A 1,153,433-nucleotide genomic window follows, 5' to 3' on the forward strand; every position below is an offset into this window, starting at 1 on the left:
CAACCAACCAACCAACCAACCAACCAACCAACCAACCAACCAACCAACCAACCAACCAACCAACCAACCAACCAACCAACCAACCAACCAACCAACCAACCAACCAACCAACCAACCAACCAACCAACCAACCAACCAACCAACCAACCAACCAACCAACCAACCAACCAACCAACCAACCAACCAACCAACCAACCAACCAACCAACCAACCAACCAACCAACCAACCAACCAACCAACCAACCAACCAACCAACCAACCAACCAACCAACCAACCAACCAACCAACCAACCAACCAACCAACCAACCAACCAACCAACCAACCAACCAACCAACCAACCAACCAACCAACCAACCAACCAACCAACCAACCAACCAACCAACCAACCAACCAACCAACCAACCAACCAACCAACCAACCAACCAACCAACCAACCAACCAACCAACCAACCAACCAACCAACCAACCAACCAACCAACCAACCAACCAACCAACCAACCAACCAACCAACCAACCAACCAACCAACCAACCAACCAACCAACCAACCAACCAACCAACCAACCAACCAACCAACCAACCAACCAACCAACCAACCAACCAACCAACCAACCAACCAACCAACCAACCAACCAACCAACCAACCAACCAACCAACCAACCAACCAACCAACCAACCAACCAACCAACCAACCAACCAACCAACCAACCAACCAACCAACCAACCAACCAACCAACCAACCAACCAACCAACCAACCAACCAACCAACCAACCAACCAACCAACCAACCAACCAACCAACCAACCAACCAACCAACCAACCAACCAACCAACCAACCAACCAACCAACCAACCAACCAACCAACCAACCAACCAACCAACCAACCAACCAACCAACCAACCAACCAACCAACCAACCAACCAACCAACCAACCAACCAACCAACCAACCAACCAACCAACCAACCAACCAACCAACCAACCAACCAACCAACCAACCAACCAACCAACCAACCAACCAACCAACCAACCAACCAACCAACCAACCAACCAACCAACCAACCATGTACCGTTCATTATGGAGTCCAAATAGTTTCTATTGTATAGTTTGATATGAGAAGGTTTTGTTAAGTTACGATTTAATGTCTGATTTTTTTTAACCGACTTCAAAAAGGAGGTGGTTATTAATTCGGCCGGTATCTTTTTTTTTTTTATGTATATACACGAATTACTCCGCCTTTAGTGGACCGATTTTAATAATTCTCTTTTTATTGTGTAGGTACGAGCTGGAAATTGGTTCCATTTAAATATGGTTAGAATCCATCGATGGGTTCTGGAGAAAAAGAGGGGAACTCCTCCACCCATGTAAATATAACAGCCATAACTTCGCCGTTTATGAACCTTTTTTAATGCCTTTAATTTCGTGTGTGGACAATTGCTACAAGTTGGTCCCATTTAAATATGATGAGGATCAGAGTGGGTTCTGGAGACAAAATATGTAACTCCTCAACCGATGGGTATAATTGAGTTGTGTTTAAAAATATTTGGTGTAGGTTCGAATGGAATTGCAAAGTCAGTTCATCATTGACTATTTAGTTAGGTTAGGTTGGAACATATAAGATAATATAAAACTAAGGCGCCGCAGCGCCCTGCGAGCGGGCGGTTCCAATCAATGTAAATTTAGACCTTACCTTCATTCATGATCACGTTTTTGCAATTTTATATTGTATTAATATAAATGTTAGTATGTCATCACTAAAAAGGGTGAAAAAATTTTTTTTATTTTCAATATATTTAGTTGGATAACGATGTAAACAGCGTGTCTAATATGAGCGCCGACTTCAAAAATATGTACTAAACCAACATTTATTTGAATTATTTCTTACTTTGTAGTGACATAGAAGTCGGTTGTATTTATGTTAAATTTTTTTTCCTGTATGTGCTTAATGAGTCATCAAGTAGATTACATCATCGTTTTCCTTAAATTGTTTTGTCCTTAAAATTTAGTGTATAAAGCAGGGTGTTATGAAACTCTATATTCGTAACATAACCGAAACAATCGAATGTCCTAAATTTTTATTTTGGACATCCGATTATTTGAGCGCAACCGAATCCGATATAAAAGTTTCAAATAATAATATGGACAGTCAGTCAACTGGGACGTCATACCCTCCGGGTCTCATATGCTAAGGCAATGTTAACATAAGGGTGGTGGGCATAGAATTTCGGGTCTCGAGGTCTTTGCCCGGGCAGATTCTCAGGTGGTAAATACCCCCCGGATTTTTGATATTTATTCATAATAACATAATGTTATTTAAAACATTATAGAATAATGAAAACATATAAAAAAAAATATCTATCTCCCACTGTTGAGTGGGTGATTCAGTACCGAATGCGTCGGTACCGAGCGGACGGTCGGCCTCCTGATGGTCGGAGGTCGTCAGTCCAGGGAGTTCCCGCGGAAGCGGGCGCCCCCTAGGTGGTCGATCGTGTAGGGGCGCGAACCCCTTTAAATGGGAGTATGGTCCGGCCTCCGCCCGCTCATACATTGAGCGTGCGAGGCGGACCACAAACTCCTCGACCGTCTAAATATGGACAGACGGATATGGACAGAGTCTAATCCATATCTATGTCCAGATCGATTATTTCACATCCATAACATCCCTAGCGTTAAATACAGGAGGTGTCAATAGGTTAATTTAATCATGCAATAAGTCCTAAAATCTGCAAACCGAACGATCGATAGTAAAACCTAGCAGCATTCGACACGGTCAAGATTCGCTCCGTTGATCGCTTGCTCTGACGCTGCTCTAGTTTTATAGCCATGTTTAAACTTTTATATCATTATTTTATTAAATATAAAACTAATTAGTAGTTTCATAGTATTGCCTTCTGTTAGATAAGGGTAATAATATCCGGGTTTTATTATGTCACCTAGATCATACTTGAATTTGATAGAAATAAACATCAAATAGATAAGACCTTGTTACGTAACTAATAAGTAGGTAAATAATTATGATATTGTTCTCACACGAGAATGCGGTCATCGTTACCACCTTCATGTGAAGTACGAGTATGATCTAACGTCGTCATACGAGAACACATTTCGAGTAGTGTCAATTCCACTGTTTTTTTTTTTCTATAATATTTTTGGTACAATTTAAGGCTCGATTATACTTTCTCCTAAAATTTAAAGTTAATGTATCGTAGTTATTAAAAGTTGAATGAAGAATCATTTCACTACATGACGATAAACATTCGCGGCCGGTGAGGGCCGGCGAGGGTCGCGGAGGAGCCCTCGAGCGACGCGCTCGATTCGCAAATCACTACGCATCCACTCGTCGGTATTTATAGATCAGAGATAATAAACGCTAAACCTGTTTCGCAATAGCATACAAGCACAAACAGCCGTTCTTTAGGCTTTTAGTAGCCTCTCGGCTACAACTTGTTATAGTAGTTCCCGGTGTTGTGACGCACTTTCTTAGCTTCATTATATTTTTAGCTAATAAGTGAAAGTTGCTCGATTTAGGCAAATTTTAAGAGGAAGTTCGAATCTTCATATCAGATCAAATCCCATTATTACGTGTTACGTAAACATTTGCTAAATAAAAATGTAGAAAAACGAAGTTTACGTTCACTGTTTTTTTTTATTCAAACATCAACCAGCGTAACACCACAGTATAAGGATATACAGTATTTTATCTTCATACAAACGCACGAAACGCAAGCCACGCCTACTCGCCTCGGGCCGGTACTAACTCGGTACACGAACATTCGTGAATGTGCCACGGTGACGAGCGGGTGATGTGACGGTTTTGTAAGATATTTTGTTGTTTCAAGAATAATATGGCGAAGAAAAGTTATAGATTATATTGTGTTGTTTTTGGTTGCTTCAATTCGTCAATAACACATCCAGATATAACATTTTTTAAACTGCCTGGAAACTCCGAAAGGTAAGACAATTACAATGATTTTTATGTTAATACTAGATACTTAATCTACTAGGTACTACTACTACTAAATTAGATTAGGTTTTAATTAATACAATTTGATATTTTAAAAAAATACGTATGATTGTTGTAATTTTGGTTCAGTAGACAGGTGTCAGAGCTTGTTATTTGAGGTTATCCCTCTTCTGAATTAATAGAATAAAACTATTTCTTCGACCAATTTACAACTTTTATTATTCCCGCGCAAAATAAAACTCGAAACTGTTGATAAACGAAGGGCTTGCTTGCACAACGCACGCGTCGTATTTATTCGTCGTCGCGCGGCGCAACAAAGGCTGAGGGCGTGGCTTAGCGGCCTTTCGGCACCCGTTTGTTCGCGCGATATGCCGCCGAGGGACTATTCTGAATGAGGTAATATAAATATTAGAAAATGAGAATTGATCTTAATTTATTTAGATCAATATTTTATTATTGTTGTATTATTTTAAGATCGTCAAAAATAAGAAACTACCATTTGAAAGGTATTTTCTTGATAGGTCAACACCTTTGTTTACATTTTGGACACCCAATTATGAATCGGAGTATAGATTATAATTAGAGATGCGCCGAATATTCGTTTGGTATTCGGTTTTCGGCGTATTCGGCATCTTTTTTGGTATTTGTATTCGGCCGAATTATTCGGCCGAATTAAAATTATTATTAAATATTGTATTAAATATTTAAACTAAATTTTGCATAATTTATGTTAATTTATAAGCTATCATGTCGAACATATTTCATATTTTATTGTTGTAACTGTCAAGTACCCAATTATAAGAATAGTTTTTATTACGTAATATATACATATTAAAAAACATAACATGCATTTTCATTCAACACTTTCTATATAATTAACTATAGCATTCATTTGTATAAATAAAAAAATACAACATTTACAATCAAAAAATTAAAAAGAAAGTCAAGTATGCAGATGTAATTAAAAAACTGTAGGCAGGCAGCCCTAACGCGTTACCGTGCCCAGCGCAACCGTAGGTATCTAATTCAAGGACAGGGCCGAGTTAAATTACTGTATATCCTTATACTGTGGTAACACTCAGATTTGTTAAAGGTACCAGTTAATCCGTTACATTCGATTTGAACCGTTCGATAGGATGTGTCTGGTGGTTAGGCTCGAGTGGGTCGCAGCCGTGTTGAATACAAATGGTGGGAAAACACGAAGTCGTCGAGCGGCGGCGCTGGCCGCGGGTCCGCGGGCCGCGCGCAGCGGTCACGGCGGGCGGTGAGTCACGCGCGGCCTTCGTCGCCGCCACTGCTCGCGTACGTCGCCGTCAACTGTACAATTTAGGATAACATCCAGAATAGGCTTAAACAAATCAGCACTCCCTTCTTCCTAATTATAGCCTATGCCACTATGCTCACAGACACGTCGTGCAAACTGCAATCGAAGGAGGCTACGTTTATCGACGGGTGTACGTAACCATTTTACTCCGATTCCCTTACATTGTTTAAAGTGTAAATATGTATATGACGGAGTGGTCACCTGTGACGTCACAAAATGGGTACTTCAGAACACAAGCTACACCTAAAGCACTTGGTGGAGCTTCGACAGAGTCTCGGTGCGGCGGTCGTAAGGGACGAACGCATAGAGAGCGACTTGGGACCCGACGAGTGAAGTTGACTTGCGCGCACCGAGGAACTGTCTCCGTTTTGATAGTGTCCATTTAGTTGTAGTTCGATTAATTAAAGCATTCTCAGTATAGTGATTTAAGGACTATGTAAAGAATTACAAGTGATTAAGTTAAGAGACATAAGTTAGTGATAAGAATATCGGCGACTGTATACCTACGTGTACCTGTATCATAATAATCCTGACAAATATGAAGTAACAAATATGTCGGTTCGGAAACACATACAAAAATCAAGTAATTCGGCCATCCTGTTCCGACATATATACATTAACTAGAAATGCACTGACATCTTGGGCTTCGGAAGACGATACTATATTGCGGGATTATAACACAATGTGAGCCTTGAATGTTTTTGTTCAAAAAGCCTAACTAGTGAAGGCACCTACTATTGTAAATCTGAGTCATGCAACTTCCGTGCAAACTGTACTTATAATTATACACCTTTTTTTTCTGTTTACGCGAACTTATTAGTGCGTAATCCGCACTGCTGTTATCTGGCAGGCTCGTTCCAGTTAACCAAATTTCTCCGCTGCTCTTCATAGGCAGATATTTTTAACTTCTATAAGAACTGAAGCAATACCTCTCCTAATTAGTCATTTCGCTCTTGTCAGAGCTGTCGTGGTTATCACGTGTTGTGTGTGGGGGCTGATGTGACTCGCCTCGCGACATTTTGCCATTTCTCTCTATTGGTGGCCATCTAGAGCACTATTAGTTAGCACACTGTTAGTTAGGATATCTTCGTAACATTTTATCATCACGTGACAGTCAATTAAATACCTAGCAAGAATTGTATAACATTATCGGCACTTCCATCAAGCACAATGTAAAGATCCCCGCCACGTCGGTATTTATCTTAAGTAATTATGTGTTTAAGGAGCTGGTTGAGCGTGGCTCTGGTGGCCGTGTGCTTGTTTGATGATTTCATACAATACTTACGTCACGTGTTGTTAACGCTTCATTTTCCTTCCTCGACATATATCAGTACGTGTGAATGACGTGGTTTTGACAAATAATATTACATATATAGTTTTACCATGTTGCTCTACTAGGTCTATAACTGATTGGAATTTTCAATTTTACTATTACAAATAGCAAGTTCTGAAGAGACTGATTTAACCTCTTGACAATGTAGCAAATAATTCATTTCTATTTAATTTGATAAATAATTGACAGATGGTAGAGCTTTTTTGGAAACGACTCCAGTGGCACCCTGCTATACTTATTTCTGTCCTATAACAGATTTATGTTTAAAAAGATGTGGCAAAGGAGACACATTTACTCTATGCATTTAACATAAAGCTGAAAGATAAAAAATCATCAATAGAGGCATGTGGGTAGATCACAGAATTACTATTTTTGATCAATCCAATGTACATTATACACATTCTTATTTTTAGGATTCCGTATCCAAAGAATAAAAATGCAGATCTAGCGCTGAGCTGCCAGCACAGATCAATGTGACAGAAATAAACGTCTCCTAGTAGAATATTGTTAATTGAATATTTCAATAAAAACTAGGAAGCAGTACTTGCTAGCAAAAAACTCGCTGTGTCCGCCCGGGCTACCACCAAACTTAATTTGCATCGTAGAATGCGACTGCGTCTGAATATGATCTAGTTACACACACCTGATTTTAGGAATTTATTTTAAATATCTCCTTTATACACTGCATTAAGAAATTTAAATACACAATGACATGCATTTATTTTATTATGTATTTAAAATCTCGATGATTTCTTGTTAGCGGTGTAGTTCTTGATATTGATTTTAAATGGTTCGTACACACGTATTTATTCTCAAGAAAAACGTTGTTTAAACGAAGTTCCGAGAGTTGGGTGGTTTTTGGTGGGCAAATCCTACGGCCTCACGTTGAGATGAATTAAGAGTAGACGAAATTATGTAGCGATATGTATGACGTATTGCGTTGGACTGATAAAAACGATACAACCAATAATAAAATATTTAATATTTTTGTTTATAATATTTTCTTTGGTATACAATAATGATTTTTTGTATTAAATTTTATCGCACTATGTATAAAACCCGCTTTCCATGTATCTTAATCTGAAACCTTGGTCTAATTACTTCAGTTCTGAACGTAGTGCTAAGCGCTGAATTGCAATAAAACTTCTGAGCAAAAAATATTCATTGGTATACTAATTGTACCAGGAAACTGCTATAGGTAGCCAACGATAATAACAATGTAAATGAAGTAGTTTTACACGTTTTCCGTATAAACTGTTTGAGATAACGCCTATGTGTGAATATGCATGGTTAAGCAATATTATAATTGACATGAATGGAAGATATATCTTAAACATATACCCATAGATTAGTAAAGATTACTCATTCCTAACTAGAAAATGTACCCAGTTTTGAGAATTGAAATACTTGCGTAAAAAAGTTTTGCCACGTCTCCGTGCTAAAATATCCCTAAAATATTTGAAATAATTATTTATTTATTATATAAATTCATGTAAATTACGCAGTATTAGTTATTTATTCGTAAATTTCCCCTAAAAATGTTTTTATTTGTCAAGAATTCAAAAAAAGAACTTACGATAATAAGCCATTTGTGGCTCCATTCAATTTCAAGGCGGCGAAGTATCTTTACTAATCTATGCATATACCAAAATACATTGTGAGGCAAAATAATTTAAACCATTTATGACATTCCAGAATATAATAATAGTATGAAATTGACACGTTTTATTACTCTACTGGCAATGGTAATGGTCTTCGAGCGTACCTATTAAAATAATTTTTAAATTGCATATATTTCGTTCATTTTAATAAATATAGTTCGATAATTTATATCATTTTACAAAATCTTTCTGCCTCATGACACTCTTCAAACTTCCTTAAAACTAGTACACAGTAGCACAAACTTAGCTGTAACACAAATTTTACTATTCGATTAATTTAGTTAAAATGAAATAAACCAACAAAGTACCAATAACAAAATAACAACTGGTTATGTATTGTTTGTATAATTTCCATTAGCATCAGTACAATCAGTTGTAAGTGACGATGCGCATCGAAGTCCGCGAGAGCAATCATGCCGCGCACTCAGACTGAAATATATAGACAAAGCCTCGCGGGTTATTGCATTTAAGTACAACTTGCATTTTTGTACGTCCACTCTGCGTTTGAACGCCAGACCGAGCAGCCCCGCCTGCTCGCGCTCTAAGTGTTCGCTAACCCAGATTTTTTGTCTGGCCTTTCGGCCGGTTCTCGACTACTCGATTTTTATCGGTAGCGGTCCGTGCTTTGTTTATTGCCAATTTATTGGGAATAAACAAAACTCACGTCCCGACGCGTTTGAGTTGGTGGATACCTAACGGTGCCAACGAAACCAGCTAGCGTTGACCCGGTGCGCTTCTCAGACCTCTCGGTCTGAGAGAAACCGGCAGACCCGATCCCACTGCACTTGGGCTATCCCAAGGGTGACGGTAGCAGTTACTTTCCCTTAGGGGTAATTGCATTTCCCTCCCCCTCCCCGTTAGCTCCCTGCCTCGGCAGGGAGGCATCCCTGGTTACCATAGCCTACATGGTAACAGATAGGTTTTTCGAGGCTCTGTCCTCCCTCTTGAGCAAGGAGCTCAACCGCCCCATTGACGCTGTCAAACTCCGCTCCCTTTGCGAGCCCTTAAAGTCCGTAACGGATCCCCTGTCCGTTACCGACTCACCCGCATCCCCTGATGCCACCCCGAGACACGAGATGGACTTTGACGCCATCTCGCTGAAACGCCCCGCCTCCTCCGACGAATCGTCGGAGCACACCCTCATCACCGCCCCCTCCTCCGACGACGACCAGGGTTTCACCCCTGTCAAGTCGAGGAAGACCAAGAAACGACCGGTCAAACGCGTCGCTAAGGCGACAAGTGAGACTTCTTCCGAGGCCTCTATCGAAGCCACCCCAGCCCCAGCGGCCCCCGCTCTGGCCCCCGTGCCAAAAGCCTCCACTCTGGCCCCCGTGCCAAAAGCCTCCACCGAGCCCCAGAGCTCAACCCCCGCGGCTAAGCCCGCCAAGCCAGCCACACGCTGCGAACCGGCACTTGCCAAGTGCAAACCGCCCCCACACATTTTCTTCAGAGATAAGTCGAAATGGTCCGACTTCTCTAAAACCCTAGTGGAAAAACAGATCCACTACACCAAGGCACGTAACCTTCGCGACTCCATTCGCGTTTCATGCCCCACCACCGAGGACTTCAGGAGCCTCATTAGGCTCCTAACTCACCTTCAACTCCCGTACCACACGTACGCTTTAGAAGAGGACCGCAAAATCAAAGCGGTCCTTAGGGGTCTCCCCTACGAGCTTCCCACCGACGAAATCCTAACGGATCTAGTCAACCAAGGGTTCCCCGTGGAAGGTGTACACAAGTTGTACAACCGCAACGGGGTCAAATACCCTCTAGCCCTGGCCATTCTAGCCAAGACCCCGTCCTCCAAGGACATTTTCAAGGAGAAGGAGCTCACAATCTGTGGCCTTTCTGAGATCGAGGTGGAACCACCTAACAAGCGTGGCTACCCTGCCCAGTGCCACCGCTGCCAGCTCTACGGCCATGCAGCGGCGAACTGCACTGCCCCCCCAAGGTGCGTCAAGTGCCTAGAACCCCACGCCACACGTGAGTGCAAGAGAACTCGTGAAGACGAGTCCCCTCCTGCCTGCGTGCTATGCACCACTTCAGGGCACCCGGCTAACTACCGTGGCTGCCCTAAAGCCCCCCGTCCCGCTCAAAAGAAGGTTGCTAAAAAGCAGCCCTCGAAAGCAGGCCCACCTCCGGTCAATTCGACCAATTTCCCGCGGCTAGGGGCCTCCAAAACCCCAACCGCTCCCATGAGTTGGAGGAAAGTCGCACCCGCGACCGCCCCACCAACCCCGGCCCCTAAGGCCACTCCCACTCCCCGTCCCACCCAAGACGCATCGGTAAGGGAACATATCATGTTCCTTAAGGACTGCGTTAAGGGCGTGAACCTCGACGAGATCATACTCGTCTCGCAAAAAATGCGTAACGCCAGCCAGGCGGAGCGCATCGCAATCTACTCTGAACACCTAGCGTTGTTCAAGTCCATTCAATGAGTAACGTTCATACTCAACCCCTTCATCCCGGTCGTCAAAAACCTAAAGGCGTCTCGCTTATCTCCTTCAATGCACGAGGTCTTAAGCCTTGCATTCCCGAACTCAAAGAGTTCGTCCGCAACAGGGATATCGACCTGTTGCTTGTTCAGGAAACTTTCCTCAAGCCCTCCCTTAAAGGCGTAAGTCTCCCCTCTTACGCGCTTGTACGTAATGACAGAGCCGACGACCGTCGTGGCGGAGGCACTGCCATCTACTACAAGAGATCCTTCCATTGCACCCCTCTGGAAACACCCAAGCTCACCAATATGGAAGCCACCATATGCAAATTAGGCATGACAGGACACCCGTCCCTGATCATAGCCTCAATTTACCTCCCCGCCAATAAAGCCCCTCTCCAAAGCGACTTGGAGGCCCTCCTCTCGCTCGGAGACTCTGTCGTACTATTTGGAGATTTCAATTGCAAACATACCGTTTGGAACAGTCGTCTGACTAACACCAACGGTAAGAAACTCTTAACCATTTCCCGCGCACTGGACTTTGATATCTTCTCTCCAACAGCGCCTACCCACTACCCCGATCGGGAAGACCAAGAGCCCGACGTGCTGGATTTCGCCCTCCTTAAAGGCGTCGCGCTCAATACAAGAGCGATCGAAACACTGGACGATCTGGGCTCAGACCATCGTCCAGTCTCTCTACAGTTAGGTCCCTATGATCCAACTCCCCATACCTCCTCGAAAACCTTCACTAATTGGGAAGGGTACGAGAAATCTCTCATCTCGGCCATAGAGGCCCCCGATTCACCGTATACTATTCCCCCAGACTACCTTGTTAGCTCGGAGAAAATAGACAGTACGGTGAACTCACTCACCCAGCTAGTTCAGACTTCGCTTCATGACAACGCGAAGGTGGTAGAGGTCCCGAACCGCAAACTACCTCGCGAGGTCAGGAAGCTAATCCAAACTAAAAACGCAGCCCTCAGATGGGCCGCCAAGTATCCCACCCCTGTCCTTAGGAGGCGCGCGAACGCCCTCCAAAGGAAAGTCAGATCCCGGCTAGCCGAAATGAGGGACTCCAACTGGAACTCTCTCATGGAGGATATCCAACCTTCTCATAAGGCATTCTACAAAATCGCTAGACGATTTCGTACCGAAGCCTTCTCAAGCACTCCCCCTCTCACGCGCCCCGACGGCAGCATAGCCTTCGAAGACGCTGAGAAGGCCGAATGCTTCGCAGATAGCATCGCTGCGCAGTGCTCCCCCAGCACTCAACCGTGCGACCCTATCCACATTCACAAGGTGGAGGAGGAGGTCCTTAAAAAGATCTCTCTCCCTGTCACCTCTGCTCCCATTAAAATCACTACAGACGAGGTCCGGACCGTCATCCGCGGTTTGAAACCTCGTAAAGCCCCAGGTCCGGATGGTATCTCCAACCTGGCGCTCAAACACTTCCCCGAGCAGGCACTGACCCTTCTGGTCATTATCTTCAATGCCTGCCTCGATCTCAGCTTCTTTCCAACAGCCTGGAAGACAGCAACAGTTATCGGTATTCCCAAGCCTGGTAAACCGAAACATATTCCCTCCAACCACCGCCCCATTAGCCTTCTCAATGCAATGGGCAAGGTTTTCGAACGGGTGATCCTCGTTCACATAAGAGGGCACCTCTTCCCAATAGATGCTCCCCCACTCATCATTCCTCACCAATTTGGCTTTCGCCTCCAGCACTCGTGCCCCCAACAAGTCCACCGCATTGTCGAGTACATCACAAGCGGGTTTTATCCAAGACGTAACAAGACACTAGCAGTCTTCTTCGACGTCGCCAAGGCTTTTGACAAAGTCTGGCATGGAGGACTGGTATACAAGCTATACCATTCTGGTCTTCCTGATCGCCTAGTCCGCATCGTGGCTTCCTACCTTCAGGACAGAACCTTCCGCTACAGGCACGAAGGTATCCTCTCTCCCCCACGCCCCGTAACAGCCGGAGTCCCTCAAGGCTCAGTGCTCGCTCCTACATTATTCATATCGTACTCCAACGATATTCCTATCCCCAAAAATGGGGTGCAGCTCTCACTCTTCGCCGATGACACCGCCCTTTACATCCAAGGGCAAAAGGAGTCATCTGTCCTCGCCAAACTCCAACGCTCGGTCAACGAGTTAGGAGATTGGTTTAGGAAATGGCGCATCGAAGTCAATGCGGAGAAAAGCTCCGCAATGCGCTTCGACCACAAACGCAGGCGTTTAAACAACCTGCCCTCCGTCAAATTACTTGGGGCCCCCATTCCATGGAGGCCCACAGTAAAATACCTAGGAGTTACCCTTGACCCGGGCCTCACCTTTAGACCCCACGTCTCTAAGGTCACCCATACCGCCCGCTCTTACATGAGCCGCCTCAACGCCATGATTGGCAGACACAGCAAGTTGTCAGCCAGGAATAAGCGAACGCTGTATAAGGTTTGCATTCGACCGGTGTTAACATACGCCTCTCCAGTCTTCGCTCACGCGAATCCCACCATCCTAGACAAACTCCAGGTCATACAAAATCTCTTTTGTCGTCGGGCACTTAATGCCCCCTGGTATGTCAGAAACGCTGACCTCCACCGCGACCTGGAGCTCGCTCCAATACAACAAGTCCTCAGACAATTCTCTGAAGCGTTCTTTGACCGCTCAGAAAACCATCCCAACCCCTTAATCAAGGGTGCAGCGGACTATGCTGCCCCTCTTCCTACCCGTTACAATTGCCGTCGGCCAAGAAATATCTTGACCGACGCTCCTAACAAACTCTCCACCGATGTGGAGAATCTTCTGGCCGCCCACAGGGGCGTACAACTCTCCATAGAGAATCGTCTTCCCGACGATTCTAATCTTATTCATGATACGTTGACACCTTCAGTGTCATCTATCCAGCGGTAGCTCTCTAGGGAGCGCCGCTAGCGCCTCTCGCTCCGCAAACGAGAGGTCGCTATCCGATGTCGGCTGTACGGTCCCCTTGGACGAATGCCTTAAAGGAGTTTTTAGTGGGATGGTCCTCCCTTCAGGAGGACCTTTCAGTCAGCCCCACAAAAAAAAAAAAAAAAAAAAAAAAAAAAAAAAAAAAAAAAAAAAAAAAAAAAAAAAAAAAAAAATTTTGTACGTGACTTGGAACGCCATGATAAGTTCCGTAAAGCAGTTCTAGCGTTTTAGAGCAAGGTTGTGAATGCTGACTGTGTTACACATGAGGTGACTATCTCCTCCGGCGGCACCACCGTCACACATAAATCAGCCTTTTGATAGTGTTAAGTGCTGCTGTATTTTGGTTTGTAAGGTGCGGCAAGAGAGATGTAAGTATTTATCCGAGATCCGTAAGTATGTACTTATCCGAGGGATTTCAACTTAGTTCTTAGGGTTAGTAACGCATCTGTTACTAAACATCGGGTGAACTGCACGCTCGTTGCTGCATGTAATATAAATGAAATTTTAAGGTGGTAGAACCCTTTGTGGTTCGACTCCGGCGGCACCACCGCCACACCTATTTCTGCCTTATAACAGCAGTGTTAGGCGTTACTGTGTTCTGTTTTGAAGGGTGTGGTAAAGGAAACATACTTTTCCGAGGCGTTCCAGCTTAGTCCTCAGGGGTAGCGGCGAATCTGTGGCCGGCCTCAGTTCGGAATATCTAATCCTATCTGGGGTTGATTACCGATGTCCATGGGCGATAGTAGCCACTTATCATCAGGTTGACTGCATGCTCGTCTGCTTCTCCTATATTATAAAAAAAAATGTTTGGTGTGCTTCGTCTATGTTTTATTAAGTACGAGGTTGTGCCATTGTGTAGTTAGTGTTTTTATCGCGGCGCACACAATACGGGCGACCTTCCCGCGCAGCCTCCGCCGCTTCACACGCCGCTGCAGACGACCTGCCACCCACCAATTACCTCATTGTGCTATAAAACTATGTGTCACGTATTGTTATTATATTATTTACTAAATAAATATTGAACTAAAGCTTATTTCCATTTATTTTAAAGTAATACATAGCAATTATTACTCCATATTAAATTACGAGCCATACAATTTTAAAAGTAGTTTTATAAGTACGTTGTTTATATATTATTGTATGACTCACGTAATTAATGAGCTTTTAAATGGAAATATTTATTTCCCACGGCAGAAATAACGACTACTCATGTTTCCTTAATTCATATTAAGACTATGAATGTTTATTTTTACAAGTAAGCACTATTATATACGATTATCTCGATTTAAGTATATTGTTCCCTAATTTTAAAGGTTTTAATTTGTTTCTCAGTCCTCTTTACATACTAAATACACTGTTATCTGTACTATGTCATGGCCTCTCCACTACTGCACTTGGCATCATTGTAATAGAGCTCATAGAATGATAGAACATGCGGAGTGGTATGTGAATGTCGTTTGTTTACTCCATTATGTCCATTATGGTAACGTGGAACAATGTCATGTGACAGGTAGGTACGAGCGGCGGCCGCGGGACGGGCGCTCGGCATCGTCGTGTCACTTTATATAGATAGCTGTTCTATTAAAATAATAACTGTTACATGTTAACTTTAAAATATATTTTTATAACATAGAAATAGTAAAAAAGCATGCAGTCCTCCTGATAGTAAGTGGACTGTCTCGGTTATGGACATTCCTGACAAACTCCTGATAATATTAACACAATAACTTGAGAGTAGAGCAATGGAAATTGACATATTTTTTGTGCAATATTTATTTGATCAATTATAAAAAAAATTGGATTATTATATTAACTCCTCTAAGAAAATAATTTGCCAAATTATCTGGTAATTAATTAGATGTATTATAAAAACTGTTTAGGAATGTTAAATTGATCTCGAGTCATTTTGTCTTATATTCCCTTGTCTCCAGTAAGTTTCTCTAGTAAGCTCAGTGAGCTTTAATTTTCGTAGACTTCGTAGAGGGACCCGTAGCCGGTGGGATGCTTGACTGAGACATTTGATGTTTTTCAAACGCGCTATAATTTCCCAGTTTTAAGTATCTTTCTTTTTTATCTCTAGACACATAAAAATGTGCTAGCTAACATAGATAAGTTAAATGTTTAGGTAATGCATTTAGTTATTGCTTACTTTTAATATAATAAAACCCGTCAGTCTGTCAATACATTATTATCCCCTAAAGTTAACTAAAATGTGCATGAATTATCATTCAAATATTACAAGAAAAAAATAAACTTTGAAATATTTTTTCTACACAATCTAATATTAATTGGCTCAGTTACCCACATTAGTTTATATGAAACTAACACCCACTACAAAAAGTACATATGAAATTAATTCCAGATAAATAGCACCACTACCCTCGTATGTTAAATTGGAACATGTCATGTAAGTATACTTACTTCATCGTCATAAAGGGTCTTGAAGTCTACCTCTACCTCTCAAACCAGAATACAGTTACGCAAATTATGAAAATAAATATTAAAAACTAGCATACCAAAACAACCTTAGAAACAGTGCCAAAATAACACCTTCTATCACCAAATTGCTTAAGCTGTGTTGTAACGTAATAAATAATGTCAACCTGATAATTATTTAAAACGTTGTCGCAAAAAACATAGGAAGACAAACCGAACAACGAGATATCAGGTGCGGGCACCGAGCGAGCGCCTGATAACCGCTGTTGCGATAGAGCGCTCATGCTGCGATAAAATTACGATAAGGCAAGTAATCTGTCGACGCTCTGCGGCCAGCTGCCAACACGATGCTAGGGAACTACTCTGGTGTATCCACAAGGATATGTCAGCCCCGCGTTATCAGTTACAGACTGCTCTAGTTACCATTGAGCAATAAGTAGATCTTCACTTCTGGCTTGAGCGCAAACATACGATAATTACTGAAATTACAATTTTGCAAATGTCTGTGGAAATGAACGCGACTATGTAGAAATGTTCGACGCAAGTCCGGATCGAAGCGCCGGACGCGCGGCCGGTGAAACCCGTCCCTGGAAGCCACTCGCGCTATTGTACAACCACGACAAATTTTCTCAATATCCTTTATTGATCATTCAACAATAATTGCACTTAATTAGGTATATAAATCTAACTACACATATAGATAATCAATCATTAAAATTCAATCGATTCCGTAATAATAAATACAATAAATTTTCATTTAAATCCCTTAAAAAGTACGGTACCTATGTACAATATTCAATGGCAATTTTACGAAGGCACGACATGTTACATCTCGTTAAGGTAGCGACGCGTAGAAGTTTATACAAAAGTTGTACAAAGAATACGATCACAAACATTCCGCGAGCCCGCGCGCGCTGGCAACACCGCGCCCGCGCCCGCGCTGGCAACCCCGCGCTGCACCTGCACTCCACCGCCCACTGCCATCATGTACACCGCTCCGCCGCACCACCGCACCACGGCGGGCGGTCCCACACGCGCACACGCCGACACTCCTCACAGTTTTTTAACGATATCGAACTTGGACTTAAGGTCCATGGGCACCTTCTTCGGATCCACTTTCTTCTTGGCCGCTAGATGTGCACGCATCTCCGCGGCGGTCATCTGCAGGTTGAGCCGCGGAGGGTCCGCGACGCCGTCCGGCTTGTCGGCGGGCGGCTCGGGCGTGGCGGCGGCGGCCGGCGCGTCCAAGTCGGGCACCGGGTCGCCCGGCGCCGGGGCCACCACCAGCAGCTCCGCGTCGTCGGGGCGCTCCTTGATGCGCGCCACCACCTGCTTGTGCGTCTCCCCCGTGATGCTCTGCCCGTTCACCTCGAGGATGCGATCGCCCCGCTGCAGCCCGGCCGTCTCAGCCGGGGAGCCCTCGTCCACCTTGCCGATGTACTGACCCGGCTTGCCCTTCTCGGCGTGCAGGTTAAATCCGTAGCCATCGAAGTCCGGCACCTTCTCCACGTGGCAGAGCCGCGGCTGCGGCGCCGGCAGAGCCGTCCCGTTCGTGGACATCGCTCGGACACGGTTCAGACAGTCGAGTCGCGCGGCCGCTCGCACGCGCGGTGAGGCACTGCGGGCGGCCGCGCCGCGCTCCGCCGCCGCCGCACCTGCGGAGGCTGTGCGGCGCGCGCGGGGGCTGCCCGGGGGGAAGGCGGGGGGGAGCGCCCGGCCGCGGCTCCGGCCAGTGCGCACCCGGTCGCCGTTGAGGCGCGAAGTATCGCCGCGAGTGTTGTGAGTGAAGTCTCCCACGGAACCTACCTGCTAGTTCCCGGTGGCAGGACGAGGGTGAGTACGCGCAGCGAGGGTGGGGCGCGGGGAGGGGGCGGGTAACACGTTACGATGCGCCCGCGCATGCCTCTCGGGAACGAGGCCGCTCCGAGAGAGCGCTGCTTTCCCGCGACGTCACTTCCCCGGTGATTCCTCATATCGTAACAATGCATGAGTCGAACGGTTTATCTTTCACCGAGTGCTCGTTACTGGTACTATTGGGCACTAGCGGTGCATATTAGTAAATAGCGACACGAGACGCCGATGATAACAGACAGTGTAAAGCTGGTCATACAGATTTTGCATTAAGGTTCAAGACAATAAGAATGAAATATTGTTTTCTTGTCGTAATGAAAGGGAACCCAAATTTGTAACAAATTGCCCGTATGTGAAATCATGTAAACGGTGGCAGATAATTGCGGGCGCGACCGCTAGATGGCGACGCATGCGCCGGCGCACGGTCGTTGCTCCGCCCGGGCGAACGAGGCCCTCCACACTCAGCTGAATTCTAATTACTGGGAATAATCCATATTCTCTTATCGGAACAGCAATGCTAACCCACAGAGTTCCATTCTATACGGTCAGAGACTAAAACCCAGTATCGATTGACAAGAACAGTTGTGTGGTCCTGTTTTGGCAACGCCCGCGTCCGCTATGCTCCGTGACTTTCGTATTAATAACAATATCTACAGGAAATCAATTTGCATAGTTTATTTATATTCACATACCTCGTCTGAAACTTGCATTATTGTTACAATAACATTAAAACATTCATTAAACAAAAAAGTTAATTTTAATATCGAAAGGCAAACTTATGATTAACGAATTCATGAGTATTACCTAGTTTAAAATTAAACAATAATACAAAATGTTCTATTATACATTTTGAATAACAAAAAATCAGGAGAGAGTCCAGAAAACCACAAATTTAAAAACATTTGTGATATCATTTTAAAACTTTTTCTATAGCAATGATCAGTAGGTACGTGTTCTTCGAATACAATTATAATCTTTCGTAATAATAATACCGCTATTAATATTCATATCGATCGTCGATACGGACGATGTTATCAGAATACCTAATAGTAAGATTAACAACGTTCTGCGTCGTCCACATCATCACTTTTCCACTAGACAAATTAATCCAAACATTCCATGCGGCTTAAATTAATTTAAATTAGACAATTCAATGAAAATATTTGTAAGATTTTACTTATAATTATTTTATTTACCGATAAATAGTTGTCATATTACTTTTTTAGACCCTCTTACACTATTCCTCAGGTTGTACAATCTTAAATCAACAATAGCGTAGTATGCTGGTGAAGAAGTATTAAATTTTATTTAAAAAGTTAAAAGTATGTTCATTTTAAGCACATTTCTATTTTTTTGTAATCAACAAATGACAACTTAATTTTAAGCAGAATATTATTGTTAAAGTCAAATACCTTATTACTATTGATATATCAAACACTTTTGTGTGTTATAGCGCTAATAAGTTCGACGGTCCAATCTTATAAGATTATTTCCATTATCTTCAGATCACAATCAATAGATATGCAAATTATCAATTTTCATGAATTGACGTCAAATGAGAATTGTCCACGACAGCTAATTCAATGTATTACATTAGAGATCATTACTTGCCTCAAATTGCGAAAAAATAATGCTTAGGTCAAGATAAATAAAATTGATATTCTGGTTTGTAATGATTCAGCTTATTTAAAAGATAATTATAGTTAATCGACCATAGTTGCCTTCGGTATAGCTATTATTATATGAACTAATTAGAAAACAGACGATGGTTCACACAACGTATACTTTCCTAATGAATATTATGCAGGTGGCTACAGACAAGGAAGTATGCAAATGAGATTTATTAGTTTTGTAACACTACTAGCTTACATAAATCGGCATTGTACACTGTAATCACTTTCTCGAGGTGTCGCGAGGAGCTTTAAGATATATTCCTTACTATATAACAGTTGATGATGCTCGATACCTCGCGATCCATAGACATCTGTTCTCATCTCAGAAAGTATTCCGGTAACAAGTTTATTTCTAAAGTGAAACCAGAAACCAAGAACTCTGCCATTTTTTCGAATTGGTTATTTTGAGTATTGTACCAGTTTACTTGGTGATTCTTTTTAGTACATATTTTCAACGATTAAAATTTCTTAACGTCTGTACGTAGCACAATCCTGTTATTAATATTCTTAATCATAGTTTCTTATCTGATAAGATACTTATCCTTAGCTACCTATTCTATTTTTTGCCCATTTAGATAATTCTAAACTGTAATTAGAAGCATGATTACCATAAATACCTTAAGAATAGCATATATGAGTGAGTAAGTAAGAATGTTATGGAGGGCGATGATGATGGAAACGTGTTAGCCTCGCGGTGTCGTGGCCGCCATACATACATTACACATGAGTGTAAACACGAACGACGTTCACTTTGACTTTCTGGGATCTAGTCGTATATTTATGGAGTGCAACATCAATAGTAACAGCTGCAGTAGTGTTGAATGTATGTAGTAATGAATGTAGTGTGTGAATCTACATGAATTTGTCTTACAACAAACAAATTACTTTCACTAATGATAAAATTTTCTCCTTTCGCTCTTCCGATAATCGCTTGTACCTGAATTATTTTAAAATTTCGTCTGATATCAACAAAAACATCTATTCTTAAGTTTCTTAAGTTAATTATTAAGTAGATATGTTAAAAACAATTTAAATGTCCATCTTCGTTGTTTCCATAATTATATATACGGTTCTTCAAAAAATTGCATTGTCATAACATTGATGTTTATTATCATTCATTGTCTATCATCAATAATTATTAACTTTTCATACGATGAAGTAAACAATGCATCACCCACGGTTCGGCCCACCTGTTTCAACTAGTCACTTTCAAAACATATTAATAATTAACATTTCAATACCAAGATGATCTACGTAACGTAATATATTAAAAGTAAGTACTTAAAACTTAAAAGTATAGGTCGGTACAACCTCATAGTCCATAGAGAAATTATACTAAATTTTCGACCACATATTCTTGACTAAGAATACAAAGTTAACATATTTGAAGTTCTTGCTATAAGTACTAGTTCAATTCACCAATCATTAATATGGAGTATTTTAAATAAAAGTACTCAGTAGAGATTGTGCAAATATATTTAACTTAGATCTAAGCACTTTTTTGACAAGATGGAGGAAATAAATGTTATCAACTAATTGCAATAGAAGAAAAAATAGAAATAGAAGCAGCACTATTTATATTTTATTTTGACAAGAAAGATAATAATGATGTTGCAAAATTAAGTTCAGTTTCTTTATCCTTGTAACACTGGATACTTGACAAAAGAGAAATTGGGGAAACAGCAATAATGAAATACGGTAAACAGGTTATGGAATGTAATTAACGCGAAACATTCATATTTTAATATCTTAGAAACTAGTTTCACCCAATGAGTATAAAAGTTATGTAAATTATAAAATTGTGAGATTATTGTAATAAATTCCTTTCCGTTGTCGTTGGTAGAAATAAGTAATTACTGTACACCGTATCAGAGACTCTCAACATCATTACAGACACAACTATATGAGTCACGCCTCACGTAGACTGCACCGAGTGGCATTTGCCAACAACGCCTCGCACGAATTAAAAACCAGACGCGAATCCACATAATTAAGACGCTAATAATTCCTATTTGCTAACGTCCACGATCGAGGAAATGATGTTGAGTAATCGTTTCGTATGCACGATTAGCTATCAGATGATTGCAAAATAAATGGGACTTCGTTTCAATGGCATGCGAGTACCTATTTTGGATTTTTAATTTGAATGTACTATTAAATTTGCTTTTTAGCATTAATCACCATACTGGTTTGTTAAATAAGTCACAAACGAAGCGAAACATATTACGCTTATGGTCAATTGTTGAATGTAACAAACAAAACACAAAAGTAATACCGGATTTTTAATTGATCACCGTAATTTGATTCAATATTGCTCGTAAATTAAACTAATCGTTTTTTGACGACAAATATTATATAATAATATTATATAATAATGTAACAAAACAAAGTAATATTATATAATAATGATATATAAAAATGTGCCATTGATACAGAGATAAATGCCTAACCCATGACAAAACTCTAAATTCTTAAGATGTCTCGGCGTCAGACCATTATGATCTCCATTGAGTCTCGAAAAATTTTGATAGCATGCTACATTCACTACAGGAAGGATAATATTGGCCCTAATGTAGCACAAGTCCTTGATAAAATATAACATGAAACCATTAACGTGGATACGATACATGTGGATATCGGTCGAGGGGGAAAACGGCGGTTGAGTAATGTTGACGCTGGTTACGCGCGTCGCGGCTAACTGGGCAGCGGTGTGACGTTATCGCGTGGGTACATCTTTATTGTAGTAACAGCAATCAAGCACGCAGTCCACCTGCTATCAGGTGGACATCACCGCTATACACATCTGTGATATATGAAATATGAATAAGAGTTCTCAATAAAGTTTAATACAATGGCTAACCCTGAGCAAGTACGTCAAACCTAGCAAAGTAGAAATCAGAAGCCGATGGCCCACGATGGTGCCCACACAGTCATTCCACAAATTCTTAATCACTAAACTAAACTATGCAGTTTATGTAAAGCCTGCTGCATTAAAAAAACACCGAATACTTTTGGGTTGTAAATATGCACACGCAATGAGTGATTTTTATCTAATCAATGAACCGCGAGTTTTACCACTTTCATATATTTTATGTTGCTCACATTCGAGTTCAAACTGTTTATGCAACTCGAAGATTTTACAATTAGTTGACCATTATATTATTATAGAGTTGTATTAAATAAATAAAATAAATAAAAATAAAAATGCATTTATTTAGGAAAAATCCTTAAAACTAGTTGTCGGGGCTTCCTGGTAAGTAGTCAGAGACACTTGTGATAGGAACGCCTCGCTCTTCCACAATTGGATTTCTTAATTAGGATTATACATAAAAGTATTGGCACTGAATAACAAACATAAGATTGACATAAATATTACACCATATTGAGTATGAGTACGCTGTATAGATACAATAATGCATGCCCTACGGAATCATAAGGATATCCTTGGGATCGGAAGCTAAGTCCACATACAAAATGTTTATTTAATTGAAGATGTTATTTTAGTCTTATAAGGAGGTTCTCAACCTCCGTATAATTTAGTGTTTGCAGCCACCTTATTAGAATTAATTTACAGTTGTGTGAATTTAAAGGGTATATTTGCAGTAATCGGTTGATTTTATTTTACCTATTGAATGTGGCAAGGCTCCTTTGTATCGAAGTACATTACATTACCTACACTAAACTAGTTTAAATTCAAATAGAAAATGAATATTGTCTAAACCCAAATTAACCGCTGGAGATGTTCGGGTGGTAGAGTAACGGTTGCGCACGCGCAGTCCGCAGCGCGCCGCCGCGAGGGAAAGTGCGGAGAAAACGCTGGTGACTTACAAACACGTTATGTGTGTCAGGAATATACCTTGAATACATGTCTATTTATACATAAATGTACATGACATAAACATACCTCTTCAAAAAAGGAGCAATAAGAACTCTCCTTCAAAGCCGAAAATGCATTGGTAACTACTCTGGTGTTGCAAATGTTCATAGGCGACGTTGACTACTTTCCATCAGGTAGCACGTCTGCTTTATCGTTACGCTCAAATATTAAAAAATACCTAGTATGTTTATGTACCTTCTATGAATTATATCTTAAGTTTTGAGCGTAGTGTGTGTGTGGAGAGGGTGGCACTTTTGGGAGGCGGCAAAGTATTACATTTTACAGTTTGCGTAAATAGTATTCCTGGTAGGAAGGCATTTCGAACTTGTCTTTTCTAGACGGCACTTTTAGAGGGCGGCAATATTTCACCAAAGGTTTTAGAACTATTCAGTCGTTGAATTATCTAAGTGTAAATAACGTACGTATTCATTTTATGTCCAAAGTCAAATTCAACATATTTTGCATGCGTTCTTATGACTAATGTATGAGTAAGCCTTCATTACCAGCCAAATGCACTTGCAATCTCGTAATGGCGTGGTTTATTGTTATGAAGATAATATAACGATTACCGAAAACAGTTCAGTATATGTAATATACCTATACTTGTACGTGTGAAGAACAAAGAAATAAGAATAGTGATTAGTCTATTTCTCTGAACGTGAAGATCTCGCATTATTTCCTCGGTACTCGTACATCTTACTTTTACCGTATTACTTTTATACTCAGAAATGTAGCTAGATGCCATCGGCGCAATTTACCGACACACATAAGAAAAATAATCTAACTAGATAAAATGAGTCGACGAAAAAATGTTGTCTTAAAAATAACGGTAAAAAAACACCATATTTTGCCAGGGGCGCAAAACTTTAATTTTGCTTGGGACACTCATGACTTAGTTAAAACGCTGTTTTAACTGGCTTCTTCTGGCTTTTCTTTCATAATTATTAGAATAATTCAGTGTGTAAAAGTAAGATTCAAAGGCAATGTATTATTACCTTGTAGTAATATATATTTTTCAAAAAAAATCCTGTATGTCATCATAATTCACTTGGAATAGATTCCTTTTAAAGATAATTTCCCTTATTTAATCTAATCAAAATCAACATTATCAGCTAGAGATCAACTTCATATAACGATCCATCAGTTCTGTCGCTGAGATCAAAAACAATAATTATGACGTCAACATCACCAAAATACTATTTTTAATTAAAATAGACTCAACTAAATTGTATTGGCAGTATATTTCTCAATTACGAAGGACAGAATATATTTCTTAGGAGATAATAATTGAAACGGAAAATAAGATACTGACAAAATCACCAGAAGCGCCACTTAAACTAATAATTTTAGATCTTATTTCTTTTTATCAGATAAAAAAGAATGAAATACCACTGTTATTACTTTATTAAGAGAAACTAAGTAGGGCTGCAGACCTTGGTGTTGTATAGGTTGGGAAGTTTAAAATATACCTCTACTGATGCAAATATATCTGCAGATAAAATCTTATAATTTATTAATGAAATTCCATCTGTTATATCGTAATAACGAATAGCAGTTAATGCAGCCGAGAGCCGCGCGAGTCGCAATTCGTGTTGGGTTTGATTTAACTACGTGTAATATCTGATTAACAACAACAGTGTTGAACGCTGGTGTATTCTGTTGTGATGGGTGTTGATTGGAGACACATTTATAAGAAGCGTTTCAATTTTGAACTCAACGATTCAATACATTTGTGGCAGATCTCAGATTTAAATTTGAATGGTAAATGAGATAGGGCAGATTTCTTCAAACGCAACACATTATCCATAAAAATCCATAGGAATGTAGGCTGAACGAGTACGGCGTAAGGGCGAGAATGTCTTGTGCAATGTGCGTAAAACTAATCCGTTTTGAGCGTGTTGGTATGCAGGGCTCAGTAATTTTGTTGAGATATACTCGTACACATACACACAGTGACTGGAAGCAGAGGTTTTATTTTTAATGTAGAAAGATATTGCAAAATACAAAAACTGAATTGGCTAGAACGCTTAAAAATACAGGGTATTTCATTAAAATCATCCCAATTTTAATGAATTAACTACCCTGGGTTGTCCACTCCATAGTACTCCCAAGTAGCTATTTAAGTTAGCTAAAATTTAGTAATAAAATCATGTCATTAATCTCCGTTATTAACAATCAATCTATCCAGTTTTTACCTACCTAAGATCGAGACAATGTCTTGTATGAAGAAATTGAGAAATGTCGATGTTTGGTAGGCAATACATTGGAAATATTTATTTTATCACTATTTTTATTTAGGTAGCTTTAGTGTAGACTATTAAGCCATTTTTTAATAAAGTAGTCATTGCCAAGTGGAGTGTCGCAGTGTCCATCGTGCAGCCCTGCCGCTGTCCGCGCGGCATTCCGCGGCGATGACGCGGGCACGCGGCCACGCGGGCCGGCGCGCGGTCACCTGTGTGTGTGTATAGCGCGGTGCTTATCTCGCTAATGATATATCGGAATGTCATTGCGCAAACTGTCTTCACTCTGTGGAAGCGGTCACCACACTCACATTAACCGCTGCAACCTAAAACTAAAACTTTTTAAAAAAAAATGCCCAATTAAGCGATAGTCAAAACCGCGAAACTAAAGTGATCCATCAGATTGATTTATTATCATATTCTACATATTGAGCGTAAATCATTTGTAAATTAAAAACCATTGAACGCTCAATAATGTAAGTTTTTTGACATGATTTTAGATAATATTATTCATAGGATAGTATTTGACATTTTGATCGTAGTCCTACTACATTTTACGTATTCGAATTCCATTGAATGAAGTGGATCTACAACTGTACAGTGACGGCGACCTTGCGGCGCGCCGGCGACCGCGCGCCGATACTGCGCGGAGCCGGCCACTCGCTACTGGCTACTTCGGCAGGTATGCGGCTTAATACTAAAATATCTTGTCAAGCAATGAAATTCATATCTCATTATAATGATAGCCCTTTTTAATGCCAAAGTTCGACCACCGTTTCAGAATGTGCTTCGTTATGGAGAAAAAGCAGTAAAAGAAACTCCGTACATACATAATATACACAATTTACTTTTTTCAAAACGTAAAATGTTACATAGAGATACTCGTAAATAATTATTTATAATTAGTAGCGATGAAGTAACAATGTATTTAATAACATTTACAAAGTCTTACAATTGATTCAAAGTTCAATAATGTCTAATTTATTTATTGCATCGAAAAATCACAAGACATTCGACTTCTTTATTATTCTTCATCGTAAAATTATTGTGTTATCGTAATGAGAGCTATGTGTTCCTTATGATAAAACTTAGATGTTCCCAAGAACTGCCGACTGTCACGGCTCATGCGTCATGAGTCACGTCGCGACTTACAACAATGGTCGCACAAACTAATCATTTACTTATCATGTAATCAGCATATCCATGCGCGAGCAGGCTGGCGGCGGCGTTTCCCACGTACGGCTTCACACTGAATAGTAATGGGAGTACAAGGAAGTAAGCTCTCGAGGTTGCCACTTGCCACTCAGCACATACCGATACGTTTGCTCTTTCCTATCCGGACGTAGCGGTGCCTCGGTCAAGGGATATCGCATTGATCGAATGAAAGCGAGGTGACCGAAATAGAAATTTACATTTGACATTACTAACATGTAAAATTCGTTTCTATATTCGAGTAGCCTCAAAAACTCGTAAACTAATTCTGTAAAAATATTACCAATCAAAACATTCATTGGCCTTGAGTAAATTATATTTTATTTTTGATGAAACAAGTTTATAGTTTGGAATCTCAATATTTGTCATTGAGTTGACAGAAAAACTGTATGCTCCGATCAAATACCTGATCAATTTATGTTCCGGTTTTATGAATTAAATATTTTATACGTAAATGCAAGCGCGTAGTGTAGGTACATAAACTTTGCTCTTTATTGTAATACTTTTATTTAGTGGTGAGTCGCAGGAAATAATAGATAAGTACTTAATAATATTGTAACTAAACGTATATAAATAGTGATCATCCGACAAAAAGCTATAAAATATGCAAAATTACTTTAATCGTAACGTTTTCCGTAAAACTTCAGACATTCACAAGCCAACTTTATGGATATTTTAGAAGTCGATGTTATAAAAATTCTATATCATATTTTTTATCAAACGCGCCAAAAAATAGGTACATACATAGGTAGGTACCTGTAAGATTTTATGTTTAGTAAGTAAGTTCATAAATATTTTTAATGAAACATACAACTTCACGACTGCAAATAAAATACAGTGAATAATAAATTGGAATTAACTTATTGATGGTTTCATTATTTTCGTTTTAGGAGGTCTAAGTATAGCTTTTTCTTTCACTAAAGAATTTTATCAGTATCACGCAATACGTCCTCATTAAAAATCAATAAACCTATCTAATCCTTTATCTTTATATTCTTTAATATTATCAAAGACCTTAAACTATTGTAAAATTGTTAAGTAACGAGAAAATATAAGTATATGGTTTTTGCCATTTAGATGTTTTTTATTTCATTAATTGCACTACAATTTACTTAATATACCCACGTCTAAAAATTACGCGGCTAATTTCCATAAAGAATAACAATAAACTTAAATATAAATTTTAAATAAATGACTAAGCTAATGGAGCAAGTGTAGCTGGAACTATTGCATACCATAGATTTTTATCGCTTAAGTAATATTGTAATACTTAAATGTGCGCAGGACTGAGAACCTTTGTATTGTTTTTATTTGTTCTTAAGTTATATAGTCATGTGCCACAGAACTTATAGATAAAATATCTAAACCTGCTCGTAGTAATGTCCCTAATATTTGATACTTGTTACAACTCCCTACCCGCCCCTACGCGCGGGACTCTCTCCTAGAAAAGACATCAACGCGCGACCACGCACCCCACGCACGTATCCTTAGAATTTCCTAAACAATAATTAAGCAGGAATATCCGTATGTTATTATTATAGTAGTGACTCAGGCAATATGGAATGGAGATCGTAAACGTGGCGTCATCGCACGTTATCAACTGATAACAGCCGGATGAAAGCGAACTGATTCGTATTACGTACCGACTGGTAACTGGATAATTGAACTGTTTTCGATCATTTAACTTTACTAAAACGCCTCGATTATACTATAATCGAGTACTTGTTTAAAAAAAATTGGTAGCTGATTACTTAAGTAGTAAAACAGCAAACGACATATTGGATGTGATTTTGTTATATTAGTAGAAGATACTACGTACTAGATAATCCAACTTTAAATAAATAAGACACCTATTAGTGTTTTATCTAATATCCCATTTATAGGCAATATACTATTTAAGTATACGCAATTTATTGATAAAATAATAAAGTCGAACCGCGAGGAGTTTAAAGACATTTTAAATAATCAAATTCATTTTGAACAACCATTGCAACTAACAAGTTAGTTAGCAACAATGGAGACGTGAAGTAATAATGATTTAACCTCCTTCGCGATGTGTTATTGGTTGCACAGTGACATGAAGGACGCTGGATCATCTGCTCGGCGCGTGATTACGAATCTTACTTTATGACGACAGTTGTAAGGTTTAAAGTTGTTGCTTAGCGCACAATTGAAGAGTACGTGAGAATCGCAACTGATTCATTAACACTCCCACACGTGACACTGCAGCCGCCCACGGAGACACAGAGAGGAATCTCTACTTCATACTTGACGTATGCGAATATGACCTTTGTACGGGCCGAATACGGCATATAATGGCGGGAAAAGGTATTACAAGTTAGAGGCAGATAATATTCATATGTTATGTTATTGGGCACGCGGCGCGGAATGCGTGACGTAGATCGTAGGCTCGACGGAGGCCGACAACGCGCCGCTAATTTATTTGCTCAGACGACGCTCGCTCTGCGTTCAGGCTGTGTAACTTTTTTGTCAATTTGTAATTATTGTTTCAACGATACTAACTGCGTACATACTTACTTATCTAATATTTACGTCAAAGACAATAAGTTCAGTTATTAATTACGTTACTAAACAAAAAAAAACTTAGGGACATCTAATTTTTTGATAATGTACTTTTCATTCCGTACATATTAAGTATTTCAATAAATGATATCAAACATACTCTTTTTATAATTTAGAAGTAGCAGACGAGCATGCATCTATCTGATGGTATGTGGCTCCTGCCGCCCATGGACATCTATAATCTAATCAATCCCAGATAGGATTACATTCCTACCTGAAGTCGGCCATGCACCGCTACCCCTGAAGACTAAGCTGGAACGCTCTGGAAATGTATGTCACTCTAACCACACATTTCAAACTAAAACACAGCACACACACAGCAGCGCTTAACACTGATGTTACTAGGTAGAAATATCTGTGGCGGTGGTACCCTCGGAGTCGTAACACAAACCTTTAAACATAAACTTGAAACATATCATTTAACGACGATGATAAAACTACACGTAATGTAAAAGTGAGCGTGTATCCACAATATGTAAATTGTCCAGTCATGGTTCGTGAATCCCGCGAGCGAGGGGCCGGAGGCGGAGGCTTGATGAGCTTTCGCGGGCTTGTGGAGTTATTGAAACACAAGAGTAATAACCTATTGATACACTCATCTTTGATTCACTAAACGCCAACGCGCAGGTGTTAGCTGATTCATACAGTATTAAAGTTATTAAAACGTAATTGAAGATTGAATGGAATTCATTGTATTCAATTTGAGTTTTGGATTTACGATCATTTAGAAACAACGTACCTAGATATGCCCACAATGTCTATTTATATGCAAGTAAACTGTTAATAACATGAACATTCATTGATTATATTCGATTCAAAACTTAACGTATCTCAAACTATTATTCCAGTAACTATTTTTTATAATATTTGAAAGTAGAGTTCGACTACAGAAGCAGCACCATCATACACGCCTTACAATAACAGTGTAGAGCTGATGTGTTCAGGTTTACAATGCAAAAGGCGTGTCAACTTAGTTCTCAAGTATAAAACGCATCTGACCATCAGAAAACCATCTGAAAATCATCAACTGATGGAAACTATTTTCATAAAGATAATAAATATTTTTTTCTAAAAACCATATTTGCCTTTATAAAAGTACTCGTATTATCGAGTACGCATCGCAAAAAATACCGCCTACCGCTTAATCGTAAATCGCATCGCGCTGCTGAAGTCGCTCGATTTATTGCTGGTAGCCACTCACACACAAGAAACATTTTCTTGATGACATTTCTAGATTACCACCGATGTAATAAATACTCGTGAGCTACCTGTGAATTTCTATGTCACTGATACAGTATGTCACATTAAAGTTAAAACGACTAATAAATGTAAACGTTAATGCATTTTGTTATATGAGTATGTAGGTATAGTATACATATAAATAAGAAATGAAATTATATGATATTATATGTATTGCTTTTTGTTGTTCCACATAATAAAATTGCAATGAAAAAAAAGACATACACAATTATGTATTTGTAGTTTTTTTTTATTGAAAATGTGAACTTATTCCTCGTACTCGTGTTAAAAATTAAAGGATTAGAAATGATACATAATATATAACTACACTTGTGCGAGGAGGACGGCATAATGTGGATTGCGCGTGTAGAAGCGAGAGGGAAGAAGTTGTGATTGTCAATGCAGCGCGCGCGCAGTTTCTCCCGCGTCCGTCGCGCGCATCGCAATCGTGCGCGCGCACCTGCCGCGCACTTCCGCGTCCAAATAGACCAATGACCGTCAAATTACGAAACAATAAGCATACTAACTCTTTAAGAGTTGAATAGATTCATACATGCACCTCTACAAAGTGGGTCAGAGCTGCTATGTGATACCTGTAATATCTATTTCTTTTTGAGCTTTATCAAAATCGAATGACCTGTTCTTATAATTACACTGTATAGAACGATATACAACCAGAAAGCCAGATTAATAAAACATTTTATAAATAAACCTATAAAAATCAGTATTACAATATTATTTTTGTATAATAATTATCAATAATAGATTTTATGCGAACTACAATTTGGGAGCAAATTCGTGACGAGGATTTTCTCGCGATCCAATTGCAGGGACGATTGAGAATAACTTTTTTCGCCGCCTAATTTGAGTAAGGTTTCTAAAACCCATTATTGCTACAATAATCAATATTTCGTAGGGAGACAAATCCATCATAAATTAATTGATTTTCTTAATGCGTTCTCACATACTTAATTAAGTCTTTTAAACAATTCAAGTGATACTGCGAAGTAACAGTCAAGTAGTTTTACATAAGACACTCATCAAGTTAATAATGCATTATGCATTATAATAAATAAACTGATCTAAATTAATTTATCAAATCACTCTAATTTATCAATATTTAATTTTTCTTTATCGTGTAGCAACTTAACTATTTTTTGAACTTAGAAGTTTCAAAAATCTGAAATTTGCTGCGGGCCGGGGCTTTACCTGCGTTTACATACTCGTAAATCTCTACCTGAGGTTACTCAAAAGTTAAATATCTCCATCAATTAACTCCTAATTTAATAAAGCTCTGTTATCTGATCAAAATGAACTTCGGTTGCATATTACACATTTTTGTAAAGTAACTGTGTTGCCATTGTCAATGCAAATCTAATTGGTACAAATCCGACTGGTAGCGCGTTCTAACAATTTCTTAAGCTTTATAATAATAATTAATTAAGACTAATGGTTATTTTATTTCTTTCACAGAACCCTAACAAATCATCAATTTTCACAAAATCGTCGAGACAATGGAGTCGTGCAAAGCTTGAGGCGTCTCCATGATGGCGCTGCGCAGCGGGGGCGGGGGCGGGGCGCGGCGGAGCGAGGCTCAGGTAGGGATGAATATCGATATGCCCTTAAAATCGAAAATTTTAACTTAATATTAATTATCGATAATTCAGTACTTTTAAAGAATACTCGGTTAGGAGGAACTTTTTTTTGCCGACAGCTTTCAAAGTCTATTAATTGTTGTAGTAATGCCACCCTTACTTATCTGTAAACAACGTACAATAAAATTAAATAACTATATTAAAATATGTTTTATGGTTTATTATAATACCAGTTATGATAGTAAACGAATTGTAAAAATTTCAACCGTCTTCTTAGTACGGCTTAAAGAGTTTAAGAGTCAGATCGAAAAATGCCGAAAAATACCGGTTTGTTGTATCGAGACCCCTTTTAATATTCAACTTTATTTTATTTTTAGTATTTGTTGTTATAGCTGCCACCGTTATGCATCCACTGTAAAAATTTCATGTGTCTATCTATTACGGTTCCGGAGATATAGCCCTGTGACAGACGGACAGACGGACAGACGGACAGACAGCGACAGTCTTAGTAATAGGGTTCCGATTTTACCCTTTGGGTATGGAACCCTAAAAAATGACGCATTTTTTTAGTGCCTTACAATAAGAAAAAATCGATGCCAATTTTTTTATATGATAATATCGTATCATAAATTATTAAATATCGATAAAAATACTGAAATTTTAGGATTGCTAATATAATTATTATTTTTATACATGTTTGCATTCCTTGCAGGCGGCGCGCGCGCTGGACGAGTTCGAGACGCTGGCGGGGCTGCGGCGCGCGTACGTGCTGGAGCACCTCGCCACCTTCACCGTGACGCGCGAGACCGGCATCGTGTACCCCGCGGACGGCATGCGCCGGCTGCTGCAGCTTGAGAAGACTAATGGTCAGTTTACAACATTTCTTTCATCTCCAGACATATGCCTCTTCCAAGGCTAGTGAGCCCGATATCTGGCTTTCCCATCCAACTAGTTGATGTACGACGCGAATCGTGTGCCACCTCGTAAGAGAATGGCACAAAAAGTAGTAACAATAAAATCGTGTTAAAAAGGATTAGATGCCTTAATGAAATGTGTCTTTTGGCGAAGCCTTCTATTATAACATATCCCTAGCAACTCTCCTCTAGAGGCGGCCCACAGTGTACCTAATGATCTAATTTTTTTTGCGTTATACAAAATGACAAATATGTACAAAAGCTTAAAACATTAAGTCATTTGCTAGATTGTCGATTAATTTTAATTATCTTCATCGGTTTTGCTCATGACCTAATTTTTCATTAGGTCATTCTGATAAGTGCACTATTCAGTGTAAGTCATCGTAGGTATCTATTGCAATATTATTCATAGTAAATACTTTTTTCAGGAATATGGAGCCAAAAAATGCAGCTATGTTTAGAAGACCAATGGGTTTTAGTCATGGATTACGAAACTGGGGTAAGTCAATTAACGAATCATTATGTATTTAGGAAAGTTGTACATGTTAACGAAACGGCGATCTCTACTTCCCCATAACTTGCTAAATACTACATAAAATAAAACATTCTTTAGTGTTTTGGATGAGATTTCATTTCCACGTTTTTATCTAGTTCCTTGTTCAGTTCCCTTGGTATGAATATTTATGTTTGATTGAGAAGATACATGCAGCGCCTCTAGCGGATCGTTTAGAAAATTAAAATTTGGTAGTATGAATTTCAGACCGCTTGACCATCGACGTCTCATCGAGGCAGTCAATATCGAGCAATTTAAGTAGTAATATGAATTACAAATACGAATTTGACATTTTTCACGTCGCATGTTACGTCATTTTCGGTCTCGAATACGTAGTGTCTAACCATCGAATCGAAATTGGGCTAATGAGCTGTCGATGCGATTGATCTAGTGCTTGATAAAAAAACTTATACTAAGGGTACCGATGTTTCTTTGTTCGCATGTGCAGTCGATAATGGAGCGTTTCCCGGCGTCGTGGGTGCACTCGCCGACGGCGTTCACGTCGCCCGAGCCGGCCGAGCTGTACAACAACGTGCTGGCCTTCGTGGTGGGCGCGCCGGAGGGCGGCTCGCCCGCCGCGCGTAGAGAGCTCCACATCTTCCAGTGCCACGATGTCGGCGCGCAGGCTCTCGTTGAAGAACTCAATGCGCTCAAGTACGATGTTTTTAGATAACATTGAAATAACAAATGTCACTGCTGCCAAATGCACAAATGTTACCAGCTTCATACATATACTACAGGTTTCATCCTGATGCCGGTCACAGATGCCTTGCCACTCCTGAGGACTAAAATGTTCTCATACGTGACTGATCATATCTACGTCAGTCGGCATCTACCGAACGACATGCGCACCTAGCCACCTACCCTTCCACCGAAATGCAAGAATTGCTAGGAATAGGTTTGACGGTGTTACCTCCCTGCTGATTCATCTGACTTTAGTTTTTTCTGACCTTCGAATGAAAATATTATATTTATCGGTATGTCGAGTTCAATTACTCTAAACTAATTTCTTTTCAACTATGTTATATTTATTGAGCGTGTAATTCTTCTAATGTTAAGTGGTCACGACCATGGATCATATCTCTAATCAGACAGAAACCTGCACTTATTTCTAGCGTCAAGAAATTCTATGTTTCGGTGGAAATACATGGATGCCGTCTGTCTATCATCTTAGTCTTCGGTAGTTACAACGGTGATTGACTTTAGATATAATCCCTGCTATATTTGGAGTTAATCATAGTTGCCTACTTCTGAGCATCAGATGGACTGCAAGCACGTTTATTACTTTAATCCTGTAAATATATTATAATAATATGTGTAAATAATTAACAATACAACTAAATTATTATAATTACAATGAAATCTTTGCCGAGATGAAAAATCAGTGTGATGGTACTGGTGTCAAACCACAGAAATTTTAATAATGGACTAAATACCCTTGGCAATACGAATGTAGAGAATTCCATTCGCATGCGTTATACTGATATGGTATTACCGTATCTAATCGAAGGTAACACAGAGATGAACAACTACAATAAGACTGACAAGCATCTCGAAATCGCTTCTGCGTAGATAATCTTATCAGGAGATATGGTCGGCAGTTTTAAAGGGACAGTATGTAGAGAAGGAAGGTTTAGAAAAGACGTATGCCATGTTTTTCCTGAAGCACAAAATCGGACTACCGGTTTCTGCTTACACATGGTGTGAGAATAATTCAAAGCCCTAATTGTTTGGTTTTGGGAGTCTTTGTTGGACTTCGTGGAGTGTGTGGAGTGAGTGAGTGCTAACGTTGTGCGTTGTGCAGGGGCGTCGGCAGCGGCGGCTCGGAGGTCGGCCGCGACTTCGTGATCGACCGCGAGAGGGAGCGGGAGCGGGAGACCGAGATGGACAGACCACGACGACAGGTACTTATATTACTTATGTCTCGATAAAACAATATATTTAAGACAAAGTGACCCAAGTAGCTTTTAATGCAAGATATACACTTTTTGTATCAGATCATTAGATTTGATCTACAACCATTTCTTTAACAAATATTATTAGTCCACCATAAGGTATGCCTTTTCAACAAATTTGCACTCACTTAGTAATGTTTTACACATGTTTATAATACAGAGATATTTGCAACAAATAATACTGTTTCGTAGAGTTGATGCTGGTTCTAGAACGGACGTCAATGTTATCGCGCGATCGAATTATCCGCGCCTTATCTCCGTTCTGATAGGCTGTAAACAATCGATTGCTTTATAAGTCATACAGCGTACTGCTCCAATATAAAACAATAAAATAATAATCGATTGGATGTTACTGTTTTGTGGAGCAGGTTGCGGTAATGTCCCTCTCTTATCAGCAAAATAAAAATAAATATGGGTGCAGTAACGAATTGTGCACATAAATTGTCATGAACAATTAAACAAACAGCATAAAACGCCGCGTTCATCAGTTGAGATAATCAACGTTATTTTCAAAATCTGATCATTATCATTTTCGATTGCAACGGCTCAGTGAAGCCGCCTCAAGTGAAAAGTGGAAATGACAAGTCGCATTATCTGTGACGCCGCGGAGTAGGTGTTATCTTAGATAGCGTTTAGTTTCCGGACACTCGACTACCGCCGAGTAGTCGTGAGCGACGCACCGGCGGCAGCAGTCATGGCGCGCCTCTACCACACCTACACGCGGAAGCAGTGGGACGCTGTACTCGTTGTTAGTAAACTACCTACGTCACGTATCATTCCTATAGTCATGCACTCGAATGTAACCTTGAGTGTTATGTCCTTTATTCATTTCATTAATTTATGCATTTATTGATTTATTGCAGAATTATTACACAAATAAAATCTCATTCATTAATATTAACCATTCCCTACCGTTTAAACAGCAAATGTCAGCGCAACTGGGTCGCGGCGACCGCGCCGAGCGAGCGGAGCGGACGGAGCGCGGCGAGCGCGGCGGCTCGGGCGGCGAGCGCGACGACGCCTCGTCCACGGGTTCCGAGCGGTTGTACGAGCAGGACATAGCCATCCTGAACCGCTGCTTCGACGACATCGAGAAGTTCATCGCGCGGCTGCAGCACGCGGCGGCGGCGTCGCGCGAGCTGGAGCGGCGGCGGCGCTCGCGCGGCGGCGGCAAGCGCGGCGCGCAGGGCGCGGGCGAGGGCATGCTGGCGCTGCGCACGCGGCCGCCGCCCGAGCGCGACTTCGTGGATGTATTACAGAAGTTCAAGCTGTCGTTCAACCTGCTGGCGCGGCTGCGGGCGCACATCCACGACCCGAACGCGCCGGAGCTGGTGCACTTCCTGTTCACGCCGCTGGCGCTGATCGTGGACGCGGCGCAGGACGTGGCGGACGGCCGCCTGCCCGCGCGCGTAGTGCAGCCGCTGCTCACGCGCGACGCACTCAACCTGCTCGCCAACTGCGTCACCAGCAAGGAGACCGAGCTCTGGCACTCGCTGGGAGACGCCTGGCTCATACCTAGGTATCTACTTAATTTAATGCTATGGCTATATTACTAGTATGCAATATTACATAGATATAAATACAAGTAACAAAAGGGCGATATTTTACCTGCATTTATGGGGCGAATCGTGTGCCTACTAATTAAACATAAAAAGTGTTGTAGCCTTAGGAATAAACATTTAAATTTAAAAAATGGCACTATTGGAATCACAGACAGCAAAATCCTTTAATACAATAATCCCTGAAAACGATTATATTTTATCCGGAGACCGCGGATTTAAACATATTTTTAGCCGACGGTAGAACGTTATCACCGAATTTTTGTAATTATTTTAATCCATAGATACCTTTATCACTTCCGGCTTATCCGGTCGCGACCTAAAAATATTTTAGTACTCTATTACTTGCCTGTTGTCTTAAAGGGAACAATGGAAGACGACGATACCGCCGTACCAGCCCGTGTTCATGGACGGCTGGTCCCCGGACTACCAGGTGGATGACCAGCCTCTGCGCAGGTGACTTGTATACCATTTATTTATACGTCATCGTACATTGAATTTTCATTCGTATATCATGCAAATTTATGAAAAACAAATAAGAAACATTTCAAGTAGTTTTCTTTTTATCCTAAAATATTTGTTTCAAAAAGTGATTGACATGATAAAAAGGATCGGTGACGGTTCGTTTGTCTAACACCATTATCATACATCTGTATCGTCCATCATCATCACCATGTATTTTTACTCGATAATGGTTGAATATATATACATACCATACATCCACGCCTGCTTATTGTATCGTCCGCCATGTTGACCTGTGTGTGTGTGTGTGTGTGGGACAAGGCCGTCTCCGCGGCGCAGCGAGGCGGGGCGGGAGTCTGCGCGTGAGGGCGGGCGGGAGCGCGAGGGCGGGCGGGAGCGCGACGCGGAGGGCGCGGAGCGGGACGTGCGGGACGTGCGGGACGCGCCCGGCTACGGGTACGAGCGTGACGAACCCGACATCTACGGCGAGCAGTACGCGCCCTTCCCCAGGTACCGCTTGTTGTCATGTTTGCGTCGCTTGTCATTATTTTATGTAAATCGATGTACAACGATCGATCACATCAGTTAACATTACGCTAAACTTATCCATCCATCCATCCATCAGCCTGTAATAGTCCACTGCTGGACATAGGCCTCTCCTAATCTACGCCACTCCGACCGGTCTTGAGCGATCTGGATCCAACGGTTACCCGCCGTCCGCTTCAGGTCATCAGTCCACCTGGCCGGGGGGAGTCCTGTACTCCTTTTGCCGAGACGTGGTCTCCATTCGAGGACCTTCCTACCCCACTACTTACTACATTACTACCAAACTTATGTACTTACACATTTCTATAACAAACGACACTTGAGATTATAATAGATAACATGTAAAGTAGGTAAAGTTAATTTTAACCATAGTCATACACAATGAGTGCCTCTTAGTCATTTTAAGTTTCTAATCATGCTATCTATGAATCGTATTAAGATTTTTAATTTATTATTTTTATAAAAATGCACTATAAAGATTGTACATCAATTGTTTACGAACACATTAAAATAGAAAATATAATGAAAATTCCATAAAGTCATACGAAATATACAGTGATCGAGCCCAAGTTACCTGACTTCCAGGAACCCACGTACATTGGCTCGGGATGACTCCGGCTCGGCGGCGTCCTCGCCGGAACGCGAGCCGCCCTACCGCCCCGACCGCGACGACGGTAAGTCCAGACAAGGCCCAGAAGTCACATAATATTAATCCCATCTCAAAATGAGACGAGATAAGGTCATAAATCAACACACAGCCCAACAACTTAACGAACGTCATAACCCTTTAAACTACAAAATAAAATTTTCTGAGCGATATTTTTATTACCTTAAGCAAATGACAAAATAATTCATCAATACTAAATAGTAATGTGCTCAATAACTTATTGAAAAATAAAATATTTAAAGTTTTTATTAATCTGGATTGCGTTGACTATAATTATGTCCTTTGTCATTGTGGTCGATAATACGTTAATGATGTTAATTTTACCAAATTTGTCAGTTTTGTCACGTTTTCTAGTATTGTCAATAATGTTAACGTTGTGAGTTTTAATATACTTGTCAGTTTCGTAAGTCTTAGTAATGTTAGTGTTGTCACTATAATGAACGTTGTCAGTTTTACCCGTGTTGTCAGTTTTGTCCTTTTTATTAATGTTGTCAAGATTACTAACAATGTGAGTTTTAATATAATTGTCAGTTTTATTAATATTAGTGTTGTTAATGTTGTCAATTTTACCAGACTTGTCAGTTTTGTCAGTACTGTTAACAATGTCAGTGTTACAAGACTTGTCAATTTTGTCCGTTATGTCAACATTGTCAGTTTTACCAGAGTTGTCAATTGTATCGTTGTTGTGAGAGTTGTGAGTGTTGTGAGCGCGTGGTGTGTCACAGACGAGCTGGGCGAGGCGTGGGCGCGCGGCGTGGCGGCGCGCGGCGGCCGCGTCGTGCGCGTCACGTACCCGCGCACCGCCAACAACGACAAGGAGCTCACCGTCGTGCGCGGAGAGTACCTAGAGGTAATTCTATTACTAATCTCATTTATTCAGAATTAATTCTTAAATCTTAAATATAGAAGTCTTTTTGAACGTCAACGATCTACCAATATATAAAGAAGGTAGAATCATTTGTGGTTCGACTCCGGCGGCACCACCGCCACGCCTATTTCTGCCTAATAACAGCAGTGTTATGCGCTGCTGTGTAACGTTTTGAAGGGTGTGGTAAGGGAGACATACTTTCCGAAGACTAACCTCGGGAGTAGCGGAGCATCTGTGGCCGACCTCAGGTAGGAATATCTAATCCTATCTGGGGTTGATTACAGATGTCCATGGGCGGCAGTAGCCATTTACCATCAGGTAAACTGCATGTTCTTCTGCTACTCCTTTATTATAAAAAAAAAATATTAACTACTCTTACTATTACTACTCTATTATACATACGTTATCAGTGTGTCATATATACTACTAAGCCTTTTTATCTGTGAATGATATAAAGTAATAGAAATAGTAATATATAAATAGATACTTATACAAAACCTATTGACGTATTGACGACTACTACTTACGTTACTATTTTTACTCTTTATCATTGCAGTAATCCACGTAACTGACACGTAACTGAATCATATAAGGAAGCCAAAAGTACTTATAAGTGGTTCATGTAACAAGGTGCTATGTCTCTGTTCCTTAACTAAAACGCTGCATCGTGATTAACTGACTAGTGATATACAAAATGACGTTTTGAATTTGTTTTTAAATACGAAATTTAAATACATTTCATAGGTGCTGGACGACTCTCGCAAGTGGTGGCGCGCGCGCAACCGGCGCGGCGTGACGGCGCACGTGCCGCACACGATCGTGGCGCCCGCGCTGTCGCCGCCCGCGTCGCCGCGCGCGACGCACGAGCCGCGCGACTCGCACTCGCCGCACTCGCCACACCTCTACCCCAACCCCATCTACACGCACTACCAGGTATAACGCTACTTCATAAGTCAATAGCGTTTTATAAGTGCCCTTATACGCGTATACGAAATAATTTCAGTACATGTCATTTTCTCAGTCATAGATACACTATATCATATGCCTTATAAATCCAATTGCACAGATTTTGAACATAAAGTTTATCTTTAAGTACGACATGTGTCATCAGTGGTAATAACCATGTGTGCCTATCTAATTTGATTCCTGATTTTTGCTCTTTACCTTACATTTTATACGTTTAACAGATGAAGTTACATTTTTAACGTATGTCACGAAAATCCAAACCTCTAATAACCTAAACAATGATAGTAAATACGAAAAAAAAGTAAGATTTAAATTTTCGGGATTTTAGAATTTTGCGCTATTAAGTCTTAAGTACCTACATAATGTTTAGTTGTAATTGTTATATGTATTGAAAACATGGTAATATTCGTTCCAGGAGGGCGGCGGCCGCGGGTCGGGCGGCAGCAGTCCCACGGGCGCGGCGGGTAGGGGCGGCGCGGGGGCGGGCGGTGCGGGGGTGGGCGCGGCCGACTGGGTGCGCCGCGAGCGCCTCGGCAAGAAGGGCGAGTTCCGATACTTCTAGCTAGTCTCGCCGAGTCTCAAGGACTAGTACCACCTACTGTTATTCCACCTTGATACAACCACCTCCCATATTCTTCAAATCGTTCTGTTATTCTTCAAATTTTCTTCTCAATGTTCTTTCTGACCTATCGGGGCCTTTTCAAGCTTTTTTGTATCGTGTCGGTAAATGAAAATGGATTCTTATGTCAAGGACTATAAATGACTCTGTTTTTGTTATCATGAATATTGCATTCGCATACACCATATTTGGTATGCAAGATGCAATTTAATCCCTAAACTATATTTTATAATACAATCCGAAAATTATGCTAAATCTATGGCTTAAATATAGTACAAATCAACATTATTTTGAAAACTAACAAGCCCGCATTCTGGTTATGGTGTAATTTCTTCAACAAACAGAAAAAAATTATTTACATATTGATTCAAAAAAGATGTTTCAGTTATCTTTATTCTTTACTACTTACAAATGCATTGTAACATTCTGCCCCACCTTCCCAGACCGCCCAACCAAAGTGCTTACGCACGTACGTGCAGTCCTCTCATCTCGAGGACTTCTTAGTCATAATTTATATAATGAGTTATAATTAGGTATTTATTGTGAGTCACTGCATACTTGGCTTCATTGTTAATACGTAAAATGTATGGATATTAAAGGTTTTGTCAAACGTTTGCTAAAGACCTTTTAAATTTTACAATATAAATATTATAAATCCACATCCATGCGATGAAATACGTAATAAAATACATTAAATATGAGTATAATTAAGAGAGAATAGATGACGCTAGTATCGGAACACGTCCTTCCGTGTGTGGGTGTCGTGTGTCAATGTGCTCTCGTGTGTGTCGCCGCTGGGACCTCGTTCAAGCTTCTTACGATGCTATAAACTATCTGTGACAACTAGGAAGAATGTCACAATTCACACTAATCAATCAAAATTTACATATTTGCTTACTCGTATTGACAAATTGTGACATTTTTCACAGGAACGCATATCTATACTTACTGGCTATTTAGTTTCAATAGTTATTTTTAAGGCTCATATCGAGTTATGGCAGCTATTACGTCATAATCTGTAAGGCAGTAATGGCAATCGACACAAAAAGCAAATTATATTGTACCTTACAAGGTATATTGCGCTTTATAAATATGACAAGGCGACATTCGTGTCTACAAAGACACGTGCCTTACTGTACTGTAATATTGCAGTTTGTGCTAAATGATAAAAAACACGGTTAGTGACGAGCGGCTGTAGTGGCTATGTGCACGTTGTGAAGGACATTCAAGTCTGAGTTTTCTTATCTTTACGAGTATATTGTGTTCTGTACCTTTAGTATGAGTTTTAACGTTTCACAAAAATGACTGTTTTATATTTGTTTACGTATTTGCCCATACATTTCCAATCACGGGCCCGTAGCGGACTGTATCGGAACTGATTGGAAATGTATGAGAAATATGTAAACAAATACAAAAATAGTCATTTTTGTAAAAACGTAAAAACTCATACTAAGGATACTGTATAAGCTGATAGGTAGCAGTCGCGATGACGTCATCGTGGCTTACTTGTTTTAATTACACAGAGTCTATTTTAGATACTTTACTTTTTATATTATGTCCGAGGAGTTAAGAAATTATTTAAATAATATGATTGTAAATTAACTTTTGTATTCTCCAAATGTTTATATTGGCCGTTGGAGGGCGCGTTGCGAGGATTTACGATCTTTTCATTTAGATTTTGTGAAAAACCATTAAGAATTAAAATTATATATAGAATCAGTTTAACAAAGAAAACTTTTAAGCTGCCTGTTTATTTTCAAAACTGATAATATAGAACAAAGCATAGATAATATTATTTGCAAAATGTACAGTAAATGACAAAGATAAATGTATATTAGATCTCCCGGCGCGCCTCCTCCGCCACCTTTCTAGTTAATGCTCAGTTTTGTATTTACATTTTTATACATTAAATTCTTTACCAAATCTGGTAGTTGTCTATTCGCGCCCTATTTCCCTTCATACACGTACCTTATAATATAAAAAATATATAAGTTGTTACAAAATACAATCCTTATGATATTGTTTATTACACTTTTATTAAGTACTAAATACTTTTATACAACTATCATCAATAGTGTCTAGCCGTATAATAAATTAATTCTTTAATCTTATCGCGAATATAAAATTGTTAAGCTTAAGATAAATTAATTCGTGGAATTTTTGCTAATCTCCCTTATTGTGTGTCGCTTTGCTTGTTTATTGTTAATGTGTGTGTTTACGGTCGTGTGTTTGTGTGTGTTCTTGTGATGACGTTGGTAAGTGTCGTACTAATTAATACTTTATATCTCCTAGCTTGGATTTAAACTAATGCTGATTTTTTCAAAATATTTTATAAGTTTTTGTCAAATGGGTGTTCAATAGTTATTATAAGTCATTGTGTAATTGCTACTAATTAGGATATAATATACATTAGGATATAACACGCTGTCAGTGTAAGTATAAACTTAGTTTAAATCGCGGCACTATATATACTGAAGAGCTGACTGTTAATACATACAATTTAAGTACTTTTTGCTATCAAGTAGTAATAAATGGTTATTGGTAATTCCAAGGTCTATAAAGTTTAATGGTTCATGTTTTAATCGATATTGATAATGACACATAAAAATATTGAAATTGATAAACATTGTAATAAAAATATCTTTGTCATAAAGTACCATCCTGAAACGTTCAATTAATTTACTTTTGAATCATTTATTACAATAATAATAATCATTGAAATAATTGACTTAAAATTTGCAGAGGCTATAGAATTACTGACATTGTCATTGAAATGTATGTGTATTAGCGATCATTACGCTTAACTCTTGTAGTTGCATGCGGCTGACATTATAATAGCTATTTCTCTATTTACATTTTACCTAGCGGTAATGTTGTTGCAGAGAGGGCAGCACCTCCGCCTCTCCCGCCACCCCCACCGCCGCCGCCGCCACCCCCCGCGATAGTTCCAGCTAAGACTGACACCATGAAATGTAAGGATTATTATCAGAAAAAGTCTTGTTCCTGTCATGCGGGTTGTTGGTTGTAGGTCCAGTCTGCATACGTGTTACTTGCGTCTTGCCTTTTCAAGAGTATCTATTTTTGCCCTCGTGCATGCGTCACGCATGTCGCGGTGAGACTGCAGTATGTTAGTTCACGCGTGTAACTTCTTCTCTCAAAAAAAATGTGTGGACGTAGATCTGCGTGATACGAACATGTACTCACTGTGTAGATGTGAAAAACTCTTTTATGTTTATGGGTGCTTGAGAATCCGACTCGGACTCCAAAATATAAATGTATTATCTAAACATGTAGGATTGTTCAAATTTTAAAATGTCCTTTCATCGGTTTCAGCAACGAAATCAATAATGAGCACGAACAGCTTACACGAAGAGCTGATGATGGTGCTGCCACAACTCCAGCAGCGAAAACTGGACTTCAAGAAGACACCCGATATATTCATCCATCAGGTAAAGAACACACAGTTTCTAGTCCTGCAACATCGAATTTGTATATGTTTTTTATGTGAAACATTCTAGCAGAAGATGAAAGTAATTTAAAAACTTAATAACGATTAAAATTAATATCGTAAATTGTCTTTAAGATTAAATTTCTGTCTTTAAATTAGCCCTTAGATAAAAAGTCATGAATAGTAAAAAAAAACACTTCATAATTCATAATCCCTGATATTACAGAAATCCAATCCAGAAGAAGTAGTAGAATGGTTAGAAGCGAAAGGATTCAGCCAACTGGCGCAGAAGCAGCTGCGCTTGCCAGGTCACCAGCTGTTCGCGCTGTCCCGCAGTCAGCTGGAGAGAGTGCTCGGCACGGACGAGGGCAAGAGGCTGTACAGTCAGGTTCTTGTGCAACGAAATGTATCTGGAGTAAGTCAGTATTCAATTTAAGATATAGATTTTAACATATTTTATCAAAGATGCCATCTTTAATTTTGAAAATTACAAAAGATCTAAGGAGTTTATTTCATTTATTAGTAATATTTAACGAGTCTAGACCTAGATTTATTTCCTGACCTAATGTAACATAGTCGGTTCATTGTTTATGTATCGTCACCATAGAAATTCATAACAAGTAATTAATTTAAAAAATCAAAAACCCGACTGCACCAAAAAGGCTGATGTAGAATTTCCAAAAGCAGTGAAATAGGCATTTCATTATTTTTATCCAGAAAGCCAAATACAAAGTTTCATAGTAGGTGTCTGCTTCAAAAACAAAAGATGTTCAAACAATATTATCCTATTTTATCCTCGTAGTGTTCATTTACGCTATATAAAGAACCTATGTGTAAAATTTCAGCATCCTTAAGTTCAGCGGTTTCCCTTTGCGTTGATCTCTGGCACAGCAACTCTCTCATTCAGTCAGACAGTCATCTCGATGTGTATATACGAGTATATATGTACTAGCTGACCCGGCAAACGTTGTGTTGCCATATAAATAAAAAAATGTTAAGGATGAACAACCCTTATCACTTAGGTGTAAAAAAAAAGATAGTGGCCGATTCTCAGACCTACTGAATATGTATATAAAATTTGGTGAAAATCGGTGAAGCCGTTTCGGAGGAGTACGGTAACTAACACGAGAATTTTATATATAAGTGTTATCGTCGTTAATAAGAAGCTTGGATATTAACGATATCACATTTTTATAACGTTACATTAAAGTAATAAGTGACTCATTTGATACTACAGTTTAAAAACAGATGCGGGTAGGTGAAGTGGGGACGACACCTTGGCGGCGCTCGAATTAACAGAGAGCGACATTCTGGTCGGAGACTTCAGCAAGAGCAGTCGAATAACGGAGATACTTGTGTAGTTATAATACTTCTAATCACTAGTGTGAACTTACTTACGTATAATTGTTATATCGTTACTCTGTACCGTTTATGTGACTATATTATTACATGACTTCAAGACCTACAAGATGAGTTTGATTTCATCAGAAGTGTACAAGAACCAGCTCACAATCATGGACGGCGATATGTAAGTACGAACATACTTGACACAGGAATAAAAACCGTGAGTTAAAACATTATTATGTCATATGTGAATTCATCTTGGTAGAATAAGTAAAAATGGGGGTAGATAAATGTCGTTGATGTAAGGGAAAACTCATTTGAATTAAGAAAATGGATAGATTGAGACTAGTAATTCAATGAAATGTTAATACCCTCTGAAAATGATATACTTAAATTTTGTGAACAAACTTTACTCTTATCAAATTACTTGTTAACATTGTAAACTGAGGTGTTTACTTCAAAATAAGTGCATTTTCTGTGAAGAAGTGTCTAAAAGTAATTTTGCAAGGCAGTTCTTGTGGTAAATCTGTCCATTTGGTTAAAATTCTGTGGTGTAAAAAGTAAATCCTAATTGTTCTAAAGTTACACCTACTTTGAAATATATAGAAATACACGTACTTATGAAAATATTTTAAGGATCTTTAATCTTAAATGTCAGGCTTTATAGATATGGGAACCTAATGGTTGTTAATATAGGCTAATGTACGCCAGAAATTGCATACAGGTTAGATTTGAATTTATTTTTGATAACTTTTAATGTTTCAAACGGGGTTTACGTATATGCGTTTGTTTTTATTGTATGGAAGGGACTATGCGGTAGCAACAAACGCAGTTACAGAGTACAGTATACCTACTTGATATAAGTGACACGTTTATTAAGTTGCAAAATTTTGATTATTCATAATTGTACAGAAATGTATAATATCTACGTGGTACATATTTAACTGCCTGCAAAAAAGTATCACGACCACGGTATTGAGTGGCTGAGTGTACCCAGGAGGGAAATGGTAAATGAGTTTAAGGTTTATTGTTTTTTTTTTTGGATATTAATTGACTATATTTAAAAATAAACTTGCATTCACATCTACATTGTTCACATTTTCATTTTATAAATCAATGAAAGTTTCCTTTTGATTTCATATACTTGATACGTAATTGTTATGAAAGAAGCATACGTACGTTGCCAAATTTAGATTTCCATCAATTCTAGGCGAATTCACGCAGTACTGTGTACTACTGTGTTTTGACTCCCATAAAGTATAAATGCACATTAGTTAATGATCTATAAGAAAACTGAGAAACTTATGCGCAGCGGTCTTTGGAATATTATATATAAAAATATCTCTCTTATCTCCCATTCTACTTCAGACTGACTCACTTATACATAATATTAAATGTCTGTTTTAAATTTAGTATGCAACGTTTCGTTTTGTATTAATATTTCTTTACATCTCGTAATTTTAAATCTTTAAATTTCAATTTGAATTTGACACATTACACGTCCTTTTGGTTTGAAAATTGGGCACTATCAAATACTGGTAAATGAAGTTTGTACCTTAAACGTTGAGACGCTTAGACTATCGATATTATTAATTATGTGAGCCATTTACGAAATGATAAACGGGATCCACTTTGTATGGGATTGAGAATAAATTATTTTAAGTAAAATAATAATAATAATAATAAATTGATGCTTTTATAACTTGAGCTTAGTTCTATTTACAAGTTACAGCAATTAAGTTATTATACGTATTAAGTGAGAAACGGTCACTGAAGCCTACATAAATTTAGATAGTCTCTTGTATACCATATTTAAAATGAGTCTTGCCTGCGACTTTGTTCATGTGGAGCCAGAATATAATTTGAATTGCATTTTTGAAACGAGTCTTGCCTGCGACTTTGTTCATGTGGATTCAAAATATAGTTTGAATTGCATTTTTAAAACGAGTCTTGCCTGCGACTTTGTTCATGTGGATTCAAAATATAATTTGAATTATACAATGCCCTCTGTCAAGATCACGGAGTACGTTAGTAATTTGGAATTGTCCATTACCTGGTCATGTAATGTTTTTTTAAAAAAAATGTATACTTTTGACATCGACTTCGTAGTTTTGGTTTTAATGCATTTTCAAATATACAAACCGACAGACAATTTTTCTTTTTCAAATATATTCGATGTAAACACGTGAAGATTTCATTCTTATTATATGTATATCATAGCCAAATGAATAATAATGTAATCAAATAAAAGCATAGGTACATTTCGATGGGATTTTCTTATACAATAATTTACTTTTCATATAAATTTCATACGGTTCACAATTGCGTCATGTCTAGGTTTTCTCTATAGAAACATCGAGCATCTCCTTGAGAGTGTTGGTTGTAAATGATACATATTATATTAATATAATCTATATAGATATTACGCACTAATATAATTTTTATTACAAACTATATAAAAGTCAGGTGAAGCCGAGGCGTTTGAAATATATATAATAAATATGAATTGTTCGGTAATAAGGTGTATCATAAGATAGTTTGACTAACTGTTTGTTTGGCTGGCTGGTATAAAATCATGATCAACTTTAATAGACCTTTTTCAGGTCATAGAAATTTTAGGTTGTGATTGATAAGGAGCCACATGTTATGTAAAACAGTTATAGTTTTAAATCTGACGATCGTGATGAGACAAAATTAGAATCGGACAAGATTATTAAAATCATGTCATGTCATAGGTATTTCAAAATTTTTAAATAAATCTGACCGTTCAAAGTAGGTAAAAATCGAATTCAAATATTCCGTTACATACATACAGGTCAAGTTAATAAAAGCGTGGCAAAAATAAAAGCGTGTTTAAAAAAAAATATCTTTTATCAGTTGTAGACACAAATAAGTATAGTTAAATAATGGCCGGTTTCTGAAGTCATTTTTCTTGGTAGGTAGTTTACGAGTGTGTATTCAATAACACTATCCGTTTGATAACTACCTACGGAAAAAAAAAAAATCCGCTTCCGAGGAACTCAATGTAAGACAAGGTCTGTTTAAACTCCGTTTAGATTAACGGACCATTTTAATGTGTTTATTCTTTCCATAACATTATTTGATTTTTTTTTAAAAACGACGTTTGCGTAAAGTCTAGCAAATCTTCCTTAGTATAATGCATAACTTTTACAGTAAAATAGCCCAAACTATAACTTCCTTATGGGAATCTTAATTTAAAACTTTTGGTGAAATAAAAAAAAAAAAAAAAAAAGTTAAGTAGTTAAGCCATACACAATTGACAAGTATGTCGCTGACGTGAACGCATGGGTCCTTTGCTTTGTTAATTAAATTTTGAAATTCATGTAATAGTATGTATTATTATAACTGAATATAAATTCAATTTAATGTAATGAAATTTCTTTCTGACTTTCAAAAGTGGGTTATGTGGCCCTACTTTGAAAGAAATAATTTGAATTTGTGATAAATAACGTAAAAAAAATTGGGTTCATACAACTTATACGTGTTATATTGTGTGAAATTCATGGTTAGTTTACCATTATTTAGTCTTTAACTTTGATATCATTCATTTCAAATATTCACGATATATTATTATTTTGATACTGCTTCATCAGTTGATAAAAGACGTACATTGGAAAGGCAACTATTTGTATAAAATAACATTGTAATAATTAAAAGAAGTACTAAGTAGTAATAAAATAATTTTATAATAGTATTTTGAGTCGCACAGATTCATTTAGTGGCCAACTATAGATCTATCTATCTATCAGTATAACAGTTATTGAACAGGTTGTTGAGCATTCCGAAATGGACTAATAAGATAAACGTCGTTATTCTGATGCGTAACTTTATCGAATCAATAGTTGTTGGAGATTTAACTATTGGACTTAGAATCCAGACATAAGTAAAGTGGGCAGCTAGATGTTGTCATTACTGTAGGTGTAGGAAACTTTTTTTAGTTTGATTTTTATTTATCTGTAGTTAAGATGGATTAGTGCAGATGCCTCGAGCAGTGTAATGTTCGCGGGTGTCTCTTGGTGATGCATATGATTGGGTGTATGTATGTATGTATGTTGGGTGAATGTATTACATTGAGTGAATATTGCATTTTTAGAGTAAATTTGAGTTGAGCACTGGCCGAATGTTATCGTAAACAAGGTATAAAAACTGCGGTGATACATGACTAGAGTGATCCTATATGAACATCACCTAGTTTAAACCGTGTGTTTTATTATTTAACAATGGTCTAATGCATTCGCTTCAATACCTGTCGCGCATATGACATTTATGTAAAGAGTCCTTATGAACTATGCCTGCAACAGAAATCCGTGGTGAACACTGTTGGGGCAGATTTATAACCTAGGTAATACACAACTAGTGTGATTCTATATGAACATCACCTAGTTTAAGCCTTGGTTCGGATCAACAGTTCGGGCTTTTTACATGCGAGTCGGTATTGCAAGAAAATGCGTAGAGTTTAAGCCATGTTTTTGATAAACAGTTCGGGCCTCTTACGTGCGAGTCGGTATTACAAGAAAATGTGTAACTCTTCTGGACTTAGGCATTAAACAACTGGTTTTCTTTTGCAGCTCTTGCATCAGACCATACACGATCGAGGACGAACGTGTGAGCAGGACGGCCGAATGTTATCGTCGTTAATAAGAAGCTTGGATATTAACGATATCACATTTTTATAACGTTACATTAAAGTAATAAGTGACTCATTTGATACTACAGTTTAAAAACAGATGCGGGTAGGTGAAGTGGGGACGACACCTTGGCGGCGCTCGAATTAACAGAGAGCGACATTCTGGTCGGAGACTTCAGCAAGAGCAGTCGAATAACGGAGATACTTGTGTAGTTATAATACTTCTAATCACTAGTGTGAACTTACTTACGTATAATTGTTATATCGTTACTCTGTACCGTTTATGTGACTATATTATTACATGACTTCAAGACCTACAAGATGAGTTTGATTTCATAAGATATATTATATAATGTATATCTAATCTCCTCTTAATTTCCTTTATTTTGACACCCTACTCGATAGGTTTGGTTTACTTTTTTTAAAACGTGTTACTATTTTGCGAAAAAATTCACCATTTACGGTCTATAAAATATATAACTTCAGTAAATCAAAGTTTCGGTCATTATTTTACCTCGTTAGAGGTAGCATTTCATTATTTTTATCCAAAAAGCCTGATACAACATGTCATAGTGTTTGCTTCAAAATTGACGATTGTTCAAATGAACTTTTAACCCTTATTTTACCCTCTACGGGGTTGATTTTTCGGAGGGGGATAAATAAGTGCGTCCTTGTTCCTATTCAGAAAGCCAAATACAAATTTTTATAGTAGTTGCTTCAAAATTAAAGGATTTCAAAAAAACAGTTTTCCCCTATTTTACCCTCTTAAGGGTAGAATTTCCAAAAGGCCTTTCTTAGTACTTATTCAAGCTATATAGAGAACCTGTGTGCAAAATTTCAGAACTGTAAGGTCCTTGGTTTAGGCTGTACGTTGATTTCTGAAAAATGAAAAAGTCATTTAGTTAGTCAGTCAGTCAGTCACCTTACTGTTTTATATATATACAAATATGTTTTTATAATCTCCGTTTAATTTCCTTTCATTTGATACCCTACTCGATAGGTTCGGTTAACTTTTTTTTTTAAATGTCTTACTATTTCGCGCCAAAAATTCGCCATTTTGATTTTTTTTTACTAACACCTATCTAAGGACACTCGGGTCGTTGAGACAAATATAATGACACTTTAACTGTTGAAATTCATCCAGCCGTTTGTTAGATCGGATCAAATAAAGAAAGACAAACATACAAGATACGCGCGAAAAACATAACCCTTCCTTGGCAGTCGGGTAAAAATTATATTCTCTTTAAATATTACCAGTTTTAATACTAATATTTTTTTTTAAATACAAAGGAATCAAAGTATTCGATTATGTTTTGTGTAGGTGGTAGATTATGAAGTTAAAATATTAGGGTGTTAACGGAAATCCGAATCGTAACAGAATCTTATGTATCGAAAAGGTTGCAAAAAGTTAATTAAGATGAGACGGAATCTATATTACTGAGGGAGTATCTCAGGGTGCCTTCTTGATCCGTGTCTACTTTAAATCTATGTATATAGTCTTACTTTTTTTTGCAAACTGAAACCGTATTATTCGCCTGTCAAATAATAATATTTTGTCTGATGTTTGTCTATGTGTTGATATGCTTATGCGCACAGTACAAGACGACGTCCGCCTCGGAGCTGCAGAGCATCCTGCGCAAGGTGCGAGAGAAGGTGGAGGTCACGTGATCACGCTCGCCCCGCTCGACACGCCGCCTGACGCGTCGCCCGACCTGTTGCTCGACCCGTCCAGCGACTTTAACATTACTGCCTATTGGCTTAGCTCATCCTATTGTTAAGAGGACAATATATTTTCGATGGATTTGTGACCTTGAAAAGTACTATAAGATTGTTTTACTTAATTAAGATGATAACGATTAATATAAGTATACTAATATTATTATGATTAACTCTACTAACTTTCTTTATAGGTTATTTAAGAGTTTGTTTCTAGATGTTGTTTTGATATATTTTTTATTATTAGTACAAGTTGACGATTTCCTAATTAGCGGCCAATAGATAAGTATTATAGATAGGGCAAATTATTATTAATGTTAACATTAATATTAATATCCATTAATTTAAAATTTATACGTTACGTTATGTATGTTTTTTCAGTTATATGTTTTTCTATTAAAGATATAATATAATAATTCAATAGTTTGTACCTTTCAATAAAAAGTAATCATTATTAATAATATTTAAGTTCCGAGAATATACTACATATTTTTTCTAAATTTGCAATTAATAATTAAATGGACCATAATTATATATACAGACCTTTGGCTAAAATAAGATTTAATAAAAACAAGTATAATATGAAAATTGTATATTTTATTAATCTTAATAAAAAACAAAACAACATTGTAATAAACTACTTTTATAAATATATTCTGATTTAAATGATTATAAAAACTATGTGATATTAGCTACCAAGTACGTCATGCAAAATACGCACGGTGTTCGTATGCGAGAGCGAGACAGCAATACATATTAGGCATGTTACGAATTTCAAATTTCGGATCTAGATACTAGTAGATACGAATATTTAAAAAATCGCATAAAAGCTGCGGATACAGATATTGTATTACCTTGGATTATCCGATAATTCCCGACAGTTTTTGTTTTGGATTTAAAATTTTTAAGGAACGCACGGTTATATTGTAGTCGTGTCTCATTTAGAACCCGCCTTAATTATTAGAAATTTTTATATCGCATAAAAATCTGTCCAAAATCGAATTTCAAATAGATTTTTATATCAGATATTATCCGATATCCGATATTCTCGGATATTTTAGGAAATTTTCGGTTACGGTTACGGGGTTCCATAACATTACTGATACAAATCAAATATAAATCTGTCACTATTTCCTTGAGCGATACGAACACTGTGCGTACTTTAGGAATGGCGTGTTATAATATTACAATGCTTATAATAATTACATTAACATTACAGCCAAAGTCTATGTCTTTCACAATTCGATTTTATTACTTACTTACAATAAATGGTTTTCGAAATATTTTATACTTTTTCTTATCGTGTATGACAATGAACGAGAAATGATAATTTCAATGATTTCTATAAACTTACAGAAGAAAAATGGTGGAATAAGTAGTATATATCCTTTACTCACTAGGAAGAAAGAAAATAAAACGTACATCATTACTGATGATCACCCGATAATGTCTTCTTATACGTAACTTATATATAATTCTGTGAGATATAATGTGAATGGCAAGACAATAGTCTCGTTTACAATACGACGACACGACTACGACTAACGAGTATGGCACGACAGTGTTACTTATATTTTTACATTTAATGTACCTAATCTAAATTGTATAAACTACTAGTATTTACCTCAATCTACAAGTCTACACACTACTCGTCCCGCGAGGAAATCACACACATATTCACGCACGAAATCACACATTCACAAATTACAAACAAATGCAATATCACATGTACTGATTCTCAGGTCAGGTTTGGTCTCACGATCCCCCGACCCTCGTCTCCCGAATAGATTTCTACTTGCTATATACAAGAAATATCTAGATAACCCTGACTAAAGAGGAAGAAAACCCTTGAGAAAATAGTTACCATAATAATGATTCATCACAGTACACAACAGAGAACATGGTAAAGATTTTTACACAAAGGTATCTTTCGAAATTTGTTGTGAAGATCATTTTCATTAAGAAATATTTTAATTAACAAAGATGATAGAGTCAATAATATTCATGATAATATCAAAGTTGTACGTGTGTAATATGTATAGTATGTATTGCACACGCCCATGTTTAAATAATTTGACGTTATCGTCTATTGTAAAAATTTCAAAAACTTCAATTGTAATAAAATCTATAAAATTAGCTGTAAATGACCCATTTACTTTCATTTTTGTATGAGCGATCAAAATAGCATTTTTACTTGCATAAAGAGTTAATATATAACATTATATGGATAAGGAAGTCTTATAGTCAAGAATGAAGAAATAGAACTCGAATGGCACCGAGCGATTAACCTGGATTGACAATACCAATTGTTCGAATTTCCCTGTCTAACAAAACTTCCCTTCTGTCTGAACTCAAATTTGGAATTTACGGGAAGAGTTGTAAAACTATCTGTAACTCTTCAAGAGAGGGCGCCACTAGTATTTCTGAATCGCGCTATCAAAGTTTTCTCATCATTTTGCATATATACAAGCACCGGTTGTGCCTCTCGGAGCACGGCCGCTTCCTCAGGCCTGATCTTCGAGCCTGGTGGAAAATATCCCTTTGCCAAAATATTAATCAGTTTAGTCAGTACCAAATTCACAATTTAGATCCTTTAAATCATCAACGTTGATATTGTCAGTCTATTAATCCAAGAGATGAGATGAGTGGCTACTGATTGCGCGCGGCGACGCGGGCGGCGATGGCGGCCGTCAGCGCGGAGCCCTTGCCGCTGCCGTCCTCGGCGCCCAGCAGGGTGAACTGGAATACAAAAATACCTGATGAAAAATAGAATTCCTAAGTCATAATATATAAGGTTGCAACTCTTGTACTACGGCCGCTATCTTGAGCAAGGGGTGCAAATCGTTTTCAGATCAATCAGACAAAGTACTTATTCGTTGTACAGAAAATTTGTAAGAACAATTTGAGTCTCAACTTTTTTCTAGTAATTTTACAGAAAAATAACATTAGCGCATTTTGATAGAGAGGTTTTCAAGGAATATTTTTGCTATAATTTTTCTAAATAATATTTGTGTTTATTTTTATTTTCAAGGCATACTTTGAAACATACTTTTTTAACGCGATAAACACCAAAAGACAACCTGTATGTAGATGAATAATGACGTAGGAGTACAGTATACGGTGTGGCGCGAGTGGCAATGTACCTTGTGGTTGGGCGCGAGGAGCGCGATGTACTTCTCCATGAGCGAGCGGATGCGCGGGTGGCGCTTGAACACGGAGCCGTCCACCGCCACCGCCGCGTGCGCGCGGTCCATGCGCCGGAGCAACGTCGCGATACCTGACGCAACACAACACATATTACATACATAAAGGTTTTCAGATTTAGCAAAGTAGATTGCAGTCCACCTTGCAGTGAGTGGTCACTACGGACTATGGACATCTGTGATCAATTCCATTTAGAACAGAAGGAGGAACGTTCTACGTTGCCACTACTAAATACAAAGATTCTCGAGCCATGTAGGTATATATTAGTCGGTATAATCCTCCCATCAAAATGTAGGTTCGCTCATGACGCTACAAGTAGGTGTGGCGGTGGTATTGTCCTAGTGCAACTATACTGGCTCTACCATCTCTCAGAAAGAAAAAGAAAGAAATACACTTTTTAAAGGTCACGCCTGCAAATATCTCGATGGGTCACATGTCGTTGTCCTCTCATGTTATAGTAATGGCTTTACCGACGTTTCTATCAGATAATAACAGTGTACGAGTATATAGCAAATATCAAAGATACTGACAAACAGAGACGAGTTGCGCAGCGCGGTTGGAGATGAGCCTCGCGACGTGTTGCGCCACGAGCGCGTCGTCGCGCGATACGCCCGCGCCGCACGCCGCGCGCAGAGCCGCCGCCGTGCGCTCCCACTCGCCGTTGCAATTCTCCCTGGATAATTAAATAATATATTTTATGTTGTTTACGCCTGCGGAGGTACTGACAAATTGTCAGGTACAATAAAAAGATTTTATTTTTAAAATCGTTGTAAATCTTTGAAATTCTCTATGCTCTTCAAAAATTTGGACACGACAAAATATTAATACATACAAAAAAACTCAAGCACACAACAAAACCCATGATCCTGCGTTTTCTAACTGTATAGGTACAGCTTACTGTAATAGCTTTCTTTGGATTCCAAAATCTCGAATCTGATGAAATTTAGATTTTCGAAAATCGAACTTAAACCAGCATTTTTCGGATTAAGTACTTAAAATCTTTATTTTTCGAAGCGAAGGAATTCATCTATGGCAACTTCCCGCTACTCGTCAAGAGATGGCACCACGAGTATTCTGAATCAAACTATCGAAGTTTTCTCAACAACTCTCATGTATACAAACTCCGAACAGAGACTATTGCGATAGTCTGGGGGGCGGGAATGATCACCAAGCCCGGCGGGAGATATTCCTATATCAAATGTCGAACTGAGAACTTCCTCTTTACGAGAAGTAGTTTATTCAAACGAGCACTCACTCCTCAAACTCGCTGAGGTGCGCCGAGAGCAGCTCTTCAGGCGGCGCGGGGAACAGTCGATCACGCGCCAATCCGGCCAGCACAAAGCGCAGCAGATCGCCCAGATACTTGCCGCCGATGTACTTCTCGAAACTGGAGTTTAAAACACTTTATAAGTTACTATTACTAGGGGATAAAATTACAGACGAATTTTGTTCTTAAAAATTTCTTTAATGTTTTCCAAAATAAATTTGTGTTTTTTGGTAACGAAAATATCAATAATTTTGTAATCTGATTATAAGATAGTTCAAAATTTGGTCAATTGTTGTGCGTGCATGCGGGGCATTACACCTTACTCATCGATTGCAACACAAGTCACCCACTTCAAATCTTGTTTGGATATTGTTATAGGCTTCAAAGGTAAGCCGTAGATATAAAATCTGAAAATCTGATTGTAACATTTTCTGGGTAACACTAACGTGAAAGATGCAGAGAGCAGCGAGTTATCATCCACCTCCCGATCAAACTCTGTCTTGAGGAAGTCCAAACAGCCGTTGTCCCCGAAGGCACCCCACTCCACATCCACACACACATCACGCACACGCTCATGTGCTGCTTCCCAGTGTATCACGCGGTCCGCACGCTCCATGTAGCACCCGTTGGACCCCGTACCCATTATCACACCGATCTGGAAACATTAAAATCAGAGGAATTTATTTGTTGTATGTATTGTATGATAGATGAGGTATCAGCGAGTTGAAGTTGCTAAGCTGCCTAATAGGCAAAGTCATAAAAGTTTAACGTCATTTACCTATGTATGCAAATGACAGAAAGCTAGCTGCAAGTGATGGCTTTCTTTTATGTTTTTTTCGGACATAAGGAAAGTATTTAAAGGTCGAGTACGTTTCGACATTTACATTTAAAAACTCAAAACATCAAACACAAAGGACACTTAAAGACATTCAATTATTTGCAATCATCTGCTCTTCATATTATCTTCTATAAGGATTCGATTAAATCAGAAATCATGACGTTTTGAACGAGCAAGGCAACATAGAAAATTGCAACTCACAGCAACATCAGGATCTATCTGTGCCCCAGCGACGAGTGTCCCAGTGGTGTCGTTGAGCAGCACTTGCACGGTGACCCGCAGGCGGCGGCGGTGCAGGCAGCGCTGCAGCAACGCGGCCACGTCCACGCCCGCCATGCCGTCGCAGTTGAAGCTCTTCGTCCACGTGATCAGCTCGCCCGACGAGATCGAGTGTTGCTTCATGGGAAACGAGAACGTGAATCCTGGAATATATAAATAATGTTATTAAATGCATGTTAGCGACTCTGCATATATTTATAATACTATATTCAAGTACGACTATTAGATATTAATATGTGTAATAGTGTGGTAACGGATAGCAGTTTGGCCGGATACCGGATATCCGTCCAAACTTATGGCCAGGTAGCCGGATTTCCGGCCGCCGAATAAACTCGTTCGATTTCATGGTGAGGAATAGGTGCCACTATCAGGTACCCGGCCAAATAGGTGCTACCATACGTTATCCGGCCGGATAGTGTTTAGGTCGCCAGATAGGCCTGATACCGGATAGTTGCAGGATATCCGTTGCAGCACTAGTGTGTAATTAATTCATTCTTCAATTTTGTTATAATATTTTATTCGCCAATATTCATGATAACCAGTATCCATATTGTGATGCAAAAAGATTATATAAATAAATCTCAATATGGCTCTACCTACTTTATTCTCACTTTAAGTTCTGGTCCGGTTTCGTAATGTCTTTTTTTATAATATAGGAGTATCAGACAAGCATGCGGTCTGTCTGATGGTAAGTGGCTACTGCCGCCTGTGGACATCTGTAATCAACCACAGATAGGTTCAGATATTCCTACCTGAGGCCGGTCAATAACGCACCGCTACCCCTGAGGCCTAAGCAGGAATGCCTCGGAAAAGTATGTCTCCCTTACCTTGTAACCAGAACACACCATCGTTTTATACTGATGTTATGAGGCAGAAATATGTGTGGCGGTGGTGCCGCCTGAGTCGAACCTCAGAGGGTTCTACCACCTTCAAAATATGATCACCTTTATGATTGCATAATCCCCGTTAGGAGGCTACAAAGTACTTTTTGCTTGATATGGTGTAATAACGTAGTTACCGAGCGACAGGTCCTCGTGCTCCAGGCCCTCCGCGCGCAGGAAGTCCTGCACGCAGTCCGCCAGGAACTCGAACAGCTCCTCGCCGGGGCCCAGCCGCAGCTCGTCACTGCAAACATAATATATGGGATCAAGCTTGGTTTATGCAGTGATAGCCTAATAGTTTAGAAACTCGGCTTCTCGAACGAGAGGTCTAAGGTTCAAATCCTACGCACCTCTGATTTTTCAAAGGTGCACATACCTTTATATACATATACATACATTAGAAAATAATTATCGCTTGAATCGTGAAGGAAAACATCGTGAGGAAACCTGTATACCTGAGAGATTTATATAATAATTATAGTTCAAAAAACTAAAAAACACGCTTTTATGATAAAATCAACTAAAAAGTAGAAAATAATTTTCAATCTAAGAATCAATTAAGGAACAGTAAATAGTATAATTGTGGAAAAAGTGTGGGGTGCTTTTCGAACCTGATAAATGGAGCACCCCACACTTTTTCCACAATTATACTATTTACTGTTCCTTAATTGATTCTTAGATTGAAAATTATTTTCTACTTTTTAGTTGATTTTATCATAAAAGCGTGTTTTTTAGTTTTTTGAACTATAATTATTTATTAATTTTTAGTATTTCTCGTTATAGCGACCACCATTATTCATCGTTTGTAAAAAAAAAAATCAAGTGTCTATCTATTACGATTTAAGAGATAAAGCCCAACGACCGACGAACAGACCGCAAAGGGTTTCGTTTTAACCTTTGAGTACGGAATCCTAAAAATAATTCTAAAAGAGCGTATTATAGATATGTTTCAGAACATTTGAGTTATAGGGAAATAACATTATTATTTTCTAAACTAAAAATCACGATATAAAAGTTACGCCTATTGAAACTAAATAGCAATAATTATTATTTGCAATCTAAAGTTGCGATGAACTTTGCTGAAGGTGTTTGAAAAATCTCGCCTCGAAAATCGTTAATCCAGAGGATGTTGATAAGGACAATGGTACAAAACTATTAATGTTTAAAATATTGAATTGTCATCGGTCCTTAATAAGTATGCCGAATTTCGAGTTAATCCGACGTTTTGAAGGGGGTTAAAATCATGTTCAAAGATTCCATTACATACTAACATACCAACATACCAACATACATACGTCTGAAGCTAATAAAAGCGTGTTAAAAAAGTGCAGTCTACCAATACGCCAGCGCGGTAGACTATGGCCTAATCCTTCTTATTCTGAGAGGAGACCCCTGCCTAACAGTGGGACAATAATGGGTTGATGATGATAAAGCTTGGTTTATATGCTCCACATAATACCAGCCTTGCAAGTGACTACGATTACTTGATATATTAAAGCTGAGTGGAGACCTTTTTTATTAAAAATGTTATAATATAATATTTTTGTTATTGTATTTTTAATTTTGTTTTTATGCTATTGTGTTTTATTGTATATTGCGCTGAATAGATTATTTTTCTTTCTTCTTTCCTAAGTAAACCGTCTTCTAAGTATACGTAAGTACGTTCTAAGTAAGATAAAGAGGATAGAAATCTCCGTTAACGGATCACATATGTGTATTGTTGTATTGTCTACAATTAAAGTAGAAATAAAAGATTTAAGTACACTCGGAATTATTTTCTTAACATCAATTAAAATGGCCATAATTGGAATTCTTCTACAGATTTTTTTCACAGATAAAGTTAATCAATACCTTAATGGAAGTTTTAGGCTCTATTTTTTATCTACAGTACAGACATTCAACGTGTCGTGTCAGACTAAATCGGTAACAGGCACGGCTGGTACCTACGCGGTTGCTTTACGAAGATATAAATTCCCAAAATGTGAAAAGATGCAATACCGTTCATACATGTGGTATGGAACAATATGAGGTAGTTTGCCTTCTTCTTCTTAATCTTATGTGTCTTAAAATTCCTTAAAACGTACAAAAACAAAAAATATACAACAAAAAGTAAGTAACTGCCTCAAATAACGTTTGCAGTACACTGGAGCAAAAAGTAACAAATCATTGTATGTTACCACGTAGTGCAATTGTGTAGTTGAAATAATTATAGTGGCCATTATTCCAGCAGCGACTGCAGTAAATACAAGTCTATTAGTGCTAACAGCTTCTGAAAACACGAGTCATCGTCATTTGTGTTCACTCAGTAGATATCATTTAATCCGTGTTTATCGCAGGAATAACCCAACACGATGAATTTCATTTTATTTTTTGATAAAAAGTCAAAAAATAATAAAATAAATAAATAAACGCTTTCTACACGCACAGCCCCGCACTAGGATTCCCTGTATCGTGGGCGCCATGGGCACACACAAAGACGAATACACAAACACCCAGACCCAGAACAGATATCTAACTTCATCAAATATCTGTCTGGCCAGGGATCGAACCTGAAGCGCTTTGCGCGTCAGACCGGTATGATGACCCGCGGAGCGCAGGTCATAAAAACAATATCAAAGACTTGAAATAGTAATCTAAACATCGAATGTAAGAGGCTGAGTAAAGTATTTATTGCTCATGCTATAACAGAAAAGTGCTCCGTCACTCTTGAGTTAAAAAAAAAAATATTAACTATATCGCAAAATACGGATAGAATACACAAACCAATAGAAGGCAACGATCGTACTACATAACTGGTTTGTGCAGCTTGCAATGGCTCGGAATGTAGGCGAGAGCATACCACTGGGCATAGAGAAATGCATGAGAATATCAAATGAAGGGAAACACACAGTTATGGATTAGGAAGGAAAGAGGCACTAAGCAACTAGATACGAGTACTTAAATAACTTATCTATTTAAGTTGATGATTGGTCGTGATAAGTGTAATTTTTAATACTAACATCCGCATATTTGCACGACAACGAAATATACAAGTGCTCTAACATTGTTGCCTTTATCTTTCTTTTTTTTTATAATATAAGAGTAGCAGACGAGCATGCAGTCCACCTGATGGTAAGTGGTTACTGCCGCCCATGGACATCTGTAATAAACCCCAGATAGGATTACATATTCCTACCTGAGGTCGGCCACAGATGCGCCGCTACCCCTGAGGACTAAGCTGGAATGCCTCGGAAAAGTCTTTCTCCCTTACCGCACCCTTCAAACCGGAACACAGCAGCGTCTAACACTGCAGTTATTAGGTAGAAATAGGTGTGGCGGTGGTGCCGCCGGAGTCGAACCACAAACTTCAATCTAAGCAGGTGTGTGTTGTAAACGGATGAACAATTTCGCCATTACCTACTGTAACGCTAATATGAAGGACTTATGAGGAAACGCATATTTTCCACCCCGCAAAGATCATTGTAGATAGCACAATAAACAAAGAGTGCATTATAACAAAATCGTTAATCACAGAAGGATCCATAATGTTAATCCATTTTATCACACTGAAGATTAGGGAGCTTAGTATTTTATTGTAATTCTTATGACGTACATAACAGTTGTATTCTTTGAAGCAGCTATCACTTTCCTTTATCAAGGCCATAAAACAAATCGATTGACACTTTAATCTTTTCCTCAATTTACTTTCTAATTGGTGCCTAATATAAATAATACAAACATCGATAAATATATGTATAATTTAATACCAAAATCAAGCCGCTACTTTGAATGCAAATAACAATGCCTAAGTATTAAAACTCATTTAACTTGTATTCAAGTTATTTTTTGTGTAAGTACTAAAGTTTGTATTTTTCCTGCCAATCAAAACAATAGGAATCCTAGTGGAGTCAGTGAATTGCTTAAAAACAAAACTCTTTACCTGATGTGATACTGCTTCACTTCTTCTCGAATCAGCTGCCCGCGTTTAAGTTCCAGCAGAAGAACTCGGAAGTTGGTGCCGCCCAGGTCCAGCGCCAGAAACACTCCCTCCTCTGCAATACATCAGATCAACTGAAAACTCGGAAATATTAAGCAAGACAAGAAGATGTTAATCATCATTTATTCCGATAATTTGCTAACCGCAGGAAGAACCCGCAAGAAGCACCTTAAGAACTTGCAAAATTAAATCTTTGTTGGTTGCTATACCCTTCAGAATATAAAAAGGATATATGTGAAGAATCAATCATATTTTCCGTTTAAGTTGTTTTCCATTTCATCCATCCATTCTACATTAATCTGTGTATTTAAGAACCTTCCATATGATATACCTACATCAATTACCTGCACATGGCGCCAGTCGCTATCCCTAGCATTTAACAAAGATTGAACATAATACGATAATCTTGTCTAATGGACAGAGACCAAGAAATCAGCATAAATATAGGGCTACGTGTCCACCCGACCGTCGGCGCCTCTCACGCACAATTAAAAGTGAGGAGAATTATTCTGTGACAGGGGATTTAGTCAGTATTTGGATGAATTACCAGTGCTTTTAAAATTACTGGCATTTTCTAAATTTTCACTGTATCAATATATGAAAATGCCGATCAGCAAATCTTTCTGGTAATAAGCTTTTTATTTATGGGCACTGTTCAAAGTACAATATCTTAAAGCTTAGAAATATACTCGTAACGCAGCCACAGCCCAACAACTAAGTAAGTTACCTTAAAGTTATGCAAAATAGATCCGTATTCTGCACAAAATGGAAGTACAAGGAAGTAAAAGGTACAAAATACAAACTCTCCTGGCAAATGACAACATGGCAAATGGTCACTGTCGCATATGGACATTTTTAACTAAGTTCATATAGGACTTGGTTAAAATGGAATTATTTCTAGCTGAAACCGATCACAGAAGCGATGGAACTCATGAGGACTAAGGTGCGGGTAGCAGGTCAGCAGGTATCCTCAGTCTTTCACCAAAACATAAGAACTACTTCAGGCCAGACACAGATGTATATTCGGTGGTACCATGTATTTATAAAGCAAGAATTCAAAGCGGCTACTTATGTATGTGAAGAGTTAGTGGCATACCAGTGCCATCGGGGAGCTCAGGTACGTATGTGTTCTCCATCTGCAGGCTGGAGGGCAGCTCGCGCAGGCCGCGGTCCAGCTCGCGTGCGAACACCTCGCCCACGCGCCGCAACGTCGCGCCGCACACCACCAGCCCGGAGAGACGAGACTCCACCTAAGACCAAACAAGTAGGAACTTTTCAAATCAGCTTTTACGAATATATTGCTCATAGAATGTATTGTAGTCACAGGTCCTATATCACTAAATTAACACGGTAAGAGAGAATATTCACTAGACACAAAAAAAGTGTCATGACATTTGACATGCACGAAAAATTTTCCTCAAAAATGAATATTCATTAATAAATTTATCAAATGTTTAGCCAACCAAAGATAGGAAAAAAAATCATATTCTGTAGGAATCGTCAATATTCCATATTTTCTAGGCAAAAACTGAAGGAAGGTATTGAAGGTAAGTATCAATTGAATAGATCAGCAAGTTAGCGCGAATGATCCACTTATTTTTAAACATTTTAAAATAAAAATAAAAACATTCATTATTCATTGCAATTTATTCCCTTTAAGTTGAGGATTAGATTAACAATTTTGTTATCTACTTACTACTTAATATAGAGAGCTTATAATTTAATCTAAACTAAGCAACTCGCCTCACGCTGACAAGATGGATGCGGGCGCGGAAAGCGATCAATCAATCGGAAAGTTTCTCATCTCGGAGCTTCCTCGAAATCGAGAGCTCTCGACTCCATCAACTCGAGAGCATGTGAAGCGAACGTTTCTCATAATCAAACTTGTGTGGTGTTATTGACAGCTCATCTATTAAATTAATTAAATTGAATCGTCCCGCGCGTGTGGCATTTCGACATAACTAGTTACTTCTTGAAACTCGTCAAGAAATGGTGGTGTATGTAATGATATTTAAAAAGTACATCATTGAGTTATGCTGCTACCACAGGAGTGCTGAATCAGGCTTTCGAAGCTTTATTAACATTTAATTCAGAGTTTGTATATACTAACTAATAACTATGAACTGAGACTATCACGGTCACACTCCAAGCGTGCCTGGCAGGTGGCTTCCTTTTCCCACCCAATTTTTCTAAAAGTCTACTACTAAACTACTCGTCTCTGTGCAGGTTAATTTTGGAATTGAAACCCGGAATTTCCGCAAATTTAATAGGGTTAAACATAACTTTAAGTCTATACATTTTAACACTTGCATAGTGAACTCATACCACGCGGAATCACATGCGGGTAGAGCCGCATACTTACGCGCGTTCTACATAATATTATTGATTTAGTTTAATATAACCGGAATTTGTACATCACATATCATGGCGATAGGGTTGGGTAAGAACATAACTGTCATAGAGTTCACGTAAACTCTATTTATCTTCAGAAACATGATTGCTTTATAAGAGCTTCACGTCAATCAATACAAAACAACAATACAAAGATTATGCAATACCTTGCAGACGCAAATAACAAACACGCCCGTAGTATGCATTAATTTTATATATTAACTAGCAGAACCCGCGGCTTCGCCCGCGTAAAACAATATTAATGTATAATATGACATACAAATAACTGTAATCGTAAAGTTGTACCTAACAATTTTAACGATAAAGTAGCATTAATATTTAATTAATAAAAGCTTTTTTCGTCACTGTGTACCTAAATTGGTCAAGCTTTCTTCAGAAACATACACAAAAACTCTAATTAGTGGACTGTAATGAAACTTTCTTTAAAATATAAGTTTCATGTAGGATACAATAATTATTATTTACACTATTCCATAGGAACCATCCATGTTATATGGGGCCTTACATACAGCGGTTCTTTCCAGGGTCTCTGGCTGGGCGGTTAGAGCTCCCATTCTTGCCGCCCGCAACTCCAGAAGTCCCCTTTTAGTCTCGTACGACAGGCAGGGGATACTGTAGCCCTGTTCTAGCCCAAAATTTTAATCCAAGGTCTATGTATCTACCATATCACCATCACTAATCCACACATACCCACCACAACCATACCCCACGGCAGGACAAAATGTTGGCACGCAGTGTGTCCAAAGTAGATGCGATGTACCTAATCAGTATACCAAAATGTAGGGTAAATTGAATAAACTTACGCATTATCATATATGAAATTTGCACCCCTTCAACGTTGACGTTTGTGTCTGAATAGACGTTATTTGAAATTTCACGTTTCTTCGAACCTAAAAGATTCTCGTATACATACATACATATAACACTTCTTTTACCTCCTTAGTAGAATTTCAAAAACATTCCTATGTACATATGCATCAATAGATACTTTATCAGCAAATTTCTGAAAGATAATATTCAACACCAACGATCGGCAACCCGACACCCACGGGTGGTTTGTGGCCCGGGACTTTCCCTTGTGGCCCACGGGTCTGCGCGTTACTAATAATTGGCCAAGTGCAAGTCAAACCCGCACCTTGAACCAGACCTTTACCAGAAGGTGGTAGAACCCTTTGTGGTTCGACTCCGGCGGCACCACCGCCACACCCATTTCTACCTAATAACAGCAGTGTTAAGTGCTGCTGTGTTCCGGTTTGAAGGGTGTGGTAAGGGAGACTAACTTTTCCGAGGCGTTAGGCGTCCAGCTTAGTCCTCAAGGATAGCGACGCATCTATGGCCGACCTCAGGTAGGAATATCTAATCCTATCTGGGGTTGATTACGGATGTCCATGGGCGGCAGTAGCCACTTACCATCAGGTGGACTGCAAGCTCGTCTGCTACTCCTATATTAAAAAAAAAACCTGGAGGGTCTCGTACATTCAAAATTTTCATTTTTTTTTAATTTCTAGTATTTAATATTGCAGCAGCTATTAAAGAACACACATTGTGAAAATTTGAACTGTCTACCTTTAACGGTTCAAAAGGTAGTTGGAAAAATATCGAATGGCAGTTATATCGAATAGGTAGATTTTCCATAAATGGTGTTAAAAAAGTTCTATCATTTTGAACCAGAAAGCTAAATGCTATTTTTACAATCCTTGTTTCCAATTTTTTTAAATAAATTTATATTCCCTATTAATCGAACTTAAGGGTTGATTTTCCAAAAACGGTAAAATAGGTATTCTATTGTTTTTAATCAGAAAGCTGAATACCAATTTTCATAGACTTTGTTTCAAAATCTGCGGACTTCCCAACAAACTTCAACCCCTATTTAACCCACATTAGGGTTGATTTTCCAAAGACGGTAGAATTAAAGTTCCACTATATCTAACCAGTAAGGCAATGACTAACTTTCATAGTGCTGGCTTTCAAATTGGCAAATTTTAAAATAAGCTGTCAACCCTTATTTTACCAACTTAAGGGTTGATTTTACAAAAATGATGAAATAGGTGTTTAATTATTGTATATCGAAAACCCAAATACCGATTTTCATACAGTTTACATCAAAACTGGGGGACTTTCATACAAACTTACAACCCTTATTGAACCCATATAAGGGTTGATTTTCCAAAAATGGTAGAATCAAAGTTCCACTATATCTAATCAGTAAAGCAATGACTAACTTTCGTAGTGCTGGCTTTCAAATTGGCAAATTTAAAATAAGCTGTCAACCCTATTTTACCAACTTAAGGGTTGATTTTCCAAAAACAATGAAATAGGTGTTTAATTATTTTCTATCGAAAACCCAAATACAGATTTTCATTGAGTTAACATCAAAACTGGGGGAATTCCATACAAACTTACAACCCTTATTTTACCTACATAGGGGTTGATTTTCCAAAAACCGTAGAACTAAAGTTCTATTATATCTAACCAGTAAAGCAATGGCAAACTTTCATAGTGCTGGCTTCCAAAATGGAAAAATTAAAAAAAAAGCTATCAACCCCTATTTAACCACCTTTAGGGTTGATTTTGGAAAAACCCTTAGATTAGATTTTTATTACTTTAAATCAGAAAGCTAAATACCAATTTTCATCCAGTTTGCTTTAAAACTGACGGACTTTCATACTAACTTTCAACCCCCATTTAACCCCCTTAACGGTGGAATATTAAAAAATCCGTTCTTAGTGCGCATCTACATTATAAAATGAAGCTATATTTCAGATTTCGTGATTGTAGGTTCAGCAGTTTAGTCAAAACCTTGATTAATACGTTTTGAACGTGAGTATCTTTTCGCTTTTATATATATAGATTGTAAAGTGAGTTTATCTCAAATGTCTACACACTTAATTTACAGTAACCGGAGCGAGATACGATGCTGCGTCTTCGTAATGAGGCGGGCGACCTTGTGGAGGTTACACTATCTAAACAAATACCTAAATCATTGTACCTCTATCTCTAAATGTACTTGATGTATACGATACCAAAATATCAAGGGTTGATTATAAGACAAATTCTCAATTATATATAGGTATCTCAATTTATAAAAGACTGCAAAAACGTTGTCACTAGATATACATAACCACATAAAAATACGTTAATCTTACGTACACAAGAGAACTTTTGGTAATATCATAGATGAGTTCACTGTTTTGCAAGATAGTACCTAGAGGAATCAGGTTCTGGTAGAACCTATTTAATGTAGAGTCAATCACACATATGGTGGCAATGACCATCAAGTGGGTAGCAAGCTACTCCAATCTTATTAAAAAAACTACCTACGGTTTATGAATAACCGTTTGGAAGTTTAGGTAGTACCACATCTTTTCTTCCAGAAAATGTCACAAACGATTATTAAATCCCGATTGACGAACGAATCTCACATCGAAGAGAAAGACACATCTTTCTATAGGTAAATTGGTAGTCCCGAATAAATAAATAAATAAATTCACATGCTGCCCAAACTTGGGCCGCAGCACCTTTTTCACGAGGGGGAAACCTTCAAAAGGTATGGAGTTTCTTGCGCCGCTTCTTCTCCATAGCAAAATACCTTCCGAAGCGGTGGTAGTTTGTTGACTTCTACGACGACTTAAAGTATTCTACATGAATCAATTTTGAATAAATGAGATTTGAATTTGAATTTGAATTTGTACCCGGTGCCGTGGGAGCTCCACGCGGTTATGTGGGACTTTTACCGCACTAAAACCCCCCCGGTGGCCGTCCTCGGCGCTGCGTAGAGGACTCCGGGATCTCCAAAGGAACGCGACCGGAGTCCTCTCAGCTCACTGCCCTGTCGGGCTCCGCCCAGGTAAGTTTGTATCACCACACCGTCTGGTGTATACGACGGAATGCGACCACACATACCGCCGTCCTTCCCGGGATCGCTAGCCGGGCGGTTCGAGCTCCCACTCTTGCCGCCCGCAAAACCGGAAGCCCCTTATAGTCGCCTCTTACGACAAGCAGGGGATACCGTAGCCCTATTCTGGTCCCGGAACTACAGGGACAGTGGGCCGCAGCACCTACGCATTGCGCAGGCAAGCGCAATGCAATACTATTTTTAAGCGCAACTTATTCTGGCAGTGAATGGGGACTATTGGATACAACTATCGACATTTATTATCTACTCAAGCAGTAGCCTCGCACGTAATTTTGTTAATGGACGCCATGAACTTTGACCACCAAAGTGTTAAAACTAGATAACTGTTATCTAAGCAACAATACGAAACACATTTTTTATGAAAGCGAAAAGAAACATGACTATAAATAAAGTGATATATCGCTAAGCACCCGGTTGTTAATTTATATACTATTATAAAAGCTATCTCATCATTATATATCTTGAAGGTGGTAGAGCCCTTTGTGGTTCGACTCCGGCGGCACCACCGCCACACCTATTTCTACCTAATAACAGCAGTGTTAGGCGCTGCTGTGTTCCGTTTTTTGAAGAGTGTGGTAAGGGAGACAGACTTTTCCAAGGCGGTCCAGCTTAGTCCTCAGGGATAGCGGCGCATCTGTGGCCGACCTCAGGTAGGAATATCTAATCTTATCAGGGGTTGATTACAGATGTCCATGGGCGGCAGTAGCCACTTACCATCTGGTGGACTGCATGCTCGTCTGCTACTCTTATATTATAAAAAAAATCTAGAAAGTTTTTTTGTTGTGTAAAATAAAAACAATTTAATTGTTAAACCATAAATGATAGCATGTTTATCTTTAACAAAATCGAGTACGGATTCTCTATCCATTTTGATAAAACTGCTATCTATAATCCTTATCCTTGCTATCCTTACTAATATTATAAATCCGAAAGTAACTCTGTCTGTCTGTCTATCTGTCTGTCTGGTTGTCTTCTTCGCGCCTAAACCACTGATCCGATTTAATGAAATTTTGTACAAAGATAGTCTAAGACCCGAGCAAGGACATAGGATAGTTTTTATCCCGGAAATCCCACGGGAACTAGGGATGGCGATCTAAGATCGATTAATCGGAGAATCGATCTTTTGGACCAAAAAAATCGATTACTTTAATTGATATTAGTAAGGATTGAATCGTAAACTATGCATTTGATCAAGTGATGATCTTTAGCAAAGTTGTTGTCCATGAAGGTTCCAGAGTTGGTGCGACCAATTTTCGCCAGATGGCGCCACTGTCATTCCAATGAAGGTATGAATTTAATTGAAAACATTTTTGTTAGATTTCTCGGGTATGCACGTTTCCTCGATGTTTTCCTTCATCGTTTTATTATGGATGGCATGGTAGGATTCAATAAACTGGAAGTGAGGAGAGAAATCTCGCTCACAAAGTACATATTCCAAGTACTGCGGGGTGAACTTGACAACCCAGTTATATTGAAAGAACTGAAGTTGTGTGTGCCGGATAGAAGTGTGGAGCGCCGGCGACGTCCGCGTCTTCTGGCGTTGCCACACGCACGCACCAACCTGATGCGCGACGCACCCTTGACACGAGCATTGCGCACACTTAACACTATAGCAGAACATATCGACTTGTTCTGTTGCACACTTGGAGAGTTCACGAGGGTAGCCTTCCATGTAGTTGAAAATTATTAATTAGTTTACTTGTATATATTATGTATATTGTATATTTTATGTAATTTGGACGTCAATTATTGTTATTTTTAAGCTACACTAACGCATTAGGATTTTTTTCCTGTAATGTTAGATGTAAGTTGTGAAAAAATAAATAAATAAATAAATAAATAAATAAATTATGTACCATAACAATAGCATGTCCTTTTTCATTATCATGTGTAGGTATATGATTGTATTTAAGTTGTTAAAGCAAGCCGTTCAACACAATTACTTATGTTGATTGCGTGTAATTTAGATATTACTAATACCCTTATTTGTTCCCCGTACGTAGCCGCCTGTAAATCTCCAGCTCTCCAACTGAGACATATCTTGTATTTGCTAAACACATACTTGTTAATATGTATAACAATATATCAGATTTATCTAAAGCTTGCTTTACTACGCATAATATAAAGACAATAAAGATTACAAGGTGACATAGGTGGCATATTGTTTTGCATACAGAGTTTACATCATGTCAAAAATTTATAAACATCCGACGCGAAGAAGGAGTTTACTAAAACATTGTTTTGTGTCTGCGAACCTAGACTAGAAGAACCAAAGAAGAAGAATGGAATTTATTGAACCATGTATGATGAAAATCAGTTTAGTATTTCATAATAAATTATTTATCATCTGATAATACCTATACTTCCACTTCCCTTATCGAATAGAAATTAATAGTGTCCGCAACACCAATAAACCAATAAAACAGCAATAATAATATAATAAAATTATAGCCAATTATGATTTATTAAACTTTTAATTCTAATTTTGTTTATATTGCAAGATAATCTAGAACAAATACGAGTACTACCTACAATTATAAGATTGATTCTCTTTTTTTTTATTAACGAGGGGGAAACCTTCAAAATGTACCCGGTGCCGTCGGAGCGACACAGGGTTACGTGGGACTCTTACCGCACTAAAACCCCCCGGTGGCCGTCCTCGGAAGATTGAACACCTACAACCTTATTAAATCAAATTATAGATATAAGGAAACCCAAACCCAAACAAAACAAACCAAGCAAAGTCCCAGTCCCACACGCCTAGAACCATAATGTATACCTACCTCACTAGTTTGACCGGAACTAGAACCTTTACACATCAATCAAGGAAGAAAATCTTCCGCACTATCTTGGCGGTCATTACCTCTAAAAGTGTTTAAAACACCATTTAAATCAAAAATTCTTCTGTGAGATATAAAAAATGTATGCTACTTAAAGATACAAGGTACCCGATGTATTTAAAGAACGAGTCATGATGATCAATTAGATATATTTAGCCCGCGAGTCAATAAATAAAGTAGCCACGATGATGACCTCTGAGTGCCTCTAATCAGAGTAAGCGCCGCGAGGAGTGCCGGCGTTAGGCTCCCCACACTACTATTGTTAAACTATTATATATAAAATATGATAGAAATTGGTTTAATCATTGACCAGGAAAGCTATCATAGCTCCACCTTTTTAGGCTTGAAGCCTCAGATGAATAAAATAGGTCTATTTTACAGTGTAAATGCCAGCTAATTTACTTAAGAGGCCTAGGTACTTACTTTTTATATGGACTTAGTTACAAATGTACAAGTAGTTACAACTGTAGTTACAAATGCATTTACTGCTTCGATCATAAGATAAATGATATTTCAAAATAAAAAAATCATGAATGCTGGTAACACTTTGACACAATGGTGCTAATTGATCCCTATTGAATCTTTGAGAAAGCTGTCACCTAATATGTCAATGCAGGTCACGATTCTGAGCGTTTCAAAACTTTTGAAAAATGCAGAAAGCTATAATATATATAAAGAACTTGTAGCAAATCCACATTGAACTGTGGATATTAATATACTTAAATACTGAGAAAGAAATTACTACAAATATATAAGATCCACATCGACCTAATATTTTGGATTAAGAATCAACCTAATGAGGCTAATAAAGCCGGCCTAATCCAGGAGAGGACATTAGTAGAATATATAAGTAAATGGAAACATAGATACATAAAGTAGAGTTTATGAAAGTTGCATCGTGTGTCGAAGCTTAAGTAGCAGCGGAGCACGAGGGGATGGAATGATCAGCCCGAGGCTGTTACATAAGGTTGTCGATGGACAAGTGGCCGTCAATCAGAGCGCCATCCATTACAATTGAGTGCAGCGCTGAATTGGCCTCATCAGTCTAATCACACGACGGTTCGTATTAAAAGTTCCCTGTGCTTCACGCTCGGAACGAATACGAGAACTGCATGAGGTCAATGAGATGCAAGTGAGAAATATGTACTAATACAGCATAGCAGCAACTCCAGAAAACACGCAGCGATCCACGTGAATTGTTAACTGAGTTGGGACACTTGAATGAGAAAGGAGATGTTTCATTTTCGGCCATCTCATGTACGCTATATCTAAAAAACACGTATAATTTGTATAATTGAAGAAAAATACACATATATTATGATAACCTAAAGTATTCCTGTTTAAAAATATTTAAAGTAAGCATTCCTCATTGAAATATTAAATATGGCGGAATACTGTCAATGTCAACTTTTTAAAATTATCGATGTCGGTCAGGGAACCTATGTGTACCCCACACATAGGTTACTATACTCTTTGGATGTCGGTAATTCTGTATTTCGCTGTTTTTGTCGTAAAGTTATTGTTACCTTAGTACTTTACAACCTGGCTTTTGTTTTGGGTATCCCGTCATTATTTCTGAATTTAAATAATTATTTATAATAATTATAACAAAACCACCTTTTAAATAGTATCTGGTTTTATAGATGTAAGTGACATGTCAAATTAATAAAGAAGAAGTTGTCAATTTGATATGTGTAAAAGTGGATATATACATATTATATAATAGTGAACTCCAATGTAAACGTTAAATAAATATGTACTGATGAGAAGATCCCATTTCAATCCTGAATATGGTTCTGCTCTGTGCTGGTTACGATTTTGGACTGATTCTACCTTACTTGTTTACCCAGCTTATGTGTTATGGACTCTTGTGATTTTCGTGCGATCGCTATGGATTGTGTTGACAAGGATTCAATATCATCAGGTAAAATATACATCAGTTAGTTGTATTAATCGTGAAATAATCGTTAATAATTTTAAACTAGGGAAGCTAATCTTTTTACATTTGTCTTTTTTTAGATAATTATAATAGCAAGACAAGGACATTCTTGAGATGACAAAATAATCAGTTATTATTGCAACTGCATCGCTGGGCAACGAACCGTACTCGTAGGTAGCTGCGCTCACATTATGACCATTGTTTGAAGTTTGGGCTGAGCTGAACAGGATATTACAGAAGCTGCTACATGATTGGATCAAAATATTGATAAGGGAAGATATTGAAAATGAATAAATAATGTATCTAAGTGAACAATAAAATAAAATATTATCTAAATGTGTACTTAAAGTTGTTTTATTTACACACTTAAATGTTTTAACTAAAATAAAATGGTATAGAAATACATATTTTGGTACGTTTGTGTTACGTCAAGATTTATGAAAGTAAATATAATTAATGTTTATCAAATATAGGCATTTTTTCTCAATACATACAATACAATATTTATATATCTACGCCCATTCGCGTAAAAAATATGTTAAAAAAAAAATTAAAAAATGTATTAAAAGTATATAAAAGTATATAATGTATATAGTAAGTTAAAAGAGAATGACAGCTGACATTATTACGGCAATCACTACCGCCATGATGTTTTTCCACTGTTGTGTTGCAAGTTTAAGTGTAAATTATTGTTTTTAAACAATTAAACGAACATGATTTGAAGAAAATGAAACCCTACGAATTGTTTTTTGCATGTTTTCTTAGTTTTTAGTATAATGTACAAAAGGTGGCCGGGAGCCCATACATTTTGAAACATCTCCTTTAGATGTGTTCAGACATTTTTGAAACGAAATATTTGAGTATTTATTTGTGTGTGTGTTGACATTCCTCATGTGTTATGACAAAAGAAGGCTTTTAGTATTTAACAGCTAAGATGAATGAGTAAAAATATGACACTAATAATTTTTTAATTAATGTTGTCTGCCAAATTATTCGTGTTCAATTTAATTGAAGAACGAAGCCACAATTCAAATCAACAAAATTTAATGAGAACAAATTGAAGTTAATCCGGATGAACTAATGAAAATTAGACAATTATGCGCATAGTACAAAATAGCCGATGTATAGAGCGATGTATACTGTAGGTACTGTGGGGAAACGGTTTCTTTTATTTGGTTTAAATACAGAAGTAGCAAACGAGATAGCTATCCACCTGATAGTATCCCCAGATTAGAGTCCTTCCTGAGGTTGGTCACAGAGGGATTAAAGGGATCTATAAAAATGTGAAAAATGTGTAAAGATTTTTTTCAAATAATTCAGGCATAATTTTAAGCACTGGAAGTAGTCTTGTTTCAAATTAAAAACAATCAGAACTTCATCAAAATTATTTTTTCTACGAGATCGACCAACAGTAGCAACCCCACTAATAACTAAAATATTATATGTACGACGCAAAACAATTATGATGGTCGGAGTAGTGGGTCTCTTCTCCATAGTCCATAAGTTATCTCCCTCGGCCAGGAGACCGGCTGATTGACTCATCAACGCCTCATGACGTAAACCCGTAATGAGACAGGATACAGCTCCCTTCGTACGTGGGGGCATGCTGGTAATTTACGTGACATCTTCCTATCATTTTTATTCCTTTTTGCTAGAAATTGCATAATATGTCTACTTTAGAGACTAGCGCTGATTAACAGCCAATGCACAGCTTTAGCTGATGGGTCTAAAAACATTTCGCATAAGAATAAGGATAAACGGAATGGACAAGGAATAAGTCCTGTAAATTTCGATAACGAAGATCAGCATTATCAAATAAATTTTGAATATTATCCCTAGGGATAGGCAAATCAAAGATGAAAGCATTCATATAATTGACATCAAAATAATCAAGACTCCAGTAGATAAGCCACATTAATTTCAATTTTTTTGCCTTTTCATTTACTTGTCAAAAGCATCTAAACTCAAAAGCTGATCAAGTTAAGGCTACTTTTATTAAAAAAAAATGAAGTGCATAATATGAGTGATAAGATAATAATGTTTACGAGAGACCGATCGGTAGACGTAATTACTGCTGCACGTTGCCTTCGCATTGAACCCTGACAGGATTATCGTACATAATTATGATAGATTTAGCGTCTAATAGTATTGATAAAATGTTTACCTATGCCCGTTGTTAATAATAATCGATCTATTTATTTATTTTTTGCCTGCCAAAGATCGTCACTTGACAAACTTTTCATACCTGACGATGTCAAACTACGATCTTTCTTAGGTAAAGACAAATTCAAGATTAATATTTGTTCAAAATTTAGTTAATTGAAATCAGCAATTGCTTAAATGTTCACAAGTAGGTATTTAAGTCGAAAATTTAACTTTATTCCAGTAAATATATATACATATATTATCCAGAAAATAAACAAAAGAGCAATTATATACATATTTCATCATTCTTCAATGAAATATCGACATCAAACTGTTTCATTTTCAGTTCCATTTGCAAGTGTTAAAGTGTAGAAACTTTAAAGAGATGGAGTTTTTCGCCGCATCTTCTCTATAATGAAACACCTTACAAAGTGGTGGTAGATTAGTGGCGACAAAATTAATTTCTGTAAAGGTAAGGTCCTTACTTGAAATAAAGTAATTAAATATTGACTTTTGATTTAGTTAAAGCCAAGTAAGTGTTTGTAAGCCTTCCACATATACCTATTATAGAACATTTTGGAACAATCATTTCATTTCTGGAGTTCCGTTTGACTCAAGTGACACATTATTTTCAAGTAAACATATGGCACCAAAATCTTCGAAGTACCCAAGATGATAAATCTCAGTTCACCTCCGAAAGTGTCCAAGTGCGATTTAGTGTTGTGCTATAAGATATAAGATTTATCAATTTATATTATCTATATTTATTAATCTATGCGCTATGTATGTAAATATTTACATTTCAATTAAACGTGGACAAATTCAGCAGCTAATGATGAAGATAATGACATACGATACTGTAATGGCCGCAGACATATTAGCATGTGGAAGATGCGCAAATCGCGAGATATCTTCAGCTGACACGAGACTGCGGGACGCGGGTGACATTGCAGATGAACCTTGGCCGGCAGTACTTGCGAATGCTGATAGCAATCCACCATTATCTCGTTCTGTGGAAATTTCCAGAACGATAGCAGGTTCATTAGACCACGCGTCACCGTCTCAGATAACTGATCAACTGAATATTGGCATTGGTGAAGCTAATAATGTTTGGCTTCTTATCAGATACATTTTAGCCAATTTTTCCTCCATTGATTGTATCTTTGGCAACAACTATTACTGAAAATCTATTGCGATGTTTTAAATTATGTATCGTTATCGGAGTTAGATGTGTACTTATCGATAATTCATAAATCTATCTAGGTAATTATTATTCACGAAATAATATCTTGAATAGTTCAAAACTTGGTAGAGGCAATATCGTCTTCCGGACATCCGTATACGTAAATGCACTTCCGTTATTTGAAAGGCAGTCGGAAGATTATGGAGTATGTACCAAGAAAAAACGACTCTAAGCCAACATTTATGGAGTAATGTGGAACTGGAATTTTGCTAGTAACTTCATATTTAGAAGGTTGTAGAATTTGTCGTAATTCCTTTGCCATAACCACTTCCACCTCTATTTTAAAATTAAAGTAATTAATTATTTATCCTGATCCAGACTTACACATACAATTACCTTGTTCTGTTATTACTAATTACCACGAAAATACCACTTGAACTGAAGAATCTAAAACATAAGCATAAGATAATGTTTGTAAGTTTCTTACCTTGATAGCTCTAGCTCTATCGTCCAGCTCCAGCGGCGGCGGGAGGAATTGCTTCTCCCAGGCGCCGGGGGCTGCAGGCTCGGCGGCCCCGTTAGTGGTCCCGTTGGTGGTCCCGTTGATGTACGAGTGACCGTTCACACGCCTCTCCACGCCCGTCAGCCCAGTCTCCACTGCAGTCGACATTGTGATTTTTGTTTATTTATCTGTGAACAAAAACATGTTTGTAATTATTTTAACTGATAGAAGTATCAAGATAAGGCTTTCTGTAACATAACGTTACGGATTACTTCAGAAATAGACATACATACGTGGTAATGTAGCAGTAGAACTACAAAAGGCTCTGCCAGCACTAAATTTGATTATAAGGCTCGAAATAGACCGATCTTCTTTGCTCTACATCGTGTTAATGAGTGGAGGCAGTTACGAATTCGCATATACTATTAAGTTGTTAGTCAACTCATAAACTACATATCAAGGTGAAGTGGCAAAAAAAACTTTCGAACTAGAGAATGACCCATAAAATTGTAAATTCAGACATTAATGCCCTTGTATGTCAAAAACCTTTAAGTGGCAGCGAACTTGAACAAAAGTCTAAAGTGGATCTATTTCTATTTATAAAAGAAACTAATCAACTTGACTAAAGTCTGGAAAATAGGTACAATAAATCTGCGAATATCCCGGAAGCTGTTGCATTGAGTGTCAGTTATAAGTGTCAGAATCACAGCGCGCCGGTTCTTCCCAGGTCTCCGAAGTGCTTCCTGCCGTCAGCGATATATCTCGTTGATTGAGACGGGTTCGGAGACTAACGACCGGATACCCATTGCTGCGGATCCTGGAGTGGTGCTTCAAGGTCAGACTCTATTCAACATTGCACCTAATGAATTAAATTCGTAGATGCTGTCGTCTTGACGTTTTAGAATATCGAGAGAATATATTTCGCCTGTATTCAAAATAATGTGTGATCAAAATAATACAATAAACTCCACCAGTACTTATTTCGTAGACGTCGTGAACCTGGTGGGCAGGGGTCTCCTCTCATAATGAAAAGGATTTAGTCAGGCCACTGCAAGTGCGGATTGGTAGATTTTACATCCCTTTGCATCTTATTTTCTTCTAAGATTTCTTACATCTTGGAAGTGTCCTCACAATGTTTTCTTCGCTTTTACCACGCTTTTATTAGCTTGACCTGTATGTATGTAACGAAAATTTGAACTCTATTTTAACCCACTTTGAACTGTTGGATTAATTTAAAATCAAGAACAGATGACAATACACTATTTTAATAATCTTTATCCCATTCTCCTCATCAGGATCGTCAGGAATCAGGATTTTCCTTGTGAAAATTTAGTGTGGTTTTTAGATTTTTAACTATAATTATTACTTATTTTTTAGAACACTAAATTAGGAAAATGCTGGAGCTGATTACAGATTTCTATGGACAGCAGTGGTACAAAATACTCCTGTAAGTTTCTTAGATGTAATCCTTACTTCCTTATCCTTACAAATATTATAAATCCGAAAGTAACTGTCTGTCTGTCTGTCTGGTTGTCTTTCCTTCAGGCCTAAACCACTTAACCGATTTTAAAGAAATTTTGTACAAAGATCCCGGAAATCCCACGGGAACTAGGGATGGCGATCTAAGATCGATTAATCGGAGAATCGATCTTTTGTACCATAAAAATCTATTAATTTAAACGATATTAGTAAGTATTGAATCGTAAACTATGCATTTGATCAAGTGATGATCAAAAGCAAGCAAAGTTGTTGTCCATGAGCCCACGAAAGTTCCAGAGTTGGTACGACCAATTTTCGCCAGATGGCGCCACTGTCATTCCAATGAAGGTACGAATTTTCAGTTTTATGTATGTTAGTATGTCATATTATTTTCTTTTAAACGGGGGCGAAGACGCGGGCAAAAACTAGTAAGAATATATTTCCATATTACTTTATCAGCTTTCTGTGTTGATTTGGACTCGTAGTAGTATCGTAAAATGGAATATGATATTTGGAATGTCCTACATTACGTAAGTTTCGTTAAGATTAGAACGCTAAATATTTGTTGTCAAACCGGATTATTGGTCAGATCACTACCGCGTCGTTATCACAGTCACGATTTGCAAGTATATAGCATTAAATATTATTTATTAATTTAATATATGCATTCCTTGCCACTACTTAATGCTACTTATATTTTCATATACTTTTAAATATGCGTGGTAAACGAATTATTTTAAATTTCCTTATTTTGTGATAGATAACAAACTTTATCGTATTTAGATCCTTATAAATTAGTAGAGCCAGTATTTTTCTACCGGTAAAGTACCAACATCATAGATTTCGGTGGAAGGAATATGAGGCGACCATCTGAATGACTGTCTTTTCTATACGGAGTTGGTGGGCATCATAAACCACTTACTATCAGGTGAACTGATAGTTCGTTTGCGATGCCAATATTATTTTAAAAATAAAACTTTCCAGAATTAATGCATGTAGCCATGTTATGACTATGATATACCGATAAAAAAACATTAAAAAGATTGCAACAACAATATTACGTGAGATATGTAATGAGTTTATTTATACGAAGTAGATCTCACTTCATTTAGTTTAGTCGTTAAATGTTCAATCACGTGACAGGGCTTCGTGGAATAAGGCTTAATTAAGATTGTCGCTGTTGACGTAATCCATGGGTTTTGCTCTATCCAAGGCCAGTTGTAATAATGGTTCGCGATTTGTTGCAGTTAAATTATAATAATTACACGTAATTTAGATTATAATACGATACGATAAACTGATCGCGAAATCTGATATATGGTATCAGTAATTTGAATGCGCCCTATTTACAACTGGTTATAACCGGTTAATATTTACAAATTTATTGAAAAGTTTTTTATTGTTTCATCGTTAACCTTAACATACTCTCTCGGGAATAGGAATACTTAAGGATATAAAGCACCACCCTGATCGACTCCAAGTTCGTTCTGCGGAAACAAAACACTTGAAAGCAATGAACTTTCTATGCAAATAACTAAATAAAATTTACTTAACATTACATAAAGGTACATAGTTGCAATATTCACGACATACGAAATACCATGGTGCTCAAAGCCCCTGTACCCTTAGTATGAGTTTTTACGATTTTACAAAAATGTCAGTTTTTGTATTTGTTTACGTATTTCCCATACGCTGAATGTGTAATGTGTGTAAGTAAGGAGACTACACTATTCTTTTATTATTTTGATAATTTTAATTTCAACACTGGTCCAGCCTGCCATCTTACTTTATATTGAGCTCACGTATCAAAATTCGATGGAGAACAGAATTTCGATCTCGTTTCTGTTGTTTATCTGAATTATCTTTACAACTCATATATTCTTAAAATCGCACCGCCCACAGAGCATCACAGAATATATCCGTCGTATTATATTTATACCAAGGACGCGGAAAACGCGGCACGCATACAAATAGACAACATACGTAAACACACGCGTGAGAAAATATTAGTTTTCTGATATCATCAAATACTTCAATCTTCATCTTCAAATTCATCAATCCCGGTCAGGTAACAACAGTATTTTCAGATAAGTATAGTGGCTGTTTATCAGTTTAATGTCACATTCTGACACACTCAATGAAGGAATCATTTAGAATGTGCAACCGACGGACCGCGGGCCGGACAGATCCGTATCGACTTAGGTAGAACCTGGATCGCCGCACAAGAGAAAATAAAGATACAAGATACGGGCCCGTCCGGCCCGCAGGACCTGGACCGCCGCACAAGAGAAAATATGAGGTAAAATGTTATATAAGATTTTTAAAGAGTAGATCGAACACACAGCCCTCGACTCTACATCCTTAAAAACCCGTAACGTTTGCCTATATTCTGATTTAGATACTGGCTGGGTCTAAAATCAAATCTGTATCACTCTGTAAAAACATAACTCTTAATTGGCACTCAGCTAGAATAGTATTTATAAGCTTACGGAGGCACTCACTTCTACGTAACTTACAATATTTTTTATTAATCTTTGACAAACCTGTAGAAAACAACAATGATAACCTAATAATTTACAACAACTACATCATGTACTCGAGTTTGTAAACAACAAAGATACATAAATATTGCGTGTTAGTGTGCACCGGCGCAGCGGCGCGGTCGTGACGTGGCGACGCGCCCACCGCCCGCCGTGCCGCCAACGTTGGCGCGCACACGCACTGACCAATATTGGCACCAACCATTCTATAATCGCATCTTAGTAACACAAGTTCTTATTGCCGAAATCGGCGTTATTTTAACTTTTTAAACTTTTCCTTAAATTTCAGTTAAGATTCAGGTGCAGTTACCTAAAGAGTGGTCGTCGGTACCATTGCATATGTGCAAAGAGGAGGAGAAAGAAAAAAAAATTGGTACTCTTTTTGAAGAATACCATTTCATAATTTAATGGTATGTACCCTATTTTTCTAACTTATTTATATGTGTTATGTTGTATTGTATGTTACCCAAATAAACGTAAATAAATAGCGCTTCGAAAAAGCCTTTAAAGAAAGCTGATTATTTGTTAGGAATGTTGAAAAAAGTTTTTAACAAATAAATACAACCGACTTCTATGTCATTACAAAGTAAAAAATAATTCAAGTAAATGTTGATTTAATACATATTTTTGAAGTCGATGGATCCTAACCATATTTAAATGGGACCAACTTCCAGCTCGTCTCTGTACAATAAAAAAAGAATTATTAAAATCGGTCCACTAACGGCGGAGTAATTCGTGTACATACATAAAAAAAGATACCGGCCGAATTGATAACCACCTCCTTTTTGAAGTCGGTTAAAAAATAGTTAAAAAGTGCAAGTGACCGTATCTGTCAAAGATTTAGAGCTATTTTCATGTGATTCAGGTAGTGGTGGAGTTACATGAGCATATAATCGAGTTTTAGTTATTTGAAAATTGCAAAAATATTTTTTTTAAATATTTTTATTTTTACAGCAAACAAATACGTATATAATTTGTGTTGTGAATTATGAGTATAAGTTCTGAATAGATAAATTAATGTACTCCTGCGGCTTACAAACAATATAACTCGCGTGGAGAATTAGTCAATAAACAAATCACGTACATTCATAGTACATTATGTATGTTTATGCTTATTGGTTTCATAATCTACATATATTGAATAGTAAATGGTGTCACATGTAATCATAAGCAAAAGTACGTCAACGAAGTAAGGTAACGGGGCTGTAGTAGAACAATAGGCAATATATAATAAACAATATATATTGTATATGACAAAACCTCACAATTGCGTTCTAAAGAGTTATTTGTCGGCATTAGCAGATTCATCTTCAACCTGTTACTATTGTAGTGTATACATAAACCCACATATATGTAATGTATACAATATCATAATAATATTCAACTTAATATTTCATTGCTATTATAAATTAAATGGAATTAACACATCTACGTAGATAAATTGTGACTCGATAGCTATCCTATCTGAATACGGTAATTTTCCTACTCTTTGGGATAGGTTATCAGTGTACTATTAAGGGTAGTCTGTACTCGCTATTGTAAACATTGCACTACGTTTTATAGAGTAAAATAAAATTATACTGAAAATGAAAATAATTGTAGAGCGTACAAGTGTAGAGCACGATTATCACATTAGTGTGTTATATGATTAACTAAACACGAAGGTATACTATATAACTATACTACGTCTATATAGGTATATTATATGACATGTTGAACACCTTTTAATGCAGATCAAATTGTTTGAGCAAAACGACGAATAATGAAATGTTCAAGTTCATTATACCTTCATTTTTTGTTTATCTGTAACTTCTTCAAAATTAGAAGAGAGTTGATGCAAACTTAAACAAAACAATACTTTACCTTGTGGAATATTTTTATGGGATAAAATAAATAAAAAACATTTTTTGTGCTTTGTTAACATTGCACGTGTATTTAGTGAATTTTGTCCTACAGTAAGCAGTACACAATGGCGTGTGAAATCTACTCAACCGCTTCTGAGACACTGAGAAGAAACACGTGGCAGCTATTTCGACATTAATGATACAATGTAAATTATAAAAGCCTCTGGAACGGTAGCTAATTGTTTCATTGCTTAATAATTTCTAATTCAAATAAAATGAGGTAATCTTATCAAAAATGACATATAATCCAGTGATAATCTGGAATATTTGGCAGGTCCAGCCGCGATAACGATTATCAATGAGTTGTAAAGATTGTCTCGTTTGGATTATTGTAGCGGTTATTGACTTATCGTAATTTGACTACCTACAAGTTTATTGGCTAGTCTCTAAGAATACTAACAGGTAGGTATAGGCTTTATTTAGAGTGCAATGAAACTTGCATGTGATGTAGGTAACTTTCTGAAATGATTTAATTTCTAACTTTCTCATAAGTTATATCTTAAGATAAGCATAAGCATTTGAAATATAAATTTATAGCGCAGGATAAGATATCTATTATCTACCATTTATATTATGTCATTATAATGTAGTACTCGTACAGCTATCATATTATATTTCTAAGGATTGTTAGTAAATAAATTTTGTAAATATAATAATCATCAGATTAAGACTACTCTAAAAAAAAATTAACTATCATTCAATTTTACAAAGCTCATGTATATTTTTAGAATTTCTAAAACATAGGTTTAAGAAATATAGCAAACAAATTTCTTTGAAACGTTGAATGGAAAGTTACAAGACCGATTCCGATAAGGTTTAAAAAAAATAACTTTTTGTACATGACTCTCCACTTCTTACAAATTTTACAGTTACTGTAAAAAAATTAAGAAATGGGTAGAATAATATAACGATTCCATTTGATTCCATTGACCAACAAGTTCAAAATCCAATAAACTGTTGATCCTCCACTCGGCGGCGGCGCGCCCCCAGATAGCGTATCGCGACCTTACAGGCAACGTCACTCCCGCCCGCATCACATCCAAATTACACCGGACACGGCCAGATATATTATTATTTTATTATACCTCATTTGTACATTGCCTTTTCAACATATCTATTTGTAAGATTTGTATTTAGAATACTTTGACAGTATCAATACAAAATAGATCGCTTAAGGGCGACCACAGACCTTGGGCACAGTATAAATACTTATACTGTGCCTTGGGTACAAAACAAATACAGGTCTGTGAAGTAACGCTGTAACGTCCCTTATCAACGCTGATGAACTAGTGAAATAAAATGTCTAAAAAATCTTTGACCTCAGTGATTTAACCTCGGGTAACGATTTTATCGAAAGATTCATAAAAATATATCCAATCAATCCCCAGTTCTCTCAAAGGGGTGACAACGTCCCCTCGTGGGCGTCGGAAGCCTATTGAGGGTTAGTAGAGGGCTCTAACAACATTGGGGGTGTTGGAGCTGTTCAACGAGTTAGGGGTGATTTCTTATTGCAATAGACCTTTTTTTCCTTGTTTAAGAGATAGTTTACTGTTACCATTTTGTGGACGACATAAATAATAATATAATATTTGATTCTAAAATTTGAAGGTGGGCAAACCAAGTTTGAGAACCTCTGTGTTACATTAACATACATAAGTTACATAACATAGTTGACAAAAGTGACGAAACCCGGTTGTGGTTACGGAAGCCGAGTATCAAATGTCGAAGGTGAGCTGACCAGGTTCAGGGGGTCAAGAGCTCGGGCACCACACGTGCTGGAGCGAGGGCGGACGCTCTGCGGTTTTGTAATCAAGCCTCCTATTTCTAAGTGGTACCCAGAAGACGATAATTGGAGCAAGGTATTTACGTTTTATATAATCTTATTTTGTACTCGTGTACACTCGTAATTCTTCTTCATTTTGTAGATATTTTAGATAAAAAGTATTTCTTTTGTTAATATTTGGGCACCGCTGATATGTAAAATCTATACTCAATATATATTTCGATACTTTTCACATGTGCTTTTAAATAGTTCTAATGTAATTTTTCATTTCACTTCAACAAAATGCACGATACGAGACGACATACGAGTCACCAAGAAGTAAAACACCAGTTACCTATCACACGAAAATTAATTGTATTTTAGTCCAAAAACTTGTCTCTTGTATTAATGATCTGCATTAAACGAGTTATTTCCGTTCGGGTCAAGGCTCGCCCGTCAATTGATTTGGGCGCCATAACTACAAATTGGTTTGTAAACAACCACACGCCACTCCGGGTGGAGTGCTTATACCTATGACGTTAGTATCGTATCAATATGTGCTCCCATCGTACATAAAGATTTTCTGTATCTAAATTGTTTTTCCTAATTTTAATCTACTTTTTGAATATTGCTTGAAAAACATTTTAAGCAATATTGTTGCCACAATGGTGTGCTCAAACTAACATATTACATAAGTAGTTGTAATACGACAAAAAACTCTACCACCCATAAATTTAAATTTTATATTAGAGGCATTTATTTAAGATTATTTAGTAAAATGATACATGATTGTTTGATAGGTCGGAGCATGCTAGAAGGACACGGCGCCACGAAACTGTGTCACAACTCACAACTAAAATAATTTATGTATTTTTGGGTCATTTTAATGTGATGTTATTTTTAACTGCTCTGTTTAACAATTTCATGCGATTCATTATGAAGACAAATGGTTTTCTAAACAGTGAATATACTTACATAGAGGTATTAATGACACAAGGTGGTAGAACTATTAAATGTCAGTGGCATGGAATTAGTGTAGCCCTTATGACTTGTAGCAGTAGTATACTTCTACTGTAGCTTTTCATTTCATTTAGCTCAGTGTGAAGAGTGTGGCAGTATCTAGGTAAAGGTGCGTTCTACTTATGCTCTGCAGTGGCAAGTGATCTGTTTTCTATATCAGTAGGACTCACTATTTAAATATTGATGATCATAGACGGACCACTTAACATCAGGCAGGCTGAACGCTCCTTTATCACTTCTTTTAGATAAAAATTAAGAGCATATCCTTTATAGAGTGTCGAAGCTTTTATCTGTTAACTCTTCCAGAAATATCCAAGTGGTCCATCCTGCCTCCACGCCCCTGCACCCACCGCAAGCCACGACGATTGAATGAGAAAGCGGCTATTGAATTGCCGGTCAAATCTATTAACTGACCATGCCTCTGATTCATGCTAGGCCTATTTGAGGCAGTTGTTATATCATTGTTGTAGATATATCGTAAAGCATCTAGATTCGATTGACTGGGCATGTGACTTAGTATTTGAGGTCGTTGTGCCTATATACATTTATTTTCATCTCAAGTATTGGTAAATTGTTTGGCAATTACATGTCTACGTGGATTTCTTGTTGTGGGCTCTAGATCGACAATCTACATAAGGTCGACTTTACAAGAAATGATGTCCTCAATATGAGCCTATGGTTATTTTGGAAATAATTTAAGATCTCCGGAGTAAGTCCAAGTACAAAAAATAGGTCAACTGTTTTCTTAAATTTGGCTCTGAATTTGGGGGCTTGAAACTGAAACTTCGCTTCGCCGATCCACCTGGATAGAGCACCACCTCATCAATCATATTTGATGTTACTAGGTACTTAAACGTGTCTAATGTTAATTACCGCATAGATACATAGTATAGGGTATTAATCACGAGTTTCGTCCTTAAGGTGGTACACAAGCAGATTAGATATGAAATGTTAAGATATGTGACGTGTGCTCCACGTGCGAGCAGGTAATGAACTCCGCGCCGTGACCTCCGCGACAGGGCTGCACGAAACATTGGAGAAAACCGGACTTGAGATAGAATAAAATACAAAATTTAATTATAAAACTAATTGAGTAGGTGTTAAGTTTTATTTGCCAACTTATTAAGTACTTATGGAGTTCTTACGCTATACTTCAAAGTATTTTCGATTATGAGAAATGATTCGTATTCTTTGGAAGAGAATTTGGAAAGATTAACGTCAGAATGGTTGAACCGTCGAGACACCACTGCCACAACTATTCTAGCGTACAGCAATCCTGCGTTACGATTTCGATGGTAGACTTTTATACATATGAGGCGACCAACTAGTCCTCAGGAGTGGCAACTGGCAGTGCATCTGTGATCGGCTTCACGTAAAACATGTTCTTTATAGAGTTGTTTACAAATGTCCATGGCCGGATAAAGTATCATCGTTAACCCTAGTGTATGTAAACAGTGTTACCTATGTAACGAGACGTACTCTATATTTACACGGTTACGCACACTTACGCAACAGACAAATATTGCTACAGAATACTTGGGGGATGTACATAGACTTTTTTGTAGACTCTAGACAGGACAATAGTCTTCCACTGATTTCCTTTATAGTCCTCCTTTATAGAACCCAGTACTAAAAAATAATTTGTAATTAATCACTCGTATAAAGTTGAGACAGTTCTATCCACGATACCAGTTTGGAAGCTTAACCGCCAAAACCCGGCGGTGGTTCAAAATTCAAGACCATCTACTGAAACCCTGTGATCTTTTAAGGAGCGTCAATATTTCACAAATGGGGTAACCTTTTTTCGCTGATTTTCGCCAATTTTTTGGGTTTATATTCTTGGTCTATGGTATTGTTTCCTAAAGTTTTACCAGAGCTTGGTCGAGCCGTTCTCGAAGGTAAAAGGTTCCTCTACTGGCACCATTTAAATGCGTCCTATGTAATATTAGTGTAATACACTATGAAAAATATTAGATGCAATGCTCATAAACTAGTACATATTTATGAAATATACATATTAATGATCAATCATTTTATTTATTTATTTATTTATTTATTAAAAAGTCGCACCAATAAGGTGAGCACTGATGCATACAAATTATTTTGATAAAACATTGAGAGATTTTTTAAGTGCCACCTCAATTACAGGTGCGAACAGCTTGAGCAACTACATACTAAACAATATTTTATAGTTATATTATAAAATGCTATTAGGAAAAAAATGTAAAAAAATAGCAATATTCAAAAAACTATACATTCCTGATAACATAACTCACAACATGATTACAAATTAAATAATAACATCAACATTGAGAATACAGGTTAAGATGTGATATTTTTAAATTAATTATAGTTTGATTAAATTATATAATTCAATTATTATTATTATATTATTCGATAAAAAAATTATAGTTTGATTAAATTATATTATTAAATAATTCAAGACTATACAGCAAGATAAACACACTAACTTTACACAGATTTACTTTAAATTTTATTAAGACTATCTAAATTATTTCAGAAATTAACTTTTTAAACAATGTTAGAGAATTTGAAAAGATATCAACAGAGTTTGGTTTTGACCCAGGGTCGCATTTTCACTGCCTATATTTATGTTTATTGTTTTCAATCAATAATTTTATTATCAGTATATAAGTATCCTTAAAAATATTATGCAATATGACCTGCAGTAGAATCATTTATATTTCCAGTTTTATCTAGGTTTATTCAATGAAGTAAATAACTTTTAAAAAAATTGTTATCGTAAACTCCAGGGTCAAAATACTTAAACATTGGGTATCTTGTTTAAATTAAAATAACGTATCAGTTTTAATATCAAAGTTTGTACTCGAAGTAAACACTTTTAAAAAAGAAAGATACGCAGTGATCCATTGAATTTCTAGATAAAAGTTTGTTATAATTCATTTGTTTTTTAATCTGAACATAAGCTAACTAAATTAAGGTTCAAGTTCTTTACCTTATTTATAAGATATGAAAAAAAAAATTAACGAAAAATACAACTGACTTCTATGTCACTACAAAGTAAAAAATAATTCAAATAAATGTTGGTTTAGTACATATTTAGTCGGCGCTCAATATACTTCGTTGGATAACGATGTAAACAGCGTGTCTAATATGAGCGACAGCGTGTCTAATATGGCTTTGCAATTTCGTTAGAACCTACACCAAATATCTTCAAACACAACTCAATTATTCCCATCGGTTGAGGAGTTACAAATTTTGTCTCCGAGCCACATTATCAGACCCTTAAATAGTCAATGATGAACTGGCTTTGTAATTTCATTAGAACCAACACCAAATATCTCCAAACACAACTCAATTATTCCCATCGGTTGAGGAGTTACAAATTTTGTCTCCGAGCCACATTATCAGACCCTTAAATAGTCAATGATGAACTGGCTTTGTAATTTCATTAGAACCAACACCAAACACAACTCAATTATTCCCATCGGTTGAGGAGTTACATATTTTGTCTCCACAACCCACTCTGATCCTCATCATATTTAAATGGGACCAACTTGTAGCAATTGTCCACAAACGAAATTAAAAGCATTAAAATAGGTTCATAAACGGCGAAGTTATGGCTGTTATATTTACATGGGTGGAGGAGTTCCCCTCATTTTCTCCAGAACCCATCGAGTAAGGATCCTAACCATATTTAAATGAGACCAACTTCCAGCTCGTCTCTGTACAATAATAAAAAGAATTATTAAAATCGGTCCACTAACGGCGAAGTAATTCGTTTACATACATAAAAAAAGATACCGGCCGAATTGATAAGCACCTCCTTTTTGAAGTCGGTTAAAAACATGAGTACTACCTTAAACCAACCATAGATGCGCTACTACTCCTGTGAAATTGCTGATCGTTTGTCGCTTCATATTATATAAGTGATCCATCATCCACACGTCCAGCATCACAAGATCCAAACTTCTTTTTTTTTAGATAAATGTAAAGCAAGATACTGGAGCTAATGCTTTAGTAATTATATGTAAAAATAATGGCATTTAAAAAAAAAATTAAAAAGAGAATAATTATTTTTAAAATTAATAACATTATTATTTTCAAAACTAAAAATCACGCTCTAACAGTTATTGAAACTAAAAAGAAGTCGGTTACAAACATACAAACAAACATACAAACATACAGGTGAAGCTAATAAAAAGCGTGTAAAAAAGACAAACCCACTGAGTTTCTTACCGGATCTTCTCAGTAGAGGTCGCGTTCCGATCCGGTAGCAGTTTAAGAAAATATTGTAACTGACAATTTGTAAGTGCCGCCGTTGGCCTATACAAAATACATATATTTCATTTCACGCTTTCTTCGAAACGGTTAACTACTTCACGTCCGAAATAGGCAAAATAGGCGATCACGGATGATTAATTTGTTCTACCTCCTTCTACATTCATAATCGTAGCATAATTAGCATTTATAAAGTTTCGCAGAAGAATAACTCCTATTTATTTGCCTTATGCTGTCTGTTAGTCTGTCCTACTTTTGTTATTATTGTGTTATAAATATATTCTGATATTTTTGTACTATCCGCTTCACTTTTCCACCGGATATGAACTAAATACCCATTACCGTACCAATAATAAAAACTAATTATGATTTTTAATAAAGGAAATTATGTTTTTTTCAATTTAATTAATTTTAATCTGAAATTGTTCATCCTGTTCGCCTCTTAAATTTATTCATGTGTTAATTTTTATCATTACTTACCTACTTTCAGCACGTATTTATCAACATTATTGCCATAAAAAGTTAGTGATATGAATCTTTATCCACACATAATTATTTACAAAACAAGATAGCATATACCCAAGTTCAGAGAAAGTTCACGAATGAGATTTCAGTAACTGTTTGGGTATTACCGTGTCTCTGTGTTTTTGGTATTCCCCTAGATAATTAATTGAAACAGTAATTAATAACTATGACACTATAATAACTACGGCATGTTATGATAACAATATTTTCGCTTGAACTCGACAGATAAGTTACTATGCTAAAAGTAGAGTTCGTGGTTTTAACATAAAATTACACATGACAGCGGTACCTCGGCGCTGGGACTAAAGTAACAACGGATCCCATTTTTTGTAACCAAAGCTCGTTTGCATGCCCTTTAGATATGTGTCAATGATTGGTACAGTTCAATCACTACCTACTCCACCACACAATTCTTATGTGGATTACGTAAAGGCGGTACAAATAAGTGACCATACCATCTTAATTATTATTAAGGTGATGAACCTCTTCGTGGTTCCACTCCGGAGACAACACAACAACATCTATTATTACCTTATAAAGGTAGAGATAAGCGCCGCTGGGCTCTCGTTTGAGGGAAGCGGTAAGGGTGGAAGAGTTTCAACAACGAATACGAAGAGTTTCAACATTTTCAGTACTCAGGAATAGCAACGCTAATCCTGTTTGAGGTCCGTTATAGATAGGGAACAAAACTACTAATATACTTAAAATTCCGTTTGACTAAATTTAAAATACAACTCGTGTCACTGAAAAAATAGAGTCATTAATTTCTAGTCCCATCATTCCAAACAAATATAGCACTCGTATAGTACTTAGACCCCACGTAAGTGAAGGTACTTCCAGAATGTTCCCCCTAGCCGAAGCTCCGTCCCGCGCCGGCCCCGTCCCGTGCCGTCCATCAGCGTCCGATCAACGTTGATGTGATTTAGATTTGTACGGTGTACAATATTATATGCTATTTTGAAAATATAAACTTTATCTATAAGCATGGAAAGCAGCAGGGGAAAAGCAGTTCTTACATCCATTATTCATTATCAATCTATCCAACTTTTGCCTACTAAAAATAATTTATTTTCAGAAATTGTCAAATTTTGAACTTTGATACAGAAAACATAGGATAGATCGATTATAAATAACGAATGTTTGTTATCAATTTTATTTCGATCGACCTGTGTGATGGAATCTCAGGAACTGAGTTTCCCACTTCTTATTGTTGTATCTCCATAAAACTTGCTAACTGTGTGTAGTACTGATGACAATACAATATGAAGGTCCCGTTGAACTCATTAAATAATGAAGCCAGACCAGTGTTTGCGCTAATAGCAAATGTTTTGGTATGCTTTCTAATGTTAAAAGCACACAAAATTCATTGAACACCCGGTATTTTAAGAATACAGAGGAATAACGAATGAATAAAAATAAACCTAAATCAATTTTAAAACAAACTTTTATAGCGGTAGAGATCATTATTTTATTTGAACAGGTGCGCCAAGTGAAAAACCAAAAGCAATAACCAAACAAAAAAAAATTATGAAACTACAACGCATATAATATGAATTATAATAATAAATAAATATTACGACATCACTTATTACTGCGGTGTAGCATTTCTGTTCCAGATAGCAGGGAAATAAGACCAAATTACTTACGACCGTTAGTTATAATCAATCTTTACAAAAGTTCGAAATTTGTCTGCAATGTATCTTTGCTCGAAATCCAACGATCAAATTCTCCTGTTTTACTAGGAGTCCTAGATTATTATATCACGCCAACATGCTACTGTCTTTACACTAATAAAATAACTGCTATTACTTGAGGATGGACTGTAAGCTGGTAGTAATCAGTAAAGATCACACGATCATGCAATTCCAGATTCATACCAGGTTCCTGCTGACTCTACAGGACGTGCAGGATGCGACGCCAGACTCTCATTGACTCGCCGCGGTTTATTTATAGTGCAATAGTCCACAGACCGTCTAGTGTATATATAACACCTTGATCTAAGGTGCGAATGTCGTCATTGGGAACTGAATCTAATTTATGGCTTTTAATGAAGTTTAGATATAGAATATTCCATTGTGAACTTCAAAGAAAAAGTACACATTAAATTTAAACAAAAACATAGTTCGGAATAGAAGAACATATAATTTTCGTGGTATCTTAATTTTTAATAAATCGTCTAAAACTCTGTTAGATGAAAGTTGATTAAATTGAATTCGTGTAACAAGAGACTAAAGGTAGCAATAAAATTCTAAAATATTTAATATGTCTACCACATCTATTTCCGCATGTGTCTTAAATATAATGATGCTAACAATGTAGTCAGAATATTATTAGATGAGAAACTTGCCGTGTCTTGATTGAAAATATATACAAAAACGAAGCAGATACGAGAACATTCCAGACACCATAATTTTAAATAATGTTTCATAAATCACAATAGAATCATAAACTAAAAGATCGTTGTAACTTACGCAATGAACCTAATAAACAAATAGAGTACAAAAATCAATAAGCAATTGTTTAAGTTCACCTCGCTCAGTTTAACATATTCAGTAAGTGATAGAACGTACTACGGTAGAATCGAAACGTATTTACATCTAGCGAATTATTTTTAGAGAATTTATTTATAAAACTAACGACTAACAAAAATTTATTCTATGTACATGCAAACTTTAACCCGAACAACGTAGCAGTTCTAATCGTTGTTTACATGTGCAATTGCGGCAAAGCATTTGACAACGCCGATCACGCGCGGTTCGTTAACTGAAGCACTTAATTAATTGGTATTTAGCTCCTTGAACGCTAGCGACAGATCTAGAAAACTTGAGATAATGGAAACGGACTAATAGTTTTTATTATTATGTTCTACGAAGTTCAAAAGCGGGGTCGCGCTAGGATCTATGCTGGGGTCAACTTTGTTTTCATTAGGCACATATATTATCGCAGTGAGCAGTTTTGACACGACTTATGAATAAGTTTTATTATTGGTTACTAAGTAATGGTATTTTCACATCACTTAGCTGTAATAAGCACGTGCTAAGCGATGTTGTAATTTCAACTGATTATAAGCAAGTTTTGCTGTAAATACAAATCTTGCTTCAACAAATATTATTCAATCGATGGAGCCGCAATGTTGTCGATGTCGTCATTTCACTGACTACGCTAATTTTTACACAGATTATCGCTACCTTGCTGCTCGTACTAACCGTTTTATAATTTAGGATTATCTATAAGCTCATTGATTAGTTAAGATTTTATCTATTTTTTTTTTATTTGACATACGTTTTTCGCACTTACTTTACATACGTTGTTAGTGCTTTTAAATTATCAAGTATGTAATAACACGATCAAATGTTTTTAGATAATCATGATGACAGTCAAATTGTCTTGTTGTTATCTTTTCGTCGTTATATTGGTTAATTTAATTCTGCAAAAAAATGATATTTATGCAAAAGTATTTCTTTGAATCTATTTAATATTATTTAGCAGTTGATCGAATTATTTTTAACTGTGCTAAAATTTGTTAAAATATTCAAAGATTCCGTCCCCGATTTTTTTAATATACATTGCTGAAAATTTTCTAACGAAATGTGTATCAAATTTACTACTGGCGTAAAATAAGAAATTTAGAAAGAGTATACTCACATGCGGGTCCCGCTGCGTGTCGCACAAATACCGCGTCGAAATAGCGTCAAGGCCGGCGATGATAATAAAACTGTCGAGATTAGATCGCGTGTGTGTTCGGAGGCGGCTCCGCGAACACTGCCGTCCAGCGCCGAGCGCGCGCGCCCCTGCACTGCCCTCCCGATAGCCCTTGACACCCAAGCTGGCCGCCAACACGCAAACATTGGCCACATAACATCCCGCTAATGTGCGAGCCGCGAGCGGCGTAAATCAAGCGGGTTTATGTGACACGGCGGAGGCGCGCGGAGGCCGGCCGACACACCCGCCAGCTAAGAGGTGAATTTTTATTGCGTATGCAGTGGTTACCGTACACGCACTTTGTACAATGGTATGGTAGTACTGTGGTTTATATATAGTAGTAGGATTACACACATTCTGCATGATAATCCTACCCTTTAATCTTATTAAATAATGTTCATTCGAATACATGATGCCACAGTAGATCTTGACAACAAAATTCTTATAATTTGCCATCTACTATTGAAGCAATCCTTGAAGGTAAAATAATCCTAAATTATCAAAGACAACACATATATTACAGTACCCTCCAAATATGGAGTTTTTTTTAAATAAAAATCTCTTATAAACATATGTTGTTTATGAGTGCACACAGTAGACTAAATATTTTTTATCATTATTCAAGAATTTGTTTTTCTATAGTATCAGAGATAGGTACGTTCGAACTCGAGGTCGGGCTACTGTAAATATCGTGAAAATGCTTGTAATATATCGCACACACAGATAAAAAACAAAAACATAAAAGTGGGCGCAAGAATGAACGTATAAAGTGTGAAAATAGCAAACGTGAGTGTCCGTTTATTTTTTTTATTTTTTTTTATAATATAAGAGTAGCAGACGAGCATGCAGTTCACCTGATGGTAAGTGGCTACTGCCGCCCATGGACATCTGTAATCAACCCCAGATAGGATTAGATATTCCTACCTGAGGTCGGCCACAGATGCGCCGCTACCCCTGAGAACTAAGCTGGAACGCCTCGGAAAAGTCTGTCTCCCTTACCACACCCTTCAAACCGGAACACAGCAGCGCTTAACACTGCCGTTATTAGGTAGAAATAGGTGTGGCGGTGGTGCCGCCGGAGTCGAACCACAAAGGGTTCTACCACCTTCACTATTGTTTATATTGTTAAAATATAAAGATGGCGATATAAGTATAGTGTATATTGTTTAAGTGTAAACATCACGGTCTATTGAGGCTTACAGAGCACTTTTAACCGCATCCGCGTGCGGACGCGGTACCGCAACACGCATATCATATAAAAAAGTTACAAGTTACAAGTTAAAGGGTTATAAATCGCTCCTTGACTTAACTAATAACTTAATGTGATCTACCGTTCCTTACTTTCTAGGTAAACTTATTATGAATATTCTATTTGAGGTCCCTTAAACCACACTTGGCCAGGGTTAATTAAAGTACAAAACCACCCATTATACACCTGTTTCAGATAAAGATACGCATACCAATTTATAAATAAAACAACAAAATGGAACCACGCTTATTTATTAATTGGACAAAACTCACAATTTTCCTTAATCTAAATTTGCGACATATTTCCAAGTCAGATATGCGTAACATGACGTCACGTGGAACAGAGTACACATCACAACTCACGGTAAATAAATAGAACAAAAGTTATCACAACTTGAGGCACTTGTTCTCTTACAAAACATACTAAACATTATTCTTAGCGTTACTGTACAAATTTACATAGTTGTCACCTAAGTTGCCGTTACAAAATATTGATTAGAGGAACATTTTTTTGTTTGTCCAATGGCACGCACCTAAAGGGCGTTTTTCCAATACCACGCGGTATTAGGGCTCGTACACAAAACTGCGATGCGACGCGATGCGATTTCCCAACGCCACATGAACAGCGATGCGATTTCGTGCGGCGAGGCCCAGGGTGACCATTCCTTCGATTATCGTCAACCGTACTGAACGAATTTTGTAAACTAGGTCTTGACGTGGATTTCAAAAAGAATTGTGCACTTTTGTTGTTGCTTAGGACATACAGGAAAGAGAAACAAAGTAGAATTATGAATGCCGATGAGAACTATTTTCATTTAAAATATGAAGTTTTGAAAACCGTTGATTTTTTTATTATTTTAGAATGAGCATATCTTCATTCGAAGAGCTTTTAAGTTTAATTTCACCATATCTTCAACGTCGTACTCTGTCATTTTTTTTACATTAAAGTCTTCCCCATACGCTGTCTCTGAACGAACTAAAACTGGCGTCAACAAGTGTGACGAAACATCATAGAAATGCGCGATGCGAATCAATTCGCAAATCCTTGCGATGCGTCGAGGGAGCTCGCAGATTTTTATGATGCGACATCGCATCGCAGTTTTGTGTACGAGCCCTTATCCGGGTTTGTGCGCGTACCTATCCGCATGAATGCCTTTCGCATCCTATTATTTCAAATACTGTTTCACTCTTCCCTTTTTTGGTCTTTCATGAAAGCAATACGTACACCGGCGCACATATATATTTTATGAAATGACAAAATGCGAGTGCCACGCATGTGTCACGCAAACACAAATAACATTTTTAAAGTTCATTTAAATTGAATTAAAAAAATGGATTACAACTAAATTTTAAGGAAATTTAATTGAAAACCCGTTTAATAATACTTTATAAATATTTTAAAAATCTTGGGCATTAAAAACTGTCACAATTTAAAATATTGGAAAAGTGATTTAATTCATTTTTTACTTCATTATATAATTTTTAAAACTAATATTACATTTTATATATAAAACATTTTATCACAAAATTTTATTTACTGAAACTGTAAATGTAGACAATTAATTTAAATAAAAGCGATGTATTTATACACAAAAGTGGCAGTGGCGATGACGGATTACTTAGTTAATATTTAATTTTATTTCCGTACTCCGAGGCGGGCGTAAATACTGGCAACACAGTTTATATCATTTGTGAAACTGTGCCCGTAGTATGAGATTTTACGTTTTGACAAAAATGACTGTTTTTGTTTTTGTTTACGTATTTCCCATATATTTCCATTCAGTTCTGATACAATCTGCTAGGGGCGATGTATGGGCGTATACGTAAACAAATAACAAAAGTCATTTTTGTAAAAACCTAAAACTCATACTTAAGATACTGTTTTTGCTTTGAAATAAATCTTTAAATTCTTTAAAAAACAGCTTTCAATAATAAACGCACGTTTTTGTCGACAGTATAATTATGTTAACATAAAAATATTTAAAATACATAAAACGTTTTAATTACTTATATTAAATGAGAAAACTGGCAATTTCAACTTGTAAGTTGCTCTTACTCTATGAAACATTTGAGTCCAAAACCTCATCGATGATCCTCATATTATGTATGATGTGAACATATAGAGATAACAGATCGATGATTTCATTAACTAAAACTAATTTGTGATGTTGTAGTAAACAAATTCTTCAGTCAGCTGCAAGGGAGCTGCAAGAAAAATGTCGTTATTAAATAAATGATAGGGATTGGATGTCGTACCATATATCGTAACTTGAAATAAAAACTCCAACCTAAACTAACCTAAACACTCAATTAGAAATTGCTTTTTTTTAACTTAAAATAATTTTGCGTTGTATTCTGTGAGGTGGTTTAAAGTTTAGTTTTTTTAAGTATGTGTAAATATCCCCTTAGAATTTATTATTATTGTTATAATATATTTAGCTGTTTTTTTTACTTAGTTATTTACATTTTTTTGCAAATTTGTGGGAATTAGGTACCTAACGTCCGTTTGTAATAATCAATCTACTCAATGTTTTGTCTATCCAATACTAGGAGGCAGAATGGTAAAATTTTGACAATTGTTAGAAAAACTAAAGAAAGCTTATTACTAACGACCTTTAATCGTTCTGAGGAATACGCCCCGCAATAGCTGACTGTGTGTGTTACCTGCAGCTGTCACGACTTGCCGGCGTCGGCGCACGTGGTCTTGAGGTGCATGGACAGCAGCCCCTTGGCCACGAAGCCGCGCTGCTCTGGTACCTGCAGCAACACACCCCGCAATAGCTGACTGTGTGTGTTACCTGCAGCGGTCACGACTTGCCGGCGTCGACGCACGTGGTCTTGAGGTGCATGGACAGCAGCCCCTTGGCCACGAAGCCGCGCTGCTCTGGTACCTGCAGCAACACACCCCGCAATAGCTGACTGTGTGTGTTACCTGCAGCGGTCACGACTTGCCGGCGTCGACGCACGTGGTCTTGAGGTGCATGGACAGCAGCCCCTTGGCCACGAAGCCGCGCTGCTCTGGTACCTGCAGCAACACACCCCGCAATAGCTGACTGTGTGTGTTACCTGCAGCGGTCACGACTTGCCGGCGTCGACGCACGTGGTCTTGAGGTGCATGGACAGCAGCCCCTTGGCCACGAAGCCGCGCTGCTCTGGTACCTGCAGCAACACACCCCGCAATAGCTGACTGTGTGTGTTACCTGCAGCGGTCACGACTTGCCGGCGTCGACGCACGTGGTCTTGAGGTGCATGGACAGCAGCCCCTTGGCCACGAAGCCGCGCTGCTCTGGTACCTGCAGCAACACACCCCGCAATAGCTGACTGTGTGTGTTACCTGCAGCGGTCACGACTTGCCGGCGTCGACGCACGTGGTCTTGAGGTGCATGGACAGCAGCCCCTTGGCCACGAAGCCGCGCTGCTCTGGTACCTGCAGCAACACACCCCGCAATAGCTGACTGTGTGTGTTACCTGCAGCGGTCACGACTTGCCGGCGTCGACGCACGTGGTCTTGAGGTGCATGGACAGCAGCCCCTTGGCCACGAAGCCGCGCTGCTCTGGTACCTGCAGCAACACACCCCGCAATAGCTGACTGTGTGTGTTACCTGCAGCGGTCACGACTTGCCGGCGTCGACGCACGTGGTCTTGAGGTGCATGGACAGCAGCCCCTTGGCCACGAAGCCGCGCTGCTCTGGTACCTGCAGCAACACACCCCGCAATAGCTGACTGTGTGTGTTACCTGCAGCGGTCACGACTTGCCGGCGTCGACGCACGTGGTCTTGAGGTGCATGGACAGCAGCCCCTTGGCCACGAAGCCGCGCTGCTCTGGTACCTGCAGCAACACACCCCGCAATAGCTGACTGTGTGTGTTACCTGCAGCGGTCACGACTTGCCGGCGTCGACGCACGTGGTCTTGAGGTGCATGGACAGCAGCCCCTTGGCCACGAAGCCGCGCTGCTCTGGTACCTGCAGCAACACACCCCGCAATAGCTGACTGTGTGTGTTACCTGCAGCGGTCACGACTTGCCGGCGTCGACGCACGTGGTCTTGAGGTGCATGGACAGCAGCCCCTTGGCCACGAAGCCGCGCTGCTCTGGTACCTGCAGCAACACACCCCGCAATAGCTGACTGTGTGTGTTACCTGCAGCGGTCACGACTTGCCGGCGTCGACGCACGTGGTCTTGAGGTGCATGGACAGCAGCCCCTTGGCCACGAAGCCGCGCTGCTCTGGTACCTGCAGCAACACACCCCGCAATAGCTGACTGTGTGTGTTACCTGCAGCGGTCACGACTTGCCGGCGTCGACGCACGTGGTCTTGAGGTGCATGGACAGCAGCCCCTTGGCCACGAAGCCGCGCTGCTCTGGTACCTGCAGCAACACACCCCGCAATAGCTGACTGTGTGTGTTACCTGCAGCGGTCACGACTTGCCGGCGTCGACGCACGTGGTCTTGAGGTGCATGGACAGCAGCCCCTTGGCCACGAAGCCGCGCTGCTCTGGTACCTGCAGCAACACACCCCGCAATAGCTGACTGTGTGTGTTACCTGCAGCGGTCACGACTTGCCGGCGTCGACGCACGTGGTCTTGAGGTGCATGGACAGCAGCCCCTTGGCCACGAAGCCGCGCTGCTCTGGTACCTGCAGCAACACACCCCGCAATAGCTGACTGTGTGTGTTACCTGCAGCGGTCACGACTTGCCGGCGTCGACGCACGTGGTCTTGAGGTGCATGGACAGCAGCCCCTTGGCCACGAAGCCCCGCCCGCACAGCGCGCACACGTACGGCCGCGCGCCGCTGTGGTACCTGCGGCCACACGGCACATCACTACTACATGCACATTGGGAAAATTACTGACAAAAATATCAATACTTTAAGTCTATGTTATAATTATTTTTTATAATATAAGAGCAGCAGACGAGCATGCCGATGGTAAGTGGCTAATGCCGCCTATGGACATCTGCAATCAACCCCAGGTAAGATTACATTCCTGCCCGAGGTCGATCACAGATTCTCCGACCAACCCTTAAGACTAACCTGGAACATCTCGGATAAGTATGTCTCCCTTACCACACCCTTCATCCAAACAGAACACAGCAGCGCTAAACACTCTTGGCAGAAATAACTGTACTTTTGATATATGGACAAAAACGAACTACAAATACAAAGCGCCTGTCATTTTGTCCGAGTAATAGACGAAACGACAACAATACAGTGACAGTGAGATTAAAAGTGGAAAAGGGTGAAAATGCTACATAAAGAAACGAATTGAATTTATCAAAATCATGTACGAATTGACATATTTTATTACTTTTAACATTTCATTTTATTTTAGAAATCTGCAGAAATATAAATTTTTGTGTTTTTTTTTTCTTAAAATAGGTCACACTAGAGTCATTCACCACAAAAGTGACCACAAGTAGTACCTAGTTACGTCCACATTCCACGTGGAAGCAACTACGCGTGAAAACTAATTTCACGTGTGTATGAGCAACACATGCCGGTATTTTGATATGTCTGAGTGTGGTCGCATTATCAGTTATAAAATTTATTTGTATGATTTTTATTCGTATCTATCATGCGTTTATGAAACGTAGGTCTACCTGATGTTTGTCCCTGTAGTCCCGGGACTAGAAAAGGGCTACGGTATCCCCTGTCTGTCGTAAGAGGCGACTAAAAGGGGGATTCCGGGATTGCGGGCGGCAAGATTGGGAGTTCGAGCCGTCCAGCAAGCAACTCCGGGAAGGACGGCGATATATGTGGTCGTATACCGTCGTAAACACCAGACGGTGTGGTGAGTCCTAAAGCTCGCCTGGGAGGAGCCCGAAGGGACAACGCGTTCAGATGACTCCGGTTGCGTTCCGTAGGAGATCCCGGAGTCCTCTTGGCAACGCTGAGGACGGCCACCGGGGGGGGTTTAGTGCGGTAAGAATCCGACATAACCCCGTGTCGCTCCTACGACACTGGGTACCTTTTGAAGGTTTCCCCCTCGTAAAAAAAAAGGTCTACATGATGGTAAGTCGTCACAATCACATCTAAGTATTTACAATAAAAGAGGAGGCTAATAGTCGCTAATAGCTAATAGTAGTTCGAGGATTTTCTATCTTCACCAGGTTTCAAAATTATATAACAGAGAGTTTTGCTATGTTTTATTATATCTTTCAATTTCAGATGTGTATGTAATTTATGAGTGCGTGCATGCGTGAGTGTTTGTTTATTTGTGTGTATTTGTCTGTGCGTGTTGTTTCTACTAATTCTCGCAAGTTCTCAATCACGCAATGGAAGTTTTGTCTAAATGCTGCGTACATACAAGCTCCGAACATAAGACTATTGGAGCACGGTCGCTCCCCGAGTATGATCACCTAGCCGACAGGGAGATCTCGCGCTATATACGTGAGTGTGCGTGTATGTGTGTGCGCATGCGTGCGTGTATGTGCATGCATGCGTTCGTGTGTGCGTGTTTGCGTGTGTATGTAGAGTGGCGTGCGTGTAGCATGCGTACCTCTCGTGTATGACCAACGTGGAGTGTACATGCGTGTGTGCGTGTGGCGTACCTCTCGTGTATGACGAGCGCGGAGTGTACATACGCGTGTGCGTGTGGCGTACCTCTCGTGTATGACGAGCGCGGAGTGTACATGCGTGTGTGCGTGTGGCGTACCTCTCGTGTATGACGAGCGCGGAGTGTACATGCGTGTGTGCGTGTGGCGTACCTCTCGTGTATGACGAGCGCGGAGTGTACATGCGTGTGTGCGTGTGGCGTACCTCTCGTGTATGACGAGCGTGGAGTGTACATGCGTGTGTGCGTGTGGCGTACCTCTCGTGTATGACGAGCGCGGAGTGTACATGCGTGTATGCGTGTGGCGTACCTCTCGTGTATGACGAGCGTGGAGTGTACATGCGTGTGTGCGTGTGGCGTACCTCTCGTGTATGACGAGCGCGGAGTGTACATGCGTGTGTGCGTGTGGCGTACCTCTCGTGTATGACGAGCGTGGAGTGTACATGTGTGTGTGCGTGTGGCGTACCTCTCGTGTATGACGAGCGTGGAGTGTACATGTGTGTGTGCGTGTGGCGTACCTCTCGTGTATGACGAGCGCGGACTGTACATGCGTGTGTGCGTGTGGCGTACCTCTCGTGTATGACGAGCGTGGAGTGTACATGTGTGTGTGCGTGTGGCGTACCTCTCGTGTATGACGAGCGTGGAGTGTACATGTGTGTGTGCGTGTGGCGTACCTCTCGTGTATGACGAGCGCGGAGTGTACATGCGTGTGTGCGTGTGGCGTACCTCTCGTGTATGACGAGCGTGGAGTGTACATGTGTGTGTGCGTGTGGCGTACCTCTCGTGTATGACGAGCGCGGAGTGTACATGCGTGTGTGCGTGTGGCGTACCTCTCGTGTATGACGAGCGTGGAGTGTACATGTGTGTGTGCGTGTGGCGTACCTCTCGTGTATGACGAGCGTGGAGTGTACATGTGTGTGTGCGTGTGGCGTACCTCTCGTGTATGACGAGCGTGGAGCGCTGCGAGAAGGCCTTGCCGCAGTGCGCGCACACGTGCGGCTTCTCGCCGGAGTGCACGCGCTCGTGCAGCGTCAGGTTGCACTTCTTCACGAATGCTTTGCCACACGTCCTGTGTACGTCATGGCATACATGTTCAATTAAATATAAATAAATATATTAATAAAAATAAGTGTTCATGTAAAGGCAAAGGTCAGTTAAAGTCGTAAAAATTTAATCTATTAAAATGAAATAAAATTAGTTATCAGTTTATTTTGTAGATTATTCTAGTTTGGTTGTAGTTTAGTTTTATCTATGTATAACAATTTTGTGCTGTGTACGAATGGTAGAACAGGCTAAACGATCAATATATATATTTAATGCATTTGTAATTGTTTTACATCATATGAGAGCAAGCAAGGAATTATAACATTTTTTCGTGACAGTATACTATGTTTGTTGTGGTTATATTAAATATTTTCGTTATATTAAAAACAATAATGCGACATTGTGACGTTGCCATAATTTAATAACTTCTAATTCGATATATTATAATAAAATTTGAGACGACGTAGCTTTCCAGATTTTAAATAGTCATTTCTATTCTTAGACCAAATCCAAATAAAGCAAAATGTCGTTGAACTTATAGTGTTGTGTATGTGTAGATATACGTACTTGCATGCGTGCGGCTTGTACCCGGTGTGTATGCGCAGGTGGAAGGTGAGGTGTTCGCGCGAGGAGAGCGCCTTGCCGCAGACGCAGCAGAGGAAGTTCCGCTCGCCGGAGTGCGCGCGCTGGTGGCGGCGCAGCGAGTTGAGGTGCGCGAACTGCCGCGCGCACACCGCGCAGCGCAGCGCCAGCGCGCGCGCCGCCGCCTCGGGGTGCGCGCGCGTGCGGTGCGCCAGCAGGCACCTGCCGCACCACACGTGGAGTCACCACACGCCACGACCACTCCGCAAAGCACAGTAACGTCACGACCACCACACGTAGTGCCGTGACGTCACGACCGCGCCGCCAACACCGTGACATCACGAACACTACACGCGACTCCGTGACGTCACGAGCACTGCACGCTACTCCATGATGTCACAACCGCGCCGGGCTCCACCGAGCACCACACGTAGTACCGTGACGTCACGACCGCGCCGGGCACGACCACGATCTCACGAGCATTACACGCGACTCCATGATGTCACGACCGCGCCGGGCACAGTCGTGACGTCACGACCACCACACGCTACTCCGTGACGTCACGACCACGTGGGTAGCACAGTGACATCACATTCGATGAGACGCAATTACCTCACGAAGACACCAGGGAGCCCCGTGACGTCATAGCGCCGTACAGCACCATGTCATCACGATCACTCCGTGCAACGATTCTACGTCACGAGAATGTCGAGCAAACTCGTAAAGTCACGACAAAAATAATCTCCGCCATAACATTAGAAAATCACATTACATGCTCGTGGCATTGTAACACTACACACATTCATGAGGCAGGAATGTTACAGGCTCATATCGTCGTAGTATTAAACGCTCATTACACGCTCATTTGGTTACACCATCGACGTAACCTCACCATTTTTTTTTTACTTTATACTATACGCCACAAAACATCCCATATAAACGATGGAAAAAATAAAAGCATGTTAATAATTTTATACAATATACTATTTTTATGTTTTTTCTTAAAAAAAAGAAATATAAAACTTGACTTGAAATATAGTACTTGAAAACACAACCAGAAATTTCCTTGGGACCAGACGAGCTATTTTTATGCTTACAATAATAAAAATCGTTCAATTTTTTTTTCATGACTTATTTGTGGTTCTCTTTTTCTTTACCTCTATTGTATTGTATGTGTTTTTATTTTTGTTCACTTGCCATTGTATTGTGTGTGGCAATTTCTCAAAATAAATAATTTTGCTTTCTTTCCATCACAAATCATTTCAAAGTCATTATTAAAAGAAATCTGAAAATTAAGTCACTAGACAAAATAAGTCACAAACACACAAGATTAATCTCTCTAAAATAGATACAAATCCTTATACTTATAAATTGTTATCATCGTATTCTTGTATACAATCAAACATAACCCATCAGAGTACATACCTCATGTACACAAACTCCTCCGGGCACAGATCACATATGAACCGCTTCGCCGGCGTCGTGTACTTCATACCCATCTCATTCGACTTGTGTGTCAGTCCTGAAACAGAATTACTTCAATTTTAAATAATTGCCCAATAAGGCGAACACCTTTATTCTTATTATTTTTAAAAAAATACTTTGTAATTCGGATGTATAATCAGAAATTTTCTAATGCATGTAGTGTTCACTCCTAAGGACTTAACACTAAAAAGTCAGTTTTTGGAAAGTAGCATATACTTGTTTACTTATGTTTGTTCTATATTGTGTTTGTTATAATATGTTATGTCCATTTTAGTAAACCAATAAAGAAAAAATACACGCACAGGGCTCTGTACCACGAAACGTTAGTTTTTTAGTTCCACTTTTAATTCCCCACAGATTATTATTAAGGCGTTGCCACCAACAATGTGTAATAAATTAAAAATATATTTTTAACAAGTGTTTGATAATAATAATACGAATTTGTTATTATAGCAGATTTAATAGGTCGAAAATTTTATTATCTTAGAAATCTTAAATGATAATCGACAAAATAATACACTTTTTACCACTGTTAGAAAATAATGGAAATTATTTAGACGTCTTCGGTTAGTAATCTTAGTAAATAAAATTTCACCAGCAAACACAATTTTAACCACTATTCGGTCCTTCTAATATTTTTAACATTTTATTAGCATTATTTGTTGTATTTCTTGTTTAAATGTTATAGTAATTAACACATTCGAGTAACAATTTCGAACGTCTGTTTATTACGGTTCAAGATATAGAGCCCTGGGATAGACAGACATACAGCGCCGCGTAAGGGTTTAATCTTTGGGTACAGAACCCTAATAAAAACACCCAAGGCTAAGGCTAAGAAAACCCTTGAAGGTGGTAGAACCTTTTGTGGTTCGACTCCGGCGGCACCACCGCCACACATATTTCTACCTAATAACAGCAGTGTTAGGCGCTGCTGTGTTCCGTTTTGAAGGGTGTGGTAAGGGAGACAGACTTCCGAGGCGTTCCAGCTTAGTCCTCAGGGGTAGCGTGTAGTGTGTGTAGGACTCATAGTTATATAAGTTAGGTTAAGCTTAGTATTAAGACAGTAATAATAAAGACTTTATACAAGTAACACGCCTCTCAATACACACGAGCCTGCTACAACACTACATGGCAACCCTGCCAGGCCGGTGCGCGTGTGGCGCTGCCACGTTGCACGCGCACCGGGAGGCTTTGAAAACTAAGAAGAACGAAAATTAAACAATAAGAAGATCAAGACAGAAGATATTACATATAATTAAAGAATATCAATACATAAATACCTATTAAAGACAACACGGATATGGAAACGTCATGAATATGGAAAACACTTAGAGAAGAATAATACCTACAGAAGAATAGTAAATTGTCGTCAGAAAAAAAAAACACTCTACTCTTCGAAGAAAATGGTCTACATTCTACATAAAAATGTTCGGATGAAGACAATGACATCATCGGTCAGCCAGTCTCCGGTACGTCTTAAAAATTTGACACCTGCTGAATAACGAAGAAGGACGTCGAAATCATCGTCTCCTCGCGATAACAAAAATTGCCGCACGCCCAGCCATGGTCATCGCAGCCCAGCAGCCCTTGACTGACCAGCGGACTCCTACCCTTGCCAGCGCGATATTACTTATACGGTAAAAAAAAACAAGTATAATTTTGTTACTTTGTAAAAAAAAATATCTGATTTTTTTTTGCGCATCTGTGGCCGACCTCAGGTAGGAATATCTACTCCTATCAGGGGTTGATTACTGATGTCCATGGGCGGCAGTAGCCACTTACCATCAGGTGGACTGCATGCTTGTCTGCTACTCCTATATTATTAAAAAAAAAATTAAAAAAAATCACTTGTATGAATTTATTCATTTATCTCGAAAAAGAGCTGAATTATTAACAAGCTCAACAGATTTACAGCAAACATTACGTGTGTGATGTAAGAACCACATCAATGGAAAAAGCTTGTAGGAAAGTTACATTTAAATATGGTCAATATTCTACACATCCTATTACACCCAAAAATAATCGATAATAGTATTAATTTACAAATAAACTTAATAACAATATTTTAATTAATAAAAAGAAAATATTAAACAAAAAATAAAAAAATAACAAATGAACAATTGAAATCCTTATCAGATAATGTAATTTCAATGAAATAAAAATTTTCAAATAATGGAAATTAAAAAAAAAAACGAAAAATATATAGAAAATATATGAAAGCAATAATATTATGAATTAAAATAATAATACACACTAAAAATAAAAATAAAAAACATCATAGCAAATTTGCTTACATCCCTGGTGGGGATCGAACCCACGACCTTTGGATTAGAAGTCCAACGCGCTATCCTCTGCGCCACAGGGACGACAAACGAAACTTCGAAATTACCGGTCTGATGCTGATCGTTATATTTTAATAAAATTATAAAACATATTATATTATTACATAAATACTGAACAAAGTATAAACTGTACTAAAACATCGGAACTTTCAGATAAATAAAAGCGTGGTAATAGGCAGTTAGCAAAGTATTTTCTTACAAAAATCTTTGTGCAGATAACATAAAAATATATATATATTACCTAACCGCCAATGATAATTAAATTTATCATTAATTCAACTAAAAACAAATTACGCAGATTAAAGTTCAAATTTAAAAATTGCATCTTATTTTTTTATATTATATAGGGTCTTCCAACAGGGCCTTCCGAACTTTGAAAGTTGATAACGGCCATCTTGTTGTAGCTACATCTGTCAAATAAATTTTAATTTATTCAGTTTGTTTCGCCAAATTATCATGGACGATTATAGCATTCAACAACATGTGTAAATAATGAAATAGTTTTCTCAAAAAGGGTGTTCTGTTCGGGCAACGTACCGCGTGCTACAATCGCCTGCTACCGCGTGGTCGTCACAATCGTCCTACCGAGAGGATTATTCGCAATCTGGTGGATAAATTTAAGTCCACGGTTCAGTAAACGATCGACTAACATCCGTATGTCGACGAAACGCAAGATCTGTTAAAACATCGCCGCTGTCCGTGAGAGTGTGCACTAGAATCTGAGGCAGTCGATATCCCGTCGCCCATAAGAACTCTGCCTTTCGTAGACCATAACCATAGAAGCCGTGGACATTCAATTAAACTATGTCACATTCCACACATGATGGCGTGAATAGGTCCTTCAAACGAATAAAAAAATCGATGATATCTCACACACAATTTGTTTTATTGAATTTTAAAGATAGGAAAACCTTAATGAAAGACCCTATATAAGTAGCAAACGAGTCTGCAGTTCACTTAATGGTAATCGCAGTTATTGGTTATGGATATCAATAATCAACCCAGATAGGATTAGTTCTGCCTCATGTTGGCTAAAAAAATACCCCTACCCCTTAGACTTGAGTTCTGGTAATGTGTCATATAAATGTCTCTCATATAATTTAATTCAGAAATAGGTGTGAAAGGGGTGCCTTCGGAGTCCAAATACAAAAATTTCAATTAGTTAAACAACAAGTTAAATTCTTCTGTGCGCTGATTTGAAGGAAGTGATAAAAGAGGTCATTTGTATAAGGCATTGTTTAATGTATTCTATCTTATTCTCTTGCAGGTCTATTCTTATAGGTGTACGTGTTTGTCTCTAAGAATCACTATTTCAGTGCTTCTAATTTTAAAATAACTAAAAATATGATCGTAGCGAAAAAAAAATCATGGATGTTAAAAATAATTTAGCGACTTATCTACACTATAAAAATTGATACATTTTTGTCCATTTGAATTCATAATTACGAAATTTCGACGTTTTTCTTGCCAATAATAACAGTTTTGTTTTAGGCAGGTAGGCAGATAGGTACCTTTTTCTTCCCGTCAAATTGACGACTGGGCAAGACTAATACTAGTAGAATCACAGTATGGGAGTTTGAGAGTTTTGTGTAGCGATGCGTACCGTGCTTATGTACGTGTTACAATGAGAGTTGCGGTGCACTGCGTACCGCACTCGTGTACGTGTCGCGGTGAGTGATGAGTGGCGAATGTGGCGATAGTGTTGTGTGTTGCGTACCGTGCTTGTGTATCTGGTAGTGGTTGCGGAAGGTGCGCTCGCACAGCGCGCAGCGGTAGGGGCGGCGGTCGAGGTCCCAGTGCCGCCGCCAGTGCGCCGCCCACTCGCCCGACTGCAGCGTCTGGAACACGTTGCAATGGACATGAGCACACATTTTGCAAATCCCCTTCTTGTAGGCACACGAGTTTGGTCCCAAATATCTAAGTATTACATTTTAACGCAAATAATAGCATTTTTGTACCTATTTTGAATAAAGTGCGATACGGTGATACATGTGCGGTATGACGTCATTCTATCCAATTAGCGTCTTAGACAACATGACCGACTCAAGTATTTAATAATTTTATTTAGTTTAAAATAGAATTAATCTTTTATTAAAACTGGGTTTATTATATAATCTTTTCAACATATATTTCTTAATAAATTAATTTACTATTTGATTCTTGAGACTTAGTAGGAACGCCTCAGATTAGTATGTCTCCCTTACCACGCCCTCCAAAGCAGAGCACATACCAGCGCTTAATCCTCCCGTTATTAGGTAGAAATGGGTGTGATGTATAGAACCACAGGGATCTACAACCTGTTTTATTACATTTATTTATTTATGGATTACGAACATAAGACACAGATAACACAATTATAAGGTATACATCAAATCTTTTTGGCATAGGTAACTGTTAGGTATATTATATAAATGATAAGTAGAAATAATTTCCATGCGGCCCACCTATTTATAGCATGCAAAATACAAAATTATTAAAGTTGACTAGGTGATTGAAGCTATTACTTACGAAAACTGGATGTTCTTTAATTAATCCTAATAATTGCATATTCATTGCAGTAACATCAAATGACATAATAAATCAATTAATTACAATACAATTCAAATTAAGAATAAATGAGCATAATTTAAATGTCAAAGTTTATAGTTTGAAATATATTTTGCCAGGTTATACCGCAAATTATAAAAACTACCTTCTAGGAGCCAGTCTTTAAATCTCTATCTAAATGTATGATATGATAAATTATTAAAATTAATTAGTAGCCTATAGTATATCTTTATTTTAATATTGGCATTCTTTTGAGCGTTTGCAGCAAATATTTACGTGTATACAATTTATACTTTAACACATATAGGTTCATGTATTTGTTTAGTTGGCTAATAAATTATGTTAATTAATCACCATATCTTAATTGATGTGGCAGAATCCATATTTGATCCCTATAACTCACCGGTTTTATAGGCATGTCTGACTTATTCTGAAAGAAAGCTCTTGCCCAGCAGTAAAAGAGTAAAGAGTCTATAGTCTGATTCATAATTAGTTGTCCAAAATGTAAACAAAGATATTATGTCGTTGCCAAAATACGATTACAAGTATTGTAAACCTTAACAAACTAACGAGAAACAAAAACGTTAACAAACTCAACAAAAACATAAAATTAATTACTACCCACAATTAAACAAGCGCGCTTTGAAAACGAGAAAACATAAGAATTTAACTACGATCACGAAAATGAATAACATCAGCTACGAAACTTAAAAATGACGGTACAAAAAATGTTTTGAATCCCGATTGTGCTACCATTATCACATTTTAATTTTCTACCATAAATCTTGTTTTTTATTATTATTACTGTATTGAACGAAATTGAGGTAATATAAATATTGGAAAATGTAAATTGATCTTAATTTATTTAAATTATTATTTTGTTATCATTGTATTACTTTAATATCGTCAAAAATAAGACACTACCATTTGAAACTTATTTTCTTGATAGGTCTAACCTTGTTTTCATTTTTGACACCTAATTATGAATCGGACTATATGGTAACTGGTATGGTTGGTTTTATACAATAAATAGGCGAAAAATAAATAAGGGTTTAAGTTTGTTCAACTGCGTATGACGGAACACAATCAAGAACGTGGTGCGAAAGAAATGACACTAGATTCGATGTCTCGTTTCCTCTCGAATAAGGAATAGACAAATTGCTAATTCTTTTACATCACTCGGCAGAATAAAACAATACTGTTTTAAGGCGGTCGTGGTACGAAACAAAATAGTGTTCATGCAATATTGAAATAAAACATTCTTGAATTATGATCGTTTTTGAGAGATGGTGGTAGGACCCCAAAGCGGACTAGCAGTTTTACGCGGACTATATCCATAGATTAGTAAAGATTACTTACTTTTTTTACTCCTAACAAGTTAGATTACAAGAAAATGTAACCAGTTGAAATTGTCACTGTCAACTGTTTTCGTGTTTGAAAAATATAAAAAGATGTAGTTTTTCAAATATTTTTTTAAAATTCAAAATAGGTTCTTTACATAGCACTTTTTGAATGTTAATACAACTACCACCACTTCACAAGGTGTTTCGTTATGGAGAAGAAACGTTTTAGATCATTTACGAACGAAACGATATTTCTCCGCACTTTATCTCCGATTTCGTGTTTTTACACTACTTATCTGCACATGTCGGAATTGTTTCGCGTAAATTACATCACAAAGCCATTAAACGGCTGACAGATTTATCAACCGTTTAAGCCTTTTAATGGCTTCCTTCAATGCCAAGGCGGTGAGATATGTATACTTATCTATGCCTGTACCATAGCGGCGTACCTTCTGGCAGCGCTGGCAGCGCAGCGGGCGCGTGTCGGGCTCGGGCGGCGCGCTGAACGCGCCCGCCGGCTTCTTGCCCTCCGCCTTGCGCCCGTGCGCCCTGCAACACCGCGGCAACACACGTCACACACATAACTCGACCATTATTATAACCACAAACCATTATTATACAGGGTGAATTTTTCAAATCTGAAACTATATGCGATTAGCGAAAAGTGCTGAAAGGAGTTTGGGGCCGATTTTGATAAAAATTAAAATTGCATCATTACTTTTTTAAGAAATATTTTTCTCTAGCCGGGTATCGAACGAGTGCATTTTGAAAAAATTCACCCTTATAGGTATATTATTCCACTATCTGATAGCGTTGCTTATAAGGCTCAAATTCTGGGAAATAATAATAAATGACAAATTAAAGGAATAGTCTCAATTTTAAGAAAATACATATTTTTTCATATTAATTTGGCAGTTAAGTTCCCGCTATTCATTAATTTAAACATTTCGCGTATTAACATTTTTTTGGCTTGATGTTTAAATCATTCGAAAGCTTACATTTTGCTCTCCAAAAGTATATATTTTTATGTTCGACTTGGAAAAGATTATTTTTAGGACATTATAACAGATTTCAACTTGCTTTGCGCGGTGTTTCGTTTAATACAGTAAAGATAACAATTTGCGAGAATGACTTTTTCGAGTCAAATCCCAGTCATTACTTAACAAAAAGATATAGAAAATCATATTTAACATAGAAACGAAGTTGTAAACAATAATAAATAAGAATTTACTAATTAACCAGTTATCTATTTTTATAAAAAATAAATCCTAAAAACGACTGGGTCTTAGTTGTCAACCTATTACTTTCTCATACTAAACCGTATGTCATGGTCATAAAATCGAAGAATTAGTTGATTAACCAACAAATTCTTCAATGTTATGACTTATGTATAGTCCTAAAAAATTATATATAAGTCATATGTTATGTATAATCCTTAATGATTAGTATGCCAATATATGAAAAAAATATGTAGTTTCTTAAAAAAAATCCTTTTCCTTTAATTTGTCACATAACATTACTTCCCCGAAATTTGATCCTTATAAGCGACACTATCACATAGTGGATATGTAGAGGGTGTATTTTTTTCAAAATGAACTCGTTCGATTCTCGGCTAAGGAAAAAGATATTTTAAAAAACGAATGATGATGTTTAAGTTTTTATCAAAATCGGCCTTGTAACTCCTTTCAGCATTTTTCGCTTATCCTTATAGTTTCGGATTTGGCCCTAAAGGCCTATTATTACAATTACAAACATCTTAGAAATAAAATTTAGACCAGTCCATTGACACCTTATATAATAAAATTTGTCGAACTGTAATCTTCATGACAAGCCAGGTTGATATTCAAAGTATGATTTCAATCTCTTCCACAACTTGCTATAAACTAAAACAAAACAAATAAACAGCATGCAACAAATATGCGTGTATAAATATTTCACTTTCAATTTAAAGGTTCTTACTTATAATGCTGCAACATCTCCTGCTTGTTGTTGCAGCTAGCAAAGCATATGCAGCAGAAGTGCTCCTCTCCATCCACTTCCTGCTTCACCTTGTGCAGCTCCTCCAGCAAGACATCCCCCATTGGCACGCCCTCCAAAACTTCCTCCTTCACATTACCAATACTCATTTCTACTCTACTCAGCTCCCCGCTTTCCTTCAACAGATTGTCCTTTAAAAGTTTGTGGGGCAGCATATTCCAATCTTTCACTTTGCTCTTACTCTTTCTACCTCTCTTATTCTCCCTAATCTCACCATTCTTGGACTCCTCCCTATCCTTCTTACACTTCTTAGGCTTCTTAAGATTGATAAGTAATGTATCTTCACTGTCGTCCGAGTGCAAATCATTTGCATATCCCATATCAAAACCTTCGCTCTTAACTGGCGACGCTGGTATGGAAAGAGGTTCAAGTTTAATCTGCTTGATATTACTATTGGTGTACTGATCTTTAATGTGTTCACTGGAGCTATCTGTCTGGGTGCTTTGGTCATTGTACAGGTTGTGTATGGGTGGGGGTGGAGGGGAGAGAGCATTTTGTTTAACAACTGTGAGATCTATGGAGTCGTCTAAGGGGAGGACTGTTGCGTAAACAAGGCGCAGCCTGGAATAGTATACATAAACAATATTTACATGTGCGTTACACTCACTTATAATTCATTATTTTTCATATATATATACATATCTTCTTCATCACTATGCTAAAATAATTTAATAACAATGTATTGTCTAGTTCTAGTAATTTGTTATTCCATTACGCAGTGACTCATATACAAATTATAAAGTAAAGCAGGCAACCCATAAAAAATACATGCAAGAGATGTAAAAAATTAAAGAAGCTCTTGTTATAAATAACTACTGAAAAATAATTTAACACTTTATTTTAGCACAATTTATATGTCAATTATATCTTCAAGGAACTTCGGCCTTTAATTAATTTGGATTTATAATTAATGACCAAAGTATTAACGAAGACTAAATAAATAGCACAGACTGTAATTTGATAATTAAATTGATACTTACATATTATACTAGGAATATTACAATATTCCTTTGCCAATCATATATTTATTAAGCTTAAGGTTTTGTAGTACTTTTTTAAGATCACAGTATTTCGGGGCTAAAATAATATATATTTACTTTAAATCAAGTTTTACCTGTGTTGTACTTCTATAGTTTTATTGTAGAACTGATAAAAATCATTTATTTTATAGCAGCATCTGTCACAAATCTTCTGTGGAAGCCGGTCGTTCTTTATCACCTGTCGAAAGCAACAAACTATTCATCACAGAAGCATAATCATCACATAAATATTATCAATCAAATGGCTGATCCAATTATACCGTAATGGGTAAGTATAACGACATTTTCAGATATAAATTATTCTCCTCGTCGAAAATATAATGATTGACGAATTTCGTTGAACAACATAAACGACAAATATCACCCATTTTAAAATTTTGTGTATTTTAGTAATCAAAAATAAACCACACACAATGTTTATTCGCTTTCGTTATGAAAGTGACAGAAGATAGCACGGCCATTTGTCAATATTGACCTTTCGCATCCAGTATTGCCAGCATACGATCCGCATTCAGGGGCATTATGTGAGACCCAATATTATGCGCATATACATACATAGATAAATAAATGGATAGATAGATCAGACAAGAGGGTGGGCGGAGAAGGCAGGCGCGGCAGGGGCTCTGCGCCAAACTTTTGATTAATGAATACAACGGTTGTGAAGTAACTTTAGTTAAATTGCAAATATTCAAAACATTGTAAACTTGAAATGTTCGTGCCTTAGCGACGTAGACGCGTCTGCATATGGATACTATTATGAATATGTATGTTGTCATTGTCTACCTCTGTCTTTACCTGTTTAATGCTGTCCTGTAAAAACATTAATATAGACAAATGCTTACAATTTACAGTCGTGCTTCATGTATATTCATGATTTACTAGAACGCATTAGAAATATCTATATGTACCTATCAACGTACGGGTTGATTCTATTTAAAGTTAGCATGTAGGTAATTGAGGTCCCCGTATAATGAATCAAACTAGATACAATCTATAGTAATGCTTCTTCATTAACTTATTACAATACTTACACGTCCTCCTCTCCTAATATAAATGATACTATGTTATGCTTGCTTGGAGCAATCCAAAATTTATATATTGTAAAGAACCATTATTAGGATAAAAAAATACAAAATGGCTCTAGTTAGTGACTTAAGTAATTTATTTATAAAAATTAAAATTTTAACTATTCATCTTAATTTTCTTAACTATTCCTGTTATCGAATACGTAATGTGTATTGTGTGTGTTGTGTGTGTAAATTATGCAGGTACGAATTAAAATAATGATTTTTTACAATTTATTTCCGATAAAAAAAGTTATATTTCTTTAAGAATGAGTTAAAATCCAATCGACATATAAAAGGATAGAGGAAACTTGAAAATACTTATTAAATATACATTTCAATGTAACCCTAAAAATATATTAAGTATTTTATGACGTGTATTAAATACGTGTCTAATAATTATACACATATCAGAATCGCCATAGCGTGACTTCCTGAAGCGAGCTCTTTTCGCGCGATAGGCCGCGATAAAGGCGTCGACTGCCACTTATCTTTATCATTATCGTGCGCCTTCAACAAATAAAGTGTAAAAAACGAGATAAAGGTAAGGTACCATTGTCGTTCGTGGATAACGTGACGCTTGCACTCCAACTCACTCTTAGTAGAGCCTATATTTTTATAATTTACATAATATTACAATGATTTACAAACTAATTATCATGGAGAACGGTGGTATATCCGAATAGCAACCGATTTGTTTAACGAATTGTAGATTGTAGATGAATAGACGTTTTAATAAAATGCTCTACATACCTCTTATCTAAAAATGTCCCTACATTGTTATTATTATCTATTTAATATCTATAAATGTTCTGTTTTTTTATTATGAATCTCATTTTCTTATTTAGAAAAAATACATCCTTATAACGCCTAATTTTCTTAAAGTTAATCTCATTTTTATTAATTGAACATAGAGATGTTTAATTGCAGCAGAATTCAACATGCACGTTTTAAGGCGTAAAAGTTTGATAATGGAAAGTGGATCATAATGCGATACATTATTATAATTCAACGACTAATACAATTTACTACAGTAATGTTATAAGTTAGGTTAGTAAGTGTTGTACTTAGTCCCTAATCTCCCGATAATGATAGTTCTAGAAGATAAAATATCATTCTACTGATAAGCTGTGAAAAATGATGACCAACGATTTAAATATTTATAAATAAGTTTAAGTACATGAAGTGCTGTTTTGTGAAGTTGGAGGAATCTATGTCCGTTGGATTTATAGAAGCTGTTGTATAGAATTTAAGGCCGTCTTATACAAATACCAAAAGGTAAAATTATATTGCTGAATTATTTTACCGAATGTAAGGAACGAGCTCAAATGGTACATGATTAGTTGACTTCTAATACGACTACCATAATGCCTGACACCTAAATATGAAATTTTATTTATAAATTATATAAGGTATCTAACTTTAGACAATTGTGTAGAATCAATTAGTTTTAACTACAGGTAATTTAATTTAAGTACTCATACCGATACCAATCCACTTATATCGAAAATAAATTATTCCCCAATATATAGTTCGATTGAGACGTATAAATATAAACATTAATTTATTAATAGGTAGATTAACATTTATTCCCACAACAACAAAACAACTTTATTTTGAGAAGGAAAATATCTTTAAAATTTGGTATAACAAAATCGTTCATTAATTAAAAATACGCTAAATTTTACTTATATTAAATTGAGACAAACTAAAGCAAAATAGAGCAAACAACAATTTAACTAATATAATAAAACAGGTGAACGTAAGTGTAGAAATGGTGGAAAAAGATCATAGAATAAATATTATGTTGAATTCACACAAACATTTTCATGTGAAAATTTATCGAGACCTAGTTGATAACAACAGCAAAATAGGCTCAGGTGTGGCCCCTATCTGCGATACCGATAGTGCCCTGACGAAAACAGAATTTAACTTAATTTTAGTACGAGTAGTTAAATAAATATGAACTCATTATTCAATTTCAGAAACTGGACAATAAACAGAGCTATCGACTGTTCAATGATAATCTATGAGCTTGTAATTTTATTATAATAAATATAGAGCCAAAAAAAAAACTTTACACGTATATAGTTAATATAATATAAATTTAGTTTTTAAATTGATATTTTAGATATATCATTTGGAGTATCCATTCATCTCATTGAAGGTAATATACTGTTTTTTTTTTAATATTTAACCTAACGATAAGGCAGACGAGCTACCTGATGGAAAGCAGCCACCGTCGCCTATAGACATTTGCAACAACACAGGAGTCGCCAATGCATCGCCGGCTGGTCATAGTCCTGAGGGAATACCTCAGGAGAAAGTTCATTCCACATTTTGCACGTACGCGGTAAATGACCGTGCAAACTAAACCGTGGAGGATGGCCACGGGTCAAGTTGATGTGGATGGAACCTCATCCTTCGGCGAGTAGTGCGATGAAGGAAGGGTGATGTAGGCACCAGGTCGAACAGTTCCTCAGAACACACACCATTGTAAAGCCGGTAGAACACGCAGAGGAAACCTATGTCCCTCCGCAGGCTTAAGGGTTCTAACCGATCAGAGATCACTGGGTCATTGACAATTCGTACCGCGCGTTTCTGTTGTTTTGTGCTGTTTCTGTTAACGGAGTCGAGTGGGTTCAGATGATATTGTGGCGCCCCTGCCCAGAGATGCGAGCAGTACTCCATGTGGGGCCTCACTTGTGCTTTATAAAGCAAAAGGAGTTGCCCCCAGTGAAGAACTCCTTGGCTCTATTCAGGACGCCCAGTTTCTTTGTAACGCCAACTTGGCTTTAACTTCCAAATGACTCCGATAGTGTCCGATACAGCACGTCACACGAGATGTCAACTCCCAAGATTCCTACACTTTTACCAATGGTGAACGGGGTACTTTGGAACTTAGGTGCTATGACGAATGGGGTTTTTTTAGCGGTAAACGCGCAGACTTGTGTCTTCGTGGGGTTGAACTCAACAAGGAACAACAATACTGAATGTTATTGCAAGTAAAGTACACCCCAAATAGATTAAAATACCTTAGAAATTCATGTCAATTTTTTTATAAAATACGTAAGTAGTGCTGACTATGTGACAGAACATCAAACTTGCAATTACCAAACGCTTCGGTTTATCAAATGTGATTTAAAGCTCTTTTATACATGTTATATTATATACGTTTTTTGTTATATTACTTAAATTTAAACTAATCTATCTAAAGGAGTTAAGGAAATTGTCATGGCTCTTTTGTTGAAAAGAGTATAATTATCAATAGATAGTGATGAGGAAATAAATTGTAATGTTCAGCTACCTAACTTTTAAGCAATGATAAGGGAATATTTGTACGTTATATATAGTTTTACTTTTATTATAACCTTTCCTAGGTATTTAAATTGGTTGGAAATTCCCAAAAAAAAAATGGAATGTCCATAACGCCAGACAATAAAAATGGAACTATTTTATTATGGAACACATTTATTATAAACTGTAAGTTTTTTTAATATACATAAAGTCTGATATTTCTTTTTGATTTTGTTCATGTATTTTGGTTGGTCATAGTTATATTAATCGGAAAAATAGGAGTAAAACAACATACTTAGATGAGTATTTATAAAAAAAGCCCATCGGCTTTTTAATAACTTCTCATCTCATCTCTCATCTATAAGTGTACCAGAAAGTCATCACTTTCGAGCGAATCATTAATTTTACTAACAGTTTATATCGCAATTAGTCAGTGCGATGGACTGCAACTCATCTATATCTTATATATAACAATCCTCTCACTAAGAGGACGCCCACTGCTGCAGAAAGACAGTGGCGAAGTCTACAACTGTTATAAAAAGAGGGTAAAACATCGATAAACAATATTTTTTATGTCCAATCCAAGTTAAAATTACTTTACGAGATAGGTAAATTAACCAGTAACTGAATAGGCATTATTGACTATTTATCTTTAGTTGTGACCCAGTTTTTATTCTGTCACTATTATTAGTTTCGCAAGTGAGTATTGATACCGGACGGAGATAGATATGGCTTAACAAAACCATGTCAAGCCTAAAATCAACAATAAATAATATACTTTTTGGTACATAACTGCAAATGTATCTAGGTATTGTTCACATTGCTATTGTTAAAATATTTATTTTTAATTAATAAATATATTTTCTCATCTCAGTCACTTCATTCGTCAGACTTTCCCATCAAAAACTTCATTGAAGTTCGCAGTTTTCACTCATAAATTTAAATTCCTTTTAAGTGTTGGTCAATGTGCAAAGCACGTTTTATTCAATTTATTGAATTTAGTAATATTTTAATTTTAATACTTATAGATTTTTATGAGCGCTAATTAGGGTCTGATGATAAACGAAACGATTGTTAAACATACCCAATTTTGCCGATTCAAGTAGTCAACCAACAATAAGTTTATATTCGCAGTTCATAAACTGTAATTCCGCCTAATACGACGTAAAATATTATGTAAATTTGCATAAATGTAAATTTATTATGTAATAGGTATTCCATTAGGCTACGCCTACCTCTTCATTCTAAGCTTGTTGCAGTTATAACATATTTTTTGTGTATACAGGGTGTCCCGTAAGTACCACGACAAACTTGGGGAGAACAAAGGTGAGGGTCCGACCTCTCTGGGAAAAAAATAATACCTTAGTAAAAGTGTCACCATATCATATTGAAATGTAAATTGGTTTAAAGATGTAAAGGAACCGGTCTATCATATTGAAATGTAAATTGGTTTAAAGATGTAAAGGAACCATTAAAAAAAATAAGGATATTTTTAGATTTTAATTTTTTTACTATTTTTCCCTCAACTTTGACTCGTCGCGGTGAAAAAAAAAAATGTACTGACCAACAACCAAATGTAGACCAACTATCTGATAGTATTTAACAGAAAAAATAAACACTGCATCATCCAATTTGTACACGCAGTTAACGAAAGAAGATGCAGAGGGCTGAATTTCTCAAAAAATCGAAAACAATTGATAGTGCAAATCAGTTACACTTTTACTAAGGTAATTTTTTTTCCCCAGAGAGGTCAGACCCTCACCTATGTTCTCCCTAAGTTTGTCGTGGTACTTACGGGACACCCTGTATAATTATTAATGAAAAGTCATTTCCTAGCAGTTTTCATGTGACTGGTTGTATAATTGTATTTTAAGGCGAGTGTTTGTTCGCTTCGGTATTGTACCTTGTACCTAGTTCCCAAGGACGTATTGCGCAGTGAAGAGGGCAAGAGGGCGTCGCTGGCACTCGCAGGCTCGCGTCGTGAAATGTCGCAACTGGCACGTTATGTGCTGATGGCTGGAGGATTAATATATACCTACCTACCTAACCTAAGATTATCAAAAAATAATAGACTAGTTACATTGTATTTTGTTAGCTAACTAGAGCATCCGCTTGATAAACGATAATTTGACCATAAAAAGAGTAGAAAATAAAATAGTGCAAAAATATACATCATCTTAGCTGCAGCCCAGAGACTTGCACACATCTATACATGAACAGGAATTTGCACGGAAACCTTGAAACATTTGATAAACATGAGATGAAAATCGATACGACAAACTTGCGAGTCAACTTTGTAATCGAGTGAAACGAGCGCCACACACGCCGCTGAACTCTGGCTTAACTTTAACCCACATAACAAAGTTCAATGTAAACACAATACGGCAGAAGTTTCCGAAGTTCCAGTTCACGGCCGCGAGGCGACCGGCCCGCCGCCTCCCTCCCCGGGAGCCCCCCGGCCGCGTCTGTCGCCCCTCTTGAACTTGCGCACCTCCACCTTCTGCTGCTATCCAAACTTCTTACCCCGCGAGACGGAGATCGCTTTCACTGTATACTCAAACATATCCTATACATCACTCCAGGCCATTGAACTTCGCTTCGCCAAATACGAACCTGGCAAAACTTTGCTACAATCTGGATTAATAACTGTTGCCCAGAATTTGTGAGATATGTATTTGGGTTCATGTTTGATAAGTGGTTATCTGTATTAAAACGGTTAACTTAACTATTAGCAATTTAAATCAGATAAATTAGCTAAAATTATGTAAGTAAAAGTGTGTAAGTTTATTTTTATTCACATTGAATATGTAATGGGAAATTGTCCCAAATATATATGTGCATTAACTTTATGTTGATCATCAGTTCTACGGGCTCATGTAATTATTACACCTGTCTATAAGTGTACCAGAAAGCACACACCTCGTGTCTTATCAAATGACACCGTTTGATATGCGCCTTTGCCACCTTATCTATCATGTCGAAATTCTTCCACGTACTATCACATACCTATTTTAGTTACGTGTACGTGAAATTTTACATGCTTCTGGGAAATTATTTTTAATGTGACTACATCGACACTACTTAACAGTACATGATCTAATTTACTATGGGCATTCGGTATCTAAGGTAATATTACCTACTGTGTAGTAAATCTTAATGCTAACATTTATTTGTTTTTGATGTTATGATAAGCCATTATCTGTAAAACCTAAAAATCGACCTTTGGACTACACATGTAACTATTGTTAGATATTTTTGTGCAGTATAACTAAAACACATATCTTGTCTAGGAATAATTTTGTTCGTTGCACATTAGAAAATAGTAGAATTATCTATTGTCAACGAGATACAACGTAATAAACGTGTATCTCCAGTGTAAACAACTAGTCATTGTGATGGGGACGGAGTAAGCAGATAGCGGGCTGGCTGCGACGGCCCCGCACGGCTCCGGGGCGCCGGCCGCTACGGGAGCCCTACGTGCGATGACTCGGCACGCCAATCGACGACATGAACCGTTTATCATCGATACCTTACTGATTGGCCGAGTGGAGTGTTTGCGCGACCGATATGCCCGGCGAGGACCAATCGATTCCCTGTTCCGTCGAATCTTATCACGATCATGGTGGGCATTCGTACCTCGTGTCAGTTCCCTGATATCATATCTGAAGATATTATCGAGTGTATAAATATGGGGCCATCGATCGATCGGGTCTCTATCGAAGTTTGCGCTGTGATTAAGATCGACTGTGTATCCAGGTTGTGTGCCACACCAATCCCGGGATTCGGCTTCAGGGTAACATTAGGGTTTCGGTATAATATCTACATCGTTTATTCATTCAGTGATTTAGTTTTCGTTTTACTAATTCTACAACATATCTGCTTGCTGACGTGGCTGCAGATAATATAGTTTAATCACTATTGTGCCAAGTTAATTTAACCACTTGTCATGAGTAATTTAATGTGTTACTAATATTGAACTGCTCTTCCGTTGAACGAAAATAAAGTGTCAATGTAAAAACCGAATGACGATTACGTAATAACATATGGTGTACCAATGGCACATGTGGTCGCTCAGATCATGAGGCGGATACAATTGAGGCGTCCTACAATTTTATTATCCTCGTGGTAGTTAGATGCTTAAATAGCGAATAAATTTGTCATATATTTATGTAAAATTACGCGAGACAGGTAAAAGCAGTGCTCTTATCAGAGAACGTTAGCCGCGCCTTTTCGAGCGGTGATAGCGCGCCACACGGCTTCGTAACTCGCGCGCACTCCGATTGTCACATCGAGCAAACACGGGCATCATTCATGTCGCATAAATATTTCAATTTGTATTTCAGAGCGCTACACGACGACACGTTCGGCTTCACGTCTGAGTTGGACAGGGGATCTTGACAGTTTGACGACAAAATGCTGCCAGATCTATCTTTCCAGCTCACGCGTGGAGTCTCCAGCGACGGCTCTCGCTCTCCACCTGGAACCGAAAGTTAATAGCTGTTGAAGACATTAGCGTAAAGGGTCAAGTGGAGGTGTGATCTCTTCACTTTTTATGTTTAAAGTGAGATTCAACTCCTCCAACTTAATCCTGAACCGCACTATCTACGCAGACGAGGCGATCGAAGTTTTTTATTTTTATTATGATAATATAATTATATATTTGTAAGTTTTATGTTTTATATCACTAAATATATGGAAATGGAAACATAATAAAAGTGTTCAATATCATTGGTTGAATTGTTTTATTTATAAACACATTAATTTTAATTTAAAAATAGCTGACATAAATATTTTTATCAATTTTATAATCAATCAATCGAAACATATGATCATCAACACATAGTTCTTCTTAATAAAGGTTATAAAATTAATTAAAATCCATAGTTCATTTTAATATAGGTTATAAAAGAATAGTCTTTCTATCTGAATCGATAATAAAAGGTTCAGAAACGGAACTCAAAATTTGCCGCCTCCGTAAACTGTGGCGCCACTGTGCGCGCATGCGGGCATTATGTGAGACCTAACGCTACGCGATCAACCCGAAGTGCATCACAAATCACTAAAAAAAAATCACAACACCCAAACAAAAAAAATGGGCAAAAAAATGTTGGTAACACCGGTGCGCTAAAAAAGCTTGCAAACTTCACGCACATAACCTGCGCTGGACATCGACTCGTCCGTCTAACTCTGGGAAAATGTATATTGATTTTTCAAAGAAAAGTCAACCGATGTAACAAAACACCGTTCGCGGAGTGTTTATACGCTTAATAAAGTGTCGCGGTCGATGTGCAGTGTCGTCGAGATGGTGCGACGGTGTTTCTCGGCACGTTCCGAGTGAGATCGGAGAGAGTGTTGCGTCGCTCGGCCGACGGCCCGGAGCCCGGCTGCGGCCAGGGCCTGGGCGCGCCATGGACGCCGCCGCCGACCCGCTGCGAGCGGCCAGGCCGTGAGTATCGCGTTCCGAGCCCGAGCGCTCCCGGGGCCCGCCGCTCCGCCCGCGTACTTACGTGGTGGATTATTTTGGTCCCCGCGAGCCCATCCAAAGTTGCGAAACGAGCGGTGCGCGCTCGTTTCTCGCTCTAGCGCGAAGCCGACATTCTCTCGGTCGCTCGGCGTCACGGCCTCCGCGACGTTGCGCCATTTCGGAGCGGTCGGATCGTCCGCGAGCGCGAGGCGAGGCCACGGCGACGTCGCACGGCAGGGCGGCAGGCCCGATACGATCGCAGCGCGGCGGCCGAGCGTGACCGCCTCCGCCTCGCGCGCCTGCCTGCTCCCTGCGCCGAGCGCCGAGCTCCGTGCATGAATGGCTCGCGGCTCCGCTCGTAAATCGGAGTCGTGTTTACAGTTTTTGCGGGTCGCACGGAACCCGTCACGCCGCCCTTTGTGTCGGGCGGCCGCGCGCTCGGACTCGCCTGGCGCTCCCCGATCGCCCGAGTGAATTATGGCTAGGTGCATATACGCCGTGCACTACACATACCTAACGTACGCGCGTACCTACGTATAGCGCGGCGAAGGCTGCGACTACGTACCTACTCAAACAAAGCATTTGCCCACGACTCCGCACCGCGAGCCCGACACGGCCAGCTCTCGCGTTCTTTGTGAAATCGAGTGCGACACTCGTGGCGCGTCGTCGTCGCGACCATATTACCGAGTTTCAAAACATCTGTGCTCGTCGATCGTTCGATTTAGTGTGCGTTTTGAGGTTAGGTCGTGATTCGAGCCATAAGTGCGCCTCGCGCTGCCGTCGGACGCCAGCATGCCGCTGGGGAACTCGCTCGGAGGCCCCTCGGACGGTTTCCAGTGTCGCCAGTGCTAACGAGATGTGTTCAGTGCCCCCAGAGACAGGAGCTAGTCTGTGTTGTGTCAGCTTGTCAATGCAGTTATCTCTAGTGTATTATTAATTGATAGTTAAAACAGTGTTTATGTGGTTGGAGTACAGTGAAGAGGAACCTTGTGGTGGCTCCAACAACCACCTCAAGTTCAGGTGACAATCATCCAGTACACGGCAACATTACAACACAAATCTTCACCTTAAGTCATCCCTCGAAGACATGAAACCTAAGGATTAATATTGATATATCTCAGAGGCCAGCCCTCACGTTGACAGTAAGGATGAAACACCGATGTGCAGATTTCAAAATGTAAGTTGGCATTAACTTGCTTTTACTTTCTAGTTGGAAATCAATCTGTAGGTTCTTTGTTTGTTAGTTTGCTAGGTTAGCTTAGAGAACAGTTTGTGTTAAGAAAAAGGATGGTTATTATATTAAAGTGACATAAGATTTCATGTCTGAGCTAACAAAACATTCACTTATATTTAATGTGTAACTTGCATGTTATTGCTGAGAATCTGAGATGACCACCAAACATATGATTTGATAACATCTGGCCCATAAATCTTTGTTTATAGTTAATTAATGTTTTACATTGTATTATGCGACATATACTTTTGCAAATTTATAAGGATAAATATTTAATTTTATTCCTAATATTAATTATATATTTGTATTAGTAGTAAATTTTTACAGATGTTTAAAGAAAAAGGCTTTCAATTTCGGATAAGTATCAGAAGAACCTCCAAAACACACATATTTGATATATAGGCAATCATATCATATCAAAAATCAAGTTGTTGTGAATACAATAATCATTTATAATGCCACTGGATTATTTATATCTAAATCATGTTTAATAATCCCATTCTGGTTCTAATTTCAGGTTTACAATGTGTATGATATGAGGTTTCTATTTATATAATGTTATTTATGAATAACAACAATAACATAAGGACAACATAAACAAGAATTGACAATAACAATAAATAGCACATGCAGTAATAACTAATTATACATCAGTTTAATCACCAATGAAACATTTAAATTTGCAAATATACAAGTTGTAATATATTTAATAATTACAAAACAAACTTCACAGAACATTCTTTTAAACAAACTTGACGTTTAGAACATTCAGTTCATGAGTTTACATATTGACTATGAAAAAGCCTACTGCCATCATATTATATTTGGTTGCGGCATATTAAATTTGAACAAATAACTTTAAATCATTTACAATATAAAAATCAATGTTTTAAACAAAGATGATATAAAATTTCCCTCATAATCAGTTGTTAAGTAAATGTTATTAATATTTGTTTTGCTATCTAAATCACAAAATATTTAGCAAAATAATAAATGTTAAAAAAAAGATATTGGTACCTACCTAATTCCTAACTCTATTCAACATATTATACTCTACAATTCACAACTCTATCATTACATTCATAAAACAAATATGCTTAAATAATAAATAAACCATGAGCCATAAATATATATAATATACCATTATTTATATGATAACGATCACAAAGAAATTGATTGGACATATCCAAAAATCTGCTTTCCATGTACAGGACATTCACAGGGCTTTTTGTTTTATAAGATTTAAGTAACAAACGAGCATGCACTCCACCTGATGTTAAATGGTCAATGTTGTTCATAAACATCCATAACCAACTCTATAGAACAGGGGCTTCTACCTGAGCATCACAGAGCTGTTGCTACTCCTAAAGCCAAGATGGTTGCTGCCAAGTATGTCAGCCAGCATCCATTCTTAAAGAAGAACTGCTTCACATTAGAAATAGTTGTGACAGTTGTACCTTCCCCTCAACTAAAAATACTGGTTCTATTACTTTTCTAGACATGTATCTAATTATATATATATAAGACAGCTTATTCACCTCGGTATCTTTACTTAAACAAAACCCCATCCAAATTTGATCAGTAGTTTTTGAGAAAATTGTACACATACCAACTTTATACATAGCGTTCAAATACAAAATCTCAATTTTTTATTCTATTAAAAATCATCCTCGCTTTAACAAGGCATTATGACTTACTAGTCATATTGACAGAATTGCCATACTATATGACACTTTACAATAATAATTTGCATGTAAACCTGCTAAATGGCAGGTTACCACAACAAGATACAATTTGCACCACCAATTCAGTATTATTTGACTTGTGACTCCCATTTGAATAATCTCCATTCATTGAATGCTAATTGAAATCAAATCTGCTCAACTATACTTGAAAATTATTCAATAAACTTTATGTTCTTTTGTAGTTAATCTCTATTAAAAAAAAAAACCTCTAGGAAATAGTATTTAACTTGAATAAAACAGGTAATATACTTCACATTTAAAACATATTTTTTGTCTAATATATTTTTTTTGGATTAGGGGAATTTCCTTTTGCAAAATTCGTATTCCTAAAGCTTTTAAGTTAGTAAAATATTCCCCACATTACAAATGCTGCTTACTATATTTTTCATAATCTGCTATGGATCAGAAGACAGTCTCAACTCAGAACATAGTAGTGATGCAGTCAATAAGTTCCTCACATAAAATAATATACATTTGAGTAATCAGCATGCAGCCTTCTATGTGCCACATAACATAGAAGATAATTTTGGTTTGTTGACAGGCAGAAATTCGTATGAAAAAATCAACTTATCAATAATAATAATATTAGTTATAGAACATGCAGAATTTTCATATAATTTATGATAAAACAAAATATAAACTATATACATAGTTGCTGTGTAAGATTAAAGATTGAAGATTGGTCAAAAAAGTCACTGATGTTTACTCAAAACGGTTGCATAGTAACTATAATATTATTTAAAGTCATATGGGTAAATTATATAAAACCCAAATTTTGTTCTTCCTTGTTGACTAATTCTGAAAATAAATTGTGCAAATAATTAAATACTATATATGGCTACCTCCTGCACTTAGGTCACTTATTCACCGTCAATCAATCATGATTTTCTCATACATATCTCACTAGGGTGATGATGTAACTTGTATTCTTACAGTGCAGAGATTCTCAAACTAATTCTTGTATTATTTTGAGAATCAATTGTTTTTTTAGAATTACTAAAGTAATAATCTGTGATTAGTTAGTACAATCAAATAGGGCAAGAAAAATAATATATATGCTTTGAATAGAAACCCTCTCTTTGGGGAGTCTGTTAAAAAATAAAAACTAATCAATGTAGTATACATAAGTCTTGTTTTAGTTAAGAATGGAAATTTAGTCTGAAAGTTTGTAATACCTGTATGATGCAACGGAGGAGCTACCACTGCCACTTCTATATCTAGTGGAAGCAGTTTTTACATATAAGGTGGCCATCTTAATCCTCAGAAATATCAATGCATCTGTGATCACCTACAGATAGATACTATATCAAATAAATGATATAATAGTTTTATATGGATGTCAATGTCCATGGGTGACAGTGAGCACTTGAATAAAGTGTACTGCATACTCGTCTGCTATTTCAATCCCCAGTTTGAGAAACACTGCTAATGTGGCTAGTAACTAATGTTTGTCATCATTGCAATGACTCACATAGGGAAAAGAAATTTTTATGTAAATAGTGGATTATCTCACGGTTGAATATAACCATAAATGTAATTAAAATGACCACATGTAGTCACTAAAGTACTGATAATGGTATTGTTAACTTAATTATACCTCTAAATAATTGACTTACCTGAACTTAAAACTTTTAAACAAATATGCATTAATATTTTTGTGGTAAGGGACACAGAACCTCTGTGTGCAGATTGTCAATGCTAGCCCGTGAATTCTAGACATTTTTGAAAATTCTCACATAAAAATTACTTGGCGGTTAAATACTTATGTGAGATCTTTTGGTGAGTCTCACTAAAATGTGTACAATCCATAAACACATTTTTAATATTATCCTTAGATATTATTCAAACAAAAAAACTTAGTTTAATTTTTGGTTGGATGGTTGACTCGCTTTCATAATTTATTCGTTGGTCAAAATAGTCCACATAACTTCGGGATAAGGTTTTGTTTTTATGTCAGCATTTAGTAACAATTTTCTTAATTAAAAAAGACCAATTTTTACACCTTCATACTCTAATGTTACTACAGTATGTGTTCATTCAAACATTTATGTATAACTATCTGCAAGTATTTCTGTACACTACAAAGCAAGTGCGTATTGCAGACGTGTTCTGTATGCAACATGAGCACTATGAGCAGTGCCATATCTACAGAATCTCTGTTGTCATGGAATTGTAAATGATGAGCTATAGGTTATTCTTATTACTGTACATATTTATAGACACATATGTGGTGATTTTTTTATTTGGTACACTTATTTATGAGTAGGTATAATATTTCCAATTTATTGCCCCTAAGCATGGGTTTATCCATATTCTACCATAGTGCGGATCGGTAAACTTCATACTACAATAAAAAATGTGCAGATTTCTGTTTGATTATTTCCTTGTTTGTCAATACTGTTTTACTTAACATTAATAGAACTCACACCAATTTGTGTCTTATAACAGTGGTGTAAAGTTGCTGTGTTCTGCCTTGAAAGTATTATAACGGTGATATATAAATTTGTGGCATTCTAACTTAATCCTCTGAAGCAACACTGCTGAGTTAGGTATCGACCGTAAGAGTGACTGACTGTATCGTTAAAAGTTCTTAACTATATGCATTAAGGAGATATTTTTTACAAATTCATCCCATGATATACGATACGAAATGAAAATAAATTAAAAAAATTTACATCTTAGATCATACTTGTAAATTATCATTGTAGGGTGTATGGGTGTATGGAGAGAATGTCAGACAATTCACGATACATTCTGGGACGAAAACTTTATAAAAGTTTATATTACGAAAATCAATGCCAAGATGAATTTCGTAAATACCCACTGTAGAATATATTATTTTCATGGATTTGTTTTTTGTAATATTTTGGTCACAGCGGTGCGAATTTATATTTTGCAATGAAAATAGCTTTCTACACTACTATCAAGCTGTTTTTACGAGAAAATTCAGTCAAGATCAGGAAAATATTTTGGGTTATATAGCATTTAATCACACTAGCTTGTTTACTATCACTACATAATTAAACATAATATATATAGTATGTCACATAATTTTACGTATGTTTATTTATGTACTACTCATCACTTCATTTTATATTATTTAACTATTATTTTTCATAACTTTAATCACAACTTACTGTACATTAGTGTACATACCTATAACTGTTATTTTACTCAAGTTAACTCATGATTATTTAGTTAGTAACAGTATAAATACACCTATTACCTTATAAAAATTATAAAAACAATGAAACGTGAAGACAAAAGAAAACCTTGACTTTACCATAAAATAACCTACATTTAGTGGAACTCAGCTGTTGTATTTTTTATTATATTTAAAGAAGTAGACACGGTCAGTTAGTTGTGGATTTTCGAATTTACGTGCCTAATAAAAATAACTCCCATGAAGATGAAGTTCCATACACAATAATTGGACTCGTGGCGGTCCTCCACGGTTCTACTTGCACGTAAGTTCATTCTACATCTTGCCACGAACGTGCAAGATGTAGAATGAACTTCCTCTCGAGATATTCTTGGAGTGTACAACCAGATATGGGACGCTTCAAAAAGGCGCAAAAAAGCTCTCCTCCAAAGGCGGCCATGAATTGGCGACTCCTCTGGTGTTGCAGGTGTGCTGATGATTACTGCTTTCCATCTTATCTGCCTATAAATAATGTGACTGCTTTAACGGATCAATAAAACGTCGGAGGAAAATTTACACTACCAATCTACACATATAGATGCCCATTAAAAATGGAGAAGTCCGAACCCAAGTAGCGGGATATTAAAAGTTTGAAAACGACGGTTACACATAGCCACAGTCTGACATAGCATATTTAGCAGCTGGTCGAACCACGCCAGCGGTATTGCACACACCCTATACTGTACCATTTGCCGATTCATTTCCATAAAAAAAACTCGCACTCAATCATTCAGGCGGTGACACTAGACATTGAACTTTGGCCCTCGACTCTCGACTATCTGCCAGCCGCGTTGCCTAATCGACATGTTAATTTGAATTTTTTGCCTATACATTATGCAACGGCTATGTAAATGCCGATTGTAAAGTAAAGCGTTTCGTCACGTAACAAAAGTTTACAATTTCAAATGTATTCTACGTAGGAGTACTTCGCTAAAACGGAGAAATGCCCATGGAGTTGATTGACACTAAAGAAAAGTTGGTAAAACCTTTCGTGGTCCAACTGGAGGCGCCACTGCCACACCTAGTTCCCCCAATTACTGTTCTGTATTATATTATAGAAGTAGGAAACAAGCATGTAACTTCAATCCCTGATAGCACGAATGTCCTACCCGAGATAACATACGTACATTACTACCCTTAAGGACTAAGGTTAAACACCACGTATAAGTCTCCCTTACCACCTGCCTTTAAAAAAGGAATATGCATACACTACTATTCTAAGTGGTTTCTAAATTTTTGGGTTTGTCTCTCCATAAATGTTCGGTAAATATCAAACAGAAAAAAATTCTTACAGCCGAAAATACCTATAAGGGGGTACCCTTTTTTGAAGTCTAAAAATCTGAATAATAGTTTTATTTTATATTAATATGGGAGTTTATCGTGTATGAGAATTCACATTTCTAAATGTAATATTATTTACTTATACATGAAGCGAGAATTAAACCCGAGTGCAATTTCCCTAGTGGAGCCAACCACGAGGCTAGTGCACACATCTCCACAACGTACAACTACATGACATCATCGTTATACTAGTATTGAAGGCTTGTCATTGAACTCCGGTATCGGTGGTTTGCGTGCGCTGATACTGTGTGGTTCCCCACTTCGCTACTTCTTAATGTGTCGCGTTCTACTTTGCTCGAGAGCCAACCCTTGCTCGAACCACATAACCACACCTATGCACGTGGTAGGGCGAGATAGGCAAATATGTAGGGTGGATTTTGTTCAACCTAAATGATATGTCGCACTTTTAGGATTAGCTAAAGGCAAAAATCCTGACATAATTATGTTTAAAAACACTTCAAGTGCGAAACTATCCAATGCAACTTTGACTTTCGTGTAATCAACATAAAATCCGATAAGTAAAAGTAGTTTCATTTTCGTATTGAGAGGGTATTGAACGCAAAACTCCTGACTCGAATGCATTTTTCTCAATTGCATGATATTTGCACTTACGTCAATGTAATTCCGTTTGATATTATTCGAAATGCATGTCTATTTCTGAAACGAGATTTGTGTCCATGAATGTGACTGTGACACTAGAGGATTTGGATAATATCATACTTTTAAAACCAAACAATCATCCCACAATGTTATAGGGTAAAGATGTGTCATCACTTAAAGTATGAAGAGTTTTCTTCGATAATGATGAACCAATACTTGATATTAGCAACGATACCCATGGGCAACTTACACTTGAATTACGTAAAATTTGCCAGAATTACTGGAACTTTTATTAAGCAAACTGCAGAATAATTTGATATTCTCTCGACCCTCGTTCTGTACCCTCTTCTAAAGTAAATGGTACGTGTACGCATACATACACGTATAAATATGTCCACACATACATTCCTACATGTATTCAATGCTCACATGGTCGTTATAGTGTAGGTATACTATAGTGTCTAATGCTAAAAGTTTATTATAAAAATGTTACATAATTTATTTCTATACCTATTGTGACCAAATATATACATATGTTGTGTATATGTTGTATGTTATATGTTGTGTGAATATGACTACAAAATATATTATAGTAATATGTATATTTTAGGCCCATAGAAGTAATACTTCTGAAGGTTATTTTGGTTGAAGCTAAGCGGTTTTATGTTAGTTTCTAAGGAATAAACTCTGATTCTTAATAACAATGCAATCTAACCGTTTTTTTACTCGTTATTGTTTGTGCGTATGTATGTGTGTATGCAAGTTTCGTTCTTTACGGCCCAAACCGCTTGACCAATTTTAATATTTGCGATGTCGTTGAATTCGTCTAAATTGTGTGGAGATACATTTTTAAGCAGACAAGCTATTGTTAATAATAATTCTGTAGGATACTTTTTATCTAATTATAAGGGTCAGGGTAATGTTATAGGCCACAGTCCTGGTCAGTGATTTTCACATCTGTGATGACATTACGGAACAGTTTTTCCTAGCGATTTTCTTCATCGTTAAAGCAAACGATATTTAGAAAACATCGCAGACCTTGGTAAATTCGGATTTCCGCATACCATTTTGCGATTTGGCCAAAAAAGTTCGACTTTAGTGTACTCGTATATTCTGCGACGAAAATGATTTTGGAAAGATTTATAAATGACAGACCTCTACGTAATACTCTAAGCCTTACATCAATTCTTTCTTATAAAACAATTATAAATACAACTGGGTTCGCGACTGAGGGAGTGATTCTTTGTGACCTTAGGAATAGCACAGAATCTGTCGACTTCAGCTATTGTCAATTATTTTAATAGTTACATTGATGACTCATATTAAGTTGATTCCTGGTGGCTGTTTGTTGTCTTTTATGTAAAATATACACGTTATAATTTTACATACGATATAGTAGGTTGGTTTAGCCAACGTCAATTATCAAATTTAGAAGTTTAGACAAAAACATCTAACAATTTTTATCAATGTTGTTTGTATTTTTTACGAATATTGTTTGTCTTAGTGATATCAGTCGTCCGGTCGTTTTTCCCTATTAGTCACAAAAATCCAGAATTAATCATCATGCTTATCAGCGATCCGTTGTTTTTCTGTTTCTGTACAACGTACAGTAGTCAGGCGGAGGCATAGACGTGTAAAAAAAGCTGAGCGCAGCCGGCGATTGTTGAGCCCACGAATCCCTTCGCATTAAAACTAAGCTCTGACATTTACTTTTACTGGCGGAATACTAATCTGGCTAGTGGCTAGGCTCGTCGGGCGCGAACAATGCGGCACCGTGCGCTAGCTGGGAAACGCCGCGCGTGTCTGAGTGCGGTGTGTTGCGGCGCGGAGAGCGGAGCCGCTGTGTTCACTTGTGTTGCTATGTAGCTACGTGCGCTCATGAAAGTGCTGTGTATTATGTAAGGGCTGATCTTTTCAGTGCTTTTTTGCGCTGGGATTATATTTCATTAGCGTTGTAATGAGTAAGAGTAGAAACAACGATTAGGATGTAGAATTACTTTGTATCTTATGTCAATTACAAGTTGATGGATGATATATTGGTTCGAACCCTGATCATTCGAATATTATTAGGCTATAAACATTCCTTATTCTCATTGTTAGTGATCTAATATTTTTCTATAAAATTACGAGCTGTCTGTGCCCCGGTTCACCAGCATTTAAAAATGCTCGGGATAGTTCATGGGGTTTTTTGCGCAGAACCCTGATTATTATTCTAAAATTAAAGGAGCCTAAGTTACTCCTTATTAAATCAGCTAGCTACCAGTGAAAGTCCAGTCAAAATCGGCCCAGCCGTTTCGGAGATAAGTTCAAACAAGCAGGCAGACAAAAATGTTAATATATTTTTTACATTAAAACCGTATATACCTTCATAAGCGTTTAGTAAGCTGTTGTTTAAAATAAATAACTTTGTTGTCTATCTGTGGACCTCGTTACTTGTAACACATACAGTGGGTGTGTGTTACCTCCGAAACTGCGTCGTAAGTTGCGGCGCTTGGTCTAGCTCTACAACTACTAACTACTAGACCCCGAAGCCACGCGCAGCCAAGGCCGGACCCACTAGGTCGAATGGATCGTCTACTAATTACAACTGGTCAGGTCGCTCTAATGCCGACCTTAACGATTTACGCTCCTACTTCAATGGCATTTGTTTCAAAAGATCTATCTTCGTACTTATGCAAATAAGTGTCGGTCTGTGATACTTTTTTTTTAGGATTGGAGTAGTAAAGTAACATGCAAACCATCTGGCGGTATGTAGTGTCAACCACCCATGTACATGTGTAGCCAATTTCATATATAATAGGAGTTCTATCTGAAGCCCATCCACAGAGTAATTTCACTCCTAAGGGTTGAGGTAATCACCACAATCCATCTACACCGTTCCACCAAAACCCAACCTCTTCAAGATAGCAATAGGTATGGCGGTGGTGGTACCTCCCCGGTAGAGTTAATACTGATTCTACCGATGAAATACATATTATGTTTTATCCAAACACAAATAAGAACGTATACCGTTTTTCTTGAATTTCATCGTAAATACTTTCTTAAAGATAGTTTGTTTTACAGAGCGTAGTAAAGGTTACAACTCTTCAAAATTTAGGGGTACGGCGGTATATTACAAAACCGTGAGTCATATTTCCATAAGTACTTGGAACGGTCAGCTGAACAAGTGACCGATAGGGTTCGTATTTCCGTGCACGAGAGCACGTAAGGTAGGTTGTCGTGACTGTTATCATTTATTTATTTATGAGGCTCACTTAGTACATAGCCGTGCGTGTTCTACCCGATACAGTGCGCCGAGGTACTATTTGACCTGCTGCCTACTTCACCTTCATTCGATAGCACTCGCTGAAAGGTGAAGTTTGAAGGTGGTAGAACTTTTTGTGGTTCGACTCCGGCGGCACCACCGCCACACCTATTTCTGCCTCATAACAGCAGAGTTAAGTGCTGCTATGTTCTGGTTTGAAGGGAGACATACTTTTCCGAGGTGTTCCAACTTAGTTCTCTGGGGTAGCGGCGCATCTGTGGCCGACCTCAGGTAGGGATATCTTCCGTCAGCATCAACTGTCCTCTGCGGCTTTATTTTCATGTTGTTGTCAAGGTACCCTTCCTTAACCTGAAGGTAAAAACGGGTACGACATGTAGGAGTAACCCGTTCCTATACTACAGTCACCTAAAAACTTAGATTCCTTAAGAATATCTTACAACCCGACATCTCCCACAAGAAGTCTCTTGATTTTGGTCCCAATTAATAAGTCTGTGCAGATGCGGAATCACATCTACTTAAAAATGCTAATTGCTGCCCCATACTAATTTTATACTTCCATAATCCATACTAAAAAATAAAATAGGTAGTTATTAATATTCGGTATGCAAAAGTATTTTATGAACATGTATGTATTTAATGTAATTTTTAAGTGAGCTCATAAAAATTCATCACATTGAAAGTAGTTTTCCAATCTTCGTATGAGTAAAAAATTGCGGTTTAAAAAAGTAAATTTCTAAATAATATCTAGATAGACGTTAATGTTAATTCTGCTGATAATCTTGCAAAAAGTTTTCCTTTTTCGGAGTTTTTCATTTTACACTCTGTTAAATCTCATGTTATTCATTTTTCGTGTATACGAATATGAAAAAATACAAAAGTGAAACTGCATCACATCGCACATAAATTATATTTTGGACTGATCTTGTCTTGAATTCTTGTTGCTCTAAATAATTCTGTTAAGTAAAGCAGTGTGTGCACTGTCCGTACGCTATGTGCATCATGTTAGGTAAGTTGGGGTAATAGCGGAGCTGGGATAAACCATATATATCAAATTGTTGGTTAAAATTGGAATCATACATACCTTTAAAAATAGCGTGTGTGTACTTACGTACGAACGTAGGTAGTTGTCTCTTTGGCGTAATTAATAAAAAGAGTAATAAGTGACACTTGCGAAACGAAACATTATTACTAAATGGTTGGTACATAATATCATAACTCGGTAATTGCATATTATTATGGTAAAATAACCTTTTAACGTAACCATTTAGGTTACAAAAATAGTTTCACCAAAGCTTTTTCCTCTCATGCTACATGTTAAGAACTATAAGTTCAAAAATATTAAATACAGTTGAATTAATTATTTTCAAATTATATTATTTAATTCTAATCATACGGCTTTTACTTCAGCGCCAAACTTACCATATATTCTATACACACATGTACAGTAACTGTCACACACACTCACAATACGAAATTACCGTCCAGTGCATAATCTGATGCAATTTCACGGTCAATTTTACGGGCTTATTGCTGTGTAATTTGGAGGACGCTGTGGATTGTGGAACCCTCCGTGCAGGATTCGACTGGCTTGCTGCTATTGTCGTAGCTAATTTAGGCAGTACTGGTCTATGTATTCAATGTAGCTTGCTTCTGAATCGAGCTTATCTTAGTGACCCCCTTCATACGTCACAGATACTACATTTTCTCTAGATATTTACGTAATACTAAGTTCCTATAACATATCATTATTTATTTTACCTCATTGATTAATCAAAAAATTAAATTAATGTTTAGTTTAGGTATCAAAAACGTATAAGCTGAGTAAAAGGTATTTTTCTGAAATAAAATTGAACATACAGATGAGGCACCAATTTTTTTCAGGAGAGAAGTTTCAGGAGTGGTAATATGTGATTACCTGGTGGTTAAGAAACTCGACCTCTCGATCGAGGGGTCCGAGGTTCAAATCCCAGACACGTACCTCCCTCTGATTTTCAATTATTTTCAAGTTATGTGCGTATTAGAAATTAATTATCACTTGCTAAACGGCGAAGAAAAACATCGTGAGGAAACCTGCGTACCTGGGATTTAAAAAAAAATAATCTCGAAGGTATGTGAAGTCTACCAATACTCATTCGGCGAGCGCGGTTGACAATGGCCTATTATGAGAGGAGACCCGTGCCCAGCAGTGGGACAGTAATGGGTTGATAATGAATCTGTGATCGGCTTCAGGTATAACACCTGTTCTATATTGAGTTGGTTACAGTTCTCAATAGGCACCAGTGACCACTTGCCATTATGTGGACTACATAGGTAGTTGATTGCTACCACAATCTTAAAATAAGATTGAGACCATTTAATCAAGACCAATTTTATTTATAGGTACAAGTATATTAGTGATGCTTTCTGTGGTATTGCAATTGCATTTCAATCATCAGTTGTTGTTATAATTTTCCGTGTGTCTGCGACTACCGTTAGTTCTATGCACCATTAATATTAGAAGCAATGATTGATGATAGTTGGCTAAAGTAAGCTGTCTGTAAACATGTACTACGCTTTTTCTGAATTCATAAACCCGCGAAGCGTAAACAATATTTAGGTAATAAATAGTTTATTTCAGTATTATTAAAAGTATCCTTAACGATTTTTTAGCATTATTTCTTCCCAATAAAAATGGATGCATTTTCACCTGCATTCCACATAAATACACACACTTCATAGAACACATCTTCCAAATATCATCTATACAACATCTTCATCCATTCATCTTGTAAAGTAGTTCTAACGTTCGGATAGACGGACAGGCATATTAGTGTTTTCCAAATATGTACATTGTCTGGGTATACAATCCCACTTCTAAGTTTATCTTATGCATACCACGAATATCACTTTCTTTCAAATTTATTGAACTGATCTTGATCGTCTTCCATGCTCTCCACGTTGCTGTCCAAAGGTGCGTAAAGTGCACCAACTGTCAACCAAAGTCCTTGCCATTAAAAGACTCGTGACCAGTAACGGCTTAATGATTGGTTGTTGAGAAGCAGGCGATATCCGCGTTATCTCGCAAGTGGGGCGCTGCACCGTGCCTGCGAGGACCACGTCATAACTACGGATAACTATAGCTTGTGACTAATCTGCTTGATGGATAACCATGATGTGACGTCACGTATCACAACGATGCGCTAAGCTAACATGAACTGTGGTTAATTCTTACGTGGGCTCGTAACTTTTCCACGCTCTTCATTGTCATCATTGGATCACAGACTATAAGATCTGAAGACAGTGATTGCCTTTTGGTTTGAAACTTTCTCAGCCTAAGGGCATGTAACTTCAATTTCGAATGTCTTTAATTAGGGTTCACAAAAAACAGTAGATGGAGAAAACTCCTCATCCAATTTTCAAAGGTTAAAGTTTCCTCCTAAAGTCCTGCAAGTAGCCGAGAGGAAAACCAAATCCAAATGCAATTTTTCACCGCTTGTAAACCAGAAATGTTATAGCACGAAACTGATGAAGAAGTCATAGCAAGATATTTTTTCTGTCTGATTTTATATATTCAAATATTACAAATAATCATAATTCATATCACATAAGCATGGGACTTTAAATAACGTTTGTTTGTATTTGACTACAAAATGTATTTTAAAACGAGTTACCCAAATTATGAGCAATCATAATAATGTAGCCGGAGCTTTGGCAAAACGTATCCTTAAATAAATATCCTATAATGTCTTTATTACTCTGGACTAACAGACGGCGTGGTCGGTGCGATCGTGGCTCACACGATACATTCACGTAGAGATATATTTTCGCGGTGACGACGCTCCGCAAGGGGTGTGCAGTATATACCCTCCCATAATGCAAATGATAGCTGCGGCGGCCGTAGCGGACGTGTGACGCAGGCTGCAAGCCGCACGCCGCAGCCGCAAGCCAGTCTACCGTTAAGTAACCTGGTGGCTGCGCACTGCGTCAGTAGGTACATTCGTTCACTACAAAGTGCATAGTATACGAAATGCAAGGCCAAAATATAGATATCGAAAGTTCCTAACAAAAACGTTTTATATTTGTGCATAACGGAATATAATAGCTTTAAACAAGAAGCGTGAAATAATCTCTATTAAATTTTTCATTGGCGCAAGAAATATGATTTAAAAAGTTTTACACTTTTTGGGATTGCTCTCGCCCGCGATTAAGTTTTGCAAACGTAAATAAACATTTTCTCGAGTCGTTCAAAGTCTGTTAACTATATGATCGTTACTTATATCAACACATTTTTTATCTCGTGCGCGTTCTCCGTACGGCCATAAATCACTCGCGGAGTGATCGGTTTGTTTTTACAATAACATTAATAGTTTTACAGTTAATTACGGTGCATTAAATCAATATCTGGTCACTGCTCGTCTTACAGGCTGCTCGTTTGATGTAATTGCACGCAAGACTATATTTTTTTTTTAATTAATATAGCACTAGCTATGTACGTAATGTAATACTAAAAATTCTTACGAAGGAATATAGAAGTGAATTGGAGTATAGAACAGCAACCTTTATGCATATAGGTAAATATTACTCATTTTCTTCTAAACAGATTCAAACAAAAAAATCTACTAATTTTCCGGGTTCTCTCAGTACAAGTACTAGTAAGCAATACGTTGGCAATACAACTATCCTATGTTAAATTCAAATTATTTTAAATTACCTAAGCATTGAATTACTTCCTTAAGAAAAACTTCTTTTCTTGTTTCCGATCTCAGTCGGATTTAGATCAATAAGATAATATATTGATCAGTACGTCAACCGAAAGTTTAAAATTTTTTTGGAAGTTAGATCGTCCGTCTTCCACGTTGTGTTTATCACCAGAGACGAAAACTGAAAGTGTATCTACAGCTACTAATTAAATCATGGAGAAGTGAAACTCCGTGTGGGTCATAAACTTAGTTTGACATTACGAAACGGGGATAAGGTCGATCGGCGAGGTAACAATTAGGTCGCCCTTTGTTACAATAGCTTGCACTATAGCTATCGTTTGTGTGTTTCCACATATATCGTAGTTTTTGTGTTGTAAAAACCGTTTGTGGCAAGGAAGTATAAAATCCATCATTTGAACTGTGCTGCTAAATGTACCATCATTTTGTCAGACGCAAAAAGTGGTTCTACATTCCTGTTTTGTGTGGCAATTTTGCACAGGATACAATGAATTATTGTTCCATATTTTAAAGTTGTTTAGAAATAGCATCTAATACATATAAGATTTTTTTAATGTTGCTTTGAATTCGTATTACTATTATCACTTTTATTGTACTGATGACATTACATTTTGGCTTATTTATTTCTCGTTTGTTATTTAACAAGAAAATCTTGTATGATATCCAATAGTCGGTTCAGTTCTGACAGTAAAAAAAATCTGTTACATCGGTGCGCGCAACTTCGTTCTCCTCAAAATACACTTTGATCTGTTCCCCAAACGCACAAAATGAAGTAAGTATAACTTCCAAAAATGGAATCTAACTTTATTCCTTCAACTTTATGAAAAGGCTCGCGACAGTTGATATTGTACTCCAAGGGTAGAACTCGAGCATAGAATTATGTTCTACAAACTACCTGTTCTTTTTGTCTTCACATGAAAATCCTTCCGCGTAGGTAATTTCTATTGTTTTCGCTGGAGGATTTGTTATTTAGGTTACATGTTATGTGATTCGGTTGGATTAATTTCGGCTGCTGAAGTAGGTCAGAGTAATTAGTCTCGCTTTACCCTATGAAGTAACGACGGGTTTCACAAAACTTGTCTTAATCATAGTAATATGAGTTTCGGCCTCGAATGTACTTGAGATTTGTTGAAGTACATGACTTCGAAATTAGAGATTAGTTATTCGAAATTATATTTCTCTTTGTAAGAAATCCGTAATCGCGGATAGAATATGGCTCAAAGGTGTAAGAATCAATATAAAATTAAATATACCCCCCAAGCAATAAATCGATTAGTGATTTCAAAGTAGACATAGAATAATTACACGTAATCGATTTTTGGACACAATACCATTCATTCTTTATTTATTTATTAGTTAGTGCGCGGAACTGCAACACGTAATCTCGGCGCTCATGTAAATTGTATAGTGAAATAAAAGTGTCATTAACTTAAATAAAACACATTTAAAATAGCTCCATTACGCTTAATAATACGTCCGCCGCTCTATATTGAAGAACAAAAAATATAAGCGTATATTTCATTCAGCGTCCGCGCGGAATACCTACTGGTAATTTTCATAAAGACACGTATTTAATACTCTATTCAATTATTCGTCTTTATGAATGGAGAACCTTAACATGCGAATGTAAATTGATTACTATTCATAGTTTAAATGCTCTTTGAAAGAGTTACATGCAATAAAAATTATGTCATTTCACGGTTGAATGGCGTCGCTAGGAAAATAGCGCGCTGGTTAGGGATTCTAGTTTGTGATATTATCGGTGTGAATGTCGATATTTAGATATATCGAAGGTAATATACCGGGATAGCATATATCGATTATTCAAAATATTTAATCGTTTCTTCTTTCAGTCGCCGACGTCGTTAATTTTTCTACATCGATATTTCATTATCTTCTATTGTTATCATATCGAATCGAATCGAATTGTTTAAATATCGATATAAATATGGATATGTTGGGTTCGATATGTCGTCACACCCCTAGCGGTGGTGTTCCAGCGAAGGAGAACGCTCGAAGCGAGGCCAGCGCTTCCACTAAGGATTTTTTTATTTTATTCGGCCTTTGACGTCAACACGGCTATACATTAGTTTTTTGGGATTCGTTTGTTCCGACAATGCCGAGGATGAATGTGCAGTTTCGAAAAGTAATTGAAAATTGCGGAAGAACGTGGTGCTCTAATCGAGTGCAATTCGCACCTTGCTTGTCTCATTCCGATGTCTTGTACTGAGAAAAGCGTTTTAAAAGCGTATAGCTGTTTATTTCAACATTAAATCAGATCCTTATATGTTTTTCGTAGAAGTTTTCGCTGTTCAAAAGCGGAGACAACCGCAACACTTCTCATTTGTGAATACAGTTTAATGTTACTGACGTGTTCTTATTGATTTCAAGGGTGTATAAAGGCGACCCTTCTGTTCTTGATTTACAAGCAATTAAACGAAGCAATAGATCAGACAGGTCACTTGATCAAAGACATCTTTAGATAGTTGTGACATTAAAGATTGCCATATTTGAAGGGATTTTTGAAGAGCTCCATGTCTTAGCGTTTCCGGAGGAAGGAGGAACCTCCTTTTACATGAGCACGTATAAAACTGAACAGTGTAGAACTGTCACGTCACCGATGAATGCAGATGCAACTTCATGCCCCCATTGCAGTGGTGACGTGGACATTCAATGAAACGGTTCCCCGGAGCTCTTATAGAGATCCAGACGAATTCTTTTGTTTCCGGAGGATTACGGCTTAGAGTAAGTGATCTTTCGGGTCGTCGACGACTCATCGCGAGTCAAATAGGTTAAGCTAGTTTTATCTTAATTTGGTTATAGCTGTCCAAGCACAGTGAGTCTTGACATCAGATGGACGTTAGACTTCGATAGTTCAGTCGAATCAAGGAGTCTCAAAAAACGTTATTTCACGGAAGACAAGATTTGTGTAGCGCGGATGTGAGCTGAGCGCGCGGAGCAAGGCACGGACGGGCGGCAAGGTCGGCTCGCATTTTGTTTGCATCACTGAATTTTAACGGCTCTATAACCTAGGTTCTATAGTTTGGAGGCTTCTAATCATTGCGGATAAAGATATTCGGAAAATCAAAGTTACAATAACGCACTAAATGGCTTTCAATCGCATACAATCGTTATTTTTCAGACGACCCGAAGGAAGAAAATATATTTTGACCTTAACATTCAGTTTCGATATTTGTCCTCGGTAACTTTTATTTGATACGAAATGTGAGAAGGTTATTTGGCTCGTAGTTTCAGATCATTTTAACGAATACGTTTGAAGAAAACAAGATATTTTCGGGGTCAAAATTTGTCTGCGTTGCCTGAAAACTCCATTCTTTTTAGAATTTTGAAGGTGGTAGAACCCTTTGTGGTTCGACTCCGGCGGCACCACCGCCACACCTATTTCTACCTAATAACAGCAGTGTTAGGCGCCGCTGTGTTCCGGTTTGAAGGGTGTGGTAAGGGAGACATACTTTTCCGAGGCGTTCCAGCTTAGTCGGAATATCTAATTAGTAGGAATATCTAATCCTATCTGGAGTTGATTACAGATGTCCATGGGCGGCAGTAGCCACTTACCATCAGGTGGACTGCATGCTCGTCTGCTCTCCTATATTATAAAAAAAAAAATATTAGTCTTGGTTTAATATATTAAGTCATTTGTAAGATTTGACTTATTAGCTTAAAATACTTTTTATTGGTTTACTTCCTAATCTATGGATTACTTGTAAATACACACAATAGCTAGAAAATGTGAAAAAAAAAACAATTCTCGGGTAAATAAATCTTAAACTTTTTTAGCCTTTTTGAAAGAAAACATTTCAATCAACCAATTAGATGAACCCAAAAATAAAACATAATCTCTATAAACATCCGCAATTGTGAACCTTGATTTTAGCATTTTTTACTTTACTTACCGACGGTTTCTTTCCCGTCAGATGTTTTGAAATAATAAAATATTTGTACAAAACAGGTACACAAGTATTTCAGTGGCACGTGGCCATCCCAAATTATTATTGCCGCAAAAAATCCCAGCGACCTTTGAACAGTTACGACGATAAATTACGTTCCTAGAATGCAAATGGCGTTTTTGCTTTTTTTTCATCCTAACCGCTACGGTACTATTATGTTATTACAAATTAATATCATGTACCGCTCGTGACTTGGTGATGCCGTGTGTCGAAAACGATATTTCAATTTAAGTACCCTCCGTTTGTGGTTGTAGGAATTTCGGGAGATTTGTTTTTTTAAATAATATTAAGTACTAGTTACGCCAAGAAGTTTCACTCGCGTTTTAAGGCTGACCATTTTTCTTGGCCTGTAACGTACGAGTATATGACGGCACATCCCACAGAGTTGACACCACTCTGTGGGAGCTATATCTACAGTTCCTGGTTACCGATGTTTATAAATTGTTGCTTAAAACATTCCATAATAAATTGCGTATAAATAAAAAAAATGATCTGACTAACACTCGCTAAGTATAGCGCGTTCAAACAAAGAAACATTGTTCAGCTTTAGTGTTAACTTTATTTTCAACTAGTTTTTGCCCGCGGCTTCGCCCGCGTTTAAAAGAACATAATATAACATCACTCATATAACATCACTAATATACATAAAACTGAAAATTCGTACCTTCAACTTTGCTAAAGATCATCACTTGATCAAATGCATAGATTACGATTCAATCCTTACTAATATCGATTAAAATAATCGATGTTTTGGGTCCAAAAGATCGATTCTCCGATTAATCGATCTTAGATCGCCATCCCTAGTTCCCGTGGGATTTCCGGGATAAAAACTATCCTATGTCCTTTCTCGGGTCTCAGACTATCTTTGTACAAAATTTCATTAAAATCGGTTCAGTGGTTTGGGCGTGAAGAAGAGACAACCAGACAGACAGACAGACAGACAGAGTTACTTTCGGATTTTTAATATTAACTAAGGATCATTTCCTCGCTATAAGATATGTAAAAATGTTTTACCACCAGCAACAAAGTCGCGTGCCGTTTTCCACATTAGCATGCCGGGCCTGCAGCAATATCAATCACACAAGATATAAAAGCAGTTATGACTTAAAATATAGGTAATAACAATAATACGATACTTACGCTTGTTTACTACGTGCCGCGGCGTCGCCATAATTCAAGCGAACAGTTTTATGAATGAAGCGCGATCCGTTTATGTTCTGTATTCATTTATGTCCAGTGTAAACACCGAGGCTACGTCTCACAATAAACTCGCCGAGGATTTAACATAAAACGCTTTTTAATAATAATTTGCTTCTTTTTGGTATTCGTTTACGAGTGTAAGTGTGGAGTCTTGTTGTGTGGACGAACGGAACCTTGAGGGAACCCTTTCGTGTTTATTTGTTCTATGAGTTGTAATGTGGGGCAAATAAATAATATAATCATACGGTGGTTAGAAATATTTTAGCTATAAAATTTGTAAACAATACTCGTAACTTTAGCTATAAAATGATTGAGAATTGTAGTAAAATAAAACTCATCGCTCATTCATTAATAATCTCTTTATCGCTTTCATAAATGAACTCCAATTTAAATTTGTGATTAAGTTGTTTTAACTTGTAAAATAAATTATATTATTGTAATCATTTAATTATACAGTTGGCATGAGTTACAACTATTTTAAGATTTTAGCGTATGACATCAGTACCACGGATACTCACTGACCGAACTGATACCAAAAGTTGATAACTCAAACATGCGAATAGTAGGTATTATTTGACCAAACAGGAAAACTTTGCACATAAAATATTCGGCTAACTTAAAAAAATCCTCAACAAAATACTGTAATTCTTCCAAAGGAAGTTCAATGTCGTCGCTGTTAAGCTACAATATGAATGATTACACTATTAAGTGTAACAATAACAGTGCACTTACGTTTGTTTACTACGGGCCGCTATAATTCAAGTGAGCAGCTCGTGAATGGAGGCGATTCGTTTGTTCATTGCGGCATAATGCGTCCCGCACGCCGGGAATGGGACTCCAATAAAATGGGACGCCGACGGGTTATTTATGCTTTTTTTCCTCTCTATTTTTATCTGTTGGAATCTTACAAAAACGGTGCGTCTTTTTCCCCCTTTCGATTTTTTTTAAAAGATTGTGCGTTTGTTGCTATGCTAATTTTAAGTTTTGTTTATATTTGAGAATGCTGTTATATATCAAAATATTTGAAATTTAAATAAATTGCCAGAAATCTTACCTAGTATTAAATAAAGTACGTTTACTTATCTAATAATATAATTTTTGTGATTATTCAATGAAGAAATATTTTTAAGAAATTACTAAAATAAACAAGAAAATATAATCTCAATATGATAATGAGAATGACTCATATTAACGTGTGATAAATATAATATAGCAGTTACTTAAGAAAAATGTATTATACATTCATGTTTAAAATATATTCTTGTTAATAAATCAATAGACACATTAATTGTTATGTAGTAAACATTTCTTATCACATACCAATAATAAACTACAGTCGATCCACGACAGTCGAGCAATTTAGTAGTATTTAACCAGTAGTAATTTTAATAAATTAACTATACCGCTAGCATCAATTTTCTCAAATGAATATTTATTAACGTAATCGATGATTTAACTTACAAATGTATAATAATAGATGCAAATTTAAAATATATCGTGCGCATTAAAATTTTAAAGGGCTTATAAAATACATATTAGTGTCGTTCCATTGGGCGATTTTATTGCGGCCAAGTTGAGTCGGTCGGCGTGGCTCCGATCAGCTGTTGTCGTAAATGTTCATTTGGGATTCTAGTTCGACGGCGCTATTGTTTTTTGATGAGGGGACGTTTATCGGTGCGCTACGAGAGGTGAATGTTAACGATCGTCTCGTATCTACTACGCTAACGTTACGTCGGTGACAAGAATTATGAACGCGTGACAGACGAACATCAATATTTGTTTGTGATTGACAATTAATGCGTTAGTCATACAAGTAAGCAAATAGAGGTAATGGTTACATATTTTTGGTAGTGCATACATGAATCAGAATGTATGTAATGCCACGCCTACGAATAATATTATTCAAATTACAAGGCGCGGTTATACAAGCCAATCAGTATGCAGTCTGATTCAATTCACGTGCAGTCTGTGCTAAACTAGAATCCATTCCACCCTCGTATAGTGCAGCAAGTAAAAGTTATAATTTACTAAGAGTCTATATGTTTACTTCGTCTTGTAGTAAAGCTGGCAGTCCACCTGATGACAGCTCGTCTCAAGTAACCGCCGATCAGAAACACGTTTTATTTATCATCATTAATATTAAGTGAATCGATTTTACTGTCATAATAAATGACGATTTGAATATTAACTAGATGTCCTACTGGTTTTCACATAAATGACGCTTCATTAATAAACTTTAAGATACTATCGGCATTGTTTAATTAATGCTGCAGTTGCATTTATTTTCGGTCCTTCGAGCCGGACTCGAGATCGAGATAAAGATGAATGAATTTGTGATATATTTGTTTTGGTCTCGCGGTAAACAACACGTTTGGTCAGTTTGTTACAAACAAATGGTGAGTTTTTGTATAGAAATGAATTTATATTTTAATCGCTATCGACCAGATACTAAATTAGATTTGATATCAATTTGATATTTTAGTTCAGTGTCAATAAAAACAATTTAAATCGAATATATCCGGGTTATTTATTTTCCGAGTGTCAACTTTTATAAGTTGTTGCTTTTTATAAGTTTACTAACTGACCCGGCAAACGTTGTGTTGCCATATAAATAAAAAAATGTTAAGGGTGAACAACCCTTATCACTTAGGAGTATGAAAAATAGATAGTAGCCAAATCTCAGACCTACTGAATATGCATATAAAATTTGGTGAAAATCGGTAAATCCGTTTCGGAGGAGTACGGTAACTAACTTTGTGACACTTTTATATATAAGATTATTAAACATCATATAGACCACCAGGTCAGGTCAGGTAGAACCACCTGAAGCTGATAACACAGCGTTACCAGTTGCCACTCCTGAAGATTAGGATGGTTATCTCACATGTAGGTCAGTCAGCATCCACACCCTTCCAATAAAACGCAGAATTGCTTCACGCTAGAAATAGGTGTAGGTTTTAAATTGGTGTTTACATCATCCTTAATACTTATCTACTGTGATTCATCGCAACAATTGCAATTTCCATTCTTGATGTTGGTAGAATCCATTGTGGTTCGACTCCGGCGGCATCACCGCCACACCTATGTCTAACAACAGCCGACTTAAGCGCTGCTGTATTCTGGTTTGAGGGATGTAAGGGAGACATTTCCGAGGTGTTCCAGTTAAGTCTTCAGGGGTAGCGGCGCATCTTGGGCCGACTCGGGTAGGAATATCTAAATCTATCTGCGGTTGATTACAGATCTCTATGGGCGGCAAAAGCCACTTACCAGGTGGACTCAGGTGGACTGCATGCTTGTGTGCTACTCCTATATTATAAAAAAATATTCAATAACAAAACCAGCCTACAATGGCAGAACAAAACAAAACATTCACAGGTATAATGTAAGCAATATTATTGATTGATATCGTTTTTAATTACCCGACTGCCAAGGAAGGGTTATGTTTTTCGCGCGTATCTTGTATGTTTGTCTTTCTTTATTTGATCCGATCTAACAAACGGCTGGATGAATTTCAACAGTTAAGGTGTCATTATATTTGTCTCAATGACCCGAGTGTCCTTAGATAGGTGTTAGTAAAAGAAAATCAAAATGGCGGATTTTTGGCGCGAAAAAGAAACACATTTAAAAAAAAAAGTTAACCGAACCTATCGAGTAGGGTATCAAATGAAAGGAAATTAAACGGAGATTATAAAAACATATTTGTATATATATAAAACAGCAAGGTGACTGATTGACTGACTAACTAAATGACTTTTTCATTTTTCAGAAATCAACGTACAGCCTAAACTAAGGACCTTACAGTTCTGAAATTTTGCACATAGGTTCTCTATATAGCGTGAATAAGTGCTAAGAAAGGCCTTTTGGAAATTCTACGCTTAAGAGGGTAAAATAGGGAAAAACAGTTTTTTTGAAATCCTTTAATTTCGAAGCAATTGCTATAAAATTTTGTATTTGGCTTTCTGGATAGGAACAAGGACGCACTTATTTATCCCCCTCCGAAAAATCAACCCCGTAGAGGGTTAAATAAGGGTTAAAAGTTCATTTGAACAATCGTCAATTTTGAAGCAAACACTATGAAATTTTGTATCAGGCTTGTTGGATAAAAATAATGAAATTCTACCTCTAACGAGGTAAAATAATGACCGAAACTTTGAATTACTGAAGTTATATATTTTATAGACCGTAAATGGTGAATTTTTCTCGCGAAATAGTAACACGTTTTAAAAAAAATTAACCAAACCTATCGAGTAGGGTGTTGAAATAAAGAAAATTAAGAGTAGATTACTCATACATTATATAATATATCTTATATATAAAATTCTCGTGTTAGTAACCGTACTCCTCCGAAACGGCTTCACCGATTTTCACCAAATTTTATATACATATTCAGTAGGTCTGAGAATCGGCCACTATCTGTTTTTTACCCCTAAGTGATAAGGGTTGTTTGCCCTTATCATTTTTTTATTTATATGGCAACACAACATTTGCCGGGTCAGCTAGAACATATATACACATCGAGATGACTGTCTGACTAAATGAGTGAGTTGCTGTGCCAGAGATCAACGCAAATGGAAACCGCTGAACTTAAGCGTGCTGGAATTTTACACATAGGTTCTTTATATAACGTAAATGAGCACTAGGATAAAATAGGATAATATCGTTTGAACATCTTTTGTATTTGAAGCAGACACCTACTATGAATCTTTGTATTGGCTTTCTGGATAAAAATAATGAAATACGTATTTCACTGTTTTTGGAAATTCTACTTCAGCCTTTTTGGTGCAGTCGGGTTTTTGATTTTTTAAATTAATTACTTGTTTGCATACGTATTTTGATGATAGAAATAACGTCTAGGCGCCAGGGTCGCGACATTGATGATGCAAAGTTTCCGATTCATAATTCAGCATTGGGTCAAAGCTATTGGAAAATAACCCGCTAAGTGCGAGTCGAACTCGTTCAAAAGGGGTTCCGTGCTACAGTTAAACGGTTGCTTATTTACATCGGCTGAGAATAAATAAAACTTTGTAAAAACGTGTCTTATATTCCGTTAATTTTGTTTTGTTATTTTTTATTTTAAGTGTTATGTTTACGTCTTATTAATACACACTCTGTAAAAAGTCAAGTATTTACGGTTCAAGAAATAGGGGTAGAGTGACGGACGGAATACGGATCCTTAGTGATGGGTTCCGTTATTACCCTTTGCGTACGGAACCCTAATAATTAATGTTTATTATGCCATTACATCTCGTATAAGCTTAGTTTAATGGGACATGAGACACTCGTTTAACGAACAAGGTTATTTTTTATCACAACAAAAATAGATTTGTGTATGAGGCCGTCAAATCAAAGAAAAAATATTTTTAAGTCAGTAATATTTACAACCTATACCTATTATTTGATTAGTATTTTTAATGTTAATAAGGTAGGTAAAATATGAGCTACTGTCGCTCATGTGCCGTTGCCTCCCTTAGTTGCCGAGACCATAATCACCAGGCCATAGAAAACACTCCTGTTTCAAAAATATATGGAATATACCCATCGGTATGACCTTTACAAAAGTGTGAACGAATTTGACAGTACTTTCACAGTAAGGTGGATGTTATTATTTGTGCAAATATTTCGGTGTCTCCTTAAATGTTGAAAAGTTTCCCTGAATGGAACGCGAGCGCTCGCCTTAAGTAAATAAAAGTTCAACTGGTGACATATTTTTTATTTCAACGGTTCTACTTGTAGAATGCAGACAAAGATGTATTTGATGCACGGCAATTAACTTTTTGATATTAAAATTCGATATGTATGTCACTGTGTGGCGCTATCATAATTCCGGAGAGTACCTATATTGTTTGATAATGCTTTCCCCTTTAAAAATATATAACAAGGGTATAACGAGTATGTCGGACGTTGTCAAAGAAATCTTCTGCATGTATTTTGATCTTTTCTTTAACTTAATAAACTACATACTATCTTTTAGATTATTCTATTAAGGATCTTCATCTTCCATACATTTTTGTTACTAGATGCCTTAGTTTTGGTCATTAATCGCATATAAATCTACCGTCATATTCTTTAAAGCTTCGTTGAAAACTGGATGACAGTATTTTTCCCATAAACTGCAATAACACACCTATTTTGTTCCTCGTGTGTCAGTCTTAAAAATTAATTAGTAGATATTTACCTGTTAAAATGCTCCCGATATCAATTTAAATCAAACATATCCTAGATATTAATTTCCAGAGAGTTGCTTTGAGGTGAATTTTAGAATTTCAGGAACCCAATCTAGGAGCCAATATGGCGGCGTTCATTCCTGAATTAGATACCTAAATGGGTTTTGTAAATAGATTCCTGAAATAGATCCCAGCTCCAAAGCTTAGTTCATATTGGATGTTTATTCGGCTGGGACCGAATATTGTCTTAAAATATATATAAACTAGGGCATCTCATTCTATATTCTGTTATATATTATTATATTTGAAAAGTAATATAGCCAGTAAGGATCGGGTAGGTTACCACCTCCATACCTATTTCTAGCAGCAAGCCCTTTTGTGTTTCGGTGAAAAAGCATACTAGTACAGGATCCCTAGTATAGTTTTCATCATTTATTAATAACAAGCTGATTTTTCGTGAGTAGCTTCGTTTCGACAAGACGCCCAACATTTTTCCTTACAGCAATGTTGGTAAATGGTAGCTTGATGGGGCAGCAAGGATAAAATATGTTGACCGGACGAATTCTAAAAATTTATTACTAACCAAATTTTTCTTTGTTAATTATCAAGATAATTATTTAAATAACGTGAAAAAATATTTGTCCTACAAAATATAAGGTTTTTATTAAGGCGTCCCCCCTCTCCAACATGTATCATAAACAAGGCCATGAAAAATAATTACTAACCAGCTGATTTTTTTTTTATTGGCTGTCTACCATTTACATAGTCTACCATGCACATTGTCCTACAAATTACATGGTATGTCATCTCGGACCTACACTTAAAAGTTGTAGTACTAATACTTAATGTAAAAATAATTAGTATCAAGCTGAGTGTTCCAGAATAGCTTCGTTTCAATGAGACGCCCAACAAATTCTCGTACGAAAGTTCTCGATTGTGGTTTATAACTAAAATAATAGGGATGAAATATGTTGATTTGACGAATCAAAAAAAAAATATTACTAACCGAATTTTTTTTTATTAATTATCGAGACAATTATCTAAATAACGTGAAAAAATATTTGTCCTACAAAATATAAGGTTTTTTTAAGGCGTCCCCCCTCTCCAACATGTATCATAAACAAGGTCATGAAAAATAATTACTAACCAGCTGATTTTTTTTTTATTAGCTGTCTAACATTTACACAGCTTACTACCCACATTGTCCTACAAATTGCGAAGTACGTTATTCCAGTCCGCCAGTTTTATAGTTTATTTATATTATATTATAGTTAAATTACAAATCTTGTAGGATTAATAAAAGTTACCCTTTTTTTTGTAGGACATTGTTTTATTTAGATAAAAATTATATTATCCTATCACGTGATACCTTTGTCCTACAGTTACTAATAAAAAAAATAATCCTGCGGAATTAACATCTTTTCAGCGTAGGTCCGAGATGACATACCATGCAATTTGTAGGACAATGTGCATGGTAGACTATGTAAATGGTAGACAGCCAATAAAAAAAAAAATCAGCTGGTTAGTAATTATTTTTCATGACCTTGTTTATGATACATGTTGGAGAGGGGGGACGCCTTAATAAAAACCTTATATTTTGTAGGACAAATATTTTTTCACGTTATTTAAATAATTATCTTGATAATTAACAAAGAAAAATTTGGTTAGTAATAAATTTTTAGAATTCGTCCGGTCAACATATTTTATCCTTGCTGCCCCATCAAGCTACCATTTACCAACATTGCTGTAAGGAAAAATGTTGGGCGTCTTGTCGAAACGAAGCTACTCACGAAAAATCAGCTTGTTATTAATAAACGATGAAAACTATACTAGGGATCCTGTACCATACATGTTTCCTGATTTACATACGATGCGGCCATTTTAGTCAGAAATTACAACACATCTGTGATCATCTTGAAGTAGTATCTATTCTATATGGACATCATTACAAATGTCTAGAGATTAAAAAAGTACTCAAAGTTGTGTGAAGTTTTCTTATCGTGGTGATAGCTAATATCTACTCATTTCGAAAGGAGATTGTTCAGCATATCACAGTAATACGTTTACATCAACAAAGAATTACATGTTTAGTAAGTGCACTTGTAGCAATGTCTGCGTGTGTGTATGTGACCTTTACTCGTTAAGTACCGAGATTATGATCAGTGGGCGTACCGCTGCACAACCAGCAAATCAAGTTCACGATGATTCAAACTAATTATATCCATAGCTGAATTCCGACACAGCTTGCAGTAACGTACGGCCTTTCAACCTATTTCCTATTCTGTCGTGGCCACAGCAGACAGGCTACTTTTAACGGCGATCGAAGGCTTAGCTGCTTTCGGGGGCTAGTTTTAGAAATCTATCGCTGCTCTTCGGCCCACGTTTGAGCGCCGGTCATGGCTTCACCCAGCAGCTAATGGACAAACGTCGCGCAGTTTTAATGCTGTTTCTAAAAAGCTCGTTTTTAGCATTTCGCACCCAAAGAGAAAAAGCTGAGCCATATTACTAAGCCTTGAAAGTGCAAGTTTGTAATATGACTGTATCTCGTGAATCCGAATAGACAGACACTTGCAATTTTTACAGAGTATGTATAATGGTAGCCGTTTTCGCTTTTATCTATTGAATTGTAATATGTTTACTCGTCAAATATTCACAATGTATTTATATATATGGCTACTTTGATGAAAAATACTAAAATTGGTGATACGGAACCCTCCTCGACCGAACGCAGGAAGTCGCAAAAACGCGGTACGACATCGCCCCAATCGATAAAACGCGAATGACTGACGTTAAAAGTAGCACGTCTGCTAGGTCCGTAATAATAACGTTTGTATATTTTGCAAAACAACACAATAGAACATTTTTATATGACCTTGACTCATTTTAGATCGTTCACTTGTTGATTTGTTTGCGAAAAAAATGTATACGGTTATGAATAAATATAGTCACGTGGAGCACGTTATTATGGAAGTTTGTTTTGTTTTGTTGGATTTAATGAGCCAGATTAGCCGTAACTAACCTACTTGGTGAAAATAATTCTTTCAGGTCTTGAAATGCCTTATTTTTTACACTCCGACTTAAATTCATTGGTTATGAATGACCTACTTCAAAAATAAATATGTTCTAATTTAATGGCTTTACTTTAGTATTTTTTATTAACCCTGGAGTCTATTATGACTTGTTTTTTTATCCGAATGTGAAATCTCTTGGTTATACAAGACGATGAGGATCTGATGAGGATTAAGATTTAGAGATGTTTGAACTTTTATCCAAAAATAATCTCAGTCTCTCAGTCCTCCTGAGCTCCAGCCTTTTGCAAAATCGTTTTGAAGTGAACATCGCATAAGGTGTAATTATAACGTAAGGTGTAATTATGACTTAAAATGATGTAATGATATTCAAAGTTTGTTTCAGTATAAAAGGAATTCTTTTTATTTCACGACAAATTTAATTTTGTCCTTACTTTTATACAGCATGCATGAAATTAACCGCAAAACTAATTTTGTCGTAAAAAAAATACAACCAAGACTGCGAAACAGATTTATACCTAACCATGGATGGTTGGATTTTTGTTGAAAGAATTTTTGAAACAGCATGTTAATTTTTTACCGATGTCGTCACTCGGCAAGATGATCTGTCCGTACAGAGCTTGTAACGAGCGTCTAAGTGCTTAATTAAAAGTTAGGTTTTATACTTAATTAAGGTCTTAATATGCAAATTATTTTTTTCTGATTTCTCAAACATTTACATAATGTTAAAGAGTGATTTTGTGGCCCGATACGGTCCGTGAAGTCTCGGTTAGGTATACTGATCCTTGCAACAAAAATGGACTTAAATTGCTTCTTGTTCGAAAACACAGATGGTCTTAAGTATTACCTAAATATGCATTATATCGTACATCACATGCAAACCACATTTATAAATAAAAAATATGTTTGTTAATAATTCGTAGCTTAGTATCTTCGTACACGCTGTCGCTAAATAGTTATCTTGTTGGTAGTATCCATAATAAAGACAGAAGGCTAACACACATACATCCAGATATAAAAAGCACGTGGAATCGAACCGACAACTTCCAGTCTAATCAATACGACAATCAACACGCCACCGGGTCGAAAATTTAGGTCACGTTTTAAAAAATGAGCATGAAAATAAAATGTTAGTGCCTAGTACCTAAAATGAAGTAGAATATTAATATCTAAATTCTAGAAGCATCTAGTGCGAAAACTGTGGCTGAGGTCACTGGAGACTGGCTACGTCACGGCCTCAGATTTCACGAGCGAGCGCCGCTCCTCTGCGCGGCCGAGCTGTGGAGCTCATGTAGGATCAGATGTTCCATTGTATACAAAACTATCTAAATTAAAATGCCATAAATGTAGCTAGTGTTAAAATTATTATTCGAATAAGGTAACGTGGTGATAGTAAAACCTGAGAGCTACCACCGCACATATCTTATAGGTTTAGGTTTAAAGAATTTTATTGTCTAAAGAAATAACAAAATTTCACTTATAATACAAACTTAAGCTTATACAGTAAGATAACTTCAGTAAGCGTGCTTTTAAATACATGATGAGTTACTTATATATCATATAATTCTATCGTGAAGCAGTTCCTTCACTTCAATGAAAGTGTTTGAGTGTCAGTGGACGTTCATATGAGGTTCTCGTTTTTAGCCCTCAGAGGTGTTGACGTATCCGTGATCAAACCCCCCTGTTTTATAGAGCTAGTTTCAGATTTTCTTGGGTGGCAGTGTCCGTTTACCATCAGGTGGACTGCAAGCTTGTTTGCTGTTAAGGAATGTACCAGTACTGTACAGTACAGTACCTTTATTCTTAGGCCTAACATCTTATGTCTTAATTATTGAGCGGCTCGATGATAATTTAAAAATCTTAAATCCCATCATACTCCATGGAATTTCCTTTCACACTAAAACGAGTTTCCGTTACAAAGCACTGGAACCTTATTGTCGTTAAGCTATAACATAGACATGGAACACCTACGCTACATAGTCTATGCCCCTCCGCATAACATTATCTGCGGCGCGGAGGAAGCGAGGGACGTGGGGCGAATGTGCGTCGCAAACGGCAGGAAACTTCGCACTATTGTCTGCGCCTTTTGTTTAAGGTCAGCGATTACCGCCGACGCCGCTAACCTGTTTAATTTAGGCAGAACTGGCCTAGTGGCAACTCGGCGCGTACGATCATCACTTTAATTAGTGGATTTTACGATGCTACGGATTTACTATAAGAGTGTGTTGAAAAATTATTTTTCATTGTTTGACCCGCGTGGCGGAGCGGTCACCATACCGGTCTCACGTGCAGAAGGTCCCGGATTCGATCCCCTCGGCTAGACAGATTTCTAAATGATGAATTTAAGTTTCTGGGTCTGGGTGTTTGTGTATTTGTCTCTATGTGCGTCCATAGCACCCACGATACAGGGAATCTTAGTGTGGGCTGTGATTGTTTTAAAAAACGGATTTTCAGTATTTAAAAACTAATTAGAATGGATAACATTGACATTTTGGAAGAATTATTCACCTTCCTTGAATATTTAGTACCTAGTATACTACTGATTTTATTATTTTACTTGTAGTTTATGAGCGTTCAAATGTGTTATTAAAATAAATTTATTATGATTTGAAATATGCACTAAAAGACATGAAATATGCTGTAGACGCAAAGAGAGTTCTGCAATAGGGTCGCCACCCGTACTTTACTATTGCGTTATATTTTACTCAATCATACTATAAGTCGTACTAAATCGTACTGAAGTTGTGTTGTGTGAAGAGGCACATCTCCGACTCTCTCCCCGTGAAATCGCAAATAGATAGGCTAAAAACAGGTTTTCAGGAAAATGTTTGTAGTATTAGTTCTAGTATGTCGTCTTATGGTATCTTAAAGTAAATCTTGACGAAAAATAATTTTGTACTACATTTTTCCTCAATTTTTGCAAATTTTTGGAATATATAATATTTTGTGTGGCAACCCTATTCGTCTGTGTCAAAAGGTCGTTGCGGTAGTTTCTCTAGAAACTCCAACAGCCGCCGAAAGCTGGCGTCTGCGCGCATCAAGGGAGAAATTGTAAAGACCCGCATGACGCGGGCAAAATAAAAAGTGACGGGTCTGGGTTACAATGGCACAGGCTCGTGGTGGTGGGTCACGCTCCGTAAACACTCCAGATTCCTTTGTTTTTTGTGTATTTATAAAGTACGTTACATAGTCATAACTGGCAAGTTGCATACGGTTTAGAGGTCGGTTCTTTTTGTTTCTGATCTGCTTTATGAGGCGTTAACAACTCGTCCTACTGTACGAATGCCATATATTCGTAGTATTTTTTTATAAAAATATTGAATATAAAGGACTAGCAATACATAAGGCTACAGCGTGGACATTGTCATGATTTTTGTACAAAAAAATTCATTCCACTTCACATTTACACCATCTCGAATTGATCAGTGAATTTTGACATTAATAATTGGTCATAAGTCGTGGATGATACTTTTCTTCCCCATGTCCATTGCTTCTGTATCTATAGCGAATGCTTTTATATAGTCTTTGGTGTTATATAAGTATTTCTACGCTAGAAACAAAATCTATGACAAGTATATTCATACTTGTATTGAACTTTAAACTCATGATCTAAGCGTGTAACTACGTCATGATGCAGTCTATTTGCGACTTTCAAGTTTCTTGAGTATATCGGTGGTCACTTTGTGAATTGAAGGTGTCACTTGTTATCTATGTGTAGCAGGTGCTTAATACGTTTCCACATATGTAATACCAGGTACTTTACTAGAAAGCACAAATATTGCAGATATTCTACAAAAAACAAAACTAATGCATTCATACAGAACGTGCTTCGGCCGTGTTACCGAGAATTTAGTTTTTATTATATTTTAGTCATTATACCTTTAATTCCATTTTTATTATAGTCCTGTATAAAAAACTGAAATTTGTTACAATAGAAATTTAGTAAGCAAATTTTAAATAAGTGTTAAAAGAACGAAATGAGACTAGACTTATTCTTTTAAACTTTGAATATATGATACTAAAGAAGCAAACGATCTTCATGGACAGTAAACAAAAGTTTAACGATGTTAAAAGTTCATTCGAAGAAGGTTAGATATAATAAATACGAACTCATAATGTATATGATATGAGTAAGAGCTCGCGGAGCCGTGACCCGTACTGACTTTAGTTCTGGCCACCCATTAGGTATATCGTACATAGAGTTTCGCCAAAGCTGTCCGCCTAGCGATATCTCGAACGCACCTGCACCGTGACGTCACGCGCGCGCGTCCGCCGCGCACATCGCATCGTTGCGATAAAAAATACGGGTGCTAATTTCTGCAACTACTTTCCAACGGAGCAATTAAAAGAGGACAAAAAATACGTATATACGCTACGTGCTGTCAATTAGCAGCGTTTCCCGACCGGCCATTTTATTGGCTAAAAAAGGCACCACTCGCCAACTACGACACGTGGACGAGGTTTTGATTAGACTACGTTGGATCCAATATTCGACACTTTCATGTTTCCTTTTCTGTCACACGTCCAGCCTTTAACTGATATCGCTTTGTGCTTTTTGTTACAATCTAGAACTAAGCGTTTACTGATTGCAAATAAAATTTTATTGCACTTTTTGAATGTGTTTTTCTTGTGTACCTACCTATCCACCTGAATGTTTCATTCGTATTTATCGTACATGATCTTTGCGATAATACTTTTATTTGACATCATATCCTTTTGTGTTTTTGAACATTTAAGTAACTACGTAATAAAAATTGTTCCTTAAGACCTTAAAGGTCACAAAAACTGCCTCACTATCATTGAATGATAACAAAGACATTTTGTAAAGACTGTTCTGCCTCTTACAATAGTTTTGAAATGTAAAATAATGTAAATGTTGATGTTTGTGTGTTGCAGGGAGGAGGGCGAGGATAAGCCGAAGGCGGCGGAGAGCCAGGACGACGGGTATGAGACGAGCAACAGCGGCGAGGCGGCGCGCCGCAAGCCGTCCAGCGCCGAGGGCTCGCCCGCGCCGCCGCCGCCGCGCTCGCCGCCGCCCGAGCCCGCCTACGAGCCGCTGCTGCAGCGCCCCTTCCCCTCCCCCTACAGACACTTCGAGCAGCCCGCCCCCGCGCCGCCGCCCCCCACGCAACTCCCCGAGCCCGAGCCCTACCAGCACTTCCCCTTCCCCAAGTACCCCCAGGACCCCTACGCGTTCAAGCGCGAACCCGACGCCCCCTACGACATGAGCCAGCACCACCAGCAACACCAGCAGCACCAACACCAGCAACACCAACACCAGCACCAACATCAGCAACACCAACACCAGTACGGCCAGCTCAAGCGGGACGACGACATATACAATGGAATCAAACGGGAGTGCGACGACCCGTACTCGTTCGTGGAGGAGGACGCGATGTGCGCGATGTTGGGGCAGCCGCACCACGGCATGCCGCCGCACATGCAGCACCACGAGCAGCACCAGCACCCGCACATGCAGATGCACCCGCAACAGATGATGCTCAACCAGCCCAAGAAGCGCGGTCGGAAGAAAAAAATAAAGGACGAGAACGGGTAAGTCACCGCTTCTACTCCTAACTCGCTCGACCGTGAAATTGCATCTATTTTGTCTAACTGAACCGTTTAGTCTTAACGAGTATTAGCAAAATGTTTTAGTCTTCCTTATTGTACTTTCTCTTCATTACAAAAGACTCCATTATAGTTTTTTTTTTGTTTGGAAGCAGTCTTTAGGTCTCAAGAAAGATCTTTTCAGTAACACAATACGATCGAGTAGATTTTACGCCGCGCAATAAAATTTTCTTTTCGTATATAAAAAGAATGTCTTTAGTGTACGTGAGAACTGCAATGAATTCGAAGGAAGCATCGCTTAAATTTGGTCTATTCGAAATGAATTTGTATATCGTAATTTTATCACGTTATTTTCGTACAGGGAACGTTCACGATCAGTGATAATATAACTTCGCGTAGTTTTAACCTATACGTCTTTGTAGGCGAAGTTGGGATAGCAAGAATAGGATAAAACTCTAGTACCTTGAAATCGTTTCTTTTAAATAACATTTTTAAAATAAACCCGCAGTAAAAAGGTTCAAAAGAAAAAAACAATCCATGGCGAACAGCAAGGGTCGGCCCGCGGTGGCGTGGTGCGGCGTGGTGCGCCGGCGCCGGCCGGTGACCCCGCGCCCGAATTAACCCGCGACCCACATGCGCGCCACGCCGCGACACACGCGGGCACCCCCGCGACATTCCCTCTCCAAAACACTATTCAATTCATCACTAAACAAAGTTTTATTACTTTCGCACAGGTGGGCGACACTTGAAAAGCCGCGATTTCCATTCGAGCTCGCTGACTGACTAAACTGATACTATCTTAAACCCCAAACATTAATGTCAGACATTGTAAAGTCAGAGTCCTGACATTTGGAAGCTGACCGGTCACATTGTATATTCTACTAGATTCCTATTCTGTTTGGAACTGGAAGGATCTAAAACATGTGGGATGTTTTATCACATGTCCCAATTTAGGTTTGATGATGTTTGATCTGTCATATACTTTTTGGTACACTTTAGAACTCACATAAATCTTGACAAAAGCCAGTGAAGCTCCAGCACTAATGTCATACATAAGCAGTATGTCCCAACTTCCAACATATTCACACATTTGCGTAACAGCGACACGTGGATCATGGTCTCCGACGACATTCCCCTGCGTTGTTGAAACCATTGGATTGTATTCTGCGAAAATTACTTATGGCGTTCTAAGGTTTGCCAACTTGTTAGAAAATATTTCATTTCTTAAAAAGAAAAAATAAATCGATTTCTATTCATTATAATCTTGTATACATTCACTGTTCTATAGAGAGTAAAATATATAAAACATTAATCACCATTTTGATGCCATGTCAGTTCTATCTACTATCGTAAACAAGAGATTTTTGAGGTGTTATGTCCATGCATAATTACATTGTTTACTAACTCAATCACATCACGAATCAAACAGAATGGCTAGCGTAGCCACGCGGAAATTCAACATGATATAACATTAACAAAAATAATTTGAAAAACCCATTTCACAAAGGGCCCATAATACTTTATTACGAAGCGTCCGCAACAAACAATATTTCATTTGAATCCATACTCTCTTTGGAAGGTGCGATAATAATAAACATGTAATCGAATTTACTTATAATTCTGTTTAAAGATACCTTTAAGGGTAAGTACTTAGTTTTATAAACCATAGCGATCGACGTTTAACAATACTTACTAGTCATTACCATTGACGTCTTGACGTGCCATTTGCAATTAATCTGGGACCCAAAAGTTTGAAAATGTCACTTTTATATCACGAAGTGTCACAAGGCTCTTAATTTAGAACTCAAAAGTAGGGAAATGTGATTCATAGTCGCTATTTTTAAAACAAAAAAAAGTTACTGAAGTTAGAAACTTTGAAACAGCAAACAAAAGTTCAACGTTGGGTGATCGTGTTAAAACACGTGATAGGTTGCGAAACCAAGCAATTGATCCACACCCACAGAATAATCACGTAATCAAAATATCTTCGAAAAGCGATCTTTCCTCCACATCCTGTTAAAAGATTGCTCAATTAACCTAACTATAGCCATTAGCGACTATAGAAACATGTACGATTGGACATTGCAATTCAATTTAAACAGTTTCTAATTCGGTCGCTAATGAGTGATTACCAGGTCAATTACTGCGGGCCACGTCACACGACACGAAATTCGTCCGTGCACCTCACCTCATTAAAGCGCAGGAGAGGTCATCGTCTTTTTGCGCTCTAACAATGCGCCATTACTCATTGCTGCAACTGACACCTGCTAGGACGTCAAATTGCTGTTCTTTGTACGGCTTAACCTCCTTTTTGCTACTTACTTTGACAAATTCTTTGCCTTTTTAGAGTACAGTGTCCGTGAAAGAATAAAAGGAAACCTTTTCTCTTATCGCTTTGTTCTCCATTGCTCTCCAAACCCTTGCGATCTACTAGAGGCATTAAGTTGGGATCAATATCAAACACTACTACACAGTACTAAAAAGTCACGAATTTACGTTATTTAACGCTCCAGACTTTTCTTTGTCAAGTTACATTATATTAGTCATCAAAATTATATTGTCTTTAGTTATCTGTACTGCACCAAAATAGCTTTGTCTATCTATGGGACTTTTTTTTTTTATAATATAAGAGTAGCAGACGAGCATGCAGTCCACCTGATGGTAAGTGGCTACTGCCGCCCATGGACATCTGTAATCAACCCCAGATAGGATTAGATATTCCTACCTGAGGTCGGCCACAGATGCGCCGCTACCCCTGAGGACTAAGCTGGAACGCCTCGGAAAAGTCTGTCTCCCTTACCACACAAACCGGAACACAGCAGCGCTACACTGCTATTATTAGGTAGAAATAGGTGTGGTGGTGGTGCCGCCGGAGTCGAACCACAAAGGATTCTACCACCTTTATACTATAACTAGCAGTATAAAAAATACAGTTCCCGTCCAGGGTTAGGCTGAAGTTCTTCTGGAATGCCGTGAGCATGTGTCTCCGGATGCACTACAAAGAATAAAACTAACTTCAACATACTTAACAAACTTAGTTGGAAAGTTACAGACAAACTTTGCCCGCTTCTAACTACTGCTCGTACACACTGGAAGTTCGCAGACAGCAGAAGTTTCAGCTGTACTTTAACTACTTTAACCATTATTTTTTGTCGTTTAACTTATTGTTGGTTTTTTTTTTTAAATATAAAGTACGAAACTTAATTTTAAAATAATCACATCACTTACCTACGTAAATTCGATCTCATATTAAAAGACTGTCAATATGAAAATGATGGTTTTTGAGTAAGAATCAAAGAATCATTTGATAAAACTTTTGAAGGAATAGGTCTCTAGAAATGACGGTCCTTCCTTTGTTCAAGTCTATAAAGAGAAATCTACTTTCTTTATTAAAATTACTTCAAAATAGAAATTCAAAACTCGATTTTTATAAACTTGACAATAACAAAATATTTTCAAACTTTTATTATTCGCGATAAAAATGTTTTGAAATGAAAATTCATATTGTTCATTGTGTATTATTTTACATCACCAGTAGCGTCGGTGAGTGGTACTGATAAAGGCGTTTAATTTTTCGCCAAACGGCAATTACTCATTGGTGCAAGTGACACCTGCTGGCCGCCGTCAAAGCGGAACGCCGCGTTGTTTCTTTGTTCAGGTTAATCCCACTTCGCCGAACGCCACCGAAATTTCACCTGCAAAATGGTGCACTCTATTTTCGTTGGCTAAAGCCTCCGCTGTTAGGAATGCTGGGATAGAACTAAACCTTCGGCTTTTCGACCGCTCGGAGCACGCCAGCGTTGATAACGTTGTATGGACATTTTAATTACATAACCTCAAAATTTTAATGAACAACGACTGGATCAAGATTACTTTCGAAAATGCTGTGAAACCCTTGAATGTTCAAGTTTTGGTTTATAAATATGTCGTGTTCATGAAACAAAATCGATTAATCGGACTTTCAACGGAAATCGGTACATAAAATTATCTCTTTTTCTGTCGTCTACATCTGAAAGGCTAATGAGTATCAAAGCTTCATTTATCAAATTGCGATAATGTCTGGAGGACCTGTAGTATCCTACAATATGTTAATGGTGATAGTTCACTTGTTTAAATACAATTCTACATATCTATCAGTTACACGTACGTATACGAAACATTTGAGTGTAGGGCGTCCTCAAAGTACGTCACTAGTACGCTCGACGGGCGAGGTCTTTGTTCGGCTCCGAGCTGCGAATCACGAGCCCGCCTCATGCCTCTGATAAGGCATCTTAACTAGCAGACGGCGATGGCTGCAGATAAGTCTAAACTTCCTATGTAATCACCGACTCGATCACGTATTCGATGGGTATACGGATTGACAGCCAAATAATAAAGTGATATACTTAACACTTAATAAACGTCAATTAGTTATATTAATAATGTCAAGTGTGCGGCTCGGAAGGACCATAGATGAAGTAACAATGTAGAGTCTATATTTTTTCGCAAACGTTGTTGTGAGGGTAGATAAATAATTGCACGCTGATTGGCTTACTTTATGCGTTTATCAGTTGAACTTTGCGCTGGTTGGCTCGAACAAGCCTATCACAATATCAATAATATCCGTAATGTTACAAAAAAATTGAATTCTAAAACATGTTTGATGAAATATTTGAAAATTCTATGATAATAGATTTCTTTTGAAAATGACGTCCAAAATTATTGTTATTTCGTAAAATGAACAAGACAGAAAATAAAAAATGACAAACCTATTAACGTACATTATGATATAATTAAAAAAAACTGTATAATTACGATAGACGTGCCATTTTATCAGTCCAGCAACCTCGGCTCGAATGTAAGACATCATGTCATTGATAGATATCTTGACGGACAGACAGCGTTAGAACATCTTAGTGAACTACTTATCAGAATCCCGCTACTGGCCGATAAGCCTATCTGCGCTGCTCCGTTGTCGGGCAATTACTGTCCCACTGCTGGGCATGCTTCGATAAACAAGTCAAGTGTGTTGCTAGCCTTCACAATTTATGTAGGTCTTCTAAAAAAATGCAGTAGCCTAATGGTTGAGAAACTCAGCCTCTTGATAGAGCGGTCCGAGGTTCAAATCCCAGGCACGCACCTCTGATTTTTCGAAATTATGTGCGTATTAGAAATTAATTATCACTTGCTTAAACGGTGAAGGAAAACATCGTGAGGAAACCTGCATGCCTGAGATTTATAAAAAAATTAAATCTCAAAGGTATGTGAAGTCTACCAATACGAACTTGGCCAGCGCGGTGGACTATGGCCTAATCCTTCTCATTCTGAGAGGAGACCCGTGCCCAGCAGTGTTACAATATTGGGTTGATGATGATGATGATAAGGTTTTCTCATGATATTTTTCTTTAAGTGACAATTTATTAATGTAAATGAGCTTAAAATACCTTGGATTTCATACGATAAGTGCTTTTTGCTCGCAATCAAACCTTACACTTGGCGATAAATGGTTTCTGAAGTCCTATAAGAATAACTGGGAGAGCTCGAAGCGATGTTGTTCAGTAACGCTAAATCATGCCTCAAGGGCAAACTTAAAAGCTTTGCTTGTGTTTTCTCCGACTATGACACCCTTCAAACACATAGCCATACATAGAAACTGTACGCTATGTACAGGAAAGACGACTTGGAAGTAGACGTTTTCTTTTCTATGATTAGTTCGTCTTGTATCACAATTTTCTATTTTGAAATTGTACTTAGAATTGATATTACAGTCGGATATGGCTACAAATTCTCCTACCTTTTCATAAATATAATCAGTTAATTTGTTTTCTAACATTACGTCCGGCTGACAAAAAAAATAGATTAAGAGCTGTTTATAAAAAACCCAAGCAGATGATTAATTTGTTATTATTGAGTAACGAAATGTTATCTGAATGGTTGATACCATATTATACTATTATTAAACATCTGATAATAACTAGGACATCTGAACGAGGGAATTTCCTTGTTTAAATATTTCGACTAGTCAAAAACGTTTTACTTGTTTTATAACAAAAGCAACCCTTGTTCCACTGAAAGCAGAAGCATGACATTCAGTGTTCAAAATCAAATTAAATCTCATTCACCGTTACATAGTGACCTGTAGCCACAAAAAGTTAGCACTAGCTTCCGCAATACACAAGGTGTCCCAAGTTTTGCACCAACAAGAAACATCAACTGCGCCCGCATCTCAGCTTGGGTGTAAAAAACATTATCTCCTACGGTTTCGGCAGCGTTGGCCAAACTAGTACACTATCGATCTTTCTCGAACGAGCAACACAAGTATAGCTATCGCTATAGCTACACAGTCTCGTGGTAGTGTTCGGGCGTGCGGCCTGCGGCTGCGGCCCGGGGCTGCGTCATGCACTGATGTCACGCCGCCGATGTCCACTACAGACCGCTCTGCGCTGTCCTTCCTAGCTCGAACGTGCGGTCTGGGGAATAAACTCGATTCAGACTTCTACCCAACACGCTATGAATTTAACCCTTTTAATACCTTTATTTTGTTCCATACGGTCATAATTATAATCATCTACTATTGCATCCATATGCTTCAGGCACAATAAGAACGTTTGTTAGCTTCATTAAATAAATGTATTGCGATTTTACGCCGTGAATCAGTGAGGATTCTGCTCCATAAAAAATTGGATGAATTTTGAGAACTAAAATTAAATTAAATTGTTAAGTTAAGTTAATTGGTAGTTGTTTGTCACCTATAAATAAACTTACAATACCATTAACCTAATGACACGTATTTAAATCATTCTGAAAAAACTAATGTATTCTGAGATGAGAGGTTCCAATCAATTGTCAACATTTTTATGCTAAATCATAATGGAATAAAACACGCAAGTAAACAATCAGTCGTTACTTGAAACCGATTAAAGGTGAATAAAATATTAAATGAATCTAATAAGACAGCTTAGTGCGCTGTGTCAACATATTAATCAAAGGAAAAAGTTCTGAAGATATGATATGTGGTCGGGCGCGGAAAGTTAGCCGCGACGCGAGCGTAACATGAGAGTTATTGCGGCACGGACTTAATCGGAAAAGTGTTAGCTTAGCTGCCAAAATTTGTGCAACATGTTGTTGTCCAACATTGCCAAACTGCTATTGCTTAGTCGAGATACTGGGATTAGAAAGTGTCAACTTTTTGCTATCGAATCGAGAGCTAGATTTATTCTGGTCTAGTTAGAAGGGATCGGGAACAAAAGATCCGCTATTGTCATCGATGTTCTAAAAAAGGTTTGATGTAATTGGCTCGCAATAATTACAGACTAGAACGAATCACCTAGGACTGGTTTTAGCAATTTAATTCGCGTGACATTACGCTCCATAGTTTTTAAACGATTTCCCTGGAAATCTCTGAAGCGTTCAGATAAAATAAAGCCTAAACTCGCTTGACGTAAAACATCTCGGCGTAAAAAACTAGTATCACCATGAGACTTGAGTTTTTTTGTGATAAATGCGAATCGAACCAATGAACGACCATTACGAGTTAGCGATAGTCAAGAGCTCGTCTCTGTTGGATAATAATATGCAAGAGGAATTGTTATAGGGAAGCTAACGTGAATGCCTATCGTCAGATTGGAGCGAAGAGTAAAATATGCGGCGGAATGCCAGCAAATCGACGTGCGTTGTGAATGGAACCCTAATCATTTGAACGAGAGCTTCCATATATTCGACTCGTGTACGGCTTCCACATTTTGTAATCTAGAATCGAAACTGTAATCTTCATTAACATTTTTTATAAACTCGACGATAATCGATTTTTTAAATAATGATCTCTGAAAGCAATTTATCATAAAAAGTTTTAACTTTTTAACTGTGAAATGAAGCACGAGTCGAGTGATAAATTTAAGAAATAAAAAGTGTTAGCCTGTGATTTCTAAACGACTACCGTTTTCTAAGTTTACACACCTATTAGCATTGTAACAAAATACTTCTAATCTGTTTGTTTGGTCTAATTTTTGTAACTGCTGAACCTCTTTTGAAATTTGCAATAGGCTGATAGGTACGTAAAGTGGAAAATCCTTGCATAAGGACACATGCAGATGTGTCTGCGAGGGACATGGATAATTTCGATCACGTTTTCAATCCTGTTGCAAGAGGCGCGACGCACGTGGCCGGCGGCGGGCGGCCGGCGTCGTGACGTCACAAGACGCTGACGTCGCGTGTGCACATCGCCTAAAAACAACTCGGATGCTGTCCGCGGGCCGTGCTGAATCAATTTCACGTCGTCGAAGGCGCCAGAAGATAGGATTATTTCCAATTAGTGATGGAGACTGTTTGTTTAGCTCTTGTTTTCTGCTCTTATGCAAGAAACCCGAACAACGTTATTCGTAAGCTTAAAATAATGTATAATTATCAGAAGAAGTAGATCTCTCACTTGAATCTCACGTTAAAAAAATTGTCGTTGCTGCTTTTTCTTTAAGTAAGTGCATTAGTTCTTGAATTGGATGTTATACCACAAAGACTTTATAAGACCACGCTTGTGGTCGTAAATTCTGATACAAATGATTAATTGATTTTAGAAATGGCTTTGTAAATCAGATAAACTCAATCAATACAATGATTGTTGGTGTCCAGTGGGCAGCTTATCAGCAATCTGCAAGCTCGGTTGCCACTTATTGCAGTTAAGACCATATTGGTCACATGACATATTTACAAATTCACTAACATGCAACTTACTTCTGCATCTATGAAACTTAAATCAAATGACATGATTTTAGCGATGTTATTAAAGAAATCGTTTACCTTATTCGCACAAGGAAATATGCGAAGAATTCCACTCCTATTCATTATAAAATAGTTATTGACATCATAGGAAAAAATAGAAATTGTAAGTCAAGTATTTCTCGCGAAGAATTCCAAGTATTTCGCTTCGAATTATTGGAATGTTTTAGTTTTTACAGTAGAATAATTCTGTAACCGATTAGAATTTCATGAGAGGTTTAACGAACGGTGATGTTTTTGTTCTATAAACGTTTACCGGGCAGAAATAGTAATTATATGATATAGTGTTGGCGTTGAAGGAAAATGGCATCCAATCTCATGCCAGGAAGCCAGTGTCATAAGGGGTGGGTGTTCTCGGTGCGTCATGGGGAAGCGCCGCATGGGTCCGATCGATTGTGGCGCTCGCTGGGGAATGAACGCTTATATTGCGACTAAACTGCACGATGGAACAAAAACTAAACTAAGCCGCAACTTATAATCTAGAAAAAAATAAGAATTTCCAAGAATTTTTGGCTGTGACCGGCCTATTCGCGTTGCCTAGTCAGTCACGCTTTGGACCATAAGAAAATGAATCTACCGTTCAGTTTTTCGCGTTGGTTAGTGTTTGGCACGTTTTTTTAGATTTGAGTAGATCGTCTTTTCTTACTTGTACTATCAAAATGTGTTTTTTTTTCAACTAAACCCAACCTAACTGTTAAGATGCTTGTTTAGTCACGACTTCGTATTAAATTTCAACTGAATTGTATCTGGTGTTTTTCGTCGAGTTCCGCGTCGCAGCGGCTTAAAAGATTTGAAAAGGCGGTCCTGAATAAATTAGTACTTATCTTAAACAATTGTGTGTGCACACCGGAAACGAACCGAAACCTCAGCGGAAAGGACACGCGGCAGTCGCCGGCCTAACTCCGCCAATCGGTTCATTCGCCTTTTAATTAAGTGAAAAAACCAACTTCAGTATCTAGCTGGCAATTAAAGTTTGCTTCGCAATGACGCGTTTTTGACCTCAAAGTGCAGGACGGCGGGTTGTGCAAGTCGCAATGGATTTCCGCAAAGCAACACCCAATTATACGTGTACGTAGCATGTAGTGTCTATAGCGAAGGCCGTTTCCATTTTCCACCTGTGTACCTCGCACCACGCTCTACTCCGAAGCATTATGTAGGTACGGTACATAGTGCTTGCGATGCTCCAGTGCCGAGTTCGCCCGAGCTCGCACGAAGCTTACCGAAGTTGTTTGTTTGGATTTTTATCGAAAACTACCGGTTTTTCCCGACTTTGCTGGATTTATCTCACGCAATATAAATAGCTTACGTCGTAATTTTGTCTACTCCAACTTTTTAAATTGAAATTACTTATTGGTTGGTATATATCTTGATCGTAGTATTTATGATAGTTATTATTATTTAACATTAATTTTATTACTCCTCATTAAGGTCGTAACTTAGTAAGTAGAAACGAGTTCTACCGATTAAGATTTATTTCTAATGGTTGTCGTTAAAACTTTAATATATCTAACACAGGCATAGACATCTTACTTAAAATAAAAACTAATGACAGTACCTACTAACAGTTATCACTTAATGAAACGATGCCAAATTTTAAACTGGAAATCAAAACAAAGATTACCGAACTTTTAATATCGGTGTCAAAGCCTAAAAGGACATTTCAATTAGCAAAGATTTGATTGTGGTGCGAACGGGGGCGAAAGGGGCAGGAGCCAGGAACAATAAAAGTGCAGATTAGTCATTAGGGGACGAGCGTTTCTGGGGCAGGGCGAGGGTGCCGCTGCGGGCTGCGGGGGCACTCACGCTCGTATATAGGACGGGCTATATATAGGACAAGGTTTGCCCAGCTATATCCTGCTGTGGTGTAAGCTGATAACAGTTTCGACGGTTTCTCATATTGTTCCGGAGGATGTCGGCAAAATTGGCGATGCAAAAACTTCGGACGTTTTCTGGAAAGTAACAGATGCATACAATTGATTATACGCCGAGTGTTAGAACACCTTCGTGTAGATTTCAGATCGATTAGGAATCGATCCCGAGACCCTCCGCGAAATAAACCAGTGTGGTTACCATAGTCGTTTCGTCGTGTGAAAAAAATCTGCAATATATAACCTACATTCTATATGCGAATCACACAAAAACACTAAATCGATTTTGATACAACTTTAATCTTACATTTTGATGTAATCATAAACTAAAAATAGTACTTACGTAACTTTGTTTAAAGTATTATTTCCCTAATAAACAGTCGTCTTCGCGTAGGGAAAGCCACTTGAACGTATAGAATTAATTCTTGTGCAATAGCAGGTAGACAATAAACCCATATAATGACACTATGGTATCACGGATCACCTCATGAGTGTAATTACGGCGTGGTATCTTGGAGGAGCGTGACTCATGGGGAATATGTGGCATGTATTATCCTCGTTCGTTGCTATCAGTTCGATAGTTCTGTTCAATAACAAAATATTATGAATATTGGTGATTTGTTTAATTTTCCGCCAGCGGAGAGCAATGTTCTTCGAGCTTATAAATGTCTCATACTCTGATACGTTCTGCAGATTAGGATTGTCACATTTTACATCTTTATATATATATTTCTTATGTGCGTATGTATGTCACTGAACTCCTCCTAAACGACTGGACTGATTTTGATGAAATTTGTGTGTGTTCAAGGGGACTTAAGAATGGGTTAGATTCACAATTTAGTCCGTGGGAAAAGGTTTTTTTTAATTAATTTTAATTAGTAAGTAGTTATAGAATCGGAAACAAGGTATTTGATCAAGTGATGATCTTTAGCAAAGTTGTTGTCCAAGAGCCCACGAGGGTTTGGGATTTGGTAAGACCATATTTCGACAGATGGCACCACTGTCATTCCAATGCAGGTACAAATTTACCGTTTTATGTATGTCGTATATATTATTTCTTTAAAATGCGGGCGAAGCCGCGGGCACCACTAGTTATATTATAATGTCGTTGCATTCATATAAACTATGTGAGTCTTACAAAGGCTATATTTTTGGCTGTGGGGTATTCAGTTTTTAAAATAATTCTCTAGTTTAGGTATATGGTTGTTGTATGGTCCTAGTAGTCATGCAAATTTTTGGCATTGGCGATTTGCGTTTTGGCGATTAGATCGACGCTGCAAGATATTTTTACGACTTGTTGTGTCCGGTCGCGATATAGTGACTGCATTAATGCTGCATCACGTTTTTTGCGTTACGCTGTTGCATTACGTTTCCAGAAGTAGCTACGACCAGTGCTTAAACGTGCTGCATTTCGGTTCCGAAAAGCAGCTAAATTGTCGATGCTTAAAGTAGCAACTTTTTTTTTATATAATGTAGGAGTAGCAGACGAACATGCAGCCCACCTGATCGTAAGTTAGAGCCACTTATATTCCTACCAGAGGTCGGCCACAGATGCGCCGCTACCCTTGAGGACTAAGCTGAAACGCCTCAGAAAAATATGTCTTCCTTACCACACCCTTCAAACCGGAAGACAGGAAACAGCGCTTAATACTGCTGTTATTAGTTAGAAATAGTTGTGGCGGTAGTGCCGCCGGAGTCGGACCGAGCCTAACCCTTTCTACGTTTTATCTGCTATTTCGTCCAACTAGATAAATTATTTTCTATCAGCATTTACAAATTTACTGCTGAACATGGGCAGGCAAATTTAATTGACTTCCTCGATATGATGGCGTAAAGTGAGGCGAGGTCAAGCTTTATCTCTGGTTCTACTCAACCGATTTTGATGAAACTGATCGCAATATTTCAGTTTAAGTTTTTACTGAAATCTACTTTATTGTTTTTTGCGGACAAAGACCACTCAATCATTCCCAATTATAATAGCTTCAACATGTTTTTTTCGAGGTATTGCAGCTTAGTCTTCAGGGGTAGCGGCGCAACTGTGGTTACCTCGGATAGGAAGCTAATCTTATCTGTGATTGCTTACATGTCAATGGGCGGCATTAGCCACTAACCGTCAGGTGGATTGTATGCTCGTCTGATACTCTTATGTCATAAAAAATACGTTGCTACTCCTGAGGACAAAGATGGTCGTCTCATGTATTAGTCAGCTGCTAACATGAACTGAAAGTAAAAGTCATAAATAATGGTAAATGCGAATTGTTAACCAAAGATTAATGAATAATGTTCGGAGGGCCACGTGAAATGATTACAATTTGATTGCTAATATTGCGGGGAGTAAGTAAGCGGCGTTGCGTTCGCGGGCATAATCGCAAACCGGTCCGGCATTTCAATGAGTGCGCAACCGAAAAGAACCCTAGGGCTGCTAACACTGTGTTATGGGACTAACATACTACATAAGTAGGTACCATGGTGCTAAATTAAAAAAAATAACTAGAAAGAAAAAGGAATCGATTTACGTAAAAAGTCTTGGAAATTATTTGATTAAAGCAGTTGATATTGATAACACTAGATACTTGAAGTCGTTCTTAACTTAAATCTAACTTGTACTTATTCCATTTGTACCTTTTTAAAATGCATGATTTATTTACTTCATAAAAAACGCTGTAGTCTTTTCTGCTGTCGATTGTAGCACATATGATAGGAAAATTATATTAAGCGATCGGGTCGGCAAAAAAAAACCCTCGCATCAAGAGTGTCCGTTACATGTTAAAATGTCTCAATTTCGCGATAAAATTAGTCTAAAATTATATATCGCATGCATGCGGACTTGATCCACACGTGTGACAAGAGAAATGTCCTAAATGCAACTAAGCAGAGTAAATCAGGACTTTTTTTTAGATCAGTTGATAGAATACATTTTGTTTTAAGTATATTGCCATTGCATTATCTCGAAAATCTAGAGAAACAAGTAGAAATTCCGTTTGGCTATTCTATCTACTATATTTGTCTATCTCCGCTGGCTATTAAGTCCTTCCAACCGGAACACAGTGGAGCTGTGTAACGGGGTACTTACCCATCCCAATCTCGACACAAAGGGTGCTTGCATCACTGCCGTTACTTAGATACTACTTATAGGATGTAGGTCTTGTTGTGTGACTGGCATGTTAGTATGTAAACATAATTGAAAATATGAAGTGTGACTTAATGTTTTAAAGTGTTATAAAAGAAGACTGTTTTATAAATGTTTTACAGCTAATGTAGCGTTTTTGTCTCTCGTATTTTTATAGCTAGATTTTCATTAAGATTTGTTTTATTATATTTTAAACTAATTTCACATAAAATTACCACTTTGTTGGTTTTTTGACCATTTTTGTTGGTTTGACCATTACCTACATAAAATTGTTTTGCTTTGAAACAATATAGAAATATAAAGTAAAAGTTATATCAGTCATCTATCTCTTCAGCTAGACTGCGTCACCAACAGTTGTCTTGAAGTGGCTCTTTATCATTTATTAAAGATATTTTGGCTCCTCCTATGAAAATATCTAGAAGCTAGTGAACAGCCCTGAGTTGGTAAATGGACGAATAGTGCGTCGCTCGCGGTTCGTACGTCAGGTGCCGCGCACCTCCACAGCGAGTTATTGAAGCTCGCTTGTGGCTTAAGCTCAGGCCAGGCGGAAGACACGGCGGACGAGGACGAGACGCATAAGCTCACATATCGTTATATTTTCTAATAAAGTATAAGTCCATTTTCGTTCGACGCTTTTAGTCTGTTCTCCACGCTATAACGGTCATTAGGTAATAGCGTTACAAAATTAAAAAAATATTTAGCTGCATTTTGTACTACAACTTTGTTTGGCGAATAAAGAATAAATTAAATAAATTTTATCACGAACTAAAGAGTTTGTGTCAAAATTTATTTATTACATACTTTCACTTAAAAGTTATCGCATTGCACAGTTAACATGTAACAGCCCTGAACTCGTAAATCCTCGAGTGTAAGAGCATCGCTTGCAGCGCCCGCGTCAGATCCTCCGCGACTCGAGAGTCGACAGATATATATTTTTATAGCTATTTCAAATATAAATACTTCAGTAGTACTAGTAGCTTTTTCATTTAATTTACTAATTAATTTAATGTCATCACGCATCAAATGTGAAATAATTAAACTAAGAATAGCTTTAAGTTTAAAGACGAAACAATGAATTATATATATACCTAATACGGAAATATCGACACATTGTAGAGTAAAAATGTTTGCCCGCAAATTAATTAGAGTAGGTATAGGTAGGTATTAGAGTAGGTATATATAATGAGCTCTTCAATTATTTTTGCAAATGTATTCTAGCTTTTGTCGTATAACCACAAGTATAACCTTGTGTCGTAATTATAGGCATTTGTATCATCGTCACTAAATAATTAATATAACCTTAATTTATGTCTCCATTTCAATAAAAAGCACCTAATGACTTAGTAATTATAGTATAAAGAGTACTTACTGCCTGAGCTCGTAAATTCTTAAGCGTAAGAGCATAGCTCGCAGTCTGCGCTCTGAAGATGACTTGGTTTTACTGTGGTTTATTAAATTTCTCAGACACTAGTAATTTTAATGTAATAGGCGCTAATAATTCGCCACATAAAAAAATTACTGTACTATCAATTATATTTTTACTACGTTTAAAAGTAAACTAAAGTAAACAGTTTAATGACAACAAAATAAATAATAATACTAATTATATCTTTAAATAATAAGCAAAAAACATCAGTTTGAGTAAACTGTCGTACAGCCATTTAATGTCAATGCAAAATCACATAATTATTTTATAGTATTTTGTGCAAGACATTTTTAAAATATCTGTTTTAAAGCTTACAATATCTCGTCAAATCGACCTTCAATAACACAATGATATTTAATTATATGATTATATGTAATATAATAACAATGAAATGTGTAGCAGCCCTGAGCTCGTAAATCCCCGAGTGCGAGAGCATCGCTCGCGGTCCGCGCCAGGTGATACGACGAGAGGCGACGTTAGGATTTATTGTAGCTCATTGGCGACCATTAGCCGCATTAGTACACTATGGCCGTGTCACATTATAACACTAAATTAGTTAACATTTTATTTGGTTCGCATTCTTCATTATTCAAACTTTGCTACTATCGGTAATTGGCTTCGAATACGATAAATATTTTCTACATACTATTACGGAAAATTTATTGATGACTAAATTAAAATTTTTGACATGGTTGAGCTGAGCCGTAAAATCAGACGTTCTTGCCGCATAACAAATAAATTGAGAGCTGAATTCCAAACTGTTTATACAATTCAAATTAAGTCATAGAGAATGTCATTCCCTTTGGATGTGAGTCAGCTGCCATAATACTGGACGTTATTTTGGGTTAGATATCGGAGCAAGAATCGCCATAAATTCCGGTAAAAACACTTTTATAGTTAAACATTTTTAAAAATAGTCATCAAACTGCAAGTTCGTTTGCTCTTTCACTAATGATTTAAAATATATAATGCTCACAAGAGCTCTCCTTTCAAAATAATTGCACCCTAAGAGAAAACTTGACATAATTGCTTGTAACAAAATACACCACGTTATTTACCTGAGGCATGATGATCCCACAGCTATTGTCGGCACAAAATAGATATTCGCAAATTCTTTCAATTCAGCTGTAATTTAACCATCTTCATAAGTTCTAGAGACGCCGACAGCGGCACTGATAACTGTTACTATCTAGATATAGTATTAAGTATCATACATAATATTACGCAAAAGCCGATTTTGCGCTTAACAAATTGCTATAAAATGTACTTCAGTTACACTTGAAATAAATAAAAATCTTTAGATGTAAATAATAAACAACATCTTATATAATCATATTTAGTAATAATACTATATAGATGTTAAACTTTTTCATAGTTATTGCGAATACAAAATAAAATCGACGAAGTCATTCGCTATATATTTATAGTAGTTATAATAAGCTTTAAGCTGTTTCATTGTTTTATTTTATACATATTTTCTTCGATATTTCGTTACTTCGACCAAAGCACCTACAAGTTTTTTTAGTATCTACCAGCTATGCTGTGACCCAATTGATCTCTGTTTTTACATTTTAAATAGTTTCAGGCTCGGAACATTTTTGTACGATTAAGAATCGTAACATGAAAGAGTAACGAATAAATTTTACGTCTTAATCACCTCAGTAGTGCGTTTCGTACATGAGGCCAGTGTTATATAGTTGTTTACAATCGTAAATAACGATCGGTGGCGGCGTAGCAACACCCGGCAACAATGCGTGTGGCGGGCGCTGCGCGATGCGCGCCGAATGTTTACGTCGCGTATATTTTGGTACCGGAACCGAACGCGCTATCGCCAGCCAAAAATCCCAGCGAATAATCAGATCAAGGTGGAATCCGACCAGCGTTAATGCTTCCACATTATAATCGTTTTAGCCTCAATTATCGCGGTTCCGCTATTCCGAGCGAAGATGTGTGAGCTCCGACTCTATTGAACACATCGGGAGCCCGTGCCTCTAATTTTCTTGCGGGCAAACGTAATTTGCGAGATTTAATTTTAAATCCAATAACTATTGTTTTGAAAAATTGTTTTGACGTCATCATTCGAGCTCGTTGCGATTTTTTTAAAGATGAAAATTTTGGACGACTCTACGATAATCACAGTGATAGCCTAATGTGACTTTTAAAAGCCATATACATATTAAAAAATATTTATCATTCGCTATAACGACGTAACAAAACATCGTTAGGAAACCCACTTGCTTGAATTTTTAACAAAAGTTCCTAAAATATCACCTTAAAAATTGTTGATATTAAATTAATTAACAAGTGATTTACAATTCATAAACTCGTGGCCACGGGGTTACAATGAACCACACAATAATAACAATATTTTGAAGTTTATGGTTATAGGTTTGACAAACCTGTTGGGCTGCGGCTTCATTGCAATTCCAATCATTTCAATATGCTCTGACACGCAACGATAATAACTTTATTACTGGGAGTTTACGAGCGTACGTCGTGGACGACTTTTAAACTGCTGAGATGATCCATTAATTTATTAAATTAATTATTATAGGCTTTGTAATGAAAATATTTACAAACAAATAATTGGTCAAGTGTGAGTCGAACTCGCATACGGAGGGTTCCGTGTAAGTAAATCACTTTTTTTTTTAATTTTTTGTATTATTATTACAGCAGTCATTGAAGTAAATGCACTGTAAACAATTCAACAGTCTACCTATTACAGTGCAATTGATAAAACAACGTCGAAAAATAGTGGTAGGTCGTGGTCCACCCCCCTTTTTTTATTATTTGTTGTTATATCTGCGGTCATTTTGTTTAGCATTATACACAGGTACTGTAAAATTTGTCTGTTCTTCATGAGATAGAGCTTTGCGACAGACGGACGGACAGCGGAAGGGTTCCGTTTTAACCCTTTGGGTACGGAACCCTAAAAAGTATTCGAGGACCACTTTAACTTTCAACTATATAAACACACAATGCATTTTTTCTTAAACTCTGCGTAAACAACATTAGCTGAAATTGTGCAAAATCTGGGTAGTTACACGTACGTTACGCGGATGACGCATGTTCGATCACGTGACGTCGCTCGGGCCGCTCGGGGCTCGGGGCTCGGGCGGCTCGGGGCTCGGGCGGCTCGGGCCCGCTGCAGATAATCGCGGTTTATGTTGTGTTTATTTAACGCGCGCCGTAGCGCCGTGACATCGATTTATGTGCCTTAAACTCACTAATGACACCGCGTGCCACGAATTATGACTTCATTCATGTTGTAGTGTGCACTTTTTGTGCACAGGGATTACCTTCTGCCTATAAAGTGAATCTGCCAATGCCAGTATTAATAATAAATTTATATAAAGTTTTGTCTTATAAAGATCAAAATTTGACAATTTCCACCTACGGTTCGATTGGATCTTTTGATCAGTAAATAACAATAAATAAATAATAATAATAAATTATATGAATAACAGACAATTTAGTTATGTGAATTCGCACTTGGCCAGCGTGGTAGTCTAATGTCTTCGTGGACATTAAAACGATTTACGTTTGTTTTTACTATAATGACCAGAACATCCTATACAAATACCAGTAACGTTGAATCCGCATCGGATTAGTCATAGGATGGGACGTCTCTTATCAGGAACGTGTCCGTAGGTTACCATTTGAACCGTGTGACATTATTAATACATAAAAATGATTAGAACACTGAATTTTTGATTCGGAAACTTAGATATGTCTCACTGTAGCTGCCGTGTTACGTTTTTATATGTCTCAAATTTATCATTGTTTATTTCTAAAACCAATATTTTTCAACCACCATTGGAAAATGCTGAAATTTATCAAACTTTATTGGTTCATTAAAAATACACGATTTTTGAGCGTTCTTTAATACCCAAAAATAAATATTCGCGAATCTTAGGTTTCACCGGTATATTTGACGATTTACCATGGCTCGGGCTTTTACTCTTATACATAGATAGTACATACCTATATACGCATGAAAAACATTTATTACCCGTCGGAGTCAGGTAAGGGTTAATACTCTTTACATAAATTCTCAAATCAAAAGGCTAGAGTAAAATGTGCATAATATATACGGTTTGTAACGGAAAACCTAAGTGTTAATACGTGTAAATATATTAAAATAATATAACGTGAACATGATCAGAAGTAACTTAACTCGCAGGTGTAAATTATAATGTAAGTTACCGTTACGATATATATTATTATGCAAAACCTAATTTTTCGTTATGCCCGCCATGCGAATAGGAAATTAGCATGCCAGTAATTACTTCGACCTTAATAACTTAAGCTGGCGTGAAGCCTATGCGTATGCACAGTTACTAACATCAGGAAGTCTGTTTATTTCCTAAATCTGCGTTTATTTCGCTGAGAGTTTTATCTTTTCATATTTTCCCAATAAATTAGGCTTTGCGAAAGCAACACCACTTGATAAGTGGATTTCGCGTTTCTATTTTCCGCGTGCGGAATAAAAAGTTGAATAGTAATGAATAAAGAGTATTTATAAATGATAATGAGAACTTAAGATTGTACAAATGTACGTTTTTTTTAATTGCCGAGAAAAACAATTTGAAAAATAAAAAGAACGAAGAAATATTGATAGAACCATATACATATCATTTTAAACGTTGACAAATTTAACACATGTTTTGGAGACTTCTGGGTTTAGTTTTAAATGTCTTTAGGTCTAGAAATTTAGTACATTTTGATCATAGGCATTTCAAACTATTTAATAGTTATACCATACAGAACGAAATAAACATGCAAATACTTTACGAGTAGGATAGAATAGTTTTGGTTATCCACGATTATATTTAGTTGTTCAATGTTTTCTTTTTGATTTCAAGTTAATAGGACCCTACGTAGCACCCTACGAATTCATAGGCAACACGGCCACACTGATTACTGACAGACTCTTGTATGTTTTGATTTGAAGAACCTAATATGGAACACACACTTAAGCATTCTTATTTAGTCGTCAGGGATAGCAATGAATCTATGACTGACCTCTGGTAGTACAATAAACCTATCTAGGGTCGTTTACATATCCATTGACGGCAGTGGTCAGCTTAAAGGTGGTAGAACCCTCTGTGGTTCGGTTCCGGCGACACTACCGCTCCACCTACTTCTGCCTAATAACAGCAGTGTTAAGCGCTGCTGTGTTCTGGTTTGAAGGGTGTGGTAAGGGAGCCACTTTTCCCAGGCTTTCCAGCTTAGTCCTCAGGGGTAGTGGCGGATCTGTGGCGAACTTACGTAGGAATCTAATCTTAACTAGGGTTAATTGCAGATGTCGAGAGCGGCAGTAGCCATTTAACATCAGGTGGACTGCATGCTTGTCGGTTACTCTTATTTTATAAAAAGCTTCCGTTTCATTGCAAGATAATTTGCTAAATACCATTGTTTTTGAAGTGGACCTAACATTGATTTGCAGGATGGAGATAAAAGCGGAGGGCATGGAGGGCGCGCTGCTGCCGCGGCCGGTGAAGGAGCGCAAGAAGCACGACCGGTTCAACGGCATGAGCGAGGAGGAGGTCTCGCGGCGGACGCTGCCCGACCACCTCGCGGAGAACCTCGACATCATCATTGTGAGTATGATCGTGACTCCATACTGTTGATACACGTAGACGTACACGTAGTTTGTTCCACGTGGTTACACAGTAATAGCTTGTCTCCTTCTAGACTCAACGCGATTAAAATCATTACCTTTCCATATCTGTCTACCTCCGAAATTAACCTTTTGGTATATGACATAATTTCTAAAAATGTAGTTGTATTTTTAATCCTTCTTATAATTTTGGTATGTCAACCCCAGCTTATAAAATAGGATACTGATCACTGCTTTCTATCACATCTGTTTTACTCCCTTAAGCGCTCTTCTTTTTTCAAGGCTGGATGCAGATGTGCTATACTCCCGAAGTAGTTGGGAAACCTTGTGTCCACAACACCATACATTGTAGTAACGATATCATTATTCTTTCGTAGGTACCCGTATAATATAAGAGTAGTCAATATTCTACGCTTTGTAGTCTGTATTTGCCACTGATTGTAATTATAAGTCTGAAATAATTTTAATTCAAGATTTTATTCTAAATTCTAGTTAGCATTTCACTTACTACCAAATATTATTACTATAATACGCAACTCTTTATATATGAATTCACTCTAAGAACTAACTCTTATCTAAAAATAAAACTATTAGGTATAGACACGAGGTGCGTTTTTATAATTACGTAGACCGGTTAGTTGACAGGAAACGCGTAGAAACGTGTCTATAACATTAGGTAGCTTTCGGTGGCTACTCGTTACTTATAGTTTTATGCAATAAGTATTATAAATTCGAAAGCTTACGGGTGTGCTTAATATATTTCTGTAATAACTTGGTTTCTCAATCTTTTTTTCACGGCGATATGTTTTACAAATTGTACCTAATATTGCGCTTTAAAATATTTTATAACATATTAGTGTAAGAAAAGCCCAAAACAGTACAGCATCTGAATAATGATAGATAGCGTGAAGATAATAAAAAAATAGGGTGTGGATTTTACCTGTCGTTGTGAAAAAAGTCACTGTCAAAATTTTATCAAACGTTTTAAAGAGGGGTAACATAAATAAATAATTATTTATTACAAAACAGAATAAATGTCTTTAACATACATTTTATGCGGAAGGTCAGTTTGATTTAGTGGGTTCTGGTGCATATCATGTTCCGATTCCCCTAGGATATTCCTGTGACTGTGGGATATTCCAGTTGTGCGCAGGGTTTCACACAATTTGGGAAACCCCAGCGAAGGGTGTAAAATTGCGTTCTCTGTTTATTCCTACTATGCAATCTGCAGAATATATATGTTCATATATATTATCTACTTTATTTTCACACGCGGATTACCTACTCTTAAGCATCTCGAAGACAAAGGAAAATATTTTATCTGTAAGAATCCAATAAATTGGTAGTTGAAAAACGGGAGGAAAAACAAAACGAAACGGAAGTGCTCTTATTTTTTCATGTTTTCTTAAGTCTTAATTGAAACATTTTAATTATCCGAACTTCACTGAACTTAGAGTAAATTGATTCCGGTCTTAGGACTCTTAACGAAATTTGCAGCGCATGTGGCGAAATTCTGGCCCGAATTGTGATGACATTTTCAGGCGGAATCGCGAGCAAAGCAAGTGTGCGAGTGGAGTGTATCTCGGTACATTTAATCAGCGCGACTTCAAGTACCTCATATATTATAACTATATAGATATGATATTTTTTCTCGTTCGCTAACCACTTTCCACGCGTCGGGTGTAGAGATGCAACGATGTATCGAAAGTTTTATAATGTCGAACCTGAATTATCGATACTTTTATCGATATTGAAACATTGTCTATATGATGTTGGGGTCATTACCTGTTTCTTTTCCTGTAACCGGTACCAGTATAAAAAAATATATAAATTGAAACTATAAGGACTGGACTTAGGAAGAATTACTCTAATAGCAAATTATTAAAAACACATATTAAAATGATAATTAAACATCCATGTAAATTAAAATATCTATGTAAGATTTAGACTTATAGAAAATGATTAAGAAAATAGCCATGGTGAATTCCCAAAAGCAAAATTTACCAACCAACAGGGGAGAATTCCTAACATTTATCAAACTATTGGTAAAAGCCCCAAAAAAATGTCTATTTTTAATAAATTCGCACATGAGTTCATAATATGGGTAAGTCTTAGGTTTTACCGCAAAATTTTAGGATTTGTCATAGTTCGGGCTTTTACAGCAACAAGTATTTTTATAAAAATCTCGATTACGACAAGGTCTATAAGAAAAACCCTCGTCAAAATCAAAAAATACTAAGTCATAAAAATTGGCAAGACTTCTTGTTTATGTTTATTTTGTGAAAATTTTGTATTGTCGATAATATCGCATTGAAATTTTCGATTTTTTCGGCAAATCGATATTCTAGTCCTATAAATATCGAACTATCGATAATTCACCACCTAGCATCCCTAGTGGAGTGTTGCGAAATTATGTCATCTGCATGAGTGCGGAGTGATTTCGGCAACACGTGAAGTTCGGGGCTGCGGAGTGAGAACGCCGCGGCCGGCGCCGGCAAAAAACACCGTCTCGCTCGCTGACCACTCGACCTGCCCACTGCCACTGCTGGCGTTAATTATGATTAAATTACTGGTGATCTGATATGAGGTTGACTAGCGGCTGATCGCGGCTTCGTCTGACTATACCGCTATATTTACGATTTTTTTACCACTCGCTAAAATTATGTTTTTGTGTGGCATATTAACTTTCAAATTTAATGTTTGCACAGATTAGACAGACACTATTTACTTTAAAAGTAGCGTTCCTCCTGACGTATTCCCGGAGTGCTATGACATGGGGCTCTTCAAAACAGGTGTAAAAAGAGCTCTCCTTCAAAGCTGGCAAAGCATTGGCAACTCCTCTGGTGTCGCAAATGTCCATAGGCGGCGTCTGCTTTATCGTTAGGCTCAAATATAAAAAAGCGTCAAGTATAAAAAAGGTTCTCTTCAAATTTGATTCGACCATTGCAAGATTGCCCAGGACAAACAGACCGATTTATGTTTAATTAATTTATATAGATAATTAGTACCTACCTACTCGAGTATTTGTATAAAGTTTTTGTTACATATCTCATTTTTATTTGGTTGAAGTCTAGGCTCTTCCTGGCGCGATAAGTTATCTACATACGAGTATGTACGAAAAAATATGTTAAACCAGAAACCTGAAGTAAGATGAGTTGTTAAAACTTACGTGGCATCTATAAATATGATACTCCGGGCTTGTACCCGGTCTACAGATAATTTGGTAATTAATTACATATTAAGTATAAGGTTGAATTTTTTTATACGTAGTGAGAATTACTATAAACACAACTTATGGCATAGATCTTTTTTGTTGGCTTAATCTTGTAGACTGTAGAGAGTAGTATAAATCCATGCAACGGCACTGCTTACAACTCATATATTGACATTGTAAAAGGCGGCAAAAAAATATTATTTTTGTCCGAGGCGGCAAAATTATCTATTCTTTCCCCGTAGCGACAAGTGTATCTATTTCAGCCTGAAGCGGCAAAAAAGCTAGACCAGGTCCCAACTATAATGGAACCCCCCACGATACAGCTACAGTAACGACCCTACGACATATTGTCCGCAGATCGGTATAAACCCGGGACTGTTCGCGGCGTACAAGGGCCACCACTACGCGGGCCCCGGGAACCACTTCTGGAAGTGCCTGTACCTGTCCGGCCTCACCCGAGAACAGATGAGCGCCGACGAGGACTATAAGGTATGTATTGACGCTTTTGGGTGTTTCGGAACAAGGGAAGGGTGGGGAACCCCAAACTTAATTTTGCATAATAACATCAGTGTTAAGCGCTGCTGTGTTCCGCTTTGAAGAGTGTGATAAGGGAGGCACACTTACTTAGTCAGCAGGTGTGGCCGATCTCAAATAGGACTCGGGAATTAAATGTGGTAGACTCTTATTGCACTACCATCGCATTATTTTTTCTTATAGCAGTTTGAAGTACCTATATTCTGGTTGTAATGTGAAACAGGAGATTTTCATTTACACGAGGCATTCCAAATTAGTCCACAAGGTCCAAAAAATCCACAAATTCCACCACTCGGAGGATGTTATTGCTAAATGGAGTTGATAAAAGATGCCCATGCACTGCAGTAATCACTTGCCGTCAAGCATGCTCATTTACTTATTAATTTTCTAAAAAAAACAATATAGGTACTTATATTATCATTTACACTTGACACTTTAATAATATATACTTTTAATTAATCTACGAACCGTTAGGTCAATGACACGAAAGGGTTTTCGTAATGATGATACCTAAAATAATTTTTCAAGTAAATTTATTGTGAGAGGAAGTCGTAATTGTAATTATCTTTGTGAGTTACTCATAAAATATTTCTCATGGTTAACTATGCAAATCGGCTAAGCTTCAACAATGATTATTAATTAACTTAAATCCCATACAAGTAAGAGAGAGCGTGGCGGCCTAATTGGCTGCTATTAGCGCCTTATTTATGCGATTTTATTTGTTTCTGACTGAAGCATGTATCCAAGCATTTTTTAACTTTTGTGTATAATAAAAAGTTTTAAGATATTATATTGCGTTCAATATCTGTATTAAAATTATGCATCGCCTGTAAACATTTAAAGCCTTACCGCACTAAAACCCCCCCTGTGGCCGTCCTCGGCGCTGCGTAGAGGACTCCGGGATCTCCAAAGGAACGCAACCGGAGTCCTCTTAGCGCGTTGCCCCATCGGGCTCTGCCCAGGTGAGCTTGATGCTCGCCACACCGTCTGGTGGGCACGACGGTATGCGACCACACATACCGCCGTCCTTCCCGGGGTCACTAGCCGGGCGGTTCGAGCTCCCACTCTTGCCGCCCGCAACCCCGGAAGCCCCCTTTTAGTCGCCTCTTACGACAGGCAAGGGATACCGTAGCCCTATTCTGGTCCCGGAACTACAGGGACACCGCGCCGGTCGGCGTTATCTACGCCCGCGGCGACTCCTCCTCCGAGCGGGTTCAGCGCGCTCCCTAGCTCGCTCGGCGTCTTCCTTCGCGGACATGACTATGTCGCAGAAGGTGATCATGCCCTCCCAGGCTTCGCTGCGCTGAACCATCGCCCCAACAATGGCCGCTGGAGACAGGTCCGGTCCCACTTTTGACACGAGGATTCGCCGCTGAGACTCCCACGCTGGGCAGTACTGCAGCGTGTGCTGTGCGGAATCCTCGTGGTGCCCGCAATGATGGCACTGGGCCGTCTCCTCCCTCTGTATCCTGTTCAGATACTCACCGAAACAGCCATGTCCGGTGAGTATCTGGGTCAACCTGAAGGTGACACGACCTTTGGCAATGAGCCAAGCCCGAAAGTTCGGTACGATAGCAAAACATTTAAAGCCTATCTGTAATAGAATCAAGAGGTAGAGCCCTGTGACAGATGGACAGGCAGCGGTGTCTTAGTAATAGGGTGCCGGTTTTACCTTTTGGGTACGGACCCCTAAAAATGTTAAAAATTCGTTATACAAGTTATTTACTCTTATAACATTAGTTTTACATAGGCTGATTTACATAGAAGGTACATAGGTAATGTTTAGGAAAAAAATGTTTAATTGGTTGCTAACGAATTGTTTCTACTCTTTAACTGAGTTTTTGACACGGAGGAAGCGTTAATAATAATCATTATAATCTCGAATAACAATTAATTGAGTATATAATTTGACATGATACATACTTAATATTGACATAAATATCTATAATTGACATAACATTGACATAATATTGTACTCCATTTTCTAACATGAATTATTTGTTAAATGAGTGTAACGTGTTTAATGTAATGTAGATTAATACTTAGTATGTAAAACTTTAAATTAAAACTTAAAATTGCATACCTTACCCGGTGAAATATGTTTGAACTTTATAAATTGTACAACATCCTATGTAATACCATATTTATGCAATAAAGAATTATGATTATGATTATGATTCAGGTTAGAACCGCCAGGTGTCTATATGGAGTTGGTTACAGATGACTCCACATGACTCCATATGACTGAAATATGATTCCACTTACGACAATAACCATTTGCAATCAGGTGGTCAGCTTCTGCCAATACTAAAGTTTAATCAAAAATACAGTACGATATAATCTTATATTTAAAAATTCTCGTGTCACAATGTTTCCGAAACGGCTTTACTGATTTTCACCAAATTGTATATGCATATTCAGTAGGTCTGAGAATCGGTTACTATCTATTCTTCATACCCCTAAGTAATAAGGGTTGTTCATCCTTAACGTTTTTTTTTTATTTGGCAACACAACGTTTGCCGGGTTAGCTAGTGTAGTATAAATTTGTAAAATAAATGAAATATAATAAAGTACCTTTCTACTTTCCTCTCAGGGTAAATAAATCAAATTGATTTACGATACCGCCGTCCTAAATCTCTTCTCACATGTGAAATTGCTTAATCGTCCAATCCATTATGCTGACTTAGCGGTCAACATGTTAATTGTTACGTTATATAAGATTATATTAAAGGCATCATAAAGATTTACTAAGACTTTATTGTACATAAACTTTTCTTTTCCATGATTTAGGGCTTGTTTTATTACTCCCCGTCATAACCGTTAGATAATATACAAGTTATTACTTAATTGTGTCAAATCAAATCTATTACATAAATAACTTTATCATAAATTCTCGAACTGTGACGTTGCGTACACTTAACGACAAAATACTTTACCTTTCTGAAAGATATTCAATTATATTTACGAGTGTCTCAGTAGTTTAAGTCTTAACTGTTACAATCCGCGCCAAACTCCTAGTCCGCTCTGAAGTTGTTGCGAGCACGTGTACTCATACAATTTGCTATGGCGACGCGACACATTTCTATATTCAGAGCGGACTAGCTGTTTGGCGCGGACTATACCTAAAGAAATCATCTCTGAACATACATTGCCATGTTAAAAGAAACGATAGTATTTTTTGTACAAGTTATCAAAATTTAAAGTGGTATATTTGACGTTAACTTAAACTAGTTCTTAAATACCTGATGAACAATAAATATATCAATCGACAAATATCTGACGGCCGGGAGTAATAAAACAAGCCCACATCGCACTAACCTAACACCAAAACCCTTCCAGCTGTTGAACTTCGGCATCGGCTTCACGAACATGGTGGCGCGCGCGACGAAGGGCTCGGCGGACCTCACGCGCCGCGAGATCAAGGAGGGCTCGGCGCTGCTGCTGGAGAAGCTGCAGACCTTCCGCCCTAAGGTCGCCGTCTTCAACGGGAAGCTCATCTACGAAGTGTTCTCCGGGAAGAAAGACTTCTGTTTCGGGAAGCAGCCCGATACGATCGCGGGGACGAATACGGTTGGTTATTGATTTTATTTTTTTATTGCTTGATGATGAAATATAATGGTTGTAGTAAATGCAATTATTTAAATGAACATTTTAACGTAAATAATTACTAAAAATATCTGTTATTCTTGGTAAAATTTATTTGTGCTTTTAATGTTAAGGTATATCATATAACCTGCTGCATTGAGATGATAAACATAATTTTAAAATGATGTACCTTCCAGGGCGTGATATAAGGTACTTATTAATTGAAAATACTCAGATTTTAGCGCAAAAGAAATAGTTCCTTATAATATCGTCTTACGGGGCGGATGGTTATTTGTTTAACATGCAAATAGTCTTGAGGTTTGAATTTTGATCTTAGGCTAATCCATACCTAAATGATTCATTTGGATTTTTTTTTAGATCTGACGAATACATCACTATATAATAAGAATAACGAAGTTATTCATTTTTACCTGTTTGCATATTTATTATTATTTATTTTTATTAGAGAAATTTATTTATGTCATATTTTAATTTACTTCTCAGTAGTAGTAATGTATGGTCGGCTTTAGTTTAAATTATTATTTAGGGTTGATAACATAAGCACAGTTACCTCTCACCATTATTTTATAATTATGAATATCATGCTCGCCAACTACAGAAATTCGACTAATAACCACAGATAAGTGTAGGTGTCTCACCGCCTTGTAATTAAAGGAAGCCATTTAATGGCTGTCATAGTGTAATTTACGCGGAACAATGCCGACATGCGCAATTAAATGGTGCAAAAACGCGAAATCGAAGAAAAGTGAGGAGAAATGTAGTTTTATTCGTAAATGCTCTAAAACTACGTGTTTTTAATATTTTTCAAATACGAAAATAGATGACAGTGACAATTTCAATTGTCAAAACTGGTTACATTTTCTTGTTAGGAGTAAGTAATCCTTACTAATCTATGCTAATAACAGAGTGATCTCTCCCGCAGTACATGTGGGTGATGCCGTCGTCGTCGGCCCGGTGCGCCCAACTCCCCCGCGCGGCGGACAAGGTGCCGTTCTACGCGGCGCTGAAGAAGTTCCGCGACTACCTGAACGGGCTCGTGGCGCACGTGGACGAGGCCGAGCTCGTGTTCCCCGACAACACCTCGCGCCGCCCGCAGGAGGAGATGGAGATACGCAGGTAACACACGCGGACGATGCGCGCCGACAGGTAACGGGTGAACACACTCAGTCAGTCAGCGGACCACGCGATGAATGGAAAAAAAATGTTAAAGACGTAATTTCTGTTCTAAGTAATTGCATATTGAATTTATTTTTATCACTACACTGAACCTATATGAACATCTTTAAATTGAAAGGAATGATATCAGATGATTATTACAAATGCTTTGTTCTAAAGATTTCTGAAAACCCTTGCCCAACTGTGAGAGAGTAAAGGGTTGATGTTTATGAAATATTTCTTATGTCTCACAATATACAGATCTGTGCTCACAATACCGTTCAGAAGAAAACATTACGACAACACACATGAACAAAAATGATTAAAAAATAAAAAAAATATAATTATTTAATTGGTACATTTGGATTTAATATAGCGTATTGAATTATGTATACATTTTTTTTTATAAGAAGCATAGAGTATAATACATATTTTTAGCCTGCTCTGTCGTCAAAAGACGCGAATAGAGCAGTAAGACAAATGGATTCCAGGTAAAATGTAATGATCCTGAAATGTACACACGACGTAACCACTTAACTTTTCCATGCGACATTAATAACTTATTCACACACTTGGATCACTCCTCTTCTCTAGAACAAAGAAAGCCACTTAAATTGAAATTATTTGAGTTAAAAGGTGTCAATTAATGATCATGTTATAATTTAATAACTTGTTTTTCTCTTAAAGGATTACTAACTCCGTCAGGTTGGTGCATGTTTTAGTGTTTACATATTTTTAATTTTATACACATACTCATGTATTTATTACTATTTTTTTTATTAATTCATCCATTTTACAATTTAGTCACAACATTCAATAATTTTTAATTTTAACACAACATTTTGTTATCTACTCATTTAGATTTTACACATTTATAATTTAATCCTATTTTTTGTTTGTCCTCACAAATCACTTAGAGTTAAGGCGTAAACGTTGACAGATTAAAAATGCTGCACAAAAGCCAATCTAATTGCAGGCTGACGATGGAGCCCGAGCCGGGCGACACCATCATACTAGAGGACGGCACGGAGGTACCGTTGAAAAAGAAACGCGGACGACCAAAAAAGGTGATTATTTAATTTGTACACGATTTGACACAAACTGTGTAAGGTAGATTTGCGTTATAACGTATATACGTTGCGACCTCAGGGTTGCTAGAAGAAGGCCTGTTTCATTTTGATAAAAAAAATGCGTTCTTAAGTATGTATGTAAAGACTTATACTTCTTTGCATATGGGTAATGTCGTCCTGTGTTAAAAATATTATGTGTTACATTGACTCTTTCGTTCATTCAATGCTGAAAATGTCTGTTTTTCCAAACTAGGTAAAAAGTATAACTTCAGTAGTTCTTAGTTATATTTATATATCTATTTGTAACCTATTGCTAGTAAAACGAATATTATAAATTTCAGCATTTTTTTGGACAATGCTAATCCCCTCCTACGCACTAGCCGTTAACCGCGTGGCCCAGCTGTTGTTCCAGTTCAACATGCATTTAATTGTAACCGTTTAACTTATCAAAATGAAGAGGAGATGCTATTCGCGCTGTTAGCCGTCCCCGCGCTTAACGGCAATTGTATAGGAGGGTTACAGGTAATCAATAATCACAAAAAAGTCAGTCGATGAAAGAGAAAAACGTGGATAATTGTTTTGTATAACTGTTTTTTCATATTAATGATGATAATGATGTTGATAACAATGATGATGTTGCAGGTGAAGCTGGAGAACGGCGAGACGGCCCCGCCCGCCCCGCGCGCGCCGCGCCAGCCGCGGCCGCCGCCCGCCCTGGACGCGGCCGGCGACCAGCCGCCCAAGAAGAAGCGCGGCCGCCCCAAGAAGATCCGCCCCGAGGAGCAGCAGTTCCTCATGCAGCAGCAACAGCAGCAACAGCAGCAGCAACAACAACAGCAGCAGCAGCAGGTTGTTGTTTTGACGCGTTCTTTTGTAACGCCGACTTCCCGGTTCCCGCGGGTCGCGTTCGCTCAGCCTATCTCTACGCCACATTAATGCATACTTACAGGAAAAGGGGGGACCTTTTTAAAGTTATTTTAAGTGAGATAAAATTATACACCTTATCAAACCTAATTTGAGTTTAATAGTTTGTAGGGGTATTAAAACAGTTTTAAAAGAACAGGCAAATTGTACTTTGCCTTATTTATGTTTTTTATCCGTTTTTCATGGTATATAGCGAATTCCTATAACAAATTTATGGAATCTCTTGGCAGCCTATATAAGAGGTTATTTTATTTTATTATATGTGGCCTTCATTTTGTATAATCTTGTAGAATATTAATCTTCAAAATATTTCATTGATGAATTTAATATACCTTTGTTCTTTAATATAAATATTTTTTATCTATGTATAAATCTGACAAAAATGCATACATTAACACAGCGGTTAACACATTAGAAAGTGGTTAAGTAATGTCTTACCAATTAATTCAAAGGCATATGTGTAAACATACAACACATTTAAATTCTATTCTACTATTCTGCCAAATACTCCCCAGTGTAAATGTTCGTAAACAACACAATATATCATAACAATAGCATCGAGTGTGTATCAACAAGTCTCGCATACGCCTACTCCACGCAGAGTCATGTAGTGTACTCGCTGGCGACTCGCCAACCGCATAGGAACTACTTCATACTGTCTTCCACGATATTAACGATGCCTTGAAAATAAAATTAAAGTTGTGACAATATTGTTTAAAGTTATATTTATTTTGGAAGATAAGGTCAAGGTATAAGGATCATATCCCAGTGAGAATCATATCAAAGTTAAAAGTTTATTGTTCGGCAGCTTTGGTAATCAACGTCAAAGTTGACATTGATTTCGTACTTTTCCTATTAGCTAAGAGCGCTTTTGGCAAGTCCCAGTTGCAAACCAAAGTTACTGGCCGAACTCATGCGCCGTAAATGGCAATCTACTAACGCAATGTTAATTACTCTCGACGAAATCTTTTGCCAAACATGGTAGATGGCCGATGGATGGATGAAAGGTGGGCCTTTCGAATTTGGAGGCCTTGTGTATGGTAAGTGATATACTTATTCGAGATGTTCCAACTTAGTCCTAGTTTATTTGGAGTTGATGACAGATGTCCATGGGCGATAGAAGCCACTTACTATCAAATGGATTAAGTGCTAATTTGCTATTTCAGTATTATAAAAAAATAAATTCTGCCTTAACAAGCTCATAAGTACTTTTCAGCATTATCAAGAAAAACTACCTAAACGAGCCCATAAATTCTTATATCGTTACCATGAATCCACCTCGAACTGTGCCACGTTTGAAGTAGCTCATCGCCTGTTTCCAGACGAGCACGATGCTGCAAGCGCCGCTGACGTCGATGGCGGGCTTGCCGCACGAGCAGCAGTTCCTGCCGCACGGCGAGTACGGCGCGCTCGGCTCGCCGCTGCAGCCCGGCATGCTGTACGGCGTGCAACACCAGCAACACGCGCAACATCAGCAACATCAGCAACACCAGCAACACCAGCAACACCAGTCGATGCCGGATGGCTCGCCGTACTACCAACCTAATAATGCTGGTGAGATATTTATGTCACTTTTTTATATGACAGGTTTTTTTGTTATTTTATGTGAAGTGGTTATTGTTACAAAACTTAAAATTGGTTAGTGTTATTTTGTGAATTTCGTTACAAATACGTTGTTGTTTTTTAAGTTACGAATTTTTAAATATTATATCTTACTTTATTTATATAAAATACAGATGTTTTGTAGTGCCCATTATAAGACATCATTTATTATTTTGATTTTGAATACATAAATTAATTAGGGCTAGGCTTCCATATGTTAAATTGTATTTGGTGATTTTATTTGTGGAGTTTTGATGTGTTTTTATTTTTATTAAAATTGTTTGTTTGATTGTTGATTTTTTATTGGAATTGTAAGTATATTTTGATATGTAGGTTTATTTGAATAATTGTTTAATTTTTTTTCTGCACTTGTCTTCAATTAATGACAAATTGTTTTTATTTTTTTTATTTCATATGTAATTAAGGATGATTTTTTTGATTCGATAGTACATTACGAGTCGCAAACCTAGTCAAAACTCTGTGCATTTTTTCATGTTTACTTTTTTTTATCTCTATATGAATGTTGTTCGTGTTTAGGTTCAGGGCTGGACGGCTCGCTGGACAGCGGCGGCGGCGGCGTGTCGCTGCGCTACGGCTCGCCGGGCGGCTACGCGTCGCCGCGCGCCGTGTACGCCTCGCCGCGCTCGCAGCCCTACTCGCCCGGCGCACAGCCCGCGCCCGCGCCCAGGCCCTCCGCCACGCCGCAGCCGCAGGTGAACACACGAACATACACATACACACACACTCTTAGAAACACGTACACACACGAGCGCTCGCGCACGCAGGCACATATCACACGTACGCAGATCAACGCGCACACACAGTCACACACAGACACACACACGCATGCTCATAGAGACACATACACACGAGCGTTCGCGGATAGCGCATAGCACACAGATAGCGCATACTGCGCGCACACAGAGACACACACACCTCACACATGCATGTGTACATACGTTCGCCCACACATAGACACATGCGCTCTTACGCATATTTAGGTCCATGCCAAACATACACAAATATTTGAACAAAAACTTTGCTCACACATTTGAACACGTATTTGTTTAAATATTTTAACCTGTCACTCACGTCCTGGTACCCTAGCAACTGGACTTTGCGCATGTGTGGTAGATTCCGAACATATTTGAAATTTTAACTCTCTAATGTGCGCTCGAAAAACCGACACCAAATGGCAAAGTGCAAATATTTGAAGCAAGTTTTGAACAAATACTCAAATACCGGTGCTTCAATGTGTTCAAACATGTGTTAAAATATGTGTTCCAATGTTTTTGCTATGTCTGGCGTGGGCCTTAGACATATAGCACACGTAAATAAACACACACTCATTTTCACGTAGCCAATGTTCAAGTGTCCATCACAAATCCTATTATGAATATCATGTGATATGTGTGTTCCAGTTTCCGTCAAGTCCAGCAGCATCGTACGGATCGCCGGGTGCGCGAGGGTTCGCGGCGCGGTCGCCGCTGTACGCCAGCAGCCCCGCGCCGTACCGCCAGCAGCCCTCGCCGCACGCGGGGCACCCCGCGCACCGCGCCTACCAGGACCCCTCGCCGCAGGTAACACACGTAACACATATACGACTCGGAGGACCATACGTAGATACTAATTCCGAAGTAAAATTAGCATGATGGCATAATTACCTAAACCTAATCGAAATTTTCTCTCTGCCAAATATTATGCCTATAAGGTACGTACAGTAATACCAATATAGCAAAGTGATCGTTTATTACAACCCGCACCTGGCTCGAAGGACCATCTACACGAAGATTGGGTGAAAAAAAATATACTAACTTAAGCAAACGTTTTTTAGAAATATTTTATAGCTTACTGAAAGCTCAGAGATAAAATGTCTGTGTTTGATATTTTTATGTATGCTACAGCCCAACATTGCATTTTATTTTATTAATTTTTATACGTTAAACATTATGTTAACAATGCACGTAATTTCCGCTTCCCGCTGAAGAATACTTACCTGGAGTTAATTACCCATTCATACCGAGTTCATGGGCCAGCAGCAGCCAGTTACCATCAAGTGGATTGCATCCTCGTCTACCACCCCTATATTAAAAAAAACATCCAATATTTTTTCTCAACTAAACTCGTAAGAATTTCGCGAGAACGCGAGAAAATCCCGATTCGTATCGCCTCCACAGTCTCGTTTCTTGTGCTTTTCTTGTGTTCTCGCGAGAATGTGGAGCGGGCTTACAGAAGTAAAATTTCGATTGATATTAACGTTATTATTTATGTTCCCAGTCGCAACCGTACTCGCGGTCGCCGGCGCCGGCGGGCGCGGTGGGCGGCGCGGTGGGCGGCGTGGGCGGCGCGGTGGGCGGGGCGGTGGGCGGCGTGGGCGTGGGCGTGCCGTTCGGCGCGGCGTCGCCCGCGGGCGCGCTGCACAGCTACACGCCGTCGCCCGCGCACACGCCCTACAGCCACCACTCGTCGCCCGCGCCCGCGCCACGAACGCCCACGTATAGTGAACCGCACCATTTCGCGCCGCAGGTCGGTACTCTGCATCATTATGTGACACAAACATAAATGATTCGTCATTCTAATATCGTACAGAGAATAACGAGGATATTACCAATATTTAAAAAATCAGTAGCCACTATTATACATATTTAATTTTCGCACGCATAATATTATTTATATTTTGATGATTGTATCTTCAATTCTCTTCTCTTCTTAGTCGTTCCTTCATGACTGAAGTTCGTGCCTGCTTTGGAAGTCTTTTATGCAGGTGTGCTGCATATCCAGCCAGTGTGCTCGGTCGTCTGCTTTTCTAAAGCACTCCGTAACAGACATCTTGGTGAGGCCTTTGATCTGGTCAGACCACCTAGTTGGTGATCTTCCCCGAGGTCTTTTTCCCTCCACTTTCCCAACTACCATGATTTTTTCTAAGCAGTCATCTCCCCGGCGTGCTATATGACCAAAGTAGGACAGAATTCTTTGGAGGCAGGTAGTTGATAGCCTTGTTTTTACTTTCAGTTCTTTTAATACTGAGATGTTGGTTCTTTTTGCTGTCCATGGGATACGAAGCATTCTCCGCCAGCACCACATTTCAAAGGCGTCGATTTTCTGCCTTTCATTTGCTCGCAGTGTCCAAGTTTCCACGCCATAGAGAAAAATGGAGAATACTAGTGTTTTAACTAGCCTTATTTTTGTAGCTCTGGATATGTTTCTATCTCGCCAGACTTTTGTCAAACTTGTCATGGCAGATTTTGACATCTGAATTCTTCTCCTTATCTCTGCTTCGCATCCTCCTTGGTCACTTATCATAGATCCTAAGTAGACGAACTGGTTTACGATCTCCAAACCATTCAGTGCAGTGAGCTGAGAGAGCTTGTTGCCTCTGTCAACTACCATCAATTTTGTTTTGGCTTTGTTGATGCAAAGTCCGAAGTTTCGACTCTCTCGCTCTATTCTGTCAATCAACTGCACCATTTCATCTTCTGAGGACGCGAACAATGTGGTATCGTCAGCATACCGCAGGTTGGTGATCTTTTGACCACCGATCGTTATACCCCCCTCCCAATTCTCTAAGGCGCGCCGCATTATGTATTCGCCATAGATGTTAAAGAGAATTGGTGAGAGAATGCACCCCTGTCGTACACCTTTTTGCGGTTTAAATGGTTGGGATATGGTATGGTTCACACGAATGACTGTTTCACCGTTTTCATACAGTGTGCGTATGAGATGTATGAGGTGGTCAGGTACTCCCATATCTTGTAGGACCATCCACATATTAGTCCATTTAACACAGTCGAACGCTTTCGAGTAGTCCACGAAGCATATGATCACAGGTACTTGGAACTCACGACTTTTCTCAATAATTTGTCTGATGTTAAGAATTTGCTCTCTAGTACCACGGCCTTTGACAAATCCGGCTTGCTCTTTGGGAATTTGCCATTGAAGGTACCCTTTGAGACGTTCATGTATTATATGCAGAATGATCTTACTAGCATGTGATATTAAGGCCACCGTGCGGTAATTCTCGCATTTCTTTGTAGAACCCTTTTTATGCAGTGGGATAAGTATTGACTCCTTCCAGTCGTTTGGCCATTTTTGTTCTTTCCAAACCAAATTGCAGATGTTATGTAGAAACTGGAGTCCTTCATTTCCAAGGTGTTTAAGTTCCTCTGCAAAGACGCCATCACTTCCAGGGGACTTGTTTTCCCTCAACTTTTTGATCGCATTTTGCAATTCCGATCGTAGTATGTCGGGTTCTAACGATATGCATTTGTTTTCGGGAGATCCTGCTACAACGTCACTATCTGTATAAAGGTCTTGGCCATATTCCCTCCACCGTGAGATTACTTCATCTATGTTGGTTATTAATTTCCCATCTTTGCTCTCAACAGCCCATGCTTTAGGTTTAAAGTCCCTATTAAGTACTTTGACTTGTTTGAATAGATCTCCAGTGTGCAGATGTTGGGCACAGTTCTCAATTTGTATGCATATATTGTTGAGATAGGCGTTTTTATCTCTTCGACATAACAACTGGATTTTTGCAGACAGGTGGGAATATTCGTCTTTGTTTTTGGTTGTTTTCAGTTTTTTCCGTTGTTCGATTGCGTTCCATGTCTCATGAGACAGCCATGATTTACGCTGAAGCCTTGGTCGGTGTACTCTAGCTTTGGCTTTTTCAGAAAGTAAAACATCCTTGAATGTTTCCCAGTCCGTGTTTACATCGCCGCACATTAGTATTTTTGAAACTTCGTGAGAGAAACTAGTTTCGAAGCGTTCGAGTTCGGTTTTGCTAAGAGGTCTTAATTTACTTTGGATGTTTCTATGACAGATTTTAAGTTTAACGCGCAGTTTTGTTACTAGTAGCTGGTGATCACTCCCACAGTCAGCTCCAGGGTACGTTTTAGCATTTAAGATTGATGTTCTCCATCTCTGCTGTATTAAGATGTAATCGATTTGATTTCGAAACCTATCTCCTGGAGAGACCCAAGTGTATAGACGTCGAGCGTGGTGTTGAAAACACGTATTCATGACGGTAAGTGAGTTCTCTGCGCAAAACTGCAAGAGTCGTTCGCCTCTCTCATTTCTTGTTCCTATACCGAACTTTCCCACTATGTTCCTCATGTGGTCATCACTTTTTGTATCTCCTATTTTTGAGTTAAAATCTCCAATTATTATTGTGATTTCTCTTTTAGGGATTTCGCGAAGAGTATCGTCTAGGGTGTTATAAAAGTTTATGAGTGCTTCTTCGGATGATGCTGATGTAGGTGCATATACTTGAACGATGTTCAGTAAACATGGCTTTGTATTCAGTTTAACAGCTATGATACGATCGGAGATTGACTTGTAAGCGATGACGGTTTTTTGTAAACGGGGAGACAGAGATATAGCAACGCCGTTTCGACTTTCATCTTCTGGTCCAGAGAAGTAGATAGTATTGCCTCTCGTTGTGGTAAAGAAACCAGAACCACGCATGTGGGTTTCGCTGATGCCAAGAATGTCGATGTTATAGTCAGCTTTTTCTTTGTCTATTATTTCCTTTTTACCATTGTCCAACATGCCCCTTACGTTCCAAGTTGCGAGACGGAGCATCCTTTTATCTTTGCAAGGCAGTTTTTTTGTTGTTATGCGTCTCACCAGTAGCCACCAGTATCTTCAACTAATACAATAATAATAAATAAATAAATAATAGATAACCATTTTTAAAAATCAAATAGTATGTTAAGGAAATAAAACAAAAAGTAAAATTTTATGATATGCCCATGAAGTTTTCTCAACATTGAATAAAAACTCAGAAATGAGACTTTTTAGGTATAGTGCTTTTCAAGGGCCATTTCGATTGGCTAAATTACATTACGCACATGTAAATACAAGAATTAAAATTATATACTTGTATTTTTTTAGTTCAGCAACGTAATATCTTGTACTGTGTAAAAAAAAAAACAGTTCCTGTCGGTTACTAGTAATAAATAACGTTTGGTTGGTTTCCAGGGCGGCGGGTCAGGCGGCGGCGGCGGCGGCGGCGGCTCGTTCGGCGCGGAGCTGTCGAGCGAGATCGGCGCGGCGATCTCGTCGCCCGGCCCGGTGTCGCCCGGCATGGCCGCGCTGGACTTCGAGCCGCCGCGCGACGACGCCTCGCCCATGGGCTCCACGGACATGCACCCCGGCAGCAACAGCAACTCCTCGCTCTCCGACTACAACAAGGTGAGCGTACGTACACCTTATGCTACTTCAACACGCTTGGCATTTGCTGCAGCAAAAAATAAATAAAATCGTTACATGTCTGAGACTAGAAATGAAAACAATTTTTTTTATGTTTGCGTTACAACTTTCACAATTTAAATCTAAAATTAAAATAAGTTCTGACTGTTCATTGGTATTTTTTATATCAAATATTTTTAATGTATAACACATTTCTTCTTAAATATTTTACTTAAATTGTTAAATTGTAAGTTAATGAGTAAAAAGGTTTTCATTTTTGTTATTTTAATTTAACGATTTTTTTAAGTAACTAATACAAAAATTCAACGAACCTGATTTTATACTTTTTTGTCGCCTATGGACATTGGAAACACTAGAGGAGTCGCCAATGCATCGCCGGCTTTAAATACTTCGTCATAGTAGAAAAAGTTCTCCAAAAAAGTTAATCAACAATACTGTAGTGTATTAGTAAGTACCCTCATAATTAGACACTAAACATAGATACGAGTACTAGTATGCCGTGCGGTAGTGGTGCGCATCTGGCGACATCAAGTTAGCTGTCAGTTGGTCTGGTACGTCACTCTTAGTGTGGACGTCGTGCGGGTAGGACAGTAGTGAACCGATTTGTATTATATTTGTACTAACCGAACCAGTACAAATACATTGCTACTACTAAAAATTAAAATGAAAATGACTTTTATAACAAATTGTATCTTACACATGATAGTATATTTTTAAAGCAATATTTAATATTATTATTCCAGACGAACCCCGGCGGCGGCGAGCTGTCGCCAGCGGGCGCGGTGGGCGGCGTGGGCGGCGCGGCGTTCGGCGGCGCGCTGTACGACGAGGGCCGCCTGCCCTACCCGCCCTCCGACAAGCCCGACTACCACTACCCGCAGGAGCAAGGTAGATGACGAACCACAATGTTACCTACATCATTTCTAGCATATCGACCCGTCCGTTGCAGCGACCTTATTTAGGTCACTTATTAATATCGTACTTTGAACTGTAAATAAGTGTATTATGGTTTGCATGGTGAGGAAATATAGCCGACGAACCACAATGTTACTTCAATAAATTTTGAATCAGAAAAGAAAAGTCATCAATCGATTCTTGTAGATCAAATCTTTGGTCGTAGCGACCTTCATTTAGGTTACTTGTTAATTTTGTATTTTAGACTATAAACAAGATTGTTACAAGGTTTTACGTGGTGAGGGAATATATGTATGTCTTTTTTTTAAACGAAAGGTTCAGTTATTAGATATAACTAATAATAACAAATATAACAAATAATAACAAATATAGAAAGTGCCAGATACGGATCATAATAGACAAATAATATTCTTTCATAATCGTCGTTATATAATCGCACACACGCCAACAGACACGTATCACATACAGGAAGTATTATATGCTATTTTCATATGTATATCTTATATCTAATATTATAAAGAGGAAAACTTTGTTTGTTTGTTTGATTGTAATGAATAGGCTCAAAAACTACTGGACCGATTTTAAAAATTCTTTCACCATTCGAAAGCTATATTATCCACGAGTAACATAGGCTATATTTTATATGAAATATATTTCATAAATAGATTTTGAGGCGGTACAAAGTTTGTCGGGTCAGCTAGTGTAATATTAACGTGTTTTCGTATTGTTAAAATATAGGGTATTATACGACCGAAAATTTTAGAAAGAAAATATTAGGAATTATTATGTAAGAATTTATAAATTATTATTAATTTTCTATAACGTACCTTTGCAGGCAACGGCGTAGCAGATAGTCCCCGGTTAGACCAGTTACATCAACATCCATCCATGTACCCTAGCAATTTTAATAGGTAAGCATTTGTCACTTCATTAAATTAAATCTCATTTTTATCGGTAACCTAATTCGCTAATTCGTAGCGTTACTATTTTTAACTTTTATTCAATTCAAAAATTATGATGTACGAATGGAAAAAAACCCGGTGAGTCCGTGTTCCCTAAATTATTATTTAATTAAAATTCATCATACAGTTATGATGACCTTGTTTTTGTTGTTGGTCAAAGATGTACGATACGATATCGGTCGTCCTACGCCGCGGCGTGACTTCGTCGCATGGCGCAGCGTTTACAGGCAACCTCTTCAGTTGGTATAATGCCTATCGGTGCTGTTAGCTGCCGCGAGACAGCGGTTCAGCATTCGGCCCTCTGTGTGACCAGTTACGATGTACGCGCTATAGTGATGTGGTTACTTGTGTAGTATATGACATTATAATTATAATCTATTCTCATTTATAAATTATGATATTTGTGTGTATTATTTTGTATTTAAATAATAATAATTAATACTGTAACTTTATAATAATTTTGTACGTCCGTGATGACAAAATGCATAGTATTGTTGTATTGATAAAATATGTATACTAAGCATTTCACAAATAAATTTGATTTGATTTGTATAAGATTGCGTCGTCGTGTAGTGTGTAGTGTAGAGTGTAGTGCGGGGTGTTGAGTGTGCGTGTGTTGCAGCCTGTCGTCGCCGCGCGGCACGCCGCCGGGCGACGCGGGCTTCTCGCCGCTGCCCGCGCCCGCCTTCCGCGCCGCCGACCAGCTGCCGCCCGGTGAGACCACGGACACACACGACAGATATAGACACATAATTATGTCCTTAGTCCTGTAAGGACTAAGGACATAATTATGTGCATAGCAGATACATGCTTCCACATTAGGAAACAGATATACACACAATAGATATAGACACATATGTCCTACCACACAACAGACATGCTTTCACATAAGGACATAAATACACATACGCCAATTGGGATTTGGGATATACTACATACATAAAATATACATAATCAAATTATGGAGTAAGGTTATTTTAAATTTTAACAAGCTTTAATACAAGTCCGTATCTAAGTATCTCGCAGTGATAGCCGAGTGGTTAAGAAACGCGGTCTCTCGATCGAGGGGTCCGAGATTCAAATCCCAGGCACGCACCTCTGATTTTCAAATTTATGTGCGTATTAGAAATTAATTATCGCTTGCTTAAACGGTGAAGGAAAACATCGTGAGGAAACCTGCATACCTGAAAGATATATAAAAAAAAATCTCAAAGGTATGTGAAGTCTACCAATACGCATTTGGCCAGCGCGGTGGACTATGGCCTAATCCTTCTCATTCTGAGAGGAGACCCGTGCCCAGCAGTGGGACAGTAATGGGTTGATGATGATGATCATGAATACATGCCCATTAAAATAATGTTTCATGCATGTATATAACGTAAATTGTTGCACATTTAAATTAAAACTTTATATTTTAAAATAAAATGGGTTGAGTCATGAATGTGAACATTTAATTCAATTATAAGATGATTTATTTTATAAATATCATCTATTTTTTATTTAGGAAAAGGAATAAACACTATTTACATTCATTAAATGCCAATATGATTGTATTTTAATCCAACTACATAATTTACGTTCTTTTAGTTTTTTTTTTTTTATATATTTAACCTAATGATAAGTCAGACTGGCTACCTGATGGAAAGCAACCGGGAACGCCAGAGGAGTCGCCAATGCATCGCTGACTTTGAAGGAGAGGCCTTTTTACACCCCTCTTGAAGGGCCCATGTCATAGTCATAGTCATAGTAAAAATGAGCGTGCAAAGCGAACCATCGGGGACCGCCACGGGACCAGTTGATGTGGATTGAACCTCATCCTTCGGCGAGTGGTGCGATAAAGGAAGGGTGATGTAGGCACCAGATCGAACAGTTCCTCAGAGCACTCACCATTGTAGAGCCGGTAGAACACGCAAAGGGAACCTATGTCCCTCGTTTAGTTACATCATTTATAACAGCCTATATAAATTACATTATAATTAATAATATTAAAATTTACTTGCAATCATATTAATTACATGATTTAATGTTCTCAGGTTCGCCGGGCGAGTACGGCAGCGGCGGCGGCACGCCGAAGCCGAAGTCTCAGGACGTGTCGTCGAAGTCTCTGTCGGGGCTGGAGTCGCTCGTGGACCAGATCCCGTCGATCGCGGAGGGGCCGGCGGGGGCGGGCGCGGGCGGCGCGGAGCAGGCGGCGGGCGCGGCGGCGCCGCCCGTGCCGCAGCTGCCGGAGTACGCGCCCGCGCTCTACCCCTCGTACGGCGCGTACGGTGGCGCCGCGTACGGGAACAACGGGTATGATGATACTACTATAGCTAGATTTGTTGGTTAAAGTGCGTACAAATCTGTTATTTTAGCTAAATATGAAGCTTAGGGTGTGTACGAGTCTGACGAATGCGCTTGTTTGCGAAAGACTCACGAATTGCTTGTGTCGATTATGTAACGCGTCTTGTTTACGCGTCGTACGTGAACCGCGTTAATGATGTCGATATAATATAATGTCGATGATAGATGAATAATGTCGATACGCGGCGATAGCAGCATTGTGCAGGAAGAAAGATTCGCTAAAATTCTACGCGTAGTTAGAAAACTTTCCTTTGCATATTTCCTTTGCGAGTATTTTATGCTCGAATTTTAATTTTGTATAAAAATTATGTATGGAACTAATTTATGATAAATCCAATAAATATGTTACATTTATAAATAAGTTATGTGTTACATTAACAAGCGTAATTTAACTTGTCGCGAAAGAAAATAACACTATATTGACAAAATACAATTTCATCGTTTATAAAGCAGTATATTTTTTATTTTTGTTTATTTTCTTTTTATTAGGTTCACAAATTGAATGTGTGTTACATTACAGATTACATATAAACAACACAAATCTTACATAAATAACAATACAGTGTTTATTTTATAAACAGTGAACACAGCTTCCAAAGTGAGAATAAGACTTTAGAATGTATTAAAAGCAGTATAACATTAAACAACTATTAGATGTCTATTTGGTTCGACTGTTTATGGCACAATGTTATTGGAATGCATTTGTGTGTCGCAGCTACGGCGGCCCGTTCGTGGGCTACGGCGGCGGCTGGGGCACGCAGCTGATGCGGCCGGCGCCGGGCTACCTGCCGGACTGGCAGTACGGCTACGCGCCGCCCACCTACGCGCCCTACAACGCGCCCTACTACAACGGGTACGCCGGCCCGCCGCCCGCGCACCACCAACAGGTACACCCCACCCCCCTCACACACACACACACACACACACACACATTAGCCGCCGGACGAACACTATAGTCTGATTCATAATTAGGTGTCCAAAATGTAAATAGAGAAATATCATTGTCAAAATACGATTACAGGTATTGTAAACCTTAAGAAATTAACAAGAAACAGAAACTTAAACTAACTTAACATCTGCTATGAGATCGACCACCATCACAAAAATGAATAACATCAGCTACGAAACTTAAAAATGGTGGCACAAAAAAATGTTTTGGATCACGATTGTGTTACCATTTACGTTTTAAATTTCTACCCTAAACCTTGTTTTTTATTGCTATTTACTCTATGGAACGAAATTGAGTTAATATAAATATAGGAAAATGTGAATTGATCTTAATTTATTTAGATTATTATTATATTATCGTTGTATTACTTTAATATCGTCAAAAATAATAAACTACTATTTGACGTATTTTCTTTTTTATTTACATTTTGGACACCTAATTATGAATTGAACTATACATATTCAATTACTATTTACAATCAAATTATTTCATTCGGTTGACACTTCTGTGATTTAAAAAATATATATATTGTCAATAATAGTCTTCAAAATCTTTCTAACTTTTATTAACACTGTGAATTTCTATTTTTTTAATAATTATTATTTAATAATATTTGTTACACTTGTTTTTGTTGATCGTCGTTCAAACAGACGTAGTTAACGTGTGATATCGTCGACAGTAATGCAATCGGTTGTGTGTGTCAGGCGCACTACCTGTCGGCGCCGCCGCTCATCGACCTGCACAAGAACGGCGAGCACAGCGGCGGCGTGCCGCCCGTGCCCTCCGTGCCCTCCGTGCCCTCCGTGGGCTTCGGCAGCTTCTGCTAGTGCCCCGACGCCAGAATCTCCCGCCGCGACGCCCGCTCGAATACGTAAATCTCCATTTTTTCCGTTACACCCGCGAGGGACTCGAAGTGTGTGGAAAAACTACTACTAGTAGATTTCGTTTATTTATTTGTAACGTGTACTTAATTTTTATCGAAGTGACGGCTGGGACATGTTCGTAAAGTGTTCTCCGATGGGCGGTCGCCGAGCCGGTCGCCGGCCCGAACTGTACCGCGATCGGTGATGTAATTTAATCCTTTCTCAAAACTGATGAGCTTAATTTGTAGGATTTATTTGTAAATATTGTATGTATTTATTTGTGTCCATCACACGGTTCTCGACTAACGCCACATCACAGCGGCCGGGCGGGGCGGGGCCCCAGGGAGTGATCTCGGGGTGCGTGGGCCGCCTGGGGCGGGACCTTTCGATTCCTACTGTTTCGGAGCGAAACGCGAACGTTCTTGAAGGGTTGTGCCACATTTTTTGATTATAAAAGTCTTGCCAATGAAGTGTTTCGCGTTCTAGTCACTTACTAATTCGTGTCGGCTAGTCAAATTTAAAAAGCGGGGCCGCGGCCCGCCCCCAGCCGCCGGCTATCTAAGTCACAGGAGCGGCCTATGAGATATATGTATACTTTTATTTAGATTTTAGTTACGTGTAACGTGGAGGTGGTCATGCTATTTACGATTCAAGTTAAGCATTTTTATACATAATTGTAATGTACTTATTTTTACTGTCGCAACTGGGCGGCCATTTTGTCGACGCGGTCGTTGACCCTCGCGAGTCCGCTGTAGCTGTAATTTAAGAATTTAAGGGCGTATTTTTTTTTTTTTGACTCGCGACATAAATCGACGTCTTAAGTGTTGAATGAAAACGGACGGTCGGAGGTCAGCGAGCGCGCAGTGTTGCCATGGACACCGTGCATTTTACTAAATGTTACCGAATCAGTTACATAGCTTCGGATCGCTAGTGACTAGCATAATTTTACATAATAATTATAATCTATATTTTATTAATCATGCGCCATCTTACTGTAAGGCTACTTGTTGTACGAGTGACTGGTTATACCCTATAGATTTAATTTAACGTTTTAATGCATAATGTTTACATAGGGTGCTGAAAGGGTTCACTGTTCCGTTGTTTAGACGCTCGCTTCACAGTAAGTTCTCGTATTTTTTGTAAGTCTTTTGTATGTTGTTGAAGTTTTTATTTCCATTTTTGATGGTATTTTAGGCGATGGGTCGTTTAAAGTGTAGTTTTTGGATTTTTTCGGATTAGGGGTCCTATTATATTAGTCTGCATATTAGTTCTTTCGCGTGGGCCGAGTAATCCTGCGGTGTTAATTGACACCTGAACGATAGTGAAAATCTTGTAAAAAATCGTTTCGTTGGTAAATTATTTTCTTTGCACAAACAATCGAAGTAAAAAAATCTTAAATATAAGGTGAAACGAAATAACATACGTAAGAAAGACATATACGTTAATGATAGGTTTACTCGAAAGAATTTATATATTATAGTGTTGGACGTGCCGTCGGATTGTGCTCAACTCATCTCTCGCCAGCCTGCGCTTGTCTCACTTGCGACTGACCGTGACCAGAGGGCTCGGTTGTAGAACAAATTTCTTGTCAGATATTTCTTATGATATAAAAAAAAAAAACTATCTGTCTTATTCCACGGAACCCGAAGGCACAATGAATTTACTCGGATTTTTTAACGTTACTATGCATTTCTATATAAAAGAGTAGTATTACACAAACTTTCCACGGAAAACATCTAACTAAGTCATCTATCACAGCATGATCACGTTAAGTTAGATGTCTGTAAAAAATAATAAAAATAACATACCGATGGTTTGGACAGTAAACTTTTTTTTATAGTCATTAAACAAATCTACTAAATAATTTGAAAATACTACATATAAAAAGTGCTTGTGTTGTACATTACCATCGCATTAATAAGTTAGGTATCACAATCTTCATTTAAATTAGCAAAAAATATGGCAATATCGTCTAGAAATTTGTTCATTAAGACAATCCCTCTGGTGAGACGATCCGTCGCCTGGAGACAAGCACACGCGCTTCGTCGGCAAGCGCGCTCCGCGATCATAGGAATAAAGAGACTCGATACGTAATTAGCGAACTATGTAGTTTTAAGCGTGGAGCGGAGGATGGCAAGTTTTGATATGGAGTGGTGTGTGAGAGGTGTTGTGATATGTCTCGTGTGCTGTGTGAGCGCGGAGTGGCGCGGTTCTCTTTGTTTCTATGTGGCCGCCCGGGCCGGACGTCGACGCACAAGCTTACATTAACCCATACGTAATTCGACCGCTCGACGAGGAAAAGTTTTAACGCTGTTTTTAATCTCATATGATTTGAAGAGTTTTAGAATGTTTTAATAGCCCGTTCGTTGTGAATAATGTTACCGTTATGTAGATGTTAGCTCGCCGTGCCGGCCGCGGCCCGCGGGCCCGGCCCGCCGGCCCGCCGAGGCTCGCGGGGCGCATCGCTACTATTTCAATGCGTCCTTATTTATTTTTCATCATTCAGAAGGGCAAAAATGATGAGTTTTTAAAAAATAAAATCAACAGGGTATTTAAGATTGCTTAAGAATTATTATTTTATATTTATTATTATTGATTTGCGCGGGCGCTCCCCGCGGCCGCGCGTTACTGTACTGATATTGTTTATCGACGTGACACTAGTTACCGCCCGCCGCCGCCGCTGCCCACGGCGCTGCTCTCGCCGGTCTATAATAATGTACATGTATTGCAAACATTATTGAATTATAGAATTAACCTATTATTAGAGGCAGAGCGGTTGAAAATTGTGTGATGTGTGTGACGTCAATGTTACAAATGTTGCCAATCTCATATAGTTTCACTTTCGCACATACAGTTGCAGGTGCCCCCCGTACAAATCTTTGTACACTTATTCCATGATCCGAATCATGTGAATATTAATTTCAATATTATTTGTAAAGTTTCAAGTCCATGAATGGCGGTGGCTCCGCCCAGCGGCAGCGGCGGGCGCGAGGCTCGCGGTCACACCTTTGCCTTTGTACATAATGAGTGCTTTATTACGCTTTTTTGATATTATATTTTTATTTAAATCTACAATTATACTAGTATTTCTATATTTTTGCTTTTGTACTATAACGTGAAGTGTGAGCCGGCAGGTCCGCGGCGGTCGCTCGCTCGCGGGGGCTCGGACTCCCCTCGGTTTTTAGATAGGTAGATTCACTTACATTTTATCTTCATTGTTTCATATTTTAAATTGTCTTGTACGCAATCGTTCGGTGTTTGGACATACACATAGTAGATTAGGATGCATCACAGTAAACCGTTCGTTCAATGCTCACTTTTTCATCTGCTTTCTCGTAGATATATTTTTACTTATAAAATTAGATATAGGGGCGTGTACGTACAAGAGCAGGTTGTCGTACGGCATGCGCGTTATAGCTCTGCTCTCGAAGTTGGCAACGAGGGTACGCAAAGTAGTGGTCAATCTACGCTAGCAGTGGATGACTCTATCTAGAACAGGTTAACGAAGTTGTGACTCCATGCCGACTTCTAAGGCACACGTTTATAATGTTCGTACCGTACAATCTCTTTAGATAAATATCGGTGTAGATGGTGAGTCGTCGCCGCATTGCCGACGACGACGTCACCCTCACACACTCAGGGACCTCGTGAACACCAACATGTATAAGCTGTGATCCGTTTTCTACCGTTTATAGAGGCCAGTTCGGAAAGCGTTATAGGACAGTATTAGAAGCAATAATTACTACTTAAGCGCGAGTGTCGACCGTCGCCTCCCCGCAGCCGCCTCGTCGCACCCGAGATCAAACGGATCATCTTCTGTTTACAATCGTTTCAATTCGCACAATAAATACCCAAAATCTCCGTATGGGGACGTCGAGAGATCGGCGTTCTGTAGTGTAGTGATAGTAGCTTTTTCCTTCCAACCGGCATATGAGGGCTGCCTCGAGGCGGTGCGGGGCGACAGATCCATGGCATCCATTTACTGGTTCGACGGCTCGCGGTCGTCGTTCTTCACTAGATCTAAGGGCCGGGTTGATTCGCGAAAGAGGAGTACTTAAAAACCGCGCCCCGCGACGTGCGGGGAGCGGGCCGCCGGCTGCCCGAGCGACACCCGAGCGCCGCCCGAGCCCACCCGAGTGTCGCCCGAGCGTCGCCCGAGTGCCGTTCGAGTTCCCCGCGTGGCGCGCGCCGCCCGTAGCGTAGGTTAAGTCTGTATCAACGAGTTAGTTTTAGGGTGCACTCGTGTACGAGTGCGTTCGTCGAGTCGACCGGTGCACGCATCGGGTCGCTAGACTACTTGTACAGTATGTATATTTTTGTAAAATTCATTCTGACTCGTGGCAATATTATGAAAATTTAAAATTTATCCCTAACGATTAATACTTAGGACGGTCGTTACGGACTTCATTTCTCTGGGATTCCCCGGTTCGTCGCCCAATGTCCCCCGGCGATCGTCGATACTTAATAGATAAGTAAATGAACATCGACGTCGCGGCGCACGGGAGCCCCGGGGCCCCGGGGCGGGCGGACGGCCGGGGCTGCGGGTTTCTCGCGTGCGCCGTCGCCGTCCGATCGCCAGCTCCCGCAGCGAGCCGGGCCCGAGCGCGGATGACATCGTGGTCGGCCGCGACACCGGTGTCGCCCGAGTGCGTCGCGGGAGCCGGCGATTGGCCCGTCGGCGGCGACGCCGGGCTCCGCCGCGGGCGTCCGGCGGCGGCGGGGCGACGCTCTTGGTTGTGAATTATTGTCGCTCGTCGCTCCCGCCCGCCGCCGCCGCGCGCGGGCCGGTGCGGCGTCGTGTCGCAGGGCGTGTCGTGCCAAAACGCGCCGACGCGGGCGCTCCGGAGCGGTCTCGAATTAAATGAAGCAATAAAACTCACGATGTCTGCCTCGGAAGTCTGTACCTATTCGACGTTACGTGTGACGTGTCAGAATCGAATCGCTGGAAAATTATTGTACTGGAGGACGGTCTATTTGTGGTCTCAAAGTGTCGAGGTTGATAACTTAGGAGTTACCCCATATCGGTGACTGGATACGTGGTGATAGCGTTCGGTGGTGACCGACAGAGTTCTGACAGGTGACGGAGTTCGAATCTAGCTCAATTTTATTGATACTTAATTAATTATTATAATTATTATTGTATTTTGTACTCGCTTGTTGTTCACAGTTATCTCGTCCGAGATTCCTCGCCTTGGCTGGCTAAACTGTACTACAACGAAAATACTTTAGTTCCATATTACTTACCGTTACATTAGAATAAATAATATTGAGTAACTACTTAAATCAGTTTGATTACGAAGTGTTAAAATGGCGACAGTTTAGTCGATTCTGGTGTACACAGCTCTCAAGCTATCGCTTGCAAATCTAGCATGCTCGTGCGACAAGACACGACAAGACTAATGCCAATCGTGTATTGGAGGATCGCGTCGGCTAGTCACCGTGAGCATGCTGGGGCGCTGCGATAGAACAGTGGCAGATCCAGATGTTGTTATGAATGGTGCATGCATGGTCAGTCGGCCAAGGGCGGCCGCATGGACCACGGTGCTTGTTTCTCTCGCGGGCGCGGCGGCGGCGCACATATCACGGCCGCCGGTCGAGATGTAGATAGCGTTAAGTTTGAGCTTACCTACTGTTTTACATTTTATTGGAATTAGTCAATTATTTTAGCGTCACCCGTAGCCGCCCGCCGCGTCTCGCGATGCGCGTTATAAAGTACAACTTATCGATACCTTTATCTCTATTATTAATTAATTAATTATATAGTACGTACACTGTTGTCACTGTTGAGCGATGTCGCAAGTTCTCGCCTGAGGATCGGTTCGTGTCCGTTTATGATATAATATTTACGCTAGCGGTAACACAGTCGATATGTTTGTACAGTTTTTAACGATACTTCTCGTAGCGAACTAAGCAAGAAATATTTTAGTATATTATAAGATCTAATCGAATTACATTTTAGTGTAATATAATAAAGTACTCGAGGTTTTTCAAAAGTTTCTTTTAACTTTGTATGGTTCTTTGTGATTTTTTATTTGAATATAAAGTATTGAATGTCTCATCTGAAACTGACTCCGTGGATGTAATTAGAAATTAAACAGGAAGATTTTAAAATAATGAAATACAACATTAATAATATTTAAGTAATGTATTATAAAAATAGGAATAAGGTAAAAAGTTATTAACATTGTATGGAAAAATTGTGACAAAATTATAGTCATTTGTAATATTAAAGTGATGTTTTATTCTACTTCCCGCATGCCCTCAACTGACCCTGTTTACTTATTATCTATACGATTATTTACCTCTAAATATAAACCAAGAATCTCAAAATATGCCATATTGACACTAAAGTAACTAAAAAAACATAAATTACTTCAATTTTCAGAAGCCTGACCTATACCTCCGCCACGATGCGAAGAGAATTCATGTAAACAAACCGATATTAGGGTCATCAAAATTTTGGTACTGTAAAAATTACTATTATCCTTGTTTTCATTTTTAATTCAACAAAAAACTTCACAATTAAATTGTATCCATTATTTCTATACCTTATTACATGCAAAGTACTCTCACAACTTTCATATTGTTGCGTATAGACAAAGATGAATAAAATATCCTTATCAGTAAGTAAGTGAAAACCCTGTAAATAAGCGTATGCCAGGTAATAAGAACTTTTGGTTACGATTTTGAAAAATCGAAACAGTCCATCAAAAAAAAAGAGTACGTAAATTTCTTTACAACCCCACTTTTACTGCTTCATTTTAAATTAGCTGCATAATAATTGCTTTATAATCCGACTATTTAAAAAACACAATTGCGTTTCGTTTTATTTAAAGTAGCAAATAATATTTTTTGAAGTGTAAGCTGACATTTTAATTTATCCACTATTTTCGTAGTATATGATTAAATTATTATTTGAAAATAATTTTATTTATACTAATGTATAATATTTTAAATATAACTTTATAATAATAGTTCATTGTTACAAATACAAAAAAAAACATTTTGTTTACATTGACTCCTTAGCTATAACGAAACGCACTCTCCGAATTTGGTCGTGTTACAATGATGTTTACAACATGGCTGCTTACGATTACGAGTACTGTGCGTGTTAATATCTCTGTTATCCATTGTTATTTGTTTGTTAAATATTCCTGTTATAGTGTTGTTCTGTTATTTTGTTGAGTTTTTTTTTGTTTCGTTTTGTTTGTTTTGTTGTTCTTGTTATAATGAGTGATTCCCAACCGGGTCCGAGTGGCCTGCAGAAGTTTTCTTCTCCAAAGAAGAAACGAGCGAGGTGTTCACTCAGTTCCTCGGAGAAAACAGTTATATGTAACATTTATAAAACTATCGAAGAAATGTGGCCAAAAGATAGTTTTATATACAGTAAAGATGTCGCAAAAAAACTGCAGAAACTGCCGGCGTACATTTGAGTACTGTGTACCGAATAATAAAAGAATATCGAACTCATAAACGAGTTTCGTCACCGACTCCAGCTCCTAAAAAGGGGACAATAATGGACAAATTGGACGATATGACCTTGAGTGGAATTCGTAGGAAGGTGCACATGTTATTCTTTGATAACGATCCACCAACAATTGAAAAAGTTTTAAATTTAGTGAACGAGGACGACAGCTTACCAAGCTTTAAAAGAACTACCTTTCAAAAAGTTTTAATAAACTAAAGATTAAATATTTGAAACGGTCGAGACGAAGTGTTCTCATTGAAAAGGAAGAAATTGTGCGATGGCGCTTCTATTATCTTCAAAAAATGTTAAGGATGAGAGAACAAAGACGCAAAATTTATTATTTGGATGAGACTTGGGTTAACGAAGGTACATAAACAATTTTAACTTATTTTTTATATAGAATCAATCATTTCTGTATACTTATTGATCTTTATTTAAACAGTAACCATATAAATTATTATTAATAAGTAGAATTTAAATGTCATAATTAATATTTTATCACATCTTTGGCACACACTTTGTATAAAATTATTTATATTAAAATAATTTAAAGCAATAATATATTATTTGGTTTCAGGACATACAAAAAGTAAAATATGGCAAGACCTTTCCATTGTGTCTGCTCGACAAGCCTATCAGGAGGGACTCTCAACTGGCTTGAAAGCTCCATCGGGAAAAGGGAAGCGCTTGATAGTTGTACACATTGGTATGTTATCATCCTAATATTGTTAGCTTAAGATCACATAATTTTAGATGTGTGTTATCATGGAATTGAAAAAAGTTTTGTAAAAAAATAAACTCATGCATAGCTAATCAGGTTAACGTAAAAGTATAGTTTCTATGCCATATAGTCAATATATGATCACTAGACTGCTACATGTACTTTTCACATTTTAATATTTATCATTTTTTTATAGGTAATGAGGATGGATTTGTGGAAAATGCAGACTTAATTTTCGAAAGTAAAAAAGGTGAAGGCGACTATCATAGAGAGATGAACTCGAAGGTGTTTGAAGAGTGGTTCTCTAGAACTCTGGAAAAATTAGAACCAAACTCCATAATTGTAATGGACAATGCCCCATATCATTCTCGACGCTTGGAACGAGTTCCTTCTATGAATTGGTTAAAAAAAGACATACAAAGTTGGCTAACAGAAAAAGGTATCTCGTTCCAAGCAGAGATGATAAAAGCACAGCTTATCGACTTGGTAACACCTGAACGGGAAAAATACTCAGCATTTGTATGCGATACAATGGCGAAGCAGCACAACATTGAGGTATTAAGATTACCACCGTACCATTGCGAATTAAATCCTATCGAGTTGATATGGGGCCAAGTAAAAGGCCATGTCGCAGAAAAAAACAAAACATTTAAAATAATTGATTTAAAAAAAATATTAAGTGAAGCAATTAAATCTATAACTTCTGCGGCATGGCAACAATGTGTCAATCATGTAATTAAAGAGGAAAAGAAAATGGCAGAACTTGACGGCATTTCAGATAATGTAATTGACAATTTTATTATTCGAGTGACAGACAGTTCAACAAGTCCATCAAGTTCTGCCAGTGATGAAGAAGATGAATAATTTATTTATGATGGTATTCTTTCCCGTTTGATGTAATTCCCGTTTGACGTAAATTTGATAAATAATAACAACATGTCTGTAATTTTGAACAAGACTTACAAACTATAATAATTACAATCTGGAGTTTACTAATATCTGCATTCTCTTTATATATAAAAGTACTAACTGGACTAACCTTCGAAATTTCTTCAGGAGTCTTATTCAAAATCTATAATGGGCGGCCAAAAAACCTTAAGGATTTGTATTTTTACATGATGTATTACATACTTGTAATTTGTGCTATTTAATTTAATCATTTTAACCCGTTCATACATGTAATAATAGCTAAATAAATATGTACAAAACTCCAAGTTTTTATTTTTATTTTTAGTTACTACTAAACCAATTTCAATTTTATTTTCCAATCTACTCTGGGAGTAGAGTATTTACTAACTTACAGTCTATTTATTCTCTTAGAGTCCAAATACGAGACGTGTACATATTGCCATGGAGGATATTAAACTACCATTACTCTAAATTACATTATTTTATTCATTCTGATTAAAATAGAATATCACACAGCATAATATCTAAGAAAATTGTATAAATTCACTTAATACGCATTTAAATGCTGATTTAAAATATATCTTGCGAGATTATTCTCGAAATCTAATTAAACTCAAGGTCAAATATTTATTCACAATATTTAATTCAAACCAGACATTAGGTATAGTGTATAGAATAGGATAGAAAATAACGGAAATTTTATTTTATTTTACATAATATTATACATTAATAAATTGTGCTAATGAAAAAAGGTTATTGTTATATGCCCGTTATCGGTTGCTAAGCGACGATTGTTGGTAAACATTCTTCTTCCAATTTGGCTGGAGTATAGGTAAATTAATGGCTTCATGAACTACATTTTTGTTTGTTATGATGGTTAATATGACAAAAATGTTGTAATTGGTAAAAAATACTGGTAAAAAAGGCAAAAATACGCATTTTTGATTAAACAATAACAGCCTGCCAACATTGTTGTCATCATCATCGTCAACAGCTGTGGCTCATTAACCACTGCGTGACATCCTATCTGTAGCTGATTGAAATTTTAAGATATTTTATTTTATTCTATTGATACACAGGCCTGTACATACATCACAGTGTCTATGCAGGAGACCGCTACTAGAGCGGAAGCTGGAGGAGCTTAATTGGAATAGTTAATTTAATAATATTAAAATGTAATAAAACATGATTTTTTTTATCTCGGTCCAAGAAATCCCTTGCCCTAAATCGCCTAGTCCTGTTCCGTTACGTCCTGTCACGCACGATACATCATGTCACGTCTGGTCACGTTACGTCACATCTCGACTCCACTATTTCCTTGATTATAATCGGGTTTTGTACTTCTATATTAGATCACATGTAGTACACACATCGGTGTCGCCACTATAGTTGAGAATTATTATTATTTTTTTTTTTTGTCTACCCTCTATCACCGCACATCGCTCTGTCTTCATTCACGCTTCAGTGCTCCGCCACTTCGCACAGTGCCGCGCATTATTTAGTTATTTTTTTGCAAAAATGGGTAAGCGAACGCGTTCAAATGCGGACGATTACGAATATATCGCAAAGAAAGTTAAAAGACTAAATAAACGGTTAATGCGCGCACGACATAGAAATCGACAACGGACTCCATCACCTTCATCAGGGTCACTTTCATCATCAACCTCATCGAGTTCGGGAAGTTCTAGGAGTTCTTCAAGATCGTTTTCACCTCGAAGAAGGTCACGGCCGCCGCCCTCGCCGACGCCGCGGGATGCGTTATGCATCGAAGGTTAGTTTTGTGCTTGTCACATAATACTTTTTCGTTGAAGAATAATACTGCGGGTAACCTTAGGGGTTATCACTTTATTATTAAACGAATATTAACTAATTACCTAGTGTATGCAACTTTAGAGTTGTGGATTTTTTTCATAAAACATTGTTCGTTGAAGAATAATACTGCGGGTAACCTTAGGGGTTATCACTTTATTATTAAACGAATATTAACCAAATATCTAGTGTATGCAACTTTAGTGATGCGGTTTTTTTTAATATAAAACAATGTTCGTTGAAGAATAATATTGCGGGTAGCCTTAGGGGTTATCACTTTATTATTAAACGAATATTACCTAGTGTGTGCAACTTAAGAGTAGCAGTTTTCATAAAAAATCGTTCCTAGAAGAATAATATTGCGGGTAACTTTAGGGGTTACCACTTTATTATTAGACGAGCATGAGCATACTTATGCTTAACTTTATCATCCCAGACGCACCAATTCGCGTAAGCGAGGGCACCGCGTCAATGCCATGCACCAGCGCACCTGTTGACCCCGTGCCGTCTACAAGCGCAGCTGCCGGGCCTGCGCCCGCGCCGACCAGCAGCGCCGCCGCAGAGCCTCAGCCTTCAACATGCGTTAATGCTGACATGCCATCAACAGTAAACACCGCCGATTGCTTGCCAGCGACACAGTTAAATGAGGACCTTCTAAAAATATTAGGAGATGACCCATCTCAACATAAATTATTTGGACCTAATATACAACCCGACCTTGCAGTTCGCCTGCAACATTTAGTCACAACAGGGCTAACGAAGGAAGTCCGCAAAGAACTTTTAGAAAAATACTTGCCGCCGGCAAACTGTCCTCTTGTAGATGCTCCAGCCCTCAACCCAGAAGTTAAGGCAGCGATATCGGAATCTATCTATAAAAGAGACAAGGCAATTGAACAAAAGCAGAAACAGCTGTCCTGTGTTGTTTCCTGCTTAGCGGAAACAGTAACTACGCTTATGACCGAACCAAATAACACAGCGTTAATACAATCATTAATGAATGCTTGTAAGTTACTATGCGACATACAATATTCAGATTCCGTAACGCGTAGGAATTTTGTATTAAATAACATAAAGAAGGATATAAAGGATCAACTCCAAGCTACTAAAATAGATAAACTACTTTTTAGTGAAGGATTGTCGGACACGCTTAAAGCTGCGAAGGCTATTTCTAGATCAAGTGCTGACATGAAGGTTAGTACCACAAAAACCCTTCCCAAAAAACCTTCAAAGGCAACAAAAAACTGGAGAGCTCCTCCCCCAAATCAGGGCAGGCAGAAGGGGAACCAGAGGACAAAGGAGCCGGCCAACAGGAATCGCCACGAGAACTCCTCCAGACAATCGTCGCATCCAGCACCGACTCGCAGCCGCCGCCGCTAGATACGGTAAAATATGCGGGTAGATTATCTCACTTCCATAAGCAATGGTCACTTATAACTCACGATAAAAATATTTTATCATGGATTAAAGGGTACCAAATCACTTTTTGCCGAGATGTAAGTCAGTCTATGAGCCCCATAGACAAACGTTATTCGAGCACCGAAACATGTCAGTTTGAGAGTTCAATTAATGAACTTTTAAATATAGGGGCTATATCGAAATGTCTGCCTTGTGAGGGTCAATTTCTATCGCCTATATTTTTAGTTAAAAAACCGAATGGTAAATCAAGATTCATATTAAATTTGAAAAAACTCAACATGTTTATAGACACAAAACACTTTAAACTCGAGGACCTACGTACAGCTTTAAAGCTTATTTCAAGAGATTGCTACATGAGTACAATTGATCTAAAAGATGCATATTACTTAATTCCTATACATAATGACTCCAAAAAATACCTTCGCTTTAAATTTTCCGGAAATTTGTATGAATTTAATGTTTTACCATTCGGCTTAAATACAGCACCCTCTGTTTTCACAAAAATAATGAAACCTGTCGTCAGCTTGCTACGGGCTTGTGGAAACTTGTCAACAATTTACTTAGATGATACCTTATTGATTTCAAAATCGTTCGAATCATGCCTAGATAACATAGCCGAGACTACTAATCTCCTTCAGGCTCTAGGCTTTATTATTAATACTGATAAAAGTAAATTGATCCCCAGCACAAGATGTCAGTTTCTGGGATTTATTATTGATACTCAACATCTTCACGTAACCTTACCTGAAGAAAAAATCATGAAAATAATTACCGAGGTTGACAAGTTTCGCTATATTAAACGTTGTAAAGTTAGAGAGTTGGCTCGCTTAGCAGGCTTACTAACTTCTGTCTGTCCAGCCGTGGAATATGGTTGGCTTTACACAAAAGAACTGGAACGGTGCAAATACTTAAATTTACTTAATGACGACAACTATGACAAGTATATGACTATATCGTCATCCATACTACCCGATCTCGACTGGTGGGCGCACGCTATGTGTAATCCTGTATGTACAATCAAACAAAACAAGTTTAGATTGGAGAGCCTGTGGGGAAGAGCGGGCAAGCGGTATGTGGACACATGGCGAGCGGTCACACCATATTAATTATTTAGAAATTCTTGCCGCCTTTTTTGGATTAAAAATATTTGCTAAATCTTCTCAGGACTGTCAGATTCTTTTGAGAATAGACAATACCACGGCTATTTCGTATGTAAATCGTATGGGTGGCATTCAATTTCCCCATCTTACTAACATCACCCGGGAATTGTGGCAATGGTGTGAAGTACGAAATATAATGGTAACTGCGTCATATATAAGTTCAAGCGACAATGTCATTGCAGACGCAGAATCGCGACGTATTCATCCAGACATTGAATGGGAACTGTCAAATCAGGCATACCAAAAAATTGTGAGCCAATTTGGGGTTCCTGATATAGATTTATTCGCGAGTAGGATAAATAAAAAATGTCCAAAGTACATATCTTGGCACAGAGATCCCGATGCATACGTTATAGACGCATTCACAATCTCGTGGTCTACCTTTTATTTTTATAGCTTCCCCCCATTTGCCATAATTCTAAAAGCCTTACGAAAGATTATTGATGACAATGCAAAAGGCATTATGGTGGTGCCCCTATGGCCCACGCAGCCGTGGTACCCATTATTTAGGAGTCTACTAATATCAGAGCCATTACTTTTTCAGCCATCAAAAAACCTTATTATTTCTCATTCCAGCAACCGAAACATACATCAGAAAATTACCCTGGTTGCCGGAATATTATCAGCTCGTCACTACTGAGAAGAAACGTTCCGTTAACATCAATAGATATTATGTTAGCTTCGCTTTCGAATAGTTCTCTAAAACAATACGATACTTGTTTTAAAAAATGGTTTTTGTTTTGCAACAATAATAATATAAATTTATATGAAAACTCAGCCTCTACCGCCATAAAATTCTTAACAGAATTGTTTGAATCAGGTGCACAATATGGCACTCTAAACAGCTGCAGATCAGCACTCTCATTGATTCTTGGTAAAAATATAAGTGACGACGATTGTATAAAACGTTTCTTCAAAGGTATCTTTAGACTTCGTCCTCCTCAACCTAAGTACAATTGTACTTGGGACGTCTCCATAGTTTTGAACTCCTTAGCTACTTGGTACCCTAATGAGTCACTAGATCTAGAAAATATATCAAAAAAGCTAGCCACATTACTAGCCTTAACCACTGCCCATAGAGTGCAGACACTTTCCAAGATAAATATTAGCAACATTGATCTATTTACAAGTGAAATTAGAATTAAAATTCCAGATTTGTTAAAAACTTCTCGTCCTGGTTTTATACAGCCTGAACTCATTTTGCCTTATTTTTTAGAAAAACCAGAAATATGTCCCGTAAATACTTTGATCTGCTATCTAAATATAACAAAAGATTTACGTAAAAGCGACATACTATTTATAAGTTTTAAAAAACCATATAAATCTGTAGGTTCGCAGACTATAAGTCGTTGGATTAAATCCACCTTATGTACTTGTGGAATTGATGTAAATATTTTCACGGCACATAGTACAAGACATGCTTCTACTTCAAAGGCGCATAAAATAGGTGTAAATCTAGACCTTATCAGAAAAACAGCAGGCTGGAATAATTATAAAACCTTTGGCAAATTTTATAATAGAAACATATCAGAGATAGTTAATCAAGATGATGTTTTTGCCAGAAGTATTCTATCAAATGTGTATGTGGGTAATTAATCATCTAATTAATAACAAGTATATGATTTATAGTCAGTAGAACCACTGACATTAGATTAATAATCCTGTACCTATGTACAAAATTATAATTTTGTATAAAACACTATTGATTCTTTAATAAATAAAAATGTAAAATATGAGTTACCGATGTTGATATTTTTTTCAACATGCTCTCAACATCTACATGTGATCTAATATAGAAGTACAAAACCCGATTATAATTATTGATTAAACGAACTTACCTTAAGTGAAGTTCTATCATAATTATACGAGGGTTTTGTACGAATATATTAGAACCCACCCTCCCCAAAATCTCCCAATAAAAATAAAAAATATCAACATGATAGGTCAGATGCTCTAAACTAAATGAAGACAGAGCGATGTGCGGTGATAGAGGGTAGACAAAAAAAAAAAAAATAATAATAATTCTCAACTATAGTGGCGACACCGATGTGTGTACTACATGTGATCTAATATATTCGTACAAAACCCTCGTATAATTATGATAGAACTTCACTTAAGGTAAGTTCGTTTAATCAATAATTAGTGAAATTAAGCACAGAACGCAATCGTACACTGACCTCCATTCAGAATTAATATTGATTAAATTTGACTTTATCATGGCGTTCAAATAAAATCAATTACTGTTGATGCTATTTTCCAATTTGTATAAAAACATAGATACTTACCCATTGTACTTACCATTGTATAGAGTAATGTGACTTTATCACTACTACTGAATAATGTTATTCAAAAATTGGCAGTATTTAAAGATACATAAATCAGACAATTTCTCAAAAATATCTTCTTTTTTCAATGTGCAAACTGCCCAGTCACCATTTTGCAATGGTGTAAAACTGGTATTTGAAATTTTGGCGGGAATTCTGGTACTCAATAAGTGGACAGATAATATATATTTTTTTGTGTTCCATGAAACTATAAATAGGTATATACCCAGAATCCGACAAATAGGTAACATAATCGATTGTGACACCAATTTAGTGTGAATAATATCAAGAGTGCGTTTTTCTTCAACACTATAATTCAATAGAAGTCTAGCTCATTCTTAAGCCTTACGATAGATGTTCTATAATCTATAGAATAAAGTGACACTTAACGAAGCGGAAATAAAAATGCTGTAACTATTTACATAATAATAAAGAATCATATAAAAGTGTTTAATCTAACTTGTATAACGTTATTAGCCTGACGAAACATTTTCAAAATAAGATCTTATTGAGATATTCCAAACTTCATGATTTATTACGAATTTTCACAATGTCAACATTTACAATAATTACAAAATTGTTATTATTATTTCTAAAAATATATATTTAAATAAAATATTATTCAAGAAAAAATTATATAAAAAAAATAGTTTATATAATTTTTATAATCTACGAAAATAATTAATTTTTGCGATAAGAATGACAGCACACAGGTCACCATAGACAATGTAACTTTGATAGCTTTGAAATCATAGACAATTTGAGTTGTCCGAGAGGTTCCGAAAAGATCGGTGGATTGCCTGTAGAATTCGGTGTGGATTGAGATGTCGGATATCGGCAGCGGTGACGAGGGAATTTCTAGTCAGAGTACGTATTTATTTACAGCGGCGTAGCGTCCGAGACGCCTCTCGCCTCGCGCCGCTTCCGATAAGAATCGCGGACGACGGACTCGGCCGTCGGAACGTCTAAAAGTAAATATTTCATTGTTCCCGTTTCAAAATGGCGAATTCGGGTCTGTCGCATCTCCGGTATTGAGGCCTCGGCGGGTTCCTCGCGCGGGCGAGCGCGCGGCGACGGGCGGCGGCGGACGGCCCGCCCGGGGCGGCGGGACGGCCGGTGGAGGTCGACGACCTATCGATTTTTTCGCGAGAGACCTCCCGTCGTCGGGCGGGCCGGCGGCCGGAGCCGCGGCGAGGGCGGAGCGACGGAGCGCCAGCCGGCCCCCGCCCCGGAGCACCCACCATGGCAGGTCAGTGGCCGCCCCGGGAGCGCTCCCATTGTTACCCACTGACCTCGCTAATCACATTACCACCTGACGCGCCGCGTCTCCTTCCCACCTTCCCAGAGCTGGTCGCGATCGGTCCCGGCTTTATCAGCTGTTCGAGATAACCTCGGTGTCGTTGCGTTCCTTTGTTCTCGGCGCGCGGGGCCCGCGGCGGCGGCGGCCGGCGGGGCTGCTGCAGTGTTGTGGTGAAAGTGATTTGTGTAATTTGTAGTGTGATGCTCGTGTGGTACTTGACACCAATCAAGACAAAGGATTCGGCACAATTTTTGACATGACCCAGAAGGTTGTTAGACAAAGAAGTTGACAGTGACAAGCAGTCTGATTGTATCTCTACACATCCTGGCAACAGTGGACTCAGTGGCTTCAATTATGGATAATGAAAACATCCTTCAATACATCCTGAAGTCTGAAATATATTCATTACAAGAAAGAAGTCTGGAGTCTTCACCTGGGCTGAGCGCTCTATTGGAAAGTATCAGTAAGAGGCCGTATTGTCAATTGCAAATCATTACTTCATGATATCCTGGAATGGTATGAGGTATTCACTGCTCATTCAGGTTCAATATGCTTTTAATATGACAGCTTTACATAAGCAGACTATGTCTTCCTATTATCTGTGTTATGTAGTCTGAGCTACGTTGTCACATACCTTATAAGCTTATAACAAAGTTGACAACACCTCTATGACTACTTCTGTTCTATACCAGCAATGTTTGAGTTCTTCTGATTTAGAGGCTGACAAGACAGACTTATTTGGTGTCTTGAATCTAATACATATAAAATGCTGTATATGTGTACTGGATTTGCCAACTTATTTAATGTATAGTTATGTATATGTACTATATGCAAAATGCACATTGATCGATGAAGTAAATTTTGGTACAAATAACTTTTTTTTGGAAGTAGGCTTGGTCTTTTCATCATTTGGTAATAATAAGTATAACATTGGAAATTTAGAATTGACAAAGAATTATCAGCATACTTTCGTAGAATATGTGTCCTACATATGATTGTGTTGTATGGCATATACATAATTTTAATTTGCCAATATAAACCGGAAAGCTATGAATATGCTTTCTACATAATGTATGTCCGTCATTGACAAATGTCCCTGTCATTACACACAAGCTTCATTGGGATCTTATTGGAAACCTTTCAATGTGTCCTCTTCATGCTATACTTTAAACAACAATTGGTATTAGTTACCTTCTAGGAACTCTCAGTAATACATTAAATTAGTATAACTTTACCTACCCGTAGGGTTGTCTCCTACAAAAATTTTATTTTATACTTCTATAAAAATGGTCTAGGATAAAATTCTACTACTCTACTCTACTATTCTACTGGTTATAATATGAGCCTATGGTATTATTGGAAGTAATACTACATTATTATTTTAGTGGAGAACCTTAAATTTCGAGTTCGTCCCGCTTACAATTGTTGACCTTGAACAGAGAGACTATTATAACTCTTAACTTTCTTTAAATATCTAGGTAGCCTTGTGCAAAAGTGCAATTGCCGTAATTGTCAATTCCAAATATTATAATTTGATTAATTAGTAACATTGGGACCAACTTCATTTAATGCTATAAGGCGTCTCAAAATAATTTTTATATATGTTTATGTTACTGCATGTAGTAAAGTTTAAATGTATGTCTGTTTTCTAGAAATTTAATCCCTATGGACTGTTTTTCTCAATAGGACCCTGTGCTTGTGTTGGAGATTTTTATAAAAAAACTAAATAAGTTACTAAATTTCATTTGCAGATTTATTACCTTTAAACAGTTACTAAACTTATGTCAACTTTACTTTGAGACAACTTTTGGTTTTCAGGCATCTACTGCAATTAATTAGTTAACTTTCACTATATAATTGAAAACTTTAAATCAATCAATCAAATCAATCAACTTTATATATTTCAAACCTGTCGCTTAATACACTATTGTCGTATAGAACAAAGAAAAGTATTACCCCTTAGCAAAAAGTGGGTCATGACAATTTAGAAATTCAAATGGCCGACAGTTGAATAAAGAGCAACGTATTCATAAAGCATAGGCCAATTCGAATTCAGTTAACATATTCACATGCATAATATTACACCTGTTTTTTTGGGATGATTTAGGGTGCGGACATATGTAATTTGATTTTCTTATAAAAATAAAATTTCAATTAGGGTCGATGGCACCAACGTCGCATAAATCTTATTCCCAGAATAAGTCGTTAGTTACTCGCGAGTAAGCCTATTTTACGTTTCACCAACATTTATCCTAGGGACAAAATTTCTATATTGGAGTAAAGTCGTATACCGCCGATTTCGGCCTTATAACCTACTATTCTTAGACTAGTAGTGTCATTTTTCTGTCACTGTATTGTATGTTGTACAACTTGTACTTATTACTTATATCATTGATTAAAACCTTAATAATGGCACGTCGTCTAGAGACGGAAAATCGGTTTTGTTTAATAGTACTTTAAAAAGTACTTACTATTAAACAAAACCGCACAACAACAAACAAGCACGATTTCGTGTTAAGATTTCGTTTATAAGAGAAAATAAATATAATAAACGAATTATATAAAATAATAATAAAGATTTGTTTACGCAAAATTAAAAAAATCTAAATACAACAAAACTAAACCAAAAAGCTCGGGATCACTGTCAACTAAACTGTCAAGATAACGTATTATCCGAACAAATGTAAGAATATGCAGTGCTATTGTCCAAGTATACGTCAATCTGTCTATTTTTCTTGGATGCATTACGGATTTGTTCAATTCATTCATTCAATGTCACAGAGTAACTATGCGAGAATTAGATATCCTTAGACTAACGTGGTGAAACGAAATTGAAGTTAACCATGGAATAAATTGACAGAGTCAAGTTATACCGGGATAGCTACTCTAGTATAAATTAAGTGTTGGTGAAATCGGCTCTTAGTTGTAAATAAACATTATACTAGTCTGCCAATTATCCCCCCAATTTCATCTGTTTGTTTGTAGGCGGATATTGCCACCCATGGACATCTGTAATCAACCTCAAATGATATTTGAATTTGACTCTTACCTGAGGTCGGCCACATGCTTTGCTAAGGAAGTACTAAGGAACATCTCAGACAAGTATATCTTGCCACACCCTCCAAACTAGAACATGGCAGCGCTTAATTCTGCTGTTATTAAGTAACAATGGATATGCTTGTTGTAGGTAGTATACCAGGTACTCTCATTATCGTGACCATTTTTTGGTTTTCCACAGTAGCTAATGATTTTGATGTTTCATTAATTTCGGGTCCTGTTCGAATATCAGATCGGGAATATCAGTATATTTATTATTTTGAATATGTTGTCATTATCAATGTACAGCTATTGCGAAACAAATTATTACATAATGCACAGATATCAGCTAATCATTGCAAACAGTTTTGCTAATCTATTTATATACCTACATATATGAACCTATATTGCATTTATAATAATAGTATGTATTTATTTATTTATGTATAATGCAATTTGATATTTGCTATTTTGAGAAAAGCTCCTCTATTTTATTTTTGTTGTCAATCAATTGTGTGATTCCATCAGTTGTCAATCAAATCACAGTGTGATCAAGTTTAGTTTATTTTGTCCTATAATTCATGTGGTCATGATAATATTTTATATTGATTACGAGACATATTAAGATTATCAATTTACTACTTAATCCTGTTCTAGATTTTATGGAAATTCTAGAAATATCCACTGTATTTGCTTATTTGCATAATCCCACAGACTACTACCATAAACTTCTCTAACCGAGTCATTCATTACAATATTTTATTGTATTTGTAAATGACTAGTTCAGCTCTGCGGTTTCATCTGCAGTAGCGTTTTAAATAAAATATAGCCTTTACTAATCCAGGATAATGTAGGTCTCTTATGGTAAAATAATTAAGTAAATTCAGATATAAGGGAATACAAACAAACAAAATATTCTTCTTATAACATTAGGTGAGTATTTCAAAAATTGCTTTATACATATTGAAAACAATTTAATAAATAACATATGATAAGGGCATCCACTTATAGATATATGTAAAACCACATAAGGTGGAGTCAACACACTGTTAAGGAGCTTTGGGGGATTTTCTTGGTTTAATTCCATAACCAATTGATGTGTACACAAATCTAATTAACTCTTGTTAGTAGGCGACTGCTAAATATACATTTAATTTGGCAGGGTAGGAAAGTTATACATGTGTCAATATTTTGTTAGATCCTTAACAAATGTTAAGTTCACCAATTATTTCCGATTGGTTTTGGTCGTTGAAATCATGTAAAACTTATTTTAGTACAGGGAAAAAATTTACAATTCCATTGACTGATTTGCTACTAGAATGCTCAAAGCCAAAGAACCTCTAAGAATAGTTTCTTAGAAACTTATATCCATATTATATACATCTAAATAAAATATCAGTGATAGCCTAGTGGTTAGAAATTCGGCCTGACAGTCGGGGTCCGAGGTTCGAATCCCAAACACGCCCTTGGATTTTTCATTGCGTTTTACAAATTAATTAGCATTTGCTTAAACGGCGAAAAAAACGATAGAAAACGTTGTTAAGGGCATGTGAAGTTTACGAATCTTGGTCAGAGCCGTCCACTGTTACTTAAATCTCACTTTCTCTCTGGAAGGAGACCAGTGCCCAGCTATGATGAGTGAATAACGAAGAATGTTGAAGTATAAGATACTTGACAAAATCGACCAGTGTTCAATCCTCTCCACCCACAAGGCTATAGTTACTCAGGCTATGGTCGAGATGTACTAACTACTTAGGTTTATTAAATATATCGAATAGAACTTCGGTTTGATAATATATTCTAACATCGCGGTCTATGTATGTACAAGTACCTATACATTTATAGTTCATAGTTGAGCGGCTATGGATGCACTGCGGTTTTATGTCCGGAGTAGTCAAGCAGGTTGTGGTGGGGCCGAGGATAGTAAATCTTGACGTTTAATGACTTTGGAATTACACGCGTGTGTAATGCGGCTTTGTTCTGTTAATAGGAATGGGAGATGCGAGCAGCAAACTTTCTGAGGAGCAAATTATTTCGTATTTCATATTGGCATGCTATCTTTAAAAAAAAGCAGTGATATCCTAATGGTTAAGAAACTCTGCCTCTTGATCGAGGGGTCCGAGGTTCAAATCACACGCATCTCTGATTTTTCAGTTATGTGTGTTTTAGAAAGAGGAGAACAGTGCCCGGCAGAGGGACAATGATGGAATGATGATGATGCTATCTTTGACGGATAAAAGTCGTTGTAACAGTAATGGGTAGTGTCCCACTTTTGTTGCACTGTTGGACAGGGGTCTCCTGTTACAATGAGAGGACTTTAGGCCATAGTCTACTTAGGTAAAATATGTAGTCGATAGGATTAACTCTTACCATGAAATGAAAGGTCTAAATACTGACATGTTGCTGTCCCTAAGGAGTGTGCGTTATATCAAAGTTACCACTAGTACTTATGCTTTACCAGACTAAAATATTACTCATTTTGTGAGTTATGTATGTCTCATTTTTTGACACGACCTACATCCCAACCGACTTGATGGATTTTAACATATGGGGTATAATAAAATTCGTGTAAATTTTAGGAATGATTTCCCCTTTCACATTATTAAACAGTCTGGTTTTTTATGATGATAATAACAGAACAGAACAGAATGACATATAATTTTAGGTCATTACTATATTTCAATCTACCAATACCTGGCTCATATTTTAGAAAATTTTGAGGTCAAAAGATATAACGATCTAATCGGATGATTTCATCTCTCAAGAAGGAAATAATTTTCCTTCCTAAGACATTAATTGCTGTCTGCATCTTTAGTGTGTCCTTCACGTCGTTTAACTGATTATTGTGCCAAATAGCTGCCAACCGAACCAGGCAAGGTATTTGTCAGGAACAGGAAAACGCACATGATTCCATATGCAGGTATGATAAAACGTTGCTAGAATAAACATGATAGTAATGATTTTATTCATGAGTGCAATTTTCGCTTTTCAATCATTTACATAGTCATGGATAAACAATGTGTTGAGCAATACTCGTTGGCTATGCATCAGCCGTCGATGAATATGAAATCAATACAGCAAATACTTCAGTTTGCGAGTTTATATTCAAGATGGCTGAATCAACAGACACGTTGATCGTGAAATTCTGAAAGTGTCGCATCCATAACCATTTTTATCATATTTATGTAAAGCGCTTTTGCTGAAACTCCTGAAAATAGAACTGAAATAAATTCACTTTCACTATCAATCGACGTCGACACATCCGCCTTTGTTCCGGAGCCGCGAGGTAACGTTGCGAAACACGATTCTTTGCCATTCGCGCATTGCGAATTCGCTAACATTTTACCTAATTATTGCATCACGTCTGATATCATGTCTGTCATTGCTTTATTCACCGTCTGAGGTTGTGATTTCACAAGAAAAAATTATGGGTTTCACTTTTTTGTCCGTCTGGCTAGTGTCTGTAACAAAATCGTGTCTGCTGCCAATGACCCGCCTTGAACCACTTACATAACGACGTTAAGTGTCTCTCGGCACACCGGTGCGCGGTATTGGCTTTATTTGCAATTCTCATACGCCGCCTCTCGTAAATATACGCCACAATTAATTCATTATGTTTTTTGCGGCCATTTTTATTGCAAGGTTTGCTCACACCGCGCAGCCAATCGCGTCCAAGCACTAGATCTTGTCCGGTTCCTTCGTTTCGATACATAAATTGGCTGGAAGCCGCTCGCCTCCGAATATTTAGGGACATGTTAAGCTCGAGGGGTGGTTTCGAAAGTTTATTTCGCCTCGAGTGGTCGCTACAAAATTTGCTCAAAAATTGTCAGCAACCGACACAGAAATTTAACAAGCCTGTTAGCTTCAGCTACAAAATCCGGTTTATACCGCAAATATCGTAGAATTTCTAAAAGTGAGAATTAATTTACACTTTGCATTTAAAATCTAAACATCATGCATTGTGGGGCCACGTAAGGTAACAAATATCTGTTCAACTTTTAAACAATTTATTCATTTCTTTGCTTTAAACTCACTTAATTAAGGTTTTCTAGAGGCCATCAACACGTCATAGTTATACTAAAATCATTTTTATCATGGTACAAGTCTCTTCTCAGAGAGAGAGAGACAGAGAGAGAGTGATGGGTTTAGGCCACGTTGGCCAAGTGCGAATTGTTAAATTTCACACACCTTTAAGAAGTTTTAATTCGCACATAACTTCGAAAAATTCAATGTGAATGCCTGAAATTTCAACCTTGGACACCACGATTGAGAGGCCGAATTCAACCACTACGTTATCACCGTTATGTTGTGTACCTCTTATTTTAATAGTTTAAGAGATCAAATTTCAAAAGTATATCTAGTACGTTATTTTGTCTGTCGGTTAGGCGCCACCGCAGGCGCGTGCAGACCAGCCGGCCCAGCCCTGACTCGTACCCGTGGGCGGCTAGGCGTGACCCAGGTCTGCGAGGTTGTCTCATCCGATAGTCGTGTATCGACATGCTCTAATGATACCCACTCCTACAATACCTACATGAATCTGTTAGGAGACATCGTATAAGTAATAGGTATGGAGTATGAGGTTAAGCGCGCGGTTACGCTTGTATGCACCCCCGCGCTTCGATTACAATTTTATAAAGGGACTGTTATTTTGTTTAACGCTAGTTATTAATAATCAATCTATCCAATTTTTGCCAACCAAAGATCGAAATTTGAAAATTACTGCCTACTAGAAAAAGAAAGTTGACAAGTATGTTACTCCGTAAGATATGTTTGGCAATTTTGAAAATCGTTTCATTTTTGATAAAATAAGCACAGACGGAAATACGGACAAATACACGTTAATAACCTGGATCTATATCAAAAATCTAAATTCGTCATTCGCATGTGTGCACGGCCAGGGATTGATCCCGGATCTCTGCGTGTTAGACCGGTATGGTGATCGCAGTGCTAAGCTGCTCGTCAATTATAAAGACTGGTTATCACTATGTTTTTCAAGCTTAGGATATTAGAAAATGGTGGTTTCTTTCAACTTTAGATAGGCACTTCAATTTTTATATAGGTAGTTATTTTAAAATATAACTCATATCCCTGCATTAAAATTACAATAATACTCAGGCGAATACATAAATACTCAGATCGGAACAGAAATCTCAATTTATCATTTAGATATTAGTCTGACCGAGGATCGAATCTGGAACCCACCGCGTGTCCGACTAGTATACATCATGCAGATGGATTTTAGAAAGTGTAGTATAAGTAACAAGGTATATGTTATTAGAAATAGTATGGCTCAATCTACTGTTTTTTTAGCTGTTCAATTGGATTTAGTTTATAGCTTAAACAGTAAATTAGGTCTCCAGCGCGCATGTGAACAAAATGATAGCACTTAAACGCACTATTAGTGTTTTTCTCTATTTTTACGAGCACGGCCTAGAACTGAATTTCTTTAAATAACACTTTTTGGAATCTAGGTGAGTGTGTACCTACATCTACATCAAAAGATTCCGCGCTATCATAAAAATATATGGAGCGAAATAAATAGATATAAGCATGGAACAGAAAAAACAAGTGGAAGTGCTAAGTAGGCGTGGCGCGGCTTCCACTACTAGGCGTTGTTACTCTCACTTGCCTTCAAACGAGTCTACTCATGTTTGAGCGTCGGTTCGAGACAGATGTTTGTCAAATTCTATAAAATAAATTATTAAAACATATTATGCTATTTTGGAATGTAAAAATGATAGCAGAAAGAAGACAATTAAAAATGGAGGTGTTTCGTACCATCACTGAGTACAATTTTATTTTATATTTCCTAAAATCTTAAAAATATCAAATTTAAAAATAATTTCCACATAGTCACGCTAACATCAACCTTAATGCTTTCAAATAAAGTTCATTTTTTAATTGATTCCACCATACCAAAACGTCTAGAAGAATCCACGCTACTCCATAAGTGATGGGGGCAAGTATAATTTTTCTTATCGATATTTTACAATATACATTATTATAAAGGGAAAATATTATATTTAGAAAATAAAATTATATAAATCTAAAATTAGGTTCTTGCGGCAAAAAGTATCGTAATACCTACTACGTAATAGCTGTAACTCACATAGCTGAGGTGTACTCACATATCATATCTCTCATGACATAATTATCTCATTATTTTTCGATGGCTTGGATTTATCAGTGCTACTAGTAAGGAGAAATAGACCGATGCTATATAATTGTTAAGGATGCGAACAATTACTAAATGTTTAACATTTATATATTTACTTTATATCATTTACAAAATATATCTTATGTACAAAAATACGTTAACTATGTAGTACGTAGTATTTAGAGTCTGGAACATTTTAACCTAACTATTTTTTTTTATAATATATTTTTAAAACAAATTTAAAATCTGCGGCAGCTTAAATAGCTAAAAACTTCATCTGTTACTCTATATATGTAACAAAATCTTAAGCTGCCCTTTTCAACAGCATCGGTTTGCTTTCGGGAACATTTTCGTTTCGTGCATTCATTTTTAGGATGTAATACTTATGTTTTTTATTTTACTTTTTAATAATTAATCCTTGTTTAATTTTAATTCTATTCTACATTTATAGCTAGCACAGTAAATCGATGAGTATCGATAATTTTATCGTAAATAAACTCTTTTGTCACTATTCCAGTAGGAGAAATATTACGCAAGTTTGGTCCGTAAGTTTAAAGTGCTTAGGGCTATAATTGCATACAGCCCAATCACTGCCATCTATGGTCAAGTAGCGGAACTACATTTTCAAATACTAAATGACGTAAATGCTTTTATGTGTTGTAGAAAAATAAACTTTAATATTATACGCGCCAAGTTGTTTTTACATATTCATTCTGTATATTTTAGAATACTTTCGAGTTAACTATAAATGACCAATAAAATGATATTTACTTTAGTAGTGTTATATGTAACAAGAAAAACGCAAGTGTGAGTTTGGCGACAACGGTTCCGATACATTCGCTCGTACTTACCACTTCTACTTGATTTTCATTTCTATGGATATAAGGCTTTATTGTGTTCGCGTCGCCCTCGGCTCGGCGGGTTCATAAGTTGACGTAATTGTTGTCGGGATGAAATGTATGAAAATTGTTTGTAGATACAGCGGCGATACGAGTACTTCTTGCGCTGCTGATAGGGCGGGGCAAATTAATTGTGACCACAGATTATTACAGTTAAGGGTGGAAACTGCCGTGTTCTAGCTTGAAGAGTGTGGTAGGTAACGATGCACTAGTGACCAAGATCAGGCCTCCACCCCTATTTGCGATTGATTAGAGTAGCAGTGATCTTTTACGGTTAGGTGAACTGCATGCGGTACTAATAGAATTGTATGATTTTTTGATTTAGTATCGAGCAAGCGCGTATTATGAAATTACAGATTTTAATTTCAGAGACCTTCGTTTTAATATTAAATTTCTCTGACGATTCCCTAATATTTATTTAAATTAATGTAGAAATCAAGTATTTTACGACGTCATGTCGAAATCTCCTACAAAATGTTAAGATTCTTAGCTTTTTCTCAGAGATTCTCAGATTTTCTAGCCGACGCATTCTTTATAGACTAAGTTATATATTAACACGGTCCCAATAAAGACGTTCATAAAACAACGCGAAGTTTACTGCCGATCACAGTTGCGTCATTATAAAAGTAATATAAACGTTAGTTATTATGGATATACTCGCTCCACTTGCCCAGTGGTTTTCAAAGTGGGGATCACAACCGCCTGGGGTCGTTTTCAAAGGGGGGATCGCAATGCCTCTGTATATATCGCGAGGAGAAAAGAAATATAAAACGATATGTTTATTAAGAAAACGGAAATAAATAACATTTGTGGTTACGTTACTTTTTATTTTCACTGGCATCTAGAATAAATATCTCGTATGGATTTGATATAGAGAAAATATAATAATAAATAATATATGAAACAGCGGGATTAGGTCGCGAGATATTTTCACATAGAACAAGGCGGTCATGCCATGAAAAACTTTGAAGTACCACTGTACTAAACAATCAACTGATACGGTCTTTATGAAGATATTCATAGATAAAACAATGAAGGATAAAAGGACGAAGACCTGAGATAAGATACAGATTAATCTCGCTGCAAAAACTTGAAACCTTGCAGCGCTGAAACCGCAGTCCTCGCTGTGCCGCAGCCTACTCTAAATAGATTGAATGGATTATGTTTTTGCTCGTCGGATATTCACGGCTTAGCGCTAATGAAGTGAACCTTTCTCGGCGTAAAAACAAGGAAAATTTGTATGTAGTGATCGATTAGGTTGTGTGTGGCGTCTCTTGAGTAGATGTCTCTCCCAACTCCGTGTGCTTTAGAAGTATCCATCTTAGTTTGGCAGTTCTATGATAATCCATTGATTACGTGGGGCGTTGAAGAAAGGGGGTCTAGACGAATTAGCTACGTATTTATTTTTGCCAAAAACAGATTCTAATTGCGAAGTAACTGGGTTGAATTAAGTAAAGCATGCTTTTTTTTTGTTTTCGTCCCAGATTTACAATACACAAATAATATCTGTCGCGTTTATGTCAATGCCAATGTAATGAATTTCGATTGTTTAATCGTCACCGTTAGGGTAAATTCATGTGAAATTCTATCGAAGCAAATCTCACGACAACTCACCAAGAGGGTCGAATAATTGTCAAAATCAACTCTATACTAAGTTATAATTTGGCAATTTCTGCGAAAGTGTAAAATAGGTAAAGGTAATTGGATAGATTGATAAATTAATAACGGGCGGTAATTAATGGATACCACCGAAATTTGGTAAAATAGAGATAGGCAATATTTTATATTTTACATCTATATTTTTTGTTTTAATATCTAAACGGCATTTACTTTCAATCACAAACACTTCCATTTTCCTCTCTATAGTTTTGGTAGCAATACCAGTTCTCACAGAATTGAAACTGGCCATAATTGTATTATAATATGAAAAGTTAAGCATCCTGGCATTTAGATACAGATAATGTCGACATCACGACTGAACTTAGTCGGTATCTTGGACGCGAGGATACAGAATGTTGGATTAAACCGGTCTTTAAATAGTCCCAGAAACATTATACTAGAAACTAGAAAATCCCCGCTTCATGAAATTATGCGTGGTTGGTCTCATATGATCTGTTTGGACTATAAAGAGTACGGACAATGTTGTATTTGCGATTGGAACTACTATTGAAAGCACTATGCTTTTGGTTTATACGAGTATTATCGCTGAGAAAAGATTTTTTGGGTGTCAATAATTGCAGAAGAAGAAGAAGAAGAAGTACCACCGCTAAACGTTTGTATGTTGCCAATATAAAGGTCGAGTAATAGCTATAAATGCCGGAAGATACAGTTTCTTGTATGGGGCCACTATTGGAAAGACGTTTTTGTCGCACATGTTTTTTTAATACAACAAAACATACTAACTATAGTCGCTTTTGTGCTATCATAATATTACAACCTTTGTTAAATTTATCTACTGTGGTTCAAAAGTAACAGCCCTGTGACGAAAGGACACACAGTGGACACTGAGCGTTAGGGTTGTTTAGGCACTCTGTGGTTACGGAATCTCAAAAAGGAATGGCTGACAAAATATCAGATCGTTTGAATAAATTTTTGCTCTGATATAAGCAAATATGAGTAAAAGATAGATGCATGGAGCTGTCGGCCACGCCGCCGGCGACAAACAGACTTCCCTTTGTGCTAAACGTTTCAAAACGTTTGCATAAATTGTCCAGTTGGTTTGTTTTCTTTAACCCCGAGTATTTTTGTCTGGGTTTTGCATTACTAGGTTTTGTTTAAGTTGCCTTGTTAGTATGTGCGGGTCAAATATTGCAACTGGTTGTAAATCAGTGGGGTTAAATGGTTAATCGATTGAGCCGAAATTTGCATACACGTTTGGATTGGATGATATTGCTTAATAGGCTTAGTGATATGACACTAAATATAATATGTTGGATGATCCAAGACAGCCGATCAATTTTTTATGCATCCCCATTGTATGGGTATCATACAAAAGTGTTTTTCTAAGAATATGAAGAAGCTTTTCGAGTACGGATTTATTATTTTGCTTATTTAAAATTTCATGTTCAAAGTTAAGGATTAAATGAAACGTAAAGTTCTTAGCGATTTCTTGCAAAATGAACCGATTCCTGTGTTACACATATTGCTGTAGTAAAATACTGCGTTGAGGAAATTGTGTGGCATCGATAAAGGAAGTAAGCAAGGAAGGATGAGGTTTGCTCGCAACGCATTCCACAAGGTACACATCCCGTGTTATCGAGATCACAGACATAACAGATATGAATATAGTTTGATGAGTCTTATGATAGTTACTATATTGATTTCTTATATTAAGTTTTCCGGATTGGTGACAATGTGCGACCGAATCTGGAAATGTATATTTAAATAATCTTGTACGTGGAAGAAGATGTATAGATTTTTGATAAACTAATAAATAAATCTGTTCTGGTCATGGAACAAATATTTCAGAAATAAAGAAAAGCATAGTTGTCTGGTCAGGGTCTGTTTTTGTTTCCGTGACACCCACAACACGATCTTAGTCGACCTAGATTAGCGGATGTACAAAGTGTTTTATTATCACATGTCCCTTCTTGCTCCACCAAACACCAGCTATTCTAAGAAATAATTGAAATTGATAATTGATGTAGGAAGTTACCTTAATTGAACGATTACTGGAACAGTTAGAACGTCTAGACTAGATTATGTATAGCGCTAGGCTATTGGACCACGCCATGCTACGTATAGACTGCTGAGACCTTGTGGTTTTTTGCGGAGGCTAAATTAGTTTTTAGTTTTTCAACTGGTGCTACGAAAATTTGGCCAAGGTCGGCTATAATAGTATTTATCTTCAACGTACCGGGTTTTTTGAAAACCTGACTCGTTTTTCGATTGACTTCAGTTAGACACTGAATAAATATGTCTATGTTTTTATGTGTGAATTTGTATTGTTGTACTTTGGTTCGCTTTGAGCCCTGTTTTTATTTTCAGATGTAGAATGTGTGAGACATGGACCGTGGTAGACAAAATCATATTTTTTGGAAAGATTAATTACATATTTGAGATTTTTTTAAAGAAAATTTATAATTTAATTGTAATACGTACGAGTACATAACTTTGACAAAGATCAGTCGGAATTCGGATTGAGAGGCTGACTTTCAAACCATTAGGCTATCGCTGCTACTTATTATAGCTTGTAAGTCTTGAATATAGGTCTTGGATAGGAGTTTCGTTTCTCCCCGGGGGCACGGAGACACAATAGGCTAATCGTAACAAAGTATTTGAGGGCGCGGGTGTGGCCTGCTAATCAGTGCACATTAACACTTGCGCATGAGTGCCGTTTGCGCAACGCATGCTCCGTTGCAACCCGAGCCGCGCGCCCGGCCGTGTCCTACCTTACCTGCATACCTACCTACCTCCTCGATAAACCGCATTTACTTGAATGACGCATGGATTGTGGATTACACAGTTTTTGCACACGTCCATTATATGCCTGAAACGGCTGGGAAATTCTGAATAGTAATGTCATTGTAATGATGATTAATGTATGCGTAATGATTTGTTTAAACTTAATTGAACGTGGCAGTTTCGTATGTTACTAACGAGGCTCTGTCTGTGTGTTACCGTGTTCGGATTTGTCAATTAAATAAGTTCATGTTTAAGGTAGAGAGATTGTGTGACTGCCTATGACGTCCTTTTCCTTTTCGGGAAAAGCCTTTCAAGTCAATAGATATTTAATAGTCAGATTTTATGTTTTAGTTTTGTGTGAATAAGGAAGTGTATGTATCTTAGAATTGTTTATCAGGTACTTGGTTTATTCGTATAGATTGACATCTAATTAGTATGTTAAAGCGGTCATCGTTGTGTCCTTGCATAAAGGTTCTAGTTCTAAAGGTAAAGCCCTACCTCCCTCTACAGTTCTTTAATAGGAAAACATATGTTAAGAGTATTATGAGGTACAAGAAATATCAGCCCTGCTTTAGGGAGTAGAAAAATACGTCTGTAACGGATAAAGGTAGGGCTTGTTCCGTAGGAAGGCGTGTTAATTCGGTCGTCTGCCCTTCAAATCTACCTACGAGTGTTCATTGTTGTGTAACTAACGAATAGTGAAGGTACTAGGAATCCCACACAAACAGCTGGTTGTGCGTGGGCTGATCTATATAAAAATATCGTGTCGTGAGAAGACTAAAATTAGAGTCACTGGAATTAGTAATGTACTTGAAGTTTAGTGTTATGATTTATAGGGTTCCGTAACCGAAGGCTAAAACTGGACTTTATTACTAAGCCTTCGCTGTCTGCCCGTCACAGAGCTCTAGCCCATGAACCGTAATAGAGAGACACTTTAAATTTTCACAATATATAAAAGTATACTTAATACTTCTGAAACGACTGTGATAACAAATACTCAAATAATAAAAAGTTACATGGTATGTACAGAACCCGCCATATATTTTTAGAAATATAAAAAAAGTTTATTGAAACAAACTGTTTAGTAACGCCAATTGTTTTGGTATTCCTCTGTACAAACCCTTTCAATTTTGATACTAATATCATAGGGTGCGTAAAAAAAAGAATTAGATCACCATTGTTATCATGCATATGATAATGCATGATAACTGTCAACTCAAACTGCCAAATCAAACTTATGCAAAATTTGAGCAAGATTTGTCTTTCTCATACCTACAACTAACGGCGAGTAAATTTAAAAAAAAAAGAATGTGCAAGGAAGCTAATTGTCATTATCATTAAGCGCACAAACTAAAATACCTAAAGATTGTTACAAGAATTTTGTAAGAAAATGGTGGAACATTCTCAAGACGATAACTAAAGAATATTCTTATAAATTTTCTCTCAGCTTATTAGAAAGCTTGCCGACTGGTTAATTTCGTGTGAATCGTTGTTTTTTATATTTTAGGTACATTTTCCATTTATGTTACAGCAAGACTTACATGGTCCCAATTAGAATTTTCTGCTTATTTCCTCGAATATTACCTATTTATACATTCCGCGTGTCTTCACACACTTAATCAACAGTGCTCGAGTTGCCTTGTTCGTGTGCACGGTTGACTAGGTTCAGATTATAATATTTCAGTGGGAGCCTCACCGCGGTAAGGGTCTTAGCAGACATGCTACATTGAGCATACGCGATCGAAGATTTAGCTGCTTTTCGACTAGATGCAGCGATTAAACGCTATATTTCGCTTACGTTTGAGGGCCGTTCGCAGTTACTTGTCATAGCTCAATGCAGCAACTCAATACAAAAATGCAACGCAGCATTAAGGCAGTCGTTACGTTTCATTCAATTTTATCCCCTTCGGGGTGGAATTTGCACCCTTTAGCATGTGCTCCAGCTATATCCCTTACACAGAAAGGATGTAGACGAAGTAAAAAATGGAACGGTAAGATCCGGATTTTTTGGTCTTTCTGAGCTCAGCTCGCTGATCAGTTATCAAAGTACTGTCCGAATATTTTGCTTACAGAACTTATCTGTAATAAAATGACGCAGGATTGATGCAATCGCCAAAACGCGAATCACCGATGTATAATGTATAATAGCATGTCTGTTAGGACCGTAATGGAGGTCCGTCGTAATGGAGTGCATCATAGCGGCCGGTTGCGTGCGGGCTCGTATGCGATAATTGCACGAATTAGTCTTGTGTGTCCAACTATACCTACTCCAGTTAGTCTAACTTTACCGACCTGGTTCCACAGGCCAGTGAAAAACTTGTACATGCACATTTCGTTAAAACTGTACTTTTCTGCAGTGTACCGTCTATGCCAAATTAATTAACTAACAAGCAAAAAAACTTCGGGGCGATCATAAGAAAGTCATGCCGGATGGTTTTGATTTAGTGTTGCTTTTAAAGCCTTGTTTATTTTGAGATTTATCTCTTTGATATGCAGTGGTTACCTTGCATAATTATTAAATTATAATGGGGTTGTAATGTTATGTTTATTTTATTTATGTACTACATGTAATGTTAAATACTGATAGTACTTACCACACAAGTTCTAGATTTATAATGCTCAAAATATTTTTTTTAATAAAAATGTTTAATGTTTTGATTATATAAATGTGTTCAATTTGAATAAACACTAGTATGAAATCTGACAATGTTGGTTTTATTCCGCAAGCCTTGAAATACCACCTTATATAATGGAATCAATAAGTTTTAATCGTATCTTCTTTCGCAGAATATCATGGTCAAGGCATGGACGCGGGCGGGAATAACTTTGACTCCGGTGAGTACATACATTTTATTAACATTTTTATATAATTTCTATATAGTATAGAAGAAGCAGGCTGGATGAGTTTACCTATAATTGGCTACTGCCGCCCATGGACATAAGAGTCCTATCTGAAGTCTGCCATAGATGCGTCGGTTGTTCTGAGAGCTAAGTAGGAAGGCCTCGAATTAATGTTGAATACTTATATACCCTTCAAAACTAAACTCAACACCGCTTAACACTACTGTTGTTAGACAGAAAAGTCAGTGGCGGTGGTTGCCTCCGACGTCGACCCACGTAGTACTCTACCTTCTTCGAGCATTATTACCGTTATACTTTTTGACGATTTATTCATAAATATAAAAGATAAACACATAAAACAAATGTAAATTGTATATTTAATCACTATAATGATCACTAAAATGTTTAAGGATTTTAATGGATTTAATAATAGATTTTAGAGTGCATTTTAGAACATCAACATTCATTGTATTATTATATTGTCTGTGACATTAGTCTAAATTGCAACTTGATAGTCCCTGAATCGGTATGTGATACAATTCTAGAGTAATTTGCATTTATATTTAAATCGATTTCGATACCGTCCTCCTTCTATACATAATCGTGTATTGTGAGAATCTTCTATAGATTATCAATACCTATACTTAATTCTTCATTTATGGGTGTTTTACTAACGAATAACCATGTAGGTTTGGTATTTTTAATAGATTTCATAGTCTATTTTAAAACGATTATATTTATTGATATTATTTGATGGTTTTGTAGTTAATATAAATATGAGAAACAAAATTATCTTAGATTTTTTCCGCTACTTTAACTTACATGTATTACATTACAAAGTACCCTTGACTGTAAAGGAATATGATATCATAGAAGATATTTATAAAAGACAAAGTATATTATGAAATCATATTTATTGGTGCTAATAATAACTTCTTATATTTGTTTCTTAAGTACCTAGCCTACTACTTATTTTAGTTATGAATTTGGTACATGTCTATTGTGCAAATACACAAAAACTCAAAATAAAAAAGTAGGACTATCAAATGATAGACCTACTGTTGAATTTTGAATAAATTAATTTTGTTTAATCGATTTATTCGGCATTCTAATACATTTGTAGGTGTGGTAGGTACCGAATGTTAATCATCGTACTATATCATTTGTTCATTGTTTGACATATTCGACGGTTCGTCGAACTCTGCCAAATAGCGATTCGGAAGTTATTGAAAGTAATTCATTACATTTCCTTTTGTTTAACTTCATGTTCCTATTTGTCAGTAAGTTCACTGTTCTTAATATAAAAATTGTATTGTTTACTGTCAATCACTTTGGGATTTTAATAAATAAATAAAAAATACAGGCAGGCTATAAATTGGCTTTCGGCGTAAAAAATGAAACGTAAAGTTGTGAAAGTTTCGGCAGTTTACCGGTAATATCGAATAGCGCAGTATTTTCCATTGCTTCAAAGTTCTTTTATTCAAACTGAATAAAATCACCGGATATTCGATTTACCCCACGGGTGAGCTGTGACTGGGGTTGCCACCTTTTTTAAAGTATTATTTATTTATTTTAAAAAGATTGCCAAAACATAGTAGGATTTTAGAAAAAAATATTGTACACATTTATATTTACCGATTTACTTAAAATTGACTAAGGCTACATTTGTATGATGACCTTTATTTTTTGAAACCATTGCTAATAAAGCAATAGGAGTGTACCACTACATCCTTATTAATCCGAATTTGTGGTACCTACTATAAAATATTTCTTTTCTATAAAAGTAGTATGTTTGATTAAAATACATTAAAATAATAGTACGGGAGGCAACCCTAGCTGGGGCGTGTACCTAAAGGCCGAATTAACTTTCGCGAGTGGCTCAGTCTGTCTAGGCCAGGCTTCTGATCGCTCGCAGGAAGTAGTTAATCACCCGTCCTCGCTTTCTGTTCCAATTTTTAGACCTTTAAGATGCTATCGGTCTTACAAGTTTATGTAGAATTAGTTCTGCCTAAGGTGTTCAAAATATAGCCTCCGTTTTTAACGTGGTTCTTTAGTAATTCACTTTGCGATTGTACATGATAACAGTTTAGTATTTTCATTGGAGTAAAATTTTTGATTTAATTTTATTTAATACTCGTATCAATAGTAAAACAGTTCGGTTCAGTGCTGTTTTATCCTGAAGGAAAATGTAGCTACGACAGATTCTCATAGAGTCATTATAACTAGGTCCTCAGTGCCAGCAACACTTCTGTTATGCACTTTAGGGTGGCCCCCGGTTCTAATTTGTCTTGATTATAGATATCCACGCACGGCAGCGACCAACTATCAAGTGGTTTGAAGGTGGTAGAACCCTTGTGTGGTTCGACTCCGGTGGCACCACCGCCACACCTATTTCTGCCTTATAACAGCAGTGTTAGGCGTTACTGTGTTCCGGTTTGAAGGGTGTGGTAAGGGAGACAGACTTTTCCGAGGCGTTCCAGCCCAGCGCATCTGTGGCCGACTTCAGGTAGGAATATCTAATCCTATCTGGGGTTGATAACAGGCGGCAGTAGCCACTTACCATCAGGTGGACTGCATGCTCGTCTGCTACTCCTATATTATAAAAAAAAAGTGGACTGCATGGCCGTTCGCCACATTAAATTTATATAAAGAAACACGATACGGTTTTTGCTGACACCGTATATATGTTTATGGCCAAACTATCAACAAAACTATTTGCCAAACATGAAGCGATCCCCACTCGTCCCGTAGCGAACTCGACGCAATTCTGAAATTCAGCTCAATCTGCCTGCACGGGGCCGTTGGAAACAAAAAGTACGAAACAAATAGACAGGTACCCGTTCGGAGGTAATAGGGTCAACGTACGAACGAACACATATATAGCATTTGTGGAAATATACTATAACTGTCTATGCCCAAAATTCAATTGAAACCGTGCGTGATAGTAACCAGCGGATAGCGTCTAACATTTGTGTTACCTATATGGTTGACAAACATAGGTGTGAATTCGGTGTCCTTATTTGCACAACATAAAAATATAAGACATTTTTAATTTTGTAACTTTTTAGGTTCGTTTTGGTTTGGTCTTTGCCGCCTATAACCACCTCCACGTAGAAAAGTGGTTTTACAGGGTTGAAGCCGATTTCAGATGCGGTGGCATTCTTGAGGTCTAATATGGTTGGATAGGTCAGATGGATAGGTCAGCCGGCGTCTTCGTCCTTTTACCGAAACAACTGTTCCACGCTATTTAAAGATGATAGGCCTCTACCCAAAGTTAGCAGACTATTGCAATGTGATACTGATTTCGATGGTGGTAGGACCCTTCCATTTGTGGCCGCCCATAGAAGCATTAATCTTTATCTCTGTAGTTCCGGGACTAGAATAGGGCTACAGTATCCCCTGCCTGTCGTAAGAGGCGACTAAAAGGGGGTTTCCGGGGTTGCCGACGGCAACAGTGGGAGCTCGAACCGTCCGGCAAGCAACCCCGGGAAGGACGGCGGCATGTGTCGCATGCCGTCGTAAACACCAGGTGTGCGGGAGGATCGTAGCTGCTCCCCCAGGGCATTATTATTAAAAAAAATGAAATTTTAATAGTTAGTAGAAAATAATAATCTTTTGTGTTATATAACAATTCTGGCGAATACCATACGTGTTATAATGAAAACACTTGTAAGTCTTTCACACAGAGAGCAGACAGTTGATAATTAGAAATTAAACGAACTTACCTAAGTGAAGTTCCAATTTCAATTGTACGAACTGCATAGTCTCGAAATGATAATGTTGACATGTAGTACACCGCCAGTCGTCAGCCTTGTGTCACGTATATTCAGAGCTAAAAACCTCGAATTCAAATAATTTAAAACAATATCCAACCTACTTATAGCGCCCCCTACCGGTAAATGTCATTAAGTTTAGAGATCCTGGGGTCAAGATGTAAGTTCATTAGCTTGATTATTTTACAACATAGATGATATTATGGGTAATACTTATCGTATATAAGTATGGGTGGGTGGGTTATAATATCATTTCGAGACTATGCAGTTCGTACAATTGAAATTGGAACTTCACTTAGGTAAGTTCGTTTAATTTCTAATTGTACTTCACTGCATAGTCTCTTCAATGATAATGTTGACATGTAGATGTTTAGAGATTTGTAAAATAACGAGCCTATTAAACAAGATACAAAAACATTTAAATCCTATTATTTTTAAAATTCCTAATTTAATATATCTATTTAAATATTAATTACAGTTATCAAGTATACGTTTGATGTAACGTCTCTACTACAAAATTGAACTTAGATCTGATCCATTCAGCTATCCTTCTAAGAGGGTCTTAACTGACACTCATATGTTTAGACGTCAGCGTAGCAGCGTGGTAAAGCGTGCTCTCTAATGGTATGTATTGTAAAAAATGATATATCAATGCCATCATCCTCCGTGGTTGGTAAAATCTAGAAACTGTCGTCTGGGAGGTCACTGTATTATAAGATTACATAAAAGAAATAAACTTATTCTTGTAACTCTCAAGTGTTACTAGGCCTATCTAGGTAATTTTATTAAGGATGTGCTGGACAAATACTATGATTACTATGAAATAATGGTAATACTAGATTGTTTGAACACTGGTTATAGTAAGGTTTAAATTCATGTGGCAATTTAATATACAATATCTTCTGCCACGCAATTTGGTTAATATACAATAATGTTATTATTATGTTTATGTATACTTTTTAGAAGTCTCGACTCAGAATCGGTAGTAATAATGGCATTCACGGGCTTACACCAAGTGAACGTCATAATATATACGATATCTATTGTTTTTATATATTACTTATATATATATATATTACTCATATATTATTATTGTTTTTTTTTTTTTTTTCTCTTTTTACTATATGAGTAATTACAATAACCAAAAAAAGTAAATAGTATTTATTCTTCATCTCCACTAAATAATATATAATATTTTACACTTAACTCGCTAAAAATATTTATACATCAGATGTAACTATCCCAACTAATAGCATACTTGGGATATGGAGGATAGAAAACCTAAATATGCATTTTAAGAACAAAAATAATTCTAGATATATATATATCAAAATGAAAAGAATATTGTAACCAGTCTACAGATAGATCTAGTTATTTACACTGTTTAGGCCAAAATATTATAAGCACCAGCATCAAGTTTTCATTATTGCGTCTAACATTGCTTGTAGAGCAACAAAATCTTGAAATTCGTGTATAGAAACGAAACGCTCCTCGAGGAAGCAAGTAACATACAGGGTAAAGCGTTGACGAAAAACAAATGGATCTAGATCTTTTTTTTTTTTTTTTTTTAAATTCATATGAGACCCAAAATGCAACCCTTCCAAAACGAAAGGTTTATTTATTTTTTTTTTTTTTTTTTTAAATACTATTTTTTAGGACTGTCTGGACCAGTCTGATACTACCACAAACTCCCCAACCGTTCAGAGATAATCTTTAACAACAATTATTTCATTACAAATAAAATGAATATTTCCATTTAAATAGTATAACCTTAGTCATGACATGTAAGTCATACTTCTTGTAGGTTTCCTAGTAAATAAATCTATTTAAAAACCTTCAAAGTGTTAATTCGCAATGTATAATCTTGATTTAGTGATAGCAAATTCATTCTGAAATTATTGAATGTATTAGGGAAATAAAAACATTTTTTGGGTATTCAATAAATCCAATATGTGCCTTGATATTACGGTTAAATGTGGGTATTAAACACCATGCTGTTTCTATATGAAATAACTGTGGAGTTGCCTACACGTATTAGGGTTTCACCGTGTTGAAGATGATTATTGAAAAAATATCTTTAAGCACAAGTAACGCTGCATTTAACTTAAAATAGTTGATCGGATTTGTTATTTAAATCAAATAACAAAAATACCGAGAATAATGACCATATGTTACATAAGTCATAACTGATTGTGTCCCGATAATAAAAATAATATGACAACTACCACCTGTAATTATATCTATCTGTAAGAGGGATAGTATTTTGATAAACATTTTTAAAATTGTTATATATATATACATATCTTTGCATTTATTATAATTTTTATTTTTTAATATTATTATTATATATATATATATATATATATATAATTTTTTTTTTTTTTTCTTTTTATTTCACCCTTGTGTTGATTTTTAATCTTTTATCTAATGGTAAAGCAATTTGATTTTTTATTTATTTATTCCTTGTATAATACAATGAACAACCTTAACAGTTGTATTATTTCCAATTATCAAACTATCTTTTAAGTAACCAATAAATCCTAAAGAATGATATAGCTTATTATGCCTATGATCCTAAATTACTAAGTGTCGTTATTGTTCCTTGTCCAATATTATGACATTTAAATAGGAACTATGTTATATAAATATATAACTGACACAATGTCCCTAGATCTTAATCAGTTATGTATGGTCTTGTATCTTTTAAAAGGTTAGTAAAAACATAAATATAGTATTCTGCTCAAACCAAAGGAAAGAACTTGAAATGCATAGAATTTCCATTTAACCATAGACATGTAAACACTGTTTAAGGTAATCATGAATTAGTATCCAAATATGCATTCTTGAAAACAATAGTAAGTAGTGAGTGGAATGCCAGGCTTTATTTAAAGCTCAAGATTAAGACCAAGATATTCAATATAAACCAACATCACCATCATCAGGTGTTGGTAAAGTAAAAATATTGTAAAAAATTGGTTAAGAGTAAACAATATGTTACCACTGATGTGAGAAGTCTTTCTACACACATACCGAGTATATTTTGAAAAAAAAAAATCTTCATTCCTTGAGAATAATGAGTTTAAGTGTTTATACAAATAGACTCTTAAAGCTAACCACTTGCAAAACTTGGGTCAATAGTTATTTGTTACAACTGGTCTTTAAAATTATAATTATAATCGACCACATTATTAACCACTCACCTAAAAATCTGTTGTGATTGAAGATTTATTCCAAAGGAAACTTCGATCAAGCCTTTCTGTGATACAGGTATTTGTGCATGAGGCTTGTTGTAAGTCAGATAATGACCCTATTTGGTATGAGTATCTCAAACTTTTGGATGAAGTTTATCATAGGATGAAGTGTAAATATCTTCGTTATATTTGTTATTATAAAATATTGTACTATATATATATATGAATTGAACAATCATTGTTTCTTAAACCATTTTTCCGATCATTTGTTCCAGTACTTGTACTATGAAATTTCTTCTTATTATTTATTATACATAATAAATGACCAGCACCAGTAATAAGATAATTGATAGCAAATTATCTTTATAAAGGCAAATAATTTAAAATTATTAAGAAACAATCATGTCAAATGCTCGAGAGCAGTAAGCATTCGCCTGATGTGGCATGGCTTTTGACTCTTTACAGCTACAATAGTAACTGCGACTTGTGCTTGTCCCACAGTTTCCTAGAGGCTAGTGTTCTTCCTTTAAACTATTTTTTCCTTTAGTCTATCTATCACCATCTAGATAGATAGATAGTTCCTTTAGTAAATTACTCTTTAATATGCTGATCTACCTAGATACCAAATTCTTATGAATGGTTAAACCAAATTTAGGTTCTTCTAGAGTATTACAAAAGGATATAAATTGTCATCTCTATATCCTGTATCATGTACATTATTAATCTGAATGATTCTTCAATAAAATGTTCATTGATTAAAATCATTACACCCAATCGATGGTAATAGTTGTGTCTATCTACTGATTATTAGTATTTTGTTATATGGGTTATTTACCCGATGTGAAGGACATCATACCCTATTAGAATGGGTGAATATCCGTTGTATCCGTCTACTTAATAGTAGTATCTTATTATAGTTGTTATATAGGTAAATATCCAATATGTAAGGGTCCCTTATTTGAACGGATGAATATCCATTAGGTATATTCTACTCAATAGTAGATTATTTTATGTGAGTAAATACTCAATATAAACAGGTTAGTACCCATGAATGGGGCTAAATAGCACCCTATTTCTTGTAATGTAGGTAAATATCCAATATGTAAGGGTCATAACCTTATTTGAACGGGTGAATACCTATTAGGTATATTCTACTCAATAGTAGATTCTTTTATGTGAGTAAATACTCAGTATAAACGGGTTAGTACCCATGCACGGGGCTAAATAGCACCTTATTTCTATGTTCATAGCTTTATATAAGCGAGATTTATATAAGGATTTAAATAAGCGAGATCACCTAAATAGGTGAAAAGCTTAGTTAATGAACATAAGACGTCAAATTCCTTGCTACAGAACAATATGGTAATCTAAAAATCCTTTGCTTGGAAAAATATATATGTAAAAATTTACCTTGTCATTCCTCATTAATATATAAGATTATCATCTTATCTTTAATAAATGAAAATAATACATTTTCAATTTGCGACTGCATTCGTAATGGCCGCCTAGTACAAGTCTTCAGAATAATTTCGTCAAAATTCCTTATTTTCCATTGTAACTTTTCTGCACAATATATCACACCTACGTCTTTTATAAATTATTAATTGAAATATTTGTTATAAATTAACAATTTTTACGATAAATTACTTATTTTATTTCTTATTTTGAAAAATCATAAATGTACACAGGCTGCACGAAAAACGATAATGACATTTACCGGTAGGGGGCGCTATAAGTAGGTTGGATATTGTTTTAAATTATTTGAATTCGAGGTTTTTAGCTCTGAATATACGTGACACAAGGCTGACGACTGGCGGTGTACTACATGTCAACATTATCATTGAAGAGACTATGCAGTGAAGTACAATGACATTGCTTCAAAGTCTTCAGACAAAGGATTGGAATTCACAGCTGAGTAAATGATGTGCAAATACCAGCTTACTGTTACGTATTTTTTGTTTAGTTTACAATGTTAAACATTTTTAATATAATAATAAGTATTTATAATTTTTCAGGCCACCTTTGAGTGACCCTAAGATCCTCTTGTTATCTCCTACCTTTCATAATGTCATTGGAATGTCAATGGTAGGTTAAATGTAGGTGTGATGTTATAATTAACACAATGTTTTTATAATTAATTGGATATTACCTGCGACATAATGTACTACAGACACTCAACTGGTATTTTACTACCAAGAGGTCTTTAATTATGTATTTTAACCAGAAAGCCAAAATACTAATGTTCCTTTAAAATTTTAAGATTTTTAAAACCTATTTAACCTCCCTTAGGCATATACAGAGATGTTATGTACCCTTAATAGATGCCTACATCATAAAACGAGTTCATTTTTGAAATTTTATGGTTCTTGCTCAGGTAATTGCCTAACACGAAGGTTTCTACCTTTAAAACGGTCCGTTTTCGGATTGGTACCACCTTTATGGTCGCATAATAAATTCTGTGTACAATATGTCCACATTAGCAAGCTTTGTAATGTCAAAGGTCATGTCGGGGCAGGTTGAAAACAGCTATTGTAAAATGTTTCCGATCGTCTGTTGGAGGAAATTATTCTCGAAGTCTCATTCTTCTAATAGCTCGCTAGGAAATTGTCGCGTCGCGCCTTTCGAGTTGTCTCATAGGTTAGCTTGTTTTGCATTAATATAGAGTTACCAACATTCCTGTTTTCCCAGGACATGACCTTCTGGGAGTCTCCTACTAGGGGTCGCAATCCGGTATTCGAGATTTCGAAAATACCGGGATACCGGACCAAATTTAGGTCTTATTAATACCGGTTTTAATTTTACAAAAACCGGGATATTCGGTATTTTCGGTTTTTAGTAAAATAAAACAAAATAAAGTTAAAGTCATACAAATTGACTCCAATGGACTCTGGCACAATGCAAAAGTCCATATTAAACAAGCGTTACAATCGACACAACCTATGAAAATCAACAAACATCAGCATTGGATGTCAGGTGAGACTTGGCGTATTGTATAACTTCGTCGGAGAGCTAAAGAAAAGGTTCGTCTATTCAGAACCTAAATCAACTGAACGCACAAATACAAGCTGGATGCAGAAGAAATCTTAATACTCATCTTAAAAACATCATCGTAGAGTTAGAAGGACACTCTGATCGATTTGAAATAAAAGATCTCTTTAAAAAATCCGATATATAACCCATCAATTTAAATCCAGAACATGGGCTATTAAGGATTCTGATGGTGTGATTGTTACCGAAATTAAGGAAATCGTCAAAGTATGGCAAAAATACTGCACTTTTCTCTAATAGTGCAACCTTACACACAACATATGCCAAAAAATAATATACAATAAGAACCATCTATGTATATTCAAAGATGAAGTACGCGCTGCTATTTAATTTATTAAAACGCGACAAAGCAATTGACACAGATGATATTCCTATTGAAGTGTTTCGATCAATGGATGAACTCGAGGTTGACATGTTGCCTACCATATGTAATCGCGTCTGGGAAAATGGACAGTGACCACGACACTGGGCCCACTCTATTTTCATTACACTTCATACAAAAGGGTCGACAAGGAAGTGCAGTAGCTATAGTTTTATGCTATATTTCTGGTGTATCACAATGAAAGAAACATTTAGAGGAAGATTATATACTTTTCATAAATATATTATAACAATGACAATTATGACAATTGGCTTCAAAAAACAACCCGCCAACACGATCTTCGCTTTAACAAGATCTGCTGTCGATAGGCTTGATAAGATTTGGAGGAACCGCAACATATCAAAAAACACCAAGACAGACCAATATGGTTTTCGAAAGGGCCGATCAGCTGGTGATCTTCTTGTGTACCTCACTCAACGTTGGGCACAAGCTGTTGAGAGCAACGGGGAGGCATTGGCCGTAAGCCTGGACATCGCTAAGGCCTTTGACCGGGTCTGGCATAGGGAAGGGCCCTAAGCTCGGGCTCGCGAAGTTACCATCTTAAGGTCTTTCCGAGAGGTTGTGCACATGGACAGCCAGCTTTCTGTCTGAGCGGCATATTAAGGTCGTAGTTGACGGGTGCTGCTCAGACACGAAGCTCATCAACGCTGGCGTGCCCCAAGAGTCTGTATTATCTCCAACGCTTTTTATTGTGCATATCAATGATTTGCTGCTACAAACCGGTGGCATTCATTGCTATGCAGATGATAGCACGGGAGATGCTATGTACACAGGCCGTGCGGACACCTCTCGGACATTCGTGGAAGAAAGCAGAATCCGACTTGTGTCTGAAATCAAGAATACTCTGAAGGAACTAAATCCGAAGGATGTAGTTCCATCCACATCAACTGCACCCGTGGCGGTCCTCCACGGTTCGGTTTGATCATTCATTTTTGCCGCGTACGTGCAAAATGTGGAATGAACTTCCTCCTGAGGTGTTCCCTCAGGACTATGACATGGGGCTCTTCAAGAGGGGTGTAAAAAGAGCTCTCCTTCGAAGCAGGCGATGCATTGGCGACTCCTCCTAGTTTTTCCTATCTTTCTGTACGCTGCGGAGACGTAGACGATTCGGATGCAATCGCCGTAAAATTGATGCCCTAGAAATACTATTCCCTGGATCTACGATTATCTGGATTAGTCTACTAAAATATTTCGGCCACATATTTAGGGACGAGAACTCAGTAGTACGGCTTGTAGTTCAGTGAACGGTAGAAGGAAAGAGGTCACGCGGCAGATCGCCGCTGGATTTAGATTTTATAAGGTCTGTTCAGCGTTCTCGCTCTAAAATCATAGCACACAAGCGTACTCGCTCTAAAATCATAACACACACATAAAATCTAGCACACAATGTTCCCTCGTCGAGTGTTGCCGCAAGGCCAGCATAGAAGGCGGTGGCGAAGGATCGCAAGAGCAACTGTTCAAGGCACCTGTGGATGACTGACCAGTTGTCATCATCATGCCACGACCACTCTGTCAAGAGTGCACGACTACAGAGATATTTTTTTCCAGCTTTCCACATAATTATATTTTTATATAATTTATTTATTGATGAATTCGGAACTCATAAGGTCGTTAATAAATCATAAACTTCTGTAATTAACTTGGTATTAAGTAATAGGACCTATTTTCCTTCGGAATACCACTAAATTAACATTACATAGTAAAATGCTCAATAAAAATTAGTAACTTTATCTTAATCTCGGAAATATCGAAAAAACCGGAATACCGGGATTGTCTAGGGTCAGTACCGAAAATACCGGTTTTGCTTAGATGGTCCGGTATTGCGACCCCTATCTCCTACGTCGTCCTGAACAGATGTTGTGTATCACTCTATATTTTTAAAAAATGTTTTAAAATTCCCACGAAAAATAAAACAAGAAGCAGAGGTTCTTGTTTCTTGCTTTTATACTAAGACCCGTTTTAAAACCCAAATGTTCTAGTTTTTTTCGTATGCAGATCCTAGTTTTTTAAATATTTGGGGAAAACATTTCTACATTAAAACTTATATTTTACATAGTAGGTACTATAGTTTTGAATTGGTAAAAGGTATTTTTTTTTTAAAACGTCACCAAATTAATAACTGAGACAATAACTTTTGGCACGCACTTCGATATTAGATACTATCATACGTGATAGCAGTCGACGGCAAAAACTAGTGCGAAAATCATAGAAACTACTATAAAACCACGTTTCAAACAAACACTTAAAATTAAAAACATCTAAAGTCAAGACTGAATTTTCCTCGTATGGCGATTATGGGACATAACACTTACACGTGTACTGTGGCCTTCGGTTTTTTGTCGGCTCTTCCTCCATTTTGTTTGAATTCATTAGATTTATGGGCACTACCGGTGTCTAGACGGCTTTATGGTTCACCTGATAATGCCTTGTTACCGTTGTCGTTAAGATATGAATCGGTGGGCGACTGCTCTGATGGTAAACGTGTGGTTATGTTATATGGAGTGGAAATTTAATGGTTTTGCTCAGTGGTGGGCATCGCCAACACTATGCATTTAGTGTCTTAACAACAATGTTGAGTGGTACAGTGATGTCGAGAAGGGCGTGGTATACAACACAAGGTTGTATAACTTAGTAAATTTTGTCTTATCCTATTGAGAGTTGATAATCAATCCTCGATTTATCCCTCGATGATGGTGGCCATTCGACATGAGAGTATCTGACCGTTTTATAGCGAAGTATTTCATATAGTTTACTTATGCTTATGATACTATAGTTACAGATGTTTATATTGAACCGGGGGGGTCATTAACTCGTTTCCAACTTATTCTTTAAGGGTAGAGGAATATCCTGGACGGTGACCGAGTGTCCGAGGACGAGTGGCCTCTTAGCATCACTTGGATAGCGTATCCATTCGCTACTGGAAAAAAGCGGTCAAGTGCGTGCGGGCTCACGCACAATAAAGTGTTCCGAAGTCAGCATTTTATAAACAACAATTAATATTTCTTGTTGAAATCACCACCAATCATATAGGTATATTATTGATACGAACAAACGAACGAAAAAATTGTAAGTGCAAATCCAGAATAAAATTGTAAGTTTTATGCATTTTATCATTTAACCATGGAACCCTAAAAATGACCTAACTAATATAGGCAGGTGCAACTTACAGGTATATATTAATCGAAATATAATATTCAACGAATCGTGTCATTGATAACTATATACTAGTAATTTGGCAGTCGCAAAATATCCGGCATTTGCAAATTACTCGCCAATTTTTTGCCTCAGTGTTTAGCAGGAAGTTAGACAGGAAATCTTATCAAATTCAGGCTACTGGGGCACTTTGTTAGATCGGTTTTCGCGACACTGATAAAATTTTTATTAGGTGCGGCGAAATTAAACAAACGTCGGAAAAATGTACTAAGCGCTGAATTTTTGCGAATGCCACCTTTTGATGCCTCAAATTAATTCGTCTTTATTTATAACTTTAAACATACTTGTATTATGTAGATATGTGTATATGTGTAGTAGATGTAAGTAAGGCTGGTGGTACTCGTTGGCTCAGAGCAGCGGAGGACCGAGTTTTGTAACACACCTTAGAGGAGACCTATGTCCGGCAGTGCTATTTTAAAGGCTGATGTGGTGTTGAAGGTTGTTGTTGTGTAGTCGTCATTACAATATTGGATGCCACAACAGATGACTGTAACTAATCTATGAAAAAGCTAAATAAATTGGTAATGGTTTGTGGAAAGTGATCTGTACGACATCATATTTCTATTGCATTTTAAAATCTAAACGACATTAAATTGATGCGCCACAATACAAACACACCATTCTATGCGAAAAGGCGTCCGAAATCCGAGACTATTTTTGCAGACTTATATTAGTTGATTCAAGGACATATAGATATAGGTTACATACTTGTTATATGTATACACAATAGAATATTGGCGGAGCGTCAACGCTATAGAAACGTTACATAATCGGGCGTCGGGTCATCGCCCGGCGGACACCACGCCACGACTGCAGACCTCGAAGACGAGGTTCCTACTCCAAATTGTTAGAATGTGAGCAAAAACTTAATAGAAATATTGCCTTTTGTGTAGTTAACAATTTCGTCGACCGTTTTGTTAGGTTGGCGACAGATTTGACCGGGCTCTTTTTCTTTTGACAGTATCAGTATGGAAATGTGTTGGGATTTTTAGTTTTTACTAGAATCCTAAATATTTCGAAGTTAAATCAAGGAAGCTGATATGAAGCTTTTCGTCTAAATAGCCCTATATATAATCTATCAATTCTACATGCTGTCTTGTTTTATACAAAGTATCTTGAGAAATGTCCGTGAATTGTAAAAATCATTTAATGTAAGGTAAGAAACAAAATAAAACATTCAGTAATAATGTTCAACCAGCATTTTTTTTTTATCTGATCTTAATTTGGAATTGATTTGAAAAAAGTTGGCGAGCTTGAAGTTACAATTTGAAGGTGGTAGAAACCTTCGTGGTTTGACTTTGGAGGCATCACCGCCACACCAATTTCTGGGTTATAACAAACAACAGCGTTAAGGGCTGCTGTTTTTTGGTTTGAAGAATGTGGTAAGGCATTTATACGAGGAGTTTCAACTTAGTTTTCAAGGGACCGCAGCGCATCAGCGGTCGGCCTCCGGTAGGACTCTTATTTGAGGTTGATTACAAATGTCTACGGACGGTCGTGACCACATAACATAACGCGAACTGCATGTCCATTCGCAAGAACAATAAATAATGATTAAAAAACGTAACATTACGATTTACGATACAATCGATATGATCGCGCGTCGGCGCGTGACGCGCGCGCCGGCCGATGTAATCGATCGCGCCGCGATTTCTAATTACGCGATTTCATTAGGCCGCGTTTCGACACGACACGCCGCACGCCACTCCGACACCTGCCCGTAGTACCGATGTTTAGGCGTTTTGAACACCTGCTGGGATATTGGTTTCTAGTCTAACGGGCTTAGTGTCTCTAGACTGTGTCTTCGTTAAGGCTGCAGAGATAGTTGAGGTGCGACTGTTTGGGAACATCTGCTTTATACCAGTATTTTATGCGCTGCTGTGTTCTGGATAATGATTAGTGGTCACTAGTGCATTGATACTTTGCAACCTCTAAGGACTCAGTTGGACCTCGTTTTCGTGCTTTCCCTTGAAACCAAAATACAGAAGTGTTGTACTGCTGTTATAAGAAGGATACAGTATAGAATGGGGGTGGTAGAGGTGTTTTGAGAGTTGAACCACGAAAGGTTCTATCACTTTTAAATTTTAAGTTTTTCAGGCTCTCACTTCTTTCAAGAATAACAATGCATTTTTAAAAATCAGACGGACTCATTATATTTAGAGCTGGTTGCAGCAAATATCACTTTACATCAGTTGGCATGCCCATTTGAGTCTACAATAGAATAAAAAGAAGTAAACTGGTCCGGAAGCAGTGATTGCTCGTTTTTCTGAAAGTAATGAGACGGCAAACATCCGATGTAACGGTGAACGCAGCTCTGTGATAATAAAAGTCGATCGAATTACTTTATAGGTAGATTGATAGCTCCCAATGGCTAGTTGGAAGAAACTGAGACTCTAATTCTTAAAGGATGCATATTTTCTTCGTCATTTTCTTTATTGCTGAAGATCGTATCTGCTCTGATAAGCCTTGGTGGATAATCTGACGATCTGGCTCTTCTCGTGCTATGTGACCAAAGTAGGTCAGAGAAGAATAAATTGGTAGCATAGTAGATAGCCTGGTTTTATTTTGTAGCTAGTTTAAAATTGATTTGTTACTTCTTGCGGTCCAGGAAATTCTAAATTAAGGAAATCGTGAAGAAGGACTTAAATGCAGGATTAGGTATATTAATTTCTTGGTTTCATTCTAAAACAGTTGTATCGATTTTGACGAAGCTATAAACTAAGCAGAGTGGGTCCTTTAAGTAAAATTCAATTGGTTTTACTCCTAAAGATTTTCCTTTAAATTTCCTAAAGGTTGTTCCCTTTATTCACAAATATTAGGCTCGTTGTTAACTATAATATAACTGCCTTTGCCAGTAAATGTTTTGTCCGCTTCTGTATGATATTTTGAATAGTAATGAAGAGTAGGGTAAACCGTATAGATAAACATGGGCTATATCGATTAGGAATAATGTAGTTTTGAAACTTTCTTAGACTTTATTAGTTTTCTAAATTTCGTGTGATATACAAATAAACGGAATTATAGTCTATTCTAGTGGTATGGAAATTACTCTGACTTCTATATGAGGCGACAATTTTAGTTCTCAAGAGTGGCAACTAATCTTTTATCGGTTTCAGTTCCCCTGGCCTATATGGATTTGGTTACAGATATCCATAGCCGATAGTGGACGCTTACCATCAGGTGGACTGCTTGCGCGTTTGCTATGTCAATCTTATTAAAAAAATAGTCCTTCCACAAATGTGGCCTTTCAATGCCTACGTCTGCAGAGCAACTTTTGTCTGCGTCTGCTTTTTATACCCTACAATGACCGTGCTATGAACCAAACGCACCATTGAAAAGTTCGACTATGGCCATCAGACCATACCCTCACCGCATATTACCTGTAATACTGCACACTGCACAGTAATAGTGTAGTGGGCAGATTTAACTTTCTGGTATTCAACACTAGCACATTTTACGAGCGCCGACTTGTTCTTGGTATTTTATTAAACCAGTAGCGGCAGTAGGTATGGATGCGCGCCCAGTCTTGTCTTTCCTCATTGTTACGAAAGAATTATATAAAACATAAAAATTAACCGCATTATTCACTTACATAACACTAATGCAGCTATTTTTACTTGCACCTCCATGTATTGTGGCCTGACAACATATTGTTTACTAGTTTTTGCCCGCGGCTTCGCCCGCGTTTAAAAAAAATAATATGATATACTAACATACATAAAACTAAAAAATTCGTACCTTCATTGGAACGACAGTGGCGCCATCTGGCGAAAATTGGCCGTACCAACTCTGAAACGTTCGTGGGCTAATGGACAACAACTTTGCTAAAGATCATCACTTGATCAAATGCACAATTTACGATTCAATTCTTACTAATATCGATTAAAATAGTCGACTTTTTGGTCTAAAATATCGATTCTCCGATTAATCGATCTTAGATCACCATCCCTAGTTCCCGTGGGATTTCCGGGATAAAAACTATCCTATGTCCTTTCTCGGGTTTTAGACTATCTTTGTACAAAATTTCATTGAAATCGGTTCAGTGGTTTAGGCGTGAAGAAAAGACAACCAGACAGACAGACAGACAGACAGACAGAGTTACTTTCGGATTTATAATATTAGTAAGGATGATTACTGGGTAATCATAATTTGTTATACACATTCATTACATACTTACTGTTTGATTAGGAATGTAATATTAATAATACGTGGATCCAACTTACACTTACGCGTTTTAGGTTTAAATAAATTTATTTCTCATAAAAACATTTAGTTTTCTTATAATGAGATACAGAGATTGGATTATGACTATACTATTGCCTCTGGGCTGTTTTATAATATGTATTATGCCATCAAAAACAATGCTTGTAAAAAGATCCAAGTCTCGCCATTCAGTTCTTCTACCGTAAAAAGTTTTGAGATCTATGTAAAACCAAGCCGGTAAATGTATGCAGTCCCTACTTAAGGGACCTTCTGTCTTAAGGTATTATCTCACTATCTAACCTAACAACATCTCATGGGACCATACCAATATTAAAAATCTTTTATGTTCTAAATAAATTAACGTGGCAATCGTACTGCAAGTCACATTGTGTTTTCATCTTATCATATCGCATCACACAGGTAACATTAGTACGATTGCCACGTCGATTTATTTAGAACATAAAAGATTTTTAATATTGGTATGGTCCCATGAGATGTTGTTAGGTTAGATAGTGAGATAATACCTTAAGACAGAAGGTCCCTTAAGTAGGGACTGCATACATTTACCGGCTTGGTTTTACATAGATCTCAAAACTTTTTACGGTAGAAGAACTGAATGGCGAGACTTGGATCTTTTTACAAGCATTGTTTTTGATGGCATCTCATTCCTTTTTGTAGATATTTCTACTCTTTTCCTTTCCGGTACCTTCTACTAGTTGAATCTCAACAACAGATTTTTTAAAGCCAATTAAATTTTTGTAGTTAGTCTTTGTAGTTATGTAAATAATCTTGCCATTCATCATCACTTTCATTCGAACATGACAATAAATTAAATCAAAAAAAGTTACTATTTTGACAACTGAAATTATTCCCATTGTCCTCAGGAAAAAACATCTCTACTGATTGTGATTTATTTATTTATTTATTTATAGTGATTTAACGTGTCTTCGTATTAAATAATCGACATCCCTTACTTTCTTCTGAATATCCGACAAAAATCATTGGTAATCTTTCACTGACTTCGTCGGACTCCGGTTTTTTATATAAACCACAGTATTTACTGCTCTTGCTCAAATTCGGTTCAATTTATAATATACTTCTGACTTCTGAAATGAAATTAAATGAAATGTTTATTTAATAATGATAACATTCGTTTTAAACTTCTCGCATTTACAATAATAGTTCTGTTAGCTGTTTCAACCACAACAATTTGTTTAGGGGTATATAGCATCGCCTTCTGATGTAGAATTCCATTTGTTGATAAGAAAATATTGAAAGCTCTATTACAAAATTTCGTTCATCCATCTGATCTCGTACCTACATTTGTTCGACTTGCTAGTTCCCATTTCAACACTTTATATTTTTGAAATTTCGTAAATACTCACTCTTATATTTGAGAAAATAAACATGTGTCATTCGTGAATAATAGTCGATAAATAATAACATGTACCTTGAACCGTTGAGTGAAGTAGCTTCCATGGGACCACATGAATCTGTATGTACGATCTCCAGTATATCGTTCGTTCGCGTTCAGAGGTTTGGAAATGGTTTCTTACTAGTCGTCATATCCGTCGTAATGTTCACATCATCAAGCCCGGTCATAATATTCTTATATTCCGGATTAATATGGGCTAGTCTTCTATGCCAATATTTATTTGACATTGTCAAATATCATATCGGTGATTTGACAAATTGTTTAAATTTATATATACCATGTACGTTGTGGCCAGTTGCGATGATGTTATCCATAGAGTTACTAATAGTGCAACCGTTTTTCAAGAAATTAACAGTAAATCCTTTTTCAATAAGTTTACTCACCGCTAACAAATTCATACTAAAATTATTAGTCTGCATTTGTCTTTTGCATTCAACTGTAGTTATTTTTAGAATTATTATTTGCAGAGTATATTAATAATACATATTTTCAGCTAGACTATATTTTTATTCACTTCTATTTAAAACTTAACTCACCGTACAATATAATTTTATATATAGCTATTATAGATTACAAATAATTTATATTAAAAAGGTTTCTTATAATAGTTTCCACGTTTTTTCCGGGTAGGTATTACCACAAAATAAAAACTAACAGAAGTCAATCTTCATACAAAGTGGGCTGGAGTAACGCACACATAGACACCACTTACCGACTAGTTATCTCGGGGGGACTCGACTCGACTCGTCAGTTCATTTTTACACGCATTTGTAACTGTTTTGTGCAAGCAATGGAGCAAAAAAATACCCTAATTGTGCAATGGACGGTTGTTTAAATTCAACATTAAACTGTGGATTTTCGTTTTTTTTATAGCTATCAATTATCAAGCCACTAGGAGCTGATATTTTTGGTGATCATGGCAAGAATATGTTATAAAGTGGCTATCTAAGCTCGATTTATATAACAGTTTCCTATTTCGAATCACTTGAAATGAATATAACTAATTTTTTGTAATATTGCGTTGAAATGTTAGGTACCTAATATTACGTAAGTTGAAAACATGATTTTTTGTTCGTATATATATTGGTTTGTCTTTAATGCCATTTGGTAGGTTTAGGTCTAAAACGGATAGGGCAAAAGGAATTGTGTAATTAGGGTAATCCTTTTAGAAGTTATTAGGGATTTTCCATTGTGAACATTGTAAATTTTTATATGTAAGCTTATTTTCATAGACATTTATTTATGCGCAATAAGGCCGAAATTTGCCTAAACACTTGTTTCCTTGGAAACAAACTTATTATTATTTTATAATACGGTGACAGTTGCTTTACCTCACGACAGTTATTGTATTTTGTGTATGTTGCCGTTAGATTGTAGAATACGTTAGCATACACATTAACTAGGCAGTCTTAAGATTAGCTAGAAAATATGCAGATTAACTATGTAGTTAAAATTTGAAACATCTTTTCAGACTTGTTCTTAGGACTAAAACACATGCCTTTTTACGACACGACGACGTAGTGTGATACATAGCGACATCGTGCCGCAAAGCGATATTGTTTCGTGAAAATATACAAAGTTTGTCGTAAATTCATGACACGACGACGCATCATAGCATGCATGGGTCGACGTCAAGGGGTAAAAATTGATACAATCTTCGTTTTGTACTTTAGGTAATGGACAAGCTAATCTGCGTTTTAACTGATTTAGGCACATTAGCCGTAACATCTAGTTTTCTTCTTATGACATTTGTCAGAAATTCGGAATGTTTTTGATATTATATAACTTTTTAGGGTTCCATACCCAAAGAGTAAAAACGGAACCCTATTTCTAAGCTGTCCGTTTGTCTGTCTGACATAGAGCTCTATTTCTGGATCCTTAATAGATAGAAACTTAAATTTTTTTACGGCATATTTATAATGGTGGCCGCTTTAACAACAAGTAATAAAAGTAAAAAGAAAAACTTTCAAATAAAGGAGAGTTGCCATACAAAGACCTTCTTTTTCTTTATGAAGAGGAGGAAACCTTCAAAAGGTACTCAACGACGTGGGAGTGACGCCGGGTTATGTGGGACTTTAGCCGCACTAAAATCCTTCGGTGGCCGTCCTCAACGTTTGTCGGAGAACTCCGGGATCTCCGACTGAACGCAACCGAAGTCCTCTAAGCGCGATGCCTCGATCGAGCTCTGCGTTGGGAGAACAGTTTTCGCTCCTCCTAAACTATCCGGTGTTTTTTTTTTTTTTTATAATGTAAGAGTAGCAGACGAGCATGCAGTCCACCTGATGGTAAGTGGCTACTGCCGCCCATGGACATCTGTAATCAACCCCAGATAAGATAAAATATTCCTACCTGAGGTCGGCCACGGATGCGCCGCTACCCCTGAGGACTAAGCTGAAACGCCTCGGAAAAGTCTGTCTCCCTTACCACACCCTTCAACCGGAACACAGCAACTCCTAACACTGCTGTTATTAGGTAGAAATAGGTGTGGCGTTGGTGCCACCGGAGTCGAACCACAAAGGGTTCTATCACCTTCAAACACTTTGTTCACGACGGTATGCGACTACACATACCGCCGTCCTTCCCGCGGACACTTATTGGACGGTTCGAGCTCCCTCTTGCCACTCCCAACTCCGGAAGCCCCCTTTTAGTCGCTTTTTACGACAGGCACGGGATATCGAAGCCCTTTTTTAGTCCAGGAACTACAGGGACAAATATATAAGGACCTGCTATTTTTTGGCGTTTTTCATTTTATCTATTGAACCGTAATAGATGTTACAGTTGAAATGTTCACAATGCATTATATGGCTGCTATAATATCAATTAGTAAAAATAAAAATAAAATAAACAAATGTTTTTGTGGTACGGAACCCTCAGTGTACGAGTTCGATTCGCACTTCACCCATTATTTGAATTGAATTTAAATTGAAGTTGGAATTGAAAACGTCTTTTGTCTCGAGAATAAAAACAATTGACGTCGCCTATAATAGTAGGGGAGCCCAAGACGGGATTTCGAGAGTGACTCGAACGCGGCAGATTAAGATATGGGAGATACCTTACATCCTATAGAGTATCTTAAACTATCCATTTGGGGGGTTCAACCAGGGAAGTCCATCAGACTATTAATAAAAAAATGTATTATCTATAGTAGCTTAATTACATTCTGAAAACAATAAATTTATAATCTGATGATTTGAGGGCGGCGTTAGGGAGTAATAAGGTTGCAAAAAAATCTATACCTGGACATACTCGAGTGCGGTAATTTTTTTAATATAAAGGAAATAATGCTAGAAAATATGCACTATCTGATAGCGCCATTTATTAGCTTGGATCCCTGGAAAGTAATGGTGTATAACAAACTAAAGGAAAAGGCAAATTTTATGGAAAATACATTATTCTTCATACATTCTCATTCTATTTTTTTTTCAAATCGTCAGTATAGAAAACCCCTCCACTAAATCGTCAGATGAAGGGTTATGATAAGTAAAACATCAGTTGGAATTTCCTGTATAATAATCTTATCCTGTATAATAATCTTCGAAGAGTCACTGACAGTCTTTCGAATCGAATCGTCAGTTTTTCGAATGGGCGACTCATCTGAGGTAGCTTCATATCCCCTTTGAAAATCTAATGCGCTGGTTACTTTTTTTTCCATTTTTACCTCTCGTATGACTATCCCAAACCAGCAGATAAACATATTTCCGGCATCAGAGATATATACTCTATCACTAACCTGCCGCGCCTTGAGTATGTCTGACTCTGCTTTTAACATCTTTCGAATCATCTAGACACTATTCCCACGGTGAATCGAAAAATATCACACAACCTTTTCTTCACTCTAACGTGTAATCTACACAATCGTATAGGACCTATCGGCGCTCGAGTTTCTACCCATTTAACATCATCGGCTCCCCTACTACTCTTACATTTCGCGGACAGAAACACAGATTCATTAACGGCAAATGTAACTTTGTCATCCTATATAACTTATATAGGATACAAAGTTATTTAATGTAGTTGGTGTATCTAGATAACTGGACAGAAATTGCAAAATATTTTAGTTTTCCCATGAGTTATATACTAAACACTAATTGTATTCTCAATTTCAACCTTCTATGTCTGCTAGAAGTGCCTTAAAGTTTTGATGATCGGTCAGTCAGTCAGTGAGTGAGTGACAAAATTACGAACTTTGACTACTTGTAATTCTTAAACTACTGGTTCAAATTTAATGAAATTTGAAATATACCGTGTCTACACAATGCTTGCTTGGCTCCTGAAAATTCAAGCTTCTAGCTTCATATGCAACGAAGTTACAGGGGGTCGAAAATGGGCCGAATTGCTTCGAGAAAAGTATGCTACGGCCGTGCCGCTTTTTTTGGCTTTGGCTCGACTTGGCGGAGGCACTGCCGTGCCTCCAGATTTACATTACATTCGTGTTTAAATATTTCTTAAGTTCATTTTTCTTGTCACTTGTCACTTGGATCTGCATGCGTGATGCTTGCATGACAGGAAACTTATCTATGAAACTATAGGATGTAAGTGGTACGGGCACATTAGCAAGCTTGCATACTTGAGAAATCTTAAAAGAAAAAAATCGATGGTACCTAAGAAAAGTATTAATACGCACTTGGCCAGCGCGGTGGACTGTGGCCTAATCCTTCTCATTATGAGAAGGACTCGTGCCCTGTAGTGGGACAGTAATCGGCTGATGATGATGATGATGATGATAGGAAAGAGGTTCTAAATTAGACGTTATAATGAACGTATAATGTTTATCAATTTCGAAATAAATTTTAATTTCAATCAACCCATTGGGCATGTGTTTCATTCTCAGAGGAAAGAGGGGTTTTAGGCTGTAGTCCACCATGACGGTCAAGAGGTAATTGATAGATGAATCTTACATGATCATATTAATATCGCGAATTAGAACAAATATAGTTACATGTAACCACCAGGAAGGTGGTAGAACCCTTTGTGGTTCGACTCCGGCGGCACCACCGCCACACCTATTTCTGCCTAAGAACAGCAGTGTTAGGCGCTGCTTTGTTCCGTTTTGAAGGGCGTGGTAAGGGAGACATACTTTTCCGAGGTGTTCCAGCTTAGTCCTCAGGGGTAGCGGCGCATCTGTGGCCGACCTCAGGTAGGAATATCTAATCCTATCTGCGGTGGCAGTAGCCACTTACCATCAGGTGGACAGCATGCTCGTCTGCTACTCCTATATTATAACAAAAAAAGTTAAGTGTGGCGGTGATACCGCCATATTTCAAACATTCCTACCATTTTATGTGCTGTATGACACCGTCTTTACACCAGACAGTTTAAATTCAACAACGATCGTTAACAAAACGCCGAACAAAAAGTAGCAGTAGCTTCGTTAATGAAGTAAATCCGTCGTTACGCGTGAGTTCGCCAATTAAACGCGATAATCGCTTCGTTATGGCGTTTCGTGTTATCACCGACTCCGGTTTATCAACTACATACATACATACACACATACATACATACAGTATAGTTATACGTGGACACTGGGCTGCAGATATCAGATATGGGTCACAGCTCGTTTCACTAATCTTGATCGATCCTTGAAAGTATATAATCATTATGTAATACTTACGTAATGATACGTGTATTAAATGTATAATGATATTTATGGGTGGTAGAACTTTCTGTGATTCGACTCCAACGACACCACAGCCACAAATATTTCTGCCTAATAAAAGCAGTGTCAAGCGCTGCTCTGTTCTCGTTTGAAGGGTGTGGTAGGGGAAACATACTTTCCAAGGCATTACAGATGTCCCTGGGCGGTAGTAGCTGCTTATTTTACTCCTATATTATAAAAACAGGTTAAGGATTAACCTGTTTTTATAATATATATTAACCTTCTTAAAAAATATTTTATATTAACTTGGTATAAAAACTTGACAGTACTTTTGTTTTTAAAAGCGCATCCTCACCTAACGCAGCAGACTAATGAAACTGGACTCATCCCATTGTTTCTCTTCTTGCAGGTCAACAGCCACAAGAGCAGGAGTTGGCGACGAAAATGCTGCAAATCCAGTCGAAGAGGTTCTACCTCGACGTCAAACAGAACCGTCGCGGGCGGTTCATAAAAGTCGCAGAGGTAAACGACCCTTTATCTCGCCGCACAAGTTTAGGGTCACGGAGGCACGCCATATTTTAATTAGGTTTAGCCAACGATAAAAGAATTTTTAATGCCGCATTATGTACTCACAAAATGGCGATAGATAGCGCGCTTATTGTTCAGTGGTGAATTTATGGTATGGAAATAGTCGACGTGAAGTTAGCGTTCGGGCGACGCGTGGTAAATAATCGTTGTTTGTCGATTCTTAGGGAAGTTTAATTATTTTTTATGAACGTTAGTTGTGGTGGTCGCGGTTGAGGCAAGACTTAATGGGTCTACTTAGTGAGGGTTTTTCTTTTGTTTTGTAAAAATGAAATACCGTACTGAGTATAGAAGACGACAGTCAGCCAGCAGTAAAATCATGGCAGCCATGTATTACTCGATGCTTAAACATACCTAATTTAGTTAAAGCTAAATAAATAAATCAATACCTACTGTATAATATGTAGGTAGGTGTAGTGGACTGTATAATAAAAATCTTCTCTTCGATTAATCCTTTATTTCTTCCTCTGTAGCTCGCTGCCGAATACAATTTTTCTGGCCAAAACGCCCAATATTTATATCATTTAATTAGGTCGTCCTGATTGGCCCGCCAATCAGAGCGCCCGATTTTACATTTGCTATCTCGTTTTTCTATATCTATCTCGCTCTTACAAATTATCCTAGTTTACAACTACGAGCGTTACCGTTCAGAGAGCCATGTTACATTTTTTATTTTTCTCTACTTATTTACTTTATATTATTTACTTATTTACTTATTCTATCTTATGCTAACTTAATCTACTTGGTTGTATCATCTTTATTATTTGGTATTTACACGTATTACAATTCTTATCAACTATTTTGCTGCTCGTCGTCCACAACAGCTCCTCCCCCCGGCGCAGCCTGCGTAGCCTCCATCACGACGAGCTTCCTCACAGGTCGCTTGAAGACTCCAGTTTTGGTGCGGACGTCAGCCACTCGTACCCCGCCGTCTGGACCCTCGTAGACGCGCTCGACGACTCCCATGGGCCACACGTTCCTTGGTAGCGTGTGGTCGACGATTATGACGACGTCGCCGGACTTCAACCGCCGCTCGACGCCCGATGAGTCGCCTCGAGGTACCAGGGTAGGAAGGTACTCCCGTACCCAGCGCTGCCAGAATTGATCAGCTAGCGCCATGCTTGTTCGCCACGTTCGCCGGTCGGCCTCGTTGCACGGACCCGTGTAAGGTAGGCCCGCCGATGATCCCAGGAGGAAGTGGTTAGGTGTCAACGCCTCAGGATCGTTCGGATCCACGCTGACATAGGTGAGCGGCCGTGCGTTGATAGAATATTCAGCTTCAGTCAGTAGTGTATGTAGTACCTCTTCAGCCGGTACCTTTTCATTGAGCGTGGCGGTCAGCGCTGACTTGACTGACCGCACCATTCGCTCCCAGGCCCCGCCTTGGTTCGGCGCTCCCGGGGGTATGTAGCGCCACTCCATACGGTGTGATAGCCCCTCGTCGCGCAGCGCCGGTGCCCACTCTTCATACGCTGCTCGCAGCTCCTTATCCGCCCCTCGGAAATTGGTAGCGTTGTCGGAATACATTGTTCGCGGCCATCCTCGCCGAGCCGCCATCCGTCGCATCGCCATTATTGCCGAGTTTGTAGAGAGTGACGGCACTATTTCCAAGTGCACAGCGCGAGTCGTGAGGCACGTAAAGAGCGCCCCCCACCTCTTCTCACGGCGACGTCCAACCTTTACCACCATGGGCCCGAAGTAATCTATGCCACAATAACTGAAGGGTCGCTTGAACGGCTCCAGCCGCTCGCGTGGTAAGTCCCCCGTCGCCGGTACTTGAGGTCTGGCCTTTCTTCTCTTACACAGGGCGCAGTCCCGTTCTATAGCACGCACTGTGGGTCGCAGGTGTACTATCCAGTACCTCTGCCGCAGGTCGTTCGTCACGCGTTCCCTATTGGCGTGCCCCGCAGCGCAGTGTTCGCGTTGTACAAGCAGTCTAGTGATGTGGTGTCGTCCGTCCAATATAACGGGTCTCTTCAGCGCTGTCGGTGCCGTGGCTGCTCCGATGCGACCTCTTATCTTTAATATGCCATCTTCCAATATAGGGTCCAACCGGAACAGTCGACTAGTTTTCGTAATCGCCTTTTCTTTTTTCAGCAGCTGTAATTCTTCTGGGAAGCTGTCGCGTTGCGCCCGACGTATGAGTGCCTCTTCTGCCTTTTCTATGTGTTGAAACTCCATGCGTGTCGCCCGGCGCCGACATATGTCCACGAACGCCAGTACTCGGGCGGCCGCCCTCACCAGTGTTTCGTATTTTGAGACGCGTGCGGGATCTGGTAGCCACTCGTCGTCGTTGGGTGTACTCGCGGCGACGTGAAGTACCACCTCTTCTTGTGGATCCTCATCTTCGCTCTTCTCCTTGGGCCACTGGTCCTCCGGGAGCCTTAGGAAGTCGGGCCCCCGGAACCAGCGATCCCCGGCCGTGATTGTCGCGCTTGTAAATCTTGTGGCGTCGTCAGCTACGTTCTCGTGCGTGGGCACCCAACGCCATTCTTCTTTCTGAGTGAGCTCGGATATTTCACCCAGGCGGTGTGCGACGAATGGAGTATATCTCTTCGCGTCGTGTCGAACCCAGTGCACCACCGTCATAGAGTCGGTCCAATAGATCGTTCGTGCCGCCTCGATGCGATGCTCTTTCTTTATGTTGTCCGCCAGTCGGGCTCCGATGACCGCCGCTTGTAGCTCGAGGCGTGGTATGGTCTGAGTCCGCTTCGGAGCCACCTTTGACTTGGCAGCTATGAGGCTCAGGCAGTAGCTTCCGTCGGGCCGAGTGATGCGCCAGTACGCCACCGCCGCATAAGCTTGCTCGCTGGCGTCGCATAAAATGTGCAGTTCCCGGTTGTGGCAGTCCCCCAGCGCGTATTGTCGTTCCAACCGCAGGTGAGATATGCCGGCCAGCTGTTCCATCCATGTAGCGAAGAGCTCCTGTTCTGCCTCAGGAATCGGTTCGTCCCAGGATATCTTCAATTTCCATAAACTTTGTAGGACGATCTTCGCTCTTATAGTGTAGTTGCTAAGAAGTCCAAGCGGGTCATATATGGACATTACTGCGCTCAGTGCTTCCCTCTTCGTCGGCGCACGGTTCTGTGCACGCACATCTTTAGGTACTCTGTTCATTGATGTATTGAATCCAAGTTCATCTCGCTCCGGGTTCCAGTATAGCCCCAGTATCTTATTCGTAATGCTTTCCCCGCCGAGTTGAGTAGGTGCAGTCGCGCGTAGTTCCTTCGGTACGTCTTGTAGCACGTCGACTTCGTTGGCGCTCCACGCTCGCAGGTTGAATCCCGCCGCGGTGTGTACAGTTCGTATCTCCGTAATAGCACGGCGAGCTTCCACTATATCTTCATAACTCGCCACCAAGTCGTCCATGTAGTGACTTCGAGTAATTGCTTCGAAGGCGAGTGGATGCGTGTGAGCGTGTACTCCTGCGTTGTAGTCCCGGACGAAGTGAGCCATGAAAGGTGAACTCGCCGCTCCGAAGATCATGCTTGTCATTTTGTAGTGACGTGGCGGCTTGTCCCGGTCATCTCCCCTCCACAGGAACTGCTGTGCTGGTTGGTCTTCCTTACGTATTTTAATTTGAAGAAACATTTCTTGAATATCTGCCGTAACTGCCACACTCTTTTCCCGGAACCGGAATAGGACTCCCGGCAGCGCCAGTAGTAAGTCAGGACCCTCCAGCAGATGATCGTTGAGACTGACACCTCGATTCTTGGCTGCTGCGTCGAAAACCAACCGCTGCTTCCCCGGCTTGTTCGGGTTCTGAACTGCGAAGTGTGGCAGGTACCAGCAGACGGAGCTTGACCTCTCACTCCCGTCGCACGGCTCGGCGTATCCCTTTTCTATCATATTCTCCACCTGCTTTGTATATTCTTGCTTGAAGTTAGGGTCGGCGTCCATTTTTTGTTCAATCTTCAGAAGGCGTCTAAATGCTGCGTCGTAGCTCTGAGGCAGCTTCACCCCGTCTTCTTTCCATGGTAACCCTACTTCATATCCTTTTTCAATCTTCTTTATTGACTGCTCGACCAACGTGACTGCCCGTTTATTCTCGTCGCTCACTCGCGGTTTATGAGCGACGCCTAATGCTTCAATGCTGAAGTGGTGTTCCACCATGTCGTGCAGTGACCTCATATCTTGCTTGTCTTCACCTCGTTCGGTGGTGTAGACGTGCAGCACGCTATCTTGATTGGTGATGATATGCCGTGGCATTGTTCCGTGTATTACCCAGCCCAGTTGTGTTCGCGATGCAGCTGGTTGGTGGGGCTCGCCAGTCCTCAGCTCTTGAGACACTATACATTCCCAATGATCGGCGCCCACCAATAGCCCAGGTCGGCTAGCGTTGTAACACACCTGCTCCCTCGGCAGATCTCGTAAGTGTTCGTAGTTCAATAGTGCGATCGGAATAGACTGTTGTCGTATCTTCATATTCTTAATCGTGCGTGCCCTTAGTTTATGTAGTTTTTCGTCTTCGCCCTTCAGGTGAATGGTGACCAGCTTGCTATTATTCTCCTGTTGTGTCGTGCTTACGCCCTGCATGCACAACGGCATCCCTGGACCCTTGGCGCCGATCCGACGTGCTATTTCTTCGTCCACCAGAGTGATGGTCGCTCCCTCATCCAGCAGCGCGTATGTTTTCACCTCCCCCCGTGGGCCGACGACGGTGACCGGGCACATCTTCAACAGAACCGTCTTCTTGCTTGAAGTGTCCAAGGTCAGCACGGACTCTGTGTTGTCCTTTTCCGTTGGCTTCGGTTCTTGCTTTTCTTCATAGGTTTGGTGAAGTGTGGAGTGATGAGGGCGACGACATTGATTCACGTCGCATGACTTCGATCGGCAATCACTTCGGCGATGTTTCCTCTTCAGACATTTAAAACATAACTTTCGTTGACGCACGAACTCCCATCTTTTGTAAACTGGTAGTGCCGCATAATCGGGACACTCAACTAGCTTGTGTCGTTTTTCACAACTAGGGCAGATGTCGCTAGGTTGTTCTTCCTCGGCGACATTGTATACTGCGTTCGATTTTCTCTTGTTCGCGATCGGAGGGGCTGCTACTACTGCTGGTCGGTGTTCCCGCTTCGTAAATGTCGTTGCCGGCGATGAGTAATTATGTCGGAGCATCTGGTTGGCTTCTCTCATTAGGAAGTGTGATAATAACACGATCTCCGCGTCGGCTCCGCTGTGTTCCGTTGCGTAGTCACACCATCGCGCTTGCAAGTGAGGACTCAATTTTTCTCGTACTTCTCTTGCCAGTAGAGGGTTGTACAGGTATTCTTGACAGTTGACACTCTTGATTGTGTACACGGTGTTTTGTAGCTTCACGGCGAATTGATTAAGTTCCGTTGCCGACGTTCCCGGTCTTGGTAATCTCTTCAATTCCGCCATTGCTTGTTCAACGATGAATTCCGGTTGTCCGTAGCTTTGTTCGAGCATCTTCATAATGGCCTCCGGATCTGTAGCTGCATGTAGTGCGGCGGCCACGGTGTCTCGGGCGGCTCCCTTCAAGCAGCTTCTCAATCTTTGCAGGTTTTCCCCTGGTGTCAACTGGTACATCTTCGCGGTATCCCGGTACATGGCTCTGAATATAAGCCACTCGTTGATATTCCCGAAGAAAGCAGGTAGATCCGGGCACTTGGATCTAGGCTTCACCCATCTGTCCATGGCTTCTGTGAGTTCCTCCATACGTTGTTCGACCGCAGGCGATTTCCCCCTTGGTTGCGAGTGCGGCTGTTCTTCGGCGCGCGGCTCCCCCCGTGAGTTAATCGGTTGGGTGCTGAGCCAGGCGTCGACCTTCCGCTTGGGTTCCGGCAGGTTCTCTGCTTGAACGCTTCCTTCTTCTTCATCTTCTTCATCTTGAATAGTAGCCAGTTCGTTAGCTAAATTCTTCTTTATTAATTCCGCTTCTATCTCTAGTTGCTTCTTTTTAATTTCTGCGAGCTTCTTTTCCGCCTCCATCTCGGCGAGGCGTCTCCGGGTAGCGGCAGTGCTTCTTGACGAACGTAGCGATTGCGCCGGCGATCTGGCGCGAGCAGCGTGTCTGACCTCCGTCGTCGCGTCGGGCACGGAGCGGGCGGCGTCGTTCGTAGCCCCCCTCATAATCCCCCCGTGGACGGCGCGGACGGTGTTACTCGAACTGGGCCCCGCTTCGACCGAGGTAGTGCAGGCGGCTCTGGTCGTAGCCCCTGACCATCCGATAGTGGTACGGGCGGCGTCGATCGTAGCCCCCGTTCCGACTTCGGTCCCCTGACTCGGCGATAGCGGCGGGTCCTGAGATAATCTTCTCCGACGTTCTCGTTCGATGTTGCGTTCTTCCAGACGTGCTTCTTCTTGTTCCGCCGCGTCGGCTTGGCTCCTGGTGACGACCATTCTTCCCCGGCGTAACCCGACGATTTCTTCCAGGCTTCCGACGATCCGGCGACTCGATGGACCAAACTGTAGTGGACTGTATAATAAAAATCTTCTCTTCGATTAATCCTTTATTTCTTCCTCTGTAGCTCGCTGCCGAATACAATTTTTCTGGCCAAAACGCCCAATATTTATATCATTTAATTAGGTCGTCCTGATTGGCCCGCCAATCAGAGCGCCCGATTTTACATTTGCTATCTCGTTTTTCTATATCTATCTCGCTCTTACAAATTATCCTAGTTTACAACTACGAGCGTTACCGTTCAGAGAGCCATGTTACATTTTTTATTTTTCTCTACTTATTTACTTTATATTATTTACTTATTTACTTATTCTATCTTATGCTAACTTAATCTACTTGGTTGTATCATCTTTATTATTTGGTATTTACACGTATTACAATTCTTATCAACTATTTTGCTGCTCGTCGTCCACAACAGTAGGTATGTATAATATGTAGTTAAAAAAGTTATTTATACATTAGTAGTAGTATTAGTATTAATTATTTTCGCATCGTCCTGGTGCATGGCTGTGACGTCACCCAGGTGTCGAGTAAAGTTGACCGGGTGGATGGAATCGATCGAGCCCGCACCGGGAGGTGTACCCGAGAAATTATCAGTAAAGATTACCATGGCAACTGCCGCAGCGAAGTACTGATGACCTGCTAATGAAGATAATGTTTTTAAAATCACTGTTAAAAATATAATCTTCATACCATAATCACTGCTGGGCTCGAGTCTCCCCTCAGAATGAGAAGAATTTCGCTAAGTTGGCTAAGTGTGAATTGATAGAATTATATATATCTCGATATTTTCGTTTAGTGTGATAATTAATTTCTAATATACGCAGAATTTCGAAAATAGATCCGGGATTTGAACCCTGAACCGAGTGGCCGAAGTTTACACTACTGATCTATCACTGCTGTTTAAAAGATAAAAACTGAAAATCGCACCACATTAAGATCCCATACGCACGTAATTCAGATCCGCGGCTCCAGTTGTAAATTCTATTTCTGCGCGACTAGACCGATCTAGATCAGTTCTGAGTCATAGGACGGGCTGGTGAACGATGATTGGTAATAGAAAAACGTTTTCATACAAGCCCCGTGGGAGTGAGTGACAAAAATGGGTCGGACGCCCGCACAGTGGCGCGACGCCGCCCGTTAGCACAGCTTGGACAGACGTGTGCGATTACTGGATTATGGATTTAAGCTTATTTATAATTTAGAAGTAACAAACTAGTAAGTGACAACTGCTGCCCATGGACATCTGTAATGAACTCTAGATAGGATTAGAATCCTACCCGAGGTCGGCCACAGATGCATTGTTAATTCTGAGGGCTAAGTTCGAATGCGTCGGATATGTGTCTCTCTTACCTTACGTGGGTAGACACTAACTTAATGATAGGAAAATATAATTTCGCACCTTTTGTCTTTTTGTACGAAATAATCGTAGAAACGAATGGATTAATTTTAATGGAACTCTGACTCTAAATTGGAAGACTGAAGTAAAAAATGTTAAATCAATACTAATTAAATGTATGCTAATGCCGATCTCATTCTTAAGATTCTCAAATTGTCTCTAATCATTCTCTAGGCTATTATTTTGAAGCAACTATTTTATAAAAGCTAATCCATCGTTCGGTCTGAATTTAAACAGAGGTCGAAGTCATTATCTTATTGTTCAGCTAGCACTGTTGAATGAGGACGCCTTTAGTAACAGTTGCAAATCCATTTGTCAATAAAAACATATTCATATATTCTGGACTGGTCTGGTTTAAATGTGGTATCTCTTCGGGGAGTAATTTCGGATGCTTATTTCTTACTTTGAACAAAAGCGCAGCGTTGCCAACTGTATGAGAATTCCTATACAAATATGAGATTTGAGGCGTTTCGTACCTCGTACGGTACAACACTAAGCCTCATACTCGTACAAATATGTACGAGATTTTGACATAAATGAAGATGGTATTGATTTCAAAAGGAATTAACGGAATTTGAAAGACAAATACGTATTTCAGTGATTGTTTGATCCTGACGACCTTCTTTTTTAAGCTGATACATACAGATTTCAGAGATTTTTTCGCTTATATGCCATCTTTCCGGGAGTGTACGAGGCTTACAAGACAAAACACGAGAATTTATCTGTTTTTATATACCTACGAGAAAAAATTCTGCTGTTGGCCGACAAGTTCCATCTTTGGTAGGTAAAATATTGCTAACAAATAACAGCTAATAAAACAAACACGACGCATTCCGACGTAGGTTATCCTCAAGGGTAGCAACGTAGTCGTGGTCAATTTCAGATAGGACTCTGATGGTATCTAGGGTAGATTCCTTATGTAAGTACATGGAGTATCCACTTACCAGGTGGATTACAGGCTCATTTGCCACTCGTGGAATATACAAAAAAAAAATTAAGTATCAGGTTTTGGTAGACTAATTCGATTGTAACATAAACAAAGATTGTGTTGCCATCAGTCACCTGATGTTGTGTAATCCGATAACACGCGGACATGTAACCGATGGAGATAAATCGCTTAGGAATTATCGCGGACGCGTTTATTATGTAGTGCGTAAGAAGCTGATTGTTGTTGGGGAGGGCGGTCGGTCTAATTGTATATTTTGTAGTACTGGGTTCCTTTGACAATGATTTTGATTATGTAGGGCTCGTGGGCGTAATTTTTTTTTAGTATAGAAGTAGCAGACGAGCGTGCAATCCATCTAATGGCAAGTGGCTACTGCAGCCCATGGACATCTGTAATTAACACCAGATAAGATTAGTTGCCCACCTGTGGTCAGCCTTAGATGCGCCGCTACCCCTGTAGACCAAACTTGAAAAGTATGTCTCACTAACCACACACGTCAAATCAGAACACAGTAGCCCTGAACACTGCTGTTGTCAGGGAGGAGTAGGTGGAGCGTGATACCTCCTTAGTCGAACCACAAAGGGTTGTACCACCTTCAAAATGCTAGTTTTCTATCATACGTTTTACTGCGTTTTATGTAAAGGTAACTTACTATTTTATTTTAGTTTGATACGAATGTCAATTCCAGATGTTAGTAGCTACATCAGATGTCCGTTCCTTATTTCCCGTTCGCCACTGTAAAACAAACACAAGTGATGTCATTGTCATATCTAAAAGTAGTTGCAGTTTAATTGAAGAACACATAACCAACCCGGCACATTTTCTGGAAATAGACTCGTATGTATAGTAGAGGGTGTGGCCAATGTCAATGAGATGCACAATATATAAGGTGATATAACGAGTATTGTTCGGACAAATATCACCACCACATCTTTTTCTAGCGTGAAGCAGCTCTTTCGTTTGGATGGACAAGTGGGATATATATTAAGCTGCTTTCATGGTCCTAAGGAATGGCAAGGCATTATGTGGTCGGCTCCATTACCTATTCTATATGCAGTTAGTGATAGGTATCTGAGTGGTTCTGTGTATTAACGGACATCTGTAATCGAATCCAAATAAGATTGAATTCTTACTTCAGGTTGCATTGCTAGTTGCTACCCTTGCATATATTTTTTTTATAATATAGGAGTAGCAGACGAGCATGTAGTCCACCTGATGGTAAGTGGCTACTGCCGCCCATGGACATCTGTAATCAACCCCAGATAGGATTAGACATTCCTACCTAAGGTCGGCCACAGATGCGCCGCTACCCCTGAGGACTAAGCTGGAACGCCTCGGAAATGTCTGTCTCCCTTACCACACCCTTCAAACCGGAACAAAGCAGCGCCTAGTGTTAGGCGCTGCTTTGTTATGCGTTCTGCCACCACCACACCTATTTCTAAATAGGTGTGGTGGTGGTGCCGCCGGAGTCGAACCACAATGGGTTCTACCACCTTCGAAAAATTTGAAATGCTTTGTCTCCCTTTCCACTTCACATCGGACCACAGTGGTGTTTGACATTGATGGTGGTGGTGAATGTGATCTTCTCGCAGTTCAGGGCCATTTGATAACAGTTTTCCATTAAATAATAAAGAAAGTACAATGTACCGAGTAAAGAGTTACTTACAACAAAAATATGTTAACGGAACTTAATTCGAATTAGGTGTATAGGCAATCAAACTTTTGACATTGACTCAGCTGGTTCAACATTTACACTGGCCTCATTATGTATGTAACAATTTCAGTTCAAACGACCTAAGCCCTATCACACGTGTAATATGTAATGTTTTGTTATACTGTGTTAAATATTAATAATATTAAATGTATTAATTTAATTTATGTTACATGTTACTCATCAAATGATAATTTGGGTATAAACAATTTTAGTTACTATTACTTTTGATATTTTAGAACATGTATTTGCCACTTAAAATATATTTCCCGATGCGTGCATGCATGCATGTAGCTGTTGCTTTTATATTATATTATGTTGCTTTTATATATATTTATATTATAATAAAGACCCTAACGTTTGGACAGCTAGAGATTGTTTAATTTTGATGTTATTTAATAATGATGAAAGATGATCACGAGGTCGTTGTGTTGGCGCAGATCGGCGCGGACGGGCGGCGCAGTCAGATCTTCCTGGCGATGTCGACGGCGGCGGAGTTCCGCGACCACCTCTCCAGCTTCAGCGACTACTACTCGTCGCTGGGGCCGCCCAACCCGGACAACGTGCCTGATGATGGGAAGCTCAAGTCCGAGATGATGCTCAAGGTATGTACAGTTTGTACGCAACGGTCGGAGATCTCTACCAAGTGTACGATAGGATAGTCTAGGATAGCAATGTACCTTTGTTGAAAATTAGGGATATGCAAAGCAAGTTTTGCATTAAAAAGGAAACTTAAAAACAATTTGGATTAGGACGATCTATATAAAAATAAGTTTTGTGCAAAACTTAAAAAGTGGTTGACAGTTTGACCTGAATTATTTACATAACATTTCAGTTTTTGAATGAGAGTGTTTTTATGTAAGTTTTTATCTCGAATTTCCCATAAGAACGGTAGAATCTGATTGAAGATGGGGTTTAGTTAGCGGACCTAACAAAATTGTGATGACATTTTTAAAAATTAAAAAATGCACTTAAAATCCATCAACTAGTGTCTATATTCAAAATAATTTATACAAAGTTTTTTACACATCCTTTTTTTTTGAACATCAAGATTCTAGTACCGCTTCGGAAGGTAAATATCACAACTTATCCTTTTTTCACAGAAAAAGGGCTTCATCGCTCATGCGATCATGCCGCCCTGGTTATAAACATACTAATACAATTAACCGAGCAACAAAATAATCAAACGATATACTGCGTGTAGTGTTCCCGACTCAACGTCGGGATAGTATATAGGATAGTATCACTTAAACCCCATTTGGCTCGCTCACGCACCAACACGTCCGTACTCACCGACGGTCTAGCATGACTGCCCCCACACAGTCCGCTCTCATTTCGTGTTGTATGCGCTCGAGACAAACTACCCACCATATGATACACTGCGTATAGAGTCCTGAAGTGCCCCTCCCCCACAGGACAACCGGCGGTACTACCTCGACCTGAAGGAGAACTCCCGCGGGCGGTTCCTGCGCGTGTCGCAGACCATCACGCGCGGCGGCCCGCGCTCGCAGATCGCGCTGCCCGCGCAGGGCATGATCGAGTTCCGCGACGCGCTCACGGACCTGCTTGACGACTTCGGCACCGATGATGGGGGGTGAGTTGCAACACCAACTAGTTTATTTACTAAGGAGTTAAGTCGTTGTCATATATGTATTGGAAGCGTGCCCCTCTCCTCCTAAGTATGGCTGAGAAAAGAAAAATGTACCAGACACCTCCACTACGATATCGCTTTAGAAATGCTTCCTCACCCCTCTTCTCCTTAACAGGTATAGCTACGCCCAGGTTAATTTTATATATTCGTATTTTTATATCCGTGCATCTTAATTGTTCCTTTTTTGTTTTTTGCTATTTTTTTATTTTGTTTTTTTTTCAAAGTAAAGTTTCTTTCCTTCTAATTGTGCCGAAAGGAGAGGCAGTCGTTGATATTTGATATTTAAGCCTAAAATTTGTGTATACAAAGAGATCGAATACATTTCTAATGCATCATGAACTTTTCGAGGTTATATAAATCAATAACTTTTTAAACAGTTGCTTGATTGTAGAGCTTTTTTAATATTTGACGACACTATGATCACTACCGCAAGTGAAAATCTATGATCCCATCCAATATATCCTGCTTGAGATCAGTTACATCCGTTGGAAATTGGTTGAACCCCTTGAGGATTAAGTTGAACCGCTTCATATGCCCGCAATTTATGCAGTCAACTACCTGAATTAGTTCAGTTTACAGATACCCGTATGAACACTTAAATGTACTTTCTAATTCTTTGTCTATTTCGTGGAAATATTAACGTGGAACATTTATCCAGGTTCAAAGGGGAGTTGCCCGAGGGGCGGCACCTGCGCGTCGACAACAAAAACTTCTACTTCGACATCGGACAGAACAACCGCGGCATTTACATGAAAGTCAGCGAGGTAATGCTGGTAATTTTTGAAAATTCTATACACTCACACAACATTCATTGATTAAATACATAGTAACGTTTTTACATGGAAACTGTAGGGTGTCTTCACATTTGGCGGTGGGGAATCGGTTCTTATCGGTTTGAAGTCTAATAAACAAATAGATAGAATATGGCTTGGTACTCTGGATATCCTTAAATATCACATAATCAATTGTTATAATACTATAAGGTGAATTGTTCAAGTCTGAGTGGATGGTGAAATCTGAAATTTGCAAAATGCTGATAGGAATAACAGGGACTATTTTGATTAAAACTAAAATTCAATGATTAGAAATTTTTGAAATATATATTTTACCCGCTGGGAATGAAATGAGTTCATTTTGAACAAATAAATACTGTATTATGGTGTCATCAAATTTTGGAAAGTAATAAAAGATTACAAAATAAGGGAAAGAGCACATTTTTATAAAAATAAAGTTCTTTTACATTACATTGCGAATATAAATTGTAGATGTCAATTTTACTAAGTTTCTTAGCTAACCGATTTATGCCGTTTCAGCTTCGTCAAGTATGAGGATTATCTTACGTTATTTTACTGCTTATTCTTATAATTCCTGTCATTCTATTCACATACATAATTTATTTTACACTATTTTAAAATCGCGGCTTTTTATAAGATTCTTACAAATGTTGCGTATTTCTGAAAACACAACACATAGGTGAAAAATATGGTGATGGATGGTAGACTCTTTTAATACAATAATTGGTAACTTCTTACTAATCACTAATTTTCTATTATATTCTATTTCATCGTGTGCTAAATTGTGATCTGAAATTCAAAATTTTTAACTCGCAAAAATGTCCGTTTGTTAAGGTACATAACATTTCCGAGGTAAGACAGGCTTATTTTTTTATTTTGGACGTCGGTATATAAATTAATAATTTGAAACCACAATTATAATGGATTGCAATATAATTGACCCGTCGTGTGATGCATGCGAATTGTGTAACTTGCCTGCGTATAGTTGTGTGTTTGTCTGTCCGAGTTAGACGTTTTATATATATATATAAGTGTTTCGTAGTATGTGCAGTGTTATTTTCGATGTGAGTTATAGTTTGGAGTACGACTACATGCGTACGGCTGCGATTTGCGTGCGGTTGGTACATTTAATTGGCATACGTTATATGAATTCATTGTGTAAATTTTAATGCATGCATTCGTCAAAGTTTTAGTTTTTCTCACCATTAAAGTTCACTTAAAGTTAAAATACCTCGGAATAAAGTGGATTTCTTAAATTAATTCTTAATAAAGATTATTTTGGTAAAAAACAAAATAATATATATTTTCTTAATTTACACGCTTTAAAATAATAATAATTAGACACATATAGCCGTGGTCACTATAAAAAGAAATTGAAAATAAATGTGATTTTTGAAAAAGTGCACGTACCGCATGTAAAGACCGCGCGGACGCACGAACGTACGCCCGCACGCACGCACGTATATATTGCGACAATATACAAACTGGATGGAAACGGTGGCCACCTATACTATTTAGCCGATAATAACTCAGATATTAGTATGCATTACGACAATTTTAAATTTTTTTGTCGGAAATCGTATGGTAGTATAATTAATAAATATAATAAATTTAAGTAAAACTGCTGTATTTGGAATATGAAAGGGTACATAGCGTAGCTATACTGGGAGTCATACATAGCTGTATCTAAGTATACCTTACTGCTGGGTGGATCTTGCTATCATTGACGAGAATTACGCTCCATTAATTTTTTCTACATAACGATCGGAATTTGACAATTTTTAGTATGAAATTTTGGTGGAATGCCGATCTTTGGTGAACAAATAATTGGATAGATAGATTATCAGTAACGACCCTTAGAGTGTGCACGACGCTACAACACGGATTGCTACGTAGAGGGCGTGGGTGGCCACCGTTTCCGCGGTTTGTTCCCGGTGTGTGTGTGCTGAGCGGGGCGCGGCGGGCGGCCGGTTGGTTGCAGGTGAAGAGCAACTTCCGCACGGCGATCACGGTGCCGGAGAAGTGCTGGACGCGCTTCCGCGACATCCTCGCCGACTACTGCGACAAGATGGCGCGCGCGCAGCTCTCGCCGCCAGACTCGCACCAGGTGGGCATACACACAAACATACACACACACACACACACACACACACACACACACACACACACACACACACACACACACACACACATACTTACTGGCATGCATACATACACACACACACACACACGCACAAATATAATTTCATTCGCGTCACGTGATATACACAATACACACTCATACAAATACAATCACATACTCACGCACATGATACGCACATATGAGTAACTAAATAAATTATGTACCCACAGTAAGAAACATCATACGCAAAACCTACACGTAAATATATGCACACGAATATCATACGAATACGTTCCCACATACAAACGAACTTTCATACATGCACGCGTAAACATACATACATACAAAATTAGGCACACGAATTATCCTTCCCTCTTATTTAAATTAATCATACGATCGTAAATACATATGATAATATTTAATCCGTGTTTAACGGCTGACAATAGTCTGAGATAAATTATAAAATAAATAGAAAATAGAATGAGCTTCCTATGGCATTTCAAAAGGTTCGAGGGTTAAGTTAGAATGTTTCATATTAGTAATTTTGTTTATTATAATCTTAATCCAAAATTCAGCTGAAACCCGAACGCAGCAGCGCAAACTATGTTCCTATAATCAACAAATTTATCATTAAAAGTTGGTAACATCTTCATATCACAGCATTTTGATATCTCAGCTGATGGTTTTAGTTCGCAGTTAGTATAAGAAAGTTGGTAATGTAAGGTATAAGATTGCAGTACAAAGTAAGTTTTTAGCTGGCGCGCTATCGATCGCCGCCAGTCCGCGGTTCACACGCGCTCGGGGTCGCTCCGCACTGCACTGCCCGTACGAGCACGCGTGACATGAAATAAGTAATAAAAAACATGTTAAAAAGTTGTAGCAGTGATTTAAAGATGTTTGTGAAAAAAATACTGGCATTGGTAATTTTGTTAATTATTAAAAAATAAAGTTATAAGTTTTTGGAGCGTTTGGGAAAAATTATAGGAAGGATATTTTTAATAATAGCTTCTTTTCTTGTCTATTTATATATCGATTGATAAATGCACTTTTTTATTAAATATGCCAGAGAAGTATAAGTTATAAGTAAACACCATTTTTTGTCATCTCGTATGTTCGCTCGCAAGTTATCCAAGTTGTGATAGTAGTAGTTGAATATACAGGGTGAATTTTTAAAACGGGCCTTCAGGGCCAAATCGGAAACTATAAGGATTAGCGAAAAATGCTGAAAGGAGTTACGAGGCCGATTTTAATAAAAACTAAAACTGCATCATTACTTTTTTAAAATAACTTTTTCCCTAGCCGGGAATCGAACGAGTTCATTTTGAAAAAAAATGCACCCTCTATATTATTCCACTATCTGATAGTGTTGCTTATAAGGATCAAAATCTGGGAAGTAATGATAAATGAAAAACTAAAAGAAAAGCCTCTATTTTAAGAAAATACATATTTTTTCATATTAATTTGGCAGTTAAGTTCCCGCCATTCATCAATTTAAACATTTCGTGTATTAAAATTTTTTTTGGGTCATTGTTACTAATCATTCGAAATGGACGTTTTGTTTCCCAATAATTTATATTTTTATGTCCGACTTAGCTAAGGTTATTTTTAGGACCATTAAAATAGATTTACTTGCTATGGGCGGAGCATCGTTTAATACAAATGTAAAGTTGACAATTTGCGAGAATTACTTTTTAGAGTCAAATCCGAGTGATTACTAAAACAAGAGATATAGAAAATCATATTTAACGTTGAAACGAAGTTGTAATCAACAAACAATTAGAATTTACTATTTAATCAGTATCTAGTTTCATTAAAAAATCAATCCTAAAAACGGCGGTAATTTATTTGCCAAACTATTACTTTCTCATACTAAGCCGTATGTCATAGTCATAACATCGAATAATTAGTTGATTAACCAACAAATTCTTCAATGGTATGACTTATGTCTGTTTCTAAAGAATTATACATAAATCATTTGTTATGTATAATCCTTAAGGATTAGTATGCCAATGTATGGAAAAATACGTATTTTCTTCAAAATTTTCCTTTTCCTTTAATTTGTCACATAACATTACTTCCCAGAATTGGATCCTTATAAGCGACACTATCAGATAGTGGAATAATATAGAGGTGTAATTTTTTTCAAAGTGAACTCGTTCGATTCCCGGCTAAGGAAAAAAAATAATTTAAAAAACTAATGATGCAGTTTTAGTTTTTATCAAAATCGGCCTCGTAACTCCTTTCAGCATTTTTCGCTAATCCTTATAGTTTCGGATTTGACCCTGAAGGCCCGTTTTAAAAATTCACCCTGTATATTTATAGACACAGACATGAATTCATAGACAGATGCAAATGTGTGAACACACAAAAATATACTTATATGTGCATGTCGGCAAGTGTGTATGTATATACGCAAAATATACATACACACTTGCCGACATGCACACACATACACAACTTTAATATTTATCTATTTTTGTCTATGTATACCTCTATAATAATCTTTTCGGTGTATATTGGTATCGATGTATCACAAAAAACATGCTAGGGAAATAACAGCTGTCCGTCTAGCGCGACAGTGCGAACAGACCACAAATATGCACTTATACAACCGTATTCTCTTATTAAATATTTAAAGTGCAAAGCTGTATGCAAGGGTGGGTATCGATTGTTCTAATAATAGGCGTGTCCTCGCGGTGGCGCCGCTGTCTTTAATAATGTCTCGGAATTAATTTAATCCGTGTCGCCTGTTGTTAGGTCGCGGCGGCTTTGTGTGTCCTTTTATAGGAAAGTGGGAAAAATGTGATAAACGTTTTAAACGTTTATATTAAAGGTGAATCACTGGTTGCATTTTATGTCTTCTATAACGAAGATAAGTAACACATACTGTAACACATATTATAATAGCACAGATTAAAAATATATTTTTTAGTAAATTAACACACCTAATCTGTTGGACTAGTTAAAATGGATCGTAAATAAGTTTAAATTAGGTTTAATAAGGGGGTTAGTTAGCTCGAAGAGCCCTTTCTGGTTCGACTCCGGCGGCACCACCGCCACACCTATTTCTACCTAATAACAGCAGTGTTAGGCGCTGCTGTGTTCCGGTTTGAAGGGACGAAGAAATACTTAGTCCTCCGGGGTAGCGGCGCATCTGCGACCGACCTCACGTAGGAATATAATCCTATCTGGGGTTGATTATAGTTGTCCTTGGGTGGCAGTAGCCACTTACCATAAGGTGGACTGCATGCTCGTATACTACTTCAATATTTAAAAAAAAGGTTCACTTGTACTCTCTGAAGAGTTTCGTTACCGATCTCGTATTATTGTATTCACATATCAATTTTACTATAAGTAGGCTTACCATAATTACGAAGAGCCAAACCGGGACGCAGGAGAAAGAGGCTCATTTTCATTTTGCTTTTCGCTTAATTTGTGTTTTTCATATTTGAAATGCAATCAAAATTATTATGAATTGAAAACATATTAATAAATGTGAATATATTTTTTATTAAAAAGAAAAAGAGACAAAGTACAATTAATACAAACAACACAAAAAATTTGCCCGGTTTTATTATTCACCCACGCTTGCTTTATATTTTTCACTAGAGTGCACTTTCTTCAGAATCGTTTTGTCGCAGACCCGAATTTGGGCTCAAATAGTTTTTAGCAAATAGATATTAATTTTGAGAAGCAATCAGATGTTTTAAAACTTATATCGTGCATTGCTGTATGGAATGCAAAAGTAGCTTCTTTAGCAGCAATGGAAAGTTAATTTTCTGCGGGTTCGACATTTTTGAAAAACGATGTTATGGTAGATGAGCTTGCAATGGCACGTACGCTGGCCTTGTGTTTCGAGCACTTTAGATGATCCTTGATGTCCGCTCTTCCACCGGGACGCCGGGACAGGGATCTCAAACCGGGACTATCCCGGTCAAACCGGGACGTATGGTAAGCCTAACTATAAGTATAAAATATACCTATGCCACGCCAATGAATATTCTATTACATCATACATGACGTATTAGTAGTGAGATGAGTAACAGCGGGTGTGAACGTGTTCGGTTGCAGGGCGGCGGCGGAGCGGCCGGCGCGCATCCTGCCAGGGACATAGTGAGTGCCGACTTATTTATTTTTATACATACTGACATTTGCCTTGGACACATACACACATACATACACGTGTCCCCCTTTTCTTAACGGATGAAAAGAAAATTGAAAAGGACTATCTTAATTTTTGCAGACAAAATTTCACAGCTTTAACTTTTCGCCGACCTCGACTATTCCAATACGTTTAGCCCAACAACACATCTGTCATTTTGTGCCTTTATCTACAGCTATTTTTCTTTTCTTCTGTAATAATAAGGTTATACGGCACATACGGCACAATAAGTAGATTTCACGATACATATTAGGTTACATTTCAGATTATACGAATTCCACAAATATTACAGTAACAGCAACCCTTTATGACCGACAACCAAGTATTGCATTTGATTAGAACCATTGACATATTCAAATAGTAAAATATTAATATGTGTACTTGTGTTATTCCAGGATACATTCACGGGCAGCGCTCCGCCCCGGATTTGATGCGACGGCGGCCCCCGGCCCGCGGCCCCGGCCCCGGCCCCGGCCCCGGCCCCGGCCCCGGCCCCGGCCCCGGCCCCGGCCCCGATCCCGGCCCGCGGCCCCGGCCCGCTCGGACCACTAGACGCGTAACGGAACACCCCGTATCTTCAATCCGGACAGCTGTCTCTCGTTGTATATAGTATTTTATATACGTATAGTCGTATGTTATGTATATTTCCGGGCGGTCGCGGCTGCCCTAGTGTTAAGGTGATGTGATAAAAGTTATTTGAGCTTTACCGTTCGGTTCCACTAGGTTTGTTTGACGCCGGGCTTCTGTAAACTTTAGTTGCTGATACTCGGTTACGGTGAAATTATTCAATTTTTAACTTTGTAAGTCACTTGTCCCGTTTTCAATTCCTAAAAGATGTTATAAAGTATGAAGTACTTCTTTTAAAATATTTTATTGATAGATATAGACTACAGCTAGATGCAAACGTATTATAAGAAATCACAAGAACAAATAATTTGTCAAAATATTAAATATTAATGCATTCGACAGATTAGGCGCTATATTCGTTTTAAAACAGTAGCATGTTTTAAAATATTTTAACTAAATATAAGACCGGATTACGTTTTAATATTGATTTAAAAATCAATAAGTCATAGTGTACAGTTATAAAGAATATATTATAGAACAACAGAGTAGCTTATCAATGTTGACAGTTGTTGAGAGTATGTATGGATTGTTGTTGAATAATTTCGCCTTAACGGGGCCCGATCCGGCGATATCACGTTTCCGGTTGTTTCCGCTTCGCTTGACCCGGGCGCCGTGCGAGCGGCCTTATCTTACGGTCACGGCAGACGTGCGATTTTTAGTCGCGGTGTATGCGATTTTGCGATTTTATGCGTTCGGTCGCGATTTTGAAAACAAGCGTTTCAGCGATTGCGTCGATGTTGTATCGCGTTTTTCGCGTTCAATTTCTACACTAATAGCTGCGTCCGCGTTCTAATGTGTGCGGATAGTAGCGTCTAAATGCTGCGTCTCGCTTTCGAAAAGCAGCTGAATTGTCGATCGCCGATACTAAAAGTGGCACGTCTGCTGTTGCCCTTATATTTTATTGTTTTCTTTACACTGTGTAAATAAATATTATAGTTCGGGCGCGGTAGGGAGCCGGTCCCATAAGATCGCGCATTTTCAGTTTCGTTAGCTTCCAACAAATCGGCCAGGCGGTGTATTCGCTCGAAATTGAAACCATTCGGCGGATAATGAAGTAAAGTAAAAAAAAAATATTATTATGATAATTAATGAATAAAATTAATGAATACGTAGTTATAAAAGAAATTTACGAGTGCAACCTGTCGCTGTAACTGTGTAACGGCGTTATAATGATTCGCGGAGGTGGTAACGCCACTTGTGTAGTATGTAGGTGTATGTTTTTTTAATATGAATTATTTAATAGTGTTTCGTCTGTTCAAACTGTGATGCATACGAGAGGAGGGTGAGTGGGCCGCCGCCGCAGCCAGAGACACATTGATTTCTGTTCACACACTTTTTATATTAATGTCTTATTTTTGAACATTTGAAAATTTTCGAAGTAATGCCTAAATAGTTGTCCAATTTTAGTAAGTTGTGAATGAAAAGTCAATTAGTATCTTGATGGATGTAGTATATGTTGTGGAATTGCAAAAGTTAAATGTGCCGTCATGGATTGGAATTATATGAACAAAATTAATAGAATTACTCTTTCGTTTTATCAATAGATTACAGCATATACCATACGATAAATGAATTCATTTTTTCTCTAGACTATTAGCAAACTGTGTTTTCTTTTAAATGTATTAACAGATACATTTAAACATGTTGGAATTATATGAAAATGATATTTTAAATTGGGCAACATATGCGATGCCGCGACTCGTCAAAATTTCCAACATAATAGCATATACGTAATACAGAAAAAATAAGTACAATAGCATATCACACTTTAAGAGTTACAATGACGTAAGTGCAAATACGTACCATACAGTCGAGAAAAAAGAGTTACAATCAGCAACATTGTCTTTCAACTCGAAATGACTTTGCTTCCATCTAGCGGCGTTTACCGTAATCATACGAGAGTATAGTTAGAGTACATTGAATTAATTTGATTTTGATACATTGTAATGTCTTTGTACATAACTCAGTTTGGCGATTTTAAGCTCTTATGCTATTCTAATTTTATGGGTGTGATCATGATTAGATAGTATGATACACAGTGTGTAGTGTGTGCGGCGGCGGCAGAGCACGGGTGTTTACAGGGCGCGGCAGCCGCGCGTCGCGGTCACGGAAGGGGGACTGTTTATTTCAATTTCATTAGTAATTACTTCTTCATTAGTTGTTTTCAAAGTCATCGAATTTCAATCATAATGCTAAATTTAAAAAAAAAAATGTTCAAAAGTTAGAAGTTGGTCATACCAAACGAATAAGAAAGTAAATTGTGCAAATTTACAGTCAATTTATATTGGGATGTCTTGAGTATAAAACTGGCGTAAAAATACCAAATATTTTTGAATAATGAATGAAATAATATAAAATTTTAACATATGAATTATTCAATAAATAAAATTAGTAAGATCCATAAAGTTAACAAGTTGAAATATATTGTAATATGGTAACGTACCTTAAATAACAATTTGGCACCGGTCATCAAAAAATAATGGCAATTTTTTCAAAAGTAAATTTGAAGCAGAAAAATAGAAAAAAATATTCGTAGTCCCTCCGCTCCGTCGGTCGCGGCGCTGCGGTCACACTCGAATCATAATCGTGGTACAATATTGAGGGAATATTTCAGACCGTACGCCTCTACGATACGATTTATCGTCCGACACGACAAATAAATCGTATTAATTATGATGTAAGATTGGAAATGTTGTTTCAATTTGTGCCACGTAATTAGGTAAGGCGCACTGCTGTGATATACATACTCGTAGGCGATGATCCGAGGGATTTAAAATGTTTATACGTGTAAGATGGACGCGGCCGAGGCGCACTGACTTGTTAGCATTGTACCGTACTTCTAAATTATTGACGGTTTTGTACGTGTATTGTTATATGATATACTATTATATACATTTTGTAATAGATTAGGAATGTGATTGGGTAAGGGCTGGAACACGTACGCATGTGGGGCGTCGTATCGTGACACGTTGCGATGTCGTTTCGGGAAATTTACGGCGTGCGTCGTGAAATATCACGATGTCGTGAATTGCTGATGGTAGCTTGCGTTTTTTTTTCCATAGTGATTTCAATCAATAATGATTGAAAAATAGAATTGGATGAACTCGGTTTTGTATGAATAATGGAAATGTTTTGGGATAAAATAACGCAAGTTTATCGACTAATCATGTTTTACAATGTGACGCATGTGTCATGTGTGTACAGTGACGCATTGTTTTACAATGCAAGTCGTGGATTTCCACGACACGACATGGAACCAACATGCTACGACACGACGCCGTATCGTGTGTACGCGTTACAGTCGTGACGTTTGACGTTGGTTGTTCGGATGGAATCGTTTTCCATCAATACGCGGGTAGTCGTAGCTGGAAGCTAAATTTTATTGTCTTTCTATTAGCGATAGTCTAAGAGCCGACTGCGTTATCATTACGTCTATCTGATTTTTAGTCAAATTACATGTTCATAGATAATTGTGTATAAGAATTAGCATAGATTTAGACCTGGTTGTTTGAAAAGTTTTAACATTCTAATTTTAATCTCTTTTAAAGAAAAACTTAGATGTATTTTAAAGTGATAAAATAAAATTTTAATAAAAATACGAATTATCTTATTCTTCTATCAATAATTATCTATGAAAATCGTACGTTGATTGGCCATCAGATAAATGTACTAATCACGTGGTCGGATCTCGTACTATAAGTACACTTATATTTTAATTTGATGATTGGAACGAGGTCTTCTAAATTTTTTAAGGACTATTTTATATTTCTAGTTGTATTGGAGAACGCAAGTAACTTGCTTTTAATCCGTATACTCATGCCATCGGATGGCCAAAAAAATTATGATTATAATTTTACGCAATAATTAGGTATATGTAAGCAAAGAGAAAGACTTGAAACAATGTAGGTTTGATGTCCCGGCGTTAGTCGGGAGACGGCAGCAAGACTGTGAAGTTGTCAATCGCTTATAAAATTGATTGGTTTCCATTTGATGTCTCTTTTATATCAAAATCGGCGCGAGGCTCGGATTCTTGCGCTCTAAGTCAAAAGTTTGGGTCGGAAAAAATTAAAGTCAATCGCTTAAAGGTATCGATAACGTATGTAACTTATAGTATTGGATATGTAATATAATATATTGGTTTTGTTTTATCGCGTTATGTCCGCCTATGTCCGCCGCGGCCGGGTCCATGAGGGGTAGGTTAAGTTTGGTTCGTAAGCACCCTGTGTGAGCCGCGGGCCGGCTCCCTGCTACGTACGACCGAATTTGAACAAGAAGATAAGGGAAACAACTATGGAAGGAATCTATTCGAATATTTCGCTGCTTCAATTCAAAACCGCCACAAATCAAAATAACACTTTTTTACAGGAGCTAATTAAAGCAAAAAAAAATACTTTTTGCCTTTATAGAATTAATTACCACAGATTAGTTTTCGAGATGTGGCACTTTTGTACAAAAGAGATGTGCTTCCAGCTCGTTTGTCGACGCGCAACTAACGATATGACGGTTTAGATTATATTTCGCGCGTTAAAGACGAAAATTCGAAGTAACGGTTGCGTGGGTTTTGTATCTCAGAATGCCAAATCAATGGGAGTATTTTTTAAATATAAACATATAAAGGCTTACGATTGCATTTTTGCGATAGAAACATTTTTGATTTTTTTATTTGAATTGAAGCGGCGATTTGGTGGTCGTACGGTCCGGCGCGGAGCCGGCGCAGGGCGGAGCGTGTGCGTGCGTGTGTGTGCGTGTGCCTGTATATATGTGTGTGGTGTGCGTGTGTGCGCGGCAGCACTACAGCAGGCGTCGGGCGTGCCTTCACTTTACTAATGTATTTATGCATTTTTTTGTTTTTTTCTTTTTTTTCTATTACTATTACGATTGTAACGTCACTCTCCGATGATGATTTTCACCTTTTATTTGTAGCTTTTGCGACGACGCGTCGTACTGACGACATCGGCGATACGGTCTTCCCCGCACTAGGGTACGCGAGACTAAGGCTGACCGCCAGTTGGCTACTGTCGCCTGAGCAACTGGTAGCTTTAGCGATTAAGTAGGGGTTAACGAGACTGTCAAGCTACTAGGCGACTATTCAGCAACTTACGTATAATCGACTGTTGACAGATTATCGAATCCAACTTATACTTGCGTTAGTCGCCATGCAACAATATGCACGTTCAAGCGACAGTAGCAACGTTATAGTAGTTTAAGCAACAAGTTGGTAGCTTTAGCAACTATCGCTCAAGCGATAGTAGCCGATGGACGGTCAGCCTGACGAGCGACCGTTCGCTTCGTGTTAATAAAATGTAGAGAAGACACGAGCTGAGATTTTTTTCGTATACAATAATAAATAATACTTGTAGGTATGTAGATATCTACCTTTCAGTCAGATTTAGTAATAAACGTTTTATATTCTATTGCGTTACTGATACGATATTAGGCTAATGTTTTTTTTAATGTTAGCGTTATATTTCGCGTTGCTGCTTTTCGCTTAACCGGTTCGCGTCGCAATCACCGGAGGATCTCTCGGTGCATGTGTTGTAGAATACCTTACGATGACGCGATACAGTCCACGATGGCATAATGTTGTTAGCGGCCGTCCCATTGTGAACCGTCGTGCACGTGACACTCCGCCGTCGACACTTATTCAAAGTTTATATATGTTTCATAGGTAGCGTACGTGTGTGTGTGACTCGGTACTTCATCGTCCTTCATAGTTTTATCCATAAATAAATGTTATAAGATTAGCGGAGTAACGCTCTCGTATTGATTGTTATCGGCGCGGGGCGTCACGTGCGCGGCGGTGCGGCCGCCGCTTTACTCTGTTATATATTATAAGTTGCCTTATGTATGACGCCTGGTTTCACAAACGTCTGCTAATAAAAATAATCACTCGTCGAGTTATTGGACTACATTGTGCAGTCAGGCGTCCAGATGTTTCATTATATTTTTTTACTATATAGTAGGTAATAGATGTAAACCACTACCAACGAAATAATTTATTCTGTTGAAACTGAGCTTGGACTTGGAATGTAATTAATTAATTTTAGATAACGTACCGTGCCCCGACCAGCTCGACAATCGCTCCAGGGCACGACGAACATTCTGTTGTTTCATGTGATTTTATGCTTATGTCGTCTAGTTGAAGAAAATTGTGTATTGACTAATTTTAAACGCTAAAAATCCTCACCGTTGCAATATCAGATACGACTGTATCGTATAGTAAGTAAAAGCTTAGGACTCGGTGTCGCGGGGCCTTCGGAGGCCCCCCGGAGGCCTCAGGGGGCCGCGCGCCGAGCGATGTAAATAGTTTAATGTTGCCTATGACACATAGACATAGTCGACGTCTTAGATTGCATCCGCCCAACGACACTAAAACCCCACAGGTACTATAGCCCCGAAAGTAGACTCCCCCGAACGAACGAGATGCAGTCTAATACGGTCCCCGTGTAGGTTAATTTACGGTACATTTCCCTTCGAGAATTCATTAAAAATAGTTTGGGTAAAATGTGGCGTCCGATAAAGTTTAAATATAGAAAAAATAAAAAAAATAAAATACCTATATGAAAAAAAATACATTTCTCTTTACGAATAAATAATAGAAATATATTCGGGAGCGGGCGCGACGTCCACCTCTAGTATCGTAAGAGTAGGTGCGGCCGGGGCGGCCGGCGCCACCCTTCGAGAGTTCCGTATCGCTTGTCTGTACTGCGGGCTCGCGGGGAGCCGCACACCCCACCCCCACTACCCCCCACTGCACCCCACTACCCTCCACTGCACCCCCCTGCACCCACTACCCCACGCCGCACCGTCCTCCGCTTGTGCGTCTCCCCGCGACTAGTGGCTTAATTTTAACAACAATTTATGGTACAAAACGTAATTTTAGTTCCATAGACGTGTAAGATCTACAGAGTTTATATTTAGAGAAGATTAAATATGAATTATATTCTTGAGTCCGACGCGTCTGAAGCGCGGGGGCTTAGCGTTCGATAAAGATATTATAATTATTAATATTATATGTACAATGAGATGTTTAACATAAAGTTAATATTAACATAGTCTATATGTTACGAAGCTAGTAATCGCGTGGTTCTGTCGTCGGCAACGGGCAGTAGTGCATGGTTCGTGTGTGTTTCGCTACGGGATTATGATTTTAGGAATCTATCTGTACGGTCGGGCCGGCGGCCGCCTTACACTCGGAAATCTTACTGAAACTCGATCTGGTTCGAAGGGTCAGAAGTTCTTCAAGGTCTTTTAAGGATATGTAATTTACAGTGTCAATTATTCTCGTTACGACTTAATAAAAATATTATACAAATTGTCGTACCTGATTTACTCTGTATAATTATAATGTCGATTAGGGTTTGAAAGTAAATTATTTATTTGTTTGAAAAATAGATATATAGCCATACTGACATTTACGTCCATTCTCTTAAGGTGAATACCGTACTTATTGTAAGATATTTTAATCAGTGTATCCTGTTAGTTAACCTATCCTATCAACGAACTTCTGAAACTGCCTTACGATCCCATTTTGGCCTAATTTTACTTATCCCTAAAGATTAAACAATAGTTTCAGTTGGCCTTGTGAAGTAATTCTATTCTTTTACTTGAAAACCTTGGTTATGTAAGTTTCCTAATTATACCTCAAATGCTCTCCTGATTGGTGTCAAAGGACCCCGTTGCCACCTCTTTTTGGGTTCTATTAATTGCCTTTACCATTCCCTGATATTTATCTCCTCAATAGGCTACTTCGTCTAAACAGGATCCGTTAGTCCTTTCCGCTATCGTTAATTGCTTTAGCATCTGATAATTCTCCTATAGGCACCGTTAGTCCCACTGTAAAGGCCCCGTTAGTCCCCCCTGTAAAGGCCCCGTTAGTCCCCCCTGCAAAGGCCCCGCCAGTCCCCGAGGCCGCCGGTCCAGCGCAGAGCGTGCGCGCCGAGTGCTCGGAGCTGCCTCCTGTGATACCGCGCGCGGCCGCCCCGCGCCCGCCCCGCCGCCGCCCCGCCCCCGCCCCGCCACCGTCTCGCCCTCGACACTCGCCTCATGCCTCGCTTATTATTCGCTGGGGGCTGAACGTAGCAGCCGGCATCGTTATTTCGTACACGTTTCGTGAAACAGCAGTGTTTCTTACACGTAGGTTGTACTTGCACTCTGTCACTTTGACATCTGTCATATTACGTCATACCAGCACCTTTAATTATAAAAAATGAGCACCTACATTTCAAAGTTAAAGCCTTTTTTAATTTGGTTCGGGAAACGTTTTTTTATTCATAATATGATATCACAAGTAATTTGTTTCGTAAAATTATTGATAATAAGCCGGTTGCTACGATCTGTCTCCAATGTATCGACGTTGCACGACGTGACCTAACAATATACATTGCTAGTTTTGTGCGTGCTTCGTCGATTGAACGTCATTTTATACGCGTGATGTAACGTGAACAGTAAAAGTAATAACTATTTTAATAATTTTGAAAGAAATACGAACTTACCATAAAATGTTGGGAAACCTTTTTTTAAATTTTAATATTGGTTATTAATTCGGTATTCAATTTGAGGAATTAAACACCATTAAATTTTTAACTCGTATCCACTAACTATATTAACAAAAAAAAAAATTAGGAGGTCATGAATGTTCATGGTACATAGCGAGATTAAAACGACTTCGTGCTTTGCACTCATCACATATCTTATTATTAAGTGTTTAGCGACGGAGCCGGGCGCGCGGTCACCACTGTCTCTATGTCGCGAGAATGTGATCGAAGGAGCCGCTCCTTTCCTACGTAGTCCTCGTTACACTACATTACTGTTAAGAGTTTAAGAGTATCAGCACTTTATCGATGTTACTAATTATAATAGTCGTTAGTTGCGGTGACCGCCGCCCGCCGCCGGGTCCCGCTCGCTACGAGCGGACGGCAACGATAGTCAATTATTATAATATTCATTAGTAGCCCGCACCGTGGCCGCCACCCGCTCGGCCGACACGCCCGACACCCGGAAGACTTGCTTTCCCTTTCTATTCTTTGAAGATTTAGAGTAATGCAGCTTTTTGTCTCGTGTCATGAATCGTCAGTATGTCAGAATCGTCGCGTCTTTAAAGTTATATGTTTAGAACGTAAGCTTAGTGTTAAAGTAAGTACCTAAAGGAAGGCAAGTCTTCCCGTCGGCGCGGGAGGCCGGCAGCGGCCCCGCGCCGCGCCCGCTCCCCGAGCGTTATACATACATGGATAAATAAAATAGGTCACTTAATAGATATGGAACAAAGCTAAAGTAAAATTAATGAAAAAATAAAATAAAAAAAGATTCAGAGTTATAATAGTACGTTAGTTTTAATTATATTTCTGATATTGATTGTTTTGCTAAAAGATAATTTATCCGTTCGTTACGTTAGAGGCGGCGCGCGAGCCGCCGGCCTCGGTCTCTGTTCCTCGCGTTGACCGCTCAATGCTTCCCGTCAGGTTACGTTACACAACTAAATATGGCCACTTTACTAAAATTAACAAAAAAAAAACAAAATTCATTATATTACCTATAAGCAATACCACAGTACCTGAAATTAATACAAAAAAAAGAAGAATATATAAAGATGTAATAGTACGAAAATAGTGGTTGGACATAACATGAGATTTGAGAGGTGTACGAGCCTGCAGGAGTTGGCGACATGGATTAACGTAAAGGGTTTATTGAGTTGTCATTATGTATCGAATTACTTAATTGTTAATTTTTTCATTGGCCGGACGGACGACGGACGAACGTCGTGGTTCGCCGCGACTCGTAGATAGTGTTTCCAATTCGCGATCGCGTGACGTACGGGACGCAACGTTAGACGTGAGGTCGCTAGTGTGCCGGAGACGCCGGCACTCGGCTAGTCGAGGAGAGGACGCAAGTTACGGAAGTACAGGTTAGGGTAAACGGTTGAAGGGAACATATGCGAGCGGTTAGGTGCAGGTCGTGTCGCACCCCTGGCACTTCGCTTGCGAGCCGCGCGCGACGGGCGCACGCGGCGGTTCAGACGATGCATGCGCGAATGCATTAGGTAAAAACGTCCAGGAAGTAGTGGTAACAGCTTCAGTGTGTCGTATGTTGAGAGAATGGTGAGTGGTCGAGATCTTCAACATCATTTGTTCGGTTAGTAAGCGCTAAGTATGTAGAGGGTCGGGAGCGGCCGGCCGCGGCTCGCCGGAGTCGCGCCGGCCTCGGATCACGTCACGAGTGATACGATAAATATCATGAGAGTCGAGGTGAAGGTGAACAATACTGCCAATCGATTGTAGGATATATTGAATAATGTATAATGATTTGTAGTGTTAAAACGATTTTTGAAATATTGTGTCCTAAATATTTCATATTGTATGTATAGTATCGATATGCGGCGCCCGGGCGCGGCCGACCGGCCGCCGATCATTTTCGTTCGTGCCTTCGAATCACTCTTCCGGCATCCCCGAAACAGACTGCTCGATTCGTTCTCGAGAAACGGCGGTTGGCCGCGGCCGGGCGTCAGGTGAATGTTTTCCTTAGGATGAGGGTGATGGATACAAATTGTGTTCTGTAGAGTATTGAGCGACAGGGCGTTGTCTAGATAGGTTTGCACGGAGCGGCGCGGCGGCCGGGCGGGACCCGCGCGGTCGCCGCGCCGCTCGTTACACGCGGACTATGTTCGCCGAAGGAGCTAAGTAAAAAAAATAGATTGCAATATAAATTTGTGGTGGTCGATGAGACGAGACGGCATATTGGGTGTTGTGTATGGAGAGAAGGAGTTGTGAAAATTTGGTATTGGCGAGTTTAGTCTCGCGGTTCCATTGAAGGTTTTGTGTACAGTATCGACCGACTCCTTGTGTAGTGGCATTCGTTCGAATATAATCGTGAACGATCCGACGCTAAGTTTTATAAAGACTTTGAGGAAAATCGAACACCCAATATGCAAGGGAGTGGTTTGATGGACGTAGTATCGTAATGTCGGAACTGTGGGACTGATGTGGCTCATGTGATGAGGATAATGTTTTTGGATTCTTTTTGGAATTGCTTGTCGAAATTCGCGTGTAACACGGCTCGTTTTCTCTTGAGACTGGTTTGGTTTGTGTGAAGTGCGACGATCGCGGGCGACCGAAGTCGCTCTAAGACATCAAAGTAAAACTAATGCCTGTTAAAAAAGAAAGAGTAGCCGACGTCGCCTCCGATCTACCCGCACTTAAGGCGCCCTCTTCACGCGATTCGCAAATTCTACATTATATTTGTTTTGCCTGAAACAGGTGACCGATCTGTGATTATGACGTCCTATTTTATTTTCAATTCTATCTGCTCATCAATAGTTACGAATAACTGAATCATATTATATTATAGTTTATGCAGAGCGAAGGCGCGGATCGCGCGAGGGGCGCGCCGGCGAGATTTTGTATCCAAAGATTGCTAAGTGTGATGTAATTTCCTATAGGTTTATTATTATATAATAGTATTTTATATACACACTTGTTATGTTCTATTGTTTGTCATATTAGCTGGTTACGTATAACGTTCGGAGCGTCGACAGACCTCCCGATCGAATTTTATTGAATTTTAAAACTGTTATGATTTCGTGTTCGACGATGCGCGGCGGTGGTGACGGATATCGACTCGGCAGTCGCGTAGATCACACTCGGAACTAATCAGGTGGCATACACCACGGAAAGTTGCTCTCGACGGTAGCTTGAAGCGAATTTTTTTATGGGCCAGTGTCTCACTTTTTATATATGTATTTTGAAAACTGTGGAAAGCATGGTACCCCGCGCACCGACGCCGTGTGTTTTTCAATGTTTTTACAGTCCACGGAGCGTCCGTGCGCGGGCGCGGCGGAGGGCAGTCAGACTGCGGAGATGGTGCTCGAGTGTACTTACGATGGATATTTCTATGTATCATTTCTATTGTACTTCTGGAATGTAAAATTATTTTTACGCTTATTTATTTTGTATCGAACGAACGTCGCGCCGGAAGGTCGACGTCCCAAATTTATTTGTGTATTGATTTTTGGATTCAGTCAAATTTTGTGTAACTTGTGAGCGCAACACGATCCATATTCATCGCTGCATCTACATTCGGAGGGTTTGCGTTGGCGGTGTGGCTCGTGTGAGCGAGATGTGGCGAATATGAGCGTGTTGCGAGCCAGAGCCGTCGTGACGTGAGTGTGTGGCGCGCGTGCGCGTGCGCGTGCGGAGAGAGCTCCTCGACATACACAAGGCGGAATATTGGTGCGCGACGACGCGCGGTGTGCCGTAGGAAAGTTTTACGATAAATGGTGAAAAATAAAGAAATTACAAAAAACCACGATTGTTGATATATTTTATTTCCTATCATTTTTTTTCCAGGATATAGGTACTTTTTATAAATAAACGAGATAATAAGAATTCAGCTTCCATTCATTATAAAGTGGTGTGTAGGCTGTCACATCATTCTACAAGTTTTAAAGACGAATTAGACCCGTACACATTTGCATTTGAATTATTTTTCATTCCTCAATTTACATATATTCTATGCTACCCATATTTTTTTAGCTTCACCACAGTAAAAGTACGTGGTTTCACTATTTTATAGCGATTTACATAAAAAGAAACATCTTCCTAACAAGATAGTCACAAGAATTATAGGAAAAAGTGTGTTATACAGGGTGAATTTTTAAAACGGGCCTTCAGGGCCAAATCCGAAACTATAAGGATTAGCGAATAATGCTGAAAGGAGTTACGATGTCGATTTTGATAAAAACTATAAATGCATCATTACTTTTGTAAAATAACTTTTTCCCTAACCGGGAATTGAACGAGTTCATTTTGAAAAAAAAATACACCCTCTATATTATTCCACTATCTGATAGTGTTGCTTATAAGGATCAAAATCTGGGAAGTAATGATAAATGACAAACTAAAGGAAAAGCCTCAATTTTAAGAAAATACATATTTTTTCATACTAATTTGGCAGTTAAGTTCCCGCCATTCATCAATTTAAACAATTCGTGTATTAACAATTTTTTTGGCTCAATGTTTCAAATCATTCGAAAGCAGACGTTTTGTTCTCCAAGAATTTATATTTTTATGTTCGACTTAGTTAAGGTTATTTTAAGGACCATTATAATAGATTTAACTTGCTATGGGCGGAGTTTCGTTTAATACAGACGTAAAGTTGACTATTTGCAAAAATGACTTTTTCGAGTCAAATCCGAGTGATTACTAAACAAAGAGATAAAGAAAATCACACACAATAAAAAAATACTATTTAATCAATTATCTATTTCTATTAAAAAAATAATCCTAAAAACGGCGGTAACTTATTTGCCAAACTATTACTTTCTCATACTAAGCCGTAAGTCATGGTCATAACATCGAATAATTAGTTGATTAACCAACAAATTCTTCAATGGTGTGACGTATGTATGTTTCTAAAGAATTATACATAAATCATTAGTTATGTATAATCCTTAAGGATTAGTACGAGGGTGCGTTTTTAAGTCCGCGGAATGGCAGGGTTGGAGGGGGGATAGCGGGCTCGTTAAGGGTTCGTACACAAAACTGTGATGCGACGTCGCATCGCAAAAATCTGCGAGCTCCCTCGACGCATCGCAAGAACTTGCGAATTGATTCGCATCGCACAGTGGTTGTTGTTGTTGGTCACCCTGAGAGACGCTACGCCGCACGATATCGCATCGTGTTAAGTGACTCATAAATAGTATAAATATAAAGTTTTATCAGAATTGCATCATTAGTTTTAAAACTATCGACAATTAAACAACTCAATCCGGAAGAAAATTGGAAGTATGGAGAAAATCGAGCATCGCGCCGTTATAAAGTTCCTTACCAAGCAAGGAAAGTCTGTGCAAATCATAATGGAAGAGATGTCATCGGTTTACGGGGACTCTTGCCCTGGAAAAACGATGGTTTACAAGTGGAACAACCTTTTTAAGCAAGGCAGGGATTCACTTGAAGACGACCCACGACCAGGACGGTCTGTTGAGGTGACCATTCCGGAAACGATAGCGGAAGTCGAAAAATTAGTACTGGAAGATGCTCGGCTAAAGAAGAAACAGCTTGCAGAAATGGTTGGAGTATCGGATACAACCATTTTTAAAATTCTGCATGACCATCTTGGCATGACTAAGGTCAGCGCGCGGTGGGTGCCGAGAATGCTCACGTCGCCTCAGAAACAACAGCGCGTTGAATGTTCCCGTGCGTTTTTGAACCTCTGTGGAGAAGATAAGGATATTGTACTGAATCGAATTGTTACTGGAGATGAAACTTGGGTTCACCATTATGAACCTGAGTCTAAACAAGACTCCATGCAGTGGCATAAAAAGGGTACAGCACCTCCTAAAAAGTTTAAGGTGTCACAATCGGCCGGCAAACTCATGGCGACAGTCTTTTGGGATGCAGAAGGAATTTTGTTAATAGATTACAAAGATAAAGGTGTCTCTATAACCGGAGAATATTACGCAACAATCTTGGAGCGGTTAAAAGAAGCCATCAAAGAAAAAAGACGAGGAAAATTATCCAGAGGTGTCCTGCTGTTGCACGACAATGCGCCCGTACACAAGAGCCGTATTGCACTGGCTGCCCTGCATAAGGTGGGCTTTGATATTTTAAATCACCCACCCTATAGTCCAGACCTGGCTCCCAGCGATTATTATCTCTTTCCAAAAATGAAAAAAGAGCTTCGTGGAAAGAAATTTTCTACAGACGAAGAAGTAAAGGACGCAATTTCCTCGTATTTTTCCGACAAGGACAAAACATTTTTTTATGAGGGTTTAAATAAGTTAATACAAAGATCTGAAAAATGCATTCGTCTTGCAGGAGAATATGTAGAAAAAGAAAAATAATTTTGACATTTTATTTTCGCTCCTTGTCCCTCATTCCGCGAACTTAAAAACGTACCCTCGTATGTCAATGTATGAAAAAATATGTATTTTCTTCAAAATTTTCCTTTTCCTTTAATTTGTCACATAACATTACTTCCCAGAATTTGATCCTTATAAGCAACACTATCAGATAGTGAAATAATATAAAGGCTGTATTTTTTTTCAAAATGAACTCGTTCGATTCCCGGTTAGGGAAAAAGTTATTTTAAAAAAGTAATGATGCATTTATAGTTTTTATCAAAATTGGCCTCGTAACTCCTTTCAGCATTTTTAGCTAATCCTTATAGTTTCGGATTTAGCCCTGAAGGCCCGTTTTAAAAATTCACCCTGTATATAAAAGGACGGAACTAAATTAACTTATTATCCGTTTTATGCCATGTGAAACCGTAAACAATTGTGACAGTGAAACTTTATTGTAAGAGCATATAAAATATTTTATATGCTCTTTGTCCATAGAGAACAGTCATAATCAAAGCTCTACATATAGAATATAGGGAAGCAAGAAGTTCAATTTTGTCTATAGGTTTTCATGTCATAAGTTCGTTAAATGATACTCCGCTAGATGTCGTTATTAACGACGTAAGTCTTGTAGAATTTAAGTTCGGCACCATATTTTTTGATGATAGGCTTGCGCCCATAGATTGCGCTGACAACAGCTGTTAGGTAAGTTTTAGCCACATCCAACGTGGATTATCTAGAACTCCTAATCAATATTTAATCTATCCAATGTTTTGCCTGCCAAAGATTGACACTTGACAATTTCTTCATACTTAACATTGTTAAATTTCTAAAAGATCTTTGGTATGTAAACATTGGATAGATTGCTAGCTAATAAGGGGTGTAAACAATAGGGATCCGTTACATATGGGCCTCTTTATCTTCCGTATGCATACATAGATTAAAAACCAGACAAAATTTATGGTAAATGGCCAGTTAATATTTATTCATCCTTTAAACGAAAAAAAAATACAAAATGTAATAAAGATATTTTTACTATGTATCAATCGAATAGGTTCCTAAATGCTGGAACAGTAGCCTTTATGTATGATTGTACAGTGAGTAAATCGAGTGCTAGACGTTTGTTGTAATCTGGTTTCTAGTGAATCTAGGGAAGAACAAGCAGCACTAGCTACTGCCCTAGAACGTCCATAAGGGCCCCCACAATTGAGGAAAAAAATCAAATTTCAAAGATTCCGCAATTTTATTTTCTAAATAGTATTGAAGCAACTATTTGTTGGGACTTGGGAGTAGGTACAGTCACGAGCATAAATATATGACTATGGGAAGCCTCCATGTGCGAGTTTGACCCGTACTTGGCGAATTATTTAACATATCCCTATATACGGGGATCGAACCAGTTCATTTCGAAAAAAAAAATCACACCTTATATAATTCTACTATCGGATAGTGTCCCTTATACGGATTAAATTCTGGGATTAAATGACAAATTATAGGAAAAGCTTCTATTTCACCCTGTATACAACAGAAATTATATGTCCTAACGACTTTTACAATATTATATAGATTATACTTTATTAAACTAAAATGGTTACGAATATTCTGCTAAGACAAAAATATAAAAAGAAGTTACCAACAGTTAATTGATACATGTAACTTTAATTATTTATATTAGCAATACAAAGTTCTAAAATTAGCAATATTATCGGAGAAATAGGTTCCATCTTTATGATGTCGCTTTGATATATTTATTATTTTTATCGTTAAAACGTGGGTAGTAGATCTTTTTATCCAACGCTGCCAAGAAACGTTTAGGAATTGATTGATAGTGTTTTATTAGAAACCTATTCGATTTCTTTTTATTATAGTATTATTTTAATTAATTATTTTGTATTTTTTTCATGATGTGTTATTTTTATAATAATAAGTTCTTATTTATAAAGTCACTGGCTGATACGATTCTATGATTTAGCATAAAAAAGAAAAAGAACGCGGCTTGACGTTCGAGTTGTATTTTGAGCCGGAATAACAAAAGTGATTAGATTAATATTGTCACATATTTTTGCTGCCTATTAATGTCAGATATTTTTGCTGCGTTCTTGCAGGCAGATATTACTGAACTCGTTCTTGGGTCAGATATTTTTGCTAATCTGCCCATAGTCATATATTTATGCTCGTGACTGTACATTTTTGAACATCTTGTTTTCCTTTTAATTCGGAAATAATTAGGGGCCTCCACTCCTAAGGTGTTACAAGTCCTCTACCCATTCCTGCTACTAGTACTAACTTATACCGTCGGTTAATTTACTAATATGCTCTAGTCCAGCCCTATGTGACAACTTAATCATATAATGTAAAGACTAAGTATTGGTCACGAAGACATACGTAGAGCTTTTAAAAAATGGTGCAACTTTTGCGCTGGAGAACTCTGCGACCACAGGAGGACTAATCATGTCTGGGGTCGATTACAGATGGGTATGGACGGCAGTTTCCTTTTAGGTTCCTGTCGTAAAATGGAATGCATGCTACTTTGCTACTTCTATAGTCTAAAAAGAAACATATACGTTTGTAGAGTAATTTAAACTAGATAAGTATCTACTTACCTACCTCGTACCTATACTCCTATACTCGTACTTATAATATATGCGAGGTGAAATTAAAATAAACGTTCACCCTTGCGGATGATTATCATCTGTTGTTAGATATACCCAAGTACCTAGTTACATAGGTCATTCGAAGATAAGATGACTCTCAATAGTCTCAATCCAAATAGGTATAACTAGGAAGATACGACATAACAACTGACATCGAGATCGCTTTGATCCGCCGCCGGCCTCTTCTTCTGCCTATTTGCTTATTAAAGGATTTATTTAATTGAAACGTCTCCTCTTTGTCGGCAGTCGAGAGGTACTCTATTTTTATTTCGTCGAAGGAGGGAGGCACGGAGTTCGTCGGTAATTATAAGGATCGGGGATCGTATCATCGATTGTGGGGCGTCTGTCACTGCCCTTATGTTTTCTTTGAGCTTTTACCGTTTTTATTCGTTTTTTGCAAATATGAGGAAAATTTAAGTGTTATTGGATTTTTTTGTAAATGGACACTGCTGTTTATGTACAACAGTCATCAATTCAACTCAACATCAACTTAATAAATCAATTAACTTTATTTTTATTCCTATATTTTATGGAACAGTTTCTATCTGAAGTCAATCACAGTTACCACTTCTGGGGACTAAGATGTCCTCCTATGTACCTCCTATGTATCTGTCTAAGTTAGTTCTAGCAGCAATCCGTAAGCAGAAGTTCTTCACCCTAGAAATTGACATTGCGGAAGTAGATAGGCATTTTCTTTGGTCAAACCATACTGGCTCTATCTTTCAACTTTAGCTATTTACCTATTAGACAAATTAGTGTAAAACACTTAGGTATGTTCTACACTACACTACACTACAAACACTTAGGTTCTGATTTACGTCGCACTGTTCGCCACAAAACCCACGTAGTGTAATTCATTAAAACTTAAACACAGCAAATTGCATAAAAAAGATAACATTACGATAAAATTACGTAAAGCAATATTAAAATGCACCAACTAAGATCAAAGCTCGCCCCCATAGCGACCTAAACTGGCCGCGTCTCCACTCCACCGCCTTTGTGATGCAAACGGCGGCAGGTGACAGGTCTACATTTATTATTCTTTTGATTAAAATAAACACGGCTTACTGTAAACACGACTCGAGTCGAGCCCTCTCGCGCATAAATTAACTCCTGTTCCGGGGTTTCTTGAACGTGGGTTGGAGCGAGCTTGCGTGCAATCGTGATGTTATGTAATTGCTTTACGATATTCGATCATAGTTTTGCAGTTTAGGTAATAGATTAGATGTCGTCCACTTACTAGGTAGGTACTGTCTCATTAATGGGCACGGGTCGCCCTCGCCACTCTGAATGACAACGGTGTAGGTACCTAGGTTACAGTACACCACATTAGCTAAGTGCCGTTGGTCATTAGCTACTTGTTAGTAGACTAAAGTTGTCTAAAAATCTAAGTAAGTATCTATTTAAAGTAAGTAATTAACTGGTGTATCTTGAAGTTCGTATTATGGTTTGATCTACCGGAATTTGTCCGTACGGAGCGATTTTAGAAACGACTAAATAAATTTTAACGCTTTAGTTCCAATTCTCTTGCCGTAGAAGTTAACAATATAGGTATCTTTTTTTTGTTTTTATAATATAGGAGTAACAGACGAGCATGCAGCCCACCTGATGGTAAGTGGCTACTGCCGCCCATGGACATCTGTAATCAACCCCAGATAGGATTAGATATTTCTACCTGCGATCGGCCACAGATGCGCCGCTACCCTGAGGACTAAGCTGGAACGCCTCGGAAAAGTCTATCTCCCTTACCACACCCTTCAAACCGGAACACAGCAGCGCCTAACACTGCTGTTATTAGGTAGAAATATGTGTGGTGGTGGTGCCGCCAGAGTCGAACCACAAAGGGTTCTACCACCTACCTACCTACTAAAATTGAGTTAAATCCTGTTAGTAATAGTACTTAGGCACCTAAAATACTTTTAAATATGTACCTACTTCCTAATATCTTAAAACGTCAACATTGGTCCCATCATTTTTATGACAAAACAAACCTTACAATTAATTACTTACATTATTTTCCAGTGTTTAAAATATGACAAAATTATTTTAATTTTGGAAATATAGGTACCTACTCGTAGTAGTAGAGATTATTAACACATTAAAACATTTTTTTAATATTTGTTATGATTGATTTACAAACCATTAGGTATTGAGTTACCTCAAATAAGAAGACAGAGTTAGATTCACTTAAAGCCATGTTTCCAAAGTAGGTACGATATCTATTCATCGCGCCCGCCCGCGCTAGCAACTCTACATAATGATGCAACGAAATTACGGCTGACTTCAGCGGCTCTGACTCTACCGGCAAAATTGTGACCTAAATAGAGATTGGAACGTTTTTTCTTTAAGAAATAAACACATTTTTCCTTAGTAAGTAATTAGTTTGTGGAGATAAGGTACTCGTGTACAGATTTAATAAGATACGCAATGAAACTGTATAAAACTATATAAAACATGTATTTTCAATAAATATAGGTACCGACATCCTACAGTTAATTTGAGCTATTGGAGGATGTAGAGCTACTTCAAACCACACAATTTTATCGATGTTTGTTTTATAATAGATAGATACATACCACGTTTAATAATACTTATTTTAACGTTATTTTTGGGACATTGGTAAAGTCTGGTATTTTATCATAATAAAGATTATATGCAGATTCGAAGATATGATCTAGCCGCCTTGAACAATCAATATTTAATTAGGTTGGGTAATTCACAATATGATTTATTACTTATTAGCTTAATACCTATAAATCAAGAATTTAGGTACTAGGTAGGTACTTTTCAAATAGGGTTTAACAAATCTATTGACCTGTCTCTACATTGCTAAGGATTGGGAGAGCTCAGACAAATGCTTGAGAGCATAGATTACTACTTGAGAGTGATAATATAAAAGATCATATGATAATATAAAGAGATCTTGCTATAAAAGTATGTAACTTGGAAAACTATTTTATCTGATTGCGATTTTGTTCTGGTTTGAAGGGTGTGGTAAGGGGGACATAGTTTTCCGAGGCGTTCCAGCTTAGTCCTCAGGGGTAGCGGCGCATCTGTGGCCGACCTCAGGTTGGAATATCTAATCCTATTTGGGGTTGATTACAGTTATGTCAGGGGTTGATGTCAATTATGGGCGGCAGTAGCGACTTACTATCAGGTGGACTGCATGCTCGTCTGCTACTCCTATATTATAAAAAAATATTGTTTTCAATCTAGCATTATTAGGGTTATTATATCTCTTCCATGTCAGTTTAATACTATGCGAGGAGCTTCAACTATTAGGTATTTATACTTCCTTTGCAATACAAAAACAGTTGCTATTAAATTTTGGTAGCCAAAAACCAGTATCTCTGTTAACTAAAACTACTCTGTAGCCACACACAAAACAAAATGCGACTGGCAAGCGTCGAGCAAACACGGTTCACTGAGACTAACCTAATGAGAGCGACAGAGACACACTTATGTACTCTTAACACGACAGACAGAGACGACCGTATGAGGCGGACGAAAGCGCAATACCGCTATAGAAAGATGGAAAGCAACAGCGCTATACAGCCTACATGGGTAAGAAAGAGAAGCGTATAGGTGCTCAGTGTTGCTTGGTTACTGAATAATTTAGGCGACCGCCCTTTCGCGAGCACTCAGCACAAGTTTCGTTTATAGCAACATGTTATATAGCCCTGGTCTATTGATTTCAAACACATATGTACGATACTAACTGATTTCCGGAACACCTCGTTATACTATCGACAGTTCGAGTGGAAATACCACGAACATGTCATTACTTCTGTTCTGGGTTGTTCCAACTTTAAAACTCAGTAAATACTGCAGTATGTAATGGAAACAGCTAACGAGCTTGCAAACATGAAGGTGGTAGAACCCTTTGTGGTTCGACTCCGGCGGCACCACCGCCACACCTATTTCCGCCTAATAACAGCAGTGTTAGGCGCTGCTGTGTTCCGTTTTGAAGGATGTAGTAAGGGAGATAAACTTTTCCGAGGCGTTCCAGCTTAGTCCTCAGGGGTAGTGGCGCATCTGTGGCCGACCTCAGGTAGGAATATCTAATCCTATCTGGTGTTGATTACAGATGTCCATAGGCAGCAGTAGCCACTTACCATCAGGTGGACTGCATGCTCGTCTGCTACTCCTATATTATAAAAAAACTACCTGAAGTTAACTGTTAAACAGTAGGTAATGTAGTATGTAATGGGAGAAGGATAGTTATGACCTATCAGTTTTTTTGGACACGACCAATACTTTATAGTTATACTCAAAATCGAACTCAGACTAGTTGCGAAATCCCCATTAGGACTAAGTTGGAATGCCTTAGGTCCTGTATTATTACCATGTAACAATCGCATAACACATTACACCGTAACATGCAAGACTCCATGTTTGGTGCTCTACCAGAATAGGTAGAGTAGCTGTTCGTTCTAATTACCCTTCATATTAGGTCTTTGTAGACAGTTTATTGGTGTGATTGGTAAGTAGATGTGATAATCAACGATTTAAATCCAAAAATAAACATAGATACACTTTTATTTCGAGTAAAATATAAAGAAATGATGAAAACAATAAAAGTTGTATCTAGGTATCTAACAAGGTTCTTCTAAGTAGGTAGTAGGTAGGTAGTAGACCTACCTACCTACCTATTTTCTTGTAATTTTGAAGTTTTAAGGTAAAATAAATATTAGTTTTTTAGTAATATTAGTACCTCCAGGTAGGTATAATAAAGTAGGTAATACCTATGTACCTATCTATCCCTACGTATACTACGTATACTTACTATAGCTATAGGTATAAAAATATTTTTAAACATAATAGTCGATCATTCTCAATTTATTTCAGTGTACATATTATAATTAGGTAGACTAAAGTAGTACTATTATTTTGTGTTTTTTCTCATAAGTACCTACCTACATAGAGATCGCTGGCTCTATTAGTGTAGAGTTGATACTTTCCATAAGCGTATAACAGAAGTGGCGTCCTTTAAAGCAAAATGGTTTCATATACTTATTTTTTAAGATACGATATATTTAACATACGATAAGAAGTACAGTGGCATAGGGTTTTAAAATATATACATTTCAGTTCACTTTCTTAAAAGTTAGATACCTATACCTGCCCATGGCTCACAAAGTCACGAGTCACAACCTATATGTAAATAGCTAACTATTAAAAAAAAATTAAGTCCAATTTTGTCATAAAAATTATGATGATATAAGGTACTACAAATTTAAGTGTTTTTCACAAATTCCTGCTAAATCCTTTTTAACCTTAGCATAGTCACGAGTCACGACTTACGGCCTATGCCTACCTATGTCAGTCGATTACCAAACAATTGATAGAGTCATTTGGTAAATTGTTATAACCTATTGCCATGCAATATGACGATAAAATGAAGGTAGAGTTACTTAAAGTTCACATTTTTTTACTTTTTACATAAAATAGAAAAGTGGTAGAACTCTTTACGGTTAGTTTTATTTTGCGAATTGAAATGAAGCGTTGGAGCGATCGGGTTTGTAAGCAAAAGTAAGTAAGACAGGGTAACTCACATGAATATTAGTCGTTAGAGACTGTAGCGGACTAAAGGAAGGCAGTCCGTCCCGGGTCCCTGGTCCTGGTCCAAAGGTTGTCAGCGAAAAAAAAGGTCACCGAAGACATACATTTGTAAAATCAACTTTTTAGACTGGGCGCCTCATTCAATATTTCCGCTACGGGCCTTCGACAACCTTCGTCCGCCGTGGTTGGAGACACATCTTGTGTACCACTTGGGTTAGCATGATGTTTGTGGATGACTGCAGTTTTATTTGTTGTCGCTTGTAATGATAATGAGCAGCCGTTATTGACCACTTACCGTCAGGTGTGCTTTTCTTCACTTTCAATTTAATAAAAAATGGTATTGGAATAAAAAATATTATTATTTTGAACCCATAGCCTGCTGCTTAAAGATATAGCCAAGAACACTTCTGTAGTTTAGATGAACTCAAAATGACACCTTATGTATTAGAATCCACCACAACCGCCAAACAGTAGGTACGAGCTGAAAAGCAATGATGAGGCAAATACGCTCGAAAAACATTACCTTCCACGTCGAGTAAAATTACACGGTTTTAACTACTCTCGTGCAAACACATAAACTAGCAGTATGTAGATGTTGCATCATACCTACCTATCAACTTGAATTAGGTTGATCTCAGTTTACATATTACTATCTATCTAAACATTGGTACAGAGTGTAACTTCAATACATTTCCGATACTGATTTACTTACCAACATCTCAAAGAGGGTTTAAGATTATAGTTCTCAAACTATCAACCCGAAGACCTAATATCAATATGAAAGGCAGAACCTCTTAAAGGTCAATTAATTAGCGGCGTAGCGAGGGCGGGGGGCCGGCAGGGGTTGTCAACGGAGGGCGCAAATATTTGCCGGCGATAATCGCTTTGGGAGTGCGGGATGCGGCCCTGATTACATCGGAGAGGATTAGAGATGGTGCAATCAATTCGTAGAGGCAAGTCAGATGACTGACCGAAATTTGCTCATCAAAAACCCATGTTTGTGATTTATTTCAATTATAAATAAAATAAATATTAAATATAGGCATAGAATGACGTAGGTACTAACTTGACTTGGATGTTGAACGAGGTAGAACCACGTAGAACCCTCTGTGGCTCAACTCCGGCGGTTCCACCGTCACCTTTGTTTCTGCCTAAGTAAGGAAGATTTTTCTGAGATATTTCAACTTATTCGCCAGGAGTATTGTCGTATATGTGGCCGATATCTAATAGGAATCCAATATTGGACTGCATGCTCGTCTGCTACTCCTATATTATAAAAAAAATGCAATCTACCTGATGTAAGTGATTACCGCCGCCCATGGACATATGTAATCAATCCCAGATAGGATTAGATATTCCTACCTGAGGTCGGGCACAGATGCGCCGCTACCCCTGAGGACTAAGCTGGAACGCCTCAGCGGAACACAGCAGTGCCTAACTCTGCTGTTATTAGGTAGAAATAGGTGTGGCGGTGGTGGTGCCGGAGTCGAACCACAAAGGGTTCTACCACCTTCAAATGCATGCTCGTCTTCTACCTATTATAGGTACTCCTAAATAACACAATAAATGATAATTAGGTTCATTTAATTACACCTAGATAATTTTATACCTTAACTATGTACATCTTTGTGTCTAGGGAACACCGAATAAACTAAATTATTTATTTTATTCTATTTTGTTACCTACAACACCTAGGTAGGTATAACTCAAAATATTATTATTTTTTAATCATTTTTTTGTAATTCAAAATAAGTTCTTTACAGAGCACTTATTGAAAGTCAATACAACTACCACCACTTCACATCTACCTCATTACTTTACATCTACATATATCTACCTCATTAGTGCCCTTTTGTAGCACCAAATAATAACTTCGACAACATATTATACAAGTAAAAGCTGAATCCAAAAGAAAAGGTGTCATGAGGGAGTCAACGCAATAAACGAGATAATTAGTCGGCGGGCGGGCACGACACGCGGCCGACACGTGCCGGCGACGACGCGACGACACCACGACACGATATGAAGTAATTTTGTGTAAATAGACGCGTTTGTGTTAACTGTTGTGTGAAATTGTGATTGGATTCTCGGAAACTATTGACCATTCTAAAAGTACCTACATACTTACTTATAAATACTTCTTGGTAAAAAGCTACCCGCCTACCTCCAAAACCATAATAAAAAATTACATAACTATTTTGCGGATGCAAAGTCCAGAAGTAATGTCACGTCCTGTATATATGTCTCAAAGTCTGGTAAAAATCGATTTAGCCATAGTCAAAATAGGTTATTTGACTATAGTGAAAATATCAATCAAACTGTTGTTAGCTTAAAAGGAAATACATATTTTTACAAGTCAACTAAGCCCAGAAATAATTAAAAATTCCTTGTTATCTTTTTAATAAATCAATAATAAAATCATTAAATTTTCATATTCGTCCACATGATTGAAAACGCACGGGATTGGCTGAAGCTAAAGTGACGTCACCTACTAGTAAACAATAAATTGCAGTCGAACATTTGTTGGGTGCCTCATTGACAATTTTTCGATTTCATTAAGTTCATATTTCCCAAAACTTTATAAAAGCTACTTTATTCTTCTTCTTTCTTTCTTTCTTTCTTTCTTCTTCTTCCTTTCTTTAAAACTTTCCGTGTTTATCTTCTGAAGAATGAGTGTCGCTATAGTACTTTCGTAATTAACTTCGTACCTACAAAAAATCGTGACGTCACTTGCTGACATACGAGACATGTCATATGACCGACTGTTTTCTCACGACGTTCCGTTTAACTTAATAGAATATGTTTTTTGCTAATAAATATCCCTTTCGAAATAAAGATCAATAAGGTGGGTTTCTGATACACGTATGTAAATAATAAAATACTTTCCCAAAACCTGTCAAATACCCTATTACTTAATCTGTAGTGAGGGTTAAGATGGGTGCCTTTTATGTAAATGAGTTTTTTTTTTTATAATATAAGAGTAGCAGACGAGCATGCAGTCCACCTGATGGTAAGTGGCTACTGCCGCCCATGGACCTGTGTAATCAACTCCAGATAGGATTAGATATTCCTACCTGAGGTCGGCCACAGATGCGCCGCTACCCCTGAGGACTAAGCTGGAACGCCTCGGAAAAGTCTGTCTCCCTTACCACACCCTTCAAACCGGAACACAGCAGCGCCTAACGCTGCTGTTATTGGGTAGAAATAGGTGTGGCGGTGGTGCCGCCGGAGTCGAACCACAAAGGGTTCTACCACCTTCAAAATAGGTAGGTACTTACCATAAATGTTATGAGTACCAACAGATCAACTGAAATCATAAAGATAATAAATAAATACATCCACACTGACCCCTAACAAGTTAACTAGTGATTGTTTGCTCAAGTTTTAATAAACCGTTTAGCAACTTTCATTGCCCGCATCTACCCACACAAGATCATAAAACGCTATAATCGAATTAAAGCTCAAACACCTAAAAAATAAAGTTTATTTTACATCACTCAGAGATTATAAAAAACTATTTTTTTTCGTTTTAAACCTTTCCAATCGTATTCATTCGTGATAGGGTCTAAATTCTTTTGTAGATTACTTCTAAGGGTAAAAACTGATTGAGTAATACAGGATGTGCTTCGATTAATGGCACATGTCCGTTGATTTTGATTTTCGATAGATTATCGCCCAGTGCTGCCCTCTGATGAGATGCTCGGTATTAAGAGGGGTGACCTTTGATACAAATGTATCTGATAGACCCATTATCATCTAATCTTTGCTGTAATTGATAAAAATGTGCGATCAGATTTTTCTCCCTGATTTTGTAATTTTCAAACCTACAAAGTAACTTAAAATATCCTTAAAGTAAAAATATTAAAAAACTTAATTTTAACTAAAGACTTGGTTATTTTAGTCTAGATATAGAATAAAGGTATTTAGAATGACCACGATACACATAAGAAGCTTACAAGTAGTTGAAAATGGCTTGTAATTTAAGAAAACCAACAGTAGGTAGATCTTCGATCCAAATGCAAATCTTTATCCTGAGGGCCTTCAATTTTACACACCTGTGTAATTTTTTACTTCTGTCAGCTTAAACTAGGTATAAAAGCTACATTTATTAAGTGGCGTCTCGAACCATTATTTGCCGCACGAGTTGCCGCCACGCGTACAATATTACTTTTGTTTTTAATGTGGGAACCTTTTGATTGGTTGTTGTTCGTAGGTACTCACGATTACTAACGCTCGTAATTGGTAAGTATAATATCTACGACAAATTGTGTGTGAATTTTTAATTTAGAATTATCTCTAATTTAAAAACAATTTTTAATTTTGAATTTTATTGTCTATACTTATTACATTACGTATAGTCCGCGTAAAACTGCTAGTCCACTCTGAATATAGAAATGAATTGCGTCGCCATAGCAAATTGTATGACTACTATTGACTACACCTGCTCGCAACAACTTCGGAGCGGACTAGCAGTTTGGCGCGGACTATACCTATTACATATACCTATACAGAAATTTATCATCATCATGCTGCCCCTCTGCTGGGCACGGGTCTCCTCACAGAATGAGAAGGATTAGGCCATAGTCCACCGCGCTGACCAAGTGAAAATTGATTGTCTTCACATATCTTTGAAAACTTCTTTTTTTTTAATTTCTCAGGTACGCAGGTTTCCTCACGGTGTTTCCCTTCGCCGTTTAAGCAAGTCATAATTTATAATACGCCAATAACTTTGAAAAATCAGAAGTGCCTGAGATTTGAACCTCGGACCCCTCGATCAAGAGGCCGAGTTTCTTAACCACTACCTAGGCTATCACTGCCGCACACTTCATAACTAGATGAGTAAAATACATATCATTCAACTAACATTAATAACTAACATTTTACAATGCATCTTTGCATACCTATGCATGTTTTGCATTAACAAACAGTAACATGTAATGTATCTATTTATACGGGAACGTGCCATATGCTTCCCGCGGGAACACCGGAGCTGTTTGCGCTCTTAATTTGAACAAATATTGGCGATTATTACAAATATTTGCAATGTGAAATAGATGCTTGACATATGGCCGGAAAATAAGGGAGTAGATAATTTTGATGATATCGTGGTAAGATTTTCAAATGTTTTCTTCTGTCTTCAATAACGCGACCTTCAAATTAATTATAATTTTATAAATAAACATAATTTTGAAGGTGGTACAATCCTCTGTGGTTCGCTAACAGCAGTGTTCAGCGTTGCTGTGTTCCGGTTTGAAGGGTGTGGTAAGGGAGGCAGGTATTTATCTTAGGCGTTCAAGCTTAGTTAGTAGCTCAGAAATAGCAACAAAATTTTGGCCGACTTCAGGTTCGACTTTTGTTTTACCTGTTGAATACAGTCCATGGGCTGCAGTAGCCACCTACTATCAGGTGAACTGCATGCTTATTAAAATTAATTGATCTTTAAAAAATAACACTATAAAATTCTTCATTGAAACTATTCAAAAGCAAGTGCCTAGATTATGTTTAGTATCTAAGTCTTCAGTTATTAATTATTTTAATTTTGAGTTTATTTTAAAAAAGTTGTCGAAGATTTATAGATTACTTTTACCAAAAGGTTAGGCTATGTTCCGACGAAAACTGTGTAATCACATTTTTATTTTACAAATAATTCACACCGGATTTAGCAACTCAAGGACACCACGCAACATTCAAAGAAAGGATTATCGTATTGTGTAGCGATTAGAAGTTGTAGAGTTACTGGTAGAGTTTGAATGGACAAGTGATAGAGGCGGATCTCTACCTCATTACTTCGCGACGACCGCAGATCTATTTGTGATGTAATCTGCATTGTACAATAGTGTTTCCGCTTCCTACAGGCTAGTCCGCAAATCTTTTTTGGTTGGTTGTATTATTTAAGGCGAATTTTATATTGTAATAGGCACCTATTTATATTTAATTTAGCATTTTCATATTTTACATTTTTGTAGTTCAGTGACATTACATAAATGTAATAATATTATAACTAGTTTCAATTAATACCTTAATTGTTGCATTTTGCACAATGTTTTTCGTTTACACACTGTTGATAACGATTGTGAAGCAAAATAAATGTTGCCATATTACCTATATTAAAGTCTTTATTAATGTATGTCATTTGTATGAATGATTAAATAATTGTGCAAATACTACATTACTAATGACTACCTACGGTAATCAAATAAAACAGTGCAAACTTTGGAAAATTTTATAAAAGTACCTATAAATTAATTAATCTATTTTAATTCCTATTTTTGTGTTAGGAAAATATAATGTGTAGGTACCTAGTATCGCTCGAAGCCGTATCTATTCAAACCTGACCGTGCCTTAAACTTCATTGATAATGAATATATCGTAAATCCATAAAAAAACAACAATGAATCGCAACAGCACTCGGTGGTCAGCACGATTTGATTTGTGTCGACACCCACAAATATTGCCACAAAGGATATCCTCACAATATCACAGACACGCCGACACCTCACCGAATGAAGGATTTACACTCTCGACGAGGCATAAACGAAAGTTTGTTCGAGAGCGAGCAAAAATAAATTATTTATTCCCATAATACCTACAATATAGATGGGAAACTGTATAGGTTACTTTAAATGAAAAGCTTGAAAATTCTGATGAAATATATGGTATTTAATAATGTTTTCACGAATAATTAATATTCGTTTATTATAACACCGAGAATTGTAATTCGATTACCATGTCTGTCTAAGTAGTTAGGTATTTATGTAACTTAATTACCTATCTACCTACGGTTCTGTTCTTGATACCACCTGCTTATGTGAACGATTTTGAATTAGAATAAGAAGATAATAAATAGGAATAATTTTGAATCGTCCGACTTTAATTTGATTTTTGGTATGGTTGTTGTGTAACAATAGCCCCCAGCCAAAATTCGCATCGTAAGAGGTACGAGCCTATATTCGCCTTGTTTCGACGGTAATGTGAAACTGCCAGGACAGATACGTATGACAGTAGTAATTCTTTGTAATCTAGTGATAATCCGCCCTGAACGAATGAATGAGGCTTATTGCGCTTCCGATCCACAGCTTCCGTGATCTTCCGAGATGTTTATTCACGCGTGGACATCTTTTTGTGTATTGTTATTCCGTGTTGCATAGTTGAGAAATTCACTGCTGGGCACAGGACGCCGTTAAAAAAGTGAAATGTTGTAGTTGTGGGGTCCTCCCTTCATGTTGTCTGTCTAATTAGCAAACAAATCGGCAAAGGACCATGCATCAGATAGTAAGTGGCTACTGCCGCCCGCGGGCATTTAAAATCGATCCCAGATGAAATTAAAGTTCTACCTAAGGTCGTCCACAGATGCGTTACAGATGCGAAAAGTATGTCTCCCTTACCACACTCTTCAAACCAGAACACAGCATCTCCTAACAATTCTGTTATTCGGGAGAAATAGGGTCGCGGTGGTGCGTCTGGACTCTAATCACAAAAGGGTACCTTTAGTATAAGACTGAGTGTACAAAGTATTTATTTACTAACAAGTACAGTACAAGTAAAACTTGATATTGTCAGACGAAAGCGTAGATCCTAATAGGTAATAATTAGTCAATTAGGCATAAATACACAGAAGTGCATCTAAAGTCGAAAAATGTTCTACCACTTTTATGTAAGAACTAGCTGACCCGGCAAACGTTGACACGAGAATTTTATATATTAGATAAGTGTATAAAGCGTTTATTTACCTCACTAACTTGATATTTGACAAATACAGGCGTGGGTTACAATAGTAACATAAACCCGTACATACAACACAACATACAACTGTCATTGTTCGTTCACTCGTCAGAATCTTCCTTCGTGATCCTATTAAGAGTTCTACTCTAATAGGCTGAGCCGACCCCGCATTGTCACGGGATTAGTGACGTCAGTTTTGTGTGGAAAACACCGTTTTGCACAAATCTGACAACAAATGTTGCGGGGGACTTATTTTGAGGTAAAATCGTAAATGTAAGTATTTGCACCTTGTCCTGATATTGTCATCCACTTCAAAATATACATTGTTAAATTTTGGTTATAATTTACAATTCAATTTCTTACTTTTTATATCGAGGTAGTAGTAGACTATATTTTTAGACCTATTTACTTACTTACGCCTATTTACTTACTTTCTTGCGCCGCTTTTTCTCCATAGCGAAATACCTTCCGAAGCGGTGGTAGTTTGTTGACTTTCAAAAAGTATTCTATATGAATCATTTTTGAATAAATGAGATTTGAATTTGAATTACCTGTACCTGCGCCATGATACAAACAAAGCTGATTTTAATAGTACATTACGATACGAGGACGAAAAATTTTTTTCTGACAAGTGTGAGTTTGCAGGCCGAGCCGCAGGCGAGGACTGCAATCACACGAGTCAGAAAAACATTTTTCGTCCGCGTGTTGTATAAAATTTTATATTACGGGGTCGGAAATGGGGGTTTTGCGCACGCGAAGCGTGCGTAAAACGTCAATTTACGCACGCCGTGATATAAAATATATTACCTAACTGTACTTATGGTATGTGTGGGTGATAGTAGAACTTTTTGTGTTTTTACTCCGGGGGCACCACCGGCACAACTACTTCAACTTAATAACAGCAGTGGTAAGGGCTACTGTGTTCCGGTTTAAAGAGTGTGGTAAGGAAGACATACTTGTTTAGGTATACGATGCGTTGCACCTTAGTCATCAGGGGTGAAAACGTTATCTGGGATTAATTACACATGTCCAAGGGCGGTAATGGTCACTTACCATCAGGTGAACTGCATGCTCGTTTATAACTTCTATATCTATTAAAGAAATAGAACTTGTATATTAATTACAGAGCAAACCACCGAGCAAACCATTACCACCACTTTGGTTTGGTTTGGTCGAGTCGTACGGAACACAATTCTTTCACATTTAAAACACTCATCTACTATGTTAATGTAAAGAAAAATGTAAATGAATCTGTAAAGTCCATCGTAAATCCAGTCTGATTAAACTCTTCAAAAGAATTTACTTTTTATTAAGTACGATGTTATAAAAACGAAACAATAACAAAACTTACATCAAGCATCAATCAACCCTTAATATGTTTATTATTAAAACATAAGCACTCTATCAGTATTAATAAACTTAACCAGTTTCTTTATCAGTAGTTCTACACCACGAAAACGCCTAACTAACCCATCATAACTTCAATAATAGGGTTCAAAATAGTTAAAAAGTCGTGCCGTAGTGAGTTACAAAAGTAACTGTGTTATGCTCTGACCCCAGTTCATTAAATTAAGCCGAGCGTCGTAATAAACATTACGTTAACTGCACTCCGCCGAGCAAATCATATAAAACACGAGTGCCCCGGAAAAATCATAACAGCGACAAAGAGTAGAATAATGTAGAACAGTCAGTCCAGAGTTTTGTGCCTACGCTTCATGTAGGTAAATGAGGTAAATTGAATAAAATTATTTGCTTATACTTACTTCAAATTTCGATTAATATTAATATCTCAAATGATGAGGTACTTTTAAAAGTAAAATTGCAATTCAAATACGAGAATATTTTAATCAAATTTATAGCGACGGATAGGTTTTATTGCTTAACTTTTAGAAAATAAAGGCCTACTTTGTCAATGCAAATATAGTATTGTAGGTAAATTTCTGTATTTAATACGACCTTTAATAAAATAAGACTGAGGGCTTGGATATAAGTTTGGTTCAAAATCTTAACATTTTCATTGCCTTTGTCAGACCTATATCTTCATGCGTTAAAAATATTAAGCTTAATACATAAAATGAGATAGAGTCGTTATTCGACTTTATAATTTCATCCATTGGAATCTTTGTTACGTGTAGAAAATTGAATAGGAAACCGTTTTTCGAAGCTTTTCGTCCAGTAGTAGGTAAGTAGGTAAAATGTAAAGGTCCTTCTGCGGAAACTTACTCTACACACCCGGGGGTCGTGAAGAGATCGCAGATTTGTTTTATTGTCCCTCCGTCGTGCCGAGGGCTAAAAAACCCGCGCAATATGCTTCCAGAGAGGGTTTGTGCCGTCGCCTCGAATCAGGCTCACTTTTTGATTGATATTTTATTGTTTTGACGGTTATGCGACCGCGTTTAGAGTAACGCTTTGTTTTAGTTGTAGGCAACAACAAAACGTTGGGTCATTGTTGCACGTGTATTGTGGTCGAGTAATGTATTGTGTTGGGTATTTATAACTTCTTTGTTTATATGGATTTGAATGGGTTTCAGTGCGTTAAAATAAGGTTACAATGTGCAATGGTAAAAAATTACTCATAAAAAAATAAACAACAAAGTAATATGTAATATAATTAACTACTTATATTTGACGATAGGACATCGGTATATTTATTGTACATGTAAATTTAAAACTTATTTTGGCTCAATTCTATACTATACTCGGCGCTTTGGTATTTGTATTTAAGACAATCGTGACATGCAGTACTTTAATGGACTTTATTAAATAAGTTTACTTATAACCAGCTGACCCGGTAAACTTTGTACCGCCTCAAAATCTATTTATCAAATATATTTCATATAAAATATAGCCTATGTTACTCGTGGATAATGTAGCTTTCGAATGGTGAAAGAATTTTTAAAATCGGTCCAGTAGTTTTTGAGCCAACCAAACAAACAAACAAAGTTTTCCTCTTTATAATACATCTTAAACTATACATTAGATTATTTTAGATTCACATCTTAAACTACTTTTTGACAAAAGTGTTTACTTGTAAAGCTTGTGTTTTCTGGTTTAAAGGGTAATCAAATACGATTTTTATTTATAGCCTTGTGATTTAGCGCCAATTACCATAGACATTTATTATTGAGAGGCTGTGACCACATAAGTGAGATTACAAACATGTTTGCAGCTTCCATTACATGAAAAGATAATAATAACATTCGTAAAGCTAAAATAGCTTCCTTCTAAATCCTTATCTCACATTCACAAAACATATTCAGCTACTTTTACAATACAACAACACCTGTCAATTTACGTCTCATCAGACCATCTCGTGTGGCGCGGCGTCTCAAGCGCCGCCCGCCCGACGCCGCCCAGCGCCGCCCTCGCGACGTGCGCGAGACAGCCAATACTGTCGTGATGAGCTCGTATCGCTGCCTAGTGATTTCCAATATAGTTTAATATCGATAAAATAAATACAATTGAAGTGGTGATGTAGTAGTTGTTTGAGGTAACTGTCAAAATAAATTATGTTAGATATAATATGCATATTAATAAAATGACCGTAAATAATTATTTGAATACCGCTCACAGCATATTTACTTGTATTTACTAAAACATAAAAATCCGTTTCTAACTTTTTTATAATAGATACCTATAGAAGTAGCAAACGAGCATGGAGTCCACCTGATGGTAAGTGGCTACTGCCGCCCATGGACATCTGTAATCAACCCCAGATATGATTAGATCAGCGTTTCCCAGCCTTTTCTAGTCCACGGACCCCCTTAATGAAATAAACAGCAAAAAAAGGAATTAAGTAGGTAGTTATTTTAGTTATTACAGATACCATTTTTTACAGGAGGGCCAAAATAAAATTTGAAAAAGCAATTTATGTATTTTTTTAAAGATTAATAATAGTGTTATACATCATTGGATGCATCTTTTTTAATTTTTTATAATATTGTTTGCTGATTTTTCGTGTTGCGGCCCTTTTGCATTTAATGAGCGATTTATATATGGTCCAGAGATGACACCGCGGACCCCCATACCTATACTCGCGGACCCCCAGGGGTCCGCGGACCACAGGTTGGGAAACGCGACATTAGATAATCCTATCTGAGGTCGGCCACAGATGCGCCGCTACCCTTGAGGACTAACCTGGAACGCCTGGGCAAAGTATGTTTCCCTTACCACCTTCAAACTAGAACACAGCAGCGTTTAACACTGCCGTTATGAGGCAGAAATAGCTGTGGCGGTGGTGCCGCTGGAGTCGAACCACAAAGGATTCTACCACCTTCGATTGCTTTAACTGTATCTCTTAGATACACCAATTCAATTTTATTTTAAGTAATATTTCTTGCTATAAAATAATTAGTAGCTACTGGCACTTGAGGAGTCCCTGAAGCGTAGTGACTCCTGAGGACTAAGCTGGCAAGTCTCTGACTAATATTTATCCGTTCTTCATACCTTCCGAACTATAATACAGCTGCGCTGAACCCTGCTGTTATTACGCAGAAAATGATGTGGTGGTGTTGCTTCCGAAGTAAAGTAAGAAAGGGCTCTACCAAATTCCTAGAATATCCACTCCTATATTGATTTTTTAGAAAATAGTCGATACAAAGTCATAGGACACAAAACTACAAAATATCGATACATTGTTTAAGCATCCCCGCCGTATTCCCAACTTACCCCCTGCAGCTTCGGATTTCACCACACGACAGATATGACAGATCAACTTGTACTAATTTGTGCCAAAAAATCCCTTCGAACGCCTGTCTGTGGCGAATGGCGATGACAATGTAACGTGGGGAATACATAGGTAGTTATGATTGTGAAAATTCATGTCCTAATTTAGGTAATATATACCTACCATACCATAGATTAGTAAAGATCACTCAGTCCTAACAAGAAAATGTACCCAGTTTTGAGAATTGAAATAGTTGCGTAAAAAAGTTTTGCCACGTCTCCGTGCTAAAATGTCCCATAAATGTAAAATATTTGAAATAATTATTTATTTATTATGTAAATTGTACATTGTAATTGTAAATTACGCAGTATTAGTTATTTATTCGTAAATTTTCTCTAAAAATGTTTTTATTTGTCAAGAATTCAAAAAAAGAACTTACTATAATAAGCCGTTTGTGGCTTTATTCAATTTCAAGGCGGCGAAGTATCTTTACTAATCTATGATATAAGCAAAAAGAATTGAGGTAGGTAGGTAGATTTGTCAATAACTTGACTAAGCACTCATCATACCTGTGTAACGCGCAAAGGGTTCCGGGTTCTATCCCTGGCTAGACAGATATCTGAATGATGAATTTCGGTATCTGTTCTGGGTCTGGGTGTTTGTGTATTTGTCTCTGTGTGTGATCATGCACCAACAACACAGGTAATCCTACTGTCTGTGGTTATGTGTAGAAAGCGTCTTTAAAAAAACTTTAAAAATTATCTACTTACTATTTTACACCAATTCCAAATGATACCGATTATAATAAATCTTATTTTGTTTTTTGTGTTTACGTATACGGTCAAATTTAAGAAAGAAGGTTGTAAAATACTTCACAGTTCAACTTCCGAGTCCGGAGGCACTACCACTACATCTATTTCTTCCTTATCAAAACAATATTGACACTGCTGTTAAGTTTGAGGAATATGGTCAGTGGTAGCATCGCATCTGTGGCCAAACTCAGATAGGACTCTAGTCTCAGATTACAAATGAGTGACAATGATTACTTACCAACAGTAACCAATTACCATCCTCGTTTGCTTATTTAATCTTATATTACCAATAAGAAATGAATTTCACAACCTTTGAGCTTCCACGGTTCATTTCTTTCTCACGTTAATAACTCAAAAATATTTTGCTTGGCTCTTTAGTTCTTTATTATTAAAAACTAAACTCCATATGTAAGCACTTTCGTCACAAAACAAACTTTTGTTCATTTGAAAGTCAGCGCGACCGTTACTCGCGGCCTATTATTCTCAAACTGCTTAATTAAAGTCGGTACAGCAATCTGACTTGCATTGTGCGCTTGTACCACGTCATACGGTAGGGTTGGCACCGTTAAGTAAATCAATAATATTTATATTATATGGAACTTAAATAGCATATTATGGGCATGTAATTCATCATCGGGTCGATGATGAATTACTTTATTACTGTTCCACAGCTGGACACAGGTCTACTCTCAGAATAAGAAGGATTTGGAGATAGTCCACCGAGCTGGCCGAGTGCGTATTGGTAGACTTCACGCCTTTAGAAGGTTTCCTCACGATGTTTTCCTTCACCATTTTAGTACCTAAGTGATAATTCTTTTCTAATATGCACTAAAATCAGAGGAGCATGCTTTGGATTTGAACCTCGGACCTCGATCAAGAGGACGAGTTCCTTAACCACTAGGCTATCACTGTTTGTTTATTATGCGTATAGTTCACGTAATCCTAAGTGGTCACCGCCGCCCATAGACAACTGTAACCAGCTTCATGATATACAATTATACAGGGAAACCTCCACATGAATTTGATTAGTCTTGCGCCACGATGAAAATACCTAAAATCATAAGCTGCCATTAAATAATTTCATTGATACGTATTTATTTATAATTTCAATTAAATTAGAATACTTGGTATTTGTTAAAATTATTTACTCAATTGCTATGACGGTGAAAAAAACATTGTGATGCAACCATAGATTAGTAAAGATTACTCACTCCTAACAAGAAAATGTAACCAGTTTTGACACTGTCATCTAGTTTCGTGTTTGAAAAATATTTAAAAAATGTAGTTTTTAAAGCATTTACGAATGAAACTATATGTCTCCGCACTTTTTCTTCGATTTCGTGTTTTTGCACAATTTAACTTCACATGTTGGCATTGTTCCGCGTAAATTACACCATGACAGCCATTAAATGGCTGACGCATTTGTCAGCCGTTTCAGCCATTTAATGGCTTCTTTCAATTACAAGGCGGTGAGATATCTATACTTATCTATGGATGCAACCTATTCGCCTATAAAGGTAAAGTATGTGTCAAGTTTACCTATTTGTACTCGGCCAGCGGTGGACTATGCCTAAACAACTCTCACACTGTAAGGAGCCCGGAGCAAATTTAGACGTATTTTATTATGTAACGGGTACTCACGATATGCGTTTTTTATTGCCGATATTTCGACCCAGTTGCATGGATCGTGGTCACGGCGAAACTGAGGTGGAGGGGAGAAACCGTTGACAAGTACTAGTGGTAGATTAATCTATCTACCCTACGTCTAGTTCGTTTTTCTTTTCTAGGTTTCATATCACGACACACAACATTAACAATATCCTGACGCACCGTACTTTGCAGTATTTGTGACTTGCATAAACTAACCACTGGATTCCACGTTTGGGCTAACTTAAAACCATCTTCTCTGTTGAAGTTCCTAGGATGTTTCTTTTTTTTATTTTTTTTTTTATTGTGTAATATTTCTTTATTGCAACAAAGTTTTACATATCCACATTATATTATTCATAAAAGAACATATTTACAATACCTATATCATAACTATATTTATGTACATATATACAAAAAAGGGGAATAAAAAATAATGTTTCTTGATCTCTATTACATCATAAAATGTCTCAATTCCGCGATAATCTAAAATCATAAATTAAGAGGTATTACAAATTTGTTCGTATGTTTTGAGATATATTATTTCTGGCGTGTGTGTTGCCAGCCCTGCGAGCTGCGCGCGCGCACCCGCCCGACTTCCGCAGTGACAAAAGCGCAGCGCGATATTATTTGACTCCGGCTTTTATTTCGCTTATTATTTCTCTAAACAGCGCTCGATAATTACGATTGTGAGAGCTCGAGTTACTCGTGAAGTCGTGAGGCTAGGTCGCGTACGGCCAGCGGTTCTCAAAGCTTATGAGAGCTTGGAAACAGTTTATCGTTACGCTTACCTCACTTAAAATAGTATTTGTTACGTGTTTGTTTTACTATTTCCTGAATTCGAAAAGATTGTTTGTGTATAAAGTTTGTTTTGATCCACTGTGTCTTATTAAACTACTCGTAGGTACTGGTTTAGATATGATTGTTTGCGTTCGACTTTATTCTGCTTTACTTAGGTATGTGACCAAATCAAGAAAAGTTGGAAGAAGTAATAAGTAGGTAATTATTGCTTCCTTGCTCTACATTTTCAATGGCAGTATAAAAGATACTACGTTCAACAGGTTGAAATCATTTTAAAATTAGTTGTATGCTCATTCCCAGTCAGTCTACGAGCAGATTAAGAAAAAAGTACTTTGGGCAGGTAAATATCTAATAGTGAACTTTAACATACTGTAAATTTGTAGAACTTGTATTTTACGATTGGCAATTTACGAGAGAGACAAACCTGACGATTTTGTTTAAAATTATGATTTTGTAAAGTTGTATACTTTCTACCAACATTTGAGAGCCACTGGGCTTGTTAACGTCTCACTGCGGGGCGGGTCAAGGCAACAATTCGCTGTTCAGTTTACAAAGCCCAGCGGGAACGACCGACATAATAGTTGGTATTAGCACGATCGTGTGGATCGCTATGAGGAACCACCCAACGCCAGAAATGCTGTTTCGCGAAATTCTGCTAATTATGTGTTATCAGAGCCAGCAAATATCACCATGAGAAATTATCAGTGAAATGGCGAGATTTCCCTATGTCGAGTAATATTTAAAATTTCTATCTATTATTTCAGCGGTTTCATTATCATTTATAACAAGTCGTAATCGTCGACCATTCCATCCATCCATCTATCAGCCTTATGAGGTCCACTGCTGGACATAGGCCTCCCCTAATTGGCGCCACTCCAACTGGTCCCGTGCCCTTTGAATCCAGCGGTTTCCCGCTTTCTTCTTCAGGTCGTCGGTCCACCTGGTCGGGGGGCGGCCTAAATTCCTTTTGCCTACGCGTGGTCGCCATTACTGTCCCATTATTGAGCACAGGTCTCCTTTTACACTAAGAAGGATTTACGTCATAGTCTACTGCGCTGGGCAGTGCCATAACTGTCTTGTTAAAAAGTTTGTGAAGTTCAGTGTCTTTGACTTTTGAGAAAATTATAGAACTTGACTTGGACTTGAACATGATGATTTAACTTTCTGAAGATAGGAACTTAGTAGCGCTACTCTCTTGTTGTTTTAAAAATGTATTAAAGTAGATATTGAACGTTTTGGAGTAAGTACTACTTCCTAGAGTTGTTACTCTTAATTACGAGCAGTAAGCACATCTATGATTAATTTCAAATCTTTTTTATGTGGATTACAGATGTCTACAATACACATAAATCTACAACCCTACTCGTAGTACGCTGCAAATTCATTTACTGTTTCTTTTAAACATAAAGCCAGTGATAATAATTAATTCCCACTGTATCATAACTTCGTAAAATCTAGCTATCATTGTAGGAATCCGAAAATCAAGTACAGGGTGTACATTTTCAGACAAAACAACACATCTACGATTAATTTCAGATCTTTTTAGGTGGATTACAGATGTCCACAATACACATAAATGTACTCGTAGTAGGCTGCAAATTCATTTGCTGTTTCTATTAAACAAATAGCCAGTGATATAAACTCTCACTGTGACATAACTTCGTAAAATCTATCAATCATTATAGGAATTCAAACATTAAGTACAGGGTGTACTTTTAGGTAATACAGGTACAAATAAAAGACATATGTTAATTTGACGATATATTCTCAATATACACTCAATATTGCGTGTGTCCACCGCGGCAACGACTATGTACAACTACGTACAAACTACACTACTTAACACTATCTATACAACGTTCCTAGCGAATTAGCATTTTGGAAACATTTGAGATATTGCGAAAATCTGGTAGGACTTAATATACTTTTGAATCGAAATAGATTTGGAAACTACTAACAAATAGTAATGTAAGTATTTTGACGTCTAGATTAAGTTATGAATCACATTCCTTAAGTCTTAAGTCACTAGTAAGACCTTTATCTACAGGCATACAACGTATCGTGTCAGACATAATCATATTTCTGTGCGGTTGCGTTATACATATTGTATCAACATCATCATGAACTAGCACTGTCCCACTGCTGGGCACGGGTCTCCTCTCAGCATGAGACGGATTAGGCTATAGTCCATCGCGCTGGCCAAGTACGTGACTTCACATAGCTTTGAAAACTTTTTTTATTTGCAGAATGCAGGTTTCCTCACAATGTTTTTCTGATAGAGCAATTAAAAATCTATAATACGCACATGATTTTGCAAAATTTGGATTTGAACCTCGGACTCCTCGATGGAGAGGCTGTGTTTCGACCACTATTATGGCTTGCAACGGACCATGTCTAACACGTACGATGTCTGTACATATAAAGGCATCATAAGACTAAACAATTTAGATATAGGTACATATACAAAGGTGCTTACATTTTTGTTTATAGATCGCAATGTTTCAGTCAAATTCTGGAACAACTGTTTTAATTTTGAGTAGCAATATTAACTGTTACATGTTGTAATCAAAGAGTCCAGTAATATGTACAGTATTTTGAAAATAATTTAAACTTAAGTCATAGATTAGTAAAGATTACTCACTCCTAACAAGAAAATGTACCAAGTTTTGACAATTGCAATAGTTGCGTAAAAAAGCTTTGCCACGTCTCCGTGCTAAAATGTCCCTAAAATATTTGAAATAATTATTTATTTATTATGTAAATTACGCAGTATTAGTTATTTATTCGTAAATTTTCTGTAAAAATGTTTTTAGTTGTCAAGAATTCAAAAAAAGAACTTACTAATAGGCCGTTTGTGGCTTCATTCAATTTCAAGGCGGCGAAGTATCTTTACTAATCTATTACTTAAGTATATCCAATTTTATTTATCGTTTATGCTAATGAGTATTCCATAATTTATTGTTTTTGAAAGCTTAGAGTATCTAATTATTAACTTTAAATTAAAACTGCGTATAGATACACGAGATATAAAGTAATTTTTAAGGAATAAATTGAATTTCTTTGCTATTATATTTTTGTTTCAAACTTTTATACTTTATAATTCAACTGCTTATCGTATTTCTTACTTTTTATGATAAATCGGAAATTTTTACAATATAGTTAGATATTACCAAACCTTTGGGAATTGTCTTAAAATACTAATTTGCTAACTCCAGCAATTAATTAGAATATGCTTTATCACCAAATCCTCAATATTTACAATTTAATTATTATTGTATAGTCTATTTACATAATTTCTGACCCTCTACATATATTTTCATTCTTCGGTGCCTCAAGCGTAACAATATTTATACCAGAATTGTTATGGGAAAACTTGTTAATTGTATTTACCGTTGGTATCTAAATAGAGTATTATACAGACTAATACTTATAAAAGCAAATTGATTTGTTATACTTAACACAAAATAAAATTTAAGTAAATTGTAACTAAAATTGGTACTATTATATCATGTGATGCTATTTAAAATAAAATCTATTAAATACATCTGGATCTCGGGATATTTAGAACTTGACATAATAAAGGGACGGCTGAATAATCTAAATAATACCTAATTAGATACAACAGCTGATGAATTTATCTATTAATTTTATCTAGATATATTTTGTATTCACAAGCTAAATAACGTATTTATTTCTGTTAAATAATCAAATCCTTCATCAATTCGCTGATTCATTAGTGTCCCCAAAATTTTTGAAGAATGCCTCTGGTCACAAGAGCTTGGAGAAGAATGTGCTGGGCGCCGTCATGCGCGTGGGATCCAGGATCCTGGGGTACGCGGCTCCGAGGAACGGCCGGAAAGCCGCCGCGCGACTCCCGTCCTCCGCGGGGCTGGTGCTCGCCTCCTGCGTCGACTCGTCCTGCGTGTCCATCGACGATTCGTTATTAGAACTCCCGACACCCAGATGTAGTTTCCTCGTGTGCTTCTTCAGGTCAAAATTCCTGCAGAATCCTTTCGCGCATATGCTGCACGTGAAGGGCTTCCTCTCATTGTGCGTGTGCATGTGGAACGTCAAGTTGTATATCTGATGGAAGGCCTTGTTGCAAATGCTGCACTTGTAAGCTTTCTCCCCGCTGTGGGTCAGCCTGTGGTTCTTGTAGTTCCCTTTCTGGTGGAACCCCTTTCCGCAGAATTCACAAACGAATGGTTTGTAACCGGCGTGGATTCGGGCGTGGGTGTTGAGAGTGGACGAGCGATTGAACGCTTTGCCGCATGTCAGACATTTGTGCGGTTTCTCCGATGTGTGGATGATTTTATGTCGACATAGTGTGGAGGCCTGCCGGAAACCCTTGCCACATATTTTGCAGACAAACGGCCTCGCGCCAGTGTGGACGGGCATGTGTCTCGTTAAATTATAATGTGCGTTGAATACTTTCCCACAATCTCCACAAGCAAAGCTCTTGTTCTTCGCCGGCGACGTTGTCGGACCCGTCGTGGAGGAAACCGCGTGGTCTGCTGCGGGTGCTCGCGGACTCGGGGGCCTCTGCACCGGGGACTGCACGGGAGGCGGCCTCGGTAGATGCAGTTGATGAGCGTACGTCAGTGACACCAGATCCGGGCCGTAGTAGAGGAAGGGGTAGTGCGAGACGAGTTGTCTTCGTGCAGCGGGGATATACTGCTTGAACGCAGAGTCTAGTAATTGTGCGCCGTAGGAGAGGAAGCCGGGTGCCGGGGGCGGCTCGGGGGAGACCGACTTCTTCCTGTCGGGCTCCATCAGCCTCGCGATGGAGAAGTTGAGGACGGGCGCCGTCGGCGTGTCGGGGGACTTGGCCCGCTCGGGGGAGGACTCCCGAGGGCCCTCCGCGCGGGTCGTCGACTGGAAGGGCTGCATGTTGGAGTACCTGTGGAGAGGGAGGAACCGTTAGGCAGACAGCAATCGCGCGTAAGTGTCGTATTGTCGGCGCGGTTCCGTACAAAGAGCACGTCGCTTGTTTTAAGCAAATTGGAAGGGGCGAAGGGGTGTACCCTTTTCGATTTGTCGCGGCGCCTTTGTGGAGAAATCGTTTGCAAACATTCGTTCGGATTGCGTTTTATGAATAGCCGCGGAACAGAGGGCCCTTCAATTCCGTATTCAGAATTCAAACTGTAGTTTCGTTGCTAATTAGAAAAGTGAGTTGCGTGTAAACATTAGCGACTGCGTCTGATGGAAACTCTTTTGTTTTTTTAGCCAGGAAATGTATTGACTTAGCTATTTAGGCGCGTAATAAAACTATTCTTAATTCAACCGCTATAAGGTACTATTTGAAATAAAAATACGTAATGTAATGATAGAACGAAAAAGAGTAAAATAGGGCATTTACTTATGATGGAACTCTTCGTTTTACTAAGATTAGGTAGGTAGGTAGATATTACCGTTAGAACTATTTTTGATAAATTATATTGAGAAGTTAATAAGTAGGTAAGGCACGGTGCCTTACCTTTTTTTTTTTTTTTTTTTTTCTCTCGAGGGGGAAACCTTCAAAAGGTACCCGACGACGTGGGAGCGACGCCGGGTTATGTGGGATTTTTACCGCACTAAAACCCCCCCGGTGGCCGTCCTCAACGCTTGTTGGAGAACTCCGGGATCTCCAACGGAACACAACCGGAGCCCTCCAAGCGCGATGCCCAACGGGCTCTACCCTGGGGGAGCAGTTTTCGCTCCTCCCACACCATGTATGTTTACGACGGTATGCGACCACACATACCGCCGTCCTTCCCGGGGTCACTTGCTGGACGGTTCGAGCTCCCACTCTTGCCGTCCGCAACCCCGGAAGCCCCCTTTTAGTCGCCTCCTACGACAGGCAGGGGATACCGTAGCCCTATTCTAGTCCCGGAACTACAGGGACAACGGTGCCTTACCTACTTATTACCTATCGATCAATCAACAAGATTCTGTACCAATTTAACGCTCAGCGGTTGTGTGACAGATCGCAGATAGCTAGCCTATTTAAAAGTATAAATTACCACCCTCAACAGCATTCTGAGCATCCGAGCTACATTATCGTTTGCTTCATACATAAAAATAAACTAATAAGACAGCTCCAGCCAGCATCAGCCTCAACAAGCCCTCATTAGGACTTCTGTCTGAGTGTGAGAAGATCTGAGGGAAAACTCAAATTCCATTGATTATAAAACCGGATGGTGATTGATGGCAGCCTCTCAGGACCCCATCTCAGCGGGACATCCAGTGTTTCACAAACCTACGGGTATTTGAGATGATTAAAGGTTGGAGCCACTCAAATTATTCGACAGAATAGAGAGGAATAACTATGCGTTGATGAAAGGAAATGTGTGATGTGTGGTATCTTAAAGTTCATTAACGAGTTTCTATGAAATTGAACTTGAAAATAATCGATGCCAAATAGTAATGGATTTCAGGACAGATTATTGCAAATAGGTATATTTTATGTATCCCCGGAGTAGTAAAGTGGGACGCGTTGTGTAAGTTTTTGATTTTGCCGTAACAATCCCGTTGACCAAAAGAAATCATATAACTGAAGAAAGTTTATTATTATGGTCTGTGATATCATTTGTGTATAGGTATAAGGATAGGGTAGTACAAAATAATGTATTAAAAGCTGTAAATATCGGGGTGTTTTTATGTGGATATGTGGATAGAGTCCTGCGAGAAAGTTTCCAATGTATTTTATACCTAAGCTATAATATACCTAAATCGTCTGTATAGGTTTATTTTATTACAATGAATATAACAACAAATACTTAATTACTTATGTCCGTTACTAATAATCAATCTATCCATTTTTTGTCTACCAACGATCAAGATTTGACAATATCTAGTAGGCAGAAATTTTCAAATGTTGATCTTAGGTAAGCGAAACATTATTTTGACAGATTTATTTTGTTCATAACGGGCCTAAAAGGTTATTCCATCGTTTAATGTTTCATATTTTATTCCATTTCTATATTGTTCCATCTCTTATTATTTATATCGTTGAATTTTTGGCAAAACTTAAATACCTATTCTATATTAAAATGATTTCAAAATAACTCTTATTGCTATTGCTAAATGTCTTTTAAATTATCGACCACAAATCCGAATTCATCCGCGCTTCTTTCCACAATCGATCCGTCGAGTTTGATTAGGGGTGAAGTCAAATGTACTTAAGTGTGGAATTTAAAAATTTAATATCTCGTTGACAAGTCCACAGATCTAAAAGACTCTTCACGTCAGCATCCGGCCTGCGGAGGCCTGAAGAGCATGGCATGACAGTTTATATAGAATTGCTTAGAAAATCAACGGTGCGCGTAATATTTCTGCAAATATTATTGACGTTTTTAATCATTTCTATGGCTTTGAATGAATTATTTGGAGACTGGCAATGTTATAATATAAATGTTGGAACAGAAAAAACTTGAAGTAGGTAAGGCGGTACCTACAATATTTAAGTCAATCGTTTTGTAAAACCTACGTTTCACATTATGAAAAAGCGTTTATTTTATGAAGTACATATGAAGAACATACATTCTTTGTGTAGGTAAATAGGTTTTGCTTTTTATAACTTCTATGCTATGTAAATAGCAAACAGGCATGCATTCCATCTCAGGTTTAGTGGCTACTACCATCCATAAATGTAACCAATGTTATCTTAAACTCCTTGTTACTCCTGAGGACTAAAATTAATAGTCCTGAAAAAAGGAGTTTGGTATGCCACACCAGTCCAACTAAAACCCATCAGTGCTAAGACAAGCAGAATAGGAGTTTTATAATCCGTAAAATTATAAGCATATTTTAATTTTGTTTCGCCTTTTATTAAGAAACACATCTGATCCAAGTGTATTTCTAAAAATATTAAAAATGTTAAAAGTAAAACAACGAAATTATCCATGACAAAAAAATTAGATTAAAATCTATATGCAGTTCAAAAAAGATACAAAAGTTGTATGATTAATTGTTTGTTAGGTATAATATTTTACCTACTTACAGAATTACATTTTTTTTAAATGTTCATTACAATGATTTAGCAAGTAAACGACCCATAACAAATTTCCCGTGATTAAGCCATCAAATTCGAAATGAAACGTCAACATATCAGGAACCACTCTGCTTCCTAATAAACAATTTGCGGCTTACAATAAACGTTTACAAATCAACCGAAATCCCCTCGCGAATCCCAATGCAACTGCCGTGCTATTCCGTTACTAAATAATCCAGTCTCATCGACCTCCGTTCCACTAGCAAATGCTTTGAAATACAGTCCACCGTAAACTGGTTTGTTATAATGACCACTTTGGCAAACACCAAATTATATAGACCTGTAATAGCCCACAAATGTTTCGCACGTTTATAAATATGAGGGTTCAGACATTTTGGGCGCTTGTAATGACTGTGTCGGATTATAGGATTGGGAAAGAGAGGGAAGTATGTAAGTTGGTGTTAGAAAGAGATAGGGGATGTTTAGGGATTATGGTTGACGGATGTCGTGTACACTAATGATTGGATTGCCGCCGACATAAGGCGTAATGACGTCTTGATTTGACAGATGTCAAGCGCCTTTCAGGAAAGCGGGAATTTGACTTAGAACGTTTTGGTTTACGGTCGTTCACAGTTATTTGACTGTAAAGCAAAATTGTGAACTTATAAAGCTTTTGTTTAGGGATTTGAATTTAATGAGAACTTTGAAAATATGCGTAAATTAACAGGAACGATGGTCAGAATATTTATAGGAAATAATTAGGTTGTGTTAATAAAAAATGGAAAACATTTTAAAATGATATTTCTTAGTAAACTTCTTGTTTCATTACCTATTTCCTAAATAAGAATACCTAATGTTGGTTTATATGGTTTTCATGGGGTTTATGTGTAAATATAAACGACTTTACTGTTTCAATATTATCTTTTTGCCCTAAATACGGTGGCGCATCCAGGGGGAAGGCTAAGGGCTCCAGACCGCCTTCTCAACTTTTTACTTACCTTGTTTTCACCTACCTCACCTACCAGACTATTATATGAAAACCGATTTTAATGCCTATTAAATAAGTTAAACTTCTTCAGTGGGCGACGCAACCACAATTATTTCTTATTCATTATTATTATTCATCACAAGCCCCTTCAAACTAGATGAATTTTTATTATGCCGTACCTATATACGCGATGTATATTATGCGATGAGTTTATTTACGGTGGAAGAACCTTTCGACTGTAGTACCACCGTCACACCTATGAATTTCTGCCTTATAACAACAATGTTGAGCGAAGCTGTTATCGTTTGAAGTGGTAAAGCAAACATTTATAAGACGCGTCTAATTGAGTCCTCAGGGGTAGCAACATATCTTATGGCTGACTACGGGTAGAGTTCTAATGCTATTTATATGCGGCAAATCGTCGACCATAGGATCGGGAGTTCATTATCAACCCATTATTGTACCACTGCTGGTCACGGGTCTCCTCTCAGAATGAGAAGGATTAGGCCATAGTCCACCGCGCTGGCCAAGTGCGTATTAGTAGACTTCACATACGTTTGAGATTTTTTTTTATATAAATCTCTCAGGTTTGCTGGTTTCCTCACAATGTTTTCCTTCGCGGTTTTAAACAAGTGATAATTAATTTCTAATACGCAGATAACATTGAAAAATCAGAGGTACGTGCCTGGGATTTGAACCTCAGACCCCTCGTTTGAGAGGCCGAGTTTTTTACCCATTAGGCTATCACTGGTTTTAGGATTGGGAGTTGCCACTCATAAAAACTAGTACCTACCTAAAGGAACTAAAGTAGGTATATTCAATTCAATACAAAACCCAATTATGTAATGTATTCGCCTGATAAGATACGCATAAACTAAATGAAGACAGACACAAGTAGCCACTCACATGTAATAGTATAATGGTTTATTATCTCAACAATCTCTATTAGGCGGAACAGATCTCTATAACTCTACAACGGAAGCTCTACCGTCTCTATTACTAATAACATAAGGTTGACAATTGCTTAAACAGTAGAAATTTCATAAGTAATTTTTGATATAGGAAAAGAAATCGTAAGACAAAGAAAAAGGGTTCATTTTCCTTTCTCAAAGAACCACTAGCCCTTCAGTGAAGAGGTGTTAAAGAATAATTTGATCTCACCCGTATTACATTAGACCTTATTGTCTGATGTTAGGATAGATTTTCCTTTGTACAACTTTGTAGTGTAGCTGTGCCTAATCTATTATCTAGAGGACCGGAGGCTGCGCCAGATCAGATGTGATTGCGGATAAGAAGAGAGGTGTAATTATGATATTGGTTGATTATTGATAACGATAGCTTTGTGCTAAAAGCTAACCGGACTCGATACCTTTGTCAGCTGTTCTATAGGGTTTTTCTTAAGGGTCTCGCGGTGTCACCCGCGTCCTCATCTCTCCATCCTGCTAGGCTTGATATTTTTTTTAATCGTAATGGTGAGAGGGCATTGTGCCATACTAGATTTATAAATATCTACCTATGTGTAAATCTATAGGTATCGAATACAGTTAGAGTTCTACTGGACAATGGTAGTATCGCTATAATGATGGCTCATCATCAACCCACTGTCCCTCTACTGGGCACGGGTCTCCTCTCAGATTGAGAAGGATTAGGTCATAGTCCACCGCGCTGGCCAAGTGCGTATTGGTAGACTTCACATACTTTTGAGATATTTTTTTTTTATAAATCTCTCAGGTATGCAGATTTCCTCACGATGTTTTCCTTCACCGTTTAAGCAAGTGATAATTAATTTCTAAATAATGATGGCTACAACTAAGGATTTAGTCAGAATATCTAGTGTGTCCTTATCTTTGAAACCAAAACACAGCAGTACTTTATAACACTCAATGCTGCTGGTATAAAGCACATCGCTTTAGTGCTCCGCCTCCGGAGACGAAGTATACCAATAAGGATATTATTATATTTTTTGGATTCCTTACATACAATTGGGGGTTGAAGGCAATTCCTACTTTATAGTCTCAAAATTGTTTTTCTGAGATCGATAAGCCATATAATCGTTGGATTTCCCTGGCACTGTAAAACACGCACTGTTCAGCGGCGACCACACGAAGGCTCGTCTGCAACCCCAGCCAGATAAAAATACTGATTTAGATAGTCTAGTGGCTTCCTCCATAACAAGACAAAGTGAATACCTAGATTTTAATAAAAAAACGTATTTGTGTTAAAAAGGCGTTATTATATTTTTTTAAAGTAAAAAATGTTTAACAAACCCAATAGTCTACATTTCGAGGCCCTCCCCTCGCCAGCTGTCAGGTGTGGCCAGTGAATGCTGTTGGCAAAACAATACTGGCTCGAATACGCTAACCGTTGTTTCCAAGAGTACCTTATTTTGAACATACGATTGTTTTGAGAACCGCTATTATTATTAAGTTGTTGGTCTTAAGTTGAGAGAATTTTGCGAGGATTGATATAAATTTAATATTATGTTTATATTATGTTCTATATCTACTTATTAAGAAAAAATTGAAATTACTTTTTTTTTAATATAGGAGTAGCAGACGAGCATGCAGTCCACCTGATGGTAAGTGGCTACTGCCGCCCATGGACATCTGTAATCAACCCCAGATATGATTAGATATACCTATCTGAAGTCGGCCACAGATGCGCTCCTACCCCTGAGGACTAAGCTGGAATGCCTCGGAAAAGTATATCTCCCTTTACCACATCCTTCAAAACGGAACACAGCAGCGCTTAACACTGCTGTTATTAGGCAGAAATGGGTGTGGCGGTGGTGCCGCCGGAGTCGAACCACAAAGGGTTCTACCACCTTAAAATATACACTGACGACCGGTAATGTGTCCACTAAACTCCATTTTAAAATATACACTTAATGCAAAATTGATTTATGACATTTAATTATGTACATACAATTGATTATTTCATCAGGGATGAAAAAACATATCTACTATAGGTACATATCTACTTATATACCTAAGAACCGACTATTTAACCTCTTTGATTCTTAGGTTCTATTAATATTATTATTCTTTTGGTTTACCCAATCAAAGGTCTAATGAATGGCACAGTGATATTATTGTGATAAAAAAGCCACACCACCTGCTATGTACCTACCCGAAAATAACTAAATCAAAGTATATAAATTTAATTATAAATATAAACCTTATTGGTAAGCAGTTGGTAGAAAAGGCATTAACATAGAATATACTACCTACCTACAATATAAAATGCTTTTTTTTGCAAAAACTTTACTTAAACAGCATACTTACTTAAAAATCACAGTCAAACTGATTTGGACTGCCAATGAATTAATTCGTAGAATATAATTTAAGAACCTATTAATTTATTTAACATTTTTATACAAATCATTATTAAGTAAATGGCGATGAGCTTCTACTATTTATGCAAATTCTAGCATTTACGATAACTAACATTGGCCCCCTAAACACTCTTCACGCAAACAAAAGGGGTTAGAAATTGAAAATAAAAGCCGGATGTGGCACACGACCGCAGCATATTCCGCTCGCATTGTACGATCACGATTGTTCACTAATTGTACGATTCTAGAACAATCGGACATCGTGCCTACCCTCGTGCCAGCGGGGCGCTAAGTTCAGTTAGAACAATGGATCCGGACAATATTTCGCGAATTAAATGTGATTTTGAGTTTGTGGTCACGTTTCAATCATTCGATTGAAAGTGCCTATGATGAAATTTGAGTGGTTATGGATTTTTAGGACGGTATTTTGGTAGGATATGTAAGCGATATTTTTAATAAATGTGACAAACTTGATGATATTAGGTAGGTACATATGGGTCATGTAATTTTATATATATTTTTTTATAATATAGGAGTAGCAGACGAGTATGCAGTCCACCTGATGGTAAGTGTTTACTGCCGCCCATGGACATCTGTAGTTAACCCCAGAAAGGATTAGACATTCCTACCTGAGGTCGGCCACAGATGCGCCGCTACCCCTGAGGACTAAGCTGGAACGCCTCGGAAAAGTCTGTCTCCCTTACCACACCCTTCAAACCAGAACACAGCAGCGACTAACACTGCTGTTATTAGGCAGAAATAGGTGTGGCGGTGGTGCCGCCGAAGTCGAATCACAAAGGGTTCTATATATCATTTATGTATCTTCAATACTAGATTTAAAAAGAATAGGTATTCAATTCCCTTAAATCAATGTAAATCAAACAAACTTACAGGATTAATAGATATATTAGTTACGTGGAATATGCAATACGTAACACATACGGGTGACAAACTGATGACATCAAAGTGACACATATATTAAAAAGTAAAGAGTTTATATATCTACAACTTAGTGGTTCGAAATTCGGCCTCTCTACTTCGGGGTCTAAGATGTGAATCCTAAGCCAATCCATGGTCTATCAATTCGCATTTGGCCATCGTGGTGGACTAAGACCTATATAATGAGCGGGTAATCTAACTGAAGAAGCCATTGTCACACATTTAATCTACTCTACATAAAATTGGAATTTCACCTGAAGTCCCCTGAAGACTAATTTGTAACTCATCATTCCGTGAGCACCCCCTTCCAACCAGAATACGGCAGCGCTTAACGCTCCTATATTTTCTTAAAATAGGTAGGTGAAACATATACCGTGAAATCCAATTTTAAAATTGAAAAGGGTTTATAAAATTGATCATTGGTTCAACACTTTCTCTCCACACCTATGACAATAGTATTCAATAGAAAACCACCCTTTCCAATTCGCCTGATTACCTCGTAGGTGATAAGCCGCCTTGTGTCGTCGTGAGGGCGGAGGGCGAAGGGCGGAGGGCGGAGGTCATATCACACGTTAAAATACATGCAAATAATATAATTTCAGTTTAGAAATAATTGAAAAAGCGAGCTTAATTTGAAATTCAATTTCAATTTAAATTTACCACATTATAATCGACATGATTAGCTCTACCATAACTCTATACGGAACTCTACAATAGTATTTCGATAAGGTCCTAATAAATTCATAAAAAATCAAATTATTCTATTGTTATTATTTTATTTGAATATGATAGCATGATTTTCTACGTTATTAAAATAAACTACTCGTAAAATTAATTATAGTAAAGTCTTGTCGACCTTACGTGTTCTTAAAAATAACTTATCTGGAGGCACGGCAGTGCCTCCGCCAAGTCGAGCCAAAAGAAGCGGCACGGCCGTACCATACTTTTCCCGAAGCAATTCGGCCCATTTTTGACCCCCTGTAACTTCGTTGCATATGAAGCTAGAAGCCTGAATTTTCAGGAGCCAAGCAAGCATTGTATAGACACGGTACATTTCAAATTTCATGCAATTTGAACCAGTAGTTTAAGAATTACAAGTAGTTAAAGTTCGTAATTTTGTCACTCACTCACTGACTGACTGACCGATCATCAAAAGTTTAAGGCACTTCCAGCAGACATAGAACGTTGAAATTGAGGGTACAATTAGTGTTTAGTATATAACTCATGGAAAAACTAAAATATTTTGCAATTTCTGTCCAGTTATCTAGATACACCAACTACATTAAATAACTTTGTATCCTATATAAGTTATATAGGATTACAAAGTTACATTTGCAGTTAATGAATCTGTGTTTCTGTCCGCGAAATGTACGAGTAGTAGGGGAGCCCATGATGTTAAATGGGTAGAAACTCGAGCGTCAATAGGACGTATACGATTGTGTAGATTACACGTTAGAGTGAAGAGAAGGTTGTGTGATATTTTTCGATTCACCGTGGAAATAGCTTCTAGATGATTCGAAAAATGTAAAAAGCAGAGTCAGACATACTCAAGGCGCGGAAGGTTAGTGATAGAGTATATATCTCTGATGCCGGAAATATGTTTATCTGCTGGTTTGCATAGGGGGACAGCCATACGAGAGGTAAAAATGGAAAAAAAGTAACCAGCACATTAGATTTTCAAAGGGGATATGAAGTTACCCCAGATGAGTCCCCCATTCGAAAGACTGACGATTCGATTCGAAAGACTGTCAGTGACTCTTCGAAAATGCAAAAAAAAACGTTATCTTGACACACTCGAGGGCGTAAGATTATTATACAGGAAATTCCAGCTGATGTTTTATGTTGCAGCTGACGATTTAGTGGAGGGGTTTTTTATATTGACGATTTGAAAAAAAAAACAGAATGAGAATATATAAAGAATAATGTATTTTCCATAAAATTTGCCTTTTCCTTTAGTTTGTTGTACACCATTACTTTCCAGGGATCCATGCTAATAAATGGCGCTATCAGATAGTGCATATTTTCTAGCATTATTTCCTTTGTATTAAAAAAAATACCGCACTCGAGTATGTCCAGGTATAGATTTTTTGCAACCTTATTACTCCCTAACGCCGCCCTCAAACCATCAGATTATAAATTTATTGTTTTCAGCATGTAATTAAGCTACTATAGATAATACGATTTTTTATTAATAGTCTGATGGACTTCCCTGGTTGAACCCCCCAAATGGATAGTTTAAGATACTCTATAGGATGTAAGGTATCTCCCATATCTTAATCTGCCGCGTTCGAGTCACTCTCGAAATCCCGTCTTGGGCTCCCCTACTATTATAGGCGACGTCAATTGTTTTTATTCTCGAGATAAAAGACGTTTTCAATTCCAACTTCAATTTAAATTCAATTCAAATAATGGGTGAAGTGCGAATCGAACTCGTACGTACACTGAGGGTTCCGTACCACAAAAATATTTGTTTATTTTATTTTTATTTTTACTAATTGATGTTATAGCAGCCATATAATGCATTGTGAACATTTCAAATGAAAAACGCTAAAAAATAGCAGGTCCTTATATGTTTGTCTCTGTAGTTCCTGGACTAAAAAAGGGTTACGATATCCCGTGCCTGTCGTAAGAAGCGACTACAAGGGGGCTTCCGAAGTTGGGAGTGGCAACAGGGAGCTCGAACCGTCCAATAAGTGTCCCCGGGAAGGACGGCGGTATGTGTAGTCGCATACCGTCGTGAACACCGGATAGTTTAGGAGGAGCGAAAACTGTTCTCCCAGGGCAGAGCTCGATCGAGGCATCGCGCTTAAAGGACTTCTGTTACGTTCAGTCGGAGATCCCGGAGTTCTCCAACAAACGTTGAGGACGGCCACCGGAGGATTTTAGTGCGGCTAAAGTCCCACATAACCCGGCGTCACTCCCACGTCGTCGAGTACCTTTTCAAGATTTCCTCCTTATAAAGAAAAAGAAGGTCCTTGTATGGCAACTCTCCTTTATTTGAAAGTTTTTCTTTTTACTTTTAGTACATATTGTTAAAGCGGCCACCATTATACATATTCCGTAAAAAAAATAAATTTCTATGTATTAAGGTTCCAGAAATAGAGCTCTATGTCAGACAAACGAACGGACAGCTTAGAAATAGGGTTCCGTTTTAAACTTTAGGTATGGAACCCTAAAAAGTTATATAATATCAAAAACATTCCGAATTTCTGACAAATGTCATGAGAAAAAAACTAGATGTTACGGCTAATGTGCCTAAATCAGTTAAAACGCAGATTAGCTTGTCCATTACCTAAAGTACAAAACGAGATTGTATCAATTTTCACCCCTTGACGTCGACCCGTGCATGCCATGATGCGTCGTCGTGTCATGAATTTACGACAAACATTGTATATTTTCACGAAACAATATCGCTTTGCGGCACGATGTCGCTATGTGTCACGATACGTCGTCGTGTCGTAAAAAGGCATGTGTTTTAGCCCTAAGAACAAGTCTGAAAAGATGTTTCGAATTTTAACTACATAGTTAATCTGCATATTTTCTAGCTAATCTTAAGTCTAGTTAATGTGTATGCTAACGTATTCTACAATCTAACGGTAACATACACAATATACAATAACTGTCGTGAGGTTTAGCAACTGTCACCGCATTATAAAATAATAATAAGTTTGTTTCCAAGGAAACAAGTGTTTAGGCAAAGGAGATGTTTCATTTTCGGCCATCTTATGTACATTATAACTAAAAAACACGAATAATTTGCATAATTGAAGAAAAATACACATATATTTTGATAACCTAAAGTATTCGTGTTTAAAAATATTTAAAATAAGCAATCCTCATTGAAATATTAAATATGGCGGAATACTGTCAATGTCAAGTTTTCAAAACTGTCGATGTCGGGAACCTATGTGTACCCCACACATAGGTTACTATACTCTTTGGATGTCGGTAATTCTGTATTTCGCTGTTTTTGTCGTAAAGTTATTGTTACCTTAGTACTTTACAACCTGGCTTTTGTTTTGGGTATCCCCTCATTATTTCTGAACTTAATTAATTATTTATAATAATAATAACAAAACCACCTTTTAAATAGTATCTGGTTTTATAGATGTAAGTGACATGTCAAATTAAAAAAGAAGAAGTTGTCAATTTGATATGCGTAAAAGTGGATATATACATATTATAATAGTGGACTCCAATGTAAACGTTGAATAAATATGTAGGTACTGATGAGAAGATTCCATTTTAATCCTGAATATGTTTCTGCTCTGTGCTGCTTACGATTATTGTGATTCTACCTTACTTGTTTACCCAGCTTATGTTTTATGGACTCTTGTGATTTTCGTGCGATCGCTGTGGATTGTGTTGACAAGGATTCAATATCATCAGGTAAAATATACATCAGTTGTTGTATTAATCGTGAAATAATCGTAAATAATTTTAAACTACAGAAGCTAATCTTTTTACATTTCTCTTTTTTAGATAATTACATTAGCAAGACATGGACATTCTTGGGATGACAAAATAATCAGTTATTATTGCAACTGCATCGCTGGGCAACGAACCGTACTCGTAGGTAGTTGCGCTCACATTATGCCCATTGTTTGATGTTTGGGCTGAGCTCGTCACAGGATGAAAATATTGATAAGGGAAGATATTTAAAATGAATAAATAATGTATTTAAGTGAAGAGTAAGTAAAATATGATCAAATGTGTACTTAAAGTTGTTTTATTTACACACTTAAATGTTTTAACTAAAATAAATTGGTATAGAAGTACATATTTTGGTATGTTTGTTTTAAGTCAAGATTTATGAAAGTAAATATAATTAATGTTTATCAAATATAGGCCTTGTTTCTCAATTCACACAATACAATGTTTATATATCTACGCCCATTCGCGTAAAAAAATATATTAAAAAGTATATAATGTATATAGTAAGTTAAAATAGAATGACAGATGACATTATTACGGTAATCACTACCGCCATGATGTTTTTCCACTGTTGTGTTGCAAGTTTAAGTGTAAATCATTGTTTTTTAACAATTAAACGAACATGATTTGAAGAAAATTAACCCCCTTCTTTGCAAGTTTTCTTAATTTTTAATATAGTCTACAAAAGGTGGCCGGGAGCCCATACATTTTGAAACATCTCCTTTCGGCCTTATTGAGCATAAATAAATGTCTATGAAAATATTTTTTATATGTAAGCACATAAAAAATTATAATGTTCACAATAGAAAATCCCTAATAACTTCTAAACGGATTACCCTAATTACACAATTCCTTTTGCCCTATCCGTTTTAGACATAAACCTACCAAATGGCATTAAAGACAAACCAATATATATACGAACAAAAAATCATGTTTTCAACTTACGTAATATTAGGTACGTAACATTTCAACGCAATATTACAAAAATTTAGTTAAGTTCGTTTCAAATGATTCGAAATAGGAAACTGTTATATAAATCGAGCTTAGATATCCACTTTATAACATATTCTTGCCATGATCACCAAAAATATCAGCTCCTAGTGGCTTGATAATTGATAGCTATAAAAAAACGAAAATCCACAGTTTAACGTTGAATTTAAACAACCGTCCATTGCACAATTAGGGTATTTTATTTTGCTCCATTGCTTGTACAAAACAGTTACAAACGCGTGTCAGAAATGAACTGACAGTCGCGCACGTATGCGCTCGAGTCCCCCCGAGATAACGAGTCGGTAAGTGGTGTCTACGTGTGCGTTACTTCAGCCCACTTTGTATGAAGATTTACTTCTGTTAGTTTTTATTTTGTGTTAGTACCTACCCGGAAAATACGTGGAAATTATTATAAGAAACCTTTTTAATATAAATAATTTTAAGTATGAATTTGTTAGCGGTGAGTAAACTTACTGAAAAAGGATTTACTGTTAATTTTGAAAAACGGTTGCACTATTAGTAACTCTATGGATATTATCATCGCAACTGGCCACAACGTAAATGGTATATATAAATTTAAACAATTTGTCAAATCACCGATATGTAATTTGACAATGTCAAATAAATATTGGCATAGAAGACTAGCCCATATTAATCCGGAATATATGCGAATTTTAAAGAATATTATGACTGGTCTTGATAATGTGAACATTACCGACGGATATGACGACTAGTAAGAAACCATTTCCAAACCTCTGAACGCGAACGAACGATATACTGGAGATCGTACATACAGATTTATGTAGTCCCATGGAAGCTAGTTCACTCAACGGTTCAAGGTACATGTTATTATTTATCGACTATTATTCTCGAATGACACGATGAATGTTTATTTTCTAAAACATAAGAGTGAGTCTTTAAGAAATTTAAAAAATATAAAGTGTTGAAAAAGGAACTAGCAAGTCGAACAAATGTATGAGATCAGATGGTGGGACGACATTTTGTAATAGAGCTTTCAATATTTTCTTATCAACAAATGGAATTCTACATTAGAAGGCGATACTGTATACCCCTAAACAAATTGTTGTGGTTGAAACAGCTAACAGAACTATTATTGTATATGCGACAAGTCTAAAACTGATGTTATCATTATTAAATAAATATTTCATTTCATTTCAGAAGTCAGAAGTCTATTATAAATTGAAACTAATTTGAGCAAGAGCAGTAAATACTGTGGTTTATATCAAAAACCGGAGTCCGACGAAGTCAGTGAAAGATTACCAATGATTTTTGTCGGATATTCAGAAGAAAGTAAGGGATGTCGATTATTTAATACGAAGACACGTTAAATCCCAATAAATAAATAAATAAATAAATCACAATCAGTAGAGATGTTTTAGAATGTTTTTCCTGAGGATAACGGGCATAATTTCAGTTGTCAAAATAGTAACTTTTTTAGATTTAATTTATTGTCATGTTCGAATGAAAGTGATGATGAATGGCAAGATTATTTACATAACTACAAAGACTACCTAAACAATTTAATTGCCTTTAAAAAATCTGTTGTTGAGATTCAACTAGTGGAAGGTACCGGAAAGGAAAAGAGTAGAAATATCTACAAAAAGGAATGAGATGCCATCAAAAACAATGCTTGTAAAAAAATCCAAGTCTCGCCATTCAATTCTTCTACCGTAAAAAGTCTTGAGATCTATGTAATACCAAGCCGGTAATGTATGCAGTCCCTACTTAAGAGACCTTCTGTCTTAAGGTATTATCTCACTATCTAACCTAACAACATCTTATGGGACCATACCAATTTTAAAAATATTTTATGTTCTAAATAAATTGACGTGGCAATCGTACTTGTGTGATGCGATATGATAAGATGAAAACACAATGTGACTTGCAGTACGATTGCCACGTTAATTTATTTAGAACATAAAATATTTTTAAAATTGGTATGGTCCCATGAGATGTTGTTAGGTTAGATAGTGAGATAATACCTTAAGACAGAAGGTCTCTTAAGTAGGGACTGCATACATTACCGGCTTGGTATTACATAGATCTCAAGACTTTTTACGGTAGAAGAATTGAATGGCGAGACTTGGATTTTTTTACAAGCATTGTTTTTGATGGCATGTGTATATTTCCTTATAAAAACCTCATTTTTACTTGCTGTTATTAAACTAAGTATGTTTCATTCATGGACTCCATATTTTTATTATACGCCTTAGTCTAAAGTTTTAATGTGGTAGAACCCTTTCTGGATCGACTCCGGTGGCACCACCACCACACCTTTTTCTACCTAATAACAGCAGTGTTAGGCGCTGCTGTGTTCCGGTTTGAAGAGTGTGGTAAAGGAGACAGATTTTTCTGAGGCGTTCCAGCTTAGTCCTCGGGTAGCGGCGCATCTGTGGCCGACCTCAGCTAGGAATATCTAATCCTATCTGGGGTCGATTAAAGATGTCGGCAGGACGGCTATAATATAGGATTAGCAGGCGAGTATGAAGTCCACCTGATGGTAAGTGGCTACTGTCGCCCATAGATACCTGTAACCAACTTCGTATAGAACAACTTCAACTGAAACAGACCACAGTTACTCTTGACTAAGGACTGAGATGGTGAGCTCAAATAAATTTATTCACTTAATTAATTCTTAGCCTGTGTTAATAGCTAATAAACACACGGTAATCACTCCATAACGCAGCCACCCTTCGTAGGGCGGAGGGCAGTTATTAGATTAGCCTCACGGTGACACGGCATCTGATCCCTCCGCGATGTTTAAAGAGGTGTGAAGAGGTATTTTAAGGGAGGGATAATAGAGGATTTTCTCATACGCATGAAGGGATACGTTTTATAGGTAATAATCAAGTTTTCCGTATCTTAAACAGTATTTGATTTATGATTTATGGATGAAAGAGCACGAAATAAGAATTCGAAGCTTTTGTTTGTAATATAAAAATATGTTATCTACCCCTAAGATTTTACAGGCCTACGATTATAAAATAGGTAAATACTACTCTGATATATTTATTTACTTAATTTGCTAAATAGATATAGGTACCCATGTAGTCATTTGTGTGAGGACGGACTAGCCCAACGTGAAAGATATACCTACCTACTCGTATCTAAAATATCATTTTTATCTCTTATGTCTATTATAAATCACGTATGACCACTGAAAGTGAAGTAAAGTAATATTTAACATTTTTCTTTTTGCGTCGGAATCGTCTCTTAAAAAGACTAAACTACTGACTGATTTAAGAATAATTTGTAGTAGGTACTTAAGTCAATAAATAGTATTGATTATTCAGTACTAATGTAGCATTCGTTTTGTTCCTTTCTCTTCTTTATTTTGTATACTCGGAATAATGAACCAAAATTTTTTGATACACATTTTAATTCATATACAATTTTAAAAAGATTAGCTTTCTAGTCTTGGTAAAAATACCGGAAAATGGTTGCTTTAAATATTGATATCTGGAGGCACGGCAGTGCCTCCGCCAAGTCGAGCCAAAAGAAGCGGCACGGCCGTACCATACTTTTCCCGAAGCAATTCGGCCCATTTTTGACCCCCTGTAACTTCGTTGCATATGAAGCTAGAAGCCTGAATTTTCAGGAGCCAAGCAAGCATTGTATAGACACGGTACATTTCAAATTTCATGCAATTTGAACCAGTAGTTTAAGAATTACAAGTAGTTAAAGTTCGTAATTTTGTCACTCACTCACTGACTGACTGACCGATCATCAAAAGTTTAAGGCACTTCCAGCAGACATAGAACGTTGAAATTGAGGGTACAATTAGTGTTTAGTATATAACTCATGGAAAAACTAAAATATTTTGCAATTTCTGTCCAGTTATCTAGATACACCAACTACATTAAATAACTTTGTATCCTATATAAGTTATATAGGATTACAAAGTTACATTTGCAGTTAATGAATCTGTGTTTCTGTCCGCGAAATGTACGAGTAGTAGGGGAGCCCATGATGTTAAATGGGTAGAAACTCGAGCGTCAATAGGACGTATACGATTGTGTAGATTACACGTTAGAGTGAAGAGAAGGTTGTGTGATATTTTTCGATTCACCGTGGAAATAGCTTCTAGATGATTCGAAAAATGTAAAAAGCAGAGTCAGACATACTCAAGGCGCGGAAGGTTAGTGATAGAGTATATATCTCTGATGCCGGAAATATGTTTATCTGCTGGTTTGCATAGGGGGACAGCCATACGAGAGGTAAAAATGGAAAAAAAGTAACCAGCACATTAGATTTTCAAAGGGGATATGAAGTTACCCCAGATGAGTCCCCCATTCGAAAGACTGACGATTCGATTCGAAAGACTGTCAGTGACTCTTCGAAAATGCAAAAAAAAACGTTATCTTGACACACTCGAGGGCGTAAGATTATTATACAGGAAATTCCAGCTGATGTTTTATGTTGCAGCTGACGATTTAGTGGAGGGGTTTTTTATATTGACGATTTGAAAAAAAAAACAGAATGAGAATATATAAAGAATAATGTATTTTCCATAAAATTTGCCTTTTCCTTTAGTTTGTTGTACACCATTACTTTCCAGGGATCCATGCTAATAAATGGCGCTATCAGATAGTGCATATTTTCTAGCATTATTTCCTTTGTATTAAAAAAAATACCGCACTCGAGTATGTCCAGGTATAGATTTTTTGCAACCTTATTACTCCCTAACGCCGCCCTCAAACCATCAGATTATAAATTTATTGTTTTCAGCATGTAATTAAGCTACTATAGATAATACGATTTTTTATTAATAGTCTGATGGACTTCCCTGGTTGAACCCCCCAAATGGATAGTTTAAGATACTCTATAGGATGTAAGGTATCTCCCATATCTTAATCTGCCGCGTTCGAGTCACTCTCGAAATCCCGTCTTGGGCTCCCCTACTATTATAGGCGACGTCAATTGTTTTTATTCTCGAGATAAAAGACGTTTTCAATTCCAACTTCAATTTAAATTCAATTCAAATAATGGGTGAAGTGCGAATCGAACTCGTACGTACACTGAGGGTTCCGTACCACAAAAATATTTGTTTATTTTATTTTTATTTTTACTAATTGATGTTATAGCAGCCATATAATGCATTGTGAACATTTCAAATGAAAAACGCTAAAAAATAGCAGGTCCTTATATGTTTGTCTCTGTAGTTCCTGGACTAAAAAAGGGTTACGATATCCCGTGCCTGTCGTAAGAAGCGACTACAAGGGGGCTTCCGAAGTTGGGAGTGGCAACAGGGAGCTCGAACCGTCCAATAAGTGTCCCCGGGAAGGACGGCGGTATGTGTAGTCGCATACCGTCGTGAACACCGGATAGTTTAGGAGGAGCGAAAACTGTTCTCCCAGGGCAGAGCTCGATCGAGGCATCGCGCTTAAAGGACTTCTGTTACGTTCAGTCGGAGATCCCGGAGTTCTCCAACAAACGTTGAGGACGGCCACCGGAGGATTTTAGTGCGGCTAAAGTCCCACATAACCCGGCGTCACTCCCACGTCGTCGAGTACCTTTTCAAGATTTCCTCCTTATAAAGAAAAAGAAGGTCCTTGTATGGCAACTCTCCTTTATTTGAAAGTTTTTCTTTTTACTTTTAGTACATATTGTTAAAGCGGCCACCATTATACATATTCCGTAAAAAAAATAAATTTCTATGTATTAAGGTTCCAGAAATAGAGCTCTATGTCAGACAAACGAACGGACAGCTTAGAAATAGGGTTCCGTTTTAAACTTTAGGTATGGAACCCTAAAAAGTTATATAATATCAAAAACATTCCGAATTTCTGACAAATGTCATGAGAAAAAAACTAGATGTTACGGCTAATGTGCCTAAATCAGTTAAAACGCAGATTAGCTTGTCCATTACCTAAAGTACAAAACGAGATTGTATCAATTTTCACCCCTTGACGTCGACCCGTGCATGCCATGATGCGTCGTCGTGTCATGAATTTACGACAAACATTGTATATTTTCACGAAACAATATCGCTTTGCGGCACGATGTCGCTATGTGTCACGATACGTCGTCGTGTCGTAAAAAGGCATGTGTTTTAGCCCTAAGAACAAGTCTGAAAAGATGTTTCGAATTTTAACTACATAGTTAATCTGCATATTTTCTAGCTAATCTTAAGTCTAGTTAATGTGTATGCTAACGTATTCTACAATCTAACGGTAACATACACAATATACAATAACTGTCGTGAGGTTTAGCAACTGTCACCGCATTATAAAATAATAATAAGTTTGTTTCCAAGGAAACAAGTGTTTAGGCAAAGGAGATGTTTCATTTTCGGCCATCTTATGTACATTATAACTAAAAAACACGAATAATTTGCATAATTGAAGAAAAATACACATATATTTTGATAACCTAAAGTATTCGTGTTTAAAAATATTTAAAATAAGCAATCCTCATTGAAATATTAAATATGGCGGAATACTGTCAATGTCAAGTTTTCAAAACTGTCGATGTCGGGAACCTATGTGTACCCCACACATAGGTTACTATACTCTTTGGATGTCGGTAATTCTGTATTTCGCTGTTTTTGTCGTAAAGTTATTGTTACCTTAGTACTTTACAACCTGGCTTTTGTTTTGGGTATCCCCTCATTATTTCTGAACTTAATTAATTATTTATAATAATAATAACAAAACCACCTTTTAAATAGTATCTGGTTTTATAGATGTAAGTGACATGTCAAATTAAAAAAGAAGAAGTTGTCAATTTGATATGCGTAAAAGTGGATATATACATATTATAATAGTGGACTCCAATGTAAACGTTGAATAAATATGTAGGTACTGATGAGAAGATTCCATTTTAATCCTGAATATGTTTCTGCTCTGTGCTGCTTACGATTATTGTGATTCTACCTTACTTGTTTACCCAGCTTATGTTTTATGGACTCTTGTGATTTTCGTGCGATCGCTGTGGATTGTGTTGACAAGGATTCAATATCATCAGGTAAAATATACATCAGTTGTTGTATTAATCGTGAAATAATCGTAAATAATTTTAAACTACAGAAGCTAATCTTTTTACATTTCTCTTTTTTAGATAATTACATTAGCAAGACATGGACATTCTTGGGATGACAAAATAATCAGTTATTATTGCAACTGCATCGCTGGGCAACGAACCGTACTCGTAGGTAGTTGCGCTCACATTATGCCCATTGTTTGATGTTTGGGCTGAGCTCGTCACAGGATGAAAATATTGATAAGGGAAGATATTTAAAATGAATAAATAATGTATTTAAGTGAAGAGTAAGTAAAATATGATCAAATGTGTACTTAAAGTTGTTTTATTTACACACTTAAATGTTTTAACTAAAATAAATTGGTATAGAAGTACATATTTTGGTATGTTTGTTTTAAGTCAAGATTTATGAAAGTAAATATAATTAATGTTTATCAAATATAGGCCTTGTTTCTCAATTCACACAATACAATGTTTATATATCTACGCCCATTCGCGTAAAAAAATATATTAAAAAGTATATAATGTATATAGTAAGTTAAAATAGAATGACAGATGACATTATTACGGTAATCACTACCGCCATGATGTTTTTCCACTGTTGTGTTGCAAGTTTAAGTGTAAATCATTGTTTTTTAACAATTAAACGAACATGATTTGAAGAAAATTAACCCCCTTCTTTGCAAGTTTTCTTAATTTTTAATATAGTCTACAAAAGGTGGCCGGGAGCCCATACATTTTGAAACATCTCCTTTCGGCCTTATTGAGCATAAATAAATGTCTATGAAAATATTTTTTATATGTAAGCACATAAAAAATTATAATGTTCACAATAGAAAATCCCTAATAACTTCTAAACGGATTACCCTAATTACACAATTCCTTTTGCCCTATCCGTTTTAGACATAAACCTACCAAATGGCATTAAAGACAAACCAATATATATACGAACAAAAAATCATGTTTTCAACTTACGTAATATTAGGTACGTAACATTTCAACGCAATATTACAAAAATTTAGTTAAGTTCGTTTCAAATGATTCGAAATAGGAAACTGTTATATAAATCGAGCTTAGATATCCACTTTATAACATATTCTTGCCATGATCACCAAAAATATCAGCTCCTAGTGGCTTGATAATTGATAGCTATAAAAAAACGAAAATCCACAGTTTAACGTTGAATTTAAACAACCGTCCATTGCACAATTAGGGTATTTTATTTTGCTCCATTGCTTGTACAAAACAGTTACAAACGCGTGTCAGAAATGAACTGACAGTCGCGCACGTATGCGCTCGAGTCCCCCCGAGATAACGAGTCGGTAAGTGGTGTCTACGTGTGCGTTACTTCAGCCCACTTTGTATGAAGATTTACTTCTGTTAGTTTTTATTTTGTGTTAGTACCTACCCGGAAAATACGTGGAAATTATTATAAGAAACCTTTTTAATATAAATAATTTTAAGTATGAATTTGTTAGCGGTGAGTAAACTTACTGAAAAAGGATTTACTGTTAATTTTGAAAAACGGTTGCACTATTAGTAACTCTATGGATATTATCATCGCAACTGGCCACAACGTAAATGGTATATATAAATTTAAACAATTTGTCAAATCACCGATATGTAATTTGACAATGTCAAATAAATATTGGCATAGAAGACTAGCCCATATTAATCCGGAATATATGCGAATTTTAAAGAATATTATGACTGGTCTTGATAATGTGAACATTACCGACGGATATGACGACTAGTAAGAAACCATTTCCAAACCTCTGAACGCGAACGAACGATATACTGGAGATCGTACATACAGATTTATGTAGTCCCATGGAAGCTAGTTCACTCAACGGTTCAAGGTACATGTTATTATTTATCGACTATTATTCTCGAATGACACGATGAATGTTTATTTTCTAAAACATAAGAGTGAGTCTTTAAGAAATTTAAAAAATATAAAGTGTTGAAAAAGGAACTAGCAAGTCGAACAAATGTATGAGATCAGATGGTGGGACGACATTTTGTAATAGAGCTTTCAATATTTTCTTATCAACAAATGGAATTCTACATTAGAAGGCGATACTGTATACCCCTAAACAAATTGTTGTGGTTGAAACAGCTAACAGAACTATTATTGTATATGCGACAAGTCTAAAACTGATGTTATCATTATTAAATAAATATTTCATTTCATTTCAGAAGTCAGAAGTCTATTATAAATTGAAACTAATTTGAGCAAGAGCAGTAAATACTGTGGTTTATATCAAAAACCGGAGTCCGACGAAGTCAGTGAAAGATTACCAATGATTTTTGTCGGATATTCAGAAGAAAGTAAGGGATGTCGATTATTTAATACGAAGACACGTTAAATCCCAATAAATAAATAAATAAATAAATCACAATCAGTAGAGATGTTTTAGAATGTTTTTCCTGAGGATAACGGGCATAATTTCAGTTGTCAAAATAGTAACTTTTTTAGATTTAATTTATTGTCATGTTCGAATGAAAGTGATGATGAATGGCAAGATTATTTACATAACTACAAAGACTACCTAAACAATTTAATTGCCTTTAAAAAATCTGTTGTTGAGATTCAACTAGTGGAAGGTACCGGAAAGGAAAAGAGTAGAAATATCTACAAAAAGGAATGAGATGCCATCAAAAACAATGCTTGTAAAAAAATCCAAGTCTCGCCATTCAATTCTTCTACCGTAAAAAGTCTTGAGATCTATGTAATACCAAGCCGGTAATGTATGCAGTCCCTACTTAAGAGACCTTCTGTCTTAAGGTATTATCTCACTATCTAACCTAACAACATCTTATGGGACCATACCAATTTTAAAAATATTTTATGTTCTAAATAAATTGACGTGGCAATCGTACTTGTGTGATGCGATATGATAAGATGAAAACACAATGTGACTTGCAGTACGATTGCCACGTTAATTTATTTAGAACATAAAATATTTTTAAAATTGGTATGGTCCCATGAGATGTTGTTAGGTTAGATAGTGAGATAATACCTTAAGACAGAAGGTCTCTTAAGTAGGGACTGCATACATTACCGGCTTGGTATTACATAGATCTCAAGACTTTTTACGGTAGAAGAATTGAATGGCGAGACTTGGATTTTTTTACAAGCATTGTTTTTGATGGCATAATTTTATTTTAGGCTAGGCAGTTTGGTTTACGACAGATTTGCGTTCATTTTATTCTAATCATCAGGTTATATTATTAGGTCTGGGTGCCAAAATAATTGTAAATAGGTGCCTATTCAAACGCCTTAGAATGTTTAGTTATACAAATCTGTCTGATCTCACCGTTCTTATTATCGGAAGAAAGTATTAGTAGGCTTTACGTAACAACACCGACATACAATGCAAACAACGTAAGTTGTGGGTTCACTTCCTGCGTCGGAACTTCGGAAGTGTTCAAAGATCATAATGGGATAATGCGAAAGTGTACAAATATATTGGTAGCTGTTAGTTTGTAAACGGAAGGATTATTCATAATCAACAACTTTTTGCAGTAAGCACTACTTCAATAAAAAGGAATTTCGTCGGTTTCTCTTTTAACGTTAATATTCAAGTGATGATAATGTTTTAATGTGTTTTTAGTTGTAAGAAGTGTTAGATAATGTAACATTAACTTAACAAGTAATAAAATTAAGAAATGGTGACCAAAAAGGGAACCTAGGAAAATGCTGTTTATTTACTTACGTTGGTAGGTAGGACTCTGAATGTTTTTCTTTTTAACGTAGAAGGAATTACGATTCTCCAGAGGCCATTACAAAAAATATTTATTGGCGTTTCGTAGTTTAGTTAGATAAAGCCATAGGTGTAAAAAAATCCCTTCAAAAGAAAAATTGTATAAAAAGCCTTATCAAGAACTAATTTTAACAATAATGTTTAATGAGACAAAGATATTTGCAATAACGGTGATTTCGACAATTTATTCATCATTTTTTTTGAAGGAGTGATTTTTGCATTTCTTTTCAGCAACTATTAACACTTTACTTATAACTTTAATTATTAAAATCTATCTGATCTGACCGCTCTACTTCATCGGAAGAAAGTATTAGCAGAGCTTTACGCGACAACACCAGCAAGTATCCGGCATACAATATAAACAATGTAGGTAACCCATGGGTTCATTTTCTGCGTCGGAACTTCGGAAGTCTTCAAAGATTATAATGGGATAATGCGAAAGTGTACAAATATATCGGTAGATGTTAGTTTGCAAACGGAAGGATTATTCATAATTAACATATTTTTTTAAATAAGCACTGCGTTAATAAGAAAAGGAATTTGGTTGGTCTCCCCTTTAACATTAATATTCAAGTGACTATTATAGTTGTATAATGAGTTTTTAGATGTAATGAGTGTTAGAATAACATTAACTTAACAACTAATGAAATTAACAAATGGTGACCAAGAAGGAACCCTAGGTAACGTCTTAATTATATAGTTATCTACCTACTCTGAATATTTTACATTTTATTTTAAATCATGTAGAAAAAATACTTTTTTATAAGCGACTACAATAGGTAATTATTTACAGGCGGTTAACAGTTTAGTTAGATAAATCCGTATAAGAAAAGTACTTTCAAAATAAAAATTGTATCAAACGCCTTATCAAGAACTAATTTTAACAATAATTTCATATGATAGAGACTTAAGTAGGTACTTAAATATTTGCAACGGCGATATCGTCACATTATTCGTCAGTTATTTTGACGGGATTTCTGCGTTTCTTTTCAGCTACTTCAAACACTTCATTTAGAACTTTTAATTATTAAAATCTTTCTGATCTGACCGATCTACTTCGTCGGAAGAAAGCATTAGTAGATCTTTACGTAACAACACCAGCAAGTATCCGGCATACAATGCAAACAACGTAAGTCGTGGGTTCACTTCCTACGTTGGAACTTCGGAAGTCTTCAAAGATCATAATGGGATAATGCGAAAGTGTACAAATATATCGGTAGCTGTTATGCTGTAAACGGAAGGATTATTCATGATTAACAACTTTTTACATGAGCACCGCGTCAATAAGAAAAGGAATTTGCTCGGTCTCTCCTTTAACATTAGTATCTAGGTAAGTGATTTCAATGATTGTTTTTTGTATAACGTCTTAGATTAACTGTTACTTAACAACTAATGAAATTAACAAATGTTGACCAAGAAGGAACCCTAGGCGAATGCTTTTTAGTTAATACGTATTCTGAATGTTTTACTTTTTTTAATCATGTAAAAGGAAATACGATTCTTTATAGGCGATTACAATAATTATTTACCGGCACTAGTTTAGTTAGATAAACCCGTGGGTACAAGAAAAGTTGCTTAAAAATAAGAACTGTATCAAACGCCTTCTCAAGAACAAAGAACAATAATCCCAAATTATAGAGACTTAAAGATATTTGCAACAACAGTGATATGACAGTTTATTCCTCAGTTATTTTGAAGGAGGGATTTCTGCGTATCTTTACAACAACTTTAAATAGGTACCTACTTTACGTAATTTTTTTAATTATTAAAATGTTTTTGGTCTAACCGCTCTAGTTTATCGGAAGAAGGTATTAGTAGGGCTTTACGTAACAACACCAAAAACTGTTGGATATACAATGTAAATAACGTAAGTCGTGGGTTCACTTCCTGCGTCGGAACTTAAGAAGTCTTCAAAGATCATAATGGGATAATGCGAAAGTTTACAAATATATCGGTAGCTGTTAGTTTGTAAACGGAAGGATTATTTATAATTAACAACTCTGCGATATGTACCTATTGTGTACACTTTTGCGTACATAAGAAAGGAATTTTCGAAAAGAAGGTAGGTAGATACAAGAGGAAGGAAGGCCGACATTTTCTTTTAAAGCTAACCAATATCTATAAAACTTTTGTATTCGTTTATAATTGTAATAAATAAAGGTCACAAAAAGTCTAATCAAACGCCAAAATGCTGAAAGTTTTAATCCGACTATCCATCCAAACCATTTTTTTCATATTATGCAAGTAGGAAATAAAGGTTATTCTGATAATAGGTATCTATGAGTTACAATGAAGAGATGATAATTAAATATAAATCAAAGCTAATATGTATAAATAAAGGCTTAGGTGTTATTTTACAAAATTTTACAATTCAGCTTAATTGTAAAATTTTATTGAACGTTTTATCAAACAGTAGGACTAGATCATACTACCTATAAGACGATGCGTCTAATGATAGCTACTGAGTTAGTATTGGTGGACTATCAATAGCTTTATCTTAATTTTGCTGGATTAAAATAGCTTCTCTATGCTTATTTCAAAAACACTATTATAGATAAAAAATTAAAAACTGCAGATTTGGATCAGTTTTTGCGGAAATAATTGAGGAAGCTGTTTTTACAGAAATACCTACTTGAGTGGATTTTTGGGACGTAGGTTGCTTATGCCGTATTTTACAGTGATCACAATTTGCTTTTGATGATTTATTTTAAATTATATAATACAGATGTATTCTGGTCTAGGTATCTACTAAAGGTCCCAAAACGGTCAACGAAACTTAGTTAAACTGGCATCCACATTTACCCTGCCTATCTTCAATCTTAGTTACTAAGGACCAAAAAAGCGAAATGGACCAACCTGTCCTAAAGCTGGCGCCTCTCCATCCCTGGTCTCCAAGTGAGCATCCTATCCGGTCATTGCACTCGCGGAACCGAAGGCCCAAGATGGCCGAAGCGAATCCGAAATTGGTGTGACGGTGGAAAGGCGCGCGGCAAGTGGCCCAGCAAATACCCCGCGCCCCTAACCCCGCACCCCCCCGCTCCGTTCACTCGCAGCCCAAAGGGCGGTCGCCGCCTTCAATAATTCAAACCAACAGCGATACAGCACGGATCCCCTCCCTTTCGGCTCTACACATCCAAAATCTACCCATCTCGCTCCCACTGTTGCGCATTTCTAACTCGTTTTCGCTCTCTCTTTCGTACTTAGCGAGACTTCCTCGGTGCGTCTCCTTCGCACTCATTAGGCGAGTGGCGTGGCGTGCATTATACAGTATGTTTGGCTTAGGTTTTATGAGGTTTGCGCAGCGATCGACAGAGTAGGTGCAGTGTAGAGACAACGCGAATAAAGCTTTGAGCTATGTATCTTGGTTACACGTGACATGGCACGAATTGGGTGATTCTATTGAACTTTAAGGATAATTGAGATATCGCAAATTAATCTGTAGCCATTCTGTAGCCAAAATATTTTTAGATAATTTTCAAATCATTTACACGTATTTAGAAATTAACCACGCAAAATTTAGTCATCTGATTCTGCCGATTCTGCCTTATTATCTGAAAATATTTCTCAATCTCCTAGTCTTCGCTGTTTCTAAATTTTACCTATTTGGTTGTGTTTTACTACCAAATGTAGGTACTCAAAATATTTATAATATGTTTTTAATAATTGAATACGTAGGTATTGCACTAAGTAGGTACACAATAAAATGCAAATGTCCCCGAATTAACATTTTACCTCGTAAAAACACCATTTTTAAACGCTTTATTTTAACTTTTCACACATTTTTGCCAAATGCAGCTTTTGCATATTTTGTAAAATTCTGTACGAATGTATTCAGCAACTGGGTATTGACTCTCGATACCTGAAATCTTCCTTTGCAGTTGTGCTGGTATCTTTTTCTAGATCTACCTGTAGATATTGTTTTTGAGATGCTTATAGGTAGGTGTATCAATCTGATTAGGTGAAATAGGTACCTAGATGGTACAAAATTTTATACTGAACTATTGAATTATATTTTTTTCATTGTCTTTACCTCAATACTCGTATAGTCGAATGTAAGATACCCACTTATAAATATGGTAAATGTGGAGTCATCGTCATTACTAAAACTTGGACGAAATTTAAAAAATTGAGAAAGTGCGATTTAAACTCACACACGGAGAGTTCCGTACCACTAATTTGATTTGATTTTATTTTAGTTTTTAGTATCACAGCAACTATAAAAGTGCATTTATCACGAAAGTTTAAAGTTACGATACAATCTCTATATATTAATACGTGAAGCTGTTTTGTTTAATATGTTTATTTTGATAACAATTTTTATATAATTATGGTGGGCGGCCCCACTAGTCATATACTGAATAACGTCCAGAAATACCTACCTACTTATGTTTTGTAGGGGCTTATCCGGTTCCATGTTAGACTTTTATTTTTATTACTATTATTGATATTTGTTGTTATTGATAGGTACCTAGCAGCCATAGTAACATACATTCATTATAAAAATCAAGTCTACTTATCTAGGACGGTTCAAGAGATTGGTAGAGCCCTAAGCAACACATCTATTGCCAACGTCGGGGAGGAATCATGTCTTATGTGGGTTTGGGGGTGTGTGGGGTTGATTATAGATGTCCACGGGTGATAGCCACTTACTTGTCACTCGATCGGCACTGAATTAGTTAAGTATGTGAGAGCTGAACTAACTTCTTTTTTAGATAAATGTAAAGCAAGATACTGAAGCTAATGCTTTATTATTTATATGTAAAAGTGATGGCTTTAAAAAAAGGGGATAATTATTATAAAAAAGACAACCCACTGAGTTTCTTACCGGATCTTCTCAGTAGAGGTCGCGTTCCGATCCGGTAGTAGTTTAAGAAAAATATTGTAACTGACAATTTGTAAGTGCCGCCGTTGGCCTATTCAAAAAAATATATTTCATTTCATTTCATTTCAGAGCTACTTTTTAGCTAGGTATCATCAATCCTTTAATAAAAATTGATAAATTCTTACAACTCATATATTCACTTATTTATATCGGCACACTGTAGTTCCATTCTCCTTTATAACAGAAGATATCCTTTTTTATGGAGTAGGTAGCCATATCCAGAAGAGTCAGTCACGGAAATTAAGAAAACGACTTTAGTGATAGGTCTATGTGGCGCCATCTAACCGACAGGGAGGTTAACCTATTGTTACGCAGTTTTTTTCACAACTACTAATATAGTATGCGCCATCTTGTAGATGTTATTTGCAACTAAGTTTGACAGCGTGTCTAGCGCGGTGTGGGACTGCCATAACAATTTGAAAAATATTTTTTTTAGAAATGCTCCTGTGAATGACTAGCTTCCTAGGTTTTAAAGTATAGTAAGTCTTATTGATTATGTACTACGCTTTATTTGAACAAAAGTTTTCAATTAACATTTTAGGTATAGATGAGTAATGGTAAAGAGTTAACAGTTATGTGTTCACGATACTATAAACAAAATGTTGACGCTTGAACAATATGTTTATTCAAATAATGACCCAACCAAAATTCTCCGCAAAGTTTTATTGACTATTCAAAATCTATCATTATCAGGAAGGTTGTTTTTTTATTGAAAATGAACTAAGGATTTTTCGAAAATAAATTTCACTACTTTTTATAAAAATGCATAAATTAGTAAAGATTACTCACTCCTAACAAGAAAATTATTTTCGTGTTTGAAAAATATTAAAAAAATGTAGTTTCTAGACCATTTACGAATGAAACGATGTTTCTCCACACTTTTTCTTCGATTTCGTGTCTTAACTGCGCATGTCGGCATTGTTCCGCGTAAATTACAACATGACAGCCATTAAATGGCTCACAGATTTGTCATCCGTTTAAGCCATTTGATGGGTTCCTTCAATTACAAGGCGGTGAGATATCCATACTTATCTACAATTATGTTATCCTAATCTATTAAAAAGTTTTTCATTAAAAATTCAAATTGCAATCTAAAATTCACTTATCAAATAGGTAAATAGGGTCAAATTTGAAATAAAACAACAATAATTATTTTAAACCAACTTTATTTTTAGCTAAAATATAATAATTCATACATCAAAGGAGTTCCTAAGTATACAGTAATAATACCACGATAATACAAAAGAAAAAAAAAGGAAAATAAAATTAATCATTAATAGGTAATAGAAAGTAGCTACCACTTAATACTTTTGAAAACAATTGAAAATGCCATTTTGTGCAGGTTTCCTCGGTGCAGGAATAACATGAGTCAGATCTTAAAATACAGATGGGAAATGGTCACTGGACGGTTGTCGACTCAAACTGAACTAACAACAAACAAACGTAACTTGTCGATTATATGCATAATTTCTTACCTAATACACATTTTTACCCCTACACTAAGTAGGGCTGTATTTAATTAGTGTTATATCATGATATAAGATTTGAAATTATTATATTGGTGTCAAAAGGTATTTATGTACCGCTTAGAGAATCTACTCGGGTAAATAGTGTCCCCGAGACCCGAATAACACCTTACCACCCCCATATAACACACATATCCGTGGCATATGTGAGACATTGGAGGTTACATTTCATAATTTCATGAATATTGTATTAAACATGTAAATATATTTGTCGTTGAAACAACATATAATTACTCTCTTTTGGTGTGATGATAGTTATAATCTTGTGTGTATAACCGAATTCAGGAATTATGCATAGAATCGACACCAAACAATTCATTCAGCGAGTCGCTACGGACAGGAGAGACGTCAAAAACTTCGTCGTAAATTGCACATAACATGATGTTTAAAAAAGGAATAAAACTCTCCGTACGCGCGACTCGCTGTTTAATCTGTGGAACGTGCCGCGCTAACTGACAGCTGTCACTTGTCAGAAATTTTGACAAATTGGACACACTCTGCCAAGGAATAAACGATTGCGTTTATAAATGCATTTTTCTTAATTTACGTTTACAAGCGTGAACCGCGGCGCGGACCACAGATTATTTAACAAAAAAACCAACAAGATGTCAAAATGACATTGACGGAATAGTACACCAATGATTATGTTTCGCGAATTGCTTACTGACGGACAGACAGGACACGACACTATGCTAATATGGCAAACTATCCTTGATATGCAATCCCAGAGGGAGACGGAGCGACGCTCCGCTCGTGCGTGCGAGCGAGACGGCACTCGCCCGACAATCTCGAAGGGGAAACTTAACTACACTTACACTACGTGGGATCGGGCCGTCTTAATGTTGCCATTTCCCACAGAAAAACGTGTTTTTTAATTAGTTTTAGTTTGATTATTCTTGTGCGCGTGCGCGTCACGAAACTAACACATAGCCACTTAGTACCTAATTGTTAGTAAAAATTCCCTTAACGCATTCAAAATATATATATAATTATATAGTTCATTATAATATAATAGCTGATTCCTAAACCGATACAATCTGTATAGGTAAGTGTATAGTATAGTACATCTATATTTTTTTTCAAATAACTCTGTGCCTAATATACATTTTAAGCCGATTTTGTTTGAGAAGCTCGTAAAGGGTAGAAGGGTTGGACATTTAACACTACGCGTGGGTAAACGGTATTCATTATCGCTAAATTAATTTGAACAAAACATTGTACTCGTAATTAAATGCGGGATTGAACATCAGGCGTCCGGTTATAGTTACGACTGCAGGAAAGAGAAACCTAATGGACGCCTCATTTAGAACTATCAAGAGGCGTGATAATGTGGCTGTTAATTTACCGTGCAATAACGATTTTAATATTTTTAAGTGTACAACAGTGCCAGCTGCATGTAAATGCTCTTTTATCAACCGAGCGTTAGCATTGCGGTGATTGGCTAAAAACCACGATTTACAAGCCTTCTGATTGGTCAATAAGCCACGCCTCTTAAAAGTTCAGAAGTCATCAGAAATGTCAGATACGTCAAGTGTCACATTAATTAAATATACAATCATAATGATCCGACCTTACCTACATTCCACTTAGAACCGACATACGAAAATTACAACGACTACTGTTATTTTTATCTTTTTTTTATTAGATACATATATATAGGTACAGTTTTTCTTACGCTTAAGTTAAGAAAACGTTTAGAAAAGTCGAAGTAACTCGTACTACGAAAGCAAGCGAAGGAATTGTGTTTTTACGTATAAATTTGATATGATCATTTAATTTTTATAATTAGAATACATATGAGACTTAGTTTAGAAGACTACGAACGGAAGAGTTTACGTCACGAAGTCTTGTGCCGCGTAAAAGCATTTTTACTAAAACATCGTTAGAACATCCCTCTGACTCGAAAACATTTATTTATATTATTTTAAGTTCATTTTACAATAGTAAAAATTTACTTACCATTTGATCTTATCATGACCTTGACATGACCTTTAAATGGATGAAGAGTCTGTGTTGAAAACGTCAAAATTAAAATGCAATAACGTTTTAGTTGCCGTTAAAACATGTAAATAATGTCATTGGATATAACATAATACAAAAAATGCACTATACGCACATATGCATGTATTAGAAGTGAAACTTCTTTAATAAATATTAATTACACACGCGGTATATCAGATGCTTATACATATATCCGAAGTATGATAATATCTATTCTCTCTTTTGATCTACTTCTGTCTCTTTCATGTAACGAAATATGCTTATGTGAGTGAAATATCACTCAGCTCTTGTTCAATTTCGATTTATCTTAAGAAGTTACACTTCAAAAAATACATGAAAAAAAGTCTACATTTATTTTTAAATTATCTTTTTGTGGGAATTTAGTATGAGCTTCGTCCATTTTTATAAGGTCAATGACCTCAGGAGGTAGAGTTAGGAATGTTTGAAGCAAGAGAGATGTTCTCACAATGCGGAAGTCTCAATAGTTATACAAAATCAATTCCATTTTTTAGAACTGTACTATGAATCCTCGCTTTTCGCAAAGAAGTGGCGTTTCATTAAATATTCACGTAATTTTCATCTTATCTGTGCAAACTCCAAACCTTTTACAAAACCATGGGTTTATTGGACTGAATCAAAAAAGATGTAACTATTCAATTATTGCATTCGTTTTCAATCCCTTCACTATTTTATTTTTAATAGGTGGAGTTGCTCTAATTTTATATAGGTGGCGCTAGTTTATATGTAACACACATACTAGTGGCGCCCTCTACAGAAAATTATTGCCCATTTTTCAAAAACTATTTCGATTTGTAGAGTTGCTCAAAGTTATATGTAGATGGCGCCTCTTCTACATGTGTCAAAACTGCGTATAAGGTCAATTTATGACACACTAGTGGCGCCCTCTACACAAAATCCACACTTCACAAAATATATCGCAGTAAGTAGAGTTTATGTAGATGGCGCCACCATACAGTTAATATATAACACATACTAGTGGCGCCCTCTGTAGCAAATCCACCCATTTTTAAGTACCAGATATTCATAAAACCCCAACAATAAGCATACGTAACAGTATCCATTATTAATAACCAATCTATCCAACGATTTGCCTACCAAAGATCGATTTGAAAATTACTTCATACCAGACACTGCCAAACAATCTTTGATAGCTAAAACTTAGATAAATTGCTTAACAAGTGCGTGAACAACAGAAACGCCACTGTAGTGCGAGCGAGACGGAGCTACGCGTGGGCGGGGCGTGCGAGCGAGACGGCGAGTGCGTTAAGTACGTTGCTTGCGGCGTGTGGGACGCCTTACATCGTGCTGTTGTCCCACTCCAGCTGGCTGATGTTCCTGTACTTGTGCTGCTTGCCGGGGACCACTGGAGGTGAGAAAATATCTTAATTATTATAAATAACGTGGAGCATTGTTATATAAATATTTACAAAAATCTGAACTGTAGTGGTAGGTGGTAGAACCCTTTGTCGTTTGACTATGGTTCAAATCTTTATGGAAACGAATTTTCAGATCATTTGAAGGTCGTAGAACCCTTTGTGGTCGACTTCTGAGCTACCGTCATAACTATTTCTGCCTAATAACAGCAGTTAAAGCGCTTCTATGTTCTGGTTTAAAGAGTGTGGTAAGGAAGACATTTTCAGACGCGTTCCAGCTTAGTCCTCAGGGGTAACGGCGCACCTGTGACCAACCTCAGTTAAGTATAATTCTATCTGGGATTGATTCCACACGTCCATGGGCCATCAGCCACTTACCATTAGGTGGACTGCATGCTCATTTGCTACTCTTCTATTATAAAAAACATATTTTCCTTCCAAAAGCAACCTCGAAAAATGATTATCTAGCTACAATTTTCGCGATGTTGATTCCCAGAATTTTCCCACTGTCGGGTACGGTCCTTCATAGAACGTGAAGTTCATTAACTTATTACGTGTCCCAATATTGGGTACAGCCCCTCAAATAACGTAAAATTTTAATTTCCAATAAGTAAATGGCGATCTTGCGTACACATTAGAACTGAGGTTATATTTATAAGTGTGTTACCCTCGTCTTCGTCGTCGTCGGAGTCGTTCCGGTCGGAGTCGGAGTCGGAGCAGGAGTCGCCCTCCGAGCTGTCCGCCTCCGCGGCCGCTGTGGGGCGCCGCCCGCACTCGGGCACCGCCTAGAACGAATGATTGAATGAATGAATGAATATTTAACTCTTGTATCGAAAATCTTTAAAGTTTTTGAACGGAAAAATGCGAAATCGTTTTTTCGTAATCACTTTTCGAGAGAGAGAGAGAGGGATGAAGAGAGGAAGAGTGAGAGTGAGAGAGAGAGTGTGAGACAAATAGTAAGAGAGGGAGAAGGGTTAAAGTGCGAAATGCGGGCAAAAGGCCAGCGCGTGTGCAGAGAACACGGAAATATACAATATTGCGCGCGAAGTTTAAATGTTCCACAGACTATATAAAAATTGAAAAAGGCTCGCTACTCTCTTATTTTATTTAGAATCAAATGAAATGTTTAAATTCTAGATTATTAAACAATTTTTCACGCTTCTATTACTCATTGTTACGGTATGGTGCTTAAATTAATATTGTTTCTTAAATGTGAACTAAACGATGATTTTACTGAATAAATGTATATCGGGGAAAAAATACATATTTCAGAATATTTTAAATTATTTTCAATTATTAGCGTCAGAATCGACGCTACATAAATTAAAAAAAAATCGTTTATAGCAAATATCTTTTACATAATAAATGTTATTGATATATTTCAGAACAATTTAAATCCTTCTTAATAATTTGGGTCAAAAATGACGCTAAATAAACACGGAAACGATTATGTTAAAAGTATCCATTACATAATAAATGTTAAACCTCACCTCCTCCATAGGATTAACAGTGATGGTGAGCGCGGAGTCGTCCCAGGCCATCTCCGCGTCGGCGGCGGGGAGGCGGTGCCGGGGGGCGGGCGCGGCGCGGGGGCGGGGCCGGCGGGCGGCGCGCGCGCGGACCACGCCCAGCGCCGCCAGCGCCGCCAGCGCGCCCGCGCACACCGCGCCGATCACCAGCGCCACGTGGTCTGAGGGGTCACGTGGTATATGTTATGACGTCACAATCATAGTTTTAATTCCTTATTCTCATTGAATAAGGTAAAAAGATCTTAAAACATCAGTCGTCTTTTATTCTATCTTGTCGGCGAGCAAATTTTCAGGCAATTATAAAAAACAGTTCAAATTACTAACATAACTTTAATTCTATCTTATAATATTAATTTTGAATTTCGTTTGACATACATAAAATAAGGCAACTAATTAAATATTGAATTAAACAGTATTTTCTTTTATCAGGCGGGGCGCGGTGCCGGCACGTCCGCCGCGTGCGACGAGCGCTGCGCGTGTGCCGCGAGCGCGGGGAGCTCCTGCCGCCGGGGGGGATAGAGCGAGAGAGCGACATACTGGTGGCGTGGTGGTCGTGCGCGCGCGCGTCACGCAGCTCCAGCAGGCGCGGCGCCGGCACGTCCGCCGCGTGCGACGAGCGCTGCGCGTGTGCCGCGAGCGCGGGGAGCTACTGCCGCCGGGGGGGATAGAGCGAGAGAGCGACATACTGGTGGCGTGGTGGTCGTGCGCGCGCGCGTCACGCAGCTCCAGCAGGCGCGGCGCCGGCACGTCCGCCGCGTGCGACGAGCGCTGCGCGTGTGCCGCGAGCGCGGGGAGCTACTGCCGCCGGGGGGGATAGAGCGAGAGAGCGACATACTGGTGGCGTGGTGGTCGTGCGCGCGCGCGTCACGCAGCTCCAGCAGGCGCGGCGCCGGCACGTCCGCCGCGTGCGACGAGCGCTGCGCGTGTGCCGCGAGCGCGGGGAGCTACTGCCGCCGGGGGGGATAGAGCGAGAGAGCGACATACTGGTGGCGTGGTGGTCGTGCGCGCGCGCGTCACGCAGCTCCAGCAGGCGCGGCGCCGGCACGTCCGCCGCGTGCGACGAGCGCTGCGCGTGTGCCGCGAGCGCGGGGAGCTACTGCCGCCGGGGGGGATAGAGCGAGAGAGCGACATACTGGTGGCGTGGTGGTCGTGCGCGCGCGCGTCACGCAGCTCCAGCAGGCGCGGCGCCGGCACGTCCGCCGCGTGCGACGAGCGCTGCGCGTGTGCCGCGAGCGCGGGGAGCTACTGCCGCCGGGGGGGATAGAGCGAGAGAGCGACATACTGGTGGCGTGGTGGTCGTGCGCGCGCGCGTCACGCAGCTCCAGCAGGCGCGGCGCCGGCACGTCCGCCGCGTGCGACGAGCGCTGCGCGTGTGCCGCGAGCGCGGGGAGCTACTGCCGCCGGGGGGGATAGAGCGAGAGAGCGACATACTGGTGGCGTGGTGGTCGTGCGCGCGCGCGTCACGCAGCTCCAGCAGGCGCGGCGCCGGCACGTCCGCCGCGTGCGACGAGCGCTGCGCGTGTGCCGCGAGCGCGGGGAGCTACTGCCGCCGGGGGGGATAGAGCGAGAGAGCGACATACTGGTGGCGTGGTGGTCGTGCGCGCGCGCGTCACGCAGCTCCAGCAGGCGCGGCGCCGGCACGTCCGCCGCGTGCGACGAGCGCTGCGCGTGTGCCGCGAGCGCGGGGAGCTACTGCCGCCGGGGGGGATAGAGCGAGAGAGCGACATACTGGTGGCGTGGTGGTCGTGCGCGCGCGCGTCACGCAGCTCCAGCAGGCGCGGCGCCGGCACGTCCGCCGCGTGCGACGAGCGCTGCGCGTGTGCCGCGAGCGCGGGGAGCTACTGCCGCCGGGGGGGATAGAGCGAGAGAGCGACATACTGGTGGCGTGGTGGTCGTGCGCGCGCGCGTCACGCAGCTCCAGCAGGCGCGGCGCCGGCACGTCCGCCGCGTGCGACGAGCGCTGCGCGTGTGCCGCGAGCGCGGGGAGCTACTGCCGCCGGGGGGGATAGAGCGAGAGAGCGACATACTGGTGGCGTGGTGGTCGTGCGCGCGCGCGTCACGCAGCTCCAGCAGGCGCGGCGCCGGCACGTCCGCCGCGTGCGACGAGCGCTGCGCGTGTGCCGCGAGCGCGGGGAGCTACTGCCGCCGGGGGGGATAGAGCGAGAGAGCGACATACTGGTGGCGTGGTGGTCGTGCGCGCGCGCGTCACGCAGCTCCAGCAGGCGCGGCGCCGGCACGTCCGCCGCGTGCGACGAGCGCTGCGCGTGTGCCGCGAGCGCGGGGAGCTACTGCCGCCGGGGGGGATAGAGCGAGAGAGCGACATACTGGTGGCGTGGTGGTCGTGCGCGCGCGCGTCACGCAGCTCCAGCAGGCGCGGCGCCGGCACGTCCGCCGCGTGCGACGAGCGCTGCGCGTGTGCCGCGAGCGCGGGGAGCTACTGCCGCCGGGGGGGATAGAGCGAGAGAGCGACATACTGGTGGCGTGGTGGTCGTGCGCGCGCGCGTCACGCAGCTCCAGCAGGCGCGGCGCCGGCACGTCCGCCGCGTGCGACGAGCGCTGCGCGTGTGCCGCGAGCGCGGGGAGCTACTGCCGCCGGGGGGGATAGAGCGAGAGAGCGACATACTGGTGGCGTGGTGGTCGTGCGCGCGCGCGTCACGCAGCTCCAGCAGGCGCGGCGCCGGCACGTCCGCCGCGTGCGACGAGCGCTGCGCGTGTGCCGCGAGCGCGGGGAGCTACTGCCGCCGGGGGGGATAGAGCGAGAGAGCGACATACTGGTGGCGTGGTGGTCGTGCGCGCGCGCGTCACGCAGCTCCAGCAGGCGCGGCGCCGGCACGTCCGCCGCGTGCGACGAGCGCTGCGCGTGTGCCGCGAGCGCGGGGAGCTACTGCCGCCGGGGGGGATAGAGCGAGAGAGCGACATACTGGTGGCGTGGTGGTCGTGCGCGCGCGCGTCACGCAGCTCCAGCAGGCGCGGCGCCGGCACGTCCGCCGCGTGCGACGAGCGCTGCGCGTGTGCCGCGAGCGCGGGGAGCTACTGCCGCCGGGGGGGATAGAGCGAGAGAGCGACATACTGGTGGCGTGGTGGTCGTGCGCGCGCGCGTCACGCAGCTCCAGCAGGCGCGGCGCCGGCACGTCCGCCGCGTGCGACGAGCGCTGCGCGTGTGCCGCGAGCGCGGGGAGCTACTGCCGCCGGGGGGGATAGAGCGAGAGAGCGACATACTGGTGGCGTGGTGGTCGTGCGCGCGCGCGTCACGCAGCTCCAGCAGGCGCGGCGCCGGCACGTCCGCCGCGTGCGACGAGCGCTGCGCGTGTGCCGCGAGCGCGGGGAGCTACTGCCGCCGGGGGGGATAGAGCGAGAGAGCGACATACTGGTGGCGTGGTGGTCGTGCGCGCGCGCGTCACGCAGCTCCAGCAGGCGCGGCGCCGGCACGTCCGCCGCGTGCGACGAGCGCTGCGCGTGTGCCGCGAGCGCGGGGAGCTACTGCCGCCGGGGGGGATAGAGCGAGAGAGCGACATACTGGTGGCGTGGTGGTCGTGCGCGCGCGCGTCACGCAGCTCCAGCAGGCGCGGCGCCGGCACGTCCGCCGCGTGCGACGAGCGCTGCGCGTGTGCCGCGAGCGCGGGGAGCTACTGCCGCCGGGGGGGATAGAGCGAGAGAGCGACATACTGGTGGCGTGGTGGTCGTGCGCGCGCGCGTCACGCAGCTCCAGCAGGCGCGGCGCCGGCACGTCCGCCGCGTGCGACGAGCGCTGCGCGTGTGCCGCGAGCGCGGGGAGCTACTGCCGCCGGGGGGGATAGAGCGAGAGAGCGACATACTGGTGGCGTGGTGGTCGTGCGCGCGCGCGTCACGCAGCTCCAGCAGGCGCGGCGCCGGCACGTCCGCCGCGTGCGACGAGCGCTGCGCGTGTGCCGCGAACGCACGGGGGGCCACTGCCGCTGCTGCTGCTTCCGCGCTTGATGGCGACTAGAACACATAGGAGTATTGTTAAGCCCGATCCACATTCTCGCGAGAACACCAGAAAAGCACGAGAAACGAGAAGGTGGAGCCAATACGAACCGGGCTTTTCTCGCGAGATTCTTGCGAGTATAGTCCGCTTAAAACTACTAGTCCGCTCTGAATATAGAAATGAATCGCGTCGCCATAGCAAATTGTATAACTGCACCTGCTCGCAACAACTTCAGAGCGGATTAGCAGTTTGACGCGAACTATAAGAGGTAAGGTAAATGGTGTCATAGTTCGTATGTTTTATAATAATAGTGCAGCCCTGACATGTTCTCGCATTAAATTCACCTTATTTTTTTTAATATTTTCCTATTGAAGGTTTTTTTATCATTTAAAAGTAGCAGACGAGTATGCAGTCCACCTGATGGTAAGTGGCTACTGCTGCCCATGGACATCTGTAGTCAACCCCAAATAAGATTAGATTCCTAAATTTCCTGAGATCAGTCATAGATGCGCCGTTACCCCCCGAAGACTAAGTTGGAATGCCTCGGAAAAGTATGTCTCCTATACAACAAATCACAAAATCGTGTCACAAATTCTACCACATTCACACAGTATTGTAACGTTACCATGTTTTTTGCGAAGCGTTACAACCTATCCTATAACGTTACTATTTTTTTTATATAAAAACAAAAAAACTTGTAACTCATAATAATTTAGACATAATCCGTACCTTATCGCGTGCGACGGCGTCCAGTTTGTCGGCGAGCCCGCTGGGCCGCAGCGCGTGCGTGTCGCCGCTCGCGCGCGGGTGCACCACCGTCAGCTGGAAGGAACAATTATATTGATGGGTTATCGAATTCATTGTGTTATATCGTTTTGGTGACGTAAGTTGGATTTACGATCAAATGTTAGTAATATTCAATTCTCCAGCAACTGGTAAGGTGTCGAATTACCTAAAAAGATGACATCTAAGAATAAAATTCAATAAACTTTAAATTGAATATTTTTTTCTGATCAATAGAAAAATATGTTTTTAATCTCTGTTAAGCTCAGCGGCGAAATACGAAAAAACATCAGAATAATTTCAAGTCAAACAAGAATGGAAACACAGTGAACTCAGCACTCTTGTGAACTGGATTCATAAAACCATTGGAGACCACTTTGATTTAACAAAACCATATCTCAGGTAAGTCAGGTAACCATGTCCTACAAAATAGCGTTAGAAAATATAAACGCTTTCTACACTCACAGTCCCACGCTAGGATTCCCTGTATCGTGGGCGCCATGGACACCACACATAGACGAATACACAAACACCTAGACCCAGAAAAGATATCTAAATTCATCATTAAAATATCTGTCTAGCCAAAGCTCGAACCTGGAACCCTATACGCTTCAGACCGGTATGATGACCGCTCCGCCACGCGTTACATTTAATACGTTACGTTTAACATAACCGTTACAATATATAAATGAAAAAGTGTACGTACAGTTTGCACGTATTCGTTGCTGGTGAACCGTCCGTTTAGCTCGGAGCAGGTGAGCTTGAACACGCGGTTCAGGTAGTACGCCGGCTTCTTGTTGCTGTACTCGATCTTGCGCAACACCTGCCGAATGTAATATATTTGGTAAATAATTGACTAATGGAGATATTTTATTAGATACATTTGCTGGATGTGGTTTTTATATTCTGTACAACGGGTACGTACGCATATTACATACTTACGTTACGTACTTGCGTGCGTGTATTCACATAGGAAGGAAAGTTTTTTTTTTTATTTCTCACGGGTGCATTGATCTAGACCAGAGACAAACGTGGGAGATTGTGGGAGTGGAGCTTTGAGAATGAAATGTAGAGTAGTGTATAGTATTAAAGTCGATTGACGAGTGTCACGCATGCGCCTCGAGGTCCGGGTTCAGTGCCGGGCGGTACCTGCTGGTAGCTGCGCACGGTGTCCGCGCCCGCGAGGCTGACGCCATCGCGAGTGAGCGCAGCGCGGATGTCGCTGTCGGGGAGTGTGGCGGCGCCTCGTAACGCCAGCGCCTCGTGGTCCGGGTTCAGTGCCGGGTACACAGACACCACGCACGAGTCCAGCTTCTGCATGTCCGATTCTGTTGAGAAAATTTATATGATGTAGCGGTGGTATTACATACAATGGTGACAATTTTAGCAATGTGATTTATCATACCAGTGGCTATTTAATATACATCATATATTATTTAATACAAAGATTTGAAAATTGTACTTTTTACAATTAAGTATGTTTCTACTCAATTATTATCGAAATAGAGTTTCTATCATCGCAAAGTGATTAAAGCTTAATATCTAGTGGCTGTTAGTTAATTTCGAACCAGAAAGCGAACATTCAGTTTCTGCTGAAAAAACAATTTCGGCTAGCCACTATTCCGTACTGCCATAAGGGTGTTTTTTTTATAATATAGGAGTAGCAGACGAGCATGATGGTAAGTGGCTACTGCCGCCTATGGAAATCTGTAATCAACGTCAGATAGGATTAGATATTTGTACCTGAGGTCGGTCACAAATGCGCCGCTACCCTTGAGGACTAAGCTGGAACGCCTCGGAAAAGTACGTCTCCCTTACCTCTCTTACCATACCCTAACATAACACAATCCCTTAGCATACCATTCAACCCAGAACACAGCAGCGCTTAACACTGCTGTTATAAGGCAGAAATAAGTGTGGCGGTGGTGTCGCAGAAGTTGAACCACAAAGGGTTCTACCACCATTAATATTTAATGGTAACTCACCAGCATCATCCCTCGGCGGCGCAGGCAGTACTTTCAACGTGACGTCGGGGAACAGCGGCAATCCCGCTCGGAAGTGGGCGTAGTCCCGCGCGGCCTCCGCGGAGCCGTTGATCAAGATAGTCGGCGTTTGCGGCGCGAGGACCATCACGTACGACTCCGCTGGTCGCGCCTTTAGGATGCGGCCGTTGTCGCAGCTGCGGGGTGAGATTATCAAATCATAAATATTGCAAGTGTAGCATATTTTTAATTTTTCAGATATCCGATATGATACGTTATGTTCCGAGTCGTGTCATATTTCCTCTTCTTACCCAACTGCGTCAGGAAGAGTGTAATGGTCTTGGGCGTATGTATATATGTTCCTTTCTTTGGTACGCCTAATTGCATTGGATTTCTCTAATTTGGGTAATATAATGTCTAAAATACAATATATTATTTTTATAATAGAAAACGACGATTGTTATCGCACGTTAATAATAATTTAGATTTTAGTTTAAAATGTAGTATCCATTGTGGAAATTGATTAAATAGTTTTAGTAACCATCGAAATCTTTCAATCAAACACTCTCGTCTGTTAACTCACTCATACATAACTCGCATGTGGCGCTTTATAATATTTTATTTATATCTTTAACATATTAATTGTATCATTGTAATACTTTTTTTTCCCTGTCCACTGAATGATTTAAAGCAGTTGTTTTTTTGTTTCTATTATAATTTATTTGATACCCATTTATATAAAGCCTCGTTAACTAATTATTGTTATCGTATTAATTTCAAAGTCACAGCCTGAGAGCGAATTTTGTGCTTAATAGTAATTATCCATCAGGCAACCCTGGCTAACCCTAAATAAGTAAGGTCTCTATCCAAAATAATAAGATGCTTACGTGATAGTAGTGTCGAGGTGTACGTTCCTGCGTCCCGGTGTAGGGAAGGCTCTCGCGTCTCCATACGCCACTCGACGGACTAAGGTTTCCACTTCGGCTGCTCCGTCACCCTCCACTGATACTGACTTCAGATCTGGGGTAACAAATAATTATATTTGTGATTAAAGATCTCATTCTCAAAAGAATTGGTCCGCTTAAATGAGAAATTAAGATTATTAAATTACATTCATAAGTAATGAGCTTGAGGGTAGATTGCTTCTGAAAATTCATGCCCGAGTCCCCCTTTTCCTCCCAGTTTTTTTTAATAAAACCGAAAAATTGAAAATATCCACTAACATAGATCAGGTGCGAGACTCAACCCCTCGCGGCATCTAGCAGCGCAGCGCAGGGCTGAAGCGGGCTGCACACCTCCTGGAAGCACCCCCAATCCCGCCATCCAACCATGCATGTAGTGTTTCATATCGCTCTCCGTACCTGAAACAAACAAAGATATTTATTTTTAGGGTTCTGTTCCCAAAGGTAAAAACGAAACCTGCCTCTGCCTAAGCCTCCGCTGTCTGTCCAACTGTTACAGATCTCTATTTCGAGAACCGCAATAGATCAAATTGGTTGCCACCATAACAACTAATGCTAAAAATAAAACAATTTTCGACTTATTACTCATTTTAAATATGCTTTCTATACTCAAAAATTAACTTCACAGTGTTTCAGTCTTGCGTGTCATAAACACACAAAGACAAAGACACAAATACTTAATCACAATACAAAGTTTATCATGTCTACTTGAATGGAATACTAAATGACAAAAAACATATATTTTTAAAACAATGCTCAATCAGTTTCAAAAACCAAAAATTGTGATTATTCCTCAAACACTTGCCCTATATATCTACTATAGTCCTAAATTTTCAACAATGTAGATTTTAAAAATTAAATACAACCGCAATTTATAACTATTTATTGCTGCTGATTATAACAATGTTTTCCATAATTTTGATATAGATATTTTTTCAGAATCTTTACATAAATTTAAACAAAAACTTTAAATTGCTCTAGGAAACTTAATTTATTTCTATGTATTCTAAGTTCCTTTTTATCTTGTATCCATTTTAGATTAATTATTATTTTGTGCTTGACTATGATTGACTATTTCTTGAAATGCTGTGCACATCTATAATTTAAGTACATAATATAACAACTAGCTTTGTATAGTCTCTTTTTAATGTTGTTTATGCATTTAGTAAATAAATAAACAAAATAAAATCTAGCCAACACTCACCCTGCCAGCAAGCGCCAACAACAAGCGTGGTGTTAACCCCGTGCGCGGGGTGCAGCGGCCAGTCGTCGATCACCTCCGGGCCCTTCCCGTCCACCGAGCGGTAGGGCTCGCCGTCCACGAACAACTCCACGTTCGGGAAACGCACGTTGATAGCGTAGTGATGCCATTCGTTGTCGCACACCTGTAAATATAAAGAATTTATTTAAAACGAGCTTTTGACCGCGGCTTCGCTCGCGTTACGAAGTAATATTTTCATCCCATATTTTATCCCCTTGGAGGTAGAATTGATCAAAATCCTTTCTTAGCGGATGCCTACGTCATAACATCTACCTGCATGCCAAATTTCAGCCCGATCCGTCCTGTGGTTTGGGCTGTGCGTTGATAGATCACTATGTCAGTCAGCCACCTTTGAGTTATATATATTTAGATTTAGAAATAAGATTCATAATTATTTAGAATGGACCAGTATGATTCGTCGATATGATAAGTAAACTAGGGATGTTATGGTTATGATATTTCGGATCAGGATACGGTTACGGATATAAGATTTTTAGTGAATCGTAAGTAAGGAAATACACATAGTTAATGATTTGATTATATTTGTACAGTAACTGAAAAGCGTGGACTTGTTTGAACAAAAAAATCATAATAGTGTGTCATTTAGACTCTGCCTTCATCCGAATTTATTTGAAACTTTTATATCAGATTCGGTTACGTTCAGATATATTTTTCGAATATTTTTATAGTTTCGGTTACGGAGCACCATAACATCCCTGATCCGAACCAGATGATCTTACTTGAGATGACCAGTATATCTGTAACGTTGATAAAAAATTACAAAACATCAAGATGATATACCTCAGGCAGCTTCCAGCGCCACTCGGCGGGCCTGAAGATGTTGAGGTCGCCCTCGCCGAAGTCGCGACGCAGCAGCAGGATCAGGCGGCAGTTGCGCACGAACAGCGCGTAGTGGTGGCGGTTCATCTCTGGAAATTACGAAAAATGTGTTCATAATGTATATTCTGTAGGTATGGAGCAGTGGTTAGAACCTCACCACTCAATCTTTGGGTAGTCAGAAGTTCAAATCCTAAGAGAAGCGGTTAGAAATTCTCCGCTCAAATCTAAGGGTACGAATTTCGAATCCCAGGTAACCTCTGAGATTTCAAAGTCAAAATTAATTATCAGTTGCTTAAATGGTGTTGGAAAGCAACAGGTACCTGTAGGCTGGAGAAACAAACATAATAACAAGTGCCCAACAGTGGGACAGTAATAGATTGACGATAAGTAGAAAACAGGCACTAAGCTTAGTAGCCAACTAGTAGCAGACCTTTTTGAACAGGTTCCACTTGAGGTCAATCACAGTTGTTACCACCAAGGCCTATAAGGGGAGAGGTCCGGTAATAATCCTTACATGCCATACAATAATAGTATGGAGATGGTTATTTAGCAGGACTAAAATTTTCGTTTAAGAGGGCGAGGTTTAGGTTAGGTTAGTTCTGTAAGGTCACGAATGGACTTAGTACTTGCGTATTTACTCGTACGTACTACTGACGTATGTTACATACTTAGTACTTGTGTACGTTACGTACGTAGTACTTACCTACTTACGAATGGACTTAGGACTTAGTTTTAAATTAAGATAGGAGGGGATGACTCGATCCTCTTAGCATATTGGTATACTCACTATGATCATCAGCGAGACACAGCAGATGCTCCTTGCGGTGTTTATCGTGGTCGGGCGGCGGGGCGTGTCTCAGCCAGGCGGACATGGCGAAGGCGCCACCCAACGTGGGTAGCAGGGACTCCGGCACCGCCGCCGCTGTGCTGGCGCCGTCGAACGCGAACAGCTGCTCACCGTCGCGGCCTGGGAGCCGATATGGTGAATTCGTTATACCTATGCATGTGTGTACGTATAGTCCGCGCCAAAATACTAGTCCGCTCTGAAGTTGATGCAAGCAGGTATTGTCATACAATTTGCTATTGCGACGCGATTCATTTCTATATTCAGAGCGGACTAGCAGTTTTACGCGTACTATACGTAGTTACGTACGCACGCACGCACACATACATGCGCGTACGTAGAGTAGAGTCCGCGCCAATTTCAAGTCTGCTCTGAAGTTGTTGCGCGCAGGTGTAGTCAGAGAGCCAATGCGGTGGAAGATTACCACAAGCATATACTCCGTACCAACGTAAGGGCACTAACGCAGCTATGCACCCGCGGGCGAGAGCGGGCAATGGATGAGTACCACGGGGGTTCCGCGCTGTCTTCGTCCCGCTAATATCTATAATTTGCTATTCAACGCGACTCGTTTCTATATTCAGAGCGGACTAGCAGTTTGGCGCGAACTGTACACGTAGTTGACTGTCAGATATTGATATATAGCATTAATTCCGACTTTGTTGCCTATACATTTTGGTAAATAAAGAAGTTAGTAAATATACGTAACGTTGCGTACATACACGTACGTATAAATGTATGTAAACGCCGTTGTACGCACACACGCCTGCGCATTTGAACGCATACATACATGCAAACGTTACGCACACATACATTATATTAAACCTGATCACACATGCACACTTATTTAAACATTCGTTATATGCCTTCCGTCGTTGCCGATACGTCATAAAATTGGCAAAACCATACCATACCATATAACACCAGAAAATATTCGTAAATATATAAATAATGTTCAATGTGACGATCTACACTACGTTGACGCCAAACTAGTTGCGCACACACACAAAACACACACACACACACACACAAATACGAACAAAAGAGCGCACACACGTACATGCAATTGCAAACACTTATGCAGACATTTTGTTTAGATTCCTAACTTTATTCCTCTTTTAAAAATGCGATAAAATACCTGAATCGGGTTTCAGGGACTTCGCCCATTCATTTCCGGCGCCGGGACTCGGGAGCAGATCGATCGTTTTCGGGTCCAAACCTGCAAATGTTACATTTAACGATTAATAAACTCATTAAAACGAATAAACCATAAATATATAATGTATAGAAGTAACAATCGACAGCAATGCCTTTGATGAAACAGAGACTAGTCGATTTTTTTTGCTGACCTCGATTACGCGTTTGGAGTTTTGGATCTTCCCTTAAAGATGGTAAAGAAAATGTGGAGCTTTAACCTGAAAAAATGACCATTTTCAAATACATGAAAAAAAGATAAGTTTGAGATGCATCTTACCACAGATGGTCCTTTGAGCGTGCACGGAGTAGGTGTCACGATCACAAGCCACACCAGCGCGGGAGGCCTGCAGTGTTATGGCCGCTTGGATGCGCGTGACGCCGGGACAGCGCTCGTCGCTCGAGCAGGCCTCCAGCCGCGCTGCTGGGAACAGCGCTAGCGGACCCGTACCGGGGGCGTAGTCTACACGTTCTGCTAGACCTGGGGGGGAGATCAATTAATGATAGACTAGTCACCACCATAGAATAAGCTGCAGCAGTGATAGCCTAGTGGTTAAGAATCTCGATCGAGGGGTCCGAGGTTAAAATCCCAGGCACGCACCTCTGATATTCAAAAATTATGTGCGTATTAAAAACTAATTATCACTTGTTTAAACGGTTAAGGAAAACATCGTGAGGAAACCTGCATACCTGAAAGATATTAAGATATAAGTTTAAAAGAAAGAAAAAAATCTCAAAGGTATGTGAAGTCTACCAATACGCACTTGGCAAGTTCGGTAGACTATGGCCTAAGCCTTCTCATTCTGAGAGGAAACCCGTGCCCAACAGTGGTTGATGATGATAGAATCAGCTAATGAGAGATCCTAGTCAAGTTGAAATGCTATAGATGAAACACTTTGCTAAACAATGGTAGGCTATATTAAAAAAAATTGATTCCTTCATTTAAATAACCAACAATTTTTCATGAGAAATCGTATAAGCGAAATTGTATCGACGCTTCTTGCAGAATTTTGTGGATTCTAAAGCGCCATAAATGTTATTTATGAAAAATTTGTAATTTAAAACTGTCTGCTGAACTGTGAAATTGTATGCGACATATTCAAAAAATTGCAGAATTTGGCCACCTGTGATGGTGCCACAACATTGTTGCCTTACGTTCAGAAGTTGATCTACCATCACAAACCATTATACTCTCCAAGTCAACTGAGTTAAATCACCTATTTTAAAATTTACATTACCACAAACAAACATTTTTCTTTTTCGAAGGTACATATCTCACCCAAAAAACACAAAACTTAAACTTGACATACCCTTCCATCCAGCTCTGCAGGGCTTGTTGACCTTGATGGTGACCATGACGGGCGCTGACTGCATCATGCCGCAGTCGTAAGCCACCACCGACAGGATGTGGTTGTGAGACTTCTCGTAGTCCAGAGGTTCAGTGTTGCGGATTACACCTGGGGAAGGTTACATTTGTCAGTTATTAAATATAAAAAACATAAGAGTTTCTACTCTTTCTTGTCTGAAGAAAGAAGAAAAGCATTGCTTCTTGAACTCACATTAAGTAAAGGAAAGTCATACAACATAATTTACACATAATTTTTTGGAAGGTGGTAGAACCCTTTGTGGTTCGACTCCGGCGGCACCACCGCCACACCTATTTCTACCTAATAACTGCAGTGTTAGGTGCTGCTGTGTTCCGGTTTGAAGGGTGTGGTAAGGGAGAAAGACTTTTCCGAGGCGTTCCAGCTTAGTCCTCAGGGGTAGCGGCGCATCTGTGGCCGACCTCAGGTAGGAATATCTAATCCTATCTGGGGTTTATTACAGATGTCCATGGGCGGCAGTAGCCACTTACCATCAGGTGGACTGCATGCTCGTCTGCTACTCTTACATTATAAAAAAAAAAAAACACACATAACTAAATGAGAAAGTATGAATAGACTATCTTTGTCCTCCTTTTTTCTTGTTTCCTTGTTTTCCTCTTCTTGTCTGACAGAGAATGAAATTTCTATTCCGCTTTAAAAATCTACCTTTCTGGGCACTTCTATATAAACTGTGCTTTAAGAAATAGAGAGTTCATTTGCTCTTCTTATCTTATGTTTTATTTCCCAGGTATCAAAAACCCTAGTCGTTATTCTCGTATCATCAATACTATAAACAACATTATACATACTTATCTTTTTTATCTCCTATAATTCTATTTTCCTCGTGACAAACTCACCCTCATTATCAATGACGAAGGGCTGGCTCCTGTCCGTGATGATCTCGTATTTGCACACGTCGCCGTACCGCGGCGTGCAGTCGCGGTCGGTGGCCTCCACGCGCACGATCTCGTCGTACACCTTGCCCTCGTCGACGGAGCGCACGTACGCCGCCTGGCTGAACGCCGGTGCGTACTCGTTCACGTCAGTCACCGTTATGTGGACGGGCACGCTGTGGGATACGATAAGATATTCTTAAAATTCTAGAAATTATCATACAAAAATGTAGCACGAATGTTGCCTCGACATCTTAATAGAGCATTTTTAAATCATTACGATGGATGATTCGTTATTGTAGTATAACTGCCACTGATAGCAATTATTGATAACAATAATAACAAATTGGCTCGTTAACGTCGTCCGCTCACGCCGACGGTCTCACACAGACTCACAGCACCCACCTAATTACCGTATACGTTCGAGAAAAATACACATCTACCCACATACACTACTATTTGCAGATTACGTCCAATTTTGTGGTGTAAATTCTTATCTGGACATATATGTAGGTATGTATTTAAGTATGTAACGAAATCTATGTACTCGATTTTTACCTACTTTGAACGGTCAGTTTAATTCGAAATTTTGAACAATTATCGAGAACTGACCACAGTACACGATTTAAAAAAATGCCCCTATCTCCTCATCAGGATCGTCAGGATTTTAAAATGGTTTGTAGAGTCTTAAACCATAATTCATTTCAAAGTTATGTAGTTGAACTCACGTGTTAGAGTAGGAGCCATCGCAGCCGACAGCGGCGATATCAAACTTGTAGTTGCGTCGCTTCTCGCAGTTGAGCGGGTAGCGCACGCGCAGCCGGGCTTCGTTCTCGTCGATCACCATGATCTGCGGACAATAGAACATTTTTCTCTATATTATTATAATCCTTAAAAAAACATAATAATCGTCAAAGCAAATGACGCCTAAAGACACTTGCGAAATGAGAGTACAGCATTTGAATTATTGAATTTGTTTTAATTGAAGTGATACTTTCTTGGCGTAAGAAAAATAAATTAGGATAGTGAATTTTTACAAAACCGATATTTAAAATCGACAGCATAAACTCGGATTGCTAATGACTCAATATTTGCAGAATAAGCTACAACAAAGTAATATTTGTTTTATATTTTATTTTTAGGTATGATATGATATGAAAATAAATTATATCATACAATATGAAACGAGTTTTAATTTTTGTGTCATACAATATACAATATGCAAGTTGTATGAAGTAGATAAAAGTAAAAGTTCTTATCGCGTATTTTTAAAAAATTTACAACAGCGCTACAAGTCTACATAAGACCACGCCTTATAAGGACTACACAGACAAAAGAAGTAAATAAATCCCATAAACAACTCTAAAAGGAAGTGCTTACTATGTATCAGGAAAATATAAAGCGTTCCGGGAACATCCGCAAGGATTTAAACCCATCCACGTGTGCCCTTCACAATATCCCTTTGTTCACTTTGCTTCCTCTAATTCAATTTCGTTCATCCAAAGGGTATCTTATACAGCGTGCGCCAAACGTGGGCCGCATTCCCGAAACGTAAATTCTCATAGCACACCAAAAAATTAAATTAAGCGCTGAAAAATGTAAAGCGCTTCCACGGGCAGATGTTCATCATTTTTATTACAACAAGTCCTCGCGTTAAGGACTTTTCGCATAAATTCTGAGCGCACGCGTAAAAATCTCGCCGGCGATAAAAGTGGTAGTTACCAATTATATTAAACGATGATACTTCGTACGGGTGGCCGGTGGAAACAGGGGCGGGGTAGGGTGGTTTATGCGAATTTCACTGCTAAGTAATTTACGGTTTTTATTTAGGGACTCGGTACTTGCTGAATTATAAGTTAATCCCTGTACCTTCCTTAGTATCATGGCCCTCATCCCTCATACGATCTGTGTACTTAGTAGAGCCCATCAGAAGAGCATGAGTCCGTGATTTTAGTAACTTCAACACATACAAACACATTCAAACGTCATAAGCCCACTGATCCATATTCTTAGTAACTTCACCAACGTAAAATAAATCTGTGTTCTTAGAAACTTAGCCATCAATCGTCCATAATATAGCATAAGTAGGTATGTGTTTTAGCATGGCCTTATATATTTATTATTATGGTTATTCCACAAGTATGTGTTCTAAATTTCTTAGAACTGAAGCTCATAAACAACATTTAAAAACTTACGACGACAAAAAAGGTGGTAGGTGGTGGTTTGAAGGTGGTAGAACCCTTTGTGGTTCGACTCCGGCGGCACCACCGCCACACCTATTTCTACCTAATAACAGCAGTGTTAGGCGCTGCTGTGTTCCGGTTTGAAGGGTGTGGTAAGGGAGACAGACTTTTCCGAGGCGTTCCAGCTTAGTCCTCAGGGGTAGCGGCGCATCTGTGGCCGACCTCAGGTAGGAATATCTAATCCTATCTGGGGTTAATTACAGATGTCGATGGGCGGCAGTAGCCACTTACCATCAGGTGGACTGCATGCTCGTCTGCTACTCTTATATTATAAAAAAAAAAAAAAAAAAAAAGAAAAAATAAGCGTTCAAATAGTTTCTAAACATTCTAAAAAACAAAAATGCTCCATTAATCTTCGAAACGCAACCACTTTTGTAGCAAGATTGCAATCGGCTGCTATCTGAAGATTGCTTGCCGCTGCCAACTCTCACGTATTGTGATTACTCTGCCTTTTCGAAACAGTGCCGTTCCTTTCAAATCAGCTCGAGACACGCACAAAGTGTGCTGGCTTCTACTATCTATATTGTAGTGGCTTCGACTAAATACCTTTTTTTGGGTTCCGTACCCAAAGGGTAAAAACGGAACCCTATTACTAAGACGTCGTCCGTCCGTCTGTCCGTCTGTCACAGGGCTCTATCTCTGGAACCGTAATAGATAGACACTTGAAATTTTTACAGAGGATGCATAACGGTGGACGCTATAACAACAAATAATCGTTCTTCCGGTGTCGCTAGACGGGCGGTTAGAGCTCCCACTCTTGCCGTCCACAACCCCGAAAGCCTCCCTTTAGTCGCCTCTTACGACAGGCAGAGGATACCGTAACCCTATTCTGGTCCCGAAACTACAGGAACATCTACTATGTATGTATACCTACGATTATTCGTGCTTGAATGCAGCAGCAGGGGGATATAAAGAGGTTTTTTTAAGACCCCTACTAGGTCTGCTTTTGTAATTGCCTATTTGCACTAATAAGTATTGATGCAAAAAGTACGTAATAGTCAGTGAAGTCTACCAATACGCACTTGACCAGCGCGGTGGACTACGGCCTTATCCTTCTCATTCTAAGAAGAGACCCGTGTCCAGCAGTGGGACAATAATAGGTATATGATGAGCAGATGTAACTCTTACATTCTAAAGGAAGAAGGAAGTGAAAGCATTTTTATTTTATAGAAGTAGCAAGCGAGAATAGGTAAAGTGACTACAGTGTAACTGGTGGAAAGTGGCAATGCCGCCCTTGGACATCTGTAACTGTAGATAGAAGTCTCAAGTCGGCCACAGATACGTTGCTACTCCTGAGGACTTATGAACGCCTTGTATTTCCTCGGTAAATCTTCAGAAGTAACTGTTATAATATAAATCTATTTTTTAAACTAAAATTGTTACATGAGGCTGTTTCTAGCCGAAGCTAGTACATTACTTATTCCTAAAGCCTAAATTCCCGCAGCACAAACACCGTAAACCTAAACCGTAAGCTAAAACCCGTAAAGCTAAAACACCGTACCGGCTAGCTCGCCTCAGCCCCACTTAGCCGAGACACCTTCACGTAAGCCCCTTTCTTACCACAGAATAAATATTGACTAGAAATACCCATAGGAAAAAAGAAAGAAAGAAATGAAGAAAACTTTACGCTAGATAAATCAGTCGACAGAGTAACAACAAGCAGTAAACGGCACTTAAATTGAATTTCTTTAAACTAAAGTATGTGTGTTTCAAGTTTTATCCGATAATGTGTAGAAGAAAACTTGATTCAAACCAATTTAAACTAACACAATCTACTGACATATTACATGATTGTTAAGCATGAGGGAAAAAGTAAAAAGAAGATAAAAGAAGAAGGATAAAAGAACTGTTCTTTGATATTGTTCTTTTATATTTTTTTCACTTTTCTTTTAAGAAATGAAACTTGATAGAAAAGTGAAAACAATATTCTCTAATGTTTATTTACAGTTTAGTTTTAAAATGTGTTCTTTTACATTTAAATCAAATCTTTATTTGTAAATATAGGTCTTACAGGTGTTCACATGGTTATATAAAGTGCGCTATATTTGACCCTTTTGGGTATACAAATTACATAATTAATAAGTCCTATTAGAAATATTAAAAAAAAAATAAAAAAATTGTCATTATCATTATTTACATGCATAATTCTTACTATTATTAAATCATTAAATTATAGATTACAATATTCATTTAAATTTAATAAATTATTATGAACAATACAAGTCATATATCGGCGTCAGTAAGAAATTCATGAATTGTGTAATAACATTTATCGGTTAACTTTTTTTTTTTACTTTATTCTTTTATTTTATTATAGGTTAACATTTAATACAAATTAAGCTATAAATGAAAGAAAGAAAACATTATTTGGGTAAACGTCCAATTACACCTAACGGTACATAATACATATAATACATAAAACAAACAGACAGTGTGAATTAATCACATTAATAAATACCACTTCTACTTTGGCCGGATTCTAGTTCTAACTTTTCTATTCCTTACCAAAATCAGCATAAACACAAATGACACGTGTATGAAGCTATATACGTGTCATTTCTAGTAGATTTGCAGTGCAGTGCCGCCCCTCTCTCGTCTTGTCACGTTTTATTGTTACAGCGGCATTGTTTCCGCAGCCTAAATACGTGTCATGGAGATCGAGACGGTTATTGTCTATCCCGGAGTAGCTTTTATGGTCTGTGCTACTCGTATCGCCGTATTGATCTTTAAGTGTCTTGTATATTACATATTATGAAATAAAGTTATTCCAATTCCAGAGGTTCTCAAACTTATTATATAAATCTACTTTTACAGTTAATTATTTTGTGTGTCCTTTAAAGGTTGACTAAAACAACGAATTTCTTATATCAATAAGTGGTGTTTAAAATAAGTCAGCTCCTATTTCTGCCTGGATATTAGGCCTCGCAAATCACCGACTACCTATATTGGCCTATGTAATAAAACACAAATAAACCATAGCCCTTAAACCGCTTTCTGCCTTAAAATGGTTTTTTGATTTGTGCATACACATAAGGTATTTCATATGAATCCTCATATGTTGTAATCGAGCTGTTAATTTAACTGCTAGTTTAGTTTACTGTTTGTTTTCACACCTTAAACTTGCACGATGAAGGTGCAAGGTAAGTTCATCTTATCAAGTAGTTTTGTCAGTTCAAATTCAAAAAACATACATATATAATTCCATTATTAATTTGCTATATGCTTTGATAGCCAACCGAACCTTTGCTTTAATTCAGCCTTTACACCGAACATAAATAAGACATCGAAGCTTCCCACACCGTTACGCGAAAATTAGATGAGTTCCCGTGACGTCACAAGACCTATCGTAAATCCTGGTATTACCCAGCAAATCTACCTGGGACATAAAATTTAGGCCTACATCATGAGCTGTAGGTAAATTTAAGAACCTTAGCCCATTTAGCACCGATCTACCTTTATTGCGTCGTAAATCCGTACGTAAATCGTACCCCCGCCGCCCCATTTCTCACTTCTCAAGGACGTCGTTTCGTTATCTGTTACACATGGCCCTATTTTCAGTATACTAATACGTGTCTGAGGTAATTTAATTATATAGGTTATTTGAATAAAGTTGATCGACTTTTTTTAAATTAGTTCTTTATTTTAGTTTATAGTTTATTTATTTCTTAAAATTTTATATAATTAGTAAATGTAATTGTTAGTGGATAATATAGAAATATCAATTAATTTTAATTTTTGTTTCACTTTCACTCAATTATTCACTTATTCATGAATTGAGTAATCATCGCAAAGTTGAAACCACTGCTGCTAGAACCATGCTTTTTTAAGTTGTAGACATCCACTAAGTGAGGATTTTTTGATAACTAAATATTGTCATGATTTTTATAGTGTGTATTTACCGATATAACAAGAAACAAGAAGTTAAAAACATTTTATTTCCAAATTTGCAAAAAAACGATAAAGGCAATAGCAACATTGCAATCGCATACGTAATGCGCGCCACGTGTCTCCTGTCTCAAGCAGACAGAATACGGATATAAAACAGGGACGGCCAATCGATACGTGACGGAGACAACGGGACGTCTACACGTGTCAATTGAGATATGGTAAATTGTTTTCCTTTTAAATGTAAAAGTGGTAGGTATTTATAGTCTGATTCATAATTAGGTGTCCAAAATGTAAACAAAGAAATGTCACTGTCAAAATTAACAAGAAACAAAAACTTTAACAAAATCAACAAAAAGCGAAAATTTAACAAATATGCACAATTTAACAAACGCGTTATGTAAACGAGAAAACATTCGAATTCGATCACAATCACGAAAATGAATAATATCAGCTATGAAACTTAAAAATGACAGCACAAGAAATGTCTTGGGTTCCGACTGTGTTACCATTATCACATTTTAATTTTCTACCATAAACTTTGTTTTTTATTATTATTACTGTATGGGACGAAATTGAGGTGATATAAATATTAGAAAATGTGAATTAATCTTTATTTATTTAGATTATTATTTTATTATTGTTGTATTACTTTAATATCGACAAAAATAAGAAACTACCATTTCTAAAGTATTTTCTTGATAGGTCAACACCTTTGTTTACATTTTGGACACCTAATTATGAATCAGACTATAGGTAGATGTAGTACCATTATATTCTATTTGCGTTGTAATTAGAGGACTCATTTACATAAAATGGGGTGTCAGTGGCTGTTTTCAACACAATGAAAATTTTAAAATAAACAAAAGAGGTACCTACAACAAAAACATCAATTTTGAGCGTAAGACAGTTATCCATTACGGTGGAAGGGATTGTAGTTCTCAGGTGTGGCAATCCTTATATGTTACGATTTTATACAAAAAAATATGTATTTTTGTTAATGCTTCATTTCCACGGTTCATTAATGACCAAACAGTAAGATCCCATTTCAAAGTTTGTGTCCAATTGAAAATTTAGGAAAATTTATCTAAATTTGAAACCAACTAAGCTCATTATCACTGCCTCACGCAAACAAAAGAACTTTACTAGCACAGACGGACTATTGGTAAAATCCGAAAAAATAGTGCATTTAAATTGAAAACCTGTTAGCGACGTAATGAATGAAACGTAACGATGTTTGAACTCAATATATTAGTTTCTTAATATAGACATCGTAACAGTAAACACACTCGAATAGATTCAAGATTAATGAGGTCGATAATGTTCGTAGCGCATTGACGTAGATCAGGGCTCCGTTGATTGGGATAGGTTTATCTTATCCCTTTCCTATCCCTAAAATAGACAAAAAGGCTTAGGTTATAAATAATTCTTACGAAACCTCCCACGCTAAGATAAACTTTTCCGTTAACTGTTTTTCTTTAGCCCTTTATAGAATGAAAGGTTAAGGGCACAGTCTACCACACCGGCCGCGGGATTGGCAACTTTACAGGACTTTGAGAAACTTATGGTGAAGTATGGATACGGTTTCTTCGCAATGTTTGCTAATAAAGTTGAACAAGTTAATTAACTCTATATAATTATAATTAACTTGTATTACCGACACATAAAAGTTGTTAAATTATTTATGGAATTATCTGCTACTGTTCCACTTATGGGCGCAGATCTCATATGGTACTAACAAGGCTAAACCTCAACCACGATCAAGATCAGGATTAAGAGTACATGACATCGAGAATTTAAAGCTAATATTTGTACCCGAGTTATCTTAGAAAGACTCTCTTTTTATTACCTACATTTGATGGATGTATGTAGTAAACGAGCATGTAGTCCACTTGAAGGTAGGTATGTCGTCACTGTCACTGCTGCTGTAGAATGATATACATCATTCTAACCAAATCCACATAGGATAGAAGTATTGTATTATACGTATTTGACGACCCGCGTGGCCACTATACCGGTCTGACGCGCAAAGGGTCCCGGGTTCGATCCCCGGCCAGAAAGATATCTAAATGATGAATTTAGATTCTGTTTCTGGGTCTGGGTGTTTGTGTATTTGTTTATGTGTGTGTCCATGTCACCCACGACACATGGAATCCTAGTGTGGGGCTGTGAGTGTACAAAGCGTTTAGAAAGCTTTTATTACTCGAAGTGTATCACAAATGCGATATCACGTCTGAGAAATCTGGTTGCCTCTACACTGTTCTACCTAAACGGAAGAACTGTTTCACTCTAATAATACGTGAGTCGTCGTATATAGTACTTCCCCATGCAAATTATACTGATTCTGCTTTTCAATCTCACTCCCAATAGAGAATGTTATAAAACTAACAACTGAATTCCCCTGATCTACACCAACAATTAAATATAAACTATATTACTCCACGCTCCCATAAATTAGTTTCGACAAACTAACATCCACCCAAACCTCATATATCAGTCCACAAGTAATTAATCCGTAACCAATGTCCATTGCACTAATTACTGAACGAACACTTAATGCACTTCCAATCATGCCCGCCATGATATATGGAGGCCATTCCCATTTGCCATGGGATAGGAAAGTATTGGTAGGAGAGAAAGAGGTTCAACTACAAATACAAAAAAATTACCTTTATAAAATTAATAATTAAAAACGTTTTTAAGGTGCTAGAATCGTTTGTGGTTCGACTCCGGCCACACCTATTTCTACCTCATAACAGCAGTGTTAACCGCTGCTCTGTTCTGGTTTGAAGGGTGTGGTAAGGAAGATATGCTTTTCCAACGCGTTCCAGCTTAGTCCTCAGGGGTAGCGGCGTACTGTGGCCGAACTCAGGTAGGATTATCTAATCCTATCTGGGGTTGGTTACAGACGTCCATGGGCGGCAGTAGCCACTCGTCAAATGACCTGCATGCTTGTTTGCAACTTTAATATTATAAAAAAACAAGTCGTTTTTTAGACGTAGAAACTTTGTAATTAAATTAAATTTTTTCATAAACCTCGATAGCAACTTTTCCTTAGCTTACATTCCTATCCGTCCTTATTACCATCTCCAAAACTGGGTTACCACCGTCAAAGTATTAGAAAAGTGTTGGAACAGTGTAACCGCAATGGCGTACCCCACGCCACGACCAATGCCTTCCGAACTTAACAACTTTCCGACCAACCAACAAACTGTTCATAAGTGTTTTATGCGATACGTGATCGTCGGCAACTTAGTGGGAAATTAAATCGATGTTGTTTCAGAACTGCCACGTGCAACCGATAGCTTTGATGCTTTGAACCGATATTATGAAGGTGGTAGACCCCTTCGTGCTTCAACTACGTCGGCAGCACCGCTACACCTTTTTCTGCCTAATAACAGCAGTCTTAAACGCTGCTGTGTTCTGGTTTGCAGGGTGTGGTGTAACAGAGACACATTTATTCGTAGCGTTCCAACTTAGTCCATAGGTAGCAATGCATTAATAATAATAATAATAATAATAACCATTTATTTCAGACAATATAAACAAAGATACAAAAGTATAATTGAATACAGAGGTCCATATCATATATACCTTACAGACTAACATACATATTAATATATACTTATAACTAAATCACGTATTTGCGGCGACGTGAGATGCGGGTCTGGTGACTGCCGGGGGTCCTCTCCGTCCACGGAATTTCCGGAACACAACTCCCTTCGGCCACAGCTCCTCCTTCAGGAAGGTCGACAATTGCTCGGTTGGGACCAATCTTAGATAGGACTGTTGATTTTTCTACGGTTGATGAGAGATCAGATGGACTGCATGAAACTTGCTACTTCTACATTATAAGAAAACCTCTTCAATCAAAAATTAAATCAATTCAAAGTCTGTCTACAGCTTTGAAAAATGTTTTAGCAGTATTACACTTTTTATCTTATGAACCTTGACTTCTCAATTGTTCCTTAGCCCTTACGCCCTTACATTCCTATCCCCCAAAAGTAGGTTGCCTCGATTGAAGTATAAGAAAAGTGTTGGAGCAGTGTATCCGCAGTGGCGTACCCCACGCCGCGACCAATGCCTTCTGAACCTAACAACTTTCGACCAAGTTTGTTCAGTAGTGTTTTATGCGATACGTGAACGTCGGCAACTTAGTGGGAAATTAAATCGAACTTGTTTCAGAACTGCTTGCGTGCTACCGATATCTATTACTGCATACGTAGAAGTGTCTGTCTGTATCATTTTTAATATCTTGTATATAAAATTCTCGTGTCACAACGTTAGTTACCGTACTCCTCCGAAACGGCTTTACTGATTTTCACCAAATTTTATATGCATACTAGCTGACCCGGCAAACGTTGTGTTGCCATACAAATAAAAAAATGTTAAGGGTGAACAACCCTTATCACTATAGGGGGATGAAAAATAGATGTTGGCCGATTCTCATAGATACCGGATAAGCACAAAAAAATTCATCAAAATCGGTCAAGCCGTCTCGGAGGAGTATGGCAACGAAAACTGTGACGATGTGACGATGACAACGAGAATTTTATATATTAGATTCAGTAGGTCTGAGAATCGGTTACTATCTATTTTTCGTACCCCTAAGTGATAAGGATTGTTCATCCTTAACATTTTTTTATTTATATGGCAACACAACGTTTGCCGGGTCAGCTAGTAAAATATAGAAGTAGCATGCAGTACGCCTGATGTTAAGTAGCTACTGCAACTTAACATCTGCAACTTAACATTATGCTGTAATGTTAAGTTGATTTGCAATCAACGCCAGTCAAAAACAGTTCTACCAAAGGTTGACCACAGACGCGCCGCTACCCCTGAGGACTAAGTTGTAATACCTCGGAAAAGTAATCGCTCTTATCACACCCTTCAAACCAGAACAAAGCAGCGCTAAACACTGCTGTTAACAGGCAGAAAGGGCAGTGTGGGGGTGGTATCGCCGGAATTGAACCAACTTTATATTTACATATTAGCTGTGTCATAAATATGACCCAAATTTTGTACCTTTATCATCAAAATAAAAAAGACCGATATCAATTAATATTAGGACTGGTGACAGTTAATTATATTTGTGAGATTCCATGGGACTTATTTTTGGCGCGGCCCAATTCTTTATTTTTAAATAAACCCCAGATACTGCAGTCAAAGTCCCTTCAAAATCGGTCCAGCCGCATCGCAGATAAGCTAGAGATAACAAGCAAACACTTCCAAAGCAAACAAAGCAAACAATGCGTCTTTTGCATAGATAATAAGATAATTTGTTATTTTTTTTTTCTACATATAATACATACTTGCTAATTATACAAAGGTCCTTCAGTGTCGGCTGCGACTGATATGAAACAGATCATACTCATAGATTTCATCGTAACTTATTTATATACACAAACATACAATGTACCAAATGTCAATAGCGTGATTCAGGAATCCAGGACAAATATAGCGCCATTTCTTATCAAATAAAACAATATTACCATGCTTCCAACACTAGCTTCACTGTGCAACGCTCTATAACGTTCAATACAGAGTGAAAGCTCACTAAGTAACATTCAACGTTACTCCTGTTACCTTGCATTCCATTACGGTTTTGGTATCGTTCGATTTACGATAAGTCGCCGACGCGCAATAAATACGATTCAATGGAAACCACCGTCCGATTTGCCTTCGAGCGAATCGTGCACGTGCCGACTTTGCGTAGAAGCAAAAGAGCTCATTTCGGATTGAGTTATTCAAACGTTCATGCACAGTGCATGCATGTTGCTTTAGTATGCATGCAACAGAGTTCACTTCGCATCGACTTCGCATGAGTCCCGGCAGTTTGTAAGTTACAAAGCATAAATGTATTGCAGCTGAATTATTATTATGGTTGGAACATAGGAGTGAATTTCTCTGGAGAAATTGTACTGAGTGTTATTTGTTTCAAACATTACCCAGTGTAGTGCAACTCGGCTGTTCTGAGGACCTTAATGCCGCTATTTTTAATGTGGAGCTCATTTCTCAGAGCTGAGCTGCGCTGAGATTATTCCTTTAGTGGTGCATTAATTTTTGTAGCACTGCTTTGTGCGGAGTGAATTACTAGCACTTACGTAGATGCAACTGTGAAAAATATTTACGAGTGTTTTTCGGTGGTAATAACGGAAGAATAATAAGTCGGTTGTTTGGTGTTGTCTTTCTAGTGTCGGAGGGGTTGTTTTGGGGCATAAAGAGACACAACTTAACGTCAAAGGGCATAATTAGTTAGAAGTAATTAAACTATTTTTCTGCATTTTTGAACTAATGCAAGAATGGAAACTTGCAAACGAAATCTGCTTTTCCGTTTAAAGACAGTTTTTCATATGATCTAGTATTTATCGGATTAGATTTATTACTAAGTATTCCATAACTTAAAAATCACGGATAAACGGAGCTTTTCATTTTTCAATTGAAAATTAAGCTACACAATAAACAAGAAGCGATAATGCACGTGCACCGTGTTAATATAATATTATTTTATAAATTATCATTATATTGTTCATTTAGATTACAAACATCCATTGTGTGAATATCAAACAACTTTAACATTGTTGCAATTACCCCGCTCTGATATGACCAGCAAAAATCACAGAACGGTAAAAATTGTCTTTCGAACATCGATTGAAATGGAGCCCGCGCCAGAAATCAATTCGCACTGCGTTGGTAACGACCTCCAAACGCCGAGTAATAGTCGACCATTCGATCTCGGCCACCGCCGGCGGGCGCCATATTTTTCCATTTAAAACGCCAAAAATGCCAAAAAAGAACTAGGGAGCGCCTCAGTAAATACGAATATTCTCCATTCAGCGATGGATGCTTGAATTGGAACGGAATACACACGGAATTATTCCTTTATTGTCGATGAATGACAATGGAGAAGAATAAAAAATATTCTACAGGTTCTGCTCATTTTAGAGCGCTTTTGTAGACTTGTCTCATTTTGTTTTTCATAAATAAATGGAAATAAATAGTCATTGCCATTCGAAATTTTACTTCTCTGCTGATCAGCTAGAATAAAAACAAGAGGACACAATCGAAAACAATAAGCCCTTAACTTACATAAGTAGGTCAATGAAGGTTACTAAAAGTATATCCACCGAAATTAAGATATTACGTCATAGAACACACATGTAACTCAGAAAAAATAGCAAACATTACTTGAATTGAAAATTGAATACGAATCCGAAATATTCGTAGTAAATTCCTGAACTTTTTAGCCGATTCTGGTTCACTCTTAGGTCTTTTGCTGCAATTAAGAAAGCTGATTTCCACAACTTCATATTAAGCTTTTTATTAGACATGCTTTTGGTTAACAGTTATGTTATGTTCTTAATGACGCTCGGTTGGCACACTGAATGTGCCAACATTTTCCTGGACATTTTTATTGTATGCTCTACCATTCTACGTCCATCCTACGATTCCTACTTTTTAGGAAACGTATTCTATCTGATCTTGGATAAGCTTGTGTTCATGGTTTATTTCATATACACATAAAACGATGCTATAAGTACCACCTTTTTTAATTTTATTTTTTTTATATAAGAGTAGCTGACGAGCACCAGACTGCATCAGGTGGACTGCACCACCTGATGCAGTCCACCGCCCATGGACATCTGTAATCAACCCCAGATAGGATTAGATATTCCTACCTGAGGTCGGCCACAGATGCGCCGCTACCCCTGAGGACTAAGCTGGAACGCCTCGGAAAAGTCTGTCTCCCTTACCACACCCTTCAAACCGGAACACAGCAGCGTTTAACACTGCTGTTATTAGGTAGAAATAGGTGTGGCGGTGGTGCCGCCGGAGTCGAACCACAAAGGGTTCTACCACCTTCAAAGTGTTTTAAAAATTAAACACCATTTGCTATTTATCCATCAACAATATTGTATGTTGAAAACGAAACATTCTAAACGAGCAAAATTTTAAACATATTTCACCGTATGGGCCCATAATTTACCGGAGCTCCGTTCAAAAATGAATGGGATAGTATATTGATGTTTACCAGCGTTTACCCGCGGCTTCCCACTAATGGTTAGCACTCCGGCGGCTAATGGAATCATGATGTATGGAATGATGATGTATGCAAGCTTTTACAATTTGCTGTTGACGAATGGAGGCATTCATCTCGCGCTGAATTTTGAGCAATGCACTCTGACGATTATTGTAGAACAATTTTATTTAAAGCAGAAAAGCATGAGATATGAATGATGATAATAGGTATTTCGGTCTGCTGTTCTGAAGATTCTATCTTCGGACGTCCAGACGCACGGCAGGCTACCACCCCTATCAAGTCGACCTTCCTTTGGTTCGTACGAAGCGTTTTGCCTCGTCTTTTCTAATACGAACCGCCAAGGAGTGGAATGCCCTGCCGGCTTCTGTGTTTCCCGACACATATAATCTAGGAGTCTTCAAATCAAGAGTGAATAGGCTACTTCTAGGCAAGCGTGGCACATCTTAGGCCTCATCGAAGCTTACCATCAGGCGAGATCGAGGCCAAGCGCATGCCTATCAACTAATAAAAAAAAAAAAAAAAAAAAAAAAGATCCAGTGTTCCTATGACTCTAAAGTGTTTTTTTTTTGTAATTTAGCTCATTTAGAAGTAGTAAAGAACAGTTGCAAAGAACAGATGCAGTTTATCTGATGGTAAGCAGCCACCGCCCAACCCATAATCATCTATAATGATCGACAAAATAATCAGATCCTGTCTGAGGTCGACCACAAATGCTAACCCTATTTCCCCAGGACTATTTGTAGTTTGGAAAGCTCCGTACAAGTTTCTCTCATTATCTGTTATAACGACACCAGCTCTATCCTTTCTTTCGTTATCCTTATCTCGTAAGCAGAAATAGGTAGTGAAACCAGAATGCAACCACGGATGATTCTACCACCTTAAATAAAAACCAATACACCTAACGGTACTAACCTCGAAAGGCGCCTCTCCATGGTGCTTGTTGTTCAAGATGAGGAAGGAGCAGAGCGGTCCGCGCGCGCGGATCGCCGGCGTCACCTCCACCAGCGTCTCGTTCTCCCGGATCAGACCATGGTAGCCTTCGTCAGGCTCCGCCAACTCCAGGTATGGAATGTCTGTGAACAAATAAGGTCTGGTCAGAAATGGTTGTTTCCATCGTTCTTTCAATATAAGATGAGACTGTCAATAGGCTTTATGGTGAATTTTATTAAGAATGATCGTTTATGACGTCATTTCAAGATATTTAATGTTAATATGAAATGAGTAGATTGACTGTTATTTTTTTGCACCTTCTCATGAGATATTCATTTCAAGTTATCATACCCAATAAGCCGACAGGTAGGCAAATATTAATTGAATTTTATATATTTTCTCGAATGTGGGTATTATGAGCATGTCTTGGTATGTGTATAGTACTCATAGCACAGGAAATCTTAGAGTAGGTTTATAGTATAGCAATCAATTCAAATTAAAATACTAGAATATAATGTATTCATCATGGCGAACAGTTGTCCAGTTTTTATTATATTATATGTAGGAAAGAGGAAGTCATCATTGTAATGCGTTGTTGACGTAAATGCCACTTAATCTCTAAATCTCCTTAAATAGCAGCGATTAAATTAAACCCGTAACAACGCCATCTATCGGCGCACACTGCGTCGCGAATTAGCAATTCGAATTCAGCTCATCGTTCCCGCAATCAGTGGGCGATTACATGCATCTGCCAAATTATGGAAGCGGGCCGCAGATGTTCGCTCTGTCGTTTGGATGTTTTCCAAGAGAACGCAGTAAAAAAACTACCCTCACTGATGCAATTTTCATGGAATGAAATGGAAATTTTCGTTATCAGCAGTAACTCATGATACCTTGTTTCCGGACGAAATTATTGCGGTATCTTTCTCATTAATGTTTTAAATGTTTATTTGAGAATAATTAATAATTATATTTGCATTTTGTCAACCAAGTAATGTAAGTAAGTTTCTGGGGTTATATTAGTTAAATTCATATAAATATTATACGTGAGCAGAATTACCTAACTTTCTATCATAATAAGGGTAATCTGAATCAGTAAAATATGACTTGGAATTTGCCAATGTCATACCTATTATTAGCATGAAGAAAGTTCTCCATTCTGTTATTACTCGTTATTATTAATAGTAGAACGAAAATAACATTACAACTCTATGAAATAGAATTCTGTTTCATTATAACATTTCGACGGGTCAAAAGGATTCAATTATACCATTTTAAAATTTTAACTATGTACGTTGAATAATGTTAAAGTTACAGGCATTAGAACATTCAAATCGCTCTACTGTAAAGTTGTGAAAACGCACTTGCACCAGTTTACGTAGGACCCGTCGATTTGATGCCTAAAATGTTAATTAAAATAGGCAATCAATAGACGATTTGGCCACGAAACATTCCCAAAATTACACATTACACGTTCTATCCCGAACCTATTACTATTTTACAAATATCTCATTGATAGAATAATAATGTAGATCCGTTATTATTAATTCACTCTTCGTCTCATGATGGGATACATTACATTTAAGTGATTTTGGATTGGATCCCGCTTATAAACTCTCGGGGCATTGTTTAATAGATATTAAATTTTCAATTTAATTTAAATCCCAGTAGAATACGTTTATTTAAATACTTCAAGCTATGACGTTCAAAAGGTTTCAAATTAATATACAATCTCATTTTCGGAACTGAAAATAAAATTTCTAAGGTCACTAAAATCACTATTTATCCGAGCGAATCCAGGTTACGGGCTTACTTGACTGTGTTGTGAGATGCTTTTGTCCAGCAATGAACTAATGTGGACTGAAGGGAGAATACTGGTAACATCTGTACCCCTACCATGAGTTTTTACGTGTCACGTGTACGTGACACGTAAAAACTCGTTGTAAAGCTACTGAGCAGATTTTCAGGGGACTATTGACAAAGAGAGTGCTAAATATACCTATAATTTTTCAACCCTGAAATATTAAAGAATTGTGTAAAAGTCCTATGAATCCCTTAGATAGACATACAATACTACATGAAATGATTGCAAAAACAAAACATTTTATGATAGGTATTTTACGCATAACTATTTTCGCACCATCCCCTTTTATAAACGATATCAAAATAAACCCTTTGTTTAGTAGACGAGAACTTCAAAGCGCAAAATGGAAATTCAATAACAATGCAAAATCGAAATACACGACACAAACGGCATTATAGGTAAAGGTGTGTTCGCACTATCCATCCGACAAACCGTTTTATCCGCGTCCGTTAAAAATTCAACGCAATACGTAATAACAGGAAGATGGCAGTATAATTTTAGGAAGCTGTTAGGCACTAGTTTAGCTAGTTTCATATGATTGGGCACCTCAAAACATTAGTTATGGCGTCAAGCTTTTAGGATATTTTTACGCTTGCTGCTCTTTTACCTTCATAGCCCATACTAATATCATAGTGTTTTTTTGTATCGTGGGTGCCAAGGACATTGCATACACACCAAGACAAATACACAAACATCCAGACATCATTTAGATCGTATATGGCTGCGTTGCATACCTAAGCAGTAGAATTGAGTAGGTCGCGAGTGGGTGATATAAAAGATATATATCTTCACCAAAGAGCTAATCACTCATCAACTCCGACGATTTTGAATTATATCTTTATATCCGCGTCACATGGTTGAGTTCAACTCAACAGTTTTATACTCGCTCGCGAGTGAGTTATGAGTCAAATGAGCGACTGACTGAGAGAGTCTGATTTGAGTCAAATGCATTACGTATTAAACACAAAATTAAAATCTTTCTTCTTTGCTAAAAATATGAAAACAGGGATATACAAATAGTGTTGGCTGTGAAATTCATATATAATTTCTTGCCAGTTTTGTATTAATTATAGGAATCAAAAATGTTGTCAAAACATTTTGATCTGATTCTCTGATATACTGATATAAAATGTCGCTTATATCTTTACAGAGCTACTGAGCTAAAGTGAGTTACTGAGCTAAAAGAGTGATATATATCACTGAGTTCAAAATATATATCTCTCTCTTTTCACTTTAGTGATATATCTTACGTTAGAATGAATCACTAATTTGGCGTCAGGTAAATTGCACAACCATTTTCAACTTCGATTACATAATAAAACCGAAGCAAATGTGCTTTCATTGCAGCGAAATATTTGAAACCTAAAATATAGTATCAAATAACGTCGGATAGTGTATCCAGTCTACACAAATTGAATCGACCGGCGGAACGAGGTTGAACGACGGACTCATATTTACTGTTACACCGGTACATTCACATTCAAATATAGTCGCCCAAATTATATCATATCGTATATCGCTTTTTACCGCAGAACCACTGTTGCAGTGGTTCTCAAACATCTAAATAACATGTAGGTATGTATGTATGAATTCGCGACTCTACATATTCCGCTGTTTTTAACCCGTTTAAGATAAAGTTACAAATGTGAAATCTGTACATTTTTATTTATTTTAAAAGTCCTCATATTACGTTACATAATTATAGTAGAATAAATATCAAGTCGCTAAATAATTTGCTCTTATAAATTTAAATAATAGTCTTAAGAAAAATATATTTTTTACTATAGTTATTGTTTTCGTTTTACTGAGGCTTCTCGATGCGAACCCCATAGACTTTAGACACTTCCCCTGGGGGTCACAGGTTGAGAAACACTGCACTATTGAATAGCGAAAATGCAGTAAAACGCAATTGCGCGGTCAACGGGGAAATATTACACTCATTGTAATGCAAAGCCCGTTGTAAAACTTTCCACTTTATCTAAAACGATAATTCTAGTTGACGTAAATTCTTATTGGAACGCGAACGGGACGGAATTATGTTTCTTATTCACACAGTACGAATGTATTTTATGAAACAAAGCAACCGAGCTTATGTTAAATTTTAACTGCCTCCCATTGATATCTCTATTTCACTTGAAATAGAAAAGGAGTCTTACCTAAAGTAGATCATGAGGAGACTCACTGGTGCCCAAAGAATCATGGGGGTAGCTCGCTAGCTTTGTTGTATGGTCAAAGGTACAAAATGTAGAAAGATAATTTTTTTTATTCCAAAAAGAAGAGAATTCCCTATAAAAGAGTTTTTTGTCGCCTATGCTTAGGGGGATAGGGATCTTTAAAGGAAAGGGGGGCTCCCTCACTTATACGACCAAAGGAAGCACTAAGTTTGACTGCCTAATATTACTTTGTGCTTAAACATACTTCTTAAACCAGAAAACATCCGGTCGGTTTGGTAGTGGTGACTTTGTGACAGTCAGACGGTGTGACGGTGAGAGTCAGATCACAAAGTTATACCACATTTCCATGATAATACTAAACATGGTTTCCAGCTAATATTCGAAGCTAAAATCTAAACGCAGTTAATAGTAATGCCCATTAATCTAGATGAAATATCAGTCAATAGAATGGCCTAGCGATTAGAACATTTTCAAATCCGCAAAGCTGATTTAAATAGCAAATAAATTGACTTTATTTACCAGTAATCTGTCAAAATTCGCCTTTAAGGCTAAAGAGTATTTAGCAATGGTATATGCGAAATATAAATTAAATTAAATATAAGTAAAATCACCATAAAGAAACGTACATACAAGTGTTCCAAGGAAGCTCTCAAAGTCTTATGAAAATCAAACCATTTTCATTCTAACAGGGACCCGTACAACAGTGGAACAATAATGGCTTGATGACGATCTTATAAGTCATCCCCTCTTCCGTACCCTTGAAACAAGTGTCTCAGAGTAAAAAATTAATAATGTAAACGGTGCAAACCTTGTTCGGGACGGCCCAATAACCATTACCGGGACCGTTACGGCCCTCGAGGGTCGGAGACGTTTCCGCGGATTCCAAAACAACCGACCTAACTTCAATCTGTCGTAATTGTTCGACGGAGATTTTGATGGCGCAGGCCCTCTTCTAAGCTATTCTCATGAAGAACTCGAAGGTCGCGTTTTATTAAGAAGTGTACTTGAATAAACTGTTATAGATGTAACAAATGAGAAGCTAGTCCCCGTGATATATGTTTGCTACAATCCATGGCTTCTATACATAATTTTACATCAAAACCACATAGAACCAAAGCCAAAGTCAACTCTTTATAGAACAGGGGTTCTAGCAGATGCCTATTAAACTCCTAAAAACTTAAAATGGTTCCCTCATTTGTAACTTAAATGTATCCACACTCTTTCAACGAAATGTAATGTATTAACATAAGAAATAAATGTGCCGATGGTATCTATCTGACAGAGCTACAATGGTTCTTCCGTCTTTTAATTTCCCTAAGTTTCAAATATCATCTAATTTTGAAATTAAAATCATTAGAATTTTCCGCTTCTAATCCAATGGTTATATCCAATGCTTATACCTTCATATCATTCTCCATGAAACTCTTGCTCAGAATCAAAATGGACCCTCCATTACAGGGCTTGAGATTCAAGGACACCGCTTATTTCAGTGGAACAGCTCACCTAAATCCGTTGTTTAATTGTGTCATGGCGATTTTCATGGTGAATAGCCTCTTGGAGCCATTCTTATGGTCTTCATTGTGTTAAACGAGCTACGGCCGAACGATGGTTTGATTCTTGGCGGGATTTTTGTGGAATTCAAATTTAGGAATATTGTCATAACTTAAGTTAAGAATTAAGTCTTTAACGGCCCTTAAAATTATTGTTTGTTTTATATGTTTCTCTATGTTGTTAATCGTTAAAGCTTTCAATTTAGTTACGTCACCTTCAACGTATTCATCACAGTTAAGCATCAAAAAATAGTTTTTTTTTTATAATATAGGAGTAGTAGACGAGCATGCAGCCCACCTGATGGTAAGTGGCTACTGCCGCCCATGGACATCTGTAATCAACCCCAGATAGGATTAGATATTCCTACCTGACGTCGGCCACAGATGCGCCGCTACCCCGGAGGACTAAGCTGGAACGCCTCGGAAAAGTCTGTCTCCCTTACCACACCCTTCAAACCGGAACACAGCAGCGCCTAACACTGCTGTTATTAGATAGACATAGGTGTGGCGGTGGTGCCGCCGGAGTCGAACCACAAAGAGTTCAATATCATCAATATTATCTATCGTTACCATATTATCGTTTCCTTTCTATATCAATTATTGAGCCCATGTTTTACATATAAAAACTTTATTAAGGTGATCACCCTTGCCAAGTGATCGATAAACTTTCACAAAAAAAAAAACAATGTTTTCACTCAGTTATTTTTCTCGATTTCCGAAAATTGACGTCACCAACTAAACTAAATTCCCATACATTGAGATGCTCGTATTAAAACGTATCGGATATAGTTATGTATTTACTTATATATTTTATACACATTCGTAGCGGCACCTCAGCGCCATCTGGCGGTCGTAAAGGCTCGATCTCGGCTAGTTTACAACGGCGCTTCGAAACGAGCTGAATAGTTAATGAAGCGGTTTTATTTAGGACATTACGATAAATAAATTAGGCGTGACAGTGAATTCGGAAGGCAACGAGGGAGATTTGTCGTATTGGTTTACTGGATTTGTGTTTTCCAATGCTATTTATACACGTAGGAATTAAATTAATCCTAACTAATATTATAAATCCGAAAGTAACTCTGTCTGGTTGTCTCTTCTTCACGCCTAAACCACTGAACCGATTTAATAAAATTTTTGTACAAAGATAGTCTAAGACCCGAGAAAGGATATAGGATTGTTTTTATCTCGGAAATCCCACGGGAACTAGGGATGGCGATCTAAGATCGATTTATTGGAGAATCGATCTTTTGGACCAAAAAAATCGATTATTTCAATCGATTATTTCAATCGATTTTTTCGATATTAGTAAGAATTGAATCGTAAACTGCGCATTTGAACAAGTGATGATCTTTAGCAAAATTGTTGTCCATGAGCCCACAAAGGTTTCAGAGTTTGTACGACCAATTTAGGCCAGATGGCGCCACTGCCATTCCAATGAATGTACGAATTTTCATGTTTTATGTATGTTAGTATGTCATATTATTTTCTTTTAAACGCGGGCGAAGCCGCGGGCAAAAACTAGTAACAAATAATTGTATAAAAAAAGTAATGATATATTTTTAATACGTAACGGGTACTCACGATATGCAGTTTCGCCGTGACCACGATCCATGCAACTGGGTCGAAATATCGGCAATAAAGAAATTCAAAATCGCATGTCGTGAGTACCCGTTACGTAAAATGTCTCAATTCCACGATTAATTTAGTCTAAAATCATAAAATATTATATAAACTAAAATCTGTGAGTACTTAATTGTATCGCAAATCGAAAGAAAGTCGTGCGGGTAAATTAATTATTGTAAAAGAGAAAACTATCATTTTCATTACAATCCCATACAGATTCATAAATACTTCTATTGAGCCTAAAGTCAATATCATCATCGACCCTTTAAAATTTTAATGCTGTAATCTAATATTATTAAGTAGTAAGTAAGCTTTAATCTGTCTACCAATTTGCACTTGGCCAACGCGGTGGACTATGGCCTAATTCCATTAAGTGGGATTTAATTTAAGACATATGTAATACTATGTATATCTTATGTAAAATTATAAGTAAGATATTTTCCTCTTGCACATGTTTTTTACTATTGCCGGAAATCATTGCAATATTAGGTCGAAGGTGGTAAAACCCTTTGTGGTTCGACACCGACGGCACCACCGCCACACCTATTTCTACATTATAACAGCAGTGTTAAGCGCTGCTGTGTTCTGGTTTGAAGGGTGTGGTAATGGAGACACTTTTCCGAGGCGTTCCAGCATAGCCCTCAGGAGTAGCGGTGCAACTGTGGCCGACCTCAGGTAGGAATATCTAATCCTATCAGGTGAACTGCATGCTCGTCTGCTACTCCTATATTATATAAAAAATAATCATAATAATAACTGTGCGGTCGGAGTGGTAACTGCTGCCATTTTGGCTTGAAGGGTGTGGGATGAGACTAAGTTGGAACACCTCAGCAAATAATTTCCTCCTTTAGTTCTCAGGAGCGAGACATCAGATAGGAATCTGACCTAACCTATCCTGACCTAACCTAACCTGCCGCTCATGGACATCTGATTAGCGATGCAGCAGATGTCCATGAGCGGCATTAGCCACTTACCATCAGGTAAACTGCGTGGCCTTTTGCAACTCTATATAAAAAAAACTATCATAATTACTCCCTTACACAAGTATACCCAGTACACATGTAATACCCTTAAAGTCTAACTCCTTAACTTAGTGCTTACATTCGAGCTAGTATTTTTTCACAAACCAGGTTAAATTTTCCGCTCGGAGCTACAAATTATACTGTAAGGACATTATTTTAGCGAGAACAAAATTTAATTAATATCAGCGCCAAACTGCATAGTTTAGCCTTTAGGTATTTCTGCCTCAATTTCTTGACTAATTTTGTTTTAAAATATTTGCGAATAATTTTGCGAGGGGATTTAAAAAAAAAAAAGGTTTCTGTAGCGTAATGATTGCTATTGGTTTAGTCACATCATCATTACAAAAACAACCCTATTCTGTCCCACTGTTTGCACGGGGCTCCTCTCACAATGAGAAGGATTAGGCCATAGTCCACCGCGCTGGCTAAGTGCGTATTGGTAAACTTCACATACGTTGGAGATTTTTTTGTTATAAATCTCTCAGGTATGCATGTTTCCTTACGATGTTTTCCTTCACCGTTTTAGCAAGTGATAATTTATTTCTAATATGCACATAACTTTGAAAAATCAGAGGTGTGTGCCTGGGATTTGAAACAGACCCCTCGATCAAGAGGCCGAGTTTCTTAACCACTAGGCTATCACTGCTTTACAAACTATTACTACCTAATACTATTACTAGAGTTCCCTTTTACTACTACATACTACTTACTAAAGGTGGTAGAACCCTTTGTGGTTCGACTCCGGCGGCACCACCGCCACACCTATTTCTGCCTAATAACAGCAGTGTTAGGCGCTGCTGTGTTCCGGTTTGAAGGGTGTGGTAAGGGAGACATACTTATCCGAGGCGTTCCAGCTTAGTCCTCAGGGGTAGCGGCGCATCTGTGGCCGACCTCAGGTAGGAATATCTAATCCTATCTGGGGTTGATTACAGATGTCCATGGGCGGCAGTAGCCACTTACCATCAGGTGGACTGCATGCTCGTCTGCTACTCCTATATTATAAAAATAAAAAAAATAAAATATCTACTACACTAAATATACAGGGTGAATTTTTCAAACGTTAATTTGTCACATAACATTACTTCCCAGAATTTGATCCTTATAAGCGACACTATCAGATAGTGGAATAATATAGAGGTGTATTTTTTTTCAAAATGAACTCGTTCGATTCCCGGCTAAGGAAAAAAATATTTTAAAAAACTAATTACGTAGTTTTAGTTTTTATCAAAATCGGCCTCGTAACTCCTTTCAGCATTTTTCGCTAATCCTTATAGTTTCGGATTTGGCCCTGAAGGCCTATTTGAAAAATTCACCCTGTATACTAAATTATTACTACCTAATACTATTACTACTAGTCCCCGCGTAGTAAACGCCCCGTAAGTGTATGTTTTCTATACAAATGAGGTTAAATTTTCCGCCTCGCGTCGTTCGAGCGAGGAAATTATGTAGCAACGATGTTATTTAAGCGAAGTCAAATTTTGTACATTTCTAGCGATAACACAAAATACTGGATTAAAAACTTATTAAATATTAATTATATGGATAGTATGGGATTTTTATATGTTATAGGAGGAAATTATTACTATTACTATATATGTAGGTACTAGGTAGGTATGAAGCATTCTCTATAGCCTTGATTTTTCTGCAAGATGCGCCTGGGTATGCAAGATTGTGAAATTATCGATATAAATAAATATCGATATTTATATCAAGAGCCTAAAATATAGATAATATATATAGTGTAAATATTCCACGAGATATTATTGACATATCTTTCCTAAAATATCGATAATACCTATATATAGTCAAAACATTCAATGCGTTATTATTGATATATCGTTATTTAAAATTATCGATATGACACTTTCTCGATGTTATAATATAGTATCGGCTACGTTGGTAATTATTTCAACACTACATAAGATTCTTTTCCTCAATTCGCAAATCTATAGATTCAATCAGATAATCCAGAAGTAATATCTAGTTTAAGTATAACAGGTCAACGTACTTCACAGGTAGTTTGATAAATCGAAAATTGTAACATGAGTGTTTTTGCTGGTACCGCATTAACGATAGATCCCAGATAATCCTATCGTGGAATAGCAAAAACTAAAAAACAAAAGCGATCCGGATCTCACGAGTATAAACTAACTAAAAAACTAATAGATTTTTTCTAGGTAACAAGCGAATAAGTAGGTACTCTCTATTTTTTTTATAAACGTAACAACGAGCATTTTGTTTAAATTTTGTAGGAATAGCAGACGAGCATGCAGTCCACTTGATGGTAAGTGGCTACTGCCGTCTATAGACATCTGTAATCAACCCCAGATAGGATTAGATATTCATACCTGAGGTCGGCCACAGATGCGCTGTTTACACCTGAGGACTAAGGTGGAACGCTTCAGAAAAGTATGCCTCCCTTACCACACCCTTCAAAACAGAAAACAGCAGCGCTTAACACTGCTGTTATGTTGCAGAAGTAGGTGTGGCTGTAGTGCCGCCGGAGTTAAACCACAAAGGGTTCTACCATCTTCGAACAGACATGTTACATGTTCAAACACAGTAGCGCTTAACACAGTTATATGTTACCAGGCGGAAATACATAAGTGTAATTCAGAGTACAGGAGTGTACCTACAAAAGGTTCTACCCTTTGAAACCCTAATACCTAATGTTAAGTGGCTTGAGAAAATAACCTGACATAAATCATAATTAGCCCTAAATAGGGTCGAGATCCAATTAAGACCGACATTCCAACCCTTGAGAACTAAGTTATTAAGGTCCGCCATATTGTGGTGTTATAAGGGTAAAGAATTTGCATACAGTTTCAAATATTTACAGACTCGTAAAACTGGTGGATTCTGGGATGGATGGATCGAAATCCTTGGATAGGCAGATATATAAATTATGTCTTTAGGTTTTAGGTACCTACTCTTCTCTGTATGTGTCCACGTCACATTATCAAAATGGTGGAAACTGGAGGTGGCCCTCAAGAGTCATATTTTCTATTAACTTCAAGATACCTTCTTCAGGAAATAAATCAATACTAATTACCGTTAAATATTTCAAATATACAAATCTCATTTATTCAAAATTGTTTTCGAACGTCAACAAACTACCACCGCTGGGAAGATGTTTCGCTATGGAGAAGAAGTGGCGAAAGAAACTCCATATATATTTATCTTGTTACAAAAAATAACTAATTTCGGATAATCATTTTTTCAGATAACGTTTAGAGATCAAAAATGTCGAAATACGAAATATCTACAAACTTCGCTTTTATCATAAGAAAATTGATGAAACTTTCTCAACTTTTTCAATGCTTACGACCTTACCACTCAAACCTTTACGATAACCTTAACATCCGAGAGCTTATATCCTTATACTGTGGCTTAACTTTCCATAAACCTCAAGCATCTGACAATGCCCTATCGGAGCTTCGCACACACTGACAGGAAGCCCTTTCACACGACGACACTCGAATACCTAACGAGTACACCCAGTAACGATAAACTCTCCAACGGAAAAAAAAGTGTACAGCAATCTATCATCTATTACCTAAATCGTAAAGATTAGTCTTCTGTGAACTTTCCACGATAGCTGCTATCTACTTGTGGTGAGGTATGACAATGGATCGTGTATTGTTTGGATTCGTTTGAACCTAAGTCAGACTGTGGGAACGTGTGCTATTGTCGTGTTGTACGTTGTTTCTCCGTAAGATACTGTTAAAGTAGCTTCTATTGGTGTGGAGATGGAAGTCATCAAGTCAAATCGTGTATTGATTTTAAATTTAAATGGACGAAATCCACTAATAGTATGTGAATTTAGAAGCGAACATATAAAGGTGTTGCATAGATCAAAAAGATATCAATAGTTCTTGAAAATTTAGAAAACTTTTAAAATGTGGATGAAACGGTAAAGTATTTTTTAATATTAACAAACACGTAGGCCAATATTTTAATAATCTGAAAGAGTATTAAATTAAGCAATACCTAAGTGATAGTGTTAATTGTACAATGAATGTTAACAGTGTGGCAACTTCCCGCTACTCGTTAAGAGATGGCGTCACGAGTATTCTGAATCACACTATCGAAGTTTTCTAAACATCTCGTACATATATAAGCTCCGAGCTAAGACTGTTGAAGGACGGCCGCTCCCCGAGCATGATCACCTAGCCCGCAAAGAGATCTCCCTTTGCCAAAACAGTATTTATGCAATTAGGTACAGAACAAGTAATACAGCACTTCCTACAAATACCTTACACATAGTAACTACTCCAATTCAACATTCAGAATCGTGAAGTATGCCGCCATACATAAACAAACGGCGAACAAACAACATTTCGTGTACACACACAACACAAACATACCAAGCTCATACGAAAACAAATGAAGTAAAATAAGGGTCCATTACCTCTACGAACGTAAAGCACCCCATACGAATGTAATGGTTTGTGAAATTACACGACACACACGTCTACGTTTTGATGTGTGGCAAACATTTGTTGGTTCTAATGCAGTGTAGGTTTATTTATGTGATCCAAGCGGTAATAGAGCAATAGCTCTGATGTAAAGTTTCCATGCAATTCATTTAGGGTCATTTAAGGTATTACGTAGACAACTAGAAGGGGGCGCTTTGGTTCATTTACTTTTGACGTCATAGGTCCCGGGGATGACTATATGGTTATGTCAGCAATATTTATAATTTCAGTATTTTCTCATTTCTGGTAGAAATGCTGTTCTCCTTTGTGCCTCAAATGATTATCAGAGAAACCGGAGTTATTCGGAGATGGTATTAGACGAGTAAGATACAAATATCAAAGGATATGGTAAAAACTGTCCATCAGGTAGCGCGTCTGCTTTATCGTTAGGCTCAATTATAAAAAAAAAATCTATTAAAGAAGCGAATGCTCATTTTATCAGATCTTTCTTTCAACAGATGTGTATTGTAAGAATGCCGGTAAGCAAAAATGTTGTCCGAATAACGAACCTCGAACGGCTTGCAGACTGAGGAAATCTAAGATATTTACGGCTCTCACCAAAACACCTCATCAATGTCTATTTAGGTACTTCCAATATAATAGTTAGTAAAGCTTCACCAGGCGGACACTGACCTTTAAATGTTTCGAAGCATACTCGTAACTTACCTACTTATTTACTACTTACAACTATAAAGTACTTATACTATAACCTCCTATTCCTACTACTCACAACTATAAACTATTAAAGCCTTACAAAGTTAACATTGTTAACACTGGCACGGCGCCGCATAAAAGTAATACACCTGGCGGTAAGTTCCTAGTACCTCATATATGTACATATGCTGAGCGCCATTGTGGCCGTGTTCAAGTTTGAAATGATATTAAAAATTGTATTAAAGCACTAAACTTGCAACCACGGCATGAATTTTATTGAAGTTACGTTACTTAAAATGGTGGAGTGGTTGCGATATGTGGAATTTTCGAAAGTTTTATCGGATGGATCAGATTACCGTTAATGTAAATTTAAGGTACAAATTCTCAGATTCGATTTCGATTGGAACAAATATTCGTGTGACGATCAAGTATTTGTTTCTAATTTGGGTGTACTTCAGTATATCAGCGACATGTGATATGGATGTAAAGATAACACGAGAGTTAATCCTAGCTTTTAACCTTGTATTTGTGCTTAATGATGTTTAACATGTATTTTTTTTTATTATTAGCTTCCCTAATTTTCATTTGATGGTAAGTTAGGAGCTAAAGCTAAAGCATGTTGGCCTAAAAGCAATTTTCGTAAGTGGATCAATGAATTTGTTGTTTACTAAACTAATCACTGAACTAACATTTCCGCAATTACCTTAATGGAACCCTACAGAGACATAACCAAGCAAGGTCAGACCTACACGATCAATTATCAGACGAATTACTTCAAGTAAGCCAAACAACAAATGCCAACCGAGGTCGTTGTCAAGCCATATCGCTAAGTTATCGGAAATAGAACCACAGTGTTTTTGTTTTTGTTTTTTATATATTACGGGAGTAGCAGACGAGCATGCAGTCCACCTGATGGTAGGATAAGATATTCCTACCTGAGGTGCGCCACAGATGTGCCGCTACTCCTGAGGACTAAGCTGGAACGCCTCGGAAAAGTATTTCTCTCTTACCACACCCTTCAAACCAGAACACAGCAGCGCTTAACACTGCTGTTATGAGGTAGAAATAGATGTGGTGGTGGTGCCGCCGGATTCGAACCATAAAGGATTCTACCAAACCAAGGGTTCAAGTAAGCCAAACGACAAATGCCAACCGAGGTCGTTGTCAAGCCATATCGCTTTATCGGAAATAGAATCACAAAGTTACCAAAACTTGAACAATATGCTCATAAAGGTCCTTTATATAGAAGTGAACTAATTGATTGCCAATCCAGTGCCACCCACGGTGGTCGTTCAACTCCATTTAAACTATTTCCAATGGCAGGTTCGACGACATTTTTGTTCAAAAGAAAACTTTATGTTGAGAACTTAACTTGCCTTCGTCTTCGAAATTCGATTTATATGATTTTCATTAACTAGTCGCACTGGCAATTATCAAAAGATGTGAGGAAGACAGTCTATCTAGAGAAGGCGTCTGGTATGTCTTTCGATATAAAATATAATAAACATGTAACAGTTATACTAAGATGAAAGTCACCTGTCAGTAATCAAACAGTAGATCTACAGAACTGGACAATTTCTCCGCAATTGAAAAACTGAGAGAACTGAAATAGGATATGTTTTAATGTGAATGCAATTTAATATTAACGGCAAAGTGGGCAATATAGATCATAGGCGCGTTTGCAGAAATATTCGTTAAAAGTAACAAAAACACTAATGGACCGATTGTAACAGTCATAAATATAGTAGTTAAAGAAACTTCTGACTGTATTCTCGATCAATCCCAACCGCAAACCGTCACCGCATGGTGAAACTATTTCCATCAATATTTACACTCAACCACACTCAACTATTTAACAAACTAGTGTCGTGCCGCATCTGACAATGAAAACCGGTCCTCTCCAACTCTTTAGCAACATTACCGCTAGAAACGCACAATGGCCGGTGATGAATACGCACGTGATTTATAATAGCGGTGTGATATTGAATTCGGTAAATCATTTCTAGTGATTCTTGCGGAATGGGAACAGCTCGGCTGTACCTTCCATATCGGTAAGCGATATCTGGATTTTGTTTGCTTCGGATATAAATGATTTAATGATAGCAATACTGAGATATAAATCAACGACATATTGCTACGGCTAACAGACGGCCTACTTTCGTGTAAATGGAATCAACGTTTATAAAAAGCATATCTAAGTCTCTATTGGATAATCCATTAAGTAGCCAGAAGTCGTTAGAAGTGGAAGCTGTTCCGTTGCTTGCTTAAAGAAACTCTGTTCTACATGTAGAACAGATTCTAATTTTACTTTGTGTTAATGAACTATGTTAATGAATGATTTCTATGGGTGACTGTGACCACTTACCATTACATAAATTGCACGCTTGTTTGTACTTCTATTAATAAAGTCAAAGTAAATACAGCACTAACAATACCTCTGAAAATATAATCAGACAATCAACTCTTTAATAAAGCTTCACATAAATACAATAAAATGTTCATTAATGTCCAATCGGATATCAATGATACGGTAACAATAACACATAATGTAATTCACGAAACAGTCAAAATTAAACCGTAGGCAACAGGAATTGATATCATAGATCAAGTAAAGCACAAATAGGCTATTATAGTCAGATGCATCAACACACAAGCTATTAAATGTAAATCTGGTCATAAAACTTAATCCATTAGGTTCACTATGTCGCCAAGACACTATGAAGTTGGTAATCTGCCAATAGTACCAAATTATGCAAAATATAAACGTACATGTCCAAATCTACATCATTAGTCTGGACCACAGACCGCACTGAACGCCAAAGACACTGAAGAATCGAGCGCCATTAGTCAAAGCAAAAATGCGTATAATTTCAACAAGGGCACTCCAATGAATCATTCCATTTAACAAAATTCAGGCGTCGAGAGTGGAGGAGCAATTGAAATAAATATTTCTTGACATGACGACTTTATTAAATACTTCGTACTCGCATGAAAGTAAAAATGTTAAATGCCTGTGACGCTGTGAAGCGTGGGTAACCTTTTATGAATGATATTGTTGAAATGCGTGCCCCAACAACCATTGCGACGCCGAGTAAGAAAAAACATAAAAAATATTCGGTCCCGCGTTGGGCGCCAATGTTACGGCACCAAGTTGATTAATGATTGAAAATGGATTGGTTTCTTTTAAGCTTTACAGAGTAAAATATTTTTTTTATATATTGAAGTAGTAGCATAAGTTACTTCGGTCATCCGTGGACTTCTTTAACCAATCCCACAGGACATTAAGATCCCTAAGGTTGGTAAAAGAAACAACGCATTGCTATCCTTGAGGGCAAAGTTGGAATGCCACCGACAAATGTCTTCCTACCAAAACTCTTCAAACGAGAACATAGTAGCGCTTAACACTGCTGTTATTATGCCGAAATTGGTAGTGCGTTCCAATCTGTTTTCCCCAAATTGATCTAATTACGAAGGTGTGTCGTTAATGAACTTTAGTCACAGAGTTCTAACCTACTATTTTACGCAGAAATATAATTACGTCCGTAATTTGCCAATGTCGACTAACTTCGACGTACCTAGTTTGGTAATCTGGTAAATTAGCATATTTAACAACCAATTAGTTTCGCTCAATAAAATATTTGTGAACAGCGCGGATAATCACGTTCAAATCCCGTGTTTGCAGTTAATTTGACTGAAAATATTGAATAGTATTTTGTCCGAGCGACATCTGTGTTACGGTGAAGCTTGTACTTTGCAATATTGAATTTGGATTTATTTTTATTTGAGATAATCGTTGATAATAGTATTAAAACGAAATACTAACTTTAATACTAATACAATGATTTTAGTTTTTTACTTTATTCATGTTTAAGGTCATAAACATTTTTTTTTATATACGAACCTAACGATAAGACAGACAGATAACATAAACGCTTTCTACACTCACAGCCCCACACTAGGATTCCCTGTGTCATCGGTGCCATGGACACACACATAGACAAATACACAAACACCCAGACCCAGAAACAGAAATCTAAATTCATCATTTAGATATCTGTCTGGCCGGGGATCGAACTCGGGACCCTTTGCGCGTCAGACCGGTATGGTGGCCGCTCCGCCACGCGGGTCGTCATCAGACAGACGATCAAACAAAAAAATCAACGATAAGAATAATGCATTTGGTTATGATCTTTTGATTTTGGTCTTGATCCTTCTTTAATATTTCATCGTGCCAACATCATTTTCCTTTTTGGTCACATTTCAGATTTCCAAAGTTCGCAAGATATCAGCGTCATGAAATATAAATAGCGAACACGAACCGAACTTCGAGTTTGTCTAACAATTACTGTGTAATATAATTTGGGCGGGGAATGGTATTAGCGGGAATAAGGAAACGATGATATTCGAAAATTACTTTTGGCGACATTGTGCTCTTAATAGAATTTTTAATTTACGAGCGAACTTTTTTGTAATATAAGAGTAGCAGACGAGTATGCAGTCCACCTGATGGTAAGTGGCTACTGCCGCCCATGGACATCTGTAATCAACCCCAGATAGGATTAGATATTCCTACCTGACGTCGGCCACAGATGCGCCGCTACCCCTGAGGACTAAGCTGGAACGCCTCGGAAAAATCTGTCTCCCTTACCACACCCTTCAAACCGGAACACAGCAGCGCCTAACACTGCTGTTATTAGGTAGAAATAGGTGTGGCGGTGGTGCCGCCGGAGTCGAACCACAAAGGGTTCTACCACTTTCAATTCTATTATGAAGTTCAACTGTAACGTGGCAAGCTGTAATAGGTTTATGGACGCGGATTACGCGAAAACTACATTACTTGATAGTCGCGGAATATTCAAATTGCGCTGCCAGTCATTATTAAAATTTACCACCAGATTTCCATTAGCACAAAGCTATGCATCACGGGAATTCATGCATAGTAAATATTCTGTATCCACAAGCCATGTATGTATTATTTGGTAAATCTGAGCGAATCAATGGTTGATGAAACAAATAATGTTTCAAAATGTAACTTAAATAACAATTTTGATTTTAGTCTTACATTTATTTTTTGTATCATATATAAGTATGCGTAGATAGTTAAACAATTAATTAATTTTCTTTATACCACACGACACAAAGTAACAATTACATAAAAAAATGATCAACATATATTTAATACCTTGCTTTAAAATAAGTTGAGTATCCGAAAGATATTAATCAGTGAAATCTATAAAATCTTGTACATTACCTTAAATTGGTGTCATGACATAATATAATTATTTGCTAACAGGGAATTGAGTCTTAAATCTAGGAGCGGCCTGTAACGTTACTTAAGTTCCTTAAGATATATCTGATCCACAAGCTCAACTGTCAGTAAGAACCGTATGTCTTGGAGTGCAGATCCTTGACGGAATCTGTTATTACATATTCTTCTACTGTTAAGATACCTACGTAACACGCACGGGAAGAGACGCGCGGGCGGAGGAGGCGGGCAACGTCATCGGCGCGGGCGGTGCGGTGGTGGTACGAGCCGAACATCACTCACGCTTGCGACCTCCGACGGCCACGGACGATTTCTATTTAAATATTGTTTGACCGGGAAACCCTAATGTAATTAAGAGGCCTATTAAACCAGCAAAATACAGTCCACTCTCTCATTTAAGTCCCAGGACCCTAACATCTACTATACATTGTTTATCTTGGAGAGCAATGGAAGTACTATCCTTTGCAATGGATTCGATGTTTAATTCTTCCTCATTTAGCATCTGCAGCTTGACAAAGCCAATCTTAAATCGACGTTCGTTTCAAAAACCTGAGTGCTCGATATACTAAAACGTAATAAACCGTTTTTTCTCGACAGCACTCAAATCAAAAGGCCGTGCGGGTAGCTGCGTGCCGTTGCCAATCGACATTAATCTCGGATAAAAGCTACGTCACTCAACCACCTATTTACCTCTGCGTATGAAATAGGTATCAATATTTGGGTCTATGTATGTATCGGTTTTATTTGCATCTATCTCCTGGTTGTTTGTCTGACAAAGTAATTGAGGCAACGCTCAAAATTAATTCATTATTATCCAAAATAGATTTTCTAATGAAAGGCGAATTGTTTGAAAATCAAAAAATGGTTTTAGAAATCATAAGGCGATTTTAGATTTAAAGTAGGTCATTTGTATTATTACAAATAATGGAAATCAATTTATTAATAAGTGGAAATATTCCGATCCTATATAAACATACTTGAATACTCAAACGCCATATTTTCAAGGTTTATTTAATAGCCTTTTACAACTTTTAAAATATTTAATGTGGGGAACCGCATTACTAACAATGAAACAACTATACTAAGTAAAGAATTCTACAACTACATAGATTAAAGATAATAAAGGTACTTTTTAACGTTCCTATTTTTGGAAATAAAGACAGATCTAAGAACACCATATTACGCAACGTTCTATAAAATCAACATTTTTCCCGTGACTTAGAACGAAGGCAGTCCCATTCGCAATTGCGATTAATCTCCAGTAAAAGCCCCGTCACTCCAGCGGCGGTTACCTTCACGTCACCGACTGGGGTTTATGTGGTAAGGAAAGATTTTGAATTGGATTCGCGGAGATTATTGTTTTTATCAACATTCATGCTAATATCCTTTAGAAGGGGAACATCTAAACCTTCTAGAGCAGTTTTATTTTCACGAGAAACTAAAGATAAATTAGATAGAAAATTTCTAAGAAATATTTTCCCCTTGAAAATTTTTAATTGTTTACTTAGAAAATATTTTACATAATTAAACGTAATAAAATTAAGGAGAAAAAGGATTGCGCTAGTAACCCAAGTTTTGAAGCTATTAAAATATAAAAGCATTGAATAATTCCGTGAATTGGTGTTTTCAGGTGCTTTCCAAAAAAGTTAAAAACATTCAATCCTATATTGCAAAAAATATAGAGTAGAAAAGTAGTGTCAGAGGGTGGTAGCTGGCAGGGGGGAAATAGGGATGGACGTTACACTACTAACCCTGTAAAGAGCTGCAAAACAAACTCTCCTTAATTTGATTTTATACGTCATTTAATACTTACCATATGGCACTTTTTTGTATACAATTTAATGACACTTCTAAACTATAGACATAAAACTATTCGGTTCACCAAATAGCTTGCGAACCATGAACTCAAACCATACGGTTGAAGACGTAGTAAATTTTATCAAAACAAAAACCAAACTGTTTAAACTTAAATATGAATCCAACGACACCTCATATCTTAAAATGCTTCAAACCGTTTTGAGGGCATACTGAAAAAAGAGACACACATACATACATACATACACAACTACGAAAAACCTCCGTAATCTGCTAAATAAGTCACACATTCACAGTCCATAGTGAAAAAAGGTGAACTATATTTACCCTGATTTAAATCAAGGATACAGAATTTTCCGCCTCGAGCCGTAAATACACGAATATCACATTAGTATAATGCGGGTTTGCCGTGCGTTTCGTTTATAGGTAAATGGGCCAACGTGTGTCAGCCCTCCGTCAGTGTTGTCCGGAGGTACACGGCACCTGTTCCACCGTGGGAGAATAACTCCTAGTAATTGAAAAACAAATTCAATCTAAATAATTGACTGTCCGTAATTTACGTTGCAATGCCGAAATTTGGTAATGCACTCCGTGCTTATTGAGTGCTTATGTAAGAATATTTTATTTTTCATATATTACACTCATCATAGAATCTGTATTCTAAGAAAATGTGTGCTTAAAATTGGTTCCGAAAATATACGTCCTGTAAATAAAACTGACAAAGAAAACATATTTTGTGTTTTCCTTTATTCATTCACTTCTTCTTTCACTCATTCGTTTCATTCATTCATTTGTTTTATTTAATACTTATTAATTTACTATTATTCTTTATTTATTTTCATATTACATTATTCATTTATCTTTGTTGTTACATCTTATATCGGCCATCGTTCAGTCGTCTGCGATCTGTCGCCATCAGATCCTGTTGGTACCTACTGTTCAAATAATAAAATCCCGAGCTCCCGGGATGTTTTGAAACGAGTTAGTGTTACAGCTCTCAAAATTTGCAGACGTATGTTGGATATTAAAAGGGTGAGTTCGACATTAACTTTACGAGCAACGGGTGGCTTTGTGTGGAAATGAAAATAACGAGACCGGAAAAAACAATTTCGTACGCATAAGTCAACTTGACGGATGATGGATATACCAAATTCCGTATAATTTTTCATTGTGATGTAATAATTCATTGCTCATTCCCAAACAGCCTATTTGCTTTTGCCTGAAGATTTTTAATATATAATTGGGTATAACTAAGGTTTTCGAATTAACTTGTAAATTGTATATATTTTCTCTGACAGAGACAAATATATTACATAACATAACGAATGCCTTCTCTGACCATACTAAAAATCTACTAACCAATGACTCAAAAATTTATAGATTTTTGGTCCCTCCTCTTGTCTCTGTCATATGTCCCATTTCTGTGTCTTGATATTCCACATTTGCAGATTTCACTATGTGATCAGTAGTTATAATAATCAGGTTAAATACCGAGACGTGATTTCGAAGCTCATGCCAATTGTTTCCTTTTGTGGACCGCTCTCCCTCCTAATTTATGAAAGACCCGTTGTAAGCGTGACTGTGTTTCTGTCCATTATAATCCAGCGCGTTCCTACCTTTAATTGTTCTAATTCAACAGATCCGTCATCTGAATCAATACGATATTAAATAGAATCCTGTTACTTCCCGTCACCCTGGTTACCTTTATTACACTTAACAATAGCCTCGATAAATGGCAATATTCGACGGTTTTCGCCAAACACTTCTGAACAATCTTTAGATAACTGATTTTCGTTCTCCTCAAATAGATTTGGTCAAAGTTCAGGCGTACTTATAGAGTTGGAAGTCGAGTGATTTGTGTCTTTCAAAATAATTGTTTACTCCAAGATGTCTCACAGCTTAACTTCCTTATTTGCTCCTTCTCAATTCCTCAACTGTAAATCGAAATGTAAAAAAGCGTATCCTATTATAAGAATTCACTGTAAAATTTTATATTTCAAGCTCACAGTTTCTTTTCATGATCTTAAAAAGAGTATGTTTTATATTTTAACCCATCTGTTATTTATCTATATTTATATTACTGTATATTAGTAAAGTATATTTTTGTCCATCAAAATAAACACTACCACATGTATCGTTATGACGATGAAGAGGCGAAAACACTCCAAAACACACACCTTTTCATAAGTTTCATATGCAATGACAACTATCATTCATAATTACATTTGCTTTGATATCATTAACACTTCAGTCAGTTATAAATAAATCAGTAAACGTTTCTATTGAATCTACTTACAATTTATCTATATTGAAACTTTCAGCGTACAACATAAAAGTTCCTGCAGCTTCCCTGTCATTAGATCCGACGTCGCTAACAGGCGCTTGTCATTTTACACTTCGCTGGATAGTGACGCTAAATTTATTTTTCTGTTATGGATGCTAGTCATTTATAGATACTGTTCTATAAATCAAATCAATTCTTTTTTTTTAATTCAAAATAAGTTCTTTACAAAGCACTTTTTAAATGTCAATACAACTACCACCACTACAGAAGGTGTTTCGTTATAATTCATATTATTCGTCCTTTTTGAAGGACTTATTTAAATGTTTCAGTTTTTAAGTTGTGGCGATATGGGATCACCCCTATCTGGTGTCGAGGAGATGAGATAAAGCGATTCCCATCTCACCACATTACATATTCACATAGGACTACTTTTTCGAGATTTATTACAAGGTTTACGTGATGTATTTGCTACTTTACATAGAAGCATTTCATTTGACGATAGCTAGAATCCTATGCCATGCTTTTCAATAATTCTTAATAATTCCTAATTTTTACGTTTATTAATGTGTGTTTCGAAAGGCATGTTAATAAGTATGGCATAAAAAGGCCTGTTTAAACATTGACAATAACATGTAATATAATACTTTTCAAAGTTGTTACCGTATACCAAACTCTTTTCACATTTATTGAGAATGAGATAAAAACGAAAATCATGTTAGTGTGCGTAATAAAACTTAAAATAGCAATAAAGAACACAAAACAATAATGTCAAGTATTTTAGCACGAGAACCGAAAGCGCTAAAGAAGAGCTTTAGTAAAAATAAAAAGAGAAAAGTAGTGCACTTCGGTCGCCCGTTACAAGATCTTGCACCTGCCAAAGTTAAGAACTGTGGGATTTATTCGAGCTGAAAATATCGACTTCAGGACACTTTTAAAAATAAACTGCACTATGAACTCGCAACTGACCTTTTACCACTTTGGTAAACTTGCTGAATCTTCATCGCCTTGCCGGCTTTACAAGTGGTAAATTTCCTATTTACCGATTAACAGATAAAACTGTAACACTAAAATTTTGATTACATTTGAATTCAATTTTGTAGGGTAACAACATTGTTATGCGCTGCTGAATTCTGGTTTTAAGGGTGTGATAAGGAAGACCTTACTGACCCTTAAACGAGGTGTTCCAACTTTACCCTTAGAGTGATCAACGCATTTGACACCACCCTTAGGTAGGACTTTAATCACATCTGGGTTTTTTTCTGATGCCTATGGGCTACAGTGGCCACCTAGGTCATACTACTCGTTTTCTAGTTCCTACTCTTTTACTAGTTCTATATTATTATAAAAAAGAAATAAAATGAAATTTGCCATGTAGAACCAGTCACGCGCTGTAGCCATCATATAAATATCAATAAAGGCGTTAATTAAAAACAAAACTGTTGTCAATTCAGCCAACATCTAAATTGATTCCTCAATTCGCTCCAACAGTATCAAGCGTTAGTCCGATTGAATTTCTAATACAGATCCAGTGGAGCACTCGCACGGAGGTCATTGCAAATCAGACGCTGGAGAGAATTCTCGATCCGATGAGCTTTGGAGACCGGACAGCCACTTATCCCACGTCTTCGGGCAGATCAAAGGGAATACAGGAAATTCTGATACGTTTCTGTATGTAGTTCTTCACGTAAGATCTTTTCGGTGAGTGCTATTTCAAAATATTGAATGAGAAATTTGATCTTTTTAATTAATTTATATATTCTTAATAATTTTCGAAATTTCAGTAATTCTTCATTCATTACATTCTATTCTATCTATATTTATATACATTCTATCTTTATCTAAGTTTCATTAATAACACCAAAATCTGAAATGGGATCATGATTAACGACTAAACTTGGAAACTATTGCAATGATATTATTACTTCTATACTTGTTTTCAGTCCCGTGTTATACTACTTATAACACGGAACTGAAAGCTTTCAAGTCATTACTAATGAGTCTATTACTATTATGGATTAATATTTAAGATACTATAGTCACGAAAGCCAAAGAAGGTTCATGGAACTGTGAATAGCAAGAATCTATATAGACTACGAAACAAACAACCAAAATTTAGTAGAGATAAAAGGATTGTCGACACCTTTGTGGAACCTGTCTTTTGAAAGCAAATCAAACGGTTTCGATGATTCATCCGTGTTCGTGCCGATGTGATTCTCATGGAGCCTTTGTCAAATCGCAGCGAACACCAAACACTGAAAAGGATATTCGCATCTAGTGTTCTTTGAATACCGTACCCGCATGTGTTCCTTTGAGAGATTTGCCATAGCTTACACACACTTACATACTACACACACGTACTGGTACCTAAAGAGATAGATTTTTGGTTAGAAACTCGACTTCTCAATCGGGGGTCCTAGTTTCAAATATCCGGCGTTTACAAGTGATTTTTCAATTAATTTTAGCTTCGAATTACAATCGGCACTTGGTCAGCACGGTAAAGTATGGCCTATAAACCACTCTCATTTTGAGAAAAAGACGCGTATCCAGCAGTGGGATGATAATGTGTCGACCATGACGACTACAATCTTAATAAATCACCGGAGGAAACTAAAGTAATCTGGTTGAAATTCCAAATACTGTACATTTGGAATTACCAAATTTGTATTTCTGTTTTTTTTTTTTTGGTTTGTAGTAAGGTGAAAATGTTGATATGAGAAGTTCCATTTTTTAAGGCTAGTTGACCTCAGATACTATTGTACTAATCGGGCTGGTTTTCATTAAATTTAAATTAATGTTAATTGCTAATGATAAAAAATAAATAAATGTAATGTGTGGTGACACAGGGTAAATACAAAAAGTAATTACTTTGGTAACATTGGTATGAGTGCAACCTCAATTACACAAAAATAACGAAACAAATAATGGTTAACCATCCATTACAATACCACAAGAGCTACCCATTAATTAATATGTGATTAAAAACGTGTGTTTTTTTATAATATGGAAGCAGCAAACGCGCAGGCAGTCCACGTTAAATGTCTACTGCCGCCTGTGGACATCTGTAATCAACCCTAGATAAGATTCGATTCCTATCTGAGGTAGACAATAAGTTGATACCCCTGACGACCAAGTTGGATAGCCTCGCAAAAAAAATGTCTCCCGTTCCACACCTTTCAAACCATAACACAGCAGCGCTCAACACGGATGTTATTAGGCAAAAATAAGTGTGGCGGTGATGTCGCAGGAGTCGAATCACAGAAGATTCACACAATTAAACAGAAATGAAAATAATCATGATGAAATAAAAAATGGTTTTATTAATAGGCCCGAATGTCTAATTGTAGAAAGAACAGAAAACAGTTTTAAACAAGAGTATACTTGTCCAAACAATCCGTTTCAAAATAAAATTGGTCTGAGCAAATCGCAATACTTTCCCACGACTCACACGATATATCTCACGTAATAAATCTAATAACATCGGTACATACAACGAACGGGATCGCTGAAAAATTAATAAAGTAAAAATGTCATTTATCATTTTCCAACATGTCTGCCGACAGAGCAGTACAATTTCTGTAAGCAAAGGTTCATAAAACGAAAATTTTCATTTATTTATTAGCTATGTTACTATAGACACTATATATGTGTCGTTCTTTTTTTTATTTGAATTATATAAATAATGAAAACATAAAGAAGAACTTGGAATTAGTTTCCAAAATATATAAAAACCTACAAATATGTACTAAAAACACGGCCCGTATGCAATTTTTGGTAAATATAGTATATTGAATTAGTTAATTATTAAATTAGTTTATTTGTAACACTAATCTAAGTTAAGTTAGCCATCGATTTCAAATCAGTAACTATCAACAATTCTTCAAGAAACGAAAATGTTAAAACAGTAGAATCGAATAAAGTGCAAAGCTTTCCGATATCGGAGGCTCAACCTTCACTTAATATATCGGCTAGTTGTGTTATTCATGACCGAGTCCCGCTACCCACAGGAGACCGTTACGCTTCAAACTAGGGATGTTATGGATACGATATTTCGGATCTGGATTTAGATACGGATTTATTAAAAAAATGTATCGGTTTCAGGTACGGTTGTAGATGTGGAATTATTTTGGATTATCCAATAGTTTCGGATAATTTCGGTTACGGATGTTAAAATTTTAAGGAGCTGGTAAAGAGAAGAAGATTTTTACGCTTTCTACACTCACTGCCCCACACTAGGATTCCCGTAGTCCCGATCATCGTGGGTGTTATGGACACACACACAAAGACGAACAGATATCCAAATTCATCTTTCAGATATCTGTCTGGCCAGGGATTGAACCCGGAACCCTTTGCGCGTCAGACCAGTAAGGTGACCGCTTCACGCGGGTCGTCACCAATACAAATAGGTAATGATTTAATTTCATTCGCACAGTGACATTGGCTTATTTAGGGAGAAACTTTCATAGTAGCATTTCATTTAGACTTCCTTCTTATCCAAAATTATTTGAAACTTTTATATTCGGGGATATTTTATCGGATGTATATTGTTTCGGATATCCGGTAGGTTCGGTCATGGAGCTCTATAACATCCCTGCCAAACTACACGTCCTTGGGTTTCACTAGAATACTCAGGCCTACTGAAGATTCACTTTCAAAACTTACTAAATTGGGTAAATTGTATTTAAATTGAGACAAACGTAATAATGGAAATGTCGAAGACAGCTTTAGTGATGAGCCTAAAGTGTTTCGGAATGAACTTAAATTAGGAAAGTTCATTGTCGTAGGCGGATTGTGAATTTGAGCTTCTTCCGAAATTCTTATAGGTTTTGCTAAAAATAGTTTTCTTAAAAAAAGAAACACTGAAAATAAAATTAGCTGTGATAATTTACCTAAGAGGGCGCAAAATTAAATTAGTTTGACATCATATAATTATATTCGTATGCCGATTGAAGTTATGTGGAAACAGACACACGTACATAATTATTTACATACCTGCATATATATTATATATGGTATGCATATACCGGTCTAAAGTCGGTCGGTCATAACCCTAATTTTAACTTTGCCGTAATCGTAAAAAAGAACATTTACTTTATATAAAAAAATCTGTGTATTTACATCATCATTAGGATGAACTAAACCTAAGAGATTATCGTCATCGTTCCGCAGCAGAACATCATAAAGTCTGTCGCAGACCTCAAATTTCAATTCAATACGCTCACACTATGAATGTTTGATGCTACTCAAACAAGTTTCCACCTGGTTACGGGTCTAACAAGACGTTTACTTTGAACATTGACATGCCGCAAAAGCCAATTTTCTCCGATAAAGGCAACGTGTATGACGTGGAAGGCTTAAGCAACCTTTTGTGGCTCTTATTGAGTTTGTTCTGCTTTCTGAATTTTTAACACCGTCTGGAGCATGAATGGAGTTGGTTAATTTGAACAGGGCTTACCGATTCGTTGTGTTTTTATAATGGAACTTCACTAGCGATACTGTTCATAGTCTGGCAAGGGTAATCTTGCTGAGGACGCGATATGCATAATAGATAAAGAATGAAAAATGAACTTTATCGCTTATTAAAAATTCAACGAAAAAAGAGTAAATTTTATATCTCAACAAGATGTAAGTAGTCTACCAATATTGAAAGGAACTTTGTACTATATTGACAAAACACTTTGAAAGCAAAACTAAACACCAATTACTGTTATTAAACAAGCTATACAAAACATGAATAAACTACGGTACACTACAGTAAAAACAAAATTTATTTGCTATGCGTCTGAATTGGAAGTTTCAATTTGTTTGTAATAAAAAACATCCAAAAGCACTATTAAAACTACCAATGATACAGTTTTAAACCCCATAATGATCCTTAAAGTTTCCGAAAGTCATCTCCAAAAAGCACTTTAATTTAGCAAATGGCGGTCTGGAGTGGCATTGTCTAAGTTACGACCCAGATTAGCTTTGCACTTTGCATTTAGGACATCCTAAATTGCAGCGGTTTTGGCTTCCCACAGACTAGCCATGTGAAAGGGAAGACGGGAACAGCACTCTATTTTGTCGAAAAACTATATACGCTTTCTATTATATTAAGCAGTGATAGCCTAGTGGTAAGAAACTTTGCCTCTCAGTGAGAATGACCTGAGTTTGGAATCCCATTTTTGATTTTTCAAAGTTACAAACATATAAGAAATTATTATCACTTGCTTAAAGGATGAAAGAAAACCTTACGAGGAAACATAACACACTGGAGTTTAAAAACGCTGTGAGGGGTGTGTGCTATCTAACAATCTGAACTTGATAAGGCAAACGCAGTGGACTATGAACTAAACCCTTCTCTCTTCGAGAGGTGACCCGTGTCAATATTGAAACACAAACCAATACGTATATTGACTATCTATTCGTGTCATCATTTCCATAACTGTGGACGGGCGAAGCGAATACCTACTGCTAATATTATCATTCGTGGAAATCATTACTCATTGATATTACTGTCTTCATAAGAGCAATACATTGAAATGTTGGTAGCGAGTATAAAATTCCATGTAAAATTGATTTAAGGCAGGCTTTGATAATTATTAATTAAATCTGAACTAAGTAAAGTTAATTAATTAATAAATTAAAATATAGAGTACATAGAACGAATGGAATTAACTCAATCGCAATAAGATTTACAAAGTACTTTCAAAGTCAAAATGAATAAACAGTGTATACAATTTAATTAATTCTAATTAAAATAAGATGACGACGAATAAGCAACAGTGACCAAAATAAAACATCAAAAAACTTATTCAGAGAAGATTCTCCATACATTTTGTAAATCAAGTTGCTGCCTTTAATCAAGATGAACTTTTTTACAAAATGTGATAAGAATTTTATTCACAACAGAAAAACATAAAACCATTTAACATTTGACGATTGCTCATTAGACATACATAATGATTTCCAAAGTTTAAGTTTACATGAGGGCGTATAAATTGTAAACTTGTAATCTAACGAAACCAGAGCAGATGTAATTAATTTCCTCTTATCTCTCGAAACAGATTGAATCAACGTAAACGTACACCGAATAACTATTAAGAGTAGTTGCGAATTGAACGAGGCGGAGGTTCGAAGCGGGTTTAATTAAACTACGGATAACTGCACTGCTGTCGATTAAAGATTCCAAACAATGTTTGTTACTTAGTTATTATTTTACTTTAATAAAGCAACAAGATGTAGATGTAAAATTTATGAACCGTAACCAACCCTCTTCCTAAGAATTTTATCTAGAACCTAAATGTATAGAAATAGAAATTACATTTTGCATGAATGGATTTTAGTAATACAGTTTATGTTGCGGTTATCTATGAAGGGAAGTCAGCTGTATTACTTTTGAGAAATTAAAAACATCCATTAAATTTACAAAAGGAAAGGAAAAAACTTGGTTTTACTACCTCACGGTTCCCTTAATGCATAGGGATCCGTGCCAAGAAATATTTCATAGTAATCTATTCACAGAAAGTGAAATGAAAATACAAATAATATGACCAACGAAACCTTTTCGAAGTACAGCTGTAGTAGAAATAAAAGAGAAATAGATTCTTGAAATAGAAATAAAATTTTAGCTAACCGCACATGTAGTGTAGCTGTTACAAGTTTAGATTAAGAATTTAATAAAGCGATTTCCTGTGGCTGTTCTGGTTGTTTCCTTTTGTTCGCGAAAAATAGTGCACATTTCCAGGATGAAACGTTTCTGGAATTGCACATTTTTGTTTTGGAAACCTGTGCTGCGAGCAAGTGATTTAACTGGAATTCCTTTTGAGAAAGTAAGAATTGAGATAATTACATACGCTTTTCTAAAAAGAAGAATTTAACCTAAGAGCAATCTAGCTCGTTAAGTAGAAAGACGGAAAAGAGGATAACAAAAAATCTCAATCTGTGGACATTTTTCTTTATTTACGTTATTTAAATGAATTTAATTTATTTAACACAAAAGCTATTGCAGAGCATGTCTTTAAAGAATACAATGTTTTGAAATTATACAATATAGACATAGAAACCATAGTTTGAAATGGAGTAATACAGATAAACATTTAAAGCTCTTGAATTTTAATGTCCAATTTTATAGCAATGCAAATTGAGAACCAAAGACCCACAGACAAGGATTTTAACCAATTTCTGTCAAATTGTCTACATATCACTAACTGGACACGTGTCTGTTTACTGAAGCCGTTCACGCCAATGATTGATGACGTGTGCGATGTCAACACATGTGATCCCGTGAGAGACATCCGATCCAATCATACACCCGTGTAACGTGCAACAACACACCAATTAAGGTCCGGAACATTTTACCAAAAATGGAGAAACGCGTTGACTTCCCAATCTTCAAAAATCTAAATTGAAATTACTCGTATATTTATGTTTAAGCAAGGGTCGTTTTAAAACAGATAGACGGTATGTTAGAGATGAATGAATTAATTATAATACATTACAAATCTCAAATGGCAGTATATCATCGACGAATCTACGCAATAATTGTAGAAAGAAAATAGTACTAAATATGACAGATTTATACTAAACAATGAACAATGAACAGTATCTGGGTCTACTAACCTTAGATAGCACATAGTTTTATACGAAACTTACAAACAAGACAACTTAGAAACCACAAAGTTCAACAGTCCTCTAGGCGACGATACATCCAACTATTATGAAATATGGTCAGAAAGTTCGCTTCAAAGTTTCAACGGAGTGTAATATTTTAGGAAAAATTTATGTTAGCCCATAAATTTTCATTTAAAATGATACTGTAGTTGAAAATAGAAACTTGGTACACACAACGTAAACTCTAAAAGGGACATAAGTGGATTACTAATATTAATTCGTAGTTTCCTATTAACTTATTGTAATAATCTAAATGTTTAATTAAATAATATATAAATCACTTTAAAAGATTAATTTTGACTAAATATACAAAACAAAAAATGGGACACATAAAACCGCTTAAAGAGAGTCATAATAAGGAAGATAAACTTATACGATGCGTTCCAACTTAGTGGCTGACCTCAGATGATCGTTAATCCTATCTGAAATTGATCATAGCTGTCCTTGTGCGGCAGTTACTTATCATCCACTAATTATTGGGTGGACTGCTAAGTTTGCTAAAGATAAAATAAAACCTTTACCTACAAATGGAACAGAAACCTTTGATACACAAATAAGAGACAAAATGTTTGATACCACTGCACGAGGCGTAGATAAAGTTATGATTTATCTCATACGTTCACAAATAACGACTGACTTGGCCACACATTCGTTCGACTCGGCCGCGCTTGAGTCTTGGCTACTTCGCTTGGATAGTGGAATCATATAAAATCGAAGATATAATTCAAAGCGCACCGAGCAACTTTAGATATATGATAGAGCGGTCTCTCCAAGTTTCAGATGAAATTTAAATGTATGCAGATTTATTGCAGTCTTTGAACGAAGCTATAAAATGATGTATATATCTTCGGTTTCTTTAAAGTAATCATCTTTTAGATACAATTTAGTTGTAACTTAATGTAAAAGCAATACACAATACATTGATATCCACGTGTACAGGCTTAAATATAGTCTCATCTATAAAGCGAATAATCGCTGCCATCTTGTTTGATTGATTAAAGGGGGGTTAAAGTCTAAGTCTAGTTACATCTAAGTAAGTCTATAGGTAAAATAATAAAATGACTTATTTAAAGCCAAAAGTGTCGGAACGGCGAAACTTGGCGGTAATCCCGAGCAACTTGGCGATGCCCAAAACTATTGTAGTTGCTGTGACGCTACACAAAATAAATGATATCATGAAACCGCAGTTCAGTGAATTTTGGAGATACGAGTGGGTGGAAACTTTATTATAGTGATCAAGTTTGGAAATATAATAGCTTAGTTTGTTATAAAGTTACAGTTGGAACCACTCAGACTTATAAGCTCGTAGTAAAGCATTAAAGTGTATGCCATTAAAATTGATCTATTACAGATGATGCATTTTTATTGACATGAGTAAAGCTTTAAATAAACCAACACAAGTTTTACAATTACGACAGGCGTAGAGTAAATAAACTCAGAATTAAAAACAACTGTCAAACTTCCTTAATTAAACTGACGAAACTTTGGAAAATAAGGTCAACACCGAAACCGTAGGCAGGAAACAAAATCAATCCGATTCACGGCTCGCGGCGCAAACACCTAATGCAATTGCCGAGGGTAAAGTAAAGAGGAACACTCGACAGAATGAGCCGAACTTTACTTGCCAAATAAATCTCTTTAGGGCAGAAAGAAGTGGCCGCAACAGAACGTCAATAGCCGGTCATCAATTAGGCACGAATGGACTGGCCGAGCCCTGAGAGCCTATAGACATCCGTCTTTCAACTTACTGACGGCAATATTTTATAGTGGGCCATAATCATTATTTAGAGCGAAGAAACTTCAGATATAAATGATTTTAGTGGCGTAAAATATATGTGTGTCATGAAAGACCCGTGTCAAGCAGGGGAATCCATTTTTCTAAAATGCTCATTCATTTAATTGCAAATATCTCCGAAGTTAAAAGATTTCTTATATAATAAACCCCTGATGTGTGATTCCATATTTACCGGTTCGTTATATCTTTCGCTGGCTTCGCACCTATACTTTGATGAGACCGGTGCCTCAAGGCCTCGGCCTAGTTACCAGTAACGAGCCTAAAAGGCGCACCGGGAGTACTAGAAATATTTCCAGTTAAAAAAACTCGAATACGAAAGACACTCAGGTCAGTAGATATGTGTGACTCCGTGACCTTTTGGACGGTACAAATTACTACGTCTTTCGCAGACGTTGACGTGGAACGAAATAGAAATATATTTGAAGTGACTTACGTAACTCGCGACCTAGTGGAGTTAATCCTATTACGTTTTCCTGGACCTTTTCAAGTAGTTTATCTAAATCATGTGGAAATACCGTTACCTTTTAGTAATCCACTGAATTTCTATCTACAAAAAAATGTTACTAGCTGGAAATAAATAGACGCGATCTTTTTAATTGTTGGGCGTCGGTTTGTTTCCTAAAATTAGAAATCCAAGTTTTGAAATGTGGATTGGTTGAAGAATACAATATTTGCGGAGAGAAACAAAGTTTATTATTTTGATTTTTTTTATTTTTTTTAAAAGGCTTAACGCTTTCTACACTCACAGCGCCACACTAGGATTCCCTGTATCGTGGGTGCTATGGACACACACACACAAATACACAAACACCCAGACCCAAAAACAAAGACCTAAATTCATCATTTAGATATCTGTTTGGCCGGGGATCGAACCCCGGACCCTTGGCGCGTCAGACCGGTATGGTGACCGCTCCGCCACGCGGGTAGTTTGCGAGTTAACCACTGACATAATTACAGTACACTTTAATTCTATTTTTAAATTATATAATAAGTAGCCAAGGAACATCAGCAAACTTATTAGCGAAGTGACAGTGGAGCTTGTTAGAACTTTTAAAGTTTCTAAATGCTTCTTAAAGTAAGTTAAATAATTCAATTCGCGAACTAAGTAAGCTATAGTTGATCATGTTGTCTCTTCTCGTTCAAGTTCCTTATAACTTAGCGGATAACTTTCTTTTGCTATTTAGTTGCCTGAATGTGACTGGTCTACGGCAGTTTTGAAATTGAATTGTTTTTATTATGTTCATTATTCTGTTTTCTACTTTTTATTTTCATAATATAGGAGTAGCAGACGAGCTTGTAGTCCACCTGATGGTAAGTGGCTACTGCCGCCCATGGACAACTGTAATCAACCCCAGATAGAGATTTTCCTATCTGAGGTCGGCCACAGATGCGCCGCTACCCCTGAGGACTAAGCTGGAACGCCTCGGAAAAGTTTCCCTTACCACACTCTTTAAAACGGAACACAGCAGCACCTAACACTGCTGTTATTAGGCAGAAATAGGTGTGGCGGTGGTGCCGCCGGAGTCGAACCACAAAGCGTTCCACCACCTTCAAAACCTTTTCTACTTCTTAGTTACACATTACTTTTCTTGTATCTTGCTAGTGGAGACAATGACGTCATTTATTAGTAAAAATATGATCCTAAGTAGATTATGATATTTATCTATCATTCTAAATGCGAGTCTCGTAATGAATAACAAATTATTCGTCTAAACAGATTTAATATTTTCTAAGCTGTATTATATAAAGGAGACTGTAAATTACATAATGAGTACCATATTTCTGATGGGAACGTAATCCAATATTTTTGTTTAATTAAAGGAAAATTATCATATATCGGTGACACAAGCCTTACCGTAGTTTAAACGCCACCGAGCGGACATAATGATATCAAAGGGACTGTGTAACTGATATTTTTTCAGTCTGTAGCGAGATGTAAAGCCTTTGGTAAAAAACTGTTTCCACGATCACATGGACCTATCAAAGGAATACGTATTAACATGTTTATGTTAGGTTCATCGTTTAGCGCTAATTCTTAACTACATTTAGGATTAAAGCAGTTTTTCATAACTTTAGTGGAAAGCATTTCTATGTCTCGGTGGAAGAGTGGAATGCCTGCTGTCTCATACGTGTGGCAACCATCTAAGTCCTTAGAAGTCTCATTACACAAAACGTTAATTATGAAGAAAAATTAATAACATTTAATTAATTACATTTAATATCACAATATTTAAACCCCCTTCGCTACAAGATCGACGTAATAAAAATTCTTAATCAATGTTAATATTATTAAGGGATGGTAAATATTAATATGCGTTACGAGTTGAAAATTTTCAGATTTTAGGTTAAGTAATGACATCATCGGAACGAAGTTACACGCGTGGAAACTTCGTGTAAATTGCAATGTGTGTTACACTGACTGATCACGTGACCCAGAAAATACGTCATTTTGTTAATAGAGAATCAGCTACGAAAAATATATTAAGGGAAATTCATTACTCACTGATATTATATATTTTACGTAATGAGGACAGTTTTTATCATGTTTATGTGGTATATGTTACATGGAATTATAAATAACAGACAGTTTATTATAGACTGCTCATAGTTTTAGTATGGATTTTTTTAATTGCGACCCAAAAATGATGTTAACGATGAAGTTACCAAAGTAAGTAGTCGTAGCCACATAACAAAGGCATATGTGGGGTAAAGCTGTAAAAATAGGTCGCCGGAAGAAAGATCGTTTAGTCTACCACATATGAAATTTTGCCGCGTAAAGAATGCCATGGTCCGACTGCATGGGGTTGCCCATATTCTTTGATCAAACTTATATAGGAAGGTATTCACTGATCTGTATTTGATCAAAGGCAGACACGTCAACCCTTATAAGTTTATATGGCAATACCCACCATTATATCATGATTTAGGTATATTTCTACAAGAAACGTGACAACAATACCAGAAAATCTCCAAATATCAACACAAAATACACAGCATATAATAAAATAACCTAAGTCTAAGGCAAACGTCAAGAATAATCTACAGCTCCATTACACCCGCCATCTTGCAGAATTACGTTTCTGTAGATTTAGCTCAGTGCATGTAGAGCTTTAGAGTGAACTTAAGAGACTTGGAGATACAGATATATTCTAGATACGAATCATTACGAATGCTTTAGTATCACGGAGTTAAATCAACGAATAATGTGTTGTCGTAATTGGTCCCACGTTGGGTGCCATTATTGGACATGTAATAAAGCATATAATATTTGTTCTGTAATGAAGTTTTAAGGTCTTCAACCAGTGCGTCTTGCCGGCCATGACCTACGCTGCCGAAACGTGGACCCTGACATTGGGACTAGCCCACAAGCTAAAGGTAGCTCTGCGAGCTATGGAACAAGCTATGCTCGGCGTCTCTTTGCGGGATAAAATCCGTAATACGGAGATCCGGCAAAAAACTGGAGTAACCGACATAGCTCAAAGAATTAGCAAGCTGAAGTGGCAGTGGGCTGGTCACATATGTCGCAGAACCGATGGCCGATGGGGCAGGCGAGTTCTCGAGTGGCGACCGCGAATCGGCAGACGCAATGCAGGACGTACCCCGGCGCACTGGACCAACGACCTAAAGAAGGCTGGTGGTAGTGGCTGGATGAGAGCAGCGCAGGACCGGGTGCTGTGGCACACCCTAGGGGAGGCCTATGTCCAGCAGTGGAACGATAAAGGCTGAAATGATGAATGAAGTTATAAACAATAATGATAATAATAAGTATAACTTTTTTAAAGACCAGTGTAGTAGCTCTAAATCAAATATCAAATCAATATCTTTTTTTTTTAATTCAAAATAGGTTCTTTACAAAGCACTTTTTGAATATCATGAATCAAATATCTAAATGGACGACAAAGATCATTGATGACGCCACCAGATAGCCACCAATAGAATTTGAGTCATTTTCAAGACTGGTTGATTTTAAAATTTTGGAAAAATCAAACATATCGTTTTGAATTTTTTACTTATCCGAGTGTATTGTTTATAATTTGCTACAATGCTGTAATAAAGGGGACGTTAATAAATTTTACCGTGTCGTCATAAAAAGCAATCACGAGTGTAGTACCCAGTGTGTCACAAATTCCATTACATGAGCCATTAACCGCCATTATTGCCGCCATTTTACTGAATTATGTTGAATTTACTACAAGAACATGTTGCTGACTAAATAAGATTCTGAGAAACATAATAACATTCAATCATATGTTATTACGAACTCTATCTTAAACTGACTAAAACATAAAGAAAAGGTTATAATACCTCTTTGAGTAAAAGCCTCTTTTATGAATATTGTATTAATAAAGTACGTTGGAAAAATATTACCGAAATTCAGTTTCCTGTTGCCATTAAAATTATATTTCGGAGGCTTTCACGTCATAAATTATTTGCGTATATTACCCTAATGTATTATTTTCCTCCATTACGGCCCCTGTCTTGTTCAATTACTAAAGAATTTGTTCAATTATTAAAGATTTGTTTCGGACGTGAAAAGTATATTTATCTATCTCTAATGTATCGATCTAAATACAGAGAATCGGTATCTTTGAAGAAATTTTAAGTAGCTACTCAGTCTAATACCGCAGTATTTACCGCGACAACTAATTCTACCTAATAACTCGTAACACTGCTACCGCACTGTTGTATTCTGGTTTGAAGGGTGTGGTAAAAAAATTACTAATCTAAATCAAATCTTAGTTAAAGACCAGATTCGTGTCATCTTTATATATTTACATATTACAAATGTTGATACAATTTTCACAACCAGAATCATGATATTCAATAATCTAACGTCCCATATGTAATATCTCCTTACTCTTCATACAATCGCAACTTATACGTCCAAATGAGAAAAGGTTAGGAACGTGTCATACGAACCCTTTAATGTGTATTAGCGATGGCGTTACGTGCCGGCTGAAGCTACGGGCGGTGCGGCGAGCGGCGCGGCGAGCGGAGCGGCGAGCGGAGCTGCGAGCGGCGGCATGCCCCAGCTCCCCGCGGCGGAGACGGCGGTGGACGTATTTAGGACTATTTCAATAAAAAAAAATGTCACCTTTGCCTTGAAACGAGTGCATTCTTAGCTCAAGATATTATTCAGTCAAGAATATGGATGTACCCACTTAAATAAAAAAAGAGAACTTAGCGAATTTCACACTCTTTATTATGAATACAGGAACTATCCCATTATTATTTTTTAATATACGCGAGCAAGTAATAATCGAGAGCAAGTCACTGATAAATTGTTTCTTATCCATACATTTTAACTTAATGCGCGTTTAAAATACAGGTCAGTGAAAACAAAATTCTTTGTTTCAATTCCGCCGATGCTACCGCCGCGCGTCTTTTGTTTCAACCGCTCGACTCATGCCGTGCCGCTCGTAGCTGTGGCCAGCTTCATACATTGTCCTACATTTTTCAAATCAAATCATATCATTTTTTTTTAATTCAAAATAGGTTCTTTACAGAGCACTTTTTGAATGTCAATACAACTACCACCACTTCACAAGGTGTTTCGTTATGGAGAAGAAGAATTTGTTTTCGCTGCTAAACGCTCACCGCGCCGCTCGCCGCCCCGCTCGCCGCGCCGCTGTTGGCTGTGGCCAGGCGGGTAGGTACGTGCCCCCAAAAGCAATAACGTTCACCTTGTCGCGTACATCGCTCGGCTTAATCTGCTACAAACAACTGGGTTAGGCGTAATCCCTTCCATCGTTAGGATTGTAATACACTGGTTCGTGCGAGAGATTTTTATTCTGGGTAAAACAGTTATCAGGGTGGCAAATTTGTTAAAAGTGTTATGAAGTTTTGTCATTGTTTTATAGCGTATTTCTGTTGCATTAAATTAAATAGAAGAATTAAACTACTGCCTAAAAACTCATAATTTAAAACCACTTGCGCTAAATGTAAAAGCATAAACGCTTAGAGAAAACTAAATATTACAATGTGGATAAAATTAAATTTAAGTTGACACTGTACAGGAAATTCAGATTTGCAACATCCAGTCAGTACCAATCCAGTCATACATCAAAACAGAACAGATAACTCTATCAAAATAACCAATACCTATAAAAATTCTCTCTATAAAGTAATCTCCACATTTTTTCAGTCAACTCCCCCATCATAAGTTCAACGCAGTACCAATTTCGAAAGAGAACATATTTCAGAATTTTCACACACGACAACCCTGTGACCCGGGGGTGGGAGGGAAATTAGGTAAAAACGATGATAACGTGTCGCAGGAAATTGATTCAGATTGTGCGCGCTTTGATGTGTAATAAAAAGACGATGCGAAATGGGTTTTTAGGGGGATGTAGGCAGACTTTATCGGAATTAAGAAAGTTTTTAGGTATGACGAAAATACGAGGTAAAATTTTATTTGTATCATACATGAAAATGTAAAGGTGGTAGAATCATTTGTGGTTCGACGACGGCGGCACTACCGCCACGCCTATTTCTGCCTAATAACAGCAGTGTTAAGCGCCGCTGTGTTAAGGTTTAAAGGCAGGCAGGCAGGTTGTGTAAGACATATTTTCAGAGGCGTTCCAGCGTTCCTCTAGTACTTCTATATCATAAAAAGTATAATTTATAATACATCTAAAGAGCTTACAAAAAACAAAGGTACATAACATACAGTTTATGATTCGTCTTTCAAAATTCCCGACAACGATATCATAATACAACGTAGAATCGTATTACAAATTTGCAACATCAAAAGATTACGATCGGGTGTTAAACAATTTTGGTGTTCAGTTTCATAAAGGAGTTTTCAAATATAACGAAAGCCCGGGTATTAAAGGACCAAATATCTCAAAATATCTCAAATGTCAGATCGTAATGGCTCGTTCCATTAAATATAATCTTTTCCCCTTCAAAATTCAGAGAACAGTAGCACTACAATTATATTTATATCTTAGTTTACCGATGGTATTTTTTAAAAGTATGAATTAGGTAAAAATGTTAGGTAAGACGAAAAATGTGACATCTCTGTGACCGAAATTTAATTGTGTGTCTTTAGTGTCTCTAGTATCTAAGGGTAAGTGTCTCTTGTAGTTTTTACTACATTAAAAACTAGTTTCTAAGTGTCAGTGTCTCTAATGGTATCTACTATGTTAAAATCATGTCAAGAAGTGACATTTATTTCGATTATATCGAAATAGATTAAATTTAGGACTTTAAATTGGATATTGTTACAATTGAACACAATTTTTATCACTTTCTTGGATTGATTGACAGTTGACATACATTTCACATCGACTTATTACCAATTGGTTAATTATTGATGCTAATTTTTCTTCCAATGTCCGATTTATTTTATTTAACTACTATATATTGTTGTCATTATTTGTCTTTACTTCAACATTTTTTGATTTTCATTAGCTGTCATTATTTCAACTAGATCAACCTTATCACTATATCTACTAATAATAATATATCACTAGATACTGATTAATGAATTCTGAGTAGTTTCTGTTAGTAATTACTCTCTATTTCGGGAATCTACATACATAACGAGGCAGTAATAAGAGGAAGTGTTGGCTTCATTAGTTAACAAATTGTACCATATACGTCCCATGAAATACTAATAACGTGAGATTCTTCCATTACCAAAATTTCCATTCATGATAATGGTAACATTTTTAATCCCACTGCCCCTTCAAACAGTTTCTTTCAAATTCATGATTTGTTGCAACATGTTCATTTAGTTCCTTTATGAATACCTCATCAGGATTATTATCTACAAACAGGAATAAAATGATGACCAAACAAGTTCAGATTCTATTCGTGTGTTCGCAAAATTACTCTTTTAGCATTTTTGATATAGCTCCACATTTTAGGTGCTATAGTTAGTAGTATCAGTCGTTACTTGCGGAAATCCATGCTATTAAGTTAGGATTAGAACTACTTCACAACAATCCGCTATAATATCTAACTTAATAATAACTTGTACATTGTACAATCCATCAGTAATAATGTAACAAAATTTAAGTTCTCATTTCAGAGTAAATAATGCAAGAGTTTTTTTTTATAATATAGGATTAGCAGACGAGCATGCAGTCCACCTGATGGTAAGTTGGTCCAGATGATGGTAAGCTACTGCCGCCCATGGACATCTGTAATCAACCCTAGGTAGGATTAGATATTCCTACCTGAGGTCGGCCAAAGCTGCGCTGGTACTCCTGAGGTCTAAGCTGGAACGCCTCGGAAAAGTCTGTCTCCCTTACCACACCCTTCAAAACGGAACACAGCAGCGCCTTACGCAGCTATTATTAGGTAGAAGTAGGTGTGGCGGTGGTGCCGCCGGAGTCGAACCACAAAGTGTTCTACCACCTTCAAAATATAATGAATCATTATCATATCACATAACCATCACACACTTATTATATACGAATATAACTTAACATAACCATTAGCAGATATCAAAGTCACATCCTACCGGTGAGTTACGCTTGGCGCCCAACGCGGGGCGCAATTAGTCAGCCGCGATCGATATCAGCGTACCAATTATCCAGTTACCCGCCACCAAATTGGTGCTTTGCGAATTCATTAGTTGTTTCGGTTCAAACTGTTTTGGTAGGATTGTAAGGTTCTGGAACAAGATCGCGTTTTGTAACGCCAGGAAATAGGTGAGGGTTTCTTTGAAGCTATTCTTATTGGATATTGATACTTTTTGTAAACCAAAAATAGAATGCTGTAGAAAAACTCTGTTTTGAATTTAGAAAATATGTCATCGGTATTCTTGCTGTAGCTTTCACACAGAACGGTCGCGAAGCACTGAATATACTGTTAAACTCTGCTATTTCCTAGTTTTCTTTCAATTCTAAGGGCAGCTAAAGTAAAAGTTTGATATTTAGAAATGCCAAAATTGCTAGGCAAAAATGTGTGTGGGTCGCCTAAGGCACTGACACTACCTCACCTATTTCATAACAAGAGTTCTGCTGTGTTCTCGTTTGAAGGGTATCATCATCAATTCTTCACTGTCCCACTGCTGGTAAAGGGGTTTCTCTCAGAATAAAAAAGATTAGGCGACACGCTGGGAAGGTGCGAATTGGGAGACTTTGAAGGGTGTGGTTAGACAGACTTACTTTTTTGAGAAGTCCTTAAAAGCAGCAAATAGGACTCCTTTGTCTATAATACTGTTAGATTTAAGATTGTTTCTTTCGTTATACCTACATATTTTATTCATTAGATTGATGTTAAATGTTTAGCACTTCCTCATTTTAAAGTTATAAAGCCAGCATGAAATGCGAACGACGTGGGGGCGAAAATTTACGTCCTAATAAATGCTTCGAGTTACAAATTCGCATCAAATTGCCGCTATTACGCCGAAAATACAAGCAAAATGACTATTAATCACCAACACGTGTACCGACATCGGAACACGGGTCGAGCTGGAGCGTGACCATAAATCGTGGAGCCACAGTAACCCCGTAACAGTGACCCAGATTGAGTGGACAACATTAGCCTCACTACAAGTTAAGTATATCCGTAGTTTGAATAGTTAAATGGATGAAATAGGGTAACATTTTGGTTACAGACACGTAAATAGCGAAAACATATTTTTATAAGATAACTAGCTGACACGGCAAGCGTTGTGTTGTCATAGAAATAAAAAAATATTAAGGGTGAAGAAACCTTATCACGAGGGGTATGATATATAGACAGTAGCCGATTCTCAGATTTATTGAATATGCATATAAAATTTGGTGAAAATCGATAAAGCCGTTTCGGAGGAGTACGGTAACTAACATTGTGACACAAGAATTTTATATATAAGATAGTAGCAAACGAGGCAGCAGTTCATGTGATAGTAAGTGGTTGCTGTTCATGGATATTTGTGACCAACTCGGGAGAGAACAAGTTCTACCTGAAGCCGATCACAGAGGCGTTGCCACTGTTAAAGAGTCAGCCAGCATCCACACTCTTCCACCGAAACGCAAGAGCTTCACGATATCAATACAAGTTATTAAAGTAGAAAACGGACCTATAATACCTATACCTAGTATTAAATTCATATATTCATTTCATCATGCAAAATAATCTCAGAATAAATACAAAATCGATAGAGTTTATCTTAAAATATCAGCTTCAAGAGAATCAGGAGTCAGAACACTATTTATTTTCCAGTCAATTCCTTGAAATCTTGTTGTTTCTCAGTAAGAAATATTACGGGAAAATATCTCTCGAGTAACTACAGCACTCTTGTAAGACGAGAATGAATAGACGGAGGAATAGGAAATGCGAGGTTGCAATAAATTCTAAACGGAGAGAAATGCTCGCTCCGCTGTTTAAACCTTAAAGAGGGAAATTGGTATAACCATCGCATCTGCTTCTGACCGATATACGGTAAACCTTCGGAAACGTAAAAACGGTAAAAAGTAAAAACGGAATATAAAGTCTTCGTATATAGAACCGCATGAAATCCTTTCGTCATCAAACTATAATTTTCCCAGAGTTGGGCACGGGTCTCCTTATAGAGTTTTAGGCCTTAGTCCACTGCGCTGGCCAAATGTCGACTTCCCACAACTAAACGTTTTTTTTTTCTATTTTTTGGTAAAGTCGTAGGTAAGTTTCCTCACAAAGTTTTCTCTACCGTTGTAACTAATATATTTCATTTCTCATATGCAAATTTGAAATTCAGCAACTTGGGATAAACCTTAGGATTCCCGATTGAAAGGCAGAGTTTCTATCCACTAGGCTAGCACCTCTGTGTGGTACAATTGTCACCGCTCCGATTGATTAGACAGAACTTCTTTGATTTCTATGCGCCCGTGTTCATAGTCGTGGTGCAGAACAACAAAAGAAAGATAACATAATAAAAAGAAAGAAGGAAGAACGAAAAGAAAAGAACAGCATCAATTTACTTGCAAAGAAATACATAGAACCGACGTTACATTAAACATCTTCATTTAAACTTGCCTATGAAATGAATTGCATGAATTATTCAACGCTCGATGAACTGTATGACCTTATTCATTAACGGTAAAGAAATTTAAGCTTTTAATGTTAAACATTAATTCGGGATCTCTTTCAACGTTGCAATCTCCTGTGAAAAGAAATTAACCTCATATTGCTACAAGAGACTCCCAAAATGCTTAAATTAGGGAAATTTTGATACAAACATGAACTCGTTGAAAAAATATGTTTTCAACAAGATACTTGGTGAGCTAATGAAATGAAATTATTTTTTTAATTAGAAAAATATTCTTACAATTATACGTTTAGAAGTAGTTATATCAAACAAAATAATTAAAACATAATAGAAGCTCAAACTAATATACACAGTAACTACACACACACTGAATAAACTTAAAATCATAAAAAAACGAGTATTTTGGATGAGAGCGTGTACAATAACATTATAAGACACAGATATCATACAGGTAATGAGTTTTTTTTATAATATAGGGTAGCAGACGAGCATGCAGTCCACCTGACCCATCAGGCAAGTGGCTACTGCCGCTCATGGACACTTGTAATCAACCCCAAATAGGATTAGATTCCTGCCTGAGCTCGGCCACAGATCCATAACCCAGCGTCGCTCCCACGTCGTGAGGTACCTTTTGGAGGTTTCCCCTCGTAAACAAAGAAAAAAGATAGGATTAGATATTCCTACTTGAGATCGCCCGCAGATACGCCGCTACCCCTGAGGACTGAGCTGAAACGTCTCAGAAAAGTACGTCTCCCGATCGAAACAATAGTATTTAAATGCGAAAGACTAATAAACCTATTCTTAAAATTGTAACATTATAAAGCGAACTGCTTTACAATGCAATAAAACAACGTCAAGCTTGATTCAACTGTACAAAGATAGGTCGAGATAAAGATGAAGCCGGACAACTGAGGCTGCGAGCGAATAAGGCACAATTCATTGCCAGCGCTGAGCAAAAGGACCTCGAAGTAAGGCGAGTAACAAAGGCTGGGACACTTGAAACTTTTAAGGTCAGTTCTGCAGTAACAGCGAGGAAACGTGTTGCGATTGTCGATATTAAAGAATGTATTGTCATGTACGAAATTAAATTTTACTGTACAATCTATAAATTCGCGGAGGATGGTGATAACACAATAATATTATAGGGAATGTTTGAAATATATATTTCTAGAGAGTAATCGTCGGATCTGCGGTAAAAACTGCACAAAATAAAAGAGATACAGTAGGACTACCATGAGTTTACAAAAGTATTACTCGCTAGCGACTGCGTAAAATAAATGTATGAAAAATTGTACAGCGCCTCTGGTGGTTACTCGTAGAACTAAAATCCGTAGTGACGTAACTCGATACGTAAAAAACCTATCGAAATCAAATCGCTAGCGAATGTCATTATGATCTATTGCCATACAAATTCGGTCCCATGAGTCATTAATTTGACAGACGTTGTCAAGAAATACCGTAACGATAGTAGTTATGTTATTCACTAGCAAAATGACAATAGTTTTCTATTTACCATTTCTATAGTGGCGTTTCTATGCCAACTCATGGTAATGCTACAGGTGAAGAAAGGGCGACAATAGTCTGTGAGCCGGTATTTACGAAAAAATGAACTGTGAATCAGATATATCGTTGTATTTATATGCCTCCTATATGCCTCCTATTTTGACACTTAAAAAACTTTTGTTGCATAGATTTTTTTACTTGAATTAAAACTAAACCTGACGTCCATTTTAACTAGGTAACCGTCGTTATTAATAAACAATCCGTTTAATACTTTGCCTACCAACGCTATAGCAATTGTCATTTTTAGATGCGTAAATTGATCTACTTTGCTTTTCTTGAATTTACTCATAATCGCGTACAATAGACAATTTCTGCCTGCTAGAGATTATTTCTTCATATTTATAGGCATAAACGAATTTTAACTTGTTTTTCTTACACTACTCACAATCGCATACCTCACACAGTGAAACAGACCCAAGCAAGAAACGAGAAGAGACTGGAAGCGCTTGAAACACTAAACTCGTAGCCGCCTGCGGAATTCGCTAACGATTACATCTTCGATACAGAAAGCGGTGGACAAATACTGGTTGACTAGGGATGTCGATCTCAGATCGATTAAACGAAGGATCGATTTTTTGGACCAAAAAATCGAGTATTTTTATCGATCTTCCGTAATGGATCGATTCAGTGAATCGATCTTTTATCCTAGAAAATCGAAATTCGAATTTTCGAAATTGATTGAACATTATCAAATGTGTTATAGATTATTTTTGCTCAGTGATTGTTTGGTCCTTTTGTTTCGCTAACTCCACCCCTCAATCCCTAAATAGATCGAAGATCGATTTTTGGAGAGTCGATTCTTAGGGCCTCGTTATTTTTTCGAAATCGATTTATCACTTTGATTCGTATCGTTTCAAGAACCGATGTTCTTCGGATAGAATCGCCATCCCTATGGCTGACCCAGTTGGGGACCGACTTCGCCGGCTTTATTCAGCAATGTATAAATTCCCTGCTAGTTTGTTATTGTGAAAGTTTTGCGAGAACGGACGGAAGTTCTTGCAATAACTGTTTATAACGTGGTGTCAAAGGCAAGAAATATAACAAACTAAGTTAAGGAGCCGATTCTATTTTAAATGGTGAATTTGTAATAAGGCTGAAATTGCAAAAATGTTAGGCTAGGAGACGATGAGAATGTATCAAAACTCTTTTAAGAGTTAAGTAGACCAACAAAAAAATGTAAGAGAATATTATGTATATTCATATTATTCGACTATTCGACAGGAGTGCGAAGTGTTATCGGCGGAAATGTTAAGGAAAGTCGTGGAAAATCGGGCGCAAATTTGTGTTAACGCTGGTGGAAGACACTTGACAGATATCATATTTTCTAATTGGCAAAAAAAGGTACAGGTCCTGGTAAAGTACTCTATTACTCAAAATCACTTTTTATTCAGAACAAAAGTTATTCAAAAACAAAATAGGGTGATTAATTTTGCTCCTCTATGCTTACTGCTTGTAAATATAAAACACATATGAGTAAACTAAACTAAGTTAAGTAGCCGATTCCATTTTAAATGTATGGCAATTTTGTGATAAGACTGAAAATGCAAAAAGCTAGCTAAGCTAGGATACTATAAGAATGTACCAAAACACGTTACAGAGTAAAGACAAAGAAATAAAAGTTAGAGAATATTTATAGTTGTATTTATTCTCATACTTACTACATGTAAAGACAAAACACACACACACACACACACATGTGTAAACTGATACAAGAAGCAAACTATCAGGTACAATGTAACAAGTGGTACGATATGAAGATATACGATACGAAGCTGGGTGTGTGGAAAAGCCTTATAAATATTAGAGAATGTGAAAAGGGCTTTAAATAGTGGTGAATAGTGGTCAGGCGGTAGCTTCGAGCTATTTGGTGTGCGTTAAAATGAACTATGTCTGAGATCATTCAACGTCCCATCCTAATGAAAATCTTTATGACTAAAGATTTAAGATTTTTCATTACTACATTTTTAGGGTTCCGTGCCCAAAGGGTAAAAAAACGGAATGTGTCACAGGTGTTTTCTCTTGAACCGTAATAGATATACAGTTGATTTTTTACAGAGTATGTATAACAATGATCAGCAACCAATACTAACATATTAGATTAGCAATTTCTAACAAAATCGAATACAGAAGTCGATATTTTTCGGAATTTTGGTGGTAAGAAACTCTCCATGTTTGAGATCGTCTCGCACTTGCCCAATTATTTCTTATCGTGACTTTCTCCAGAAATCCCTTAATAATTTACTTGACCAATTATTTCTTATCGTGACTTTCTCCAGAAATCCCTTAATAATTTAAATAAAGTCATGCCCAGCAGTGAGATATTAAATATTACAAATATTGTTATTAAAATGAACATACTGAACCATACTATTTCACTCAAACAGTTAGTGGCTAACTCATTGCTATTAACCTTCCGAATTTCATAATGATTTACTTACACCACCCAATCTATTATGCTCCAACGAAGTACATAATAACATAAATGATATTAGCTAATTAATCATGTATCCAGAACGCCATACATCAATACGACATCCGCAGAATGTTTGTCAGACCGTTTGTCACAAGTCGGCCATCAATAACCGACGATAGATTAGCAGCGCAAACAAGGGTAGGTTAGTCGTGTACATGTGCTAAATTAGGCCTTAGATTTATTATCTGTGAAGCTAGTATTCCTAATTCGGCTAAATAAATACAACACGAGGTATTATTGTTATTTATACTATATATTCAAGAACTTGTTTGAAATTGGCACAAATCTTTGCGCTTTCACTAGGTACGATTCTAAGTCTATTTCTGTCTTATAATAATGTTCTTAAGAGCTTTTGTATTTTGGTTTTGAGTATATGGTAAGGCAATGACAATTTTACGAGGCGTTCTAACTTAGTGCTCAGGGTAACAAAGGATCTGTGACAGAGTTCAGGTAGAACTACAATCCTTTATCGATTTAGTTCCAAAAATCCATTGACGGTAGTGATTATGTATATATCAGGTAATTTATTTGGCGAAGAAAACCTGACAGTCAACGTATGTATGTGTCTAAGTGAAAAGTGGATATAGAAAAATATGCATATACTTTTGTCTCAAATACAAAAGTTTTCTTCATAGATAAACAATATACATTTCTCTGTACTTTGTCTTTGATGACGTCATATCTTCAAACAAATGTGACGAACAACTGAATGAAGGCTTTTTAAAACTTAATGCTGTGTGAAGAAGGTTTAATACTAAAAATACTTGAGCAGAACATAAAAACAAATTGTCTGCACCTTTGTTCTGCAATATTTTCCGGTGGAAGAGCATCACGTTGATTTTATACAAGAGTAAATACGTTTCAACAAAAATTACATTTTACACGCGGCCGAGAACACGGACACGTTGACATTACATAATTATATTTGCTTTTTGTTTCACTGGGATTTTAAATTTGTATAATTACCAGCGGGAGTGTCCTTTTCCTATAATATAGGAGTAACAGACGAATACACTTATGGTAGGTGATCATAGCTGCTCATGGACATCTGTAATCAACTCCAGGTATCGTTTAACACTTGTTATTAAGCAGAATTAGGTGTGACGTTTGTACCTCCAGATTCAATCCAAAAAACTTTCTACCATCTTTTACCAACGGATAGATATTTAAGATCTTCAGATACTATTATCACGATAACAAAGAAATAATGTCCTTTATTATAATAAAAGTAATTATGAATCATAGATACACAATTTTGTTTATGTTATTTAGTTTAAAGTTGAATTTTTGTACGTTCTTACGTAACAAATGAAATCCATTTAAGACGTAACGGATCACATTAACTACGCACTTACTTACCTTACCAAACTTACTTTACATCCAAAACCGTTCCAAACTTATTTACGTTCCAAAACTTATGACATAATAAATTCAAATAGAGAAGTACAGGCCCCAAAATATTACCCTGTGCTACGCCATAAAGCAAAAGGCAAACACTGAAATAATTACTCCGTAATTCCTACGACGATAAACTCCGGAGGCATCCGACGGGCGTAAACATTTGAATACGGACTGTTTAAGTCTCTAGGATGCTGTGAACCTACCCGAGTGTGAAATAGTACACAGTGGGGTAAAGGAACAGTACACAACTAGAGACGCTAAGACATTTATATGCATAAGTAGTTCATAGCGCTGTGAATTTACGAGCATTATGTTACTACGCTATTATTTGTTTAAACGAATACGAGATTCAGGTACTGTTGCTCTGATGTGTACAAGTAGATATGACAATTTAAGGTTTACCTTTAATTATTACAATCCATGCTGATAACATACAAAGTCTCTAGCATTAAAGTAGATTTTTAGTCACATATTTCATTAAAATAATAAGCTAGTGTTTGTAGTAAACAAAGATCATGAAATTGATGTTTAAGGAGTAAACTTCTTTGGAAGGAATGGATTAGACGAGATTTCATTCAATTCAGAAGTACTCAACGATGTCTTAACTATACTAACAAATCTTGACCCGATGTTCGCAACAGAAACTACTTGTACAGAACGAGTAGCGACTTTTAAGTAACCCCCGACGAACATAAGCGCTTGTAATGACCCAAGTTCTAAACTGAATTAATCATTCTGCGAGTTTAACTTCAAATTGTTAGCTTTGTAGAGAAAAACTGTCGACCGAGAGCGGGGCTTGTTAGCACAAAGACCTTAATACGGAATTCTTAAGGAGAAGTCGGGAGTGAATGCATAATATTCAGCCATTACAGTCTCTAAATCCAATTTAGCTCTAAAGTTAGAATGTGTGGAAGGAATGGGAGATTTTTATTCCGATATGAAAGTTTGTTCAACTACTTTAGTTTTCTAGGATCTGCCTGCGAAGCTCATATGGTAATGATTAAATTTTTATAATCAAGAATAACTGGCGCTACTGTCCGTTTTAATGAAATATTGTCTTTCAGTTTCTAAAAGACTGTATTTTCAAGGATCTGCGGATAATTACGTATTGATCCACATTAGTTTAAGGTACCAACAAAAAGACACAATTCTGTAGAACTATACTGAGTAAATTAACTATAGTCTATCGTCATGGACTACGTATTCACTTATAACAAAGCAAAAATATCCAAATAATCGTTGTTTCTTAAACAAATCATCTTCCAAATTATCTATCGAAAACCAAGAAACAAAAATTTATTCACGAAATCTGTGAAAAAACATGAACTGTATGTAACATTAGTATTAGTAGTTTACTTACTGATATAAAACTATTATTCTCAGAACACATGAACATATTTACTAGTATTAGGGTCTGAAAAATCCCAATAAGTTAAGATTAAAACTACTTCGCAACAATCCGCTACAAATATGTATGATGGTATATATTTTAAACCATGCAGTATGTAGCACCCTCCCTCCCTCAAAGGATGCATGCAGATGCAAAAATTAAAAATATACACCAAAAAAGTCCCAATACACCAAAATCTAGACACAACGATCCAGGGCGTGAAGAATTAATTCAAACAGGGGACGGCTCAGCGTCCATCTTGCGGCACTCTGTCGCCGTAATCCCGGGGGATAATCTCGCAGATCCGGGAGGACGTGTGTCACGAGCGCCGTCCACGGGTTTAGCGGCCTACTCAAATTGTCAGGATTCTCCAATTTGACGGCATATATACGATGGATCAAGATACGCTGTTGGTAGTTCCAAAACAATTTATTGAGCGTCGATATTAATAATGGCTAAGCTTTCAAAATATACCAAATAATTTAAAGGCTGTGGCGATAAATGGTAAATACTGTGGCGATGATTAACACATTATGATGTGATTTATAATATTGATTTGTTTTAATAAGATTGCGCGGAATCTTTTCGTCATTATTAAAATCTTTCAAGATTAATCATCAAATAATGAAACTATTTCGATTTCCAAATTTGTGTACGTCGAGTATATTACAGAATTGCGGTATCGATTTTTTTATTGAAAAAGTACAAAGCACAAAGAAAATCCACAATAACTTTAAGTGAATTTTAGGCCACAGCTGTTATTTCCTTAAAACTCGTAATATTGGCAACTGGTACGAATTGACGGTATATTTCACCTCATTCAATATAACTTATCAAATCTCGTAAGCGCCTTACGAGAACAGAATACTGGGGAACAATCTCGAATGTTCGATATTGTTCTGTTTCATAAAGCCATTGTTGTGTTCGTGAGATGTGTCCAAATGGGAGTTTATTTTTTATTAGGAACATATTGTTCCTTTGTTGTGACATTTTCAGAGGACAAGGGATTGGGTATAAGGCGGGAGGCTTCATAATCGCTTCAGGAACCGTCATGAAGGCTCGTGTAAAGCCTGCAGCTTTCGGTTCGTTTGATCATGAAGATACTCTTCTCATCTTTTTACTCTTGTCCTATAGACAGGATGAAAAGTTCAAGAATCTAAAATAAGGCCAAAATTTAATTCCGAAATAGGTATTAGCTTCAGGTACAACGTTAAGTTTGCCAACATTTAATATATTAATACAAAGAACATTAACTATCGCTTACTTAATTAGATTTTATTAATCAAGAATTGTCCTTTCTCTGACAGGATTGAAAACCCAAACACAAATTACAATAACAACAAAGAAATAATTGCATTTAGTGGAATAAAAAATGTCAAAATCATCTTTAAAATTTTAATTCTTTTTAGTGTTTGTTTCTGTAAGCAAGCTAGAGTAAGCTTCAATTCAAAGAGAATAATCAGAAATACACAATCAACAAGGTTTCCTTTGTTAAATCAAAACTAATATCGTTGAAATTCAGACAAAGATATCGCTGTGGTATCGTTTTCAAAGAATTTTTAGTTCGATACAGTTGAATATTAATTTGTTCTCCAAGCGAAGCGAGTGTACTGTTTTGAAAACCAAATAAGAAACGAAAAAAACTGAATTTTCTTTGTTGGATACAAATTTAACAAATTGGCTTAGGTACGAAAAATAATATTTGGCAAAGCTATATTAAAATGGAAGATACTTCGATGTTGAAATAAAATAATTAGATTTTAAAGTTGATAGGACTTTTTGTTCGATTCGGTTCTGGCACCACCGTCACACCTATTTCGTATACTAGTCTTTAGCGCTGCTGTGTTAAAATTTGAAAGTCAAGGTTGGTAAGGGAGACCTACCTGAAGTGATCTACCCGAAGCGTTCCAACATAGTCTTCAGAGGACAAGAATCAAATCTTATCTAGGGTTAATTACATATTCCCAAAGGTGAAAGTTAAAATTTACCATCAGGTGGACTGGATGCTCGCTCCTTCAATATTACAAAAAGAGAAAATTCCAGAAAATCTTGGTTTAATATCATAGAAATAACTTCACACCTACCTCATTTTACTGATTACACGTTATTGTAATATCCCCCTTGAGTCGATAAATAGACCGTTATATGGCAGGTTGAACTTTATGAGAGTTAGAATACGGTTTAGAAGGAGTAGACTCACAAGGGCATAAGCCAAGGATTTATTTCATATTGCTTATCTCCATGAAGCACGCGACAGCCTCCAGCTGCCGGCGATGATAAATAAACTTGACAGAAATAAACAAATCCTGGAAATTAACTTGTAATTCATATTATAACAGTATGATTAAAGGGATTTTTAGACGTTTGTAAACGGAGTAAAGGTTAGGAAACGAAATGTCTTTCCGTTAATATATTTATTTTTTTTAATTTGAAAATTGAAGAGCAATAACTTTTGTATTTATACAATTTTTGCCTACAAAATTGCGACATTTGACAATTATTCGTAGTTACAAATTGTCAAATATCAATATATATTTTTTTTTAATTTCTAGAAGGGAGACATTGTCAAATGTTAATTTTAAGTAGGCAAATCATTGGAAAGATTAGTTCTTAATAACGTGCGTAATTGGATACCGCTTTAATCTCTTAAAAGTATTGGAAAATAGGAGAAATACTGAAAAGTCTGAATGTTTTTCAAATTGCAAGAGAACTCGGATGCACAAACAAGTTGAGATAAATAAAATCGAGAAGGTAGAGTTTAATCGAGATCGTTATACAAATTGAGGCAGATCGCTCGGAAATAAGATTTGCACTGAGTCGGATTAATTGGCCTGAGCCGAGCGTAATAACTGAATTTTGATTAGCAATCCTCGTTAAGTGTTGTTCTTTAGAATACATTTTTGTATCGATTACATTCAAATCTAAGGTTGTTAAAATACGAACTTTATCGTAATACATGGTAATATTATCGTTATAATTAGTAATTATTATAAAAACAAAAACCCGACTGATTACAATTACAATCTATGTTATTCCCATAATTTAGACGAATCCAACGACACCTCATATATATTCGTCAAGCTGTTTGAGCTTGAGGGCATGTCACAGAATGAAACATACGTACGCTCGAACACTACCCTCGAAGTGGTAGAATCCTTTGCGGTTCGACTCCGGCGGCACCACTGCCACACCTATTTCTGCCTAATAACAGTAGTGTTAGGCGTTGCTGTGTTCCGGTTTGAAGAGTGTAGTAAGGGAGACAGACTTTTCCGAGGCGTTCCAGCTTAGTCTTCAGGGGTAGCGGCGCATCTGTGGCCGACCTCAGGTGGGAATGTCTAATCCTATCTGGGGTTGATTACAGATGTCCATGGGTGGCAGTAGCCACTTACCATCACGTGGACTGTATGCTCGTCTGGAACTCCTATATTATAATAAAAAAGAAACCCTCCACTTTCAGTGTAAAAGGTAGCATATGACACCTTTTGAAGTCTAGTGAAAACCCTGTTAAAAGTAGTCCAGTCAATTATAACTTTGGCTCTAACAAAAACAGACTTACCAAACTAAATATTCTCACTTCATCGATTTGTCTTGCAAAAAACAAATGTCAAAAATGTTTAAATCACACTTGAACAATATTAATATGTAACGCCTATCGCAGAATTTTAAGATCATAACGCAGTAACACGTACCGCTTAGAAATGAGACATAAATATGTATGTACACATAACGCAATAAATATTTCTGCCGACAAAGAGGCCAAAAGGGCACACATAGACCCAGTGCTAAATAAAAGACCTAGTTCCTTTGACGTGCCTCGTGATAAATAAGTTGTCGGGGCCAAACGCAGTAACGAGCCTTCGACAGATCGATATACGGTTTTGTAACAAGGACGTTTACTGTTACTAACTTACGTTCAATATTAAAGACTGGCATGAATGCTTAGTTTGATTTTATGCCAGATTTGAATTCAAATTTAAAGTTATGACTTTACATAACACGATTTCTAATCTATCCACCACTGTGATAGAAAAGCATTATGGCATTCGCAAACATATATTCTTCTTTAATGCGATAATGATTTATCTGGTGTTGCAAATGTCCACAGACGACGGTGATTAGTTTTCTTAATGTATCTTATGTTAGCTTACGTTTAGCTGTATAGAAAAAACATGTAGATAATCAGATTGTAATTGGTTACTCTCGTCTATGCAAAGCAACATAAGAGGTCTGAGGTACATTTTGAAGAACATATACACTTTTGAACAAACCCTAGCGCTACACCATAGCCGTTTGGGAATGCCTCAGAACCTAATTCGACGTTTCGCAGGTTTTGAAAACTAGGGATCTTTAAGCCCTGTCCCTGTAGTCTCGGGAATAGAATAGGGCTACGGTATCCCCTGCCTGTCGTAAGAGGCGACTAAAAGGGGGCTTCCGGGGTTGCGGGTGGCAAGAGTGGGAGCTCGGACCGTCCAGCAAGCAACCCCGGGAAGGACGACGGTATGTGTGGTCGCATACCGTCGTAAACACCAGATGGTGTGGGAGGAGCCAAAAGTGCTCCCCCAGGGTAGAGCCCGATCGGGGCATTGCGCTTGGAGGACTCCGGTTGTGTTCCCTCGGAGATCCCGGAGTTCTCCAATAAGCGTTGAGGACGACCACCGGGGGGGTTTTAGTGCGGTAAAAATCCCACATAACCCGGCGTCGCTCCCACGTCGTCGGGTACCTTTTGAAGGATTCCCCCTCGTAAACAAAAAAAAAAAAAAAAAGGGATCTTTAAGCCCACGTTAAAGATTTTGACATAATCACAAAGTACATAATACTCCCGCCCATCACATAAATACTTTCATCCGTAGTGTATATAAAACGAAAAGAGGTCCCGAAATTGTCGCTGTCCAAACAGATTGCGTGTGAAGAGAGCCGCGTGGTGAGCTCATAAATAACTAATGTCGTGTCGACACTGCGTGCGCTGTGTGGAAGGCTGTACTAATTCCACATGTTATTAATCTTAACATGAAGGCCTATTCAGATTTGACGGAGGCCGCTAATTGAATCTGTTGGGCGATAGGTGAAAATTGCGACCGAAATTTCAAATTTGCAGACGTAATGGATTTGGCATCAGTCGCTGCCTTCGTTGGTACTTAATGAGTTTCGTAACGACAAACATAAAGCCGTTTCAGAAACCAAGCGGATAAAATTAAATGTTTCATGTTGGATATACCTATAGATGTTTAGGAATATTTACTGTAATCTGAACAAAGTGAGAGCGTTTTTGTTTAATTAGTAATGAGACATAAAATAGTAATATACTAGACCTCTTAATCAATCAAGGATGTCCGAGGCTCAAATCCTAGATACCTCTGATGTTCAAAGTGTAAATTTTAGAATTAAATTGTGTAAAGCATTTGTAATTGAAAGTTCTTAAAAACCTTTGAGGTTTTTAAAGAACTTGTGAAACGGATGAAATACCATTTTGCACTTTAAACTGCACAGTGGATAATGACCTTAATCCTTTTCCTCTTAGAGGAGACCCGAGCCTAGTAGTGGGGGTTAAAGACCATTGACGACTCATGTTATCCACTTGATTTTATGTGACCACCGCCACCCATGAACATACTTTTTCAACTCCAGGTAAGATTGGTGTCCTACCTCAAGTCATCCATAGGTTGCTATCCTCGCGGATAAGTTTAATTGCCTCATATATTTGTCCCTTAAAACACCCATGAAACATAGCAGCCTTTAAAAATACTGTTATTAGGCAGAAGTAATTGCGACTTAACACCGAGAAATCGGTACAACCACGGCTGTCGGTGTCGAACGGTGTCGAATGACCGACTTCTTCCAGTTCTTCCGTAGTAAAATAACTTCTACAACCTCCCAAAGCTCGCTCTATACAAAATACTGAATATAAATTAAATCTTCTTTATACATTTACTCATCCTAAATATAATCTACAACGTATTTTTATATAAATTTATTTATCAGACGCCATCCACAGTTCATCCAACTCAGTCCACTGGGAACAGCGTTGTGGTCGGAGTTACTGGAAGTTCTTTAGCTGTTTCTACTACGGTTTCCATACGAATAATATTTACAATATTTAATTACTGACTTCTATCATCTTCAAAGTTTTTTTCCATATCATTTTCATCAAGGTAACACCTTCTGTTCTTTTATTTCTGTATAATAACATCAGTTTTAAGCGCTACTCTTATGTTATAAAAAATAATGCTAACTCATCGTATGTACTCTAGTATACAGCCCTGATGGGGTTGCAAGTAATTTAGAATTTTCGAACCTTTATGAATGAAATAGAAGATGAAATCTATTGAATGTCTAACAATATGAATCTATCAATAAGCAATTCTATCATTTATCGGAATATAAAATATATTGCCATTTTATACAACAAACTAATATCAAAATTTCATTTATTGTAACGCGACACCTATACAAAAACGATACAAAGCAAGTGCGTAGCTTTGTAAATAACAATTTCGACGACAGATAGTTTCCGACACTCGATATTCGACTTTAAAACGTATTCACAGGTTATCTTATAGCGACAGGTGTGCGATGTGTCGGCCATTTTGTTCATTTTGCTTCACCGGTGTCACGTGATCCGCGCGTTTTAATTGGCAATCGTCACGTGATCTGGAGCCTTTGTTTGAGTTAATGGGAGTCGCGAGCAACAAGTTCTTCGAGTGTAAAGTAAAAAATCAATCAATATAAAGCGCGTGACGTGATTATAATTGCATTGTTGAGATAAGAAGAATATAAGACATAATAAGGCATTATAAGTGACGTTTTAAAAACAAGTAACTCTAGCGCATATATTTTTGAAATAAACGATTTTGAATTGGCTAGATTTTCTTTTATAAAAAGTTGTATATAACTTGCGAAAATATTTTTTATCAAATTGTTTACGCTATTTCCATTTACAGAAGCTTTATAAAATTTAGTTACCGGACTACCCCACTCCTAATGACGTAAATAATACTAGAATAAGAAAGTAGAAAGATATCGCTATTTACAATATATCTTAGTATTTTTGAAACGATGACGTAAAGACGAAACTATATAGTGAAGGTTGTAGAGTATGTAGAGGCATTGAAGATAGCTAGGCTAATGGCGGTCTATGATGGCCGCCGGGCGCTTCCGCCGGAACCTCAACTCGGCAACTATTTGATAGATGGCGACGGTTTATCCTTCCTATAAGTATTAAGGTTGTAGTTTTATGTAATCTGCTGAGTCTGAATCTTTTTTTATCTAAGTGAAATATAGAGAGGAAAAATCTGAGAAAATTATTCAATTTTCAAAAATATAATTTAATGATTATGTAATAAGGAAATAAGGAACTGTAAATTGTATATTTCAAATGCATTGAAATCCTTTGTAGTTCAGCTGCAATTATGAACATCTATTTCTGTACGCTGCTTAGTTCCGGTTTGAAGAAGCTACACCTACACAAGATGTGCCGACTGAGTCAGCAATTTGTGACGTCCTTGAAGGTCAGTGAGCGTGTGGAGAGAGTTCTCATCAGGTGCCCTGTATCTTCGATTCCAATCTCAATTTCATAATAAAAATCGGTAACAAATGACCTGTATTTCTTCCTTTATGCCATCTTTCACCATAAAACTTTCCCATTATTTCTTTCACACCTTTCCATTCAGCATCCATAGGATCATCCATCCAAACAAATCACAATGTTATATGTGATTGATATCATAAATTTCTCCGACCATTCACATAACGTCCTCTCCGCAATATGTCACAAATGTTTGCTACCAAATACATACGAACATATGTATGAAGTAAAAAGTAAAATTGCACCAACAAATGCCACGACACGTAGCAAGCAATCAGTCTTCGTTTAGCTGGACAGACGTTTTAGAGTTTACATTCTACACCGAATGAACTGTATTTTTATTCTAGGTGTCAAGCGGATCCTGCCTGGTGTTTTCCTTGAGCTTCTAGTTGTGTATGTTAGGGGATAGAATGCCCTGAAAGATATAAAAACTTTCTCTAAAAACTAACCAGCAATAGACATTAGAGATATTGCTTAGCGGTGGGACAATCATCAACGATAAAAAAATTCTTAAGGGTGAGTGAAGTCTGCCAATTTGCACATGACCAGCGCGGTTAAAAACTCTTCTTTGAGAGAAACCTGACTGGCTATGACATGACAATCTTGAGGATGGAATACACAGACCGATACAAGAGGATCACATACCAATGAGAGGACAAAAAAATGGTCAGGAAATGTCAAATTAGACTAGTGGTAGTGAGTTCTAAGAAAAATATATTCCTAAAAGTAAGGATCTAATTCGATATGTATCAATTGATAACAATATATTCCTGTTAAATTTAGAACACTTTCCTAAAGGTTTTATTTTTAAATGTCAAACTACAATATTGATTCTTCAGGAAATCCGTCCGGAAGCATTCTTGAGTTATCCGAAGAGCAAACCCTCGATACTCCGATCGAAATTTCGGATTGCATCCAAACATATCTCGCAAGCAGAACTCAGTAAAATCACAATGTTATGCAACAAACGTGCAAGTAAGCAATCGGTCTTCGTCCCCGACAGACGTCCGAGACGGGGGAGCCCCGCTTAATGGACTTCCCTATCTCACGAATAACATTTATTTTTCTAGCGACACTGGACATTTCACTTGTTCCTCCTTTTTCCTTTACGAAACTATTCTCTTTTATAAATGAAAGTTCTAGTACGAGTGGAGCTTTTTAATGAAATTTTGTTTGCTTTTCATTTTTTCTACGGAGCAAAACTCTCGTATCTAAAGTTGTCGAGTTAGGTCAATCGGTTGGTTTTAATGCTGCTGTTTATAGGGCAATGTTGTGTAAAATTTTAAGAGAATAACCCAGTACAAAGATAAAAGTATATGAGAATAATGTCTAAGCGGAGATAAACTTAGCGTCATGACCATTCTAATTACCCTTTATACTAGTAGCCCGCTATTTAAAATTGATTTTTAAGCGCCCTAAATATTTTTGGGATAAACAATAGTTTAAGTCATCTTTAAATTCCCTTACATAAGCGCATAACTAGAGAAGAGAAAATCGGTTATTCAAATATAAAATCAGCCAAACAGCAAACCTACTATATTTTGATATCATGAAAATAAACTAACAAAATTTAAATAGCAAACACAAGTCGACAAGATTTTATCTGTATACATTTCCAAAGTAAAGTACCAGGCGCTTATAACAAAGTGGCGGTTTATGGTCCCGCGTTGGGCGCCAACGAGGAAACACTTGGAGCATGTGTTCCCGCGTCTCGTTAATTAGTTCGGTTAATGAACGAGGTGTGGGGAACGGTTTTTGGATGTGTTATACATCTTTTAAGTTTAATAGACAATTTAATTACCGTATCAATAGCTTGCGTGGTGTTTTGGGAAGTTGGGATATCTTAAGTACATGGCTGCATCTTTTTCCATATACAACAATAGGGCTCGGATTTTTCTTTTGGGAGTAAGGAGTATGCCTAATAGAAAAATCACAGAATGGAGAAGAATTCTACCATCTATGTGCGATTTGAGCTAAGACTCTTATGATACTTAGGGTTGACTAAATGTGTCAGGTTGAGTCACTTACTTCTATTGCTACAACATATAAATTAAAAATATTATCCTTTAATGTTTCCTAACAAACTAAATATCTATTTTTCTGAAACGACAATACGTAAATAAAAAAAGATTTCATAGAATATATCAATACAATACCATATTCTTTTGTAAGTGTAAAAGTGAAAATATAAAAATTTTCAGGTAAAAATTGACGTGGTCGAAAAATGTTTTGTTTTTATTTTAATCCACTCCGCAGGCCGACCAAAACCGTGTCAAAAGAACCTCGTAAACCGGATAAAAAATTATCAAACCCGAAATCAAATTTTCCGACGCTCGACAAACTAGAATACAAATTGAATTTGAACTTTACAACGAGGTTGGCTGCAATAAAATCGACTTAAAAACTTATGCGGAGAATAAATAGCCCTTGGAAGTAACACATTAACGTTACCTCACAATAAAAAGAAAATTGTCGATTCAAAATTGTAACATTTTTTCTGAATATTAAATATCCACCGCCACACCTATTTCTACCTAATAACAGCAGTGTTAGGCGCTGCTGTGTTCCGGTTTGAAGGGTGTGGTAAGGGAGACAGACTTTTCCGAGGCGTTCCAGCTTAGTCCTCAGGGGTAGCGGCGCATCTGTGGCCAACCTCAGGTAGGAATATCTAATCCTATCTGGGGTTGATTACTGATGTCCATGGGCGGCAGTAGCCACTTACCATCAGGTGGACTGCATGCTCGTCTGCTACTCTTATATTATAAAAAAATAAGTATTCATTTCTTATGTATTTTATTATTATTAGTAATAGTGTCGTAGTCTACCCATTACTGTCCCACCGCTGGACATGGATGTCCTCTCAAAATGTGAGGTTTAAGCCACTGTTCGCCGCGCTAGCAAAATGCAAATTGGTAGAGTACTTGGTAGAATAATAATGTTAAAAATATATATTTGCGAAAGAGAATGGAGTATCTTTTTTCAACCACCTAAATTTACTTTTAATCAAGTTCAAAGGAATTCTGTGTTATTTTGTTTCCTAAGATAAAATATGTTATAGAGTTCTATCAAAGGATTCCTATAATTGGTATGGATCATCACACCTTGCTGCAACCGATAAATATTTTCATGGCCAAGTGTCGTATATAGTTTATCGCCTATTATACTTGATCTATTAAAATGTTGAGCGCCAAAGATTTTGACCATTTCTCGTATGAAGTACCTAATTGTCATATGTCGCAAAACATTGGATAGATCAATTATGAATAACGGGCATATGTCACACAAAATCATCTGTCAGTCAGTCAAATAAAACGAAAACGAACAGCTGTAGAGTGCCAAAGCATAGAGCCTGACGATGTGCACTGAATCCCGAGATGAAACCGGATGCAATCTGCCATGCGGCCTCGTTAGCGCAATCCGTAGCCACACATTGGCCCCAATGTTGGCTCCAACATGGAGTAGTGAAATACCTGGTTTGTTTGAATGCGTTGGACCTGTACCGCTCCAATGTTTGCTCAAACATGGAGTAAAATTGACAAACCCTTTGTAGTTCGACTCCGGCGGCACCACCGCCACACCTATTTCGGCATAACATCAGCAGTGTTAAGCGCTGCTGTGTTCTGGTTTTAAGGGAGTCGTAAGGGAGAGATACTTTTCCGAGGCACTCCAGCTTATTCCTCAGGGGTAGCGGCGCATCTGTGGTCGATCTCAGGTAGGAATATTTAATCCTATCTGGGGTTGATTGCAGATGTCCATAGGCGGCAGTAGCCACTTACCATCAGGTGGACTGCATGCTCGTCTGCTACTCCTTTATTATAAAGAAAGGTTAACATATAACCATTTCAATTGTACCTGAAGCGGCGCAACTTTCCTGATGCTACCTTCTAACAGCCATTATGTGTCTATATAGACGACGACGGAGCACTTCCGGTTATCAAATCGACCGAATTTATACCAAAAATCAAACCTTACCTCTTTCGCCTTAGATAACCGTGTATCTAAAAGATTTTAGGGCTTAAAAAGTTTAAGGGACTATCGCCTTTATGATCATGGAATATGGGTGGAACTCCTTTAGCATGATAATATAGGTCTTCAACGAGCGATTCCCTAGAGATTCTGTGCCGCTCCGAACATATGAGACGTCATTTCCGGTTATCCGTATACAAAGTGTTGTTGATGTTAGGGTTGCCACACGTATTATAATATCATCGTACGTCGTACTATATTTTAACCAATCGTACTATATAGTATATATAGTAATATATTATAGAAAAATAATATCAAAAGTCACGAGTAGACTTAGGTGCGCGATTTTGAATTTGGTAAAACTGGTCCTTCGCAAAAATCGTGGCAGCCCTATTTATATAATATTAGTAATGTAAAAGTATTTTTATTAGAGTTAAACAACTACTTTGGTACCTTGGTAACTTGTAGTAAATATACTTAGTACTGTAAGGTATGGATTTCTTCTTTTCTGTGACAAAATTCTTCCTCTCTTACCTGAAACAAAATACACACAAATGTTATCGTCGTTAATAAGAAGCTTGGATATTAACGATATCACATTTTTATAACGTTACATTAAAGTAATAAGTGACTCATTTAATACTACAGTTTAAAAACAGATGCGGGTAGGTGAGTGGGGACGACACCTTGGCGGCGCTCGAATTAACAGAGAGCGACATTCTGGTCGGAGACTTCAGCAAGAGCAGTCGAATATCGGAGATACTTGTGTAGTTATAATACTTCTAATCACTAGTGTGAACTTACTTACGTATAATTGTTATATCGTTACTCTGTACCGTTTATGTGACTATATTATTACATGACTTCTAGACCTTCAAGATGACTTTGATTTCACAAATGATAAATATGTTCAAAAACACATACTATAAAGTTTTACCAGTTATTAAAATTACCCGCTTTCAAATTAAAAAAATATTTGCATTCACTTTTTCAAAATCGACATTTTATTAATATTAAATTCATCTAAGCATATTTTCAACTATCGTAGTATATGAAATTAGTAGGTATTATTGAGTATCATCATGTTCATTTCATCTTCATACATATCTAGATAGTACTCATTTTCCTACAGCTTTTATTTTAAACACGTGGAATCTATATTTCAATATCCACACAAAGTAAAATCGTTAATACCACTTGTTTGGTAAATAACATTACTACATCAAATACAAACTAGGCGACAGAATACACTGTCACTATTAAGTTCTAGGCAACAAACCATTCTGAAACCAGCATACGTAACATCTCTCACATGGAAATAAAGGAATAGTGAGTGTCTATTCACACGTACCACAACTACACTACATCATAACTACACCACGACAGGCGGTCAAATGTTTTTTACAGATGACCACAAATTATTTGCTATTCTTGAGGACCGAGATGGTCGCCTGAGACTTACGTCAATTGCCATTTACAACCTTCCAACCAAACGCAAAACTCGTTAATTTATATACTCTACTCAAAACCATTTTATTTTATCTATACTAGAAATAAGTATGTCGGTGGTACCTTCCCGGTCACATCATGTTTATTCTTGCACCTTACGGGTAATAAGGTGGTTATTGCAGTCTCTAGCGGCTTAAGGGGAGGGCGGATCACCCCGGGTCTCCGATCCGTCAGCGAAAAAAAGGTCACCGAATCACAGGCGAACTTTTTACACTGGGGGCCTCAATTTTCCGCCCCGGACCTCCGATGGCCTCCCCCACTGATTGCAGTTATACGAAGCAATGCAATTCAGACATCACCTTGTGCTCGCATTTGTGCTTGTGCACCTCATGATTTGTCATCTTGTCGTTGTAGTTGTGGTACATGTGAATAGGCACTAACACTATCCCTCACAAACCAATCATCTCGCCCCATTGCACAGGCGTAGGCGTTGCTTCCCGAAAGCGCTTTAAAGCTCCAATTTATCGCGCGCTTTCGTGTAACGGATAAGTCCTTTTATACTAACGTCTTAGAAACCTGCCAATAGAGGATGTCACTCGGTGAGTATTTTTTTAAGAATGAGTAGTGGTCTCATCAGTAATAGGTCTCATTCTTTTCAGAAAACCTTTTCGTGATACGTGATATGATCATGAGGGTGCATAAAATATGATTGGGCACCTATATTCAGTCATCCGCCATATTGGAATTAAAATGACGTCACTAATCTAATTATGCATTGTCATTCAAATAAAACATGTATGAAAAATTTCAGCCTAACTTGGGTTAACTGCTTTAAATTTTTGTTGTAAAATGTGACCCAGACAATGAACATACTTAAAACTAACAAGGCAAGTTAAATAAAATTAAAAACCACACAGTAGTTTCACAAAAAATGAAGCGTTTCCACAACGCGAGTATGAAAGCGGCGTATAACGTGCACTAATTTAATTCCCTTTACGATCGCCGTCAGCGTTTTTCGCGAAATATTGTGAGGGGCGATTAAATATAATAACGGCGTTTTGTGCATTAAAAACGATATTCCCTCGTAAAACAGAGTAATGGAACAGTCGTGGAAGCACTGATGCTGTATTTTTTATGGCAGATCTGTGATATCCGGCCTTTTGTATGCTATAAGAATACGTGTTTAGGAAGGCGATAACTTTTTATCAACCTTTTTTTCATATATTTTTATTACGAATGTGATAAAAAGGTGGTTGAAGGTGGTTCGACTCCGGCGGCACCACCGCCACACCTATTTCTGCCTAATAACAGCAGTGTTAGGCGCGGCTGCGTTCCGTTTTGAAGGGTGTGGTAAGGAAGACATACTTTTCCGAGGCGTTCCAGCTTAGTCCTCGGGGGTAGCGGCGCATGTGGCCGACCTCACGTAGGAATATCTCATCCTATCTGGGGTTGATTACAGATGTCAATGGGCGGCAGTAGCCACTTACCATCAGGTGGACTGCACGCTCGTCTGCTACTCCTATATTATAAAACAAGGTGGTAGATTTTTTGAAATTCAAATTACATCATTTATTCTTAATTGATGTATATACCTACATATGTAGAACTCTTTTTGAAAGTCAACAATCAACCACCAGTTCGGAAGGCGTTTCGTTATGAAGAAACGGCGAAAATAATTCCACCAGAGATGTGTGGTTAGTGAAGTTAGTTATGGCGAACCCCATTTATTTTGAAGATTTATTTTTATTTTTAGTGTTTGTTATAGCGGTGACTGAAATGAAATGAAATACATATATTTATTTTGTATAGTATAGGCCAACGGCGGCACTTACAAATTGTCAGTTACAATATTTTCTTAAACTACTACTGTTATGACTGTTATACATACTCTTTTAAATTTCAAGTGCATATTTATAACGGTTCAAGAAATAGAGTCCCTTAACAGACGGACAACGGCGGAGGGTGGGGTAATAGTTTCCGATTTACCTTTTACCAAAAGGTAAAATCCCTTAGCCCTACATATTAAGATTACTTAAAATCATTAGAAAACCGAAATCAAAATGTTATATCTAAAGTACCATTCTAGAAAAGACTCTTCCGAAATGCACTTCTAAGGGAACAACGTAAATATGTAAATTTAAGAAATATCAAAACCATTTTAAAAATAACAATTCAAAATAAAAATATATTTAAATTATATTCACCGTTTCCTCTACCTTCAAATCTGAGCGTAGGGGTTGTAAACTGGAATATAATGTACCCTACTTTAGAAATAGCATACACAAATGCCATACTACTTGGGCACAAATGCCAGATAAGCCGTCCACATGTACGGACGGCTCCCGAGCGCGGCGTATTTGTAAATGGAGGAATATGTACGCGTATATTTCTGGTATCACTCTGTTCATGTCGAATATGTGTACAATATTTCTAAGGCGTCATGACATATCTGCTTCTAATGTCTGTAATAACCCTTAATATGGATAATAAATTATAAGAACTTCTAAAATCTATCAAATATGTGTACAATATTCATTACATATGCACTTTTACTGTTTGTAATAACACTTAATACAAAATAAATCATATGAACTTCTAAAATCTAAAAAATGCATGTATTTGTTGTTGAAACTTCTTAGTTTTTATATCAAATCATACGTGGGTCATGTTGTATCGTTATTGCAATTTTGAAATGAAGATTAAAGAAATTATTTTCAGAATGGGGTGCCTCAACCACACACGTATATTTTTCAAAATTATCTAAATATGTGTTTACATAACCTAGTGAAATGTCATATACAGACATATAAGTATAACTAAAATAAAATAGAAGAGTTATCAATGTCTCGTTTCATTCTAAGAAAATATTTTACGGATTTTATTTACAACAAAAACTTACAAAACAAATTTCCTTTCCACTGCTCAAGGTTGCTAATTTAAGTTGTCATTTTCAAAAAAATGTGCTTTCATAAAAAAAATGGCACCAAGAAGCGACAAGGAAAGAGGGAACGCCACTCTCAATTATACCGTTAGGCTTCGTAACGGACAGATGCTAAGTAACTTGCCGGCTTGGATTTATTCATCCACTCCCTTTGCCCACGGCTTCGTCTGTACTGTATTTTTATATAATATAAGAGTAGCAGACGAGAATACAGTCCACCTGATGGTAAGTATCTACTGCTGCCCATGGACATCTGCCAGATAGGATTAGATATTCCTACCTGAGGTATATCTAATCCTATCTGAGCCACAGATATGCTACCCCTGAGGACTAAGTTAGAACGCCTCGGAAAAATATCTATCATTTACCACACCTTCAAACCAGAAAACAGCAGCGTTTAACACTGCTATTAATAGGCAGAAATAAATGTAGCACTGGTACCGCCGGAGTCAAACCAAAAAGGATTCTACCTACTAAAGTGTATGTAGTCGTAAATTCTTTTATTAGAAAACCTTTTTATCCGAATGCGGAGAGTAATGTTGTTTCGAGCGTATGCCTCATTCTTTGGCCCTGCAGCCTAAACATACGAGGTATTGTTAGATTCATTTAAATCAATGAAAAAAAGTACAAAAGAAATTGAGTGAAAATTGACGTGGCCTAATTTTTTTGTCCGCTATTATATTTATTCTACATATTATGGTGTATTTTAAATTTAAAACGGATCTTCACTTCATGTAAATGGTTTCGATAGCCTTTGACGTTTCCCCGAATTGAAAGCAGCACTCAAAACCTATTAGGGGATTATTACATCTCCATAATGGCATTGACCACTCATGTGAACTATATGGTCTGGTGCTACTTTACATGTAAGCTACTTACAATGTGTAGGTAACTATTATATGAACAAAATATTATAGTCATTTAAAAAGCTTACGAAAATTATCAGTCTTCAAGTTTTATTTTCTTTTTATAAACCTTTAAACCAAAATATAGCAGCACTTAACAATGATGTTATTAGGAGGAAATAGGTGAGGCAGTGGTGCCCCAAGTCCAACCACAATGGATTCTACCACGATCAGTTTTGTTTTAATTTTATACAATTTTGGCATAAGTTTAAAACCCGATGAAGCACAAAAGTACACTTCATTATCGTCATCAAAATTAATATAATAATAATAATGGAATACTTCCCTCTGTTTAAAAATAAACAAACATTTCCTTTCGACACTGTACAACATAAATAAGCAAGCCACAAAGATTTTATTTTCCGTCCCTCCGAGGATCAAACGTTATAAAATATAGTGCCAAGGTTCCAATCCGAGCCGGGTCAGTGATTTGCATATAAATTGCTCGAGTCATAAGAGATTTTTCAGTAACAGATCCTTTCAGGAACCGCGAGTTTATCAAGATTCAGAAAATCTGAAAAATGTTATGGTAACTGCATATTTTTCCTTGAAACAGACTGTTCCATTTTTTAAATATAATATAGGAGTAGCAGACGAGCATGCAGTCCTCGTGATGGTAAGTGATTACTGCCGCCCAGGGATTTGTAATCAACCCCAAATAGGATTAGACATTCCTACCTGAGGTCGGCCATAGCTGCGCCGCTACCCCTGAGTACTAAGCTGGAACGAAAAGTAAGACATCCTTAATGTATCCTTTAAACCAGTACACAGCAGCGCTTAACACTGCTGTTTTGTGGTAGAAATAGGTGTAGTGGTGGTGCCGCCGGATTGGAACCACAAAGGGTTCTATCACCTTCAGACATGAAACTTGCCGAAACATAATAAAAGTTTCGGAGGTAATAATACCCCAATTGTTATCAATATTTTTACGGAGGGCCATGAATTTGAAGATAATCCCGGGTGGAACGTAAATTCGCACATAACGTTGGCAAATTAAGCTATAGCGATCGTATTCGCAATTCGATGAGGTTGCGAATTTTCGTCAGGGCGATTATCGTGGTCGTTACTGGAACGCCACGGTATCCAATATCGAATGAGCTGAAGCCGGTTGGCATAGGGCTGTAAGTCTTCGGGGAAATTAATAATTCCGTTTTGGGAACTCCTGTTTCTGAGCTGTCACTCGATAGTAATGCGCTGGTGGAACATTATGTTGTTGATGATGCGAATTGTGAACTTATGACTAATATTGTATAAGTTATATTGTAACATGTGCTATAGAAAGAAATGAAATTTGTTTAAACAACCAATAAGCCTTAAAAGGTGCCTTAAATTCTGCTTATGCGGTCATGACCAACATGGTGGTTAATGGCCATCTTACAAACTGAACCCTTCTAAGCCCTTCTTACTTAGAAAAGACCTGTAGTCGAAAAAAGGAAAAGAGAATACGTGTAATAAATAAAGAAAAATAAAGGGATGGAGTAAAGTACGTACTCGTTTAAAGGGATGATGAAAAAAAGATAATTCCTAATCCGTAAACACTTCGAAGCAGCTAACTAGCAAATGAATCTATACATTTTTTGTTAAAAATAAATACAGAAAACCTTTTGTCTTGGAAACCGATGAGTAGTTTTCAGTACGAGTGTTTTTATGCAGCGCTAAAGCCCATTCGAGTGTATCGTAAAACAAAGAGACCAATAAGAGAACTGCGAATGAACAGGGAAAGTGCAATTACTGCAGCTAATATTTATTTCAGTTGGCACGTCTGATCATAAGAAAATTTACTTCTCATGTATTTACTTCTCATCTATTTATATCTTATTTCTTTTTTTTTCATTTTCTTTCGCACATTCTTTCTTTTTTCATGTTCTCCTTTCTCCCTTTTTTAAATTTTATTTTATTTCGTATTTATTATTATTTTTATTTTTTAGTATAGTTGTACCGCCTTCAATTTTTCTGCACATCCCTAAGGTTGACTGGGAGAAAATGCTATTTAGCATTAAGTCCGTCTTTTGCACCACACTGTTTTTAACATGGTCAATAAAGAGTAAATAAAAATGTCTATGATATGATGTGGTATATGCTTACCGATGACCGCTTACCGATTACCAATGATGACGTAGGGGCAACTAAAGATTGGATTACCGAAATTAAACAGATGTTTGCTAAATGACAGACCTGCAGCAGTTAAAAACTACTAACTTTCTAGACAAAATCTATAATATATGTCTATCAGTAGACTTTTAAATTGTTACAAAGTTGGAGCACATGTCAAACAAGAGGATAGTGGCAAAGGTGAGGTACGACACAATGATAAGAGTAGAAACGGAGATGAACGATGATTTGATTTGAGATGCGATGAGAAGATTATAATCTACAGTGCTTATCTTAAACAACATTTACATAAGACACCCAAAAGACAACCCTACGCCGAAGTCCGTGACGACTGAACATAGCACTATTGGGCTGAATTCGATCTCCCAATTTGCGCTCCCGTGCGTTGTAAATTGATATTATTTAATTTACCAACAAGGGGAGAATTAATATTAAAACATTTCAAACTCCAATGCAATTTTATGGTGTCATATCATCTGTACACCTTCACGTATAATTTTCTATCACTATTTGTTTACTTCGTTATAGTCCGCGTAAAGCTGCTAGTCCGCTCTGAATATAGAAACGAATCGCGTCGCCATAGCAAATTGTATGACTACACCTGCTCGCAACAACTTCAGAGCGGACTAACAGTTTGGAGCGTACTATACCTATATTGTCAAAGGTATTTTTATTTACTTTCCTTGTATAAAACTAATAAATTTTCATTCACATAGTATAATCTCAATTTAATTCTGAGGAAAGCATCTGCAGTACGAATAAATCTTCTTGTTTCATCGATGTTTAGTAAAAATTCCGTCTTCATGAAATCGTGTAAATAGTAAATTATTCTGATACGGTTGGCAACAATGTCTCCAGGATCCGTCGAGTAAATCGAATAGCCCGGAGTCTCGGAGACATAATTATATTTGAGAGACGTTCCAACGAATAGTTCCTCGAAGATGTTTATTCTTGTGTAAAAAGTGGATTATATATTTAAATAAGTTAGACTTTGAAGGCGATGAACCTTAAGAACTTTAGCGCTGTGGACAATAACAAAGACACAATTATTTTTATGTTACGATTTGACAATGCTGCTGTTTCAAAAGTATCTGCTGTATCAAAAGAGTTTAAAAGAACTGTATCAGCACCGTTAACATATTACTCACCCATTAGAATGAGTCCTTTCAGGTCCTATCCGAATGAAAGGGGATTAGGGAAAATAAAGATTCTACAAATATTGTTACCATATTAGTTGCTAACAAAATCCTCGATATTGCTACATTGATGACTACTTAGTAATCATAGAAACGAATCAATTGTTTCAAAGAGAAATGTAAAACAAGATGAAGTGAAACAAATACTAAAAATCATTAACATTAACATTGTTACAGACGTTAACATTTAAGGTATTCAGCATCTTTTCTCTCTTCTACTAACGAGATTGATGACTTGAGACAGCTTTTGTAGACCTATAAAAAGCAACAGACTCCCCAATCAATAAATACAATGTTGACTTTTACAAAAGCCGTACCTCCAACTTCAGCTATATCTCTATATTTCGTACACAAGTTTACGATACTAAACTATTTAATGGCACAACCACTATTTCTGTGCAAAAGTTGTGACATGGTGCCACCACTCCGAAGTTCGGTTGGCGGTGTGTCGTACAAATTAAAACTACGAAATTATGACAGGGCTGAATTATAGATACAGATGATGTTGGGCTACAAGAATTGCGGTAATAATAATTTGAAACAATACTTAACCTCTACTAACCTCTCACAATTAAAGAATATATGATTTTAACAAAAAATATCGCGGAATTGAGACGGTTTATGATAATGCGACGCGATATGATAAAGTAAATGTAAAAATTTAAGATGTTGTGTCACGACATAAACTACACCATATCGTCCATTTTATACTACAATAATAAATGATTGTCTTGTTTCTTTTAAAGACGGTAATCGGCGAAGATACCATTTCACTTCGATTTGCTGTATATTACTTACTACTATTACGATTTGCTGTATATTACTTACTTTACCTAAAGCCAATCACATTTGTATTCCGCATCCTCTTACCGAAACTCAAAGACTGCTAAATAATCATATTTAGCTGAGAACGTAACCAAAACTTTACATTTAGAATATATTTTCCAACTACATTACTAACTTGTCCTTTATTTATTTCCTTTCTCGCTGCTCCACTGGCTCCACCTTTAAGAGAGGCGAGCGGCACACACTAATTACAATCCCGCTGCGTGACATTAATCAACCTCGCCTCTGACGCCTCTACGTGGCTAAACTTTTCAGCCCATCTCTGAAATACGTGTAATAACGGCCTCTACAGACTTTTTATATAATATTGGCAGATGAATATGCTGTCCATCTGGTACGTGGTTACTGCGGCCCAAGGACATTTATAATCAACCCCAGATTCCTACCTGTCGGCAGCAGATACGCCACCATCTTCTACAATTTTCAAGATTATTCTAATCACCGACTGTTATATTTGACTTTCCCTTAAATACGTTTTCATTGTTTGTCTTATTTAGTTTTATTCCTTTTTGTTCTTTTACTTTTCCTTTGTCTATAGTTTTAATTAAAGCTACGCACAAATCTAATTACATTACTAATAATGTTACCTTAACTTTCCTTAATGTATATCCTCGAATTTTCTCCAATGACAATGTAAGATTATTGTTTACTTGATAACAAAAATTGACGTATGAAATAATATTTTATACATGTTTTTACAATTCCATAAGTAATATGTAAGTTGGATATTTAGTAATGGTAGTTTGAGGAGGGTAATGTTTTTCGAGCGTGTGGCTCATTTTTTGACATGGACTATAGCCCAACCGCCTTTTAACATATGGAATGTGGTTGGAATCTGAATTGAGGGAGGCTATATTTTTAAGTAGAGGGATTTTTGTTTTCATTGTTAATGTAGAATGTACGTACAGTTGTAATCTGAAGTGCTAATTTCATATATTTTTACATTTTTTTGTATATAATATAAGAGTAGCAGACGAGCATGCAGTCCACCTGATGGTAAGTGGCTACTGCCGCCCATGGACATCTGTAATCAACCCCAGATAGTATATGATATTCCTACCTGAGGTCGGCCACAGACTAAGCTGGAACGCCTCGGAAAAGGATGTCTCCCTTACCACACCCTTCAAACCAGAACACAGCAACGCTTAACACTGCTGTTATAAGGCAGAAATAAGTGTGGCGCCGGAGTCGAACCACAAAGGGTTCTACCACCTTCAGCACTTTGACTTTCCGTGTCGTTTGTATAATTGTGTCGATTTATTATTTCTGATATAATTTTCTAACACAAAAGCTAGCTTTTCCAGCCCAGAGCAAGTAACAAACTTAATTAGTTTTTGCACCATTAGCTTCACGGAGAGTTCAGGCCTTAGTTCTCCGAAAGTTGGTAAATGGCACTAGTTTTTAACTTTCCTGAACACACTGGTAAATGCTAAAACTCTGATATGGAGCTTTTATTATGAAAACGAGTCTAAAGTATTCTCACTTTAGAATTAATTAGAACTGTATCCCTCTTTATAAAAATCTTATAGTCAACAGGTATTAAGTACCAAATTTGCTTCAGATTTTGGTAATAATTTAAAACATAAATATTTTGAAAGTGATGATAGTAACTTTGAAATTGACGATGATATACCATTATAGAAATATCACTAAACATTCTAGAGTGCCGATCTAAACATTTTGAATAATAATTTTGTAGTAATCTTCAACAAACTTTAATACAAAGTATACTCTAAAAATTTTAAAATTTTCGTCACGAAGCACGAGCGAAGGTAACATTGTTCGATAAATTGAATCCTAGGTGCCGTCGGTTTATTAATAAACTGACATCGACCTATAAAAGCTGGGAAAACGTTGCGCGACACGAAATTCGACTTTTCACGGTTGCTGGCTTAATTGCGTTTCTGCAACCGCAATCCAATTATTTCAAACGAAATTAATTTGGTGACAAAATGAGCGAGATGGGAAGATTCGGAACATTGATTTTACATAAGCGAGAGTAGGATAGCTAGCTAATTTAAATGCTGTAGATGAAGGATGAAGAGTCGCGGTGCTAGGATGAGTCCCTGGAAATAAATTGAGTGGAGCAGAAAGCGAAAATCTAACACGAGACATTTGCATTGTTTCAGCGTACTCTGAAGATGGAGTGAGCTTATGTTCCTGGTTTTACATTAAAACAAGATCTAGCTACGTTGACATTGATTCATGGAACTATATTTGTTTTCTGTTTCGTACTGCAGATTTACCTCATAATTTATAACGCATTACAGAGAGCATGCAATAGTTATGCCAGATTTTCATAAATCGGTCAATTTATGGCCTCATCTGACAATACAATTTCAATTTTGATGTAGTAAACGTTACAAATCAAGGACTTACGTACCATATCTGAATTTGGCCACGCACAAAGACACCTTAATCTAATAACAACGATTGGTAACTAAATAATTCAGGATTATGCGTCTACTAAGGTAACATTATGTACCCGAATAAGCGTAAGAGTTAATAATTCCACCAGTGTAGATAGAAGATAAGCGTAGGATTCCGTTACATTCGTTACAGGGATACCCTTGTCCAACCCATGCCTAATTTAATTTGACCAAACTTTTATTCAATTCTTTGGGTGTAATGGGGCTGGAATAAATATTCAAGGATATTTCAAGCACCTATATAACTGGATTGAGCCAAATCTGATAGTACATTAAGTATATTTAGATAAATTGAATATTACTATTATTATAAGTCACTTAATTAAAGATAAAATGAAGAAATCGAGTTCTAATTTGATAAAGATTTAAAACGTTAATAATTACTTAAATAAATATTGCTATGAAAAAAATGCTACAAAACAGCGCCATAAGACAATTTGTTAGTAAAATGAAAATAAATAAAGAATTGCTTTAATCTAGATTCACAGTAACGTAAGAATAATAAAACGATGAAAGTCACAGGTGTATTACAAGGGATTCCTTTTAGGACCAAAGATCTTGTACGCCTAAATTGGTTTTTGATATCAATGGATATTTTGGGTAAGTTCCTACATCCATTACGTCCGTATTCTCTGTGTTCATTACATTCATTAATCGGATCGTCCCAACATCTCTCAGAACCAATTTAATTTGCACGAAAGACTTCTCAGAAACTCTGAAACTTTATTCAATTCGGAACTTACATTTGCTTTTAGTAATTCTTGTAAGATATCCTTTTTGAATTATACATTATACTCTTCGTAATTAGTTAGTGCTTTGATTACGTTTTTCCATTTTACGATTTTCTTTCTTCACCTTCTACACTAGCTGCTGATATGTTCAAATATTATTTTTGTATTGTATTGTATTGTATTTGATACAAATAACATGATTTAATTAAACTATGTAGTCGATGCAAATATATCTTCCCATACATAAATTGTATTATACATTTCCACATATCTAGAGAGGTAATTTAGCATTCTGGTGCATATGTACCGCAAAATCATATGTTGTTGCCAGTGTTCATCAAGTTTACACAGCTTGATGCATTTGCATTCTCCGTGTATGTATCGTTGCCAATCAGCGCACGTCATTATGCATCCTGCTGGGACGTGCTACAACACTGTGATATCCGAACACATTGCTAAGTGTAAGTGTGCGTGCCCAATTACACACAAATTCATTAACATACAGAATCTCGGGATGTGGTTTTCTTAGACAATTTAAGACCGTCGTTAGGTTTCACTATCTTGAAATAAGCCAGTTATTCATAATTTGTAAAGGAAGGAACATAATTAGATATTTACCTTAGTTTACATATGACGAATAACGGCTTATCATTAAGATAATTCAAAATATGAAGATTTCTTTAGAGATTGTATGAAAAGTAATTTGCTGTACGGGTATATCCTTAATGTAGCTTACATTTCCGATAAATTTAGATTATGTATGATGATATATATCGAAAGTTTCATAAATAACAAACAAACAAATTAAGGAAATGCCACGTATCCTTTATTACTATCGTTGTAGTTGTCTGTGCTCCATTTAACCCTTACAAGCGCATAGAAAATTATAGCATCTTTAAAATATCTTAAGATGAATAAACTTAATTTAAGATCTCGCGAGAAATACGATCTCCGCTAAGCATATTGCATTCCAAGCGAGATGTAATTCATTCTCGGATTCTCCAGAAACGTCTTTAACGTTTCATCATGAGTATGAATTGTATGAGTTGAATTACAAACAAATTCTCACTTCCATTCATTTGTATCTAATAATACGTTTATATTTGAAACTGTAGGCAGCTTTAGACAGACAGCTGTTGTGCAAAAAGGACTCGCTGTATGAAGTTAGAATAATTTGCATTCTCAAACTTATGTAATACGAGCTTAGTGTGGAGTAATTAAGGCATTCCTACTGTCTTCTACATAATTACAACATGACAGAATTCATAAGCACATACCAAGCGTATTTTAACATTCAATATGTTCTGGAAACTAAAGTATCTCACACCAATAGTTTATGTAATTTGAAATTTGTTTTATATATTAGATGTAAAGATTTTTCGAAATTCAAAGAAGATAATTTCAAAAGAAAATATCAACAGAGTAAAAACAGACAAATGATAGAAAAATAGAAAGGAAAGCATAATTACTTAAGAATGATATGATACACCACATAAAAATCAAATTTAACTTATACAACATTCGTCTTATCAGGGAATATTGCTATTAATGAGAAACAAGTTATACTTGACGGTAACAGGACAAAGATAAAATTGTCGTTTTACTACAAACCAAAAACAATACAACAAAAAACCAGCAAGCAAACGATCTATCCCATACATCAAGATTCCGAAGCACTATGAAATCCCCGCGTGAATAGGATCGTTTTCAACAGTTTGCGGAACCAGCCCATTCGACCATTAGCCCTCGGAAAACTCGCAAAATATTGAAGCGGTCTTTTTTCAGACAAAATCCCCTAACAGCTGCCGTGCGTATCCGTTGTACGAGCCGATATGGCACGGGATTTAATTAAAAACTTCACCATTTTTCGAGCAACAATAATCCTTTGGCAATTAATGTTAGGAAATAAAATATTGTAACTGAATGTTAGGTGATATGTTTCCATATAAAAAATTGCATGCCAGTTATCAAACTTTGTCAATCGAGATTTTTTTGTGATATTTGTATGTTTCGACTAAAAGTAACATTTTTTTAACACGCTTTTATTAGCTTGGGTTGGATGTATGTATGTAACTACGCAACGGAATCTTTAAACTCGATTTATATCCACTTTGAACGTTCAGTTCAATTCAAAATTTTGTAAAAATTATCAAAAACCGATGACAATACACGATTTTAATAATTTTATACCATTGTCTTTATCAACATCCTCAGGATTAACGATTTTCCAGATTGTTCGAGCGCCTTAGAGAAAGTTCATCGCAAATTTATTAGATTGCAGCAATTATTGCTTTTTAGACCTGTTATAGCGTGATTTTTAGTTTTGAAAATAATAATGTTATTTCTCTATAACTCAAATGTTCTGAAACATGTCTATAATGCCTTCTTGTAGAATGATTTTATCTCTTAAGCCGTAATAGATAAACACTTGATTTTTTTACAGATGATGCATAATGGTGTTCGCTATAACATCAAATACTAAAAAATAATAAAATAAATATAGTTCAAAAAACTAAAAAACACGCTTTTATGAAAAAATCAACTAATAAATAGAAAATAATTTTCAATCTATGAATCAATTAAGAAACAGTAAATAGTATAATTGTGGAAAAAGTGTGGGGCGCTTTTCGAAAACTGATAAACAGAGTCGAACCACAAACGGTTCTACCATCTTCTACCTTTACTATGATTAAAGACAAAATCGACTTTAGTTTCTTTTACTATTTAAAGTTACCTGTCATTCTGTTCATGAAGCGCACATGAAAAAGTGAAGATAGTTTTTCTCCTTCAACGAATATGAAATTTTCAGCATCTATCTTTCCCATTTTTTATTTAAATGGCAAAAGCTTTCACGGCTCAATATTTATTGGATTTACTTCTTTAGTCGCGTCATGAGAGAGAAGAAAGTATTGGTGAAACTATTTTTGTAACGGAAACGGTTACGATTATAATATTTATTATAGATTTATAGATGTGATATAATATGTTTTTTTGGTTTAACTACTTATGTGCTTACCTAAGTATATTAATATGTACATAAATAGAATCTATATTATATCACTGATGAGTTACACATTAAAACATGATAAACTTTCACAACTAGATTATGGCAGCCCCTTAAGGGCCAATACGGAATGTGTTCGGGCGATCAGTTTTTAAAAGAATGCCCAGTAAACTATAACGCGTAGAGAATTTTAAAGACGGAGCAGGAGTCCTCGTTCCAGAATTTAGAAAATCCAATATAATCTGGAAGATTAAATGTTAAGACCCGTAATTGGAAGGCAGTTCCTAAGTATAACTTAAGCCGATTTTAATAGCTAGGATTGTGCCGTTTCATTGGGAAATCTGCGCTACCGTTGCAATATTACTAACCATAAGTTTAGGATGCAAGAACATTACTTATCAATTATATTTTATATCTCCAATTGAGTAATATTTTAATGAAAAGACGTAATAACGATAAATATTTTCTTATTACCTTCCCCAAATTTTAATTTAATTTTTATTACGGGCTACTGTTACGCAATTTCAGTTAAATAATCCACAAAATTATGAAGATACATTTTTTTTTAATCTCTACGTCATGCAGTTTTTAATAATAGAAATGCGAGTATTTACATTAAGAAAATAATATTAAAGATTTATATTTGTATTAGTTGCATCTTTTTTTTTTGTTAACGAAAGGGAAAACTTCGAAAGGTACCCTATGCCGTGGGAGCGACACAGGGTTATGTGGGATTTTTACCGCACTAAAACCCCCCAAAGGCCGTCCTCAGCGCTGCGTAGAGGACTCCGTGATCTCCAACGGAACGCAACCGGAGTCCTCTTGGCGCGTTGCTCCGTCGGGTTACCGCCAGGTGAGCTTAACGCTCACCACACCGTCTGTTATGCAGGACGGTATGCGACCACTCATACCGCCGTGCATCCCGGGGTTGCCGGCCGGGCGGTTCGAGCTCCCACTCTTGCCGACCGCAACCCCTCCTCTTACGACAGGCAGGGGATACCTTGGCCCTATTCTAGTCCCGGAACTACAGGGACAACGGTTTGACCAACTATATTTTGAACGCTAAAATTTTAAATACAACCCAACAAAAATGATAATAATTGGTGCTAAAGTATCAATTGAAAACTTATAGATACATTGAGTATAACAAATAAAATATTATTTGTAAGCGATCGTATAACGTGGTTGGACAAACACGAGCTGTTTGCTCGGAAAACTCCGACGTACAAATAAATAATTCCGTACATACTCGTTCCCCGAAGCGTAAATAGGTTTTTGACAACATTTTACATTCGAAACATTTGTTGTCGAAATATCGAATTTTGTGAAAAACAAAAGGATTTTTAAAATAACAGTAATAGAACATATGTTTGTAGTTTTTTATATAAAGTGATTACTACGGTCCAAAATCTGATTCAATCATTGACATAAATATCCAAATAGAATTACTTCATTGAAAACGTAATTGTAATTGATAAAGACATTTTCTTTAGCTTAGAAGTTGAAACGCCTCATATGCCCTGATGTCTAACTCTGTCTAAATGTCTAAGTGATGCAAACAATGCTCTTATAATTTTAGAAAAAGATACAGTCAACTACAGAGAACACACACACACACACACACAAAATATGAATATAACATGATTATAAAAAAATTAATTCTGTAGATTCTTGATAAGATAATACAACCAACACTGGACCTCACGACGAATCGTCAGCGACCTGTGAAAATAGCCATAAAGCACGATTGGTCGGCTGATGAGAACTTACAGCCTACCCTCAATCTTTATTCCCGACGCGACACAGCTAAAATTCCCGTCACGAACTGGGAATAAACAAATATTTCCGCGGATCCGTGATACACGGGGTATTTATCAGCGTTTTGACGTTATATAAGCGGAAGATTGGAGTAACCCCTAAGGGGTTACAGTCGTTATGTGATCGTATTATTTTGTTGTCGAATCAGAATCCAAAATTTTACACGTAAAAGGGAAACAAATACGATTTTTAACGCTTTTCATGTTTCAATCAATCAATTTAAAATGTAGGTAAGGTAGGTATTCCCGGGACTAGAATAGGGCTACGGTATACCCTGCCTGTCGTAAGTGGCGACAAAAAGGGGGCTTCCGCGGTTGCGGACGGCAAAAGTGGGAGCTCGAAGCGTCCCGCAAGCAACTCCGGGAAGGACGGCGGTATTTGTGGTCGCATACCGTCATAAACACCAGATGGTGTGGGAGGAGCGAAAAGTGCTCCCTCAGGGTAGAGCCTGATCTGGACATTGCGCTTAGAGGACTCCGGTTGTATTCTGTCGGAGGTCCCGGAATTCTCCAACAAGCTTTGAGGACGGCCACCGGGGGGTTTTAGTGCGGTAAAAATCCCAATCGGCAACGGCAATCGACCGCAATCGACCGCTTACCCTCAGTTGCTAAGCGAACTAAAGGTAATTAATGAAGATAACGGCGAGGCGAGGCGGAGTGGTCACAATATCGGTCTAACGCGCAAAGGGTTCAAGGTTCAATCCCTGGCCAGGCAGATATTTGAATGATGAGTTTAGATATCTGTTCTGGGGATGTGTGTGTATTCGTCTGTGTGTGTCGATGGCACCCACGATTCCATATCCTGTAATATGGAATCCTAGTATGGGTTGTGAATGTAAAAAGTGTTTATTTATAAAAAAAGCTGTAATAAACACACATTTAAATGCAATTTGTCGAATCATTTTTAAATGAAGCTCAGTTTTATCTACTCGCCTCTTTTACACCAGTTATAAAATCTACAATACTCCAAGGCTTCGCGAAACTGCTTCGCCAGTAAAAAAGCTCTTAGTCATATTAAATTTTTATGAAAATCTAAACCGTTTAATTTTTATTAATTCACGGAATAAACGAAGGGTCAGCTCTGAAAATTTTATGAAGGCTAAGGCGCGGTAAACTTTTGTAATATCCTTTTTTACTTGACTACGAAGGCGTTTTTCGAGCGTATTTTGAAGGTAGAACCATAGTGGTTTGACTCCGGCGGCACCACAGCCACATCTATTTCTGCCTAACAACAGCAGTGTTAAGCGCTGCTGTGTTCTGACTTGAAAGGCATGGTAAGGGAGACATACTTTTCCGAGGCGTTAGAGCTTAGTCCTCAGGACTACCGGCGCATCTGTGGTCGACCTCAGGTAGGAATATCAAATCCTATATAATAAAATCTTATATTATAAAAAAAAATACTGTATGTCTCTTTCTTTGGTATTAACATATTATGAGGTTGGATTTGACTAAATTATAAGAGTGATATACTTTTAGTCAGTCGGGTTTTTGTTTTTATAATTATTATTATTATTTACAGTTCTGTTGCGCAATATTATTAAACGATTAGAATTATAGGAATTAAACGAAGAAATATGTATTTAGTATCGTTAACATTTGACACAAAACTCTATACCAAGAAGTCGAAAATTAGAATAAAACTTTTCAATGGTGCAACTTCTTTCCTTATTATTTTCCATTAAAACAAATAAAATGATTACAAAATAACGTTATTAACGAAAATGTCAACTTGAAACGACCAAAAATAGTGTTATCTTCACAAAAGTTAGCTAATTTGCAAACATTACACTTTCGCATCATAACCTAATCCAACACACTCCGGAAGTTACTACACGATAATCCCGGAAAGATCTTGTTTATACGCTCAAAGGCAAACGGAAACGGCCACGGAATACCAAATGCACGATCCCGGGTTCTCGGGAGATATCGGGCACTCGCTTTTCAGGACTGATCCAGGGAAATTGTATGCAGCTTTATACATAAGTGGGTGAGTGGATTTGGTGAAGAGAAATTAGTTTGGGAAACTTTTTGTGACTTGATCTTGTTCATTTGAATATTTCTTTTTCTGACCTTTTTTCTAAGTATTTCATCGTTGAGCACATGTTGCCATTATATCCCATATGTCACACTACTTGTGGTTATAAATATGTTAGTAATGGTATGGTGGGATCCCGTGTTGCCAGGTCAGATTTGTAACATTACCGTGCACTGATGAACAAATTACAGTAGATCGGCGAGAAAATATAGTGTATCATAAAGTCAAATACAGTGTTTTTTGTCAAATACAGTCAAATACACTGTAAAATTGTTATACATTATACAGTAAATGCAGTGAAATAAAGTAAAATAACAGTAAACTGTAATAACAGTGCATCTGGCGACACTGGTGGAATCTTTAAACCTAGTTGGACATAGCATTTGGCATATGGCTTCGTCTAAAAGTTAGAAGAGGGCTTTACTTTTACTAGTTACATAGGATCACCATCAATGATTTAAAAGGGCTGACCGAATTTGGTCGAGCCAACGTATCTTCTTCGTTTTAGATGTCCCTCATTCAAACTCCTTGGTAACAATATTTTTTAACAAGTTTTCGTCAGTAGTCGCGAACGAAGCACTTCAAAATTTACAAGCATTCCTAAAAATCTGAATCAGATCAATTTAGTAGGATATTTAAATCAAATTACCAGTTAGACATTATATCAAAAACAAGTTATTGTTGAAACTATTAGACATTATATTAATAGGATGTATAAACTTTGTTAAAGCTACAGTTACGAGTTTGTCACAAAGCGATAGCCAACTTAGCTAACTTGAAACTTCGGAACCGAAATCATTTGTAACAAGGACGCTTCCGAAGCATAAACAGACTGAAGGACATCCCTCAATCGAAGCATTCGCTGTAAACTTTGGGTTTAAAGAATCTTTATTTTTTCTCTTAAGACAAACATGGTCACTTAAAATGAGAAAACTTAAGCTACTTACATAATAAAGCTGTGTCCGGGAGTCGTGAGTACTATATAGTGTAATAGTATTTTATGTGTGTGTGTGTGTGTATGTGTGTAAGAGAGAGTGTGTGTGTGAGTGTGCGTGTGTATATGTGGGCATGTGTGCGTGCGTGTTTGTGGGTGTGTGTGTGTGTGCGTTTATGTGCGTGTCTATTAATTTCTCCTCTAACTTTGTTCTCTATTTCCCTAGTATAAAATCATTGAAGCAACGAATTATAATAACCATGTTATAGTTTACGGGGATAACGAGTTTAATTATAAACCATTAAAAGTTTATCATATTCTCATTATATTTGTTAAACACAAACGAGCGAGGGAAATCCTTATTAAAACTACTTGATATTCTTGACATTCACGAGTCAGCCCTTTGAAGCTACAGTCTTAAAGAATTTTGTATAAAATATATTTTGACACAGACATTATTATAGAATCCGTATCTACCTCCTTTACGGCGCTTCTAATATCAAATTTGAGCATGTCGTACAAAAAATAACATTAGAAATATTGTAAAAGCTAAAAGTAATATCTCAAAAATATATTATTTAAGATACGTGTAGTAAAAGATTGGACATATATCAAAAAACCTCGTATTTCCTTTTGTTTTCAATGTCACAGTGGAGTGGATCCTATATAAAATAGCATTAAAAAGGGTGTCAAAGCTAAAAATTTTGTCACAGCGATACCCGCAACTTGGCAACTCCCTCGACACCAAGTCATTTGTAACGAGACACCGCTGACGGCTCACGAAGTAAATACTCAATCTTCTATCGAAGCACTCGCTGTAAACTTTGTACTTGATACCCTTGATATTGTGCACCCTCTTTTAAAGGTACAAAGCCTTACAGAATCAATGTTACTGTTTTAATTATCTTAAAAATATTGTTTATGATACGTTTAGAAATAGAAACAGCAGAAATTATTATAAAAATACCTTTATTCCTTTTTTGCGCTTCTAAACTCACAATCGACAAGATCGTACAAAAAATAGCATTAAAAACGTTGTCAAAGCTAAAAGTTTTGTAACAGCGATACCCGCAAGTTGGCAACTCCCTCGACACCAAGTCATTTGTAACGAGACACCGCTGACGGCTAGCGAAGCAAACACTGAATCGAAGCACTCGCTGTAAACTTTGTACTCGATACCCCTGTTATTCTCCGTAAACTTTGAAGCAAAGTATTAAAACCATGTTGTAGTTTTACGGGAACTTTTAATGTCATTTAAAGTTTAGACGCTGGAGGATTCGTGACGCGAAAACGGGCGAGTGAAGTATTCTATCCTCTAACATTATAAACATTTTAGGGCTATTAGAAAATATTTCAAAGTTTAAGGTCTCTTAGCTTTTGGCATAGCAGCAGTATTTATTTTGCAAAAATACCATAAAAGTAGTTCTTATACTTTTGCATTTTTTGTCGACTTTGTATGTATTTATTTTTAACATAATTCCCTTAATTATTTCAAAAATCATATTTAATATTATACAGGGTGAATTTTTAAAACGGGCCTTCAGGGCCAAATCCGAAACTATAAGGATAAGCGAAAAATGCTGAAAGGAGTTACGAGGCCGATTTTGATAAAAACTAAAACTGCATCTTTCATTTTTTAAAATATCTTTTTCCCTAGCCGGGAATCGAACGAACTCATTTTTAAAAAAAACTACACCCTCTATATTATTCCACCATCTGATAGTGTCGCTTATAAGGATCAAATTCTGGGAAGTAATGTTATGTGACAGATTAAAGGAAAAGGAAAATTTTGAAGAAAATACATATTTTCGGCCGGTATCTTTTTTTTTTATGTATGTACACGAATTACTCCGCCGTTAGTGGGCCGATTTTAATAATTCTTTTTTTATTGTATAGAGACGAGCTGGAAGTTGGTCCCATTTAAATATGGTTAGGATCTATCGATGGGTCCTGGAGAAAATGAGGGGAACTCCTCCACCCATGTAAATATAACATAACTTCGCCGTTTATGAACCTATTTTAATGCCTTTAATTTCGTGTGTGTACAATTGCTACAAGTTGGTCCCATTTAAATATGATGAGGATCAGAGTGGGTTCTGGAGACAAAACTCCTCAACCGATGGGTATAATTGAGTTTTGTTTGAAGATATTTGGTGTAGGTTCTAATGAAATTGCACAACCAGTTTATCATTGACTATTTAAGGGTCTGATAATGTGGCTCGGAGACAAAATATGTAACTCCTCAACCGATGGGAATAATTGAGTTGTGTTTGAAGATATTTGGTGTAGGTTCTAATGAAATTACAAAGCCAGTTCGTCGTTGACTATTTAAGGGTCTGATAATGTGGCTCGGAGACAAAATATGTAACTCCTCAACCGATGGGAATAATTGAGTTGTATTTGAAGATATTTGGGGTAGGTTCTAATGAAATTGCAAATCCAGTTCATCATTGACTATTTAGTTAGGTTAGGTTGGAGCATATAAGATAATATAAAACTAAGCGAGCAGGGCTCGGCAGCGCCCTGCGAGCGGGCGGTTCCAATCAATGTAAATTCAGACCTTACCTTCATTCATGATCGCGTTCATACAATTTTATATTGTATTAATATAAATGTTAGTATGTCATCACTAAAAAGGGTGAAAAAATTTTTTTAACAAATAATACAACCGACTTCTATGTCACTACAAAGTAAAAAATAATTGAAATAAATGTTGGTTTAGTACATATTTCTGAAGTCGGCGCTCATATTAGACACGCTGTTTACATCGTTATCCAACGAAATATATTGAGCGCCGACTTCAGTTGGATGGGTAACCGCTAGTATTGAAAAAATATTTTTCCCATTGAGTTTTAATTAGTTATAGTTATATGCCTTTTTTTTTCAAAATATTCGTATTGAGAACATTCGAATTACCGAAAAGCCGGTATATTAATATTGACACGATATCAGTTTTAGGAAAATTGCTATCCAAACCCGTAATGTACTCGTACATGCACATTGCCGCCCAGTTGCACGTGAATGGCAAAATCAATTCCTGGAACCAAAATTCAGGTTCCGATTCCCAGTGAAACCATTAGCTCGGCTTATTATGTATATTTTGGCCGTACTCAGGAATAAGTGATTTAAGCATGACATATAAACTATACTATATATAATATATATATAGTATATATAAAATATATAATATATATATATATATATATATATAGTATGTATAGTGTGTTTATATGTTTTTTTTATAAAATTGGAGTAGCAAACGTGCATACAGTCCACTTGATAGTAAGTGGCTACTGCCGCACATGTCGATCTGTAACCCCAAATAAACTTAGATTCCTATCTGAGATTAGCCAAAGATGCATTGCTACTAATGAGGAGTAAATTGAAAACCCCCGTTCGTATATTAAACACTCGTAACACTTTTAAGCATACCTGTGTAGATTATATATTTTTTATGACTTTGCGTATACTTACTAAGAAAAAATCAGTTTAGTGTTAAAATTGCTTGCGCCGGGAATGGAAATTAAAACTGTAATCTCGACTATATCTGGGTAGTACAGACTTAACGACTTTACTTATATACAAAAGCTTATAAATAAATAGCTAAACACATTTTTGCAAGACAAAAATTCATATGCCCACTTCCCATTCCAAAAAGTTCATAAAGGTAATATTTTTATAATTTATCGTTAAGCCCTTCCTATAAATCCAAACCGCTACTTCTAACCCAGGAAAAGGTCCGTCCCTTAAACATGACAGGTAGTTCACTACCCTATTATGTACTTTAAAGATCCAACGAAAGACCCTTAATAGACCGGCCATTATTATATTTATGGTAACGGCATTATTTATTACTTGATGTCTGCGGGTTTGTTCGCTACATAATTTGTGGTGGCCGAAACTGGTGTTTCCAGCTAAACCCGAAACCGTCTTTGGCCTCATTTCGGCCGAAACGGAATATTATTTAAAGACTTCTGAAAATGTACCCTATTATCACATTACATCCCATAACAGATTTATAAAAGCACTTCGACAAGACATTTTTATCAATTTTTATTTAATAGATCAGTACCAAAAGATAATGAACAACTAATAAGAAAATGTAACCAGTTTTGAGAATAGAAATAGTTGCGTAAAAAAGTTTTGCCACGTGTCCGTGCTAAAATGTCCCTAAAATATTTGAAATACTTATTTATTTATTGTGTAAATTAAGCAGTATTAGTTATTTATTTTTAAACTATTTGAAATATTTCTTTATTTTTTATGCAAATTACGCGAAGTATCGTTACTAATCTATGTTTTATTTATACAGAAATTGAAATAATCTTTCGCATCTTTGAAAAAAAAAACGATTGTCAACATTCTTGTATAATATCATTTGCATAAGTAAAGCAATCTCTTCGACTACAGCCTAGGGCATATCACTGGTACGGTAACCGAATATGAAAAGGTTACCGATAAATAATGGGACTAAGTGTATTTATTATAAAGGGTCACTGTTTTACTTTCATTTCCCTTCTATTATACTTTGGAAGTTCCATCACAAACAATATACGGGAATATCGGCAATTCTCAGGTAGGTAGTAGGTATTTTTATTTCTACCTAATAACGGCAGTGTTAGGCGTTGCTGTGTTCCGGTTTGAAGAGTGTGGTAAGGGAGACAGACTTTTCCGAGGCGTTCCAGCTTAGTCCTCAGGGGTAGCGGCGCATCTGTGGCCGACCTCAGGTAGGAATATCTAATCCTATCTGGGATTGATTACAGATGTCCATGGGCGGCAGTAGTCACTTACCAGCAGGTGGACTGTATGTTCGTCTGCTACTCCTATATTACAAAAAAAAAAGTAGGAATATAATTTTGAATACGTGCTATAGGTATTTGACCTGAAGTAGAGGTATGGTGCGTATGAGCAACGCATGGAATCTATCTGATGGTAATTTGTCAATACCGCCTAATAGGACAGTCCTGAATTTAGCCAAGTTTGACACCATTTATCACGGTCTTGCAGTATACTGCAGTTAAGTGGGCACAAGTAAGCAATACCTACCACAGACAACTAAAATGAAATATAATAATAATATAATATAATAATAAATTTATTAATTTCATGAAGCATTACAAAGGTATATTTGGATATTCTTGAAGTAATCTTTATATAATAGTAATTTATTTTACAAAATTAAGTATCGTCAGCTGCCTAAACTGGGTAAAAAAACCTGTAATATAGACAACTGAACTCTCCCTAAAGTGTGTCTGAGTTACTATATAATCTGAGTGACATTAATATATAAATTCCAATTGGAATTTATATATTAATGTTACTCAAGTGTCTATCAAGGGATGTATCACCAAAGCACCGTTGACTAGATTACATCATTCACATTAATTCTTTTCAAACGTCGCGAATGCGCGATAAAATACGAAAGATGACATTAAAACTCACTCTTTCAAATGCACATTTTTCCTGATCGGCTCATGTTCGTTTCTAGCCGATATGTATGTGTAAAACATTACGGTAACTACAATAACTACACCGCCCTTAGGGTAGGATACATACGTTTAGATTGTACAGATAAAAGCTGTTGTGGAAAGGGCATAACTTGTACTAGAGACTATAAAATGCCCACGGGAAAAGATAGCGGCCTCGCCTACACTTAGAAATAATGTTAACAAACCATACAAGACCAACGTGTAATATGGTCGTAGTCAAAATTTTCTTCATTAAGACTAGGTCCACAACGGGATATGTTGGAAATATCCTTATAAGGACAAAAAAAAATGTTTTCTACACACACAGCCCACACTATGATTCTCTGTATCGTGGGTGCCATGGACACACACAGAGACAAATACACAAACACCCAGACCCAGAAACAAAAACCTAAATTCATCATTTAGATTTCTGTCTGGCCGGGGATCGAACCCGGGACCCTGTGCGCGTCAGAACGGAATGGTGACCGCTCCGCCACGCGGGTCGTCACGCGCGCGGGTCGTTATACATACAAATAAAGAAAATATACAGGACGTGTAAGTATTTTTACAAGCACGCTACATATTTTGCTTTTCTGTAAAGTCATGTATCAGCAATCATCTCCAGAAAAGATTAAAATCTAGACATGCACCACAGATCCTGAGGAGAAAATTGGAACGCCTTAAATAACTATGTCGCTACCCTTCAGACCAAAAAACTGCACCGCTAAACAGAGCTGTGTTACAGAAACTAGTGTAGCATAGAATTCTCTGGAGATCCTAGAGTCCAACCACAAAGGAATCTATCACCTTTAAGAGTTTCAAAACAAAACATCTCAAACGAGCGATACAGAAACCATTTTAAAATCCTAAATGCTTAAATTCTACTAACGTCTACAAATATTAACATAACATGTGCTACAATCCTTTCAAAGTCGTTTGATAAGCCCATACTCAACCCGCGACGCGTCGGCCATTTTGTTTCGATTCGCGCCAAAGTGACGGGCGGACGGGCTTCGAAGAGTTGAAATAAAACGCGCCTTTGTTCAGTAAGTCACCTTGGAAGTAACTACGTAAAAGAAATTGAAATATTCGATAATTCTAAGCAATATTCAAATAGGTGAGACTTCACACGCAAATGTTAGAGTAAATAAGTTGTGATCGACGTGTATTGACGTGTAATTAGGTGTCGAAAGTGTCGAAACCGCTTACAGACGTTTTAATGTAAATTTGAAAATTAGACGAGCTTACCTGTAAGCGAAGTCTGATTATAATTTTATGAATGGTGATCTGAAATATAATTGAGAATTACAATGTAGTATCCTTCTTCCCACTCGTCGGCATCGCGATTGTTTAGCCTTTTAAAAACAAAAAAGTTCAAAGACCACTGACACTGCGTATGACAGTGACAGTTCCCGATTCCTCACTTAATTTAGAGTCTATCAGTTCCAACTTAGTCTCCTTGATAATATGCATGCTGTCTATATCTAGGAGACTCTTTTGTTCTTATTGTTGCAGTATGGGTTTTGATTTTTGGGAGGGTGGGTAATTATATTTCAGATCACCATTCATAAAATTATAATCAGACTTCGCTTACAGGTAAGCTCGTCTAATTTTCAATTTTATTTCATGGTGATCTGAAATATAATTGAGAATTACAATGTAGATGTTTAGAGACAACTGCAACAATGGGACATGTAATTAAATTAAAGATTTATTATCATACATATATATTATTATATGGATTTAATTACATTGCTGAGTATTTATTCGTTCTGCATCCTATGGATGAGATGTTGTGAAATCCATAGTGCTTAGTGAGATTTATTCTCAATAATAAAATATATATATAAAAATACAATATGAAAATATCATATTAATAAGAATTTATTCTCTTAATTAGGTATAATTGTAAAATATACATAATTATTAGGATTGCTAACTGAATATTTATTAATGTTCTGAAACAGATAGTACTAAGTGAGATTCCCTCTGAATTAGATGAAATAATATTCAGTGCAATAATAATGCAATATTTTTCTCTAAATATATTATTACTAAAATTGGCCAAGAATAATAATAATAGTAATATTGTAATTTGGTCAGTATTAATGATTATTCAATTCAAGCTTTTGCACCTTGCAAAAAATAAATGCATACAAGGTCGAAAATATGTTTTCTACCCTCCATAGTATGTCATAATTATGTGTAGAATGAATTACTTGGTCAATTTTATTGACACAAATAATACTATTTCCTTTGCTATGTAGCAATATACATATAAATATGTTTCATATGTGATGTGCATTATATAATAATGTACTTTTATATAATACTATACTTATATGTACCAGTAGGTACATTGTATGTATTCCAATATTATTAAAATAGGAAGCCATCCCATGTTGAATATTAAGGAATTAATACCTTTATTTATTGACAAATTATGATTGGGTATTTGATTTGATCTTGGGATGATATATGCCCCATGTGAGATAAATTTATATTTTATGTTGTAGGTATACCCGGTATAATATTGGGTATTATACCTACTTTGTTTCTTTATATAAGTGTGCATGTTCAAGAGGGACATGATCATTCTTACATCAATGAAACATTTTAGTTTATATGACTTCCTGTTTTTGTAGGTATGTATCGGATTTGCAAAAGTTACTTATACTTTTTGCTATACCATGCTTATGCATGTCCTCTGTAAAGTTACATATCTATACGGTTGGTTGGAAAGCTTATGATGCGTTTCCTTTTGAAATCCAATCTGACTTTCAATCTAACATCTTTTCCTAAAAATGTGTGTAACTATCAGTTATGTGTATGTATAAGTTGATATCAGTTTTCATAACAGTATTTATGTATATGATTATTTCAAACCCCATTCATGACTAGACCAGAAAAGCTTATCTTTACTCAAAAGTATTTATGCTGAGCATTCCCAGGATTAATTCAGTTTTAATAAGTCAAATATTTTATAACTTCCATGGGGTTCTGGCTTACTTAGCCTGTAATGATTACTAACACAACTGGTTCTAGTTACAGCTCTGACAGTGATAAATTATAAAGTTATTACCCACATTTTTCTCCATCTTAATTCTTTAAGAAAAGGAAAGTAGATAAATCTTCTATATATAATAATTATAATAATAATTTATATATATAATATAGTTTTCTTTGTTCCAGGCGAGATGTCTGCCATGTGTGTCCTATATAGTAATGTTAGAGTCCTATATAGTAACGTTCATCACACATCACACACACTAAGGAATTCCTATTAATTCTAGGGATGCTAGATTTACATTTGAAAATTGATTGGACATGCAGCTTACTTTCTTTGTTGTTTTATGTTTTATAAGAGCATCTAGGTATACACACTAGGCATAAAAGACCCAAAGAAGATATCATATTAATGGCAGGCCATTCACATGATATAATAATATTGTTATTAATTTTATATCATTAATGTGTCACATATTATGGTGGACATTATTTACCCTTAGCCTAAGCTTAATTATGAAATGATAACAATTTCAGTTTTAGTGTAACTAACATAGACATTATGAAGGCTTAAGTGCAATAGCAATTCTCATATTATGCTTGTCTTTATTCCAGGATTAATGGACTGCTGTGTTATTTGTTGACCTGATGACTGGTGTATAAATGTATGATGCATGTTTCTATATAAACCCGGTGTTGCTGAAGGAAATGTTTAAGCAACAATATAAATAATATATTATTATTTGATTGCTTTTTGTAATGTTGGGAGTACCAGGCTTCTGTTGTAGAACATAACATAGGTACTACCAATCTTTAGTAAATTTTTTCATGATGATCAACCTCATATTTTAAGCAGTTATGTACAGTAAAAGTAAAAAATATGTGCAGATATTTAATAATTAACCATGTTTGTGGACTGAACTTCCAAACCTTTAATTATTACTGTATTTATTCCTATTGAGTCACTGAAAGATAAGTGTAACGAAATCCAAAATGTTAATTTTGTATAAATTCTCACATTTGTACATAAAGTTCACTCTTGACATTCACATATTTGCATTTATGTCACATATGCCACATAAATAAGTAATACTAAACAAGGTTTTTGAATTATTTACAAGTATGGACATTTATTATTTAGCACATTTGTATTGTTATAGTATTGCAGGTATTGTTATAGTACCTGGCCTTAGAATAAATCATAAAGGTATTTGTGTCCAAAGACAACTCCAGACTTCTGGATTGATTATCACTGTAAACCAGTGTATTAAATAGATAATTTAAAACCTTCAATTCAAGTTACATCTATATATAATAGAGTTATATATATTATGTAAGCTCAATGACTTTAAGTAGGTACTCTGTACCAGTAGTTAAGTGGTGCATTATAGTTCTGATTGTACTCCTTGATACAAATCTCCTTAGAGTTATACCTTAATAATACGAGTATTTCCTGAAATCCGCAATATCTTGAAATACACCTAATCTAGATGTTAGGATATTCATATATGCCTAGCCCAAAAGATATCAAATCAAACAGCTTTATATAGCTGGTAACTGATTAAATTTTATTATACATAATTTGTATATATGTGAGTAAGAGGTACTACAATATAACCCATGTAATATTGTTTACTTTGAGCCATGTATAGGTACCTGTTATTTGCTTATAAAACAGCTGAAATTCAGTAGGAACTATAGAGTATCCATAACAAATCAATGAACTCTGCTCGATTGTGTTGAGGTATTAACACAGAATGCTACTATCAAAGCTAGGACTTCAGACGCTGGATCCAATATATGAGATACTTATAGTATTCTTTCTTCATGTGGCTAAAAATATATTGGACAGATATGTGTCAGTATCAATAAGCCGGAGTCTTGTTTGCTTAATCATTGTCCTCCTGAGGTGGTTCTTTTGAGAGAACATGCCTTCTGTTCTATATCAGGTTAACATGAAACAGTTGTCATGTATATACACCAGTGTGTATGTGATAATGTGAAGAGCACATCTATTACCATTTGAGATCGAGCATTGGATTAACTAGTATACAAAAATAATTTTGTCATCAATGTTGTAAGATTTTTATCTTGACGCCATATATTAAATTTTAATATCATATAACACAATTGATTTGTGTGGAACAACCAATCTCAACCAATTTCAAATTGGCAACGGGGTGCTGCATAAAACATTTATGTCACAAATGTCTATTTTAGACATTGTTTTCTGATAAGATAGCTAGTCTTCTATCATGCAGTAGTAATGCAGCTAAGTGAGTTTCAATGTTTTCAGTATGATTCCGTTACATGAGCTCATGAGCATCATGCTGTGCGGTGAATCCTGATAAGATTCTTATATGCACAGGGTTATATTTGTTTTGGGTTAGCGCACCAGCAATGTGATGATTCTTATTTTCTGTTCTCCACCATGTATTACACATATTTTTATCGTGTGTATTGTGGTGGAGCATAAATGACCTATTATGACCTTTATAGGTAGCACTAGTTAAAGTGTTATTCTGAGAAGAGCATCAAAATGTACCAGGTTGATTTCCTCAGTTCTGATTGGAATATGTCATTCATCCAGTTGCTTCACACATACCTCCCAATTTTAGAGAACTCTGATGATATTATTGTATTCACTCGTTGTCCCAGTATGTTGACATAATATTTTCCATTTCTGTTAGGACACTGTTTTGTCATATAGTTACAAATATGTTTTGCTATTTGCAATAACTCCATGAATGATTCCTGAAATTATAGCTGGTTCTGAAAATTATTTTGTCAGAGTTGGTATAACAGGGTTGGCATAACCTTGTGTTGTAGCAGCTCTAGCTTGGTGCTTATAAATCATTCATGCTTTATACTGTGTATTGTTAGTGCAATAGCTAGTGATGGAAGCATTCAAGCCATTTGCCACATATAGATGTGAGCGCAGGTATCTCGTACTCAATGGCGAATGAGTGAAACGTTTAGTGTCAACAAAGTAACACTTGGAGTATCTCGTACTCGACGGTTCTGATGCTTTGTATATTCGACCACTTGCCACATAGAAATGTTAGCGCGAGTATCTCGTACTCAATGGCGAATGAGTGAAACGTTTAGTGTCAACAAAGTAACACTTGGAGTATCTCGTACTCGACGGTTCTGATGCTTTGTATATTCGACCACTTGCCACATAGAAATGTTAGCGCGAGTATCTCGTACTCAATGGCGAATGAGTGAACCGTTTAGTGTCAACAAAGTAAAACTAGGAGTATCTCATACTCGACGGTTGTGACTCTTTGAATATTCGAACATTTGTCACATATAGATGTTAGGGCCAGCATCTCGTGCTTAATGGTGAACATGGGAACCATTTAGTGTCTACAAAGCGACGCCACGAGTATCTCGTACTCGGGTGGGTGGTACTCATGGCTCGGGTGCATTTTATATTTGGACCATTAATTGCTAAATTATATGCATAAAAATGCAAGCATCTTACGGTTAATGGCGAATATGAGCACCGTTTGGTGTCTGTAACGTGCAAGAGCGAGATTGGCGTGCGTGAATAGTTTTGAAGTTGTAGATACGAGCATATGTTAGTTATTTAGTCATTTTAATAGTTGTGCACACATAACTGTAAAAAATGAATACATTATTTTCTTACATACCTGGTAAGTGATTTGTACATAACCTATGAACCGGTGATCCAATCCGAGGAATTGCTTCGTAAATTCTTGCTACTGCGACCACAACTACGCGGACGTGATTCTTCATTCCTAGTTTCCATTTTTTCACTAGTTTTGCTTCACTATACACGTTTAACAAAACTTTGAAAAAATAGTATCACGATGCCTTGGAAGCGCGAAAAAGAAGTGAGGAATCGGGAACTGTCACTGTCATACGCAGTGTCAGTGGTCTTTGAACTTTTTTGTTTTTAAAAGGCTAAACAATCGCGATGCCGACGAGTGGGAAGAAGGATACTACATTGTAATTCTCAATTATATTTCAGATCACCATGAAATAAAATGTAGTATTTCATGTATATTTTTTGCTTCAACGTTTAGCAAGTAATAATTAATTTCTAATACGCACATAACTTTGAAAAATCAGATGCCTGGGATTTGAACTTAGGACCCCTCGATCGAGAGGCCGAGTTTCTTAACCACTAGGATATCACGTGCAGGAAACCTGCATACCTGAGAGAAAAATATCTCGAAGGTATGTGAAGTCTACCAATACGCACTTGGGCAGCGCGCTGGACTATGGCCTAATCCTTCTCATTATGAGAGGACACCCGTGCCCAGCATTGGGACAATAATGGGTTGATGATTGATTGATTGACATATATTTTTTGGTTCCTTGCGGGATTAAGATGGTAAAGCTAGGTTTCAGAGGTCACATATCCACTATCCAAAAATGCTTTTTTTTATCTATCGGTCACATACCACTTGTATGTTTGATGATATACATATAAGCAATTGAACAGCTTCGTGGTATGAATTTCAACCCTAAGCTGAGAGTTTGGGACTCTTACGCGACAAAATTTTGTTTTTTTTTCCTTGGTAAGGCTGATTCAGATTTTCGAGGCGTTTCGTCATCTCAATCAATACTGATTCATCAATAGATCTTTCATCGTCTAGAAGAACTTTTAAACATTAGAACTTCCAGTCTTTACTATATCCTCCCCTAATTGGCGCCATTCCAAGTAGTCGTATACCTTTTGAATCCAACGGTTTTCCACAGCCTTACTTAGGTCATCGGTACACTTTGTAAGGACTACTACGCCTACATGCGTCAACGTAGTCCAAAAATATGTGAACTGTGTTTGAGCACCTACCGAGTGTGACAGACTACGGCTTATACCTCTCTCATTCTGAGGAGATCCTTGCAACACGGCAGGATAAATTGATAAAAATGAAACCGCCACATTCAAATATAAGAGGGCCACAAATCCCTTCCCTCAACAACAAGAACAACCAGTTAGTCTGAATAAGCTTAAAAAACTTGGAAAGTACAATCCATATTGCGAACGAATAAACAACAAAGTTGCAAACTTTCCCCCAATACCTGCGATTAACCCGGCGGCTGCCACTAATGGGATTAGTTTCTTCGAACACTCACTACCTTTTCAACCCGTGTTTATATCAGCTGTAGTTTTAGTTTAGTGTTGAGGTACATATTTTGGATGTCCATCTATTTGATGGCGTAAACTGCAACCCATATGTATTTGATTCTATATGTATCTATTTATTTGAAGGTGGTAAAACCCTTTGTAGTCGACTCCGACGGCACCACCTCCACACCTATATATTTCTGCCTGATAATTCTCGTAGCAGTGTTAAGCGCTGCTATGTTCTGGTTCGAATGGTGTGGTAAAGGAGACAAACTTTTCCGAGGCGTTCCAGCTTAGTCCTCAGGGGTAGCGGCGCATCTGTGGCCGAGCTGAGGTAGGAGGAGATAATCCTATCTAGGGTTGATTACAGATTACACTTACTTTCAGGTGGACTGCATGCTCGTCTGCTACTCCTACATTATAAAAAAAGTCTTAACGTACCTGTTGGTTGCAGATTAGTGGAATAACTTAACCCTTAAGAAAGTGTTACGTGGGGCCAACCAGAGGTGCTTTAGTACTGATCCCCACTAAAATATTGTATATTATAAAGAGACCTTACCGTAGGTTACAAAGAGACTAATTAAAAAAGACTTTAGAACGATTTTTGATACAACGACTCATCCTCGTCAAAAATTTCAGAACCATTTATTACTAACGAGCTTTTGCCCGCAGCTTCGCTCGCGTTACGAAGTAATATTTTCATCCCCTATTTTATCCCCTCGGGGGTAGAATTGATCAAAATCCTTTCTTAGCGGATGCCTACGTCATAACATCTACCTGCATGTCAAATTTCAGCCCGATCCGTCCAGTGGTTTGGGCTGTGCGTTTATAGATCACTATGTCAGTCAGTCACCTTTGAGTTATATATATTTAGATTGGGAATAAATCGTGATGAGACTTATTCTCATATCCAGTTATGAAGTGTAAATTCACTGATCTTCAAAGCAATTCATGAGAATTGCCTCCACGTCAGCACCCATCATAACTTTATTACAACCGATCGCGCCCATTGAACCAACCTTCATAATCTTTTGTTCCTCTCAACTTAGATGAGTAAAATACATAGATATATCAACCCTAACAAGAAAGTGTAACCAGCTTTGAGAATTGAAATTGTTGCGTAAATAAAACTTTTGCTAAGTCTCTGAAATACTTAATTCAAATTCACATTTTCAAATTCAAATTTTTATTGCTCATGCATACAGTACATTATTATGGTGTTACAAATAGTGTATTCGAACATGCATGTACCCTGCTAGGGCATTGCAATGCTGCTGCTTATATATTTATTACGTAACTTATGTAGTATTAGTTATTTCGACGTACCTACATTTTCTCTAAAAACAGGTTTTTATTTGTCAAGAATAAAAAAAAAACTGACAAATCAACCTTTTGTGGCTTCATCCAATTTCAAGGCGGTGAAGTATCTTTCTATTTTACTTATCAAAGCTTCTGAATAAACTTGTTACTCTCGCGTACCTGCCTTCCAATCCTTTTTCCAACTCGTGAAGTATGTCCATTTAATGATTTTGGAATTATTGGCAAATTTTCTTACAGCTTTAATATTTGCTGCTACAAAGAGCTTCTTTTAGAAAAGTGTTAACAGAAATATTTTAACGTCCATATTTGTGATTATAATTTGTATATTTTAACATCAATTAAAATTAAAATAATTGCGGTCTATGGTTTTGAACTTTTGAATCACTTTAAACTCCAATTTAAAATATTAATAAATAAAAAACATTTTTTAAATTCTATTCTCATATTCGGGTCATGTCTTTAAAAATATGATAGTTACGATTTTGTCTCATATGACAAGTCCAATGTCTGTCTAATATACCTAAATAGGTTCCAATCACAGGTCCCAATCCAATAGCCACTGACATATGGGAGAGTATCGTGGGGTAAATTAGAAGATACATCACCCGCTGTGCTACCTTTACAAACTAAGAAAGCAGATATAATCCAACTGTGTTATTAAATAAAATTAATTTCCTAAAATTGTATTAGGTCAAAGGTGGTAAAATTCTTCGTGATTCCACTATGATGCGGAGACGATGTAATTCTGACACTATATCTTTTAAACAATCTAAAGCATTGCCCAGTTCTCGGTTAAAGGATGGTTAGAAGACTTTGGTGGAATTTATCCTTCAGAAGAATGTTTTTTTGTTTTTATTTCTATGTTTTTTACTACTTTATACTTATCCGACTGCAGGACTTAACTACCAGGATTTGGATGTTACCTGAAAAAAGAACAACAAATATTACAAAACACATTTCAACTCACTTCGGTATCAAAAAGTTACTATTTAAACGAGTCCAGCATTTTCCAAAATATGAAAAGAGATAAATTAATATAAAAATATAAAAAGATCAAATATCTATTTATTAAAGTTAAGAGATAAAGCCCTTTGATTGACAGACAGACGCACAGGCAGCGGAGGCTTAGTAACAGGGTTTCGTTGTTACGCTTTGTGTAAGGAACCCTAACAATAGCTCAAAACTTCTATCGTATCAAAAATAACATATCAAGATTTCAACGGATTGTCATCTTATAAAATATTTGCCTACTTGGTTCATACACCTAAGTTCCACCAAATATATTTTCTTAAACTACTGCCAGAACACGACCTCAAATAAGTAGTCTTTATGCAAAGACGCAAAGAGCCATAGATCATATTATGTAATCTCTTTAAGAAGACATTTTAAAGATTTTTTTACAAAAACCTTTGATTTTCTTCACACTGACACCATCTAATATTGATTGACAGTTGACAATCAATATTAGACGGTGGTTGACAATTTGTAATAACTTATTGATGACACGTGACCGATCTTAAACTACTAATCAAAATATAGCTAAAAGCATTTTTTTTAATTCACGATTTCAAGGAATTTTGTCATCATATCGACATCTTGCATGAATCTTATAAAATATTTGCCTACTTGGTTCATACCTAAGTTTCACCAAAAGGATTCCACAGCGTCGCGACGCCGCGGGCTTTCCGCCCATCGAGTAAACATTGTCAGTTGAGATGAGAGCATTGTCTCGTAGCAAATTCCATTAATAATCCCCGGGGTACGCTTCAATCTTAATTAGTACAGGTATTCTGATTAGCTGTACCGAAACGTGTCTTACGACGGAAACGTTGTCTATCTAGTTATAACTGTTATTCGTAAACTAGTACTTGTGTGAAATGAAATGATTCATTTTGTATTTGGGCTTACAGAGGCACTTGTCAGTTTCTATATTTTTTCTTATACTACTACTGGATTGGAACACGACCTCAACTAAAAATATCAGGTAAGAATCTCAGCGGATTTGGTTTTACTTAATTCAAAGAGATCATATAATAAGATCTTTGTATAAAACCTTTCATCCCGTTACATCTTAACACCATCTAATATCGATTGACATTTGACATATAAAATAGACTGATTTACTACCAATTTGTAATAACTTGTTGATGACACGTGTCCGATCTAAAACGATCAAAATATGGCTAAAAGCACTTTTTTAATTTCAAGATTTCAACGGATTTTGTCATCATATCGAAATCTTATAAAATATCATAGTCATAACTGTTATTCGTAAACTTGTACTTGTGTGAAATGAAATGATTGATTTTGTATTTGGACTTCAAGAGGCACTTGTTAGTAACATATTTTTTTTCTTATTCTTCGACTGGATCGGAACACGACCTTATCTTTGAAGATACTGTACTGTACTGTACCCTTAGTATGAGTTTACATTTTGACAAAAATGACTATTTTTGTTTATGTTTACGTATTTCCCATATATTTCCAATCAGTTCTGATACAATCCGCTAGGGGCGCTGATTGGAAATGTATGGGCAAATACGTAAACAAATATAAAACAGTCATTTTTGTAAAAAATTAAAAACTCATCGTAGGGTACAGGCAAGAACTTAGCGGGTTTGTCTTTTCTGAATGCAAAGAGATTACATAATACGAGCTTATAGTTCGCACTCTATAGAGTGGACTTTTTAAAGATTTTATATAAAATTTGATTCCGCTTCACACTGACAACATCTTACATTGATTGACAGTTGACATATAAGACAGACCGACTTACTACCAATTTGTAATAACTTTTTGCTGACACGTGACCGACCTATAATCAAAATATGGCTAAAAGTTTTTTTTTTTATATTTAAGGTTCCAGACAATAATCTAATGCTGTTTAACTTAGTGATGTGCGTTTAAACGATTCATAGGGCACGCCACGTTGCGCCAAATGCCAAACATTTCAACGAATCTTAGAAAACAGAACGAAACTTTGCAAAATCTGATTTCCATTTTTTTATGGAAAAAATGGTTAAATGGTTGAATCCTCGACACAAAAAACATAGTATACCTTACCAGGTCGCTACAACTGGGGATTAAGTTCAAACCACTGTGTAATATCATGAAGCTTTATGTAAATATACTATTAAAAGCTTCCATCATACGGTACGACGAAAATCAGTAGATAAATCTCCAAAAACCTTTTTTCGTTGAAATGTAATAATTTTTCCGGAGAATTAAGTTTGTATTACAAAGAGATACAATTTTATTTTGTAAAAAATGTATCTAGTCCGTCTGTCGCATTATTTAATTGCTTAGTTACTTTAACTAATTTAATCTTTCGCCTTCGTTTATTTTAGTATTAAGTGTTTTTTTTACAATACTAAGTAGGTTTTTTACGTTAATACTCGTATCATGGATCGCCTTTCGTAGATAGAAGACAACATATTGCTGTAATATATAATTCAGGCGCTGGTACGGCTGAGCTGCAGTAGCCACTTAACATTAAGTGGGCTGCACTCGTTACCTTCTTCTTCATTATAGAAAAATGACAACTTATCTAAAGACATTTTTTTTTATATTTACTTATATTAAAAAAAAATTAACTCTTTTTACATATTTCTAGTACTTAAATAACAAAAAGGGCTAAATTTAAGTAAGTCAATGTAACGAAGAAACCTCTTAAGAATTCTTAAGATGATCCTAAAGATGTGTGCAAGAACCGGTATAAACTTAAACTCGTCTTAAATACTTTTTATTTTACTCAACATGAAAGTCAAAAAGAAATATTTGAGTAACTTCTTTCGTAAGGTTTATGAGATTTTTTGGAAACTCAGTCAATTAAACTGGGTCAACTGAAAATTGTTTCGCCTGTAGACATAATAAATCTTGGTAATTACGTTATGACTTTGGAATTAATTAAGATTTTATTATTGTCACGAAATATAGTTTGGCCAGTGAATTACAAAGGTCACAAAGGTAATTTTGTATATAATTTAAAAGTTAGTCAAATATTTTCACTTGACTGGTCAATATTTCGGATGATACAACAGTATGCCAAGTAGGTATGTATAATATTTCACTCCAAACATTGACAAAACAAAACTCATGTAAAGAGGAAAATAAATACTGCCAGTACCTTGGGTATTGTGCCAAAAATCAGTGATGTGTACCTATATTCTTTTATACCAGCTTTTTTATTTAATTTCGCACATCTTATATACTTTGTAAGTAGTTATATTTTTTTGTATATTTTCCTGTTTTAAATTTAATAATAAAAACAACATAAGAAAAAATTATAAAAAATAGAAAAAAATATTTTTTTTTCTTTTAATTTTTTTGAAAAATAAAATTAAAAAACTTGTCGGAAGTGTACACATCACAATACCCACATTCACGATACTGTGAAAATATTCCTCCATACATGATATATTATAGCATGCAGTTGCAGAAGGATAACTATCTCAGTCAAACTTCTGTGTGAACATGCACATTTTCACACCGGGATTTGAACCCACGACCGCCGGTTCGGAGATGTCTTGTCACGCCGTTACACCGCCGAGCGAGTTGTAACAATGGATAAAAATAGTCTGCCGCACTGTCTGTAGGTGGTGACGTCACAACTGGCCGCTAAGTGACTAATACATATATATAAGTTTTGTTATGAAGCTACGCTTGGTTTGGTTGTAAACCGTGTGTATTAAAACTATCTCAGGATTTTACTGAGGGATCTTTAAATAAAACACGTACTGCCGATTTGGAGGCTGGTTTAATGACTAACTTAAACGTTACGTGGTGGCCCTATGCGGTGGCCCAGACCGCTGACTTCGCATATATGTTATCTAGGCTGTCGCCATAGGCTTATACATAATTATAGTTAATCTAAGGCAGAGGGTTCTGTGGTTTTCATGACTAGCTTGTTTTACTTTGTTATGATTTTTTTAATTTATTTTTTCAACTATGTGTATAAATGTATGTCTGTCTCATTCTTTGGCACGCCCGATACCCTAAATTGTTAGTCCGATAAGCCAAATATGAGATATTAGATTCGTCTACATGTAGGAGTGGCATTTAGTCCATTGAAATGTCCCGTTTAGGTTGCCATTATCAGAGGAAACAGTTTTATTTTTTGGATTTTAAGTGGGGGTTAGTCTAAACCTATATCCTAATTTGTGTGTGGGGGGGCTAGGTTACATTATACTTCTACCAGTAAATTGTAAAAGAAACAAAAAGCTCTACTCCGTAAAAATATAGCCTTATAGCCGATTGAAATTTTACATTTGGGTTGCAATTATTAGAGGACACAATTATGTTTATTAGATGTCAAGGGGGGGTTAGTGTAAAGCTAAATCCTAGTTTATGGAGGCAACTCCGAGGACAAGGGTAACAAATTAGTATTTAAGAAATTCCTCAATGAGATAAATAAAATATGTTGACGATTTCCGAAACATAAAATAACGATTTCTAATATATAAAAAAATATTGAAGCAGCATCCACTATATTTTAATTCTACTCTATTCTATTTCTTCTATCCGGTTTATTTCAGATGTAATGTCATACAACGCAATAACAAAACGTTTGAGGCAAAATTGGATATATAGCAGAATATTAGTGCAATCCAAGCGATATCCACATGCGGTCCGCTTTGCCCCGAGGTCCTCTATCCGGCTGAGTCGACATTTCCCTTCTTGGCTTTCATCTGGTTAACATTTCTGAATAGACATATTAGATTTCAAATAATATTTTTGCTTCAAATTTAAACAGCAACTTCACAGTAATGTTATTTTACAGGAGTTCTCATTCAAATGTAATGTCATACAACGCAATAACAAAACGTTTGAGGCAAAATTGGATATGCAGTTAAATATTAGTGCAATCCAAGCTAAATCCACATGCAGTCCGTTTTGCCCCGAGGTCCCCTATCCGGCTGAGTCATTTCCCTTCTTAGCATTAATCTGGTTTCAGATTGCTGTTAGTGCATTTCTAAATAGATATACTAGATTTCAAATACTATTTTTGCTTCAAATTTAAACAATACCTCCACAGTAATGTTATTTTACAGCAGTTCTCTTTCAGATGTAATCTTATTCAACGCAAAAATGTGCTACATAGATTTCAAATATCTTTGCTTCAAATTTAAACAATAACTCCACAGTAATGTTATTTTACAGCAGTTCTCATTCAGATGTAATGTCATACAACGCAATAACAAAACGTTTGAGGCAAAATTTGATATACAGTAGAATATTAGTGCAATCCAAGCTAAATCCACATGCGGTCCGCTTTGCCCCGAGGTCCCCTATCCGGCTGAGTCGCCATTTCCCTTGGCATCCATGCGTTTTGAATCGCTGTTAGTGCATTTCTGAATAGAAATACTAGCTTTCAAATAATATTCTTCAAAGGAGTTTAGTTTTAGATCATGTTTATTTGTATTATGAAATGTACATTAAATGTTTTTATTTTTTTATTGCCAGTTACAATATTTTCATAATATACAACAAATACAGGATCGGAACATTATTTCATTTTCATAAATTCGTATATTTTAAATTAAAATGCACTCGGATTTTAAACTTTTGTCAAATTTTCCATATCATTCTATTTAAAAAGTATTTATTATCCTCCAGTTTATTTTTGAAGGCTTTAGGTGAGTTTAAAAAACATCCGACACGGGTTACCCACTAATCCAAATTGGAATAGCGTGTTGATTCAAGTTAAACAAAAAAATCTTAGTTATATAAAAAGAGTGCGAATATTTGGCAAATTTTCGTCAACAAAAATATTCATATCGAAAACGAGCACTAAAATTAAATTTCGCTCAAAATTCACGTTTAAATATTTGTACAGACGTCGTTGTATCAGTATCGTATACAATTTTATTAAAAATACCCTTCCTGCCCCCTCCAAGCGGGCGTGGGGAGGGGATACACGACTAGTGCTTTACCGGGGATTAATAATTCAGTAGCCACTCGCTCTTGATATATGTAGCGAGACGGACGTGCGCTTCGCCAAATGGGACGGCAATAATGTCGTGATTTTGTGTTTTATTTTATCGTGTTCGCGTGCCACTGAGCGGTGACTGTTTGCTATTTGATATTCGAGGTTTTGATACTTTATTTAATGTTATATGTACTTTATATTTTGTTCGGCATAACCCATACTTCGAATCCTACACGTAACATTTTAGAAATTAATTTAAAAGTGAATATTTTCTATTATATTAAGATTTAAATTTTATACTTTTAGTTTAGTTAATATTGGTTTTAATTCTGTATTCTATCTATATTCTACTAATCGCGTTTGGCCAGGGTGGACGGCTGACCTACAACCTGCTCATCCTAATAAGAGATCTACGCTCCAATGTGGAAAGTACTTGATTTTAATAACATTAATGATTATCATGTCTCCTTTGTATGTACTTGTACACTCCAACCCTTTTTAATCAAATCAGATTAAATCCACTCAAATTATATTAGAAAGCTAGATACGAAACTTCTGACAAAGTTGGTGTACTCCACACATTAATTAGATCAGCTGAGATCGCTCTTTGAATCCAAACTTCACAGAAAGGAGAATACCACTTGAACGAAGCAAGTCGGCAGGACTCCTGACTTTGAGGGCCCTTATTACGAGGGTTCGATGTATTGAGAAGCAGCTTGTGGATTTGAAGACTCGAAAATTATGAAGTTGACATGTAAATCGAAATTGGGAGTATATATTTTTAGTTGGCCTTTTTAAGATCTTTTTTACTAGTATTTGATGGTTTAGAATTCTAATGAAATTTCTACGAATATGTTGCTTATCAATCATTCGCACAGACGGTTTCTACGTTTTCTACTCCTAAAATATATTTCTTATAAAAAATATTTATATAAGTCATTATTTGGTATTATTATTAAATCTACAACAGATACAGTCCTTTTGTCTCCTTTGATATGAGTGCTAAGGATACGGATATATACACACAATATGGAACCCTTCCTAAGATAGATAAGGTGACCCTTGTTACACTGTCAATGTTTTCATTCAACCCACATACCTACTGCTTCTTCATCTATTTGTAAGACAATATTAATATTGGTAAAATAAGACAAATATAATATAGGACATTTTTTTATATTAAGTACAGCAATAAGGGCGACGGGCTTGTTGAAGTTGTAACCCTCATTATTACACTACGCAACATTCTTTTTTTTTTATAATTAAGGAGTAGCAGACGAGCATGCAGTCCACCTGATGGTAAGTGGCTACTGCCGCCCATGGACATCTGTAATCAACCCCAGATAGGATTAGATATTCCTACGCAAGGTTGGCCACAGGTGCGCCGCTACCCCTGAGGACTAAGCTGGAACGCCTCGGAAAAGTCTGTCTCCCTTACCACACCCTTCATACCGGAACACAGCAGCGCCTAACATTGCTGTTATTAGGTAGAAATAGGTGTGGCGGTGGTGCCGCCGGAGTCGAACCAGAAAGAGTTCTACCACCTTCATGCATGCAACATGCAACACCAGAGGAGCGATCAATACATCACCGGCTTCGAAGAAGACCTCTCTAATCAGCCTTTATGAAGAACCCTTTATCAGATCAACAAATACTTACAATCAAAGTCACGAGTGAAAAGCTAGTATTAAAGAGATTACCGTAACTATCTTCAATGCTGGCCCTATCCCAGCTATCTGGCTCAGTGCCACATCAGACATAAGGCCCCGGACCGTTAACCTGTATGTCTGTACATAACAATTAAAAATAATTGCATATCGGGTCAAAGGGTTTTGCATATAAAGGTTATACTGACAATGGTTTTGAATCGCTTTTGATAACTGAAGAGGTATTGGATTTTAGTACTTCAAATATAAGTACAGGTTGTTAAGTAGAAAATTGTACTTTTGTTAAATCTGTATTTGATATTGAGACCGGAGAATAACAGAATGGAATATTTGACGGTAATAAAAGCCTATGTTACGACTCAGAGGAACCACCGCCACATCTATTTCTGCCTAACAAAAGTTCTGTTGTGTTCTGGTTTGAGGGATGTGGTAAAGGAGAGACACTTATAGGTAGCATTCTAACTTGGCAAATTAAGATTTGATTTGATTTAGTTCTTAGGAATAATTCATGGTCATCATCAATTATTCTTCGATCTTATTCAGGATTGATGTAAATGTCCATATTCAGCAGTAACCACTTACTATCAGGTGGACTGCATCGTCTTTGACTTCTTCTATATTATAAAACTTTCCGTTTCATAAATAAACATGATCATTTTGAAAATAGATAATTATATAAACTCTATCATTGCAATCATTGGAACACTGTAAATATAAAAACTCAAACATTATCAAAAATATTTTGAATGGTTGATGTAATCCGACTTTCAAATTTTCATTAAAACGCTCAAACTGGGAATTATTTCAGCGATTGCAGATCGGAGGTGACTGGGATGTTTGGAGGTGGAGATAACGAAGGCAATCATCCCCTCGCCCATTAACGGGATGTCTATGCGGATATCAAATTAAAACCTTCATACATTTATAATGCACTTTAAAAACACCCGAAAATATTACGATTCAATTTTCTCGAGTTCAAAGCCGGCACTATCATTAGTACTATTACTAATGTCCATGCAATTCATACTGATTATGTTTGGCTGCATTAAAAGGAAGAATATTTTTTGAATTATCACTATTAACTGTATATTTGTCATCAGCTTCCAGTGTTATGACATCAGATACTTTAGATATTTTGAGGTAAACAGGTATAAATGGATATTTAAAACTAAACGAATAATGAGTGGTTAATTTGGTATACTTAATATTTGTTTGTTTCTGATGCCTAGGGAAAGAGAGACAGAAATATTGACTTTCAGACCTTCAGCAAAAAAAGTCGACGTATCTTTATGGACTAACAATTTAGTCCTCAGGAGTAGCATTACATCTGTGGCCAACCTCAGATAGGAAGATAGTAATCGAATCTTATCAGGGGTTGATTGGTGTCCATGACCACTTACCATCAGATGGACTTCATACTCGTTTGCTTTTTCAATATTAAAAAAAAAACCTTTCTGACACCTGTCCTTCGAAGCCTCCCCATCAGATTAACTGAATATCACGTACCTGTAGCTTTCCCCGGGCAAAAATGAGATTCCTGAATGGCGATAAAAACCTTGAAAGTGTCATAAACCTCACGTTCCATTGCAAATATTTATGGCCACTAAAACCAGTGCCTGATTTAATATAATGAAAGTTTTATAGGATCACTAGCACCTATGTGGATTAAGAAAATATCTAAAGCCTAAGTCGTGGAATTTTCCGCAATTTATGAGTAAGAATTCAGAAATCCTCTTACTAATCCTTATCCTTACTAATATTATAAATCTCAATATAAAATATTATAAAGTAACTCTGTCTGTCTGTATGTCTGTCTGTCTGTCTGTCTGTCTGTCCGTCTGTCTGTTTGTCTGTCTGGTTGTCTCTTCTTCACACCTAAGCCACTGAACCGATTTTAATGAAATTTTGTACAAAGACAGTCTGAGACCCGAGAAAGGACATAGGATAGTTTTTATCCTGGAAATCCCACGGGAACTAGGGATGGCCATCTACGATCGATGTTTTGGACCCAAAACATCGATTATTTTAATCGATATTAGTAAGGATTAAATCGTAAACTATGTATTTGATCAAGTGATGATCTTTAGTAAAGTTGAAGGTACGAATTTACAGTTTTATGTATGTTAGTATGTCACATTATTTTCAAACGCGGGCAAAGCCGCGGGCAAAAACTAGTAAGTAAATAAAGTGGATAGTTTTGACCAAATATGGAGAGTTCTGTTTTTTGAGCTTATGTATGTATGTCTCATTCTTTGGCGCAAACGGCTTGACAGATTTTAACATATGAGGTGTCGTTGGATTCGTCTAAAGTTGTTTGACATTCGCATTACTTCCCACCTAAGTTATTTATTTTATTAACAGGTGTGTTTCATTTCTGTGTTAATTACAAGCATACCAGCCATTATAACTATTACAACTCACTGTATTTTAACAGCATCGAAATTATTTTTTAGAATTGAATAAAAACTTATTAGTGGAATGAACATTGATTATACGAAATATCACGTAAACACGCAAATTCGTGCTTACGATTTACTTGTTACAATTTGTTTTATATTTGTATCGGACCGCGGAGGGTAATGTTTTTCGAATATATTTATGTATGTGTATGTATCCCTATGTCTCGATCTTTGACACGCAAATTAGCCTAAAAAGCTTAACCGATTTTAAAATATGAGGTGTATTTTGATTCGTCTAGATTGCAGGAGTAACTATAGGTACGTAACATTTCATATATTTTTAAGTAATTGGGAATAGTCCACGCCAAACTGCTTGTGCGCACCGAATATAGAAGCGAGTCGCTTCGCAATAGCGAATTGTAGATATTAACGGGATGAAGACAGCGCGAGACCTCCCCTCTTAGTTATCTAAGCCTTCCCCCCGGCATCCGGTACATAACTGCGTTAGTGTACCCTTACGTTACGGAGTATATGCTAACTAAACCTGCGCGAAACAACTTCAGAGCGGACTAAAAATTTGGCGCAGACTATATTTACTTTTACAATAATTTCTAGTTTTGTTTGGTGTCCGTATATATGTTAATAGATATTAAGTACGTACAGACATCAAATTTCTCATCGTTTTTATTTTAACCTCATTTACTTTTCCATTAAAGCTTTCCATCTAATTACTGGACTGGAACTGAACAGCTTTTATTCAAATAATGTGATTTGAAACAACGCATTTCAATTTTCTTCCAATTACTTAGAACTTTACTAATACTATAATTTTAATTTTCTGGGTCTAAATGATAAATCTACTTAATTTGTCATTGAAATATTATAAGACTTAATTTATAGTTCAGACTGTATTTATCATTTCCTGATAACACATAACATATTTTTTTATAATAAGGGAAAAGCAAACGAGTATGCAGTTCACCTGATGGTAAGTGACTGCCGTCTATGAATATCTGTTATTAACCCCGGATAAGCTTAGATTTCTACCTGAGGGCGATGACAGGTGAGTTTCTATCTCTGAGCACCAAATTGCAACGGCAAGATGCGTATGTCTCTCTTACCACACCCTTCTAAACCGTACACAGCAGCACTTAACACTGTTGTTATTAGGCAGAAATAGTCGTGGCGGTGCCGCCAGAGTCGTATCGCAGAGGGAAACTTTAAAGGTACCCAGTGCCGTGGGAGCGACACGGGATTAGGTGGGATTCTTAAACGCACTAAAATCCCCTGACGCTACCATCTAATCTGTTAAGTTCAATACATCAATTAAGCAAATATATAATCGGGTATGTATCTAAGCAGTAAAAGATATCCCACATAAGTGTTCTAACACAAAACTGAATAATTCAAGCGCGGCGCGGGGCTGGCAAGAACTCTCGTCTATTAAACGAGGCCATTAATTAGATAGATATGCTTATGAGTTATGAACAGCCGTCGGCATTAACTGTGTATGGCGCTATGAAATATACTAAGAATGGGAGATTAAAGATAGGATACAAACAACCAAAATTGTCGATTGTTTTATTTTATTTTTTATTTATTTATTTTACACACAACAACAGCATAACATACAAACATTCATATAAGTAACATTCAAAAGATATAGGCCAGTTACTGGAGTGTACAACAATCGCCATTGAGACATGTTATTGTAAAAGAAAAAAATATTAAACACATATTAACTACATACATATGAAAAAACAAAAACAAAATATATATGGCTTACTCGGGATAGAGAAGAGAGATGAGCCTCTTTCTAAAGTTGAGTATAGTGTCGTGAAAAATATCAATATTTACGTTCTTAGTTGATAATCGGTTGTACTCGGCGCATACACGAGAAATCATACGGCGCATACTCGGCGCATACGGAGAGTTTTTGAGGATATTTGTCCTGCTCCTGGGAATATAAAAGATATTCTTAATGTGATTGCGCGGTTATCTATAAGAGATTGTTAGTGTTCAGTGTTGTGATGACGACGCGAAATAAGATGCTACGAACCTTAATGAGTAGATAATGCTGACTATACTTTTAAAGGTGCCAGAATCCTTCGTGGCTCCACTTAGGAAGCCTCAGTGTTAACAGCTACTGTGTTTGTTTATAAGATACTAACTGACCCGGCAAACGTTGTGTTGCCATGTAAATATAAAAATGTTAAGGGTGAACAACCCTTATCACGTAGCGGTATGAAAAATAGATAGTAGCCGATTCTCAGACCTACTGAATATGCATATAGAATTTGGTGAAAATCGGCAAAGCCGTTTCGGAGTAGTACGTTAACTAACATTGTGACACGAGAATTTTATATATGAGATGATAAGGGGTAGGTGCTTAATTAATATCAATACTCATTAAAGCTATCGATCACGAAACATCGGTGACCCAAAATTGTTTTTTATAATATACATGTAGCAAATGAGAATGGAGTGCACTGTGCACCGGATGGTGAGTGGTTACTGTCAGACTGATCCACTATTCAGTTATTCACACAACTTTTCTGTATAATACTATTACTTTTCTATACTATCAACGATTACCAATAACCCACCAATACCAATAATTTATTCATATCATTAGTATTTCTATAGAAAATTATGAATATTTGTATTATAAATAATTTTATTATGAAACTTCACGGACGAGAGCCTCGAATTTAATTTCAATGAATTTTAAAGTCGTGTCGTCGAAAATTACCTACAGTTTAATATAACGATCATTTTAATGAACGCCGACCGATATATTGACAGAATAAATAAACGGTTTGAATGAAACGTTCAAATATAAATATTCGATATTGAAACGTGAGCCTGTATAATGTTTATCGAAATTAAATTTTACAATATGAATGTGATATTGTGACAATATTGTGTTATTAAAGTTTTTATTTAATACTTCGTATGTATGTGAGGATAGAACCCTTTGTGGTTCGACTCCGGCACCACTGCCACGCCTATTTCTGCCTCATAACAGCAGTGTTAAGCGCTTGCTTTGTTCTGGTTTGAAGGGTGTGGTAAGGGAGACATACTTTTCCGAGGCGCTCCAACTTAGTCAGGCGCATCTGTGGCTGACCTCAAGTAGGAATATCAAATTTTATCCGGGGTTGATTATAGATATCCATGGGTGGCAGTAGCCACTTACCATCAGGTGTACAGCATGCACGTCTGCTACTCCTATACTATAAAAATGTACCTAGTTTTTGCGAGTTGAGTCGCGTGCACAGCTAGTTAATACTTTAATATGTATCGATGTCGCGAGAAACTTCTCGAATAAGTCACGCACATTAATTTAACATCAGCCCCAATACATCGACCAACTTTGTAAAATACACTTGCGATAACTTTTTCAATTGTCCAAACTCTGTACTTACAAGAAATATTGACATTACAACTTGATAGATGTATTTTGTGACAATCTACATAATTTTTACGAAACTTTTCGGGATAACAAACTTAAAAGAGAATTATTTGTCCGTAAAATTACATTGTATGAAAGTCTGATAAATTGTGTTAGCCATTTCCAAAATCCATAGATATCCAAATTGGTATTTTGCAAATTGATATACGAATTCAGAAAGATACAATTATTACGAAATGATTAATAGATTATTTCATATTAATACCCAACTGGTTTTTAATCACTAATTACTTTTATGAGTCAAATATGAAATCTACACAATTTTCTTAACAGCAAATTGTAAATCGTACTTGCCTAGAATTTTATTCAAAACCAGATTGACAGGCTAAGTTTCTACTATGCTACCACAGTTTTAATAGTAAATTATGAACATAAAACCACAAATAATAATAGTACCGTATTATTATTTTAATTTTTCACAAGCTACCTCATTGCAACGGCACACAATAACTGTGAACGCCTGAATATTTTCATCAGCTTTCAATTAAGAACAATTGCTATGATGTTACTGGCAGGCGTTTTAATTTAGCACCGGTCAGTATTTCCAGCAAGAATCGACGAGTTTTAACGAAAATGAATGTTAAACAAAAGGTTGCATTTTAATACAGTATTCTTTATGGATGTATTTTAAATTGAATTTGCTCATGAGTGGGTTGGTTATCTATAGCGTTATATTTATTAGAAGTTAAGGTGTGGTAAGGGGAACATACTCATGCCCGTTATTAATAAACAATCTATTCATTTTTTTACCTACCAAAGATCGAAATTTGACAATATCTATTGTAAATAAATTGTCAAATGTCTTTTGCAGAACATTAGATAGATTGAATATAAATAACGGACGTTATCCGTGGCACTTTAACTTAGTCCTCAAGGGTAGCAAAGCATTTGTGACCGACCTTAAGTTGGACTCTTATTTTATCTGGGATTGATTATAGACGTCTACGGGCAGTAGCTACTTATCTTTATTATTAGATACTGCTTGCTTTTATGCGACTTTATATACAAAAAGGTATAACAAATAGACAGAATAGATTTTAAATATTCAATTAATGGAAATTCTAACTAGAATTCTCTAGAACAAAGCTATAGATAACACTGCGAAGTCAGGTTGGTGGCAAATGTTTGAATGTCATTAGCGTCGGTTATGCCAACTCATCGCTCCGAACTCGCTCCTTACGAACTAATGACGTTATGGCTAACTATTCAGTTTATTCTGAAACGGACTGTGGAAGTGGGAGGGTTTATTTTTGTGGGTGGAATGCGTCAAAATTTCAGCATTTACATTTGAAGTTACAATTATTTTGGTAGAATAGGTGAAATTAGTTAACGTTTTTAAACAAGGTTTGATACAAAAATAACACTTAGGCTCGACTTGGCGGAGGCACTGCCGTGCCTCCAGATATTTCTTTTAAAAATTGTTTCTGCTGTCATTAAAGAATTTTAATGACAGCAGAAACTATTTGGTCCCAAAAACTATCTTATTTCGAGCTAGGATCAATGATAGATACAAAATTTAATGGAAACCGCTTGAGCGCTTGTGGACACTACCATGTACGAACATAGTGACACATGATTTATATTTATTAAGATTAAATATCATTACATTTCAAATTTAAATTGTATAATAATGTTAGTTCAACTAGAACAAAGCTATAGATAATATTGCGAAGTCAGGCTGGTGTCAGTCAAATTTTAAAATTTACATTTGAACTTACAATTATTTTGGTGGAATAGGTGAAATTGGTTAACGTTTTTAAACAAGGTTTGATACTAAAATAACATTTAGGCTCGACTTGGCGGGGCACTGCCGTGCCTCCAGATATTTCTGTTAAAAACTTGATTTTAATGACAGCACCTATTTGGTCCCAAAACTATCCTATTTCGAGCTAGAATCAATGATAGATACAAAATTGCTTTCGGACACTACCATGTACGAACATATTGACAAATGATTTATATTTATTAAGATTAAATAGCATTACATTCCTAATTTAAATTGTATAATAACGTTAGTTCGACTAGAACAAAACTATAGATAAAATTGCGGAGTCAGGTTCGTGGCAAATGTTTGAATGTCATTAGCGTCGGTTATGCCAACTCATCGCTCCGAACTCGCTCCTTACGAACTAATGACGTTATGGCTAACTATTCAATTTAATCTAAAATGGACGGTGGAAGGATCCTACTGGAATTTATCTTTTCTATTTAAAGAACTTGCAGGATATCTCTTTGTAATTGGTTGTAGCATTTCTCTTAGGCATGATCTTATATATAAAATCCTCGTGTCACAATGTTAGTTACCGTACTCCTCTAAAACCGCTTTACCGATTTTCACCAAATTTTATATGCATATTCTGTAGGTCTGAGAATCGGCTACTATCTATTTTTCATACCCCTAAGTGATAAGGGTTGTTCACCCTTATGGCAACACAACGTTTGCCGGGTCAGCCGGGTAGTAACAGTATAAAATAATTGGCCAAGTGCAAGTGAAACTCTTGCACTTAAACGCGTTTTTGCGTTTAATTCAAAATTTAATTAAAAAGGTGTTATTATTTGATTATTTAAAGGTGTTGTTTAAAGGTGGTAGAACCCTTTGTGGTTCGACTCCGGCGGCACCACCGCCACACCTATTTCTACCTAATAACAGCAGTGTTAAGCGCTGCTGTGTTCCGGTTTGAAGGGTGTGGTAAGGGAGACAGACTTTTCCGAGGCGTTCCAGCTTAGTCCTCAGGGGTAGCGGGGCATCTGTGGCCGACCTCAGGTAGGAATATCTAATCCTATCTGGGGTTGATTACAGATGTCCATGGGCGGCAGTAGCCACTTACCATCAGGTGGACTGCATGCTCGTCTGCTACTCTTATATTATAAAAAAAAAAAAAAAAAAAAAAAAAAAAATTTGAAATAAAAGTTAATTTCTGGCCGAAATAATATTTATTTATAAAAAAACAACTTGGCCAGCGCGGTGGACGGTGGCCTAATCCTTCTCACTATGAGAGGAGACCCGTGCTCAGCAGCGGGACAATAATGGGTTGTTGATGATGGTGAATATTTATTTGAAAACATGAAACGTGTATCTAAGGGTATTTAAAAGTCTGAAATCATGCCTATTGTAATTTCATTTTTGGCGGACGTAGCCTGTGTATGCGTGGTAGTTTTACAGTAGATATAAATTATAGGACATATATTAAAGGTGGTAGAACCCTTTGTGGTTCGACTCCGGCGGCACCACCGCCACATCTATTTCTACCTAATAACAGCAGTGTTAAGCGCTGCTGTGTTCCGGTTTGAAGGGTGTGGTAAGGGAGACAGACTTTTCCGAGGCGTTCCAGCTTAGTCCTCACGGGTAGCGGCGCATCTGTGGCCGACCTCAGGTAGGAATATCTAATCCTATCTGGGGTTGATTACAGATGTCCATGGGCGGCAGTAGCCACTTACCATCAGGTGGACTGCATGCTCGTCTGCTACTCTTATATTATAAAAAAAAAAATATATATATAGGAGAATACTGTTTTGTCTGCCACGGCACGTGCCTGATACATTACACGTCTGACATTCTTATCTAAACGGGGCCTTATGTTTGCACATGTGAATGGACCCTAATACGGTTTCTTTAACAACCAGCACAAGGTATTTCTATCGGCTATCGTGTCCTCAGTAATTAAGATAAGCCGAGGTTGAACCCGGGCCGTTCCGCTATCTATACAGCCCGACACAATACGCTTGCCTTTGATACTGTTCATAACGGCTCAGGTGTTGATTAGGGTTGTCAACTTTAAAAATCATTTATGGGATTAAAAAATATGTAGGTAGGAGTCAAATCAAATATGTGATCTGTCTGTACTTTATAAATAACTGATGCTACAGAAGATCATGTGTTTGATGTAATTTCAGTGTGAATAAAAAATGTTTTTTTTTGTTCGCCATATTCTGGCTTTATCTGTCTGTACGGACTTATTTTGTTAAACCGATTTTGATCAGACTTTTTGTAATAGTTTACTGTGAGTGTCATATACCTAATTGGTTTATATTTATAGAATGGGAGTAGATGCGTTTAATGAAAGTACCAAGTTAAAAAAATCTTAATTAACAGGGAGGTCCTTACTTGCGAGATTTATATTCCAATGGTCATCATCATGATCACCAACTCAATACTGTCCCACTGCTGAGCACGGGTCTTCTCTCAGAATAAGAAGAATTAGGCCATAGTCCACCGCGCTGGCCAAGTGCGTATTGCTAGACATCACATACCTTTGAGATTTTTTATAAGTCTCTCAGGTATGCAGGTTTCCTCACGATGTTTTCCTTCACCGTTTAGCAAGTGATAATTAATTTCTAATACGCACATACTTTGAAAAATCAGAGGTGTGTGACTGGGACTTGAACCTCGGTCCCCTCGATCGAGAGGCCGAGTTTCTTAACCACTAGGCTATCACTGCTATATTCCAATGGTCAAGATATATAAATTTCCGACGTACGTGAGACAATTGGCAACCCTACACATAACTATAGTTAAAATTAGTCCCTAGAAATTTGATTTCCCAATTTTCACGATCGAACTGGTAACCCTACATAGCTATTGTGAAATAAGTGAGGTGTTTGCCTGCGAGTTCAATAACTGACATACCGTGACGTAGGCCATTTCAGTTTGTTTGTCTGTATGTCACTTAGATGGTTTTATATATGCGTCTAAACTTGTGACGTACTATGGAGATTGGAGACGCCTAATTTCAAATTCATGTAATGGTTACACATTATAGTTCGTTGTAGTTTTTTTATATAAGAATAGCGAACGAGCATGGCATCCACTTGATGGTAAGTAGCTACTGCCGCCCATGAACATATGTAATCAACCCCGGATAGAAATTTCTTCCTACATAGCAGACAAGAATGCAGTCCACTTGTTGGTAAGTGTCTACTGCCGCCCATGGACATGTCACATGACATCAACCTCAGATAGAAATAGCTTCCTACCTAAGCTCAACCACAGATGCGCCGCTACCCCTGGGAACGAAGCTGGAACGCCTCGGAAAATATGTCTCTTGCCACACCCTTCAAACCAGAACACAGCAGCGCTTAATACTGCTGTTATTGAGTAGATATAGGTGTGGCGGTGGTGCCGCCGGAGTCGAACCACAGAGGCTTCTACCACTTTAGTTAAAAACTAAGGCATTTACACAACCATTATCTTTTTGATACGGTCTTTTATCACACCCTCAAGAACACCTTACCTTTACCAAAACTTACCTCGCCAGGGAACCAAACCCATCAAAACATCATGCGACAAAGCCACTGCTACTTATTAGCAATTATTTACCGCTCCAGTGACGTCAGTAACGTACCTGCAACAAGATGGATGGTAATTAAGGATGGATTGAGGAAAGCTGCGCTCTTGTTAGTAATGGATAATTAAATGGTCGTAGAACCTTGGTAGTGACGTCACTATTTGTAATGTTATATACGTAGAGTCAATGGTATTTCAGGTTTATTTATTTTCGAATATTATTTAACACATTATGAGGGCTGATCTTTTTGTAAAAGGATGGAGTAAGAAATCAGTTTGCTGTCCATCTGATCCTAAATGGATACTGCCGCCTATGCTAACCAACTCCATTTAAAACAAGAGTTTTACCTGAAGCCTCAAGTGAAGGTCAACTAGCATTCATAACCTTCCACCAAAGACCTGCTTAATACTGGAAATATGTCCCTTCGACCTAACTTTAATAGTAGTTTCAAAATAGCATTTTACTCAGAAATCCTTAGAAACAGCAGATTTTCTTTGATATATCTATACTCGTGTAAAACTAAAGCACATCAATAAAATCTTTCAATACGACACAAGTTACCCGAAGCCGGAAAATACTAATATACCTTTTTTGTTGTTTGTCTTCCAAACAAAGGCGTTCCAATGAGTTTACTCCGACGCGGTCAGACTCAGAGCGAGTCATTAATTCACCTGTCCCTTGCAATAATGGAGTTACGAAATAACTTGTACCTTTTGAAAGAAAGAAACTCTGTTAAATCTGTTTGTTTGTTGTCCTGCTTTTAATTCTGGGTATCTTTTATAGTGTTATAAGTAAATTAAAATTTTAAAAGTAGTAATTAAAGAAAACTAAATCAGAATTGACTCAACCAGTTTTGCCTCATTTGTAAGTATGTCGGCACCCACACCTTTCCACCATAGAAATAGGTGTTACGGTGGTATTGTCCGCGTAAAACTGCAAGTTCGCTCTGAATATAGAAATTAATTGCGTCCCCATAACAAATTGTATGACTACACCTGCTTGCAACAACTTCAGAGCGGACTAGCAGTTTGGCGCGGACTATACCTTAGTTACAAAACCATATTTTTACCACCTTGGAGCTATGAAGCCCACAGACATACAGATTATTTAAACAGTTGAAGGTGGTAGAAGCTTTTATGGTTCGACTCCGGCGGCACCACCGCCACACCTATTCTGCCTAATAACAGCAGTGTTAGGCGCTGCTGTGTTACGTTTTAAAGGGTGTGGTAAGGGAGACAGACTTTTCCGAGGCGTTCTAGCTTAGTCCTCAGAGGTAGCGGCGCATCTGTGGCCGACCTCAGGTAGGAATATCTAATCCTATCTGGGGTTGATTACAGATGTCCATGGGCGGCAGTAGCCACTTACCATCAGGTAGACTGCATGCTCGACTGCTACTCCTATAATATATAAAAAAAAAACTTATAATACTCCTATTTATGTTTGCTTAAAAGTCTAGGGTTCGTACTCGCCGCCGAAGCCATACAAAAGCAAACGTCAGAACTATCGTACAAGTTGGACCTAGACTAAATATAGAAATGTGATTGGGAATAGATCCGTCCACGGAACTTCCCAACTTGGCGGTGCGCTGCCAAAGCACTAAATTGAATCACGGACAAGTTTACTAGGGATGTTCCGGATATGAAATTTCGGATCTGGATACGCATATGGATGTACGAAAAATTACACCGGTTTCGGATACAGATATAAAATTATTTTAGACTGTCCGATTAGGTATATAAGTGCTTCTTTATTCACAAATACCATGCATATAATTATATTAGTAATATATAGAAATTATTTCTAATTTACATTATTATATATGTACAAAAGGTGTAAAAAAAACAAAATTGTTCGATCGTTTCGGATATTTTTAACGGATATTCGATGTGGAGATAATTTAAGGTACTTAATATTTATTTTATTTACAAAGCCTCGCGATTACTATATCTGTGTTTCATTAGACCCCGTCCCTTACCGAAATTATATGAAATATAACAGATTCGGCATTAAAATGAATTTTTATTTCGGATCTCCAATAGTTTCGGTTACGTTTACGGATCTATCACAACCCTAAAATTTGCTGGAAGATCTGGAAAGCGATATCAATATATTTCTCTATACAATTTATGGGCGTTCCAGTTTAGTTTTAGTTTTTGGGACTGAATTGAAGTTATGAAATTGGAAGGCAATTATTAATATCTATTTTGTCATTGGGAATTTTAAGATCCGATATTTCCCAAATACATAAATTACAATATAATAAAACTTTGCTTAGTTGTAAGTCAGAGTACACGATACAATATTTTTAATTTAAATTTAATAACAATTTCATTAATAATTTGTGTTTAAATAAAAATTATTATTATAGTAACATTATATTTAATAATGTAATTAAGTAATTTCATTTCATTTTATAATGAATCATCTTAACTATTTCTTATAATTACAATTACGTGAACATTTATATTTTAGAATAATATTACAGATACCAAATTCATTATTCAGATACCTTTGCACAAATATTACTTAACTAAACTGTTTAGACCATCTATTATTTCAACTTATATTTACCCTGTTGGGTTTAGAAACAACAAACCTTCTACCTGTCCACTGCCAGATGTCCCAGCATAATATATCTAGCGGTCCAATAGTCCCACGGGGAAATCTGAACCTTAGCACGAGCATTCGAGGGTTGAGAAGTTGCGAAAAATAAGAAAACCGAGTAAAGAACATTTTGGAGCGCAATTTCGTGGAGCTCTCTTCATTTTGTGCCGTTTTATGCGGAGAGTTCATAGCGGGTGTAATTAACACTCCGCCGGCGGAGGTGGGCCGAATGGACCCTTTGATGAATACATTTTTAACGGCGTAACCGCAGAATAAATTTGCAGAAAAGCCTCTATATGTACATAGCTTTCCGAGTTATACGAGACTGAGCTTTTTATCTCATCAAAACAAGCTATTATGAGAAAATTCAAAGTTCGGTATGCCTTTTTGATTGAAATCGATATGTTTTTAACGATGGAACAGGCAGGATTAGATTTTTGAAGATGCCCTCTACGGTTGATAATATTGAATGGATACCTCAAAGCATTGCATTAAATAAATTAAAATAACAAACACAGATTTCAGACATATGTAATAGATTCAAGATAAACAAAATAATTTATAAACCGAAATCTAGTCAAAATTTCATTATTAACGATCATTAACAATCAATATCTCATTTCAACAATTGTAAGCTAATATAAGTTAAGTTGCTTAAACCAAATGTTAATGTTGTTGTTTAACAAACGTAAAATTTTACTAAACTTTAATACATTAATTTTGAATCAATGAAAATTCTACATTGGACTTTCACATCAAAATTTAAAAAATGGTACTTGGGTCCATAGTACCCCATTTTTCGCAGTACAGCCACAGTAGGTTCGGTAAAAACTCCATATAAAAAAATAGTGTTATACCTACTTGCAAGGCTTTTGTGTAGAAAATGTAACTGGAGTAGCAAATACCCTACTTTCTACTTCAAGTACCTGTCGGTAAACGCTATAATAAATAACCCCGCACCTAGATTACCTAGGGCAGGGTTTCTCAAAGTCTTACTTACATTCATTCTCGTGTTTCGTTCGGGGGGTACTAAGACAACTAAACAGATATATCAAGCAGAATTGCTTAATTACTAGTGTCTAATACTGTTCTGTTCTGTTTTTTTTTATATTATAGAAGTAGCAGACGAGCATTTAGTTCACCTGATGGTAAGTGGCTACTGCCGCCCATGGACATGTGTAATAAGCCCCAGATAGGATTATAGATAGCCCCAGATATTCCTACCAGATGCGCCGTTACTGCTGAGGACTAAGCTGGAACGCCCCGGAAAAGTATGTCTCTCTTACCACACCCTTCGAACCAGAACACAGCAGCACTTAACGCTGCTTTTATGAGGTAGAAATTAGTGTGGCGGTGGCGCCGCCGGTGTCGAACCTCAGAGGGTTCTACCAGCTTCAAAACCTGGTTTGAAAGGTGTGGTAAGTGTAGGCTACTCAACACTCACACTGATATTAGTCTTCATACATCGTCACACATTTTTTTCTAGAACTCTCAATCGGATGGGATTCACATATCCTTCAACACTTAGAAAATGTTAATTAGTTTACAATTCTCAAATAAATATTGGAGGAGCGAGCTTGGGATTCGAACCTTAAACCCTAAAATGATTATCTATTTATTAAATAGTATTTAATCCCATCAAAAAACAAATTTCAAGGGGGTTCAATATTGTTTGCTACGAGGCTATATATCATATAGGGGTACGAGTTGCTAAAAGTTTGAGAAACGCTGACTTAGGGCTAGACGCAGTAGCGTAACTTACCCGCGATAACGTGATACAGATGTGTAGTTCAATTTCCGTCCTTTTCACTCCTGAAGAAATAATACGCGACAGACAGAGACAACGATATTTGCGACAATCATTTCTGTTTACGCAGGATTTCGTAGTAATGCTAATATGAGTAATATGATACCTGCCTTTTATTATTGCAGCTAAATAACTTAGCGGTAGAGGTTAACCAGTTGTGTCCCTTTCACTCGTAATAGGGATGAAAGAGACAGCGATAGTAAGGATAGTATGTCAGAAGATAATCGTTTGTATTTATGGAGTCTTAGTATTTCATTTGGATTATCTACTGTGATAAAGTTTACCCAAAACTGTAATGGAACCATTTTGTTTTGATATCAGAAAAATATTTTGTTTAGATGTATACAAATATAGGGTGTAGGGTTTTAGTCCCGGGAACCATTTAGTGCTTTTAACACTCATAGGAAAAATCCTGGGTTGTGGATACCATGGATACACAAAGACAAATACACAAACATGCAGACCCAGGATGGAAATCCAAATTCATCATTTAGATGTGTCTGAACGGGGACCGAACCTCGAAACCACTGAGTGACAGACGAGTTTGTGCACTGATCTAATATATCATATATATTTTTTGTCACTACAAATACACCAATAATTAGGAATAATTAACTAATAAAGTTATTTTATATTATTAATATATTTTATTTAATTATTACTTTTAGTTTTTTATTTGATTTGAATTTTAAAGCAATGATTTATATACAGATATGGTTTCGCACATTTAGGGATAATTTCCGCGAAATACCACACACATTACGTGGTAGAACCCTTTGTGGTTCGACTCCGGCGGCACCACCGCCACAGCTATTTATACCTAATAACAGCAGTGCTAGGCGCTGCTGTGTTCCGGTTTGAAGGGTGTGGTAAGGGAGACAGACTTATTCGAGGCGTTCCAGCTTAGTCCTCAGGATAGATATTCCTAAATGAGGTCGGCCACAAATGCGCCGCTACCCCTGAGGACTAAGCTGGAACGCCTCGGAAAAGTCTGTCTCCCTTACCACACCCTTACAGCAGCGCCTAGCACCGCTGTTATTAGGTAGAAATAGGTGTGGCGGGGATACCTATATTACCTCTCCTCCGAATCTCTTGTGGACTTCTCGTGACATAACATGTTTCGCACGTGAAGATCCACGTGCCCTTTGCACTAATATAAACATATAAAGATATTTAAACGCTCATTAAACCGCAAACAATACAGAAAGTATATGATTTGCTGTATAGACAATGTAAATGTAGATATCAGTCACACAACCGCCCTCAAGTTACGCGATGAAACTTGATATTGCTTCTAGTGCGTTCTGAGTGCATTGTTTTTAGGGTTCCGTGGCTAAATGGTAAAACGGAACGGTATTACTAAGCCTCCGATGTCTGTCCGTCTGTCACAGGAATCATCTTTTGACCCGTAATAGAAAAATTGATTATTGATGATTGATGATTTGAAGGGTGTGGTAAGGGAGATATACTTTTCCCAGGCGTTACAGCTTAGTCCTCAGGGTTAGCGGCGCTTGTGGCCGACCTCAAGTAGGAATATGTAAACCTATCTTGAGTTGATTACAGATATCCGTAGGTGGCAGTAGCCATTTACCATCAGGTGGACTGCATGCTCGGCTGCTACTCCTATATTATAAAAAAAAGACAGAGAAGTACAAAAATCAGTGTGTAGGACATTCTGAAAGACAACATAATAACAGTGATGATATAGTAACCAACGATTCCTCTAATGGCAACTTCAATTAAAATAAGTAGCACTCAGTTCTTACTACATAGATATATGTCATAGACCAATTACTGTTGGTACCACATCATTAGCAGTCGGAAAAAAACATGTTGCATTAATAATAATATAGAAATTTCCAAATTAGCGTAAAATCCCTTTTCCCAAAAAGTATGGGATTTTTACAATACTAGAAACACGTATTCAGAGAACAGATAAAATGTTAATTAGTTAATAATGATTCACAATTAAATTGAATATATAAGAACAATTTGTGGCAATGTAACAGCATACCAAATCACTCTCGGAACAAACAAACATCAAAATGCAGTATCTGGTAAGAAATGTGGATTTTTTAAATTCTTGAACCTTTTTGAAGAGCTCCTATGTCATAGCCGTCACTGGCACGAGTTCATGGAACTTCACCATTCATCAAACCAAAACTGAGCAGTGCTTAAAACTGTCTGCTTGCTTACTTACATTTGTTGTATAGCGGTGATGTTTTGTTCTACCTTTAAGACTTAAAAGACCTTATTATTTCAGGCTCTATCCCTCCTCGCTTGTATCGCGGCCGCCTCAGCCAGGTTTCTTCCTGAGAATCCATACGGAGTGAACCCTTACCCTTACATTCCTCCAATCCCCCAGCCAGGATTCAACCCGGGCATGTCCACCGGAGGAGGTTACGTCGACCAGGGCTACTCCAGGGGAAGTGGTGGAAGCAGTGGTTCTGCATATCAAGGCCAGGGTTCAAACAGTTTCTACAATCAGGGTCATCATCACAACAGAGTCAAACAGGTGAGTTTACCTTTGAACATCATTAGGATCATCATGATTTTTGTTCTACTACTGCTTCAGGACTCGTTTCAGAATTTTAAATATTTAATTCGTAATTTATCACATTGTCCAAGTGCAGATGGGTAGACTTTGTAATGAAGTAATTACTGTTAGAAGATGCCTTCTACCTCAGCTAAAAATAATAAAATCTGACGACCCGCGTGGCGGAGCGGCCTCCATACCGGTCTGACGCGCAAAGGGTCCCGGGTTCGATCCCCGGCCAGACAGATATCTAAATGATGAATTTAGATTTCTGTTTCTGGGTCTGGGTGTTTGTATTTGTCTATGTGTGTGTCCATGGCATTCACGACACAGGGAATCCTAGTGTGGGGCTGTGAGTGTAGAAAGCGTTTATTTATTATTATTTAAATGTAATTATGCTAGAAATTACCACAACATTCTCATAAGGTAATTCCATGCAATGAAGATTTAAAATCCGTACATGTACATAAGCCGAAACTGGTCAGAAATGTAATGGTATGTTAATGTATTTTAATGAAATGTTTCAGGTGTTGGAAAGAGAGAACTCTGGGGGCCACAACTTCGGAGGTACCAACCAAGGTAGTTATGGAGGTCAATCCGGAGGTACCTTCAACACATTCGACACTGGACGCCTCAACAGCGGGAGCGGATTCTCAAACACCGGTTTCTATGTATAAGTTAAAATACATAACGAAAATGTACAGTTAGACTGTTATAGAAAAATAAATTATTAAGAATTTTTGCTTTTATAAATTGCCTTTATATAGAACTATCCGCGGCTTTCCCCACTTTTTGTTCAGTCATAATAAAATATAACCTATAGCACTCCTGAATAGTGTAGCTTTCGGATTATGAAAAAAAATTCAACATAGGTTCAGTATTTCCGAAGATTAGCCCTTACAAACAAACAAACAATCAAAGTTACAAACTCACAGCTCCACACCTAGAATTTCCTGTATCATGGGTGCTATGGACACAAACAGAGACAAATACACAAACACCCAGACCCAGAAACAGAAAGCTAAATTCATCATGTAGATCTGTCTGACCGCGGATCGTACCTGGGTCCCTCTGCGCATCACACTGGTTTGGTGACAGCTTCGCCACGCGGGTCGTTATCTACACTAATATTATAAAGAGGAAAACTTTGTTTGTTTGGTTGTAATGAATAGGCTTAAAAACTACTGGACCGATTTTAAAAATTCTTTCACCATTCGTAAGCTTCATTATCTACGAGTAACATAGGCTATATTTTATATGAAATATATTTAATAAATAGATTTTGAGGCGGTACAAAGTTTTCCGGGTCAGCTAGTATATTAATATTTGGAAACAACATTATTTGATGACGCAAAAAATGTCTAAAAGAAAAAAATTGAAATCTATTCTTTTTGTAGACAATTGTTCTTTTGAAAGCAGTAATTAGAGATCCGTTTGACTAGTTGATAAGCCTAAAGGCAAAACACTGTAATGAACCCTGTTTGAAGAAAAAAAAAAATTTACAGTTTGACAAATTTCAGCCAAGTTTCTTTATAAATAAGTGTTGATTTAATACTATTAAGGATAGGGTCAAATGTAGTGAAATAGTCGACTAATTTAATTTTATGAATTCAGTGGCAAAATGTACACAATGCTTCAAATATTTGTTATAACAAATCCTTTAGTTGTAATCTTTAGGGTTAAGGTAAATTTAAGTTAAACAACTTTTATATTTTATAATATAAAGTAGCAGGCGAGCATGCAGTCCACCTGTCCGCGACTGCCGCCCATGGACATCTGTAATCAACCCCAGATAGGATTAGATATTCCTACCTGAGGTCGGCCACAGATGCGCCGCTACCCCTGAGGACTAAGCTGGAAGGCCTCGGAAAAGTATATCTCCCTTACCACACCAGAATCCAGAATCAAATCAGAACACAGCAGCTTACACTGTCTTTATTAGTGGAACCACAAAGAGTTCTAACAAAGTTCAAATATGAAATACATACAGTACAAATATGGAATTTCTATGTGGTTCTACCGCCTTCATATCAACCGTTATTGATTTATCTAACGATAGAGATAATTTAGTATAAATATTAAGTAAAACTTACATTATCCAAACTACCAATTTCAGAATATTGAAACATAACTTTGAATGAGTAAACATTTAGCTGGAATAGTTAGTAGAGTTAGAATTTTGAAACCCAGGAGCAGATGTTGTTGATTTATTAAACTATTATTTTCTATCGTCCTGCTATTATATGAGTTATAGCAATGATAGCCTGCTGGTCAGTAATCTTCTTTTAATTAAGGGTCCGAGGTTCGAATCCAAAGCAAGCACTACTCATGTTTTAAAGCTATGTTCGTATTAACAGTAAGGTAATGAAAATCTTCTTAAACGGCGAAAGAAAATATAGTGAGTCTGAAATTTTAAAACATAGCGTTTGCCCTAACCGCCCTTTGAGAGAAAAACAGTGTCCAGCAGGAGAACGCTGCTGTGTTCTGGTTTTAAGGGTCTGGTTTTAAGTAATGAAGTCATACGTATCCAAGGATATCTATATTAATTACTAGTTTTGCCCGCGGCTTCGCCCGCGTTTTAAAGAAAATAATATAACATACTAACATACATACAACTGAAAATTCGTACCTTCAACTTTGCTAAAGATCATCACTTGATCAAATGCATAGTTTACGATTCAATCCTTACTAATATCTATTAAAATAATCGATGGTTTGGGTACAAAAGATCGATTCTCCAATCGATCTTAGATCGCCATCCCTAGTTCCCGTGGGATATCCCGTGGGTCTCAGACTATCTTTGTACAAAATTTCATTAAAATCGGTTCAGTGGTTTGGGCGTCAAGAAGAGACAACCAGACAGACAGACAGACAGAGTTATTTTCGGATTTATAATATTATAGTAAGGAATAAGGAAGTAAGGATTATAATTTAATTTTATTTTTCTGCGTTCGTTCTGCATATGAACCTTAGTTATCCCAAATCTCACACACATACTCGAAATTAGTTTAAAAAGCGTTACAAAGATTCTTCACATATTAATGTATGTATGTTACTTTAAATGACGTAGGATCATTTGGGATCCTTGATATTACAGTTGTTTGGGGAAAAAAATAATGTCGAGAGAAAATGTATTTCCCAAGTTATGTGACATCTATCTATATGTAACTTTAAACCAAACCATGGAATTCCAACGGAAAACGTCTAGATCTCAACATTTATCGTAATACTGATGTTAAATCTAAGGTTTACTAAGTGAAAAGTCAGTGGTAAAGTCCGAAATAAAGCATGATCTAAATCTAAGGAATTATTTTTTGTACTGTGTTTCGGCTTTTACAGTAACATTCATAAGTGACATAATATAGAAAATACATGCTAAACAAGAATAAAAATCTAACCAACAATAATGACAAGTCTTTCTAATGACCATTAAACGTAATTCCCCATTTCCAAATCAACTATAACGATGCCCAAAATATATTCCCCGAAGCCGTTGTCAGTAATTAATACATAGTACTTATCATTGATTAGTAATTAATAGTATTATACCTATTAATTACCAATCAATGGTTATATTATAACGGTGATTAGAAATCATATAAAAGATCGTTTCACATTTGTTATACATTAGTTTAGTTCGTGTCGACCAACATGAAGGTTCTGGTGAGTATTTATATATTATACTTAAAATAAATAGATAGGTTCATTTGAAATATAATGAAGTTAGTAAAACTACTTTACAGCTATTCGTAATTAAGCTCATGGTACAAAGGTAACAAAAATACGTAATTCTAAAAGGGATAAAATATAGTAGGTAAAGTAATATAGTAGGTAAAGGTAAAGGGGTTAAATAAAGTAGACATTGTCTAGATTTTCTTTAAAAAATCGTTACCCCCCCCCCCCCCTTCACACCATCTTGGATTGACTGAGATTTGACATATTATGTCGTCAATGATTTATTTAATATATGTACATACATTACCAACTAGCTTATCTTTATCGTTTATACGTTTTTATTTATCCCTAAGAAACATTACTTATTTTCGGGAATTGAAGTCCCTATATCGTCATCTAGACCCCTGACGTGTGTACAAAATTTCATGACAATCGGTTATTTAGTAAAGGCATGAAAGATAACAAACAAAAACAAAAGAAAAGAAAAATTCGAATTTATAATACTTACTCATAGCAGTCTTAACTCATAGACGACACTATTCCTCACCTCATATAGTCGAATGTCTTTGCTAATACTCCATCCAATGATGTTCAATTAACATTACACTTATTACTAAATCGATTATTGATCGACATTTAAGTATAATTTTATTACATTCCATTTAATAGAATCGACCTTTTGGAAATAATATATTAATCGCAACAATATTAATTATTAATAGTGAATTAATAATATATTTGTTTCTTAACCACTAGGCTATAACTTCAAAAACGATTATAATATAGTTTCTGTCTGATATTACATTTGTAATTTCCATAAAAACATCATAGATATTGTCGTCCAAATGAAAGGTGTATGAAAAATTCAATCCAATTGGATGAGACTAACTGATAGAACCCAGTTGCAATATTCCACCCTTACATACATACGAACTGACAAGAGTCGTTAAATAAAACCTTGTAATAAATCAATTACAGATCCTGACAGTCGCTTTTGCCGCTGCAACGTCAGCTCAGCTGCTATTTCAGCCCGGTAATCTGGGCAGGGTCGGCGAGGATATCGGAGGGCGCGTCGGCTCAGGCATCGGCGGAGGCTTCGGCCGTGTCCTTGATGGACAACTACCCGGATTAAAACCACCGGTTGGAACTCCTAACGGATCCAGAAGAACGTCTGATCCTGGTCCTAGTTCGGGCCCTGGTTACAGGGATAGAGGGTACAACAACGGTGGTAGATATGGTACCAGGGACTACGAGGGAGGCTCCAGCTCGTCGGGAGGCCGGGGCTACGAGAACCAGGGCTCTGGTAACGCGTACGAGAGAGGAGGAGGCTACAGTCGTGAAAAAACGGTATATACTTTGAGCACATTCACAATAGGATTTTTCTGTCTAATAATAATATTATGGTCATAGATGAGGCCTTCGAACTTTCTCTTCAGCTCTATATATCATGCAAGTGACTGTAAAACTTCTACAGAAATAAATTGTTTAAATCGAATGGTACGTTTGATCAATTTGAGATCTGTAACAGATGTCCATGCCAGAAATCATTTAAGATGAACTGGACTAAATGCCCATTTAACTTCTCTAAAAGCTATTTTTTTGTTTATTTCTAGGTGAACGAGAGAGACCGTGCAACAGGCTACGAATCTGGTCGCGGCGGGCAAGGTAGCTCTAGGGGCGGATCTAGTGGAAGGTCTGATAACTACGGAAGGGGTAAAGAGAGCTACGGCGAAGGGTACAACCGGGTGTACAATCGGAAATGAATCCCCAATCTCCGGGGAGTAACTAATGGTTGAAGAATAAAATTACAATCAATCTTAGGGCATTTTTTATTAACTCCTTTTATCATAATTAAATTTCTGCAAAATTTGCATGTTTTCTTATCAAAAGCTTTGTGATGAAAGTTACTTCACGGGAAATATCAATCGTCAATTTCGAAATCATACTTCAATATTGAATGTGTCTTTTGGCATCACCTTATACTTCATAGGAGTCGTTGTCTACTAAAAATAAAATAAGAAAATTAAAAAACAGTACATAGTTGTAGGAGGTAAAAATTACTTCACCGTTCTAAGTGATGTTTTTAAATACATCATTATAGTCGTGCTGATCAACAACATTTATAGAAATAATCGTATACATACATATATCCTAAAATATTCTATGTAATACAACCTATAATATTCTTGTGGCGAATTCCCGCTACTCGTCAAAAGATGGCGCCACGAGTATTCTGAATCACGCTATCGAAGTTTTCTCAACATCTCCTATATATACCAGCTCCGAACTGAGACTGTCGCAGCACGGCCGCTCTCCGGGCATGATTACCTAGCCCTTTGCCAAATTCTAATTTCTCGCTAATAATTCTACTAATTTTATTACTTAGTTGTCACATACATCACATTATCCTAGTGTTCAAGATTACGAGGCAGAGTAAAATCATCTTCAATCTGTTATATTCCTAGAACCGCCTACATCACGTCTGTACTAGAATAGCCTGCCTCGTTCGATTATCCAACACCCACGACTCCTATTTCTGCTTCACAGCTGAGTAGCACTATTGTTCTGTTTTTAATAGTGTCCTTTGAACTATTACTAAAATGCAAGGCTATGGCTTCTTTGTTTATTTCTAAGAATTCTTTATAAGACTGAAGTATCAGATGAGCATGATGAATTTAGATTTCTGTTTCTGGATCTGGGTGTTAGTGCCTTTGTCTTTGTGTGTGTCCATGGCACCTACGACACAGGGAATCCTAGTGTGGGGGCTGTAAGTGTAGAAAGCATTTTTATGTTTTTTAAAAGTAGCTAAAGTATGTATCTCCCCATGTATGCAAGTTCTTCCGCACTCTTCAACCGAAATGCAAGAACTGCTTCACGCTAGAAATAGGTGTGGCGATGATTTTTTATAGTATAGGAGTAGCAGCTGAGAATGCAGTCCATTTGAAGGTAACTCGCTACTACCCGCCCACGGACATGCGTAATCAATGCCAGATATGATTAGATATTCCTACCTGAGGTCGGCCACAGATGCGCCGCTACCCATGAGGACTAAGCTTGAACGCTTCGGAAAAATATGATGGTGTTCTGCCTTGCGAATAGGCATCAATAGTTCTAAAATGTTTTCAATATTGTCACAATATTTAATGTTAAACTATCTGATCGGAACAAAAGGCAAAATACTTTTAGCATTTAGCCCGTCGTTTGCACAACGATACGTTTAATCCAATAAAGTGTAAATAAAAGCCTGCGAATGCCTGCAGTGCGACTGTCAGCCCGTGTAACTCCAACTTAAAGATCAGAGGTCAAGCTTTATGTAACCTGAAACTGCATCAACACTATCCAACAGAATATCTATACTGATGTGAAGTTAGAGAAATTGTTAGTTTGTTAAACGCTATAAGCTATGAAGTATCAGTTGATTTAAAAAATCTTTTTGAATTTGATAGACTGTTCATTGTAGATTCTTAATAGCTATATTATTATTTTGTTATATATATGCAATTTGGCCATTTTGCAAAATGCGCCGCAATAAAAATGGAAGGTAAATGAAAATTGTTATAGAGACTTTTTGGTTAGGAAAGTGTGAACAGTAAAGTGGGGTGAGTGAACATAGTGACTATGGAAGAGTGGGATTTTTTATATTTATGTCTAGCGATGAGGCAGATTGGCTACCTGACGGAAAGCCATTTATGGATATTTGCAACATCACAGGAATTGCCAATGCCTTATACATCTTTTGAAGACGACACTCCGGGCGATATTTCGGGAGGAATTTCATTTTAAATTTTGCATGCTCATTGCAAAAAATAACGTAATATAAGAGTAATATATACATAAATAATATAAGAGTAGCAGACGAGCATGCAGTCCACCTTATGGTAAGTGGCTACTGCCGCCCATAGGCATCTGTAATCAACCCCAGATAGGATTAGATATTCTTACCTGAGGTCGGCCACATATGCGCCGCTACCCCTGAGGACTAAGCTGGAACGCCTCGGAAAAGTCTGTCTCCCTTACCACACCCTTCATACCGGAACACAGCAGCGCCTAACACTGCTATTATTAGGTAGAAATAGGTGTGGCGGTGGTGCCGCAGGAGTCGAACCACAAAGGGTTCTACCACCTTCAAACGTGCAAATTAAATCATAGAGATCTTAAGAGACCAGCTGATACAGATGAAAGATCATTCGGTGAGTGGTGTGATGGAGAAAGGATGACGAAGGAAAATGCTACGGACACATACAAGTAAAACCGTGTGATATAACTAGTTGCCTTACAAGCCGGACAAGTTTCGCTGCTAGCCTTTATTCCCGAGCCTTACTTGGACGATGACATCATGTTGTGACGAAATTGGTTCTTTGTAAAGTTACATCATGTTTTTTTAAGTGTTTACTCGCACTTGGTACAATGTTAATGTGCTCGTACGGATTGGTTTTATTATGGTAGTAAATAATTAAACGGTGAAGTTAGCGATTCGTTTTTTGTAAATATAAGCCTTATAAGAAAAGTTAAGCAGTTTCTGACTTACGATATCGCTATAGTAGAAAATGAGGAAAATTTAAGAAGTAACATAGTTGAAAGTTACTTAAAATCATTATTACGTCTTTATTTTAGATTATTTATTAAGTTATACCGCTCATTAAGTTATTAATACATAACTTTTGACAGAGTTGTATGAGGTTTAGTACGATCCACATATCTTTTATGGTCTCAGTACACATGGTACTGTTCTGGCGATGATTTTACTGTTTTTCGAAAGTTAGATTTATTGATGAAACGATCAAGTGTCGATCACAGCTTCTTTTGGACGATCGCTACATCGATCGTTAAAACGCGCGTTTTCTACGCGACTGAACGCAACAAGTCGCAAAACGTAGCATTATTGTTAGGGTCCTTAAGTTTTTACAATCGATATTGTTAAACGTAAACGATTTTAATGTCGCGTCACGCTAAGCGTTGGTGACTTTAAACCTTTACAAACGTTCGGCCAAAATCTATGTTACAAGTACTTACAAACTTACACAAACAAATTCAAACACTCTATCCACACGATTGAATTTCGGACGGTTTGGCAAGCAAGCACGAAGCATACGAATATCCTTTAGTGCATTCTGACAATATTAACGCAGAACCATATCGGTTGCCAGATCGCAGTTTAAAACTAACCAAACCATACGAAAGAGAGCTAAGAACACTTGAAAACTGGAATAAGTTTCAAAGAAGCTGAAACAGTAACGACTTTGGAGTTTTATTCTCACTTATTCTTTTCGTAGTATTTTCTTAGTACGCCTGAGGATTACGTGATAAAACGGAATGGACTTCATAAGCCAAGACTGACAGGATTCGTAAGTATGAACATTTGAATTTAAAATCCGTAAGTCTAATAAATTTTTGTACGGAATCAAAACATATTTTTGTCTGTCTGTAACTTTTTATTTCGATGTTTGAAACTTTTATGCAAAGATAGATGATTTTACGGGTAATATCATAAGGTACTCCTTAGAAAGAAAGAAAGAAAGAAAACATTTATTTTATTATATTTTATTTGTACATGGATCTAGTGCCCTAAACAATGGTTGTAGTACTTTATAAAACAAATGTAATATTGTTATATGTAACGTAAACGTAAAAGCAGTGATAGCCTAGTGGTTAAGAAACTCGGCCTCTCGATCGAGAGGTCCGAGGTTCAAATCCTAGGCACACACCTCTGATTTTTCAAAGTTATGTGCGTATTAGAAATTAATTATCACTTGCTAAACGGTGAAGGAAAACATCGTGAGGAAACCTGCATACCTGAGATTTATAAAAAAAAAAATCTCAAAGGTATGTGAATTCTACCAATACGCACTTGGCCAGCGCGGTGGACTATGGCCTAATCCTTCTCATTATGAGAGGAGATCCGTGCCCAGCAGTGGGCCAGTAATGGGTTGACGATGAAACGTAAAAACAAAATATATTTATTGGTTAAGTTTTCAATCCGCACTAACGTAACATTTTAAACTATAGAACGGATATTAGACAATTATTGTGCCAATACCATACATTAAATACAGTAGCACTCCCAGACAATACATTCCAATCATTTGAGTGCAATTAAATTCATGGAATCTGTTGTGTGAGGTCAGGTAGTCGCTTAAAGCTAACATGAAGCTATAGGTACGTTCATACTGCGAATTACTAAGTAGAATTAGTGGCCAAGTGCAAGTCGAACTCGCGTACTGAGGGTTCCGTATAACCATTTTTTTTTTAATTTTCAGCATTTGTTATCATATCAAAGACGTGAATATATCTTGACATGTTGAATTGTATATCTATAACGGTTCATAACATAAAGGGAAAAACGTCGAAATTGTACGACTTGTATTTATTTTGAACTCCTATTTATTTTGAAGACTTTTTTTTATTTTTAGTATTTGTTGTTATAGCGGCCACCATTATACATATTCATAACTTCATGTCTCTATCTATTACGGTTCCAGAGATAGAACCCTGTGACAGACGGACAGACAACAAAGGATTAGTAGATAATAGTTCCGTTTTTATCATTTGGATACGGAACCCTAAAAACGGTCAAAAAAGAGCTTAAGACGAAACTTTGATCTTTTTTTAATTCTGCCGATTTGTATGTGGCCACGAATGACTTAAACCCTCTTTGTGATGAGACCCGCAGTCGTGTCTTCCGTTTTTGGTCTGAGGTAACAATAGATATTTTCTTACAATTTTAATATATGACAGAAAAAACTTAAAGTTTACTTATTAAATTAAATGTAAACTTTATAATAACTTCCAAATCCTTTACTACAAACAATGATACTTTCGTAACGCAATAAGAAAAACCCTTTCGAACATCGCCTGAGAACTCAGGCACAAATCGGCTTCATAAATCTCAAAGCTATGCCTTAGTAAGTAATAATACTAGGTTCCCCGCATTCTGTCGCATTGGCGGTGGGTAGTTAGGTGCTGTGACGTCACTGGGTGTGTTAGGCTATCACCGGTACGATCTACGAAGCTAGTTAGCTGAAAGGTGGTGCTTGCGTGCCAAAAACGACGTTTTTATTTTGTTGAAAGAGTTTGAGGTAAAATGGTATATTGTTAAATGTTTAAGGGATTGTCGTGTGTTTTGTAGTAGTATGTTTGCGCGTGTGTGTGTGTACCTGTGTATATATGTGCGTGTGTGAGTGTATGTATGTATGTATGTGTGCGTGCTTGCGTGCGTGTGCATGTGTTTGCTTAAGTACGTCGACTGAAAGAATGTGTGATTGAGCGAATACAGCAAAATAGATTTTAAAGATAGTATAAAATGGGCATAATTAAATAATAATATTTTCTTTATTTGAGTAATAAGTAAAGAATGCTTAAGTTAATGTTTTCAGTGACTAATTAAAATTACCTTAATTTAACTTTAACTACCTTTCAAAAGAGTTAGTTAATTATGGACATTAATAATAACAAGATGCGCAAATCACATGAACTCAAAATGCACAAAAGGCAGCAGACTTATTTAGTAGGTAAACTGAGTCTAGGGCTGCCACCCTTTTCCCTGTAGTCCCGGGACTAGAATAGGGCTACAGTATCCCCTGCCTGTCGTAAAAGGCGACTAAAAGGGGGCTTCCGGGATTGCGGGCGGCAAGAGTGGGAGCTCAAGCCGTCCAACAAGCAACCGCGGGAAGGACGGCGGTGTGTGTAGCCGCATGCCGTCGTAAACACCAGGTGTGCGGGAGGAGCGTAAATTGCTCTCCCAAGGGCTGCCACCCTATGTATACATAGTATAATATACAAAGTATTGCAGAAGAAATATTGTACTATATATTACACTAATATTGTGCTAATAATATGAAATATACCTACTATATTATGTTCATCGATAATAAATAAGATGTGGCCATTCTTCGCAATCACTTTATCAACAGTTCGTCATATTTTCTTAATCTTTTTATTTTTTTGTTAAAACTATTTATCTTTTTACTTATTTTTAATACTATTTTCTTTTAAAGTGGTGACAACCCTAACTAAGGCACACAATTACATAAATCCGAACGGAAGCCTCCAAGCTTGTGTACGGATAGTGCCCAAAATAGACCAGTCGATAGTTGATTAAACCTGCCAATACCATCACTACACCGATCTAACAATGTTCGGAAAATAACAAAATGTATGTGATTTATTAGAAACATGTTATATAAGCTAGTATGGTTTATACGGTTATAATGAAGGCGCTGTTTATAAATGTTTAGGTAAAATTGGGTAATCACCAGGGGATGTGAGAGGAGCTTAAATTGCTTCCCCCAAGGCAGAGCCCGATAGAAGGACATCGCGTTAGGAGGACTCCGGTTGTGTTCCGTTGGAGATCCCGGAGTTCTTCATCAAACGCTGAGGACGGCCACCGGGAAGATTATAGTGCGGTAAAAATCCCACATAACCCGGCGTCACTCCCATGGCGTCGGGTACCTTTTGAAGGATTCCCCCTCGTCAACATTAAGGATGCGCAAATATAAAGGTGTCTCATTCTTCTATTTGGGCTTATTTTCAGATGATACATTTGTCTTGCAGCGGGACAGGAAATGCTCGAAAAGTCAGGACAATAGTTATTGCATTTCATTTAAACTTGAGAACCTAATTTTTAATTTGATTTCATAATTAAACTTATTTGATTAATTTCTTGAAGGGAAATTGATTAATTAATTAGACGACGTGTGCGGCGAAGCAGTCTCTCCCGCGGAAGGTTCTCAGTGCGATCTTGGGCCACGTTGGTCAAAATTATAAAGTAAGATTTCTGATATGTTAGCGTTTCTGTCCTGTCTTTGAATGTGTCCTTTGCCTTAACCTATGATGTTAAGTATCTTACGAGTAAACAAAGTTTAATTTCCGTGTCCATTTTTTTCTTTCAACCGAAAAACTTCCAATCACTTATTTCCCACTAAAACATTCAAATTCTTATGCAATCCTGTCAGAATAACAATCGGAGTTCATAAGATGATTTCTAACGGACCGTATATAATAGGTTGAGCAGCACTGGCCTAGGCAGCCTTTGACTCGCTCAAATTGAATGTCAGCGTGATATGAAACGGCTTTTGATGCCAAAACCCACTTCTGGGTTTTTCATCTTTGCTCGCCTTTTCGCAAATTCGTTTAAACGATATTTGTTTTAATATGTAGGTACTAGATTCCGTGTCTTTGTGTTAGTTTAACGTTACGTTAAGTGGTTTCAATAAGGCTAGCTAAAGTAACATGGATTATATTGAAAAATCATGCATTTGCAAAATATATTACACAATGTATCGTCAGAAAATTATTTCCTTAATCTTCAGTGTATACTTGCAATTATGACGCAAAATAACTCGCGTATGATTTAAAACAAAGACAAACAAGAAATTAGTCACGACGAAGATTATGAACTTAAACACACTCACACTCGTATATAAAATCGAGAGTGGGGAATACGCTTAAAGGGGGCATAACGTTTTTTTCTTACGTGACGATTTTTACCAATTGCTGCTGCAGGTTAAGAGAGTTTAGTTTTGTATCATGCTAAAGAATTGAACATACTTTTGAAAAAATATTACCCTCCTAGCGTAGTCTGATAACTTAACAACACATTGAAATTATAAATCATATTAAAAGCTGAAAACGTTAGTTGCATTTACCGAAATATCCGTCGCAGATGCGTGTCTGTTGGGACAGGGATGTAGGTGAAGGCGATTAGATCTTTACAACGGAGTTACGACCGCTTTACGGTTCAAGGTTCTGTACTCTGTTATGATCATGTGTTACGATTTTATAAACAAAACGTGGATCGTAATACTCGTAATTGAAAATATTTAAGGCAAATTTTTGGTACAGTTCATAAATTTAGTCGGGAAAAGAATCCTATCTGAGGTCAGTCACAGATGAGCTGCTCTGAGGACTAAGCTGGAATGCCTGAGAAAAATAGGTCTCCATTACCACACCCTTCAAACCAGAACACAGCAGCACGTAACACGGCTGTTATTAGGCAGAAATAGATGTGGCGGTGGTGATACCACCTTCAAACGATGATACTGCAGACGGTTTGAATGGGTGTGTTATTAATTATTATTCCTGAAGGTATTATTTCTGAAGGTGGTAGAACCCTTTGTGGTTCGACTCCGGCGGCACCACCGCCACACCTATTTCTACCTCATAACAGCAGTGTTAGGCGCTGCTGTGTTCCGGTTTGAAGGGTGTGGTAAAGGAGATAGACTTTTCCGAGGCGTTCCAGCTTAGTCCTCAGGGGTAGCGGCGCATCTGTGGCCGACCTCAGGTAGGAATATCTAATCCTATATGGGGTTGATTACAGATGTCCATGGGCGGCAGTAGCCACTTACCATCAGGTGGACTGCATGCTCGTCTGCTTCACTCATATTATAAAAAATAAAAAAAAATATGTGTCATTTTGCTGCAACTATTTCGACCCTTAAGATAAAATTATTCTATTCATCTCATATTTTTTAGGTAAAATTTACCAAAAATATTTTAAATTCAATTGCGAGTATACCTCAATAAAAATAACATTAAACGATAAAATAAACTAATATGATTCCATGCAATTCTATCAAAATGTTTTAAACATCGTAAAGTCGAGATGAAATTTCGTTAGGTTCATATTCGAGGCCTTTGAAAAAGCCTTTTCTGAATATAAAAAGCTGATCTAGTAAGCTGTTTTTACAGCATCATTCCAAAATTTTAAAAATTCTACAATCATAACTACATTTCATTTAGTAAAAAAAACTGATATGTGAATAATAACCTTTTTAGGAAAGATTTGAATCAAATAAACCTTGCAGTACTTAGCTTAACATTTTCTCTTTAAAACACTATTATGAATATTAAAAAGAGATCTGGATATTAAAAATTCGTTTCAATCCGTGCCAAAAATTATGCAATCCCATAATGCATTTCGAAAGACTTTTCAAAAGATTGGTCCTTCGAGCCGGACCGAGGCGAAACTTGGTCGTACAATCTAAATCGGGAAAGTCTCAAAGTTGCTGTCACGCTTACAACTCTCATCTATCAGAGTGCATTCGTATGGAAATTTTCGAATGCTCAGAACATTTTCCAGGGAATTAGATCGCAAAGATGAAAATGAAATTGAAAAGTGTTTTACAGAAGAAATGAGAATTGTAACAGTAATTCTTTCAGGTTCAGACAACATAAAAGTCAATTGCTACATTTTTAACAAGACAAAATTTAATATACATAAACATGTTACATATGTATGGGACCTTCAAAATATCAAAACATTTAATAATTCATAGAATTAACTTATAAATAGGATTATAGATACATCAAATTGCTAATTATATGTAACTCACGGTTAGTCCATAAATAATATCGTAAACTGATCCCAGAATAACTACTAACTAAAGCACTGGATTTGATGTCGCCATTAATAAACCTAAATCCCCTATAAATCATATTGAACCGTCTGTTCAGAGCTGTATTATGGATAAGATTAAACTACTGACGGTTATGGATATCGTAATAAGGAATTTCAATGGTTACATGAATGTTCATGAAAGTTCAAATAAGGTACTGGATAACTTTTAAAAGTAAATCAATAAGTATGATGATATTGACGAAGACGTAAAAGCTATGAAATTTAAAGTGTCAAAGAAAAATTGAAAATCTTAAAAAAATGACATAACTTACTATAAACTTTGTCCATTCGCTTGTTTGTTTAGAAGAAACCTTAATAATATAATATCTATTAATCTATAACTACGAGTATTATAGATAATGATGTTTATGGTTGAACGTAAGGTGGATTTAATATAAAAAATAAAAGCTTGTTAAAACCCAAGAATTAATATATAGAACAAGAAACGTTAATGAAGACAAGAAAAGATTATAATTGACTAGTAAAATAGAAGTTCTGTACCGCCAACGAGATTTCTGAAACTTTCTGAGACCGTGACAATTAGACCCAGATTGAAATAGAAAGAAATTACTTCAGATGATTTATGAATATCTCTTTTACCTTTTTGCCCTTTAACCAAATCCCATTAGTGTCAATTAACGATCTATCTTTGTAAATCGAGACATTAGTGCTGATGTCACAATTGTACGAGTAACACCATTAAGTCATTTTGTTGGTATAACTCGGTGGAACGCTAATTTAACCTTCGTATAATGCGTCATCATTTTTTATAGCGTTAATAGGAATTACATGTGAATTTGTGTGTGTCATTATATGACAGTGTGTATATGATGAGGTGACGTTAGTTTGTAGGAACTATTTAGCTTTGGAAGATCTACTCATTTTAGCGCACTCCCTTACTTAAACCTGTTTGCATCGTTGGGAGCACTTTTTAGAAAACTTTTAAATGACAGCTGATTGATTTTTCATCACAAAATTATTAATTATCAATCACACTTTAAGGACGACATGCCTTTAATTTTAAAGGTATTAAATATCCAGCTGATAAAGACGCTGGTAATGGTAGAGTTTGGGTTTAACCTCTTGAAATTGACGAAAATTACAATTGTCACTAAGGTGATTATCTTAAAATTGTAGGGAAATTGAATGAAAGAGTTACTGAAGTTTAAAATAAGACCTATCTTTATAGAGGAAGAAGAGATCTCACTCACAGGTGAATCATTCGTGAAAATGGATACTAACCTAAATTAAATATAATTTAAGGTCAATACATATACAGTGTTAGACATCTTAGCAAAATTCAATAATTTTAGTTACTGTAAAAGCACTTCAGTTAAGACTAAGCGCTTTATCGAGTAAGACAGCGTTCGCTGGGAGCCTTTATTAGTTTCGATCCGACGACTTCGTGCAAATCATCGGAGTGTAAACAGCTGTGGACTTTATGCCGTCATGTGTAAAGTGGAGCCGCTCAATCACTTTCAATTTCGAATATCTTTAGGGATTATAATTTCTTCGATGTACGAGTATTACAAGTCTAAAACTAAGAATGATGCTGATAAAATGTTGACAGTAACACTCGAATACAGTCATCGTTAATCTATTACTGTCCCGCTGCTGGGCAAGTGTCTACTCTCAGAATGAGAAGAGTTGAGGTTATACTTTCTGATGCAGGCAAAGTGCGAATTGGTTAATTTAATACATCTTCTCTTTTTTTAAAGTAAGACATGATAGATATGCCGTTTTTAAATCATTTTTAACCGTTAAAGCTTACATATATTCGATAAATCAAAGGTCTCGTAACTGATATTTCAACCCCGGAATACCTGGTACCGCTTCTGACTATAGGTACAAATGACAGATTTATAAATAGGTTAAATGAAATTAATCTATCAACATCAGCAGCACATTAGCCCACGATTCCGCCGATCTATTTCCAATTTGTAATCAAAGTCTGCAACAGGACCATCAATCAATGGCTTGCCAATGTCAATGGCATTTGACCTTTCCAAACCCCATTATCAGCTGACTCACAAGACACGCCCAGTATTCTGTTGTTAGCTCCAAAAATCAAGTTCAACGAACGATTAATATACCTGTAGACAAAGCTATCGATAGCTAATGCTAATTTTAATTCTAACAATTTCTATAATTTTGCCTTTGGAAAAATGCTTGGTCAAACGTTTCAGTTGGATCTAGACTTGATGAGTCAGTTATAGGAATGCAAATCCAATATTAAAATCAGACGCCTATTTAAACATAGCCACGTTTTGCCTCTACTAGAATATTGCTTGCGTTAAATCGAATCAAAGGGTTCCACGGATCTACAAAGTAGATTAGACTGAAGATTGCTGAGATGTAGTGTGTAATCGGATTGGAAAGGACTATCGACGCTGGATCCAAGGATTCTATCTATAAACGTTTTCTATTGTATTTAATCGTTGAAACATGATTCTATGTTATCTTATTATGTGGTACCGTCGAACTTTTAATCCAGACTAGATCAATGATAAAGTCTAAAAGCGATTAACAAATTGAATATTGATATCTGCGACCGTTGCGTTTCAAGGGTCAATAAATTTAGCATTTTAAGACTCGGTGTGGTCTGTGGAGACCTATTTAAATATAGACATTGATGTTTAATAAAATCAAGACCTAAAGTAGATTAGACAGAGGATAGCTGATATAACAAAATCGGATCGGGAGGGTCGCCTTACGATACTAAATTTTTGTACAAGTAGATTATGTCTATTTTTGCAGTCGTTTCAACTTTTGGATTAAGTGTAAATATTTATGAAGTAACTCTCGATCCTTTCCTTTTCGATAATAAAGAAATTGACGATATATTATGAAAGCAACTAGTTAGTACATAAAATGAAAGAAAATTGATAAAAACATATATTTGTGTTAAAGCAATCGTAGATGATAAAGTTGTATCGGCTTTGTATATATCTACTAAAATACATTGTTATAGAAATCCCTGAGGAATATACAGGCAAGGACGACAGATGATAGAACAGTAAGCGGTTTGAGATCCGATATGTGAAAGGGATGATTTGGAACGCGTGTACGGTTTGAGGGATTATTTGCAGACGGATTGTGCACAACGCCTTTGGAATTTGAGAAATTGTCTTATTGTTACCATCAGTATTCTGGTAGGTAAAGTTTTATCTTCAATATTCAATCTTCAATTTTCAAGATGGTAAAACTCTCTGTGGTTCGATTCCGGCGGCACCACCGCCGCAATTATTTTTGCCTAATTACAGCAGTATTACGCACTGCTACGTTCTGGTTTGAAGGGTGTGGTAAGGGAGACATACTTTGCGAGGCTGTCCAGCTTAGTCCTCAGGAGTAGTGCATCTGTGGCCGACCTTAGGTAGGAATCTTATCTAATCTGGGCTTGATTATATATATCCATGGGCGGCAGTAGGCACGTACCATCAGGTAGACTGCATGCTCGTCTGCTACTAAAAAAAATCTTGTAAGTTTTCGTCCCCAATTCAAATTGTATTGAATCCATAGAAAGTACAACAACAATATGTAATAAGGCTAAGAGTTTAGATGGATCGAACAAAATAACAAGAGATATCAGAGACATATCTAATTACAGGCCAGACTTTTTAACAATCCAGTTTACAAGCAAAATCTAGAATCAATACGATTTATAGTTACTGAAACATCGAGTTTCTACAGACAACAAAACTAATTACTCGAAAGATAATATATTATTTAGGAACATTGGCAAACTTTACCTAAAACCATATTAGAGCGATCCGATTGGCTTGGAACATGAATAAAAGCCCTCCGGGGAAATTATACGCATTGGTCGGATTGGCAATCCAATGTAAAATTTTGTGTTTCCTAAGTACAGGCATATTGAAGCGCCATCTTTGATTATGGTAAAGTAATTGGTTTAAAACGTGTTGTCATTAATTAGATGAAACATAAACTAAACTTTCCATAGATACTTCTAGGTTATAAGAAATAAAAGTTGACTAATGTTTTATTAAAAAGTGTCATTATAAAGACAACGATAGTCGCTTAGCGTAGCGAAAAAAATCTTCGCTACAATAATTATGTTCACAAGGATTTTTTTTGGACTTTTACTTTCCTCCAAAATGTGTAAAGAGAAACACACACTTAATTAAATATTACATAAAATGCTTATATTTAATTAACTGGCTTCAAAAAACGAGATTATATTTCTGACCTGAATTTACAAAATGTATTCATACGCTGCCAAAAATTTATAAAAAGAAAATTAATTAAAATCGCCAAAGTATTAATCACATACGAAAAAGATAGCTTTGAAACGTAATGTACGGATATGAATGAAAAGACCGATAATATCTAATCCCCGTTCAATAGCCGGGTCTAGACCGAGGCGAAAAGGGCCTTAAGCCTCGTATTACGGGACTTCGGTTCCGAGGCTTTCACGACTCAATGGGGTAGATGTTTTATGACATATTCCTTTTATTCATACTATATTCAAAGGGGAGAAAATAAGTATTTATTGCTCTAAGCTTTTCATCATCAACACTTTATTTTCTAAAACCAAAACATAGCACTTAGCATTTTCCGAGGCGTTCCAGCTTAGTCCTCAGGGGTAGCGGCGCATCTGTGGCCGACCTCAGGTAGGAATATATAATCCTATCTGGGGTTGATTACAGATGTCCATGGGCGGCAGTAGCCACTTACCATCAGGTGGACTGCATGCTCGTCTGCTACTCCTATATTATTACAAAAAAAAATAGCAGCGCTTTACGTGGTGTTATTGGGCAGAAATAGGTGTGGCGGTCGAGCCGCTGGAGTCGAACGACAAATAATTCTACCATCTTCTGTCGTTGGTATTTTGTATTTTTCCTTTGTCATCAACCGATTACTCTTCCACTGCTGGGCACTGGTCTCCTCTCACAATAAGAAGGATTAGGCCATAGTCCACCGCGCTGGCTAAGTGCGTATTGGTAAACTTCACATACATTTGCGATTTTTTTTTATAAATCTCTCAGGTTTGCAGGTTTCTTCATGGTGGTTTCCTTCGCCGTTTCAGCAAGTGATAATTAATATCTAATGGGCCTGGGATTTGGATCTCGGTCGATCTCCCTCCTCTCCTCGATCGAGAAGCCGAGTTTCTTAACCACTAGGCTATCACTGCATATAACAGCTTTTGTACGATACGAATTAAAGGTGTTTGTTTGTGGTATTTTGGGTACGATTATACCAATTTTAGTGGGTAGCTCTACCGATTTTCTTTATTTTCGTTCGAGAATACTGGGTGAGGCTCCAATGAATTGAACTAATTGAGCTTCGTGAGTTGTCACGTCGAATGTGTTATTAGTGGTGTTGACAGCCTGAGTGTGAAATTGTTTACATATTGGGGATATTGGGATCTTTATCCGGAAAACCTGGTTCATTATGATAGGTTGCGATGTTGCAGTGGCTTTTAATTGGAGTATTGTCTCTGCTTTATTATTGCCATAAATGACCCTACGTGCAACTTTTAAAATGATGGAAGTAGGAAATAAGTTCAGTTCATTTTCTCATCTATTTAACAAAAAGTCGAATATCTTAACATGTTAGACGTACTTCTCTTGATTTGATGGAGATTTAAGCAGGCATGTTAGATCAAGTAAATCTTGAAAACGGTTGAACTAATTTCGAGGTAGTCTCACGCGATATTGGATGATTTATAAGTAACTAGTTTTTGCCCGCGGCTTCGCCCACGTTTAAAAGAAAATAATATGACATACTAACATACATAAAACTGAAAATTCGTATCTTCATTGGAATGACAGTGGCGCTATCTGGCGAAAATTGGTCGTACCAACTCTGAAACCTTCGTGGGCTCATGGATAACAACTTTGCTAAAGATCATCACTTGATCAAGTGCATAGTTTACGATTCAATCCTTACTAATATCGATTAAAATAATCGACTTTTTGGTCCAAAAGATCGATTCTCCGATTAATCGATATTAGATCGCCATCCCTAGTTCCCGTGGGATTTCCAGGATAAAAACTATCCTATGTCCTTTCTCGGGTTTTAGACTATCTTTGTACAAAATTTCATTAAAATCGGTTTAGTGGTTTAGGCGTGAAGAAAAGACAACCAGACAGACAGACAGATAGACAGAGCTACTTTCGGATTTATAATATTAAGTAAGGATTATAACTTCATATCTCGGAATATTTGAGAAGTAAAACTTTCAAAGATTTTTCACAAATATCCAATATAACTAACGTCATATTTCAATACCTTTCCAGACCTTAGGGGAGGCCTATGTCCAGCAGTGGAATAACAAAGGCTGAAATGATGATGATGAGGATATTTTAATACAAGAGACTAGCAAGCCAGAATGCAACTAAATTAAATTTAACACGTAAGCCCACAGTATGGTAATTGGCTACCATGCGCTGTCCGCTAGGGATGGCGATTCTGTCTGAATAAAATCGATTCTTAAATCGATTCAAATCGAAGTGGGACGGGACTATTGGTATAAAGTAATGATTTAATGAATAAACAATTTATGGTAAGTTAGATAAAACAAAAAATACGCGTTCAGTTTGGTCGAGCCTTAAAACTGTCTATAAATTTTGACGTGAAATAGATTCACAAAAAATCGAGGCCCAAAGAATCGATTCTCCAAATATCGATCTTCGATCTTCGCAGCTATGAAGGGAGCGAATACAGCGAAAAGAAAGTCATCAGGACTAATCAACAGTGCTTGTTTAGTCCTGATGACTTTCTTTTCGCTGTAAAATACGTAACCGTTACCAAAAAATGTGTATCTCAAATTTGTTATTGTTTATTCAACTTCAAAAATATCGACTTTCCTGTTTCTAGGATAAAAGTTCGATTCACTGAATCGATCCATAACTGGCCATCGAATAAAATAATCGATTTTTTGGTCCAAAAGATCGATTCATCGATTAATCGATATCAGATTGCCATCCCTACTGTCCGCTTGCACAAATACCTACGCCTTACATATTTATAGCGAACAGGTTTCCGCCGCATAATTTAGGGCCCAGGCTTTCACTTTTATGGAACTTGGAGTAATGAATGAAATAAGGAAACTTGTATCCATTAAAATAAGAAGCCATATTGATAGACATTAACATTTAAATACACATTAACTTACATTTGATAAATTATATGTTGATAATAGACATTTGTCATCTTCAAATGGGACAGAAAATGTTAACAAGTTAAAGATAAATTACTAACTCCTTGTATGTAGGCTAAGTTGGAAAGCTTCATGTCACTGTACATATTTTGATATTTTAGAAAAGGTCAATTCGAAATGCTTTGAAGATAGATCCACAAACAACATTACGACGAAGAGGCGTAGGTGGTCAACCTAGTTATACCCACACGAAGCATTATAAAACAAATAAGAATATATATTTCATTCAGAATTTAAGTTTTAATCCATAAAACACCTCGTCCGCCTTTTAGAATTTTGATGATAAACTGTTTATCGTAAAATTTCGTCTTGATATTTAGATATTTAGATCAATGTCCGGAAAAGTATAATAAAATGAATGAATTTATCATAGATTAGTAAAAATTACTCACTGCTAACATTGTAACCAGTTTTGACAATTGATAACGTCACTGTCATCTATTATCGTGTTTGAAAAATATTTAAAAAAGCATTTACGAATGAAACAATATTTCTCCGCACTCCGCACATGTCGGCATTGTTCCGCAGAAATTACACCATGACAGTGGCAGACGTAACTCATAGGCTGACACATAGTCAGCCATTTAATGGCTTCCTTCAATTACAAAGCGGTGAGATATCTATACTTATTTCTTACAAAATTGTGTGGGAGAGGCATAGAGGATTGTACTCAAAAGTCCAACAATCCGTACGCCTTATAAAATAAAAGAACAATATCCGAATGTCCATTAACATTCATTGATATTACTTCTCCGATGTCGCTTCTGTGGTAGGCATCGAGAACTCGATAAATCCGCTCATACCTTAGTATATTTGGCCCAAACTAGATCATACCGTTTCTTTTATAGGCTTTAGTCTGCAAAATCCAATTACATGCAAAGATTACATTTAATCTAAGGTCCAAGTATTTTAGCTTACTGTTTTGGTATAAAAGGAATATTTTAGATAATGTCTGGTAGATCGAAGAGGACAAGTAGATATAATAAAAACAAAAACCAGATTTGTGAAAAATAGAGTCACTCCCATCATTTAAAAGAATCTAACGATATCTCTTAATTATGTTAAAATCCGGCAAGCGTTTGGGCTGGAAAACATCCCAAAGAATAACATACATACGCTCGAAAAACATTACCCTCCGTAGTTAGGTAAAAAGGAAGACTGTATAGAAAATATAAGTTAAAATGACCAGAATATATACCAAAAAGAAAGAGAAGATTTTATAGAAAGCCTAAGTAATATCAAATTGAATGTAAGACTCCCATTCATGCACGGTAGCACCTAACATTCCTGTGTTAATACGTAGACGAGTACAAAGCGTACGAAATACCTTAGCAAATCGACTAAACACGGAACTTAATCAAAGTTTGCCGGGCGATAGGCAATGAAAGGACCGTGTGGTGTTCAATAGTCGACAGCCAGAGGTATTGACGAGGGATCACAGGGCCCTTGAATATGTTACGTTGACATTCCCAACCTCAAAGGCGGTACCTACAAATATTAGTCAACAACGTGGGAAGACGAGAACTCTTTATGAACGTTTCATCGAGATGGAAATTTTGTTTGTACAAATATGGCTGGATTTTTTGGAGTCATATTCGAAGTTTCGAACCGATGAACCCAAAATATACAAATGTTTGTTTATTACCTGATTTAATTACCTATTGCCTGATTTTAAAGTGTGAAAGGAAAAAAAAAATAAGTAAATAATACAAGTGAATAGTATAAAGTAATAAATGATAAGAAACAAAGAATCATAGTTAATTCGGTAGCTCCCAGGCAATGCAAATTACTGCTTGCTAGAAAATACTGTAATATAAATCTAACACTACTATAAGGCTATTGCCTACAGTAAAATGAGTATTACCAACACTAAACAGAAACATATAATAACATAATATCAGAACTCTGCACAAAATTAAATTCCTCGCCAAAAGCAATGAGAAAACAGAAAGGATGTCCGAAAACCGTATCATAATCATAATAGAAAATTCTAGAGCCACTAAAATGCATTGATCAAATCCCGTGAAATTCGAGAACGATGGGAACTGAATGATCGTCACGGGATAGTTCGGTCCCGTACTAGGAATGCAGAACAAATCTGATGCATTTGCTTTAGCACGCCGTGGAAATATTACTCCATGTTTTGAGATATTCTCATCGTCGTGGTCAACCCATTATTGTTCCACAGCTGGGTACGGGTCTCCCCTCTGAATGATAACCATTAGGCCGTAGTCCTCTAAACTGGTCACGTGCGTATTGGTAGACTTCAAATACGTTTAAAACTTTCAGTGTAGATTCCTTAGATGAGCAGGTTTCCTAGTGATGTTTTTCTTCACCGTTAAATGAAGTTATAATTAATTTCTAATAAACACATAACTTTGGAAAATGTCAGAAGTACTCAGAAGTCTCTCGCACGTACCACACCACAGCCTGGCACGCATACCTGGGACTTGAATCTCGGAACCTTGATCGAGAGGCCAAGTTTCTACCACTACATTATCACTGTTTATTATCATAGAATCACATTAGTATCATAATCATAAGAGAGAATTCGAAAGCGACCGAAATTGGAATGCAGTAGGACTACCATGAGTTTACAAAAGTATTACTCGCTAGCGACTGCGTAAAATAAATGTATGAAAAATTGTACAGCGCCTCTGGTGGTTACTCGTAGAACTAAAATCCGTAGTGACGTAACTCGATACGTAAAAAACCTATCGAAATCAAATCGCTAGTGAATGTCATTATGATCTATTGCCATACAAATTCGGTCCCATGAGTCATTAATTTGACAGACGTTGTCAAGAAATACCGTAACGATAGTAGTTATGTTATTCACTAGCAAAATGACAATAGTTTTCTATTTACCATTTCTATAGTGGCGTTTCTATGCCAACTCATGGTAATGCTACTGAACAGCACGCCGTGGAAATTGTTCTACAAATTTTGAAATATTCTCACAAAATGTAAAGGGTCGACATCCTCTCGAACATTGTCAAACAAAAGGGGATTAAAACGATCGCTTGACAATAACAATGGATACTTCAAGTACAAAGATGTGCTCTGCAGGCTCTATTTTTATAGCTTTCCCGCATATTTTATAAAACTGGCGATAAAACGGGAAATACATTATTCAAGTAACGTATTGAAACAAGTATTGAAAGTTGTTGATTTTTATAAAGAACTTTGCATGGTATTTTATAGTTTAAAGTTAAACTTTAAGTCTCACTGTTTCTGGGTACGGGTCTCCTCTCAGAATGAGAAGGGTTAAGCCATTGTCCACCGCGTTCGCCAAGTAATTGGAATTGGTAGACTTCACTTACATTTGAAAACTATTTTTTTTAAGACCTCGTGGGGAAACAGGTTCCTTCAATATGTTTTCCTTCACCCTTAAAGCACGTGATCTACGTGATTAATTTCTACTACGCACATAACTTTGAAAAATCAGAGGAACGTGCCTGAGATTTGAACCTCGGACCCCTCGATCCTACTTCATTATTTTCGAAAAATAACGTGTATTTACTTTTAATTTTAGAATAACATATAAAGCCTTAACGAATAACACGGACCACAGAATTACGAGAAACGCTAGCAAAAACAAAGGGCAAGAGATCCTCAGAGCTTAGACAAAAGGATATTGGCTGTCTGGGCGTAAAACCAAATTCAAAATATAGTTCCCTTCTCCTTGGAGGGCTTTCAATCTGAAATAACGGAGGCTTCGTAATTAAAGAACCGTACTTATAAACATGATGGTAGGGCTCTCTAGTTTCAACTGCTATACCTATTTCTGCTTTGTTAAACGCTACTGCTTTCACGAGGGATTCCAATTTAGTTCTGAAGGGCAAGGCATTTTCGAATATCATTTTCGAGATAATCAACTTCTAAAGGTTTATACTATAGATTAAGGGAATCTGTAGCTACTTCCCACTACTCGTCAAGAGATGACGTCACGAGTATTCGGAATCACGGTATCGAAGTTTTCTCAACATGTCATATACAAGGGTGAATTTTTCAAATAGGCCTTCAGGGCCAAATCCGAATCTATAAGGTGAAAAATGCTGAAAGGAAATCCGAATCTATAAGGTGAAAAATGCTGAAAGGAGTTACGAGGCTGATTTTGATAAAAACTACACCATCTATTTTATTCTTCTATCTGATAGTGTTGCTTATGCAATGAGATATGATGCTTATGCAAGAATGCTAGAGCATCCCGCTCCCCGGACATGATCTTTGTGAGCAAAAATTGATAGATCGATTACTAATAATGGGCTTGAGTTAATTTTTCAGACGTTGTAATACTTCAATTTCATAATTGTCAGAATTCGTATGATCATTACGTTTATCCCTTAGGGTAAATAAGTGGTCCTGGTTGTGGTACAAACACTTCTCTTTGTACAAAATCTTTTTGATTTCTATAATGATTAACCTCTATTATATTCAACGTAACTCAATATTGTCAATACCAATACAATTACTTAAGTCTAAGAATGAACTACTGATAAATTCTTTCGATTAAGATTCTCCTTAGATACTTAATTGTATTATAGAATACTTTTGTGCGGATTTATTTGATCTTTCTAAATGTTTGATGAAAGTAACTTAGATTAAAACAAAATAACGTTTTATCAACTCAAATAAATAAAGTTGCCAAATAAGTTAGCCAAAAAAGTTTAAAGTATGATTTTTTTAAATTCAACTGTAAATAAGTGCAAGTTGAAATAGGTTTATAACATATGATTTTGACGCAAATATGCTTGTAAAATGTAAATGTATATACGGCATAATTACTCCTTTTACCAGACAACGGAGAGTAATGTTTTTCGAGCATATGTATGTACATATGTATCTGTAATTTTTTGGCGCGTCTTGTAAACTGTGGTTCAAACTGCATGATTTACTTTAACATAGACGATATCTTTGGATTCGTCTAAATTGTAGACATGAGCTATTTTTAAGCAGTACAGTTTTTTTTATTTTTATAATAATTATCTTTTTTATATAATATAGGAGTAGCTAACCAGCATGCAGTTCACCTGATGGTAAGTGGCTACTGCCGCCCATGCACATCTGAAATCAACCCCAGATAGGATTAGATGTTCCTGCGTGAGGTCGGCCACGGATGTGCCGCTGCTCCTGAGGGCTAAGCTGGAACGCCTCGGAAAAGTGTGTCCCTTACGACATCCTTCAAACCAGAACACAGCAGCGTTTAATACTGCTGTTATGAGACAGAAATCGGTGTAGCGGTGGTGCCGCCGAAGTCGAACCTCAGAGGGTCTACCAACTTCGACTACTTTGTCGTAGGCATCAATGATGCATGTCCTTGTAGTACCGGGACCAGAATAAGGCTACGGTATCTCCTACCTGTCGTAAGAGGCGACTAATAAGGGGCTTTCGGGGTAACGGGCGGCAAGAGTGGGAGCTCAAACCGTCCAGCAAGCGACCCCGGGAAGGACAGCGGTTTTGTGTGGTCGCATATCGCTGTAATCACCAGGGGACGTGAGAGGAGCGTAAATTGCTCCCCCAGGGCAGAGCCTCATAGAAGGGCATCGCGTAGGAGGAGGAGGAGTTCCGTTGGAGATCCCGGAGTTCTCCACCAAACGCTGAGGACGGCCACCGGGGGGGTTTTAGTGTGGTAAAAATCCCACATAACACAGCGTCACTCCCATGGCGTCGGGTACCTTTTGAAGGTTTCCCCCTCGTCAAAAAAAAAACAAAAAAAAAAAGGCATCAATGATGCATGTAAAGGAAAGCAAAGTCGAGCACGCTTGCCTTGACGCGCGCGTTCCGTTCTTCATACAAACCTTGAATTGTTTGTGATCATCATGATATCTATCATTTATCAACTTCAGCCTTACCTAGAAAGATAGAAACATAATTATTAGTCGCATAACATTACAATAATATAATTAGGCATATATTATGGCATAATTAATCATTATCTCACTAAATGTGTCAAGATAGGCAAGCTCCCAACCAGATACATACCTATTTACTATATATGAAAAGGGACTACATGATATAGGCAGTTAGTTTCATAATTCTTATTAGATTAGAGAAGCAGATGAGTTGTCTACCTGACGGTAAATACACAGTACAAGTATATACCAAGATACTTGCACTGCGTGTGTGTATGTGTGCGCGTGTGCGTGTGTTTATAGATTCTTGTATTAATCTATGTATTGCGGTAAGTAGGTCAAATGTAGTATTTGACCCACTCCATATAAAACATTTTCTACCTGACTAAGGGTAAGTTACCACTCCTGACAATTATGATAATCTCCTCATACATAATTTAGTCATCATTCACATCCTTGCACCGGAACGCAGAACTGCTTTTCGTTAGAAATGTCTATGCCTATGGTACCCTACATACGCAGTCAAAACATACCGTGGCAGAGTCCACCACCTTATCATTGGGCAGACTATACACTCGTGTCTGACTTAAATTTTGTAAAAGAAAATCTTAGTTTATTTTCTTTTTTCTATTTATAAAGTTTGCTAGTCAGTGCCTACAGGTAACTTATATTACAGACTTTGGGCTTAAGGGCTCAATCTTACGCGTCCCCGCGATAAATATGGAGTTGCGATAACGCTGCGTTTTCCTTCCTGGAAGATTTAATGGGATTGTTATAGAAATAACGAGTAGGACATAAATCCGAGCGCAGAAACGCCACGTCTGTACAATGGATTGAAGGCATTTTATACAGCTGGTAACTAGATATGGTCGTTTATGGTTATTTAAAAACGGTTTTCGTCGAAATTTGGTTTGACATATCGGTACGGAAAACCAAATAACGGCAAAATAACCGTTTTAAAATAAATATTATGTTTTGTATTTCATATCGATATGGAAAACCGTTTCCTTATATCGATATCAGAATCTTGTAACAGTCAAGTTAGTTTCACGCAATCGTTATGATTTATTCAATTTTATTAACCTCTCTTTCTCACCTCAGCAAGTGTTGAAGGTGTAACAGAGACAAAGCAAATATAAACTTGAAAATGATTTTATTTTGCGTTTGGTTATTTTATTTTCGGCTACAGATTCGTCGGTTCGTTATAACGGTTGGCTGTCTCCTATATTGATATGACATGATATATGAACAAAAACGGTTTTTGTTCTGGCTTTGTATATCAGAACCATGTCTATGGAAATGTTTACGTTTGTCAACGAGTGTTATAAAATGGCACCAATAACTTATATGGGCATTCAATTATCACATAATCTACGTCTTTACTGTAAATTTATTCTTAACATGTTTTTATAAGGTGCTCTAGACTAGACTAAGCTAATAAAACTGGTACAAGAAGGTAATGTAATGACTAGTAATGGGGTTTACATAAATACAAATCCAAATATGCATTAAATACATACAGTCGACTACAGAACCGCCTCCTTTTCGAAATCGGTCAATAAATTTTTCAATATAGAAACATCTTAAAAATAATAAAATGTTTAAATTTCCTTTATTATCAAACATCAAATATCAAACGCTTTCTACACTCACAGCCCCACACTAGGATTTCCTGTATCGTGGGTGCCAGGGACACACGCAGAGACAGATACACAAACACCCAGACCCAGGAACCAAAATCTAAATTCATCATTTAAATTTCTGTCTGGCCGGGAATCGAACCCGGGACCCCTGCGCGTCAGACCGGTATGGTGACCGCTCCGCCACGCGGGTCAGGTATCATATGTTCGCGTCATACAGATTTAACTTTCTATACATACCCAATTTCATATTTTCTTCTAAATTGTGAATTTCAAGAGCTGTCAAAACGGATGGAAGCTGTTATAATACACAGTTGTTAACTGATAACAATTGAACAAACAAGTGAATCGAGCAGAAAAATCAGAATTTTGCTTTTATTCTTGCATGTCTCTATGTTGCTTATCGCGAAGAATGAATAAAGTGCCTTTCCAAAGGCCTACAAACTGACAACGAAGTCAATACATCTCTTCAGTCAAACAAAGAAATATAAAGTGAAATTAAAAACTTGCGATTTCATACGCATAAAAAACTGGAACAGTCAAAATCAAGAATGAATTACCAAAAACGTAATAAAAATGTCATCAACGAAGAAAAAACAAAGTAGTTCAATCCTCACATAAAACAATTAGACTTTTACAGAAAGCTAGAAGCAAAGCGCCTGATGCCATCTGCTCGGCCTCATTTAGTCGCAACGATCGACTCTAGAAGGGCACTCCACTCGGAATACTAGCGAGTAGCTCCAACATGTGAACTGGAGCAACTTGAGCGAGTTGCGTGGAGTTCAGTATCTGTTGGAGTTGGGAGTTTCCGACATGTTGATGCAAGAGATAAATTATCATCTGATTTGCTAGTGCCTTTTTGTAATTTGATTAATTTGGCTGATTTTATATCACCTTTTGTTCGTACCATCTTTTCATTTTCTTTTCCGACTGAAATCATTAATTCACAAATTAGGTAGATAGAACACAACCGACAGTAAGAGATACATTTCGAGTTGACCATGACCGTCCGCTGTAGCTCAGGTAATATTTCCTTTAAATAAAATTAAATATTTTAGCGCAAGCCATTGTAATATTTGAGTTTAGAAAGCGCGCAAAATACTTATTTTCTACATATCTTTCATTCTTTCTTTTAGCTTTCTTTTGTTCTTTCCTAAATCATTCGTTTCTTTCTTTTATTCTTTCCTTTCTTTGCAGCCATAAATCTCACAGTCAAATAATCTTAATAACTTTTGCAATTCCGAACCATATATTAAAGTCAAACACCACGTCACCGAAACTCCATAAAGTATTCCGGAAAACATACTCAAAAAAGTTACAATGATAAAATATACGTTAAATTATCTGGTCTCGAAGTTCGCGGGCGGGATCTTGTAAGCTAAAAGTTAGCCACCAGAGAGGACGAAGAGAAACTTTATGAAGATAAACAGATTAAGACAGGAACAGAAAATGGGGATGGATGGAATGTGGAAACAAACTTAAGACAAACTTAAGTGTATATTAAAATTAAAATCGCAATATAAGACTTTGTAGCTAACCTAATACTTTTGCTTATTAATGGAACATACTCGTATCATACAAGGCGAAGGCCGGTGAAGGCTAGAAAAGATAGAATAATTGTAGATACTGACTATAATATTGTCTTGTACATTAAGATTGCATTGAACAAATTGAATATTAAACACCGTGAGATAAAATGTTATGATAATATTTTATTTTAAGTTAAACGATTCGAGATTTCAAAATTGTACCAGTCGAAACTGAGAAATATTACAAAAGTTGTTTTTGTCGAGCAGAACGGTCTGAAACAAGGGTTTTGATTTGAACCTCGTAAAGCGCAAACTTTTCCAACCCCACAGCAAGTTATGTCTGAAACTAATTGAGAACTCAATATGGCTGGGGCTGGACTAAAGTGAGAAACACGTAACGATTTCCCATTAGGGTCTAGCTCGGGGAAAGTTCTGAAAATTTTAAAAATAGTTCCAGAAGTTTAGTGAAATGTCACACTCGCAAACTCAAACGACTTCGACTATGAAGGAGCAAGTTACATTTTATAGCGCTTCCGCAGTGTAACTTTAACTAGATGTTTATAGAACTGTTAACTTGGGTAAGTTTTGCGTCTCAAATTAAATTTAATTGAATACTGAGAAAAGTACAAAAATTCAATTAAAATCGTAATAATATGAGAAGGGATGTACATATTATGTAGTTATATACCCACTATCTGAACATGAACGTTTCACTGAAGTAGAGTACAAGCAATTAATAATATTTTAAGTAAGTTGACGAAAGCAAGTCTATTTAAGTGTTTCATATCTAAAAAGAACGCCGAGGAAATAATGAAGCGTACATCTATTAAGATCAATATGAAATAACAATAACCAAACATAGAATAAGGAAACACGCAAAGGAAATTGATCAAAAGTGGCTATCTCCATTTTTATATAGTCAACTGATTTTTTAAAATAGTTATACGTACCTAACGATAAGGCAGACGGTCTACCTGGTGGACGTCAGTCAAAGGTGCCTCTAAACATTTGCAACACCAGAGAAGTCGCTAATGCATCGCAGATTTTAAAGTAGAGCTGGTTTTTTACCCTTCTTGAAGAGCCCCATGACATTTTGCAATACAAAATAAATGATTGTGCAAACCGATACAGTAGGTACTATAGAGATTCTTTCTAAGTAACAAATAAGGATAGAATAAGTAAATACTAACAACCCTCATAAATTTTACCAAACAAATAAGTATATCAAGTTTCCACAAATCCTCATGTTTTGTAACTAAATTGTAATAGTAATAATTTTGCGGGATAATTAACGAAACATTATCTTAATTAGGAGAGTAATGTTGATAATGGTTGTGGAGGCTATTTATTCCACCCTAGTCTTTATTTTAATTTGTGTTAGCTCAAATTACCTGGTGTTTAATTACTATCACTTTGATCTAATTTTATTTGTAAATTGTTTCAGGATATAATATATTTGTTAGTTCTATGATTTTCGTTTTACGAATAAAACAATTCCCTTTCTTCAACGAGTTAATCCAGAATTAAAAAAATAACTAGATCTTCGCACTGATCAAGTTATTTTTTTAATAACAAAAATAATGAAATTGAAAATTGGCTGATAGAAGTATGAAGGAATTACACACATGACATTACAAATCATACATTATGAAATATACAAGGATTTAATTTTACACATACACACATTTATGTGGTAAGGAAGACATACTATTCTGAGGCGTTCCAGCTTAGTCCTCAGGGGTAGCGGCGATCTCAAGTAGGAATGTAATCTTACCTGGGGTTGATTTCAGATGTCCATGTGCGGCAGTAGCTACTTTCCATCAAGTGCTCGCCGCTACTCCTATATTTTTGTTATATGTAAAATTCTCGTGTCACATGTTAGTTACCGTACTCCTCCGAAACGGCTGTACAGATTTTCACCAAATTTTATATGCATATTCAGTAGGTCTCAGAATCGGCTGCTATCTATTTTTCATACCTCTAAGTGATAAGGGTTGTTCACCCTAAACATTTTTTTATTTATATGGCAACACAACGTTTGCTGGGTCAGCTAGTATATTTATATAAAAATGATTTTATAATAATCTTAAAACTACGGATAACACGGACGATGTCTACCTCTTCAATTAGCCTGTTACACATATAATTAGAACTTTAAAACGAACCGTTTTGCTTGCAGTCTAACCTAGAATGTTTATTCTTCTGCAGCGGGAGTCTAAGTTGACATTATGGTAATTCCACTTCCAGCTTAACTGCTGCTTTAGAGGCACTAAAACTTTCGCGTATATTAATTCAATTTTAACTACTGCTATAATCTTTCTTTACTTTTATAATAAAACCTTGGCTTGGTGCTGCTGTATGACTGTCAGCGAGTGACAAGATTAACTTAGCAAGATGTTAGGTATGATAGATAATTGTGCCTGTTGTACCGGGACAAGAATAGGGCTACAGTATCCCCTGCTTGTCGTAAAAGGTGACTAAAAGGGGGCTTCAGGGATAGCAGGGGGAGAGCTCAAATCGCCCGGAAAGCGAGCCCGGGAAAGGTGGGGCAGTTAGTGTGGTTGTATACCGTTGTACGCACCAGACGGTGTTCGAGCTTTATGCTCACCAGGATGGAGCCCAACGGGATAACACGCTTAGAGGTTTGCGGTTGCGTTCCTTTGGAGATTCCGGAGTCCTCAACGCAGAGTCGAAAAAGTATTGACACCGAATACTTAGGAAAAAAACAGATTCTAGAAACATTACTTAATAAAGAAAGCAGACTTGCTTCTAATTTGATAAAGAAAAATATGGTTTGAATAAGTTACAGTACACACGGTAGGATAGGTTACAGCAAACATGTGTAAATTAAATCAAATTAAACCTATTAATGGATTGTTTGTGCGCTTCATATATTAATGTTCATGCTAATTGTGCTTAATCGAATGCCAGGCGAAACATATCGCAATGCCATATGAACAACAAGCGTGTGTGTAATATGATCATAAAATATGTTGACTTGATTAAAAACTATTTTACTAATGCCACCTGAGCAGTTTAGCAGTCCACTTTAAGCGCTGGATACATTACCCTAAACCATTTATGAATTCTTGATGGAACTTAATAAAATCAATTGATAGTTATAAAAGCGTTACGATTATGACATATTTATAAATCTGTAACTAAAGAGAGCCGAAAAGGTTTCCAAATTACTACAAAATAATTAAAATATACCCGTTTAAACAAGAACTGTTAAAAAATCCATAATAGAAATAGATTTTAGAAAAGTGTCAGGAGTATGACAGACAAAATTGACTTGAACATAAAGAAATAATAAAAACAACGATAATTAAAATAAACCACTTTAAGCAACCACTCTCCAATATTACCAATTTGAACGTCACGAATGAATTTTAGAAAAGTGTCAGAAGTCTAACAGAATGTGGACTTCAGCAGCGCAATAAAGCAGCGAAAAACCCGCAAAATAAATCACATCCCGACCCTTATTCCACAGTTACAAGCCCCAATCAATTCTCTAAAAATGTCCGCTCATAAAATTCCACCGAGTGCCATCGAGTTAGAGGGTTCTGATGGCGCTAACCTAGATTTTTTCGACGGAACCGATTATATAGGTCTCAGTAGTTTTTACTAAGTTATAAGGCCGTTTGTCCACCACCACCGTCACCGAACCGATGTCGAGATTATTTCGGTCCGATTTCATAAGTCGACTCGTGACGGCGATAGTTTGTCCACCGCGACCGATATCGCCGGCTTGCTTGTTCGAGCTGACACGCGTGTGACGGCAGTGTATGGACAAGTTCAAACGTGTTTTATATTGCCGGCTCATCGGCCCGTCAAAATCTCGGTGCCGATCTAGCGGTCACGCCGATCTACTCGAAATATTGGCGATGACGGTACTCAGGTGACGGACGTGCGGTGAACACGCGGCTATAGTAAATGTATGTACCGCTACTTCGGCGCCGTCATCTCGTTCTCGGTATCGGTTCGGTGACGGTGGCGGTGGACAAATGGCCTAAGAATGACAGCGTCTGCTCTAGAACAATTTGTCATGCGATGTCACTGCCCAAATAAGCAACGGATGATTAATAGACTAAGTTCGTGTACGAAGTTGTATTCGTTATTCGCTTGAACAACAAATCTGATAATTCGGAACGTCTGAATAGTTAGGAAGTGAGGAATTTCTCAGGAATCATTATGATTCAACAGTTTTTCATATATTCTTCATATATATCTACCTATTTTATTGGTGGTGGTAAACTCTTTGTGGATTCACTGCGACATCCTCATCATCTTTTATCTCCTTTATGACAATAATATCCAAATTGTTTTTTCGCTTTAATAGGCAACGTAGAATTATATAGCGTCATATATAAACCCTATGTGGCAGCAAAGCATGTTTGCCTTCAGGTAGGATTCTCACACTATACAGAGTTGTCTATAAATGTCCTGGTTTCGATATTGGCTACTGTATTAGCTGCATAGACTGCATGACTGTTGCCTATTTCTGTACCATAAAGAAGTTCAAAATAAACTTTAATTTATCAATTTGTATTTCTGTTTTTTGATCTTCTTCAAATACATTATTCAGTCTTCTTGTTTACGTTTTCAAATTAATGAAACCAGTTGCAGCTTTTACAAATATATTGGCTAGAACCACTTCAGAATAAACTTTAATATATTAATTTGTCTACCTATTTCTTTTATCTTTACAATTTAACTTTAAGGTTTTCCTATCTACTTTTTTCAGATTTATCAAATTTATCTTTTAGAAATATATTTGCGAAAGTATCCGAAAAGCTACAAAAAGTGAACATGAAAACTGTAGCAAAAACGTAACATGTAGTATCATGAACTTTTTAATTTGAACGCGAAATGTTTGCCATTTTACGTTCTAGCGAATTGTATTAAGTAAAGCTGTTTATACACTATCCTTGTTAGTGATAGGGGTTGGGATAAAGAACCCTGTAGTATTGCGATTAATTTAACCTACTGTATAAGAATCTTAGGCGTCTCTGTACCGTTATATTTGTCTCATTTTCTATAGCTTTAAAACATTTATTTTGTTTTCTGTAGGCCTTAACTAAATTAAAAAATACCACTAACCATGAAACAGAAAAAACAAGTTTTTTTTTTATGCCAGGAACCGTCGCGGGGTAAGCGACCGTCACCGAGGTATTACCACTTTAGTCGTCAGGGGGTGGAAAAGACTGTGTAGGACTTAAAATTCTTTTTCAGTTGATTACAGAGATATCGATAAACTGCATGATACTGGATGGGTGTAATATTCAAAATACACACTAAACTTGTGATAAAAAGATACTTCGGTCGACCTTAGGCAAGACTCTAATGTTATTTGGGGTTAATTACAGATGATGGGCGGCAGTCACCACTCGCCATCAAATGGACTGCTACTCCCTTCCTACTTCTAAAATAAAAAAAAGATAAGTCTATTTTACCTACTAGTTATTAATCTAACTAGTGGATTATTTTACTTTAATGCAACGTCATTTAGCAACGGTCAAAGTGTAAGCCGCCTAACACTGTAAAGTTCAGTGACACTAACTACAGAACACAGAAACTGGGCTATCATGTTGCATCGGAATGTAGGTATTTGCTAACACATCGCATATCATGTAGGTATACGACATACGTGTACTACAATGTGGGTATTTGTTCCAAAATTTGCATTGACTTTGCTTAAAATTATATTACTTTAACGTTTCGACGGTGCTACGATCCTTTATGGCAGTGAAGTAGTGATTGCTTCGCGGTTTCTACATCGAGGAGTCTGAGGATCGAATCCCAAGAACCTCTGATCTTTAAAAGTTATGTGCGAATTACAAATTGGTTATCACTCGATTAACTATGAAACAACGTTGTGACCAAGCCTGTATACCTAAAAAATCTTTAAAAAATCTCAAAGCAATGTTAAGTCTACCAATTCGCATTTGGCCATCGGGGTAGATTATGGCCTAACCCTTCTTATTCTAGAGAAAACCCGTGCTCAGCATTGGGACAATGATGGGTTTGACGAACGACAAACGAACATATAAACCGGATATATAACTAGTGCTAAGTCATATACAGATCGTGTGAAGTCCATGCGTGGGTGGCGTTTAGTACGGTGGTTAAAACGGATTGATATCTGTTTCAAGAAAACCATACGATACAGTAAACTTACCAAGATCAAGTACCCAAGATCAACAATTACGTGCCTGTCAAATCAAGCCTAATCCTTCGCATCAGTGGACGCAGTGACAAGATCCTAGGCTAGGTAAGCTCACCGTCCCACATTATTTCTCCATCAATGCCCACAATCACTTTATTAATCGCTACAAGGTTATATCTTTTTGATTTACTATCGATGGGGTTTTACGCAGAGGTCTAGGTTTTCCTACGATTCTTATCTAGACAAACTTCTGATTGATATATTAAAACTTGCGTTACGGGCCTTAAATAAGACCATATATTTTTGTTTGAGGATATACAACTTGTACGTACAGCATCTACGACCAAAACACGAGTATTAATGTTGGCTTGCTCCAAAATAATAGAGGTCTTCGAAGACAAAAAGCATCAAGCATCTATAGGTACTTTGTTCCTCTTTGTGTAATTATATTCTATATATGTATATAGTAAAAATTTTTTTTCTATAACATAGAAGAAGCCAACGAACCAGCAGTCCACCTGATGGTAAGTGGCCATTGCAGTCACTGGACATCTGTAATCAACCTGAGAGAAGATTAGATGTGATGCTACCTCGAGGACAGTTAGAACCGCCGTGGATCACTATATCTCCCTTACCACACCCTTCAATCCTCAGAACATTCAGAACTCAGCAGCACTAAACCTGTTAATAGTTAAACCACAAAAGGTACTTTCTAAAAATATGTAAATTAGACTGAAGAAAAGATGATAAATATTTTCAAATCAGCGGAAAGCACGCAATGCGATTCGCATTACGATTATAATACTTTACTCGTAAATCACACTCAGCTGAATTTAATACCAACAGTATTAAGATATTTAGATTAACCCACAAATACTTTAGGATATTCCTAAGCTCATTCTTCTAGAATATTTTTAAATAGACCTAGTCTTCGTAGTCTCGAGGAATATATTTAAGTTATTGTAGATACTGCATTTGGATATGACTTAGTCCCTGTGAACTAAGGTCTAAACTCCTTTCACTTTGCGAGGAGACTTGCCCAGCTGTGGGACGGCAATATGTTGAGAACGACGACGAAAGACTACTTTGTCTTTGGTGGTTTAAATGCAGCGACATCAACGTTAGATTTATTTTGGTCTTCTAGTGGTTTTGATGATGTTGTTTTGTTACTAGAGCGTTGGAACTTATGCGGTGAGGTTAGAATATAGTGAGAAAAACCCAACCCAACCGATACTTTGTTTTAAAAATGTAGATTCTTGTTCCTAATACCTACCAATACCTAATACTTGGCAACTATGCATGCAGTCCACCTGATGTTAAGTAGCTACTGCAACTCAAGGGCATCTACAATCAACCCCAGACATGACTAGATTTCCATCTAAAATCGGCCTTAGACGCGCGGTCACCGCTTAGGACTAAGCTGGAATGCCTCGTAAAAGTGTGTCTCCCTTACTACACTCTGCAAACCAGTACACAGAATTTAACACTGCTGTAATAAAGCAGAATAGGTGTGACGGTGATGCCCCTGGAGTAGAACCACAGAGGTAAATAGTAAATTGAAACTATATAGTAAATTGTTTTTTTTCTTCCTGAATCTTCAATTGTTACTAGAATGAGAATAATTCTTGTTACAAATAAGTAAGCGCATAAATTACTGAAACACTGCATCTTTTATCATCCACGTCACTTGTCTATTTGTTTTTGTAAGTCTGTTGTAATACTGATAGCATTGAAGACGTTAATAACTCGATTCTTAGAATCTTCCTTTATATAATAAAATACAAACTAATATCTAATCTCAACTATTTGTCCGATAAAACCATTTTATATAAATTGACAAGTGATTTAAAGATCATATCATAGAATATTTTTTGTGTATAAAAGCGTGTGTATGTGTCACATCCTTCGGCACTCCCTGTAGCCTTAAAGGCTAGAACCCTTGAAGGTGGTAGAACCCTTTGTGGTTCGACTCCGGCGGCACCACCGCCACACCTATTTCTACCTTATGACAGCAGTGTTAGGCGCTGCTGTGTTCCGGTTTGAAGGGTGTGGTAAGGGAGACAGACTTTTCCGGGGCGTTCCAGCTTAGTCCTCAGGGGTAGCGGCGCATCTGTGGCCGATCTCAGGTAGGAATATCTAATCCTATCTGGGGTTGATTACAGATGTCCATGGGCGGCAGTAGCCATTTATCATCAGGTGGACTGCATGCTCGTCTGCTACTCCTATATTATAAAAAAAAGACTTATGCTAGAGTAACCACTGACTTATATTTTATGTAGTCGGGTTTTTTATTTATTAATAATTTCTATTCTATTCAGTAATCATAATTAGTATTGCTTAATTAATAGAAAATTAAAAAATATGATGTGTGAATAGCCTATTGAAACAGAACAAACAAAAATAATTACCTATACAAAGGCAATGATTTTATCATGAGTGGCGCCAATTATACGCTTTAAAATTATCGGAACTTGAATCAATGTTAATTATGCATCCGCATGTGATGAGTAATGAAGATAGATTAATGAGGCATTTGTTGATAAAATTCAAAAAATTCGCCCTAGATTTGTATAGGCTGATAGAATTCTTGGAATCGATCGGGAACAAGGATTACAAGTGAAACTAGCATTAGCCAATACATATTTCTAAAATTTTAACATGAACAATGCTAAAAATAGTTACTGCATACTTATTTTGATTACGTCATATATGAAACAAAACATTTATATACACGTGGATGAAAATGTTGTGACAAAAGCACGATATAAATTGCAAACTCAACAATGTAAAATTTGCAAATTGTATCGTTTTGAAGTTTTTAACGAGGACCCGAAATAATATAAAAACAATATTTGTATTTTTAATTTATAATACATAAAATTGTTGAAGAATTTGAATAGCCTTTCACCGCATGGTGCCGCTTCGCATAGTATTTCAATTGAAATAAACATATCAAATTTCCAATATTAATTAAATATTTCCACATCGCATAGAATATCACACACAACTTAAGACCATCATCACTCAAGTCCAATCACCTATTCCGTAAGCAGGATAATGCATCGAATATTATGCACAACCTAAGACGCCATATTGCGTTGGATTTGGATATCATGCATTAAGGCCGTCATCACTCAAGTCCAATCACTTATTACGTGAGCATGATAATGCATTCCGTTTGCAGCATACGTGCAAACTGCGATGCCAGAATATTCCCTTTGATATGCCACTCCCGAGAGCGACCGCGAGATGGTTGATTCATTTACACAGTTACATATGAAAAATAATAAATTCGCAGTTGGTTGTCATCGACAAAAATTCATTACTATCCCACTGCTAAGTACTCCTTTAAGAGTTGGATAGAGATTTTGGCCACAGTCTACTATGCTGATCAAATGCGGCTTTTACGTACTTCAAACACTTTTGAGGTGTTTTTAACAACTTTCAGGTTTAGTAATAGGGTTCCTTACCCAAGGGTAAAAACAAAACCCTGGCACGGAACTCTAAATAGACAACTTAAAAAAATACATATGAAATCTCAAACATTAATTAATATACCTATATTACCACATCGCATCGAATATCATGCACAACCTAAGACGTCATATTGCGTTGGATTTGGATATCATACATTAAGGCCGTCATCACTCAAGTCCAATCACCTATTCCGTAAGCATGATAATGCATTCCGTTTGCCTCATACGTTGTGCCGCATACGTGCAAACTGCGATGCCAGAATATTCCCTTTGATATGCCACTCCCGAGAGCGACCGCGAGATGGTTGATTCATTTAATCAGTAACATATAGCAAAATATTATTTTAGACTAATATTACCGTGGAATTCAGATATTCAATATGTAATTAATTAACTGGGTCGGCAAAAAGAAACAAAACTTGTATCGTGAGTAAGTGTTACATATAAGGTATGTAAAAATTAAATTTGTAGTTGTTACATCGTCGACAGCACATTACTGTCCTACTGTTGGAACACAGTCTCTTTTCAGAATTTGAGAAATGTAGGCCATAGTCCATACTGACTTAATGCGAATTTGGTAGACTTCAAACACATAATTTTTTTACCAAGCTCTTCCAGGTGTATAGGTACCCTCACGATGTCTTCCTTTACCGTTAGACCAAGTAATAAATTCTAATAGGCACATAATTCCAAAAAAATCAGAGGTGCAAGTCGAATGTGCCTGGATTTCAATCTTCGGATGGGAGACCACATCCCAAACCACCAAACCACTTCTTACCGTTGGATATGTCAAAATTAAATTCCATTCTATACCAAATGTCATATTTGTACAGCGACATGAGGCGATTGATGATAAATATGGAATCTTAGAATTGTCAGAGCATTATAAGATCCATTTTGCGAAAATTAAATGTTCTCTTCTACGTTCTTCGTATGTTGACTTGAATACATCAAATAAATTGAATAAAAGGATTATTTTAACGTAAATACAAAGTAATTTAAATATTAAATACGTTTACTGTCTGAGTGGTTCTGATAGAAATCGACTTTGATCTTAAATATTAATCTTTAAGCATTCAAATTTTAAACAGAGATAAAAGCAAAACAATGCTTCCAATATCTAATATTCATACGCAGAATCCTACTTGCATATTTTTGACATCACAATAATGTGAATCGTAAACGAAACAAAAACATTCAAAATCCATTTACTCAACGATAAACGACTCCAATTCATATTTGTAATTTGTTTTAGAAATAAGATAAAATTATCAGTAAAGGATTATTAGGACGCAAGTTAAGGTTTAGTCAGTCCGAAAGGCTACATAACCACGACATGAGAGCTTAAACATAAAGACCTAAATATGATGAACTTAAAGCAAAGATGATTAATATCAATGATAGATTAGTGAGAAGAACCTTGTTAATGGGTTGTTTTGAAGGTGGTAGAACCCTTTGTGGTTCGACTCCGGCGGCACCACCGCCACACCTATTTCGGCCTAATAACAGCAGTGTTAGGCGCTGCTGTGTTCCGGTTTGAAAGGTGTGGTAAGGGAGAAAGACTTTTCCGAGGCGTTCCAGCTTAGTCCTCAGGGGTAGCGGCGCATCTGTGGCCGACCTCAGGTAGGAAAATCTAATCCTATTTGGGGTTGATTACAGATTTCCATGGGCGGCAGTAGCCACTTACCATCAGGTTGACTGCATGCATGTCTGCTACTCCTATATTATAAAACAAAGAATACGGTGAACTGAAAACATTTATAACAAAAAGTCTTACTAACACAGTGCCAAATAACAAAAATAAACAAACAATTCAAAAGTCAACGTTGATCAGAGACATGCGAGTAAATTGGAAACTGTATACGCCACTCAGGGACCGGAGATACTCTATCGATCCGCACGCTCCATACAAAGCCTATCAGCTTTTCCATTTGCGACACAATACAACTTTCATATACCCACCTGCGCTCCATTCAGACCTTTTACACTTTAAACGATTTCTTTAAATTATTACCATCTTTTATTGCCTACGTGAGAAATGGCACTTACTATAAATTATTCAAGAACCTTCACAACGTCACTCGCCCTTATTTATTCAACGAACATAATGCTCCAAGTTACACCGCATGAGGAAAACGATTTAACATAATTAAACCTCCCGAAGGCCATGGAAACGAATTTCCATCAATTTTCATTATAAATAATATGATTATATGGCTAAACAAAGAACCGTGAACCCCGCGAGCAATGTGTTTTTGACACCTGCCCGAAATCAAATTACATAGTTTGCAAATTTGGTTAAAATTTAAGGGGAACAATCGAAATTGTGTTAAACATTTTCACTTTCGAACGGATAAATTGAAATCGAAGGGCGGAAAACGGTAACGTTCGGATAAATTATAGGAATAAGGGAAAATTTCATTCGTATTTTAGAGATTAATAAAATTATGAGGCAGCTTTTCTGAAATGAGGAAAATATTGGACGTATAAAATAAGCGGACCATCGAGTTTATTAATATAGTTGGAATGGCACATACGGCCAAGAGAATATGAAGAATGCTACGAAGAATTATGGGAATTATTTAATTATTTTTCTTTTATAATGGACATCGTATATTAGAAACTAAACATGTATTGGAAAAATCGATATAACCTTGGAAATTATAGTCGCTAAGCCTATACACACATATACAGAGTAGCACTACCATGAGTTTACAAAAGTATTACTCGCTAGCGACTGCGTAAAATAAATGTATGAAAAATTGTACAGCGCCTCTGGTGGTTACTCGTAGAACTAAATTCCGTAGTGTGAGCCACTCGTAACGTAAAAAACCTATCAAAATCAAATCGCTAGCGAATGTCATTATGATGATTCCCATACAAATTCGGTCCCATGGGTCATTAATTTGACAGACGTTGTCAAGAAATACCGTAACGATAGTAGTTATGTTATTCACTAGCAAAATGACAATAGTTTTCTATTTACAATTTCTATAGTGGCGTTTCTATGCCAACTCATGGTAGTGCTACAGAAGTGTATAAGTGTAGCGCTGCTGTGTTTTGGCATGAATGGTGTAGTATGGCAAATAATTACACTTATACTGAGCGTTCCAATTTAGTTCTCAGGACAGCACTATTACTGCTTAACATAAATGTTTGCGCTCGCATAAGATTTCTGCTTATTTGTCTTTATTAAAAGATAGCTGTAGACGGAAGATTATTAAATTTCTTGTAAATTGTATAACCTTTTCCAATTCGATCAAATGCAACATAAAATTAAGACTTAATCATTGTGACAAATAATGACATCGTTATAAAATAGCAAACAATGAAAATGGAATCGTCCACCACAACGTAAACACACGATTTCAAAAATAAATCAAACAGGCTACAAATCCGACAGGAACAACAATAACTGTCAGCGGCATCTGGGAGTACAGAAGAGATTTAAAATGTGCAAATAACGAGGGATTAAAAAATGTAAAACCAATATACTCGTATGAAACGAACCTTGTAGATACTAGCAATATGTCTTAAAACAGTGAAATTTCTTCAATACTGCAATTAAAAAATATTAGTGTTTCTGAAGATTTTATACAACAGGTACTAAAAGTTTAAGGAGTAATTATGACCAATGATAATGGTACGAGTAACTAGGTGCTTATCGAGATTGAAATACATTGCGGATATTTTGTTTAATTAAATCGTTACTTATTACAAGTATTCAGAATCATCATCAGATAAGCTCAATAATATATCGAATTATCATCTTAGTTACGTACATAAGCTTTCCAAAAAGCTCTATCTATTAAATGGAAATATTGAAATCTGACTGTAAGATTTGATGGAGAAGTTCACAAAAGGCTTTTAAAAATCCAATATGAAAATCTATGCACATAATGATAACGATAAAACTTTGAAACGAAACAAAAATAACAATAAACTACAATCCCTTTTAAACCTCGACCATAATAATTATACGAGATGGGAGGCTGTAGCCTCGCTTCCTGGAATTAAAGGCTTCGAGCCCGTTGGGAACAGATGTGCCGGCCTTACTCGTGGTGAAGCTGAAAATTTCTTGATACTCCCATTTACAACGTATATATCAACTGCTTTTTTTTATCTCAAATTCCCCGGATGAAAAGTTTTAATAAAGAATTCTTGTAAAGTACCAGTTTTTATAATATAAGAGCCATCAGCCGAGCATGCAGTGCACTTTATAAACTCAGGTAAGATAAGATTACTATCCGAGATCGGCCACAGTTGCGCCGCTACCCCCAGGGTCTAAGTTGAAATGTGTCGGAAAAGTATGTCACCCTTACCACACCCTTCAATCAAGAACACAGTAGTGCTTAACACTGGAAATGGTTGTGGCGGTGGTCCCGCCGAAGTCGAACCACAGAGAGTTCTACCACCTTTAAAGCTACATTATTTACTTAGTATATAAAATAAATCAAAATGAGCTTAATTTTCAACGCATACAGAATCTATAAAACCACTTATTCTTAGAAAAACATCTTCGGAAGCGGATGAAGTTGCAGAACAAAAAGATTTTGCAATGAATCTAATTTGAATAAATACCATTTCAATTTGAAAATATGCATTAATAAGCTCCAGATTCTACAGTAATAAAACGACGCCCACGAACGGAGAAACCCTTTATAGCAAATAAAATGCGAAAATGTTTTAACGACAAGTACTTCCTTTAAGAAAACTTCACTTCAGGTTTTTCAGACGCGAAGCTGTGAACAAAATTATAATAAATTTCAACTTTATAAAATCTCAAACATATTTTAAGTTGGAGACTAATAGGCTGTAACGTTCAATATTGTGACCGTAAGGTTTTCTGCGTTTATAGAGAGAGAAAGGGTCTTCTTGGAGTCGAGATGTACTGATTAATATTTCAGTAGTCAAGTGCGGAAGGCGGGATTTAAGAGCTCGGTCTTATTACTACAATAGCCTTATAGGAGGGGAGAGAAGAACACTTTAATCCACAATATACTCTTGAAAAGAAAACTCTTCGGAGCGGAAGAATAATATTCTTTCTCCAGAATATTCCTAGTCGTTTAAACTCGGACCGTCACAAAGGATTGCTTAAACGAGTTTTATTATAATAAAGAAACCATTCACTATTGTTGAAATACCTACTTCATGCAAATTGCAGCATAGACAGATCCTACTGAAACCAGAAAAATGAGCGCAACGGCGAATGTGACGAGACTTCCCGAGCAGTCGACATCTAATATCCGTTCAATATCGCTTTTAAGAAGTTAACAAAGGCCTTCCGTGTATCAGCAAACTTTGTGGAGGTAACGACTTTATCAAACGCGGCACGAATAAAAAGATATCTCGCTCCGTCAGAATGGCGGAATTTCGCTTCCTAATTTCTGGAATATTCGAGAAATTTCCATTTACCTGCGTACCCCGCGTTAACGAGTTACATTTGGAGTTAGTAATTTCGTGTTACAGGCCCGCTGATGAAGGGACCCTAACAACCGGGGAAACTTTAGCGAAAACAATAAACGTGAATAGAACTCTTTGTTGCAGACAACAACTATAGCGCAATTACCGCTTTGTGTACAATTTGGCATTGTGTCTGCCAGATGGCGGGTTCGGTGATAGCAATGGAAAATGCCATAGATGAAAATCTAGATTGGTATTCCGCTCTCTGTTAATTACATTGCGCTGCGCTATGGGAATTAAGCCCTTATATGCGGTAACTGTTTCATACTGAAACTCGTGGAGCAGCGCTTTCCGGGTAAATATTAACACATTTTGTCCCACTGTTAACAAATTTATCGGTAAGCAATCTTTGTGAAAAATAAACATATTCAAAATTGATAAATGCAGAAGAAGCACTTATTGCCTATTTTTTTTTTTTTGTATAGTCATTACATGAAAACTACCTAATTGGAAAGGAGCATGGTCGAGTCGACCTGATGTTGATGAAGTGTTCAATGTCGCTCATCTACCTATAGCCGATTACGATCCGTTACCACTCCTTAGGACAAAAACGATAGTATTATATATAAGTCAGCCGGTATCTTCCCCCCTTCACCGAAACGCATAACGGTATCACGTTAAAAATAAGCTTAATGTGGTACTTCCCCGGCCAAACTATATAGATTCCACCACCTTTCGAATCCCACAAATAAGTTCTAAGGAAGACAAAGAACGAATCATTTCATCACGTTTACGTTATAAAAATCCACGAAAGACAAAAAAACGGTAAATGACACGCCAATTTGTCACCGAATTCATGCTTAACGAAAATAGACACTATGAAATCGGACGACGCTAAAATGTGACGTGAAAAAAGGGAAAAGGATGATTTATCGGCGGACGGAGCGGCCATGTTGGCTCAGCGTTCTCTTTTGCATTCGACCTCCTTGATAAAATATTTAAGAGGTGTATCAGGAAAGGCGATGAATGTTTTATGATATAAAACTAATGGAGATAAAACCCGAGACGAAATAAACTGGATCCTTTGAATATTTAGGTTTTCCTGCCACGAAATATAAAAAGGTATACTATGTTTGACTGATAACTAGCTACAATTTGGTTTAAAACAACAAGTATCATTTTCAAATGTATTAAGATTTATTATAGGAAACAGATAAATGAGGATGACACAAAAACCCAGACCCAGAAGAAACCGAATCAAATTTATCATTTTGATGTCCATGTACTTGAATTCCAAACCCTCTGTGGTTTCAGAACGGTGAAAAAGGTTTTACATTCATTATTTCGCGAAGTTTTCAAGCGACCCGTTTCAAATGAACTTTAAATCGGAATCAATTTGCACGAGCGAATCGTCGATCAAGAAATTTCCACCAGAATAATTTCGCACAGCTTGTAGGTACATTAGCTGTAGATCGGTGCTATTAATTTTTAATAAAACCTAGGCAATGACTGCCACCTCCCTCGAAACTAAAGCCGAATTGTCGCCTGGCAATATTGCGATAATTAATTTCGGAGATCCAGCTTAATTAATTGGTCCCAATTTGGAGAATCAGATTCATTGAATTCGGTATAATTTACAGAGGAGTGAAAATATTTCGTTAAGTAGTCTCTTTCGTGAATTTTAATGAACGTCGTATTATTTTTGCTTCATGGTTTTCGACTTTACATTTAATTTGTTTGCATTGCTTTATCTCATTTTTTTACGTTTCGTTGTTTAAATCAATACCTAGGCTTATTTACGAAATTATCACTCTCGTTATAAGTATATTTACTTAGGCATATACAATTGACTGCAGTCATCACAATGATATGTTAAATGCATGTTCAACATCATAAATAAAGTTATATTTGTCTACAGATCAGTAGCAAAGTCCCAACAGGTGCAATATGTGATACAGTAACCGCACTTTGCGGTGTTGCACAAGCTGCCCGAGTTTCGAGTATCAGGCCCACTCGAAGGTAGCACAAGTCCTTGAGAATGTACTAGTAGTAGTGTTCAATTGAGAATTAAGGGCATCATTAGACGTGCTACTTTTAGTATCGGCGTTCAATAATTTAGCTGCTCGTCAAAAGCAAGATGCAGCGATCAAACGCTACACTACTCACAGCATCTAAAGGCATATAACGCAATGCAATCGTTAAAACTCGAGTTTTATATATTTTAAGGGAGACACACTTTTCCGAGGCGTTCCTGCTTAGTCCTCAGAGATAGCGACGCATCTGTGGCCAACCTTAGCTAGGAATATCTAATCCTATTGGGAGTTGATTACAGATGTCCATGGGCGGCAGTACCCACATACCGTCAGATGGACTGCATGCTCGTCTATTGCTCTTATATTATAAAAAATGAAGGCGTATTACGCAATGCAGCATTAATGTAGTCGGTTAAACGAGCGTTTTCGATACAGCGATCAAACGCACCAAGTCTTTTTTTTTTATAATATAAGAGTAGCAGACGAGCATGCAGTCCACCTGATGTTAAGTGGCTACTGCCGCCCATGGACATCTGTAATCAACCCCAGATAGGATAAGATATTCTTACCTGAGGTCGGCCACAGATGCGCCGCTACCCCTGAGGACTAAGCTGGAATGCCTCGGAAAGGTTTGTCTCCCTTACCACACCCTTCAAACCGGAACACAGCAGCGCCTAACACTGCTGTTATTAGGTAGAAATAGGTGTGGCGGTTGTGCCGCCGGAGTCGAACCACAAAGGGTTCTACCACCTTCAGTCTAAAGCTAAAAGAGCAGCGTCGTAGCAATTTCGAATCGCGAGCGATGTTAAAAGTAGCATGTCTGCTAGGGCCCGCAAGACAATTTACCTACATTTCAAATTAATATCGACAGTCACGCCCATCGTGTCGTGATCGAAATAGATCCCTTGACCTACTTGTAATCTCTGAAAGTCACCAACAATCTTAATTTTATTTTTAAAGTAGTTACCGCTACGAAAGCTAATTAGCTGAACGTGAAACATAAAGTTACGTCAAGAACATTAAAATTCGGTAAATTTTCAACTAAAAATATCGTTGCGTGGAACAATAAGGCAGTCATGTTTGGAGCTACCAGATTGTAAAGTTAAATGGAATTTAATTAAAATTCACAGCAGCGTCGCTTCCCTTGATTCCATTGAACCAATGGAACAATACTATAATATACTATGACATTACAAAGTCACGACTATTTAAACAAAATACTGGAAAGACTATCGAAAGATGTTCGCACCAATGTGACAGTCAAACCGGGGAGCTACCACCGTATATTTCTAGCTTGAAACAGTTTTTGTTATTCAGAAGAAGGATGCCGACTTTTATATGAGGTCACTATCTTAGTTCTTGTATGTGGCAACGAATCTATGATTAGTTTTAGGTATATGGAGTAGATCATGATGATGAGTCTATGGACAGTGCCCACTTACCACACCACTTGTGTAGTATTAAAAAGTCACATGACAAAATTACAGCTGTAGCATTACCATGAGTTGGCATAGAAACGCCACTATAGAAATGGTAAATAGAAAACTATTGTCATTTTGCTAGTGAATAACGTAACTACTATCGTTACGGTATTTCTTGACAACGTCTGTCAAATTAATGACTCATGGGACCGAATTTGTATGGCAATAGATCATAATGACATTCGCTAGCGATTTGATTTCGATAGGTTTTTTACGTATCGAGTTACGTCACTACGGATTTTAGTTCTACGAGTAACCACCAGAGGCGCTGTACAATTTTTCATACATTTATTTTACGCAGTCGCTAGCGAGTAATACTTTTGTAAACTCATGGTAGTCCTACTGATTCAACAAAATACTATATACAAATAGTTCCCATATCAAATGTCATTTGAAATAACATGGAAATAAAGCATGTCTTCAACCCACGACCTTTAGTAGGTACAGTTCCAATTCTGAAAGCACAATGTCGAGAGGCTTTCAGCTCTACCTATTGCAGGCATCGGAAGTATACACTCTTCAGTGTTTCAGTGTAGTTCTACCGAATCGAGGGCTTAAGTGCCACTTTGTGTCCTTTCTCCTCTGTTATTGTTTGGGCTTATAACAAACATTGAACTTAGCCGGTACCAACTATATATTTCAAGAATAGAGATTCTTACTTCCTTACGTATATTTAAAGTAAAACTGTACTGAGATAGATTAATAAGAAACAATCTCTCTCGTACCATATATACAGTTACTGACACAGTATTTTCTGTAGTCGATTAGTTACCATAATACGAGTATGTTAATTATCATGATAATGACAAAATAACTTTACATAACATTAACATTATTTTAATTACATTTTTGTCCAAATTAAGCGATAACCGTATCGCGATTAATAATAATGAAACTTACAGTTAAAACTGCAAAAGAAAAACTAGATGACATCAAGTAATATCAACATGTAAAAAAAAATGAATCTTAGAGTAAATAAGTCAGAGATAGGTCATATCAAGTATACGTTTTCTCATATGCTGACATTTTTTTCTCATCCCATTGCCACACCTTTTAATCCGAGCACTATACTAAATGACGTATTAAAATAGTAAATCTTATTGTAAATATACAAAGGTTACCCACTGCCTTCAGGAAAAATGGCAACATACGATATCAGAATCTTCGGGTCTCACTAATTAAAGCCATAAACAAACCGTACGAATAAATCAAGTCACAGATTCAATTACATCCGAGATTAATAAAACGGGTAGGCAGATAGCAGATATTTTCCATTTCAACGGTTTTAATAGAAATTTCTTTGATCTGATCGTTTCAATTAGGGCTCATTGAAGTAAACATTAATTGGTTAATGGGGATGATAATGATTTGTTGTTATATATTTTATTTTTAAGGTTTTTATGTTCCGTTTAGTTTTTTGCCTTTTACTTTCTAGAATTCTTTGGCTATTTTGGCTTTGAGTATTGATAAAAGACTTTCTACCAATTGTTATTTTACAGATACATTTAGATTTAGACCGTAAGAAATTCCTTAAGATATATACTTATAGACATATACTTAAAACCAAAATACTGCTTGAACGGGGCAATCTTTGTTATGTGAAAACTTGAATCCGCTTTATTATTAGATTTAGATCCGTATCAAAAATCGTTCCATCTTGTAGATGTCTCTTACGAATACGATAAAATGCTATGAGTCGATTCTTCCGCCAATCATTATTCAAAACCGCATAAAAGCAGCACTTTACAACAATTCCATCCCCACATCGCTTTGATCATTATTATTGAAATGAAAACTTCTTTAGTGGCGTTGTGCACTTTTTGCAAACGGTGTGGTCTGAAGTAGTTCCAGCTCCACATGTACCAGGTTAAGTTTAACATTGTAAAATCCATTTTTTTAAAAGATGTGTGTTATGGAGTTTCTTTCGCCGCCTCTTCTCCATAACGAAACACCTTGTGAAGTGGTGGTAGCTTGACATTCAAAAAGTGCTCTGTAAAGAACCTATTTTGAATTAAAAAAAATTTGATTTAAAAAAAAAATTGATTTGATTTTGTGATGGCTAAAAAATGTTAAACTCGCGTCAGAACACGTGGCCTGATCAAAAATTCGTAAGACAGCAAACTGCAAAAGTCAAGATGTCATCCGGAGTCAGCATAGAAAAAATATTTCAATGGCTGTCAGTTTCATTTTTTATTTCTAATATTATATTATACCGGTTAGGTTTCGAAGTTTCTACTTTGCCGGCAATCCCGGAGTGCAACTCATTGATTTTTTTACCACACAAAGAGCCAATGGTACAATTCTAAGGCTACATCAAAATTATGTATAACATCAAAGTAGTGTAACATCATAGTTGACTAAACCACTGAGTAAGATAGATCAAAGTTAGGATCGTTACATAACTAATGGTATCTCCAGTACACATTAACAAGCCCTTTGCGCCACCGGGACTATCTCACGGCCTTCCGTCTATTTCTAGCTCATATTGATGGATTAGCCTCATTTACACAATAGGATTCACATAGGATTCAGAAACGAATGTCTTGTTATTCGAGCTTTGTTTAATGGCGATTATTATTGTAATTATAGCAAATGATTAGTGATGTAATGTATCAGTCATACCATGATGAACAATAAAAGTTTTGCTTCGCTGATGACAGAAATTTCATAAGGAGTAGAAGTCAATTTAAGCTACATAAACTTTGATAGTTCTAACTTGCATTTTTAACATATCATAAAGAACGTATCATATATCATAAACATAGGCAGATATTGCCCTTGAGGTCTCCACAACTAAACCATAAAAGGTAGAACTTGATATGCCTTTCTTACCACATACTTCAAGCCAGAACAAGAAACATTGAAATAGGCAGAATTAGATGTGGGTGATGCCATTACAACTCAAACACGAATTGTAGAAGTTAGGGTTACGAATTTAGATGTGATGGACATAGAGGAGAAGAGATTTTAACACACTCTTCAAACTAGAACAAGGACCATGGAAATAGGCAAAGTTGATGAGGTTGGTGCCGCTACAACCAAACCACAAAGGATTCTTGTTAATGCTGTAGATTGCAATCTAAACCAATATTAATTTTCACGTTCAATGTAACGATTAACGGAAATCGGTCCTTTTCTGCTTCATTATTTAAAAAAGCTATTCTCATTAACAGTAAACGCTAAACAAAATCAATCAAGCAGAATAAATAAAGAATCATAATGACGGGCGTGTAGCGAACACTCATTTATTTTATACATTTTGGGGAGCTTTACCGATTTCCAATCAATTTGACATGGTTCACGACTTGAATTTTATGATTCATGTGTAAAATTACTTGTCAGATAAAACGCTTCCATTTGATACATTAAGGTCTGGTCAAACTGAACGTATACAATACGCGACATGGCGTTAGAACGATAGAAGTGGATCCTGACGCCGCGCTATAGCGTCGAGATGACACCCATCTTATTCTTACTTGTGTACTTTTGCGTACGTGTACATAAAATTTTGCAAAAACTTTACATTACGAGTGCGTGCAAGACTTTATGTTAAACGCTAGTCAAATGGACAATGGACATCTGTAATCAACCCCAGATAAGATTATATTCTTAACTTAGGTCAGCCACAGAAGGTTCTCTAGCTCTGAGGACTAAGCTGGAACGTCTCGGAAAAATATGTCTACTTTACCACATTGGGTACGTCATGTAACGTATCCTGTAACGCTATTACACCGTCGGCGACAGTACCCTTACCAGGAGTTTTTACGTTTCAACAAATATGACGATTTTCTAGTTCGGACACAATCCGCTAGGGGCGCTGATTAGAATTTGTATGGGCAAATACGTAAACAAATACCAAAACAGTCATATTTGTCGAAACGTAAAAACTCCTGGTAACGGTACAGAACACCGTACGTTGTACGTGTACACGCTGTGTGACTACTTATTACTCAGTACAACTATAGTAAAGAAAGAGAATACCATAGTAAAGCGAGAGATAGTAAAGAAGAAAGTATTTCTTTACTATGGTACAACACAGTGGTAGTATGGTAGCAGCAGTGATAGCCTAGTGGTTAAGAAACTCAGCCTCTCGATCGAGGGGTCCAAGGTTCAAATCCCAGGCACGCACCTCTGATTTTTCAAAGTTATGTGCGTCGTGAAAGGAAAACATCGTGAGGAAACCTGCATACCTGAGAGATTTACTAAAAAAAAAAACTCAAAGATATGTGAAGTCTACCAACACGCACTTGGCCAGCGAGGTGCACTATGGCCTAATCCTTCTCATTATGAGAGGAGACCCGTGCCCAGCAGTGGACAGTAATGGGTTGATGTTGATGGTACAACACAACTTGCCGATATAGCGCGTCGTCAGGATGTACTTCTAGCGTTCTAACACCTTGTCGCGCGTTATACGTGTTCTGTGTGGCCGCACCTTTAGCGTTCCTATCATTTTGAGTCGCTCTGTTTAATGGAAGCGAGTGCTTAGTAACACCTGTGTTCAATTAATGAATATATCTCTCAAAATAAATAAATAAAAGTAATGAAACGTCCAATTTTTTATTTACAAAAAATTCGGGATTCGTTTTGAAATGGTAATCCTTTACATGTTTAAAGCAGAAAAAAGTAAAATTTAATAAAATGTATTACTCCAATATTGAACAGAAAGGACAATAAAAATAAGAAAAATCTAAAAATAGGCAACGATAAAACTGTGTGGGAGATGAAAGATCAGGGGAGATCATAGATTTTTTGTCAAAAAGGAAAATATAAGTTATTTGTGTATTTATACGGCACGAAACGATAAAAATAAATGCCTCCCACACAACGTTCGCTAAATACGAATAAAAACACTTTATTTACCTAATAGATAGGTATAACATTGTAACAACCATAAAATATTGTTAATTTTTTTATAATAATGATGAAATAAGGATGAAAACAATATTGTTTCGCGTTTTAAACCTCAAATTACTACCGAGATAGTATTTTGAGGTTTAATTGTGGTAGAACTGTTCGCGCATTGACTCGATACCCCAAGGCCTATTTGCCTCAAAGATCGTAGTAATCTAGAGACACGAGGCGTTATAATTTAGTCCCCTAGACCAGTATTCCGCAAAGTGTGTTACGGCACACCGGTGTACCGTGATCATTAGTTGGTGTGTTGCGGAAAAATAAGGTTATCTTATAAAATTATTTCAGTACCTAAGTAAAATACCTACACAAATCATGCGAACGCACGAGCGATGCGTTTTGTTTCGTTCATCTAATTGTTTGGTTTCAATAAATGTTGATTAATATTACTTAAAAACTAATTTTAAATTTGTGATGTACCTCCAAAAAATTTAATTTTCCTAGATGTACACAAAAAGGTTGCGGAACACTGCTCTAAACAACAACGCACTTTCAAACACATAACAATTTCAAATAAAACTTAAATTGAATTTGAGGTTGTCCATGTAACACTTTGAACTACTGAAACATAATTTTAAGAGACCAAATTGATAAAACCAAGTTGCTCACCAGTTTAAATTCACGCTAAAATACCACGAAAATTATTAGAATCTGCCCTAAACCTACCCTAAGCAAATACCGTCCGTTTGACAGCAGGAATAAAGGGTAGTTCGCAAACAGACGATAATCCTTTTACCGGGAATCATTCAATTTATTCAGCTGAAATTTGACGAACGCGTAGCGGAACGGTCACCATACTGGTCTGACGCGCAAAGGATTCCGGGTTCGATCCCCGGCCAGACAGATATCTGAATGATGAATTTAGATATCTGTTCTGGGTCTGGGCGTTTGTATGTTCGTCTTTGTGTGTGTCCATGGCACCCACAGATACAGGAAATCCTAGAGATTTACATCCTAGATTTTGACATTTTTACTAGTCTTAAGAAGATCAAGTGTACTACATTGTTCTATGATTGTAACACTTAATTATAATTATATAAATATTATTTTGCTTCATCCAATTCAATATATTTTCTTTTTTTTCTTTTACGTTTGTTTTTACTTAACTTGTATGTAGTCTACACCTTCAATGACAGTGGCGCTAGCCCCTTATGTGCTTTGTTGTATCTTATCTGTTTAAATTAGAGATGCGCCGAATAGTGGTTTCACTGAATAACCGAATACCGAATAATATTCGGTTTAACCTTTACCGAACCGAATATTCGGCCGAATTATTCGGTTAACCATTTCTTTATTGTCAGTTTGTCAATTATGTGTGTTCATTAAAACTATAAAATGTTGATTTGCGTTTTAAAAATACATATATACTGATTTAAGGTTTAAAATAAATGTTCACTATACTAACTGTAGATTAAGTAATAAATGTGGTTGGTACAACACAGCTTTATTCCACACATTCTTCACAGGATTTGAGTTTGACTTACCAATATAACAATATAATATAACATAAATCTAACATAAGAAGTTTTGTGTTTTAGTCCTGTACCATGTCGTGTACACAAGAAAATAGAAATACTCGAACCGAATATATTCGGCACCAAAACCGAATAATTCGGCCGAATACAAATAGCAAAAAAGATGCCGAATACGCCGAATACCGAATACCAAACGAATATTCGGCGCATCTCTAGTTTAAATGTACATAATGTTGGTATTCAATAAATAAAATAAAATAAATAGAGTAGGGCTGTGAGTGTAGAAAGCGTTTGTTTAATTTTACTTTACCCCCCAAACCCTGCGTTCGGGAAACATTCCATTCGGGATTTCGATTCAATTAATTTATTCTGCAAATGGGCCACCGGGGGCTGAGTGAGGCGTCTATTAGCAAATTGTGATGCTAATGTCCTGTTCTATTGCCAGCGAAGTTTTGTAGGTGGTAGAATAGGTTCACCTGCAGTGACGTCACTACCTTCCTACTTGTATCATTTGGTATCATTTTGGTTTGGATAATGAAGACAAAAATCCATTATTTTTTTTATTAAAAATGCATTAAATGTTGATCGAAGGCCTTTTTTTTTTGTTACGAGAGGGAATAATTCAAAAGGTACCCGGCGCCGTGGGAGCGACGCAGGGTTATGTGGGATTCTTACCGCACTAAAACCCCCCCGGTGGCCGTCCTCAGCGCTGTGTACAGGGCTCTGGGATCTCGAAAGGAACGCAACCGGAGTCCTCTTAACGCGTTGCCCCGTCGGGCTCTGCTCAGGTGAGCTTGACGCTCGCCACACCATCTGGTGCGTACGACGGTATGCGACAACACATACCGCCGACCTTCCCGGGGTCGCTTACCGGGCGGTTCGAGCTTCCACTCTTATCGAATCGATCGAAGGCCTAGACAAAGATATTACCTAAGTTAGGAGATCCACTTAGCCCTCGGCAACTTCAATCCACTAATGTCCCAGCTGTACACGGATAACTCAAAAGTACGATGGAAGTCTTAGCCTATCACGCTGGCTAAATTCGGTTTGGTATACCTTTGAGAACTTTTGCAGGACTCTTCAATGAGTTCCTCACGATGTTTTATTTCAATGTAAATGACACTTTCTACACTTACAGCCTAACACTAGGATTAACTTCGTCGTGGGTGCCATGAACACACACAAAGGCGAATACAAACACCCAGACCTAGAACAGATTTCCAAAATCATTCAAATGTGTACTTGGACGGGTTCGAACCCGTTCCATGTTCCTTTGCCAAGACTATCTAATATCTAAACCTATCTGGGGTAGATTACAGATGTCCATTGGCAGTAGCCACTAACCATCAGGTGGTCTGCATGCTCGTCTGCTACTTCTATGTTATAAAAAACACTGATATGGTGACCGCTAAACTTATAGTAAAGCAAGATATAATTTATTTTAAACACACATATAACATTAAAAACTTTACACAGTAACTTATCTATCATCGAGTAGGGATCCAGTCCTATTAGTGTCATGACAAGTGCTCATAGATTGCTGTAATCACTTAGCATATGGCGTATAATTAGTTCAACTTATCAGCCATTAGAAACAGTTAAGCTAGTAATTAATAGCTGACAGAAGGACAACCGCCTTTATGGTACGGAAATCCTATACGCTCTATTCTAATGACCACTAAGACTAATTGCTAAAGGAAAAATCTTTAATTATTTTTAACAGATTTAGCTAGATAGATTTAGACTTATTTAGCATTAAGTCCGCCTTTTGCACCACACTGTTTTTAACATGGTCATTGGTCAATAAAGAGTAAATAAAATAATAAAATAAACAGAAAATGAGTCAGCCTTTTTATAGTTTTTTTTAAGATTGAAATAGCCAAGGCACATCCAGTCTACCTGATGGTCAGTGGCCACTGCCTATGCACGGCTATAAAAACTCTGTGCAGGACAAAGGTTCTACCTAACGCTGATGACGGAGCGTTGTCACTTCTGAAGACTAAGGTGGTCATCTCATTGTCCCTGTCGTTCCGGGACTAGAATAGGGCTACGGTATCTCCTGCCTGTCGTAAGAGGAGACTAAAAGGGGGCTTCCAGGGTTGCGGGTGGCAAGAGTGGGAGCTCGAACCGCCCGGCCAGCGGCCCCGGGAAGGACGACGGTATGTGTGGTCGCATACCGTCGTACACACCAGATGGTGTGGCGAGCGTCAAGCTCACCTGGTCGGAGCCCGACGGGGCAACGCGCTAAGAGGACTCCGGTTGCGTTCCTTTGGAGATCCCGGAGCCCTCTACGCAGCGCAGAGGACGGCCACCGGGGGGGTTTTAGTGCGGTAAAAATCCCACATAACCCGGCGTCGCTCCCACGTTGTCAAGAACCTTTTGAAGGTTTCCCCCTCGATAACAAAAAAAGGGGGTCATCTCATGTGTATCTTATGTGTAAGTCAGCTAGCATCCACAGTAACAAATAGAAAGACCAAATTGTCTCAGGAAATTTTGGCCGTTCTACCTGTGTAGTCAAACGTTACTGTTTACTACTACCGTGCCGTAACCGTACTTCTTTACTTTTAATACCTTCGCGTCCTTTATTAGATCAATTCAAGATTTCTCATGAAACGTGCCAGTACCTTACCTGTGAAATTAGGTATTCCCAGAATTATCTTACCGAATCGACCTATTGGAATATGTACAAGCTTTTATTAGAACTTCCTTAAACAGTCCCAATTTCTCTTACAAATTCCAGAAATATACACACATAGTGTGTGAATTTCAGGTCGCTGGTATTAATCCGAATTATAATTTAGAATCCCTGCGCGCTAGCGAGAATAAAGAAAGTGAAGAGTGGTGCTTTGCTCCGCTCTGCTTGGCGACCGCTCGTCCTTGATGCAACACACACTCGGGACTTCCGAATAGGTTCTCAAGACCTCCGTAATAAATACAATATATTTATAATCTCGTCCCGTGACGAACTCCGAATTGTGACTGTATAATGTATGTAATGACAGACGTCAACATTTCAAATTTTGAATTTACTTTTTATAATCAGTATTTCAACCAGTCCTAAATACTAAACTCTTAGTATTAAGTATTAACAATCCCCCGTTATCGTAAATACTTCAGGCACTCCTACAGTGATCTAGGTCACCAACCAACCCATTGAGGTAGAATCGATAAAGATTCAATAATTGATAACTACATAATATCTAGTTTTGCTTAATTTATCTTTAACAACAATGTTTAGGTTTTATTTAAACTTGATAATGTTACCCATCCACCCATAACTATCTTTTACCTTTTTAGGGTTCGTTAAAAACGGAACCCTATTACTATGAACCCTCCATGTCCGAGTTCAACAGGTACTTAGCGAATTATTTCTCACATAACTGAAAAAATCAAAAAACAAAATAATTTACGCGTCTGTGATTGGACTAACCCCGAACCCCGAACTTTCAGCATGAGAGACATAATTTCAAACTAGGACATTACTGTTATTCAGGATAAAAATAATCAGCAATCCTCAACCTACATTTACAATATACAGGTGTCACACATGTATAGGCTCCACCAATTTCTCGAAAATAGATAACACAAAATAAATAACATTTATGTCTATTAATAAATATTGTCTCAAAAGGATCGTAATATAATAAGAAGTAATTAACTAAATGTGATACATAATAAGCGTATTTAATTTAAGAAGATCCAAAATTAATAACGAAACCATTTCTCACGAAAAGGAGGCTTCATTCGGAGCAATCGGACGAAGCTCGACAAAATGTACGTACCTACACTTATAAATAATACGCCAGTTCCTCTCAATTCAGGTTAAATATTATTAACATTACTATATTTCTAACACTGGAAATTGTATGTAATAAAATAAACTATAAACTAAAAAAGGACTTATTTACAAAATATACAAGAAAACTATAAATAAAATAAGCCATCTAAAATTGCCGTGTGAGGCATGGTTCCCAAAACGCTGGCGGCGTTTCCTTGCTGCACGGCAAGACTCAATCTTTGTGCAAAATAGCCGCCAGCTTTTTGGTCACCGGAAGCAGTGACAAGTTTGGTCTACATATCTGACATGAATTTTTTCATGTCAGATGACCATGGACCCATTGTCTCTATACCAGCGACTTTAGAACCCCCAGGTCTTTTTAGAGACGATGGCAAGAGACCTGATGGAATCACTCTCGTTCAAGAGCCCGACGAATCAAACTGTTCAGAGTCCCGTGACGATATAGCCTGCCGGCACTCCTGATACAGAACAAGCCATGTCGACCCAACGTGTCCACCTCCTGCCCACACGGACAAAAATGAGACTCGCAAATCTTGGCACCGATCCGGAGACCTATAGAAATTCGCAACGTTATAGGATCCAGCACGGTGCCAATATTGTTGGAAGGGAGCGCGTGTAGCCAATACTATACTTACTATATTTGAATATTAGCTTCCTTAGAATACGAATTATAATACAATTAAGCAAAATTGCTCCCTAAATCGGCACGACTTACAACAAGAAACACATACCTATTGTTCTTTGTGTTTTATTTTAATTTAAAAAAAAATATATGTTAAAAATAAGTTTCTATAAAAGTTTTAAAAAATGTTAATTTTTCTACTTTTTTCAGAAAATTCATTTGGTAATACATATCACGGGGCTTTGAAAAAATAAATGGTCCGCCACATTGGGGTTTCTGCCAAATTGACAGATTTTGACATGCACATAGGTACTAACGAGAAAATTAAAATAAAAATATATAGTTGTATATATTTGTATATATATAAAAACTTTTAATAAAAGAATTCGTTCTGCCGCCGTAGGGGTTTTGAAAATCACATGGGGGTACTTGGAGCTACAAGTTTGAGAAATTCTGACTTAAACTGTACCCCTGGGCTGTGTACGTAAAAGGGTGGGCGTGTACACAACCAGGCGTACTCTGGCGGGATTAGCGCAAATGTCTTCATTTCATCGTCAAATCATCTTCAGCACTCCACACAATCGCCGCCCAATTTATCCCATTGTTGTGGAAAGATCTTTGAGAAATAATGTCTCCTTTATGCTATTGTTTGCCAGGTTGCCCCAAAAAATGTAACATAAGGCTATTTATTTGATTTGTTTGGGCCTATTAATATTTTTCTGTTGGAGGCATTTGGAGTGCTTTCAATTTCTAACCTAACCTAACCGTTTTTTTTTTGTTAACGAGGGGGGTAACCTTCAAAAGGTACCCGGTGCCGCGGGAGCGACACAGAGTTATGTGGGAGTCTTACCGCCTTAAACCCCCCCCCCCCCCTCCCCGTGACCATCCTCTGCGTTACCAAGAGGACTCCGGGATAGATCCCGGATTCCTCTTAGATTAGATAGGTTAGAACCTAACCTAACCTACGTAATGAATCAAGGGTTAAAAATGTTAAAATAAGGCGGTCTCATGTGTGTTAATTAAATGGTGAGGATGATTAAAAACAACGTAAGGAAGCTTTTATGCCTTAGAGGTCTCTATAAATGTTTTTAATATGTGAATCATATCCGCGCCTAATATGACCGTGGCATAAGGCATTCAATGATGCTCTATGCCCAAGTCGGGCAGTTGGAAAATAATAGGCTGATAAAAATTAACATATTCATAAAAATCAACCGTTTCCAAATTAAATTACGGAATTTGCTTTCTCTTCCTAGTATCTAAATAAACACAAGTAACAAAAAATAACTATAACAGATACAGATTAAGTGACTCTAAAGGAGTGATAGCCTAGTGGTTAAGAAACTCGGCCTCTTGATCGAGGGGTCCGAGGTTCAAATCCCAGGCACCTCTGATTTTTCAAAGTTATGTGCGTATTAGGAATTAATTATCACTTGCTAAACGGTGAAGGAAAACATCGTGAGGAAACCTGCATACCTGAAAGATTTAAAAAAATAGATCTCAAAAGGTATGTGAAGTCTACTAATACGCACTTGGCCAGCGCGATGGACTGTGACCTAATCGTTCTCATTCTGAGAGGATACCCGTGCCCAGCAGTGGGACAGTAATGGGTTGATAAAGATGTGACTATAAGCTGACTTATAGATAGTCTGAATATATTACATAGGTTCTATAAAAATAATTCTTTAAAAACACATACACTGTAACAGCTTACAAAATTTATTTCTAACATAAAGAACAAAAGCGGTAGAAAACGTAAAAACAAAATTAAAACCGCCTCGGAATTTCGGGTCTAATGAAATAAGCGATCGTGTTTAAAAAAGGACCAAAGCCCTTTCGCAGCCGATCCTTTGAACAGAAAATTATCGAGTCAACATTAAAGAGCCTAAGATCGGATGAAAAAATAAACTAACAAACGTCTAGACTAAACTAAAATACACGAAACGATGCGGTACTACGAAAACTCATTCATTTTTCGATTCGATAAAATAATATCTCTTATATATAAAATTCTCGTGTCACAATGTTAGTTACCGTACTCCTCCGAAACAGCTTTACAGATTTTCACCAAATTTTATAGGCATGTTCAGTAGGTCTGAGAATCGGCTACTATCTATTTTTCATACCCCTACGTAATAAGGGTTGTTCACCCTTAACATTTTTTTATTTATATGACAGCACAACGTTTGCCGGGTCAGCTAGTAAATACATACATTAAATAGACTAAACTAAAATACACGAACCAATGCGATACTACGACAACTCATTTATTTTTCGATTCAATAAAATAATATAAATATTAATAATACGTTAAAGTTCGTCGACATGCAACCCATGAAGTTTAGACTGGATTTTTTCTTTAAATTCTTCATACCGTTTAACCCCTTAGGGGATGAATTTCTAAACATTGCATTTTAGTGCTTATTTACATTCTAAGGAATTCGTCTGAGCATTTTATTGCTTCTTTTATTTATACTTTATTAGACAGTCTACGTTTTGAGTTTTAATAACTATATTCCGAAAACATAGCAAATTCAATAATCGAAATATTCCCAACATGATTAGTATTAATGTCAGGATTATATCCAATTACGCCGTACGTCTACATTATTAATAAATCTGGTCATCCGATGAAATGCTCGATCTTACCTGAAAAGAAAAAAAAGCACTAATTAATTTTACGTATGATCTGCACAAATTGACAATACTCATAGCATTACTAAGAAAAAAAAATATGAGTGAGAAGTTTCCGCCAGATTTATTCGACAATGCCTCGAGAAACAATGGTAGGTATTGGGTGGTAATTCTCAGAACTACGCAGGTATCGGCGGCTCAGTGGACCCCACCTTTAGACTTGTTTGTTCTTTTCGAAACTTATATTTGGGCTAAACATTCCGAGACGATATAATAATGGGGTACGAGTTATAACTTGCCAATATGATGTATTATGTTCAAAATTAAGTCGTTTTCAAAATGTGTGGTTAGATGATAGTGGCTCTTTACCAGACTTTTTTATCTAATATGTAGCAGACGAGCATGCAGTCCACTTGATGGTAAGTGGCTACTGCTGCCCATGGACACGTGTAATCGATCCCAAATAGGATTAGATATTCTTACCTGAGGTCCGCCACAGATACACCACTAACCCTGAGGACTAGGCTGGAACGCCTCGGAAAAGTATGTCTTCCTTACCACACCCTTCAAACCAGAACACAGCAGCGCCTAACACTGCTGTTATGAGGCAGAAATAGGTAGACTGCGGAAGGTAATGTTTTTTGGGTCTGTATGTCTCATTTTTTGGCACACCCTGTACCCTAAACGGCATAATATATTTTAATATGAAATATGCCGTTGAATTCGTCTAAATAGTAGAAGAGATATAAGTAGGTTATATTTGAAGCAGTCGGGTTTATTTTTAAAATAATTATGTTTATCAGATGTATGTGGAGTACGTATGATAAAGAAAAAAAATACAAGACCAAAATGCGATTAAAATTTAATAAAGCAATTATAAAATTACTACTATAATTCTGAATGTAAAACCGAGGCAAGTAAAACGTTTTTAAATTAATGAATGGTTTAATTTAATTATTACAGAGAATAAATCTCCTATAAAATATAGGTATACAACATAAAATAACAATTGCATCGCCACTTCTAAGGACGAAGTCGATTCATATGTAGTCAACTACCACCAGGTTTTCACACCCTTCCACGAAGCCTTCGATCAACAATTGATCAAACAATTGCAATTCGATTGATTGATCATAATAGCCAGTCAATGCCAAAATAGAAATAAGTAACACTTGAAGGTGGTAGAACCCTTTGTAGTTCGACTCCAGCAGCACCACCACCACACCTATTTCTACCTAATAACAACAGTGTTAGGCGCTGCTGTGTTCCGGTTTGAAGGGTGTGGTAAGGGAGACAGACTTTTCCGAGGCGTTCCAGCTTAGTCCTCAGGGGTAGCGGCGCATCTGTGGCCGACCTCAGGAAGGAATATCTAATCCTTTCTGGGGTTGATTACAGATGTCCATGGGCGGCAGTAGCCACTTATCATCAGGTGGACTGCATGCTCGTATGCTACCCCTATATTATTAAAAAAAAAACACTATTATTAAAAAATAATATAGTGACAACCGTATTCTTCAATGGAGTGTAGGTAATTATTTTATCAACTACGCTTAGTTTCCATGCTGTTTCATATTTCTACTGTGACGAAACGCAAGATCTGTTTCACACCATCCGGCGAATCTTACTTTACCATATTTCAAACAATACATACCTGCTAATACTAGAAGACTAATAGACTACACCACACACCAAATACAACAACTAATTATTATTCTAATAAGTCAATAAGTTCATTATATCGTACGTATCGAAAATCCATTAATATCGAAACTCACGCGGTTTCAAAATCCCAAAACCGAATGATCGTATCATTTGCTATATTGTGCCGATTTATTACGATGTGGGTATCTAAACCCATTTTAGATTAACCACACAATGTCCGAAATGTTTAATCCAAGTAATAAATTAAATATTTAGTTACAGAGTTAAGAGATTTACTGTTAATATATAATGTTAAAGGTTTTGTTGTTATAATGTGTAACGATTCATGAAATAAAATTATGATAATAATAATAAATCGCATTTGAAGAATTGCATGGATTTGTCGAAGGTGGTAAAACCAGTGCGATTCGACGGGGGAGGTACCACTGTCACAACTATTTTTAGCGTAAAGCAGTTTCGGTGGAAGTAGGTAACCATCTTTGGCTTCAGGTAAACCCTAATTTCTATATGAAGGGTAGTGGCACTTACCACCAGGAGGATTATATACTCGTTTGGTACAATCTCATAAAAAAGTGCGAAAATTCGTCAAACTGACTCATGTAAAAACCACTTTCAAAAGTGCCAAATTATCCAATGCAACATAAAATTAAAATGAAATTAAGGACAGCTGAGAACAGCGACCACTTGAGATAACAATGATTCATACGTCAACGCAGACATGTGACGACGAACAAGTTCGAACACGCCTTGCTGGCAGGCGACCAACAACAAGCCGAGCAAAGCTAAACCATTCACCGACGATTCATTGATTCCTGGAACTGGAACGGAAGCTAACTAAGCTACGACGATGGCTGCCTGACCATATGATTTATCCTAAATGATATTATAAATGCGAATTGAATATAAATAATAATAATAATAATAATACTCTTTATTGTACCCACCCAGATGTAGAACATAAAATAAAAAACATACAACTTAGGACGACACAAAAGGCGGTCTTATCGCTAAAACAGCGATTTCTTCCAGACAACCTTAGGGTGAGGAGTTAAAGAAAGTATGAATTACAATAAAAGGTAGGGTGCAAAATAATTAAAATTATAGCTACTAATATGTAAAATGAAGTGTAAGTTAAGGGATAGCATATAGTAGGAGAAGAATAAATAAATAAAAGGGAAAGAAGCTAATAATGAAATGTAGAAACAACGTAATTTTTTTTTTTTTTTTTTTTTTTATTTATTTATTTTTTTTTAGATGAATATACTTGTTCGTTACACTTTCACGCCTTAACTACATAACCCATTGTCATGATATTTAGTAGTGATAGTTGCCAGGGGTTCAGATACATAGGATACCATTTAGAGGGAGGATAAAAACAACATTCAGCTGCTACTTATATGAAATTAAAGACAGCTGACAACAGTGATAACAGTCCAGATAATGATTCATTAGTCAACGTGCAGGCGACCAACAACAAGCCGAGCAAAGCTAAACCATTCATCGACGATTCATTGATTCCAGGAACTGGAACGGAAGCTAGCCACGACTAAGGCTGATAGCATGTTGGCTGCTATCGCTTAAGAAAAAATAGAGTTTAAAGAACGTTATTAATAAAATCAGTGTATCCAATTTTTATATCCAAAAAGCAGTGATAGCCTAGTGGTTAAGAAACGCGGCCTCTCGATCGAGGGGTCTGAGGTTCAAATCCCGGGCACGCACCTCTGATTTTCAAATTTATGTGCGTATTAGAAATTCATTAGCACTTGCTTAAACGGTGGACTATGGCTTAATCCTTCTCATTCTGAGAGGAGACCCCGTGCCCAGCAGTGGGACAGTAATGGGTTGATGATGATGATGATTATGATGATGATCCAATTTTTACTTGCCAAAGATCGACATCACGATTTCTAGTAGGTAGGAATTGTTAAATGACAATCTTTGATAGTCAAAGCATTCGATAGATTGATAATTAACAACAGGCGTTGGCCCCCTAAGGGTTTTGACGCTTTAGGTCAGTCAACTTAGATTTAGACCAGTCAACTTTCCTCTGCCACTTAAGTGACCAATTTGTTGTTTGAACAACTGACAAGTTGCACTAGTCTGACAATATCCAGTAGGTATAAACTGACAAATTTTGATTTTTGGTAGGCAATATTGGATGGATTGATTATTAATAACTGTAAACGATAAGTTGGTCAAGCAATAGTAGCCAATGGGCGGCAAGGCAGTATCTTTTGCAGAAATACGAAGCGACTACCAATATAATTGCAACTACAAAGTCGATAGTTGCAAACACCGCCGGCCTGAAGCGAATAATTCAAGAACTTCATTTTAGTGAAGTACTGAAGTCACTTTAAACGACTTCACGAGATTGCGCAATTTTAATCGAAAAGAGAATTCTGTCTTTTCAGACATAATTGATTATACAGCGTGATTTATTCAAGAAGGCTTCATGGCAAAATATTAAGCTATAAAAATTAGCGAATAATGCTGAAAGGAGTTAAGAGGCTGATTTTGGTAAAAACTATAACCGCATCATTAGATTTTTTAATCTATTTCTCTAGCCGGGAATCGAACGAGTTCATTAAAACACCCTGTATTACGAATATTTCTCCATCGGGTAGTGTCACTTATAAGAACAAATTCATGGAAGTCGTGATAAATGACAGATTAGACAAGAAAGGCTCATTAAAAATACATTTTTATTTCACAAATTCTCATTTTAAGACTTGCTAATTCTTCAATATTATGTGTAGGGTTGGTACTCGTATTTACTGTTGATATATAAAACGAGTTGATCTTTTCAGGACCATTACAATTTAGATTCACCCAACGAAATAATGTTTTACTTTCTAGTTATTTCTTAAACGTAACACCGGAGATGTTAATTCGTATTTTGACCCTTTTGCCTCATTAAAAGGGAATACTTTGACGGGTCAAGAGGTAATTGCTCGCTCTATACCCACTCGTTTAAACTTAACTAGAATTAACGGCGCCCACAAACTACAAATAAAGTTATAGGTACTTTAAATACCTTCAACTAAACTTTACGCAGTTAGGGATGGCGATTCTTTCCAAAAATATCGATTCTTGAATCGATTTGAATCGAGAGTGATAAATCGATTCACAAAAGTTGCAGACTTAGAAATCGATTTTACTAAAATCGATTTTCGATCTATTCAGGGGCGTAACTAGCGGAAAAAACAATCACTGAAACACTTACATCCGTCAGCGACAAATGTATGTATATATGTATATATTGTACGTTTACAAAAATATATAATATTCGAACAACTTCGAAAAAATCGAATCTCGTAGATCTTGTAGGGGGAAATATCGCTTCACTGAATCGATCAATTACTAGATCTCGGTTAAAATAATCGAAAAAATATTATTTTTTTTAGGTCCAAAAAACCAAGAAGATTCGATTATTATTATTATTATTATTATTATATAGGAGTAACAGACGAGCATGCAGTCCACCTGATGGTAAGTGGCTACTGCCGCCCATGGACATTTGTGATCAACCCCAGATAGGGTTAGATATTCCTACCTGTCGTCGGCCACAGATGCGCCGCTACCCCTGAGGACTAAGATGGAACGCCTCGGAGAAGTATGTCTCCCTTACCACACCCTTCAAAACGGAACACAGCAGCGCCTAACACTGCTGTTATTAGGTAGAAATAGGTGTGGCAGTGGTGCCGCCGGAGTCGAACCACAAAGGTTCTACCACCTTCAAATCTCAAATCGCCATACCTAGTTGCATTCGCTACGAGATATACTGAAAAGGCACTCCTACGCGCCACCCACCCGTTATTGGTTTAGAGGTTTCTAATTGCTTTACAACTTTACTCATATTGGCTGCAAACTTATCGACAACCAATCTCACGATCAAATTCTGTCAATTATCCATAATTGTTGCACGTCTTCGTATTAATGAAATATGAAAGTCTATTTAAATTAAACATTAATAATAAGAACAATTTACTATTTCATTATTACATCTATTTAGTGCTTCATAACAGAAAACGTGAAACAACAAATAAAAATTGGCCAAGTGCAAGTCGAACCTGGAGGGTTCCGTACTACCAACATTTTAATTTTAATAATTTCTAGTATTCGTTATTATAGCAGCCATTGACATACATTGTGAAAATTTGAACTGTCTAGCTATAACGGTTCAACAGTTAATTCGAAAAATATCGAGAAATACCAGTTTGTTGTATGGGGACCCCTTTTTATATTCAACTTTTTATTTCTTGTATTTGTGGTTTATAGCACCGTTATGCATACTCTGAAAAAATTTAAGTGTCTATCTATAACGGTCTTAGAGACAGAGACCTGTGACAGACGGACAGACAGCGAAGTCTTAACAATAGGGTTCCGTTTTTACCCTTTGGGTACGCAAACCTAAAAATGATATAACTTAGGTATTTTTGCGTCAGGAGCAATTATTGATAGAAAATTGACAGAAAATTACTTACTAAAACCAATAGCTAAACATTCATAAAATATAAACACCCGATGGGGCAGACTAGATAATTTATATTCCTGGGGCATTCCAGACGAGGACTGAGGCAATCAAAGTTGCCAAATGAAAAATATTCGCACAACCGATCCTTTCCACGGTTTGTTTGCTTATTTGGTCTCGTTTGCGTTCTTTTTATTATTTTTTATTGGTTCCCTTTCTGGGTCCACTTTGAGGGGAAATTTATCGTCAGGCAATTTTTAGTCGAAATTTACTTGTTTTTACCACGCTTTTACTAGCTTGACCTGTATGTAACGGAATCTTTGAACTCGATTTTTACCCACTCAAACGGTCTGATTAATTTAAAATTTTGAACAATTATCAAGAACCGATGACAATACACGATTTAAATAATTTTACCCAATTCATCTCATCAGGATCGTCAGGAATCAGGATGAACGATTTTCCTTGTGCGATTATGGCTTGGTTTATAGTTTTTAAACTATAATTATTTTGAAGTAAAATCTTCTTTAGCGGCGTTTTACACTTTTTGTAGTGGATAAAAAATGTTTAACTCGCGTCAGTATACGTGGCCTGATCGATAATTCGTAAGACGGCAAAGCAAACTGCAGAAGTCAAAATGTCATCCGATTTCAGCATAGAAACAATATGTCAATGGGTGTCAGTTTCATTTTTTAATTATTATACTATTATACTTCATTATTAAGGTTAGGTTTTGAAAGTTTTTATATCTGCCGGCACTCTCGGAGTGCAACCCGTTGATTGTTTCATTGGTTGCCTTTCAGGGTACCCCTGGCATACTCATTGAGAGGAAATTTATCGTCACACTTTTCAGCTCACCCGGGCATGGATCGTTTGGTAAGGGAAGGACAAGGGAACAACTTCGGGAGACAAACAAGATTTATTATGGTTGTTCGTGCTGCATACGAATTCGCCCTTTCCCCAGTCTAATTTATCAATCATTACGAGCCCTTGTTTCGAACATAAACATGTTTGTAGAGCATTGTTCAACCGCAAATTTTCAACGTTTCTCGCTCTTATGTATTGAAGAAACGTAATAGGGAGACAGTTCAAATTTTCACAGTACATTTACTTCAATGACTGCTATTATAACAAATACAAAAAGTATACAAAAAATGAAGAGTTTGGTTGTACGGAACTATCCCTGTGCGAGTTCGACTTTCACTTGGCAATTATTTATTATGGATTAATCTTGTGAGGAAATATTTATACTTCATACTCAGACATGCTTAGGTTGTGTCTTAGGTGCTATGAATGCATACGAATGAATATGCATGTGACCAGTCTTAGAATAGCTAACTTAATACGATATTCCTAGCCTACTACCTTCCACCTATCCGAGAATCGTGTAACAACAAATAACAAAGACCGGCCGAGTGTGAGTCAGCTTTGCGTTGAGAATTTGAGACCGAATGAATGGAAACATTTTTTAACAGACTTGAAAAAGGGTAATCTTAATTCGGATGTCTTTTACAAGCTTTTATTTTTTATTGGTAATTTTAGTGGTTGGTCCACTTGATGACAAGTGGCTTTTGCTGCCCATGAACATGTTTAATCAAATCCAGATAAGATTAGATTCCTGAGATCGCCCATAAATGAAATGAAATGAAATGAAATGAAATGAAATGAAATGAAATATATTTATTTTGTATAGGCCAACGGCGGCACTTACAAATTGTCAGTTACAATATTTTCTTAAACTACTACCGGATCGGAACGCGACCTCTACTGAGAAGATCCGGTAAGAAACTCAGTGGGTTTGTCTTTTTTAATTTTAAAAATAATTATTCTCTTTTTAATTTTTTTTTTTTTTAAATGCCATTATTTTTACATATAATTAATAAAGCATTAGCTCCAGTATCTTGCTTTACATTTATCTAAAAAAAAAGAAGTTTGTTCAGCAAGATACGCTACACTTTGACATTTTATTAATTAACTAATAATTATGTTATTGATCAGTCCCAAGCTGTTTTATCATTAATATAATCAGAAATTTTATAATAAGCTTTACGACTAAGTGTGCTTTTGATAATAACTTTAAATTTATTAATTGACAAATTTCTGATTTTGATGGGCAGTTTATTATAAAAACGTATACATTGACCCACAAAAGAATTACTTATTTTGTGGAGACGAGTAACATGTGTAGAAAGGTTAAGTTTGTTCCTTGTATTTACATTATGCGTGTCACACCGTTTTACAAATTTATCAATATTTTTCCTTACATAAATTAGGTTTTCATATATGTATTGGGATATAACAGTTAGAATATTTATTTCTTTAAATAGTTCTTTTAGTGAAGCTCTTGGAGGCAGGCTGTAGATAGCTCGTATAGCTCTCTTTTGCAATATAAATATATCATTTAGGTGTGACGAGCACCCCCATAGCAATATACCATAAGTCATAATGCTATGAAAGTAACTAAAATAAACTATTCTAGCTGTTTCTACATCTGTTAGAAGTCTAATTTTTTTAACAGCATATGCCGCCGAACTGAGTCTACCCGACAATTTATCTATGTGGCAGCCCCATTGCAATTTGGCGTCAATAGTAACACCTAGGAAAACAGTTGACTCCACGGGATCCAAAACCGTTCCATTTAATAACACATTGGTTTCAACATGCTTCACGTTGGGTAACGAGAACTTGATACATTTAGTTTTCTTCTCATTAAGAAGAAGATTATTTATGTTGAACCAATGGACAACTTTCGAGAGAGCATTATTTACTTCGTCATAATTATTTAATTGTCTTTTAATCTTAAATAAAAGTGAAGTGTCATCAGCAAACAATACAATCTCGTGATTATTCCCTACATAGTAGGGCAAGTCATTTATATAAATTAAAAACAGAAATGGACCGAGTATTGAACCCTGCGGCACGCCCATTGTAACAGAAGCACCGGGCGATTTTGTACCATTTACATCAACCTTCTGAATTCTATTATTTAAGTAAGAAGTCAAAAGGTTGAGAGCCTTATTCCTGATTCCGTAGTGGTGTAATTTCCTGACCAGTGTCTCATGGTGGACACAATCAAAGGCCTTAGATAAATCACAAAACACACCAAGGGCATCACGCGAATCATCCCAGGCCTCATAAATATGTTTTAACAATTCAATCCCTGCATCTACAGTAGAGCGATTCCTTCTAAAACCAAATTGGTTGTCATGAAGTATTTTGTTTTTATTAAAATACTTCAGCAGTTCATTTAAATGCGCCGCTAGCCTCGGGAACGAAGCTGAATGCCTCGGATAAGTATGTCTCCCTTACCACACCCTTCAAACCAGAACACAGCAGCGTTTAAGACTGCTGTTATTAGGCAGATAAAGGTGTGACGGTGGTGCCGCTGGAGTTGAACCACAGAGGGTTCTACCACCTTTACAATAATAATCAATATCATAAATATATCGTGTGGGTAATAAACTGTCAGCTTAAAGAGGAATTGTGTCTGAATTCGACGGTTTTCTGATTACGACATACAATATCTATTCCAATAACTAATTCGACTTCTGCTATGGAAATGGGACAATTGATCGCATGTAGAACGATCCTATTTCTTATTAACCGTTTCTTGGAAGCAAACAACGTAATTGGTATAATAGGTAGAACAATGGGATTCGTTATCATAATAGAAGTCTGATAGCAATCGACGAATATCTTGAATATGAATATTATGAACCTTTGAAGGTGGCAGAACCCTTTGTGGTTCGACTTCGACGTCATCACCGCCTCACCTATTTCTTTTGTGTTCTGGTTTGAAGAGTGCGGTTGGGAGACATACTTTTCCAAGGCGTTTCAGCTTAGTTCTCAGGGGTAGCGACGTACCTGTGGCCGGCCTTAGGTACGAATATCTAAACTCATCTGGGGTTGATTACAGATGTCCATGGGCGACAGTAGCCACTTACCATCATGTGGACTGCATGCTCGTCTGCTACTCCTATATTATAAAAAAACCTCGATTGAAGGTCATCCTTGGTCGATACGTCAATTAATGAATTACGTGCGGACGTCACGGACGCACATATGAATGAGATTCCCCTTGCAATTTATTTATAGCCTGGCTGATTCATCGACGGAAGCATCAAGTCTGTACTTACTGACGATTTTAGGATCAACTCTTCTTATTATCGATTTAGGATCAACCTGATATTTTGGAATATTTAATTAAGCGTCTTGGTCCTTCTCTCAGACCCATGAACACGGCGATATTTTAGGCTATAATGAAGATATTTTAAATGACAAAAATATTACTGTCAAAATTTTATTCAAGATTACTCAAACAATAAATAGAGATTTTGTGTTGTAGGTTCCAGCATGGGCACTAGGCAGCCATGAAATGATGAATTAAGATGCATATGTCGGGTTATCTATTGTCTTGTACTTGTCTTTTTATGTGATTTTATGTAACAAAATGCTAGAAAGGACTTTTGTTTTAAAAAGCTTTATTTTTCAGATTTTAGTTCCTTGTCATCAAAATAAAAGTTCATAAACGAGCGCCTTTTATAAATCACACATAGACATGATTGTCCCCTTTAATACATGTCGTACGCAAGATATAATAGAACAGGTGAAAATGCAAGGCATTCTCCCGTGCTACTTCTGTGAACTCTAAATTTACCGAGCAATTGTGATTCAGAGGACGTGAGTAAGCGGCGCTTATTTTTAAAATCGAGAAGAAAACAGGTGACCTAGAAGTCAAAGACCGATAAAGCGACCGAGATGTTATCAGATGACGTTAGATAGATACGTAAGTGTGGAGCTCATTATTTAGATATTTTTATACCGTTTTAAAGGTAAACCTAGCGATAAGGGACTATATTCTTGATGGAAAGTAGTCTATGCCACCTGTGGACATTTTCAACACCAGAATTGTCATCGTCTGCCCTTGATAAAGCCCCTGTTCTGTATGAAAAAGTAACTACAGTTAACCACAGATGTGTTGCTACTTCTGAGGACTAGGGCGATTGTCTCATATCCAAGTCAGTTAGCATCTACCATTATACCTAAAGGCAGAACAAGCCATGATTCTAACCTTTTAAACCTGTAGCAGTGGTGTCTCAATGAATCACCACCACTTAAAGTTTAATTATTCTTCCCACTTTCATCCCCACTTTTTTATTTGAGAATTTTTATACTAGAAACATATTTCTCCAGACTAAAACTTTTCTATAATATAAGGAGTTAAGCTTTTAAATTTACTTTTAAATGATGCACAGTCGGATAAAAATACCTAAATTAAACCTGATATAAGATTATGTGCTATTTATACCCTCAGGTTGCTTGCAGAACTTTCTCTCAACCTTGTTAATTGCACTCCGGATCGGCTGCGAATTAACAATGCTCCTTTATTTCGTACGCTTTCTCTTTATTACGAAATCGAGGACTTTACAAGGATGTTAAGTGATTTCACGTTCTCATTTTTAATTGCGAACATTTCATTTTAAATTTTTACAGTAACCATTTCCATAATTACTACTTGAGCATGTTCGAATTTAATTGACTTCAATAATATTCTAACAATTTCGATGCCTACTAATCTAAAAATCTGCTTTAATGAAGTTTTCTTTTTTAAATCAAACCTAGAGATAAATCAGACGAGCTACCTGGATGAAGTTAGTCAAAGTTCTTTATGTATGTTTGTAACCAGAGGAGTTCCCAATGCATCGCCAACTTTGAAGGAGAGCTCTTTGTGCACCTTTTTTGAAGAGCACCTCAGCCCCATGTCAAGTATGCTTCTAAGTTCCTCTTAGGTGTCTCCGAGACACCCATATTCAACAAAGGAATATTAATAGGTTCCAGTAACGACATAGAATCTTGTTCTAAAAGTAATCCATCCCAAAATATTTAACTTTTATTTTAATATCGAAAATTGTTTTCAACGTCAACATAATTAAACCTCAGCATCGTCTTTCACCTTATCTTTGGATTTTTGTCCATCGTTTCTTTGTTTGTATTACGCCACTTTGCAGTATCCATTTTTATATTAGACGGACTGTGTTTTTATATTATACATGAGATTGCTAGTCCACTCTTCACATTTTACTAAATGTCACCGTTTAACAAACGCTCTGAAACATTTTTGTCCCAATAAAGCCACTTCCCACGTCCACTCCACATAACCCTTTCTGAATGGATTGTTGTCAGCCTTTCGACCTATTTCTACACATAGTCCTGTTATTTTAAATATTTTTTCATACTTTTTCTTTAATTTTACAAACTAGGTTATGTTTATAAGAGGAATGGCAAAAAATCCTTACAGTTCCACAAATGATAATGCTTCATCAGTTCATTTCACTTATCTTGTCGTCACCAACCTTTTAAATGTAAGAATGTTGTTGCCCTATATGCCCATATGTTCTTTGTTACACTTAATGTATCTTTTCCGTGTATTTCTTATAAATTGAACCGCTAGATGGACAATAGAGCGAATCACGGTAAACTTTCCTGAAAGTAGGTCACGAACCCAGCTACCCACGCAGCCATCTTTACTGCTTATCGAACAAGTAATAAATTGTTCGTACAGATTGCTAATCTGCCAATTTTATTCACTGTAATATTAAGCTATAATTAACGTAATTCAAATAATATAAGTAATTTAAAAATTTGTCAACTATTTATTCTACCCAGTCTCTTTAAACCACTCATCAAAGACAGTATTCCATTTCTAAGAAGGCTTCAACTGTTTGATAGAGTCATTTATTTCTGAGCCATTAAATAGCAAAAAATTTCGCTGAACTCATTTGTAAAATTGCGTTTCAATCCCAAGATTTTATTTAACCTGAAAAGGAACGACGAAATCACTCCGCGACTTTCAAGTAGACGAAATTTCAGTTACTTTCGCTTTCAAATGTTTATCTTGTAAATATTGTATAGCGAGAGACTAAAATAAATATTTGCTGCTTTCGTAAATAATGAATACCGCCGCAATTGGCTGCGGCAATGTTTTAAATGAAGGGAAAACGTTTTACTTTTATCAGGTCGCCATTTTGTCATTCGCGTCATTCAATATGTCCTCCATTTGCATTTCCGAGCGAATCCTCTGCAGCGGCCGGTCGTGATGGAAATAAATAAGTAAATACACATGTAATCCACATACGCGCAATTTATTTGATTGCAGATTTTTCAATAAATTCTATATGGACATGTATAAACTTCCCTTGTTTGCTTTTGATTTTCGACTTTATGATACTGTTTTCGCAATTTATTATCCGCGTCTGAATTGATGATTTTACGTGAATACTTCGTTATTTTGGCGAACAATTTACACCTTCAACATAATGTAAGGCATGCATAACATTTTACTGCGAGGTCTCCAAACTTAAGGAGCAATTCGGCCCTTCAAACACTCCAACTCGAGTCCCAGCACTTGACCCGAACTAGATAACTAGATGGGAGCAGATCTTCGGCCAAATATGTGAAATAGGCTATTGTCAAGAACGTTCGTTCAAACTCAGGAGCATTAGGAGCCATTATGCAAAGCACAGTTGCCAAAGGAGTTTATGACAACATTTTGGTGAGGTTAATGGCTGAAATCTCCACATTAGCCACGTTTTATAGAACATTAAAGGGCTAAGACAACGACATAATAATATGCATTAAGAGTACTAAAGTCGTTCTTGTTTGAGATTTAAGGAAGTCATATTGTTTTCAAATATTATGACACTTAGACTGAGACTTTTGTTTATTGTTTGAAAGCTTTCTTCACAATGACATGTACTTATACTATAAAATCAACACTTGCTTTAAGAGAACATACATAAATAATATATTCTGTGGAAGTAAAATGACTTACAATGAAAATGTCTATACATTAGTCTTGTCATAACCTTCTATTAAACAATATTATATTCCTCTACTTTGACTTTCAAGCTTACAATGGACTACATTGTCAAAATTATAATTATTATACAACAGGATTTAACTGAAGTGCAAAAATAAATAATATCCTTAATTCTGCCAAATGTTCAGACTTAGGTTAGAAAAATGTAACACTTTCTGTTTTTACATAATAGAAGGAAATTTGCTTATTTTCCTATATATAAAAACATAAAGTAGCAAATAGCACATAAAGTAGCAAAAACAAATATAAATCATTAAAACACGGAAGTATTCCTGAGAACACCCTCAAAAAGGAATTGCACGTTTAGTCCCAATTTACATTAAATACACGTCTGACTAAAAGCCCGTTAAATTGGCTTAAACGTTTTTGGACCCCGCTGAGTACGAATGCTTCGCTGATTTTAAAAGAGGCTTCCTTAAACCCTGACAAATTTGGCAAGGATCTTGCCAAACTTTTCAATAGTTACCCAGGTAGGAAATGTTTAGGCTGACTATCGTTAATGCGAATAGTTTATTCCTCCTAAATGCTCAATGAGTCCATCGATGTAATAAATCAAAATTGAAAATAAATAATAAGAGGCACGGAATATGATTAATATAATATTAGAATGGAAATTATAAGCTTATATGTGATTCGTAAATGCATCACGGAAAATCTACTTTCCCTAATTAAATTAAAAAAAAAAGAATTTAAAAGGATAAACGCAGGATGTTAAACGCAAGTCGAATTTAACAAGACAAAGAAGTTATGACAGAAAATCGTAAATCACTATAAAGACTCAATACCCATAAATGGCATACATAGTTGCATGTATTGCTACACAATGTTACGACAGAAGCAAACTCATTATGGAATAACGACATCTGACAGCACTAACGACATAAACCTGTACCACAGATAAAAAACAAGAAGGTAATGTCTTTCAACGAAGCCTGCACAAGATGCGGAAATACCCACAAAAACCCAACACCTGCCCCGGTTATTGACAAGTACAAAAAAGGACAACCGAGCAAAAAATAAGGGCGCATTAAAGTACTTGAACGGGGAAACTTTTTGCTCAAAGCATTATGAAAACAAACAATTTGTGGGCAAACCAACCCCGAATGATATAAGGAATTTAATAATGTTTCTAAATATAGATTTATGGTAAACAAGGACGTTATTTTTGATTGATGCAAATTTTTGATATTTTAAATTAGCATATTGCTTCTATTTATGTATATTTTCAGGTAGCCTTTTGATTTTGATTAATAATTCCTTCATATTTTGTTTTATAAAATGATTGTGCTTATCTTGTCATATTTAAAATTCAGTAAAGAAAATTTAATAAACAAGGAATTTGATTTCCAAGCGACCCATCTGAAATACTTCAGAATAGTGAAATTCAGAATACTTGAGAAGACGACATCTCGCTTCAAGAGTCTTTAGGAGCAGCATTTGAATAAGACACAGCTTACGTTCTTGCATAACGTCAGAAACAAAGCAATCACAATATATGCTATTCTTGTATATATATCGTAATAATAAGAGAAGATTTCACCGGTACGTAATAAGAATATTGGATTTTATACTATAAACAAGTTTAGGATTTTTAATCACGCCGAGTGTGGTATTCCACTTTTGTCATCGGGGACATCATAGGCGACATTTTCTAACTGCAGTAACTTTATAACTAAATCGCTCAAATATTAAAAAAAATAATCACTCATACGATAGCAGCTAAAGGTCAGTCAGGATAGTGTCTTTTGATTACCCGTGACATAATCCAGATGATCAAGTGGAATATACCAAAGCAATACTTTACGCAAGCTTCTAATCACTTCGCGATATTTAAATAAATTTTATTTTGTGCATGTTATTTTTTCAAAACAACTGTTACTAAAGGGCACACACATTTGCGCAAGAACACATCACTCATGCAAAACATATGCGAACCAAGAGATAAACAAAAATCTGTAACACAAACATATGTCATATCTGTCGGCGCTGTAGCAGTCGCAGTCACTACACCTGTGCCATTTGACTTGCCTCGTGAAAGTATAGTCCGCGTAAAACTGCTAGTCCGCTCTGAATATAGAAATGAATCGCGTCGCCATAGCAAATTGTATGACTACTCGCAACAACTTCAGGGCGGACTAGCAGTTCGGCGCGGATTATACCATTTAAGTCATATTCAATTTTTTACGCGAGGACATGTCAGGATTAGGTCAAATGAAAATGTAGAAAGATTTGTTATCTAACATGCATCGTGCTGTAATTTAGATCTCTTATCTGTGGTATTTATAACTTTCTGGAAAATATGACCCAATTAACGGCGAAATTCCTCTTAAGTGGATGCGCTCAAAATTTTCTTGAACAAGATTTTTTGTCAAAGATAAAAAGATGTTTTCTTTTTTATGACTTCATTAAGCTCTTTTTGCACGCTCTTTCTAAATTTAAACCTAAATAGATTAAGATCTTCAAAATGCAGCTTGTTAGCTTCAAGTGCAGGAACGCCCTAACAAGGTTTTAAGATATGCTTTCGTTTTTTCTTGAAAATTAATTCCTAACATTTTGATGTCAACCTGACCCAAAAATTTGGACATGCAAGACTATTGATTCAACAGGAACGTTATTAGACCTGATTTATATCGATTCTCTGTAACTTAACTTTGTACTTTTCGGCCTTAGTAGACTAGGCACTTTTAGCATGGCCGATTTGGGTTTTGGTCGCTGCATCTAGCTTTCGAAAAGCAGTTAAATCATCGATCGTAGATACGATGTTTAATATGCTGGGACAAGTAACATTTTAATACATATTAAGTTTGCATTATACATTCAATCCGGATTTACGGTTCTCTGAACGCTTTACGACGTCAATTAGTCCGACTAATCACGTCTCCACTGTATGGACATATTTATAAAGCTAGAAAATTATTGCCAGCAAAATTGGATAGGTACCTTTCATAAAACTGTGAGAATGGAAATTCATAACAAAAAAATTGTTTCATATCCGAAGTTCAGGCAAATAGTACACGTGCCAAGACACTTGCATCCAGAAGCGGGGATCCCTTTGTTCCTGTGCAAACTATTTCGAAATGGAACGCGACTTCATAAAAAACTTTTCATTCGTTTGCATTAGGGGCGAATTCTTCATCCGAACAATAGTTCATGAGTTATAATGACTTCATATTACAAAGCGAGATTTTATGACCTCCATATTTGTATGGTCTTTTGAAACTGCTCTGGAGGCATCCATGGTAATGACTGGTTTATTTACGACACCTCGCAATTAAATTGTGCATAAAAGTGGTATTTAAATAACGGGTTATACAATGCGTGGTGGACGGAGCTGCATTTGCAATGCAATTAAGGATAATGTGCCTGGATATCCAGATAATGCATCTTAATAAAACGTAGTTGGTCTTATAGAGCGAGTAATTGTTTAAATTACTTGAATACCCTGACTATAGCACGTTATTATATGTGTATTAAAAGTATTTTGAAATAAACTTTTTTATTTTTCTTCATAGATTAGTAAAGATTACTTACTCCTAACAAGAAAATGTACCCAGTTTTGAGAAGTGAAATCCTTTTTTACGCAAAAGTTTTGCCACGTCTCCGTGCTAAAATGTCCCTAAAATATTTGAAATAATTATTTATTTATTATGTAAATTACGCAGTATTAGTTATTTATTCGTAAATTTTCTCTAAAAATATTTTTATTTGTCAACAATTCAAAAAAAGAACTTACTAATAAGCCGTTTGTGGCTTCATTCAATTTCAAGGCGGCGAAGTATCTTTACTAATCAATGTTTTTCTTATAAAACCCTTACATTTGATACCCATATTATGGGTGTGCAAGAAATGTCAAAAAAAGGTCCGCCATCTTGAATTTCTTGTCATATATATTTTTTTCTTCTCAAAAACTCTTTGATATAAAATAATATATATTGTCTGCCATCTTGGGGCGTCCGCCATATTAGATTTGGAATGATGTCACTAAGCTAATTATTTATTGTTATATTAACCAAAGATGTATGTAAAATAACAGTTCAATTGGTACGGATGAACTGATTTAAAATTCAGTTTCAAGATTTGACTCTCATAAAATACGAACTTAAAAGGCATGTTAGCATGTAAAAATCCTAACAATGGAACCTTAAAATTCAACTCAAAGAATTAACAATATTTTATCAAACAAATAGGATGATAAGAATCATGAACAAATGAACGAAAAATGTGTCTAAAAAGAAACTATGCAACTGTCTTTGAGTATCTCAACAAGTCATCACAAACCAAAATAGTATATAACATGGAGAATTGTAATGGGTCATTCAGTTAATTAATAACCCTGCATCCTAGACATGCATCGAGAGGAGACGACTAATTAACCAGGACTATTTCTGTTTGGCAATATATTCCGATGTATCGCCAGCCGGTTGTTCACTTGGTGATATATTTATGAATTCCTAAAAATATCGGACGGATATGGACTAAGTGGCCATAAACACGTTGAAACACGCCTGAGATTTTATCTCATATGTCGTTATAATAACAATTTTATAACGAGGCAATTTTTGCAAAAAAAAATATCTGACATTAATACATAACCCATTAAGAAAGAATCCTTAGAGTACTTTTAGCAGAATCTACCTTTATTTCCTTTTTTGCACTAGAAATTCTTAAATATTGGATGCAGATAGATTAATTGAAAAATCGTTTTGATGTACCCCAGACAGTCCTTAGCCAGGGTTTTTGTTAATCTTTGATTTTTTTACGAAATTGATTCTTCAGTATTTATCTTGAATCGATTTTAAAATCGATCTTTTTCCGAGATACTCATTACTGGTTTATATATAAAGCACAACTTTCTTTTACTAGCAAGAACAGAGATGCAGTTTTATTTAAATTGACTGGAGTACGGTTTCAATATCTCCGACTAAATACTTTAATTGACAGAACGAACAAATTAAAAGATAACATTTTTTCTTGCTTACGTACACCTCGTGATCATAATAATATAATTATCGATACATATAAGGAAGAATCGCGACTCGAGAATCTCATTTAATATTTATAGTCTCCGGTGACATTATAATCACGCATTGGCAAAGATATTTAGGATAGGACACCTAAACACCTGCTGCATACATTTCCGTGGACATTTTGAGCTAAAATATGCTAATGTAATATTAATTCAACCGCGCCATCCGTTTTTAAATCGCAACCTCTTTATGCTTTTGGTGAACAGGTGTTTTGAATGCAAATAATATTGTTGCATTGTCATAGTGTAATAATAATTTTAAAAACTCTGTGCCTCGACCGATTCGTTATGCTTATTGTGGCCTTATTGCTACAGACAGACGATGACTTCTAGATATAACTAGTAATAATTTTAAGACAGAATTCTATGGTGTCGGCTGATTCGCTATACTTATTGTGGCCCTATTGCTGTATAGTCCGATTCATAATTAGGTGTCCAAAATGTAAACAAAGGTGTTAACCTATCAAGAAAATACGTGTCAAATGGTAGTTTCTTATTTTTGACAATATTAAATTAATACATCCATAATAAAATAATAATCTAAATAAATTAAAATCAATTCACATTTTCCAATATTTATATTAACTCAATTTCATTTCATACAGTAATAATAATAAAAAACAAGATTTATGAGAGAAAATTAAATTGTGATAATGGTCACACAATCGGCATCCAAAACATTTTTTGTGCCGCCATTTTTAAGTTTCGTAGTTGATATTATTCATTTTCGTGATCGTGATCGAAGCCGATTTTTTTCTAGTTTTCATAGTGCGTTTTTTTAAACTGTGTGCAGTTATTAAGTTTTTGTTTTATGTTGAAATTTGTGAAAGTTTTCGTTTCTTGTTAATTTGTTAAGGTTTGCAATACCTGTCATCGAATTTTGACAATGACATTTCTTTGTTTACATTTTGGTCCAAAATGTCTGATTCTGATTCATAATTAGGTGTTCAAAATTTTTGGACACCTAATTATGAATCAGACTATAGTCAGGCAATGACTTGTAGACTTAACTAGTTCTATAGGACCCCTGACGCTCCTGTGAGCTATTTTTTGAAAAAGTGGTTTCCTTGGAGTTTATTGTTCTTGTTCTTTCTTAGAATATATAATCCGCATCTATCATACACTAAATTTAATAGGACGTGGGCGGGGCTGCATGAGTATATCAGTCTATCTGCCAGCTAAGACAGATCGTGAGACATCGTGCAGTACCTCACACAGCCCCTAAAGTAGCATGATGACGCTCTATCACGCGTATTATGACAAAGAACTATAAGCTATCTGAGAACTTAAATGACTTCCTGATAAGATTTGTCTATACTTAGTATTATAAAGAGGAAAACTTTGTTTGTTTGTTTGATTGTAATGAATAGGCTCAAGAACTACTGGACCGATTTTAAAAATTCTTTCACCATTCAAAAGCTACATTATCCACGAGTAACATAGGCTATATTTTATATGAAATATATTTGATAAATAGATTTTGAGGCGGTACAAAGTTTGCCAGGTCAGCTAGTTTTATAATATAGAAGTAGCAAGCAATACACTCCATCTGATGGTAAATTGTAATTACCGCGCAATAAACATGTGTAGATTATTTAAGATTAGGGTTCGACTTGAGGTCAGCCACAGAAGAATTGCTACCCCTGAGGACTCCTCTCAACACCTCTCAAACAAAAATACAAAAAATCAGTGCTTATCATTGCTGTTATTAGGTCTAGATACAAACACAACTTCTACCACCTTCAAATTATTAGCAATATCGATCCGATTCCTTTAAAAGTAATTAAACCTTTACATTATCTTTGTTATAATTCAAAACTGTACTGATTTACCAATCTGATTTCCACAAAATAATGATAGTCGCTTCACGAACCTACCTCCACGGTGTACCTACAGCACTTGGTGTTGCAATCGGAATATTAAATAATCGTCTACATGAGACAGAGCATTGCCTCGGACTATGACATCATCTACATTGTATTCTAGACTTGCTTATCGTATATTATGACTAACTTTAACTAGCCTCTTTCCTGCAAAGGTTTGGGCTACTTATGGACAAAAATGAATTAGCCTCGCCTTTAGTTTACACTTTAGTGACAAATTTGTATGTTATTGCTGTTGTGCTCTATTTATACGTACGGTATATGTATAGTACGGCGTTGTTATTTAAGAAATCAGTAGTGTCAGTACATCAGTAATGGACATTTCTCTAATAGCACCTTCCAAAATCAACTACCTTCGTAAACTGATACTAAATTATAACGGATCGTCGTCAAATACCGAATAAATTTGAATTATACTTTTCGTCAAAAAAGTTACTATAAACTTACTTCGTCATCAAATCATTATTATCTCACTGCTGAGCGGGTCTCTTTTCACAGAGGGGTTAAGGCCATAGGTGATGGCCAAGTGCAAGTTGGTAAACTTCACACACATTTTGAAGCAGAACATTTTATGAGTTCGCTTGTTCCTCGCCATGATTTTCTTTCTCGCTATAGTAAGTGATAATTAACTAAAATACGAGCATAATTTAAAAACTCGGGAAAAAAATTGGGATCGAACCTCGGACCCCCGACCAAGGGGCAAGTTTTCAATCACTAAGCTATCGCAGATGCATAAAATAGTTTCTATAATTTATTAACTTTTATAAGGCCTATGTATCCTATAATATCTCTCTATATACGTTGCGTATTCACTATTCATCTTTGTATCGCAAATATGACTCATTCCCCGTTAGAAGGTGGTAAAACCCTTTGTGGTTCGACTCCGGCGGCACCACCGCCACACCTATTTCTACCTAATAACAGCAGTGCAGGCGCTGCTGTGTTCCGGTTTGAAGGGTGTGGTAAGGGAGACAGACTTTTCCGAGGCGTTCCAGCTTAGTCCTCAGGGGTAGCGGCGCATCTGTGGCCGACCTCAGGTAGGAATATCTAATCCTATCTGGGGTTGATTACAGATGTCCATGGGCGGCAGTAGCCACTTACCATCAGGTGGACTGCATGCTCGACTGCTACTCTCATATTATAAAAAAAAAAAGAAAAAAAAAATAGAACAAAATCGTCTATCGGTAATATCGCTATTGTGTCGACTAAGAAATACTTTTTGCGATTTCTCTATAGAACCCCATCTCGACTCCGGAAATGTTCAAAGGAAGTTCATTGCACGTCATACACGTGCGCGACATTAAATATGCCATCTTTTTGTACCAACTTTATGAGACTTTATACAGCCTTTATTATTATTCCAGGTAAATGTAGCTATCTGAAGGTAGTAACCCCCTTTGTGGTTCCCTGCGGCACCGCCAGTGTTAAGCGCTATTATTTTCTCTTTGGAGGGTGTGGTAAGGGAGGCATCTCAAGGAGTGTTAACTTAGCCGACCTTGGGTAGGAATCTAATCTAATTTCTGATATTCATGGACGACAGTGGCCATTTACCATCAGATGGACTGCATGCTCGATTGCTACTTCTACTTTATAAAAACTTTCGCTTCAAAGTTTTAGGTATTTAGTCTAAGCATAAGGCGTGGCGTATTTAGCCCTTGTTCGTTAAAGCTACTCTCAAACAGCAATGCAATTTTAATTTGGCCCTATTCAAAGTGCGCAATTAGTCTTTTTGATAGTCACAAATTTTAAAATTTGGCCAATTTTAACAATGGCTAACCGTCCAAATGTTAAACATTTTTTCATCCTATGTTATTATCCTAAAGCTTAGATTCCTTTGTAATATGTGTTTGTTACATACGGCTACATACAAATACCGATCATAACTGAATTAGAAAAAGATTCTTGGTATTTTTATTTTTTATGATAGGTAAGATACTATCGATAAGTATAAGGAAAAATATGACACTTTTCCTTTATATAACTACGCACAAAACTTTGATATAGTGTGATAAAGAATACCATTTCTTACTAAGAGCATGAGTCAACTTAATAAAACTGTTTGTTCACACAATTAAAAGCTTACGGGACTGGCAGTGTGAACAGCTCTTTACATGGATACTATAATTGATTTCTCATTAGATATGCCTCCACTTCCTATATTAAGAAAGGAATTTAACTCATTGATTTTACCAATAGACTAAACTATGATTTTGAGTTTTGTGGATATACCTTGAACATACAGAATGAAATACAGTGGGGCAGAAATGACGTCCAATTAAAAAAAACTGGTTACAAAGATTCTTACGTCATTTCTCCAAGTATACTTTCATATATAAAGCAGTGAAAGCCAGTGGTTGAAACTCAGTCTCTCGGTCGAAAGGTCCGATGTTCGAATCCCAGGCACACACTTCCGATTTTTCAGTTATGAAACAACGTGAAGAATCATGCATGAGATAAAAAAAGTTCTCGAAAGGTACGTGAATTGTGAAGTCTACTAACACGCATGGTCAGTAAGTTGGAAATGACATAATTCTTATTCTGAACGGAGACCCGTGCCCAGCAGTGGGACTTTAATAGATTGACGTTGACGACTTTTGAAACAGATCGCGGTTTCCAACATTCTATATTTTATTAGGTTGGCAATGAGCAGATTACCAAGTCATTCAATTTAGGGTGGTTATTCTCCATTCATGTTTCGGTTGGGTGGGTCCACGTCTAATGGTTTTACAAGGACAAACTATAATTACACTAATAATATTATAATTGTATGTTTTTATTTATTAGTAGGAAGCAAGCTTTATTAATTGCTGTCTCCTGGGTTATAATTGACAACTGCCGTCCACGGACATTTATAACCAACCCCAGATAAGATAGAGTCCTACCTAAAGACGACCACAGCTGCGTGGCTAAGGACTAAGTTGAAACACGTGGAAAAAGCTATAATATTATTAAAATTAAAATAAAAGAAAGTTATTATATTATTTAAATTAAAATAAATAATTTAATCGGTCTGGTATTTTCTTACTCTTTTTCGCAATAGATTTTTTTAGTTTATTTAAATAAAACTATGTTCAATGCAAAATTAAAAATCAAAGTCAAAATATTTTTATTCAAAGTAAATTCTTCACAGACTTCTTTAAACATCAGTGAACACAAGTAATGATGCTACAAAGTGGTTCGTTCTTGAAGCGGCGAAAGAAACTTCATAGGTATATTTGATTGCTTTGTTAGTATTGACCTGAAAAAATATTATTTTTAAATAAATAGGCAAAGGCAAAAGTTTAGTACCTTTTTAGGGATCCTTTTTTGTTTACGAGGGGGAAACCTTCAAAAGGTACCCAGTGTCGTAGGAGCGACACGGGGTTATGTGGGATTCTTACCGCACTAAAACCCCCCCGGTGGCCGTCCTCAGCGTTGCCAAGAGGACTCCGGGATCTCCTACGGAACGCAACCGGAGTCCTCTGAACGCGTTGCCCCTTCGGGCTCCTCCTAGGTGAGCGTCAGGTCTCACCACATCGTCTGGTTTTTACGACGGTATGCGACCACTCATACCGCCATCCTTCCCGGAGTTGCTTGCTGGACGGCTCGACCTCCCAATCTTGCCGCCCGCAACCCCGGAAGCCCCCTTTTAGTCGCCTCTTACGACAGGCAGGGGATACCGTAGCCCTATTCTAGTCCCGGGACTACAGGGACAAGGGATCCTTACCCAAACATCAAAATGGTCATTTAAAAACGGGGCCATATTACTAAGCCTCGTTTTCTGTCGTTTCTCAATGTCTGTCTGTCTATACTCCTGAACTAATAATTTGTGTATTATCTCGAAATAAATAGAGACTTGATTTTTTTATAAATGGATAGTGTATTAATATTTTCGCTATAAAACAAATACAAAAAAGACGGTAAAAATTGAGGAGGATCCCCATAAAATAAACTTCGGCGTTTTTCGGTTTATCTACTTCGCCGTAATAAATAGAACTTTAATTTTTTATAATGCATGTATTTCCATACCTATGATAAATAATGCTACAAAAATATATCGGGAATACGGAACCATATGCGTTCGACTCGAACTACGCCACTTATTGTTTTTTGTTCGACAACAGATTTCCTTTTTTTGTTTGATAGCTATTTTTTGCTATTATCATTTAAAAAAGTAGATAAAATATAATTATGGTCAAATTCTGAAACTGGATGAAGCCAAGTTTACAAAATAGAACAAATAAACAAATTGAACTAATTCAATGATATATCGCATTACAGCCTAATTACTATATAGACCTACTATCTTTACCAAATACCTGTTTATCTATAGTATATGTTATATAACGTTGTTTACTTACAATTTCGTAATAATGATAAGACTATAATTATAGTTCAGATGTTATGCTACTTCTATTCCTAAACTGAAGTTTTAAGTTTGATTCCCGACTACAGGGTATAGTTTTGTTGAGGGTTTCTTAGAATATATTTGTTTAATTATTAGATATTTATATCAACAAATAACGTTGCAAAACTGTTGACTATGGACATCCATAACTGACTTCATATAAAACATTGTTTCTACCTGAAGTTGACCACACATGCCACTACTAAGTATTAAAATTGTCCCCTCATATGTAAGTCAACAGATACCCATACCTCTTCGACAGAAATACAGAACTGCTTTACACTAGAAATAGATATGTCCATAATCCCTGTCCTGTCTAAGCATGGTCTAAGCATACTTATCTTGCCCCCTTTTAGAAAAACATTGAAATAAATAAAAACAACAGATTTCACACCCCTGTAACCATGCAATATATTTATGTAATTCCTGTGAATTTTCCTTGAAAGGGTATTATTCGCTACAAATCTTTGAATAAGCAGTTTGTAAGATGATAATTGAATTAGTTTGTAGTGATTGTAAGGGTTATGTGATGATTCTACCTGTATCGGAATACAATAGAAAATTACTACGTATGGAAAATTTTCTACCACAAAGTTGCTAATGCTGTTGGTATTAATTGGTTACTGATTGCGGTGCTTGACCATTATAATCAATAATAATCAAACATTGAATGTGGTTGGAACGTGGCACATGAGAACCCTCTGTGGTTCAAGTCTAGAGCCGCCACAACCACACCTCTTTCTGCCTAATAGCTGCATTTAGGGCTACCGTCTTCCACTCTTAAGAGTGTGTTAAGGGAGACATACTTATCCAAAGTGTTCCAACTTGGTCCTCATGGGGTAGCAACTCATGTGTTCAATCTCAAGTAGGAATCTAATCTTATGCGGGGTTGATTATAGATTCCCATGGTCGGCTATAACCACATACCATCATGACTGCATGCTTGTTTTTTACTTTAATATTGTATAAAAAAAATCTCAAAGGAGTTATCAAGATTGAGATGAGACTCTTCAAACAACTAATTTGAAATGGTTTATTTTTTGCCAAAATATGTGCGTTTGATGTAACAGTTATGGGACTTCATAGTTAAACCAGCAAGCGCAATATTATTATCATGTATGTAGAATATTTTCATTGTTTTGCAAAATATTAATATATATTATGTACATATCATCCAAAAAATTCATACTATGATGACTGTTTTTGTTGCCTGCAAAAACATGCAGCCTTGAAAACATTACTAAGAAATATGCATATAAATTAAAAGTTAGTGCTATTTGATAACTGTAGAAATAGTAAAAATGTTCAAAACAATTTTATGTAATATTGCTAATTTTATAAAATTAGGTTGTAAGATTTTAGAATTTATAAATCATTAAGATAAAAATTTACTAGTTACCACGGTCTAGCCCCCAACAATTTTTGAAAAATAGACAAACAGACAAAGCAACTATTAAGACATTATTTTTAATTCCCATTTCGGTTATGTTAGGAGAGAGTCAGGCTGTCTTTTGTTGCTAGGAGTGCATAGAAATTTCATATTTCAAAAAAAATAAAAATTGTCGTAAAAACGAAGAAAGTTCGCCAATTTCTCATAAATGATACATCAGAATGATGACCTATGGAAATGACCTAAAATCATTACCAAATACAGTCAAAGTAATCTAGTTTAAATGCATTTAGCACCATAATGTGTATGAAATGTCTCCAAGTAGCCAGAGTGCCTCACGCCCACACGGGTCACGCGTGTGTGCTGTAGGCATTGTACAGAAGTGGTCAGTCCGGTTCGAGACACCCACACCATTATCCCGACCAACTGCACTCTTGTACACCTTTAGAAATAAATATCAGCTACCAATACTATTTTGGATGAATACATTAAATATCATCGACCAAAAAAAAACAATTACAACTAAACCGCAATTTATTACCTGTAATATTATTTATATTTATTACAAACGAAATAAGTATCGTATATACAGAAAGAAATGGAATAGAAATAAGGAGATATAGAAGGAATAGCACAAAAATATATTTTCTAAGTCTACGAGGTGTGATAATAAAAACAAAATAAATAAAGTGGACGTGAAGTGTGCTTTTACCTTCATTGTCGGTGTTTCCTTCGGCGTTGTGGGCCGAAGCGACCAAAACTCCGACGCACAGCACGCTCAAAAATCTCACAATCATTTTAACAGTAAATGACCGCACTGAGTTCACAGTTTTATGGAAAATAACTATTTTTTATTTCATACACTCGGCATAGTTGTCCCGATGACACTCGCGCCGCAGAGAAGCGATCGGCCTTTCTTTCGCAAATGGCGGCGGATGACGGATGTGTTCATCGATTGCGGCCGAGCCTGCGCATTTACGAAGTCCGTTTCTAGAATCCCTATTTTTGGTAATTGCAACACTGACTGAGCTCTTTGTGAAGATTGTTATTCAAGATGTTATATTTTGGCCACTGTAATGCTTGGCAACGTTTTTAAAAGGGGAAAAAAATAGTACGCTAGAATTAGTGATCAAATTATACAATTTTAAAACAATTGTTAATTCTCCCTCGTTAAACATAAATTATAAATACAAAACTGTGCAATAAAAATAAAAAATAAACTTCAATTCACAGTTTAAATAGTTAATTCTGAAGACGCATTGTTCGCAGTACTATTTAATGCACTTTTTTGTCTATCAAGGTTTTCATTTAGTTTTTAAGATAATTTCTATTTGCGAATTAATTAAATAGTTTTTTAATATCAATCATAATATTATGTTATATTTTTTCTTTACTTTTACCTGTTGACTTAAAATATATACTTACGTGATCTTATGTTTAGAAAATAATTCCAAATACTAATGTTATGGACTGTCATTTTTAAAGTTTAACTGATAAGTTACATAAATATTATTCTGAAGCATCATACGTAATCTTACTTTTACTTTTTTGTTTATACGTAAAGTTTCGGGTTAAAAAACATTATTTAATAAAGTTAGGTAAAAGAAGGTAAGTGAAAATACAGAAAAGTATTTTTTATTATTATTTTATGTAACCTAGATTTTACATTTCGTAAGTAATATTTTTATGCATATTTTGAACTTATTTTTGATTTAATTTGAGGTTTCAAATTATATTTGTATCAACTTAACAGACTTTGTAAATGTCTTAATAAAAAAGAAAAAAAAAGTAGAAACAATTTTTCGTATGGCAACACCGGAGTTTCGAAAGTTCAATTTCGCATGGCGGACGTGCAAGTGAACTCTGTTATTTGTTGGTGATAATTTCAATTATTATCTAGTTGTGGTTCCTTATGGAAAGGCAAATTTTCATGCTTCTCTTTCTTTGTGGCCGTGCGTTATTCATTCCTTAACATCGGATATGTTCTAGTGTTGAACGTGCTTAAAATTTAGTGGAACAAATGCAAATTTTCTCAAAGATGGGAAAATGTGACGAAAATAATGTGCAAGTGAATATGGGGGACTCGGCGTCCCCCATGAAACCAGACAATTTTTCGTTCACCGTGCCCCCGGAGGCCCCGGTGTTCGAGCCCACCCCGGAAGAGTTCCTGGATCCGCTGGCATACATCAGTAAAATAAGACCAATCGCTGAGAAGTCAGGGATATGCAAGATAAAACCCCCCGCGGTAAGCCACTCTCTTTGTCACAAACTGCTGCATTTTACCGTTTTCGTCCTAATTAGTTGATATTTCGTTGCGAATTAGAACTTAGGACGATTTTCTAACCCTATTTTGCACGTTCAGATCATCTTGTGATGCAACCGTGCAGCTCGCCTTGTTTAGTTACACGAGATCAAATTTTTAGTTTTTTTGTCTAAACATCGTATAATATGTGTACCATGCCATCCCATCCCATATTCACTTACGAAACGCACAAAATTGTCGTCGAATGCAGTCGCATATTGTTGGAGTAGGCTGGTTGCCATTTTGTGTAGTTCGTGCCCTCGGCCTACGATAGTTTAGATAAAAAAGAACTACTGCGAGTTTCTTCACGTAGTTAACTGTGATCTGCTTTTTTATGGCGAAATTCGTAAGAATTTCTTCCCAGACCCCCTAGAATGCTTACATTTGTTTGTAAAAGTTATTTTTGAAACAATGATGTGTAATGTTTTTTTTTGTAATCACATGCAATTATTACAATGTTAAGCTCATTTGGATAATCCTTGTACAAAATCAGCTTAATTGTGAGTGAATAGGTCTTTTTGTTAGTGTATGAGACTATTATTCATGTAAAACTAAATTGGGTAAATTTGAACTAAATATGGCTGACAGTGTAGTGTGGTGAATTGTCACTATTATTACTGTAGGTGCAGTGAAACTATCTGAAACTCAAGTAAGATTATCATAGAATGATTGATAAGTGCAAATTGACTTATCTTTTCAAGTTTCAAATAAGTTCTTACAATAAGTCTGAATAATATGACTTAATAGTTGAATTGTGATTAAAATAATGTCTACTTGCTTATTATAATGCCAGCAGAAATAAGTGTTTAATTAATTTTATTAGTGATATCGAAATGCTGTAATATTATTGTATGAAACATGGAAGATTTCATTACATATGAAAAAATTGCTAGTAATGCCCTTGAATTATATCTGTGGTTTAAGTTTTAAGGATAAAGTGAGAAAAATTATGCAATATAAGCCATTTAGCCCATACGGCAAAAGTAGAGACTTCAACATAATGTGAGACACATATTCATTGTTTTTGTCAAGTTCATACTAACATGCCTGATAAAACGTATTGTCAATTTTTGTTCTTCACTCGTCAAGTAAAGTCTTCTATCTATAAATAAGTCTGTACAGATGTATCTATTATAATTTTTATTGTATTATTTGTGGAAGTTAAAGGTGATAGAATTCTACGTAATTCAACATCATTGCCACATCTACACTCTTCTTATTATAATGTTAAATGTTGCAATCAATGAAACCCTACAGGAATAGAATAGAAAGCCATCCAAATAGACTGACTAAACACTTAATGAATAACACCTCAACATTCAAAAGGCTGAAAAGAAAGTCCCCTAGAGATTTATAGGGATTGATAAACACAAGGGGCGTACGTCGCTGGACTGACTGCCCCCCAAGTCAAACATATAAATCCATAACCCTATGCTGAATGTTCTCAAGAAACAGATTGCATAAAGAACATAAGTAAAAAAAAAAAAAAAAAATGTTGCAATATTCTGTATTGAATAGTTTTGTATAGAAACTTACATAAAGTGTTCCAACATTATCTTCGAGGGTAATATGTATGTATGAAACTCTTAAAGTTCATAATCTGACCAACAAAGAGACCGCTAATATCATAATAAACCTTATATATTCACTTTTAAACTATAACCAAGATTAGGCTTCTTTGTTTCCGTTACTAATTTCATGAATAAGAATGGTCATTAGTCTGAGAATGTCATTATTATGTGTTTCTTAAGTTAACTGACTAAATAAGTAGAAATATTTGCTGAACAACACTGTAAATGAGTAAGGATCAAATCTCAGTCTCTCAATAGAATTTGGGCATAGAACCCCAGACACCCAGCTCGGTTCTTTCAAATTATTAAATTAATTGCCCCTTGTTGTAACTGTAATGAAAACATCATGAGGAATATTTTCACATGAAAGTTCCTTTGAAATAAAAATAGTTCTCTTGGATGTGTAAGGTCTAGCAATTCACACTTGATTATGGCACTTGGGCATGGTCTAATCCTTCTCACCGCGAAGAGACTTAGCAGTGCTAGACCATAATAAAACATGTAAATATGTAAACTCAAAGGTAGTTAAAGGTAACTCAATGTAACTGACATAGTGATCTATCAACGCACAGCCCAAACCACTGGACGGATAGGGCTGAGACTAGGCATGCAGGTAGATGTTATGGCGTAGGCATCTGCTACGAAAGGATTTTGATCAATTCTACCCCCAAGGGGATAAAGTAGGGAATGAAAATATTTGTAACGCGAGCGAAGCCCCGGGCAAAAGCTTGTTTAATATAAAATGCTTTCTACACTCACAGCCTCACACTAAGATTCCCTGTATCGTGGGTGCTAAGGATACACAAACACATACAAAAACCTAGAGACCTAAAATAATCATTAAGAAAATCTGTCTGGCCGGGGAGGGAACCCGGGACCCTATCAGACCGGTATGGTGACTGCACCACCATGCAGGTCGTCAAAATTTTGATAAACAATATTAGTTATTGGCTGATAAGTATAGTCAAATAGGGTGCAGGATGCAGCGTCTTTGCTATTTTCTTATCTTAGCGTTAAATATTATTCCTGGAAGAGTAAGACTCAAACAAAGTCAAACGTTTTTGATAAAAAAATCTGGAATATAAAGTCTCGTTCAATTCAAAACCCAAGTGGGTTACATATGCACATAAATACTATTGTGCCTGTTTCATTATCATTGTAGTTTTATGTGTCAGGCTCTTGAAGCACTTTACAACAGTTTAAAAATGTGTTGGCATACTTAACCTATTTTTTCATTAGTTAAGTCCTTGATGTGATAAGTAAAGTAAAGTATGAGTTGATAGCTTTTAAAGATAAAGATTTTTCACCAGATTCCTATGGTTAAATTTTGGAGCTTGTATTCTATATATGCGAGATATTAGAAAACGTTTATAGCATGATTTGGAAAAACTAGTCGCCCCATTTCTTGAGCAGTTGAGGATAGTCAGCAAAGACTTAAGAGATTAACAAATTACTGTCTCCACACAAACTAAGGATACTCTCAAAAGTAGTAGAACGCGGAGTTTTCAATCAAGGCCTCGATCAATTAAATTGGTAGCTCGAAAGGACAATTGCAGGACATTACAATGATAAATTTTAATTCTAAAAAGAATACCAGTACTTCTGCACATGGATTTGTATGAGCGACCGAGATTATGAGCTCTCTACCCAACTGAAAACACATACTAACAATACTAATGTTGGCCACTGCTAGCCATAGACTTTATCTAGTATCTAGTTTCTAGTTTACCACTCCTACAGTTGCCTCATATGTACATCAGCCATTTCTCAAAAACTTCAATATTTAAACACATGTTGCAAGGGCACCTTCTCCATAGGATCATACTCATTCTAACCCCTCCAATTTATTATTACTACCCATTGCTCTTCGATATGTAATTAAAATTGAGAAGTTTTAAGATGAATATATATCAAAAAAAGTCAGAAATGCAACCATTGTTAAGCTTCTTGATTAGACATGTCAAATTCATTTTCATTGGAAATGTGTACCTTTTCACGTATAATCCATGGCTTTTCCCTTTTTTTGCTAAATTTTATTAAACATGGGCTTTATTATATATCGTCCATTGCCATGGTAATTCAGAATTGATCTGCCATTATGGCCCTTTTTATAGCATGAGGTTGAATAGTCGAGAGGTCAATGTTATTGCCCCATCATGTATCAACCTATGATAATATATTTAAATATATTACATAAGACTGTTACATAAAGCTGTGACAACCCAGTGGTCAGAAACTCTGTCTCTCAATTGGGGTTTTAAATTCCAGGAATGCTCCCAGGTTTTTAAAAGTAATATATAGTCCATATATAACTGCTAGTTCTCTCTGAATATAGAAATGAATCACGTCACCATAGCATATTGTATGACTATACCTGCTTGCAACAACTTCAGAGCGGACTAGTAGTTTGGCGATAACTATACAAAATCAATTTATCACTGGCTTGAATGGTAAAGGAAAACATTGTTAGGAATCCTGCATGCCGGAGAGCACATTAAATAAATGGTTTTTAAGTTTACTAATCCATACCTGGCCTGCATGACCAAAAAGGAGACCTGAGTCTAGCTTTGACTGTTAAGGGATGACAAAGGTATATAAATATTAGAATATTTAAGTTGATTATTTTTTAATTGTAACAAAGATAGCATTTGTTATGATACCTATATAAATGTGTATATAAAGGAAATGATGCTTAGTTTTTAAATTCAGAGTTATAGTATGATACATTGTAATGACCTTAAAGTTAATTACAACATGTGTACTTACTATGTTTAATTAATGCCACATCAGTATATTAATGTCTATCACATTAATATACTGATGTGACTTAGTGGTTGAAATTTGTGTACTTAATCTGGAGTCCAAGATTCAAATCCTTGGGTACACCTTGGATTTGATTTTTTGATGTTAGTATTAGAAATTAATTTTCACTTGCTGTGAAAGAAAACAACATACATATGAGTTTCCATAAAAGTTCTGAAAGATGTGTATAGTTCACTTATTCAGTGTCCCACATGCCCAGAAGTGGAACAGTAATGGGTTGAGAACAAGAATATTAATAAGAAATAGTAGTTTACAATATAACTAAAACTAACTTACGCATTATCATATATTTTATGTTTCACTAGGGATTTACCTCAATATCAAAAACTTGATAGGAACCTCAACGTTTTTACAAATCAGAGTATTGGGTCTTTATCACACATTGTATGTTAAATGGGTATTCCCAAGATTCTGGTTGAGGAAATTGTCAGAGTATGCTGAATACTGACCACTCCCAAGTACTAATATATAATTATTTTCAGAGTATTAATATATAATTATTACTAATGCAATTTCTTTTGAATACTTCTATACTAATGTTCTCATTTCGTTTGTTATAAAATAAAATTTAGGTATAACACAAAGCCTAAATATGTTTAAGAGCGTTTTTGTGACCATCTTTGTTCTCGGCTGGTGGAAAATTTAGGCTATCCGTCAGATCGTAGAACCCTCTGCGATTCAACCCCAGTGGCACCACCGTCACACCAATTTTTGTCTACATCACCCATGACACCAACAATGATAAACGCTGCAGTGATCTGTTTTGCAAAGTATGGTGAGGTGATCCACTTACCGTCAGGTAGACTGCATGCTTGTTTGCATGCTTTAGTCTTTAAAAGAAAACTTTATTTCAGCTTTAGCGAGTTGCAACTATTTAATTTATGTTTACTGAAGTTTGCATTAATATATTTTATTTATTTCAGCACTGGCAGCCGCCGTTCGCGGTGGACGTGGACCGGCTGCGGTTCACGCCTCGGATACAGCGCCTCAACGAGCTGGAGGTGAGGGGAATTGGTCAAGCATAGCGAGACTGACCAACCTGAACAAATGACGTGCATTTTGATGCAGGCGATATGGCGGTGTCGTAGACGTTTAGTTGACAAATATTTAGGAATAATATACAATATGTTGTAAAGTAAAGGAGATATATTTATGCGAGGCATTCTAACTTAGTTCTTGAGGGTAGTTACGCATCTGTAGCCGACCTTAGAGGACTTCAATCTGGGGTTGATTACAGATGTGAGGATGCGATAATGCCTATTAGATGGACTGCAATGCTCATTTGCTAGATCTATAAAAATTCGGAGTAAAAAAAAGATAAGTTTTTAATGCCGCATATTAAATTGTGAAAGTCCAATTTGCACCTAAAATTGTAAGTACATTAGTTAACAAATTATGAAATATTCTCGCAAAAAAATAATTTATCGATTTCTAAAAAGTTATAACAACTTTTCAAATTAAGTACAGTTTTCTCCATTTATATCAAAAAGCGTCGTCAATAAGCTTTTTTCAGCTTAATCAAAGCGCGGCGCGTGTCGCACCGTGTACGAAAATAAAAAAGTTAAACAATAGCGGATCCCATGACAATGAGGCAAAAAGTTTCTGCTATATTTTTATAGCGCGAAGTAATAGCCGTAGACTCGTGATAGCGTTAAAACTTTTTTTTAAGACCATCGTGACTATAGTCTATATAAATAAACAGATATGACGTGTCTGTCTAGTTCTTCCTTTTGTTTTTTTTAATCCTACACGGGGTGAAAGGAAAAAAATGCATTTTTTAATTCTTTTTTTGTCTGCTTCAGGCAGTTAATCCCCTACTGACATGTAAATATCATCTGTAATTTTTTTTTGGCATACTTAGTGCAGATAATTATGATATTTATGATTATAAGTTTTAAAAGTACTACTAATTTATGGAGTAATAATGATTTAATTTTATTTTATTCCATTAGAGATTGTCTCAGGTTCGATTCCCAGGACAGGTGTTTCGCACAACAAATGTTCATTCAGCCGCGTTTTCCTTTTGCACTTAGTTTACAGTAAGAAAAACAGTTATGACCGTTATTGACGTGGACAACAGATTGGTATTACCCACAATGTTTTCAATGGAAACATGGAACATTTGGCAGAATTCATTTGAAATAAATATATATAGAAATACAAACTGAAACCCAACTCACCCAACTGTAACAAACGTGGTAAAATTCTTAATAGTTGATTTGGTCGTACCGCCCCGCAACGCAGCACTTATTTCTGCCTATTTTTTCTAATATAATGGAACACTAATGGAGACATAATTTTCTGAGGCGTTCCAGCTTACACCTCAGAGGTAGCGGCGCATCTGTGGTCGATCAAGGTAGAAATATCTAAACGTATCTGGGGTTGATTACAGATGTCCCACCATCAGGTGGACTGCATGCATCGCCTGCTACTCGCATATTATAAAAAACAATATATTTTTATGACGAGCAAACCTGATTAGATTTGGACAAATCATATAGCATATTTTAAATTGTTTTTTTCTTTAGGCAATAACTCGAGTGAAGCTCAACTTCCTGGATCAAATAATCAAGTTCTGGGAGCTCCAAGGCTCAGTGCTGAAGATACCGACCGTGGAAAGGAAACCTCTCGATCTGTACGCTCTACACAAGATTGTCAAGGAAGCTGGTAAGAAATAATACAATAAAGACGTATAACTAATGGTGACTAGCAAGAAATGTTTGATACACAACAAATTGTTTAAAGCTGTGAAAATACAAACACGAAATTTTGCATAGGAATTCTTTATTTACATACCTGAGCTCTTGGAAAAAAAAGTTCACTCCTTAAGGCTGTAAAGTGACTAACAAGTCATGGACCTTTTCAAAAAAACGTGCAAATAAGCTCTCCTTTACAGCCGACGATTCATTGGCGACTCCTCTGATGTTGCAATGCAGATGTCCATATGGTTACTTTTCATGTAGCCCTTCTGATTTTGTACATAACTGGCGGTGACTATTCAGATAGCCTGCCGCCTTATTGTTAGGTATAATTTTATTTATTTATTTAAATCAATTTTATATTTAATTTGGGTAGTAACGATGCCCCAGTTTCGTTTTAAATTTGAATATACGAGATCAGTACAAAGGTCATTAGCATGATTCAGAATTAATTTTGGCGCTATGTCTTATGTACTTGCTCACATTATAATAATAAACAATTCGATGAAATGGATTGTTTATTTTGTAGAAAGACATTCAACTTTATAGTTTTACGCCCGTCATTTATATTCAATCTATCTAATGTTTTGGAACTGAAGGATACGGATACATATGACAATTTGTAAAATTTTAGATTTTTGGTGTGCAAAATTTGCTTAGGTTAGGTTAGGGACATACTAGACATTGTCAAAATTTCGATATTTGGTTTAAAATGTAAAGATTAATTTTAAAACGGGCGATATTTTTTTGGATTTTGTATAATGAACGGGCATTAATAATCAATCTATCCATTGATCTCTCTACCGAAGATCTATCTTCGTCAATTTTTAAAGTTAGGTAAACATTGCATATAGGGTGTTTTATAATATCGCTACATTATTAATAATTTATTTTTTATTTTCAAAAAATATATTAACCATGGAACAATTATTTTTCATTATAAAAATATTGTTATTTATAGGTGGTTTCGAAGTATGTTCAGCGGAGCGGAAATGGTCGAAGATAGCCCGTCGGATGGGTCACCCCCAGGGCAAGGGTATCGGCTCCATCCTGAAGAACCACTACGAGAGGATCCTGTATCCTTACGACGTGTTCAAGAACAATGGTGCCGTTGGAGACAATAAGGAGACGGTGAGTGGATCTTTTTATAATACAGGAGTAGCAGACGAGAATGCAGTCCACCTGATGATAAGTGTCTCCTGCCGCCCATGGACATGTGTAATCAACCCCAGATAGGATTAGATATTCCTATCTGAGTGCAGCCACAGATGCGCCGCTAGCCCTGAGGACAAAGCTGACGCATCGGAAAAGTACGTCTTCCTTACCACACTCTTCAAACCAGATCACAGCAGCGTTTAACACTGCTGTTGTTAGGCAGAATTATGTGTGGTGGTGCCGCCGGAGTCGAACCACAAAGGGTTCTTCCACCTTCAAAGCTATATTTCTGGAAGTTAAGGAAAAAAGTAAGGAAAGTTATTAATAAGCGAAATGCAAGTAGAACACACACGAAGGGTTCACCACAGCTTAGGATTCGATCCCAAGGCATGTATTTTGATTTTACGAAGTTATTTACGTAAAAGTGAAATGTTTTTTTAAGAAAACTCAAGCTTCGCCAAGTTCTTAACAATGTCAGATATTAGGCCAGGACTGTGGACTATGTTGTGAGTAAAATTAAAAAAGTGACGTGAAAAACACAAAATTCCTCTATATTTCGGCCAATATTTATACGAACAAAGCTCAAAAGAACAAAACATTCAACTCTTCTATGACATAAAACAAAAACTCTTGCATAAACAAAAAGTGGGAATTCTATTGAACAACACCCCATGCTATATGCTATGTTATATGGTTTTTAGGGCTGTTACATACGACGGCACAAGTAAAGTGTCACTTGTTGTCAACCCATTACTGTCCCACTGGGCTTGGGTCTCCCTTGTATGTGAGCGTTATTGTTCCATAGTCTACCGTGCTGGCCAAGTTTTTTTTTACTCGACTCCGACGGTGGTGCCACCGGAGTCACAAAGGGTTCTACCACCTTCACATGTGCCTTCACATGGCCAAGTGCGAATTGGCAGATTTTACACCGACACCTCACACCTTTGAGATTCTTTTTAAGAACTCTTGGTTATGTGTGTTTCTATACGATGTTTTTCTTCGCTGTTACAGCAAGTTACATTTAATTTTTAAGAACTAAAATTATTGTTAAACATCTAAAACCACGCTTTTATAGAATGGTAAAAATCAAAGGCTTCAGACAGGCCTGAGATTCGAACCTCGGACCCAAGACAGTGTTTCAACCACTATTATTGATGCCACGTAAGCGGTATCGTGTGTTATCACCCTTAGCGGTAGACCAATACGTGTTACCAGGTCAGGTTGTGACCCGTTAGCGTCAGGTCTTAGAACGACTAATTTAATCAGCGCCCTAAATTACATGTACCTAGTGTACCTATGCATCAATGCTGACAAGGTCTAAATTAATTTGAATTTGTTACTCACTTAGAGTACTGGTATAGGTTCAGTTTAAATATAGGCTAGGGGCAGGTCTACCTTTTTGTGTTCACGAGGGGGAAACCTTCAAAAGGTACCCGACGACGTGGTAGCGATGCCGGGTTATGTGGGATTTTTATCGCGCTAAAATCCCCCGGTAGCCGTCCTCAAGCCTTGGTGGAGAACTCCGGGATCTCTGACGGAACACAACCGGAGTCCTCCAAGCGCGATAACCCGATGGGGCTCTGTTCTGGGGGAAGCAAAGAAAATTACGGTCGTTTCATATAATGTAGTGATTACAGCGTATGTGACCATACAAACCGCCGTCCTTCCCGGGGTCGCTGGCTGGGCGGTTCGAGCTCCCACTCTTGTTGTCCGCAACCCCTAAAGGCCCTGTTGAGTCGCCTTTTATGACAGGCAGGGATACCGTAACCAGATTCTGGTAGGAGCGGGCCTACCTAGCTTTACTACAGTTCTATTTCGTACTTTTCGTGGCTTGACTCTAGTGTTAAGCGCTGCTTTGTTTAGTCTGATGGTTTTCGCAAAAGGTATTCCAATCGAGGCATTCCAACTTAATTCTCTGTGGCTTTCATTTTATTTAACCAGCTCTTTCGTAATTAAATGAAATCATATCTTTACTTAATTTGTTCGTCTTTCCGTAATTATACCGTGATAATATATACCTACCGTATCAAAATCCATGCATAAGTTTCTTTTACACTCAATTATTAATTAATTTAAATTTAGTTTATAAGTTAATAAATATAGTTTAAAAAAACTAGAAAGACACGCTATAACAGTTATTGAAACTAAAAAGCAATATTGGTGCGATCTAGTAACTTTGTGATGAACTTTCTCTAAGGCGCTCGAACAATCTCGCCTCGGAATTCGTTAACCCTGAGGATGTTGATAAGGACAATGGTAGAAAATTATTAAAATCGTGTATTGTCTTCGGTTTTTGATAATTCTTCAAAATTTTGAATTAAACTGAACGTTCAAAGTGGATAGAAATCGGGTTCAAAGATTCCGTTACATAGTTACATACATACAACCCAAGCTAATAAAAGCGTGTTAAAAAGGATAAAACTATCAAAATACTAAGACTCCGATTTAAAATAGAAGTAGCAAACGAGCATGCAGTTTATCTGATGGTAAGTGGTCACTGCCGCCTATAGACATTTGTAATCAACCCCAGATAGGATTAGATATACCTCCGGCCACAGGTGCGCCGCTACCCCTGACGACTAAGCTGGAATTTCTATACCCTTCAAACTAGAACACAGCAGCGCTTAACACTACTGTTAATAGGCATAAATACGTGTGGCGGTGGTGCCGCCGAAGTCGAAACACAAAGGGTCCCACCACCTTCAAAAGAGTTATAAATCCAAATTGAAAGAGTCGCATAAGCACATCATACATTTGCAATCAAAAATTCTCCAAGAAAAGGCTGGTTTGAAATTGAATGAATTATTGATTTCACCCCACGCCCGGGTCAGCACGGTGTAAATATAGAATTCAGTGTAAAAACGGCCGGATATTGGATTTCGCGTTCGTAGGTTCATTTCGTTGCAGTTGAAACGGACGAAATGTTTTTCGTTTGTTTTTGTTTTGGCTATCGTTGAGCAGCGGGCAGTTTTGAGAATTCGACCGTGGCGCGGCTATTTTGTTTTTGAATCAACTTTTTTTTTATTCAATTGAATTTTTCGCGCTTGCCTTTAATGTTTTTTTCGAGGATTGGCTAGTGCTAGCTTGAAGACTTTTTATTAGATCACTTGCTGTGAAATGAAATGTTATACAGATTTTAGTGTGAAGAGGTAGGTTTTATCTTTCTGAAGAACTCATAGATAAATGTCAATAATATTAAATCAAATAATTGTTTGTGGCAACCATTACTGTAGCCAATATCATCTATACTGGCAATACAAAACTTTTAAGTCATGTGACTCAAATAACTCAAAGTTTCAATTACTTAGATATTCGGTAATAATTGTCGATTTTAGATATCGATGTGATATTTCGTACTTATAATTTCTCCCAAACGTGCCAAAAGAAATGTAACTTCTAAAATATAATATTGTAAAAACAGACTAACAGACTTTTATTTAAACTAAATAGATAATGGTTGTGGTACATACAAATGTACATTATTATAGTCGTCACAATTTAATAGGCCCATTATCATATCATTAATGTCTTAAACTAACTTTTTAGTAGGCAGTTTACGACCACGTGATGGCTAGAGCTTGCGGCTTCAAAGCATTAGAAAGAAACCATAATCGATTAACTTTCTCATAATCGAAACTTAGAATTACCAATAACTAATTATTTATCCCTTTTTCATCATAACAACAATAAAATAATCAAGACTTTGTTTCTTAGTGAATGATAAAACGAAAAAACAATACAGTTTACGAGCGATACTTTATTTATTCTTCTAAACATTATTAAATTTTTAAATTACACTAGACTTTATTTTCTTGACATCTTTTTATTAAACAATTAGATGATTTAGAAAAATATTTAATAAATATTCTGTTTACAAAATATTAAGTAAGTAATCTATACAATACGATATAAGGCTGTAATCGATTTGTCGGAAAAATCGGTTTCTCTGGTTATCCATTTGTATGGCACATGCTTAGAGCCTAGCGATGGCATGTGTCAAAATGGGCCTATTAAATTGTGACGACTATAGAAGTGACACATAATAATCAATCCAATATCATCATCAATATCAATTTTACCATAAACTTCCAGAAAATCGAAGTGAAAGGCGAGCAGACACCAGAGAAGAACAACGGCGCCCGGAGTCGGTCCTCAAGCAAGCCTCCCGCGGCGACTCCGCCCCCCGCGCGCAGGTATAAGAGCTCGGAGCCCGAAGCCGCCGAGGGGAGCCAGTCGGAGGGCGCGATGTCTGGCTTCGATGAGAAGAAGACACCGATTAAGGAGGAACCCGGAGAGACTAGGCGGAGTAAGTTGAGTTATATCTCTGTTTTAGATGTGATGATAGTTTTAATTGGTACCTGGAAGGCAACCTTCACGAAACGATCATCTGTCATCGTCTCTGTTGTTGAAAGAGTGTAAGGTGGGACACTGACAAGTTAAAGTCTGTTAAAGTTTGATGTTGGGTATTAAAAGGGGGATCGCATTCATCTGGAATTCTGCAGAAACCAAGCATAGTATGCAAAATTGAATTTTGACCGTGCCATCAGTCTTTTGTTTTTTTTTTACTGCCACTTGTTACATTTTTTTTTATAACATAAAAGTAGCAACCGAGCATGCAGTCCACCTGATGCTAAGAGGCTACTACCGCTCATAGAAGTCTGTAATTACATCAGATAAAATTAGACCTATCTAAGGTTACGAATGCGTTGCTACTCCTGAGGGCTATAGTAGAACGTCTCGGATAAGTATGCCTTTCTTACAACATCCTTCAAACCAAGAAGCGCTTGACAATACGATTATTAGGCAGAAATAGATATACCGGTGGTACCGACGAAATCGACTCACAGACCTCTGTAGATCTCTGTTTAATAATATGTACTATAGGATAACTGAAGGTGGTAGAAACGTATGTTTTAGGACAACTGGACTAAACGTGGTGGTATAGTACATATTATTAAAATGGTATCTGTATCAGGTCCCCGCGAGAACAAGTGGATGTCGACGGCGGGCAGCTGCGGCGCTCGCGCTCGCGTGCTACGCTCCACGCGGCTGAGGGAGCACCGCATGAGCAACATGACGGTGTCGGTGACGCCCGCGCCGCACGCGCCTACACTCGCGCCGCACCCCGACGACCCGGTGAGTGAACAGCTTTATTGTATGTTTAGTGGTGTAGGTGTGGTGCACTAGTGTGATGCCACCTTTATGACGTGCTTGGTTAGAGGATGCAGGTGGAGAAGGTGTGCCCCAGTATGGCGCCACCTTTATTACATGGTTAGTGAGAGGATGTAAGTGTGGTGTACCGGTATGATGCCACCTTTATGATATGCTTAGTGAGGGGATATAGGTGTGCCCTGGTGTGACCCTGTGAGATAGATAGAGAAGTTGTATATATGCTATTTGAGGGATATGTAGTTGTAACCACCTTTATTTTATGCTTAGTGAGGGAGAGATAAAAGTTGTACGCTCTTTGAGGTATATAGATGTGACCCGGTGTGAAACCACCATTGAATGAAAATTAATTTATTTTTTACCAGAATTTGCTACCATTAATCTTATTACACATTCTGTAAGTAAGTCCTTATCCGCCTTAAACACGATATGCCTTCAACAACACCATGTATATATCTTATGCACTCTGTAAGGGAGTAACTATCCTTATTTATTAGCTACCCTGTAAGAGAGAGTTACCACAATCCAAAACAGGTAAAAACACGGTGTTTGTAAATATTAGGAGCAAAATCATACATGTAAATAATACCTTCTGTGTGCTCAACACTGTCACAAATCACAATAATAACAGGAATTTCCTGTTAGGTATATCTACTGAATCACAACTATTACTGTGAAAAGATAATCTATTTACGATAACTGCCCTATTCATCAGATTATTTTAGTTTTAATACCAAACATATAAGCTTAATTTCTAATGCTCGTTGCTAATAACTTATCTATCCATTTGATGTCCGTCATAGATCAAAATTTGACAATTTATAGTGTGCATAAATTGTCAAATTTAAAATTTCTTTAGGCACAACATCGGATAGATTAAGTATTAACAACGGACATAAGTCATACGCATACATAGACTGTATATAAACACTTAGGTTCACAACAGATTGAAGTTAAAAACGGACGGTAATTCAACAAAAACGCCTTGTGTGAAACTGACCTATGTAAGCCGTCTTCACAATGATAAGTGGTCATTATGTTGTTAGAATTCGGCGCTATTTCATTAACATTTGAAGGGTTCATTGCGATAATGATGAATGTCCAAAATTATTTCAGTTCTTAAGTAGGTATATCTTTCGGATATAAATATATATAGTTGGTAATCTTATTTACCTACTTAGCAATGTCTTTTACTGTCCTAAGATGAACGAGTTTTTAATAATCACACATGATACACAGCTAAAATCAGAGGAGAGGGCAGATGAGACCCCAGAGCCTGTAAAAAGAGAAAAAATACAGATTTCAACGTGTCAGCATTTATTACTTTTTTTGCACTTTTTACATTTTATCTATCTGTGTTTGTGTAAAATAAATAAATAAATATCTTAAATTAAAACCAAAGGGCATTTATAATTATTGCAGTGGACCCTTCATTTTGTTAACGTGTTATCATTCTCCCTTCATCGCATCCCCAGCGCAAGCAGCAAAGGACTCCGGTAAGTGACCTCCGACGGCCTAATTCAGTGTTGTCTAACCTCGTCAAATCTTCTTCAAAATTCTCCCAATGTCCATGTTTTTCATATTGAGAACTTATTTCTCATTACTCAGTTTCGATTCTCAGTTACAAAGGCTGAGTGAATGAGGTTTAACTCATTTAGTTCACTCACAAGTTCACAAGCAATTTAGGCAAATTGGTTAGGAATTTAATAATAGGTAGGTAATTTTTTTCAATGAATAAACGTACCAATTGGCAATTTTTAATGATAATTGGCATTAAAATCATTTATGTTTATAGATGAAATTATATAAAATATAAAAATAGGCTTCGTTTCATACAGTTTGCAAGACTATGATAATTTAATTTCTTTTAGATAAAAATAGGGCTAGCACGAAAGATATAACTATCGAAAGATCACAAAATTAATACACAAATAAAATTAGTACAGTTTCGTGTACATATTTTTGATTGGAAAAGTAAAAAATAAATGTAGTTAATGGTAGCGAGGAGTTTTTATACGACATGACGTCATGAATTGAATTGATGAATGGTGCGTGCGTTCTACGTATGTGTAGTCTGATTCATAATTAGGTGTCCAAAATGTAAACAAACAAATGTCATGCGATGCGACTTGTGTGGATACGCTGGCTCCATCCCATATTTCAGTGACCTCGACGCATGCAGGAGGTGCGGCAGAGGCGGCTGAATCTGTGAAGCGGCGCAAATATGCAGCCTTGGGGGATGGCTACATATTTGTGCCGTTTGCGGTAGAGACTCTGGGTCCGTGGGGGCCAAAAGCACGACGGTTCTTAAAAGAAATGTCGTCGCGTCTGGTTGACGTTTCTGGAGACCCAAGAGCTGGTGCGTACTTTGGCCAAAGAATAAGTTTGGCCATACAACGCGGCAACGCAGCCAGCATTCTTGGGACTCTACCGGGAGGCAGTGATTTGGACTCATTGTTTTATATTTAATTATTTAAGTTTTAATATTTCTTTTTTTGTTTAAATTATATTTTTTGTGTATATTGTATATAGATTTTAAGTTTGTAAATAGATAGATATATTGTGTAGTAAATATACATTGTTCAACTTTGGAAAAAAAAAAACAAATGTCACTGTTAAAATTAACAAGAAACAAAAACTTAAACAAACTCAACAAGAAACGAAAACTTTACAATTATTCACAATTTAACAAACGCGCTATGAAAACGATAATACATTCGAGTTCGATTAAAATCACGAAAATGAATAACATAAGCTACGAAACTTAAAAATGACGGCACAATAAATGTTTTGGGTTCCGATTGTGTTACCATAATCACATTTTAATTTTCTACCATAAACCTTGTTTTTATTATTATTGCTGTATGGAACGAAATTGAGGTAATATAAATATTAGAAAATGTGAATTGATCTTAATTTATTTAGATTATTATTTTATTATTGTATTAATTTAATATTGTCAAAAATAAGAAACTACCATTTGTACGAAACGTATTTATTTATTATTTAACGTATTTATTTATTATTTAACGTATTTATTTATTATTTATTAAACGTATATATTATTGTTGAAACGTATTTTCTTGATAGGTCAACACCTAATTATGAAACAGACTATAGTAGTAGTGAAGGAGGGATACGTACATGTGTGAATCATCGATTATTATCGCCGAGATGGGTGTTGATCGGTCTTCGACATAGACCGATTATATGCGAGCCACTGTACCAGTCTTCGAGTTGGACACCAAAGCAGTCTTCGTGCAAGCTGTCGAAGAAGCCTTCAAGCTAGCCATCGACATTCGTTTCGTCTAAAGTCATTCATGAACTACGACGAAGAATAATCACCTCGCCGCGACCATTACTTTACGCAATAAAACGTAACGATAACGATCGACGTTCGTGCTGGCCCTAAATGTGTAGCCACACCCAATTAGTAAACATACCTAATTGTGTAATGGACAGATTAACGTAATGACAAATTTATTTTATGGGAACTACCATACATTCTTTGGTAACACAGTTAACAACAGTGTACCATTTTTAAGCTAATAAATTAATATTTACTACATATTTTGTTTATGATATTAAAAATCTATCTGAACATGTTTTTTTCTTAAATGTTACAAGATTTTTTTCACACAAAAAAATGGGGCGAACATGTATTTACAAAATAGACACGATATATGGCGAACGTGTGTCTACAAATATGTATTTTGTATGCTCAAGTATTTTGGCTACACTCTATGGGTTGTTCTATTGTCTATGTACGAAATGACCATAAAATGTTTCAGTCGAAGCGACCAAAAAGAACATGCGTCGTTAAAAGGGTACATATAATTTTATTAATATTTTCTGTCCTTAGGTCACCTTTTATTTTTTTTCTTTCCTTCAACCTGTCCTAATTAGGTACGGAATGCACTGATTGTACTTAAAAAAGCTGTAATATTTGTAAATGTAGTGCGAATTGCGCGTGTACGCGTGTATGTTTTGGCTGACTTATGAGGCGATCTCGGTCCTCAGGAGTGGCAAGGCATCTGTGATCAGCTTCAAGAAGAATCTCTGTTATATATGGAGTTGGTTACACATGTTCATGGGCTGCAGCGACCACTTACCATCAGGTGGACTGTACTCTCGTTTGCTATTTCATTCTTATGGATAATAAACTATGAAGTGCTCTGATTTACGCCCGTAAATAATCAATCCATTTAATATTTTGCCTACCTAAAGTCTGGATATTTTGATAATTACTTCATTATAGGAATTGTCAAATTTCGATTTTTGGTTGGTATAATTTGGATAGATTGAGTTTTAATAATGGGCGTTAGTCTTCAGATATAGCAACATCTGTAGCCAAGCTTATGTGGGACTTAGATGCTATCTGGAGTTGATTAAAGATGTCCATAATCGGCAGTTACCACATACCATCAAGTGAACAGCTCATTAGCTACTTGTACAATACAAAATGCACGATTGGTATTCAAATATATGTACACATGTCCGTCTTCTCGATGTGTTTCGTTATTTATGTTTAGTTTTCTTCACTGTGTATATTTTGTTTGTTTTTATTTTGATTTCTGTGAGCATGGTTGTGTCTAGCGACGCTTCGATGCCTTCGCGTGGATGTTACAAGCGGTACTGGGGTTATGGCGGTTCATTTATACAATTGAGTTTGGTCTCGTTACAGCAAGTTTACATAGCTTGGACTGTACGAGATATATAATTATATAACATTCTTATTGTACATTAACTATTTCGTTTAACACCATATAAATTGGTTAGTATTTAAGAGACTCCGCAAACTACAGACTTTTATTGAGTGATAGTCTGATGGTCCTTTAATCGGTATGAAAATTGGCCAATACCGATACTTCCTCATGCCTATATAGGCCCAATCAAATTTTCACCCACTCCCAAAAGATTGTAGTTTGCGGGGCTCTTAATGTTCAGAAATGATTCGTGGATTATAGACATCAGCTTTATGTTAACTAATGTTAAAACATCTTAACTTGTGATATACCTTCGCACATAAAATATTTTTTACAAGAAATGATTGCGAAGCATTTTAGCACCTTATACCATTAAATATTTATTTGGTTACGGAATTTAACATAGGCTTAACTGTAATATTAATTGATGTACATTTCAATGAAATAAATTATGATTGATAGGCGTTAGATATAGAAGCTATAGAGCTAAATTGCTTACTTTATTAAAGGAAGGTTCAAAGTATAAATAATAAAATTGTGTGTTTTAATACGATAATGATACACTTTTGTGACGTCACGACCAATGGACGCAAAATGAAGTAAGCAGCATAGCACTCTTAGCGACCTAAACAGCCCGATTTTACCACGACGAACCGTCCGTAAGCCCACGAACCGCCCCCACCACACACCCCCTCTAACCCCCGCTCACCCCCTCAGCTCGCGAAGTACATGTGCCACGTGTGCGGTCGCGGGGACATCGAGGAGCAGATGCTGCTGTGCGACGGCTGCGACGACTCCTACCACACGTTCTGCCTCGTGCCCCCGCTGGCGGACGTGCCCAAGGGCGACTGGAGGTGCCCCGTGTGCCTCGCCGAGGAGGTAACTAAATGAAGCATTAAGATTACAATGAAAATACTGTATTGATAGTTAATTGTATCAGGCGTTACTTTGCGGAAATCCATGCTATTAAGTTAAGATTAAAACTACTTCGCAATAATCCGCTACAAATATGAATGATGGTATATATTTTAAACTATGCAGTATGTACCACCCTCCCTCCCTCAAAGGATGCATGCAGATGCAAAAATTAAAAATATACACCACCATACATACCACCACCAACACGTGTTTCGCTCCAAAACGGAGCATCATCAGGGTAAGTTGACTCTACGACGGTTAATCGCTAAGATCGCTTAGCGTGAAAATACTGTATTGAGTTATCAAATTGTATATACTCATGAGTTGGTGTTGGATAATGTAATGTCAGGGGTAGATATTTGGCGAACAATGTCTGGGTAGGTGGGTATTTGTCGCTTACGTTATTACTGTCATTAGGTGAGTGCCGGGTGTCAGTCAGTCGATGTGCGACCGTCGACCCGAGCGGATGTAGTATTTTGTCTTGTGTGGCTTTAACAATAAGCTAAAATAAAGTCACACAAAGAATAATAGAATAATATTAAGTTTTGTTTTTGTATTCCTCTTTACTTGACCACTGACTTATTTATCAACGTATATGCCCAATCCATTACTGTCCCACAGCTGGGCAGTGTTCTATTCTCAAAATTTGAAGGATTCAGCCTTATTGGTGTATATTAATTTGTATCTTATGTATTCAGGTATCAAAGCCGGCGGAGGCATTCGGCTTCGAGCAGGCGTCGCGCGAATACACGTTGCAACAGTTCGGCGAGATGGCCGACCAGTTCAAATCGGATTACTTCAATATGCCTGTCCATGTGAGTTATACATTATATTTTAGCAGATACAAAGTCCAGTTAATTATCCCACACATAGATATCAGTATTCGATTTTATAGACATATCTTGTAATTGCGGTGCATCTAGGGACAGGTCTATGTTGGTGTGAGCGGGTTGAACCTGCAGAAATTAAAGAATTTGTTGACGAAAAATACGACCTAGTCGCAGATCGACTTAAGTATATGATTTTAGATTTGGGTGCCTTGAGCTCTTTAGCCATCCCCCGCCCCCCACCCTCTTAAATCTTGTAAGTATTTTGTGTAAGTATCTCAGATCATTAATTATGCCTCGTGGTATATTGAATAAGGGTTTGCATCCAGTGCAATGTACACAAGTACATATTTATTATTAATTGATTCCATCAGATGGTGCCAACATCAACAGTGGAGAAAGAGTTCTGGCGCGTCGTGTCCTCAATAGATGAAGACGTTACAGTGGAGTACGGTGCCGATTTGCACTCTATGGACCACGGCTCAGGTAAGTATTAAGTGTTAAATGTTTAACATTTATAGATTTATTACTTACATTAGTGCGTGACTAAATTTGTAAAATATGTTCGAGTTAACAGTACCAAGATATACGATTTTAAAATGTTTCTCAGCAAATCGTTTTGTACAAAGAAATATATTTCTTTTTAAATCTAAAACGGGTATAAGTTACTAAAGGCAGGTAATGCCGAGAGTGAATTTATATGGCATGTGTTACTTAGACGCATGTCAATCGTCATATATAACAAAACATACATACATAAATAGGTTTTCTCAGTATTTATTTAATTAAATGTATCTTGATTAGACTTCATAGAATATGTTATGATGATTGAATTTTATATTGAGTGATAAATGTAAGTAGTTATTTACTTCATTAACAGTATTATTATTTATGTTCATCCAGGTTTCCCAACCAAGTCCAGCGCTCATCTATATCCCGGGGAGCAGCAGTATGCGGAATCCAGTTGGAATTTAAACAACCTACCCGTCCTGGAAGGTTCCGTTTTGGGACATATCAACGCTGACATATCTGGCATGAAGGTATGTACATATTTAATAAGTTGTCTTAAATGTAACTTAGTGCTCATTTAGTAAGTTTTTACAAAATCAAAATGTACTAGTTTTATATATTTGAAAACACATGCAAATGTTAAGATAGTAAAATGGTAATTAAGAAGTGGTAAGAATACGCACGGTATATCTGCTAATATGTGTAAAATACTTAAATCCTATTGCTCCATAATAATTGTGGAGTCATGTTGTGATGCAGGGTTTTGTATCGTGTGGACTTTAAGCACAAAAATGTAAAAATAAAAACAATGTACTCTGACACACTAAAATTAATTGAAGTTTTGTGGAAAGGCTTGAATTAATAAAATAGTAAAGCACCAATGATGTATGGAAATGTGTTGCAATAATATAATAATTATGTTTGTGCTTGTGCACAGGTGCCGTGGTTGTACGTAGGCATGTGCTTCGCGACGTTCTGCTGGCACAACGAGGACCACTGGTCGTACTCTATCAATTACTTGCATTGGGGCGAGCCCAAGACTTGGTGAGTTTTGCAATTTTTTTTACCTGACCACTTCCGACATAGGCAAATGTTTTTGGCTGTATATATTATATTTCTACCTATTTTTATGTATTTTTGACAATATTGACATTACCATTAAGGTTGTGTGCTTTCTAAATTATATGTAACTTGCTGACCCAGCAAACGTTGTATTGCCATATAAGTAAAAAAAAAAATTAGGGTTGTACTACCCCTAACATTTAGGGGGATGAAAAATAGATGTTGGCCGATTCTCATAGATACCGGATAAGCACAAAAAATTACATCAAAATCGGTCAAGCCGTTTCGGAGGAGTATGGCAACGAAAACTGTGACACGAGAATTTTATATATTAGATAGAAATATTAAAAAAATAATCTAGCTGTTATGTATCTGGATTGGTTTTTTACTCGATTTGTAATGGTTTTTTGAGTGTATGTATGTTACATTCCTTGGCACACCCGACAGCCCAAATGACTTGTTGAATATTATATTTTAATATGAAATATCGTTGGACTCCTAAAATGTGGGAGTAACATAGATTTAATTGCTTTTTAAGTAGTAGGTTTTTGTTTTTATAATATAATAATTACTATTATCTTTTTGATGTTATCCTTTCATAGTAATAAAAGCACAAACGTCAAAATAATAGCTAGTTTTCCGGTGTTGATATGTTTTATCAATTTAATAACCATATTTGGTTTTTATCAAAGACACAGGCGAGCGAAAGTCAATGATCCATTCGCACGTTCGATCGTTATCAAAAATTGCGGCCTTGTATGATTCTTCATGGACGTTATCAGCTGATCGTAACGTGATATGCTGATAACTTATTAATTGTTATTCAAGGGTAAGGTCATATGTTAATGATGAACTAAGTATTGTGATTGCGGACTAAAAATAAATATCATTCTATGAAGAATGTGTTGAATAAAGCTAATAAAATAAAGCAATTAAACTTAAAAAAAAAAATTAAACTGTGGAGTATAAGATTTACTGGTTGAGTGAGTCCTACATTAGGATTTACTGGTTATGCTAGCAAAAAGGAGAGTAAACAAATTTCCTGTTTTAGAACTAAGAGGTTTGATAAATAGAACTTACAGGATTCGACCGAAAACGTACCACCGTCACACCGATTTTTAGTGCGAAACAGTTCTGCTTTCGGTGGAAGGGTTTGGCTGATTTACATATGAGGCCAGCCATCTTAGTCCTTAGTAACAATCCATCTGTGATCGCTTTCAGCTAGAACCCATGTTCAGTGGAGAGTTGGCTACAAATTGCCATACGGGAATAACCATTTAATATCAGGTAGACTACACGCTTGTTTGAAACTTCACAATTTAACTAATAAAACAATAGTTTCCGACTTTCTATTAAACATTGTGAAATTACGATCTCTGATTGGCTGATTGATTACATTTTTATGAATAATTGGTATTAATTTATATATAAAACGATAGTTCACGAACTTTTCTTATATCTAGTAATGGGATGATACTTTTTACAACATATAGTCTTATTAATATACTAGTGGTGCCCGCGGCTTCGCCAGCATTTTAAAGAAATAATATGACATACATGAAACGGAAAATTTGTTCCTGCATTGGCATGACAGTGGTGCCATCTGTCGAAAATTGGTCTTACCAACTCCCAAACCCTCGTGGGCTCTTGGACAACAACTTACTTACGAATTAAAAATTAATTAAAAAAAACCTTTTCCTACGGACTAAATTGTGAACCTAAACCATTCTCAAGTCCCCTGGAACACACACAACAAATTTCATCAAAATCAGTCCAGTCGTTTAGGAGGAGTTCAGTTGTCACTGAACTCCTCCTAAACGTCACACGCACATAAGAAATATATATATCAAGATTTAACACACTTTCCACGCAGGTACGGCGTCCCAAGTTCGAAAGCGGAGCAGTTCGAAGCGGCGATGAAGGCGGAGGCGCCTGAACTGTTTCAACTGCAACCTGACTTACTGCACCAGCTGGTCACCATCATGAACCCCAACGTGCTGATGAAGGCCGGGGTGCCTGTCTACAGGTTTGTGGAGATATCTTGTTGTTGGATACTGAAGTAGTGATGAAGATTGTTGTTTGGCAAAGGGAGATCTCCCGCTGGTCTAGGTGATCATGCTTGGGGAGCAACCGTTCTCCGACAGTCTCAGTTCAGAGTTATAAGTATAGGTATAAGGGGTTTAGAAATCTTCGATAGCGTGGTTCAGCATACTCGTGGCGATGGCGCCAAGTGATGGCACTTGACGAATAGCAGGTCGACGCCACAGTTGCAGTAAGTGTTTCAGGCGTAAAACTCAACACATCTGACTAATGATGCAACCAATAAGTTTATTCCTGTTTTGAATATTTGATGCTGTGTTTTAAAGGAGTGTGAGAATTTAGGCATTATTATGTATTTTGGCCTTTTACATACCCTCAGCGATAGGAATGCCAATCCTGCCAAAGACAGATTTTGGGTGACCTACTGTTTTAAAATTGGACATAAACAAAATGTGAAATTACTAGAAAACTACTATTTACTTTTTATAGTGTCCACTTTTCATTTTTGAGTTTAATATATTCAATACATAGATGGTGTCTCTAGCGGTAAATTAGCAGCCTGAAATTTGAGACAATTCAACGTGCATATGCTAAAAATTTTCATCTTATGCCTCATGCAAAGAACTTTGTTATGATATAGTAAGATTATTTATATTGTAACAGGACGGACCAACATGCTGGCGAATTCGTGATAACTTTCCCGCGCGCCTACCACGCCGGCTTCAACCAGGGTTACAACTTCGCTGAGGCTGTCAACTTTACACCTGCCGATTGGGTGAGACCTTCATATTAATTATAAATCATACATTACATAAAAAAAAAAAAAAAATTTCATCAATCTTCAAATCTGATGTTATTCTCCACCAGGTAACCAGAAAAATTGCGGCAGTTTATCATATAAGTCTTGTATTTATAATTTGTATTAATTTAATTAAGATCCAAATATTTAATGGATTCATTCACCATTTCAATCAATAAGCCTCTAAAGCCATACAATCTTCTAAACGGAACGCTCGTTCACAGTTAAAAATGGGCCGCGAGTGCATCGCCCACTATTCAACGTTGCGGCGTTACTGCGTGTTCTCGCACGACGAGCTCGTGTGCAAGATGGCGCTCAAGGCGGACTCGCTGAGCCTCACCGTCGCGCTCGCGGCGTACCGGGACATGCGGGCCATGCTGCACGAGGAGAGGAAGCTGAGGAAAGCGCTGCTGGACTGGGTGAGTTCCCGTGGTAACGCTACGCTAGAGCGGCTCGTGTGCCAGATGGCGCTCGAGGCGGACTCGCTGAGCATCACCGCCATCATCTCTTAGATTATATCCATAATCTTATCTAAAGATTTAAATTTGTATGATTTGCCAGTGGTAATTTAGGAATTTCTAAGTTACTAGTTACGAAAATTGTTGAAAAAAATTTCCTATAAAAAATTGGAATTATACTATTGGAGAAGAGTTTTGTGTAGGTTATGTTTGCCTAATAATTTTGCAGATACAAAAATATATGAGAATTCTCCCATTTTTTTTCGTTTTTTCACAATTTTTACCCTAATGATTCCTTTTATTGATTGTTTGCGTCGAGAAATAATTATTTTTATTTAATTCTTTACATTTCTTTGTCAATCGTTTGTTTGATACGACCTACTTGATTTTTCGTCGTATGGAATATTTTTAAATAATATGTGTAACGATATTTTGTTCTTTTATTTTTAATAACATTTAATATATTTTTAAATTATGCCCTAGTTGTCTCGTCCTCGATGATCATAGAATACTGACTGTTAGTTAGCTCCCTAGCACTTACTAACGCCACATAAGTTTAAATAATCTTTCTGAAAATAAAAATTATGTATAATCTGTACCTCGTTGTCTGTCACGCGCTGTCATTACGTCGAGCTGTCATTCGTTTTCTATGTCGCTTAACGACGCCACATGTTTGTCACCGCAATAATATATAAAATATGTTATTTTATGTATAATGTATATAGTGTTATGTTAAAAAATGACGATTGGAGACCAAACAAGAAGAATTTTCAATGGATATACGGACGGAGCGGATATACGGGCAATGTTTGTGCGAGTTCGACAACGACAAGTTCGTTCCGGAATGTATTGGTAAGTTTATTTTATTTATTATGTTCCCGCCAATTCTGTGTTTTGTTATGGACACTCAGGCCCATCTGCGGGATGAGGCGGTGTTGAAACATCTCAAAACTCAAAGACGGTCCTTCAAAATCATCAGATGGACGTTAAGGCAACGTCAAAAGATTTCATAAAAAGGGTTTGAAACATATCTGATGGATACTTAGGCTCACCTTCATTGTGTGACCGTGTGACCGTGTCGGTACATCTCGGAGCTCAGAGATGTACCAAGTCCCAGATAATGGACATTTATGCCCAGCAGATGGGTAAGGCGGCATTGAAATATTTCAAAACAAATGAATGGGCTTTATATACCATTTGATAGACACTCAGGCCCACCTGTGGGGTGAGGCGGTGTCAAAACATTTGAAAACTCAAAAGCCGACCTATCTGATCTTTGTTTTTTCTCTGATCATTTCTTAAGCTGCCATATATTCAGAAGGAATATCATGGTCAAACTTGCTTAAGCTGCCATGGATATTCGCAAGGAATATCATGGTCATACATTTATTGCAACTATTGTGATATTGTTTAGTTCTAAAGAGCAATGTAATAAATGACAGTTAATAACTGTTCATTGTAAACAGTGGTTAATATTCCATATAGGACCACTATGTGTCTTTCCAAGATCCAGCTGGTATGAGCACTTGAAGCATGTTTCTATAAGAATTGCAGGGGAGATTAATCTTACCAACAATAAATAAAGAACGGTTACTGATTAGGCTAATGAAAAGCCCTGATAACTTACTTATAACATTAATTTCAAGTGAACAATTTATAATGATAAAGTATTAACATTATCATAACAAATATTTATTTATACCTGAAATACTTGGAAACGACATGAAATTTATAGCCCGTCTAAAATTAAACTTATTCATGAAGCAATTTAATTATTGACAAAAATATTGCTAATCAGATTGTGAATAAGGCACATAGGATTTATTTTATCATGGACTATGCAAGAACTCTCTCAGTCTGAGGAGAGACCTGTACCCAGTAGTGGGATAGAAATTGGGATAGAAGATTTGTGAAGAAGAATTGTGACCGAACGTTTGGTGAATAACTTAGAGTATTTGGGGAAACACTCACATTTGAAAAAAAAAAAAAAAAAATAGATATAGTTTTCAAAGCTCAATTCTGTGATGATGGTGGGTTATTGAATCCATAATGAAACGAGACTCATTCATTATTGATTAACAAACAAGTGGGTAATATCCCGGGGTGTAATCCATTGCAGTTGTTCACAACGGTAACAAAATCTTACATTATATCATCACAGATATAATGTTGCTGCAAAGTACTTATACTGTATCTTATACAGTACCTATACTGTACCTTAGGTAACCATGACCACAAATAAAATATGGTTTCCTATATCTCTAAAAAATTTATGTTTCAGAGGTGTTTTTTCTCCTATTAGAGAAGCAGACGACTTTTTAATATTATGATGACTTACATCAAACATGAAGACTTAATAATTGTACAGCAAATACCAAAAACTAAAATTAACCCAGTTCTTTAAACTAGTGGGGACCTCTCTATACAAGTGTCCAGACGATGGCAAGAAAGAGATTGAACCAACCTGCAACTCAACACAGGAAGGAAGACAGGCATCCATTCCGGAGTTACTCAATGCTTAACCGTACTCAACTGTACAAGACTGGTATGTATAAATATCAAATTTGATTCATACCATTGATGGCATGATTACCATCTTAATTATGCTGACCTATGAATGAATATATTTTCCCTCTAAAATGAGAAATGGAAATAATAGATAACATTCATTCGGTAACAATGTACAAGTAACAATATTTAAGGAAAAAACACAAGTCAACCATTCTATTCCTTTACAATTTGTTTCCTTAGCTTAACAGCAACATGGTAATACAATGCATACGCATATTAAATTTAAGAAAGAAACTAATTTTATTTCAATATTTGAACATAACAAATTTTAACATAGGCCACCTGCTCAATAAATAATTTTAATTAGCATAGACTTACATGATATTGTACTATGTGATAATATATTTTGTATACAAAACTGTTACCTAAGGCTATTTTTGCCAAGTAATAAACCTAGCTATGTGTTATTGAAGGAGTGACATGTTGCCTAGTAAGTAAGTAATAAGAACATCATTTGATATAAATTTTGTTTGTTGATATAAAAATTTGTTCAGTTTTTTATAAGAGTTTATTGCTTATTTATTATTATTGGCTGACTTTGTATAGCATATATACACTTGTTATGTACCTTTATGAATATAAATATCATAGCCTGGTATTTCATACTTGACAATTATGTGTCAACAAAAATAAATAAAATTATTCATTTAAAGGAAACGTAAGTTCCTTGAAATTCAGTCCATATAATTGCTATCTTTAAATATATATTGTATTATATATATATCAATAAATTAAATAAATTTACTTTCTTTTTGAAATCCTTTGTTAAGATGACTTTAATAATATGCCACAGCAATTAGTGGATAAAATGCTTTATTAGTATACAGCACCTACACTTGCATAATCTTAAGGATTATATTAAGTAAATTTGGTGAAAAAAGCAAGGCATTTTTGAATTATATAAATTCATTCATAAATTTTATATCAAGGAACTACTTAGGTCATACAGAATGGGAATGAAATAAAATATTTAGTTTCAAAAGTATACACAATAATATTTACAACATTGAAATATTATCTTCTATGTCTCCATATTTTTATAGGACAAAATCAAAAGAATAAAGAAACTGGAATTCAGGGTAACCTATCAGATATCCAACCTTTGTTTACCTTGATTAAAATATTATTGGAGTCTTAACCAATTATATCCCTCAAAATAATTACATATTTATTCATACAGCTGAGCATAAGATGAGTTCACAGTGATTTTTTCGTGATATATATTATTATATATATCACTTAATTAATATATACAATGTTTATATTAATTCGACAGTTACAAATTATATTTAATTATAATTACAATTTATGCAAATATATGTACATAAATATATACATACATATTATATATATAGAGGTAGTACATAATAAATAAATATATAAATTTATATTTGTAAAACGCCATGGGTAATTGTGCTGAATCCCACAGTGTCAAATCGCTAAAGGATCCAGCGCACCGATATCCCGCGTGCGTTCAAATAACTCCGTCTTGAGAACAAATGAGAAATTCACATACGTGTGATACAAGTATATATATGTGGAACATTACATTAATATAAAAAAAAAAAAAAAAGAAAAATGGTAACAGGGAGCATTCCTGATAGACGTTTTTGTATTCAAAATTGGGAACAAATGTTAACAAGTGATACTTTACAGTATTATTATTATTATTTTAATAGTACCTATATGTGGATAGCCTTCTTACTGCAGCAATAAACATTTGAAATGCAGAGAAAATATAAATGATTACTATATTTATTTTAGTTCGAGACAAAATATTACATACTTTAGCCTCCACTATTACCAATCAAGTTAATATAAATGATAACTATACATAAAATTATGAAACTTGAGAAGTTTGGACTCTGTAAAAAAAAAAGAAAAAAATCATATAATAATATTTTAAATATTTTATTTATGTTTCATAAGGAACCACATTTGGTCCATTTGAACCGTTTTGGTGGTATCATTTAGTACACTGTGCTATAGATTGCCTCATCTATGCAATCAAAAGTTATGCAATAAGTGTTGTTACATATTATCATTTATTATATATACTTATGTAATAGATAAGACTTCTGGGGCCACGGCAGTGCCACCGCCAAGTCGAAAAATATTTATTTTATAAGTACTGTGTTTTTTTTTTTGTATTGAATGTATAAGATGCTGAATTATGCTACATTCTCTCATTATAATTGGTTCTTTTTTTAAGTAAAGAAGTCATAAACACACACAGGGAAGAATTAATGGAAGCGCGGAGTTGAAACAGAATTTATTATTTGATTTTCAGGATGTTTCCTAATTGAACACTGCGTTTCCGACCGGTACAGCGACCGTTTCACCACACAGGTCAGCACCTGCGTGGCGTATTTATTTCATAGCTGTGTGATGTTTGTCCGTATTGATTCTACAACAGGTCTTTGAACATCTAACAGTCAGTATTCTATGATCATCGAGGACGAGACAACTAGGGCATAATTGTACAATCAAACAAACTTACCAAGTGTAGTTCGATTGAAATTATGCTCCTAGTTGTCTCGTCCGAAGATGATCAGTCCCACCCTCCCCTGCAGGTATTACACCTGCTCCCGAAAGTTGTAGAATCAATTAAGTGTAGTAACAGATGTCCACGGGCGGCAGTAGCCACTTGACATCCGGTGGACGGCATACTTGTATGCTACTCCTATACTAAAATATATTTACAACTTTAAATTGAATGACAGCTCGACGTAATGACAGCGCGTGACAGACAACGAGGTACAGATTATACATAATTTTTATTTTCAGAAAGATTATTTAAACTTATGTGGCGTTAGTAAGTGCTAGGGAGCTAACTAACAGTCAGTATTCTATGATCATCTTCGGACGAGACAACTAGGAGCATAATTTCAATCGAACTACACTTGGTAAGTTTGTTTGATTGTACAATAATATGTGTTACAATCCATTATAAAAAAATATGTGTTACATTCTTTAGGGCGTGACGGAGGCGGAGCGCGAGGCGTTCGAGCTGCTGCCGGACGACTCGCGGCAGTGCCAGCTGTGCAAGACCACGTGCTTCCTGTCGTGCGTCACGTGCGCGTGCACGCCGCACGTCGCCTGCCTGCGACACTCGCACGAGCTGTGCGCGTGCGCGCCCGCCAGGCACAAGCTGCGGTATGTGTTACCTGTCGTGCGAGCTGCTGCCGGACACTCGCGGCAGTGCCAGCTGTGCAAGACCACGTGCTTCCTGTCGTGCGTCACGTGCGCGTGCACGCCGCACGTCGCCTGCCTGCGACACTCGCACGAGCTGTGCGCGTGCGCGCCCGCCAGGCACAAGCTGCGGTATGTGTTACCTGTCGTGCGAGCTGCTGCCGGACACTCGCGGCAGTGCCAGCTGTGCAAGACCACGTGCTTCCTGTCGTGCGTCACGTGCGCGTGCACGCCGCACGTCGCCTGCCTGCGACACTCGCACGAGCTGTGCGCGTGCGCGCCCGCCAGGCACAAGCTGCGGTATGTGTTACCTGTCGTGCGAGCTGCTGCCGGACACTCGCGGCAGTGCCAGCTGTGCAAGACCACGTGCTTCCTGTCGTGCGTCACGTGCGCGTGCACGCCGCACGTCGCCTGCCTGCGACACTCGCACGAGCTGTGCGCGTGCGCGCCCGCCAGGCACAAGCTGCGGTATGTGTTACCTGTCGTGCGAGCTGCTGCCGGACACTCGCGGCAGTGCCAGCTGTGCAAGACCACGTGCTTCCTGTCGTGCGTCACGTGCGCGTGCACGCCGCACGTCGCCTGCCTGCGACACTCGCACGAGCTGTGCGCGTGCGCGCCCGCCAGGCACAAGCTGCGGTATGTGTTACCTGTCGTGCGAGCTGCTGCCGGACACTCGCGGCAGTGCCAGCTGTGCAAGACCACGTGCTTCCTGTCGTGCGTCACGTGCGCGTGCACGCCGCACGTCGCCTGCCTGCGACACTCGCACGAGCTGTGCGCGTGCGCGCCCGCCAGGCACAAGCTGCGGTATGTGTGGACGGTGGACTTGCCTCGCTGATAGTGTCCTTACTAAAGCGGTCGAAGACAACTTTTTTTTTTATAATACAGGAGTAGCAGACGAGCATGCAGTCCACCTGACGGTTAGTGGCTACTGCCGCCCATGGACATCTGGAATCAACCCCAGATAGGATAAGATATTCCTACCTGAGGTCGCCCACAGATGCGCCGCTACCCCTGAGGACTAAGCTGGAACGCCTCAGAAAAGTCTGTCTCCCTTACCACACCCTTCAAACCGGAACACAGCAGCGCCTAACACTGCTGTTATTAGGTAGAAATAGGTGTGTCGGTGGTGCCGCCGGAGTCGAATCACAAAGGGTTATACCACCTTCACACCAACTACAAACATATACTCCGTAGCAACGTAAGGGTACACTAACGCATCTGTCCCCGCGGGCGATAGCGGGCAGCGGAGGGTGCCGGAGGGGATCCCGCGCTGTCTACATTCCGCTGATATCTATAATTTGCTGTTGCGGCGCTACGCGTTTCTATATTCAAAGCGGACTTTACTTAGTCGTTAATGGAACGCAAAAAAAGGGTGGTTTCTTAAACGAACAACAAAAGTTAAGAAAATATTATGTTGTATTATAAAATAATAGAAAAATACACTGTAGTAACCTGTCAACTACATTTAATATTAGTCTATGCCTACAAATTAAAATATTTTTTGTCCAAAATCTATTCCATTCGTTCATTATCATCATTTATTTATTTTATATTTCGGACTTTGATAGAAATGACCATAGCGCTAAATACCTTTCTGGTACATTTGTCACTTACTAGGTGTACAAACGTTATCTATCCTTCAATATCTAACCATAAAAATAATATCATAATATCTATCTCCAGATATCGTTACACGCTAGACGAGCTACCGGCGATGTTAGACCAGCTGAAACGCAAGTCTGAACAATTCCGCGAGTGGGCGGAGGCGGTGCAGAACGCCCTAGACCCCGACACGCCTAAGACCTGCGATCTGGATGGTCTTAGGGCGCACTTGAAGAAGGCCCATGATCTTAAGGTAAGTCAAAAACTATCGGATATTAAATAAAATATATACTAACATTGTAAACTTAGTAAGGACTATGTCACGAATGTAATTTTAATTAGAATTTAATGATTACAAAACTTTTAGAAAAATAATTGAAAAAAGTCTTGATCATTAATTAAAAACATTTCGTCACAGATAATAAAAAATACTTTTTTATAAAAAAATATTTGTATTAAATACAAAAATAAAAAAAATAATGTCCAGATATCAATACGATTGTGACAAAAAAATGTTACAATGCAGCTAAGATGGACATAGGCAGCGTAGCGTGAACTTGTAGTATTTTAAACAATATACGAATTAGACGTTTATGATATACCAATATGACACAACTGCGACCTTTTTACACCTCACTATTGCCTACATACCCTTTAGTTAACCTTAATTGACCTGACGCCTACATAACCACATCAAAATAAGTTAATAAATTAATATCCGACCAACAGATGCACAAAACAGAGCTGGTCCGCGCATTGGAAACTGCTATAGAAGATGCGGAGAAATGCGCCTCCGTTATCCAACAGCTGGACCTGAACAAGATGCGCACGCGCACGCGGCACCACGACCCCAAGTACCGCCTCTCCGTACACGAGCTGACTCTGTTCGCCGCAGAGATCGATGGTCTGGCCTGTGTTCTACCCGAAGGTGAGTCACACACACGTACACACTCAAATTCATTGAATGAAAATAAAGATGAATTTGACACACATCTATAGCTAAGCTAGCTCGCGCGTCTCTGTTGGAAGGGCCCTGATAGCATACAGGGTGAATTTTTAAAATGGGCCTTCAGGGCCAAATCCGAAACTATAAGGATTAGCGAAAAATGCTGAAAGGAGTTACGAGACCGATTTTGATAAAAACTAAAACTGCATCATTACTTTTTTAAAATAACTTTTTCCTTAGCCGGGAATCGAACGAGTTCATTTTGAAAAAAAATACACCCTCTATATTATCCCACTATCTGATAGTGTCGCTTATGAGGATCAAATTCTGGGAAGTAATGTTATGTGACAAATTAAAGGAAAAGGAAAATTTTGAAGAAAATAAATATTTTTTCATACATTGGCATACTAATCCTTAAGGATTATACATAACAAATTACTTATGTATAATTCTTTAGAACTATACATAAGTCATACCATTAAAGAATTTGTTAGTTAATCAACTAATTCTTCGATGTTATGACCATGACATACGGCTTAGTATGAGAAAGTAATAGGTTGGCAAATAAGTTACCGCCGTTTTTAGTATTTATTTTTTAATAAAATTGATAACTGATTAAATAGTTTATTCTCATTGTTTGTTATTTACAACTTCGTTTCAACGTCAATATGATTTTCTATATCTCTTTGTTTAGTAATCACATGGATTTGACTCGATAAAGTCATTCTCGCAAATTGTCAACTTTAGATCTGTATTAAACGAAACTCCGTCCATAGCAAGTTAAATCTATTATAATGGTCCTAAAATTAACCTTAATTAAGTCGAACATAAAAATATAAATTCTTGGAGAACAAAACGTCGCTTTCGAATGATTTGAAACAAATGATTAAATTAACTAATGGCAGGAACTTAACTGCCAAATTAATATGAAAAAATATGTATTTTCTTAAAATTGAAGGTTTTCCTTTAGTTTTTCATTTATCATTACTTCCCAGAATTTCATCCTTATAAGCAATACTATCAGATAGTGGAATAAAATAGAGGGTGTATTTTTTTTCAAAATGAACTCGTTCGATTCCCGGCTAGGGAAAAAGTTATTTTGAAAAAGTAATAATGCAGTTTTAGTTTTTATCAAAATCGGCCTCGTAACTCCTTTCAAAATTTTTGGCTAATACTTATGGTTTCGAATTTGGCCCTGAAGGCCCGTTTGAAAAATTCACCCTGTATATGATCTAATACGGAACGACCTTCACCCATCATGGGTAAAGTAAGGTAAAGGTAATTCGGATATGATACTTATATCAATGGGCCACAGTCCACTTATTCCTTACAGGGATTACAAAATGTCAATTTGCTGCTTCTATAATATTTGTGGTTTGCTACCCAGTGTTTATAGAGTAAGATGTATTGTACTACCCGACTTTTTTAATAAATGTAAGATTGCAACACTCCGGTCAACTCAAGTCAGTCCTACTTTGGTAGCGGCGAGAGACGGACAAGAGTGTTGCAAGCGAACGAATTCAAATATACTCCACGGGTTCTAACCAATGTGGTCGAATCATTATAAATTATTGAAATAGACTTTAGACATTAATCAAATTAAATATTACAGGTTCGGCGGTAAAGGAAGTTCTTCGACAAACAGCGGAATTCGAAGACCGCGCCACAGAGTTACTGAGTAAAGATTTAGAAGACACGGACGCAACGTCTGTGCGAGAGCTCGAAGAAGTAAGTTATTGTGATTTTTTTATATCCATTTTGAATATTTTAATAGTTTTTGAACATTGAATTTTAATGTTTGTTTTCGAATGCAAATCTGTCAAGTATTTAGGATGCAGTAAGTAAAACATAATTAGTTATTATATGTGTTACATGTTTGGTTATATAAGTATTTAATATTTTTATTGTCGTGCTATTTATTAAATGTATTTTACATTTTTGGGTAATAAAAAATATTTTATGTTTGGATCTGACCAAGACTATTCATATATTCTTCATATCATGGTTGATATTTTTGACATTGAAAGATTTGTACGTATAGTATTCAACAAACGTCCGTTTATATTATTTAATCTATTCAATGTTTTGTCAAAGATTGATTTTTGAAGATTACTTACGTCTTTCGTCTTAGAAATTATCATTTTTCAATATTCGGTAGGCAAAAATTGGATAAATTGATTTTCGGTTTAATTCCATTACGTCAAAACGCTTTACGTCAAAACCCACAAAACTTACCACAAGCTAATCGAAAACGTGTTCAATAGGTAGTCGATCTAGGCTCTCGTCTGTGCATCGTCCTCCCTCAACTGTCCGCGCTCCAAGCCCGCCTACAACAGGCCCGCTTCCTGCAATCAGTGGAAACGCACAAGGACGACTGTGCAACGCTAACACCGGACGTTATAGACAAGTTGCTGCAAGAGGCCGCCACTGTCGTGCCGCATAGGAAGGTGGAGGCGGAGAGAGCTATGCTGTATAAACTTAAGGGTGAGTTGGTTTCAAAAATAGAGTCAATTTTGTAGGTCTATTTTTATATTCATAAATTTTAGTCGACTGCAGAGGAGATTGCTTTGGAGTGTATGCATGTGTCGTTTTTTCGCTCGCTCTGCAGCTTAGTATTTTGATATATTTTTTTGTTATTTTAAGTATGATCAACTATGTATCATCCATGATATGCGTGTACATTTTGAAGGAAAAAAGAAAAAATATAAAATATAACATACGAGTAGTGTATCAATGTGTGGTGTCGTTGTGATTAGTATAAATTTGGTCAATGTAGACGTTGGCCTTAGCAGAAATTCCTTGCTAAATTGACCGGATTATAGGGATATTTTTCAAAATGTCGACCTCATTTATTCTCAGTAAATACGTGACGTCACAATATGACATCATTAGAGATTCGAAAACTTGCAAATAAAAATGTATGTTTATCGCAGGTCAAGTAGCGGAATGGGAGCGTAAAGCGCGCGCGATCCTAATAGACACGTCGAACCCGCGACCCCGCTCCCCCAGCACCGAGCGAGAGGAGCAGCACACGAGCCTGGCGGAGGTAGAGGCGTTGCTGGCGGAGGGCGAGGACATCGAGGCGGCGCTGCCCTCGCACCACGCGCTGCACTCCGCCGCCGCGCACGCTAGGGACTGGCTCGCTAAGGTAACGGGATATGTGAGTGTATTCTGGAGGTGACGCTATGACCCCGCGACCTCGCACCACGCGCTGCACTCCGCCGCCGCACACGCTAGGGACTGGCTCGCTAAGGTAACGGGATATGTGAGTGTATTCTGGAGGTGACGCTATGACCCCGCGACCTCGCACCACGCGCTGCACTCCGCCGCCGCACACGCTAGGGACTGGCTCGCTAAGGTAACGGGATATGTGAGTGTATTCTGGAGGTGACGCTATGACCCCGCGACCTCGCACCACGCGCTGCACTCCGCCGCCGCACACGCTAGGGACTGGCTCGCTAAGGTAACGGGATATGTGAGTGTATTCTGGAGGTGACGCTATGACCCCGCGACCTCGCACCACGCGCTGCACTCCGCCGCCGCGCACGCTAGGGACTGGCTCGCTAAGGTAACGGGATATGTGAGTGTATTCTGGAGGTGACGCTATGACCCCGCGACCTCGCACCACGCGCTGCACTCCGCCGCCGCGCACGCTAGGGACTGGCTCGCTAAGGTAACGGGATATGTGAGTGTATTCTGGAGGTGACGCTATGACCCCGCGACCTCGCACCACGCGCTGCACTCCGCCGCCGCGCACGCTAGGGACTGGCTCGCTAAGGTAACGGGATATGTGAGTGTATTCTGGAGGTGACGCTATGACCCCGCGACCTCGCACCACGCGCTGCACTCCGCCGCCGCGCACGCTAGGGACTGGCTCGCTAAGGTAACGGGATATGTGAGTGTATTCTGGAGGTGACGCTATGACCCCGCGACCTCGCACCACGCGCTGCACTCCGCCGCCGCGCACGCTAGGGACTGGCTCGCTAAGGTAACGGGATATGTGAGTGTATTCTGGAGGTGACGCTATGACCCCGCGACCTCGCACCACGCGCTGCACTCCGCCGCTGCGCACGCTAGGGACCGGCTCGCTAAGGTAACGGGATATGTGAGTGTATTCTGGAGGTGGACGCTATGAATCCTCCGCCGCGGTGCCGGAGGAGCGGCACACGAGCCTACCGGAGGTAGAGGCGTTGCGTGATATGTGAGTGTATACTGGAGGTGGACGATTTCTTGTGCGCGAGGTGGGCAGGTGAGACGGCGACGGTTTAAGGGCTAGATAGACTCCTAATACGCGTTCAGTTTAAGAATTTAAATTCAAGAGTTCAAATTTAAGAAAAGTGTGTAGTAGTTGTACTTATTTGGCGTAATTAAATTCGAATGTAAAGATTAATAAAAATAAAGAAAAATTGACGACTTGTTTATTGATAGCATCTATAGCTAAATGAAATAAAAAAGAAAATTATTTGACAAACAAATCACAAAAATGTTCTTTAATTGTTTAATTTAACCTATTTATATAATTTATTTTAATGCCTTTAAAGAAAAAATAAAGCAAACGAGCAATAGACAAAAGTAAATATTACAATTATGTGTTACATTTGCGCGTTATTGTCATCACTCCTTAAAATATATGTGTTACATCTACACACACGCGCTTACATAAATTGTAGTTTCACCAAAACACGCCGAAAGGAGTATAACTTCTACAATACTAGAATCACTATAGTGTCTTTAGATTTGTCGTATGAATAATGGGATATTAGGTGTTTATTTAGTTCGTTAAACAGTAGTCACGTGACGCGGGACGGAGCTGTTGGCCACATAGGGTGGGCTTGATAAGTAAATTAGAAAATGTTCTCTTTTAAATTCGTTTTTGCTCTCAAAACAAACCATGGGGGCAGCGACTTCAATAAAAAGGCAAGTAGCGTAGAGAAAATGTATTTAGGTATCAATCAAAGATATTATATATGTCTAGATGGGTTATCTGATTTGCTCAAAAATAATGAGAAATTCTGTCATGTTTCTGTCATTCTGTTCTGTTTTATTTTTATAATCTATGACACCATTCAGACAAAATTACGTATCATGTACCTCACTTTATTTTGCAATATTTGAAATATTATTAGCAGACTTTACGGTGTAGTTTTTATTTGTCGGATTTCTTAAAAAAAATACACTTAATTTTTCCGAAACGCTTCCAAAAAGAGTCGATCTTCAAAAGAACCATTCTTGTGAGTCTTTTCTTCAGCGTTACCTCATCTAGACATATACAATATCTTTGTCAAACTTGTCAGATATATTCTTATTATCCCCTTTCTGCTCCTAGGTAGAAGACATGCAGTCCAAAGAGCTGTACCCTTACATGCACAGTGTTGAGGCGCTGGTGAAGCGAGCGTCGCAAATACCCATCGCCCTTTATGAAAAGGACCAGCTGGCAGCTGCCCTTGTCTCCGCTAGGGAGTGGAAGAAGGGCGCGGCTGAGATGTTTCTAAAAAAGGTATGATTTTTTTTTATTTTCGTCAACTTTTACACTTTTGTTTGTTCTTTTATGTTTATTAATTTGTTTAAAGTAAAGGAAAGATTGTAATGAAGAGTAGTTTACATAGACGTCTTAGAAAAAATATTTTGTATTTATGACAATCATAATTACATTTACAATATGTAAATCTATTATTGTAAAAAAGGTGCTTTGGAATGTATATAATTAAAATAAGTGAAATTTTAGCGTAACACTGAAAATATTGTCTTCAATCAGTACTCAAAGCCCAATTAACATTTAGTAAATATATTTTGCATTACACAATAGCGTATCCGGACGCTTGGCTAACTATAACAAATTCAATAGAGTATTTGTGATAGAGTATATTTATACATGCTAAAAACTTATACAAGTTTGAAAGCGCTTGTGTCCAAGCTAAAGCGTTGAATTGGAATTAAAAATTGTCATTTCGAAAAATGTCTTTAAATAATATTTACATTTCATTTTACATATTATATATTTTTTTCTTTTTTTAAATTATGCAATGTATCTACTCCTAGAACTGTTGAAATATTTACATTTCATTTTACATATTATATATTTTTTTCTTTTTTTTTAAATTATACAATGTAACCCTCTCCCCCAGAACTGGCCCTACACGCTGCTGGAGGCGCTCTCCCCGCGCACGGAGTGCAGCGGCGCGGGCAGCCGCCGCCGCGGCCGCACCGCCGACACCGCCTCGCTGGAGGCGGGCACGCTGTTGAAACACTTCAGCGAAGACGCTACGCCCACTGAGATTGTAGCGGCCTTTAAGAATGCTGAGCATAGAGAGCTGGCTGCTATTAAGGAGCTCAGGTAACTATTGTAGTAGATAGATCGTGTTCGATGAAAGTCCCAAACTTTAGTTCACATACGTAAAACTAGAGGTCCTGTCCGTAGATATACAGTGATCGTGATATCGCGGGTAAGCTCGTTAAAATATAAAAAACACACTAGGGTAGTTCCAAAATAAACTAAGTTCCATTAACGGTAAGGCGTCGGCACACGCTGCCGCGGCCGCACCGCCGACACCGCGTCGCTGGAAGCGGGAACGTTGTTGAAACACTTCAGTGATGACGCTACTGGCTCTGATGACCCACTGAGATCGTGACTGCGTTTAAGAATAAAGAAGAAGAAGCTCAAGTAGCTATTCAAATGATTTATTCAGTTTGCAAGATACGGAACGCTAAAGCAGGGGTAAAATACAAGAGCTGTTCAACACCAGCGATGGTGATTCCTCGTGTGTTGCAATATGTCAGTAGGTAAAGGTGTACTGCCTTTCATTGGGCAGAGTTTAGCTAAGTTTAGTTATAATTAGAAATGGCCATATACTCTCTTCAAATTGATTTTCACCCTGGACACGGCGTTATTTGGAGTGGGCAGGGTGCTACGACACTTCATTGTACAAAAATGACGGTACTTAAAGAACAATTTTAAGCACAAATTAATCTATTAATGAAAGGGTAAGGTTAAGTTACGTTTTTTTTCTTTGCAAACAGTTGAATATGAAGAAAATGTTCCTTTTTATTTGTTTTCTAAATATTAGAAGTAATAATATATTGTTATTGTATAACTGATAATATATTGTTTGTTCCCAGAGCTCGCAACATGCGCAAGGAGGTCCGCGCGCCGCCCAGCAGCGGCGTGACGTTCTGCGTGTGCCAGAAGCGACAGTACGGCGTCATGTCACAGTGCGAGCTGTGCAAGGACTGGTTCCATTGTGAGTATACTAAAAAGGTACTATGATATTACTAGAGTAGTAAAAACAGTAGAAGTAGAAAAGTATTTGTTATGCGGCTAACCGCTACTTTAAATCAATTATGGGCGTTTTTTTAAATGATATTGGTTAAGTTTAGTCAAGACATCAAAAACTCGCAATCCATTAAAACCTTTAAAAAGTTATTAAAACTTCACTTGATTACTCATAACAACTGATAAAACTTTATATGGATTAATGGGAAATAAAGCTTTTAAAACCTTAAGTTTAAGGATGTTAATAAAGTAGTGGACCGAAAAATAAAATGTAGCATGGCCTGGCATGTTGCAGTAGCGTTTTATAATTTGTTTCTTAAACGTCCCGTACTTATGTCGTGCAAAATAGGTCAACATAACAAAACGTAACCCGTGGGCCGGCGTATACAGAATTTGCGTTGATTTATCGACCGGGCTTGCGGGGCGATCTAACGTGCAAAGGGTTTCCGATTCGACTCTGGTCGGATAGATATTTGAATTATGAATTGAAATATCTGTTCTAGGTCTTGGGTTTTTGCGAATGTCTGTGGCATCCACTACACATGGAATCCTTATATGGGGTTGTGAGTGTAAAAATCTTCTACTTTTATACATGAAAAACGTTATAATTCCAGCGTCATGCGTGTCGGGGCTGCGCGAGAGCGGCTCGGAGCGCGGCTCGTCGCCGGAGCCGGCGGAGCTGCCGTTCCCGGCCGCCGAGCCCAAGTTCCTGTGCCCCGACTGCACGCGCACCCGCCGCCCGCGCCTGCACCGCATCCTGGCGCTGCTGGTGAGTGACTTCCACCTTCCAACCTTTGTAGGGTGCAAGGTCTCCTACCTTGTAGTGGAAGTGGAAGGTGATAGGTCGACCGCGGACCGCGTCCTGGTGCTGCTGATGCGTGACCCTTCCACCTTCAACCCTTCGTAGGGTGTAGGGTGATAGGTCGACCGAGGAGGTGCCGCCGCCATACTAATTTCTATCTAATAACAACAGTATTAAGCGCTGCTGTATCCCGCTTTGAAGGGTGTAATAGAACAAGTAAGTCGTCAGGGCTACCCCTGAGACGACTTTAGCTAATCTCGAGTTCATCATCGAGTTCTCATCTTGGGTTAATTAAGGATGTTTGGATTAGTTAAGGATGTCCATTACCGACAGTAGCCATTTATCATCGGATGGACTGAATACTGTCATTTCAGATGTGACTATGATAGTCTCTAATTTGGACCAGATTTATTTACAGAAAATTACGGACTGACTGTAAGAGATTAATTATTAATAGAAACTTTGTATTTTATTTACCGCAAATCACAACGTATTTATTCTATCCCCCAGGTGTGGCTACAAAAACTACCCGTCCGCCTAGCGGAGGGCGAAGCCCTACAGTGTGTGACGGAGCGCGCGATGGCGTGGCAGGACGCCGCCCGAGCCCTACTAAGTAGCCCCCAGCTGGCCACGTTACCAATGCAACGCTTACCCGAGAGAAAAGATCATGGCTCTAGGTAAGTTTGCTTGATATGGTTGATTTGAAATAATTCAAAAATAATGCCTTAAAATATTAAGAATTAAAAATCTATTTTTGTTATCCAATTTTTTTTTGAGTTATAATTACATTGAAAAAATATACAATTAACAATTAATCAATCTCATTCTCACACAAGCTCACAATCAAGAAATATTCTCGTTAATGTGGTTTTATTTTATTTCGATTTCGTTTATTTCATACATTTTATTTATACTTATTTTTATAGAGATGTCTAATATAAATTTGAATGAAATGAATGACTGAAATATATATATTTGTATAGGCCAACGGCGGCATTTACAATTTGTCAGTTACAATATTTTTTCTTAAACTTCTACCGGATTGGAAATCTCAAGAAAATAACTTTATATTACAACTAACGTTGACTGCAACCTTTTAATCAAGCCTTTCAAGTAATTTGACTTTTGTTTTAAAAATAAATTGTATTAAAGTAATATTGATAGTAATATATTTTTGTTTTACGTAGGTCATCAGCTAGTGTGGAGCACGCGTACAGCGCCACCCCGCGGTCGCCGAGCACGCGAGTTGCGCCCGGACTACTACAGAAACTGGAGGATTTGATGCTAGAAGGAGATTTATTAGAGGTGAGATGACATGAAGGTTATTTTTGTATATCATGTTGCGTGCTACTTTTTGTAATATATACATTTTAATATAAATAATTAAAAATATATTTGTAAATTTGAAGGTTGTTAGCATTTCAAACAAGATGACAGGTGAAGTTATGTATTAGGTCATTCTTTTTTGGATTATTCCAACTAATCATATGCTATCCGACATTATTGAAGTTTAATTGGACTAAAGTTAAAGGTGAAAAGTTGAGAAATTTGGGATATAGCCGCATGTTATTTCTTTTGAATTATACATCGTATATTTTTACGATGCGAAATCGCCACGCGCAACATGCGATGGATCGCCATTATCGCCAGCACGGTGGATTAAAGCCTAAACCCCTCTTACTCTGAGAGGATACTGGTGCCCAGCGGTGAGATTCGTGTATACCTTCGCGGGTTATACTAAAAGTACATTTATACGTTGTTCCCTACAGGTTGTATATATTAGCTGTAAAATACGTGTGTTCATCTTCCAGGTGCGTCTAGAAGAGCAAGCGGCGGTATGGGGCGCGGTGTCAGCGGCCCGCGCGGCGGAGGGCCGGCGCGGAGCCCGCGTGCTGGACGCGGGGCGACGCAAGCGGGCACAGCGAGCGCCCAGACCGCATCATCAACTGAAGCGGACAAGACCGCACCACGGTACGTACCACCTCTTAAACTTACGTCTAAAGCCCGCTCCACATTCTCGCGAGAATCTCACGAGAAAAGCACGAGAAACGAGAATGTGGTGCGGGCTTTACGGTGGTGTGGAGCGCGGTGTCGGCGGTGCCCGCGTGCTGGACTTGGGGCGGCACAAGCGGGCACAGCGAGCGCCCAGACCGCATCATCAGCTGAAGCGGACGAGACCGCACCACGGTACGTACGCGCTTTTGAAGTAGAACGTCTTACAGCGGTATAGGATAGGGCGTGTTGGTTGGTTTCAACGGCTCGCGCAGTGGAGGTCCATCAGCGCAGCGTCCGGGCCGCACCATCTGTTGAAGCGGAGAAGGCGGCACCACGCTTTTTAAGTACAACGTACTGCGCTTTTGAAGTAGAATGTACGGCGGTGTAGGGCGGGGTTTTAGTGGCTCGTGTGGTAGAGGGGCGGTGCGACGCCCGCGTGCTGGACGCGGGACAAGGCAAGCGGGCACAGCGAGTGCCAAGACCGCATCATCAGCTGAAGCGGACAAGACCTCACCACGGTATACATACCACCTCTTAAACTATAACGTCTAAAGCCCACTCCACATTCTCGCGAGAATCCCGCGAGACCGCGAGTAAAGCACGAGAAATTAACTTGTGGTGCTTTCAGTGTCGAATCTTAGAGGATTCCTTCATACCAAAATAGTAGAAAACGAATATACTATCCATTACGGTATTGTGGCTTAAACGAACAGCACATAATAATAAATGATCGATATCCCAAGACATCGACGTAACCAAACCCACTAAAAATTGACATATTACTTGACTTTATCTTAGAGATTTCAAGGAGATACCATCGCCTTATATTATACAAGTAGCATGAAACAATTCTTACATTTTGTTAGAATGTTAGAATACAAATACCGGTTGACTTACAAAAAAATAGATATAGAAATTATAACGCTAATTTTGTATATTTAATGTTTCAGGTCCAACTACAACCAAGACAACAATTAAACGTGGAGCCACAAACACTACAAACTACTTAAATAGGAAACAGGTATGTAGAATGCATCATATACTCATTTTTGACGTAAGACTTAATCCTTAACTATCAATCTCGAAAATAATGCTTTTTTGATAAAGGTAGATTTAAAACTTTTATTATGAATATTGTTTAGATATTTTTGATAGATGTTGTAATGTCATTTTATATTGAGGACGTTACCATACCCCCTAAAATATTATAAATAAACTTTTGATTCTTCTATAGATTGGGCATCGAAAATAACATTTCTTATTTTTTAAAGTGGAAAAAACATCACTAACAAAATCCTTTCTTGAATTCTCTGACAAATCTGCATAAAAGCGAATTTCCAAACAATAACATTTTTTTAATGCCATTAGACCGCTCATAAGCATTAGACTACTCATAAGCACTCAGATCGGCTGCTATTAACACAAAATAACTTTAAATTTAAATGCTTACGATATGCATATTTTTTTTTTAAATCCGTACACATTATAACCGAACATTTCGTATCTGTGTGCAGGGCATGTCGTCGGGCTCGGGGCTGATGATGCGCAAGCACTACATGGCGCGGCAGGAGCGCCGCAAGCGCGGCCTGGCCGCCACCACGCGCGGCAAGCACCCACGACAGTCGCGACTCGGTGAGTTTACACTGCTTTTTTATCACGCTTTTATTACTTTGGTCTGTATGTATGTATCTGGGTTTGTAACGAAAACTTTGAACTCTAATTTTTACCCACTTTAACGGTCAGATTAATTTAAAATTTATTGAACAATTATCAAGAAATGATGACAATAAAAGTTTTTAATAATTTTGCCTATTCTCTGCATTAATCGCCAGGATTAACGATTATCTTTATGCAATTTTAGCGTGGTTTTTAAACTAAAATTTTATTATATAATAAAAGTAGCATTGTAATAATTGGTCACTTCGTCGTAAGTAATCGCTGTCGTCGATGTACGTTTGTAACCAAATGACCCGCGTGGTGGAGCAGTTCTCACCTGGCCTCACTCGCTAAAGATTCCGGGTTCGATCCCCGGCCAGGCAGATATCTAAATGATGAATTAAGATATCTATTCTGAGTTTGGGTGTTTGTGTATGTATGCGTATATGTGTGTCCCATCCACAATACAGAGAATTTTTATATCATACATCACAAAACAGGGAAAATGAAATAAAATTTTGACAAAATATATCTTGTTTAAAAAAATGACAACGTATTTTGTCTAAGAGAATATTGTCTCGATGGTCTGTCTACTAATGTGTATAAGGTATATAATTTTATTATTTGTATCCGCAGCGCAAACCCGCGCGCAGAGCAGCACGGCGGCGAGCGGCAGCGGCGCGCGGCGCGCCGGCAGCAGCAGCTCCTCCTCGCCCTCCTCCGCCGAGGACGAGGAGGACTGCGCCGCCGCCGCCTGCCTGCGACCCACCGGTACGTGACCTTTTAGTACCACTGGCCCCTTGAGAGAGTTAGTGAATGCAAAGTTTTATTGATAATATATCAGCCAAAAATTCATTCACTAAATTTGTAGGAGTTTTTTTTTTATAATATTAGGAGTAGCAGACGAACATGCAGTCCACCTGATGATAAGTGGTTAGTGCTGCCCATGTAATCAACCCCAGATAGGATTAGATATTCCTACCTGAGGTCAGCCACTGATGTGCCGTTACCTCTGAGGACTAAGCTAGAATGCATCGGAAAACTATATCTCCCTTCCACACCCTTCGAACCAGAATACATCAGTGCTTAATACTGTTTTAATTAGGTAAACTACAAGGGGGTTCTACCACTTTCATTATCCATTATATGTAATATTATATCCATATTCCAGGTAAGGAAGTGGACTGGGTGCAGTGCGACGGCGGTTGCGACCAGTGGTTCCACATGCACTGCGTTGGCCTCAATCGCAACGCCCTCCGTGAAGACGACGACTACGTTTGCGGCTCTTGCGCGGAACGCCGCTGAACGGCCCGGGATCGATGCTCGTGCGAACATTGATAGTGATGTGCGGAACATGTGTTGTGACTGAAAACGAGTGATGTGTTTAAGAAGTGGATTGTCGGCTTTGGTTAAGTGTTAGTTTACGGTGTATTGGGACCGACATTGGATCAAACGAGTGAAGGTTTTAATGAGTGAACTGATTAAAATATTGATTTGATGTGATGGAATGTAATAGGTGAAGAGATTCCTGTTGTTACATTTGAATATACGAGGCGTTGTAACTTACGGCCGTTATTAATAATCAATCTATCGATCTTTACCTATCGAAGATCAAAATGTAACCATTTCTAGTATGAATCAATTGTAATTAGTTGATTTTATATGCAAAAATTTGACAGTTTGATTAAAGTAATGGCGGTCGGTCAGATAGGAATCCTATCTAAAGTTGATAATGAACATCTATTAGCTGTTGCCATTTACCTTTAGATAGACTGAATGCTACTTCTATGAAAAACTGGCCATTAACAGGGATTTTATTAACGCCCGTTATCAATATTCAATCTATCCAATGTTTTGTCTACTAAAGATTGATCAAAGAATTACTTTATACTAGAAATGGTCAAACTGATCTTTGGTCGATAAAAAAGTAAAGATTGATACCTGCGTAATGTGTGACACTCGAATGGTGTTGGATAACTAACAATGGTGTCCATTGGACCATTGGCGCTCTGTGATGTAGTATGTGTAATATATACCGTTAGAGCGTTTGTCCACCGCCGCCGTCACCGGATCTTCACCGTGAACTAGATGACGGCGCCGAAGTAGCGGTACATACATTTACTATAGCCGTGTGTCCACCGCACGTCCGTCACTCGAGCACCGTCATCCCGGCCGCCGATACTTCGATTAGATCGGCGTGACCGCTAGATCGGCACTCGAGATTTCGACGGGCCGATGTGCCGGCAATATAAAACACATTTGAACTTGTCCACACATTGCCGTTAAATTAAACCGGCGATATCGGTCGCGGTGGACAAACTATCGCCGTCACGTCATATTAAAATCGGCCCGAAATAGTCTCGTTCTCGGTGATGCTCCGGTGACGGCGGCGGTGGACAAACGCCCCTAGTTGTCGACGAGCCGGCGACGTAGAACAGTACAGAGTAACGATACAGGTATCACGGTTACGTTTGTAGTGTGAATGACGTTTTGGAAATGATTTGCGGTGATGATGGAATATTAAAACAAACGACAGAACAATTTGATGATCAATATTAAATAGTGCAGAGAATTTGTGTGACATCTAAAAATATTTGGTATGGTTTTAAAATTCAGCTGTGGGAAATACATGAAAGATAACAATTCAAAGATTAAGGGAACATTTTTGAAAGGAAAAGGTTTTTTGTAATTTATCTGTGAGAAAACACATGAAGGATAAATATTTAAAGAAAGTAAATGAAAATGCATGTGTATTAAAAAAAATATAACAGAGTAAACGACTAATATGTGTTACATCGGATACGCGCGGAATTCCGTTCCACTCTGAAATAAATACATATTTGTTATATTAACTTGTATAACTTGATTGCAAGCTAAGAAATATGTGTTACATAATAACGTGCTGCTTCATTCCACGTTAAAAAATATGTGTTACATTGACCCGCGCCACTCGGTCCTACAAAAGAAGTATAATTTCGACTTAAGCATGGGTTTTAAAAATGATAAGTTTAAATCAACTATGGATTTTTCTCAAGGAGATTAATTAACAAAAAAATACAAAATTTGAAAGAGGCGTGTGATTAGTATACTCCTTGGCGCTCATATTAAAGAGACCGGCCCAGTTATATACAATACTGTCATTATTATTGATGATGTAGTGAAATAACTTCAAAACTTGCCTAACGCGGTTAAAACTTTAGTTAAATAAATGGTATTACTCGGTGTTATTCATTGTTGTATATTACTAAAAAATGCCACTTTATCTGTCGAAGTTATCTCGTAAAAATATAATTTATTGTCATAGGAATATATTGTTGATTATATACAAGTTATGATTATGACAATTATGAACAAAATATGATTGTAGTTGGTGTGGTTCTGTGAATATTTTGAAACACATTTGAAAGAAAAGCAGTAGGAGTAGCATTTGCTTTGGATATTTAAATTGATTTTTTTATAGATTGTATTATGTCAAGACATTTATAGAAGGGATGGCGATTCTTTCTGAAAAATTTGAATTTTGTAGATATTGATTCGAATTTAAGAAAAATCGAAAAATATGAAATAGAAGAAGGTCTTCGATTTATTTTATTGTTGCTGTAGAAATCAACACGATAAAAGTAATAAAAGTTACAAGATTAGTATCGATTAGAAGTCTATATATTTAGACCACAAAATTTATTTACAAATCCACAAAATACGACAAATCGCCATCACTATTTACAGGCTTCTGCGGAATCCATTGTTAAATTTGCCTAAAACTTCACTTCGTTCCATCACGAAGTTTTCAATTCTATATTTCGTTATATCAATAATATGAGCTTCTTTTTTTTTTATTTGAGATAGAGAGGTCCCCTTCCTGCTGTTTTAAAAGATAATAAAGTGTTTTACACTTAAAATGTGTAATTATATTTATTATATAGTTTACACATACATAATATAGTGAGTTTTCATTGATGTTTTGCCAAAGTAATTTGGCCACAGTCAGTATGCAGATATTTGTGCACATGATAAGTGTTTTAAGCAATTTACTTGAAATAAATGTTGCATTGTTAAGTAGATATATATTCGATGTTGTTTATGAGTCGTTTCTTAAATACCAGGGATATTATATTTAAATTAATATGCTATAGTTATGTTAAAAAGCTGTTTCCTGCGAGGCATTAGAATGAGTGAGTGAGGACGCCTGTTGTGGTCTCTGTCGCTCTTATTGGCCTTATGAGAACTGTACTGACGCTTCATACGTGTCGAAATCATGTTCATACGTTATTAATACGCAGTATATCTGAATGTCGGCCATTAAACATCGCAATTTGACAATTTCAAATATACAGAATTTGTCAATTTTTGATTTTTGGCAGGCAAATATTGGTTCCGTTTGATCAAATAATAATCAATAATGTCCTGATATTAAAATACCGTCGAAAGCGAGTTAAAGAAGTTTTATTCTCGAAAAGTAATTAATAATCCCAGCAAAGAGTTATTATTAAATGATTACACCATTATTAATAATCATACCATTAATAACATCCTTTATAAAATCCTTAAGGGAAGCTACTTTTTAACATTACTATATATTAGTTTTCAGCAAAAGATAACTATCTAAATGAATCGTAGAAATAATCGATGTCAGTTTTCAAGCACAGTTTTCATATTAATTAAAGTTTCACATATAAAAGAGTGCTTCACTGTAGAATTCAGAAATAATTGGTTATGAAGATATATATGTTGATACTATCGGTGTATCCGGCAAGTTTCAACGCATAGCACCTTACCCTGTTGATATATCAATGTTGTGACGAAATATATAGTAGATATAGTATATCTATTCTATCTATCTATACACTTGGATGTGGCAGTTTATCTTCGTCGTTGCGTGTTTGAATACTTTTCCGAGACGTTCCAGCTTAGTCCTCAGAAGTAGCGTCGCATATGTACGCCGACCTCGTAGGAATATTTAATCTTATCTGGGGTTGATTACATATGTCCATGGGCGCCAGAAGCCACTTACCATCAGGTGGACTGCATGCTCGTCTGCGACACCTATCTTATAAAAAAAGAATATTTTGATATGGAGTTGTTTAGTAAAAACATTATATTATGTTATATGAACAACTATCTTAGCCCTTACGAGAGGCGACGCATCTGTGGTCGGCTTCAGGTAGAACTTATATAGTAAATCGGTCAAAGTCTTGTATATGGTCTTACTTAAATCTACAAATTACAAAATGTATTTAAATGGGTTGCATTTTTCCATGACAAAATTCTTTATGTGACTCTTTAAAGTAACTGTTATACTGTATGATAATTATTATTCTTTTTATTCCACTAATCAACTGTCATCATACAAAAAGTCTCATACATACAAAAGTAGAAGATGAGACAGTAGTAGTCGTTTCGACCTATAAGTGGAATGCGATAAAAATATATCTCAAACGCGCTGCGACGTAAAGAATGTACGAAGGATATTGAGATGAAAGATGATGGCAATGTTCGAGTTCTTTACTATGAACCGTGTTCATATCTGAAGATTTACATATTGGTAAGCGAGCTCGTTAGACTCTAAGCTTGACGTGTGGGCAACGATTGTGTCGGAGAAAGAGTTTTTGTAAATATTTTTTTAACAAAAAAAAAAATATTAGGAATTTTTTTAAATGTATTTGGAGTTTTTGCAAAAATACTGATAGCGTAAGTGTACGTTGTTTGTGCGTGTGTGTGTGTGTGTGATGTATGATTGTGTGCGGTCGTTCTTCCGACTATGAAATGATCATTGAATTGAATCCCAGTTTTTTTAGAAATATTTCGGTTACGCGAATTTGAAAAAAATGTTATGTGTACGTAGTTTAATTTACTAACATTTAGTAAGCCCTCATTTTTGAAACATTTTGTGATTTTTTTTGCTGGTTATATAATACATTGAAGTAACGATCATTTTTGACGCATTTTTTAGTATAAACGCCAATTAACGACTAATTTAGTCAATTTAGTGAACAAACGTATTCGAATGTTTACATTTTAATCGACTTCGAAAAATCTATGTATTGCGACAGCTGCACGACTCCATTAGAAATAGTATAAACCTTTATTTATGCTACGAAACTATCTGTATCTTAAACTTATGGAAATTGCGCTGTTTTCTAAATCGATTGAAAATTATTTAGGTTGATTTAACTTTGTAAAAACAAAATTGGTTTTCGATACAATTCAATTTGAAAAAAAAATGGGCATGTTTATTCTTAGCTTAGTTTGTATATTATTTTCTATACATTAATTATGTAGGTACCGTTTACATTTAAATTAAAGTATCGATTGTAAATACTTATTTGTTATACAGCGGTTTCTTTTGTAAATTAGTATATTGTTTTTAAGTGGGATTTTCTTAACTCGATCAGTTATGTCGTCTGTTTTCTTTGCAAATAAGTTTTTTTTTATATAAAACACATGATACGACTATTATCTGGCTTCCATAGGCGAGTGTAACTGTTTTTAAAATAGATTTCGTTTAATATATTGACTGCAGCGATCAATTGTAACTTGTTAGCTTAAGATTAATTTTAAAATGCGATTGCTTCACTGTTTCAATGTTAGTGTCCTTTTTACTGTAATATACAGATGTAAGAATGTATATTTTTTATAATCATAACCTGTTTTCTAAGCTGATATGGACTCATAAGGCGTCAATAGCCTATACTCGGTTGTAAGACCGTTCATTTTTTTAAGTTAGTCCAATGTTTAAAATTTTCTTTGGTATGTTGTAATTTATAAGAATTTAATAATGCTGTTGATTATGCCGAGATTATGTGAACTGTCGTTTTGAATTCTGTTGAATATATAATTACTAAGCCCAATGTAATATATATAATACGAATAAATACTATAGTAGGTACTTAATATACATTTTTTGTTTGAATTTCACTGTTTAAAGTTGAATGGGGATGGTTTGTCAGTATTATCGGCATATTAACCGTATTATTTATTTACAAAATGGCTGTTGAAATTAAATTTTAAGTTACGGATTTTCTCTGCTGGCGTCCGATCGATCTCCGCTTCAGACCCTTCTCCATTGTACCGATGTAATCAAAAAATCAAATTTGAAATATGGAAAAAAAACAATGAAATAGATTTTGTTTGGTTAGTCACTAAAAATGCTGTAACTAGGTATAACTTTTGTTTAAAATTTAAGTATTAAAAACGAGTTTTCGTTACTTTACGATTTTTGTAAAACTAATACGTTTACAAATTAAGTTATCCTTTTGAAACTAAAAAGAAAATTGTCTTCACTGTGCTATTTTAAAGGTTTATTTGTAGTCTTTGTGAAAGGAATGGTTGGTATTACATTCGGTCTTTTACTACGTCGGTACGAGATAACAGTTCACGAATATCAAATGTAACCTTATATTGCAGAGAGTGTGAGCGAATATTGTACAGTTTTAAAATAAGTTGGTCGTTTGTGCAACTATACAGGAGAGCCGGGCCAGACTTGTTCAATTGGTTTTTTTGATTCGAAATTATTATCCGGATATTTTGTAACGAGCCCATTTCACCGCGTATCGTTGGACAGACAGACGTCTATCGTGTACCAAATAATATAGAAAATTATAATATAGAAAAATATTTTTTTGTGTTTTATTTCTGTACTTGGAAGGGTGTGAATGGTTGCTGATTTACATATGATACATATGGTGCCCTTAGTGGGACACGAGCGGGAAAGATTCTGTGTTTGGTTTGTAGACCCTGTATTCTGTATGGATTGGTTATAGAAGTTCATCGGCGGTAGTGACCACTTGCTATCAGAAGGACTATATTTGCTATTTTAATGTTTGATAAAAGAGTTATAGGTAGTTTAAAAACCAAAAACCACGCTAAAATCGCACAAGGAAAATCGTTAATCCTGACGATCCTGATAATACCTGACTACAAAATTAAAATCGTGCATTGTCAAAAAAGTGCAAGTGTTCAAAATTTTAGATTAATCTGATCGTTCAATGTGTATAAAAATCGAGTTCTAAGATTTCGTTACTGTAGTGTATTAGTAAGTACCCTCATAATTAGATACTAAATATAGATACGAGTACTAGTATGACGTGCGGTAGTGGTGCGCATCTGGCGACATCGAGTTAGCTGTCAGTTGGTCTGGTACGTCACTCTTAGTGTGGACGTCGTGCGGGTAGGACAGTAGTGAACCGATTTGTATTATATTTGTACTAACCGAACCAGTACAGTTACATACATACATACAGGTCAAGGTAATAAAAGCGCGGTAAAAAACATTGTCCCCACAAAAGTAATAAAAGATTGATTTTAGTTTTGTCTGGTCAATCGATGTGTTTGACCGGCGTGGTTATCATTCATTCATACGTTGAAATATTGAGAATTGTCTTCAATATATTTTTTACATTATTTGAACCATCTCCACGTCATAAATAAAAGAAAAACATTTTGGATCTCAAGTACACAGTGCCATCTAAGCTTTAAAAAATAAAACCAGATTTTTTTATGTAAGATGTAAACATATTGTTTATTAAGTAGCTACTACCTTATATAGTTGAACACTTGATCATTATATAATTAACTACTTAAATACTCTGTCACTTTGATAATGAGTAATCGAAATTGTTTAATATATCTATGTAGGGTACTATGTATAATTAAGTAGTATGGGTCAAGTAAAAAAGATCTATAAAAATGCAAAGAGAGGACAAGAAAGTATTTGCGCATTGCGTCCCGAGCCCTTGCAAGGGCGAAATTGTCTTAGCACCCTTGAGTCGACTCTAGAAGAACCTATTTTTTACCAGACACATTTAAAAGAGAAATTAGTGTAAAATGAAAATATTGAAGGCAATGTTATTTGCCGCCCATTCCCGCTTGACACTTAGCGGCTCTTAAGTCGTTTCTTTCGCTACACGCCAGGGCCGGCCCTGATCGTGGACTGAGTATCTTCAAGGTGAGCTCTCCATCAGCGGAGAACTCTGACTGCTGTTGTTTTTCTCTTTTGTCTCCCTACTTCCATTTTGTAACTTTTCCCGAGCCTCGCCATCTTCTGCAGAAGGTTCCTTCACCTCTTTATATCGGTCCTCAATCTGCTGTAAGGTCTGGCCTTTCGTTTCAGGCAGCATGAACCAAATTACTACTAAGCAGTATATGAGTAAACCTGCGTAGAATGTGTATGTACCGTAAATTCCAATATTTTCTACTAAGGTCGGGAAAGTCTTCAACAGGAAGAACATGAATCCAGAAACCAAGCCAGTGCTGATACTGCCACTGGTGCTCCTATATTCCAAAGGAAATACCTCTCCGGCGATCACGCTTGGAAGAGGAACCATTCCCATAGCTATGGAGAATATCTGAAGATTTAATAATAACGCTGGTATCCACACTGCGTCGTATGGAAGTATTCCCTTCATCCTGGCGTAAGTGTACGCAGCTATGGCTAGGTGGCTCCCGACACACACCCCTCCCGTAAAGAAAATCATTGTGCGTCTGCGCAGTTTGTGAATTGCATAAATAGCTAGTGCATTTGAGACTATTCGCTGGGAGTCCAATGCGACCATCCAAAAATTTAAGTTTACCGTAGGACCCATGATCAGCTCAATGATCTTAGTAGCGTACACCGCCATATTCATGCTCCCCGCCAGGTACATCAACGGAAAAACGTGCATCATCAAGATTATTGGCTTGTAAAACTCCTTTTTTCTGATAACAACAAAGAGATACTTGTGAACATTTGTGTGTTCTCGACGGACGTAAGATTCTTTATAATCTATTCTGGCTTGAATCAATTCCTCCAACTCCTGGTCTTCTTCATCACCTCTCAACCATTTGAAGCTTTCTCTGCACTTATCGTATTTTCCTTTGTCCGCTAACCAGCTCGGAGATTCTGGCAGGAAGAATGTCATGACTAGACTTACTGCTGGAAAGGCCAGACTGATGATGGCGGTATGTCGCCAATTCAGTAGAGAGCCAATGAGGTGAACGAAGAATATACCGAAGCCCTGTGAAAGCGAAATCATGGCGAGGAACGCTCCTCGATATTTAGGACTGGTGTATTCTCCTATGAGAACGGAGCGTAGCGGGACCAGAAGACCGAAAGAGAGACCTTGCAGTATTCTTCCTATGAGTAATGCCTGAAAAGGAATGAAGATAATTAGGCAAATCAACCTGGATTTTTAAATTATTAATTCAATAGAAGTTTTAAACGTGCAGTTTATCTGATTGTAAGTGACAACTACGAGTACCATCCATAGACATCTACCACTTTTTTGAAAATGATGACCGCATCAGATTTAGTTTTTAACCGACTTCGAAAAGGGGGAAATTCTGTATTCGACTGCATGTAATTTTTAACAATATTTATTAAACTAATTTGGTGTTTGATACCTCGAAGCTGGTGGCGAATATCATAGTAATCCAGGCTGCGATAATCGGAGCTAACACTGCCAAGTGGCCAATTTTTCTTCCGAGGCGGCCCATGATTGGTGGCATAGCGAAGTCTCCGATTAAAATCGTGATGCTGATCACGGAAGCTGAAAAATAATGGTTAAAATAAAGCTTTTCATTAGATTCTGTTCTTGATCAACTTCTTACTGGGGCCTCATTCAACATTCCGCCCGGGTTTATGAGCTTAGTCCGCCACTGTTTTACATGTAAATTAAAAGTACTATTTAATAGACTGAAATAATTTGAAATGGTTGTTTCGTACCACCTAATGGCATTGAATTTCCTATCATTTAAATTAATAGCTTAATGTAATTAAATGTATCTGTCTCGGTGAAAACCGCCGAAGAAGACAGGTAGGTACATATGGAAACCAGACTATATTTTATATATTACAGCCTTAGTAACACACATTATCTGCATCCTAAAAAGACACTTAGAATTTTACGATTAAGTTTTAATCATTAAGCTTCATATTTTATAAAATATGTTATGATTGCTGTTACTTATCACTGTCCCCATGTTCTGCAGACCAACATAGTTAGGTTACACGTTGGAATGTTTCATGTCATTATGTAGGTTAGCTATTTCATCAGTAATCTTACTACAGAGTGATGTAAACAAAACTGCAAGATGACTATGAATATTGTAGTTCCGATACTATACATATAAGGTTATCTCGATAACCTATTATTTTGTGTCAGTTTATTATAAGGCAGAAATAGGTGAGGATTTGCCTCATTCAGTGGGTACTATTATTTTTATAAAATATAGGAGAAGCAGACGAGCATGCAGTTCACCTGATGGTAAGTGGGTACTGCCGCTCATGGACATCTGTTATCGACCCCTGATAGGACTAGATTCTTACCTGAGGTCAGCTACAGATGCTCCGTTACCTCTGAGGACTAAGCTGGAAGGCCTCGGAAAAATATGTCTCCCTTACCACACTCTTCACACCAGAACACAGCAGCGCTTAACTATGCTGAATACTCCTATTATAATGTTTGCCAGATACCTCACCTATCCAAGATTGCTCCTCTGGGGTTAATTCTACGCTGGTGCTGCCCTCTTGCGTCTGCGGCAGTAGCACGCCTGGGAAGCCGAATCCACAACCATTTCCAATCACGTTGATACACACAGCGGCCGTCACAAAACACTAGAACACAATTATACACTTATACTATCTGACCCGGCAAACGTTGGGCGTATGAAAAATAGATAGTATCCGATTCTCAGACCTACTGAATATTCATACAAAATTTGGTGAAAATCGGTAAAGCCGATTTGGAGGAGTACGGTAACTAAAATTGTGACACGATAATTTTATATATAAGATATAGTTATATATATGACTTTAGACTAAACTTATTATCGCGGAATTCATTTAACTATGTCATTTTAGTCATTTAACTATGTAATGGGTACTGACGATATACGGATTGCTTTATTGCCGATATTCACATGAGGTCAGTGTAAGGCCAGTTACCACAAGTCTTAAATTTTATTCTGTAAGAAGTTTCGTGCCCAACAGTGGGATTCTTGAAAATAATAGTAAGTGAATAAGGACAAGAAGTGAACTAATTGATGTAAATTTTAGCCTTGCCAATTCAATTTTAAACTCCCTTTTTCTGAGGTCATATAGTACGTAGTAGAAATAATTCACTAATGTAAACAATCATAAAAAAATAATGCAATAAGTTTAGGTACCTACTTCACGTTTTACTCTATTTACAAGAAATAATAAAATAATGGGTTGTTGTCAGCAATGAAGCGCTCAGTGAGTGCTTATCAGCGGTAATAAAATCTAATGTAATTTTTTCACACATCCATTTATTGTATTGTGCGATTTCATAGCACTCATGTCTGGTTTTTTAGATTATCTCGAAATACAATCTGTGTGATGAAATAGGAACTAGCAATTGCTCACCGATAATCAACCCGCAATCACGGGTTGATTATCGGGTTGATTACAGACTGATTCACAGGCTTACCTGAAGTTGGATTTAAGGGAGGGCAACCGGGGCGGCAGCCCCGGGGCCTCCACATTCGGATTTTTTTTTAATTCAACCTTAGTAAAAAAATATCTTTTCCTTTTATATTTTTTTCGCTGTTTTACCTTTATCTACAGTACTTTGTACAAACATGAATACTAGAAGAATCTACCTGCGTTTCACAATAAAATATTTATTGAAAAACTCAACTGAATAAATTGTTCATTTTATTCGGAAAATAATTTGGGGCCAGGGGGCCTCCACTCCTTTGTTGCCCCAGGGCCTCTAGACCTCTAAATCCGGCCCTGAATGGACCACGCCGGATTGTACCCCCTTTCAATATTGTTTTTGTAACCTTTACGTTTTGTGTGCAAAAATATAGGTAGAGTTGTTCCACATTATATTTAAATTTAGGTGATTCTAAATTGATTTATATTTAACGCGCAAAATAAATATACCTAAGTACTCGTATTTACAAGGTATATGTGTAGCTAAATAATATGTACCTATACTCATATGTGTAGTAGTCTAACCTAAAAATAATTTACTTTTTTTTATAAAATTCGTCATGACATTGGTAACGTACGAACTGGCCTACATTTTGTTCAGTAAAGAATTTAATTTTAGATAGCTATTCCAATAGGCATTATTTTAGATACATACTTTGACAAATTTAACGATGGTAATATTATTTTTCATAGTACCCAGGTATCTGTATTTGTTTATCAATTTTAATCTTTTTATGAAAAATATTTGTTTTTTTTTATTTATTATATCATTTTTTCACAATTAAACTACTAGTTAGTTACAATCATAGATATATTATCCTACTGACGTAGGACGTTAGTATAATATATCTATGGTTACAATATATATAAATAATTATAATACTTACTTGCCGTAGGAGAGGAGTAAGCTTATTCGGCATCACTAATCACTTAACAATTCACAATTAAGGATTCATAATTTATTACGATAATTCTATAATTATTTAGTAATTATATAAAAGTGTGATACTGAATCGGGTGTCTCTGAAAGCAGTCTACACTAAACTGAAGATAAGCCAGTGAGCACAGCTGATAAGTCAAGTCAAAGAAACAATATGATTCCGTCATAGTAAACTGTGTAAACATATTAAACTCTGATTAATAAAGTCAGTGCTATGTTGTGTGTAACGATGTGTTGTGTTATTATGTGTAAAATTTTTAGTGTTAACTTTGTTACGTAATTTGGCATATTTGTTTTTTCAGTTGTCAGACAATTTTTGTAACATTCAACATTACTCTGCCTAGACGATAAGAACATCTATACTCGGAGTTTAGTTGTTAGCGCCAAGGACAGAATTTTTGATCCTGTTAAGTAAAGTCTGCGCCAAACTTCTAGTCCGCTGTGAAGTTGTTGCGCGCAGGTGTAGTCAGAGAGCCAATGCGGACGAATACAACTACAAGCATAAGTATATGCTACGGAGTACCGTAGCAAGAGTAAGGGCAGGGCACACTAATGCAGCTATGTACCTGTGGGCGAGAGCGGGCAGCGAACGGTTGCTAGGTTAGGGTCCCGCGCTGTCTTCGTCCCGCTAATACCTACAATTTGCTGTTGCGACGCGACTCGTTTCTATATTCAGAGCGGACTAGAAGTTTGGCGCGGACTCTACCTACTTACTCATTTAACTGTATCTAATTATTCAACCATTTTTTAAATAAAATTGAACTTGCCAGCTACTAACTTGAAACTACTACTGAAATCTTGAACAAGATTGCCAAGAGTGTTGATAAGCTATCATTCAAGGGTATCTGCAATCAGCTTCAAATAAATTTGCCAATTTGGAATTAATGGCTTTCTCTATACATTTTAAATTGTAGGCATTCTTTATTAGGCTGATTTTTGGTAAAGGTTATGAAAATCTATGAGGAATAGAAATGAGATCTAAATACACTTTAGAATTACAATATAAATTTATTCAAAAACACTGCATTTTCTTTCTGACATCTTCCTCTTATATACTTCAACGATGCTGCTATGTAATGACTCCCGCGCTTCAATTTCATGTGCCCTCAAAGGTCTTCCTCTGAATTCGTCCTCAATTTGCTGAAGAGTCCTTCCCTTCGTCTCGGGCAGCAAAAACCAAATCACGACCAAATTGTATGTTATGATGCTTGCAAACAGAAAATAGGTTCCTGGCAAATTAATCGCACCGATCAAAGAGGGAAATGATTTGAGAACCAAAAACATCGTGGCGCCCGCTACGGCCATGCTGATGGTTCCACCGGTACTTCGGTACTCAAGAGGAAAGATTTCCCCACCTATGATATTCGGCATTGGTGTCATTGCCATACCAACAGTGAAAAACTGCATATTTATTAATAGGACCGGGAGCCAAATACCTTCGAACGGCATCCAACCTTGAATTTTTCCATACACGTATGTAGCTATCGCTAAATGACTCAATACACTAAGAGCTCCTGTAGAAAACAACATTGTTCTTCTTTTGATTTTGTTTATAATGTAAACAGCTGATATATTTGTAAAGATTCTTTGAATATCAAGAAATACCATCCAGAAATTAACACTTGCTTCTGGTCCCATGATCATACCTAAGATTACAGTGGAATACGCTGCCATGGTAGTACCTCCAGAAACATGCATTATTAAATTAATGTGAATTACAATAATTATCGGTTTGTAGAATTCTTTCTTAACTACTGTGGCCATTGCATTCTTTAAACGAGTATCATTTATTTTACTGTTCTGAATTTTTTCTTTTTCCATTTCTATTCGAGCTTCAATCATCTCTTCCAATTCCGCTTCTTCGACATCTCCTCGAAGCCATCTAAAAACTGTTTTACATTCTTCATATCTGCCTTTTTCAGCGAGCCAGCTTGGCGACTCCGGTGCATATATAGTCATGAGGAGACTTATGAAATGGAAGAACGCACAGATCAAAGCAGTTATTTGCCAGCTGAATATAGAGCCTACTAAATGTACGAAGCATATACCGAACGCTTGAGTGAGAGATATTGTTGTGAGAAAAGCTCCACGGTTTTTTGGGCTTGTGTATTCTCCAATGAGCACCGAACGCAGTGTATTAAGAATACCGCCTGAGATTCCGAGAATTATTCTTCCAATGATAAGAAGCTGAAATCAAAACAGATATTAAAGTTAGAAGTGTATAATATGTAAGTAGATGAATTATTAAATTGTATTAATTACCTTAACGTTAGAAGCTAAAATCGTAACGAACCATCCCACGATGTAGGGAACAGTGAGGGACAAGTGAGCGCCCTTTCTCCCGAGCCGGTCGCTTAGAGGAGCCATAAAGAAGTTACCAGCTAGCATGCACAAGGCAAAAATTGACGCTGAAATAATAAGAAAGACGACATTAAATAAACATAGGTAATTTAACAACATAGAGATTCTAAACGCTGATTTTAAGACAAAGCTATTCGTTTTCTAATATACGATAAATGATTTGAGTAAGACTTCCATTTTGTAAACGTTTTTATTAAATATAGTACGACATTAAGTTACAAAGAAATTTTCACGGCAGTCATTGACACACGGAAAAAATACAGAAGCGCCATCAAGTGGCGGAAACATAAACCATACATTTCTTAATTTGAATACACCTTTTTAATTTACTATTTAATAAAAGCTAAATTAAGGTATACTCGGGTTGGTAATCGTTTTTGTGTATTTTAGAGAATATTAGATTTTCTATTTAAGTTTCCCAATAATTCTTCGTAATTCTTTAATAACAGTATACATGATTGAGGTAGCATAGAATATTACTTCAAATTTTTCTAGTGTATATTTTTCTATTTTTTGACATCTACAGATTTTGTGAAAACTGGTGTATCTACGAGTAGTTTTATTTGGTAGTTTCAATAACCATTTGAAGCTTATTAATATGAAAAGTGCAGTATATTTTTCCACTTAGCTAGAATGGCTATTTATTATTATGATAATTTCATACTTTTTTAGCGTCACATTACTATCAGACGAAAAAAAATTGAACCATTTTACCACTTTCTTTTGTAAACGACCCTGAAAACGTTGGAGATTAAGAAATCCTTTCCTTAAATCATACGTATGAATTTATGTAACTTTTAGATAAACGATTAGATAAAATTTTACGTTAATTCTTCGATAACGATCTTGATACCAATCACGATTGTAGATAAACATGTGTTTGAGATTATTTTAACAGGAAGGAGAGAAAATGAAAGCATTATGAAATAATATAGATACTATAATTTTTCACGATATCTACGTTTATAGATACGTCATGCTGACAGTAATGGCTGTTTATAAAGGAGGAGCTTAGGAGATTTCCTCACGGAATAGGTCGGGAGAGTAAAAAATCTTCATATAAGGGGAAAAATACAGACTTAGGAAAAAAACAGAGACTAACAGAGAAAAATACAGAGATTTGCCCCAACTTGGCTCCCGTTAACAAAGATAAAGCTTGGCCAATACCGATTACGCCTATTCAAACATTATGTCATTTCAAATGTAAGGGTAAAATATGATCAGCACTAAATCATAAAAAAGTCGGCAATGTAATCTAACATTCTTGTTTTGGGTGAATATCCTTTTGACCCTCCAAAAAAAAAAAAAAATTAAAATGCTTCATACCTATCCATGATTCTTCTTCTTTAGTCAGTTGAAACCCAGAGTCTGGTTTCGTCAGCTGTGGCAGCAATATTGCAGGGAAACCAATAGCACTCCCATGGCCTATCACGTTGATGCACACAGCCGCTGTCACGAAACACTGAAACACATTTGAGACTGATTTAACATGTTATTGTCGTAATATTTGGAGGAGATTGAAGTTAGGAACCGAATACAATCAATGTGGGTAGACAATTTAAGGTTAAGTCTATTTTATTTAAAATCGTTTTTGTTCCAAAATGTTATAGATGAATATGAAGTAGTGAACTTTGCACAGAAACTTATGGATTATAAAGTTAAATAAATTATAAAAAGATAATATCAAATAATACATTACAAAGTAATTCTATAAATAAAAATTAAAGAATTAGATAATTTTTAAACTAATCCAACAGGTAAATAGGACAACATGAAAAAGGAGGGAATACAAGTCAAGCATAGGAACTGTCTCATAGGTTTGTAGCTCTGCTGAGTACTGGTTTGAAAGATATAATACCACTACATTTTTAAGGTTGAGTCGTCGGAGAAAGTTATAATTATCACCAATTCTTGGATGGCAACAATTATTTGCATGAGGTGGACTGGACTGTTTTATATAGAAAGGCTTGAAATTGTGGAAGAAGAAACTGAGCAGAAATAAATCTTCGAATTGATCCAATATTTAAACGAGCATTAGTCTATTGATGAATTCCCTAAAATTGCTTAAAATATAGAAAGATAGTCACTGACCTGTTTTAAAAACGGCGACACTTTCCTCTCCTGCAACATTTCTCATTTCAAAATTTTCAAAAGGTTTTCAGTATTATAGTGAGGTTCTTTAACAAGTAGAGTTGCATACTGAATGTATCGCATCTATACTTTTTGATAGTTCGGCGGATATCAATTGTATTTTATCTTTTTACTGCTCCCCGTTATCTCAAACTGTCCATTAAATTATTGCGTGTAATTTTATAATTCTATTACCTTTATCCAGTAAGCCAAGCTGTCCTTAAAATGGTTATCTAAATCTTTCATCTTTTCTTTTTAATTGTTTTCTTACATTTTCACCCATAACTATTTTTTTAAGTGCTTTCATATTTGCATAAATGGTGTTAGATGCATTATTTAAGTTGTATCATTTTTTCAATAATTATTTATTTTAATAAGCCAATAAATACTCTTTATCAACTTTTTCTTTGTTTTGACTCATAAACCTTTATGAAGATTAATCCTTTTCCTCCTTAATATTCCTTCAATTATATTTTTGTATCGTCTATTCCAGGTGTGAAAATGTTAATAATTGAATATCACCTAATTATTAATTCAACCTTTCAATTATTTAGATTTCAGACACTTTTGAATTACAATGCATTTATTAACTGTTAAGAGTAAACGCCCTTTGGCTATTATAGCTTAAGAAAATGGTAGCTTTAGCGATTAAGTGCTAGTTAACGCGAGTGTCAACATTGAAATTGTTGAGAGATAAGCCAGTAAAATAAGTAGACAAAAAATGTGAGAACATAATAATAAACGATGTTTCCTTCACCGTTTAAGCAAGTGATAATTAGTTTCTAATATACACATAATTTTGAAAAATCAGAGGTGCGCGCCTGGGATTTGAACCTCAGACCCCTCGATCGAGAGGCCGAGTTTCTTAACCACTTGGCTATCACTGCTTCAATGGATTGTGTTTTGGAAAATATTTTAAAAAAATCCAGTTTAAGACAGAAGTTTATTCAAAAACACTGCATTTTCTTTCTGACAGCTTTCTCTTATACACTTCAACGATGCTGCTATGTAACGATTCACGAGCTTCAATTTCATGGGCCTTCAACGGTCTTCCTCTGAATTCGTCCTCAATTTGCTGCAGAGTTCTTCCCTTTGTCTCGGGCAGCAAAAACCAGATCACGACCAAATTGTACGTTATGATGCATGCAAACAGAAAATATGTTCCTGGTAAATAAATGGCACCGATCAGAGTAGGGAATGATTTAAGAACCAAAAACATCATGGCGCCCGCCACAGCCAAGCTAGTAGTTCCACCGATACTCCGGTACTCAAGGGGAAATATTTCCCCACCTATGATGTTTGGCATTGGTCCCATTGCCATCCCCACCGTAAAAAACTGCATATTGATCAAAAGCGCTGGGAGCCAAATACCTTCGAACGGCATCCAACCTTGCATCTTTCCATACACGTACACAGCTATCGCTAAATGAGTAAATGTACTGAGGGCTCCTGTAGAAAATAACATTGTTCGTCGTTTAATTTTGTTAATGATGTAAATAGCTGCTATATTTGTGAACATCCTTTGAAAGTCAATAAATACCATCCAGAAATGAACATTCGCTTCTGGTCCCATGATCATACTCAAGATTACAGTGGAATACGCTGCCATGGTGGTACCTCCAGAAACGTGCATTATTAAATTAATATGAATCACGATAATTATCGGTTTGTAGAATTCTTTTTTAACTATTGTGGCCATTGCCATCTTAAAATGATTATCATTTATTTTACTGTTCTGAATTTTTTCTTTTTCTATTTCTATTCGAGCTTCAATCATCTCTTCCAATTCTTCTTCTTCGACGTCTCCTCGCAGCCATCTAAAAACTGTCCTACATTCTTCATATCTGCCTCTTTCAGCAAGCCAGCTTGGTGACTCTGGGATATATATAGTCATGAGGAGACTTATGAAATGGAAGAACGCACAGATTAAGGCAGTTAACTGCCAGCTGCATACAGAGCCTACTAAATGGACGAAGCATATGCCAAAGGCCTGTGTGAGAGATATGGTGGAGAGAAATGCTCCACGGTGCTTTGGACTTGTATATTCTCCAACAAGTACTGCACGCAAAGTACTATGAATGCCGCCTGAGATTCCAAGAATGATTCTCCCAATAATGAGAAACTGAAATAAAATTTAAGATGATTGTGTATAAATATCAATAATCAATATATATAACAAGATATGCTATAAAATTTTAATAGTAACCTGTACGTTAGTAGCTAAAATCGTAACGAACCATCCAACGAGGTAGGGAACAGTGAGGGACAATGTAGCGCCTTTTCTTCCGAGTTTGTTGCTTAAGGGAGCCATGAAGAAGTTACCAATTAACATGCATAAAGCAAAAATTGAGGCTGGAACAAGAGGGTATCAGGGTAAAGACAAACATAATCAGGACCGAATTTTGAGCAAGACCAGGTAGGGCTACTACCTTGTGTCCTCCACATGAGGGGAACTCTCGAAATAGATAAAAATATATCCTCATTTCGACGGTTTAGCGTGTTTTATCTAGAAGCACGGCAGTGCCCCGCCAATTTTTTTCCAAAGGGTGTTTTTTCGCAATTTGCCGACAATATTTGCATATGTAACTAATTACTAATAGCTTAGATCTTATAAATAAATGTATCTTTCTTTTTCACTACTACTTTCTTGATTTCATCACGATAGTATCAAGTGTACTTACTTACTTTATTATTAATGCCTTAATTTATATTTGCGTTTTATGTAACTTTTGAGATTAGATATTTACGTTTATTCTCAAAGTGATCAAGATATAAATCAGATTGCAGATAAACATTGTATTTGAGATTCTAACAGAAACTGGTGCAAATACAAACAATAGTATGATGGTGATCAAAATGTAAAATGTTTGTTTTCCATAATGTGTACAAGTCTGAAGGCATATCTTCAGACTTGTACACATTATGGAATTACCAAATACGCAAGTACCCAAACACGTAGTAATTTGCCAAAATTGTTGTGATTTGGGCAATTTGGATGCTGGCTGTCTTATCTATGATGTGTATGCGTGGCAACGCATCTTTTAACAGCTTTAGGTAGGTAGCCCATACACCGTCAATCTCGATCGCGATCCGTGATCAAAATCAGTGACCGTGAGATTGATAGATACATCTGATCACAAATTATCTAAATACTCGTATTTTGAAATCATGATCGCGATCTGGTGATCTTATGATTGAATGTTATAATTTATAGAAGCATTTTGTGTGCTTTAGTTTGTTTGTTTTGGATGTTACTATGATCTTACCAATCCATGATTCTTCTTCTTCAGTTAGTTGAAACCCGGAGTCTGGTTTCATCAGCTGTGGCAGCAATATTGCAGGGAATCCAACAGCACTGCCATGGCCTATTACGTTGAAACAAACAGCCGCTGACACGAAACACTGAAACACATTTGTAAAGTTGTTTAACCTAAATTCTATGATTCTAGGCAGAACTTCTCATGTTTAATCTATTATAAAATTGTTTTCGCATAGTACTACTGACTGAAGCAATGGACTTTATGGTAAAGATAGCATTTAGAAGGGATTGTTATATGTTAATGAGGTAATAATAAATAGTCATATTAGAGTAATAGACATTTATACTTAATACAATTACATATTCTCTTTCGTCAAACGAATCCATAATAGATAGGTGTAACAAACAAGGGGACTCCATTTCATGAAAAGATTCTGCTTCGTAATAGTGTGTAGCTCTGCTGAGTTCTTGTTTCAGGAGTGTGATAGTACTTGAGGCTATAATTTAGTTTTCGAAAATAGCCCCAGTTCTTGATCACTAATAATCAATAACATCAGCTGAATTGCATGCTTTCTTACAACTTATTTCATTACAATTATCACAGACAACGTCTTGAATTTATACCATAATTTGATAGAAGAAAAAAACAAATATTTAAATAATCATTAGACACTATTGAGGATTTCGAAAAACTGCTTAGAATATAGAAATATAGATGAGTATTTACCTGTTTAATAAACGGCGAAACTTTGCTCTTCTGTACCATTTTTTCACATTTCAATGATTTCAAAAAGTTTTGAGTATTTTGCTGAGGTTTCTTAACAAGTAGAGATGCATACTGAGTGTATCGAATCTATAATTTTTTGATCGTTCGGCGGATATCAATTGTATGTTATCTATACTTCTCTTTATCTCAAACTGTCCATTATATTATTGCGTGTAATCCGACAAACCTGATCTGATTAATCCTTTACGCCACGATGTTTTTAAGATTCTCTATCAACCATCTTTCCTTTCAATGTTTGCTGTTTCGTCAAATATTTTTTTTATTTACAACTACTTACTTACGAGAGTTCAATATTCAATATTTATATACTTAAAGTTATTTTGTTAATTTATTGTAATAACAAGAAAACAATTCGAACTTGCTGATAAAATCACTAAATCAACTTTTTGTTCGTTCTAATGTCGTAATTGTGTTTGTATGTTTGTTTGTTGTGTGAGTTTTAGGACTATTCCTCTTTTGAGTAGTTTTATGCCCTTTAAATATATTCTTTACATGTGTTCCTTCCATTATATTTGTGTTGTCTGTTTGACGTGTACAAGTGTTCAATTATTTCATATTGACCTTTCAATTATTTTATCCTTTCTTAATTAATTTGATAGACATTGTGTATTATGACGCTTGGATGGTCCTCTAGCCGTAGTCAAGGCCACTTTCATTAGCCTACTGTATAATAATGAATCAGAATGATATCTGGAAATTTAATGTGGATTTTCGGAAGTTGAAATTCATACTATTATCTCTTCAAGGTTATTAAAGTTATGACGACTAATAATAATAAATAGCTATGCTACTTTGTATCTAAATTGCATAGGAAACAGTATTATCTTATCTATAAAGATTTACGAATCACTCTATGTAATTAAATATCTAATGATAATGAGATATTATTTTTAAGGACAGAGAGATGAAGTGTTTGTGATAAAGTAAAACGACTGATTTAAAGGATCTGTGGGCCGAGTGTGAGTTTTATCAGGCATTTACTTTACTTTCGCGTTAACGTTTAAAAAGTCAAATTGTATGAAATCTTAGTCAGCGCCTCTAGCGGAAAGCTAAGAATACAATAACTGAGTTGATTTGATTTGTGGATTCACGTCAGTTCACGAGACACTCGCGTAATTATGAGATCGGAGTATGGAAGCAACTGATATATTCTGTGATCATTTATTTTGGTCCGTTTTAGTACTTAATACTTATTTATATTTAGTAATAGTAATAAGAAATTCTTTGGACCCCATATTTTTGATTTTTGGGCGCATATATCCTTACTTTTATGCAAGATTAAAATTCCATTCCATTATTCTATTAATGTAACGTTAAGAGCGCCGTCTGTTGCTTGCGTGGCCATTCATTTTAATGTACTGGTATTTTAGTTTCTATGAGATAGCGACAGAGGGCACTACTAAGATGAAATTATATGAAGTGATTATTTGTGAAAGATTTTTTTTGTAAGAATATAAAAAATGTAAAAATGTCTAAATGTATTTTTTCTATCGTTAGTCCTATATGAAATTATACAAGTGTGTGTGTATAGGTTATATACAAAAAATACTGTAAAGTTATATTATCTAATCATTTTTCCCACTTGTGGGGATACCCCTGCCCAGCAGAGGGACACAGTGACAATCAGATATCGTCTATCTTATCAGTATACTACTTACTTTGAAGATAAATAAAGTTGGAAGAATTATGAGACTGTAATACATTGTATTTTATCTGTGTGTACATACATAACAATAAATACTGTCGCTACATGATGTGATTATACAAGTTCCACTACCGGATACGGGTCTCCTCTCAGAATGAGAAGGATTAGATCCACCGCACTGAGCAAGTGTGTATTGATAAACTTCACATGCCTTTGAGATTTTTTCAAAGATCTCTCAGGTACGTAGGTTTCCTCACGATATTTCCATTCATCGTTAAAACAAGTGATAGTTTATTTCTAATACGTACATAACTTTGAAAAACCAGAGGTGCGTGATTGGGATTTGAACCTTGGACCCCTCGATCGAGAGGCCCAGTTTCAACCATTATTATTTCTATGAAAGATTCGTTCATTCGTTCGTTCGTTCTTTCGTTATATTGTAGGAATATACTTAATACACCATAGAAATTGATCTACATTGATTTATGTGTGTGGATACATGTCCAGTTGTTCTTAAGCCAATTGCCCTTAAATAGATTTTACGCGTAGTTAATCTCACTAGCGCCAACTAGTGACAAAACATTCATTACTCCTGCTGCATTATGTCTTACGTGTAAATTAGATATCGCTTCGTAACGACCTTCAAATTTTATTTTTATTTGCTATAAATAAATTCTTAGGCCAATTAAGAACACCTACACAATTTTGTTCGATATATATTTGTTTATTTCACACTTAATTCAACGGTTGCTACGTTAGTTTCATTTGGCTTCCCTTTAAACTCTTCTTCAATTTGCTGAAGTGTTTTCCCCTTCGTTTCTGGCAGCAAAATCCACATGACCAGCAAGCTGTATACTAGAACTGATCCATACACTATATATGTACCGTAGAGATGTAAATTGTCCGTTAAAAGCGGAAATGTCTTCAGAACGATGAACATAACAATACTTCCTGATGCAAAACCGATGCTTCCGCCAATACTTCTATATCTTAGAGGAAAGACTTCCCCAGTCATTACATTCCTGATCGGGACTATGCCCACAGCGTTCGAGAATAGAAGCAGGCTTACAAATAAAACAGGCACCCACAGTGACTCCTCAAACCATCCTTTTGAACTACCATAGAGGTAACAAATTAAAACTACATGACAGAATACACAAAGTCCACCCGTCGAAAATAACATAGTCCGTCTCTTAAACCTATGTATCAAAAATATGGCGATTACGTTTGATAAGATCCTCAAAACATCCATGAATACGGTCCAGAAATAAGCATTCACATTTGGTCCCATCATCAAGGTTATAACAATCGTCGAATAATTGACGATGAGAGTGCCTCCAGCAAAATGCAACAGATTATTGCTATGGATCATGATGATGATTGGTTTGTAGAACTCTTTCTTCACGATCACTTCCTTTAGATTGGCAAAGCCATTCATATTTACATTAGGCCTAGTTTCTTCATTCTTTTGTGCCATTGTTCTCGCTCTGAGCATAGAAGTCAGCTCCTCTTCTTCAACATCTCCTCTGAACCATCTGAAGACTTTTTGGAATTCCTCGTATCTGCCTTTAGACAGGAGCCAACTTGGAGATTCTTGGGAATATATGAACATAATAAGACTTACAAATGGAAAGGAGATACAAACAAGTGCAGTCCATTGCCAACTAAGCAAGGATCCCAGGAAGTGGACCAGTAAGATGCCCAGTGATTGGGACAGAGTGATAGTTGTGAGGAATGCTCCTCTGTATCTTGGGCTTGTACACTCTGCTAAGAGGACTGTGCTCTGAGTTGACAATAGGCCTGCAGCGGTTCCATGGAGGATTCTTGCCGCGATAAATGCCTGGAACAAAGCAAACCGATTTCAATCAGAAGACACACAGTAAAGGTTAGTTGTCGGTAAATACGCAAATCATCAGGGAAGTTAAGGTTTTTGAAGGTAGTAGAATTATTTTTACCATGACTCTGAGGGCACCACCTCGATATTTATTTTTACACAACAGCACTATTAAACGGTGTTATGTTCTGGTTTAAAAAGTGTGAGAAACATGTATGTGGCGTCACAACTTATGCCTCAAGGATAGTAATATATTGTCTATATTTGTAGTCAAATACAGGTAAGAATCTCATCTATATATCTGGATTGATTACAGATATCCAGGGCGGTTGCCACCTACTACTAAAACATAATATTTCGATAACTAAGCAAATGTATTTAGGAGATAAGTTTACCTTAACATCGGTAGCCAAGGTGAAAGTAATCCACCCAACGATAGACAGGACAGCGACGAAGTAGTTCGCTTTCTTCCGCCCAAGACGATCCATGATGGGCGACGTGATGAAGAAACCAGTGATCATGCCCAACGCAAATATAGACGCTGAAATTAAAATAAAAGTCACATTAGAGGCAGTGATAGCCTAGTGGTTAAGAAACTCGCCTCTCGATCCAGAGGTCCGAGGTTCAAATCCCAGGCACGCACCTCTGATTTTTCGAAATTATGTGTGTAATAGAAATTAATTATCACTTGCTAAAACGGTAAAGGAAAGCATCGGGAGGAAACCTGCATACCTGAAGGATTTATAAAAAAAATCTCAAAGGTAAGTGAAGTCTACCAATAAGCACTTGACCAGCGCGGTGGATTATGGCCAAATCCTTCTCATTCTGTGAGGAGACCCGTGCCCAGCAGTGGGACGATAATGGGTTGATGATGATGATGATGAATCACATTATGAAAAATATATATATTTAGTCAGTAAATTAGGTTTCTAGTTTTCTAGGTTTCTAGCGTCGTGCTGAATTGAAATATCATAAACTTACAAAGTGAATATACAAAAACAGGTTTTGGAAACCGAATTGCATTTTAAATAAAAACCTAATTAAAACTATGCATTTATGTGTTTAAAATGGTTCTCATTAAAATAAGAATGAATAATAGCTGATGTGTATTTCTAAAGTTATTTAACGTGTTGTGTCATAATCATTGTATGTTATAATATTTATTTATATAAATTTATTTACAATTATAGTTACTATATATATGAAATTTTATGTAATAAAATAAACTATAAACTAAAAAAGGACGTATTTACAAAATAAACAAGAAAACTATAAATAAAATAAGCCATCTAAAATTGCCGTGTGAGGCATGGCAACGCTGGCGGCGTTTCCTTGCTGCACGGCAAGACTCAATCTTTGTGCAAAATAGCCGCCAGCTTTTTGGTCACCGGAAGCAGTGACAAGTTTGGTCGACATATCTGACATGAATTTTTTCATGTCAGATGACCATGGACCCATTGTCTCTATAGCAAGCACCGCAAATAAGTAATCGTCTAATAAATTACTATATTTACGACTATTTATTTATTTATATATTTGTATTAAATGAATACAATGATATGATTGTGTCTGCCACGGCCCGTGTCTGAAACGTACGATGTCTGTAGAAATTATAAATGAACTATTAGAGGTTCTTATTGTTACAGGCACATCACATTGATCCGTTTATATTGCTGGTTGTTAATAATTTACGTCACTTATTAAATACTTTTCTATTTTATATTTTTAGAATGATAAGTCTTACTTTGAGTTATAAATTGCCAACTGTTTTTGGCAATGTCTTTTTATAATGGAGATGTGATATTTATTGGATAAAGATGTATTATTGTAAATGTTGATGATTATAGAAGAAATTGTATTTCTGTAATCCCTTCTGAGCGCTTTCATATTATTAATAGTTTTGCAGAAGATAAAGGAATGGTTTATTTAAATTTAATTATGATAACCGAAAACTATGATAACTGATTAAATAAAATTGAAAAATTCTCTAAAATATTAAAACACTATACATTTACATACCTATCTTTTATTTCTAAAATGAGCAATAAAGAGAAATTCACCAATCCATGACTCCTCAGCTGTTGTTACGGAAACAGGCGACAGTGGCTCCCTCAGCTGCGGCAGCAGGATGGCGGGGAACCCTAACATATTCCCGAAGCTTAAGGTGCTGAGGTCCACCGCGGCTGTGATGAAACACTGGAATATAAAATTAATGCAATTATGTTAGTAGAGGTTGAAGTATAATAATATATCCTACTGGTTAAAACTCCTGATCGAGGGGTCGAAAGTTCGAATCCTAGACACGCACCTCCGATTTTTCGAAATTAATTATCATTTGTTTTAACGGCGGTGTTTAAAAGTTGGAAACCTCGGATAAGTATGTCTTCCTTATCCCACTTTCCGTACCAGAACTGAGCAGCGCTTAAATGCTGTTATATAAAAATAGATTTTTTTTTATACAAAAATAGGTTTTTTTTTATAATATAAGAGTAGCAGACGAGCATGCAGTCCACCTGATGGTAAGTGGCTACTGCTGCCCATAGACATCTGTAATCAACCCCGGATATATTAGATATTCCTACCGAAGGTCAGCCACAGATGCGTCGCTACCCCTGAGGACTACGCTGGAACGCCTCGGAAAAGTATGTCTCCCTTACCACACCCTTCAAACCGGAACACAGCAGCGCCTAACACTGCTGTTATTAGGTAGAAATAGGTGTGGTGGTGGTGTCGCCGGAGTCGAACCACAAAGGGTTCTACCACCTTCAAACCTTATGTTTCATGGAGTGCTACGGAGTTTCGTTCAATGATTTTTCTCCATAACGAAACAACTTGCGAAGTGGCGTTAGATGTATTGAAGTTCAAAAAGAGTTCTGTAAAGATCTCGTTTATAATCGGTAATCTACTTTGAGAAACATATTTTTGACTTTGACTTTGGCTTTGTCAGTGGTGTGTTCGGAGTCGAACATTTTATAACATTTGTGTTATAAAATTATTTTTTAAATAATAAATAGATAAAACATTATTTTATCGCAACAATGTTAGCAGATCTCAGATTATTCTAAAGCATTGATTGTTACGAAAGTTATTGATATATTTGATAACAGCTTATATTTATTACCCGACTACGCCAGTAATGTTTTACATATATTATCCTATTTTTTTAATATGGCGCCTGCGAATGGGCAAGTAGAGTATAGGAATTGGTGGGGGACTTTTTAACATAACATTGGGGGTTATAAAAGGTAGTAAATCGAAATATTATCTTTTCTAAAGATAATATTTCGACTACTCCCAAAAAGCATTAAATTAAACAAATTATTATAAAAACTCGTCTCTTTGTAAATATTTAACTGAAACGGGGAAACGAAAATAATAATAAATATAGTTCAAAAAACTAAAAAACACGCTTTTATGATAAAATCAACTAAATAGTAGAAAATAATTTTCAATCTAGGAATCAATTAAGGAACAGTAAATTGTATAATTGTGAAAAAAGCGTGGAGTGAGCTCCACTTATTAATTTTCGAAAAGCACCCCACACTTTTTCCATTCCATTAATTTTTAGTATTTGTTGTTATAGCGACCATCATTATGCATCGTCTGTAAAAAAAATCAAGTGTCTATCTATTACGGTTTAAGAGATAAAGCCCTGTGACTCCTGTTTATACTCTACTGTAACACTTTATAATATTTCACATATTTTAATACATATACTAATTTCATTATTGTATTAGATACTAACTAACTTAATAATATGGTTTACACTTACTTGTTTCACAAACGGTGTAATGTGTGTTTCACACATTTTAACACGGAATTTGTTTAATTTAAGCTAACTAAACAAGGAATTCTATCACCAATAGTACACAAAATATACGTTTTCACATAAAATGTTAATATTGCTTCGATTTATTTTAGTTATTTCATTCATTAAAGTTAAATTAACCACTATTTTTATCTAACAAAAACACGCTTTTCACACAAATTGTGCACAATCAATATGAACTTCACTTAGTATTCTGAATGATAATATCACTTTGCCGCTTTATTTTGCTTGTCAACGATAAATAATGTTGGAGATAACACTATTTAACGCTATTAAGATACCGGGGATACTTAAATAGATATTTAGTGTATTTGTAGTTATTTAAGTATAAATTAAAGAAGGAATCTTGTCTAAAGTTGATTTCTTCCTTAAATACTAAATTAAAACGAGTTATGTAAATCATATTAGGTACCACAAATATGTCGCAAACTGTTTATAAAACATAGCTATTTTAAGATTACATAATATGTGCAAATTGGTTTATGTATATATTTAGTTATTTATATGTATACATATGTATATAATATATATATGTATGTAGATATTTGTATATATTTTTCGTTTATATATATTCATTTCTCTTTTTTTTTGCATTTGTTTTCTCATTGTTTTTTTAACGTAACACCCACCACAACATGTCTTCATCAACAAGGGTTAACTGGTGGAGAATGCCACTAGGCATTAGGTTTGCCCTTTGTAACCACTAGGTTTACAATAAAGTTTAACTAAATGAATAAATAAATGTTACTCTACCACAGCAAGATAGTTATAGTTAAAGAAAAATCATATTAATTAAAAAATGCTGAGAGAACAATATTTTAATTAGACTGACTAAATTGGAACGTCTCTTATAAATATCTCGCCTTAGCCCTTGAAGCATAACATAGCACTTCCTCAAAGCAGCGCTGAGGATGGCCACCCGGGAGGTTTTAGTGCGGTAGGAATCCCACATAACCTCGTGTCACTCCTACGGCATAGGGTATCTTTTTTACAACCGGAGTCCTCAGAGCGCGATGCCCCTATTGGGCTATGCCCGGCGCGAGCAGTTTACGCTCCTCCCGCACAACTGTTACGACGGTATGCGACCACACAAACCGCCGTCCGTCCCGGAGTTGCTTGCTGGACGGTTGGAGCTCACACTTTTTTTTTATAATATAGGAGTAACAGACGAGCACGCAGTCCACCTGATGGTAAGTGGCTACTGCGGCCCATGGACATCTATAATCAACCCCAGATAGAGATATTCCTACCTGAGATCGGTCGCAGATGCGCCGCTACCCCTGAGGACTAAGCTGGAATGCCTCGGAAAAGTATGTCTCTCTTACCATACCCTTCAAAACGGAACACAGCAGTGCGTAACACTGCCGTTATAAGGCAGAAATAGATGTGGCGGTGTGGGGTATTTACCTTTTGAAGGCTACCTCGTAAACAAAAATAAAAAGGTATCTACTAACATGGTCACCTGATGATTTATTCAGACGATGTATCCACAAAATAATCATTAAAAGTTTCACCCCAGTACAATCTGAATCTTTTGTATTTTTTGCACAGAAAAAAGAAAAAAATACTTTCAACGAAATTCCCATTGAAATTGTAAAATAAGTTCAGAAGTAAAATAAGCAAATAAATAGATGGTCTTCAGTTTTATTTATAAGTTTATTGTATTAAAATTGCAAAGCCTTAAGTATAGTTGTATAATACTAGCTGACTCGGAAAACGTTGTGTTGCCATATAAATAAAAAAATGTTAAGGGTGAACAACCCTTATCACTTAGGGGTGTGAGAAATAGATAGTAGCCGATTCTCAGACCTACTGAATATGCATATAAAATTTGGTGAAAATCGGTAAAGCCGTTTCGGAGGAGTACGGTAACAAACATTGTGACACGAGAATTTTATATATAAGATTATAATATGTGATTTTTAAACTGACAAATGTAAATCAATAACATTGTTGAGAACCGCGAATTGAACTGAAACGAACTGAAAAATTACTCATTCGGTCATACTTGTTTGATCATGAAATTTATTATCTATAATGCTTAGTAAAGCATATGTCCACATTGGGCACTGATTAAAACTACTGTAGAGACTAAAAAAAGCAGTGATAGCCTAGTGGTTAAGAAACTCAGCCTCTCGATCGAGGGGTCCGAGGTTCAAATCCCAGGTACGCATCTCTGATTTTTCGAAGTTATTTGCGTATTAGAAATTAATTATCACTTGCTAAACGGTGAAGAAAAACAACGTGAGGAAACCTGCATACCTGAGAGACTTATAAAAAAAATCTCAAATGTATGTGAAGTCTACCAATACGCACTTGTCCAGCGCGGTGGACTATGGCCTAATCCTTCTCATTATGAGAGGAGACCCGTGCCCAGCAGTGGGACAGTAATGGGTTGTTGATGAGAGGCTAAGGATTTTCTAGCGTAGATGTATGTCTCATTCTTTGAAACGTTTTAACATATAAGGTTGTTGGATTCGTGTAATTCGTGGGTGTCGTAAAGGCCTATTTTAACTTCTGATTTTTGTTCTTATGGTAATTTGATCCTATATTTTCATCATCAAGGAATTTAAAGTGCTATTCAAGGTTGTAAGAAAAGTTGTATAGTAGTCTTTAATTTGACTCATAACCTAAAAGAAAATAATTATTACGCTGAAGTATTAACGTGTGAACGCCGCTTAATTCTATATTCTATTCTATTATTTTGATACATATTTTCTATAAGACATCATAGAAGTTCCTGTAATAAAATATAAAAACTGTGGAGTCGAAAAGAAATATTATACAAAATATTATTTTATTATATGTTTATTTAATATAAGTTTTATACGTAAAACTCATTTTAAGAAATGCTTACAGGATTTTGATCGGGCACAGAATTATCAGAAATGTTAAAAAAAATGTAATGTTAAAAATTGTAAAAAAAATATATTTTTTATTAACACGTTTTTATTACAGATTACGTCACAAATATTGCCACGTCACAATTAGGAAATCAAGATTAAATTTTCGTTATTTTAAGGAATTTTAAGAAGCTACAGTTTCAAAAGTTTAAATCACGTTTTACATGTACGCGCTTATGTTAGATGGATTACTTACGATATGGATTGTTATTTTGTCTGTCTGTGTATTGAAGAAAAAATAATTTTCTAAATAAAAGGAGCGCAAATAACATTGCATTATTAATACATTTATCATTATTGCTGTTTAACTAATTATAACCTTCATTATCCCTTTGCTGGGCAAGCGTTTCCTTACAGATAGAACTTTGAATAATAACTTTGAATAACCTTTGTCAAAATTTTCATTCTTCATGACTTTGGCTCCTTAGCCATTTTTTGTCTAAGAAATTTTATTTTGAGTTTTACAACGATACACAAGTCTTCATTTCAGCAAAATAGGTAGGTTTTTGAAGTTAAATCACTTTTAGGCGAATTATAATTTAAGATAAGGTAGAAGGAAGAGTGAAGAGAAAGAATAAAAGATTTTAAATTTTATGAAGTTGGCAATTTTTGCCTAACTTATCAAATTCAAACTGCTTAAGGCAAAACTTGGTTAATGATGATTATAATTAACAGGCGTTAGTCTGTATTGAGTGTGTCATGAAATAAATCCCTTTTTTGTTTTTTCAAAATCTATTTAAAATATAGTTAAAAATCGAAAGCAAACCCAAATCTTTAGCTAGTCAAAATACAATTACACCGAACCCCACTCCACGGCGTCTCTGACCCAAGGCGCGTCTCCACGGCTCGCTGGGCCAGTGGAGCTCCAAAAGCCGTGGCATCCGACCGCCCTCCGCAGTCACATCATGTCCTTAGCGGAAGGTGCTTCTGATACCGAACACAGACAGGAGGAAGAGAAACCCAAGAAGACTGAGAAGACCAGAGGATCAGTGAGTAGCATTTTTCGTATATTTTGTTAACTGTTTTTTCATTTCAATTAATAAAAAATAAAACTCTTAATTCACCCTAATGGTTTAAGTGGGTTGGTTGGATTAGTGAGTGAATGGGGGAATGAAATAAGGTGGGTTTGTTCTTTATTTTTTTTTAATTTTAATTTCAATTGGTAGCATCTTATTTTTGGGGTCCGTTAGGGCCAGATTTGTTTAATAAGGTACATTTTATTAAGTCAGTGGGGTCAGGTTGTATATTTTAATTTTAAATGATGGTACCTTTTTGGGTTCTGTTAGGGTTTTTCAGTTGTTTTTTAATGATTTTTTTAAATATTGATTCCAATTACTACTAGACAAACTACTTACTCCTGCTAATGTCCCTTTAAATCTCAACAGTAACAGTTATATATTTCTTAGGTTCAGTGAGAAGATGATTGAAATACTAAACTTCAAGGAATTTATTTAAAAACATAGTGAACCGAAAGCCTAGTTTCACAGTTATTTTAATACTTTCTTTGTAGTACGTTACTACCATGTTGCTACCTTGAAAGAATACAAAGAAGTATAATTTAATAGTGACTATCGTGCCGTTGCAGTCTATCTAGTAATTTTTTTTATATATATAACTTTAAACTTTTAAACAAAAAATATTGTGAATTATTGTTTTTTACTATGCACTTAGTCACCAGTTTTTCTAAGGGCCTAAGCATTTCACGGCTAAAAAGACACGGCCAGAACAAGAAAAAATAGATTTTCGTCATCACTGAATTTTAAAATTTAAAGGATAAAAGCTCTCCATAGATTTATGTCTTATACTTATAGTATTCATTCATCATCATTATCATCGTCAACCCATTACTGTCCCACTGCTGGTCACGGGTGGTGGAAATATACTCATATTGATAAGGATTAGGCCATAGTCCACCGCGCTGGCCAAGTGCGTATTGGTAGACTTCACATACATTTGAGATTTTTTTTATAAATCTCTCAGGTATGCTGGTTTCCCCGCGATATTTACGTTCACCGTTTAGCAAGTGATAATTAATTTCTAATACGCACATAACTTTGAATATCAGAGGTGCGTGCCTGGAATTTGAACCTCGGACCCCTTGATCGAAAGGCCGAGTTTCTTAACCACTAGGCTAACACTACTAGGCTAAAGGCTAAAGGCTAACCAGTTCAAAATTGAAAAAAAGAACCCTTTTTTTGCAGTTTTGGATAGTGTATCCATGAACCCTAAATTTCCAGTTTTCGTATTGGTATGGCCCCATAAAGGATATCTATAAAATTAATGGTTTATTTTAAAATGTTAAACATGTATTATTACCAGATTCCATATTTTTTCATAATGTTTGATATATCTAAAACATCATGTGTCTTATATACAAAAAAGGTTTTAGTACTACTGTACTTTGACCAGAAAGAGTCCACCCCCACACCCATTTCTAACGTGAAGCAGTTCTGCATTGGCGGAAGGGTCATTAGACTCTTCTTAAACAAAAACTTCCTAATTATATAAAATTCTCTTATATATAAAATTCTCGTGTCACAATTTAAGTTACCGTACTCCTCCTTTACCGATTTTCACCAAATTTTATGTGCATATTCAGTAGGTCTGAGAATCGGCTACTATCTATTTTTTAAACCCCTAAGTGAAAAGGGTTGTTACCCTTAACATTTTTTTTATTTATATGGCAACACAACGCGTGCCGGGTCAGCTAGTAGATTTATAAATAGCTAGACTAGAAGATCGATGATACAAAAACATTGTAAACTTAACCAATTGAAACGACAATTCGCGTAACCTTCGGTCAAGAATTACAGAATTAACCAATTAGTTAAGTCCAATTTGTTACCAAACATGGTTTTATGGGCCTGTAAGCGAATTGAACCAATTTAGACAGAATTGCCTGTCCACCCACTAAGCCAATGGGTGTAATTATACTACGTGATTAGTTTTGCTAGTTGCCTTATTAGGAATTTTGGTTCAATTTAGTTGTAATTTTCTGATACGGAGTAGGCGCCATACGACTATTTTAAAAGTTTCATTGTTTTTTACAATTGACTTAAGATATTCTTCATTTTGTTTCTTTGTTAGCTATTATTGCTCACTGCTGGGTATGAGTCTCATATTATATTGAAGTGGGCTTAGGCTATGGCTTGGTAGATTACGATCCGCCGCGCTGGTAGCGAATTGGTGGAGTTCACACGCTTTTGAGATTATTTGTAAAATCTCACAAGCATATAGGTTTCTTGGCGATGTTTTCCTTTATTATTATAGTAAGTGATAATTAATTTCTAATACACATTTCATTTTGAACAATCAAAGATTTGGGATTTGAACCAAGGCCTCTCGGAATGAGGGGTTGAGACACTATTATTGTCTTGAATCTTTTGTTTTGTTTTATAATTATTAAATTCATGATTTACAGAAATACTGAAATAGTTAATAATTGTAGTGTACTTAGGCTTCAAACGTAAAATTATCAATAAGACAAGTAAAATTAGATGTATTCCAAATGACACTGTCCTTACACTTAAAAAAAAATATATTCAATATATCTACGATTTCTTCAATCCAGCAATCCTGAATTCGATTAGCGTATACCTGCAATATGGATAGTTTTAATGTGAAATTGAAAATCAATCATGAGTTTTAAGATCACTAGATTTTTCAGCGTCATTAATCCTACCATTGTACCTATGATAATTTTTGCTGCAATAAAAATAGGGCTTGGCCGCAACGTTTAGTAACAAGGTACGCACCCATTTTTTAAAACGGAAGCCGATGAAACAATGCCACAATTATAGTCAAGATTGATATGATGCCTATGGTCAGTGGCCCGTGGTCTAATCACTCTCTATTGTATTCTTATGAAATACTTTCAAATGGTTTCATATGAACGGTTTAATGTCTAGTACATCCTATATTATTCGATCTAGATTTAAATTCTTCACAACGTACCTTGCGAACTGTTCGTGTATCTATTTTGGATTTCTTCTTATCGAAACACCATGTGAAGTGTGGTAGATTTTTGACGTTCAAAAACAAATCTATAAAGGATTCACTTTGTATAAAAGATTTTGATTTTGATTGAATTTATCTCCAGTTGTTACAAGTTCTTATTTAACTTGCCTTACTTAATTTGTTACTCATAGTTTGTCAGGATCAAATCATGCAACTGAATTTGAAACTGAAAATTATGAAATTGAAATTTGAATTGAAATTTTTCCTAATCGACTGAAATGAAATTTTACATAAACGTTTTCTTTAAAAAGCAATGGATGATAAGTTTAATGACATGATTCTAAATACAATATAGCCCATATCCCAAGATATGGTACTATTTTTTTTTTTATACATTTATTTTACTTTCATTATAAAAAGCTGTAACATTTTTTTTATATACCTTCAAAATATTATGATGATCTCTTACTATCTTGTAAGTTATCTTTCTATTTACCACATTTTGAATGAAATAGTGTTGATAGAATTTTCACACACTCCAGATGTCAGACTCGTATATGTGGAAGGAACAGATCCATACTCTCATGAAGGGCGGAGAGAGCGAGTCCGATATTTCGGACTCCGAACACTTCCTCACCAAGGGCGCGTTCCTCCTCACACCCTCCCACGGCCTCAGCATGGAGAAGGCATCCGCCATCTGTGAGAAGATGGAGTTCAAGGGTTGCTTCTCTCTCACCAAGACGGCCACCGGCATCCTCTTCAAGTTCTCCAGCGTTGATGACTACCAAATGGTCTTCAAAAAGGGCTTCCATAAGGTCACCGGTTCGAGGTTCTACAGGAAGGTAAGTTAAAATAAAATGTCTTTCAGTTGCTTCATTGATTGAAGTTTTTATCTTCTTTAATTTTGCCTCTTCGCCCTTCTTAAATCTGCTTTGTTTTCTTCCAGTTTCTTCTTAACCTTTTTCTTAAATTCTTTAGTTTCTTGCATATTAAACTGCTGCTTTCTTTCCATCGTCTGGTTAATAACTACTTCGAATTGAACTATTTTGATTTTCTTTATGCTATCTGAACAAGTTTATATACCTTCTTATTATTATTTATTACTTTTCATTTTTTTTAATTGTTATAAAATTCTAATCTATCTATACTTTCTCAACTATCTCTTTGAATTACTTATCTTATGTTATTTATATCTAAATAATTTATCCTTAGCATCAGTATAAACTGCTATAACTAGAATATTGACATTTCTTCGTTATACATGTAATAACGAGAATGTATCACACCACAGACTTTCTGTACCCATTCGTATCAAAAGTATTATTAATGTACTATTATTATTAATTCTGTACACATTCATATCATACAACAAGCTCGGATTTTTAGGAATCATTGACTCAATTCTGTTCCACCAGATCGCGATCCCCTGTCGGCCACAGAAGACCTTCACGATCTACGTGTATGACATTCCTGATGAGGTCCCGGAAGAGGACGTTCGCCACGCCCTCTACAAGTTTACCTCTGTCGTCGAGGTGGTCCGTCTCCACTTCGCTGGCTCTCCCAGAGAAGGTAACACTGGTTAGTGGTTTCCATTCCACTCTTCATGGTTTCTTAACTTCTGTGACAGGAGTCAACTCTAAAAATTATAGTGATAATTTGATCATCAGACAAATGATGATAAGTAATATTATGTTTACGAAAATTATTGTTCTTAATATAGTTAAGGCGCTTTCTAACTTTATTTTTTATAATATAGAAGTAGCAAAAGAGCATGCAATCCACTTGATTGTCAGTGGCTCCTGATGCACATGTCTAATCTACCTCAGATAAGTTTAGATTTCTATCTCAGGTCATAAATGCATTGCTACCCGTGGGGACTAAGTTAAAACGCCTCGGATAAATATATCTTCTTTACCAAATCCTCTAACGTCGAATACAACAGCGCTTAGCATTGCTGTTATTAGGCAGAAAGTGATCCAGGGTTACCACAGGGTTGAACTGCAATTGTTCTGATACCTATATTTTTTAACAATAACTCTGTTTCCATTGCAGGTACTTCTACTCCGAAGCCTTTGGAGAAGACTCCACCACGTGCCATCACATCTATCGACGGGGAGCTGGTCAGCAGCATGGTCCCAAAGGAAGCATCCAGCGTGCTCCGCGTGACCCTCGCCAACATTGAGGAGGCCAACATCCTCCTCCAGAATGGCCTGGACTTCTACGGGGCCACGTACTTTCCAACTGAGCTCGCGACGCCAGCACAGGCTGCGAAGCTGATAAAACCTAGCAGGTATTGGAAATGTGCCTGAATAGTTACTCCAAAAGCAGCGATAGCCTGGTGGTTAAGAAACTCGGCCTCTCGATCGAGGGGTCCGAGGTTCAAATCCCAGGCATGCACCTCTGATTTTTCAAAGTATTAGAAATTAATTATCACTTGCTAAACGGTGAAGGAAAACATCGTGAGGAAACCTGCATATCTAAGAGATTTATAAAAAAAAACATCTCCAAGGTATGCGAAGTCTACCAATACGCACTTGGCCAGCGCGGTGGACTATGGCCTAATCCTTCTCATTATGAGAGGAGACCCGTGCCTAGCAATGGTACAGTGATGGTGATGATGATGATGATGAAGTTACTCCAATTCTCTTTTGCGGAAAAAACTGTATGTACAATCTCCTAGAGATAAGTGTGAAAAAATAGCCAATGAATATTTCAATGATTACTGTGTGAACAAATCAAATGAACTTTTGCTTCATTTATATTTTACCTAATATCAGTGTGTGTATTGTTAATGAATTAACTAGTTTTGAATTGCAAAGTCTGGCAGTCTTACGTGCTAAATAACTGTATTACAATTACTTATAAGGTGTTGAAAATATATTTTCTGTTCTAGTTTTATTTATTACAATGGTGAGCGATCGCTACATAGTCTTCATCTATACGTTCAGCGCCATCTCTTTACAAGTCCTCTGCATTGAATAGTTTTCCATAAAGCGATGACACATCATCATCAGATTTTTTGTGATCAGGGTTGTAGGGCTAGTACCGCCCATAGACATCTGTCATAAACTTTATATAACATAATTGTCCTACGCAATTTCGGATACGTTGCTACTACCCCTCACGACTAAGTTGGAACGCGTTAAATAAGTATGTTTCTCCTATCACACCCTTCAAACCGGAATACAGCAGCGGTTAATACTGTAATGCAGAAAAAGGTGTAGTGGTGGTATCTTCGAAGTCGAACCACAAAGAGTTCTACCACGAAAATGATTACAATATATAATCAGATACCTACCTATTTGCGGAGGTTTTCTACTCCTAGTTTTGTAGAAACACATTTGTGGTTAAAGATCATTTATTCTTCATTTTATGTTTCTATCCCTATGAACTTTACTTTGTATTTCCAGAGTGACTGGCGGAACGGTGTCGGCTCGTGTCCGCGACCTGTTGCCTGTCTTCGACCAGCAGGGTTTCGCCAAGTTCGCGCCACCAGCTTCCAGGCTCGTCAAACCTCGCTCCAAGTAGACCGGATCATTATAACCAATGCCGTGATCAACAATGACCAATAAGATAACTAACGCTGGAAAACCAAAAGACCAGTATTAGACAATATTGGTCTAATACTGGTCTAATAAGCCTCTCCTACTAGTGGGATACACCTGTGTCCATTAGTGTGATATATGGGTTGCAACCATTTCTTATTACCATTACCAATGCAGTGATCAACAATTACCAATAAGATAACAAACGCTGAAACACTAAAAGACCGGTAATAGAATATTGGTCTCATTATCTGTATTCTCCAGGCCTCTGCTGCTAGTGCGAAGAGACCTGTGCCCAGTAGTGTGATATATGAGTTGCTACCAATGTTCATTTTAAATAGTTATCATATGTGAGCACCAAAAGCTGTGTTTTTCATTTAGTCTATCCTTTCTACACAGTCTTTTAATTAATGGATAATGATATTGGTATGGGTCAATGCGGCATCAGGTACTTACCTAGTTCATTTACAATAAACTACATTAATAACTTATTTACGATCAAACGAATTAACTAAGTATTAAAATTTTCACGGCAGTTAACAAATGTTTGACAATTAAATTTTAATTAATTAACATCAAATTTAAATTAATTAAATTCAAAATTTATTGATTCTTAATATTATTTGTACATACATCATTTTATATATTTTCATATGTGCACTTAGTAAGATCAAAGAGATAAAAAAAATATTTATTGTATTTTTAGGTAACATGTTCCTTTATTATCAATAATTATTATATATTTTTTATTTTGTACCAAGTTGCATTTATTTAATAACTTTAGTTACTAATTCTGTGCCATTTTAATAATTATGTAATCTCTTACCGTTATGATTATAATAAAATAAATATACTGTTACTTGTCTTTTTTTTTAATCAAACTGTGTCGGTATCCTTTTGAAATCAAAATCATTCTACTTTCATCTATATTTTTATACTATTTTTAAAACAGTTGCCATGGAAAGAATATGACTGTCATTTTCAAAAACGTATTTTAGTTGGTATATACGTTATGCTGTACCAAATAGAGAAGTGTCGCCATATAACTTGTAAATGAAAACAATAATTAATATTTTTTAAATATATTTATGTTCTATAATATCACAGATAAACAATATGTAGTACGCTTTCAGCGAGTATATAATATAATAATAATATTCAATATTTGTCTTAAATTAATATAACACTTATCGTTAAACAATTAAGCTACACTTATTTTACTTTTCTTAAATTTGTCTTCTATTTCTTGTAGGCTCTTGCCTTTCGTTTCTGGCAGTATAAAGTATAATATGGCAGTACCAACTAACGCTACAACACCGTAAATAAGGAATGTGATCACTTCTCCAACGTTCGCCATCAGGCCGGGAGCAGTCTTCACCACGATGAAGAAAGCAGCGAAGGTCGTCGCTGAACTGATACCCGACCCCAAACCACGAGTTTTAGTCGGGAAGATTTCACCGCACATCATCCAGGGCAAAGGAACTAAACCAATCGAGATAGCGCAAATGTAGGTCGTGAGACAGGTCAGCGGCAACCACGACATGTTGGTCGGCTGTCCATCCGTCCAGTACAGGTACGAGGATAGACCAATCATTGATAAAGAGGTACAGACGCCACTAATCATACACAACGGTCTACGTCCGTACATCTTGCAGATCACACAAGCGACGATCGACATCACCACTCGAACCAAGTCTATGATCAACATCGCCATGTAGTGGTCCATGCCTTTTCCGACAGCTTTTTCGACTATTTCTATAGAATAAAATGCTATTGCGTTAACACCTGAGAACTGGCACGTTATGAAGAATATTATCATTATCACCAAAGGCTTAATTAGTTCTGGGCTTTTCAGGTTCATCATCCTTTCCTTGAAGTTGGGCACTGGTTCATTGTCAGCGGCCTTACGCTTGTCGATTATTCCTTTCAGCTCAGCCTTCGCCTCTTCACTGTATCCTCTCAGCCATGTGAAAGCTTTAGCACCTTCTTCGATCTGTCCTTTCGAAATGAGCCATGTTGGACTTTCAGGGACCAAGCTAAGTAAGAGGACGCCTAGGACTGGGAAGATGCAGCATATGACAGCCGTCCATTGCCAAGTGAGGTAAGTTCCAAGAATATGAGCCACTAGGATGCCCACAGCGATGGCTAAAGACACGCCAGCGAGGAATATCCCTCTATACTTCGGTTCAGTTGTTTCGCCGATGTAGACCGGACTCAGAGGGCCGAGGAGACCAACGCAAAGGCCAGTGAAGAAGCGCCCAAGGAGGATGAGGGCCAGATTGTCGGCGCAGGCTATGAGGATCCAGCCGAGAAGGAACGGGCCACATGTCATGTAGTGGGAGTTCCTTCTCCCGAATTTTTCCATCATCCAGCCTCCGATGAGGCAGCCCGGCGCCATAGGCAGCGCTGCCATTGCCGCTGAAAAAGACCAAAGAAATAAATTAGAATTAGTTGTTTAAATAATTATATTAATAACTAACTAGCTAACGCTTTCTCATGTCTTTACTCAGAATAAGAACGATTGGGTCATACTCCGCCGCGCTGGCCAAGTGTGTTTTTGTATGTTTTTTTATAAAGATTTCTCAGGTATGCAGGTTTCCTTACGATGTTTTTACATAATTTTGAAAGAGAGAGTGCCTGGAATTTATACCTTGGACCCCTCGATCTACAGGCCGCGTTTCTTAACCGCTGGTCTATCACTGCTTTATAAAATATTACAAATATATAATTATTGTACTGAAATATTTAAACAATTTCCGTTCATTGATAAATAATGTCTATTTACCGTGAGTTGTATTGTAGTTATTAAAAACATCTGGTCTGTATAAATAGCAATGGGACATTTATGAAATACTAGAATAATTTCTGTTGCAGATACATTTTAATTGTATGACTGTATAATGTACTGCCAACATACCATGATTAAATGTTAATTGTGCATCTGAAATTCTTTGTTTCCTATTTTTTCATATAAGAAGCGTGGTCACTGCCTCGTATCGACATCTTTAATCAACTTCATGTAGACCAGGGATTCTGCTTAGAGCTTTTTTTTATAATATAAGAGTAGCAGACGAGCATGCAGTCCACCTGATGGTAAGTGGCTACTGCCGCCCATGGACATCTGTAATCAACCCCAGATAGAATAGAAATTCCTACCTGAGGTCAGCCACAGATGCGCCGCTACCCCTGAGGACTAAGCTGGAATGCCTCGGAAAAGTCTTTCTCCCTTACCACACCTTTCAAACCGGAACACAGCAGCACCTAACACTGCAGTTATTAGGTAGAAATAGCTTATGATAATAGCGTTGCTGTTCCTGAGGACTAAAATGTAAGTCAGATGGCTCTATACATACTAACGCAAGAATTTGTAGGTGGTAGAAACACCTAAGGTTCGAATCAGGTGGCACTACCGCTTCATCTATTTCAGTGAAATAATAGCAATGATAAGCGCTGCTGTATTCTGATTTAGAGGGTATGGTAAGGGAGACTTATCCGAGGCTTTGTAGTCCTTAGGGGTAAAAACGAATCTGTTGCTATCCTTACGTTGCAACCTTAGGTAGGAATTTAATTTTATAGGGGGCTGACGATAGATGTCCACGGGCGGCCGTTGATTATCAAGCGGACTGCATCTTTGTTTCTTATTTCAATATAAAAAACTGCTTCACGCTAAAAATGGTGTGACGACGGAACCTCTCTAGTTGAACCACCTTTCATTGTTTTAAGAAATATGTACGCGGCCTTTAGTTGTGGTATGAAGGGCGGACAATGCTTCGCGAATATATCATCCATATATAGAAGTACCGGTTAAGAAACAATTCATCGTTGTAATGAGAACGGTTGTATACATCGTGTTTTACGAGATAATTGGTTTTGCCATCTTGTTGCTAAGAGGATGTAAAACCGTTCGTTAAATATGCATTTATTCTAATTTATTTATTCATTCTTATGACTGGATCAAAAATACCTTTAAAAAACCTTTTCAATATGCTTGCCTCGTTGTGTTCGGAGCAAATTATTGTGTGTAACAAAAAATGCAGTGTATGTCTTTTTGAAACTATTTGACATGAATTTATTTGACTACTAGCTAACCCGGCAAACGTTGTGTTGCCATATAAATAAAAAAATGTTAAGGGTGAACAACCCTTATCACTTAGGGGTATGAAAAATAGACAGTAACCGATTATCAGACCTACTGAATCTACATATAAAATTTGGTAAAAATCGGTGAAGCCGTTTTGGAGAAGTACGGTAACTAACATTGTGACACGAGAATTTTATATATAAGGTTTGATTTCTGTGCTGCACTATTAGTGTTTTCAATGTGATAATAGATGGCGTTGTGTGCATTCTAATAATTTTAAATTTTGTTATACTTATGAGTGGAAAAAATATTTTTAACTTTTATATATTTTATTTAATATTTTTAGTTTAAATGGAATAATTTGTCGAGGAACACAAATATTTATCCTTTATATAATAGAATATTTATTATATGAAGTAAAATTTATTGAATTAATTTACCAGTTTGTTTTTAAAATACGTCTTAAATTGCAACAAATTTCATTATATACTTAGACATATTAAGGTTTTCATTATGTACAGTTAAGTGTCTTAATATTTACACAACTGTTCCATTGTGGCTTATAGGGCAGGTTGTGTACCTATGAGGAATTCCAAGTTGTTCTTCATAAGAGCATATAATAGTTCTTAATAATAATGCATATTTGATGTGATTATTTCATATTTATTATAAACTAGTCTAATATAATCTGCCAGTAATGGACATTTGTAATCAATACCAGATTAAAATAAGAGTTCTTCCTGAGGACGGCTCCAGATGCATCGCTACCCCTGATGACTAAGCTGGAACGCTTCGGAAAAGTATGTTTCCCTTACCACATGCTTAAAACCAGAATACTGCAGCGCTTAATACTGGGGGCCTACCACCATCTTTTAAAAACCATCATACTTCAGGAAAGTTTTATTTCAATATTGCATCAATATTATTTTGTTTCGTACCATGACCAGTTCGAAGAAGGTTTCAATGTATGATTAAAATAATATTGTTTTAAGATTTGGTAGTAACCCCCCTGCTCTTATTAGGCCAAATAGCTGTGGCGGTAATGCCGCTGAATTCTAACCACAGTGAGTTTTACCAACTTATTTCCGACCGAGGCATTCCAATTTTTCTGTTGTGAACATAGACTTGTATTCTTCATTCTTTATAAGTGGATTAGTGGAATAATGAGTGAAGCAGTGATAACCTAGTGGTTAAGAAACTCGACCTCTCGCTCGAGGGGTCCTAGGTTCAAATCCCAGGACCTCTGATTTTTTAAAGTTATGTGCGTATTCAAAATTAATTATCACTTGCTTAAACGGCGAAGGAAAACATCGTGAGGAAACCTGCATACCTGAGAAATCTTAAAAAAAAAGTTTCCAAGGTATGTGTAGTCTACCAATACGCACTTGGCCAGCGCGGTATGGCCTAATCCTTCTCATTATGAGAGGAGATCCATGCCTAGCATTGGGACATTAATGGTTTGATGATGATAAGTGGATTGCGCATAAAGATCATAATTTTGGCATTTCTCAGGACATTTGGGTGGTTGTTGTCAGTGGTACCCACCTATCCATGACGCAGTGCTGTCGTCGGAGGGTATGTCGCTGTTCTTCAGCTGCGGCAGCAAGATGGCGGAGTACCCGGAGGTCAGGCCTGACGTGAAGGTCAATACGATGGCCGCTGTTGCTGTTAGGGTCTGGAAATACAAAATGTATTTTTAACACGCTTTTATTAGCTTGGGTTGTACGTTTGTATGTACGAGTATGTATGTAACAGTAACGGAATCTTTGAGCCCGATTTTTATCCACTTTGGGGTGCTTTTCGAAAATTAATAAGTGGAGCACTCCACGCTTTTTTCACAATTATACAATTTACTGTTCCTTAATTGATTCCTAGATTGAAAATTATTTTCTACTTTTTAGTTGATTTTATCATAAAAGCGTGTTTTTTAATTTTTTGAACTATATTTATTTTATAATAAGTATAGAAGCAAATCGACGGTCCCTACGTATAAACCGACATGTCAAAAACGCAGCTTTACAGGAGAGCGTAATTAAGATTCAAACTGCTCTAGAAATAATTCTCTGTACATTTCTAGGAATATTTTTTTGCAATGTTGTTCTAGCTTTAGAGAGTTTGTATGCCTATTTTTAAATATTGTTTTTTTAATATTTTCCTGAAAAAACTGATAGATGACCGCTTCTACATCAACAGGAAAATAAAAGCATGTCGGACAAGTCTAAGATACATCTTTATACGTAGGAAACATGAAAAAAAAAATTAAAACGGAATTTTATTAAATGTTTCGTAAATAGTTTCAAAAGAATACCTTAAACATCCTAAGATTGCTTCCCTAAGACTTCGTGTGGACTTTGTTTTTATAGAAAGGGGTCATTGTCATATATGAAAATTTGTAATGAATCCCAGATAGGACTACATCATACACACGTACATAGCCCGTACATCATATACATATGCCGTAGCATCATAGTAAATGGCTCGTGAAAGCCTAGTGATTAAAACTCGGGCCTCTCAATCGGGCGGTTCGAAACCTCTGATTTTCAAAAGGTATGTGCTAATTATATTTATTTATCACTTGCTATAACGGTGAAGAAAACATTTTAAGGAAACCTGTACGCCCGAGAGTTTTAAAAATAAATATATCAAAGGATTATGAAGTCTTTCAGTTGGGACTTGGTTGGCACGGTGCACTATAAGAGTAGACCCGGGCCCAGCTAGTGGACAGAAATAGGTTGACGATGAGAACTGAAGTCCTAATGGAGAAAAGAGACTAATTTGGAATACCTCGGATTTATAAATTTCGCTCCATTACCACACCCTTCAAACCAGCTTAACCCTATACTTGGCAGAGAATTTTATCCTAAAAAAAATATACTTTTGCTACTTCCCTGCGTTAATTGGGTTATAAGGATATTAGGAAAAATAAAATAAAAAATCTCTGAATTTCAGTTTTCAGAATATAGTATGTGTCTTTAAGTGCACACTGCCAGGTTCACGAGAAAAAAAATATGTGTCTTTAAATGCACACCGCCAAGTACTCACTAAACTAAGAAATGATTAAAAAATATAAAAAAATATCATACATTTTGAAAATACTAAAGATAAAAGTCTCGGAAGTTATGACATGTCAACAAGTTTTGAGATATTTTAGTTGAGTTGAGAGATTAGAAGACCTCCTCCCAAAAAACACAGTTCCCACATAAAGCGACTCGAAACTTTTTGAGTGGCAATAATTTTTGTTTAATTTTTGTTCCCATGACGAAACAGCAACCAGGAATTACAAACGAAGATGTCCAGGATCTGTGTGGACAATACTAACAATGGCCTATCACATTTGTACGCTATAAAGCGACTTGTCTGTTTAGACCTGCATCCATGTTTCCGTTAGAATGTTGTATTAAATTTGAGCATATGATTGGACTTTATTCCACTTGTTTGAAGGATGTGGTAAGAAGATATACTTTTCTGAGGCATTCCAGCTTAGTCTTCAGGGCTAGTGGCGCATCTATAGCCGACCTCAAGTGGGAATTTGGTCTTATCTGGGATTGATGTTGCAGATGTTCTGGAATCATCATTATTGGAGATGTTTACATTTTTGACAGAAGAAGCTATTGATTGGACAGGACTTGAGTTCAGGGACGTCTTTATGAGACCTAGACATCTGGAATTCATCTTTCTAGGGATTTGCGGAATTCTACATCCGATTTAATTACGCAATTTAGACACCAAAGCTAGAATTTTTCGGCCTCCAGTCATCTGAAAAAAATGTTGCAAGCTAAGGACTGGGAATTTAGTGGAAACGGGGAAATATTAATTTCAGTCATGAATTATAAAAAAAAAACTCTGTCTGAACTTTGTTCACCCAACCCCCTACCTTGTGTGCAGAACCTTAGTATATAGTAGCAAAGTTGGCAGTGTGCATTTAAAGACACAATATTGACAAACAGTAATATTGTATGTCGTTGGCCGTGTGCATTTTAATGCACACATAACAAAAGTCATGAATTACTATATATTCAAAACGTTATATCTCAAAAAAAATATCACCAAAACATTGCATAAAGCTTGCAGAAAGTAAGATTATATAAATTTCGTACATATAACTTAATTTCCTTCAGATAAAATAAGATTCTTAGAGAGCGTTGCGCAGGCGCTGAATGGCGGCTCGCTATTTTGTTTACCATTTACAATGTGTGAACGAGACAGATATTGATTTCATTTTCTGACATAAAGAAACGTTTGATAATTCGCTTTCAGTTATTATTAGTAAGATTCGATGTCGCATTATCCGAAAAAAAAAATCTGATTCTAATGTGCATTTAAGTGCACAATGTCAAGTATAGGGTTAACACACAGGGTAGTTATAAGGCAGAAATAAGTTTCCGACGCTTACTGCCTTAATATAAAAAAGACTAAACCACTATTTCCTAATAAAGTCATTGCCATTCTTACTAATTTACAACGTATGACGTGAAAATATACGATGGTGATGGCATAAAAATCTTCATAATTTGTTTCATAAACATACGGTAGTGCCGTACAAGAAAATGTCACTCAGTTGTAATATTGTAATATAACACTAGTTTTTGCCCGCGGTTCCGCTTGTGTAGTCTGCGTTTACGACCAAAAAGCTTCGGAAGGTATGCTAAGGGAGGTATAGTTATCTGAAGCGTTTGAACTTAGTCGTCAGGCGTAGCAACCCATATGTGTCTGATCTCGGATGGAATATTAACCTTATCTGGGGTTGATCACAGATGCCTATGATATATACTTATTCGAGGCGTTGTAACTTAGTCTTAAAAGGTAGCATCTGTGACCGACTTTATATATGACCGCGTTTCGGCTTCGTTCTTACGGGTAGAAGCGAATTTGTGGCCGACCTCAGGTGGGACTCTTATCTCATCTGAGATTACACATATCCACGACAGTAGCTACCTAGGTGGACTGCATGCTCTTTTACTTATATTAATTATATTAAAAAAGTCCTGCAGACTTCTGTGGTTCTTTGGCAAAGGGAGATCTCCCGCCGGGCTAGGTGATCGTGCCCGGGGAGCGGCCGTGCTCCGACAGTCTCAGTTCGGAACTTGTATATATACCAAGTATTTAGAAAACTTCGATAGCGTGATTCAGAATACTCGTGGCGCCATCTCTTGTCGAGTAGTGGGAGGTCGCCACAGTTCCATGTCGGTAAATGACTCATTATCATTAAAAAGGGGGGCGATAACCGTATTCAATTGTTTAAGTACAAAAATGGGTCACTTGTTCTCATCTTATCACGGTCATTACCCTTAATTATCTTGTGCAAATAGTTAAAGATCAAAGGTATTGTAAATACCTTGTTTATTACGGTTACAATAACCTTGAAGTTGGTAGAACCCTTTGTGGTTCGACTCCGGCGGCACCACCGCCACACCTATTCCTACCTAATAACAGCAGTGTTGCTGTGTGTTCCGGTTTGAAGGGTGTGGTAAGGGAGATAGACGTTTCCGAGGCGTTCCAGCTTAGTCCTCAGGGGTAGCGGCGCATCTGTGGCCGACCTCAGGTAGGCAAATGTAATCCGATCTGGTGTTGATTACAAATGTCCACGGGCAGCAGTAGTTACCAACAGGTGGACTGCTTTCTCGTCTGTTACTCCTATATTATAAAAAAAGTCGTGGTGGTGGTGGTACCTCTGGAATCGAACCACAAAGGATCACCAACAACCCATTACTGCCCTACTGTGGGTCTGTGCCCCACGGGTCACCTCTCATAATGAGAAGGATTAGGCCATAGTCCACCGCGCTGGCCAAGTGCGTATTGGTAGACTTCACATACCTTTGAGAGAACCACAAAGGTTACTATTTCTAAATTACAAATCTGTCGGGTCAAATGAATCTTCGGAGCATAGGCCAGATTGGCTCAAGGTCTTAGGTTCAATACGATATCGTGCAATAGGTTAAGTCGGTCTATTATCTATGCTGGGGGTAATGTTGTGAGGTTATCTTGTTTGGTTTAACCTCAGTTAAGTACATAATTTATAAATTATTAGAATTTAATTATCTCTTGCTATACAATGAAAGAAAATATTTTGAGGAAAGTTTCATACTTATGAAGAATGTTTTCAAAGGTGTTTGAAATCTATCAATTCCATTTTGGTCACTATATACGAGTACCTCTATATTATTATGACAACTTTTTGGGCAGCTATATAGACTTTCATTTGAGCAAAGTCAGTATCAAAACATAGTTTACCCGACTGCGGAGGTTTAACTGGCGGAGGGAATGCGAAAAACATTCGAACTATGGATTTATATGTACCTATGTATCATTCTTTGACAAGCCATGTTGCCCAAACGACTTAACGGATTTTATCATGATGTGTCAATGACTCGTCCAAGTTGAGGAATGACCTAGGCAACATTACTAACATTATTATTAAACAGTTGCATTTTTTTGTTTTCATAATAATTATGAGTTGTCTGCTAGGCAGCTTTTCCTGTCAATGTGAGTAGGACTTTGGTCATAGTAGACTAGAATCGCATTTGGCCAGCATGATAGATCATCATAGATGATAGACCATGCTAGCCAAATGCGCTTGGTAGACTTGCCATACATTTTACAACTTTTGTTTTTACAGTAATGTCAAGCTTGTAGCTTTCCTCACTATACTACTAAACAACTAAGTTACCACTGTTTCTTGCTTAAGGGATATGCTTACCTGTTTCCAAACGGGAGAAAATCGTACTACAGTTTTAGAATCGAATAAAAGCGGCGCCTCCTTCATATTCTCCTTTCCGTTAAGATTGAGTCCTGAATTGGTTATATTGTGCAAGTAATTCGATCTTTCGTTCTCTCTCTGTCTAACATTTTCTGTCTTCTTAGTTATCGCCACACCGTCATTTCTCTCTGCGTTATTCATATCTTTAGTTTCGTCTTCGGATAATGTTACTTCAGTATCATTTGTAGTTTTTGGATCTATTTCTGTTGGCTCTAATGTAGGTTCTATATCTGCTGCTGGATTGACTATTCCATCTTCATCTTTCACGGTTTGTGTTTCATTTTCTTCAACATTGTCGTCTTTACGCGGGGCCATCTCGTTTCTGGAAAGAGCAATGCGTGAAATTACTTTTTAATTATTGTTAAATCATGAAAGATAAAAGGTTAAATATTAAACCCCCATCGGCGTTACCACACACATCCACACACTTGCCGTCACAAGTGTGGATAGCACTTGAATTAGTTTGTGTAGGTTTCCAAGCGCTGTTAGTAGTTTACGTTTATGTTTGTTCAAAGTTTGAACAAATATATGTACAAACATTACATTGTAGCGTAGTATAATACGGTCCAGACCTCCCCCAGTTGCAGGAAGTGGGCTAACCCAGAAATAAGACCTAAAATGGTTGGAGACATACGAGTAGAATTCATAACGTTTCGACAATTTCTCGAGTTCCTGGGAATTCCCGGGAAAATGTGGTCGGGAATTCCTCTGTGCCGAGAAGAAAAAAATGCAGGGAAATCAGAAACCCTAGTTCAAACATATGCTCCGACACCCATACTACATATCAGAACAATGTCTTTATTTATATATTACAAGCTATTTTTAGCGTCAGCATTAGAAAGTTACATATTATTACCATTTAATTATATTATTTGTTTAATTTTCATTTAACACATCTGTTTATATGAGTATGTATTTTCCATTCAAGCTTCTGTACATGATAAAACTATTTGATAAATACAGGAATAGAGTTACAAAGTGACGTGTTAAGGTACAGTATAAATTAATTACACAAATGCTTACAAACAATTGTATATCGTCACAAATGAATAGTATCTCGACCATAGAGTACATGTCGAATAGAAGTAACTTATAATTATTTATTATTATAATAATGTAATGTGAAACCAATAACAAAATGAAAAAAAATTGAATTGTGGAATTGTCGAAAACGTTTTTATACTGACATATCTGTAAACAATTTGTCTTTATTCCTCTTTAGAATTCCAAATTTAATGACATTTTGAATTTGCGATTAAACAATTCTTACGTTTTTATACATAATTTTGGATTTCCATCGGGACCTTAAAATAGTAGTAAATAGTAATACTCTAAAACATACCGCCATTAACAAGGTGTACTTATTAAACATATAAAATTTCTAAAAATTGATAAATATCATTAAGTACCTAAGAGTTAACGCAATTTCTATTAATATTTGACTCTATGGCAATAGTAAGACAATCTTTGCGTATAATAGATAATTATTATTAGCGTTGAAAGGATTTTACGTTGCAGTAATGCAAAATAAACGTAATACGAAGATTTATAAATAGGTTCTTGTTTATGTCATGAGAACATTTAACTTTAACGAATAACTCTCCATTGTTCGAAGATCTAATATTGTTTTAATAAAATGTCTTAAATTTAACGTAACCTTAATATTTGTTATGAAAATATTAAAAAGTTAAATCACTGTAGTATTTACTTAATTTTTATTTCATCCAACACGGGATTTCATATTTTTTCTTTTCAGTAAATTATTTCATGCCGTCGGGTTTTTTTATAAAAGTAATTTGTTAACACAATCATATATACGTACGTACCTATATTGTGTAGATAGGAGGTGGTAAAAATTCAGTCTGTTGTAATAGTTATCTTCAGAAGTAAGGAAATATTAAAATACATCTTATATATAAAATTCTCGTGTCACAATGTTAGTTGCCGTACTCCTCCGAAACGGCTTTACCGATTTTCACCAAATTTTATATACATAATCAGTAGGACTGAGAATCGGCTATTACCTATTTTTCATACCCCTAAGTGATAAGGGTTGTTCAACTTTAACATTTTTTTATTTATATGGCAACACAACGTTTGCCGGATCAGCTAGTATTATTATAACAACTTAAGTCATAATAAACATACTAAAACCCATTCAATTGAATACTTTGATTAATATAGGCCGACAGGTAAGGAAATTCAAGTCAGGTTAAACCACATTTTCCTGGGAAAATATAACATGTGACATGTCATTGTCACGTTACCTTATTACGCCTAATTAAAGTCTATCAATACATGTAATTGGTCTTAGTGTGTTTTTTCTTTCATCACTCGATTAATGCGATTATTAGCCATTAAAACACTGGTCCGCATTTTTTTTTCTCCTCAATGTTTTTCAGTAGCAGCGGATTTACCAATAAGCCGAGTTGCCCTCCAATTTGCCGCATTCCGGCCACGGGCGGCAATTTTAGGGGCGGCAAAATTTATTTGTGATTTTGTTAAACGACTGCAATGCAAGAGGTAAGGGACAAACAAGCACTATTGTAATGTAATAAATATATTTAAATAGAAATTGTACACTGTACAATTACAGAAAAACTACCAAACGTACTCCACAGAATATTGTAATTTTTAATTTATATTCCATTATACTTAGAATTTTTATCATTAAAGTAGTTTCTAGTAATATCATTAAAGTATCTCTATTTTTAAGCATTTTATAAAAAAAATACGACTACTATGCCATTTAATTGTTAAGTATCTACTATTGTATTACAATGTATGTAATGTACAGATGCACGGAACTGTTCCACTTTTCTCGATAATTGCATGTGAGTCACGTGACCTGTCTCGTGAAAATGATAACTATGGCACACTTGTATCACGATATTGTTATCACGACTGACAGCGGCATTGACGAATTTCTGGACTATTAAGGCGCTTGCATAAAGGAAGTCCTAGCAAAGGGTGTGTGCACACTTGACAATAGCCTTTGCCTAATGGACGTTTCACTTAATCAATCATCATCGTCACTATCAGCAACCCATTACCGTACCACTGCTGCGCAGGTCTTTTCTCAGAATGACAAAGATTAGACCCTAGTCAACCCCGCTGGCCAAGTGAATTTTGATAGACTTTACACACCTTCGATATATAGGTGACTAAACATCGTGAGAAAGCCTGCACGCCTGATCGATTTATCAAAAATAAAAAATAAATAAAAATAAAAAATTCTAAAAGGTATGTGAAGTCTACCAATACGCACTTGGCCAGCGCGGTGAACAATGGCCTAATCCTTCTCATTTCGAGAGGAAAATCGTGCTCAACCGTGGGACAGTAATAAAGGGTTGATAACGATGACACGCGAATGGAGGCCCTAGTAATATTCGACTAAGTACCGATGATCGAACTTTAGGTTACAGATAGAATATGAATAGATTTTGAAGAAAAATAACTGTCTAATTTTTCAATATTTTTAAATACTCACTCATTTTTAGAGATTTTCTTCAATCCTATTTTCATTTTGAAATTGACGTTGACAGAATTATGCATCGATATACTACTAATAAAGACGGATTTATGCTTTCAAAAATTCTAGATTTTAAAGCGAGATACGTGGATGGCATTTTTTGGAGATGATATAAAGAAAAAATGTTAAAGATAAAAACATAATAAAATACAGGGTAGGTTTTCTGTTCAGGGCTCAGTACCCTTACCATGAGTTTTTACGTTTCGACAAATATGACTGTTTTGGTATTTGTTTACGTATTTTCCATACAATTTCCAATCAGCGCCCCTAGCGGATTGTATCAGAATTACCGTGTCAGTAACGTAACATTAAATGTCTAAATTGACAAAATGGTGCTTTATGTTTTGTCTCTCTTTTTTGCGAACATGCGAGTCAGACAAAAAGACTTGAGCACTTACTTATTGTTACGTTTACTCAGTCTACTAAAGCAATCGGAACAGAATAATGGATTGAGTAAACGTAACGTAAAATTGTGGAATGTTTTGAAAACTCATGGTAAGGGTATAGGGCTTAAGTCACAGGTATTATCGTGAGAGATCCTACACGCCTGAAAGATCTTTATAACACACAAAAACATTTTTAAAGAAAACATTCTTAAATTATGTAGAGTACGGTAGAGTCTCAAATGAAACTTGGCCAACGCCGTCGACTATGGCTATGACTATCCTTCTCATTCTTAGAAGAGACCCGTGCCCAGCAGTGGAACAGCAATCTAATAGAGTTCAAACTTAATATAAGGTATATTTAAGTCTTTGTCTGCTTAGTAAATTCAAGCTAAAACGCCATAAAATTAATATTTAAATGTATAAACATAAATGTTAATAATATTATGATGGTTTATGTAAAGGGGCCTAGGGTAATCGTCTGACCTGTGTAATTTATTGAAGTTGCGTTTGAAACAATGTATTTGTAGGGCTGCTAATATACAACTGTGTAAGTAAATTTTTAAACCGTGCAGTCACACTTATAAATATCGTAGTGTTAAAGCAGGTTCTTCTTATTGAAGAGGCTGTTGTTCGAATGATGTCTTTATTATGACTGTCTTAATACTAAGCTTAACCTAACTTATATAACTATGAGTACTAGACACACTACACCTCCACGGATTATTGAAAAAAAAATTACTATTTTTTTTTCTGTCATGTTATTTGACTAGAATATATTTATTTTACACTAATAAGCCTATATTTTTTTGTCGTGGGTGCCACGAACACATACAAAGATGAATACGAAGGCACGCACCATGAAGAAAAATATGAATTTCTCCGTCAGGTATCCGTCTGGCCGGGGATCGAATCCGGAACCCTCTACGTCTCAGACGGGTAAGCGCCCCGCGTTAAAATATGTGTCTAAACGGCTTCATTTCTAAAGTAAAAAATGTAATCGCATATCTGCTATAATATATCCAGATAGGTAACCAGACCTCGTCTTTTGTAACACAGTTAAAATTTTATCAGATTACTAGCTGACCCGACAAACGTTGTGTTGCCAAATAAATAAAAAAATATTAAGGGTGAACAACCCTTATCACTTAGGGGTATGAAAAATAGATAGTAACCGATTCTCAGACCTACTGAATATGCATATAAAATTTGGTGAAAATCGGTAAAGCCGCTTCGGAGTACGGTAACTAACATTGTAACACGAGAATTTTACATACAAGATAGAAGTCCTGTAGTAAATAAAGAAATATAAATATATAATTAACGTAATTTAAACACATATTTTACACAACATAAATTAAAGTAAATAATTAATATACTATTCCAATCAATTATAATTAACAAGCATAACTAGATATTTAGTTTATTACTGTTTTAACACGGCAGCCCTATATTTAATTCTCGTATACTTATAATTAATTACTTTATAAATTATTATGTAGGTATGTCCAATTGCTAGTAACGAGTATTGCTTCACAAAATAATTATGACTTCTATGAAAAGCCTAATGTCATCTTAAGGTAAGATAGGCTTCGTTTTGAAAATAATTTTAAGAATAAATTATATCTAGTGTAAGGTCTCATTTATTATTATACCTTACTGCGTTAGTTTAACATTATAAAAATAAATAAAATTAAAATTAGTTTAAAACCTTTCACTCGAAAAATAATGCTGGCCACATATTTAATTGGCCGTAACGCTGTATTCGTGATTTAAAAAAACAAAAGTGGATTATGGCGGGAAACGGCAGATGTCAAGGACGATGTTTGTGGAGGTCTTGGAATTAATTAAAAATAACTAGCTGGATTTAAGTCTTTCATTGGATATACCCCCAACACTAAGGTGATATAACCTTTTGTGGTTTGACTTTTGCGGCACCACCGCTACACCTATTTCTGTCTAATAATAGCGGTTAGGCGCTGCTGTACTGCTTTTGAAGGGCGTGGAAATGGAGACATATTTATTCGGGGCTCTCCAACTTAGTCCTCAGGGGTAGAAAGGTTTCTGTGGTCGACTTCAAGTGGGAAATTAACCCGTTCAAGGGTTGATTACAGAATAGTAGCGCCTTAGCTACTTCTACTTTTAATTGACATTCGGTATATTTTTGTTCCTCTCTCTATAAAGCACTAAATGATCTAAAAACAAGTAAAAATAGAAAATTCCCATTTTCATTTTATGAATTTTTTTAAATAAGTATTTTCGTGGAACAAGATTTCTCATAAGTCTCAATATTTCCGTTTTACTTATATATAAGCTGCTCTATTCTTATAAGTATGACAAACATTTGTCTTGACCGATAAAGCCTCTGTCGTAATGTCAATTAGTCTTAATTCTATAACATGATTGACGTTTGACTTCATCATCAACCCATTACTGTCCCACTGCTGGGCACGGGTCTCCTCTCGGAATGAGAAGGATTAGGCCATAGTCCACCGCGCTGGCCAAGTGCGTATTGGTAGACTTCACATACCTTTAAGATTTTTTTTTTATAAATCTCTCAGGTATGCAGGTTTCCTCACGATGTTTTCCTTCACCGTTTAAGCAAGTGATAATTATGATAATTAATTTCTAATACGCACATAAATTTGAAAATCAGAGGTGCGTGCCTGAGATTTGAACCTCGGACCCCTCGATCGAGAGGCCGTGTTCCTTAACCACTAGGCTATCACTGCTTATACGTTTGACTTATACCAATTTAATTCTGAGATGCAATCTTATTTTCGTCAAAGATTCTGATGCATAAATTCTATTTAATATCTACGCTAAGTTGGCGCCTAGCAATCAATCATAATTATAAAAATTATTAGACAGACTTGTTCTCTGTATTTCTCGATGCAATTACGAATTCTACGTAACGAAAAAAATGTAAATCGAAAGTTAACAACGAATTTTGGTAAAGAAAAATTATGACCTCTATTTTTGATATGAGGGTATAGTCATCACATTTACTGGCCACTATTACCCATCGACCTATGGACCGATCTGTAAGCACGTCTAAATAAGATTGAACTTGTACCTGAAGTTGCTCCTAGATACATACCTAAGGACTTAGTTGGAACTCCTCGGATAAGTATGGTCTCTTACCACACCCTTCAAACCAGAACACAGCAGCGCTTAACACTGTTATGATTAGGCAGAAACAGGTGCGGCGGTGATGCTACGGAGTCGAACTACAAAGGGTTCCACCACTTTAATAACACATAGACTTGTGAAACCTCTAACAACAATTGTTACGTATTCGTATAAATAATGCAATATCTACGTATCGTAATAAATAATAGTCCTTTGTGTACGAACCAGATTAAATGGATGATAATATACTTTATGCATCGCATTTTATTATGGAAGATCACTAACCTTGATCTATTCTCACATCCAATCCACCTTATGTCAGCGCAATAAGAGATATTCAATGATTTTAAAGATAAATCGCCATTGATTTTATAGTTTTAATTATTATTCATCCCGTCGATGACGAAAGATTATGGATTTATACATATGAAGAAGGTATATGAGGACTTATATATCGATACCTTAATTCGCAAATCAGCCAACTTCACTTTTTGTCAAAATGTTTTTTTTTGTTTATTTTGACTTCGTTCAACGCATTTACTATCAAAATAAATAAAAAAAACATTTTGACAAAAAGTGGAGTTGGCTGATTTGCGAATTATTGTATCGATATGAGGCGACCAGCTTCGTCCACGGGAGTGGCTACGAACCTATACCCTTAGTATAAGTTTTTACGTTTTACAAAAAATACTGTTTTTGTACTTGTTTACGTATTTCCCATACAGTGCTGATACAGTCCGCTAGGGGCGCTGATTGGAAAAGTATGGGCAAATACATAAACAAATACGAAAACAGTATTTTTTGTAAAAACGTAAAAACTCATACTAAAGGTACTGTATCAGGCGGCAGGCAGAACTTGTTTCATATGGTGTTGGACCTAGATTTTCATGGGCAGCTGTAACTAAGTATTTACCATCAAATGAATTCCATTATCGTTTCCGATTTCAAAAAAGTCAACAATGATTCTTTTTCTTAGATACGAGTAAGTCCAATGATGTTAATATTATCATCATCATCATTATCATAATCAATTACCTACCCTCCTCGAAGACAAGTTTTTCAGAATGAGAAAAAATACTCCACAGCGCTTGCCGAGTGCGAGTTACTAGAGTTTGGTCTTTTAAGACCTTTTTTTCTGTTATCTGAAGTATGCAAGTTTCATCACCATGTTTTCCTTCCGTTAAATGAAGTGGTAATAGTTTTTAATACACACAGAAAAAAAATGATTCGACTCCTTGATTGAGACTTTTCAACCACTTGACTACTTAAGATACTTACGTATGACTAACCTTATTATGCTCTAGACCTAGTTCTTATCAATATCCGTTATCTCATGCCACAAAGAGGAGTCTATCGATACAGTAATCTTGGTTGACGAGATCTCAACAATCGAGTGTCAATGCACTTTGATACGGTTAAAATGCATTTAGACCTGATTAGAATAATAAATGGTTATTTTATAGACAATACTACATACAGTAGTAATCCTACATTAATATGTACATGTTTCGGTATAGTAGTTTTTAAGCAGCAGTAATAGCTAGTGGTTAAGAAACTCTCGATCGAGGTTCACATTTCACGCATGCATCTCTGATTTTTCAAAGTATTTGCGTATTAGAAATTAATTATTACTTGCTTAAACGGTAAAGGAAAACATCGCGAGGAAACTTGTACACCTTAGAGATCTTTAAAAACGGTATCAAAGGTAGTATACCAATACGCACTTGGCTAGCGCGGTGGTAATCTTATCCTTTGATTCGGATAGGCATGTTTCTCTTCAAACGAGAACACAGCTCAGTATCTTCAGAAGCCGTGAGGTGATAAACAAAAATCTGGAAAAGGCATAGTTCAAAACTAAATTAAAAAAAAAATGATAGATATTCTTTTGTTTTTTTTTGTCATTATCACAGTGACTTATGGTTTTCGGTTCAATAACCACAGATTACTTTTCTATTATTTATTTATTTAACTTTTGAAACACCTTAAACTAAGGGTAACACGGGAGGACTTAATGCAATGGCATTCTCTACCAGTCAACCCTGGGCGATGGCGACATTATGTGGTAGGCATTTACACCTCACCTTTATCTACCTAGGCATTATCGCCTTTTACTTTAATTATTCGATGTTAATGTTAGAATAAACTATTCTGCTATCTTCAATTCATGAATCTAAATATATATAACTCAAAGGTTACTGACTGACGTAGTGATCTATCAACGCACAGCCCAAACCACTGGACGGATCGGGCTGATATTTGGCGTGCAGGTAGATGTTATGACGTAGGCATTCGCTAAGAAAGGATTTTGATCAATTCTACCCCCTTAAATAGGGGATGAAAATATTACTTCGTAACGTGAGCGAAGCCGCGGGCAAAAGCTGCTTATATATATGAATAAAAGTAACAATATTAGCGATAAGTGCAAAATGTGCAAATAGTCAAATTGTTGTTTTTTTTGTACTTGCATATGCAAATTGCATATGAAAGTAATTGGATACGTGCAAAATTAATGCAATTGTTAGAATTTTTATCTGTCTGTCAGTCCGTCCATCTGTTTGCCTGTCTGCTTGTTTTTTTGATTAATTTCCGAAACGGCTGGACCGATTTTGACGGGACTTTCACTGGTAGTTAGCTAATGTTATAAGCCAAGTACTTTTAATTTAAAAAGGATTCGCGCGGTAAAATTAAAACCCACGAAATCTCCAGAGCATTTACACTTAAACGTGGGTGAAACCGAATGGAAATAATATGTAATTATTTGAACGTTGAAATTTTTATTACAAAAATTATATATAGTTTTTTTTAGATACGTACTTACAGCAATATTGCAAAATATCTTGTTTCTAAGAATCGACTGAATGTAACGAGGAATTCTAGAAAAAGTTCATTGACTTTAGTCGATCGAATTTCAAAAGAGGTTCGGAGGATAACTTATTGTAAGCTAATTTAGTCTATTAATTACGCTACCTAGCCAATTAAGTGTTCTTCTCATGTCACACTATAAATAAACTTTAATGGATTTTTCTTCTTATCTGTAGGTATATAACGGCAATTGTTTATACTATTCTAAATAGTAAGATTTTTATATTTATTTTCTAAGAAGTGTCAAACGAGCATACAGTCCACCTGAGTGTTAGTGTACAATAACCCAATATACACGTAACGTAATCAGTTTGAAGGTAGTAGAACCCTTTGTGGTTCGACTCCGGCGGCACCACCGCCACACCTATTTCTATCTAATAACAGCAGTGTTAAGCGCTGCTGTGTTCCGTTTTGAAGGGTGTGGTAAGGGAGACATACTTTTCCGAGGCGTTCCAGCTTAGTCCTCAGGGTAGCGGCGCATCTGTGGCCGACCGTAGGTAGGAATATCTAATCCTATCTGGGGTTGATTACAGATGTCCATGGGAGGCAGTAGCCACTTAAGACTTAGTTGGAACGCCTTTAATAAATGTCTCCGTTAACATACCTAACAAACAAGAACAGCGCTTAACACCATTACAATTCATTCAAAATAATACTTATTTTCTAAAAATGACTCCGGAGGCTTTTTTTACGTAATAACAGCAGTGTTAAGCGTTACTGTGTTCCGCTTCGAAAGGTGTGGTAAGTGAGACTTACTATCCGAGGCATTCCCACTCCGTTCCCAGGGGTAGCAACTTATCTGTGGCAAATCAAGGTAGGAATCGAATCTCCTAGAGACTACATGTGTCTATGGGCGACATCACTATCCAGCTGGACTGCATAGTCGTATAAATAATTCTTTCATCATATTATTGCAAATTTAAACATAATCTGTCATACTACTCAATGATCTCATTATTTTCGTAAAGAGACTATTATGTCAGCCGTTTTACGATAATTCACTTGAACTTGTGATAACTGTTATTTTTATTATTTTGCGTACTTACTGACTACGTCAATTTGTAATAACATTACTAATTTCTTATATACAACGCTTTTAATTGAGTTATTAGTTAGTTATCTTTGTCAAGTTAAGACTTTTTTATCAATTCTTTGTATCTTTATCGAAAGATTTTTATGCTGCTCTTCTCAGGCCTTTAAAATATTTTTAAAGGCGTATAGGTTTCCTAACGATGTTATTCTTCACCCTTAGATCATCATCATCAACCCATTACTGTCCCACTGCTGGGCACGGGTCTCCTCTCATAATGAGAAGGATTAGGCCATAGTCCACCGCGCTGGCCAAGTGCGTATTGGTAGACTTCACATACCTTTGAGTTTGTTTTTTCATAAATCTCTCAGGTTCCTTACGATGTTTTCCTTCACCGTTTAGCAAGTGATAATTAATTTGTAATACGCACATAACTTTGAAAAATCAGAGGTGCCTGGTATTTGAGCCTCGGACCCATCGATCGAGAGGCCGAGTTCCTTAACCACTAGGCTATCACTGCTCTCTTAAAAGTGAACCCATAAAACAAGTGATAATTTATTTCTAGTACATAAATAATTTTAAAAAATCAGAAGTGTATGCCTAGGATACCGCGTAAAATAATAAAAAAATCCTTAAAATCTTCGAGTTAGTACTTGTAACCGCGGGCACAGAGAATTCTCTATAGAGTAGAGTAAGAAAATGAGTTTTCATAGAGTCAATATAATTGAATTGATTCGGTTACTCGTTACGTCGCTACAAAGCTCTAGAGTTCTCTTAAACGAGTTAGCGATTTATTATTATATACACATAAATAAAATAGAAGTGTCTGTTTGTCATGATAAAATAACATTTTATCGAAACATATGAAAATACAGAAAGATATAACAAAATACTATTAAGTATATTGTTTTAGTCCTTCCGTCTGTCCGTCTTTCTGTGTTTTTGAAGCGGCTGGACCGATTTTTAAGGGACTTTTAATCGCAGTTATCTGGTGTTATAAGCATTAACTTAGGCTATTTTTATTTACGATAAATATTTACGCTCCCACAAAAACCCTTTAAACCCTTTTATCAATAGCGGGTACAGCGTTTTGACTAGAGTAAGAAATTAGTCAAATCTGTTTTGATAGAGCAGATACAATAAAATCCAATCGTAATTCGTTACGTCGCTACAAAGCTCTAGTACTCTCTCAAAGAAGCAAATTACCGATTTATAAATAAGTTATAAAATTAAAGTGATTTATCTATAAGTAAAAATTCGACATCAAAATAATGGCGTTATACACAAAAATACAATTATATCTTTTTTGGCCTATCTCTTCGTCTGTTTCCGAAACGGCTGAACCGATTTTTACGCGACTTTCACTAGCAGTTACTCGTAGCTGGTGTTATAAGGAGTAATTTAAGCTACTTTTATTTAGGTAAAATAATTAGGGTTCCGCAAAATAATAAATCCTTTAAACCCTATTAACCGCGGGCACAGCGTATTGAATAGAGTAAGAAATGAGTCATCTGTTTTGATAGAGCCGATACAATAAAATCCAGTCGTAATTCGTTACGTCGCTACAAAGCTCTAGAACTCTCCCAAACGAGTTAGCGGTTTATTAATCGTCTTCTAAAGGTGAATAATATTAGAGTGTAATTTTGTGTTGCTATGTGAACTGAACGGAATTTTGGTGGAAATAGGATTAATTTCGATGGGTTTTGATGTTGGTTGTTTGGTAATAGTTTAAAATAAAATGTCTTTTACAGAACGTTGTTAAAAAAAATAAGTTACGGTGTAAGTTTCTTTAGTAAATCCCTATATTCTGGAACTATTTAGGTTTTAGACTTAGATGGGCAAACATTTTTAAAAATCAAAATATGTTGAGTTTCAAAAATTAAAATTTAATAAGCCAGGATTGCTAGTATTACCTTAATTCACACTAGATTTCAAAACCTGTTTAAGTCGAAAGATGTGTACAAAAGATGCATTTTCGAACCCCATTAGTATTGTAATATTCATGAAAATATTACGTTACAAATAAATGCATTAGTTCGCGCACACCTTTAGTGATTCATCTATTGTCGAGCAATCATGGGTAATTGTTAGCAAATTGTTTTATTGAAATGTACATAACAATACAATAAATATAAACATCAAACACAAATTAATAACTTAAGAATAATTAAGTACGATTATGTCTAATACGTACGTTAAAGGTGGTTCGTGGCGGCACCACCGCCACACCTATCTCTGCCTAAAAACAGCTGTGTTAAGCGCTGCTCTGTTCTGCCTTAAAGGGTGTGGTAAGGGAGACATACTTTACCGAGGCATTGCAGCTAAGTCCTCAAAGGTAGCGGCGCATCAGTGGCCGAACTCAAGTAGGAATCTAATATTATCTGGAGTTGATTACAGATGTCCATGGGCGGCAGTAGCCACTCATCAGGTGCACTGCCTGCTCGTTTGGTAGTTTTATTAAAAAAATGTACAAACGTGGTGGAGTAAACGCTGCTCACTTAGAGAGAAGACCTGTGCCCAACCGTGGGAAAGACGCTTTGAAAATAATACTTAGAAGCAAATACAGTAGTAGGTATATAGATTAGTAAGGATTATAAAAAAAAAAATCTCAAAGGTATGTGAAGTCTACCAATACGCACTTGTCCAGCACGGTTGACTATGGCCTAATCCTTCTCATTATGAGAGGAGACCCGTTCCCAGCAGTGGGACAGTAATGGGTTGTTGATGATGATGATGATGATGAAAGATTACTGACTCCTGACAAGAAAATATAACCAGTTTTGACAATTTTAAATGTCACTGTCATCTATTTTCGTGTTTGAAAAACATTAAAAAAAATAGTTTTTAGATCATTTACGAATGAAACGATATTTCTCCGCATCTTCGCATCTCCGCATTTCGTGTTTTTGCACTACTTAACTGCGCATGTAGGCATTGTTCCGCGTAAAATACAACATGACAGCCTTCACGGTAGTGGCCATCCGTCTTTGGAACTCCCTTCCTGTTTCCATACGTACTGCTAAATCCTTATACTCATTTAAAAATCTGGTTAAGTCTCATTACTTACAACTATAACTCTGGTTTTAATAATTACTTCTTCTTAATTTTGTTTATTTTTATTTTTTTATATTATTATTATTATTTTCCTTTGCTATTTTATTTTTCAATCATCTCTCCCATTCTATTTTATTCTCCTTCTTTTACTGGTGCTTAGTGTATGCTATATTTTATTTTAGTCCTATAATTATATTTATTATTATTATTTGAACCCTACCTTTTTTTCTATTCATCCCTACTATAACTCCTTACCTAAAGGTTGTCTAGAAGAGATCGCTGGTTAGCGATAAGACCGCCTTTTGTATTGTCTTTTAAATTAGTTGTTTATTTTTTATATGTATCTTCTTTTATTGGGTACAATAAAGAGTATTGATTTGATTTGATTTGACAGCCATTAAATGGCTGACAGAATTGTCAGCCGTTTAAGCGATTTAACGGCTTCCTTCAATTACAAGGCGGTGAGATATCTATACTTATCTATGAGTAGGTATTACATATTTATAAGCCAATGAAAAAAGTTATTTAAACGCAAGTTCTTGACGCACGACAATTTAATTCTATTGACAACATAACATGTTTTTCAAAGTTATATTGCCGCGCAATCTTTGCTTAAGTAATGTGCGTTTTCTAAGATATCTATTTACGAGTAATAATAAGATAATTATTAATAATAGATCAATTAAATAACAGTCAATATGATAACGAATAAGTATTAATTCAAATATGCAAATATGTCCTATAACAGACACGTTTAAGGTAATAAAATTAAAATTGGCCAATTGCGATTGGAGCTAGCACACGGAGGGTTCCGTTCAGTATTTTTTGTATTTATCATAGAGTTAATAAATTGGGAAAATTTTGAACTATCTACCTTTTACGGTTCAAAAATAAACCGAAAAATGCCGCATTTTTTACCCGATTGTGGGGGGTTAATGTTTTCCAAGTGAATGTATGTATTTTTCATTCTTTGGCACGTCAAATGGACACTAGTAACATCAGTTGGACGGTTAAATCTACTCGAACCCAACCTCGAATTAGTAATGTGTTTAGTAAATATAGAGCGCATAGGAATTACCGATTGCAGACCTAAAGGAGAAAAATCCGTACTTGTAATTTTTAGTGCAGTAAGAATCCCAAATAACCCGGTGTCGCTTCCACGGTATTGGGTACCTTTTGAAGGTGCCCCCCACCCCATAAGAAAGAAACAAACAGAACCAACAAAAGAAAGGTACCTATACTTATATCGAGTCTCAGTGGAAAATCAATAATTGAAAGTTTTGGAATTTTATTCTCAAATCCGGTTTTGGAATTCGGAGTCCCTTGTGTTTTGGACCGGAGAATTTCCCATACTTGTCACTGTCATTCTACGCCTCTGCAATCGCTTGTCAGGTAGTTTGTTTCAAAGGTTTAACGGTAACAGAATACCGTTCTGTTACCAGAGGGAAATACCGATCGGCTTTTTATTCATCTATTTCTATAGGTCTTCTTTATGTCATTGTTTGAAAAATAGTAGTGTGACTATTTATCTTCTTTTTTTACGGGATTATTTATTTATTATATTTTATTAAGACTACATTAAATACTAATTAAAATAAATTAAACTATATACAAATAATTAAATTACCTAAACATAACCATTTTAAATTAAAATATAAATAATAACAAAATTAGACTTATAAAATAAAAATGTCGTCCAAAACCCTTTCTTGTGGCATAGTGCCCAGAACACTGGCAGCGTTTCCTTGCTGTATAGCGAGGCTAATTTTTTGTGCGAAATAGCTGCCAGCCCTCTGGTCACCCGAAGCGAGGATAAGTCTGTGGGACATATCTTTTACAATTTTTTTCATATCAGCTGACCATTTATCTATTTATCTATATAACTATTTATCTTAGTTTTTTGTAAAATAAATACCTAAGTACATTTTTGGGAGTATCCGCGTGGTTCTTTGATTTTTGAGAAATCGAGAAAAATTGAGAAGAAAGAAGCGAGATTTATTTTTAGGAAAACATAAACTTTGTTATAATCGTAAATGTTTCTTTTTTATGATTGAATGTAATTAATTTGGTTATTTAATAATTGGAATTGTTCTAGAAAATGTTTATGTGTACTTTATAAGAAAGAAAGAAAGAAAGAAACATTTTTATTCGGATAAATTGCAACACAAAAGAAATATAACGGGAAGACAAAAAAAAAATAACATAAAACGAAAGAGAGAAAAAAAAAAGAAAGTACGTAAATAAGTAAGAAAATACTAGGTATCTACCTAAAGTGTTTCAAAAACATCTGTTTTCCAAAAATATAATGTAAAATGCATGACTCAATATTTTGTTATTTATGTAAATAAAATGAGAATATAGTTTATTTATTTTGAAAAGGTACATGTATGTTTTATATAGTGAATGAGAGTCAGGTGGTTTTAGCGCAATGAACTTTCTTCAGATAGAAGTGGCATATACCATGCAATCTTAAAGGTGGTAGAACCCTTTGTGGTTCGACTCCGGCGGCACCACCGCCACACCTATTTCTACCTAATAACAGCAGTGTTAAGCGCTGCTGTGTTCCGGTTTGAAGGGTGTGGTAAGGGAGATAGGCTTTTCCGAAGCGTTCCAGCTTAGTCCTCAGGGGTAGCGGCGCATCTGTGGCCGACCTCAGGTAGGAATATCTAATCCTATCTGGGGTTGATTACAGATGTCCATGGGCGGCAGTAGCCACTTACCATCAGGTGGACTGCATCCTCGTCTGCTACTCTTATATTATTAAAAAAAAAAATGTACCTGAAAGTGGTAACTACCACCCGTGGACTTCTATAATCAACTCCAGATTGGATTAGAGCCTGAGGTCGGACACAGCTGTATTACTATCCCTGAGAGCTAAGCTGGAACGCCTCGGATAATTGTCTTCCTTACGACCTTTCAAACTAGAACACAACAGCGCTTAACACTGCTGTTACTAGGCAGAGGTAGGTGTAGCAGTGGTGCCGCCGGAGTTGAATCACAAAGAGTTCTAATACCTTGAATTTGACTATATTATCTAGAAGATTTTTTTTCCTGAGTATAGGGGGCGGCAGTTAATTTTGATCTGGTCTGTCTGGTGAATCTGGTGTGGACAACCTTGAATTAGGGTATCAAATTGTACAGATGGGTCGCAAAATTTGAATTTCCTACTCTCGGCAAATGTCTATCTACCACTGCCGCAGTTATGGAGATAAACGGCGAAAAAATTCATAATACACAAGTTTTATATACCTACAATTACGCTAATGGATTTCTATTAGAGATTAGTCTAAATCATGTTACTATACTTAAAGACTCAGTGGGAATGCTTCAGGAATCATAAAGCACGGAGTGCGTTCCCATAGGAACAAACACAGGTTTCAGTGTTTTCCTAACGTAATCTAAAATACTAAACCCATACAACAATGCAATGTCTACTCCTAAAGATTAATTATTTATGAAAAGTCCAAACAATGTAAATCCTAAAAACAATTTATTTAAACAAATGTAGCCTAACAAAGGGAGATAGAATAAAGACTGTTTTTTGGTAAAATGTGGTAAAAAATCCAGGATATTGTTTTTACTAATCGTTGGTTATTTCATTGTTATGCCTAGGTCATCTGATTTATATCCGTTCTGAATACTAATAGGCTATTTAAAAGTGTCTAGATATTTATAAAACCTTTATATATACTAGCTCGGCTAGTCGTGGAAATTCGAGCAGAAACTATATAGAATGCTTATAGGATTTTTTTATTACTTATTAAATATTTCGGTAAATAAAAAGAAACAAAGAAAACAAAACAAAACTTCAGTATCTTACTATTTTGTCTTTACCTATATGGATAATTCTGCTTTTGTGTTTGAATTCGCTTAAAAAGTAGTCGATTAGTTAATATGTCATTTTTATAAAACGTTGACGATTGCATACCTTCTATCTAGTTCTTCTTGTAACCGAAACGAAACTGACTTATTTCCTAGGTAATTACTTATAAAGACTGATTCACAGTTAAACTTGGCATTTTTTAATACACGAATTCAATCACATGTTTATGTTTTCACTTTATATTTTATTGTTTTCTGCTGGGTGCTGTTGACTTTAAGACCGGTTGGTTGATCCCTATAAGTATCTAGTCACTATGACTCAAATCTTCCCGATAAGTCTATTATAATTTCGTTTATTATCTTGTATGTAGACAAAGAATAAAAAAAAAATTGATAAACCTGCGATCAAATTATGAACCATGTAAAAGCATGCCCGGGTTTAACTATGTAGTTTTAAAATAAAAATAACAGCTGGTTATTTTATTCGTTCACTTATTATTATTCCAATTCTAGGCATGGGTTTCTGAAGTTTTAGCCATAGTCCACCATGCTGGCCACGTGAGAATTAGTACATACATATCGATTGGCAAATCAGCCAACTCCACTTTTTGTTTTATTTATTTTGATTTCGTTCAACGCCATTTACTATCAAAATAAATAAAAAAACATTTTACAAAAAGTTCAGTTGGCTGATTTGCCAATTAAGGTATCGATATTCGAGAATATCATACAAAAGTCAAGTATGTATGTGTCAGGTGAAAGCCAAGTTTTATATCAATTATCTATCACTGTTCTTGCAAATTATTTACAAATATATTATTTAAACAAGTTTTAATTTAATTAATTTGAAACATTGTCACCTGAAGTGCTATGTTACATAATTAATTAGTAACTACTGTTACAAATTTCAATATCGGAGAATACTTGTATATTTAAAATGAAGAAGTTAAAATATTCCTGAATTTAATGAAAATTATATATACGAATAATATATTATTATGCGAAATAAATAATATTATTTAGATTTGTCTGTGAATGCTATTGTTTTGTCATTATTGAATTTAATAATATTATAATTATATTCGATACATTTTAAATTCCGTACGTACGTTCTTATACAAATACGAATCCGTAATCTTCTTTATTTATTATTAGTTAAAAATCATACGCTTTTTTTTAAATAACTCAATTCCAATACATACCTTACAGAAATTTTCAAAACCCAAAAAATAAATCTAAAATACAATAAAATCGTATCCGAAACAAACGCACGGAAATAAACAATTATCATAATTACCACAAACAAAGGCGACCCAGTTAATCGATATTTACCTTAGACACACAACACTGCACTATTATTCTTTTGTTTCAACGAATTTTTATTCGCGAAGAAAATAACACTTATTTTTTAATCGATATTTAATCACGTCGTTAGCGTTCGGTGTCGGCTGTCGTAAACACTAAACTGATACGTTGCATGTAATTTGTACTCTACGCAATCTTAGTGAATCGCGGTCGTAGTGACGAGAACTGTTTGTCGATAACTATTTGCTTAATAACATTTGCTTAGGCTTGAATAGCTCATGACAAGTGATAAGTTAGTTCGCGGGTGATATAGTGCTACTGTTTTAGTTTAATATTCTATTGTTTTTTGTGAATAATATTACGCGGTTCTATAGTTTGTAGTTCCGTATGCAGTGGAAAAACGGAACCCTATTATTAAACCTCCACTGTCTGCCACAGGGCTCTATCTCTTAAACCGTAATAACCCTTAATGACACTTGAAATTTTTATACAGTATAATAGTTGCCGCTATAACAAATACTGAAAATAAAAATATCATAAATAAATGATTGCCATATAATAAACAGGTAAAATTCTGACGTTTATTGCTTTATCTATTGAATGGTAATACGTAGACTATTTAAATTTTGCAGTTATTTCTAAGGCTGCTACGATAAAAAGTACTAAAAATTAAATAAAAAATGCACTTCCACGACAGGACACAATTTGGCCAATTATTTTTCTTAAGCGACATAATTTGCATGAAAAATTCTTTACACAGGAAGAGATTACGCTCTTTTTTACAAAATTATTTGAAAGTGTGACATGTGGACCCTTAGAATTTGTAAGTGCAGGTCTAGCTATTGTTATTAAAGTTCAGGGCCAGTCTTAGCCAGTCATAATGAGTAAGCAAATAATATGTGGGTTCGATTGATAGAAAGGTTATTTGTTGTGTGGTACGTGGTGCGGTAGCGGCCCTGAGTGACACATTCCCTCTGCCCGGGTTTTTTTAAAATATAGAAGTGTCAAAGGAACCCTTTGTAGTTCGACTGCTGTGACAGCACCGCTCCAAATAATTTTGTCTTATAACAGCAGTGTTAAGTGCTGCTGTGTTCAGTACCCTTACCATGAGTTTTCAAAACATCCCACAATTTTACGTTACGTTTACTCAATCCATTATTCTGTTCCGTTTGCTTAGTAGACTGAGTAAACGTTACAATAAGTATGTGCTCAAGTCTTTTTGTCTGCCTCAAATTTTCGCAAAAAAGAGAGACAAAACATAAAACGCCATTTTGTCAATTTAGACATTTAATGTTACGTTACTGACACTATAGTTCTTATTCAATCCGCTAGAAGCGCTGATTGGAATTTGTATGGGCAAATACGTAAACAAATACCAAAGCAGTCATATTTGTCAAAACGTAAAACCTCATGGTAAGGGTACTGGTTTGGAGACGAGATCGTTTCAACGAAAGCATTTTAACTTAATCATCAGAGGCAGCCGCGCATTTGTGGTGACCTCAAGTAGGATTGTACTTATCTGGGGTTGGTATTAGATGTCCGTAGGTGGCAGAGGTCACCATTGGATTTAAATTGCACACGATACTCGATTGCTACTACGAAAATAGAAAAAAGACAGATTTTAAAGGATGGTAACGTAAAATAATCCTTATTTATCAACTTTCAAATTTTCGTATCATTCAACATGAATCGAGTAAAAAATATTTGCTTTCTCAGTACGAATTTAAGTCTTTCTAAATATTTATTTTGTAAAATTAGACAAGCGTTTTATCTTATCAAAAGAAACATCGTTCTGACATAACATTCAGCTTCGATTTATTTATTTATTTATTTATTTATTAATAGAATCGCCAACATACTGTACACTTATACATTAAATATAAAACAAACTCAAGTAGGTATAAATCTAAGTGCCAGGACAATTATAGGCGACGACAACATGCAAATTAACAAATGTCAATTATATAAAAGCTATGAATTAAAAATACAAATATTATTAAATTACATAACAAACATAATATTGTGAAGAAAAATAATAATAAAAGATGTTATTGAATAAATTGTCATTTCAAAAATAATCAAGAATTTTAAAAATATTGCAATTAGATTGAATTGAATTAATTAATAAAAAAAAAAATGCATGGTGTAATACAGTTTAAATATACAGTACAAAGGTAAGTGAAATTTAAAATGTCATGTAAAAAATAAAAAATATATATGTATACGTTAAACAATATGACAGGTGAATTATATAATTACACTTCACACAGTTTCCTTTTAAGCTTGGCAATGCTATCTGAGAAAAGATCTATTTGAGTAGTTTTAGCAACATCATTATATTCTTTTATCAATCTGTTTAGAGGAGCGTTTTGGCCTAAATTAGATTTACTTGTCGAATAACTAAAAGTATTTAGTCTAGTAGTTCTTGGTAGTCTTTGAGGTATTGAGAAATTTAAACATGAAAGTAACTCAGATACATCTAGAAACCCATTCACCAGTTTTAAAAGGAACACAATGTCTAGCATACGCCTTCGATCCGCCAACGACTGCATCTTAAAAAAGGTAAGTCTATCTTCATATGATTTAAATGTTTTAGCCAAATTAAGTGAATAAATTAAATGCCATAGAAAACGCTTTTGGAGACTTTCTATCCTTTTGATATAAATTTTATATGATGGGTTCCAAGCAACACTGCAGTATTCTAACCCGCTACGTACAAAGGAATTGAATAATGTTATTTTAGTTCTAGGAGATTTAAAATCCTTACAGTTCCGTAAAATAAAACCTAACTTCTTGAAAGCTTTGGAACATATTAAATCAATATGGTTATTTAACCTTAATTTGCTATCAAGCAATACTCCTAAGTCGGTGATTTGATTCACCTCCACCAATATATCATTGTTTATCTTGTATTTGTAATTATTTGCAAGCGTCCTTTTACGAGTATATTTAATCGAGAAACATTTCGAAACATTTAAATTTATATCATTCTCAAAACACCATGATACAAGACGGTTTAAGTCCTCCTGTAACAACACAGCATCCTTAGAAGAATCGACCGCTCTAAATAATTTGAGGTCATCAGCAAATAAATAGTATTCGGAGTGAAGAAAACAGTTTCCAATATCATTAATAAAGATGTTGAACAAAATAGGGCCAAGGTGTGAGCCTTGGGGTACACCTGAATGGGCTGAAAAGGATTGTGAAGAAAATCCATTTACTACAACCGAAGAAGTTCTATTCGCTAGGTACGATTTACACCAACTCAGCAAGGGTTCTGCTATTCCATAGGAAGAGAGCTTGTGTAATAAAATTTTATGATTAACTCGATCAAATGCCTTGCTGAAGTCAGTGTAAATTGCATCAATGGATGAGCGATGGTCGAGTACTGAAGAGACTGAGTTGATAAAGCTTGTGAGATTAGTGGCAGTAGATCTCGCTTTCATGAAGCCATGCTGGCGAAGATTTATTAAAGGCTTGAAATGCCACATAAAAGAAGGATAAATCAACTGTTCAAAGACTTTAGCAAATATTGGGAGAATAGATATAGGTCTATAGTTTTTAACAAGGTGTTTTTCACCGGACTTATACAGAGGAAGAACTAATGCAACCTTCCAAGCGGAGGGAAAAACACCAGAACTTAAAGAGCTGTTGTAAATATAAGTTAAAGGTTGAACCAACGCAGATGCGCAATTAACTGCGAAAACCGACGGAATTCCATCAATTCCCGCGCCTTTGTATAAATCAAGTCTTTTTAATATTTTCAACACTTGATCATCTTTAAACTTAATAAGAGTCAGGTAGTCGTTCGTCAGCATGACTGCACGGCCTTTACTGTTTTCACAATAAGATGATTGTTTAGAATTATCAACATAAGAGGCCGAAAAATTTTGAGCGAAAAGGTTGCATATATCGTTTCCATTGGATGCTGTGCTGTCACCAAAGGACATCAGATCCGGATAGTTACTGGAGTTTTTCTTCTTGTTTTTAATGAAAGACCAAAAAATTTTAGGATTAGAGCGAAGATTTTGTTCTAGACGGCTGACATAAAGGTTGTAGCAATGAGTTATTAGGCGTGCGGAACGCTTTTTTGCTAAATCATAAGATAATTGATCCAAAGGGTTGTTATTAAACTTACGCAATTTATTTCGAAATTTAAGTTTTTCACGTAGAAGGTAAATAAGATCACGTGAAAACCATACGGGGTATTTTTTGCATTTCGGCTTAGCCTTCGGAACATGTTTCACAATGGCAGCTCGAACATAAGTGTAAAATATTGTGACCATTTCGTTAACAGATGAACAATTTCTAAATTCGTCTATCCAGCGAATGTTACTTAGCTCTGCATTAATTTTAACATAGTCTGCTTTATGAAAACAGAAATGATTTTTATTGTTGTTGAAATCTAGAACTCTTTTAGCGCTAAAAGAAATAAAAAATTCTAATGGTGGATGAAGAGGGTCAATTATCGTCAAAGGGCACGTATTACCAAGATTTGAAACATTTGAGTTACATAAAACCAAATCTAATATATTTCCTTTACAATTTGTAATATAATTATATTGTTGTAAGTTATTTACGTCGATGAAATCTAAAAGCATCCTAGTAAATAAACTATTACCTTTATTGGTTGCGTTTTTAAAGTGGTTTACATCTTCTGGTCTGTTCCAAACAAGTGAGCTCATATTGAAATCTCCTATGAACATAACATTTTTAATATTAACTTGATCAAAGATTCGATTTGAATTCGATATAAATTCTTCCAGTGTGTGTCTTTGTAAAGGCGGCGGTAAGTAAATAGCACATAAATAAAATATTTCAGTTTTACCATTAATATTTTTGAATTCAATCTGTAACCATAAATCTTCACATTTAGATTCAAAGTTGTGCAGTCGCCTAGAGGTGAACTCCTTGGAGACAGCAATTAGTACACCACCACCGTCTTTGTTGCTGTGGAACCCACTAGTTTCCCTATCCCTCCTATAAACGAAATAGCGACTATCAAATAGCTCCGAATCGAAGACGCTGCTATTTAACCATGTTTCACATAGAACTATAATGTCATACCTGTTACAAATACAGTTTTTAAAAAAGTCGACAGTTTTGGTTCTCAACCCTCTAACATTTTGATAGTAAAAATGAATCATGAATAAGAATTGCGTAAGAAGTGACGGTAAAGTATTTAAGTATTTTAAAAGTATATATAGTATATGAATGTAATTGTAATTAATATTTTATGATAAATTATTTAATACTTGTTGATCCTTGATGACAATATAATGCGAGTTTTCTGTTTTACGAAGAAACACTTTACCGTCACGAACCCAACAAAAACGATAGTTCAATTCGCGTGCTTTACGGCGGGCCTCGGCGTGTAACCGCTTCGTATCCAAGGCGAGATGCTCGGACACAAAAACCCCACTCTTCTTTTCACTCGCGTATCCAAGGTGGCTGGTGTTGAGTTTGTTGTTTGGGTTATTACGGTTAAACTTTATAACCCCAGCTAAAAAGGTATCGCGTAAGCGACGGCTGCTAAATTTCACGAGTATAGAACGGGGGCGAGGACTTTTAGCATTTATCTTAGCGATACGTGTGCAGTAGTGTATATCGGAATCAGAAACGGGGCACTTGATGGTGTTAGCTAGATTGTGCACTATGTTGTAAACGTTTTCTTCCTTATGTTCCGGCACACACTGTATTTCAATATTACAAGTGCGCGACAAATGTTCAGCTTGGTTAACGCGGTGGGCCAAGTCCGTGCACGCCACTCGTAACTGTTCGTTGTCCGTTTGTAACTGATTTATAGTTTTTCTCTGCAATTCGCACTCAGATTTTAATTTGTCGTACTCGATGTTAAAGTGGGATAAACTTTCATCGAGACTGGCCAATTTCTGTTGAATATCGCGGATTTCGGTGTTGAATTTTCTGTCTAACTCCTCTCTGATTATTTCTCGTATTACATCGGCGGAGAGGCAATCACAAGCAGTCTTTGTACGAGTTTTCGGCCGTTGCGTCACATTCACATCCATTGTTATAAAGGTAACGAGTACATACGCACTGTGAGCTCGGAAGACAAGATAAAAACGTTAGCACTGTAACGGTTCCAACCAAAACGACTTAAGCGCCATGCATTACGGGGCGCTTACGCGTTTTAAGTAAAAGTCACGATTGTTTCTTAAACTTGAACAATATTCACTTTTATATCACTTTTTATACCGGTATTTATAAAAAACTTTCACCAGACTTGATAAGTAAACTTAAATGAAGTGCAATAACAATAAATTAAATCAATACTTTGGCGAAGAACTAAATTAAAATATTAAAATATGCGGAGCAAAATATGACAGTTGTTACTCGCTCGCGCGTACGTTCCGTTTCTCTTAAGAAGTTAAGTTAAGTTAAGTTTTCTCTTAAGTTCCGTTTATCTTAAGTATGTAAATTGTGGAAAATCTGTGCTCGCTATATTTGGCAAGTTTAAATTGATGCTTGCTCACGGCATTGTTTGCATGTTTTTTACTTTATATTATCATCAACAACTCATTACTGTCCCACTGCTGGGCACGGGTCCCCTCTCATAATAAGAAGGATTAGGCCATAGTCCACAGCGCTGGCCAAGTGCGTATTGGTAGACTTCACATACCTTTGAGATTTTTTTTTATAAATCTCTCAGGTATGCAGGTTTCCTTATGATGTTTTCCTTCACCGTTTAGCAAGTGATAATTAATTTCTAATACGCACATAACTTTGAAAAATCAGAGGTGCGTGCCTGGGAATTGAACCTCGGACCCCTCGATCGAGAGGCCGAGTTTTTTAACCACTAGGCTATCACTGCTTTGCACTTTATATTATAGTCACCATAATTTTATTTCGCAATTACCGTCCCATTGCTGGGTACGGATATCATCTTAAGGGTAAGCCTATATTCCATGATGGGTAACTGGATTAATAAACTTCACAGATAAGGTGGTACCGTAATACCTTTGTCCCAGAACAACTGTCTTAAGTTTTTTTGTATCCTGGTTTGAAGGTTGTAAGTGAGACCCTCATTCGCGGTTTTACGAATAGATTTTAGTGATAACTACATATCTTTTTTTTTTTTTTATTTATTTTGTATAGGCCAACGGCGGCACTTACAAATTGTCAGTTACAATATTTTCTTAAACTACTACCGGATCGGAACGCGACCTCTACTGAGAAGATCTATGGCCGGTGCCAGGTAACCTACCTAATATCTAATTCAATCTGAGATTAACTATAAATGTTGATCAGTGGCAGTTGCCAATAACTATGAGGTGGACTGCATTTTCATTTTTTTCATTTACTATTTTTATATAATAAAAAAAATTGACCGTCCACCCGGTAGATTTGTAACATACAAATCGATTGTTATACATATACTAAATTTAGATTAAAAAAAATCAATACATATTATAGTACATACATTTATACGGAGAAACATATATATACAAAAAATATATATACATACTGAAGTGCGTGAGATAAAGGAATCCTTATCACATACAGAAAGATAAGAACACCAAAAAACCCAGACTTAGAACTAATGACATAGCGCCATATAGTTTCTTATTTTTTTATAATAAAGAAGTGGCCATTGACCATGTGGCTGTGCACAAGTACCCCATGGTAATTGGCTACTGCTGCTCATGGACATCTGACATGAATCCCAGACAAGATTAAATTGTTATCCACAGATGCTGATACCCCTGAGGACTAAGCTGGAACGCCTCGGAAAAGTCTGTCTCCCTTACCACACCCTTCAAAACGGAACACATTAGGTAGAAATAGGTGTGGCGGTGGTGCCGCCGGAGTCGAACCACAAAGGGTTCTACCACCGTCAAAGTAGTTTGAAAACTACTAATTCAAATTAAAAGATAAATTCATTATTTTCGATTACAAAAAATTATCGATAGTTTTTTTATGATTTATGAAATGTATCGATACTCATAATTCGATACATCAAACACTATTTACATGCGGGATGCTACACGCAATTGTTGTTAAGTGTCATCATCTGGATTTGCCTTTCCCTGACCTCTAATTAGTGAAACAATTAAAAGAAATATCGCAGAATTGTTACTAGGCTATCCTCATGTCTTTGTCTTGTTGTGAGTGGATTTTAAGATGGTAGGAAAACGAACATGCAGTATACTTTACGGTAGGTACGTAGTCATACACCGAGATGCAAGACCTATTTCTACCTAATAACAGCAGTGTTAGGCGCTGCTGTGTTCCGGTTTGAAGGGTGTGGTAAGAGAGACAGATTTTTCCGAGGCTTTCCAGCTTAATCCTCAGGGGTAGCGGCGCATCTGTGGCCGACCTCAGGTAGGAATATCTAATCCTATCTGGGGTTGATTACAGGTGTCCATGGGCGGCAGTAGCCATTTACCATCAGGTGGACTGCATGGTCGTCTGCTACTCTTATATTATAAAAAAAAAAAAGAAAAAGTCAGATCTTTCAAATTTCGAATTTACTTCTACTAACCTAACAAGTCATTTTATATGTTACTAGTTGACCAAGCAAGCGTTGTTGCCATATAAAATATTTAAAAATCTTAAAATCAAGCGGAATGAAAAATGAATAAATTACTGAAATGGCTATTAAAATTAGCGATTGGTAATAAAAGGGTAAAAATTTAAAAAATAAAACCAAAAAATGTTTGTTAAAAAATTAAAAAAAAATGTTAAGGGTGAACAACGCTTATCATTTATGGGTATAAAAATAGATAGTAGCCAATTCTCAGACCTACTGAATTTGCATATAAAATTAGGTCAAAATCAGTAAAGCCGTTTCGGAGGAGTACGGTAACTAACATTGTGACACGAGAATTTTATATATAAGAGAGATATTTACCGTCAAGTTAGGAAATAACTTCGCAAAAAACAATTTAAGATATATTTTAATTTTGTCTCTTCAGCTAGGGGTAATTTGTTCGAATCCCAGGCAGATAACTATCAAGTATCTTTTATTTTTCGAAATTGTGCATTGAAATTTAATGATCACTTGCTTAAACGGTGCAGAAGAACAATTTAACGAAATGTAACTGAAAAAGCAGTGATAGCCTAGTGGTTAAGCAACTTGGTCTTCCGATCGAGGGGTCCGAGGTTCAAATCCCAGGCACACTCTAATTTTTCAAAATTATGTCCGTATTAGAAATTAATTATCACTTGCTCAAACGGTGAAGGAAAACATCGTGGGGAAACCTGCATATGTATGAGATTTATAAAAAAAAACATGTCAAAGGTATGTGAAGTCTACCAATACGCACTTGTCCAGAGCGGTGGACTATGGCCTAATCCTTCTCATTCTGAGAGGAGACCCGTGCCCAGCAGTAGGACAGCAATGGTTTGATGATGATGAACTGAAAGGTCTGTAAAAAGTTGTCAGAGGTGAGTAAAGTCTACCAAACTGCAATGAGCCGCTGTATTGGACTATGCCCTGAACTTTTATTCTGAGAGTAAACCCTTGTCCAGCCGTGGGAAAGAACAACCAGACAGACATACACAATTCTACATACGAGTAACTTCCCGGTACTTACGATGTCGGCAACAAAAATATTAGTTCCATTAACTATTTTGTTTGTCTTGCCGACTTTTCAAGGATTAATTGACGAAATTAATTGACAAAATAATTGGCAGCGTGTGGGAAAACGAACATAATCTTTTAAAGTAGATCCTTCGTTTAGTGTTTACTATAGAGCTTTATAAAACAAGGGATCTATATCATTTCTGGAAATATATTATATTTTTCATAATACGAGTATAGGAGTAGCAGACGAGCATGCTCTTTGTGTTTCGACTTCGGTAGCACCACCTCCACTATTTCTGGCTAATATCAGTAGTGTAAAGCGCTGCTGTGATCTGGTTTGAAAGGTGGTAAGGGAGGCATACTTTTCCTAGGCCTTCTAGCTTAGTATTATAAGTAGCGACGCATCTGTGGCCGACCTTAGGTATGAATATCTAATCCTATGTGGGGTTGATTACAAATGTCCTTGGGCGGCAGTAGCCAGCTACATAAGGCGGGCTGCATGCTCATCTGCTACTTCTTTATTATAAAAAAAAGTTTTAAATTGAAACAATTGCGCTTTTTGTTTTATTTTGGGAACGTGGGGGAGCGGTCACCGTACCGTTCTGACGCGCAAAGGGTCCCGGGTTCGATCCCCGGTCAGTCAGGTATCTCAATGATGAATTTAGATTTCTGTTTCTGGGTGTTTGTGTATTTGTCTGTGTGTGTGTCCATGGCACCCACGACACAGAGAATCCTAGTGTGGGGCTGTGAGTGTAGAAAGTGTTTATTTATAAAAAAAATTGAATAAAAGTGTTTTTCTAAGTTACAAAATATTTAATTTATGTACAGTGTACGTATGTTTGTTTACCGACTTCGAAAAACGTAAAGATTTCACGTTCGGCTGTAGGTATTTCTTAAGGAAAAATCAAGGGTCAACGAGAGTATAACAGAAATCTTCGTTCCTAGAAATTCCCATTCAACAAAGTTGTTTAAGGAAAACCTGAATGAGTTAATGACAAATTCTTATGTTGTTGTATGCTGACTTATAGTAATAATAATTAATAATAAACAATGGGTCTAATGTTCCTTAATAATGTTATATATTAGGTATTTAGTATAACTATACTACTCAAAAAATATAAATTTTTGGGTAGTTTTAACAAAGTTGTATTTCTGCGAAAAATACGCGTTTTAAGTTAAAAATATTTAAAAAAGAAATCTATCTTAAATTATCTTTCAGAATTATTATTATTATTTTTTTTATAATATAGGAGTAGCAGACGAACATGCAGTCCACCCGATCGTAAGTGGCTACTGCCGCCCATGGACATCTGTAGTCAACCCCAGATAGGATTAGATATTCCTATCTGAGGTCGGCAACTGATGCGCCGCTACCCCTGAGGACTAAGCTGGAACGCCTCGGAAAAGTCTGTCTCCCTTACCACACCCTTCAAACCGGAACACAGCAGCGCCTAACGCTGCTGTTATTAGGTAGAAATAGGTGTGGCGGTGGTGCCGCCGGAGTCGAACCACAAAGGGTTCTACCACCTTCCACTTACCATCAGGTGGACTGCAAGCTTATTTGCAATTTCAATAAAATAACGGTCATTAATTGTTATTATTTATACACAGAGCCAAAACATGTACCATAATAATTAAGTGACTTATTAACATTTAAAACTGGAATGTAACTGGTATCATTATTATGGTCAAGAGCAGTTAGCGTGGTGCAGCGTGGCGGGTCATGGCCAGTAACGCCATGTAACACATAGATAATACTAGTTGTAGGGACCTCATTATATTTGCAACGAATGGGAGTCGATTGAGGTCTATGTTGCTAAGAGCTTAGAGTTATAGGTAGTAGAACAATTTGTGGTTCGAATCTTGTGCTCGAATCTTTTTCTCTTCAATACCAATAGTGTGTTGAGTTCTGTACCCTTACCATGAGTTTTTACGTTTTGACAAATATGACTGTTTTGGTATTTGTTTCCGTATTTCCCCATACACTTTCCAATCAGCGCCCCTAGCGGATTGTATCAGAACTATAGTGTCAGTACTTACTTATTGCTACGTTTACTCAGTCTACTGAAGCAAACGGAACAGAAGGTGGTAGAACTCTTTGTGGTTCGACTCCGGCGGCACCACCGCCACACCTATTTTTGCCTAATAACAGCAGTGTTAGGCGCTGCTGTGTTCCAGTTTGAAGGGTGTGGTAAGGGAGACATACTTTTTCGAGGCGTTCCAGCTTAGTCCTCAGGGGTAGCGGCGCATTTATGGCCGACCTCAGATAGGAATATCTAATCCTATCTGGGGTTGATTACAGATGTCCATGGGCGGCAGTAGCCACTTACCATCAGGTGGACTGCATGCCTGTCTGCTGCTCCTATGTTATAAAAAAAAAAACAGAATAATGGATTGTGGGATGTTTTGAAAACTCATGGTAAGGGTACTGGTTTAACGGGTGTGGTCCATGAGAGATGTGAATAATAATACGAGCCTACATATGTTTCTATTCATCCCTACTACTCCTTACCTAAAGGATGTCTGGAAGAAATCGCTGGTCAGCGATAACCGCCTTTCGTATTGTTTGTTAAATTAGTTATTTATTTTTATTTGTATTTTCGATTATTGGGTACAATATTATTGATACTTTTATACTTTTGATATATTGGTACAGTATTGATATGATCGATAATAAGAGGTATACGAGGCATTCAGATTTACGTCAGTTATTACGAGTAATAATCAATCTATCTAATGTTTTGCCTGCCAATGATCGAGATTTGATTTTCTTCAAACTAGACATTGTCAAATTTTCATCGGTGGAAAGCAAAAATAGATAGATCGATTATGAATAACGGCCGTTAGTCCGTGGGGGTAATGCATCTGTGACCTAACTCGAGTAGAAACCCGATTCTATCTAGGGTTGATTACAGATGTCCTTGGGGCAGTAGTCACTTATCATCAGTGCCCTTAGTATGAGTTTTTGCGTTTTTACAAAACTGACTGTATTTGTTTACGTATTTCCCATACATTTCCAATCAGTTCTGATACAGTCCGCTAGGGGCGCTGATTTAAAATGTATGGGCAAATACGTAAACAAATACAAAAACCATCATTTTTGTACAAAACGTAAAAACTCAAACTAAGAGTACAGGTGGTATGAAAGTTTGTATCTAAAACCAATTCAATTTGAAGTAAGTATCATTGCTATACCTGTTTTTAAAGTGAATCACTTGGGTTTCGGTGGAAATGGGTGGATTTTCCATATTTACACTTGCCAGTCGGCTTATTTACCTTCAGGCGATTATCTTAATCCATAGTGGCAAAGCATATGTGATCAGCTTCAAGTAGAACTCCTGTTATATATGGAGTTTGATACTGATATAATATAGATAGGTATAGGCAATAGACATTTGAAGGTAGAACCCTTTGTGATCGACTCCGGCGGCACCACCGCTACATCTATTTCTGCCTCATAACAGCAGTGTTAACTGTTGCTGTGTTCTGGTTTGAAGGGGAACATTTCCGAGGCATTCCAGCTTAGTCCTCAGAGGTAGCGCATCTGTGGCCGACCTCAGGCAGGAATCCTACCGGAAATCCTACCGGGGATTAATTATAGATGCCTATGGGCGGCAGTAGTCACTTAACATCAGGTACACTGCATGCTCCTATATTATAAAAAAACATCAAGTGGGCTGCATGATCATTTAGAAAAATAGATAGAACTTTTTCAATCAACTTATAGAACAATAAGAGAAATCTTAAATGACATTTAAATCTCATTTTGCTTCTATATAAATGCACCTAAAGAATGTACTAATTGCTCAAGTGTTAGTGGTTAAATACTTTTCGACTCATCATTCTAGACATCTTGTGTTGTCCTTAATCTTTAAGACACTTTCACTTGTCTCTGTAGAGTTAGATGGTGAAACATTTATAAAAACATTGTAAAATTAGTGTCAAAATTTTGAAGCAGCGTTTTTAACATTTTTAATATGATGACGATGGAAGATTGACTAATGATTGACTTTGTGAGTGTTTTGGTATGAAAAGTGTATTAATGGAGACATACTTTACCGAGTTCCAGCTTAGTCCTCACTAATAACGGCGTATCTGTGATTAACTTCAGTAGGAAGGATTAGATATTCCTATGTAATCCTATCTGGGATTGATTACAGATGTCCATGGGCGGCAGTAGCCACATACCATCAGGTGGACTCCATGAGTGCTACTTCTATATTTTAAATCAAAACAACAATTCCTAGATATGCATCGCATTTTTATCTTCAAAAACCACAAAGAGTCCCACTACTTGCATTTCCTTCATTCCTTCTATCCCGAACTCCTAGTGTAAACCAAAATTACTACCACATTACCAGGTCTTACACATTTATATTATTTGTAATATTTATGTTATTTTTTGAGCTTAACATAACATAACAAATCTTTTAGTCATCAGACAAAAACTAATAATTGTATTAAAACATTATGGATTAGGTAATCGTATAAAACCAATGTCAAGGTCGTAGCATTACCGTTAACACTATAATATATTTTAGGCACTTGCTCTATCGCTAACGTTGTAGCGACTGAAGATAATTTAGCTTGTTTAAGGTATCTTCATATACCTCTCCTCCTAAACGACTGGACTGATTTTTATGAAATTTGTTCTGTGTGTTCAAGGGGACTTGAGAATGATTTAGATTCACAATTTAGTCCATGGGAAAAGGTTTTTTTAATTTATTTTTAATTCGTAAGTAGTTGTTGATATTGGAATGTTTCACATTAGATTCTTCAGACTTCGCTACCATCACAGTTTCAAATATTCTATCTATTTTTCAAACCCGTAAGTGATAAGGATTATTCCCCACTATTTTTTTTTTATTTATATGGCAACACAACGTTTGCCGGGTCAGCTAGTTTTAATATATAAATCTAGTCTATAGTTGGATCCTAGAAACTATTGGTTTCAGTTCTACCCATAATATCAAAGGTTTTTAAAGATGTATTTTACACATCTATTCGAGTATCTATTAACCTTACCTGATGGTAAGTGGCTACTGCCGCCTATGAATATCTGTAATCAACCCCAGATAGGATTAGATATTCCTATCTGAGGTCGGCTGCAAATTTGCCGCTACCTCTGAGGATTAAGCTGGAACGCTTCGGAAAAGTATGTCTTCCTTACCTCACCCTTCAAACCAGAACACAGCAGCGCTCAACACTGCTGAGGTAGAAATAGGTGTGGCGGTGGTGCCGGAGTCGCCATGTTATTAAGCCAATCATGCAAGTAATTATAATTTTACTTTTAACCTAGTCATTTAATCTAGTTCATATAACAGATGGTTATGCTTGCTAAAATAATCAGTTCTATATAGAAATGACGCATTCGACACCATATATGTATATACGAGTATGTATCCTAGAACTACAACTCACAAGGTCTCGTTACACAGCCCTAATTACTACGTAATTAACGCCTAAATTAGACTAAGTTTGTGCCTTGGTGATTTGCAAAACTTATTTGCCTATCAGGAATACGATATAGTGTGAAGTGTCATGTTATCGAGATTATTTTGGTAATTAAACTGAGTTGTTTAAAGTTTAGATTGACGCAAATTCATGTTTTTGATCACTGACTGTGTTTTTGATAGTAAAGTATGGAATTTATTATATTTGGAAGTACGACTTCGTTTTTAGTTGCTATGGCCTAAAAGTAGGCTAATTTTCTAAACTCAAACTTGAATAAAAAATAATTTAGTTATTTTCAATTTTATTTTACAGTATTATGAAATTTAAACACGTCTGATATTTTTTAATCAGTAAATTTTCCTAAAAAAAATTTTTTATACTTTAAGTATAAGTTATCTTTTTAAATATTAATTTGCAAAGTAGTGGAATCATATTTCAATGGATAATAAACAGTAGTCGTACCCCTTAAAATTTGGAGCCTCGTAAATAGACAAACAAAATGGTCCCTAATTGTAAAAGTTTGCCGCCCCCAAGGTCTCTTATATACTTTCGACTGTTGGCAACTGTTGGTGCAATAGCTAACTGACGAATTAATGATGCCGCTAAAAGTGCCGCTCAGGGCGCAAATTGCCGTGTCCCTGTAGTTCCGGAACCAGAATAGGGCTACGGTAACCCCTGTTCGTAATAGGCGACTAAAAGGGGGCTTCCCGAGCAGCGGGCGGCAAGAGTGGGAGCTCGAACCGCCCGGCCAGCGATGAAGGGAAGGACGGCGGTAAGCGTGGCAGCATGCCGTTGTACACACACAGATCGTGTGACGAATTTATGCTCACCTGTGCGAAGCCAGATCCCAGAGACCTCAACGCAGCGCCTACGAAGCCCATCGAAGGGGTTTTAGTACGGTAAGAATCCTACATAACCCCGTGCCGCTCCCACGGCACGCCAAAAACAAGGACGCAAATTGCCGTAGTATAAAATGCAGTGCAATAACAGGGCTATATTTTTTCTTCCTTCAAAATGGGTCGCTGCTTTTCCCGTACCTATTTGTACCTTTATTACTTGCTTATTGGAAAGCAAGCTTGTAACAGATATGCTAGCACAAGTTTTCGGAAACTGATTCATTATTGTAATTAGGTAGTTTCAATTTTATCATTGTTTTTTTGCATGAATCATTATTAAAAATTGTTTATTCAAGTCGTTACATGTCACCTCTTGCATAATGATAAAACGAAAATTATGTTAATATTTGCACATAATTTAATAGTTTTAATTGTAGTTAATAACAAAATGCAACTGATAACAAATGTTACTCATAGTACCTACGTGATAATTATTACTTATAGTCAAATGAAATTAAACTGTCTGTCTATGATTTTGATTAAAATACAGAAATCATCATCAACCATTATCGTCCCACTGCTGGGCACGGGTCTCCTCTCATAATGAGAAGGATTAGGCCATAGTCCACCGCGCTGGCCAAGTGCGTATTGGTAGACTTCACATACCTTTGAGATTTTTTTTTTAAATCTCTCAGGTATGCAGGTTTTTTCACGATGTTTTCTTCACCGTTTAAGCAAGTGATAATTAATTGCTAATACACACATAATTTTGAAAAATCAGAGGTGTGCCTGGGACTTAAACCTCGGACCCCTCGATTGAGAGGCCGAGTTTCTTAACCACTAGGCTATCACTGCTACCAACTGCTACTTTACATTAATTACTAGAATTAGGTCAATTGATGGCAAGTGGCTACTGCCGCCCATGATTTTAATCAGCCCTATATAGAATTAGAGTCCTTTTTAAGATTGGCCACAACTATTCAGGACTAAGTGGAACGCCTCGAATGTATATGTTTCAAAGAAGAATATAGCAGCTTAACACTGCTTTTAAAAGGCAAAATTAGATGTGGCGGTAATGACGTTTTTTAACCCGACGCCATGAGAGTGACGCCGGGTTATTTGGGACTTTGGTAGAGAACAACGGAACACAACCGGAGTCCTCCTAATGCGATGCCCTTCTATTAAGCTCAGTCCTGGAGGGAACCATTTTCGCTTATCTCACATCAGCTGGTGATTACAGCGATATGAGACCACACAAACCGCTGTCCTTCCCGGGGTCGCTTGCTGGACGGTTTGAGCTCCCACTGTTACCGCCAGCAACCCCGGAAGCCCCTTTTAGTCGCCTCTTACAACAGGCAGGGGATACCGTAGCACTATTCGGGTCCCGGTACTACAGAGTCAGTGGCTGTTATGTAATAAATATCCACTTAAATTAAGGATATGAAGTTTTTATTAAATTATAGAGTAAAAACGTATGAACTATATAATTATTTAATTAAATAAAACTCGCTAAGCCTTCTGATAGATCATTTGACATTTCTCAAGTGTATCGCAAAGGATATTTATTTATAGTCAGAACAATCTTATCTCATCTTAATTTGTTCTAAAATTACAACTGATAACGATGATAAAGAAAGCTTAACATGTGTTTGCGCCTCTGCGGAGAGTTTTTCATAATAAGTATTTAAATAAATTGTTTTTAAATAATAGCTAGTTAAATATATCGCGTATTTAAATGTTTCGTCCTTACAAAACACTTGAAATCAAAACATTGCTGTTATTAGGCAGACATAGGTGTGGCGGTGGTGCTGCCGGAGTCGAACCACAGAGGGTTTTATCATCATCAACCCATTACTGTCTCATTGCTGGGCACGGGTTTCCTCTGAGAAGCATTAGGCCATCGTCCACCGAGCTGACCAAGTGCGAATTGGTAGACTTCACCTTTGAAAACTTTTTTTAGGATTTCTCAGGTATGTAGGTTTCATCACGATGTTTTCCTTCACCGTTTAAACAAGTGATAATTAATTTCTAATATGTAATCATTAAATCATCTAATGTGTACATAACTTTGAAAAATCGTGCGTTCCTGGGATTTGAAACTCGGACCCCTCGATCAAGAGGCCGAGTTGCTTAAACTAGGTTATCACTGCTGCTGTTTTTACGCAAGAATTTGATCGATTGATATATAATTGCTAGATATCTCTGTTAATATAGAGATCTGCACTTTCTCGTATGTTTTAGTAACATGTGATAAAATAAAGTGGAAGTCACAGCAAACACTACTGTAGATACAAAGTACAGTCGCATCCTTTGACAGACAGACTGTTGTAATGTAGGGCGCGCGATATTCATTGATATGAGTTTATTAACATTCATTTCTTAGTAGTAAACTATATACTATAGAGCTACTATAGATACTATACAGGAAAAAGTGTCATAATGCAATTACTTTTAGATTACGCTGTTATTACATACATTTTCATACAAATTATAACCATAGAAAAGTACAATATATAAAAGTAATAAAAAAACTTAAAGAAATAGTTAAAACAGAGATCGAAGTTATGGAAAATTTGAAGATTAAGCAATGAGACCAAATCGCTGGCTGTCCGTAGGGTCCCAAGGATATTGGCTGCGTTAACGTGTTGTATAAACAAACTTAACATTTAACTTAGCTGTAGAAAGTGATGTTAAAATAAAAGTAAAAAGAAATAGTGTACCATTTGGTTCGTTGAATTATTTTTAAAATAAATAACAATAACTAATTTAATAAATTTTCTACACTCCTAGCCCCACACTAGGGTCCTGCGTCATGGGTAACATAAGACACATATCAACGTAACAGAATTCTAAACTCATTTACATATCTGTATGACCGGAGATCGAACCCGGAACTCAATGCGAGTCAGAACGGTATAGTGACCGCTTCTCTACGCAACTCTTCAAAACTAATCAATCTTTGATTTCCTGGGGGCCTACCACCATCTTTTAAAAACCATCATAGTTCAGGAAACTTTTATTTCAATATTGCATCAACATTTGTTTTTTCGTACCACTACCACCTCATAACGATAAAATATTCCGACATACGCAGTTGAACAAACTTAAACTCTTATTCATTTTTCTCTTATCCATTGTATAAAACCAACTGCAATTGTCATATTTAGCTTAAAAAGTTAAATTTCTTCCAAAAAAAGAATGAATAATTTCGACCGACATAATACAAAACTGCTTATTGTAATGTTATAAAAACAATCTTACTTTAAAGAGGTCGTGGTACGAAATTTCAATGTATGATTAAAATAATATTATTTTAAGAGATGGTAGTAACCCCGCTGTACTATTTTGAATCAAGTAGATAAAGATGCATTTAACCAAAAAAAAAATGCAAAAGAAACCTATTTATTTACTTACATTTTAAATCTAGCTATTTCAGCATATTAGTTCTCAATTTTCCAGCTGATTTGAACTGTCAGACGGACGGATTCTAATTTTATAGTTGACTTAACTATTTAAATTCAAATTCAATCAAACCCTATTTGAAAGACCACAAAAACTGGTTATAAGGAAGTGAAATAATAATTTGGATTCGAAAAAACACAATTATACCATTATATAACATATTGTTATATTTCGATTAGCGATTCTTATTTCCGTATATAAGTACATGCATGCCAATGTAAGTGGTTTTGTGTGCCTGAAAGGTGGTAGAACCTTTTGTGGTTCGACCTCAGAGGCTTTGTCTATAACTATTTCTGCTTGTATTATATAGGAATAGCAGATGGCTAATGATTGTAATCAACCTCAGATAAGATTAGATTCCTTTTTGTGGTCGGCCATAGATGCGCTGCTCCCGAGGACTAAGCTGGAATGCCTCGGAAAAGTACCTATGTCTCCCTTTCACCCTTCAAACTGAAACATAGCAGCGCTTAACACTGCTATTATTAGGCTTATAACAAGAACGTTAAGTGGTGCTGTGTTCCGGTTTGAAGGGTGTGGAAAAGGGGACATGCTTATCCGAGGCGTTGCAACTTAGTCCTGAGGGGTAATGGGTAGAAAAATAAAAAAGAAAATCAAGTAGAAGTGGTAAGTACGCGCGAATGTATCGGAACCGTTGTCCCCAAACTCACACTTGCGTTTTTCTTGTTACATACTAAAGTAAATATCATTTTATTGCTCGTTTATAATTAACTCGAAAGTATTCTAAAATATACAGAATGAATATGTGAGAAACACGTGTGACCGACCTTATATATAATTCTGATCCTATCTAGTATTGATAAATAGATGTCCATGCCCAGCAGTAGTCACCATCAGGTGGACTGCATGCCACCTCGGTATAATTACCTCTACATTCTAAAAAAAGAACTAAGCTACAATTTTTTTCTTTGCGCAGCATGTCCACTTTTGGGAAAAGACCTGTACCCAGCAGTGGGACGCAAAAAGGGATGCCAACGCAAAATATTTCAGGAATAAAAAGTAGCTTATTACATCTTATGTCGTGTACAATTTTTAAGTAAAAGTTGTATTAAAATATAGTTCAAAAAACTAAAAAAACACGCTTTTATGATAAAATCAACTAAAAAAAGCGTGGAGTGCTCCACTTATCAATTTTTGAAAAGCACCCCACACTTTTTCCACAATTATACAATTTACTGTTCCTTAATTGATTTCTAGATTGAAAATTATTTTCTACTTTTTAGTTGATATTATCATAAAAGCGTGTTTTTTTAGTTTTTTGAACTATATTTATTTTATCAATTTTTAGTATTTGTTGTTATAGCGACCATCATTATGCATAGTCTGTAAAAAAATCAAGTGTCTATCTATTACGGTTTAAGAGATAAAGCTCTATGACTCACGAACAGACAGCGGAGGGTTTCGTTTTATCCTTTGAGTACGGAATCCTAAAAATCATTCTACAAGATGGCATTATAGATATGTTTCAGTACATTTGAGTTATAGGGAAATAACATTATTATTTTCCAAAGCTAAAAATCAATCTAGTAACTTTGCCTGAAAGCTCCATAAGGCGCTTTCTCTCGCCTCGAAAATCGTTAATTCTGAGGATATTGTTAAGGACAATGGTACAAAATTAATAAAATCGTGTATTGTCATCGGTTTTTGATAATTCTTCAAAATTTTGAATTAAACTGAAAGTTCAAAGTGGATAGAAATCGGGTTCAAAGATTCCGTCACTGTTACGTACATACATACAAACGTACAACCCAAGCTAATAAAAGCGTGTTAAAAAGCTTTATTTTTATAATGTGAAAAATAAATATACTTACTAACCAAAATGACCTCATTACGGAACATAGTTAAAACGCATCTAAAAGTAAACTATTGAAGTTTTGAAATAACCGACAGACGGCCAATTTAATTTACATATAGATATCGGAGGTGTGACTAGAATACAAGTTCAAGGTGCGTAGGTGTAGTGGCAGTGACATTGGTGCCGAAATGGCCATGATTTTTACTAAGGAGGTAAGTTTTATTTAGAAGGTATTTTTAGTACGTTGATTGAACTAGTCACCGATACTTCGCTTTTGAGCTAGGATATCCTAGTGCTGTGGTCGGCAAACTTAACTAAGCCAAATATAATAAATACTAAATTAAAGTTTAATCAAGGAATATTTATTTAAAGTTAAGGATGGTTTTAGTAAAATGTATGTTCATTTTATGGAAATAATAAAAAGGCCTGAACATTATTTAAAATAAAAAAAAATACATTTGGACACAAAGCAATTTAATAAATAAATATACATGCTTGCGAGCCGCTATATGAAACTCGGCCTTTTTATCAGAAGGTCCAGGGTTCGAAGCCCACGTAGATTTCTTAAAGTTATGAAAGTCTTAAATTCCGCCTCATACACTGGGGTTCATGCTCACTTGTCCAGCAGTGGGTATTTGCTGATAATCTTGTGCTTACTACATTTTGATACTAAAAATTTTAGAAAAAAATGCGTACTAATAATAAATAGGTCATTATACTATAATAAATAAATATAAAATATAATTAAATATAAAATTGGTCATTATAGTATAATGACCTATTTTATATTTCATACTCAAATTTAATTATGTGTTTAATGACGCTTGTAATGACTCAATGAAAAGCATGCCAATGACTTTACGAGGTTCTACTTCAGTGCTTTTTATCGTTTTCAGGCAGACTAGTTTATATTGAGCTTTCTCGTTATTATAAATACCCTAGATATAAATGTTAAGGGTCGTAAACCTCTTTGTTTGACCTATTTATATTTAAGCCTAACGATAAAGTAGACGTGCTACCTGTTGGAAAGTAGCCAACGTCGCCTATGGACATTTGCAACACCAGAAGAATCGCTATTGCATCGGCGGTTTTGAAGGGAAGCTCTTTTTGCACCTTTTTGAAGATCCCCATGTTATAGCGCTCCGGGAATACCTTGGAAAGTTCAAACTATATGTTACATATTCGTAGCAAGAACGTCCGTGCAAACTGAACCGGGGAGGACCGCCACGTGTCCAGTTGGTGTGGATGGAACTTCATCCTTCGGCAAGTGGTACGATGGAGGAAAGGTGACGTAGGCCTTTTTTATAATATAGAAGTAGCAGACGAGCATGCAGTCCACCTAATGGTACGTGGCTACTGCCGCCCATGGACATCTGTAATCAACCCCAGATAGGATTAGATATTCCTACCTGAGGTCGGCCACAGATGCGCCGCTACCCCTGAGGACTAAGCTGGAACGCCTCGGAAAAGTATATCTCCTTACCACACCCTTCAAAACGGAACACAGCAGCGTCTAACACTGCTGTTATTAGGCCGAAATAAGTGTGGCGGTGGTGCCGCCGGAGTCGAACCACAATGGGTTCTACCACCTTAAATACCTGGGCCTATTCGACCTGTGTGGCATTATCGTCTACTTCTTGTTATAGCAGCAGTGTCAAGCGCTGTTGAGTTCTAGTTTGAAGGGAATAAGGGAGACATTTATAAGATGCTTTCGAACTTCAGGGACAACAACCCATCTGTAAAAACTTTGATAAAATTAATATTCTATTTATTTTGGAATTGATTAGGTAAAGGTGTCTGTGGGCGGAAGTGATCACTTACCATCAGGTTGTATGCTTGTTCGCTTGTTTCATAATAATGCCTTAGTTCATCAAACAATTAAACAAAATGTTTTATTTGTGTTGACTAAGCTTATTTAAAATGTACAGAATTTTTTCTATGCTCTTTTCGACGCTCAAGATATCCTCATTAAAAAATACTAAATATCGAATATGTTTAAACAGTCGTAAAACTAGCAAGTTGATTTATTAAATTAAATTTCAGAATTATTTCAATATTATTTGATTATTCAGCATTATTTCAGCAGCAATCGTTTTAGTTTGCGTCATAACCACAAAAGCCCTAATAGGTAAGATAATTAAACCTTTAAATCTAACTAATTTCCTGACACTGATTGATAAAGCTTACGATATTTTAAACTTTTCTTTTTTGTCAAACCAGATTAATTGTCTAACGTTTGTCAATGCGGACCATAAATTAAACTTATGTTCAGTGACCACAAAAAAGAACTTTGTTCTACCAGGAAGCTGGAAAAATTTGGCGATTCATTCTGCTGGGCGAATAGATTGGAGTGATATACAAGTTTAAGGTGACCAAAGTGGTGAAGGCCGTAGTGCTAGGGGTAGTGGTCACATACACAACGATATAATGGCAACTACTAATTATACATGTATATGTAGTATATAGTAATGTATGAATGAAAAAAGAATGGATAAATATGAGAATTTACAATGATACAATGGACAAGTACTAATCATTTCATTGCTATGTGTACGTGTAAATGAATTAATGTAAGAAATAATGAATGAATAAGGAAAGGAGGATGACACACGAAATAAATAATTATTAATAGAATAAATATATATTTTTGTGAGAGTTGTCATTGCTGTAGCAGCAACAATAGAATGAATGAAACAATATATTTTGCATTTTGCTAATCACTCCTTAGTGGTCAAAGCGTTTCTGATTAGCATTGTTTCTCCTATACATTTTTAAACATTTTCATATGAATGAATGAACGAATGAAATAATATTTTTTGTAGGTACACAGAAAAATCGCTGTCTAGCCACATGACTATCTTCTATACTATAATGTCTCTAAAATTGTTGGTTAGAATAAATAAATAGCAAATACGGATTGATTGCGATTGCAAATAAGTTTATGCACTACGCGATGTGATTTAAAAACTGTGTGTAACTTAATTAAAAATGCATGTAATAATGAGTTATTTTCTTCAACGTCTGTTACTGCCTGTCGACGACTGTCCGGTACTCTAGCAAATCCTTTCGGTGACAGACATGATGACAAATGTGATTGTTTTATATAATAAAAGTAGTTTGGGCTTCGTCTAGCGGATATTATATAATTTATGCAGAAGTTTCATATTTGCACTTGGTAACATAAATTACTTTAGAAAACAAATATCATTTGGTGAACAGTTTGAAGTTATACTTGTTTGCTGTCAAAAAGTAGTTTTAAGTGTAATTTCACTAAGAAAATATATTTATGTATTTAAAGTTAACCGCAAATATTACATTTGTGGATATAAATATAATCATTAAGTAGTCTTATTCGCGGATAGTTAGGGACGTGCTTTTGATTCTGTCGATTTTATGTGACGGAATTGCCCGTTCATCCATGTTATCTCTTTCTGTTACCATATATTCATCTGAGGAATTAAATTAGTGTAACTTCAAAAATATATGTTTCATTAAAATCAAAATTTTATTAGTTCATCCACAAAATAGTATCAAAGCCTTGTTAGGATTTTTTTACTTAAGGACTTTCGCTCGCGTTTCGTTACTCGCTTTCAATATAACAAGTACCTATTAGTAATAGCGGAACCATTTTTGAATCACGCACGAGTGCTTTGAAAGATTTAAAATTGGACTTAATTGATCAAAATTTAACTTACCTACTTAAGTTTCGATTCTTGTTATAAAGCAATCTAATTATTTCTCTAGTTTTCGTATAAAAACCCTTTATTCTTTTATACCTTTTGTTAGGTTTCTTCAAATAGAATTTTTGGTTTTATTTTTTATTAGTAGTCAGAAGTATTTAAGGAAATGTTGAGAAAATTTAAACTTTTTGTTCTTGATTTCACCGTCATTACTGTACCTACTAACATATAGATAAAAGATAAAAAATAAAAAAAACTACTTTTTAAAAATATATGTTACTCCCATGATTTTAACTAATTCAATGACACCTCAAAACAACGAGAAAAGACAAAGAGAAAATAATTTAATTGCATTTAACTTTTTTTGAAAAATTTCGAAAATATTTCAAAATCAAAAAAAGATGATGTGTAAAGTATCATTTTGTGGTTTAATACCTTCTCTGAGAACACCTGTGCCCAGCAGTGGGACAATAATTAGTTCCCTACGATAATTAACGACTAATTTGAAACGCTCCGTTTTAGTTTTAAACTAAAAAAAATCGTTACGACCGACTTACGTCCGCCATTCCCGGAGCTCGAATATTGACCCAATGGGAATAAATATTACATTTGTGGATATAAATATAATCATTAAGTAGTCTTATTCGCGGATAGTTAGGGACGTGCTTTTGATTCTGTCGATTTTATGTGACGGAATTGCCCGTTCATCCATGTTATCTCTTTCTGTTACCATATATTCATCTGAGGAATTAAATTAGTGTAACTTCAAAAATATATGTTTCATTAAAATCAAAATTTTATTAGTTCATCCACAAAATAGTATCAAAGCCTTGTTAGGATTTTTTTACTTAAGGACTTTCGCTCGCGTTTCGTTACTCGCTTTCAATATAACAAGTACCTATTAGTAATAGCGGAACCATTTTTGAATCACGCACGAGTGCTTTGAAAGATTTAAAATTGGACTTAATTGATCAAAATTTAACTTACCTACTTAAGTTTCGATTCTTGTTATAAAGCAATCTAATTATTTCTCTAGTTTTCGTATAAAAACCCTTTATTCTTTTATACCTTTTGTTAGGTTTCTTCAAATAGAATTTTTGGTTTTATTTTTTATTAGTAGTCAGAAGTATTTAAGGAAATGTTGAGAAAATTTAAACTTTTTGTTCTTGATTTCACCGTCATTACTGTACCTACTAACATATAGATAAAAGATAAAAAATAAAAAAAACTACTTTTTAAAAATATATGTTACTCCCATGATTTTAACTAATTCAATGACACCTCAAAACAACGAGAAAAGACAAAGAGAAAATAATTTAATTGCATTTAACTTTTTTTGAAAAATTTCGAAAATATTTCAAAATCAAAAAAAGATGATGTGTAAAGTATCATTTTGTGGTTTAATACCTTCTCTGAGAACACCTGTGCCCAGCAGTGGGACAATAATTAGTTCCCTACGATAATTAACGACTAATTTGAAACGCTCCGTTTTAGTTTTAAACTAAAAAAAATCGTTACGACCGACTTACGTCCGCCATTCCCGGAGCTCGAATATTGACCCAATGGGAATAAAACCACTTATAACTATATTCAAGACCAATTGCAGAGCTTAAAAAATATGCCAAATCATTCTTATCTGTAAATGTATCGATATTCTATTGGCTTCTGGTCTAAGTGCCTATTCACATGTACCATATCAAAATGTCAACGAGCAGGTTACGTGTGTAGTCTTGCTGTTTTTCTGTTGTTCTGTTTTGTTGTGTTGTTACTGTTTCAATAGTGTTGCTGTCTCTGTTGTTGTGTGTCTTTCTGTTGCTTGCTTGTTGTTTTTCTTGTAGTTTTGTGGTATGTAAAAAATGTGTATAGCCGACAGTATTTACTTTACAAGCACACGGGATCTGTACTCAGGGCCCCTGAACTGACGGGGCCCCTAAAGGCCAAAATATTACGTTACACCAAAAAAGAGCTGTTTTTATATTTAGGGACCTACTAAGAATTACCGTCAACGTTTTCAAGTTGAAGTGTTGATTATTCTCGGAATATCTATAATGTTTTTTTTTTCAAAACTATTATGCTTCATCAAAGTCGGGTCTTTTAGTTATTATCTTCTAATGGGGCCCCAAACTTTTCTGTGCCCAGGTGTCCCGGTATTTCTTAATACACCCTGGTTCGCGGCGTTGTAATTGCGATGTGGTCAGTGTCGTCCACATTGTTGATTAGATGATAAAATGTTGTGCTTGTGACTATTAAAATGTTTTAATACAAATTGCACTTCACCCAAACGTGTTGTGGTACGTGTGAATAGACACTTGTTCATAGATTATTTCATTGTGCAATCAAAACCTATTTGTTAATTGCAAAAAAACCTTTGACCATACAAGTGAGGTAGAATGATAAGGCAAAATGTAATAGATTTTATCTTATCATATCTCATTTGAAGTAGTATCAAATCGGCATCTAGCCTTGAAGGTCCAGGTTCGGATCCCGTGTACTTTTTTGCAGATACAGTAATAGGAAATGAATGGCTTAAGTATAATTAATTATCGCATGCTCAAACGGCGAGGGAAAACATCGTAAGAAAAACTGTCTGAAAATTAACTAAAAAAAAAACTCAAGGCTGTGTGATGTCTAAGAATTCTCATTTTACCAGCATTGAGGACTATTTTTTTATAATATAGGAGTAGCAGACGAGCATACAGTCTACCTGATGGCAAGTGGCTACTTCCGGCCATGCACGTCTGTAATCAACCCCAGTTACGATTAGATGTTCCTACCTGAGGTTGGCCACAGATACGCCGAGCCCTGAGGACTAAGCTGGAACGCCTGGGAAAAGTATGCCTCCCTTAACACACCCTACAAACCAGACCACAGCAGCGCTTAACCAGCGTTAACCACAAGACCTATTTCTGTCTCATAACAGGCTGCTGTTTCTAGACAGAAATAGGTCTTGTAGTGGTGCCGACGGAGTCGAACCACGAAGGGTTCTACTCCTTACTTACGACTTAAACATCTCACTGTGAAAGAATATCCATGCCTAGCCAGTAATGCCGTAAAAAACCAAGTAAATTCAGGTCTAGGTAGACATATAGATAAAAACCTAATTGTAAATCTTTAAGTGGATATTGAGGGCCGTCTAATGATGCCACCATGTACAATAATCATATCTGAATTGTGTCAGGGCGCTATAAGGTAATATATTCAGATCAATGTTAAGAGGGCTTATATGTGAGGTGAAATATAATTACATACGGACAAACAACGTTTATGTGTAAATATCTATTGACTGCTAATAAACATTAAGATGAGTTGGCCTTTCTCTTGCAGATAGTTGTAAAATGGAAAAAATACGTATGTAATTAATTTAATATTAGCAAGAAAATTGTTGGAAATGAAAGAAAATACAATGTAAATAACGGGAGTAATAAAGTGAACTCGATTCGAGGTAAGAGGTGAAATGGGGTTAACTTCTAGAATTGGGAATTGTTTTTACGATTTGTAGTAAAACTAAACTCCCTATCGTGAAACGTTAAATGTATAAGCTGTCGATCTTTAAAAGTTCTATCACTTTTATCTTAATTTTTCACATAAACTAAAATTTTTGGGAACATGAAAAGAAAACGGTTATTTCGTTGATTTTCATCTCCTACAACTATTCAATATACTTAACATTCTGTTATTTTTTTTTTCTTACAACAAAATATCTGCACTGGTTTCCCAAACGTTTAGGTTTCGAACCCTAGGGATCTTTAATCTTGTCCCTGTAGTTCCGGGACTAGAATAGGGCTACGGTATCTCCTGCCTGTCGTAAGAGGCGACTAAAAGGGGGTTTCCGGTGTTGCGGGCGGCAAGAGTGGGAGCGCGAACCGCCCGGCCAGCGGCCCCGGGAAGGACGACGGTATGTGTGGTCGCATACCGTCGTATACACCAGATGGTGTGGCGAGCGTCAAGCTCACCTGGGCGGAGCCCGACGGGGCAACGCGCTAAGAGGACTCCGGTTGCGTTCCTATGGAGATCCCGGAGCCCTCTACGCAGTGCAGAGGACGGCCACCGGGGGGGTTTTAGTGCGGTAAAAATCCCACATAACTCGGCGTCGCTCCCACGTTGTCGGGTACCTTTTGAAGGTTTCCCCCTCGATAAAAAAAAAAAAAAAAAAAAGAAAAAGGGATCTTTAATCTTCAGAAAATAATGATGTCCTTATTTAAAAAATATTTTTTTACCATTAATTTCTCATTTTATGATATTATAATAAAAGTTATAGAAAATTAAATATAATAAAATAAAGTATAAGTAAATATAAAACAACTTATTTATTTTTTATCATTTTTTTTATATTTATTTAAGGTTTTATATTAATCAATTTAAAAAAATGATTTTTTGATTTTGACCTGCGCTCAACACTGGGACAGTAATTGATTGATGACGACAAGTAAGGAAGGTACGGAACCCTTAACGTCCACCTACATTCACACTTGACCCTTTGTTCAGAATGCCATTGCTCATCACTCAAGGATGGCGAATGATAACAAATTACTGATAACGGATTTATGATTAGAAATAGCAATAACAGCATTCTATTTAAATTCAATGTTATTACACAAGGAAGAGTTTCAATAACACTAAACTGATTCCGTATTGTTTCAATGGAACCTTATTTACATAACCCTGTGTTTAAAATAACCCTACGTAGGAAGAATCTTGGAGCCTTAGGGGTGAAATTTGCGCCACTTACGCAGATTTTTCGATTTTTTATATTATAAAAATTGAAAACGAACATACGTACGAGAACAACCTAGTTCTGCCTTATAACAGCAATGTTCTAGTTTGGTGGGTGTGGTAAGCGACACATACTTTTCCGAGGCGTTCCAGCTTAGTCAGAGGTAGCGGCGCATGAGTGGCCGACCTCAGGACCCTTACCAGGAGTTTTTACGTTTCGACAAATATGACTGTTTTGGTATTTGTTTACGTATTAGCCCATACGATTTTCTAGTTCTGACACAATCCGCTAGGGCCGCTGATTGGAATTTGAAAGAGCAAATACGTAAACAAATACCAAAACAGACATATTTGTCGAAACGTAAAAACTCCTGGTAAGGGTACAGGTAGAAATCAAACTTTATGTCGGGTTGATTACAGATATTCATAGGCGGCAGCACCCACTTATCATCAGGCTATCGTCTGCTACTCTTATTGTAAAGAAAAAAATAGATCAAGGAAAGGTATTACTTTAAGAGTGAAATGTAAAATTTTGATTAATTGATATATTTACATACAATGATTTAGCAAAAATGAAAGTGGATTAAGAGTCGTGATGACCACTACTCCGAAAACCTAAATAACCTACATAGGTACATTAGATAAACCTAAAAATATATTGATTGTAAATCGTAAATATATCCATTCAAATGAGCATAGTATGTTATCAACATGCGATAACGATAAGTTGGAAATAATATCAACAATGCTATTTTATTAATTAAAAACGTTATTTAGCGACCAGATTATAATTGGCTATAGATTGTGGCTAATTAATTCAGTTTTCATATCAGCTTATGGAAAAATTAAATATAAATGGCTATAGTCTTTTTTATAACATAGGAGTAGCAGACGAGCATGCAGTCCACCTGATGGTAAGTGGCTACTGCCGCCCATGGATATCTGTAATCAACCCCAGATTAGATTCCTAGCTAAGGTCGGCCACAGATGTGCCGCTACCTCTGAGGATTAAATGTGAACGCCTAGGAACGGTACGTCTCCCCTATCACACCCTTCAAACCAGAACACAGCAGCGCATGACACTGCTGTTATGAGACATAAATAGGTGTGGCAGTTGTTCCACTGTAGTCGAACCACAGAGGGTTCTACCACCTTCAAAAATAATGGCTAGATGCCATTTTTGTTAATTAAAAAGTTTTTATTTATTAACAGACTTGTCCTGACTGATTTGGACCCTAACTACTGAAGATAGAACCGTTAAGTTGGACCATAGGTTCCTTTAATTATCTAGGCACTGACTAAGGAAGAATTTATTGATATTTCATCCCTAAGGGTTATATTGGTATTTAAAATAACAGAAGCAAACTCTATGACATAAAGTATTTAGCTATGGAGATGATGAAACACCAATTTCACCAGTATTTGTAAATCCAACCCCTAAGGAGGTAAAATTGGGGTTTAAAGTTTGTATAATGTTACGATTTTCGCGTATGAAGTCGCTGGCAAAAGCTAGCATTTTTTGAATTGCGAATACCGATGTGTATGTGATTTCCAATTATACTTTCTCCTCGAAATGCGTTTTTGTTCAATTTTTTTCATTGTCATACAACATTAAGAATTCGAGATCCTGCTTTCTACTCCCATACATGAATCCCTACAGATACGCGCTACCACTGAAGACTAAGATGGAACGCCTCGTAAACCTGTCTCTAAAGATCTCTTACCACGCTCTTCAAATAAAACAGTAACTCTTAACAAGCAGTGATAGTGGTTAAGAAACTCAGCCTCTCGATCGAGGGGTCCGAGTTTCAAATCCCAGGCACCTTAGAATTTTCAAAGTTAGGTATGTGCGTCTTAGAAATTAATTATCACTTGCTAAACGGTGAAGGAAAACATCGTGAAAAATCTGCATACCTGAGAAATCTAAAAAAAATATTGCAAAGGTACCAATAGTCAATACGAAATACGTAATATTGAAGTCTACCAATAGTCAATACGCACTTGGCCAGCGCGGTGGACTATGGCCTAACCCTTCTCATTCTGAGAGGAGACCCGTGCCCAGCAGTGGGAAAGTAATTGATTAATGATGATGATGTTTAACACTGCTGCTATATGCCGTGGTGGTGATGCTTCGAAATCGAACCAGAAAGACCTCTACCACCTTCAAATACATTACTAAATTGCATTTGTATTCGTGTTCAATCAAATTCATGTAAAGGTACGATGAAAATGACCAAAATTTAATGCGTCAAATATTTATTAAAGACTAATTTCTTTTAATCAGATATATTCTGAAGTGCGTATATCTAGATTTAAGATCTACGTTTTAAATTTAATATCAAGTATATTGTTCATATCGTATATTTTATCTAGAAGTGTTTGACCCACAAAAGTCTGTATCCACTCAGAATCAAGGCTGTTCAATCGTAATCCGTGCCAAAATACACTTTCACTTTTCACTTATAATAATACACTTATTCTCATTCTTGAGTAGTTAAAATAAGAAATTAAAGCGATATTTTTTTCTTTTATGAGTACCTATTTCAACGCGGCGTAGTTGGTAGCTTAAGAGTTTCACCCTTAGGATTCCGTACCAAAAGGGTAAAAATGAGACCCTATTAATATGGACCCTATTATGTCCATTTTTCTGTTTGTTTCAGGGCTCTATCTCTTGAACCATTTCGACTTGCACTTGGTTATGGTTGATTTATGAAACTTCCCTAAAACTGTTTGGGTCTAAATTGCACGTATTTCTTTCTACCTTTTTTGCGAGTATGTTTAGTCCAAATTAGTTCAGTAATTTTTATATAGTATTCTTAGTCTAAACAAACACACAGACATATTTTTAGCATATACCAGGTTTCAGACCAGTAACTTAGTCATATAATTAGAAAGTATAATTAATAATTACGTTAATATTCGAAACAAAGTGACAGGTGCAAATTTTTTGTTGAATGTCATAATTCGATATCCTGTGTCGAGTATCCGGGTTCGAACTTTGGTATGACACAATCATAGATTGATTTAAGTGTGTTCTTAATAGATTTGATAGAAGGCAATACGAAGTGATCTTAGACCTCAAGAGTGACAAAGCATTTGAGATCGGTAGGTAGAACCCATATTCTATATTAAGTTGGTAACAGGTGTCTATGGGTGTACTCCGGTTGCGTTCCTTTGGAGATCCCGGAGCCCTCTACGCAGCGCCGAGGACGGTCACCGGGGGGTTTTAGTGCGGTAAGAATCCACATAACCCTGCGCTCCCACGGTACCGGGTACCTTTTGAAGGTTTCCCCCATCAACAAAAATGGGTGGTAGTGATCGCTTACCATAAGTAGGATTGTATTCTGCTTCAATCTTATAAAAAATATAAATAATGTTTCTTCCTAAATTAGGTTCTCTTCGTAATTAAGGACCACATTCAGTTATTACTAAACCTTTGGTGCAGTTATGATGCAGTTGTCTGAGGTTCTTGGGTTTTTTGAAGGTGGAAGAACCCTTTGTGGTTCGACTCCGGCGGCACCACCGCCACACCTATTTCTACCTAATAACAGCAGTGTTAGGCGCTGCTGTGTTCCGGTTTAAAGGATGTGGTAAGGGAGACAGACTTTTCCGAGGCGTTCCAGCTTCGTCCTCAGGGGTAGCGACGTATATGTGGCCGACCTCAGGTAGGAATATCTAATCCTATCTGGGGTTGATTGCAGATGTCCATGGGCGGCAGTAGCCACTTACCATCAGATGGACTGCATGCTCGTCTGTTACTCCTATATTATGTAAAAAAAATCAAAAGGAATCTCTGATTTTTCAAAATTAAGTGCGCATTACAATTCCTAAATTCTTCTTATTCTCAACGAGTATTGTGTCCAGCAGTGGGACAATAATATGTTGATGATAATGACGTCTACGCAATCAAAAGCACGGATAGAGGTAGTTAGATATAAATACAATAGAGATCGTAAGCTTCTAGACAAAAGTTTTCCTCTATTTATAAATTCGAAGTAAATTTTGCGACGATGCCAACGGTAATGAGGGAAAAACAACTTCTTGTCATTATACTTGACGTCACGGCGTAATAAAGTATGGAATAGATGAGGTTAGAGACTAGACTCATGTGGCGCCACCGCCACATCTATTTCTGCTTAATAACAGCAGTGTGGTGCTAAGCGCTGCTGTGTTTTGGTTTGAAGGGTGTGGTTAGGGGGTAAGGGGGACATACTTTTCCGATGCGTTCTGACTTAGCGGCGCATCTGTTGCCAGCCGCAGGGATATTTAATCCTATCTGTTTTGACTACAGATAGGCGGCAGTAGCCACTTACCATCAGGTGGACTGCATGCTCGTCTGCTACTCCTACGATTTTACAGAGGATGCATAACGGTGGCCGCTATAACAACAAATACTAAAAATAAAATAAAGTTGAATATTAAAGGGGTCTCCATACAAAAAACTGGTATTTTTCGGCGTTTATCAACCTCACTGTTAAACCGTACTAGGAAGACAGTTGAATTTCTACAATCCGTTTACTACTATAACTTCTATTATAATAAATTCAAATAAAAACAATAAAACATATTTTAATATAGTTAATATAATATAATGAACATTTGGTGGTATGGAAGCCTGCATGTGCGAGTTCGACTCGTACTTGGCGAATTATTTTTATACACATACTAGTGGTGCCCGCGGCTTCGCCTGCATTTTGAAGAAATAATATGACATACATAAAACGGAAAATTTCTACCTGCATTGGAATGACGATGGTGCCATCTGTCGAAAATTGGTCTTACCAACTCCCAAACCCTCGTGGGCTCTTGGACAAAAACTTTGCTAAAGATCATCACTTGATCAATTGCATAGTTTCCGATTCTATAACTACTTACAAATTAAAAATTAATTAAAAAACCGTTTTCCCACGGACTAAATTGTGAATCTAAACCATTCTCAAGTCCCCTTGAACACACACAACAAATTTCATCAAAATCAGTCTAGTCGTTTAGGAGGAGTTCACATAAGAAATATATATATATAAAGATATTCAATTTACAGACAAAGTACCAACTAACAGTTTATCCAACATTCCATGGAGTTCCCTAGAACTCAGCGTTCTGGCTTACTACACCGGAAGGGAGGTATATTTAGAGCTTTGTCAATGCTGCGACCTGTTTCAATATCGTGACGAGGCCACGTGTCTACACGTGTTTATTTGAGAGAGATGAATGAAATTGTGTGTTTTCATACTACTACTCTGTTCCGATGGAGATTAGATAGATACAGAGTCCTACGTAGCGCTGATGTACGTATGTATTTAATAAAAACTAGAGAAATAGCTTAGTGGTTGAAACTCGGCTTCTCGATCGAAGGGTCCCAGGTTCAGGCACCTCTGATTTTTAGTTATATGCGTATTAGACATTTATATCGCACATTTACAGTGGTATTTTAACAATAAGCAATATACATACACACGTCAAGCAGTATGCAATAGGCGGTCTTATCGCTAAGTAGCGATCTCTTCCAGACAACCTATGCATGAAAAAGAAAAGAGAGAAGCGAAGAAAGAAGGATAGTGTGCGTGAAGTTAGAAAAGGAATAGGTTATGAAGGATAGGATACAAGTAGTAATAGTGTTAAAGCAACAGAAATAGAGAATATAAATCTTTAAAAATTCTTAAGGGTGTGTGAAGTCTACCAATCTGCACTTAGCCAGCGCGGTGGACTATGACTTAATGCTTCTCATTCTGAGAAGAGACCCGTGCCCAGTAGTGGGACCGTAATGGCTTAACAACAATACAATTTACAAAATACGTACAAAAGTAAAACAAATATACACATAAAATATGTTTTATACCTCATTTATCAACAAATTATTACCACGACAGATTTAATTGAACCTGCCTAACCAGTAACTGCCGTTTTCCTTCAGAGCCTTATTACAAGTTACCTTTACTCTACTCTTGGCAAATATTTAACCCGAATACTTAATTACTCTACCAAATGTAGGTCAAACCACTCTCCGGCAATGTAGAGTAAATGTAGAGTAATGTTATGTTTTCTTTTACACAAATTAATTATTAAATCAGTGATAAAAATCAGTTGATTTTATAAAATTGAAGTGGTAACTGAACATGCAGTGTACCTTTTTCATAATATAGGAGTAGCAGACGAGCATTCAGTCCACCTGATGGTAAGTGACTACTGCCGCCCATGGACATCTGTAATCAACCCCAGATAGGATTAGATATTCCTACCTAAGGTCGGCCACAGATGCGCCGCTACCCCTGAGCTGGAATGCCTCGGAAAAGTCTGTCTCCCTTACCACACCCTTCAAACCGGAACACAGCAGCGTCTAACACTGCTGTTATTAGGTAGAAATAGGTGTGGCGGTGGTGCCGCCGGAGTCGAACCACAAAGGGTTCTACCACCTTCAAAATTCATAACTAGAGAATTATTAAAGAAACAAAGGAAACGACTGCTTAAAAATATAACCTATGTCACTCCTACAATTTATATGAATCCAACGACACTTCATGTTAAAATCGTTTTGGTTGCAGGGCGTGACAAAGAATAAGACATACCTACTAACATTTGTCCGTAAAATATTAACCTTTGCAGTCGGGCAAAAACAACAATTTTGTAAAATACGAAACGCAAAATCTCATTGAAAAATGTGTCGCATATCAACTTTCTCCGTCTGTGACCCCGGCCTTGCATATTTCGTGGTTTTAAAATCGTAAAACAATCGTTTGTTTTCTGTGTTGTTCATGGACGAATAAGGCTGGTTACACATATGGAGTTTTAACTGCTGAGAGGTTTTTTTTTTTGATAAAAGTTTATTATTTTTATGTACCATAACTTTTGCAAGACATGGGTTCTTTTTGTTTCATTTTTATACGATGAAAGTAGCAAACGAGTTTGCAATGGCCGTTGCCTCTTACGGCACTCCGCTACTGGTCTCCTCTGAAAATGAGAAGGATTAGGCCATAGTCCACCGCACTGGGCAAGTGCGTATTGATAGACTTCACATACCTTGGAAAACATTTATTTGAAATATATGCACGTTTCCACGCAATGTTTTCTTTCACCGTTTAAGCAAGTGATAATTAATTTGTAATACGTGTATACCCATGAAAAGTCAGAGGTGAATGGGATTTGAACCTCGCATCCCTCGATCAAGAGAGTATCTTAATTACTAGGCTATGACTGCTTACGCTATCAATGCTTACAACATAACTTAATGTTTAGGAAACCTTTTTTTTTTTCGAGGGGGAAACCTTCAAAAGGTACCCAACGACGTGGGAGCGACGCCGGGTTATGTGGGATTTTTACCGCACTAAAACCCCCCCGGTGGCCGTCCTCAGCGCTTGGTGGAGAACTCCGGGATCTCCAATGAAACACAACCGGAGTCCTCCGAGCGCGATGCCCCGGTCGGGCTCTATCCTGGGGGGAGCACTTTACGCTCCTCCCACACACCTGGTGTTTACGACGGCATGCGACCACACATGCCGCCGTACTTCCCGGGGTTGCTCTCTGGACGGTTCGAGCTCCCACTGTTGCCGCCCCGGAAGCCCCCTTTTAGCCGTCTCTTACGACAGGCAGGGGATACCGTAGCCCTATTCTAGTCCCGGAACTACAGGGACATAATGTTTAGGAAACCTAGCCGTTGACATGCCACGTGTGTATTTACCCTAATCTACGAACCGCGAATGTTTTTACTACGTAGCGCCGTTAAATTACGCTTTTAACGACAGATTACTTTACATTTTACAATTTTAAATTAAACTTACAAAAAAGCCGGTAATTCCTGCAAAACAAGTTACTTTTTTTCAAACTACTTCTTGTAATGAATAACTATTTGATTTATATAGATTGCTTTTTTAATTGTAATGTAATGTAAAATTGTAATGTACCTAAAAAAAAAATTGTAATTAAATAAATAAGTCTTTGTTACTTTAAATAAACAATTACATTATTATTATTATTTATCGTTTTTTATATACAATATTAAAACTAAAGAATGAGTAGTATTTATTGCGTAAATTTTCAGAAGGAAATTAATAATCCATTATGCACATTTTGTGTAACAATGATCAGAAATTGCCAATTTCTAGTAGGGAGAAATTGTCAAATCGATCTTTTGTAGGCAAAACATTGGATAGATTGCTTATTAATAAGGGGCATTAGAGATACGTATCACAATACTTACACTAGAATATAAGACGGCTATTTTTTTCTTATTCTTATCTGGGATTGATTATAGATATCCATGGATGGTAGTAGTCACTTATTAGGTGAACTGCATGCTCATTTCCTACTCCTACGATGAAATATCTCTTTACTTATTCTTAGATACAATCAAAACTATTTATTACAGAACTTAACCAATAACCCACTAACTTAACCGCAAACCGAATTTTATTACCAATCACAAAAAACCAAATCAAATAGTTACAGAGATTTTCGTCATTTATTTTGATATCTTTTGTTATTGAGTTGGTACATTGTATATAAGGCTTATACAATACATAATATATAAGGCAATTGATTGCGAAACGATAAACTCGGGTTCAAATCCGCACTTTTGTATTGATACTTTTGATCATCATGAAATCATCATTTCTAATCTAAATATATATAACTCAAAGCTGACTGACTGACATATTGATCTATCAACGCACAGCCCAAACCACTGGACGGATCGGGCTGCACCATCGAGTTCTCCTTGAAGTAGAACTGCTTTGCAATTTCGTTAATTAAAATAGTAGCTATTGATATATTTCAATGTTTCATAGTATTTTATTAGTAATAGATTTCTTAATAGGTATACCTATCATGCAGTATCTAGAAATTATAATTATTTGAGTAAACTTAAGACAAATATTTCAAATTTATCCGAATAGTACGACTGACTTAAGTAAATATGAAGTCACCATGTTAGACCATAAGAGTGGCAACTCTTCTGTGATCGGCTTCTGGTAAAATCGTTTTTATATAGAGTTGGTTACAGATGTCTATGGGTGGCAGTGACCACTTACTGTTATCTAAACTAAATGTTCTCGTCTCGTTTGTTACTTATATCGCCCATAGATTAGTAAAGATTACTCACTCCTAACAAGAAAATGTACCCAGTTTTGAGAATTGAAATAGTTGCGTAAAAAAGTTTTGCGTCGTCTCCATGCTAAAATGTCCCTAAAATATTTGAAATAATTATTTATTTATTACGTAAATTACGTAATTATTACGTAAATTAATTATTTATTCGTGAATTTTCTCTAAAAATGCTTTTATTTGTCAAGGATTCGAAAAAAGAACTTACTAAAATAAGCCATTTGTGGCTTCATTCAAATTCAAGGCGGCGAAGTATCTTTACTAATCTATGATATCGCCTAACAAAAATATTTTTATTAAATTTAATAATCCTCAAGTGAACTAAAAGGTACCTGAATCATCTATAAGGTACTAAATATTCCACTGCAGTAGTAAAGCCTAACTAATATTATTAATGCAAATATGTCTATATTTGTCCATTTTCACGCCTCATCTCATCTAGCAATCATTATATTTATTTAAAACACAAGTCTGACGTATTGAGACAAAATAATTACCGTAAAAGAGCTTAAATACTTAATATATAAAAACTAGATGAACTAACTGTATATATAGATGGCGTTAGTAGTCACAAACGCGAACGGAGACGCAACTGACGCTTGTATTACAAATAGACAAATACACAAATGTTTGTCCACTACGCCAATGTTTGATCAACCTCTAAAATTAACAATGTCATTGTCAAACTAAATGACCGACAGAACTGATCGACGACTGCGGAATTAAAATTAGTTCCTTATACCAAAAATAGTGCTATGTACTCTTAACACAGTTAATTGAAATATAATTCAACAACATTAATTGTTAAAATGAAAGCAAACACACAATTATTATTAACAGCTTTTTACACAAAATAATAGACATTTTAATTCGTTTATTGTGAAACAAAGTCAAAATACAATCAAAGAAATGACGGCAAATATTTGTATTTAACCATAATTACTGACCTGCTTCATTGGGAGTGATTACACTTCACGGACACAACACAGTCACAATAGTCGAAACACAGTTTTCAAACAACACACGTAAACTAACAGCTGTAGTGAGATATTTTTGTACGTTGGCAATGGTTTTCGAAAGATGGTGAAGAGATTTCGAGACTACCGTGGCGCTAGTACTGTGTCTGGTGGTGCGCTGACCGTCCGGGTTTATCGACATCGATAATGTTGCTGTTATGTATAGAGACGGATTGGATGTGACCGTTGGTTTTAAGTTGCGATATCGATAATTTTGTTTATTGTGTTTAATAATTTTAAAATAAATGTTTATTTGTGAATTAGGTATTAATGGAATGTAAGAATAGCATATAATGTCCAAAATGTTTTCAATTAATAGAATTTAATTAAAATTAGTCAATTAATAATTAAGTCATATTAAAATAGAGTTTATGATAAATTTAATTACATTTTTAACAAATGCAGTTATAACAGCAGTGTATTAAAATATTTCAATGACTTAAGCGAAAGAAAACAATTAATTAGATTAAATTTTAAATAATGTCGATTTACGTGAATTAACTTTGCATGGAATAAATCAATTTTGTTTATTGATCTTTCTTTTATTTTCGTAAATCAAACCAAAAAGACCGTTAAGGTTAAATAATTAATAACCGGTGTTCTCAAGAATGCCGTTTCTATCGATATTAGTTTTCGATACTATAACAAACTGACCGTCAGATATCGATAAGTTGGTCACAACATTTACTACGGCCTCTCACTTCTTACGCAAGCACGCCGACTTTCGCCTCAGCGCCGGCCTTCGGGAGTACTCTGGTAGCCTTCTGGTGGAATGACCTAGGACTTCGGTTAGGAACCTAGGTGCAAGGGATAACTGAGGTGCGCAGGTAATTTTAGTTCTTAGGTTTAGTAGCTTGTAATGAAGTTTGTAGTGCAAGCCGCTAGGGTTGGCGAGTTTGCTAAAAAATTGGAAAATAGGTTTTTTTTCGAATTATAAATTCTTGGAGAATATTTCGAATGGCAAATTTATGCATAAGGCCACACACATTTTTTAATAAGTATATAAAATGTTAAAATTTAAAAAATAACGAGAAATTACTATCTAATAGAATATTTGGGTATATTAAGATTTAATAGAATACTTGCTACCTATTAGGAAAACAAGATTTAATAACGAAGATTTAATAAAGACTTAGTATTTTTCTATTCTTTATAATATATTTTTAATCAGCTTATAGGTTAAGAAACAGTTCAATGAACTCTATGAATGAATTGTGTGAACGTGCGAAAAAATAAAGTACCTACTAATTGAAGTGACTTTATATCTATAAAGTGTCTTATTGTACGTAAATATTTTTTATGTTCTGTAAAAAATCTGACCAAATGTAAAAAAAAAATCGATTAATAATAATTGTGCAATAAATCAACTATTCAAAAATACATACGCTTTTTTATAGATTTTTTCAGTAAGTATTTATAAAACTATAACTATATTATTATTATAACCTATATAGTGAGTATGAAACAAATTTTAATTTTTAATACATTTAAAGTAAGTAAGTAATTTAAAGTTAAAAATTTTGTTACAATGTAACTTTATCTAATAAACGAATTAAGCCCGTTATTAATAATCAATCTATCCACATTTTTCCTATCAAAGCAATTTCCGCAATTTCTTCAGAGTACATATTGCGAAATTCCGATCTATCGTAGGTTAACCCATTTCTGCCTAATAACAGTATTGTTAAGGGCTGTTGTGTTTTGGTTTGAAGGGCAAAGGTAAAGTAAAGTAATAAAGGAGACATACTTTTTCGAATCTTTCCAACTAAGTCCTCAGGGGTAGCGGCGCATCTGTGGCCGATCTCATTAGGAATCTAATCATATCTGGAGATGATTACAGATGCCCATGGGCAGCAGTAGCCTCTTACAATCAGGCGGACTGTCTCGTCTGCTACTCCTAAAAAAAAGAGGTAAAAAATGGATAGATTGATTATTAACGTGCCAACCCTATGCCTAGCAATCGTGCGCTCAAGTTAAGGTAAGAACATGTTATATTTTTAGTGGCGCAGCTAAACCGGCTCGGAGCTCATTACTGTCGGGTTATTTTTGTACTTAGTTAACCTAACGGGTTTCTGAGTTGGTTTAAAGTTAACTCAGGTTCAAATGTTCTAAGTAACTAAGTAGTGTAGATATTGAGGTTAGATTATTAAGTTATATTTTGTACAGGTTATTGCCAATACAACTGTTATCTATTTTTGAAGAAGAAAACGAGCAAGCAGACTATCTGATGAGACCTATTCAATTCAATTAATTTATTGCAGGATAAGGTGGAAAACATAATATATGGAATACATTAGTTCTGTACTCCTAACCTAACTCAGAGGGTATGCAAATACGTCATATTTATATTTTGTATATTTCGTAGAGGTATTGCCAGTAGATACCTTTAATTTGTTTTAAGTAGCAAATAAGCATGCAGCCTATCTGATGATACCTAGGCTAATGGTTATCTGTAATCAACCGCAGATAAGATTTTTGTCTACCAAACTTCTATTTTATAAAATAAAATAAAATGCCTTATATTTCTAGAAAAAAGTTTACATTGTTGTTTCCATGTTTTAGGAATATATTGTTGCTAAATTAATAAACAAAGGACATAGAATGATTGTTTTATACATTTCGTTATATTTAAATTTAAGTTGAAATGCTTTTATTGTACATGTTTTTTTTTTTTTTTTTTTTTTTTTTTTTAATTTATTTCTCTAGAACCCCTCCTCGGGTGAAGGCCTCCTCCAAAGATTTCCAATGTTCCTTATTTTGTGCTTTACGTAACAACCTTCTATTTTACAAGTCTTTAAATGAAGGGTTAAGGTTAAGGTTATCCAAATTAATATTAAACAATTATTAAATGAAGGGTTAAGGTTAAGGTTATCCAAATTAATATTAAATAATTATTAAATGAAGGGTTAAGGTTAAGGTTATCCAATAAAGGCTTGGTAGACTACACAAACATTTAATACAGTTAGTTTTAAATATAATTCATGTAACCCATCTATAATTTTAAATATCATTGACAGACAGATAAAATATTAAATTAGTTATTTTTAACTTAGCGATTAACCGTCGTAGAGTCAACTTACCCTGATGATGCTCCGTTTTGGAGCGAAACACGTGTTGGTGGTGGTATGTATGGTGGTGTATATTTTTAATTTCTGCATCTGCATGCATCCTTTGAGGGAGGGAGGGTGGTACATACTGCATGGTTTAAAATATATACCATCATACATATTTGTAGCGGATTGTTGCGAAGTAGTTTTAATCTTAACTTAATAGTTATTTTTCGTAAATAACAAAATACCGTAAGTATATAAATTAATAGAAAACTCATTATTTGGTCAGGACAAACAGACACTTTACTTTTATTTCTTTTTATAATTATATTTTTAGGGCAGAAAGAATGTTAGTTATATAATTAAAAATGAGAGTGCGTATTGAATTCAGATCTACTCGTAGATAATTAAATTTCACCGCTGCCTCTGACCGAGATTCGAACCGGAAACCCTATCACAGATCTCTAAGCTTAAAGAATTTACAGAGGCTTTTGGGGTCAATAAACTGCATCGTAGCTATAATCATTTGACCTATTTCATTAAAAAAAAGAACTTGACCGTGAGCCAATAGGCCAGTGGTACAGCTGATGCGATGCGATATATGGGCGATATATTACTATTCTCTTACATTTAGTAATATAAGAGACTAAAATACAGTATAATTGAGATATTTAAATATGTAAAAGGTATCTGAGGTCGCTTATAGTCGTGTTGCTACCTCAAAGAGATAAGTAAGCTTGACTCGTATGCCTCGTATCTTCCTTACCACATCCGTGAAGCTAGAATATGGCAACCTTTAACATAGTTTGCTTTTGCGAAAATAGGAGCGGCAGGGTGTTTCCGGGGTCGACTTAAGTATAAAGGTTCCTACCATACCATTGCTTCAGTACTTAAGTCTAGGGTTCTAGCAGATATGATATATTGGCAATACTTGAATGATTCAGCTGCTTTTTAAAGCTAGATTCAGAGATCAAACGCTACACCCTGTATGCATGAGCCTCTTTTGGTCGGCCGAAACAACAATTGAACACAAAAAACGAAAAGCAACATTATTGCAGTTGCTTAAATGCAAATGGCGCACACCCTTCCGATTTTCATTTTGTATACGATTCGGACTGAAAATCAGTGCTGGGGTCCTACCACCATCTTTTAAAAACCATCATAGTTCAGGAAAGTTTTATTTTCTCCTTAAAACAGTAAAATATTCCGTCATACACAGTTGAACAAACTTAAACCCTTATTAGTTTTTCGATTATCCATTGTATAAAACCAACTGAAATTGTCATATTTTGCTTAAACAGTTAAATTTCCTGCCAAAAAAGTAAAAATATGATTACAATATTGTGTTAAGAGATAGACGGGTAGTAACCCGTCTGAGATTATTCTCGGCTTTCTCCGAACCCATTTTCGTGGTCTTATCCAATTTTCTAATGCTCAAATTAGCTGCTAATATCTATAGCGTAGCGTCACGAATAGCTTATCTAGCAGTGTGAGCAGGGCTTATCTTTAAGGAAATAACTAACGATTGGAACGTTACAACCCGCGTTACGGTAACGTTGTGAAAGTTCTTATATAATACGTTGTATACAGTATACGTTTCTAAATATAGTTATTACATGTTACACACGTTAATTGTGGATGATAAGGATGCATATGGATTTTTGCAACTAACTTATAGTCCGCGTAAAACGGTTAGTCCGCTCTGAGTATAGAAATGAATCGCGTCGCCATAGCAAACTGTTGCCACTATACCTGCTCGCAACAATTTCAGAGCGGACTAGCCGTTTGGCGCGGAGTATACCATACATTTAACTTTTCTTTTTTTAGGAGGAGCAATCAAGCATACAGCCCACCTGATGGTACTCTGTTGGTCCACTGATACAGTCCACCTGTCGTCGCTGTCGCCCATGGATATTTGCTATCAACACCATATAGAAAAGGGATACCTGAAGCCGTTATCCGCATCTACAACCTTCTAACGCAATTTGCCTTGAAGTAGTGCCCCGTAAACCATATTGACTCTACCTTTCAAAATCAAGGATCTCAGATTAATTTGAAACTTAGTATTCAGGGATAGGACTTTAATCTTCGTCATCAACCCATTTCTGTCCCACTGTTGGGCACGGGTCTCCTCTCCGAATGAGAAGGAGTATACCTTAGTCCACCACGCTAGTCAAGTACGTATTGGTAGACTTCACATACCTTTGAAGTTTTTTTTATATAAATCTCTTAGGTATGCAGGTTTCCTCGTGATGTTTTCCTTCACCGTTTTAAGCAAGTGATAATTAATTTCTAATACGCACGTCACTTAAAAATCAGAGGCGCGTACCTGGGATTTGAACCTCGGACCCCTCGTTCGAGAGGCCAAGTTTATTAACCATGACGCTATCACTGCTATATTTTAATCTTAGCCATTTGCAATCAGAACTGCATGCTCGTTAGCTACTTCTAGGCATTTTAGAAAGAATGGAAGTGATTCTGTAGCAATCATACTGGAGTTCTGTCACCTTCCAATGATGCTGTTGCTATGATCACTGACTTACACAATATTAATAAGCAGATGCAGGTGGTAACAACACACTAACTGGGTCAAGTACATTGCGCATTGTGTATGCTTTTACTGTCCGTTAAATTAAATGTGTCATAGCTAATGTGGCTTGTCCTTATAATAACGTGTAATTTGTATATTAATGTACGTTAATTAACGTGAATTAATTTATTTTTCTACACTCTTCATAAGGAAGATAAAATGTTACCTAGTTCAATGCTATTACTGTTTTATAGAGGCAATATACTTTAATAAATAATTTTATATCATTTAAGGTAAATATTATATTCTATTTGGTTACCTTTAGTTTTTACGGTTGAAGGGCGAAATCCCAAATTTCTTCTTCCATACGACAACGGATACGCCTACTGGTAAAGTTATAGCAATTATGCGATATTATTTGTCGTTAATATTGCAACTTGATAAGTCGCAGGCGTTATTGCAATTAAGTATAATATTAAAATTGTGGATGGTCGACAACTCGACACGTTTTTATTATTTGTTCACATAAAAATGCCAAAAATAAGCTAAATGCTCATTTTCTCCTTATTTAATAGCTAAGTTATTTATTTTTAAATTGATCGAATACAATCATTAAAGATCTATGATTGCATGCCATTTGGATCATTTTCAGTAAATTCTCACATTTAGATTTGGTGACGAGTGACGTGCAGTGGCACCGAGCCCCTTCTAACTGTAATTTGTAAGTTAAATGAAAAACAATTAATTGATTGATCCTGCCTTCAATAGTTTTCTAACATGCTCCTTCAAATTGTCGACTTGAATTTATTTGATTCATTAATTGATAATGGATTCTTTTTTATACAGGCAACTGTTATTTTATAGCATTCTCTATAATGGATTGGGTTGAAATTAAAAGCGATAAAATTGGTGTATATTCTTAATTATAAAATGCGTTATAACAAAGGTATTAAAGAAATTAACACCACTTTATAGTTAAATGTAACACTACTGGTACGTTTGGTGAAGATGGTTTCATGAAGATTGTGGTACATGTACTATCTCTTTAGATTTGTGTTAGAAGTTCTCTAAGTGTCGTGCCTTGTCCTGTCGTATTGTGTCGTCTCAATGAAGAAGAGCCCAATCGCTCTTTAAAATCATTATTCAACTTTTTTTGTATTTATTTTTCTGTATCCAAAAATCCCTTAACTCGAAATTGTCTTGAAAAACGAATTCTCAACTAGTAGATAACATTGTCCTTAAATCGTTATTGAACTTTTCCCTTTTCTTATTCTCCTTATTCTTTATATTTGTTTTCTTTTATACTAAAATCCCTTCACTCAAAATTGTCTAGTTGTCAACTAGTAGAATGTCATTAAATTTAACATGTGTCATCAGTTTAAAATCTATAACTATAATCCCAACTAATTTTGTTCTTTCATATGGTCTAAGATCCGAAGCTAAATCGAACTGGACCGAGCTGATAATAGAATGAAACTCATTTTATAATGAAATTAGTACATTGGGTAATACATTAAAAATGGGTTTGCTAAAAAAATCCTGGACAGGATAATTTTAATTATTTTTTGAAAAATTAAAATTTAATTGAAAATTAAATTTTGCAACATCAAGATAATAAGAAAATTCTATTCTGAGTGAATGTTAAAAACATACAGAATGTGCAGGCTTTGGGTTGCCTATTATTTACGTGGACGAACTACTGGGTTGTCAGGTATAAACAGGTATTTCGCTGGCAACTACTTTCACTCATGATGATAATAGATAAAATTTTATGTCAGTAGAAGCGCTGTTTTATTGTGAACACGTTGATATAGGGTTGTCTGCAAAATGAAAATTAATTTTTCAAAAAATAATTAAAATTATCCTATCCAGGATTTTTTTAGCAAACCCATTTTTAATGTATTACCCAATGTACTAATTTTGTTATAAAATGAGTTTCATTCTATTATCAGCTCGGTCCAGTTCGATTTAGCTTCGGATCTTCTACTAATATGGACATGATTTTGTTTCATTCAACTCCTTAAAGTTTTACATTTAGTACCTACTTTTCATTACGATTATGTTCTACATCTAAATTCAATGGCGTCGAGCACATATCCGAAGGTTCCGTAACTTTCTCAGTCACTTGCTTTCCTCTAAACTTCTCTTCAATCTCCTGTAAAGTCCTGTCTTTGGTTTCTGGAAGCATTATCCAGGAAACCAGTAAGCCATAAGCGACGAATCCAGCATAGATGCACCATGCACCAGGCAAGCCAATAGTCGAAAACAAATATGGCATTGTCTTCGAGTTGATTACCATATTTAATGCGAAGAACATCAAAGCAAGCATACTCGACAACCCTCGATACTCTAACGCAAATATCTCTCCAGATATTATATTCGGGAGAGGAAGACTGCCTAATGCTATGCAAAATACGTGCAAATGTATAAGGGCAACTCCTATAACCGCTTTATCAAAATTCAATCCGTAATTGTTCTTAGCAAACACGTATGCAGCAGTTAAGAGGTATGCTGCAATATTCATGGAAATAGTTATAATAAGCATCCGTCTACGACTGAATTTCTTTATGACAACCACGAATGACAAATTCGTTATCATCCGTTGTATGTCCACGGATATAATTAACATCGACATATTAACTTCATTGCCTACAATTCTCTTGAATATATCGCTAGTATAAGCATCAATGATTGTCGCGCCCGACCATTCGTTGATGAGATGTAGATGAAACATCAAAATTAAGGGCATATAGAATTCTCGTTTCTTGAACATAGTGATCAAATAATTGATCTTCCTTTTAATTATAGAAAACAATCCTTGCTTATTTTGAAGCCTTAACTCTAATTTGTTTAAGTTACTTTTGATCAATTTCTCCACTTCTGCTTCTTCATCTTTGTACCGCAACCAATGGAACACTTTTCTGCATTCGTCAAATCTCCCTTTAGCTACTAAGAAGCTGGGTGTTTCTGGAGAATATAAAATAATGACGCAATCCAAAAATGTTATTGCTCCAAAAACACGGGCCACATTCTGCCAGCTGAGGACTGTTCCGAGCCCGTGCACAAGAAGCATCCCAATGGAGTAAGAACAGGAAATTGTAGCGAGGAATGCTCCTCTGTACTTCGGGCTTGTGTATTCACCAACAGTTACTGAAGCGAATATGGCTATCATTCCAGCACACAGCCCTTGGATGAGTTTGATGAAGAGGAGTGAGTAGAAATCTGTACATACAGTCATGCCAAACCAGGATAAGCACAGGATAGCCGCGCTGAGACAGTTTGCTACCTTGCGACCATATATTCCCATTATTGATGGGACTATCAAGGCTCCTATAAGCAAGGAGAGGCTTTGGATCGATGCTGAAAGGAAAAAATACTTTTCAGATAACTGAAGTAGTAAAATGTGGTGCAGTTGAGTTATGGAGGCACCTCCATCACATCTATTTGTGTCCCTTAGTTTTTTTGGTCGTAAGAGATAGCAGCGCTTCTATGGCTTACCTAGATTAGGACTCTTATCCTCACTCATACTCTCTAGAATACCCTCGCATTGATTACAAATGTTCATGAGCGGCAGTTGATATTTATCATCAGGCGGACTACATTCTCGTTTAGTTTACAAGATACTGCAGTTCATAAATATCATCAAATCAAAACAAATCACAGGCAAAGTTTTAGTGCCCGGGTAAGGAGGGATCCCTCGAGGCCCGTAGACCCTGCGCCAAGCGGCAAAGTCACGCCGCGTCTTAGGACGACCGCTTTGATTGATTGACTGACAGGCAAAGTTTAACAAGATAAGGAAATTGTCCTGGACGTTTAGGTGAGGTCTACCTCCACACCTATTTATAGCATGTAGTTTTTCTTGCGTTTCTCTGGAAAATAATTAGAGATGAGGGTATCTTAGTCCTCAGGAGTAGCAACGTACTTGTAATTGGCGCCAGGTAGAATCAATGGAGTGTGTCATAGATGTCCATGGGCAGCAGGACCACTCACCAGTCAGATGGATTACTTGTTAATTTACTATTTGAATCTCATTAAAAAGCTTTACCTATCCAAGATTCAGCCTCCTCGTCAAGTTCTATATATTTGGACTCCCTCAGCTGTGGTACAAGCACCGAACTGAACCCGTTTATCACCGCTTGCTCCATGGTATTCAAGATCACACCAAGGGTCACGAAGCACTGAAATTAGTTTATTTTTAGGGTACCGTAGAAAAAGCAAAAAACTGCGATACAGCCATGGTATTCATGATCGTTTGCCACTTCCATACAATAAAATAGTTACCTGTTTGGTGAAAGGCGAAAACGTAAAACATTGGCTCATATTGATTGGGCTTGGTTTCTGAAAAAAAAAATGAAGATCGAAATAATTAATTGTTGTTACGACAGTTGTTGGCGGTCGATGGCGAATAGCTGCAACAGACGACGACTGTCGTCTAGTCTTCGGCTATTGTGTACGGTCATCGATCGTTGAAGGCAGCCGGTTATGACCGTTGGCAGTATTGTAGCGACATTCGACGACCGTCGGCGAAGATCATCGTCTGTAACCGCATGTGGTGGGCGACTGTGTTCGGTATTCTATACAAAGACAAGGGGCCTCAACGGTGATCGGTACTCTTTTACGATAGGTTCACGATTTGTTTGTCCATCACAAACAAGCAGTTATCTTACAAAATAAAAAATGTATGTATTTTAAATATTTATCCAAAATATTTTAACAAGATGATAGAACACTATGGTTTGACTCCGGCGGCACCATCGCCTACCTACTTATCTAATAGCAGCAGTTTCAAGTGCGTATACCTTTCGGGTTCTGTGTATCTAAAGTGTTCTGGTTTGAAGGGTGTGATAAGGAAGACATACTTATCCTACACGTTCCAACTTACTTGTCAGAGATATCTGCAGCCAACCTCAGGTAGGAAACTTTTTTTTATAGTATAGTACTAGCAGACGAGCATGCAGTCCACCTGATGGTAAGTGGCTACTGCCGCCCATAGACATCTGTAATCAGGATTAGATATTCCTACCTGAGGTCGGCCACAGATGCGCCGCTAACCCTGAGGACTACGCTGGAACGCCTCGGAAAAGTCTGTCTCCCTTACCACACCCTTCAAAACGGAACACAGCAGCGCCTAACACTGCTGTTATGAGGTAGAAATAGGTGTGGCGGTGGTGCCGCCGGAGTCGAACCACAAAGGGTTCTACCACCTTCGTACACTAATATTATCTGGGGATGATTACAGATGTCCTTCGGAAGCTGTAGTCACTTACCAGCGGATGGACTGCATGCTTGTCTGTAAATCTTATATTATACGAGAAGGTATTTATAAAAAGGTTTACCTCACAAATTCACAAATTAGGTCTCAATTTGACAACGCTAAATTGTATACTAAATAATATAAGTCTGCAATTTCAAAAAAATATGTCTGCTGAGGTGTAAGTAATTGAAAACTTTAAATTCCTGATTACTATTCAAAAGTTGCAATAAAAAAACAAATTAGAAAAGTAATTTGCGATAAGGACTAACTTTGGAAAATAAGAATCATTTGAAAACGTTATCTTTTATAAGATTAAAGTAGAATATGAAGACAGAATGTACAACTAACCAAAGTCCACCTTTATTTTTTGTTCACGAGGGGGAAACTTCCAAAATGTACCCGACGCATAGGGAACGCTGGGTTATATGGGATTTTTACCGCACTAAAACCCACCCGGTGGCCGTCCTCAGCGTTTCGTGCATAGAGATTTGAAGGTGGTAGAACCCTTTGTGGTTCGACTCCGGCGGCACCACCGCCACACCTATTTCTACCTAATAACAGCAGTGTTAGGCGCTGAAGGGTGTGGTAAGAGAGACAGACTTTTCCGAGGCGTTCCTGCTTAGTCCTCAGGGGTAGCGGCGCATATGTGGCCGAGCTCAGGTAGGAATATCTAATCCTATCTGGGGTTGATTACAGATGTCCATGGGCGGCAGTAGGCACTTACCATCAGGTGGACTACATGCTCGTCTGCTACTCCTATATTATATCTTGAGTCTAAAATCCGGTATCTTTACCCTTACCATCCGTTTTCAAAACATCCCACAATTTTACGTTACGTTTAGTCAATCCATTATTCTGTTCCGTTTGCTTCAGTAGACTGAGTAAAAGGAACAATAAGTAAGTGCTCAAGTCTTTTTGTCTGCTTCACATGTTCGCAAAAAGAGAGAAAACATAAAGCGCCATTTTGTCAATTTAGACATTTATTGTTACAATACTGACACTATAGTTCTAATACAATCCGCTAGGGGCGCTGATTCGAATTTGTATGGGCAAATACGTAAACAAATACCAAAACAGTCATATTTGTCAAAACGTAAAAACTCATGGTAAGGATACTGAGCGTAAAAACAGTTGGTAAAAGCAGATTTCACGGAAAGAACTGATGCATGCTAGAAATAGGTGTGGCGGTGGTAACTCTCCCGTCGTACCATAGCTTGGTTTTACCACCTTACGAACTGTTTCTCTACTACCGTTCAAATTACTTTGATTTACTATAGTTTTAACGAATAACACTTCTTCTCCATAACGTCCTTGTGAAGTGGTGGTAGTTACAGATGTCCATGGGCGGCAGTTTTTACTATCAGGTGAACATCATTTTCGTTTGTTATATTAAAAAAATAATCTTTGAAAATGTCATGGTTATTTGTTGCTGCCATGATATTTATGGCCTAATGTTGAGGCCGCTGCCTCTGAGGACTAAGTTGGAACGCCTCGGAAAAGTATGCCTCCCTCACCACACGCTTCAAACCAGAACACAGTAGCGTTTAATACTGCTGTTTGGAGGCAGAAATAGGTGATGTGGTGGTGCCGCCGGAGTCGAACCACAAAGAGTTCTTCCACCTTCTAACAAACAACAACAACCACCACTAAAGCTTGCAGATGATTATTTTCATTAACTCTATTGGTTAATTTCATTAACTAGGATTGCAATCCTATCTCAGGTCGGGCACCGTTGCTATCCAGAAACTAAATTAGAATACGATCAGACAAGTGTTACCCTTTATGAAACTCTTTATTCAAATCACCCATTGATATTGTTGTTATTCAGAACTTTACTTTTTTATGGTCAGCTGTACAATTAGGCAACTTAAAGAAAACAATAAAACTTTATTATTTTTCTAATTACAGCTATAATTTATCTATCAACTACATTATCTTTTTCTTAATTCTATATCGGGATGTGGTATAAAAGTCTCAAAATCTTCCTTCACTCCTCTAAACTCCTCTTCTATGTCCAGAAGAGTTTTGTCCTTGGTTTCCGGGAGCATGATCATGGATACCAGCAATCCGTAGCTTACAAAACCAGCGTACAGCAAGTAAGTGCCATGAAGACCAATATTGGCAAACAGGAACAGAGCTGTCTTCATACTAATGATCATGTTTACACAGAAGAACAGTAATGTTATCATCGAGGATATGCCTCTATATTCCAAGCAAAAGATTTCTCCGGATATAATGTTTGGAAGCGGTAAATTGCCTATAGCTAAGGTAAACATGTGGAAATGGACCAGCACAATTCCTACAATTGGGTAGTCAAAAGTAGAAATCCCACAACTCTTCGCATATACGTGAGCAGCGGTCAAGAGGAAGGATAACAAGTTCAGGGATATAGTCCCCAAAAGCATAACACGTCGTCTTACTTTCCTGATGATAATGATCGCTAAGAAATTGCTAATCAGGTTACATATATCAGTAGATATCATCACGAGAGAGATGTCAACATTTTTCCCGATAATTACGGCATAAATATCTCTAGTGTAAGCTTCTATTATATTGCTGCCTGACCACTCATTGATTATGTGTAAATGAAACATCAGGATGACGGGCTTGTAAAACTCTCTCTTCTTCGCCATCTCCAAGAAGTAATTTAATTTTCCTTTAAACCTATCCCGAAAACTGGTCCCGTTAGTGTTTATTACAGTTTTATTCATATTAGCCTTAATCATTTTCTCCAGTTCAATTTCCTCTTCCGGATACCGTAGGCTACGGAAGACCTTCCTGCATTCTTCGTATCTTCCACGAGCGGCTAGGAAAGTGGGTGTTTCAGGTGAGCACACAACTATAACACAGTCCAATAAAGTTGTGGCTGTAAATATTAGGCAGAGCTGCTTCCAGGTGAAAAATACGGAAAAAGAATGGACAAATAAAATTCCCAGAGAAATTGCAAGCGCAATGGTACTTAAGAATGCTCCTCTGTACTTCGGACTCGTGTATTCTCCAATAATTATTGGCGCTAAGATTGAAGTCATACCTATGGATAAACCTTGTAGGAGCCTGATGAATAGGATAGAGTGGTAGTCTGATGCTAAGAATAGAGCGAACCAGGAGACAGCCAGAAGTCCATTGCTAATGGCATTCGCGGTTCTCCGTCCATATCTTCCCATGATCGATGGAACGATTATTATGCCAATGATGAGTGCTAACCCGACTATTGAAGCTGAAAACAAAAAAAAACATGGGAGTTATCACATGAGCGATAGTGAGTTTATGGATTAGTGATAGTTGCTGACAGGTGACGGGCGGCGGCAGTCTGCGGCTTTTGCCGGTGATGGCTTGCGAGCGTCGGTGACGGTCGGAGGCTGTTGGCGTTTGTCGGTGGTGACAAGGGTATTCGGTCGTCAGTCGCTGACGGTGACTATAACGGTGACGGTCGGCTGTAGTCGTGAGTGGACATCACAACAAACAACACCTAGAACCTGAACTAAATATTCAGTTTGTTGACCTAGAATCCTTTGCAAATCGATCGATATGATGCTCATTCACACACATGTTTTTATAATATCGCAGACGTGCATACAATCCACCTGATTGTAAGTGGCTAATGCCGCTCATAGACATCTGTAATTAAACCTATATAAGATTACATTCCTACCTGAGGTCGGCCACGGATGCGCTGACGTTACCTCTCAGGGCTAAGCTGATATGCCTCGGAAAAGTATGTCTCTCTTACCACACCCAAACCAGAACACAGCAACGCTTAACACTGTTGTTATTACCCAAAAGTACGCGGAGCGGTCGTGCTGCCAGAACCAAGGAGGGTTTTACCACCTTTTTTTGTCCAGAATGAGATTTTCATTTATGAGGTTCAAGTTGGATTTAATGTAATGTGTGTGTTTTTATGAAGAAAATAAAACGCTTTCTACAGTCACAGCCCCACACTGTGTCGTGGATGCCATGGACACACACAAAGACAAATACCCAAACACCCAGACCCAGAAACAGAAATCTAAATTCATCATTTAGATGTCTGTCTGGCTGGGGATCGAACCCGGGACCCTTTGCGCGTCAGACAGGTATGGTGACCGCTCCGCCACGCGGGTCGTCAAGAAATGACCTGGAGAGATACTACAGCCAGTTCAAATGTGAAATAGCTACCTACAGTTGTGGTTTATATCTTATATAAACAGGGTGAACTTGACAACCCAGTTATATTGAAAGAACTGAAGTTGTGTGTGCCGGATAGAAGCGTGGAGCGCCGGCGACGTCCGCGTCTTCTGGCGTTGCCACACGCACGCACCAACCTGATGCGCGACGCACCCTTAACACGAGCATTGCGCACACTTAACACTATAGCAGACCATATCGACTTGTTCTGTTGCACACTTGGAGAGTTCACGAGGGTAGCCTTTCATATAATGAAAATTATTAATTATTTTACTTGTATATATTATGTATATTGTATATTTTATGTAATTTGGACGTCAATTATTGTTATTTTTAAGCTACACTAACGCATTAGGATTTTTTTTCCTGTAATGTTAGATGTAAGTTGTGAATAAATAAATAAATAAAAAATATAAGTTACCTATCCAAGACTCTTGTTCAGCGTCAAGTTTTATGTCTTCAGATTGTCTCAATTGTGGCAGCAGGACTGACGTGAAGCACATCACTAGAGCATCTCCCATTGCGCTTAAAGTTACACCTGAAGTAGCGAAACACTGAAAAATCATCATCGTCTAAGTAATCATCATTTTTTTTATAATATGTGAGTAGCAGACGAGCATGCAATTCACCTGATGGTAAGTGACTACGGCCGTCCACGGAGATGTGTAATCAACCCCAGATAGGATTAGATATTCCTACCTTAGGTCGGCCACCGATGCACCGCTACCCCTGAGGACTAAGCTGAAACGCCTCGGATAAGTATGTCTCCCTTACCACACACTTCAATCCAGAACACAGCAGCGCCTAACACTGCTTTTATTAAACAGAATTAGGTGTGGCGGTAGTGCCACAAGAACCACAAAGGGTCGCCATACAACAAACTACTATTTTTAGACGCTTTTCTATTTATCTATTGACCCGTAATATATAGATACAGTTCAAATTTTCTCAATGCATTTATTTATGTTTGCTTTAATAACAAATAGTAAAAATAAATGAAAATTTGGTGGTATGGAACTCGCCATTTGCGAGTTCGTCTTGTACTTGGCCAATTATTGTGATCTTGAAGTATCCTCTTTCTATAAACTTTTGTGACAACCTAACAAACCCTTTGGCGTTTTTATCACGAAGAACATATATATAATAATATGTCTGAACATACTTGCTTCATGAAGGGTGTTCTCCACCACCCTTGAACTGAACCGCGTGGAGAATGTTCGATGGCTTCATTTTCAGGGAGCGTTCCGTCCTTAGTGAATATAGCTTTATAAATTCCACTATCTTCGATTTCTACTTGGTTGTGATCTGATACTGTCTGTGATGGTGAATCCATCTTTTATATTTCATTCATTACTTATTATTTGAAGTAAGACTGTAATAATAAAAAATAAGTTGTAGAGAATAACACTTATAATAAAAGTTAAAAAAACAGTTTATTCTTAAATTAATTCCTAAAATAAGTATTTATTAATATTTTACTTTACCTTTTACCTTTATTTCCTTTATAACCTTTTACTTTTTTTTTTATTTTTTTTAAATCACCAATAACGGAATTAAATAATAAAATATTAATAAATTAAAGATTAATAATGTGAACCGTCATTGGTTACTTAAATGAAAATGACATCACGTTAGAGCAATTAAGTAATATGGTTGTTACACAAAACAATTGCAAACTGTCTGTTTGTTTGTTGATACAGTTTGTAGTGGCTAAAGTTTGAAGGTAATTTGAACGATTTAAGTATATAAAATTATTCAGTTATGGATGTGGTTACCACACTGGTAAGGACAGTTGCGGTATAAATCAAATCAAATCATTTTTTTTAATTCAAAATAGGATCTTTACAGAGCACCTTTTGAATGTCAATACAACTACCACCACTTCACAAGGTGTTTCGTTATGGAGAAGAAGCGGCGAAAGAAACTCCATACACACACATCTTTAAAAAAATATTTTTACAATGTTAAACTTAACGTAATGGTACATGTGGAGCTGGAACTACTGCAGACCACACCGTTTTGTCAGTCAAATAACTTGGTTATAAAGTTAAGATTAAAACTACTTCGCAACAATCCGCTACAAATATGTATGATGGTATATATTTTAAACCATGCAGTATGTCACTTAGCGATTAACCGTCGTAGAGTCAACTTACCCTGATGATGCTCCGTTTTGGAGCGAAACACGTGTTGGTGGTGGTATGTATGGTGGTGTATATTTTTAATTTTTTGCATCTGCATGCATCCTTTGAGGGAGGGAGGGTGGTACATACTGCATGGTTTAAAATATATACCATCATACATATTTGTAGCGGATTGTTGCGAAGTAGTTTTAATCTTAACTTAATAGCATGGATTTCCGCAAAGTAACGCCTGATACAATTAACTATCTAACTTGGTTATAGTACGCTTTTTACATAGCGTTTGTTTAACGACACCTTTGAACTTTTTTCTGTGAGATTCAAAATGTGGTCGGGTATTTTATTCTAGTAGCCTCTCTCTCTCGTCTCGAAAGTACCCTGCCCCGGGCAAATTCTCAAGGGGGTGAATACCCTCCGGACTTTTAATATACTTTCATAATAGTATAATATTATTTAAAATTATACCATTCTCGGGGCGGAAATGTTAAATGAGACCCATGAGGCCCGAGACGGACTGTGGAATGAGGCGTTCAGTCTAAGAAATTGTCTCAGTCTAATTTCTACAAAAAATGTCTAAATATTCCGTTTTTTAAAATCACATGATATTAATTTCGAACTACTGCTACTTATTTAATAATTGGCTTACCTGGATCATGGTATAAAAATGGGGCGCGCAACTGTCGACAGATTAGAAGTTGTCCAATAGTGGGCACGGCACGGTGGTGCTCTGAACTGTTTGGTGTTTTGCTTGGGTGTTATTGTTACTATGGTGGCATTAACGCTTATTTATTTAATTATTTCTCCTATTTTTTTATATATATTGGTTAAATTAGTTAAATCGATATACCCTCCCAAGGATCAAAGACAGAGCACGCCGGTCGTCCGCCTTAGTCCGTCGATGTCATTAGGTAAGGACATCGACTCCTCAGATTAGCTAATATCATTTCAGAAAGGATTTGATTTAAGAGATGTCTATGAAATATAACTCCATTTTTAAAGGTGGTCGAACCATTGGTCCGACTCCGAAGGCACCACTATCACACCTATTTCTGTCTAATAACAGCAGTGTTAAGCGCTGCTGTGTTCTGATTTCAAGAATGTGGTATAAGGAACATACTTATATGAGACGTTCCAATTTAGTCTTCAGGGGGAGTGAAGAACCTCACACGGGACTCTTATCTTATTTAAAGTTGATTAAAAATTCTAAAGAGCGATGGTAGCCACTTCTCATTTCTATAATTAAAAAAATAATATTGAAAAATACAAAAAACGATTTAAAATCCATAATTTACTCAGACATAGTCACAGGCAAGACTCAGTGAAAATAATGGAAATTTAACAGAGTGGCCACAAATGTTCCTTTTCATTTATTTTACAGGCAGTATAATAGAAAACTTGTGTATATTTAAACTATGGCCACTGTTCATGCGGTCAGAAGCCAGAAAGTATCGATAATAACACCATTCTTCCAAAAAATATTTTATAATATAGGAGTAGCTGACGAGCATGCAGTCCATCTGATGGTAAGTGACTACTGCCGTCCATGGACATCCATAATCAAGCCCAGATAGGAGTAGATATTCCTACCTGAGGTCAGCCACTATTATGAAGGTGGTAGAACCCTTTGTGGTTCGACTCCAGCGGTACCACCGGCACACCTATTTCTGCCTAATAGCACCAGTGATAGGCGCTGCTGTGTTCCTTTTGAAGGGTGTGGTAAGGGAGACATACTTTTCTGAGGCGTTTCAGCTTAGTCCTCAGGGGTAGCGGCGCATCTGTCGCCGACCTCAGGTAGGAATATCTAACCCTATCTGGGGTTGATTACAGATTTCCATGGGCAGCAGTAGCCACTTACCATTAGGTGGACTGCATGCTCGTCAGCTACTCCTATATTATAAGAAAAAAAAAGCCACAGATGCGTCGCTGCCCCTGAGGACTAAGCTGGAACGCCTCTGAAAAATATGTCTCTCTTACCTCACCCTTCAAACACCATGTAATAACCACAATTACAATATAATAATGAAATACCTGAATCAAATAAATGAATCTGGAAACAGTAGACGATTTTATCTATCTGGGCGCAAACATCAGTAATACAGGCTCTTGCGAAAAGGAAATTCGTAGACGTATAGGAATGGCCAAAAATGCAATGACCCAGCTGCAAAGAATATGGAAGGATCGCAATGTCTCACGAAAAACCAAAATGAGACTGGTTAACACACTTATATTCTCCATATTCAGCTACGGGTCAGAGACATGGACCCTAAAGAAGGCCGACCGAGATCGCATTGACGCTTTCGAAATGTGGTGCTGGAGGAAAATGTTGCATATTCCCTGGACTGCATTCCGCACCAACAACTCCATCCTTCGAGAGCTCAATGTGCATACCAGACTCTCTTCTATATGTCTACGAAGAGTACTGGAGTTCTTTGGTCACATTGCAAGGAAAGACGGAAACAACCTGGAACAGCTAACGGTTACCGGCAAGGTGGACGGTAAGCGCCCGAGAGGCCGTAGTCCGATAAGATGGTCGGACCAAATCCGTGCGACACTCGACACGAACCTGCACGAGGCTCTTCACGTAGCAAAGGATAGGCGTAGATGGCGTGACATCATCCAGAGAAAATGACTCCATCACGGGGGGATCACGACCCTCAGTAATGAGGAACACGACGCGAGGAGGAGGAATGAAATACCTGAATCTTATAAAAATAATACTTTACTGATATACCAGTTAAATATTATAGATATCGTGTATATCGATAGTATCCAACCACTATTGAAACAGGTAACTATTTAAACAGATTATACGTATTCAACAATAAATACAATTTACATATTGTACATACATACAGTTTTAATATCTCGCCAATTTTAAATATATTTTTGAAACACTTAATTAATATTTTTGCAACTTTATTAATTTTGCTGCAAAAATTTGTGGGGATATCCGTTAAATATATATCTTTTATACTTTGGGAACCCTGCATGGGTTCCGGATTCTTACCGGATAAGTCCTATGGTGTTCCTCTGGACGTCATTTATCGTTACCACGATAGTAGCACTCGCCAGCGGTCCCGACGACGTCATTAAATATACCTGTAGCACTACCATGAGTTAGCATAGAAACGCCACTATAGAAATTGTAAATAGAAAACTATTGTCATTTTGCTAGTGAATAACATAACTACTATCGTTACGGTATTTCTTGACAACGTCTGTCAAATTAATGACTCATGGGACCGAATTTGTATGGCAATAGATAATAATGACATTCGCTAGCGATTTGATTTCGATAGGTTTTTTACGTATCGAGTTACGCCACTACGGATTTTAGTTCTACGAGTAACCACCAGAGGCGCTGTACAATTTTTCATACATTTATTTTACGCAGTCGCTAGCGAGTAATACTTTTGTAAACTCATGGTAGTCCTACTGCTCCTTTACAGTGTAGAGTTACTACGAGTATATTCTGGTGGTTTCGAAGATCCCGTTGTGGTTGAACTCCGGCCGCACCACGGCCACACCTATTTCTGCCTAATAAGCAGTGTTAAACGCTGCTGTTTGGTTTGAAGGGTGTGGTAAATTGGAATTTTGGAAGTAAAGTGGAGAATTTCCGAGGCGTTTCAACATAGTCTGCAGGTGTAGCGGAACATCTGTGGCCGACCTCAGATAGGAATATCTAATCCCATCTGGAGTTTATTCAGATGTCCATGGGCGGCAGTAACTGCGTACTCGTCTGCTACACATAAGATTGGTGTAGTATTCAAACATGTAATCCACTTGATGGTATATGGTCCCTGCCGCCCATGGACATTATGTAAAATTGAGCTTGCAAGATTTCACCCCGATACTTACTAATTACCAAAGGAAGTTAATTAAGAACTTGTAATAAAAATACATACCCACGTAATTTAAAAATTGTCGTCGTCAAGCCATTACTGTCCCACTGTTGAGCGCAGGTCTCCTCTCAGAATGAGGACTAGGTCTTAATCCACCGCGCTGGCCAAGTGCGAATTGGTAGACTTCACATATGATTGAGATCTTTTTTTTAAATCTTACATGTAAGTATGCAGGTTTCCTCACGATGTTTTTCATCACCGTTATAACTAGTAATACTTAATTTCTAATACGCACATAATTTTGAAAAATCAGAGGTGTCTGGTATTCGAGCCTCGGACTCCTCGATCGAGAGGCTGAGTTTCAACCACTAGGCTATAACTGCTGGTGATTGTAAATTATTTCAAAAGTGAAAACTGAGTACTATCAGGCAGTAATTAACTGTTTGAAATGCTTCATAAACCTTGACTGGGTAATAAAATACAGTTAATATTATATTTACAACACCTTCGTAATATATTGTTTATATTAATCACGTGTTTGTTTGAAGGTGGTAGAACTCTTTGTGGTTCGACTCTGGCGGCTCTACCGCCACACCTATTTCCGCCTAATAACAGCAGTGTTAAGCGCTGCTGTGTTCTGGTTTGAAGGGTGTGGTAAGGGACATACTTTTCCAAGGCGTTCCAATATAGTCCTCAGAGGTAGCGGCGCATCTAAGGCCGACCTCAGGTAGGAATCTAATCCTATCCGGGGTTCAGCGGTTTCGGAGGTGTGGCGACTTCCCGCTACTCGTCAAGAAATGGCGCTGCTCTTTTCTGAATCGCGCTGTCGAAGTTTTGATAACATCTTATCTTTTCTTATAAATATATAACCTCCGAACTGCCCAGCGGGAGATCGATCTTTGCTAAAGGTAAGTTCGACTGGTCATCTACTTCGTATATAAACATGGGAAGTGAGTAAAAACTATTTTATTTATAACTTATATACAAAATACATACACCTTTATTTTACTTATTTTTATAGATTAGACTTATGACTAAAATAATGTCTAAAGTTCATTACTTTTACTACTACCAGTCTTCATTGCAATATTTTTTAAGAACTGTGAGTTAAAACAATTTTAAACAATAAAATAACTATAGGGTTATGAGTAATTTAAATGTGGCTTTTTACTCTCAGCATTGGATTGGCTACGATAATGGATAGTCATTTGCATCGTATAATTAAAATAGAAAAAGAAACAATTTGGTTGACTAATTACTGAACCGATGGTCCGACTCCATAAAAGAAATAACGGGACTTCCAGTGACAACCGCTCTCAGACAAGCTGAAGACCGGGTAGCATGGAAGCCGCTCGTCAGATCTTCCACAGAGGCTTACCAGAACGAGCACGACCTTCAGAAATGAAGAAAACGACGAAGAAGAAGAATTACTGAACTTTTTTTAGAGGTATCTAACAAGAGTATAATTCGTCTGGTAGTAGGCCACTACTTCTCACGGGTATCTGTAAACAAACCCAGATAGGAAAAGAGTTTCACTTGCAATGGGTTATATTTTGCTACTAACCTATAGAGTATCTCCCTTGGAATTCCCTTGAATCACATTTAATCACTGTTGGTATAAGGCATAAATATGGTCACCCCACTGTTACGTCTGGCCTATGTAGCCTAGAGTGCATATACATTCTTTAATATATAAAAGGGCAGGTGGGCTCTCACTCGGGGAGTCAGTCAGCTTAACGCCACGAATGGTTCCACCATCCTCATTATCAACAGATAGATATTATACTATCAATTAGATTCTGTTCTTTTTAGTTCCGCATCGGGATGTGGTATAAAAGTCTCGAAGTCCTTCTTGACTCCTCTAAATTCCTCCTCTATATCCAGAAGCGTCTTGTTCTTGGTTTCCGGGAGCATTATCATGGATACCAACAATCCATAACCCACGAGACCAGCGTACAACAAGTACGACCCGTGAAGACCAATATTGGCAAACAGGAACAGAGCGGTCTTCAAATTGATGATCATATTTACACAATAGAACAGTAAAGTTATCGTAGAGGATATGCCTCTATATTCCAAGCAAAAGATTTCTCCAGATATAATGTTTGGTAGCGGCAAATTTCCTATAGCTATGGTAAAGACGTGAAAATGGACCAACACAATGCCTACGATTGGCGAGTCAAATGTGGAAACTCCGCAAGTCCTCGCATATACGTGACCAGCGGTCAAGATGAAGGATACCAAATTCAAGGATATAGTTCCCAAAAGCATTACACGTCTTCTCAATCTTCTAATAATTATGATCCCAATGAAATTAGTGATCAGTTTAAATATATCAGTGGAAATCATCACAAGTGCAATGTTAACGTTTTTTCCAATAACTATACTAAGAATGTCGACAGTGTAAGCTTCTATTAAGTTGCTGCCTGACCACTCATTGATTATATGTAGATGAAACATCAAGATGACAGGCTTGTAAAATTCTCTCTTCTTCACCATTTCCATGAAGTAGATTAATTTTACTTGTAACTTCCCCAGCATATTGGTCATGTTAGTGTTCAACACAGTTTTGCGCATGTTAGCCTTAATCATTTTCTCCAGCTCAATTTCCTCTTCCGGGTATCTTAGCCAATGAAATACCTTCCTGCAGTCTTCGTATCTTCCACGAGCTGCTAGGAAACTGGGTGTTTCGGGCGAGCACACAATAATAGCGCAGTCTAATAAAGTTGTAACTGTGAAAATGAGGCACACGTGCTTCCAGGTAAAAAATACGGAAAGGCAATGTAGAACTAAAACGCCCAAAGAATATGAGAGCGCAATGGTACTTAAGAATGCTCCTCTATACTTCGGACTCGTGTACTCTCCTATAATGATTGGCGCGAGGATTGAGGTCATACCTATAGATAGCCCTTGCAGGAGTCTGATAAATAAGATTGTGTGGTAGTCTGACGCTAAGAACAGAGCGAACCAGGTGACAGCCAGAAGTCCATTGCTAATAGCATTCGCAGTTTTTCGCCCATATCTTCCCATGACCGATGGAACGATTATTATGCCAATGATTTGAGCTAATCCGAATATTGAAGCTGAAAATAAATAAAAACTGTTTTCCATTTCAAGATGTTATAAAATAAGATTTTCTGAGTGATGTGTACACATAAAAAGACAAACATAATTATCCGAACTCAGAACAGAAATCTAAATTAATTATTTAAATCTACCGGGTGCTTCATGATTGGTATGGTTATCACTAAACAAAGCGAGTCACCATTTGTTTGTGTTAATTATGTATGAATTTCTGGATCCTCTTCAAAAGCTTTAAGCGTTTTAAAACTAATAAGTTATGCGGCGAAGGAATACGTAACTTCGCTGTAATATTCGCAAATGTGAAATCTACCAGCCCATACATTGCTAATTTTGGAGGGCTGATCTAATTCCCTTTATCAGCAGTGCGACTTTAATGATTGCATTTTCAAAATTGATTGAGCAATTGTGTTGTGTGTGTGTTCAAGTATTTTACATACTTATCTGTATACGTAAATTGTTTTTGAGGTAAATGCAATGCAAATTTTTTTAATTAATATTATAATCCTTATATGCTTACCTATCCAAGACTCTTGGTCATCGTCCAGTTTTATAGCCTCAGATTGCCTTAATTGTGGCAGCAGGACTGACGGGAAGCATAACACTATAGCATCTCCCATTGTACTCAAAGATACGCCTGAGGTAGCGAAACACTGAAAAAAGTTTTTTTTATTTAGTTGTTTCAACTTAATTATCGTTTTTGGTGCTTGATTCAGCTGTAAAGTTGACTAGAAAGAAGATTGTAAAACTGTAGTCTAAAGTCAAAAGAGAAAAGAAGGTTCTCCTACTTCTGAAATATCCTCTTTTATTATTTATCTACCAACGATTGACATATTATGACAATAAAGAAGTTTATCCATAGGTGTGACGTTCGTTTTGCACCTTCAGGTTTTTACGACGGCATGGGTCGACACGTACCGTAATCCTTTCCGAGGCAGTCGGCTGAGAGGTTGGAGCTTATTCCTTCCCTAAAGACAGGAGATACCGCAGTTTTATTTTGATCCTGACACCACAAGGAAAAGTATTAAAAAGTAAAGGTATCTGTACGTACCTGCTTCATAAATGGTGTTTTCCACCATGATGTCGAACAGTTTGATGATGTGTGGTCCAAAATTACTCCATTTTCCGGTTCATAAATTACGTCTTTTTTGTTATTCAATGAATGATAACTTGATTCATTGAGCTCTTGTGAACTCATGGTATTAGAACTTATAGTATTGAGTAAGTATATTTTTCTTTCTTCTCTTTGTACTAAAATGAAAATAATCATTTTATGCAATTTATAACAAATAAACAAATAGTGATAATTAGAATGGTCTTACAAAAATTGCTTTAATGGCTTCTAGCTTGCTTTCACAATCACAAACGCTATCCACACGTTCGAATTTGTGGGGGTTTGGCAAGCGACAGATGGGCATTAGAATAAATTGATAAATTACAATATGGGCATTAGGAATAAATTGATAAATTACAATATGGGCATTAGGAACAAATTTAAAAAAATGCAATGTATTTTACATACCTACCAACGCAGTTGTAAACACATCGTGACTGAAATAATCCACCGTATGGAAAAGCTGGTTTCTACTATCAAGTTGTTAATTATTTTTTAAATCGTAAACATTATTATGGTAATAAAATACTTAAATTTGCTTCTTTCGTGTAATCCTTTAAATATTATTAATCAGAAAGTTTGTACCTATGTATGTTTGTATGTACTTAATGTGCAAAAACGCGTGTTACTTGTTTCATAAACGGCGATATCCAACTCCTAGCTTCCATCACTTACTAAAGTCGTTATTTTTGGATAAACGCATCTAGATATGTATAATGACTTCTGATATTCTATTAGTTCAAGTGTGTCGTATCAGCGATTCCAAAACGTGTTTAGTGTTTGCCTAAATTTTACATTACAATCCTATGGATGGATACATTTAACTCTCTAAGCGACTGCAAGGTCACTCGAACAATTGGTATTGATTTAAGTTTTATAGGTATGTTTACTTTAGTTACTGTCGTTAAAGTGTGGAAAAAAATGTCATACAGTTCAAAAAATAAAATGTTAGGATGTATGGTTCATACTCAAGATTGAGAACCATTTGTTGCAAAACATATTCAATACTATATAATAGACATGAGAATCGAATGTTGCTATCATAATAAATTCATGAATTTAAAACGATTTTAGCAAAGTATTCATACGGGTAAGATGATATAAATGTTTTAGTATATTAAAGTAAGACTTTAGGTGCTTCTTTTTATATGAAAAGAAGAATGCAAATATAGAATGATGCAAATTTTGATGAAGTAAAACTAAAACAACAGTTTGAATAGCTAGCCACATTCTTTTATTTAATAATTAACTTAAATTATTATTAGATGGAGGTCGACGAGGACATTAATATTTTCAAAACTTAATACATATGTGATCCACGTGATGTCACAGGACTCTACCTCATGAACCGTATTGTGCATTAAAATAGTGAACGTAATTAAAAGATTACTTTATTAATTTTAATATAATAAAATTAATAAATGTGGTAAAACCCTAGTGGTATATATTTCGACTTTTAGCAAGGGTCCAGGTTACAAATCCCAGATATTTCTTATCAATCAGGACACTATTGTTAAAAGGCGATAATGTTGTGACCATAGATAAGTAAAGATTACTCACTCCTAACAAGAAAATGTACCCAGTTTTGAGAATTGAAATATTTGCGTAAAAAAGTTTTGCCACGTATCCTTGCTAAAATGTCCCTAATATATTTGAAATAATTATTTATTTATTACGTAAATTACGCAGTATTAGTTATTTATTCATAAAGGAGATGTTTCATTTTCGGCCATCTCATGTACACTATATCTATAAAACAGGAATAATTTGTATAATTGAAGAAAAATACACATATATTTTGATAACCTAAAGTATTCCTGTTTTAAAATATTTAAAATAAGCATTCCTCATTGAAATATTAAATAAGGCGGAATACTGTCAATGTCAAGTTTTCAAATCTGTGGATGTCGGTCAGGGAACCTATGTGACCCCACACATAGGTTACTATACTCTTTGGATGTCGGTAATTCTGTATTTCGCTGTTTCTGTCGTAAAGTTATTGTTACCTTAGTACTTTACAACCTGGCTCTTGTTTTCGGTATCCCGTCATTATTTCTGAATTTAATTTATTATTTATAATAATTATAACAAAACCTTTTAAATAGTATCTGGTTTTATAGATGTAAGTGACATGTCAAATTAAAAAAGAAGAAGTTGTCAATTTGATATGTGTAAAAGTAGATATATACATATTATATTATATTAGTGGAATCCAATGTAAACGTTGAATAAATATGTACTGATGAGAAGATTCCATTTCAATCCTAAATATGTTTTTGCTCTGTGCTGCTTACGATTTTGGACTGATTCTACCTTACTTGTTTACCCAGCTTATGTTTTATGGACTCTTGTGATTTTCGTGCGATCGCTGTGGATTGTGTTGACAAGGATTGAATATCATCAGGTAAAATATATATCAGTTAGTTGTATTAATCGTGAAATAATAGTTAATAATTTTAAACTGGAGAAGCTAATCTTTTTACATTTCTCTTTTTTTAGATAATTACAATAGCAAGACAAGGACATTCTTGGAATGACAAAATAATCAGTTATTATTGCAACTGCATCGTTGGGCAACGAACCGTAGTCGTAGGTAGCTGCGCTCACATTATACCATTGTTTGATGTTTGGGCTGAGCTCGTCACAGGATATTACAGAACCTGCTACATGATTGGATGAAAATATTGATAAGGGAAGATATTGAAAATGAATAAATAATATATCTAAGTGAAGAATAAATAAAATATTATCTAGATGTGTACTGAAAGTTGTTTTATTTACACACTTAAATGTTTTAACTAAAATAAATTGTTATGGAAGTACATATTTTGGTATGTTTGTTTTAAGTCAAGATTTATGAAAGTAAATATAATTAATGTTTATCAAATATAGGTACTGTTTCTCCAATACATACAATACAATATTTATATATCTACGCCCATTCGCGTAAAAAATATATTAAAAAGTATATAATGTATATAGTACGTTAAAATAGAATGACAGATGACATTATTACGGTAATCACTACCGCCATGATGTTTTTCCACTGTTGTGTTGCAAGATTAAGTGTAAATTATTGTTTTTTAACAATTAAACGAACATGATTTGAAGAAAATGAACCCCTACGAATTGTTCTTTGCATGTTTTCTTAGTTTTTAGTATAGTGTACAAAAGGTGGCCGGGAGCCCATACATTTTGAAACATCTCCTTTTCTCTAAAAATGTTTTTTGTGTATAGAAATTATTTTGAAGGATAAATTAATTACTTTTTCAAAACTGAATGCAAGGTTATAAATAATTTGCATGTATGTGTTCTCACTCTAATGTACTCTACTCTAATGTAGGTTACCTTATGATCTTATGGCCATGAATAGTCATTATCTGAATTTAATTTGTGACTTATGACTACCTACTGACTTATATGCCTACTGACTTTAATGACACGACCATCCTAGTAGTTAGTGACAGATGTCCATGGGCGGCAGTTTTTACTATCAGGTAAACATGTTCGTTTGTTATATAAAAAAATAATCGTTGAAAATGTCGCGGTTATCTGTTGCTGCCACGATATTTATGGCCTAATGTTGGCCTAATGTCCTCATCGAGGCAGTTGGCTGAGAGGTCGGAGCTTCTACTCGGCGGACAGGCAGGGGATGCCGTAGTTCTATTGTAATCTAGAGACAATATGATAAATATTTGTACGTACCTGTTTCATGAATGGCGTTTTCCAGTAGCCTAATGTCGACCAACTTGGTGAAGTGTGGTCTAAAATGACTCCATTTTCCAGTTCATAAATTACGCCTTTTTTAGTATTCAATGAATGATAACTTGATTCATTGGGCGATTGTAAACTCATAGTATTAGAACTTATGGTATTGAGTAAGTATATTTGTCTTTCTTCCCTTTGTACTAAAATCAAAATAACCATTTATGCAATTTATAATAAATAAACAAATAGTGATAATTAGAATGGTCTTACAAAAATTGCTTTAATGGCTTCTAGCTTGCTTTCACAATCACAAACGCTATCCACACGTTCGAATTTGTGGGGGTTTGGCAAGCGAAAGATGGGCATTAGAATAAATTGATAAATTGCAATATGGGCATTAGGAATAAATTGATAAATTACAATATGGGCATTAGGAATAAATTGATAAATTACAATATGGGAATTAGGAATAAATTGATAAATTACAATATGGGCATTAGGAATAAATTGATAAATTACAATATGGGCATTACATTATGGGCATTAGGAATAAATTGATAAATTACAATATGGGCATTAGGAATAAATTGATAAATTACAATATGGGAATTAGGAATAAATTGATAAATAACAATATGGGCATTAGGAATAAATTGATAAATTACAATATGGGCATTACATTATGGGCATTAGGAATAAATTGATAAATTACAATATGGGCAACACATTATGGGCATTGAATAAATTTAAAAAAATGCAATGTATTTTACATACCTACCAACGCAGTTGTAAACACATCGTGACTGAAATAATCCACCGTATGGTTTCTACTATCAAGTTGTTAATTATTTTTTAAATCGTAAACATTGGTATGGTAATAAAATACTTAAATTTGCTTCTTTCGTGTAATCCTTTAAATATTAATAATCAGAAAGTTTGTACCTATGTATGTTTGTATGTACTTAATGTGCAAAAACGCGAAATGAAATTGATCGAGGATCACACATACTTTATATAAATGAAGACATATAATTATTAATATTAATTAATTTAGTAGTCAATAACAAGTACTTATATAAAGGGTACCATCCAAACTTTGGTCATATTCGTCCTCCTCATATTCGTCTCACTAACAATGTTTCTTTGTTTAAACGAAAAGTAAAAGAGCACTATTTATCTCTTTCATAATTAGGTATATATGTGTATTTATATATTATGTTTATATATTATATGTATATATTATGTGTATTTATTTGTATATATTTATATGTCTTTGTTATCTATTTATTTTTGTGCACACTATGTTTTGTGCACACTATTACATAAACTTTCCGACCATAGGGGCTGCTGGAAGAAATTTCAGTTTCAGTTGAAATAAGTAGTCCTCTGTACTACATCACTTTTTAATGCCGTATTTTGTTATGTTTTCTGTGTACACAAATTTGTAAATAAAAAAAGAAAATGGTTAAATATGGGTAATAAATTAATAAATATATAATATTAAAAGACTACGATGTCAGCACTCTACCCATAGATGGCGTTGTAAACATTTGAATGGATTTTCAAGATGGCATCCTGACTAATAACAACAATGTTCCTAGCTCCCAAAATGTTGAAAACAATTCATCATCTCTATTAACAGAAGGTTCTAACAAGTTACACTTCTTTATATTCGCCTAAAGTACCATATCAAGGTCAAAATCATATTTAGACAGAATCTATAATTTTAATACGATATTCTGATAGGCAAGGCTTGGTTGCACGATTGTATTACAGTAGATATAAATAATTACGATACGCCGACTTCAGAAATATGAACTAAACCAACATTTATTTGAATTATTTTTTACTTTGTAGTGACATAGAAGTCGGTTGTATTTTTTTGTTAAAAATTTTATATTGGCAGTGATAGCCTAGTGGTTAAGAAACTCGGCCTCTCGAGGGGTCCGAGGTTTAAATCTCAGGCACGCACTTGTTCTCTTTCGTAAATATGTGCGTATTAGAAATTAATTATCTATTTCTAAAACGGTAAAGGAAAACATAGTGAGGAAACCTGCATAACTGAGAGATTTAGAAAAATAGTCTCAAAGGTATGTGACGTCTACCAATACGCACTTAGCCAGCGCGGTGGACTATGGCCTAATCCATCTCATTCTGAAAGGAGACCCGTGCCTGGCAATAGGACAATAATGGGTTGATGATGAAATTATATTTAAATTATTATTTTATCAGTTACGGCACGCGTCTGTCACTCTATGTTTGTAGTACCTACAAATGTTCACTTTTAGGGTTCCTTGCCCAAACGGTAAAAACGGAACCCTATTACTAAGACTTCGCTGTCTGTCCGTCCGTCACAGGGCTATATCTCTACAATTTTTTACAGAGGATGCATAACGGTGGCCGCTAAAACAACAAATATATACTAAAAATGAAGTAAAGTTAAATATTAAAGGGGGTATCCACACAACAAACCGGTATTTTTCGGCATTTTTCGATCTAACTGTTAAACCGTACTAGGAAGACGGTTGAAATTTTGACAATCCATTTACTACTATAACTGTTTATTTTAATTTTATTAATATTATTATACGTTGTTTACATGTCATTCATTATCACACTAACGCCATCTATTGTTGTGCCGTAAAACGATGTATTGTTTAAAATGTACGTATCATTCATCATCACCCCAACGCCATCTATTGTTGTGTCATGTAACGAAGTATTGTTGAAAGTAATAAAATGAATAAATAAGTAAATAAAAGACATTTAACATTTGGTGGTACGAAAGCCTCCATGTGCGAGTTCGACTTGGCGAATTATTTACACTTCACACTTTGTATCGGATTACCGTTTATAGGCCATAATAATACCTACCTATTTTTCCCTATAAAAGAAAACTAAAAATAGAATGATTTACATATTATGAGGCAACTATGAACTGAGGCAACAAAAAGCTTTTTCAACAATTATACAATTTACTGTTAATTGATTCCTAGATTGAAAATCATTTTCTACTTTTTAGTTGAATTTATCATATAAGCGTGTTTTTTAGTTTTTTTTAACTATATTTATTATTATTAATTTTTAGTATTTGTTGTTATAGCGACCAGCATCATGCATCGTCTGTAAAAAATCAAGTGTCTATCTATTACGGTTTAAGAGATAAAGCCCTGTGACTCACGAACAGACAGCGGAGGGTTTCGTTTTATCCTTTGAGTACGGAATCCTAAAAATCATTCTACAAGATGGCATTATAGATATGTTTCAGTACATTTGAGTTATAGGGAAATAACATTATTATTTTTCAAAACTAAAAATCAATCTAGTAACTTTGCCTGAACTCTCCCTAAGGCGCATTCTCTCGCCTCGAAAATCGTTAATCCTGAGGATGTTGATAAGGACAATGGTACAAAAGTATTAAAATCGTGTATTGTCATCGGGTTTTGATAATTTTTCAAAATTTTGAATTAAACTGAACGTTCAAAGTGGATAGAAATCGGGTACGAAGATTCCGTTACTGTTACGTACATACATACAACACAAGCTAATAAAGCGTGTTAAAATGACTTTGCAAGGCTAATGTTCCATTTAAATTGAGACAGTTTCGCATCTCGAAGATACGATTATCGAAGGAATATAAAATATTTTGTTCGTCTAAACATTCGCTCTTTTCTCTCGTTGCCTTGAGCGATAATTGTGATATCGTGCGAGAAACTATCCATCTAAATGGCTCTTTAAAAGTAAATTTTTTTTCATTACTATTTTTATTACAACAAAACATTAAAACCTCGTGTTGATTTCGTATTATTTATTTACAACGTATCATACTACGAATTACTTATTACTACCTATAATTACAAATAAGTTAATTTGATTATTATTAGCATAGGTAATACTAAATTGAAATCTTTAAACCCTACTTTTTAAAATTTATTTCTGCATTGCATGACTTGTAATAGCAACAACTATTTCTAACATCTGAAAATCATTGTCTTGAAGGGGCAATGGTACAATGGAGAAAAGAAAACTATAATTGAAGGTGGTAGAACACTCCGTGGTTCGACTTTGAAGGCACGATCACCATACCGATTTCTTCCGTATTCCACTCTGAAGGGTGTAAAAGAGACATACTTATCCGACGCGTTCCCACATAGTCTACAGGAGCTGCAAACATCTTTTGGCAGTCGCAGGTTGGAATCTAATCTTATCTAGGATTAATTATGAATGTCTATGGATGTCATCAGTCACCATGAGATGAACTACATGATCGCAGAATAATTCTGTATTATAAAAGTAAAAGGTTTGCCCTTTTTGTCAAATGAAATTGTTTTTTTTTTCTTTGGCAGCACTTGACGCAATTAAAAAAAAAAAACATATTGTAAATAATGATTATAGTCGAATATGACCTCGAGATGAACAATGTAAAATATTCATAACAACATAATATACTATATTAGTTCTTATATCTACGCTAAGAAAATACAAAAGATTCTTAATCGATTGTACTTAAATGGCAGTATTCTGACAATTAGTTTTTCAGTACAGTACAGTAGAGTATAGTACAGTACAGCAGTTTCCAACCTAAACTACAGTATTCTTATAGACGCAGTTTTTTTACTACCGAGAGGTCAATGGCACGGCAGTTTCTATTTCTTCTGAAGATATCTTCTTTTTCCTAAAACCGTCTTCTATATCTTGTAACGTCCTATCTTTCGTTTCTGGTAAAAATATCCATATTACTATCAAGCAATATGTAGATATCGTCGCGTATATACAGTACGCGATATGGATACCTACATTTGAGAATAGATGTGGCGCTGTCTTCGCCACAACAAATAAATTCCCAGATAGAAAAGTAGAACTTATACCGCCAGCTAGGCTTCTATATTCTAATGGGAACAACTCGCCTGCTACGATGAAACCAAGAGTCAAGCCTCCTGAACATATGCTGGACATGTGAACGTGGATTAGAATGATCCCTATGATAGGATAATCAAAGGGAAGCCAATTATTCTCCCTTGCATAAGAGTACCCTGCGTTGAGGAGTAAGAAAATCACAGTCACTAGAGTCAATGTGATGAACAAACTTCTTCTTTTGAACTTCTTCGCAAAATACATCATGTATATTCCAGAAATAACTCTATGGGTGGATAGAACAACTGTCATGGTAGCCGTATTCACTCCGTCACCAACAATGTAACGAAATATGTCTTGGGTATACTGGGACAATATAGTCGAGCCTCCCCATTGCCCTAAAGAATATAAATGCATTACTATCAGAATTGGTTTATAGAACTCCTCCTTAATAACTGTAAGTCGGAAATAGTCTAATTTACTTCGCAATTTACGCGAAAAATTGACGTGTTTTTTGTTTTCTGTTGATGTTGCAAGCATATGATTTTCAACCATCTGCTTCAATTCCTCCTCCTCATTCATTCCTCGAAGCCATCTGAATACACGTGCGCTTTCGTCGTATCTTCCTTGACTGATCAACCAACTCGGTGTTTCTGGTGAGAAGATAGCTATGAAGAAGTCGACGGTCATGATGATACCGCAGATACCAGCAGTAGTTCGCCAAGTCACGTAGGATCCCAGGGTGTGTACGGTAAGAACTCCTGAAGATATTGCCAACGAAACAGTAGCTAGAAAAGCTCCTCGATTCTTTGGGCTGGTATATTCTCCTATCATAACAGGACATACATGAACAGAGAGTCCTAGAGGAAACCCTTGGATAACCCTACACGCGAGAATCCAAGGGACACTGGGTGACCAAACAGTCATGTACCATCCTGCAGCCATGACAATTATGCTGGCTATATTGGTCTTCTTTCTGCCATACTTGTCCATAACGATTGGTGTTATAAAATTGCCGACGATAAACGTGATGCCGAAGACAGAAGCTGAAAAGGAGAAAATTATTATATGAGACATTAATTTTTATATTAAATAATTCTGTATCGAATGGAAATCTTCGTACTTGGATGAGATGAAGGTCATAGAATACTTTATTCTCATAACTCTATCGTAAGACTTATTTTTACCTGATTATGGATGGTAATGTTTTTAAGTTAATGCCCTAACCCATACGGATTCACGAATTTTAGCGTACGAGATGTCGTTGGATTATTCTTAATTGAGGGAATTTGTTTTTACATTTATTTACAAAATCACATCATTTAAATTCTCTCAAACTGTAAGCCAGTTTCTCGGCAGTACAAATATAGTTCTTGTGGTCTTGCATAATTTACATACATATACATACTAATATCACCCTACTTACACATAAAAACAACCATAAAGTTCAATTAACTGATAATTTGCTTTAGTCTCAAGCAGTCAGGTTTTTGTCTGTAAAGTAATTGCTAATTTAATATAATATATTCTAGTATATAAAGAATGTCAGTAGAAAATTTGTAGTAACAAACTTCGTAAATGTTTTACACGCCTATAATAGCCATATACACCTGTTTAGTATGACACAGTGCCTGTATAACCTCATTTAAGAATTCTATTGTATGCTGTTGGCAAATAAAATAAATTTGTTACTCTGGAAGGTGACGCGTGCCTAGTAGTGGCATGGTAATAAGTTGACGTTAAATTTTATTTAAAGGTTAAAGAATAAAATCATGTGGTAAGGGAGACATAGTTATACGAGGCGTTCCAGCTTAGTCCTCAGGGGTAGCGGCGGATCTATGGCCGACCTTAGGTAGGAATATCTAAACGTATCTGAGTTTGACTAGAGATTTCCAAGGCCAGCAGTAGCCACTTACCATTAGGTGGTATGCTCCTACTCCTATATTATATAAAAAAGGAAGTACGTACCAATCCAAGATTCGGAGGATTCATCGACGGTAATAGTAGAGTTTGGACTCCTGAGCTGGGGTAACAGGATCGCAGCGAAGCCTGCCACGAGGCCGTGGCTCGACATGTTGAGGAACAGTCCGGTTGTTACGTAACACTGAAAATTTTGAGTCATAATCTAAATAAATAATATATGTGTTACAATAACTTGCGAACAATTTTAGCTTAGTGCTTAAAAGTTTGCTTCTCATTCAGGAGACCCGAAGTTCAAATCCTAGGCACTCTAATGATCCTAGACGCATCTGATTTTTTAAGTTATGAGTGTATTAAATTAATCATCACTTGCTATAACGGTGAAGGAAAACATCGTGTGGTAACCTGCATGTCTGAGAGTTCTTAAGAAATCACAAAAAAACAAGTTCTCAAGGGCCAATACCAATACCAATCCAGTGGACTATGGCCTAAGGGCCTCTCACTCACAGTTATGTGCACGCTCTTTTTAACGGTGAATAAACATCGTTAGGAAACCGAAATGTCTTGCCGTTATTTTAAGGAATATCAGAGGAGTATGAAGTATACTAATCCCGGCTTGAACAGCGTGGAGGACTAAAGTATTATTACCTTCTCGTTCTGCGAGAAACCCAGTGCCTAGTAGAATAATAAGTAGTGCCGGTAGAATAATAATGAGTGTCTCCATAAAGATCACTCCTAAATCGAAGTTGCTAACGGTAAAAATGACAAAACAAACAACAAAGGTTTTGCAAACCTCATACAAGTAGACATAGACACATAGGCATAGAGGAGAAACAGTTGAGTTGTTGAGTTGTATGTACATAATATCTGTGTAATAACTGTATTCTAGCAAATAAATAATTTAAATTTGGATTTAAAAACATACAAGTAGAAATAAATGATAAAGACCACTTTTAACCTACTGCTGTACTCGGATCTGCCTTTAAGGATTTGTCCAAACATAACAGAAACTGCCAAGTCGCCGGACACTATGTCGTTTAAATTCATGTTATTAAAATATAGTTTTGAGAATTTTACGGCAGGAACAAAAACGAAAAACAACAGGAAATAATGGGCCATATATGGTCTCTCAGGAGTTTCTTCATCTTTATAACAAGCGAACACAATAAACACCATTCACATTATTGCCACAAATCAAAGTCTACTTTCTAAACAATATTGAAATAAGGTTAACTTACTTGTTTCATAAACGGCGATATCCAACTCCTAGCTTCCATCACTTACTAAAGTAGTTATTTTTGGATAAACGCATCTAGATATGTATAATGACTTCTGATATTCTATTAGTTCAAGTGTGTCGTATCAGCGATTCCAAAACGTGTTTAGTGTTTGCCTAAATTTTACATTACAATCCTATGGATGGATACATTCAACTCTGTAAGCGACTGCAAGGTCACTCAAACATTTGGTATTGATTTAAGTTTTATAGGTATGTTTACTTTAGTTATTGTCGTTAAAGTGTGGAAAAAAAATGTCATACAGTTCAAAAAATAAAATGTTAGGATGTATGGTTCATACTCAAGATTGAGAACCATTTGTTGCAAAACATATTCAATACTATATAATAGACATGAGAATCGAATGTTGCTATCATAATAAATTCATGAATTTAAAACGATTTTACCAAAGTATTCATACGGGTAAGATGATATAAATGTTTTAGTATATTAAAGTAAGACTTTAGGTGCTTCTTTTTATATGAAAAGAAAGAAGTACATTTTTGCACATTTGCAGAAGCACATTTTGATGAAGTAAAACTAAAACAACAGTTTGAATAGCTAGCCACATTCTTTTATTTAATAATTTACTTAATTTATTATTAGATGGAGGTCGACGAGGACATCAATATTTTCAAAACTTAATACATATGTCTAGTGGTTTGTTGCAAAGTAAGAGTAGTTTAATCCTAACTGCGGATATCCATGCTATAAGGATTTCCAAAAGTAACGCCTGATACAATTAACTATCTATATCTTCCTTCATTACTTTTGTGTAGTTTTTATCAAAAACGCAATGTTCATTATACAGAAGTGAAATTGTGTGCTCTGTTCTACATTCATGTTTAGATATTTATCTTAGCAAAGTGTGACCTTTATTTAATTATATAAAACTAGTACTTTCATCAGCCTTCCCCCGAGATACTCCTAATCCTCCAGATAATCCTTTGAACTCCTCTTCAATTTCCTGCAAAGTCCTATCTTTTGTTTCCGGTAAGAAAATAAATAAAACAACAAGACAGTAGGCAATAATCCCTGCGTATACGCAATAAGTCCCGTGAAGGCCAATAGTGTTGAACAAAAAGGGAACAGTCTTTACCATGATGAAGAAGTTCATAGAATGGAATATGACACTGATGGCGCTCGCAAAACTTCTGTATTCCAATGGGAACAGTTCTCCAGAAATAATATAACAAAATGGAAGCGTCCCGGCTGCTATAGAGAACATATGAATATGGATAAGAATGATAGCGACGATAGAATTATTGAATATCTTCATCTCTCTGAGATAAGAGTAAGTTGCTATACTGAGAAAAGCGAATATCCCAATTCCAACTGTTGTGCTTAGAAGCGTACGTCTTCTTATTTTAGTAATGATATACACAGCTAGGGCATTCGAAATAATTCTTTGTGCATCAACAGAAATAATTAGTAATGGTATATCGAAATCATCACCAATTATATTATTGAAGACATCGACCGCATACGCTGCGAAAAGATTAACTCCACCCCACTGCGATATTGTATAAACATGCGCCATTATGAAAATTGGTTTGTAAAACTCTTTTTTTCTTAAAATCTTAAAGAAATTGGTAAAGTATTCTTCCATTTTGGACTGCAAAGATCTGTTTAGTTTGTTGCTGCTTCGAGATTCTCTGACTGCTTTGCTAGCCTCGATCATTCTCTCCAATTCGCATTCTTCATCACTGCCTCTAAGCCATCGGAAGACTCTCTTGCTTTCTTCATACTTCCCATGATCAGCTAACCAACTTGGTGATTCTGGTGAACACGCCACTATAATGAAGTCTACAACTGTTATGACAGCGTAAATTACCGCTGTTGTCTGCCATTTCAAATAGGATCCGAGAGTATGTACTGTGAGTACTCCAATAGCAATCTTTACGGATATGGACATCAGAAAGGCTCCTCGATATTTTGGACTGCTGTACTCACTGATCAGAACTGGTCCAAGCGTGACACCCATTCCTATTGACAAACCTTGGAGAACTCTTGCTGTTAGAAGGAATGGCATGTTGGTTGCGAAGACGATGCAGACCCATCCAATAATCATGGGCACTATGCTGACGAGATTTGCGATTTTTCTGCCATAGATTCCCATTAAAATAGAACTGGTGAAATTTCCAATGATGAATGCGAAGCTCAAAATTGAGGCTGGAACAAAATATATCGCTTTGAATTGATTGTAGTTAGTACTGAATCATAAGGTAATTTTGTTTTTTTTTTAATTTTAAAGGACTGTAAATAAATAGCGCCTGATGTAATAAATACGTAAATTTGACTGATACAAATATTGTTCCAACAACACACATAGCACATAAAAGATTTTGATAATAAATCGCTTAATATTATTTCGATGTTTCAATTTGTGTATATTTTGTTTGTGCTTATTCTGTTGACCTCTGACCCCTGAGGGCTAAGCTGGAATCCCTTGGGAAAGAATGTCTTCCTTACCCTTCAAACCATAACATAGCAGCACTTAACACTCTGATTATTGTTGTTATTGTTAGTTACAGACATCCATTGATTACAATGATACCTAGCATTAAGTAGCTCATTTCCTATTTACAAAAAAAAATCCAATCAATCCTCACCTATCCATGATCCAGTCGAGTCATCAATGTTTATCGCAGAGTTAGATTTCCGAAGTTGTGGCAGAAGTACTGCAGTGAAACCCACTGCTGCTCCATGACCTGCCATTTTTAGGGTTACTCCAAAGGTTACGAAACACTGAAAAGTTATAAATATAATATAAGTTCTAATTCTAAATAATATAAGTTTTAATAATTTTTGACACAACTTTTGTTTCCTCTATTATCTAGACACTTACTTATACATATAAAATATATCCGTTATTTTAAAGGTACTGACAAAAAGTTGAAATGTTTCTTGAAAATTTAAATGATTTTTAAAATAATACAAAAATTATGAAAAGAAGATAAGTAGATTTATAGTCTTCGGGGAAGTATTTATTGCGATTGATCTCGTAGGACTAGTCTTATTTGAGATTGGGTACAGGTTAAATGGTGGTAGAAAACACTTAACATGAGACCTTACAGTTTCAGTTCTTCCATTACTGATAAAAGAATAAGTAAATTTTGAAAACAAAATAACAAAAATGAGATTGACAGAGAAAATAAAAAATAACCCATACCTGTTTCATAAAAGGTGTGGCGTAATTCGAACATAGTGCCATCTTGCGAAAATTCTGTTGTAACTATTTTGAACTTTCCTTAATTTTTAGTGACTACTCAATCCAAAGACACAAACACTTTATTCCACAGAATGTTTTACTTAATGCCTAGAATAGTAATGAACTTTACAATTTTGTGTTGATTAAGTGCTTTTGTTTTATTTGATTCAACACTAAAATGCTTACATGTTTTTATTGTATTACATATTGTATATGTCTATGTTTCTTTTAATATATATTTAAATGTTCAATTTGCTAATTTTACAATTTTTGTAGATACCTGTATAACACCTTTTGAATTATAATAACGTTAGTGCAAGTACTATGTACCAACTGTCGAAAATGCATTTGCGTCAGAAAGATTTTTCCATGTACATAGGTAAGTCTTATTATTAACCTTCTTACTTTAATGAAACAATGTAATAGTACTATGGAATACTTATTATTTCACTATTTTAGTTCTAAATATTATTATGCTTCCTTAAGATATGGTTATATACAAAATAATCGAAAGATATTCTTTAATTTGATATTTCAAAAATGTAAGAAAAGTATAATTTATTTTTCCTCTAAATTTGCAATACTTAATTAAATTGTACAATTTAAAGAATATTTCTAGTATTACAGATATAAACGAAATACTCAAGAATAAAAATAATAGTAGAAATAATCGTTTGTAAGTAACGAAGTGTTAGTTAAAGACAACTGGACAAACAAAAAAAAGAAGAATAGATGATTACAATTGAGGGCATAGGTATAATGCATTAATGAAAAATATTGTACTTGCAATATTTATTTATACTAAACAAAACTACCTAATTCTTGTCACAAAACATTTCGCATTCAGAACTAATAACTAATAGAATTAACTCAGGAATAAGTCAGAAATAGAATAAATGCAAAACCAGATTATAAAGGTATATAAAAGTATTTCGGAGAAATAACTTAAGCTACATATTGATTTGATAAGATAGCACTTAACATTGTTGTTATAAGGAAAATGGTGGTAGTGGTGTCGTCGTGGTCAAAATACATAAGTTTGTATATTAAATAAATTTACTTATCATCAGGATAAAGAATCGGCGGATTAGTATGTGTTTATATAAACGTCTATATGTGTTTATATGAAAGTTATTATGTTAAAGTTTTGTGCGACATTTTAAGACATTTTCATTTGTTCAGGAACAGTCCTGTGTCCTCTAAATTCCTCTTCTATGTCTCTCAAAGTCCTATCTTTAGTTTCTGGTAAAAATATCAAAGCTATTACTAAACAGTACAAAACTATGGACGCATACAAACAATAAGTGCCGTAAATATCTAATGATGATAAAATAAATGGAAAGGTTTTAGTAGTTACAAATACATTGAATGATAAAGATAGAACACTTATGGAGCCAGCTAATCCTCGGTATTCTAATGGATAGAGCTCACCAGCAAGTATAAATGGTAACGGAATTGTACCAGTCGCTATAGACAACATATGGAAATGTATTAACATTATCCCTATGTAAGGATGGTCAAAGAGTAATAAGTCATTATCTTTGGAATAACAGTAGCCAGCAGTAATTAAGTAGGCAGCTACATTCAACCCGCCAGTGACAGCTAGCACTGTCCGCCTTTTAACTTTCTTAATAACAAATATTGCGATGAAATTTGAAAAAAATCGTTGTACATCAACAGATATAACCATTACTTTTATATTTATACCCTCTCCGATAATGCTATGGAAAATGTCTTCAGTGTACGCTGCTAGGATGTTCGCACCAGACCATTGCCCTAGGAAATAAATGTGCGTCATAATAAGAACAGGCTTATAGAACTCCTTCTTTCGTATTGTTTGGTTGAAATAAGAAATCCGGTCTTTAAATTTGCCTGTCACTGATTTATGTCCATCGTCACCCTTCAATTCAGTTGTAGCCATTTTTGCACTGATAATATTCCTCAATTCATTTTCTTCGCTATCCCCTCTTAACCACCGAAAGACTTTCTCGCCTTCGCTGTACCGTTTCTTATCGATTAACCAGCTCGGTGACTCTGGTGAGTACATAACAATGATGAGGTTGCCTAGAGATATAATTGCACAAACCAAAGCCGTTTTATGCCAGTTGAGAAACGTTCCGAAGGTATGGACGATCAGCACACCAACAGTGAAAAACAATGATATGGTGGCAAGGAATGCTCCACGATTCTTGGGGCTGGTGTATTCTCCGATTAGGACGGAGCCCATAGATGCTGTCATACCTAACGCCATGCCTTGCAGGAGTCTTGCGAAGATGAGCGATGGTACATTATATGCGGTGACGTTACAAACCCATCCGATCATCATTACGATGATGCTCAGTATGTTGGCGTTTTTCCTGCCGTATTTGGACATGATGGGTGGTATCACTATATTTCCGATTAGAAGAGTGAGGCCAGTGACTGAAGCTGGAAATATAGGAAAGATAAAATAATTGAATAATTCGACCAGAGTGAATTATTCTACAAACTTAGGTCTGAAGTGTTCTATTAAATTTCTTAAGAAACCATTTAAACCTCGGTCACCATACTGCGTTGTGGGTTGCAGGTTCGATGCCTGGGTATATGGGGATATGAGTATAGAAAAAGTAGTTAAATTTAAAAGTTTTAGTTAGCAAATAAACTTACTTGATAATAACAATACCTCAGTGGCAGCTGTTCTAACGAACAGATCCTACGTGTATAGCAAAAAAATTTACAGTGGTTCCTCACCAATCCAAGAGCCTGATGATTCGTCAACTTCAATAGGAGAGTCAGGGCTCATTAGTTGTGGGAGAAGAATAGAAGAGAATCCCATCACAGTACCGTGTGAAGACATGTTAAGAGACACTCCCAGCGTCACAAAACACTGGAAATTTTATAATACTAGAAAATTATATTCTGATACGTGATCATACTATGTACAAAAGTTTTAAAATTTAGAATAATTCCATTAACGAAATTCATGAAAATTCCTAATTTGATTAAAATTCCGAATTGATTAAAATTCCGAATTTGATCAAAATTCTCACCTCTAAATAACTCTATGCTAATCTGGTCATGTGTGGAAGACAATAAAAAGATAAACAAATCGAATAATTTTATCAAAACAGGAAAATTACAAATACAATTATTTTTCCTGTAGGTACTTAAAATTTATTCAATGCTACTATATTAGATTTGGGAGATCTTCTCTGCACCAGTTTTTGAAAGTTAGATTTGAAAGCAAAATTTTATATAATTATCCGATGAAACATTTTAAATTTCAAATTCAAAGACACGTCAGATTGAGCAGCGAAATTACTGATATCATAACCTAAACCCTCCTAAGGGTGTAAAATTATATCAGATAGAAAATACTTTTTAAGATCCAATTGTCGATTTATATGTGGCAAGATGGGCTTTTAAACTTTAATAAAAACGATCTACCTGTTTTGTGAACGGTGTGATCCATTTAGATTTTTCCATTTAACAGTTCAATTTTCCTCTAAAAGATTTTGGCATAGAATTCTGGACATCTTGAAATTATTTCTGGTATTAACAATTTAATTATAACATGAATAAGTTCTTATATTGCGGATTAAACTTGTTCAATAATAGAGACAGAATTTATGTATTTTTCCAAACATCTAAAACGTCAGAAATTAGTAATTAATATAAAACATGTAGGCAGTCTTAGCCTAGTGGTTAAGAAACTCGGCCTCTCCATCGAGGGGTCCGAGGTTCAAATCCCAGGCACGCACCTCTGATTTTTAAAAGTTATGTGCGTATTAGAAATTTATTATCACTTGCTAAACGGTGAAGGAAAACATCGTGAAACCTGCATACCTGGGAGATTTATAAAAAAAATCTGAAAGGTATGTGAAGTCTACCAATCGCAGCGCTTGGCCAGCGCGGTGGACTATGGCCTAATCCTTCTCATTATGAGAGGAGACCCGCGCCCAGCAGTGGGACAGTAATGGGTTGATGATGAATATAAAACAAAAATCCCGACAGCTTAGAATATATATAGCCTATGTTACAACAATTAAGACGAATTTCGCGACACCTCATATGTTTTAAATCCGTTAAGCCGTTTTGGCTGTAGGGCATTTCAAAGAATGAGACATACATACATACGTTTGAAAAAACATCCTTCGCAGTCGGGTAATCTTATATATAAAATTCTCGTCTCACAATGTTAGTTACCGTACTCCTCCGAAACGGCTTTACAGATTTTCACCAAATTTTATATGCATATTCAGTAGGTCTGAGAATCGGCTACTATCTATTTTTCATACCCCTAAGTGATAAGTTGTTCACCCTTAACATTTTTTTTATTTATATCGCAACACAACGTTTGCCGGTACAGCTAGTAATTTGTAAACATTTAATCGACATCATGGACTATGGCTTTAACAGTTCCCGTTTTAATGGGACAATATGTGGGATGAAAGTTGGTAGAACCCTTTGTAGTTCGACTCCGGCTGCACCACCCCACCTAGTTTTACTTAATAACAGCAGTGTTAAGCGCTGCAGTGTTATATTTCGAAGGGTGTGGTAAGCGAGACATACTTTTCTGAGGTGTTCCAGCTTAGTCCTCAGGAGTAGCGCCGCATCTGTGGCCGATTTCAGGTAGGAATATCTAATCCTATCTGGATTTGATTACAGATGTTCACGGGCAGCAGTAGCCACTTACCATCAGGTGGACTGCATTTCGTCTGCTACTCCTATATTAAAAAAACTCGTAGTTAGGTATGTTGTAGTAATAGATTCATAATGAAGTGACCTCAGATCACCTTACATTCGAAGACCCCACTGGTCATGACGTTAATTTTTATATCATCCATAAAAGTATTTGTGAAGATTTAAGGATTACGCGAGATAACCACGTGTTTAGAACCGTAAATGCAAGTTGTAATCGGATTATAAGTAATGGCTGTGTGGTTTTTGATAAGCTCTTGAATGTTATATAATACGCGTTAGACTTTTGGGTTGTTTATTTTCTAATGTTTAGCTTCGTGGGGTAAACATCAACTAATCCACATATTTACTAAGCAGCAGTGAAGCATCCTTTTTTACAATATATTATTGAAGTATAAAGTTAAAAGTCAATCGTATGTTATGCTTCGCCCAAAAAAGCCTAGTTGTGGGATTTCTTAACTTTACAACCAAGTTAAATAGCAGAAAGCTAGAAAAAATGGTACTCTCAAAGATAATAATCAAGTATAGTACTCGCCAAACTGCTTGTTCGCTCTGAAGTTGTTGCGAGCAGGTGTAGTCATACAATTTGCTGCAGCGACGCGATTCATTCCTGTATTCAGAGCGGACTAGCAGTTTTACGCGGACTATACTATCATAGAAATACTTGTCAAAAATACCTTACCCTACCTATCAAAACAGAACGTCAATTTTTAATCCATTACCGTCTCACTAGGCACGGGTCTCCTCTCATGATGAGAAGGATTAGGCCATAGTCCACCGCGCTGGCCAAGTGCGAATTGGTAGACTTCACATGCCTTTGAAAACATTTTTTTTAAGATTTCTCACGTATGCAGGTTTCCTCGCGATGTTTTCCTTCACCGTTTAAGCAAGTGATCATTAATTTATAATTTTCTAATACGCATATAACAACAACAACAAAACAGAACATACCACGTCAAATCTTCTATCCACTAGGTAAGTGATGCTACGCTCTGATGGCCATATGTAATCAACCCCAGATAAAATTGTAACGCCTCGGATATTGTATATCTCCTAACTCTCTTACTAAACACCTTAAACTAGAACCATCCAGAAAACAGCAACGCCTAACACTGTTTTTATTTGGTGTGGAGTCGGTGCTTCCGGAGTCAGAATATTTTCTACATACCAAATGAGCTCTTCATGGAGATTGTGAATTATTTCAACAAGGTAGAAAGATAAAAACTATAAAAGATATTACCGACCTATCGTAACTTATAAACGGGACTTCTATATATTTCAAGGTTTTCGTATTAAATCACAAGATAGAAATGTAATTTAGCACAGAATTACAATAGACAGTTTCATTGACCTCAAAACAGAATGATTTATCAAATGTCATAATATAGACAATGAAAGTAATAAAGATTTTCATCGAATAAAGATAATCTTCTAATCCATCTGCGATAAATAATTTGCAGAGTGATAAAGTTCTATAATTTAGTGTCCTGAAACAACGAATAAAAATAGCGAATAATGACGTAATATTTATTTATATAATTATTATTTACACGTACAACTATTCTTATGTACTTACAGTTACTTTATCTAAACATAACAATTATCAGGGTCATTACACCCCCAGGGCAATATCATTGCGATGGGTCCAATCCAAAGTAGCTCATACCTAACATAATATATCTTATAACTACGAGTTTGATACACTTATATGTAACACATAATTTGTGTATTCACTTATATCATTAAAACTTAAATACTTAGATATGACCATAGATATATTATCCTACTGACGTAGGGGATATGACTAAATACTGCAGACCGGCTGCCGCATTGCGCAATAAACTATGAATATTGTCATTGCATCTTTTTTCTCACTCATCTGATAAGCATATACAATAGTTTTGCTTTAGGCTCATCCAACTGACAAATGTTTATATTTCTATCTATCTTATCATCTAACTCAACATTTTCATTTTAACTTCTTCATCATCATTTTGCGTTTTCTTTTCTTTGAATTTTCCATCATTGAAGAAGTCTTCAATCTCTTGCAGAGTCCTGTCCTTGGTTTCTGGCAGAATGAAATAAAGACATAATAAGGAAAGGGACATCGTACCGCCCAAAACTGCAAACGTTCCGTATACCTTGATATTTTCCATTAAGTAAGGAGTCACTTGTAACCCAACCATCACGCCAACGGATAAGAAGAACCCTCCCACAGCGGACCCTGCTCCTCTATGTTCTAGAGGGAACACTTCTCCCAATAAAGCCAGTGGAATTGGTGTGCAACCAAGATTCGCCAAAATGAAATAGATAACAAACAAGAAAATTGGTATCCAAACTCGATCATTCGAGATAATTTGTTTGGAGGCTAAGAAGAGGTAAGTACACACAATGAAGAGCACAAAAGCCGCTGCGAAACCAGTGGAGAAAAGAAGCGTTCTTCTTTTTAACAGCTTAACCAGAACGGAGGAGAATGTAGCGCTCAGTGTGATAATCAGGTCTATTGCGAGGGTATAGTAGAAAGACTGGGATTTATCACCGGTGATTTCACCAATAATCTGCAGGGCATACGCTGGGAAGATGTGTCGTCCGCTCGTTTCAAGCACGAAGGCACCGAGTATGATGATAAAAGTTGGTTTAATAAAGTCCTTTTTCGTAAACTTCTTCAAGAAGTCAACAATTTTTTCGCCAATAGTTTTCTCCGGGTCAATGTCCATAGTGCGTTCCTTTTGTGCTTTGATCAATTCTTCCAATTCTGCAATGGATTCCTTATCTCGCCCTCTCAACCAGTAGAATGCCTTCTCACTCTTTTCGAATTGTTTCCGCGAAGCTAACCACGCAGGGCTTTCAGGCCAGGTGCAAATTACTATCAACGACGCAATATGAGGAATCACGGCTATCAGGGCGACGGTTCTCCAGGTGTAATAGTTGCCTAAGATGTGAACGACCATGCCTCCGAGGCAAACAGCAGCGGTTTTGAGGTTGAGAAACATTCCTCTGCTTTTCGGGCTTGTGTATTCTCCGATAACAACTGCTCCGAGACATACTGTAGCTCCTGCCGCCATACCACCGAGGAGTCTTCCGATCATTAGAGCAGGGATATTGGTGGCAAAGTACACTAAGAGCCAGCCTATAATTCCGGGTACTAACACAAATGCATGAGCAAGTTTCCGCCCTATCCAGTCCATCAGAATTGACGATATCAGGAACCCTGGTATACCCGCCAAACCAACCGATGATGCTGTAAACAAAATAAAATTTTCATTTCAAAAAATTAAATCATCTTAGACAGTAACACTTTTTATTTACAGTTTATGACTATATACAGATCAATTAGTCGATTCTAATCAATTGAAATTATGTTTTAATAGTGTTTTATCAGATAAATTTGACTTTTATTACCTGCGTAACCCTATTTCAAATTATAAGTATGTCACATGTATGTATGCCTTGTCATCTTCTTATATATAAAATTCTCGATTCACAATGTTAGTTATCGTACTCCTCTGAAACAGCTTTACCGATTTTCACCAAATTTTATGTGCATATTCAGTAGGTCTGAGCATCGGCTACTATCTATTTTTCATACCCCTAAGTGATAAGGGTTTTTTATCCTTAATTTTTTTTTATATATATGGCAACACAACGTTTGCCGGGTCAGCTAGTAATTATATATATAGTTCTGAGTACCACCGCCATACCTATTTCTAGCGTGGAACAAATCTGGACTTTTGGTGGAAGGGCACGGATGTTAGTTGATTTACAAATCCACCATCTTGGCTTTAAGGAGAGGTAATGCTATGTCCGCTTTAAGTAGAACCTCCGCTCTATATGGAGATGTTTTTAGATGTCCATCGACGGCAGTCACCACTTGCCGTCCAAAGATGTATGTTCATTTGATACTTAAGTATAAGTATTTACTTATATTATAAAAATAAATAACATTTCTCATGTAAGTAAATGAGTAGACACACAACCAATATCCGAACAACTAATCTGAAACTTTCTAGTAAAAGGGGCCTTTTCCTGTCACACGTGTATACGACCACATATGTATTTCACTCGCACACATGAATTACTGATAACATGAATTACCGAAATTAACGATAGGATGCATGTTTCCCGCGACATGCGTAGATTGTAAGTACCATTAGGGTGGTCGTTAAAAAATATTTATTTGACACACCCTAAAAAATCCTTCCTGTTGACGAAAAATGACGGGAGGCAATTTTTTTTTTTTGGTTTAAACAAAAAGAACACGTGCCACACGCGTGTTGATAAAAATGTCTTTTTTTGAAATTTCTCCTACAGTATTCGATAGTACAGGATTTGAGAAAAACTTGTAAGGACTTTTTTGTAGGAAATTAAATTCTCTAAAAAAAAGTATCTCATAACTTTTTTGAAAAGTTCATAATTATCAAGATATTCCCAACTATACCTAAGCAGCACAAAAAAATGTTGACTTTTCAGTAGATAACATTTAACAATTTAAAATGACCGGCGGCGTCGGTCGGCGGCACGTGTTCCATTTGTTTAAATTAAACTAAAAAAAAATCTCCCGTCATTTTTCGTCAAAAGGAAGGATTTTTTAGGGCGCCTCAAAAAATTAATTTTTAATGACCACCCTAAAGTACCATAATTATTATAGGTAGTTTTATTTTTTTTTCAATAATTATAGTAGGTTGGCAACTAAATTCCTGTTATATGAGTATTATTTATTTTTCAAAGCTGTGTACGTATTAGAAATTAATTATCACAAAAGTTCTCAAAGGTGTGTGTATTCCATCCATTTGCACTTGGCCAGCGCGGTGGAGTATGACCTCAAATCCTTCTCACTCGAAAGAAGACCCGTACCAAGCAGTGCAGTTAAGCGCTGCTGTGTTCTGGTTTAAAGAGTGGGCTAAACTTAGTCCTCAGGTGTAGCGGCGCGTCTATGGCTGAGATCAAGTAGGAATATCTAATCCTATCTAGGGTTGATAACAGATGTCCATTAGCGGCAGTAGCCACTTACCAAACTTTCCTGCTACTCCTATATCATAAAAATAAGTTTACCAACCCAACATAGAAGCTGTATCCAGATCAGCCTGGATGGGAGAGCTGGGGTCCCGGAGAGCTGGCAACAAGCAGGTGGTGAAGCTAAGCAGCATCCCCTGGCCCAGCATGTTGTATAGTACCCCGGACACCGTCCATGCCTGGAATGCACATCAGAAATAAGATCCTTTTTAATTTTCATGTTTTTTTTTTATTTGATACAACTTTAGAAGTACTTTATTTATTTTATCTCTTTTATTTTATAATAAACACATAAATGGTTGCCTGGAAGAGGTCGCTATATTTGTGCTAAGGCCGCCAATTGTACATTAGTTTATTTTTAAAATGTTGTATTTCTTTTTACTTTTAATTTGGTATACAATAAAAAGTTTTGTATTGTATTGTATTGTATTATTGTAAAAGTTTAAAATAACCTATAGTAGACAACCCAAAAAACCATCGATAGATACAAGTTTCTTGCATACGGGGCATTTTTAATTTTTACGGTTATAAATTCCGCTTCAGGAGGTAAAGTCCTGAGGGACTGACTGACCGCTGCTTAAAATATAACGACCAAAATGTGTAATCTGTAATCTTAATTTCATTATATTATAATTTATTAGAGCGTCAATTCTGTAAATGCAGTGTTCACCTATAATTGTGGGTACACGACTTATTTATCTAACTTTTGCAATGTAATTTATATAAGTGAACTACGTTGGTGAACCTTTAATAAATAAATAAATAAATTAGATTGTTCATATTCCTTGCTTGTCACTTCAACTTAAAAACAGTCACACACCCTTTTTCACTCACATACACAAATTTAACGTTCTTTAGGAGACATTGACGAATAATCACAAAGCTTGCTAAAATTATTAAGTCTCTGTCTGTCTGTCCGTCCGTCACAGGTCTATCTCTTGAACCGTAATACAAAGACGCTGGAATCCTTTACATTGTGTGTTGATAGGGCAGCTATATCAATACATATTAAAAATAAAAAAAACTTAAAAAGAAAGGGTCTCTAACCAAGAACCCTAAAATAAATATTAATCTAATCACGGACTATTACATTATTAGAGATTACTAGGGATTGAAACATGAATAAATACCTGCTTCAAAAACGGTGTAACCATTCTCCTAATTCAATAGTCAAACCAATTCCCAGTCCGTTTCCTCCAGAGCCAAGTTTCATTATGAAGAGAGAACTGTTATCACACATAAGGGATTACGTTGATACTATTTATTGTCATATTAATATTAATAATGGTACTGTTATGATATCGTTTATTGCACCAGTTAAGAATTCCACTGTTTTGCACATTGAGGTAAACGGAGTCGATTTTAATGATAAGGGCGTTTTGCATGATAAGGAATCAGTAAAGAACAAAAGGAAAAATAAGTTAAAAAAAGTAAGTCCCATGGAATTTTAAAATCCCGTTTTTAATAATCAATCTATCTAAGGTTTGCTAACCAAAGATAGTGTGTAACTTCGAAGGTGGTAGAACTCTTTGTGGTTCGACTCCGGCGGCACCACCGCCACACCTATTTCTGCCTAATAACAACAGTGTTAGATACTCCTGTGTTCCGTTTTGAAGGGTGTGGTAAGGGAGACAAACTTTTCCGAGGCGTTCCAGCTTAGTCCTCAGGGGTAGCGGCGCATCTGTGACCGACCTGGGGTGGGAATATTTAGATATTCCCACCCCAGGACATCTGTAATCAACCGCAGATAGGATTAGTCCTATCTGCGGTTGATTACAGATGTCCATGGGCGGCAGTAGCCTCTTACCATCAGGTGGACTGCATGCTCAGGTGGAAAAATGCTGACTTATGTTATAAAAATATAACCTTTAAACCAGAGCACAGGCAGACTAGGCAGACTTTTTAAGTGTTTTTTAAACAACAGCATAATCATACATGTAATTAACGTAATTAGGATTAAGATAAAGATCTTTTATATCGAGATAAGCCTAAGTAAGGTAAATCACAAATAACTAGTTGTTAGTAGTACGAGTGGTATTAACGATGACCTCACTCGCGCACAACAAAAACATTATCATTATAATGAGCATCTAAATAATGTAGATCATTCATGGAGAGAATGTGTGAATTTTCACTTATGTGTGAGTACAAATATACAATGACATTTGAGAAAAGATGTTAAAGTTTTCTAGTCATTTTGTAATCTTTGCCTAGGGTAGTGTGTAGAGTAGACTGTAGGGTAGACATTTTTATTTATGTAGTTATTTATTGCAAATACACATACAACGTACAACAAAATATAAGTAACTACTTTTTGCCCGCGGCTTCGCCCGCGTTTAAAAGAAAATAATATGACATACTAACATACATAAAACTGAAAATTCATACCATCATTGGAAGGAAAGTGGCGGCATCTGGCGAAAATCGGTCGTACCTACTCTGAAACCTTCGTGGGCTCATGGACAACAACTTTGCTAAAGACCATCACTTGATCAAATGCAGTTTATGATTCAATCCTTAATAATATCGATTAAAGTAATCGACTGTTTTGGTCCAAAAGATCGATTGTCAGATTAATTGATCTTAGATCCCTAGTTCCCGTGGAATTTCCGGGATAAAAACTATCCTATTTCCTTTCTCGGGTCTCAGACTATCTTTGTACAAAATTTCATTAAAATCAGTTCAGTGGTTTAGACGTGAAGAAGAGACAGACAGACAGACAGACAGACAGAGTTACTTTCGGATTTATAATATTTGTAAGGATAAGGATATTAGTAAGTCGTACTATACTCTTTAGTGTATACTATCTAGATCTTCCTAACAGTACATCTACTAGATGAGGTCCTATTTCAAGACCTCGTTGTGAAACAAACTGGCTCACAGTCCACCTGATGTAAAGTGGTCATAACCCTTAGACATCTATCATCAACCACAAATACCGATGGGGATGGATATCTGATGTCAAATGTATTATTGCTCTTGAAGAATCCATTGAAATGATGTAATCAGTAGTCTTTTATCACGGGATGTAAATAAAACACAAATTGAAGAGGGAAAATATAATTAGGCGCAAAGAAGAATCAGCAACACATTGACAGAGAAGCAATCTACGGCCTCTGAACGTGTTCAGGGCGATTAACTGCGAAATCGAAGGTCGAAGCCCTTAGCCTTCCTTGCGCTTTTCTTCCTGTAACTCTGCATAGAAGAGCTGGGCGTCCTGCATCTGGCCTTGGACCATGTTCGCCATGTGCAGGTCATCATCGAACTGTTCCTTCAGGTACTTAAGGGAGCCGATGAAGTTGAGAATCTTGCGTTCACGGTCCGCCTTACGACGCTTTAATTCAATTTCGTACTCTTCATCGTCCTCATACTCCTCCCCTGGAAGAGACATAAATACGTTAGGAAAAGCATAACTACTAGGAGCAGTTGCGGTTGTCCCTGTAGTTCCGGGACTAGAATAGGGCTACGGTATCCCCTGCCTGTCGTAAGAGGCGACTAAAAGGGGGCTTCCGGGGTTGCCGGCGGCAAGAGTGGGAGCTCAAGCCGTCCGTAGAGCAACCCCGAGAAGGACGGCGGCATGTGTGGTCGCATTCCGTCGTAAACACCAGATGTGAGGGAGGAGTGTAAAGTGCTCCCTCAGGGCAGAGCCCGACCGGGGCATCGCGCTCGGAGGACTCCGGTTGTGTTCCATTGGAGATCCCGGAGTTCTCCACCAAGTTTTAGTTCGGTAAAAATTCCACATAACCCGGCGTCGCTCCCACGTCGTCGGGTACCTTTTGAAGGTTCCCCCTCGAAAAAAAAAAAAAAAAAAAAAAAAAGGAGCAGTTGCGGTAAGTGGTTTTTCTGACTTCATATCAGATATCGTGACCAACTTCATATAAATGGTTCACGGTCATTTGGATATGATAGCCCTACAACTTTAGTTTGAAATTACCACTTAACATCGCCCTTAGAGCCTTAAACTTTGGCTAAAATACTGTTCTTTTTTATATCGTTGAACCAATTCACTTTATGGTACACGGTCACTGTCCTTATCTGTGACCAACTCCATATCAAACAGGTTCTAATGTCGATTACAGATGCATTGTCGCTCGTCAAAGCTAAGTTTGTCGCATCATATGTAAGTCAGCCGGCATCCACACCCTTTCATCTAAACGGGTGGTAGAACCTTTGTTGTTCGACTCCGGTGGCACCACCACCACACCTACTTCTGCCTCATAACAGCAGTGTTAAACGCTGCCTAGTTCTGGTTTGAAGGGTGTAAGGGAGACACACTTATCCTAGGCGTTCCACCTTAGTCCTCAGGGGTTGCGGAGCATCTGTGGCCGACCTCAGGTAGGAATATCTAGTCCTTTGATAACGGAGGTCCATGGGCGGCAGTAGCCACTTACCAATAGTTGAACTGTATGCTCGTCTGCTACTTCTATATTATACAAAATTCTTACCATTAGGACGCAGTATGCGACGCGTATCCTGGAAGCAAACAGATAATTAATTAGTTTTATTGTTGAATACAGATAGTAATTATACCACAGACCTCTTATTCAAATATTATTTCCTCTGGGTTATCTAATCCAATGCGTATTGGAAACTACTGAACAGATTAAGATGGGGTTTTCAATCAAGAAATATTGACGGAGAGTATGATACGTTTCCTTAGCTCTGAAAAGTATATAGGATTTTTGATAAGATTCTTCGATGAGTAAAGTTAACCAGTTTTGAGAATTGAAATTGTTGCGTAAATAAAGTTTTGCCACGTCTCCGAGCTAAAATGTCCCTAAAATGTTTGAAATATTTATTTACTTATTACGTAAATTACGAAGAATTAGTTATTTATACGTATATGTCTATAAAATGTTTTTTATTTGCCAAGAATTCAAAAAATAACTGACAATACAGCCTTTTTTGGCTTCATCCAATTTCAAGATGGTGAAGTATCTTTCTATTTTACTTATAAAAGGTAAGATTAAAAAATATTCGCAGAAATTAATTGCGCGGTCCACCCGACAAATGGTCGGTTCCAACTTTGGATATCCATAATCAACCTCAAATAAGACTGAAATCCTGCATAATGTTGACCACAGATTAGTTGCTACTCTAACTATACTTACTACTTACTTACTAAATTATAAAGCTTCTTTTGTTTCTGCCTTATCATACTACATATTTAGTAATTAAGGTATTGATAGCCTAGTGGTTAAGAAACTCGGCCTCTTGATCGAGGTTTTCGAGGCAAATTCCAGGTATGCACCTCTTATTTATCAAAGTTATGTGCGTATTAGAAATTAATTATCACTTGCTTAAACGGTAAAGGAAAACATCGTCAGGAAACTTACATACCACCAAACAAAAAAAGTTTTCAAAAGTATGCCTGCGCGGTGGACTATGGGCTAATCCTTCTCATTCTGGGAGGAGACCCGTGCCCAGCAGTGGGACAGTAATGGGTTGACGATGATAATAAGATACTCTACGCATTGATTCCTAAATTTTTATACAACAAAAAAATGTCAAAACGTTGATTTAGAATGAACAAACTATCGATTTTATTAGAATGAAGGTTACTTACAAGATCCTCGAAGAGGGCTCGAGTGTAATCCTCATAGGATTGGGCCAGTTTGCCATAGCGCTCCTTCATTTCCTGTTAACATGCAAAGTGAAGATAGTAGCATATCTCAGATACACTGGTTTAGTCCGCGCCAAACTGCTAGTCCGCTCTGAATATAGAAATGAGTCGCGTCGCAACAGCAAATTGTAGATATCAGCGGGACGAAGACAGTGCGGGAACCTCCGCTGCCCGCTCTCGCCCGCGGGGACATAGCTGCGTTAGTGTGCTCTTACTGTTGCTACGGAGTATATACAGGGTGAATTTTTCAAACGGGCCTTCAGGGCCAAATCCCAAATAAAATTGAGGCTTTTCCTTTAGTTTGTCATCTATCATTACTCCCAGATTTTGATCCTAATAAGCAACACTATCAGATAGTGGAATAATATAGGTGTAGTGTTTTTCAAAATGAACTCGTTCGATTCCCGGCTAGGGAAAAAGTTATTTTAAAAAAGTAATGATGCAGTTTTAGTTTTTATCAAAATCGGCCTCGTAACTCGTTTTAGCATTTTTCACTAATCCTTATAGTTTCGGATTTGGCCCTGAAGGCCTATTTGAAAAATTCACCCTGTATATGCTAGTAGTTGTGTTCGACCTCATTAGCTCACTTGCGCGCAACAACTTCAGAGCGGACTAGCAGTTTTGCTCAGATAATATTAATATCATATTAATAAAATTTGTATCTATCAGGTATACTGATATGAATATTATCTTTACAAAAATAGTAATAATCTCGGTCCAAGTTCAAATCTAAGGAAAACAACATTTTTTTTGGAAATAGAATCAAAATTGATTCCGTAACTGTTTTGAGTTTCTTTTTCGCTATTCCTTATAGTTTCGGATTGGGTCATTCATTTACACTTAATATCCATAACGTGAGGCATTTAGGAGGGAATGGGGTCGAGCCAAATCTCATGTAATCTTATTTTGGGGACTGGAGGGGTCTCGGCAAATCGAAAAATCGTTAAAAATGTCTCGAGTGCTAATAGTAATAGGAATGATGGATTGATGATAAATAATTATATAAATTGTACCTTCGTAGGCAGGCATCGGATCAGCATCCTCGCAAACTGGGCATACTGATCTTCATTCAGCCTCAGGTGTTTCTAAAAGTTTAAACACATTAATTTTAACTGTTGTGGAGTAATAAACCAATCATACGTATGAAATGAAATGAAATGAAATATATTTATTTTGTATAGGCCAACGGCGGCACTTACAAATTGTCAGTTACAATATTTTTCTTATACTACTACCGGATCGTAAAGCGATATGAAATACTGGCACAGTTACTGACAATACTGATGCCATAATTGTCTTAATTATAATTATATTTTGAAGGATAATCATTATTGCAGTTAGAAAACTTATATCACAGTTCAAAGAAAAATATTACTAATAATCTCCAATATAATTATGTAGACATATTATGTAAAAATTTATTGATTAATAAAGTGTATATTATTATATTTATTATATAAATTAAATCGAGGATTTATATGCGAACTAAGTAAAATTTAAATTAACTTTCTAATAACTAACTAACACTCTTTCTACACTCACAGCCCCACATTAGGATTACCTGTGTCGTGGGTGCCATGGAAACACACATAGACAAATACACAAACACCCAGACCCAGAAACAGAAATCTAAATTCATCATTTACACATCTGTCTGGCCGGGGATCGAACCCGGGACCCTTTGCGCGTCAGACCGGTATGGTGGCCGCTCCGCTACGCGGGTCGTCACTATGTGTATAGACACACTACTAATAGTAGTACACATGATGTAACTATGATTTAAATAAAATTCCCACTTAAAGAAGTAGATATGAAGCTAGTTGATTAAGCATATAATAAGTTTCGAAATCGTAAAAGTCTAAGTGGGTAACTACGAAAATAATGTTACCCATATTATTAACACGCTTTTATTAGCTTGGGTTGTATGTATGTATGTATCTTTGAACCCGATTTCTATCCACTTTGAAGGTTCAGTGTAATTCAAAATTTTGAAAAATTATCAAAAACCGATAACAATACACGATTTTAATAATTTTGTACCATTGTCCTTATCAACATCCTCAGGATTAACGATTTTCGAGGCGAGAGAAAGCGCCTTAGGGAGAGTTCAGGCAAAGTTACTAGATTGATTTTTAGTTTTGAAAAATATTAATGTTATTTCCCTATAACTCAAATGTACTGAAACATATCTATAATGCCATCTTGTAGAATGATTTTTAGGATTCCGTACTCAAAGAATAAAACGCTTTTCTCCGCGTGTGCTTGTCGAAAATTGATAAGTGGAGCACTCCACGCTTTTTTCACAATTATACAATTTACTGTTCCTTAATTGATTCCTAGATAAAATTATTTTCTACTTTATCGTTGATTTTATCATAAAAGCGTGTTTTTTTAGTTTTTTTAATTATATTTTGGTAGTATAAATATACCTAACTTAGTTCAGTGGTGCCCTCTACTTCTTTAGTATAACTCTTAAGGCCTGACCACACAGCGTATTCTAGCGCCGCGCTAGGGCGTTAGCGCTAGAACAAAATCCTGACGCCGCGCGCCTTTAGTCTCTTACATCATAGCTTCAGTAATGACAAGTACCAATGCCCATTATAAAGTAATAAAATGAAGTTTTAATAAAATACTTACACTCATATCGAGTTCACTGAATGAGCCGAAAAGACTATGGAAACCATAGACCTGAAATAGAGAATAAGCAGTAAGCATTTCTTTAATTTAACACAAAACAATTGCAAATCATCTATTTATACTTTAACAGTTACAATGATAAGTAGCTAAAAAATAAATAAATACGAATTATTGAAAATGATATACCATCAAAATATTATTTTTCTTCTAATCAAATCAAATCAAAATTCTTTATTCAAAATAGGTTCTTTACAGAGCACTTTTTAAATGTCAGTACAACTACCACCACGTCACAAGGTGTTTCGTTATGGAGAAGAAGCGGCGAAAGAAACTCCATTAATTCAAATTATATTGTCTGACCGAAGCTTCGGGTTTTTGCTTCGGCTGACTGCGGCCAAAAAACCTAACAAAAGCTTTGGCTTCGATTAAAATACGCAGAAGGTTCTGGCGATAGCTAAGTAATATCACGAAGTGGTCACCATACCGGTCTGACACGCAATTGGTCCCGAGTTCGATCCCCAGACAGACAATGAGGTTAGATATCAGGTAATTATGAATTTAGATTTATGTTCTTGATCTGGGTATTCAATTATCTTAAGTTGAGGTATAGTCCGCGAGGACTAAGCTGGGCTTTGTGTGAGTGCACATGGATAGTGTAGGTGTAAAGTAAAATTAAAGTTTAAACCGGTTTATCTTGCTTTTTGGCAATCGTGCATCTTCTTCACTTCTTGTACCGGTAGCAGAATTGTTGAATTTTTATTATTTTGTATTTGTCTTCGATTTATTAGTAAAATGGCATCCAATATAAATAAACGTGCATGTGGCGAATAATTTAAGATATCAAAAACATCTTTTTTGTTGCAAGGTACATACAAAAACATCGATAGCGTGATTCAGAATCGTATAGCGCTATCTCTTGGCGAGTAGCGAAACGTCGCCACAGTATCAACGACTGATGAAAAATAATAGTGTATATTATGAGCGTAAAAAGCCCTAGCTCAGAAAAATAAACGCTTCGGCTTCGGCCACATTTCTTCGGTCGGACACTATCTAAATATATGTCGGAGCAAATACGGCAGTTCTCCTATTATAAAATGAAATGATTAAACACCTGAGGTAAAACTACCTGCATCTTCAATAGGAAAACAAGTGCACGTGCACCGGTCCTATAAAAAGGGCCGTACTGGCGACATCGGGGCATTACTGCTGGAGCTGTGGAACAGTGCGGACCTCCTTAGGACGTCGTTATGCTGCCCGAAGAATAAACGAAGCTCAACAATTCTCGTGTGGTTTGCTTTCGAAGGTTTCATTATGAGTCATTCATCAACATCATAACAATAATTATGACGTCAGCGGTGCTGACGTCACGCCTTTTTACTCTGTTACTTCGTTATATATATTACTCAAAGGTGACTGACTGACATAGTGATCTATCAACGCACAGCCAAACCACTGGACGGATCGGGCTGAAATTTGGCATGCAGGTAGATGTTATGACGTAAGCATCGGCTAAGAAAGGATTTTTATTTAATTCTACCCCCAAGGGGATAAAATAGGGGGTGAAAGTTTGTATAAATCTTCTTAGTTAATAATATTATTTCGCAACGCGAGCGATACTGCGGGCAAAAGTTCGTTGATTTATAATTAACTTACAACATTCTCAAGATCCGCCGCATCGGGCTGGTACTTATTCTCTTCATCTTGCTCATCATCATCCTGTAAACAATACGCACCATAAATAACTTTATATGAATATAGCATAATTAGAAAAATCTATCTATCCTGAAAAAATTAGCATTTTTCTGCATTTTTGGCTATAGCTAGCTGCCACGAGAACTGCATTTAAGAATTATTTACACTTCTAGATAGCTAAATTAAGTTACGCTATTTTGTATGAACGTCTATAACTTAAAAACGTTAGTATAAAAAAATAAGGTGCTAAAGTCTGATTTTGTATGGATTTTTGTTCTTAAATTGCAACGTGCAATTGGACAACAATTGGACGTGCAAAATGTGGAATGAACTTCCTTCTGAGGTATTCCCGGAGCGCTATGACATGGGGCTCTACAAAAAAGGTGTAAAAAGATCTCTCCTTCAAAGCCGGCGATGCATTGGCGACTCCTCTGGTGTTGCAAATGTCCATAGGCGACGGTGACTACTTTCCATCAGGTAGACATCATCGTTTAGGTATAATAATAAAATAAAATATTGAATTTAAAGTGGTAATTTCCCGCCCATGGGCATATATACCCAACTCCAAAAGATAAGAAAAGAACAGGATTTCTATCAAGTGACGCTGATCACAGATACTTTGCTACTCCTGAGGCCCAAGATGATCACCTCATATCACCCGGCAACCACACCCATCCGCCGTAACGCAGAAATGCACATTAGAAGTCGCTGTGGCGATGGAACCACCTCGGTCGACCCTTATTAGATCTATCACATTTCGGATGCTACTTACAATATCCTGCCATTCGTCCGCGTCGTCGTCATCCTCCTCCTCCGAGGATGTCACCTGCTGTAAATGAACCTTTATTAGCCTAACACAAACACACACACACACAAAGAATTCTTTTTTTTATAATATAGCAGTAGCAGACGAACATGCAGTCCACCTGATGGTACGTGGCTACTGCCACCCATGGACATCTGTAATCAACCCCAGATAAGATTAGATATCCCTACCTAAGGTCGACCACAGATGCGCCGCTACCCCTGAGGACTAAGCTGGAACGCCTCGGAAAAGTATGTCTCCCTAACCACACCCTTCCAACCAGAACACAGCAGTGCTTAACACTGCTGTTATGAGGCAGAAATAGGTGTGACGGTGGTGCTGCCGGAGTCGAACCACAAAGTGTTCTATCACTTTCCTTCCTTCTATTAAAAAAAGTCTAATACATAGTAAATTTACAAAACTTTCTTAGATAGAAATAGAATCCTTGAATTGATAGATCTATAATGAATACCAGATAGGACAGTGACCCAGATCTGTCCTCCAAAGTCTTATTGGCATTAGAGACTTCTCTGATGCTGGAAATGTCCATAAGTAAGTATCGGGAAATTCTTTTCATTAAATAGCCTGCCTAAGCCTTTTTTTTTTGACGAGGGGGAATCCTTCAATAGGTGCCCGACGCCATGGGAGTGACGCCGGGTTATGTGGAATTTTTACCGCACTTAAACCGTCCTCAGCGTTTGGTGGAGAACTCCGGGATCTCCAACGGAACACAACCAGAGTCCTCATAACGCGATGCCCTTCTATCGGGCTCTGCCCTGGGGTGAGCACTTTACGCTCCTCTCACATCCCCTGATGATTACAGCGATATGCGACCACACAAAACCACTGTCCTTCCCGGGGTCGCTTGCTGGTCGGTTCGAGCTCCCACTGTTGCCGCCCGCAACCCCGGAAGCCCCTTTTAGTCGTCTCTTACGACAGGCAGGGGATACCGTAGCCCTATTCTCGTCCCGGTACTACAGGGACAAACCTGCCTAAGCCTGCCTAATCTGCCTACGCGTTAAGTTTCGAAAATTCGTCTTTCAAACCAGAATAGCAGCGTTCAACACTGCTATCAGGCAGATATTAGTGTGCTGGTTGTGCTTTCGAAATCAAACCACAGTCGGATCTATCACCTCCAATACCTTCAATAATCCTCTAACTTTTATAATAAACATCTACAAGAATTGGACATAATTAATTGCTCAATACTTGCATACAAGCGGGAACTGAAACAGACTCTTAAAAATTGCATTGTGTAACAATTTACTTTTTTCCTTTCTTTTTGTACTTGTATGTATATTTTAATATTTCAATATACCTACTCCTAACAGTGTAAACAATTACATCTTTAAATCTTTGTGTATCATATATTAGTGGAATCTTTGCTGATTTTTGTTATGTCTATGTGAAAGTTACTGTATGTATTAAATATTCTATGTTTTCCAAATAAAAATAACTTACCGGCACCAGCCGAACGAGATCTTCCTGCAGCTCTTCGCAGGTCCTCGGCACTGGCGGTTCCATCACTACATCAGAAACAGAATAATAATATAAAACTTTGTATATTGACATCTTTATTGAGATATCGTAGACTTTATCGACTCTTATGCAGGTTTCCCCACGATGTTTCCCTTCACAGTTGAAGCAAGTAATAATTCAATCATAATAATCAAATAAGTTTGAAAAATCCGAGGTGCCGAGGATTGGATCCTCGGAGCTCTCGATTCTCTTAATCGATTCAGGATTTAACTAGGCTATCACTACTCAGTAGTAGTAGTAGTGTACATTGAACTTTTTTTTTATAATATGGGAGTATAGTAGAAGAGCATGCAGTCCACCTGATAGTATGTGGCTACTGCCGCCCATGTACATCTGTACACCCCAGATAGGATTAAATATTCCTACCTGAGGTCGGCCACAGATGCCATTGAACTCGATTTTGCAATACCTGGGCATTCTGGTAACTTATTATACTTCTTCAGCATAAAGAACTTGACCCTCTCCATCTCGTCCTCGAACGACTTCAGGTAGCTAAAGGCTTGATGCAATTTCCTTTCCATGGCGTCAGCAGATCGACGCAAACTCTCATCAATGCTACCAGACGATGTGCTTGCATCTAAACAGAAGACTAAAATAAGGACTGATATTCGCATCTGTTTCGTAGATAATTAGCTAAAGAAACCTATATGTCTGAGGGTTAAAATAAGGACCAGTATTTTTCTTAAACATAGGAGTAGTAAACGAGCATGCAATCCATATGGTGTTACGTGACTACTGCCACCCATAGACATTGTCATCAACCCCAGATACAATAAGAATTCTACAGGATTACGGTAACAGATGCGCCGCTACCTCTGAGGACTAAGCTGGAACACATCGGATAAGTATCATCCTTATCACACATTTGAAAGCAGCGTTTCATACTATTGTAACTGAAGCAAAATAGTAGCGTCGGTAGTGCCTCTGGATAGGAGTGGATTCTACCTTAAAAATTGTTCGTAACCTCATTTATATAACAATATGTGTTACATACCATCCTCGCCCGTTCCATTGTCTTTTAGGGCACGCAGCAGTTCGAAAAAATGTGAATTCTCCATCTATAAAATAGATAAACCAAATGACATTTTTGAACACAAAAATATCGGTAATTAATTTGATACCCATTTAGTTTTTTTAAAAGGAGATTATTTTAAAGACGCTGTCTACACTGATAGCCTGACTCTACGATTAAGTACTTGTGTCATGGGTACCGTGAATACACACAAAGACAAATACATAACACCTAGACCAAGAACAGGTGTCTAAATTCATCATTCAGATATCTGCCTGGCCGGGAATCGAACCTGGAATCCTCATCGCATTAATGAAGGGAAACTAAAAAATAATGCTTCCGTTAATTTATTTTGAAAGACACTATTTATTTTGATGTAATTAAGCAACCCTTAGCACACGTTGAAGCAAGAAAATGAAAGCTTTTAAAGGAAAAGGGAGAAATGAGTACTTACGAATTTCTCGAAATTTATTGATGATTTTTTAAGACAGGTAGCTTGATCATATACACTCTTGAAAGTCTGTAAACATAATGTACATTGATCTTTACATAAAGCGCCTCTAGCGGACTGTATCAGAACTGATTGGAAATGTATGGGAAATAAGTAATCAAAAACAAAATCAGCCATTTTTGTATATACATAAAAACTCATACTAAGGGTACTGATGCTTGACATATGTGGCAACTGCTACCATAGACATATTTAATCAACCCTAGATAGGGTTAGCATCCTACCTTAAGACTAAGTTATAACGCTTCATGTAATATCACGTAATGTCTGCTTCAAGTTATTATTCCCGTAAAATTTATTTTGTTAATCTTTAACCCTAAATTGTTATTACAGAAATAGGTGTACCAACGACACCTCTGGAGTCGAACCATGCAGACGACACCCAAACCCCTTAATTAACCTTAAATGTTCAATATATTTTTTTAATTGTCATAATAGATCTTTAATACTTATCATTAAATATACTTAAATGTATCGAAGTTTTTCAGAGTTAAAATAACTACCACTAACACTACCTTTCCAACTTTTATTCATAATATAGAAGTAGCAAACAAACAGTCCACCTGATTTTACGTGGCAAGTGTTACTAATGGATATCAGTAGTCAATACCAGATAACATAAGAGTCATACCCAAGGTTGGCTTCAGATCCTGAGGACTATGTTGGAACGCCCCAGATACTTCCTTTCCGTGTTTTTTATCTTTTATCTTTACCATCTTCGAAGTCGCTTTGTGATAGCGTATTGATTTCCATTGACCAACGTCAGGGTTGCTTTAAATTTCGACATAAAATGTTGGTAACTTACCAAGAACTCCATTTCGGCCCTCAGATTCGCCGCGGCGTGATCAGACATGGCTGTAACAATGAGAATATTTGTATACCACCCACCACCATTTTCTTTTTTATTATATAGGAGTAGCAGACGAGCATGCAGTCCACCTGATGGTAAGCGGCTACTGCCGCCCATGGACATTTGTAATCAACCCCAAATAGGATTAGATATTACCTAAGGTCGGCCACAGATGCACCGCTACCCCTGAGGACTAAGCTGGAACGCCTCGGAAAGGTCTGTCTCCCTTACCACACCCTTCAAACCGGAACACAGCAGCGCCTAACACTGCTTATATTAGGTAGAAATAGGTGTGGCGGTGGTGCCGCCGGAGTCGAACCCCAAAGGGTTCTACCACCTTCAACCGCCACCTGATAATAACTGATCACTGCCACTCATAGCCTTTTGTAATCAACTTCATCTAGAATGGTGTTCTTCCAGAAGACGACCATAGATGCATTGCTAGTCTTTTTTTTGTAGCAGTAGCAGACGAGCATGCAGTCCACTTGATGGTAAGTGGCTACTGCCGCTCATGGACTTATAGATTACAGAATGAACCCCAGATAGGAATAGATATTCCTACCTGAGGTTCGCAACAGATGTGCCGCTACCCCCGAGTCCTAAGCTGGAACGCCTCGGAAAATATAATAGATAGAAATGTAAGAAATTTTAGATTTAAAACGCAACTTTATCTTTTGACTTTGAAGGTTTTTTATTGCCTTGCTAGCTTTTGTTGCTAGATGGGGCAAAATAGTCGAAAGCTATTTATAATAAGAGTCCAATGTAAACTCGTATGTTTTTTTATAATACACATAGGAGTAGCAGACGAGCATGCAGTCCACCTTATTATACGTAGCTACTGCCACACATAAAGATCTGTATTCAACCCCAAATAAAATAAGGTTAGATATTCCTAACTGAGGTCGACCACAGAACTAACTGAGGACTAAGCTTGAGGGCCTCGGAAAAGTATTCTCCCTTACCAAACCAGAACACAGCAGCGCTTAAAACAACTGTTAATAGAACTGGAAAATTACAAATTAATCAAAACCCTAATTGAGGACGCCCTGCTTCAAATGCAGCATCAGAAAGACTATTTTCATTATCTCTTACATCGATCATCATTTCATATTATTTTACAAGTCCAAAAGACTGATATGTGAAATTAAACCTAATATTTACATAATTTATAGAATAGAAGTGCAGGGTTTATATATTAAAAAAGTTAAACAATAAAATACACTTGACCTCAAATAAAGATAATAAATAACAAATGTTTGTAAGTAACAGTGTCCACTTGCCCAAAGGTGAATATTGATATAAAGTCATTTTCTTTACTTAAAGCTGTTATAAAAACAAACGATAGTCAACCAGATCAATTTGATTATATGACCAAATCTATCGATCCAAACTAGCCAATCGTTGAGGTAGTAAGTTAAGAAACTACTTCAGGACATAAGGATAAAATATTATAAGGTTTGTTAAGAAAGAAAACACATTTTCAAGCAGAAAAATATATTTCAAGCGCAGAGCAAAATCAGCAAAATAATCTTAAGAAGCTAACACTCTGAACCCTTGGGCAGAGGATCAAAACGGAGCAGAGGGTCATCGCCCTAGCCCTTGACGCGGTCCTCATCCTCCCTGACAGCGTTAGATTTGCAGGTGTCAAAGTATTCTTGTATTTTGTCAACTTCTTCATCAAAGCCCTTCAAGTACACGTATGTTTCTTGCATTTTACGCGTCAATTTCTCCATGCCGTGACGAATACGTTCCGCTTCCTGACGGCCCCATTCATCTGTACCAAAAAATAAAATGAACTTACAAATGATATGCGAATTTATTTATAAAAATTGATATCCTGAAGATATCCCAAAGTATGATAAATAGGTAAAATAGCCATTTAAATATTGATAAAGCTCTTGTTGTGATCAGCAGTTTCCAATATTTTCCCGCGGAGACTTACTATTTTATTTTTGGTTTTATAAAACTAAGCGGAGATATTACAAATTCCGTTACTCCTAAGGCTGAACGTGAACAAAAGCAGAGGTTTTTACAGACACTACTAATGACACTGGAAATTGGAAAAAAAAATAAGCCATTTTTATCATAAGTTAAGGTTACTTGCCGTTTATTTCTTCAGGTTTGGGAATAGAAGCCAGGCTGTATGCGGTCAACTCTCGGACCTAAAAATAAGTATAAATTGAGATACTATTAGAAAATCAAAGGTGGTAGACGAATATGGTTGGATTAAGGAGATAGCACCACGGCAACTGATTGTAGCATGAAGCACATTTTGAACTTCTGCAGATATGCCGTCTTATGTACGAGTATATAATTATTTCCCTAAGGAGTGAGAATATATCTGCAATGGCCTTCAGATAGAACTCCTACTCTATATGGAGTTGGTACAGATGTTCATGGGCGGAAGCGACCACTTCAATGGCTAGCTCCATAAGATCACCCGTCTCCCGTATCGCTGAAAATCCTAGTGATCTGGTATCTTACATAAATTCATTTCTTAATATCAATTAAACATGAATGTTTGTGGCTAAAATATGAATACTCCGATTAATCGATCTCTGGTGGCTACCTATTATTCTTAATTACTTACCAAGTTCTGGAGGCCGCCAATCGTGCCTTTCAGAGTCATGGCATAGTCTCTGTCACGAGTCTTCATGGCCTGCAAACATTAATAACGTTGACACTCACAGCCACATACTAGGTATTTCCTTTATCGTGCCACGGACACAGACGAAGACGAAGATACAAACATTTAGATATATGTCTTGCCAGGGATTGAACCCGAAACCCATTGTGACCGCTCAGTCGCGGTCAGTCACTATAAAGGAATAATTTATATCATGACCATAATTATCTTATGTACAAAAAATATGTTGTAAGTTTGTACCAGTCAATTATCTATGAAGAAAAACATCGTGAGGCAACCTACAGAGTTGGTTTGTGAAGTCTACCAATTCGCACTTGGCCAGCGCGGTGGATGCCCTCATCCATCATACTCTATAAGGAAATGTAGTTGTAGTATTTATATAAATGGTTAATCTTAAATCTCTTTAGCTCTTCCAATACTTCAAGAGCGATGATTTGAGTTAAACTTAAACTTACCAGTAACTTTTTGATTTCCTCATCCATCTCTTTTTCAGCACTCAGAACAAATTCGTCGTCCATGACTACAACAATCAAAATAAACATATAAATACATGCAAATCTCCAAAAAAAAATCATTACAAAAAATATTGTTATTCTTTTTTGTGGTGTATATAGATAAATTTATGAATAGCAAAGGATTTTATATGAAACGCTTGAAAATAAAGCATGTAAGTGGTTATACTTCTTTGGTGTAAAAAGCATTTCTTTTTTGTACTCAACTCAGTTCAAACAAATTTTAACTGACAAATGACCAATACACGAAAGTCGTTACTACAAATAAAAAATCTCATACCTACATAGTTTATGCCGCCAAGTGTAATTATTAAATTTTTAAACTAGATGGCGTTGTACATAATTTGAAATAAAATAAATAAATCGTGATGTCGCAACTAAAAATAAAACGTTTTTAAATACGCCGAAAGAAGTATAACTTCAAAAATGGTTTATATGAATAAAGTATTTTTTGTATTAAAAGAAAGAAAAATATGAATACCATGTTTATGCTGAATTTTAAATATTACAATTTTCATATATTTAAAAAATGATCGATGAATTGAAAATATATAATTTTTGCCAATAATTTACTGATGAAGACAAGTTATGAATAAGGTAATTTTATGTTGAGACGTTGTAAGGAAATAACGCTAACTTGTATAAAAGCCAACAAGTTACTCAGGGCCTGTTTCTTGTCACGCAGGCTCTTGCACGCCTGGCAAAACCCGCGTGACAATAGAGGGCCCTTACTTTGGGAATCAAGAAAATCTCATTTTAAAAAGCAATTTTTATAAGGAATAAGAAGAAAATAAAACACGCAAGCAGAAATATATCAAAAATATATTTCATTGAAAAAGAGAAATAATAGTAAAGTCATAATTAATCTGTTAAGACTTTGCAGTAATATTATTAAGTTATGTAATATATACAGACGCACCGCCTTTGTCAAACTATTCTTGATTATGAGCTTTGAACATGGCATTCATATTCCCGAAATCTGAAAATTTTAAAATCACATGTTAAGGTAGAATAGAATGAAATATGTACTCGTATTTTCATACTCATATTCTATATAAATTACGATGATTTGTGTCGAGGAAAGTTCGATTCGGATATAAGTAAGGCAAAGGCTAGTCAGAAGCGACGAGAGGTGCGGAAGAAGCGTAGAGGCAGCGTGGACCGACTATAACCGTAGCTATACAAAATAATATAAGTTGTTCGAACTCTCTCGCGTGTACATAAGCACTCGCTGACTCATCTTGCTTATACTGTTTACAACTCAACGCCAATACTCCAGTATCTATATACAACAATAAATAAGCATTATTCCTGCCACGCGGGTACACTGTCCGCACGCATGTCCCAAGTGAACGCCTGAATTAACTCGATGCACACCAATGCAGTCTCTTCGCGACCCGTATGCGTGGCATGCATGTCAAGAAAAAAACACTTATGTAAAATAGGAGGCATGTGGTACGTATGCAGGCTAGAACCGCACGCAGGTAAGTCCATGTGACAGGAAACAGGCCCTATGTATGTACTTGAGTACCAATGTTGTCACTCACACACAAGCAACCGCATTTTGGGGTGTGATGATAAGATGACCAAAATATTTTGGATCTTGTACTTACCCTTTTTTGTAATACGAATGATTGAATATTCTGAGGTCCACAAAACTTAAGAAAAATAACGGTATTGACAAATTATTGATGCCCCGTAGGCCGACACAACATAAATACATTTGATTTCAAATTATTTTACAATGGAATTTTAAAAACATTCCATTAACTATATATTTTGTAATTTATCATTAAATTCTGAGAATACAAATGAAAATTCTTCAGTTGTATAAATTTCGTAAGTGTTGGTGATATTTTTCTTTGAAATTTAATTTTTTTGCTGTATTAATATATATTTTTTATTTTTAAGTATGGTTCGTTATTTGAAAGTAAAGAAAATAAATAATAACGTGGGCCGTAAGGCCGTAAGGTCCACGTTATTATGATGAGTGTAAACACAACCATTAAAAATTTAAACATTCTACTAAATTATTTACCTATTTACTAGTTACAATTTCTAATTGGTGTGGCCCGCGGATCGGATTGGAAACTAACATATTATCGATGAGGTGCCAAAAAGATCAAAGAGCAGCCATCATAAATGCATTAAGGCGAGGTGAAAAGTTTGAGAACCGCTGATCTGGAAGCACGAGTAACGAGACCCAGACAGGGTGTGGCCGGTGGCTAATAAATCAATATCGAGCATGCGCAGTAGACCCGATGGAAAATTCTCGAATCGTTCAAAACCGATAATGACATTTCTATTTTTAAAAATCTATCGAATTCCACATCTCACAAGCATTTGTGATTTGGCACATTACAAAAATGTCCCAAAAATTTTAGCGATAAAACTCATTATCTCAAAAAAAGTATAAATCAAAAATCATCTTACCTGCAACAGAGATGAACTGTTAGCAATAAACAAACTCAGAAGCGGAAAAAGCGAAAAGCTAAAAATCCCGAAGTGTCCGTTAGATCAGACAGTAGACGCCCAACTGGTGTCTGGGTGTCGTCCACACCCTAGATCAATACAGAGCATGCGCAGTGAGAGTCGGTAGAGCTTTTAATAGAAAATGTAATGAAAAATATTTTACGTAATTTTATCGTTTATATAATGAATGATAAATGATAATGCTTTTTAACACCCAAATTCAAATCCTGTTGAATTTTTTTTTAAATTAATAACTAGTTTTTTTCGAACCATTAAAAAGCTTTCTAATGAAACGAAATTTACCAAAATTTTGTGACCGGAGTATCATAGAATACATTTAGTTAGACATTAGACACATTATTGTCAGAACTTCGCGGCGCAACGGTTTGCTTTTTTTCGTCGAAGTCTATATATTTTATAGGCTGGGTAAGTTATTTTTTCATATTTTTATTTTACTGAAATTTTTATAGGTTTTTAAAAAAGTAATTGCATAAATTTCGTTTAACGACGTATTCAATTTCAATTCAAGCGAAATTATAAATCCAGTTATTATTAAACTGTCACAAAATAAGTCATATACTTGCAATTAAACTTAAGTGTGACTACTTATTAAGAATTTTCTAAAGTCCCCTAAGAAATGAAAAAGCAATTAAAACATCAGTAAAAAATCAAACGAGGAGATGCAAGAATATTAAAAAAAAAAAATAAGTAGCTATCCAATGGTTTATATTCGAGTACATTTGGAAATTATAAAGTTTACGGCCGCCAGTTTATCATTCCTGTTACTGTATCTCCACTCAAACGCGAGTTTTTAATCATCACCAAATTAAAATAAACTTAAAACTGTATATTTATTAATCACTTGCTTTGTAATCAAAAGTAAACGCTACTAGGTGTCCAGCATCTTTTTTTTTTATATTTAACCTAACGATAAGGCAGGCGAGCTACCTGATGGAAAGCAGTCACCGTCGCCTATGGACATTTGCAACACCAGAGGAGCCGCCAATGCATCGCCGGCTTTGAAGGAGAGTTCTTTTTACACCCCTCTTGAAGAGCCCCATGTCATAATCCTGAGGGAATACCCCAGGACTATTGGGAAAATCACAATACACCAGCCATCTTGATGCGCAACAGGGTTCCGATAAAATTTTCAAGCCCAAATAAAACCAGAAATACAATGTACCAACAATAAAATAGGTTTAAAAGCTCACCTGAAGCAAAGGCAACCAATTTCTACCACCAGAGAACTTTAAACTGACTTAAAAGCTCTTAAAAGCAATTAAAACCGAGAGAACAATCTAGACGCCCCGGAAGCTATCTAGGATTCTATCAGGACTGAAAAATCAATATCGGACATGCGCTCTGCACATGCTCCTCGAAGTACGACGCAATAAAAAAATATAATTATATCGGAATAGTAAAACTATTTTAAATTCTTATCAAGGAGTACTGACAACATAGTTATAAATGTCCCATTACTTTTTGAAACCCATCCGTTTTTATTAACTCGTAATAAAATTTTACAATTTTTGAAAATTGAAATGGCCGCCGCCTCGATTCTTGTATCCCTTTCTCTCTCGTAGTTCGTACTATCGCTGTCCCGTTTCAGCGATAGTGGCGCCACCAATATTGTTACGTAACAGGAAGACACTAGCGCCGGCTAACAACAATTCATCAATAATAAATTATGTTTTATGCCTGGATTGGGTGGACTATTGGTCAATACGTATATTTATGCGTTAATATTTTACTCTAAAACCACCATACACCATCTCATGAGAAAGCAATAAATATCTAATTATTTTATGTTAAAAAAAATCGATAAAAAATATATTAAAGATACAATTTGCAGAATGTATTTAGGAAGCAAAACAGATTGATTTCGATTCTAGGATTCGAGGATTTGATTTTGGTGCGGTTTGTATGGTGAATGAAGTGACGCCATTTTTTGTGCAAATCAGAATCAACGTGACGCTATTTCTACATTGAGTTGAATCCAATAAATATATCGACACGCGATTCCCAGAGATAAATAACAGAAAAAATATTTTTAGAAAAGCAAAATTATAGATTAATGTGTTCTAAAAATTATCGCAGAATAAGTTGGCGACCATCCCAAACAACACACTTAATATTTTCAATGATTTGCGCTAAAATCGAAAAAAAAAATATTTCCATTACTATATACCATTTCATTACAACAAGATTGAAAGTTACTTTGTTTTTTACACAAAGTCAATATTATGTGTTAAAACAAAGAAGTGCAGTGTCAGGGGACGCTACCTTCATTATAATATGATTATCTAGCAGTTTAATTTAGCGTAGAATTACTCATTAGTCTTAAATTAGGCTAGATCGTATTAATATAAAGTACCTATTACTCACTTGGTACTTTATACAAACAAAAAAAAATCATAACAGAAAATAAACACAATTTAATGGCTCCCTCTAATGATTTACCAACGACCCGTGCCAACGACATCTCAAAACGTAGTCTCAGTTCAAGTTCACGCGATCAAGAAAGACATTCAACAGGTAAAGCTCGTCGTTTGCTCGCATCATCCTTTCAACGGAATTGCATATATTTTTCAGACGTCCCATAAACTTAGCCGCCATTTTGAATGACTTTTCACTTGAATACGAAATTGCCGCGACATGAACTTAAATAACAGTAACTATTCTAATGGGAGGTAAACTAAACTGGTACATAATACAATAAGAACCATCTAAAATATCTTCGTAAATCAATTTTCGTAGTCTCTCCGTGAACTTTCCCATCGCCATTAGGATGCAACAGGAACTCTCCAAAAAATTTTACAGATACGATTGAAGTAAAAAATATGAACATTAAATTATACTCAAAGTCTTACCTGCAGCCATGGTTAGCAATTTCAGCAATCAGAAAACTTTAAACCGGTTGAAAAGGTTTTAAACTATTTAATTCCGGGAGCTACAATCTAGACGCACCGAAAGCTAACTAGGAAGGTCTCGGGACTGAGAAATCAATATCGAGCATGCGCCCTGCAACTGACGCCCCGATATTATAGCAATAAATATTTTAGTAATACATTACAACTAACTATGCTCGCGTACAAGAAACTGTTACTGAAATATTCAATCAGAGTTATAAGATATAAAGTTCAAATATAATTTGTAGATTATTCAAAAGACAACAAATAAAATAGGACATCTTTTATCCGCCATTTTGTCTTTGTTATATCGCACTTCCTCATTAGAACTATATGGTGTTTGTCTAAAGTCTGTTTGAATAAAAAAGAAATGAAATTAAATGGAATGATTTTTTTTTGTTTTAATAATCATTACATACTCTTTTATTCTTTTTTTAATGATATCATTTTTTACGTATAATTAATGAAACGCTAAACGAAAAACTATCATCGTGATGAATGTAATCGTTCATTCACAATACAGAGCGCCTGGCACAAATAAAGTTACTAACGTACAATAATAATTAATAAATTTAATCAATGTTTGCCTATCACCGTTAATAATTTGACAATTATTGCTTGAATTCTCAAATTTTGTAGTTTGGTATGAAAAACTTGGTTTTAAGACAATTACTAAAGGGCGCTAACACTCATGATTCAAAATACTGTTTGATAAATGATAAGTTAAAATTTGGAAACTAACACAATTTTCCCCTTAACACATTCAAAAGCCAACTATTTTTTGATGATGACCGACAAACTTAGCAATTTGGAGAAAAAAAATCGAAAGTCTCATAGTGAACACGAGAAATGGGATTTAGAAATGAACACAAATAAATCAAATGTCAAATAAAAATGGATTATCTATCTCCCTAAAAATACATTTCTTTTATATACAGGAAAACAACATTAAGGGATGTTCATGATGCCTACATTGTCATTGCAGATAAAATGTTACAATGCAAATAACATTTAAAAAGTCAAGAACATTTTCAGCTTCATTAAGCTAAAAATGTGAATGAAAAGTTTCTTGAAAGATGCAACAGTATTCAAAGAGGTAAACTACCTAGTTTATCTCTTTGAATACCTAGTTATTACTTATTAGAAAAAACCTAACTGCTCAAAAGTATAGGCTATACACTCCCACAATTTAAACAAATCCAACGATAGCCTATATGTTACGACATATATATACGACAAGTCATTTGGGGCGCAGAGCATGTTAACACACAAGCAAACGTATGTACGTTTGCTTGTGTGTTAACATGCTCTGTATGTACATACACTCAAAAAGATTACTCTTCGCTGTCGCATAAAAATAAATTAAAATTAAATAGCTGTTCAAAGGTCCATATTCTCGAATCAGAATTGAAAAGTACAGAAGTCACGACCGCCATTTTGATTTGTCATTCCTGCTATCACCATTCACATGAATTTTAATATTTTTTGTAAATAATTACTTAATTCCTTTAAAACTTCATCTTTATGTATCATTTGCTTTTATAATTTTTAAAATAAACTCTATTAAGTGGTCAACTGCTATTAGGTACACTTCAATACAGCAGCCATCTTGATGCACAACAGAGCCCTAATAAAAGTTACAAGGCCAAATAAAACCAAAATTAGAATTTACTAACACTAAAGTTGGTTACAAAGCTCACCTGCACCAAATGTAACCACTTTCCGCCACAAAACAACTTTTAACTAGCTCAAAAGCTCTTAAAAGCAATTAAAGCCGAGAGAACAATCTAGACGCCCCGGAAGCTATCTAGGATTCTATCGGGAGTGAAAAATCAATATCGGACATGCGCCCTGCACATGCTCCTCGAAGTACGACGCAATAAGTTTTTGAATTGCATCGGAATATTATTTAGAGTACTCTAAACTCTCACAAAGAATATTTAATTCATAAGATACTACTAAATGTTCCATTTTACAAACCCAATGGGTAAGGCTTATTTTGCGTAAAATTTTCGAAAATCATAATGACCGCTATTTCGATTCTTCTATCCTTGTCTGTTTTCTACTTCGTAAAATCTCTGTCCCGTTTTAGCGATAGTGGCGCCACCAATATTGTTACGCAACAGGAAGACACTAGCGCCGGCTAGCATCAATTTATAAGACTAGCTGACCCGGCAAAGTTAGTACCGCCTCAAAATCTATTTATCAGATATATTTCATATAAAATATAGCCTATGTTACTCGTGGATAATGTAGCTTTCGAATGGTGAAAGAATTTTTAAAATCGGTCCAGTAGTTTTTCAGCCTATTCAACTATAACAAACAAAGTTCTCCTCTTTATAATATTAGTATAGATCAAAAATAAATTATTCCTTGATTTGAGGAGGGTCTTGGTCCATAAATCATTTTATCCAAACATCTATATTTGCATTGTGAAATATAACAAATATTCAATTATTTTCAGTTCGATAAGTAAATCTTAAAGATCCGTAAGCGATGTTAGATATCTTCATCTCATTCATATTATTTATAACACAATTAGTATTATTTTAGAATTTGCAGATTATCTTACGTTTCTAAACATTTTGGGGTTTTAAATCTAAAATTTTGGGCTTGGTTTCACTGGCGATAGGAGTGACGACATTATGTTTGGGAAGACGGAATCAATATGACTAGGGCTACATTGAGTTAAATCTTAAATTTAATAAATAGAATGACACGCGATTCACAACGACATTAAATTTGTTTTCATCAATTGGCAATTTAGTTCTTTAATTGAAGAGACATTATTATGAACTACCCATGATTCTACAAACTCCCAAAGAATAACTTGGCGACCATGGTAAACCTCACTCAAAATTCTCCAATATTTGCACTTTAATCGAAAAAACCATAATTGGTTTACCAAAAAAAGATACTTTTGTTTCAAGCGAATTCGTCATGACCGAAAAGAAACCATACAAACCATTAAATGGTTCCCGAAAATGATTTACAAACGACATTACAAAAAGTAAAGTCACAGGTAAAGCTCATGCGATCAAGAAATACATTCAACAGGTAATTCTCACCTACTTAACTCGTCGTCATCTTTTCAAACAAATCACCACATGTTTTTCAGCTTTACCAAAAAGACCAACGTCAATTTTAAATAACTTTTCGGTTTATACAAAAGTAACATATCCATTTTAACATTAATATCACACTTCATCCTGTTTTAAATAATTCGTGATAGTAAATAGGAATAGAAAAACAACACTCGCTCTGCTTTTAATCCTTACTTCGCCTTGTATAGAACGCCTGGCGAAAACTAAACTCAATGTTAATGATGATTACTCATGGGCGGCAATTTTTGCCTCGCATAGTTCGAAATTTGATTATCGAATAATTTCTTCGCCCCTTACGTCTATGTTGCCCCTTCAAACCAGAAAACAGCAGCGCTTAACACTGCTGTTTTCTTTAATAACTTCTGGGGGCCTACCATCATCTCTTAAAAACCATCATAGTTCAGAAAAGTTTTATTTCAATATTGCATTAACATTATTTTGTTTCTTACCACGACCTCCTTAAAACATTATTTTCAATGTATGATTGAAATAATATTGTTTTAAGAGATGGTAGTAACCCTCTTGTTATGTTTAATAACAGCAGACTGCTGCTTAACAGCAGATATAGGTGTGGCGCTGGTACCTGCGCTATCGAACTACCGGGTTCTTCCATCTTCAAAATTCATATTCTTCAAATGAAAAGTTTAAGACGACGACGTCCTAACAATCATAATATTTAATAATTAAAACAGAGTAACCAAGGTCATAGTCATCAACGTAATTGTCATCAACGCGGAATAGTTTACAAACATCATAAAAAGTTAAGTGCTTAATAATTGGAAACAGTCACGCGATCTTGAATGATATTCAACAAGTAAGCTACCGTTTTCCGTAGATATAAAGATAGATAGGGGAAAATCTGAACTCGATGCAAAAATGATGACAGATGTGATGGAAGAAATCTAAGTAAGGAGCCGGGCTGAGCTTGGATTAAAAAATAAAAAAAAATGAGAGAAATTTGATTTTTTAAATCCATATATTAATCGAACAGAAAAAAGAAATTAAGACTAACTTTCGAAATCTGATAATTGATGATGATCCAGTCAATAATTGCAACGTCTTTGTCTTTGATAGATGACGTTAGAATTGATACAAAGTGCAAAGGTAACACGGCGGCCATTTTGAACACAACCTAATAAAATTTCTAGTGCATTGATGAAAATAATGAAATAATGGGATATAAAGTAACAAGAATGCATAAAACATAATTAATTATAACACTTTTGTAAAAAAAATATGTCTGTGTCGGTCTTTCACAAACTAGGGTGCGGTCGCCATTAGGGGTTGCAAAGCAAGTCACAAATAAATGTTTCGGAAACGATAGATACTACAATAAAAACACTGTTATAAATTATGCCTTACCTGCCGCAAATGCTATTGGAGCTATCACAAAACTTTACCCGACGGAAAAGCTCTTAAAAGTTCAAAATACCGAGAGAGCAATCTAGACGACCCGAAAGCTATCTAGGATACTGCCTGGATTGGCGAACATCGATTGAGCATGCGCTTTGCACCTGCGCTCTGATGTACCTTGCAATATACCTTTATCAGCATCAACAAGTATTAATCGTAGTTATGTGGTGGCACATAGGTTAACAATATTACCAAACGATAAACGGATTTTTTTTTTAATAATTCCTAACATCTATCATAAAGTCAAATAAATTAAACCAACTAATTAACACCGTTTGACTCGTCTGTCCTGCTCTATCTTGCACTTTGTGTATTTGCTGTCCTGTTTTACCAGGTGTGGCGCCACTGTCGTATAAATCAAAATAGCAGGACACAAGCGCCATCATATTAGGCGTTTCTGATACGTTCCCCTCGCTCTACCTCGTATTTTATGTATTTTGCTATCACGTTTTAGCGAGTGTGGCGCCACTGTCATATACAACCGGAAGGAGACGACATGAGCGCCGGCACACTTTGCAAGAACCATCTTTACCGTTTTGTAACATTTGTCCTACTCTAACTCGTAATTTTTGTATTTGCTATCCCGTTTTAGCGGTGTGGCGCTACTGTCGTATTAAACAAGTACAGGAAGACACAAGCACCGCCATGTTTTGCAATAAATCTTTCCACAGTATCATTTGGATACTTTTGTCCTGCTCTACCTTTTACTTTGTGTATTTGCTATCTCTTTTAGTCGGGTGTGGCGCCACTGTCGCATTAAACAGGAACTAGAAGACACAAGCGCCGGCATGTTTTGGCAATAAATATCTTTCCAGAGTACCATTTTGATACTTTTGTCCTGCTCTACCTTCTAGTCTGTGTATTCGCTATCTCGTTTTAAATGTGTGGCGCCATTATCGTATGAAACTGGAACAGGAAGACACAAGCGCCGGCACACTTTGCAAGAAATATCTTTTCGGAGTACCTTTACTCTACCTCGTATTTCATGTATTTACTATCACGTTCTAGCAGGTGTGCCGCCACTGTCAAATTAACAGGAAGATATAAACGCCGGCATGTATTGCAATAAATATTTTTCAGAGGACCATTTTGCTACTTTTTCCTGCTCTATCGTCTACCTTGTGTATTTGCTATCTCTATTAATCGGGTGTGGCGCCACTGTCGCATTAAACAGGAAGTAGAAGACACAAGCGCCGGCATGTTTTGGCAATAAATATCTTTCCAGAGTACCATTTTGATATTTTTCCTGCTCTATCTTCTACCTTGTCTATTTGCTATCTCGTTTTAACAGATGAGTCGCCACTGTCTGTGTGAAACTAGAACAGGAAGACACAAGCGCCAGCACATTTTGAAATAAATATATTTTCAGAGTAACTTTTTGAGAATTTTGTCCTGCTCTACCTTGTACTTCGTGTATCTTTTAATATGTGACGCTACAGTTTAAAACTGAACAGGAAGACATAAACGCCACCTTACTTGTTCAGATCACAATTTTGATAGGTTGGTCCTGCTCTACCTCTTATTTCATGAACGGAATAGCAAATCCCGTTTTAGCAGGTGTGGCGCCACTGTCATATTAAACCTAAACAGAAAGATTCGAGCGCCATCACATTTTGCATTTCTAACTACCATTATAATTCGTTTGTCCTGCTCTACCTCTTACTTCGTATACTTACTATGCCGATTTAACGGCTGTGACGCCACTGTCGTATTTAAAACCTAAACAGAGAGATAATTCTGATTATTCTACCTCATAACAGCAGTATTAAACGCTGCCGTGTTCGGATTTTAAGGGTGTGGTAAGAGAGACATTATTTGAGTTGTTTTATCTTAGACTTCATGAGTAGCGGTGCATTTGTGGCCGACCTCACTTATTAATCTAATCCTAACTGGGGTTGATTACAGATCCATGGGCAGCAGTAGCGACTTACCATCAAGTGGACTGGCATGCTCGTCTAATACAACTTATATGAAAAATATTATATGAAAGAAATACAAGCGCCATCACATATTGTACTTAACTACCATTACGATTAGTTTGTCCTGTTCTACTACGTATTTCGTGTATAATCTGTCGCATTTTAGCGGGTGTGGCACCACTGGCAACAGGAGATACACTAGCGCCACTATTGTTCTCATATCCAATAAACAAACATAACCAAAATATTCATCACGGAAAATAATGTTTGACTGCCATAATAAAAACTTCCTTATGAAATAAACAGTAGACACGCGATCAACATCAAATAAACCTTCAACAGGTGAGGCTTCATTAACAGTCGTCATCATGATAGGCATTTTTGTAATGGTTTTATTTTTACCAACATCAAAAACGGAAAACTGTGTTCGCGTGCATTTACTTAACAATTATATATTTTTTTTCGAGTTGCTTAACTTTTTATGTCTTTTTTTATTTACATGATTTTTTTTTTAATATTGCAGTAGTAAATGCGTACAGTCCACTTGATGGCAAGTGGTCACAGTCCATAGCTATAACACACTTCATACGGAACGCGGGTTCTACTTTAAGCCGATCACAGATGGGTTGCTACTCCTGAGAGCTAACATAATCGCCTTATATGTAAGGTAGCCGGCATTCATCAAAACGCAATAACTGCTTCACACTATTAACTGTTATGACGATCGTACCACCCAACCACCGCTATCATTAATCCGATGTTAATGTATAATATTATATTTAAAAAATCCCATAAATAAACACTTATATATTACTAACTGACCGGCAAACGTTGTGTTGCCATATACATAAAAAATGTTAAGGGTGAACAACCCCTTTCATGATATGAAAAGATAGTAGCCGATTCTCATACCTACTGAATATGACTATAAAATTTGGTGAAAATCGATAAAGCCATTTCGGAGGAGTACGGTAACTAACATTGTGACACGAGAATTTTACATATAATATATCCTCTATATATTTTCTATAACTTTTTAAAGCGTAATGCTGACATGAACACAATTTTGAATTGAGTATTTTCTAATTCACGTGTATGCGAAATAGTTGATACATTAACCAGAATAGCAAATTGCAGCGAAAATGCCGATTTGTCAAAAACAACAATAAAATAATTGATATTGTGACTTATTTGAGAAAATTTAAACTTTTGCGAAATTGGATGTGGCGGCCATTATATGACGCAACAGGTACGTTCAAATAAATGTACTTATTACGGACGACAACGGCCTAAGAATTTAAATGTGAATGTTGATTAATGTAACTTGTGTATGTAATTAAGACTATGTAAATAAGACATTTTATTGCAATAGATATAAGTCCTACGTAATAAGAATAGATATGTAAGAGTAGGATAGCAATAGAGTGTAAGCATAGAATTGTAAGAGTAAGACAGGCTATGTTAGAAAGGGACGGCAATAGGACGCGGTTGCTGACTGAGCCTGCGCCTGTTGCGGTACCCAAAATAAGTACTTAAGCTCGCCTTTTTGTATGGAAAAGTCACTCTGCGTTTGAACGCCAGACCGAGCAGCCCCGCCTGCTCGCGCTCTAGTGTTTCCTAACCCAGAATTTTCTCTGGCCTTTCGGCCGGTTCTCGCCTACTCGATATTATCGATAGCGGTCCGTGCTTTGTTTATTGCCAATTTATTGGGAATAAACAAAACTCACGTCCCGACGCGTTTGAGTTGGTGGATACCTAACGGTGCCAACGAAACCAGCTAGCGTTGACCCGGTGCGCTTCTCAGACCTCTCGGCCTGAGAGAAACCGGCAGACCCGATCCCACTGCACTTGGGCTATCCCAAGGGTGACGGTAGCAGTTACTTTCCCTTAGGGGTAATTGCATTTCCCTCCCCCTCCCCGTTAGCTCCCTGCCTCGGCAGGGAGGCATCCCAGGTTACCATGGCCTACGTGGTAACAGATAGGTTTTTCGAGGCTCTGTCCTCCCTCTTGAGCAAGGAGCTCAATCGCCCATTTGACTCAGTCAAACTCCGCTCCCTTTGCGAGCCCTTAAAATCCGTAACGGATCCCCTGTCCGTTACTGATTCACCCGCATCCCCTGATGCCACCCCGAGACACGAGATGGACTTCGATGCCATCTCGCTCAAACGCCCCGCCTCCTCCGACGAATCGTCGGAGCACACCCTCATCACCGCCCCCTCCTCCGACGACGACCAGGGTTTCACCCCTGTCAAGTCGAGGAAGACCAAGAAACGACCGGTCAAACGCGTCGCTAAGGCGACAAGTGAGACTTCTTCCGAGGCCTCTATCGAAGCCACCCCAGCCCCAGCGGCCCCCGCTCTGGCCCCCGTGCCAAAAACCTCCACTCTGGCCCCCGTGCCAAAAGCCTCCACCGAGCCCCAGAGCTCAACCCCCGCGGCTAAGCCCGCCAAGCCAGCCACACGCTGCGAACCGGCACTTGCCAAGTGCAAACCGCCCCCACACATTTTCTTCAGAGATAAGTCGAAATGGTCCGACTTCTCTAAAACCCTAGTGGAAAAACAGATCCACTACACCAAGGCACGTAACCTTCGCGACTCTATTCGCGTTTCATGCCCCACCACCGAGGACTTCAGGAGCCTCATTAGGCTCCTAACTCACCTTCAACTCCCGTACCACACGTACGCTTTAGAAGAGGACCGCAAAATCAAAGCGGTCCTTAGGGGTCTCCCCTACGAGCTTCCCACCGACGAAATCCTAACGGATCTAGTCAACCAAGGGTTCCCCGTGGAAGGTGTACACAAGTTGTACAACCGCAACGGGGTCAAATACCCTCTAGCCCTGGCCATTCTAGCCAAGACCCCGTCCTCCAAGGACATTTTCAAGGAGAAGGAGCTCACTATCTGTGGCCTTTCTGAGATCATGGTGGAACCACCTAACAAGCGTGGCTACCCTGCCCAGTGCCACCGCTGCCAGCTTTACGGCCATGCAGCGGCGAACTGCACCGCCCCCCCAAGGTGCGTCAAGTGCCTAGAACCCCACGCCACACGTGAGTGCAAGAGAACTCGTGAAGACGAGTCCCCTCCTGCCTGCGTGCTATGCACCACTTCAGGGCACCCGGCTAACTACCGTGGCTGCCCTAAAGCCCCCCGTCCCGCTCAAAAGAAGGTTGCTAAAAAACAGCCCTCGAAAGCAGGCCCACCTCCGGTCAATTCGACCAATTTCCCGCGGCTAGGGGCCTCCAAAACCCCAACCGCTCCCATGAGTTGGAGGAAAGTCGCACCCGCGACCGCCCCACCAACCCCGGCCCCTAAGGCCACTCCCACTCCCCGTCCCACCCAAGACGCATCGGTAAGGGAACATATCATGTTCCTTAAGGACTGCGTTAAGGGCGTGAACCTCGACGAGATCATACTCGTCTCGCAAAAGATGCGTAACGCCAGCCAGGCGGAGCGCATCGCAATCTACTCTGAACATCTAGCGTTGTTCAAGTCCATTCAATGAGTAACGTTCATACTCAACCCCTCCATCCCGGTCGTCAAAAACCTAAAGGCGTCTCGCTTATCTCCTTCAATGCACGAGGTCTTAAGCCTTGCATTCCCGAACTCAAAGAGTTCGTCCGCAACAGGGATATCGACCTGTTGCTTGTTCAGGAAACTTTCCTCAAGCCCTCCCTTAAAGGCGTAAGTCTCCCCTCTTACGCGCTTGTACGTAATGACAGAGCCGACGACCGTCGTGGCGGAGGCACTGCCATCTACTACAAGAGATCCTTCCATTGCACCCCTCTGGAAACACCCAAGCTCACCAATATGGAAGCCACCATATGCAAATTAGGCATGACAGGACACCCGTCCCTGATCATAGCCTCAATTTACCTCCCCGCCAATAAAGCCCCTCTCCAAAGCGACTTGGAGGCCCTCCTCTCGCTCGGAGACTCTGTCGTACTATTTGGAGATTTCAATTGCAAACATACCGTTTGGAACAGTCGTCTGACTAACACCAACGGTAAGAAACTCTTAACCATTTCCCGCGCACTGGACTTTGATATCTTCTCTCCAACAGCGCCAACCCACTACCCCGATCGGGAAGACCAAGAACCCGACGTGCTGGATTTCGCCCTCCTTAAAGGCGTCGCGCTCAATACAAGAGCGATCGAAACACTGGACGATCTGGGCTCAGACCATCGTCCAGTCTCTCTACAGTTAGGTCCCTATGATCCAACTCCCCATACCTCCTCGAAAACCTTCACTAATTGGGAAGGGTACGAGAAATCTCTCACCTCGGCCATAGAGGCCCCCGATTCACCGTATACTATTCCCCCAGACTACCTTGTTAGCTCGGAGAAAATAGACAGTACGGTGAACTCATTCACCCAGCTAGTTCAGACTTCGCTTCATGACAACGCGAAGGTGGTAGAGGTCCCGAACCGCAAACTACCTCGCGAGGTCAGGAAGCTAATTCAAACTAAAAACGCAGCCCTCAGATGGGCCGCCAAGTATCCCACCCCTGTCCTTAGGAGGCGCGCTAACGCCCTCCAAAGGAAAGTCAGATCCCGGCTAGCCGAACTGAGGGACTCCAACTGGAACTCTCTCATGGAGGATATCCAACCTTCTCATAAGGCATTCTACAAAATCGCTAGACGATTTCGTACCGAAGCCTTCTCAAGCACTCCCCCTCTCACGCGTCCCGACGGCAGCATAGCCTTCGAAGACGCTGAGAAGGCCGAATGCTTCGCAGATAGCATCGCTGCGCAGTGCTCCCCCAGCACTCAACCGTGCGACCCTATCCACATTCACAAGGTGGAGGAGGAGGTCCTTAAAAAGATCTCTCTCCCTGTCACCTCTGCTCCCATTAAAATCACTACAGACGAGGTCCGGACCGTCATCCGCGGTTTGAAACCTCGTAAAGCCCCAGGTCCGGATGGTATCTCCAACCTGGCGCTCAAACACTTCCCCGAGCAGGCACTGACCCTTCTGGTCATTATCTTCAATGCCTGCCTCGATCTCAGCTTCTTTCCAACAGCCTGGAAGACAGCAACAGTTATCGGTATTCCCAAGCCTGGGAAACCGAAACATATTCCCTCCAACCACCGCCCCATTAGCCTCCTCAATGCAATGGGCAAGATTTTCGAACGGGTGATCCTCGTTCACATAAGAGGGCACCTCTTCCCAATAGATGCTCCCCCACTCATCATTCCTCACCAATTTGGCTTTCGCCTCCAGCACTCGTGCCCCCAACAAGTCCACCGCATTGTCGAGTACATCACAAGCGGGTTTTATCCAAGACGTAACAAGACACTAGCAGTCTTCTTCGACGTCGCCAAGGCTTTTGACAAAGTCTGGCATGGAGGACTGGTATACAAGCTATACCATTCTGGTCTTCCTGATCGCCTAGTCCGCATCGTGGCTTCCTACCTTCAGGACAGAACCTTCCGCTACAGGCACGAAGGTATCCTCTCTCCCCCACGCCCCGTAACAGCCGGAGTCCCTCAAGGCTCAGTGCTCGCTCCTACATTATTCATATCGTACTCCAACGATATTCCTATCCCCAAAAATGGGGTGCAGCTCTCACTCTTCGCCGATGACACCGCCCTTTACATCCAAGGGCAAAAGGAGTCATCTGTCCTCGCCAAACTCCAACGCTCGGTCAACGAGTTAGGAGATTGGTTTAGGAAATGGCGCATCGAAGTCAATGCGGAGAAAAGCTCCGCAATGCGCTTCGACCACAAACGCAGGCGCTTAAACAACCTGCCCTCCGTCAAATTACTTGGGGCCCCCATTCCATGGAGGCCCACAGTAAAATACCTAGGAGTTACCCTTGACCCGGGCCTTACCTTTAGACCCCACGTCTCTAAGGTCACCCATACCGCCCGCTCTTACATGAGCCGCCTCAACGCCATGATTGGCAGACACAGCAAGTTGTCAGCCAGGAATAAGCGAACGCTGTATAAGGTTTGCATTCGACCGGTGTTAACATACGCCTCCCCAGTCTTCGCTCACGCGAATCCCACCATCCTAGACAAACTCCAGGTCATACAAAATCTCTTTTGTCGTCGGGCACTTAATGCCCCCTGGTATGTCAGAAACGCTGACCTCCACCGCGACCTGGAGCTCGCTCCAATACAACAAGTCCTCAGACAATTCTCTGAAGCGTTCTTTGACCGCTCAGAAAACCATTCCAATCCCTTAATCAAGGGTGCAGCGGACTATGCTGCCCCTCTTCCTACCCGTTACAATTGCCGTCGGCCAAGAAACATCTTGACCGACGCTCCTAACAAAATCTCCACCGATGTGGAGAATCTTCTGGCCGCCCACAGGGGCGTTCAACTCTCCATAGAGAATCGTCTTCCCGACGATTCTAATCTTATTCATGATACGTTGACACCTTCAGTGTCATCTATCCAGCGGTAGCTCTCTAGGGAGCGCCGCTAGCGCCTCTCGCTCCGCAAACGAGAGGTCGCTATCCGATGTCGGCTGTACGGTCCCCTTGGACGAATGCCTTAAAGGAGTTTTTAGTGGGATGGTCCTCCCTTCAGGAGGACCTTTCAGTCAGCCCCACACGACGCAGGCACCGGCCGTCGCGGCCTGTAAGTGCTTGGACGCATTTTTTGCTCCTCCCTCTCCGTAGAGGGTCAGCCCTTTTTCCACCTACATCTGGGCGCCAAAAAAAAAAAAAAAAAAATATGGAAAAGTGTGTACGCCTCGGAATAAAAACAAGAAGAAAAGAACTGAAGATTCAAGTTGGAGTTTTATTTGAAAACCCATAATCTACATTGGTCCTTCGAGAAGCCGGATTTAAAGAAGACTCAAGATGAATACGCCGATCGCAATGAACACAAGGGGTCGTGTTCGCTCCGAATCGGGGTACAGCGAGTCAGAAGCAGCCCCGGGCGCTAAGGGTGCGCCAGGGCCATCGCTACACCGAATTTATGAAGATTCTCCGCAGTCGCCGTCGACGGTCGCAGGAAATTCCCAAGAAAAAAGGATGGAGCACTCTCCGCCAGAAGGGGCGAGAGAAACAGCACCAGCGACGTCAACGCGGACGTCCGTCATGGGGCCACCTGCACGACCAGCTAGCACGCCACCAAGGCGTGAAACTTCATCGCCGGTGCGGAGACCTACATCGCCGGTGCGGAGACCTACGTCGCCGGCACACACCGCTCGCAGTAACACTTCAAAGCGAAGCATCGACGCACGTATGAAGATGGCACAATACGAAGCGGAGAAAGAACTCGCGGCTATAGAAGAGAAGCGGCTACTTATGAAAGAAAAGCTAATCAAATCGAGATTAGCCGCCGAAATGACTGCAATCGAAGCCGAATCTGAATATGCGGCGAGCTCATGCAACGAAAGGGTACAAGACTGGGTGGATAGAAGCATGGAACAACCAACGGCGACGAAATACAGGGAAGAACCGGAAGAGGTTCGCCCTCCCGTTAGTAAGCAACGGGGGGAGAACGCGAAATTCCAAGGCATTCAACGGCTAGCCGACACCTTAGAAAAACTAGTCGCCTCAAGACCGTTGCCTCGCCAAACAGCGGAACTACCTATATTCACGGGAGCCGTCGCCGAGTGGCTACCGTATAAGGCCGCCATGGAAGATTCTACAAGACTCTTTAAGTTCTCTCCAACGGAAAATCTCCTTCGACTGCGAAACATCCTGCGAGGGGAAGCGAGAGAAACCGTGCTGTCACAGCTATTCACCGCATCTAACCCAGATATCATCATGCGCACATTAGAGATGAAATATGGAAGACCGGAATTCATAATAGATCGGGCCATGGAAGAGCTCAAAAAGATCCCGAAATTAGGGAGCGCGAGCACCGATCTGTATGAGTTCGCGGTGAAGATTCAAAATATTGTCTATACGATAAAAAGTATAGATAGAAGAGGCTACCTACGAAACCCGCTACTCGTTCGAGACGTAATGGACAAACTGAGTCCTCATCTCATAAGCAAATGGGCGGAGTACGCAGCCAATAACGAAGCACGCATCATGGAAGATAATGAAATGATAGTACTCTCCGAGTTTTTAATGGCCGAAGCGGACCTTATGATAAGGTACACCCACACAACGAAGCGAAGCGTTCCGGTACCCGTCAGAAGAGAAGTAGCACCAAAGCGGGTTGCTACCAAGGGCGTATACACTGCGGGGGAAAGTCAACCGGAAGAAAGAAAATGCTTCATGTGTCCAACTGGGGGACACTACACTACTGAGTGCGATAAACTCAAAGCACTCGACGTCAGCGAGCGATGGAAGTGGGCAAAGGACAACAAGATGTGCTTCAAATGCATGAAAAGGAAGCACAGCAGGTTCACATGCAAAGCCAAGGCCTGCGGAGTCCACGGATGTACCTACCAACATCACGCGCTACTACATAAAGAAAAAGTAACGGAGTCTACGACTACAGTGAGCACTCCGGACGACGGCAGGGAAGACGAAGCAGCCGCGCTAGTAATGAGCGTCACGACAAGGAGGTCGCCTATTACATCAGTACTGCTCAAAACCTGCGAGGTGAAACTCAGCGGTCCACGGGGGGAGGTAAATACGTACGCCCTCCTAGACGAAGGGTCTACTGTGACGCTAATAGACGAAGAATTAGCGAAGCAACTCACTAACGGCGGACCGAATCGACCTCTGAACATAAGGGGTATTAACGATCAGAGAAGGATCGACAGCGAAGCGGTCAAGGTTCGTGTCAAAGGGGTACACGAACAAGAAGCCTACTTAGTGACAGCCCGCACAGTAAAAGGACTACAGCTACATCACCAACGCGTACCGCACAACTTAGAACGGTACAAGCACCTGCGAGTTGTACAAGATAGCATCAGTAAGGGAGAAGCTCGACCTCGCATATTGATAGGTGCCGACAACTGGCATCTAATAATATCGCGACAGCTGCGCGCCGGCAAGAGAAATGAACCCGCCGCGTCGAGAACGAAGTTGGGATGGGTACTGCACGGGTCGGTACCCAGGAAATCGATTTATCAAGACCAGGCGGCCGTACTTCACATCTGCGCGAGCGACGTCCAACTACAGAAGCTCGTCGAGTCACATTTCGACGTGGACTCGCTTGGCGTATCGACTAAAGAAAAAATTAATAAGCATGAGAAGAGAGCCAACGACATTTTCGAAGCGACCGCCACAAGAAAGGACGGCCACTTCGAAGTGGGTCTGCCCTGGAAGATAGATAACCCCACGTTCCCAGATAGCTACGAGTCTGCCCTTAAGAGACTACACACGCTCGAGAAGAGGATGACTAAGGAGCCGGCGTTTAAAAAGGAATACGCGGCTCAGATCGCTAACCTTATACAAAAGGGTTACGCGGTGCAATGCGACGGCAGCGAAAGGGATAGCAACGTAAAATGGTTCCTGCCGCACTTCGCCGTCACCAATCACAACAAGCCGGGAAAAGTTAGAATGGTCTTCGACGCGGCGGCTAAGGTGAAGGGAGTCTGTCTCAATGACTTCCTACTAGAAGGACCCGACCTACTAGCTTCACTCACAAGAATATTGTTCGGGTTCAGAGAAAAGAGAATCGCCGTCACAGCGGACATCGAAGAAATGTTCCTTAGGGTTAAAATCAGACCCGAGGACCAACCGGCACAGATGTTTTTATGGAGGGACAAGCCTACGGACCCTCCGAGAAGATTTAAAATGGTCTCCATGATATTCGGAGCCAACAGTTCGCCATACCTCGCTCACAGCGTAAGAAACCGCAACGCCGTCGACTATGAAAGTAAATACCCAGAGGCGGCCACGGCGGTCAAGGAGCGACACTACATGGACGATTACCTAGACAGTTTCCCATCTGAAGAGGAGGCTATTAAAATGGTGAACGAAGTTACCTACATCCATCAACAAGCGGACTTCAACTTAAGAAGATGGAACTCAAATAGCAAGAGAGTTTTAGCTAGCATACCCGAAGATAAGAAGTCTGAAAGCGCGAATGTAAAGTTAGCAGCACACCAGAAGGAAAAGACATTGGGGCTGCGCTGGGACCCGAGCTCCGACACCCTCACCTTCAACACTGACATCAAGAGGGTTCCCGATGAGGTCAGACTGCGGTTGAGAGCACCGACTAAACGCGAAACCCTAAGCGCGGTTATGTCGGTGTACGACCCACTGGGGCTTATCAGTCAATATACGATCGTCGGCAAGATGATATTACAACGCTTGTGGCTCAAGAAGGTTGATTGGGACCAGGAATTGCCATCTGAAGACGCTAACCTATTCGACGAGTGGATAAGGCGACTCCCAGATGTCTCAGCACTAGCAATACCGCGGTGCTATAGCTACAACGAAACGCCGGAAACTCACATCGAGTTACACGTGTTTGTCGACGCAAGCGAGCAAGCCTACGCTACGGTGGCCTACTGGAGGATCGCACACGGCGATCACATAGAAACAATACAAGTAATGGCCAAGGCGAAGGTGGCTCCACTGAAGTTACTAACCATTCCGAGACTGGAGCTCCAAGCTGCGTTAATCGGGGCACGAATGGCTAACACTATAGTCAGGGAGCACAGCTGTTGGAAACCCAAACGAGTCATATACTGGAGTGACTCCCGCACCGTCCTTCAGTGGATAAGAAACGAGACGAAAAAATACACGCCGTTCGTCTCACATCGCCTAGCTGAGATCGCCGAGCTCACACATACAGAGGATTGGCGATGGGTGCCTACAACACTCAACGTAGCCGACGATGCGACCAGGCTTCAAACCGACGGGATCGACAGCCGGGACCGGTGGTTCACGGGACCGCAATTCCTACGAGCCACAGAAGAGCACTGGCCTACGGAGAACGGGGAAGGTGAAGAGACCGGGGAGACGTGTTACACCGTCTCAGAAGAGGACTCGGACCGCAACGACTCATTACCCGACATTAGAAGGTTCTCCAGTTACCTGAAGCTTATAAGGGCGACGACACTTACTCAGCTATTCGTCGAGAAGCTTCGATCTAGAGACAAGACTCTACACTTAGAAGTGTCACACTTAGAAGCGGCCGAACGACGGTGGTTTCAACGCGCGCAGCGGGACTCCTTCAGCGAAGACTTAGCGCGGTTAAGTCACAACCAGCCGCTACAACGACACAGCAAATTTAAAAGGCTCGACGCAGTATTGAACGACGGGCTAATAACCGCAAGAGGCCGTATAGGTGCGCTCTATTCTACAACGCACTCTAATGAGCCGGTAATACTCGACGGGCAGCATCCCTTTACTCACCTGCTTGTCGAGCATTATCATCGCCGGGCGGGACACGCGAATAACGAACGAGTCGTCAACGAGCTCCGTCAACGATTCATCATACTGCGCTTGAGGCCTACAGTCAAGAAAGTAGCACGAGCGTGTCAATACTGTCGCGTGTACAAGGCGACTCCGACGACACCACCGAAAGGAGACCTACCTAAAGTGAGGTTGGACTCGGGGCACCGCGCCTTCACCTATTGTGGCGTGGACTATTTCGGGCCCCTAACGGTGACTATCGGACGAAGACACGAAAAGAGGTGGTGTGCACTATTTACCTGTCTCACCACAAGGGCCATTCATTTAGAGATCGTCCAGTCGCTCTCTACGGACTCAGCTGTTATGGCGCTGCGAAGGATGGCCGCCAGAAGGGGTTGGCCGCGCGTCATATACTCCGACAACGCCACTAACTTTAGAGGGGCCGACGTCGAACTGAGAAATACATACGGAGCATGGATCGCAGCACTACGGGACTACGGTCTGCAGTACAACACCGACTGGCGTTTCATACCGCCGGGGGCGCCACACATGGGAGGAGCCTGGGAGCGCTTAGTGCGTTCAGTAAAAACCGCACTAAGCACCACGCTCAAAGAAAAGTCGCCAAAGGAAGAGGTACTGCAGACGTTAATCACCGAGGCCGAGTACAGCGTGAACGCGCGACCGCTCACGCACGTCTCCGTGGACCCCGAGGACGAGGAAGCACTAACGCCGAATCACTTCCTCATCGGCTCATCGACGGGGCTACCGCGGACGGGGCCATGCACCGAGGCGGACCGCAGCACGTGGAGAAGGGCGCAGGCACTGGCGGACCAGTTCTGGCAGCGATGGCTGCGAGAGTACCTGCCTACGCTCATTCCGCGGGGGCCGTCCAACGCACAGGCGTCACAACTGCGGGAAGGCGATCTCGTAATTGTGGTCGACTACGCCTTACCCCGCAATACCTGGCCGAGAGGAGTCGTCGAGCGAGTTCACCCGGGACCTGATGGCATCGTCCGGTCTGCAGACGTCCGCACAAAGGGAGGTGTGTTCCAGAGGCCAGCGACGAAGCTTGCCGTCCTTCAGATGGAGGAGGCTTCGAAGAATCTACGCCGGGGGGAGAATATTACGGACGACAACGGCCTAAGAATTTAAATGTGAATGTTGATTAATGTAACTTGTGTATGTAATTAAGACTATGTAAATAAGACATTTTATTGCAATAGATATAAGTCCTACGTAATAAGAATAGATATGTAAGAGTAGGATAGCAATAGAGTGTAAGCATAGAATTGTAAGAGTAAGACAGGCTATGTTAGAAAGGGACGGCAATAGGACGCGGTTGCTGACTGAGCCTGCGCCTGTTGCGGTACCCAAAATAAGTACTTAAGCTCGCCTTTTTGTATGGAAAAGTGTGTACGCCTCGGAATAAAAACAAGAAGAAAAGAACTGAAGATTCAAGTTGGAGTTTTATTTGAAAACCCATAATCTACAGTACTCGTAAAAAGCGATTAAAATGAAACGAACTTAAAAATATATTTAAATCCTTACCCGCTCCAAAGGCAAGCTATTCACGAATCACAGAAGCCTTAGTCGGCTTAAAAGCTTTTAAAAGCGATAAATAATGAGAGAACAATCTAGACGCCCCGAAAACTGTCTAGGATGCTAACTGAATCAGGATTCATATTGAGCATGCGCGTTGCACATGCGCCCGTCGATGGTCTTTGTGATAGAATTAGCGGCTTATCAATAATCAATCTATCCTATTTTTATCCTTCAAAGATCGAATAATGTTTAGTATCGCCCGTTACTAATAATAATTTTGTGCAATTCCTACCAATCAACCCATTACTGTCCCACTGCTGGCACTCATAATGAGAAGGATTAGGCCATAGTCCACCGCGCTGGCCAAGTGCGTATTGATAGACTTCACATATCTTTGAGATTTTTTTTTTATAAATCTCTCCGGTATGCAGATTTCCTCACGATGTTTTCCTTCACCGTTTAGCAAGTGATATTTAATTTTTAATACGCACATAACTTTGAACCTCGGACCCCTTGATCGAGTGACCGAGTTTCTTAACCACTACGCTATCGCAGAAGGTTCTACCACACTCAAAGTCTATTAAAATGGAACCATAACCTACCAACGCTACAAACCTAATACCTTTTTTTTTCTCGAGGGGGAAACCTTTTAAAGGTACCCAGTGCCGTGGGTGCGACACGGATTTGAGACACATGGGATTTTACAGCACTATAACCCCCCCGGTGGCCGTCCTCAGCGCTGCTAAGAGGACTCCGAGATCTCCAAAGGCAACCGGAGTCCTACCGGAGTCCGGACGAATATACCTACTACCTATCTATCCACCAACCTACCTTTTGTACTTCTTATAAGGGTAATTCAAAAACAAACGCGCCGTTTATTAAGCATTTATATATAATTTAGAATAGTTATATGTTTACTGCGAAAACGCATACATTAAAAGTAGTTGATTTGAATTTAAATGTCTGTTTCGTAGAATTAGCATCATCTTTATATTATACCTACTTCTTCAATCAAGACTGATTGAGCTGGAAGCAAATTTGCAACATTATTTACTTAACTACTTGTAGTAAGTAATTGTTATAAGAACAAAAAACCAGATTGCTTAAAAATGGCAAATTAAACAACAAAACACGGCAACGCTTGACACGATTGTTATTAGAAAGACAGGAATAAGAGTGTTGGCGGTGCCTCCGCAAGCACGTCATGAAGACCAAAGTTTTTTTTTATAATATAGGAGTAGCAGACGAGCATGCAGTCCACCTGATGGTAAGCGGCCACTGCCGCCCATGGACATCTGTAATCAACCCCAGATAGGATTAGATATTCCTACCTGAGGTCGGCCACTGATGCGCCGCACCCCTGAGGACTAAGCTGGAACACCTTGAAAAAGTATGTCTCCCTTACCACACCCTTCAAAACGGAAAACACCAGAGCCTAACACTGCTGTTATTAGGCAGAAATAGGTGTGGTGGTGGTGCCGCCGGAGTCGAACCACAAAGGGTTCTACCACCTTCAAAACCCACTTCAGACCCATATCTCCTCACACTGAGGTATCCTGGAGCCTACTCCACAACGCTATATTGATGGATAGTAGCCAACCTTGTCATCAACTCCAGATAATATAAGAATACCAACTGAAGTCAGCCACGGATACTCTACCCCTAAGGACTAAGCTGGAACCAGGGGCGGCTTAACCTATAGTGCAGGGTATGCAATGCACACGGGCACCGCCGCCTCAGGGGGCGCCGCGGCGCTCCCTGAGACAGCTAAGAGCATCGTCTCGAACCATCATGAAAAGAAAGACCGTAACTAATATCATACTGTAAGCTATACTTACTTATAAAATAGCTTGTTGCATTATGAAAAACCGACGGCAAAGTCTAGGCCTAGGGGGCACCAGGGTTTCATTGCACACAGGCGTTACACGAGCTAGAGCCGCCCCTGGTTGGAACTCCTCGAAAAAATATATCTGTCTCCGACGATTTAATGTTGCTTATGTATGATAACGGGTCCAAAAGCTTAACGCGTTGCAAAGCACGGAATTGCAATGATGACCACTAGAAGTCACCCATACAACTTTTGGCTGCTACTGCACAACTGCTGGCTCAAGATATTCTTTACAGCTCAGGTACAGAGATCGACCTGATATCCTGGTGTCATATTATTTTTTTATAAAACTCCTGATACCCATAACACAAGTTAAATCTTACAATGGGTACCAGTTCACTATACTTATGTTATTTTAGTATTAATGTCATCATTATCTATATACTGCACTATCTGCTTACTGTAATACATAAGTCTGTATGTACAATTTTATTGGACAATAAACTATTATAATTATTATTACGTTTGACTTCGTTGGACGTGCAATACCGGTTGAAAATTATACAAGCCGTGGGCTTGGAGAATGTTTATGTTAACTTTATTTATCACGAGCTTTTGCCCGCGGCTTCGCTCGCGTTACGAAGTAATATTTTCATCCCCTATTTTATCCCCTTGGGGGTAGAATTGATCAAAATCCTTTCTTAGCGAATGCCTACGTCATAACATCTACCTGCATGCCAAATTTCAGCCCGATCCGTCCAGTGGCTTGGGCTGTGCGTTGATAGATCACTATGTCAGTCAGTCACCTTTGAGTTATATATATTTAGATTATTAAACATATTCAGTTTGTTTTGTTTACGCTTTTATTTAAATAAAAGTGCCATCACTACTCTTTCAGAAATAAATGAGACGAGGAGACAATCATTTTGACAATTGAATATAACTTTCAAATTTTAAAAATGACTATGGTTTAAGCCTATTGATAAATGATTTATTCAAATAATAATTTCTTCATACTATATATTATTAATTTTCAATCTTTGTTAGGTTAGATAGATAGATTTTAATCCAAGATTGGTTATTAACAACGGGCAGTATAGCATAAACAAATGAATCAACAGGTAAAGTCATGAAACAAGAAGTATAATAATTATCACTTAAAACATATCAATAAACTAGTCATGGAAGTGGATATGACGGCAGCCATTTTGTTCCCGTAGGAAATGTATGATCCCGAAAAAACGTCACATAAAACGGGTTATTCTTATGCTTAATTAGCAAATTTTATTACGACAAACATAAAGGTTTATTTAAACCTTAATTATTATATTATCCTAGAACATTATGTTATTATCTTCATTATGTCCATTATAATTAACCCAACGCAATTTATTATAGAGGTTCAGACTTACAAGCAACAAAAAATCAATTACAATCAAATAATAAAAGACAAATGTGTAATTAATATCTTACCTGCCGCCATGAGAACTTCCTCGACCACAGCAACCACTAGAAAAGCTTCAGAGAGCTTCAGAAAGCTTTAAAAAGCAATTAATCACGAGAGATGAAATCTAGGCAGACGAAGGCCTAGACATCAACCGACTAACAAATCAATATCGGGCATGCGCAAAGCAACCCTCGGTATGTTTTGACAATGTTGGTTGCAAATTAGGTTATAATTTTACCATCATGTGGATAAGAGCATAAGAGTGCAATTTGTTTGATCTGTGAAAAGTAATAAATTGTTGCTTGTAGTGTTCGAGGGTTTCGGACTAGGGGTTGTTCACACATACATTCACACAGTGTCACATATACAGAATACGCAGATGAGACTCGCCAGGTGAACAGTAGCTAATAATATTTGCTTTTGCGTTCGACTTTGTCTGCGTAAACCATAGATTAGTAAAGATACTTCGCCGCCTTGAAATTGAATGAAGCCACAAATGGCTTATTTTAGTAAGTTCTTTTTTTGAATCCTTGACAAATAAAATAATTTTTAGAGAAAATTTACGAATAAATAACTAATTTACGTAATAATTACGTAATTTACGTAATAAATAAACAATTATTTCAAATATTTTAGGGACATTTTAGCACGGAGACGTGGCAAAACTTATTTACGTACATTTTCTTGTTAGGCGTGAGTAATCTTTACTAATCTATGGCGTAAACTAAATATTTTTTTAAATTCGTTGCTAAAGTTACAGAGGGATACGGAAATTTTGATTGGTCTTTTTAATGATAACGTATTCCATATCCTGACCTATCCTAATCTATATCAGATTTTGCTCTTTCTCCTTGTTTGCAATAACTTAAACTATTCCCCGTATTTAAGAAAGTAACAGCCTTTATACTGAACAAAATGAATACAAACTTTAAGCCCATTTTTCTTTTGCATTTTCATATGATGAGGACAAACAGACAGACAAAATCTGAAGAATCTATATCGATTACTGTCTTTTAAATATCTTCATTATAAAACTGACTTATCTTTTGTCACTCTACCATCCGGAATTCCCAAACATGTGATATCTGTAACACAAAATCTTATATACAAAATTCTCGTGTCACAAAATTAGTTACCGTACTCCTCCGAAACGGCTTTACCGATTTTCACCAAATTTTATATGCATATTCAGTACGTCTGAGAATCGGCTACTATCTATTTTTCATACCCCTAAGTGTTAAGGGTTGTTCACTCTTAACATTTTTTTATTTATATGGCATCACAACGTTTGCCGGGTCAGCTAGTTATAAAAATAATAGTAATGACTATATAATTATGCTATCAATTAAGCTATTTTGACGGCAAATAACAAGCGTGTTACGCGTTACATCCTAAATACAATTAAAAAATGTAAATAAGATCCTTGAATCCATGAATAAATCCACATTTTTGATTTATTTTATCCATAACACAAAATATTAAAATATAAAGTTCTTGACTATCCTTACTTCCTTACTCATATTATAAATCCGAAAGTAACTCTGTCTGGTTGTCACTTCTTCATGCCCAAACCACTGAACCGATTTTAATGAAATTTTGTACAAATAGTCTGAGACCCGAGAAAGGACATAGGATAGTTTTTATCCCGGAAATCCCACGGGAACTAGGGATGGCGATCTAAGATCGATTAATCGGAAAATCGACCTTTTGGACCAAAAAAAATCGATTATTTTAATCGATATTGGTAAGGATTGAATCGTAAACTATGGATTTGATCAAGTGATGATCTTTAGCAAAGTTGTTGTCCATGAGCTCAAGAAGGTTCCAGAGTTGGTACGACCAATTTTCGCCAGATGGCGCCACTGTCATTCCAATGAAGGTACGAATTTTCAGTTTTATGTATGTTAGTAGTTCTAGTTAGGGCTTTATCTGAAGTAACCATAACCTACCTCTAATTTGTAGCTCATTGACATGGATGCTGGTTTCCACATTTCGGGCGCGGTGCTACTGGGTAGTGGGAGGGTATTATCGGAGCGCATGGCTATAGTCATACGGAAATGTTCCATTCTAAGTCGTCCTGTGAATAATAAGATAGTACTTAAAATTGCTTGGCTCAATAATAAGATTATTTGTAGTGTACATATTGTGTCTATAAAATATTTGTACTTACCAATTTATATAAACAATGAGTAGTAACCCAGTGCAGTTTCGAACATATGTATATTATATACATCAAAAATGATTTGTAAGATAACTGTTGAGTACGGGTTTGCAATAAAAACTCCAATTGAATTTTTCTTCCTGTATTTTCTTTTCTTGACCATTTACAATATTCTTCTATTTTCCGGAGCGTGTCGGACCCTATTTTTAGCCACCTTAAGTGGCAAAGTGAGTGTTACAACCGACGGGGGGCTAACGCAGCAGTCGCTCTTATTCCCGTCTCGCTCACTTCCTATAGCCCTCTCTTTCTAACACGCTATCTCGCTCATACATGTACCTCTCTTTCTATCCTAGGGGTTTTTATATTTTTCCTTTATTTATTTACATAAAACTTATTTCTAATACATAACAAAACGTAATATAACATAAACCTTAACTAAATAACAATTTATGCATCTAAAAAACAATTTACAATCACAACTTAAGACTATTTTATTCGCCGTCCGCAACATCCTCCCCCCGGCGCAGCTCCGTCGTAGCCCTCCCTATCTGGAGGACGGCGAGCTTCACCACGGGCCTCCTGAAGACTCCTCCCCTGGTCCTCACGTCTGCTGAGCGAACGATGCCGTCGGGTCCCTCGTGCACTTGCTCGACGATGCCGCGTGGCCATGTGTTGCGGGGTAGCGTGTTGTCGACCACGATGACCAGGTCGCCGACCCGTAGTTGTCGTGATGCCCTTGTCTCTTGTCCTCGAGGTATCAGCGTCGGCAGGTACTCCTTGACCCACCGCCCCCAGAACTGGTCCGCCAGCGCCTGTGCTTTTCTCCACACGCTGCGGTCGGCTTCCTCGCAGGGTCCCGTCAGCGGCAGCCCGGTCGACGACCCAATCAGGAAGTGGTTGGGGGTTAGTGCTTCTGAGTCGGCGGGATCCACGGAGACGTGCGTGAGTGGCCGAGCGTTGACACAGTACTCGGCCTCCACCAGTAGCGTTTGAAGGACTTCTTCTTTGGGTGACTTCTCGTTCAGTGTGGTGCTCAGCGCGGTCTTGACTGACCGCACGAGCCGCTCCCATGCCCCGCCCATGTGCGGAGCCCCCGGTGGGATGAAACGCCAGCTGGTTCCATACTGTAGACAGAAGTTATGTAGCTCCGGACCCCATGCCCGGTATGCGTTTCTTAGCTCGACGTCAGCACCTCTGAAGTTCGTTGCGTTGTCTGGGAAGATCACCTGTGGCCATCCTCTTCTGGCGGCCATCCTTCGGAGTGCCATAATTGCCGAGTCGGTCGACAGCGATGACACCAACTCCAAATGCACTGCTCGTGTAGTTAAGCAGGTAAACAGTGCGCACCATCTCTTCTCATGTCGGCGCCCAATAGTGACTGTTAGGGGGCCGAAGTAATCCACGCCGCAGTAGTTGAACGGTCGATGCCCTGGACTTGTCCTCTCTTCTGGTAAGTCCCCTCGTGGCGGTGTTTGCGGCGTTGCTTTCCTTATTTTGCACAATTGACATTCCTTAGCCATTTTTCTTACTGTCGGTCGTAGTCGAAATATAACGTATTTTTGTCGCAGCTCGTTTACGACCCTCTCGTTGTTAGCGTGTCCGGCGTTTCGATGGTAGTCCATCACTAGTAGGCGTGTGAAGGGGTGACCACCATCCAATATTATAGGTCGGTTCGAGTGCGTCGACGTCTTAGAGGCTCCTATTCTGCCTCGGGCCTTCAGTGTTCCTTCTTCGATGACGGGGTCCAACTTCGCTAGTTTACTATGCCGGTGTAAGTGCTGTCCAGCCCGCAGTCTACGTAGATCTTCGCCGAAGGAGTCCTGTTGTGCTTGTCGTATCCACCGCAGCTCGGCGTCTTGTATGTGGGAGACTTCTAACAGCAGGCTTCTGTTCTTTGTTCTTAGCTTCTGTACGTAGAGTTGAACTAGCGCTGTGGCCCTTATGAGTCGTCTGTAGGCGGAGAACCTCGTTATGTCCGGCAGGCAGCCCATGCGGTCCGTGATGTCGTCTGTGGTGATGGTGTACGCCGCCTCTTCTGAAGTGTCACTGCTTGTAGCTTCGGTAGGCCATTCCTCCTCTGGTAAGCTCAGGAATGACGGCCCGGTGAACCATCGGTCGGCGCCAGTGATCCTCTTCGTCTCGATTCGCGTGGCGTCGTCGGCTACGTTGTCGGCCGTGGGCACCCATCGCCAATCTTCCACTTGGGACAGCTCGCCTATCTCCGCCAGTCGATGCGCCACGAACGGTGTGTACTTCTTCTTATCGTTCCTTATCCAATGAAGTACCGTCTTGGAGTCCGTCCAGTAGTAGACTCGCCCTGGTTTCCATTCGTGTTCCTTCAGGATGGTGCTCGCCATACGCGCCCCGATGAGTGCTGCCTGTAGCTCCAACCTGGGAATCGTGAGTAACTTCAACGGCGCCACCTTAGCCTTGCCCATGACTTGTACAACTTCCACGGTGCCATCCTTATGGGTGATCCTCCAATACGCCGTGGTCGCGTAGGCCTGTTCACTCGCGTCGTTGAATATGTGCAGCTGTAGCTCTGAGCTCGGAGTCATGTCGCGGCTGTAGCAACGTGGTAAGGCCAAGTTCGAGATGTCTTGTAGTCCGGCGACCCATTGCTGGAACTCTTCGGCTTCCTCCCTAGGTAGCTCTTCATCCCAGCCGACCTTCTTGACCCATAGTTGCTGTAGCAATATCTTCCCGGTGATTGTATACTGGCTTACGAGGCCCAGGGGATCGTAGATTGACATGACGGCGCTCAGTGCTTCACGCTTGGTCGGTGCTCGCTGTTGACACTTGACTTCGGTGGGGACCCTCTTAATGTCCGTATTGAAGCCTATGGTGTCTTCGCTCGGGTTCCACCTTAGTCCCAGGGTCTTCTCCGACTGGTGTGTCGTCAGTTGCACGTTGAAATTCTTCGATTTCTTCGTATCGGGAATACTCGCGAGGACAGCTGGACTATTGGAGTTCCATCCCCGCAGATTGAAGCTGGCTTGTTCGTGTACATGAATGACGTCCCTTATGACCTTTATAGCTTCCTCTTCTGACTGAAAGCTATCTAAATAGTCGTCCATGTAATGGCGTTCCCTTATGGCCCGCGCAGCTTCCGGGTATCCCTCTTCGTAATCGGCGGCATTCTTGTTTCTCACGCTGTGAGCGAGGTACGGCGAACTCGAGGCCCCAAATATCATTGACGTCATCTTGTACTTGCGCGGGGCTTCACTGGACTCGTCCCGCCACAGGAACATCTGGGCTGGTTGATCTTCGCTACGTATCTTCACTCGGAGGAACATTTCTTCTATGTCCGCCGTCACCGCGATCTTCTTTTCGCGGAAACCAAACAGGATCTTAATCAGAGACGCCAACAGGTCGGGCCCCTCCAGCAGGTAGTCGTTCAAGCTGACTCCGTTAATCTTGGCCGCTGCGTCGAATACCATTCGTATCTTGTTTGGCTTGTTAATGTTGACAACCGCGAAGTGAGGTAAGTACCACTTGACGTTACTTCTTTCTTCGTTGCCGTCGCATGCTTCTGCGTAACCCTTCTTCAGCAGGTTAGCCACTTGAGCGCTGTATTCCTTCTTGAATGTGGGCTCATTTTCCATCTTCTTTTCCAATGTGCGTAACCTCTTGTATGCTTGCTCGTAGCTGTCGGGGAGTGTGGGGTTGTCAGTTTTCCAAGGTAGACCCACTTCGAAGTGTCCGTCCTTCCGTCTGGCGGTCGCCTCGAAGATGTCGCTGGCTCTCTTGTCGTACTTGTTAATCTTCTCTTTCGTAGATACGCCGAGCGAGTCCACGTCGAAATGCGACTCGACGAGCTTCTGTAACTGTATGTCGCCCGTGCAGACGTGAAGCACGGCCGCCTGGTCCTGGTAGACGAACCTCCTAGGTACCGACCCATGTAGAACCCATCCCAGCTTCGTTCTTGATGCGGCAGGTTCGTTCTTCTTGCCGGCGCGCAGCTGTCGGGACACTATTAAGTGCCAATTGTCGGTGCCTATTAGTATGCGAGGTCGAGCTTCCCCCGTGCTGATTTTCTCCCTTACGACTCGCAGGTGTGCATACCGCTCCAGGTTCTGAGGTACGCGCTGATGATGCAATTGAAGTCCCTTCACCGTGCGGGCTGTCACGGAGTATGCTTCATGTTCGTGTAGACCTTTGATTTGAATCTTGACCGCCTTGCTGTCGATTCTTCTTTGTTCATTGATACCTCTTATGTTTAGAGGTTGGTTCGGTCCGCCGCTGGTGAGTTGACTTGCCAATTCTTCATCTATAAGGGTTACTGTAGACCCTTCGTCCAGGAGGGCGTGCGTCCTTATCTCCCCCCGTGGACCGCTGAGTTTTACTTCACATGTCTTCAATAGCACCGCTCTTGGTGCCACCTTTGATGTGACGCTCATGACCGCTGCGGGTGCACCCTGATCTGTGCACTCAGAAGTCTCCACCCTCCTGGCGGGCTCTGCAGTCTTGTGTAGGATGGCGTGATGCTGCATGCTACACCCGTCGACTCCGCACGGCTTCGCTCTGCATGTGGTTCTACTGTGTCTTCGTGTCATGCATTTGAAGCATAACCGCTGTTCCTTCGCCCAATTCCACCTGTCGTTGATGGTGAGTTCCTTCAGCTGAGGGCACTTCGGAGTGTGATGGCTTGTAGACTGGCATCGTAGACAGCTAGGTGCTCGCTCTTCACGCGTCGATTCACTCGTAGAATAGACCTTCTCCCGAGGTGCTGTCCTCCTTACTGGCCTCTCCCCTCTGAGAAGCCCCGGAGCGCTGTTCCTCGCCGTGTGCGTGTAGCGTAGTACCCTGTCTGCTTCACCCATCAGGAACTCCGAGAGTATTGTAATTTCGTCGCTGTATGCAATCTTCCCTTCGTTGATCGCCGCGTATTCCGCCCATTTGCTCACCAGGTGAGGGCTTAGCTTCTCCATTACATCCCTTATCAGTAATGGATTTCGTAGATAACCACGGTGGTCCACACTCTTCATAGTGTAGACGACGTTCTGTAACTTGATGGCCAATTCATTCAATTCGCTGCTGGAGTTGCCGACCTTGGGGAGTCTCTTCAGTTCTTCCATTGCTTTATCGAAGATATATTCAGGTCGACCGTATTTCATTTCTAGCGTCTTCATTATGCTGTCCGGGTGAGTCGCCGTGTACAGTTGAGAGAGCACTGTCTCTCTCGCTTCCCCACGGAGACTGTTTCGAAGCCGCAATAAATTTTCTGTGGCGCTGAATTTGTAGAGACGCGTCGAATCTTCTACTGCTGCTTTGAAGGGTAGCCACTCCATGACGGACCCGGAGAATGCTGGGAGCTCCGACGTTTGCCGCGGCGGGGGTCGTACGTGCATCATCTTCTCTAAGGCGTTTGCTAATTGTTCGATGCCCCTTCCCCTCTGCCGAGGCCGTTCCTCCCCCCGTACTTCTAACGGGGGAGGTAGGACCTCCTGTTCCCTGTGTACTTGCGCTCCGGCGTGTTCGTGGCTCTTGTTCACCCAGTCGTGTATTCTTTCTTGGTCGCAGATAGTTTCCCCCCCCTCTTCCGCTTCGATCGCAGAGATTTCCGCTTCTAGCCGCTTCTTTACTAGCGTCTTCTTTAGTTGTATTCTTCTCTCTTCTAATTCAGCTAGCTCCTTTTCCGCTTCGTATTCGACTAGCCTAACTCGTGCCGCGACGCTGACCGACGAACGATGCGAACGTATACTGGGCGCCGCGCTATATGCCGGAGACGTGGGCCGGCATATAGGCGACTTGGAGCGCGACGGTATCTCTTGCGACGTGGGGTGCTCGGGGTGTGCGGTGCTGCGTACAGGTGAGCGCTCGAGGACCCTTCCTGGTGGGATCCTCCCGACGGATGTTCCGGCGGGCGTCCCGGTGAGGACTGCGGTCGATGGCGATCTCGGCGATTCTTCATATATACGGTGGAACAGCCCCCGCCCACCTGGTGGAGGGTGCTCCGATTCGCCGATGCCGGACTCGGAGTGGGTCTTCTTGCTTCGTGTGTTCATTGTAGACGCGCTGGTTGCTTCTTTTTTCTGTATCCGCCGATCGAAGGACCAATGTTGAGTACGGGTTTGCAATAAAAACTCCAATTGAATTTTTCTTCCTGTATTTTCTTTTCTTGACCATTTACAATATTCTTCTATTTTCCGGAGCGTGTCGGACCCTATTTTTAGCCACCTTAAGTGGCAAAGTGAGTGTTACAACCGACGGGGGGCTAATGCAGCAGTCGCTCTTATTCCCGTCTCGCTCACTTCCTATAGCCCTCTCTTTCTAACACGCTATCTCGCTCATACATGTACCTCTCTTTCTATCCTAGGGGTTTTTATATTTTTCCTTTATTTATTTACATAAAACTTATTTCTAATACATAACAAAACGTAATATAACATAAACCTTAACTAAATAACAATTTATGCATCTAAAAAACAATTTACAATCACAACTTAAGACTATTTTATTCGCCGTCCGCAACAATAACTGTTTCGGGCAGGCGGCGGCCGTCCGAGCCGCCTCGTATCATGGGGCAAACTGAAAACCAGAGCTGTGGGTAGGTGTTTTTAACCGCTCATGGCATAATTCTGAGTTTGCTCCCTTTCGCGATTGTTGCAGCGCATAGTACTTTAACGGCACTAGATAATTATAACCTTTGCTTTGAAATTGCCTTTTGTTTGTTTTGTTCAAGTTTTTATTTCTTTATTTTTTTCTTGTTATTATTTTTGTTTTTTTGTGGTTTTGTTTTTTCTTTTTCTTAAATTTATTTTTTTAATTTTTATTTTAGTATATTTAGTTTTAAAAATTGTACTGTGTACTGCAATTGTGGTGAATAAAGTATATTATTATTATTATTATATTATTTTCTTTTAAACGCAGGCGAAGCCGCGGGCAAAAACTAGTAATTAATAAGTGGAACTTATGTATACTAGGTGTAATAAGAATGATATTAGTAATTAAATATTACGAATAAAAAAAATAAACCACATTTCATTAAATGAATGCCCTTGCAATAACTCTACTAGTCAGATCAGAAAGAGTTTTTGCAAGGTTGCCGCTTGCAACATTTGTACATTTGCAATACTAAATTAAATGTATGCATGTACTTTATACAAGCCTACGAAGGCAGTAACAAATTGTCAATAGGTAATATTCTTTTTTTGAGACCAGTATTTTTTTGTTTTCATAAAACAGGAATAAATATGGAGTCGACTATTAGGATTTTTTTTATAATATAGAAGTAGCAGACGAGCATACAGTCCACCTGATGGTAAGTGGCTACTGCCGCCCATGGACATCTATAATCAACCCTAGATAGGATTAGATATTCCTACCTGAGGTCGGCAACAAATGCGCCGCTACCCCTGAGGACTAAGCTGGAACGCCTCGGAAAAGTCTGTCTACCTTACCACACCCTTCAAAGCGGAACACAGCAGCGCCTAACACTGCTGTTATAAAAGATATAGGTAGAAATAGGTGTGGCGGTGGTGCCGCCGGAGTCGAACTACAAAGGGTTCTACCACCTTTAAAAGGATGACTGCATGCTCGTTTGTTACTTCGAAGTGATGGTTGCTGTGGACATCCGTAATTATGATAGGACTCAGATAGGACTAATCCTGACTGATGACCTGACGAGTGTGACTGACTTCGGCTATAGATATTTGTTCTGTTTACCTCTCAATCAGAGGGTTCCAGGTTACCTCTGTCTGTCCAAAGATTTGTGAAGCCTACCAATCCGCACTTGGCCAGCGCGGTGGACTTTGCCCTTATCCCTCTCACTCTGAGAGGAAACTTGTGCCCAGCACTGAGACAATAATAGAGAGACGACGAGATGAATAGATATTATTTGTACCTATTGCAAAAGGAATGCCAGTAAAAATACTGGCATTATTTTCATTGCATGTTTGCGTGTCGTGCATACTTTATATTATGTTTAAACTACAAAATCAGCGGAATTTACTGAAAGTATATTTTTGTCTGCGATAAGCACATTAAATAGTCTTATAAAGTAAGTATTATCTACAAATTATACGCTAATTTGGATTACATATTTTAATGAGTAATTTATATTAAAAACTAGCTGTGCCCCGCGATTTCACCCGCGTTAAAAGAAAACCGCGGGGCACAGCTAGTTCTAAAATATAAGTAGCCTAAGTTACTCCTTATTACATCAGCTACCTTCCAATTAAATTCCCGTCAAAATCGGTCCAGCCATTTCAGAGATTAACCAGAACAAACAGACAGACAGACAGACAAAAATTGTAAAAAATGTTGTTGTGGTGTATGTACCGTATGTACATTCATATACATGTTGTAAAAAGCGGTTATTTTAATATTAAAAACAGACACTCCAATTTTATTTATATGTATAGATGACAAAAGTCAAAAAATATAAATTATTTTGATGTCGAATTATTTTAACGTACAGTAATTTTGAACTATTACAAATGCTTAAGTAAATAGTTGTAAGTACTTAACTTTACCTACATACATATTATAAGGTATTTTTTAAGAATTTCAATCTCACATTTTCGCTTTAGCGGCTTTTTATAAATACTAAATAAAAGCAGTGATAGCCTAGTGGTTAAGAAACGCGGTCTCTCGATTGAGGGGTCCGAGGTTGAAACCCCAGGCACGCACCTCTGATTTTCAAATTTATGTGCGTATTATAAATTAATTATCGCTTGCTTAAACGTTGAAGGAAAACATCGTGAGGAAACCTGCATACCTGAGAGATATATAATAAAAAAAATCTCAAAGGTATGTGAAGTCTACCAATACGCACTTGGCCAGCGCGGTGGACTATGGCCTAATCCTTCTCATTCTGAGAGGAGACCCGTGCCCAGCAGTGGGACAGTAATGGGTTGATGATGATGATTAAATAAAGAGACATGCATAAATACACTTAGGTATGTTAAAAACTATATCAAAGGTATCTATATAAAAGCATTATTTTAGTTATCTTTAAAAAACACTGTTTATAATAGCCAAGAGCTAAAATAATAAAAGTGCAAAAATGCCACAGGTAAAGCCGAGGGTCAACAAAAGTAAATACTGTTAATTATGCCTAAATTTTTACCCGATAACCCTTGGTTGTTTTTAGATAGATAAAACATGGCATGTTATTCGGTTAATACGTAATTCACGGATTTGATTGTTTGGGAAAATAATTTTAAGACTCACTTTAACTAATTATAACAACACATTATCGCGGTGTAAGAGTCAGATGAACGTATCTACATTTTGTCAATTTTATAAGAGAGCAAAAATAGTGTGAAAATTCGTCACTTCAAACTTTACCAGATCATTAATAGAGATAATGTACGGTAGTTGAAATAAAAATATACCAATATTTCTACCTAATAACAGCAGTGTTAGGCGCTGCTGTTTTCCGGTTTGAAGGGTGTGGTAAGGGAGACAGACTTTTCCGAGGTGTTCCAGCTTAGTCCTCAGGGGTAGCGGCGCATCTGTAGGAATATCTAATCCTATCTGGGGTTGATTACAGATGTCCATGGGCGGCAGTAGCCACATCAGGTGGACTGCATGCTCGTCTGCTATTCTTATATTATAAAAAAAAATAATAATAATAATATATTAATATATTGTCCTACTATTAGAGTTTTGAAAAATTTAAAAAGAAATGTTTAAAAATGCTTAAAATGTTCAAAATGCTTACACTATGACACTATGTATATATATTTTTATTTATTCGGTATTTTATTTATTAAATATTGAATATAGTTCCTCGTTACGTCGTTTTGTCATTTCATAAAAGTACTATAAAACATTGTGAACCATTTTGTAAAAAAAAAAAAGATTTTTGATTTTTTGTACATACGTTCATCTGACTCTTACCCCACGTTATTGTCTCGCTGTTAGGCATGGGTCTCCTCTCAGGAGGTTTAGGTCTAAGACTATCACGCAGGACTAGTCCAAATTAGTCTTCACACTTCTTTCAGAACTTTTGTAAAGAATTCCCAGGTGTGTAGGTTTCCTCACGATGGTTTGTTTCACCGTTAGGTATAGCAAGTGAACACTAATTTAAATAAACTTTGAAAAATCAGAGGTGCCTTCTTGGTATTCCAATCTCGGACCTCTCGATTGGGTGGTCAGATCCAATCTGTATACTACAAGTATCACTACCACTAGGTTAGCACTGCTTTACATCATAAACCAAAATTTATTCAAAATATTTTTACGAAGGGTCTTTGTATTTTCACGCGGGTGTTTAACCCTCTACAATCAAACTATCCAGACCTTTGAATAGCAATCCATAGTATCTTTATAAAAAACAATATAAATTTGGTTAGTAAAAGTAGATTATGAAGTGTACCTACAACAACACTTTTACAACAAAAATAAAAATCACGTACACAACTACACGTGTACATTATGTACGTACATAGTTTCAATGTATGTGTAGTTAAGTATCGTATATCTATTTTCTAAATACGTAATGAGGACGCCTCTTCATTCACGCGAAAACTACTGACGATTACTGACCATTTCAGAAATTGTTCACGGAAAGATTGACCCGGGGAATACCAGATTTTATTGATCAAAGTTGAGTGACGTCACGTCTTCCCTCCATACTTTTATTTAATTTTTAATATCATAAACAGGAATGTACAAACGTACGGGCATATCTATTTTGGAGCTGCGTTTGGCAACACGCCATCTACCGGATCTGCACCACAATCACTGTCAGTGCCATATCGACCCGGTATCAATTGATCTAAGATAAACACTTCAAGTGGACGGTATGTGTGACAGTGCCATATATGTGTTTGTTATAAGTGTAGTGTTTGTTTAAGATGGCGAAAAAATCAACATGGATTACTCCGTTCAAAAAACAGGTTGGTACTTTTTACTAGCTTTTTTGTATGTAAGGATAATTTTTGCGTAGTAAATTTGGCTTTATATTAAACTTATAACATTTTTCATTTAAATAAATGTGGAACTTTATTAAATATCATAAAAATATAACGTACTTTGATCTAGGTAGATCATTAGTAGAAAATATTATAAAAATAGCTATATTTCATTCAATATTATGCCTCTGTTATAAAAACATTTAAGTAATTGCTTAAGAAAACATATTTAGGTACTTATCCTTGTATGTTATGAGACTGTATTGAAATAATATTGGTTTATGTTAAATATAGCAGTAATAATAAATAATAAGTGAATATCTTATATATATAATTCTCGTGTCACAATGTTAGTTACCGTACTCCTTCGAAACGGCTTTACCGATTTTCACCAAATTTTATATGCATATTCAGTAGGTCTGAGAATCGGCTACTCTCTATTTTTGATACCCCTAAGTGATAAGGGTTGTTCACCCTTAACATTTTTTATTTATATGACAACACAATGTTTGCCGGGTCAGCTAGTGTGAATACAAATATGTCGACTTTGAAAAAATATTTTAATCACCCTACTGGTATATACTGGGTTAGATGGTGTTATAAGGTAGAAACACTTGTATGAGACAACAATGATCACTCACGTCAAGTGGACTGTACGATCCTACTTTATTTTTTTTTATAATATAGGAGTAGCAGACGAGCATATAGCCCACCTGATGGTAAGTGGCTACTGCCGCCCATGGACATCTGTAATCAACCCCAGATAGGATTAGATATTCCCAGCTGAGGTCGGCCACAGATGCGCCGCTACTCCTGAGGACTAAGCTGGAACGCCTAGGAAAAGTCTGTCTCCCTTACCACACCCTTTAAACCAGAACACAGCAGCGCTTAACACTGTTGTTATTAGGTAGAAATAGATGTGGCGGTGGTGCCGCCGGAGTCGAACCACAAAGGGTTCTACCACCTTCAAAAATTAGATAAAAAAATATTCCCATACATGTAGAACCCATGTTCTGTAGAAGTTCAGGGGAGTTACTACCATCTCTTAAAACAATATTATTTTAATCATACTTTTACTTTTTTGTAGGAAATTTAACTCTTTATGCAAAATATGACAATTGCAGTAGGTTTTATAAAATGGATAAGCGAAAAATTAATAAGGGTTTAAGTTTGTTCAACTGTGTATGACGGAATATTTTACTGTTTTAAGGAGGAAATAAAACTTTCCTGCTATGATGGTTTTTAAAAGATGGTGGTAGGCCCCCAGGTTACAGAGTTGGTTGTTCATTAGTGGTAGTAAACTTCTTGATTTAACTATTCGATTCCATAAAAAATGTATTACGAAATTACGAGATAAAGAGGTTACGAATAAGCTCTTGATAACTGCAGTAGTAGTCAGACTCTACCATGGTAGACGGGTAGAGTCTGAAATCATCAACAATTAACTGGTAATTGTTTAGATTACGCATCCGCCCACATAATTTATCTCTATACATCTCTATTATCTTTAATTTGTGTTTGAACTCTACTATTACTTTTTTGTCTGTCTATATATGAATACTTGAAGCAAACGCAGCCTTCTTGCGAATACAAAAATATAAATTAAAGATATAATAATAAATAACAATATAAGGGATATGATTATACATATATCTATAGTTATAATTTGTAATTACATTTGTGTATATTTAAGTTTTGTAGATTACATTAATTTGAAAACTAAGAAATCATTTAAAAACTGAATTAAAATCTTTGGCAAAATACAATTAACAAAGGTACCTCAATTAGCTAGTTTAATTTAAAATGGTCATCTACAAAACTAACTCCAAATAGAGATCTGCATAAAAAAAATCTTGCTATTTCTAAGAATGAGAACGCCTCATGTGCCGAGTTACGCTAAATATAGTACATTTGTAATGATAAGTAGATACATATTGTTTGCTATCATAAAAAAACAGATCCACACATTACATGAACGAAGTACAAAGTAATATTGCTTCTCAGAAAAGGTCTTCAATTAAATACTAATTAGTAATACCCAAGAAAAACTGATGTTACTTCCGCATTTAATTACGAAAAAATAAAATAATATTCTTAGACAATAACAAAAGTATTAATTAATTTAAATGATGTACTAAATATATAAAAAAATCTTAATATATAATAATTATATACATCACGTGTCACTATGTTTATAAACGCTAATCTTTTCAATGAACTATTGTGTACGTATTTTTAACATCGGGTAGATTAGGGCATCATAGTACTGCGAATAAATACAATCATTGCGACTAAAATCTTCCCAATAAGTGTATATAATTTCGGTTGTGATCTTGTATATCACGAAACATACGTGAGTAGAAGCCATTTTTGACGTGACAACGTCTTATAACTCGATGGAGCCGGCTGCACGCACCAAAAAACATGACTTATGCGGCGTTACCTCGCTCTGAGGCGTTCCATTTAATCAACAACGCACAATCGGCTTTTATAATACTTGTAAAAACTATGTACATTGTAAAAAAATGACATAATTGTATTTATGCGTACAAATAAATGTAACTTGATCAATTCCATTGTGATTTCCATTTACCTCCTTCTCTATATCTATCAACCAAATAAAATTAAAATTTTCTTTTGAAAAATGCAACCATTCCATCAGTATTTTCTTATGACGTTGTCACGTTCAACTATCATCAGTAAACCGACTTTACAGACAACCGATTTTTTTTTATATTCCTTCTCCATCTACTGGTGAACAATGAAGAACAGAAGCCTGTAACATCTCACAGGAGAATTGTGCATGGGTTTGAATTTGGGCTTTGGAAACTTTGGGCTTGAATGATTCTTTTTATCCGATGAGTACATAGATTCTCTAGATTTCGATTTTTATGGTATATTCCATGGCAGGCCAATTATATTATATTTTATACAGAAATAGATTATATTATAAAAGTAGTATTGTTCATTTTTTTCATATTCGAGCGAAAGGAATAATGCTTATCGGTAGGAATATTTAATTCATTTAATCAGACTATTGGTTAGGTAAGTAGTATGTATATAGTCAATAGGGCTGCCACCGATTTCTGAAGAAAAATAGTATTTCTTACAAAAATGAAGCTTTAATACAATAAGTAGCAAAAAATGCAATACACGCGTAACTCTGATTAACTTGATTGTTCTTCACCCGACTCAATTTTCTCAAATATAATATTATGGTGACTTATTTTTCGTTGGCCTATTTCTAAATATTGCAAAACACTATTCTTGAAGCAATTTCTGTGAGAGACCCACTACTGAATTACTGATGATATATGCTTTTCCGAAAAAGAAATGTACCGATGTACTTGTAGTGCTACAATATTTTCTATTAGTACATTATATTGCTATAGAACTTTTCATAATTTACTATTATTGTATCATATAAGGTAGTAATTGACTAAAATAGTAAGAGTATAATGTTAATGCACCGTGAGTGGCAACCCTAGAAGCCAACCTACTTTTTTAAATATAACAATACCAAGAACTATTATTAAACCTACTTTAAATTTAAATTACTCTTGTATTAATTTCCTGTACTATAAAAACTAAATATACTTACGTATCACTAACTTCAAACAAGTTTTGGCGGCATTTATTGATCTTTTTAACCGACAAAAAGTAGGTTAGATATTGTCTAAAGTTTAAATACATTGCTTTGTTAGGTATGTTTTATGTATATGTGAAAGACAAATCTTACAACTGAATAAGCTTACCCCAACCGATTGAGCTAAAATTTGGAGGACAATGAGGACAACGGCATCACACCTCGAGCAGACCAGGGGGGGGGGGAGGAAGGAACGGTCCGCCTCGGACCCCGGTCTTGGGGTCCCCAAACACAGTGTTATTAACAAAAAAATGTCGCCGGAATCGTATTCGTCGGCAAAGAATGCAATGAAACATTTAAAATTTTGTAACAATCTAATCAACTTTTTAGACTGGGGGCCTCCATTCAGTCCATTGCATCACACCCTTCCCCCGATACGCTTCACGTTTGAAGTAACGATCTTATGACAAGTCGTTTTAGTTACTTATCTGTTATAGTATTTACTATTTAGCAAACAGCAACATCAACATTAATATATCTACTCAAGTATATAATGCTATGGAACAAATTTAATGGACATCCACTCAACAGCATGATTACACACGTTTTGCATTGCATATCTACTTTAAATACAAAGTAATTATTCCTAACCGTTTTCTGACCATAATAATTTGCATATGATTTGGAACGAATTGCTTTTTGCTTTTCGAAGCCGGATTGATTGCTAATAAGGGTTATCTTAAGTACATCGATAGAAATAAACGGGTGTCGAGGTCCTTGCTAGTGTAGATTTTTAGATGTTCGAATACCCCCACGATTAAATATGATCATGTTTCAAAATATCGTGCTAAGCTCAAGTGGCCCCCAATTCGGCTTCGCCGTAATGCTCACATTTTATCTCTTCTATATTGTGTACTATTTAATCCGACTTCTCCTCCATACCTCAAGCAGCGATTTCAGTTCCTCCATCTGTCCCATGACCGTTCCCTTCGCTCCACCGAAAACCATGCTCTCCTTACTCCATTCCACTCAACATCCTACTACAAGAAATCCTTCGCAGTTTCAGCTATCCGTCTATGGAACTCTCTTCCTGTATCTATTCGCAATGCTCAATCCCTATGCTCCTTCAAAAATCTAGTAAAATGTCATTATCGTCAAAGAAATAGTATTGTAAGGAAACATAGTTATACCCTTTGACGTATCAAAGTCGTAACTCTCTCTATCTCTATTATATATTACCCATCAAGCCAGAACACAAGCGCTTAACACTGTTATCGTAAGGCAGAAATAGGTGTGGCAGTTGTGTCCCCGACGTCAATCCAAAAAGTGTATCTACTTTAAAAAAGTCGTAAAGAATTTCAAAATTCTAGGAGTGTGAATTATAATATGATTTTTACGCGGCAACTCTACATATTTCAAAAACATATCAAATATATTTTTTTATTTATTTATTTGCACGACAACAGCAATACACACAATTCTTTCTATAAGTATTACACTATTGGTATTAGACACGTGTGCATGCCAATTATAGGCGTGCGCAACTTTTACAGATTTTGCAATAGGCATACCTACAATATAAATTTAAGAGCAAACAAAGTACAATTAGAAATGAAATGAGAGTGATGCAGGTAGAGAATGCTAATTTGTTGATCGAAGGTGTTCAATTATTCTTTTTTTGAGTGTTGTTGTTCGTCGTGATTTATGTCAATATCTGCTACTTTAGAGCAGATTTGGTTGTATTCAAAGCAGATACGAGCAAGTGAGGAATGTTTTAGAGCGTTTGTCCTGCTTTTTAATATCAGATCTGCTATCCGATATCGTTAAGGATAGTGTAAAATCATTCTTACTTTCTCAAAATCTTATCGCTATTACGCTAAGCATATCTAACATTATGTTAACTTATCTTTTTCTTAGATACGAAGACATAAACCAGTAGTTGCAATATCGTTACGCAGGGCCGGATTTTGGGAGGGGGAGGCCTCAATAAGAGAGGGGCCTCCACAATCAACAGACCCCACAATAAGATAAAAATCATCAAAATTTCGACAGGTCTGCAAGTAGCGTTTATTTTTCAGTATCTTTGCGGACTTTTTTGTCGGATTTTTACAGACGAAACTTGCACTTGACTAATTACCTTACTTGCCTTCCTTAAAGAATTGTATTAGTTTTTATAATATTTGCAATATTTTTAATAACTTGTCGAATACAAATGTTTCTTTTATTCAGAAAAGAATTAAGTACCTCCACGCCTTCGTTGCTGCTCCAGACCTCCAAGTCCGGCCCTGTCTTTACGTAATATTTCCTATCACTTAAGTATGTTTACGATTGTGAACTATTTATTATCGTAATGTATATCTATATTGTTTAAGTGTCGGGCCATTACTTACATAGTAGGTACATATTATAGATGTTTTAAACATAGCCTTAGTTCGGTCGCTAAGTAAATAAATAAAGGATTTCTAATAAGGTCCCAATTTATCTTGAGGACTAAAATGGAACTCCCTATGGTACCTATGTATATCTCTTACCATCTCCTTCATACCACTACAAAACATTAATTAATAACTGTTTTATTAGACACGAGCTGACCCGGCAAACTTTGTACCGCCTAAAATCAATTTATCAAATATATTTCGTATAAAGTAGATATGTTACTCGTGGATAATGTAGCTTTCGAATTGTGAAAGAATTTTTAAAATCGGTCCAGTAGTTTTTGAGCCTATTCATTACAACCAAACAAACAAACAAAGTTTTCCTCTTTATAATATTAGTGTTGTAAATGGCGGTAGTGCTTCTGAAGCCACCAAGGTTTCTACCAGCTCTTTTTCTCCCTCGTCATAGAACTATCAAACGAGCATGTATGAGCGGCTGTAGTCATCTGATGGTAAGGAACTAAAAGCTGCCCTAGGACGCCTGTAATCAACCGCAGATAAGATACGATTATATCTAGGTTCCGTTACCATTGCGTTGCTACCCTTGAGAACTATAGCTTGGAAAGTCTCCAATAAGTATATCTCCCTCTCCTTCAAACCAAAACACAGAAGCCAGGGTGGTAGAACCCTATGTGGTTCGACACCGGCGGCACCACCGCCACACCTATTTCTACCTAATAACAGCAGTGTAAGGCGCTGCTGTGTTCCGGTTTGAAGGGTGTGGTAAGGGAGACAGACTTTTACGAGGCGTTCCAGCTTAGTCCTCAGGGGTAGCGGCGCATCTGTGGCCGACCTCAGGTAGGAATATGTAATCCTATCTGGGGTTGATTACAGATGTCCATGGGCGACAGTAGCCACTTACCATCAGGTGGACTGCATGCTCGTCTGCTACTCCCTATTATAGAAAAACTCTTGTTATAAAACAGAAATAAGTTGCGGTGTTGCTTTCAAAGTCCAACCAAGAAGGGTACCTTCAAGTCATAACTATTTACTTTACTAATAAAAACTCCGGAAGGAAATTCATATAATTATGACAAGGTTTTTCTATTTTAAACCACTATAATCTTGTCAGTTAGTTTTATGATCATACTAACCCATATACGGTCGTTTTGAATAACCATAGTCACGTCTGGAACATTGAACCAGTATTCTGTAGGAAATAGGATATTGCATTCACAACTCAGTGCGCTTGTATTTCTAATGAGGTCGTTTCTATACTAAGATAACAGTAGGTCACTTTATTGGACCATAAATCCATCATTTCTATCATAGGTATTTATATTAGGTAAAGGTATAAATCGTATCGTGCTTTACTTCTTAATTTACAGTGATAACCTAGTGGTTGAGGTTGTATTCTGTTTCTCGATCGAGAGGTGTGAGGTTCGAATTCCATAGCTATAACGTCTGATTTTTCAAAAATGTTGTATTGTAACTTTTAAAGGTGGTAGAACCCTTAGTGGTTCGACTCTGGCGGCACCACCGCCACACCTATTTCTACCTATTAACAGCAGTGTTAGGCGCTGCTGTGTTCCGGTTTGAAGGGTGTGGTAAGCGAGACAGAATTTTCCGAGGCGTTCCAGCATAGTTCTCAGGGGTAGCGGCGCATCTGTGGCCCACCTCAGGTAGGAATATCTAATCCTATCTGGGGTTGATTACAGATGTCCATGGGCGGCAGTAGCCACTTACCATCAGGTGGTCTGCATGCTCGTCTGCTACTCCTATATTACCGTACCGTAATACTTTAGTTTTCATCAATATTCTACTTGCTGAGTTGGCTAAATTTTCTTACTCTCACAGTAAACTAATATATATTTGCCTATAACGTCGAACTTGTAGATTATATTAATAAACAAACATCACTTCACTAATTGGTACGTTATATATACCTAGATGAAGACTGCATGAAAATCCGTTCGGTAGTTTTTACGTTTATCCTGTACAGATAGAGAATTTTGCTTGCAACTCTTTATATTCATATTTTATTTACCAATTAACTCATTACCCCGAATGTCATATCGAAGTGTTTATGTTACCATTATCTCAAAAGTTATACACGCGATAATTCCCAAGACTACTTACCCAAATCTCAAGGTCCGCGAAATGATAGCATCGGTTATTTGAATATTACCTTGATCTCGATAACTTATCTGTTACTAATCTATCGATAGACGCAATACTATTTGTATTTTATCAATGATATTGTGGCAAGCCAACCTGATCGCTGATACATGCTTACCTACTTATTCGCGTTATCTGTGAGGAAAAGCCGTCTTAAAGTTATATTACAGTTTGTTTTTTATAACATAGCATTAGAAAGAAAGAAAATACGTTATCCAGGAATATTGTAACACACAGTACAATAAAATTGCAAATAGACCAAATAAGTAAACAAACTGCACGGATATAAACTAGTTAATAATAAATAAGACAATCTATTTAGAAAAGAATCCTTAAAAAAATTTAAGAGCAATAAGATACAACACAATTAAACTTTTTTTTTCTGTTTATTACTCAATAAATGAGTTTATTATGACTATGCTATGTGCAACAACCGTGAATGGGGACAAACTCAGAGCATTAGCTTTCATGCATGAAGGTCTACTTGATGGATGGTAAGCTACTGCCACCCATGAATATCTGTAATCAACCCCCGAAAACATAAGTTTCCTGCCAGTGGTCGGCCACAGATGTACCGCTACCCTTGAGGACTAAGTTGGAATACCTCGGAAAGGTACGTCTCCCTAACCACACCCTTCTAACTAAAACATAGCAGCCCTTAACGCTGCTATTATTAGGCAGAAATGGGTGTATGAGCGGTGGTGTCGCCGGAGTCGAACCACACAGTATTCCTCCATTTTAAAATGTTAACTTATTTGCCGCCAAATTCCTTAAGTAGGAATCTGCTATCTGTATGAATTGCTACTGAACATCAAGTGGACTTCATGCTCCTCTGCCACTTACATAAAAAAATAGTTGCAACGCTTGACTAAAGGGCTACTTATAATTATAAGCACAAGACACCCTTCAAAATTACGACAGCATTTTATTACTGCCATAAGACAGAAATAGGTGAGTTTATATAAACAATATCCCACAATCCACGTTAAACCAATAAAGTAATGCTTACTGTAAGTCGTGGCGCCACTGACGTATCGATTTATGTCTTGGCTCCTCTCCGATAATTTACAATTAAATGAGCGATCTAGATGTCGTAATTTAAAGATATATTTCACAAATCTCGGAGAATACCTCTGTCTATAATTCGCTGAACTATTTTGCTACCTGTTACACACAGGACCTATCCCAAGCTGGGTAATTGTCCAGAGTGGCGTAAATGAGGGGAGAAAGATGGGGTTGAACAAAGTAAAAGTTATGATAAAGCTTCGGCTAGGAGCATTAGCTTCGCTACGCAAGTTGAGAGGTTCTATTGCTTCGTTGATTTATTCTTTCTTTCTTTTTTATAATATAGGAGTAGCAGACGAGCATGCAGTCCACCTGATGGTAAGTGGCTACTGCCGCCCATGAACATCTGCAATCTACCCCAGATAGGAGTAGATATTCCTACCTGAGGTCGGCCACAGATGCGCCGCTACCCCTGAGGACTAAGCTGGAACGCCTCGGAAAAGTCTGTCGAGCGATTGTCATAGTTCTTCCCAAAGAGTGCAACGCTCCTGTTTTCTTCGCTGACTTTTTCTTCAGCAAATTTTCATTTTTTGAATCCCTCATCAGATTCTGTCAATATCTTGTAGAAGCACTTGAGTGTACTGTTTTTACAATTCGTATCTTACCATACACTTTCAGATAATGCCAATACGTGTATGAGCGATTCGCAGATAAAATAAATTATCAGCATCGTGTGTGACAGCCTTAATAAGCTCGTGATCGGATTTATCAGGTTTTAAGTGGACTTTGTTTATAATGTTAATTGAGTTAATGTTTATTAGCGATTGATTGGTTCTACATTCTTTTCCGTTATGAAGCTGTATTAACATATTTTTTTATACATATACAGCATAATGTTATAAATCAAAAATGAAAGTAGCGGTACCCCGCCAGAGTCGAACCACATAGGGTTCTACAAACTTTAAATGTTGTCATGATAATATCATCATCAACCCATTACTGTCCCACTGCTGGGCACGGGTCTCCTCTCGGAATGAGAAGGATTAGGCCATAGTCCACCGCGCTGGCCAAGTGCGTATTGACAGACTACACATACCTTTGAAAACTTTTTTTAAGATTTCTCGGGTATACAGGTTTTCTCACGATGTTTTACTTCACCGTTTAAGCAAGTGATAATTAATTTCTAATACGCACATAAATTCGAAAAATCAGAGGTGCGTGTCTGTGATTTTAACCTCGGACCTCTCGAGTGAGAGGCCGAGTTTCTTAACCACTAGGCTATCAACTTTCATCATCATGATAATAAGAAGTTAAGAACTACTTACAAAATAATATACACTTACAAAATGACATGTACTCACTACAACAATGACTACTCAATTATACCATTACTAGCTGTCCCGGCAAACGATGTGTTACCATATAAATAAAAAATGTTATGGGTGAAAAACCTTTCTCACTTAGGGGTATGAAAAATAGATAGTAGCTGATTCTCAGACCTACTGAATATGCATATACAATTTGGTGAAAATCGGTAAAGCCGTTTCGGAGGAGTACGGTAACTAACACTGTGACACGAGAATGTTATATATAAGATTTTAAGTGTAGCAAAACTATATTTTTCTACCCAATCCAAAGTCTTCTTGTTAACTGAAATGAAATGAAATGAAATATATTTATTTTGTACAGGCCAACGACGGCACTTACAAACTGTCAATTACAATATTTTTCTAATACTACCGGATCGGAACGCGACCTCTAACGAACTACATCCTTAATCAATAATAATTTATTTATTATGGTTTTATTCACCTTTTCCAGTGTTTCGTGACACTGGGAGTGTCTCTGAACATGGCGGCTCATGGACTGGTTATGGGGTTCGCAGCCATCTTACTGCCTCAGCTACGGCAACCTGACTCCATCATACCAATTGACGACTCCTCGGGGTCTTGGATAGGTAAGCATAATATGACTTAAGTTAAAATAGTGGCTCGAAGGACCAAAATTAGTGATTTATTCAGTGATTATTTGATTCTTTTTTAAATTGATTGTCTTATTTATTATTAACTTGTTTTATAACCGTGCAATTTGTTTAATATTTTGTCTCTTTGCAATTGTACTGTGTGTTGCAATATTCCTGAATAAAGTATTTTCTTTCTTCTTTCTTTCATTTAGGTCCTTCAAGCCATAAAAAAACATTTGTAAATAAAATATTAAAATTAATAGATTCACTGTACGTCTAAGATTGCGTTTGAGATATAAGTAATAAACATCAGGTTTGTCCACATCTAATACGTGGTTCGAATTTCTTCCTACAATAATAGCAAGAGACCTTGAAGCATAGAATTTTTATACTTATCTTTATGTATGTCCATTACACGTCAGGAATATATGAACAATAGTCAGTATAACTTTATTTTTTTAAGGTGTAAATTAATCATATTTCAAATTTTCTTTTCAGCTTCAATCCTGGGTTTCGCGTTAGTTGCCGGCAACTTCATCGTGCCTACAGTGATGGCTAAATACGGCAGACGAACTGCCAACCTCTGCAGTCTCGCGCCAATGATTGTTGGATGGTTCTGCATTATCATGGCTACTAACATCACGACTCTCTTGATCGCCAGGTTTCTTCAAGGGATAGCTATGGGCATGAGTGCTTCGTTAGGACCTGTGCTCATAGGAGAATACACCAGCCCAAAGAACAGAGGAGCGTTCCTCACAACGATATCTTTGACGATAGCCACTGGTGTCTTAACAGTTCACACTCTTGGCTCGTACTTAGCGTGGCAGACCGCAGCATTAGTGATAGCTTTCATCATGTTCGTGGACTTATTGATAGTAATATATTCTCCGGAGTCACCAAGCTGGTTGGCTGATCAGGGTAGATACGAAGATAGCGAGAAGGTATTCCGATGGCTCAGAGGGGACGGCGAAGATGAAGAACTACGGCGAATGATCGAAACCAGCATGGTTGTCAGAGAATCGAAAGCTGACGCCAATTTATCCGATTCATTTTCAAAAAGAATGAGAGCCAATATGGCTTACTTCGCCGTAACGATGAGGAAGAAGGAATTCTACAAACCAATCTTCATCATGATTCATATTTATACGCTCGGGCAATGGGCTGGAGCGAACATCCTAGCGGCTTACACGTTAGATATTTTCAAGCACGTCATTGGTTCCGAAGCTAATATTTCTCTGTTAATTATTACTTTGGACGCCCAGAGAATCATCTCGAATTCCGTTGCTGTTTACGTGATCAAGAAAATCAAGCGGCGTACAATGCTCTTCGCGACTGTCGGGATCAATATGTTTGCCTTCCTCGCTACAGCAGCGTATACTTACGCCAAGGCTCACGATATGATCTCTTTCGATCATCCATTTATTGGAATCGCCTTGATCCACATCCACATGTTCTCCATCGCCACGGGGACTGTCCCTCTACCCTTTATCATCGCTGGGGAAGTATTCCCTCTAGAATACAGAAGCTTAGCTGGTGGCATAAGCGTTCTGTTCCTCTCATCAAATTTATTCATCACAGTGAAGACTGTACCGTTTTTGTTCAACAATTTCGGTATACACGGAGCCTATATCCTGTATGCTGTTGTGGTAGGGTACTGCGTTATGATAGCATGGTGGTTCCTGCCAGAAACTAAAGACAGGACGTTGCAGGAGATCGAAGATGAGTTCAGGGGTAGGCCACTGTCTCCAGAAGAATTAAAGTCTACTCAATCACTGACTTCGATGAAGCTGCATAACGCTGATAGACGGTGTAGCAGCCCTGTAGTATAAAAATGGTTGTAAATAATTTATGTAAAGCATTGACGGACTAATGGGGGAAGCGGCAGGGGCGATCAGCCCCAGGCCTCAGGTCTTTGGGAGGGGTGGCGGGGTCAACTGTCTACAAATTACCTTGTAGATATTTCTAAAAACTTGTAATATTAAATCATTTTCTAAGACTGGAGGCTAATTCAACTTTCCGTCCCGCCTCGAACATTTCCGCCCCTGCCTCTGACGTGATAAGTCCGCCACTGTGAAGTCATGTACGAGTAATAAGATTGTTTGTATGTATATTTTGTTAAATGAATTATTTATTACTCACGATCGTAGTAACTAGTAATTTAAGTACATTTTAGTAGCGTTCGTAGTTTCTAATTCATTTTAAGATTCTGTGAGCGTCTTGTTTTATTTAAGTAGGTACCTAATCAATGTGTTCGAATATATTCGAATTTATTTAAATAACTTATTAATATATACTCGTAAATAATAATTGTGATAACATTGTCATTGACAATAAATAGGATAAATAGTTAAAACGTGTTTTTAGATTCATTCCTGAAGGCGAATACGGAGGTTCTGTATATTTTCGTATTATTCTTTTCGTAAGACATACGTAAATCAGTGTAAATATTTCATACTTAAAAGGATGACCTTGTTATAATATTAATTTAATAAAAGTTATATAATTAAACAATTATGTTTTTTTTTTATTTCCTGCCAGAATAAACCTACCAATTCTTCCCTCACAAGTCTAACCTAACCTGACCTAACCCATTACAGTCCCACGTCCTGGCATCTTCTCAAAATACAGTTTAGGATTTAGTTCACTATTTTGGCCAAGTGCAGTTTGGTAGCCTTCACACGCACTAATAATAGGTTTTTTTCTGTACAATAATACCTCGGACTTAAACGATTGGTGGGACCGAGTGATAACTCGAATTCGCGAAGTCTGGGTATGCATGTACATACCATCGTATGGTATGATTTCAAATGTGTTGACTTCGCGCAACAAATATAAATGTTTACATGAATAATTATGGGGTCAGTAAGGGTTACTATGGCTCGATGATGGATAATTGTAATCCATCGGTATGGTATGGATAATAATCCATAATCGAGAATTGCGGGATGCTCAAACCAAAGAAGAATCGAGAACGAGATCGATTTTAAAATTGCGTAATTCCGAATCCGTGTAAGTCGGGGTAGCGTAAGTCGAGGTATTACTGTATAGCAAGTCGGAAATATTGTGTAGCTATAGTAACAATTTGCGATACCCAAATAGAGGTAATGATAATAGAATTCTAGTTAGAAACAGTTTTAGTGGTGTTAACTATCATGTGTTATAAAATCCTAATTAGGTAGAGTCCCAAAACAACTTCATATTTGGACACGTCATTTTACGAAAACATATGTCAATATATATTTTTTTAATTTATTAATTTAACTTCGATTATTGTATTGACTCTCAGCAAAGTTAATATGGTCCATTGAAATATTACAATTTTTGGTATTTAGCTTGCAAATATCAGTCAGGGTCAAGAGTTGCGACCCCACAAATTAGGCTTTTAGCTTTACACTAACATTTTTTTATAATATAGGAGTAGCAGACGAGCATGCAGTCCACCTGATGGTAAGTGGCTACTGCCGCCAATGGACATCTGTAATCAACCCCAGATAGGATGAGATATTCTTACCTGAGGTTGGCCACAGATGCCCCGCTACCCCTGAGGACTAAGCTGTAACGCCTCAGAAAAGTATATCTCCTTACCACACCCTTCAAAACGGAACACAGCAGCGCCTAACACTGCTGTTATTAGGTAGAAATAAGTGTGGCGGTGGAGCGGCCGGAGTCGAACCACAAAGGGTTCTTCAAAATCAACATCCCTTGAGATCCAAATAAACAATATTGTGTCCTCTGAAAATTGCAACACAAATTTAACATTTCAATATTAATAAGCACGTCAATATACGTGTATTGCACGTAAAAAGAAACTTTCATATTGAAGTAAGGTTTTTGGAAATAAAACACAGTCAGTATACGTCTAGAAAACTCTGTTCTCTCACAAGATACGTCCACAATCCATTTAAGAGCATGTTACATCTTACATACAAACGATAGGTGTTGGCATAGACCTGTGTCTCCTATCCGCACTACTGGTTACGTCACAAAACAAAATGGCGACAGAAATGTCAGTATTTTTTTTTTACTAGACGTCAAAGGATTATTAGTGAAATAGCCAAGGCAACCACGGGTCTTATATAACAAAATATTTTTGTAGTTAACTGTTCATTGTTGTTAAAAATACCCCTTTTAGCCAAATAAACGGCAATTATTAAGCCCCAAAGCCTTAGGACAATTATTTTTAAGTATAAATTACTTTTTTATTTTATCTTTTACTAGGATAGTGTGAACAATATTCATAATGTCTATTTTATACATAACCAGTGGTACGAAAAGGCTTTTGGATACTAAATATCACAGGTTTTCGCGTTAAACCTATTACATCGACTATAAAGATAATCCATTTGAGGCACATATGTATTTTATAAATTTTACACTACGAGTCATCAATTTCGATTGTTGTAATAAGATATTAAGTGTATTTTTTATCTATACATATAATAAAATAAAAACATAGATATAGTCATTAATATAACGTATTATATTTCTTTTTTTTCTTTTTATTTGTATAAAACTAAATTCATACAATATTTTAGTGTTTTCGGAAAATTTGTTATTAAAATACTTTTTTTTACATTTATTTTATTTTAAGTTTTATGCAAACATTTACAATCCGTTCCGATTAATCAACGTATTTATTAAATGTATAGATTTTGATATAAAATCGATTTTATCATCGATTTTAAATCATTCGAGATAATCTCATGACAACAAACGAAAATGAACTCGTTACATGTAAATCTAAATCTATTTTCTATAGTCTTTGTTTCAATATAATATAGTATCTATGTACGCAATAAGGGTCCAAACTATATAACTAAATATTTAGCGCAGACCTGCGAGAAATATAAAGAAAAATATATAACGAGTATTTTTAAATTCACGATTCACTCGAATCGATTTTATTGTTGTTTATTATATACTAAAATATAATATATTCGAATATACATTTATTTTACTCTCTTGAAAATATGATTTCTTTTTAATGTACAACCACAATTCAAACTGCATTGGCCGTAGCCCATAGCTCACACTCAAGTAATAATAAAAATCATACATATTTCAGTACACACAAACACCACAGCTAAAAACAGCTTCTTTTAAATATATTAACAAAAGCTTAATAGACGTTTGGAAGCAATTTTCTATGTAAATAGTTCCATATTTTTAGGTGTAGTTGCAAGATTTTACCGCTAGAGGCGCTATATTGTCAACTCTGTTATTTTCCTTTTATGACATTGAGAGTATTCAGACAATCTTAACATGGGCAATTTAAACGCTTAAGAATTACCCTCCTTTTACACACACACACTCAGAATAGAGAATAAAAGAAAAAAGAAAGAAAATTTGAGTATTTATCACAGGTCTGCAATATATTCGCTGTTCAAAAATAATTTATTGTGATTTGCTCTACGCTAATATCTCACTTCACATTGTAGTATTTAGCAAGAATTAGGGCGAAAACATACAGAGTATATTTATTGTAAAGTTGCTTATAGACAGGGCGAGGCATAACTGTCTTACTTTTTTAAGTAAGGTATTTTAACTCCATAAAAGTGAATTATCTTGGAAAATATGTGCATTTACGAATATCACATACACAGCACAACGACACACAATTTTTGTGTTTTTGACATATCAGACTGATTAAAACATGGGCGTAAATTATTACTAAAGATTTGTGGGTCAATGCAAATCAAAAACCATATCGGTATCTCTTACATTACTATAACTTTTTGTTCACATATACATCTGAAATCATTCAATAAAAATGTATCGATAAAATCGATTTAAAAATCGATATGTTGATTTCGCGCATCTCCAGTTTCTCAAATAGAAAGAAACAAAGTGAAAAGAGAACAATATCATTAGAATAAAAAAGGTATTCGTGTATGCCTCGTTTTCGTCGCCTCGCCTCATCTATCCTAGCATGCCTCGCTCTGTCTATAGATACCTCCAGCTGTACTAAATGATCACATATCACGTCGTGTACACAATTTACACTTAAATATAACTATAATAATACACATAAGCAAGGCGCTTCATGACATATAACACTAGTGCGTAAAACCGAAACGTACATAGACATTTTAATTTATCAAATTGGGACTTTTGAGTGCGGTTGAGGGCAGTTTATAGAGAAGCTTGTAAAGAATTAAATTGCGTGAGGGCAGTTTATTGACTAAATTGCGTTGGTAAGCTAGTTCATTTACGTAAGGGATCATTCCAGTAGTATGTAAGCATTATTTTAATAATTGAAACCCCCCCTTTCACCTCTGTCAAGGAAAGCAAAACAATCCTCCCTCCTCCTATATTTACGGCTTTTTAGGCTTTTACACAAAATCAGAACTAATAAATATATATTGCTGACATAAGCAACATCCATGTCATGATATAAAATATGGGATTCAACCAAATCTACTTGGTGCTTACGTAATACTTAAATGACCCGTAGGCATACTTGCTTCATTTTTTTTCTAAATTTTGTACTAGAACCCTATATACATGTTACAAGTGTATATCACAAACTGACAATTTCAATTTCTAATAAGATTTGTGCTTCGATTTTTTAATAAAACTTTTCTTTATATAAGGGACGGATTTTCAAAGGACAAGAGTTTACAATCTGATTTGTAGATACATTGAACTGTACTTTCCCTATATTTCATTAAAAGGTATAACTCTCTAATTTTACTTCGCTACGAGTTTGCAATCCATCTGATGGTAAAATCACTGCATGGCATTTTTTATAAGGAGTAGCAGACGAACAAGCCGTTCATCTGATGGTAAGTGGCTACTACCGATTATGAACATTTGTAATATTAGACAGATAAGATTAGACTCCTACATGAGCTTCTACACAGATGGGTTTCTACCCCTTCAGGTAAACTGCACGCTGGTTTGCTACTACTATGTTATAAAAATAAGAAATAGATTTTAGGTACAAATTTCCCGAATCTAAAAAATGTGATAATCAATTTAAAAAAGCATGCCACCCCAACCGCACACTAACAGAAAAGCACCCTTACACTAAAACACATAATTTATTCACTAATACGTAATATTAGTGGGTAAAAAATAAGTTACCCGTTTGAACGATACGAATACAAGTGGGGCTTTAAATTTTAAGCTGTTTTGGCTTATTCTACGAACCGTACATATCCGAGGCTTACGCCAAGGTCTCTTTATAAAAGATTAAACACCCTGTTTGTTAATGAAAACAAAAATATGCTATTTTTATAATGTAGTGGCAGATGCAAAAATATACTTAGTTTAGATTATTTTTTTTAGAAATTGTTGCTATAAGAATGAGTATATTTCAATTAATAAGTACACAATGGTGTTTCAATCTATTTTTGTTTTTTTTTTGTAATATGTGTTACATTTAATTTTAAAAATGTAACACATATTCCTTGAAAATTGACTATTGTTTAACACTACGCAAATATAATAATTAACTATCATAATATGTTACATACACGGCTTAAAGAGTAAATGTGAAAATTTGGAAATTCAAATTTTAACATATCATTAATAAACTATATTTATTACCTAATATAAGGTAAAATAATAATTCACCAATAAATTGATCAATTTATGATCGAAATAATGTCAAATTTCTTATATGGTTGAAAATAAACGTAATCACTAAAGGTTCTGTCAGCTTTGTATTTTAATTAAATTATTACATAAAAAATCAAAATTTCCTCAAAATATATAAAATTTTCAATTTTTTATTCATACATGTTGTATGAACCTTTTTTTTATATGATAAACATAATGGTTAATATTTTAATCAATTGAGTAAGCGCAAAATAATCATTCTCTATAATATGTCTAAATGATTTTAGTAAGAATATATAAAAAAAAATCATTTCTTGCATCTGTCACTAAAAAGTTTTACTCGAACAAATTAACAAAAAAATATATAACAGTAGAAAAAACCAACTTATTAGCTACTATCACTTATCATTTAACGAAACACGAACGAAGCCGGGGCGCAATATGAGTAAATTATTCGAAAATTTATTTATCGAAATTAAAGAAAAAGCGTTGTATTTCTTTGTATAGTTCGAAATGAATAAAAGAAACAAACTTCAGAAAATATCAAATTTAACAGACAGATGTAAAATGCATATAACTTTTAGAATTTTATTACAAGTATAATAACTTAGAAAAGGTTCATTTTAATTGTGTATTTTTATACTAAGACAAAGAGACTTTTTAGTACTAACATTTAACGAATATAAAGTCTAACAAAATTTAAGTTGTATGCATTTTGTATCAGTCGGTTTAAAACTTCACTGGTTTGTAAAAGCATAGTTATTTAACTCTTTCGTTTCTGTACGTAGTACCCTTACGAGCGATTGTCCACCGTCGCCGTCACCGGACCGTCACCGAGAACTAGATTATTTCGGGCCGACTTTAATATGACATCACGGACGTGCGGTGGACACGCGGCTATAGTAAATGTATGTACCGCTACTTCACCGTCAGCTCGTTCTCGGCGACGGTCCGATGACGGCGGCGGTGGACAAACGCTCTTACACCAGATAGTATCTATCGGTGACGTTATCGTCCATGTGACAGCATTTGTAGGGACGCGACTAAATGTTTTTTAAAGTTGTGTTTTATGATTAAAGTATCCTGCTGCCCACTGCCGCCCATTAGCTCCCGTAGTACTGTGTGATCCTACCAGAGTTTGGGTATAAAGGCATTGCTAAAGGTAGAACGTCTTTGTCCCTGTGGTCCTAGGACTAGAATAGGAAGCGATTAAAAGGGGGCTTCCTGGGTTGCGGGCGGCAAGAGTGCTCAAACCGTCCAGCAAAAAATGTCTTGTGCTAAGGTAGATGGCAAGCCATTACGTAAAATACAAATAAAAAATATATTTTTAAATTAGTGTCCAATGCTCGTGCTAATTCTATTTATAATTCGAAAGAGTTCTACACCTTTGATATCGTATTACGCTTAACTTTTGGTCGCGTCTCCCCAAATGCGATCTTAACAGCACACGAAACGTTCCAATCTGGTAGTCATACACTTTTACGTCAATGGATATCATAGCCATTTTTTTTTCTCTTTAACATAGTAAAATATTTTCATAGCAGATATTTAAGTAGAAGTAAATTTACAACTCTAAAGGAATACAACGATTTTTAAAAAACAGTTTTTTTAAACGCGAAACAAAAAATAATTTCAAAAATGTATACCTACCGCTGCAAAGGCAATATTTTTTATAATTAGCATTATTATATGATTCGGTGGTGAGTTTTTTTATTATGAAAATATGTGTCTTTTTTTAAATTTAAGTCAATTTTATATACAATGTGTATTAGAAAAAACATTGAGTCAAAATTTGAAGAACATACAAAGAGTGATTTAATTTAAAATATAAGAGTATTTTAATTTGACAAAGAATTAATTGTTTTAATGTAAATAAATTACGCTTTTAAGGGCGGTAGCACACGAGCGACAGTTTAAATCGACGACTGTCGCTGAATGAGAGACTGCGACCGTGGTTGATCGCCGGTCAGTGGTGACGACAGGAGGCGACAATCAACAATAGTCGATGACAATCGACGGTCGACAACATACAACGACAATAGACAACATACAACGACAACCGACAACAGTCGACGACAATCAACGACAGGCGGCGACAATCGTCGATGACCGTGGTCAGTGATCTGTCACTGGGCAGACAACGACAATCAACAACAGTCAACGAAAATCGACAACAGACGACGACACGCGGCGACAATAGATGATCCTTGGCGAAAGTCGTCGAATCAAGCTGTCGCTCATATATTAGCTGCACTGCTAAAGAAAAAGCAGTTAATTTGAAAAAAAAATCTCGGTAATTATGAAAAAAAAAATACATTTTTTATATTAATGATTTCACATGTTTCATATTTTTTATTATATATTTTCGGATACTAGTATATATTTTTTTGTCAAAAATTAAGTATCAAGCGTTATTCATGACGTACATTAAAAAATAAATAATTTGTCTGTCAAATCAAAATACATAGATCTAATTATAAAAAAAAATATACACGCATAGAGAAAACTATTATACACATCAGATCTTTCGTCATAATATACAATATATTATTTATGATTTTATTTTAAAGTGTTCATATTTTGTCTTCGTTAGTGATATTTTTAAATTATAGATACTAGCAACCTTTACGAATATATGAAAACACCAAAAATCTAATAATTTTATAAAAAAAATGTAGTAAAATAGATAACAAAATATTTATGAGCCTGAAACGAAATTTCGAAGTATTATTTCTATAATAATTATTTTTAACATATTTTTATAATAATTTATAAAGTGCTGGCCAAGTAGAAGCGACGTCGAGCATTTAAACATACAGTCACTTAAACAAAACACATAGAAGCGACGTGAGGCAAAACATTTATTATTTTCTTGTGATCTTACATCTTGTATAAAATATACACAACTGTATATAATGCCCGACGTGTCTTCTACGTGACGTAATATCAGTAACGAAGACAAAATCAATGTCGTATTCGTATGAAAATATTAAAAAGTCTACTTAGGTGTCGATAGAGGCGATTATCCTGTGAAACCGCTTAAATTGTGATCTAATACATACCTTATTGCATTTTGTGAAGGAACATACAGTTATCGAGAACAAATATAATTTATTGGTCATTTCGAAAACTCTTTGTTGCATATTTATAATAAAATATTTAACGAACAAAGGTTTTTTTTTATTATATTTTATCCCCAATGTCTTATACGGTAAGGAAATGTTATTAACTTATCAGGACCTTTTCGAAAATTTTCAAAAGCATTTTAGTCTTTCCGGTACGATATCGTAAGCCGGTAAACAATGTCGGATAAAAGTAAATAATGAACGTACTTAATTAACACATTATTTTAATTCTTTGCAATTTGTTATTTATTATGAAAATATTTTTGAAAATGTGTACTATTAGCACAATATAATATTATTAACGTCCAATTTGCTATATTTCCGATTGGCATGACTCTGTCAGACAGATATCTGATATCGGATCGATATCCGACATATCGACATATATCGGACATCGGACCGATATCATATCCGATTTAAATTATCTGTATTTCAATACAGTTAATAATAATGTTAAATCATGAAAAAGAAATAGAATAAAGAAATAAAGAATAAAATTAAAAAAAAAAAACTACTTCATATACCCAATCACAATCATTTTAATTACAAATATGAACGTCCAAAAATTTTCTATTACATCTCTTATATAGCAGAGAATACATTAATTTTTTATATGTTTATCGACCCCTATATAAATAAAGCGAAACAATAACATATAAAAAATAGTTTTTTTACCGACTTCCCAAAGCGAGTTATCTATTCGTCGCGTATATTTTATAACCAAGTCCTGATAAGCTAAAACATTTTTTATAAAAAACTTGAAAGGTCATGTCCATGAAAAAATAAATTATATCGCATACGACACACATACATACATACATACATACACACGTGACCCACAACATTGCATTGGTCCATTCTACATACATATATAAAATATACATCTAACCTTCCGTCCGTCTGTCCGCGCCTACGTAACTACGAGATATACATTATATATAGTGCTATGTTATATACTAAGTTAATATATCATTTTGTGTATTTTCAGGATCTTGCCGAGGCGTTGTTTCGCCGTCTTCATACCCTTTTTCAGTCTTATATCTGAAAAGACAATACAATACGTGCAAATATAATTTGTGTTTGCACACATGCACGCGTGCATTGTTAGAACGTTTACGTGACGCACACATTCACAAAAAAATTAAGGATACATAATTATAAAGTCTAAGACAAAACAGTTAATAACATCCGTCTCTTAAGTTGATCAACATATATTTTTTGTTTGTTTGATAACTTGACGACAATATTTGACTTTACATTAAGTATGGTTGAAATTTTACCACCAGGAAAAAAAGCTAGTTGATATGAATATACTTTTTGTGTTACTCATATTGGTCTAAGATCCGAAGCTAAATCGAACTGGACCGAGCTGATAATAGAATGAAACTCATTTTATAATGAAATTAGTACATTGGGTAATACATTAAAAATGGGTTTGCTAAAAAATCCTGGACAGGATAATTTTAATTATTTTTTGAAAAATTAAAATTTAATTAAAAATTAAATTTTGCAACATCAAGATAATAAGAAAATTCTATTCTGAGTGAATGTTAAAAACATACAGAATGTGCAGGCTTTGGGTTGCCTATTATTTACGTGGACGAACTACTGGGTTGTCAGGTATAAACAGATATTTCGCTGGCAACTACTTTCACTCATGATGATAATAGATAAAATTTTATATCAGTAGAAGCGCTGTTTTATTGTGAACACGTTGATATAGGGTTGTCTGCAAAATGAAAATTAATTTTTCAAAAAATAATTAAAATTATCCTGTCCAGGATTTCTTTAGCAAACCCATTTTTAATGTATTACCCAATGTACTAATTTCGTTATAAAATGAGTTTCATTCTATTATCAGCTCGGTCCAGTTCGATTTAGCTTCGGATCTTCTACTATATATAACTCATTACCGCCAAATTTATGAAAAAAAAACGTTCTACAGAATTATCCAGCAAATTCGTTATTTTAAATGGTAAGATTATAAGTAGATATAATATTGAAATTTTATCACCAGGAAAAAAGCTAGTTGATATGAATATACTTTTTGTGTTACTCATATATAACTCATTACCGCCAAATTTATGAAAAAAAAAACGTTCTACAGAATTATCCAGAAAATTCGTAATTTTAAATGGTAAGTTTACAAAGGAAATAGGATTGAAAATAATACTGTACATACTCTTGTTATTTGGCGTATTGTGTACTGGTGGGGGCGGCCGTTTGCTCTTCGTGGCCAACACCGCTCTTTTCGCATTCTGAAAACAAACAAGAGTTATATAAATTTCGTAGTATTTTTGTTGTTTCGTGATGAGTCTATCATACATGTCGTACGTCATGTAAAGTATCTTAGGGAGTACGCTTCACCTGTAACGGCACCTCACGGTCGTGACGCACGCGAATTCGTAGCGGCAGTGCTCTTGTGTGTGTATTCGAGCTGTGTGCATGAGCGGCGCACGCACTCCTATGTATGTATGTGTGTACCGGCAGCGCAGCGGACGATGCCGCGCATTTCTGTGCCTGTATATATGTGTGTGTGTGTATGTGTGTACTTGTCAGCGCAGTTGCGGACGTCGCGTAATGCGCGAACTCGTGGCATCCGAATCCTAGAGTGCAGCAGCATTTGTAATTCGTGACGCGAGCGTGACATTGATTGAGTGTGTATGCGTGCTAGGTGAGTGCAGCGCAGCGAACGACGGCGCCTACTCCTGTGCCTGAATATGTGTGTGCGTGTGGTATCAGCAGCGCGGCGTCGGGCGACACGCACTCCTGTGCGAGTGTATGACTGTCGTGTGTACCTGCAGCGCGGCGTCGGGCGGCGCGTGGCGTGCGTGCGCGGCGGCGTGTGTGTGTGTGTGTACCTGCAGCGCGGCGTCGGGCGGCGCGTGGCGCGCGTGCGCGGCGGCGTGCAGCGCGGCGCGCACGCACTCGCGGCGGACGGCGGCGCGCGCCGGCCCGCGCAGCCGCGGCACCACGCGACCGAGCCGGGCGCGCGGCGACCACGACTCGTCCCTGATACACATAATATTACATTTATTTTTAATTTTCATTTTGTTTACACCTCACGCAGCCCAAGCCTTGCAGAGTGAATACCCCGTACATACGTGAAAATTCTTTAGCGAACGCTCTCAAAGTACGGCAAAATTTCATAAACAGAACATAATAACCTTTGAAACTCTATTACATTATTAATTTCCTTAATGAATGAAGAAATAAAAACGACTTCCCGGTTAATAAAATTTTACTTACTCCCGGAATAGCGCATTTTAGAAGGCAGTTTACCTACCCTCTAAAGCATCTTTAAATTTGAACTGCAACTTTTAAACCTTTATTCTTATCTATTTATGCGAGCACGAAATTACACTGCATATTACAGCAAAAATATTGAAATTTGCTTAAATTAAAAATAACAATCTTTATTAATATTGTTTTTAAGTATATTGCTTTTAACCTTTGCTATAATTTTTTTTAAAGAATTTATTTAGTATTTCTGAAGTGTAATCAAAAACTTTCTAATGCATGTAGTGTTCACTTCTAGAAAAACTTACCACTAAAAAGACAGTTTTTGTAAAGTAGCATATACTTATGTTTGTTGTAATGTGTTACGTCCAATTTAGTAAACCAATAAAGAAAAAAAAAACACATTTTGTAATTAAGACAAAATTATTACCAAAAGAGTAATTAGCCAAAAAATAAATGCACTCACTTGTCGCCCTTCCCCTTGCTGTCGGTGCGCGAGCGCGCGGCGCGGCGGCGGCGCGACGTCGCCCACTCCTCCTCTTCATCAGAACTCATCTCCAACGAGGGGTACACTGGAAAACGATTACGTTTATATATTTATATATATATATATATATATATTATAATGTAAGAGCAGCAGACGACCTGATGGTAAGTGGCTACTGTCGCCCATGGACATCTGTAATCAACCCCAGATAGGATTACATATTCCTACCTGAGGTCGGCCACAGATGCGCCGCTACCCCTGAGGACTAAGCTGGAACGCCTCGGAAAAGTCTGTCTCCCTTACCACACCCTTCAAACCAGAACACAGCAGCTCCTAACACTGCTGTTATTAGGTACAAATAGGTGTATTCATTGTATATGAGTTACGAATTCATTCAGTTTAACCCGTATGTAAATACTTGGTAAATTTTATGACTTTTACATTTTTATACGCTACAACAATTAGGTCGTTTTCCACAGCAGTTAACGTAGTAGTGAAAAACCCGACTAAATCGCCCAATCGCTTTCGGAGATTTCCCGAAACAAGCAGACAACCAAAAAATTTTAATAAGTATTTTTTGTAATTAGACCGTATATTCTTTCATTTGCATTGAACATTAGTATGACATTATAAACTAAAAATTCAACTTTATTTATGTGCATAAATTAAAAAAACCTTAAACACATGAGCGTTATCTCATACATCCCATATAACTAAAGTCCATGCCTTGTTCTATTATAAAAACACCAATGCAACTCACCGTACTCCTCGTCTCGATGCACCTCCTTGATAATGTCTTCTTCATCCGCATAGTCCTCGTCCGCGCTACTCGCAGCCGCCTTCCGGGACCGCTTACTACTGGTTGGCGTTGTACTGAACAAAAAACATTCATTAAAATTGCACCGTAGAAAAAAACTAATCGAATAGAACAAAATTAAGGATGAAGAGGTAAATTTAAATTTAAATTTTTGGATAATTGGCCTGCTCAAAAGAGTTTTATCAACCAACTGAAGGTGGTAGAACCCTTTGTGGTTCGACTCCGGCGGCACCACCGCCACACCTATTTCTACCTAATAACAGCAGTTTTAGGCGCTGCTGTGTTCCGGTTTCAAGGGTGTGGTAAGGGAGACAGACTTTTCTGAGGCGTTCCAGCTTAGTCCTCAGGGGTAGTGGCGCATCTGTGGCCGACCTCAGGTAGGAATATCTAATCCTATCAGGGGTTGATTACAGATGTCCATGGGCGGCAGTAGCCACTTACCATCAGGTGGACTGCATGCTCGTCTGCTACCCTTATATTATATAAAAAAAAAAGCTACAGTAACAACAGTAACTCATGTAACAAGTTAAATGTTCAAATACATTTCTATATAACGCGTATTTATGTTAGACTGTTACATTTAATTTATGTGTTTTGGCAGTAGTTTAATAGTTTGATTATATATAAAAAATTTATTCTATAGTATAAAAAATAGATTTTGTTTGTTTTATTACGCTGAATAAATTACTATTCTAGTCTCTAGTCTCTAGTAGTAAAGATTACTCACTCCTAACAAGAAAATGTACCCAGTTTTGAGAATTGAAATAGTTGCGTAAAAAAGTTTTGCCACGTCTCCGTGCTAAAATGTCCCTAAATTATTTATTTATTATGTAAATTACGCAGTATTAGTTATTTATTCGTAATTTTTCTCTAAAAATGTTTTTATTTGTCAAGAATTCAAAAAAAGAACTTACTAATAAGCCGTTTGTGGCTTCATTCAATTTCAAGGCGGCGAAGTATCTTTACTAATCTATGGTTCTAGACCTGTTTTACGGGCACCCCGCTCATCCACCGCAATTTCGTACAGAGAGATATTCAACAAAACTGACATTAATGTTTTTTTAATATATAATTTCAATATTTTTGATGTGAAACATCTATAGCCGCACGTAAAACCGATTTCTGGCGTGGCGACGCATGCCGTGGTATATATATACAGTCTATATGCAGTAGTGTGTACGGTGTGGCGACGCGTCGCCATGCGCAAAAATCGTAATATTTTATTTTATCATTATGACATATTTAGTTCCTATCACAATATGTTCTTTTCTGCATATTACTTTTACAAAATAATGTCGATGTTTCACATCTGCCAGGCGTCCCGTGACGGCTCACATTGTTTTTTTAATAATGTGTGTGTGTGTGTGTGCGTACGTGTGTGTGTGTGTGCGTACGTGTGTGTGTGTATGAGTGCGTGAGTTCACTTTGCAATACTTTATAAAGTTGTACTTAACAGAAAATGTTTTCAACCTCTGGCAGTTGGTACGGCAAAAGGTCATTGTAAGAAATTCTTCCTGCTCGGCGACCGCGCTTTAGAAATACTCATCAACTTAGTGTTGATAGTGTTGAACTTTACAATGCTTCCTAATTTCCAAAAAAACTCACCTTTCGACTCTAGATGAGCTCGCGGGTCGTTCGGGAGTCTCTGCCGCCAGCCCGAAGGTCCGCTGCGGCGCCGTGTACCTCTCGCTGATGCTAAGCATCCCTTCAACTGCTGCATCTTCCCTGTACACAAAAAAAATCTTTCATGTTGTCTTTATCAACCCATTACTTTCCTATTGCTGGGCACGGATCTTCTTTGATAGACTTTACTCGTACACACCTTTAATAAATTATTAAGAACTCCCCACTCAATAATTTTACTTCATCATTTAAGCAAGTGATGATTCATTTCTAATCTTCACATAAATTTGGAAAAATCGGAGGTGCGCGCATTTAGCTGTTACTCTAATCGTGTATAGTCCCACTTTTTATTTTAAAAAATCGTTTAAGACTTGTTCAATAAAACTCCATTGTACGCCATTAGGGATAGAAATTTGACAATTTCTAGTAGGCATAAATGATCAAATTCCGATCTTTTGGTAGGTAAAACATTAGACAGATTGCATTATTGCATATAAACTCACGTTTCAGTAACCGGCTGTTCCTCCTCGGCCAAAACCGAAGCTTGAATGAGTGACTCGATGCCGTTGGCCGGCGCGGGTCGGTTCTGTCTGTAGTTCGCCGTGTTTGTGTTTGTTGCTGGAACATAAAGAAACAATATAAAATTATGTTTTATATAGTAGTTCAAATGGTCAAAATATGATGTCATATTTCTGGCCAAATGATTGTTTCTTTTTATTCCTAATATTAGTTTTTCAAACGAGGACCTTCCCGGTGACATTATATTGGTGATTGTCACCTTTTTAAATACAGCTTTGTGATTTTTTTTGTCACCATTCGATTACATTCGCCTTTAACACCACGTGTAGGTCGCCGGCCTCGTGCCGCACGCGCCGGCCGCGCGGCGCAGCGGTGTCGCAGGGTCACGTACCGTGCGCGTGCCGGGGCCGCACGGGGCGGGGCCGCGCGGCTCGCTTGCGACGCGGCGTCCACGTACAGGTCGCCGGCCTCGTGCCGCACGCGCCGGCCGCGCGGCGCAGCGGTGTCGCAGGGTCACGTACCGTGCGCGTGCCGGGGCCGCACGGGGCGGGGCCGCGCGGCTCGCTTGCGACGCGGCGTCCACGTACAGGTCGCCGGCCTCGTGCCGCACGCGCCGGCCGCGCGGCGCAGCGGTGTCGCAGGGTCACGTACCGTGCGCGTGCCGGGGCCGCACGGGGCGGGGCCGCGCGGCTCGCTTGCGACGCGGCGTCCACGTACAGGTCGCCGGCCTCGTGCCGCACGCGCCGGCCGCGCGGCGCAGCGGTGTCGCAGGGTCACGTACCGTGCGCGTGCCGGGGCCGCACGGGGCGGGGCCGCGCGGCTCGCTTGCGACGCGGCGTCCACGTACAGGTCGCCGGCCTCGTGCCGCACGCGCCGGCCGCGCGGCGCAGCGGTGTCGCAGGGTCACGTACCGTGCGCGTGCCGGGGCCGCACGGGGCGGGGCCGCGCGGCTCGCTTGCGGCGCGGCGCGGGCGCGGCGTCCACGTACAGGTCGCCGTCCTCGTACTCGTAGGTGCTGGACACGCGGCGCCGCGCCGCCCGCTCGGAGCGCCGCACCGGTGTCGTGCTCGCCTCCGTGCCGCTCGGCGACTGCGTGGCCGGCTTTTGTTCTTGGATCACCTGACAGAAGGAAGGGTAAACATTTTTAAAAATAATAAATTAATGAAACCCTAATCGTAACGGAATAGGGTGTAACGAACGGAAAAATAAAATAACTCGATCCGAACATTAGAGATGTTAGAGATGAATAAGATGAACTCTTACCAACTAGATCTATTGCAAAAAGATTAAATAAAAAATAAGTAAGAAAAAAAAGTTTTGTTGGCAATAAAAAATATCTAAAATTTTCCGAAAAAAAAACTGAAAATGCCAACAATTCACTTTTCATTTGTAATCTTCTAAAAGTAAAATATTTTTTTCACAAAATATATTCTACTGGAATTTTTAATTTAAAGTAAATGTTATCTTAAAATCCTTATTAATTTTCTAATACTTCATTGCTCTCATCTAGCCTCCACGACCTACTTAGGGTCTCCGAGCTTTATGCCGTCCTACTTCATCGAATACATTCTCCACCACAAAATGTATTTATAACAAACAACTCACATAATTAGCGTTGCCGTACTGGTGCGCGATCGCCGCGTCGTACGACGGCAGCTGTGTGTGCGTATACCCGTTCTGATTCGCCGGCGACGCGGCGCTGTATGTCGCTGTCTGTAAACAACGTTTATATTACATATTACGTCGTAGTCTGATCGAACAACGTCTATGGTATAACAAGCGATCGTGACAGTTAATTTGTAATGCACACATAAATTGAAAATCAGAAATGCATTCGATCGTTGAAGAGGAACACTACTATATTGATTTAAATACTACCTACTATACTCCTTTATTCACCTCATGTAAGGTAATACAGGCTGAATTTTTCAAGTGTGTCTGGTAGGCGAAATCCAGAACTATATGAATTTTCAAAAATGGTATAGAAGTTACGTGGCCGATTTCGATAAAAATTACAACTGCATCATTAATTTTTCCAAAAAATAGGTTTCTCTAGTCGGAAATCTACAAAATTCATTTTGAAAAAAACAAACGCCCCCTTTAGTATTGCACCATCTGATAGTGTCACTTATAAGAATCAAACTCTCCAAGTCATTGATAAATAATAAAATACATTGTGAAGATACAACTATACTGTAGAACAAAAAAATATATTATCCCTGCACACCAAAGCTTCCCTAAATCAACACTAACCACAATACAACAGCAACAATAATTCTCACCTGTTGAACATGAGGCAACGCCACCTCCTCGTATCTCTGGAAGCCGTCCACTGTGTAAGCAATCTCCGTGGTCGGCTGGTAAGCGAACTCCGGGTGGTAGGACCCTGGCTTAGCTGTCTCTGAATACTGGTAGTCTTGCTGTATGTCTTCCGCTGAGTACATCCCTGGAATAAGGATTAGTATATAGAAAAAAAATAGAAATTCTTTTTCAAAATAGACACGGGAGACAGACTTTTCCGAGGCGTTCCAGCTTAGTCCTCAGGGGTAGCGGCGCATCTGTGGCCGACCTCAGGTAGGAATATCTAATCCTATCTGGGGTTGATTACAGATGTCCATGGGCGGCAGTAGCCACTTACCATCAGGTGGACTGCATGCTCGTCTGCTACTCTTATATTATAAAAAAAAAAAAAAAAAAAAAAATAGAATTGATCTGAATCTGAAGATAAAGTAAAGATAACATTCAAGTGTCTATACATTTTATAGTTCAAGAGATAAAGCCTTGTGACAGACGAACAGAGGAGTCTTAGTAATAGGGCTCCAGTCTTACCCGTTGGGTACAGCACCCTAATTAGGTTATAATGAATTGGAAATCTTTTACTTGTTTTATGATACCACTATAGTTCCACCAGGAAGGTACCATCGTCACACCAATTTATAGCGTACAGCGGCTCTTGCGTTTCGGTGGAAAAATGTCGATTTCGAATGACATATAAAGTATTTGGCGATCACCTTATTAGCCCTAGATGTTGGCTGAATTATCTTAGTCCTCAGGAGTAACAACGTGTCTCAGTTCAAGACACATTGGTCTAATATGAAGCTGGTTACAGATGTCCATAGGTAACACTGACTTACCATCAATGGACATTTTAAGCATGCATGTGCTGCTCCATTATATAAAAAGAAAAAACAGAATCCTTACATCCTATAAACCAGAAGACACTGCTGCTATAAGAGAGCAATACTAATACCAGTAACACTCATTATTAATAATCAATCTGTCTAATGATTTTTCTACCAAAGATCAACATTAAAATTTGTCAATTTCTTAGTACTAGATATCAAATTTCAATATTTGGTAGATAAAATGGATAGATTAAATATTAATAACGAGCTTCACTTAAAACACGAATACTACTGAAGTAGTACAAATCAACTCACCAGGTCCATAGTTCATATCCTGCCCCTCAATCCTGATATTGGCCGGTAGGTTCTCATTCGTGAACAGTATCTGCTCCTCATGGTAATCACCAATGTCCTTCTTGGAGATGGTCCATTGCTGTATCGGCTTGAGGGTCCGGTCCGACCTGATGAGGTGGGACTTGAGGATCGAGTGCTCCGGGAGACTGTACGGCGGTGGTGCCTCTTGTGATGATGATGGGGAATTGCTGTGGAGATAATAATGGTTTAGTATTATTTAAGATATTGTTGCAACTGACCATAACCTAATACTGCCTAATAACATTGGTTAGAGCTGCTGCGTTTTGGTTTTAAGGGAGACATACTTTTCCGAGGCATTCCAGCTTAGTCCTCAGGCGTAGCGGCGCACCTGTGGCCGGCCTCAGGTAGAAAACTAATCTTATCTGGGGTTGATTATAGGTGTCCATGGGCGGCCAAGTACCATCAGGTTATAGTATGTGGCTATATTACATGAAAAAAATACTACCACATTGTGAAAGAAAGTAACATAAAGAGTAAGAGTAATCTTAAACACGCTCGTCGCTCGTATATTAGACCCCTATTTGAACATAGCTAATGTTCAAATAGGGTCATATTAATGTAAAATGTAAATAACATTGTGGCGACTTCCCGCTACTCGGCAAGAGATGGCGTTTCTGAATCACGCTATGAAAGTTTTCTAAACATCTTGTACTTATACAAGCTCTGAACTGTCGGAGCACGGCCGCTCTCCAGGCATGATCATCTAGCCCACAGGGAGATCTCTTATTGCCAAAGCATTAATAAATTCATCATCACCATCAACCCATTACTGTCCCACTGCTGGGCACGGGTCACCTCTTTTAATGAGAAGGATTAGGCCATAGTCCACCGCGCTGGCCTAGTGCGTATTGGTAAACTTCACATACCTTTGAGATTTTTCTTTTATTAATATATGAGGTATGCAGGTTTCCTCACGATGTTTTCTTTAACCGTTTAAACTAATCATCATTAATTTCTAATACGCACATAACTTTGGAAAATCAGTAATGCATGCCTGGGGTTTGAACCTCGGACCCCTCGATCAAAAAAGACCGAGTTTCTTTAACTAGGCCATCACTACTTTTCATTCATTCATTCATAAGCATTAATTACAAATCTTCAATTATCTGCCTATCATATTTTTTTCTCTGACCCAACACATTCAACACTTTAGGCACAAATAGGCCCTAATCTTAGTAAGATTATACAATACTCACTTCATTTTAATCTTCAGCACCGTCTTCTTGTCCTGCCTCTCAACATAACCATTCGCGTCCTGATACGCGGCAATCTCCTCGTAACCCTGATAAGCGTACTTCTCTGGCAACACCACCTCCTTGGCGTCCACATACTTCACATCTGGCAACCCATTGCCATACTTCACATCCGTTGCAACCTGGTTGATGTATTTTACATCGGCAGCAACAAATCTGTTGTCAGTATAAATAACTTCTTTGTTGTCGATGTAAAATTTCTCCGGGTATATTTTCTCCTCGACGTATTCGCCGTTTTGTCCCATGTGCATTATTGGCTTTGGTAAGGTTAACTTGATTGCCTTTTTGGGTGTTTGTTGCTTTTTCGAATTGGCTTTGTTTGGCGAATGGTTTTTTAGTTTTTGATCCTGTAAAAAAAAAGACATATACGGTATTTTAATAGAAATTTTATTTTTCTTTAATAATAAAACTTCAGTCTCGGTTCTCAACTTATTAAAATAAATGTATCTATAATGTAATTCTAATAAAAGTATTCGCACAAAAAACTAAGCCGTATGTCACGATCATAACATCGAAGAATTAGTGTATTAACCAACAAATTCTTCAATGGTATGACTTATGTATGTTTCTAAAGAATTATACATAAATCATTTGTTATGTATAATCCTTAAGAATTAGTATGCCAATGTATGGAAAAATTTGTATTTTCTTCAAAATTTTCCTTTTCCTTTAATTTGTCACATAACATTACTTCCCAGAATTTGATCCTTATAAGCGACATTATCAGATAGTGGAATAACATAGAGGGTGTAATCTTTTCAAAATGAACTTGTTCGATTCCCGGCTAATGAAAAAGATATTTTGAAAAACGAATGATGCAGTTTTAGTTTTTATCAAAATCGGCCTCGTAACTCCTTTCAGCATTTTTCGCTAATCCTTATAGTAACGGATTTGGCCCTGAAGGCATATTTTAAAAATTCAACCTGTATATGTATGGGGTGAATTTCGAAATGTGTGCGAAACGGAACTGGCCCTATACCACTTTTAAGCATTTAAAAAAAACACCCTGTATACGTTTGTTCTGCACTTTATTTTCTTTCAGTAATACCTACCTTATCCTTATTACTCCCACTCCTCTTCTCCAATGTCCGCAACTCCTTGCAGAGCTCTCGGACCAACTGTCCAGAGTTAAGGCACTTGGGTACGTTGTCGCGTTTCGACGGGTCCGTCTGACATCACAAAAATAGTGATGTAATCACAGACGAAATAAGCAAATAGACTAGTATACATTTGTTAATTGTTAATTAAAGAAATAATAGGTAATTTCTAGTAATAATAGGTATAAGTGTATTTTTTACTAACAAATAGATCCTGTAGTCTGATACATAATTAGGTGTCCCAAATGTAAACAAAGGTGTTGACCTATCAAGAAAATACATTTCAAATGGTAGTTTCTTTTTTTTCACGATATTAAATTAATACAACAATAATAAAATAATAATCTAAATAAATTAAGATCAATTCACACTTTCTAATATTTATATTACCTCAATTTCGTTAAATCCAGTAATAATAATAAAAAACAAGGTTTATTATAGAAAATTAAAATGTGATAATGGTAACACAGTCGGTATCTAAAATATTTCTCGTGCCGTCATTTTTAAGTTTCGTAGCTGATGTTACACATTTTCGTGATTGTGATCAAACTCGAACGTTTTCTCGTTTTAGCGCGTTTGTTAAACTGTGTATAGTTGTTAAAGTTTTCGTTTTTTGTTGAGTTCGTCAACGTTTTTGTTTCTTCTTAATTTTGACAGTGACATTTCTTTGTTTATATTTTGGACACTTAATTATGAATCAGACTTTAGTTACCTTGTGAATAAGTAAATTTGAATTAATTTTATAATTATAAAAAAATGGGAATGACGTTAATATCAGAATATTACAATCACGCGTAGGCAACGTAAGTAAGTACTGTATACTAGTGTATTCTATATTAAATTTTAGTCCATTATTTTGAAATAACAAATATTTCTATTGAAGTAACATTCTAATAAGATTAAAAAAATATAAATAGATTCTTTTCCAATCTGTATGCAACTCTTACCATTTACTTTTACATCTTTCTAATTAATTTCTAATATTTATTTATTATCATGGCGTCCTCAACAATCAACTACTGCTAAAAAAAATTAAAAGCTTATTTATGCTAATAATTCAAATACATACGCTCTTCAACGCGTGCCACTCTTTCAGTGCGTTGGATAGTATCTTGATGCCGCGAAGCAGCAACGGTGGCAACTGTATAGGCGTAGGTGCGGCACAGCTCTCGCTTATTATAAAATCTTCATCCTGTTGAAAAAAATTGATATTTAAGAAATAAAAAAAAATATAAAATATAATGGTAAAAATAAATGTTTAAAATATTAAATAATAATTTAAAATAATTGAGTCTAATCTCTTTCTTTTAAAGTCAGTTAAAAGTTGAATGACATTGTCCATTTTAGAATCAGCTGACTGAATAACAGTGGTTGCGTAGGCGATTCGGCGTCCTGTCCTTTCGTCTGACTCAGATACTCTCGGGACATGGTTGTTTCGGGAGTTATCTATGTCGGATCGGCGGGAGCCGACGGCCAGGTGCAATCACTGCGACAATTGCCTCGATCAGAAAGCCCAGCATACGCTGGAGGTATGCGTGGAGTGCGGAGCGCTCAGCTCTGTACTGGGGGCCGACCTCTCGCTCCCGTCCGTGGTTCACGCCATTGTCGGAAGTGACAGGTCGTGGCAAGCGGTGCGCTCCTTTTGCGAAGCAGTAATGCTCGCGAAGGAGGCGGCGGAAAGGGCCAGAGAAGTTATGTCTGCCCAGCCAATCCGTCGCAGGCGCACGGGACGCCGTAGAGCGGCTTTCGAAAGCCGCTCTTTCCTCATTCCCTGAGCACACGGAGGCGGATTCGGGGGAATCCAATTCCGGTCTTTCGGGCTCGAGATGTCGTGTGTGCGTTCTGCACGCTCATCTCATTAGGAATATCACTGAGAGAGGCCCCTCCCTCTCGGGAAGTGGCTGGCGTTAACATCAGCGCCGGCCGACGTTGCCGGGTCGCGAATATAATGCTAACGCTTCTCGCGACCCGGCATCGAGCGTCCCGAGGAACGCCGCGGAGTTTTAGTCGGTAAGAGTCCGACATATTCCTTTCACTCCCCCGGGCGGAAGGGAATCCATGAGCATTTCTCCGCGTAAAAAAAAATCAAAAAAAAAATGCTACTGATAAATGTTTTCTTTCTTATAGCTTCATATTAGGATTGTTGTAAATGTGCATTTTAGCTCTTATTGATACAAATAAAATACAATTACGTAAATGGCTAAACATACAACATGATTACAAGATTTTTAAAATTACAACCTTATCGGGAATCAAATCCTGGATATTGCGTGACGGACTGACAAAACATCGAGTTATCAGTTTCTATTAATAATTGAGCGGAACATCGTCGGCGTCTCCACTCTGCCCTCGCTCCCGCGTGTCCCGTGTCCCGCGTGTCCCCTCTGTCCCCGTGTCCCGCGTGTCCCGCGGCAGTGCGGCAGCAGTCACCTGTGTCTCCTCGTTGTGTCGGCGCAGGGCCGCCAGCAGGTGCGCGCCGGCGTACCAGTGCATGGCCTCGAACAGCGGGTAGCGGAACATCGTCGGCGTCTCCACTCTGCTCTCGATCTCGTATATTCTGCGGGAGACATATAAACTTTCTTAGAAAAAGTTATGAAAACTAATTGACACCTTTGTAACCTATATAATACGCTCTGGTGTGCCCGGAGTGCTTAGCAATGTGATGCAAGGAAAATATTCCTTGCAATTAAACAATTCTCAGACATGCAGGTTTAGACGAAGAATTTAATTTAGCACACCCTTAATCAGCACACAGCAGCGTTTAACACTGCTGTTATTAGATCCAAAAGGTGTGGCGTTGGTCTCGCCGGAGTCGTGCCACAGTGTTCTACCACCTTGTCATTCACTGTACACTGCTTCTACTGCTTTCTAGTACACAAAACACTCACTGCAATTGCATTTCGATCGCGTACGAGTGCAACAGATTCCCCCCGAAGACCAGCGAGTCACATGGTGTGAACACAGCGTGTATCCAGCCAGTGGGAATGAACAGCGTCTCGCCGGCACACAGCTCCGCCGTGCCGTACCACTCCACCTACAGAATACAGGAAAATTACATGTCTTATACAGGGTGTTGCAAAAATGACACAGTGAAATGATAAAAAAAACATTGCAGGTTTCTCTTTATAATGGAGGAGTAGCAGACGAGCATGCAGTCCACCTGATGGTAAGTGACTACTACCGCCCATGGACAAATCAATCCCGGATAGAAATAGGTGTGGCGAGTACCGCCGGAATTGATTCATAAATGGTTCTAACTTCAAATAGTACAAAATATCAAAGATGTAGGTCATTCGTGGGTAAATAAGCAAAAATCGCTCAAAGAAGTTAAGGGACAAATTTTGATCGAAACTAAAAGTTAATAATTAGCGGCTAATTAAATGAGTTTATATTGAAAAAAAACACCCTGTATCATTGCGCTATCTAACAATATTGCTTATAAAACAACTAATGTTATCACTAAACTTCTATATTTATATACTAAGCATTAGTTAATAAATTATTGGTTATCGTATCCTATGTCTCACTTACCATATCGCCGAAGAAACGTTCATTTTGATTATTCGAGGCGCTCCACTGCTGATACAGCGCGAGATTGGTTGATGTTGGCGGTATTAAGTAGAATATCTGCAAAGAACACCATCATTTATACAAATATAATCAAAATGTTTATCTATAATACTTTGAAATAGTGTGTAAAAGTTCATCTGTGATTTTGAAATAACAATTTTATTCACCTGCTTTTATTAGACTTATCAACTCAAAAAATATTAATAATTATTGCTTCTGAAAAAGCAATAGTACTTCTGGATTATATTATACCAGCAGGATAGAAGGATAGAAGGCAGTAGGATAGAAGATATATATTTTACAGATGTAATATAAAATTATATTTATTTAAGTACCAATTTATTTTAGAATTTAATATGGTACATTTAACACTCATATCATGCAGGGGTGTAAACATTTCATTCACAAAATATCCAAATTGAGTTACGACTTTCAACTATGATATAAAATACTATTTTGCAGCAGCAATTTAATCAGAATTATGGTGAATAAATTATGTATATTCATGTTAAATTTGCGGTCATTGAGCTTTGCTGTTTTTGTATTAAAATAAAAAAATATTAAATTTGGCATGACATAACTGAACCATCTCTCATATAGGACTCCATTAGACACATTTATATACAATACTAGCTGACCCGGCAAACGTTGTGTTGCCATATAAATAAAAAAATATTAAGAGCGAACAATCTTTATCACTCACGGGTTTGAAAAATAGATAGAATATTTGAAACTGCGATGGTAGCGAAGCCTGTCGAATCCAATGTGAAACATTCCAAAATCAACAACTACTTACGAATTAAAAATTAATTAAAAAAAACCTTTTCCCACTGACTAAATTGTGAATCTAAACCATTCTCAAGTCCCCTTGAACACACACAACAAATTCCATCAAAATCAGTCCAGTCGTTTAGGAGGAGTTCAGTGACATACACACGCACATAAGAAATATATATATAAAGATTTTTTTTTTTTATAATATAAGAGTAGCAGATGAGCATGCAGTCCACCTGATGGTAGGTGGCTACTGCCGCCCATGGACATCTGTAATCAACCCCAGGTAGGATTAGATATTCCTACCTGAGGTCGGCCACAGATGCGCCGCTACCCCTGAGGACTAAGCTGGAACGCCTCGGAAAAGTCTGTCTCCCTTACCACACCCTTCAAACCGGAACACAGCAGCGCTTAACACTGCTGTTATTAGGTAGAAATAGGTGTGGCGGTGGTGCCGCCGGAGTCGAATCACAAAGGGTTCTACCACCTTTCAAAGGGGATGTATGTATTTATGTATTAATTTTCGAAAAACCTCACCTTCCGTCCATGCATAACATGGTACCACACGGTGGTCCCACCGAAGTCGACATGGAAGTCCGTGTAGGATCCGGCAGCGGACATGAGGCAGTACTTCTGCACGGCGGGGCGCGGCGGGCGCTCCTCGGCGGCGGGCCACACGCGCTCCGCCCAGTCCAGCTGCCGCGCCAGCGCGGGCGGCTCCACTAGCGGCGCCATGCTGGGGATGGACGTGAGTTGATTTTATTTATTTATTTATTAAATGTAATTTCATAAACGCACACACACACACACACACACACACACACACACACACACACACACACACACACTCACACACACACACTGTATTGATACAAATAAATAAAATAAAATATATATTTTTTTTTTTTTAATTTATTGTACACCAACATAATTTACACAATAACATTTATACATTTAAGGTGAAACAAAACACATAAGGGGCTAGCTTAATGCCACTATAATTATAGGTGTAGACTACAAGCAAGTTGATGAAAAAAAAAAGAAAAAAAGTTAAGGTTTAGTGGTCTCAAACGAGCATACCTTGTTTCAAGTGGTACAAAGTGGGAAAAGTGTTGCAAGTGGAAAATTGCTGCAATAAACTCGTCCAATAGAGAGGTTATGCCATGTTATTTGAAATTATAATGTTAATATCCACATCCAAAAATATATTCAGAAAAGCTTAAAATTTATCAATCAACAATTGACTATCAGTACACTATATCTAAAAGAGACCACGCCGATCAGTAGTACAGTTCTATAACTATAAGCATATAGTTCTATAACTTCATCAGTTCTATAACTTTATCTATATAAACACTCACTTAGTATCAGAAAACTCCAAACTGAGCACATTGAGAACTTTATCGTCCCTGTGCTCGGGCGGCGTTTCGAAGTAGTCCACGAAATCCGCCAACGGCATCCGCAACGTTGCCTGTTTCCTTACGTCTATCACTTCCACCTAAAACACGAAACGGATACGTTACTACACGCACACACATACACGCAGGCACCCGTACGTTCTCGTATGCACACGTGCGTGCACACATGTATGCATCGGATAAGTTATTACACGCACCCATAGATAAGTATAGATATCTCACCGTCTTGTAATTGAAGGAAGCCATTAAATGGACAATTCTATCAGCCATTTAATGGCTGTCATGGTGTAATTTACGCGGAACAATGCCGACATGTACAGTTAAGTGGTGCAAAATACTAAATCGAAGAAAAAGTGCGGAGAAATATCATTTCATTCGTAAATGATCTAAAAACTACATTTTTTTTAATATTTTTCAAACACGAAAATAGATGACAGTGACAGTTTCAAACGTCAAAACTGATTACTAATCTATGCACGCACCTATACACACGAATGCGATCTCGCACGCACATATGCACGCTCGGTTACACGCACGCACTCTTCCATACTCGTAGGCACAAAAAGCATTGTTAAACAAAAATGTATTCTAGTTTCGTAGTAGGAATATTTATCGCGGTAGTATCTCTCCAGTGGAATCACATTAATTCTAACACCTTTCATACAACCTGTACAACATGTATGTAATATGCATATATTAAAATGCATATATTTTCATTTACTTACTATTAATATAACCGTAATATTACCGTTATATTGATATATTATACCTATTTCAACTCCCGTAATATTTAAATAATTAAAATATTTACATATGTACAGTAAATAGAACGAAAATGTCAACAGCAAACATAACACAAGTTCATATAACAAACATAAGTTCATTGAACAAATAATTATTTACTTTGAGATCACATTAAGGAAATGATTTTATGTATATCCAGATCTCATATACAAATTAAAAAAAAACATATTTACTTATATACATACGTAAGTTATGCTATCTATGGTAATTAATTTAAAAAAGAGTGCATGTATCCATATTTTATGTGTACATTATGTGTGTATATTTGTGTATATTATGTGTGTATTTTGTGTGTAATTGAAACTATTATAAAAATACTAATAGAGCGCACGGCTTCGCCCACGTTTTAAGAATACAATATAGCATACATATAACTGAAAATTAGTACGTTCATTGGAATTAGTGGCGCGATCTGTCGAAAATTGGTCATACCAAGAAACCTAAAGATCACATCACATGATCAAATGCATAGTTTACCATTCTATAAAGGATATACAGACAAACATTCATTTTTATATATATAGATGATTGTTACGTATCGTATCGTGTCGTATTGTATTGTACTGGACCAAACCATAGTATGTCATTTTCTGAAAAACTCTAATAGCCAACTTTATGGTGTAAAATAAATCTGTTGGTTTTGTAATAAACATAATTTTGAGAAATCCAAAAACATTACTCTCCACAGTTAGGTAAAAAGACGAGGTTATTTGACCGTACCTCATATTCTTATGTATACATACCTCAAGCTGTGCACCACAGAATCTCAGCACAGATCTAACGGTGAAAGTGGATGAGTTGGGCATCTTCATGTCCAGCCCATCCGGAGTGTGGAATAATACTGGGCGATTGAATCCTGGAAGAAATAATAATGGTTTTATTAGTATACTTGCACGACAAAACTCCTGAAACTCCCATTTATACCACCAGGTATTAAACATGCCTTGTAAGTAAATTTATTTTTCAGAAGGTTATTTTTCTATTTACTTGTATAATCATTTGACATGTATGGTTTGTGTCTGTGCTGTAGTGTCATGGAAGATATTATAAATACATTCATACACATTGTATAGTACAATATGGTTCTTGTTTAACCATCAATTATGCCTGTAGATAATATAAATTCCCTATAACACCCATCCCTACAAATTTTTTTTGTATAAGATGGAGAGTGACCATTGTCGCTTATGGACTTTTTTTAACAACCGCAGAGCGGTTAAGTCCTCAGGTCAGCCAAGTGCATTTCTTCCAGAACTAAGTTGGAATGCCTCATGAGAGAAACACATTATGTTTCTCTCACGCCACACCCACCAAGGTAAAACACGGCGATGCGTAACACTGCTGTTAAATAGCAAAAATAAATGTGATGGTGGTAAATCTGGATTCGAACCAAATGGGGTTCTATCACCTTGAGTAGTTGACAACTTACCATTGTCCCTCACAAACTCCTCGGTGAAGTGGTGGGACCGCATCTTCTGCAGCGCGGCCGGTACCGGTCTTAGCGGCCTCGCAGCCAACCCTCGGACCCATGCTGGAGTACCCACTTGTGATGCTTTCGTCTCCGCGCTGAGCTCGTAGCGATCCGCGCGGTGGTTGTTTGTGGGAAGTTTTACTGGAAGTTAATAATGGTACAGAAGAATTAACAATTGTATAAGGGATTTCTTACAATATTTTACAGTATTAGAACAGACTTTGTGTTATTCTGTTCTGCAAAATATTGAAAAAACATCATCTTTTTTAACATTAAAGTTGCAAATGAACATGCAGTCCATCTGGTAAATGGTTACCGCTGCCCTTTGACATTTCTTACCAATTTCATGTAGAAGGTTCTACTTAAAACCAACCACTCCTAAGGTCTAAGCTGCCCTCATATGTAAGTCAGTAGATTCTACATTCCACTAACTCAGTGTGGCTGTGACCACCTATACCATCAGGTGGACTGCATGTTCATATATTATTTAAAAAAAAAAATGTCCAGAAAATAATTTTATAGAATGTACAATATTTTAACAAATTTTGCCTAAACTCTAATAAGCCACCTCAATTAATTAACTCTCGATAAATAAATCAGAGATCAAAGAGATAGATTCAATATTATGCCAATTCTAGTAAAGGATTAATTTTAGATGAAAGTGCTTGGATGTACCACCGAGGCTCAATGTAAGATCGACCTAGACTGTTTGGATTGCAGCCAAGTACTCACTTTCATATTTCAGCGGAGATAAATTTTGATATGGAAAATAATGATGATACATGCTGATATTTTTGTATATAGATAAACATTTATATAGAAATCGATTTACGAAGTTGAATTTAGGCATAAATAGGTTTTTGCTCATTATCTATAAACAATCTTAATTTAATTAATGTTATCTGAATCAATCAGATCTTAACTGAATTTCAGGTTACCAGAGCTCAAAAAATTCGTAAAAATATGATTAAATTCCGAACTTTGTTAGGTTAAAATTGGCTAAATTGATTTAATAGTAACAAGTAACAGGGGTAACAAAACAGAACTTTTTTATCTTTTGACTGACAACTGTACTCATTCAACTTTACTCTTGTGCTAACAATAAAAAATTGGATATTTCCAGTATGGTCAAATTTTGCACATAATGTGTTTTACTAAGCAATCAATCTTATGTTTTACATATCAAACAGAAAATTTCCATCTTTAGTAGCCAAATATTAGATAGATTCAATATGAATAATGATGGTAGTAAATACCAGTAACACATACTCTAATGGTACAATAAAATTTGCAATTGAATATTTCTATTTTAGTTATATTGGAGTGGTGTCTAGTCATCTTCTGATTGGACCCATTGTAAGAGGACCTCTAAATATTTAGACATCGAGATAGTTATCTTAACATGTCAACTAAAATAGGCTTGGAGGCTCTATTGTATTATATTCTTGTACAAGATATTTTGATAAAACCAATGTTCATAATATTGGCTGTACGTAACATTGGCATTTTCGAAAATGGAGCTAAATTGCATGTTCATTATTAGAAATACTTTTAAAAAAAAAATGTTTGGAAAATGTTAGCCACTTAAAAAAAACTTAAGGTGATTACATAAAAATGTTATATAAATTGCATATACTTAGATGCTACCAGGAATCTGACCTAAGACCATGTATATAGGATACTAGATAGTGACCTTAGTGTCACAACTCATTAAAAGTTTAAGCCCCATTACACTTGTCTATAAATATAATTATAATAAAGGAAACATTATAAGTTAAATTTATTTATAAACAAATTGAAGATCTAACTATGACATATATACTATATAATTTATGTGTTTCCTTACGTAAGAATAGACAGAATGAAGACTTTTTATACTCAATCATTAACAATGATTCTAAGAAAACATTAGCCAAAAAACTTAATGATATGTTTAGCAAAGATACAAAAAATACTTACAAACTGAAGCTCCATATGTTTGTGCACATTTTGGGCAATGATACTTGTCTATATCATCCGAATGGTATATTTTAACATCAACACAACTGAAAATAGAAGAAAAATCTATTTTAACTATAGTTATAGGCAATCAAACAAAACTATGATGTTCAAACGGATAAAACTGAGGAGTACGCAGGAAAACTGCGCATACAACTGTGGGAATATGTAAAACACTGCCAGCAATTACAAAAATGCACATAATTATGGTAAATTATGGTGTTTTTCACGCGAACAAAGAATAATACGGTGTCGCACTTGTCAATACCATGACGACTGGTGTTGTAAACAAATAATAAAAAGGAAAACACACTTTTAAACACGCGGAAATGGATTAAAACAACATATCTAATGTTTTTTGAACGTACGAACGATACAGAACAATAAATATCCATGAATATTTGCTAAAACATTCCCCATAACATGATGGCCGAACCGAGAATGCTGTCAAACTTAAAAGATATTTTCTCACACACAACGCCACTTTCACTACGAAATTTATATATTTTTCACTTTACCTGCCATGAAACCACTCGCGACAACAATCGCATTCTATCATAAATTGTCCATTTATATAAGGTTGACCACACAAACAATAGGTTTCCTTCGATGACGCCATTTTGATGGCGAATAGACAAATATTTTTTTTTCTTCTCCACGTCGCTTTCGGGTAGCCATGTTTACAAATAAAAATCCTACTCGAATGTCACCGGACATAGACAACTATTACAAAAAATAAATAATTTAATTTTATAAACGATAATGAAATTATCAATAATATAAACAAATATATAACACATTTTAATATATTAATGACATAAATATCTTATATAAAACGTGGTGCAATAAATCTTTCGCCATTTGTACATTATTTAAGGAAAAAATATTATCGTTTTACAATAATTTTCTTAATATTATTGAATTATTTCATTATATTACATTCGTTTATTTATTATTATTATATTGAAAGTACTGTAAATATTTAATTTTTAACAAACTACCAACAACGCCTGACAGATAACATTAGCAACATTTTGTAATCAACTCCAATGTAAAGAAAAATGTTACAGGTACTTATTCTATTTCTATCTTTTGCAAGCATAGATTACTTATCTATGTTTGTAAGACAATAATTTGCTTTAACATTCAAGATGTTAAAACAATTAAGTATTTATTATATATCAAAACTTTCGATCCACATGAATAACGATGCGTTATCCAATGGACTACATATTTGTTAGCTACCTCTATAGCTTCTACGAAGTATATAATAATGTTTTATTGCTATTTATTATGTTATACTATAACCAGGAAATTAATAAACACAACAGATCTATTATAATAACTGCATGTTATAATGGAAGCCACTCACAAACTACTTATGAAGTAACAATAAGTTATTTCCTTATTCCAATCGATTGTTTAAATGCCTACTTTTTGTTACAAATTAAGTTAAAAGGCCAAATTATCAGAAGAAGTGACTGCAAATATAAAACATATTCATGTTTACTAAGTTTGTGTTTTGTATATCTCAAATAATATGAGAAAATGTTCTGTGTTTAAGTTTGAAGTTTATGCTGAGGGTGAAGATATATACGAGGCATTCCAACTTAGTTTTTTTTTTACAATTGGAGTAGCAGACGAACATGCAGTCCGAGACATTCCAACTTAGTCCTTAGAAGTAGCGGCGCTTCTACGGTCGAACTCAAGTAGGAATTTAATCTAATCTGGGGTTAATTACCCATGTCCATGTGCGGCAATAGCCACATACCATCAAGTAGAATGCTCGCTTGCAACTTTTGAATTATAAAAATAAATAACCCTAATTCGGACGGAAGTGTCGTACAATGCTATCTGCACTCTCGTATTCTAAGACAAGCATGGTATGTCGATTGTAGTTACATAAGTCATTGCATTTACCATGAGGTTACGCGCAATCTTACGCCGATTCTACGGAAACTCGGCTCTGTCAACGTGCTGTGAATCATACATTTTTATTTAATTTATTGATATATAAACCAGTAAAATGTCGTTCTCGGGTTTAAATGTCTAACTGTAGTTATTTAGATTAAACAGTTTATCAGCATAATACTATTTACGAATATATTTCCGCATCAGACACTTATCTGTTGTTTTTCAAGAAACAGACTTTCGCATTTAACCTACCATATTAGGTACTAGCTGACCCGGCAAACTGTGTACCACCTCAAAATCGATTTATCAAATATATTTCATATAAATTATAGCCTATGTTCGTGGATAATGTAGCTTCAGAATGGTAAAAGATTTTTTTAAATCGGCCCAGTAGTTTTTGAGCCTATTCATTACAATCAAACAAACAAACAAAGTTTTCCTCTTTATAATATTAGTATAGACAAGAAAAGAACTTACAATTGGTGTAAGGTGTAATATGTAATATAATAAATTTAATGGTGGAAGAATTCTTCGGAGATCCATTGCAGCGGAACTGCAGCATATCTGTCTATCTGAAAAGAAAATACCGCACTGTGACGCTGTATAAACAGTGGTTTAATTCAGTGTGTAAAAAAATCAAATCTCTATTACAATTCAAGAGATAAGAGCCCTGTGACAGACGGATGGTCATAAAGCGGAGTTTTAGTAATTTTACCCCTGGGACCTCGAATCTTCGTCGAGTGTTATCAAATTCCAATTAATTTTGACGTCTTCTTCGTAAATCAAAAAATATCAACTTTACATACCTGTAATGTTGCTATTTTTTATTTACGGCTTATATACAAGTACTTGCAAACACATAAAAACTTGTTACAGACAATAACCACTTAATCAATTACAATTATTGGCCAGTAATTATTACGACCTTCAAATACTGTTCAATAAGTAGGTAAATCCTATGTAGGTAGCTTTAATCTTGTGTAGCAGGTACCTGATCTATGTAACACCATTAAGCCTCGAGGTGGCGCGCGCGGTGTTCCCGCGTGCACCTCAAAGATGAGCGGATGGAGCAGCTCCAGCTCCATCCCGAACCGAGACGGGCCCGGACGTGGGCAAACGCCGTCGGGATCGCGGACGAGTGCTATTAGCGTACCCGTGGTCCCGACAAAAGGCGTCCAGAGGAACACCGTGGGGTTTTAGCCGGTAGGAGTCCGGCATATCCTCTCCGCTACCCCCGCAGCTGAGAGGAACCCATGAAGGGTTTCCCCACGAAAAAAAAAAAAAAAAAAGGTACCTGATCTATGTAAATTAATAAAATTGAACTTACATTATTTTAATAATAATACAGATATAGAAGTAACAATGTGAGAATACAGTATTGAAGCAAAATAAAATTCTATATAAAAATCTATGTGAATGAAATTTAATTTTTCTATCGAGTTATCCCATTATTATAGTAACAATTGGTTAAGGAGATATGCAAAAACACTTAATATTTTTTCCTGTAAAAAATAAGTTTGCGAAGAGAGCGACTGGCGCCACGGGGACAACCTAAAAGGTGCTTCACAATTTTTAGGGTTCCGTACGTACTAAAAAGTAAAAACGAGCCTTCGCTCTTGATCTGTAGTTCGTTCTTCCGTCTGTCTTTAGGGCTTTCTTTATGAAGACGTCTCCAGAAATGTAATACATAGACACGAAATTTTAAACATAAATATATAATGACAAACATTTAATGGTTGTACGGAACAGTTAATATGCGAGTTCAATCCGCACTTTGCCGTTTTTTATTTTTATTTATTGAATGAATCGTGATAATGATTGTTACACTTCATACAATATAATGAAGCTTGTAAATATAGGTAACTTGCATTCAATTACGTTGTTGCATTACTTTATTAGTCATACGTAAATTTAAAACGTAATATTATGACTTCCGTGTGAACGGAACATCTGTTGATATCTGTGTAGCTATAGAGCGTAAAAATTATAGTCTATAGTGGTTAAGAAATTCAGCCTCTCAAGCGGGAGGTCCGAGGTTCGAATCCCAGATGCACCTCTGATTTTTCAAAACTATGTGCGTATTAAAAATAATTATCAATTTCTTGTGAGGAAACCTAAATACTTGACAGTTCTTAATAACGTTCTAGAGGGTGAGCAAAATCTACTAATCCGCACTTGACCAGCACGGTGGAATATGGCCTATATCTACCTAAGCCTCTCTCACTCTGAGAGGAGACCCATGCCCAGCTGTAGGACAGTATTGTTTCTCGACGTCGCCGATGACTTCACACACGTTAGAAAACTTTACATTGAGATAAAATTCCTTACCTGAGGTCGGCCACAGATGCGCCGCTACCTCTAAGGCCTAAAATGAAATGCCTCGGAGAAATATGTCTCCCTTACCTCTTCAAACCAGGACACAGCAGCGCTTAACATTGCTGTTATTAGGCAGAAATAGATGTGGCGATGGTGCCGCCGGAGTCGAACCACAGAGCATTCTACCAGCTACTACGATTAAGTGTGCAAACCCATGATCACGTGTACTGAGCGACGGTCAATTCTTAAAATATAGGTACGGTTCGCATTTCGTTATGTCACACGTCTCGTACGAATATATTGCATAAAAGTGACGTGTCACTTGCACAACAAGCGTGACCCGACGACAAACTCTATGTGGTTTGGTCACGCGATATGACATAGATATTGTGGTATTTGTATTTTTTTTTATTTGTTCCGATTAGAATAAGACTCAAATGTTCAAAGATTTGGATAATAATTAAACAAGCTGCTCTTTATTATATTGATTCTTTATTATATGGATAAATAAGTGGTAAAAATAAGGAAAGTAATTTAAACTAAGATAGAAAAGTCATCATCTGGTCATATCGTCGATAAGGTTTTACTGGGTCTACGTAGTTTTTTGTCCCTGTAGTTCCGGGTCCAGAATAGGGCTACGGTATCCCATGCCTGTCGTAAGAGGCGACTAAATGGGGCTTTCGGGGTTGCGGGCGGCAAGAGTAGGAGCTCGTACCGTCCGGCTAGCGACCCCGGGAAGGACGGCGGTATGTGTGGTCGCATTCCGTCGTATGCACCAGACGGTGTGGTGATACAAAATCACTTGTGCAGAGCCCGACGGGGCAGTGTCTACGTAGTTTCTAAGATAGAGTCACTTATACAAGACATTTTAACTTAACTATAGCAACGCAACTGTGTTCATCGTGAGGTGCAGCGGAGAGGATATGCCGGACTCCTACCGGCTAAGCTCCACGGTCTTCCTCTGGACGTCCTTGTCGGGACCACGGTTGCGCTAATAAACTGATGTCAAGCTTAAGTAATCTTCCGATGAAGCTGGAAGGTTTAACGGTGGTGACCCCGAAATCCAATCATGCAGGATTAGATAGATTTTTCTTATTACATATGTCACCGTCATTTTTGTTTATATTGTAAATGTAGAGTACTGAACCCAACACATAAATCCAATGTTATTTTTAACTTCTTAAAAAACAGATGACAATATAAATATTAGTTTTAAATTATTGAAGGCGTAATGAACTTTACCTAATTAATAATTTTAAAAGTTTTAAATATAGAATGTAAAATAAATAACTTGAGTAAGTAGGTAAATTTCATAAAACTTATTTAAATAAATAATTTACCGTACATTGAATCCTTAGTTAATCATCAATTAGCAAATAAATGTGTTTAAGAACATTTACATGTGTCAGTAACCCTATTTATGGTAAACTAGCTGACCCGGCAAACTTTGTACTGCCTCAAAATCTATTTATCAAATATATTTCATATAAAATATAACCTATGTTACTCGTGGATAATGTAGCTTTCGAATGGTGAAAGAATTTTTAAAATCGGTCCAGTAGTTTTTGAGCCTAATCATAACAATCAAACAAACAAAGTTTTCCTCTTTATAATATTAGTATAGATATATATATATATAATATAATAATTATGTATTCGATGCATCCGTCACTCCTTATAATTTTTACTTAATTACTAGCTGACCCGGCGAACGTTGTGTTGCCATATAAATAAAAAAATGTCAAGGGTGAATAACCCTTATCACTTAGGGGTATGAAAATAGATAGTAGCCGATTTTCAGACCTACTGAATATGCATATAAAATTTGGTGAAAATTGGTAAAGCCGTTTCGAAGGAGTACGGTAACTAACGTTGTGACACGAGAATTTTATACGAGTATATAAGATATTTTATTTTAGTTTGGTGACATTATTATAAAAGTAAAAAGGCGGACGCCCCAAGATGGCGTGCCAAATATTTTTAATGCACCCCCGTGAATATCAAAAGAAAGGTGTTTTGAGAAGAATACGGAAAATAACATAACTTTCTTTTAAAAACATATTTATTATATTTTTTGCACGACCAACCGACCGAACTTGCAGTCCAGTAAGTGGCCAATGGGCATCTGTAACCAGCTTCCATCCAGATCCATATAGAACAAGGGTTTAGTTGACGCAATGCCACTAATAGATGGTCGTCTTGAGTAAGTGAGCCGACATCCATGCCTTCCACCGAAACGCAAATAGCATATTGCTTCTACCACGTTACCACCTAACGCTACTACACTTCTATAAGATGGCAAAGCACTACGGTAGAACGTGTGTAACTACTAGATTTTAAATAATTCTTATTGTAACTATTAGTTGTTCATTAAAATTGCAAATTGAATACTGATTTATTGCCTCGTGCCTGAATAATTGCAATTAAACCTTTACAATGTCAATATTGCATTTATTTTCCGTGGCTACATGTTAAAAAACGGAAGCCTTATAAATTATTCCTGTCTATTTGTCCGTCTGTCTGTATTTAACTGTTAAACTATTGGCCTCACATACACAGACAAATATAATCGTAGTGTTGTGGTTGAAACTCAGGCTGAGTTCCACTCAAAAGGTCCGGTTCACACTAGGCACGTATTTTTTTGATTTTTGAAAGTTATGTGCATAATAAAAATTAATAATCATTTGATATAATCTTGATTATCCTTAGGTTGCAGTGACCAATCACCATCCGAACTGCATGCTCATTGGTTACTTCACCTTTTGGAAGGTGGTTAGACTCCTTCCAAACCCTTTGTGGTTCGACTCTGGAGACACCACCGCCCCATCTATATCCGCCTAATAATATTAGTGTTAGGCGCTGCTGTGTTCTGGTTTAACGGGTGTGGTAAGAGGGAGATACTTTTCCGAGGCGTTGCAGTTTAGTCCTCAGAGTTAGCGGCGCATCTGTGGCAGACCTCATGTAGGCATATCTAATCCTATCTAGGCTTGATTTCAGATGTTCATGGACGGCAGTAGCCACTTACCATCAGGTGGACTGCTTGTCTACTACTCCGATATTATAAAAAAACTGAAAAGATTTGATAACAGCAGTTGTAAATTGTAATCCATTTTCAGTGCTATGGCAGAATAGAATTATTGTCGTTAATTATGTATAATTAATGCTTTGTTCTGGTCTAGGTTTTGCAAAATTTATGTTTTATCATTATGCTTATTCAATGGTTACAGATCGTAGATAATACCTATTAGAATCGTGATAATGGTCACCTTGCATACAAGGTTAACAGATCATCTAAAACTGTGCCTTTATAAAGCACACAATCAATCTTAGAAATAGTCACAATTTATAGAAATATGAATAACAAAAATCAGTCATTTGTAAGCTTCGGTAAGTCTTTGAATTTCCTTATTTCTCATAGTTTGGTGCTAAGTTCAAGTTAGAATTAAGTGCTAAGGTTAACTTAAGTCAACAAACAAACTTAAATTAACTTAATATACTTAAATAGCAGCATTGTGTCCGTTATCAATTTCCATTCCCTTTTTTGCAATCCTTCCTTCGACATTGTCACCCTTGGACATTGTCAACTTTCGATCTTTGGATTATTGGACACTTAGATTAATTACTAATTGTCCCTGTTCCGGGACCAGAATAGGGCTACGGTATCCCCTGCCTGTCGTAAGAGGCGACTAAAAGAGGGATTCCGGGGTTGCGGGCGACAAGAGTGGGAGCTCGAACCGCCCGGCCAGCGGCCCCGGGACCACGGTATGTGTGGTCGCATACCGTCGTACACACCAGATGGTGTGGCGAGCGTCAAGCTCACCTGGGCGGAGGCCGACGGGGCAACGCGCTAAGAGGACTCCGGTTGCGTTCCTTTGGAGATCCCTGAGCCCTCTACGCAGCGCAGAGGACGGCCACCGGGGGGGTTTTAGTGCGGTAAAAATCCCACATAACCCGGCGTCGCTCCCACATTGTCGGGTACCTTTTGAAGGTTTCCCCCTCGATAACAAAAAAAAAAAGATTAATTACTAATAACATGTTCAAATGTAATATTAGTTACTAAACATGAGCTAAAGAACAGTTCAACACCGTATGGCCACAAAACAAAGTGTTATTTTGTGGTACAGCCGATGCTCGTCAAATACCTTTTGCCCGACGTTGTCAGTTTAATTATAGTTATGGTTTAATTGCGAAAAAAGGATAAAGTTGTCAAACTGACACTTTGAACAATTATTACTTATGTTCTCGCTTTCGTTTTGTCGATATTGCGCGCTGGATAATGATTCGAAAATCTTTATATATCTTTACTAACTGACCCGGCAAACGTTGTGTTGCATATAAATAAAACAATGTTAAGGGTAAACAACCCTTATTACTTAGGGGTATGAAAAATAGATAGTAGCTGATTCACAGACCTACTGAATATGCATATAAAATTTTATATTACCTAGGTACTTCTTTGCTCATTTAAAAATTGTTTAAACGTATGCCTAAAAGAATTTCTCATTTATTTACGCTAAAGCAGTGTAACTTGCTAACGCAAAAAAACACACAGGTATTTTATTTCAATAATTTTAAGTATTTTACATTTTACTTTAATAACTCAAAGTACAATAAAGTTATCAGACCCGGAATTACTTACATGCGACGCATACCAATACAACTATCGTTTATTTAATTAAGCAAGTTTATTTTTAAACAAAAATGTCAAATATGAATATTTCGCGAACTTGAAATAAAAACTACTTAAGTATGTGATATTCAGTATAGTTGAAACCATGTGCTAAAGAAAGGCTAATCCTCGGATCATGAGCTAGATTCAACACAAGAAAGTGTCAAGTGTTAAACTTACACACAATAATGGGTTCCGTATTTTATCGTAATAATAAATTGTCATTTTTGTATTTGATATTTAATTGTCTTTCCAACCGTGGAACACAGATTATGGAAATATCGCTACTTAAATACGTGACATTGTAATAAACTATGCTCTTCTATATCATGAAATCTAAATATATATAACTCAAAGGTGACTGACTGACATAGTCATCTATCAACGCACAGCCCAAACCACTGGAAGGATCGGGCTGAAATTTGGCATGCAGGTAGATGTTATGACGTAGGCATTCGCTAAGAAAGGATTTTGATCAATTCTACCCCAAAGGGGATAAAATAGGGGATGAAAATATTACTTCGTAACGCGAGCAAAGCCGCGGGCAAAAGCTCGTTATGGTATAATACTAATTTAAGACGTACTTAGGCGTACATATTTTTATTTCTTTTTTGTTTTTGATGGCTCGCGTGGCACAGATCACCATGCCGGTATGTAAAGCAGCGGGTACCGGGTTTAGTTCCCGGCCAAGGAAGTATCTTAAATGACGAATTTAGTTGGATCTTAATGTGTGGTAGATATTTATCATTTTTCTAAAATAGGTATGTTTCCATTCCAAGAAATAAATTACAAAGTTGATTGAAGAAAAATATGGCTGATAAAATATCGTATATTAAGGTTTTTAAATCCTTATTATTTATAACAGAACCCTGACGCGTACGTAACAATAAACAGAGGAGTGAGGGTGGTGTCGTAACCGGCGCAAGAGTCGCGACAGTCGATTAGTCGCCGAGGGAGAAATCGACCGTCGACACTTTCCCCTCACTACGTCCGCATGGCGGCGTGACTTCCCGCGGTTTTTCACAGATTATACATAGTTTTGCCTTAAAATTTGTAGATAAAAAATACAATAACGTACATTTATTTTTAAATTGTTATTGATAATTGTGTGTGTTATTTAATATGAGTCGCATTACTAGTGACACAGAAATTGCTGAGTTATCGTCAAAAATAAAATAATTCACGTAAGTAAAATGACAAATTATATTGTATTATTTACCTATAACGAATTAGCTTACGTACCATTTTATTATATTGTATGTATGTTTTAAATATGTAGTCAACATTATTTACGTTCATTTATAAAAAATAACTACTTTTTAAAACGTATATCTCTCTGTTAAATAAGCAAAGATAATTCTGTCATAATTCCAAAAACCATTAGAAAACTATTCTGCAAATTAATAACTACTTATAATATGTTTCACTGCCTTTGGCCAATGTTCTACAAAGCCTTTGACCAAGTTAACGAATGCATAATATATATTTTATATAACTCAGTGAGATTACTCTCAAACGGGTCATAATTATAATTATGCTCAATTCGAGATCATCGGTTGACAAATCAAAGGAGTGTTCGAAAACCGGTTCAAACGAATAAAGTATAATTTAGTAAAATAAAATAACTTTTTACTGCAAATAATGAGATTTTTGACATCCGCAGTGCCGGTGAGAGCTCTTGTCCTATTTGCGGCAAATAATTTGCCCCGAAAATCAAAGTAAATGAAAATATTTTGAATCTGTGCAAATATTTAAAATATTCACATATTTTCTCAACACTTATTGTACCTATGTTATAAAAAATGCTGTCTACACAGCATAGATATTCAAAGGCAAGTAATGATATCTCAATATCATCATCATCATCAACCCATTACTATACTACTGTTGTGCACGAGTCTCCTCTCGGAATGAGAAGGATTAGGCCATAGTCCACCGCGCTGGCCAAGTGTGTATTGGTAGACTTCACATGACGTACCTTTTTTTAGATTTCTCAGGTATGCAGGTTTCCACAGTTTAAACAAGTGATAATTAATTTGTAATACGGACATAACTTTAAAAAATCAGAGGTGCGTCTGGGATTTGAACTTCGGAACCTTCGATCAAGAGGCCGAGTTTCTTAACCACTAGGCTATTGACGACCCGCGTGGCGGAGCGGTCACCATACCGGTCTGACGCACAAAGGGTCCCGGATTCGACCCCGGCCAGACAGATACCTAAATGATGAAATTAGAATTCTGTTTCTGGGTCTGGGTGTTTGTGTATTTGTCTCTGTGTGTGTCCCCTTTTAGTTGCCTCCTAAGACAGGCCGGATACCGTAGCCCTATTCTGATCCTGGTACTACAGAGACACAGAGATCGAACCAAGAATACTTTTCGCGACTGACTTATCATACCAGCAAACACACTTTCCATGTTAGAACCTTTAAGTTATATAGCAGCAAATATTAAAATATCACTTCAATATTCCAAATTGATGAAATTTGACAAGAAGTGAATGGTTTCTTTTAGAATAGATATCACCATAAAAGTTACTTTCACATCATATAAATAAATTTAAAAAAATCGCATTACATTAAAATTCTGCGATATATCCACGCCTTCGTAATTTAGTCTGAAACTAGTTTTTGGAATTAGTTATATTTATAAATTATGGTTTAAACGACCTACATTACATTATTTCTGACTAATAACAGCAGTGTTAAGCTGCTGTGTTCTAGTTTGAAGGATGTAGTAAGAGAGACATACATATCCGAGGCGTTCTTAGTCTTCAGGGGTAGGAAACTAGGAACAACGCATATGTGGTCGACCTCAGATTGGATATTAATCTTATCCGAGATTGGTTATTACAGATGTTCATACGTGTTATTAGCCACTTACCACCAGGTGGACTGTATGCTTTGATACTTCCTACTTACGTTTATCTAGCTAACTTCACATTTCTTAGGCATCGGTAGACAAAAACTCAGGTTTGAAACTCGAAACTTATTTTTAATTTTCGAAATCAACAGCCCAAATGAAAATGGAGATAAAATAGATTTAGTATTGATAAAAGGTATGTCCGGCCGGGCATCGAACCCGGAAACAGCAGACCATTCCGTGAGACGTTTACTTGCAACGCAACAGATGAGGTGAGCACACCGCATTAGATGCGCAAACTAATTTTGCAATATGGCGTAACTTATGACTTGGTACCGCTGTCACATTGCTTTGATGTATGATTTCAGATTCTGTCCTTGTATCGCCCTTTTTTATTCGATAGCGGAGGGAAATGTTCTTTAAGCGTACCTATGTAGCTATCTGGAAGGTGGTAGAACCCTTTGTGGTTCGACTCCGGCGGCACCACCGCCACACCTGTTTCTACCTAATAACAGCAGTGTTAGGCGCTGCTGTGTTCCGGTTTGAAGGGTGTGGTAAGGGAGACAGACTTTTCCGAGGCGTTCCAGCTTAGTCCTCAGGGGTAGCGGCGCATCTGTAGCCGACCTCAGGTAGGAATATCTAATCCTATCTGGGGTTTATTACAGATGTCCATGGGCGGCAGTAGCCACTTACCATCAGGTGGACTGCATGCACGCCTGCTACTTCTGTATTATAAAAAAAAAACTGATCGCCGCGTAGATGAATAGGCACGAATGCCAATATGTAGGTACCTTATTCTATATTTATAACTTATTCGGGTGTAATTGGTACTCAAGATGGATTGAAAACTTCGACAGTAGACCTTCAGTTCGGCTGCGAAGTATAACAAAAAAGTGTTAGCTTCAGTCAGTCAGGTTATATTAAGTACTTGTACTGTACCCTTAGTATAGTTTTTACATTTCGACAAAAATGACCAATTTGTTTTTTTCCGTATTTCCCATAGATTTCCAATCAGTTCTGATACAATCCGCTAGGGACGCTGATTGTACATGTATGGGCAAAGGGCACTGGTTACTTATGTCACTAAGTACTTATGTAAGTAGGTACTTATATTTTTATTACAAACAGTACCGACATAGGTAATACATAAGGTCATACCATTTACAATATAATAAGTATGGTAAATAGGAAATCGTAAATATTCGCAATATAAAATATTAATTACGTTTGTTATTTATATGTACACTTATTGGACATCCATTAAGTAATAAAAATCAGCTAAACATTAATTGTACAAATTAATTATCATTTGATTTTATAGCGAAGGAAAACATAGCGGGAAAACTTAAAAGTTGTATAACAGTCTATAACAGTTCTCAAAAGTTAATACATTTATATACTTTTCTATTATGATGAAATAAATACCGGAATTTGGTAATGCACTTCGTGTGTCTTGATAGTTTATAAATGATTTTATTTTATCGTTTCCCGACGATGTAACTTTTCCGTTTGGAAAAATATAATTTTATTTTAAAAATAATTCACGATTTCAAACAATGTTTGTTTTATATTTAAGTTTGTGTATATGTGTTCAAGTAAGCAAAGTTATTTTTAGGGTTCCGTACCCAAAGGGTAAAAATGGAACCCTATTACTAAGACTTCGCTGTCTGTCACAGGGCTATATCTCCGGAACCGTAATAGATAGACACATGAAATGTTTACAGAGGAGGCATAACGGCAGCTATAACAACAAATACTAAAAATAAAATAAAGTTGAAAATTAAAGGGGGTCTCCATACAACAAACCGGATTTTTTCGGCATTTTTCAATCAAATTTTTAAACCGTACTAGGAAGACGGTTGAATTTTTTACAATCCGTTTACTGGTATTATAATAAATACAAATACAAATAAGAACCATAAGACATATTTTAATATACTTATTTTAATTTTATTATACGTTGTTTACGTATCATTCATCATCACCCCAACGCCATCTATTGTTGTTTCATATAACTAAGTATTGTTGAAAATAATAAAATGAATGAAAACAAGTAAAAAATAATGAACATTTTGTGGTACGGAAGCCTCCTAGTGCGAGTTCAACTCGTACTTGGCGAATTATTATTTATAAATAAACAACATATAATATTTATTGGATTTGGTACGAATTTTGAAGTTTTTACTTATACTTCGGCCTCGAAATAACAATTAAAATATCATAATTAGGTTATTGTCATTGAATAGTGAAAGAATTCGTTTACCTTGACTTACAAAAATCAAATGTCCAAATCAAGTAAACGAAGCAGGCAAATCATTAAAACATGATGTCCTAAGAAACCTCACATAGAAAAGGGTTTCTGTGTTCAATACGCACGGAGTGCGATACCAAGTTCTGGCAATGCACGTACCTACACCTACCTACTGCATACTGCACAAAAGGTTTTAGCGTGTTTTCCCCTCATCATAACTTAGATGGGATTTCGTACGAGTAGGTATATAAATCCATATATATGTAACAAATGAGTATACAGGCTACTTGATGGTAGGTAGCCATTGCCACCTTTTTTTTGGCCGTCCTCGGCGCTGCGTAGAGGGCTCCGGGATCTCCAAAGGAACGCAACCGGAGTCCTCTTAGCGCATAGTCCCGTCGGGCTCCGCCCAGGTGAGCTTGACGCTCGCCACACCGTCTGGTGCGTACAGCGGTATGCGACCACAGATATCGCCGTCCTTCCCGGGGCCACTGGCCGGGCGGTTCGAGCTCCCACTCTTGCCACCCGCGACCCCAGAAGCCTCCTTTTAGTCGCCTCTTACGACAGGTAGGGGATACCGTAGCCCTATTCTGGTCCGGGAACTACAGGGACAAACTTATCCGAGGAGTTCCGATACCTCAGGCACAAACTCAGGGGTAGTAATACTAGTGACGCATACATGTCCAACCTAAGGGACAACCCTTTTCTAAGGTTGATTGCAGATGTCCATGGGCGGCAGTAGCCACTTACCATCAGGTATGCAGTCCACCTCCTTCGCTACTTCTATATTATAAAAAACAACCTCTGATAAATTTGAATCCTGATAAAATTAGTACATGAATTACTAGACATGAGTACCTAAAGTTGGAATGCGCAGTAAAAGTTGTAAATAAGTAATTTTATAAAAAAAGAAGAACATATTACGCATAACCTTGATATACACATATGTGACAACTGGTTACCACGAAGGTTTTTGCTAAAAGTTACTAGTTACTAGTCTATAGTTTGGTAGCCACTGGTCCAGAATGACCACTATAAATGTAAATTGCTGCACACTTGTTTAATATATAACAAAAAATACCTACATACAATAGTACATATTTTTCATAAGTAAAACAAGTATATATCTAGTCTTGGTTTGAAAGGGATTATGACATAATTAAAACAAAAAATTAAGTCACACACGGACTCACACACGAAGGGTTCCGTATAACCGTATTTATAGTTATTGTTACATAAAGTGAGCAAAAAAAAAATAAGTTGAAGAGTGATCCTGATGATGCTCCATTTTAGAATGAGACACGTGTTGGTGGCATATATATTTTTTTTTATAATATAAGAGTAGCAGACGAGCATGCAGTCCACCTGATGGTAAGTGGCTACTGCCGCCCATGGACATCTGCAATCAACTCCAGATAGGATTAGATATTCCTACCTGAGGTCGGCCACATATGCGCCGCTACCCCTGAGGACTAAGCTGGAACGCCTCGGAAAAGTCTGTCTCCCTTACCACACCCTTCAAACCGGAACACAGCAGCGCTTAACAGTGCTGTTATTAGGTAGAAATAGGTGTGGCGGTGGTACCGCCGGAGTCGAACCACAAAGGGTTCTACCACCTTCAAAATATATATGTGTGGTGGTGAATATTTTTATATGCATGTGCACGCATCCTATGTGGGAGAGAGGGTATTAGATACTGCATGATTTAAAATATATGTTACAGCCATTATGTATAATATCTACTCAATTTGGTCAAAGTATATTCAAAGACTTGGGTAAAGTAATAAAACAAGTATAGGTTAAGATTAGAAGTTTATATTTAAACTTTCCTTAAGCATAATTATATTTTTGTAATTTTTAACCGACTTCAAAAAGGAGGTTATCAATTCGGCCGGTATATATATATATATATATATATATATATATATATATTTATGTATGTACACGAATTACTCCGCCGTTAGTGGACCGATTTTAATAATTCGGCGCTTATATTAGACACGCTCTTTACATCGTTATCCAACGAAATATATTGAGCTCCGACTTCAGAAACATGTACTAAACCAACATTTATTTCAATTATTTTTTACTTTGTAGAGACATAGAAGTCAGTTGTATTTTTTTGTTAATTTTTTTATAATGATACACAGGTCGAATAATAGACAAGTTGAGATGTTTTACGCCCAGTCTCTGTACACGATATACGTAAATCAGCTGTGGGGTGAAGTAATAAAAATTAATGCTTTACTGTTGTCTCTGATCGCTTATACATATTTAAAGTAGGTACATACTGAGTTTATAACTTATACTGGATAATTCGGACCTAGACTATAATATAATTCATAGTTACTGTAATACAACAACAAATGTGACGCTGATACAACACAATTCATCATTAATACTTTTAGTCAATCTTAAGATTTACCGTATTTGGGACTTTTAAAATAAAATATTTATTGCTTTAACTTTGACCTGCTATATATAATATAACGGCCGGATAAAGTGATTAATTCATCACATTGTCTGGACAAATTAGTTAGACATTTTGTATAATAGCTATGTGATCACTTTGGCTGTAACATATATACCATCATAATATTGATTGTTGCGTAGTTTTAATCTTAAGTTATTAGAATGGATTTCCGTGAAGTAACGCCTGATACAATTTTAAAACAAAAAAATGACAATAACACCGTTTACGTGCCCCCTTTAATTAATGAACTTTAATGCTACTTTATTTGTTGTCAGAGCGGCCATACATAATACTAGAGATGCGCCGAATAGTGGTTTCACCGAATAACCGAATACCGAATATTATTCGGTTTGACTTTTACCGAACCGGATATTCGGCCGAATTATTCGGTTTACCAATTCATTGTTTTGCCGCGTAAACAGGATCTAATATTTCTTTTATAGTGTCCATTATTGTCAATTTGCTGTTACCTGTGTTCATTAAAACTTTAAAATGTTGATTTAAGTTTTAAAAAGAAATACTGATTTGAGGTTTAAAATAAAGGTAATTATGCAGTTTGGCTACTTTTCCGAAAATCAATGCAAATTTTTTTTTTTAGCATGGGTGGTTTCAATTAGTCACCATTGATGATATTCCGTCGGGGGAATATTATCATAATACCTACATACACAGCTCAGCGAATCCGCTAACGCCCATTAGGCACGGAACCCTAAAAATTACTTACCGTATCGGCAGGTTGTAGTCAGTTTTTGCGTGGCATGCCTTTTAGACAGTGATAGTTTTTTGCTAATTCAATAACTCATATTGAAACTAATGTCAAGTCAACACATGACATTAAATTGGATAAGAACTTAAAATAGATTTAATTGTTAGAGATAATAGTCATAACATCTTGATTGAATTCAGGTTTTAAATCTCGATATCGGCTAGGATGACACTTAAAAAAGGCAAGGCTAGTCCTTAGAGGTAGCAAGGTATTTATGGCCGATATCAAGTCCACACCAATCTAAAATTACAGATGTCCATGATCGCCAAAAACATGGTGGACTAGAAAGAGAATCAATAGTTATTTAAATTAAAAAAATTGACTTTATCAACGCTCTCTACACTCACAACCTCACACTAGGATTCCCTGTATCGTGGGTGCCATGGACACACACATAGAGAAATACACAAACTCCCAGACCTTAATTCAAATTCAAATATATTTATTTGCAAGACATAAAATAACAGTAAAAGTATAAGTTCGCCAAGTTCATCGTCATCTATCAAGAATCATGAATCACCTATCATGTTCCCAGAAACAGAAATCTAAATTCATCATTTAGATATCTGTGTAGTCGAACCCAAGACCCTTTGCGCATCAGATCAGTATGGCGACCCCCACTGGGGTCGTGAACTCGTGAACGATCATGTGAATCTTTATATATATATTTCTTATGTGCGTGTGTATGTCACTGAACTCCTCCTAAACGACTGGACTGATTTTGATGAAATTTGTTGTGTGTGTTCAAGGGGACTTGAGAATGGTTTAGATTCACAATTTAGTCCGTGGGAAAAGGTTTTTTTAATTATTTTTTAATACGTAAGTAGTTATAGAATCGGAAACTATGCATTTGATCAAGTGATGATCTTTAGCAAAGTTGTTCTCCAAGAGCCCACGAGGGTTTGGGAGTTGGTAAGACCAATTTTCGACAGATGGCACCACTGTCATTCCAATGCAGGTACAAATTTTCCGTTTTATGTATGTCATATTATTTCTTTAAAATGCGGGCGAAGCTGCGGGCACCACTAGTATTCATTTAAATTTTTAGAACTACTTTTAATAGTCGATTATTCGCTGACATAAAAGTAAATCCTTAAAAGTAAACAATATAAGATGTTTACGAGTATTAAAAGTAGTTCACTTTCGGATTGTGGTTTACACGTGTTTTCTGATTAAAATATTTACGCAATAAAATAAGTGCGCCTGATAAAATTACTATACTTTTTGTCAACACAATGATCTATTTATCGAAGTTCCATAATAATTTTATAATACGTGCAGTAATGTCAATCACAGATCACTTCCTGGTACCTCAGTTTTCTATACAACCGAGGGGCTGTCTAAATTGGATTTTATTCAAAAGTCAAGGTCGTTTCAGCAAAAAAGTTTAAAACATAATTCGCCTGTGGAAAAACGCTTAGTCGAAGTCCGTAGCTCGGTACGTCAAGATTTGAAAATGGAAATTGTGTGGTGATTTTTTTTTTCTTTTTCCATTGTAGCAAACATTTTTTTAGCTTGTTGGTCGCGGAAGGAACTAATTTGAAGAGGTAATATTTTTTTTATTTTTTTTAATAATAATTCATCAATATTTTATTTTGTTTTTTAATATAATAAATACTTAGTGGTAAATAACATTGAAGTGCATTCGTATTTTACCGTAATTTTTTAATTTGCTTTTTACAGTTTTGTTAAACGAATAATAGGGTTTTGTTTATAATTATATATCGAACGTAAAAATAATACTAATATTATACTAATATTTTTATATGAAATATTATATAAAAATATTCTCAGCTCAGACTATTTAGTGCTTTAGATCCGTAACATATTTTTTTTTTTTTATTTTTGTACAGATATTTGAAATATAAGAACTGACATAATGATGAAAAATAATAATTAAATTTTCGAGTGTGTTTTAATTTGAAACTTCAGCAAGCGAAATATTATATTATTCTTAATAGTAGATACAAATCAATAACGATATGGAAAAATAAAGAAAACGACACCCTTTTTATCTCGTACGCGGAACTTAAACCTGACCCACTTAATATTGCTCAAAAAATCAAAATAGTTGACCGGGAAAACCTTTCGGTTTGTTTTGATAGATTTTTAGATCGCGAATTAGGCGATTGTCGGCTTAATCGATAGATTTAAATTATTCTACATTAAGTAGGTATTAGTCATTAAACAAATTAATCCTTAACGACATGGAAAAAATATACTTTTTATCTAATTCGCGGAACTAAAACCTGACAAAAAATAAGAAGTACTTGAAAAATAAGTATCAGCACTTAAAGAGTCAAAATCAGTGACTGGGAATCCCTTAATCATAATCATAATCATAATCATAATCTTTATTTGCTAAATAAGGTACAATGGATGTTAACACAAAGTATTATTTCCTCTTATTTTACCTTTAAGGCGTGCAAATATACAGTCAGACCAAAAATATTTCCAATATTATTTATAATATTAAATAACAAATTGTCAGATTAATACACACATCACAATTATTATTTTTTATATAAATATCCAACATTATTAGTCATGCAATTAATTAATATAATATCTAGTAATACATTCATAAATTGTCAAAAAATTCTTTAAGGCTGTAAAAATTATTAAGAAGAAGCCATTCATTTAAACGCTTTTTAAAAACATTAATAGGCAGATCTTTTAAATGGTCAGGTATTTTATTAAAGATTTGAATAATCGAATGATGTGCATTTCTTTTGAGCGTCTGTAATCGACAGCTAGGTATATATAATTTATGTTTATTTGCATTGCGGCGCAATCTCTGAGACTTCATCTCAGTGTCCAAATGGAAATATTCTGGATGCTCTTTTACAAATATACACACTGCTTTAATATACATGCAGGGCAGTGGTAGTACTTTGAGCTGTTTAAATGGAAAATGGATTTAAATTATTCTACATTAAGTACTTATTAGTCATTAAACAAATTAATCCTGTCTACTTTTCATTAAAAAATAAAACTATTCATCCGATTCGACGAAATTACTTCGAAAGTCACTTCCTAGTTCAAAAGTAAACGTAAACGAAACAATTTGTAGTTCTACTTCACGGAACAATGAATTTTGCGAAGCTTAAATCGAATTTAGTTCAGAATACTGTCATATTATAAATAACAATAGAAATAATGCTTCCGTGTTACACATTTAATAAATTTGAAGGTGGTACAACTCTTGGTGGTTCGTGTGGGGGTACCATACTTTCACACTTATTTATTTTGTATTATATAGACATAGAAAAAGAAAATGTACCCAGTTTTGAGAATTGAAATAGTTGCGTAAAAAAGTTTTGCCACGTCTCCGTGCTAAAATGTTCCTAAAATATCTGATATAATTATTTATTTAATATGTAAATTACGCAGTATTAGTTATTTATTCGTAAATTTTCTCTAAAAATGTTTTTATTTGTCAAGAATTAAAAAAAAGAACTTACTAATAAGCCGTTTGTGGCTTCATTCAATTTCAAGGCGGCGAAGTATCTTTACTAATCTATGAATATAGATAATAACAGCAGTTCCGCTTTAAAAGGTGTCTTAATGGAGGCATAATACATACTTATCCGATGCGTTCCAACTGAGTCCTCAGAAGCAGATAAGCGACTGTTGCCAACCTCAGGTAGGAATTCAACCCTATCTGGAGTTGATTACAAATGTCCATGAGCGGGAATAGCCATTTACCATCAGGTATTCTTTCAGGTAAAAAAAAAAAACAATGTGAGCCGTCACGGGACGCCTGGCAGATGTGAAAAATCGACATTATTTTGTAAAAGTAATATGCAGAAAAGAACATATTGTGATAGGAACTAAATATGTCATAATGATAAAATAAAATATTACGATTTTTGCGCATGGCGACGCGTCGCCACACCGTACACACTACTGCATATAGACTGTATATATATACCATCGTATAGCGTGCGGCATGCGTCGCCACGCCAGAAATCGGTTTTACGTGCGGCTATAGATGTTTCACATCAAAAACTTTTAAAATTAGTGGTTAAAGTTTTAAGTCATGTAAAATACTGATTGTTCAACTTTTCACATTTCAATTTTAAAATAGTCGCCAAGAAAGTTAAGCTAACGTAATTTAACTTAAGTTGCTACATACACAGTCGCGTTAATCAATACTTAATCGTTGGATCTACCAGTTGCTCAAGAGATCACATTTAGTTTTAATTAATTGGTAAAAATACAATAATTCTTTTATTTACATTGTGTTAATTGCGTCTATAAAATGCATTTCCGCTTATACGTAGGTGGACACTTACATGATTGTTGCCTACACAAAACTTACCTACTAATAGTTTGAACTTGAAATAGGTAACAATTGTCCTTTCGACGCCACACCTCTTTCTGTCCAGCGGTAGAAACTGATATAGACAGTTTAGACTATGAGTATATATTTTAGTCCTTAGAAGTAACTACGACTTTGTGATCATCCTTAGATAAAATTCTTGTTTTTAGGATCGGCAGTTTTTATAATATAGGAGCATAGATTAGTAAAGATACTTCGCCACCTTGAAATTGAATGAAGCCACAAATGGCTTATTTTAGTAAGTTCTTTTTTTGAATCCTTGACAAATAAAAACATTTTTAGAGAAAATTTACGAATAAATAACTAATTTACGTAATAATTACGTAATTTAATTAATAAATAAATAATTATTTCAAATATTTTAGGGACATTTTAGCACGGAGACGTGGCAAAACTTTTTTACGCAACTATTTCAATTCTCAAAACTGGGTACATTTTCTTGTTAGGAGTGAGTAATCTTTACTAATCTATGTATAGGTGTAGCAGAGTAAGTGGCTACTGCCGCCCCGATTAAATATCCTAAGGTCCGCTACAGATGCGCCGCTACCCTTGAGGACTAAGCTGGAATGCCTCGGTAAAATTATGTCTTCTTTACCACACCCAACAAACCAGAACATAGCAGCGCTAAACAAAGCTGTTATAAGGCAGAAATAGGTGTGGCAGTGGTGCCGCCGGAGTTGAACCTAAAGTGTTCTACCACCTTCAGAATGACAACTTATAAGAAGCAATGCCGCTTACTCCAGGGGTAGAAACACACGGATCGATTTCAAGTAGGATTTCAATCCTATCTAGGGTTCTATCTATTTCTATCTAGGGGTTAGGGTTAGTGGTCATTTAACTCATGTAGACTGCATGTTCGTTTATAAAAAGTCTACATTATATAATTAATAAATAATTTTAAAAAACTAAATTCACGTCATTTAATCGAACTATTATTGTATCGTATTGTTTTATAACAATACAAGTTCACTCGGCAAACGTTGTGTTGCCATATAAATAAAAAAATGTTAAGGGTGAACAACCCTTATCACTTAGGGGTATGAAAAATGGATAGTAGCCGATTCTCGGACCTACTGAACATGCATATAAAATTTGGTGAAAATCGTTAAAGCCGTTTCGGAGGAGTACGGTAATTAACATTGTGTCACGAAAATTTTATATATAAGATAGATGGCGATCTCAAATAATGAATTATGTGTAACGTAAAATGGAGCACAACATTAAAATCGATGTATCATTAATAAATTAGTTAGTTAACATACTTTAGTCGCGTGCTCAAAACTTGTTTGACTAATTAATATATGTTCCGCTTTTACGATTGATATCTATAACAATTAAATCAATTATCGCCTAATTCATATCCGCGTTACAAGTTCATGGACCAGTCGCGAATTTATCTATGAGTAATGTCTGTAATAATTGAAATTGGACTTGTTACCTATATAAATAGTATCATTTTTTGGTATATTGTTTTATACATTTAGATTGTAGATACTCGCTGAATATTGACGAATAGACACGAATATGTGTTCGTAAATAACTGAATCCTTTGGTTTTCGCAACGAACATTCGTCAGTCACCGGCGCGGTGTTAGCTTTTTAGCTCGAATGAAATGATTATGCGTCTGTTTTTGGGGACATTGTTTGGCAAATTATTCGGAGGATTGTTCGTTAGTTCGCGTATACATTTGTGTTTAAGGGGATGAGAAATAAATATAAAATAAAAGTTGACGTTTACAGTAATCGTTAATGTTTAACAAGGCTTTATCTTTCTTTTTTTGGTTTGAGATAGTCTTAGAACGCAGTACACGAATGGTTACGATAGCGTGTCTCAACGCATCGTGACCCATTGTTCTGTTGACTACAATCTATACAAATAAATAAGAATTAACTGTCTCTCTGTTATTTCGTAATAACTGTTTACAAAGTTTATAGCTACTGTTAAGGGTTCCGTACCTAAAGGGTAAAAACGGACTCTTTCTCTAGAACTGTAATAGGTAAACAGTTTAAGCATGTACTTCTATATTGTGATAACAAATACTAAAAATAAATGCAAATTTGGTAACACGGAACCTTCTGTGAGCAAGTGCAACTCTGGCTTGATAAAGTATTAGCTGACCCGGCAAACTTTGTACCGCCTCAAAATCTATTCATCAAATATATTTCATATAAAATATAGCCTATGTTACTCGTGGATAATGTAGCTTTCGAATGATGAAAGAATTTTTAAAATCGGTCCAGTAGTTTTTGAGCCTATTCATTACAACCAAACAAACAAACAAAGTGTTTCTCTTTATAATATTAGTGTAGATTATACAAACAACATACACGCAAATACTTATACTGGGAAAATCACTTTTTAAGAAATAATTATAGGTATTTCGTTTGTCTATATCCCTCAGAATTTGGTGCCAACTTTATAACTCCTCAGAATTAGGTGCCTTAGAATATATTTTATGAAATATTTTCATGATTTCTTTCCGATAGATTTTCAGCAATTTACCCCGATTTTTTTTCGTTTTTATCCCGATAGGGTCTTTATCAGAAAACATGCGATTCCGGGAATAGACACTAGTTGTTTAAACAATTGTTTTACAATAGAACCATGTATTGTGTTGTAGTACTTATTATAATAAACAAGGACGATGTCGACAAAGCATAGGTACGTAATTTTATTTTTCTTAAAATTTATAGTTTAGTTCAAAAAAGAGCATTGAAGTGAAATGTTCCTGTAATCCAAATTCCAAAAATCCAAACCAACCTACTAGTATGTAGGAAATATTAAAGTAGATTTGAGTCTTTCATTAAATCTAAATATCATTTAATATATTCCTTTCTGTTTCTTTATAGATCCTGTCCCTACATGAAGATCCAACAAGCGACGGAGAAATGAACTCCCTTTTAAAACAGGTAAATTGCCGGACACTTTTGAGTTGTACATATTCGGGAACCAGGTATAGGTACTACTTCTAGCAGCAACCATCGACGATTCAGCTGCTTTTCTGGAACTAGATCTAGCGATCAAACGCTATATTTAGAACATCAAATCACCAGAACGCAAATCGCCGATGGAAGTGGCTATTCTGCTAGGATCGCCAATGAAACGATAAAAAGTTCATGATGTCGAAATTCAAAATAAAATCTCTCTAACTTTAAGATGATATCCTGTTTTACGAGGTAAAACTACGTATGGGTTCCTCTAAGCCGGGCAGTGGAAAGGAAATGCCGGGCTTCTACCGGTTAAAACCTCACGGTGTTCCTCTGAACGCCTTTTGTCGGGACCACGGGTACGCTAAGAACACTCTTCCGCGCCATTAACTTAGTTAGTTAGTTAGGTTGAGGTAGAGCGTTGTGCTAAAAACGGAAAGGTCGCGGGTTCAATGTCCACATGGGCTACACAAACTCTAAGAAGAGTGGCTAGCAGTAGAACAACATGGGTTCACGATGATGATGATTATGTGTTAATTTCCAGACGTTCGTGGTGTCAGGCGCGGCGCTGAACATCGCGGGTCACGGCTGCGCTCACGGCTTCCCGGCAGTACTCTTCGCACAGCTGAACTCCACTGGAGACATCATACTTACGGAACATGAAACGTCTTGGATAGGTAAATATACTTAGTTCTCTTTTCTCAATCTTTTTTTTTTGTTGACAAGGGAGAACCTTCAAAACGTACCCATTGTCGTAGGAGCTAAACCCGTTTTTGTGGGATTTTTCCGGTGTTCGCCCTCAGCGCTACGTGGAGAACTCTGGAAACTCCAACGGAATACTCCCGGAGTCTTCCGAGCGTAGTTCCCTATTCGGGCACGGTCTCGGTGAGCATTTTACTCACCACACATTCGCGTGATAACGGCGATATGCGGCCACACATGTCGTCGTCCTTTCCGGGGTAGTAGGCCGTTTCGAGCTCCCATTCTAGCCGACCGCAACCCTGGAAACCTCCCCTTAATCGTTTCTTACGACAGGCACGGAATACTGAAGAATATTCCGATTCGGCGACTACACGGAAAGTGTACTAACGCTACTTTTTTTATAATTCTCCTACAAAATAGCAACTTCTGGAGTTTCGTAACGGTTCATAGAACACACCATATATTTTTTTTAATTTATTCCTAAAAATGTCCATAAAGTAAAACTGGTTACATAATTGTCATAAAAATTTGAAGGAATCCTTTTTTTGTCACGAATTAATACCAACGGGAATTTTAAATACGTTATATTTTATATTTTATTTTAATACTACTAAATGTTTCAATTTATGAGCTATTTTATTTAAGCGTGGCACGGCCTAACTTTTTTTTAGAATTTCTAGATGAATAAGCTATAAATTGTTCGTTTTAACTGAAAAGATTCAAGACAAAACAAGTTCAGCATCAATGAATTTATCAGTTGGCAGAAAAATACAAAGGGATATTCAAATAACCTCGCTAAATTAATCTACCAATTCATTATTCTTGTATTTATAGCGACTATTACTACAACACTTACAATAATTATAATTAATTAAAAGTCATTGATGGGAAACATCTCGGCATGGTACACTTGTTCTAGTCCAATTAGGCAAATGCTGAACAAATAGTCATTATTTATGAATATAAAGTAGGTTCAATCAATTCAATCTACGTGACTCATGGCGTTGAAAGATCAAAGAAAACTTACGTTAAGAATGCAAGTACTGAAGTAAACGCATGCCTTACAATTCATGACAGAAAATCTTTATATATCATTAATTCAGACACATAAAGATGCATTACTGCCCCTGAGAACAACGGTGAGACACCTCGGATAAAGATGTCTACCGTAACATCTTTCGAAATGAAACGCAACAGCGCTGAACACTGCTGTTATTAGGCAAGAATATGTGTAACGGCGGTATCTCTTGAATCGAACCACAAAGATTTCTAAAAACACTTTACTTCGAAAGATCCTACAAAACCAAAATAATTTAATAAGAATTTGTTTTATAAAGCTTCCTAAGTAAATAAAAATTTTAATAAAGTAATCTTTATTTAATTTCAGCATCAGTAGTCGGAGCGATGGGAATCGTCGGCAACTTCATATCCCCAATCCTCATGACCAGATATGGACGACAGAAGGCCCACCTCATCACCACATTGCCAGCGCTATTGGGCTGGATAATCTTCGTCATGGGGAACTCAGTGGCATACTTTATCTTCGCTAGATTACTCCATGGCCTAGCACTCGGTTTAAGAACACCTTTAGCTGCCATATTAGTTGCTGAATACACCGAACCGAAGTACAGAGGAGCCTTTTTAGGAACCTTTGCGATAACATTAGGGTTGGGTATCTTGTTATCACACGTTTGGGGTGCCCACCTGACCTGGAAGAATACTGCAATGGTTTGCGCGCTGTTTCCGCTAATATCCATGGCTATTATTACATTGTCTCCGGAATCGCCAAGCTGGTTAGTCTCTAAAGGCAGGTTCGATGAAGCAAGAAAAGCCTTCAGATGGGTGAGAGGTGATGGACCAGAACAAACGGAAGAATTAGAAGCTATGATTAAATCACAGGAAAGAGAAATGCAAATTCAAGAAAATAGACAGAACAGCGAACCCACGAAGAAATGGAAAGGCGTTGTGAAGTCTGTGACGAATACGTTAAAAGATGTACTGAAAATTTTCAAGAAGAAAGAGTTTTATAAACCGTCGATTATAGCTATCAGCATGTTGATAGTGTTCGAATTCGGTGGAGCTCACATGGTACCAGCGTATGGGAATTTGATTCTTCAAGCAGTTTTGAATAAGAAGCATCCTGATCAAGTTGCGTGGCAATTCACAGTTATAGACTTATTAAGGACAATTTGTGCACTTCTAGCTATATTTTTACTCAAATACTATAAACGAAGAACGATTTTATTCACGAGCGGAGTGCTGACGGTTCTCTCTCTTTCTTCTATATCTATTTTTGTATATATGAGAAACGCTGGTATCTTTTCGGAGGGCTGGCTATTAGATGTACTGCCAATGTTTTTAATGATCATGTACACTTTGTCGTTTTGTTTAGGTGTAGCACCTTTGAATTGGGTGATTTGTGGCGAAGTTTTTCCTTTGGCATACAGAAGTTTAGGATCAACTTTGTCAACGTCGTTTTTAACTCCGTCCTTTATGATATCAATGAAGACAGCTCCTCATATGTACTCATCAATAGGTGTCCAGGGAGCTTTTCTGGTATACTCATCCATGTTGACAGTGTGTTTATCCATTATGTATGTTATGTTACCTGAAACTAAAGATAGAACTCTAATAGATATAGAAAATAGCTTTAAAGGTTCAAATAATATTGAACCAGATGTGCAATTAAGTTTAATTGAGAATGGTAACAGAGCAAATAAGCAATGATTACCTTAAATAAATACTTAAATAGGTTTTAAGAAACAGATGATAGTAGTTACTATATGAAGGAAATAAGCGTGTAATGAAAACCTATAGAAGCGCCATAAAAATAGTGTTAATTAGAACTTGTATAATCCTATAGTACGTATTGTTGAGACTTCTTTCTTAACAAGTCATAAGACAAATCCTAAAGTAACAAATATATACAAAGTAATTATAAAGCTAAAGAAAGTTTTCTAAACACATCAAAACAATTTTTCACAAAAAGTAGAACATACTTAGTTTTTCATCTTATTTTCTCAGTTATTTGGAGTCAAATCTAGACGCACGGCAGTGCAACTGCATCCACCAAAATCAGGAAAAAGGGACACAACAATTAGAGAGATGCACGCGATGTGTATATTACACGAAAAATGTTGTCGTGTTTTCCCCTATGTTAAATAACTTAGTTATCCAAGTTAACATGACATGTTGTAACATAGTGAGATTCTATTAGTAGGTAGTAAGACATAGTGATTTATTAATAAGTATTACCGTACTACCTAAGTTTTCTTATATTAAGTGACTCTTATTTTTAAAATACATATTTTTAAAGTACAATTTTCCTACATGCCTGCATTAGACTAAGTATTTTCGAATTATTTTATTCTCCGCCTCTACTCTATCTCTTTGTTATTATTAGTTTTCTGTGTTTATATATCTTACTATATACAAATATATGTAAAATATTATGTATATGAATATAAATAATAAATTCTCTTTGCCCAGGGAAAACAGTTGAATTAAAGAAATTTATAATGAAGAAGATATTTTATTCCAGTGTACTTATACCAAACAATTTTTTCGAGCTTGATTTTGATTCTATTTGATTAAGTCGTTGTCTATGCTTGGTGACCACTTATTGTTCGTTTCTTTTCTTCTTAGGGACACGTAATAATTTAAAAGTTTATAGTTATAACATGCTCATTTGCTACTATTATAAAAGTAGCAAAAAATTATACGCAAGATTTTTATACGCTCAAAAAACTAATAACCTAATGGCTAAGCATTGTATTTACTAACTACGGTGACAAATGGGGGTCATAATGCGTATTACATAAAAATGATACTGCAAAAATATTCTACAACATAATTTAAAACGAATTACAATCAAATATACGTTTTAAAAACCATTTTCCTAAGCCCTAATGCGGCTTGCATTAGCACAAGTGAATATGGGTCATGGTGACATCTCGTGGGATTATGAAGTCGGTTAAAAAGTGACTATAAAGTAATGATAGACTAGCGATCTGAAATTGGATCTCTTGCGCTGGGACTTCAGTGTTTGAATCCCAAGTTTGAAGGAACCCGTTCCACTCCTGTGCAGCATCACCACATATACTTAATTCTTTTTAAGTAACAGTGTTAATAACCTAGACACTTGAGACTTCAGTAAAAAAGTTTTTCAAGGCATGTTGGACTACTGCTGAACTCTTTTCATATAAGAGAAAACCTATGACCAGTACTAAGACAGTGATGTATTAATATTAATACAGAAACGTATTACACTAAGTAGTCTGAAGTTTTGAAGTAGTTTTGAAGGTGGTAGAACCCTTTGTGGTTCGACTCCGGCGGCACCACCACCATACCTATTTCTACCTAATAACAGCAGTGTTAGGCGCTGCTGTGTTCCGGTTTGAAGGGTGTGGTAAGGGAGACAGACTTTTCCGAGGCGTTCCAGCTTAGTCTTCAAGGGTAGCGGCACATCTGTGGCCGACCTCAGGGAGGAATATCTAATCCTATTTGGGGTTGATTACAGATTTCCACGGGCGGCAGTAGCCACTTACCATCAGGTGGACTGCATGCTCGTCTGCTACTCTTATATTATAAAAAAAAAGTCTCTAATAATGAAATAATGCTTCCTTGGATGCAACATTTACCTCTTAGGGGTAACATTGTAGGCGTATAAAGATAGCTATAGTTTAGCGATAGATTTATATATATTTAAGCTTCAATTGGTACTAAAGTACGATATAAAGATTGGAATTGGCTGAGGGAGCGTTTCCGCGTCTCCGTCTCAAACGGATCGCGAACGTGCTCGAGTGGCACGATAGAGGTGCTTTGCCACAGTTTTAGAATCTTATAACTTGGCTCAATAAAGAGTGTAAGCTAAAATGACGATAAGTGAGACTATTTTTATAACATTCATGCAGCATACGATCATCCAGTCTACCTGATGGTAATTTGCCACCTCCGCACATGGACACCTGTAATAAATCTCAGGGAGAATTAAAGTCCTACCTGAGGTCAGCGGTAGATCCTTTGCCACCTCTGGGGAGTAAGTTGAAACGCTTCATGTAACCTCACCACACCCTTCAAACCAGAAGAGTGGTAGAGAACAGTTCGTATGCCTACCACTTATATAAATAAATTTAAAGAAATGTTTGTGATAAGAAATGTGGAATTAATAAAAAAATTATGTCCACTTAAACAGCTTCGTAAAATCAAATTATAACTCATAACTTAGAAACTGCGACACCACAGGCAGAAGTAAAAAATAATTGCGCATCATGTATAACAAAAAAAAAAACAGTTTTGCCTCATAGTGAAAGTAATTAAAAATGGTAGCTGTTCTTAAGTTAGAAACTTCAAATTTAATTATTTGGCAATACTTTACTTACGAGGAGATTTTTCCTTCACTTTACTAAATATTATACTTAATTGCAATGGAATTTACTAACAGTACTGGCTACTGCACAAAGTTACTACAGAAGTTAACGTAACGTACCTACGTTTAGGCGTCTATAACTTGCATACGATAAGGGTACTTACCTACAACCTAAGTACTGAAATAGATGGCCTTGAATCTCGAGAGAATCAGATAGCTGCGTCACAAATAGGTCACACTTTGCGACCTATGATTCTTTTTACATTTCCATAATTCGGTCAGCGAAAGTAATTGGTCGGAATACGCATGCGCTACAGATTGTAAAGTGCAAACTTTTACCGCCTCCATTCCATCATTGTTTGGCGCGCTTTCAACGGTACCTGTCAAAAATCGCGCGCTTTTTACAAAAAGAAAAAATATTTTTATTTATTTATAGCGTAGCGTTCCGGATTAAGGAAAATTAAAGTGTATTTTTAGAATAAAAATTAAATAAAAAAATGATTTGTAAAATTTAGAAACGTAAAATAAAATTAGTTAACGTACAAAAGTTCAAATTAAAACATGATTACTAGTTGGAGATAAAACTAGTTTAGAAATATAAAAAATAATTATAATAAAGTACAAAATTATGTTATTCAAATTATAAATAGATAAATAATAGGTAATTAAAGTGAAATCAAGATGACGGCGATGACACCAGGAAAACTTCTATGGCTGACCATAATTCTTGGACATCTATGGTTTAGTTCCAGTGATCTATGCTATGCTCAGTAAGTAATAAATATTATTTTATACCCTTACACATGAATAATATTTGGCTAAAAAAATCAAGACTGTAAAAATATAAATTATTTTTTGGCGACGGGCTTTTCTGTTTCTGACCAATTTTATTGAAAACAGAAAAAATGTACTTAACATTGTGAAATTGTGGGTAGGTGTAAATTACCCGTTCGCGCCAAAACTTGACGTAAACTTGTGACTGATGGATTAAAAAAATATATACTTAGTCAAATTATTAAATGAAAGTCCATTTATCAAAAGGCTCTAATGAATTTTTTCTGTAAAATGACTAGAGAAATATTATAATTTTTTTTTTCCCGAATTTTGACCTATTTTCGTATTTAACTTTGTTTATTTTGGCTTCACGACATAATGAAGATGTAGATAATTCAATTTGGGACCATAATAAGTAATAACAAATTATCTATGCCAAGAATATTTTGCCTGATAGACCGTAAAAACGAATTGCACCCATTTTTCAAGATGGCGGTCGAGGAACAAAAGTCGCTGCCCCACAAACTTGAGTTTAGCTTCACACAAACCCCCTGTTGATATCCAAAAAGTAACATTGCGTCCTGTGCCTTTTACACGCTAAGCACCGAATTTTTTAACATTTTAATGGACCATTAATTTTATAAATTTTACAAAAGTGAACTGCTTTAGAAGTTCTAAGTATTTTTATCTCGAAATATACATCATACGCCTGTTACAACCCTGTAACACACGTAAACATTACAAACGTAAAACAAAAGATTAAAAATGAAATCTGAAATTTACAACTACAAATAGCACTCTAAGTTAGGAATTCAGAACGAGTTTTCCTCAACGCTCATTTCCAAAACCGAATTTCACACGGAAATGCAATTGTATGTAGTTTCAAAACCTCGAAAACATTTTGAAGAACAATTTTGCAGTGAAATGTTATTTTTGCATCATCGTATTGTGTTATATATATACGTTTTCATGTTGTTGAATTTGTCGTTCCTATTGTCTATATATTTTTCGGTAATTATCGCTATATTAATTATTTATTGCAACCAAGTAAAAGTAGCAGTGATTTTTCTTCAAACAATTATAGAAAGTATTTTTTTATAACGACTGCATAAATATATTAAATTCCACAAAGGTTTATAGAACTTGCGTGATTTTTGGTGGATATTTTAGTTTCTGTTTAACCCTTTGAGCCCCACAAGACACAGCCGTTTGCAAGAGAAAAATGCTTTGCAGAACCTTCATGATCGACTTGCGGTGTTTATCGATTAAATGTATGTAGCATGTAAGCTTCTACTAAGTAGGTACCAAATTTTTTTAAAGTACACTTTTCTCTATCATTTAATATACAATATTCTTCTTACCTTTAATTCAATTTTTACTCTGACAACTCGCATGTAAAAAAGATTTAACTTTTCAAAATACGCCACACTAAATCTTTGTATGTCGGATACCCCATTAGGAATTGTAGAGTTTCCATTGTTACAATCCGCGAGCCGGATAATATGGACAATAGGGTTACAATAACGTGAATTTTTGTACAATTCTAAATAGATTTAAGAAAAAAGACATGCTAAATATTATAATCAAAAGATTTTCATCATTATTTTCTAAGTTTACAAAATACTTTTTTTTATTCGATTATTTGATTAACACACTTATTCGCCCTTATATATCTTCAGGGTAAAAAGATCCTAAAATTCCTCGCAGAAAAATACCTTTGAATTCTGTTTAACGGTTTTCAAAAACAATGTCTTCTTTAAACTCTATTAGTATTATAAATTTGAACATAACACAGATAGTTATGATGACGGTATTTCTTGAAGGAGAAGTAATGCGTTTTGTGGTACGACTCCACCGTCGATTCTTCTTTATAATTCTTTTTCGCCAAATCGTTTTTTAGGTAGAAGAAATTCTTTGTACAGAAGAAGATTTTGCGATATTTTCAAGACTAATCTCCACAGATCTACACTCCTGACCTTCCAAGACCTGCTGCCGGATGACCCTCGGTTGTACGACAAGATGAGGCCACCCAAGAAGAACGATCAACCCACCATCGTCAATTTCCACGTCACTGTTATGGGGTTAGACTCCATCGATGAGAACTCTATGGTGAGTATACTATTAACTTCCTGTTTGAACTGTTTCACGGTAGAAATAGTTGAAACCGTGGTATGTCCCTAAACTATACTTTTTGATTCTTTCACCTGCAATTGATTGCTAGTAAAGGTATCACAGGAGCTTATTACTATCATCCAAGTCTAGTCTCTCCGCCTTTTTGAGTAATTCGTCATAACGGACTTGTTAGGCTCTACATATTATAGATAGTATTTTTTATATTATTTGGGTATCAAATGAGTATACTCATAAAGAATTATGAATGAATGAATGAATGAATGTTAGGCTCTACATATTATAGATAGTATTTTTTATATTATTTGGGTATCAAATGAGTATACTCATAAAGAATTATGAATGAATGAATGAATGAATGAATGTTAGGCTCTACATATTATAGATAGTATTTTTTATATTATTTGGGTATCAAATGAGTATACGAACCACCTGGTGGGAAGTACCTGAAGTTTTCTCCGACCAAATTCGATTTGAAATCTATTTGACAACGGCCACAGCCACATTGTTACACACTTTAAAGGTGGTAGAACCCTTTGTGGTTCGACTCCGGCGGCACCACCGCCACACCTATTTCTACATAATAACAGGGGGCCTAGCCAAGTTGACATTCTACAGTCGCTTGCGCTGTAGAAACGCTATAGAAACGCTAAAATGTATGAAATTATCAATGATCACGTGATCAAAATAGCGAAGTAGAAAAGTCGTAGCCAAGTTACACGATAGAATAGAACGCTAGCGATTCTACAATGCTCATGTCATTGCTTTTTTCCATACAAATGACAATCTTTGACAACCTTTCAACAACCTTTTGACTTTTTTTTCAAATTTGTTAGCGAAGCGTATTCTAAGATAAATGTCATAGTGAGCGATCGCGCCGACCCTGTAGAAAACGTAAACGCTAATAAAATGGCGGATATTGTATCAGCTGTTTGTTACTTCACGACGCGCTATCACTGCATTATAGACTTTAATTACTTTTGATCATTTGAAAATGTATACTTTAAATGTGTTGAAATTTGAATATGGCTCTCTATAACTAGGGTACCCTAAAATATTATAGAAATGTATTGCACAGTCGTTTTTCTATTTTAAATTAATAGGAGCATATAATATAATAGATAGATACGATAGAACATAGAGTTATTCCAGTGTTTAAATAAAAATATTGTCTCAGTTTAACTGTTTTATTGCATAATTATTAATGCTTCTCATATTAGCTTTACTTGTAACTAAACCATTTATTTACATCTTAAAAGAAAATATAATATTAATATCTGTATCCTATTTTTCATTATTATCTCCTGATTCAATAGCAATCTCCCTATCTAAGCATAAAGCTAGTGGTTATGAGGTTTCATTTGTTGGCATGGCATGTGTGGTATACACCCAGTGGCATTTTCATTTATAATAATTGCCTCCTTGGAATCCGCTCCTACGATGGAAGAAGATCCTGAGTAGCCCTCCTTTCGATGAGCTTTAAAGTGCGGGTGGAATTCATAAGTTCACTAGCAAGTTCATTGAAGTGTCTTTATATGAACGAGTATATGATTTTAGTTTATTTGTCACTTTCTCTCTCACCGTTGTCTCTGTGGCATAAGCATTTTCGATTGGAAGCGCTGTATGATGTCCAAGTTTGAGTTGGATGCGGTTCCCCCAAAGTTCGGATCCATATGACCATATCGGTTTTAGTATGGATTTGTAGTGGACAAGTTCGTTGCTGAGAGACTTTCGTGCCATGAGCCAGTAAATCTTAACAAGTTGGACGTCCAGATATTTTCCTTTGGGCATACGTATCCTAAATTACAAGTACAAGTAGGTAATTTTATACAAAATACATGCAATCGCTGTAACTGTCATTAGTAATATCGCTATGAACAATTTGTATACTCTTTGTAAACAATCACTAATCACCATAGTTACCGTCCATAAACACATTATTAAGTTTAGTTTTTGCAAATAATTTTAAATAATAAAATACATGTGCTATAAAATATGGTATATTTTTTTATTTATATTATGATGATATATTGTAATATTACTATTAAATAATTAATCATTACCATGTAGCTATTTTGGCTGGTGTAGAAACCAGACGATATTGTATTTGACGCCTAATTGATGTAAATGTGATAGCTAACCATAGACTTATCATATATGTAGAATGATATTAGCTAACGAATAGAATAGAAAACGAATAGAATGCAAAGTTTGTAACATGGCTAGCCCCCCAGTAGTGCTAGGCGCTGATGTGTTCCGGTTTGAAGGGTGTGGTAAGGGAGACAGACTTTTCCGAGGCGTTCCAGCTTAGTCCTCAGGGGTAGCGGCGCATCTGTGGCCGACCTCAGGTTATCTAATCCTATCTGGGGTTGATTACAGATGTCAATGGGCGGCAGTAGCCACTTACCATCAGGTGGACTGCGTGCTCGTCTGCTACTCTTATATTATAAAAAAAAAAAAAAACTTGAAAAGTAAGTCGAAACGCTTCTTGCAAGTATATCCTTCATCATGCACTACTGGTCCTTCATCATGCACTACTGTAACCCATTAGAACACAGTAGCAATAGGTTGGCCTTAAAAGACAACACTCTTCAGTCCTACGCAACGTCATGACATAAGACAACTTAAAAGTTGTTCAGGCTATTCTTTACTAAGTCCGACAAACCCTAATTTCGTCATCAGAATCTTTTTATAAGGATCTCTTTGAACATCCCACACAACATAATCAAGCCAAAACCGTACCGTTACAACGATAATCCAAATATAATCCACAGAAAACGGCAATCTATTAAAACATTCGCTATAAATAGAAGCTCGAAGCATTCTCCGCTGAATCATAAACGGCATGTCGCTTGTTTGCGCTTCCCCTGAAAGCGCCCGTCGAGGCGGATTAGCCTCCGCAAACAACGATCATTATTATAACGAGAGTGATCTTCCTCGGCGGAGTAAAGAATAAAACATTCGTTATCGAGTGTAAGAGCTGCAAAGGTCTGTCGCTGGTTTCGCTGTTAAAATGCCAGAGTTGATCGGTAGAATGCCAAAATAATGACTATATTATGATGTATCTTACAACTAAGTTCTGGTAGAAAACTTTGACATTTTGCTACGGTAGTGTTACGATACGAATTTCTACCTTAAAGTTATTGCTTTCTGAAAATAATACCTAAATATATTATGAGTTCTGGTAGAAGTTCGAAAAAGTGGTAGAAATCTTTAACTTTCGCCCCTAAAGTGCTGCTTTCTGGTCTGAAGGATGTAGTAATACGTTTTCAAATAATTTCATGTTAGTCCTCAGCAGAGACAATGCATCAAAGATCAATTTTAGGTAAGACTTCATATAAAAATTGTTATAAGTAGATGTTGAAGATAATAATTATTTGACATCGGTTAACCTGCAACAGCAGTGATAGCCTAGTGGTTAAGAAACTTGGCCTCTCGATCGAAGGGTCCGAGGTTCAAATCCCAGACCTCTGATTTTTCAAAGTTATGTGCGTATTAGAAATTATTATCACTTGCTAAACGGTGAAGGAAAACATCGTGAGGAAACCTGCATACCTGAGAGATTTATAAAAAAAAATCTCAAAGGTATGTGAAGTGTACCAATACGCATTTGGCCAGCGTGGTGTACTATGGCCTAATCCTTCTCATGAGAGGAGAGTGCCCAGCAGTGGGACAGTAATGGGTTGCTGATGATGATGATGATGAACCTGCTCGCTCGTTTCCATTAGATATATTCGATAGATAAAGATAGATTTAAAAATGGGTTCATTTGTTTTGTGTAAATTAGTTTATTTTACTTTGATAGGATTAATTCTGTTACCTACACGTAGTGATTAATCCGATTAATAACTATTGAAACTGGAGCTTCATCCGTCCGTCGTTGATAGGATGACATCACAACATATAAACTGTTCTGTACATGTACCTATATCTATATATCTTTATATATATAGCGTTTCAATTTGTCCTCTCGCTTGCAGAAATATCAACGTCTTAAGCTCCAAAGCTCTCAGAAAAAGCTCTAATTCTATTTGGCATTAATTACAGATGACCACTTACCACATGAGACAACATACTTTTAATTATTTGCTAGACAATAAAGTTTTGTCAATTCTTTTGACAAAACGGTATAATATTTCTGTACTTTAAAGAGACATTTTGCTGTTAGTCGTTGCACTGAAAGTTTTAATTGAAGTTGAAAATGAATTTGCAGTCCACCTGATGGTAAGTAGTCACTGTCCGTGGACATTTGTGACCAACTTCATATAAATATAACAGGTTTTGCCTAAAGCCGATAACAGATATATTGGCAATGTTCCTGATTGGCATCGCTCTAGAGGACAAAGATTTTCGCCTAATATGCAAGTCAGTCGACATCCATACCCTTGTCACGAAAGGCAAGGAGTGCTTCACACTAGAAATAGATGAGACGATTGTACACGGATGAACCAGTAGTTTCTACCTCTCGAAATTACTAATGATCATGGTCATATCATACGATAACTAGAAAAATAGCTAGCTACGAATACATCATTTCGATGAAACTATGTTAAACCGTTAAAACGTGTCATCGCTACGTTTGCGCGACCGATTTTCTGCTTATCTGGTACATGCAAAACTTTTAACAATGTAAGTTCTGTAACATTTGTTCGTAGACGTATGCAGCCGACATCTTCTTTGCGCAAACTTGGAAGGACTTTCGGCTCAGGCTGCCAGAGAACATGACTTCTGAGTACAGGTAAGCAAAATAAAAATAAAATATCGACTCTACGGATTCGGTTGTTCGATGTTTCTATGGCTTTTCCTTTTTATTGATCGGTCTTTTGTTTCTTGTTGTTATTATGCATGATTTTGAGGAAACCTATTCTAATTATAAGAATGCTCAATACGAGTCGACTGCAATCCTTGTTAGTATCCCGCAAACGTTTATGCACTGCAAATTGGTGGAGGACAACAAAAGCTTCAGATAAAATTTAACAATGTGACTATTTGTACAGGTACTGGACTAATAAATTATATTTATTCGTACATTTATTCAATTGGTTAGGTTAGGTTAGGTTAGGTTAGGTTAGGTTAGGTTTGGTTTTTTCTTTTCTTTTTTTTAAATTGATTTCGAACGGGCTGATGGCGATCGACGTCATTTTTTGATGTTAAGAGCTTAGTTTCTAAAATCGATCGGTAGAGCCGTTTAAAAGTTATTAAAAAAAAAACATTTCAAAAAATTTTTTTTGTAGTTTTTTGAGATTTCTCAAAATCTACCGGTTCGAATCGGATAATAATAAATTGTTTGTCCAGTACCCGTATTAATAATTATAAATTATTCGTACGGTAACCGTATTAATAATTATAAATTGTTCGTACAGTACCTGTATTAATAGACTCAGCCAAAATTTAATGTCTGCTTCCTATCGATAATAACTGGGATCGTTCGTTTACTGTACTCACATAAGCACGAAAGCGCGTGTGAAATTTAGCCACTAGTGATCATCTATCTAACCCTTACCCCGAATCGCTGTAGTAGCATAATACATAGAATTCATCAAAGAGGTGTTGCAACCAGGGAATCAAGTGTATACGCCTCAGGGGGGCAATATTAACCGTGCCATAGTCTTCATACAGAATACAGAGGAATACATACACTATTGCTATGTGCTAGAGAAGTTTTCAAGAAGGTTTACGGCATATAGCAAAAAACGAGACCATCTGATCACAAGACTCTTTAAATGAAATGAAATATGTAGTTTTATTTTTTATACTTAGGCCTACAGAGACACTAACCAATTAAAATTTACCAAGACTACTTAAATCCCTTTCAAAACTTTTTTTTTATAATATAAGAGTAGCAGACGAGCATGCAGTCCACCTGATGGTAAGTGGCTACTGCCGCCCATGGACATCTGTAATAAACCCCAAATAGGATTAGATATTCCTACCTGAGGTCGGCTACAGATGCGCCGCTACCCCTGAGGACTAAGCTGGAATGCCTCGGAAAAGTCTTTCTCCCTTACCACACCCTTCAAACCGGAACACAACCACTAACCTAACCTAACACTGCAGTTATTAGGTAGAAATAGGTAGGTAGAACTTCTCATCATTCCCTAAATTTTCTAATCACCAGGTTACTAGAAGTGGACTGGCTGAAGCACATGTGGCGTCCTGACTCCTTCTTCAAGAACGCCAAGTCCGTGACCTTCCAGACCATGACCATCCCCAACCACTACGTGTGGCTGTACAAGGACAAGACCATCTTGTACATGGTCAAGTTGACCCTGAAGCTCTCCTGCGCCATGAACTTCATCATCTACCCACATGACACCCAGGAGTGCAAGCTGCAGATGGAAAGCTGTGAGTACTCTTTTTACTCCTTATATTCCATGGTCTTGGGTTCAATTCTGGATATGTACTTGTTCTAAAGACGTTTCCGTATTTTTGAGCGTATCTGCAAGAAAACTATTTAGTATTTTCAAAAATTGACGTTCTCACAGATAGCATGTCGGTATAAAATAAGGATCGTGCAGATTTGTACTACGATGCACTAATAAACCCAAAATTAAAAAAAACGTCGAAATTGGTCAAACCGCTTGTAAGGCCTCCGAGGAGGTTTGAAAGTCTGCATATTAACAAGTTTTGGGGCTGACGTCTTAACTTTATTTGTAAATCGCTTGAGATCTCTATAACACTATGCACATTTAAGTCAAAGAATTAATAATCTATCTGCATAGATTGATTATTATTTATGATTTCTTCGCAAAGATCGACATTATCATGTTTAGATTTTTGGTGGACAAAAATAAATAGATTTACTACTAATAATGGGCAATAGAGAGACTCCATGCATACTTATCGGTGTGAAAGATTATAACACCGTAAGTAATATAACAATTAACACATACAAAACTATAAAAAACTTACAAGATAAAAGTGAAACATCGAAACTTGAGAACTCCTAAATAGGTCTCTAAAACGACCTGAAAACGTACAGTAGGGCAATTAAGTTGCATCCAGGCAAAACAAAGTGACTCGTACTCTGCGCAGACAAAAGCGCTGTGCATTCAGAGGCGACTTCCGAAGAGCGCCTCACTTTGCCTTTGTTGCAAGCTGTAGGATACGTGAGGTTTAGAGTAAAGTCACTTCCCTTCAATAACCTTTGTGACACTGTCTATTCTTGGTATTCTTGAGGCTCCAAGTTTCGATAGTATGGTTTTGACTTTGCTGCGATCCTTTATAATTATGTCCCTTCGCTATACAGGAGTCTGAGCCTAATAGGGGTTTGTAGATTTAAAAAAAAAATTAACAAAAAATACAACCGACTTCTATGTCACTACAAAGTAAAAAATAATTGAAATAAATGTTGGTTTAGTATATATTTCTGAAGTCGACGCTCAATATATTTATATTGGATAACGATGTAAACAGCGTGTCTAATATGAGCGCCGACTTCAAAATCGGTCCACTAACGGCGGAGTAATTCGTGTACATACATAAAAAAAAAAAAAGATACCGGCCGAATTGATAACCACCTCCTTTTTGAAGTCGGTTAAAGATTAAAGTACGAGTAACAAAGAAGTTTGCAGTCCAGCTGATAATAAGTGATCACTGCTCGCAATGACAATTAACACTTACCTACGAATCGACTTATAACATGATAGATAAGAGTAAAACTTCGAAACGTCACAACTTTAAATACTTAGATCTTTCTATTCTAAATGGGTCGTTCTAAAAGACCAAAAAACGTACAGTAGGGCAATTAAGTTGCATCCAGGCAAAACAAAGTGACTCGTACTCTGCGCAGACAAAAGCGCTGTGCATTCAGAGACGACTTCCGAAGAGCGCCTCACTTTGCCTTTGTTGCAAGCTGTAGGATACGTGAGGCTTAGAGTAAAGTCACTTCCCTTCAGTAACCTTTGTGACACTGTCTATTCTTGGTATTCTTGAGGCTCCAAGTTTCGATAGTATGGTTTTGACTTTGCTGCGATCCTTTATAATTATGTCCCTTCGCTATACAGGAGTCTGAGCCTAAAAGGGTTTTGTAGGTTTTAAAGATTAAAGTGCGTGTGACAAAGAAGCTTGCAGTCCAGCTGATAATAAGTGATCACTGCTCGCAATGACAATTAACACTTACCTACGAATCGACTTATAACATGATAGATAAGAGTAAAACTTCGAAACGTCACAACTTTAAATACTTAGATCTTTCTATTCTAAATGGGTCGTTCTAAAAGACCAAAAAACGTACAGTAGGGCAATTAAGTTGCATCCAGGCAAAACAAAGTGACTCGTACTCTGCGCAGACAAAAGCGCTGTGCATTCAGAGACGACTTCCGAAGAGCGCCTCACTTTGCCTTTGTTGCGAGCTATAGGATACGTGAGGTTTAGAGTAAAGTCACTTCCCTTCAGTAGCCACCTTTGTGACATTGTCTATTCTTGGTATTCTTGAGGCTTCAAGTTTCAATAAATTTTGTTAAAGCAAATGATCATTTCTATATTGTAGATATAACTTTTACAATTTTGTGTTACTTATTGACTTTCTTGAAAAATAATATTTCCCTAATTGTGACATCACCAAATTGAATGATATAAAATAATAATGAATACTATTTAATATCATTTAAGTTCGGCATCAAAAAGAACCTCTGTTCCAACCTAGGTTCTGTCATAAGCTGAACTCAAATCAGCTTATGACAGAACCTTGGTTCTGATATGGGACTACTTACTTACACATTTCTATAGGCACTGATGACAGCTTCAATATTTTAAAAATACCTAAAAATACGCTCTATCTACACTAATATTATAAAGAGGAAAACTTTGTTTGTTTGCTTGGTTGTAATGAATAGGCTCAAAAACTACTGGACCGATTTTAAAATTCTTTCACCATTCTTAAGCTACATTATCCACGAGTAACATAAGCTATATTTTATATGAAATATATTTGAATAATAGATTTTGATGCGGTACAAAGTTTGCTGGGTCAGCTAGTGTGAGATATTTTTATTAGTATAAACAAAAACATTTCATCTCCATTTATTATTGGTGTTATAAAAAAAAACTTTCGACATTATTTCCATCAAGTGTTTGCACGACCTTCCTACAGAAAGCGGTGACGCGTGTCGTCCACCAATGATAAAAATGTCTTCAGAGTACCCTCACGACTCGTTATTCATTCAGCCGCTAGAGAGCCCTTCAGTCGCGCTACATCGAGCCGACAGACCACTTCAGCGTCTAATTATAATCGGGGTGAGACTTAGGGGTTTGGCTACGGAATATATTTAGAGATTAATGTGGGCTGGAAACGTTGAGTAGACTCAAACAGACTAGATTTTAATGTGAAGTCTATCTTTGGTTATTTTCACGAACGATTTTTATTACGAATTATGTTTAAATCAAAGTAATTTTTGCGTGTCTGACTTGAAAATAACATAAAAACTTTGATTCTAATGAAACGATATAATAATTAAACAAAATAATAATAATTAAAAAATAATAAAAAACACAAAAGGAAGTGGCTTAGCTTTTGCTGACAAAGATTGTGATCCTGTGCAGCGCTGATTTTCAGTCACCCCTTCTCTCTATGGTGTTATCCGGGAGAAAAGGTCCTGGGTTCTGGGTTCCCTTCACTGAGTCCCATTCACTCAACTTTACCTAAACATGAAATCCTTACTTAATATTATAAATCCGAAAGTAACTCTGTCTGTCTGGTTGTCTCTTTTTCACGCCTAAACCACTGAACCGATTTAATTAAATTTTGTACAAAGATAGTCTGAGACCCAAGAAAGGACATAGGATAGTTTTTATCCCGAAAATCCCACGGGAACTAGGGATAGCGATCTAAGATAGATTGATCGGAGAATCGATGTTTTGGACCAAAAAAATCGATTATTTTAATCGATATTAGTAAGGATTGAATCGTAAACTATGCATTTGATCAAGTGATGATCTTTAGCAAAGTTGTTGTCCATGTGCCCACGAAGGTTCCAGAGTTGGTTCGACCAATTTTCGCCACATGATGCCACTATCGTTCCAATGAAGGTACGAATTTTCAGTTTTATGTATGTTAGTATGTCATATTATTTTCTTTTAAACACGGGCGAAGCCGCGGGCTAAAACTAGTAAACAAATAAATAACAAATAAACATTTAACAAACTGTGGACACAAACAACAGAAGAGATGTAGCCCTTGCTTGTGTGCGTTTGTGCGTATTTGTATGTAGCGTATATGCGTATGCGTAGGTATGTGTGTGTAAATGTGTGTTATCAATAATTACTAAAATATTTCTTTAAATTTTAAATTTTAATCTAAGCAGGCTTCAAGTTTTCTGTTGCAAGTAGCTTCTTTAGTAATGCTGTTTTGTATTTTAATTTAAACGCACCTGTCAATTTAATTCTTAAGGAAAGGGTAAATCGTTTCAAATACTTGCATCTGAAAACTTGAAGCAAGTTCTAAGTAAGTAAGGTAAAAACATTTAAAATAACACACCTAGAGGCATACTGGTCCACTGTTATGAGTAGGTACTCAATTACCCAAGACCCAGCACAAAATCTGTGCTAAATCTGTGTGGAAATGGTATGGTGACGAATAGTGGTGTAATGCCAAGCAACTCACGATGACTAGTGATCTCTACAGCCTACCTATAGACACACACCATGAAAATAGTTCCGTGTGAATCTCTATGTGTGATCTCACAGCCTCTGTATTGTAGATATTGAAGTCTAAATCGCATCATACGAATAAATCTGCAACCGCTGCTACAAGAAGAATTTAGGTAAATTTTGCAACGCAATCGAACCTCCTTCAAATTACCTAGGTAACAATAAAATAGCTTAAATGATTTGACTTAATAAATATTTTGCATTAATGATGTAGCTAGAATATTTGAGTACATATTTCACGTGTCTAAATTTACGTGCCGCCCTCCCGAGTCTAAAAGGGAACTGGAGAACCAAAATAAACGATTGAGTGGTCCCTATTAATGGACGGTGGGGCCTTTGCGACATCGAGGCCCCAATCGCGAGGCCCTCATGATCTCGCGATGAAAAGGAGCTGACTTCACAGGCAAACGTCGAGAGTCTTGCCCTACATTTTACGTGGCCCTTGAGAAATCAATTTTCTGTATCGCGCCACAAACTTCACCTATACATCGAGTGGGATGTTTTCTGATGGAGTGCTTTTGTTTGAGGGTAATTCAGGGTCTGCGTCGCCAAATGGCAAGGGATAGCATATTTGATTTTCGATTTTTTTGGCATGACTATTCCCTTCGTGGTATGTTTTTACTGTGGCACTGATTTTTTTTTATATAATATAGTAGCAGACGAGCTTGCAGTCCACCTGAAAGTAAGTGGCTCATGCCGCCCATGGACATATGTAATCAACCCCAGATAGGATAGATATACCTACCTGAGGTCGGCCACAGATGCGCCGCTACCCCTGAGGACTAAGCTGAAAGGCCTCGAAAAAGTATGTCTCCCTTACCAGAACTTTCAAAACGGAACACAGCAGCGCCTAACACCGCTGTTATTAGGCAGAAATAGGTGTGGCGGTGGTGCCGCCGGTGTTGAACCACAAGGGGTTCTACCATCTTCAGAATATACTCTAATTTTGCACTACAGCTGTAGTCCTTCAAGAATTAGTCAGTAGTCGACGACTATAAGCTATTTGCAGTTTGCAATGACCATAACAATCTATCCAATTTGTCTATCTATCTAATAAGTAAAAATTCTCAAATTACCGTTACGGAGTAACGTTTTTTTTTTTCTCTTTAATAAGGAGCTTAATCACGTTGCGATTATGTCACTCCGTAGTATGATTACAAAGTAGTTACAAACAAAATAACATCTAAAAAACTTAACCTGACAAATTTGACAATTCGTATAGTTTGATTAACAATTTTATACTTTGAGAATGGGGATTTTCCAAAATAATATTACAATCAGCAAAGAATTTAAAATATACTGACACTTTTCTGTACGGAAGGCGGCGTTACGGACACATCCAACAAGACGTGCATTAAGTCCTCTGGTACACCGTAATGGTCGCAGTTTGGTGATGAGACTTTCCTCATTAGGTATGCAAACTTTCTTGATGGAATATGTCCAGAACGAAACTTCATAATCGTTATTATCGTCATAGTCCTTGCTTCCAAATAATCTTCGGAGTAACGTTAATTTGACATTTTTGCATCGCCTCTATCCTTATAACAAGGTTTATTCTATAAACCACCTAGGGACTTCGTTTCTAATTTCCTTCACTCCTTTATTTTTATATAGGTACCTACCACTATTTACCTCACACCATTTGGGAGATATAAACATATCTACCTATAACTACTAAAGTACACATTTAGGTATGCAAAGCGAGGCCTCATCAAATCTTTTATGATTCGCGTCATTACGGCGCAGTAATTGAAACGGAAGTTCCCGTTACTGGGATAGGTTGTAAAGGAAGGAACTTTTTGTGGTTTTTAATGAGATTTCCGGTACGAGTATTCATGATATAAGTAGGTACGTACATAGAGCGATAGCGCTGTTTGACGGTGTTGTCGATTAAAGTGGAAAGTTTCTTTATATAATACAATATAGGAGTACTAAAAGAGCACGCACCTGACATCTGTCATCAACCCTAGATAAGATTAGATTTCGACCTGAGGTCATCAAAGATGCGCCGGCACTCTTGATGTAAGCTGAAATTCCTCGGAGAGTATGTGTCCTAGGAGTTACAGACGAGCACCTGGTGGTAAGTGGCTACTGCCGCCTATGGACATCTGTAATCAACCCCAGATAAGATTAGATTTGTACCTAAGGTCGCCATAGATGCACAGCTACCCCTGATGACTAAGCTGGAATGCCACGGAAAGTATAAACTCCTCCCTCCCTTAACACATACTTCAAGCCAATACAAATCAGCGCTTAACACTGCTGTTATTAGGCAGAATTATATGTGTTGTATAACACTTGTATCACATAAGATTAATTTACTAAGTTCATATGTTTATCAAAAAATATTGAAAACGCCTAGCTTAAAACTCATACCTTTAATATTTTTAATTTCTTTGCCATGCTTATTGAAAAGGGTCTGGTAAACTGGTATTAAAAATTGCCTGTATTTATCAACCCTTCAAATAAGAAAATAGCATCTGAATAATTCGTATCTAATAATAACTTAATGTGCATAAGAAGCTTATATAAAAACATTTAGTGATTAACCATCCAACATGCGGTCGAGGTCCGGTCGATTTTTAAAAATCAATCTTTCCAATGACTTGTCTACCAAAGACAATAATTGAGACTTGAGAACTAGTGTTACTAGAGATTGTCAAATTTCGATCTTTGATAGGCAAAGTTTGGATAGATTGAATTTTATAAACGGGATTTACTTTGTAGATTAATTCTGATCGCTTCATTAAACGACATTGTCATCAATCAAAGCAGAATTAGGTCAAATAGGTATCACATCTATGATGCGAAGAATAAACTGTAAAAAGGTAACAGCCTGTCATCTGCGCTAATGAACGCCTAAGTATGAACATTTTTCAAATATTTTCAACCCCAATTTTTATAATATATTCTAACATAGTTTAGCATATAGGTTTTATACTTTAATCACCTCTAAATACGTTAGCTTTATATATATATTTCTTATGTGCGTGTGTATGTCACTGAACTTCTCCTAAACGACTGGACTAATTTTGATGAAATTTGTTGTGTGTGTTCAAGGGGACTTGAGAATGGTTTAGATTCACAATTTAGTCCGTGGGAAAAGGTTTTTTAATTAATTTTTTATTCGTAAGTAGTTATAAAATCGGAAACTATGCATTTGATCAAGAGATGATCTTTAGCAAAGTTGTTGTCCAAGAGCCCACGAGGGTTTGGGAGTTGGTAAGACCAATTTTCGACAGATGGCACCACTGTCATTCCAATGCAGATACAAATTTTCCGTTTTATGTATGTCATATTATTTCTTTAAAATGCGGGCGAAGCCGCGGGCACTACTAGTCTCCATATATATTACCTAGGCGTAAGCGACACTTTAGTGTTCTTTGATTGTTTGTGAATCTATACCTGAAATGGATGTTGGTATATAGTACCTATAAGGGACGCTCGCTGACACAATAAAGTATTGTCCAGTACTCAAACACTGGCCGAACCATTAATAAGCTGGCAAACTTTTATATTCACCCACAGTTTACAGCTCTTTGATGCTCCCACAGCTGTGTGTGTAGTGCTGTGTTATATAGGATATAGGCAAGACAAGTTTTTAAACAAATTGAATCAACATCTGTAATTACGCAGATATGTCCTAAGTACAAAAATGATTTTTTTTTTTTTTTTATAATATAAGAGTAGCAGACGAGCATGCAGTCCACCTGATGGTAAGTGGCTACTACCGCCCATGGACATCTGTAATCAACCCCAGATAGGATTAAGTATTCCTACCTGAGGTCGGCCACAGATGCGCCGCTACTCCTGAGGACTAAGCTGGAACGCCTCGGAAAAGTCTGTCTCCCTTACCACACCCTTCAAACCGGAACACAGCAGCGCCTAACACTGCTGTTATTAGGTAGAAATAGGTGTGGCGGTGGTGCCGCCGGAGTCGAACCACAAAGGGTTCTACCACCTTGAAATGAAACAAACGTAGTTGAACTCTTCTTGATTCCAATTGGCTTTATCACAACACCTATTTCTACGTAGATCTGTTAATTGTTTTCTTGTTTGAATGGTTTGGTCCTAAAGAAACCAACTTAAATGTTTCGTACATTGTAACTTGCTTGTTAAGGTTGCAATGCATTTGTGGCTCCTAACTTATCATCATGTGGTCTGCTTGCTCTTTGACACATCAGATCCAAAAAAAAACAGAGCTAACACGTGTCCTTCTTTGGGGTAATAAATGAAATATTTTTTAAACATTTAATCAAATTTTAACTGAGGAAACGATCATTAAACAAAAATAAATACTACAAATAAATTATGTGTTACATTGGCGTGTGTAATTTCGTGCCACGCTAAAAATATGTGTTACATCGGAACCCACACTAAAAATTATCTGTTTTCCCAAACGCACCAAAATATGAATAATTATTATTTATTTTCAATCTACTTTTAGAAGATGACATTTAGTGCACAAACGTTGTAAATTGAGTCCAATAGCAAACTGGAGAGGCTGGTCAAGTTTGACGCCGATAACTATTGACTTTCAGAGACACTACAAAAACGGTGTCGAGGATAAAATTATAGAGATGCTCTGCATTAGAGCTCTGCCCAATCGATACCGTCAATGTCATGTTATAAATCTGTCAGTATATAAAGCTTTTTATATACCTACCATTGCGTTCAGAGTTACTTCCTTACAGTCCGTTAAAGTTGTGTTTTCTGTGCTGTTTCGCAATAGAGCACGTAGGTCTGATGGTCAGTGGTCACTGCCGCCCGTGGACATCTGTAAGTAACTCCATGTAAAATAGGCCAATGACAGTTACGTTGCCACTTTTGAGGACTAAGGGCTCGAACACAAAACTGCGATGCGACGCGATGCGAATTCGCAACGCAGAAAATTGCGATGCGAATTGCTGCGATGCGATATCGTGCGGCGTAGCGTCTCTCAGGGTGACCAACAACAACAACCACTGTGCGATGCGAATCAATTCGCAAGTTCTTGCGATGCGTCGAGGGAGCTCGCAGATTTTTGCGATGCGACGTCGCATCGCAGTTTTGTGTACGAACCCTAAGATAGTCGCCTCCATGGATATATTATCCTACTGAATATGTCTATGGTCGCCTCATGGATAAATAGGCCGTCGCCCGTCATCCACACCCTTCCACTGAAACGCAAGAAGTGCTCTATGTTAAAAATTTAAATAAAAATAGTTTTTTTTCTTTCTCTTTTTTCGGTGAAATTATTTGTCAATCACTGTTGAGGTCTAATTTGGAATGTCTCATTAAAATTTATATTAAAATATCCTTTTTTATCCGCACTTGACACAGTTATCTTTCCATAACTCTAGATCTATTCTAGAGCATTGTCTTAAACAAATTGTTGGGGAATATAAATATTACAAAATGTCTATCGTACCACTCTATTAATCAAATTTAATATCTACATAGAAGTTATGCCATTTCATTCGAATCGATCTACCTTCGAAAATACACAGATATTCACAGTTCTTTAAATAGAAACATTGAAACGACGGATTCGTGCTTAGAACAGAGTTTATTTTTTCACCGCAATTACAGTAATAAGCAGACGTTTCATTCTGTGCTTTTAATTTAGCTGTCGTGGCTTTTTGAGTTCTCGGGGTCTAATTGGAAAATCTTCAAAGTCTAAAAGAACTTGGTTAATGATTATGAGTTGAATATCTAGGAACAAATGAAAAAATATTTACTTAAAAATTATAAGCACGGTTGCGTCTGAACACGGCCTTCGGATATTATGAGTTGGGATTTACAGTTTTAAAAATAAAATAAAATAATTTGCTGACCTCTTTTCTTGATATTCCTTCTTACTTCGATGTCCTCCTCGTTAACCCTTTTATAGGCACGCCAGGTGGTGAATCCCGTGGATATCCTCTCAGGCCATAGTCCACCACAATGACCAAGTGCTGATTGATACTTACTTCATAAACATCTAAGAACTTTTTTTAAATTCTTACATAACGTTTTCTGAATCGTTAAAAGAATTAATGATTATTATTATTTATTTTTTATAATATAAGAGTAGCAGACGAGCATGCAGTCCACCTGATGGTAAGTGGCTACTGCCGCCCATGGACATCTGTAATCAACCCCAGATAGGATTAGATACTCCTACCTGAGGTCGGCCACAGATGCCCCGCTACCCCTGAGGAATAAGCTGGAACGCCTCGGAAAAGTATGTCTCCCTTACCAAACCTTCAAACCAGAACACAGCAGCGCCTAACACTGCTGTTATTAGGTAGAAATAGGTGTGGCGGTGGTGCCGCCGGAGTCGAACCACAAAGGGTTCTACCACCTTCAAAAATACGGAGGATACCAACTGACTTTCCATTCTATGAGGCGACCATTTCGATCTTCAGGAGTGGCAACGCATTTGTAGTCGGCGAGTAGAACCTGAAACTGATTATAGGTATCCATGAGCGACAGTACATGGACAACACTTGACTTCAGTCAGACTACAACCTCATGCTTCTTCAATTTAATAAAAATAAGGTTAATATGGGCTAGTCGATGAATAAATCTCCTGTGGCACAATAATAATATCTGCAATTTGTTCTTCCAGTGTCCCACACGACGGACGACCTGATCTTCCAGTGGGACCCTGAAGTGCCGCTCGTCGTGGACGAGAACATCGAGCTGCCGCAACTGGAGTTGGTGCAGAACAGGACTGCGGATTGCACCCAGGTCTATTCAACTGGTGAGAATCTAGACTATCCTTATTCTTCTTCTTCGACGTCTTCAACTATACTCAAAAGTAAAATTACAGACGATTTCTCTCCCATGGATCTTTTCCTAATATTAATAGAGTTGAGGTCATGTTTATGATGTTTCAAAGATGGTAGAACCCGTTGTGGTAAGACTATGATTTTATCTGAGATTGTTTATTCGGTGTCCATAGGCGCCAATGGTTATTTACCATCGGATAGATTGCATGCTCGCATGCTAGTACTATATTATATATTTATAGACTTTATCTTTCAAAACATTATTTTCCTTATTGTTTTCTTTAACCGATTTGTATGTAACTGCTGAAATGAACCGTCTAGGATTTGGTCCCCGACGAATGTCGTTTGCAATTTTAGAGACGCAAGTTGAAATCATAAATATACATTTTACAAAACCCTAAAATTGTAGGCCTAGAAAATTCCAAAGCATTGTTTAAGCAATATTAGTCATAAAATATGGCTATTTATCAGGCATTCTTATGAGCTTGTCAGATAAGTGATTAGCGTGGGTTTAGCTGGAGACGTAATCTATACTGACGTCTCAAAAAGTAACAATGATAAAGTAAAATTTACACTTTGCTTTCCTTTTCTTCTTTTATTGTAAAATGATTTATTTATTTAACAATACAATAAGAAAGTACACTTTTATCGGTATGAAGTAAAAAGTATAAATAACACATAGTTTGACTGACATAAATGACCTTTTTTTTAGATTTTTCTTAGAGTTTACAGCCAACGTCGACGTTTTCTTTTTGACTATTTATCTTAACATAATTTTGCCTATATTTACTCTCTTAGCTTTGAAAATATTACCAGTTTTTAGGGCGGCAGGGGCAATCTAGAGCCCAGGGATGATCTCGCGCCTCTGCCACCGCAGGGCCTATCTCGGGAATTGTCCCTGCTTGTCACATCACAATTAAAGTGGCAATTAAGGTCATTCCCACCCTTACATCGCAGATTGCCCCTGCGGCAGGTGTGTGAATAGCCCGCTTTAGATCCTTTAAATCCATAACCTGGTGATCTTCGAACAAAAATTTGTAGCTCAAGGTGAAGTGGCGACCAAACATGAAAGCCGCAGAAACGCAAATATCAGATTAACGACTTCATGTTCCACTTTTATCCAAAAATTTCCATGATAAATATAACGAGTTTGCGATTAGGTCTTTTGAGGATTTAAAATTAAATATTATTTATGACTTTCTAGATTTTCGTTTGGACAAGGTCTTATCCTTATCAAACTTTAGATGTGCTAAGTAATTATTAAACGTAAAGTATTGGGATTCCTTAATTGTATTATTTTTACTGTTGGTAGACTTAGAAATAATAATAGAAATCTAAATTTATTTTTAAAATGTCACTCTGATTAAAAAGCAGACGGAAATACACAACAACGACTTTGATTTATGAGTAGGTATGCATGTGCGAGGATCGAATCTGGCGGTTTTTAAAATATCATCTAGAATGATCTACTCTAGCAAAAAGATCGTTGACAAGAACACGATGATACAGGTAGACTGTTTGTTTAACAATCCAATTCAGTTCTCCCTTCTTACTAATTTGTCCATTTTTTTCAGGAAATTTCACCTGCCTGGAAGTTATCTTCAAGCTGAAGCGACGTCTTGGCTACCACTTGTTCAACACCTACATACCCACCTGCCTTATCGTCATTATGTCTGTGAGTACCTACATTGTTATCAGTTGCTAATCACCGAGTATAAATTTTTCACTAATCCGCTGTAGTGCGTATGTTAGGAATTATGGAACAAACAATATTTGAGCATTCGCAATTTGAGGTCATTTAACTGTGATACGCATGGCGTAGCATCGTGTAAGGACTATATCACAATAAACATAATGGAAAATCTATTTGTGCTACTGTTACTACGCATTTGGGATCAGTAGAATTTAGATTTAATAAACCATAGGATAGGATAGGTTAGGATAGCTACTATAACAGTCCTGTTCTAGACTTCAGACACATGAAGAATTCTGAAGAATAAGTTTTTTCATAATCTACCTACATCACGCTCAACCTTAATGTTCATCAACTTCTAATAAAAATATAATTTCCAGAAATCACATAAGTAACTTCGAAAAATCAGAAGCAGACAAAGCTCATGAATTACTTGAAGTTTGCTTCTTTTACTTAATAAACTATTTTTATGGAAACTTTTCCTTATCCAGTGGGTGTCATTCTGGATCAAGCCGGACGCAGCGCCTGCCAGGGTGACCCTGGGCGTCACCTCACTCCTGACGCTGTCCACGCAGCACGCCAAGTCCCAAGCCCAGCTACCACCGGTCTCCTATCTAAAAGCAGTGGACGCTTTCATGTCGGTTTGTACTGTGTACGTATCACCACTTTTTCCTTTATCTGCTACCATCAATTTAAGATTCATTATGATTTTCAGGTTTATTTTACTGTTTTGGAAATTTTATTTTATCTTTACTCAAGAAAAAAGTAGGCGTGCACCATTGAAACAAATTAATCATCTGTTATGGAAAATATGAAACTTGCATAATGTTTCTTAACTTAATTTAGCTCTTAAATTATCAAATTTTGTTGATAGAGATGTTTAAAAAAATAGCTAGGCCTATGGATAACCATTTGCTCCCATTAAGTTCAAGAAAAAGTAGAATAGTTAAATACTAATTATTATCTTCTTCAAGATTCGTGTTCATGGCTCTGATGGAGTACTGCTTGGTGAATATAATCCTGGACGACGGAGTAGGCAAGCCCAAGGTAAAGGTAAAAATTATTTAAAGATAAGTGTATTTACTTTATCGTTCTTACTTATTAGCAGAGAATCTAGACGGAGAAGACTCAATAGGCTTAGACAAGCGTAAGTTGACGGAGGAAAACCAAGGGCCAAGAATGGATGGTTTCTATTAACGAGTTTCATCCAATTCCACTTACCCGTGGAACAGCGTGGTGGAAGCTCCAGTTCCCCAGTGGAGAGGTGGATCCGTCGCTAGGACGTTCGGGTTTTAGAAATGTGGTACAGGCAAGCCCAGACTTACAATAAAAATAGCAGCATATCTAAGGAATCGGCTATGCCGTTCTTAGCGTTGATATTGCCTAGGCTGAACAAAATTATAGGCTCAGATATCAATTGAACGCTGTTTTAGATGCTTTCAACTTAAAAATAATATTAAAGCTGCTTTTAGAAGTTTTAGGTTTTGAGACATGGTTTTCTGTCTGAAGTTACCTTATTTAGTTTAGGCTAATACTTAGACTGAGAAGAAGTAGTTTGTGTTAAGTTCAAGGGCTTACAGAAGTTATTTATAGAAGGCAGTATAGATTCAGAAACTAAACAGTTGCTAGAATACGCAATAGGGATATTAATTAGATCTATAGTTTAGGATAACCTCCTGATTATTTACAAGATGAAACATGCCAAAATAGTAAATTATGTGTCCAGTTGGATTATCTAAAACAATATCTAAATTAACCTTCATAAAAGTTTTCTCCCGATTTCCCATCAATCCTTTCTTAACACAAATGTCATATTACTTATTCAAGTTCACCTCATGGTCTCGTCATCTCAATGGCCGGGTAATTGAACATTGTAATTTGTAACAGACAAAGCAATTCTATGTCTTTTCCAATAATTCTCTAAATACACCTATTTCCTGCAGTTCGTGTACTGCACCAGCATTTTTTGCTGCTGATACAATCCTACTTAGAAATCCATCTTCCTATTTGACGCTAATACCATTTACACATCTTTATCCAAGTAACAGACAGTAGTGTTACCCCAACAAAGTCTAAAATTTTTGTTAATCAACACCATTTTCCAGGAACCAGCGGAAGCAGCGAAAGCACGGATGCGCGCTATCAACGTGGACCGTTTCTCTCGCGTCTTCTTTCCTCTTCTCTTCTCTGTGCTCAACGCCACCTACTGGATTCAATTCGCGCAATACATCTGACTGCTCGATACTCTGTTCCTTACTTCTATCGTTAATAGATTTTTCTTCTGCTGCTAGATACAATGTTCTTCCAGTCAATTTAGGGATAGGCTTCGATAAATAGATATTGTACATGGATTAGTTTTTAAAATTGAAAAGGGAAGGTTTAATCATCAAAAGTATGGAATGGAAGCTATTTAAATTGTATGGATTGTAATTGATGAGAACAATGGTAATAGTAAAATAATTTGGTGCAGATTTCCTTTTCCCCAGCTGTAGTGATTTGACCTTCCAATTTCATAATTCTGCTGTAACTTATTGTATAGAATAGTAGAATTAGGTATTACAAACTATTATATTCTATGCTCATTGTATTATATAACAATTTTGCCATATAACTAAGCTGTTATCTGAACTAAGTAATATAATTATGATAGGGTATCTTAGATGTTTATTACGATAATCTAAAAATGCAAGCCAAAGGAATTTAAATCGAGTTGCTATGGTAATTTCTAGGGTAACAGAGTGAGTGAAATTATTATTTTAATAATAATTAAATAAGCAATTCAACATGAATGCCTTAAAATACTCAATATTGTTTAATGTTGTCGAACGAAATTGCTGATCAAAGAATCTGTATAGAAATATAGTAAATCAATTGAAAAAATGGACAAACCTTCATTGTCATAATAGGAAATATTAGAAACCATCTAAATAATAAAATGCAAGCTTCCTTATAAACATTTAGAATACGAAACTTGTTGAAAAATTGATTTCAGCCTCTACATTGTTCTACAATTGTTCTTGTTTTAATTCATCTGCTTTGAGGATGCAGTAAAATATTGTGAGGAAAGCTATATGCCAGAGAGTTCTTCATAAAGTTCTCAAACGTATGTTAAGACTTCCAATCTATCCATGGACAGCATGCTAGCCAATGGCCAAATACCAATAAACCCTTCTCATCCTGATAAAAAACACAAACACGGCATACCTCACAGTTAAACAGTAGAAAGATGAAAAGCAGCAAATTCAGTTATATATGACAAAATATCTACATCAGAATCAGCATAGTCGTATTCTACATCAAATTTTTCATTATCATATCTCTTTATTTACGTACGAGTATTTAACTAAATACATAACAATTACATATTTAAAATTATTTCCGAATACAATAAAGTTTTAAACATAGAAGATATGTTATATTTTTTGATAAAGTTACGTATTGTGTTATCGCTAGATTTAAATGATTGTTAGATTATATTATAGGCATTTACTTTAACTATTGTACGGTGTACCTGATTCTGTAATAATAATTTTCATAGTGCCATAAAAGTAGAATTTTATTGACATTAGTATTGTTTTTGTTTTATTAAAATTGAAGTACCAAGCAGGCTGTAGCCATGGACATCTTTACCCAATCACTAAGTGACTAGACCACATGGAACTGATAAAAATTGGACATCCCTAAAGACAAAATTGGATTACCACAAGTTGACGGCCGGGGTCACTTTGGCAAAGAGGGACCCCACAAGGCTAAGGTGATCATAATTGAGGAGTAACCGTACTCCTACAGTCTCAGTACGAGTATATACAATACAAAATGTTAAGAAAACTTCGATAGCGTGATTCAGAATGACTCGTGGCGCCATCTCTTAAAGAGTTGTTGAAAATCGCATAATAGTGAACCGCATAGAAAAATAGAGAAAATAAAATCGAATTTACTTAAAACATATTTTATTTTAGAGGTTTCTAGGAAAATTTATTACTTCCCGAATCAGATAACTGTAATAGCAAACGTCAATCACTACATCCATTCAGATAAGATATATATTATCAAATTACATGTTATTTGGAGATTTGTTTACGTGAATAAAACATGACAAATAATCTGTTATACTTATCATTCGTTAGATCGAAGGCTCGGTAATAATAATTCCATTTTGCCTACCACATTCGGGATTTGTCAATTTAGTCATCTGTGGTTCGTATGGATTATTAGGGACTAGTATTTGCCCGCGACTTCGCCCGCGTTTAAAGGAAAATAATATGACATATATAAAACTGAAAATTCGTACCTTCATTGGAATGACAGTGGCGCCATCTGGCGAAAATTGGTCGTTCCAACTCTGAAACCTTCGTGGGCTCATAGACAACAACTTTGACACTTGATCAAATGCATAGCTAACGATTCAATCCTTTATCCTAATATCGATTAAAATAATCGGCTTTTTGGTCCAAAAGATCGATTCTCTGATTAATCGATCTTAGATCGCCATCTCTAGTTCCCGTGGGATTTCCGGGATAAAAACTATCCTATATCCTTTCTCGGGTTTTAGACTATCTTTGTACAAATATCATTAAAATCGGTTCAGTGGTTTAGGCGTGAAGAAGAGACTAACAGACAGACAGACAGAGTTACCTTCGGATGTATAATATTAGTAAGGATTAAGACAGAATAGCGGTTAGGTGCATATGTCCATATCCTACTGTAGACTTTATTCCCAGACTTGTATGGCCACCATTGATAGCGAAGTGGTTTTTGCCTCCTCGATACATCGACATCGATAAGCAGCACTTTAGAGCAATCATAGAGCCTACTAGCTTAGTCCTCTCGGGTAACTTCTGTGGCGGACCTCAGGCAGGAATCTAATCTTATCTAGGGTTGATCCAGATGTGCATGGGCGGCAGTAGGCACTTATCATTAGGTGGACTGCATAGTTCGTCTGCTAGTCCTCCCGATTAATAAGAAATCCGCTGTGTAATAATATTAACATATATATACAAATTAACAAGTAATAGGTATGTGGTCAGAACGGATGCATGAAGGTACATTCTAGATTATTTACTCAACTATAACCTACCTATGATATTATGCTAAACGTACAATTCCTAGATTTAATGCAGTTGATTTATGCTAAGAAAGAAATATAACTATCTGTTTCAAGTTTGTGTTTTATTGTCTGAAATATTTTGGAGTTATAACTACTACAGACTTTTTCGAGGCGTTCCAGCTTAGTCCTCACGGGTAGCGGCGCATCTGTGGCCGACCTCAGGTAGGAATATGTAATCTTATCTGGGGTTGATTACGGATGTCCATGGGCGGCAGTAGCCATTTACCATCAGGTGGACTGCATGATCGTCTGCTACTCCTATATTATAAAAAAAAAACATCCGCGCAGTCAGTGCAATTAGGTAGGTATAGTCCGCGCCAAACATCTAGTCCGCTCTAAAGTTGTTGCGCGCGGGTTTAGTTAGCATATACTCCGTAACGTAAGGGCACACTTACGCAGCTATGAACCCGTGGGCGAGAGCGGGCAGCGGACGGGTGCCGGGAGGATCCCACATTGTCTTCGTCCCGTTAATATCTACAATTTGCTATTGCGACTCGTTTCTATATTCATTCGGAGCGATTTAGCAGTTTGGCGTGGACTATACGCAACTCTGCATTTTATTTTAAAATGAAATTTACTTAGAAATTTAAAAGGTGGTAGAACCCTTTGTGGTTCGACTCCGGCGGCACCACCGCCACTCCTATTTCTACCTAATAACAGCAGTGTTAGGCGCTGCTGTGTTCCGGTTTGAAGGGTGTGGTAAGGGAGACAGACTTTTCTGAGGCGTTCCAGCTTAGTCCTCAGGTGTAGCGGAGCATCTGTGGCCGACCACAGGTAGGAATATCTAATCCTATCTGGGGTTGATTACAGATGTCCATGGGCGGCAGTAACCACTTACCATCAGGTGGACAGCATGTTCGTCTGCTACTCTTATGATATATAAAAAAAAAACTTAAATATATGTGACAGTGACTTTAAACATCTATCAAGCGAACCTGCTCCTTTACTAAATAAATCTCATGAAAAAAATGTATTATAATTAAACAAGAAGTTTCTTCCCTAAATACCAATTCTGATATAACCTTGGTCGAATTCCATTCTCTACTTAATTTTATACGCGTGAATTGCAATTTTGTTCAAGTTAGATTGTTACGCATTATACGTAAAAACATCTAATTGACACAAGTATCTACTTATACGAATGTTGTATAAAAAATCGTTAGCAAGGGAACGTGTGTTAATACCTTTATGTTATTTATAATTCGAGTAAAACGAAAATAAAGATTCGATGTATATTTTTTTATAATATATGAGTAACAGACGACATGCAATTCTCCTACAGGCTACAGCCGCCCATGGACATGTAATCAAGCCCAGATACGATTAGATATTCCTACCTGAGGTCTAAGCAGGAACGCCTTGAAAATTTTGATATATGTCCCTAACTACACGCTTCAAACCAGAACATAGCAGCGCTGAACATTGCTGTTATGAGGCAAAAATAGGTCTGGCTGTGATTCCGCCGGAGTTGAAACACACAGGGTTCTACCACTTTTAAAGGTTTGTTTAAAGTTAGAAATCTTTAGGACCTATAAAGCGTTGCGCACCGCCAATGTTGACGACGCAGTTCGATTTACATTTTAATTTAATTTTTTTTTAGGGGGGAACTTTCGAAAGGTACCCGGTGCCGTGGGAGCGACACAGAGTTATGTGGTATTCTTACCGCACTAAAAAACCCCGGTGGCCGTCCTCCGCGCTGCGTAAAGGACTCCGGGATCTACAGAGGAACGCAACCGGAGTCCTCTTAGCGCGTTGCCCCGTCGGGCTCCGCCCAGGTGAGCATGCCGCTCGCCACACCGTCTGTTGTTCACGACAGTATGCGACCACACATTCCGCCGTCCTTCCCGGGGTCGCTGGCCGGGTGGTTTGAGCTCCCACTCTTGCCGCCCGCAACCCCGGAAGCCCCCTTTTAGTCGGCTCTTACGACAGGCAGGGGATACCGTAGCCCTATTCTGGTCCCGGAACTATAGGGAGAAGGCACTGTTCTGTCCTAATCACGGTTCCACCAAACTAGAAAATAGCCGGCCTCTAAAATAAGGCTTAACAAGTGTAGTAGTAGTAATAGTAGTGTAAAAAGTCTTAGCTACATTTCGTTCCTGTCCATTATGGTATACTAAATCATAAATTAATTTAAGTAAATTGATATATTGCACTAAAATTATTTAAAACAATCAAGTTAACTTAATCATATAACAGCAATGTTTAAATGTGATGACCGAGTGAGTAATTCACACATGTGAACCTACAATGACCATTATAAAAATACTCAATGATTTGTTTATAAACGGTCACAGTACGTCCATGGCCAGTATCAGTTGTACGTAGTTATTTTAGTTATTTCCGCTTCTACATCTTATTCTGTTTGTAGAAGAAATATTTATGAATAATTACGATTATTATTTTTGCTTTTCTCAATTTATTTATAAAGTGTAGAGGTAAAAGTACATACTGACTACTTACTTACAGTTTTTTTATCGGAACTATGGATGGTAAAAGAGTAGGTAATAGTAGATAACAACAATCACATGATTTCCCACAAAATACATTGTTCATTTGTTGTTCCGATAATAGTTTATCAAATTATCACAAACAGAATGTAAAAATGAAGCTGAATTAAATACACTCGCGAATTCGACCGCGAAACGGAACGTCGTCGAATTAAATGTTGCGATCGAAATAAGCGGTGACGTATTTATTTCGTATTGCAGTAAGAAACTCGAGGCCTTATGGCTTTATTTAGTTTATACAATAAGGAATTTATATCGCTCGGCTGAGATTGCGGTAAATAGATAAGGCATAAGGTCTAGTTCATGGTTATGGGATTTGGCGCGGTAATTTGAACTCTATGTACGCAGTGAACTGTCACCGCACGGCTGATTGTTTGACATGTTTCTCAATCTACAAACATTTGAAACATTAACAAGAAACAAGTGACAGTCGGTCACTGGATGGTGTCTTATTTGAACGTGTGTTAGCGTTTCCTGTTGGCGCACGAGCAATTTGCATGAAATCGCGTTTATTCAATTACACATTATCTTGTTACACCGGACCGTGAATGGGGAGATGGCTGTATATGGCTGGACATTGACGCGATCGAAGCTGGTTTAGTTTTAAAAAAGTTAAAAAAAGCGGGAGTGCCGAGTGTTGTACAGTTGTAGTGCGCAAATTTCGCTCGCACTTTTGCTCGCGTGGTTTTTCGTTGAAATTTAAGTTTTTCTGTGTTAAAACTGTTTAAGTGACGAACTTATTTCAAGATGAAGGATCCGAATAACAAAGAGGAGACTTCGGACGATGAATCCGGGTTGGGATATCAAAATACATTGGTAAGTTTGCAAACTTTCTTTTTCTAGAAAAATTTCTTGTCTTTTATTACTTGTTGATATGTTATGAGCTGTCGAATGAGTTTATTTTGAGAAAAATATTGTTTCTGTGTTTGAATCGTGTCGTATCTGTTATAAGCGCAATGTTTGTTTGTATAAATAATTCCATGTGGACAAACTTCGTGAGAAAATGTACCTGTAGGTTTTTGTATTATGTATTATAGTACATAAATGTTATTCGAGTCCCCGATTGTATTATAGATTTATGTAGTTTTGTATTATTGTCGTACGTTCGTTAGTTAAGTAGTTTAACTTTTTTCAAAAAGTTATTTTAAACAGCAAGTAAAATTATTTGGTGAATCATTCATTGTAATAAAACATGTGTTTATAAAACAAATTTTGTAGTACAATTGTGTCAGAAAATTGATAAAAGTAGTTATTAATTGTATTACTAATTGCATAAGCATACTCATATATCATGTAAAAGTAGACTTTAATATCTGACAATAAGGATTTATATTACATACTTCATATAAATGAAACATGATATAATACTATATTAAACAGAATATTACTATTTAGTAATTGAGTACAGTTTATAGGGTAAACACAAATTGTCAATATTTATATGTAAATATTTTATTAAAAATGAAGTATTGAATACTTAATTAATTTATGTCTTATTATGTCATACAATTTGTATTGGACATAAATATTTACTTTTACCAAAAATATATAGTTATTAATTCAAATATTTTATTATCAATTGATTGAATAGCTGTGTTAAATCACCAGTGACAGTCTAGCGGTTTAGAGATTCAGTCTGAAGATCTGGTGGTACAAGGTTCAAATCCCAAACAAGAAATGTTTTTTTTTTTAATTATGTGCTTAATAAAAATTAATTATCATTTGCAAAAAAAGCAAATGATAATTAATAAATATATATTTTGTGGTAAAAGTAAATATTTATGTCCAATATAATTTGTAGGACATTATAAGACATTAATTAATTAACTATTCAATACTCCATTTTTAATCAAATATTTACATATAAATATTTGTTATGAGAAAACCTACATTACTTAGAGTTAAAAAATGTCCCTTTGGTAACTTTGTGTGAAGACAATCAATATGGCCTTGGCAATATGAAAGACTAATCTTAATCGCCTCACTCTGAAAGGTGACCCTTGCCCAGCAATGGGATAATTAAGGGTTGAAAACAAACTAGTTAAAATGCTCCATCTTCAAAACATATTATTAACGCTAGTAACATCTCATCATTCTTTAAGCAGAAACTGATATAAAAAGTCACCTTGAACTTTAATAAAAAATATATCTCAGTCATTAGCTGTTAGGTAGATAATGTTTGTAAAAAATAAATTTGCCAATTACAATAATATAGGTAGACTTTATTATGGTCCATTTAAAAAAATTTAAACAGTATTGTACTACCTATTCTGTATAAAAACCTAAAATACTATTATACCGGCCGTTGATTATATTTACTCCCACTGCATCTGGTTCATAATGTTTTGGAACATGTATGTGTGTATGTTTGTGTGTCTCATCTTTTGGCACTCTTTACAGCTTAAATGGCTTTATGGATTTTGACATATGAGGTGTCATTGGATTGGTCTCAATTGCAGAGTGACATATGCTATGTATTTTTTTAAATAATTATGCCTAACAATGAAAATAGGGGGGGTATGGTGTAAATATTTTTTGACCATATCAATATGGGTATCATATGAAAGGTAATTAAAAGACCATTCCAAAAATATATACCATTACACACTTACATTAATATTTTGACACACAATTCTAAAAAGCTTTAAATAAAATAATTTATTATAAAAACAAAAAAAGGAATTGCTTAAAAATAATTAAATGGAAAGTGAAAACAAGCCTTACATTAATGTAATTATTACATTTAAATAGAAATTCAATATTTTTAGAATCCAATAAATGGAAATTTAATACTCCCGTGTGAAGTGACAAACTTAATTGTACTGGTTGATTTTTCTCATTGTATTTTTCCTTATTGTTTTTAAATGGCATTAGGAAAATGTGATGTAAAATGCAGAGTGTACTATACTATTATACTTTATTTTGCTAAACAAATGCATATCGTAAGACATCTAGGTCACGCTAGTGTAATATACAAATTAACACATCCATATTATTTATATAATATAATACGTTGAGCACACAAAAACCAGTACAGAAACAAACATGCATGCAGTCTACCTGATGGGAAGAGGCTACTGTCTGAGTATAAAAATGAATTGTGTAGCCATAGCAAATTGTATGATTACACCTGCTCGCAACAACTTCAGAGTGGACTAGTACTTTGACGTGGACTGTACCACCAAGGACTAAGCTGAAATACGTCATATAAATTAAATATTTCTCTATATTACATCTACATCTCCTTAATAAATACACTATAAATCAGAATGCAGCAGCACTTAACACTGCTCTCAATCTTATAAAGCAGAAATAGGTATTTTGACGTAGTGCCTTTAGAAAAGAAACAAAAAGAGTTATATCTCCTTTAAAATCAAATTAAAAGAAAAGGGGTACTTTCTGGTCAGCCAAGATTGAACCCGGAAACATTCCCATACTTGATCGGTGTTGTCACTGAGCCACAGTCAATATTAACAGAGTGTGATTTGTGTCCCACTCCATTAAAATATAACAAATATTTAAGCAAGTTCTTGATAAGATAATATTATATAATATGTTATCATTCTTGATAAGCAAATTAAATGCTGCAATAATAAATTTAGGAACATTCATTTTACACATATTTTTTTTATAATATGTTGATAAATTGATTTATTAAATTTATTGGTAATAAAGCTAGTAGCTTAATTTTTATTTCCTCTTCTGATGCCCATTATTAATAATCAATCTATCCAGTGTTTTGCCTATCAGAGACTGACATTTGACAACTTCTGAATACTAAAAATTGTTACTGATACTTTTTGCAACTTTTGCATTGCAAATGGTATTTGAAATTATACATAGTGTTAATAAAATACTACAAGTTTAGTTATACATATTTAGGTATCGTTTAAATTTTATAAAACCTAAAAGTATCCTTAAATTATCATTAAATGCTGAACTGAACTGTTTTCTATTCGAACCATAATGTTCACGATTAAGTAAACTGTAATTACGACTCTGATAATAAGGCATAGACACAGCACAGCAAAAATCTTTTATTTATTATCGAAGTGACGTCACAATTACGTCAAAATGGCTTCTAGTGTTTTCGATATTTACAAAAAAGGATTTTAAAACTTGATTATAAAATTTATGTTGAATTTTATTGAAACTTCTCGTTTTAGTTCTTTTTAGATTATTATTTTCTTTTTTTTTTATTCCTTAGAAGATGTTAATTTTTGCAGTTTTTGGTATTACCCAACTCATTAAAATAAATTTGTGGAAATTACCAGTAAAGATTATTCTTCGTAAAGTCATTAAAATATTAATTAGGGAACTAAGTACGTGCTAAAACATAATTACACGTATTTTACTACCTCAAAAGTTAATTAGTGATGTTCTTCAAACATTACTATTTTAAATTTTACGATTTCTTTGTCTTGACGAATATTGCCAAACTATTTTCAAAAACGCGAAAATTTGTCTGCGATTTACGTATATACTTGTTTATTTTGAAAAACAAATTTATATTCATTGTATAGTCCGCGTAAAACTGCTAGTCCGTACTGAATATAGAAATGAATCGCGTCGCCATAGCAAATTGTATGACTACATCTGCTCACAACAACTTCAGAGCGGACTAGCCGTTTGGCGCGGACTATACCTACCAAAAATATAAGAACCAGTTTTAATAGCCTCGCAAAGGAGAAAGCTTAAAATATCAAATGAAGTGCGTTGTGGCCACACTCAGGTAGGAGACTAATCTTATCTGGGATTAATTACAAGTATGCAAGGGCGGCAGTAGCCACTTGCCATCAGTGGACAGCATCATCGTTTGCTACTTCTGTGTGATATAAAAAAGTCTATGCAGATCTTTTTTTTTTTCAATATAGTTTCTGGGCAGAGCTCTTTTTGAATGTCATTACATCTATAGATATTACTGATATAGATATTCACTATGTAGATGTGCACATGTGTACATACGTGTGACCTGTATTATTTGCGTCTAAATCGTCCTGATTCCTGAGCAATACATAACTCGGCTCTACACGTGGGAGCACAAACAAACATATACCCACTATATCAATGTAATAGCTCTTATTTAAGACAATGCCTCCCTACGGCAACAGGTACAGCCGGAAGGCGAGTTCAAACGATAGAGACGGAGTTATACGAGAGAAAGAGATGCATGCACCAGTCAGACATCCTTGATATAATATGTTAGTAATTGTATGTCTCGATCTTGTCTGGGTATCATCTAGTATCTATAGTATATGATTGTTTGATATTTATAACTAAGTGGCAGTGCATTTTTTACCTAAAAGTCTTAAATAATTTTGGAGATAAACTTAAAGCATTTCACAGCTTAGGAAGTCCTCTATCTTAGTGTGAAAGTAATTCAAAATCGGTTCCGTCACGGTAACTGTTTGACAAATTCATTAAGAATTAGATTTTCATTATGTCATGTTAGAATTATAAATTACAAACAGATTATTGTATTTATAATAAATCTAAAAGCGAACATTGTAGCGAACTTTAACTAATTCTTTTTTATTTATTTATTTATTATTTATGTACACACAATACAGATATAAGAGAAAAGACAAACACATATAAAGAAATAGTATGTAAAGGCACTGCTTATTTCTGTAAGAAATTTCTTATTTCAATATTTAAGCAAACCGTAGCTACTGCAGTTAGGACCTTATTCTTGTCACGCGGGCTTATGCTCGCAAGCCTGTCTCACCTGCATGCGTGAATAAACTCGCTGCATTCTCACCGCGTCCCGCGTGCATGTGGCTTACAAGACAGGAAAGTATCTACAATTTAAAACGATAGCATATCTCGTACATGCACATGCGATATCCACACGCAGGCTGCCCGCGTGATCAGAAAAAGGCCCTAAGAAGTAAGCAAACATACAAATAACACTAAAATTATCGCCTGTCCATCAAACTGACCCCATTTAAAACATCGTACACACTTGTAAACATTAGTAAACATACCTAATCGGCTTAATAATGAAAGTGTGGCGCCCCCAATTACTAATTAATCTTGCCCTATTGTCACCAATAAACAGATTAAGATTATAAGCACGCAGCTTAACGAATGTAGGACTGCCAAAATAAGTAAAAATAATTACAAGGCGAAAGCTTATCTATGTAGAATCTACGAGAAGTGGAAATTACCCGCTAATAAATTAAAGTCACATCGATTTACTTCGCTATATTGATATTATATACGACGTCATTAGAAACGGGTCTCCCCTCAGAATGAGAAAGGGTTAGACTGTAGACCAATAACTATTCGACTATCGTTCAACTTGGTGGCGTTGGCCCATTGTGAAACTAGACCTCACTCACCATTGAAAACTTCTACTGTCAGGCGTCTAAGTTATATTACGATGTTTTCCTTGACCGTTATATCATCAACAACCCATTACTGTCCCACTGCTGGGCACGGGTCTCCTCTCCTAATGTCCTCTCATAATGAGAATGATTAGGCCATAGTCCACCGCGCTGGCCAAGTGCGTTTTGATAGACTTTACATACCTTTGAGTTTTTTTTATAAATCTCTCAGGTATGCAGGTATCCTCACGATGTTTTCCTTCACCGTTTAGCAAGTGATAATTATTTTCTAATACGCACATAACTTTTTGCAAAATCAGAGGTGCGTGCCTGGGATTTGAACCTCGGACCCCTCGATCCAGAGGCCGAGTTTCTTAACCACTAGGCTATCACCGTTATAGCAAGTGATGAATAATTTCTAATACGTACATAACTTAAAGAACAATAGCATCTCTGCCGGGATACGAACGTTGGACTCTCCAATTGATAAGCCGAGTTTTAGCCGCTAGGCTATCACCGCAATTGTAGTGCATTACATTGCATTTCTAACATACATACAATACCTACCATCATATTAAATTAATATGCGAATTAAATCAATATTATTAATATTTAATGACATCATTAGTGTAAAGTACGTTTGTATTGTTGTTCACATTATTTATCAAAAAGAAATGATATGACTATAAACCACAGACATCTTAGATACATGTCTGCTATAAGCCGTTATTGCAGGTAATAGATTTCGTACGCCCATAAAGGTAAACATATCAACCACAAGCATTATTATCAGTGTCGAGTGCGCCATGGACGCTTATTAAAACGAGTACATAGACACCCAGACCCAGAGAGAGACCCAGAAATAAACTGAAATAAGTATCAATTTTCCGGAATATAAGTGATGACTGCTGATCATGGACATCTGTAATCAACTCTAGATAGGATTAAAGTCTTATCTGAGGACGGTCACAGTTGCGTTGCTATTCCCAAGTAAGTTAGAGCGCATCATGAAGTTTCTGCACCTTTCTACTCATTGGAAACCAGAATACAGCAGCGCTTGATACTGCTTCGAAAGCACGAAGGATCTTACTATGTTTATTTATTATTTACTTGTCAGTAATTTGATTAAACCAACGTAAGCAGCGCTTAACACTGTTATTAAGCAGAAATAAGTGGCGGTGCCGCCGCCGAAGTCAAGTCACAAGGGGTTCTTGACCTTGAAATCCAATAAATCCAAAATTTCAGTGTAAAGCGAGTTTCTGTATGAAAATCTTGTCAATGTCCGCTCTAAATTTAATCTCCTAGGATAAAACATATCAATAACATAAACGTACCACACGGACAGTTAATATCTATTACATAAAATAGTTTTAAGGAAGTTAAACCAAGGCGGCCGACATTGACTTTGGATTGGATTACCATCTTATCTAATCCGATGCTATCGCCACCTATCGCGACCGTCGTAATTCCTATACGATAACGTTAAATGCGACTGGTTTTTATGGCGCTTTAACTCATTTTGATAATTTTGGTATAAGTTAGGGGAATAACTGCGGTTTTTACTAGGTTTTTATTCATCATCATCATCATCATCATCAACGCATTAATGTTACATTGCTGGGCACAGGTCTCCTCTCAGAATGAGAAGGATTAGGCCATAGTCCACCATGCCGGCCAAGTACGAATTGGTAGACTTCACATATTATGATACCTTTGAAAACTTTTTCTTAAAGATTTGTCAGGTATGCAGGTTTCCTCACGATGTTTTCCTTCACCGTTGACGCAAGTGATAATTTATTTTTAATACGCACATAACTTTGAAAAATCAGGCGTGCCTGAGATATTAACCTAGGACCCCTCGATCAAGAGGCCGAGTTTCTTAACCACTAGGCTATCAATGTTTTTTTACAGGTTTTTATTAAATGCCTAATTACGGTAATATCTGTGGGACATGAATATATTTAACACTCATGATTTACCATGATCCAGACATTTGAAACGTTGAAGTGTTTTTGAAGCACTGACTTGAAAACTATGTTTACCGACCTTTAAATCGACATAGTAATAATGTATGACATGTGTTATTATTATTAAATTTTATTCGTATTTTTGTTAAAATTTAGTGATAAGTTAGATTGTAATTTTAGCATTATCGGTATCAGTAATATAGTAACGTGTACTAGAATCTGCTTACAATGGAAAGTCTTTATTTAAAAAGAGTTGCCTGTATATTCTGCATTCAAATTCTTAATTGAGATAGAAGCAACCTCAGGATAAAATAAGTATACCTTTTTAGTAACATTGTAGTAGCATACGAGCTTGCACTCCACTTGATGGTGACGTCGAAACTTAGAGGTAATTTACGCTCGAAACAGGTGTGGCGGAGTACTTCCCCAGTGGAATCGAACCTCCAGTAGGTTCTACTCAAACCATTTCTCTCTACCATCAAAGTGACAGTTATCTCATTCGCATTCTAATCGAGTCATTTACGACAGAATGTCAGTTACATACATACATCGAAGAACAACTCAAAATAATAATATTATTTGCGTAGTAAATAATAAAATTGCGATGATGCGATGACGTAAGGTCGTGAATTTTTTTTGCTATTTGCCCATTTTTTGCATGTTTTGACGTCTGCAGCGTCATATAATGTGGTCCAGTAATATATTCTGTGCTTTAGTGACCAATTTATAAATAGAAACCTATTAAAAAGATTGTTTCTTCGTTTTGGTCTTTGTTTAGTTCTCAAATCATGATCATAATTGTACGAAGCGGTTCGAAACTTCTTTATTTTGTTTGTCATCCGATTTTGGATCAAGGGTTCCGTACTTAAGGGTAAAAACGGAATCCTATTATTAGTAACACACACACACACACACTCTACCTCTTGAACCGTCAGAGATAAACACTTGAAATTTTTACAATGTATATACATATAATGTTAGCCGCTATAACAACAAATACTAAAAATAAAAAAATACGAGTTCGACTCGTACTTGGTCAATTGTTCTTTTATTTCGACGAGCCCAAGTCTGACCGTACATTGACCATTATCTCTTTACCTATAGTTGTTATAGGTCTCAAATTTATTGCCTCGAGCCACAAAATAAGAAGGTATTTTATTTTGTGCTAGATCAACCAACCTTTGTTACGTGTTTAATTAAAATTATCTATCAACAGCCGTTTGTATACGCGTCTGCATAATAAAGCTACTAAATAGTTGCCGGTCATTTTGAAAACAGTGTTGACAGCCGCGGTAATCACTACTTAATTGTTTAAGTTAGAAATTGCTTAAGCGATATTAACCAATAGTATTATGATTAAAAAATGCACATTTTTATCAAATTGACCTGTAGGCAAAAAATCTAATGTCCATGCTTGGCCTGTTTTTAAAATAATTACCTATATTCTGCGCCTTTTCTAACAGACTCATGGTAATGCTATTTCATCTTAACTAACTTATTATAAGTGGTATTAATAGGTACATTATTTTGTTACAATGGTACAAAAAGTAAGGTTTAATAAATAAATATTGCTGTGTATGATATGTGTAAGTACTACATCAGCAGTAGGTCACGAATATGCGTTTAATATTACCTCCGCAGATTAACACATTCTCGCTGACTGGAATGTAGGTTAGTAGGAAGAAAATGCATAGTAGGTCATTTGAGTGCAGGATTTCTATTATCTCGCAACTTGTGCGTTTATTTCATTATTTTAATTAAAAGATAGGCGATTAGATGATTTGGCTTATTTTAAATTGCTTAATAACTTCGTTGTTTTTTTTTGTCACTGGATTAAATTGTGCAAAATTGTCCTTGCATGCGACAAGACGATTATTTATTTATTTATATAATGTACATGCAAATCATCTGCATTGATGTTAAGTGTTCACTGCACATCATGTAATGCAATGTACAATACGGATCCCAATTATCCTCTCAGTCGCCGGTGCATGCAGACCTACCTAAGATGTAATGCATTAATTCGTCAGTTGTTATAAGTTAAAAAATTGGTATGGGGGTAGTGTCGTCGTTCTATCCTACCACCTCTAATTATGACCTAATGACCACCCGCGTGGCGGAGTGTTCGCCATACCGGTCTGACGCGCAGAGGGTCCCGGGTTCGATCCCCGGTCAGACAAATATCTAAATGACGATACGAATATCGAATTTAGGGATATTTTTCTGGGTCTGGGTGTTTTGTCTATTTGTCTGTGTGTGTTTCCATAATACCCACGATACAGGGAATCCTAGTGTGGGGCTGTGAGTATGTGTTTTGTTTTGTAATACAAGTATAAACCGTAATAAGCAATATCGCTTAGGGGAACTACTGAGCATATACTGCACTAACCAGTTTGGACCTAACGTTCTAGCTTATCTCAAATGGGCGTGAAACGTTGCACAAACTACTCCCAGTTCAATGTGCTTATACGAATGTTTTCTGTGTTGTATGTTCGTCGAACTCACTGCATGTAGGTCTTCTTAAAACTGAAGTGTGTCTAAATCATCACGGCTTAGAGTTGTATGAGAATGCTTAGATAAGATTTGTTTTTATAATATGGTAGTAGCAGACGAGCATGAAGTCCACGTGATGGTAAGTGGCTACTGCCGCCCATGGACATCTGTAATCAACCCCAGACAGGATAAGATACACCTACCTGAGGTCGGCCACAAGTACGCCGCTACCCCTGAGGACTAAGTTGGAACGCATCTGAAAAGTATGTCTCCCTTACCACACCTTTCAAACTAGAACACAGCAGCGCTTAACACTGCTGTTATGAGGCAGAAATAGGTGTGGCGGTGGTGCCGCCGGAGTCGAACCACAAAGGGTTCTACTATTAAATGTAGGTATTTTATAAGATTAAGAGGTCACTACCGCCCATGCAAATCTGTAACTAACTCCATATAGACTTCTATTCAAAACCGATCACATATATTTCCACTTCTGTGAATTAAGATAAATCCGTCGGCATTAATGTGAAAGTACATAAAACACAAGTCAAAAGTTTTCCAATATTCTCCATACATCGTCATCATGAGTATAAATATTAATTTTATTCGATACCCGTCACCATTCGTCATTCATTGCGACGTTTTACTATTGTTTTACTGAACCGTAGAGAATTGACGCATTCTGTGTTTATATGTCGTAAATGTTTCATAATAAATAAATTATACTTATATGTTATACGAGTATGTTATGTAATTTATTCGTGCGAAGACTTGCCTCTCTTTGACTTGTATCACGATTTGTGGGTTTGAAACAGTGTTTCTCAAAGTGGGCAATGTCCCCCTGTTGGCGGGAGGCCTACAAGAGGGCGGTGAAGTGGCAAAGAAAATGGAGCGTGTCAAAGAGCATTAAGGGATGATGATTGACTTCTGGTTTCCTAAGTAGGCCTAATGTGACAGCAACATTTGGTTTTTATGTTTATGACGCCTCTTTCTTTTCTCATGCCTTAGTTTTTTCGCCGAGTTATTTCTAAGATTATTTTTTAAGGTGAAGGTTTTTCGCCGAACTTTAGAAGCGGTAGGAAATACTTAATTCTGAATATGACTTGAAATATGTTTGAGAAACTCTGGTTTAAACCGTTTTCAAGAAAATCGTATATATTAATACAAGATAACCAGTTAAGATTCAGGTTATTATACAGGAAAATTCATCGTATAACTTTAAATAAGTAATTCTTATAAAACCTCTATATAAATATGCAATTAGTTTCTTAGAAAAGACTCCAATGATTTTGATGGCATTTTTTGTAACATGGAAAGGAATCATCGTCGCCATTTGCTATAGTGAAGTGTCATCAAATAACAGCAGTATTGAGCGCTGCTGTCTTCCCATTTGAAGGGTGTGGTAAGGAAGATATACAGGGGTAGCAAAGAAACGGTGCCAACCTCAGGTAGGAATTTAATGTTATCTTTGATTGATTATGCCTACAGATATCCATGGGCGGCAACAGCCACTTATCAGGTGGACTGCATGTTCGTCTGCTTCTCTTATGGTATATAATTATCAAAAAGTATTAGATTATAAATTTTACATATTTGCTATGTAACCGCAAAGCTACAATACCTAGAATAGAGCCATTTACTTGTAGTAATGGTTCTAACATAAACATTAAAATAATGTTAACATTATGTTAACTGTGTATTGATTTACCGATCATAAACTTTGTAAACAAATAGACTCCAAGTGAGTAATAATTTTGAACACTACAGTCTAGTTGTAGCGACATTTCGACTTGAAATAGTTATTACTAGTTTATCTATTAAACAGTAAAATATATCTTCGATTACGAGGAGAATATTTTTGAAATACAATGTGTAAGACTTTTCGGAGAGTTTGAGTTATGAGACGTTTTTTTTCACACCCTGTCAACCATTCTGTGTCGGTAAATGGTTTCTAGATGTAATGAACACTTGGGTACAGTCCGCGTCAAACTGCTAGTCCGCTCTGAACATAGAAACGAGTCGCGTCGAATAGCAATTAGATATTTTCTGGACGAAGACAGCGCGGGACCCCTCCAGACACCTGTCCGCTACCTGTTCTCGCCCACGGGTACATAGCTGCGTTAGTACGCCCCTAGGTCTCTACGGAATATATGCTTGTAGCTGTGCGCAACAACTTCAGAGCGGACTAGCAGTTTGGTGCGGACTATACTTCAACCTAATAACAGCAGTGGTCAGCGCTGTTTTCCGGTTTGATGGGTGTGGTGTGGTGACGTACATATCCGAGGCGTTCCAAAGGTGGACTATACGCTAGTTTGATACTTCAATATTATAAAAACAATTGACCAAGTACGAGTCGAACTGGCAGGGTTCTGCATCACCAATTTTATTTTTTAATTTTTGTTACTCAACAGTCACGTAATTATTATAAAATTACCAGTTTCTCGGATGGGGAAATGTGGATGAGAAATATAATGCGCGATATCTCTTTTATTTTTAAACTTTTCCAATTGTTAGTTTTTATTATTGAATTAAGTGTTTATGGACTGACAGTCAGCGGAGGCTTAGAGATAGGATTTCGTTTTTACGTTTTTCGTACGGAACCCTAATACGACTACTTGGTAGATGAATCAGGGCGATGACATCTCGTGTATTTTCTGATCTTACAGATCTGAGCAGTATTGTCAATTAAAATTTTAAATAATTACGAGACATACGATACACCTCCAATATTTCCTCTGAAGAAACATCTAACCATTCCAGAACATTTGCATCGTGGCATTAATTAAAAGCGCCTCTTAATAAACCTTAATACCTACATAAAAGGCCGCATTTTAATTATTTTTTCCACTACCAAGCGGTTTATTCTCAACATTCCGGTTATAACAATGTAAATACATTCTTTAGTATTGTCTGTATTTTACTATGCAATTTTAGAATTACTGCATACATAATGGGATGGGCGGAGGCTGTAATCAATCATTGGCCAAGATTGCAGGTTGATTGCAGTACAGATAGGTAAATTACACGCATCCTTACTAAATGATGTATAATACTATTCAAAATCAATATTCGCAAGTCATATAGATCATATTGACATTGATTTAGTAATTCTTTACTGTGAATATACAGGGTGAACCATGAGGATTATCGAAAAATGCTGAAAGGTATTACAAGGACGATTTTGATAAAACTAAAACTGAATTATTCGGGAATCGAACGAGTTCATTTAAAAAAAAGAACACTATATTATTCAATCATCGCATAGTGTCTCTTATATAGTATATTTTTCTGGGAAGCAATGATAGGTATATGACAAACTAAAGGAATATGCAAATTTTCAATTGTACTTATTTCTTTTTGCATGATTAGCACTTCAATGTCTATTTCCACAGCTTTGAAAAGTGTTTTGCTTTGGAGAAAAAGCGAAGCAAGAAACAATCCTTCTATATGAAGTATGTGAAATTATTATGAGTCATTAATTCCGGAGCTGAACTAAATTATATAGTATTTGTAGTATTAAACGTATGAGTACTACCGTGAAATCACTTGGTCAAACGATAGTCGCTATCGCTACTGTTACGTTATAGTTTATCGCTTCGTTAGATGACGTGTCGTTTGATATGTATATTTGACGTACATAGTGTTAGGAGTAAAACCAAGATGACTAAATATTAGGTAAGAATATCTTTATATTGTCCTTGTAGTCAGACCCAGAATAGAGCTACAGTACCCCCTGTCTTTAGTAAGAGCGACTAAAAATGGGCTTCCGGGTTGCGGGCGGCATGAGCCGCAGCTTGAAGCGCTCAACCAGCGAGCAGCGAAACTGGAAAGAACAACAGTTTGGCCGTATGTACACTGTAGGAAATACTCGAAATTCTGGTGACTTTAAATGCTTACCTGGGCAGAGCTCGATATGTTTCCCGTGCCCGATGGACTTCGATTGTGTTCTGTTGGAGATCCTGGAGTATTCTACGTAACGACGAGGATAGCCACCAGGGGTTTTATCGGGTAAAAATCCCACATAAGCAAATAACTCAATCGTTTTCTAACAATTTCCGAAAATTAAGAGATTACTAAAAATAATTAGGAAAAGGCACAAACATTAAAACTTGAGTAACAATAATATAGACATCATCATCAACCCATTACTGTCCCACTGCTGGGCACGGGTCTCCTCTCAGAATGAGAAGGGTTAGGCCATAGTCCACCGCGCTGGCCAAGTGCGTATTGGTAGACTTTACATACTTTTAAGATTTTTTTTTATAAATCTCTCAGGTATACAGGTTTCCTCACGATGTTTTCCTTCACCGTTTAAGCAAGTGATAATTAATTTCTAATACGCACATAAATTTGAAAATCAGAGGTGCGTGCCTGGGATTTGAACCTCGGACCCCTCGATCGAGAAGCGGCGTTTCTTAACCACTAGGCTATCACTGCTTACTAATATACTATAGACAAGTAGCAGTATATTCCAGTAAATCCAAGCACTTATTATTAATAACAGCTCTCACATTTCAAGTAGGTACACTCTTATCAATCTAAGTATTGCTCTAGTTTCGTAATCCATTGCTTATTCATTGCCAAAGCAAATTGCAATGATTTTGTGAAGAAACATCTAGATGTTCGTATTTTTGTGTAAATGCAGTGAATCGGTTTGTTGCAAGTATCTTTGAGTAAAATTTAGGTGTAATCTAAGATTAGTAGGTGTTATAGACGCTTTCTACACTCAGAATATCGAATAGTTTATTTAATGTTAATTTAATAGTTAATTTAATGTTAAATGTTAATTGGATTTAACTTCAAGTTAATTATTAACTGTAATAGACGTGCATTTACTAATTTAAATCGTATAAAAAATAAAATTAGCAAACGAGCAATCAGTCCATTTGATGGTAAATGGTCATTACCCCCATAGACATGTGTGAATAACTCCACCATCCTAGAAGTCTCCATCATAAATGCCTCGCTACTCCCGAGGACGAAGCAGCCGGCATCCACATCGTACGAGTATCTACCGAAACGCAGAATTGGTTCACGCTTTAAACAGATGTGGTGGAGGTTTTCTTTTATAATATAGGAGTAGTAGACGAACGTGCAGTTCACCTGATGGGAAGTGGCTGCTGCCGCTCATTAACGTCTGTAATCAACCCCAGATAGGAGTAGTTTCCTACCTGAGGTCGGCCACAAATGCTCGGCAACCCCTGAGGGCCTAAGCTAAAACTACGCTGAAACGCCTCGGAAAAATATGTCTCCCTTCAAACTAGAACACGGCAGCGCTTAACACTGCTGTTATTAGACAGAAATAAGTTTGGCGGTGGTGCCACCGGAGTCGAACCACAAAGAGTTCTACCACCTTCATCTTCCCAGAACCAGACTGACTCTAGTAGTAGTAATACGGTTGTAAAAGGTAGCATTTGCCGCCTTGAACGAGAATCTCTTATCACTAAACAGGTAGTTTAGTATCCTTGTAATCGAATATGATCCACGAGGATTAACATCTTATGTCGTAGCAAAAGCGAAAATGTTGCAATTCTGAAATTGGCTAATTTTGGTAGGGGTTAGTATCTTATAATTGTTTATAATTAAATCGTTATCACTTCTACTTAGCAGTAGACGCCACTTCAAAACTAATTATGGCGATGATAACAATTAATTAATTATATGCAGGTACATAGTTAACAAGAATTGATTTTCATGATTCATAAGTAACGACGTTATGAATCATTCAAAAAAATTCTGCGAAAATATTATTGTTTTCTATATATGCCGACTGACGCTATCTTAGTTCTCTGGCTTGGCACCTATGATCGGCTACAGATAGACCCCCACTTCCATATGAAGTGGGTTACTGGGGTTTATTGGTGGCAGTAACCACTTACCATCAAATGGACTGCATGCTTAGTTGAACAATAACAAAATTATAAGTTAATTAAGAAAATGTCAAAGTGTAGCGAGCGTATCTTGCTGAACAAACTTCTTTTTTAGATAAATGTAAAGCAAAATACTGGAGCTAATGCATTATTAATTATATGTAAAACAGACGTGGTAGTGGTTTAGGTTTAGGTGGTAAGAACCCTTTGGGGTTCCACGACTCCGGCGGCACTACCGCCATACCTGTTTCTGTCTTATAACAGCAGTGTTAGGCGCTGCTGTGTTCCCGTTTGAAGGGGGTGATAAGGGAGACAGACTTTTCCGAGGCGTTCCAGCTTAGTCCTCAGGGGTAGCGGCGCATCTGTGGCCGACCTCAGGTAGGAATATCTAATCCTATCTGGGGTTGATTACAGATGTCCATGGGCGGCAGTAGCCACTTACCATCAGGTGGACTGCATGTCGTCTGCTACTCTTACATTATAAAAAAAAGACAAAACCACTGAGTTTCTTACCGGATCTCCTCAGTAGAGGTCGCGTTCCGATCCGGTAGTAGTTTAAGAAAAATATTGTAACTGACAATTTGTAAGTGCCGTCGTTGGCCTATACAAAATAAATATATTTAATTTAATTTCATTACTACTTGAATATATTAAAAAAATACTAAGTTTTTTGTAAATCCTTTCACCAAAAATGTACCCTAAATAAAATCAAAATTAGGTGAGATAGAAAAAACAACAAATTTCACACTCCCTACAACACGCAATGTTTACAGAAATTCGCCATACGTCACATAATCTCAACAATGTAAATATGTACCTTGATACTGTGATATTGGGCTTAATTGTGTGTTCAGTTAGAGTAAGTGCAGTAATTGGCCGATCACACCGCGCCACCGATTCGTGATACTTAGTGTTATGTGAAGGTGATACCGTAAGAGTGAACTAATAAAAATGGTTATAACAATAGTTGAAAGAGTTAAAACACTAAACTGATTAAAATGCGTTTAAAAACAGATGTTTATCGTGGATATTAATAAAAAACATAATTGAATACTGTTAGTAGTAGTTAAAAACTATTCAAATATTAAACCAATATCTTTAATAAAATAAGATAAAATTGCGAGGGAAAGGCATATTTTTCTAAATGAATGATTTTTAGAGCACACTGATTGAATAAGTATTAAAGGTAGAAGAAGAACAGCTTCTGCTTACCAATGTGGGATACGCGTGATATTTGTCGTTTTGGTAAATCAATTATTTATTTTTATAAACCAAGAAATGTTGTCATTTATCATTCATGGTATTCACAACATGAAATATGCAACAAACTGGATGCCTTACAAATAATTATAATTCGTGTTCAAAATAAATGCAGGTTCAAAATCATAGATTAGTAAAGATTACTCACTCCTAACAAGAAAATGTACCCAGTTTTGAGAATTGAAATAGTTGCGTAAAATAGCTTTAAAATGTCCCTAAAATATTTGAAATGATTATTTATTTATTATGTAAATTACGCAATATTAGTTATTTATTCGTAAATTTTCTCTAAAAATGTTTTTATTTGTCAAGAATTCAAAAAAAGAACTTACTAATAAGCCATTTGTGGCTTCATTCAATTTCAAGGCGGCGAAGTATCTTTACTAATCTATGCTCAAAATATAAGAAATTTTAGGACCATAGGATTAATCTGGTTATCATTTAAACACACTAATTTCAACACATTAATTTAACTTTACACTGATCTCGGCCTATGTCTAGAGAAGTCATACGAAAAAAGTTCCCTTTTACTTTTCCATGATGGAATTACGTATTTAATCAAAATAGTTTTTAAAACAAAAACATGTCATGTGGGTTTAACCGTATGTTTATTAATTATGCTGGTTTACTCTCGCATTTTCCTTGTTAATGGAAAATATTACTGACGTGAAATGTCAAGGAAAATCTACGCGTTTGGAAGTGTTAATACCACAGCACCATTTTTTCCCGACTGCATAGTCATGTTCGCGAGTATGTATGTATGTATCATTTATGGCACTTCCAAATGTCTTCATGGATTGTTAATTGTATCAGGCGTTACTTTGCGGATCTCATTTTTTTTAAATAAGGTAAGGATTCAAACTTACGATTCAACTCACGAATCGAACGGGAGTCTACTTACCCTGATAATGTTCCGTTTTGGAGCGAAACACGTGGTGATATGTATATGTTTTGCATCTGCACGCATCCTTTGTAGGTGGAAGAGTGGTACATACTGCATGGTTTAAAATATATACCATCATACATATTAGTAGCAGATTGTTGCGAAGTAGTTTTAATCCTAACTTAATCTTCATGGATTGGCTACATAGTCTTCATTCAATCGTCTTTCAATACGTCCTCTTCCCATTACTCTTCCAATGCTGAGAAAAGGTCTCCTCACAAAGAAGTATTGAAGCCATAGCCACGGTAAGCATAGGCAAGTGCGTATGTACGACCTCACACATCTTTGCGAACTCTCTTCGATTGAATTGCAGAAGTAAATTTTATAGTAAAACTTTAATTTCTCTGTTTCAGTCTGTAGGGTTTGCACAAAATCTTTAATAAGACATTCCGACTGAGTCCTTGCGTTATGTGTACTGATTTCCTCTCCTAGGAGTAGAAAAGGCTATTCACTTCGTAATTAAAAATATATATCAAAGTACAGGCAAGTAACTTTCAAATAAGATCAGTGAATGGAATGAATCACGGTGAAGAGTCACAAGTCCACATATCGCGCGCGAAGGACCAAAGATAATGGGCAATTGTCTCAACGTAAGGGGAAGAGATTGCACGATTCCGTTATTGTACACGACACGTCACGTTAAGCTGAAACTACTTTGTAATGTAACATTAACATAAAGTCTTCATGTCATTTACTAGTAATGTAATGGAAATAGCAAAAGATGTCTCAGATAATACTTAATTATTTAGAATTATTTAAAGACTTTTCAAAACTGATTATAACTATGAATCGCGGACCAATTTCTCGGATTTGGATTCACAATATGCTTTTGAAAGCGCGTCGATGAAAAATACTTTTAAAGTTTATTTGTCACTAGTTTCATAAAGTTGCCGTAGAAATATGTACGTAAGTACAGATTTATCAGTTACTTCACTTAACAGTTAATTACTGGGATGTTTAAATATTATCATCTATCTTAATTACTGAACAATTTTCGTTTAATTGTAGCTTTCTTATCTATTTAAAAGGCGTTGAATCACGTATGTCTGTAACAACAACAATTCTTTGTTAATTTGTGTTGTCGTAGACAATAAAGAGGTGTCATATTGTTGTTCATATATTTACATGTTTTGTGCACTGGAACTTTAATAATTGTCATGTAAATAGATTTAAAAAAAGCTGGTTAAAAAACTCGACTTCTTGATAGAAGGGTCCGAGGTTCACATCTGGCATGCACCTCTGATTTTTCAAAGTTATGTGCGTATAAGAAGTTAAGTATCACTTGCTTAAACGGTGAAGGAAAACATCGGTAGGAAATCTGCATACCTGAGAAATCATAAAGATGAAAAAAAAAGTTTTCAAAGGTAAGTGAAGTCTACCAATTCGCACTTGGCTGGCATGGTGAACTATGCCCTATCCTTCTCATTCAGAGAGGACACCCGTGCCTAGCAGTGGGACAGTAATGGGTTAATGATGATGATAAAATAGATAAAACTTGATATTGACATGATTGGAATAAGATATAAAATAATGAATATTTGTTTGGTAATTCAAAGGTTCCCATAAATCTGTTATACATTTTAATGTAGTATTCATAAAGACCAATGAAAAACTCTACACCATAATCACGCGTGGGTAATAATCGAAGAGCATCTTATCATATATGTCTAGACGTCTTAATGCATTCTGAAATAAACGTCATCATAACCTTTACACTGATAATGATAAGAAAGCTTGGTGAAAGGAGGAACTATAACGGTTATTTTGTTGAAGTTATACTTCTTTTGAGGCATTTTTAGGTAAAGATTGTGAGTGTTTTAAACGTCTGTAAACGTCTGTAATCGTAACCATAAAGTGGGTTAGTAAATATTGAAAGATTTGTAAAAAAAAACAGGGGATTATATCATATGGACAGTGGACACTATTTGATGCATAACGATATGATGATGCGATACGTCGTGTCGTGACGTATAATTAAGTATTTATTTGGAATCGTTTCAATTCCTGCGCGTGTAAACATTGATACATAAACTCTGTGCAATGGACACGCGCTCTCCTTACGGCTCACGGACTCACGGTCAGATTTCCGCACGATTCGTAATGTGACGATTTGACGTGTCCGTCACTTGTAGTGGTTATTGAATTATCGTCACCGGTATACAAATTGCCGGTTCAGAAAACTTCTAGTTCTAATAAATGTTAAATTGAAGTGATATACAGCGAAAGATTGCAAATTGATTCATTACATGTAATCGTATTTTGACAATGACATTTCTTTGTTTACATTTTGGACACCTAATTATGAATCGGACTATAGATAGCGATTACTTAATAACTTTTGACACTTTTAGTTTGATGTATGAAAAGAAATCCCACAGACTTAAGGGTGCCATTCCACCGGAGATATGCGTCGAAGTGAATTTATGGATGTATGAAAAAACTATCAATAGAATGGCTTGACTTTAGTTTATCGAAATTTAATTTCATGAGAATAAATCCTTTTGGATGCAAAACATATCTATAGCTTAGATATAGTTCTTCTATCTCATGAAGTCCGTTCGGGTTCCATAATGTCATCCTAAATTAAACGTATGTTCTTAAATTGAAGAACAAAAACAAAATAAGAAATTTATAAGACATTAACTCTATAAACTAATATACATGATTTATTTATTATTATTACTATCCCGTCACGCGCGAGGCTCGGATATACCTCGCACATCTCTGATGGAGAGTCACCTTTTAGGCCAAAAGTCACGTGATGTTATTGTTTTTATAGCGAAGGACAAAAAACCTTAAACAGTCGTAACATCGTAACTTTCAACTTTATTAGGAAATTAATTCATTTTTAACACATTATGCTGATTCTCGCTGAATAGAATTATCATTTTGGTAAAAAATTGCCATCGTTTCACCTGAGGATTTATTACACAAAACAAAATTTAGTAACATGATATCATGTACGGAAGGATCTGCTTCCGGTTAAGAAATCCTTGTTTTTCATTTGTATCTATCGAGACAATAGAATTGTCACATGAATCAAGTGAATTGTGCAATCAATGTAATTGTAATGAGCGACTTTCCGCTTTCCAAACATTTTTTTAGAAATATGATTTATCTAAACAATTCTTGAAAGAGTATTTATTTTAAATCTTAATGTTTACAATGTGAATTGTATATCAAGCTTATTAAACTAAGCTTTTTAGCTTATTCTTTAACTATCAACTCTATGAGATATGTCTGTTACCGAGTTCAAATAGGAATAAATATCATGTGGAGATTTCCTTAACATTCACAGGGTTAGGTATATCCCCTTTTACTACTTCGATAAAAGAAAAATGTTAGTTTAAATTATTCAACTCCTTTGCATTACTAATGACTTTTGGAAACTATTTATCAAGTGAACAATCACTTCTCTACAAAATGTTTATATTTATAGGCAATCGTAAACGATAAATCTTCTATAAAATGATAAATTGTTATGGCTATAAAGACATAGCCTAGAATTATTCACATTTTCCTTTTAATTTCCTTATAATTATATAATTCTAGCAATTTTCAAACTAGTTACTGTGTAACTTCTAATTGCACATAGATGTATTGAACTAACTTCCTGTAGGTATACTATACTAGTTATTAAATATTGAAATATATTAGTGGACCTACAGTGGTGCCTTATTGCACACAAATACTTAATATATAAAAGTATATTAAGTCGCTCTAGACGTATATCAGTATTAGGTATATACGAATTATATTTTACTTTCATACTGGTAGATAGCAAAGAAAAATATCGCAACAAATTAATCTTTTATGTAAACGGTAAAGGAAAAAATTGCCAAGAAACCTACTGAGAGTTCTAAGAAAAAATGTTCTGAAACGTGTGTGCGCTAAACAATCCACTCGTGACTAGCACAGTAATCTATGGCTCAAACGCCTATGATTCTGGAAGGAAACCCGTTCCCAACACTGGCTCAACCACATGGTAGACTAGAGCACAAGTCCTGCCGTCGGGACGGCGGACGAGTGCTACTAACGTACCCATGGTCCCGACAAAAGGCGTCCAGAGGAACCCCGTGGGTTTCTAGCCGCGTAAAAAGGGCCCAAATCCTATTTAATTTGAGATCCATTATCAGCAGCTATCATAAGCTAATAATGAAAACAAAATGGAATGTTGGTATCTGTGTTTGTTCAGATTTTGTTTAATTGCATATCTTAGATTGCCTTAATTAAAACCGTACACCGTTAGAGCGGTCTGCTCTCAACCGGAACAATGTGCCAGATATCAGCTAAATATAAACTTTGCAAATGAAGAAAAATGCTTCAAACAGTCCGCATAAGTCATAAACGTTTATGGGCTGCATTTATTATCTTCATAAATTTATGGGCAACGAACCATAAATTAATGATTCAATAAAGATTTTATATCACTACGTATATGTTTTTTATGCACTGAAGTAGCGAACGACCACACAGTCGGCATACGGGTTATTAACTCATAAGGGCTAAATAAGAAAGCCTACCTTGTATACTGCTGTTAAAAATGCTAAAAGATTTTTTTTTACTGGAAATTAAAAAAAGACAGTTATTTTGGTCCTTCGAGCCTGACTATTTTCTGGTCGGTTCAGATGGACCGAACTAGTCAAGCTACACTGCACTAAAATAATGAAACCTAAGACTAGAACTCACAGAAGACCAGAATAGAAGGCCCTTATTAAAGTTCCCAATTGTTCAACCTAACTCTACACATAAATGCTATACCTACTCCTTTTACATCCGTTAATATCATCTGTTCAATGTTTGCTCAAAATTTGTCAATTTTAGTACGCAGAAATTGTCAAATTGATTAGTTATTTATTAATAGCGCGATAATGCCTTTAAATTCGTTCTTAAATTAGTTCGTCGTTTATTCGTCGTTAAATACGTTATTTTCATTTGAAAACAACACAGTCCAAGCAGATTAATACTTTAATTAAGAATTAATGACATAGCAGGCGTAGATTTAAATAATAGGCACAACACGTGGTAAAAGTTGATCAACAACGTGAATAAAAAACGATTTGGCATGAACCTAATTTAAATACACGTGTCTCGTTTTTGTGGTCAGACAAACACGAGGAAAATGAAATAGTGACGTAGGGATATAGATCGTAATCAACGAGGATTGTGGGATATTCAGATGTAAATTATTACGAAGACACACGATCAGGATTTGACTAAGGGGAGTGTTCATAGGATCGGTGACCGAAAAGATAAATTTTCTCCTAAGGTTAATTTTAAGGTATACAATCCTTTGTGGGTCGACTCCGCAGGCCCCGCCCCTTTTATTCTAATAAGAGAAGTGTTGAGCATTGTTGTAATCGGATTTGAAGGATGTGATATGAAGGAGGGATTTGAAGCATGTGATTTGAAGGAGGGAGACATACTTATCCAAGGTGTTCTAACTTAGTCCTCAAGAGTAGCAACGCACTTATCCATGTATCCATGGACGGCAGTGGCCACGTAACAGGTGAACTGTATGCTTTATTGCTTCTTCCATATTATAAAAAATGCCTGTCATACTACCCTTCATAATTGAATGCCCTTAGTTCCTTACTAGTTTACACTCCACCGGACAATTTCTGCACGTTGTAGATCTTTTACAGTCTGCAAAGGCTTCAAAAGGCAAAGAAGCTGCAAAGGCTAAGAAGGCTACAAAGAGCCACTCACGTTTTATACTTTTAATAGCTTATAATTATATTTTTATTTTTGCAAGAATTTATTAGCACTATAGTACATTATTGTAAAAACAACTCGCCTTCTTGAAATACTCTGTCATTTCCACAATGTAGACGAATCCAACGACACCTCATAAATATATGAATATCCGTCAAGGCATTTGTGAGTTGCAGGGCTTGCCAAATAATGAAACATACATAAGCTGGAAAAACTTTACCCTCCGCAATCAGGTAAAAAAACAAGTGAAGAAAAAATTTAAAACAAAAATTATGTTATGATTTAACTCCTTTTTTTCAGCATAAAGGTTTGAAAATTTATTTGCAATTAAAATTTATAATGATTTTATTTTATTACACTGTTTTATTCGTCACGTGGAAGTAACCCGATCCGTAAGATTTTGCGGTTACGGTTTATGACGTCAGAAGTCGGCGTTTGCATAGTCGTAAACATAAGTGTTTCGAAATAAAATATGTGTATTTGTATAATTTTTGACACTGTTATATTAATATAGGATATATTGAAAAGAAAAACATTGCAAGGACTTCTTCTTTACATTATAAAAATTCTTTACATTACATCGAGGGAGTAATGACTATGAAACACTACTATTATAAAGTGTCTACATTAGTATAGATATGTTTACATACTTATATGTATGTTATAATATATAGAATTAAATTTACTCATTCTACACATTCAACATTTTGTTACCAAAGTTCAATATAAATTTCTGAAAATATTGCTTATTCACTGAAGTAAAATATAACAAATAATTAGAATAAGAATCGATACCAATACTTTACAATTAAACTGTTATTGCCAGTATCCCGTTTCTAATATATTAATATTCACATAACAATTATGTTTTACCGGTTTCCTATGCATCTTTCTCAAAAAACTTTCATCATATATCACGTGAGATCTTCGTCATTTCCCCCAATCATTGACTGCAATTATCACATGATTAGTGTTGGGAATTTCGATAATTGCTATCGACGCTGGAGGACGCACTAACAAGGAGCACAAACGTGGTAATGTGATGAGGCAATGATGGTAACAAGGATTTTTAGGGCAGTTCTATATGTACCGAAAAAATAAAAATAAATGGATTGGAATTAATGACATGAGAATCGTGGGGTTTGAAAAATAAAAAGAGAATAAATAATCATTTTGTAGTTTAATCATCTAAAACCTATGTCACCGCCAGTATACAAGTCTTTAATAAACCGTTTTCTTTCAAGCAACAATTATGCAATTTTCATATTCTTATAACATAAATGTATGTATCGTAAAACAAACTTTGAATATATTTGCATTCAAATCATCGCGTAAGTACGGGTAGCCAATGTTTTGATAAACCTTTTATTTTTCGTGTCTTAAATAATCGTGGGACTTCCCTAGAATATTTACATACACATAAACTGAGCACTGAGCAGCAATTATCATATTGTGTAATTGTAAATGATGTATTTTAATTTATGTTTAGTTTATTTGACATTACTTTTATATTGTTGCATGCCGATATTGGCCAAATGTGCAGAACTTTGTCAAAATATACCATCTAATGTACCATATTTGATGCAATGAATGAATAAATAAATAAATAAATAAATAAAAAAAACTAGAAGAACTTGATAGTAGCATATCAGTTACATTGTGAAACCCATCTAGCCATTAAATTCATAGTTCATAAACCGCCCATTGACTAGGTAAACGACGCTTATTATGTTAATATTTTCCGTCTCACGGCTAACAATTGTTAAAGTGCCACAAATGCTTACCATTAGCCATTTCCTTCTGTGTGTACTAGTCTTAGGTTTCAGTATTTCAGTGCAAACATAGTAGCTTGGCTAGTTCAGTCCACCTGGACCGACCGGACGGTAGTCAGGCTCGAAGGACCAAATCGACTTTTTTCATTCCGACGAAACAACCCTTTAGTCTTCAGATTGAATATGTGCGATATTGTGTGAAGTGGAAATTTAAATATAAGTGATTATTAACGCTCTAAATGGTAGCGTAAAGGTTGATGATATATTTATAGGTCAAATATACACATATTGATATTAAAATTATAAATTAATATATTCTCCGAAATACGATGTTTAAACTTGGGTCATAATTAGCAGATCAGTAGCTTATAACTACTCCTAAAATTGTTCTAATAAAAATCTTAATTGAACTAAGTGACAAGATTTATTAGTGTAAAGCCTTCTGTTACCTCTGACTCCTTTTACTGTTGCGAAATACTAAATCAAGGCTTATATCTGTTAGTGCTTAAATATGATCAGATTTATAAAATTGTCTAATTGACTTCGATTTATTATACTTTCGGAGAAGTGATAATAGTTATGTTGTATTATGGAAACTTCGATAACTTCTTACCTTTACTGTCTATATCGATATTAATAACAAAACTTATGCAAACTGGGCATTGTTTAATAAATAGTAATTTATTATTTTCATCGTAAATAATCTTAATTTATATGTTATTGTTTTTATCAATATAAAAACAAAGGGCACCTACTTATTTAGATTCTGTTACTTTGTGAAGTTGAATAAAAATACGAGTGTTTGCATACAGTTTGAGTGTTGATGGAATTAGGGATTATTTGCAAAACCAAAAGCATTGCAAAATCAAGATCGTCGAACCGGCTTTTCGTACGTCACTCTCAGTATAAAATAACTTTATCTGTTGCGAAGCATTCATTTGTTGCCATCTTTATGTCCTTGATACTACAAAGTTTTGCCACAATAATGATAAATTAGTTATGTGATATCATTTGCAAAAATTCGGTTAGTTAATGTCGAAAGTGTGTGACGGATGTGATGCTTTAGTTTTCATTTCATTATTAAATCACAATAAAATATTAATGAAAATTATTAATGATGAACTATAATCATTAATAATATTAATAAAATTATTAATGATGAACTTAGGAATGAAATAATCATTAAAATGAAGGGACTGCCAAATAGAAACAAAAATATTTCACCTATAAATTTAATTGAATATTAGGAGAAAAAAACAACAATAAAATATATAGAAAAATGGCAATCAAATAAACCTACATTCTTTCAAACATTCTTTCAGTGTATTAATTTACGTGAACAGAAAATAAGAATAAAAATACGATAAATTGTTTTGAATGTTTAAACGAACTAAAAGTAAAAAGAACTCTAGTGATCGAAAAACGTATCGACAATGAAGTGGAAGAAGCAGACCCTGGTCTCCGGTGACACGTCGGAGGAGGAGATCGGCCACAGCTACTTGGGGACTTTGGTAAGTCAAAACTGGAGGCGTTCCACTGTAAAAATATTTTTTTTAAAATCAACTGAGTGTGAAGAAACCATAAAGGCTATATATCTAAGACAAAATGTTTTTTCTAAATACAATTTTAATTTAGTAATATTGAAGTAATTGAGTAGTTATAAGTGAAGTTAGTGATGTGATTGATTTGCTGGCAGTATTAAAAATGATCAATTTTTAATTTGTTAAGACTGTGTATAAGAATTGTAGCTGTCACCTATGTATAGGAGTAAATGCAAGTTTTTTAACTAGCAAAGTTTTTAGAGATTACCATTGCAAGTTGCAACGTGCTCATTGATATATAAATGTAACTTAAGTATTCTATTAAAACAACACCTAAAGTTTTATACACCTAAAAATATTTTAATTATTACTAAAAGTATTCTAATGCCATCAAAAACAGTTACAGTTAAGAAAAACCAAGTCTTGCAACTCCCCAAGATAATTAGGTATTAAGTAAATTACAGAATTCTAAAAATCCTTGGAATTTTCAGGTTTTAAATTTTAATTAAGGAAGTAAGGATTCTGCTGTAATCATAATACATAATATATAATTTGGTTAGTGTGCAACTGTGCACGTTGCACATTTAAAATTTATATTGCTTACTTCTTTACGGAGTCTGCAAAATTACCATAATTATACATATGGCTTTATTCAGGAAAACCGCGTAAATATACTTAAATGCTTCTGAAAATAAACTTGACTTGATACACCTTATAAAAAATAGATTTTTATGCTTAGACTTACCTTACAATTATGTTTAATATTGGTAATTCTACGCTTGTTATAAGAATCGCTCAAGTTTATCGTAATTACAAAAATAATTTGAGTGATTTCAAAATGATTACCATTTTATAATCCAAAATGTAACTCTATGCTTCTAATCTTAAATGTAGCACTATTTAACGTTCCAAATCATAGCTCAAACATTGCAAAAAGTTAGTCACTCTGTGTATACTGACTAATTATGATACTTTTTTTTAACGCGGAGAAATCCTCATGGATTCCCTTCCGCCCGGGGGAACGAAAGGGATATGTCGGACTCTTACCGACTAAAACTCCGCGGCGTTCCTCGGGACGCTCGATCCCGGGTCGCGAGAAGCGTTAGCATTACATTCGCGACCCGGCAACGTCGGCCGGCGCTGATATTAACGCCAGCCACTTCCCGAGAGGGAGGGGCCTCTCTTAGTTATTAAGCATTATTTATTTGATTTCGATTATTCGTAAATTAAAATCAAGTATATTTATATGTATGTAGTTAAGAACACTTCGAAGTACCACTCTGGAACCTCTACCACTATACCTACATACTTTTGCCATATAACAGCAGTGTTAAGCACTGCTGTGCTCTAGTTGGATGTGATAAGGAAGTTACACTTAAACTAGGCGTTCCAAATTAATTCTCAAGGATGGTAAACAGTAAACAGCTCAGGTAGAATTCATATCTGGGGTTGATTCTGTAATAAGGACCGTTCCTTAGGCAGGTGACCATGTCCACCGCGTGGCCTACATGCTCATTCATTAGTTTCTATGATATAAAAATCGACATAAATGTACTTATAATAGGTAGATACATAAGTACATTTAATTGAAATTGTGTAGTGTTATCAAGATTTATGTAAAGTTTTTTTTTCCAAAACATTGTATTATTTTTCCCGACAATTAATTTATGTTATTTTCCTGACACCCTATTTCCGCCGATCGATTTGGAAACCACTGAAGAAGCAATTTCGGAGAAGAGTCCCACAGGTTAAAAATATTGTAATTTTCGTATTTTTTTTTTATAATATAGATATAATACAATAACTGAAATATCGTACGGGTGGCAACCTAATAGGTACTTACACTTCCGGAGCGAAGATTCATTTCGGGCACGTGAGTGTTTGCACGCTGATTAGCGTTCCTTCCGATAACTTGATAACCAAAATCAATGTTTGTCTGCCACTAATTGCTGGTTAGCGGCCACCGTATCATATGATTTTATCACGTGGTTATGTGTGAATAGGTGAATTTTTGAATTGAGTTTAAAGACTCCGAAGGGACCGCCGCCACACCTATTTGTTCACCTAAAAATAATTGAAATAAATGTTGGTTTAGTACATATTTCTGAAGTCGGCGCTCATATTGGATACACTGTTTACGCCGTTATCAAACGAAATATATTGAGCGCCGACTTCAGAAATATGTACTAAACCAACATTTATTTCAATTATTTTTTACTTTGTAGTGACATAGAAGTCGGTTTTATTTTTTTGGTATTTTTTTTTTTGAAATGTAGATGTTGTTAGGGAGATATAACATACTTATCCGAAGCGTTTCCAGTTAGTCCTTGTGGTAGCAATGCATATGTGGCAGTCCTTATCAGAATTCTAATATTAACTGGGATGCATACAGATATTTATGGGTGGCAATTTAATTTTTTAACACGTTTTTATTAGCTTGGGTTGTATCTATGTATGTATGTAGGTATGTAACGGAATCTTTGAGCTTAATTTTCAACAACTTCCACAACTCTGATTAATTTGAAACTTTGCATACGTATCAAGGACTGATGACCATGCAATAATTTAATAGTTTCCCATTATCCTTATTAGATTAATTAATTCCCCAAATTATGATTGTCATAGACTAAAAAATGAATAAAATGGATGAAATGATTTGAAGCAAAAGCGTTAAAATTTGAAAAAATATAGGTACTATGTTCTTCATGGTATATTTCTCTACAATACAAACATGCTTACTATAGTTTGTAGTTACTAGACACTACTTGAAGAAGTGCAGATAACCTAAGAAGAAATTGCTAAGACTACAGCTACTACACTGCCTAAGTACCTAATGTGATAAGTTGATATCAGTCACATGACAGCATATCAACAAGTTTGTATGATTGTGAGAATGCAACGTCCCAGAGGTCAATAGGATTGCGGTGAACATAATATTGACTGCGCTACATACATGTTTGTACTGGGATTAGTTTTATAGTCCCGGAAGCTTACCGCCACACCTATTTCTGCCTAATAACAGCAGTGTTAGACGCTGCTGTGTTACGATTTTAAGGGTGTGGTAAGGGAGACAGACTTTTCTGAGGCATTCCAGCTTAGTCCTCAGGGGTAGCGGCGCATCTGTGGCCGACCTCAGGTAGGAATATCTTATCCTATCTGGTGTTGATTGCAGATGTCCATGGGCGGCAGTAGCCACTTACCATCAGGTGGACTGCATGCTCGTCTGCTTATTAATGTCTACTGAAAATATTAACATAGAAGTAGCAAACGGGCAAGCAGTCTATTTGATAGTAAGCTACTGGTGGCCATGTACATCTATAATCAAATCCAGGTATGATTGGAATCATACCTTAAGTTGGACATAGATGCGTTATCTCGAAGGACCAAGTTGAAGGACCACGTCTATGCGTTATCTCGAAGGACCAAGTTGAAGGACCACGTCTTTCTCCCTTAACATACCTTTGGAATAAAAACGCAGCGTTTAACTCTACTGTTATTAGACAGAAATAGGTGTGACAGTGGTGCCTCTGGTACCGAACCACGAAGGGTTCACCTTCAAAAGAGAAAACGGTGGTCGCTTATCAGCCTCGTTACAACTCGATCTAAACTGAAATGTTTGAGATTCCATATTGAAAGGCCAACTAATTAGCATGCTAACATGATAATGGTAATGCCTCGCTAGGAAAAGTTAATGAAAGAGTGTACAGTCAATCACCATGGCTAAATCTCGCCTTATAAATAGTGTCTCAGATATATATATTCAACCGAATGCATCATTATAAGGAACACTCAATAAGAACCCTTTCCAAAGATTATTTGCACTTGTATATTTTAAATATAAATTATTCGATAAGTAAATACAAGTAACTTAACGTTAACTTAAGTAAACCAAAATTTATTTTTGTAAATTGACCAAGTCACGGTTGGATGGAGGTCACTTATTGTTACTTGAGCTGACAACTTGGGTGAAGTGGACCTGGTGAAGAAGGGTCTTTGATGAGTGATTTTGCGTATAATTAGCAAGGAATGCAACTTTGCAAAAAAAATATAGATATAACGAAAGGTATAAAATTTCAACACCGTATTATATATGTCCAAAATATGCAAGTAGAAGTACGTTTTCATATGATTATAATATAGTGTCTGTTGTAATTTCTATAATCTATTATATTATTATTTTTAGTTCAATATTTTCAAAATTTCGATATATATATCGTTTCACCCCTACTTACGACTCGGAATCCCTGAAGATACAAAACTGACTAAATGCGTATTACTAAATACATTATTGCAATAAAAAAGATATCATAAATTATTGTACGTAAAAACCTTAATATAAGGTATCGTATTCTCAATTCGCACATTTCATTTTTAAAAGGGTCAATGGCTTTCCAAACAAGAAATACCGAACCCCATTAACACAAAAAGTAATAAATATAACGGTGTTTATGTTCATAAACCAAAATTATACCTCTAATATAAGAATTGTATTAATTTGTGTAATTTATAAATATAAAAAAGCGTGTTAAAAATTGAAAGGATTTTAAAATATGTGAACCGATTTTACTAAACCGATGTGGACAACTTTTTCACACAATGGTTGTCGGTTTATAATTATGACGATGTTTCTATTAAACGCTTAAACGCTTTCTACACTCACAGTCCCACACTAGGATTCCCTGTGTCGTGGGTGCCATGAACACACACATAGACAAATACAAAAACACCCAGACCCAGAAACAGAAATCTAAATTCATCATTTAGATATCTGTCTGGCCGGGGATCGAACCCGGGACCCTTTGCGCGTCAGACCGGCATGGTGACCGCTCCGCCAAGCGGGTCGTTGATATTATGCTTTGAGTAGTAAAAATACTTAATAACAATTTAGGAAACTAAAAATTACGAGTACGTTATTTGTAGTTTGAATCTAAAGGCACATAATAGCCAAATTATATCAGTCTGAAGCTCTGCTGTATTCCACTTTGTAGGATGTGGTATGGCCATACTAATCTGTGTTGTCGTGTGTGTGTGTATACTATTATAAAAAAACTGACATGATGGTCAAATATAGAACGCCTTTTTTGAGTCCGGCTCCATCTTTGTACAGATTCTTACAACTAAAAGAAAGTTATAGCACAAATAAATACAGCCATCACATTTAAAATGATTGCGAATATTTTGGTGTCACAGATTATGACACATAAGTTGGGACTGTTCACTTATCGCGTCGCAACACCATTTTCAGACAAGAAAGGAACCACAGGAAACTCGTTAGTTACATCCAACTGCAATTAAGGAGGTTAATAACAACAGATAAGCAAGATTTAATAACAACAATAATATACACGCGCGCCGAAACCACAAACTATGTATTGTATTGCTGCATTGATATATTATCTTGTATTCTCCATTCACGCCATAAATGCATGCTACGATTTGAAATAGATTCTGTTATGTTAGGAAAATGTTACTTCGTGTCTGTTGAAAATAACATGTTATGTTCAGTGTATTTCCTATCAACTGCGTTAGTAACATCGAGCTTGCAGGTCAACTGAAGTGTGTCCCTGTAGTTCCGTGACCAGAATAGGGCTACGGTATCCCCTGTCCGTTGTAAGAGGCGACTAAAACGGGGCTTCCGGGGTTGCGGACGGCAAGAGTGAGAGCTCAAACCGCCCGGCCAGAGGCCCCGGGAATGACGGCGGTATGTGTGGTCGCATACCGTCGTACGCACCAGACGATGTGGCGAGTGTCAAACTCACCTGGGCGGTCAATAACAAAAAAAAGGTCAACAGAAGTGGTCAATGCCTAAGGGCATCTGTAACCTACTGCATGTAGAACTGGGGCTTACCTGAAGTCGAACACAGATGTCACCTCGTGTAAGTCAGCTGAATATGTCGAAAATACTTCACAATCATTGCAACACATTATGAGACGGATTCTTCTGTATGTATCACGAAAAAAATATTTTTTTAAGTATTTTAGTAAGTAAGTTTCGAACCATGCGATCGTTGCAATCCTTTTAAAGTATTGTAACCAATATATTAGTTTTAATTATATTTGATCTCCAGGTCAACTATCAATCTGTACCGAATGTTATAACTTCATCATTTAAAAAGCTCCAAATATTAAAATCAACTATCAACATTATAATAATTAGCTCATAAATTTTAATAAAATGAGATCGTGCTGACCTATTAATATAGATCAATTTCTAAAGAAAGAAACAAGAATTGGAATTCGATCTAATTTAAATTAATTACAATGTATATTGACATTGGCCTCAATGTAATACTGATTAAGGTAACAACCTTATAGTGATATCTATTTTCTTCGCCACTACATTCTATTAATAACCTATTTTCGACTGCGTAGTAGTTTGGCTTGTCAAAAAACTATACAAGGACCTACAAACGATTTTATTTATGTTTTTTATGGACGTCGTATCCCTAATATTTGTAGGATTTTTTGCAATTTTTACATGCATTCCCAAAACTGCCAATAAACATAAAGATTTTTTTAAATGTAAAAGTAACAAACGAGTGTGCAGTTCACCTAGTAATAGGTATGTAGTATCCTAAATAAGGTCAGCCTTGGATTTTTTATAATATAGGAGTAGCAGACGAGCGTACAGTCCAACTGATGGTAAGTGGCTATTGCGGCCCGTGGACATATGTAATCAAAGCCAGATAGGAGTAGATTCCTACTTGAGGTCAGCCTCATTTACTCCACTACCTCTGACGACTAAGTTGGAATGCCTTGGATAAGTATGTCTCCCTTACCAAACCCTTCAAAGCGGGACACAGCAGCGCTTAATACTGTTATGAGACAGAAATAAGCGTGGAAATAATTTTGATTGAAAGTAAATATCGATCGAGTCAATTTACCCTTCAAACAGAATACTATCGTCAGTAATGTCGTAAGCTCTTCCTCGGTCAGGTCCAAGGCTGAGGCCGGTGATCTAGACCCTGTCTGATCGTATCAGCGCGATGTTATCACAGGATGTGTCGGACCGCACGGCGCACGCAGCCGCAACAAGTTACACGCGTCGACGGCGACATGCATGTTTTCCGGATTAGATCACGTAACCTCTACTCTGTTTTGTATGAAAGCTGTAATATTACAAATGTGTTGGATAATCCGAAAATTAAATGTCAGTATCATCAGTGAAATCATCAGTATCACGATGAAACTATCAACCTGGCTAAATCTGGCCAAAGGTAAAGTAAAAAAATACTTACTCCAGGTTCCAATCTCGACCTTTGATAAGATTTGAATTGTAGCTAAGGTCGGCCACAGGTGCTACTCCTGAGCACTAAATCGAAACGTCGCAGATAAGTATGCTCCCTTACCACTACCTTTAGACCGAAATACAGTAACGCTCTACACTGCTGTTATGAGGCAGAAATAGGTGTGGCGGGTAGTGCCGCCGGAGTTGAACCACTCAGGGTTCTACCACCTTTGATACAATATATGGTTTCTGTACATAACCAGCAAATATTCAATTATACCAAGACATCATCAGGAATTATGAGTCATTTGCTTACTAATATTATGACATACCAATTAATTGAAAACAGTCTTCATCGTCTAATCTATAAATAGGTACCCGTAAGATGTTCTAATACGCTTAAATCGAAATGACCTCGATAAATTTTACATATCTACATATTTGTCGCCTTCAAGCACGAATACTGGGCATATAAATACTAATTTATATGTTACACTGCATCATATATTATTATTTTAAAGTTTTATTATGCCCATATTAGAAAACATAAAAATCTTCCACGTAATCATACTCCTTATAACATTTGGTTTTCGCACTATGCTCAACGAATATTTTTGGTAAAAAATTATCTTAAAATCTCAATTTATTATTTATTTCAGTAATGATTCATTATTCTAATAATATAGCGCAGTTATAGGATAGTGAAACATCTAGGTATTGTTTTTAAAATATATTACTGATCTAAAATGTAATGTAGCCGCAAGCAAAAGAAAAAATAAGTGGAGATATTTTGAAGCTGATAAATCCTATATTTCGCACTATCTATATACTTGGCTAGGGTAGGCCAAAGTCCGGCATTGGACTAGATTGAACGGAAAAATAGATGTGATTTAGTAGATGTACACACAAACCGAAATGACTACATATAAATAATTAGGTACGACTCCGCCGACACCCACTCTGCGTTTGAACGCCAGACCGAGCAGCCCCGCCTGCTCGCGCTCTAGTGTTTCCTAACCCAGAATTTTCTCTGGCCTTTCGGCCGGTTCTCGCCTACTCGATATTATCGATAGCGGTCCGTGCTTTGTTTATTGCCAATTTATTGGGAATAAACAAAACTCACGTCCCGACGCGTTTGAGTTGGTGGATACCTAACGGTGCCAACGAAACCAGCTAGCGTTGACCCGGTGCGCTTCTCAGACCTCTCGGCCTGAGAGAAACCGGCAGACCCGATCCCACTGCACTTGGGCTATCCCAAGGGTGACGGTAGCAGTTACTTTCCCTTAGGGGTAATTGCATTTCCCTCCCCCTCCCCGTTAGCTCCCTGCCTCGGCAGGGAGGCATCCCAGGTTACCATGGCCTACATGGTAACAGATAGGTTTTTCGAGGCTCTGTCCTCCCTCTTGAGCAAGGAGCTCAATCGCCCATTTGACTCAGTCAAACTCCGCTCCCTTTGCGAGCCCTTGAAATCCGTAACGGATCCCCTGTCCGTTACTGATTCACCCGCATCCCCTGATGCCACCCCGAGACACGAGATGGACTTCGATGCCATCTCGCTCAAACGCCCCGCCTCCTCCGACGAATCGTCGGAGCACACCCTCATCACCGCCCCCTCCTCCGACGACGACCAGGGTTTCACCCCTGTCAAGTCGAGGAAGACCAAGAAACGACCGGTGAAACGCGTCGCTAAGGCGACAAGTGAAACCTCTTCCGAGGCCTCTTTCGAAGCCACCCCAGCCCCAGCGGCCCCCGCTCTGGCCCCCGTGCCAAAAGCCTCCACTCTGGCCCCCGTGCCAAAAACCTCCACCGAGCCCCAGAGCTCAACCCCCGCGGCTAAGCCCGCCAAGCCAGCCACGCGCTGCGAACCGGCACTTGCCAAGTGCAAACCGCCCCCACACATTTTCTTCAGAGATAAGTCGAAATGGTCCGACTTCTCTAAAACCCTAGTTGAAAAACAGATCCACTACACCAAGGCACGTAACCTTCGCGACTCTATTCGCGTTTCATGCCCCACCACCGAGGACTTCAGGAGCCTCATTAGGCTCCTAACTCACCTTCAACTCCCGTACCACACGTACGCTTTAGAAGAGGACCGCAAAATCAAAGCGGTCCTTAGGGGTCTCCCCTACGAGCTTCCCACCGACGAAATCCAAACGGATCTAGTCAACCAAGGGTTCCCCGTGGAAGGTGTACACAAGTTGTACAACCGCAACGGGGTCAAATACCCTCTAGCCCTGGCCATTCTAGCCAAGACCCCGTCCTCCAAGGACATTTTCAAGGAGAAGGAGCTCACAATCTGTGGCCTTTCTGAGATCAAGGTGGAACCACCTAACAAGCGTGGCTACCCTGCCCAGTGCCACCGCTGCCAGCTTTACGGCCATGCAGCGGCGAACTGCACTGCCCCCCCAAGGTGCGTCAAGTGCCTAGAACCCCACGCCACACGTGAGTGCAAGAGAACTCGTGAAGACGAGTCCCCTCCTGCCTGCGTGCTATGCACCACTTCAGGGCACCCGGCTAACTACCGTGGCTGCCCTAAAGCCCCCCGTCCCGCTCAAAAGAAGGTTGCTAAAAAGCAGCCCTCGAAAGCAGGCCCACCTCCGGTCAATTCGACCAATTTCCCGCGGCTAGGGGCCTCCAAAACCCCAACCGCTCCCATGAGTTGGAGGAAAGTCGCACCCGCGACCGCCCCACCAACCCCGGCCCCTAAGGCCACTCCCACTCCCCGTCCCACCCAAGACGCATCGGTAAGGGAACATATCATGTTCCTTAAGGACTGCGTTAAGGGCGTGAACCTCGACGAGATCATACTCGTCTCGCAAAAGATGCGTAACGCCAGCCAGGCGGAGCGCATCGCAATCTACTCTGAACACTTAGCGTTGTTCAAGTCCATTCAATGAGTAACGTTCATACTCAACCCCTTCATCCCGGTCGTCAAAAACCTAAAGGCGTCTCGCTTATCTCCTTCAATGCACGAGGTCTTAAGCCTTGCATTCCCGAACTCAAAGAGTTCGTCCGCAACAGGGATATCGACCTGTTGCTTGTTCAGGAAACTTTCCTCAAGCCCTCCCTTAAAGGCGTAAGTCTCCCCTCTTACGCGCTTGTACGTAATGACAGAGCCGACGACCGTCGTGGCGGAGGCACTGCCATCTACTACAAGAGATCCTTCCATTGCACCCCTCTGGAAACACCCAAGCTCACCAATATGGAAGCCACCATATGCAAATTAGGCATGACAGGACACCCGTCCCTGATCATAGCCTCAATTTACCTCCCCGCCAATAAAGCCCCTCTCCAAAGCGACTTGGAGGCCCTCCTCTCGCTCGGAGACTCTGTCGTACTATTTGGAGATTTCAACTGCAAACATACCGTTTGGAACAGTCGTCTGACTAACACCAACGGTAAGAAACTCTTAACCATTTCCCGCGCACTGGACTTTGATATCTTCTCTCCAACAGCGCCAACCCACTACCCCGATCGGGAAGACCAAGAACCCGACGTGCTGGATTTCGCCCTCCTTAAAGGCGTCGCGCTCAATACAAGAGCGATCGAAACACTGGACGATCTGGGCTCAGACCATCGTCCAGTCTCTCTACAGTTAGGTCCCAATGATCCAACTCCCCATACCTCCTCGAAAACCTTCACTAATTGGGAAGGGTACGAGAAATCTCTCACCTCGGCCATAGAGGCCCCCGATTCACCGTATACTATTCCCCCAGACTACCTTGTTAGCTCGGAGAAAATAGACAGTACGGTGAACTCATTCACCCAGCTAGTTCAGACTTCGCTTCATGACAACGCGAAGGTGGTAGAGGTCCCGAACCGCAAACTACCTCGCGAGGTCATGAAGCTTATCCAAACTAAAAACGCAGCCCTCAGATGGGCCGCCAAGTATCCCACCCCTGTCCTTAGGAGGCGCGCTAACGCCCTCCAAAGGAAAGTCAGATCCCGGCTAGCCGAATTGAGGGACTCCAACTGGAACTCTCTCATGGAGGATATCCAACCTTCTCATAAGGCATTCTACAAAATCGCTAGACGATTTCGTACCGAAGCCTTCTCAAGCACTCCCCCTCTCACGCGCCCCGACGGCAGCATAGCCTTCGAAGACGCTGAGAAGGCCGAATGCTTCGCAGATAGCATCGCTGCGCAGTGCTCCCCCAGCACTCAACCGTGCGACCCTATCCACATTCACAAGGTGGAGGAGGAGGTCCTTAAAAAGATTTCTCTCCCTGTCACCTCTGCTCCCATTAAAATCACTACAGACGAGGTCCGGACCGTCATCCGCGGTTTGAAACCTCGTAAAGCCCCAGGTCCGGATGGTATCTCCAACCTGGCGCTCAAACACTTCCCCGAGCAGGCACTGACCCTTCTGGTCATTATCTTCAATGCCTGCCTCAATCTCAGCTTCTTTCCAACAGCCTGGAAGACAGCAACAGTTATCGGTATTCCCAAGCCTGGGAAACCGAAACATATTCCCTCCAACCACCGCCCCATTAGCCTCCTCAATGCAATGGGCAAGGTTTTCGAACGGGTGATCCTCGTTCACATAAGAGGGCACCTCTTCCCAATAGATGCTCCCCCACTCATCATTCCTCACCAATTTGGCTTTCGCCTCCAGCACTCGTGCCCCCAACAAGTCCACCGCATTGTCGAGTACATCACAAGCGGGTTTTATCCAAGACGTAACAAGACACTAGCAGTCTTCTTCGACGTCGCCAAGGCTTTTGACAAAGTCTGGCATGGAGGACTGGTATACAAGCTATACCATTCTGGTCTTCCTGATCGCCTAGTCCGCATCGTGGCTTCCTACCTTCAGGACAGAACCTTCCGCTACAGGCACGAAGGTATCCTCTCTCCCCCACGCCCCGTAACAGCCGGAGTCCCTCAAGGCTCAGTGCTCGCTCCTACATTATTCATATCGTACTCCAACGATATTCCTATCCCCAAAAATGGGGTGCAGCTCTCACTCTTCGCCGATGACACCGCCCTTTACATCCAAGGGCAAAAGGAGTCATCTGTCCTCGCCAAACTCCAACGCTCGGTCAACGAGTTAGGAGATTGGTTTAGGAAATGGCGCATCGAAGTCAATGCGGAGAAAAGCTCCGCAATGCGCTTCGACCACAAACGCAGGCGCTTAAACAACCTGCCCTCCGTCAATATACTTGGGGCCCCCATTCCATGGAGGCCCACAGTAAAATACCTAGGAGTTACCCTTGACCCGGGCCTCACCTTTAGACCCCACGTCTCTAAGGTCACCCATACCGCCCGCTCCTACATGAGCCGCCTCAACGCCATGATTGGCAGACACAGTAAGTTGTCAGCCAGGAATAAGCGAACGCTGTATAAGGTTTGCATTCGACCGGTGTTAACATACGCCTCCCCAGTCTTCGCTCACGCGAATCCCACCATCCTAGACAAACTCCAGGTCATACAAAATCTCTTTTGTCGTCGGGCACTTAATGCCCCCTGGTATGTCAGAAACGCTGACCTCCACCGTGACCTGGAGCTCGCTCCAATACAACAAGTCCTCAGACAATTCTCTGAAGCGTTCTTTGACCGCTCAGAAAACCATTCCAACCCCTTAATCAAGGGTGCAGCGGACTATGCTGCCCCTCTTCCTACCCGTTACAATTGCCGTCGGCCAAGAAATATCTTGACCGACGCTCCTAACAAACTCTCCACCGATGTGGAGAATCTTCTGGCCGCCCACAGGGGCGTACAACTCTCCATAGAGAATCGTCTTCCCGACGATTCTAATCTTATTCATGATACGTTGACACCTTCAGTGTCATCTATCCAGCGGTAGCTCTCTAGGGAGCGCCGCTAGCGCCTCTCGCTCCGCAAACGAGAGGTCGCTATCCGATGTCGGCTGTACGGTCCCCTTGGACGAATGCCTTAAAGGAGTTTTTAGTGGGATGGTCCTCCCTTCAGGAGGACCTTTCAGTCAGCCCCACACGACGCAGGCACCGGCCGTCGCGGCCTGTAAGTGCTTGGACGCATTTTTTGCTCCTCCCTCTCCGTAGAGGGTCAGCCCTTTTTCCAACTACATCTGGGCGCCAAAAAAAAAAAAAAAAAAAAAAAATCCGCCGACACCACCGTCACACCTATTTCTGCCTCATAACAGCAGTGTCAAGCGCTGCTGTGTTCTGGATTGAACGGTTTGGTAAGGAAGACATAGTTTTCCGAGGCGTTTCAGCTTAGTCCTCAGAGGTAACGGCGCATCTGTGGCCGACCTTAGGAATGAATATCTAATCCTATCTGGGGTTGATTCCAGATGTCTACGGGCGGTAGTAGCCCACTTACCATCGGGTGAACTGCATGCTCGTGTGCTACTCCTATGTTATAAAAAAAATAAGATTAAAAATAAATATAAAGTGGCAAACTATTTTTACCACGGAACACAAACTAGAGAATTGTACCACACTCCACGTAATCTAAAATACTAGATCATAGCGTGTCACACGAACTTGACAGTGCATCTTGTCTGAAGGTTGTGGTGTCAACTGTCGCGGTAATCGAACTGGTGCGAGGTAACCCGGTGAAATATTGTGTACCGCTATTTTCATTTAGCTGTTAATTTTATTTAATTATGCATATTATTTGTTAAAAAAGATCTGAATGGTATGAGAAGTCAAATTTGCACTTGGGCAGTGCGGTGGACTATGGCTTAGTCCTCATTCTGAGAGGAGACCTGTGTCCAGCAGTGGGACAGTAATGGGTAGTTGATAATAATGATGATGGATTAGCACACGAGCATGCAGTCTACCTGATGTTAAGTGACACCTACCCATGGATATCCTAATCAACTCTAGATAGGATTGGGATTTCTACTTGAGGTCTATAGCAGATACGTGCGATTTCTGAGAGCTATGTTGAAACCCTAACATAAGTGACTAATCACGTCCCCTTAGACCTTCGCCTTAGAGCAAAACACATCGACTATTAACACTGCTCTTATAATACAGAAGTAAGCGTTGGTGCTTCTGTAGTGCAACAATATTCCGCGTTACAATATTCTTTATTGCTGTTACGAATTACTTTTCAACTACATGTCAATGTTAGCTTTTACCTGAATGATGATGTACTTCGTTTTCAGCAGTTTCAACATAGTTTGAATACCAATTTTATTGTCATAAAATAAATGTTTTACGTAAAACGTCTTAAACTTATATAAAACACAAAAGGGACTTCAATAAAATTTATAACCGTTTCCAATCGTTATACGTTTCTATACACAGAGCTAATAAACGAGTGGATATGATGTGTCATACGTTGCAATGTATCTTTTGCACAAGAATAAGATAATCGTTGTGCAATGTATTGTAATTTAGTGGTCTATAAATGTTCTTTTTACTTCGCTTTTATTATATGGAGGTCGTAAATGCGCATGCAGACTACTTGTTTATAAATGGTCAGTGTCGCCCATGTAACCAACTACACATAAACCGGAGCTTCTACCCAAAACTGACCACTGATGCATTGCCCCTTGTGAGGCCTAAGACTGTCGCCTCATGTGCATCTTCCACACACTCGGTAGGTAAGAAGGTGGTAGACTTGTGGTTCGACTCCGGCGGCACCACCGCCACACCTATTTCTACCTAATAACAGCAGTGTTAAGCGCTGCTGTGTTCCGGTTTGAAGGGTGTGGTAAGGGAGACATACTCTTCCGAGGCGTTCCAGCTTAGTAGTCAGGGGTAGCGGCGCATCTGTGGCCGACCTCAGGTAGGAACATGTAATCCTGTCGGGTTGATTACAGATGTCCATCGGCGGCAGTAGCCACTTACCATCAGGTGGACTGCATGCTCGTCTGTTACTGCTATATTATAAAAAAAACACTTCCACGGGAACTTAAGTATATGAAATAAATTAAAAAGTTAATTATTTCAAAATAGTCATTTTCTAAATTCATAATTTATGCTAAATTGATTTTTGTCTGTTTATAACGGCTTATCTCAAAGGCGTATCTGTAAAAGAATTGTCTATTTGCAAACGTAATATAACGATCGTTACAAAGTACTATTAATCCCACAACCTTATAAAGTTCCACTACCAACCGCCCACATAGTCACGTGTGGAAGAAACCGCGGAATCTCGATATATTTACTCGTATATACAAAGCCCAAGACACCTGACCCCGCTAACCTGACACCCGTCACCCGATAGGTATCCCGTGGGAGGGGAGGATATAAAGTCTGATGAGGTAAATTTCATGATTTGCTCAATTGGCGGGCGTGGATTGTGGGTAATTGTATCCGGTCAAACTAACTTGCTTGTGGGACCGGATGTCTTATGTTAGCCTAACTTGTCCTTAATGACGACAATTTGAACGTTAACCTGCATATTAAGGACTGAAGGACTTGTTTATAACTAGGAGTTATGAAGCTATAAAATAACTCGCATTTTGAGGCATAGAGGACTATCTAGAATCGAATATACGACACTACTATCTTTTTTTTTTTTTTGTTTACGAGGGGGAAACCTTCAAAAGGTACCCGGCGCCGTGGGAGCGACGCAGGGTAATGTGGGATTTTTACCGCACTAAAACCCCCCCGGTAGCCGTCCTCGGCGCTGCGTAGAAGGCTCCGGGATCTCCAAAGGAACGCAACCGGAGTCCTCTTAACGCGTTGCCCCGTCGGGCTCTGCCCAGGTGAGCTTGACGCTCGCCAAACCTTCTGGTGCGTACGACGGTATGCGACCACACATACCGCCGCCCTTCCCAGGGTCGCTTACCGGGCGGTTCGAGCTACCCACTCTTGCCGCCCGCAACCCCGGAAGCCCCCTTTTAGTCGCCTCTTACGACAGGCAGGGGATACCGTAGCCCTATTCTGGTCCCGAAACTACAGGGACAACACTACTATCTTACTACTATCTACAGTACTATCTAGTCTAGAATATAATCTCATTATGTTATTGAAATTAAATCAGCCACTATTAATTATTGAAGACTCTATTTTTCAAATATTTTATGAAATAAACCGAAAAATGTCGAATACTACCTATTTCTTGAACCCTGTTTATTTTATTTTTTTATGTTTAAATAATTGTTTTATAGCAGCTATGGTAATACACACATTGTATTAAAATCGAGTGTCTTTTATAGTTCAAGAGATAGAGATTTTATTTATTTTATTTTATTGTATTTTGGACCCAGACAGTCATATATTACATTACGACATCTTAAGCTAATTTAATATGTGTTATCTAGACTGAGTGCCAACAATTTGTGTATTAGATACTCGATGTAGCTTTTAATAATACTAGATCATAATAAAAGTATTTAGAGTTACGTTAAAATTACAGAAAGACATTTCAGTTTTAAGTTTTATGTTTGTCGTAACACTCGTAACTCATAAATATATTGTAACACGAATGTGTTACAAGGTATATTGATTTTCTTATACAATTCAAGTGGTTTGTTTGAAAACTCATTACAGATGTAATTAGCTCGGACGGTGTGGACAATAAATGAGTGTTGATGTTCTAACACGGCTAATGTTATGAGATTTACTGCATACTTACAACTTACAATACGTCATTTGGTTATTCATGTGTCTAAATTACTGACTTTAGTTATATGTGTCGAAGGAATGTTTTAAATTGGTGTTACTTGTAACCAAGTGTAAATGTAATAGGAATTTAGCTTACATTACAATTTATAATTGTAGCTACTACAAGCTACAATTGCTGCAAATCTTTTTATGTCATATGTTGTCTATCAAAAAGGTGGTGGTGGTTTGTGTGATAAGGAAGACATACTTTTCCGAGGCATTCCAGTTTAGTCCTCAGGGGTAGCGGCGCATCTGTGGCCGACCGACCGTACGAATATCTTATCCTATCCGTTGATTGCTGATGTCCATGTTCGGCAGTAGCCACTTACCAACAAGTGGACTGCTTGCTCGTCTGCTACTCCTAATATATTAAAAACCGAGTCTTTACCGACAAATGTAGGAGGTCTCGTGTGTTTTACATTAAGTAATAATTATGGATTGATCCCCAAGTTGAGTATTAATTTTGAAATCAGATAAAATCAGTTATGTATATAAACAACCGAGTCTTTACCGACAAATGTAGGAGGTCTCGTGTGTTTTACATTAAGTAATAATTATGGATTGATCCCCAAGTTGAGTTTTAATTTTGAAATCAGATAAAATCAGTTATGTCTGGAAAAGAAACATGCTTATTGTATCCGTTACAACATAATTCGATGTGAATATAAAAATAATTACTTTAATAGATCAGAATTAATGAAAGCGCGTGCAACAAATCTAATATTTTTATTTCTTTTAATTCGATTTGTTATCACTTATCACATTAGCATGCGGATATCTTTATAAGTTAATATATCGTAGCGTTTTATGACCGATAACATTTATATTTTTATATAGGTACATAATTGGCTTAGTCGTAAACAAATCATTTTGCATATGTGTAGGAATTCCCACCGCGTACCTATATCTCAAACGCAAAGAGAATCATAAGTATAAAAGAATAAAATATCAGATAAAAAATTGTTATCGCTTGAAATTGAACTTGGAACCATGAGCATGGTAGCAGTAGCATTCGGTTTTATAATAGTACAATGTTTAAAAGCCTTGAACCTGGCGTAATAATTTTATTAGAAATGAAATTCATATTCAAAAACTTGGAACCACGAAGATAGTACATATCCCTTGCTTTAACTTAAATGTGGCATTTAGGCACCATCTTCCCATCTATTTCAATCGTAAGGCAATTCTTACGTTTCAGTGGATGGGTGTGGATACAAGCTGACTTACATATATTATGAAGCGAATATTACTCCTGAAGAGTGGCAAAGCATCTGTCATCAGTATCAAACAGAACCTGTTCTTCTACATATATACAGTTGGTTACAAATATCCAAAAGCGGCAGTAACTAGTTAACTACTTATAGTGCGCGTAAAACTAGTCCGCTCTGAATATAGAAATGAATCGCGTCGCCATAACAAATTGTATGACTATACCTGCTCGCAACAACTTCAGAGCGGACTAGCAGTTTGGCGCGAACTGTACCAGGTTGCCAAACTCCAATACAATCTTATAAAAAAGCAAAAGCTGCAGACAATTGGTCAGATCATTCAGCTTCACATTTTTTGCAGGGCAGCCAAGTTCATTGACACCGTTACGTCACTTGCGCAGGCGCAGGTCATTCGAAAAAACAGGCTCGATGAAGACTATAAAATTATCGATTTGCAATATTTTTTATATTACCAGCCAGATACATACTTACTTTTTTTGATTTACAAGAGATTCAAAAATTTCAGTGTCATATTAGTTAAGTGTTATTCAAGTTTTTTTTAGTTCTATAGAGAACATACAAACGGTTAATACATTTTTTTATCGATTTGGTATAGTGTAAATAAGTAAAGCAGAATTAATTATTTAATGTATTGTTTATTATAATATATTATTTCTTTATAAATATGGGATGCCTGTTAAAAAGAATTATTCTTTTTGCCGTCGTAAACATCTATTTTGAGCAGATCTCCAAAAGACTACCTATTTAATACCGTTATCTATATATTACAGAATAATTTCGGATAACATGTTAAAATTATATCATTCGTCTGATAAAAAAGATAGCACGTATCGACTTTCCAAAACCACAAACACTTTAAAATATTGTAATTGAAGATGTCATTAGCAACTGTTGCTTGCTTTTTACAAATGTAAATTGAATATTAAAGATATTTATTTTATTTCTTTTGTAATTATTAATAATACTACAAATAGATGTCATCAAAGAATATTGGAATTAGATTATTTTTATCACAATAGTTGTCCCTGTGACTACGCTTGGTTTTAGAATATAACATTAATTGTACAACGCTATTCTTGTAGCACGTCATGAAAAGTAAGAATAATTACTTCTGATTTTAAATTGTAATAATTTTTGATAAAGAAGAAGAATAATAAAACAAAGACTAAATGTTGAGTCAGGATACGGACTATGAATATATTTATCCATTTAATTCAATTTAGTGGTTTTAGTTAGATGCGATTTCAAATACAAACAAACAGACAGGCATGGTAAACCACATACACCAAAAAAACCGAGCCAAGTAAACCATACTAGTTAGTTAGTTCAAAATAAAAACCTCCTTCAGTATAAGAACCTAGAGTTTTTGCAACGATACCAAATTTAATCAATCTTTAACGTAACTAAATCGGCCAAAATTATGTTTTATGGTCTACTGTTACTACGTGATTTGCATCCATACTATCTATTACGAAGGCATTGATGAGTCTTCCTGGATGAATAATTTGATTAAGGTCGACTTCCGATTTGCGAAAGGCTCTCAGTGGAATACAATGCAATAGATGTTCAAAGATCCTTGGTATGACAAGGTAGTGTTTAAAATTTACGGCCAGTTAACACATTAACATATACAGCTACTGTGCTTAAAATATTCATAAGCATTTACTTTCTCTCAAGTTTAATTAGTATTTATTTCCTTTCTAGAATGATTTTAACCAACCCACTTGTAATATCGTCAACCCATTCAAGAATGAGAAGGATTAGGTCGTAGTCCACCGCGTTGGCCTAGTGCGAATTGGCACTTACCGTTGATTTTTTTTATAAATTCTCTCAGGTGGGCAGGTTCCCTCGCAATGTTTTCCGTCACCTTTTACCTAAGTGATGATTAATTCCCAATACGCACATAACTTTAAAAAATCACTAGGCTATCACTGCTTCCCCACTTGTAAGTTTGATATAAAAATATATATATATACATATACATATATATATATATATATATATATATATATATATATATATATATATATATATATATATATATATATATATATATATACGGTCGAATTGAGAAACCTCCTCCTTTTTTGAAGTCGGTTAAAAATAGGTTTCATCCATTACACGGATGCAGGTTATCCCTTATTCGGGTCTTCTACTACCATTCGTACTTAGCCAATGCGGTGGATAATGACCTAAATAAACCCTTTTGTGAGAGGCGACCTGTGGTTGAATAATAATGGGTTGACGACGACGATGACTATAATCCTCAAAGAGTAGGTACTAACATCCTATTAAGTTAACAATAATAAATATTATAATAGAGATTTTATTAGGTACTATGTAGCTAACATTGAAACGCGTACAATTTAAGGAAAGCAAAATTTAAATTCAAGGCAAAGAATTCAAAAATTCTGTGTCAAAATTAATTTAGACTATTATAATATAGAGCAAGGTTAACAAGTATCTTATAAAAATAGTTTATTTCCTGCCCGTAACACTATAAAGTCATATAACACTTATATAATTAAAGTTAATGTGTAAATAAAAAATAGTCTGTTACAAAATAGCATTGTCATGAACACTTGCAAGTATATCGCATTATTTAAAGACTTAAGAATAAGCGGTAAAACGCGATTAGTTAAAAGTCTAATTAACTAATGACCCGCGCGGCTACACTGCTCTATCGGAGCATAGTGCCTTTGGTCCTGGTCAGGTAGTATTTTTTTAGAAAACTCCAGTTGCAATGCCTGAAATAATTATGTTGCCCTTGCTGTGTCAAGGCATTTGCGATGCGGCCCTTTATAACACAAGTTAACAGGGTTTCAACGGGTCCAAAGGGGTAGAGGAATATCACTCGAACAATCGGCGAAAAATGTTCGACCATCTGAAAAATTTTCTCACTATATCTAAGTAAATAATCTTTGAAAATGGTTAGCGAAAAATCGATCCTCCATTTTGATTTTTTCTCCTGTTATCTCGATTCAACTCCTTATTCCCTCCCCTTTCCCCTTCACGGCTAGGCATATACTGTAGTAATCATCAAAGCTGCATTTACCACAATGGATTACTAAAACCTCAATTATGATAAGTATGCGTGAACTGTACAACACCCTAAGAAGCCCTTGGTTTTCCCAAAAGGACATATATGAAACAATGACATACATCAGTATTCCGTTACGTGTGCCCGACTTTTACCTTCCTGGGGCATGGTACCATTGTATTCATATCGTATGAATTATGCATTGTCGATAGGTAATGCGAAATCCATATGCAATGATGACAGAGGAAAATAGTCCCCCATATATATACAGGCAGTAATGCAGATAGGCAGGCGAGAAGTGATCATGAATAATTTTTGAAGATGAATGGTAGGCAACAACATTTTTACTACTGTTCTAATCGAGGTCTAGATGCGCAGCCCTCTTAAATAGTAGGTAAGTCCTTAGTCCAGAAAAAACAAGGTGAATTAATACCGATAAGGCAGAGAGAGTTACGTGTGATACAGAAGACTGGTGTCTTCAGCCTGCCTTAACATTTACATTAATTCGTAACAAAATATTTTTAAACTTAATTAAAGTCATGGTATTCATTAAAAGACATAAGACGAGGGCGCTGCCTTAAAATAATTGAGGCGATGGAGCAAGAAATGAAGTAGGATATCAACAAATTAAATTAAGAAGTTTTGAAGATCCTTGAGGCACTCAGGAGCGACATGATACAGGTGGATGAAAAATACATCAGACATTAGTTTAATTTGCTCATTTGCATAAAAAATCTAGTAAAATTCAGGAAAACAAAAGTAGCTAGTTTCCCTGCCAATGCAAGGCAAGACCTCGCCTTCAAAATAAGGCAAAAGCCTTGTTCGAGCAAACATTGCTAAGTAAGACTTAGGATTAACTCATTAGATAGCCGTTATCACGTGAACATTTAACCTTATAGTTGTGTAAATGGCTCATAAATTGGGACAATATTTGAATTTGCGAAACATTGAACCAGTCGTAAAGAGGAAGTCATGTTTGTAAAAGAAAAGGTACTTTATGAAAAACATCCTTCCCGGGAACGCTGCCCAAAGGTTTCACTCTTGCCGCCCCTTCGAATGCCCCTCTTATAGTTGCCTCTTATGACAGGCAGGGGATACCGTAGCCCTTTTCTGGCCTCGAAATTACAAAGACAAGTTTGTAGCCTAAAAAGTCTTTTAAGGTGGTATCATCTTCCACGAATCTTAAGTGATTGCCAGTGATGCAATTTCATGAGCATTTCCGACCTTCGGAGATGCAAATAAGGCACCATCTCATGAATTACATTTTTTTTTATTCTTCAACTTAACGATTAAGCAGACAAGCTGCCTGATAGAAAGTAGTCATCGCGCCCATGGATTGCAACACCAAAGGAGTCGCCAATGCTGCGCAGGCGTTCATATGGGTTAATGCAGTCCATTAACCCATATGAACGCCGGCGCAGCATTTCTTTTCAATGACATAAGAAACATTGGAAGTAAAAAACATGTTTCATTGTGAACTTTATTTTCGGACAAAGAATATTCTATTCAAATAAAAGGTTAGTCAGTGTGACTGTAATTTGATACCAAGATTATACAGCCAACAACACAGCATGCACTCTACATATTCCAATTTGCTTCCAACTCTCAACTTTATTGCAATGGCGTACAGTGGAGTATGTACGTACGTGTAAATCAAAGTAGGAAACCCTTTGTTTCAGCGCTAATTACAGAATGCATCGCTAAATATAGTGCGTCCCACGCATTTAACACTGTAATTGTCCTTATAATTGTGTAAGATGTACCATAATAGACATATGATAATAATATACACATAGAAAATAACTACTATTGTTTTGTTATAATAATCATCTTTATTATCTTTATAATATTCGTACATGTATAGCAAAGTGATTAAATAAATAGGAATATAGAGAGGACTATCACAAGATTTTCATACAAAAACTTTTAACCCGCTTCACATTAACGCCATCTTGGATTGATTACCAGTAGAAATATTATATTTGGTAGACTTACCACCAATTGGTAATAATTTTGTGGATGACACTTTTCCTTCTAATGTCTGGTCTATTACTAGGTACCAGTACAATAAATTTGATTGTCTCTGATACATAGTAATTTTGCATATTTTTCTTAATTATTTACACCAAGTGAGTGTGTGTCAGTCTATGATAACGTTGAAAGACGGCAATGGACACTTATCGTAAGGTGAATTAAATGGTCATTGCTGTTTATGGAATGAAACCGAAGTAACAACGATTAAAATAACAATGAATAAAATCTAACTTATTTTATCTAGCCAAAACAAGTATCTTACCAATGATTGATACGAATGCCCACATGGACTATGACCATTGAACATCAAAAGTTCGTTTGTATTACTAATATTAATTTTAATAAGAAAGAACTGTTTAAAAGTTTAAATACTCTGTAGATTTCATGGATTTGATTCGTTGGATTCTCTTATAACATTAGCTAACTGCTAATGTAAGTGCCGTCAAAACCGTCCAACCGTTTCGGAGATTAGCTGCAACAAACAAACAGACAGACAATGACCTATCTTCCTTTGGGAAGTCGGTTAAAAATGTAATAATTCTTTTTGTAATATGTACTATGCAATTTGTAACAAACAAACATGGACTTTCATATGTTTTAAATAAAAAGCTGTTATTTGAACATTGCAAAGAGACAAGAGACATTGAAAAAGAGAAAATTTTATTTATTTGTATAAATGGGAAATGATGCAAAAATTGCAATCTTTCATTCTCACCATGACAAGAGGATGTAATCGGACACTTGAACATCACTTGTCGACTCATTTTCTAAGAAATTGTTGATTGTATTTTTAGTATAGCACTCATTGAAGTAATTAACGATGAAACAGAATCTCCAACAGAAGCATTGAAGCAATGAGTCAAGATGGGATTTGAAGATTGAATGCGAATTGTATTAATAAAAGACAGGAAGATAATGTTTCCTTTTATTTCTATCCTACTGCGACAAAAGATTATGTTTTTGAGATATTGCTTTGCTGTCGGCTGTGGCCTAAACGACTGGATGGATTTTATATTTTCTTAAATATATTTGTTGATCATATATTTGTCAATGACTTGTCAGAATTAATCAGAGCTCTTGAATAAATTGCTTTTGCGTGACCAAAAACTCACAAAGGTGTATCGTACCTTTTTTTTTTTTTGTTTACGAGGGGGAAACTTTCAAAAGGTACCCAGTGTGGTAGGAGCGACACGGGGTTATGTGGGATTCTTACCGCACTAAAACCCCGGTGGCCGTCCTCAGCGTTGCCAAGAGGACTCCGGAATCTCCTACGGAACGCAACCGGAGTCCTCTGAACGCGTTGCCCCTTCGGGCTCCTCCTAGGTGAGCTTCAGGACTCACCACACCGTCTGGTGTTTACGACGGTATGCGACCACACATACCGCCGTCCTTCCCGGAGTTGCTTGCTGGACGGCTCGACCTCCCAATCTTGCCGCCCGCAACCCCGGAAGCCCCCTTTTAGTCGCCTCTTACGACAGGTAGGGGATACCGTAGCCCTATTCTAGTCCCGGGACTACAGGGACAAAAGGTGTATCGTACCTTATGTGCGTTTTTTCTGTACATCAACACAACATGAAAAATCCATATGCGCAACTATAATAATTGATGTAACGGTAAAATCCATTAGCGACATTTTCTGTGAGTTTTGGCTAGTCAAAACGGACTAGACCCACTCATTCACAAAAAAATGCAACAGAATAATAATTAGGACTTTTGCGTAAAGAACAATCAAAATGTTCAACCTCTTTTCAATAAACAGTTTCTGTCTAACTTTATTTATCTTCATAAAAATGTCTATAAGGCAATACTAAAACATTACAGCGATATAAGGCACGTTACTTCAATGTATTGTATTGATTGATTGAGCATCAACGCAGGCGCAACGTAACAAGAATCATGAATGATTATAATTCATTCATGTTTGATTTACCTCTTATTTCAATCTTGATAAGATTTACACAATAATATAGGTAAATAGCGTAATTAGTGTTGGTTATTAAACGAGAATCATTGATTTCTAATCATTTAGTTGATCTGAGTTTAGACAATTGAAATGATTAATGATTCGCCGATTGATCTGATTCTTGGAGTCATATGCGTATTAGCAAATTAATTATCACTAGCTGAGAAGGAAAACCGTGAGAAAACCTACATGCTTGAGAGTTCTAGAATAAAGACCGTAAAGCTTTGTGAAGGTCACTAATTTGCTCTTAGCTAGCGTGGTGAAAGAAACCTATTACTCTGAGAGAAAACCAAAGCCCTGAAGTCACACTTCGAGTTGGACGAGTTGGATTAAAAATGTTGATATTAGAGAATTTTCATTTTAAAACACAATCATGGTTCCCTCTCCGTTCGCTCGTAGGGCCGTATATTACAAAGATACAACAATCAAAAAACCATCATGATGTTCAAACAAATGAAACGCTACAATCAACAAACAATTTTGTTCTCGATATAGCATTGAATGATGACGTTAGTGGTCAGTGACGTGCCCAGAAATACCATCATTTATTTGAATTGCAGCAAATTGCGTTCCATTTATTTGCTACAGCAGATGTACTTCACGGATATTCTATTTCTGTCTCATAATATCAGTGTTAAGTGCTGTTATTTTTTTGGTCCAAAGGTGTGGTAAGGGAGTTACGATTTTACGATGAGTTGTAACTTATCGTATCGTATACTTCAAAGGTGGTAGAACCCCTTGTGGTTTGACTCCGGCGGCACCACCGCCACACCTATTTCTGCTTAATAACATCAGTGTTAAGCGCTGCTGTGTTCCGTTTTGAAGGGTGTGGTAAGGGAGACATACTTTTCCGAGGCATTCCAGCTTAGTCCTCAGGGGTAGCAGCGCATCTGTGGCCGACCTCAGGTAGGTATATCTAATCCTATCTGGGGTTGATTACAGATGTCCATGGGCGGCAGTAGCCACTTACCATCAGGTGGACTGCATGCTCGTCTGCTACTCCTATATTATAAAAAAAAAAAAAAAAACTTATTTCAAATGTAGCGACGTGTCTATGACCTCAAGAAGGACTAAAACCATCTGGGATTAATTATACATCTCCACGAACAGTAGTTACAAATTACCATCAATGGGCTGCATGGTCCTTTGCTATTATACAACAAAAACTTATTTTGTTAAAGTTTTTGTGAGTTTGAGCTAATCTAGCTGTTTAATTTCGTTTATCGCTCGCCAAAGCTAAATCGGTTTTAGCGTATAAATAATTGCATAGGCATTTTCCAATGATATATCTTTGTCAAACACGCTAAGATTATCTGATATCTTCAGCAAACTTTGAATCCAAGGCTCATCTTGGTTTAATTTCTCCTAACAGTTGCTACCGAAATGTGATACGATTTAGATGGTCAAAGTTAATTAGACTTGAAAAATTTAAGTTAAGATGTGCCACAGTGTTTTGATGTCGTTTCTCATCTATCAATTTACTGTTATTCGTCTGTTTTCCTCTCCTTTTTGACCTTTGAAGGTTTATGCGTAGTAAAACAAATTTAACGCCGTTCCACTTTGCAATTAACGTTCGGAATTCAGCTATTTTCATTTGTTTCAAGGTTCCTTCTAAGAAAATTGTGTGAATGACTAATTTTAAAGTGAACTCCTATCGCCCCTGCTTTCCCAGATATTAGTAGAATTGATAATATATTAGTAGTGGTCATAAGAATGAGGCTCTAAATAGACGCCTGCTGTAATAAAGTTATTAAAATAAATATTATTATCTTGCAATTAACTATTCAGGTCTTAATAGACTCCGAAATACGTTCTCCGTTCACTATGTCTTTATATTATTCCTGATACCAAACAGTTGTAATTTAACAATAATCTGTGTGAATAATATTTAATTCATTCTGAAGTGCATAGGATCTGTGCTATAAGGTAGTGTAAGTAGTAGTAACATGTAAAAAATCGTTATATTTAAAATGGATCAGGAAGAAATGATTGAGAGAGGAAGCCGTGTAGTGGTATGTGGAATTTTTATAAATTCATCTTTCGTGTCAAAAATAAAATTATTTTACGGGGACTCGATATTAATATTTAAGTGTAGTAAAATAAATTAAGATAAATCTTTTCTTTTGTAAGAGCTCTACGGCAAGTGCCTAAGAACTCTTAAAAAGGTTCACAAAAATGTGTGATGTTTTCTAATTCTCACTTGGCCAGTCGCTAGACTATGGCCTAAACCTAAATATTTTTGATTATAGTTGTTCAAATCAAAACGTAAATTGGACAACGGAATGTAAGAAAAAAAAATACAATGTTTAAATTACTTTTTACAGATGTATGGTCGCTATCAACGCGACCTAAGCGAAGCGGCCAGAGAAGAAGCAAGAAGACTCAGAAGATTACGAAAAAGAAGAAGAAAAGATGACAAACTCCGGCAGAAGGAGCTGGAGGCGACGGGGAAGCACAGGCCGAGAGGGAAGGTCATCAAAGTACTAGGTGAGCATACAAAACACAATATTCAAGTGATAAAAATGTTTCAGATAAGATTTTTCACATTTTTTAAATTTTCATCTTCTTTTGCAACATTTCAATAATTCTTCTTTTTCTCATTTATCCTTATTATGACTTTATTTTTCTGTTAGTTATTCTATACATTCAGTTTGAATTAAAGAATTTATAGTATTGATAACGTAGATGGGATACCTGATGGAAAGTAGTCATCGTCGTCGTTACAACATTAGAGGAATATTTCGTAACGTCGAATGTTTTTTGCGCCTTCTTATAAACACTAGAGGAAAATATCTTCCTTATTATCTCATTAAGATTAATATTTCCTTATGAGATTTCCTATGATTACTATATTCAATGAAAATAAATAATGCTTCGCCTCTGCATAATATGTTTTATCATTATATTTGAAATCAATTATTGTAAATTTGCTTGTATTATATTAGATAGTCACTGCGACTTTTGCACCTTTGTACGATTAGAGAATTCCGAGTAAGTGACAAATGCGGTTATGCTCAAGATAAACTTCATTTCTTTCCCTAACATCTCCCCTACACTCCATGATATAAATGAACAAATATAAAATATGCAATAGGCAATGTTGGCACCACTCTCTCCGCTATAACTAAATTTCTTTCTTCCCTTATCCCAAACACTAGTTCTCCCGAGCATAAGTTGACAATGATATAAAGTTTGCATCGAATAATATTGATATAAGACACATTTGCCGGTCTTTAGTTACTACTCTCTTTGCTATAACTTCATTTCTTTACCTAGAGCTTCCCCTATCCCAAACACCATCTCCCGGATATAAATGAACAATGATATAAAGTTTGCATCAGGGTACGCCTGGAGACACACGTTCGCGAGGCTGGGCGAGGACTGGGTGTTTCTGGCTGCGCTCGGTATCATCATGGCGGTCATCAACTTCGCGATGGACCGGGCTATCGCGGTCTGCAATAATGGTGAGTGTCCGATCAATCTGCGTATGTTTGAAGTTTATATTAGTGGAGTCTTTGTAACGGCATCTGAAGGATCTAATTAATATACGAGTACGAGCGAAAGTCGTACTGCTTCCGAAAGTCGACGACTGTCACCGTCAATCGCTCTTGTATTAGCAGCCTCTTGTGTGTTACCTCCCTAACAATATTATGTGTGAAATACTGTACTTATTTTTATTTTTATTTCATGCTGACGTACTGTGAAGTAAGTATTCCGTTATTTAAATATGAATTAATTCAAGATTTAGCAACATTTACGTTGAGGATCACCTATTTTGATAGGATGTAAAGCCAACCTTTTTTATCTGACTGTGGAGAATGTTTTCCGGGCGTATGTATGTCTCGTTACTTGTCAGTTAATTAAAAAAAATCATAATATTTCATTGAAAATTTTAGAAATCTACATTATAATTGGTTTTCTTTATTATGTTAGTTTTTAAGCTTCATGTTTTTAATGAAAAATAGAGATAAAAAATTACATGTGTTACAGAGTTTTTTATCTTTATAAAACTGTATTTGCTTTCTTCTTCCTGTCTCCTACATTTTTTGTTTTATGTGTTAAAGCTCGCATGTGGATGTACAAGGACCTAGCCACGTCTACATTCAGCCAGTACGTGGCGTGGGTGTCGCTGCCCGTCTGTTTGATACTCTTCGCTGCCGGCTTCGTGCATATCGTCGCAGCTCAGAGTATAGGTGAGGACCTTTTAACTAGTTAGTCTACTTGATAAAGTCAGCTGATATGTATAAATTTAGTTTAAGAAAATTTGTCCCTTAGGGGATCTGTAGCTTAAAGTACTCGGTAATTGGTTGGATAATTCATAGAGTAATGCACTAAAACTTAGCTGATATATGAACAGCTTTAATGTCTTTTTTACCTCATTAGGAGATAAATATTTAAAATCCTTCCTTCGTATCTGTATTACGAGTACATTAGGAACTTTTAGGAAAAAGTTAAAAACGTCGTATTATGAAAATGTCATATAAACTAAATTAAAATAATTAAAAATGACTAGCTGAATAGTGGATCTAAAAGTCTGATATTTTTATTCAGTAGTTCTTTTAATAAGGTAGATAAGTCTTAATTGATTTCTAAGTTGCTAAATAGAGGATATTTTGGAGAAATAAATCGTTTTTGTTTCGTGGGTGCTATGGCCAGACAAATATATGACTAGAAACGCGCTTAGTACAAAACTTATCATAATAACATTGTTTTGAACTGTTTCATCCACTGTTTCCAGGTTCTGGTATACCTGAGATGAAGACAATACTCCGAGGAGTTCACTTAAAAGAGTACCTGACGTTCAGAGCGCTCATTTCGAAGGTCATAGGTCTGACTGCCACCTTGGGCTCTGGTCTGCCATTGGGTAAAGAGGTGAGGTGAAATGAGAAGTACTTGATATTAGAATTCCGAGCTTTAAGATGATGAGCTTTATCATAAGATGAAATATTCATTCAAAGTGTATATAAAACTCATAGATAAGTATAGATATCTCACCGCCTTGTAATTGAAGGAAGCCATTAAATGGTTTATACGGCTGACAGTCCTGTCAGCCATTTAATGGCTGTCATGGTGTAATTTACGCGGAACAATGCCGACATGAAATCGAAGAAAAAGTGCGGAGAAATATTGCTTGATTCGTAAATGCTCTAAAAACTACATTTTTTAAATATTTTTCAAACGCGAAAATAGTAGACAGTGACAATTTCAATTGTCAAAACTGGTCACATTTTCTTGTTAGGAGTGAGTAATCTTTACTAATCTATGATAAAACTATAGAATATACAATTATTATAAAAACAATAACCACGACTGCTTAAAAATATAACCGATGTCTCCTCATGAAATACCTCATTGGTTAAAGTCCGTCAAGCCGTTTGGACAATAAGTCGTTCCAAAGAAAGAGAGATACATACATATGTACATACGCTAAAAAGCATTACCCTCCGCATTCGGATAAAAAAAGAATTGAAAATTGAAAGTAAAATATTTAACGCAATATTCACGCAATAAGTTGTTATTTCCATATCTTAACATTGAACTTAAAAACTACATAATCATGATGAAAATGTGATGAAACATATTTTTATCATGTGAGCGTTTGATTATCTTGTGTGATAGCGTTTTTTATCAATCACATTGATCTTGAACGTTTAGATATGAAATTGTTATGCGACGCAGCCTTAAACTTTATATTTTTATTGTATAATATTTTTGTTACGTACAAAATGATTGACAATGTTGCGTTTTTTCGCAAATTGTCAAGAGATGGCACTACTTATTTCTGTATCACGCTATCGTAGTTTTCTAGACATCTTTCTTTACATGAGCTGCGAATTTAGACTATCGGAACACTACTGTGACAATCTCGCCTGGTGGGAACTTTCTTCTGCCAAATTATCATTTTGAATCTAATTCTGTCCCACCGCTGGGCGTTTTTAAAAGGTCTAAACATCGTTTCATTAAGATTTAAGAAGCAAACAACACAACAGATGCTTTGCAATTCCTGGGCAATAAGATGATTGCTATTTGGCATCCAAACCCTTCCATCGAAACGTTTAACCGCTTCATGCTAGAAATAGTTGGTGGAACCTTTCATACAAACCATACTGGTTTTGCCACCTTCTAACCTATTTTCTATATTTTCAATTCTCATCCCCTCAGGGGGCGTGACTGACATATGAATTGTACTGATTCTGTTTTTATTTACGCTTATATTAGCTTGACCAGTATGTATGTTGTTATGTAGTGTGTAACGGAATCTTTGAACTCGATTTTTACCTACTTTGAACTGTCCGATTAATTTAAAATTTTAAAGACTTCAAGAACCGATGATAATAAAGGATTTTAATGTTTTTTTCCCATTCTCCTCATCACGATTTCCTTTGTGCGGTTTTTATTTTTTAAACTATATAATTATTATTTTTGTTCATCACCTTGTAATATATTGTTCATCCCCTCAGGGGTCATCCGTACAAACAAAGCATACTGACTCTACCACTTTTTGCTATATATTTTTTTCAACCCCTCAGGGTCCGTCCGTTCACATAGCGTCGATGGTAGCGACGCTGCTGTCCCGGCTGGTGACCACCTTCCAGGGCATCTACAGCAACGAGTCGCGCACCACCGAGATGTTGGCCGCCGCCTGCGCAGTGGGTGTGGCGTCCTGCTTCGCCGCGCCGGTCGGAGGTTCGATTCTGTTGTCTGTTTATATTATATATCATCATATATATATGTGAGATCGAAGAAATGGTTTTATGATGATAATGAATTCTTATTTCCAAGAGCTTATGTAAAACACAATGTACATCTTTTAAACTGACTGACAGAATCATAAACTAAATAGGTAGGTGATATCCCACGTATACAGGGTGAATTTTTCAAATAGGCCATCAGTGCCAAATCCGAAACGATAAGGATTAGCAAAAAATGCTGAAAGGAGTTGCGAGGCCGATTTTGACAAAAACTAAAACAGCATCATTAGTTTTTTAAAAAACCTTTTTCCCTAGCCGGGGGAATCAAACGAAATCATTTTGAAAAAAAAAACACTATTATATAGCCAACAGATAGTGTCGCTTTTAAGCATCAAATTCTGGGAAGTAATGATAAATGACAAACGAAAGGAAAAATCTTTTTAAGGACAATATATCGTATACATTATATTACGTATTTTGTGTACACATTTATGAGTATGAGTACTTAATTTGAGTTTTATTTTGGTAGGATATTAAATTTTTACCGCTTTCCTTAAACTAAAGATGTGTTGTCCATTATTTTCCAGGTGTCCTATTTTCGATCGAAGTAACGACCACATATTTCGCTGTGAGGAACTACTGGCGTGGTTTCTTCGCCGCTTGCTGCAGTGCCATTGTGAGTACTTTTACTTTTAACCACTAATTTATATCATATCTCTTAGAATAAAAATACGCCTCATATAATAAGAAGGGTTCAATAGTCCACCGGTCCAATAGTCCACCGAGGTCGCGTTCCGATCCGGTAGTAGTTTAAGAAAATATTGTAACTGACAATTTGTAAGTGCCGCCGTTGGCCTATACAAAATAAATATATATTTCATTTCATTTCACCATATTGGTCGATAGACCAAAGTACGTAAACCGTCGAGTTTTTTTTAAAGAACTCAGATTTAATGTACAGGACCTTGTGATCTTTTCATTCACCGTTAATAATAATTAATATTTTTGGACCATGCCATTCCGAAAATCCTGGTCTGGGGTTCAATCTCCGGATCGCACTTTTGCACATATATTACTTAAACTTCACATACCTACTTTCAATTGCACACATATGTAAATCACTACAAATATATTTATATACATTTTCTAGATGTTCCGCCTTCTGTCCGTGTGGTCGGGAGCAATGCCGACCGTGAAGCCCCTCTTCCCGACCCACCTCCCACAGGACTTCCCCTTCGACCCTCAAGAATTCGCAGTATTCGTATTACTCGGGTGAGTATTTTACCACAAAACATCTGGATTTCTATTGGATGTAATGTAATTGAATTGTAGCGACTTTCCCGCTTCATAGACATCGTAGCAGGTTAGGGTTAGTTAACATTTTACACATAAATTTTATGAATCAGCATAACAACAAAATCTAGCAAATAAAATAGCACAGCCGTCCGAGCAGCCCGGATGTAGGGGCAAACTGAAAATCAGCGCCATAACTCAGTTTACCTGCTCGTGGCACAAGCTGAGTTTGTCCCTTTTCGGTCGTTGCAACACATATTATGGTAAAAATTGAATTGATGTTTTTTTATTTTATTTTTTTCTCTTTTGTTTTATGTTATTTATGTTGTTTTTGTATTTCCGTTATATTTATTTTGTGTTGCAATTTATCCGAATAAAAATGTTTCTTTCTTTCTTTCTTTCTTTCTACTCGTCAAGAAATGGCGCTGCTGAATCACGCTATCGAAGTTTTCTAAACATCTGGCATATATACAAGTTCCGAACTAAGACTGTGGGAGCACGGCCGCTCCCCGGACACGATCACCTAGCCCGGCGGGAGATCTCCCTTTGCCAAAGAATTACCGTCACAGACGCAACGAAATATAATTCTAACAAATAAATATTAAAAAAGACGACCCCCATAGGGGTTCCGGGTTCGATCCCCGGCCAGACAGACATCTGAATGATGAGTTTGGATATCTGTACTGGGTCTGGGTATTTGTGTTCGTCTCTGTGTGTGTTCATGTCACCGATGACACAGAAAATCCTGGTGTGGTGATGTGAGGTTTTTAGTGTCTGTAGTTTAGGTAGAGCGTTTGTAGATATAGTTTAAAATAAAAATTAAAAAGTTAAAAATAAAAGTTAGTTACTTAGTTAAGTAAAGAGTTTAAAATAAAAGTAAAATGTTTTCTATTCATTCTTTTTACCTCAACAATAGATGGCGGGGCACATAGAAGCCTCTGATATGAAAAGCAATTGTTAATTTAAACAACTTCCACAGAATTGTTTGCGGTCTGATGGCGGCCCTGTGGGTGTTCCTGCATAGACAGTATGTACTGTTCATGCGGAATACGAAGAGCCTTAGCAATTTCTTACAGAAGAAGTGAGTATCTATTTGTATTGTAAAGCATTGCGAATTGATGGCCCATTGAGATCTTTTTTATTGAAGGTGGTAGAACCCTTTGTGGTTCGACTCCGGCGGCACCACCGCCACACCTATTTCTACCTAATAACAGCAGTGTTAGGCGCTGCTGTGTTCCGGTTTGAAGGGTGTGGTAAGGGAGACAGACTTTTCCCAGGCGTTCCAGCTTAGTCCTCAGGGATAGTGGCGCATCTGTGGCCGACCTCAGGTAGGAATATCTAATCATATCTGGAGTTGATTACAGATGTCCATGGGCGGCAGTAGCCATTAGTATCAGATGGACTGCATGCTCGTCTGCTACTCTTATATTACATAAAAAAAGACTACACAGCACACAACAACACGAACTGGATTCGAACTTCGCTCCCCTGATTCAGAGGCTACATTTTTAAGGCTACATTTACTAGGACACCACGGCCTCAGGATTAGCGGCGCATCTGTGGTCGACCTCTGGTAGAAGTCTAATCTTATCTGAGGTTGCTTACAGATGTCCATCGGCGGCAGTAGCCATTTACCATCAGATGGACTGCTTACTCGTCTGCTACTTCTATATTATACAATACTTCTATATTATCAGATAGGATTAGATATTCCTTCCTGAGGTCGGCCACAGATGCGCCGCTACCCCTGAGGACTAAGCTGGAACGCCTCGGAAAAGTCTGTCTCTCTTACCACACTCTTCAAACCAGAACACAGCAGCGCCTAACACTGCTGTTATTAGGTAGAAATAGGTGTGGCGGCGGTACCACCGGAGTCGAACCGCAAAGAGTTCTACCACCTTCAAAATCTACAATCCTACAATCTCTATTGGAACGTGTTATACAATGATTGTATTAATTACAGTCGCTTCATCTACCCGGGCTTCATGACTCTGGCGGTAATGTCGATACTGTTCCCGCCCGGCATCGGCAAGTACATGGCCGCGGACCTCGGCAACCAGGAACAGGTAAACAATAATAACCTATTTATACCTTGTTTCTGTTAAAACGCTGAGGGATATATCGTCAAAAACTTTTCTTAATTAACCCCTTAGATGATAGATTGTTAAAGATACTTTTCAATGCTGTATATACCTCTATTTATACCCTGTTCATATTTAAACCCTGAGGGTATAAATCCTTAAAAACTATTCTTAATTCTAACCCTTTAGAGGATAGATTGTTAAAGATACTTTTCAATGATATATCTACCTCTATTTATACCCTGTTTATGTTAAAACCCTGAGGGGACAAATCCTTAAAAACTATTCTTAATTAACCCCTTAGAGGATAGATTGTTAAAGATACTTTTCAATGATATATCTACCTCTATTTATACCCTGTTTATGTTAAAACCCCGAGGGGACAAATCCTTAAAAACTATTCTTAATTAACCCCTTAGAGGATAAATTGTTAAAGATACTTTTCAATGATATATCTACCTCTATTTATACCCTGTTCATATTTGAATCCTGAGGGGATAAATCCTTAATTTTTTTCTTAATTAACCCTTTAGAAGATAAATTGTTAAAGATACTTTTCAATGATATATCTACCTCTATTTTTACCCTGTTCATATTTAAACCCTGAGGGGATAAATCCTCAAATACTTTTCTTAATCAACCCTTTAGGGGGCAAATAGTTAAAGATACTTTTTCAATGATATAGGTAAATAACTGTTTTAATTTAACCTAGCGGGATCAATCTCTAAGAATTCTTTACAAGAATTTATTATTGCTGTAAAAGATATAATTTTATCAATATAATAATTATCACAGTTCGAAATTTGACAACTTTTATAGTCAACATTAGCCAAAATCCGAATTTTGGTGGGTCACATTAACAAAATTTGATTTGTTTAAGATTGGTTATTACTATCGAATGTTAGACTACAGATAGAAACATTTTTATCACTTACCGCCCAAAACGGCGGACTTGGAATCCAGATGCCCAAAAATTTTTTCAAAATTCATTTTTTGTTTTTCTTTTAACTCTTGATATTTTGAATATATAATTATATCGTAGGTGCTGTCAATGTTCGCTAACTTCACGTGGAATGATGAGCTAACAGCGGAACAAGCTGCCGTGGTGGACCACTGGCGGACCCCTGAAGTCAACCTCTTCGGATGCCTCATTATATACTTCTTCTCTATCGTAAGTACTTTTTGTTACTATGTGGCGACTTCCCGCTGCTCGACAAGAGATGGCACCACGAGTGTTGTGAATCACGCTATCGGTGTTTTTTAAATATCCTGAATATACAGGGTGAATTTTTCAAACGGGCCTTCAGGGCCAAATCCGAAACTATAAGGGTTAGCGAAAAATGCTGTAAGGAGTTACGAGGCCGATTTTGATAAAAACTAAAACTGCATCATTCGTTTTTTAAAATATCTTTTTCCTTAGCCGGGAATCGAACGAGTTCATTTTGAAAAAAATTACACCCTCTATATTATTCCACCATCTGATAGTGTCGCTTATAAGGATCAAATTCTGGGAAGTAATGTTATGTGACAAATTAAAGGAAAAGGAATATTTTGAAGAAAATACATATTTTTCCATACATTGCCTTACTAATCCTTAAGGATTATACATAACAAATGATTATGTATAATTCTTTAGAAACATACGTAAGTCATACCATTGACGAATTTGTTGGTTAATCAACTAAATATTCGGTGTTATAACCGTGACATAAGGCTTAGTATGAAAAAGTAATAGTTTGGCAAGTAAATTACCGCCGTTTTTAGGATTTATTTTTTAATAAAAATAAATAAGTGATTAAATAGTACATTGTTATTGTTTGTTGTTTATAACTACGTTTCAACAGTAAATATGATTTTCTACATCTCTTTGTTTAGTTATCACTCGGATTTGACTCGAAAAAGACATTCTCGCAAATTGTCAATTTTACATCTGTATTAAACGAAACTCCGACCATAGCAAGTTAAATCTATTAAAATGGTCCTAAAAGTAACCTTAACTAAATCGGACATAAATATATAAAAACTTGAAGAACAAAACGTCCATTTCGAATGATTTGAAACATTGAGCCAAAAAAAATGTTAATACGCGAAATGTTTAAATTGATGAATGGCGGGAACTTAACTGCCAAATTAATATAAAAAATATGTATTTTCTTAAAATTGAGGCTTTTCCTTTAGTTTGTCATTTATCATTACTTCCCAGATTTTGATCTTTATAAGCAACACTATCAGATAGTGGAATAATATAGAGGGTGTATTTTTTTCAAAATGAACTTGTTCGATTCCCGGCTAGGGAAAAAGTTATTTTAAAAAAGTAATGATGTAGTTTTAGCTTTTATCAAAATCGGCCTCGTAACTCCTTTCAGCATTTTTCGCTAATCCTTATAGTTTCGGATTTGGCCCTGAAGGCCCGTTTTAAAAATTCACCCTGTATACAAGTTCCGAACTAAGATTGTCGATGCACGGCCACTCACCGGGCACGATCACCTAGCTCAAAGGAAGATCTTTGCCAAACTACTTATCTATTTGAGACTGTTAGAACCAAATAGCCTAACTACAAAATCATGATTTACAATATGGAGAGAAGTAGTAGTAGTCCGCTCTGAAGTTGTTGCGAGGAGGCGTAGTACAATTTGCTATGGCGACGCGATTCATTTCTATATTCAGAGCGGACTAGCAGTTTTACGCGGACTAACATTTTTAAGACGAAAATTAAAAGATAGGTCAAAATCATAAAAATGCAGTTAGGCCACTCTGGTTCTAGCAGCCTCATTTCTACTTATAATATTGTTATCCAGTTATAAAAAAATACATGTTTTACGTAAGCCTCAAATAAGTGACTATTTGCTTATAATATAGGAGTAGCAGACGAGCATGCAGACCACCTGATGGTAAGTGGCTACTGCCGTCCATGGTCATCTGTAAACAACCCCAGATAAGATTAGATTCATATCCGAGGTTGGCCACAGATGCATCGCCACATCTATTTATGCCTCATAACAGCAGTGTTAAGCGCTGCTGTGTTCTGGTTTGAAGGGTGTGGTAAGGGAGATATACTTTTCCGAGCATACCAGCTTAGTTCTCAAGGGTAGCGGCGCATCTGTGGCGGACCTCAGGTAGGAATATATCTTATTTAGGGTTGATTACAGATGTCCATGGGCGGCAGTAGCCACTTACCATCAGGTGGACTGCATGCTCGTCTGCTACTCCTATATAATAATAATAAAAATTAAAAAGCCCCGACGAGGATGGGATTCGAACCCACGCGTGCAGAGCACATTGGATTAGCAGTCCAACGCCTTAACCACTCGGCCACCTCGTCTTGTGCACTGGTGACAAATCTTTTCAACAGTAAAAGAAACACACACTTTACACTTAAATTATTTTAATTCTACTAATAAAAAATATTTTTAATGTGTTCCTAACTCATTTTTTAAAGCGTACTTTATTTGAGTATGCTTGATTTAAGTTATGAAATTATGTTTCAAGAGCCTCTAGAGGCTTATACTCCATAATATTAAATCCCAGAAATAATAATTTTCTACTCTAACGCGCTTCATACATGTAGTCATCGGTCCCGGTGTTATATTAGTGTGGTTGGTTATAACACCTGAAATTTGGCCAACGTACTGCCGTGCATTTAGATACCTGAAAATATTGTGTTGAAAAACTTGAAGTTGACTTTAAATATAGTAAGCTTTACATTTAACAGTCGACTATATGGGTTGATTTTACTAGTATGTTTGCAACCTAAGTTAGCTAACATCCACACCCTTTCACCCAATCGCAAGAACTGTTTCAAACGAAAAATAGGCGTGACGGTGGTACCTCCCCGAGCGATGCATACTGGGTTTAACATCTTGGTGAAACAAACAAAAATGTTAATTTACTGTAAAAAGTTTATTTATTAAAGAAGTACTACTAGTGTTGTACTACAGACAAACAAACACACATACGATTTTTAACAGAGGAATTAGTAAAAATTCCTCCGACGAGGATGGGATTCGAACCCACGCGTGCAGAGCACATTGGATTAGCAGTCCAACGCCTTAACCACTCGGCCACCTCGTCGTGTGTTCAATAGCCTTAAAATACCCATATGCAAGTTTATTATCTATGGTCTTAAGAGAAGTCGTGACTCTGTATATAATTATAGTTGTTATACTAATTTTGTTCGCAAATACGCGTATAGTTTATTTTATTCGTCGACCCTCATGGCACAGTAGTTATTATACTGATTTAACGCACATATAGGTCCAAGTTCGGTTTCTAGTTAAACACGATTTAGATTTCCACTATGGGTCCGATTTTTGTCCTTGTCTTTATGTGTATTTGGTAGGTATAAATACGGTGATTTTCTATCTTCAATCGGAAGACACCTGGAACCATAATGGAAGTCTAATCTACAATTTAGTTGTCTTCTTGACTAAGAATCGAATACAGAACCTTATGCGCGTTAAATATCTATGATAATCACTATACCACGAAGGTGGTTAATTAAAAGTTAAAAGTTATCTATGCGCGGATTTGCGAGAGGAATTTGTATAACAATTTCATAAAAAGTCACACCTTCTAAGGTCATAGATAACACACTTGTATAGAGGTTACACCAGAACACGGCAGCGCATAACACTGTATAGTCTGCGAAAAACTGCTAGTTCGCTCTGAATATAGAAATGAATCGCGTCACCATAGCAAATTGTATGACACCTGCTCGCAACAACTTCAGAGCTGACTAGCAGTTTGGCGCGGACTATATTATAATGCAGACATATATGTGGCGAAGTGTTCTACCACCTAATAATACATACCCGACCCGCATGGCGGAGCGGCCACCATACCGGTCGGACGCGCAAAAGGTCCCGGGTTCGATCCCCGGCCAGACAGATATCTAAATGATGAATTTAGATTTCTGTTTCTGGGTCTGGGTGTTTGTGTATTTGTCTGTGTGTGTCCATGGCACCCACGACACAGGGAATCTTAGTGTGGGTATGTGAGTGTAGAAAGCGTTTAGAAAGCGTTTATACTCAGGCATAAACTTGTATATGGATATTTTAAGGCTATTGAACACAAGACGAGGTGGCCGAGTGGTTAAGGCGTTGGACTGCTAATCCAATGTGCTCTGCACGCGTGGGTTCGAATCCCATCCTCGTCGGGGGAAATTTTACTAATTCCTACGCTAAAAGATACGTGTATAAAATCACATTTCTGCGTTTGTTTGTCTCTAGAATATTACCCCATACATAAATAAGCGTTTTTGATATATTTTTTTGATAAACCCTTTAATGTCTCGTTGTTAGGAACGCGTTTCCTTTTAGAGGGGAATATGGCATAACCCCTCAGAAAGAATGGTAGCGCTGGCGCGTTTGAATGGTGTATTTAAGCGGACTGGTATATTTTAAAAATATCACAAAACACGTGATTTGAGTCTTACCTGAGATCGGGTACATGTCTGTACTCTTAGTAATTTACAATCAAGGATTCGACAGACCGGGTGGATGGCTCGACAGCTCAATCTCCCATACAAATCTACATGCAGTGCCTCTGGTGGTCATAAATATTATTTGTCGTTCTATTGTACTAAGAGCTGTCTAGCTCTCGATTCGATACATTGAATCCTCAACTGAAAACTCATAGTAAAGATATTGTACTACCCCAAAGGATGCGTTGTATCTCCTCGTGTACATATGTCTTTCCTTTACCTCGCCTTTTATGTCCACGGCGGCGCTTAAAACTGTATTATAAGGCAGAATACGATGTCGTGGTGTTGCCCCCGGATCTAACCTGTCAAAATGATCTAGCACCTAAAATTATACAACAAAATATACGTGATAATGAAAATGATTTGTTTCCCTGGAGAAACCCAAAGGTGCGTTATATAGAGTTCAATTCCTTGAGGAATACCCGGAATCTTTTTACATACTCAGTATAACCGGCAATGGGTTCTAGAGTATACATTTACATCACGTAATTCAACATCTTGAAATGTTTTTTTTTCCTTTGTCACTTCAAAATATATGATAGTAAATTCCCCCGACGAGGATGGGATTCGAACCCACGCGTGCAGAGCACATTGGATTAGCAGTCCAACGCCTTAACCACTCGGCCACCTCGTCTTGTGCACTGGTGACGAATGTATCTAGCTCATAGTTGAAAATCTACTAAAAGTCTACACGATATTACGTTTTTTATTGCAAGTATATATTTAAGTATATATTACTAGAGCAATTTCAAATAGTATGCTGTATGCTGCATAATTATTTGTCATTGATAATTTTTAACAGAGTTCAAAAAATCCTATTTCGATACAAGACTACACCCCATATTTTAAAATCCATATAGCCGTTTGGCTGCAGAGCGTATGAATAAATTCAACAGACATACACGTACAAAGGCTCGAAAAAAATGTAAAACACGTGTCACTGTGTTTCAATTTCAATTCAATTTTGTGAATGTTTTGGCAGTCTTCGACCGCCCAATCGCTTTTTATAAAATTATGTGAGTGTTTTTTTTTTCTTGTAACCGTACGCACGCGTATTTCATTCTCATATTTTTCAACTCACCTAAAATACAACATTAGTCGTTATATTTTTCCCCAGTTCTTCCTGAGCATGGTATCCTGTACCCTACCGGTACCGGCGGGTATATTCGTGCCGGCCTTCAAGATGGGCGCTTCTCTCGGCCGCTTCACTGGCGAAGTGATGCACTACTTCTGTCCGCTAGGGGTCGCTTATGGGGGACATATTCAGAAGATCTTACCGGGTATGTAAACTGCTATTCTGTGCAATTACAGAGGGTATATAAGCTTTTCTCAATACCATCGCATAATAGCTAATAGCTAATGTAGTATTATAGAGGAACGCTTATAAAAGTGAAATAGTAGAAGTGTACTTCAGTAATGATCGTTAGAGTTGTTAGATTTGGGATAAATATTTAAGTTTCTATCTCTAATTGATAAATTAAATATATAAGAACGTATTTTTTATTATTTTCACCTTTTTTTATTTTAAGTTTCTATTGCTATAGAATAATCAAAAAGTTTAAGAAATGAAGCCCTGTGATAAATGTACAGACAGTGGAGGCTTCGTACTTACACGTCCTTACTTTTTGAATACGACACCCAAAAATAAGGCAATATTTATAAAAATAAACTCTTACAGGTGGTTACGCAACAGTGGGCGCAGCTGCCTTCACGGGCGCCGTCACACACACCGTCTCAACAATCGTTATCGTCATCGAAATGACTGGACAGGTACGTATTGATTTATGGTTATGGGCGTGGTTGTATATAGTTTTGTTCAGGAGGGTTTTGATTTTTTTTGCAAAGCCGTATGATTGTCTACACGGGTGTATAAAGGGGTTATGTTCGTCCTACTTTCGTTAGTATACATTTTAGAAAGATATTCTAATAGTAGGGAGAGGAGATTTTAATAGATGGATGATTTTTGTTTGTACAAACTATCAAAAAGTATTAATTACGGATCTTCCATTAACAAATGCTTATTTCAGCTAGAACTCTGCTAGAACAAAGTGGTCTAAGTGGCCTAAGTGCATTTTAAAGGTTTTTGACCTACCTGTATTTAAAAATGTAATCGTAATTTAAAAATGTTGTTTAGTCCACGTAAAAATACTAGTCAATTGTATGACTACACCTCCTCGCAACAACTTCAGAGCGGACTATACACTTTTACTTTTCTCCATATTGTAAATCATGTTTTTGTAGTTAGGCTACTCTGGTTCTAACAGCCTCATTTATTCTTGATGATTTTTTTATAAGCGGCGATTTATTTTATCGCACCGTCCTAGGAAGCACGCACGTACTGCCGTCACTGTTTTAGACTTCTCATCCTTAAGCAAATGTTTTAGTATTAAGTCTGCCTTTTGTACAATTTCTGGTATTATAAAGTTTAAATATATGAATAGCTGCATCATAAATAAGTAGTCAACATCAAGCCCCTATTGCATACTCGACAAACATCTAATAACCTCTAAAAAATTATGACCAGGTGACTCATCTCCTACCAATCATGGCGGCGGTGTTAGCAGCCAACGCCGTAGCAGCGCTGCTGCAGCCGTCCTGCTTCGACAGCATCATCCTCATCAAGAAGCTGCCCTACCTGCCAGATCTACTGTCGTCTGCGAGCCGTGAGTACCTACTATAATAATATAACAAACTAGCTGACCCGGCAAGCTTTGTATCGCCTGAAAATCTATTTATCAAATATATTTCATATAAAATATAGCCTATTTTACTCGTGGATAATGTAGCTTTTAATGGTGAAAGAATTTTTAAAATCGGTCCAGTAGTTTTTGAGGCTATTCATTACAACCAAACAAACAAACAAAGTTTTCCTCTTTATATAATATTAGTGTAGACTAATAATGCCCGCGGTTTCGCCTAGGTTTAAAAAAAAACTTTTTTTTTATATAATATAGGAGCAGCAGACGAGCATGCAGTCCACCTGATGGTACTGCCACTGCCACTTATGTACATCTGTAATCAACCCCAGATAAGAATTAGATTCCTATCTGAGGTCGGCCACAGATGTAGAGTAAAGATGTATGTAGTCCACCTGATGATAAGTGGCTACTGTCGCCCATGGACATCTGTAATCAATCCCAGATGGGATTAGATATTCCTACCTGAGGTCGGCCACAGATGCGCCGCTACCCCTGAGGACTAAGCTGGAACGCCTCGGATATGTATGTCTCCCTTACTACACCGTTCATAACGGAACACAGAAACGCTGAACACTGCTGTTATAAGCCAAAAATATTAATTAATATTATAATTAGGCCTGAAACGATAATAAATAAAAGATAACTCACAATTATATTATGGTTGCTATTATTTGGGTTCCGTAGTCATGACGAGGTGGCCGAGTGGTTAAGGCGTTGGACTGCTAATCCAATGTGCTCTGCACGCGTGGGTTCGAATCCCATCCTCGTCGGAGCTTTTTAGTTCACTGTGTCACTCCACAAACGAAAATTAACTTGGATTATAAAATGCATATGGAAGGAAATATTACTGTATATACCTGACAAATGAAGTCGAAAAATGAGAATTTTTGGAAATAAAGAGTGATAAATATAAAGTGAATATTTAAAATTTTACTAATATTTTTGTCCTTTTTTAGATAACGTTTAAGAGTAGTTGCAACCCAACCCATTTCCCCGTACATACGAAAGTAAACCCTAATTACAGCACCAAATTATTATTTCATGTTGCTTCTCTCCTATCTTTCTATCTCTCTTTATCTCTCTCTCTTTCATTCCGTTCCACTCCCTCTCCCCTTACATCTCTTCTATGTCATTCTCCCTCCCTCTCCTTTTGTCACTATCTTACATCCTTAACAAATCCTAAGTAGTGTTATCTGAGATCGATCACTATTGGACTGGGTAAATAATGGAGGTACTGTGTATACTGCAGTGCTATTCTAGTCACCAAAATTATTATTATTTTTACTTGACTTTGTCTGTAATGGCTTAGTTCATTTCATATTCTTTTGCTACACTAGCGCCATTTGGAACGGTTTTGGAACCGTTACTTACTGCTTATACATATACACTTTTTTAACAGATCACCATATTAGATAGTTCTTCTTACTTCTACCTTCCATACATAAAATTCTTTCACTCATTATATATATATAAGGCAGAATTTACCCATCACTCTAGAAACAATTAGTGACGAATGTCACGATATGTTAATGAATATTGCATAGTGTTTGCAATGGCATTGTTGTTGCAATATTTGCCAGCAGTGCACAAGACGAGGTGGCCGAGTGGTTAAGGCGTTGGACTGCTAATCCAATGTGCTCTGCACGCGTGGGTTCGAATCCCATCCTCGTCGGAGCTTTTTGGTTACTGAACTACACGACAAACGTTAGTTGAAATGGTTATACGTATTGTGTATTGTATAAATAAATGAAGTCGAAATTTGAGATTTTCTGGAGATCGCGGGGTATACTGTATATACGAGTAGTAATATTTCTGCAAGAGCAGACATATACCTATTGAAAAATAATAACTTTATCCACCTTTTAATTTGTATCTTATGTTACACTACTTACCTATCTACCTACCTACTGCCTACTTTCTTTATGTCTCACTCTCTTACTCTCTTTCCCTCTCCCTCTTATTTCCTCTTACCTCGTATCAATTTCAAAGAGGCTGTCAGAAAATGATTTACACTATAAAGTATTAAGTCTGTCTTTTGGACCACGATAATTTTGAATCAATATTTTGAATAAATAAATAGGAATAAAAAAAAAAAAATAATAATAAGTAAATATTTTTTTATTGGTTTCTGATTAGTCATGAACATACCTACCGAGTTCTAATGTTTTATGTGCGAAGACTACAAAATTTTACCTATTGAAATCGATATAAATAAAAATAAATAAATAAATTAGGCAACACCATCAATATTATCAAAAAATACATACCAATTTAAATTAACAGGATACATACGAACGCATATACTTGATCATTGTTTTCATTCAATCACTTTTGTGACATTGTTTTATTTTTTATCTATTTATTTAATAAACATTTGAGCGATAAAAATTCCCCCGACGAGGATGGGATTCGAACCCACGCGTGCAGAGCACATTGGATTAGCAGTCCAACGCCTTAACCACTCGGCCACCTCGTCTTGTGTTCGAATGAACAAATTATTGAACGATTCAATGCGTTCTGAACCAAAAAATGACATAAACATTCGTGAAGTTTCATAGCAAAGTACTCATAACGCTATGGCGGCCGCGATTTGTTATTAGTTCCTGGCTAAAGGACAAGTTCTTACCAAAATCGAAGTCGATTGATCGAAGCTTTGCCAAAGGTGACCGAAACCTAAAGCTTTGTCAGACCCTATACTTTGCAAGAGGAAACTGCATAAGCAAAACCAAACTTACACCACTCATTACGAGTGCTATTATTGTATTAACTAACTATAAAGTCGACGTTGTACAAACGTAAACGTAAATAGAAGTAACGTTTAAGTTATTACGTAAACAGATGTCTGATCTATATGTGTTGTTGATGTTTTTAAAGTCAAAATTCGGTTTAATCACCACCATTTGATTCTGTCACCTATTATCATATTTCAATTATGTTTTATTTTTATTTTTTTCAGGTATGTACGACATATGCGTGGAGGACTTTATGGTGCGAGATGTGAAATATATCTGGAACAGGATGACCTTCCAGCAGCTCAAGGACATATTGAAGCAAAACAAGGTACTTATAATTAAAAAATAATAACTTAGTGAACGCTCTCATCACGCATTGACCAGCTTACTGCCCAAGTCAAGCATCCATAAATAAGTTTTACTTCAAACAAACATATTTCTAGTCCTAGACGTTTGTCCGTTTTCTATATTGAATATGTCTAATGGAATGCCTCGGTAGAGACCGGGCCAATATTCTAGTCCGCTTTGAATATAGAAACGAGTCGCGACAGCAAATTATAGATATTAGCGGGACGAAGACAGCTCCGCTGCCGCTCTCGCCCGCGGGGACATAACGCAGTTAGTGTGCCCTTACGTTGCTACGGAGTATATGCTTGTAGTTATGTTCGACTGCATTGACTCTCTGACTACACGTGCAACAACTTCAGAGCGGACTAGAAGTTTGGCGCAGACTATACATAGTTCTTAAAATTAGATTTTTGGTTACAGAGCATCAAAAGCTTCCCACTAGTGGACAGCCCGACCTCCATGGTGTTATTGGGCTCGATCCACCGCTGGGAGCTCGTGCGCGGTATAGAGAAGCAAGTTGGTCGGGAACGTCGGCTGCAAGTGGCGGCCTTATGGCTTCGTGAGGCGGAGCGGCGGCGGGACGAGGAGCGGCGTCGGGTTCGACGCCCGTCGCGGTTTGAGGTTAGCTCATATTATGTCAACTCAATACATATTAGATACTATAATGTCAGCCTAACATCGAAATAATTAAATAGCATAATGAAAAATAGTAGTAAGTCTGCCCAAATCCTTTTAATAAATAATGAATAAAAAAAATATCATTAGGTATATTCAGAGCATAGCTTCAGAGTAATTCAATATTAAAATAAAAACAGTAGCATATATAATTTCATTATTAAAACCGGCACATGCGTGCTGTATAAGTATACAATACGCATCCTGAAAAGTTAAAATAATATATGTTAATATTTGTAGTATACTCATAATTGTGTAATATTATACTACCCGCTATTTGTATCATAAACCGACCGAGTCACTCCTACTTCGATAGCGGTGAGAGACGGACGTGTCGCAAGGGTGTAAAATAACGAATAGGTTAATTCCTTGAGTCCCACCCTGTATGATAGAATCTCAAGATCTAACAGTATGAATACAATAATCCTCATTTATGTAATGAACGAAATGAAATGAAATATATTTATTTTGTATAGGCCAACGGCGGCACTTACAAATTGTCAGTTACAATATTTTCTTAAACTACTACCGGATCGGAACGCGACCTCTACTGAGAAGATCCGGTAAGAAACTCAGTGGGTTTGTCTTTTTTAATTTTAAAAATAATTATTCTCTTTTTAATTTTTTTTTTTTTTTTTTTTTTTTTTTTTTTTTTTTTTTTTTTTTTTTTTTTTTTTTTTTTTTTTAACGTGCAGTCATGTTCGAGTTAAAGGCGTGTTTCTTAGTTGATAGCTTTATTATAACTAACTTAATAATACTCTAACACTAACTTTTATTAGGGTGCCCCACTACATACAAAAATTACTCGATTATAGAATAAACACATATCAAACCCGTTTGAAAATCGACTTGGTATCCTCCATAGACAGAAAACTGTATGTAGATTATGAACAGCATAATTAATAATTACAATTTGCGTTCCAGGTGACTCCGGCGCCCGATATGCTACAAGTCCCCGGTACGGGAATGACTCGTGGCTCCTCACTGACTACCAAAGACCAAGGCGGATTGATACCCGGTAAAATTACTAAGATTTTGTGCATATTTACTTTATTTCATCACTTTTAATACTTCATTAATCACAAATCACCGTAACTTAAATATTATAAATGCGAAAGTTAGTTTGCTTGTTTGTTTGTTACGCTTTCACACCATTACTACAAAACCTATTGTAATGAAGTTTTGTACACACGCTGTCAGGGGTCTAGAACATAGGGTAACTTTTATGCCGAAAAAAATACTGTTCCCAAGGTTAAATAAAAATAAGTCATAATAATAACTAAACATTTTTTTGTTAAATAGTCCGCGTAAAACAGCTAGTCCTCTCTGAATATAGAAATGAATCGCGTCGCCATAGCAAATTGTATGACTACACCTCCTCGCAACAACTTCAGAACGGACTAGTAGTTTGGCGCAGACTATACAAGGATAAGCAATTTTCCATAATAATTCCCAAACTAAACACACAATTGATATCAAATAGATATTCACGTAGAATGTTAAAATATTTTTTATGGATTAAGATTAATGGCATGCAAATGTAATTGAGCATATAAATAAAAATATATTTTATAACCTCCCCAGCCCCCGGTCAGCTGTTCCGTCCGAAGTCCATCCTGAAGAAGACCAACTCGTTCACCCTGACGCGAGGGTTGGTTCCTCCGCAGACGCCCACCTCGCCGCAGCCCTCCGTCTACACCACCGTCACCGGCGCTGAGACCAGGTGAGCCCTTATCCTGCCCTAGATCAAGGGTAGGGCACTTTGTTCGACTCTAGAGGGTTTGGTAAGTCCGCATAGCGACATCTATCGCAAATGAAAGTGGTAGAACCCTTTGTGGTTCGACTCCGGCGGCACCACCGCCACACCTATTTCTGCCTAATAACAGCAGCGTTAGGCGCTGCTGTGTTCCGGTTTGAAGGGTGTGGTAAGGGAGACAGACTTTTCTGAGGCGTTCCAGCTTAGTCCTCAGGGGTAGCGGCGCATCTGTGGCCGACCTCAGGTAAGAATATCTGATCCTATCTGGGGTTGATTACAGATGTCCATGGGCGGCAGTAGCCACTTACCATCAGGTGGACTGCATACTCGTCTGCTACTCTTATATTATATAAAAAAAATATTAAGTATGCTTGTATATACAGGGTGAATTTTTAAAACGGGCCTTCAGGGCCAAATCGGAAATTATAAGGATTAGCGAAAAATGCTGAAAGGAGTTACGAGGCCGATTTTGATAAAAACTAAAACTGCATCATTACTTTTTTAAAATAACTTTTTCCCTAGCCGGGAATCGAACGAGTTCATTTTGAAAAAAAATGCACCCTCTATATTATTCCACTATCTGATAGTGTTGCTTATAAGGATCAAAATCTGGGAAGTAATGATAAATGACAAACTAAAAGAAAAGCCTCAATTTTAAGAAAATACATATTTTTTCAAATTAATTTGGCAGTTAAGTTCCCGCCATTCATCAATTTAAACATTTCGTGTATTAACATTTTTTTTGGCTCAATGTTTCTAATCATTCGAAATGGACGTTTTGTTTCACAATAATTTATATTTTTATGTCCGACTTAGCTAAGGTTATTTTTAGGACCATTAAAATAGATTTACTTGCTATGGGCGGAGTATCGTTTAATACAGATGTAAAGTTGACAATTTGCGAGAATTACTTTTTAGAGTCAAATCCGAGTAATTAATAAAAAAAGAGATATAGAAAATCATATTTAAAGTTGAAACGAAGTTGTAATCAACAAACAATAAGAATTTACTATTTAATCAGTTATTTATTTTCATTAAAAAATCAATCCTAAAAACGGCGGTAACTTATTTGCCAATCTATTACTTTCTCATACTAAGCCGTATGTCATAGTCATAACATCGAATAATTAGTTGATTAACCAACAAATTCTTCAATGGTATGACTTATGTCTGTTTCTAAAGAATTATACATAAATCATTTGTTATGTATAATCTTAAGGATTAGTATGCCAATGTATGGAAAAATACGTATTTTGTTCAAAATTTTCCTTTTCCTTTAATTTGTCACATAACATTACTTCCCAGAATTTGATCCTTATAAGCGACACTATCAGATAGTGGAATAATATAGAGGTGTCATTTTTTTCAAAATGAACTCGTTCGATTCCCGGCTAAGGAAAAAAATATTTTAAATAACTAATGATGCAGTTTTAGTTTTTATCAAAATCGGCCTCGTAACTCCTTTCAGCATTTTTCGCTAATCCTTATAGTTTCGGATTTGGCCCTGAAGGCCCGTTTTAAAAATTCACCCTGTATATAGGTATATGATGATGAATAAATCTTTTGAAATCTTTGAATTATTTCCGACACAATTCGACACGATTTCATTATAGCAATGTAATGCTGCTGTGTTCCGCTTTAAAGTGTGTGGTTAGGGACACATACTTATCCTAGGCCTTTCAATTAATCCTTTAGGGTGTGTCTGTGGCCAACCTCAAGGTTAGGACACACTTCTTATCTACGGATTAATTTGAAACTTTTGTTACAAAAAAATGTGTGTTTTTACAGAATCCGTGCCGCATTCGAGGCTATATTCAAACGATCGACGCTACTAGCGGACGTAGAGGGCGGACTGTCCGACCAGTACGGAGGCCTACCCCGTAGCCCCTCTATCAATAAGAAGGTTCAATTGGTCAGTATGATATTGAGTATAGTTTTTACTTTAGACTGGTTTTATGTTTAGCTGAAAGATAAATGAACTTATATAGGTAGTTAGGAGAATAACTGTATTATTATTTTATGAGTGTTTCCACCAACTCCCCCACTGCTATATATTCAATTTTTGAAACCGTGTATGTATATCTACTTTGTGTGTGTGCATATGTGTATTCGTGCGTATGCTTATGTGTGTGCAAGTTTGAGATACGAGTAATGAAGCTTGAAGGTGGTAGAACCCTTTGTAGGTCGACTCCGGCGGCACCACCGCCACACCTATTTCTACCTAATAACAGCAGTGCTAGGCGCTGCTGTGTTCCGGTTTGAAGGGTGTGGTAAGGGAGACAGACTTTTCCGAGGCGTTCCAGCTTAGTCCTCAGGGGTAGCGGCGCATCTGTGGCCGACCTCAGGTAGGAATATCTAATCCTATCTGGGGTTGATTACAGATGTCCATGGGCGGCAGTAATCACTTACCATCAGGTGGACTGCATGCTCGTCTGCTACTCTTATATTATAAAAAAAAATGAGATAAAATCTTCTAACACAATATTGTCACTCATAACGTGAAATTATTGACTGGAATAAAACTGACAAACTAAAATAAGATGTATTTATACGTCGTTTGATAAGATATATTAATTTAAAAGTTTTTGTTACGAGTCCAATAATTGATGTAACCACTGTGACAAGGACGATGAAGGGTTAAACAAATCAAGAAATTCGTGGCACGTATTTATGGATGCCTAATTAATTAATGTTTATATGTGAACAGCCTCGCGAACGGGTGTGCGATATGTCCCCCGAAGACCAGAAGGCGTGGGAGCAACTGGAGATGGCGAAGGAAATCGACTTCGACAGGATGCTGCAAATCGCTAGAAAACGAGATATGGTATGTATTTTTTTTACAATTGCAAACATTTCGAATACAGTGAGACTCTGCCTCTGAAAAAAGGTCTGAGGATCGGATATATACATATTGGAAATTAAGTACCACTTGCTATAACATTCGAGGAAATTAACGCGAGGAAATCTATACGCCTATAATGTCTTAGAAAACAAAAACTAAGTCTACCAATCCGCGTTAAGCCAGCGAGTTGGATTATGGCCTATCACTCAGTCTGTACACAACAGTGGGACAGTAATGGATGGAGATAGCATTTTTATACATTGATCTACCTTGAAACTACCGTGTATGTTGATTGAAAATATGATTTAATCCACAGCATCCAGATGACCCCGAGTATGAGGACGAGAACCTGTACATCTGCCACATCGACCCTGCACCCTTCCAGCTGGTCGAGAGGACATCACTACTGAAGGTACAAAAATTCAAATATTTTTTTTCACATAAACCACTTTTTGCAAGTCAGAAACAAATTAAATTTCATTAAATTGAATTTGTATTAATTTATAATAATTATAATTATATAATTAACTACTTGTTTAAAACTATTGTTACTATAAATTGTAACAATAGTTTTAAAGTTATGTTATATGGGAAGAATACGATTAATTTTTTATATGCACCCACTGACTAAAACCGACGTCAAAAACTTGGCTAGTAAATTCATAAAGTTTCGATAGTGTTATTATTGAGATGGCCAAAGTATGTGTAGAGGATAGGTGATTATATTTTCTTATTATTAATATCAATAATATTTAATTTACAGGTTCATTCGCTGTTCTCAACTTTGGGTGTCAGTCGCGCTTACGTGACGGCCATAGGACGGCTTATTGGCGTTGTTTCACTCAAGGAGGTAAGAATATACCTTTTTCCATTATATAGCGTCAAATATAGCTCTTTTATTTGACAAGGTCTTACAAACGTATACTTGCAAAAAAATAAATATTGTTAAGAACAAATTATCCTTAGTTCTATAAATTCGCTGCTGATTGATTTAAATATATTCAGAATTTAAGCTCAAAATTATTACATGCTTATTAAGTCTAGGTTATATCATTAACGTCATCTATTTTATGCCGATTTTAGGGGATTATAATTTGTGCTAATTAATAGGTGTTGTATGTTTTGATGACGAGTATTCTGTCTGCGGATAAATAAATTAATACTTGCTTGAACGGTGAAGGAAAACATCATAAGGGAACATGAAATCTTGAGATTTAAAAAAATACTCAATGGTATGTGAATCCTATCAACATGCACTTGGCTAACGCGGTGGTCTCTGAATTTATTATTTTTATTCTGAAAGGTCACTCGTGAATAGCAATGGGATAGTGATGGGTTGATGATGAAGATGATTCTAGCTACAATATCAACAAACATAAATGAAACTACGAATTGAACCCTCAAACAAAGGTAAAACAAACCGTACTAATGGAATCCTTCCACCCCAGCTGCGCAAAGCCATCGAGGACGTGAACGCCGGGCTGCTGACCCCGGCCAGCTGCCCCCCACCCCCTGTGACCCCTCCGCCCCTGGTGATAAGGGTGCAAGCGACGGAGCCGGCGCCCCCTAGCGACTGCGACACCGCCAAGCTGACCACGCCCGCCAAGTGAAACAGGTAACTCCACTTACTTCATGCTACTGATACTGCTACTGATTTGTCAAAGATATATTAGAGAATTGTTATACAGGGGAATATTTCAAATAGGCCTTCAGGGTCAAATCCGAAACTATAAGGATTAGCGAAATTTAGAATTTGATCCTTATAAGCAACATTATCAAATAGTGGAATAATATACAGGATGTATTTTTTTTCCAAGGGAACTACTTTTTTACTAGGGAAAAAGATATTTTAAAAAACTAATGATGCAGTTTTAGTTTTTATCAAAATCGGCCTCGTAACTCCTTTCAGCGTTTTTCGCTAATCCTTATAGCGGATGTGGTCCTGAAGGCCCGTTTGAAAAATTCACCCTGTATAAAAAGTTTAAAAAACATAGCCTATGGTTACCCAAGTTACATTTACAGTTACAAGTTACAGTTACATTTCTAACAAAAAAAAATAATGTGAGCCGTCACGGGACGCCTGGCAGATGTGAAACATCGACATTATTTTGTAAAAGTCGATTGCGCATGGCGACGCGTCGCCACACCGTACGCACTACTGCATATAGACTGTATATATATACCATCGTATAGCGTGGCGACGCGTCGCGACGCCAGAAATCGGTTTTACGTGCGGCTATAGATGTTTCACATCAATTAGACGAATCCAACGATACCTCATATGTTATAATCCGTTAAGAATTTGAGCTGTTGAGCGTGGTAAAGAAGGTTTTTTTATAATATAGGAGTAGCAGACGAGCATGCAGTCCACCTGACGGTAAGTGGCTACTGCCGCCCATGGACATCTGTAATCAACCCCAGAGAGGATTAGACATTCCTACCTGAGGTCGGCCACAGATGCGCCGCTACCCCTGAGGACTAAGCTGGAACGCCTCGGAAAAGTCTGTCTCCCTTACCACACCCTTCAAACCGGGACACAGCAGCGCCTAACACTGCTGTTATTAGGTAGAAATAGGTGTGGCAGTGGTGCCGCCGCACAAAGGGTTCTACCACTTTCTAAAAGTGTGATCACAGACATGTTTTAGATACATATCTGTAAATGACACATCTATCAATACAATTGTATAACATTACCTTTCCAGTGGAGTAAAAATATTTTTTAAACGAACTAAAAAACATTATACTTTTACGAAATTAATGAAATTCGTTTTAATACCCACTTTTTAAAAGATGTGTGTTATGGAGTTTTTTCGGCGCTTCTTCTCCATAACAAAACACCTTATGAAGTAGTAGCAGGAGTAATGACATTTTGAACCTATTTTGAATACAAAAAAAATGATTTTAAACTATAATAAATAATTGTTCTAACAGACAAATGTACCAAATGAATATGTATAGTCATAACAAGACGAGGTGGCCGAGTGGTTAAGGCGTTGGACTGCTAATCCAATGTGCTCTGCACGCGTGGGTTCGAATCCCATCCTCGTCGGAGCTTTTTGATTTTTATTATTATCATATAGGAGTAGTAGACGAGCAAGCAGTCCACCTGATGGTAAGTGGCTACTGCCGCCCTAGACATATGTAATCAACCCCAGATAGGATTATATTCCTACCTGAGGTCAGCCATAGATGCGCCGCTACCCTTGAGAACTAAGCTGATATGCTCAGAAAAGTACATCTCCCCCTTACCATACTCTTCTGAATGTATCACCACGTTGATGTGAGTCAAATATTTAATTTTATTAAAAAATGTTACAGCATTATTAGTACTAATGCATTGATAATATGTTACAAAAATACTATTATTCTAAATCCATTCTTTCAATTTATCGTTACATCGAAAACGGGTTTCTTCGCGGGATACTATCATAACTTATTTTACTATGATAATAGTTCATATACGTTTAAAGACATTTATTTCTCATAAGATTTTACAAAAAATCACTTACAAAATCAATTACAAAATACAAACAGATTTAAATGGGTTAGCGTAGTGTAATTGTGGGTAGATTTAAAGTTAACAATCGTATACCGTGCAATTTGTAACATTAAACTTTCATTTATTATTATTGTTACTATTTTCTTTTTTATAATATAAGAGTAGCAGACGAGCATGCAGTCCACCTGATGGTAAGTGGCTACTGCCGCCCATGGACATCTGTAATCAACCCCAGATAGGATTAGATATTCCTACCTGAGGTCGGCCACAGATGCGCCGCTACCCCTGAGGACTAAGCTGGAACGCCTCGGAAAAGTCTGTCTTCCTTACCACACCCTTCAAACCGGAACACAGCAGCGCCTAGCACTGCTGTTATTAGGTAGAAATAGGTGTGGCGGTGGTGCCGCCGGAGTCGAACCACAAAGGGTTCTACCACCTTTAAATAATTGCATACAATACCTACTTTTCACATTCTAACCTATGTGCTTCTATCTATTTCAGACGATAATGCCATACTGGACCCTACCTTGGACCCTAGGTATACCATACCAAGTCGCAAACACTGCAGTATTTTAAATTATTTATACTTAGTTCAATATGTACGACGGTGCTTCCATAAGACAATAATTTATTTCATAAACTTAACTCAGAAATAGATAAACTAGAAATAAATGAGCACATTTCCATGCATATGCACGTGTAATTGGCATGATGACGAATTTTAAACTCCCCTTCTATAATGTAGGTACATGTCTACTGATTCCAAAAATCGTATTATTTCGGTAATAAATTCAGTATTAACGGATTTATTCGTATATCAATGCTCACGGGTGTCATGGCGTCCGCGAGTGACGTCACGCTTCGATATCCCATAGTAAAGTTCAAGCAATACGGTGACACGCCAAAAAAATGACGTCATTTCGCCCCGATTAGCGTTTTAAACAAGATGGCTGACTGCAGTATTTTATACCTTTATTTTATTGAAAATATAATGAATTCTAAAGTTTTTATTAAAACTGGGCTATATTTGAGAATGCTTTCAACATAAAGATTTTAAGTAAAGTAATTATTGGATTTTTTAATACTGTCATCATGCGCATTGCACGGATTGCTGCATACATACTTGCATGGATTCGTGCGTTAATCACATCGATGTACGTAAAGTTTTTAATCTATTTATTATATAGTTTAGTTACATTGAAAATCTGGGCAGCCATTTTGTTTTAGTGTTTTCGAAATATCGTGGTTGTGCCTTATGTTGTTGTAAGCTTCGAAATTAAAAATAAAGTTAAGTCTTAAGTAGTTCAATTGTGGAATTAAAAAATATATGAATAAGGCCCGAAGCAGATATGCTACTTTTAGTATCAGTGATCGACGATAAGACTGCTTTTTGAATATAAACGCAGCGTTCAAACGCTACACTCCGCAGTTTAAATAAACGCCATGGACATATAGTTCTTAAAACGAGCCTTTTCTATCACATCTATATCTTTTCTATTCGGTTGAACACAGCATGTCGCTAAAACATGATATAGTGTCGTTGCAATCGCCAGTATTTTTGAATGCTCGATGTATTAACTAAACGGAATAAACGCCATGGAACATATAATGTTAAAACGCGAGTTTTATTTACCGTGAATGAACGCAGAATGTCGCCAAAACATGATGCAATATCGTTCCAATCGCCAATACTAAAAGTAGAGAATCTACTCGGTCCAAAAAAAGGTTAACTTTTATATTTAAAAAGCCATAAAACATATCAATCATATTCACAATCTTAATATTAGACATCAAAGAAATTACAAAAAATATTAATATTTGATATTTTGTGATGTATAAGTATTATAGAAAATTCAAAAAATTGTCAAAAGGCTTGTGATTTACAAAACCATTCCAAATTTTAGTTTGTAAGCCTATTTAGTTTTAAGAGAAGTGTAAAAGGTCAAATCTACAAGATTTGTATTCCTGCATTATTTTCTCTGTTGTTGAAATATGAATTGCTTTTGTACAACATTTTTATGTCATTTATTTATGACAAATATAATTTATACACAGTTTGTTAATAATACCTATAAAGGTGATATAAGGAAATGTAATAATAATATTTCAAGTTACTGCTTAAATAATGAGACAAACGAAAAGTTAAAATATAACATAAACGCATGTACATCATTATTTTTTTGTCATTTATTTATGACAAACCTAATTTATACACAATATGTTAATACCTATAAAAGTAATATAAGGAAATGTAATAATAATATTTCAAGTTGCTGCTTAAATAATTAGACAAACAAAAAGTTAAAATGTAATCATAATATTTCAAGTTGCTGCTTAAATAAAATTAGACAAACAAAAAGTTAAAATGTGTCATGCGTTTGTACAACATTATTTTAATGTCATATATTTATGACAAATATAATTTATACACAATATGTTAATACCAATAAAGGTGATATGAGGAATTGTAATAATAATATTTCAAGTTACTGCTATGAAACAAACGAAAATTTTCCTAACTAGTCATTCTATATTCAGCTTTTTGACATAAATAGTTTTTACATTTATTGAAATGTAAAAGAAAATTTATAGTCAATATGTTTTTTTTTTTTTTGTATATTTTCCTTTGATTATTAAAACCAAAAGACGATTTCATTTTCTATGAAAATACATTTTTCAAAAAATATTTTAAATTAAAAATCTTTATAAAAATATGATCGTGTCTTCTGTGATGTATATTTTGTTAGTTTTACAATATTAATATTAATTTATAATATAAAGTTTACTATTGTATGTTATTTATTATGTCTGAAATATATGTCGGGCCAGTAATGTATGTTTGGCTAAAGATATGCATATATGCATAGTGAGAAAACTTTGATAGCGTGATTCAGAAAGTATGGCGCCATCTATTGATAAGTTTGGGAAAGTCAACATAAACGTTTCAATAAAGAACAGTTGAATTGAAAATGTCTGATTTTGTATTCTCGCAATTATATAGAGAAAGAGAGAGGTGTATAAAAAATTCTACATTTTCATATATTTTATGTTTAAACAAGTAATGACCATACAGTATGGTGACCACACTGTATTCGATTTTGAGGTTCGTCTCAATAAGTGAAAATATTTAACTCACATTTTTATATGTAGCTGAATTCCTAAAATATAATCTGTCCAATACCTAATTTAACATTCAGGTGAATATCAGAATCTTCAATAAGAAAGACTAGAGGGTTGTTAAGTCAAAAAATCTTCCGCACTTACTAAAATTCTTGTAGTATTTTCAAATTGTTTTTAGTACATTTTGGACCCATCAAAGTGCGGCTATGTGACGATACCGCTGCGAAAACGTTAATAAAACGCTTTGGAAAATACAGTTACTAAAATGTCGAATCAAATACTGTTATGTAGTAACATGCGAGTGCTAAATCTAATATTCATAGAAAATTTTAATGATAAATAAATAGCAATTCTCTTGTTTAAATGGTTCAGCCTGCACGGGAATAGAACCTGGGACGTTAAGCATAGCAGACGGATGACCATTATAATACGCCGTTTGTGATATTTAAAGACATTAAAAATAATATTAATATGATTATGTAATATTAGTTGACGAGTTGTATGTAATATTCATTGACATAATGATTTACCGGTTGTTAAGGTTCCGGGTTCGATCCGTGGTTGAGACATCTAAATAATTAAGATTTGTTGTTTAGGTGTCTGTATGTGATCATAGCTTTAACTATATTTTGGAAGGGCTATGTTACATACGGCATTCCAACTTGGTCATGGGAAACAATACGTTATGCCCATCGACATTTCAAATCAAACCTCTTTAGGACAATTCTAAGAGCGATGTACTGCGTTGCTACTTTCAGAACTAAGTCAGAACTTTTTTTTGATGTGAAACATCCATAGCCGCACGTAAAACCGATTTCTGGCGTCGCCACGCTATACGATGGTATACAGTCTATATGCAGTAGTGTGTACGGTGTGGCGACGCGTCGCCATGCGCAATCGAATTCAAATAAATAGTCATAGTTATCTGGAAAAAAATCGTAATATTTTATTTTATCATTATGACATATTTAGTTCCTATCACAATATGTTCTTTTCTGCATATTACTTTTACAAAATAATGTCGATGTTTCACATCTGCCAGGCGTCCCGTGACGGCTCACATTTTTTTTATATGGAATGCCTCCTATAAAAAATTACCTTACCTTCAAACAGAAATAGATGTGGCGGTAACACCAAAGGAGTAGAAACCTTTGTTCAATTTTTAATGAAAATTAGATTTAGCCTCGCTTGTTAGTTAGTTGTTAAGGAATAATGTATGGTATTGTATGTATGTATGTACGTATTTATTTATGTCGTGTCGTGTACAATGCATTTCCATGTGATCTGTTGCTTCTAGTAAAGGATGTTGTCGCTATTTGATATTTTGTTTTATTTTATACCTTTCTTTGTTGGAGTTGCATCTACGCAACAAATACGGCTGTTGGTAAATTATAAATCTTATATCTTAATCTTTTTCTACGAAAGTTCAATACTTGTCAATTTTTGCTCAAATTCTCAAATTTCTAAATGTGATAGACATAAAATGGTTAAGACATAAATTGATTAGAAATGATTGAGATTGATTAGTGGCAAATGTGAGATTCTGATAATTATGATCTGTAACCAACACCAAATTGTAACCACATTGCCGTAAATAAAGATATTTCTTCTAATTTCTAATAAATAACTACACCTGTCTTTATTTACTAAATCAAAGTAGCAATGCAGCATGTCCACCTGAAGTCAAGAACACTGCCGTATCTGTAGTAAATCTATCTGTAAAGATATCTGTAGTAAATTAGAAAGAATTGGACTTATTGCACGCAGTGCACTGCTGTTCTGAAGACTAACTACGTACCCACAATCACGCTACAACAGCGTGTACGGATAGTTTTTAGCCCGCCATAGGTAGAACTCTAATGATGATGATGGTACTTGTCCGTTAGCGACTATAGTCCGTTCCCATTAGGTGCAATCCGCATATTCCTTTGCTACGTTAAGGGGCCGTCCTCTCTAAACGTTACGTAACACTCAAGTGTAAATTTTTACCCTAAACTCGCTAAAAAGTTATGTTATAGTTTTTATCCTTGGGCGTGTTCAGCCGAACTAGGTCTCCTGAGTATTCTAAGTTAGTTTAAGTATAGTCAAAGCATATATACTACTATACTGTACTATACTTAGTCTAACTCAGAATACTCAGGACTTAGTTCGGCTGAACCCACTCATTCAAGGGACTCCCCGTAAAACGTAAATGAAAAGGGTTAAGGCTAAGTCGCTTACTAGATACTAACGTCTTTGCGAGGTTATTGCGAAATATCCCGACTTAGATCAAAACACAGCAGCACTTAACACTGCTGTTATGAGGCCGAGTTAGGCATGGCATAGAAAACCCATTTTTTCCGCTAGTGGCAGCACCAGAGATTCCAAATAAGATACCCATTACAGGTATTATGACGACAGGTTCTATAAGTGAAGGTGGTAGAAGCCTTTGTGGTTCGACTCCGGCGGCACCACCGCCACACCTATTTCTACCTAATAACAGCAGTGTTAGACGCTACTGTATTCCGGTTTGAAGGGTGTGGTAAGGGAGACAGACTTTTCCGAGGCGTTCCAGCTTAGTCCTCAGGGGTAGCAGCGCATCTGTTGCCGACCTCAGGTAGAGGAATATCTAATCCTATCTGGGGTTGATTACAGATGTCCATGGGCGGCAGTAGCCACTTACCATCAGGTGGACTGCATGCTCGTCTGCTACTCCCATATTATATATAAAAAAAAAGTTGTAGTTAAAATAAACGACAGTGTACATTAAAAAATTAAAGAATTTATTACTTATATTTTTTCTGTTACAATAAATCTTAATGCTATAATACTCAAACACTGTAATGTTAATAAAATAGATTCGACTCAATGGTTCTCAACCTTAAGTACACAACAATTAAATAGTTCACAATAACAGTGTCTTTTGAAATTATAATTACACTATTTTAAAATAAATATATTACAAAATAAAATGTATTATTTTTATTTATACAGGCTGAATTCCTTATTTAGCTTCTTAACAGAATTTATTGAATAAATACCGGAACATATCTATGTTAGGTATATAATGAATTTTTGTATAATAATTGTTTCAAGACCAAAAGCATTAAAATATATAAGACAGAACAGAGAGTGGATATTGTCAAGATTTTCAAACTAAACCTTTATCCCGCTTCAAATTAACGCCATCTTGGATTGATTGACAGTTGGCATATATTTCAGATCAACTTCTAACTATCAATTGGTAAAAACTTGTGGATGACTTCCTCTCATGTCTTTTGGTCATACACCTATAGTTGAATGTCCTTGTTATAGAACCACCGATGCCTTATCCGTCAGTCAATCTGTACTAGGTGTAGGTATAACAGCTTAGGATGGCGTTCGTTTAGTTTAATTGCAAAAATATTTCTCTTTTTATAGCAATGCTAATGTTTATTGACAATAGAAACTCTTAAAACAAATATATTAACTAAAATACAAAAAAAAACATAACTTAAAATACGTTATTATTAAAAAAGTATTAAAAACTAAGTTTGATAATTTATCATACTTGCAATGTAACACATTGATTTCAATGTTCTTATGAACTAATTGTTTTCGAATCCACATACAATGGTTTCTAGTTTATACCTAAAAGACGCAAACTTCATTAAATATAAATGCAGAATGCATTATTTATCAGCAAAACCATGTTAGGGCGCAATCGCACTGACGTCCTTGAAAATCGAGTGCGAGAGCACTCTTAGGTCTCAAAAACAAAATTATTTAATTCACGACCTAAAAATAGCGCATATTTAACTTGAAAAAACTATTTTCAAAAATTCTGATTCGAGTACTTTCTTAATATTATCTTGAAAAAAATTTAAGTAGATTTCTATTTTAAATAAAATACCACAAGTAAATTAGCGCTATGTAAACTATTAATAAAATAAATGCAGTTATTAAACTTTAAATATAAATACATCACACGTCCTTATTCACTCATAATGTCAATAAAATTCGACTTTATACATATCACATTTAGCTTAAGTAGTGATTTGCCAAGTATAATTGCCACTGGATAAAATTTTCCTTATTGAAGTTATACTTCTTTTGGCACAATTTAAAAACAGTTCAGAGTATACTTCTGAGTTTTTTTCGCATATCGGTTTTTTTTTGTCAGTTAAATTTATTTGAATACATAAAAGCATTTTATTATTTGCGTCAAAGAAGTATAACTTCTTGTATAGATACACACAGGTATGTATTGTATTTAAAAGTTTTATACAACTTAAAAAGAGTTTTGTTTTTAAATAATACAAAAAAATAGTAACTATATTTTGAATATTTTGGGCTCTCAAGTATAATAAGAAAACCTTATTATTTAGTCAATTATTGTGGCTAATCAGTATTAAAATCATTTTACAATCCGGCATCACCAATACAAAGTTCTTGTGTTGAAATAGAAGTTTTATTAATCTTAAAGTAACGGCAGTGTCAAAGTACACAGTCTCCTTACAATCTTATTGATAGTAATATTCCGTATTTGGAAGAAAGAACTGGGTGATCCAATGTATCTCACTTCAACACAAAAAGTTCTAACACCCTTAAAGATATTTTAAATTAATTTTGTATAATAAACATTAATTTAGACATCAAAAAATAATTTAAAAGGCTTCTCTAATTTTAAATATAAACTAATTTAAATGTAGCCTATATCTAATAATATCATTCGTTGTCAATCCTTATTGACCGATTTCACATGTACATATTGGGTTGTAAGTTGTAATTAAACATTCGTGAACCGATTTGTATAAAACCTATGGCAGTATTTAATGTATTTAAGCCAGTGTTTTTCAACTTAGGTAGGTTTAAACAACAATAAGAATGGTAATACAATACGTATTTATTTGATACCGAATAGTGGAATTGAAATATCGTACGGATTTAATATTTGTAACGTAACAAACTACAGATTAGAAATGGAGGAGGGGCCCTCCTCAGTTTTTAAACTGTATTTCGTTACATGTTCACGACATATTGTCACTAAAGATGTCCAGCCGTAAAAAGATTGAAAAACACTGCTATTAACTTTTGAACTATAGAGTTACCAAATCAGTTTACAAATGTTTGCTCCAGTTTAACTAAAGTAATTCTTAAATTAAACTTCTCACATTCTGACTCACGTTAACTCTACAAATTCACTATTTCCAGTCAAGTCTCTACACATAGTCTCTCACATACACCCACAGGACTCTACAACCATGTTCGGTAGAGTCTTTTGCGTCACTGTACTGTTAGAGTCGATGTAGAGTAGTTGCAGCGAACTGAATGTCGTTGGCGCGCAGCACGGCTTAAACTCTACCGCCTTCTCATCAGACAATGAGTAATAGAATTGCTGTGGACAAGAAAAAAGGTATTTTAGAAAAATAATAATAAATAGTAAGACTATTCGTCCAGTGGATATATTTTAAAATTATACATTAAAATAATGTTGATTTTAGCACTAAGGCTTTTTCATACCAAAATTGTGTCTTCGGCACTTTTAATTTCATGCTAGTAAACAAAGTCAAAACTAATATATTACTTTTGAGGTTTATCGTATCAGTGGGGGCGCGTCTTCATATTTAGACTAGGGCGGTCAGAACTCTTGATCCGTCGCTGCCAACAGCTAACAAGCAAAATAATCAGAGAACGAAAACGAAGAAAGACTCTGATACTTTATTTTTGCGTGTTTAAATGTGTAGGATTTTTTAGTGCTTTTATTAATTTATCAAACATTAGAAAGGTAAGATCTTCCGTGTAGTAGTGCGAGAAATATTGCACTTAATGTGAAAGTTCGTCGCAAATGTCTTAAATTTTAAATATGTAAGTAACAAGAATGTTCTGTATTACATCAAAATGGAAAAAGAGTAATTTTATTTATGAACTACAGAATTTATAGAATTTTATTAATATAGAAAGTCACTATACGAACATAATTCAATAACTTTATGGGTCTTAATGGTATATAGCCACTTATCTAGAAAGATGTGTGATATTTACAACGATTTCTCAAGACGAGGTGGCCGAGTGGTTAAGGCGTTGGACTGCTAATCCAATGTGCTCTGCACGCGTGGGTTCGAATCCCATCCTCGTCGGAGCTTTTTAATTTTAAGGCACCAAAACTAGACTTTCAAAATATGACAAATACTTGAAAGGTACATCACGATTTTGTAAATTATCTAGTTTAATTATTTTTTGTTAAAATTGAGTAAGAAATTGCGCTTGCGCGTTTTACTCTTGTTTAAGAAAAGTACTATTAATTTATTAATAGAATACAAATTTTATTAAAACATTACTTACATTAAAACAAAACGAGAAATATAACAAAATGTTCATACCTATACTTAAAATTATTTTGTTCAAATGACAAAAGACGATCTTTTACTACCTACAATACAATTTTACATTTAAAAATAACCGTATATGTAATTGCTTACATTGTAGATACGTATTTGACACGTGAATCTCCAATAATATAATTTATTTTAAGACTTTCAAGGACAATGGCTGTTGACTTTTTATATAAATTCAAAAGAAATAATTTGTAAATAAAAATGCAAACCAGCTGTTAAAAGTTAAACGATCGATCCCCATTATAATTATGTAAATTCATTAATACAAAAATAATTTTAAATTATTCTGCAATTTTTAGATTTGTTACAGGTAAGCATCGCGAAGGAAACTTCATTCTTCAAAATTGCTCCATTTTAACGGTCAAAGAATTTTCTTTTTCTCATGTTAAGTAGTATTTCGGCAGAAAGGTGTAGATGTCGATTGCCGCCTAACTTACATATGACCATTTTAATCCTTAGAAGTGGCAATGCGTCTGTAACGGGCGTTAGGTTAAATCCCTGTTCTAAATGAAGATAGTAATAGACGTTCATAGACAGCAGTGACCACATACCATCGTATACTGTGTAAGTATAGTCCGCGCCAAACTGCTAGTCCGCTCTGAAGTTGTTGTGCACAACTACAAGTATATACTCTGTAACAACGTAAGGGCATACTAACGCAGCTATGTACCCGTGGGCGAGAGCGGACAGCGGACGCGTGTCGGGAGGTCCCGTGCTGTCGAATTTGCTATTCGTTTCTATATTCGACGCTACTCGTTTCTATATTCAGAGCGGACTAGCAGTTTGGCGCGGACTATACATGCTTAATAGCTACCTCAATCTTATCCATACCTTCCCATTCTTAGCAATGAACTAATGATGATTATATGATACTCACTCTAATAATATTGTGATGGTAGTTATCAGCAAGGGAAACCGCAGAAATAGGCGTGCAGGTTCCCTTGCAGAAGTAGGCATGGTAGCCTTCAGGGCGGATGATCCAGTCGTCCCAGCCCAGCTGCTTGAAGCTCACGTACAGCGGCTCTCTGCAGCACTCGCTCGTGGTGGCTCCACACTCTAGGGTGCGGCCACGGCGTCTCTTGCCCGCGTACTTGGTGTAGAGGACGAGGAATGGACGGCGTTTCTCGTGGAAGGATAGAGGTGAACGGCGCAGCTGTAGACAATAATTATTAGGTTAGTTTAAATTACTATTATAAATTACAATGGGGCGGATAATTAAAATCAATAGTGCTATCGCTAGGTGCGCATTCCCTAAAGGTATAAAAACCTACTTTTAGGGAGATTTATGACAAGGGTAAAATTGAAGGGACAAAGCCAAATTTTAAATTTTGCTAGATTTAGGATCACCAGGATTTTCTAAAAGTAAGTCTCTTATTCGTCTTATTAGATAGAAAAAAGAGTGGCAATGTTGCCCTTGGAATCACAAAAGGTTCTTTAAATTCAACATTTTTTTTCTTAATATAAGAGTAGCAGACGAGCATGCAGTCCACCTGATGGTAAGTGGCTACTGCCGTCCATGGACATCTGTAATCAACCCCAGACAGGATTAGATATTTCTACCTGAGGTCGGCCACAGATGCGCCGCTATCCCTGAGGACTAAGCTGGAACGCCTCGGAAAAGTCTCCCTCCCTTACCACACCCTTCAAACCGGAACACAGCAGCGCCGAACACTGCTGTTATTAGATAGAAATAGGTGTGGCGGTGGTGCCGCCGGAGTCGAACCACAAAGGGTTCTACCACGTTCAACCACATAGTCTTAGTATAATAAGAACTAGATCTTACCTGACAAGTCCTGCACGCCACATGCAGCGTATGCAACCTCTCCCTGCCCTCCAGCCAGACCCGCACCGCCCAGGCCAGCTCCACTCTCACCCAGCCCTCGCCGATGTCCGTCTCCTTGATCGCGATGGGCTTCGTCTTCTTGAACTGCTGCTGGCTGTCCCAATGAGCCGCTTCCGAGATCACGAAGGTTTGGTTATATTCGTCTAGTGGATCGCGCTCCTAGAATGTTAAGGGATTTGGTTGAACAATCAAATAAAGTTATCAATTATTTCTAAGTGACTACATACATAATTAGCCTTAAGACTTTTAGTATGACGTGGCAACCCTAATATTTGTGTCACAGGCAGAGGGTTCATACATTAAAACACCGGCTGACCGCACAAATAAATTTAGATTTCTGATATTAGTCCGGGTGTTTGTGTATTCGTCTTTATGTGTGTCTATGACACGCATAATCGAAGTAATCTTAGTAACAGGCTTATAATGTAAAAAAGCCAAAATATAGATTTGCATAGGTATATTACTGCTTAATTTTTACTCTCATAGTACACGATAATTCCGTACTGTGGGTTCGATAGACAAAAAAACGCTCACACTATACATCTTGATTAATCTTATATTTGTCTAGCCAGGGATCGAACACAGATCCCGATACAAGTCAAGTGAAATTTGAACTATATTTACATACCTTATAGAACCAGAGCTCGACAACAGTGACCTCTTCTGGCTCCACGTCTGGGGGCAGCTCGAACTGTAGACACGTGAACGGGTAGCGACCGGACGTCAGGCATTCCCCTGGGAACATAAAGCTTATTAGAAACCATCTCTTAAGCAGTTATTACAGGACTGCATGTGACTTATTAATTTAATTCGCTTGCTGTAATAGTGAAGGAAAACATGTTGAGGAAATTTACAAACTTGAGAATTTCCTATTAAAAGTTAGGAGAAGTTGAACCTCTCGATATCAAAGAAGGCCTGTGCCCAGTATTGGGACGGTATAGCATGTTCAGACTTCAGATTAAGAAATTCTTCAATTAGAAATATTGTTTAATGTTGTAAATGGTTCCCAATGCATTTTTCGAACTTTATCCAAACATAGAATACAACTGTTCACCAAGAAAAGGTTTTAAACTTCTTATAGAGATCGATTACTACAATGTGCATCTAATTTAAAAAAAATGTAACATGGTATAAAGATTTTCTCAGTACCTAACTGATGAATAGCATAATTAGCACTGGAGGAGAACTCCTTTCGACTCTCCTTATGGTTCGATTAAGGAGGTACCAGCGCATCACTTCTAAATTAAGTATACGAAAAATCATAAGGATGTACCTATATTGTATGGAAATATTCAATATAATTGTATATACGACTTTATTGTGACGTAGTTATGATTAACGTTTAATTTAGATTAACGCAGTTAAAATGTTATTGAACCTCAGAAGCGATCTTTAAACCGATTTAACTTTAATATACCGGGTCGATAAAACATTAACGATTAGTAAACAATATTTGCGACATGACGACTTCTTGCACACCTCAGACCAGAAAAATAGATAAAGTTTGTTGATCTAAGTTTCATATTTTATTATACCGATTTTGTATTACACGCAAATCCCATATGTACGCGCATACGAGGCGTTCCAACTTAGTCCGACGCATCTTTGCGTTGCTAGTGTTGCTACTTTTTTAAACGCTTTCTACACTCACAGCCCCACACTAGGATTCCGTGTGTCGTGGGTACCATGGACACACACATAGACAAATACACAAACACCCAGACCCAGAAACAGAAATCTAAATTCATCATTTAGATATCCGTCTGGCCGGGGATCGAACCCGGGACCCTTTGCGCGTCAGACCGGTATGGTGGCCGCTCCGCCACGCGGGTCTACTGTTAAAGACTAAGTTGGAAAACTTCATGTGCACATAGCACATTCTTCCAACCACAACATTGCATATAAAACTTGTGTTATTAATTTTTCATAATTAAATCGAGTAGGAAAATCGCAATTTTGCTATTATGTCGTACCTAGGACGTGATATGCAAAATTACACAGCTTTATCGTTTATATTTTAGTCGCAGTAACCGTATCCATTCGTTAAAACAGATCACAGCAGCGGTTAACTCTGTTCTTATAAGCCAAAAATAGGGTAATATCTAGATAAAAACATGAAAAACAGAGAAAAACACATTAAAATTGCTAAACTTAAACAGTAAGTCAGATTACGACACCCAAACATCAGAGGAACACGTGTATCTCCAATTCGGAGCTCACACCTAATTGGCGACCGCTAATTAGACCAAGGAGTGACCCCAGGGCCATGTGGAGATAACACCGATTAATATAACACATTAGTTAGCGCCACTGTTGCAAAATTTAGCGTTTGTTTATAAATAAAGACTGAATGGCGTAGTACGTTCACCGTAGATTTTCGGAAAAGAAAAATTAAACCATTTTCTAATTTCTTCTTTTTCTTCTATTAAATTGTACTATCATATGCTTAACTAGATCGTTGGTTACATATAATTATATTTATCCTGATATTTCAGTTCATCGACGTTGTTTAAAGTTTGAACTAGCATGCAGTTCGTCTGATAGTAAGTATTTACTGTTCCATACACATGTGTAAACAACTCCATATAGAACACATCTCATGCCACTCCAGAGGACGATGGTCTCCCCATATATTAGTCGCAACGTCACACAAGAAAATGGCGGTGGTACCTCCTAGTGACTAGGACCTAGTCAAACCACACTAGTTCGCCATCTTTCTTTTTTTTTATAATATAAGAGTAGTAGACGAGCATGCAGTCCACCTGATGGTAAGTGGCTACTGCCGCCCATGGACATCTGTTATCAACCCCAGATAGGATTAGATATTCCTACCTGAGGTCGGCCATAGATGCGCCGCTACCCCTGAGGACTAAGCTGGAACGCCTCGGAAAAGTCTGTCTCCCTTACCACACCCTTCAAACCGGAACACAGCAGCGCCTAGCACTGCTGTTATGAGGTAGAAATAGGTGTTGCGGTGGTGCCGCCGGAGTCGAACCACAAAGGGTTCTACCACCTTTCTGCAAAGAGTTCTCAAATATTAAAAATACTTTCTTGGGCTTCTTATATAAGTACCTAGATGAAATTTGTAACTATTTGCCATTACAAATGAAATAGTGTTTGCCAACTTACGCCTATTACTAACAATGTTATAAATAACTTAATGTTTTTCCTACCAAAAATACATTAACTTTTTTTTTAAATAACATTTTTTACATACAAATGTTACATAAGAAGCGACGTTATAATTTATTAATATCAAAACTTATCTTGTTTTTGTGTAATTTCCGTAATTTTGAAGTAAACATAATAAGTAAGCGTTTATAAATTAGTTTGTTATTGATGAAAACATGTCCAACAAGTTAAGATGCGGTCTAAAGGACTTTGCTCGTTAAAAAGATTGATAAGTTTTGTGTTAACACACTCGTAAATTATTTATTATTGACAAGCTGGATTTCCATCTAACAATTCGTAATAGTAACAGTTGGCAATTGACATAGTTATTGTTCAGGGGTTAACATAAACTTTTTCAGATTTTCAAATTTGGAAGTGGAATTGCCGAAGAACGGCGCGGCGGAGAGGGGTGAAAGAGGTGTCGACGGGTAGGGGAGGAAGTCTAGTTTGCGGGAAAAGAAGAATGAACGCGATCGGTTCAGCGGCGGCGGAGAAATCGACAGAAAACAAGAAGTGTGGTATTCCAAAAAGTGAAAAATTGAATACTATTAAAAATTGAAAATTAAAATTATCCAAAACGAACAAAATTGGTGTTGGCTGAAAGGTCTCGACGAGACGGAAACGTTGGTATCAAAATCAAAACAATTGGTCCACAAACGGCAGAGTTGCTTGGGTTCAAAGATTGAGTTGGTTAGGTTAGGTTAGGTTAGGTTAGGTTAGGTTAGGTATATTGTAAGTTATTTAATTGCTGTACCACTCCTAGGCACCGGTTTCCTCTCTGACTAAGATTAGGACATAGTTCACCGCGCTAGTCTATTGCGAATTGGTAGATCTTACACACCTTTGCATCCATTTTTCTGAGGCATGAAGGTTTCCATACCATGTTTGTGTTGGCCATTAAAGCACGTAGGTAATAAATAGTTACTAAAGCGTGCAGGATTTGAACCTCGGACCCTTCAATGGAGAAGCTGTATTTCAACCACTAGCCTATATCAATGATACGAGTACGTAGAAACAGAATAACATCAAACTTAAACATTCTCTAACTACCGTACCACGGCAAGACTTATTAGAATCCTTCTAGTGAAGACACTACACACCCCTGCAGTCAGAAAAAGGTATGATTACATGAGATTACATGGTCTATCTCTTATTTTGAGTAAAGATCTTAAATCCATACAATTCCGGGTGAATGACAGCGCGGTACCCAAACAAATGTGAATCACGCGGGCACGCGGTGCGCGGGCCACGGCGATTGAGATAATATGACCTTTTGTCTAATTATTTGTCTTGAAAGAAAATATTCGTTAGATAAAATACGTAGCCTCCTACTTATACTAGTAGCACCATAAATACACGCGAAAAAAATAAGTCTATGTCTATAATTATAAGTCTATGTCTATGGAAGAAAAGTTTTCAAGGTTCTATTATTAAATACATTAATTGACAAAGTTAACTATTAAAGGAAAATATATTAACACAATTTGTAAGTGGAATTCAGATTTTGAATTTTTTTAAGTTTATTAAAAAGGGTTTATTTATTTAAATTAATAATTTCAGAACAAAGCAACAATTTAACGATAATTATGTTTGAGCTCGGGGGAAACCCGCCAAAATCTTTATTGCATAGTTGCAATAATAAGATAATATAAGTTACCTACGTATGATTTAGAACAATAATAAATTCGTTTTAGATTATTTCCCACGTATTTAGTATTGAAATTATATAACCGCGTACGATGCACGTTTCTCCTATCACGATACTCACACGCACACACTCATAAATAAGAAATATATAAAGGTAGCCAGAATATTGCTAAACGCTTTTTCCTTACGTAACGATGTAGATTCAATTCCTAGCAAACCGCGTTAAGAAGCTTCATTTCAGAAGAAAAGCAAATTACAAATTTCCTTTTTTTTCTTAAAATAAATTGTTTGTCAATCCTCATTTATCATCAATCGGAACGACAAAACAGTTTCTAATTAGTACTACGCCTAATTAAGATTCACGGCTTCGGAGACGCCTACATTTTTAATTTGGTGATAAGAAAACCAATTACAATTACCAGAGGTTCAAGAGGGCGGGCCATTTACAATCCTCAACGCTCTATTTCGATAACTTTAAACATAGTTCCGTTAACAAAATAGGTAATGTTACCATAGAACTTTATTACAGATCTATGAAATCTCACGTAAAATATGGACTTCTTTTAGTTTTTGTACTTATTAAACAGCATTTAAAGGTAGAACCCTCAGTGGTTTGACTCCGGCGGCACCACCGCCACATCTATTTCTGCCTCATAACAGCAGTGTTAAGCGCTGCTGTGTTGTAGTTTGAAGAGTGTGGTAAGGGAGTTACCTATACTTGTTCGAGGCATTCCAACTTAATCCTTCGAGGTGGCGGCGCATCTATGGCCAACCTCAGGTAGAAATCTAATCCTATCTGGGGTGGATTACAGATATCCATTGGCGGCAGTAGCCACTTACCATCAGTCAGCAGGGTTAGCGGGGGGTTTGAGTTGTTTGTAAGCGTATCTTAATATGCGCCCCCTTCACGAGTAACCCCTGACCAGCCCCTTACCACGTCACAATAAAATGCTTATAAATTATAATATTCACATAATCCGTTCAAAAAAGTATATCTATATAAAGGTCATCAGTATGCAGATGATACGACATATTTTTTGATAACATAACTAAGGCATGACAAAAGATAAATCTGTAAATCACACGTATAAAATATATATAAATCCATAAATTTATGTCTGTACGTACATTGAAAAATGGCTTATTGTTTTAAGCTTAAACACATTTATGTGCAAGATGATAAATTATATTACCTACCAACAATTTTTTACTGCCTCTATTTTAATGTAAAGGAGTTTTTGATTGTTTGTTGTGGAGGAGTTTGTGATTTTTAGTGACGCAGTGTGAAAGTATCCATGTGTTACATTACTAACTTTATCCTACTCTAAAATGTATGTGTTACATCCACGCGCGCAACTTCGTTGTACGCTAAAATACGCTCTGATCTGCCTTCCCAGTACCACCTTCACAGGTATAACTTTAAAATAAAAAAAATGGGGGCGAAGTATAATAAAAAAAATTGGGACACCGAAATTTGAAACTTCCACAAGCAAAACCAATACAGAGGCTTGTATGTGTGAACAATGTTATCATTACAATGTTCCGTGTTATTATCACCATTTTTTGCGGTTCATTTACGAATTCAAGTTCTACGCACTTATACAATACTTACACCTCAATAAATATTGTTTAAGATATATAAAATAAAATGAAGGTGGTAGAACCCTTTGTGGTTCAACTCCGGCGGCACCACCGCCATACCTATTTCTGCCTAATAACAGCAGTGTTAAGAGCTGCTGTGTTCCGTATTGAAGGGTGTGGTAAGGGAGTAATACTTTTCCGAGGCGTTCCAGCTTAGTCCTCAGGGGTAGCGGCGCATCTGTGGCCGAGCTCAGGTAGGAATATCTAATCCTATCTGGGGTTGATTACAGATGTCCATGGGCGGCAGTAGCCACTTACCATCAGGTGGACTGCATGCTCGTCTGCTACTCCTATATTATAAAAAAAAAAGGAAAGTAAAAATGTGTAGTAGTCCACCTGATGGTAAATACCCATTGCTGTACATGATAGTTTGTATTTAATCCTAATTAAGATTGGAATCCTAACTGCGGTCGGCCAAGGATGCGTTCTCACCCCTGAGGATTAAATCAGAAGTGATCGTATAATTATCCCTCCCTTTCCACGCCCTTAAAATCAGAACACAGCAGCACATTAAACTTCTGTAATAAAAAACAGGTGTTGATATTAAAACGTTGAGAGTCGTTGTTCGAATCTCAAGAAAAAGCTCTTCAAAAAGTTCTTTGCCCTAAAAAACGGAGACCTCTATTAAATTAGAATTTCTACCTGCACGAGTTTATTCTGTAAGAACCTTTTTATATTTATATCAATGCTTGAGACGTCAAAAAGTACAAAACAAGGAAACACCTCATTTTTTGTTAAAATTTATTTAAAATTATATATTTTTGTTTCAGAATTTTAAAAAGTTGAAATTGTTATAAAAACAGGCTTCATTTATTTTCATCGCGGTTGCCATATCTACGTTGTCGGTTTATCACATAAATCCTATGACGAACCGGTATAATTCGGAAATCGATGGAATTTCGCATAATCTCTGATTTACAACAAAATTGCCTCGTGGTAAGATTGTGTGGCAAGTGATTTCCCTAATTCACCGACACGGCTAAGCTGTAAAGTGTGGCTTTATTATCTTTTTATGATAATATCACCAACTTACTTACAGTCATTTGTAGTATTCGTAAATATTGCGACGGTTATATTTTATAATCTTTAATATGCCATATAAATAAAAAAAAATGTTAAGGGTGAACAACCCTTATCACTTACGGGTTTGAAAAATAAATGTAATATTTGAAACTGCGATGGTAGCGAAGTCTGTCGAATCCAATGTGAAACATTCAAAAATCAACAACCACTTACGAATTAAAAAATAATTAAAAAAACCTTTTGCCAACGGACTAAATTGTGAATCTAAACCATTCTCAAGTCGCCTTGAACACACACAACAAATTTCATCAAAATCAGTCTAGTCGTTTAGGAGGAGTTCAGTGACATACACACGCACATAAGAAATATATATATAAAGATTTTTACAATTTTTGCCTAGGTATACTTAGGCTGAAAATGTCAAATATAGATCTCTGGTAAGAGCGATAGTGTATGTTATCTTGTCTTTACACATGGCGAAGTTTTCAGGTAGATAGGAAGTAAGTATTTAAAACTACATTGCTAAAAACGAGTCTCTTTTGAGAATGAGAAGGGTTAGGTCATGTCATAGTCCACCGCGTTAGTCAAGAGCGAATTGGTAAACTTCACATACCCTTGAGATCCTTTATCTCTTAGGTACTTAGGTCTCCTCGCGATTCTCCTTCACCTTTAAAGCAAGTATTTAATTCCTAATACGCACATAACTAAAAAACAGAGGTGCGTGGGATTCAAAATTTAAAACCCGATTGAGAGACTCCAAATTTATAGTTAACATTAGAGATTTTTTATTCGGTTCAAATCTAACCCAATTTGTGAATTGCATGGTTAAATCAGTATGCATCGAATACATTGGCGTACCGCCAGCCTTGCAGGTGAATCGCACGGACTTTGCCCCCTGCACGGGCCTGCCGCGTGGCCCTACGTCAATGGAATACTGCAAAGTGGCAGAATTACCGGTAAAGTGGCGTGCGGACTTTGGACTGTAAATATTGAGTTTACGAGAGACAGTATCGTTCATTTTGTAAAAATGTCGAGTAGGCAATGTTGTGGAATTCCGCTAATGCGCATTGCTGTAGTGATAAAGATGTTATTATTGTATGAACGGTTTATGACAATTTTTATTTTTAACGCAAAAAAAGGAATGTTTTTGATGCATTTGTTTCTGGTACACAAACTTTTGACGAATAGACCTAATTAAATGCATTTTTTTATTTATAAAACGTTAACATGATTCTTAGATATATTTAATGGGTATGTCCGCTTTTTGAAAATTATCAGCTCCTTTCCAATAAACACAAATTTCATTCACACAAATACTTATTTGGTTGACGTTAAAAATTACGTTCTTTTGACATTTTTCTTGTCGTGTAATTTTTTTATTTATTTTTGTCTTTTATTTTGTAAAGTTTTTTTAGATTTTCATTTATTTTTATTATTTATTTTGTCTTAAATTTACTACTTTTCAATATATTCCTATAAAAAAGTATCTAGAATCTATATTTAATACAAAACGAGTGTTACTTTCTAAGATATTGTCAAGTCAAAAGTTGGTGTTTGAAACCTCAATAAGCTTCAAACAATTGAACACTAAATCTTAAGTCACGCTCACGTGCCTACCAGAAGCAGTTAGGACAACCTGGGTAGTTGACACAAACAGCAAATATTATCTCTGTCTATTAGCATCCTCACGCACACATACACACGGAACGTTGTGAAGAGTTGTCTGTGTACTAAATTAATTTTGAAAACGCGACCTATTACATTACATTGGTACATTGCGTTTTTTACGAAATAGCTTCAATAAAATAGTAATAATAAAATAAATATTTCTAATCATTTCATTCTATTAAATTTATATTTTATATACAAACTAGCTGACTCGGCAAACGTTGTGTTGCCATATAAATAAAAAAATGTTAAGAGTGAACAACCCATATCACTTAGGGGTATGAAAAATAGATAGTAGCCGATTCTCAGACCTACTGAATATGCATATAAAATTTGGTGAAAATCGGTAAAGCCGTTTCAGAGGAGTACGGTAACTAACATTGTGACTAGAGAATTTTATATATAAGATATATTAATTAATTTTACCTATATATAATATAATAATTTACAAAACTACCTTCTTATTTTTATTATAAGTTCATTATTTTTATTTGCCTTTTACCGTGATTTTTGACAAGGATACGATTTTAACGTTGCGATATTTTTTCTCCGTGAATACCTTTATGTATAAGAGTGTATAAGAAGTAATATAAGTTATTATACGTCTACCCCCGAAGTCGTATTGTTATGGTGACGGTAGCAAATCATCCCCATCCCTCATATGAATCATTAATAGTGCACAGTTCAGTGCATACATATGTATACTGTGCTATGTGTCGTGATATGGAAAAAGAATAAAGGAAATAGGCGTAAGGCTATTTTGAAGGTGGTAGAACCCTTTGTGGTTCGACTCCGGCGGCACCACAGCCACACCTATTTTTACCTAATAACAGCGGTGTTAGGAGCTGCTGTGTTCCGGTTTGAAGGGTGTGGTAAGGGAGACAGACTTTTCCGAGGCGTTCAAGCTTAGTCCTCAGGGGTAGCGGCGCATCTGTGGCCGGCCTCAGGTAGGAATATCTTATTAAATCTGGGGTTGATTACAGACGTACATGGGCGGCAGTGGCCACTTACCATCAGGTGGACTGCATGCTCGTCTGCTACTCTTACATAATAAAATAAAAACCGCGATGATACTTAAATATTTTAAGGGCTAACGATAGGAAGGCTGAAGGCTGAAGGTTTGCCCCTCGTCAACAAAAAAAGGATAGCCCTAAGATATCCACGGAAAGAAAGGGTGGATAAATTCTGCACACAGAAGCAACATGTGCAATAATTTCGATCCGTTTCATTGATTAGCAACACGGCTCAATATTGCATCATTTTAAGTTATGATCGCCTACCTAGACACCTCCATAATTATTTGCACTATGTGTATATTAAAACTTGAATACTTATGAGTGTGGTTTTTTATTGGTTGGTCGGCCTCTCAATGGGAGGGTCGATATCTACTGTAAAATCTTATTTTACAAGGTTATTCATTTGCCTTGTTAGGTAGTATATATTCGAGGGGTAAAAATTCTAAATACTACGTGGTGGACGCCGCAATATGGCGCCCAAATTATTTTTAATGCACCCCCATAATATCAAAAAGAAGAGTTTTATGAGAATACGTAACTACTTCTTACCTTGTTTTTAATAACTTCTTTTAATAATTACATATTTATTTTTAACTTATGTGTGTATGAAAAAACATTAATATTTATCGCATGCCGTTAAAGGCAAAGAAAAACATCGTCAGATAATCACTTGCCATTAGATTTGTGAACTCAAAAAATCTTATATAACGTAAGACCACCCTAAGTCATAAACGTAAACAATAATAATTTACTTTATGTTTTACTGCAATTATTATCTATCACTATTGCGGAAGTAAACGCTACTGGCACATTTCTTGATAATTAATTATTGTTAATTATAATTACTATGTAGTAAGTGTTTGAACTTGACATAATCCGTTTAATATTACCACACTTCAAATTCGACATTACTATAGCTTTTTTTACAATATTTGAGTAGCAACCGAGTATGCAGTCCACTTGGTAAAGGGCAACTGACTCCCATGGACACCTGTAATTAACCCCAGATAGAATTAAAATTCTACCTAACCAACCAGACCTAAGGACAAAGTTAGAACGCCTCGATTAAATGCTTCGTTTAATGAGATGGGTCTATTTAAAACCTTTATCATTTCACTGATGTAATGTCAGACATACGTAGACGCTGTCTTTTTTATCAAGCTGGAGTGGCTAATGAGCTTGCTGTTCACCATAGACGACCTGGCGGAGCGGTCACCATACCGATCTGACGCGCTAAGTCCCGGGTTCGATCCCCGGCCAGACAGATGTCTAAATAATGAATTTAGATTGCTGTTTCTGGGTCTGGGTGTTTGTGTATTTGTCTATGTGTGTGTCCATGGCACCCACGACACAGGGAATCCTAGTGTGGGGAGTGTAGAAAACGTTTATATGGTAAGTTGTCACAACTTGAAGTTTGTGACCAACTTCTTGAAGACGTTTTATCGAAGCTGATCATATGTAGGTCAACCGGCATCCACACCCTTCCCAGTCAACCCCCCTCCCCCCTAGTATCTCTAGTATCCCCCAAGTATCTACCCCCTTTCAACTATAGTGTATTTAATATGTGCATTATCTTTCTAAAGTACGGACCATTTAGCCAATTAGTTAATTATTAATCGGATGTTACTAACGATTTTTTTAATACTATTTCTAATAATAGTATTTCTAATTGTTAGTTATAGTTACACATAATTACTTTTGCGGCTCAATTAGAAAGAAATTATCAAAACTATTGTTCGAAAAATTGTATGACTTAAAATTAAATAATTAAGTGTATCGGTAAAAAGGAGTTAATTAAACGTTTTATTGTTATATAAAAAAAGCGATACAATTTTTCATGTACCATATAATGATAATTGTGTTATTAATTTGTCACAAGTAATGACCGGCTGGAGCACGTCGCGGGGGAGTGTTATAATCGTGATAATAGAGGCAAGTTATCATCATAACTTAGTCGGCAGAAATATGACGGTTAAACTCTCTGGGGATCTAGGATTTTGTTTGGGGGAACGGAGCTTAACCCAACCCAAGGTAGAGTTAAAAGGTCTTCGTATACGGAAGGCCGAGGGATCTAGGATTCGGGGGAAGGAGACTGAATTACACAAAGCTATTTTTAAATATCCTTCATCTAAGGAGAAATATAAGATGCAGTCTACGAAAAAAGTCTAAAGTTAGCAAAGGTCTTGTTTTTGAAATTTCACCCCCATAGGTCATGGATGGACTTAGCACGCACCCACATTTCAGATTTGGGAAAAGTTTTCAAAAAACCTTTCGTAGTTTTTCTGACTACTTACACTTATACGGGGCGTTCCAATTTTGACTTACCAATTTTTTTAAAATATATTGGTCAAATGAATTTTACCAACATGTATTTACCATGAAGATTGAAAATTTTACTTATTAAATTTTCCTATAGAGTACCTAATAATTTTACAAATATTTCACAAATCAATTTCACCTAAATTTAAGAAAATATAAGTATACTGTAGAACATGACATTTTTAAAAATCTCAATTTTTTCAGCGGATTCTACCATATGGACTCATATCGTGACATCGCAGAATTCATTATTATTTAAATACTTTCTGTAATTAATTAAATAAACATAACTAGATTTTTATGACTTAATTTTGTTTTCGAGGTAGATTGGTACATGAACTAATACTGGTAACTATCGACTACACTATCTTTGTACGGCCTCTTCCTTTCTCGCTAAGAAATATCTTGTTGTCTGTCCATTATGCATTTACTGTTAGAACCACCTATTGTTACGTCAGTCTTCATACTTCATCGTCATTTTCTAGGCGATTCACGCAAATTTTCGTTTTTACGTTCAGTACCGGCTATTTAATTATGATTAGACCTTATGATTAGACAATTGAATACTATTATAATCCACTATTTATTATATATACCATCGGGGTAATTGAAAATTATCAAATTATTTTTGACACGTACATAATGACTGCCTAGCTTTGAAGAGGATATTAATTGAACGCGAAAGTGCAACGAGCATTCAAAATTTTCGCATTACAAAATTATTTTTAATTAACATTATTACCAACCCTTTACTGTCCCACTGCTGGGCACGGGCACCTCAGAATGAAAAGGATTAGGCCATAGTCCACCGCGCTGGCCAAGTGCGTATTGCTGTTGATAGACTTCACATACCTTTGAGAATTTTAAAGACTTCTCAGGGATTCAGGTTTCCTCACCATGGTTTCCTTCACCGTTAAAACAAGCCATAATTAATTTTTAATACGCACATAACTTTGGAAAATTAGAGGTGCGTGCCAGGGATTGAACCTCGAACCCCTCGCTTGAGAGACTCCTTTTCAACCACTAGGTTATCACTACGTTGTATTTTAAGTACAAGAAAATAAAAAGAAAAAACAATTTTGTAGGTTGTTACTATTTTAAAATCTTGACCTAAAGTTTTAGATAAATAGTTTGATACAATTGTATTAGGTACTAGCTGACCCGGTAAACTGTGTACCGCCTCAAAATCTATTTATCAAATATAGGTATTTCATATAAACTATAGCCTATGTTACTCGTGGATAATGTAGCTTTGGAATGGTGAAAGAATTTTTAAAATCGGTCTAGTAGTTTTTGAGCCTATTCATTACAATCAAACAAACAAAGTTTTCCTCTTTATAATATTAGTATAGACAATGTGTGGGATTAGGGTAGGTCATGTTGGACAACCTTAGCATCTCTAGTGACCTAAGTTATCTGGTTTATGATGTTTTGAGTTGTAACTTGTAGTAACTTCACTATCAACTTAGTAGTAAGAATAACTTTTGATAATATTTACTGAAAAATCCGGGTAAAATAATTTTAACAAAGGTTTAAGTCATCATCTATTTAGTACTTAATTTTAAATCTGTCTTATGTTTAAAATTACGATTATTATTATATTTATTATTGAATGTGCCAAATACAAGAAGTTACTCTGTACATAGAGTTAATTTATATTTTTTTTACGTTAAATACTTAATTGATTTTGTGACTGAAAGTAAAACTTTCATTTACAAAAATAATTAATTTATAAATTTCGTCAACTAATATTATAAAAAATAGACGGATCATTATTTTTATTTCCTTTGCCCACTTATACAATTTAATTAAAGAACAGAAATTCTGAAACTCTTACCTTCAACAGGAAAAATAATCTTCTGTTCCGTCCTTCCGTAGTACTCATCAAACTCAGGCGGTTTGTCGGACCCTTGGCTGAAGGTGGCACCTTGCGCGACCGGCATCGGCAGGCTGTTGACCGGCACCGCCACCTCCGGCTTCTTACTCAGCCGCAACTTCTTCAGAATCTGCTGCTTAACGAACTCTATCCTCGCTTCGTTCACTTCTGGCACACTGAGCTCAGCGTTCGCTTGGTTCCCGCACGCCCCCATCACCCTCAAACTTAGCAACCCCATGCTACTGACTAGAACGAACGACACAATCACTCGCGGAATCATTTTCGAGGTTTCTCCTACGTAAACAATTGAAGTACGGTAGAAGGTCGAGACACATGCGTGCAGCTGTGGCGGCGGTCGGCACGCGACTGGCCGTATCGGCACCATCCCCGATTATTATACATGCGCGGGCGCATACAACGTTTTTCTCGCGCAAGGGGTGTTAAATTTTTATCGCTCTTTATTACCGTAGCCGCTTGCGTAGTTATTGGAAGAGATTTAGCGCTACCGAACGTCAGTTGTTGCGTTATTGGTAGGCTATATCAAAGTGTTTATTCGATTTTATTTGAAGAAAATTTATTTACCTATTTTTTTAAAGAAAGTTTTATAAATATTTCATATACCTATCGGATGAAAGAACTTGCTTAGAGAATTAGCATTGCCTTTTTACAGTAACTACTCTACCTGATCGTTTATTTCTCATTTACTTATTGAGTAAACATACAATTTTCAATTACTTAATTATTTGAATTGACTTATAATATTATAGCAGAACCTTTCCTTGTACATGTCTATTTTTACTATACCTATATCACACGTGTATCTAGTGGCGAAATCTCTGCACTTTACTATTAGGTAGTATAAAAAAAATATTTATATTCATTCCGTTCAAGAATTAAGTTCTTATTATTTTAATTTGTATATTAAAATTTATTTTTATTCCAATTTGACCGTTTTAATCGCATAGTTTTGTCTTAATTATAATTCAGAAAAAAAACCGCCAAATTTGAGCTATTTAACAATTTGAAACGATTCTTATACCAAATGGAGTACTGCTTGCAAATCTGGCTTCTGCTAGCAATTGGACTTTCAGCTCCGCAATACCAAACTAACCCACTTGACTCTGAAATCGTCAACGACCCAAGGATCTCGGATAGTTCTTTTTTTTAATTTATTAGAGAAAACAAACAGTAACAAAATACAAAATTACAGAAATATGATTAAATCTAACATGTTATTTAACTTTGCTACCAGCACCGCTTTCCACAATTTACTGGTTCTTATTAGTGGTTTTTACAAAAATAAGTTACTTTATTTATTAAAAAGAGTCTATTTTTATGTTTAAAAATATAAAACTATTAATTCAATGATGGTTAACAGTAACAATCGAAAGGTTGATGAAAATAAGTTTTATGTTGTACAGGATTTTATAATCTCTGTAACTAGTCTTTTGAATTTACTAGGGCGCGTTGCCAACATATCTAAAGAATTAAACAAATTGTTATAAGAACTATAGTTTGGAACCCTTAGTCCTATACGTTTATAGGCTCCCTCTACGTGTTGTATCAGATTTAAAATGGTGAGTTTTCTGAGGAACTCTTTGATCTGGTGCTTACATCATTATTCTCCACCGCACGACTCGTCGAAGTATAAGGTTTCACTCAGCATTTGTAGGATCCGTGGCGGTCCTCCACAGTTCGTTTTGCACGATCAAACTTGCCCTAAACATGCAAGATGAATTAACTTCCTCCCGATTCTATGACATGGGGCTCTTCATAAAAGGTGCAAAAAACCGTCCTCTAAAGCCAGCGATGCATTGGCAACTCCTCTGGTGTTGCAAATGTCCATAGGCGACGTTGCCTACTTTCCATCAGGTAGCCCGTGTGCCTTATCGCTAGGATTTATTATAAAAATAATCGAATTAAAAACTCCTTATTTTTTCTTCGTTGCGTGTTTATTGTTTTTATTAACGAAAGTACGTTTTTTATTATTTTGCTAAGTACGTAGACTTAAGTTAATTTATAAACCAAGTAATAATAAAATAAATTCAATAATATAAGCTGTCAATTACCATCAATATTGATGATACAATGATTATATTATTTTTAGACTCTATATTAAAATATGAATGAAGTCGCGCCATCTGTACTCTACGTGAAATTTATTCCATAAACAATCCTACCCTGTACTCTACGTTTCTTTTTTATTCTACCACTGATTCTCAAAGTGGTGTATATCGAACTGGCAAAAAAATGTAGGTAGGGGTCACAAATTGTCGTAAATATAATTGAAAGTCTGGACTACTTCTGCCGAGGAGGCTATCGTGGGGGTTTTAGTGAGAAATCTCACATAACCTGGTCTTTCCCCAGAAGGTTTGTAGCGTTAATAGCAAGGTCTACCAGCCAAAAAACCGGTAATAAATGCTCTAGAAAATACAAAATCGTATTTGTAATGTATCTCCACTCTGTAACTCAGGTGTCGGAGGTCACAGATACGTGTCGCTCTTGGACAATGGACTCCTGATAGGGACCAGTAAATCATCTGCTTGTTTTGTTGTTAAATAAACCGGTTCTTTCCGTTTTTGTCCAACCATTGGCCCCAATAAGATTAGGGGTAAATTTTGTTCAAACATTGGCTCCAATAGAGTTGGGATAAATGTGTTTAATCTATTTCTGCTACGGACATTTAATGGCTAATTTTGGATTTTAGAGTGGAAGTCCCAAGTTCAAATCTCAGACATTCAGTTGCATTTTTCAAACTTATGTGCTTTTAGAATGTAATTATCAAGTGCTTAATTGGTAAAAGAAATTATAAGAAAAATGTCTGAGAGTTTATAAGTCCAAAGGTCTCGAAGGCTTATGAAGTCTTCCATATATCCACTTGGACATCGTGGTGATATCGTTAACCAAGATGTCCAAGTTCTTAATATCTTTTTACTACCGGGAGGAGACCCGGGTTCAGGCATAAGATATTTTTTTATTAATTTTGCAAGCGTATGTGGAAGCCGAATATTCCAGGTTTGATTACCTGTGAAACACGTAGATAAAGAACTGAAATTTCTATTCTACATCTGGGCTTCTTGTTTTCGTGGCCTTAGTAACATGGACACGGGAAATCCCTATTTCTACCTAATTACATTGTGTCCAGGCTGTTGCTTTCCGGTTTGAAGGTATAGGAAGAGGATTTGAAGGTAGAACCCTATGTGGTTCGACTCCGGCGGCACCACCGCCACACCTATTTCTGCCTCATAACAGCAGTGTTAAGCGCTGCTGCGTTCTGATTTGAAGGGTATTGTAACATACTTATCCGAAGCGTTCCAAATTAGTCCTCAAGACGAGTAACGGATCTGCAGCTGACCTTATCTGGGGTTTACAGTCCATGAGCGGCAGTGGCCACATACCATCATGGACTGCATGCTTTGCTACTCCTATATTATAAAAAGAAGCCCTTTGTAGGGCTATGACTTAAAGATCCAAAGGATGTGGAAGGTGTGTGCTCATAGCTGATATCAGTTGGTATTCTGACGTACTAACTTGGTGCGGTGGAAGGCACGAGCTTAACTATCGAGAATTATCAGGTAATTAGCCAGATAGCACGCGTGACCGAATTATTATTATCACGTCATCATTATTATCACGCCTTCATCATTATTACTTATATTTTTGGTGTACAAATAAAGAATATTTGTTGTTGTTGTAAAAACACTTCGCAGGGCTAAGTTGGAACATCTCGTGTCGTCACTTTTTTATAATATAAGAGTGGCAGCCGAGCATGCAGTCCACCTGATGGTAAGTGGCTACTGCCGCCCATGGACATCTGTAATCAACCCCAGATAGGATTAGATATTCCTACCTGAGGTTGGCCACAGATGCGCCGCTACCCTTGAGGACTGAGCTGGAACTCGTTAAAGTCTGTCTCCCTTACCACACCCTTCAAACCGGAACACAGCAGCGCCTAACACTGCTGTTATTATGCAGAAATAGGTGTGGCGGTGGTGCCGCCGGAGTCGAACCACAAAGGGTTCTACCACCTTCAAGACTTACTTACTTACCGACTTGACCTTAACTTACTACACCGACTTACAATGTACCGATCAGAACGTTGTGGTAAGGGAGACATACTTATTTGAAGCGTTTACTTAGTCTTTGGGGGTACATCAGTGACTGAACTCAGATAGGACCCTTATATTACCTGAGGTTGATTACAGATGTCCATGGCCATTTACCATTAGTTCATAGCAGATGTCCACGGGCGGAAGTGGCGCCTAACATCAGGACTGCATGCAGATTTGCTACTTAATATTTATAAAAAAACTCCTTTGATATGTTATAAGTAGTTTTGTAATATAAAGTGCCTCAGGCCTCCCCCTGAAACCAATCGCAACGCTGTAAATGTTATAACTAGAACATCGATAATCTCGTGCCATTGCCGCCTGTAATAACTAGGGTTGTCACCCGAAAAAATGCAATAACGTTAAGAAATGTTACGTACAATACAATACAGTATTTATCGCTAATTCAGATGACGCGGCTTAAGATGACCCTATCGTTAAAATCGCTTCACTGAGCTTTAGGAATAGGAATTTTACTTTAAGAATAGGACGCCGAAGAAACTTTTTGGTAGATCATAATATTATAATAAAAAAAATGTTTACTTCTCCCTGTAAAACTCCCTAAATTAATGCAATTACAAAAAACTATAATAATAATAAAACAATCAAAAACAATATGTAAAGCAGGTTTTACGATACTTATGAAAAAAGAATTAAATACCTATAATAAGCTTTGACAAGAAGAAAGGACAGCAAAAAAATGTTTAATTTAATTAATTTTTAAACAATAAAAAGGTATTAATTAAAAAATAATTAAACAATTTTTCTCCAACAAAAAATTGACAGCCCTAGTAACATTGCTAATCAGTTCGCACTCGCATAATCCGACTTTCTTTCGCGGTTCTTTTTTCGCCAAAATACTCCATTACGATGTTAGTGAGTGTGGCATAATCCTCTGACAATATAAAATATTGTTCGATAAACCACGTGGCACGAACAGGTACTCGTGATATCACAGTTGTGATAAAAAGGTTATTCCCGCTTCTAGTATTTCTCGGTATCTCAATGGATTGAAGCAACCAGACAGTTAGCCAGACTGATACAAGCGATCGAGGATTACATGCTCCTATGGGTTTTGATATGGTTTGATAAAGGAGATAAAGATGCAAGGAGAAAAAATGACTAAAAAGTACCGAATTATATATAAATTCTAAAATTGAAGCTATGTAACGTTACTGCAATATAATATACATACGAGTATATCTGATTGAAAAACCTTATTTTTTGAAGTCGGTTGAAAATACGTAAGGTTTGACGTAATTGTTGCTTATAATATTTTTTTATTTGACAAAAGCAGTGATAGCCTAGTGGTTAAGAAAGGCCTCTCGATCGAGGGGTCCGAGGTTCAAATCCCAGGCGCGCACCTCTGATTTTTTTTCAAAGTTATGTAGGTATGTGCGTATTAGAAATTAATTATCACTTCATCGAAAACATCGTGAGGAAACCTGCATACCTGAGAGACTTTAAAAAAAAAACTCAAAAGTATGTGAAGTCTACCAATACGCACTTGGCCAGCGCGGTGGACTATGGCCTAATCCCTCTCATTATGAGAGGAGACCCGTGCCCAGCAGTGGGACAGTAATGGGTTGTTGATGATGATGAATAATTTATTGATAAGCTAGTTGACGTTCAAAATTAGTTTTGGATATATAAGTGTACTTTGAATACAAATAAAAATAAAAATAATGTTTTAGACTTTATGTTTCAATCTAATGTTAGTTTTCATTTAATTATTGCGAATTTAGAAATAATTTCATAACATTGCAAAAATCTAAAAAAGAGTAATTTTAGTATTTTTAACCGACTTCAAAGTGGCTATGTATAAGTAAGCATGTATGTCCGAGATTTACTTATAAATAACTAATACTACGTAATTAACGTAAGAAATAAATAAGTATTTCACACATTTTAGGGGCATTTTAGAACGGAGACGTGGCAAAACTTTATTAACGCAATAATTATAAATCTCAAAACTGGTTACACATTCTTGTTAGGAGTGATCAATCTAAGAATTTTACTCATCTAAGATACATAAACTGCACTAATCTTATAAATTTAATATGTTTTAATAAAAATAAGTTAAGCGGTCAAATTCCAGCGGCAACTCTGACCTTTCCTCAACAATATCTGAAGAATGCAGATAATTTCTTCATTAGTCGATATAGCGAATTTCCTCTACATCAATAAAAATATTATTATTGTAGGTACCATGTTATCTCGGGTGAACGAACTGAGCTGAAGCCAATAGTCAGGAATTGGGGTAGAGCAAGGAATTTACTGAAACGATAACAGTAATTCGGATCAAATCAATCTTCATGATCAAATTCTTGACGTTCAAGGTTCAAATCCTGATTTAATTTTTCAAATATTGAGTACTAGCTTTTGCCCGCGGCTTCGCTCGCGTTACGAAGTAATCATTTCATCCCCTATTTTATCCCCTTGCGGGTAGAATTGATCAAAATCCTTTCTTAGCGGATGCCTACGTCATAACATCTACCTGCATGCCAAATTTCAGCCCGATCCATCCAGTGGTTTGGGCTGTGCGTTGGTAGATCACTATGTCAGTCAGTCACCTTTGAGTTATATATATTTAGATATTCGTAGTATTATGTAAGTATGTGAAGTCTACCAATTCGCACTTGGCCAACGCAGTGGACTACGGCTTAATCCTTCTCATTCTGATTCAGGAGTCCTGTGGCCAGTAGTGGGAGGGACAGTAATGGCTTGATGATGATGATGATGATGATTTTGGATAGACCAGCTGAGTGACCAACTTTATAATAGATACAGGTTCTATCTGATGCCTTGCCACTCCTCAGGTCTGTGATGGTTATCTTGTATGTACCTAAGTCAGCCGGCATCCTCACCCTTCCACCGAAACGCAGAACTCCTTTACGATAGAAATTTGGTTTGACGGTGGTACCTCCCTGGTCGAACCTTATTAGCTCTCATCATCAACCCATTATTGACTCACTGCTGGGCACGGGTCTCCTCTCAGAATGAGAAGGATTAGGCCATAGTCCACCATGCTGGCCAAGTGCGTATTGGTAGACTTCACATACCTTTGATATATTTTTTTATATAAATCTGCGTACCTGACGCAGGTTTCCTCACGATGTTTTCCTTCACCGTTTATAGCAAATGATGATTAATTTCTAATACGCACATAATTTCGAAAAATCAGAAAAAAATGGGATTTGAACCTCGGACCGCTCTATCGAGAAGCCGAGTTTCTTAACCACTGAGCTATCTCAACCTTATTAGCTCTACCAACCTTTGTGCGTTCCTAGATTCTCACTTAGTAGTTAGTTTAATACGCATCTCAAACCGACTTGGGGTAGGACTCAAATATTTAAATATAAAAATCAACAACAAAAATAACTGGTGTAAAAGTTATTTTTATGCGTTTTATTTACACATAGGTGACGTATGTATGTAAATAGTCACATGATCTAATTAAACGTGTATATTTAATTAGGTCTCGATTTGATAAGAGTACGTTGCCATTGCAAGGTCAAATGTTAATTTATGAAGTAAATTTCTGAAAAACACACCTCGAATAAATAAATGAATTATTAGCTAGCAGAAATTAATAAAAAAAAATATTAAGTTATTTTTTTTTATTAAATTAATTAATTAGCTTTCCTTCTGAACCACCCCGGGGACACTACTGTTACACCTTCTGCCTTATAACAGTAGTGTTAAGCGCTGCTACGTTCTTTGAAGGGTATGTTAGGGAGGGACACGTTGTCGAGATGTTTCAGCTTAGTCAGGTATAGCAACGCATGTGTGACCGATCTGAAGTACTCTAATCCGATCTGGGATTGTCTTTAGATGTTCATGGACATATTACCACCGCTAAACCTATTTCTAGCGTGAAGCATGGATGGGTGTGAATGCTGGCCGACTTACTTATGATTATGAGGCAACCATCTAGTCTTCAGAAATGACAACGTATCTGTGATTGGCTTCAGGTTGTCTTATACGGAAACGACCACTTACGACCAGTACCCTTACCATGAGTTTTTACGTTTTGACAAATATTACTGTTTTGGTATTTGTTTACGTATTTGCCCATACAATTTCCAATCAGCACCTCTAGCGGATTGTATCAGAACTATAGTGTCAGTAACGTAACATTAAATGTCTAAATTGACAAAATGACGCTTTATGTTTTGTCTCTCTTTCTTGCGAACATGTCAGGCAGAGAAAAAGTTCATCGTCACTTGAGCACTTACTTATTGTTGCGTTTACTCAGTCTACTGAAGCAAACGGAACAGAATAATGGATTGAGTAAACGGAACGTAAAATTGTGGGATGTTTTGCAAACTCATGGTAAGGGTACAGGTAGACTGCATACCTCTTTAATATAAATCTTATATAAAAAATTCACGTGTTACAATGTTAGTTGCCGCACTCCTCCGAAACGGCTTTACAGATTTTCACCAAATTTTATATGCATTTTCAGTAGGTCCGAGAATCGGCTACTGTCTATTTTTCATACCCCTAAGTGATAACATTTTTATTTATATGGCAACACAACGTTTGGCGGGTCAGCTAGTAAATAATAAAATCACTTGATCGTCTATAAAGAGTTACTTTAGTCGTCCATCAGACCGCATAGAGATAAAATTTTATATTAAAAGTAAATTGAGTAAGAAATTACAATTGAACACACTGATGTCCCATTAATTAAACCTCTCGGAGTCAATGACTGAAGAGATTCCTTAAAATCAAGTCAAGAGCACCGTCAGTATCTCTGGACGAAATAATGACGGGTCAAAGTCTCTAGCAGCCTTCTAGCACGTGATACGTGTTGTAGCCCAAGTGTAAACTCAGGTTTTCAGTAGAATGTCTATTTGCTGACACATCAAGAGCGTTGAACTCAACTACTAGTCTGTCGTTATTGATATTATTATTATTATTATTAGCATAAATATGTGAATATGTAATCTAAGTATTAGGGGATGTTAATCATTATTTTTATAGCTTGTCATGATTTCTTGTATTCAATATTTGATTTGGACTACATTTTCGACGATCAATTCAAAATGTTTTTCGAAAGTTTGATGAAATCAAATCTTTTAGGGTCTCGATTCAGAAATTAAACGCGCAAAAAGCGATGCAACACGAGTATTAATGCAGTCGCTAAAACGTGAATTCCGATGCTTAAAGTAGGTCTGGTAGGGCCATATAAATTTTACTTAGAGGTGTAAAAGAAATAAAAAGGATTAAAATTAAAAAGGAAATTATTTATTAAACTGTTATAGGATATTAAAATATTTTACGTAAAAATCAGAACGCTACTTGTGTGTGATGACGTCATATCTCCCTCAATTTATACATCAATCATGAATAGTTCCTAGACATATCACATTTCGCCGGATTCTGCCATTAAGCTTTATTATACTCATCTTAACTTAGATAGGCGTATGAACATCTCGTTAATTACTAACATCTTTAAACAAATACGACGCCAATCAGGTTCGAGTGTACATATTTAATTTTATCGTTCCAAATCCGGTTTTAGTTCCAAGTTAAAAATAGAACCAACCTTATTATTTATTTTTAGAGCTCACGTTAATTAAACGATGGCGGTTAAATTTAAACTTACGAAGTTTAAATATGATACAATTATTTGTGGTTCGAATGTGCTGCCACCATCTCCACGCCTATTTCTGCCACCAGCAGTGTTTTCGCTGTTGTTTGGGTTTCGCCGTTAACTCATTAGTGTAACTGCTGGGCACGGGTCGCGAGTGAGAGGGATTTTGGCCATAATCCACCACACTTGCTGTTCCAATTTAGTCCTCAGGGGTGGCAACGCATCTGTAGCCGATAGTAATCTAGTCTTCATGATCATCATCATCATCAACCCATTACTGTCCCACTGCTGGGCACGGGTCTCCCCTCAGAATGAGAAGGATTAGGCCATAGTCCACCGCGCTGGCCAAGTACGTATTGGTAGACTTCACATACCTTTGAGATTATTTTCTTCTAAATCTCTCAGGTATGCAGGTTTCCTCGCGATGTTTTCCTTCACCGTTTAAGCAAGTGATAATTAATTTCTAATACGCACATACATTTTAAAACCAGAGGTGCGTGCCTGGGATTTGAACCTCAGACCCCTCGATCGAGAGGCCGCGTTTCTTAACAACTAGGCTATCACTGCTTTTTAATCTAGTCTTATCAGTGTTTAATTACAGATGTCCATCAGCAATTATTATCATTATTATATTATAAAATGATGTGGCAGTAATGTCTCTAAACTTGAACCATGAAGTGTCCAATCACTGACAATATAAGACATTATTTATTAATAGTCTTTTGCATTATAATGAGTAGGTTATCAGTATCTGTCCCTGTAGTTCCGGGACCAGAATAGGGCTACGGTATCCCCTGCCTGTCGTAAGAGGCGACTAAAAGGGGCTTCCGGGGTTGCGGGCGGCAAGAGTGGGAGCTCGAACTGCCCGGCTAGTGACCCCGGGAAGGACGGCGGTATGTGTGGCCGCATACCGTCGTGCCCACCAGACGGTGTGGCGAGCGTCAAGCTCACCTGAGCAGAGCCCGATGGGGCAACGCGCTAAGAGGACTCCGGTTGCGTTCCTTTGGAGATCCCGGAGTTCTCTACGCAGCGCCGAGGACGGCCACCGGGGGGGTTTTAGTGCGGTAAGAATCCCACATAACCCCGTGCCGCTCCCACGGCATAGGGTACCTTTTGAAGGTTTCCCCCTCGTAACCAAAAAAAAAAAAAAAAAAAGGTTATCAGTATCACTTACCCATCATGCAGTCCATAGTTTTGTCAAATCCCTCTGAAAAAAACAGGTACGAATTATTTTGTTTGTTAGTTCTTAAAAATCTTTAAAATATCACCTGGATTATAACCAACTTAATATAACTTATATTATAATTTAGGGTGATAGAACACTTGTGGTTCGACTCCGACAGCACCACCGCCATACCTGTTCCGGTTTGAAGGGTGTGGTAAGGGAGACATACTTTTCCGAGGCGTTCCAGCTTAGTCCTCTGGCGTAGCGGCGCATCTGTGGCCGACCTCAGGTAAGAATATCTAATCCTATGGGATCGATTACTGATGACCTTAGGCGACAATTACCTCTTACCATCAGGTGAACTGCATGCTCGTCTGCTACCACTATATTATAAAAAAACAAAAAAAGAAACACTAGTTTTAAGGTTAAACAACTCTACAATTCATAAAAATAATGTAATTCAATATATATTAAGATTTAACGTGGGATTTCGTGAGGTATTTATAGAGTTGTTCGCCTACGTTAGCTGATTGAAATCTCATCTATATTGCACCAGCCGTTTCTAAGACAATCCATGTAGATTGTTACATCATTGTTACTATTTTCATGTTTGTTTTGTGTGTTTTATGGGATTATAATGGTGTATTGTCAACGCGTGGCAGAATGGTTACTGTACCGCAACAAGCAATGGGTTCGGGTTCGATCTAAGGCCAGGTAACTAAATGATCTAGATTTTAGTTTTGAGTTTGGGTGTTGTGTATTCGTCTATGTGTGTGTCCATGGTATCCACGACACAGATAGCAATCTAGATATGGGATTGTGATTGTATGTATGCGTTACATATGATAGTTTTAAATTTTAATTTTCAATATGTTTCCGAGGATCTATACTCTTTGATCTTGAAGTTACAAATCTATAACATACCTACATATAATTTCAGACTCGTAAGTTCTTCGAAACCTAAGTCTCTAGAGGAGTGGTTCTCAAACTTGGTCGAGGTCTACCACCCACATCTAGAATTACTACTTGTCGCCTTTCGGTCCCTAAACAGCTTTAGCGTCCCTTCCAGTTTTCTTCATCGGTCTCCAACGCCTACATTAAAGCCCTTTGTCCACTTTGAGAAGCACTGATCTAAAGTTACAACCGAACAAATTAGTATAATTACTAAACGCTCGGGCACGCTACCGTACCGACGCCGAAAAGTCTAGAAAAAACCACGTGTTACAATTTCTTCATTACAGCACACTACAATAACAAACGTACCTTCACGAATCAGTTACCAATTCTCCATGCTCTACCTAACGAGGTAGAGTTACACACGCGTCAAAATGTAGAGATATGACTGACTTCGCGTCATGCATTCGCTACACAAGTAGTTATACAATGACGTTTACTAAAATAACGTAGGAAACTGAATTTACGTAATAAATGACGGTATTTTGAGTCACAGTAACGTAGAGTAGAGTAGTAAGGTTATTATTATTATTTTTTTTTTTTTAATAATATAAGAGTAGCAGACGAGCATGCAGTCCACCTGATGGTAAGTGGCTACTGCCGCCCATGGACATCTGTAATCAACCCCAGATAGGATTAGATATTCCTACCTGAGGTCGGCCACAGATGCGCCGCTACCCCTGAGGACTAAGCTGGAACGCCTCGGAAAAGTCTGTCTCCCTTACCACACCCTTCAGACCGGATCACAGCAGCGCCTAACACTGCTGTTATTAGGTAGAAATAGGTGTGGCGGTGGTGCCGCCGGAGTCGAACCACAAAGGGTTTTACCACCTTCAAATTATTGTATCGGAGTAGCAAATGCGCAAGTCTGTTTGATGGTAGGCGACTACCGCCAATGAAGATCTGTAATTAGCCCCAAATAGGATTAGATTGTCTGTGGTCGGCCATAGATGCGCCGCTACCCCTGAGGACTAAGCGGGAGTGCCTCGGAAATCTTGCCTACGTTTCCACACTCTTCTAACCAGAACACAGCAGCGCTTAACATTGCTGTTATTAGTAAAACAACAGAGGGTTCTACCATCTACCATCATCATTTTACCATCAATTATATTAATAACAAGCTGACCCGGCAAACCTTGTACCGCCTCAAAATCTATTCAAATTATTTCATATAAAATATAGCCTATGTTACTCGTAGATAATGTAGCTTTCGAATGGTGAAAGAATTTTTAAAATAGGTCCAGTAGTTTTTGAGCCTACTCATTACACCCAAACAAACAAACAAAGTTATCCTCTTTATAATATTAGTGTAGACAAGCGATAGACATCAATACCTGGGGGCCTACCACCATCTTTTATAAACCATCACAGTTCAGGAAAGTTTTATTTCCTCCTTAAAACAATAAAATATTCCGTTATACACAGTTGAACAAACTTATACCCTTATTAATTTTTCGCGTATCCATTGTATAAAACCAACTGAAATTGTCATATTTTGCGTAAAAAGTAATATTTCCTGCAAAAAAAATAAAAGTATGATTAAAATAATATTGTTTTAAGAGATGGTAGTAACCCCCCTGATCGCTCCACAAGACGATTCCTATCTAGCGAAGATGCGCACGTGCTTGCCGCCTGCCTTCATATTTTCGCATTTCGGCGGATGACGAAATGTTAATTTAGCTTAATGTGATCTTGTTTCCGTAATAGGATCACAGGTTTGATATGTATTGTTTGATATTAGATTGTGTGATGCAATTCTGCGGCGGTTTCTATCATGATAACGAAATTATACAGTTTACATTTCAAATAGTGTAAGTTGAAAAGAAATACGTTAGTAGGCAGGTACACAGATTAGTAAAGATACTTCTTAGTAAGTTCTTTTTTGAATTCTTGACAAATAAAACATTTTTAGAGAAAATTTACGAATAAATAACTAATATTGCGTAATTTACATAATAAATAAATAATTATTTCAAATATTTTAGGGACATTATAGCACGGAGACGTGGCAAAACTTTTTTACGCAATATTTCAATTCTCAAAACTGGTTACATTTTCTTGTTAGGAGTGAGTAATCTTTACTAATCTATGGGTACACATTATATAGATATGAGAAACTATTTTGTCTGCCACGACACGCGTATGACACGTTATATGCTTTTACGCTTATGCTTATGCTCTTTAAATGAACCCTATGTGATGTTTTTGGGGTCCTTGAGACCCTTTATAAAACTCCCGTTGCATTCTTAATTGACTCGATTTTTTAAGTAACGTAGCAAATCTACAAGCAAGCAAGATTATTTTAGTATACTTTTTATCTCAAGTTTCTCGGGTTGGGGAACATACGTTTTATTTATTCCCTACAGAGGCGTAGTGTGCCGGGGCAGGTTGGACTTACGCCGAGCGGCACTTTTTAGGGGCGGCAAAACCTAGAAGTTTCAGCTTTTCGTATTATATTTTTATTTTGTAAAAAAGCAATGATACCCTAATGGTTAAGAAACTCGGCACTTGATCGAGGGGTCCGAGATTCATATCTCAGGCACGCACTTCTAATTTTTTAAAGTTATGTGTGTATTATAAAATTATTATCACTTGTATAAAAGGGAGAGAGTTTTTCAAAAGTATGTAAAAGTTACATTTCTGCCTTGAGAGGCTCGAATCAAGGCCACGTCACGGTATCTCTGGTTATTATTTTTATTATCATCCTAATCCTCAGCATTGCATACCCGGCTATTTTCTCTGATAACGCCACTATATTTGCGAAAATCCGATCTAATTAGTAAGTAGCAATTCGGTAGCATGACTTCATAATTATCGTAGATAATAATCATAATCTGTTGTAAATTTAATTATTTCCGAGTTTATTTATAGAACTGACAATTTGTTTAAAATAAAAATAGTCACTTAAATGATAAACAAATTCAAAACAATATTTGGTGTGATGCTTTCTTCTAAAAATAAGTATGACTGCAATGTGAAATCCTTTATGAAAGGATTCGATTATTCATAGGTAAAGGTTTAAAGGTGGTAGAACCCTTTGTGATTCTACTTTGGCGGCACCACCGCCACACCTTTTTCTGTCTCATAGCAGCAACGTTAAGCGCTGCTGTGTTTTGGTTTGAAGGGGGTAAAGGAGACATTTTCCGAGGCGTTCCAGCTTAGTCCTCAGGGGTAGCGGCGCATCTGTGGCCAACCTCAGGCAAGAATATCTAATTCTATCTGGGGCTGATTACAAATGTCCATGGGCGGCAGTGGCGGATTTAAAAAAAAATAAGGTGTAGGCTGTACAGTTTTTGCCGCCCCCGCTTCTACAATTGTCATGTTTTAGTTTCCCGTTGACACGGGTCCCGTTTTTTTTTTGCCCGTTACGCCCGCTCGTGACACGGTTCCCGGTATTTTTTTATTTTTTGCTCCTCACGCCCGCTCGTGACACGGTTCCCGTTTATTTTTTTTTTGCTCGTCATGCCAGGAACGAACTAGCAAAGAAAATTGGGTCCCCAAATTTGCCGCCCCAAATAATATAAAAAAGGTATTGTGAGTTAATCAAAGGATTCCGTCAGCCTTTATTAAAGGATTTGGTTATACTTTGGTAATCTAAGGATCGGTTATCAATAGGTAATCTAAGGATTCAGTCATCCTTAGGTAATCAAACGATTCGGTTATCCTTAGGTTATAAAAAAATCGGTCATCCTTTATCAAAGGCTTCCTTATCCTTAGGTAATCAAAGGGTTCGGTCATCCTTAAGTAAGCAACGGATTTCGTCATCATTTATCAAAGGAGTCGGTTATCCTTAGGTAATCAAAGGATCGGTTATCATTAGGTAATCAAAGGATTAGGTCACATTTATGAAAGGATTCCGTCATCCTTTATAAAAGGATTTGGATATCCTTAATCAAAGGATTACGTCGTCCTTAATCCAAGGATTCGGTAATCCTTGATCATAGGATCACTAATCCTTTATCAAAGGATTTCTTTATCCTTAATCAAAGGATTCCGTCATCCTTTATCAAAGGTTTCGGTTATCATTAGGTAATCAAAGGATTCGGTATGTTTTATGAGAGCATTATATATCCTTTATCAAAGGATTTCTTTATCGTTACTCAAAGGATTCCGTCGTCATCGATCAAAGGATCTGTAATCCTATATCAAGGATTTCTTTATCTTTATTCAAAGAATTTCGTCGTCCTTAATCAAAGGATCGGTAATCCTTTTATCAAAGAATTAGGTTACCCACAATCAAATGATTCCGTCATTCTTTATCAAAGGATTCGATTATCCTTCATCGAACGATTTCCTTATAACAAAATTGAAACAAATACATTACGCATAGATAAGTTAGTTAAAGTAGCGATAGGTACGATATAATCCTATCGTTGCCTCTGTAGTTCTGGGACCAGAATAGGGCTACGGTATCCCCTGCCTGTCGCGGGTTGCGGGCGGCAAGAGTGGCAGCTCGAACCGCCCGGCTAACGACCCCGGGAAGGACGGCGGTATGTGTGATCGCATTCCGTCGTATTCACCAGACGGTGTGGTGATACAAACTCACCTGGGCGGAGCCCGACGAGTCAGTGCGCTGAGAGGACTCCTTTCGCGTTCCTTTGGAGATCACGGAGTCCTCTACGCAGCGCCGAGGACGGCCACCGGGGGGGTTTTAGTGTGTGTGTGTGTAAGTCCCACATAGGTAGCCCAGTGTCGCTCCTACGGCACCGGGCACCTGTTTAAGGTTTCCCCCTCGAGAAAAAAAAGGTACGCTAAAATCCTATCGTAAGAGGCTACTCTCGGGGTGTCTCTTGGGGTTGCAAGCTGTCAGATTGGAAAACGATCCATTCTAGCACTGACGCCGGAAAGGACGGCATATGAGGCCGCAGAAGCGTAGCGTGCCTGAATTGGGAGATCCACCCCACGTGGCACGGTTTGGCGGCGGCAAAATCAATTTTTTTTTTTTTGAACATTTCATCTGCTGCCAGGTTATATCATTTCTGCATGTCGAGGGTGCTGGGCGGTCGACCTTGGTTGGACGGTTTGGGGGCGGCAAAATCAGGATTTTCGTACATCATGTTGCCACGTTTTATATAATATCTGCGGCCCGATACCCATTACAGTATTTTGTCCAAACGACTTTTTTGCTTTACTTTTGTTTTTTATATGGGATGGCATATTTTACCGACTCATTCTCGGTGTACTAAATGCCATGGTGTCTCCATGGCATTTAGTACACTTATACATCGTAGTAATAGCAAATTGCCGCCCTTTACTTTAATTGCAACCCCAGATAGGATGCTGTAGAGACTGAAGTCGAACACAGATCATTTTTTAACTAGTATAAATAAGTTAAAACTCCTTTATGTCTTTCTCTGTTATCACACCGCCACACCTATTTCTGCTTAATAACAGCAATACCAAGCGCTGTTGTGTTTAAGTTTGAAGGATGTGGCAATGGTGGTATACTATTTCGAGGCTTTCCAGCTTAATCCTCAGGGGTAGCATAAGGAAAATTAGGATCCTCGATCCTAGGAAAGGCTGTAAAATTTGGAGTAATTTAAATTAAGCAAAATTTTGTGCGTAAATTTAATGTTTAGTTATAAAAGTGTCATATAGAATTTAAAATAAAATAAAAATATTTTATTTAAATAATGACTTCAACGTTTTTCCAAAATGTACCTTCGGTACGACTTAGGCGCTTGGTCTCCTAAGTCGTACCACCTATAGTACCTAAAATAATACCGCTGGTATTTACACTCATTTGGTGTTTCCCTTTTTCTGTGATAACTTTAAAAGATTTACAAACCATTTGATCGGTATTGATTGAACGGGTGCCGAAATTTTCTGCAACATGTATTTATTCATGTTTATTAAATCCCAATTTCACATTTCTCACTTTCAATGAACCGTTCCTTCATTCCTAACCTCATGTTTGCAAGTATAGAATCTTATTTTGAGAAAACAAAATATTTAGCTTACAAAGACAAAAAATGTGAATAATTTCTAACAATGCCTAAACCATACAAGGTACGTCAAAATTTGAAAATAATAAAACCTACGGACATAACCTTTTTTTTTTATTATATAGGAGTAGCAGACGAGCATGCAGTCCACCTGATGGTAAGTGGCTACTGCCGCCCATGGACATCTGTAATCAACCCCAGATAGGATTAGATATTCCTACCTGAGGTCGGCCACAGATACGCCGCTACCCCAGAGGACTAAGCTGGAACGCCTCGGATAAGTATGTCTCCCTTACCACACCCTTCAAAACGGAACACAGCAGCGCTTAACACTGCTGTTATTAGGCAGAAATAGGTGTGGCGGTGGTGCCGCCGGAGTCGAACCACAAAGGGTTCTACCACTTTCAATTTTTTTCCATTTTATTATCACTAAATGAATGTGTCAAAAATAGAAAACAATCACAAAAATTAACTTAACAATTGCACTTATCTTGTAATTGGTTACGAATGAAAAATCTAAATTTTTAGTTTGAACATCGACAACTTGTTTTTTTTTTAATATTTTTAAATCAATGGCGCCGACATGGTGCCCTGTTATTTTTGTTTACTCCTACAACTAACTAGCATACGTTGAACGCACCAGAGCTCGCTTTTTGTACATAGGAGACTAGATATTGCTGTGGTACGACTTAGGCGCTGGTACGACTAAAGCAACCTTCCCCTAAATAGACTCTTATTAACATAAAACAATTTAAAAAGTATTGTAATGAAAATATTCCCTTACACATCAATACCATATAGTAGTACCACGAGTTTACCACGAGCCATGTCGTTGAAATCATAAATATCTTTGATTTTATTGATTCCTTATGAATCATGCGCAATGATTATCTAAATTTTAATGTGTGTGTACACTAAAAAGTCCCTCAGTCGCAAATAATCGGCTTAATAAATAAATTAGATTTTGAAACAGATCACGAGTCAATGCTTTATACAGCAATAAATTATTACAGGATTAGTGATAAAAGGATATTACTTTATTTCCTATAGGTATCTAAGATTAATTTGATTTTAATCTGAATCTATAAACCGATTTAGCCACTTGAACTCATGACAAAACCGACAAACAGTCTTGTGTCATACTCATAATATAGGTACCTATATAGTAGGTATATTTAAAAACTAGCATTTTACTGCAACTTCGTATAAAATCTTTAAATTACAAAATGAAATAATAATTAGTTTATAATAATATATAAAAGTTTATACTTTTACTAACTTTTTTCTATTTTATCCCGTAGATTTCCAAAAACGATTAAACAATTATTAATTTATTTTCTTTCTAACATAAAGCCTCTATATTAAACACGTATACAACTAACTATACGTGTAGTGAAATGCACGGATTTCTATAAAAGCGTTCTACCCCTATTGTAGGTATTAGCCCTTTTTAGATAAAATTTGCAAAATATCTTTGTAGTACTTGCTAAGTTTTGAAGGTGGTAGAACCCTTTGTGATTCGACTCCGGTGTCACCACCTACCTACCTAATAACAGCAGTGTTCGGCGCTGCTGTGTTCCGGTTTGGAGGGTGTGGTAAGGGAGACAGACTTTTCCGAGGCGTTCCAGCTTAGTCCTCAGGGGTAGCAACGCATCTGTGGCCGACCTCAGGTAGGAATATCTAATCCTATCTGGGCTTGATTACAGATGTCCATGGGCGGTAGTAGCCACTTACCATCAGGTGGACTGCATGCTCGTCTGCTACTCTTATATTATAAAAAAAAAAAAGAAAAATAATGTTTTATACAGACTCTTTGTATGAAACTTGATGATTTAGGCCATTTAAATCACCTATCATTTTATTATTAGAAATAGATTAGAATAGATAATTAATTAGAAATAACTATTCTAATCTATTTCCATCCTACCTATTAAAGCACAATTTTTATAAAATTTCTTGTAGGTTACGTGGATTTTCAAACCTTCATCCCTTGATTTTTCTCCTGAAAGGTTGATTCTGCAAAAACGGTAAAATGATTATCTATCTCATTATTTATATTCACACAATGAATCACAAATTTCAATAGTGTTAGTTTCATTTTTGGCGGACTTTTCAAACAAACATTCATCCCTTTTCTACCCCCTTTCGTGTTTATAGGGGCGGCAAACTGAAGTCTATATTTTTAATTAAATTTCTAGCAATACATTAAATAAAACTTTATTATATGCATCAAAAATAATAATTGTGATTTTATGATTTTTATAACATTACAATAATATGACTAATAGGTACGATTGTATCATACGGATGACACAAGTTATTAATCCTAAGGATTTGAGTTTACGTAGCTACCTTATCGTGAGTTTACTAAATCTCTGGCCAGACGACGTGATAAGTTATTCTGTCATCGTCTTTATTATAATCTATTTCTGTGCCAGCGGTATCTACGATTCTCTTTACAAAGTATGAAGGGTTACGATGACATGTTTATATGTGACGTCATCAAAACATTACTGGGCACAGGTCTCGTAGTGCTTAACTTGGTTGTAGAGTGTATAGGTTTCCTCACGACTGTCCCTGTAGTTCCGAGACAAGAATAGGGCTACAGTATCCCCTGCCTGTCGTAGGAGGCGACTAAAAGGGGGCTTCCGGGGTTGCGGGCGGCAACAGTGGAAGCTCGAACCGTCCGGCCAGCGGCCCCGGGAAGGACTTCGGTATGTGTGGTCGCATACCGTCGTACACACCAGACGGTGTGACGAGCGTCAAGCTCACCTGGGCGGAGCCCGACGGGGCAACGCGCTAAGAGGACTCCGGTTGCGTTCCTTTGGAGATCCTGGAGTCCTCTATGCAGCGCCGAGGAAAGCCACTGGGTTATAGTGCGGTAAGAGTCCCACATAACCCTGTGTTGCTCCCACGGCAAAGGGTACCTTTTGACAGTTTCCCCCTCGTAAAAAAAGGGGTAGCAACGCACCTGTGACCATCCTCAAATAGGAATCACATCTGTGTCTAATGGGCAGCAGTAGCCACTCTCCATCCGGACTGAGCGGTATTCGTTTTCTACTTTGATATAAAATATGGTAATCTAGGAGTAAAAACAAAACACCATATATTTTAAAACCCCTTTTATTTGTACAACCCTATACATCACTGTGTACCAACTACATAGTGTTGTACACTATTCACACTACTTGATTTTATACAAAATAAATAATAACAATTAATTCCAATTGTATACATTTCAAAAGGAAATAAATTTTCAATCTCCTAATTTTATAACTAGAATGTTATAGCTATTTTTGTAACCCATACGCAAAGATAATTCTTGCAAAATTAGCCCATAATGTTGCAAAAATTGAAGTGACAAAACTTGAAGCTAAACTTTAATTTTTAATGGGCCACACTGGTTAAAACTTAACGCCACCGTATGATTCGATATTTTATAAAAAGAAACGATGATTTATGTAATACAATAGTATCTAACAATTGAATTACAAAATGGCGTCTAAACAAGATGGCGGCCGCGCTGTCTCAAATGTCAAATCTCCTTTTTTAAACTAACGAATTAAAAATAAATGTAATCGTCAGAGCCTTGCAGAGCCTTGCTCCACATTTTCACAGATAACGAATAAGTAAAAAAATAAAAAAGTACGAATAAAAATAAGAATTTTGAACAGCCATCACTTAATCTCACAGCAAATACGTAACATACAACCATACTGAACACTTGTCTTACTGCCAGCGGTAAGATAGCTGCGAGTAAAGTGGATGGAAATAAAAATTAGAAACTATTATGCGGATTCAGTGCACTAATTGTCGATGCCTAATCATATAGATTTAGCTTATCAGGATAAAATTCAACGCAGTTACTTCGAACTTTCTAAAGACACGTTTAATTTTCGTTCATTATCTCTTACTTCGACTATAAATAAGTTCGTTACAATATTCTCTAGTATAAGTCGCAAGTTATATTAAAAGTTAAGCAACGTTGGCCACGGTCAGCAACTGTGTGGATGATCGCTAGTATGTAAATTTAAATAGCGCATCATTGCCTCGAAAAATAATATTTTACGGTCAATAATAACCAGATTATTATCAGTCTTTAACTTGTATAAAGAAACGAGCTATTGCCCGCGGCTTCGCTCGCGTTATGAAGTAATATTTTCATCCCCTATTTTATCCCCTTGGGGGTAGAATTGATCAAAATCCTTTCTTAGCGGATGCCTACGTCATAACATCTACCTGCATGCCAAATTTCAGCCCGATCCGTCCAGTGGTTTGGGCTGTGCGTTGATAGATCACTATGTCAGTCACCTTTGAGTTTTATATATGTATATAGATTGTCAAATATCTATCTATGGTAGGAAGAACAGTGGATAGATAGAAAATAACGGGCATAACCCGTACGTTAATTCAGTAATCCGCAATGGAGCATCATAGTTCAATATACGCCAGTTTGACAAGTTATGAGAAAACTTTTTTGACACCTGTGATTTTATCCCGCACATAGGAAGCTATTCTTATCGCTTATCGCACATCGTTGGCAGTACGACAAGTGTATCTTACATCTAACTATCATATCACCAGTATTTACAAAATACGTACTTATTGTAACTATGTTAATTAACATATAATTAGGAAGTGACTGATTATTTTTAATATACAAGAATCTCCTTATAAAAGATGAATTTAAAATGAAATGTTTTATCACACAATCAATTGTTTTGTTACGATTTACGCCCGTTATTTATACTCGATCTATCCAAATTACTTATCAAAGATCGAAAGACAATTTCTAGTAAGAAGTTTTTTTAATAACACAGGAATAGCTGACGAGCAATCCATCTGAATATAAGTGGCTACTGCCGCTCATGGACAACTGTAAAATACCTCAGATAAGATTAGATTCTTACTTGAGGTCGGCCACAGATGCGTTACTGCCTCTGAAGACTAAGCTGGAACACCTCGGAATAGTACATCTCCCTTACCACACCCATCAAACCTGAACACAGCAGCGCTTAACACTAATGTTATTAGGTACAAATAGGTGTGGCGGTGGTGCCGCCGGAGTCTAACCACAGAGAGTTCTACCACCTTCAAATTTTCAAATTACGATCTTTGATAAGCATTAGATAGATTGATTAATAATAACGGGTATTATTAAACATACCCTAATGTAGATTTAAATCTTTAGATATGCCATAGAGATGAACATTTAAGAAAGAAGTAAAAACAATTCTATTATTACATAAGTCTGTGACAGTTTGTGTTTATTATTTAATTTAAATCGAGACATTTATTAGTTTAAGTACATATTAAAAGTTTACTTTTACCCAATAGCGTATGTATAGGCAGGACCGGATAAATACCAAAAGCCCCCGGCCTGAAGGGGCCCCCAATGTATTCGTAAGCATGTATTAGGGCCTCATAGAACGTATATACCACGAGTCTCATACAGTATAGATACGCCACTGTTTTTACCGTTTTTTGTGGTACTTTATAGTTTGATTCTTCACTGAATACATAAGGTTGACCAACCAACCGTAGATCAATATATAAATCAATATATAAATTCAAGATTTTAAGTTGAAAATGAAATCATGAACTTGAAAATAATTAGACGCAGTACAGAGTGTAAAAATGTATTTTTCAAAATACAACTCAAAATAAATTTATTGACTGATTTGAATTTTGAACCAATTATTTGATTATTTAGTTATATATTTTTTGGTATTTTGTTTTTAGTCAAATTAATTTGTCTACTACTGTGTTGCAATTTTCGTGAGTAAAGTTTTTTTTCTTTCATAATTTCTTTCTTTGTATACAATTGGGAAAGTTTTATTAAAAAATCCCTTGATATTTTGATGTTCTGGAAACCTATTATTTATTTTTCCCTTATATTTAAAGGTAAGGTTTTTACCCTTTAATTACAAAGATATATACCCACTTACAAGTGTATATATTTATGGTATTCTACATTTTAATGGTATATTTGAGTACATAACTCATCTCGATATATAATGCAATCGAAAATGACGATTTTTGTATATTTCTCTCACTTACACATTTGTTTCTCGCTCACACGTAGAAAACAAGCCAAGGGAATAGAAATATCATAATTTTCTTTTAAAATTATTATTGACACAAATTACAAAAAAATAAAAAACGATTTACTATTTTTTAGGTCCATTATGTCATTGGTCGATATTCCTTCAACTTCATCAGTACTGAATCATATCGATTCTGTTAATCGATTTGAAAAATCGATACATCGAATGATTAATCGAATCGCAATAATCTAAATTAAATTTCATTGGTCAGCGCTTTCTGCTTCAATCGTATCTGTAGTATTCGTGTTACTTGTGGTATTTGTTGCGGGACTTGTGGTCGTGGTATTCGTGTTGGTATTCGTGACAGTGATCGCAGGTGCTGCGGTGATCGCCGGGGCGTCTTTTTCTAAGGGTCTAAACGACCAACTGCCTGCACCGTCGAATTCTAACACGTGTGTATGGTATTTCCTGTAAAAAAAATATTATTGTTATTTTTAGTCTATTTTTGGTAACTTACAGTAACTCACTAGGTGTTATTTATTGTCACAAGGCTAAAGTTCCTCGTGAAAAAACTTTGTGAACTTCAGGAATCACTTAAACGGTATGGCAATTGAATCTGGGAAACTTTCTGAAAGTGTCAGATAGTTTATATGGGTGGTATGGGTGACAAGGGTGGTGGTAGGTGACTAGGTGATATGGTCATATATGTAGATGATATATATTATGAGAGATAATACACATTATATAATATAATACTAGCGGCAAAATTTGTACCGCCTCAAAATCTATTTATCAGATACATTCATACAATATAACCTATGTTACTCTTAGATAATATAGCTTTCGAATGGTGAAAGAATTTTAAAATCGGTCCAGTAGTGATTGAGCCTATAATAAAGTTTTCCTCTTTATAATATTAGTGTAGATAAGTGTAGATATTGTGGGAGTTACAGTCATTGTATGCGTTGCGTATATACGCGTGCGTGAGTGTGTATACGTGTGTACATGCGTGCGTGCTTGTGTGCTTGCGTGAGTTGGTGTGCGTGTATACGTGTGTACACGCTTGCGTTTGTGTGCGTGTGTGTGTCTCACCAGACGCTGGGTCGGTGCGTGATGGAGAGCAGCGTGACGCCCTCGCGGACCGCCTCCTCGTACATCACCACCTCGGTGTCCATCGACACCGCGCTCGTACACTCGTCCAGTAGCGCGTATACCGGCCTGAGATAAACAGATACACTCTTTGAATATACACGACTAATATGTACTTTCACTATCGAAAACAAATAACAGTGACATAGAAAATTTTTCGCAAGGTTTTCAAATATATTAATAAATTAATAAATACGAATATAACCATAAGAAAGTAAGAATTTTTTTTAATATCTTACTTTCATCATTGGCTTTTGCCAATGATGCTTTCGCGAAATTTCTGATGTTGCCAATGTCCATGCAACAATGACTGTTTTCCATCAAATAATCTACCTAATTGTTAGATTTAAACATAAAAATATAAACATAATTATAAAAAAACCAACGACAGTGATTGCTTTCCATTAGTTAGCCTGTCTGTTTTATCGTTCGATTTAACTATAAAAAAACATATTTTACCTAAGATACACTAAAATATTTTTCATTTTTAATTTAAATTTTATCTTATTACAGTTTTAATAAATATTGGAAATTAGTATCTACAATTTAATAATTTGAATTTATAAAATGCGACTTAAAATTATATTTGTACGCCATTTAAAGCAGAATGAGCGCAAATTCTTAACTATAACTCCAATGTAAACCTTATTCTACAAATAAAGTTTTTGTATTTGTAAAATTTTAATTTTTTTTGTCTGTTTCTGTTATAATATTTAATTGTGTTGCAATTTATCCGAATAAAATGTTTTTTCTTTCTAAAATCTAAACTTTGTCATGATTTCCGAATTTAATAATTATTTTGTTGTCGTCTTAACAGCAATGATTGAAAAATTAATATTAAAATAAACTTATATTGTGGGTAGTATGCACCTAAAATCCCTATATAAGACTAATAAGACTGATAACTGATAACGGCTCTGGTAGTCGGTTGGTAGTCGTGCGTTAACCATCAAGATGATAAGTTGTTTAGTGGAAACTATGCTAGTTGGCTGATAAGTGTTAAAAATGGAATAAAAGTTTTTTTTTTTTTTTTTTTAATATAGGAGTAGAAGACGAGCATGTAGTCCACCTGATGGTAAGTGGCTACTGCCGCCCGTGGACATCTGTAATCAACCTCAGATAGGATTAGATATTCCTACCTGAGGTCGGCCACAGATGCGCCGCTACCCCTGAGGACTAAGCTGGAACGCCAAAGAAAAGTCTGTCTCCCTTATCACACCCTTCAAACTGGAACACAGCAGCGCCTAACACTGCTGTTATTAGGTAGAAATAGGTATGGCGATGGGTGTTGCCAGAGTCGAACCACAAAGGGTTCTACCACCTTCAAATGTATCTCTACTCTGGTGTAGCTAACGTCCACAGACGACAGTGACTGCTTTCCATTAGGTAGCCCGTCTATCTGGTCATTAGATTTAACCACAAAATATGAACATAACTATAGCTTCACTAAAACCATAACTCACCTGTGATAGAACATCCTCGCCATCGCCAGTCTCTGCTTCTCGCCGCCCGAGAGCGTGGCCCTCCAGTCCTTGACCGCGCGTAGGCCGCCGAGCCGCGCCGCACACGCCTCCAGCCGCACCGCGCGCAGGATGCGGCTCGCGCGCGCAAACGCTGCGGTGTCGCTGTCCTCCACCCGGGACGGGTACGTGATCTGGTCGATTAGCGAGCCCATTGACATGTATGGCCTGGGGGTGGAAATTGAGGGTTAATATACAGAAATACTAAGTTAATGTAAGAAATATAAAGAGTATTGACAGTTGGAAAATGTCGAGTATGAACATTAGGAAAATGTCGACTGTCAACATTTGGGAAACGTCAAATGGTAACATCAGGAAAATATTGGCTGCTTACATCAGGAAAATATCTACTAATAAAGTTTGGAAAATATCAACTGTTAACATTTTGTAAAATATCGACTATTAACATAAGGAAAATATCGACAATTAACATCAAGAAAATATCGGCCGCTGACATAAGAAAAATATCTATCGTTTATTTTAACAAAATATCGACAGTTTACAGAAAAACATTAAGACTACAAAGGCACTAAACGTTCCTTAGTCCTCAGCTCATATTTGCGGGCGGGATGTAGTTCCATGTTAGTATCCAGTAGCTCACCTCTGCGGGATGTATTAAGTAGCTCACCTCTGCGAGATGTAGTTACATGTTAGTGTTCAGTAGCTCACCTCTGCGGTATGTAGAACATGACGGGCCTCGTGGTGCAGGCGGAAGGCGCGCCGCTACCCTGAGGGTTAAGCTGGAACGTCTCCGAAAAGTATGTCTCCCATATCACACTCTTAAAATCAGAACACAGAAGCGCTTAACACTGCTGTTATACTGCAGAAATAGGTGTGGCGGTGGTACCGTCAGAGTCGAACCACGAAGAGCTGCACTGCACTAGGCATTGGAATTTAGACTGCATAGGCACAAAAAAAACGCTTTTTACACTAGGTTTCTCTGATACACAAACACCCAGACTCAGAAATCTAAATTTATCATTTTAGATGTCTGTCTGGCCGGGGATCGAACCCGGGACTCTCTGCGCGTCAGACCGGTGTGGGGATCGCTCTGCCACGCTTAGTGTTCAGCTCCCCTCTGCGGTATGTAGTTACATGTTAGTGTAAAGTAGCTCACCTCTGCGGGATGTATTAAGTAGCTCACCTCTGCGGGATGTATTAAGTAGCTCACCTCTGCGACATGTAGTTACATGTTAGTGTTAAGTAGCTCACCTCTGCGAGATGTAGTTACATGTTAGTGTTAAGTAGCTCACCTCTGGGGTATGTAGAACATGACGGGGCGCGTGGTGCAGGCGGGCGGCGCGCCGGGCTCGCCGGCGCAGTGCGCGCAGGCGCACGGCCGCGGCACGCTCAGCTCGCCGCCGAACACCGGCCACAGACCAGAGATTATGCGGAACAGACTGGGCAGAACATATTGTTGTTATTTACACATTTACGAGTATATGTTATGAACCACAGACCTATATCTAAATCAAACTATAGGTCTGCGTTATGAACATTTGAAAAATACTTATTAAGAATTACTGGCATAAGGTAAAGCTAATTTTTCAAATGGGCCATCGAGCCAAATTCGCGGCTAGGGAAAAAGATATTTTAAAAAACTAAAATGAAGTTTTAGTTTTTGTCAATATCGGCCTCGTATAACTCCTTTCAGCATTTTTCGATAATCCTTATAGATTCGGGTTTGGCCCTGGAAGCCCATTTGAAAAAATCACCCTGCATAATTTTAAACAATGTAAAGACCTGTTCACATTGAACGCGTAATCTAGTTCCACTATAAGACATCAGCGGTAGAAGTAAATCCTAACGCCGCTGAGTTAGCAGTAACACAGAATGCGTTCGCGTACGCGCGTATTTTTACACGCGCACGTAAAGTTTCCTTATAATGACGCTTGTGCATAACGTAAAGAAAATGTGTGTTCTTATATAAGTATATAAAAAATTCTTCAATAGCCACATACCTGGACTTGCCGCATCCATTCGGCCCCACGATAAGCAAGTGTGTACCCGGCGCCAGGTCGATACAGACCCCGCTCGCCACGACATCACACGCAGGGGTCACTATCGGCACGTTGCGCAGCCGTATCGACAAGTCGCTTGTGTACGTTACTTTACCTGAAACAATACGTTTATGTTAGTGTTTTCTAGTATTTCAATGTTAGAACACCTTAGGGGGTCGCAATCGACCCGTTGAAAAATCTTTATATATGGGTCGTGGGGCAGCGCGATTTTCGGTTAAAAAAATCAAGGTACTGTAAAATTAAAAAAAAAATGTAGTAAGAAAATGTAAAAAGAGTTATGTAATGTTTTTTTTTTTAATATAGAATTAGGTGTGGCGGTGGTGCCCTCGGACTCGACCACGGGTTCTCCCAGTTAGGGTCTTGAGTTAAAAAGGGTTGTTCCCCACGAATATGGGAATGATTTTTTTTTATTTGTTTAACCTAACGATTAGGCAGACGTGCTACCTGATGGAAAGTAGTCAACGCTGTCTATGGACATTTGCAACACCAGAGAAGTCGCCAATGCATGCCGGCTTTGTATGAGAGCCCTTTTTGCACCTTTTTTGAAGAGTCCCATGTCATGGCACTCCGGGTTTTTTTTATAATATAGAAGTAGCAGACGAGCATGCAGTCCACCTGATGGTAAGTGGCTACTGCCGCCCATGGACATCTGTAATCAAACCCAGATAGGATTAGATATTCCCACCTGAGGTCGGCCACAGATGCGCCGCTATCCCTGAGGACTAAGCTGGAACGCCTGGGAAAAGTATGTCTCCCTTACCACACTTCAAAACGGAACACAGCAGCGCTTAACTGCTGTTATTAGGCAGAAATAGGTGTGGCGGTGGTGCCGGAGTCGTACCACAAAGGGTTCTAACTTCACACCTCAGACCTATGGGGCCACTCACCCATGGGCACGGGCTGGTTGTCCCGGAAGGTGACCTGGAAGCCGGTGGGCAGCGCGGCGGCCACGTGCACCGCGCGCACGCAGCGGCCGCGCGCCACCTCGCCGAACACCTGCAGCATGTCCGCCACGCGCGTCGCGTAGCCCGCCAGGGTTACTATCTCCTGTAAGATTGACATACATCAAATATCATTGTCTAAACAAAAAAGAAACTAGTGGATTACTATAAAAACAAGCCTATTGCCTACGTAAGATGACTAAAAGGGGCGGCAAAATGGAGTTCCGTGGTTGCGGGCGGCAAAAGTGAGTTTCAGGGTTGCGGGCGGCAAAAAGGAGTATCGGGGTTGTGGGCGGTAAAATGGAGTCCTGAGATTGTGCGCGACAAAAGGAAGTTCGAACCACCTGGCCAGCGAGCCCGGGTAGTACGGCGGTATATGTGGTCGCATACCGTCGTGTACACTAAACGGTGTGGTGAGCGTCAAGTGCACCAGAGCGGAGCCCTACGGGGCAACGCCCTAAGACGACTCATAATTGCGTTCCTTTGGAGATCCCGGAATCCTCTACGCAGCGCGGAGGACGACCACCGCGGGGTTTTTTAAGATTTTCCTCTCGTAAAACAAGAGGCCATTTCCCATCAAATGAACAGCTCGCTCGTTAGCTACTTCTGTATTATAAAAAATCCAAAAAAGTCCTAAATCTTACCTTATAACTAGACATAAGCCTCTCAATAGCATCTGCAGCCGAATTGAGAAGATTACGCGACGTCGTCATGTATTCCGTTCGGGCGCTTATGCTCTCGCCCGATGAACCTGAAAGAAAAAAATAAGAAATATTGATAGAAAAAAAATACACAATCGTTTCGCACTACCCTCTGATTCCTTAAAACTACACCATAAAATTTAAAAGATTTCCAGATTTAACCAGGTTGATGGTGTAAAAGTTAATAGGAACATGAGGTATTCTAAAGTGAACTACAGGTAAAATCGGATGGAACTATTGTTCTATTTTGTAATTTGGCAGTAGTGATAACCAACCAAGTAACCAACTTATCAAGAGATGGCGCCATTAGTAATTCTGAATCACACTATCGAAGTTTTATCAACATCTTACATATATAAGCTACGGACTGAGACTGTCGGAACATGGCCGCTGTCCGGGCATAATCACATAGCCTTTTTTTCTTACTCCGGTACTCCTTTCTAACCCCGGTACTCCTTTTTCCCGCCCGTAACCCTAGAAGTCCCCTTTAAGTCGCCTCTTACGACAGGCAGGGGATACCGTAAACCTATTCTAGGCCCGGAACTACCGGTGCAATAATCACATAACCTACGGAAGATCTCCCTATGCCAAAGCAGTATTCACTACTATAATGTCAAAAATCTGACAAAACAAAAGTCAACAATACCCTTATTATATTTACAAAGAAAACTTACAAAAAAAACTATATGAAGAAAGATAAAGAAACTCACCATCTCCTCTGGTCCCGGTCAAGATGGGCAACGCCAGCATGACCATGCCGGTGCCAGACCAGACGTACTTCATGCAGAACTGCTCCAGCATCACGTACCACAGCTTCTTGTTGAACACTGTGGTCATCTGCAGCACTAGTTGCTTGTAGGCGGACTGCAGCTGGCCGAGCTCAACCTTTGAAAGAGCATTATATAGTTTAGAATATGACATGATACAATACGATATTCCAGAGCTCAATACTATATTCATATCTTTCCGAAGTTATGACATCTTCTCTTTTAGCGCCTGCGGAAAACAAATATGGGTGTATTCTAAGCGGGACGAAGTTTCTTGCGCCAATGTAACACATATTTTTAGTGTGGGACAAAATAGCGGGCAACGGGACATAATTTATTTTAAATAGGAATACTATAATGCTATTTCCAGGATAAAATAGTAATACTAAATTCCTATTTCTGCGATATGGTACGGATACGGGTAACACCAGGTGTGTATATGGGAGACATTTTTCTTAGGCATTCCAGCTTAGTCCTCAGGGATAGCGGCGCATCTGTGGCCGACCTCAGGTAGGAATCTAATCTCATTTGTGGTTGATTACAGACGTTCATGGGCGGCAATAGCAACTTACCATCAGGTGGTCTGCATGCAAATCTTCTACTTTTCTATTAAAAAAAAAATACTACCAACTTTTTTCTTTTTTCTAAAATACCCATAATACGAGTACCTATAATAATGACTGTGAATGACTTCGGTTAGAGTCAAACGATTTTGAAAAAAGGGAAAATTCTTAGGGACATACCTTATGTCCTCCATAAAATGCGACTTCTTCAGCATGTGCTATGAGCCTCGAGTGCACATGTCGTAAGTTCGCCTTCATTCTCGCCTCCTCGCCGGCCAGAGCACCGAACCTTGGACTGAGCAGGCGCAGCAACTGACCAGTGAGGCAGATCACCACTGTCGCTATGCCGGGACCTGGAAATCAAGAGGTGGAATTTAAAAAAATGCATAAATCCCGGCTCGAAGGACCAAAAGATCGATTAGAAATTGAAAAATTTTAAAAAATCACTTATATCTAATAAAAGAACTGTAAGAAAATGTTGACTTTTCATCAATTTTAATAATTAAATATCGTTTAAATGTCCTATGTTGTTATTGAGGTCAAATCTATTTAATAAAAACCGGTGGGTCTAAAAGCATTAAAAATTGAGAAAACAAGAAATATTCATATCAACCAAATAAGTTCTAATATAAGAAAACATTATTTTGTAACTAATCCCATATTTGAAAGATTGTCAAGGTATAAATAAGTAATCTCACCAAGGAATATATTGCCCTTCATCTTCCTGGAGTAGGTCGCCAGTGTGAGCACGATGAGAAGCAAATCGAAGCACGGCTTCGTTAGTGAACTGTACAGGTGCGCTACCGACTGCGTGAACACAGATACGTCTTCTGTTAGCCTGGAACAACAAGTTGATAGATTAATACTCGAATATATGTGATGGATTAATCGAATAATCAAATTTTTGGACGACATAATGATTCGATCTTGAGTTCTAAAAATCGATATTTTCTGCTTCAGTAACACTTTTAAAATGTGAAAAATATTTGATTGAGCTTGCAAATATTTCCATATCTTTTGTCTACAAATTTCTTGAGCAGTTGAGTAAATATCATAATTTAAATTTGAACAATCGATCTTGCATTCTTCAATAATTTTTCGTCCTGTTTCTTGAATATCAATCAATTTGAAAATCGATGTCTTTCGGAAACAATTAGCTTCCCATGAAATCGATGAACTTTTCCGTAAACAACAGCTATGATCTATGATCAGATACCTATGATCAGCATTTCGATCCTAGCATCAAGATTAGCGACTCTATAGTCTATCGGATGATGGAGTAGGGATGGCGATTTATAGACCAAAAATATCGATTTTTAAATCGATTCTACGCGTATAATCGATTTAGCGAATTGCCTTACCGAATATTAGTGGCCAGAAAATCGATATTTGGATTTTTCCGTTGGAATTACAATTTAATGACAAAAATATTAAAGCTTACTACTTTTTACTATTCCTTTCCACGATTTTTGAAAAATCGGTCTAATAATCGATATTTTTAGATATCGCTTATATCGATATTTTTAGATTTCAATTTGAAAATCGACGTCTTTCGGAAACAATTAGCTTTCCATGGAATTGATGAACTTTTCCGTAAACAACAGCTTACCTATGATCAGCATTTCGATCCTAGCATCAAGATTAGCGACTCTTTTGTCCATCGGATCATGGAGTAGGGATGGCGATTTATAGACCAAAAATAGCGAATTGCCTTACCGAATATTAGTGGCCATAAAACCGATATTTGGATTTTTCCGTTGGAATTATAATTTAATGACAAAAATATTAAAGGCTTGGTACTTTTTACTATTCCTCTCCACGATTTTTGAAAAATCGGTCTAATAATCGATATTTTTATGGACTAATTCTTCAGATATAGCTTCGACTCCATTTCAAAATCAATGTTTTTGGAAACAATCGCCACCTAGGAAGCTGATGAACGTCACTGATGTACGGTCACCTACCTATGATCAGCATTTTCGATCCTAGCATCCAGATTAGCGACTCTATAGTAGGTCTGGTTCTTGAAGTAGAGCTCGTACGCGTGGTTGACGAGGCGGGTGCGGAAGGCCAGGGCCAGCCGCCCTTCAAGGTACCGGACCATGGAGTAGTGATGGCGATTTATAGACCAAAAATATCGAATCGATACTGCGAATGGAATCGATTGAGCGAATTCCGTTACCGAATATCATTAGACAGAAAATCGATATTTGGATTTTTTGCTCCAATCACACTTTTAATGCCAAAAATAATAAAGTTTGCCACTTTTTCGATTTTTCCCAACGATCAATTTTTAACAAATCGATTCACTAATCCATGATATTTTTGAAAATTTCTTTACATTTGACTTCAAACCGATAAGCGCCAACATACGGAGGCAATGGTTCTGTTGTACGATTACCCACCTGTGATCAGCATTTTCGATCCTAGCATCCAGATTAGCGACTCTATAGTAGGTCTGGTTCTTGAAGTAGAGCTCGTACGCGTGGTTGACGAGGCGGGTGCGGAAGGCCAGTGCCAGACGACCTTCAAGGTATCTGATCATGGAGTTTATGAAGGTCGCTGGGACGGCGATCCCGAACCATTGCATCAGGAGCGCTGAGAAGGATTTGAGGTCCTTTTGGACTATGTGTTTTACTGTGGACAAGATTAAAGTATATAAATAAATTGTATTTGTAACTGTACCTTTTACTTTGGTAATATTATTATGGTAAAACAGAATTAAACAATATTAATGAAATAATGTACGAGGTGGAAGTGAATAATGTATGACGAATGAAAAAGGAAAGAGTTTAAAGAAGAATTTAAAGTGTAATTTTGATTTTATAGTTTTTTGTGTTATTATAAACTAGCTGACCCGGCAAACTTTGTACCGCCTCAAAATCTATTTATCAAATATATTTCATATAAAATATAGCCTGTTACTCGTGGATAATGTAGCTTGCGAATGGTGAAAGAATTTTTAAAATCGGTCCAGTAGTTTTTAAGCCTATTCATTACAACCAAACAAATATTAATGTAGATATATGTAATACGCGTGTGTATGTGTGTGTATTTTCAAAAATTTAAATAGTTAAAATACTGAGGTGCATTAATAATATTTAAAATTTATGAAACCGATCTATAAAGTTTTTGTAAAACACAATCATTTGACGGATAGATGGCGTAACTGGCGTACGCCGCCACTCCAACGACCGATCTGCCACTTCATTAATTGCTTCACCTCAAAAACATTTCAATTTTAAAAACTAACATCCACTTAATATTTACCTATAGAGCCCTCCAACGACGCCACATAAATGGACAGGAAGGTCCTGGTAAAGAGGCACAGGGTGTGAGCTGACAGCAGCGCGACTTCGTGGCTGCGGAACCCTGGGACCATGATCCTGGCGAGGGATATCAGCTGCCTCAGGAACTCTAGGTTGAGACCAGGCACGTGCTCTTCCACTGATTGGGTTTCGTCTGCGTCTTCCTGGAATACAATTATGTTTCAAATTAGTTATTTCTAATCGGGGGCACGGTAGTGCCTCGCCAAGTCGAACAAAAAAAAGGGACACGGCCGTACCATTCTTTTCTAGAAGCAATTCAAGCCATTTTTGGTCTAATATGGTTCAGAAGTAGACTTTTAATGTTTGGCGGTATTTCTAAAAAAAAAGTCGAATCAAGTCAAAATCAATGTCTCAGGATGTCCTGTTACAACATGCACGCAATATGTGTTATATCTGCTTAAAGTTAACCTGACAAGTGGCTGCTGCTGCCCATTGGTATACAGATCCATCCATATCAACTCTAGTAAAAAGAAAAAAATTGAAACGAGTTGAAAAAAAATGAGGTGTGACGATGATACCCTTAGCATTAAACCACAAAAGGTAACTAACTACCTTCATCTCTACTTAGACTGATCTAGAAGCTGGGGGGCTTCTCCTGACCTATCCCGTTTCCTTGGGCGCCAATGATTATTACCGTTAGGTGGACTCAGTGGCATAGCTTATCCTACATGGGCCCTTTATCAACAACTGTTGGGGGTCCCCAAGAAAATATCTATTTTTTGCCATAATTTCAAGTGAAAACTTCTTTAGCATTTTTTGTAAAAATTATGAATAACTTTTAACACATTAATACACACGGGGCTTCTATGACTCAGGGGCCCCGTATCATACTACACATACTACATACATACCTACGGATGATACTTGTCTTGGTGGTTTTTTACCACTTCAACTTCCTTCAAAAGAACCCTACAATGAGTCTATATGGTTACTAACAATGTTCTGTTTGTTGTCGGTGTCAGCATCCCCCCGGCAGAGGGCGCACTGCTCGGCGCCGCACCGCCCCCCGCAGGTCTGCGTCGCCGCACCATTCTCCACCGACTCGAGGGTGCCGTTTTTAGCTACCTGGAAAATAAGGGTTGGTACATTAAAAAAGATCTCTGGAATATTAACAGATACTTGAAGGGAAAATCTATAATAGTAGCCGCTAAACAACAAAAAGTAAAAATAAAAAATCTAGAAAATACATGGGGGTCGCCTTACAAGAAACCGATATCTTTCAGCATTTTTCTCTTTATCTATTGAACCGTAATAAATAGACAGTTCACTTCTATGACTGCTATGATAACACTAAAAATAAAAAATAAAAGATTTGGTAGTACGGAATACTAAAAATCAAAAAAACAAATGAAAATTTGGTCTTACAGAACTCTCCGTATGCGAATTAGTCGTACTTGGCCAATCATTTACGACATACTTAACAACCAATTGATAATTTTCAAAAATTCAAACACCAATTACAGGTGAGAGCTTACGAAAGGCCAGCCTTGTCTAATAATAAGCACTTGCCCAACTCGAGTGTGTTCATTATGTTTAACATTTAGTTGACAAACACATCTGTTGCTCAATCTATGTACTGAGGTGAGTACCTGAGTGTTTCAAAATGTTTGCCATTTTCTAAACTAACATGCTAATTTCGAACTAAGGTAACTTGCTTAAGTAGTAATTACACGAAAAAAATATTACAAGAAAATACCAACGACACCAAAGCTTACCCATATCTTGTATAACGATGTAATCTCGAATTTTACAAAATCGTGAATTAATTTAGACTAGATAATTATTTTTAATATATAATATTTAATTATGAAAACTAAAGAAACTGCCTAAAACACAGCCTAATTCTTTTTTTTTTTTTAATTACGATCGCATTAGAATTAGTTCATTTTATCACTTATTTTATCGGTGAAAGAAAACATCGTGGAAAAACCAGCAAGTATTTATGATTTTACTAGTTTTTGCCCGCGGCTTCGCCCGCATTTAAGATAAAATAATATGACATAGTAACATACATAAAACTGAAAACTTCATTGCAATGACAGTGGCGCCATTTGGCGAAAATTGGTCGTACCAACTCTGAAACCTTCGTGGGCTCATGGACAACAGTTTTGCTAAAGATCATCACTTGATCAAATGCATAGTTTACGATTCAATCCTTACTTGATTAAAATAATCGACTTTTTGGACCAAAAGATCGATTCTCCGATTAATCGATCTTAGATTGCCATCCCTAGTTCCCGTGGGATTTCTGGGATAAAAACTATCCTATGTCCTTTCTCGGGTTTTAGACTATCTTTGTACAAAATTTCATTAAAATCGGTTCAGTGGTTTAGGCGTGAAGAAAAGACAACCAGACAGACAGACAGACAGAGTTACTTTCGGATTTATAATATTAGTAAGGAGTAAGGATTTTTCAACATTACAGCCAGACATATATTTCATTTACAAGTGTTTATAAACGTATAGATAAACAGCCTTTTGTTAAAATATAATTGTTCCGCGACCTTTTTATTAAATTGTATATTTTATGGTTTCCCGGACGTTCATGCTAAAAGCTTTATTGATTTATTTTCTTGATATGTCGTAAATATAATAAAAGTTCATTAGTAGGGGTCACACGTACGTTATTGGCAGTCTTTATTCTTTTATAGATTTTTATCGTTTAATATATGACATAGGGAGCAGTGGGTTGCAAGGGACACATTTTGAAAGCAACAGTAACAATTCCTAGGAAAATAAATGTCATCTAGAATGCCTAAAGAGCTCTATTTCAAAAATGCAATGCAAAGCATCACCAATAGAAATTCTTTCACTTATTTTTGTTTTTTATACAATATAGGAGCAGACGAGCATGCACTCCACCAGATGTTAAATGGCTACTGCCGCCCATGGATATCTGTAATCAACCTCAGATAGGATTAGATATTCCTACCTGAGGTCGGTCACAGGTGCTCCGCTACTCCCGAGGACTAACCTGGAACGCCTCGGAAAAGTCTGTCTCCCTTGCCACACCCTTCAAAACGGAACACAGAAGCGCCTAACACTGCTGTTATTAGGTAGAAATTGGTGTGAACCACAAAGGGTTCTACCACCTTCAGATATTCCACACTAACTAATAATAAATTTACAATAATTTTCGTAACTTTTTGATATTATTGCTATATATTATTATTGTTATTAATTAAATCAAAGTGAAATTGTAAATATTATGGTTATATAATAGTTTACATTGCATCATTTATTTTAAATTATATTACAATAAGGTGCAAAAAGCAATAACTCACCTTATAATTATTATTATTGTGACAGGGTGGCGACTGTTTCTTCTCCCGGGTTCCGTAGACCGCACACGCAGCCAGCGCTACTCCCACGCCCACGCCCACGGCTATCGTGGGCTGAACCCTGAACGCCTGTTCGCGGATCTTTGTCAAAATCGCCGGCATTTTGATTTTTTGGGTTCCGTATATAATACTATTTAGATACTCTTTTGTCACTTTTTCAAAAATCACAATTGTTTTAATAACATTGGAATATGTTCAGTATGTTTTTTTTTTGTTTTTCTTAGTTAAAAATCTAGGTTGTATTATTCTAAAAGAGATCGAACTTAAACGTAATCTAGATCACAGACGAAGGGAACTGGGTGTAGCACAGTATATGTTATTATATGTTTTTAGATAAAACATTTATTTGTTTGCTCAAGTTGTGGTGGTTGTCGTCGCAAGGTACGTAGTGTTTTCGTCCATTTTTCTGTAACAAAAGAAAAATACTGTTAAAAAAATTAAAAAAAAAAACATAAAAAAAAAACAAAAAACAAGAAAAAAATTACATCATTATACATATACGTAGTCGACAAACTATTTATATTATGAAATATTATGTACGTAAATATTGTAAATGTAAATCCCATAGTAGACAGCTCTATTTTATAAGATTGAAGCAGTAAACGAAAATGAGGCCACAAATTTGACCCGCGTGACAGAGCGGACACTATACTGGTCTGACAGAAATATGTAAGCGGCCATACCTCTGGAGTCGAATTAGCCTCTACCACCTTCCTATTCAAAAACTTTTAACGCTTAATAATAAAAAGTATAGGCCTATAAAGTGTATTAAAATATATATATTAAACAAGTGGTGCCCGCGGCTTCGCCCGCATTTTAAAGAAATAATATGACATACATAAAACGGAATGACAGTGGTGCCATCTGTCGAAAATTGGTCTTACCAACTCCCAAACCCTCGTGGGATCTTGGACAACAACTTTGCTAAAGATCGTCACTTGATCAAATACATGGTTTCCGATTCTATAACTACTTACGAATTAATAAATAATTAAAAAAAAAACCTTTTACCACGGACTAAATTGTGAATCTAAACCATTCTCAAGTCCCCTTGAACACACACAACAAATTTCATCAAAATCAGTCCAGTCGTTTAGGAGGAGTTCAGTGACATACACACGCAAATAAGAAATATATATACATATAATAAAGATATATGAAAACCCCGAATTTTTATATAATAAATTTTAATATTAAATCGATGTAAATTGAAATTATGTTTATCATTTAAATCACTATGATGACGTTCGTATTTTTTATACGCATATGAAAATAATTTATGTATTATTGTGTGTGTGTTTATTTTTTGTATACCATACTTACAGTCCTACACATTACACAAAATATTTTTTGTCATTTTGTGTAGGTATTACATTTATAATTTATTATTTTTTTAATATAAAGTGATATGAAACTTAAATGTGATATTTAAAGAAGGTAGAACCCTCTGTGGTTCGAAACCAGCGGCATCACTGCTACTTTTAGGCATTCCAGCTTAGTCCTCAGGGGTAACGGTATATTAATAAAATGTAGAAATAATTATATTACAATTGTCCAGCCAACAACGGAGGTAATAATAGACATGATGACAAATTTTGAAAACCCCTTCTATACGTCTACCGATTCCAAAAGTCGTATTATTTCGGTAGTAAATTTAGTATTAACGAAAATAATAGCATTTGTTTATTAGTCATTTTGAATTAAACGCGAAAACGTGACCGTCAGAATGGCCGGTCACTACCCATATTTTACATCGAAATAATTACTAAGAGTTGCTACCTAGTTGCTACTAGTTGCTATTAGTTGCTACTAATTGCTACCTTCGATTAAAAAAAGATAAACTACTTTTTAAGGTGACCGGCCATTCTGACATCAGGATAGCCGGTCACCTATCCAGTGAAAAGAAACTGCGCAAATGAATAGAGTTTTTTTGTAATCAATAGTTGCTACCAAATTGCTACCTTCATATGCATCGTATTGGACTTCATAGCTTTTAAGGATAAAAAAATATTACGGATTTAATATAAGAGGTGTAAACGCCTGTATAATGTATAAGCATAATATGTTTAATTTCGGGTTTTCTCTTTTAATTATACAGGCGTTTACACCTCTTATATTAAATCCGTAATCTGTTTTTACCCTTAAAAGCTATGTAGTCCAATACGATGCATTAGAAGGTAGCAATTTGGTAGCAACTATTGATTACAAAAAAACTCTATTCATTTGCGCAATTTCTTCTCACTGGATAGGTGACCGGCCATCCTGATGTCAGAATGGCCGGTCACCTTAAAAAGTAGTTTATCTTTTTTTAATCGAAGGTAGCAATTAGTAGCAACTAATAGCAACTAGTAGCAACTAGGTAGCAACTCTTAGTAATTATTTCGATGTAAAATATGGGTAGTGACCGGCCATTCTGACGGTCACGCGAAAACGCTCGCGAGTGTCACGGCGTCCGTTGGTGACGTCACGCTAGAACATCCCATACAAAATTTCAAGCAATTCAGTGACATACCCAAAAATGACGTCATTCGCGCCCCGTTAGCGTTTTGGACAAGATGACCGACTGCAGTATTTTATACTTTTATTTAATTGAAAATATGATCAATCTTAAAGTTTTTTAAAACTGAGTCATTTTTGAGAATCCTTTAAATATTGTATTTTCTTAAATCATTTATTCTTTGATTTTTTAATACTGACATAATGCCAATTCACAATAATAATTCACCATTGTTTTGTAAAAACAGCTGCGCCTGCGCAATTCGCCGGTGCATATATACGTCAGAACAGTCACGACGTAACGCCGGACGCACCTACATTATTAATTATTAATTACTAGTAGCTTCTACCAGCGGCCTTCAGGAAATTAAATGCATGTATTTCAATTAAACGGTGAAGGAAAACGTCTTGAAGAAAGGCATACCACCACCTTTTAAAAACCATCATAGTTCAGGAAAGTTTAATTTCCTCCTTAAAATAGTAAAACGTTCCGTCATACACAGTTGAAAAAACTTAAACCCTTATTAATTTTTCGCTTTTCCATTGTATAAAACTAACTGAAATTGTCATATTTTGCTTAAAAAGTTAAAATTCCTGCAAAAAAAGTAAAAGTATGATTAAAATAATATTGTTTTAAAAGATGGTAGTAACCCCCCTCGAGTTGTTTAAATAAGTTATCTAAATTTAAATCTGTTAATCTAAAAGATTGATACGAGATTTAGTATGTATCTATGAGAATCATAGAAGATCCCGGTATTATTTTTAAAATTTTCCGAACTGAATTTGAGATATCCCGCGCTCGTCGAACCATAGAGCTTCTACCACCTTTTATCACCAGAAATAGACAAAAGAGTCCTGTGCACCTGTGACAGACGGATATACAGCAAGACAGAAGGACAGAGAGAGAAAGCTTCATTATAAGCTCTTTTTGGCCCTTTGGGTACCTAACCCTAAAATTACATCATGTGTCCTTAAATGGGCAAACAATTCGAAATCACATAAAACGTTCAGATTTACAATTTTCGAAAATTTTGCAACTCTTTTGAAATCTTCAGATTCGCTTCAAGTGTTCCAAGGCATTGCCTTCTGTACCTGAACCTAAACCAGTGGAAATTACAAAAAATATACATAACCAGTAATGTTGTTGCAAAAACTAAGTTACGTAAAATATGAGTTTTATTTTATGCACTATTTTTTACCTAAATTACAAAAATCCTAAAAAAGGTATATGCATTCTAAAATAGAAAACTAGTATTAACTATTTTAAGACAAAAAATGGTTTGAATGACTAATTGACTAATTTATATATTTCTCATACAGCTGACGTCAAACCATGAGACACAGTTAATTATATCATTATTCATTTTTATTATTTACGTTTTATACATGTTGAACTTATATATAAATAAATAAAGTTTGTCTGTTTGTAAATTCTTAATAAGTGATATTTAATTAAGATTTACAAGATGTTTAGCGCGAGTCCGCGCCAAACTTCTAGTCCGCTCTGAACATAGAAATGAGTCGCGTCGCAGTAGCAAATTGCAGATATTAGGACGAAGTGTGGGAAACCCCTGGCATCCGTCCTTGGCTCTCTGACTACACCTGCGCGGAACAACTTCAGAGCGGACTAGACGTTTGGCGCGGACTATAAATATTTTTAAAAGTTTTTCGATACAGCGACGTGGAGCATCAATGAATCACTCCACATTTTACATTTATCATAACTTAAGGGCTTATTAACAAGCAGTGTTAGCCTAATGGTAGAAACTCAACTCAAAAGGTTTTCAAAGTTAATTGCGTATTAATTGTCACTTCCCTTAACGGTGAAGAAAAACATTGTATGTGAAGTCTTTCAATACGAATTTGGCCAACGCGGTGGACTATATCCTAACCCTTTTCATTAAGACAGGAGACCCGTGCCCAGCAGGCAGTGGGTCGACACCGAAGGACTTATTCGGGTTACTCGAATGAAACCCTAAGATGAAGGTCCAAAGTATGTTTCGACCCGGGAGAGACCACTGCCACACCTATTTTTAGCGTGAAGAAATTCTTGCGTCTTCGACCACTTTAGTCCTTAAAAGTGGCAGCTCATCTGAAACTGGTTTCAAGTACAAAATGAACTTTTACTTGAAACTGGTTTGTAATGAACATTTACATGGAAATGATTACAGATGTCCATGGGCAACAATAGCTACTTATAGTTCGCGCCAAACTGCTAATCCGCTCTGAAGTTTTAGCGAGCAGGTGTAGTCATACAATTTGCTATGGCGACGCGATTCATTTCTATATTCAGAGCGGACTAGCAGTTTTACGTGGACTATACACTCAGGTCGCCAGTAAGGTCTTGTGCTGTTTCTATATTATAAAAATACTAGCTGACTCAGCAAACGTTGTGTTGCCATATAAATAAAAAATGTTAAGGGTGAACAACCCTTATCACTTAGGGGTATGAAAAATAGATAATAGCCGATTCTCAGACCTACTAAATATGCATACAAAATTTGGTGAAAATCGGTCAAGCCGTTTCGGAGGAGCATGGTAACTAACATTGTGACACGAGAATTTTATATATAAGAAGGTTTTGGTACCAGGTTGACCGCATGCTCCTTTGCTACTTAGTATTATAATATTATAAAAAAAGATAATAACTATCTAGGTATATAAGTATTCGCAGAAAAATAGTACCTATACATTTTCAATCACTTCTGTTTTAATGCTAAATAAATTAGCACCTTTTATTATAGTATTAAGAGATAGTATATAATTAATAATATTATAATACTCATAAACCGCTTCGCACGTACCTACTCGAGTCTTTATAAATAGGGATGTTATGTATTTAAAATGAAAATATCGGGTATTCGAAATAATAATTATAGTTAAGAAACTAAAAACCACGTTACAATCTAAAAAAATCGTTAAGCTTGATTCCTGACGATCCTGATGAGATGAATGGGATAAAATTATTTAAATCGTGTATTGTCATCGGTTCTTAATAATTGTTCAAAATTTTAAATTAATCGGACCGTTCCAAGTGGGTTAAAATAGAGTTCAAAGATTCCGTTACATACATACATACAGGTCAAGCTATTAAAAGCGTGGTAAAAATATCTGAAAGCGTAACCAAATCCAATATAATTGTTTATCAGTCAGTATATATGTGTCTAATAATAGTGCCTCTATTATGAAATAAATCTACTCTATAAACTTCTATACTTACTTCACAAAGAAAGTCAATTTATAATTAGTAGGTATTCGTATCTAACAAAACTATCCGAAAGTATCTGAGTAGTCCAAATAATTCGAAATAATTCCATATCCGTACCCATTTCTGAAAGCAATATAATATTTTTAATAAATCCGTATCAATAAATAAATTAATATTTAGATCCGATATTTTATATCCACACATCACTAGTTGTAAATAATATTGCCGTGTACGTATAAGTGATATACCGATGACGTAAATAATGATAAAATAAATTGAATGAATCGTAAATTATAATAGATTTAAAATTAGAAATTAATTATCACTTGCTATAAGAGTGAAGGGAAACGTGGTGATTATACCGACTCTCCTGCATTAAAAATTAAATTGTAAAGTACTAACTAAATTCTAGCATTTAAGACTTGGCTTGCGTTATAGATTGTGGCCTGAACCCCTCTTTGGGAGGAGTCCCATGTCCAGCAGTGGGACAGTAATGGGTCGATGTGTGGCTTGAAATAACATTACGAATTAACCGAGCTTTACCAAGTTTAAGTTATTTCTTTTATAACCTAAAGTAGCCAACAAGCGTCCTGATAAGAGATCGCTAGTGTCCCTACCGCCCATGGTCGTAACTCATAATCAACCCTAAGTAAGACTGAAAAAGTATTCTAACCTAACCTAACCTAACCTAACTAAGATTAGTCGCAGGTCCATTGTTTTCTGTCCCTGTAGTTCCGGGATTAGAATAGGGCTACGGTATCCCCTGCCTGTCGTAAGAGACGACTAATTAATTAAAAAAATCAAAAACCCGACTGCACCAAAAAGGCTGAAGTAGAATTTCCAAAAGTAGTGAAATAGGCATTTCGTTATTTTTATCCAAAAAGCCACATACAAAGTTTCATAGTAGGTGTCTGCGTCACAAACGATGTTCAAACAATATTATCCTATTTTATCCTCGTTGTGATCATTTACGCTATATAAAGAACCTAAAAAATGTGTAAAATTCCAGCACGCTTAAGTTCAGCGGTTTCCCTTTGCGTTGATCTCTGGTACAGCAACTCACTCATTTAGTCAGACAGTCATCTTGATGTGTATATACGAATATATATGTACTAGCTGACCCGGCAAACGTTATGTTGCCAAATAAATAAAAAAATGTTAAGGGTGAACAACTTTTATCACTTAGGGGTAAAAAATATAGATAGTGGCCGATTCTTACACCTACTGAATATGTATATAAAATTAGGTGAACATCGGTGAAGCCGTTTCGGAGGAGTACGGTAACTAACACGAGAATTTTATATATAAGATATATTATATAATGTATGTGTCTCCTCTTAATTCCTGTAATCTCCAATTAATTTTCTGTATTTTGACACCCTACTCGATAGGTTTGGGTATTTTTTTTTCAAAACGTGTTATTACTCGTATTTCGCGAAAAAATCCACCATTTACGGTCTGTAAAATATATAACTTCAGTAAATCAAAGTTCCGGTCATTATTTTACCTCGTTAGAGGTAGAATTTCATTATTTTTATCTAACAAGCCTGATGCAAAATTTCATAGTGTTTGCTTCAAAATTGACGATTGTTCAAATGAACTTTAAACCCTTATTTTACTCTCTACGGGGTTGATTTTTCGGAGGGCGATAAATAAGTACGTCCTGGTTCCTATTCAGAAAGCCAAATACAAAATTTTATAGTAGTTGATTCAAAATTAAAGGATTTCAAAAAAACTGTTTTCCCCTATTTTACCCTCTTTAGGGTAGAATTTCCAAAAGGCCTTTCTTAGTACTTATTCAGGCTATATAGAGAACCTATGTGCCAAATTTCAGAAGTGTAAGGTCCTTGGTTTAGGCTGTACGTTGATTTCTGAAAAATGAAAAAGTCATTTAGTTAGTCAGTCAGTCAGTCACCTTGCTTTTTTATATATATACAAATATGTTTTTATAATCTCCGTTTAATTTCCTTTCATTTGATACCCTACTCGATAGGTTCGGTTAACTTTTTTTTTTAAATGTGTTACTCATTCGCGCCAAAAATCCGCCATTTTGTTTTTTTTTTAATAACACCTATCTAAGGACACTCGGGTCATTGAGACAAATATAATGACGCCTTAACTGTTGAAATTCATCCAGCCGTTTGTTAGATCGGATCAAATAAAGAAAGACAAACATACAAGATACGCGCGAAAAACATAACCCTTCCTTGGCAGTCGGGTAAAAAGGGGCTTCCGGGGTTGCGGGCTGAGAGAGTGGGAGCTCGAACCGCCCGGCCAGCGGCCTCGGGAAGGACGACGGTATGTGTGGTCGCATACCGTCGTACACACCAGATGGTGTGGCGAGCGTCAAGCTCACCTGGGCGGAGCCCGACGGGGCAACGCGCTAAGAGGACTCCGGTTGCGTTCCTTTGGAGATCCCAGAGCCCTCTACGCAGCGCAAAGGGCGGCCACCGAGGGGGTTTTAGTGCGGTAAAAATCCCACATAACCCGACGTCGCTCCCACGTTGTCGGGTACCTTTTGAAGGTTTCCCCCTCGATAACAAAAAAAAAAAGGTCCATTGCTTTCTCTGGTGACTAAATTGGACCGCCTCGATTAAGTATCCCATTGCAATGCAGTTAAAATGGACATAACTTACACATTGTTACAATTTACACATTATTTGCCTAATTAATTATTAAAAATACTGATTGTCTGAGGACTACAATAAAAAAGAGAAATAGGTAGGGTAAACTCTTAATATCTATACAACTTTTCATATATCGCGAAAACTAAAAGCGATGTGAGCAGAGCAAGGCAGCTAGCTAGCTTAATTAATCGATTTACCTTCAAAGATACAATCAAATGATAAATAAATTAAATATATATATTTTATTAATACTCAAATAACTGTACTACTAGTTTTTGACACACCCAGTGCGTCATTTGAATCTAGATAAAAAATATACGTTAGTTTTTGATTGATGTGACAAGTTTAAGCACTGGCCTTCAAAAATATCCTGCCATAAATTTGAAATTATAAATCAAATCATAAAAAACATCCCGTGATATAAATAAGTTAAATGACCTTTCGTCTGTCTAATGAGCTTATTAAAAATGTCTGACAGCTGGAACCAAAACAAAAAATACAGTGGTTGGGTTCGATTAACCGAAAAGATTATATTTTTTTAATGACTAAATTATCACTCAAAAACGAAGAATTACATCGATTAGATGTGGTTATTGTTAATTAAATATCATAACATTAATGACGTACAAAATATATTTACAAGATTCGTACATTAAAAAATTTTGAAAAATTACGTGTGAATATTGAGCGTGACGATCACGGGAGTTCAGTGTCTATACCCCATCCATAAAATGCCTAACATACCTAAAGTTTTCAGTTCAAAAGTCGGTTGACAAAATAAAAAGTACTGAAGTGCCTATTTTATATAGATTTATCTAGATCATTGTTATGATACATAGGTATAAAAAATAATTTCTACCCTAACAACTCTAACTTTTAACCTAGTTGATCTTTGCAATACAATGTATTTCAAAATACATTAAAATTACATACAAGTAGAAAATAACACAATAAAAATAACAGGTTCTCTAATGTTGCAATGTGATGGCGTGTACCTCATTATAAAATTCATTAACGTACTAGCGAATACCCGCGAATTCGTCTGCATGGACATAAGAACTGGGTCTGATTTGAAAGTGGCAGAACTCTCTGTGCTTCGACTCCGACGGCACCACTGTCACACCAATTCCTGCCTACTAACGGCAGTTTTAAGCGCTGCTGTGTTCTGGGTGTGGTAAGGAAGACGTATTTTTCATAGGCATTCCAGCTTAATCATCAGGGGTGGCAACTAGTAACCCATGTGTCCGACTTCAACTACCACGCTTTTATTAGCTTGACCTGTATGTATGTAAAGGAATCTTTGAACTCAATTTTTAACCACTTTGAACGGTTCAATTAATTTAAAATTCTGAACACTTTTAAACTGATGAATGCTGATGAATGAATATTATTCCCCCTCAACAGGATTGTTAGGATTAACGATTTGGATTGTGCGATGTTGGTTTTTAGTTTTTTAACTACAATTATCTTATCTAAGGTTCGTCACAGATGTCCATGAGCAGCAATAGCTTACCATCATGTGGACTGCATGCTCCTTTACTCCTATGTTATAAAAAAACTACACCTGAAATTAAGATTTGTTAAAATTAATTGTAGTTACAAGTGAGTTAACATAAAGCGTGTAAGACTAATCTCCATTGTATGAGGTTCATGTACAAACAAAGAAATACAATAGTTTGCGATACGAACCAACGCGAAATCCGGCCGATAAAACATTGCTTTATAATTACAATGTTATTGTTGTGTGAAATAATTATCGCGGAGATAATACATAATTATAATTATAATGGATAATATATTATTATGGTCTTATGTTATGCAGGTTTCCTCACGATGTTTTCCTTCACCGTTTAAGCAAGTGATCATTAATTTATCTAGTACGCACATAATTTTGAAAAATCAAAGGTGCCTGAGATTTGATCCTCGGACCGCTCGAGAGGCCGAGTTTCTTAACCATTAGGCTATCACTGCCTTCATTTAATTAAATATAATTCAATATTCTTTTTAACTTTTATAAAATATTTCTATTTGTCGTAACGCACTTGAAAGATCGAACCAAATAAAAGACTTCGTTCTTCTTAATATTTGGCGATCCAAATCTAATTTTGGATATCGAATGAGCTAAAAAACTATATGACCATTTATTTTTCTCCGGTCAGAATACTGGCCATCTAAAATTAAATGACCTTGCTTTCTTAGGCCAGTAATGGAGTTATAAATACATTTTTGCAAGTGGATCGATGACCTGAGGAAGACGGTGGGAAATGAGTGGCTTCTGAGGTCAAAGTATTGGTTGGATTAGCGTCAATTAAGGGAGGTCTATATTCAGAAATTAACCTTAAAGTACTGATGGATGGACGAATAAATTAAAGGATTGACAGGGTTACTAGACTTCATGAAATTTTGAGAACTTTCAGCCCTTTCTTACTTATAATTGTAGTAGTATACTAGAAATCCCACGGGAACTAGGGATGGCGATCTAAGATCGATTAATCACAGAATCGATCTTTGGGACCTAAAATTCGATTATTTTAATCGATATTAGTGAGGATTGAATCGTAAACTATGCATTTGATCAAGTGATGATCTTTAGCAAAGTCGTTGTCCATGAGCCCACGAATGTTTCAGAGTTGGTACGACCAATTTTCGCCAGATGGCGCCACTTTCATTCCAATGAAGGTACAAATTTTCAGTTTTATGTATGTTAGTATGTCATATTATTTTCTTTGAAACGCGGGCGAAGCCGCGGGCAATAACTAGTAATGATTAATTTAGATTTCTATTGTCGGTCTGGGTGTTTGTGTATTCGTCTCTGGTTATGTACATTGCACCCGTGACAAAAAAGCCTAGTATGGAACCCATGCATTCGAGGTCAAAAGTCACTACTTGACTCGTACATAATGTTTATTCATAAAAAAATTACCATAAAATCATCTTAACATGACGCACTAAGACAATATTTATAGAAACATATAATAATTACAATAACACTATATCACAGTCTAAGATCTTGAAAAAAAAACTCAAAATTATTGCCTAATTTCAAAATCAGACGTAGCACGTGTAACCTCTATTTCCGTCTACGAAGGTTCTTTAAACGTTAACATTATATATTAGTTAAAACTGACTTATTAAATAACATAATTTTTGCGTGAACGTGACCTTAAGGTCACGTTGGAACACTGACAAATTGTGCATAAAATAACTACAATATAAAACTACGCGAGAAGACGCGACGTGATTTGTCTTTTTATATAATACTAGTGGTGCCCGCGGCTTCGCCCGCATTTTAAAGAAATAATATGACATACATAAAACGGAAAATTTGTACCTGCATTGGAATGACAGTGGTGCCATCTGTCGAAAATTGATCTTACCAACTCCCAAACTCTCGTGGGCTCTTGGACAACAACTTTGGTAAAGATCATCACTTGATCAAATGCATAGTTTCCGATTCTATAACTACTTACGAATTAAAAATTAATAAAAAAAACCTTTTCCCACAGACTAAATTGTGAATCTAACCCATTCTCAAGTCCCCTTGAACACGCACAACAAATTTCATCAAAATCAGTCCAGTCGTTTAGGAGTTCAGTGACATACACACACACATAAGAAATATATATATAAAGATAGGAGTAGCAGATGAGCGTGTAGTCCACCTGATGGAAGTGGCTAATGCTGCCCATGGGCTGTAATCAACGCTAGATAAGATTAGTTTCCTACCTGAGTTTGGGCACTAATGCGCCGCTACTCCTGAGGACTAAGCTGGAATGCTTCGGAAAAACAAAGTCTCCCTTACCACACTCTTCAGTAGACACCGTGATAGAAATTTTAATGATTCATCATAAAAACCTGTTCAATGTGTGAAATGAAATGAAATGAAATATATTTATTTTGTATAGGCCAACGACAGCACTTACAAATTGTTGGTTTTTTTTTTTATAATATAGGAGTAGCAGACGAGCATGCAGTCCACCTGATGGTAAGTGGCTACTGACGCCCATGGACATCTGTAATCAACCCCAGATAGGATTAGATATTCCTACCTGAGGTCGGCCACAGATGCGCCGCTACCCCTGAGGACTAAGCTGGAACGCCTCGGATAAGTATGTCTCCCTTACCACACCCTTCAAAACGGAACACAAAAGCGCTTAACACTGCTGTTATAAGGCAGAAATAGGTGTGGCGGTGGTGCCGCCGGAGTCGAACCAAAAAGGGTTCTACCACCTTTAAAAGTTAGAGTTACAATATTTTTCTTAGATAACTTCTCAGAAAGAGAAGGGTGTAGCTACCTGGCCAAGTAAGGATTAATGGACTACTGTTGTATATAAATGGCTATCCTCGCAACATGTTTCTTTACAGTTGCAGCTTATGATAATGTAAACATTTTTTTTAACAACAAATTGTGTCACAATTTATACAACCGTTTTCCGCATACCTTTTTAGAAAAAGTCTAAAAACTTGCTTTGGTGTTTTGAAGATACGATTACAAATGCATTTAAATTTACAGACAATAATTATATTTAACTCCGACCATAGATTAGTAAAGATTACTCACTCCTAACAAGAAAATGTACCCAGTTTTGAGAATTGAAATAGTTGCGTAAAAAAGTTTTGCCACGTCTCCGTGCTAAAATGTCCCTAAAATATTTGAAATAATTATTTATTTACTATGTAAATTGTACATTGTAATTGTAAATTACGCAGTATTAGTTATTTATTCGTAAATTTTCTCTAAAAATGTTTTTATCTGTCAAGAATTCAAAAAAAGAACTTACTATAATAAGCCATTTGTGGCTTCATTCAATTTCAAGGCGGCGAAGTATCTTTACTAATCTATGACTCCGACAGAACACGCGTTTAGAACATGTTACTTGTCATAAGTGACAGATGTCAAATCTTAAAATTCATAATTTTTAGAATATTAAAATTAATATATTTTGAATTGTTTTCCTCAATCTGACGTCATTCGTGTTGTCTTGAGGTACTGGTGACCTCCATTACCATTAATTATGTTTAAACACAAACATACTACTGTTGACTTTAGATTTTCCAGATTTTTCTACTCCGGTAGTGCTTCTTAAAAGTGGTTAAGAAACTTGGCATCTTTATCGCGGGGTTCGAGGTTTTAATCCCAAGCACCTCTGATTTTTCAAAGTTATGTGCGTATTAGAAATTAAATATTACTTACTTAGACTGTGAAGAAACACATCGTAAGGAAAACCTACATAACTGAGAGATCTTAAAGAAAAGTATCATAGGCATGTGAAGTCTACCAATTCGCACTAAGGACTAAAATATCGCCTCATATGTAAGTCAGTCTGCATTCACATTCTTCCACATAAACACATGAACTTCTTCACACTAGAAATAGGTTTGGCGGCGGTAAATCAAAAGGAACTCTCCGTGGTTCGACTCCGGCGGCACCACCGCCATACCTCTGCCTCATAACAGCAGTGTTAAGCGCTGTTGTATTCTGGTTTGAAGGGTGTGGTAAGAGACATACTTTTCCGAGACGTTACAGCGTAACCCTCAGGGGTAGCGGCGCATCTGTGGCACCTCAGGTAGATCTAATCCTATCTAGTGTTGATTACAGATGTCCATACGGCAGTAGCCATTTAACATCAGGTGCTCATCTGCTACTCCTATTTTATAATAAATGTAGTCTCAAAACTAAATAGGTATGTACCTAGCTAAAATGGCACTAGGAAAATCGTTAATCCTGATTCCTGACGATCCTGGTAAGGAAAATGGGATAAAATTATTGAAATCGTGTATTGTCATCGGTTCTTGATAATTGTTGAAACAAATTAAATTAATTAAATTAGGCACTGCTGTGTTCCGTTTTGAAGGGTGTGCTAAGGGTGACAGACTTTTCCGAGACGTTCCAGCTTAGTCCTCAGGGGTAGCGGCGCATCTGTGGCCGACCTCAGGTAGGAATATCTAATCCTATCTGGGGTTGATTACAGATGTCCATGGGGGGCAGTAGCCATTTACCATCAGGTGGACTGCATGCTCGTCTGCTACTCCTAGATTATAAAAAAAAATCAACCTTAAATAAGATTAGTCCCGCCTGAGATCAGCCACAAATGCGTAGCTACCCTTGAGGACCAAGCTTAATCGCCTCGGATAAGTATAGACATATTAAAGGGGACCCCTTAACCTTCAAACCGGCTGTTATTGCGCATAAATGTGCAAAAAACTTTTTAAAATTCAGTTGCCAGCACAATCGAGGTTGCAATGAATCGAGATTATTTTGTGTTAGATTTTTTTACTAAATAACACAAATTCTTTTACATTGTCTGGGTTTTCTTCCTATATTTAATTATTCTATTTTATCTTTATCTTGTATAATATTCAACGTGCCGGATGTTTCAAGGAAATGCAAAAAGACAAGCAGGAAGCATGTGTAGTGGCAAAATTTAAAAATCTAAATTTAATGATAGCAAAGCAGTGATAGCCTAGTGGTTAAGAAACTTGGCCTCTCGATCGAGGGGTCCGAGGTTCAAATCCCAGGCCGCACCTCTGATTTTTCAAAGTTATGTGCGTATTAGAAATTAATCGTCACTTGCTAAACGGTGAAGGAAAACATCGTGAGGAAACCTGCATATCTCAAAAAGAATGTGAAGTCTACCAATACGCACTAGGCCAGCGCGGTGGACTATGGCCTAATCCTTCTCATTATGAGAGGAGACCCGTGCCCAGCAGTGGGACAGTAATGGGTTGTTGATGATGATGATAATGAGTCAATAACATTGTCTTCATATTTTTTATTTATATAAGAATCAACCAAACACACAGGTAATCAAATGAGGGCCCGCGTGGCGGAGCGGGCACCGTACCTGACGCGCAGAGGGTCTCGGGTTCGATCCCCGGACAGACAGAAATCTAAATGATGAATTTAGGTTACTGGGTTTGGGTGTTTTTGTATTTATCTCTGTGTTATATAGATCCACGACACAGAGAATTCTAGTGTGGGGGTTTAAGTTTCATATTAAAAAAACCTCAAGGTAATTATAGAACAAAAGTAAGGTCTCTATAGATCAGGAATCTGATCAGATCTGCATGAAGCCCATCACAGATGTGTTGCCATTCCCAAGGACTAAGTTAGCCTCATGGTAAGTCAGCCGGCATCAGCCCTTTCATCGAAACATAAGAACTAATCTTATATATAAAATTCTCGTGTCACAATGTTAGTTACCGTACTCCTCCGAAACGGCTTTACCGATTTTCACCAAATTTTATACGCATATTCAGTAGGTCTGAGAATCGGCTACTATCCATTTTTCATACCCCTAAATGATGAGGGTTGTTCACCCTTAACATTTTTTTATTTATATGGCAACACAACGTTTGCCGGGTCAACTAGTATACATATAGACATAGGTGACGGTGATACCTCCTCAGACGCATCATTCTAGTTCTACCGACCTTTATCGGCTTAAAACTTTACCCTCAAATCTTAAATTTATCATAATCTTAATCAAACCATAATACAATTATATATTTTACAAAAAAGTGAATTTGCATCGTAATATTCTTATTACAAAATTATACAAAATATATTTTTTGCTCGTCGTCTTGAGTTTATAGTGCTCAAAATATAGCAAAAAATAAACAAAACTTTAAATAAAGATGAATACATTGAACTTTTGATTGTTAATGTATACTATAAATAACATTTAATTTGATTCGCTGTGTGATTATGATTTTTGAGAGAAAATATGAGGTGAGACACCCAAAATATCCTATCCTTATTTGCCTCAAATGTTTTGATGTGAAACATCTATAGTCGCACGTAAAACCGATTTCTGGCGTGGCGACGCATGCCGTGGCGACGCGACGCGACGCGTCGCCATGCGCAATCGAATTCAATAAATAGTCATCGTTATCTGGAAAAAAAATCGTAATATTTTAATTTATCATTATGACATATTTAGTTCCTATCACAATATGTTCTTTTCTGCATATTACTTTTACAAAATAATGTCGATGTTTCACATCTGCCAGGCGTCCCGTGACGGCTCAAATGTTTTTTTATTAACAAATGACCTTGCAGTCCGCTAGGTTGTAAGTGACCACTGCCACCAATCGATTTCTGTCATCAACCTCGGATAGAATTGAAGACCTACCTGCCTTCGGCCACCGGTGTGTTGCTACTTATCTTATACACCTTATCTTACCCTACTACCTTATCTTACCCTACCACCTTATCTTACCCTTTAAACCAAAATGTAGCACTGACTACCTTACTGAATTTACCATTCAAACTATTTGCGAATGAACAAAACCTAAATTTGCCCATTGAGAAAAGAAAATCTGACTGAAATGGAAGAATATAAAAAATATCGTCATTCTAAATCAATATGGCGAACGCCTCAATAGGGGAAAATAATCATTTTCTATGCACCCCCATGGTATGGAAATCAAATAAAAGGTTTTTTGACATGAAAACGAAAAACATAAAAGCTTGCTTTTCAAAACTCTTTTAAATATAAATTGGTAATAGTTTTAACCATTTCCTTAAAATGAATCAGAGACCATATCAACGACCTTTAAAACTAACAGACGAACAAAAAATTCGTTAATGCCATACTAATTTTAATATAGATAAAGTCTTAAATAATATAATATGTAAATTAATCATTGTATGTAATACCAGTTCTTTGTTCTGTTTTACATTTCAATTGTTTTAATTTCAAAATTGATTGTATCTGTTGAATATAACATGGAAATCTGATTTTTATACTATTTTTTGAAATGTAAACTTTTTTGCTTCCTGAATTATTGTTATCTGTGTGAAAATGCTAATTATTTTAAAATTTAAGCAAAAACAACTAACGTTTTTTCCTTTTGAATTGAACGACAGGCGCCCGTTATTAATAATAAATCTATCCAATGTTTTATCCACAAAAGATGGACATCGAAAATTTCTGCCTTGTAGAAATTATTTTATGTAGGCAAAAAAAAATTAACAAACCATAATGAAATTTAGTAGACTTATAGTTTAACATGATCAAAAATCTATTACAATAAATAAAAAACAAAACATTTAACGTGTTTTTTTTTTGCATTACGTCAACATATCACATCTAAGAAAGACTAAAACGAGAATATAAACAAAATAAGAAAACGAAATTCCCGTATTATCATAAAAAGGGAAAAACAAGTACTGTTATATATACTTATAAATAAATATCATTTGGCACACAAATAGCTAAAAGAAACTAAAAGAAGCTCTAAAAGATTGCTCTTCTTCTGACACAGGGAAAACTAAAAAAAAACATAAATATAAATTACACGTAATTGCATAAAAATATAATAACCATAATCACATAAATAAAACAATAGACAACAATAAACGAAGTCTGAAAAACACCATCATTAACGCTACGATCATTAGAGTAATGAATATAATGAACAATATAGGATCAACACACGTTCCTTGTAAAACGCCAGTGTTTACAAAGCACGCAAGCGATCGCCTTGACCCTGTGAGTCAATACGCAATCGACGACACTTGATAGTTTGATACCGACCTCTGGTTTATGGATGGTTGTGGCAGACGTGCTACTTTGAGTCGCGATTCGCGTTTTGGCGATTACACGCTGCAGCCGACATCATTATTTGGCTACTTGATAATTTGAAAAGCCGTATCGAAAACGCCTGTTTTATCGTCTGTATCATAAAATGTTAACCCGCGACGGATTACGGCTTTAGCAGACGTGCTACTTTGAGCGGCGATTCGCGTTGTAGCGATTACATGATGCATCACGTTTGTCGACTCGCTTTTTCAATAACAGACAATATAACGACCACAAATTATATTGCATCGTAATTATAGATTACGGCTCTAGTAGACACGCTCCTTTTAGCGGCGTTTCGCGTTTTGCCGATCACACGCTAAACTCACGCGATTTGCTATGTTACATCGCGGATCCGAAATGCGCGTTTAAACGCATATGTTGCATCGCGTTGTTGCGTTCAGTTGCTGCATCAAACAAAAGTGTCTGTGACCGACGTTCAAACGTATAGCGTTTGATCGTAGCGTCTAGCTTCCGAAAAGCATCTAAACCGTCAATCGCAGAAAAAAGTAGCACGTCTGCTAAGGCCCAAAGGCTACATACGTCTAAGGAATCGTGAGCAACATAATCAAAAGCCTCTGCCGAGACGAGAATAAATTATTGTTTAGTTTAAAATCGATATAATTTGGCGGTATGCATGCCTCGACTATTAATGTGTGTATGAGAATTATTTATTTGTAACGATCGTATTGACGTCTTACATTTGCATTTAAGTATTTTAAGGATTACGGTAACCATACAAATAGGTTTTTAACTATCGATGTTGAGATTTAAGACTTGATATACATATACAAACATATTTTCATGATATATATTTATGCATATTAGTTTTTTATTCGATACGGAAGGTATATTATTCGAGCATATGTTCGGTAAGTATGTCTAATTTTTTGGCACGCCTAAGTCTGTTTGTCCACCGCACAGTCACCGAGCCGATACCGAAAACGAGATTATTTTGGGGCCGATTGTAATATGCCGTGACGTCGATAGTTTGTCCACCGCGACCGATTTTGTTCCAGCTGCCACGCGTGTGACGGCAGTGTATGGACAAGTTCCAATATGTTGTACATTGCCGGCACATTGGTCTGTCAAAAACTCGGCGCCGATCTAGCGGTCACGCCGATGTACTCGAAATATCGGCGGCCGGGATGACGGTGCTCGGGTGACGGGCGTGCGATGGACAAGCTGCTATAGTAAATGTATGTACGCTACTTCGGCGCCGTCATTAATTATATCGGTATTGGCTTGGTGACGGTTGCGGTGGACAAATAACGTAACAGCCCAAGCGGCTCGACTGATTTTAACATAATGTCTCGTTGGCTATATTTTAAAAGCAATTGATTATTGTTGTCTTGAAAAATTCTAGATATTTCTTTTCATCTTTATTAAACAGTATAAAATATAGCTATTGTTTGTAGATGATCGCAGATCCTGTACTTATTGTTTCGACCTCATGTTATCTAAGGGGCCTTTCAAGTATTACGTAAGTACAGATTTATTACAATTATTTACCCCATCCCCCTTGTCAGCAAAAGTAAGAAAAGCTCTTACCCCCTCCCCCATGCTTACGTAAGCATTTTCAATTAATATATTGTTTTTTTTTAATATTATAATTATAATGTCATAGTTATAGTTTTAAAAATGCGTAAACGTATGCATGATTTGCGGGAATCCCCGAAAATGCATTTCGCTTTCAAGTAAAGACCATGTGAGGGTTGCTATTCGTGTAAACTAGTAACAAACTACTCCCCCCCCCCCATGTCATCCAAAATAAGCAAAACAAAGACCCCCCGCCCCCCTAAAAGCGCTTTTTTAATACTTGAACGATCCCTAATCCTATCTGGGGTTGATTACAGTCCATGGGCAAATACAAGCTGCATCCTCGTCTGCTGCTTCCATTATAAAAATAGAACGCTTGTAACTTCAATCTTATAAAAATACCACAAAACATCATTTCACGCTTTAGAGCGCAAAAACGAGGTCGTACCTCACTTCTGTAATTATGATGAGTTATGATTATTCACGTGCAAGTAGCTGTTAGATTTGCAGATGGACTACGATAGATCTCACGTGCCACGTATAGCGTGATTGTTATTACGAAGATCATTTCAATAAAACATCTTTATTTTTATCTTGATTATCTTATATTGTTACGGACTGTACGTATGTTACGTACTGTTTATTGTTACGAATTACATTTTTAGGGTTCCGTAGCCCAAGGGTAAAAACGGAACTCTATTACTAAGACTTCGCTGTCTGTCCGTTTGTCAGGGCTCTATCTCTGGAACCGTAATAGATAGACACTTGAAAAAAATTCAAGTATCTATCTATTAACAGAGGATTAACGGTGGCCGCTATGAAAAATAAAAAAAATGAATTAAAAAGGGTACCCATACAACAAACTGCTATTCGATATTTTTCCAACAACTTTTGAACCGTTATAGGTAGACAGTTCAAATTTTCACAATGTATGTACTTCAATGGCTACTATAATAATATAAAATAGAAATGTAAATTTAAAAAATGAAGATTTTTGTTATACGGAACCCTCCGGGTTTGACTTGCACTTGGCCAATTATTTATAAGATTTATGGCAAAGCGAGATCTCCGGGCTAGGATCATGCCCGGACAGAGGCCGTGCTCCGACAGTCTCAGTTCGGAGTTTGTATATATGCACGATGTTGAGAAAACTTCGATACCGTGATTCAGAATACGTGGAACGTCTCTTGGCGAGTAGCAGGTAGTCGATAAATTCAAGTAGTCAACGAGCATGCAGTCAGTCATGAGTGGTCACTACTGCTTATGGACATGACCAACTTCATGAAGAACAGGTTCTACTTAAACCCGATCACAGAGGCGTTCCTACTGAAGACAAGATGGTCACCGCATTTTTTTTATAATATAGGAGTAGTAGACGAGCATGCAGTCCACCTCATGGTAAGTAGCTACTGCCGCCCACGAACATCTATAATCAACCCCAGATAGGATTAAATATTCCTACCTGAGGTCGGCCACAGATGCGCCGCTACCCCTGAGGATTAAGCGGGAACGCCTCGAAAAAGTACTTCAAACTTGAATACAACAGCGCTTAATACTGCTGTTATGAGGCGGATATAGGTGTGGCGGTGGTGCCGCCGGAGTGGAACCACGAAGGGAAGAAACCACACATTTCCATCGTAACACAAGGACTGCTTACGCTAAAAATAGGCGTGACAGTGGTACCCCGGTCACACTATACCTACCTATACCTTCAACAAAACATTAAGTAAAAAATATTTCGCAAATTACTCATAACTACAAACATGTAAGACATTCAAAAAAATAAAATTACAAGATTTTTAATTTTTTTGCTGCAAGTCATGCGAAATGGAAAATGAGATAAAATCATAAAGTACATAAGTATTATAGTTACTGGTATATGGGGCAAAAAGTTTTTTGCAAGGGCAATGTGTAGTAACATCCTTTCAAATTTGGCACACTGTACACATGTTCTTAGATTTTAATCATTTTGAGTTACAACATAATATAATATGATATAAGTGCAAATAATATTAAGAATTGGCTGAGCACTATGACATGGGGCTCTTCGAGACGGGTGCGAAAAGAGTTCTCCTCCAAAGCCGGCGATGCATTGGCGACTCCTCTGGTGTTGCAAATGTCCATAGGCGACGGTGACTACTTTCCACCAGGTAGCTCGTCTGCCTTATCGTTAGGTATAAATATTAAAAAAACAGCATATTGTTTAGTGAATTTCAAGGTGTGGTTCGACTCCAGCACCACCGTCACATCTATTTCTGTCTCATAACAGCAGTGTTAAGCGCTGCTGTGTTCCGGTTTGAAGGGTGTGGTAAGGGAAACACTTATCCGAGGTTCTTAGGTCATAGAAGCAACACATCGTCTATAAAAAAAATCTAAAAAAAAAACAGGTCCAAAACGCCCCTAAAACGAGAATTATGGTAGTTACGTAAGTCCATCTGTAAACTTTGACTTATTTCGGAGACTAGTCTGGTGAGGGAGACATACTTTTCCGAACCATTCCAGCTTAGTCCTCAAGGGTAGCGGCGCATCTGTGGCCGACCTCAGGTAGGAATATCTAATCCTATCTGGGGTTGATCATAGTCCATAGGCGGCAGTTGCCACTTACCATCAGGTGCACTGCTTGCTCGTCTGCTACTCCTATATTATATATTCCCTTACTATGAAGTTTATAAAAGTCATAAGTCGAAACGAAAATATTGAATTATCAGTGTGTACATGATTGCAACACAAAGTACAAAATATGAACTTTATAAAAAACGTGTCCTAATAGATATTTATCTCAATCACTGTTAAGTGTGTCAGGGGTGAAAGATCATATTGACGCAGATATGACTAACAACGCAACGCTTCGATTAAACTATACAAATAATAAAAACCATAGTACTCCAACAATACACAGAAAGTTAAGACTAAATTAACTTTGTTTAAGTGTCTGAAACCCTTTTCCTAAGGCTGGATTAAAGGCCTTCCCCACAAATAGAGAAATTATAATTAACTTCGTTTAAATGTCTGAAACCCTTTTCTTAATGCTGGATAAAGGGCTTTCTCCACATATAGAAAGCCTGGATCTTAGACAACCACTTAATTCTCAAAACATGGGTTCACAAAAAGAATGAAGAAGATTAGAAGGTGGTAGAACCCTTTGTGGTTCGACTCCAGCAGCAATACCGCCACACCTATTTCTATCTAATAACAGCAGTGTTAAGTGCTGCTGTACTCTGGATTGAAGGGTGTGTTAAGAGACATAATTTTTCTACGCATTCCAGCTTAGTCCTTTAGTGTAGCGGCAATTCTGTGGCCGACCTCAGATAGAAATCTTATCTGGGGTTGATTACAGGTGTCCATAAGCGGCAGTTGTCACTTACCATCAGTTGGACTGCATGCTCGTCTGCTACTCCTATATTATATGTCGGAGCAAATACGGCAGTTCTCCTATTATAAAATGAAATGATTAAACACCTGAGGTAAAACTACCTGCATCTTCAATAGAAAAACAAGTGCACGTGCGCCGGTCCTATAAAAAGGGCCGTACTGGCGACATCGGGACATTACTGCTCGAGCTGTGGAACAGTGCGGACCTCCTTAGGACGTCGTTATGCTGCCCGAAGAATAAACTAAGCTCAACAATTCTCGTGTGGTTTGCTTTCGAAGGTTTCATCGCGTCATTCATCAACATCATAACAATAATTATGACGTCAGCGGTGCTGACGTCACGCCTTTTTACTCTGATACTTTGTTATCAGAATTGGGATCGGAACAAGCTCCAATCTCGCCTACATCCTCATCAGCTGCGGCATCTTTCCACCTGACATACCAGGATCATCACCAGATAGCACCACATTGCGAGGTGCTATTACAATAGGCACTTCACACCTACTACCTGGCACACCGGTAGAGGGCGTCCCAGAAAAGTGGCCCATGATCAGCTTCATTATTGCATACGGGCGACACGTTTGATACTTGTGTGGTCTATTGTTTCAATTTATAGTTTTATAATGTTCACCTAATATTTGAGTATTCACATGATAAGAAACTAGTATAGCTGCTTATTGGTGGTATTGCAACGACATCGGACATGTGTTGAACGCGAACAGATTGAGTGGTCAATGATACGGGTGGTCATAAGGCAGGACACTTTTTGACAGTGGTAAAACCAAGGTGGTGAGTTAGTAAGTGCAGTTTCGGTAAGTGACTTTGTGCGCTTAAAAGATTAACATACTTGAGGTACTTCACGGTTTAAGAATTTAATCACTAAAATGTGATCACTGTTTGATAAGAATTATTTAGTGTTTGAATGAAGTTGCGGGTACCCTCGTTATTTCTAACTGCTCATTAAAGGTGTTTGTGATGTGGAGATATGATACCGTAGTGTTCGGTGGCGAATAACCTTAATGATTAATAAGAGTTAATCAGGATTAGCCGAGTGGAAATTTTAACATTCAATTTGTTTATCTGATTTACAGGAACAGCACACGAGGACGTGTGACTCGTCATGATGGCCGAGTCGGAGAGAGTCACCAGTAATAACAGCTTTGAAAAGAAAAGAAAGAAAAAAAAAAAAAAAGTTTTAGCTTCTTCATTATTATTGAGTGTTCTAACGATTTATTGAAATGTGTTTACAGATACCTACTACAAGTAAATGGTGAAGGAAGCACGTAATCCAAGTGGTCCAGGACAAGGAGCACTCAACGGATTAAAGAATACCTACTACAAGTGAATGGTCGAGGAAACACGTAGTCAGTGGTCCACGACAAGAAGCATTCATCATCTGAACAAAGTGTGAGTCGAAAACAATTTATTTGCTTTCTCTGAATATCTACGAAAGTGTTATCTCTGAATTAGTCATGTGCTACGCTTGTGCTAAAAATGGGTTTTCAATGCCGCGTCACACCGTCTTGAGAGTGGTACCTCTGAGCTGGTCATGTGTTACCCCTGAGCTATACCGCGGGTCCTTGATGTATCCACAAGAGAACCTTGAGACACTGATGGATAGCCGGGTATAACCGTGACCAGACACGTACACACCATAATCTGGAGAGTGATACCTCTGAGCTATTCACGCGTTACCCCTGTGCTAACCATGGGTCCATGATGTATCCACAAAGGAACCATGAGATACCATTGGGACCCCTTGTGGAGCCGTGGTAGACACGTATTCACCACAGATCGCCGAGAAACTTTAAATAACCTAAACATTATGACAGTTCTGTGGATAGAACTCATAAAAACGACCCATATTTATTTACAAGACAGGTGCATGGGAAATGTCTTAATGTGCCGCTTTTATAACACCATCTGTAACCTGTAATGGCAACATGTGTTGCTTACAGATACCTGCCTCAAAGAAATTATTTTCTTACAGAGTTTGAACTTCACAACGCAGGCAGGCGCAGAGCACGCGCCGCCTGTCAGAATGGCCGTGTCGGAGCAAATACGGCAGTTCTCCTATTATAAAATGAAATGATTAAACACCTGAGGTAAAACTACCTGCATCTTCAATAGAAAAACAAGTGCACGTGCGCCGGTCCTATAAAAAGGGCCGTACTGGCGACATCGGGACATTACTGCTCGAGCTGTGGAACAGTGCGGACCTCCTTAGGACGTCGTTATGCTGCCCGAAGAATAAACTAAGCTCAACAATTCTCGTGTGGTTTGCTTTCGAAGGTTTCATCGCGTCATTCATCAACATCATAACAATAATTATGACGTCAGCGGTGCTGACGTCACGCCCTTTTAAACTGTTACTCCGTTATATATTTTAAAAATCTGGGGTTGATCACAGATGTCCATGGGCGGCAGTAGCCACTTGCCATCAGGTGGACTGCATGCTAGTCTACTCCTATATTATAAAAACAATAAAGCGACACGGCAATAAAGAGCAAACAGCCTCGATTACACAATCGGATCATGTACACTACGATTTACCTTATCTGAACGAGTTCAACACGAAACCGGTATAATTAAGATCATCTGATATTTACATAGAAGTAAATAAGATTATCGTCGTATCTGTGAGTAGATATGTGTTTTTGAATATAGCTGATGTTATAAGAAGTAACTTAGACTTTTTTTTAGGGATCGCACAAAAAATAAAACCCATAGAATTAATATTTTTAAGCGGTTAAAAACGTGAGTGCGCAGCTCATCTATACATCTATACATATAAATAAAATTGGAATGTCTGTTTATAATATTGAAATAACCGCTTTTTACTACATGCATATGAATATATATACAGTACATACACCAAAATAACATTTTTGAAAATTTTAGTCTGTTTGTTCTGGCTAATCTCTGAAATGGCTAAACCGATTTTGACGGGACTTTTATTGGCAAGTAGCTGATGTAATAAGGAGTAACTTAGGCTACTTACGAGTATATTTTAGAACTAGATGTGCCCCTGTTTCTTTTAACGCGGGTAAAACCGCAGGGCACAGCTAGTCTAAACACAAAACGTGAATCAAGGGAATATTAGAGTTAAATAAAAACAAACATGTCTGTATGTAACAGTCACCAGTTATGTCTGCCTTGACCCGACGCCAGTAGGTTAGCGGTAATGACGGTAGCGTAGATCTAAGGTGAGCGAATAAAAACTGGTCAATTTATTCTATATGACACAAGAATTTAACTTAAGTCAATTAACATTGCCATTGTGACTGAGGTTCAGGGGATATGTAATAGAGTAGCAAACGAGCATGCAGTCCACCTGACGGTAAGTGGCTACTGCCATGAACACCTGTAAATAATCCCAGATAGGATTAGATAAAACCAATAAACCAGAACACAGCAGTGCTTACCATTGCTGTTATGAGGCAAGAATAGGTGTGGCGGTGATGCCGCCAGAATCGAACTGGAAAGGGTTTTACCATCAAACAGGAATAGGCTACACAGATTTTCGTCAAATGGCTATTATAGTCAACATCAACTACGTATCATCATCAACCCATTACTGTCCCAATGCTGGGCACGGGTCTCCTCTCAGAATGAGATGGATTAGGCCATAGTCCACCGCGCTGGCCAAGTGCGTATTGACTATTGGTAGACTTCACAAACCTTTAAGATTTTATTTATAAATCTCTTAACTCCGTATCCTATTATGAATATTTTTAAGATATCATCTTACCACACTAAATCAAATAAACGAGCGTACTGCCCGTATGAAACGGCTGGACCTATTTTGAAGTAACTTTCACAGGGAGTTAGTTATAAAAATCCTACAAAACCCTATATCGCTCCTTAGTGTCGGATACCTTTCGAAAACACACCACAATTATCGTATATTAAGCTTACTATACCTCGTATGGTACTTCCCTTATACATTACCACTCATAATACCCATTATAAACACTGTAGATTCAAGGTCCCCGTCGAAAACAAAAAAAAAATAACAAAAAAAATACAACCGACTTCTATGTCACTACAAAGTAAAAAATAATTGAAATAAATGTTCGTTTAGTACATAGTTCTGAAGTCGGCGCTCAATATATGTCGTTGGATAACGGCGAAAACAGCGTGTCCAATATATACGGTCGAATTGAGAAACCTCCTCGTTTGGAAAGTCAGTTAAAAAGTAGTTGTTACACACTACCAGTTGCTCAAACGATAGTAGCCCATTGGCAGTGTAGTGCCATAAATTGGCAGCCTACATTCAAAATCCCCTTTGTGGTTGGACTCCGGCGGCACCACCGCCACACCTATTTCTACCTAATAACAGCAGTGTTAAGCGCTGCTGTGTTCCAGTTTGAAGGGTATGGTAAGGGAGACAGACTTTTCCGAGGCGTTCCAACTTAGTCCTCAGGGGTAGCGGCGCATCTGTGGCCGACCTCAGGTAGGAATATCTAATCCTATCTGGGGTTGATTACAGATGTCCATGGGCGGCAGTAGCCACTCACCATCAGGTGGACTGCATGCTCGTCTGCTACTCTTATATTATAAAAAAAAGAAAAAAAAATACGAAAATTGTCACGACAAACGACGAGATTACGACGGCCTTCTTACGAGACTATTCGAGCAATTTAAGATAATATGGCCTTAGAGGGATTTGATGATAACCACAGAGATCTTAGATAATCCATTTCGAAACATAACGAGGCAATTTTCGAAATATTTGACTGTGCACTGCAATTGTAATGATCATGTTTGAAAATGACGCTAGAAAGCCAACGCTAATTTACATAGAGATGTTATCTCGGATTGTGGATTAGGAACATCTTCTGAGGGAGGCAACATAGGTGTGCAAGTAAGATAATATCAAAGGAACAGGGCAAGCTGGCGATCGTTGGCAACTGTCACTAACAGTTGCTAATGCCAGATGACAGACGGCGGCAGTCGTCACAGGTCGCTGACGACAGTCGCCGCCCGTTGTTCGAGACTATTTCTTTTTAACACGCTTTTATTAGCTTCAGACGTATGTATGTTGGTATGTTGGTATGTTAGTATGTAACGGAATCTTTCAACATGATTTTAACCCCCTTCAAAACGTCGGATTA

General features: G+C 37.1%; 36 protein-coding genes, 3 long non-coding RNA genes, 10 other non-coding genes and 1 pseudogene across 67 annotated transcripts; 20 read left to right on the forward strand and 30 right to left on the reverse strand.

Moving 5' to 3' along the window:
* Nucleotides 1-16,721: 16,721 nt before the first annotated feature.
* On the reverse strand, nucleotides 16,722-17,731 carry LOC140754805 (Na(+)/H(+) exchange regulatory cofactor NHE-RF1). Its single transcript, XM_073089915.1, has one exon. It carries the CDS (start codon nucleotides 17,657-17,659, stop codon nucleotides 17,153-17,155), a length of 507 nt encoding a protein of 168 aa, XP_072946016.1. The 5' UTR covers nucleotides 17,660-17,731; the 3' UTR covers nucleotides 16,722-17,152.
* A 69-nt stretch (nucleotides 17,732-17,800) lies between these two features.
* Nucleotides 17,801-53,428, forward strand: LOC140754803 (epidermal growth factor receptor kinase substrate 8). Of its 2 annotated transcripts, none has more exons than XM_073089911.1 (17): nucleotides 17,801-17,932; nucleotides 32,248-32,372; nucleotides 33,082-33,235; nucleotides 33,712-33,782; nucleotides 34,285-34,490; nucleotides 35,641-35,740; nucleotides 36,715-37,310; nucleotides 37,714-37,806; nucleotides 38,134-38,322; nucleotides 38,944-39,032; nucleotides 39,751-39,875; nucleotides 40,638-40,826; nucleotides 41,275-41,323; nucleotides 44,361-44,450; nucleotides 44,812-44,927; nucleotides 45,153-45,345; nucleotides 52,515-53,428. In XM_073089911.1, the coding sequence occupies exons 2-17, from the start codon at nucleotides 32,319-32,321 to the stop codon at nucleotides 52,694-52,696; spliced, it is 2,496 nt and encodes an 831-aa protein (XP_072946012.1). In that variant the 5' UTR covers nucleotides 17,801-17,932; nucleotides 32,248-32,318; the 3' UTR covers nucleotides 52,697-53,428. The 2 variants fall into 2 exon arrangements, with proteins under 2 accessions (XP_072946012.1, XP_072946014.1); XM_073089913.1 differs by having other exon boundaries at nucleotides 45,153-45,341.
* Nucleotides 53,429-54,809: 1,381 nt separating this feature from the next.
* LOC140754804 (hexokinase type 2) lies at nucleotides 54,810-95,334 on the reverse strand. The gene is made up of 11 exons (XM_073089914.1): nucleotides 95,155-95,334; nucleotides 78,002-78,204; nucleotides 64,176-64,329; nucleotides 63,023-63,134; nucleotides 59,241-59,347; nucleotides 58,145-58,365; nucleotides 57,552-57,760; nucleotides 57,094-57,225; nucleotides 56,369-56,511; nucleotides 55,778-55,911; nucleotides 54,810-55,373 (listed from the first exon to the last, which is right to left on the reverse strand). Exons 2-11 carry the CDS (start codon nucleotides 78,182-78,184, stop codon nucleotides 55,284-55,286), a joined length of 1,485 nt encoding a protein of 494 aa, XP_072946015.1. The 5' UTR covers nucleotides 78,185-78,204; nucleotides 95,155-95,334; the 3' UTR covers nucleotides 54,810-55,283.
* A 1,361-nt stretch (nucleotides 95,335-96,695) lies between these two features.
* Nucleotides 96,696-115,894, reverse strand: LOC140754693 (uncharacterized). The gene is made up of 10 exons (XM_073089740.1): nucleotides 115,688-115,894; nucleotides 115,502-115,605; nucleotides 114,310-114,948; nucleotides 112,800-112,899; nucleotides 110,178-110,298; nucleotides 106,059-106,155; nucleotides 104,619-104,855; nucleotides 103,942-104,076; nucleotides 101,134-101,257; nucleotides 96,696-98,664 (listed from the first exon to the last, which is right to left on the reverse strand). The coding sequence occupies exons 1-9, from the start codon at nucleotides 115,793-115,795 to the stop codon at nucleotides 101,143-101,145; spliced, it is 1,656 nt and encodes a 551-aa protein (XP_072945841.1). The 5' UTR covers nucleotides 115,796-115,894; the 3' UTR covers nucleotides 96,696-98,664; nucleotides 101,134-101,142.
* On the reverse strand, nucleotides 108,412-108,484 carry TRNAR-UCU (transfer RNA arginine (anticodon UCU)). Its single transcript has one exon. It is a non-coding gene; the product is annotated as a tRNA-Arg (tRNA).
* Nucleotides 115,895-122,573: 6,679 nt separating the features above from the next.
* On the reverse strand, nucleotides 122,574-123,587 carry LOC140754877 (uncharacterized; annotated as a pseudogene).
* Nucleotides 123,588-123,930: 343 nt separating this feature from the next.
* On the reverse strand, nucleotides 123,931-125,743 carry LOC140754699 (uncharacterized). The gene is made up of 2 exons (XM_073089747.1): nucleotides 125,296-125,743; nucleotides 123,931-124,265 (listed from the first exon to the last, which is right to left on the reverse strand). Exons 1-2 carry the CDS (start codon nucleotides 125,741-125,743, stop codon nucleotides 124,072-124,074), a joined length of 642 nt encoding a protein of 213 aa, XP_072945848.1. The 3' UTR covers nucleotides 123,931-124,071.
* LOC140754692 (uncharacterized) lies at nucleotides 124,830-211,030 on the forward strand. Of its 6 annotated transcripts, none has more exons than XM_073089734.1 (19): nucleotides 124,830-125,234; nucleotides 160,594-161,250; nucleotides 181,890-182,043; nucleotides 185,635-185,766; nucleotides 189,151-189,381; nucleotides 190,340-190,533; nucleotides 191,534-191,639; nucleotides 192,285-192,491; nucleotides 193,889-194,120; nucleotides 194,706-194,881; nucleotides 195,590-195,748; nucleotides 196,446-196,694; nucleotides 200,151-200,369; nucleotides 201,125-201,269; nucleotides 202,132-202,207; nucleotides 202,881-202,972; nucleotides 204,292-204,550; nucleotides 205,317-205,488; nucleotides 206,255-211,030. In XM_073089734.1, exons 1-19 carry the CDS (start codon nucleotides 125,197-125,199, stop codon nucleotides 206,375-206,377), a joined length of 3,621 nt encoding a protein of 1,206 aa, XP_072945835.1. In that variant the 5' UTR covers nucleotides 124,830-125,196; the 3' UTR covers nucleotides 206,378-211,030. The 6 variants fall into 6 exon arrangements, with proteins under 6 accessions (XP_072945835.1, XP_072945836.1, XP_072945838.1 ...); XM_073089735.1 differs by having other exon boundaries at nucleotides 200,151-200,363; XM_073089737.1 differs by having other exon boundaries at nucleotides 191,549-191,639.
* A 2,393-nt stretch (nucleotides 211,031-213,423) lies between these two features.
* Nucleotides 213,424-215,816, forward strand: LOC140754701 (uncharacterized). The gene is made up of 3 exons (XR_012103688.1): nucleotides 213,424-214,247; nucleotides 214,459-214,587; nucleotides 214,799-215,816. It is a non-coding gene; the product is annotated as an uncharacterized LOC140754701 (long non-coding RNA).
* Nucleotides 215,817-217,904: 2,088 nt separating this feature from the next.
* LOC140754698 (uncharacterized) lies at nucleotides 217,905-221,632 on the forward strand. The gene is made up of 2 exons (XM_073089745.1): nucleotides 217,905-218,702; nucleotides 220,473-221,632. The coding sequence occupies exon 2, from the start codon at nucleotides 220,569-220,571 to the stop codon at nucleotides 221,490-221,492; it is 924 nt and encodes a 307-aa protein (XP_072945846.1). The 5' UTR covers nucleotides 217,905-218,702; nucleotides 220,473-220,568; the 3' UTR covers nucleotides 221,493-221,632.
* Nucleotides 221,633-222,947: 1,315 nt separating this feature from the next.
* On the forward strand, nucleotides 222,948-285,991 carry Pur-alpha (Purine-rich binding protein-alpha). Of its 2 annotated transcripts, XM_073089744.1 has the most exons (10): nucleotides 222,948-223,087; nucleotides 240,804-240,851; nucleotides 266,108-266,220; nucleotides 277,207-277,371; nucleotides 278,182-278,360; nucleotides 279,076-279,181; nucleotides 280,046-280,063; nucleotides 281,193-281,318; nucleotides 285,405-285,446; nucleotides 285,891-285,985. In XM_073089744.1, exons 1-10 carry the CDS (start codon nucleotides 223,045-223,047, stop codon nucleotides 285,924-285,926), a joined length of 876 nt encoding a protein of 291 aa, XP_072945845.1. In that variant the 5' UTR covers nucleotides 222,948-223,044; the 3' UTR covers nucleotides 285,927-285,985. The 2 variants fall into 2 exon arrangements, with proteins under 2 accessions (XP_072945845.1, XP_072945844.1); XM_073089743.1 differs by lacking the exons at nucleotides 222,948-223,087; nucleotides 280,046-280,063 and adding an exon at nucleotides 223,476-223,983 and having other exon boundaries at nucleotides 285,891-285,991.
* A 13,821-nt stretch (nucleotides 285,992-299,812) lies between these two features.
* Nucleotides 299,813-602,488, forward strand: LOC140754696 (histone-lysine N-methyltransferase SETMAR-like). The gene is made up of 2 exons (XM_073089742.1): nucleotides 299,813-301,017; nucleotides 602,370-602,488. Exon 1 carries the CDS (start codon nucleotides 299,903-299,905, stop codon nucleotides 300,956-300,958), a length of 1,056 nt encoding a protein of 351 aa, XP_072945843.1. The 5' UTR covers nucleotides 299,813-299,902; the 3' UTR covers nucleotides 300,959-301,017; nucleotides 602,370-602,488.
* On the reverse strand, nucleotides 328,310-357,232 carry LOC140754694 (uncharacterized). The gene is made up of 2 exons (XM_073089741.1): nucleotides 357,102-357,232; nucleotides 328,310-329,719 (listed from the first exon to the last, which is right to left on the reverse strand). The coding sequence occupies exon 2, from the start codon at nucleotides 329,707-329,709 to the stop codon at nucleotides 328,588-328,590; it is 1,122 nt and encodes a 373-aa protein (XP_072945842.1). The 5' UTR covers nucleotides 329,710-329,719; nucleotides 357,102-357,232; the 3' UTR covers nucleotides 328,310-328,587.
* On the forward strand, nucleotides 338,940-344,861 carry LOC140754735 (uncharacterized). Its single transcript, XR_012103696.1, has 3 exons — nucleotides 338,940-342,441; nucleotides 342,535-344,315; nucleotides 344,656-344,861. It is a non-coding gene; the product is annotated as an uncharacterized LOC140754735 (long non-coding RNA).
* LOC140754734 (uncharacterized) lies at nucleotides 346,948-352,883 on the forward strand. The gene is made up of 3 exons (XR_012103695.1): nucleotides 346,948-350,463; nucleotides 350,557-352,337; nucleotides 352,678-352,883. It is a non-coding gene; the product is annotated as an uncharacterized LOC140754734 (long non-coding RNA).
* Cals (calsyntenin 1) lies at nucleotides 363,396-610,209 on the reverse strand. The gene is made up of 20 exons (XM_073089748.1): nucleotides 609,949-610,209; nucleotides 394,725-394,885; nucleotides 380,372-380,493; nucleotides 379,608-379,819; nucleotides 378,697-378,843; nucleotides 377,667-377,867; nucleotides 377,331-377,411; nucleotides 376,139-376,318; nucleotides 375,313-375,440; nucleotides 374,455-374,635; nucleotides 373,512-373,649; nucleotides 373,176-373,308; nucleotides 372,292-372,485; nucleotides 371,456-371,634; nucleotides 371,013-371,129; nucleotides 370,253-370,345; nucleotides 369,393-369,540; nucleotides 365,539-365,738; nucleotides 364,716-364,833; nucleotides 363,396-364,038 (listed from the first exon to the last, which is right to left on the reverse strand). Exons 1-20 carry the CDS (start codon nucleotides 610,031-610,033, stop codon nucleotides 363,971-363,973), a joined length of 2,886 nt encoding a protein of 961 aa, XP_072945849.1. The 5' UTR covers nucleotides 610,034-610,209; the 3' UTR covers nucleotides 363,396-363,970.
* On the forward strand, nucleotides 522,906-525,265 carry LOC140754786 (uncharacterized). Its single transcript, XM_073089891.1, has 4 exons — nucleotides 522,906-522,921; nucleotides 523,912-524,280; nucleotides 524,547-524,668; nucleotides 525,214-525,265. The coding sequence occupies exons 1-4, from the start codon at nucleotides 522,910-522,912 to the stop codon at nucleotides 525,263-525,265; spliced, it is 555 nt and encodes a 184-aa protein (XP_072945992.1). The 5' UTR covers nucleotides 522,906-522,909.
* Nucleotides 610,210-611,071: 862 nt separating the features above from the next.
* On the forward strand, nucleotides 611,072-657,791 carry Kdm5 (Lysine demethylase 5). The gene is made up of 31 exons (XM_073089986.1): nucleotides 611,072-611,481; nucleotides 616,856-616,933; nucleotides 618,461-618,599; nucleotides 619,593-619,762; nucleotides 623,879-624,092; nucleotides 624,762-624,922; nucleotides 630,379-630,540; nucleotides 631,278-631,394; nucleotides 631,781-631,892; nucleotides 632,310-632,446; nucleotides 632,854-632,960; nucleotides 634,852-635,004; nucleotides 635,682-635,793; nucleotides 636,042-636,236; nucleotides 641,824-642,002; nucleotides 643,722-643,893; nucleotides 644,370-644,568; nucleotides 646,199-646,314; nucleotides 646,851-647,070; nucleotides 647,520-647,734; nucleotides 649,913-650,083; nucleotides 650,712-650,920; nucleotides 651,703-651,824; nucleotides 652,471-652,625; nucleotides 653,169-653,335; nucleotides 653,846-653,963; nucleotides 654,470-654,629; nucleotides 655,604-655,674; nucleotides 656,168-656,285; nucleotides 656,946-657,080; nucleotides 657,481-657,791. The coding sequence occupies exons 1-31, from the start codon at nucleotides 611,257-611,259 to the stop codon at nucleotides 657,612-657,614; spliced, it is 4,743 nt and encodes a 1,580-aa protein (XP_072946087.1). The 5' UTR covers nucleotides 611,072-611,256; the 3' UTR covers nucleotides 657,615-657,791.
* Nucleotides 657,792-664,848: 7,057 nt separating this feature from the next.
* On the reverse strand, nucleotides 664,849-669,794 carry LOC140754732 (facilitated trehalose transporter Tret1-like). The gene is made up of 4 exons (XM_073089812.1): nucleotides 669,630-669,794; nucleotides 667,764-667,899; nucleotides 666,687-666,832; nucleotides 664,849-666,433 (listed from the first exon to the last, which is right to left on the reverse strand). Exons 1-4 carry the CDS (start codon nucleotides 669,660-669,662, stop codon nucleotides 665,249-665,251), a joined length of 1,500 nt encoding a protein of 499 aa, XP_072945913.1. The 5' UTR covers nucleotides 669,663-669,794; the 3' UTR covers nucleotides 664,849-665,248.
* Nucleotides 669,795-670,690: 896 nt separating this feature from the next.
* On the reverse strand, nucleotides 670,691-674,298 carry LOC140754878 (facilitated trehalose transporter Tret1-like). The gene is made up of 4 exons (XM_073090037.1): nucleotides 674,135-674,298; nucleotides 673,370-673,505; nucleotides 671,945-672,090; nucleotides 670,691-671,869 (listed from the first exon to the last, which is right to left on the reverse strand). The coding sequence occupies exons 1-4, from the start codon at nucleotides 674,171-674,173 to the stop codon at nucleotides 670,691-670,693; spliced, it is 1,500 nt and encodes a 499-aa protein (XP_072946138.1). The 5' UTR covers nucleotides 674,174-674,298.
* A 755-nt stretch (nucleotides 674,299-675,053) lies between these two features.
* LOC140754802 (facilitated trehalose transporter Tret1-like) lies at nucleotides 675,054-678,406 on the reverse strand. The gene is made up of 4 exons (XM_073089910.1): nucleotides 678,160-678,406; nucleotides 677,440-677,575; nucleotides 676,380-676,525; nucleotides 675,054-676,295 (listed from the first exon to the last, which is right to left on the reverse strand). Exons 1-4 carry the CDS (start codon nucleotides 678,196-678,198, stop codon nucleotides 675,117-675,119), a joined length of 1,500 nt encoding a protein of 499 aa, XP_072946011.1. The 5' UTR covers nucleotides 678,199-678,406; the 3' UTR covers nucleotides 675,054-675,116.
* A 2,116-nt stretch (nucleotides 678,407-680,522) lies between these two features.
* On the reverse strand, nucleotides 680,523-684,625 carry LOC140754776 (facilitated trehalose transporter Tret1-like). Of its 2 annotated transcripts, none has more exons than XM_073089868.1 (4): nucleotides 684,470-684,625; nucleotides 683,759-683,894; nucleotides 682,094-682,239; nucleotides 680,523-681,704 (listed from the first exon to the last, which is right to left on the reverse strand). In XM_073089868.1, the coding sequence occupies exons 1-4, from the start codon at nucleotides 684,479-684,481 to the stop codon at nucleotides 680,589-680,591; spliced, it is 1,410 nt and encodes a 469-aa protein (XP_072945969.1). In that variant the 5' UTR covers nucleotides 684,482-684,625; the 3' UTR covers nucleotides 680,523-680,588. The 2 variants fall into 2 exon arrangements, with proteins under 2 accessions (XP_072945969.1, XP_072945970.1); XM_073089869.1 differs by having other exon boundaries at nucleotides 684,462-684,625.
* Nucleotides 684,626-689,302: 4,677 nt separating this feature from the next.
* On the forward strand, nucleotides 689,303-696,002 carry LOC140754751 (uncharacterized). Its single transcript, XM_073089836.1, has 5 exons — nucleotides 689,303-689,419; nucleotides 692,930-693,229; nucleotides 693,803-693,965; nucleotides 694,440-694,679; nucleotides 695,785-696,002. Exons 1-5 carry the CDS (start codon nucleotides 689,336-689,338, stop codon nucleotides 695,913-695,915), a joined length of 918 nt encoding a protein of 305 aa, XP_072945937.1. The 5' UTR covers nucleotides 689,303-689,335; the 3' UTR covers nucleotides 695,916-696,002.
* Nucleotides 696,003-696,998: 996 nt separating this feature from the next.
* Nucleotides 696,999-765,648, reverse strand: ST3 (sugar transporter protein 3). 3 transcript variants are annotated; one of them, XM_073089755.1, is made up of 4 exons: nucleotides 765,439-765,648; nucleotides 706,711-707,092; nucleotides 701,559-701,688; nucleotides 696,999-698,350 (listed from the first exon to the last, which is right to left on the reverse strand). In XM_073089755.1, exons 2-4 carry the CDS (start codon nucleotides 707,083-707,085, stop codon nucleotides 697,134-697,136), a joined length of 1,722 nt encoding a protein of 573 aa, XP_072945856.1. In that variant the 5' UTR covers nucleotides 707,086-707,092; nucleotides 765,439-765,648; the 3' UTR covers nucleotides 696,999-697,133. The 3 variants fall into 3 exon arrangements, with proteins under 3 accessions (XP_072945856.1, XP_072945857.1, XP_072945859.1); XM_073089756.1 differs by lacking the exon at nucleotides 765,439-765,648 and adding an exon at nucleotides 725,918-726,066; XM_073089758.1 differs by lacking the exon at nucleotides 765,439-765,648 and adding an exon at nucleotides 725,883-726,052.
* Nucleotides 765,649-773,128: 7,480 nt separating this feature from the next.
* On the reverse strand, nucleotides 773,129-775,407 carry LOC140754879 (facilitated trehalose transporter Tret1-like). The gene is made up of 4 exons (XM_073090038.1): nucleotides 775,369-775,407; nucleotides 775,133-775,265; nucleotides 773,947-774,447; nucleotides 773,129-773,265 (listed from the first exon to the last, which is right to left on the reverse strand). The coding sequence occupies exons 1-4, from the start codon at nucleotides 775,405-775,407 to the stop codon at nucleotides 773,129-773,131; spliced, it is 810 nt and encodes a 269-aa protein (XP_072946139.1).
* A 2,865-nt stretch (nucleotides 775,408-778,272) lies between these two features.
* On the reverse strand, nucleotides 778,273-781,873 carry LOC140754880 (facilitated trehalose transporter Tret1-like). The gene is made up of 3 exons (XM_073090039.1): nucleotides 781,668-781,873; nucleotides 780,927-781,059; nucleotides 778,273-779,558 (listed from the first exon to the last, which is right to left on the reverse strand). The coding sequence occupies exons 1-3, from the start codon at nucleotides 781,836-781,838 to the stop codon at nucleotides 778,273-778,275; spliced, it is 1,590 nt and encodes a 529-aa protein (XP_072946140.1). The 5' UTR covers nucleotides 781,839-781,873.
* Nucleotides 781,874-787,605: 5,732 nt separating this feature from the next.
* Nucleotides 787,606-791,343, reverse strand: LOC140754808 (trehalose transporter 1-like protein). The gene is made up of 4 exons (XM_073089918.1): nucleotides 791,092-791,343; nucleotides 790,621-790,820; nucleotides 790,090-790,222; nucleotides 787,606-789,571 (listed from the first exon to the last, which is right to left on the reverse strand). Exons 2-4 carry the CDS (start codon nucleotides 790,765-790,767, stop codon nucleotides 788,277-788,279), a joined length of 1,575 nt encoding a protein of 524 aa, XP_072946019.1. The 5' UTR covers nucleotides 790,768-790,820; nucleotides 791,092-791,343; the 3' UTR covers nucleotides 787,606-788,276.
* Nucleotides 791,344-798,976: 7,633 nt separating this feature from the next.
* LOC140754788 (facilitated trehalose transporter Tret1-like) lies at nucleotides 798,977-802,484 on the reverse strand. Its single transcript, XM_073089893.1, has 3 exons — nucleotides 802,404-802,484; nucleotides 801,214-801,349; nucleotides 798,977-800,291 (listed from the first exon to the last, which is right to left on the reverse strand). The coding sequence occupies exons 1-3, from the start codon at nucleotides 802,440-802,442 to the stop codon at nucleotides 799,009-799,011; spliced, it is 1,458 nt and encodes a 485-aa protein (XP_072945994.1). The 5' UTR covers nucleotides 802,443-802,484; the 3' UTR covers nucleotides 798,977-799,008.
* A 660-nt stretch (nucleotides 802,485-803,144) lies between these two features.
* LOC140754847 (facilitated trehalose transporter Tret1-like) lies at nucleotides 803,145-805,754 on the reverse strand. The gene is made up of 3 exons (XM_073089984.1): nucleotides 805,615-805,754; nucleotides 805,055-805,190; nucleotides 803,145-804,614 (listed from the first exon to the last, which is right to left on the reverse strand). The coding sequence occupies exons 1-3, from the start codon at nucleotides 805,654-805,656 to the stop codon at nucleotides 803,326-803,328; spliced, it is 1,467 nt and encodes a 488-aa protein (XP_072946085.1). The 5' UTR covers nucleotides 805,657-805,754; the 3' UTR covers nucleotides 803,145-803,325.
* A 1,013-nt stretch (nucleotides 805,755-806,767) lies between these two features.
* On the reverse strand, nucleotides 806,768-808,516 carry LOC140754848 (facilitated trehalose transporter Tret1-like). Its single transcript, XM_073089985.1, has 2 exons — nucleotides 808,384-808,516; nucleotides 806,768-808,080 (listed from the first exon to the last, which is right to left on the reverse strand). The coding sequence occupies exons 1-2, from the start codon at nucleotides 808,487-808,489 to the stop codon at nucleotides 806,813-806,815; spliced, it is 1,374 nt and encodes a 457-aa protein (XP_072946086.1). The 5' UTR covers nucleotides 808,490-808,516; the 3' UTR covers nucleotides 806,768-806,812.
* A 3,637-nt stretch (nucleotides 808,517-812,153) lies between these two features.
* On the reverse strand, nucleotides 812,154-816,589 carry LOC140754769 (facilitated trehalose transporter Tret1). The gene is made up of 3 exons (XM_073089858.1): nucleotides 816,477-816,589; nucleotides 815,390-815,525; nucleotides 812,154-813,574 (listed from the first exon to the last, which is right to left on the reverse strand). Exons 1-3 carry the CDS (start codon nucleotides 816,498-816,500, stop codon nucleotides 812,289-812,291), a joined length of 1,446 nt encoding a protein of 481 aa, XP_072945959.1. The 5' UTR covers nucleotides 816,501-816,589; the 3' UTR covers nucleotides 812,154-812,288.
* A 1,801-nt stretch (nucleotides 816,590-818,390) lies between these two features.
* Nucleotides 818,391-828,769, reverse strand: LOC140754844 (uncharacterized). The gene is made up of 10 exons (XM_073089981.1): nucleotides 828,637-828,769; nucleotides 828,052-828,219; nucleotides 827,565-827,629; nucleotides 826,071-826,127; nucleotides 825,260-825,322; nucleotides 823,607-823,657; nucleotides 821,983-822,054; nucleotides 820,913-820,984; nucleotides 819,792-819,819; nucleotides 818,391-818,724 (listed from the first exon to the last, which is right to left on the reverse strand). The coding sequence occupies exons 1-10, from the start codon at nucleotides 828,698-828,700 to the stop codon at nucleotides 818,510-818,512; spliced, it is 855 nt and encodes a 284-aa protein (XP_072946082.1). The 5' UTR covers nucleotides 828,701-828,769; the 3' UTR covers nucleotides 818,391-818,509.
* Nucleotides 828,770-831,492: 2,723 nt separating this feature from the next.
* Nucleotides 831,493-861,218, reverse strand: LOC140754837 (uncharacterized). Of its 6 annotated transcripts, none has more exons than XM_073089966.1 (5): nucleotides 861,058-861,218; nucleotides 833,118-833,182; nucleotides 832,606-832,674; nucleotides 832,120-832,177; nucleotides 831,493-831,789 (listed from the first exon to the last, which is right to left on the reverse strand). In XM_073089966.1, exons 1-5 carry the CDS (start codon nucleotides 861,065-861,067, stop codon nucleotides 831,608-831,610), a joined length of 384 nt encoding a protein of 127 aa, XP_072946067.1. In that variant the 5' UTR covers nucleotides 861,068-861,218; the 3' UTR covers nucleotides 831,493-831,607. The 6 variants fall into 6 exon arrangements, with proteins under 6 accessions (XP_072946067.1, XP_072946074.1, XP_072946070.1 ...); XM_073089973.1 differs by lacking the exon at nucleotides 861,058-861,218 and adding an exon at nucleotides 857,763-857,847; XM_073089969.1 differs by lacking the exon at nucleotides 861,058-861,218 and adding an exon at nucleotides 843,022-843,162.
* Nucleotides 861,219-863,683: 2,465 nt separating this feature from the next.
* On the reverse strand, nucleotides 863,684-869,200 carry LOC140754881 (uncharacterized). The gene is made up of 5 exons (XM_073090040.1): nucleotides 868,491-869,200; nucleotides 867,765-868,391; nucleotides 867,258-867,527; nucleotides 864,770-866,840; nucleotides 863,684-864,004 (listed from the first exon to the last, which is right to left on the reverse strand). Exons 1-5 carry the CDS (start codon nucleotides 869,198-869,200, stop codon nucleotides 863,684-863,686), a joined length of 3,999 nt encoding a protein of 1,332 aa, XP_072946141.1.
* Nucleotides 869,201-873,543: 4,343 nt separating this feature from the next.
* Nucleotides 873,544-887,627, forward strand: LOC140754830 (facilitated trehalose transporter Tret1-like). The gene is made up of 3 exons (XM_073089945.1): nucleotides 873,544-874,042; nucleotides 885,023-885,158; nucleotides 885,663-887,627. The coding sequence occupies exons 1-3, from the start codon at nucleotides 874,001-874,003 to the stop codon at nucleotides 886,991-886,993; spliced, it is 1,509 nt and encodes a 502-aa protein (XP_072946046.1). The 5' UTR covers nucleotides 873,544-874,000; the 3' UTR covers nucleotides 886,994-887,627.
* A 7,788-nt stretch (nucleotides 887,628-895,415) lies between these two features.
* On the reverse strand, nucleotides 895,416-919,063 carry LOC140754748 (uncharacterized). The gene is made up of 23 exons (XM_073089833.1): nucleotides 918,942-919,063; nucleotides 918,385-918,470; nucleotides 916,384-916,566; nucleotides 915,698-915,810; nucleotides 914,094-914,230; nucleotides 913,270-913,468; nucleotides 911,920-912,015; nucleotides 911,277-911,422; nucleotides 910,819-910,945; nucleotides 909,458-909,580; nucleotides 908,344-908,460; nucleotides 907,235-907,638; nucleotides 905,979-906,205; nucleotides 904,821-904,984; nucleotides 904,144-904,251; nucleotides 903,450-903,657; nucleotides 902,523-902,637; nucleotides 902,002-902,121; nucleotides 900,340-900,452; nucleotides 899,559-899,664; nucleotides 898,651-898,864; nucleotides 898,035-898,110; nucleotides 895,416-896,893 (listed from the first exon to the last, which is right to left on the reverse strand). Exons 1-23 carry the CDS (start codon nucleotides 919,040-919,042, stop codon nucleotides 896,814-896,816), a joined length of 3,363 nt encoding a protein of 1,120 aa, XP_072945934.1. The 5' UTR covers nucleotides 919,043-919,063; the 3' UTR covers nucleotides 895,416-896,813.
* Nucleotides 919,064-926,017: 6,954 nt separating this feature from the next.
* Nucleotides 926,018-947,170, forward strand: LOC140754770 (facilitated trehalose transporter Tret1). Of its 3 annotated transcripts, none has more exons than XM_073089861.1 (4): nucleotides 926,018-926,040; nucleotides 942,865-942,924; nucleotides 943,487-943,619; nucleotides 945,032-947,170. In XM_073089861.1, exons 2-4 carry the CDS (start codon nucleotides 942,904-942,906, stop codon nucleotides 946,369-946,371), a joined length of 1,494 nt encoding a protein of 497 aa, XP_072945962.1. In that variant the 5' UTR covers nucleotides 926,018-926,040; nucleotides 942,865-942,903; the 3' UTR covers nucleotides 946,372-947,170. The 3 variants fall into 3 exon arrangements, with proteins under 3 accessions (XP_072945962.1, XP_072945961.1, XP_072945960.1); XM_073089860.1 differs by lacking the exon at nucleotides 926,018-926,040 and adding an exon at nucleotides 928,253-928,506; XM_073089859.1 differs by lacking the exon at nucleotides 926,018-926,040 and adding an exon at nucleotides 937,078-937,217.
* Nucleotides 947,171-949,381: 2,211 nt separating this feature from the next.
* On the forward strand, nucleotides 949,382-973,873 carry LOC140754841 (glycine receptor subunit alpha-2). The gene is made up of 9 exons (XM_073089979.1): nucleotides 949,382-949,782; nucleotides 951,748-951,895; nucleotides 956,572-956,654; nucleotides 958,035-958,261; nucleotides 969,159-969,293; nucleotides 970,896-970,996; nucleotides 971,506-971,666; nucleotides 971,989-972,061; nucleotides 973,120-973,873. Exons 1-9 carry the CDS (start codon nucleotides 949,694-949,696, stop codon nucleotides 973,246-973,248), a joined length of 1,146 nt encoding a protein of 381 aa, XP_072946080.1. The 5' UTR covers nucleotides 949,382-949,693; the 3' UTR covers nucleotides 973,249-973,873.
* A 32,485-nt stretch (nucleotides 973,874-1,006,358) lies between these two features.
* ClC-a (chloride channel protein 2) lies at nucleotides 1,006,359-1,062,465 on the forward strand. Its single transcript, XM_073089707.1, has 24 exons — nucleotides 1,006,359-1,006,485; nucleotides 1,033,879-1,034,041; nucleotides 1,034,896-1,035,018; nucleotides 1,035,619-1,035,747; nucleotides 1,036,293-1,036,426; nucleotides 1,038,085-1,038,241; nucleotides 1,038,834-1,038,922; nucleotides 1,039,397-1,039,518; nucleotides 1,040,519-1,040,620; nucleotides 1,041,503-1,041,605; nucleotides 1,042,663-1,042,791; nucleotides 1,048,220-1,048,382; nucleotides 1,048,781-1,048,872; nucleotides 1,049,627-1,049,765; nucleotides 1,052,758-1,052,861; nucleotides 1,053,302-1,053,502; nucleotides 1,054,481-1,054,574; nucleotides 1,055,141-1,055,279; nucleotides 1,057,101-1,057,224; nucleotides 1,058,020-1,058,136; nucleotides 1,058,471-1,058,566; nucleotides 1,058,918-1,059,004; nucleotides 1,059,603-1,059,769; nucleotides 1,062,155-1,062,465. Exons 1-23 carry the CDS (start codon nucleotides 1,006,408-1,006,410, stop codon nucleotides 1,059,762-1,059,764), a joined length of 2,847 nt encoding a protein of 948 aa, XP_072945808.1. The 5' UTR covers nucleotides 1,006,359-1,006,407; the 3' UTR covers nucleotides 1,059,765-1,059,769; nucleotides 1,062,155-1,062,465.
* Nucleotides 1,044,861-1,044,942, reverse strand: TRNAS-GCU (transfer RNA serine (anticodon GCU)). Its single transcript has one exon. It is a non-coding gene; the product is annotated as a tRNA-Ser (tRNA).
* Nucleotides 1,045,610-1,045,691, reverse strand: TRNAS-GCU (transfer RNA serine (anticodon GCU)). The gene has a single exon. It is a non-coding gene; the product is annotated as a tRNA-Ser (tRNA).
* On the forward strand, nucleotides 1,046,694-1,046,775 carry TRNAS-GCU (transfer RNA serine (anticodon GCU)). Its single transcript has one exon. It is a non-coding gene; the product is annotated as a tRNA-Ser (tRNA).
* Nucleotides 1,047,655-1,047,736, reverse strand: TRNAS-GCU (transfer RNA serine (anticodon GCU)). Its single transcript has one exon. It is a non-coding gene; the product is annotated as a tRNA-Ser (tRNA).
* TRNAS-GCU (transfer RNA serine (anticodon GCU)) lies at nucleotides 1,050,490-1,050,571 on the forward strand. The gene has a single exon. It is a non-coding gene; the product is annotated as a tRNA-Ser (tRNA).
* On the forward strand, nucleotides 1,051,392-1,051,473 carry TRNAS-GCU (transfer RNA serine (anticodon GCU)). Its single transcript has one exon. It is a non-coding gene; the product is annotated as a tRNA-Ser (tRNA).
* Nucleotides 1,052,196-1,052,277, reverse strand: TRNAS-GCU (transfer RNA serine (anticodon GCU)). The gene has a single exon. It is a non-coding gene; the product is annotated as a tRNA-Ser (tRNA).
* On the forward strand, nucleotides 1,061,122-1,061,203 carry TRNAS-GCU (transfer RNA serine (anticodon GCU)). The gene has a single exon. It is a non-coding gene; the product is annotated as a tRNA-Ser (tRNA).
* Nucleotides 1,062,466-1,069,524: 7,059 nt separating the features above from the next.
* On the reverse strand, nucleotides 1,069,525-1,087,678 carry daw (activin beta chain dawdle). Its single transcript, XM_073089946.1, has 5 exons — nucleotides 1,087,295-1,087,678; nucleotides 1,073,601-1,073,707; nucleotides 1,072,913-1,073,131; nucleotides 1,072,007-1,072,282; nucleotides 1,069,525-1,070,129 (listed from the first exon to the last, which is right to left on the reverse strand). Exons 1-5 carry the CDS (start codon nucleotides 1,087,611-1,087,613, stop codon nucleotides 1,069,968-1,069,970), a joined length of 1,083 nt encoding a protein of 360 aa, XP_072946047.1. The 5' UTR covers nucleotides 1,087,614-1,087,678; the 3' UTR covers nucleotides 1,069,525-1,069,967.
* On the forward strand, nucleotides 1,070,790-1,070,871 carry TRNAS-GCU (transfer RNA serine (anticodon GCU)). Its single transcript has one exon. It is a non-coding gene; the product is annotated as a tRNA-Ser (tRNA).
* A 23,249-nt stretch (nucleotides 1,087,679-1,110,927) lies between the features above and the next one.
* ABCD (ATP binding cassette subfamily D) lies at nucleotides 1,110,928-1,125,677 on the reverse strand. Of its 2 annotated transcripts, XM_073089676.1 has the most exons (14): nucleotides 1,125,431-1,125,677; nucleotides 1,123,083-1,123,211; nucleotides 1,122,088-1,122,289; nucleotides 1,121,223-1,121,454; nucleotides 1,119,516-1,119,655; nucleotides 1,118,998-1,119,170; nucleotides 1,118,198-1,118,372; nucleotides 1,117,431-1,117,537; nucleotides 1,116,733-1,116,892; nucleotides 1,115,786-1,115,939; nucleotides 1,115,078-1,115,224; nucleotides 1,113,768-1,113,992; nucleotides 1,112,248-1,112,373; nucleotides 1,110,928-1,111,623 (listed from the first exon to the last, which is right to left on the reverse strand). In XM_073089676.1, exons 1-14 carry the CDS (start codon nucleotides 1,125,587-1,125,589, stop codon nucleotides 1,111,416-1,111,418), a joined length of 2,337 nt encoding a protein of 778 aa, XP_072945777.1. In that variant the 5' UTR covers nucleotides 1,125,590-1,125,677; the 3' UTR covers nucleotides 1,110,928-1,111,415. The 2 variants fall into 2 exon arrangements, with proteins under 2 accessions (XP_072945777.1, XP_072945775.1); XM_073089674.1 differs by lacking the exons at nucleotides 1,121,223-1,121,454; nucleotides 1,122,088-1,122,289; nucleotides 1,123,083-1,123,211; nucleotides 1,125,431-1,125,677 and adding an exon at nucleotides 1,120,782-1,120,937.
* Between the last annotated feature and the right edge of the window lie 27,756 nt (nucleotides 1,125,678-1,153,433).

Source organism: Epargyreus clarus, unplaced genomic scaffold (genome assembly GCF_041222505.1).
Source record: "Epargyreus clarus isolate Ecla_fem2 unplaced genomic scaffold, WU_Ecla_fem_2.2 ptg000031l, whole genome shotgun sequence".
NCBI lineage: Eukaryota > Metazoa > Arthropoda > Insecta > Lepidoptera > Hesperiidae > Epargyreus > Epargyreus clarus.

Coding starts and splice junctions, on each gene's coding strand:
- LOC140754805 (XM_073089915.1), bottom strand. CDS start 17,659: ATGTCCACGAACGGGACGGCTCTGCCGGCGCCGCAGCCGCGGCTCTGC.
- LOC140754803 (XM_073089911.1), top strand. CDS start 32,319: ATGATGGCGCTGCGCAGCGGGGGCGGGGGCGGGGCGCGGCGGAGCGAG. Junction 32,373..33,081: donor CGCGGCGGAGCGAGGCTCAG/GTAGGGATGAAT, acceptor CATTCCTTGCAG/GCGGCGCGCGCGCTGGACGA. Junction 37,311..37,713: donor GACGCCTGGCTCATACCTAG/GTATCTACTTAA, acceptor GTTGTCTTAAAG/GGAACAATGGAAGACGACGA.
- LOC140754804 (XM_073089914.1), bottom strand. CDS start 78,184: ATGTCGACTGCAGTGGAGACTGGGCTGACGGGCGTGGAGAGGCGTGTG. Junction 59,348..63,022: donor GTGAAGCAGTATCACATCAG/GTAAAGAGTTTT, acceptor TTATGTTTGCAG/TGACGAGCTGCGGCTGGGCC. Junction 55,374..55,777: donor TCCTCGCGCCCAACCACAAG/GTACATTGCCAC, acceptor TTTGTATTCCAG/TTCACCCTGCTGGGCGCCGA.
- LOC140754693 (XM_073089740.1), bottom strand. CDS start 115,795: ATGGGTGATATTTGTCGTTTATGTTGTTCAACGAAATTCGTCAATCAT. Junction 110,299..112,799: donor GCTGCCAGCGCTGCCAGAAG/GTACGCCGCTAT, acceptor AACGTGTTCCAG/ACGCTGCAGTCGGGCGAGTG. Junction 104,856..106,058: donor GAGGAGTTTGTGTACATGAG/GTATGTACTCTG, acceptor GTGGTGCGGCAG/GTGCCTGCTGGCGCACCGCA.
- LOC140754692 (XM_073089734.1), top strand. CDS start 125,197: ATGGACGCCGCCGCCGACCCGCTGCGAGCGGCCAGGCC. Junction 191,640..192,284: donor AACGCGGACGACCAAAAAAG/GTGATTATTTAA, acceptor ATGATGTTGCAG/GTGAAGCTGGAGAACGGCGA. Junction 195,749..196,445: donor ACCAGGACCCCTCGCCGCAG/GTAACACACGTA, acceptor TTATGTTCCCAG/TCGCAACCGTACTCGCGGTC.
- LOC140754699 (XM_073089747.1), bottom strand. CDS start 125,743: ATGCACCTAGCCATAATTCACTCGGGCGATCGGGGAGCGCCAGGCGAG. Junction 124,266..125,295: donor GGACCAAAATAATCCACCAC/GTAAGTACGCGG, acceptor TTTCGGTTCCAG/GTGGAGAGCGAGAGCCGTCG.
- LOC140754698 (XM_073089745.1), top strand. CDS start 220,569: ATGTTAGCTTCGCTTTCGAATAGTTCTCTAAAACAATACGATACTTGT.
- Pur-alpha (XM_073089743.1), top strand. CDS start 223,875: ATGGATAATGAAAACATCCTTCAATACATCCTGAAGTCTGAAATATAT. Junction 279,182..281,192: donor TTTACATGAAAGTCAGCGAG/GTAATGCTGGTA, acceptor GGTTGGTTGCAG/GTGAAGAGCAACTTCCGCAC. Junction 285,447..285,890: donor CGCATCCTGCCAGGGACATA/GTGAGTGCCGAC, acceptor GTGTTATTCCAG/GATACATTCACGGGCAGCGC.
- LOC140754696 (XM_073089742.1), top strand. CDS start 299,903: ATGGAGAAAATCGAGCATCGCGCCGTTATAAAGTTCCTTACCAAGCAA.
- LOC140754694 (XM_073089741.1), bottom strand. CDS start 329,709: ATGCAGCCCTTCCAGTCGACGACCCGCGCGGAGGGCCCTCGGGAGTCC.
- LOC140754786 (XM_073089891.1), top strand. Junction 524,281..524,546: donor GCTACAGTCGTGAAAAAACG/GTATATACTTTG, acceptor GTTTATTTCTAG/GTGAACGAGAGAGACCGTGC. Junction 524,669..525,213: donor AAAGAGAGCTACGGCGAAGG/GTACAACCGGGT, acceptor TATATATACCAG/CTCCGAACTGAGACTGTCGC.
- Cals (XM_073089748.1), bottom strand. CDS start 610,033: ATGATTGTGAGATTTTTGAGCGTGCTGTGCGTCGGAGTTTTGGTCGCT. Junction 373,650..374,454: donor TGTTGGCGCTTGCTGGCAGG/GTGAGTGTTGGC, acceptor TGTTTGTTTCAG/GTACGGAGAGCGATATGAAA. Junction 370,346..371,012: donor GCAACGAATACGTGCAAACT/GTACGTACACTT, acceptor TGTTCCTTCCAG/CTGACGGTGGTGCACCCGCG.
- Kdm5 (XM_073089986.1), top strand. CDS start 611,257: ATGCAAATTTTCTCAAAGATGGGAAAATGTGACGAAAATAATGTGCAA. Junction 642,003..643,721: donor CCCGCCAGGCACAAGCTGCG/GTATGTGTTACC, acceptor ATCTATCTCCAG/ATATCGTTACACGCTAGACG. Junction 646,315..646,850: donor CTGTGCGAGAGCTCGAAGAA/GTAAGTTATTGT, acceptor CGTGTTCAATAG/GTAGTCGATCTAGGCTCTCG.
- LOC140754732 (XM_073089812.1), bottom strand. CDS start 669,662: ATGCCGAATAAGCTTACTCCTCTCCTACGGCAA. Junction 667,900..669,629: donor TTACTCCTCTCCTACGGCAA/GTAAGTATTATA, acceptor ATTGTGTTCTAG/TGTTTTGTGACGGCCGCTGT. Junction 666,833..667,763: donor AGAGGAGCAATCTTGGATAG/GTGAGGTATCTG, acceptor ATTATTTTTCAG/CTTCCGTGATCAGCATCACG.
- LOC140754878 (XM_073090037.1), bottom strand. CDS start 674,173: ATGTTGCAGGAGAGGAAAGTGTCGCCGTTTTTAAAACAG. Junction 673,506..674,134: donor TGTCGCCGTTTTTAAAACAG/GTCAGTGACTAT, acceptor AATGTGTTTCAG/TGTTTCGTGACAGCGGCTGT. Junction 672,091..673,369: donor AGAAGAAGAATCATGGATAG/GTATGAAGCATT, acceptor TTATTATTTCAG/CGTCAATTTTTGCCTTGTGC.
- LOC140754802 (XM_073089910.1), bottom strand. CDS start 678,198: ATGGTACAGAAGAGCAAAGTTTCGCCGTTTATTAAACAG. Junction 676,526..677,439: donor AGAAGAAGAATCATGGATTG/GTAAGATCATAG, acceptor CTCTTGTTCCAG/CCTCAATTTTTGCTTTATGC. Junction 676,296..676,379: donor TTTTAGCTACTAACGTACAG/GTTACTATTAAA, acceptor ATTTTATTTCAG/TTTCTCATTATTGGGAGAAT.
- LOC140754776 (XM_073089868.1), bottom strand. Junction 682,240..683,758: donor AGCTGAGGAGTCATGGATTG/GTGAATTTCTCT, acceptor TTTTAATTTCAG/CGTCTATATTTGCGTTGGGC. Junction 681,705..682,093: donor CCTTGGCTACCGATGTTAAG/GTAAACTTATCT, acceptor GCTTTGTTCCAG/GCATTTATCGCGGCAAGAAT.
- LOC140754751 (XM_073089836.1), top strand. CDS start 689,336: ATGTCCTTAGCGGAAGGTGCTTCTGATACCGAACACAGACAGGAGGAA. Junction 693,230..693,802: donor GTTCGAGGTTCTACAGGAAG/GTAAGTTAAAAT, acceptor CTGTTCCACCAG/ATCGCGATCCCCTGTCGGCC. Junction 693,966..694,439: donor TCCCAGAGAAGGTAACACTG/GTTAGTGGTTTC, acceptor TTTCCATTGCAG/GTACTTCTACTCCGAAGCCT.
- ST3 (XM_073089755.1), bottom strand. CDS start 707,085: ATGGCCCCGCGTAAAGACGACAATGTTGAAGAAAATGAAACACAAACC. Junction 701,689..706,710: donor TTTCTCCCGTTTGGAAACAG/GTAAGCATATCC, acceptor TTGTATTTCCAG/ACCCTAACAGCAACAGCGGC. Junction 698,351..701,558: donor CAGCACTGCGTCATGGATAG/GTGGGTACCACT, acceptor GGTCTTTTTCAG/CGGCAATGGCAGCGCTGCCT.
- LOC140754879 (XM_073090038.1), bottom strand. CDS start 775,407: ATGAGCCAATGTTTTACGTTTTCGCCTTTCACCAAACAG. Junction 774,448..775,132: donor GGAGGCTGAATCTTGGATAG/GTAAAGCTTTTT, acceptor TTTTCCTTTCAG/CATCGATCCAAAGCCTCTCC. Junction 773,266..773,946: donor AGTGGAGAAATTGATCAAAA/GTAACTTAAACA, acceptor TAATGCTTCCAG/AAACCAAAGACAGGACTTTA.
- LOC140754880 (XM_073090039.1), bottom strand. CDS start 781,838: ATGGATTCACCATCACAGACAGTATCAGATCACAACCAAGTAGAAATC. Junction 781,060..781,667: donor GAACACCCTTCATGAAGCAA/GTATGTTCAGAC, acceptor ATGATTTTTCAG/TGTTTCGCTACTTCAGGTGT. Junction 779,559..780,926: donor TGAACAAGAGTCTTGGATAG/GTAACTTATATT, acceptor TTTTGTTTTCAG/CTTCAATAGTCGGGTTAGCA.
- LOC140754808 (XM_073089918.1), bottom strand. CDS start 790,767: ATGAGTTCACAAGAGCTCAATGAATCAAGTTATCATTCATTGAATAAC. Junction 790,223..790,620: donor AAACACCATTTATGAAGCAG/GTACGTACAGAT, acceptor AACTTTTTTCAG/TGTTTCGCTACCTCAGGCGT. Junction 789,572..790,089: donor TGACCAAGAGTCTTGGATAG/GTAAGCATATAA, acceptor ATTTATTTTCAG/CTTCAATATTCGGATTAGCT.
- LOC140754788 (XM_073089893.1), bottom strand. CDS start 802,442: ATGGAAGCTAGGAGTTGGATATCGCCGTTTATGAAACAA. Junction 801,350..802,403: donor TATCGCCGTTTATGAAACAA/GTAAGTTAACCT, acceptor CAAAATTTTCAG/TGTTACGTAACAACCGGACT. Junction 800,292..801,213: donor ATCCTCCGAATCTTGGATTG/GTACGTACTTCC, acceptor TCTCCTTTTCAG/CTTCTGTCTTCGGCATCACG.
- LOC140754847 (XM_073089984.1), bottom strand. CDS start 805,656: ATGGCACTATGTTCGAATTACGCCACACCTTTTATGAAACAG. Junction 805,191..805,614: donor CCACACCTTTTATGAAACAG/GTATGGGTTATT, acceptor ATAACTTTTCAG/TGTTTCGTAACCTTTGGAGT. Junction 804,615..805,054: donor CTCGACTGGATCATGGATAG/GTGAGGATTGAT, acceptor ATTTTGTTCCAG/CCTCAATTTTGAGCTTCGCA.
- LOC140754848 (XM_073089985.1), bottom strand. CDS start 808,489: ATGTCTTCACACGGTACTGTGATGGGATTCTCTTCTATTCTTCTCCCA. Junction 808,081..808,383: donor ATCATCAGGCTCTTGGATTG/GTGAGGAACCAC, acceptor CTATATTTCCAG/CTTCAGTCACTGGCCTCACT.
- LOC140754769 (XM_073089858.1), bottom strand. CDS start 816,500: ATGGTTACACCGTTTTTGAAGCAG. Junction 815,526..816,476: donor TTACACCGTTTTTGAAGCAG/GTATTTATTCAT, acceptor TGTGCATTCCAG/GCATGGACGGTGTCCGGGGT. Junction 813,575..815,389: donor GGATACAGCTTCTATGTTGG/GTTGGTAAACTT, acceptor TTTTGTTTACAG/CATCATCGGTTGGTTTGGCG.
- LOC140754844 (XM_073089981.1), bottom strand. CDS start 828,700: ATGGAGAATTCACATTTTTTCGAACTGCTGCGTGCCCTAAAAGACAAT. Junction 827,630..828,051: donor TAAGTTACCAGAATGCCCAG/GTATTGCAAAAT, acceptor TTTCTGATGTAG/TGATGGAACCGCCAGTGCCG. Junction 823,658..825,259: donor CGGCGGATCTTGAGAATGTT/GTAAGTTAATTA, acceptor TCTCTATTTCAG/GTCTATGGTTTCCATAGTCT.
- LOC140754837 (XM_073089966.1), bottom strand. Junction 832,675..833,117: donor AGGAAATCAAAAAGTTACTG/GTAAGTTTAAGT, acceptor TAATGTTTGCAG/GCCATGAAGACTCGTGACAG. Junction 831,790..832,119: donor CAAACCTGAAGAAATAAACG/GCAAGTAACCTT, acceptor TTTTTGGTACAG/ATGAATGGGGCCGTCAGGAA.
- LOC140754881 (XM_073090040.1), bottom strand. CDS start 869,200: ATGAACACACGAAGCAAGAAGACCCACTCCGAGTCCGGCATCGGCGAA. Junction 868,392..868,490: donor GAGCTCCCAGCATTCTCCGG/GTCCGTCATGGA, acceptor GCTTCGAAACAG/TCTCCGTGGGGAAGCGAGAG. Junction 867,528..867,764: donor AATTGGGCGAAGGAACAGCG/GTTATGCTTCAA, acceptor AGTAAAACTCAG/CGGTCCACGGGGGGAGATAA.
- LOC140754830 (XM_073089945.1), top strand. CDS start 874,001: ATGGCGAAAAAATCAACATGGATTACTCCGTTCAAAAAACAG. Junction 874,043..885,022: donor TTACTCCGTTCAAAAAACAG/GTTGGTACTTTT, acceptor CACCTTTTCCAG/TGTTTCGTGACACTGGGAGT. Junction 885,159..885,662: donor CTCCTCGGGGTCTTGGATAG/GTAAGCATAATA, acceptor TTTTCTTTTCAG/CTTCAATCCTGGGTTTCGCG.
- LOC140754748 (XM_073089833.1), bottom strand. CDS start 919,042: ATGGCGTCATCGAAGGAAACCTATTGTTTGTGTGGTCAACCTTATATA. Junction 904,252..904,820: donor CGTTGCCTCATGTTCAACAG/GTGAGAATTATT, acceptor CGTTGTTTACAG/ACAGCGACATACAGCGCCGC. Junction 896,894..898,034: donor CAATACGCCAAATAACAAGA/GTATGTACAGTA, acceptor TTGTCTTTTCAG/ATATAAGACTGAAAAAGGGT.
- LOC140754770 (XM_073089861.1), top strand. CDS start 942,904: ATGAACTCCCTTTTAAAACAG. Junction 942,925..943,486: donor TGAACTCCCTTTTAAAACAG/GTAAATTGCCGG, acceptor GTTAATTTCCAG/ACGTTCGTGGTGTCAGGCGC. Junction 943,620..945,031: donor ACATGAAACGTCTTGGATAG/GTAAATATACTT, acceptor ATTTAATTTCAG/CATCAGTAGTCGGAGCGATG.
- LOC140754841 (XM_073089979.1), top strand. CDS start 949,694: ATGACGGCGATGACACCAGGAAAACTTCTATGGCTGACCATAATTCTT. Junction 970,997..971,505: donor GCCTTATCGTCATTATGTCT/GTGAGTACCTAC, acceptor TTCCTTATCCAG/TGGGTGTCATTCTGGATCAA. Junction 971,667..971,988: donor TTCATGTCGGTTTGTACTGT/GTACGTATCACC, acceptor ATCTTCTTCAAG/ATTCGTGTTCATGGCTCTGA.
- ClC-a (XM_073089707.1), top strand. CDS start 1,006,408: ATGAAGTGGAAGAAGCAGACCCTGGTCTCCGGTGACACGTCGGAGGAG. Junction 1,035,019..1,035,618: donor TATCGCGGTCTGCAATAATG/GTGAGTGTCCGA, acceptor TATGTGTTAAAG/CTCGCATGTGGATGTACAAG. Junction 1,041,606..1,042,662: donor ACCTCGGCAACCAGGAACAG/GTAAACAATAAT, acceptor ATTATATCGTAG/GTGCTGTCAATGTTCGCTAA.
- daw (XM_073089946.1), bottom strand. CDS start 1,087,613: ATGATTCCGCGAGTGATTGTGTCGTTCGTTCTAGTCAGTAGCATGGGG. Junction 1,073,708..1,087,294: donor GATTATTTTTCCTGTTGAAG/GTAAGAGTTTCA, acceptor TTATGTTCCCAG/GGGAATGCCTGACGTCCGGT. Junction 1,070,130..1,072,006: donor ACCATCACAATATTATTAGA/GTGAGTATCATA, acceptor TCTTGTCCACAG/CAATTCTATTACTCATTGTC.
- ABCD (XM_073089676.1), bottom strand. CDS start 1,125,589: ATGCCGGCGATTTTGACAAAGATCCGCGAACAGGCGTTCAGGGTTCAG. Junction 1,122,290..1,123,082: donor CCGACAACAAACAGAACATT/GTTAGTAACCAT, acceptor ATTGTATTCCAG/GAAGACGCAGACGAAACCCA. Junction 1,119,171..1,119,515: donor GAAGGGCAATATATTCCTTG/GTGAGATTACTT, acceptor CTTGATTTCCAG/GTCCCGGCATAGCGACAGTG.